Here is a 1,114,539-nt window from a genome sequence, read left to right as displayed (position 1 = left end):
AACTGAGGTCAGAAAAAAAAATCACCATCTTCATTTCATCAAAATCTGTGTAACTGGTGAGTGGGACTATAAAAATTGATATCACGACTTAGTCAAGCCAATGACGCATGTCTTCCATTGGACTGTGCGTAACTTTGTGAGGTGCATTTTTCAGTAATAACAGTCACTATAACCAAGTGCTACAATAAATGGAGCCTAGAAGCAGATCTGTGCAGCTATCTTATAAAGTGTTATGGTAAGGTTTTAAAAACTAATGAAGCCTCACTGTGGAAGACAGACTCCAAGATGGCCCCAAGCCACCCTGGTCTTCTGCTAGCCACACTCCAGTGCAGTCCCCTCCCACAGGGAACCGGGCTGGCCTGTCGGACCAACACAATACTGCAGAACTGGTGCGTGACTCTTACGGCAGTCACAGAAGGCTTCTGCTTTAGTGTCCTGAACCCCTGGCGAAAGCCAGTCACCACACTGCACTCCAGGATCACCAAGCACCGTGAGGAGAGGTCCCTGTGGAGGAGCCCAGGCCCCCAGTGAGCACCGACTTGTGAGGCCCTGTGAGTGAACCACCTTGCAAGTCCAGGTACACTTTCAGATGGCTGCGGCCTGTGGTCACACACAGCTACAACTGCATAAGACCCCCTAACTAAACCCTTCCAGAACTCCTGACCAGAAGAACTGCCAAAATAATAAAGGAGTAGTTACTGTTCTCTCAAGTCACCAAATTTTGGAGCAACATGTTAGGCAATCCTAGGTAACTAACAGAATTATAAACCACAATTACAAATGTTTGGGCTGGCCAAAAAGTTCATTTGGGGTTCCCTGTACCATCATACACATCTGTTAAGGGTCTCCGGGATCCTCAGTAGCTAGGATATGTCTCAGAACCTGGGGCAGAGACAAGCTTTCTGAAGGCCCGGCTCTGAGGAGAGAGGGGATATACAGATGCAGGGGCAGTGAGGCTACTACACACGCCAACAGAAATCTGTGTTTGTGAGCAAGTCACACGTTTGCTCTCTGGTTCCCCTAGAGCAGTCTGGAAGACACTTCACTGGCTACCCCTGAACACTGGGAACAGCAGAGTCGCTGGGAACAGGGGGTGAGTGACAGGCACAGGAAGTAAAGTACAAGAGTCAGTGAGGACTGGCCAGGCACATGGTAGGAACCGAAGACTAAGTATTAGTTATTGGTACTAGAGGGCCTGGTGTGTGTGGGTATCACACAGTCAGACAGAAAGGGGCAGGGAGTGCTTTCCAAATACAAAGGGAATGCCAGATGATCTAGCACACCCACGGGGGAGCAGATGTGAATTCTGAATCAAGCAGTCTTGTATAAGATTCTAAAGAACCAGTCACATAAAACATGAGCTTTGCTGAGACACAACCCTGTGCCAGGGTTCTGGGGGATGCAAAGACGACCGTGTTTCTGCCATAAAGAAGAAGATAAAGTCTCCCTGGATAGCAAAGGTGCCTAAAGACGCCAGGTTCCTAAGATAGACGTTAGATTCCCCTGGAAATGGTGGTGGTCTGTATGGCCTAATGGCTGTGTAAGTTATATACCCCTGTTATGTACCTCCAGGAAAATTCACAGTCTACTACTGAAACAAACCAGGAGAAACCAAGCATTAAATGCATGCATTAAAAAAATGTAATGAACATCACATGCTTTTAAAAACAAGGTCATCTTACTTGGGTGTTTTGGTTCAATAGCAACCCTCACAATAGGGGTGGCTTCGAAGTTGAGAGGTATGAACGGGGGGCAGGATGGTGAGGTACACAGTGTGGCCGACTTCAGCACGAAGTCCTGAAGGCCTCCAATTCCTGCAGGGAGGAAAAGACCCATGGAGTCACTAAAAGAAGACAAATTCTGAATTTATGTTAGAAAAATAACGTCAACCCAGTATATATGTCACAGATAAAAAACACTTAAGAAATCAGGCTAAAACGTATCTACTTTGACCACAGCAGTGATCCTGTCGAGATATGTATGTTTGAAGACATCAATTACTTTTTAAATTGGAACTCTAAAATTTTTAAATACATTAATTTGATGAAGATGAGTCTCTACTGAAATAATCTCTTTTGCCAAATCGACTTCCATGTGGGTAAACAGAATTTTAGAGACTTTCAGATGGGACTATCAGTTACCCCCCACCCCACCCCTCTCCTGCCCTGATCCACTTCAGGCTCCCAGCTGGGAGTTGCATAAGCTTCTAGAGCAGGGGTTTCCACCCTCTGGGCTGCATACAGGTATCTCCTGTCAGATCGGGTGGTGGCATCAGACTAGAAATAAAGTGCACAATAAACATAATGTACTTGAATCATCCTGAAATCATCCCCACACCCCCAGTCTGTGAAAAAACTGTCTTCCATGACACTGGTCCCTGGTGCCAAAAAGGTTGGGGACCCCTGCTCTAGGGGATACATATTTGTCTTTGAACAGATAGGAACAGAGAATGCCTCCAAAAGTGAGATGAAGGGGTCATACTGAACATCACATCCAGAGTAAGAGCAGACAACACTTTAGAACAAATTAAGAAACATATGGGCTTCCCTGATAGCTCAGCTGGTAGAGGATCCACCTGCAACGTGGGAAGATCTGCTGGAGAAGGGATAGGCTACCCACTCCAGTATTCTGGCCTGAAGAATTCCATGGACTGTATAGTCCATGGGGGTAGCAAAGAGTCAGACACGACTGAACAACTTTCACTTTCACTTTAAGAAACATATAGAAGGGCCATTTTTGTGCATTTGGTTTCAGTTCAGTTCAGTTCAGTCACTCAGTCACGTCCGACTCTTTGCGACCCCATGAATCGCAGCACGCCAGGCCTCTCTGTCCATGCTGCTAAGTCACTTTAGTCGTGTCCGACTCTGTGCAACCCCATAGACGGCAGCCCAAGAGGCTCCCCCGTCCCTGGGATTCAAGGAAGAACACTGGAGTGGGTTGCCATTTCCTTCTTCAATGCATGAAAGTGAAAAGTGAAAGTGAGGTCACTCAGTTGTGTCCAACTCTTAGTGACCCCATGGTCTGCAGCCTACCAGGCTCCTCCGTCCATGGGATTTTCCAGGCAAGAGTACTGGAGTGGGGTGCCATTGCCTTCTCCCTCCTGTCCATAAGGTAAACAGTAAAGAGGGCATGGAAGGAGAGGTCACCTGTTTTAGGAGAAAGTGACACAGGTGAAAGGGGCAGGGATATTCAAGCAGCATTCTGCTTCTCCATCTCCAGTTTAGAGACAAGTATGGAAAGCAAACAACCCTGCTGCTGTTGGCTGACAAATGGATGTAAAGGTATAGGATGCTGGGGTGCCACACTATGAACCACCCGTCCTGGAGGAGGGAACTGAAGCAGAGCTTTCTGACATACAAGCCCAGAAGGTGGCAGAGGCCTCTGAGTCTGATCACACAGGGTGAAAAGCCCCCTCCAGCTGCCCCTCCTGAAAGTCTCCAGGCGTCACTCTCCCCACTACATTACAGGGTCACTCCAGCTATAGGAACACCTTCTTCACATTGGGCTGGAATAGGTCTCCCCCATCTCTACACACTGTTCTGAGTTCCATTCCTCAAAGGTCCACAGAAAACGTGCTTCTTCCACTTTTACCAACTACCCTTAGGTTTCAGAGGCATCTGTCAGGCCCTTTTAATCCCTGTCTGTCTCACACTAAACCTCATTAGGTCCTTTGACTTTAACTCATGACATGACCGCTAGAACTTTTCTGTGCAGGGGACGCTCTTCAGACTGATGTCTCCAAGGTGCCGCCAGTTCATTTCCTTGGTCAAGGTCTACACTTTTTACTGCTGTGCGTCTTGGCCCAGCACACAGAGACATCTATGCCTGGCTATGGCTTCCTGTTAACGTCCCTCACGTACCATGGCAGACCCGGGTCTGCCCAAACCTCCATCAAGTCTACTAGAAATAACAACATCTGCCATGAATACAGGGGGTGAGGACAACCTCACAGTAAATACTCCCCCTCAAACCTCATCCATCCTGCTCTGACCTCTGGCGAGCAGGCACTTCCTTCCTGCTCAGATAGCACATGGTTTCAAGGAAAAGATAAATGCTGGTCTCTCCTCTGTGTCACCAGGGAAGCAGGCTGCAGATGGTCACTATATTCTGAACACTGTCTCTGTAAAACCTTCTGGTTTACATTTTTGCTGTTCTTGCTACTTAGATATGCTCAGATTTGTGAACATGATTGCAACTCCCCTAAAAACAGAAAAACAAAAAGTCAATACTACAGTATTCCTAGTCAAGATGAAGATTTTAAGGAAAAGATTATGCTCCAATGACAGTCTTTGGAGTTATTTGAGTGAATCACAATAAAATGATTTAAAACTCACTTTGAGAATTTCTTGTTGCACTATCAGATAATTATTAAGTATAGAACTTTACACAAAACACATTTTAAAACAAGCTTTCTGTTTTAAAAATGATGCCATCAGATACAATTAAAAAAAAACAAAAACCAAAAAACAGGGACTTCCCTGGTGGTCCAGTGGCTAATACTCTTTGCTCTCATTGCAGGGAGTCAGGGTTTGATCCCTGGTCAGGGAACTAGATCCCACAAGCTGCAACTACGAATTTGCATGATGCAACTAAAGATCGCACATACCACAACTAAGACCCAGTGCAGCCAAAAAAATAAATAAAAATTGAAAAAAATAAATAAACCACCACATCCCTATGTAATACCATTCTAATACTGTCACTATATTCATTTGATATATTTCCCTTTTTAGTCCTTCCTCTATTGGCACACATAATTTACACTGTTATAATCTCCATATAGCATCACTGACTCAATGGACATGAATTTGAGTAAACTCTGGGATGCCTGACATGCTGTAGTTCATGGGGTCACAAAGAGTCGGACACGACTTAGTGACTGAACAACAACAAAATTTCCATATAATTCTGTGCCATTTTCCCCCCCTATTTAAATCATGGGATTTTCACTTCACTTGTTTAAATCACAACTGTATCAGTTAAGGAGGAATGATTCCTTCACATACAGTACACCTGCTCAATCATTTTTCAACTGCGCGACTGAAGGACATGTTCCCTTCAGAGAATTATTTTTAGAATTTCTGGAATAGGAGACTTGATAGGTCAGAAAAAAAATATGTAAAATTAGCATTGCATGAATTTGTTTCAAGGATTAAAGAGGATGCAAAGTTTTTTCCATGCATATTTCTAAAAAAGCATATGATTTAAAGAGAAGAAAGAAAAAACAGGCTGAGGAATATGAAGCAAACAGAATTTACTAAACAGCAAGAATTCTAGCTTGTTTTCATACAAACGCCAGTAACTTTTGTCTGACTGTAGATGAAGGATCCAAGTCCTCGCTGGTCCCAATTCTTCTCTATATAGCAAGGAATATTAGCTATTTTGGGAGAGTGAACTCTGGCTTGGGCTTCCCAGGTAGCTCAGCGGTAAACAATCTGCTTGCCAATGCAGGAGAGGCAAGAGACACCACTTCAATCCCTGGGTTGGGAAGATCCCCTGGACGAGGAAGTGGTAACCCAATCCAGCATTCTTGCCTGGGAAATCCTATGGACAGAGGAGCCAATTGGGTTACAGTCCATGGGGTTGTAAAGAATCGGACACGACTGAGCATAAACTCTAGCTCACAGACCGGGGTGACACCCGAGTAAACACCGAGTTCTCCCACTGGGCACACTGGTTCTTACCAGAGTATATACCATACCCTTCAAATGCTTCTTAATCAAAAATCAGCATTTTTGCAAACACCATCAGACCAAAATTTTTTTCCAGGCTGTCTCTGTTTCCTGTTACTAATGATTCCATTTTTAGTTGTTTGAGAAACTACTATACTGTTGTCCACTGGCTGTACCAATTCACATTCACACCAACAGTGTAGAAGGGTTCCCTTTTCTCCACATCCTCACCAGTATTTGTTATCTTGTGTTGTTTTTGATGATGCCCATTCTGACAGGTGTGAGGTGGTGTCTCATCATGCTTCTGATTTGCGCTTCCCTGATAATTAGCGATGCTGAGCATCTTTTCAAGGGTCTGTTGGCCATCTGTTTCCCCTTTGGAAAAATATCTGTTTAATTCTTTGGCCCATGTTTTTAGTCAGATTGATTCTTTCTCATGCTGAGTTACGCTGGCTGTTTATATATGTTGGCTATTAACCCCTTATTGGTTGTATCATTTGCACATACTGATATGCAAGAAGATATTTCAAACAAAAAGTAAATGTGTTATTTACAGTAGCCAAGATTTGGAAGCATATCTTGGCTATGAATGGATAAAGACTGTATGTATACAATGGAATACTACTAAGCCATAACAAAGAATGAAAATATTGCCATTTGCAGCAACATGGAAGCACTCGATGGGCATTATGCTACCTGAAATAAGTCAGAGAAAGACAAATACTGTATGATATCACTTACTCTTGGAATCTAAAAAGTACAGCAAACAAAGAAGCAGACTCCCAGATATGGAGAACAAACTAGTGGCTCCCAGTGGGGAGGGACGCGGGCAATACAGAGGAGGGGGAGGCCAAGGCACAAAATCACTGCATGTACAATAGGCCTAAGGCTCTACTATACCACAGGGGGAGTACAGTCAATATGTTATAAGAACTGTAAATGGAAAGTAATCTTTAATATTTGTATATAAATTGTTTAAAAAGTATTCCGTAAACAAGCAACATGAAGGGGCACAGCTTTTATGATGTGAGACTGGAAATACTGTGTGGGGCTGGAGAGACGGATGGGCCTTTTGTCGACAACTGTTTTCCTTTAATGACCCCCTGCTGCACAGGTTCAATCAGTTGAAAATGAGGTCACACTGGCAGCAGGAACTGGTGAAGTCACTACTGAGTTCTAACGCCGCTTCGTGGGGACGAGACTGCGAGCTGTCTGGACAGAGGACAGCATTACTATCTTTAGCAAAGTTTAGATGTGTAAAGTGGTCTTTCATTGCCAGTATAAAAATATTATTGGAATTGAAAAAAAAACACAAACTTTGTGGTAAAACATGTTAGGGCTCTAGACAGAATATGGTCACCTAACCTCCAAAGTTTTATTTCAGGCCAACTTGGACATCACTACACCCAGAACCACCAGCCTGTTCCTCCTAAACTGTTTAGTAAGCCCAAGTTAATGGATTTCTTTAAATCTTCACAGTAAATCCAAGGTATGTACCGTGGATGTCTATAGAGCCTCAGGCCTATGACAGTAATAAACACTGCTTTAGAAGACACATGAGGGTTCAGACAACTATCACACACAAGAAATGTCTTTTCTAAAGTACAGGTTCGAAGAGTAGTTGTTGAGAACCCAGAAAACCTTCGTTCTGGTCCTTCTGTCTTTGAATACCAAGGAAGCCCACATCCTCTGCCTCTCATGTGTGTCTTTATTCTGTACCTTTCCTATCAAACTCGGATTCTACTCTCTGTGAGTCAACTACAAAGGCTATCAGGGGATCCATGTGCTTTATAACCCTTGTCATGGAGGCAGCAGGCAGGCAGCTATGATATAATAAATAAGAAATAGGCCTTTTCCAAGCCTGCTTGCCTAGCATCTCCAGCACAGACCAGTACTGCTAATGTTTTCAGAGGATTATCAAGTCTGTCTATTATGCTAAACACGTTTCTTAAATCAACTGCCCTTTAGCTTCTTGGTGTTAAAAGGAGGCCCAAGGGAAAACTCTCGAAAAATGACATCACTGTGTCAGGATTTTTTTTTTTCTTCTCCTAGGGACAGATGGAGCTCATAACCAGCTAATAACAGTTTTTAAGAAAGTTTCATCAGGATCTGGGGCCTTTTTCTCAACAGAGGGACTACAATAAATGGAAAATGTAACACCTTAAGAATCAAAGCCTTTTTTTTTTTTTTAAGTGCTATAGGCTTGCTGTCTTCGTCTATACTTGAGAACAGGTGGAAACTTGGCGTCAGGGTCCTGAACCAGGTTAAGGGAGCTATAACTAGGGTTCACTGTGGAGTTTCAATTTGTGCATCAGTACCACTTTCATTTATGCCCCCAACCACCATTCCTGTGAAACAGAATCACTTGGTAGAGCTGGCTGTCACCAAGGGAATTAACACAGTTGGAAGGGTCTAGGATTCAACAGGGGAAGAAATTTCATCGTGGACCTGGAGGCAACGCAGAGTACCTGAATGGTGTATCTCAAGGTGAATGAAAGGGCAGTCAGTATAAAACAGTCTTCTGGTTGTCTCTGGGCATGTGATGTCGTGATAAAGAATCTACTGATGCTAACCCGGGAGAAAGGATGATGCACATGATTAAAATATTTGAAAACGTTTTCCATTAGAACAGAAATAGATGTGAAGGAACCCAGCATATATTAATACAAAAGTGCTGGGATGCAATGGGAACCCAAAGTGGTTTCAGAATACCTGGTGCACAGAACACAGTCGGGGGGCTAGCGAAACAGGAGGCTGAAGGAAAGCAGAGACAGACTGTCAAGAGATGTGGATATCAACTGAGTTTAGACTTTAATGAGCTAGATGAAGCGAGGGTAAGGTGTCAAGTCTTGGTGGTTACTTAGGAATTGGAAAGAAGGGACAAGGAGAAATGAGGATGAAATCCAGACTTCTAACTTGGAAAACTAAGCAGATGATTACTTAGTCAAAGCATTTCTCAACTCTTGAGGTTCATGATTTTTTCCTACCATTTTTACTAGTTCTTTATGTAATAAACACTTTAACTCATCACATTTTTTCCTTCAGACTACAGTTTCCCTGTTTATTTTGCTTCTATTTTTTCTTTTTAGTATCTTTTTGAGCTTTTTCTATTTGGCATCTAAACTCCAGAGCTTATAAAGTTGTGCTTTCAAAGAACTGAAATTGATTCAATATTCAGTTACTTTTCTAATAACTTAGTTTTAAGGGCAGGGGCACTTTATGAAGTTTCTTCAGTGAACAAGTAAACCTGGGGGACTTCCCAGGTGGTCCAGTGGTTAAGACTCTGAGCTTCCACTGGAGGGGATACGATTCCTGGTCGGAACTAAGATCCCCATGCCATGTGTGGCCAAAAAATGGTGGTGGTGGGGGGGAATCTGAAGGGGGACAAAGGCAGATGAATAAGCAATTGCAATGTAATGTCGTAAGAGTCACAACAGCAACAATACAAGGTGTGTTTATGTGGGGAGAGAAATTGAGAAGTTACAGACTTCCCAGAGAAGCTGACACTCAGGAGTATTTGAGATAACTCTGAGGGCTGAGTGGGGGAAATGGCAACAGTGGAGGCCCAGGTGAGAATCCAAAGTCATTACCTACAGCTGCAGTGAGGATCAGAAAGCAGGAATGAAGAGACACTGGCACCCCATTCATGCCTGTTTCTCCGAGATCTTGCAACTGCCATCAATACTTTCCCTTAGGCAACACGCATTCTTGTTATGTTCGATTTGGAATCAGAGGGACTTGAATTTAATTAAAGCTCTAAGCTTATGCCAGTGACCTGATCCCTCTCTAGTTTTAGTTTCCATATATACTTATGGCACATGGTACTTTCGTAGGGTTACCATGAGCCTCAAGTAACTTAAAAGAATAAGAGAGTCCCTGGCACAGAGTCAGCACTCATAAATGGAGGTGGTGGCAGTGGTGGTTATAATGGTCATGGTAGTATCAGCAGCTGTCTTAGTAACAGTTTTATTAATTAGGGTTTTCTGGTGTATGTATGAAGAGCATATTTAATTTTTTATATATACCATTAGTTAGTTAACTGTAATAAAGGTTGTAACAACTTCTTGAAAGACACAAGCTTATAATCATATCCATTTATAAGCTTTGAATCCCATCCCACTGACCTAAATTTATATTTTGTATAGCAACACATGGTTTTAAGTGATGCTCCTTCAAAGATGTGATTCCAATTCAAACATTTCAATAAAATGGAGGAAATGTACGATGTTTAGAATGTAAAGAAAATAAAACGCCTAGTACAATTTTAAACAAAAACAGAAATTTGTTTCAAGATTTGAAACTGTAACTGGATTTCTTCTAGCTTTAAACTAAAAATATTTCCAATTAAAAACAGGAGGCAGAGACCCTTCTGGATGAAATGGCAACTTCATCACAAGTATACAAAAGACTCTAACTGAAATGACCTAAGGAAGGAAACAAAGGAAGAACTGGATGACCACTGAAACTACAGAGGCCACTTCAAATTGTGAGCCCTCTCTGTTAACTGCAGAGCACATCAAAGAAAAACAGCAAGTGTCAGTTCATGACTCAGTTCTTGAGAAATCAACACAACTAAAAAAAAAGACTGTATACACGATGTACTAGTGGTGGTCTATTTGATAACAGATCAACAGAGATGAACGAAGAGCCCAGAAACATGGACGTGTGAAAGTGAGAAAGTTAATGAAATGGAAAAAATAATACAACTGTACCTATACCACACACCATCTAGAAAAATAAATTTCATGTGGACTTGAAAGCACAAGTCAGGATGACATCATGAGACTGCAAAGTCTTACTCTATTATAAAATCTATAAAACAAAAATACCATAAACAAAGTAAAAAGTAATAAAATAATGATGATTTCAATGTCAAAACAAGACAAAGGATTAGTAGGCATAACATATAAAGAACTAGTACAAATCAATGAAAAGGAAGGCAACCAACAGGAATGTAGGCAAAGAATATAAACAGCTTTAAGAAAAGAGACCAGAAGAAAAGGAAGCTCAAAACACTGAGAAAACATACCAAAAAACTTAATCTCATTGATAGTAAGTTAACGTAAATGAAAACCACGAGATACTATTTGACACCGATACAACTGGTATAAATCTGAAGAATCCACATGCTGGCAAGTATGTGCAGAAATCATAGGTCTTATGAACTGGAAATGGGAACAAAAATTGCTATAATCATATGAATCAAGTGAGAGAACAAGTTTGTGATGTAATGTTCCACCAAATACGGTAGATGTGTAATTCACTGGTTTGATTTCTGCTTGTATTTCCCAAATCAGTGTGAGCAGAAGGCTCACTAGTGTACCAGGAACATACCACAAACAGTGGCACAACCCTAGGTGACTTGGTAACTGGTGGGAACATTTGTGGTTGGGGCCGACTGCCGGCATTCGTGGGCAGGGCCAAAGATGAGGGCCTTAGAGCATGTGCAAACATCCCACACAAAGAAGTTTCCTGAGCTGCGTGGCCTTTGAGTATTCTAGACAAGCCTGTTTATAATGATCTGAGTTTAAATTTAACTTCATTTGAAAAACAAGGTACTTCTGGCACAAATGAACACATGTTGCATTTTCGGGAGTTTTACTCTTTTCACCATGAAAATGAGCCAGTCACTGTTTTAGCAGCAGCCACTTCTGGCTCCAAGTCATTAGCACAGCACGTGAGCATGATGCTGCAGCCACGGCCATCACACACACGGCGACCACAAGCATGTCTCTCACTCGATCTGTCATCTAGCATAGTCAGACTGGAACGTTTATCACTGCAGGGTGACAGCGAAAGTTGCTCAGTCAAGCCTGACCCTTTGCGACCCCACGGACTATACAGTCCATGGAATTCTTCAGGCCACAATACTGGAGTGGGCAGCTTTTCCCATCTTCGGGGATCTTCCCAACCCAGGGATCAAACCCAGGTCTCCTGCAATGCAGGTGGATTCTTTTTCAGCTGAGCAGGTTACTTTATCATAAAACAACAAAAAAATTTTTTTTTAACAGTAAGAAAACAACCTTTCTGAGGCTTCAGCACCTGAATACTTGCATTGTTTTGAATTATCACACAGCCATAGACCCTGGGATTATGTCATAAACACATTACATTCACATTAGTGAATTTAGGCCCTAGAAACCGAAACTGCTCTCACCTCTAGACTGCCAGCCACGGACTTCCCTGGAGCCTGGTGTGCGCGGAAGGAGTCTTGGATTTCTACCCGATAGGGAGCTGGAATGTTTCTCGAGGTTAATCAAGGTCCTCAGAGCGAGGCATACGGCAGCCCCAGACTCAAGGCCCTGCTCATTCTCAGTTCCACAGGAAGCCCCTAATCTCCAGGTCCACCCACAGGCTGCCCTGGCAGGAGAAGTGAGCCTGTGTCACCTAATGCCACCTCTGTGGCCTTTACCATCTATAAAGATTACTTTTTCAGTGGTAAACATTTTCCTCAAAGTCAATTCAGGAATTACGGAATTTAGTGGGGTCTATTGAACCTACGTGTTGTTGTTTAGTTGCTCAGTCTTGTCTGACTCTTCTGAGACTCACAACTTCTGAGTCGTGTCTGACTCTTCTGCAGCACGCCAGGCCTCCTGTGTCCATGGGATTCTCCAGGCAAGAATACTGGAGTGGGTTGCCATTTCCTTCTCCAGAGGATCTTTCCAACCCAGGGATCGAACCCACATCTCCTGCATTGGCAGGAGGGTTCTTTACTGCTGAGCCACCAGAGAAGTCCTGATGTCATTATTAATTTGAGAGTAAGGCTCAAAACAGCTAGTGAAGGAATATTTCACAGAATTCCTGAGCTTCTTAAGATTTATGTCAACAATTTCTACATTTATAGGTCTGTGCTGAGCACCACGGAGGAGGCAGAGATGAAGCCAACCAAGATCCCACAAATTTCTCTCATTTAATATTATAAGCACTCCTAAAACATTTTTAAAACTCAGCCACATTATTGCTGATAATTTATTCCAATCCTTGAACCTTGGAGCTGGAGATTTTTGTGACCATTGCCACGTGTCCAGGTCTTGACGTGGCACAGTTACTGTGGCATGGCACACGTACAACTTACTTGATACCAGAACTCACTGAAGAAATGTAATCCTATGGTGAAAAGGTAACAATGCTAGAATGTTAATAAAACTTTAAGCAAATACAAGTTATTTTAATCCAAGCCAATACTTTTGCCAGTGAATCCATTCCTTCTCTGTGAGAAGCAGCTTTCAAAGTGGTTCTGTTATTGTGGCCTGATCACTTCAAAGATCAATGAAGTAAGAATTTTTGATTGAATTTTTAAAAAATGTTAATAGTACAACAAAGCTACAGTAATCAAAACAGTATGGCACTAACAAACACAACACTGTAATACAACTATAGTCCAATGAAAACATGATAAAAATAATAATTTAAAAAAAAAACAGGATGGTACTGGCACAAAACATAACGTAGATCAATGGAACAAGACAGAAAGCCCAGAGATAACCACGCTCCTATGGTCCCTAACCTATGACAAAGGAGGTAAGAATACACACTGGAGAAAAACAGTCTCTTCTCTAAGTAGTGCTAGGAAAACTGGGCAACTACACGTAAAAGAACGAAGTTAGAATATTCCCTAACACCATGTGTTAAGTCACTTTAGTTGTGTCTGACTCTTTGCGACCCTATGGACTGTAGCCTGCCAGGCTCCTCTGTCCATGGGACTCTCCAGGCAAGGATACAGGAGTGGGTTGCCATTTCCTTCTCCAATACCATACACAAAAACTCGAAATGGATTAAAGACCTATTATGTAAGGATGGGCACTAAAAAACTCTTAGAGGAAAACATAGGCAGAACACTCTTTGATGTGAATTGCAGCAAAATCTTTTTTGATCCACCTCCTAGAGTAGTGAAAATAAAAACAAAAATATATAAAAGGGATCTAATTAAACTGAAAAGCTTTTGCACAGCAAAGGAAACCATAAACATAACAAAAAGACAACCCTTAGAATGGGAGAAAAGATGTGCAAATGAAGCAACTGATGAGGGATTAATCTCCAATGCATACAAACAGCTCATGCAGCTCAATATCAGAAAACCCAAATAACCCCATGAAAAAATGGCCAGGAAATCTAGACATTTCTTCAAAGAAGATATACAGATGGCCAAAAGCACATGGAAAGATCCTCAACATCACTAATTATTAGAGAATGCAAGTCAAAACTACAATGAGGTATTCCTTAACACCAGTCAGAATGGCTATCATCAAAAAGTCTACAAACAATAAATGCTAGCGAGGGTGTGGGGAAAAGGGAACCCTCCTACACTGTTGGTGAGTATGTAAACGGGTACAGTATGGAGATTCCTTAAAAAACTAAAAACAGAACTACCATATGACCCAGCAATCCTAGTCCTGGGCATATACCCAGAGAAAATCATAATTTGAAAAAAGCACATGTACTCCAATGTTCACTGCAGCACTGTTTACAACAGCCAAGACATGGAAGCAACCTAGATGTCCACTGACAGAGGAATGGATAAAGAAGACGTGGTGCACAGACACAATGGAGTATTACTCAGCCAAAATAATGCCACTTACAGCAACGCGGATGAACCTACTGGTATTGTAAAGAAATCAAAATGCTCTGTAAAGAACAAAGGAATCTATACTAAAGAGCTGGATTAGTGTAGCCTCAGTTAAAAAAACAAGTGAAAATAATTAAAGCAGGATTTTACTCAGAAGATAAAAGAATGCCTACAAATCACCACAAAAAGGCAGACAATCTTTAAAAAAATGTAGGTAAAGACTTAATGACAATTCACAAATGGCAAGAATCAATAGTTAATAAATAAAAAGGAGTTTAACATCCCTGGTTATCAGGAAAACCAACTACTACTCCATAGACATCAGAGTGGCTCAAACAAGAACAAAACCAAGTGTTGGCAGAGAGATGGAGCAACTGAAACTTGCAGGCACTCCTGGTGGAGCATAAACTTGTCCACTCACCAGGCCTCAACGTAAACCTGCCCTATCACAGCAACTTCTCTTCCAACAGATATGTACAGACGTTCAGCAAAAAACACGCACATGAATATTCAAAGCAACAATACTCCTAACAGACCAACACCGGAAATAAACTACAATGTCCACCAACACAAGAGCAGAAAAATAGTGGCAGTCACACAATACAGCTACTGGAATGAACAGATTACAACTGTGTGCAATGACATGGGTGAATCTCACACTCAGAGTGAATGAGTACGAAAAGCCCAAATGCCTTCTCTATAACTCAGCTTGTACAAAGTTTAAAAATGTGTAAAAGTAACCTATGTTAGATGCCAGGGCAGTTGCTGCTCTTTGGGGTGGAGGGTGCAGGTACCAGTGACTGGAAATGCAGGTGGCTTCTGCACTCGGGCAGTGTTCTATTTCCGGGGCTGGATGCTACCGACGCTGGCCTATGTTCAGTTTATGAAAACCTATCAACCTGCGGTTTAAGGTTTGCATTCTTTTCTATGTGGCTATTATGCATTAATAAAGTTACTTAAGGGTGCAATTTGGCACAAATTACATGGGTATTTAAGGTGCTTCTGAGTCTTTCAGAGACGCCATTAGCTGTAGCTAATAAAGATAAACCTTTTTTAGAGCGTTTCAAAAAGAACTGGCAGGAAGAGCCAGCAGATGGTTTGTCTTGTTCACTGTGTCCTTTCTCTGCACATCACCCGAGGACTAATGAAAGGTATCGTTCACGTCAATGTCCTTACATAGATTCTTCTGAACATGTCTGCCCTTGAGCAAATCACTTCTTTATTCAAGCAAGTGCATCCAGGAGGAGACTGGCCACCCTCTGTTGTTCACACTCTGGTTCTTCACTCAGAGGTTGGTCTTTTTAAAACATCCACTGGAAGATAATATAAACAGTTTAGAAAACTACTCTTTGGGTTTTGGTCTGTTTCATTTGTTCTTGTTCAGACTCTAAGTTGTGTCCAGCTCTTTGCTATCCCATGGACTACAGCACACCAGGCTTCCCTGTACTCCACTATCTCTCAGAGTTTGCTCAAACTCACGTCTGGGGTGGGGTTTGCTTGAGTTGATGATGCCATCCAACCATCGCATCCTCTGTCGCCCCCTTCACCTCCTGTCCTCAATCTTTCCCAGCATCAGGGTCTTTCCCAAATAACTTGGCTCTTTGCATCAGGTGGCCAGAGTATTGGAGCTTCAGCGTCACCATCAGTCCTTCCAGTGAATATTCAGGGTTGATTTCCTTTAGGATTGACTGGTTTGATCTCCTTAAGTGAAGTGAAGCCGCTCAGTCGTGCCTGACTCTTTGCGACCCCGTGGACTGTAGCCCACCAGGCTCCTACGTCCATGGGATTCTCCAGGCAAGAATACTGGAGTGGGTTGCCATTTCCCTCTCTAGGGAATCTTCCCGACCCAGGGATCGAACCCAGGTCTCCCGCATTGCAGGCAGACGCTTTAACCTCTGAGCCACCAGGGAAGCCCCTTGATCTCCTTAATGTTCCTTAATCTCCTTGAATTTCCCTTAAGGGAATTTTAAGAGCCTTCTCCAGCACCACACTTTGAAAGCATCAATTCTTCAGAGCCTGGTCTTCTTTATGGTTCAGCTCTCACATCTGTACAAGTTTCACTGGGGGTGGGGGACCAATCCCCAGCAAACACCACATAATTCTCTAAGACTGCCTTTATTTATATATAAAAAACATTCATCACAATACCCAAGAATTTCCAAGGGTCTCATCCCATTTTTACCAGCTACCACTGCTGAAAACTAAGGACCATTAGAGTAAAATAATCTCAGCTCCATCATCAGAAATGTTCCTTGGGCTCTAAGAAAAACAGAGTAAGTGCTATGAAAAGTAGGTCAGCAAAGTAATGTGAAAGTTGTTTCCAGTTGACTATTTCCATAATATGATCCATGGCGGCCTTGTGTATATTGGTCTCTTCAGCAAATATCCCAGAAATACTGTGAGGTAAGATGATCATTTCTAACTGACCCCAAATAGGAGTCCTGCAATAAGGGTACACCAGGCGGCCCTCCTTGACTCTCCCAAGGCACTTGGCTTTGTTTTCTCAAACAGCCACAGGTGTCCTTCTGATTTATGAACAAGCTCTGTCTCCAGTGAAACCTGTGGCAAACAAAAGAATTCCGCCATGACAAAAAAGGCAGAAATGCCAACTCAGCATCTATAAAGCAGCTTTCACAATAGAGACTAATGGGAACCATTGGCTCAAGACTTCCCAGACTGTGCCGACTAGGTGGAGCTGGATGACCAATAACCAAATCCCATTGGTGCCCTGGTCCCCACCAGTTCACATAGGATCTTCACCTTTCTGACCATCACCTTCTCTGGGAATCCCAGGGGCTGGTCCTCACAGGCTCATGAGCCCACACCTGCCACAGATACTCAGGCATTTGTGTTCTCACAGTGCAGAAACTCTGAGGGATCTCCGATGCAGGGGCAATATTTCCTTTGAATGCCATACGCCTTTAGAGGGCAGACAATGCTAGTGACCCAATGTCTTAGAGTCAACTCTTCCGGGCTTTACTCCTGCCTTCGAAGGTCTCCATCATGGGCGCCACAAGGCAAATCCAGTAATAGGTGTCATGCCATTCCTCCCTTAGCTACTGGACTCTCCTGCCACATCTGATTTCTTGTTCCTTAGGAGGAGTTTCCTTCCAGGAGGGCTCAGTCATTTTCAAGGGCCCCTTCCACTAATACCTTCATATGCCCCTCATCTGCATCCTGGAAGGTGAAGCAGCCCGTGCTGAAGCTGATCCTTGGTACTTCAAGTGTTTGAGTTACTACTAATCAAGTTACTATTCTACAGTAAGAAAATGACTTGCGGTATTTGGCTCAGGAGCAGTAGAGAAGGGAGCAGTGACAGTACGGTCACTGAACACCGCAGGCTGTGGGGAAAGCCCTCAGGGAGATGGGAAAGCGGCTAGCTTCCCAGATTGAGTACCAGGTATTAAGTAGGTCACTGCTCCATGGAGGATAAAATCTACTCTAGAAGCATCTAACATTTGCACACAACTTTCACAGCTTGCTTGTAAAAACATCACTGTCCCTAAATTAAAGACAGAAACATCAAATTTCTACTTCAGCAAGTTTTGGGGCTTCCCAGGTGGCACAGTGGTAAAGAACCTGCCTGCTAATGCAGGAGATGCAGGTTCAATCCCTGGGTCAGAAGATCCCCTGGAGAAGGGAATGGCAACCCAGTCCAGTATTTTTGCTGGGAGAATCCCATGGACAGAGGACCGGGCAGACTACAGTCCATGGGGTTGCAAAGAGTCAGACACGACTGAGTGTCTGAGCATGCACACCTCAGCACTCCCTAGTGCTCCTCCCTTTTAGAGGTGGGGAATGTGAAGGGTACAGAGGGGAGAGACTGATCTCACATCAGTTTCTGGCAGTTCCAAAAAGAGTCCAGTTTTCCTGACTCCCAGGACAGGACTTTTCCTCTGTGCCTTGCTTCATCAGTGGATTGCACAGAAGATGAATTACATTTTTCCAGCACCAATAAATAGCCATGATATTTCTGCTCCTTTCCAAAATCCCTAAAATCTCATTCAGATTGCCTGTCTTTCAGTGAAGGAAAAGTAAAAATGATGAATCTGGTAAAGAAGAAGAGAGGAGGAGGAAGAACTGGTGGGGACAAAGAGGCGATGGATCCCTCTGTCCCCGCAGAGCTGGTTACAGCAGGGCGTAGGAGCACCGTGCAGCAGGGTGGAGGGGACGAGGTGTAATTCCTGAAGACTCCAGTACCTGAGCCCCTGCACGCACACTGCTGGGGGCACAGGTTCGATCCCTGGTCGGGGAACTAAGCTCCCAGGATGCTGAGAGACACAGCCAAAAGATCTAAAAATAAATAATTTTTAAAAATCGTATTCCTTGTTCTTAATACAACACCAATGCCTCTAGTTGTGCTCTTTGGAATAAAACAAGCCTTTAAATACTTTTGAAAGCTAGCTACCATCTCCCGGAACACTTCTGTTTCCAGAAAACTCCCTAAAATCTTCTTAAATTTTTTTTAAATTTAATTTTGGCTGCACTTGGATCTTGGTTGCTGCGCACAGGCTCTCTCTAGTTTCAGCAAGTGTGTGTCTGCTCTCCAGTTGTGGTTCCCAGGCTTCCCACTGTTGTGGCTTCTCTTGTCGCCCAGCACAGGCTCTAGGTGCCTCATCTTCAGCAGTTGCGGCCCACGGGCTCCAGGCACGCGGGCTCAGTAGTGGTGGTGCACGGGCTTGGATGCTCCGTGCCATGTGGGATCTTCCTGGACCAAGGATCAAACCTGTGTCCCCTGCACTGGCAGGCAGAGTCTTATCCCCTGTGCCGCCAGGAAGTGGCCCCTAAAAACTTCTATTTCCTCTGTGCTCCATATATAAATTTAACTAAGTACTACATTTAAGTTGAAAAATAAGCTGCCCACACTGGTGCAATTTCAGGCAGTCCAGTCATCTGTGTGAAAAAGGTCTATGGTGTGTGGATGACAACAGGTGTGCTGCAAGCTAGCAGTCTGAGGTAGCTGCGAGTCCAGTCTGAGGTTTCCTTCATGAAGCCTGGGAACCAGTTCATAAAGTAAAAGGTGTCAGCGACAGTCACCTGTATGTGAAGGACAAACCGGAGTCCAGACAGAAATGGCAGGAGAGGATGTCTGTGAACCATGTTCTATAGTCATGAAGCATGAGGAGCCAAAATGTGGTCTGAAGTCTGGCTCAGTCACCAGAGCAGTCGGCCTGTGGAGGAAGCGGTAGACGAGCAAGTGGGGGGAAAACCTGGGCACCCACCCTGCCATCAGGGCCACGGCCTCTCTGGCATGGGGCATTTGTCAAGGGCATGGGCTGGGGAGACAGTGAGGGGGCTGCAGGGTAAAAGGGGTCAGCCGGCAGGAGAGGGGAAACGGCGCTGACAGTTGCTGAGGCGCAGGTCTGTAGGGGAGATGGCAAAGCCAAGTGAGGGCTTGTCCAGGGAATTGTACTATAAACGCCCTTTGGCTATAACGTGAGGTATTCAAATGATCGATTTCTCCAGTGCGGGAGAAAGAAAAGTGGATAATCATATTTTATAATAATTTTGCCCTGAAGAGCTAAACTTTGTTTTCTTTAGTAACTCATATAGCGCTTTACATATGCCAGGGTATATCTGCCTAATTCTTCAAGCACATGGGATAAAAATAAATATGGTAGTGAAGTCTTTTTTTTTTTTAAAGCAGGCAGCTCTCTCACTTGCTTCTTTGGTAAGTTCATCTCTTTATTTTGCAGCGGGTAGGGGTGGGGGAGTGAAAGTGAAATGTGTTAGTCGCTCAGTTATGTCCAACTCTTTGGGACCCCATGGACTGTAGCCCGCCAGGCTCCTCTGTCCACTGGATGCTCCTGGCAAGAATACTGGAGTGGGGTGCCATGCCCTTCTCCAGGGGAATCTTCCCAATCCAGGGACTGAACCTGGGTCTCCTGCATTGCAGGCAGATTCTTTACCTGCTGAGCCACCAGGGAAGCCCATTTTGCAGGGGAGGCGGGGAATACCTGACTCCTTGGGATGCGGTGTCACACCAGCACTCAGGGCACCTTCCACTGGTACTCATCCCTGGTCCTGGCCCTGCTGTCCCTGCTCGACTGGGTGTGTCACGCCACTGCTCCACTGACCACAGCAGAAGCCAGCCGAGAACAGGACTGGTGACAAACTGCACCCACCTGGCCCAAACCTAATGGAAGGGGCTGAAAGAAATGGAAGAACAAAAGTTCAAAGGATGGGCCAGCAAAATGCATCCTGCGGCTCCGAAGCACTGAATTTTAAGCCATTCTGAATATTATTGCTGGGTTTACAATAGGCCCTTGTGTTCTCTGTTTGTGAGCCAGGTCAGCTGGTAGCTGGCCGGGTGCATTTCTCTGGGCGCTACTGAAGGCGACAGTAACAGAATTCCCTAAGAAGTGCAGGGCAGTGGGAAGTGGCCCAAACACTGTCAGCTTATCTTAGGCGTCTACGAGCAGCACACCGAACGGTACTTATTATTATTACTGAAGGGCTCACCTTTCCGGGGAGGTGGGAAAGGTACTCATTATTACTGAAGGGCTCACCTTTCCAGGGGTTGGGGGCACTCCAGGACCTCAGAAGTGAGGAGAGATGTGAGGCAGCTAGAACAGGTGCTCAGCAAAGTGACCCACTCTTAACAGCTATCATTATAATCAGTGCTCATCATTACTTTTAATCGAAATGTTTCGTCTTTGACAGTTAGGGAAGTCATCATCATAGACATCTATCTCAGAAAGCACTGACTGCTACATTACTATGCCAAGACCCGCAGCTGAGACATCCAGGATTCTCAACAGTAAATACTCCTGGTACCCACAGGAATGGGTTTCCCAGGTGGCTCAGTGAGCAGTAAGGAATCTATCTGGCTGCCAAGCAGAAGATATGGAGAAGACATGGAGTTCTCAGTAATGGGGTGTGTGTGTGTGACATGGAGAAGACATGGGGTTCTCAGTAATGGTGTGTGTGTGTGTGTGTGTGTGTGTACACACCCTTCCCCGCCATTCTGAATCAGAACATTAGGTCACCTATTTTCAATGATAAAAACTAAATCACACCTCTATTCCACAGGTAAGCCAACGTAACAATCCAGATGGGTTTAACAGTGACACATGCATACATTTTTTTGCTTGCATATGCAATACATACTATACAAAAATGGGGTGTTTTATCAGGAGAAAGGGCAAGACTCTCCACTTTTCTCTATGTGCCACTGCTTTGCTTAATTCACTATATTGCTTATCCCCCTAAATAAAAAGAGAAGAAATGAACTAAAAATATATAATTTAATTTTTAATGATGCTTGGATATAACAATCAGTTAGCAGAATTCCTGCAAATTTAACAACTAGCTCTTATAAGCTGTCTGCCTTTTCTGTGCCCTACAGGGCTTACCCTAGATTTTCTAGGCCTGAACTTTCTAGAAATGGCTTTTCGGAGCTCCCAGTTTGCATGAGTTCCTGTGAAGCAGCCTGTAGCCCTCAGGTCCTTGAGTCTTTGATGACTAAGGCTCACTCTGCTCTTACTTGCAAGTCTACCCCCGAATTGACCCCTCAGGATGACGCGCACCAATGCCAGTAACGCAGGCGCTTGCTGAGGTGGCCTTTCCAGCACCACCCCTGTGGCCTCACTGAAACCATAGCCTGGAGTGACTTTAGTTAATGTCTAGAGCTACGCTGGTTGTCATTTCCGTGAACTTGAAACAGAAATCACCATACCACTTTGGATGTTCTATTTCACCTTCTTACATAAGCTATTTTTAACCTATTTTTAAGAGTGATGTCATACATGCTCTCTATTATACGTCACCCTTGGAAGGAAGCTAGCAGGGGGATGATAAGGACCGGAGCTACTGTAGTGCTCTTCTACAGAGGAGGCATCTGCAGGTGAGCAAAGGAAGAAATGCTGTGACGTGTATTTGGAGTTCAAGTTTCATTTTTTTTAATAGTGAGAAAAAATATTATGAAATGGGTATCACTTCCACTAAGGCTATTTGGATAAGATAAAATGCAAATATTTTAAATCAAGGGATTGCTTATATCCTATAGTTGCAAATTTAATTTCTATTTTGTTCCAAAAGTGACTTAAACTGTATTTTAATATCAAACTGGTGAGAACCTTTTTGAGTAACTTTTTACTACTAATTTCAAGTTTTAGTTTATAACAGCCTGTGCAGTTTCTATTAGGAGGGCTTCACTAAAATTTTGGGCTTCCCAGGTGGCACTAGTGGTAAAGAACCTTCCTGGCAAAGCAGGAGACTTAAGAGACAAGGGTTTAATTCTTGGTTCGGGAAGATCCCCTGGAGAAGGGCATGGCAACCCACTCCAGTATTCTTGCCTGGAGAATCCCCATGGACAGAGGAGCCTGGTGGGTTACAGTCCATGGGGTCGCAAAGAGTCTGACATGACTGAAGCGACTTAACACAGCATTAAGATTTACTTGTGACCTAGAATCTAATTTTAAAATTTGATTTCTACATAGAACACAATGTTTCATATATACCTAGTGAATCCACCTTACATTCTAATAGGGGAAACAGACAAGCCCAGAAGGTTCCAGAAGTTATGAATCACATTTTCCTCCCTCTCAGAGTTCTGGAGACAGAAAGAGAGGCTTGATGCTAACTTCATTTTCTTTTCTTTATTTTTTAAGTGGGTGTTCTGCTTTAAGCTACCTGGATTTTCTGTAATATTTTCTTTATTCTTGAAATTTAGATTTTTGTCTGACCTATTTCTAGGGGTCTTCTTTTTCCTACAACCATGCCTATTACTAAGGGTGTCTTTTCACTACAAGGACTCAAGTCCACAGAAAACTTTGTATTATTTCTTTCAAGCATAGACACATATACACATATACACATTAGTATACACTACTTACACTGAATTGTGTTTATTTTCCACGTTTTCAATCTTTTCACTGAGGATTTAAACCTTTTTACTTTTCGGTTCTACTAGAATTTTTTTAGCTTTCTTTTCATTCACTGATTCAGGTTTCTTCAGTACTGAATCTGCTCCTCATTGCTTTGTTTTAAAATTCTACAGCCATGTTTTTAATTTCCAGTAACTTTTTTTCCTTGTCTCAGATCCTTTATTTTTGGAGACTGCTGGCTCTGGTTTTATCAATGTAGTAGTTTCCTAATCTTACTAATAGTTCATTTTTCTAAGTTTTTTCTAGGTCAAATAGTCCTATCCACTCCTGATGGTCAAACTGGTCTTTTTCTTTTGAATTGTCTTCTATTTCCCTAGATCTACTGGCATCTTCTACATTCACTCCAAGAGAGGAAGTGACCATGTTAGTTTTCTGAGTGATGGACTGTAATAGATAGCACACATTGTCTGTTCTAATCTGGAGCTGTCACAAAACGAGGAGGGAAGAGTTATTGGAAATTTCTTTGCCATCTTGGTGATGAGATCATCTCTATGGTGTAACAAAGGGCCAGCAAGCAGAATCAGGGAAGAGCGTTTACTTCTGTCTCAAATAGTGTCATTCTCATGTCCCGAGTTAAATAAGCGCTAATACTGATTTAATAGAGGTATATGGGTATATGTATGTGTGTGTGTGTGCATGCACAAATTACGTTTAATATCTGCAGAACATTTTAAAAACGGACTCTATGTCAAAACTGAAACCTCACTGAAGTCCTCAAAATATATTCTGTACAGCTATTATTTTAGGCTCTGATCTTCCATGACTTTTTCCATCCTAGTTTACATGCTTATATGATTAAAAAAAAGAATGATTATATAAAACGAAAATTATTAAAACTGTATTCCCTTCACCTTAAGTACTTAAGGAAAAGTGACAGTTTTCTTTGCCCCTCTTTTCTCCTTGGCTGTACCCACAGCTTTCCCTAAGCATATTACTTATTATCTACATCTCAGTAAATTATATATATTTGTTATAAAAACGAACAATAACAACAGAAGAACTGAGCTGCTAATTTCTAAGATTACTCCAAGCAATAAAGTTTTCTTTTACAGAAAAGAAAGTTTAAAGTTTCATTGTTCAAATGTAGCCTATCTGGAACACCTGGAAATAATTTCAAAGTTTTCAAAGTCACTATTCTAATAGATACTACTTCCAACCTTACCATTACTGGCCTTTGAAATATAGAAACTGAAAGCTGACTGGACAGATCAAATACTGTAGATAAAAGCATTGTGAAATGCATACAGTGCTATAAAAACGTAAGGTGGTGGTATTAAAAATGGATTTGAACATGAAACCCCAAACTCATTCATTTCAGTGATTGCCTTAAATCTTGGAACAAAGGCAGAAAATAGTGAGACTAATCCAGACCCAGTTCTGCATCTCCCTGGGATCATTTCAGGCCGGTCAACTCTAATCAAATTACACTCCATCCGCCAGGATTAGAAACAAACTGAGAGGTTTTGGTCAAGTGCCACAGTTTTTCACTCAAAGCCATCATGCTCACTTTATTGGGGGAAGTCTGGAAATTTTGTGATCAAATCTGAAAGTAACTTTTCAAGAGCTGTGTCCGGTTGTTCTGACAAAGAAGAGCTTTATACTCGTGGTCAAATTAACATCTCTGGCTGTAACTAAGTAGCTGGCGAGAAAATAATCATGTTGACAGTGGACAGGGGATACAAAACCTAAAAAACCTCAGACTTTTAACACACGCATGGTAACTGAATAAAATTTACGGTCCCACTCTCATCCATCCAGAAATACATGGCCAAGATATAGTCAAGAACGTGGAAGAAAAGGACTGCTGAAGATTCAACTAATGGGATTTTTTTTACAACATCTGAAAAGGCAAAGAAAATGAGGCACACTGCATCTTAAAGTAACAAATACAGTAAGAAAGATCAGGTGCAGGAATGTACAGGACCTAGTGAAATAATTCAAATATAAGCAGATGTACCATTGGTCCTTCTAGAACTATTCACAAATAATTATTAGTAATCATGGTGCTGACTAAACAAAGTGCTTCATGCTTAACCAAATGCTTTAATAAACATTGCCTTATTAGGGTTTCACAACAGCATAGTGAGGAAGCCCCCAGGTGAACTGTCAGGGGGTTAACAATGGTAATGAACTCGAAATGTGTCAAAGGAGACTATACACTCATAGTGCAGTGCCTCTTGACAATGTGAGTGAGAGCCCAATGTGCAAGTGCCGAACTGCACTAAACTAATAATATGTTCACTAACAATCTTATAAGACAGATGAAAGATGCAAAACCACGTGCGTACCTGTGCACTGTGTAAAGAAAACCTTCGGAAGGACACGTACTGGTTTGTTTTCAACAATTATATCAGAGAAGAGGCTGCAGACAGGAAACTACTAATTTTTGACATTTCTATTCTGCCTGGATTTTTTATAGACATGTATTACTTTTGAAACCCAAATGAATGAAATCAAAATAAAATGTACCAGCTAAATTTGCCAACAAAGAAAGGGTATAATTCTGAAGACAGAAAACAAACTGTGTTTGTGTGTGTATATATATATATATATATATTTTTTTTTTTTTTTAAATAAACACAACCTAGGATTATGCTATGGTTTCTGAAATTATTGGAACTTAAGAACTGAATAGTGAACTTCATCATCAAATATACTTGCTAGAGGGAAAGAACACAGATTCACCCGTATTTATTGTGCCTTAACCATCATATGCTAAGCAGCTAACCTACCAACTTAGGACTCAGCGAATTCTATTTGCACTCAATTTACCCAGAGCCTTCCTTATTTATACCCAGTTAGATCACTTCTAGCTTTGCAGATGAGCAACCCTCACACCCTGAATATAAATTCAAAGATTGCTATACTTTCTAAATATCAAGGTTTTAGTCATGAACGTCTACAGCATTATTATATGTAAGCTCAGTTAAGCTGTCTACATTCTTCCTAAATTTGGAGGCAGGCACTTAGCTAGAGTAAAATTTGGCAAAGCCTTTAAAAAGCCTAATTTTTTCCTAGTGTTGTAAACTGCCTATTATGATTAAGTACAAGGCATATTTTGCAACTCAAATTCTAAAAAAGGGCATTCTTCCCTCTTCTGGCTCACGTGTGATTAACTGTTACTAAACACACCTAGCTTTCAAATCAAGAAGCCAAACTTATTCCTTAGAAATACATGTGGTTTGACCAATGGGATATGCTCACAAAAACCTCTTTTGTGAACCTGCACGGCTCCAACTCCCATCCCACTTGGTCTCTCCCACCTAACCTGGTTCCCGCACCCCCTCCCCGACCCTGTCACCTCCTGACCCTACACACAGTGCTGTCGCCGACACTGCTGGGGCCACAGTGGCTGAACCAAGCTGCTCTCTATCTCGACCCCGAAAAACCCCTCTGCCTTTACAGTTAGCAGGAATGTAACCTTCTATGAAGAAAGTCAAAGTATTAGTTGCTCAGTGGTGTCCGACTCTCTGTGACCCTACAGACTGTCGCCCACCAGGCTGGGATTTCCCAGGCAAGAAAACTGGAGTGGGTTGCCATTTCCTTCTCCAGGGGTTTTCCTGATCCAGGGATGGAACCTGGGTTTCCTGCATTGCAGGTGGATTCTTTACCATCTGAGCCACCAGGGAAGCCCTGTAACCTTCCAGAAAGGACTTTAATTTAAAAAGTTTATTGAAAACTTCCTTGAGAGTCTCCACGAAAGAAAACAAGACAAATGGGATCTCTTCGACAACTGAGTTTGGGCAGTGGCACTGTGGGACTGACTGGATCCTCAGCCCCAGCCCCTTTACCTGAAGGACGCTATTCCCAGACAAGATCAAAACTCATCCTTCCTTCTGTCAGCCCAAAGGGTCTCCTAAGGCTCATTCCACAAGTATTTCTTGAGCACTTACTTAGTTCAAAGCATACTGCTGGGAACTGTCAGAGACTCAAGGACCAGGGGCCATCCTGAGAGAGTTTACAGTCTAAGTCTTATTTATGTGGTGGGGCACGTAACATTTCAGTGTTGACTCTTAAGTTCAAAGACTGCTTTGAAAAACACAGAGGCCAGCTATTAACAGAATTAAAAATATAATAGGAAATGCCTTCTGAAACATTAGAGGATCTAAAAACAGAGGAAACTAATGCAATACACACTACAGAAGCATTAAAACCCAGCATAAAACAGAACAATCAGGGACAAAGCATGTCAGCCATAACTAGAGTGACAACAGAATTCATTACACAAGCTAGCATTTTCAAAGTGAAAGGGGGCGCTATCAGTAACATCTCCAAGACAACAGGCATAAGCCAGGATGTCTGTCTGAGCAAGCCAGGCAGTGAGGTTTGCCTACTTACAAAAACAGCTGCTTTACTAAGAAAGGAAAATGGAGTTAATTGGTTCAAATGATTATCTTCCTTTCAGAATCTGAAAACCAATGAGGCATACTGGAAAAAATGGAAAACAAAATCAGATACACAAAAAAACATTCTTTCTACAATTTTTGCAATGAACAAAGCTCCGACTTGTTACATTTTAAAATAAATTTAAATTTGGTCATAATACTGTGAGTTTGGAAAATATTTTTATATTATTTAAAGTCAGTATATCCAAATGATCTATAACTATATCAGCAAGCTAACACCTTCTACTTGTTCAGGCTTTTAATTTTTAAAGACAACTCCATATTTTAACATAGGTTTAACATACTGGGTTCATTTATAAACTTGTCTAACCTCATAAAGGGAAATCCTTCCAAATTTATTATGAAAAAAATCTTTGAATATATTAATGTAGAAAATTAAGACTTTTATGGGCCAAACAAATGCAGAAAACACTCAAAGGTACTCAAAATATGAAGATCTTTTGAAAGTCCTGAGAAGACTGATGTTACGTTGCTTACAATGAGATCCTACAGCCATGAGATCTCAGGCGTGAACAGCCCTAAGGGATCTCACACCTGTAAGGCAGATGCCACACTTCTGTCCCGGCACCCAGCCTAGATGCCTGCTCCAAGTTCTACACCTCTAAATTAGTACAGGTCCTTGGGAGAAAGTAATTCCTGGTGAGCACGCTGACCATCAGCAACAACAAAGCAGCAGCCCGGGAGCACCCGGCGTGGCCATGGGCCAGAAGCTCAAGTTCTTAGTGCTCTGGTCTTCCGTTTGCCCATTCCTGATCTGCAGTCCCTCCGTTTCCCCATATGTAATCTAAAAGCCAAAATGCCAACAGACTGGTGAATAACTGTAATAAGATCTCCTAGAACTTCCACAGACTTTCTTTTCCTCCTGCTCAAAATTCTGTCATCTCTGTGCTCAGAAGGTCCAAGTGGGAGCACCTGTCTATTCACTTACACTTCAAGTGTCCCAGCAAAGTGCACTCAGTGTGCAATAGGGCTGGGCTCACCACCAGAGATGCCCAAAAGATGGTCCTTGGCCCAGAAGCTCAGAAACACCATCTGAAAACGCAAATGGTGGAATGGAAGAAACACTTTAACGTTTAACATGTTAAAAGAGGTATAAGGAACTGGAAGCAAGGAGCCAGATGTCTCTGCCTGGAGCAGCTGGGGAGGCTTCAGGGAAGGTGCCTGTGAGCCGGGTCTAGATTCCAAGTTGATCAGGCAATAAAGGGAAAAAGAACACGTGAGGAGCAGAAACAGCAGGTGCTGAAACACAGGGTGATAAAAATCCTGATCTATTCACAGTTGGTAGGAATGTAACTGGTGTAGCCACTATGGAAAACAGTATGGATGCACCTCAAAAAGTTAAAAATAGTATGTATGTACGTATGATCCAGCAATTCCCACTTCTGCATATACACCCAAAAGAAATGAAAACAGGCTATCAAAGAGAAGCCTGCACTCCCACGTTTATGGCAGCATTATTCACAGCAGCCAAGATTCGGAAACAATCTAAGTGTCCGTCAACAGATGAATGGATGGAAAAGTTGCCGCACACACTTCAGCCATGAGAAGAAGGAAATCTTGCCTTTTGCAGTAATACGAATGAACCTTAAAGACTATTACAGTTAGATAAACCAGAGGAAGACAAACATGGTATGAGATCACATATACACGGAATATGAACAAGCCAAACTCAGAGAAACAGAACAGAACGGTAACCAGGGGAAACTGGGAAGGTGGTATTTAAAGGCACAAACTTGCAAGTAGCAGGCAGTCAGTCCTGGGGTCTAAACCACAGCACGGTGATTACAGACAAGAAGACTGTGTAATGAACTTCAAAGTTACCAAGAGATAGATCTTAATTGTTCACAAAAAAGAACCCCTCCTGTGAATGCAGGAGGCAAAAGGCGCGGGTTCTATCCCTGGGTCGGGAAGATCCCCTGGAGAAGGGCACGGCAACCCACTCCCATATTCTTGCCTGGAGAATCCCATGGACAGAGGAACCTGGTGGGGTATAGTCCAGAGGGTCACAAAGAGTCGGACATGACTGAAGCGACTTAACACAATAACAACAACAACAAAGACACAGTAATCACGTGACATGATGGGGGGAGAGCTAACACTACTGTGGCGATATCCTGCAACATACAGATGTATCAAATCCATGTGTTTTGTACACCTGCAATACAAACACTGTTCAATGTCAACTGCATCTGAAAAGAAAAATTTTAAATGTTCTGATGGACTCAGGAGTGGTGAGAACTGAAGCCCAGGCTTGAGGTGGGGGAGCAGACAGTGAAGGGTCTATGAGGCATGGGCGAGAGAAGTCCAGGCCCCCAGGCATGTGGCGGCAGCAGCGAGGAGGAACAAGGGGAACACTGCTCCTTGTGGGAGGGGAGGGGGGCTCACCACGTCACCTGTGTGGCCTCTCTTTCCCAAACTGGGTGCAACCGACACAGTCTCACTGTTCAGCTTCTCTCTCCGCTTCTGAGAGGAGCCGAGCTATTTCTCCTCCTCTGCTTCCCAACAGCTTTCTTCCTCCTTATAAAAGGAGAGACCTGAATTCTGGTCTTAACTCTCCCTTCACAAGCTTTCTGAAGACCCAGTCTTGGCCTGAATCTTGAGCTCCTGGTTTCCCTTTTTTCAGGAAGGAGGGACCAGACTACACGAACCATGAAATTCAAGGACACCGTGAGCCGAATGCCCGGAATCATTATAGCATATTTTCGTTTCAACACTCACAGGAAGTAAGGAGACCCTGTAACGGAAGTACTCTGAACAATCTCAGCTACCCTACCGTCTAGGACACAGCATCTGCCTCCTATAAAGGATGGCTGGGATGGTGTAAAAAAGCCACCTCACTCTCGGTCTTCTCACGTGCAAACTGAAGATAATGCATCTACCACTCGAGTCTGCTGTGAGACTTAAGCGTCACTGGACATCTGGCATGCAATAGGTGCTAAGTCAATGTTGGTGAAATTTAGTTTGATATATTACCTTTCAAGTACATTTCTGTAAGTGACATCTCTATGAGTAGCAGTTAACAAAAGATACGCAAACACAATGACATTGATTAAGTAGACTATTTAGAAAACGAAATTTCACAATTCTCATTTTAGAAAAATTGAAGGCTTGTGGTACTGAAGAAAAACAACCATTATACAATAAATCTCACTGCCACTTCTGTAAAGAACTAAAAGGTCCCACTCATTACCCTACTCCCACCCCCGGGGGAGAGGGGCTTTGCCTTTGATTTGCAAAGCATATCTGATTTCTTCCAGCCATCAGAGAGTCAAATAAGATGGATTTAGATACAGCAGTGAAGGAATAATAACTCTTACTTCAATTCTGCACTTGAACCAATAGACCCAAACCCTTTGAAATATGATCATCAATGCAATTACATGCTGAACTGCTGTAAATTAACAGTCATCTGGGAAACATAAAGCAAAACTGGTGACAATGTGCTTCTAATTGCACAGTAGAAGACGGGAGATCAGGATATTAGTGCTATTTTATATGCTGCTTCACTGCCCACTGACCGGCATAGATTTTCATAATAATGTTTTTTTCAACTAGAAACAACCCAAGGAGTCATAACTCAGCTTCCAAGGTGAAGAGGAGACCGAAGGGAAAAAAAATGCAACTGAAACAATCCCTTTAGTATTTGGAAGAAAGTGGGGAGTGGAAGGAGAAATGAAAGGGCCAAAATAAATTTAAATGACTGCTTGGAAATCAATCTTCGGGTTCACACAAGGAGCTTAACTGAGTTCAACTTCCTTATCTTAGTGATTCAGACATCTCAACCTCTGATGATAAAAAAAAAATGCCTGCCTTCATGTCTGCAAGACTCTGACCTGGGCAAGAGGGGGCAGTTTACAGCGCCTGCATAGAATCCTATTTGTACTGACAAACTCAGTCCAGCTAAGCACAGAACCTACTCAGCACTCAGATGCCCTTCACCTGACTGTTTCATACTCTTCATACAGATGTAGAGGCTACAGATTTTACATGGGGATCTGGCGTGGTGCACAGGCCCGAGCACAGGCTCACTCACACGCTCAACACACAGAAACCCCAGTCTTTGTTCCTGTTCTCTGATGTGGTGAAAATCCGTGGGAAAGGCTGCCCCCTGGTGGTCACCTAGGTGAAGCGCCACCCTTGCTGGAGGAGGAATAACTGGATAGCTGCACATGGCCTTCCACCATCCTAGGATGGCTTCAGAGAGCTAGCCCACTCCACCCCTGCCCAGAAATCTAGGCTGGTATAAAGGATGATCTTCCCCTGCGCTTTCAGTGAAACTGGCAACACTGCTGAGTTGGTTCAAGTCCAAGAAAACCATTCTGCACCTCAATTAAGGCACAGCCATGTGCAGCTGGTCCTTGTATATACAATCAGGATGAGAACCGCTTTCTGAAAGCTCCTGGTAGTTAGAGATGTTTAGAGGGAGGGAGTTCCTATCTGTCAAGTGGCCTCTGAAACTCTGGTTTTCTGAATGTCATCCAGAGAAATCCACAGATGGGGGTGGGAGTCGGGACAGAGAGGGTACTGAGAACAGCAAAGCAACCAGAAGAGGGAGGAAAGCCCAATTTAGCGGCAATTTGGAAGTTCCTGGAACACCAGTGAGAGAGAAGGAAAGGCTTATCCTAAGAGATCATCTGACCCAAGGTTATTTTCTATGGATGTGCCTTCAGGTCTGGAAGTTTCCACAAAAATGGTCAACTTGCCAGAGGTCTCAGATGGCGTGACTGAGTGCCTTTTCTCATGTAAGAGGCAATCTTATTGGCTAGTTTGGGATCAAAGCTGTGAGGGCCTAGAAATAATTTGGAAGATTAAATGTAAGCACTCAGCATAAGAAATCTAACCTACTGGTTAATATGTTAATAGAACCAAAATATAGTGAGAATGAAATCCACATATGTAAGAGAATTACAAGCCTATAAAATTAAGAAAATAAAGATTTGTCTTTTCCAAGCAAATGACAGTTCACTACATGTTTAAAAAAAAAAAAAAAAAAACTCCATCTTATTTTTTTTCTTTTAAGAGACTTGGGTTCCCAAGAAAGAAGGCTTATCAGAGATACTGATAGCCCCTCCTCTCTTCCCTGAATCCCTAAACCTCCAAATCTCAAGTGAAATGTCAAAAGGGAAAAACTAGGGAAAGGCTATGTCAACTCAGGAAAAGGTTTCATCCAAATGCCAGAAAAGTGTGAAAAATGGAGCTAAATTAAAGGTCACCCAGGCATCCTAGAATTAATATATGCCACTCAGGGCGCAACTGGTCTCTCCACAGTTGAAAATAGATTCTGAGCCTCATAAATACCTACAGTAAGAAAGCCCAGGGCAGGCGTCTTCATTCCAGGCAAGACCCTGGCTGGGGCAGAATCAGTCATTCCGGATGCTGGCCAGTGGACTCAGTCTGAGACAGCCAGACCCGGGGCCCACAGCAGAGGCGCTTAGGAAAATAGGAAGAACTTCTCCCCAGACAGACTGGTACTGGCACAATTTAACAGTTTAAGATGATTCAGTCATAATCAAGTTAGGAGGCCAGAACAACACAGTGCTGGGTTTAAGTCACAGCCCGTTCCTAAGCTCCCCATCACTAGAAAGGCTTAACATGTTAAGGATGTCATCTCTTCCCAAATGTATCAATTCACACATATAAAATTATTTCTTACTATAAGACATATGTATGTAGGAAAAAAACTTATGCATGGACAGAAGTTTGGAAAAATATACATTATACTGTATATTCTAAACACCTACAGTAATTACCTCTAGGACAGTAATTCACCTAGTTTTTTCAATATTTACTGAGCTTTACAGTAAAAGCAGGTGATCACAATTTACTTCTGTAAATAAATCAAATGTCCCAATACAGATATTTAATTTACTGGGATGAAATAAAATGATTTCAAGTTCATATGGAAAAATAAATGTTCAAGAAGAGCCAGGAAAAAAAAAGTATTAAAACAAAAAGTGATAAAACCTGATTAAGAAAGAACTGACTAAAACCATCAAAACCAGACAATACAGACTGAGGATAGAAAACCAGAGCCTGGAATCAGACAAGTACAGTATTAGAAATTTAACAGTGACAGAAGTGGTAGTGAAACTCAGGGTTTGGGGGGAGGGTTTATTTGAGAAACTGAGGGCAGAACAGCTATGCTGCTGGAAAAAAGAAAACAAAAAAATGCTGGAATATTCGGCCAGTGGGTAACCTGGTCCACGCCAGAGCTTAGCTGGGCACACAGGAGCTATGCGACATGAAACAGTCCAAGAACAATGTAAGAAAGAGTGTAACTGCCAAAAGTATGTGACACAGGATAAGAAAATTAAACAAAAAGAAAAGAGGAAAAGTATCACGCGTGGTCCCTAAACACCACACATCCGAGAAAATGATGCAGCAAGTGGGGACAATCCAGTTCTCAGCTATGGGGGCTGAGTTCTGCCTTATCTAGGGAACTCAATCTTAGTCAGGACGCTGGAAAGGGGCCTCAATCGGCTCCTGGGAGGGGGGCAATTTTGGCCTTTACAAAGCCTAGGACAACGCTCTTCTCTTGCCTGGACCAAGGCACACAGAAAAGAACCAAAAAAGACTCAGATATCTCTGCTTCTCCAACACCAAAAAGCCTCTTGTAGCCCAGAACTTACCCTGTGAATCTCCCAGAACACCGGGGATACACGGAGTGGAGGAAGAAGCAATTCGTTTCAGGGTCTACAGGAGCCAAAGGAAGAATCTCCAGTGATGGCAACACCCGGCGCTGGGCCCACGGACCGCCTTACCGCATTAAACGCCACTCTCCTGATGCACTTTCAAATGAGAAACGCTCAGACCAAGCAAGGAGTCTGCTCTCATCTACGCAATCACAGAGTATTTATGATGAAAAGCAAATGTGTTCACTTCTAAAGGAAAGTTTTCCACACTCTTTCTTTTGTACTTGGGAACATTTTAAACTCTGGAGAAGTAAATGATCAACACTAAGTAGCTCTGGCTGCTCATGTGTTCTTTCAACTAAACTCAGTGATCTTCCTATCTGATCAATTGATTCATTCGACCAATATTCACTGAATGCAGTGCAGAGACTTATGAGGCCCAGTTGGAAAGGTATCTGCAGTCAGTGCCTTATGCCCAAATTAGAGCTTGTGTGAGGTATTAGGATGGTATAAGCTAAGTGTCCACCAATGATGGAGAAAAGGGCTTACTTCCCTAGGAAAAGGTGAACTGACCTTCCTCCCCATGCTATAGAACTGGAAAAAGGACAAGTACTTTTCAAAAGACCACAATATATTTTATTCCAGGGCAGAACATAGCTGCTTTCAGCCCCTACTGCTCTTAATACAATTCTAGAGATCCAGCTAAGGATGTACCTTACAAATGACAGTTTAAGAAAATTAATATATTTCCTTTTAAGAAAACAAACTATTCTGCTTTTTTGTGAAGTGCTTTATATTCAGTAACCACTATTATTTTCAGAATAACATTTCAGAAGAATATATACCCAATTTATAGCTAATACCTTCTTGAAAAGGGCTCCCCAAGTGGCTCAGAGGTAAAGAATCCACCGGCCAATGCAGGAGACGTCGGTTCAGTCCCTGGGTCGGGAAGACACCCTGGAGAAGCGAATGGCAATTTGATTCAGCATTCTTGCTTACGAAATCTCAGGACAGAGGAGCCTGGCAGGTTATAGTCCGTGGGCCCATAGGAGAGTTGGACATGACTGAGTGTGTACACACACACACACACAGACACCCTCCTTGTGGGGGAAAGAAAAAATTAAACGTTAACTCTGAATCTACCCCAAACAGCTCATGGCTTTGTTGAGGCACATGACGTGGCTTCTCAGGGAAGAATATGGGATGATACCACTTCACTCTGGGTTCAAGCTGGCACACGTGCTTCTTAGAACTTCTCTAGCTCCCAACTTGCAAGCCAGTGCCTCTGCCTCAGCCACTCCTCCTCTCTAAAACACCACTTCTGGAGTCAGGCTCTGACCCAAACGCAACAGCGTTCTTGACATCAATGGTGGCAATTCTGAAGTTTCAAGGATTCACCCTTTCTGCCTTGCTTCTCTGGGAAACTAATTCCTTCGGCCATCTCTACTTCAAGCTTTCTCTTGAGGAAGTTACTGAAAGTTCTAATTCTCTGTTAACTCTGAATAACGAAGGATGAGAGGGAGAGTCAGAGAAATAGTTTCAGTAGGAACCAAAGCTTTCCTGGTGGCTCAGGCAGTAAAGAATCTGCCTGCAATGCAGGAGTCCAGGGTTTGATCCCTAGGTTGGGAAGATCCTCTGGAGAAGGAAATGGCAACCGACTAGTATTCTTCCCTGCAAAATCCCATGAACAGAGGAGCCTGGCGGGCTACAGTCTATGGGGTTGCAGAGTTAGACAAGACTGAGCGACTTAAACCACCACAGGAGCCAAAGCACCTGATTTCTTTTCTACACACATTTTTTGGGAGGATTTTTTCAAACAGCCTTCAGAAGAACAACAGAATGTTTATGGTGGCCGGCCTGAATTTTTTCAATTAGATCAAAAGAGCTGCATTTATTAATAAATCGAGCGACAAGCTAAATTAGGAAAGTGTTCTTTAATCTTCATAATTATATGCTTCACTTATGATTTATTTTCTTAATATGTGTGACTATTGGCAGTCAATTAGCTAATGATAATGTTTCCCATGGAAATCAATGGTAAATAACCATGTTACTTAATTAACATTTTGCCTTTTGATATTTTTTGTAACAAAATAAAGGGCATCCTCCTGCTGCTTTCCATTATCTTCATCTGCAAGATGAAATGAAGGATCAGAGGGGTTAAGTACCTTGCCCAAGGCTACAAAGCTGAAAAGTTGCTCAGCTGGAATTTTAACCCAGAGGGTCCTATTTCTAATCCATATACTTCATACTCCTCCACTGAATAGCATAATTTCTATAAAATTGCACCAATGGTGTCAAAGAAAGACATTAACACTGTCGTCTCTTCCGATCTTTTAAAAAAACAAATTGGATGATGTTTAAGGTATAAAAAAGGTAAGAAGAAAAATAAAACAGGTGTCTTGCTGTCACCTGTTCTTCAAAGCGGTTGTACCAATGTACAAATTACATTAAAAGGTTATAAGTTTCCAAGGTCTCATCCCTACAACATAGGATATTGCCAGATTTTAAGAATTTCACCATTCTAACAGCTATCATGATTGAAAAATATATGCATTTCCTTGATTACGTTCACATCTAATGAGTCTGCCACAGTTTAGACATACTAGAAACATATTTCTCTCTCCAACATCACACCTTCCTCTCAACCACATAGTTTGTCTTTTCTGAAAAGAAAAAAAAAACAAAAAAAACAAAAAAAACAAGAGATATTGAGCCTTTATAATTACTGCCACTACTCAAAATCACTTCAAACTATTTCAAGAGTCTTTACAAATACTTCCTTTCTGGAAATTAAAAAAACATTCTATTGAACAATTTACCCTCTCTCCCAAGACTATAATACATATCTTCCTAGCCAAATCTTTGTGCACAATATTAATAATTTCCCTCTGAATCAATTCATAAAGGTAGCACTTTTGGGTCAAAGGATATGATGACTTTCCAAGGTGTAGTTATCTTTAAAACTCTTGATACATATGCCAAGTGGTACTCCAATGGAGGGTAACAATTCAGGGGTATATGAGTGTGTCTTGACAGTCAGCCGTCAGTCAGCTGGACAAAACTGAATTTGGCCTTGTCAACCAGACTACTGTGTGACTCATCACAGATATCTTCCTTAACTGCATAAGCCATTTACAGAAGTAAAATTATTTCCCCATTCGGCAGGCATTAAAAACACTAAGAGGTCCAGTGCCTCACTGTCAGTTTTTTAAACTTGACCTTTGTTTCATCCATCACCACCTACTCTTTCCTACTTCCTATATCTGACATTTGATTTGTTAGTATCTTGGCAGCTTAGTTAACTTCCAGGCTCTGACTTCCCTGGCCTCCCCAGGGTTGGCATGAAAATTATGCAGACCCAGCTCACAAGTATGTTTCCAATATCACCTGAAGTGGAATATGACCTGCAGTACATTTACTACTATGTGTAAGTTCTAAATACAACTGTTCACTTTTTCAATTACTGTATCTGAAATAGGCTTGGCCGGTAGGGCCAAAATCAAATAGAAATGAGGAAACCACAACAAGCTGACGAGCTGAGTCTGTCGAGGTGGCTCAGTGATAGGTGAGCTCGCCCCTTCCCTGCCAAGTAGGTCTCGGTGGTACTTCCTCCAGGTTTACACCTGGGACAGCTCCAAAATGTCTAAGAATAGTCTACAGTCCCTCCCTGACGGGTACTAGACTCAGGGCAAACTTCTATTGCCACATCTGAGCAATCCTCACTAAACATCTCATCTCCATTTCTTCCCAAACCATCTAGCAGTCCCACCTAGTCAAGGTAAAATCCTATGGTGGTGTTCAGTCACTCAGTCGTGTCTGACTCTTTGTGACACCATGGACTGTAGCCTGCCAGACTCCTCTGTATATGGGATTCTCCAGGCAAGAATACTAGAGAGGGTACAATCCTATGATCTAACAGCTAGCAAAAGTTCACTGTGGTTTCTCTGTAAGTTATCACATGCTTTGAAATTTTCCAAATCTTCCTTCCTCTTACAGTCAACCAGGTCTTTCACACTGTTGAGTTGGAGAGGTTATAGTCTACATACCACTCACCACTGGAGCTGGCACTGCATCCTTCACCTTTCCCCTTTCACGACCTCTTTTTCACTCTGAAAAACAGCTATCATCGAACTGTCTCTCTCTCTCTCCCCACCTTTGCTTTCACCCAACCACTCCTTCAGACTATTAACCCACAGCTTGCCTTTCTTTACTGAAAAATTTCAGCAAAAATCATTTCAATTATCTGTTCCTTTATTTCCTCTGGCAAGCTAGTCTCTATAACTACCATGTAAGAGTAAAAGAGAAATATAGTATTTGGAGATGGATACCCTTCACATACTCGTTTGTTCTCATATAATGTCGAGAGTGGCAGCAGGCTAATTAACAGTCAATTTCTAGGTTATGGAGTTGTATTCATCAACTTATTCAAAAGATGTTATGCAGTTTTAGCCAGTTACTCCAGTGAGTAAAAATGTGGATTCAACAGACACATCTGAAAATGAGCATTTCACTAAACCATATGGTAACAATTCCATCCGAGGTAACAGACAAGAGGGCTCCAGCCATCCCATAACCTCAGCTGCCTCGAGGCTAAAAGGAGCAACAGCTTGTCACATTTGTTAAGCGCAACTGCAGTACGCGGGTTGCAAAGTGCTGAACTAGAGGACATGTAAAAATGTAATAAGAATAAAAATGCTGCATATTAAAACTAAAGAAATCTAGCCAAAGTTATCAGTAAGATTCAGGCTATGAATACTTTCACTTGGAAAAAAAAAAGAAAAAAGATGAGCCAACTCTTCTAAATAAAAAAGAAAGAGACAGTAACAATTGATAACATTATAGAATCACAACCTGGCAACCAACCAGGTATAAATTTCTTTTAAATGTAAACTGGTAATTTTTTGTTTTTGTTTTTTTGCTGTGCCGCACAGAATGCAGGATCTTAGTTTCCTGGTGAGGGATCGAATCTGTGCTGATGCAGGTATAAGCTGCTTTCTTGAGGTTTAATCAAACTTAAGAGCCAAAAAATTCTTGTGTTGATAAAACTATTCTGCAAACAGAAACAATGAAAATATCCCCTAATTTGTTATTCCTGAATATAGCTTAGTATAAAGCTGATATTTAAACTACACAAATATAAAATATTCAAAAAACTATAGACTGGGCAAACTTACAAATACTATAAACATTTTACAGAAAAAACTACCAAAAAATTGAATTCACTGTTCTATTAACATATTGAAATATACTCATCAAATAGTTTATCCCAGGAATATAAAGCTGGTTTTATATTAGAAAACATATTGAAGTAATTCACAATGTAAGTGGATCAAAACAGAGAAATATCACCTGAAAGATGTGGAAAATACCGCTTGATAAATCTCAACATCAACCCACATTTAAAAAATTAATCTAGTAAGCAGAAACAAGAAGATACTTTATTTTCATCATATAGACTAACCAAATCCAATCTGACGGAAACACTGTTTACAGGAATTCCTCTACCTTAAAAGAAATAAGACACTGTTCTCACACTACTCTTCAACATTGTTCTAAGAGTTACAGAAACCGCACTGAAACAAAAGGGAAAAAGCTATAAATGTTCTGAGAAGAGATTATCTCAGAGAGAAAACTAAACAGGCTATAAAACTGTACAGAATGTATGATTTTTTTGTATTAAAAGTATACTACAGGGATTCCCCTTGTGGCCCAGTGGTTAAGAATGTGCACTTCCTCTGCTGGGGGCACAGATCCGATCCCTCACCAGGAAACTAAGCTCTTTCACTCTGCAGCACAACAACAAATTCCCAGTTTACACTTAAAAATCATAGCAGGTAAATTTTGTGTGACTACATTTTCATCACAATTTAAAACCTAAGTATACACATGTAGAGACTTTAAAAAAGACTGGTGGCTATCCCCATGTAAGAGAGAATTCTTATTTGGCTTCTCTGACTTCTCAAATAGATCTCTACTGTGACCCACATTATGCTGAAAACTTTTAAAGATGATTATCATATTCTATAGAAATTTCTCCAGAATGACACTGTCCAAAATGGTAGCCATTAGTAACATGTGGTTACTGAGTTCTTGAAATGTGACTGGTGCATTTGATGAAGTAAGTTTTCTTAATGTTATCTGATTCTAATCTTTAATGGCATATGGCAAATGGCTAACAACCGAACAGTCTAGTAGAGGGTAGAAAAGATGGAAGTTTCCCATTTTGCAATCACCATGACACAAAGAAAAGAATGGTAATTTTATTAATCATACAAGAAAAGTCTGTATGAAATACTGGGAAATTGAATATAACAGTGTATGAAGAAAATATGCAATGCTCAAGTATTATTTTCTTCCAGAAATATAAGACATCCTAATAATCAGGAAATAACTAAATATAATTCATGACATCAATTATAGCTAGGAGAAAAGCTCTATAACCCTGTCTTCAGATGCTGAGAATGTATCAGTAAGATTTAAGTATTTATTCCTGATTTTCAAAAATCTCAGAACTTTCCCAGCATGATTAAAAAATACAAATCTTTGGGCATCAGCAAACCTGTAACTAACATACTAAGAATATTTCCATTAAAGTCAGGAGGAACAAGACAGATGAGCAGCGATAACTATTTTATCATACCTTTACAGGCAATATAAAAATAAAAAGAAATAAGGCAATTATTATAAAATCAGAGAATAAATTATCTATAAAACAAAAGTTATTAAAAATCAGCTGAAACTATTAATACTAAGAAATGAATAGTAAGGCTCCTGGTTATTCTTTCCAAGTGGAAATGCTGATAAGTATATTTAAAAGAAATCCACTAGTAAGTGAATTTAAAGTATTACAAAAGTACTACAAAGGCTTAAGAGTCACAAAATGTTGAGCTTTCCCTTGAAACAATCAAATCAAATCTGCTAGTAAACTCTTCAAAGGTTTCTGACTCTTCAGTCACTCCACATGAGTAAGGATACAAATACTCTCTCCCCATTCAATGCACACTGACTTCCTACCAACCCAGCAAACAACCATGGCAAAACTAAAACCATTTCAGAAAAAGGCTAATTAATATTTATTTTCTTTATGTTGAAAAAAGAGAACTATCATGTTTCCTCTTGGAATATGCCCCGGAAATGTTAAAGAGTTAACCATATGGAAGAGATCTAAAAGTGTACGAGAGAAAGCTAAAGATTTGGAATCCTAATTCAATTTCCCCTCACATTTTAATAGGAGCCTGGAGCAAACATTTATTTTTAGAGATACTCTCAGCAGAGAACTGAACAAAAGACTATTGTGTGTTCAACCTGGTAAGGTCTCTGCGGTCCCATCTCCACCAACTTTTCAAACATCAGGTTGGAGTTAAATGATTTTCAACTTTCAACTGACTATTTCCAGACCATAAAATCTAACCACACTTATCAGACGGCTCCAAGTATTCCAAGTGAGTTATAGCTGAGTTCAAATGTGAAATCTGCATTTTTCAAGTGCCAGTAAAAGAACTTTACTTTAGACTTTGACTCTAAACACTGACTTGCTCAAGAATGCCATATAATGTTTTCATTTCCTTCTCCAACAAAAATTTTCATCTGCAGCTGATAAATCTGACTTGGTATCATTTTGGATGAAAAGCATATGGGTATCAGTCTTATCACTCTACGATTTTCTTATTAAAATAAGAACTGTACCTTTTTCCCTAAGTTAACAAGAATAAAAAAGATGAAGTTAACAGGCATGCCTGATCACTATAAACAAAGTCTCCGTTTGTAGTATGTGTCCAGCCACAGGCCTGCTACAATGTAAAAAGAAAGAAGAAACCACCTTTGATCCATGGTGTGGTCATCTTAAAACATGTCCTCGAATTCTCTGAGGTATCTCCCATTTAAGGGGAGCTAGTTCCCTCCCTGTGAGTCTGGGCCAGGCTTAGTGACTCTTACCTCTTGATGAAGAAAATGTGGCAAAAATGAGGCTGAAGGCGTTACGGGCTAGGCCACAGAGGCTGATGCAGTTTCCTCCTGGGATGCTCAGCTGCAGAACCCTATCAGTGTGCTGCAAGGAAGCCAAGTAGTCATGTGCCAAGGTCACACGTTCCAGCCCTAGTGGCACATCCACACAAGGTCCCAGCCAACAGATAGCATCAGTCAGCAGACACGGGAGTGAAAAGCACCTTCACAGGATTCAGCGCCCAGGCTTTGAGCACTTCAACAGACACCGTGTGGCATGGAAACAAGCGTCCCACCAAACCTGCCTGAATAGCAGATTCATGAAAAATTTAAGACTGCCTTTGTTTTAAGCCACAAGGCTTTGGGTCGTTTGTTTTGCAGTAACAGATAACTAGAACATGTAGACTAATACAACCATATTCGGCCATTCAGTTTATTCTCCTCATTCACACCCCACCCCATCCCACTCTCCCCCTGCCCCCTCCCCTCCCTGCTCATCCCCTATGACAGGAAAACTTTTCAGTTAACAACAACTATGCCGGCATACCTGGTCTCAGTCAGCTCACTCTAGAAACCACAGCCAGAACCCCAGCATTTATTACCCTTGCTGGCAATCAGCTTTCTCTTGTTCTGCTTGCTTCTCACCTCTTAGCACACCCCTGTCGGGCCTTAAACGTACTCCCCACTCTGAAAGGTTGTATTAAACACCCGGCTTATGAAACTGCTAGTACTGCTACATATACTCCTGGTTTAAATCAACGAACAAGTGAAATTTGCCTTACAAACTGGTAACTAGTTCAAGATGTTTTGATGGAGCCACTGAAATGGGTTCTCAACCCAACCTAGTAACCATATCAAAAATGTACTGTTCCTCTAATGAATACTAGGAAGAGAACTGTCCTAATAACTGACCTAAGATTTTTCTTTAAAAAACACAAGCCTGAAAAGTTAAAGCTAGAGGGGACCTTGGAGATGATCTAGTCTAGGACTTTTTTCAATCAGTGGTATACTGACATAATCCAGGGACAATTTTTATGACAAAAGTACTAAGCATTTTTATCTCACTCTATCCTCACTGAAATGTCAACCTGCCATAATATAATGGCAATGATAAACTTGAATTTTGTTTGTATTTTATTTTTACATTAGTTTGTATCTTACAAACATGATGTACATAGGATTTTGTTTATATTTTAGAGTACAGTAATAAAATGTATCCATACAATGCTGTTTAATGTTCTAGCCTTAAAGTTTATATGATAAATATAATAAAAGAAGCTCTGAAAGTCTGTAACAGTATTAGAAAAAAAATTAAAGTAGCTGTTCTATTTTTACAATAAGATTGTTAGTAAAAATTACTCTAGTCCAGATTATTTTGGAGAGCTGGGGACCAGAAAGCTTATACAACTGGCCTGAGGCTATATATTACTTAGTGGCAGAACTATGAGCAGAATTTTGGTATACTTGTGCTTTACAGTGAAGCACAGGGCTCAAAGAGATCTAGGTTAACAGAAAACAATTTCTGTATGCTTCAATTTAGAAGGTAAGCTGAAGTGGCTGGTTGGATTCCAAACCCTTCAATGTTGCATTTATAACCACTCTGGCAGACTATCTTCCTCCCTAATGTAGAGAAACAGAACCGTAACGAAAGGGCTTCAGGCAACACTAGGCAAATGTGGAGGAAATGTGGTTGAGAGTGTGGACAGGCTCTTCAAAAACCATCACCATCCCATATTCCCTGCCTTACTTGTAGAAACTGTAAGAGACTCAACCTTTGGCTTTCACTGCAGCTAGGGATGACCACATGACAAAATCACAAAGAAGCGAGGATATATACTACATTGGTCACTAACAGGGCATTTCTTCCCAAATAAAAACACCAGCGCTTGCTCAACAGGGACCCCAGATGTGCCAAACTTAACCTGTTAGCCCTGGATTATGGGGAAGTCCAGGGGGGAAAAAGGTGCCAGGCAGTGGGGGTCAGGGAGCAGTGCCTGCTAATTCCAACCTCAGGTTGTGGTGTTTCCATATGTTAAGACTGGCACCAGTGTGTGCTGGCTGAACACCAGCTCCGCTTCACACCTGCCCACACTTCCCACATCCAAACCGCTGAACTTCCTCATCACTCCACAGAGCAAACCAGACCTTTTCATCCTAAACATATCTTAGTTTCTAATTGCCTACTGAGAGAGGTAAAACCTGGCATAATGGAATAATCAGAACACACATGAGAACTGATATTTACGAGAGATGTATAAAGCCTCTATTTATGAGCACTTCTTTGTAAGAGATATTTTAGATATCTAATAGACCATATATGGGGTAGTCACTGCCAAAGGGTTTTAAAGTAACATCAACCAAATCATCCAAAATAAATAAACTAATGACCACAAAAATAAATGAAACATCAGTGCTGTGAGAAGGCCTTTGGCCCGTGTGCCGTCTTCCTGCAAGGAATGTCGATGCAGATGCCACCTTGGTTCCATGGGGACAAAGCCCCAGGCTAAGGACTGCAAACAGGTGAAGAGAGGGAACCTGCTCCTCGATGACATAAGACAGCCACGGCATCAGTCCTTAACTGTCTATCCTCTACCCTGATCTTCCCACTGAGGGAAACTGAACACTATGCAGTTGGTTTTTTGATCACTGGCAGTTAGACACAATCCTAATGAATCACTGCAGATGGTGACTGCAGCCATGAAATTAGAAGACGCTTACTCCTTGGAAGGAAAGTTATGACCAACCTAGAGAGCATATTCAAAAGCAGAGACGTTACTTTGCCAACAAAGGTCCATCTAGTCAAGGCTATGGTTTTTCCAGTGGTCATGTATGGATGTGAGAGTTGGACTGTGAAGAAAGCTGAGCGCTGAAGAATTGATGCTTTTGAAGTGTGGTGTTAGAGAAGACTCTTGAGAGTCCCTTGGATTGCAAGGAGATCCAACCAGTCCATTCTGAAGGAGATCAGCCCTGGGATTTCTTTGGAGGGAATGATGCTGAAGCTGAAACTCCAGTACTCTGGCCACCTCATGTGAAGAGTTGACTCACTGGAAAAGACTTTGATGCTGGGAGGGATTGGGGGCAGGAGCAGAAGGGGATGACAGAGGATGAAATGGCTGGATGGCATCACTGACTTGATGGACGTGAGTCTGAGTGAACTCCGGGAGTTGGTGATGGACAGGGAGGCCTGGCGTGCTGTGATTCATGGGGTTGCAAAGAGTCGGACACAACTGAGCGACTGAACTGAACTGAATGCTTCTACAAAATATATCTCACTTTTCTGTTTAATTCACTTTATCCCAAAGTTGTGTGTCCATCTTATTTTTTTAACAACTGAATTTGGTAAACAAATGTTTAACCAACAGGCACCTTTACCAACACCCTAGCTCCTACCACTGCTCCCAAATAACTTCAAAAGATCAGTACAAGACAGTGAGGTATTTCTCTCTTCCCCAAGATGAAGAAAGCTTTAATCTGTGGTAGGTCTCCTGCAGATAGCAGGGTTACGGCTGCCTTAGGAGGCAGATGAGAGAGAGAGATGGTCTCCCTGCTCATAACACAGCTGGCCTCAGGGCTGAGCAGCACATGGCAATCTAGAAACAGACAGAAGGAAACCAGAACTACTGCACGTCATGTTCCTAACCTTTGCTGGGGAGAGAGCACAAGCAACGACCCTTCACTGGAGGGGATACGACAGAAACCACGCACTGAACCCTTCTTCAGAACTTCTCTTTTCACTTGAACGTTGTGTTAGAGATCTTCCACTTCACCTTCCATTTCAGAAACAAAAGTAACTGAGTGTGAGGAATACAGGAATCAGGAGGAAGGCTTATAAACAAAAACAGAGTGCTTTCTATTCACCTTCCCATGTCCTTCCTGATAAAAAATGTCTGCTGGTTATGGAAGCTCATAAGTCATGTCAATTGTTAGGGTTCAACAGCATTTTCCAAAGGGGGTGAAAGGAATGGGTAACACTGAGGAGAGGCTAGAAATTCATGCCCCCGAAAAAAGCAATGAAAAAAAAGTTTTTAATTACATATTTCTGCAAGGGAGCATCAACACACAAATTTCTTGGACTAAAGTGGACAAAATCCAGCAGCTCCAGACCAGTAGTCTAGACCATTTCTCTACAACATGAAAAGAAGCTGGAGTCCAAGAAGTCCCCCCATAAATAGCTAAACACCTGACAAGTACTCCAAGGGTTCAGAATGGGACCCAGCATTCCATATCACACTCAGAGTGACTATGATGATCCAAGGAAAATTCCTTCATCTGATTCAAGTTCGTACTGAGGACCTTTAAAAGTGAAGTCTGCAAAGAAGTAATGAACATTATGGAGATGAGGAACAGTATTTATGAATTTATAATATAAAACAACATTCAATGGATTAAAAAATCCTGGAAGAAGACAGACCCTTTTATCAAAATAGTTTCTGATACTTTAGAACCAGAAGTGTCTTATTCATCTGAACTGACTTTACTATGAGCAGAAATTCTTTCTCATCCCCAAATGAATGGAACCTCAGCTTATTCACTGATTTCTTAAGCAGTTACTTTATGGGCTTCCCTGGTAGCTCAGTTGGTAAAAAAATCTGCCTACAATGCAGGAGACCTCAGTTCAAGTCCTGAGTTGGGAGGACACCCTGCAGAAGGGACAGGCTGCATACTCCAGTATTCTTGGGCTTCCCTGCTGGCTTACAAAGTAAAGAATCCTCCTGCAATGCGAGAGACCTGTGTTCCATCCCTGGGTTAGGAAGAACCCCTGGACGAAGGTATGGCAACCCACTCCAGTACCCTTGGCTAGAGAATCCCCATGGCTAGAGAAGCCAGGTGGGCTCCAGTCCAGGGAGTTACAAAGAGTTGGACGTGACTGAGCGACTAAGCATAGCACAGCACTACTGTACATGCTAATTATCGAAAGGCACTAAGTAAAAACCAAAGGACACGACCCCAAATAAATAATCAAAAAAAGAGACGAGAATGAGATCCAAGTCATTTCCCTCAGAGATCTCACGTGGTTTGGGTGACATGTCAGGCTACGTCTCGGAACGGAGCACAGATGTGACACACAGCACCACCCTACCGAGCACGTTTCCTGGAGGCACCTCCTCGAGGTCTTCCAGCTCCCTTCCCATCAGAAGGTACAGGTGTTGCAACGTACAGCATGCCATGTGGGGGACCGGAGGAAGGTCCTCCAGTGGAGCTGAGAAGCCTAATGGCACCTGGGCAAAAAAGAAAAAAAAACAGAAGCTAAGTTAGGAGACATCAAAGGAAAACAGGTTTGGGTTAATACCTACAAAGTTACTTTGATTGATAAGTAAGATATAGTGTAGTCACATTTCATGTAAACCCAAAACATTCAGATCTGAAATGGTGTGATATAAAAATAAGTCTCAGTTTATGAGTAAATTCTGAACTAGAGACACTTCTTATATACATAAAGCCTGTCAAGAATTACACATCAAGTTTATGATTTATCTCTAACACCCAAAAAAGATGTCCTTTTCACTATAGGGAACTGGAATGCAAAAGTAGGAAATCAAGAAACACCTGGGGTAACAGGCAAATTTGACCTTGGAGTACGGAATGAAGCAACACAAAGGCTAATAGAGTTTTGCCAAGAGAACACACTGGTCATAGCAAACACCCTCTTCCAACAACACAAGAGAATATTCTACACATGGACTTCACCAGACGGTCAACACCGAAATCAGACTGATTATATTCTTTGCAGCCAAAGATGGAGAAGCTCTATACAGTCAGCAAAAACAAGACGGGGAGCTGACTGTGGCTCAGATCATGAACTCCTTATTGCCAAATTCAGACTTAAATTGAACAAAGTAGGGAAAACCACTAGACCACTCAGGTATGACCTAAATCAAATCCCTTATGATTATACAGTGGAAGTGAGAAACAGATTTAAGGGCCTAGATCTGATAGATAGAGTGCCTGATGAACTATGGAATGAGGTCCGTGATCTTGTACAGGAGACAGGGATCAAGACCATCTCCATGGAAAAGAAATGCAAAAAAGCAAAATGGCTGTCTGGGGAGGCCTTACAAATAGCTGTGAAAAGAAGAGAAGCGAAAAGCAAAGGAGAAAAGGAAAGATATACGCATCTGAATGCAGAGTTCCAAAGAATAGCAAGAAGAGATAAGAAAGCCTTCCTCAGTGATCAGTGCAAAGAAATAGAGGAAAACAACAAAAAGGGGAAGACTAGAGATCTCTTCAAGAAAATTAGAGATACCAAGGGAACATTTCATGCGAAGATGGGTTCGATAAAGGACAGAAATGGTATGGACCTAACAGAAGCAGAAGACATTAAGAAGAGGTGGCAAGAATACACAGAAGAACTGTATAAAAAAGAGCTTCATGACCCAGATAATCACGATGGTGTGATCACTCACCTAGAGCCAGACATCCTGGAATGTGAAGTCAAGTGGGCCTTAGAAAGCATCACTACAAACAAAGCTAGTGGAGGTGATGGAATTCCAGTTGAGCTATTTCAAATCCTAAAAGATGCTGTTGTGAAAGTGCTGCACTCAATATACCAGCAAATCTGGAAAACTCAGCAGTGGTCACAGGACTGGAATAGGTCAGTTTTCATTCAAAAGAAAGGCAATGCCAAAGAATGCTCAAACTACCGCACAATTGCACTCATCTCACACGCTAGTAAAGTAATGCTCAAAATTCTCCAAGCCAGGCTTCAGCAATACGTGAACTGTGAACCTGCAGATGTTCAAGCTGGTTTTAGAAAAGGCAGAGGAACCAGAGATCAAATTGCCAACATCTGCTGGATTATTGAAAAAGCAAGACAGTTCCAGAAAAACATCTATTTCTGCTTTATTGGCTATGCCAAAGCCTTTGACTGTGTGGATCACAATAAACTGTGGAAAATTCTGAAAGAGATGGGAATACCAGACCACCTGACCTGCCTCTTGAGAAATCTATATGCAGGTCAGGAAGCAGCAGTTAGAACTGGACATAGAACAACAGACTGGTTCCCAATAGGAAAAGGAGTCCGTCAAGGCTGTATATTGTCACCCTGCTTGTTTAACTTATTTGCAGAGTACATCATGAGAAACGCTGGGCTGGAAGAAGCATAAGCTGGAAATCAAGATTGCTGGGAGAAATATGAGTAACTTCAGATATGCAGATGACACCACCCTTATGGCAGAAAGTGAAGAGGAACTAAAAAGTCTCTTGATGAAAGTCAAAGACAAGAGTGAAAAAGTTGGCTTAAAGCTCAACATTCAGAAAACGAAGATCATGGCATCTGGTCCCATCACTTCATGGGAAATAGATGGGGAAACAGTGGAAACAGTATCAGATTTTATTTTTTGGTGCTCCAAAATCAGTGCAGATGGTGATTGCAGCCATGAAATTAAAAGACGCTTACTCCTGGGAAGGAAAGTTATGACTAACCTAGAGAGCATATTAGAAAGCAGAGACATTACTTTGCCGACTAAGGTCCATTTAGTCAAGGCTATGGTTTTTCCTGTAGTCATGTATGGATGTGAGAGTTGGACTGTGAAGAAAGCTGAGCGCCGAAGTTTGATGCTTTTGAACTGTGGTGTTGGAGAAGACTCTTGAGAGTCCCTTGGACTGCAAGGAGATCCAACCACTCCATTCTAAAGGAGATCAGTCCTGGGTGTTCTTTGGAAGGAATGATATTGAAGCTGAAACTCCAATAATTTGGCCACCTCATGTGAAGAGTTGACTCGTTGGAAAAGACTCTGAGTCTGGGAGGGATTAGAGGCAGGAGGAGAAGGGGATGACAGAGGATGAGATGGCTGGATGGCATCACCGACTCGATGGACATGAGTTTGGGTGAACTCTGGGATTTGGTGATGGACAGGGAGGCCTGGCGTGCAATCGGGTCACAAAGAGTAGGACTTGACTGAGCGACTGAACTGAACTGATAAACTTTATCGCTAATATAAATTCTGCTGTGACCTGGTGAAAGTGAAAGTGAAGTTGCTCAGTCGTGTCTGACTCTTTGCGATCCCATGGACTGTAACTTACCAGGCTCCTCAGTCCATGGAATTTTCCAGGCAAGAGTACTGGAGTGCATTGCCATTTCCTTCTCCAGGGAATCTCAAAGTTATTAAAGATTTTTATGGAGAAAATGGTAACAGTTTAAATGACCTAAATAAATGGAAAACTATACCTAATACATTTATGGATAGATGGTAACCACGATGGTAAGAAGATCACAAGTAGATTTTTATACCCCTTTTACAACACTTTTACCCTCCCCTAAAAAGTAACTCCAAACACACCAACTGCTGTACTCCTCCTTGCTAAATCTGAACATGTCACAGACTAGCACAAACTGCGCAGTCACCACTCGGCATGGCAACAAGTCCAAGGATTCACCTGCTGCTCACACTGATAGAATAAGCACTCAAGGCAGGAGGAGTCGATGGCGCAGCCTTTCTTCTGCCACCACCTCTGCCTCTCATCACAGCCAAGCACAGCAGCGGCCCTGGCTTACCTGCGCCCAGAGGAGCACGAGCATCTTAGAAGCCCCCGCTCATAGCACCTCACTGATGCTGCCTGGCTCCCTGGACCTCTGGCATTCATCCTCTGACCTTTATCATCTGATTACCACATATGTACCTTCTTAGACGGCTCTAGCTTGTGGTTTATTTCCCCTTTGGTTCAAACATACTTAGATGCTGGCTGTTCACCGACTGTCAGACCCTCCTGATCAATGTCTTGGATCTGCCTGCCAAGAAACCACTGCCTATCACCTGCTCACCGCCCATGCCTTTGGCTCATGCCACCTGGGTTTTGGATCTTTATGTCTCAGACACCTGGCATCGTCCTGGAACCACCATGACATCTGTTCTTCTCAGTTCTTTCCTCTAGCCTTGAATTTCTAGAAAAGCCTTATAAATTAACTAAATAAGGTTTGAAAACCTGATTCTTGTACTAGCCTAATTTCCTAAATGCTATTAGATCAAACCCATCTACCAATAAGGTAATCACGAATCTAACAAGAATGCAGAACCATGAAACAACATACAAATGTTTTCCTTCCTGTTCTTACCTGCTGCAAAAACTCAAGAGGACTGTATTTGGGTCCCAGGACAAAAATTCTCTTTCCTCTTCGCGCCACACCACTGAACACTCGAGCGAAGGCGATAAAAGACTCCTGCTCGCTTCCTTCTGGGGGCACGGGTTTGGGGGTCTCATTTTCCACCCCCTGCTCATCACCTGCCAGAAACAGAAGCACCATGAATGCCCAAATGCTCTCTGCATCCAGGAGCTGCTGAGAAAGAGAGGGGCCAAGGAAGACACTACTGTTAGCTGAGACTGAGCAAGGAAACACCAGGATAGAAGTTTATTGATGAAAGCTACCTTCAAAGCTAAAAGCCCCAGAGCAGAAGGACAAGTGTTTCAAGTTTGGCAAAAACCCCATCCGTATCACCGAGGATGGGGAAATTACTGAGAAAAGCTGTACCTTTTGGCTCTTCTCCCTGTGGACTCATTTCAAGGGCACCTGCATCTTGGGTGGGCTCCACGGGTGCCTGGCCCTGCACCGCTGCCAACTTTTCCGCATGCCTTCGTCTTGCACGCTCTCGCCTCTCAGCAATCTCCTCCTGTGTGAGAGGTCTACAGGACACCACAGACATGTTAACACATGGCCACAGCAAAGATCTCAGTCTGTTCCAGCCAAGAAACAGCTAGTATTAACATGGACAGAAGGAGATCAAACCAGTCAATCTTAAAGGAGATCAACCCTGAATATTCACTGGAAGGACTGATGCTGTAGCTCCAGTATTCTGGCCACCTGATGCAAACAGCCAACTCGCTGGAAAAGACCCTGATGCTGGGAAAGATTGAGGGCTGGAAGAGAAGGGGATGACAGAGGATAAGACGGTTGGGTGGCATCACTGACTCAAAGGACATTGAGTTTGAGCAAACTCCAGGAGACAGCGAAGGACAGAGAAGCCTGGCGTGCTGCAGTCCACAGGGTTGTCAAGAGTTGGACACAACTTAGTGACTGAACAGCAACGTGTCTGGAGAAGACGGTGGTGGGTCCCCAGTCCCTTCCTGGTGGAAACTTTCTCCGAGTTCTCGCTTTCACTGCAGCAAGAAAAGAGAAGGCCTACCATACTTTCTCTGGGAACACCGCTGCTGCTGCTCAGTCACTCAGTAGGTCGGACTCTTCATGACCCCATGGACTGTAGCCTGCCAGACTCCTCTATCCATGGATTTCCGAGCCAAGAATACTGGAGTGGGTTGCCATTCCCTCTTCCACTGGGAAAGCTGGGTCCCCAACTACTGTGAGCTTATGAAACGACATGCAAGAGCCCGCGTCACACACAACAGCATGGAACCTTTCTCAGGCACCCATGCTCCTCCTCTGTAGGGCAAATGGCTGGAAAAGAAAGGGAATCAGTAACAGATACCACCGCTCAGAACACTCTAACAGAGAGAGAAGCAGATGACCTCAGTAAGAAACCGAGCTTTTCTCCATGAAAGTAGGAAAATACACCTCCATGGAGGACTAGGGTCCAAGAGGAAGGGCCAGGCTGAATGCTGGCAATTCAAGCTGGACATAAGGGCCAACGGTGACCAGTCACGGTGTTAGACCCGAGTTCCACCAGAGGAAAGGTGTGAGCGCACGTCTGTGTGTTTGCTGGAGGCTCGCCTGGGGGGTGGGGCCTGCTTGATCCTGTCACGTGGTGCCCACCTCCTCAACTGCCCCCCAACTTTGGTACTATGACTCTTGCTTCACGCCTCCATCTATGGCTGATGACATCATCTCCCATCCTGCCATTCCCCTTCCCCTTCTCTCTCCTGGAAGCCACTCAGATGCCATACTGAGAGTGTACTGGTCCCATGCACGCTACATGCCACATGCTCCTGGAGGTCCTAACGTCAGGTGCTCCAATCCCCTTCCTACATCATGTGGGCTGCCGCACATGTAAGGCACCAGCTGTCCACTGCTGTCCTCTTCAGACACCCACCTGCTCGACAAGACCTCCCCCCAGGACTGGACACCACTTCTATTCCCTTAGCACCTGCCCTTTGAAATGGATGAATTTGGTTCTAGAAGTCAGCCCCTTCTAGTCAGACCCACCCCAATGTAAGCGGCAGGGCTGTGCCATCAGATACAAAAATGAAAAGGGAGCGACCTTTGAGGATGGCTTGCTCAGGGCTGTCGGGAAGTCACATCGGCTGGCATTAGCTCCTCTCCACTGGAAGCTCTCAGTGTTAAAGGTCGTTCACACACAGGATGGAATTTCTAGGCTCTTGTTCTGTCTTCTCGAGCAACACCCAACAAACATACTCCCCTCTCCTCGCCTTTCAATCATCTGCCCTCATGCGCTTCCCCTCGCCCTTCTCTTCTTCAGGCTACACACTCCACCTGCCCTGTCAATCAACCCTTACGTAACTTATCTTGCTTCTAGACTTTTTATAAGAGTATCTGAAAAGTATGAATTAACCTATGGCTGATTCTTATTGATATATGACAGAAAACCACAAAATTCTGTAAAGCAATTATCCTTCATTAAAAATTTTAAAAAATATATAAACATGGAATACCTTACTATCACTATAAAGAAAGAGGTTAAAAAACAAACAAAAAACCGACGCACTGGTTAGTGCAGAGAGAAATGGTCTCTTCCAATGGGCTTATCAGTTCAGTTGAGTTCAGTCACTGAGTCCTGTCTGACTCTTTTCAACCCCAAGGACCGCAGCACACCAGGCCTCCCTGTCCATCACCAACTCTTGGAGTTTGCTCAAACTCATGTCCATTGAGTCAGTGATGCCCTTCAACCATCTCATCCACTGTCGTCCCCTTCTCCTTCTGCCTTCAGTCTTTCCCAGCATCAGGGTCTTTTCCAATGAGTCAGCCCTTCACATCAGGTGGCCAAAGGACTGGAGCTTCAGCTTCAACATCAGTCCTTCCAATAAATATTCAGGACCGATTTCCTTTAGGATGGACTGGTTTGATCTTGCAATCCAAGGGACTCTCAAGAGTCTTCTCCAACACCACGATTCAAAAGCATTAATTCCTTGGTGCTCAGGTTTCTTTATGGTCCAACTCTCATATCCATACATGACTATTGGAAAAACCATAGCTTTGACTAGACAGGCCTTTGCCGGCAAAGTAGTATCTCTGCTTTTAATATGCTGTCTAGGTTGGTCATAGCTTTTCTTCCAATGAGTGTCTTTTAAGTTCATAGCCGCAGTTACCATCTGCAGTGATTCTGGAGCCCAAGAAAATAAACTACTTTCATAACTATGGCACAGACAATGTGTTAATCACTCTGCACGTATTATTGAAACATACTTATCCAAACAACTATATGACACAGGTATTCTTACTCCTGTTTTACAAATAAGAACTGGAGCCTTAGGAGAATTACACAACTCGACCCAGAGTCACATGGACAATATACAGAGGAGCCATTAATTCAGACCCAGATCTGACTCTTAATTCCATACTCATCATCTGTGGCTACACCCCCCATTCAGAAGGAATTAGAAATGGTAAAATCATCACATTAAGTAAATGTGGTTTTATTTTAGCTTTGGTTAAGAAAGAAGCATATCAGTTCACATGTAATAAATCCTCATTTTGTCAGAGCTCGTAACAAGATTACCATTTACATTCATGAAGTTAATATCAAATGTAGAGTCTTGCTGTCCATCAGCGTTATCTATCCACCCACCCAGCTGACACTTGCTATGGGTCAGGCACTGCTGTGAGTGCTGGGGGTGGTGACAGGCAAACAAAGCAGACAGAAGAGAAGGCAGCAAGGTGGTTTTGAAGAACCCATTGTGTCAACTAGTATTTACTGAGAATAAACAGGAATCACTTGCAAGAGAACTGAGCTCTACTAGTCAAGGAACGTCTGTGGGTGCTGACTTACTGGGGCTGCAGCGGAGCTAACTGTTGGTGATGGTGCCGAGGGGACGGCAGTGACCAACAGTAGAGGTGAAGGTGACCAGAGGTGAGAATGCGGACTGGAGACTCAAAGGGCAGACTGGGGAGGTGAGGCTGGAGAAGGAAGGAAAGAGGCAACAACACAAAACCACCCGCTCTCAGGAGTCCAAGCTCAATGTCCACGCCCTGGCCTCTGTGGAGCCAGCTTGCAGGGGTGGGCTGCGGAGAGACAGAGACGGCCGAAGAGCTGGCTGCAGCCGGTGCTACCAGTGACCACAGCGCCAGAGAGCCGAGATGATGGCAACTAAGGGAGCAAGGAGTAGTTTCTGCCTGAACATCACATCCTGTTACAACAAGAAACTGGTTCTTAAGAAGGAAGCCAAAGCAGCAGACACAGGGATTCGGGGGGACAGGAACTGCCTGAAAACCTCCTAGCAGGATCTTACTCAACAGGCACTTAAGCATTCAGTAAGAATTTCTGATAGACTACTAGAGAAAACAGTGGTTGAGAATGGTCAGAGCAAAGGCCCCAGAATCTAAAAAGGGCAGGCAGGCTAGAAGACTGTTGTCGAGATGTAGCAGTGGAGATTAACAAGCTGCATAGATGATGGAGGCCAGATCCCACTGGTGAAGTGGTACCCGTAGGCTGTCCAGCTGGACAAATGTGGATTCACATACTCTTCTGGCCTCCTTCTAGCTATGTGACCTTGAGTACACTCAGTTCAGTTCAGTCACCCTGTCATGTTCGTCTCTTTGTGACCTCATGGACTGCAGCACGCCAGACCTCCCTGTCCATCACCAACTCCCTGAGTTTACCCAAACCCATGCCCATTGAGTCGGTGATGCCATCCATCCATCTCATCCTCTGTCGTCCCCTCCTCCTCCTGCCTTCAATGTTTCCCAGCGTCAAGGTCTTTTCAAATGAGTCAGCTTTTCGCATCAGGTGGCCAAAATATTGGAGTTTCAGCTTCAGCATCAGTCCTTCTAATGAATATTCAGGACTGATTTCCTTTAGGATGGACTGGTTGGATCTCCTGGCCGTCCAAGGGACTCTCAAGAGTTTTCTCCAACATCACAGTTCAAAAGCATCAATTCTTTGGAACTCAGCTTTCTTTATAGTTCAACTCTCACACCCAACCATGACTACTAGAAAATCAATTACTACTTCATCTTTTTAAGGCCTCTTAACTTCCCCAGGTTAGATTGAAACAGTAAATACCTGCACTGCAGAACTACTGTTAGATTTAAACGGCATAATCAACAGTGAGGCAGGAATATTATAAGGTTGAAAAACTGGAGCCAATTATTAGTGCTATTACCATTATTGTTTAGAAAGCTCCCAGAATAGATGTGGACAGTAAAGAAGAGAAGCCTTCAAACTCCTGGATAGAGTCAATCTTTTCACTCCAGACACCAAGATCCTGAAGGGAGAATGGCAAGTGGACTGGCCAAGTTAGACACTGGGACAGCGAAACCAGCTAGGAGGCTAGTGCCACGATTCCCACAAGGAACGACTGGGATCTAATCACTTACACTAGTGGGGGAGGAGGACCCGTACCAGTTCATATGATGTAAAAGAGATTCTCTAAGACTTCGGAAACTTGAGAAAGGATCCGTCTCCCACGGCTGAACTTCATCCCTCTCTCTCCACACGCACACAATACACACAAAGATCCGCAGAGGTACTCACACGTTCAAAAAACTCTAGTGAAGCAGACAGACAGGCTCAGATTACAACTTGTCTGACATTCAACAACTGTTAACCGAGGCTACCACTACTCTAACTACTCTTGTTCAAATTTATGCGAACTCAGGGACTTCTCTGTTGGTGCAGTGGTTGAGAGTTCACCTTCCAGTGCAGGCGATACGGGTTTGACCCCCAGTTGGGGAACTAAGATCCCACAGGCCATGGCACATCTCAGCCTGTCTGCTGCAACTAGAGAAGCCCGCATGCTGCAAAAAAGACCTGATGCAGCAAAAAAAAAAAAAAACAACTTTTTTTTTTTTAACATGAATTTGAATTAACAGTCCCAGAGCTGATTTCAACAACTGTTTCCTCCAGAGGCATCACAAAAAGATCAAGTACTCAGTAAAATTTACGTTCCCACAGGGGCTGCTCCACATGAATTCCAGACTGAGGACAGAACCGCACCTTCCCCATCGCACACCCTCCTTGCACCCCATCAAGCCCGCCCCATCTCCCTGGCCCTACCTGGCTTCCCTATGATCCTTACCTGGGCTTATTCTGAGGCAAAGCCTTAGCATCAACTGCAAACATTTTGGAAACAAAGATAATAACTGGAGCAGTATCTTCACTTCCACATTTCATAAAAGCTAAACAGACAGGAAAGAAAAATGTTACTTTAATAATCCAGGCTTTCTGAAAACAAGAAGTTTAGAACATGGCATCATCTAAATACATAAGCAACCTATCATCTTTTACAACTATAAGAAAAATTCTATTTAGAAAAAAATAAGATTGCTAGAAAAATAGTAGAGTGAGAGCGAGAGAACTGGCAGAAAGGAGAAAAGAAAAGCAAAACTGACAGGGTGGGAGAAGAGCTGGAGGAACTCCAGGTAGGAGATGGGCTTAACTACCCACCAGAAGCCCTCATAACTGCTTCCAGTGGAGAAGGGATAGAATTGAGGAATTTTACCAAAGGACAATAGTCAACAAGGTAGCTTATTAATAAAATACATAATAGTAGTTTTTCCAACCCTTCAGAAAAGTTAGAAAATAAAACAGACAAAAATATCATGATAACCAAAAAACCTTAGAAATGAAGATTAAGATGCAATACTATAAGATATTGATTTTCCCTAAATCTATAAATTTTAACATAATTTCCTAATCAGCATATGGACATTTTTCTTAACTTACATTAAAAAAAAAATTCGTTAAGGAAAAAAAAAACCCACCACTGGTGAGTAATTTTTTTAAATCACCCTATATCAAAATAATTTACACATAAAGAATTCAAGAGTAAAATTCAAATAAGAAAATAAGGAAGAAAGAATTAAGTATCTATCAGAAGTCTTGCCAGGGAAAACTTTGAAAGGCTTTGAGGAACAAAACAACATACCTTGACTCCGATTTTAACAGGCTCACCCTAGCTGCAGGCAATCAAGAACAGACTCAGGGATACCAGCTGGAAGGCTACTATAATACCCAGGTGAGAGAGCATTGCTTGCCCCAGGAAGGCAGAAATGGAAATGTTGAAAGTAGTTAATTCTGGATATATTTCAAAGGAAGAGTAAACAGGATTTAAAGATGGACTGGAAATAGGGGCATGAAACCAATGTGAAAATTAAGAGCACACCATTGTCATGGGAAGCCTAGAGACTGGACAAGATGAGCAGGAGAGTGACTGCAGGTAGAAAACAGATGAGATCCAAATACCAAGCCTTGCCTGGGGCATCCCACAGTTAAAAAGTCAAGGGGATGGAGAAGAATGGGAAAGAGATCAAGACTGAACAGGCAGCTCCAACAGCAAAGATGTGGCTTGGTTTCTTGGCCTCAAGAGGCTATTAGAAGTTCAATCTGGAGATTGTTATGAAAAGTTCCAGCAAAAGAGATTTAAAAGAGCCTACATGGTGAGCTGCTATTCATGCTGAACCTATAAAGACAATCAGGCCAAGTTTAATGAAACTAAACTTATTCTGCAAACAAATGAGTCTTAATTTGGCTATCTTGGGTAGAAATGAGAGTGACTTTAGAGAGAAAAAAATTATGTTTCAACAGAAACTGTAACACACACTTGGGAATATTAGATTCTAGTTCTGTTACCATCTTTGAGGTTGTGTTTTACTATCTATAAACTGGGCTGGATCCTGAATTCTGGTTTCCTCAAATATTAGGCTATAACTCTCCAAAGTAACATTTCCATTTTTTCCTCCCACTTTTGGTGTGGAAACACTGAGAACCAAAGCTGCTCCTTTCTTGAAGTTCTGCAACTTGAGATAAATTTAAGAGAGACCATCACACAATAGTCCATTTGGGGGCAATATTCTGGCCCACTGGTGTGTAAGCCACTCAGGAAGTTTACCTGAACACTGAACGACATCATCAAAGACATTTCAAATTGCAAATGATACTCGACTCTAACATCTAGAAATCTGCACTGGCTGCTCCCTAGATTCAGAAGCTGGTTTATAATTAGCTCCAACCATGAACCTTTTTGTCTTCACAGAAATGCCTCTTAGAAATACCGGATTGCTTGCACCTTAGAAGCCTAACTTTGAGAGCCCACCTGCATTACTGCTTGCAGAAATGGATTTATAGATGTCTAGTTAAACCAACTGTCAAGACTAAGAGACTGGCTTAATGAGACACAATCTACCAACTCGGCTTCTGGACTGTGAAACTCCACAAAGAAGGTTTAAAGGCAGAACTGCAGAACAGCACACTTTGCCACTCCACAAGGGGTTTCTTGAGCGGAGAGTTAATTTAGGCTCATCGTTTTTAAGGAGCAGAGAACTTAGGAAGTTGTTTTTTTTCTGTCCCCTTAGTTGTCTAATGAACTGCGATAAAGGGCCTGTTCCTGGAATATAACTATCACCAGAAATATCTGCAAAGAGAAGGGGCTGGCGTGGTGGGGAAATCGGCAGGGCCCAGCGATCGGAGCCCACTCTGTGGTCCAGCAAACACTCTTTGTAATCAGACTTTCACTTTTTCATTTTCCATGGCAAATGCCTTTCTCCCCTTTGAAGTTCTAACCCACTGACAGTATTTAAGGTGAGGGTTTCAGATATTTTAGCACGTTATTCTGTTTTCCCAGGTCTCTCCCTTGTACATGTTATTTACTTCTGTTTGATTTTTCTTCTGTTTTAATAAAAAAACTGGGGGGTTGCGGGTAGGATAAACAGCCGGGGAGACAGGGAGACAAGGAGAAACAGGTGGAAGCCCAGAAGTCAAAGAAGAAAGGGTCTCAAGGAGGAAGGAGGGATTGACTGTGTCAAATGGTAGTGACAGAGCTAGTCAGGAGGACTGGGAACTGGCTGAGAGATTTAACAAAGGAGAGTCAACCACGGGTCTGAGAACTGCAGTGATCTGAGGGCAGAGGCCGCAAACCCAAAAGAGAAAAAGAGCAGGACAGAGTGGTGCGCACAAATGAATTTCATGGAGCCATATGAGGCCGGGAGCAAATAAGGCTCCCTCTCATGGGCCAAGCATGTACGGGGCTTCAAGAGGGAACACAGACCCTGAAGTCACTGTTCCACAGGCCCTGGAGACATAGTCACCACAGGAATGCATTCCTGGCTACCTGAGAGGATGGAATAGAGCATGATGATAAGATTATGAACTGTGATCTAGGCAAAAGGGAGAGGTCTCTAGTCTCCTCACTCCACTGACAGAGCAAAATGGCTCTGGCGAAACTGAAATGTTAGAAAACAAAAAGCAACTAGAGAAATGTTTGTGAAATTGTTTACAGGGGGAGTTGGCCATTTGGCCATTTAGCAAGCTAGCATTTAGCAAATTGGTCTAGGGAAGTCTTGACTTAGGATGACCAAAAATACATTGGCTGGCGTGTCCGTCTTTACCTCACCTGCTTTCAGAGCCTGGGTTTCCGGTGGGAGAGAATCAAAAGTCTGCGATCCTGCACACATCAGTCTCTCCACTCTCTCAGCTGTAATGTCGAGGGGACTAGGAAGCTTCTGACACACCATAGCTGAAGTCTGCTGTTAAGGACTCAAAAGCCTGAGCAAGCGCTCTTCACCCTGGCAGAGACTCAGACTCTGCACGAGATACTGAAGTAACAACATATACCATGCCTGGGCTGTAAGGCAATACTCTGTAAGTCACATCTCAAAACATGGATACAATCTCAGGGAGTTCATGGACGCTCTAGAGCCCAGAAAGGGTGCTCATGGCAGATACTCTAACACTGACATCCTACGGAACAAACGAGGCAGGACCACAGAGCTTAGGAGTTTGGCCGCCTGTGACCCAGTCCTCACAAGCTTTCATACAGTTCCAGTCTCTATCAACTGGCACAAAACCACCATCAGCCGCTCACTATGATACAAGCAGGCCCTCCAACAGGGCGAGGTCGCCGTAGGGGTCTGTGTTTATTACAGCCCTGTGGTCCACTGTTGGCCCACTCCCCAGAAACTGCACCCTCAGTCCACCCCATGGGTACTGCTAAGTACACACAGATCAGTGACAAGAAGGTATTAATAGTCTAAATTCTTGTATAAAATTACTTTGGTTGGGACTTCCCTAGAGGTCCAATGGTTAAGACTTCACCTTCCAATACAGGGGGTGTGGGTTCGATCTCTGGTCGGGGAGCTAAGATCCCACAGGCCTCTCGGCCAAACAACCAAAACATAAAACAGAACAAGAGCAACACCGTAAAAAATTCAATAAAGACACTAAAATTGGCCCATATAACAAAAGTCTTGAAAAAAAAAAAAAAGAAGATAGTCTAAATTCACCTACAAAGTGACTTTAGTTAAGGTAAACCGCTTAAAATCAAGTCCTTTTGGAATCACTAATTTGAGAGGAAGTATCAACAAGGTAAAGAAAATATGGGTTAAAATGAACCAGTGATCCTAACACAAACATCTAAAGTAACTACTTCTATGCAAATCTTGGTCCAGGAGTTTTGATTTTATGGATTAAGAAACAAAATTAAAATGTTTTTTAAGAACATTCAAATTTGTATTAATCTTAATTAATATTAATATAGTCACTTCTAAAGTATTTAATACAGTTTCATGGTAAAATATTAAATAACCCCAGAAAAAACTTACTCTGAATTGGCATGCGTTATTTTCAGAGGCCCTCCTGATGGCCAATAACACACTTTTTTCTTGTTCTGTCAGATCTATGATTTCATTAACAACCATTAATATAAAGGATACCAAGAACAGCTTGAGATATGGGTAGCCACTGACTGCAGATAGCATTGATCTGGACTCTAGGATCTGAATGCCGTGCCTCTCGGGCTCCAATTTTTAATCCTAAAGAAGTCACGATTTTATCAGTTTTTTCTTTGTCCCTATAGTAAACAAGAGATGGGTGGATGGGAGGTGAGAAGAGAGAAAGATCACATAAAGATACAAAGGGGCAGTGAGGAAGAGAAACACAACATCACAGGACACATTTATTCCTAATGCACTACTTGACTATAAAAAAACAAAAATGCTGGAAGGGGGCTCCTGCCATAGGGTTAAACTGCTCAACCTCTACTTTTCACTTCCAAATGAACGTCTCTTGAAAATGTCCCATGAAGCACCATTGCACAATCATCTTAAACACACTATGTCAACTGGTAAAGCGATTTTATAAATAAATACTAAAAGCAAAAATCATTATTCCACCGCTGGAACAACTTGGAAATTTACTAAAGCAAACTTTCTTTTCCACTTGTATCAGGCAAGGTTTTTTCCTTAAGTGGGGACCCCATGAGTGATCCTCAATATCAAGCAGCTTTTCTACTACATTTACTATTTTACTTTAAACTGAGTTTGTAAAAATGAAAGTCTGATGGTTCTTCCCCCCTCTTTGCCTCAGCACTCTATAAAATATTTCTCTTCTGTGCCTCCTGTCACCCTGTAATTGGGTTACACATACTCCTTTAAATGGTTTCCGAGCTTGGTAATTAAAGCCTCTGTAAAGGCTCTCTTCACTTTCCCAGTCTACCTAGCTTTCAGAAGAGTAACTCGTCAAACTGCAAATTACACTGCCCAGAGACAAACAATTTATAACAGTCTTACTTTTTCAAGACAGCATCATACAAACTCCATATATTTTCCAGGATCAACTGTACAAATAAAGGTTTCTTTCCTTTTGCCTGTTAAAAAAAAAAAAAAAAAGGATGTATGGGTTTAAAATTTCTGAATATTTCATCAATATCTAACGTATTCATTCTTGATGTGCTTTACTATCGATGCTTCATTTCTACTAGAAAATACTTATTCAACAACAAAGTGGAGGAAAGTAGCTATATGAATGCTTTAAACAGCCAATAATCCAGTCAGTTACAACTCACTCTTCTCTTTCCAAACCGTGGACACCACACAAGAAACCACTCGGGGGGCGGGGTGGGGAGGTGGATACATCACTGCAGCTGCCCTCCCACTGCCATCAAGAAAACACATGGTACCCAAGCTGAGAGCTAAAACTCCACTCTAAAATGTCCATGGACTTCATTCTAAAGGATGTTCTTAAAATATGAACGCTGTTCAACTTCAAGGAAGAGGATATTAAAAAAAACAAAACCCCTATTATTTCTCTTATCAAACTATACAAAATCACAGCATAAGCACTTTGAAATGGATACTCTCATAGGTACAAGAGATGGAATATAAACTGAAACCCTCTTTCTCAAGAGCTACTGGCAAGGTATTGGGAAATTAAGTCATTACCTTTGAATGACTGGTTAAAAAAAATCGTAAAGGCCTAAAAATGTATGCATCAAGATGCCTGTAACAGGTTTACTTAAAATATCAAAATATTTGAGAAACAGAAATAAAAACTATGTTCAATCTTAGGAGAATGATTACACGAATGATAATGATGTAAGAGGGTGTTTATTACATGACAGGAATTGCTCTTAAGACTTTTCTTGGATATTTCATATAATTATCATAATCACTCCATGAGATAAATATTACTATCTTCAATTTGCAGAGGAAAGAAACACACAAGTGTCACAGAACTAGAAAGCAGTAGAGCTGAGACACACAGAGAATCTCAAACTATGCTCTTTGCTACTCCACTCCACTGGCTCCTTTTAAAATTTATTTTTCATTTATTTATTTTTTAAATTCTTACAATGTTGTGTCAATGCTACTTTCTCCGTTCGTCCCCTCCCCCTCCCTGTGTCCGCAAGTCCATTCTCTACATCTGTCTCCCCATTCCTTCCCTGCAAATAGGTTCATCAATACTATTTTTCTAGATTCCATATATGTGCCTTAAGATACTGTATTTTTCTCTTTCCTACTTCACTCTGTATTAATAGGCCCTAGGTTCATAAACCTCACTAGAACTCAAATTTGTTCTTTATTATGACTAATTCCATTCTATACACATTGTACCACACTGTACCCACATCTGTATCCATTCCTCTATTAATGGAATCCTAGGTTGCTTCCACGCCTTGGCTATTATAAATAGTGCTGCTGTGAACACTGGGGTGTCTGTGTCTTATTCATTTATGGTTTTCTCAGGGTATATGCCCAGGAGTGGGGCTGTTGCGTCATATGGTAGATCTGTTCCTAGTTTTTTAAGGAATCTACACACTGTACTATTTATAAAGAAATTTCAATGACAAGGGAAGATGGTCACAATAGGACGTCAAGAGGAAAAGTGTTTACATTGTATAAACAGCATAATCTCAATCGAGGGATATATGTTATCTAAACAGAAAGAATGAAAGAAATGAAAACCATACCATTAGCAGTGTTGGCCTCTGGTATTTTTTTGCTTTCCTGTAGCTTTATACTAAGGAATACCTTCTAAAAGGAATATACATGCTCTTCAATGAGAATACATTTATAAAATCCTTAATTTTATATTTAAAAAAAAGTCTTCAAGAAAAGCATCCTTCCTTTGAGGCTAGGTAACTCAGCAGCCCTACAAGACCTCCACCGACAGAATGAAGTGCTCCAGGGAGCACCTGCCTCACCCATCAGCAATGCATGGTGACTGGCGTTCAATGAGGAGGCCTTGGCTGAGGCTAGGAATACAGGCCACACAGTGACATCTACAACAGACATCTCTTTAGAAAGGGGACACATAAATGCATGATGCAAAATATGTGTCTTCAAGTTCAGCGGCCCAGGATCTGAGATTTCTGCTCCTCTTAAATAGGAAAAACAACGACAACAACAACATGCAGTCCTTTGATCCTGATAAAGAACTCTATTTAAGCAATACTTGGACGCAAGACACAAGAGCTTTAGCCACATATATACAGTAGAAAATCTCCCATAAACTGACTCACATAAACTGAGGCAAATTACAAGTGTGTTACAGTGCAGGTTTTCACAGGGCAAGAATGTGACCACCGATCAACAGGGACAAGAGACCACATTACCTGATCCACCTTCATAATCTTCTTAGCCTTCGTATTTATATAATAATCTCCCCACAATGTTTTCAAAAGAACTTCCTTTCTGATGCCAGTTTTTTGACTGTAGATTTTGGCAAAGTGCTCAATTCTGAAAGAAAAGCAAGTGTTCACATTATTAATAACAACAGAAATAAGTATGAGTCTAGCTAGCATTTGGGCGTTTCTGTGCTAGGTACTGTTCAACGCGCTCTGAATTCATTTCAACTCTCTTACGAGGTAGGTACTATTTATCTCCCCCCTTTCATGGAAAAGCATAATGAAGCACGAGATATCACACAGGTAACAAATGAAGTTGGGATTCAAAGCCAAGCAGTCTTGCCAGTGTTCCTGTCCAACTTTCCCTACATTCATATGAATGAGAATTCGGGCTATCAATCCCTTTCTTAATTCTGCCAGCATAAAACAAGAGGAACACTGGCCAAGCAAACAGGCCCCAGCTGTCCACTGCAACTGTGCCAACAATAAACTCTGTTTCGGCCCTTCACTGTAAGTTCCTATTGCTCATGGAGTAAATAAGCCCTACGGCCAGAACCTGCCAGAAAAGGCTCTGTAGCACCGGAGATTAAACAGGAAATACACATACACTTACTTAGCCCTCTCCAGTCCTTAGAGAAACCAGTCAGCAGCAGGCCTACTCTACTGCAAACCCCAGCCAAATGGGAGCAGTCACCGGACAAACACAGATGCTGTATATTACACCATCTGCAGTGTCTGGATAAAGGACCCCCCCAAAAAAAACCTTTTGCAGGGAACACTATGTTCCTACACAATCTAAGCTTTGAGTCCAACTCTCAAAGTACCAGCAACTTACAAGACACCTGCCGTATTTTCCAAAGCATCCAGGGGTTAACTACAACCAAGTCCAATTGGCTGACATTCTCTTATGATGACGAAAGCCTGGTGGGAGCAGTAAGAAGCTGGAGGAGTGGAAGTTGATAATTATAGTTGGAACCAGAAATATGAAGGGCATCAGGCAGCAACTTAGAAGCAAAGAGACACTACAGAAACTACTGAAGACAAAAACCCAGTGGCCCCTCTCACTGAGAGTCACAGGAGAGAAAAATATCCAATCAGGAAGCAAAATTCATATCACATGGTTATAAGCCATCAAAGTTCTGAAAGAGTTGGCCTCAAGGGTCCATCCCATGCAAAGTAATTCACTATTTAAAGCTTTATTTCTCATTTGATCTGAAAGATATTAACTTAGTAGAGGTCTTAAAATTTTTTTCTAAAAGTTTAGTTTCTATTATATTACATTATTTATAACTTTCATATGTCAACTTTTATATATTTTATATTTATGTTTATAGTGATATTAAAATATAAACTATGTTATTATGCTATATGTAAATAAGTTTATACATTTACATGTTATACTGTTTCATACAAAACTTTTTATATAAGATTATAAATAAATTTGTATACACAACACGTATATAATGGGGCTCCCTGGTGGCTAAGATGGTAATTTGCCTGCAATGCAGGAGACACAGGTTCAATCCTTGGGTTGGGAAGATCCTCTGGAGAAGGGAATGGCAACCCACTCCACTATTCTTGCCTGGAGAATCTCTTAGGTAGAGGAGCCTGGCGGGCTACAGTCCATGGGGTCACAAAGAGTCAGACACGAGTGCACAACTCATGTATATAACAATGCAGAATTTATATATAATTTATCTACGTATGTTGTTGCTTGCTCACTCATGAAAATTTTTTTTTCCTTGAAATTTCCTTCTTTTAAAAAAAACAGTATCTCCTCAACAGGGGGTACAAATACCTACTGTCACTTTTCTGATCAGGCACATTCTATTCATGCTTCTAGGATTTTTTTTAATGTTGATTTGTGCTTCCCAGACTGTTATATTTCCTGTTATCCTTTACAACATGTCAGATATATGTCCTATTTTTAACTCAAAAAGTGGTAAACAAACACTTTTGCAAACGCTAAGACTGCTATGGAATCATAAATTAAAGGAAGACACTTGCCCATCTGCTTATAGGTCACCGTCTTCCACCCTTTTCTAGTCTGTCACGTCTATACACATACCTACACATACAGACACTTATAAATCTTTGAAAATCTTGTTCTTCATCCTTTACCTCCTTTTTCATCCCCTGGTTACCACAAAAGCTGCTTATCCACATCAAACCTTTCCCCACTATTGCTTGGCGCTCTTATTCCTTTTGTTAGTGACAATGACAGCTTCTAGCAGGACTTCCCCATTCTTGAGTTCTGTTTTAATTCACTTCCTCGACTGAGTAACTTCAAACAGGATTCTCAGAAAAGATCTGCAGAACATGTTTTCCAGGTCTTTACTAACTCATCAATCTTTGGCCAATCCACCTGAATGAGGATGCAGCCACATATGAAATTACTGGGCCACATATGCTTTTGAGTCCGAGGTACCCAACGGGCTAATATTAATTGCAGGATTCTAAGATGTTGTGGCATGAAGAACTACTAGGAAGGGCTTTTCATCGTGTTCTCTTTCCTGTCCCTGTTGAATAGGGTTGGGCCTCAGCTCTGTTTACCTTAACCAGAAACTATTAACAGATCGTTGTTGCCACCTACCCAAGCCACTGCGTTGCTGCTTTTTCAGAGCAGATTCTCCTGGAGTAACAACTATTAACAGGACAAAGTCAGGCTATATGGCCACTAGTCATACTTCTTAATCCTGTCCCACTACGTGAGAGTTCACAGAAACATTTTCTAAATTCTGAAATGTGCTCATTTCTCACATTTTGTGACACGTGGAGTTCCCTATTCACTGACATTTTAGAGGAAAACTGGAAGGAAAGGGTCTCCAGTGCTTTCATTTCCAACACCGTTTTCCCATAAGTTAACACGTCAACTAGGTGAGAATAGGCACTATCAGATCTTCAAAGATGACATTGTCTAATACAGAGGAATTGATCTATTGACTGAAAGTAAGTTAAAAACGTCCAAAGTTAGGAGGGATACTGAAGTTCCCCTGATTTCATTCATTTAAATCTCTCCTCATTCCTTCTTCCACGATCAACTCCCCCAATTCATGATTTAGACTAAAATTCACATAAAACATTCAATTATTTATGAAAATAAGTACTAGAAAAGGACAAGCCCCCCAGCTTGTGGCTCACTAACAAAATGCTTATCAATTAAGAAATCAATAGGTCTGACTCTCTTACATGACGGAATGAATCACTGAACTTTTCAGCGCAAAGCTCTTAGACATTATCTTAGACCTACATTATTATTTTTCAGATGAAGAAACTGAGGACCAGAAAGTTGATAAAGGAAGTCATCAACTACATATGAAAACTACAAATGTTCAGGTTTGTTAACTTCCATTTTCACTATAATCCATTATCTGAATGTATTTAAGTCTGATATGATCTTTATAGTAAACCAAGGAATCTATAATTTATTACAAACTAACACAAAAAAATTATAGTATTATAATTTATTATGCTGCCCCAGGCAGATGTGTTCAGTCAAAATGATGTTGAAGAGTAACTTCATGTAAAAAGGGAGATGAGAAATAACCAAGGTTGGTTTCACCTGGTCCCTTATTCCTGGTTCTATTATCCCCACAAACTGTATGAAAGGTTAAGCCCACAACTAAAGCAAATTTCCAGAGAAGGCAATGGCACCCCACTCCGGTACTCTTGCCTGGAAAATCCCATGGATGGAGGAGCCTGGTGGGCTGCAGTCCATGGGGTCACTAAGAGTCAGATACAACTGAGCAACTTCATTTTCACTTTTCACTTTCATGCATTGGAGAAGGAAATGGCAACCCACTCCAGTGTTCTTGCCTAGAGAATCCCAGGGATGGGGGAGCCTGGTGGGCTGCCCTCTATGGGGTCGCACAGGAGTAGGACACGACTGAAGTGACTTAGCAGCAGCAGCAGAAAGTAAATTTCATTATATCCCACAACTGTTTATCCAAGTCGAAGACATTTTTTCTCAAGGTAAAAAATCCTTTGAATTTTCTGATTCCATGAGTAAGCAATGGTCGTGGTTAGAAATGTAATCAATTACCAAGCACATTCAAAACTGCTATCACTACTACTTGGCCTGAGCATGTACATATCCAGAAGGGCAATGAGAGGAAACAAGGGTCCCAATATTCCACAGTGAAGATCCCACAGAAGTACTATGGTAAGAAAGCATGAATTTCCGTGCCAGGAAGCCTTTAAACTGAACAACAGCTCTGCCACTCAGTGGCTGGGTGATGCTTAAGAAATCATCACATCATCTTCACTGCAGCATTACTGACAATAGCCAAGGTATGGAAACCACGTAAGTGTCCATTCACAGATGAAAGGACAGAGATGATGTGGTGTGCTCATGTGTGCGCGTGCACACACACCACACACACACACACACACGAACAGTACTCAGCCATAAAAAGAATGCAAACTTGTCATGTGCAACAACATGGATAGACCTCGAGAGCATTAGGAGATATGTCAGATGGAAGACAAGAATAAATACTGCATGATGTCACTTACACATGTAGAAGCTTTAAAAAACAAAACCAAAAAAACAAGCATCTTACAGATACAGAGAACAGATTGGTGGTTGCTAGAGGCAAGGAGTAGAGGGTTGGCAAAATGGTTGAAGTGGGGTCAAAAGGTACAAACTTCCAGTTATAAAATAAATCATAGGGTGCAATGTATAAAGCATGGTAAGTAAAGCTAGTAACATTGCATTGTGTAACAGAAAGGTAAGAGTCAAAGTTAAAAATCCTCATCACACACACACACAAATTTTCTAACTATGTAGTGTGACGGAAATTAGACTTACTATAGTGGTCATCTATATACAAATATAAACAAATATTTACACAATATGTACAAAGATAGATTACGTTGTATACTCGAAATCAATATAATGGTATATGTCAATTATACCTGAACAAAAACGAAGTGGGCAAAGAACATGAAAAGACATTTCACCCAAGAGGATATATAGATGACAAATCAGCTCATGAAAAGGTTCAACCTCAGAAGCTGTTGCTGCTGCTGCTGCTAAGTCACTTCAGTCGTGTCCAACTCTTAGAGATCCCATAGATGGCAGCCCACCAGGCTCCGCTGTCCCTGGGGTTCTCCAGGCAAGAATGCTGGAGTGGGTTGCCATTTCCTTCTCTACTGCATGAAAGTGAAAAGGGAAAGTGAAGTCGCTCAGTTGTGCCTGACTCTTAGCGACCCCATGGATTGCAGTCTACCAGTCCCCTCCGTCCACGGGATTTTCCAGGCAAGAGTACTGGAGTGGGTTGCCACTGCCTTCTCCAGAAGCTGTTAGGAAAATGCAAAGTAAAACCGTAACAGCACGTCAGTATATATCTAGCAGAACAGCTAAAAAAAAAAGAGAAACAGTGATGATACCAAATGAGGGTTAAGATGTGGAGAAATGGATCACCACACATTGCTGGTGGGAATATGGTACACCTACTCTGGAACAATTTGATAGTTTCTTTAAAAATCAAACATATGAAAAAAAAAATCAAACATATAACAACCAGCAAATGTACTTCCAGGCATTCATCCCAGAGAAATGAAAACTTATGTTCATATAAATACCTACACACGAATGCTTATAGCAGCTTTACTCACAGTAGCCCCAAACCAGAAAAAACCCAGACGTCCTTCAGTGGGTAAATATTTACAGAAACTGGTACAACCAATACTATGGAATAGGACTACACAATGAAAAGGAAACCACCAGTGATGCACGCAACAATTTAGGTGAGTCTCCAGAAAACAACGCTGAAAAAACCCAATCTAGAAAACATTCTACATTGTTCAAGTGCACTTCTATAACATTCTTGAAATAACAAGTTACAGAAATGCAGGACAGTTAGTCGTTGAGGAGGAGCTGGGAGTGGGACGAAGTAGGTGTTGCTATGTTAGCGCAGCGCAAAGGTGCTCTGTGGTGACGGATTTTATCAGTGTTAATGGCCCAGCTGTGATGTTACACTACAGTTCTGCATGACAGTACCTTTGGAGGGACACTGGGCAAAGGAAGAACAGAACACTCCTGTATTCTTTCTTACGACTGTACGTGAATCTATGATACCTCAAGATGAAAAGTTTAATTAAAGCACCAGTTATATATAGAATCCACAGAGAGATTTCATTAGAGTCAAAAACTTACCCAAAGCCCCACCCATCTATTGCACTTGTAAACACCACATTCCCCTGGTCAGGTGAGAAGTACAGGTGGGAGTCATCCGTGTCCTCCAAGCCAGTGCTCCAGTCATACACCTGCTCTCCTTGCTCAGAATTCGGGTTCACCTGGGATTCAGCCTCTCTCTCCGCTCTTTCTTCTAGCACTTTAGAAGTAAAAAGAGTTCCTGTGAGTGCATTAATCTAGGAGAGATGGCAAAATGGCAGAAGGTCATTCGGATGCATGGCACGCCCATGACAGGAGACACTCTGTCTAACCCTCCTTAAGTCTAGACTGCTAAGTCACAGTCTGAACTCCTATGAAGCCCACGAGGATAGAACTGGTGTTTACAGCAGTCATTAACTTACATGTTATCAGCCACTTATTTCAACACCCAGTAAGACTAAACCGTAAGGCTTTTGGACGGTCACTTCTTTTTTTGATGCAAACGCTGACCTGTCGTATCTTCAATGTGCTCTCCAGCATGAGGGCCAGGTGTCACTAGAACTCCTGGTTTCCAAGCCCCACAATCTGAGTTTATGACTTTCGTCAACTCCCTCTCTGTTCCTCATGTCAGATGTTTGAACTGTTCACTCCTCTCTTCAGGCCCTCTTTCTGACCTCTAAGCTCCAAAGATTCTCACTCCTAGGTGACCAATCTTATTTCCTACCTCAGAGAGAAAACAAAATCTACTGTTCAAAGATCCTGCAGGCTCCCCATCATCCAACTTGTAAGTCCATCTCTACAAACACTGCTGGTTCTCCTCCTTCCGTGGCAGGGCAGGCGTATTCCACCTGTTCCATGCCTGCCTGTCTCTTCAGGGAACTGGATCCTCTGACCCAGACTTTCTCACTGCTCCACCTTTATCATTTCCTTCCTGTAGCAAACATTCTCAACGTGGCCTTATCAATGGTGCCCCACTGTCTTGAAAAAGACATTTCAAACCTCCACACATGGCATACAGGGTTACCCAGAATCTAAACTGTATTCCTTTCTACTCCCATCTCTTATCATTACTGTACTTGATCTAGTTCTTCAATTGTAACCAATAATTTACATTCTTTGAATGAAACTTACACTATGTTTTTTCTTTTCTTTATACAACATAATTCTCTCCTGGCACGTATTACCTTTCTTCCATCTCAAGACTCCTATTATAAGACTCTCCCTACTCTCCCCTTCCTATTGACCCATTCTGGGTGAGGCAGGCCTCATTTATGTTCTCAAATCATATTTAGGATTTATCTCATTGTTCCCCAAACATCTTTTACGTGTTTTTCTCCCCTAACTCACTGTGAGATCTCTGAAGATAGGGACTCTGACCTGTCTGTCTTTATATTCACAATCCTTAGCATGAAGTAAACCTTCAAGAACTCATTTATTCAACATACAGTTATGGTAATGTCTGCTGAATAAATAAATGAATGAAAGCTTTGGTAAAATTTCACCCAAATACAGGTAATAAAAAAAGCCAAAGAGTTTCCTAATGTTGGCTTCACTTAAAAACCCAACCATAAGACTTTAAACAAGAGAACATTAAGACCTACTGTTCAAGTTTTCTATTCCAGGATGCTCCCAGGAGACGGAGGGGACTCCTGAGATGATGCTGGCTCTATTGCCTCTGCTGCAGTATGATGACTCCAACACATTTAAGTGGATTTTCTGCAGCAAAGCCTCATACGCAACCTAGCAACTTCCTTACAAGTCTCCTTTGAGCCACAGTTTTTAAAGTACTGAAATAAAGGATAAAATACCTGTTCTAATATATTCTTGAGGTGAGAGTAGGCCTCCTGTGGGGTGAATTTCAGTTCCACTATCAAGCGATCTATCTTATTGATCACTAAAACCGGACGGATGTTTTCGAGCCAGGCTTGCCGCAGAACTGCCTGTGTCTGATTAAAACAGAAAAGAAAATGTAAAGCTCATGATTTAAAGTACATTAGAAAATCCTGATTAATAAGTAGCTTATTTTCGTGCTCCTCTATCACATACAACTCAGACCATGCCAGTCAGACACAGGTATTCATTAGACAGTCAAAAATATATATCACAGAAGCAAAGAACTGCAGGCAGGAAATTGTTCTTGCCTTTATGGAACTGACTATTTAAGAAGGATAAATAAAAATTGTGTACAAGATAGTAAGAGTTTTGTGAAATTAAACACACACGAGAACACACACAGTTTGTTGAATAATCATTAAAAAAAACCCACTCATGCTGTAACACACAGGTGGAAAAACAGAGTATGTCCCCAGAAGCTCCCTGTGCACACTCTCCTGACCAGAAACCACTTCTTGCCATTAACCACTATTCAGCTACTTTGAAGTCACGTCTGTTAATTTAACTTAACTTGTCAGGACACCCAGCACACTACATAGACTAAGGCTTTGCTTCTCTAGATGCAGGACCTGTGTGCTTACAGGAAATCAGAGAAGTTACAGAATACGTGCAGCACATCTTCCTGGAATGATCAGACTGTCTCCATTTCTACAAGAAAACCTCATTTCACTGTGCTCTGCTTTACTGTGTATCACAGATGTTGCTTTATTTTTTTTTTTTAACAAACTGAAGGTTTGTGCAACTCTGCATCAAGTCTACTGGCATTCCAATAGCATTTGTTCACTTCTTGTTGTTCTGTCAGATTTCGGTAATTCTCATGATACTTTACATTCTTCATAATTAATACAGGTGTTGTGATCTGCCATCAGTGATCTTTGATGTTACTATTATAACTCAATGAAGGGTCAGAAATGGTTAAGTATTTTTTAGCAAGAGTACTGTTTTAATCAAGGTATGTACATTTTTTAAGACATAATGCTATTGCATACTTAAGAGACTTCAGTATAGCATAAACGTAACTTGTATGTTCACTGGGGAACCAAACAAAGTCACGTGCCCTGCTTTACTGCAATATCCACTTTCCTGCAGTGGCTCAGGACCAAACCTGAACTATCTCCGAGGTATGCCTGCAATGTAAGCTTTTCACTCTTCTTTTTAGAAATCATTAAAGCAAACCATGGTACAATAGGAAGTAGGACCCAAAGGTGACAACACTTTTAAAGAAAAAAAATAAGGTTTCAAAGAAAAATTATTCTAAAAAGTGAGATTAGAAAGCCACTGTGAGTTTCATGCTGACCAGCTGTATGTTCACTCTGGCCTTAGGGAGAACTATTTCAACTTTGGTGGGAAAGGTAAGAAAGTGCAGATTAAGAATCTGGAAGAGGAAGAGAGGGGAGGAAGGGAAAGAGAGTGTGTGTGTGTGTGTGTGAGTGGGAAAGAGAGTGTTTGAGTGTGTGTGTGAGTGTGAGAGTATGAGTGTGTGAGTGTGAGAGTGTGTGTGTGTGTGTGTGCATGTGTGTGTGTGTGCCTGCAGACTGAGAAACCAACAGAAGAGCCTTGCCCACGTAGGGGAGAAGCAGCTCAGAATTTCACTGTCAACAACCCCTCAGAGCTGAGAGACTCTTACACTGGAGGAAAGTCCCCAGGCCCGCCTACATGCCTCTCTCATTTCCACTGAGTCCCTCTCCCAGAGAATACCACAGACATGTCAAAGGACCTTAAAGTCATTCTCTCTAATATCCCTCCAGAACTCAGGTGACTTAACTCCACCACAGGCTGGAACACAATGGAATGTGAAATGGAAACTAGCTTTCTGGTGTCACAGGAAGTCTAAAGTGCCACATCGTCACTGATGGCCAGTGCCTCCTCTCCCCCTCCCTTCTCTAACTAGTTAAACATTTCCAGGCGACCATCCACTACCTGCGGGCAGACCCCCTCCACAGCGTCCACGACGATGATGCACCCATCACAGATGCGAACAGCCGTGGACACTTCAGAGGAGAAATCCACGTGGCCTGGAGAGTCTATTAGGTTAATCAGGTACTCCTCATCACCTGAAATGAGATTTGAAAACACGTATTGGGCAGTGCAGGTATGCAACCCTCTCCTCAGGCAACTGAGAGCAGGAGAGCTTCTAAGAAATGACTGAAGAAAGGCTCTGTCACATGAAACAAAAGCTGTGAGGGTCTCGAAACCATTCATCATTTTCATAGTCCAACCCTTCATTTCATTTTAGCTTTCACGCTAAAGCTCCCAAAAGGGAAGAGATTTACCCAAGGTCACAAAAGCAGTCACACGTCAGAAACATACCCAGGTCTATCTATCAGCTTAGTCACTTCCTGTAAAGGTCACAGGTGCCTTTAGACTTTGCAACTGGGGAAACAACACTTGTCTGTTCATCTGGCTCAGAATCAGAGTAAGAAACCCGGGAGTGAGAAAAGACTGATGTTCACTGCCTGGAACCCAAGCAAATGTCCTAAGCCTCTGTAATCTGCTTGGAAATTCTCTATGTTCATATGACCCTAGACAGAAAGTCAGAGATCAAGGACCAACTATGTTTCACTCAATTTCACACTGCTAACACGTGCCATTATCGTAAAGCACAGGGCCTGCTGTCAGAGTCACTGAAAGAGTAATATCGGTACACTTTTGTCTAAGTCTTACACACAAATACACACAATTTAAGATGAGAGGCTTGAACATGCTTAAAAGCTGACAGCGCCAGGACACAGGAGCACAAGCCTTTCACAGTGACAGCAGGCAAGCAAAGATACTAGCTATATTATACTCTGAGGCGTAATGGCAAATAGCTGAGAATTTTTCTTTTCTCTGTAAAATAGAATGGACAAATGTCTGCTGAGATTGTGGGAAAGGGATTGAGAGGTGGACTTGAAGAGACAAGAGGGTTTAAGAGAGCTCCAGTGGGAGAGAATGAGCAAGGTCTGACAGAGGACACACGAAGTCTGCCAGCAGCCCAACGACCAGCTGAGAGCCCAAGGGTACGAGGGAAATGTGCAGAGTCAGCTCTACCAAGGGTTAGAGTTTTACTGGGAGGACAGGAGGCCAAGACAGCAGATACACTGAGGGCCTCAGCGAGACTGTCAGAAAAAGACAAGTCTGGATAGGAGGAGGCAGAGATGAAATGAAGGATGCCGATGGGGCGCAGGAGACTGAAGGGCTTCCTGAAGTCAAGCGGGTCCCTTGCTACACAGGTGAGAGAGCTGGAAAAGTAAAGATTGTGCAGAATGAGTATTTAAATGGGAAAAATCAGAGGACCAGTAAGGGGTGATATTAAAATGCAGAAAGCAGCCATGCTAGGGGTGAGTGAAGCAGAGGCATACACATCACTATTGTTGAGAAGCCAAGCTCAAGCTGTTGGAAGAGGTCATTTTTCAGACACAGGAAAAGCTACCTTGGTGGATTTGGGTAAAAAGGAAAATGATAAACCAGGTGCCAAAGTCACTAATGAATGGCGACCAGGGACTGTAACCAGAAGCTGAGGTGGTGAGAAGGGATGGAGAATAACTGGATAGAAGGGAAGAGTCTCGAAGGAGAGGGAGTTTTAAAGCAATGGTGGAAGAACTAAACTGAACCAGAACCAGGGTACAGGGAGAAGGGTGATCCCATGTTCTCACCCAGGGACAGAAAGAGTATGACAGAATAAGCAGCACTCACTCAAAAGAAGGACAAGAGAGCAGCAACTAGAAAACCGCCAGGCAGGGGGAGGAGGAAAAACTGACAAAAGACGCTGAGGATGGAGGGACACACATTCCCCTTGGAAAGTTTCAGAGAAAGGTGTGGGCGGGAAGGGAATAGTGAGGGGCTGAGGGCAGGCGTGAGAAGGACGAGATGACTGAGAGGCCAGATCACGTGACCTCCATTTTGGGCAGTGACCAAAGACAATAGAGATGGGGGTAATGCCACAAGAGGTGCCCTTACGGAGCCAGAGCACCCCTGGTGGGCAGCAGAGAATTTCACTGAAGAGGAGTCAGTGGCGGCCTGTACTGAAGACTTTTGAGAGACTCCTGGTCCAAATAAACAGGCTGGAAATGTATTAATAATTACTTGGTTCCCAGGACCCCTGAAGTAGGAAAATCCCATGGACAGAGGAGCCTGGAGAGTTACAGTCCATGGGGTCACAGAGAGTTGGACATGTCTGAGCATGCAATCATTATGCAGGACTACCGCCACATGCTAACTACTCTTTCTCTGGGAAGGCCTCTTGATCTCTCTGAACTCCGTTTTGCACACATGTAAAATGAAGAGAACCTCCATTTCCCAGGATTGCCATGAGGGTTAAACAAAACCATGCAGATGAGACACACAGCTCAGAATCAAACCATGGTGCACCCATCTTCTCAGATCTTGCATCATCTGAATGCTTCACAAAGTAAAGCATTCATTATCTTTAGAGGAAAAAAACCTGACCTTTAGTCAAACTAGGCACAATGGAACCCCATCCTCCAAGCCTGGTCCCAAAGGAAAAGGACAGTGATCAGAAACACAAGTGAATGTTTACGTGTCTGGAAGCGACAGTAGCTACTGATGCGTGCTGGCCTCGTGTGCATCTGGATGGCACGAGTCAGTGTCCCCGGGGCCCAGTCTTAGAAATTAAGACCAGAGGGTCACAGAACTGAAACCCTCTACTTGCCCATAACTGCAGACCCCTACGGAGGTGTTTGCCTGGTGGCTCAGATGGTAAAGAATCTGCCTGCAATGTGGGAGACCCAGGTTTGATCCCCAGGTCGGGAAGATCCCCTATGAACAGAGGGGGCTGGCAGGCTACAGTCCATGGGGTCACAAGGAGTCAGACACAACTTAGCGACTAATACTTTCACTTCCTGCAGGTGTTTACAGAGGGGTGAACTTACACGTGGATCTGTCTGCAGATAGCCTCCACATTCTTGGTCTCCACATTTGGAGCACATCTAAGCTACAGTATGGCTGCCTCTTGGGTAAATACTGAGTGTCCCCCTGAACCAGCCTGTCAGCTAGCACATATGCCTGAAGTACAAACTGAAAGCCTATTAGTGAAAGCCCACTACAATTTGCTCTATACTGTACTTCACCATTTTTTAATAATTGCCAGATTTTTTAAAAACTGGATGAGTTTACCAAAAATCTTGATGCCTTTTCTTAAAAAAAAAAAAAAAAGGACAAAACAAAACAGAAAAACACAGGGCACCTGTCAGTTGGAGCTAAACAGCACTAGCCCCCACCCAGGTGGAAGGGGTGTTTCATGGGTGGACCGAGTCTGTTCTCTGGCTCACAGCAGAACCCCCTGCACTGCCTCACTCATGTGGAGGTGCTGACACCAGCACCACACCAAGGACCAATGATACAGTACCTAAGAATCACGTGAGACCAGTGCTGGGGTAAGCAGTTAACTCTTGGGGGGGATTTAAGTTAGATACCTACCTCACAGCTTGCAAGCACACACATACACATGCACACTTATGACAGGATTTAATGTGAAAACATAAAATAACTGGGGGTAAAACTAGAGCAATTTTTATTTTAATCTTGTGTTTTACTGTAAATTTTCTACAACACGTATAAAATTCGTAAATTTAAAAAAAATTTTTGTAAAGATGAATCAGAATGAAAACTTCATTTTAGAAGTTCTGTGATACCAATCATTTGTTCACAGGTATAAAGAATGGCTGCTGCTGCTGCTGCTGCTAAGTCACTTCAGTCGTGTCCGACTCTGTGCGACCCCATTGACAGCAGCCCACCAGGCTCCTCCGTCCATGGGATTCTCCAGGCAAGAACACTGGAGTGGGATGCCATTGCCTTCTCCGTAAAGAATGGCTACAGAGTAGAAATGACAATAGGCCTTTTGAGACTATTTAAAGAACAGTCAATGAACTTCTAAACTCTTCAAGTTCATAAAAATAAGGAGAGATAGGAAAAAAACTGACCACTGAGCCATTTGCTGAATCACAGAATTAGGACATACTCTTTAAAATGTGAGAGGTGGTTTTTTAAAAAATTAAGGCATTACTTTAAATACATTGGGAATTCATGTACCTAAGAGCTTCAAAACTGGTTTAGTTCAAAACCGTTTTAAAGACTGACCTTAAAGAGAAGAGTCATGCCCCACACAGCACAACCCTTGGTGTCAGTGTCAGAGATGTGACACTGTGAAGGATGAGCCACAGGCCAGCCCATTAGGGAAATGAAATACGTCTTTATCACTTTCTTCTACTTATCAAAACTCACGTGTTGCGTAAAATTTCCAAACAGTACAAAATAAATATTTTGAAAACTGTGAGTTTTCACATAATCCAGTCCCTGATAATTATGGTTAAGGTTTTAGTATACAGCCTTCCAGACACCTTCATCTACATGCTTAATATATTCTTATCATCAAAACACATTCATGTCTCATAAGTATTTACTCTGCAACTTGCTTTTCATCTCTGACTTTATCTTTTCTATATAATCACACAGTTGTTGGAAGAGCTGGAGAGCACTTCACAGTGTGGATGTATCAGTCTACTCAACTATTTTCCAAAGACAGACACTAAGGCATTCTTTTCACTTATACAGACATTTGGGTGAATATCAATGAACATAAATCTCGCATGTGCGTGTGACTATGTCTGTCGGACAAACCCCTAAAAGCATTACTGTCCGAGTGGCATCCCGATCTGCGATACAAGCTACAGTGACCACAGCGATGCAGAGCCAAGTAAATAAGACTCTAGATCTAACAGGCAGGCCAGAGGACAGAACGAGGACCCAGCGAGGAAACAGGACGGTAAGACTGAGCCAGCAAGGTGCTGTGACTCCAGACCTTCCCAGAGAAGATATCTCCACAAGCACCTGGGTGGACGGGGGCAGGTGTGAACTGCCAGCGCTTCTGCCCCCAGGCCAGTCAGAGGTCCCCATCTGTACCCAAGTCTGGACAGCCTGACTCTGATCTGAAAATTGATCATCTGGAAAGGCCAGAATGAAGTTTGTGGAAGGTAAAGCAAAAAAACCTGAGGCGTGAAACTGATTTGGAAAGAGAAAGGAAGACACAAAAGATACAAAATCATTGTTCTGTAAAACGCAGACCAACTTACCTTCCGCATAATGCAGTGAGATGGCACTGGATTTCATAGTGATCCCTCGGACCTGTTCATCTTCTCTGCTGTCCATGTACCTCAACTGTAAAAATGCAGCCTTAATGTTAAAACAGACTGATGTGGATTTTTGTTTTAAATATTTAAATTTTTAGGCTTATTATTGCCATGAAGCTGTTCATTAGGTCCCACTATTATTACCTTTTAAACCTCTGCAGCATTTTTCTTGCCTGCTGCTGCTAAGTCGCTTCAGTCGTGTCCGACTCTGTGCGACCCCAGAGACGGCAGCCCACCAGGCTCCCCCGTCCCTGGGATTCTCCAGGCAAGAACACTGGAGTGGGTTGCCATTTCCTTCTCCAATGCATGAAAGTGAAAAGTGAAAGTGAAGTCGCTCAGTCATGTCCAACCCTCAGCGACCCCATGGACTGCAGCCTACCAGGCTCCTCCGCTCATGGGATTCTCCAGGCAAGAGTACTGGAGTCGGGTGCCATTGGCCTGCTCCTTTTCTTGCCTAGTATCATGTATTTCTTTCTCCTTTCCTTTTTCCTTGATCAGTTTTTAGATGTTTATCAGTTGTAATGCAAGATAATCACACAATGTCTACATTGCTAGTAGTTCTTTTTAAATTAATAGACTTTCTTTTTAGACCAGTTCTAAGTTTCTAGAAGAACTGGAAAGTAAAGAGGTTCCTAAGCACTTCTACACACAGTTCCCTCCCTGTTATTTACATCTTACATTGTGTGCAGTGTGGTACACGTCACAATCAGTGAACCAATATCAATACGTTACTATCAATTAAGGTCTATAGTTTACATCAGGATTCACTCTTTAAATGTAAAATGACATGCCCATCATTACTGTATCATATTTGTTAGCTGTATGAATCTTTTGAAGAACAAACTTGGCTTCTTTGATCTTTTCTACTTCATTAATTTATGCTTTATTATTTCATCTACTTACAGTAGAGTTATTATACTTATTCTAACTTCTCAAGTAGGAAAAATAGAAGCACTTTATTACTTTATTCCACCCAGTTTTTTAAGCCTCCTCTAGACAGTATCTTGGGCCAATTTCCTGGGACCTGACCTGCCTCAAAGCCCCCATTCTTCCTTTAGCATCTCAGGTCTACTTTTCAAATTCAACTTTGCTTCTCCATCTCCTCTTCTCTGTATTACCAATCACTGGATAAATCCTTCTGCCTATATCTTAAATTCACTAGAGGAAGGAATATCTTTATTTTTCTACTACAAATAAATCATTCCAAGTCCTTTCAATTCACAGCTAGAAACAAAGGTCTCTTTCATTTCATTTCCTAAAACACGACCCTCATACTTCAGAAGCCTTTTTTTGATACTCAGGTACTTCAAGATTGTCATAATGATACATTTTTTTGTACCAGCACATTTTCCTTCCTCAGTAATTGCTAGGCAAATGTTCCACTCAAATCAAGTGCAACCCACAAATTAGCCTTTATCCATTTTATCCACACTATTTCCTGCTATGAAGCATCTATTCCACCTGTGAAATCTTCCACAATCATGCCAGGTTATCATCTGACTTGCTGCAAAAATTCATTCTTGCACTTATAAAATATTAATATAAACTAATATAAAAGCAATATAGAAATAATTTTTTCTCAACAATCTATTTTATCTTGCTAAATGGACTGCCAGTCTCTTAGATGCATGAACTATGCTCTATACTTTTGGGGTCTTTATGAACACAACAAATCCTTTATTGCATTGTAGATTTGCTAATACTTACGGAAATGCAAGTATATATCAAATGTAATACCATACCTTGCCTGCTAGGCGGCTGGAGATGATTCCATTGCTAGATATAAGACAGTCAGCCAGAGTAGTTTTTCCTGTTAAAGTAACAATATTAATTTAAATAGACTTCTTTTCTTAAAGGGGGAGGTAGGTAGATTGCATCTACATATTTAACATTTAACCATAAGAACTGCTTTACCAAGTATTTCCTATTTACCTACAATAAGTGAAAGAAGACACAATGAGCGTTTTAACTAGACTTCTGAACAGCGCACTATCTGGAAGGGCAAAGATTCTAGCATTCCACAGTGCTATAATCTGTATCTCTAACTCTGCGGATCAACCTCACTTTAAAAGCTGTCCAATAACTTTTTTTTCTTGGGGCATACTTTACACAGGGGCTTCCCTGGTGGTTTAGTGGTAAAGACTCTGCCTGCCAGTGCAGGAGATGTGAGTTCAATCGCTAGGGGGTGGGGAAGATCCTCTGGAGAAGGAAATGGCGATCCACTTCAGTATTACTGCCTGGAGAATCCCAAGAACAGAGGATCCTGGCGGGCTACAGTCCAGGGGTTGCAGAGTCAGATACGACTGAGCAACTAAACAACAACAACCCTTATCCTAGTGCCTCGCTGGCAGGAAGGGGTCTTCAAAATACAGCACAGCCTATCTCTTCGCTTTTATCTCCTCCTCCCTCACTTTCAGGATGGTGTATAGGTTTTATTTCACACTCCCACCTCTTACCACTTTGCTGTGACTGGGTGAACAAAAAGCAGTTTGAAATCAGGAGGCGATACTGTGGCATGAAAGCAATGTTTGTCGGGAGCTAAGCATCATGGATCAGCCCACCTTGCCCTCTTGTGTCCCAGACTCTGGTCACATACATTTCTTTCTCCCCTTCTGATACTATTCCCACTTGAAATGAGTGTCCCCATCTGCCATCCTGAATCACTCTTCAGGGTTCATCTCTAATACTAATTATGCTATAAAGCCTTTTCTTAACCCATTCCTAGCTTCCTGACTCTCCAGCTCTTTCAACCCTTATCATCTACATTTTGCATGTCTCACTTTGTGTTGCCTCAACCCCCAAATCACCTCTACAGCTGAGGGGGTGCCCTGTTCATAAATTTCTACCATCTGACATAGAGGGCAAAGAACCCTGAACTTAGAACACAGGTTCTGAGAATATTATGTTAAGACTACAGACTTGTTATATTAGAAAGCCATTTCAAAAATACTTGATAGTTTAACAAAAACTCAACTTCTCATTTAAAAACCAACACTGTATACTATCTAGAAGAACACCAATCCCTAGTTGGCTGTGTTCTACCACATCAAACTTTTAAAAGAAATAAGACTTGCAATTTAGCGGCACTCCAATGACACGTGTGGAGACACACCCCCTTAATTACTGAAACGGAGCTATTTAGAAAGGCCTCTTACCATGGTCTACGTGAGCCAAAACGCAGATATTCCGAATGTTAGCAGTGTTTTTCTGGAGCTGAATCATCTTATCCAAACTGTTGAGCACCATGGTCACTTATTTCCTGTGACTTAACAATTAAAGACGTATTACAAATGACTAAAGATCGGGACGATAAAAAAGGGGTTTTAATACTGGAAACTGACAAGATTTCTCAAGTTCCTTCAAGTAAAAACCCTTATTAAAGGCAGATACCCAACCAGACCCAAGTCCAATTTGAGCACTTCAGCAACTACTGTACTAGGACTGTGGATTTTACTCATCCTTCCGGATCTGCGATGAATCACAGAGCTCCTTAGGGCTGGGTGCCCAGTCACACCAGGAACTCTGCCCTATACTCTGTACTGGGGTGAATTTCTCCAGGTAAGTGATGACGTATCGCAAGGGTCGTAAGCAGGAGAGGAGATGCTGATATCTCTCCTTCCGCTCCTCGATCTTTTCCCAAGTCCCTCCTCCTATCACTCCCGCTTGCTTTCAGTGGAGGGGAAAGATTCTGCTTGATGACTGCTACGGAGACCGAATAAAGTTTTGGGTCACGTGCTTATTTGCTGAGCAGGTGCAATGAACGTCTTTCATTTCTTCCCACATTGGGGAAAAGAAAAAAAAAATAAACCCTCATCTCCACCTTCCCTTCTTCATCACTTCCTTCTTCTTTGAGGACTCCGGGTCCACACTGAAAAGCAGTCGGGAGCGAGCGGACACTTACGCTCGGACTGCAGCCGCTCCCAGCCCGGGTTCGCCCCCGGCCCCGCTCCGCCGCCGCGGCGCCCCGGGTCCCCCCACCGCCTGGAGCTGCCAAAGGAGGACGCCCAGCGCCCTGCGGGCCCGCACTCACCGGCTCCCGCCGCCCAACCAGCCCCGCTCGGACCCCGGCGCCGAACACACCACGCACGTCGCAGGCGCCCACAGCTAGGTATCTCCCGAAGGCCAGCGCGCCGGGGGCAGGGCTAGCGACGCACGACCTTTGACCCGCACGCGTTTCTGTTGCCGCCGGAAACCGGCGCCGCGTCCGTCTCCTGGGCTCCTGCGGTTGCCTTGACTACGGAGGGCGCGGTGGAACGGCGGAAGCTGAGAGTTTGCAGGAGCCGAGGAGCCGGGAGCATGAGGACCTGGTGTCTGTGTCAGATTTGTACTTGCGGGTAAGGAACGGCTGGCGTGGCGGCTTCCGGGCTCGGAAGTGAGCTAGAGCCGCGGGGGCGGGGACGAAGCCCTCAGAGTGGTCCCCCCGCGGAGGTGCGGGGACCCGGGCGCAGCGACATCCCCACTTATTCCCGGGTCCCCGAATGCTGGCCGCCAGCTATCTCGAGTTAAGCAGTTCTGCTTTGTGGGCTCCTGGCACTTTCCAGGTGGCGCTAGTGATAAAGAACCCGCCTGCCAATGCAGGAGACCCAGGAGACGAGGTTCCATCCCTAGTTTGTGAAGATCCCCTGGAGGAGGGCACAGCAACTTACTCTAGTGTTCTTGGCTGGAGAATCCCATGGACAGAGGAACCTGGCGGGCTACGGTCCATAGGGTCGCAAACGCGATTAAAACGACTTTGCACGCACGCATGCATTTGTGGGCTCCCATCCAGGGGCGCAAACTCCAATGCCACCCAGCGGGGGGATTTATATGCCTGTGCATCAGCGGCCGGAGGTCAGGCTGCTAAGTGGGGGAGATCTGATTCGACTGGGAGAGTGTATGCCCCACACTATTTTAAAAATTAATAAAAGGAAACAGAATAGAACGGTGTGCAAGTCGATGAGTTTTCGACACGTGTTACGCTTTCTTTTATCCCTTGCTTTCTTTTTTTCCCCACCCCTGCCTGACCGATATTTTCTTTCCCAAGCCCATCCAGCCTGCGCTCCTTTGGAATCTGACTTCCTGAAACCTAGAATTGGTCAGTGAGTCCTGCCTGACAACCTCCCATCACCTAAGAAATAGTCTTCTCCTCCTCAACTTCCCTGTTGACCCAGGGATTAGATCACTGTTTGCTCAATGAATATTATGTCAGCCTTGTGGTATTGTAATCTCCTCCAAAGGAAAGACACTTAGAATGTTGATAAAGCAGTTTTCCCCTTAGTTTCATGGTAAACGTTTATAATTAATAATCCAGTGTGGATTAAAAGATAAATTGACATTTGAGGACTTGATTCATATTTGAAAACCCTGATGTGCACAAAAATTAATTATTTCTAATCTTTCATTTCTATCCAACCCAAGTCCCTTTCCCGTCCAGCTGTCAGGAATTTTCAGTCTTCATGATGTTGGAGGATCCCTTTTCTTCAGGCAGTTAAATGATCCAGGGAACTGAGGCATTAACCAGGGAACTGAGGCATTGCCAAAGCAAGAGGAATCTTCTCTGGGCTTTAAACATTGATAATGCTTCCCACTGACATGTCTCTTGCTGAAGTTCTAAGAATCCCCTCAGCAGTGGTGCCACCCCAACTTGCAAGTGTATGTTTGTGGTACAAGAATCTTGGCAAAGCCGGGAGCCGCTATTGAAGGGTTCACCTGACCAACTCTTGAGATCTGGCCACCACCTGCAACTGTGATAGAGTGGGGCAATGATCCCTGCTCTTCTAAGAGAACAAACTCATTGATGTTTCAATACACTGCCTCTGTCTATCAGGATTAAGATTGTTGGGCCCCTTTGGGAAATTTAGACCTGTGTCTGTTACTTTTTCATCTTGGTATTTTAATCTTTTTTTTTCCTATTATGTAACTAAAAATTTCCAAATGTCTATTTCTTTATCAGTCAAAACTGCCATCTATTATATTTTCCTCTGCAGTGTGCACATGCAGTTGCTCATGTGAGTTAAACTGTGATGAGTTTTTAATGTTTGCATAGGCGACATCATTGTCCATGTGGAACCACAAGGATTTATGAAAATTCTGGCGGGTCTTGTGCCACAACTGAATATTTGGAAAAATATCCTACATATGGCAGTGTTCTTCCACCTCAGAGTCTGAAGCCCAAGGAAGAATTTCGAGCATATCGTGACAAGATGGAAGGAATAACAACATTTAAGTAAATATCAAGAAACAATTTGCTTTACTTATTTTTTCACCACTCTCCTGGTTTTAATAAAGTTTTCCTTAAACTATTTAGTTGATTTAAGTTGAACCAATCTAGAAAGCAAGAAACTGGTTGAGTCACAACTTGAGAAAACCAGAAAGATGAGAACTAAGCTAAAATGACAAAAATGAGAATGTAGAAGGGAAATATAAAAAGTTCTGTTGATTTCTTTTTTAACCTAAAATATCTGTGTTTGTCTGCTTTCCAATGTGACCAGAATGCAATAACTTCCTAAGGGTTATGTTTGTATCTACTCCAGCTTTTGCATCTCTGATCTGTTTTCTAACTTTAGGTGACCAAGATGACCTCTTTCTTTTTTTAATTTTATTTTTCACTGAAGTATAGTTGATTTGTAATGTTGTCCCAATCTCTGCTGTGCAGCAAAGTGACTCGGTTATACACTTACAAACATTGCTTTTTTAACATTCTCTTCCATCACAGGATATTGAATATAGTCCCTGTGCTATATAGTAGGAGCTTGTTGTTTATCCATCCAATAGATTAATATAATAGATTACAATCTGCTAATCCGAAACTCCCAGTTTTTCCCTCCCCCACGCCCTTGGCAACCACCAGTCTGTACTCTGTGAGTCTGTTTTTGCTTTATAGATAGGTTCATTTTTGCCATATTTTAGATTCCACATACAAGTTATATGGTACTTGTCTTTTTCTTTCTGACTTACTTCACTTACTTATGATAATCTTTAGTTGCACTCATGTTGCTGCAAATGACATTATTTCTTTCCTTTTTATGGCTGAGTAGCATTTCATTGTATATATATGTACCACAAGGTTTTTATCCATTCATCTGTCACTGGACATTTGTTTCCATGTCTTGGCTATTGTGAACAGTGCTGCTGTGAACATAGGGATGGTGCATATATCTTTTTGAATTATAGTTTTGTTGGATATATGCCTGGGAGTGGGACTGCTGAATAATATGGTAGTTCTATTTTTAGTTTTTTGAGGAACCTCCATACTATTTTCCACAGTGGCTGTACCAACTAACATTCCTACTAACAGTAGAGGAGAGTTCCCTTTTCTCCACATCCTCTCCAGCATTTGTTATTTACAGACTTTTTAATGATGACCATTCTGACTAATGTGAAGTGGTACCTCGTTGTAGTTTTGATTTGAGTTTCTCCAATAATTAGTGATGTTGAGCAAGATGACCTTTTTAAAATGCATATCCAATCTTATCACCTCCCTGCTAAAACTGCTCTTGTATTTTCCCATTATATTTAATATAGGATCAAATCCCTTCGTTGCTTAGTCCCCACTTTCTTCTCTGATTTATTTTCACTGTAATGCCCTTTGCACTCTTCTGGTTATATCCCATAGGACATTTTTCATTTCTTGAATGTACTAAATTTCCCTTGTCACATAGCCTTCCAAGATACTATTTTACCTGCCTGAAATTCTTCCTGCATCTTACCCTAGTTTATATTGGTTCAACCTATGGATCTCAACTCAATTATTACTCTGAAAAGCCTTCTCTGACACTCAGTTTTTGGTGAGGTAAAAGTCCCCTATATAAGTTCTCAAAGTATCTGCCTGTTATTTATCATTAGATTAGTCTCAGTGAAAGCAGGAACTGTGTGTCTTCTTATCTCAGCATTCTGTTTCCAGAAACCTATTACATGCCTACTAGCTCATAGTAGGTGCTCAATATTTATTCAGTGTGTGAAAGACAGAAAAGTTCTTTTAAGCCTCAACTTTTCACTTGGCTCAGCACTTTTGATCTCTTTGTATCTCTGTAAATTCAATTATTTTCTTTATTCTGTTGATGTGCACACTATATTCAAGGCACAATCTAAGGCATTAAAAAATATCAATAAACATAGGTTCTTGCTTTCAAGGAACTCGTACATCAGATTTCTATAATTTAGAGTTTTTAAAATGCTCTCGAACAATGTTAACTTTTAGTATTATCCATTTTCATTTCAAAGAAAGATCATTTTACTTACATAGCAAACTTTTAGTCCAATACTTTTACCTTTTAACATTTCAGGCAGCTCTTGTGGTTCCCTCTGTAGGTGTGTGGCTCTTCCAGAAATGTGAAGATATTCCATAGTCCTCAGACTTTTGTGTGATTTGGAATCATCAAGAAAGGTTATAGTTATAGGTTCCAGACCACCACCTAAAACAGTCAGTAGTTAATGGAGTGGATTCCAGGAATATGCATTTTTAACCAGCAACACTGGTGATTCTGTTGCTACAGACTCAATGCAGTGGGCAGGTCCTGGACTGTCCACTGGCTCTGATGTGGAATGGAAAGAAGGGCTTCCCCACCACCGTTTATAGTCTTGTGACTATAAACGGCCCCCAAGCAAAAATCAGACAAGCAAAATAATCCCAGATCATAGTCAATGAGATGAAGGAACTAAGCAGCTGGTTGAGATAGAGCCAAGGGGAAAGGTTGCTCCTTTTTTCTCCACCTCTACTCCTTTCTTCCTTGATGCCTTAGTGATTCATAATGGAGATTTGAAATAAAGTTCACAATATTCATATTTGTTGAATAAAGATTTTGCATTTAACCAACTCTAAAAAATGAAGAAAGTTTAACCTGCCACATGTTTCTTTAAAAAAGTCAATTGCTTTTCAGTTCTGGGTTTTCTCCATTGCCTTGTTCAAGTAGCCTTAATAGTAAAAATAAAATAAAACTAAATACAGATTCAAATATACCAACAAAACAAAACCTTCCATTTCTTAAATCATCTTTCCACTTAGTAAAACACTAGATCTTTTCTTTGTATTTTGGGAATTAGCAGTATAGTGACTCAGATGGTAAAGAATCCGCCTGCAGGAGGCTTGGGTTCGATCCCCTGGGTCGGGAAGATTCCCTGGAGAAGGAAATGGCAACCCAATCCAGTATTTTTGCCTGGGAAATCCCATGGACAGAGGAGCCTGACGGGCTGCAGTCCATGGGTTGCATAAAAGTTGGGCACAACTTAGCAACTAAGAACAGAAGTAATTCCAAGGACCACATTCAAAGGATTTGGAACTCTTGCTTGACTCCCTCATGTTGACGATGTTGACTAGGCAGCAGATAGCAGCTGATTCATCTGCACAATTAAAAACTAATGTGTCATTCTGTTCTATACTTTACTGTAGGAAGAGACTGTAAAGAGCAGATGTCTAGACTTGTACAGGACTTTTGGTCCTTTGGAGAATTACAGTTGAAGCACAATCAATGACTGCCAGAGTTGGCAGGAAGGCTGCTCTGAAAGTCTGAGTCCAGACATGTCCAGTGTTTTAGGATATATCAGATGAGTAAGAGTGCATTTACTCTTCCCTACGTCTCCATAGAAAGTTGCTTTGGGTTTGGAGGTAAACTTTCTAAAATGTAACTAGTCTAACGAGAAATTAAGACTTCTAAGATTTCTCTGTCCTCTCCCTGATTCTTCCACTTCCTGCTTGCATTTTAGCCTGTTCCTCTCTAGCTTGTATTTGGAAAGAGCAAAGAACAATTCAGGTATCTGGAGAAGCAGAGGTATGTGATGTCCTCTGTTGTTCATCCTCTAAATAGTATTTCTCAAGCCTTTGTTAAGTGTCAGGTGCTATGCTTGGTGCCTGGGATACAGTGATGAGCGGGAACAGTCCTGATCTCTGTGCTTAGAGACACTGCAGTCTAGTGGAGGTGGCAATCAACATTCAGAATGAGTATAAAATTGCACCAGTGATCAAATCTAGGAAGGGTAGGCACCAGGTAACTTGAGAGCCAGAATAAGAGGCTTGACTTTATCAGGGAAATGAGAAGAATGATTTAAAATCTGAAGGCTGTAAAGCACTTAACTGGATTAAGAATGTAAGAAAGTGCTTTCCAGGCAAAGAGCAGCATGAAGCAGGAAGGAGAAGGCCAGCAGGGGCAGAGGAAGCATGAGGTGAATTGAAGCTACTGGAAGGGGCCATGCTGTTTCTTCTATAGCCTTAGAGCAGTAAGAAGCCACTGAGGGTTTCCTTTGGGTGGGTGGGTGGGTGTGTTGCAGGGGGTATGAAAAGATTGGAGAGTGAACTAGTGAGTGAGTTTAGGAAGCTACTGAACTGATGTGGATGAGCTATTACAAAAGCTTAGAATATCAGGGTGGTGGATGAGACAGAGAAAAGCAGTTAGATTTAGGAAAGATTTAGGAGAAAAAGCTGATAGGAGGTGGTGATAAACTAAATTTAAGAGGGAGGTGAGACATGAAGGGGCTTCCCAGGTGGCGCCAATGATAAAGGAACCTGCCTGCCATTGCAGGAGATATACAAGACAATGGATTCAGTCCCGTGAGGCATGAAGGGTCAGTCTAGGTTCCTGACTGTGCAGCTGAGGAAGTGGTGGTGCCATTCACTAAAACAAGGAACAAGCAAAAGGGGCCAGATTTGTTGGGGAGAAATATTTTGATTAGGGGTATAGTACGTTTTGAGGTGCCGTTGACTATCCGAGAGGCCTTGTGAAAACTGGTCTGGATCTAAGAGAAGTGGTCTAAGCAGAGATGTAAGTTTGAGAGGCATTTACATCTAGTTAGTGATGGCAGCTGTGCTCAGGAGGGAACATGGGATGAGCAGAGCAGAGTGTGCAGACCCAAGTGCGGAGGAACTCTAGCACTTCATGCCTGAGTCTAGGAGGGGGAAGCGACATAGGAGACTGAGAAGAAATAATGAGGAAGACAGGGAGAAAGAGATTTCCATAAATAGAATGGTCAATAATGAAAGCTACTACTGGAGAGCTCTGGTAAGATGAGGACTAAGGTCCACACCTTGAAACTATACTAGAGAGGGCTGTGCAGTGGATTGACAGGGGTGAATTAACAAGTCTAAGAAAGTTACATTGTGAACAGAGAAGGGATTCAGTGAGTTTTGTTTTGGGGAGGTTATGACCGCATACAGAGAATACTGATTAGTTAAAAAATGGTTTGAATAAATCATAAAAGAAGTGACCACAGCCAAAAGAAAAGAAATGCCAATAGAAGTGTCAATAGAAAGTCAATGCCAAAGAAACGAAAGCAATTTGGAAGACTTTTAGTAATAGTAGTAGTAATCAAAATAATCACTTTATGTGTACAGAACAGTCATGTGTATGCTGTACATGCATATATGTGCCAGTCCTTAAAACAACCCTGGATGACGCAGATGACATTATGGTTCTATTCTATAAGTAAGGAAACTGGAGCAGACAGGTGAAGTTATCCAATATAATACATGTGGCGGTCTTAACAGTCCAAGTCTGTGGTCTTCTCCAATTCAACAGACCGCCTCAGTGTCTGCAATAATATAATGTTTATCAAATGCCCAGGGTGGCCAGGGTACCCTATTACCCCCATCCCTGGCAAGCACTGCTGGGGGATCAGAAGATGAGTAAGACTTATATGCTGTGAATATGATTGATGTCTAAAGGCCAGAGTCAGATGTACATGACTCCTTTAACTGATTATTTAATGATGAGCAGGAAGACAGCATGACTCAACAAAAAGACAGCACACCCAAACAGTTCATTAGAGTCTTTAATAGGATGAATAAGGGTTTTGACAAAGTAGACCCAGGGGATAGAGTTAAAATTTTTTCAGATTCATTTAAACCTTTAACCTGTGACTTTCTTCCAGATTAGACCAAAAATTCAATTGTTGGAAGATTTTATTTTATTTCTGTAAGATCCAATTAACCAATGATCTACTGTAAAGATGTTTGGAAAACTGGAATTTTTTTTAATATTTATTTTTCTTAAGATATTTAGTCACTGGGTAGGACATAAAGGAATTCAATAATCTCTTTCAAGTAGTTTACCAACCATCACCCTTTTAATATCTTCTAGACTTTTCTAGTGAAAGTCTTGAAAACTTTAATACTGAATTGAAAGAGTTAAAAACAAAAGAACCTGGGAGGCTATGTTTCAAACTTATATATTTCAGGTCAGATTATCGTCCTTATGAAATAGACAAACAGCCTCGCCATGCACCAGAAGAATATAAACCAAAACAGGGGGTGATGGATCTTGGCACCACCTACAAACGGGATTTTAATTCTTACAAAGTGCATCCTGTGGTGATAGTTCGGCCTCTGGAGAGACAACAAGTTAAAAAAGGAAAGCTGGACACTGTCCCAACCTATAAAGGTAACTTGCCATTTCCAAAATTAAAGAGCCAAAAAACAAAAACTTAACCTTCAGCTTTGACATCCAACATGAAATCGCAATTCTGACAGATTGCCAAACTTAAATCTCCAAGGCTTAGGAGAAAACTTCTCTTTTGTCAAAATAATATTGTATAGTGAGGAAAAAAGACCATTTGCTTGGTTGAGAGTTAAGAGACCTGGGTTCCTGTCCAAATTCAGCCACTTAGTTTTCTTTATCTCAACCCATGAAAACAAAAGACACTGCTGAAAAACATTATGTCCTATTTGTCACATTATGCCCTTTGAGTTGGCACTTCTCCTTTCCTCCCAGTATGACACTACGGAGCCTACTGCAGCCTTTGAGAAAGTCAGATAAATAGCAACCCTCTTTACCATTCAAGTTCCAAACCAACCAAAACAGTTAGCAGGGAGAGAACCAAAATACTGCCTTTTACACTAATAAAGGCTGGGATAAAGGATGATACTTACCTCTGTTAGCAGATGGTCCCTGATACTGAACTTCAGAATAAAACAGGCGTGTTCACCCAGTCAGACAATGTTGGATCTTCACAGGCCACCTGCTCCTCTAGGCCCTCCAGCATGGAATACCTTCTGCCTGCTGGCAACCAACTGCAGGGAGGAAGGGGCTGGACGATGTGTGACCAGTTTCTTTCCAAAAGTCAGTCTGGTCTTACAACACTGTTGCTTTGAGCAGTTCTTTATTTTCCAACAATAGGCTAATTGGTTAGTTCATACTATTTCTATATTTTTTGTTAATAATGTAATAGCATATTTAGGCTTACAATCTTTTCACTCATATGTAATATAACTGAATGGCTATGTCCTATGAAAACTTTCTATAAAAGTGATGCCATCCACAATAACAGTAATGATTTATATTTTAAATAGATAATAACTGAATACACACTTATTCTTTAAACATCACTCTTAGCAGTTTAATGGGTAAGTAAAGTGTATGTTCCCTGGAAAAGGAAATGACAACCCACTCCAGTATTCTTGCCTGGGAAATCCCATGGACAGAGGAGCCTGGTGGGCTACAGTCCATGGGGTCACAAAAGAATCACCCTTTTTAAGACTGAGTGACTAAACAACACAGTATATGGAATTAGTATATTATGATCTATAAGTCAGCTCAGTAGGGAGATCAGGAATAATGTTCTTTGTTTTGTTTTGTTTTTTTAAGCTGTGAGCATATAAGATACCATACAAGGAACACATTTTTAAGACAACACCTATAGTGAACATATCAGGGCTTCCCTGATAGCTCAGTTGGTACAGAATCTGCCTGCAATGCAGGAGACCCAAGTTCGATTCCTGGGTCAGGAAGATCTGCTGGAGAAGGGATAGGCTACCCACTCCAGTATTCTTGGGCTTCCCTTGTCCTTCAGCTGGTAAAGAATCAATCTGCAATGTGGGAGACCTGTTTTGGAATGATCCCCTAGAGAAGAGAAAGGCCACTCACTCCAGTATTCTGGCCTACAGAACTCCATGGACTGTAGGGTTGCAAAGAGTCAGACATGACTGAGTAAATTTCACAAAGATTTTCACATACAGTGAACAAATATATTTTTATAATCTAATATAGCATGTAGTAATTGCTAAGATACATATTAATTGGTATGCATAGGAGATAATGTATTACATAGTAATTTGACATAAAACTGGTGAAATGTTTGTACTGGGTCTTTTAAACAACCATAGTAAGATTGTCTTCTTTTTTTTCCTCTGTAAAGTTTACTTAAAATACAATAATACTGATAATCCTTGATGCCTTCTATTTACATGTAACATACACACACGTGCACACACACTCACACATCCAATACTAGTTCTGGCTTCTCATTACCTGGGCTTCCTATAGATTCATGTACTTCTACTCCCATAACCCAATGTTGAGGATTCCTGGGTTCCTTCTGGCCTCCTCTCTCCTGATCTTTCCTAGTGAGGAAAAGTTATCCTTGTATTTCAGGGTTGGGGGCATGAGACAAGAAAATCTATGGGCCAAGGGGACATGTTACCATCCTGTGTAATGACCACACTACAGGCTCTGTAGATCCCTCCATAAGGACAGATCTGTAGCTGACGAGGAATCAGAATGGGAAGAGCCTCTCACTATAACCTAAAGTTAGAGAATAGAGGGCAGATGGAAATGGAATGTGATTAAAAACAAAAAACTATAGGATAGTGAGAAGGGCGTCATCTAGATTCTGGAGATGTGGCTCTATGGAACTGGTGACTCTTAGACAGAAGTATATCTGCCCCAGCAGCCTTGATTAGAAACTTATTCAGACTAAAGTGTACATAAAGAAAATAGGTCTATTCGATTTGATAAATACTTTTTAGGGATTACTCTTCTCTGTGCCAGGCACTACAAGGAATAGAGATCTGAATGGAGCAGGGTTGTTGACATTTAGAAACTTTATAGTTGAGGGAAAAAGAAAGCAATATAGCATGAAAAATTAAATAGTCATACAAGAAATAAATGAAATATCACAAGGAGGGGGAATGATTCACTAGAAAATTTATGAAACAACTAGTGCTTCAAAAATTTAGACTGAACAAGTGATATCTATCACTGCAGGCTAGTCTGAGAATGCATCAGAGACTAGTAAGTATTGATGTATGGAAAGAGAAGGGACATCCTAAAAGCTGGGGTGAGATGAGCAAAAAGTCATAAAGCCAGAAAAATAAAAGGGTATTCAGTGAACACGGTGTGAACCAGGGAATTTCAGGATCTGAGTGATTGGTGTCTAATTCCAAAAACATAGGTTATGATTGTGGTGTTTTGGTTGTCAGACTGAGAAGCTTAATATTTTTCTAGTAGCCACTAAAATTTTTTGAGTTCTGCTACCAGATAGGATATAGTAGATGGCAGAAAGCCATAACCTCCACTGAAACAGCTAAAAACACACATAAATTTTTAAAAATCTTTTTTTAAATAGAAGCAAAGAATTAAATTTACAGAAATGGAGGAGCCCTTCCTAGATGAGCTGAGGTGGCCAACTGTTCACTCCTCTGGAAGCATCTGTCAAGTCTAGGCAAGGCTGAAGATTGGGGTGGCATAAGCAGGGGACTCTTCTAGGGGGAAGGGAAATCAGTGGAGAACCTCACACATAGGCAGGTATGACAGATTAGAATCTATAAGTACCCCAGATGCAGGGCTGGTTTCCCTTGTGGGGTGTTTGCTAAGTGTTGAGGGGGCATGGTGGGCTAGAAGACTAGGCTAGAAAGAGCTCACAGAAATGTCCCACAGTCTCCCTTGGGAACAGGTGCTTGGAAGACAAAGCCCCGCTAGAATGAAGGCAAAACTACAAACACATCACAGGTCTTGTCCGAAGAAATTTGTAGTTAGAGGAAGACTGTGTCTAAGTAAAGATGTCACTGAGTGCCAGTCTCACTCAGTTCCTGAGTGGATCACGGTGGTCTGCCCCACATCCTATCTGCCCAACAGAAGAAAGAGGAAGCTGTCTTCTGTTGAAAGTAACACTGATTTTAGTTTCTATGATTTGCTTATGCATAACGTCCAGCATATAATAAAACCTTATAAGACCTATGAAGAATCAGGAAGTATTTGAAGAGATAATGATCAAAGAATTTCCAAATTTGGTGAAGGAATTCAGGCCACAGATTCAAGCAGCTTATCAAACTGCAAAATAAACACAAAGCCATGACTGGCAACTGTCATCAAACTTCTGAAAACCAAGTAAACATAACTTCTTAGAGGTAGTAAGAGCAAAACTACACATTATCTACAGAAGAAAAGTTGGAAACATACTTAACTTCACCAGAAACTATAGAAGCCTGAAGACAATGAATGACATCTTTAATGTTAAAAGGAAAAAAAAACTGAGAATTTCAAACCCAGTGAATCTTAGAATTTTATATGTAGTGAAATCCTTCAAAATAATGTAAAATAAAGAGGTTTTTCAGTTCAGTTCAGTTGGTCAGTCATGTCTGACTCTTTGCAACCCCATGAATCACAGCACGCCAGGCCTCCCTGCCCATCACCAACTCCCGGAGTTCACTCAGACTCACGACCATTGAGTCAGTGATGCCATCCAGCCACCTCATCCTCTGTTGTCCCGTTCTCCTCCTGCCTCCAATCCCTCCCAGCATCAGAGTCTTTTCCAATGAGTCAACTCTTCGCATGAGGTGGCAGGGAAGGAAAAAAAAAGGAGAAAATTTGTTAGTAGCAGATACATACTACAAAAGTAATTAAAGGAAGTTCTTCAGGTTGAAGGAAAATGATTCCAGAGAGAAGCATGAAGAGCAGCAATCAATGAGTCTGTAAAGAGAAAAACAGTAGAGAAAATTGATGAAATGAACTGCTGATTCTGTTAAAAGATAACAAAGTTGAATAACCCTAACCACAATGACCAAGGAGAAAAATAAGAAGAGAAGACACTAACTACAAATATCAAGAATGAAATAAGGATCTTGCTGTAAACCCTATAGAACCTTATTTTACAATATTTTTTCTTCTATTTCCTTATTCTTATTTTCGATGATTTCATCAGGTTGCTACTCATTGCATGATTGCCTCAGATGGAAAAACTTATAATTTAGATAGTAAAATAAACAGGATTTGAAAATGACTTGAAACAGAAGGGAGTGAGGGAGAGAAAATTAACTGGATGAAATCTTTACATGAGATGGCAAATTCAAAAGTGTTTTATTACTGTTGTGTTATTTAGGGAAAATGAGTCTGAGCAAGATGGTGAACTCAGCTGGGGCAAACTAAGTTTCAATTTACCTCTTGGACATTTGAATAGAGATTGTCTAGGAGGAAGATAGATATGTTGGTTTGGATTTCAAGGGAAGTCTGGAGTAGGGATTCAAGTTTGGGAGTCATCAACTTACAGGTAGGATTAAAACTGTGGGACAAGTTTGATGATGTGTAGATTGAGAAAGAAAGGATGGAGCCCCCTGGCTTTATGAAAATTGGTCCCACATTCTTGGTGCCATAAGACAACACAGAGAACAGCGCCCCAGCTACCAAGAGAAAGAAACTGCATATGCCGCTGAGGACTTTGGTCCTCAAAGAGGAACCCAGAACAGCTCACTGTGTAAGGATGGAGTTGGAGCTCTGCATCCGGCTGTTCATGATGAGCAAACACATGCAAACACCTCATGCACTTAAAGCTGTTTAGAAGAAAGCAAACTTCCCATCTAAACTGAATGGCCCTCATCTAACACGTGCAGTACTGTAGTTGCCAAATGACCAGATGCATTGTTAGATGTAGACGGCATTATGTTTGATTTTCTTCCATAAGTATCATAAGATACTAAGAACCAATGATATTAATAAAGACCATGATGTTTTAAAGGTATTGCTAGAGTGTTACTAATAAATATTATAGGAAAACAATAAATCTCCAGACATATGAGCATAGGGATATTTAAAAGAGGCGAAACAATTTTCTGCAGATCTCTGGAATTAATACATTGCTATCAAACCTCGTCTCTCTAAATTTTTGCTTCCTTTTCGAAAACCAAACTTTTTTGGTAAGGAAGAATATTATTCTCTTCTATTTAGTTTCTCTCATGAAATTAACATCTTTTTTTGTAGACATTTTGGCAACAAAGGGTCTCCTTGTATGTTTATATTGAACCATAGACCTTCCATTAACATCCTCTGGTTTCCTTTTGGTTACTGAAAAATAGTGCTATAATTTTATACTTGTAGCAAACAACAGAGATTCCTTCATGGTGACTCAAGAAAAAGCGAGTTTGTGGTAAAGCTTCATGTGACATGGAATTGGAAAACTATTGCGTGCAGAGGAAGCTTGAAGGAGAACTACCCCTTGCCCAGCCCACCACTGCCATGAGCTAGCTGGCTTTTCTCACAGCATCCTCACTCCCCTGGACACATCTTCTCTGATCGCCCTCCAAGGTCTCGCCTTCTCTGCCTATGTATCATGTCAGTGTTTCCCCATGAGTCTGTTGCAAAGTCTTCAGCCCACCACAGCTCTCCAATTCTGCTCCATGGCACCTTTCACATTCTTCTCCCACATGCATCTGAATTTGTTTTCAAATGTAAGTTCACAAGACCAAGAATGTGCATGACCCAGATCATCTTTTCTTACCAGGTCTCTACTATCCGAAAGATTGCCTGCTCTTAGGTTATTCACTCTCATTCAAATATCAGTAGCTTGAAGGTGGTGGTTAAAAACGTGGCTATTTTGGCAGAAATGCCTGTGTCTGAGAAGTTTTTCTCTTCAAAAGAAGTATCCACAGAAGAAGCATTTGAACTTTTGCCTTTCCAATAAACACTGCATGGCCTTTAGCCTAGACTCTAATTCTTTATTATGTATATCTTCTGTCTCTTATAAATTATTTTTTGGTTTTAGAGATACATATTTTGGGGTGAAGTCAATTCCATAGTATTTCTCAGCTTTCTCCCTTTCTCATCTAGAAACAGAAAGCCTAAATAAACCTCAGTTGAAATATAAGCACTTCAGTTTTCCATCCATGGTCTAGGTGAGCTGCAAGAAGAAGAATTAAGGTATTTAACACGAAATCCCAGGTTCAGCCCTGATGTTCATTTCTAAATTCCATACTTAGTCTCCCATACTTTAGAGAGCATTCAGTCCGGGCCCCTCACCTCCAGATCGAAGCCAGTGCTCCTCCTAGAATAGTACAAGTTACCCTGGACCCTGTATATTTGCTCAGGGAGTCCTGTAGGCTTCCAGGGGTACAGTGGAGCTGAAGTTTTCTCTACTTTGAGGAGTCCCCCCAAAGTAAGGGGTAATATCCACATCACTCTTGCCCACACAGCAGGGCCCTTGGTTTTATGTTAATCCCTAGCTTTTATGCTTCACTTCAGCATATTATAACAAAAATCCCAACCAGTTCCTGGGAACACAACTCTAATCTCCTAAATTCTGTCTTCACCCAAAACACAACCTTTTCAGTTTTCAAAAACAACCAACAGTCAGGCTCAGATGTTCCATTCCCATGTTATATTAGAAGAATCTGAAAGTGGAAAGTTGTGTGTATTAAAGTGGGGAGATAGGAAGAGGAAAGTAGATGTGAAGGAAAAAAGGAATAAATCTGAGGGGAGATCAGTGGAACTTCCTACTTAATTGGTGTTGCAATACCTAAAGGAAATGCAAGGAAGGCAATGAGAGAAGTCAGGCACGATTTTTAGAAGGTGGTGGTGTTCTTCAGTATTTAAAAATGCTCTCTCTCTCTCTCTCTCTTAAATTTTCAAGATGATTATAGAGCTTGGGACATTCAGAAAAGTGAACTCTACAAGCCACAACAAACTTACTATCCCCCTACTGTGAGATTTGGAAATTCAACAACATTTCAGGATGACTATGTCCCTCGGGAGATAAAGCCCAGACAAAGCTGTAAACCCAGCCCCGCGGTCGAACGCTCTACCATCCCCTTTAGTGGTAACACAAGTCATCGCCTTGATTATGTGCCTCATCTACCCGAATTCAAGTTGGCCAGGCCAAAAGACAGCTACAAGCCACCCGACCAGCCCTTGGAGGATCTCACAACTCACCGATGTGACTTTCAGGGTCTCGTCGGTGAAACGGCAAAGATCTGCAGACCTGCACACACCAGAGTGGCCCAGGACGCTCCATTCGAAGGAAGCACCGAGTTCCGGGACAGTTTTCAAGAGTGGGCACTCCCAGCACCGCAAGTACAGAAAGCGCCGGAGTACGTCCCTCCCGCAGGCACCATGCAGCTGGAGAGCACCACCCACCTCGACTATGTCCCGCATCAGGCCACGCGTGTGCTTCCTATCAGGCCTGCTTCTCGTAGGAGAAATCATAACTTTCCTTTCCAAGGAAAGAGCACCACGAAGCAAGATTTCCCAGCATGGGAAAGCTGCCGTCAGGGACTAATTAAGCAGGAGCCGCAGATCCCCAGCCCATCCGGAAAATTCGATGGCCTGAGCACTTTCAGGTCTCACTACGTGTCCCATGAACTAATTCCCACCAAGAGCTGCAAACCTGCGGATGCTCCCTTGAAGAGGTCGCTTCCGTTTGATGACGTCACCACGTACTCTCTGGAGTATATGCCCAAGAAACTGGAGACCTGCCCGGCTAGCTACCCTTCCCCTCCTGGCTACCTGTTTGAAACTACAAATTCCCGAGGTCATAAATTCTTCCGCAAGATCCCTCCCGCGGTGAAGGCCTTCTAATTCTCAAATCACGTTTAAAAGGAAGCGGACTCACCGCATGTTGGCTTCTCAAGGACAAAATCAATTTTCTATAGTAGAAAGAAAAAATTTTTTAAGTGAAAACTAATCATTTTTAAAATTTTTAAACAAGAAATTTAGAAAATCTGTCAGAGGAAATCAGGATTTTAAAATCCATTTCGAATTAATATTTTAACCAAGATTGTTATTTAGTATGTGTTTCTGAGACTTAAATTATGTACATTCCCATCAGAACTATTTTTAATCGCAACATACTGTTTGGTAACTTGTTTCAGTCTATTATAATTTATACTTGTGTTTATACTTATGTCAAGTATATGGTTATTCACATAGGTATTATCATTCTTCAAGTGACTTAGGACTTTTCTAGAGCACCACGGAAAATAAACACGGATTCTTCTTTCAAGACAACAGTATTTTTCTCCTTAGACTTCAAGGCATCTACGAGGTGTTCCCTGAGTCAGGTTTTCATTGGTGGCTGTTAAGATGGCTGCACTGCTCCTCCCAGGGTTCAGGTTAGTGAGAGGTACCCTCAGGGGGAAATCTAAGCCTGCGTGGGTTGGAAATCGAAGCACCCGAGTTCACAGTTCCAATGATGTTAATTTCTATTTGTGTTACCCTAGGCAAGTGACTCTTGTCTTTGAGTCTCAGTGTCTTCATTTGTAAAAGAATGTCTGCTCTGTCTACCTCACAGAAACTTTGCTCTGAGCATCAGGTCCTGTGATGCCTTGAAATCCACAAAGAGTACAAACCAAGAATCAGGGGTTGTTCATAAGTCACCTAATCTCTTTTTGTACCTGTTCCTCCATTTTCGTATTAGGAGAATTCCCTACTCAATACTCCCTTTCTGGCCTGTAGCAAGGATTGTAGAATAACCTAACCTGCTTCGAGCTGATGAGGAGTATGATTTCTGAGAGAAGTCTTGCCCTCTACAGCTTCACAAGCACCCTAGAAATTGTTACAGAGAATGGAGAGTGTGGGTAGGGGAATAATGTGGTTTGAATGACACTATTTCCAAAAAGGAAAAAGCATTTGCAGAAGTTTAGAGTATGACCAGCAGCTCTGAAGAAAATGTTCAGGGCAACCGCAGGCAGTTATGCACCCAGTTGCCACTCCCAGAATCAGTGCAGAAGAACCAGGCTCAGTATGAGCACAGTTCTGCCCTCTTTTCCCTCCAGTGTGAAGAGCAATTCCAAGAAGGGAGGGAGGGAAGGAATGGGGGCAGCAAGTGAAGTGGACAGAACAGACTGTGTATATAAATGCTGAACATTCCCTAATGAATGAAACTCTCTCCCCCAGCCCCAGCCACGCCATGCTGCACGTGGGATCTTAGTTCCCAGACCAGGGTTCGAACCCGTGCCCCCTGCATCAGAAGTGTGGTGTTCCAGCCACTGGATCGGCAGGGGAGTCCCATGAAATAAATTCTTATTGGGTGTTTTTTGGGGTAATATGATTTATTTTATCTTAAAAGTTTAGTCTTGTAGTTTTAGAATTATTTCAAAATGTATATCCATAACTGAGAATAAGTCCATCAACATTTGGTTAAAGTATTTTTCATTATGTGGCAGTAATTTGTTTTTATTTACTTTTGTATTTATTAGGGGAAATTATGTTGAATTATATGTATCTAGTAATAAAGTATCACTAAATGAATTTTCATGAAATCATTTCTGCAACCAATTTTCTCTGGAAGAGACCTTGTTAAGAAAGTATTTTCTAGGTAAAAGTATACATAATTCACACACACACAGTCACACAACATTTTAAAAGCACTGGAAACCAGTAATATTATTTAACCATCTGCCAGATTTCGAATGAGTTTCCACTAAGCCAAACTTGGATGAATCTGATGAAGAATGGGGGACATTTGGAGACAAAAAGGAGTAGGAAATTTCACCCCTACCCCATCCCGTCTCTACCCTGTGTCCCTGCATATCCTTGTTGTGGAAAATAAGACCACAGAATTAGAAAGAAAGGCTCTGTCGTTCATAAGACCTGGAGGGACAACAACGCCAAGAGTGAACGCTAATGTGCACCGTGGACTTTGGGTGATTATGCTGTGTCAAGGTCTAGCCGCCACTGTGACATCCACACCCTCGGCACAGGCTACTAAAGGTAGGGAGCTGTGCAAGTGTGGGAGCACAGGGTAACTCTCTGTTCTTTCCACTCAATTTTGTTGTGAACCTAAAACTGTTCTAAAACAATAAAATGATTAAAGAAAAAAACCAAAAACTAGGCGGCAGGAAGAATGGAGGGGGGTGTTCAGCAGTCAGAGGCTGGGGATCCCCATTCCCCAGCCCCTTAAAACATCTGATATATAGACTTTTGTACAAACTACCCAAGGCCCTCTCTGGGGCTTCCCTGTGGTTCAGTTGGTAAAGAATCCTCCTGCCAATGCAGGAGACACAAGAGATGCAGGTTCGATCCCTGGGTCAGGAAGATCCCCTGGAGGAGGAAACAGCAACCCTCTCTAGAATTGTTGCCGGGGAAATCCCATGGACAGAGCCAGGTGGGCTACAGTCCATGGGATTGTAAAGAGTCAGACACGACTGAGCGACTGACACACACAAGGCTCTCCCTGAGAGTCTCTGTGTGAGAGTAGCCTGGTAACGTGAGGGGAAGAGACCTCTGAACATTCATCAAAGAAAGGGAAGATGAACCTGGTAATCCTAAATTAGCAAACTTCAAAAAAAGCTGTTTAAAAAGAGTGCTGATAATATGCTTTTCGAAGGTCACAGTATCCAATACAACAAGAAACTTTCACTCCACTCAGTGCTGTTTTATACGGACATGCAGATTTTCATCTTGTGTCACAGACTTAGGATTTTCACCAATGTCACCATCCCCATCCCCTTCAACAGCACACACAGGTTCCCAGCTGCTCTCTAGGGTAGCCAGGTCTGTGTCTCCATCACCTCCAGTATCCTCAACAAGACTTCTTTACTTGAATCCATTAGGGAGTTACAGTGGTTAGCAAGGAAACATGGCCAGGAGATGCTGACAGTCAGCAAGCCTTGGAAGATGGGAGCCAGAAGAGGGGTGAAGACGCTAGTTTCTTCCACAGACAGACTAACACGTGTACCTTCCCTGTCTGAGCCCTGTTTCTTCATCTACAACACAGACTTCAAAGGCTGTGTATCCAGAATATATAAAGAGCTTTTAAAACTCTAAGAGGGAAAATGGATAAAAGATCTAAACAGCTACTTCACTAAAGATTATACACAGATGGTGTATTAGTTGTTAAAGTTGCTGTAACAAAGATTCACAAACCAGGTGGCATAACCATTTTACTTTCTCTCTGTTCTGGAGGCTACAAGTCCAAGAGCTGGTAGAGCTGGTTCCTCCTGAGGGCTGCAAGGGAAAATCTGTTCTGTTCTTCCCCCTGCTTCTGGAGCTTTGCTGGCAACCTTCAGTGTTTCTTGGCTTAGCAATCTCTGCCTTCATCTTCTCCCTATGTGCAGGCACCTGGGTCCAAATTCCCCATTTTTATAAGACTACCAGTCATGGGACTTCCCTGGTGGTCCAGTGGTTAAGATTTTGCCTTCCAGTGCAGGGGTGTAGGTTCCATGCCTGGTCAGGGAACTAAGATCTCACATGCCTCATGGACAAAAAAACAGAACATAAAACGAGCAATATTGTTACAGATTCAATAAAGGTTTTAAATAATGGTCCACATCCGAAAAAAAAAAAATACCAGTCATATTGATGTTCACAGACTCAGGTCTTTTACCCACCCTAATGTTACACACCCGAATGGTCTCATTGTTCCCTGATCATTTGCAAAGACCCTAATTCCAAATAAGGTCACATTCTAGGAGTTAGAAATTTTTTGGGGGGGAGGAGGAATGGACAAAGTTCAATCCATAAAAGATGACAGAGAAGTATATGAAAACATACTCAACATCATTAGCCAACAAGGGAATGCAAATTAAAACTACAATGACCTACCACTATATTCCTATTAGAATAGCTACAATACACACAGACACACAAACCTGACAACTGGACATCATTAGTCAATAGGGAGATTCAGATTAAAACTATGAGACCCCTGTTAGCCAGGTGTCCCACACTGCAGGTGGATTCTTTACCATCTGAGCCACCAGGGAAGCCCAATCAGACACCACTGTGCATCTATTAGAATGGCTACAAAATACACATACACGCATGCACACACGCTCAGTCGCTCAGTCATGTCTGACTCTTTGCCACCCCATGGACTGTGGCCTGCCAGGCTCCTCTGCCCATGGGATCCTCCAGGCAAGAATACTGGAATGGGTTATCATGCCCTCCTCTGGGAATTTTCCTGACCCAGGGAATGAACCTGCATCTCTTATGTCTTCTACATTAGCAGGCAGGTTCCTTACCACTGGCACCATCTGGGAAAGCGCACACACATACACATACAGACACAAACAGGACAATCTTCAGTACTGACGAGTATTTGAGCAGCTGACACCTGTATGTCATTAGTGGGAACATAAATTTTGGAAAACAGTTTGACAGTTTCTTCTAAACATGCACCTATCATATGAGCCAGAAATCCATTTCTAGGTATTTATCAAAGAAAAATGAAAACCTAAGTTTTACACAAAAGCCTGTATATGAATGTTTATGCAATTTGACTCATCCTCATTCCATACTGGAAACAATCCTGATGTCTTTTAACTGGAAAAATGACACATATATCTAGTATACTCAAACGGACTCAATTCAAGGAACAAACTATTGATTTGCCCAATATTATGCATGAATCTCAAAGGTGTTTTGGTCAGTGAAAGAAACTGGTCCTCAAAGGCCACATAATGAATGATCACACTTGCATAAAATTCTGGAAAATGAAAAACTGTAGGGACAGGAAATAAATCAGTAATTGCCAGGGGGTGGGGGATGGAGAAATTAGTGATTACCAAGAAGCAAGATAAAGGAATTTGGGGCATAAAGGAGCTGTTACATGAGAAAATGTGGTGGTTGACAAACAACTGTCTGTATTTGTTAAAACTAGGAGAACTGTAGGGGCTTACCAGGTGGTGCCAGTGGTAAAGAATTCTCCTGCCAATGCAGGAGATATGAGAAAATGTTTCAATCCCTGGGTTGGGAAGATCCTGGAGAAGGAAATGGCTACCCACTCCAGTATTCTTGCCTGGAGAATTCCATGGACAGAGGGGCCTGAAGGCCACTGTGCATGGAGTCTGCGAAGACTCAGACATGAAAGAGTGCACACACGCACACACACGCACACACACACACACACACACACGAGAACTGTAAACCACAGAGTCAACTTGACTGCATATCAAATGATAAAAACCATCACCCAGGAGGTGGGAAGAACCCAAGAAGGCATATAGACTGTGACGAAGGAGTATAACTGTACAACAGATGAACGCCATAACCACACTGAAGGGGGTGGGAAAAAAGGGGGTGACCTGAGTTACACTGGAAGAGGGTTCTGCTTGGGAGCTCTAAGGCAACAGACAGAAAGAATGATGTAACCACTCTACATTCTCATTGGTCATAGTTTTTCTTTTCACAGGGAGTATGCATCATCAATTCTGAGACTACTTGAAGTCAAACCAGAAAAATACATTGCTGATAATGCACCCCAGGCTTGTCCCTCTCAGAGAAAGAAGTTGTCAAAAAAAAGAAAAAGGTATAATCATATTATACTTTTACTATAGTCATGACCTTTATGGTGCTGGATTGGCATCCAAGATTTCAGCGTAAATTCCTACCTATGGAAGGAAAACAGTTGTGTGTGCATGTATGCGCTTGTGTGTGTGTGTGCACAAGCATGCGTGCGCACGCATTCATGCACTAGTTTATATGCACTCAACCTTTCAACTCTCCCGATGACCAAAGATAAAGTGATTTGAGCAACAAAATAAAGACAGTGTTGGATTTCAACCCATTTATACGTATATATATGGAAGGAAGGCAAGAAGGAGGGAGGAAGCAATGAAGGGAGGAGAGGAAAGAGGAAGGTCGAGTGGGTTGGCAGTAAAGAAGGAAAGATGGGTTAGAGAAAAAACACAAAGAGCCAAAAGACATACCAAACAGAAAAGTACAAATTACATTAAGATATAAATTTTCATCCATCAGATTGACAAAATTTTTAAAACACTGGAAACCTATATAAAGTTGGTAAAAAGGGGAACTCTCATATACTGTTTGTAGAGACATTTTGATGGTAATTTAGCAGTATCCAGATAAGCATGTCTGTCAATTTAAGTCCATCTAAAATCTATAAGAGTATTACCCTTTAGGCATAAAGATATATGTTCCAGGATGTTTACTGCAGCATTTGTTTGTGATAGCAAAAAACAGAAACAATTAAATGTCCATCAGCAATGGACAAGAATGAGGTAATAGTAAATACAATTCAAAAGAATGAAGTGACCCTTATGCACTCAGATGGGGGAAAGGCAATAACATATTGATCAGTAGGAAAAAAAACAAGTTTCATACAAAATATGTCTTGTTTATTATAAAGAAAGCACAAACCATGTGTGTTTGTAATATAAATATATCTTTGAGCATGCAAAGTAAGACATCTGGGATGATACATATCAATCAGTGTGTGGTCTCTATCTTCTGAACAAAATTGGAAACTAGGTTTTCTGTTGAGAATCAGGGTAGCTGTTCTGAACATTTTCCACTCAAGGAGAATGGTTCTGGCTGGAATTGTGTTGGGAATAGGAAACGCAGCTGACACTACGTTGACAAATCTTAGTGAAGGCTCAAAATGGAAACTGAGCCAATGGTCAGGGTCATCTCATTTCCCCAGCAACTCACGATGTAGAGGAGGAAGGAAGAGCCACAGAGTGAGTATCTGCTATGATGCAGGCTGCTAGATGCTTCACAACTAAACCAGTTAATCAAAGCCTCCCAGACACAAGACAATCTACAGGGTGGGAGAAAATATTTGCAAATGATGCAACCAAGAAGGGCTTAATTTCCAAGATGTACAAAGAGCTCATACAACTCAACAACAACAATAAAAAAACCTATCCAAAAATAGGCCGAAGACCTAAATAGACATTTCTCCAAAAACAGCAATACAGATGGCCAAGAAACACAGGAAAAGGTACTCAACATCCCTAATTACTAGAGAAATGCTAGTCAAAAGTACAGTGAGGAACTACCACACACCAGTCAGAATGATCATCATTAAAGACTCTTCAAATAAATGCTAGAGAGGGTGTGGGGAAAAGGGAACCCTCCCACCCTGCTGGTGGGAATGTACACAGGTGCAGCCACTGTGGAAAACAGCACGGAGGTTCCTCAGAAAACTAACAAGAGTTACCACATGATCCAGCAACCTCACTCCGGGGTATATACTGGACAAACTGTAATTTTAAAAGATACATGCACCCTTATGTTCATAGCACCACTAGTCACATGGCCAGACATGGACACGACCTGTGTCCATCAACGGAGGAATGGATGAAGAGGTAGTAGACATGTACAATGGAATACTACTCAGCCACAAAAAGGATGGAATAATGCCATATGCAGCAACATGGATGCAACTAGATATCATACTCAGTGAAATGTCAGAAAGGAAAGACAAATGCCATGTGCTATCACTTATGAGTGGATCTAAGCAATGACACAAATGAACCTACCTATGAACAGGAACAGAATCACTGACTGAACAGACTGCTGGTCGCCAAGGGAGGGAGGCTGGGGGAGGGACTGAGTGGGAGGCTGGGGTTAGCAGACGTAAGCTTCTATATACAGGATGGATAAACAAGTTCCCAATGTGTAGCACAGAGAACTATATTCAGTATCCTATGATAAACTATAATGGAGAAGAATATTAAAAAAGAATGTGTAAATATGTATAACTAAATCACTGGAACATTTTATGCAAAGATAGGCTCGATAAAGGACAGAAATGATGTGGACCTAACAGAAGCAGACGATGTTAAGAAGAAGTGGCAAGAATACACAGAAGAACTGTACAAAAAAGATCTTCACAACCAAGATAATCATGATGGTGTGGTCACTCACCTAGAGCCAGACATCCTGGAATGTGAAGTCAAGTGGGCCTTAGAAAGCATCACTACGAACAAAGCTAATGGAGGTGATAGAATTCCAGTTGAGCTATTTCAAATCCTGAAAGATGATGCTGTGAAAGTGCTGCACTCAATATGCCAGCACATTTGGAAAACTCAGCAGTGGCCACAGGACTGGAAAAGGTCAGTTTTCATTCCAATCCCAAAGAAAGGCAATGCCAAAGAATGCTCAAACTACTGCACAGTTACACTCATCTCACACACTAGTAAAGTAAGGCTCAAAATTCTCCAAGCCAGGCTTCAGCAATACGTGAACCGTGAACTTCCTGAGGTTCAAGCTGGTTGTAGAAAAGGCAGAGGAACCAGAGATCAAATTGCCAACATCCACTGGATCATGGAAAAAGCAAGAGAGTTCCAGAAAAACATCTATTTCTGCTTTGTTGACTATGCCAAAGCCTTTGATTGCTTGGATCACAATAAACTGTAGAAAATTCTGAAAGAGATGGGAAAACCAGACCATCTGACCTGCCTCTTGAGAAACCTGTATGCAGGTCAGGAAGCAACAGTTAGAACTGGACATGGAACAACAGACTGGTTCCAACTAGGAAAAGGAGTACGTCAAGGCTGTATACTGTCACCCTGCTTATTTAACTTCTATGCAGAGTACAATATGAGAAACGCTGGACTGGAAGAAACACAAGCTGGAATCAAGATTGCTGGGAGAAATATCAATAACCTTAGATATGCAGATGACACCACCCTTATGGCAGAAAGTGAAGAGGAACTAAAAAGCCTCTTGATGAAAGTGAAAGAGGAGAGTGAAAAAGTTGGCTTAAAGCTCAACATTCAGAAAACGAAGATCATGGCATCCGGTCCCATCACTTCATGGGAAATAAATGGGGAAACAGTGTCAGACTTTATTTTGGGGGGGCTCCAAAATCACTGTAGATGGTGACTGCAGCCATGAAATTAAAAGACCCTTACTCCTTAAGAGAAAAGTTATGACCAACCTAGATAGCTTACTCAAAAGCAGAGATATTACTTTGCCGACTAAGGTCTGTCTAGTCAAGGCTATGGTTTTTCCAGTAGTCATGTATGGATGTGAGAGTTGGACTGTGAAGAAGGCTGAGCACTGCAGAATTGATGCTTTTGAACTGTGGTGTTGGAGAAGACTCTTAAGAGTCCCTTGGACAGCAACGAGATCCAACCAGTCCATTCTGAAGGAGATCAACCCTGGGATTTCTTTGGAAGGAATGATGCTGAAGCTGAAACTCCAGTACTTTGGCCACCTCATGCAAAGAGTTGACTCATTGGAAAAGACTCTGATGCTGGGAGGGATTGGGGGCAGGAGGAGAAGGGGACGACCCAGGATGAGATGGCTGGATGGCATCACTGACTCGATGGATGTGAGTCTGAGTGAACTCCAGGAGTTGGTGATGGACGGGGGGGCCTGGCGTGCTGCGATTCATGGGGTTGCAAAGAGTCGGACATGACTGAGAGACTGAACTGAACTGAACTGAAATCACTTGGCTGTAGAGCAGAAATTAACACACACTTGTGTCAATCAACTACACTTCAATTAAAAAACAACTTCCCAACCATAATTTGACACGGACAGTAATACCCCAATCTGAAGATCAGGAGCTCAGAAAGTTCAAAGTTACACCAAGAAGAGGGTGGCAGAACTCCAGCTTCCATTGGTGGCCCTCTAGGCTCTCTCTTCACTTTCTCTGGCTGGAGCACGTTCCTCTAGAGTGGTGGAGCTGCCAGATAGAAGGCGTCTGTGTCTCTGAGTGATCTCAGGGAGCAGAGCTCTTCTACCCGCTAAACCATCTACCAGTTCAGACTTTTATACAAGACAGAAGCATTCTTCTTGTGTAAGCCCCTCAACAAGATAAAAGTTTACTTTATTCTCTGCCAACCCACTGTCCCAACGTCCTAATCAAACAGTTTCTAAACAGAGGAATAAATTTAGAATAATTGAAAACATTAGGATCCAGATTAAATGTGTAAAAGAGAACTGACGAATTTTGAAAACTCAGCAGTGGCCACGGGACTGGAAAAGGTCAGTTTTCAACCCAATCCCCAAGAAAGGCAATGCCAAAGAATGTTTAAACTGTTGTACAATTGTGCTCATTTCACATGCTAGGAAGGTTATGCTCAAAATCCTTCAAGCTAGTCTTTAGCAGTCTGTGAACTGAGAACTTCCAGATGTACAAGTTGGGTTTTGAAGAGGCAGAGGAACCAGAGATCAAATTGCCAACATTCACTGGATCATAGAGAAACCAAGGCAATTCCAGAAAAATTTCTACTTATGCTTCTCTGGTAGCTCAGATGGTAAAGAATCTGCCTGCAATGCAAGAGACCTGGGTTCTATCCCTGGGTCAGGAAGATCCTCTCGAGAAGGGAATAGCAACCCACTCCAGTATTCTTGCTTGGAAAACCCGTAGGCAGAGGAGCCTGGCAAGCTACAGGCCATGGGGTCACAAGAGTCGCACATGACCAAGTGACTAACACTTCTACATCTTTGCTTCATTGACTATGCTAAAGCCTTTGATTGTGTGGATCACGTGTATCAGAACAACCTGTAGGAAACTGCAAAAAGAAAAGGGAATACCAGACCACATTACCTGTCTCCTGAGAAGCCTGTATGTGAGTCAAGAAGTAACAGAACAGGACATGGAACAACGGACTGGTTCCAAATTGGGAAAGGAGGATGTCAAGGATGTATATTGTCACCCTGCTTCTTTAACTTTTACATAGAGTCCATCATCCAAAATGCTGGCTGGATGAAGTACAGGCTGGAATCAACATTGCTGGGAGACATATCAACAACCTCAGATATGCAGATGATACCACTTCACCCTAATGGCAGAAAGTGAAGAGGAACTGAAGAGCCTCCTGATAAGGATGAGAGAGCAGAGTGAAAGAGCTGGCTTGAAACTCAACATTCAAAAGTCTAATAAGATCATGGGGTCCAGTCTCTTCATGCCAAAAGAAGGGGGAAAAGTGGAAGCAGTGACAGATTATCTTTTCTCAGGCTCCCAAACCACTGTGGATGATGACTGCAGCCATGAAATTAAAAGATGCTTTCTCCTTTGAAGGAAAGCTATGACAAACCTAGACAGCATATTAAGAAGTGGAAACATCACCTTGCCAATGAAAGTCCATACAGTCAAAGCTACGGTTTTTCCAGTAGTCATGTACTGATGTGAGAACTGGACTGTAAAGCAGGATGAGCACCAAAGAAATGATGCTTTCAAATTATGATACTTTCAAGAGAAGACTCTTTTGAGTCCCTTGGATAGCAAGGAGATCAAACCAATCAATCCCAAAGGATATCAAGGTGATGAGGTAGTTAGAGAGAATCACCAACTCAATGGACATGAATTTGAGCAAACCCTGGGAGATGCTGAAGGACAGGGCTTCCCTACAGACTGCATGCTGCAGTCCATGGAGTCCTAAGTTTCCTTTCATCCTCTTTTCCTCCTCAGACACTGAGACCATCCCTGGTGAGAAGGAGTGAAAAGCACAGGGCCAATCCCTAATTGACCAGGTTAAGGTTCAGAAATCACTGTGTGTAAAAGCATAAGCTACAGCCAAGTTTGGGTTTTCCTGCTTAGAGCAAAAAAGGAGGCTTGTGTGTAGGGGTGAGCTGAATTACAGAAAAAAAACTAACATTCAGCTCTTAAATTTTTCTGTACCAGTAACCCATATCAATTTTTTCTTGTCCTTTGTTTTATGCTTGAAAAGGTCTTTCCCATTATGGTAGTTCTATTCCAGTTTAATGGCTACACTGGAGCACTTTAATCAAGGCAGAATTTGTTCTGTTCTATGCAGTGGGTTTGGGCTCTCACTTTATTTATTCCTCTTAAATTAGTTGACCACTTTCTCTCTTATACAATTTTTAAAAAATTTTCCAACAACATTATTGAGATACAATTCACATAGCCTAAAAGTCACTGTTCAATGTACACAGTTTACAGTAAGTCCCCTACACGTGAAACGTCAAGTTGAGAACTGTCAAAGATGCAAATGTGCCCCTGTATGTCGGCTACTGTAACTATACTACTATAGTTTCTCAAGGTCCTGTAATGTAAGATGAAGAATGTTTTATTTTCTGTTTGCTTTTTATGTGTTATTTTTGTGAAAAGTATCATAAACCTATTACAATGCAGAACGCTATAGCCAATTGTGTTTGTTGGTTACTTAGGCTAACTTTGTTGGACTTACAAACAGGCCTAGAAACAAGTTCCCTTTCATGTATATGATTTTTAAATATTTTCTACCATCTGCGCTGTCCACTTTCTTGGTCACATCTCTTGTAGCAACAAAACTTTAAGTTTTCATGTAGTCCCATTCATCTATTTTTGATGTTGTAGCTTGTTTTTCGAGTCATATCTAAGAAACCATCTCCTAATCCAAAGCATGAAGATGTATGGCTACAGAGCTCCTTCTAAGGGCTTTATTGCTCTAGCTCTTAAATTTAGGTCTCTGATAAATTTTGAGTTACTGCTTTGTATACCTTATATGCTAGGAGTCCAAGTTCATTCTTTTGCATTTGCATATTCAGTTGTCCTTTACCAATGAGAAAGAAATTATTCTTCCCTCATTGAATTGGTATTGTCACTCTTGTAGAAAATCAACTGACATAGATATATGGATTTGTCTCTAGACTTTCAATTCAATTTCATCAATCTATGTGTCTATGCTAGGTTAGCACCATGTTGCTGTTCAGTCAGTAAGTCACATCTGACTCTGCGATCCCATGGACAGTGTGCACTGCAGCCTGTCAGACTCCTCTGTTCGTGAGATTTCCCAGGCAAGAATACTGGAGTGAGTAGATCCAGGGATCAAACCCACGTCTCCTTCGTTAGCAGGTGGGTTCTTTACTGCTGAGCCACCAAGGAAGCCCATGTTAGTACTGCACTGTCTTGATTGACTTGTAGTGAGTTTTGAAAGTGACATGTCTGAGCCCTCTAACTTTGTTCTTTCTCTAGATTGCTTTGGCTATCTTGGGTCATTTATATGGGTCATTCATTTCCATATGAATTTTAGGATCAGCTTGGGTCATTCATTTCCATATGAATTTTAGGGTCATTCATTTCCATATGAATTTCCATTTAGGATCATTCATTTCCATATGAATTTTAGGATCAGCTTGCCAATTTCTGCAAAGAAGCCGGGGTTTTGATGGGGACTGTGTTGAATGTGTAGATGAATTTACTGTCACGTGAATAATATTAAGTTTTTTGATCCATACATATACAGTGCCTTTTCCATAAATAAATGCCTTTATTTAGATCTTCTTTAACAGTCCTTGGGCTTCCCTGGTGACTCAGACGGTAAAGAATCTACCTGCAATGCAGAAGACATGGGTTCAATGCTCAGGTCGGGAAGATTCCCTGGAGAAGAGAATGGCTACCCACTCTAGTATTCATGCCTGGAGGATGCCACGGGTACAGGAGCCTAGCAGGCTACAGTTTACAGGGTCACGAAGAACTGGACACAACGGAGCATCAACACATTCTTTCATGTCCTTAAAAAAACTTTCTGTAGTTTTATAATGTTCATTTTTAAAAAACTCTTCTTCCCTCTCTGACTAACTGCTTTTGGGTTTAAACTCATTTATAACGGGGCTGTTTGTGTGCTTTTCTTATACTGCACGACTTCAGTGTGTTCTGCACTGATGCTGCCCTGTTTTACTTACAGCAGTTTTGCAGGACACTCCGACATCACGTTAGGAAAGTCTACCCTCCTATCGATTTGTTTTTCTAAAAATCTCTTGTCCTCACTCACTCTCCCATATGAATGTCAAAATCATATGAGGTTCTGAGAAAAGAATTCTATGGCAATTTGAATTGGAAGCATGTGTTCTGGTTCATTTAAGGGAATGGGCTCCTTCATAGCACTCAGAGTACCTTTACTTATCCAAATTTTCTGTTATGTGTTTCAACAATATGTTGTATTTTCCTTTATGGGTTCGGCGAGGATTAATTTTGTCTGTCACTTCTCATCCGTACCTGACAAAGTGATATTTTAATGAGGTTTGTACTTGGAATTGATGTTTGAATGGTTTAAGAATTCTGAGGATGTTGATGTAAAAAAACCAAATTAGAACATTTCCTAACACCATATACAAAGATAAACTCAAAATGGATTCAAGACCTAAATGTAAGGTCAGAAACTATAAAACTCTTAGAGGAAAGCATAGGCAGAACACTCGATGACATAAATCAAAGCAACAACCTCCATGACCCACCTCCTAGAGTAATGGAAATAAAAACAGAAGTAAACACGTGGGTCTGGTTAAACTTGAAAGGTTTTGCACAGCAAAGGAAACTACAAGCAAGGTGAAAAGACAACCCTCAGAATGGCAGAAAATAATAGCAGATGAAACAACTGACAAAAAATTAATTTCCAAAATATACAAGCAGCGCATATAACTCACTACCAGAAAAACAAACCACTGAATCAAAACGTGGGGCAAAAGACCCACACAAGACATTTCTCTAAAGAAGACATACAGATGGCTAACAAACACATGAAAAGATGTTCAATATTGATTGTTATTAGAGAAATGCAAATCAAAACTACGATGAGATTATCACCTCACACCGGTCAGAATGGCCATTATCAAAAAGCATGCAAACAACAATTGCTGAAGAGGATGTGTAGCAAAGGGAACCCTCTTGCACTGTTGGTGGGAATGTAAATTGATACAGCCAGTATGGAAGATGGTATGGCAGTTCCTTAAAAACTAGGAATAAAACCACCATATGACCCAGCAATCCCACTTCTAGGCATATACCCTGAGGAAACCAAAATTGAAAAAGACACATGTTCCCCAATGTTCGCTGCAGCGCTATTTACAACAGCTAGAACATGGAAGCAACCTAGATGTCCATCAACAGTAGAATGGATAAAGAAGTTGTGGTACATATACACATGGAATAATACTCAGCCATAAAAGTAACACATTTGCGTGCGTCGTAATGAGGCGGATGAACCTAGTGCCTATTATACAGAGTGAAGTAAGTCAGAAAGAGAAAGATAAATATCATATTCTTAAGCATATATATGGAATCTAGAAAAATGGTACTGAAGAATTTATTTGCAGCGCTGCAGTGGAGAAACAAACATAGAGAACAGATTTATGGACATGGGGAAAGGGGAGGAGAGGCTGAGATGCATGGAGAGAGTAACATGGAAACTTACATTACCATATGTAAAATAGATAGCCAATGGGAATTTACTGTATGTCTCTGAGAACACAAACAATGGTTCTGTATCAACCTAGAGGGGTGGGATGGAGAGGGAGATGGGACAGAGGTTTAAGATGGAAGGGACATATGTATACCTATGGCTGACTCATGTTGAGGTTTGACAGAAAATAACAAAATTGTGGAAAGCAATTATCCTTCAATTAAAAAATAAATTAATTTTTAAAAAAGAATTCTGGGGATGTTGAGATGGGGTGAGTGTATCGTGCACATGAGAAGGACATACATTTGGGGGAAAATGCAGAATGTTATGGACCAAACTATATCCCTCAGAATTTATACAGTGAGGTCCTAACCACCACTGTGACTATATTTAGAGATAGGGTCCTAAGGAGGTTAGAGGTTAATTGAGGCCAAAGGGTGAGGCCTTAGTCTGAGAGGAAGGGGCCTTGTAAGAAGTAGAAGAGACACTCAGAACTCTCTCTCTTTTCTGTGTGTACTGAGAGAAGAGGTTATGTGAGGACAGAGACAGAGGAGCCTGCCAGGCTACAGTCACGTCCATGGGGTTGCAAAAGAGCTGGACATGACTTAGCAACTCAACAAGAACAATAGTGTCAGAAGGTGGTTGTCAATAAGCCAGTAACCGAAACCAACCCTAAGAACACCTTGATTTTGGACGTCTTGACTTCTAGAACTGTGAAAAAATAAATTTCTGCTCTTCAAGGCACCCAGTGTGTGCTTTTCTTTCATGGTGACTTGCAGACTACTGGGGCTTCCCATGTGGCACCAGTGGTAAAGAACTGGCTTGTCAATGAAGGACACCTAAGAGATGTAAGAGAAGTGGGTTCCATCTCTGGGCTGGGAGGATCCCTTGGCACTGGGCATGGCAACCCACTCCAGTATTCCTGCCTGGAGAATCCCATGGACAGAGGAGCCTGGCAGGCTACAGTCCATGGGATTGCAGAGAGTCAGTCATGACTTAGTAACTAACACTACAGACTACTAATAATACACGGTTCTACACATTTAACCTCAGATATGCAGACGACACCAGCCTTATGGCAGAAAGTGAAGAGGAACTAAAGAGCCTCTTGATGAAAGTGAAAGAGGAGAGTGAAAAAGTTGACTTAAAGCTCAACATTCAGAAAACGAAGATCATGTCATCCAGTCCCATCACTTCATGGGAAATAGATGGGGAAACAGTGGAAACAGTGTCAGACTTTATTTTGGGGGGCTACAAAATCACTGCAGATGGTGACTGCAGCCATGAAATTAAAAGACCCTTACTCCTTGGAGGAAAAGTTATGACCAACCTAGATAGCATATTCAAAAGCAGAGACATTACTTTGCCAACAAAGGTCCGTCTAGTCAAGGCTATGTTTTTCCAGTAGTCATGCATGGATGTGAGAGTTGGACTGTGAAGAAAGCTGAGCACTGAAGAACTGATGCTTTTGAACTCTGGTGTTGGAGAAGACTCTTGAGAGTTCCTTGGACTGCAAGGAGATCCAACCAGTTCATTCTAAAGAAGATCAGTTCTGGTGTTCTTTGGAAGGAATGATGCTAAAGCTGAAACTCCAGTACTTTGGCCACCTCATGTGAAGAGTTGACTCATTGGAAAAGACTCTGATGCTGGGAGGGATTGGGGGCAGGAGAAGAAGGGGACGACAGAGGATGATTTGGCTGGATGGCATCACTGTCTTGATGGACATAAGTTTGAGTGAACTCCGGGAGTTGTTGATGCACAGGGAGGCCTGGCGTGCTGCTGTTCATGGGGTCACAAAGGGTCAGACATGACTGAGCGACTGAACTGAACTGAACTTGTTAAAAGAGATAACTAATGAAAACCTGCTGTATCGCACAGGGAACTCTACTTAGCATTCTGTAGTGACCTAAATGGGAAAGAAATCCAAAGAAGAGGGGATGTATGTATACAAGTGACTGATTAACTTTGCTATACAGTAGAAAGACATCATAAAGCAACTATCCTCCAATAAAAAATAAATAAAAGATGTTTCTGCTTATAGAGTGGACGAGGCACTCTAGAGAGGAGACAAAACTCAGGAGGCTCCTGTCGTGGCCCTTGGGAGGAATGACAAACACATTGGGAACAGTGGGAAACTGACAGAAATGGATGGAAGTGAGAGGAAAGGGGGGTGGGTAGCTTTCGATGTAGTCATTGTGATCTGAAACATGAACTAGGGGCAGATCAGATTTGGTGGAGATTATGAGTTTGATTTTGGATACTTTTAAAACTATTGATTTGTGTCATCTATGATATCGAAAGGTTATTGCACTCTAATGGCAGAAAGTGAAGAGGAACTAAAGAGCCTCTTGATGAGGGTGAAGGAACAGAGTGAAAGAGCCAGCTTAAGACTACATAGCAAAAAAAACCTAAGACCATGGCATCCGGCTGCATTTCTGCATGGCAAATAGAAGGGGAAAAGGTGGAAGTAGTGACAGATTTCCTCTTCTTGGGCTCCAAAATCACTGTGGATGGTGACTGCAGCCATGAAATCAGAAGATGATTGCTTCTTGCCAGGAAAGTGATGAGAAACCTCGACAGTGTGTTAAAAAGCAGAGACATTATTACTCTGCCAACAAAGGTCCGTATAGTCAAGACTGTGGTCTTCCCAGTGGGCATGTACAGTTGTGAGCGCTGGGCCACAAAGAAGGCAGAACACCAAAGAAGTGAGGATGCCTTTGAACTGTGGTGCTGGGGAAGACTCCTGAAAGTCCTTTGGACAGCAAGGATATCAAACCAGTCAATCTTTAGGGAGATCAACCTGAATATTCACTGGAGGGACTAATGCTAAAGCTGAAGCTCCAGCATTTTGGTCACCTGATGAGAACAGATGACTCACTGGAAAAGTCCCTGATGCTGGGAAAGATGTAGGGCAGAAGGACAAGAGGGCACTAGAGGATGAGATGGCTAGACAGCATCACCAATGCAATGAACATGAACTTGGGCAAACTCCAAGAGATGGTGAGGGGCAAGGAGGCCTGGCGTGCTGCAGTCTATGGGGTCACAAAGAGTCAGACACGACAGGCGACTGAATAACAACACCACCCGTGGGGGTAAGGAATGGTGCTTTTCATGAGTGCCTCTTGTGATGCTGGCCTACTGCCATATCTCTGAGGTGAACCCATGAAGTCAGCTTCCCTGTGCTCATAAGGTACATTGTGAGTGCAGGGAGCAGGTGAGAGTGGCAATTAAGACCAGAAGCTCTGTTCAGACTAACCCGATTTGAATTCTGGCACTCACAACTGTGTGGCCTAGGCGAGTTTTTCCAACTGTTCGATAGAGTATGAACAACACTGGAGATATCCCTGGAGGTCCAGCCATCAAGACTCTGAGCTTCTGGTGCAGGGGACTTTGTTCGATCCCTGGTTGGTTACATGGTGTAGCATAACAAAAAAATAAAGAAAGAAAAGAAAAGAAATTTTTTAAAAAAGATAACGAACGATATTGACTTGATAGGTAACAGTGAAGTGATCCACATAAACTACTTAGTTGAGCACCTAGTATAGTCCACATAAAACAAATCTTAGTGGCTGAGATATTCAGTCCAAATTACTATGCATTTTAAAACAAGTCAAACACTGGTAGCAAGGAGAGAAGAGTGACTGCACACACCTTGGGGGGCAGTCCCGGATGTTACAGGGCTGGAACGCAGCCCGTGGCTTGCGGAGCTGGTCACAGAAGGCCTCGCTCACTTCCTGCCCGTTGGCCATCAGGCACTGGGGTCTCTGAACTTGGGCTCCCAAGTGGCCGCACGTGGCAGAACAATGAGTCCAGTTGCCAAGCTCCCAGAAAGTCTCTGCAGAAAGAAAAGGAATGTCACAGATGGCCGCCGGAGGAGAAGGGAGGATGGGCTGGGGACAACCCGGCCAAAGACCACCACGAGCTGCTTTCTGGTTAGCTGCCCGTCGGGCTCTCTGAGCAGCACACAGAGAATCTGCCATCAGGTGGGGTGAAGGGGTCCTTTATCTCATTTTCCCTTGACTAGCTCGTTGTCATAACTGCGGGGGGTTGTTACAGCCAAGATGGAGCCCTTGGTCCTATAGCTGGACTGGAACCCAGTGTGTCTGATGCCAAATCTAACTCTTTCAAAATACTACCTCACATTTCACAAAGGCCCCTTGACAGTTCAAGGCAAGACATACAGCCTGGGAAAGGGGTTGTCTCAGGCCAGCTAGGTCTGCCAGAAAAGTCCCAGAGAAGGAGGAGAAACTCTGTGCAGTGGGCCGGCTTCTCAAGACTCTCCAAGCAGAGCCAAGAGGACAAGAGAGGAGGGTCTTTCCGGGGATGCCCTAATGCATTCTCTTTCTCAAAAGTGGATCAGACTGAGAGAGACGAAAGATGATTTAGCATGGAGCAGGGATTAAGCAGACAGGTTCAAGATACATTTGAATTCCATTCTTACTTCTCCACTAATTCTTAATTTAAACTTCAGATGAGACCTGAAGCTGAATAAATAATTTGCCATAGAGCCCTCTGGAAAGGTGAAAACGGGAGTTCCCTTTAAAAAAGCTGAAGCTGACCACCTCCAATAATCATGGTTTTTTTCCTTTTAGTGCTTGTTCCAAGCAGCCTTTCCTTTCCCTTTTGACACCCGGGTAAAAAGATGAAGTAGGACACGATGATGACAGATTTGTGTATGATCACAGAAAGTGCCAGATTTTCTTGTAATGATCCCAAGTAAGAAATAGATACCAGCTGTGTCCAGAGGCTGCTCCACGGAGAACACCTATGCCTTTAGCGTAACTGTTTTATGGTGCTTCCTTTTGATTTTGAAATTTTGTCCTAAGTTGCATATCATTTTCAAACCAGAACAATACACATTTTTAGCTGTCCTACAGTTCAGTTCAGTTCAGTCGCTTAGTCCTGTCTGACTCTTTGCGATCCCATGAATCGCAGCATGCCAGGCCTACCTGTCCATCACCAACTCCCAGAGTTCACTCAAACTCACATCCATTGAATTGGTGATGCCATCCAGCCATCTCATCCTCTGTCAGTCCCTTTTCCTCCTGCCCTCAATCCCTCCCAGCATCAGAATCTTTTCCAATGAGTCAACTCTTCACATGAAGTGGCCAATGTATTGGAGTTTCAGCTTTAGCATCATTCCTTCCAAAGAACACCCAGGACTGATCTTTAGAATGGACTGGTTGGATCTCCTTGCTGTCCAAGGAACTCTCAAGAGTGTTCTCCAACACCACAGTTCAAAAGCATCGATTCTTCGGCACTCAGCTTTCTTTGTAGTCCAACTCTCACATCTGTATGTGACTACTGGGAAAACCACAGCTTTGACTAGATGGACCTTTGTTGGCAAAGTAATGTTTCTGCTTTTGAATATGTTATATAGGTTGGTCATAACTTTCCTTCCCAGGAGTAAGCGTCTTTTAATTTCATGGCTGCAGTCACCATAAGCAGTGATTTTGGAGCCCCCCCCCCCAAATAAAGTCTGACACTGTTTCCACTGTTTCCCCATCTATTTGCCATGAAGTGATGGGACCAGATGCCATGATCTTCATTTTCTGAATGTTGAGCTTTAAGCCAACTTTTTCGCTCTCCTCTTTCACTTTCATCAAGAGGCTTTTTAGTTCCTCTTCACTTTCTGCCATAAGGGTAGTTTCATCTGCATATCTGAGGTTATTGCTATTTCTCCCAGCAATCTTGATTCCAGCTTGTGCTTCTTCCAGCCCAGCGTTTCTCATGATGTACTCTGCATAGAAGTTAAATAAGCAGGGTGACAATATACAGCCTTGATGTGCTCCTTTTCCTATTTGGAACCAGTCTGTTATTCCATGTCCAGTTCTAACTGTTCCTTCCTGACCTGTATATACATTTCTCAAGAGGCAAGTCAGATGGTCTGGTATTCCCATCTCTTTCAGAATTTTCTACAGTTAATTGTGATCCAAGCAGTGAAAGGCTTTGACATAGTCAATAAAGCAGAAATAGATGTTTTTCTGGAACTCTCTTGCTTTTTCCATGATCCAGCAGATGTTGGCAATTTGATCTCTGGTTCCTCTACCTTTTCTAAAACCAGCTTAAACATCTGGAAGTTCACAGTTCACATATTGCTGAAGCCGGGCTTGGAGAATTTTAAGCATTACTTTACTGGCATATGAGATGAATGCAATTGTGCGGTAGTTTGAGCATTCTTTGGCATTGCCTTTCTTTGGGATTGAAATGAAAACTGACATTTTCCAGTCCTGTGGCCACTGCCAAGTTTTCCAAATTTGCTTGCATATTGACTGCAAAACTTTCACAGCATCATCTTTTAGGATTTGAAATAGCTCAACTGGAATTCCATCACCTCCACTAGCTTTGTTTGTAGTGATGCTCTCTAAGGCCCACTTGACTTTACATTCCAGGATGTCTGGCTCTAGGTGAGTGATCACACCATCATGATTTATCTTTGTCGTGAAGATCTTTTTCGTACAGTTCTTCTGTGTATTCTTACCACCTCTTCTTAATATCTTCTGCTTCTGTTAGGTCCATACCATTTTTGTCCTTTATCGAGCCCATCTTTTCATGAAATGTTCCCTTGGTATCTCTAATTTTCTTGAAGAGATCTCTAGTCTTTCCCATTCTGTTCTTTTCCTCTATTTCTTTGCACTGATTGCTGAGGAAGGCTTTCTTATCTCTTCTTGCTATTCTTTGGAACTGTGCATTCAGATGTTTATATCTTTCTTTTTCTCCTTTGCTTTTTGCTTCTCTTCTTTTCATAGCCATTTGTAAGGCCTCCCCAGACAGCCATTTTGCTTTTTTGCATTTCTTTTCCATGGGGATGGTCTTGATTCCTGTCTCCTGTACAATGTCACGAACCGTCATTCAAAGTTCATTAGGAACTTTGTCTAACAGATCTAGGCCCTTAAATCTATTTCTCACTTCCACTGTATAATCATAAGGAATTTCATTTAGGTCATACCTGAATGGTCTGGCGGTTTTCCCTGCTTTCTTCAATTTAAATCTGAATTTGGCAATAAGGAGTTCATGATCTGAGCCACAGTCAGCTCCCCATCTTGTTTTTGCTGACTGTATAGAGCTTCTCCATCTTTGGCTGCAAAGAATATAATCAATCTGATTTCGGTGTTGACCATCTGGTGATGTCCATGTGTAGAATCTTCTCTTGTATTGTTGGAAGAGGATGTTTGCTATGACCAGTGCGTTCTCTTGGCAAAACTCTATTAGCCTTTGTCCTGCTTCATTCCGTATTCCAAGGTCAAATTTGCCTGTTACCCTAGATGTTTCTTGATTTCCTACTTTTGCATTCCAATCCCCTATAATGAAAAGGACATATTTTGGGGTGTTAGTTCTAAAAGGTCTTGTAGGTCTTCATAGAACTGTTCAACTTCAGCTTCTTCAGCGTTACTGGTTGGGGCATAGGCTTGGAATACCATATTGAATGGATTGCCTTGGAAACTAACAGAGATCATTCTGTCATTGTTCAGATTGCATCCAAGTACTGCATTTCAGACTCTTGTTGACCATGATGGCTACTCCATTTCTTCTAAGGGACTCCTGCCCACGTTTATTTAAAACATTTTTTAGAAATAGCTAAATTTATTGAGAATTTTGCAGGTGATAGGTACTGAGTTAAACACTTTAACATCAATTTTCCATTTAATTCTCATAGCCATCTTGTGATTTAGTTTATTTTTGCTTTCAGAGGTAGAAATGTGACTTCTCCAAGGTCCTGCAGCTGGACTGGAACCCAGTGTGTCTAATGCCATACCTAACTCTATGTCAGATTTCATAAAGGCAAGACAGTTCAAGGCAAGGCATACATGCCTTTCTTTAAAAAAAAAATACACCTCTTTTTATTGAGTTATAACTCATATAAGAAAAAATGCTCATATGTCAAACATGCAATTTTATGAGTTTTCACAATTGTATGTACTTAGGTAACCATGATCCAGAGCAAGGTATATACATTTCATCACTCACAAAGCTTCCTCTTACCTATGAAAGCAGGTTAAAGCCTAACAGAGTTTTGCCAAGAGAACGCACTGGTCATAGCAAACACCATCTTCCAACAACACAAGAGAAGACTGTACACATGGACATCACCAGATGGTCAATACCAAAATCAGAGTGATACATTCTTTGCAGCTAAAGATGGAGAAGCCCCATACAGTCAGCAAAAACAAGACTGGGTGCTGACTGTGGCTCAGATCATGAACTCCTTATTGTCAGACTCAGACTTAAATTGAAGAAGGAATGGAAAACCACTACTTTCTGAATGGCAGACAATATCTGAATGGAAGACCATCAGGTATGACCTAAATCAAATCCCTTATGATTATACAGTGGAGTGACAAATAGATTCAAGGGATTAGATCTGATAGAGTGCCTGAAGAACTATGGAGGCAGTGAGCAAGACCATCCCCAAGAAAAAGAAATGCAAAAAAGCAAAATGGCTGTCTGGGGAGGCCTTACAAATAGCTGAGAAAAGAAGAGAAGCTAAAGGCAAATGAGAAAAGGAAAGATATACCCATCTGAGTGCAGAGTTCCAAAGGATAGCAAGGAGAGAGAAAAAAGCCTTCCTCAGTGACCAATGCAAAGAAATACAGGAAAATAATAGAGTGGAAAAGACTAGAGATCTCTTCAAGAAAATTAGAGATACCAAAGGAACATTTCATGCAAAGATGGGCACAATAAAGGACAGAAATGGTATGGACCTAACAGAAGCAGAAGATATTAAGAAGAGGTGGCAAGAATACACAGAACTATACAAAAAAGATCATCATGACCCAGATTACCACAATGATGTGACTCACCTAGAGCCAGACATCCTGGAATGTGAAGTCAAGTGGGCCTTAGGAAGCATCACTACGAACAAAGCTGGTGGAGGTGATGGAATTCCAGTTGAGCTATTTCAAATCCTATAAGATGATGCTGTGAAAGTGCTGCACTCAATATGCCAGCAAATTTGGAAAACTCAGCAGTGGCCACAGGACTGGAAAATGTCAGTTTTCATTCCAATCCCAAAGAAAGGCAATGCCAAAGATTGTTCTGACTACTGCACAGTTGTACTCATCTCATTCGCTAGCAAAGTAAATCTCAAAATTCTCCAAGCTATGCTTCAACAGCACATGAATTGTGAACTTCCAGATGTTCAAGCTCGATTTAGAAAAGGCAGAGGAACCAGAGATCAAATTGCCAACATCCATTGGATCATTAACAAAGCAAGAGAGTTTCAGAGAACCATCTACTTCCGTGTATTGACTACGCCAAAGCCTTTGCCTGTGTGGATCACAACAAGCTGTGGAAAATTCTTCAAGAGATGGGTATACCAGACCACCTTACCTGCCTCCTGAGAAATCTGTATGCAGGTCAAGAAGCAACAGTTAGAACCATACATGGAACAACAGACTGGCTCCAAATCAGGAAAGGAGTACATCAAGGCTGTATATTGTCACCCTGCTTATTTAACTTATATTTAGAGCACATCATGTAAAATGCTGGGTTGGATGAAGCACAGGCTGGAATCAAGATTGTTGCGAGAAATATCAATAACCTCAGATATGCAGATGACACCACCCTTATGGCAGAAAACGAACAACTAAAGAGCCTCCTGATGAAAATGAAAGAGGAGAGTGAAAAAGTTTGCTTAAAGCTCAACATTCAGAAAATGAAGATCATGGCATCCGGTCTCATCTCTTCATGGCAAATAGATGGTGAAACAATAGAAACAGTGAGAGACTTTTTTTTTGGGGGGGGGGGGCTTCAAAATCACTGCACATGGTGACTGTAGCCATGAAATTAAAAGATGCTTTCTCCTTGGAAGAAAAGCTATGACCAACCTAGACAGCATATTCAAAAGCAGAGACATTACTTTGCCAACAAAGGTCCATCTAATCAAGGATATTGTTTTTCCAGTAGTCACATATAGATGTGAGAGTTGGACCATAAAAAAAGCCGAGCACCAAAGAACTGATGCTTTTGAACTGTGGTGTTGGAGAAGACTCTTGAGAGTCCCTAGGACTGCAAGGAGATCCAATCAGTCCATCCTAAAGGAGATCAGTCCTGGGTGTTCATTGGAACGACTGATGCTGAAGCTGAAACTTCAGTACTTTGGCCACATGATGCAAAGAACTGACTCACTGGAAAAGACCCTGATGCTGGGAAAGATTGAAGGTGGGAGGAGAAGGGGATGACAGAGGATGAGATGTTTGGATGGCATCACCGACTTGATGGATATGAGTTTCAGTAAACTCTGGGAGTTAGTCATGGACAGGGAAGCCTGGTGTGCTGTGGTCCATGGGGTCACAAACAGTCGGACACACTGTGTGTCTGAAGTGAAATGCACTGCTCTTCCTCCCAGGCAACTACTTTATTTCTGTCAACATACATCAGTAGTATCTGTTCTTGGACTTCATACAATATGTACTCTTTTCTGTCTGCCTTCTTTTGTTTAACATAATGTTTTTTTTTTCTGATCTAGATTTTTAAATTATTATTTTTATTATGAATTTATTTATTTTAATTGGAGGCTAATTACAATATTGTAGTGGTTTTCCAATTCATTGACATGAATCCGTCATGGGTATACATGTGTTCCCCATCCTGAACTCCCCTCCCACCTCCCTTCCCATCCCATCCCTCTGGGTCATCCCAGTGCACCAGCCCCGAGCACCGTGTCTCATGCATCGAACCTGGACTGGTGATTCGTTTCACATATGATAATATACATGTTTCAATGCCATTCTCCCAAATCATCCCACCCTCGCCCTCTGCCACAGAGTCCAAAAGACTGTTCTATACATCTGTATTTCTTTTGCTGTCTAGCATATAGGGTTATCATTACCATCTTTCTAAATTCCATGTATACGTGTTAGTATACTGTATTGGTGTTTTTCTTTCTGGCTTATTTCACTGTGTATAATAGTCTCCAGTTTCATTCACCTCATTAGAACTGATTCAAATGTATTCTTTTAATGACTGAGTAATATTCAATTGTGTATATGTACCAGTGCTTTCTTATCCATTCATCTGCTGATCGACATCTAGGTTGCTTCCATGTCCTGGCTGTTATAAACAGTGCTGTGATGAACGTTGGGGTACATGTGTCTCTTTTAATTCTGGTTTCTTCGGTGTGTATGCCCAGCAGTGGGATTGCTTGGTCATAAGGCAGTTCTATTCCCAGTTTTTTAAGGAATCTCCACACTGTTCTTCATAGTGGCTGTACTAGTTTGCATTCCCATCAACAGTGTAAGAGGGTTCCCTTTCCTCCACATCCTCTCCAGCATTTATTGTTGTAGACTTTTTGATCACAGCCATTCTGACTGGCGTGAAATGTTACCTCATTGTGGTTTTGATTTGCATTTCTCTGATAATGAGTGATGTTGAGCATCTTTTTCATGGGTTTGTTAGCCATCTGTATGTCTTCTTTGGAGAAATGTCTATTTAGTTCTTTGGCCCATTTTTTGATTGGGTCGTTTATTTTTCTGGAATTGAGCTGCAGGATTTGCTTGTATATTTTTGAGATTAACTGTCAGTTGCTTTGTTTGCTATTATTTTCTCCCATTCTGAAGGCTGTCTTTTCACCTTGCTTATAGTTTCCTTTGTTGTGCAGAAGCTTTTAAGTTTAATTAGGTCCCATTTGTTTATTTTTGCTTTTATTTCCAATATTCTAGGAGGTGGGTCATAGAGGATCCTGCTGTGATTTATGTCAGAGAGTGTTTTGCCTATATTCTCCTCTAGGAGTTTTATAGTTTCTGGTCTTGTGTTTAGATCTTTAATCCATTTTGGGTTTATTTTTGTGTATGGTATTAGAAAGTGTTCTAGTTTCATTCTTTTACAAGTGGTTGACCAGTTTTCCCAGCACCACTTGTTAAAGAGATTGTCTTTAATCCACTGTATATTCTTGCCTCCTTTGTCAAAGATAAGGTGTCCATAGGTTTGTGGATTTATCTCTGGACTTTCTGTTTTGTTCCATTGATCTATATTTCTGTCTTTGTGCCATCACCATACTGTCTTGATGACTGTGGCTTTGCAGTAGAGCATGAAGTCAGGCAGGTTGATTCCTCCAGTTCCATTCTTCTTTCTCAAGATTGCTTTGGCTATTCAAGGTTTTTTGTATTTCCATACAAATTGTGATATTATTTGTTCTAGCTCTGTGAAAAATACCATTGGTAGCTTGATAGGGATTGCATTGAATCTGTAGATTGCTTTGGGTAGTATACTCATTTTCACTATATTGATTCTTCAAATCCATGAACATGGTATATTTCTCCATCTATTTGTGTCCTCTTTGATTTCTTTCACCAGTGTTTTATAGTTTTCTATATATAGGTCTTTAGTTTCTTTAGGTAGATATATTCCTAAGTATTTTATTCTTTTCGTTGCAATGGTGAATGCAATTGTTTCCTTAATTTCTCTTTCTATTTTCTCATTGTTAGTGTATAGGAATGCAAGGGATTTCTGTGCATTAACTTTATATCCTGCAACTTTACTATATTCATTGATTAGCTTTAGTAATCTTCTGGTGGAGTCTTTAGGGTTTTCTATGTAGGGGATCATGTCGTCTGCAAACAGTGAGAGTTTTACTTCTTCTTTTCCAATTTGGATTCCTTTTATTTCTTTTTCTTCTCTGATTACTGTGGCCAAAACTTCCGAGACTATGTTGAATAGCAGTGGTGAGAGTGGGCACACTTGTCTTGTTCCTGACTTTAGGGGAAATGCTCTCAGTTTTTCACCATTGAGGATAATGTTTGCTGTGGGTTTGTCGTATATAGCTTTTATTATGTTGAGGTATGTATGTTCTTTCTATTCCTGCTTTCTGGAGGTTTTTTTTTTTTTATCATAAATGGATGTTGAATTTTGTCAAAGGCTTTCTCTGCATCTATTGAGATAATCATACGTCTTTTTCCTTTCAATTTGTTAATGTGGTTATTATGTTGATTTATTTGCAGATATTGACGAATCCTTGCATCCCTGGGATAAAGCCCCCTTGGTCATGATGTATGATCTTTTTAGTATGTTGTTGGATTCTGTTTGCTAGAAATTTGTTAAGGATTTTTGCATCTATGTTCATCAGTGATATTGGCCTGTAGTTTTCTTTTTTTGTGGCATCTTTTTCTCGTTTTGGTATTAGGGTAATGGTGACCTCATAGAATGAGTTTGGAAGTTTATCTTCCTCTGCAATTTGAAAGAATTTGAGTAGGATAAGTGTTAGCTCTTCTCTAAATTTTTGGTAGAATTCAGCTGTGAAGCCCTCTGGTTCTGGGCTTTTGTTTGCTGGAAGATTTCTGATTACAGTTTCAATATCCGTGCTTGTGATGGGTCTGTTAAGATTTTCTATTTCTTCCTGGTTCAGTTTTGGAAAGTTGTACTTTTCTATGAATTTGTCCATTTCTTCCAAGTTGTCCATTTTATTGGCATATAGTTGCTGACAGTAGTCTCTTATGATCCTTTGTATTTCTGTGTTGTCTGTTGTGATCTCTCCATTTTCATTTCCAGTTTTGTTGATTTGACCCTTCTCCCTTTGTTTTTTGATGAGTCTGGCTAATGGTTTGTCAATTTTATCTTCTCAAAGAACCAGCTTTTGGCTTTGCTGATTTTTGCTGTGATCTCTTTTGTTTCTTTTGCATTTCTTTCTGCCCTAATTTTTAAGATTTCTTTCCTTCTACTAACCCTTGGGTTCTTCATTTCTTCCTTTTCTAGTTGCTTTAGGTGTAGAGTTAGGTTCTTTATTAGACTTATTTCTTGTTTCTTTGGGTGAGCCTGTATTGCTATGAATCTTCCCCTTAGTACTGTTTTACAGTGTCCCATAGGTTTGGGGTTGTTGTGTTTTCACTTTCATTCATTTCTATGCATATTTCTATTTCTTTTTTGATTTCTTCTGTGATTTGTTGGTTATTCAGCAGTGTGTTGTTCAGCCTCCATATGTTAGAATTTTTAATAGTTTTGCTCCTGTAATCGACATCTAATCTTAATTCATTGTGGTCAGAAAAGATGCTTGGAATGATTTCAACTTTTTTGAATTTACTAAGGTTAGATTTATGGCCCAGGATGTGATATATCCTGGAGAAGGTTACATATGCACTTGAGAAAAAGGTGAAATTCATTGTTTTAGGGTAAAATGTCCTATAGATATCAATTAGGTCTAACTGGTCTGTTGTATCATTTAAAGTTTGTGTTTCCTTGTTGATTTTGTTTAGTTGCTCTACCCGCAGGTGTGAGTGGGGTATTAAAGTCTCCCACTATTATTGTGTTATTGTTAATTTCCCCTTTCATACTTGTTAACATTTGTCTTACATATTGCAGTGCTCATATGTTGGGTGCATATATATTTATAACTGTTATATCTTCTTCTTGGATTGATCCTTTGATCATTATGTAACGTCCTTCTTTGTCTCTTTTCACAGTCTTTATTTTAAAATCTATTTTATCTGATATGAGTATTGCTACTCCTGCTTTCTTTTGGTCTCTATTTGCATGGAATACCTTTTTTCCAGCCCTTCACTTTCAGTCTGTATGTGTCCCTTGTTTCGAGGTGGGTCTCTTGTAGACAACATACATAGGGTTCTTGTTTTTGTATCCATTCAGCCAGTCTTTGTCTTTTGGTTCAACCCATTTACATTTAAGGTAATTATTGATAAGTATGATTCCGTTTCCATTTATTTTGTTGTTTTGGGTTCGAGTTTATACATCCTTTCTGTGTTTCCTGTCTAGAGAAGATCCTTTAGCATTTGTTGGAGAGCTGGTTTGGTGGTGCTGAATTCTCTCAGCTTTTGCTTGTGTGTAAAGCTCTTGATTTCTCCTTCATATTTGAATGAGATCCTTGCTGGGTACAGTAATCTGGGCTGTAGGTTATTTTCTTTCATCACTTTGAGTATGTCCTGCCATTCCCTCCTGGCCTGAACAGTTTCTATTGAAAGATCAGCTGTTATCCTTATGAGAATCCCCTTGTGTGTTATTTGTTGTTTTTCCCTTACTGCTTGTAATATTTGTTCTTTGTGTTTGATATTTGGTAATTTGATTAATATGTGTCTTGGGGTTATTTTGCCTTGGGTTTATCCTGTTTGGGACTCTCTGGGTTTCTTGGACTTGGGTGATTATTTCCTTCCCCATTTTAAGGAAGTTTTCAATTATTATTTCCTCGAGTATTTTCTCATGGTCTTTCTTTTTGTCTTCTTCTTCTGGGACTCCTATGATTCGAATGTTGGGGCATTTAACATTGTCCCAGAGGTCTCTGAGATTGTCCTCAATTCTTTTAATTCCTTTTTCTTTTTTCCTCTCCCATTCATTTATTTCTACCATTCTATCTTTTACCTTACTAATTCTATCTTTTGCCTCTGTTATTCTACTATTTGTTCCCTCCAGTGTTTTTTTATCTCATTTATTGCATTATTCATTATATATTGACTCTTTTTTATTTCTTCTAGGTCCTTGTTAAACCTTTCTTGCATCTTCTCAATCCTTGTCTCCAGGCTATTTATCTGTGATTCCATTTTGTTTTCAAGATTTTGGATCATTTTCACTATCATTATTCAGAATTCGTTATCAGGTAGATTCCCTATCTCTTCCTCTTTTGTTTGGTTTGGTGGGCATTTATTCTGTTCCTTTACCTGCTGGGTATTTCTCTGTCTCTTCACCTTGTTTATATTGCTGTGTTTGGGGTGGCCTTTCTGTATTCTGGCAGTTTGTGGAGTTCTCTTTATTGTATAGTTTCTTCACTGTGGGTGGGATTGGACGGGTGGCTTGTCAAGGTTTCCTGGTTAGGGAAACTTGTGTCGGTGTTCTGGTAGGTGGGACTGGATTTCTTCTCTCTGGAGTGCAATGAAGTGTCCAGTAATGAGTTATGAGATGTCAATGGGTTTGGAGTGACTTTGGGCAGCCTGTATATTGAAGCTCAGGGCTGTGTTCCCGTGTTGCTGAATAATTTGCCTGGTATGTCTTGCTCTGGAACTTGTTGGCCCTTGGGTGATGCTTGGTTTCAGTGTAGGTATGGAGGCGTTTGATGAGCTCATGTTGATTAATGTTCCCTGGAGTCAGGAGTTCTCTGGTGTTCTCAGGATTTGGACTTAAGCCTCTGGCTTCTGGTTTTCAGTCTTATTTTTACAGTAGCCTCAAGACTTCTCCATCTATATAGCATCTTTGATAAAACATCTAGGTTAAAGATGAAAAGTTTCTCCGCAGTGAGGGATACCCAGAGAGGGTCACAGAGTTACATGGAGAAGAGAAGAGGGAGGAGGGAGATTGAGGTTACCTGAATGAGATGAGGTGGAATCAAAAGAGGAGAGAGCAAGCTAGCCAGTAATCACTTCCTTATGTGCACTCCACAGTCTGGACTGCTCAGAGATGTTCACGGAGTTATACAGAGAAGAGAAGAGGGAGGAAGGATACAGAGGTGACCAGGAGGATAAGGGGGGGAATCAAAAGGAGAGAGACAGATCCAGCCAGTAATCAGTTCCCTAAGTGTTCTCCACAGTCCAGAACACACAAAGAGATTCACAGAGTTGGGTAGAGAAGAGAAGGGGGAGGGAGGAGATAGAGGCGACCTGGTGGAGAAAAGGAGAGTCCAAAGCGGGAGAGAGCAGTCAAGCCAGTAATCTCGCTCCCAAGTAAAAATGGGTACTGAAGATTGGGTTCTTAAAGGTACAAAATTGATAACAAATATCAAAAAAGCAAAGATTTAAAATCTAGAGTAGAGGTTGGATTTTCAAACATACAATATTAAAGAAAAAAACAACAAAGTCACAAAAATTATAAAATATACATACATATATATATGAAGTTTCCTTTAAGAAATAGGGTCTCTCTCTGTCTCTCTCCCTCTCTCTTTTTTTCCCAAAGTAATAGTAGGTTATAAAAATGAAAACTAAAGGAGTAATAGAGGACTTAAAATATAAAAGAATTAAAAAAAAATAAAGAATGATAGTAAAAATATATCTAGGACTTTCTCTGGTGTTGTTGTGCGCAGTGTGGGGTCAGTTCTTTTTCGGATAGTTCCTTGATCTGGCGTATATTTCTCAAGATCTATAGGCCCCTTCCTATGTAGTCGGTACTAACTAGAGGGTTTTAACCTATTGCACCAGTCACTTCCAAGGAGGTTCCCTCTGTTTTAGCTTCTGTTTGCTGATCTCAGTTCAGTTCAGTCACTCAGTCATGTCCGACTCTTTGTGACCCCATGAATCGCAGCATGCCAGGCCTCCCTGTCCATCACCAACTCCCAGAGTTCACTCAAACTCACGTCCATCAAGTCAGTGATGCCATCCAGCCATCTCATCTTCTGTCATCCCCTTCTCCTCCTGCCCCCCTCCCAGCATCAGAGTCTTTTCCAATGAGTCAAATCTTCACATGAGGTGGCCAAAGTACTAGAGTTTCAGCTTTAGCATCATTCCTTCCAAAGAAATCCCAGGGTTGATCTCCTTCAGAATGGACTGGTTGGATCTCCTTGCAGTCCAAGGGACTCTCAAGAGTCTTCTCCAACACCACAGTTCAAAAGCATCAATTCTTCAGCGCTCAGCTTTCTTCACAGTCCAACTCTCACATCCATACATGACTACTGGAAAAACCATAGCCTTGACTAGACAGACCTTAGTCAGCACAGTAATGTCTCTGCTTTTCAATATGCTATCTAGGTTGGTCATAACTTTTCTTCCAAGGAGTAAGTGTCTTTTAATTTCATGGCTGCAGTCACCACCTGCAGTGATTTTGGAGCCCCCCAAAATAAAGTCTGACACTGTTTCCACTGTTTCCCCATCTATTTCCCATGAAGTGATGGGACCAGATGCCATGATCTTTGTTTTCTGAATGTTGAGCTTTAAGCCAACTTTTTCACTCTCCTCTTTCACTTTCATCAAGAGGCTTTTTAGTTCCTCTTCACTTTCTGCCATAAGGGTGGTGTCATCTGCATATCTAAGGTTATTGATATTTCTCCCGGCAATCTTGATTCCAGTTTGTGTTTCTTACAGTCCATCGTTTCTCATGATGTACTCTGCATATAAGTTAAGTAAGCAGGGTAACAATATACAGCCTTGACATACTCCTTTTCCTAGTTGGAACCAATCTGTTGTACTATGTCCAGTTCTAACTGTTGCTTCCTGATCTGCATACAGATTTCTCAAGAGGCAGGTCAGGTGGTCTGGTATTCCCATCTCTCTCAGAATTTTCCACAGTTTCTTGTGATCCACACAGTCAAAGGCTTTGGCATAGTCAATAAAGCAGAAATAGATGTTTTTCTGGAACTCTCTTGCTTTTTCCCTGATCCAGCGGATGTTGGCAATTTGATCTCTGGTTCCTCTGCCTTTGGTCTCTTTAGCGTTTAATTTCCACCCTGACACAAGGGGGGCGGTGGTGGACACTTTTTTAGGCTCACTTGTTCAGTTGTGCTGTGGGGAGGGAGGGACGCTGCAAACAAATATCACTGGCATGTGTGGGGAGTGCTCACAGTGACTCGGCCACACTGGGTTTGCCCCCGCTCACAGCATGTGTGCTTTCCCAGTCTACACTGCTCAGGCTCTAGGTTGCTCTGCTGGGAACTGTCTGAGGCAGACCCTGGGTTGCATGCACTTCCCAGGTCTAAGCTGCTCAGGTTCAGGTTCTCAGGTACTCCACAGAGGCACAGACTTGGTTGCGCCTGCGTTTTGTGCCCTTCCCAGGTCCGAGCAGCTCAGGTGACCAGGTGCTTAGTGAGCGCGGTCGCCCCCAGGTGGTGGCTGCAACTTATCACCTCCCCCGTACCTGCCGCTCAGTTTTCTGGGTGTAGAACAGGCGCGCCTTCTCAGGTGTGCTGTGTCTCTTTTCTGGGGAGCTGATCTCTGGCTGAGACCCTCCCGGCAGATGTCGACCATCCAGAATCCCTAGAAGTCTTGGTTAGCAACGAAGCCCGCTTGCAGTTTGGTAGAGAATGCCCATCTGGGGCTGCAATTGCCCCCTTCCAGCTCTGGCTGCCCTTGCCTGCCTGTCTCCAGCAGGGGATGGGCCGGTCCGCGGCCAGCTAGGTCTGCTCAGTCCTTTGTTCTGTAAGTGGGCCTGGCAGTGTCTTAGGTTAGGGCTTTTCGGGGGATAGCTGTCCTACAGTGTGGGTTGCTGTCTCTAGTTTCCTCAGATTGCCCTCAGAGCATTCAGGCCCAGTCCTTACCCTAAGCAAAGCAGCATGCACCTCCCTGTCCAGCCCTGCTAGTAGTGGATGTGAGCGTCTGGGCTGTTGGGAGTTGCAATTAGGCATGTAATCTGTGGGTTTTAATTAATTTTCCTCCCAGTTATGCTGCCCTCTGAGATTCCAAGGCTCGCCACAGACCCGTTGGTGAGAGTGTTTCCTGGTGTTTGCAAACTTCTTTTTTAAGACTCCCTTTCCAGGCAGATCTCCTCTTTTGTCTCTCTTTTTATCTTTTATATTTTGTTCTCCCTCCTTTCAAAGACAATGGGCTGCCTCTCTGGATGACTGATGTTCTCTGCCAGCATTCAGAAGTTGTTTTGTGGAATTTGCTCAGCGTTCAAATGTTCTTACAATGAATTTGTTGGGGAGAAAGTGGTCTCTGCGTCCTATTCCTCTGTCATCTTAGGACCGACCCCCTGATCTCTAACATAATGTTTTTGAGATTCACCCATATTGTTATTTGTATCAGTAACTCATTCTTTTTTATTGCTGAATACTACTCCATTGTATGAATATACCATGCTTTGTTTATCCATTCTCCTATTGGTCATTATGGAGTAAAGACTGCAAAGAACATGCTGGTATGTTTTTGTGTGTGTGTGTGTGTGTGTGTGAACATGTTTTAATTTTTCTTGGGTAAATAACTGTGAACGGAATTGTTGGGTCAAGGGTAGGTATGTGCTTAACTTTATTAGAAACTGCCACATAGTTTTCCAATGTGGTTGTCCCATTTTATCCACCTATCTGCAGTGCATTGGGAATTTCTTTTGATGCCAAAAAGTTTACGGCATCAGTAGGTTTTCACTCTTCTGGTAGGTGCAATACTGCATCTTGTTGTGCTTTCAATTTTCATTTTCCTGATTCCATCTGTCAGTCTTTTTTTTTTGTGAACTTCAAGTCTTTTGCCATTGTCTTTCTCAAGGAGAGGACAGTTCATTGTTAAACTGTAATAATTCCTCATATATTCTGGATATAAGTTCTTTATCAGACACAGGACTGCCAATCTTTCTTCCAGTCTGAGACTTATCTGTTCCTATTCTTAATAGTGTCTTTGATTAGCACATTTTTGATGAGGTCCAATTTTTTTTTTCATTTTATGATGAATGATTTTTGACACAAATTTGTAGATCATTATTTCCTCCCATATAGAACTCCTCAGTGGCTTCTCATGTTTTGGGAATAAAACTCCAGTCTTTATCTTGACCTTCAAAGCCTTGAATGATTTGGTCCTCAGAAGTTCTCCAGCTTCATCTCACACACCTTCTCCTTCTACCCACTGAACCCTCACCACACAAATCTTCTTTCTGTTCCTTGACCATGCACAGCCTGTGCTCACTTTAGAGTCCTCGCACTTACTGTTCCCTCTGCCAGAAATGTTCTTTCCTCACCTCTTGGGATGGATGGCTCCACCCTATCCTTTAGGTCTGGACTCACGTATCACCTCCTCAGAAGGCTAAAGTGGTGATGCACAATCACCACGGGGCTCACCACCCTATTTGCTTTTCTTCATAGCACTTTCCACAGAGAAATAGCCTGTACACTTATTTGTTTACTGGTTTATTATCCATCTCTCCGACGGGAATGCCAAATCTTTGAGACTAGACCCATTATATACTTAGGTGCTCAGCCAGTATTTGTTAAAGTGACAAATGAATTTCTTTGAAATGCTAGCCACTGGTTCCAAATAGGAAAAGGAGTACATCAAGGCTGCATATTGTCACCCTGCTTATTTAACTTTTATGCAGAGTACATCATGAGAAACGCTGGGCTGGAAGAAGCACAAGCTGGAATACGATTGCTGGGAGAAACAGCAATAACTTCAGATATGCAGATGACACCACCCTTATGGCAGAAAGTGAAGAGGAACTAAAAAGCCTCTTGATGAAAGTGAAAGAGGAAAGTGAAAAAGTTGGCTTAAAGCTCAACATTCAGAAAACAAAGATCATGGCATCTGGTCCCATCACTTCATGGGAAATAGATGGGGAAACATTGGAAACAGTGTTAGACTTTATATTTTGGGGCTCCAAAATCACTGCAGGTGGTGACTGCAGCCATGAAATTAAAAGACACTTACTCCTTGGAAGAAAAGTTATGATCAACCTAGATAGCATATTGAAAAACAGAGACATTACTTTGCCAACAAAGGTCCATCTAGTCAACGCTATGGTTTTTCCAGTGGTCGTGCATGGGTGTGAGAGTTGGACTGTGAAGAAAACTGAGTGCCAAAGAATTGTTGCTTTTGAACTGTGGTGTTGGAGAAGACTCTTGAGAGTCCCTTGGACTGCAAGGAGATCCAACCAGTCCATCTTAAAGAAGATCAGTCCTGGGTGTTCATTGGAAGGACTGATGCTGAAGCCAAAACTCCAGTACTTTGGCCACCTCATCCAGAGAGTTGACTCATTGGAAAAGACCCTGATGCTGGGGGGGGGGGGGGTTGGGGGCAGGAGGAGAAGGGGACGAGAGACGATGATATGGCTGGATGGCATCACTGACTCGATGGACGTGAGTTTGAGTGAACTCCGGGAGTTGGTGATGGACAGGGAGGCCTGGCATGCTGCGATTCATGGGGTCACAAAGAGTTGGACACGACTGAGTGACTGAACTGAACTGAAGGGTTGGCATATTCCACAATGTGCACACATGTGTGTGTGGTGCATGTGTGTGTGTGTGTGTGGTGCATGTGTGTGTGGTGCATGTGTGTGTGTGTGTGGTGCATGTGTGTGTGGTGCATGTGTGTGTGTGCAGGAGGTGGTAGAACAATGTAGGTAGTTTCAATAAATCAAAGTTTGAAATATTCCAAAGATGTCACCTTTACCAGCAATTTCAGCCTCATGAGTATCCGATCTTTTAATTAACTGATTTGAAGGTATTCATTTGATTTTCATGTTCCATTCCACATGGAACTTCTCTCTGCCTTTGCACATCCTGATTTCTCTGCCTGGAACATTCTTCTTCCTCCTCCCAGAGCAACATTCTGACTTACGTGGAAACTTGGTTGGCTTCTCCAGAGAGCATTAGAGACCCCTCCTCAGAGCTACTATGTCCTTTGGAACTGAGTCACTGGAAAAGAGCCTGATGCTGGGAAAGACTGAAGGCAAACGGCAAACGACAAAGGAGGTGGCAGAGGATGAGGGATGAGATGGTTAGATGGCATCACCGACTCAGTGGACGTGACTTTGAGCAAACTCCAGGAGACAGTGAAGGACAGCCAAGTGTGGCATGCTGCAGTCCACAGGGTCGCACAGTGTCAGACATGACTTAGCGGCTGAACAACAAACAACTATTACTGCGTTTGTCACTCTGCTTCAAAATATCTGTTCACATGAGCATCTCCTTCTCTAGACTATGAGCCTCTCAAGGGCTAGGTCATCTACGTATTCCCAGCTCTGGCAGAAGCAAGCAAGCACTGGGCAAATACTTGTTGAATATGGCTGTGTTTGTGTCTGAATGTTTGTGTCTCTCTAAAATTTGTGTCACATCCTAACACCCAGGAGGTGGGGGCTTTGGGGAGTAATCAGGTCTCATAGGCGGAGCCCTCATGAGTGAGATTAGTGCCCTAATGAAAGAAGCCCCAGGGAGCCCCTTTATTGCTTTGGCTATAGGAGGACACAGAGAAAAGATGACTGTCTGTGAACCAGGAAGCTGGCCCTCATCAGACATCAGATCTGGCCCTACCTTGATCTTGGATTTCCCTGCCTTCAGAACTGCAAGAAATAAATGAAATGCCTGCTGTTTATAAGCCACCCCCTCCATGCTGGTCTGTGCTACGTTGTTATGGTAGTGCAAACAGACTAATGTTGAATGAATGGACGAAGGTGCTTATAAGGATGGTAGCATTATGTCTAAAAGAAGAGAAAACGGTATCACGTAAATACCCCTAGATAATCATCTCATAAATAACATGAGCTGGCTTGTTGAATGGCGACTCAACACGACTTTCTCCTTCTGTGCTCTCCCTGCATCCACATCTCTAGAATCTCTATTTGCAGAGTTACATTCTACATGACCTAACCTGAAATTGAAAGACACTGGCTAAGGATTTAAAAGATTGAAACGATGCAGCCTTTACTGTTCCTATGCTGCTGCTGCTGCTAAGTCACTTCAGTCGTGTCTGACTCTGTGCGACCCCATAGGCGGCAGCCCACCGGCTCCCCCGTCCCTGGGATTCTCCAGGCAAGCACACTGGGGTGGGCTGCCACTTAGAGTAGACACAATAAAACATGAGGTCAGACAGCAACTTCTGTGTGTCCTTCTGCAATTCACTCATTTTAAGCTACAAGGAGCTGAGATCAGCAGTACGGGTTCCCTGTGATACAGGCATTTCTGTTTTTCTTTTTTTATCCTAAGTACCAAGGATCTCTATTCTCAAGTCTGATATTGAATCTGCAGCTATAGACAGATGTGTGGAGCCTTGGTGTCATCCTTTATGTCATGGTGACCGGGTCCCATCTGTTCCAAGGACGAAATTTCCAGGAGCTGAGGCAGAGTGTGTTCACAGGGCTTTATTATGTGCCCGACTACCTATCATATGAAATAAGAACATTAATAGCAAGCATGCTGACCCTCAATCCGACAAACAGAGCTACTTGACCCCATCTTTGGCAGCATCCATGGGTCAAGATAGGCCAGGAGGAGCCACTCCAGCCACTCTGTGAAGAGGACTTGTTGGTGTCAGTGTGGATGTCTCTGGGCTCAAGGTGGGCCAAGAGCCAGAGCTTGAATAGATGCAGGGTGGGGTCCCATACCATCCTTGTGAACCCCTCCCTTGCCATGGAGAACTCCAGCACCAAAATTCCAGCCTCTAAGCCCTGAAGTGTCCACCTTCATACCAGCCTGGCTATTTCCAGAGGAGACCATTGGGATGCTGGATACAACCGACAATTCAAAAGACAAGATCACCAATCCTGCCACTCCCCCACCCATCCCATCTTCCTCGTGTGACTCTGGGGCCTCACTCTCCAACAGAGGCATCTATGGCATCCGAGGCACCAGCGACAGTCACGGCACCCCTGACACCCACAGCACCCAAAGCACCCACGGACGTCGTGGCACCTGCAGTGCCCCCAACACCAGTGACACCCATGATACGAGCAACACCTGTGACACCAGCAGCAAAGCCCCAGAGGGAACCCACTACCCCAAGTGTGGCCAACACCGCCGGACACTCCTACCAAGCCGGGCAGTCCCACTCCCCAGCCCCTCCCTCTGGCCTCAGCAAGAAAAAGAGGGGTGTGGCTGGGGGAATATGGAGGTTTATAAGACAACATTGTTGTGGGCTGCCCAGCAAAACCCGCACAAGTAAAGTAGGCCCAGAAACAACCCATGATGACTGACCAAGACAAAAGCAGCCCTGCCGAGCTCCCTGGGACCCAGTCAAGGGGACTATGGGATTCAAATCCAGCACCTTCCTGGCCAGCTCAGAGGATGGTCTGGAGTGGCCTGGGGACCAGAGGAGGCGCCACCCTGACCCAGCTGCCCCTCCTCTGCCACTGGGTGCAACTTTGCAGACTGGGCTGTCCCCCGGGGCATGTCCCCCTTCCCCCACACTCCCCCCTTTCATGTTGGTGGTGGAGGGGATAGTTTTTGCCCACTCTGGTTCTTCATAGTTTTAATAAACTTTATTTCTCCAGAAAGATATATCACCCTCTGTTTTGCACCCTCTCCAGTTAGAGAAGTGTGTACCTTGTAGCAGTTGGAGTTAATGACTGAAGAATTAGCACAATCATTCTGAAGAGCAAGAATTGCTGCACTGCAGGGCAGAAATGCAAAAAGAGGGTATTATCCTCTTGTACTGACAATACTGAACATTTACAGAAGGGCCAAGAAGAACTTTTGGTCCTTGTAATCATGACCTGGAAGCTTAGGATGGTGCCCTTAACTAGCCAGTGTTTGGTGTGGTCAGGTCCCTGTGCAGATAAGTTTCCTGAATGTTCTGCAGGAGTTGGGCTCTCTCCTCTCTCCTGTGGGGAGGGGCCTGATGGGTGGGGTTTGATTTGTTACAACATTTGTTTTATGTTTTGGTGTTTTGGCCTCATGGCATGTGGGATCTTAATTCCCTGACCAGGGATCAAACTTGCACTGCAAAGTTGTAACCATTGAACCACATGCATTCTTAGTCACTGAGTCATGTCCAAGTCTTCGTGACCCCATGGACTATGGCCTGCCAGGCTCCTCTGCCCATGGGATTTTCCAGGCAAGAATACTGGAGTGGGTGGCCACGCCCTCCTCCAGGGGATCTTCCCAACCCAGGGATGGAACCCACATCTCTTAGGCCTCCTACATTGGCAGGCAGGTTCTTTACCACTGGTGCCATCTGGGGAAGCCAACGCATATACAACACAGACACATGACAGTTTCCAGTGCTGATGAGGATGCGAGCAGCTGGAACATCTGTATGTCATTGGTGGAAAACAGTTTGACAATTTCTTCTAAACATGCACGTATCATATAAGCCAGCAAATCCACTCCCAGGTATTTATCAAAGAAGAATGAAAACTTATTTTATACAAAAGTTTACACATTTGTAAACTTTACTCATAATTGTATAACATTTGTACAATTGAGTCTCAAACTGCATCTGTTTGAGCATACAAGAGATGTGTGTCATACAAGAGATGTGTGTCATACTAGAGATGTGTGTCATTTTCCCCATCCGTCATATGGAAAAACGACACACATCTCTAGTATACTCAAACGGACTCAATTCAAGGAACAAACTGTTGATTTGCCCAATATTATGCATGAATCTTAAAGGTATTTTGGTCAGTGAAAGAAGCTGGGCCTCAAAGGCCACATAATGTATGATCACACTTGCATGAAATTCTGGAAAATTGCAGGGACAGAAAATGTATCAGTAATTGCCAGGGGTTTGGTTGGGACGGAGAAATTACTGATTACCAAAGAGGAAGATAAAGGAATCTGTGGGGTAATGGAGCTGTTAAGTGAGAAAATGTGGTGGTGACTGACAAACCACTGTCTGTATTTGTTAAAACTGTAAGAACTGTAGGGGCTTACCAGGTGGTGCCAGTGCTAAAGAATCCACCTGCGAAGGCAGGAGATTTATGAGATGAAGTTTCAATCCCTGGGTTGGGAAGATCCTGGAGAAGGAAATGGCTACCCACTCCAGTATTCTTGTCTGGAGAATTCCACGGACAGAGGAGCTTGGTGGGCTACTATCCACTGGGTCTGTAAAGAGTCAGACATGAAACAGTGCACATGTACACACACACACACACACACACACACACACACGAGAATTGTAAACCACAGAGCCAACTTGACTGCATGTCAAATGATAACCATCACCCAGGAGGTGGGGAGAACCCAAGAAGGCATGTAGACTGTGACAAAGGAGTGTAACTGTACAACAGATGAAGGCCATAACCACACTGAAGGGGCCAAGAAGAAAGGGGGTGACCTGAGTCACCCTGGAAGAGGGTTCTGACTGAATGCACTAAGGGAACAGCAGGAAGAATGCTGTACCCACACTGGTCATATTTTTTCCTTTCGCAGGGTGTATCATCATCAGTTCAGAGTCACCAAGAAAATACATTGCTGACAATTGAGAACCAGGCTCCCTCCCTGTCAGAGAAAGAAACTGGCAAAAAAAAAGAGAAAAAGGCATAATCATACTATACCTTTACTATAATCATGACCCTTATGGTGCTGGACTGGTATCCAAGACTTCATTCAGCGTGAACTCATAGATACAGGAGATGCATGTGCACAATACATATATCTCCATGTATATATGTGGAAGGATGGAAAGTAGGAGGGAAGAAGGGATGGAAGGAGAGAAGGAATGAAGGGAAAAAAAGAGAAGGAAGTATCAGTACACTGTTGAAATACCTGCTGTGCTGCATTGCTTATCTCATGTGACTTTGCAAACTCCAGGGGGAATTTCAATTCCCACAACATGAATTTCCTGTAGAAAGACTCACTGCTAATCTTGAAGCACTATACAGTTGAGCCTTAAACAATGGGTTGGGGTTGGGTGGTGGGAGGTTGAGGCACCAGCCTTCCCTGCCATGGAAAATCCACGTATAACCTGCAGTTGACCCTCCGGTACACTCAGTTCCTCTGTGTTCACCGTTCCGCATCCATGTGTTTTTCATCCGGCTCTGGATAGTATAGTATTTACCAGTCATAGAAATCTGTGTGTAAGGGGACCCAAGCAGTTCAAACCCATCAACTGTGTAAGAGCTGGATGGTATCGGGAGAGGTTACTCACCAAAACCAAACAGGTGTTAGTTCTTCTGTGCTGCTGCTTACCCCTCTACCGCCCACCTCCATTCCTGCTCCAGCTCACACACTCGGAGCTTCCTTCCCCCCTTGACATCCTCTCAGCTGTGATTCACAGGAAGTAAGCGTCCGGGACAAGGGAGTGAGAGTGGATCTCTGTGTGTTCTGCTCTGACTCCTGGAACCCACACTCCCAAATTCAGCCCAGAGCACCGAGCCCACCAGGGTCCAGCCCACCTGGACCCACAGAAATGCCACCAAGGTGACATTACCCCAGGCCAACCAAAACCAGAATGCAAGTGAGTCGCCTGCATTTATGAGGATGCCACTGAATAATCAAAGTACATTTATTTTTGAATTACTAGTCAGAATCATGACAGAGAACTCTTATGTGATAGAAACAGTAGTAAAATACAGTACACAGCAATGTCGTTTGAATGAGATCAAAGACAAATGGTACACCAGCACGTGAAAAATAGCCACTTTAACTACAAAGATGAAGAAATTTAATAGGAAATTTTGTTACTAAGAAAAATATATGTCCCATATCTTTATTACATACTGTACAAAATAAAATATTGCACCTATAAGTCATATAAAAATATATACAAAGAGTATTATACAAATGCTCTCTCTTTTAACTTAAAAACCTCCAGCAATCAAGTGTGATTGGTGATGAACAACTCAGGGGCTGGCGTGTCCTCGTCACATCCCTATACCCACTCCCCACTGCCACACCCTCTAGGACAGTAACGCTCATCCTGGTGTCAGTAGGCTGCAGTGACAACAAGAGCTGTGGTGCTCAGGACATGGCAGGGACTCAGCAAGCTTGTCTAGACACACCCAAAGCCAGAGCCCACTGTTCACTTACGTGTGAGCAGGGACTAGGGCCAGCACACCTGCCTCAGCAGACTCTGCTGCCACAGGCTGCAGGCAGCTGTGACCCCGAAGGAAGATGTATGACTACCTATTTGGGGCTGGGTGCCAACTAATGCCATAACTGGTAAGACGGAAGGAAAGAGCCCAGCTTTAGAACGTATAACATTCACTCCAAACTTCATCTTCACCCCGACACCGTCACTGACCCCAGCCCACACCCAAACCAACTCTGACCTAATCCTAATCCATAAAGTCAACTCCAGCCTCAACCCCAACTTAACTTCCATTCTCAACTAACCCAACCCTGAAACTAAAACCAACCCTAAACTTACTCACCAAACCCCAACTCTAACCCCTCATCCTAACTGTACATTACAGCTCAACCCTAATTCACTTTGGATTCACTGAAAAATCAGTTCAAACTAAAACAATTATTTACTATAAACGACTCTGGTCAGCTATCATGTTTCGTAGTTACATTACTTTCTTACAGTTTTTCCAAAATAAAAATCCTTAGGAATATTACTTTCTGCATAAATTAGGTCTTATAAGACTTTGATTTTCTGTTTGTGTGCAAGAGAATAGTGCTTAGAAAAGTCTCATTCACAGCTCTTAAAAGGACGCTTTGAATATACTTCAAAATCAGTAGACAAGGTGGACTTTCCCTCTCCTTTGAATTCTAAGATCCCTCATTCGCTCACACATTTCCTTCCACAGTTGTGAAACGGCAGCCACGTTTACTCTGTGTTTCCTTCCACAGGTTCTCTTAAGAGTGAGGACAAGGCGCCATTCCCCCCAGGACCTCTGGGTCAGTCAGGGTTACAAGCCTGTCCAGAGTGACTCTCTCTCACAGATGACATGTTACAATCCATAGAGATGCCATCAGAGCCAACATCTTAACGACTAGTGGCCAGAGCTTCTAAAATGTAGATGCCTTATCAACCTGCCGCAACCCTAGAACTGAGAGAAGCCATCCGCTGCTGCGTTGCCAGGTCTTCAGGATGCCCCACTCTGTGCTCGTCTACAAACAAGGAAGAGGCAGCTAGTGACGGTGCACTGGTGACCGTGGGGGTCTCCTGAGGTCCCAAGTGCAAAGGCGTGCCTGCTGCTTACGGGATTTTATGTTAGTCCTGGAATATATCACTTGAAAGAGTTGGAATTAAAAACCAGCCATGGGGACATGACAGCATCCAATGTTAACAGCGGTGATTTTGCATCAACTTTGGTTTGATTGTAGAATTGAGAGACTTTTAGAGAAGTATTATTACACATGTTTTGGATCAAGCTACATGGGGGAAAAAAGAGCTTTTACATTTTTGTTTTACCTTCACAGCAGCATAATGACCCCCACAAAGTTTTATCCTTCTTGACACGACTGACAGCACCTTTGTTTGTAGCGGTCTAGCGAACACAAATGAAGATGCTTTACAAACGTACAGTAGTGAGTTGTGTCTGTGCAGTCTCCTGAAAAAAATATATATACATATCCATTTAACATGGAGCTCATTAGAGACCTAGTTTTATGAAAAGTAGAAACCGAGATCACAGAGTGAAGCAAAGTAACTAGGCCTGGGTTAGGGTCTTTGCTCTGCACTAGAGTCAGAATTGCCCTGAGGGCTTCCCTGGTGGCTCAGTGGATAAGAATCTGCCTGACAATGCAGGAGATATGGGGTTCAATCCCTGGTCTGGGAAGATCCCACATGCCATGGGGTAACTAAGCCTGTGAACCACATGGGCCTATGCTCTAGTGGCTGGGAGCCACTACTGAGCCCACGCACCCTAGAGCCCATGCTCCGCAACAAGAGAAGATATTTCAATGAGAAGTCTGCACACTGCAACTGGAGAGCAGGTCCCGCTTGCCACAGCTACAGAGAAAAAGCCTGTGCGGCAACGAAGACCCAAGTGCAGCCAGACCAAGAAGCAAGTGCAGCCAAAAATAATGGATGAATTAATGACACGAAAAACAAAGTGCCCTGGACCCACTTCTTAGCTGGGCCAGGTGGCTTCTCGCTGCCCTGTGGGGACTTCAGATCTCTCAGGCCACCTGCTCCTCTCACTAGCTTTGGGGGCGTCATGGACCCCGGGAAAGACTTACCAAAGCTATGGACCTGCTTTCTAGAAAAATACGTACATGATTCCATTTCACATAGAACTTCAGGACACTGGCATGCCTGCCCAACCCCATCAAGGGAAGCCCTGGCAGAGGGGCTAAGACTCCAGGCACGAGGGATTCTGTGGAGAGGTGATCGGTGTCTGCTAGAAGGCCACTGGCCACCCTACTCCTTCAACTGGTTTTTCTCTAAAGAACACCGAGCCACACCCACATCAAAGCAGCTACTCCCCGAACATCCCAAGATCCCACACCCGTTCAGAATGGCCCTGTGGACGAGACCCTGACAAGGTTGGCTCCCTGAGGTCAGGTTAGGGCAAGGTTTGGGGGTGGCTGTGATACCTGTGAGGGGTACGTACTGTCACAGGAAGGCCCCAGGCAGTGCTGCCAGGAAGCGGGTTTCTTTCCCGGTGCACAGCGTGTCTTAGTCACCGGCTTGCAGCTCCCTGGGTGGACACAGTCAACTTTCCGAGACTGGAAGCCTCGGCCACAGGCTGTGGTGCAGGGCTTCCAAGGGCCTGCACGCCAACACGCGTCACAAGCTCCCAGCAAGCAGTTCCTCCGAACAATGGGTCTGTGATAAAAACAAACAAACACAACAATGGAAAATGGGAGAAGCCTGGGATCAACTCTTTCACTGTACCATCTTTTCAATGTATGAAAGGTCTGACAGTTAAGACCTTATCCACTGATTGGCACTGTTCCTAGCGGACTAAGCAAAGAGGTGGAGGAATCCAGACCTTAATGAAGGCAAGCAAAGCACATGTTTCCACGAGCCTCCAACACCCACTCAAGGCCTGCACCCCAAAAGGCCACTCTCCAGAGAGAACAAGATGGCAGAGGAATAGGTGGGCATGGAGTACATTTCCATGGATACATCAGGAATACACCTTCAGACACAAAAGTGCCTGCAGAATACCAGCTGAGAGTGGACAGGAGTACCTGACAATAAGAAAAGAATATATAGAACCATGAAAACCTCAGTAGGATGAAGAAACTAGGGGAAAAAACCTGGAGTGTTAGTGAAGGAAAGTTGCTTGGCTCAAGGTAGCCTGGAGTTAAAACTCCCCTCCGGGTCCTCCCCACCATTCTAGGCAAAACAAAGAACTCTCTCACCCAAAGAAAAAAATAGACATCAGGTTGATTACACCCACCTCCAAGCCCGCCCAGCCTCTGGCCGATCTCCAGAACTCCTTGCCCTAGCTGTTTAAGAGATAACTACTCCCAGCAACCTTGAAGAAAACAGGCCCCCTTAAGACAGTAGCTTTCTACATACATGCCTATATATACTTACACTTTTCTTAGATGAGTGCAGCAGCTCGCTAATCTGACTCATGCCCCTTCTCACCTCATTAAAGGTGATCTGTTCCTGTAGAGTGCCAATCTCGTTCTTTTTCTGGACCTCGCCTACTCTAACTCCGGACCTCACAGTTGGTAAGACTGGACCTGCCCTTACCTGCCCTTACCAGGTTGGGGAAATGAAGCAGGGGGCAGGGGTCCCATCCCCACATCAGGGCATCTGTCTGAGCCAGAGGAGAAACGTTTAAGGTTGAGAGTGAAACAGCTGATCTGTGGCAGCCTAAATGGAATGAGAATCAGATAGTCCTTGCCACAGCCATACATACCCCAGACAGGGATGCAGGTCCCTTAGAAGGCGCAGCGGCTGGAAGCTGGAGTTTAGGGATTGTGGAGCAATCCCAGGGTGAGGGCTGCTGTTGACTGCGGAGACACGGAGTGAGGGGAGGTGAGGGAGGAGATTGTGGTGGGAAATGGCTGTGGAGGAAAGCCAGGCAACCATGGAAGCAAGGCGATACTGCTGAGTCACACGTGGAGGATGGAGCCATCACCACAGCCTCTCTCTCCCCACACACCAGCATCAGCAGCTGAATAATAGAGAGACTGGCCTGTCAAATACCTGACACGCTGAACTACAGTGTAGGACCCCAGCCAGGGTGCCCCTTTAAGTGTCTGATGTGCTAATCTACACAGTAGGACCCCAGCTGGGGGGGGGGGTCCTCTATGTGCCTGACCTGTTGAACAACAGAGAAGCACCCCAGGCAAGGGAGCCGTCTAAGTGCCTGAACCAGTGGAGCAACAGAGAAAGACTGGCCAAAGAGGCCTTCTGATCACAGCTACAAGAGGCTTGAAAAAAGATTCTGATAGGGCCATAACTCCTGTGGCAGAGGCAGTCCATGTCCCTGCACACCTGGCACCACCAGGGTCCCCATAAGCCAAGTTGCTGCACCACCTTCATGCTCTACTCTTGCTGAGGCAGAGCTGCCACAGCCAGAAAAAGTCTTGTGTCTATGCACACAGGATTGCTTCAGTCGTGTCCGACTGTGACCCTGTGAACTATGGTCTGCCAGGCTTCTCTGTCAGGGAGAAGGGGTTTCTCCAGGCAAGAATATTAGAGCGTATTGGCCAATACTGGTTGCAATACCCTTCTAGAGCATTATATTTCCTGCTGCCCTAGCTGCCAATTCCTCTGAGTACCTGCTGCTGCCAGAACTCCTGCGACCCTGGCCTTCACTGGGGCAGACCCAAGTCCTCCAGGGCAGCCTCAGGAGCAAACTGCAGTGGACAACCGACATGCAGAGGTGGCAATAAAACCACAATTGAAACCCAGGGGCAGTGTGACTAAGGAAAAAGACCCAAAACCTTCCCACCAGCTGTACAAGCTGAAGATTAAATTCACACAATCAACTAGGCAGATTCTGTGTCTATGGAATACATAAAAGGTCACTGAGAGCTCTCACAAAAGAAAATGCACTAGTTCTGACAGCTGTGGACACTGGAGGCAAGAACACATAGGAGAAGGACCAGACTAGAATCTGAGCTGCCCCCATAGCAGGTCCAGATATCAGCACAGTGTTGGAAGGCATCCTACCTAGGGAGGTGAGGCGGACTGTGACTCCTAGCGAGGGAAAGGACTCTGACAGCAGGGACTCAAGAAAAACTCATGTTTTGACTTGTTCTGTCGATTCTTTTGCATTTTTTTCTCTTTTCATTTCCTCCCCCCTCTGTTGTAGTTGTCGATTTTATCGGCACTATGAAATCTAATTAAGCTTTTGAGGGTTATTTTTTTTTTTCCTTAATCACATTTTCTATAGTTGTTATAAACTTCTGCCTCTATGTTGGGCTTTTGCAGTTCTGTGGAGCTTTCCTTTTTCTTTTGTTTCTTTTCTCTTTTTTTAATTTTAATTTTTTAACCTATTATTTTTTTTTACATTTATTCCTTTGCTTTTCCTACTGTTCTTTGCCCCTTGCAGTTAATCTTTACTGTATATAAATCTTCTTCATCTACCTCTGTTTAACTTTGCATATCTATTCTTTCTTTCCTTTCCTCTCAACACTTTGTTAGCTTTATTTTCATTGCTTTATTCTCCAACTGGCACCTTGCTTTAGTTTAGTTTTTCAGTTTGTGCTTTAGTTAGTTTTGTTCTTAACTGGTAGATATAATTTTTGGTTTCCTTTGCCAGATCAATCTATTGTACTTTATTTTTGTTGGACGGTTTTGATTTTGGTCATGGGTGTATATGTATATGTGTATATTCCACTATTTTAATTATTATTTGCCTGATTTTGTAACTGCAGTTTGTCTGGGATACATCTTTGGTTTTTCATTTTTGGATATTTGTTTTAATTTCACTTAATGCCATAACAAACCACTTGTGGAATCTTCCTTCCTGACCAGAGATCAAGCCCTGAGCCTTTGGAGTGGGAGCACTGACTCCAAGACCCTAGACTACCAGAGAACTAACCCTAGGGGGTATCAAAGAGTGAAAACTCACACAAAGGAAACTACTTGAATACAAGACCTGGCATCACCCAACCACCAGATGAAGTTGTTCACCTCATCTAAACAACAAACAAAACAAAAATACAAACCCAGTCATCAGCAGACAGGATTACCACCTCACTCAGCCTTGCCCATCAGAGGAAAAACAAACAAACAAATAACTCAGCACAAATCTCACCTTATAGGAAGCTTACACAAACCACTGGACCCACCTTAGGAGGGCAGAAACCAAAAGGAAGAAACAATTCAACCTTGAAGCTTGGGAAAAGGAGACCTCAAACATAATAAGTTTAAAAAATAATGAAAAGGCAGAGAAATACTACACAAATGAAGGAACAAACTAGAAGCACAGAAGTCCAAATAAATGAAGATGAAAAAGGCAAACTACCTGAAAAATAATTCAAAAATAATGCTAGTAAAGATGATCAAAAACCTTGAAAACAGCATGGAGAAAATGCAAGAATCAATTAACAAAGATCTAGAAGAATTAAAGAATAAACATACAGAGACAAACAACACAATTACTGAAACTAAAAATACTCTGAAGAAATGAAGTTGCTTAGTCGTGTCTGACTCTTTGTGACTCCATGGACTGTAGCCTACCACACTCCTCTGTCCATGGGATTTTCCAGGCAAGAGTACTGGAGTGGGTTGCCATTTCCTCCAGAGGATCTTCCCAACCCAGAGATTGAACCTGGGTCTCCCGCATTGTAGGCAGACGCTTTACCATCTGAGCCACCAGGGAAGGAATCAGTAGATTACTGAAGCAGAAAGAATCAGTGAGCTGGAAGATAAAATGGTGGAAATAACTTCTGAAGAGCAGAATAAAGTAAAAAGAATGAAAAGAACTGAGGATAGTCTCAGAGACTTCTGGGACAATATCAAATGCACCAACATTCAAATTATAGGGGCCCCGGAAAAAGAAGAGAAAAAGAAAGGGTATAAGAAGATTTTTGCAGCCATGAAATTAAAAGACGCTTATTACTTGGAAGGAAAGTTATGACCAACCTAGATAGCATATTCAAAAGCAGAGACATTACTTTGCCAACAAAGGTCTGTCTAGTCAAGGCTATGGTTTTTCCTGTGGTCATGTATGGATGTGAGAGTTGGATTGTGAAAAAAGCTGAGCGCCGAAGAATTGATGCTTTTGAACTGTGGTGTTGGAGAAGACTCTTGAGAGTCCCATGGACTGCAAGGAGATCCAACCAATCCATTCTAAAGGAGATCAATTCTGGGTGTTCTTTGGAAGGAAGATGCTAAAGCTGAAACTCCAATACTTTGGCCACCTCATGTGAAGGGTTGACTCATTGGAAAAGACTCTGATGCTGGGAGGGATTGGGGGCAAGACGAAAAGGAAACAACAGAGGATGACATGGCTGGATGGCATCACTGACTTGATGGACGTGGGTTTGGCTGAACTTCGGGAGTTGGTGATGGACAGGGAGGCCTGGTGTGCTGCAATTTATGGGGTTGCAAAGAGTCGGACATGACTGAGTGACTGAACTGAACTAAACTGAACTGAAGAAGATTTTTGAAGAGATTGTAGTTGAAAATTTCCCCAAAATGGAAAAGGAAATAGTCAATCAAGTCCAAGAGGCACAAAGAGTCCCATACAGGATAAACCCAAGGAGAAATATGCCTAGAGACATACTAATCAAACTAACAGACTAAACACAAAGAAAGAATATTAAAAGCAGCAAGGGAGAAGCAACAAATAACATACAAGGGAAACCCCATACACTTAACAGCTGATCTTTCAGCAGAAACTCTGCAGGCCAGAAGGGAATGGCAGGATATATTTAAAGTACTGAATGGAAAAAATCTACAGCCAAGATTACTGTACCTGACAAGGATCTCATTCAAAATTGATGGAGAAATAAAATGCTTTGCAGACAAGCAAAAGTTAACAGAATTCATTACCACCAAACCAGCTTTACAACAGTTAAAGGGTCTTATATAGTCAATAAATACAAGATAAGAAAAAAGATCTACAAAATCAACCCCAAACAATTAAGAAAATGGTAATGGGAACATATATATCAATAATTAATTTAAATGTAAACAGATTAAATGCTCCAACCAAAAGACACATACTGGTTGAATGAATACAAAAACAAGACCCATATATATGCTGTCTAAAAGAAACTTCAGACCTAAAGACACATATAGACTGAAAGTGAGAGGATGGAAAAATATATTCCATGCAAATGGCAAGCACAAGAAAGCTGGAGTAGCAATCCTCATATTGGACAAAATAGACCTTAAAATAAAGAGGATTATAAGAGATAAGGAAGGACACTACATAATGATCAAGGGATCAGTCCAAGAGGAAGATATAACAATTGTAAATATCTATGCACCCAACATAGGAGCACCTCAGTACATAAGATAAACACTAACAGACACAAAAGGAGAAATTGACAGTAACATAATAATAGTAGGAAACTTTAACACCCCATTCACACCAAAGGATAGATCATCAAAACAGAAAATTAATAAGGAAACACAAGTCTTAAATGATACATTAGATGAGATGGATCTCATTGATATCTTCAGACTTTCCATCCAAATGCAGAAGGATACACCTTCCTCTCAAGTGCACATGGAATATTCTCCAGGATAGACCACATTTGGTGTCACAAATCAAACCTCAGTAAATTTAAGAAAACTTAAATTGTATCAAGCGTCTTCTCCAACCACAATGCTATGAGTCTAGATATCAATTACAAGAAAACATTTTGTAAGAAACACAAACACATGGCGATTAAACAACACATTTCTAAAAAAAAAAACAGTTACTGAAGAAATCAAAAGGGAAATAAAAAAATTTCTAGAAACAAATGACAATGAAAACATGACAACTCATAACCTATGGGATACAGCAAAAGTAGTTCTAAGAGGGAAGTTTATAGCAATAAAATCCTACCTCAAGAAACAAGAGAAACATCGAATAGACAACTTAACTTTACACCTAAAACAACTGGAAAAAGAAGAACAAAAAAACCCCCAAAATTAGTAGAAGGAAAGAAATCATAAAGATCTGAGCAGAAATAAATGAAAAAGAAATAAAAGAAACAATAGTAAAGGTTAACAAAACTAAAAGATGGTTCTTTGAGAAGATAAAATCAATAGCCTTTAGCCAGATTCATCAAGAAAAAAAAGAGAGAAGAATCAAATCAACAAAACTAGAAATGAAAAAGGAGAGGTTACAACAGACAATGCAAAAATACAAAGGATTATAGAGACTATTATGAACAACTATATGGCAATAAAATATATAACCTGGAAGAAATGGACAGATTCTTAGAAAAGTTCAATCTTCCAAGACTGAACCAGGAAGAAACAGAAATTATGAGCAACCCAATTACAAGCACTGAAATTGAAGCTATGATTAAAAACCTCCCAAAAAACAAAAGCCCAGGACCAGATAGCGTCAGAGGAGAATTCTATCAAACACTGAGAGAAGAGCTAATGCCTATCCTTCTAAAACTCTTTCAAAACTCAAAATTTCAAAAAATTGCAGAGGAAGGAATACTTCCAAACCCTTTCTATGAGGCCACCATCACCCTGATACCAAACCCAGACAAAGGCAACCGAAAAAAAGAAAACTACAGACCATTATCACTGATGATCATGGATGCAAAAATCCTCAACAAAATTTTAGCAAACAGAATTCAGCCACACATCAAAAAGCTCATACACCATGATCAAGTTAGTTTTATTCCAGTAATGGAAGGATTCTTCAATATAAGTAGATCAATCAATGTGATACACCATATTACAAATTGAAAGATAAAAACCATATCATCTCAATAGATGCCAGAAAAAGCCTTTGACAAAATTCAGCACCTATTTATGACTAAAACTTTTCAAAAAAAAAAAAATGGGCATAGAAGGAACCTACCTCAACATAGTAAAGGCCATATATGATAAGCCTACAGCAAACATTATTTTCAATGCTGAAAAACTGAAAGCATTCCCCCTAACATCAGGAGCAAGACAAGGGTGTCCACTTTCACCACTATTATTCAACATAGTTCTGGAAGTCCTAGCTACAGAAATCAGAGAAGAAAAAGAAATAAAAGGAATCCAGATTTGAAAAGAAGAAGTAAAGCTCTCAATGTTTGCAGATGACATGATACTGTACATAGAAAACCCTAATAGTATCAAAAAATTACTAGAGCTAATCAGTGAATTTAGCAAAGTTGCAGGATACAAAATCAATATACAGAAATCATTTGCATTCCTATATACTAACAATGAAGAATCAGAAACAGAAATTAAGGAATCAATCCTATTCACCATTGCAACAAAAACAATAAAATATCTAGGAATAAACTTACCTAAAGAGACAAAAGAACTGTAGCAGAAAATTATAAGACACCAGTGAAAGAAATCAAAGATGACATAAATAGATGGAGAGATATTCCATGTTCCTGGGTAGGAAGAATCAATATTGTGAAAATGACTATACTACCAAATGCAATCTACAGATTCAATGTGATCCCTATCAAATTACCAATGGCATTTTTCACAGAACTAGAACAAAAAATTTCATAGTTCATATGGAAACACAAAAGACCCTAAATAGCCAAAGCAGTCTTGAGAAAGAAGAATGGAGCGGGAGGAATCAACCTTTCTGACTTCAGATTATACTACAAAGCTACAGTCATCAAGACAGTATGGTACTGGCACAAAAACAGAATTATAGACCAATGGAACAAGATAGAAAGCCCAGAAATAAACCCATGCACCTATGGGTACCTTATTTTTGACAAAGGAGGCAAGAATATACAATGGGGCAAAGACAGCCTCTTCAACAAATGGTGCTGGGAAAACTGGACAGCTACACATAAAATAATGAAATTAGAACAATTCCTAACACCATACACAAAGATAAACTCAAAATGGATTAAAGACCTAAATGTAAGACCAGAAACTATAAAACTCTTAGAAGGAAACATAGGCAGAACACTCAATGACATAAATCAAAGCAACATCCTCTATGACCCACCTCCTAGAGTAACAGAAATAAAAACAAATATAAACTAGTGGAACCTGATTAAACTTAAAAGGTTTTGCACAGCAAAGGAAACTATAAGCAAGGTGAAAAGACATCTCTCATAATGGGAGAAAATAATAGCAAATGAAACAACTGACAAATGATTAATTTCCAAAATATACAAGCAACTCATACACTCAATGCCAGAAAAACAAACAACCCAATCAAAAAGTGGGGAAAAGACCTAAACAAGACATTTCTCCAAAGAAGACATACAGATGGCTAACAAACACATGAAAAGATGCTCAACATGGCTCATTATTAGAGAAATACAAAGCAAAGCTACAATGAGACATCACTTCTCATCAGTCAGAATGGCCACTATCAAAAAGTCTGCAACCAATAAATGCTGAAGAGGGTGTGGAGAAAAGCGAACCCTCCTGCCCTGTTGGTGGGAATGTAAATTGATATAGCCACTATGGAAGACAGTATGGAGATTCCTTAAAAAACTAGGAATAAAACCACCATATGACCCAGCAATCCCACTCCTAGGCATATACCCTGAGGAAACCAAAATTGAAAAAGACACATGTATCCCATTGTTCATTGCAGCACTATTTACAATAGCTAGAACACAGAAGCAACCGAGATGTCCATCGGCAGAAGAATGGAGAAAGTTGTGGTACATACACACAATGGAATATTACTCAGCCATAAAAGGAATGCATTTGAGTCAGTTCTGATGAGGTGGGTGAATCTAGACCCATTATACAGAGCGAAGTAAGTCAGAAAGAGAAAGATAAATATCGTATTCTAACACATATATACGGAATCTAGAAAAATGGTACTGAAGAATTTATTGACAGGGCAGCAATGGAGAAAGAGACATAGAGAACAGACTTATGGACATAGGGAAAAGGGAGGAGAGAGTGAGATGTATGGAGAGAGTAACATGGAAACTTACATTATGATATGTAAAATAGATAGCCAAGAGGAATTTGCCGTATGGCTCAGGAAACTCAAACAGGGGCTCTGTATCAAACTAGAGGGATGAGATAGGGCAGGAGATGGGAGGGAGGTTTAAAAGGGAGGGGATATATGTATACCTAAGGCTGATTCATGTTGACGCTTGACAGAAAATAACAAAATTCTTTAAAGCAATTATCCTTCAATAAAAATATAAATTTTAAAAAATGACTTGGTTGGGGGGGTGGGGAACCACTCTCCTGAGGAGCTGGAGTAGTCGGTTCAGGTGAGGAAGAGGACAGTGATACATTTGTTAACAAACTAAGTTCTGTCTGTATAAGCACTTGAAATATATTCCGGTATGAGTATGAGCTTGTAGGTGAGCCCTTGTGTCCGTAATGGGATGTGCCTATGCTTCCACTGAGGTCACACTGTCACTCGGACACTGGACCAACCGACTTCCTAGCTTGGCTGGTGGCTTCTTGCCACCCTCGGGGAGCTTCATGGTCTGGCAGGCCACCTGCTCCTCTTGTGCTGACAGCAGCACCAGCTCTGTGGGCATCATGGACCCCAGGGAACACTTACCAAAGCTATGGATCTGCTCTCGAGAAGAAGACACATGTGATTCCATTTTGGTAGTGAGACTTTTGGGGAAGAAGGATCTGCCTCTAGTTGTCTTGCCCTTTAAAGCAGATCAGAAAGTTAATAGACCCCTGCTTTTGTTGTTGTCAGAAAGGGTCCACTGTGTGTGTATAACCATGCGCCAGAGAACTTTCCAAATACTTTCCCACAGACTGACTCATTTATTCTTCACAAGTACCCTACATAGTAGGTACTTTTTTTTTTTAATGAAGTGTCAGTGATTTGCAATATTATGTCAGTTTCAGATGTACAAGGGCTTCCCTGGTGATTCATATAGTGAAGAATCTGCCTGCAAAGCAGGAGACCTGGGTTTGAGCACTGGGTTGGGAAGATCCCCTGGAGAAGGGAATTGCAACTCACTTCAGTATTTTTGCTTGGAGTCCCATGGACAGAGGAGTCTGGTGGGCTACAGTCCATAGGGTTGCAGGGTTGGACACAACCGAGTAAGCACAGCGCAGCATATAGCCTCTGCTGTATATCATACCCTCATATCTTGTTTATTTTATAGCTAGTAGCTGACACCTCTTAAACCTCCTATTCCTATCTTGTCCTTCCTTCACCCCTTTCCCTGTTCGCTAACCACTAGCTTGTTTTTGCGGAGAAGGCAATGGCAACCCACTCCAGTACTCTTGCCTGGAAAATCTCATGGACGCAGGAGCTTGGTAGGCTGCAGTCCATGGGATCGCTAAGAGATGGACACAACTGAGTGACTTCCCTTTCACTTTTCACTTTCATGCATTGGAGAAGGAAATGGCACCCCACTCCAGTGTTCTCGCCTGGAGAATCCCAGGGACGGGGGAGCCTGGTGGGCTGCCGTCTATGGGGTCGCACAGAGTCGGACACGACTGGAGCGACTTAGCAGCAGCAGCAGCAGCTCGTTTCTGTGTCTATGAGACTGTTTCTGTTTTCGACATTCACGTGTTCCATTTCTTAGATTCCACATATAAGTGATATCATATGGTATCTCTCTTTCTCTGTCTGACTTGCTTTACTAAGCATATGTACACTCCAGGTCTATCCAAGATGTTGCAAATGGCAAAATTTCTTTTTTTATGGTAGAATACCATTTCATTGTATACCATTCATATACACACACAAACACACACCACAACTTCTCTTTATTCATTCATTTGTTGATGGCTGCTTAGGTTGTTTCCACATCCTGGCTATTACAAATAATGCTATTATGAAAATTGGGGTGCATATATTTTTTCTTTCAATGTTGTGATGGTTTCAGGTGAACAGTAAAGGGACTCAGCCATACATACATGTATATCCATTTACCCCAAACTCCTTTCCAATCCAGGTTTCCACATAACATTTTTGAATTAGTGTTTTCATTTTCTTCAGGTTTATACTCAGCACTGGAATTGCTGGATCATCTGGCAGTTGTTTTTAAGGAATCTCCATATTCTTTTCCATAGTGGCTGTACTAATTCACATCCCCACTAATAGTGTACAAGGGGTCCTTTTTTCTCATCCTCACCAACATTTATTATTTGGTGTCTTTTTGACAACAGACCTTCTGACAGGTGTGAGGTGATGTCTCATTGTGGGTTTGATATACATTTCTCTGATGATTAGTGATGTTCAGCATCTTTTCATGTGCCTATTGAATGCCCTCTGATTACTGAAAAGATATTTACCCTGGAGGGTTAGCCACCTCAGAGGACCCATTTTGGGGTATCTGTTGTTCTCTAGGGCAGAGCTCCTGGAACTAATGTATTTGTATCACATAAGAATATCTCCCCATCCCCAAAGATGACTGGAAGAGGGCCCTAATCTGAGCTAGTTGTCACTGTCTTTCTCCCAGGAATTTGGAAGTTGCTGGAACAAGACACATAAACATGAGGCTGGAGTAGCAGTGGCCATACTCTGCCATGAGGGCCAGGGAAGTAGAAAAAATAACATTCTGCAGAGATGAGAAGAGAAATGACCCTAATGACTATTCATTTTGTAGTAATAGTCCCTCCTGAGGTTTCACAGCACCATCCCTTTGGATTGGAATGTTTCTGTGTTCCTATAAAAGCCTCCTTATCCAAGCATATAATCTATAAGGAGTTGAGAAACACCACTGTAAATGTGATGAGAAAATTCTGATAACCTGAACTTCTCAAACAAAGTGTGTGTGCCTGCTAAATTGCAAGAGTATTACACATAGTTGGAAGCAATACTTTGATTAGCAGGTAGGGGAAAGACTCCATCAAAGGGTTTCCTTAAGCAATATTGTCACATCAAACTGATTATAAGATTTATAAGAGGAAGAAGGATGAAGGTTTCCTGTTAACTGGAGGGTTTTTGTTTTCCCCAGTGGGTATGAATCTTATGGGGCCAAAAGTTGGGTTCCTTTAGACAACAGGACAGAGATAGACCAAAGTTTCTACTAAAAAGAGTTGAACTAACATTCCAAGAATATTCAGAGAATACATTTTAAAAGATACCAAATTGTTGTATCTAAGAATGGCTGTCCTATCTTAAGAACTCTCCCACTATCTTTGTATAAATCATTCCAAGTTGATTTTTGTTGTTTCCAGCCCACAGGACCTTAATTAATACAGCTACTTTTTCTGCTTCAATAGAAGATAGGGTCAGTGGGAAGTCAGAAACTATTCAGCTTCCTAAATATAGAAGATGATACAGGAACATGGAGCTGGACACCAGTGAAGATGCTGAAACCCAAGAGGCTGGTCACTTGAGAACCCAGCAAAAGAATGCAAGATTGCTCCAGCAGAGAGCATCACTTCCTCATGGCCAGGGATGGGACTGCAGATGGTGATGCCCGAGCTGGGGGCTCATAGTCTGTGTACCAACACTGAGTACACAAGTGGAGCTCATGTTTTTCTATGTAAAACATGAAAGTAGAAATGGCAGCAGAAATCACAAAGTAACCGTGTTTCTAGTCTTTCTCAGTTTCTCATTCCTCTTCAGTCCAGCTCTGCTCCTGCCTCAAATAACCCCTCATCATCAGCCAGATGGAACTACTGATTCTGTAGGGCAACAGATTTCAAGTCTGCCTTATTATCAGAAGTATGTGGGCAGCTTAAAAAAGATGTAGATTCAGAAAGAATTTTAAAAAAATAAAAGACAAAAGAGATGTAGATTGCCAGCTTCCATTCCCTTCCAAAGATTCTAATTCATTAAGTCCCAATTGAGAGCCCAAGAATCTTTATTTTAAAGAAACTTTCGAGGGAATTCTGACTTGTGGCTGAGGTTAAAAATTACTGCTCTGGGGAACAAACTCTTTCAGTCCTCAATCATTTCCTCAGATCCCCGTGTTGTCTTCTCACCTATATGTTAGCTAGTTCTACCCTGATAATTCTTACTTCCTTAAAAACTCTTTCCACAATGGAAGCCACCTCCCAAACTCTTCCCAGGGTCAATAAAAGAGGCTAGCAGACACCCCGCTCACCAAAGGTTCTCTACCATGGCCATGAATAATGTTACTCCCTATTGCTGCTGCTGCTCACTCACTTCAGTCGTGTCCAACTCTGTGCGACCCCACAGATGGCAGCCCACCAGGCTCCCCTGTCCCTGGGATTCTCCAGGCAAGAACACTGGAGTGGGTTGCCATTTCCTTCTCCAATGCATGAAAGTGAAAAGTGAAAGTGAAGTTGCTCAGTTGTGTCCAACTCTTAGCGACCCCATGGACTGCAGCCTACTGATTAAACACCCTCTAATATTTACTGACAGAGAAGGCAATGGCACCCAACTCCAGTACTTTTGCCTGGAAAATCCCATGGACGCCCTACTATGGCAACTGGGTGTTGCCTACCCACTGCATTGTAAAGTGAGATTTAATGCCTCACCTATCTTCAGCGAGCCCACCCACTCAGCAGAAGAGGTCTGTGGGGGACAGTGAGGCCAGTAAACTGCAAAAGAAACCCACCCACAGAAGCTCTTTAAACTAACCTAGTCTTGCTTCCATAAACCACCAGATATTTGGGGAAAAGTAACAGCATGAAAGAAAAGCACTAGGATTAAAGCTGAATGGCCAACCTTGGGTGAAGCAGAAACAATAGAGAAAATAAAAGGCAATTTGACTCTTTTTTCCCTCCTCGGGTCAAGGAACTTTTTCTTTCTATTACTTCTTTTAAAAATGTCTCCCCTTTCATTTCTTTTCCATATCTCTTTCTCCAAAACCCTACTTAATTGGATACCCTCTTGGTAGATCTTTCCATGCCTTGTTGTCCTCTCTATTATCATGAATATTTTTTTGTTTCCTGTTCTGGCTGCCAAAAATTAGTTGGAAAGTGAATGGCATACTCAAGGAACTGAAGGAAGGACAGTGTGACTGAACACAAAGAGTGAGACAGAGTGAGGTCCCGGATGAGGCTGTGTAGGGAGGTGGGACTTGACTGTGCAATATTTTATAGGCCACATAGTCAATTTTGGTCAACCTTTGTCCTAAGAGCAAGTGAAGCCTCTAAAGTGTTGTTAATCTAGCAGGGAGATGGGTGTGGTGATGGTAAAATCAGATTTGCATTTTGGAATGATTACTGTGGCTGCAGTATGGAGCCTGGGTTAGAAGGATCATGGGTGGATGGAGGGAGATTAGCAGGATGGCTTGGCCAAACAGATTGGTGGTAAAGAAGGAAAGAAGTGGATCGGTTAGAGAAAAAACACAAAGAGCCAAAAGTCATACAAAACAGAAAAGTACAAATTACATTAAGATGTAAATTTTCATCCATCAGATTGGCAAAATTTTTAAAACATTGGAAATCTATATAAAGTTGGTAAAAAGGAGGACTCTCATATACTGTTAGTAGAGACAGTCTGATAGTAATTTAGCAGTATCCAGATGAGCATGTCTGTCAATTTAAGTCCATATCTAAAATCCATCCTATAAGAGTATTACCCTTTATGCATAAAGATATATATTCCAGGATGTTTACTATAGCATTTGTCTGCAATAGCAAAAAATGGAAACAATTAAGTGTCCATCAGCAATGGACAAGAATGAGGTAATAGTAAATATAACAGTTCAAAAGAATGAAGTGACCCTATGTACTCAGATGGGGGAAAAGTCAATAACATATTGATCAGTAGGGAAAAAAAAGTTTCATAAAAAATATGTCTTGTTTATTATAAAGGAAGCACAAACTATGTGTATTTGTAATATAAATATATCTTCTGCAAAGTAAAACATCTGGGATGATACATATCAATCAGTGTGTGGTCTCTATCTTCTGGACAAAACTGGAAACTAGGTTTTCTGTTGAGAATCAGGGTGGCTGTTCTGAACATTTTCCATTCGAGGAGAATGGTTCTGGCTGGAATTGTGTTGGGAACAGGAAATGCAGCTGACACTACATAGACAAAACTTAGTGAAGGCTCAAAATGGAAACTGAGCCAAAGGTCAGAGTCATCTCATTTCCCCAGCAACTCACGATGTGGAGGAGGAAGGAAGAGCCACAGAGTGAGCATCTGCTCTGACTCAGGCTGCCAAGTGCTTCACACTAAACCAGTTAATCAAAGCCTCCCAGACACAAGACAATCTACGGGATGGGAGAAAATATTTACAAATGATGCAACCAAGAAGGGCTTAATTTCCAAGATGCACAAAGACCTCATACAACTCAACAACAACATAAAAAAAAAAACCTATCCAAAAATAGGCAGAAGACCTAAATAGACATTTCTCCAAAAAAAGAAATACAGATGGCCAAAAGGTACTCAACATCCTTAATTACTAGAGAAATGCAAATCAAAATTACAGTGAGGAACTACCTCACACCAGTCAGAATGATCATCATTAAAGACTCTTCAAATAAATGCTAGAGAGGGTGTGGAGAAAAGGGAACCCTCCCGCCCTGCTGGTGGGAATGTACACAGGTGCAGCCACTGTGGAAAACAGCACGGAGGTTCCTCAGAAAACTAACAAAAGTTACCACATGATCCAGCAACCTCACTCCGGGGTATATACTGGACAAACTATAATTTTAAAAGATACATGCACCCCTATGTTCATAGCACCACTAGTCACATGGCCAGACATGGACACGACCTGTGTCCATCAACGGAGGAATGGATGAAGAGGTAGTAGACATGTACAATGGAATACTACTCAGCCACAAAAAGGATGGAATAATGCCATATGCAGCAACATGGATGCAACTAGATATCATTCTCAGTGAAATGTCAGAAAGGAAAGACAAATGCCATGTGCTATCACTTATGAGTGGATCTAAGCAATGACACAAATGAACCTACCTATGAACAGGAACAGAATCACTGACTGAACAGACTGCTGGTCGCCAAGGGAGGGAGGCTGGGGGAGGGACTGAGTGGGAGGCTGGGGTTAGCAGACGTAAGCTTCTATATACAGGATGGATAAACAAGTTCCCAATGTGTAGCACAGAGAACTATATTCAGTATCCTACGATAAACTATAACAGAGAAGAATATTTAAAAAGAATGTGTAAATATGTATAACTAAATCACTTGGCTGTAGAGCAGAAATTAACACACACTTGTGTCAATCAACTACACTTCAATTAAAAAACAGTTCCCAACCATAATCTGACACAGACAGTAATACCTCATTGTGAAGATTAGGAGCTCAGAAAGTTCAAAGTTACACCAAGAAGAGGGTGGTAGAACTCCAGATTTCATTGGTGGCCCTCTAGGCTCTCTCTTCACTTTCTCTGGCTGGAGCACATTCCTCTAGGGTGGTGGAGCCACCAGATGGAAGGCGTCTGTGTCTCTGAGTGATCTCAGGGAGCAGAGCTCTTCTACCTGCTAAACCATCTACCAGTTCAGACTTTTATACAAGACAGAAGCATTCTTCTTGTGTAAGCCCCTCAACAAGATAAAAGTTTACTTTATTCTCTGCCAACCCACTGTCCCAACATCCTAGTCAAACAGTTTTTAAACAGAGGAATAAATTTAGAATAATTGAAAACACTAGGACCCAGATTTAATGTGTAAATTAAAGACAACTGACAGATTTGGAAAACTCAGCAGTGGCCACAGGACTGGAAAAGGTCAGTTTTCAACCCAATCCCAAAGAAGGGCAATGCCAAAGAATGTTTAAATTATTGTACAATTGTGCTCATTTCACATGCTAGGAAGGATATGTTCAAAATCTTTCAAGCTAGTCTTTAGCAGTCTGTGAACTGAAAACTTCCAGATGTACAGGTTGGGTTTTGAAGAGGCAGAGGACCAGAGATCGAATTGCCAACATTTGCTGGAACATACAGAAACCAAGGGAATTCCAGAAAAACTTCTACTTTTGCTTCCCTGATAGCTCAGATGGTAAAGAATCTGCCTGCAATGCAAGAGACCCGGGTTTGATCCCTGGGTCAGGAAGATTCCCTGGAGAAGGCAATGGCAACCCACTCCAGTATTCTTGCTTGGAAAACCACACAGGCAGAGGAGCCTGGCAAGCTACAGGCCATGGGGTCACAAGAGTCGCGCATGACCAAGTGACTAACACTTCTACATCTTTGCTTCATTGACTATGCTAAAACATTTGATTGTGTGGATCCTGTGGATCACAACAACCTGTGGGAAACTGCAAAAAGAGAAGGGAATACCAGACCACATTACCTGTCTCCTGAGAAGCCTGTATGTGAGTCAAGAAGTAACAGAACAGGACATGGAACAATGGACTGGTTCCAAGTTGGGAAAGGAGGATGTCAAGGATGTATATTGTCATCCTGCTTCTTTAACTTTTACATAGAGTCCATCATCCAAAATGCTGGCTGGATGAAGTACAGGCTGGAATCAACATTGCTGGGAGACATATCAACAACCTCAGATATGCAGATGATACCACTTCACCCTAATGGCAGAAAGTGAAGAGGATCTGAAGAGCCTCCTGATAAGGATGAGAGAGCAGAGTGAAAGAGCTGGCTTGAAACTCAACATTCAAAAGCCTAATAAGATCATGGGGTCCAGTCTCTTCATGCCAAAAGAAGGGGAAAAAGTGGAAGCAGTGACAGATTATCTTTTCTCAGGCTCCCAAACCACTGTGGATGATGACTGCAGCCATGAAATTAAAAGATGCTTTCTCCTTTGAAGGAAAGCTATGACAAACCTAGACAGATATTAAGAAGTGGAAACATCAACCTCCCAACGAAAGTCCATACAAAGCTATGGTTTTTCCAGTAGTCATGTACCGATGTGAGAAGTGGACTGTAAAGCAGGATGAGCACCAAAGAAATGATGCTTTCAAATTGTGACACTTTCAAGAGAAGACTCTTTTGAGTCCCTTGGATAGCAAGGAGATCAAACCAATCATACCAAAGGATATCAAGGTGATGAGATGGTTAGACAGAATCACCGATTCAATGGACATGAATTTGAGCAAACCCTGGGAGATGCTGAAGAACAGGGCTTCCCTACAGACTGCATGCTGCAGTCCATGGGGATGCAAAGAGTCGGACATGCCTTAGTGATGGAATGGCAACAGCATAACATACACCGCTGAGGATGGCGCCATAGGAAGTTATAATTGAGTAGGAACTGTGCATTATGAGAGGTGGAGCACGGGAGGGATGATGCCATTTCCAGACATCACAGTCCTTATCTGAGGTGGGGAGGTTGTGTGCTGCCCCAGGGTGGGGCCAGTACCTCTTTGTGTCATCACAGCCGGACTCAGAACTGTTGGGGTGCTGACAAATTACGTGATGCTGCTGCGTTCTCACAGTGCGACCCAGGCAACGTCCAAGACACTGAAAGGAAAGCACAGTGCAGTGTAAACAACCTTGTGTAAACCTCCCTGTCGGTCTACTGGTTAGGACTCTGTGCTCCCAATGCAGGGGGCACGGGTTCGATCCCTGGGTGGGGAACTAAGATACTGCATGTGGTGAAGCATGGCGAAAATAAATAAAGACTGATCTTAAAAAATTAAAAGAAAACAACCTTGTGAGCTCCTGCGTGCTGGGGCACCAAAACCACGTGCTGTGGCAACGTTGCCAGAGACCAGCTACAGGGGTGAGCTGGCCAAAGGAAAGTTGCTGTTCAGTTGCTCAACTGTTTCTGATTCTTTGTGACCCCATGAACTGCAGCAGGCCACACTTCCCTGTACTTCACCATCACCATCTCCCGGAGTTTACTCAAACTCTTGTCCATTGAGTTGGTGATGTCATTCAACCATCTCATCCTCTGTTGCCCCCTTCTCCTCCTGCCCTCAGTCTTTTCCAGTATCAGTGTCTTTTCCAATGAATCAGCTCTTTCCATTAGTGGCCCAAATGTATTGGAGCTTCAGCTTCAGCATAAGTCCTTCCCGCGAATATTCAGAGAAGGTAGGGAGGAGGGAAGCCCAGCTGTAAGGATCAGATTGCTCTCCTTCAGAGCCAGACAGCTTCCTAAGTTTCCTTTCATCCTCTTTTCCTCCTCAGACACAGACCATCCCTGGTGAGAAGGAGTGAAAAGCACAGGGCCAATCCCTAATTGACCAGGTTAAGGTTCAGAAATCACTGTGCGTAAAAGCATAAGCTACAGCCAAATTTGGGTTTTCCTGCTTAGAGCAAAAATGGAGGCTTGTATGTAGGGGTGAGCTGAATTACAGAAAAAAAATTAACATTCAGCTCTTAAATTTTTCTGTACTAGTAACCCATATCAATTTTTTCTTGTCCTTTGTTTTATGCTTGAAAAGGTCTTTCCCATTATGGTAGTTCTATTCCAGTTTAATGGCTACACTGGAGCACTTTAATCAAGGCAGAATTTATTCTGTTGTATGCAGTGAGTTTGGGTTCTCATTTTATTTATTCCTCTTAAATTAATTGACCACTTTCTCTCTTATACAATTGTTTTTTACAATTTTCCAATAACATTATTGAGATACAATTCACATAGCCTAAAAGTCACTGTTCAGTGTACACAGTTTACAGTAAGTCCCCTACACGTGAAACGTCAAGTTGGGAACTGTCAAAGATGCAAATGTGCCCCTGTATGTCGGCTACTGTAACTGTACTACTATAGTTCCTCAAGGTCCTGTAATGTAAGATGAAGAATGTTTTATTTTGTGCTTGCTTTTTATGTGTTATTTGTGTGAAAAGTATCATAAACCTATTACAGTACAGTACTCTATAGCCAATTATGTTTGTTGGGTACCTAGGCTAACTTTGTTGGACTTACAAACAGGCCTAGAAACAAGCTCCCCTTCATGTATATGATTTTTAAATATTTTCTCCCATTCTGTGGGCTGTCCACTTTCTTGGTCACATCTCTTGTAGTAACAAAGCTTTAAGTTTTCATGTAGTCCCATTCATCTATTTTTGTTGTTGTAGCTTGTTTTTCGAGTCATATCTAAGAAACCATCTCCTAATCCAAAGCATGAAGATGTATGGCTACAGTGTTCCTTCCAAGAGCTTTATTGCTCTAGCTCTTAAATTTAGGTCTCTGATAAATTTTGAGTTACTGCTTTGTATACCTTATATGCTAGGAGTCCAAGTTCATTCTTTTGCATTTGCATATTCAGTTGTCCTTCACCAATGAGGAAGAAACTATTCTTCCCTCATGAATTGGTATTGTCACTCTTGTCAGAAATCAACTGACATAGATATATGGATTTGTCTCTAGACTTTCAATTCAATTTCATCAATCTATGTGTCTATGCTAGGTTAGCACCATGTTGCTGTTCAGTCAGTAAGTCACATCTGACTCTGCGATCCCATGGACAGTGTGCACTGCAGCCTGTCAGACTCCTCTGTTCGTGAGATTTCCCAGGCAAGAATACTGGAGTGAGCAGATCCAGGGATCAAACCCACGTCTCCTTCGTTAGCAGGTGGGTTCTTTACTGCTGAGCCACCAAGGAAGCCCATGTTAGTACTGCACTGTCTTGACTGTCTTGTAGTGAGTTTTGAAACTGACATGTCTGAGCCCTCTAACTTTGTTCTTTCTCTAGATTGCTTTGGCTATCTTGGGTCATTTATATTTCCATATGAATTTTAGGATCAGCTTGCCAGTTTCTGCAAAGAAGCCGGGGTTTTGATGGGGACTGTGTTGAATGTGTAGATGAATTTACTGTCACGTGAATATTAAGTTTTTTGATCCATACATATACAGTGCCTTTTCCATAAATAAATGCCTTTATTTAGATCTTCTTTAACAGTCCTTAGGCTTCCCTGGTGGCTCAGATGGTAAAGAATCTACCTGCAATGCAGAAGACAAGGGTTCGATGCTCAGGTCGGGAAGATTCCCTGGAGAAGAGAATGGCTACCCACTCTAGTATTCATGCCTGGAGGATGCCACAGGTACAGGAGCCTAGCAGGCTACAGTTTACGGGGTCACGAAGAACTGGACACAACGAAGCAATGAACATATTCTTTAATGGCCTTAAAAAAAACTTTCTGTAGTTTTATAGTGTGCATTTTTAAAAAACTCTTCTTCCCTCTCTGACTAACTGCTTTTGGGTTTAAACTCATTTATAACGGGGCTGTTTGTGTGCTTTTCTTATACTGCACGACTTCAGTGTGTTCTGCACTGATGCTGCCCTGTTTTACTTACAGCAGTTTTGCAGGACACTCCGACATCACGTTAGGAAAGTCTACCCTCCTATCGATTTGTTTTTCTAAAAATCTCTTGTCCTCACTCACTCTCCCATATGAATGTCAAAATCATATGAGGTTCTGAGAAAAGAATTCTATGGCAATTTGAATTGGAAGCATGTGTTCTGGTTCATTTAAGGGAATGGGCTCCTTCATAGCACTCAGAGTACCTTTACTTATCCAAATTTTCTGTTATGTGTTTCAACAATATGTTGTATTTTCCTTTATGGGTTCGGCGAGGATTAATTTTGTCTGTCACTTCTCATCCGTACCTGACAAAGTGATATTTTAATGAGGTTTGTACTTGGAATTGATGTTTGAATGGTTTAAGAATTCTGAGGATGTTGATGTAAAAAAACCAAATTAGAACATTTCCTAACACCATATACAAAGATAAACTCAAAATGGATTCAAGACCTAAATGTAAGGTCAGAAACTATAAAACTCTTAGAGGAAAGCATAGGCAGAACACTCGATGACATAAATCAAAGCAACAACCTCCATGACCCACCTCCTAGAGTAATGGAAATAAAAACAGAAGTAAACACGTGGGTCTGATTAAACTTGAAAGGTTTTGCACAGCAAAGGAAACTACAAGCAAGGTGAAAAGACAACCCTCAGAATGGCAGAAAATAATAGCAGATGAAACAACTGACAAAAAATTAATTTCCAAAATATACAAGCAGCGCATATAACTCACTACCAGAAAAACAAACCACTGAATCAAAACGTGGGGCAAAAGACCCACACAAGACATTTCTCTAAAGAAGACATACAGATGGCTAACAAACACATGAAAAGATGTTCAATATTGATTGTTATTAGAGAAATGCAAATCAAAACTACAATGAGATTATCACCTCACACCGGTCAGAATGGCCATTATCAAAAAGTATGCAAACAACAATTGCTGAAGAGGATGTGTAGAAAAGGGAACCCTCTTGCACTGTTGGTGGGAATGTAAATTGATACAGCCAGTATGGAAGATGGTATGGCAGTTCCTTAAAAACTAGGAATAAAACCACCATATGACCCAGCAATCCCACTTCTAGGCATATACCCTAAGGAAACCAAAATTGAAAAAGACACACGTTCCCCAATGTTCGCTGCAGCGCTATTTACAACAGCTAGAACATGGAAGCAACCTAGACGTCCATCAACAGTAGAATGGATAAAGAAGTTGTGGTACATATACACATGGAATATTCAGTTCAGTTCAGTTCAGTTGCTCAGTCGTGTCCGACTCTGCGACCCCATGAACAGCAGCACGCCAGGCCTCCCTGTCCATCACCAACTCCCGGAGTTCACTCAGACTCACGTCCATCAGGTCAGTGATGCCATCCAGCCATCTCATCCTGTCATCCCCTTTTCCTCCTGCCCTCAACCCCTCCCAGCATCAGAGTCTTTTCCAATGAGTCAACTCTCCGCATGAGGTGTCCAAAGTACTGGAGTTTCAGCTTTAGCATCATTCCTTCCAAAGAACACCCAGGCCTGATCTCCTTTCGAATGGACTGGTTGGATCTCCTTGCAGTCCAGGGGACTCTCAAGAGTCTTCTCCAACACCACAGTTTAAAAGCATCAATTCTTCAGCACTTGGCTTTCTTCACAGTCCAACTCTCACATCCATACATGACTACTGGAAAAGCCATAGCTGCTCAGCCCTAAAAGGAACACATTTGCATCCATCCTAATGAGGCAGATAAACCTAGAGCCTATTATACAGAGTGAAGTAAGTCAGAAAGAGAAAGATAATTATCATATTCTTAAGCATATATATGGAATCTAGAAAAATGGTACTGAAGAATTTATTTGCGGCGCTACAGTGGAGAAACAGAGAACAGACTTATGGACATGGGGAAAGGGGAGGAGAGGCTGAGATGCATGGAGAGAGTAACATGGAAACTTACATTACCATATGTAAAATAGATAGCCAATGGGAATTTACTGTATGTCTCTGAGAACGCAAACAATGGTTCTGTATCAACCTAGAGGGGTGGGATGGAGAGGGAGATGGGACAGAGGTTTAAAATGGAGGGGACATATATATACCTATGGCTGATTCATGTTGAGGTTTGACGGAAAATAACAAAATTGTGGAAAGCAATTATCCTTCAATTAAAAAATAAATTAATTTTTAAAAAAGAATTCTGGGGATGTTGAGATGGGGTGAGTATATTGTGGACACAAGGACATAAATTTGGGGGGAAATGCAGAATGTTATGGACCAAACTATATCCCTCAGAATTTATACAGTGAGGTCCTAACCACCAATGTGACTATATTTAGAGATAGGGTCCTAAGGAGGTTAGAAGTTAAATGAGGCCAAAGGGTGAGGCCTTAGTCTGAGAGGAAGTGGCTTTGTAAGAAGTAGAAGAGACACTCAGAACTCTCTCTCTTTTCTGTGTGTACTGAGAGAAGAGGTTATGTGAGGACAGAGACAGAGGAGCCTGCCAGGCTACAGTCCTGTCCATGGGGTTGCAAAAGAGCTGGACATGACTTAACGACTCAGCAAGAACAATAATATCAGAAGGTGGTTGTCTACAAGCCAGTAACTGAAACCAACCCTAAGAACACCTTGATTTTGGACTTCTAGCTTTCTGCTGCTGCTAGGTCGCTTCAGTCGTGTCCGACTCTGTGCCACCCCATAGATGGCAGCCCACCAGGCTCCCCTGTCCCTGGGATTCTCCAGGCAAGAACACTGGAGTGGGTTGCCATTTCCTTCTCCAATGCATGAAAGTGAAAAGTGAAAGTGAAGTCTCTCAGTCGTGTCTGAGTCTTTGCGACCCCATGAACTGCAGCCTACCAGGCTCCTCTGTCCTTGAGATTTTCCAGGCTAGAGTACTGGAGTGGGTTGCCATTGCCTTTGCCATTGCCTAAAATAGGAACATCAATAGCAGGCATGCTGACCCTTGACCCGACAACCAGAGCTACTTTACCCTATCTTCGGCATCATCCATAGGTCAAGGTGGGTAAGGAGCCACTCCAGCCACTCTGTGAAGAGGACTCGGAGGTAACAGTGCATAAGCTTCTGGGCTCTAGGTGGGCCAAAAGCCAGAGCTCAGAAAGTCTGAGCTTGAAGAGACCCAGGGTGGGGCCCCAGTCCATCCTTGTGAAGCCCTCCCTTGCCATGAAGGACTTCACCATCCAAGAACCTCAGCCTCAAAGCCTTCAGATTCCCACCATCATAGCATCCTGGCTATTCCTGAGGGAGACCATTTGGATACCAGAGACAATCCACGATTCAGACGAGATCACTGACCCTACCATTCCCCCACCTACCCCATCTTCCTGGTGTGACCATGGGGCCACTCCCTCCACCCATGGCACCCCCGACAGCTGCCATACCCACCGCATGCCTGACACCCGGGGCACCAGTGATATCTGCGGCACAGGTGGCATCCGACACACCAGCAGCATCCGAGACATCAGCGGCATCCAAGACATCAGTGATAGCCGCGACAAGCGCGACACCCATGACACCAGCGGCACCCGTGATACCCGAGACAGCAGCGGCAGCCGAGACACCAGCAGCTCCCATGACATCAGTGGCACCCACGACACCCGTGGCACAAGTGACACCTGTGACACCAGCAGCACTCATGACACCCACGGCAAGAGCAGCACCCACTGCAAGAGCGGCACCCGTGACATCACTGGCACCCATGACACCCAAGACACCAGCAGCACCTCGGACAAGAGTGGCATCCAGACACCAGCGGCACCTGTGGCACCCAAGACACCCACGGTATCCGTGACATTAGCAGCAAAGCCCCAGAGGGAACCCACTACCCCTGAGTGTGGCCAATACCGCCGGACGCTCCTACCAAGCCGGGCAGTCCACTCCCCAGCCCCTTCCTTTGTCCTCAGCAGGAAAAAGAGGGGCATGGCTGGGAGAATATGGAGGTTTATAATATTACATTGCTGTTGTGGGCTGCCCAGCAAAACCCGCACAAGTAAAGTAGGCCTAGAAACAACCCATGGATGACTGACCAAGACAAAAGCAGCCCTGCCGAGCTCCCTGAGACCCAGTCAAATGGAAATTGGGGTTCAAATCCAGCACCTCCACGGCCATCAGGAGCCCTGGCCAGCTCAGAGGATGGTCTGGAGATGCCTGGGGACCAGAAGAGGCGCCACCCTGACCCAGCTGCCCCTCCTCCACCACTGGGTGAAACTTCACAGACTGGACTGTCCCCTGGGGCATGTGCCCCTTCCCCTACACTCCCCCCTTTCATGTTGGTGGTGGAGGGGATAGTTTTTGCCAACTCCTTGCTCCTCATAGTTTTAATTAACTTTATTTCTCCAGAAAGATGTATCTCCCTCTGTTTTGCATCCTCTCCAGTTAGAGAAAGTGTATAGTCATGTAGGACTTGGAGTTAATGACCTAAGAATTAGCACAATGATTCTCAAGAGCAAAAACTGCTGCACCCCAGGGCAGAAGTGCAGAAAGCGTACATTATTCTCCCACACTGACAATACTGAACACTTTCAGAAGGGCTGAGGGGAACTTTTGACCTCTGCAGCCTGTGTTAATATTGACCAGGAGGTCTAGGATAGAAGAGAACCACTGGTGTGCGGTGTGGTCGGCGCCCTGTGCAGATGAGTTTCCTGAATGTCCTGCAGGAGTCGGTGCTCTCCTCTCCGCTGTGGGGAGGGCCCTGGCGGGTGGGGCTCTGTTACGATATTGCTCGTTTTATGTTTTGGCCTCATGGCGTGTGGCATCTTAGCTCCCCGACCAGGGATGGAACCCACATCCCTTGCATTGGAAGGCAAAGTCCTAACACTGCACTGCCAGGGGAAGCCCCTTTTTGGATGTGTGGGTTTGACCACAGGGACTGGATGATTTTTAAATACTAGGTTTGTCAGCGTTACCTGGTTCCCTTGTTCGAAGAGCCCTTGAACACAGGGGTGACTGGAACACGGTCTTCTCCCCAGAGGCCTGTCTCTGAGGATGCACACTCTCGGCGGCAATGCCTGCACCGTTCCATTGGCTCTTGTGCGCTTACATGTCACTTGCCGACTGCGGAATCCTTCACCACAAGACACAGAGCACTCTGACCACGCGCCTGTGAGCCACCTAAGAACAAAAACTACAGGAGCTTAGTGGGTCAGAACCTATGGGGACTGTCTTCCAAAGAGAAAGCCCATCCTAGCATTGTGACTGTTTCAGGGCCGACACGTGTCTCTGGGAGTGGGCAGCAGCACAATAACTCGCAGCCATACTCTCAGATTTCCTTTCACTCAGAAGCAACAGAATCACCATGTAGAGACAACAGCATCGGGGCGGGACAAAGTCATCCTCAGGGATGTTAGAGCCATCAGCTGTGTGGCCTGAGAGAGCAGAGCTGGGGCAAAATTAGGTGGAAATTTTGGAAAGGTGATTTTCAACTCATGGAAACCAAAGGGAAGAAAAAAGGAGGTAGCACCTGTGTGCTCCTTGTTGTTGTTTGGTTGCTCAGACTTGTCTGATTCTTACGACCCCATGGGGTGTAGCCCACTGGGCTCCTCTGTCCATGGGATTTTCCAAGCAAGAATACTGGAGAGGTTGCTATCTCCTCCCCCAGAGGATCTTACCAACCCAGGGATAGAACCAGTCTCCTGCAGCTCCTGCATTGGGAGACAGATTCTTTACCATTATTGCCATCTGGGAAGATGAATTGGGAGACTGGGATTGACATATGTACACTACTCTGTATAAAACAGATAACTAATGAAAACCTGCTGTATCGCACAGGGAACTCTACTTAGCATCCTGTAGTGACCTAAATGGGAAAGAAATCCAAAGAAGAGGGCATGTATGTATACATGTGACTGATTAACTCTGCTGTACAGTAGAAAGACATCATAAAGCAACTATCCTCCAATAAAAAATAAATAAAAGATGTTTCTGCTTATAGAGTGGACAAGGCACTCTAGAGAGGAGACAAAACTCAGGAGGCTCCTGTCGTGGCCCCTGTGAGGAATGACAAAGACATTGGGAACAGTGGGAAACGAACAGGAATGGGTGGAAGTGAGAGGAAAAGGGGGGTGGGTAGCTTTCGATGTAGTCATTGTGATCTGAAACATGAACTAGGGGCAGATCAGATTTGGTGGAGATTATGAGTTTGATTTTGGATACATTTAAAACTATTGATTTGTGTCATCTATGATATCGAAAGGTTATTAATGGCTTTACCCCTGGATGTGCAGATGATACCACTCTAATGGCAGAAAGTGAAGAGGAACTAAAGAGCCTCTTGATGAGGGTGAAGGAACAGAGTGAAAGAGCCAGCTTAAGACTACATAGCAAAAAAAAACTAAGACCATGGCATCCGGCTGCATTTCTGCATGGCAAATAGAAGGGGAAAAGGTGGAAGTAGTGACAGATTTCCTCTTCTTGGGCTCCAAAATCACTGTGGATGGTGACTGCAGCCATGAAATCAGAAGATGATTGCTTCTTGCCAGGAAAGTGATGAGAAACCTCGACAGTGTATTAAAAAGCAGAGACATTATTACTCTGCCAACAAAGGTCCGTATAGTCAAGACTGTGGTCTTCCCAGTGGGCATGTACAGTTGTGAGAGCTGGACCACGAAGAAGGCAGAACACCAAAGAAGTGAGGATGCCTTTGAACTGTGGTGCTGGGGAAGACTCCTGAAAGTCCTTTGGACAGCAAGGATATCAAACCAGTCAATCTTTAGGGAGATCAACCTGAATATTCACTGGAGGGACTAATGCTAAAGCTGAAGCTCCAGCATTTTGGTCACCTGATGAGAACAGATGACTCACTGGAAAAGTCCCTGATGCTGGGAAAGATGTAGGGCAGAAGGACAAGAGGGCATTAGAGGATGAGATGGCTAGACAGCATCACCAATGCAATGAACATGAATTTGGGCAAACTCCGAGAGATGGTGAGGGGCAAGGAGGCCTGGCGTGCTGCAGTCTATTGGTCACAAAAAGACAGACATGACATACAACTGAACAACACCACCCGTGGGGGTAGAGTCTAAGGAATGGTGCTTTTCATGAGTGCCTCTTGTGATGCTGGCCTACTGCCATATCTCTGAGGTGAACCCATGAAGCCAACTTCCCTGTGCTCTTAAGGTACATTGTGAGTGCAGGGAGCAGGTGAGAGTGGCAATTAAGACCAGAAGCTCTGTTCAGACTAACCCGATTTGAATTCTGGCACTCACAACTGTGTGGCCTAGGCGAGTTTTTCCAACTGTTCAATAGAGTATGAACAACACTGGAGACATCCCTGGAGGTCCAGCGGTTAAGACTCTGAGCTTCTGGTGCACGGGACTTTGTTCAATCCCTGGTTGGTTACATGGTGTAGCATAACAAAAAAATAAAATAAAATAAAGTTTTTAAAAAAGAAAATGAACAATATTGACTTGACAGGTGACACTGAAGTGATCCACATAAACTACTTTGCTGAGCACCTAGTAGAGTCCACATAAAACAAATATTAGTGGCTGAGATATTCAGTCCAAATTACTATGCATTTTAAAACAAGTCAAACACTGGTAGCAAGGAGAGAAGAGTGACTGCACACACCTTGGGGGGCAGTCCCGGATGTTACAGGGCTGGAACGCAGCCCGTGGCTTGCGGAGCTGGTCACAGAAGGCCTCGCTCACTTCCTGCCCATTGGCCATCAGGCACTGGGGTCTCTGAACTTGGGCTCCCAAGTGGCCGCACGTGGCAGAACAATGAGTCCAGTTGCCAAGCTCCCAGAAAGTCTCTGCAGAAAGAAAAGGAATGTCACAGATGGCCGCCGGAGGAGAAGGGAGGATGGGCTGGGGACAACCCGGCCAAAGACCACCACGAGCTGCTTTCTGGTTAGCTGCCCGTCGGGCTCTCTGAGCAGCACACAGAGAATCTGCCATCAGGTGGGGTGAAGGGGTCCTTTATCTCATTTTCCCTTGACTAGCTCGTTGTCATAACTGCGGGGGGTTGTTACAGCCAAGATGGAGCCCTTGGTCCTATAGCTGGACTGGAACCCAGTGTGTCTGATGCCAAATCTAACTCTTTCAAAATACTACCTCACATTTCACAAAGGCCCCTTGACAGTTCAAGGCAAGACATACAGCCTGGGAAAGGGGTTGTCTCAGGCCAGCTAGGTCTGCCAGAAAAGTCCCAGAGAAGGAGGAGAAACTCTGTGCAGTGGGCCGGCTTCTCAAGACTCTCCAAGCAGAGCCAAGAGGACAAGAGAGGAGGGTCTCTCCGGGGATGCCCTAATGCATTCTCTTTCTCAAAAGTGGATCAGACTGAGAGAGACGAAAGATGATTTAGCAGGGATTAAGCAGACAGGTTCAAGATACATTTGAATTCCATTCTTACTTCTCCACTAATTCTTAATTTAAACTTCAGATGAGACCTGAAGCTGAATAAATAATTTGCCATAGAGCCCTCTGTGAAAACAGGAGTTTCCTTTAAAAAAGCTGAAGCTGACCACCTCCAATAATCATGGTTTGTTTTCCTTTTAGTCCTCATTCCAAGCAGCCTTTCCTTTCCCTTTTGACACTGGATAAAAAGATAAAGTTGGACATGACGATGACAGATTTGTGTATGATCACAGAAAGTACCAGATTATCTTGTAATAATCACAAGTAAGAAATTGCTGCCAGCTGTGTCCACTGGCTGCTCCACGGAGAACACCTATACCTTTAGCTTAACTTTTCCAGTCCTTCCTTTTCATTTTGGAATTTTGTCCTAAGTTGCATATCATTTGCAAAGCAGAACAGTACACATTTTTAGGTGCCCTACAGTTTATTTAAAACATTTTTTAGAAATAGCTAAGTTTATTGAGAAGTTTCCAGGTGATAGGTACTGAGTTAAACACTTTAACATCAATTTTCCATCTAATTCTCATAGCCATCTTGTGATTTAGATTATTTTTACTTGCAGAGGTTGAAATGGAAAGAAGCTATGTGACTTCTCCGAGGTCCTGCAGCTGGACTGGAACCCAGTATGTCTGATGCCATAACTAACTCTATGTCAGATTTCATAAAGGCAAGACAGTTTAAGGCAAGACATACATGCATTTCTTTTAATAAATACACCTCTTCTTATTGAGTTATAATTCATATAAGAAAAAATGCTCATATGTCAAACATGCAGTTCTATGAGTTTTCACAATTGTATGTACTTAGGTAACCATGATCCAGAGCAAGGTATATACATTTCATCACTCACAAAGTGTCCTCTCATCTATGATGCAGGTTAAAAGCTAACAGAGTTTTGCCAAAAGAACACACTGGTCATAGCAAATACCGTCTTCCAACAACACAAGAGAAGACTCTGCACATGGACATTACCAGATGGTCAACACCAAAATCAGAGTGATTACATTCTTTGCAACCAAAGATGGAGAAGCTCCATACAGTCAGCAAAAACAAGACTGGTAGCTGACTGCGGCTCAGATCATGAACTCATTATTGCCAAATTCAGACTTAAATTGAAAAAGCAGGGAAAACCACTACTTTGTGAATGGAAGACCTAAATCAAATCCCTTATGATTATACAGTGGAAATGACAAATACATTCAAGGGATTAGATCTGATAGAGTGCCTGAAGAACTATGGACTGAGGTTTATGATATTGTACAAGAGGCAGTGAGCAAGACCATCCCCAACAAAAAGAAATGCAAAAATGCAAAATGGTTGTCTGAGGAGGCCTTACAAATAGCTGAGAAAAGAGGAGAAGCTAAAGACAAAGGAGAAAAGGAAAGATATACCCATCTGAGTGCAGAGTTCCAAAGAATAGCACGGAGAGAGAAGAAAGCCTTCTTCAGTGACTAATGCAAAGAAACAGAGGAAAATAATAGAGTGGAAAAGACTAGAGATCTCTTCAAGAAAATTAAGAGATACCAAGGGAACATTTCATGCAAAGATGGGCACAATAAAGGACAGAAATGTTATGGACCTAACATAAGCAGAAGATATTAAGAAGAGGTGGCAAGAATACACAGAAGAACTATACAAAAAAGGTCATCATGACCCAGATTACCATAATGATGTGGTCACTCACCTAGAGCCAGACATCCTGGAATGTGAAGTCAAGTGGGTCTTAGGAAGCATTAGTACGAACAAAGTTAATGGAGGTGATGGAATTCCAGTTACTTCAAATCCTAAAAGATGATGCTGTGAAAGTGCTGCACTCAATATGCAAGCAAATTTGGAAAACTCAGCAGTGGTCACAGGACTGGAAAAGGTCAGTTTTCGTTCCAATTCCAAAGAAAGGCAATGCCAAGATTGTTCCAACTACTGCACGATTGTACTCATCTCACATGCTAGCAAAGTAAGGCTCAAAATTCTCCAAGCCATGCTTCAATAGTATGTGAACTGTGAACTTCCAGATGTTCAAGCTGGATTTAGAAAAGGCAGAAGAAGTGGAGATCAAATTGCCAACATTCACTGGATCATTGAAAAAGCAACAGTGTTCCAGAAAACCATTTACTGCTGCTTATTGACTACGCCAAAGCCTTTGGCTGTGTGGATCACAATAAACCGTGGAAAATTCTTCAAGAGATGGGTATACCAGACCACCTTGCCTGCCTCCTGAGAAATCTGTATGCAGGTCAGGAAGCAACGGTTAGAACTGGACATGGAACAACAGACTGGTTCCAAATCGAGAAAGGAGTACATCAAGGCTGTATAATGTCACCCTGCTTATTTAACTTATATGCAGAACACATCACACAAAATCTGGGCTGGAAGAAGCACAAGCTGGAATCAAGATTGTTGGGAGAAATATCAATAACCTCAGATATGCAAATGACACCCACTCTTATGGCAGAAATCAAAGAAGAACTAAAGTGTCTCTTGATGAAAGTGAAAGAGGAGAGTGAAAAAGTTGGCTTAAAGCTCAACATTCAGAAAACGAAGATCATGGCATCTGGTCCCATCACTTCATGTCAAATATACGGGGAAACAGTGCCAGACTTCATTTTTGGGGGCTCCAAAACTGGTGCAGTTGGTGACTGCAGCCATGAAATTAAAAGACGCTTCCTCCTTGGAAGGGAAGTTATGACCAACCTAGATAGCATATTGAAAAGCAGAGATATTACTTTGCCAACAAAGGTCCATCTAGTCAAGGCTATGGTTTTTCCAGTGGTCATGCATGGATGTGAGAGTTGGACTGTGAAGAAGGCTGAGCGCCGAAGAATTGATGCTTTTGAACTGTGGTGTTGGAGAAGACTTCTGAAGAGTCCCTTGGACTGCAAGGAGATCCAACCAGTCCATCCTAAAGGAGATCAGTCCTGGGTGTTCATTGGAAGGACTGATGCTGAAGCTAAAACTCCAATACTTTGGCCACGTGATGCGAAGAACTGACTCACTGGAAAAGACCCTGAGGCTGGGAAAGATTGAAGGCTGGAGGAGAAGGGGACGATAGAGGATGAGATGGTTGGATGGCATCACCGACTCGATGGACATGAGTTTGAGTAAACTCTGGGAGTTAGTGATGGACAGGGGAGCCTGGCGTGCTGTGGCCTATGGGGTCACAAAGAGTTGGACATGACTGAGCAACTGAACTGAACTGTACTGCCCCTCCTCCTAGGCAACTACTTCTTTATTTCTGTCAACATACATCAGTACTATCTGTTCTTGGACTTCATACAATATGTGCTCTTCTCTGTCTGTCTTCTTTTGCTTAAAAGAAGATTCACACATATTTTTGAGATTCACACATATTGTGTATATCAGTAACTCATTCCTTTTTATTGCTGAATACTACTCCATTGTATGAATATACCATAGTTTATCCATTCTTCTATTAATAGTCATTATGAAGTAAAAACTGCAAAGAACATGCTTGTATGTTTTTCTTTTTTTGTGAACATGTTTTCATTTTTCTTGGGTAAATACCTGTGTTTGGAATTGTTGGGTCAAGGGTAGGTATGTGCATAACTTTATTAGAAACTGCCACACAGTTTTCCAATGTGGCTGTCCCACTTTATCCATCTATCTGCAGTGCATTGGGAATTTCTTTTGATGCCAAAAAGTTTATGGCATCAATTGGTTTTCACTCTTCTGGTAGGCGCGATACGGCATCTCATTGTGCTTTCAATTTTCATTTTCCTGATTCCATCTGTCAGTCTTGTTTGTGAACTTCAAGTCTTTTGCCATTGTCTTTCTCAGGGAGGGGAGAGTTCATTGTTCCTCATATATTCTGGATATAAGTTCTTTATCAGACACAGGACTGCCAATCTTTCTCCCAGTCTAAGGTTTATGTGTTCATATTCTTAATAGTGTCTTTGGTTAGCATATTTTTGATGAGGTTCAATTTGATTTTTTTTGTTTTATGATGAATGTTTTTTGACACAAATGAATTGAAAAAGTAGATCATTATTTCCTCCCATATAGAACTCCTCAGTGGCTTCTCATGTTTTGGGAATGAAACTCCAGTCTTTACCTTGACCTTCAAAGCCTTGAATGATTTGGTCCTCAGAAGATCTCCAGCTTCATCGCACACACCTTCTCCTTCTACCCCACTGAACCCTCACCACACAAATCTTCCTTCTGTTCCTTGACCATGCACAGCCTGTGCTCACTTTAGAGTCCTCGCACTTACTGTTCCCTCTGCCAGAAATGCTCTTTCCTCACCTCTTGGGATGGATGGCTCTACCCTATCTTTTAGGTCTGGACTCACGTATCACCTCCTCAGAAGGCTAAAGTGGTGATGCACAATCACCACGGGGCTCACCACCCTATTTGCTTTTCTTCATAGCACTTTCCACAGAGAAATAGCCTGTACACTATTTGTTTACTGGTTTATTATCCATCTCTCCGACGGGAATGCCAAATCCTTGAGACTAGACCCATTACATACTTAGGTGCTCAGCCAGTATTTGTTAAGGTGACAAATGAATTTCTTTGAAATGATAGCCACTGAAGGCTTGGCATATTCCACAATGTACACGTGTGTGTTTGTGTGTGTGTGTGTATGTGTGTGTGTGTGGTGCATGTGTGTGTGTGCAGGAGGTGGTAGAACAATGTAGGTAGTTTCAATAAATCAAAGTTTTAAATATTCCAAAGATGTCACCTTTACCAGCAATTTCAGCCTCATGAGTATCCGATCTTTTAATTAACTGATTTGAAGGTATTCATTTGATTTTCATGTTCCATTCCACATGGAACTTCTCTCTGCCTTTGCACATCCTGATTTCTCTGCCTGGAACATTCTTCTTCCTCCTCCCAGAGCAACATTCTGACTTATGTGGAAACTTGGTTGGCTTCTCCAGAGAGCATTAGAGACCCCTCCTCAGAGCTACTATGTCCTTTGGAACTGAGTCACTGGAAAAGAGCCTGATGCTGGGAAAGACTGAAGGCAAACGGCAAACGACAAAGGAGGTGGCAGAGGATGAGGGATGAGATGGTTAGATGGCATCACCGACTCAGTGGACGTGACTTTGAGCAAACTCCAGGAGACAGTGAAGGACAGCCAAGTGTGGCATGCTGCAGTCCACAGGGTCGCACAGTGTCAGACATGACTTAGCGGCTGAACAACAAACAACTATTACTGCGTTTGTCACTCTGCTTCAAAATATCTGTTCACATGAGCATCTCCTTCTCTAGACTATGAGCCTCTCAAGGGCTAGGTCATCTACGTATTCCCAGCTCTGGCAGAAGCAAGCAAGCACTGGGCAAATACTTGTTGAATATGGCTGTGTTTGTGTCTGAATGTTTGTGTCTCTCTAAAATTTGTGTCACATCCTAACACCCAGGAGGTGGGGGCTTTGGGGAGTAATCAGGTCTCATAGGCGGAGCCCTCATGAGTGAGATTAGTGTCCTAATGAAAGAAGCCCCAGGGAGCCCCTTTATTGCTTTGGCCATAAGAGGACACAGAGAAAAGATGACTGTCTGTGAACCAGGAAGCTGGCCCTCATCAGACATCAGATCTGGCCCTACCTTGATCTTGGATTTCCCTGCCTTCAGAACTGCAAGAAATAAATGAAATGCCTGTTGTTTATAAGCCACCCCCTCCATGCTGGTCTGTGCTACGTTGTTATGGTAGTGCAAACAGACTAATGTTGAATGAATGGACGAAGGTGCTTGTAAGGATGGTAGCATTATGTCTAAAAGAAGAGAAAACGGTATCACGTAAATACCCCTAGATAATCATCTCATAAATAACATGAGCTGGCTTGTTGAATGGCGACTCAACACGACTTTCTCCTTCTGTGCTCTCCCTGCATCCACATCTCTAGAATCTCTATTTGCAGAGTTACATTCTACATGACCTAACCTGAAATTGAAAGACACTGGCTAAGGATTTAAAAGATTGAAACGATGCAGCCTTTACTGTTCCTATGCTGCTGCTGCTGCTAAGTCACTTCAGTCGTGTCTGACTCTGTGCGACCCCATAGACGGCAGCCCACCGGCTCCCCCATCCCTGGGATTCTCCAGGCAAGCACACTGGGGTGGGCTGCCACTTAGAGTAGACACAATAAAACATGAGGTCAGACAGCAACTTCTGTGTGTCCTTCTGCAATTCACTCATTTTAAGCTACAAGGAGCTGAGATCAGCAGTACAGGTTCCCTGTGATACAGGCATTTCTGATTTTCTTTTTTATCCTAAGTACCAAGGATCTTTATTCTCAATAAAGAATCTGTTCAGTTCATTTCAGTCGCTCAGTTGTGTCTGACTCTTTGCGACCCCATGAATTGCAGCACGCCAGCCCTCCCTATCCATCACCAACTCCCAGAGTTCACTCAGATTCACATCCATCGAGTCGGTGATGCCATCCAGCCATCTCATCCTCTGTTGTCCCCTTCTCCTCCTGCCCCCAATCCCTCCCAGCATCACAGTATTTTCCAATGAGTCAACTCTTCGCATGAGGTGGCCAAAGTACTGGAGTTTCAGCTTTAGCATCATTCCTTCCAAAGAACACCCAGGACCAATCTCCTTTAGAATGGATCTGTAGCTGTAGATAATATGTCACTATTTTGAGAATGAAGGGTCCCATTATCTTCATGCTTTGCAAGTCCTCAGCCACAGAGTTAAACCTCATTCTCATAAACATTTTGATTTTCTTAACTCTGCCCCTCTCTCTTGGCCTCTTAAAGAGTTTTGCAAGACATACCTTGATTAGGTTCTTGTGACTAAGCACTGAAACATAACAAAGTTAATATGTGTGGGAAAACATACTTGTGAAAGAAGACCAATGAAAGAATTGATTCAACAATCCTTAGCAAATCCTGCCTCTATAGACATTTACCAAGTTAGCGATCATTTTGCAAGTAGAAACCAATACCTGTGTTACCACAAATAATGATGCTCATTTGGGATATGAGCTCCCTGGGCTTCCTCAGGAATGAATTTTTTTTTAAAGGTTCCACATGGAAGGTACAAGTTGAACAGGTTCTTAGCTACACTAACACATAGCATCTCTACATGTCTTCAGGGTTTACAGCCTAACTAACAAGGTAGGAAAAAATACATTCACCAGAATTCCAGAAGGGACTGAAGGAAGCAACTGGGGCTGACAGGCTCCTCCCCACCAGACAGCTTTGGGAACAGGACAAGGGGTGGTGCTTTAGAGGGGACCTCACATGGTGACAGGTGCATGCTTTTAGGAAAGTTGTGCAGCGTAAGTGTAAGGGCAGACAATGGTGGAGGAATGCTGTATATTGTGTGACGTCAATCTTGATTCCTCAGTCACGTGACTACAGTCATGAGCTGCCCGACTGCAGAGATGTCTGAAGAGAAGAGATGTGTGGGGCAGAACTGAGACACCATGCAGACCCCTGAGTGGAGGGGGGAAGGGAGGGGTAAGGCTGGAACTGACTTCTCAGGGACCTGAGGGAAGGCACTAGCTAAGACTAGGCTTAGACAGGCTAAGCCTACCCCATCTGTTGAAAATCTTCCATATTAAGATCCCAGAGGACCACAGAGGTCTTTGGGCCTGGCGTGCTGCAGTCCATGGGGTCACAATGAGTCAGACGTGACTCAGAGACTGAACAACAACAAGAGGCATACCAAGGTCTTTCTGGCCCGCACTGAGAGTCCAGGGGGGTGATATGAGGAACACTGAAAGAGACAAATATATATTTGGGATCTAGCACACACTTTTATGAGTCAGGTTTCCTCATTTATACAACTGGATAGAAGATTACTGCCCCCAACATTGTGCTATTGTAAACATCAAAAGAGGTAATGACATGAAAGGGCTTCACGCGTGACTAGTCCAACTCCCCATCTATTATGTCTCTGTGCCTGCATGTGTGCTTGGCTGTCTCCAACTCTTTGCAACCTTAGGGACGGCAGCCCGCCAGACTGTTCTGTCCACGGGATTCCCAGGCGACAACACTGGAGTGGGTTGCCATTGCCTCCTCCAGGCGACCTTTCCGATCCAGGGATGAAACCTGGGTCTCCCGAATTGCAGGTGGATTTTTTTTTTTTTTTTACTGCTGAACCATCAGGGAAACCCATTTATGTCTCTGGGTTCCTCTAACTGCCAACAAGAAAAGCCATGGAGACAGCTCTTTCCATCATCCCCTTAGTTCAGCAGTGGATTCTATAATCTCATACTGGTTCTGCCACTGATCCAATATTATCCATTTATGTGACATTTATTTAATACTTACACCTGTCTGAGGTGCTGGAGATACAAAGGGGGAGTAATGAATGATATCTCATGTCAGTCTAGCTGACTTCTGGGATCAACTCTCAATTGCTTCCAAACTCTGGGGAGAAAGAGGAGCATTATTTATTGAGTCTTCAAACCATCGCAACTTGATGCTCATTCTGGTGTTAAGAGTTTGCTGAGCTCCAGATATTATCCCTAAAGACAGCAGCAGAAGCATCCAAGTGCCATCCTGTTCCAGAGGCTCACTGCAATGACCTTTCCCAAACTATAATACTGACTCCACTGATTAGTAATTATTGAGCACCTGCTGGGTGCCTCATACTATATTATATTCTTAGGGCACAAAAGAAACATTAGACATGGTCTCTAGCATGAAGGGACCCACAGTTTAGTGGAGGAAACAACTGGAGACTAATGTGTGTCAGGACTCAGTCAGGGACCAAGCGGTGAGAAAGGAGAGGTCCAAAGCAATCAGAGAAGGATTCACATAGGAGATAAGAATTCAGGTGGTTTAAAGGACAGTGAAAGAGCTAATTCTTAGGTAGGTCAATAAGAGGACCAGGACCCTCGAGGAGGAGAAAGAGACAAACTTTTTTTCTACATTCCTTGTCTTAGTCACTTAAGATATTTTTTCTTAAGCTTTGAGTTGCTACAACAATCTATTTCCCCTAAGACTAACTTTCTTTAAGCCCAGAGCTAACATTACTTTGCCAACAAAGGTCCGTCTAGTCAAGGCTATGGTTTTTCCATGTATGGATGTGAGAGTTGGACTATAAAGAAATCTGAGCGCCAAAGAATTGATGCTTTTGAACTGTGGTGTTGGAGAAGACTCTTGAGAGTCCCTTGGACTGCAAGGAGATCCAACCAGTCCATCCTAAAGGAGATCAGTCCTGGGTGTTCATTGGAAGGACTGATGTTGAAGCTGAAACTCCAATACTTTGGCCACTTGATGTGAAGAGCTGACTCATTGGAAAAGACCCTGATGCTAGGAAAGATTGAGGGCAGGAGGAGAAGAGGACAACAGAGGATGAGATGGTTGAATGGCATCATTGACTCGACGGACATGGGTCTGGGTGGACTCTGGGAGTTGGTGATGGACAGGGAGGCCTGACATGCTGCGGTTCATGGGGTTGCAAAGAGTTGGAGCGACTGAGCGACTGAACTGAACTGAACTGAACTGAACTAATGATTATATAACAACAATGTATCTTGCTTGAGGACATGTTTCTCCTTCTTAAGAAAAACCTTCTGACTATTCCTGTTATTTTAAGATATATGTTGTTGGAGTGGGTCTAGAAAGACCTTTAAAACCTTGAGATATTCTCTTAATCTATTGCTAGTAACCAATTGGAAAAAGTATATAAAGCCACACCTGAACTGGTGAGTGGGGGCACTCTCCACCCACTTCTGATGTCTATGTCAGAAGCTTTCTCTGGCCCTTTTTCACTAATAACACTTTGGCCATATGAAGTTCTGAGTGACTGAAACTGTGTCTTTAGTCCCGAAGCAAAATTCTCTCCTTCAGAGATCATGAATCTGGCACTCTTCACTGTAAGCTATCAATGGGAGGTTTTGGGGCAACATGACTAAGGCAGTGAAGGCCACTTCTTCCTGGGAGAGCAGTATGAATGGAAGCCAGATTTCCAGAGTAAGCTGCATGGTGTGTGTGTGTGGTGTTGGATCACAAGGTGGGAAGCTCTGTGTGTGTGTGTGTGTGGTGTTGAATCACAGTGCGGGAAAGTGCGTTGCCTAAAACAGAGTTTAGTGCTAGCTTAGAACAGAGGCCAGGGTTATAAATTAAGGAGATGTAGTGCCAGAATGGGCTTCCCAGGTGACGCTAGCAATAAAGAACCTGCTTGCCAATGCAGTGGATGAACGAGATGTGGGTTTGATCCCTGGGTTGGGGAGATCCCCTGGAGGAGGACATGACAACCTACTTCAGTATGCTTGCCTGGAGAATCCTACAGTCAGAGGAGGCTGGTGGGCTACAATCCATGGGGTCACAAAGAGTCAGACAGGACTGAAGCAACTTGGCACACAAGCACACACATAGAGGCAGAGTATGAAGGATCTTGATTCTGGGCAGCAAGTTTATATCTCATTGTAGGTTCTTAGGCAGAGAAGCAGCAGCAAGGTAGTCATAGCCTTCTGAGAGAAGAACAGGTAAGACAGAGTATTAGATTTAGTGCCTGTTTGTAAGTGGACAGTGACAGCAATAGTTAAAACCATATAACGTCCACTTGTTTACTCCTTGACTCCAGAATCCACAAAACCGAGTCCTACTTCGCACATATTACAGGAAACACTTGAAGACAACAAGGACTTGGTACTTACCCAGCAAGTGGAGGACGGATGTTGCCATTGCCTTTCCAAGAGCATTGGTGGCTGTGCAGACATAGGTTCCTTCATTTTCAAGGGAAAGGTTCTGCAACAACAGGGATCCATTGAAAAGCAAGGAAATATTGTCACTCAGAGATCCTCCTTTCTTCAACCAAGTTACATTAGGCTGAGGGACACCTTTGGAATAAAAACAGATATGACAAAGGCAATTCCTTTAAGAACAGAGCCACAGAATCATATGACAAATACCATTTAGCACTCTGACCACAAGCCAGCAAATGGGTTTCATCACACATAATAAGAAAGATGGCTCTTTCTATTTCTACCACTCCTCTATGGCGGGTGAGGGATGCTGCTGAAGCAAAGGGCTTTGGTCAGCTGAGCATGGGGGTAGTTTACATCTGAGTCAAAGAACAGAAGCCAAAGAGGGTGGGCTTGCTCTGCAATGGAAAGGGAGAGTAGTCTGAAGTTGAGTAAAGATAATGCAAGACTGGTTGGAAGAGAGGAGCTGATGAAGCCAGATCAATGTGGAGGCACAGAAACAGAAATTCCTAGCAGTGAGTTGTCGCAAAGAAGGCTTTTGGAAACAAAAATATCAAATGTGGACCATTAAGTGGCCCACTGTGCACATGAAATGTGACATTCCTCCTTCAGGAAGAATACAAAATCTTTAGGGAAATAGATTTTGCTCATCCCCACTTTTGTGAAAGAGGATAATATAAGGGAACACAAAGAAGGGTTGCATTTTACATTTGGGTCAGTGTAGGGTGAACAGATTGTACGTGACATCTTGGGACACAGAGGGGAACATGAGGGATTGAAAAAATTTCTTCCCTCACATCTCGAGAAGTCTTGAAGTCTCAGCAGTTTGCTGGGCTGTGGGGTATGAAGCTCAGAGGGATCGCATAAGGTTCCTTTAAAAAAAATAAGTCCATTTGCATTTTTCTAAATTGGTGTCTTTTTATTTATTTATTTATTTTTTGGTCGCACTGTGTGGCATGTGGTATCTTAGTTCTCTGACCAGGGATTGAGCCCGGGCCCCCTGCATTGGAAGCACAGAGTCCTAACCACTGGACCACTAGGGAAGTCCCTCATTTGATTCTTAAGAGCTGGGGTGACCTTGGATGATGTCTGAGATCCAGCAAAGTTATTGGTTTTGAGGATGTCTCATCTTCCTGCAGTGCTCTGCCTAGAGAGACTGGCAGACACCGCAAAGCTTTCTGACAAAAAAGAGATGTCACTGCTCTAATTATGAAATCTGCTATGCATCTCACAAAAGGCAAAACACATGCTTCATGAACCCTTAGATTCTCAGTCTTTTTCCAACTCTGGGGAAGCAGCCATTGTTAGCTTTGTCTTACAGCTAAGGAAGCTGGTCAAGGCAAAATAAGCCCAGAACCTAAATATTCAGAGAAGTGCTAATCACAGGTGTACTTATCTTTTGTTGTTTCTTTTCAAATATAAACACAAGGAGAGGTTAAACTTCCCGAAGGACACCAGCTGGCAAACCCTGGATCTGAAATTCACACCCATGCACTTTCCTCCAGAACTTACTTGTTAACCAGAGGGTAGGCAGGTCCTGTATATTTCTTGATAGATTACTTCCATAGTAAGCAGGCTCTTTAAAAATATATTTTATAGTTGTTTATTGCTGACAATTAGGAAAGCAATAAACACTGGCATATTTATCTGGTATCTAATCATTTACTAAAGTTTATTATTTTGAATAGTTTTCAAGTAATTTTCTTCTTTTTTTAATAGTAATCATATCACCTTTTTGTAATGACAGTTTTATCATTTTTTCCTATATTTATATTTATGAAAGTGAAAGTGTTACTCACTCAGTCATGTCTGATTCTTTGCAACCTCATGGACTGTAGCCTGCCACGCTCCTCTGTCCACAGAATTCTTTAGGCAAGAATACTGGAGTGGGTAGCCATTCCCTTCTCCAGGGAATCTTCTGGACCTAGGGATCGAACCCATGTCTCCTGTGTTGCAGGCAGATTCTTTACCATCTAAGCCACCAGGGAAGCCCTATGTATTTTTCTATTAACTATTGCATTGTATTAACTAAAGTCTCTAGAACAATGCTGAATAATAAGTTAGAGCAGGCACATTTCTCTTGCTTCCAACTCTAAAGGGAGCATTATTAATGTTTTATCCTTAAGCAGGTGGTTTGCTTTTGCTTTCTGGTAGCTGTCAAATCAAAGAAATTTCCTTGTAACTCTAACTCACATGGAAATTTCTAAAACTTTGAGTTAGTATTTGTGAAAAGGGGAAAGCGTTAGTCACCAAGTCGTGTCTGACTCTTTGCGACCCCATGGACTGTAGCCCGCCAGGCTCCTCTGTCCATGGGATTCTCCAGGCAAGAATACTAGAGTGGGTTGCCATTTCCTTCTCCGGGGGATCTTCCCAACCCGGGAAATGAACCCAGGTCTCCTGCATTGCAGGTGGATCCTTTACTGACTGAGCCACCAGAGAATCGGCTTTTAAAAAACTTAAAATATTTAAACCTATTAATTTTCTTTTGAGTATAGCTTTGACTATTTATCTTATACTTTGAAATGAAATAAATCATTACCATTGTTTCATTCATTCAAAAATGTTTACAAAATCCCTACTCTGTGTGAGACTCTATGCTGGAACTAAGGATATGATGTGCACTAGGTCTCCTCAAGAAACTTAATTTTAGAAGGGGGTTTTGCGGGGCAACAGATGATTGCAATAACATGACATAAGGGCTTCTGATAAACACTGGATGCCACTGGCACATAAAAACTGTATTTAATGCAGACTGGAGAGAGGGCTAAGATTTTAACATGCAGGAACAGCTAAGCTAATACATGAGGATAAGGGGGTGGGAATTGGGGGAAAATTGTTTTACACAGAGGGAATGGTGTACAAAAAGGCATAGACATGAACGAAAATATAATGCATTGGGGGAATCATAAATTGAGTTTTTTTATGACTGAAGTTTAAAGTACATGGAGTGGGAGTAGGAGAGATGACTAAATAGGTAAGCAGATGCCCATAAAATGAATATTTATTAATATTATCCATAGTAAGGAGTTTTGTGGAATTTATCCTAAAGGAAGTAGAAAATGGCTTAATTATTTGAAGCAGTGGTAATATTTCAGATTGGTGCTTTAGAAACATTGTCCTGGATGTGATGCAAATGGGGAAGAGTCAGGCAAGGGTCAGCAGGACCAGTTAGGTGGTCACTGAACCAATTGAGGTGAGACACAAAAGGGTGGGAGTAGGGGAACTAGAGAGAATAGATCAACTTGGTAAATACTCAAGAAGAAAAACAAATAGGACTTGGTGACTGATTTGATACAGGGGAGTGAAGGAGAAAAAGGATTTAAGGAGGACGTGCAGATAGCGGGTGGTACCATTAACTGAAACAGGGAAAATAAGAGGAAGAGCGGACCTGCATAGAGAATTTGATAAACTTTTTCTTTTAAAATAACAGCATTTTATTACTTTTTTTTTAAATGGGGGTACACTGCTTAACAATGTTGTGTTAGTTTCTGCTGTATAGCAAAGCGAATCAGCTACATGTATACATATATCCCCTCCCTCCCAACCCGTGCCCCCAACCCACCCATCATCCCGTTCCTCTAGGTCATCACGGAGCACTAAGCTGAGCTCCCTGTGTTATATAGCAACTTCCCACTAGCTCTCTGTTTTATGCATGGTAGTGTATGTATGTCAATCCTAATCTCCCAGTTAATCCCACTTTTCCATTCTCCCTACCCCATGTTTATACGTCAGTCATAAAAAGGAATATAATTGGGTCATTTGTAGTGGATGAATCTAGAGTCTGTCATGCAGAGTAAAGTAAGTCAGAAAAAGAAAAATAAATATCAAATATCATATATTAACATATATATGTGGGATCTAGGAAACTGGTACAGATGAATCTATTTTGAAGGCAGGAATAGAGAATATGATAAGTTGCTTTAAACATGTTGAGGCCTGAGGGGCAGGCATCTAATTTAACACACACTCGCAGGAGCCTGCTGGAACACTCCAGGGACACGGCCCGGCAGGTGACACCGTCATACTCCCCCTTTGCCGTGCTCCGGAGCTCCAGAATCTCCCAGAAGAGAGCTTACACTCAAGTTGGCCCTGACTTCTGTGGGTGCCATCTAGGGGACACCTCTGGATCACCTGACTCTGGAGGACAGGGGAACCTGTAATAAATGGAGTCACCTGGAAGAGAGCTCATACTCGTATCTGGCACCCTGATTTCTGTGACTGTGGTCAGGGGACACCTCCGCATCATGTGGCTCTGGTGGCTAACGGGGCTTATATTTGTGGGTCCCACAGGATTCTGACCAGTGGAGAAAGAGTTCTTAAATTCCCCCAGGGCACAGCGAGAGGCCAGAGACCCAGGTGCTCCTTCTTCCTTGAAGGAAGCCTATTAGCTAAGCATCCTGACTATGTCCACGGGACAGGTTTCTGACAAAACCTGCATCTGGGGACTGACAGTGACCCCTTCCAGAGACAACTGAGGCTGGGAGCTGTCTTCAAGCTCACCCTCTGCCATGCTCCGTGGTGCTGGTGCTCCCTGGAAGTTAGCTTTACTGTGGGTGAAAGTGAAAGTGTTTGTCACTTAGTCCTGTCTGACTCTTTGTGACCCCATGGACTGTAGCTCACCAGGCTCTTCTGTCCATGGAATTCTCCAGGCAAGAATACTGGAGTGGGTTGCCATTTTCTTCTCCAGGGGATCTTCCCGACTCAGGGATTGAACCTGGGTCTCCCATATTGCAGGCAGACTCTTTACCGACTGAGCCACCAGGGAAGATGTTACTATTGGTACCCTGGTGTGTGTATATATATATATATATATATATATTATACTGGGATACAGTTGATTAACAATGTTGCGTTAGTTTCAGGTGTACAGCAAAGTGATTCAGTTATATATATACATGTATCTATTCTTTTTCAAATTCTTTTCCCATTTAGGTTGTTATAGAATACTGAGCAGAGCTCCCTATGCTGTACAGGAGGTCCTTGTTGTTATCTGTCTTAAACATAGCACTGTATATATGTTGACCCCCAACTCCCAGTCTATCCCCCTCCACCATACCCCTTTGGTAGCCAAAGGTTCTCTTAGTCCGTGAGTCTGTTTTTGTCCTCATTTGTATCTTGTACCGTGGTTTTTGTAGCTGCCACCCAGGGGATGCACCTTGACCTGGTGGCTCTGGTGGCCAGGGGTGGGGGGTGGGGAGCAGGGACAGGGGTGGGATGAAGCAGTGGGAGGATAGGGAGGTGTAGGGGGTGGGGGGATTGCATTCCTGGGTCCCATGGGACTGTGGCAATCAGAGAGATGGTTCTTGGCAGGCTACCACCTCCCGAGCACTGCCCAGGCAGTGCCCTGAAACACACCCTCAGCCTTTCTGAGGAGGAGGTCTCTTTGCTTGTCCTGGAGCTTTGGTCTGAGAGCTAGCTTCAGGTCTGGCTCACATTTAGTGGCCCGTGTAGCTGCTTTTAGGGAAGGTAGGCTGTCAGCTGTAGTGGCCTCTTGGCGCTTGCCCTCCGTCTCACTCCATCTCACCAGCATCACCCAGAAAAGCAGCTGACATGCTCATTTGGAGCCCTAATTTCTGCAGTTGCCACTCAGGGGACACCTCCAAATCTTCTGACCCTGGTGGCCATCAGGGACCACATTTCCAGTCCCACAGGACTGTGCATGTCTGGGTATGTAGCGAAAACCTGATCCTGAGGGTCGCGCTTCCAGCCCGCCTGAATCTAGGTGACGAGAATCTCCCTGTGGGACACAGGGACACAGGTCGTGGCATGTCCTTAGTTATGCAAAGGTGTTAAAAATTCAGCAGGCTGAGGAGGGGAGGGGAGTTTGGGGGAGAAAAGACACACGTATATGCACAGTTAAGTCCCTTCACTGTTAACCTAAAACTATCACAACATTGTTAATTGGCTATACTCCAATACAAAGTTAAAAGTTGTTTGTTTGTTTGTTTTTTAAATACTGTAGGCTAGGGAAAGAGACACAGATGTGTATAACGGACTTTTGGACTCAGGGGGAGAGGGAGAGGGTGGGATGATTTAGGAGAATGGCATTCTAACATGTATACTATCATGTAAGAATTGAATCGCCAGTCTATGTCTGACGCAGGATGCAGCATGCTTGGGGCTGGTGCATGGGGATGACCCAGAGAGATGTTATGGGGAGGGAGGTGGGAGGGGGGTTCATGTTTGGGAACGCATGTAAGAATTAAAGATTTTAAAATTTAAAAAATAAAAAACTTAAAAAAAAAACAGTGCTGCGATGAAAAAAAAATTAAAAAAATGTTCATTAAGTAAAATAAAATAAAATAAAATAAAATACTGTAGGCTGCTTTGACAAGCACAAATGTTAGAGACACAATCAGGAGCTGAGCTGAATGACAAATTCATCTGCATGAGGCTGCTCCTTCAAAACTGAGACATGCGGTTGCTTCAGCTACTGTACAGAAGCCAACACAGAGACACAGAGTGGTTGAATGGATGAAAAATGAAGAGCCATCCACATGCTGTCTACAAGAGACTCCCTTTAGAGGTAAGAAGGGCAGTCCAAGAGGGAGGGGTATATGTGCATATATGGCTGATTCATTTTGGTCTGCAGCAGAAACTAACACAACACTGTAAAGCAACTACACTCTAAGGGAAAAAAAAAAGAAATTGTTCTTCTCTGCAGTATATAACTCTGGCTGTCTTCTAAAGAGGGTGATGCTTTTCCTTTAGAACACCTTGGAAGGTTTAGCTGCATGAGTGTGTAGGCAGGGGCTGTATAAGAGGGAGAGAACTTCAAGTTCCCACGGCAATCCCAGGAGGTTAGGGGTGAGGACAGGAAGGCTGTGGGTGAGCAAGAACAGGGAGGAGTAGGGCTGAGAGGTGATATGCCTTTGCCATGACCCCTGAATCTTTGGCTTTTCTTGAAATATTTGCCAAATGCTTGGTATTCATGGATGTCTTACTATGAACATAAACTAGTCAAGGAAGTGAGTTGTGCATTCTTGGCTGATGGAGGGCAAAAGAGAGACCACAACAGGTCTGTGTCAGAGTGAGTGAGAAGCAGAGGGTTCAGGGCAGTGCAAGCTCCCCAAGAATGATTGGAAGTCAGTTCCAGAAGGCTTTGGAATCTCCAAACCCTGCAAATGATAGGAATCATAGATAATTCCCCTTTTTGTTGTTAATTGAAGGATAATCGCTTTACAACATTGTCTTGGTTTCTGCCATACATCAACATGAATCAGCCATAGGTATACCTATGTCTCCTCCCTCTTGAACCTCCATTCCACCCCTCTAGGTTGTCACAGAGCCCTGGTTTGTGTTCCCTGAGTCACACAGCAAATTCCCACTGGCTATCTGTTTTACATATGGTACTTTATATGTTTCCATGCTACTCTCTCCATTAACCCTCTCCTTCCTCTCCTCCCATGTCCATATGTAGAGATAATTCCACTTTAAACCTAAACCTCAGTACGGCAAGGGGTATAGGACACCGAGTTTACACAGACTGTGATGTTCTACACAGATAAGGGGTTTCAGAAAATAAAGCCAGAGTTGGCAAGTTTGTAGATGTCGAAGGGGAGATAAAGGTCTCTAGCACTGAGGGAAGGAGCATCTCAACACCTAGAGCATCACCACCACACATGGGGATGTTTTCCAAGAACTGCAGAGGCTGGGGGAAACTCGGGCAGAATTCTTTATGGTTTTTCAAACCTACAAATGTTTGCTCTGTTGAAAAAGCTATAAAATATCAGAAATAGTTTAAACTTATTTATCTAACCTCAAAGACAGGCTATTTCCCTCAAGACTTACAGCTCTGAAATATTCAATGTTCTCTTTCCACAATGCTGAAATCATTTTTGGAAGGCAAATGTTATGGGGGAGAAAAGTTCAGATCTGGAGGGGCTGTGAAACATGTGTTGTAAAACGTCTGCACCTCTGGGGTGCCTTTAAAATAGTCACTGTTTAAAAACACATTTCCTTCATCCTTGAAAGGCCCATGAATTATTCTACACTATAAAATCCTTTGGCCTCTTCAGGCCAAAATGTTAGATTTTTCTGTCAATGGATCACATACATTATACTTGTATGTTTTGTTCATTGGTTTGTTTCCTCCAGCTACTCAACACTCAGAAAATATTCTGTATTTTTTCCCACATATGAAAATTGAAAGTTTAAGCTACCATTACTGACCTTCAGGGGATGTGAAGAAATGATGCTGCTGGTTTATAAGATTAGAGGTGAATCAAATACAGTGTAGGCAAAGCACAAACGGAGTCATTACTAATAAAGAAGACAAACAAGAGTCCACACTTTCACTGTCGAATAGAATATCTCAAAGCTACTAGCACAAAGGGTAGACACCCTTCTCCACTGTAGGGTCTCCACAGTGTAGGACATTCTGCAAAGCATTTTCTTCTTCTGAGTTAGTTGTAGACCCTTTGTTCTTTTGGCAGTAAATGCAGTATAACTATGGTTTTTGGTTATAAAGGACCATCCATCAATGATGCCATATCCAGAGTGTGTGTGTGCACTCAGTTGCTCAGTCATGTCCGACTCTTGTGACCCCATCAGCTGTAGCCCGCCAGGCTCCTCTGTCCATGGGATTCTCCAGGCAGGAATACTGACCCAGGCAGGAATACTGGACTGGGTTGCCATACCCTCCTCCAGAATATCTTTCTGACCCAGGGATCAAACCTGCGTCTCCTGCATTGGCAGGTGGATTCTTTACCACTGAGCCACCTGGGAAGCCATATCCAGAACTTCCTCCACATACAAAGCTATGGCTTTTACTATTCAAATTCTCCTCTCAAATAGAGGAAGTACTTCCTCTTTTCTAGTAAAATGATGTCCACAGACTGGTGTAATCAGGTTCCCAAGTACTTTGATCTCAGGACTTTAGAGACAACCTGGGTCATCAGATCAACCCCCAGTTTCATCATCAAGAGTCCTTCCTCAAAGGTTTCTTTTTTAAATTGTGTTTATTTTTTCATCCCAGTTTGATGCTTTTCTTCTTTTTAAAAAAAAATTTTGGAAGACAATTGCTTTACAACATTGTGCTGCTTAGTGTCATAGCCTCAAAAGTTTTGAAAAGGTGATTCTTGGGATGTCCCTGGTGGTCCGGTGGTTAAGAATCCACCTTGCAATGCAGGGACCTTGGGTTTGGTCCGTGGTTGGGGAACTAAGATCCCACAAGCCTCGAGGCAACAAAGTCCGAGCACCACAGCTACTGAGCCCACTTGCTCTGGAGCCTGGGTGCCACAACCAGACACTCCAGGCGCCGCAAGGAAAGGTGCCGGGTGCTGCAACTGAAAGCCAATGCAGCCAAATAACTAAATAATAAAAAGGACCTTTTTCTGCCACAGATGAAGGGTGCCAGCAAGTCCTCTTCCTAGTGTGCTCATCCCTGACCTCTCAACAGTCCTGAACGCCCGCTCTGCATGGGACCAAGCCGTTCTCTTTAGCTCCAACAGTCACATCTTGTGAGCACTACGTCGTACCTCATAGTTCATGACAGACATATCTCAGTTCACTGCTGGACAGTGTCTGTCAGGGTCCCATTTATAGTCTGGAAAGGGCCTGTGAGAGTTATACTATCTATTATCTCAAAACCAAAAACCCTCCAGTGTTCCCTGAAGAATAAGAGTCAAAGTCAAAGCTGGTGCAAATCAAGGATAATGATAACACACTGGAGTTAACCAGTGGTGAAAACCACTGACCCTGGCACAGGGAATCCCTCAACAGCTCAAACATGGACAATCTTGGAACATTCGGAGGCCCTTCCTGGTATACCCTAATTTTGGTAATCCATCAGTATAACACTGGGACGTAAATGAACAAGTAGCTTTGATATGTCCCTTAAAAGGGACATAAACAAAAAGCTTTGATTATGTCTCTACATTAACTGTACGGCTTGTTTGGCAGTCATGTACCATGACTTACAAGTTGATCTTCCTCCTGCTCCCACCAAATCCCACAGAACCTCACGTGGGTGGTGTCAGTGGAGCTCCCGGGATGAAACCTCAAGGCTTGGTTGACTCCCCAAGGTTCCCTTTCCTCCTCCCTCAAGCCATCGACTCTTCTCCTGTGTCTCTGAGCTGCTCCACTTCCTCTGTGAAGTGGTTCCCTTCTCCTTAGAAGTGATGGGGAGTAAGATTCAGTTTCCCCAGCTCCATAGCTTTGACTCTTCTTGGAGGAGAAAAGACAAAAGCCCTTCAATGTGCAGGTACCGCTGCTCACAGCAGCTCCTTCTCCAGCCCCGAGAACCTCACTGTTCCATCTAACTGTGTAATGCTAAGATTTTCTGTGTGTCTTCTCTCCCTCTTTTCACTTGGAAAATTTCTACTAATTCTTAAAGCTCTCTCTTAAGGCTGCTCGTCATGACCCTCTCTGACCCTGAAGCTGAGTTCTCCTTTGCGGAACTCTGAACATGTTGACATGCCTGATTCCACCTCCAGAACAAGCCCAGAGCATGGATCCCACCCTGCCCTTTAACCCCAGCCTCCAGTTCACTCCTTATTCCCCACTGTTCCCTGGGGGAGAGGCTCTCATTCTGAGAACATTTGAGGTAAGTTCCAGAAGACTCTTTGGCCCCACTTACTGGCTAAAGCACTGGTTCTTAACCTTGGCTGCACATCAGAATTGTCTTGGGAGACTTAAAAAACCCCATTCTCAGGCCATATGGCAGAGAAATTAAATCAAGTCTCTCAGGGCAGAGGGGCACGGGGTGGGAGGTGACGTCCAGGCCTGAACTGACACTGTATCTGTCAGTTGCTCAGTCACATCTGACTCTTTGCGACCCCATGGGCTGTAGCCCACCAGGCTCCTCTGTCCATGGGATTCTCCAGGCAAGAATACTGGGTGCTCAGTCACATCTGACTCTTTGCGACCCCATGGGCTGTAGCCCACCAGGCTCCTCTGTCCGTGGGATTCTCCAGGCAAGAATACTGGGTGCTCAGTCACATCTGACTCTTTGCGACCCCATGGGCTGTAGCCCACCAGGCTCCTCTGTCCATGGGATTCTCCAGGCAAGAATACTGGGTGCTCAGTCACATCTGACTCTTTGCGACCCCATGGGCTGTAGCCCACCAGGCTCCTCTGTCCGTGGGATTCTCCAGGGAAGAATACTGGGTGCTCAGTCACATCTGACTCTTTGCGACCCCATGGGCTGTAGCCCACCAGGCTCCTCTGTCCGTGGGATTCTCCAGGCAAGAATACTGGGTGCTCAGTCACATCTGACTCTTTGCGACCCCATGGGCTGTAGCCCACCAGGCTCCTCTGTCCGTGGGATTCTCCAGGGAAGAATACTGGGTGCTCAGTCACATCTGACTCTTTGCGACCCCATGGGCTGTAGCCCACCAGGCTCCTCTGTCCGTGGGATTCTCCAGGCAAGAATACTGGGTGCTCAGTCACATCTGACTCTTTGCGACCCCATGGGCTGTAGCCCACCAGGCTCCTCTGTCCGTGGGATTCTCCAGGAAAGAATACTGGGTGCTCAGTCACATCTGACTCTTTGCGACCCCATGGGCTGTAGCCCACCAGGCTCCTCTGTCCGTGGGATTCTCCAGGAAAGAATACTGGGTGGGTAGCCATTCCCTCCTCCAGGGGACTTTCCAGACCCAGGGATCAAACCCAGGTTCCCTGCATTTCACGAAGATTCTTTACTGTCTGAACCATTAGGGAAGCCTCAAACTGACACTATTCATGATAATAAAATGACTTTTGTATATTACTTGCCAATCATGAAAATAAGCACATGGGTGTTGAATTATCAAATTCAGAACTACGGGAAATAAATGAATGAAAAATAAGAAAAATTAAAGGGGCTCCTAAATTGGGATGTTACTAGCGATGTTGAAATTGTATTTGGCTTGTTATCATACCAGAATGTGGGGTGTTCTCTCCCCAATGACAGTTTTTCTTCCATCAGTAGTGTCTGAATGCCTTTTTTTCCAGCCTGAACCAAGAAGCCCTCATGCTTTTTAAAATTTCTGGAGGTTGAATTCCAGTGAGATCTCCTCTCCTTCAGCCCCCACCCAGTGTGGGTCCTGTGTAGCCCTCTCTCTTACCAGGAAGGCACAGTTAGAGCCAAGGAGCGAATGTGGACAAATGAGTCATTCAGGGGCTTCTGATGGTTCTGTGTGTCTTACATGAGAGATGTCTCCAGCCTCCATAGCCATCTTGAGCTCTCCATCCACATCCAGGGGTCTCACAGCATCAAAGAGCTGAAGTCGAGACCCATGGGGCAGACAGCAAGTAAGGCCTTCCTTACAGGTAAGTAGGTATGATTGGTTTGAGGCCTTGGCTCTTACTGCCTACATTTTTTATCTATTGGCCCCACCACGTGGCATATGAGACCTTAGTCCCCCAACCAGAGCTTGAACTCCCTGCATTGGCAGCATCAAGTCTTAATCAGTGGGCCACCAGGTTAGCCCGTCTCACTGCCTTTAAAGAAAAGCTCCCTCACTACTCCCTGGCAGATCTCAGACAGGTCTGGGGAGCTCTGCACCAGACACCCAGGCTTCCACTCCCACCACATTCTGAGGAGCCAGGAGAATGCAGGGCAAGCCCAGGCACCACTCAGAGACCCATGGGAGTGAAGCCACTTGTTAGAACTCCAGCTTCAGATGATCACCAAGAGGAGACCTGATGCTGGAAAGCAGGGTGGAGGAACCAAGCCTCTGCCTCCAAGATGAGCATGCAGTCCAGCAAGTTCCGTCAGGGCTGAGTCACCTCCATCTAGGGAGTCTTAGATCGAAAAAGCAAGAGAGTTCCAGAAAAACATCTATTTCTGCTTTATTGGCTATGCCAAAGCCTTTGACTGTGTGGATCACAAGAAACTGTGGAAAATTCTGAAAGAGATGGGAATACCAGACCACCTGACCTGCCTCTTGAGAAACCTATATGCAGGTCAGGAAGCAACAGTTACAACTGGACATGGAACAACAGACTGGTTCCAAATAGGAAAAGGAGTATGTCAAGGGTGTATGTTGTCACCCTGCTTATTTAACTTATATGCAGGGTACATCATGAGAAACGCTGGGCTGGAAGAAGCACAAGCTGGAATCAAGATTGCCAGGAGAAATATCAATAACCTCAGATATGCAGATGACACCACCCTTATGGCAGAAAGTGAAGAGGCACTGAAAAGCCTCTTGATGAAAGTGAAAGAGGAGAGTGAAAAAGTTGGCTTAAAGCTCAACATTCAGAAAATGAAGATCATGGCATCTGGTCCCATCACTTCATGGCAAATAGATGGGGAAACAGTGGAAACAGTGTCAGACTTTATTTTCGGGGGCTATAAAATCACTGCAGATGGTGACTGCAGCCATGATATTAAAAGACGCTTACTCTTTGGAAGGAAAGTTATGACCAACCTAGATAGCATATTCAAAAGTAGAGACATTACTTTGCCAACAAATATCCGTCTAGTCAAGGCTATGGTTTTTCCAGCAGTCATGTATGGATGTGAGAGTTGGATTGTGAAGAAAGCTGAGCACTGAAGAATTGATGCTTTTGAACTGCGGTGTTGGAGAAGACTCTTGAGAGTCCCTTGGACTGCAAGGAGATCCAACCAGTCCATTCAAAAGGAGATCAGTCCTGGGTATTCTTTGGAAGGAATGATGCTGAAGCTGAAACTCCAATACTTTGGCCACTTCATGCAAAGAGTTGACTCATTGGAAAAGACTCTGATGCTGGGAGGGATTAGGGGCAGGAGGAGAAGGGGACGACAGGGGATGAGATGGCTGGATGACATCACCAACTCGATGGACATACGTTTGAGTGAACTCTGGGAGTTGGTGATGGACAGGGAGGCCTGGTGTGCTGAGATTCATGGGGTTGCAAAGAGTCGGACATGACTGAGCGACTGAACTGAACTGAAGTGAGTCTTCATATCAGAACTGTGCTAATGCACAAACCACAGGGGGAAAGCTGTGGTAAATCTGACATAAGATATCACTGTGGAGAGGTTATACACTAGTTTGGGAGCAGGAACCTGCCACAGGTCGTAAGCCCTATTCTAGTATTCCAATCAAGGGTTTGCAAATAGCAGAACCAATAAAAAAAAATTTTTTTTTTTAATATGAGGAAGTCCAATTCACAAAACTGAAAAAATGTGGCAGTCTTTTAGTTACACTGTTATGTTGGGGGAGAGAGTTGGTTTATCCACTGGTCTGTTGATGGTACATAGAAGAGAGGTAGGCAGTTATTTGCAGGGCAGAGAATAAACAGGTACAATGTGAAATGACAAGCTCAAAGGCCTGTGGGTCAGCTGTTTTCACCATGTAAAGGGCTGAAGGTTACCATGGGGCTGGGTGTCTGAAGTTTTCAGGACAGACACGTATTGGTGGGACCGAAGACAAGAGCAGGTGTAGATATCTGGGGATGAAAGCAGTGTTGCTGATGACAGGACTGGCCCACAAAAGCTCCAGTCTGAATGCTTCAAGAGATGGCAGGACTCTGTAGATACAGAAGCCCAAGCACACAGCTCTTTTGCAATAAGAATGAAATTTGCCAGGTGCTTGAACAGCCCTTTCTGATTTTCATTCTGCACATCTAGCTCTTAATACCGTATTCCAGCATTTCTTTCTTTCTTTTTTTTTTTTTTTTTTTTTTATAATTTGGCTGCACTGGTCTCTGCTGCAGCACATGGGATCTTTAGTCACATGGGAACCCTTTGTTGTGGCCTGTGGGATCTGGTTCCCTGACCAGGGCTTGAACCTGGCCTCCCTGCCTTGGGAGCACAGGGTCTTAGCCACTGGACCACCAAGCAGTCCTCCAGCATTTCTTTCTACTTCTTGATCATATAGAGACTCATGTTTCCTCCAAATGGGGAACTGAGATAGATCAAAGATGAGAAGAAAATCATGTTTCAAGGAGCATTCAGGATAGAGCTTTAGCAGATCCTCAAAGAATAGATAATTGGTTTAAAGTGAGCTTTTTCATCCAATAAACCAATAACCCAAGTGTATCAGCCTTAGGTGAGGCAGTGGGGAGTCATTACCAGACCGCTTGCCATGTTCCTTTCCTCCTACTGCAGACAAGGGGGGACCTCCGTCCTCCTGGGGACAGGGTGGGCAGACCTGGTCAGACCTCTGGCCCAGTGCTGGCTGGCACACTGCAGGCCAGCCTCTTGGTGGACTCTGCCTGGAACCTAGCCCTCCCACATCAGGCGGTCCTCTAGTGAGGTTGGGCCCTGGTTTTGCCCATGCCTGAGGCCCTGACACCTTGTCCACAAGCTGCGGTGCCTCCTCAGGCCTGCCTCAGACCTCAGCCTTGACACTCTCCTCTCTGGTTAGACCACCTGGGTCTCCATTCTGCTGCCTCAAGCCCAGAGCCTCATCCTCCCTCCAGTTCCTCAAGAGTCACACAGACTTGGGACTAAATCTCAGTTCACGCATCTGAGCATGTTTACTCATTAGCAATACAAAGATAGCAATGATATCCACCTCACATTGTTCAAGCTGACACATGTTAGGGACTCAAGTTCCGGTCAGGTTAAGGGCTATGTATTCTGAAAGCTATATGCAAAATGTTGTGGGTAAGTGTATTTTTCTGGAAAGAGAGTCTTTTTTGTGTGTGTTGGAGGTGGGGAGCAGGGAGGCAGCCAAAGGGATTTGTAACCTAAAGATGTTAAATCACCGCCATTGAGTTCCACACCATACAGTATAAACCAACACTTAATGGGGAAAAATAATTGTCAGAGAGATGAGGCTGTGCTCAGGAATTCAAGCATATCATCTTGCTGCACAGCAAAAACTGTTCTCAAAATCCTCCCCTGGAATTATTAAAGCCAGTAAAGAAAGCTAATAATTCAGTTACACATCAACAAAACTCTAGGTATATTTCACAGCATTCTAACTCTAAAAACACCCCCAATTAAGAGAGTACCTTTAAAACTGTATAATCTATTTCTTCTGAAATGGATCTCCATCTCTTATATATGAAAGGCTTTCCTTCTCTTTGCTCAACTCATGGAGTACCCAGCCCCCTGATGTTACCTGGTTAGAACCTTGCTTCTGCCATCTGCTGTACACATGCTGTGTGCACTCAATTTTGTACCTTCAACCCACTTATCATTTGAAAAGATCCTGATGCTGGGAAAGGTTGAGGGCAGGAGGAGAAGGGGACGACAGATGATGAGATGGTTGGATGGCATCATCGACTCAATGGACATGGATCTGGGTGGACTCCAGGAGTTGGTTATGGACAGGGAGGCCTGGCGTGCTATGGTTCATGGGGTTGCAAAGGGTCAGACACGACTGAGCGACTGAACTGAACTGAACCCACTTATCTCCCACAACCCCTCCTATCAGTAGGGAGCTGAAAAATGACAGGGATGTAGGGCTTAAATCTATACCACGCTAAAGTTTATATTTTTTATAAGGCAGTTTGCCCTGTTTTGTTAGTTTTTCTTTAAACAACAAAGCATTACAGCTATTTCTGTTCCCAAACCTTTATCCTTCTTTTCTCTTCTAGCAGTACCAACAATCCTGACATTGGTACATACATGTCCTTCCCATGAAAGTTTGTATATTTTTGCCATAGCTCATATGCTCACAAATAAAACATATGATTGTGCCATGGGTTTTCAAACTTTACATGTTATTATATGTGAGTATTATGATTATGATTTTAATAAGGTATAATTGAAACACTATAAAATTCACCCTCTCAAAGCCTACAATTCAGTGTTTTCTTAGTATTCATAAAGTTGTGAAACCACCAGTCCTATATCATTTCAGAACAGTTTCATCACCCCCAAAGAGATACCTGTGCCTATGAGTCATTACTCTCCACTCTCTTGCATTTTCCTCTCCTTTTGGCCACTGGCAGCCTCCAGTCTGTCTCTATGGACTTGCCCACTCTAGACATTTCATGGAAATATAATCATATAATACGTGATCTTTCATGTCTGGCTTCTTTCACTTAACCCTGATTTTTAAAGATTGATCCATGTCTTACCATGTGTCAATATTTCATTCCTTTTTATGACCAAATAAAATCTCATTGTATGGATATACTACATTTTGATTACCTATTCCTTAGTTGATGGATACTTAAGTTGCTTCGACTGTTTGGCTATTAAAAAGAAAGTTGCTTCTCTCTGGAGTGCAGTGGAGTGACCAGTAATGGGTTATGAGACGACCCTGTATGCAAGACAGCAAAAGAGACACAGATGTGTATAGTGGACTTTTGGACTCAAAGGGAGAGGGAGAGGGTGGGATGATTTGGGAGAGTGGCATTGAAACATGTATACTATCATGTAAGAATCGAATCGCCAGTCTATGTCCAATGCAGGATACAGCATGCTTGGGGCTGGTGCACGGGGATGACCCAGAGAGATGTTATAGGGAGGGAGGTGGGAGGGGGGGTTCATCTTTGGGAACGCATGTACACCCGTGGTGGATTCATGTCAATGTATGGCAAAACCAATACAGTATTGTAAAGTAAAATAAAGTTAAAATAAAATAAAATAAGAAAAAAATTTAAAAAATAAAAAAATAAATAAAAAGAAAGTTGCTATGAGCATTTGGGTATGAGTTTTTGTGTGAACATGTGTTTTCATTTGTCTTGAGTATATACTTAGGAGTGGAAGTGTTGGGTCATATGCTTAACTTTTGGGGAAACTGCCAAACTGTTTTCCAAAGTATCTTCCTAGCTTAACCCCATTCTAAATCTGTGGACCAATAGAGTTTCTTAGAGACTGAAGAGGAGCCCAACACACGAGAACAGTTTAGAGCAGAGGCTCAGATCAGCCGCACTGCTAATGAGTTTAAGGGATAAGAATAACAAGCAACCCAACACAGACATCACAGAAAATTATAGGATAAATAATGTTCTTACTAAGCATTAACAGATGAAAAAATATGTAGCTATTGATATTTATTGGCCATTGTCCTCAGATGAGCTTCCCTTTCTTACCAGAAGGTGGCAGAAAGGGTGCAGTTTAAACTCCAACCTCCCTCATTTTTACAGGAAACTTTCTTTTTCTTTCTTTAAAGAATAAAACGATCACAATCTCCCAATTCATCCCACCTCCCCTTCCCTACTTGGTGTCCATACATTTGTTCTCTATGTATGTGTCTCTATTTCTGTTTTGCAAATAAGATAATCGATACAATTTTTCTAGATTCCACTTATATGCAATAATATATAACACTTGTTTTTCTCTTTCTGACTTACTTCACTCTATATGACATAGCTAACTAATGAAAACCTACTATATAGCTCAGGGAACCCCACTCATTGCTCTGTGGTGACCTAAATGGGAAGGAAATTCAAAAAAAAGAGGAGAAAATATACATATGTATACTGATTCACTTTGCTGTCAGTGGAAACTAACATAACACTGTAAAGCAACTACCCCCCAATAAAATCAATTTAAAAAATAAAAATAAGACAAATAACACTTGCAACTTACAGCTTTTAACCTTAAAAATACAGATCCTCAGGTCCTATTATTTACTATCATTTATTAGAAAATCACGCAAGTGTGACTAGGGAGAATCACTATTGATATCTATACCCCATGGGTTAAATAAAACATAAACTATAAGAAAGAACCAATAAATCTGTCCAAAAGTTATGAATAGATAAACCCACTCTAATTAGTATAAACATTTTAAGGGCAACTGAAAAATAAAAGTGTATACATACCACAGATTGACGGGAATAATCACAATTTGCAACATGAAATAAAATGTAATTTCAGAAAGCAGTATTCAAGTTTGTCAATGTTATGATGCCCTCATCTATCAAATCAGAGACTGAATTAGATGATAGCCAAGGTCCCTTCTTCCACCAATACAGTCTATTTCCCATTTTAGAGAGGCGAGTAGGACAGACACGTGACTCACCTGTCGTCATACACTAGGGTCACCATCTATATTTAAAAAGATGAATTTCCATGAACAACTACGTTAGTTATGGCTTCTGCCCATAAGAAAACACAGTAAGTTAACTTCAGGCTTATTTAAAATGGCACACAACTCAAAATGAGGTGTTTATTTTGAAAAGGAAAGGACTCCTGATGAGTTCCTGGGGTCTGGTCTATAGGGGTGGCTGCCAGGTAAAGACAGACTAAATGGGCCCCTTCCTAGGAAGAGCTGAAAGTGGGGTGGAGGCGGGGGTGGGGGAGGTGGGAGGGAGGAGGCAGAAGAGGCCCCGAGGGAGTGAGAACTGTACAGGGTCCAAGAGGCTGCAGGAGTCTGGAGTGGTCAGAGACGGCCCACACACTGCTGGGGCCTGGCGGGAGAGTAAACCGTGACAAGTTTAATGGTGTTAGCTGCAGGCTTCCCTCCTGAAGACAGTTTCCGCTGAATCCAGTCCCTGACCTATGACCGCAAATAACACATCCCACTCCTTCCAAAGGTTCATCCCCCACCAACCCCCATCCCTCCCGCTGCTCCAAGCCTAATTGTGAACTATTACAGGGAAATAAGAAGTTTAGAAATAATGTTAAAAGTTGAGGTTTCTCTTAATAGAAGTCAGATTTATTTTGCAGAATCCTCTGCAGGTGTAGGGCCATAGAAATTTTAGACATTTGTGGCTTGGCAAACTGCACAGTTCCATTCTGCTTTTCTCCTTGCTGCGGCCAGAGAATGCTGGCCCTCCTATAATGGTGGGTGTGTTTTGCCAGAAAACTCACATATTTGCGGGTGGAGTCAGTTGGGAGGCTGGAGAGATTTTTCAAAAGTCTGGGTAGGGACTTCAAACACTGCAGGGACTTACAAGGGGTGAAAAATAATACCTCAGAGGTAAGCAAATTTCCACTGCTGGTGAAGCTGGAGGTGCAGTTCCAGAAACATGACAGGTAAGTGACCATCACAGGGAGGCAGAGCTTCAGAACTGCAAGGCTGTGCTCTAGAATCCTGCCATCACATGCACCTTTTCTGTGGTATCTGGACCAGCAGTAAGGGCTCCACGGGTTATCCTGGGCTCTCTGGCCTTGGCAAGATTCATCTTAAGTGGCTGCCAACTACAGGTATCCCAAAAGAATGTGGAAACCAGGCAAACACAGTTCTCTCTAGAGAATTTAATCAATGCACAGTCAATAATAGGCATATGCAAGGTCACCTTAAAACACTAGATCTTCATTTTAAGGAGTTTATGATATTGATCTCAGTTTGGGGATGCACGGGATCAGGTTAAGTCTTAAGAATCTGTGATTTAAAGAGATAGAATGAGGAAGGTAAACTTCCAAAGTCATTCTATGAGGCCACCATCACCCTAATACCAAAACGTGACAAAGATGCCACAAAAACAAGAAAACTACAGGCCAATATCACTGATGAACATAGATGCAAAAATCCTTAACAAAATTCTAGCAATCAGAATCCAACAACACATTAAAAAGATCATACACCATGAACAAGTGGGTTTTATCCCAGGGATGCAAGGATTCTTCAATATCCGCAAATCAGTCAATGTAATTCACCACATTAACAAATTGAAAAATAAAAGCCATATGATTATCTCAATAGATGCAGAGAAAGCCTCTGACAAAATTCAACATTCATGTATGATAAAAACTCTCCAGAAAGCAGGAACAGAAGGAACATACCTCAACATAATAAGCTATATATGGCAAACCCATAGCAAACATTATCCTAAATGGTGAAAAATTGAAAACATTTCCCCTAAAGTCAGGAACAAGACAAGGGTGCCCACTTTCACCACTAATATTCAACATAGTTTTGGAAGTTTTGGCCACAGCAATCAGAGCAGAAAAAGAAATAAAAGGAATCCAAATTGGAAAAGAAGAAGTAAAACTCCCACTGTTTGCAGATGACATGATCCTCTACAAAGAAAACCCTGAAGACTCCACCAGAAAATTACTAATCAATGAACATAGTAAAGTTGCAGGATATAATATCAACACACAAAAATCCCTTGCATTCCTATACACTAATAATGAGAAAATAGAAAGAGAAATTAAGGAAACAATTCCATCCACCATTGCAATGAAAAGAATAAAATACTTAGGAATATATCTACCTAAAGAAACTAAAGACTGATATATGGAAAACTATAAAACACTGGTGAAGGAAATCAAAGAGGACACTAATAGATGGAGAAATATACCATATTCATGGATCAGAAGAATCAATATAGTGAAAATGAGTATACTACCCAAAGCAATCTATAGATTCAATGCAATCCCTATCAAGCTACCAGTGGTATTTTTCACAGAGCTAGAACAAATAATTTCACAATTTGTATGGAAATACAAAAAACCTCAAACAGCCAAAGCAATCTTGAGACAGAAGAATGGAACTGGAGGAATCAACCTGCCTGACTTTAGGCTCTACTACAAAGCCACAGTCATCAAGACAGTATGGTATTGGCACAAATACAGAAATACAGATCAATGGAACAAAATAGAAAGCCCAGAGATAAATTCATGCCCCTATGGACACCTTATCTTTGACAAAGGAGGCAAGAATATATAATGGATTAAAGAAAATCTCTTTAACAAGTGGTGCTGGGAAAAATGGTCAACCACTTGTGAAAGAATGAAACTAGAACACTTTCTAACACCATATACAAAAATAAACTCAAAATGGGTTAAAGATCTAAATGTAAGACCAGAAACTATAAAACTCCTAGAGGAGAACATAGGCAAAACACTCTCCGACATAAATCACAGCAGGATCCTCTATGACCCACCTCCCAAAATAAAAGCAAAAATAAACAAATGGGACCTGATTAAACTTAAAAGCTTCTGCACAACAAAGGAAACTATAAGCAAGGTGAAAAGACAGCCTTCAGAATGGGAGAAAATAATAGCAACTGAAACAACTGACAAACAACTAATCTCAAAAATATATAAGCAACTCCTGCAGCTCAATTCCAGAAAAATAAATGACCCAATCAAAAAATGGGCCAAAGAACTAAAGAGACATTTTTCCAAAGAAGACATACAGATGGCCAACAAACCCATGAAAAGATGCTCAACATCACTCATTACCAGAGAAAAGCAAATCAAAACCACAATGAGGTACCATTTCACACCAGTCAGAATGGCTGTGATCCCAAAGTCTACAAGCAATAAATGCTGGAGAGGGTGTGGAGAAAAGGGAACCCTCTTACACTGTTGATGGGAATGCAAACTAGTACAGCCACTATGAAGAACAGTGTGGAGATTCCTTAAAAAACTGGAAATAGAACTGCCTTATGACCCAGCAATCCCACTGCTGGGCATACACACCGAGGAAACCAGAATTGAAAGAGACACGTGTACCCCAACGTTCATCACAGCACTGTTTATAATAGCCAGGACATGGAAGCAACCTAGATGTCCATCAGCAGACGAATGGATAAGAAAGCTGTGGTACATATACACAATGGAGTATTACTCAGCCATTAAAAAGAATACATTTGAATCAGTTCTAATGAGGTGGATGAAACTGGAGCCGATTATACAGAGTGGAGTAAGCCAGAAAGAAAAACACCAATACAGTATACTAATGCATATATATGGAATTTAGAAAGATGGTAACGATAACCCTGTATGTGAGACAGCAAAAGAGACACAGATGTATAGAACGGTATTTTGGACTCTGTAGGAGACGGAGAGGGTGGGATGATTTGGGAGAATGGCATTGAAACATGTATAATATCATAAATGAAACGAATCGCCAGTCCAGGTTTGATGTGTGATACTGGATGCTTGGGGCTGGTGCACTGGGACAACCTAGAGGGATGGTATGGGGAGGGAGGAGGGAGGGGGGTTCAGGATGGGGAACACGTGTATACCTGTGGTGGATTCATGTTGATGTATGGCAAAACCAATACAATATTGTAAAGTAATTAACCTCCAATTAAAATAAACAAATTTATATTAAAAACAAAACAAAAACAAAAGAGATAGAATGGCCCTAGATTAAGATAAGATCAGATGAAAATGTAGTTTCTCCTAAAGAAAAGATAAATCAGTTAGAAAGAAGATTTATCGGCTGTTGTAAACAGAGCAGAAAGAGCCACCAAGGCATAGAATGGTGACGCTCAGCCAAGGACAGTCCAGGACAGACCTACTAGGCCAGAGGACCCTGACATTCCCCCTTGCTGACCTGGCCTTCTCCAGCACAGCTTTGGTCAAGCTGGAGGACACAGCTAATGATTTCCCACACAGCTCCTCGCTCTGACTCTGTACTCTCTAGGCAATCACCTGCTAGAAGTTGGCCTTTTGTGCAGATCTGCCACAGGGACAGAGAGCTGTGGTCTGGCCAGTATGAACATGCTGGCTACAGTGAAGTCGTGTTCATGTCCTCCTAGCCCTCACTGAGAATGAGTAAAGTGTACTCTATTTTATACACGAGCCTTATGAGCTGGTGTATGCTCACTCTTGCAAGACAGATCTTCTGTCCGAGTGCTGAAAAATCAGATTTTTAAGCCCACAAGACTGTCTGAGCCACCAAAATGCTAGCTGGTGCCTCCTGGCCACCCTGGGCTGGCCTGTGCCCTCCCACTAGAAATGGCCACACTCACCTTTTACAGGACACTGTATGGTCACATTTGCTTGCAGGGGTGCCTCCACGAAGCCGCCAATCACAACGGAGAGATGGCCATGCTCTGGTCTGGTGATGTTTCTTCCAACAGACAAGATGACAGGAGCCTCTTAATTCAAAGGGAGCAGGAAACTGTTAGATTCAGGCTTTTGCTCTGAGTGACCGCACTGCACTTGGTAAGCTCTGCCAAGCTCCTGGAGAGCAGGTGCAGACTCCTGGCTCAGTCCACATCCCCTGTGGTGCCCCATGGGGACTTGCACACTTACAGGCTGGAGGTGCTCAATGGACGGATGCACAGATGAGATATCTACAAAGAGGCATTGTAACCACCATGTACAGACTGTGAGGATATTTTGGCTTTATAACCAAAACTGGGGATAAATTAAAGGATAAAATTAGGGGATAAATTAGAGGATAAAATCCTCTTTGGTCATTTGAAAAAGAAGGAAGTCAGAAATTCATTCAGAGAAAGGCATGGCAGGGCAGGAGTGACATCTCTATGGTGCATCCTTGGATGAGTAAAGGCAGGACCAAAACACACCAGGTCCTGGGACCATCTGACTCTCTTTCTGGAAGGAAAATGTGAATGAAACCTGCACAAAACTTGCATGGAAAAAATAATAAAAACAAGGTCATAAAGAATCAGGAACTCATTCACAGACTTTTACTTTACTGGATTTTAAGAACCATGTACTTTTACCAGATTCATTTATGAAGTCATTCAGGAAATATACTCTGTGCCTGGGCTGGACAATGGAAATACCAAGTTGGAACACAAACATTCTTGTCCTCAATCAACTCAGAGACTGGTGGGAGACACCACTACCATTACAAGGTGATGGGTGATGAGGTAGAGAAAGGTGCTAGTTGCCCGGGGGTCTCTCAGGAGTATGTAGGGGTCTACCAATTACAGGGTGATGGGTGATGAGGTACAGAAAGGTGCTGGTTGCCCAGGGGTCTCTCAGGAGCATGTGTGGGTCAAGGAAGGCCACATTTCTCTACCATAGAGCCACTGCCATGAGATCCGGGTTCCCCAACCGGGATTCAACCCACATCCCCTGCATTGGAAGGCAGATTCTTAACCGATCGGCCACCAGGGAAGTTCTCACATATTTCTTTACTTTTTTTAAAATCACTAATGCATAGCAAGTGAAAGAGTAACAACATTTAGCTGTTTGGTAACCATGTCTTCTGCAGAAGAGAATTTGGGAATGATCATGTTCAGGTGACCAAATGTTCCATCTGTTCCTGGAGTGCCTGGGGCACTGAAACGGCATGCTGGGAGTTGAAAATACAGGGACTTTGGGGCTGAGAAAGGACTGTTGTTGTCATGTGTCCTCTGGCCCTTACGGACCTTGCACCAGCTCTCCCACGAATCTGGGCTATCCTGGGATGGACTTACAAGGAAACCTGGGAGCTGCAAGAGGGACTTCTGTTCCTCCCAACAATCCAGAACCTCAAAACTAAGGTTTTCTGGAAAGGAGCAGATGTTCACAGAGGAGAATCATCCAGGAGGATCAAGGCACAGGAATCAAGGTGTGAAGGCCCTACCATGGGAATGCAGCCAGGAGAGGGATGGGGCACCAAGCCATGTAGATCCAAGGAGCTTTGAAAATCAATTGGTCCCACCTCCTCAGGTTATATATGTGATGGACTGCCTACATCAATGCGTGGCTGTCTAAATGCTGGATTCCAATCCCAGATAATTGTCTTTCTCCTTATCTTATCTTAATTATTTGAGCCATAGATACCAAACCACAGAGCAGAGAGTTGGAGGGTAACTTTCTTATTTGATATTTGATCCCAGAACATGAGCCTGCCACAAGGAAGCATTGCTTACAACTTTGCCAGCTAAAAATGTTCCTTCATCAAAAAGCACACTTTAGTATTAAAATGAGTTTGTCTACCTCCTGGGACAATTTACACTAATTTACAATGACAATTTCCTGAAAGTGTTTTTAAGGATTGGGCAGAGGAGTGCCATTGGGAGGTATACATCAAACTTTAAAGGATAATTATCTCTTTTGTTGGATGGTGGCATTTTAAAAACGAAATGTCAGCACTATTAACATCTCCAATTAAACCCCATCTTGTTAATTTCCAATTCTTAGAAAGTGAACTCGAGAGCAGCTGTTTTCAAAGCGTGGTCCTTAGGCCAGCAGTGTCAGCATAACCTGGGAACATGTTAAAAAGGCACATTCTGGGACTTCCCTGGTGTTCCAGTGGTTAAGACTCCTTGCTTCCAGTGCAGGAGATCCCAGGTTGGGATCAAAGATTCTACATGCCTCAAGGCCAAAAAAAGTGCACATACTCAGACTCCACTCCAAGCCTGCTGTGTCAGAACCCCTGGGAATGGGGTCTGGAGATCTGTGTTTTAACATCTGCTTCCCCGGTGATTCTGCTGTGTGAAGCATGGAAACTGCTGCTCCAGAGTTTAATGTTAAAAACCAGACCACACCAAAACACTCCAGGCTGCATAATGGGCATTACCTGCATATAGCACAGAAGAACTTTCCACATCTGAACCGAGATGATTAGCTACAGCACATCCATATATTCCTTGGTCTTTCTTTGTAGGTTTCCGAATCTGCATTTTCCCCATTCCATCCAAAATGACTCTGCAGAACAGTTAGAAAGAGGATGTGTTCATGTGACACATTGAACTACTTGAGAACCACAGCGACCCACAGAGAATGAAGACATTGACTTTAGGCTGGCAAGGATCCAGAAGATAATCTTGTTGAGCTTCCTGCCTATAAGCAGACCACTATGGGAGAGGGCAATGGCACCCCACTCCAGTACTCTTGCCTGGAGAATCCCAGGGACGGGAGAGCCTGGTGGGCTGCAGTTTATGGCGTCGCACAGAGTCGGACACGACTGAAGTGACTTAGCAGCAGCAGCGTGTACACTGGAGCTGGAGGAGGGCATGGCAACCCACCCCAGTATTCTTGCCTGGGAAACCTCATAGATAGACGAACGTGGCAGGCTATACAGTCTATGGGGTCGCACAGAGTCAGATACAACTTAGCGACTAAACAGCAACATATAAATTGGAGTGTGGAAAAGTCACTCTTCTTGGTTGAAACTCATTGAGATGGTAGAGGTGGACTATGCTCAGAGATCCAGACTTCCTATCTCACTCTGCATGAGAACAGACTCTTCCGGATGGACTCAATGCTTAATTTACCACGTTTAAAAAAAGACAAACTAGTAAGTATTAGTTTGCTGGAGGTTAAGCCCTCATTTTCTGCCCTGAGCCTAACAGACTACAGATGTGAATTTTTCAGTTCAGATTTTCACGCTGGAAGTGAGTGGACCTTTAGTTACTGCTCCTTGGAAATGGTTATTTTCTCATGGTATGAAAAGCTCAGTGGAAGTAACAAAGCTACTGCTGCATTATATTGGGTTTTGAGCATGCTGTTAAGAATCAGGGCTACACTGTGTGAACCTCTTATGGTTTCTCAATTATTGATATTCACAAACACCTGCATGTAAATACCACTTAGAAAATCAAAGCTGGTCAAGAGTATCCTCACAGGTGAGATACTGATTCAGGGGATGGGAAAGAATACTTGTTTTACTTTAATTTTTTCTTATTGATTTGAAGTTGCTAATAGATTATCTGGATCAGCAGTCCATATACTATTTTTTTACCTGCCTTCTTCCCACTTTACAGATCTTAGCAATATGGACGGTTCTGTTGTTGTTATTGTTCAGTGCCCAGTCATGTCCAACTCTTTGTGACCCCATGGACTGCAGCATGCCAGGCCTCCCTGTCCCTCACCATCTCCCAGAGATTGCCCAAGTTCATGTTCATTGCATTGGTGATCCCGTCCAGCCATCTCATCCTCTAATGCCTTCTTCTCCTTGTGCCCTCCATCTTTTCCAGCATCAGTCCTTCCAGTGAATATTCAGGTTGATATCCCTTAAGATTGACTGGTTTGATCTCTTTGCTATTCAAGGGACTTTCAGAAGTCTTCTCCAGCACCACAGTTCAAAGGCATAAATTCTTTGGTGTTCTGCCTTCTTTACAGTCCAGCTTTCACAACCATATGTGACCACAAGGAAGACCAAAGCCTTGACTATACAGACCTTTGTCAGCAGAGTAACAATGTCTCTGCTTTTCAACACACTGTCTAGGTCTGTCATCACTTTCCTGCCAAAAAGCAATCGTCTTCTGATTTCATGGCTGCAGTCACCATCCGCAGTGATTTTGGAGCCCGAGAAGAGGAAATCTGTCACTACTTCCACCTTTTCCTTTCTATTTGCCAGGCAGTAATGGGGCCAGAAGCCATGATCTTAGTTTTTTTTACTATCTAGTCTAAAGCCGGCTCTTTCATTCTTCTCCTTCACCCTCATTAAGAGGCTCTTTAGTTCCTCTTCACTTTCTGCCATTAGAGTGGTATCATCCTCATATCTGGGACAGATATGTTGGCTGACTGAGTTATACACATCTTCCAAATGTTAACACATTCCATTATACAATACCAAAAATACACACATTCTTTAATATTACTATCCCAACTTTTCAGAAAAGTCTTTGAGCTTTGGGAAGCAGTCAGACTCCCACCTTCTGGCTTGTAACTGCTCCAGCCTAGCATTTCTCAAGATGTGATTGGTGTATAGGTTAAACAAACAGGGTGACAGCAGACAGTGCTGTCGTACTCCTTTCTTGATCTTGGACCAATCAGTTGTTCCATACAGGGTTTTAACTGTTGCTTCTTGACCCTCATACAGGTTTCTCAGGAGACAGGGAAGATGGTCTGGTATTCCCATCTCTCTAAGAGTTTTCCACAGTTTGTCAAAATCTACACAGTCAAAGGCTTTATCGTAGTCGATGAAACAGAGATAGATGTTTTTCTGAAATTCCCTTGTCTTCTCTATAATCCAGTGAATGTTGGCAATTTTATCTCTAGTTCCTCTTCCTTTTCTAAACCCAGCTTGGACATCTGGAAGTTCTTGGTTTGCCTAATGCTGAAGTCTAGCATGTAAGATTTTAAGCATGACTGACTGTTTTGACCAACTGCTAAATACTCTTATGTTTCTTCATGAACTGAACTGGGCCACTTCATTTCCTGTCACTTTACATTGCTTGCTTACCCTCTGCTGTAGCTATAAAGAACCTCTAACAGTTTCCAGAACATTCCATGGTCTTTCATCACCCTGAGCTTTTGCGTATGTTGTTCACTCTATTTGGAATGCCCTTCCCCACTTCTGGCAACACTGACTTACCCACTGAGTCCCGGAGCAAATGTAATTTCCCTTGTAAAGCTTTCTCCAATACTCCTAGAGTTATCTTCTTCCCCCTCCGGGCTCCTTCTGGTTTGGTTCATATATTTATTTGATGAAATATCTTTTCATTCTCATGAGATTGTGATCTTTTCAAAAGTAGGGACAAGATCTTATTCACAGCTGTGCATTTTCAATGCCTAGCACAGTACCTTTTATATAGCAGTTTTCAAAAGCATTTAATGACTCAGTGTATGAATGACTAGAGTAGAACAGAGTAATGGTAGAGAATGAATGTACTAGAGAATGCAAGCTCCCGTGCAACCCACAAATGAAGTATACAAAGGTGGGAAGAAAGCAAAACAGCTGAATTGCCCAGAACAAAAACAGGAATAAGGCAGAGGTAGCTATGACCAGGGCTAGGCTCTCACTGTTAAATCGCTGTTAAGAAACAGTTGATTAAGAAAAAAAGTAAAACTAACAACTCTATGTGACAAATGTTTATACATGAAAATCTTTTTTTAAATTATTTCATATGTATGTTTGTATGATTTAGCAATTCCCAAAGGATTCCTTTGTTTTAGGGCCTCAGTTTTACAGTACAGCAAGAAGTCACCAAGGAATAGCTGAGCACACATGAACCTTCTTGCCAGGTGATGTCACCCAGGATCCAGGCTGGACCAGTCCCTGGGCTGGAGAACCAGAAGGTAGAGTCCTTTAAGGAATCTGATCTTGACCTCCACCACAAAATCTTATTCTTTACTTGAAGTTAATCTCTTCACAGACGTCACCCCTAGGGAATCCACCCACAGCCTTTGCTTCCTAGCTGTGATCTCTTACTCAGCTGGCGTCCAAACACACTCCACGCCTACACTGTTGCCTCCTATTGGAGAGGGGCACTTGGAAACATCATTCCATTTCTGCATGACTTCAGTTGAAAAGATTTGTGAGAGTCAGAAAAATGTATTTAAACTGGAGAACTTTTCTTGCATAAAGAAATTTAAACATAAGTTGAAAAAATTAATTAGGTATATTAGAGAAAAAATGGAAATAAAAATAGATCTTTTAAAAATTCCCTTAAAATATTAAAAACAAAAACTCTTACTAGCCAAGTAGGACTGCTTCAGTGTCAAATGGCTGGTCCTTAAAGTATGCAGAAACAGGTCTGAGTTAGGATGGCAGAATCTTTATGGGATCTTCAGGAGCCTCAGCCACAGAAACTAATGCAAATTCCACTTGAGCAAGTCAGATAATCACAAAACAACTCAGTTCAACAAACACTGACTTGAACTAACCACGGTCTTCTACCATATCCCTCTAGTACTTTATGGCCACAAATCAGCTGATCAATTTTCTCAGCCTCTGTTTTCTTATAGTTTCTTTCTTTCTTTTTTTTTCTAAATAAACTTTATTTTGGAATGATGTTGGCATTACAGAAAAGCAACGAAGACAGTACAGAGGGTACTTATCTCCTTCTTTCTTGGTTTTCCCTGATGTGAACATCTTCAGCACGTGATACTTTCATCAAAACTAAGGCACCAGCATCGGTCCATCACTGTTGTTAACGAAACTTCAGTCTTTATGTAGATTTCATTAGTTTTTCCACTAATGTTGTTATCCTGCTGCACAACCTCCCATTCAGGACATCATATTGTATTTAGACATTGTGTCTCTGTAGTCTCTTCTGGTCTGTGGCAATTTTTCTGTCTTCCCCCACCCCCTCCCTTTTTTTGATGACTTTGAACAGTTTTGAGGACTACTGATAATAAATAGAATGTTCCTCAGTTTGGGCTTCGCTCATGTTCCTTATAATTTCTAAAGGGAAATTGTTGAGCAATCCTGAAAGGGTGGTCCTTGGATCTCAGGGATCCGTGAGGTCAAAACTATTTTCATAATAGTAAATATTGATGCTATACTATTATTTGCCTTTCTCACTGTGAGTGTTGACATTTGCACTGATAGTAAAAGCAGTTGTGGATAAAACTTGGCACCAGAATGGAATAAAAGCTGTGGCAGCAAAGTGTACCAGTAGGCACTGTATTCTGGCTACCACACACTTGCAGTAAAAACAAAATGCCAATTTCCCATAAGAATGTCCTTAATGAAGCAGTAGAACTTATTATTTCACTAAATCTCTACCCCTGAGTGTAAGTTTTGTAACATTCTGTACAACAAAACAGGAAACACACACCATATCTCTGCTGTCTGCCAAAGTCTGTGGGTGTGACTGTTTGAATTGCTAGCTCAACTAGCTCCTTTTTCATGGCATACTACTTTACTTGAAATAATGACTGACAGATAAGCCAGGGTATTTGGATTTAGGTATTTGGAAAATATATTTTTTTAATGAACAAAAATTAGCTGGCCAATGCAAGGAAAACAACTGACAGTAATTGTTGCCGATGATAAAATTCAAGCTTTCACGTGACAATTAGAATTTGAGAAAATCAGTCATGCTCACTGTGAGTCTGACTGCTTCCCAAAGCTCAAAGACTTTTCTGAAAAGTTGGGATAGTAATATTAAAGAATACATGTATTTTTGGTATTGTATAGTGGAATGTGTTAACATTTGGAAGATGTGTATAACTCAGTCAGCCAACATTTTCCAAATGACCAATGTATGATGTTATAAAATCTAGTCTAGTTAAAAGATCCATTCAAAGAACAAGATAAAGCAACAGATTTCATTTTAACAGACTACCAAAATCTCTTTACCATGGTTTTAGATTCCACATTCCACCTAACCTTTAAGAAACTACTGCTTGTCTATTTTTAATGTAGCGTTAAAGAAGAATAGCCATAATTACCTTAAAAGATTATGAATGTATTCCTTATCCTCCCAATTAACTTATCTATATATGTATGAAGCCCAATTTTCTCCATAAACTTCAATTAAAACAACATATGGCAACAGACTGAATGTAGAGTATTGAGGAGAAAACCCAGCTATGTTTTATTAAGCCAAACATTAAAGAGATTTGCAGAGATGTAAAACAATGCCATTATCATTAATCTTTAAAATACTGCTTTTCAAAAATTATGTTATTTACATGAACATGAATTGGGCTTACTACTATTCTAAATTGATTAACAAACAGCTATTTAAAATGTTTCATGGTTTTAATTTCTAACAGCATAAACATCATGAGATATATTAATATATTAACATAAAGTTAATTCAAATTAACAAAAGTTCTTTGGCTTCTCATCATTTTTTTAAGTTTGAAGGAGTCCTAAAACCAAAAGATTTGAGCACTGCTAAGTTAGTTGATCTGGAAGGTTTATTCCAGTTCAAAAACTACATTATACTCTTAATGTTCAGAGTTCTAGGCAAAAAAATTAAAAATTAGACTTGTTCTATCTTTCCATTCTAAGACAGTCCAATGATTTATTATAAAAATTGAATTTTACCTAGATTTCTTTTAATGTTTCACACATTAGGTGATGTAGAAAAAAAAGGATGATAAAAATAAAACTTGCATTTTTCAAGTACCTTATGGATTGCAAAACAATTTAACATCTATGTCTCTTAACAATCCCTGGAGGTGGATAAGGAGCTGTTGAATGCAAATTGAAAGAAAGCAAGATGTCTACAACCCTGTGTGTGTGTTAACAACAAGATTTGGAGACAGTAGAGAACACAAAATGAGTGAATGGTTCTGTTATTCTGTTATTTTATGTAAAATGAATGAAATGTGACATTTTTGCACTGACATGGATAGCTATTACAATAAATAAGGTGACTGAATACTGTTTCAAACGTCTCAAAAAACTTTGATCCTTATCATCTTACTTTTGGATTTTGTGACATAAATCATTGCCTAATATTAGAAAATGACTTCAGGTAATCTTTCTACCAAAGCTATTATTTGTGTGACCATCTAACCTCCCTGGCGGGGTCCAGAAGACGTGGTCCCTGGTTCTGATTGGCCATGAATTAGTCATGAGAGTCTATTCCTCAGTGATCTCATTGAGAAAGTATCAACTCCTGCCCTGCCAGACTCATGGGGCTGGTGTGAGTTCAAACGAGACACCACATCTCCCAGATATAGAAGATTCTTGCAGTTCCTGCACATTCTAAGAGAACTGCAAGTATGTTTTTTCAATGGCTTGATTGATTTCACTTTTTTGGAGGGATAATTTTTTTTAATTTTTTGGCTGCACCACGCAGCATGTGGGATTAAGTTCCCTGTCCAGGGATCAAACCTATGCCCCCCTGTGTTAGAAGCACAGAGTCTGAACCACTGGACCATCAGGGAAGTCCCTGATTTTATTTTTAAGTATTAAGTGACCTGAAAAGAGAGAGTCTGTAGATGCTTACATTTAATCTTATGGTATCCAGTTTTGTACTACACCTTCATGGTCGTGACTGTGATGGTACAATTTCATTTTTAGAATTCCAGTGCATATGTTAATGTCATGCCCTAACATTTTGGAGTTTCTTTTCCAAAGGATCCTGTTGGAAGCACATTCTTAGGAGAAGGAATTTGACAATATTTCAAGGAAAGCTGGAAGATCCATTTAGAAGGTATCTCAGAGAAAACACTGTACTCTGATTGTACTTACTTTTCTGAGGGTTGTAACAGTGCTCCATCCTTGGTCCACGTATAGGTGGCCTCACTGCGGGTGACAAGCTCACACAGTATGTTGATGACCTCCGTCCTTCTTGTAATGTAGACTGTATTTCCAATCCTTGAATTTACTGTTTTATTAAAGGAAATCAAGGTGGGTTGGCTCTGCCTCAAGAGGACAGGTCCCTTTGGCTTGAATGTCAGCTTGCCTGAGTTTTTGGAGTTCGAGCTTTGGGGCACACTTCCAGTCTCCCCCCTTAGCTGAGCCATGGGAGGAGCCTCTCCAGGGATGCCCCTCCAGTGTGCATGTGCAGGCTGCGTCTTGGTTAACTCGGCCACCAGCTGATATATCACCTGGGATGCCAGATCATCGCTGATCTCCCCCGTTTCCATGAGCTGGCTCATGTTCCTGATCAACTCATCAAACTGGGCGGTCTCCATGCTATAGGCTCCCTGTTTAACTGCTGCTTCAAACTGCTTGTTTTCAAACTCCCAGGAGTTGGCGTTTCCTGCAGAAGGGCTGCAGTGGCCCAACAGAGCTCTCAAGAGAGACTGATTGTTAATTTGGCCATTGTGCAGATAAAGCTCGTTTTTGTTGTTCCACATCAGCCTCATCTTATGCCATGTGGCTCCCAAATTATTGGCCTCATTGTTGTCCATCCCAGGATATTCCCTGGTGTGCCCTCCAAGGGCTGGGGGTGCAATGAGCCGGTTGTCGGTGCCAATGAGCTTAAGCACCACAGTCTCCTGTGCGGGGCCTGCGATGCACCGGTACTCACCAATGTCAAGGGCCGCAAGGCTGTGAATCTTCAGTGAGCCTGACTTTGTGAAGCCAAGTCGCTTGGAGTTCTGCAGACAATGGCCGTCCTTCTCCCACTGTATCCGAGATTTCTGGAATCGTCGCACTGGGCACTTAATAATCACAGATGTGTTGGGAAGCAGGTATGCTCTGCTCCCGATGGTCAGGTTAATGCGTTTCTCTTCCCTTGTCTGGATGTAGACTCTCTGGACACCGAGGATCTGAGGACCCTGCTCCCTGACTCTGGCCTTCATCTCTGGTTTCATTTCTGTTGGAAAAACAAAGAAAGCAAAACACAAATATCTTTATAATGACATTTGTCCATACTCTTCCAAGGCTGACAGAAATCAGCAAATTCTTTTCTCTTCTAAAACATTTGAGAACTTAAAAAAAATGAGATATATAGTTATTTATGATATATATGTATGCATATATATATACACATATCCATAAATGGGGACAAATTTCACTTTAGCAGCAAAGAATGAATTGCATGAAATCATGTCAATTATTTTATAAAGGAGCTTTTGGTTTGGGGAGGCATGAGGTTAAATGGTTAAATGTTTCCATCAATAAGGGGACGTCTGATGTGCGGGGCCTCCACCATCTCGGAGGCTCTTGAGGATCTAATATGGCTCAGCCCAGGGTACCCAAAATCTGAAGGAGGCAGTGAGCATGGGGAGGTGAGTGAATGTATTCAAAGGATCTGAAAAGGAGGATGCAGCTGGGAACCACAGCAGATCACCCAAGCAGGCCAGTGAAACTAGCATGCGGGCCTGAAGAAGCCAGTGATGGAAGAAGAAGAAAAGCTCAAACTGGCACTTGGAAGCCAGCTGAATGGTCAGAGTGAATCTCAGCACTACCATCTGAATAAGTGATCTACTCGCTCTGAGCCTCAGTTTTCTCACCTATAACATGCAGGTGATATTAACACCTTCACTGGAGGAATGTGAGAAGTCAGAGCATTTTTATCAAGGGCACAGTAGTGGGATGTATGAGATCTCAGACATTACTGTCAGCTGACAAAGGCGGGTCCAGCCAGCATCAATGGGGCAAGCAGCGAGGGATCACAGGTGGGCTGACTCTTCCTTGTCCTGGGCACCAGCCACAGGTAATGGGTGGAGGCCAGAGAGGATGCTCGCCAGATCCCATCCCCCAAGAGAAGCAGCTCTCCTCCCTCCCCCACTCCCCCTGCGCTGCTGCCCCACCCCCACCCCTGCACTGCCTCTCACTTACAGGAAGGAAGGTCTCAATGCATCCTGGGGTGATACTGAAGTAAGTAGGTAGGGGGATGTGATGTGGGTGGGAATCTGATTCCTCTTTGAAGATGTAGGTAGGTACATGGGCTAGAGGGCAGGAAGCACCAGGGAGTAACAGAAGAGAGACTGGACTCACATCAATGACACTGTGGAATGAAGGTCATGAGACAGGGGCCTAAGAGCCTCAGAGGACCCCAGTTATGGTTCTTCCAATGGTTACGGCTGTAACACTGGTAGGGGTATGCTGGGAGAACTAGATTGAGACTCCATTTCTGTTTTTGTCTCTGAAACTTTTTGGCCTTGCTGCACAGCATGTGGGATCTTAGTTCCCTGACCAGGGATCGAACCTGCACCCCCTGCAATTGAAGTGTGGAGTCTTAATCGTTAGATCACCAGAGGGAAGTCCACTTAGGACGGACTTCTCAGGCCCTGGACACTACCCAGATTGCACTTGTTGGAATAACTCTTGATTTCTCTTGGGTGGTTCATGATCCCGTTAGGGTCTGGCTGCTGCCTGCTTGGGTGTGGGGATGGCAGTAGGTTCAGAAAAACAACCAGGGTAGATGCATAACTTCCACAATAGAGTGTGTTCTAAATCAGGGACAGGCGTAATAAGTCTGCAAGCAAATTCCACTGAGATGCCATTTCTAGGCCAGGCCCCTTGTCCAAGGTTCTGCCAGTGAACTCTCCCTCCCCTCGGATCAGCTTGAAGTGGAGCCAGATGGCCTGTCGTGTGTACATGTTTACTGTTGGGATAGAGATTCTTCACAGAGGACATCAAGATCCCCTCAGTCAGTTAAGGCATAGAGATTTATTTTTAGGTTGGCAACACAGAATTTTAAACTTACTGCTGTTCAATAGTGGCCAAAAGCAGGAGGAGAATTCCCGCTAAATTTGTGGTTCACCTGTTATTATAGGCAGAAATGCCATCTTTTTTTTTTTTTTTTTCAGCAAGCCCCTTGGTCACAAAGAATCGGACATGAGTAAGGTACTAACACATTCACTTGCAAACACTGGGCTTCGCTGATGGCTCTAGCGGTAAAGAATCTGCGTGCAATGCAGGAGACATGGGTTGATCCTTGCAGGAGATCCTTGGGTTGGAAAGATCCCCTGGAGAAGGATATGGCAACCCACTTCAGTATTCTTGCCTGGGAAATCCCATGAACAGAGGAGCCTGGTGGGCTACAGTCCATTGGGTTGCAAAGAGTCAGACACGATTTGGCAACTAAACATTTATTTATTTGGCTGCACTGGGTCTTAGTTGATGTATGTGGGATCTTCAGTTGTGGTATGTGGGATCTAGTGCCCTGACCAGGGATGGAACCCAGGCCCCCTGCATTGGGAGCATGGGGTATTGCCACTAGACCACCAGGGAAGTCCCAGAGATGCCACTCATAATAGCAGTCTGCACAAGGGCTCGATCCATTGTAACAGATGGCGGCTGTAGCCCTGTACCAGGTCTTGTTGTAACACTGCTGCTCCAAGTGTCTCCTCTCCTGACAGTGTGTTGGACTACTCCCAGCAAAAGGGTCCAAGCAGCTGGGAGACAGTCCTGGGGTTCAGGCCAAGGCTATTGACTAACCACCTGGAAGTATTTCTCTACTTTCCCAAATAGTATAGGCTCACAAAGAGTCAGACAGGACTTAGCAACTGAACAACAATAACACAGACATACTGGTATGTAGAGTTTCAGTATCAACTCTGACTACAGGCAGTGGTTCTCAAACTTTGCTGTCAATTAGGAGCACCAATTGTTATTATTTTTTAATTTTACTACCCTGGGTCCCACTCTCCAGATATTCTGACTTATGGGGAACAGAAGCCTGGGCATCAAAATTTGTAAAACCTCCCCAGGAGACTCAAATGTAGAGCAAAGACTGAGAACCACCACACCAGACTGTCTCACTGGGTTAACTCAAAGATAATTTGATGGGCTGCTACTGGTGAACAGGGAAGGGAAAATAAGAAACAGCCACTGTGTTTTCTGTGAGAACCCTGCCAAAATCTTTACAACATGCAGTGTCCTCTGTAGGAGGAAGCAGGAGGATGCTTTGTGGTCTTACCATCAGGAATCCTTGTATTTCCTCTCAGTAATTAATTCATTTCCTACCCAATGAACACTGAACTGTGTCATTGACCAGGTTGCCTTTTCCAAGACAGTGCTTATGTTATCAAGTTTAGAGCTAAATTTGTGCCTGCATATGATGGAAATGTACAATTCAAGACATAACTCTATATTAGTCTTGCTTATTTCCTTTTTTATTAGCATGGGTAACTCAGAGGGAAAAGAATCTGCCTGCAATGAAGAAAGCCTGGTTTTGATCCCTGGGTCAGGAGGATCCCCTGGAGAAGGGAATGGCAAACCACTCCAGTATTCTTGCCTGAGAATCCCATGGACAGAAGACCCTGGCGGGCTACAGTCCATGGGGTCACAAAGAGTTGGACACAACTGAGTGACTAACACTCACTAATTTTAATTAGCTGGTTGCTTTTTATGAATATTTAAAAGTGGCCTATTGTCACAATGCAGGGTGTGTAATATATGTGTATACACATACCTAGCCATAATACCTGCATACATGTGTTTATATATACTGATACCTATACAGGCATCTTTTTATTACTATTTAAAAGAATTCAGTTTAACACCCTGTCTGGTCATTGTTTCCTATAATCCATACTCCACGATGGATTATGGGAAAGACAGATGGTGAACATGGATGGCTTTGAAATTTGCTCTTTAAATCAGAGTTTAAGCTGGGTCAACGTCAGAATTTTGAACTTGTGCAACTGAGGGAGGGGTGGAGAGAGACTCTCTTAGGGCTGCTACAGATGAGGCCATAGCTTGAATATTCCTGCTTTTACTGGGAAGGGGTCAAAGCCCACACGGGGAAGGAAGCATATGCCTACCTCAGGGTTCAGGCTGGAGATGATCTGAGGCTGGTATGATCCCACACAGCATCCTGTGTGAAGATGGGTTCTAGTTACCATAGAGATGGGTTCTAAGTACCTTTAGAACTGGTAGCCAGATGTCCCCAGCTAAGCTTGGGGTTTAAGTATTAACAGATGGGGCCATGATGCCTTCAAAAGCAGGCTGGGGAGTCTGCAGGTGACAGGTGGTGTTTAGCCTTGGGAAAGGACTGGCCCATGGCTGGGTGAGCCACACGAGTAGCCCAGTTGCTTCCTCTGGCTGCATGCCCATCTGCTGGAAGGCAGATCCATTCCAAACCAGGCCTGGTTAGCCACTTCTCACACCAGGTATAGAGCAGTTCAGTGACCAGGTGTGCCTGGGCAGTGCTCTGGGACCCAGGATCTGCTAGGACTTGGGCCAGTTTCCCTCTGTGACTCCTGTCAGTCCCTTCAGAGCAGTGCCTGGAGCCTGGCATCCTCTGACACAGTTCTTGGGTAGGAATCTGGCTTGGGGTGACTGCCTCCTTCTGCATTTGTATGTGCCCCCAAACTGCCGAACCAAATAAGTCTGAGGAGATGGTGTGGACAGGAACCCATGGCATCCTACTGGGGGGCTGTGGGCAGTGTGGGGACACCAAGCCATCCCTCCATCTCTCCCATGCACTGGACATGAGAAACACCACATCGTTCAGCTTTTCTAGAAAAGGAAAAGCTCTTCCTTCTGAAGGTCCTCTTTCTGGCCTCTATGCCAGCCTTCCCTGCCCAGTTCCCAAGGCTGTTTACATGCTCGTGTCCTGCCATGATTCCAGTTGTATCCCTGCCATGACTCGGAGCCTTGGCGCCACACCAGGTTTCTGCCCCAAGCCATCTGTGCTGGGTGTTTACACTTGTCTCACCAGCACATGACTCCTGCTACTCCCAGATGGGCTTTGGCTGCAAAGGAGCCTCTAAGTTGTCTTATTCCCTGGAGCCCTGGCCCTCAGATTCCAGCCTGCAATTCTTTAAGGCAGAAACTGGAGTCGCCTCCATTCCTCCCTGTCCACTGGTCTGCTGGCCCTTCCTCTCATTGACTCACAGGTCCATGGGATTGTTAGTGTCCATTCCCAACTCTGCAGGTGGTGATGTCACATTGGTAGCAGGAAGCCACACAATGGGAGAATCTATACCACAGAAATCAGCAAAGGTAACAAACAACAGCTCCCTCTCCCTCCTCACCACCTACTTGGTCCCAGGGTTGCTTGTTAAACACAAACATACCCTTCTCCTCTGAGCTTCCAATTCTAGCCAGGCAACGGATACTTAGATGGGATACCTGAAATGTTGGAATTCATCCTCACCACGTCTGTCCTTATATTCTCTCACCTAGATATTGTCACATCCCCTTGACTAGACTTGCATATTCATATTTTCCCAATATGTCTATGTGTACACCACTATTCACAATAGCCAGGACATGGAAGCAATTTAAATGTCCATCAACACAGGAATGAATAAAGGAGATGTGGTACATATATACAGTTGAATATTACTCTGCCATAAAGAGGAATGAAACTGTGCCATTTGCAGAGATGGAGATGGACCTAGAGACTCATACAGAGTGAAGTAAACCAGAAAGAGAAAAACAAAAATCATATAATATCACTTATATGTGGAATCTAGAAAAATGATGCAGATGAACTTATTTGTAAAGCAAAAATAGACACAAAGGTAGAGAACAAATGTACAGACACCAAGGGGGAAGCGGTTGGTTGGGATGAATTGGGAGATTGGAATTGACATGCATACACTACCTTATATAAAATAGATAACTAATGAGAACCTAGTGTGTATAGCACAGGGAACTCTAGTCGATACTCTGTGGTGACCCAAACGGGAAGGAAATTTTAAAAAGAGGGGTATATATGTATATGAATGGTTGATTCACTTTTCTGTACAGCTGAAACTAACACAACATAGTAAAACAACTATACTCCATTAAAAATTAATTGAAAAATATATCTATATAGCCGTCCAAGTAAATAAAACAAAATAAAATCTGACTATGTCATTTCCTTCTTTAATAAAATCTAAACTCCTCAGCATGGGTTTCAAAATGCTCTCCAGCCCACTTCTCAAGCATTATTTCACCATTACCCATTTTTCAGCCTCTGTTCTAATTCTACTGACTTTTTTTTGTCAATAAAAACATTTGTTTTGCATTTTATACAGAACAACCTGGAGTCTGCATCATGACAGTTATGCAGCGGTCTACACACAGTATTATCCATTTCATCTGGGGATCAGGGATTCACACAAAAACAAGCAGGAGTTATAAGGGAGGAAGTGGGGCACAGCAAGAGTGCATTTTTAATTCTTTCTTAAAAAGAAAAAGCAGTAGAACCTTCTGAGTCTTGAAATTTGTGCGCATGAGGCTTCTAAAACAAGAGGGTATTGGTAGCTCTTGGGGAAGGGGCAGGATAAGAACTCTGATAAATAAAGGGATATTTGCTTGTGGCAGGGGATGAGAAGGGAGGTTGACTATTTTTCATGCCCTAAGCCCCAGCACCTGATATTCAAAGACGATATCCAATCTTAAGTCATTTCCCTGTTCAGAAAGAGGCACTAGTACTCCTGGGATGAGGCCATGAAGACATCATGCTGGTCATTCCCAAGTCCCTGTTCTACAGCCCACAGCATATTAAAGGGGAAAAAAAGGTCACAGGGTAATGGTTTGTGTGCAGTTTCCAGAAATGCCCCACTCCATTTGACATCCCTCACCTCTGTCGACACTGCTCTCTTTTTTCTCAGACTGTCCTGTATCCCATGTGGGTCTAATGATGGGACACATCTTTCAGAATTCCGCTCAAAGCTTCCTCCTTTATGAAGCTCTCCTTCACATCCCCTAGAGGGATCGAGCACTTCTACATCCCATTATGACATCACTGGCACTTTATTCTTCTTTATGTATGTCTCTCTCCTACTGGATTATGAGTTCTTAGAGACCAGACAATGGATTCTTTTCATTTTGTATCATAACATCTAAAACGCAGCAGCATCTGAAGAATGATTGTTGAAAGAACTGATAATGAAATACTGCCATCTGACACTGAAAACAATATATGCCCAGGCAGAGAGATCATCTCTGTCCTTAGGGCACTGCATAGTGCCTGGTACATAGTAAACTCTTACTGTTTATTGAATGAATAACAAACAAATGACAAGCAAAAGATAAAATAAATGTATGCTGTTGGATGCTGCAGGAGGTAACAACCAGCCCAAGAAAGGTGCTGGTGAGGCAGCCTAATGGCTGGCTGGGTTTCCAAGGGCTGCAGCTCTGTCAGGCAGGCAGGGCTGGGTGTTCCTGGAAGCTGAGAAGGCTTAGAGGAAGAGCAGAAGAAGGGAAGATGAGAGTCTGAGAGCTGAACAGGCTGGTACAAGGAGGACCACCAGGAGCTGCAGAGAAGTGAGAGGATTCAACTTAATCTGGGAAGGGGATAAGGCATATTTTTCTTGACATTTTGGGGCTTCCCTGGTGGCTTAGAGGGTAAAGCGTCTGCCTGCAATGCGGGAGACCTGGGTGCGATCCTGGGTCGGGAAGATCCCCTGAAGAAGGAAACGGCAATCCACTCCAGTACTCTTGCCTGGAAAAATCCCATGGACGGAGGAGCCTGGTAGGCTACAGTCCATGGGGTCACAAAGAGTTGGACATGGCTGATTGACAACATGTTTGTTTGTTTATTTATTTGTTTGTTTGTTCTCGACATTTCAATCATACAGGACATGTCTGGGTGCCTCCCTGCCCTCAACCATTTTGATGTCAATACTTGGATTAAAAATAAGAATTTTTTACCAAAATTCAGGAACCCTTAAACCAGGAGCCATCACTGAAAAAAAAAAAAAAAAAAAACTAAACTCAAACATTACTTTCTTCAGATGCCTGATTAGCGGCCAAGACAGGTAGACATTTAATAGCAATCTGAGACTTTTAATAACAATCTGAGGCTGATCTAAGCCTGACACATTTGAGAAACATGTCTTTGAGTACATCTCATTATACATGCTTTGGGGGCCTATATATGAAAAAAATGTCCAGAGCTATTGCCTAACTACCCCATATAAACTCATATCCTAATGATCCAGAAGATACAATATTAGTTACTGTTACATTTTACCCCATCTTAAAGCCATGACAGGAATTAAAGGAAGGTGTAATGACATTAAAAATAACTAATATTTTTGAGCCTACAGTACATTCCTGGCACTGCTTCTAAGCACTTTCTAGGCATTAATTCTCAGAACAATTCTATGGGGTAGGTATAATTACCATTCCCATTTTATTGATGAAAAAGGCTCTGTGATGAGCCTCACAGAGATTGAGTCTGTATCAATGTTACATGATGAGATACTGAAAGAAATGAGATTAGACTCTAGTTGGCTTAACCACAATGTCATAATACCTTTTGGAGATTAAAGAAATTGAGAAATATTATAGAGGAAGGTAGGATTTGTTCTGGTCCTTCAAGAATGGGAAGAGTGACAGTCACTAGATACAGTGAAGGGAAGAATTTATGGGAGGAAAAGTTGGAGGTGGGAAAATGCAGGGAAGGTCTGGGGAGAAGCAGGAAGGAGCTTCTAACTGGAAGGACTGTATGGTGCACCACTGGCCTCCAGGGAGCGCTCAAAACATCTCGTCCACCCCCACCCCCCAGTCTTCACCCCATTGCACATCAAAGGGTCAAAATGAAGAGCAAGAAGACTCACTCTTCCAAAGAGGATAGTTTTCACTTAAACTCAAGGCACTGATTAGGACACATTTCTAAAAATGGAGCCTTGAAATGGAATAAAGATCACAGCATAGTCAGCCTTGATTTTTCTTGTCTTCAGACCCCTTCCATCACTGAGGGATCAGGCCTAAAAAGAAGACCATATATTTCCAGTATGGTGAGCAAAGCAGGTGGATGTGATGTGAAGGAGAGGGGACAGTTAGAAGGTCACTATGCTATGCCACAAGCCTTGACATTTTTAGTGGAATAAAAGTGAGTTCATCCATGGAGACATGAGAACTTGGTAGTCAGTACAGTGATTAGGAAATAACTGATATGATGAATTTCTTGGGAATTCTTAGGAACAGGGAAAAAAATCCACATATTATTGCCCAGGTAAATCAAATAGCATGAATATGAAGTATGTCTAATCAGGATGGGGACATTATTTTCTTTAGCAAATCCCAGTAGCTCAGGTCAGGGAACTAAAAAAACAAGCCAACAAAAACCACCTAAAAGGAGGTGATCACCCATCAGGGTTGAGTGAGGGTCACTGAGGCAGTGGGTTAAGGAAGGGCACAGAGATCTGACTACAGCATTGGCTAAGTGCATGATGATGACATGCCAGTCAAGAGGAGTGGTTTCTAATGCAAGAGCAGGAAGTCTCGGGACAAAAACGTGCAGGAAGGTCACAATGAAGCATTAACTAAATAGGCAGACGGTGAGATGGGGGCAGGAGGAAGAGCAGAAAGCTATTTGAGTACCAAGGAATGAGGAATGAGGATGGGGGCAGTTAGGGTGTTTGTGATGGACATGTACATTCTGTTGTATTTAAAGTGGATAACCAACAAGAACCTACTGTATAGCAAGGGAACTCTGCTCAATGTTCTGCAGTGGCCTAGATGGGACAGGAGTTTGGGGGAGAATGGATACATGTATATGTATGACTGAGTCCCTATGCTGTCCACTTGAAACTATCACAACATTGTTAATAAGCCATACCCCAACACCATGGTGTCCCTATGCCAAGGTGTGATGGTGGTCAGGGAAATTGATCACATTGGGGATTAGGGACATTAGGGTATGAGAAAGTCATGGGTGCAGTTTGTCCTGGATGTTGGCAAATGTCAGAAAGAAAGAATGGACCTGTAGTGGTCCTAGAGAAAGGTAGAAAGGATCCTGCGGGTCAAAGCATCTGAAGGTGGGGGCCATGTGCGTGCTGTAAGATGACAGAGAGAATATGGTGCCGAGGCAGCAGGGGGAGGATGTGAGTGCCAAGCTCATCCCTGGCTCATTCCTGGTGGTGGGGAGAAGAGGATGCCATTGTTTTTTCAATAATGCCTGCAGGGAGGTTCACAGAGTAAGTGCTCAGTAAATGCTATAAGGCTATGACTTAAAACAAAAAGTCATTATTGTTACTTTGTTTTGTAAGTTTCTTCAGGAAAGTTTTTGGTAAACTTAGTAGTGTGTGTGTGTGTGTGTGTGTGTGTGTGTGTGTGTGTGTGTGTGTATACCTATATTTCTTTTCCTAAGAAGCATTAAAAATAATAGCTACCTTCTGATTTTTTTCTTACCATAAGTTCAGGAGGGTACCTGAGGCAGTTAGTGTTTCTTTTTATGTGAATACTTAAAGACAGTGAGAAACAATCAGGAAAGGGACCCTATCCCAGGGTCCCCAACACCCGGCCACAGAGCAGTACCAGTTGTTGGCCTGTTAGGAACTGGGTCACACAGGTGAGTGAGCAAAGCTCCAGGTGTACTTCGGCTGCTCCCCATCACTCTCTCATCACCCCCAGATGGGACCATCTAGCTGCAGGAAAACAAGCTCTGGGCTCCCACTGAATCTGCATTATGGTGAGCTGTATAATTGTTTCATTATACATTACAAGGTAGTAATAATAGAACTAAAGTGCTCAACAGATGTAATGGGCTTAAATCACCCCCAAACCATCATTCCTCATCGGCTGTGGAAAAACTATCTTCCAAAGACTGGTCCTTGTTGCCAAAAAGGTTGAGGACTGCTGCCCTACCCCATTTCTCATGACCACACTGCTGCCCTATTTTCAGCTACCATGGGGGCAGCCCTCCGCTCATTTTTTATCACCCTCCTACAGGAAACATGCATATGCATGTACCTATACTAATTCATGTACACTGAAGATAGAGATGACTGCTACATGCATTTTAGCTTTTGGATATAATGAAACCATAATATTAACTTTTTATACTCTGCTTATTATTTATAATAAACTGAAGAAGTATCTAAACTGTCACCTTTAAAACCAAAGCTATTTCACATTTTCATCCTTGCTGGTTTTAGATTATTAGACTATCCAAAAGAAGAGATACTTCAATATTTAAAAATACTTAGCTCATCTACTTTGAATAGGATGAATCCCCACATATCATTAGTGAAGTGAATCAGAAAGTACTTCACTTAACTTATGGTTGCCAGGGGGAAGGATGGAGTAGTTAGGGAGTTTGGGATAGACAGGAACACACTGCTATATTTAAAGTGGATAACCAACAATGTCCTACTGTGTAGCACAGGGAACTCTGCTCAATGTTATGTGGCATCCTGGATGGGAAGGGAGTTTGGGGGAGAATGGATACATGTATATGTATGTATGGCTGAGTCCCTTTACTGTCCACCTGAAACTATCACAACATTGTTAATTAATCAGCTATACACCAATACAAAATAAAAAGTTAAAAAAAGGAAAGTATTTCAGCTTAACTTCTACTAGGAACACTACTGAGTTGTAAGTGGGGGAAATCATGATGAAGCGAACACAAGGAAGTGTAAACCCTAGTGAGGAAGCCTAGGGGTGCATTTGTTAAGAGGGTGGACATTTCTTCAAGCTGACTTTTCTTAGAGTTGTAACTTGATCATCAATATTATACCATTTGCCACTGATAACAATGCTGAGTTCTGCTTGATTTGCTGTACCTACAGATTAGAAATGAGTTGCTCTATGGAAAATGAAGCCACTGGAGGAGGAGAATAGAATGAGCAGATTCCACAAAGTGTGGACTTTCCATACTTACTCTTGCACAAAGGCATCTGGCAAGATCTCACCAGAGGGGGTCCAGAAAGATGCCGGCACAGAGTGTCACTGAGGGGGACCCGACGGCCTTTGGCCGTCAGCTTCTGGCACGTCTGCTGTCTCCGCTGGGTTCCAACACCACAACTGACAGAACACTGTAATGAGAACGGTGGTGATAGAGTCAAGCGGAGCGAGAGCAGACACGTCCCCAGCAATAGCCACGTCTCCCACAGTGAAACAGGATGTACAGGTGCGCCAATAAGTAGGCAGTTCCCAGGCCTGAACATCTTTCAGAATATGGAGACTTTCTCTCTCCCCACCATTCCCCTGCCCTCTCCTCTGCCTTTTCTCTTTTCCCTCCTTCCTTTCCTTTCTTCTTTCTTTTTTTAAAAAATCTATTTGCAAGGTGGGATTCCCTGATAGCTCGGTTGGTAAAGAATCCACCTGCAATGCAGGAGATGCCAGTTCAATTTCTGGGTCGGGAAGATCCGCTAGAGAAGGGATAGGCTACCCACTCCAGTATTCTTGGGCTTGTGCCTCAGCTGTTTTGTAAGGTATGAGGCCCACTGTTTTTTCCAATTTTACTGAGATATAATTGATATATAACATTGTATAGTTTAAGGTATACAACATAATGATTTATATACATATATACTGCAAAATGATTACTGCAATAAGTTAACAGCCAGAATCTCACATAGTTACAAGGTTTTTAACCTTGTGACTGAATATTTTAAATGAATGTTTATAACTGACATAGTTTTGTCATAATATGAAGCAAAAAAATTTCAGAGACAGGATAACATGTATGTTTTAAATAAATACTAAAAGCCCAATGAGATACCATTTCCCATTTCAAACCCATTAAGATGGCTATTATTAAAAAAAATAGATGTGGATACACTGGAATGTTGATGCACTGCTGATGCAAATATAAAATGGTACAGCCTCTATGGAAAAGTTTGTCGGGTCCTCAAAAAGTTACACAAAGAATTAACATATGATCCAGTAATTCCACTTCTCGAAAAATATCCCCAAAAAATTGAAAGTGGAAACTCAGATGTTTGTATACCAATGTTCACAGTAAGCATCATTTACAATAGCCGAAAGGTGGAAACCACCATACACTACATGGCCTTTTATGTCTGGCTTCTATCACTTGGCATAATTCTTTGAGGCTCATCCATGTCGTAGCAAGTATTAGAATTTCATTCCTTTCTTATGGTGCAATGATATATGTATATACCACATTTTGTTTATCCATTCATCTGTTGATGGACATTTCGATTACTTCCTTTCTTCTTTCTGAGATAGTAACTAATTTTTAGTAATTAATTGCCATAGGATTCTGGGGCCTTGTAGTTGATGTCTCATTTGTTTGTTATCTATTTATTTATATAGTAAGATGACTTTGCTTTTTAAAAATGATATAATACAGATACGTGGTATCAATTTTGTATGGGGACTAGACTTATTGTGGTGATCCTTTTGTAATGGATACAAACAATGAATTTCCATGTTGCACACCTGAAATGGAAATGCCAATTATAGTTCAATAAAAACTTTAACATTAAAAATGGCATATACCCATGATCAAGAATTGAAAAACTAGAAAAACATAAAAGGAAAGGTCTTTTAAAAAGCACCCAAGCTGCTATACATAAAATAACATTGATATGTGATAATCATCGTGTGTATAAAAATGATAGCTGATAATCATAATTACATATGTACATGTAATTTTAATTTAACATTTTACTATGGTTTTATTAGGCATATTAGGAAAAAATGAAATAAGATGAAAAGAGTTCAAGTAACTAATTCCTAAAAGAACTCTCTGCAGTTAAGGAAGATGAAAGAAACCAATAAGAGATACAGGTGGTTATTGGGTTGGCCCAAATGAACTTTCTGATCAGCCTGATATTGTTACTGATATATTCTGACATCCGAGAGTATCTATTGACTCACTGATAAGAAGAGGGGCAGGCACATTCACATTTCCATATCTCTTCTCTCCAAACATTTGATTTTTTTTTTCACTTTATTTTGCTTTACAATACTGTATTGGTTTTGCCATACATTGACATGAATCAGCCACGGGGGTACATGAGTTCCCAATCCTGAACCCCCCTCCCACCTCCGACCCTATATTATCTCTCTGGATCATCCCTGTGCACCAGCCCCAAGCATCCTGTATCCTGTATTGAACATGGACTGGCGATTCGTTTCTTACCTGATAGTATACATGTTTCAATGTCATTCTCCCAAATCATCCCATCCTCTCCCTCTCCCACAGAGTCTAAAAGTCCGTTCTATACATCTGTGTCTCTTTTGCTGTCTCACATAGAGGGTTATCATTACCATGTTTCTAAATTCCATATATATGTGTTAGTATACTGTATTGGTGTTTTTCTTTCTGGCTTGCTTCACTCTGTATAATCGGCTCCAGTTTCATCCACCTCATTAGAACTGACTCAAATGTATTCTTTTTAATGGCTGAGTAATACTCCATTGTGTATATGTACCACAGCTTTCTTATTCATTCATCTACTGATGGACATCTAGGTTGCTTCCATGTCCTGGCTATTATAAACAGTGCTGCGATGAACATTGGGGTACACGTGTCTCTTTCAATTCTGGTTTCCTCAGTGTGTATGCCCAGCAGTGGGATTGCTGGGTCATAAGGCTATTCCCAGTTTTTTAAGGAATGTCCACACTGTCCTCCATAGTGGCTGTACTAGTTTGCATTCCCACCAACAGTGTAAGAGGACTCTCTTTCCTCCAAACCCTCTCCAGCATTTATTGCTTGTAGACTTTTGGATCGGTGCCATTCTGACTGGTGTGAAATGGTACCTCATTGTGGTTTTCATTTGCATTTTTCTGATAATGAGTGATGTTGAGCATCTTTTCATGTGTTTGTTAGCCATCTGTATGTCTTCTTTGGAGAAATGTCTATTTAGTTCTTTGGCCCATTTTTTGACTGGGTCATTAATTTTTCTGGACTTGAGCTGCATAAGTTGCTTGTATACTTTTGAGATTAGTTGTTTGTCAGTTGCTTCAGTTGCTATTATTTTCTCCAGTTCTGAAGGCTGCCTTTTCACCTTGCTTATAGTTTCCTTTGTTGTGCAGAAGCTTTTAATTTTAATTAGATCCCATTTGTTTATTTTTGCTTTTATTTCCAGTATTCTGGGAGGTGGATCATAGAGGATCCTGCTGTGATTTATGTCGGAGAGTGTTTTGCCTATATTCTCCTCTAGGAGTTTTATAGTTTCTGGTCTTACATTTAGATCTTTAATCCATTTTGACTTTATTTTTGTGTATGGTGTTAGAAAGTGATCTAGTTTCATTCTTTTACAAGTGGTTGACCAGTTTTCCCAGCATCACTTGTTAAAGAGATTGTCTTTAATCCATTGTATATTCTTGACTCCTTTGTCGAAGATAAGGTGTCCATAGGTGTGTGGATTTATCTCTGGGCTTTCTATTTTGTTCCATTGATCTATATGTCTGTCTTTGTGCCAGTACCATACTGTCTTGATGACTGTGGCTTTGTAGTGGAGCCTGAAGTCAGGCAGGTTGATTCCTCCAGTTCCATTCTTCTTTCTTAAGATTGCTTTGGCTATTTGAGGTTTTTTGTATTTCCATACAAATTGTGAAATTATTTGTTCTAGCTCTGTGAAAAATACCATTGGTAGCTTGATAGGGATTGCATTGAATCTGTAGATTGCTTTGGGTAGTATACTCATTTTCACTATATTGATTCTTCAAATCCATGACCATGGTATATTTCTCCATCTATTAGTGTCCTCTTTGATTTTGTTAAACTGTTTAGCTAATGTCAAGATTTTGATATTTATGTTCTGTTCTGAGATGCCGATGCTAGCCTTAATTCTACCCTTAAATGAATTTATGATGCATCTTCTGTCTTTTTTCACCAGGATCTGTGTCTTTCTGGATTTTTTACTGGGAGTCATCTTGGTGTGTCTTCTTGGCCCTGAAAGTCTTGATCCCATACCGTAAGACAGATTTATGCATGGATGATTTGACTGCCTCTCTGTTGCCTTTCCACATGGAGAAAAACAAAATGAAAAGGAAAATACTTGGGTCATAGTTGCTTTTTTTAAAAAAAATTATTTATTTAATCTTTTGGCCACACAGCATGCAGGGACCTTAGTTCCCTGACCAAGGATTGAACCAGTGTCCTCTGCATTGGAAGCACAGAGTCTTAACCATTGAATGGCCACGGAAGTCCCTTTCCTTCCCTTTTGAACTGTAGCAAGTTTCATTGTCTGCTGGCATCTAAGGCTACTGTGAAGATGTGTGAGGCCAGGCAGGAGATTTTTGTTGTTTGTTTGACTTTTATGCTCAGAGGCCTTTTGCTCTTGGTTTTTTTAACCCATGAAGTTCAGCACCTTATTTTCTGGCTGTGTCTTAGTGGGTAATATTTCTTGGCATGTAGTATGCCAGTCCAATTTGAAGGTTAAAGCTTTTATTAGAGGAAGCTAATTCTCCTTATTATCTCTGAATATTTTTTGTTCCACTTGTTTTGCTCTTCTCACAAATACCTATTACACTCATGTTTAATCCTTATTATCTCTGAATATTTTTTGTCCCACTTGTTCTTTTCACAAATACCCATTACACTCACGTTTAATCTCCTCTGACTTCCATATCCATCACTGCCTCTAAAAACCAATTTTACATCTTAACTCTTTTCCATATCATCTTATATGAGTCATTCCAGCTTATATATCATAGCTCTCTGTTTTCAGTTATTACTTTTTGGTGCTTGTAAAATAACTTTTATGTCTGCTATATAAAATTTTTCTTTTCAGTTTTTTCCCCCTGACTATTCCAAGTTGTCTTTTCATCTCCTTCTGTTGACTTATAACCTCTTTTTGAACTCAAACCTCATTTTATTTTATTTTTTCTTACTTTCTTTCTTTTTTTTTTTTTAGGATCCTTCTTGCTTTTTATTTTATTTATTTATTTATTTTTAACTTTATTTTACTTTACAGTACTGTATTGGTTTTGCCATACATTGACATGAATCCACCACAGGTGTACATGCGTTCCCAAACATGAACCCCCCTCCCACCTTCCTCAAACCTCATTTTAGAGCCATTCTTCCCTCCACTCCCTCCACTTCCCACCCCCATCCCCCCATCCCCTGCCCCAGGCCAAGATATCATGACTATAATTTCCTTGGGAGTACAGAGACTGTTTTTTGACACTTTTCTCTGGCTAATATCATTGTGATGCTGTTGTTCATGTGACTCTTGCTCCCTGTTCCTTTCCCCATGCCCTGACTTCTTTCTGATCCTTCACTTCCCCTCTTTAAGTTTTGATGCTTAGTTTTTACGCTGGAGCTTTGAATGTAGCTGGCCATTCACCAATGCGAATAACATGGGTCAGGGGATGAGCTTGGGCATTTCCATCAGTTTCTTGTCTTCCACAGTCTGTCATCAAATTTTTATTTCCTCTTCCCACATCTCTCTTCAAACTTTGGCATTTGAAGGGCTAGGGTGACTCAGGGAACAGTCTCTTAAGTAACTATAATCACCCAGCAAGCATCCTTCATGCCACTCCATCTCTGCAGCCTTCCTGGGCTACAGGGCCTCCACACATGTTCTCTCCTGCAGCTCCATCTGCCCTACAGCTCTGGAGGGACATTCATGGTATTTTCAGGGGTGGCACATGGTCCCCCATCTAGTGTCTATAATCAAGAACTGCTGAGAAGGCCTTTTAGGACTCTCACATTTACTCCTTGGGAAATCTACCTCCTGCTCGTGCCTGAAGAAATATTTGTCAGCCCTCAGCCTTCTCTCTTTCATTTTGGTTTAGATTTTATGGTCTTTGGCAGGTGTGTTTCATAATTTATAGTTTGGGCTTGTGGCTGTTTCATTGTTCATTGAAGACAGAGTGTTCTCTCTCTTTCATTATCTTTGTGGGTTTTTTTGTTGGGTTTCAAAAAAGGGGAATGGAATTTTTTAAGTGCTTTTATTGTTCTCTTCAACAGAAAGCCCTAATTATTAATATGTTTTCAGTGCCAAGGGAAGCTTTTTGTAAGCTTTTGAACAAGATAAAAATTACCATTTAGCAACTTATGATGTACATTAAATTCCTTACATAGGAAAGGGTTCGGTTCCAACAGCGCATTCGTAAGTCCAATTTGTTCCTAAGTCCAACAAGGTTACCGTAGGTACCCAGCTAACACAATCAGCTATATAGTACTGTCTGCAATAGCAATTGGTTTATAATACTTTTCACACAAATAATACATTAAAAAAATAAACATTTTTAATCTTACAGTACAGTACCTTGAAAAAGTTCAGTAGTACCACCTACATCACTGCTGCTTTTTATGCTTGCTTCCAGACATCCTGGGCTTGAAATAAAGACACTGCACAACTGTATTCTACACAGGGCTGTACAGGACTCTACACACAAGCACAACCAGTTGTAGAGGAGGCATGTATGCGACAATGTACATCAGACCCTGAACTAACTTACATGATTAGACATGCAAATACACATTCTCATCTTTAAAAGTTTGCAACTTGAAGGTTTGTATGTAGGGGATTTGCTGTATTTTTTTTTAAAACAAGTCAAATCATCATCTAGGAGTTTTCCAATAATATAAAAACAGTAGTTAAATAATTGCCAGTCACCATTCACAAGCCATTTCTAATGATCAATATTTGACTTTTTATCCCCACTATGAATGGGAGGATCAGCTGCAAACCCCTTTTCTGAATAGAGATCTTACATGATCTTGTGTCCGCTAAGTTCAAGGTTAGCATGCCACTTGCACAAGTCCACAGCGGAGAGAGTGGAGATGACAGAATCAGTGACATTAATTATAAGTTACAAAACAGCAACTTTATGCCAAAGCATTGTGATCATTCAAAAGAAATATGGTAGATTCCTCTGGAAGAGCACATGCAACTTTGTAACTATTTGTCTGTGACCTTCAAATTAGAAGGTCTGTTGGGCAGGATATAAAATCCTTGGCTCACATTTTCTTTTTCTAAATATATTGCTCCACTGTTTTCTACTGTGATGTGGCATTGTTGAGAAGTGTGATGCTAACCTGATTTCCTTTCCCTAATAAGTGACTTTGTCCTTTTGTTGAGATACACTTACACATTATTCTTTACCTTTAAAGTCCAGTGGTTTTAGTAGAGTATGTCTTGATATGGGCCATTCTGGGTTGATTTTTCCATGTATGTGGTATGCTCTTTCAATATAGTGATTTGAATTTTCTGTTTATAGTTTTGTTCTGTTGTTTTGGTTTCTTTTCTCAGGACTCTAATAATAGATACATGATTTTCTTTCTCTGTTTTTTACAGCCATCATTTTTGCTTAAATCCTTTTTGTTTTTCTTCAGTTATTTTCAATTCTCTCCTTTCTTTTGTTTCTCTTATTACACTTTCTGCGTCTGGTCATTCTTGTGTTCCTTCTAGTTTAGTCTATGTTTCTGACTTTTCCCCCCTTAGTTTTCTAATTCTTTCCTGAACCTTGTCAGATAATTTTTCACAGCCCCCTGTTATTTATTCAGCTCACTTCAGAATTTTTCTACTTTTTATTTGTTTCTATAGATGTCTTAGCTTCTTTTAGCTGATTTTATAATAGTAAGTTGTATTTTCATCCACCTCAAAGTCAAATTTTCATTATGTTGCTACGTTATTGATACTTTTTTCTTGGGGTATCCTTCTATGGGGTTTGCAGTTGGTCTTGTTTAAATGAAACAGATTTTTCTCTGTACTTTTGAAATAGTGTAAGGGGGTGTTCAAGGGAGTTATTTCACTGTAAAGGACTCCCTCCTCTGGTGCTGAAATGAAGTATTCAAGGGTTTGGCCACAGTTTTGAAATTGGCTCTTCTAGACTCTTTTACTCCCAAGGAGCTGAAGGAACTGAACATCTTTCCTTTACCCCTTTGTTCCTTTTCAGCTTGGCTTAACATTCTGGCAGGTTTTCTTGCACATTTCTACAGTCTTAAGGATGCAAATTCCTCCAGTGCTCTCCAATCTTAAGGCCCTGAATGAGTTTGCATAATTTTTCTTGCTCTAAACCATACACAGGAGCCTTGAGTCTTCTCTTAGTTTCACTGATTATCTGAGATTGACATGTTAAAGGGTCTTCTATTCTGGAATAGGACTACTTTATTATGGTGATATTTCTCTGTTCCATGGGTATTTTTCTTGTTTCTTCTCTATTAAAAAAAAAAAAAAAACAACTCCAACTGCTATACTTGCTATTACATATGGTTTGCCGTGCCCCGCCCCACTCCACTCCTTATATCACTTCCATTAGAGTTACTATCTTTTATCTTTTTCTTTCTTTCAGCAATTTTGGAATATTAAACAACTATGCTGCTATCTACTACTGTGGGCAGGAATCCCTCGGAAGAAATGGAGTACCCATCTTGGTCAACAAAAGAGTCTGAAATGCAGTACTTGGATGCAATCTCAAAAACGACAGAATGATTTCTTTTCATCTCCAAGGCAAACCATTCAATATCACAGTTATCCAAGTCTATGCCCCAACCTGTAATGCTGAAGAAGCTGAAGTTGAACGGTTTTATGAAGACCTACAAGACCTTTTAGAACTAACACCCAAAAAAGATGTCCTTTTCATTATAGGGGACTGGAATGCAAAAGTAGGAAGTCAAGAAACACCTGGAGTAACAGGAAAATTTGGCCTTGGAATGCAGAATGAAGCAGGGAAAAGACTAATCGAGTTTTGCCAAGAAAATGCACTGGTCATAGCAAACACCCTCTTCCAACAACAAAAGAGAAGACTCTACACATAGACATCACCAGATGGTCAACACCGAAATCAGACTGATTATATTCTTTGCAGCCAAAGATGGAGAAGCTCTATACAGTCAACAAAAACAAGACTGGGAGCTGACTGTGGCTCAGATCATGAACTCCTTATTGCCAAATTCAGACTCAAATTGAAGAAAGTAGGGAAAACTACTAGACCATTCAGGTATGACCTAAATCAAATCCCTTATGATTATACAGTGGAAGTGAGAAATAGATTTAAGGGCCTAGATCTGATAGACAGAGTGCTTGATGAACTATGGAATGAGGTTCGTGACATTGTACAGGAGACAGGGATCAAGACCATCCCCATTTTCAGAAATGCAAAAAAGCAAAATGGCTGTCTGGGGAGGCCTTACAAATAGCTGTGAAAAGAAGAGAGGTGAAAAGCAAAGGAGAAAAAGAAAGATATAAGCATCTGAATGCAGAGTTCCAGAGAATAGCAGGAAGAGATAAGAAAGGCTTCTTCAGCAATCAGTGCAAAGAAATAGAGGAAAACAACAGAATGGGAAAGACTAGAGATCTCTTCAAGAAAATTAGAGATACCAAGGGAACATTTCATGCAAAGATGGGCTCGATAAAGGACAGAAATGGTATGGACCTAACAGAAGCAGAAGATATTAAGAAGAGGTGGCAAGAATACACAGAAGAACTGTACAAAAAGGATCTTCATGACCCAGATAATCATGATGGTGTGATCACTCACCTAGAGCCAGACATCCTGGAATGTGAAGTCAAGTGGCCTTAGGAAGTATCCCTATGAACAAAGCTAGTGGAGGTGATGGAATTCCAATTGAGCTGTTTCAAATCCTGAAAGATGATGCTGTGAAAGTGCTGTACTCAACATGCCATCAAATTTGGAAAACTCAGCAGTGGCCACAGGACTGGAAAAGGTCAATTTTAATTCCAATCCCAAAGAAAGGCAATGCCAAAGAATGCTCAAACTACTGCACAGTTGCACTCATCTCACATGCTAGTAAAGTACTTCTCAAAATTCTCCAAGCCAGGCTTCAGCAATATGTGAACCGCGAACTTCCTGATGTTCAAGCTGGTTTTATAAAGGAAGAGGAAATAGAGATCAAATTGCCAACATCTGCTGGATCATGGAAAAAGCAAGAGAGTTCCAGGAAAACATCTTTTTCTGCTTTATTGACTATGCCAAAGCCTTTGACTGTGTGGATCACAATAAACTGTGGGAAATTCTGAGAGAGATGGGAATACCAGACCACCTGACCTACCTCTTGAGAAATCTGTATGCAGGTCAGGAAGCAGCAGTTAGAACTGGACATGGAACAACAGACTGGTTCCAAATAGGAAAAGGAGTACGTCAAGGCTGTATATTGTCACCCTGCTTATTTAACTTCTATGCAGAGTACATCATGAGAAATGCTGGACTAGAAGAAACACAAGCTGGAATCAAGATTGCCAGGAGAAATATCAATAACCTCAGATATGCAGATAATACCACTCTTACAGCAGAAAGTGAAGAGAAACTAAAAAGTCTCTTGATGAAAGTGAAACTGGAAAGTGAAAAAGTTGGCTTAAAGCTCAACATTCAGAAAACGAAGATCATGGCATCTGGTCCCATCACTTCATGGGAAATAGATGGGGAAACAGTGGAAACAGTGTCAGACTTTATTTTGGGGGGCTCCAAAATCACTGCAGATGGTGACTGCAGCCATGAAATTAAAAGACGCTTACTCCTTGGAAGAAAAGTTATGACCAACCTAGATAGTATATTCAAAAGCAGAGATATTACTTTGCCACCTAAGGTCCATCTAGTCAAGGCTATGGTTTTTCCTGTGGTCATGTATGGATGTGAGAGTTGGACTGTGAAGAAGGCTGAGCTCCGAAGAATTGATGCTTTTGAACTGTGGTGTTGGAGAAGACTCTTGAGAGTCCCTTGGACTGCAAGGAGATCCAACCAGTCTATTCTGAAGGAGATCAGCCCTGGGATTTCTTTGGAAGGAATGATGCTAAAGCTGAAACTCCAGTACTTTGGCCACCTCATGCAAAGAGTTGACTCATTGGAAAAGACTCTGATGCTGGGAGGGATTGGGGGCAGGAGAAGAAGGGGACGACAGAGGATGAGATGGCTGGATGGCATCACTGACTCAATGGCCATGAGTCTGAGTGAACTCCGGGAGTTGGTGATGGACAGGGAGGCCTGGCGTGCTGCGATTCATGGGGTCTCAAAGAGTCGGACACGACTGAGCGACTGAACTGAACCAAACTGAACTGATGCTGCTATCATGATTTTTCTTCACTGGAAGCCTTCTAAGCACTTTTAAAGGAACTGCTATTAACAATATATTCTTTGATACCAAGGCATTCATTTTTCCATTTTCAGTTACCTTTAAATGCTGATGATTCCCAAAACTATAGCTTTACTGTAGATCTTGCATGAGCTACAATTCTTTATTGATACCTTTATAGATCTTCAAATTACACCCATTTAAAAAATCAACTCATTTTCTGTCGCTTTCAAGTCAACTTCCAAGCATGTATTTCCTTCTCTAATTGTTAGTATCATCTTTGTCCATTAATTACTCAAGATAGGAATCTAGGACACTCCTCTTTTTTTTTTTTTTTTGCTCATTTTTATCAATTCAATTAGCAAATTTGCCAGTTAGTTCTGCTAAATCTCACTCAAAACCACCCATGTTTATTGATCCCAACTGCTCATTATCTCTCATTCTTTTTATTTCCATTTTCATCAGACATGGTCCTTCAAACTCTAGGTTCCTTCTTCTTCTAACACATTGTTCAGAACTATTGTCTAAAAACTCTGCCTTTTATTTCTCCATTCAGACACCTCCTACAATGCCCTCAGTGACTGTTAGGGATAAATCCAAAGTCCTTCACAATCTGGCTGCCACCTCTCCTTCATCTCTCACCTTCCCCCATTTCTTTAATGCATTCTATCTTAAGCCACATAAGATTGATAAGCTCACAGCCTATACCTGTGTATATACTCTTGTCTCTGCCTAGGACACCCTGCTGTCTCATTTCCACACATCTGGCACTCATCATTTAACATCCAACTCTTAATCTACATCTTCTACAACACTTTCCTGGGACCCAGGGAGACTTAGATTTTCACATAGTTCGGTAGATGGGACATCTTTATTCGTCTTACATATCTTTTTCATCCATCTGTCTTTGAAGCCTATATTCTTGGTTGTCTCAGATTCCTGGTACCTGGGGCATTCAATCATGAAAGTTGCTCAGTCGTGTCTGACTCTTTACCAACTGAGCTATCAGGGAAGCCCACAATCAATCATAGCAGTGCTCAGTAAATGACTGTGAGGATGCAGGGCTGTGGCAACAGGCATATTCAAGTCAGAAGAAGCTTCTACAAGTGCCTTTAAGTCCACAAATAAGGGCATTTCCATCCTACATACCTGCTTATCAGTAAGCTGAAACTGTCTTATTGATAAGATAGTACACGTGTGTGTGTGTGTGTGTGTGTGTGTGTGTGTGTGTGTCTGGATAACACTTTCATGCAATTGTGTGCTAGTACATATTTTACAACAGGGTTCATGGAGAAAAGGGCCTTGCTTATAACATTTGCCAATTTCTGTGGTGTAAATACTCCCATCATGGCTGATGTCAAACTGTTATTGGAATATCACTGACTACACGGTAGGATGAGATCACAGTTAGTTCTTAAAAGCCAGTATGAACTGGCTCTAACACGTGTTGGAGTACTCCTTTCATAAGTCATAAAGAAAACATCTATTGAAAACTGGAAAGCCATGTTTGGAAATTCATGTATCCTGGGCATATCTTGAGCTGTACTTTGTAAAATGTTTCATGTATAGAGACCACTTCCTTTTTATTTATCATATAGACAGATTTCAAGAATTGAAAGAGTTGGCAGGTATAGGTAGTTGAACACAGGAGGTGAACTGAGAGATGATCACAGGTGTTGAAAAGATAGTGCTACATGGACAGAGACAGGAAGTAGGTGGGGAAGCTGGATGGGATGAGGGTGTCCCTTTGCTTGAGGATCTATCCTACTTGAAGAGCTAAGGATAAGGTATCAAAGAGAAAATCAGAAACTGTGCCCAGAAACAGAAAATCACCTATAGAAGTCAGAGAAGAAGTCACATCACAGAGTCATCTCTGGAGGGTAAATGTAGTGATAAAAATCAAAGGGTCAAACATTGAGCTTTTTGAAGATTTGGAAGAAGACACACCAATACAAAACATGCAGTCAGGTAAATAAAAATTAAAAACACCAAGGAATATCCTGAAGGAGAATGATGAAAGTGGATGAAATGGCCAAATGCTCCATCGAAGCACAGAGAACAAAGACTGAGGAAAGGCTACTGGATTTCAGGCAGCGGGAGGGGCCACAAGACAACTTGTGGAATGACTGCCCCATAGAAGAGTCAATGTTCCTTTCTTATAGCTACAAAAGCAGCATAAGAGTTGAGGCTCCTTTCCACATAAAACTTGGTTCAGATCTAAGGAAATCAGGGAAAAGGAATGATACAATGAATGAACAAAGCCCAAACATGCCATGAACACAGTGAGTGAATTACAGCTGCAGCCTGAGAGGCTTGGCGTGATGAAAAATGGAAATTCTGGCGTGGCTTTTTGGTCTTTCTGGGACCAGGGGTAGTGGCTGGTTCCAGCGGGGAAGGGACACATCCAGAACCATGAACTGGATGGCTGCCCGGAGTGAGCCATCCCATGGCAGAGGGATGAGTCTGGCAGAAAGCTTTAGGGAGGGTGGCAATTTGGCATCAGGATCTCTGCTGAAACAAGGTAACTCAGAGATGAGAGAAAATATTAAATATCAACAGAAAAGCTGAACCATACAGGAAAATACAAACTGCAGGGCAACACATGTGCCTGACTGGACCCAAGTCTGAACACCAGCTCTGCCCAGCTGTGACATGGGCACACCTGCTCCTCCTCCAGACACAGGTTTCCTGGAGATGTGGCCTTGGCTGGGTGCAGGCAGATGTCTTGATTGGGCTTGGGCTGACCTCTTGGAGTGTGCACAAGGTTGCTCTTGCCTCATGATGGCCGCCTAGGAAACTGATCTGCCTCTGGTCCAACCCAGCTCACGTGGATAACCTCCTTTGTCTCCTTTTCTTTCTCCCAACAAAATCCCTCCCAGTGAATGATATTTCCTGTCTTGTTAGCTAGCCTGACTTTTTCTACAGATCACGACTCCAACACACTTTAACATGTCTCCTGTCTTTGCAAAGACAGTTGAGGAAGAATGTTTATCTGCTCAGAGGTCTGCAGGGCCCAAGGACCTGTCAGCGATCTCATGGCCACTGACTGCAAGGCCACTATCACCCAGATGAGAACACCATATGGGTGCTCAGGAAGTAGCTTCCCAATAAAATGCAATTAAAAAAAAAAAGCTGGGTCATTATGAGTTAGAGCTGAGAAATGCTGTATGATTTTAGAGACTAGAAGACTTCAAAGAGGAGGGAAGCTCAGAGCTGGGCCTGGGGTTTGAGGGTATCAATAAGAGCAAAGACACAAAGCAAGTCTAAGTCAATAGAGTGATGGATGTTCATTTGGTGAAAGACAACCAGCGACTGCAAATTCCATCATTCACAGAGAGAAGGAACAGTAGAGGACAGTGAGGGTGTCACCCCCTGTCTCTCCTTTCTAAAAGGCCTGTGGGAAGAGTTTGTTCCAATAAACAAGATGCAACTGTGAAGGCCTCTGCTTTCTTGGAGAAAAGAAGAGATGAGGAGGGCACATCCAGATACAGGGACCTGCTTTCCATGCCACCACTGCTCATACCTCGTCTTTCCTTTTTTCTGCCTCTTCCTCTTGGGTTAGGGCAGCATATGCCCAAAGACATTACTGCCCAGAACAATCCCTACTGTGGACACACTGAAGGGTTCAAGAACTCTCCCAAGGAGAAGGGGTAGGTGAGGAAATGCTTCCCAAAGGGTACTGTGCATGACAGCACCTGGGGAGTCTCATTCAAATGCAGATTCTGATTCTTTAGGTCTGTGTGGGACTTGAGATCATCATCTCTTCCAAGATTCCAGCTTCCAAAGAGATCCCTGTGAGTTTGGGGTTGGCATATACACACTATTATGTATAAAACAGACAACTAATGATAACTTACTGCATAGCATAGGGAACTCTACTCAGTGCTCCGTGGTGACCTACATGGGAAGGAAAACCAAAAAAACGGAGGGGATATGTGTACACGTATGGCTAATTCACATCGCGGTGTAGCAGAAATCAACACAACATTGTAAAGCAACTATACTCCAATAAAAATTTTAAAAAGAATAAGCAAGACTGGAAGATCTGGAATAACAAGAAAGGGGGCTGGGATGTGAGTCCCATCCGTTCAAGGAAAGCCCCACAAGGAATTGAAAGTTGATTTTTCAGGCAACAAGACCTTTAGGAGTTGACTTGATAGACGGAGTGGTGGGAATACTATGAGGCGTTAAGATAGTTTGGAGAGGGGGAAGATGGTACAGAGGCAAGGAATAAGGTGGGCAGTGTAATACATAAAAGAGAACCCTTGCAATAAAGCCAAAAGGCAAGGATTCTATTCCTACTTTACAGCCTATTTTAGCTATTTGGGTTTAATTTCTCCCTCTTGAAAAATGGGTATTGCTACTAGACTATATTAAGTCCTCCCGTTACTGCTGCTGCTAAGTTGCTTCAGTCGTGTCCTACTCTGTGCGACCCCATAGACGGCAGCCCACCAGGCTCCCCCATCCCTGGGATTCTCCAGGCAAGAACACTGGAGTGGGTTGCCATTTCCTTCTCCAATGCATGAAAGTGAAAAGCAAAAGTGAAGTCGCGCTGTTGTGCCTGACTCTTAGCGACCCCATGGACTGCAGCCTACCAGGCTCCTCTGTCCATGGGATTTTCCAGGCAAGAGTACTGGAGTGGGGTGCCATTGCCTTCTCCACTATTAAGTCCTAAATATGCACTAAAATGTTAGTTTGGAATTCTGCTTATTGCAATTAATGTGAGCTAGAGAGGATAAACAGTCAATTCAGCAGTGGCATCAACGGAATACAGAGGAAATAAAGGCATGAAACATTTTCAGAAAGTTGAAATGACAGGGTTTAATAAAATTCTATATAAGGAGACATAAGGCAGAGAAGAATGAAACTGATTTTGAGTTAATCCTGGGATACAATGACTTTGGTTCTCTCAAAAGACAGAAGTCATGGGATTTGGTGTAGGAGAAATATGATGAGTACAGATTAAGTAATATTGAGTAAACACTGAAAATGAATCATTATGGGTGGGTCTGGAGCAGGGCACTCACACAACCCGGAGAGTAAATGTGTCCTGAAATTCTGCGTCCTGGACATTCCACTCACATCAAAGGAGCCCCAGCTCTCATCTGAGGGAGGACATACTAAAAGGCTGAAAGGGAGGAGGAGCAGAAAAGAAGGGGCTGTAAAGTTGGGATGGCCCTTACCTTGGACCAGTCTCCCACAGTCCAGTGTGGAGGACAGTCTGTCCTGGCACAGGACTTACGGGATGAGGCCTTGGGTCCTTGGCACAGTTCCTCGGAGAGATTCAAGAAGCTGCCATCCGTTAAGAGCTGCCGACAGGTGACCCTGCGATTCTGCGTTCCCCCTCCGCAGGTCCTGGAACACTGGGAGGACACAAGGAAGTGAGTCCACGGGCTCAGCCCTCCTTGGTTTAGTGAAACACAGGGTTCTTACGATCATAAGCCTGGCAGCCATACCTGCTGCCACTCTTCAATATGCCAGCTAGGAGGGCAGTCAAACTGGTTGCATGCTTGTAAGGCATGGGGTTTCTCATCTCTGCATTCCTCAGGTGGGGAGGGGGACTCCCCAGGGTGCAGGCAGTACACTTCTCGAGTCTGGATGCCAACACCACAGGTAGCTGAGCAGGGTCCCCAAGAGCCCATGTGCCACCTGTACCAAAACAACAAGTAGGCAAAATTCACTGTTCAGTGGACTCAGTGGGACATCCAGAGCATGGACAACTGCATGCTGCTCTCTGGACTTCCAGCCTCCACCCTCCATATCCACAGCATCAATAAATGCAATTAGAGTGCAGAAATACAATGTTTAAAGGCAAGACATGTCAGAAAAGTGCTTAAAGATTTCACCTGTCTAGGAAAGTCTGGAGTGAAAGAAAAGCAGATTTCTCTCCATCCTAGCCTACCACCATACATCATTAATAAAATCTTGGTTTTGTTTTGAATAGAGCCCCAAAGCAAGGATGATTTATACAAGGTGTCAAAAGAAATTTTAAATGCTTAAAAGCACACTTCAGGAAATTTTTAGGGCACCTGGATTCATTATTTGGAATATCCCTAAGAAAATTCTTTTATGTTAGGATTGGATTTACAGCACATATATATACATAATGTGATTCCTTTCCAATAAGATCTCGGAAAAATCAGGTTTTCTCATGAAACATCTGCAAAAATGAAAAACCAGGGCAGTTGCTTTGGGTATATATTTCCAAGTTGCCTTCAAAAATGATTCTCTCAAGTCACACTTTCGCCAGAAGTAGAGAGAGCCTGGCTTCTACAGCCATATGACCACTGGACCGTATCATTTGAAAAAGGCTCTGCCCATCTGATGGGTGAAAAATTGTATATAATGATTATTTTAAAACTTGTAGATATTTAATTATTAGTAACCATGAATCTTACCCCAGCTGTAAAATATTTTTCTAAGCTCCTGGCTTATCAAAAAGACAAACTTTAACAAGAATATAGAGAATTTAATAATATATTTGAAAATTTTGATGAAATAGATAAGGTATTAGGCAACTACAAAAAGTTCTTTTGAAGAAAAGGACTAGATTGTGCTAATTTTGTGATTAAGTTCCTAAAAGTTTCTAAGAAACAAATGAATTCTTATGTTACTTAAAATGTTCCAAGGTAAAAAAGAGGATTAAAATGTAAAGAAAACATTTGATTATAATCTGTGATTATATATTCTTAATTTTAAAAAGAGAGAAATAGAAATTCTAAGTAACAAGCATATTAATCAAAGGATTAAAATAATACACAGTATGAACATTCATTTGGAAGGACTGATGTTGAAACTGAGGCTCCAATACTTTGATCACTTGATGTGAAGAGTCTACTCATTGGAAAAGACCCTGATGCTGGGAAAGATTGAAGGCAAAGAAGAGGATGACAGAGGATGAAAGGGTTAGATAGTATCACCAACTCAATGGACATGAATTTGAGCAATCTCCAGGAGATAGTGAAGGACAAGGGAGCCTGGTGTGCTGTAGTCTATGGGATTGCAAAGAGTCAGACACGATTTAGTGACTGAACAACCACAGCAACACACACTGTAAACTGAACATTTGTATCCTTCTCCAAACTCCAAAGATTCCAAGAATACTTATATTATTTTCCAAATTGTTCTTATATTTTAATTTCTTCTGTAATGAATTCATCTTTCATTTGGCGAATGTGTGAACTATCTTCATTAGCATTAGATTGTTTTCATATGCTTTGGAATGCCATTTTGCAGGCTCAACAGGAAGGAGTTTTCTCTCCCTCCACCTCCTTTAATCCTTTTCTCTGTCTCTTAACCCTTTCCGTTTACAGTTTGGTTTGCTTCCACCGAGCCCTCTGGGGTATCCAGGCTAGAACCAGGTCCATGTGGATAATGTGGCATAGAAGCACTATGAAGACATTGACACCCCAACCACTGAGCCAACAGGTAAGCCAGGCCTGGAGCTGCTCCCAGGGCTCTATTGTGTCTGTCCTTTATCTTCACAGGTGAGGGGCTTCGGCTAAACAAAGGCTTCTGGTTGTGGTCAGCAGCAGCTTTTCTTCACAAAGAAGTAAAGAATAGGGGTCCTTTTCCATGAATTAAAAGAAAGATGCTCAGTCTCTGTTACCCAGAGGATCTGAACTCTCACTGACCCCAAACGCTGTGGGGCTAAAGACCAGAAGAACCATAGGTCCAGTTCCACTCACCACTTCCCTCTTCTATTCCTTTCCCAGCCTATGTAGTTATTTTCACCGTTTCCTGGGTGTGATGTTTCCCTTTTTTATACTGTAGCTATCACTGATCTGTATTTGGAGCAGAATGTGAAATTAAAACATGATCTGAATTGGAAGTATATTCGCTAACCTATTAATTAGGCTACTAATATATAAAGTTCCAGTAGCTTTAGGGGTGAGGAAAATCACCAATAGTAGATACTCTGACGACAATCAGACCACACAGCTAAAAATTAGAAGGCTTTTGCTGCACTATTAAAACAACTCAGCTTAACTATGTAATTTATTAGGAGCCACTTTGGGATGGTCAGTCTTTCAAGAAAGTATATAACTACTAGAATTGATTGGTGACATAAGGGACTGGAAGGGGAACCATTCTTATTCAAGAAACAGGTAACAATTTCTTATTAAGAGACAATGAACACAGCATTTTTTGTTTTAATTCAAGACCTGGGTAACAAGTTGATACAGAAACATTTTACTCTTGGCTTTTGTCTCCCCACCTCCCTGTCTAGCCATGTTGAGTCCTGTCACAGAAGAAGAAGGCTCTTCTTGGACTAGTGGAACCATTATGTAACCCTGTCCATTTCTCTCTCCTGGAAAAAGCAAACTCCATAAATAGCAGACACTCAGCAGTTAAAGGACAGACCAAAGGGAGTAACCCCAGAAGAGCAAATAAACATACAACGCCCCACCTTGGAGAGTTCAGGCTAATACATCAAACACATTTGCCTCTGGGTAAATAAAGATCTACTGACTGTCCAACCCAATCTCACTGGTAAGTTTCACCCTGGGGTGATATTTTACTGCTATTGCCCTTGGAGTCAGTAAATATTTGTATGGAAAGTATTGTGCAACACCCTGTTCCTGTTATTCCTACACCACTGGTTTCTAGAACCTAAAACATTTTTGTAAACTTACCTTTATTTTGGCATCAACCCTTTGTCTCTGCTGGGTTTTTTCCAAAATAACTCTCAACCTTCAAAAACTTTATTAAACTTGCAACTTTGAAATGAGGAATAGTATTTCTCTTCACATAAAAACAGACCCTTAATTTTGCAAAGGGGCCAAGATATATTGTGTGCTGTATTATTCCCAGCTTGAAAGCTCTGTGGGCAAGACTGCTGAGGCAGATTATGTGCAAGATTCCTGGCCAAGGCTGAGTGATGAGGAACCTGCTCGTGGGCTAGTGCATGAATAAACCAGCATGCTCCCTTCAGTAGCATAAAGGGACAGTTTCTAGATCTGAAGTCAGATCTTGCCCCAGTTTGGTGAGCAAAGGAAGGATGGCACTGCAAACCAAGCTCAGCCCTGCCTTGGCCTCCTAGGCAGGTAAAGCAGAGGCTGGTAGTCTTATAACTAAAACAAACCCTGAGCATTTCAAAGGACTCATGAGTAGACATGAAGATAATTGCAAAAATACTAGGCAGAGTACTGCAGATGTGAGTGAGAAACGCAACCTGAAGCATGGCTCAACAATGAAAGACTAGAGCTGAAAAGGACCTTGGTGATGATAAATTCTAACACCTTTCATCAACATTCAGATGAAGAAACTGGGCCCTAAGAGCCAAGGGACACGTCTGAAGTGTCCTGATTGAGGCAGAACTGGCCTCTACTCCATGCTCCATATCCACTCCCACTTCTCTCTGCACTGTTAAGACACATCCCTATCATGTGTCCAAGGTTAGGATCCCATCTCACACCGTTGACTTCATATATCAGGGAGCAGAGAGCCGCTGATCACTTTTATGGGAGAGTACCAGCTCATTTCATGGATAAGGGCTCCAGGCAGAGGGTCAAGACCCAGAGGCATGAATGAGCAGGAGCATGGGTCAAAGTGAATAATTCAGTGTGGCTGCTGGGCAAGTTCAGGTTCCTCTGAGTGTGTGTGAGTGAGCATGTGTGTGTGTGTTTGCGCGTGCACATGGGCTGTGATAAGGTGAGAGAAGTGATGACAGGGAATGTGGTTCAAGAACCTAAAACCAGGGTCATGGACTTTATCTGCTCTCATGGGTTGAACTGCTTTCTTCAAAATGAAGCTGAAGTCCTAACCACGAAAACTCATAAATGTGAACTTATTTGGAAATAGCATCTTTGCAGATGATAGACTTAGGCTGAGGTCATCAGATGTTGGGCTCTAATTCAATAGGAGCAGTGACCTTATAAAAGGGGAAATTTCAATGCAGAGACCTACAGAAGGAAGATGCTACGAAAACACACAGGGGATTTCCCTGGTGGTCCAGGAGTTTGGCTAAGACTCCACACTCCCAACGCAGAGGGCCTGGGTTCCATCCCTGGTCAAGGAACTAGATCCCACATGCCACAACTAAGAACTGGTACAGCCAAATAAATAACTAAATATTATAAAAAGAAAACACACAGGGAATGCCATCCACAAGCTGCTGCTGCTGCTGCTAAGTCGCATCAGTCGTGTCCGACTCTGTGTGACCCCATAGATGGCAGCCAGCCAGGCTCCTCCGTCCCTGGGATTCTCCAGGCAAGAACACTGGAGTGGGTTGCCATTTCCTTCTCCAGTGCGTGAAAGTGAAAAGTGAGAGTGAAGTTGCTCAGTCACATCCAACTCTTCGTGACCCCAGGGACTGTAGCCTACCAGGCTCCTCCGTCCATGTCCATGGGATTTTCCAGGCAAGAGTACCAGAGTGGGTTGCCATTGCCTTCTCCCATCCACAAGCTAAGGACGCTCAAGCTACCAGAAGTTAGGAGAGGCGCACAGAACAGGTTTTCCCTCAGAGCTGTCAGAAGGAACCAACCTTGATTAAGGGTTTCTAGACTCCCCATATGTGAGACAGTGAACTTCTGTTGTTTAAGCCACTCAGCTTATAGAACTTTGTTATGGAAGCCCAAGGGAACTCATACATATGGCAAAGTAAAGACTGTGGCTTTTCCACAGAGAAAAGGAAGTCACTGGAGGGTTTTCTGTGGGAGTTCACATGGCCATTCTCCAATTTAGAATACAGTTTCACAGTCATAGGTGGACATATGGATCAGAGCAGGAAACACTAGAGGCAGGACTCAAATTTTATGATAAATGGTCGGGGATATATCTAATTTGGACTCAATCCAACGATACTTTCAGATTCACATGCAGGTGGGCTTTAAATGGGTGACACTCAGATGAATTATGGCAGGCTAGCTATTTCGGTTAAGGTAATTAATTAAAAATTTATAATTGATTTCAATATCTCTACCTTTGTTCTCCCCATCTCAGGGTTTGAGCAGTCTCTTTTAAGTGTACATTTTTTTTTTTTTGGCCATGCAGTGCAGCATATTGGGAATCTTGGTTCCCCAACCAGGGATCAAACACACATCCCCTGCATTGGCAGCTCAGAGTCTTAATCATTGGACCACCAGGGAAGTCCCTAAATGTAAATTTGATTTATCAAATTCTCCAATGGCTTCCCAACAACTCTCAGGATCAAGTCCAAACGCCTGCAATGGTCCTACTATGTCTGGTCTTGTCTCTGGTCTGGTCTCTCATCTCCGGGCTTCCTCTCTATCTAGTTTCTTGGACACACCAACTTCTTCCTTTCCTTGGGACCTCTGTATATACTGTTCCTTCTGCCTAGAACACTCCTTCCTCTATGCTTCCCCTGGCCAATTTTCACTCCTCTTTTACATATCAGCTTACATAGAACCCTCAGGGAGGCCTCCTCTGAATGCCTGCACCCAATCCTCAGTCCAAACCAATCTACATTAGGTCCTTATGCAACTCTTGTTCTTGAGACTTTTTCTGTTTCTTTATAGCATGTATTATAATTTAAGTAATATATTTATTTATGTTTGTTTAACTCTTCCTCCTACCCCATGCCAAGACTCAAGTTGAAGGAACCAGATTAAAAACCTTGTACAGCATGATTCCAATTTCTTGGGACAACAGGTTGAGATATTAAACTATGCTTCTCACCTCCTGAATTTCTCCTTGTCCTTCACCCTGGTCAGACGGGTAGTTTCCATCTCATAGAGCCTCACCCGAGGGATGTGGTGGGGGTGGGGGGAGGAGAACAGAAACTAGCTTCTCCAAAAATATCTAAATCATTGCTTCTGATATTAGATTAAGACAAAACTGAGAAACCTAAGATGAGTAATTTGGATTCTTAAGGTTTTGGATTCTTAAGGTTTTCAACTCTTAACATGAGTGCTATTTCCCCTGAGATAAAGGGGATGTTCCAAATGGACAGAATCTCAGCATCACCTCCCATATACTTGATGTTCTTGGAGCGCTCCGGATAGACTTGCTGATAAAGTGAGCATCCTGACTCCCAGTTAGATCAAACCTTCTAATACTCCTACTGTGTTGTGTCTTCTGCCATTTTCTACTAGTATTCTGGTGCAGATGACTCTGGAATTCAGTAGACCTGGGGGCGGAGGTGGGAGGTCTAGGGAAGATTTCCCTATGCTGTTTCTGGGCCTTGCTCACCAAAGTAACTGTGTAGGTCTTTACTGCCTTGTCTCAGTTGAGTACAGCAAGATGGCTCTAACATAAGTCAAGAAGTTCCCTGGGGACTTCCCTAGTGGTCCAGTGGTTAAGAATCCTCCTTGCAATGCAGGGGATGCAGGTTTGATCCCTGGTCAGAGAACTAAGATTCCACATGCCTCAAGCAACTAAGCTCACACAGCAACCACTGGGGCCTTGCACCACAACTAAAGAGTCCATGTGCCACAGTGAAAGATCCCATGTGCCGCAACTAAGACCCTACACAACCAAATAAAAAGGAGGAGTTTCCCTTATTTCCTTAGCTGACAATCTAAGTCAGAAATATAGTAATGGATATAAAATGCTATGCCTGGTTCCCTGTAGATGTGGTCTCCCTAAGGATGTAGCTGGCCTCCTCCAAGACTGAGCAGGTTAGAGACCAAGACCCACAAAGAAAGGACCCATCTGCAGGACAGAGAAACATGGATCTCCAGGATGCCCTCACTCACTGGATCCTTACCACCAGCACCCTGAGACCACCAAGACAGGACTTTCTTCCTCACAGCCAACACATCTCATGGAATCAAAATCAGAAAGATCAAGAGACTTCCAGAAGCACAAATTATTTCCTGAATGACCATAAAAATCTATCTTTAGTCCTGGATGTAACAGACATAATAAATGTCCTCAATTGCTTATGATCCCAGACATAATTAAACTTACCTTTAGTGAATGCAGGTACCTAATTAAATGGGTGATATAATTACTAAGAGGCAGAAAGAGAATCTGGCAATGAGGAAGAGAGGAGGTGACTGGGAATGAGCTTTCAATTTTGGCTTTAAATATATCATAGAAGAGGGGTCAAGATTATACAGGTAAAGGATAGAGAAGAGAAAAAACTGGGGGCTGGATTTTGGAATGTCTTGTGAGAAACTAGTGATGCTGAGTTATAATCCTCTGGAGCTAACAATAGCCAGGGACAGAGAAACATGAGGAAAATCTATGCTTCCTTCTGATAAAAATCCCCAGCATCTTATAAGGACTTAAGAAAGGAAGCAGATTAATTTTTTAGGTCAACCTTTCAGGCCAAGGAGACCAAAAATAAGCCAACATTGCCCACTCTTTGGGGACTCTTAACAGTACACCCCACAATCTGAGCTCTCTGGCAGGTCAGTGGGAAGGGTGAGAACACACAGGTGTGATTTCTAGGTAACAAGTAGGAAATCACTCAGTTAGTCCACAAATATGGACTGAGCACCTTCTGTGTACCTGTGTTAACTTGACCTCAGAGCCTGTGTTCCCTGATGCGGCTTCAGGCAAAGAAGTACCCCTGAAGGGACAGACATGAGACAACAAAACTGCTGAGCTCATGGTGTTGCCAGCAGCAGCCAGTTCACATTCACTCACATATGACGCAAAAGGCCGGGTAAAGGGGATTCCTGCTTAACCTGACAGTATTCTGTATCTTAGTGAGAATCTGGCTGGCACATAGCTTGAACAGAGAAGGGAGAATTCTGATCTCCATGGGTGACTCCCCCCTCAGCCTCAATACACATGCATGATTCTCTGCGGGGAGCAGAAGACCGCACGTACCTGGGTGGGCAGGGCTCTGTGTTACAAGCCTGGCTCATTGCCGGAGGGCGGTGGACCATATCACACAAGGTGTCATTGACCGTCTGCTGGGTCTGCAGGTGTAAGCACACTGCAATGGCTTCTTGATGGCCTAGAGGTTGGAAAGAGAAAAAAAAATATGCAAATGACCTAGAATGACTCATTGTGGGGAAAAAAGAAAACAGGGAAAAAAGAAATTGACCCCTCATTCTTAAGCCACTGCCCTTTTGACTGTATTGCTTGCCTGCAGGATGCATTTCAGGGTCCACATGGAGCAAATGACTGTGCCTTTCCTAAAGTCTCCCAGGCTCTATTATTTCCTCAGTTGCTTTGTAAACTTCCAAATGGTCATTTTGAGACATCAAGGACCACCCCTGAGACCCCATCCACTGCCACACTGATCTACGTTTCAAACACACTCAAGGCCAGGAGTTCCTGCAAATGAATCATCCGCATGCTCCTTCCAAACATACACAATAATTTCCCTAAGAGGAATTTCATATCAGCTCCTAAAGAATAACACTCTCTCACATGAGTGGAATCAAACAGTATTTGTCCGCGCCTAATGTATATTGGACTGAAAGGAGATCAAACCAGTCAGTCCTAGAGGAAATCAACCCTGAACATTCATTGGAAGGACTGATGTTGAAGCTGAAGCTCCAATACTTTGGCCACCTGATGTGAAGAGCCAACTCATTAGAAAAGACCCTGATGCTGGGAAAGACTGAAGGCAGGAGGAGGAGACAACAGAGGACAAGATGGTTGGATGGCATCACTGACTCAATGGACATGAGTTTGAGCAAGCTCCAGGAGATGGTGAAGGACAGGGAAGCCTGGTGTGCTGCAGTCCATGGGGTTGCAGAGAGTCGGACATGACAGAGCGACTGAACAACAAATGTATATTGGGATGCACTTTTAAGGTTAACTTATATCATGGTCAAATTCATAGAGTCAGAGGGTACTTTGGTAGATGCCAGGGGCAAGATGGGGGCGAGTAAGTGTTAAATGGGGACAGAATTTCAGTTTGTGCTCAGTCGTGTCTGATTCTGTGATTCCATGGACTGTAACCTGCCAGGCTCCTCTGTTCACAGGATTTCCCAGGCAAGAATACTGAAGTGGGTTGCCATTTCCTCCTCCAAGGGATCTTACTGACCCAGGGATCGAACCCTTATCTCCTACATCTCCTGTATTAGCAGGCAGATTCTTTACCACTAATGCCATCTGGGAAGCCCTTTTGTACCCAAAGGGTTCCAAAATGCAATACAGCCAACCAGCTTCCCTGTTCAAATACATACTTTCACAGGCACATTTTTCCTTTGAAGCTAGACAGGTCTGTCTGACTCCAAGGCCCAGTCTCAACCATTATTTTGTTTGTTGAGACAAATTTAAAAAAAAAAGATTATTGGGAAATCAGAACTGAGCAAAATATAAATCAAATTTTGACAGAAAAAATCAAATAAAAATTGTAATAGCAACCAACTATGCTATTTGAAATATGCAAATGTATTCAGTTTCATGCAAGAATGCGTGTTCCACATTGTGGTTCTTTTTCCAAATGCCATGTTTAGATTCAACCATTTTACAATATTTCGCAGAGTACAGTATGGACCAAAAGTATATGTAAAATGTATATTCGAGATGTTGAGTTCTTTTCCTTAAATTTTCTTTGCTTTCTTCAGTTGTAATCTTATGCTCCTGGGCATAGTAGGATGCAGTCTTAAATCTCCATGCATCTTCCAATGAATTTTTTTTTAATAAACACTAACCTGAAACATGAAGAGACACTGCTACAACATTATAACTCAGGTTCCTCCCTACAAATGTTGAACTCAGTGATTTTACAGGGACACAGATGTTCATTTTCTAGCAAGTTTCATTTCTTTTTAATCTGAGAAAAATGCAGTTATCTTTCACATATATTCTAATTTATAACCAGAATTATTTACAAAATACACTTGGAGACTATTTTGGAACATGAGTGGGTGGATCTGAAAGCACCAAAGTTACCTCATTTTAACCATTTTTATGGAATTTCACAATAGTTGTGACAAATTAAACCAAGTTTACTCAAAAGAATATAAAAGTTTAATGAGAGACTTAGGATACTTATTGAGGTGGAATGTATTTTCCAAAGATGGCCATGAGACTATCTCCCATCCCTCACACTGAACCTATGACATGACTTCAACACTTTCCACTTCAAGAGGTTTGAGCAAACCTTTATCCTCAAAAGAAAAAAGTTATAAAGATAAGTTTACTTCATCTCATTTTTAGCAAAATTTGGACAGTAATCACAAATATGCATTTAGAAGATATAAGATAAATCAAGTGTTGAAATTTCAATTCAATTTCTCTAATAAATCCTTTGGTAGCACAAGGCAACATTCTTCACTTCACAGTTGACTTCTGCAATGTCATAATACAAGGGTTATTTTATTTTTTGGCAAAAAATATCTAAAGCCTACATCAAGAAATGAATTCATAATTAAAGGGTGAAAACACAGACGCTAAGAGGGGAAGCAGAGCCAATAAATGAGCTAATACATTCTCTTGTGTTGGTTTAAGGTTAGTTCAAGTTGGGTTTCCTGCAAATAACTCTTGACTAATTCAACATGCCAAGGAACATATCACACACACACACACACACACACACACACACACACACACACAGAAATACTCAGAGCAACAACAACAACAAAATCTACAGTCAGAACCTTTAAGGTGTTACCCAGTACTTAATATAATAAATTACTTTTTAAAAGTTGGAAAATGATTTGAATAAGAAAATTATGTTGATATAATAACCAAATGGCCTTGGCCCTCAGAAATAGATGCAATATGCTTTTTTAAGCAGAGGAACATTAACAAAAATTGATCCGACATAAGTCTATAAAGAAAACTGTATTAAATTCCATAACCTAGAAATTATATAGGCAATATTCCTTTACCATAATAGAGTTCATCAATAAATGAAAAATAAATAATTAAACCCCCCAATCCGAACATCAGAATTTAAAAATAATCATTCCCAATAAGTGGCACTAGTGGTAAAGAATCCATCTGCCAATGCAGGAGGTGCAAGAGAGGTGGGTTCACCCCTGGGTGGGAAAGTGCACCTGGAGAAGGAAAGGGCAACCTGCTCCAGTATTCCTCCCTGGAGAACCCCATGGACAGAGAAGACTGGTGGGCTGCAGTCCATGGGGCCACAAAGAATCAGACATGACTGAGTGACTGAGAACACACACACAAAACTCCTAGCTTAAAAACAGTAATTGGTACATATTATTTGACAAGAAAAAGGAGCAGAGGAGGGCTTAAAGCAACTGGATATTAGATGAACAATGCTTGATGATGCTATTAATATTATCATGAAATGGATGACTTTTCCCAAGAAAATCTAAATTATGAAACTCACTTTAAAATTCAGTTCAGTTCAGTTCAGTCACTCAGTCATGTCCAACTCTTCGTGACCCCATGGACCACAGCATTCCAGGCCTCCTGGTCCATCACCAATTCTCAGAGTCTGCTCAAACTCATATTCATTGAGTCAGTGATGCCATCCAACCATCTCATCTTCTGTCGTCCCCTTCTCCTTCTGCCTTCAACCTTTCCCAGAATCAGGGTCTTTTCAAATAAATCAGATCTTCACATCAGGTGGCCAAAGTATTGGAGTCTCAGCTTTAACATCAGTCCTTCCAATGAATATTCAGGACTGATCTCCTTTAGAATGGACTGGTTGGATCTCCTTGCAGTCCAAGGGACTCTCAAGAGCCTTCTCCAACACCACAGTTCAAAAGCATCAATTCTTTGGCACTCGGCTTTCTTTATAGTCCAACCCTCACATCCATATATGACTACTGGAAAAACCAGAGCCTTGATGAGATGAAACTTTGTTGGCAAAGTAATGTCTCTGCTTTTTAATGCACTGTCTAGGTAGGTCATAACTTTCCTTCTAAGGAGTAAGAGTCTTTTAACTTCATGGCTGCAATCACCATCTGCAGCGATTTTGGAGCCCCTCAAAATAAAGTCAACAACTGTTTCCACTGTTTCCCCACCTATTTCCCATGAAGTGATGGGACCAGATGACATGATCTTAGTTATCTGAACGTTGAGGTTTAAGCCAGCTTTTTCACTCTCCTTTTTCACTTTCATCAAGAGGCTCTTTAGGTCTTCTTCACTTTCTGCCATAAGGGTGGTGTCATCTGCATATCTGAGGTTATTGATATTTCTCCCAGCAATGTTGATTCCAGCTGTACCTCATCCCGCCCAGCATTTCTCATGACATACTCTGCATATAAGTTAAATAGGCAGGGTGACAGTATACAGCCTTGATGTACTTCTTTCCCTGTTTGGAACCAGTCTGTTGTTCCATGTCCAGTTCTAACTGTTGCTTCCTGACCTGCATACAGGTTTCTCAAGCGGCAGATCAGGTAGTCTGGTATTCCCATCTCTTTCAGAATTTTCAACAGTTTATTGTGATCCACACAGTCAAAGGATTTGGCATAGTCAATAAAGCAGAAATAGATGTTTTTCTGGAACTCTCTTGCTTTTTTGATGATCCAGCAGATACTGGCAATTTGATCACTGGTTCCTCTGCCTTTTCTAAAACCAGCTTGAACATCTGGAAGTTCACAGTTCACATATTGCTGCAGCCTGGCTTGGAGAATTTTCAGCATTACTTTACTAGCATGTGAGATGAGTGCAACTGTGCAGTAGGCTGAGCATTCTTTGGCATTGTCTTTCTTAGGGATTGGAATGAAAACTGACCTTTTCCAACTCTGTGGCCACTGCTGAGTTTTCCAAATTTGCTGACATATTGAGTGTAGCACTTTCACAGCATCATCTTTCAGGATTTGAAATAGCTCAACTGGAATTCCATCACTTTTACTAGTTTTATTTGTAGTGATGCTTCCTAAGGCCCACTTGACTTCACATTCCAGGATGTCTGGCTCTAGGTGAATGATCAGACCATTGTGATTATCTGGGTCATGAAGATCTTTTTTGTACAGTTCTGTGTATTCTTGCCATCTCTTTTTAATATCTTCTGCTTCTGTTAGGTCCATAGCATTTCTGTCCCTTATTGAGCCCATCTTTGCATGAAATATTCCCTTGGTATCTGTAATTTTCTTAAAGAGATCTCTAGTCTTTCCCATTCTATTGTTTTCCTCTATTTCTTTGCACTGATCACTGAGGAAGGCTTTCTTATCTCTCCTTGCCATTCTTTGGAATTCTGCATTCAAATGGGTATCTCTTTCTTTTTCTCCTTTGCTTTTCATTTCTCTTCTTTTCACAACTATTCGTAAGGCCTTCTCAGACAGCCTTTTTGCTGTTTTGCATTTCTTTTTCTTTGGGATGGTCTAGATCTCTGTCTCCTGTACAATGTCACGAACCTCTGCCCATAGTTCATCAGGCACTCTATCAGATCTAGTCCCTTAAATCTATTTCTTACTTACACTGTATGTGGCTCACAGCGCTGGAGAGGCAAGTGGCTGAGAGGAGATACTCTACATCCAAGGTCAGTAGCGGTGGCCCTGAGGAGATACCCCATGTGCAAGGCAAGGAGCAGTGGCTACACTTTGCTGGAGCAGCCGTGAAGAGATACCCCACATCCAAAGTAAGAGAAACCCCAGTACAACAGTAGGTGCTGAGAGAGGGAATCAGAGGATAGACAGACTGAAACCACAATCAGAGAAAACCAATCTAATCACATGGAACATAATCTTGTCTAACTCAATGAAACTAAGCCATGCCATGTAGGGCCATCCAAGACAGACAGGTCTTGGTGGAGAGTTCTGACAAAATGTGGTCCATTGGAGAAGGGAATGGCAAACCACTTCAGTATATTTACCTTGAGAACCCCATGAACAGTATGAAAAGGCAAAAAGATAGGACACTAGGAAAGGAAAGATAGGATAGGAAAGATAAACTCCCTAGGCCGGTAGGTGCCCAATATGCTATTAGAGATCAGTGGAGAAATAACTCCAGAAAGAATGAAGAGACGGAGTCAAAGCAAAAACAACACCCAGTTGCGGGTGTGACTGGTGATGGAAGCAAGGTCTGATGCTGTAAAGAGCAATATTGCAGAGGAACCTGGAATGTTAGGTCCATGAATGAAGGCAAACAAGAGATGGCAAGAGTGTACATCGACATTTTAGGAATCAGCGAACTAAAATGGACTGGAATGGGTGAATTTAACTCAGATGACCATTATATCTACTACTGTGGACAAGAATCCCTTAGAAGGAATGGAATAGCCATCACAGTCAACAGAAGATTCCGAAATGCAGTACTTGGATGCAATCTCAAAAATGACAGAATGATCTCTGTTCATTTCCAAGGCAAATCATTCAATATCATGGTAATCCAAGTCTATGTCCCGACCAGTAATGCTGAAGAAGCTGAAGTTGATTGGTTCTATGAAGACCTATAAGACCTTCTAGAACTAACTCCCAAAAACGATGTCCTTTTCATTATAGGGGACTGGAATGCAAAAGTAGGAAGTCAAGAAACACCTGGAGTAACAGGCAAATTTGGCCTTGGAGTACAGAATGAAGCAGGGCAAAGGCTAGTAAGAGTTTTGCAAAGAGAACGCACTGGTCATAGCAAACACTGTCTTCCAACAACACAAGAGAAGACTCTACACATGGACATCACCAGATGGCCAACACCAAAATCAGACTGATTATATTCTTTGCAGCCAAAGATGGAGAAGCTCTATACAGTCAGCAAAAACAAGATGGGGAGCTGACTGTGGCTCAGATCATGAACTCCTTATTGCCAAATTCAGATTTAAATTGAAGAAAGTAGGGAAAACCACTAGACCATTCATGTATGACCTAAATCACTTTAAAATTAAGAGTTTGTATATGACAGTAAGTGCAGAGGGGACTTGAAAATGATCTTATAGATCCTGTAACAATTCCCCTCCCAATCCTGTCCCTAAAGGGAAAAATAAGAACTGAATTTATATAGTTGTAGAAACAAATTCTTCCAGACTTTTTAAAGAGATGTCATCTATGATAGGAACTATTTAAGATTATTGAAATGTATGCAACCTAGATGTCCATCAGCAGATGAATGGATAAGAAAGCTGTGGTACATATACACAATGGAGTATTACTCAGCCATTAAAAAGAATACATTTGAATCAGTTCTAATGAGGTGGATGAAACTGGAGCCGATTATACAGAGTGAAGTAAGCCAGAAAGAAAAACACCAATACAGTATACTAACACATATATATGGAATTTAGAAAGATGGTAACGATAACCCTGTATGCGAGACAGCAAAAGAGACACAGATGTATAGAACGGTCTTTTGGACTCTGTGGGAGAGGGATAGGGTGGGATGATTTGGGAGAATGGCATTGAAACATGTATAATATCATATAAGAAACGAATTGCCAGTCTAGGTTCGATGCAGGGTGCAGGATGCTTGGGGCTGGTGCACTGGGATGACCTGGAGGGATGGTATAGGGGGGGAGGTGGGAGGGAGGTTCGGAATTGAGAACACATGTACACCCGTGGCAGATTCATGTTGATGTGTGGCAAAACCAATACAATATTGTAAAGTAATAATAATAATAATAAATAAAAAAAGAAATGTAAGGAAAACTCCAATTCATTAAAAAATACTAGTATAAACCTGATGACAAAAATCTATAAAAGAAAAGAGAGCAGATCTACTTAATATAGTGTTACATGACAGATAGTTTACATGACAGATGCAAGCCTAGGGCCATACTGAAAAGGATAGTTAGTTATGTTTTCCTCTCTGCTGATTAACCAGTATGATAGAATAAATACTACTATATACTCCCAGGTAATGAAAAAAAGGAGAAGCATTATATCGTATGGACCTAGAGGAATGCCATTTTGGTGTTAAAATGCAAGTTTTATAGTACTCCAAATAGGTGAGTTCTTTTTAGGGGCCAGTTGAGGAGACAGCTGGTAAAAATTAAGGATTGTTAAAAGCCATTTGGCCTCATGAAGGGCATCATAAACATCAGTGGAGCCTGAGAGGAAGTGATCAATTATATCAAGAGTAGCTGAAAGAAACTCCAGCTCAAGGCCTGTTAAGATTTGAAGGGATTTGAAGAGGACAAAATGGTGACTGCTAATGTACCATGTCGGAAACACATCTCCATGGGGAGTATGCCCAAATGAGCCCATGGTGGGCCAATTCAGCTTTCAGACCCCTTTCCCATTTGCAGGAAGGCATCCTTGTACTCCACCATGCTCAGTGGAGGCTACCAACTTGCATCAGTATCATTCATATCTAAATGCAAAATCCTTAGTTAAATATGGGGTTAGCCAAAAAGTTCATTTGAGTTTTTTCCATAACATTTTACAGAAAAATCTGAATGAACCTTTGGCCTACCCAATTGTAGCACACTGTAGTCAAGAGTATAATAAAAAAAAAAAAAATTACATTATGACTTCAAACCTTGGGCATTCACAAATCAAATCATTCACACACAAATATTCACACACGCACAACCAGAAACAAACAGATAGGAACTTCCTATGATCCAGCAGATAAACCCACTGACCCAGCCAGCAGATAAATCCATCCACCCAGACCTTTCCCTTGCCAGTTTCCATTAAGAGATGCATCTCTAACTAGTTAAGATTGAATTCCATAGTAGGCTTTAGATTTCACTCCTTTCCATCATAGGAAGTTTGTTGACCCTTTGCGTTTCCCTTTCATTCTGGAACTTTCTCATTGCCTTTTTTAAAAAGAAAATTATTCACTTGGCTGTGCTGGGTCTTTGCAAGATCTTCAGTTGCAGCATGCAGGAACTAGTTCCCTGACCAGGGCTCCCTGCACTGGAAGTGTGGAGTCTTAGCCACTGGACCACCAGGGAAGTCCCCTCTCATTGCCTTTTAAATGCACCTGGACTCTCTGTCATGAAATGACAGCACACACACAGCCCTCCCCTAACAAACCATGCCTTCTCGCCATCTTCCTCTCTGTGGGCTCCCTGACATCTCTTGTTATCCCTTTTAATCCTTTTTTTACAATACAACTGGGCTAACCCTTCTGAAATAAACATTTGATCATTAATTTCCATTTTAATGACTTGGATGGCTTCTCATTGTTCTTAGGATAAAGACCCAAATGAACATGGCCCGTAAGACCTTCACTGTCTGGCCCCTGATTTCCTTTACAGCATCATCTCACATTAAACCCCATCTTTCTCAGTACACTAGCTGTGCCCAACTTCTTCAGCTCCTGGAATCTCCCATGTGCCCTCTTGCCACCTAGTGCCCTTCCACATGATCCTTTTCCTGCTGGAAATTCTCTTTGTACCACTGTCTTAAACTTTTGCTTAATTAATATCTCATCTTTCAGACTTAAAAGTTAAAATGTAATTGTTCTTAGGGAATCTTTCCCTGACCTCCCAAGTTAGGTCAAATTCCTCCTATTATGTGCTTTCATGGCATCATATGCTTCTTTTTAAAATTTGTTTCTAGTTATTTTTTGGTCACACCACACGGCATGTGGGCTCTTAGTTCCTTGACCAGTGATCGAACCTCTGCCCCCTGTGATGGAAGTGCAGATTCTTAACCTCTGGACTGCCAGGCAAGTCCCAACCATATATTTTTTTGTAGCTGCAATAACCAGCTGTAAGTTTAAACATATGTGTGTATGATTATGCGATGAACACATTTCCCCCTCTAGATCTGAGTTGCAGAGGTGGGAACTATTCGTCTGTATTACTAGGTCAGCACCTTGCACAAAAAAACACACAATAAATATTTGTAGGATGTTGTTTTCGAATGAAACAATAAGAGATTCCTGCTACTGTCAAGACCGAGGCAAAGTTGGCATCATCTACCTTATTTATTATTGTTCTTGCAATTCTGGGCAGTGCAATGAGAGATAAAACCTAAACATAATAAACAACTATTGAAAGAGAAAATCATCATTAACTGCAGATGATGATTTACTTGAGGAATTCAAAGAATGCACTTGGCACAGTTAGATGCATTAAGGGGTTCAGCAATTTAGTCCATTTTCTTTTAAAAGGAAAAAACAATATTCTAAGATGAATAACTTCTTATATTATAAACTATATTATAAACATATTATAAACTCTTATATTATCCCACCAACATTTATAACACACATGTGCCAGGCACAGTGATTAAACACTTCTCCAACATAATCTTGCTTAAGAATCATATTTAATCCTTTCATTAATCCTAATAATGTAGGTGTGGCTCTTCTCATTTTACAAAAATAAACCTCTGCAAATTTAAATAACTAGCCAAAGGGAGAGGCAGAACTATGGTTCAAAATGAGGCCAAAGTCCATGTCTATGCTACTAGCCGGTGATTTTGGAAAACACAAAGGGAGAGATGAAAGGTCATAAATGCAACAAATAATATAAGACATAAGAGAAAATGTCAGTGAGGAATGTTAATCGTGTGCATGTGTGTATGTTCAGTCATTAAGTCATATCTGACTCTTTGTGACCCCATGGACTGTAGCCTTCCAGGCTCCTCTGTCCATGGGAATCTCCAGGCAAGATTACTAGAGTGGGTTGCCATTTCCTCCTCCAGGGGATATTCCCCACCAAGGGATCAAACCTGCATCTCTTATGTCTCCTGCACTGCAGGTGGATTCTTTACCACTAGTGCCACCTGGGAAGTCCATGTTGATAGTGTATAAATTACAAAACCTTATCAGTGGGTATTTAAAAGGTAAGCATAACTTTCAGGATGTACATACACACATAACATAATGCTGTATACCATATACTTCCATACACTCTAGAGACTGGAAATTGAGTATGTCAGCATTCTTTATACTTTGGGGAATTGAGAAAGAATTGTTGCCACTCCAGTATGAAAGCAGACTTGTAAAAGATTCTTAAACATCAATGATTACAACAAATTGATCTACTTTTATTTCCTGTATGTTGTGAAGGCAAGTTAAGACTATACAAATATACAATATCGGGATGGGAATCAGAGGTTTATCTTTTTTAAAATTTATCACTTGCCTATCTTATTTTTCTACCAGAAACAGGAATGCTGAAGAAATAACTGCATGCCTGTGGAAATTTTATTTTCCTGTGGTTTCCAGTCATTGCAGACTTACCCTCCCTGTTATTCAGGATGAGGGTTAAAATCCACATTCAAAGCCACACATAAGTGGGCTTGCAGAGGCTGAGCCTCTAAAACCACATGAAAATGGATTACAGAGAGGCAAGTGTCACTGCCTGTAAGTAATGCAGTAGGGACAGTAAAGCCAACATAACTGAGAGCTGTGCTCCCTCAGGACAAGGACCGTGCCTTCATTCTATATCATGGTACTGAGCCTGGAACCGAGTGGAGAGCATAGAGTCTAGCACAGAGCAGGTGTTCAGTTTCCTACATTTAGAGGATTATATAACCCTCCAAGCATTCCAAGTATTCAACAAAATTGAGTTACACATTTAAAATGAAATTTTAAGCTTGAAATCAAGAAATTAAAAACATTAAGAAAATTTAAGCCTGAACCCAAGAAATTAAACCATTGCTTTTTGCAAAGTGAAGAATCTTACTATAAGCACTTACAGTTCAACCCTTCAATAAAGAAGTTGTCCACTCTCTATTTTGGATTGTGTGATACACTCTGACTCTCAGCTTCCCTAGCCATACCATTTGGGTTCATGGGCATGCAAGGTTCATCTAATGATGTTATCCTGAATTACGCAATACAGGATAGCCTCACAAGGCTAAATTCTGTTTAACTGAGAGTTGAAAGATTAGCAAGCTGAGCCCTGTTAAAATTTGCAAAATGTGTTCCAGTTATACAAGAGGATGTCAGAAACAAATGGACACCATCCCATCCACTGTGTGAGTACTGAAATGCACTTCTAACATGTGCAAGGCCTTTCTCTCCTCACAGCTGGCCGAAGGCCCACAGTGCCAATAAGGATAAATTGAACTGGTCAAGTTTCACAAAACTTGTATGCCTTAAACAGATGCAGAGATCATTTTACTATTCCTAACTGTATATCCAAGGGAAATGAAGATGTACATCCACACAATGTGTACATGAATGTTCAGAGCAGTTTTAGGCATAGTATCCAAGACATGCGAATAAACTAAATTTTAACTGATGAATGGATAAATATGGACATATCCATACAATGGAATAGTATTCAAACCTAAAAAGAAATGAAGTGCTGACTTATTTTGCAACATGGATGAACCTTGAGAGCACACTAATGAAAGAAGGTGGTCACAAAGATTGCTTATTGTGTGATTCCATTTATATGAAACGTCCAGAAGAAATAAAAAGTAGATTAGTAGTTGTGAGAGGTTGCTGGTAGCAGGAAAACGGGGGTTTCAGAGGAAATGGGGAGGGTGATTTCTTAAGGGTACAGGGTTCTTTTGGGGTCAAAGTGTTCTAAAATTGTTTTGATGGGGTCTTCCCTGGTTGTCCAGTGGTTAAGAATCCACCTTGCAATGCAAGGGACACAAGTTCGACCCCCGATTGGGCAACTAAATCTGCGTGCTGCATGAAAGATCACACATGGCACAACTGGGACCCAATGCAGCCAAATATATCAGTGCTAAAAGAAGATTGTGGCGATGGGTACACAACTTCGTGAATATACCAAAAAACACCATGTTGTATACTTCAGATACATAAACTGTGGTATGTGAATTATATCTTAATAAAGTTGTTACCAAAAAAGCAGAAAATCATGCCAGGGGGTCCAGGCCTCCTGGAGGTGGAACGCAGGGCCATCTTGGTGGGCACTGGGAACACAGCAGATACGAACATTTTGGCATCAGGCTCCAAAAATGAGGTCAATTAGACTCTCTCAATTGAATCAGAATTCATCTGGTCAATTTTCCTTGGGCAACTCTATGTGGTCTGTTAAGTTCTAAGGACCCAACATGCCACGCTTTCCCATCTGGATGGCATTCTCGGTCAGGAAAAAACTGAAGTCAAGGATGACAGAGTTCTAGATGCAAGGCTAATTCTATCAATGGCAGTATTCAAAAGCTTGAGATTAATACAGTAGATCTGGAGGTATGCAAGCAATAGCTGGGGGCTTCCCAGGTGGTGCTAGTGGTAAAGAAAGTGTAGTCATTCAGTCATGTCTGACTCTTTGAGACCCCATGAACAGCAGCCCACCTGGCTCCTCTGTCCATGGAATTCTTTAGGCAAGAACACTGAGGTGGATTGCCATTTCCCTGCCGGCCAAGGCAGGAGACATAAGAGACTCAGGTTCAATCCCTGGGTCTGAAAGATCCGCTGGAGAAGGGCATGGCAACCCATTCCAGTATTCTTATCTGGGAAATCCCATAGACTGAGGAACGTGGCAGGCTACAGTCCATGTGGTCACAAACAGTCAGACACAATTGACTGAGCAGGCATGCAAGCAAGCATGACTATCTCTGGAGGGCTTCCCCTGACTCATCTGGAAAGTACCAGTTCCCAGATTACGAAGGGCATATCAGTCTTAAGGCTTCCGAGATATAACAGAAGACATGTCCAGGACCCTGAACCCAGAGGTTTGGGCCAAAGCAGACATGAAAGTGAGCAGGAAAGTGAGACTTCGATTCCTGGGAGGGAAGAGACACAGCCGACATTTAGTGTTGGGTGAAGCAGACTAAAACTCCTGGCTAGTTGAGGTGGGCTTCTAGGAAGCAGGGAGAAAAGCAAGCAAGAGAGAGATAGAATCCGGAGGCAGATAAGAGTTCTTTTCATAATTGCACAGGGGTACCACCATATGAAAGACAGTAGCTTAACTGAGACCTAGGGGTAAAGCACACACCATTTCACCTGGGTTTACTGATGGGCTGGTGTCCAGGATAGGTGGATTTACAGGTTGAACTACACAGGAAAGAGAAAGACAGATACCTCAAGTCAACAGCGACTGGATGGCAAGAACAGAGAATGCACTCTACCCGCCTAGGGAAGAGGCCAGGGCACAATGACTGGTACATGAATTCTTAAGACTTAATGGGGAGTGCTTAGTAAAGGGTGCAGGGCTGCCAGGAGGAGTGGCGCAGGCTGTTGAGCCAACTGCCTCCTAAGGCAGCAGCTTCCTTAGCTTTCGTACCACTGGCTGGCACTGAAGTCAGAGCACTTCTCTTTTTTTTTTTTTCCTTTTTTCTTTGACCATGCCACATGGCATGTAGGATCATAGTTCCCTGACTTGGGATCAAAGCCATGCCCCTTGCAGTGGAAGTGCATGGTCTTAACAACTGGACCACCAGGAAGTCTGGTTAGAGCACTTCTAGCCCCCAGCTTCAGCCACGACAGCTGACTGGAAGGCACAGTCAGGAGTCAGTGAGAGGATGTCAGGGGCCTGGATTCCTGGGAGAGGAGTCCCCTTCACGTCACTAGAGGATCTTGGTTTCCCACTGATTATTTCTGTCCTTTTACTTCCAGCAGAGAGAGAATGTCTGGACCTCCCTCTGCTCATTCACTCCCTTTTGGATCCTGGAATGCTTGAAGCACCTTGGGGCTAATTTCCACCCTGAGGGGGCCACCTGACAATATGATCACTTCCTAGTCCTATCAGGGTCCCTGGCTATGTGTACACACATGTACACACACAGAAATCACGGTGATCAGTTTGCTCCATACTGGTTTCTGGCTCAATGTGCAGGTATGAACCTAAATTATTTTCTGAGGATAACTTCTGACCAAGAGAGCATCAATAAGGGAGTTCCAGGCTGATTCATTCCGTAATTCTGACTTATGCACAACACTACCTCAACTTATCATTTCTTGCATTTTCCTATTTATTCTCTATTAATCGGTGACCTCGGTAACCATCTCAGTTAGGCAGATGCTTAGGAACACAGGATCTGGTCCCACTGTCCCTAATCTTTCTAAAATAATGATGATGAAAACAAAGAAAAGGCACAGTTTTCAATTATTCAAATGACTTCTCCTCCTTTGGACTTCTGCTAGTTTGTAGATGAGGCTTTACTGATTTAGTATTGCTATTTCTCAAACCATCAGCAATGCCAGACACAGCTGTCCCTTAAGTAAAAGTTCAAATACCTCCCAAACAGGTGGCGGTGCAGGGGGTGAAGCCAGCGTATTCCCAGTCGTAGGTCGTCTCACTGTCCTGCTCCTGCAGGGAGGCGGCCAGCTCTCGGGCTGCAGGGCTCTCATCACAGGGCTGCAGGAGGCAGGGCCGCTCTGTGGGCAGCCGGGGGCCCTCACACTCTTCCTCTGGCAGCTCGGTCTCAGTTTGCGTGAAGGTCAGGAGCACGCGGCACTTCACCTCTCGCACCTGAACACCTGGCCCACATGTGGCACTGCAGGTGGACCACGGCTCCGGAACGAACCTGCAGGCAACCGGGGAGCCCCAGGGATCGGAGCAGGGGAGGACACGGGCCATCAGTCCAAAGAGATCACAAAGGGGGAGTGACACATGAAGGAAAAAAGTAACTTCATTCAGAGGAGATTCAATATGTTTCAGAGGCTGTCCTTTTGTTGGTGCCTGAAAATGTGTCGTGGACAAACATTCCAACCTCATCAGCAACAGAAAGAAGCTTTTACCAGAGATCCACTGAACTTTTGCACCTATTTTATTTAACTCAAATTCTGTGCTCTGACCTTTGCATATCATCGTTAAAAGGTTTTCTGTAAGATTTGGTCATAATAAATCGTGTAGAGATAATTTCTACTCTGAGTTCTTTTATAACATGGAGATGTTCACCAGTATTTATTCAAGAAATCATTTTGGTGCTTACCCTGTCTTAACAGGAAGAGTTTTATTAAAATGTCTTGATATTTAGCAGCAAAACTGTAGGATAGCATGCTTTCTGCAGAGCGGTGGTGGTGGTTTAGTCACTAAGTTGTGTCCAACTCTTGCAACCCCATGGACTGTAGACCACCAGGCTCCTCTGTCCATGGGATTCTCCAGGCAAGAATTCTGGAAAGGGGTTGCCATTTCCTTCTCCTTCTGCAGAGTAGATGAAGTAGATGAAGCTTTAATATTCTTTTGTATTTAATATATGGGCTTCCCTGGTGGCTCAGTGGCAAATAATCTGCCTGTCATTGTGGGAGACACAGGTTTGATTCCTGGTCCAGGAAGAGCCCCTGGAGAAGGAAATGGCAACCCACTCCAGTCTTCTTGCCTAGAGAATTCCATGAACAGAGGAGCCTGGCGGGCTACAGTTTATGGGGTCCCAAAGAGTTGGACACGACTGAGCCAACTAAACAACATCAACATTTTAATATATAACAACACACAAAACTTCTGAATTTTCTTGAAACTATCACAGCTGTTGCCCAATCTGACTGAACAAAGCATGTATTTCTTATCCTGAATCTTTATCCACTTTGGCCTACAGGTCAAATCCCATCCACCTATTTCTGCACAGCCTACCTGCTAAGAATGATTTTCATAGTTTTAAATAGATGGGGAGAAAAAGGAAGGATAATACTTTGTGTCATGTAAAAATGACATAAAATTCAATGTGTGTCCATAACTAAAGATTTATTGGAATACAGTCATGGTCACTTGTTCAGCCTTGTTTACGGCTGCATTTGTGTTATGTGCCAGGTCTGAGGATTTGCAATATAGACTGTTTGGCTGGCAAAACCTAAGGTATTTATTATTTGGCTCTTTATAGAAAATGTTTACTGATTCCTGCATTGAATTTAAGACACAGACTCCATCGGGACATATAATTTTAAGACAATCTGAAGCAACACTTGCATCATGAGATATTAGTAACTGATAAGCTGGAAAGAGAGCAGTGATTGAGTAAGTCTGGAAAACACTGTTTTCAATAATGTTCAATAGGTTTATTTACCAAAAGATTTTCCCCAAAACTATGATATATGAACACATACCATACATACTCAAGGGGAGTGGATACGACGTGCATGATTTCCTAAATTTAAGTGAATATGACCTCTATTCATGGGAAAATTTTGTACTAAACAACTTCAGAAAAAATGCTGCTGAGCTGTTTGCTTCAAATACAGTTCCAAGGCTTAATGTTTAAAATCTCAGAATAGGCTGGTTGTAAAGAATCATCTAAGCATCTCTCTCTACATGAGGCTTCACCACAGTTATACACAAGAGCACAGCAGAATTGAAACATTATTGCTCTCCATGAGCAATAAAGAAATATCAATAACACCTCCCTTTTTTCATTTTGTTTTGTTGGAAATTATTACTTGGAAACTATTTTCTAATCCTCATTTTCCATGACTCAGCTCCTTAGGATGGAGTAGTACTGGAGCAATATTTGCATCTTTACTCTTTTCTGTGCTTGCTGTTTTCCCATGGGAAAACTGGAAAGGAGACTGATAAGAAGACACATCCATACAATGTATTCAATAATAGGATGATGTCATTGAAAAGAAGGAGGTGAATCTGTGAATTGATAAGGAATATTCTCCTTTTGGAGGCTGTTAAATGAAATAAGTGTGTGGTCTTGTGCTATAAGTATCATATGCTATGATCTTTTGTCTAACTACACAAAAGGACACAGACATGCCTATATAGTGTATATATTACATATTGTTGTTGTTCAGTCGCTAAGTCATGTCCCACTCTTTGCAACCCCATGAACTGCAGTACGCCAGGCTTCCCTGTCCTTCACTAACTCCCTGACTTTGCTCAAACTCATTTCCATGGAGTCAGTGATGTCATCCAATCATCTCATCCTCTGTCACCCCCCTTCTCCTCTTTCCCTCAATCTTTCCCAGTATGAGGATCTTTTCCAATAAGTTGGCTCTTTGCATCAGGTGACCAAAGTATTGAAGCTTTAGCATCATTTCTTCCAATGAATATTCAGGGTTGTTTTCCTTTAGGATTAACTGGTTTGATCTCCTTGCAGTCCAAGGGACTTTCAAGAGTCCTCTCCAGCACCACAATTCAGAAGCATGAATTCTTCAATGCTCAGCCTTCTTTATGGTCCAACTCTCACATCCGTACATGACTACTTGAAAAACCATAGTTTTGACTATACAGACCTTTGTTGGCAAAGTGATCTCTGCTTTTTAACACAATGTCTGTCATAGCTTTTCTTTCAAGGAGCAAGTGTCTTAATTTCATGGCTGCAGTTACCATCCACAGTGATTTTGGAGCTCAAGAAATTAAAATCTGTCACTTTTTTCCACTTTTTCCCCATCTATTTGTCATGAAGTAATGGGATTGGATGCCATGATCTTAGTGTTTTGAATGTTGAATTTTAAGCCAGCTTTTTTACTCTCCTCTCTCTTTCATCAAGAGGCTCTATAATTCCTCTTTACTTTTTGTCATTAGAGTGGTATCATCTGCATATCTGAGGTTGTTAATATTTCTCCCTGCACTCTTGATTCCAGCTCATGATTCATCCAGCCCTGCATTTCTCATGAGGTACTCTGCATATAAGTTAAATAAGCAGGGTGACAATATACAGCCTTGTACTCCTTTCTCAATTTTGAACCACTTTGTTATTTAACATCTGGTTCTAACGGTATAAATTTATAGCCTCTATGTTATCTATGATGATTTATATATAATTTCTCTTTTCAGGAAGTAACTGCAAGAGCTGGGAACTGGAGTTTATAGAAGGAGGCTTTTACTATATTTTGTTGCTTTTTTTTAAAATTAATTTTTATTGGAGGATAGTTGCTTTACAATGTTGTGTTAGTTTCTACTGTACAGCACAGTGAACCAGCTATACGTATACATGTATCCCCTCATTTTTTTTTTTTTGGATTTCCTTCCCAGTTAGGTCACCACAGAGCACTGAGAAGAGTTCCCTGTGCTATACAGTAGGCTCTCATGAGTTTTCTATTTTATGTATAGTATCAATAGTGTATATACATCAATCCCAATCTCCCAATTCATCCCACCCCATTCTTTCTGCTTTGGTGTCCATACAGTCGTTCTCTACATCTGTGTCTCTATTTCTTTTGCAAATAGGATCATCTATATGATTTTATAGATTCCATATATATGTTAATATCTGATATTTGTCTTTGTTCATTTTCAGTTTGCACCTTTTAAAGGCTTGAACTTTCTAACCATATACATACTATACTTTTATGGTCATTAATTTTTTCTCTTTTCTCTTTCACAATAAAAACTAAAATTGGGGATTATGTTTTAATGGGAAGTAGTTTTTTTTTCATTCAGATTGGACTCTTACGTCTCATAGATTCAGAATTCTGAGAGAAGGTGGAGTAAGTGAGAAGGTCCCTCTTAATTCCCAACAGGGCAAATGATGGTTACACTTGATGTTTTTCAGGTGTCCTGAATGTTTCAAGTTGGTTATCATTTTTTTTTTCTTAGCTTGTGGGATCTTCGTTCCCCAACCAGGGATCGAACCCCAGCCTTCAACAGTGAAAGTCTGGAGTTCCACCGGACCACCAGGAATTCTATCAAGTTGGTTTTCAAAGATCCTTGTAAGAGTCCTCTTAAAAAACAAATATCAGAACTGTCCAAATTATCCATGAGTTATCTGGGGGAGGCGAGATGGGGAGTCATGGTAACTCAAAAATGCATGCATCATCCTGTATGATTTTTCCCCTATGCATTATTTTTTATTTAAACAAAGGACATTATCATGTTCATGCAGTTCTGAATCTTGCTTTGTCTTTGTCCCCCCCTCTACACACACACACACACACACACACACACACACACACACACACACACAAACACACACACAGTAATTTTTTCTTTAAAGAAAAGAAAGTCATACAGCTGCACACAAGCATTTGAAAAGTGATGTCTGGGCAAAACAACCAGAGAAACAGAGCATGTTCCCTGTGTCTTTGCACAATGCATGCATGCATGCTCAGTTGTGTCCAACTCCACAACAGAAAAGATTTGTGTGTGTGTGTGTGTGTGCTCTTTTTTTAATTTTTTTATTTTTTTTGAAAGGAAAATAGAGTTTATTAGAGTGGGAGATGCTTTTATTTTTATCTTTTTTGGGGGGGGGTTTAGACAGTTTAATGGGCTTAGCATAGGTTGTAGTTCTAAAGGATTGCTTTTTCTTTCTTTTTTTTTTTGCTTCTCTTTTTTTAAAAATTTTTTTAATTTTAAAATCTTTAATTCTTACATGCGTTCCCAAAAGAGCAATTCAGGGGACTTCTCTGACGGTCCAGTGATTAAAAGACTTAGTATTCCAATGAAAGGGTGCAGGATCAATCCCTGGTCAGGGAATGCCACATGCCTTGAGGCCAAAAACCCAAAACATAAAAAAAAAGAACAATTCACTTATAAGAGAGCCTAGGCAGGAGATGATAAAACCACAGAATAAAATAGAAAACTACAGAGCTGAAGAAACAAACTGTGAAACATAACATTATTAGAAACTAACAATTCAGAACCAAGAGAAAAAAATAAAAGAAACATGGCTGAAGGTCAAATTAATAATATAGAAGCAAGACTTGGAAGTGAATGCAGTGTTGAGAGAAAGAGAAGTTTTAAAGCAATTAGAGGGGTGAATGGAGGGCTGGGCTGCAAAGGAAGCTCCTGGGTGATGGAGATGTTCTGTATCAAGAATGGGGCTGGGGTTCTGTGTTTCGTGTCCACCTGTTTAAACTCATCACTTTAGACAGACACAGATTTTGTATGTAAATTATATCTCTCTAAAATTGATTTTAATGCAGTTTTTAGAGATAAAATGAGAGAGAATCCAATATTGAAGATAGTTGGATTCTTCAAGTAGAGGTTTCGACACATGAAACAGAAAAAAAAAAGTTCATAAATAAAATATGTGAAAAATGTGCCTAAAATACAGCCTGGAAAGGTTACACTGTCTTCCAGGAAAAAGTGATACAAAATGATTAACATAAAAACCTAGAGCTTTCAGCAGAATGCCCTCCCTAAAGATGCCCACACCCTAACCCCTAGAATATATGAATATGCTATTACATGGCAAAAGGGATTCTGCAGATGTGATTAAGGTTATGGACCTCAAGATAGGGTGATTATCCCAGTGGGCCTACTCACACAAGTCCTTAAGAACAGAAAGAATCCTCTGGCTGGAGTCAGAGAGATGCAGCAGAGCACGAGAGGCACTCAACCCGCTGTGGCTCCGGGACGGAAGGGCCAGGAGCCAAGGGAGGCAGGAGGCCTCCAGAAGTGGGGAACAGCCCCTGGCCAAGAGCCAGCAAGGAAATGGAGATCTCAGCTCTGCAACTGCGTGGATCTGCACTCTGCCAACTGCCTGAATGAGCCTGGAAGTGGCTTCCACCCTTGGCCTCCAGAGAAGAGATCAGGCTGACAGATGCCGTGATTTTAGCCTAGTGGGATTTATAGAAATCAGCTAAATCTATTTGGTTTCTGACCCACCAAACTGTGAGATAATACATTTGTGCTGTCTTAAAGCACTGTTGCTGCTGCTGCTGCTAAGTCACATCAGCTGTGTCCGACTGTGCGACCCCAGAGACGGCAGCCCACCAGGCTCCCATCCCTGGGGCTCTCCAGGCAAGAATACCAGAGTGGGTTGCCATTTCCTTCTCCAGTGCAGGAAAGTGAAAAGTGAAAGTGAAGTCACTCAGTCATGTCCGACTCTTTGTGACCCCATGGACTATAGCCTACCAGACTCCTCCATCCATGGGATTTCCCAGGTAAGAGTACTAGAGTGGGTTGCCATTGCCTTCTCCAGTCTTAAAGCACTAAGTTTATGTAAATGAATATACTTAAAAAATAAGACTTTGAGGATGAAAAAAAGAATTCCATAAGCATCTAGGTACAAAAATCAAGTCCCTTATAAGAATAAAGTCAGGTGGAATTCAGACTCAGCAACATTCAAAACCAGAAAAAGATGAACAAAATTTTTGAGAGAGAGAGTTGGGGTCCCAAGAATATTATGTCCAGTCAAACTGCTATTCAAATACAAAGGCAATAATTTCCTGTTATATAGCAACAGTAACAGTACCAACCTAATGGGGTTAGGTTGGGATTAAATGAGATGTCAGAGTGAAAAGTTCAATAATTACAACAAAAATGACAACTAACATTAATTACATTGTTATTTGTGTGAGACACTGTTCCATGTACTTCACATATGTTTCATCATTTACTCATAGCAACAACCCCATCAGGAAGTATTATTATTCCCATTGTACAGATGAGGAAACTGAGGATAATTTATCAAAAATAACATAGTAGCTACTGGCATTATTTTACCCTGCCTCAGCAGTATCATAGGTGAGAGATGCAATTTGAGATCATCCCAGATGACAATCAAAGGAGCCCAGGAAAATCTGACAACACTATTTTGGGGCATTTATTTTTCTGATTTCAAAAATGAATAAACAAACACCAATATCCACTAAAATAAATTTTTGCTATTAAAGAAGAATGTAACATATATCTGTGAAAGGAAAGCATATTTTGGGAAAATATATTATCGGTAACAGAAGGAAACGCTACAGCATCTCCTTAAAAGTTTATGACAATAAAATTCAAGGAAACGTTCTATAAGACAAAAGATAAATGAAGAGATTAAGAAAGTCAAAACATGAACTTCCGTGGTGGTCCAGTGGTTAAGAATCCATGCGCCAATGTAGGGGACTAGGGTTCGATTTCCGGTTTGGGAAGAAACCACGTGCTATAGAGCAAGTAAGCCCGCGTGCCACAACTGCCGAAGCCTGCACCCTAGAGCCCATGCTCCGCAACCAGAGGGTCCTCCGCAGTGAGAAGCCTGCACGCTGCAACTAGGAAGGCCCTGTTCACAGCAACAAAGACCAAGGCAGGACAAAAACAAACAGAACACTCAAAAAATGGCCGGAAAAAATCTCTGGCTTGGTTGAGAAAAGGCTGAAAAAATACAAAAATAATGCAAAGTTTGCTCTATGACAGAAGAAAATCCAAATGAATTAGTAGGAAATACATTCACGGTAAGGACAGTAAATGGTTGGTTGAAGGGCAGATGTGCATCCAAAACATGGAGGAAAAAAACACAAAAAGGTGAGGGAAGTATCACATGTTAAAAATAGAGAAGAGATTCAATACACAGAGTTGATGAACCTTTAGAATAAATAAGAAAAACAATAGAAAAGAGGCACAAATACAACAGAAGAAAACTTTCATGCACCCAAGAAAGATTTCAATCCATGTCTCCAAAATTCTGTTTACCAAAATTTGAAAAGAAAATAATACCTGGACTGATTTTTAAAAAAATTCTCTAATTGTAAGTATATGGAGAAAAATCTTACGTTTAAGTTAAAAAAAAAAAGGTTCACAACACAAGTATTAAGGACAGTTTAGGCATAAAGAAGATAGTTATTAAACAAGAGTTCCTATGTCTGCTCATTTGAGGGTATAAGAAAGGGACTCTTAAATGCAGAGGGTCTGAAAGATTTATGCCATCTATATAATCTCCCAGAAAAAAAATGCACAAAGATACACTCCCATTTAATGAGAATTTAATTTTTAAAATTACCATGGGAGAAAAACAGAAATAAGATTCAGCACTGCCTGAACACTGCAGTATCTTTTGTTTAAATTTTAAAGAGGAAATTTGATGGTAGGAGTTAAATGCCTTCAATGTGTCCATCTCAGAGAAGGCAATGGCACCCTACTCCAGTACTCTTGCCTGGAAAATCGCACAGACGGAGGAGCCTGGGGGGCTACAGTCCATGGGGTTGCTAAAAGTCGATACGACTGAGCAACTTCACTTTCACTTTTCACTTTCCTGCACTGGAGAAAGAAATGGCAACCCACTCCAGTGTTCTTGCCTGGAGAATCCCAGGGATGGGGGAGCCTGGTGGGCTGCCGTCTCTGGGGTCGCACAGAGTTGGACACGACTGAAGCGACTTAGCAGCAGTAGCAGCAGCAGCAATGTGTCCCATCTTCTGGCCCCCAAATTCCACCCCAGCAAATGTGTCCTAAGGAGACAATTAGAGATGTAGAGAGGGGCAATTTGAGATTTGCTACAGTTTTGTTTATTATAGTGAATAATTAGATACAAATTGTAGAAGGCCAGAAAGATCTTTCTAAAAATGTAATTGTTGTGATTACATCACTTGTTAAAAATCCCTAAATGACTCTCACTGCCTCCAGGTGAAGTCCAAATCCTTTATGAGCCATGGAAGGCCTCCAAGACTTGCCCACTTTCCCGACTGCCATCACCACCTCCTCAGCCTCCAGCCCCCTCTCCTCACTCAGTACCTCAGTGTCCAGGTGCGGTGGTTCCCATGGACCAGCTGGCCTACATACAACCTCAATGCCCGGCGTGCTGTTCTGATACCCATGTACATCTTAAGGCATCACTTCGTGTACCAGCTCTCCCAGGAAGCCATCCCTGAGCTTTAAGCCTCACAACGCAGCAATCTAATCGCTAACTTCTCTGTCTGCCCTATGAGACCAACCCAAGGATGGGACAGCCTTGAATTCAGTTCTCCTAACATAAAATTGGAGCTCTTCCTCAAATCACAGGCCAGAGCATCACCATCCACCACTTAGTAGATCTGAAATGTTGGAGATAATTCCTTAGTCTAAACATTTGTTTCTTCATCCCTAAAATGAAGCTAATAATAATGCCTCCTTATGGGGTCATTGTGAGAATTGGATCAGAATTAATCCATACAACACTGAGGACACAGTCTGGCACAAAGTCCTCAATATTAGTTGTTACTACCATTGTGAGAAAAACAGAATGTCTAAAATATAACCTGATTCAATTTGAGCAAACACAAATAGAGACGCTAAAATGGCACGAATACACGAAGTGTTCTGAATCTGTCTCATTTCCTTGGTTCTCATACATGCTAAACGGGAGGGAGGGCAGTGTGACTAAGGAAGCTCTGTGAATCCCATAGAAACTAGCAAGGCTCCGGGGAAGAACTTTTAAAGCAATGATGAACCATATCAACTGTCAACACATTCCACAGCTGAAAGCTAACACGGTTAAAACTGCAATTCCCCTGGCTTTGCTTTATAAGCTGTAATTTTTATTTTCCTAATTAAAAAGAAAAGCTTTTTGAACATCCGTTCTCTATGTAAAGTCAGAGCTTGAGCCATGGTAAACCACAGAGACAGAAATATTTATCTTCCCCAGGCGGCTTTGGCAGGCATTCTTCAGGGATCCAAAATACAGCTATGTTCATCTTCTCGCTCACTGTCAACAGGCAAGCATCCCCAAACCACAAAAGACAGGGGGAATAAAAGGATGAACAGGAAGCTGAGATATGTTGTGGTTTTGTTTGGAAATCAAGGGAATGACTAGAGTCAGAGTGGTGGGAGGAAACCATAAACTTCACACTAGACAGCGGGAACAGGGCAGCAACTGCCAGGCAGCGTGAATTATAAAGGAAACCTGCAGAGAGACCACAGAGAGAGGGAGAGGGATGGTGTGGAGAGGCAGCCATTCAGGCCCAGGAACAGGTGCTGGGGAGCAAGAAGCAGTCCCACAGGAGAGGGCGGATCAGCTTTGCTCAGCGAATGTGAACAGGAAGAGCCACCACCAAAGTCAGGTGGGGCTGACAGCACCTGCAGGCTTGAGGATGAACATGGGGCCAGACCCTGCTGCAGCGTACACGATATGGCCCTTTCCCAGTTAGGTAAAGCTTAAGAAAGAGCCTGGTTTCCTTGGTGGCTCAGTCGGTAAAGAACCTGCCTGCCAGGGCAGGAGACATGAGTTCAATCCTTGGGTCAGGAAGATCCCCCAGAGAAGGGAATGGCTACCCACTCAGTATTCTTGCCTGGGAAATCCCATTGACAGAGGAGCCTGACAGGCAACGGTCCACAAATAGTCAGCTATGACTGAACAACCAAAACCACCACCACCAAGAGGGACCCTAGAGATTATCTGATCTGATAGTTCCCAAATTTGGATGCACCGCCCCCCTCTCCAGTAAAACATGCTGCTGACAAATCCATAGAGCTGGAAGTAGAACAGAGATGACCACGGGCTGCAAGGAAAGGGACCAGGGATGGGGAGTCAGTGCTTCCTGGGTACAGAATTTGTGGTGGGGATGATGAAAACTCCCGGAGACGGATGGTGGCGAGAGTTGCACAATAGTGTCAATGTACTTAATACCAGTGAACTGAACACTTAAAAAGGGTTAAGATGCTCCATTTTAGGTTATGTCTATTTTACCACAATTTTAAAAAGAACTGGCAGAGCCAAAAGAAAAAAAATATGCTCCCAGAATGCCTGATTTGGTGAGGCCCAGAAATCTGCATTTTAAATAGCATTACAGGTGCTTCTAAAAAAGCAATCTGAGGACCACACTTTAAAAAGTGGTATTGTGGGAACTTCCTTGGTGGTCCAGTGGTTAAGACTCCGAGCTTACAATACAGAGGGCACAGGTTCCATCCCTGCTCAGAGAACTAAGATCCCACATGCCATGTGGCGTGGCCAAAAAACCTTTTTTACAGTGGTATTCTGATGATCAAAAACAGATCTTTCTCTTTTAAAGATACACACTTAAGTATTTATGAATGAAATGACATGCTGTCTGGGTGTGCCTCAAAAAAAGCCCCACTATGGGTGGAGGCAGTGGTGTGGATGAAACAAGAGTGACCCTGAGTTGATAACTGTTGCAGTTGAGAGTCAAACTCATGGGTGGGACTGTCATACTGTTCTCTCATTTTTCATACAGGCTTGATATTTTCTATAACCAAAAAAAAAAAAAAAGCTGTTTCAAAATCCAGGTGGATGCCATTCCCAGCAGAAAGGAGAACGTAGTTAAAGTGAAGGAGGCACCTCGTTACAGTCAAGGAACAGCCAAGAGCAGCGAATGCTGGAGCACCTCATTCCAGTCTAAGCTGGGGGTGGGGGGAGTTGTGGTCAGAGATGAAGCTGGTAGTCAGGAAGGGTGATACCTACCCCACTATGACTTGTTGGCTGGTGAACAAGCATAAGTCTTCGGGAAATGGGGAAACATTGGGATATGATGAACATTGTAAGAAAAGATTAGACTTCTGCCTTAGCCAGACTGGGTGGATCTGAGGAGATCAAAAGTGAAAGTGAAAGTCGCTCAGTGATGTCTGACTCTTGGCAACCCCATGGACTGTACAGGCAAGGAATTCTCCAGGCAAGAATACTGGAGTGGGTAGCCGTTCCCTTCTCCAGGGGATTTTCCCAACCCAGGGATCGAACCCAGGTCTCCCACATTGCAGGCAGATCCTTTATCAGCTGAGATCATCAAGTGGGGAGCAAATCAGAAGGCTGTGGTAGGTGTCCTGGTAAGTGACTTCGAGACCTGAACAAAGGTGGCAGTAGGGATGGAGAGAAGGAGAGCTGCAATGGAGAGTTTAGTAGATATGACTTCACAACTCTAGTTAATTATAGACAGGGGAAACATGAGTAAGAGGCAAGAATGATTGCAAGCTTCCAGTCTAGGGAACTGACAGCAAAGCCTTTAACCAAGAGAGAACATGAAGAAGGATTAGGAACGGCAATCTAATTGTGTTTATTTTTAATTAATTCTTATTGGAGTATAGTTGCTTTACAATGTTGTGTTAGTGGCTACTGTATAGCAAAATGAATGGGCCACACATGGAATATTGCTGTGCTGTGTTTAGTTGCTCAGTCATGTCCGACTCTTGGTGAACCCATAGACTGTAGCCCAGTAGGCTCCTCTGCCCATGAGGGTTCTCCAGGCAAGAATTTTGGAGTGGGTTGTCACTGCTTTTTCCAGGGTATCTTCCCAACCCAGGGATTGAACCCAGATCTCCTGCATTGTAGGTGGATTCTTTGGCATCTGAGCCACCAGGGAAGCCCCATGGAATATTACTCAGCCATAAAAAGGAACAAGATTGGATCATCTGTAGAGGCATGGGAAATGTGGACCTAGAGAATGTCATAAACACTAAACTCAGAAAGAGAAAAAGAAATATCATCTATTAACACATACATGTGGAAGCTAGAAAATGGTATAGGTGATCTTATTTACGAAGCAGAAATAGAGACACAGATGTAGAGAGCAAATACTAGATAACATCTAAATGTGTTCTGAGAAGAGACCCTGGCAAGATGTATCATTCAAGACTGAGAGCTCCCTGACCATCCTTGCATGACAGCTACAGACTCCCTTGCAGGCATCCAAGTTCCTTTTCTTCTCTAGATTCCATCCCTTACAGAACCATAGGAGATCAGAGCTGGGAGAAGCTTCCAGTAGCATTTAGCCTAACACCCTCCTTGTACAACTGAGACGTCTAGAGATGGTAACTGTCTAAAATCCCTATGACCTTTTTAATATGTTTAAGGTTGCCCTAACTTCAAATGAAAAGCAACAACAAAAATCAAATACATACTTATAACCCTTCCTTTTCATCAACTTGACTACCAGTCTTTCTTCTTGAGTAGTCAAATACCCATTGTCCCATTTCCTTGTAATTCAGAATTCATTCCTTAAAGATCTGCAGCGTTTTACTTCTCTACACTTTGAACACTACTGCTCTAAAATTAACTGAATTTGCTCTGCCAGGGACTGTCTGATGCAGGCCCTGGTTATAAGCAAGATGAAAAGACAGCATTCAGAATGGGAGAAAATAATAGCAAATGAAGCAACTGACAAAGAATTAATCTCAAAAATATACAAGCAACTCCTGCAGCTCAAATCCCGAAAAATAAATGACCCAGTCAAAAAATGAGCCAAAGAACTAAACAGACATTTCTCCCAAGAAGACATACAGATGGCTAACAAACACATGAAAAGATGCTCAACATCACTCATTATCAGAGAAATGCAAATCAAAACCACAATGAGGTACCATTTTATGCCAGTCAAAATGGCTGCTATACGAAAGTCTATAAGGAATAAATGCTGGAGAGGGTGTGGAGAAAAGGGAACCGTCTTACACTGTTGGTGGGAATGCAAACTAGTACAGCCACGATGGAGAACAGTGTGGAGATTCCTTAAAAAACTGGGAATAGAACTGCCTTATGACCCAGCAATCCCACTTCTGGGCATACACACCAAGGAAACCAGAATTGAAAGAGACACGTGTACCCCAATGTTCATTGCAGCACTGTTTATAACAGCCAGGACATGGAAGCAACCTAGATGTCCATCAGCAGACAAATGGATAAGAAAGCTGTGGTACATATACACAATTGAGTATTACTCAGCCATTAAAAAGAATACATTTGAATCAGTTCTAATGAGGTGGATGAAACTGGAGCCTATTATACAGTAAGCCAGAAAGAAAAACACCAATATAGCATACTAATGCATATATTTGGAATTTAGAAAGATGGTAACAATAATCCTATATGCGAGACAGCAAAAGAGACACAGATGTATAGAACAGTCTTTTGGACTCTATGGGAGAGGGAGAGGGTGGGATGATATGGGAGAATGGCATTGAAACATGTAAATTATCATATGTGAAATGAATCGCCAGTCCAGGTTTGATGCATGATACAGGGTGCTCGGGGCTGGTGCACTGGGATGACCCAGAGGGATGGGATAGGGAGGGAGGTGGGAGGGGGGTTCAGGATGGGGAAACACATGTACACCCATGGTGGATTCATGTCGATGTATGGCAAAACCAATACAATATTGTAAAGTAAAATAATTAATTAAAAAAATTAAATTAACTGAGGAAGACTTTGTCAAACAAAACAGCTTTTCCTCAGTCCCTGAAGCTGTTCCTTGGTTTCCTGTGAAGTCTGAATACTACCTGCTGCACCTCTCCTTTAAGGCTTTGCCCCTTGCTCCTTCTAACAGTGAGCCTTCCTTGGATCTATTCCTTCCTCTGTTGATGACTCCTACTCTTTCATGATCCACTTTTTTTTTTTTTTTGAACACATGATCCACTTTTAAAAAATATTTATTGATTTGGCTGCACTGGCTCCTTGTTGCAGCATGGGGGATCTTCAATCTTCATCTTCAGTCTTACTTGTGACATGTAGGATCTTTTTAATGTCAGCATGCAAATTCTCAGTTGTGGTATGTGGGCTCTAGTTCCCTGACTAGGAATCAAACCTGGGCCTCCTGCATTGGGAGCTTGGAGTCTTAGTCACTGGACCACTAGGGCAGTTCCCAAGGTTGACTTTTGACTCCACTTTTTCCTCTAAACCTCCACACTTCCATCATGAGCCAAACACTCCTCTCTTCAGTCAGTTATTCTGGGGTCATTCACCTCACGGTGTTCACAATGTCTTCTGGGTTCACACCCAGATGTTCTGCACATGTCATAAGTGTGATATGCCAGTTCTCTTGGCCCCCTTGGCCAGTGGAAGCAAGGTGCCTTCTCAACGAAAAGGAATCCATGTGCCCATGGGGCTCACTGCTGGGTTGTACCACAGTGAAAAGGGACATTGACAGATGAGAGCCTGTTCTGAGAGGAGCAACGGGGTTGGTATTAAGGGATTTAAAAACAATACACAAAAACCGCTGAAAATGAACTTGGGAAAGATAGTACTCTAGGGATTCAGTTTTCTGCAAATTTGTGAAAACTTGTCACGTGGGATGAGGCATAGATGTATTTTTTTTTCTGTTTCAGAAAGCAGACATTGGAAGGAGGTTATATTTTGGCTCAAAAGGAAAAAAATACTGCAAATAACTCAGGTTGTTCAATCCAAGAAAGAGCTCTCAATGCAGTGAACTGTGCCCTTGCCGAAGGTGTTGAAGAGAGACTGGCCACCCAGCCTCTGAGTTCTGCTTTCCTCTGACCTCCTGTGAATTGTTCTCCCTGTGACAGCCTGTCAGCACGGCAGGCCTCACATACCTGATGTGGAATCAGCTGTCCTGTCCAGTTCCTCAAGTATCACTGATGCTGTTTTGCTTCTAGATTCCTGGGAGAGATTCAACATCTTCGATTCCTCTCTCTCTTTAGGTCCCCATACCTTCACCTCCAGAATGTTTCTTGACGTGCTCTTGATACCCTGTCTCCATGGGTACGGTGACAGCTCAAGCTTGCCAAATCCCATGTGGACAGAAGTCATTGGAGTTTTGATCTCTCTAGAGAGTAAGCCTGGCCTTCTCATTTTATAAGTAAGGAAAATGAGACACAGAAAAATGAAAGACTTGTCTAAGGTCACATGGTTACAAGTGGTGGTTCTAGGCTCCAAGACTCCTGGTGCCATGTTCTTCCGTGCCCCATACCACAGCAGCTCCGGGAGTTCTCCTGATAATCACTCAGGGCATTGTGTTACATTTCAGCTTAACTGGTTTGATAAACATTGGCCATGTCTTATCCATGGAATGATCAGTTTATTTGGTTAACACTGTTATGGTCTTTGGTCAAATCATTTGGGTTAATCTAGATCTAGATATTACCCCCAATCTGGTAACTGTAACAGAATACTGAGTCTGCTTTGAGTTAAAAGGCACTGTTCTTTCCTGTGCTTCTCGTAGATGTTGCCAAAGTAAGACTGCTGAATTGTGCAATAGGAGAATTCTAGCCAGTTCAGGCTCTCTAGAGTCTGCAAATCCAGGTCATTTGGATTTGAAACATATCATTGTCCTCCAATGAGTACAAAAATGACATATATCATGTTAACTGGCTAGGCCCTGAATACTCCCATAAAAGGTCCTGGACTCACGTTGGTTCTTCTGTTGCTATTCTGGTCTCTTCTAGTTCTTGAGCTTGCTTCAGCCAAGGTGATTTAGCTTCCACTGGGCTTTTTTCTAAGGAAAAAGGAACATAAACAACAAGCTTAATTACTGTTAATCATTCAAGAGTTGGACATGTGATTGTAATTTATTAGAGATTTCATCAATTTTTTTTTTTCAAATGAACAGTGCATGAAGTGGCTTCTAGACGGAACCAAAAATTTCTGTCATGTATTTTTTAAATTAACACATTATCAGAATGCAACCAAACAATCCCATGACACAGTTGAATACATTCTCCAAGTTAGCATAAAAACACCTTTTATAAATCAGTACCAATCTCTATTGTTTGCATATTAAAGCTCTGATTTCAACCAGATCAGTTTGCTTTCTTTTGCCACACAGTTTTTGCCCACTGAGTGAAGACATTAATAGAGACAAGCAAATAACATAGAAGGCTTAGAAAACTGCGAGGAGGAGTCTGTACTATGGTTTACTCAAACTTTAAAATGTTGTAGTTGTTTAGAGAGATGATTGCCAATTACAATTGGCCTGCAGGAGCAAGCTGGTGCCCTTCTCTGTCCTTTGACGCTTCCTAAGATGTGAAGAAAGCATCTAATTATGAAGGGAGAAGGGAAATAATTTTGGACTGCTTTGGAGAAATCACAGACGCTAAGAAAGTGGCTATAAAAGTACCACTGACTGCAGAAAAGAAGGAGAAAAGACTTCCCTGAATAAGTTATATAATCTGTATTTGTACCTTGCATGGAAACCAGTGATTTTTCCAGAAGACAGACATCATGAAAGAAATGAAGAATTGGTTGCTTATGAGGCTATTTGTATGAAGAATGCACCCAGAAATCATGAAGAAGAATCTTACCATCCTCTCTGATGGGCTAATAAGGACGGTTCCTTGGCACTGACACTTGGGAGTAATTCTTTTTCCATTTCCAAAAGGAAATACTTGTCACAAGGATTGGTAATACCTTACTAAAGTGTGTGTATGGAAATAATCCTGTCTAGAGGGGAATACATACATACCCCAGAGGTGGTGCCAAGGTTTGCTCACCCATGGATGCTACCCATGTCTGCTAATTCATGCAGAACAAATGGAACCACACAAAAATTTCTGAGTCCATCTATAAATCTAGACTGGAGATTTAGTCTATAAATCTAGACTTTCAGTCTAGAAAGTCTTCCTTGTTCATGGTAGACGATAGGACGTACGATGAAGAGGACACTGTTCCTTCCACTCTGGTGGAAGGCAGGTAGGAATCTTCCTATTCCTCTCTCTCTTCATCTTCCTCCTCCTTTTTCTTCAAAGCAGGCACTGCATCATGTAATTTTATGTCCACTTCTTTCTGGAGTTATTTCTCATCTGATCTCCAGTAGCATATTGGGCACCCACTGACCTGGGGAGTTCATCTTTTAGTGTCCTATCTTTTTGCCTTTTCATACTATTCATGGGGTTCTCAAGGCAAGAATACTGAAGTGGTTTGCCATTCCCTTCTCCAGTGGACCATGATTTGTCAGAACTCTCCACCATGACCCGTCCATCTTGGGTGGCCCTACACGGCAAGTCTCATAGTTTCATTGAGTTAGACAAGGCTGTGGTCCATGTGTTATGTCCAAATGTTAATATAAGCCTACACAGACAGGAGCCACTGTACCTATACAGTAAGTCTCCTACATACAACCCTTCAAGATGTGAACTTCCAAAGATGTGAATGTGAATCTGGTTTAGCAAGGAACTAGAACTTGTGCCATAAACATCAGGCAGCCTGTCTTCCATATCCTATTGCCAACAATCCTTCAGCTCGACCATCTCCCACCCCACCCCTCCTCCAGTCAGTAACTCTTCTTGCCTGTTCAATTGATGTCAGCCTATGTTCTACACTACTGTACTTCTTAAGGTACTTACTGTAAGATTAAAAGTGTTTCATTTGTGCCAGTACCATACTGTCTTGATGACTGGATAGGATGGGGAGGAAGGTGGGAGGGGGGTTCAGGATGGGGAACACATGAAAACCCGTGGCAGATTCATGTCAATGCATGGCAAAACCAATACAATACTGTAAAGTAATTAGCCTCCAATTAAAAAAAATGTGTTTCCTTTTTTTTTTTAATGTATTGTTTGTGTGAAAAGCATGATAAACCTATTACAGTACACTACTATATAACTAACTGTGTTAGTTGGGTACCTAGGCTAACTTTGTTGGACTTATAAACAAACTGCATTTATGAACCAGCTCTCAGAATGGAACTCATTCATATGTAGGGGACTTAGTGCACTGAATCAACAAGATCTAAGTTTCTCTTCAAGACCAATTAATGACATAGGTTTAACTTCTTTATCTAGGTGGACAGGTCAATCTGTCAGTGAACAGTTTTTGTAAGAAAGTTAGTATGTTTAAATGCAAATGCTGCGGTATTAGTAAGAGAGCTGGAAAGCACCACCTGATTTCACTTTAAAATGCACCAGAAATTTACCTTTTGGTTTATAACAGGGGATGGGAATGATACATTCTTCTTTGATGTGTAACTTCAGTTGTGGGTTACAGCCGCCAACGTGCTGCCCATGGTGGTTGATGCACAGCACAACTCGATAACGTAACCCTCGGCCACAAGTCACTGTGCACTTCAGAGATGAAAAGAGAAGCCAGTGAAATTCTACACGAATATTAAACACAAAAGATCACCAAATAAACATTACATAAGGAAGGGGGTGGAGGCTAATTTCCCATGATTCTTATGCTTCAGGGCCCCTCCCTTGCAAGATTACTTCCAATTTTCACTTTGAAAAGTATTTCAGGTGAGGTCACAGCACAAGAAATATTGAAATGCCCTAAAATCTTTCTATACAAATATGAAAAAACTTAATATAGGTTTTTCTCAAACTTGATTAAAAATTCACACATCATCCAAAACAATCTGTGAAGACAAAAGAAACCTTTTGAAATAGTTAATTAAAAATATATCAAATTTTGCTCAACCATGCTACAAGATTACCTTCCTATTCTGTGTATAGAAACTTATCTTGCAAAAATATCATTTGAAAAGGCTCTCTAAGAGTATTCAGCCAAAAATGTAGGGAAAAATACTACAGGTGTAATAAGGCAGTTAAAATGAATGAAAACATTATGTTATTTTCTCTAAATTTTGTGAATTTTGTGTTGTCAGCATTTCTTTTCTTAAATAATTTGTTTATGATTTAGAAGGTACTTTTGCCTATGAATGGAATTTTCTCAAGTCATGAATATCCAGGATATCTTTGCAGTTTATGTACATTATGTTGGTAAGTATATATGTATGTATGTGTGTTTCTTTTTTTAATCAAGGCTAGTTTTTAGGACTACTTAAGGTTTACAGAAAAATTGAGCAGTGATTATACTGCAATAAAAATAAAATAATTAAAAAAAAAGAAAAACTGACCAGTTAGTATAAGAGTTCCCATATGCCCCCTCTCTCTTACACACAGTGAAAGTGAAAGTGAAGTTGCTCAGTCATGTCTGACTCTTTGCGACCCCATGGACTGTACCCTACAAGGCTACTCCCTTCATGGGATTCTCCAGCAAGAGTACTGGACTGGGTTGCCATCCCCCATTATTAATATCTTGCATTAGTGTGGTACCTTTGTTACAACTGATAAACCAATACTGATACATTATTCTTAACTCAAGTCCAGAGTCACATTAGGGTCGTCAGCTTTAAAATACTTGTAATTTTTTACAATTTCATTATTCTAAATAAACATTTATTTAGATACTCAATATTTGTGTTTTCTATTCTTTTTTCTTAAAAAGTCACCTCCTTGGTAGGGGAGGGATGGACTGGAAGTCTGAGATTAGCAGATGTAAACTGTTGCATATAGGATGAATAAACAACAAGGTCCTACTGTATAGCACAGGAAGCTATATTCAATGTCCTGTGATAAATCATACTGGAAAAGAATATGAAAAAGAATGTACATATATGTAAAACTTGATCACTTTGCTGTGCAGCAGAAATTAACACAACATTGTAAATCAACTATATTTGAACAAAGTAAAAGTTTTAAAAAGTCACCTCCATATTGTTTAAACTTCAGGCCCCACCAATCCTGGATCCACCCCTGGGAGAAGTCAAGAAACCTTGGGCACAGAACAGATAGTGCTCTGCAGACGTGATCTCACTAAGGGTTCTGATACACTGACAGGTCAACAACTTCATTCCTATTTAACAGATGAGCCAATCAACAACTCACCAACTAAGGACCTTCCTCAAAGTCAAGTAGTTCCTAAGAGGCCAAATGGAATTCCATCCCAGAGCCTCCTGCTGTCAAAATAATGACTTCACCACTGCTTCATAAAGCTTGATGATTCTTTCCTAAGCCCATAGATGTTTCTTAAAATGTCAGAGAAGAGTTTCAGAGGATATGAAGGCCTTTTGCAGCATAGACTCATCTTCAAGAAATTCTTAAAGAGATGGGAATATCAGACCACCTTACCTGCCTCCTAAGAAACCTGTATGAAGGTCAAAAAGCAACAGTTAGAACCAGACATGGAACAATGGACTGGTTCAAAATTGGGAAAGGAGTACGTCAAGGTTGTATATTGTCACCCTGCTTCCTTAACTTCTATGCAGAGTACATCACTTCAAATGCTGGGGCTGTATGAATCACAGGCTGGAATCAAGATTGCCAGGAGAAATATCAACAACCTCAGACACACAGATGATACCACCCTAATGACATAAAGTGAGGAGGAACTAAAAAGCCTCTTGACAAGGATGAAAAAGGAGAGTGAAGAAGTTGGCGTGGAACTCAACATTTAAAAAACTAAGAGCATGGCATCCAGTCCCATCACTTCATGGCAAATAGAAGGGGAAAAAGTGGGAGTAGTGAGAAATTTTATTTTCTTGGGCTCCAAAATCACCAAGGATGGTGACAGCAGCCATGAAATTAAAAGATGCTCACTCCTTGGAAGGAAAGCTTTAACAAACCTAGACATTGTATTAGAAAGCAGAAACATTACTTTGCTGACAAAGGTCCATCTAGTCAAAGCTATGGTTTTTCTAGTAGTCATGTATGGATGTGAGAGTTAGGTTGAGCACCAAAAAACTGATGCTTTCGAACAGTGGTGCTAGAGAAGACTCTAGAGAGTCCCCTGGACAGCAAGGATATCAAGCCAAGTCAATCCTAAAGGAAATCAACCCTGAATATTCATTGGAAGGACTTATGTTGAAGCTGAAGCTCTTGGCCACCTGAGTAAAAGAATTGATTCATTGGAAAAGACCCTGATGCTGGGAAAGACTGAAGACAAGAGGAAAAGGGGATGACAGGGTATGAAATGGTTAGACAGCATCACCAACTCAATGGACTTGAGTCTGAGTAAATACCGGGAGTAGAGAAGGCAATGGCACCCCACTCCAGTACTCTTGCCTGGAAAATCCCATGGACAGAGGAGCCTGGTAGGCTGCAGTCCATGGGGTCGCTAGGAGTCGGACATGACTGAGTGACTTCATTTTCACTTTTCACTTTCATGCATTGGAGAAGGAAATGGCAACTCACTCCACTATTCTTGCCTGGAAAATCCCAGGGACGGGGGAGCCTGGTGGGCTGCCATCTATGGGGTCACACAGAGTCAGACATGACTGAAGCGACTTAGCAGCAGAGCAGCAGCAAACACCGGAAGATAGTGAAGGACAGGGGAGCCTGGGCTGCTGCAGTGCACAGGGCCCCAAAGAGTCAGAAACGACTTAGTGACTGAACAACAATATCTCAGTGGTTTTCAAATAGGCTGCCAGTCTCTGGGCTTTCCCAGCATCAGTCTATCTTACCTCATTTACTTAAAATATAACACATTTACTCTCTTCCACAAAAACAGTGAAGCTTCATAGTAACCACCAGATCAAGAATACATTTCTAGGGACTTCCTTGATGGTCCAGTGGCTAGAACTCAGCCCTCCCAATGCAGGAGGCCTAGTTTCAATCCCTGGTCAGGGAAAAAGAGCCCATATGCCACAACTAAAGATTCCTTATGACACAACTAAAAAGAGCCTGCATGCCACAGGAAAGATCGAAGATCCCACATGCCTCAAGTAAGATCTGGTGTAGCCAAATAAAATAAATATTCTAAAAGAGAACACACTTCCAGTGTCAGTTTTAGCATCTCTGTCTTAACCTTCCAATTCTTAATAACATCTTAATAATATCTCTTTAATCCAGATAAATTAGGGCCTTTCCAACCTCCAGTCATTCTGTGTCATTTCTGCTTTACCCCACCATCCTGGCCTAGCTACACCACACAGTGATGCTTTCTCTAGGCTCCTGCGTGGTTCGAGTCTGCGGATCTGAAACATGGGTTAAGCACTACAAGGGCAACAAAGACTTTCCAAATAACTCTGTTTCAATCCCTGTTCCTTTCAGATGTACCATGGTTCTCAATCATTTTTACCTGCTCTGATGCCTCCAACATTCTCCCTCATATCATCCTTCAACTGTCTTCTCAGCTCTTAAGGAGTAGGAACCATGTTCACATACAACTTCTGCATCCACCATGTTGCCCAGTACAGTACTGGCCACTGAGCAAATAATATTGAAGTCTGAGACTAAATTAAAAGTGGCATGTTCTCCAATCTTACCTGAGACCACTCCATGGCAATCCACTTGGGACAGTCAAACAGATTGCAGGTTTGCATCACCTTGGGTTTGGGTGCATACATGCACTTCCATTCTTCCACTTGAAGTATCTCTCCATGCATGGACTCTTCCACACACACAAAGGTCCGTCTCTGAATCCCGCCTCCACAAGACACTGAACATGCAGTCCAAGGGTTATGTTCCCAGCTCAAAAGCAAAGAAGTGAAAACACATTATTCATTTGTTGCTTGCTTCAAGTTTGCAAAGTTGATTGCAACAAGTACAGCCATAAGACTTTAATCTTTACTACTACACACACTGTGTTGTCTTAACTCCTTGGTCCTGAAGGTTATTGTCAGATGGGAGTAATACAGCTGCCCCAGTGTATTAAAACAACAGGGCCGTTGTGTGACAGCATCTTCAATCTGACTCTAAAGTATAATAGACCAATGGAGAGTATTACCAGGGAAACATACAAACTCCGAGTCAGAAAGAATCATCCTAACATGTCTAGGTATAAAAGGGAATGCAAATATCTAATCAACTGGAATGTGTTAGCTCCCTCTGTAACGTGCTGTGCTTAGTCACTCAGTCATGTCTGACTCTTTGCGACCCCATGGACTGTAGACTGTCAGGCTCCTCTGTCCATGGGGATTCTCCAGGCAAGAATACTGGAGTGGGTTGCCATGCCCTCCTCCAGGGGATCTTCCCAACCCAGGGATCAAACCCAGGTCTTCCACATTGCAGGCAGATTCTTTACTGATTGAGCCACCAGGGAAGTTCCCCTCTACGATACCTAGGTATGAATGCATGCTTGACATCTTCAGGGACAGAAAATATTACCTTTGAGGCAGCCTATTCCATCTAATTCTTAGAAAGATCTTATTATGTAATTTGTTCTTTGTTCCCTTAGCTCTCTGTAAAGGGTCTAGTCTCATACATTTAAGACTACTGCTACAGATACTATGGGTTTCGCCAGTGGCTCAGACAGTAAAGAGTCTACTTGCAGTGTGGGAGACCCAGGTTCCATCCTTGGGTTGGGAAGATCCCCTGGAGAAGGAAATAGCAACACACTCCAGTATTCTTGCCTGGAAAACCCCATAGATTGAGGAGCCTGGTAGGCTACAGCCCATGGGGTCGCAAAGAGCTGGACACAACTGAGTAACTTCACTTTCACCTTTCACAGATACTAAAGCTCCTTGAAAACTGCTTAGAGCATATTACAGAAAGGAAAAGGAAACATGTAACTCACCGAGGGAGAGGCTGGAAGTGGTCATAGGGCATGATCTCTTTAAATCCATCGCTAGAAATGAAATCATGAGAATATAATTACTACTCAATACATCATTTACTCATTTGACTAGTACAGATGTCACATGACAAAAGACAGAGCTCTTTCAAATTATACGGACACTTAAATATGCCAACTGTTCTGAACTATTTCCCCCCAAATTCCCTTTCCACTTGCACACTTCTGCTACCGTCTCCTTAATTTTTAGGAACATCTCTGATATACAACTTACCCAATTCTATATGAAAGTGAAGCTAGCAGTATATATTTATTAAAGTAGTATATGTTCATCATCTCTTAATTTAGATAAATCTATTTATTCCCTTTTATCCTCTTATTGTGATAAAATATATCCATGATATCAACACACTGTCTTATTAGCAGGATCTTTAGAAAACCACTTTGTTTAACAAAATCTGTCTTTTGAAAAGGCCTCTATTTATGATTATGTACACCTGGGATTACAGGAAATGCACAGCCTTGTGATAGGAAATGAAATCCACTGAGAACGCTTCCCTTTCCACTTGCACACTGCCTCAGCCAGCTGGCAGAGAGCTGGGGGATTCTGGGACTTGATAGTGTGCTGTTATTTTAGGATCCTGTAGCAAAGCCAAGAAACTTCCCCAATCCAACTTCCCCAATCCAGAAGTTGGATTGCCAACTTCTGGCAATCCAAGTCACCAGGTACTAAATTATGCAGCACGATGGTTTATGCATAGCTTTTCTGCTCTGGCAGTCAAACTCTGCACTTCCTGCACTATGCATTATTTATACTGAGTTTAAGGTGAATACTTCAAAAGTCAAAATGTGGTCATCGGTAACTCAGTTTAAAAAGCTAAAATGGTGAATTATCGATATTCACAGCTGGTAGGTGGACTAGATGCACTTAAATGAAGAGACCTTTCATGTTGTATACACAAGACATGCTCAGAGAGGTTCATGACAAAAGTGAAAGGTCACATAATACGGACACAGAGTCCACAAGCACGAACCAGATGAGTGAGCAGATGAGCCTAATGCCTCCTAACCATGGTTATAAATGGGTTCGCAGGTACCTGCCACCAGGGTACGTTCAAGGTCATGCAATGGAACTGTGTTGCTTGATAAGGATGGATCAGTCCCAGCTGTTGTTGATTTCTTTTTTAAAATTTTTAACTGGAGAATAATTGCTTTACAAAATTGTGATGGTTTCTACCATCCATCAACATGAATCAGCCTGTGTCATACAGGCTCCCTGTGTCATACAGCAAATTCCCACCAGCTGTCTGTTTTACATATGGTAATGTATGTTTTCTGTCAGTTTCTCAACTCATCCCACCCTCTCCTTTCCTCATTGCATCTACAAAGTCTGTTCTCTATGTCTGTCTCCATTGTTGCCCCACAAATAGGTTCATCAGTACCATCTTTCTAGATTTCATATATATATGTTAATATATGATATCTGTCTTTCTCCTTCTGACTTACTTCAGTCTTTATAACAGGTTCCAGGTTCATAGACCTCATTAGAACAGACTCAACTGCGTTACTTTTAATAGCAGAGTAATATTCCATTGTATACATGTACCAAAGGGCAGTGATACAAACCTTGATGGGCAAGGATCCATGCTGCATTCCTTCAGTTTGGGTTTTGGTTTCACATTTTCAGGGTAGTAATGGCAATAATGGTCAGGAACCACCCTCTTCAAGCGGATATCCACGCATTCAGCAGAATTGAGCTGATACCCTAAAGGGGCAGAACAGGAGTGTCTGAGTATTGCATTCATTTGGGATTTACTTGGCAATGTGATCGCTTGCCACACATTTTTTTCTTTCTTCTTTAAGAAACTCAACTCAGTGGTTCTCAACCCTGGTTGTATAACAAACAGAATTGTGTGGAAGCCTTCAATACATACCGGCACCCAGGTCCCCTCCTGGTCCAATGACATCAGAAGCATTACAGTCAAGAAATCACCATTCCCACAGGTCAAAGTGGGAGGAGTGGGTCCTATCTGTTCCCATAGTCACACTGTAACTGAAGAAATATGGCCATTCCTTTATTCCCAGGCTACCTAGAAGGTCAAAGCAGCAGATGCCCACTGCTTAATCGGAAGAGGGTGTAAGGTACTTTAGCAAAAGCACTTATGGAGAGCTAGCAATTGGACTGAATGCTGCTTCCAGTTTCCCAAGCTCCTTTAGGTTTACAGTTACTGTGGGGAGCGAATAAGATCATGAGTGTCAAAGCTTTGTTAAAAATGTAAATCTTTAAACAAAGGCTGGGTGATATGGTACAGCAGCAGCTGTACCATATCAGAAAAGTTATGACCAACCTAGGCAGCATATTAAAAAGCAAAGACATTACTTTGCCAACAAAGGTCTGTTTAGTCAAAGCTATTGCTTTTTCAGTAGTCATGTATGGATGTGAGAGTTGGACTATAAAGAAAGCTGAGCACCAAAGAATTGATGCTTTTGAACTGTGGTGCTGGAGAAGACCCTTGAGAGTCAGAAAGGAGACAGAAAGGAGATCCAACCAGTCAATCCTAAAGGAAATAAGTCCTGAATACTCACTGGAAGGAAGTATTCAGTTTCAGCTGAAGCTGAAACTCCTATGTTTTGGCCACCTGATGCAAAGAACTGACTCATTTGAAAAGACCCTGATGCTGGGAAAGATTGAAGGTGGGAGGAGAAGGGGACGACAGAGGATGAGATGGTTGGATGGCATCACTGACTCAATGGACATGAGTCTGAGTAAACTCTGGGAGTTGGTGATGGACAGGGAGGCCTGGCGTGCTGCAGTCCATGGAGTTGCAAACAAAGAGTCAGACATGACTGAGCGATTGAACTGAACTGAACTGAAGTGAGCAGCAAGAAAAAAAGAAAAAAAAAGACTGTTTAAAAAAGACTCTCGGGTTCTTCTAAAATGACTGAAATGTTTGACCAAGACTGAGAATGACTACTTGCATTATAACCTGCATAATAACTGATTTGTGTTATACTTAGTACTTACTTTTTAAGATTTTTGTTTTGATATGGACCATTTTATTTTTAAATTCTTTACTGAATTTGCTATAGTACTGTTTCTTTTTTTTTTTAATTTTACTTTACAATACTGTATTGGTTTTGCCATACATCAACATGAATCCGCCACAGGTGTACACGTGTAATTATGTTTTGGGTTTTTTCTTTTTCTTTTTGGCGACAAGGCATGTGGGATCTTAGTTCCTCAACCAGGGATCAAACCTGAAACTCCTGCTCTGGAAGGCAAAGTCCTAACCACTGGACCACCAGGGAAGTACCTGTTTTTAACACTTATGATTAGAAAGTTATAATAGACTCCTTTGAGAATTTTTGGAGCTCATGTACAGAAGGCTAGTTATTCAGTGTCGTATCTCTTTACTGTTGTCATGGCACTGTGCAAGGCTCTTGTTTCCTTATATTTCCCCTCCTTCCATTACAATCTCCCAGAGACATCTATTTATTGTTAATGTGTTAAATATACATCCATCTTTTGTAATATTGTTTCATGTGTATCTGCTTTGACTAAATAAATGATACTGTGTCTTAAATCATCTTTTGTTTACTACTTTTCTCACTCAACGTTACATTTTTGAGAAGCACCCTTGTACTGAGCTGTTGTTTCATTCTTCTGTATAATATTCCATTGCTAGTACACTTTACTCATTTCCTGCCCTGGGGTACCTAGGTTACCTCTGACAATAATGAACTTTCTAACTGGGGAAATAGCATTTCCTATACAGGGGAACAAAACCCTCCCATCTACATCAACCCCTGCTTCATAATCCTTCAAAGAAGAAGGAATGAAAACTTATTCCTGATTCTATTCAGTAAATTTTTACAGTCTCTGAGGAAAGTGAACATTCCATATGGATAAGAGCTGTAAATTCAAAAAACAACTCACAAAATGATGCTTCTATTTCCTGAAAGATCTAATTCCAAGCTTCCAGTCACTATATAAGTGTCATGTTAAGTTTTTTTAAAAAGGTAATTTTTCAAAACCAGAATGAGCTCTTCAGAAGAAAAAAAGAGTCCAAAATTAAGTTCTCAGCCTTAGTCAACTGGTATAAAGTTCCAAAAATACATTTAAAGGCCCAATGGCTGAGAGCAATCTGATTTTATAAAACACTAGACAGCTTCCTACAAGTTGTGGCTTAAATGCAAGCTGAGTGTAGAAGGACAGACTGGTATGCATTATAAAAAGCAAGGTCAAAAACCACAGGAACGAAAATCCAAATGGCGTCAATAAAATACGACTTGGGCGCCAATATCTGCCAGAAAGTCTGCAACATCAGATGGCAGTGCCAATCCGAGTACTTTCCCTGAACTAACCTCACGTGTCCCACACAGATGACTGCAGACAAGACCGGGGAAGTCCACCCAAGTACTCGGAGGCCAGCATACTAGTCTTCCTCATTATCCCAAACTCTGAAATGCCATTTACATAAATCATGTAGATTCGATTACTAATATAATTAGATTTTGGTAATGCTTTCCTTGTGGGTTTTATGTGTGTGTATTTCCCCCAAAATAATAACAGAATGAAATTATAGCTACTCGAGTCAAAGAAAAATTTCTTTGTTCTAAATGGAAACATATTTCTAGAAGGAGACAAAGAGCATGCAGGTGTTTATAATTTGGGGGGAGAGACAATTAATTTTCCTCCTTAATTTTGTCACAGTACACAGATAACTAAAAGAGAAAGAAATAAGACAGACTGCTTTCCTACATTAAGAACAAATGTACTAAAATTCTGCTGGTATACAGGAAATGGCAGGATGTTGGGGGAAACTCCAAAAAGAGCCTAACATGTTCCTTCTGTCCTCACAGAAAACACCATCTTTGGTGATGGACTCACAGCTAGGCGAGTCCCATGAAGGCTGGAATCCTGACCAGCAGGCTGATTGTGGCTTTCCTTGGGCATCCAAATATGAGAAAACCTATTCTCCTCCCAAGAACTGAGCCAACTGAACTAAGCTGAATCCCATTGTACATGTCCCTTCCAGAATGGAAAGCATCTCTTTTAACTTCGGTGTCCAAATGAAAACACATATTTAACTGTGTGTGAAAGCTAGAAAATAAATTAAAACTAAAGAGATATTTGCTGTTTTTCTCATAGATAATTAGAATCAAAAAGAATTCTTTAGGATTAGAATTTTAAAAGACATAGAATTTGAAAGCCTCCCTATCTCTTTGCTCTTATTTTGGGGTCCATGAGAGACATGCAAACATGTTTCCAGTTCTTTGCTCAAAGGAAAGGGTGTTCTCTAAATCCAGTTTTCACCTGTTTTCAGGAATAAGGCAGATGCATGTTCATTAACCCCACTGGGTCCCAGGCCGTGGAGTAAGATGCTGCATGGTTACATGTCTCTAATTAGCACACTAACTTAAAAGTCAGCTTCAAAAACACAAACATGTTATTTTTAACTCTGAGCTCTAAATATTTAGGAACAAAGCCTGTGCCTCACCTCCTCCACATGTCACAGTGCAGGGAAAGAAGTCAGTTTGTCTCCACTGATGGCTGATCGGCTGGTAGAAGAAGAACTGGACCACACTGTCCTTAGCCACAGTGTACCTGGTCTGGACAGAGAGAACTGTGATAACATATCTGCATGCAATGAAACAGCGCCTTCCACATCTTTCAACATGAGGTGAATACAAGTCACTTAGGTAGATAAACGTGTCTATCACAACACATTCTCATACACAAAGATTCCCGGAATGTTAAGATGTGATAGCATTTCAATTAAATTTGTCATAAACAGGATTTCAGAAGATCTTCAACCATTCTCCCTGGAGTCATTTTCCTAGGTAATTCCATGCTTGTGAATGAGTTCACAAAAACGTAGGCAGACTTTAAAAAAAAAATGTATTGGCATATAGTTGCTTTACAATGCTGTTAGTTTCTGTTGTACAGCAAAGTGAATCAGCCATTTGTATACATATATCCGCTGTTTTGGCTTTCTTTCCCATTTAGGTCATCACAGAGCATTGAGTAAAGTTCCCTGTGCTATACAGTAAGTTCCTATTAGTTATCTATTTTATACATAGTAGCGTATACATGTCAACCCCAGTCTTCCAATTCATCCCACCTCCTCTTCCCTGCTTGGTATCTGTAAGTTTGTTCTCTACGTTCATGTATTCCTTCTTTGCAAATAAGTTCATCTGTACCAATTTTTTTTAGAGTTTTCAGTCTGTTTAACATTTTTTCTTCCTGATACATATGATTTTAATTTCTATGAGAACAGGAACTGAGATGTAATCTGGGTTTGCTTCAACATGGCACATAATTAGGAATCTTACGTTTTTAATAACAACATCCCTAAGCATCTTTTAGCAGAGCCTTCTGAAAGCACAATTACAGAAACTCGAAACGTACACAAATCCACAGTGTTTGCCTATGAGCCTTGCTGCATCTAGTTAACAAAGAGAAGGTGCGTTGCTGAGCATGAGAAGGCAGTTACAGACAAAGATAAGTTTACTTTCAGCTTATTTTATTTCAGCAAGTCCTCTCCCATCTTTCTTTTCTTCTCTACTGATTGAACAAATGAGTGAATTGAGGAAAAGTCCTGGAATGCAACACAAAGAGAAAAATAGAGGGAAAACAAAGATTAAGCTTGTGGGGAACAGAACCAGAAATGCCAGTATTACATAGAGTTAAAGAGAAAGAAGAGAGGGACTTCCCTGATGGTCTAGTGGTTAAGACTCTGTGCTTCCACTGTGAGGGGTGCAGGTTTGATCCCAGGTCAGGGAACTAAGAGCCCATGAGCTGTGCAATGTGGGAAAGACAGAAGTACTCAGTCTAAAAATATTCATAAAGTTCTCAGCAGGCATCATTTAAAAATGGAACAACAAAGACAAAGAGAAATTCTAAAAGTTATCAGAAAAAAGATGATTCCCTACAAAGGAGTGAGAATCAGAATGGCATCAGATTTCTCATAGGCAATAATGGATACAAGAAAACAAACACCTTTAAGACGATGAGGGACAATAGTTTTTAATCTAGAATTCTACAACCAAATTATTCACTACCAAGCAACGATCAGTTGTCGACTTATAAACAATCTAAGATCAAATTAACAATCAGTAATCAGTGAAATAAAGTTTTCCTCAGAAACAAAATGACAGAAACTTGACCCCTCAAAGACTAGAAAAAGAAACTACTTAAGGGTATACTGGAAAACAACTAACATAAATGCACAAGAAAGCAATGATACGCAGGAAACAGTAATGATGAAATGATCAGTAAAGCTTACTACTAAATATAAATAAGACTTGACTGAAAAAGAAAAGTGTGATGTACTTACTTATAAAACAGCAGAAAGTTGTAAAATTATCAAATGAAAAATTCCCGACCGGAGATGTGTGTGGAAGAAGGCAGAGTTACAGGGATGGGATGAGGTTACAGAGTCAGAAAAGACTTCTAAGGAGTCTAAGAAGTTAAGAGTTTTTTAGATTCACGAAGCACCATGAAGCTCAAGCAGAAGAAAGTTACTAATTCCATCAATAGTCAAATTGATGAAAAACCAAGAGAAAATGGTTGAAAACAGACCAATAAGATACATTACCTTCTAAGGGACAAAAATAAGTCTGACAACTGATGTCTCAACAGACTAAATGGAAGCCAGAAGACAGTGGAGAGGTATCTTCAAGAAAGAGTTTCACAATGACAAAGAGGTCAAGTCACTACAAGAGCTAATGATTCTAAAAGTTAGTATACCTAGCCACCAAGCTTCAAAATATGTAATTCACAAGTTGACAAGAATAGAAAAAATACAGACACCTCCACAGTCATAGTGGTAGTTTTATCAGGTCTCTTGTGGTAACAGAATAAGGAGATAAAACTCAGCAAGGTTATAATTTTGAATAAATATGACCTAATTGATATATCTATTAAAAGATGCTTACTCCTTGGAAGAAAAGTTATGACCAACCTAGATAGCATATTCAAAAGTAGAGACATGACTTTGCCGACTAAGGTCCGTCTAGTCAAGGCTATGGTTTTTCCTGTGGTCATGTATGGATGTGAGAGTTGGACTGTGAAGAAGGCTGAGCACTGAAGAACTGATGCTTTTGAACTGTGGTGTTGGAGAAGACTCTTGAGAGTCCCTTGGACTACAAGGAGATCCAACCAGTCCATTCTGAAGGAGATCAACCCTAGGATTTCTTTGGAAGGAATGATGCTAAAGCTGAAGCTCCAGTACTTTGGCCACCTCATACGAAGAGTTGACTCATTGGAAAAGACTCTGATGCCGGGAGGGATTGGGGGCAGGAGGAGAAGGGGATGACAGAGGATGAGATGGCTGGATGGCATCACTGACTTGATGGACGTGAGTCTGAGTGAACTCTGGGAGTTGGTGATGGACAGGGAGGCCTGGCGCGCTGCGATTCATGGGGTTGCAAAGAGTCGGACATGACTGAGCAACTGAACTAAACTGAATTGGTATATGTAGAATGCTGTGCCCAACAACAGAAGACTACATATCATACTCTTCCAAAATTTGCCACAAATTATTTTCACAAATTTCAAAACATTGAAATTATATAATGTTCTCTGACTACAGTAGAATTAAGGTATAAAATGATGTGATTTCTTGAAAATTCTGACATACTTGGACACTACACTTATAAATATACAAGTCAAATAATATATCACTATGAAAATTATAATACAATTTAACTGAATGATGAAGGAAAAGATTTCATATTAAGCTTTGTGGAATGAAATTTAAGGCATGCTTTGAGGGAAATTTATAGAGTTAAAATTGTATGTTACGGAAAAATTGGATGAAAAATCACTGATCTAACCATCCATTTCAAAAAGTTAGAAAAAGAAAAGCATATTGGATCCAGAGAAAGTACAGAGATGGTAATAATAAAGACAAAGGCAGATATTAATGATATGAGAATTAAATTACATATTAGTGGCTTATAAAGCCAAACAGTGTTTCTCTGAAAAGTTTAATAAAACTGAAAGCACTCCAACATGAATGATTAAAAAAAAAAAAGAGTAGGGACAAATAATCAATGTTAGGAATGAGACTCACCACAGATTCTCTACATAATAACAATACTATTAAAAAAAACTATGTTAATAACTTTCAAAAAGCTAGTTGAAAAAGACAAGTTCCTTGAAACAAAACTGACACATAAGGAAATCAAACATCTGACTAATTAGATAACAACAAACTCACACAAACTGTTACAGAATAGAGGAAGTATTTTTCAATGTATTTTATAGTTTATTACAGGAAGGTAAGATCAGTTTAACATCCCCAAATCAATGTAGTTCACTATATTAAAAGGAAAGAAAGAAAAAAACATAATCACTACTTCTACTGAACATTGTACTAAATGTCCTAAGTAATGCAAGAAAGCTCCAATACTTGCCACCTGATGTGAAGAGCCAACTCATTGGAAAAGAACCTGATGATGGGAAAAACTGAGGGCAGGAGGAAAAGAGGGTGGCAGAGGATAAGGTGGTTAGATAGCATCACTGACTCAGTGGACATGAATCTCAGCAAACTCCAGGAAATAGGGAAAGACAGGGAAGCCTGGCATGCTGCATATAGTCATGGGGTCTCAAAGAGTAGGACATGACTTAGTGAGTGAACAATAACAACAATGCAAGAAAATTTCTTTAAAGTATACAACAACTGGAAAAGAAGAAACCAAACTCATTATTTGTGAGTGTCATAATTGTGTATGTACATAATCCAAAAGAATTAACAAACTATTAGTATTAACATGTGAATGCAGTGAGAATATAATGTCAATATATAGAAACCAATTAGATTTTCATTCTCCAGCAGAAAACAAATAGAAAAAAAACTTAAAACATTTACAACAGCATCAAAATAATAATCAAATATTTGGAAATTAATAAAAGATATGCAAAACATACACACTGAAAATTATAACCATTATTGAGAAGAATTTCAAAATAACTAAATAAAGGGATGACTATACCATATTTATGGACTGGAAGACGATATTGGAAGGTGAATTTTCTCAAAATTGACCTACAGATTTGAAAGTAATTCAAATCAAAATAAGCAGAATAAAAGTTTAGAAGCATATTTCAAAGTTGACACGGAAAGGGAAGGAGGTAAGAATATCAAAGATAGTATTCAAGAACAAAGCTTAAGAAATTACACTGGCAGATACTGACTTGTTCTAATGTTACAGTAATTAAGTCACAATGGTATTGCTGCATATAGATGAATAGGTCAGAAGAGAATGTAAAAATCAAGCCACACATATATAATTTGGAATGTAAGATAGATGGGGAAAGGATTGTCTTTTCCACCTAATGATTTTGGTTCAACTGGATAGTCATGGGGGAAAAGATACTGATTCTATTTCATATACAAGTATCAATTCTAGTATATACCTCTCAGTGTGAAACGTAAAATAGTAATGTTTCCAGACAAAAATAAACAAGAATATTTTTATGATCCAGAATAAAGAAAAGATTTTCTAGCCAGGATACAAATAGCTTACATATAAAGTTTAAAATAAACAACCTATAGCCCAACAAAATTAAGAACTTCTGTATGGGGACTGATAGCCATAAATAAATTTAATGGAGAACAAACGTTGAAAATGAATTAAGAATTTAACTCTAGAAATTAAAAATACAATACCAAGATAAAACCCATGTAAAGAGAAAAGAAACAAAAACTAAAATTTACATGAATAGAATTCTTTATAAACTCTGAGAGTTAACAAGACTAAAATCTAGTTCTTAGGTACCTCAGAGACAAGCCTTTGGATGGTCTGAACAAACAAAAATTAGACAAGGAACCAGAGAACACGTTTAGGAATGAAAGAGACATAGGTACAGATGAGTTTTTTGTTGTTGCTGTTTTGTTTTGTTTTAGTGATAAAGGAAGGCTATGATTACATTTCAAAAGTTAAATTTGAAAAATTAGATGAATTGGACACTTTTCAAGAAAATAATAAATTGCAAACGTTTCTACCTCTGTGATTCACGGCACACGCTTAAAATGAGATGGAATTCTGACTGAGAGGAATGATGAGAAAGGTAAATTTTATTTTCTGTTAGACACTGAACTTTATCCCCCACAAAAAGTTTTGTTGAAGTTCAAACTCACAGAACCTCAGAAATGATCTTATTTGGAAATAGGGTTTTTGCAGGTCTAGTAAAGCTAAGATGAGGTCATTAGGATGGGCCCAACCCAGTGTGACTGGTGTCCTTATGTTACCGACCAGGGTTCTTGGCCTCCTTGGTCAATAGAAATTGATCAGAGGTAAGATAAAAAATTTAGGCGAGACGTTATTGCAGCTAGCTCCTTCTGCAGCGCTGGGAAAGAGAACAAACAACAGATTCCCCTGCTCCCTAAGGGAGCGAGACGCAATCCTTACCGGGGTGAGGGTAGGGGTGTGTCCAGGAGGTCAGACTGGAGGGGTGACTTAGGTGGTCTGCACACCCCTTAGGTAGTGGCGTGTGCAGGGGGCATGCTCAATACTCTGCCTTTGTTCCTAAACCCAATTTTGCTCCAGGCTCTTCAAAAGTGGCAATTGGGCTTTTCAGTCTCTTTGGATCTTTTGTCCAAAATCTGCCCCAACTGTGCATGCACACAGTTATTTTTAGCCCCATATAATTTATTTGTATTTTGTCACATGAGAGGTGTGTCCAGGTGCAATCATTGCAGTGAAAGGTTCCAGGTCCCAGCCCGTCTCACTTATATAAAGTGAGACATTTGGGCACAGATGTGGACATGCACAGAAGCAAAGTGATATAAAGAAAAGGTAGAAAAGCTGAAGATTTAAGAAGTGAGGAGAGAGGCATGAACAAATTCTCTTTCATATCCCTTTCAAGGAAACAGTCCTGCCCACATCTTCATTTTGGACTTCTAGCCTCCAAAACTGTGAGATCAATAAACATCTATTGTTTAAGCCACCCAGTTTACTGCGCTTTGTTACTGTAGGTTCAGGAAGTGAACGCATGCCCTGACTCTGAAAACTGTTCTGCTGTGTTTTGAAACACATGTGGACATGGGGATTTAGCCACCATCTGCACCACACTGCAAGGCTAAAATCTTCTCTTTGAGAGAGAGGAAAACAGATAGTTTCAAACCCTCTTATCCCTGGGTAAGTTAGATGAGCTGCCATAGCTCCCCAGAAAGAAAAGAGAGACCATGTAGGTAGAAAACATACACAGTATCCAGAGCTGTGGTTGGACGAAACCAGAGACAGGCTTGCCCAGCTGAAAATCAACATGAATGTACTTAGTGCCACTGAGCTGTACAGTGAAACATGGTGAAATAAAAACATTTTTCATTTTACCACAGTAAAAGACATTAAAAAAAGAAGAAATGAGAAAATATTTTTCTACAGAAATACAAAATATCCAAATAGAAGAAAGAAGATAGACAACTAACATAAAAAGGAAGATTTCAGACTATGAGGAAAACTTTTTTTTTTTCCTTGAAGAGGGACATACCTTTTAAAGACAGGAAAAGCCACCAGCAATCTTTATTAAAATAGTTAACTATGGAAATAGATACCTTTCTCAAAGCCACTTACGTTTATTTTACTAGGTTATTCTCATACACATGTACTGAAAGCAGATATTCACAAACATCTACTTACAGATACCCAGTAAATTCTTACTGAAAGGATAGCGCCTCAGGGTCCAACCAATACAGCACACAGCGTCAACCACAGGCTCCAGACTCTCTACTGCTACAGGGTGGCCACATACACATTTTTTTTTTTTTTTTTTAGGTTTAAACATCTCTTTTTACTGTCACAGATTTTTTCTTTTCTTTTCTTTTTTTTTTAGTTTTTTATTTTTTTAAATTTTAAAATCTTTAATTCTTACATGCGTTCCCAAACATGAACCCCCCTCCCACCTCCCTCCCCATAACATCTCTCTGGGTCATCCCCATGCACCAGCCCCAAGCATGCTGTATCCTGCGTCAGACATAGACTGGCGATTCGATTCTTACATGATAGTATACATGTTAGAATGCCATTCTCCCAAATCATCCCACCCTCTCCCTCTCCCTCTGAGTCCAAAAGTCCGTTATACACATCTGTGTCTCTTTTCCTGTCTTGTATACAGGGTCGTCATTGCCATCTTTCTAAATTCCATATATATGTGTTAGTATACTGTATTGGTGTTTTTCTTTCTGGCTTACTTCACTCTGTATAATCGGCTCCAGTTTCATCCATCTCATCAGAACTGATTCAAATGAATTCTTTTTAACGGCTGAGTAATACTCCATTGTGTATATGTACCACAGCTTTCTTATCCATTCATCTGCTGATGGACATCTAGGTTGTTTCCATGTCCTGGCTATTATAAACAGTGCTGCAATGAACAATGGGGTACATGTGTCTCTTTCAATTCTGGTTTCCTCGGTGTGTATGCCCAGCAGTGGGATTGCTGGGTCATAAGGTAGTTCTATTTGCAATTTTTTAAGGAATCTCCACATTGTTCTCCATAGTGGCTGTACCAGTTTGCATTCCCACCAACAGTGTAGGAGGGTTCCCCTTTCTCCACACCCTCTCCAGCATTTATTGCTTGCAGATTTTTGGATCGCAGCCATTCTGACTGGTGTGAAGTGGTACCTCATTGTGGTTTTGATTTGCATTTCTCTAATAATGAGTGATGTTGAGCATCTTTTCATGTGTTTGTTAGCCATCTGTATGTCTTCTTTGGAGAAATGTCTATTTAGTTCTTTGGCCCATTTTTTGATTGGGTCATTTATTTTTCTGGAATTGAGCTGCATAAGTTGCTTGTATATTTTTGAGATTAGTTGTTTGTCAGTTGCTTCATTTGCTATTATTTTCTCCCATTCAGAAGGCTGTCTTTTCACCTTGCTTATATTTTCCTTTGTTGTGCAGAAGCTTTTAATTTTAATTAAATCCCATTTGTTTAGTTTTGCTTTTATTTCCAGAATTCTGGGAGGTGGATCATAGAGGATCCTGCTGTGATTTATGTCTGAGAGTGTTTTGCCTATGTTCTCCTCTAGGAGTTTTATAGTTTCTGGTCTTACATTTAGATCTTTAATCCATTTTGAGTTTATTTTTGTGTGCGGTGTTAGAAAGTGATCTAGTTTCATTCTTTTACAAGTGGTTGGCCAGTTTTCCCAGCACCACTTGTTAAAGAGATTGTCTTTACTCCATTGTATATTCTTGCCTCCTTTGTCAAAGATAAGGTGTCCATATGTGTGTGGATTTATCTCTGGGCTTTCTATTTTGTTCCATTGATCTATATGTCTGTCTTTGTGCCAGTACCATACTGTTTTGATGACTGTGGCTTTGTAGTAGAGCCTGAAGCCAGTTGACAAAATTCAACATCCATTTATGATAAAAACTCTCCAGAAAGCAGGAATAGAAGGAACATACCTCAACATAATAAAAGCTATATATGACAAACCCACAGCAAACATTATCCTCAATGGTGAAAAATTGAAAGCATTTCCCCTAAAGTCAGGAACAAGACAAGGGTGCCCACTTTCAACGCTACTATTCAACATAGTTCTGGAAGTTTTGGCCACAGCAATCAGAGCAGAAAAAGAAATAAAAGGAATCCAAATTAGAAAAGAAGAAGTAAAACTCTCACTGTTTGCAGATGACATGATCCTCTACATGGAAAACCCTAAAGACTCCACCAGAAAATTACTAGAGCTCATCAATGAATATAGTAAAGTTGCAGGATATAAAATTAACACACAGAAATCCCTTGCATTCCTATACACGAATAATGAGAAAGTAGAAAAAGAAATTAAGGAAACAATTCCATTCACCATTGCAACGAAAAGAATAAAATACTTAGGAATATATCTACCTAAAGAAACTAAAGACCTATATATAGAAAACTATAAAACACTGATGAAAGAAATCAAAGAGGACACTAATAGATGGAGAAATATACCATGTTCATGGATCGGAAGAATCAATATAGTGAAGATGAGTATACTACCCAAAGCAATTTACAAATTCAATGCAATTCCTATCAAGCTACCAGAAATATTTTTCACAGAACTAGAACAAATAATTTCAAGATTTGTATGGAAATACAAAAAACCTCGAATAGCCAAAGCAATCTTGAGAAAGAAGAATGGAACTGGAGGAATCAACTTGCCTGACTTCAGGCTCTACTACAAGGCCACATACACATATTGCAGAAGCAAAATAAGAGTATCTCAGGAGCTCACATGCAAAATAGTGTGACTCAGTAACAGAGTGACAAGAGTCGTCCACTAGAAATAGATCATTCAGGAAAATAAGGATGCTTAGTGAGAAATCCACTGGGAAAAGAAAAAGTGCACTTTTTCAAGAAAAGTCCAATCATGAAAATACAGCTTCTGAAAAAGTATAAAAAAAGAAATTCCATCTCATTGGTGCAGTGAGTTGCCAGATTTTAGAATCAGCACAATAGCCACAAAAGAATCCAGCATCCCATAGATGCCTTCATATTTTACTCATCACATCAGAATATAGTTGTTTTCAACATTCCATTTATTGAAAGTCCATGTTGTTGTTGCTGTTGTTGCTAAGGTGAGTCCGACACTTTGTGACCCCATGGAAGCAGTGCAACGGGCTTCCTGTCCTTCACTACCTCCTGGAGATAGTGGAGATGTCCATGAAATGAGGTCTAATCTAGGAACTGTATGCAAAGGGTGCCTTTGTATTTCAGTGCACCCAGGACTGAGCGAAATTATTAACAGCACTCTGTGGGGTAGAGCTGATGGAGGTGATATAATTATAGCTGAGCTCTTTCAAATCCAAAAAGATGATGCAGTGAAAGTGCTACACTCAATATACCAGCAAATTTGGAAAACTCAGCAGTGGCCACAGGACTGGAAAAGGTCAGTTTTCATTCTAATCCCAAAGAAAGGCAATGCCAAAGAATGTTCAAACTACCACACAATTGTACTCATCTCACATGCTAGCAAAGTAATGCTCAAAATTCTCTAAGCCAGACTTGGAGAACCAGTACATGAACCAAGAACTTCCAGATGTTCAAGCTGGATTAGAAAAGGCAGAAGAATCAGAGATCAAATTGCCAACATCCATTGGATCATAGGAAAAAAGCAACAGAGTTCCAGAAAACATCTGCTTTATTGACTACACCAAAGTCTTTGACTGTGTGGATCACAACAAACTGTGGAAAATTCTTAAAGAGATGGGACTATCAGACCACCTTACCTGCCTCCTGAGAAATCTGCATGCAGGTCAGGAAGCAACAGTTAGAACCGGACATAGAACAACAGACTGGTTCCCAATTGGGAAAGGGGTACATCAAGGCTGTATATTGTCACCCTGTTTATTCAACTTACATGCAAAGTACATCATGCGAAATGCTGGGCTGGATGAAGCACAAGCTGGAATCAAGATTGCCAGGAGAAATATCAATAACCTCAGATATGCAGATGACATCACCCTTATGGCAGAAAGTGAAGAGGAACTGAAGAGTTTTTTGATGAAAGTGAAAGAGGAGAGTGAAAAAGTTGGCTTATAACTCAACATTCAAAAAACTAAGATCATGGCATCTAGTCTCTGCACTTCATGGCAAATAGATGGAGAAACAGTGGAAACAGTGACAAACTTTTTCTTGGGTTCCAAAATCACTGCAGATGGTAACTGTAGCCATGAAATGAAAAGATGCTTGTTGCTTGGAATAAAAGCAACCTAGACAGCATATAAAAAGCAGAGACATTACTTTGCCAAAAAAGGTCCATGTATCCATGATTTATCCATTATGCATGTATGGATGTGAGAGCTGGACCACGAAGAAAGCTGAGTGCCGAAGAATTGATGCTTTTGAACTGTGGTGTTGGAGAAGACTCACCAGTCAATCCTAAAGGAAACCAGTCCTGAATATTCACTGGAAGGACTTGATGCTGAAGCTGAAACTCCAATACTTTGGCCACTGATGCAAAGAACTGACTCATTGGAAAAGATCCTGATGCTGGGAAAGACTGAAGGCAGGAGGAGAAGGGGATGACATAAGCTGAGGTGGCTGGATGGCATCATCGACTCGATGTACATGAGTTTGAGCAGACTCTGGGAGTTAGTGAGGAACAGGGAAGCCTGGCGTATGGCACATGGGGTCGCAAAGATTCAGACGTGACTGAGCAACTGATCTGAACTGAAATGGAACTGTGGGGTAGAGCTGGTCTTCACTTTCTCTCGGGTTGAAGCCAGTTCTTCCTATATATATATATATATATATATATATATATATATATATATATATATATATATATTTTTAAGATCAGCTGTTGTTCTTAGTTGATTGGAATGGAAACAGATACAGTGAAATACAAGGCTGACCATCATCAGGGACCTCACACACATTCTTAACTTCCCACTCAAAGGAGAGCCATTACCTGATTGCCTCATAGGCCAAGGAGAGATGAATGGAAACCGAGTTTCCAATCTTAGTAACAACACAGGCTGGGTAGTACTACAGTGCTCTGACCAAAAAAAAAGTAACCCATGGAAAAGGATATTTCCTAGAAACCCACAGAATTTGGACAAGCTTGTAAGTCAGGGAAAACCATCAGAATTATTCTTGCTTCATCACAGCATCTCTGATTTGCCAAATTCTCTCCCACCAAGTATACCACATTCATGAAAGAAAATGGTTTGGGCATGGAAGTGAGGCTTTATTTACACATGAGTCAGACAGTTGTGTGTAACACCCTCTTTGATAAACAATATATTTTTTTAAAAAAACCTTTCTAGTCAAGAGAGATCAAAAGCTTTCCAGAAATTGAAGTTAAAACCCAGAATTGTTTATTTAATCTGAGAAAACTAGAACTCAAGAGACAGGAAAATAGAAGACTGAATACAAATTCATACAGTGGAAACATGCTAAAATGCATCCTATTAAGAGGTGAATATAGAATTTGGACATAAAGGTGTAAAGTAATTTTTGAGTGTTGTTTTTCAGTTGCTAAGTTGTGTCCAACTTTTTTTGTGATCCCATGCCCTCCAGGCCCCTCTGTCCATGGGATTTCCCAGGCAAGAATATTGGAAAGGGTTGCCATTTCCCTCTCCAGGGGATCTTCCCAACCCAGGGATTGAACCCATGTCTCCTGCATTGGCAGGTGGATTTTTTTTTTAACCACTGAGGCAACCAGGGGAAGCCCAATTTTAACTACACATATAATATATGACTGTATTTCTAAGAATTAAATTTTAGAATATTATAGGTAAAACTAAGATCACTCCCCCAAAACACTGATACCCTCTAAAATAGCCACTATTTTCTCAGTGTTTTCAGTTTGGAATACATCCTCTCAAATCTTAAAAAAATGTATATACACACAGACATACACATATTCATATATGCACATGTATATGGGTACAGACACACTCAAAGTAAATAGTTTATGTGTGTATGTGTGTTTATGCATGAGGTCAAAAAACAACACATTTTCCATGTTAAAACCTTCACCAAACATACCGTAAAATTTTAACCTTTGTGGCTATTTTTCTCATCCCATTACTGTACTGTTTCCTACTCGGTCAGACGTCTCTAAGTTGACTTGAGAGGAATACAGATCTTCTGAGTAGGAATGAAAAGAGAATTTTTTAAGAGGGTATGTTTGTGTTTGTGTGTGTGGGTTTTACTACGTTAGCATCAAATGGGAAAATCTTAAGAGAAGCAACCCAAGCCCAGAATTTATGAACAACAATGGGTTAGAGAGAATAGAAGGAAAGAGAGATGACAGTTAGGGCTTCCCCAGAAGACTTTCCCAACACTGCTGTCAAGGAACAGCGTTGGGTTGATGCTTCAAGGGTCTGACACAAAAGTCACTTCAATGTCTAGGAAAGGCAAGTGAAGTCCAGGAATGGCAACTTAAATGTCTACAAATGTCTATACCTTCAATGTCAGGATCACACGAGGGCCCGGTATGCACCATGGCAAGTGAGGACGTGTGCCCTGTGGAGAAAGCAGCTGTTGCACAGCTGCAGCCAACTATCACCATGGCAGAACGCAAGCTGGTGGTCAGACCTTCCCATTTTTAAAGTGAAGCAGGGAAAAAAAAGAACACTGGTATTTTAATGTTAAAATAATCTCTTGATTTTTTTAAAGGTTGACAATTTAAAACCCAAAGTTTCAAAACAACAAATCCACCCAGACTGACACTTGGCTGGTCACTCTGGAGGCTGACTTGGCAAACAGGACAGCAGTTTGCAACTCTCCTCTAACTCCAAATGTCTTTCTCTGCTGGCACAGCCAATGCTTTGATGAAACTTTGACAAGTTAACATAGAACAGTTCTTTAGAAGGCACTGGGTCTTCTCACAGGTAAATATATTCCTGGCAATTGGAGCTCTTGTCTTTCTTCCCTTTCCATTTTGAATGAGTTTCCCAAAAGGGATAGATAGGACAAAACCATCCACTGAAACACCCCTTTCTGCTTGTCTTAAGTATTTTCAGTTGTATCAGAAGAATTTCAGGTTGTGTCACCTTGGAAAAACATTGGCCACTGCATTTCATGTCCTCTGAGTGAAAGAAGATGTCCCCGATTTACCCAAGAGAGGGGACACAGAGCCCTGGTCACAGGAAAGAAGAGTTCTTATGAGGGGACCTTGTGACAGGTGTCCAGACAAGTGCTCATGATGAGACATTACTGAGGAAACAGGAAAGGAAGGTAAGGGAGGGGCCTCTGTCTTCTCTGCTCTGCTTTGCAAGGAGAGCAACAGAAGAGTTGTGGTTTAAGACATGGAGCATTTAACCACGGACCATTCTCACTGAACTCCATCGAGAGGTTTAAAACTGAACACAGCAACCAGAGACTACAAATTCAAAACAATCATTCCCCTATAAGAATGAAGTTTGTTTCTTAACTATTGGGGTTAAGGAACAGAAACTTGAGAGAGCTGAATGAGTTTTAAGAACTGACTGTCAAGGTGGAAATAGTAATGACACATGCCCTGTATGATAACAGTCACTGGCTGCCGACCAAACCAACTTGTTCTTTTCCAAATTCAAGACATGCTGGGCCCCTGATGCATGACATTTTATGAAGAGACTCGTCCTACCTTGAAGATGAAATCAGCCATCAGAGGTCCTGGAATCTTAAAGGTCTGCCTCTCTGAGCCCTTCTGAAATTCCACTGTTGTGTTTTCTACAACAAAAACTCCAGGGCTGTTAAAGCTGTGCTCTCCTTTGCTTCCTTGAAGTGTTTTTGATTCAATAACTAAAATTTAAAAATAAAGTTTTAATGAAAGTATCTTAAAAGCATTTCATTTCAAAAGATATTTTAGTACATGTAATTGCATCTGATATCAATACAACATCAGTACATCCACTCAGTTTACAAACACTGATTCAAATTGGGGAAATAAATATATAAGCTTTTTGTGTGTGCATGCTAAGTTGCTTCAGTAGTGTCTGACTCTGTGCAGCTCTATGGACTGTAGCCCACCAGGCTCCTCTGTCCATGGGATTCTCTAGGCAAGAATACTGAAGAGGGTTGCCATGCCCTCCTCCAGGGGATCTTTTTAGCTGTCTATAAAAAGGAGCAAACAAGATTGCTAGCTCCAGTAAGGTCTACTCAACCATTTGGAGTCATAAGGGCAAGAAGAAAACTTTTCTCTATATTTTTTCATGATGTAGTTATTACTTAAAGGTATGTTACTAATTTTCTCACCCCTTCAGATCATACGCTTAGACTTAACTAAACTACAATAAAATTTGAATTTGCCTTGAGATTATTTTTTTATTTTGAAATAATTATAGATTCACAGGAAGTTGCAAAAGTAGTGAAGAGGTCCTGTATACCTTTCATTCAGTTTTACCCAATGGAATGGTTACATCTTATCCAACAATAATACAATATACAAACTAGGAAACAGACATCAGTACAATGTGTGCCTATAGTCCTGTGCTATTTCGTCACACATCACCACAACCAAAACACAGAACAGTGATATCAACACAAAGATCTCTCTCATGTGTCACCTCTTCAGTCACAGTGGCTTTTATTCAAGATTTATTTATTTATTTCCCCTGTCACAAGGCATGCAAGATCTTAGTTCCACGGCCAGGGACGGAACCCATGCTCTCTGCACTGGAAACACAGAATCTCAACCCCTGAATCAACAAGGACGTCCCTCACATTGTGTTTTAAATGAACACTAGTTCTTTCCGATCTCTAAAAGAACACTGCTGATGGTTTAACCAAAATAACACTCCTCCTTTATTTAAATAATTTCTTTCTTTCCGTTTCCTTTTTTTTTGGGGGGGGGTATTTTATTTTATTTTTAATTGTAGTATAATTGCTTTATAATGTGTTAATTTCTCCTGTACAACAATGTGAATCAGCTGTATGTGTATATATATCCCCTCCCTCTGACATGGGTATTTTATTTTATTTTTTTTTAGTTTTTTAGTTTTTAAATTTTAAAATCTTTAATTCTTACATGCGTTCCCAAATTTCCTTTCATTTTATAAATGTTCCCATACTTAGTGGAGCTGATTCACCTGCATTTCTGGCTCCAGGTCTACTCCTAACTCACTGCCTTGGCTTTTTATGGCCTATTTCTAAAATGAGGAGTCAGAGCAGACAATCTCCCAGGTCCTCTTCTCTGAAATCTACACTTGACTCACTGGTTCTTTAACCATCTCGAACAAAGGACACAACAGAACTACAACTCCATTCAATCTAATAAAAAGCAACAAAATGATCTGGTTTTAAGAGGCTGCAACCCACATGCTGCTGTGCTTTGGCAGTTTTTTTTTTTTTTTTTTTTTTTTTTTTGCCGATTTCTCTCTGCCACTGGAGCAACTGCAGGAATTCAAGTGCCCTGGACAGACTATTTAACAGGCATTAGGAGACATCCCTGATTATCCCTGACAGGCAGGCTGGGAACTTTTCTGGGAAAATTCAAAGACTGGACACAGGCTCCTTGATCTGCAGGAGTCATTAGTGGTCAAAGAATAATTCTGGCTACCCTCAGACACACAAAACCCCAACCACTTTGGCCCTGATCTCCATGACTGCAGTAGATTTTTGGAAAGTGTGAGATTAAATTCATTTCCTAGTTCCAGTGAAGATATAAAACTGAATGCTATAAAGCGAGTTGTCAGTAAAAATGAGATGGGAAACTAGAGATGGTAAGAGAGCCCTACACTGGATGAATTAGACCTTGAAATTAAAGGAGGAAAAAATCATGAGCATTCAGGTAATATCAAAACATGAAATAAAGTGGGGCAAAATTCATCACCGCAAAGAATAAGGCATACAAAACACCAAGTTTCTCGATGGAGATTGAGCCTGAAGTGACTTGATTAAATTCAAGTAGTGTCCGATGGATTCGGCGGCTGTGTTGGGGCAGTGATTGTTTTACCACTGAGCTGACCTTCTGCATCATAGCTTGCCAAGCTCCATGTGGTTGCAGAGTTATGGCTGCGGAGGGTGGGGGGTGGGGGGTGGGGGGCGGCAGCGGGGGTGGTGCCGGGGGGAGGTCAGAATCTGGAAAGGCGATCTGGGGGAAGGGAAGACCAACATGACACCTATCTTTTGACCCATCTGTTCATTTGGTTTTCATTGTTTTTAATGTTTATTTAATTATCTACTTGGGCTTCCCACGTGGTGCTAGTGGTAAAGAACCCGCCTGCCAATGCAGGAGATAAAAGAGACTTAGGTTCGATCTGATCCTTGGGTCGGGATGATCCCCTAGAGGAGAGCATGACAACCCACTCCAGTATTCCTGTCTGGAGAACCTGATGGACAGAGGAGCATAGAGTCACAGAGCTGGACACAACTGAAGTGACTTAGCACACATGCATGCAAGTATCTACTGCATTTTCTGCCTCCTTTAATTTTTTTTCATGACATTTTGTTGTTCTTTTGTTTTCATTTATTTTTAGGCCATGCCATACAGCATATGGGACCTGAGTTCCCCAACCAGGGACTGAACCCATGGTCCCTGCATTGGTAATGCTGAGTCTTAACCACCAGACCAACAGGGAAGTCCCTGAGGTTTTGGTTTTTGATTCTGAGTCCATTCTATTAACTTCAATGTTGTCCAAGATCTTTAGTGATGAAGATGTGAGAATACAAGGTAGAAAACCAGTTTTCAAGTGCATATGAATTACCCAAACTACTCCTCTCCTCCACTTCTCATAAAATACCTTTATTCCAATTCTTGCAAAAGGTTTCCCACTCTCTGGGTCACAAACCCTGGCTGCATACACAGGAGGTCAAAAGCAGGTACCTGGACTTCAACTGCATGACTTGGTTCAGAAATGGGTGGTCAATAAAGCTAAGGGAAGCACTCTGATGAAGCCACCTTTTGATGGTTTGTGGATCCCAGCACTGCTGACACTTCAGATTAACAAGGCCACTGTGATGAATTCACAGTGAAGCAGAGGCCAGTGTTGTTCTTCAGGAGTCATCATTTTTATGGGGGATAAACTTGCTTCTCCTTAGTGCCTATCCCTCTTAAAAGTAATTGGCAGAAAAGGGTTTTTGAAAATCAACAATTCAGACAATGTGTTGATTTATGGATATGTTTTTTAAGTTGTTATTTTAAAACTATTTATTTAAATTGGAGGATAAATACAATATTGTGATGGTTTTTGCCATATATCAACATGAATCAGCCATAGATATGTCTCCCCCATCCTGAATCACCCCCCACCACCTTCTCTCCACCCTATCCCTCCAGGCTGTCCCAGAGTGCTCTGGGTGCCCTGCTTCATGTATCAAACCCACATTTGTCATCCATCCTGCATATGGTACTGTACAGGTTTTAATGCTATTTTTTCTTTCTCTTTTTTTTAGATATAAATTTATTTATTTTAATTGGAGGTTAATTACTTTACAATGTTGTATCGGTTTTGCCATACATTAACATGAATCTGCCACAGGTATACACGTGTTCCCCATCCTGAACCTCCTTCCCACCTCCCTCCCCGTACCATCCCTCTGGGTCATCCCAGTGCACCAGCCTCAAACATCCTGTATCATGCATCAAACCTGGACTGGCGATTTATTTCATATATGATATTACACATGTTTCAATGCCATTCTCCCAAATCATCCCACCCTCTCCCTCTCCCACAGAGTCCAAAAGACTGTTCTATACATCTGTGTCTCTTTTGCTGTCTCACATACAGGGTTATTGTTACCATCTTTCTAAATTTCATATATATGTGTTAGTATACTGTATTGGTGTTTTTCTTTCTGGCTTACTTCACTCTTCCAGTTTCATCCACCTCATTAGAACTGATTCAAATGTATTCTTTTTAATGGCTGAGTAATACTCCATTGTGTATATGTACCACAGCTTTCTTATTCATTCATCTGCTGATGGACATCTAGGTTGCTTCCATGTCCTGGCTATTATAAACAGTGCTGCGATGAACATTGGGATACACGTGTCTCTTTCAATTCTGGTTTCCTTGGTGTGTATGCCCAGCAGTGGGATTGCTGGGTCGTATGGCAGTTCTATTTCCAGTTTTTCAAGGAATCTCCACACTGTTCTCCATAGTGGCTGTACTAGTTTGCATTCCCACCAACAGTGTAAGAGGGTTCCCTTTTCTCCACACCCTCTCCAGCATTTATTGCCTGTAGACTTCTGGATAGCAGCCATTCTGACTGGCGTGAAATGGTACCTCAGTGGTTTTGATTTGCATTTCTCTGATAATGAGTGATGTTGAGCATCTTTTCATGTGTTCGTTAGCCAGTGCTATTTTTTTCAAATTAAGGTCCAACACCCGGTGAATATGCTGCAGGCTTACACTGTGATGTGCAATCCACAGCTCCTGAGAACTGCACTCATAGCCCTTCAATCCTCAGAACTCTCAAGGACCCTCTGTGTTCCTATAGTAGGACAGCTAGTGCTGGGTAAAGACCCCAGGAAATGTATAAATGCTCCCACACTGCAAAAGGCAGAGGATAACAGCCTCTGTTCCTGCTGCTGCTGCTTCCTTTTTTCTCCTCTTCAGGCTTAAATGACTGGGGTTGCAGAGAAGAGTCAAGGAAGAGATGCTAATGCATAGTCAAATAGATGAAAGAGAAATATCCTATGATATCACTTACATGAAATCTTAAAGAAAGATACAAATAAGCTTTGGCATTTGTTAGCTGGCTTAACAAAGAAATATATTGGAAATCCCCTTATCTTCTGCTGCTTACTCTGAAGAATGAAGTTAGTGTTGTCCGAAGAATAAATAAAATTACATACCAGGAAAAAGAAAAAGAGGATCAGAAACCAAGACGCTCTTTTATCCCCAAATCTTCACAACTCAAGTCTACAATAGTACCTTTACCTATTTTGATCCATATTAGTTATTTTTAAAAGAAATAACTAGAAAGATGATGACTGCTCCTAACTACTTCTAGCTGAAAGGCCTGCCCTGAGAAGTATCAGTTCAGGCTTCTTTCAGAAGAGGCAGGGTCATGCTAATTATCCCAAGAGGTCTCAAATTTTAAGAAGGCCACAAAGTATTGTTAGGTAAGTATGTAATGAGCATTTAGCATGGCTTCCTTGGTTATAAATACATCAAACTTATGCTTCAAGTTGTATTTTATAGTGTATGCACACTTTACTCAGCATCCATTTCCTTTGATGAGTCATTATGCTCATGCTTATATTTATACATCTCTATACAGTGAGTCCCCTAAATATAAACCTTCAAGTTGCAAACTTTCAGAGGTCAGAATGTGTGCTCGCATGTCCAATCAGTAAGTTAGTTCACATGTCCTGCGTACATTGTCGCAGGTGTGCATCCTCTACCAGTGATCATGCTGTGTGCAAGCAGAGTAGTACAGCATCTTTATTTCAAGCCCAGGATGTCCAGAAGAAAGCATAAAATAGCAGTGATGTAGCTGGTACAATGCAGTGAATTGTGTTAGCTGGGTACCTAGGGTAACTTTGTTGGACTTACAAAACACTCTTAGGATGGACCTCGTTTGTATGTAAGGAACTTACTGTATATGGTCATCAGACAGCATTTAGACAACAAAGAAAAAACAATTCTTACAATCAATCATGGAGGTTTTCAGTTTATGGCATCTTGCCTTCTCCAGTTTATTGCCAGTCAACATATTTCATGTTGAAGTTTTGCTTCAATAAAATCCCTTTTGCAATAACCCTCTTATTAATTCCATTTTTGAAATTTTAGGGAAATCTGGAGCTGTGTGCTTGATATAATACTGAGGCCACGCTTGCAAAAGGACTGGAAATTCAGGCTCTAATCACCTTGAGGCAATATGCAAGATGGGTATTATGTAATTAAATTCCACAGCAAAGAGACTAACATTATGTTACTGAGTATCCTCAGTTTTTAATGATGTGCCTTTTTGAGGGTGGCACTTAATACAGATCTTAAAAAGAATGATTTATTTCTGCAAAGTCAGCTTAATTTCAGGACTATATCTTTGGAATAAAATTAAGAAAACTCTTATACAAATCAAGAAAATAAAGCCACATCTATATTAAGATGTTGAGAAATGCTAATTAATTCCTTTGTAAATGAAGCCAGTTCATTCTCTTCACTGGCAGAGAAAGGCAATTTTCAGAAACACTTCTGAGCCAGTTTTGAGAATGTTCAGACGGAAAATACTCCAAGCAAGAGATCTTATCACTTTTGGAGAAATGGGAATATTTTTGAGCTCTATTCTTGGGACAGTGCCAGTCTTGAGTATTAAAGTTATATTTAATATGCCAGAACAGGTATGTATGTAAATGAGTATTTTACCTCAAAGTATTCATCTTTACTAAACCTGTTTACTGCCTACTTATTCTGCTTTTTGAGCTTCTTAAGCTCTCTTTAGAGATGAATTTTAAATAACTGTCTTTAGTATCATGAAAAAATCAGGCCCAGTCATTGCATATTTTTATTTTCTAAAATATCTTTTTGATATGCTGTAAAATTCACATGCCATAAAATTCACTCATTTAAAATATAGTTTTGTGGTTTCAGCATATTCACAGAATTGTGAAACCATCACCACAATCTAAGTTTAGAACATTTTTGTCACCACTCCTCCAAAGAAACCCCGTATCCATTAACAGTCCCCAGACCTGCCACCAACCCAACTCACCCTTGCTCTACGCAAGTGCTAACCAGCTTTCTGTCTCCTTAGATTTGCTTACACTGGACACTTTATATAAAGACAATCATATATTAATAACATGTGACTTTTTTGTGACTCATTTCTTTCACTTAGCACAATGTTTTCAAAGATCTTATCTATTGTAGCAGGCTTTCTGTGGCGCTAGTCATAAAGAAAATGCCTGCCAATGTAGGAGATATGAGACTTGGGTTCCATTTTTAAGTAGGGAAGATCCCCTGGAGTAGGAAATGGTAGCCCACTCCAGTATTCTTGCCTGGAGAATCCCATGCATAGAGGAGCCTGGCAGGCAACAGTCCACAGGGTCACAAAGACGCGGACATGACTGAGCACAGAGACATCTATTGTAGCACATGTCAGGGACTTCATTCTTTGTTACAGTCAAATAATATTTTACATATGCCACATTTTATTTACCCATTCATCTGTTAATGGACATGTGAGCTGTTTTCACATCTTGGCTATTATGAATTATACTGCTATGAATATCCAAGCTAGGCTTCAGCAATACGCGAACCGTGAACTTCCAGATGTTCAAGCTGGTTTCAGAAAAGGCAGAGGAACCAGAGATCAAATTGCCAACATCCGCTGGATCATGGAAAAAGCAAGAGAGTTCCAGAAAAACATCTTTTTCTGCTTTATTGACTATGCCAAAGCCTTTGACTGTGTGGATCACAAGAAACTGTGGAAAATTCTGAAAGAGATGGGAATACCAGGCCATCTGTCTTGCCTCTTGAGAAACCTATATGCAGGTCAGGAAGCAAGTTAGAACTGGACATGGAACAACAGACTGGTTCCAAATAGGAAAAGGAGTACGTCAAGGCTGTATATTGTCACCCTGCTTATTTAACTTCTATGCAGGGTACATCATGAGAAACGCTGGGCTGGAAGAAGCACAAGCTGGAATCAAGATTGCCAGGAGAAATATCAATAACCTCAGATATGCAGATGACACCACCCTTATGGCAGAAAGTGAAGAGGAACTAAAAAGCCTCTTGATAAAAATGAAAGAGGAGAGTGAAAAAGTTGGCTTAAAGCTCAACATTCAGAAAACGAAGATCATGGCATCTGGTCCCATCACTTCATGGCAAATAGATGGGGAAACAGTGGAAACAATGTCAGACTTTATTTTGGGGCGGGGTCCAAAGTCACTGCAGATGGTGATTGCAGCCATGAAATTAAAAGACGTTTATTCCTTGGAAGGAAAGTTATGACCAACCTAGATAATATATTCAAAAGCAGAGACATTACCTTGCCAACAAAGGTCCATCTAGTCAAGGCTATGGTTTTTCCAGTGGTCATGTATGGATATGAAAGTTGGACTGTGAAGAAAGCTGAGTGCCGAAGAATTGATGCTCTTGAACTGTGGTGTTGGAGAAGACTCTTGAGAGTTCCTTGGACTACAAGGAGACCCAACCAGTCCATCCTAAAGGAGATCAGTCCTGGGTGTTCTTTGGAAGGACTGATGCTAAAGCTGAAACTCCAGTACTTTGGCCACCTCATGCGAAGAGTTGACTCATTGGAAAAGACTCTGATGCTGGGAGGGATTGGGGGCAGGAGGAGAAGGGGACGACAGAGATGAGATGGCTGGATGGCATCACCGACTCGATGGACATGAGTTTGAGTGGACTTCGGGAGTTGGTGATGGACAGGGAGGCCTGAAGTGCTGCTATTCATGGGGTCACAAAGAGTCGGACACGACTGAGTGAGTGAACTGAACTGAATATTCAGTACTTCATAGTTTTGAACCAAAATGTTATTTTACAATGTGATCATTCAAATCATTCACAGATCTAAATGATTTTCACCTGTTTTCAAACATCAAGTTGGCATTTACAAGGATGAAGATTTAGTCTCATTGAGTGGTGGGCTGGGACTCCCCTGGTGGCCCAGTGGCTAAGACTCTGTGCTCCCAGTGCAGGGGCCCGGGTTCCATCCCTGGTCAGGGAACTAGATCCCACATGCTACAACTAAAGATCCTACATGCCACAACTAAGACCTGGCACAGCCAAATAAATAAATTTTTAAAAAGAAAGAGCTCTGGTGGGCTTTAAGCCATTTTAAGAAGAAGCCTTAAAAAATGTTTTGATGCATTATTCTAGAGAAGGCCTTGAGTGAACTGACCATTATATGGTTGTAAACATTTTAATATTTTAAATCAGTCACACTCTTTTAGTCATAATTCATACAATAAAGTAGGGTTAAGTAAAAAGACTTTCCAATAATGGCTCACTCTCACTGTCCTAAACATATTTTCTTCCTTCCCTAATTTAGGCCCTAATGTACTATGAAATTTTTTTTTAAGATTTTTAATCTATATCCTTGGTGACAAACACATTTTGACATAAACATTCCTCAAAGGACATTACTGTTTAGAATATCAGTACTGAATCTAAAATATACAAACACACACACACATGCACATACACACTTGAAAGCTACAGAAAATGCACAACGCTGAGAAATTCATACAACTTGAAAATCTAAGATGGTGGCTCAGGAGAAACAAAAAGGCAAAATATGCAGCATTTTAATCCAGTGGACCTTGATTTGTGTAGTTTTAAAATAGCTATATTTATAACTACTTAGTGTTTTGTACTTTTTACAGAAAGATAGAGCTGAACACAGTGAGCTTCTTCAAGGTCAGGGATCCAGTCTTGGCAGAGACTCAACTCCCCCAGAAAAAGACTAAGAAAGTGCTTCACATGGCCGCAGGAAACCCTGGGAGAGAAATACACAAACTTCGGTATTACCAGTTTCTTTGGGTCTTAAGAGACCAAAAAGGGCTTCCCTCATAGCTCAGTTGGTAAATCATCTGCCTGCAATGCAGGAGACACAGGTTTGATTCCTAGGTTGGGAAAATCCCCTGGAGAAGGAAATGGCAACCCACTCCAGTATTCCTTCCTGGAGAATCCCATGGACAGAGGAGCCTGGTGGGCTACAGTCCATGGGGTCGCAAGAGTTGGACACAACTTATCAACTAAACCACCACCGAGAGACCAGAAAAGCTAAGACAGAGGAGATGCCATGTGACTTTGAACAAAGAAACATACAATCCCAACCCTTTATTGTTTCAAACTCTTAGGATTCTGGAAAACCAGTGTTTACTTTCAGTGCCCCCTAGATCTAGGCTATGATGTGCTGTCAACAGAGCTTGTACTTGTCAGCTTTATTCACTGATGCAGCTCTGTGTTTTAAATTTTGCTTTGCTATTTTTCATTCCAAACTGTTGAGATCTCCAGAAGACTCTTGAATCTAAGTTTACTCTCCACATAAAAAATAGTTCACTTCACATATAACTTGATTTCTTCTCCTGTGAGAGGATTAATCCCAAACTGGTGTACTTCCCACTAGGACATGAGAACCAAAAATATCAGGGTCACAGATCATTCCCTAGAGATATAGACTATTTCAGTGGGCGTGCTCGGTTGTGTCTGACTCTTTCACGACCCCATGGACTGTAGCCCACCAGGCTCCTCTGTCCATGGGATTTCTCTGGCAAGAATACTGGAGTGGATTGCCATTCCCTTCTCCAGGGGATATTCCTGACCCAAGGATCAAATTCACGTCTCCTGAGGCTCCTGCATTGGCAGGCGGATTCTTTACCCCTGGTCCACCTGGGAAGACCTAGACTATTTCAAGGTGATAAGCAAAACCATTAAGATGTTGACCTATTCATTAATACAAAGAAGTGTGTATATATATATACATGCATACGTTTTCTTTACTAAATAAGCTTTCAGAAAAGAAGAAAAATGTTCAGATTAAATCTTGCTTACAGAGATGTGCAGGTCCTTTCACTGTAATTCTCACACTTCGACTTCCCAAAGGAACAGCAATTACATTTTCTTCCCCTAGGAAAGAACACAAGACAAATGTATTAAAACTTCTGTACTAAAGGCCCACTGAAATAAGCAACTCAATCAAAACTAAGGGCATGCATGAAGTGTTCTTAATTGTATTTCATTTCCATCTTCAGTCAGGAAATCTTCAGAAAATGGCTATTGTGTCTAAGGCATGTTAATATATGGACATAATTCCATATAAATATCGGGTTGGCCAAAACATTCATTTTTTTTATGTAAGATGGCTCTAGTAGTGCTCAGTTGTCTTTAACTTCATTAGAAACAATTTTTTTAGACTGTATTAAGACAGCTGTCATATCAGTGTGCATTTAAAAAATAACTTACAAAACTGGTAAATTTTTGTGTAGCCATGTTAATAATAAAGATGGAAGAAAAAAAGCAACATTTTCAGCATATCATGCTTTATATATTATTTCAAGAAAGGTAAAAACACAACCGAGAAGCAAAAAAAGATTTGTGCAGTGTATGGAGAAGGTGCTGTGATTAACTGAATGTGTCAAAAGTGGTTTGTGAAGTTTCATGCTCAAATTTCTAGCTGGACAATGTTCCATGATGCAGTAGATCAGTTAAAGTTGATAGCAATCAAATAGAGTTACTGAGAACAATCTATGTTATAGCACGCAGAGATAACCAACATACTCAAATATCCAAATCAAGTGTTGAAAATCATTTGCACCAGCTTAGTTATGGTAATCATTTTGATGTTTGGGTTCCACATAAGTTAAGCAAAAAAGAATCTTCTTGACTCCGCATGTGATTCTCTTCTTAAATGTAACAAAAAGTCCCATTTTTAAAAACAAATTGTGACAGGCAATAAATAGGGGATGCTGTACAGTAATGTGGGACAGAAGAGATCATGGGGCAAGGGAAAAGAATCCATCAACAACACCAAAGGCCGATCTTCATCCAAAGAAGGTGATACTGGGTGATATGGTGGAATGGGAAGGGAGTCCTCTATAATGAGCTTCTTTCAAAAAACCAAATGATTAATTCCAACAAGTAATGCTCCCATTAGACCAACTGAAGGCAACACTCGATGAAAAGTGTCCTGAATTATTCAACAGAAAACCCATAATCTTCCATCAGGATAATGTAAGAGTGCATGTTTCTTTGATGACTAAGGCAAAAACTGTTACATCTTGGCTGGGAAGTTCTGACTCATCCGCCATATTCACCAGACACTGCTGCTTCGGATGTCCCTTCAATTTGGTCTTTACGATACTAGCTTCAGGGAAAATTTTTAGACTGTATTAAGACAGCTGTCATATCAGTGTGCATTAAAAAAAATAACTTACAAAACTGGTAAATTTTTGTGTAGCCATGGAAGACTGTAAAAAATTCCCTGGAAGACTGTAAAAAGCACCTAGAACAGTTCTCTGCTCAAAAAGATTAGAAGTTTTGAGAATATGGTATTATGAAGTTGCCTGAAAAATGGAAGAAAGTAGTGGGAAAAAATGGTGAATACATTATTCAATAAACTTCCTGGTGAAAATGAGAAATGTTTCTTTTACTTTAAAAAACTGAAGGAATTCTTCGGCCAATCTATTTTTTAAAAACATTAAAGAAAAATTAAAATAAATGCACTGATCAACTTGAGTGAGTCCACAAACTAGGGCCCTGAGGTCATATTCATTCATTTGAGATTGCTTTTGCCCTACAAAGGCAGAGGTGAGTAACTGTAACAAAGACAATATGGCTCACGAAGACTAATATACTTACTACATGGTTCTCGGCCAAAATGTTTTGACAATACCTGGCCAAGATAATTATTGCATGGAAATCAGGGGCCCCTGGCCCCTGAAAAGAAAACAGATTTTTTTTTCTTGCTGTTACACATTCTGAAATTAATTTTCATGACCACATAATAATCCAAGGGTATATGAAATTCTCAGAGAAGGCAATGGCACCCCACTCCAGCACTCTTGCCTGGAAAATCCCATGGACAGAGGAGCCTGGTGTGCCGCAGTCCATGGGGTCGCTAAGAGTCGGACACGACTGAGTGACTTCACTTTCACTTTTCACTTTCATGCATTGGAAAAGGAAATGGCAACCCACTCCAGTGTTCTTGCCTGGAGAATCCCAGGGACGGGGGAGCCTCATGGGCTGCCGTCTATGGGGTCGCACAGAATCGGACATGACTGAAGCGACTTAGCAGCAGCATATGAAATTCTATTCCCAAGTCTCCTATTTGATAATCAAGTCTACGACTAAATGATATTAGTACATCATCAACAATATGAATTACTTCAAGCAGATGTTGTGTTTTGTTTGTTTAACTTACAGAGAAGAGTTTTTGATAGCCTCTGGGTGAAGTTCTTGAATCAAAAGATGTCACTATGTTTATTGACTTGTTTATAAGTTTTATCAAATAAAAATACTTTTTACTATTAAAATTAGAAAATTCAAAAAGCATTCCAGACAAAATAAAGCTATTTCCAATCCAACTGCCCAGAGATCACTTCTAGCACTGTGATAAATATCCTTTCCTGATTTTATATTTGTTTGTTTTTGACACACATACATGTAAAAAAATGAACACTATTTAAATGCTCACTATTTTGGGAGGAGTTAGATAAACAGTGATACGTCCAGGCTAAGGATCTTTCCAACCTAGAGATTGAGCCTGTGTCTCTTGCATCTCCTGCATTGACAGGTGAATTCTTTGCCATTAGCATCACCTAGGAAGCCCTGAAGGAATACTCTGCAACTGATAAAAGTAACAATGGGAGGCCGCATTACTTGATGTGGAAAGACTGCTAGCATATATACTGATTCATGAAAAAAGCAAGTTAATATATGTTTTTACCCAGTGTTGTCTTAGATAAGTACAATCATTTGTTTTCCTGGTAGTTGGATCACTTGTGAATGTATCCTCAAGCAGCATATTGCTTAATTTTGCTTGTTTGGGACCTTGGTTAAAATAGAAAGAAACTACATAAATATGTAGTAAGAATAAGAATCACATATTTTTATGTGATTTGCTTTTCTTTGAACAATGCTGTTTATTTGAAATCAAGTCATGTTGATGAGCCTAATTGTCCTTCATTCACTTTCACAACTGTACACAACATAATAGTTAAATTAAACATCTTTGAATCTCCTTTTCCAGAAAAAAAAGAAAAGAAAAGGAAAAAAGCAAGTTAAAAAATAATTACATGGCCAACTAGATCTTGAATATGATGTCAAAACCATAGGTAACAGATGAAAAACATAAACTGGACTCCATCAAAATTAAACTTTTCCACATCAAAGGGTGCTAGCAACAGAGTGAAAAGGCAAGGCATGCAGTGGGGGAAAATGTCTGTAAATCATGTACCAAATAAGGGTTAATATTCAGAACAGATGCAGAGTTTCTACAACCCAACAACAATGACAACAAAAATCACCCCAATTCAAAAAGTGGGCAAAGGACCTGAATAGACATTTTTCCAAAAAAGGAAATGCAAATGTCAATAAGCACAAAGAAACAGGCTCAACATCCCTAATCATTAGGGAAATGCAAATCAAACCCACAAGGAGATATCACTTCACACTCAATGCTGCTGCTAAGTCACACTTCAGTCATGTCCGACTCTCTGCGACCCCAGAGATGGCAGCCCACCAGGCTCCCCTGTCCCTGGGATTCTCCAGGCGAGAACACTGGAGTGGGTTGCCATTTCCTTCTCCAATGCATGAAAGTGAAAAGTGAAAGTGAAGTCACTCAGTTGTGTCCGACTCTTCGCGACCCCATGGACTGTAGCCTACCAGGCTCCTCCGTCCGTGGGGTGCCATTGCCTTCTCCGTCACACTCACTAGGATGGCCATTATTAAAACAAACAAACAAACAAAATAACAAGTGTTGGTCAGGATGTGAAGATATTAGAACCCTTGTGAACAGCTGATGGAAATATAAAATAATTTTTCAATCACTACGGAAAACAGTTACTCAAAACATTAAATATAGAGTTATAATATGGTTCAGCAATTCTACTTCTGGGTATACCCCAAAGAACTGAAATCAGGGACTCATACAGATATTTGCACATGCACATTCACAGCAGCATTGTTTCAGCCAAAGATGAAATCAACCTAAGTGTCCATTCACTGATGAGTGGAACGCTATCACGTGGTAAATATATACAATGGGATATTTTTCAACCTTAAAAAGTAAGGCAATTCTAGGACTTCTCTTGTGGTCCAGTGGTTAAGAATGTGCCTTACAATGCAGGGGATGCAGATTCAGTCCCTGGTGGGGGAATGAGGATCCCACATGCCTCAAGTCAATTAAGTCAGCACACTGCAACTACTGAGTCCATGTGCTCTAGGGCTGATGTGCTACGACAAGAGAAACCCACATACCACATACTGCACCTAGAGAAAGCCCTCATGCTGCAACAAAGGTCTGGGGTGGCCAAAATGAAAAAAAAATTTTAAGTATTTTTTAAAAAAGTAAGACAATTCTGACACATGCTATGACACATAGATAAACCACAAAGATACTATGCTAAGTGAAATACACCAGTCACAAAGGGATATGTATGATTCCATTTATATGAGGTATGTTAAGTTCATAGAGACAGAAAGTAGGATGGCTTTTGGCAGGGGATGGGGTAAGACATATTATCACAATCTATCTCTAGAACTTTTCTCATTTTGCAAAACTGGAAGTCTGAGCCCACTAAATAATAACTCTCCATTCTTTCTCATCAAACCATTGACAGTGGTTTCCTCCCAGGAAAGAAAAGAATTCTGGGAGTGCCTGAATGGAAACAGTTCTATATTTTTTGAGTTTTCTATAATAAAAATGCACCAATGAGTTACTTTTAAAATACAATTTTTTAAAAAGCTAAAAACATTATTTACAGAGGAAAAAAAAGAAAATAAAGGACCAGGGCCAAAATGTTTTTCAAAACCTTAAGCAAACAAGCAAGTTGCAGATAATAGGAAACTGAAAGCTTCCCAGTTAGTGAATACCAGCTAAAATAACTGATACCCAAACCAAACACAGAGATCACATAAATAAATATGTGAACTAAAATTAATTATCACTATGGATGTAAAAATAATAAATACAATAAAGCAAATAAATTTCAGAACTCTATCTTAAGGATCACACATCATGAATAAATACAGTATATTATAAAAATGAATGATTGATTCAGCATCAGAAAAAGTATTAATATAATTGGTTATAATAACAAATCAAGTGAGTTAAATATTATGAACATTTTAATGAATATAAAAAGGTATCTGACAAAACTCAGCATGCATTACAATAAGATTCCTTTTAAAACCAAGGACAGAAAAAAATACCCTCAGTTTAATAAAGAATCAGAAGCCATGAGCAGATTTAATGGTGAAATATTAGAATTATTTCCACCATGGTTAGGAACACACAAAAATTATCATAATTTTCCCCCACACTCTTGTCAGTGTAAGTAGAAAATAAATTAGAGGAATATATATTGGAAATAAAAAATTTAAAACGTTAGTTGTAGATAATATAACTACTTAAAATTCAATAAGAAAAAAATTATTAGAGACCAATATTCCTAATGAATATAAATGCAACAAGTCTCAATAAAATACTGGCAACCATGATCAAGTGGGCTTTACTCCTGGGATGTAGGAGATGGGACAGTTCATCAAATACGAATCAATCAATATAATACATCATGTTAATAGAATAAAAGAAAAATCCTATTATCATCTCAATAGATAAGAAAAACCATTTGAGAAAATTCAATAATGATAAGAATAAGAACGAAACAAATTAGGCATAGAAAGAACATATCTCAAAATAACAAAGGGTGTATAGGACATACCCACAGCCAACATCATACATAATGTGCTTTTTATGCTTTGTTCTGTATTTTCCAATTTTATATAATAAAAATGTATTTTTTCTTACGATTTTTTAAATTATTTAGGAAATTTTCCAGTGGCTTCAGATTTTATGATGGCATCTCCAGTAACAGAGAGTGACAAGGATTTTCAAATGGAGTCAGAAGAATAACAATTCTTAATAAGCTGAGGCTGGCCAAAATCCAAAGGACAATAACCAAAAACCTGTATACTTCATGGTGTCATTATTTAAGGTAGAAGAGTCAATTATATTTTGTTGATGAATATACAGTACAATTTAACTTTTTATTTGGTGACTTCCGTGAGAAATACCTCTATTTTAAAATGATAAAAACAAGGAAATCATAAAATAAGCTTTAAATAGGTCCACAGATACATGGTCTTCATTTTTCTTTCTTCTATAGTTTCAAAGTTCTCTGCAGTGAAAAGGGCTTGGAAGCAAAGATTCCCCAGTGACAGTAAATATTGCCTATGTTTTGGGCTCTAAATACCATTCCCCACTAAAAAGAATCAAGACTTCATGAAAAAAAAAAAAAAACACACAGGCAATTCTAGGTCTGGAGAAGCAAAAAAAAATTCAAAGTACGCCTAGAACACCCTGTTGTCTCAGAACACAAAGCAGTGTTTAAACTCCAAAGGAATTATGTCGAAAGGGTTCAGCAGGAACTGCTCCCACTGGCCACATTTTGGACAATATGCAGCCCCACATGAATAGTGTCTATAATATGACAAAACATAAAACAAAAATCTCTGAATACAGAGTGAGAAATGAAAAACAAAAAAGACCGGGGAGCTTCTTTACAGAAGAATATCAGAAAGTAAATATAGAGGTAAGGAAAGAATTAGAAAATTGCCGTTTGTAACCAAACCCCAGAATAAGCACTATTTCAAGCAAGGGTCAACAATAGATACTAAACCCCATGTGAGAAACTACTGCAAAACAGAATATTTAACACCTTGAGATAACATTCTGTAGGTTTCTTACAAGGAAACAGATCTGCATAAGATAGTGATCTGTTTCCCCACCTTAGACCACTGATCAAACTCAACACTGCTATGTCACAGACTTCCTGATGTAATACAATATACAGCACTTTGTACCATGGTTGACGTGTTCCTACCTAGACAGATGTCCAGTCCAGTTCCAATCAAGCCTTGGATCTCAGTGCTCTGTTTATAGGAAATATTGAGAGAGAACCACAAATAAAGTGGCAATCAGATAAACCCAGAAGATGGGAAATTCTATAAGACAAATGGGATGAACACATTACAAAGTCAATATTATGAAAAAATAAATGGTCTAAATAAGAGACACATCTGTTGAGAGGAATGTTATGGAGGCTTTTTCACAGAATAGCTACACTGACCAGGGCTTCCTTGGTGGTTCAGTGGAAAAGAATCCACCCGCCGATGCAGAAGACCCGGGTTCAATCTCTGGGTCAGGAAAAACCCCTGGAGAAGGTAATGTCAACCCACTCCAGTACTCTCGTTTAAGAAAATCCCATGGCCAGAAGAGCCTGGTGGGCTATAGACCATGGGGTTGTAAAGAGTCAACATGACTGAGAGACTAAACAACAACGACAACAAGAGAGACATCTATGTAACGAAAATTGTTTTGAAAATAATAAATAAGAAATCTCTCCTAAGAAATCCTCTTTGGGTAGATCAACTGGGCTAAGTAACTCTCTTAGAAAATCTTTGTGAACTTAAACTGTGGTGTCTTTGAGGAGCATTTATCCTGTGTGTGTATGTGTGTGTGTGTGTGTGCGCACATTCCAACTGCTATTCACTGACAGTTGAACACTCAAGTGAAACCTCTCAGACTAGAAACCCTGGCACTTTATTTTAGTCAGGTGGTTCACACTTGGGGGAAATACATGGCTGTGTAGAGGGAAGTGAACCCTCAGTTGCTTACAATACTACCTTGTCAGAAAATGCATATTGCAGGGCAGCTGGGCAAGGCTAGGAAGGCAGCAATCTGTAACAGTCCTCACCTAAGGATTTAACATCCTGTGGTCCACTGGAGAAAGGAAAGGCAAGCCACTTCAGTATTTTTGCCTTGAGAACCCCATGAACAATATGAAAAGGAGGATACCAAAAGTGGAACTCTCCAGGTCATTAGGTGCCCAATATGCTACTGGAGATCAGTGGAGAAATAACTCCAGAAAGAATGAAGGGATAGAGCCAAAGCAAAAACAATACCCAGTTGTCGATGTGACTGGTGATAGAAGCAAGATCCGATGCTGTAAAGAGTAATATTGCATAGGAACCTGGAATGTCAGGTCCATGAATCAAGGCAAATTGGAAGTGGTCAAACAAGAGATGGCAAGGGTGAACATCGACATTCTACGAATCAGCGAACTAAAATGGACTGGGATGGGTGAATTTAACTCAGATGACCATTATATCTACTACTGCGGGCAGGAATCCCTCAGAAGAAATGGAGTAGCCATCATGGTCAACAAGAATCTGAAATGCAGTACTTGGATGCAATCTCAAAAACGACAGAATGATCTCTGTTCGTCTCCAAGGCAAACCATTCAATATCACAGTTATCCAAGCCTATACCCCAACCAGTAACACTGAAGAAGCTGAAGTTGAACGGTTTTATGAAGACCTACAAGACCTAACACCCAAAAAAGATGTCCTTTTCATTCCAGGGGACTGGAATGCAAAAGTAGGAAGTCAAGAAACACCTGGAGTAACAGGCAAATTTGGCCTTGGAGTACAGAATGAAGCAGGGCAAAGACTAATAGAGTTTTGCCAAGAAAATGCACTGGTCATAGCAAACACCCTCTTCCAACAACACAAGAGAAGATGCTACACATGGACATCACCAGATGGTCAACACTGAAATCAGATTGATTATATTCTTTGTAGCCAAAGATGGAGAAGCTCTATACAGTCAACAAAAACAAGATGGGGAGCTGACTGTGGCTCAGATCATGAACTCCTTATTACCAAATTCAGACTCAAATTGAAGAAAGTAGGGAAAACCGCTAGACCATTCAGGTATGACCTAAATCAAATCCCTTATGATTATACAGTGGAAGTGAGAAATAGATTTAAGGGACTAGATCTGATAGATAGAGTGCCTGATGAACTATGGACAGAGGTTTGTGACATTGTACAGGTGACAGGGATCAAGACCATCCCCATGGAAAAGAAATGGAAAAAAGCAAAATGGCTGTCTGGGGAGGCCTTACAAATAGCTGTGAAAAGAAGAGAGGTGAAAAGCAAAGGAGAAAAGGAAAGATATAAGCATCTGAATGCCGAGTTCCAAAGAATAGCAAGAAGAGATAAGAAAGCCTTCTTCAGCAATCAATGCAAAGAAATAGAGGAAAACAACAGAATGGGAAAGACTAGAGATCTCTTCAAGAAAATTAGAGATACCAAGGGAACATTTCATGCAAAGATGGGCTCGATAAAGGACAGAAATGGTAGGGACCTAACAGAAGCAGAAGATATTAAGAAGAGGTGGCAAGAATACATGGAAGAACTGTACAAAAAAGATCTTCATGACCCAGATAAACATGATGATGTGATCACTAATCTAGAGCCAGACATCTTGGAATGTGAAGTCAAGTGGGCCTTAGAAAGCGTCACTATGAACAAAGCTAATGGAGGTGATGGAATTCCAGTTGAGCTATTTCAAATCCTGAAAGATGATGCTGTGAAAGTGCTGCACTCAATATGCCAGCAAATTTGGAAAACTCAGCAGTGGCCACAGGACTGGAAAAGGTCAGTTTTCATTCCAATTCCAAAGAAAGGCAATGCCAAAGAATGCTCAAACTACCGCACAATTGCACTCATCTCACATGCCAGTAAAGTACTGCTCAAAATTCTCCAAGCCAGACTTCAGCAATGCGTGAACCGTGAACTCCCTGATGTTCAAGCTGGTTTTAGAAAAAGCAGAGGAACCAGAGATCAAATTGCCAACATCCGCTGGATCATGAAAAAAGCAAGAGAGTTCCAGAAAACCATCTATTTCTGCTTTATTGACTATGCCAAAGCCTTTGACTGTGTGGATCACAAGAAACTGTGGGAAATTCTGAGAGAGATGGGAATACCAGACCACCTAACCTGCCTCTTGAGAAATCTGTATGCAGGCCAGGAAGCAACAGTTAGAACTGGACATGGAACAACAGACTGGTTCCAAATAGGAAAAGGAGTATGTCAAGGCTGTATATTGTCACCCTGCTTATTTAACTTTTATGCAGAGTACATCATGAGAAACACTGGACTGGAAGAAACACAAGCTGGAATCAAGATTGCCAGGAGAAATATCAATAACCTCAGATATGCAGATAATACCACTCTTACAGCAGAAAGTGAAGAGGAGCTAAAAAGCCTCTTGATGAGAGTGAAAGAGGAGAGCAAAAAAGTTGGCTTAAAGCTCAACATTCAGAAAACGAAGATCATGGCATCCAGTCCCATCACGTCATGGGAAATAGATGGGGAAACAGTAGAAACAGTGTCAGACTTTATTTTTGGGGGCTCCAAAATCACGGCAGATGGTGATTGCAGCCATGAAATTAAAAGACGCTTACTCCTTGGAAGAAAAGTTATGACCAACCTAGATAGTATATTCAAAAGCAGAGACATTACTTTGCTGACTAAAGTCTGTCTAGTCAAGGCTATGATTTTTCCTGTGGTCACGTATGGATATGAGAGTTGGACTGTGAAGAAGGCTGAGCGCCGAAGAATTGATGCTTTTGCACTGTGGTGTTGGAGAAGACTCTTGAGAGTCCCTTGGACTGCAAGGAGATCCAACCAGTCCATTCTGAAGGAGATCAACCCTGGGATTTCTTTGGAAGGAATGATGCTAAAGCTGAAGCTCCAGTACTTTGGCCACCTCATGTGAAGAGGTGACTCATTGGAAAAGACTCTGATGCTGGGAGGGACTGGGGCAGGAAGAGAAGGGGACGACCGAGGATGAGATGGCTGGATGGCATCACGGACTCGATGGACGTGAGTCTGAGTGAACTCCGGGAGTTGGTGATGGACAGGGAGGCCTGGCGTGCTGCGATTCATGGGGTCGCAAAGAGTCGGACATGACTGAGCGACTGAGCTGAACTGAACTGAACTGAGATTACAGAAAACTTATCTCCACACTACAGTTTTAAATGCTGTCTCTCCTAAACTGCAATTCCCGTCTGTTTCTGTAACTCTCCATAGTATATTAATATTTGATACATCTCATGTCCTTGTGGTACTTTTACAGAGCAGCACCTCCCAGAATTACCTTGAGAACTTATTAAAACACAGATTCCTGCTCCTCCCACAGAGATCCTGTCCCACAAGCTTAGGGTGGAGCCCAAGAATGTGTCCATCCAGCAGCCTCTGTGTGATGCTACTATGGAGCATCTGTGATCTGTGTTTCCGATAGCTTTGAACCAGGGTAAGGGAAAACTCCAGGTCTTTAAGACAGGAAGTCGGGTGGTTCTACAGTCCCAACTTTTCAGGATTTCTCCACCATTCTGCAGAAAGGCACAATTCTAGGTCTGACCAGAAATAGAGGGAGAACCCTGATGAGAAAGAGAATTTTAAAGAGGGAGGGGCCAGCAGCACTAAATGGTCCTCCACTGGGGCTTCAAGTGCCTTTTGGATGAAGCAGTAAAAAGCTTGCTAATGGGATTCATAAAGACAGTATCAACTGGGCAGTAAGCACAGGAGGCTGCCATCTGAGGAACAAATGACAAAAACGGAGACACAGGAAATGTAAACAGTTTTTCCAAAAGTTGTCAATAAAGCTAAGTGAAAGATTAGGGTGGCAGCTGGAGATGTGGAGAGTTTAAAAAATCTATATACATATACACATATATTATGTATATAATTAGGTAAAATATATGTGTTGTTGAGTTGCTAAGTCGTGTGCAACTCTTTTACAACTCCATACTGGAGTGGGTTGCCATTTCCTTTCCCAGGGGATTTTCTCAACCTAGGGGTTATACCTGCATCTCCTGCATTGGCAGATGGATTCTTTACTGTTGAGCCACCAGGGAAGATATATATATCTTATCCATACACACATAAATATATACACATATACACACACACATATATTTTGCAAATTATACTTCCATTTAAGATGGAAGAGATCTGGTCACACTTAACCCTGATGGGAAAAGGAGACAGAGAGAGAGGATAAAGGAGAGAGATGATAGGTGGGGTGAGATCTCTGAGGAAGCAGAGGGGGCTGGAATCCAGGGCACAGATGGAGGGATTAATTAGCCTTGGAAAGGAAGATGGACACTTGTTCCTCTGTAATGGGAGGGAGCAAAGAATGGATGGGCGCAGCTGCAGGGCGAGGTCTCTACTAACGGTTTCTGTTTTACTGAGCTTTGGGGGTTTTTACAATCTTCTTTGGAGTCTAGCACAGAATCAGTTTTTGTAAATTGTCCATAAATGTTTGAAAAGACAGTATGTTCTCTCAAAATGCAGTGCTCAATAATACCTGTTAATGTAACATGACTTAGTTTCTACTAAGTGTGTTCAAGTCTTCATAACAGTTTTATTTGCTTCAATTTCTTCTTACAGACCTATAGGGCTATTGTTTTCTTTGTACATTTTTTAATGTTTATTTTTGGGGCTTTCCAGGTGGTGCTGGTGGTAAAAAAAATGTCTCCCAAGCAGGGGACATGGGTTCCATCCTGGGTTGGGAAGATTCCCTAGAGGAGGAAATGCCTACCCAGTCCAATATGCTTGCCTGGCAAATCCCATGGACAGAGGAGCCTGGTGGGCTACAGTCCATGGGGTCACAAAAGAGTCAGATCTTAGTGACTGAGCGTGCATGCATGCAAGATTCTACTAGCTTTGATATTAACACTGCTAACACGCTTTCTCGTCTCCCCTGTTACACACACTGGGATACTTAAACCCCAGACAAATGGCCTCCAGGTAAATCCTCCTCAGTTTGGAGCTAACAGGAGCAAGCTGTATCTTGTGTTTCAGGACAGGTGAAGTAGGCACCACTTAAAACCTCCTCTCACAAGTTTGCATATGAGGCCACCAATCAGGTCTTATTTTGGGGCCTCTTTAAAATATTATACTCTCTAATGGTATAGAATCCAATGGTTGAGAACATGGCAGACAGCAGAAGGTTTCTTCTCTACCCCATCTAAACAATGTTCATAACAGCAGGTCCATGACTGGGAAATCTAGATTTGGTGGTGGTATTGGGAACTGGTTGCTGTTGAACACCTTCATTGTTTGGAACTACTTCAAAACATTTCCATTGAAATTTGGGGTGAGATATCCTTGATACTGCTACTTACTATGTCATCTTTCAGGGCTTCTTCTCAACACACTCTGCATTTTTTTTTTTTAATTCTACAAACTACTGGGAGAGGAAATATGGAATCATGGCTAAGATCATAGACCACAGAGTCAGGCAACCTGGGCTGGAATGCCAGCTTCACCTCTTACAACCACTGTGTGACATTGGGCAAGTTTCCTACCTTCTCTGTGCCTCAGTTACACGTGTAAAATGAGAATAGTAATACTTGTTTCAAGGAGTTGTTGAGAGGATTTGAAAACAAAATACATGCAAAGGATGTAGAAGAAAATCTAACCAGCAGTTGGGCTGGGTAAGCACGAGTCATTAAAACCAGGCTGAACACATACGATGCCCCTAGGCACGATCCTGAGTGACTTGAGAAAACTGCCTCCTTTGTTCTAACAAAAAGCCATTCCTACAATCAAGAAAACTGAACTTGTGCAAGCTTAAGTGACTTGTCCAAGATCACAGACTTTCCAAGCAGCAGGGCTGGGGTCAGAACCAAACACTGCACTCTTAACCCTTCTACTGTTGAGACCCAGGTGTCACTGTATAAACTCCCACTCTCCCAGCACAAGTACACTCATTACACTTTGATTTTATGGACCTCACTTGTTTGATTTTGCAATCACTGGGCTGACCTAACGATATGTTAAGTTTGCTTCCACTGACTTCCCTCCCACACATAAACGCTCAAGTCCAGCTGTTCCATCATATTTTCTTCTATGTCTCATTTCCTGCCACAGAGATCACCACTTTGCTAAGTAGCAAAATGTACAGGAAATAAACTGTCCACACAATATTAACTAATCAATAAACATCAGTTTCAGCCCAGGAGGACTGCAATTTATACCACATCATTTATTTACACTATAAAGTCAAGTTAGAACTGCACCCACCTAAATACATACATTCCAACATAACACGAGAAAAGAGATGAACTCTTCTATTACCCTCACTGTGACAATCTCATTCTCACTTTTCCATCTCTGGTTTGTTTTTTTTTAAACTTGGTTGGGTATTTTACTGAATAAAACTCGGTCATGCATAATTCATGTTATTTTTTGACCCTGAATTTTTTATTCTTCTGCTCTTTTAGGCTCAAACACATACACACATACACACACACACACACACACACACACACACACAGCACCCTCCATCTTCTCTCCATTCCCAAAGAATAGAGGAGCTTTTTTAAAGAAGAAAAGTATCGAATAAATGCTAATGCTAATAATAATTATATGAAAAAACTGAAAATAATATTTATCTTCCTTTTTTTATTTTTTTAAATTTATTTTTTTAAATCTTCCTTTAAAACGAGATAATGGATTGGAAGAATCAATATAGTGAAAATGAGTATACTACCCAAAGCAATCTACAGATTCAATGCAATCCCTATCAAGCTACCAGCGGTATTTTTCACAGAGCTAGAACAAATAATTTCAAGATTTGTATGGAAATACAAAAAACCTTGAATAGCCAAAGCAATCTTGAGAAAGAAGAATGGAACTGGAGGAATCAACTTGCCTGACTTCAGGCTCTACTACAAAGCCACAGTCATCAAGACAGTATGGTACTGGCACAAAGACAGAAATATAGATCAATGGAACAAAATAGAAAGCCCAGAGATAAATCCACACACCTATGGACACCTTATCTTTGACAAAGGAGGCAAGAATATACAATGGATTAAAGACAATCTCCTTAACAAGTGGTGCTGGGAAAACTGGCCAACCACTTGTAAAAGAATGAAACTAGATCACTTTCTAACACCGACACAAAAATAAACTCAAAATGGATTAAAGATCTAAATGTAAGGCCAAAAACTATAAAACTCCTAGAGGAGAACATAGGCAAAACACTCTCAGACATAAATCACAGCAGGTTGCTCTATGATCCACCTCCCAGAATTCTGGAAATAAAAGCAAAAATAAACAAATGGGATCTAAGTAAAATTAAAAGCTTCTGCACAACAAAGGAAAATATAAGTAAGGTGAAAATACAGCCTTCTGAATGGGAGAAAACAATAGCAAATGAAGCAACTGACAAACAACTAATCTCAAAAATATACAAGCAACTTATGCAGCTCAATTCCAGAAAAATAAACGACCCAGTCATAAAATGGGCCAAAGAACTAAATAGGCATTCCTCCAAAGAAGACATACAGATGGCTAACAAACACATGAAAAAGATGCTCAACATCACTCATTATCAGAGAAATGCAAATCAAGACCACAATGAGGTACCATTTCACACCAGTCAGAATGGCTGCGATCCAAAAGTCTATAAGCAATAAATGCTGGAGAGGATGCGGAGAAAAGGGAACCCTCTTACACTGTTGGTGGGAATGGAAACTAGTACAGCCACTATGGAGAACAGTGTGGACATTCCTTAAAAATTTGCAAATAGAGCTGCCTTATGACCCAGCAATCCCACTTCTGGGCATACACACCGAGGAAACCAGAATTGAAAGAGACACATGTACCCCAATGTTCATTGCAGCACTGTTTATAATAGCCAGGACATGAAAGCAACCTAGATGTCCATCAGCAGATGAATGGGTAAGAAAGCTGTGGTACATATACACAATGCAGTATTACTCAGCCATTAAAAAGAATACATTTGAATCAGTTCTAATGAGGTGGATGAAACTGGAGCCGATATACAGAGTGAAGTAAGCCAGAAAGAAAAACACCAATACAGTATACTGACACATATATATGGAATTTAGAAAGATGGTAATGATGACCCTGTATGCGAGGCAGCAAAAGAGACACAGATGTATAGAACGGACTTTTGGACTCTGAGGGAGAGGGAGAGGGTGGGATGATTTGGAAGAATGGCATTGAGACATGTATACTATCATGTAAGAAACGAAGTGCCAGTCTATGTTCGATACAGGATACAGGATGCTTGGGGCTGGTGCATGGGGATGATCCAGAGAGATGATATGGGGTGGGAGGTGGGAGGGGGATTCAGGATTGGGAGCTTGTATACACCCATGTTGGATTCATGTCAATGTATGGCAAAACCAATACAGTATTGTAAAGTAAAATAAAGTAAAAATTAAAAAAATAATTAAAAAATAAAATAAAATGAGATAATGAATGTGAAAGCATTTTGTAAATTGAAAAACATATAAACACAAAAATGGTGTTTATTAATACTCTTACACACATATAACCACTTGGCATCATTTAACCTAAAACAACATTGTATAGAACAGGGGTTGACAGCTTTCCAAATTAGGGTAGTCAAGTTTTGTTCTGTCTTGTTTTTACTTCTTGGTCTTGCACCATGGTATGTGGGATCTTAGTCTCCTGACCAGGAATAGAACCTGCACTTCCTGCATCAGAAGCATGGAGTCCTAACCACTGGACCACCAGGGAAGTCCATATGATAGTCAAGTTTATCTGTGCCTTTGTGGGTGTGGTGGAGGACTGGTAGATGAAAGAAGAGAAAGCCAGTGTGTGGTTACATGGATTCTGAAAATGCAGGGCTGATTGTATACTTCCTTTTGACACAGAGGTGGGACAAATGAAATGTGCCAAGGAACAAAGTTGGGCAAAATAAAAATCAGAAATTAACAACCATCCTTTAAAAGAAGACAGGGGACTCGGCAGGGACTGGATTTGGTGAGAGAAACTGCTGCAAGCTGAAACCCAATTTCTACACCTCTGCTGTAATTACATCCCTGCCCTGAGCTGCTCATGTGCTCCAGCATGTGTGGTGTTTATTGCTACATCTGCAAATGAGTGTCCTTAGCTATTAGGCTTGGTGTCTATGTAGAAACATCTGCTCCCAGTCTGGAGGTGTAGATCTCTAATGGCTTAAAATGCCTTTACCCCAAAAGAATATGTACCAGGCAGAGTGTCTAACAGTACATGCTACTGTGCTGGTTTCCAGGACTAGTTTTGAATAGCAAGTGGCAGAGGGAACTTAGGCCTTCCCTGGTGGCTCAGCAGTGAAGAACCTGCCTTCCAATGCAGGAGACACAGGTTTGATCCCTGGGTTGGGACGATCCTCTGGAGGAGGAAATGACACCCCACTCTAGTATCCTTGCATGGAAAATCCCATGGACAGAGGAGTCTGGTGGGCTACAGTCCATGGAGTCTCGAAAGAGTCAGACACAACTTAGCTACTAAACAAGAGAGGGTTCTATTTTACATAGAGCACCTGACAACATTGTTGTGTCCGATGTTTCCCAGAATCAGAGTATAACCCTTCTTCTCTGCCCTTTACACTGCAGCTAAGAAATCCAGAGCCTGGTAAGGACTAAATAGCCACTTGCCTCTGACTCTGTAATGGGATACCTGCAAATATGCTATTTTGGCATACCGATTACTGGCATACAGCCGGCAGCGGCTGCGCTTCGCTGGACTGGCCTTGAGAAGATACCCCACATCCAAGGTCAGAGAAACCCCAGTAAGACGGTAGGCGCTGGAGCAATTGTGAGGAGATACCCCACATCCAAGGGCAAAGGAGAAGCCCCAGCAAGATGGTAGGAGGGGCGAATTCGCGTTTAAAAGCAAATCCCATTCCCGCCAGAGATGCTAAGAGGGCTCAAACAAACCTTGTGCAGGACCCAGGGACTCCACAGAGACTGAGACAGAACTGTGTCTGAGCATCTTCTGTGGAGGTACAGGTCAGCAGTGGACTGCCACAGGGACAGGGCTCTAGGTGCAGCAGACTTGGGTATGGCATAAACCCTCTTGGAGGAGGTTGCCATTAACCCCACCACAGAGCTGCGAGAACTTACACAGGACTGGGAAAAAGACTCTTAGATGCCTCAAACAGTGCCTTGTGCACCCGGACCCAGGAGAAGGGAGCAGTGGCCCCATGGGAGACTGACCCAGACTTGCCTGTGAGTGTCCAGAAGTCTCCAGCAGAGGCGTGAGTTGGTGGTGGCCTGCTGCAGGGTTGGGGGCACCGAATGTAGTAGTACATGCATGGGATCTTTCGAAGGAGGTCACCATTATCTTCATTACCCCCACTGTTTGGCCCCAGGTAAACAGCAGGGAGGGAACACAGCTCCACCCATCAACAAAAATTGGATTACAGATTTACTGAGCATGGCCCCGCCCATCAGAACAAAACCCAGTTTCCTTCTCAGTCAGTCTCTCCCATCAGGAAGCTTCCATAAGCCTCTTATTCTTCTCCATCAGAGGGTAGACAGGCTGAAAACCACAATCACAGAAAACTAACCAATCTGAACACATGGACCACAGCCTTCTCTAGCTCAATGAAACTATGAGCTATGCCATGTAGGGCCACCCAAGACAGACGGGTCATGGTGGAGAGTTCTGACAAAACATGGTCCACTGGAGAAGGGAATGGCAAACCACTACAGTATTCTTGCCTTGAGAACCCCATGAACAGCATGAAAAGGCAAAAAGATAGGACACTGAAAGATGAACTCCCCAGGTCAGTGGGTGCCCAATATGCTACTGGAGATCAGATGAGAAATAACTCCAGAAAGAATGAAGAGATGGAGCCAAAGCGAAAACAACACCCAGTTGTGGATGGGACTGGTGATAGAAGCAAGGTCTGATGGTGTAAAGAGCAATACTGCATAGAAACCTGGAATGTTAGGTCTATGAATCAAGGCAAATTGGAAGTGGGCAAACAGGAGATGGCAGGAGTGAATGTCGACATTTTAGGAACCAGCAAACTAAAATGGACTTCAATGGGTGAATTTAACTCAGATGACCATTATATTTACTACTGTGGACAAGAATCCCTTAGAAGGAATGAAGTAGCCATCACAGTCAACAAAAAAGTCGGAAACGCAGTACTTGGATGCAAACTCAAAAACAACAGAATGATAGCTGTTCGTTTCCAAGGCAAACTATTCAATATCACAGGAATCCAAGTCTATGCCCTGACCAGTAAATGCTGAAGAAGCTGAAGTCAAACGGTTCTATGAAGACCTTTTAGAACTAACTCCCAAAAAAGATGTCCTTTTCATCATAGGGGCCTGTAATGCAAAAGTAGGAAGTCAAGAAACACCTGGAGTAACAGGCAAATTTGGCCTTGGAGTACAGAATGAAGCAAGGCAAAGACTAATAGAGTTTTGCCAAGAGAACACACTGGTTATAGCAAACACCATCTTTCAACAACACAAGAGAAGATGCTACACATGGACGTCACCAGATGGTCAACACCGAAATCAGACTGATTATATTCTTTGCAGCCAAAGATGGAGAAGGTCTATACAGTCAGCAAAAACAAGATGGGGAGCTGACTGTGGCTCAGATCATGAACTCCTTATTGCCAAATTCAGACTGAAACTGAAGAAAGTAGGGAAAACCACTAGACCATTCAGGTATGACCTAAATCAAATCCCTTATGATTATACAGTGGAAGTGAGAAATAGATTTAAGGGACTAGATCTGATAGACAGAGTGCCTGATGAACTATGGACAGAGGTTCATGACATTGTACAGGAGACAGGGATCAAGACCATCCGAAAGAAAATGAAATGCGAAAAAGCGAAATGGCTATCTGAAAAAGCCTTACAAATAGATGTAAAAAGACGAGAAGTGAAAAGCAAAGGAGAAAAGGAAAGATATAAGCATCTGAATGCAGAGTTCCAAAGAATAGCAAGGAGAGATAAGAAAGCCTTCTTCAGTGATCAATGCAAAGAAATAGAGGAAAACAATAGAATGGGAAAGACTAGAGATCTCTCCAAGAACATTAGAGACAGCAAGGGAACATTTCATGCAAAGATGGGCACAAAAGGACAGAAATGGTATGAAACTAACAGAAGCAGAAGATATTGAGAAGAGGTGGCAAGAATACACAGAGGAACTGTATAAAAGGGATCTTCATGATCCAGATAATCACGATGGTATGATCACTCACCTAGAGCCAGACACCCTGGAATGTGAAGTCAAGTGGGCCTAAGGAAGCATCACTATGAACAAAGCTAGTGGAGGTGATGGAATTCCAGTTGAGCTATTTCAAATCCTAAAAGATGATGCTGTGAAAGTGCTACACTCAATATGTTAGCAAATTTGGAAAACTCAGCAGTGGCCACAGAACTGGAAAAGGTCAGTTTTCATTCCAATCCCAAAGAAAGGCAACACCAAAGAATGCTCAAACTACCGCACAATTGCACTCATCTCACACACTAGTAAAGAAATGCTCAAAATTCTCCAAGCCAGGCTTCAACAATACGTGAACCATGAACTTCCAGATGTTCAAGCTGGTTTTAAAAAGGCAGAGGAACCAGAGATCAAATTGCCAGCATCCGCTGGATCATGGAAAAAGCAAGAGAGTTCCAGAAAACCATCTATTTCTGCTTTATTGACTATGCCAAAGCCTTTGACTGTGTGGATCACAAGAAACTGGAAAATTCTGAAAGAAATAGGAATACCAGACCACCTGACCTGCCTCCTGAGAAATCTGTATGCAAGTCAGGAAGCAACAGTTAGAACTGGACATGGAACTACAGACTGGTCCCAAATAGGAAAAGGAGTATGTCAAAGCTGTATATTGTCACCCTGCTTATTTAACTTCTATGCAGAGTACATCTTGAGAAACACTGGGCTGGAGGAAGCACAAGCTGGAATCAAGATTGCCAGGAGAAATATCAATAACCTCAGATATGCAGATGACACCACCCTTATGGCAGAAAGTGAAGAAGAACTAAAGAGCCTCTTGATGAAAGTGAAAGAGGAGAGTGAAAAAGTTGGCTTAAAGCTCAACATTCAGAAAACAAAGATCATGGCATCCGGTCCCATCACTTCATGGCAAATAGATGGAGAAACAGTGGAAATAGTGGCAGACTTTATTTTGGGGGGAGGGGTCCAAAATCACTGCAGATGGTGACTGCAGTCATGGTGGCTCAGACGGTAAAGCGTCTGCCTACAGTGCAGAAAACCCGAGTTCAATCCCTGGGTGGGGAAGATCTCCTGGAGAAGGAAATGGCAACCCACTCCAGTATTCTTGCCTGGAAAATCCCATGGATGGTGGAACCTGGCAGGCTATAGTCCATGGAGTTGCAAAGAGTCGGACATGACTGAGCAACTTCACTTTCACTCCTTGGAAGGATATGACCAGCCTAGACAGCATATTAAAAAGCAGAGACATTACTTTGCAACAAAAGTCCATCTAGTTAAGGCTATGGTTTTCCCAGTAGTCATGTATGGATGTGAGAGTTGGAGTATAAAGAAAGCTGAGCACCAAAGAATTGATGTTTTTGAACTGTGGTATTGGAGAATACCACAGGGGACTCTTGAGAGTCCCTTGGACTGCAAGGAGATCCATTCAGTCCACCCTAAAGGAGATCAGTCCTGAGTGTTCATTGGAAGGGCTGATGTTGAAGCAGAAACTCCAATACTTTGGCCACCTGATGCAAAGAACTGACTCATTTGAAAAGACTCTGATGCTAAGAAAGATTGACGGCAGAAGAAGAAGGGGATGACAGAGGATGAGATGGTTGGATAGCATCACGGACTCAATGGAGATGAGTTTGAGTAAACTCTGGGAGTTGGTGATGGACAGGGAGGCCTGGCATGCTGCAGTCCATGGGGTCGCAAACAGTCAGACACGACTGAGTACTGAACTGAACTGAACTAATTATTTTGAATTAAAGGTACTAAGAAACAGCCATTGTGAGGACACTGTGTCCCTCCACTGGACGAAAGCAGGGATAAAGCTTCCAGGGGAAGGTATCTCCCTGTACTGAGGGGTAGAAGCCATCCTTATCACCAAAGACAGCGAATTTCAAGTTGAGAAGCCCATGTAAACCAATATAAACATGTAAAATTTCCTGGGCTCTTTAGGAAGACAAGCCATTTCTGTGGAACCTTTTCATTAGATCTTTGGAAAAGTCTTCCTATGAGATCCTAGGACTAACTTCTCTGACCTCCATTCCACCTCAAGGTCTGTGCTTTTTAAAATAAGGAATAAAGTATAAATATATTTAATAGATTTTCAGAACTAAAAGATGTCTTAGACATGATCTGTGCTAACAGATTCAGGACACAGATGAAAAAGTGCAAGTTCCTGTGATCTTGCCTAAGATCACAGACAGTGGCTAAGAAGAGGTTATTACCCCAGTCCAAAAATTCCAGTCCCAAAATTCTGTTGCACAATATTTAGTCTCACCGAAAACATAATGGGAAGCAGAGTTATTTCCAGTGAAGAACCTGTATTCATTCGTGCAACATTATTGAGCTCCTCTGACATGCTCAGTACCCTACAAGCTCCAGGAATAAAATGATGAAAATGATAGATACAGAATCCACTTTTGCAACATATGACCAGCAGGAGAGACGAATTAAGCAAACAAATATAGCTCTCTCTTGAACAACACAGGGGTTAAGGGCACTGACCCTACATGCAGTTGAAAATCTGGGTATAATTTATAGTTATCTCTCTGTATCTGTATCTAAGTTTCTACATTCGGGGATTCACCCAGCTGAGGATCATGTCAGTACTGTAGTATGTACCACTGACAAAAATTTGCCTATAAGTGAACCTGTGCAGTTCAAACCCATGTTATTTAAGAGTCAACTGTAAATGAAACAATTACTCTTTGCAATAAAGACTAAGAAGGAAATAGAAAACAGAAGGGCTGACTTTAGGTAGATTGGTCAAGGAAAATATCTCTGAGGAGGTGACGCTTAAGCTCAAGGTTGAGAAAGAGACAGCCAAGTTAAGAGCTAGGAGAAGCGTGTTCTAGACTCAGGGATTGGTCAGTGCAAAAGCCATGGAGGAAAAGGTCCCTGGGAAGTAAAAAATCTTCCAGAAAATCAAGATGACTACAAACTAGTGAATGAGGGCAAGACAGCACACATGACATGACATAAAAGCCAGATAATAAGACTTTGAAAGTCATGAGAAGGGGCATGGATTTTAGAGTAAGTGTAAATATAAAGGCAATTTACAAAGAGGTATTAAGCCAGGAGTTCCTGGCCAGTGTGGATACTCTGCGAAAAACAGCCTCCATAACATTCCTTCTTAACAGAACCTACATGTCATTGTCCTCTTGTTTTTTTTGTTTGTTTGTTTGTTTGTTTGTTTGTTTTGCAGAGGACATAGAAGATGCACAAAAACATGTGGAAGAGCAAGGCAAGGGTGAAAGCAAGGGCCCTACATTCTCAATCTTGAGATCTCCTTCCATGCCACGCTCTCTCTTGTGAATTAGATATCCCATGAAAATGAATGGAGTCTGGGAATTCCCTGGTGGTCCAGTGACTAAGAATCTGCATGCCAATGCAGGGGGCAAGGATTCTGTTCCTGGTTGGGGAACTAAGATCTCCACGAGCTGTGCAGTGGGGCCAAGAATATTTTTTTTAATGTAAAAAATAAATAAAATGAACAGGGTGCTTGGTTTGAATATTCTTTTGCCAGACACAGTTCTGGCATACAGCACTATCAATCAGAATCTCACCCTACAAAGACGAAGGCAGGGAGGCAGAAAGAGACGAGGTAAAAAGGCAGGAGGAAGGGAGAACAATCTGTTTGCCACCTCAGCAAGCCTGTTATAGTCAATAACAGTCTTCTTTGTCATGGAATAAGTTAAGTATACAGATGGTTTTTGGAAATAACAGTCAAAACAGAAATGAAGAGCATATGAAGAGAAAAAAAAAGTATATGAAGAGAAAACATTGTAAGAACTGCCCTGTGAGGTAGCCCCACAGTTCGCCTAGCCCAGGATTCTGTATTTTCTCAGAGACCCAAGGATGCTTGGTAAGAAGGTTATGGGGCTGCAGGTCAGCCTCAGGTGTCACTGCATCAATAAGCTTAGCTGTCACCAGGGAAAAATGTACAGCTGACCCTTGGACAATGCAGGGGGTGGGGATGGCGGCAATTAGGAGCAACAACTCCCTCCAGTCAACAATCCAAGCATAGCATAGGGACTTTTCAGAGTGGTTAAGACTGCACTCTCAACTCAGGGGCTGGGTCAATCCCTGATTGGGGAACTAAGATCCCAAATGCCATGCATCACAGCCAAAAAAACCCCCACAAAATCTGAGTATAACTAATAGTCAGCTCTCCATATATGCTTTCTCTGTTATCTGTGGTTCCACGTGGGTGGGTCCAACCAACTACAGGTCATTTATTCATGTAGTATTTACTGCTGAAGAAAATGGAAAACCATGCAGTTCAAACCCGCATTGTTCAAGGGTCAACTCTATAAACAGGTCAGGCAAGGTGAGCTTATTTATTTATTTGTCTCAGGGGTGCATGGTCCTTCTATGGACAAGGTCAAAACAATGGCAAAATCTGGAAATACAAGTGAGTCCTCCAGTACCAAATCCAAATGCTCCAATCAGGGGTGTATGCTTTTTTGTTGCTGTTTTTAGACTCTTCTCTCCTTAAAAAGCTGAGTGGCCTCCAGCTCTCTGTTCCAACAGCCAAAGCTATGGATGCCAGTTGTGAGTTCAGCCTCTCTCCTCCTCCCTCTGAACAGGAAATGTGCATGTTGTATGTGGATTAATTTCTGATATTTCTCACAGTGAAGGTTTTGGCTCCAGGCTCTTCCACCTTGAATCTGCCTCACTGCAGGATGGAAACAGGGCCCAAGAGCAGCCTCATGCACTTTCTTGCTAGCAGGGCTCTGCCAACAGCATCTCCCTGCCCTGGCCTCCTTCAGCGTGAGACTTGGGGAAGATAGGAATGACGGCTTGGCAAGGTGAGGCCCAAGGAGCCTGGTGGACTCTGCAGGCCTGGGGATGCACACTCAGGGAGAGACGTGGCTTCATTTCCCACATTTCTTTCACACAAAGCATCATTATAGGGAAGTGCTTCCATATGGCCCACGGAAAATCTCAGCCAAAAACAGCTTCAGTTGGCCAGATTCAGAGCAGTAACAGACATGAAGGGGCCATAATGAAAAGCAAGGATGAGAAGCACCAGGTTTTCACACAGGCAGGCAGGCATCTTTGCTAACTTTAGCCTCAGCCCTAGAGCAGGCAGACAGAGCTTGGACTTGCCAGCAGCATGCCCCCAGCTCTACTAGCTCCCTTTAGGGATGTGTGTCTGAGCTCTAGCTGCTCTTCCTTTGCAGAAATTATTCAAAAGTATTAAATGTTTTAAACCTTTTTCTCAAGTCACTAAGCACCCTTCTGCCACAATTATTTCTAAAGTTTGCACGGATATTTTGTTGTACCGAAATTGTTTTTTCTACTGTTAATCCCTTTGCCAATGCTTTATCCTAAAGAAGAAGGAAGTGATGTAGAGATCATAGCTTCCAATGAAGAAAAGGTGGCTAGAGAGTAGGGTCATCTCCCTTTATCCTTCAGCCAATGTTAACTATGTGTCAGACACCTTTTCATACGTAGTTTAATTTGATCCTCACAATGACCCTAAGAGCTGAGCATAATTATTATCCCCATTGGTGAATCTGTTTGAGAGCCTTCACTCTCAAGCAGCTGATTCTACCTCCTAATGAACAGAGTGTAAAAAGAAAAGAAAAAAAAAACTGTTTTGGAACACAGTTAATTTCTCACCATGCTCTCCAAGGGGACCTAGAGTAGTTACTCAGTTCTTAACATGGTATGACTGTGTGCCCTCTCCTTTAGTCCTTGCAAAATCCTTCCCTCCATTCATTCACTCATCTTCTATTTACTTCTAAACCCACTGCAATCAGGCTTTGGTTTTAGCCAGAAATTCATTGAAACCACTCTTGCTAAGGTCACAGATTTGGCTTCAAATTGCCAATGAGAAATTTTTGGACTTTTATTCCAGTTGACCTCGAAACAGCATTTCACATGGCCGACTATTACCTCCTTTTTTGGAATTACTTATTCCTTCAGCTCCCATACTGCTCCTGCTAAGTTCTGAGTTTACCTACTCTTCTCATTATCTTTTCACTTGAATCCCCTCAAATGTTTTCCCTGGCTAAATTCTCATGCCTTCCTAATATATTGTATATACTCTCTTTGGATAAACTCAGTTAATTTATAACTAAAGGGAATTCCCTGGTGGTCCAGTGGCTAAGACTTCATGCTCCCAATGTAGGAGGCCCAGGTTTGATCTCTGGTCTAAGAGTTCGAATGCTGCAGCTAAAGATCCCATGTGTCACAATGAAGATGGAAGATCCCATTAGCTGCAACTAAGACCCGATGCAGCCATAAAAAGTTAATTAACTAAAAAAAATATGTATTAAAAAATGCATAACTAAAGACCATTAACAATGGACTGTCACATTTCAGATCAACTCTTTCACCTCAAACAAAATATAATTAACATCTGATAAAAGGTATCAGAAAAGTAACAAAGCATTGAATACTTATGGGGCCACATTTCTGGAAAGAAGAAAACCCAAAGAGGTGAACCCTTATTTTTGGTATGCATCTCCTCTCCATGCATTCCTTCCCCAGATAGACAGAAAAGAAATCCACCCAGCTGCTCAGGCTGGGAAATCTGCATCATTCTAGCTTCCTCTTCTCTTTTACAGTTCTCACTCTATGAATTAGCAAACTCTGCTGACTCTCTCTTCTAAATCTCTCTGCCCTCTCTGCTCCTTTACCTCTCCCACCTCACTACAACCCCGACGAAGGTAACTGTGGCATCCTAGTTGGACTCCTTGCTTCCAGGCTCACCTCCACAAGTTGCCAGAATCACTTTATTAAAATGCAAATCTAATCAAGTCCCTCCACTGCCTAAATTGCTGTAATGACTTCACTTAACCTGAAACGTGATTCACAACAATGAAGGCCTTTATGATTCCTTCTGAATGCCACTGTGTCTTTCCTCCCACCCTAACCGATGTGCAACCCTCGGTTACTCAAGAAAGTCCAGGCTTCACTCTAGTATCACACCATGAACTTTGTGTTTCCTCTGCCTGGAAAACCCTGTCCACCCTCTACTCCTCCTCTAAGTTTCTCCCCATTTGGGGAGAATGAGTAAAATCCCCATTTCATAGACTTCCCTAGGAGTCCAGTGGTTAGGACTCTGTGCTCCCAATGCAAGGGGCACAGGTTCAATACCTGGTGGGGAACTATGATCCCACAAGCCAATCAGTGTGGCCAAAAAAGTAAATAAACTTTTGGCTTCCCTGATAGCTCAGTTGGTAAAGAATCTCTTGGCAATGCAGGAGACCCTGGTTTGATTCCTGGGTCAGGAAGATCCCCTGGAGAAGGGAACAGCTACCAACTCCAGTATTCTGGCCTGGAGAATCCCATTGACCAGTCCATGGGGTTGCAAAGAGTCAGACAGGATTGAGTGACTTTCACTTTCACTTTCTGTTTCATAAGTTAAATCCAAATAAACTCAAAGGAATAAGATTTTAAAGTAGGAACACACATACAAAAAAGCACTGGCAGAAGGCATAAATATATAATTTTTTCTCTTTAAGGCAGGGGGTAGGCAAACTATACCCTGAGGGTCAAATTTAGCCTGCAGGCTAGTTTTGTAAATAAAACTTTATTGGAACACAGTTCTTCCCATTGGTTCACTGGTTGCCTGTGGCTGCTTTTCATCTGCAGCAGCAGTGCTGAGTAGCTAAGACAGAAACTATATAGGCTAAAAAGCCCTTAAATATTTCTTCTCTAACCCTTTACAGAAAAAGTTGACTGACCCCTAATTTTTTAAAAAAAATTAAGCAGCTATTACCAAACTTAAAAGGTGGAGAATTCTGGGTATCTATAATTTAGAAACTACCGATTCTACAAACAATACTGAAAGTCAAATGACAAACTGAGAATATTAAAAACAGTTACAACAAATAGTATATATTCATGATACAAGTGAGGAAAAGATCACCATCCAAATAGGGAAAAGAGTAAATGACTTCAGCAGCTAATTGAAAGATAAAAAAGTATAAATGGACAATTAATACAGGACAATATTTCAATAAATACAGGATGATATTTTCTACCTTGTTAGCAACCAAAAGGGGGAAAAATAAATAATGACTCCTAGTTTACCTTAAAAAAATCAGCAAATTAAAAATAATAGTTGTACTCTGTATTGGCAAAAGTTCAAAGAAACAGGTAATCTAAGAAGAGGTAATGGGAATAAAAATTTGACCTATTACACTTTTGGGGAGAAATGTGTCTTTTAGAACACCAGTCAAAAGTTCTTACTACCTAAAAACTTTAGCAATGGGAAAATGTTATTTTACTATCAGACAGTGTAAAGCACATGCTGTTGTATGGTAATGTTAAAACTTACTTTTTTCAGGAGACACGTGTGACTTTGACTGTCCCCGCACCAGCCTGCAGGTGGCACCGTCACCAGCACAGACACCACAGTTGTCCTCCTTAGCGTTGCTCCCCAGTTGCCGGTCGCAGCCCACTGCCTGCAGACAGAAGATGGCGGGCCAGGAGTGGGTAGAGATATGGGCATATCAGACCTTATGTATTTCAGAAATCATACTGATGGTGTTATCCTTCTTAAATGTACAAGTTGGCTCTCTTTGATGAGAACATAGATTTTAAAATATATAATAATAAATAAAGGGATTTCCCTAGGGGTCCTGGGGTTAGGACTTGGATTTGCCTCCCAATGCCCAGGACATGTGAGTTTGATTCCTGGTTAGGGAGCTAAGATCCCACATGCCTCATGGCCAAGAAAAAAAAAAAAAATCCCCAAACACAAAACAGAAGCAATACTGTAACAAATTCAATACAGAATTTAAAAATGGTCAAAACAAACAAAAAAAAACTCAAAAATAATAACATATAAAGCTTTACACCACCATGTCATTTATATATAAGATTCTTATCCAAAGACCAAAGAATTAAAGATGAATGGAGGCTGCCCCTTGACATTCTCACCCTTAGTTTTTTATTTATACTTCTATTCAGCTATTTTATGTACATAAAATGAAAGGAACATTACAAATACTTCCTCTCTCCTCTTCCCCCAACCCCTTCCCTCTCTTTCTATCCCTACCCTAGTCCTGTTCTCTCACTTCTTCCCCCAGATGACCACTATTTTGAGGTTGATATATATCCTTCTGATCCATAGTTTAATTTTTTTCTGTTTTAATCTCAATCTATACCTACATCCCTGGTCTTCATATCATAAAGAATCTGCCTGCAATGCAGGAAACCTGGGTTCAATCCCTGGGTTGGGAAGATCCCCTGGAGAAGAGAATGGCAACCTACTCCAAGATTCTTGCCTGGAGAATCCCATGCACAGAGGAGCTTGGTGGGCTACAGTCCATGGGGTCGCAAAGAGTCAGACACTACTAAGCGACTAACACACAAACCTATATCTTATTCATATTGATAAATCCATCTCTCTCAATATCCTGTATCTGGATCTTTATATCTCCTTCTGTATCATTATCTATATTTATACCTACATATCTTTACTTGAATATGTATATATATGTGTGTGTTTATAATTCTTATAAAAACTTTTATAAATAATTTTTAAAATATAAGGAATTAACAAGAGAGATATCTCAGAATATGTTTATACTGCATCCTTCAGTCTCTTGTGAATTATTACTTTTTTGTGAGTAAAGTGAAGTGAAAGTCGCTCAGTCATGTCCAACTCTTTGTGACCCCATGGACTTAATAGTCCATGGAATTCTCCAGGCCAGAATACTAGAGTGGGTAGCCTTTCCCTTCTCCAGGGGATCTTCCCAACCCAGGGATCGAATCCAGGTCTCCCACATTGCAGGTTGATTCTTTACCAGCTGAGCCACAAGGGAAGCCCAAGAATACTGGAGTGGGGAGCCTATCCCTTCTCCGGCAGATCTTACCGACCCAGGAATCAAACCAGGGTCTCCTGCATCGCAGGCGGATTCTTTACCCACTGAGCTATGAGGGAAGCTTTTGTGAGCAGTGTGTGTGTATCTGCTGAACTGTGAGCTTCCTTATATGAAAAAAAGGGCTACATCTTATATTTCTTTTTATTTTATTAAATATGACTTTTACATGACATACACTAACTAATGAGCTGGTTTATTTCCAACTCTCTGCATACATTCAGTGTTATTTGTATTTATATGCCTGGTGGTTAAGTGCAGAGACCTTGGAGGCAAACAGCGTGATTACAACTACCCAGACCTACCACCCTTCTCAAGATACAGGATATACAACAATGCAAACTACTCTAGGAGACTCATTTTCCTCAAGAGTGAAATAGAGACACTTGGGACATACTTCACACAGGGTCTATACTAGGAATGAAATGAGAAAATACATGTAAAACTCCTAGTACAGTGACTAGAATACTTGAAGGGCTCAACAAAAGAGAGTCCCTTGAATCACCTCTCTGTTTTTCATTTTGCCTGGACTCCCGGGTTGAGCCCCTACGCTTCAGCTTGGGGGAACTGCTGGATCAGAGTCTGTATCCAAGGTGTTGACGGGAATATAAAACTGGAGGAAGTCAAAACCACATCTATAGACTATTCTTTCCAAAATGCTGCTGCTGAAGGGAAGGAACAAGATCAAATGAAAGTTTCAGGGGGAGGTGGGAAAAGTTCCAAGGAAGTTTGAGGAAAAGCCTATGATTAGAGATATTTTCAAATTCACAGAGGGATGTCGTGAAGAAAGGCTTTACATTTGTTCTGTGTATTTTCAAACGGTGAAAGCTACAGGTTTAGGTGTAATTTAGTTCAATATGAGAACGTATTTAGAGTCAGTTATCCAACAATAAATATTCAATCACAGGCTAGGTAGGAGACTTTGGGACAGGAAAACTGGAGAGGGTATTAAATTATTTGATGAGCAGCTGAATCCTTTGAGACCCTTTCATTCTGATTATATGAATTTTTATAAAGATAATAGTGAAATAGTAATAATAATAGTTGATTTTTATTGAATGCTGGTGCTATGCCAAGCATGTAATACACATTATTTCATTTAATTTTCATGGCCACCTTTTGATACCTTTTATCTCTATTTACAAATTAGGCATCTGACTGTTTCTGAGATTACATGACTTTCCTACATTACACAACTAGTATATTGTTTGAATATCCAGTTCCTCTTGACACCAGAATCTTATCACTATGTTCTACCTTCCTCACCTTTAGTATCAGCAGATGGACAACAACAAACCCAGTTACACAGGCTATTATATTAATATTTACTAAATACATGTGGAATAACTTAAGAGTGATTGATTTTGGAACCATACTTGCATTTTTAAGATTCAATCAATGAGTAACTTGTGTTCAAGCAACTTTCTCCAAGGGGAGTAATTCTACCATTAAATTATAGAAATACTGTTCCTGGGCCAAGCTCTGTCCTCACACATGTGAGTCCCTGAGCACTTCACATTTCATGAGAATGAGAATCGCTCTTTATCTGGTCATCCAGGAAGGGTGTGGGTTTAGGAGCTAGGATGGGCTTATTTTGAAGAGTGTTTACAGCCTTGCAAGATCTTGGGCAATCAAATACCTCCCTGAGCACTGGTATTTATTTCATAATTTTTAAAGCCATAGTTCATCCAAATCTTGCAGCCAAAAAAAGCATGTGAAAACATCACAGAAAAATAATATCTGAAAAGATCTGATTGTCTTGTGATTCATAGGAGATAAGCCAAAACTGCCCTAGAAATTGAGGGACTACTGAATATTGGCTTTCAGATCTCATCATAATCAACAATCAGCAGCTTTTTAAGAATTGCCTGGAACAAAGGGAAAGATGGCGGAGGAATAGGACGGGAAGATCACGTTCTCCCTCACAAATTCCTCAAAAGAACATTTCAACGCCGAGCAAACTCCACAAAACAACTTCTGTAGGCTGGCAGAGGACATCAGGCAACCAGAAAAGCAGACCATTGTCTTCAAAAACAGGTAGGAAAAAATATAAAAGACGAAAAAGGAGACAAAGGAGGTGGGGAGGGAGCTCCGTCCCGAGAAGGGAAGCCCGTCCCGGGAAGGGAATTTTAAGAAGAGAGGTTTCCAAACACCAGGAACACTCTCCCTCCCGAGTCTGTGGCGAGCCTTGGAAACACAGAGGGCAACATAATAGGAAGGAAAAATAGATAAATAATTAAAACCAACAGATTACAAGCCCACCAGTAACTCCCCCAGCGGAAAAGCAGCACAGACGCCTGCATCCGCCATTGGGAAGTGGGGGCAGGGCAGGGACGCGCGGGAGGCGCGGGCTGCAGAGCTTTGCAAGAATCGGGCAGGAACGCCCCACCCGCAACCAGAACGATCTAACTTGGGCTAGCAAACCAGACTGTGGGATAGCTACCACGCGAAAAGCTCGAACATAAGACACCGCCAGGACTGAGCACAGAACAAAGGACGGAGCGGAAAAAGCCGGCTGCAGACCATTCCCCGCCGGGGACAGGCAGCCAGAGCCGTAAGGACTGGAAAGGGGCAATTGCAGACCCGGAGAGACTTTACTTACCTAACTGCAAGCAGGCTCCTTTGCTAAGACTTCTGGGGGTGCTGGACAGTCACAGTCTGCCTCACGGGGTGCGCCAGCGGTCCACCCAGAGAGCTGAGCGGCAGCGGCGGAAAAGTTGACAAGCCGCGGCGATTGCGCTCGCCAAACTCCTGAGCTACTCGGACCTGGGAAGGGCACAAAGCGCAGTCCCAGCCGCATTTGTGCCTCTGAGGGCTGCCTGAGCACCGAACCTGAGCGGCTTGGACGGGGGAAGTGCGCGCAGCCTAGGGCCGGCCCCAGACGGTTCCCGGCTGAGCATCGTAGAGCTGGAGCGGTTTGTGCGCCGCGAGAAAGGACAGGTCAAGCGGGGCAGAGATACTGTGTACACACGACAGTGCTATTTGTTTGCAGCATCCCCCCTCCCCACAGCGCGACTGAACTAGTGAGCCTAAAAACCAGCAAACAGAAGAAGTTAAACAGAGGGAACCACCTTGGAAGTGAGCCCACATGGCCCATAACATCAGAGAAGAGCCAGATATATTTTTAATTTTTTAATATTTTTAAAATCATTCTTTTTTTTTGCTTTTTGCTTTTTTTTCCCTTTTTTTTCCGAGCTTTTTTTAAATTGTTAAGTCTTCTATTTCTCCTCTAATTTTTATTTCTATAACCTAGCATTACTATTTTTTTTTTTAAAAAAAGACTTTTTTTTTTTTTTTTAAGGCAAACACCATATATACTCTTTGGATGGTTGTTGGTGTTTTGTTTTGTTTTTTTTTGTTTGTTTGTTTTTTAATAATTCTTTTTTTTTCTTTCTTCCTTTTTCCTTCTGCTTTTCTTTAATATTGTATCTTTGAAAATCCAACCTCTACTCCAGATTTTTAATCTTTGCTCTTAGGTTTTTGTTGTCAATTTTGTACATTTAAAAACCCAAACTTCACTACCCAAGTTTACCTGAGAGCGAGATTACTGGCTTGACCACTCTCTCCTCCTCTGGACTCTCCTTTTTCTCCACCAGGTGGCCTCTGTCTCTTTTCTCCCCCATCTCTTCTCTATCCAACTCTGTGAATCTCTGTGTGTTCCAGACGGTAGAGAACACCTAAGGAACTGGTTACTGGCAGGATTTGTCTCTCTCCTACTCATTCCTCTCTCTTATCCTCCTGGTCACCTCTGTCTACTTCCTCCCTCTCCTCTTCCCCGTATAACTCTGTAAATACCTCTGAGCGGTCCAGACTATAGAGCGCACATAAGGAAGTGACTACTGGCTAGCTTGCTCTCTCCTCTCTTGATCTCACCGCATCTCATTCCAGTTACCTCTAACTACCCCCTCCATCTTCTCTTCTCCTTGTAACTCAGTGAACCTCTCTGAGTGTCCTTCAATGTGGAGAAACTTTTCATCTTTAACCTAGATGTTTTATCATCGGTGCTGTATAGATGGAGAAGTCTAGAGGCTACTGTAAAAATAAAACTGAAAACCAGAAGCAGGAAGCTTAAACCCAAAGCCTGAAAACATTAGAGAACTCTTGAATTCAGGGAACATTAAGCAATAGGAGCTCATCAAATGCCTTCATACCTACACTGAAACCAAGCTCCACCCAAGGGCCAACAAGTTCCAAAACAAGACATACCACCCAAATTCTCCAGCAACACAGGAACACTCCCCTGAGCCTCAATATACAGGCAGCTCAAAATTATCCCAAAACCTTTGATGTCTCATAACCCATTACGGGTCACTCCACTGCACTCCAGAGAGAAGAAACCCAGCTCCACCCACCAAAACTCCAACACAAGCCTCCCTAACCAGGAAACCTTGACAAGCCACTGATAGAACCCCACCCAAAGTGAGGAAGCTCCATAATAAAGAGAACTCCACAAATTATCAGAATATAAAAAGGCCACCCCAAACACAGCAATATAACCAAGATGAAGAGACAGAGGAATACTCAGCAGGTAAAGGAACAGGAAAGTTGCCCACCAAACCAAACAAAAGAGGAAGAAGTAGGGAATCTACCGGAGAAGGAATTCCGAATATTGATAGTGAAAATGATTCAAAATCTTGAAATCAAAATGGAAACACAGATAAATAGCCTAGAGACAAGGATTGAGAAGATGCAAGAAAGGTTTAACAAGGACCTAGAAGAAATAAAAAAGAGTCAAAATATAATGAATAACACAATAAATGAGATCAGAAACTCTCTGGAGGCAACAAATAGTAGAATAACGGAGGCAGAAGATAGGATTAGTGAAATAGAAGATAGAATGGTAGAAATAAATGAATCAGAGAGGAAACAAGAAAAACGAATTAAAAGAAATGAGGACAATCTCAGAGACCTCCAGGACAATATGAAACGCTCCAACATTCGAATTATAGGAGTCCCAGAAGAAGAAGACAGAAAGAAAGACCATGAGAAAATCCTTGAGGAGATAATAGTTGAAAACTTCCCTAAAATGGGGAAGGAAATAATCACCCAAGTCCAAGAAACACAGAGAGTCCCAAATAGGATAAACCCAAGGCGAAACACCCCAAGACACATATTAATCAAATTAACAAAGATCAAACACAAAGAACAAATATTAAAAGCAGCAAGGGAAAAACAACAAATAACACACAAGGGGATTCCCATAAGGATAACAGCTGATCTGTCAATAGAAACTCTTCAGGCCAGGAGGGAATGGCAAGACATACTTAAAGTGATGAAAGACAATAACCTACAGCCCAGATTACTGTACCCAGCAAGGATCTCATTCAAATACGAAGGAGAAATCAAAGGATTTACAGACAAGCAAAAGCTGAGAGAATTCAGCACCACCAAACCAGCTCTCCAACAAATTCTAAAGGATATCCTCTAGACAGGAAACACGAAAAGGGTGTATAAACCCGAACCCAAAACAATAAAGTAAATGGCAACGGGATCATACTTATCAATAATTACCTTAAACGTAAATGGGTTGAACGCCCCAACCAAAAGACAAAGACTGGCCGAATGGATACAAAAACAAGACCCCTCTATATGCTGCTTACAAGAGACCCACCTCAAAACAAGGGACACATACAGACTGAAAGTGAAGGGCTGGAAAAAGATATACCACGCGAATAGAGACCAAAAGAAAGCAGGAGTGGCAATACTCATATCCGATAAAATAGACTTTAAAACAAAGGCTGTGAAAAGAGACAAAGAAGGCCACTACATAATGATCAAAGGAACAATCCAAGAAGAAGATATAACAATTATAAATATATATGCACCCAATATAGGAGCACCACAATATGTAAGACAAATGCTAACAAGTATGAAAGGGGAAATCAACAATAACACAATAATAGTGGGAGACTTTAATACCCCACTCACACCTATGGACAGATCAACTAAACAGAAAATTAACAAAGAAATGCAAACTTTAAATGATACATTAGATCAGTTAGACCTAATTGATATCTATAGGACATTTCACCCCAAAACAACGAATTTCACCTTTTTTTCAAGTGCTCATGGAACCTTCTCCAGGATAGATCACATCCTGGGCCATAAATCTAAACTTGATAAATTCAAGAAAGTCGAAATCATTCCAAGCATCTTTTCTGACCATAATGCATTAAGATTAGATCTCAATTACAGGAGGAAAACTATTAAAAATTCCAACATATGGAGGTTGAACAACACACTTCTGAATAACCAACAAATCACAGAAGAAATCAAAAAAGAAATCAAAATATGCATAGAAACTAATGAAAATGAAAACACAACAACCCAAAACCTGTGGGACACTATAAAAGCAGTGCTAAGAGGAAAGTTCATAGCAATACAGGCATACCTCAAGAAACAAGAAAAAAGTCAAATAAATAACCTAACTCTACAACTAAAGCAACTAGAAAAGGAAGAGTTGGAGAACCCCAGAGTTAGTAGAAGGAAAGAAATCTTAAAAATTAGGGCAGAAATAAATGCAAAAGAAACAAAAGAGACCATAGCAAAAATCAACAAAGCCAAAAGCTGGTTCTTTGAAAGGATAAATAAAATTGACAAACCATTAGCCAGACTCATCAAGAAGCAAAGAGAGAAAAATCAAATCAATAAAATTAGAAATGAAAATGGAGAGATCACAACAGACAACACAGAAATACAAAGGATCATAAGAGACTACTATCAGCAGTTGTATGCCAATAAAATGGACAACGTGGAAGAAATGGACACATTCTTAGAAAAGTACAATTTTCCAAAACTGAACCAGGAAGAAATAGAAAATCTTAACAGACCCATCACAAGCACGGAAATTGATACAGTAATCAGAAATCTTCCAGCAAACAAAAGCCCAGGTCCAGATGGCTTCACAGCTGAATTCTACCAAAAATTTAGAGAAGAGCTAACACCTATCCTCCTCAAACTCTTCCAGAAAATTGCAGAGGAAGGTAAACTTCCAAACTCATTCTATGAGGCCACCATCACCCTAATACCAAAACCTGACAAAGATGTCACAAAAAAGGAAAACTACAGGCCAATATCTCTGATGAACATAGATGCAAAAATCCTCAACAAAATTCTAGCAATCAGAATCCAACAACACATTAAAAAGATCATACACCATGACCAAGTGGGCTTTATCCCAGGGATGCAAGGATTCTTCAATATCCGCAAATCAATCAATGTAATTCACCACATTAACAAATTGAAAAATAAAAACCATATGATTATCTCAATAGATGCAGAGAAGGCCTTTGACAAAATTCAACATCCATTTATGATAAAAACTCTCCAGAAAGCAGGAATAGAAGGAACATACCTCAACATAATAAAAGCTATCTATGACAAACCCACAGCAAACATTATCCTCAATGGTGAAAAATTGAAAGCATTTCCCCTAAAGTCAGGAACAAGACAAGGGTGTCCACTTTCACCGCTACTATTCAACATAGTTCTGGAAGTTTTGGCCACAGCAATCAGAGCAGAAAAAGAAATAAAAGGAATCCAAATTGGAAAAGAAGAAGTAAAACTCTCACTGTTTGCAGATGACATGATCCTCTACATGGAAAACCCTAAAGACTCCACCAGAAAATTACTAGAGCTCATCAATGAATATAGTAAAGTTGCAGGATATAAAATCAACACACAGAAATCCCTTGCATTCCTATACACGAATAATGAGAAAGTAGAAAAAGAAATTAAGGAAACAATTCCATTCACCATTGCAACGAAAAGAATAAAATACTTAGGAATATATCTACCTAAAGAAACTAAAGACCTGTATATAGAAAACTATAAAACACTGATGAAAGAAATCAAAGAGGACACTAATAGATGGAGAAATATACCATGTTCATGGATTGGAAGAATCAATATAGTGAAAATGAGTATACTACCCAAAGCAATTTACAAATTCAATGCAATCCCTATCAAGCTACCAGCCACATTTTTCACAGAACTAGAACAAATAATTTCAAGATTTGTATGGAAATACAAAAAACCTCGAATAGCCAAAGCAATCTTGAGAAAGAAGAATGGAACTGGAGGAATCAACTTGCCTGACTTCAGGCTCTACTACAAAGCCACAGTCATCAAGACAGTATGGTACTGGCACAAAGACAGACATATAGATCAATGGAACAAAATAGAAAGCCCAGAGATAAATCCACACACATATGGACACCTTATCTTTGACAAAGGAGGCAAGAATATACAATGGAGTAAAGACAATCTCTTTAACAAGTGGTGCTGGGAAAACTGGTCAACCACTTGTAAAAGAATGAAACTAGATCACTTTCTAACACCGCACACAAAAATAAACTCAAAATGGATTAAAGATCTAAATGTAAGATCAGAAACTATAAAACTCCTAGAGGAGAACATAGGCAAAACACTCTCAGACATAAATCACAGCAGGATCCTCTATGATCCACCTCCCAGAATTCTGGAAATAAAAGCAAAAATAAACAAATGGGATCTAATTAAAATTAAAAGCTTCTGCACAACAAAGGAAACTATAAGCAAGGTGAAAAGACAGCCTTCTGAATGGGAGAAAATAATAGCAAATGAAGCAACTGACAAACAACTAATCTCAAAAATATACAAGCAACTTATGCAGCTCAATTCCAGAAAAATAAACGACCCAATCAAAAAATGGGCCAAAGAACTAAATAGACATTTCTCCAAAGAAGACATACGGATGGCTAACAAACACATGAAAAGATGCTCAACATCACTCATTATTAGAGAAATGCAAATCAAAACCACAATGAGGTACCACTTCACACCAGTCAGAATGGCTGCGATCCAAAAATCTGCAAGCAATAAATGCTGGAGAGGGTGTGGAGAAAAGGGAACCCTCCTACACTGTTGGTGGGAATGCAAACTAGTACAGCCACTATGGAGAACGGTGTGGAGATTCCTTAAAAAATTGCAAATAGAACTACCTTATGACCCAGCAATCCCACTGCTGGGCATACACACCGAGGAAACCAGAATTGAAAGAGACACATGTACCCCAATGTTCATTGCAGCACTGTTTATAATAGCCAGGACATGGAAACAACCTATATGTCCATCAGCAGATGAATGGATAAGAAAGCTGTGGTACATATACACAATGGAGTATTACTCAGCCGTTAAAAAGAATTCATTTGAATCAGTTCTGATGAGATGGATGAAACTGGAGCCGATTATACAGAGTGAAGTAAGCCAGAAAGAAAAACACCAATACAGTATACTAACACATATATATGGAATTTAGGAAGATGGCAATGACGACCCTGTATGCAAGACAGGGAAAGAGACACAGATGTGTATAACGGACTTTTGGACTCAGAGGGAGAGGGAGAGGGTGGGATGATTTGGGAGAATGACATTCTAACATGTATACTATCATGTGAATTGAATCGCCAGTCTATGTCTGACGCAGGATGCAGCATGCTTGGGGCTGGTGCATGGGGATGACCCAGAAAGTTGTTATGGGGAGGGAGGTGGGAGGGGGGTTCATGTTTGGGAATGCATGTAAGAATTAAAGATTTTAAAATTTAAAAAATAAAAAACTAAAATTAAAAAAAAAAAAAAAAAAAAAAAAGAATTGCCTGAAGTATTTTCAAGTTCAGTGACTTCTCCTGAAGTCAAGATCTCTAGCTGTAATGATTTAAAGATCACTAACTGACAAACATATCAATAAAATGTATTAACATCCACATAGCCAATTTGTATAGAGCCAAGCATTACAGAGTCTAAATTAATAAGATGGGATTCCTATTTTGCAGTGCAGTTGATGAGACAAGTTACACAAGACAGGGGATAATATAAACAAAAATTTAAGATATATGAGCAGTGCTTTGGGGAATAAATACTCATATATAAATCGTCACTTCAGCGAAGGATTATTTCATAGTTCTGGCCTATGATTTCTTACACTGTTCATAGAAGTCAGTGTTTAAATCAGGGTCTTCACTCCAGATGGAGCAAATTTCCAGATCAGTTTCTGAATTTCCCAGATCAGTCAAATTTAATCCTTCATGAAGCAAATAATTTTTTGAGTCAACTTCTGTTTGAGATCTCTGAAAATTGAATTCTACATTACAAAAATTCTAACATTCTGCCTGAAAAATCAGAGTATATGGAGCTATGGCAGTCAATAGGAATATTCATAAATAATTAGTTTCTCCCTTCAGCCCATGGAGGTCTGCACTTTCCCACTCCCTTAGAAATAAGTGTGATCACTGACTGTCTTTGGCCAACGAAATATGAGTCTAAGGTCTGAATCACTTTGGTTAGAAGCTTCAAGGGTCAGGGCATGAGTCACACGTTCCCCTCCTCACTACTGTAGTTATTATGCAAAACGTGTGTGCAAATAAAGGCTCCTTCAGTCTGGGTCTCTGAGACATTCAGGGCAGAGACCCCTGCTGACCCACACTGGCCAAGTAGCATGAGTTAAAAGTAATCTTTGTTTTAAGCCATGGAGCTTTTGGGGGGTTGTTTATTACTGAAGGAAAACCTAGTCTGTATTATATTGGAGTTCTACTTAACTAATGATGGATAGAGCAAGGTCATTAACATCATGGTGTTGCTTGAAATTGAACACTTCACATTAAAATCTAGATTTCTGGCTCCTGTTGACAAAAACTGATGTTTATATATGGTTGATCCCTTGAGCACATCAACAAGCAGGTATATATTCTCCAGCTCATGACAGCCCTCGTGACTCATTATGACTACACCTGAGCAGTCTTCCTCCCTGAGGGGGGTGTAAATATTTGAGTTTCAACCTCTATCCTAAACTGTCTAAGCATCACTCATCTATTGTGCTGATTGTCGTCTACTAGAATCTCATCTCGTTTCCAGTTACAAACTTCAGTGATGCTTGCAGCAACACAAAAAGTACAAATATCATCAATATAGCCCAAAGGTTAAAAACAGATTTTGGAATTCAGTTTCTTGGGTTCAAATTCCAGCTCTACCATTTTCTAGCTGTATCATCAGGGCAAATCACTTAGCCTCTTCAAATTCCAGTTTGCTTATGAACGGAGTGAGGATAATGACAATCTCGGCTTCAGAGTGTCTGATGAGCTAACACAGCCAAGGGCTTAGACAGTGCCTGACCCTGAGTAAGCATCCAGTATGTGTTGGATGCTATTCTTTTCACTAGAAACACAGAGTGATTTCTTCATTTACCCAGTTGTCAAGGAATTCAATAAACCTGAAAGATATATTAGAATTGTTCTGCAGATCTGGTTCCAAACAGGTCTTATTTCTGGTAAAAACCAGGCCCCCAAAGCAGAAGCAAATTTCATTGAGTGAGTATAGTTGTCTAATGTTAGATGCTGTGCTCAGACTCATGGTAGGTTGTTCTTAGGAGCACAGTGACACAGTCATGTAAATAAACAAACTCTAAACACACTTGCAAAAATTATTTGTAGTCTCTGCTAAGTGAACATCAGGGCTCAGTTCATTGATTCCGAAGTAATCAGAGAGAACCACACAGTTTAATTTCTCCCATCCCGATAACTGTGGCCAGCCACAGCCACACTGTCCAGGAAAGGGAATTTATGTGAACATCATCCTGTGGAAGGAAAGATATTGAATTCAACTGAGAAGCATGTAAGTCACATCTGAAGAAGTGTACACAATTCTTTTGACCTGAATGGCCTTACCAGAAGAGCACTCAGCTTTCATCAAGGTACCACCTGCCCAAAAAAATCCACTTGCCCATCAGACTCACAAAAACATGATAGGAAGCACACATTCTACTTTAATTTTTTTTCCCATCTGATCCTAGTTCTCCAACCAAGGATCAAACCTGCACCCCACCCTCTGCATTGGAAGCATGGAGTCTTAACCCCTGAACTGCCAGGGAAGTCCCAGGAAGCACACATTCTAGAGGGACTCATTCAGCACTGAAAACCACCTTTATCCTGTGCACCTGCTCAGTCATTCAGTCGTGTCTGACTCTTTGTGACCCCATGGACTGTAGCCTGCCAGGCTTCTCTGTCCATGGCATTTCACAGGCAAGAATACTGAAGTGGGTTGCCATTTCCTCCTCCAGGGGATCTTCCTGACCCAGGGATCAAACCTCGGTCTCCTCCACTGGCAGGTGGATTCTTTACCACTGAGCCACCTGGGAAGTCCTCTTGTTATCCCAACTTAACCTATTATCTGCTCTGACCCCATCTTCCCCAGATATCTGCCACATTGCCACTTGACACTCCGCCCATGGCACTGACCTTCCTAGGGACAATCCCGACCGAGCTATTTCTTAAAAAAATTCTTCACTGGCTCCTTTCACAACTTTGAGAATCAGTTCATGATTGGTTTCCACTTATAGCTGCAGTCTCAACTCCTAGCCTTGTCCCACGGGTATTTTTTCACCTCAGCTCTACAAAATGAGTCAAAGATGCTTAAACATACCTACTGTCACATCTCTTTACAAACTCTATTCTTCCGCCTGGGATTCTCTTCCTCATCTTGGTTTATGCAACTTCTACTCAAGTCTTCAAAGCCTCATTGTCCAAACATTGACTGGATTGCATTGCTCCTCTTTAGTCCAGATTAAATTGTTTTTCATAACAATTCATTGTCAAAAATGTGTAAAACAAAAAGGCATAATTCCACTGAACAAAAATAGCTATTATTATTTCATGGAAGAGCCCAAAAGTTAACTGGTGGTTATAAAGGGAAATCACTGACAGCATATATAATAAAAGAATAAAGTCATAAACTCTGACCTTTGGGAAGATTAGTCAACAGTAAATGGCAACCCTTTCCAGTGTTTTTACCTGGAGAGTCCCAGGGATGGGGGAGCCTGGTGGGCTGCCGCCTATGGGGTCACACAGAGTTGGACACGACTGAGGTGACTTAGAAGCAGCAGCAAACATCAAATAAAGATGGTTTATGAGTAGAAGAGAAAGGAAGAGAGATTGGTTAGGCCACCAAGGGAGACTGGCTAGTCTAGTTTTGGAGTAAAAAGGTGAAAGTAGAGAGGGAAAAAAAGTGAAATGTGATAAATTTGATTGAAGTATCAGGATAGAGGACATGTAAGCAAATACACTTGGTAACCACAACGTGAATTCAGGAAGGTGACACTGAGAATTGTAGTGTCATAAACAGAAATTAACAGATAGCAGTTTAAATAACTAGTGGATCTGGGAAGAACAATACTAGTTCATTTGAGAAGGGGTGGGGACTGAAGAAATTCCCATGGTGTATTGGAGGAATTTGTGGAATCTCCCAGAATGGACATCAAACTTGAACTAGAAAATTCAAGATTGGAGGCTGAGAGAGAAATAAAAGAGACCAAGAGATATGAACAACCTCTGCATCTGCAAGTAGATAAGACTCGTTTATTCAACCAGTTTTTAATTAAGGACCTTTGATGGGGACAGATATTGTGGAAGTACTGGGGTATGGCAGTGAGTTGAAATGTACAAGTTAAAAAGATAATGTCACGGTAGCTCAAAAAACAAGATCTAACTATGCTGTCTGAATGTAGAATTGACTCAGCAATAGATTACATGTGTAGATTGAAAGAGAAAACTCAAGAATGATTATTTTTAAAAGGTACAGATAAACCTATCTGCAAAACAGAAATAGAGACACAGACGTAGAAAACAAATGTACGGACACCAAGTGGGAAAAAGGGGGTGGGATGAACTGGGAGATTGATACTGACACATATACACTATTATGTATAAGATAGATAACTAATGAGAATCTACTGTCTAGAGAGTAACACAACACTGTAAAGAACTGTATTCCAACAAAATGTTTTTAAGAAAAGAATGACTCCAAGGTGTTGTGGTAAGCAACTAGAGACTGCTTTCCAGACGGAGGGATGTAGGAAGGAGAAGCTCATCTGATAAGCAAGACCACGGTTCCTCCAAGTATAAGAAGTCAGAGATACCTGGCAGGGTCTGATACTTAGTAGATGGTTAGGGATATTTGCTACTATTACTGCTGTTTTTGTTATGAACATAATAGGGTAGATGGAATAGTAAGCATTCCCTATGTTTACAATTTTTTCCAGTGATCAAAGGAATGGAGTAGAATTCTATCCCTTCCCAACAATCCCCACACTGTCTCAGCAACCTGTCATAGTCTTCTGAGTCCTCACCCCTATTATAAGCCACGGGGGGTTATACTTCAGTCACATTCATCACAACTCTGCAAAGATCACTCTAAAAAGTCTGCTGGAGTACACTCATGCTCATTACTTAGTAAATAAGTCACTGCTCCCACAGGCCTCAAACAATGAATTACTTTTAACAAGAAAATTCAGAGAACCTATCAACACCAATAAATCAATAGTTCTCAAAGTGGGGTCTCTGGGCTAGCAGCATCAGCACCTCCTGGGAACTTGTTAGAAAGCAAATTTTGAGGCCTTACCCTAGACCTTTTGGGTCAAAAGCTCTGGAATGGGGTTCAGAACACTGTGTTTTAACAAGTCCCTCAGGTGATTCTGATGTACTTTCAAGTTGGAGAACCACTGATCTAGAAAAATCCACAAGTCATATATTATTGTCTTTTGACTCTATATGGGCACAATTTACACTATTTTGAATAAGTAAAATATAATCTACAGGTGAATAACACTCCTTAAGATATGTTTTACATTAAAATCCTCAAAGGCAATATTTCATCTGCATGAACTGAAGTACAGAAGAGAAAGGTTATCTTTACTGACAGTGGTTGCAGCACCGGCTGGAGACAGGGGCCCGGGAAGTAGGTGTGGCTTACCTGGCAGATGCCACTGATACACATGTCCAAGGAGTCAGCAGTGCACCGTGTCCCATCCAGGACTTTAGGTGCCAGCTCCACCACCAAGTTTTGTCCCCGGGCCTGACACCTGAGCGCGCAGGGGGTGGCAGGGTCGTTGTACTGTGGAAGCCATTCATAATAACGTCCCTGGTACTGAACATCATTGTAGGCTGAACACTGCTGGGCTCGGAAGTCCTCTGCATCCGGAGGGCAGTCCTAAAGCAGAGAAAAAGGGCCACAGGCACATCGTGAGGTCAGCTGGGCCAGCGCAAGGCTGAGCAAGAGTCCCATGACAGCAGACCCCCACCTCCTCTCCGGAAGTCACTTCATTCCTTCCTTTTTTAAAAAAAAAAAACTTCAGAATCTTCAGTGTGGAATTCTACTGTGGAATTTTCTGATCACGGAGGGAATCACCTAATTTATTCTGATTATTTTTCCACTCAGGTAGTTTTTTTTCAGATAATTAAAGCTTACCCTATGTAAATGCCTAATTCTGCTCTATTTTAAACATACTGGATATAAATTTTCAAACATATTACATAACCTCTTTGTTTTTGAAACAAGGGAAATGGAATGTTTTTGGAGTTTTCCCAGTGACCTAAGGCCTTCCATAGGAAATATTAATCATCATCCATGCCTTCAGGAGCCATTTCAACGTAAATGATTATTAGCCATTATTTTAACTGGCCCCAAATTGCTGCACTAATGTGGGAACTTGCATTTGTTTCACTATTTTTGTCATCTAGTTCATGCCTTTCCTCTCTTGCTCTCAGGCCCCCAGTCATCACTTTACTGGTACCCAGTGCCTGCCTTTGACTGGCTCTAGAATGGAAAGAGACAACATGGTTTTTTCAAATCTGTCTACAATAAAAAGCTAATAAACAGCCCCAAGGAGCTCTCATGTGAAAGTCGTGGCCAACTGTTTGCGACCCTAGTCCTTGGAATTCTCCAGGCCAGAATGCTGGAGTGGGTAGCCTCTCCCTTCTCCAGGGGATCTTCCCAACCCAGGGATCAAACTCTGGTCTCCTGCATTGCAGCCAGATTCTTTACCAGCTGAGCCACAAGGGAAGCCCAAGAATACTGGAGTGGGGAGCCTATCCCTTCTCCAGCAGATCTTCCCGACCCAGGAATCGAACTGGGGTCTCCTTCATTGCAGGCGGATTCTTTACCAACTGAGCCATGAGGGAAGCCCCAAGGAGCTCTCATACTAAAGGTAAAAAGTGCTTGTACAAGTTTTGATGACTCAAGGATCTTATTTAATTACTAACCGGTCTCATCAGACATTTCCAAAGCAAGATGCTGAATGACAAAAACGCTCCTTTACTCTTCAAAACTGAGCACATACTTCCCAATTAATGGGAATGAATTCACTTTTTAATTAAATAAAATAGATTCAGAGAGGTGATTTTTTTTTTGTATTGCAAAAGAAATAAATGTTCATTGTAAAAACTTTGGGAATAGTTTCTATTCAAAAAAAGAATAAATAACAAAGATTCTCATACATAAGTCTTTGACCAAATTTTATTATTTCCCAAGGACAAACTTCTGGAAATAAAATTTCTGAGAAAAAGGGTATCTTTCATGAACATTTCAAACTAATGCTTCATTGCCCTTCAGTAAGGTCTTCTTATTATCATCAGGATACATAAGGTCCCTTTTCTCAGTATCTCTTCTTGGTTTGGATATAATTTTCTAAATTTTTTTCTAATCATAAGTGTTAAATAGAATTTCAATATTTTTTTTTAATTTCAATGTTTTAATTTGCATTTCTTTTCATTATTTAGGTTTAGTGTCTTTTCATGTATATTTGCTTCTTGCATTAATTCTTCAAAAATTTGGGTTTTGTCCTTCATTTATCTCTGGAATGTTTGTGTTTTTATTATTTTAACAGATAAAGCTATTAAATTTCATAGTGAAGCTATCAACTCTCTGTTGTTTGTACTGAAAATATTTTTCTCATTTAATTTTGTTTCTGGTGCTTTGTGAAGTCAAGAAGTTTTAAATTTTTATGTAGTCATATTCATATTTCCTTCCAAGGTTTCTTTCTTTACTAATGAGATACGCTTTTCCTACCCTGCCATGAAAAAGATAAACACTTAAATGTATTTTTCTAGTTCTTTAATAGTTTAGCAATTATGCTTAACTCTTAATTGCATTTGGAATTTATTTTGATCTATGGGGTAAGGTAGAACTCTAACTTTATTTTTCTGCAAATAGTTATTAACAGACTATCAGCCAGAATTTTAAAATATAATTTCTTCTATTTATCCTCTTTTCACTACTTGATTTTTATATTTTACTTGTTTATGCTTTAGACCCTTATAAAATGCCTTAAATCCTTTTTGAATATAGTACTGTCCATGGAATTCTCCAGGCCAGAATGCTGGATTAGGTAGCTTTTTCCTCCTCCAGGGGATCTTCCCAACCCAGGGATCGAACCAGGGTCTCCTGCATTGCAGGCAGATTCTTTACCAACTGAGATATCAGGGAAGCCTTTTTTGAATATAGTTAGGGAATACATAAAATATAATTAATAAACTTTCCCCTGGCATTAGTTGTATTACTTTGTTGTGAATCCATTGTGTCTACATTTTTTTGTTTTAGCAAGATTAACCCTTAACCAAGGTCACAGATATGAAAGAATCAAGTTGAAGAAGATTAAGACCAGATGACATTTTTCTCTTGGAATAAGGGCTTTGTCTTCCATCTAGCCATAGAGAAGATCATCAGTAATAAAATTATCTCAACTCCTCTTTCCTCAACCATGGCCTATTTTCTCTATATCTGACTCTTTGAAATCCAAACCAGAGAATTTTAGAGAGCAAGGTAAAAATAACTTCCCCTGCATCAGGCCCACTTACCATCCTAAGCGTGCTCCAGGAACTGCAAGTGCTAGCTGACTCTTGAATGTCTTAAACCCCCCAAACCAATGAAGCTTTACAAAATCAGCTAATTAACAGAAAGCAACTAGGAAGCTAGCCGAACCTGAGCCCTTGCTGAAGGGGTGGCCAGGTTGGTCTGTGTGACCCAGCCTCCTTTGCCAAGGCTGTCAGAGGCAAACAACTAGTCCATGCTGGGTCAACCTTTCCCAGGAATTTGGAATTGCAACAGAAGAACTGAAGCTGAGAACTCACATTAGTCTGGGCTAGGCTAGTCATTTTTTAATGTGATGCATGTTGCAGTAAAGTGAGCCAGTTCCCACAGCAAAGAAAAAATAATTAGACATGAAAGAAGGTCAGATCACAAACCATGGGTTTCAACTGAAGGAGTAAGTAACCTAGGCTTCACTTTCTGATTCCTGGGTCCTCGAGATGTGCTTATGCCTAAATTCCACTAAACATCCACCCACCCATTCAGTGAATTCCATTTCTTTAAGCTAATCTGAGTGGGCTTCTATTCCTTACAAATGATGACCCCTGCTTAAGACAGCCATATATCTGGACAGTGTTTTCTTGTTTACCAGGAAATATCACTGACATTCTCTCGTCATAACTACCCTTCGCATGGGGTATGTCAGGATTTCATCAGCCTCGTTTTCATAAAGGGAGGAAACAGATCCAGAAGGTCTTCAGTCGCTAGCTCAAAGACAGACAACTAGAATATGACAGAGACAAGACTGAGTCCCAAAGTAATGAGCATTCCATCCCATGATGCTGCTTTCTAGTCATTCTGGGGGACAGTGACTGCTTATATTATTGCTTTCATTCACATGGTGCTCTTCCAGTGTCAACGTTAAGCCTGTCTAGTCTGCTTCAGCTGGGTTCCATGCCCTGGCTCGAGACAATCTAGGGATCCTTGTGTCTAAAGTTTAGTTGATGTTTAGGAAGCTTGGATGCCAAACATCCTTCTGCTTCCCTTTGCCCAAGAAGTATTTCTTCACATCAGTTAAGTTCAAGACAACACTTATTTATTAAATATACTTTATGGGTCTTGCCCAGGTGACATGCTATGAGGAACACAAAAGAAGAATATCATCCATAAACTACCTAGTGAGCTTGTTATCTTATTGGAGATGTAGAATCCATGTACATGGAATTCATTGAAACAGTAGGTTATCTATTGCTGTTTGTAGACTTACAGCAGGACTTTGCAATGAAAGAAATAAAATTTTTATCCAAAAATTAAATTTAAAATTGAATAAATAGACTTGATTAGGAAAGAATCAGTCTGATAAGGAGAGAATAAATCCTAATCAGGAAGATTTGACTCAGTCAGGAAGGAGTAGCTGGCCTGGGAGGCACAGAAATGGAAAAGGGGAAGGAGGAGGAGAGAGATGAAGAGGGAGATAAGGAGGGGAAGAGATGGGAGGAAGGGGAGAGAGGGAGGTGGAGAGGGAATGAGATACAGCGCAGACAACAAACAGCACCCATTCAAGGACATTCTAAAGACAGAGGTCTCCCTTCCTTCCTAAAGCCATGAGAATACATCAACTAGCATGGACGACTTTGGGAGAGAAGTCGAGACAGAGACTATCTGATAAACTGAGCATTTTTATGTGAGAGAGACCATTTCCTAAGAGATGATTTATATAATGGGACTGGACCAAACTTTAATTTGGATTAGATATATTCCCCTAGATAACCAATGAGTAGGGACTCAGGAGAAATACGATTTTTGTATAAGCAAATATGAACATTTTATCTTATCTTCCTATCCATATTGTAGTATGAGCTAAATTTCATGATCCTCTTACATACCAAATGCCAAATTTCCCAGCATAAAAATAAATTACCATAAGTGGCCATTATCAGCTAGAATAAGCAAATGATGCATCATGAAGAAGTAACAGTTCAGAAGGGACCTAAAGGGTGATATGATGTGAATAGGACAAGATATGAGAGACAACATAAGCAAAAGGCAAACAGTAGAAATAAGTTCAATATCTATGAGGCACAGCCTTGTCCAGTCAGGGTGAATAAGATATAAATCTCACCAACTGCTGGAGGGCCTGAAATGCAAGTGAGGGGAATTGAAAGCAATATGGTGGGGAGTGACACAAAAAAGGGACACAATACATGGCATTTTAGGAGGGCCAGGATGATAACAAGATGGGCTGGAGTTCTGAGACAGATATGAGAGGAAGAGGTCCTTGCCTAATGTAGGAGTAATGGGGGAAAAAAAAAAAAAAACAGCTCTAAGAAAAAACTCTCAGAAATTAGCCTATGAATATGGGATCCAGAGTATACAGGATCTTTCAGGGGTCACATGAAATGTTACCTCTTCTGGAAAATTGTCAGGGAGCCCAGGGAACCCACTGTGCAGAATTACACATGCCTCAGTCTGTGTTTGTATAAAAATGGGTTCAGGCTACAAAAACACTCTTTCCCAATTATGATATACTCATTTTTAAAAATATGTTCCCTTTGCTCTCTTCTAGCTGTACCTTTAATCCCATAAAGCCTGGTATAAAAACATATGAGTGAGTGAATTCAGGTGTATGGCCTCCTTGCTGACATGCATGACTGCTCTTGGAACTTCTCCACTTCTCCATATACCCCTGATAAGGATAATTCTTCCCTGAGGCCTCAGTGGCCCAGCCCTGGCAGCAAGAGTCCACGCTGAGTGCTGATCGGAGGATCATGTCTGAGGACAGCCATTATCTGAAGCCATAGGACTGCACACAGGCATGCTCTGTTCCCTTCACCTCACAGGCCTTCCAGCCCAAAGTCTCATCTCCCCTAATCACTTTCAACTTTGTAGGGAGTATGAGGATTAAATTTACTTATTCATGAAAAGGCACTCAGAACAATGCCTAGGATTTTTAGTAGTACTTAATGAGTCTGAGCCATTATTGTTGCTATTATTACTGATCTTGATTAGGAGTTAGAAAGCTGATACACATGTGAAAAATTACATGGTCCTAAAGCTGAGAGCCTGAGCCTTCAAATAACCAGGAACAGAAAAGTATTAGCAACCTTGGGAACAGGACCGAATGTCAGGTCTCCAGAGCTCACCAGCAGTGGCTTCTGCTTCTCAATACAGCACACTCCCCTTCGTGGCCACTGAGTGACATCCCTTGGATGGAATGGGAGATCTTGCAGTCCCATCACATAGAGCTCTCAAGTCCCCAGCACTGTAGGTGCAGGCATCTTTGGATCACAAAGCAAGTTTCCCTTATAAAAGAGTGCCTGACCTGGGAATCACTGAAGGCAGCTTCCTTCAGAGGAGTGAGTGACGTGTCCCATCCCCAGGGACAGGGGAGCCACTGACTACTGAACGAGTGTGGCCTATTTCAGTGAGGACATTGGAAGCGTTGAGAAGTAACAGCAGGACTCATAACTCAGTTCTCCCTCCACTTGATGAGGGCTGCAGAACAGTCCCCACTCCTGCTCTCTGGACTCCTTGGAGATTTCAACAAGGTTATTCTAAATCCCTAATTAATAAAACAGGAGGCATCTCAAGTAATTACATGTAAAAAAAGAAACCAAGATGTGACCATATTTGTACCCTGAGTTCATTCTGGTTACATCCAGAATGGTTCTAGTGGTAAAGAACCCACGTGCCCAAGCAGGAGACATGACAGACACAGGTTTGATCCCTAGGTCAGGAAGATCCCCTGGAGGAGGGCATGGCAATCCACTCCAGTATTCTTGCCTAGAGAATCCCATGGACAGAGGAGCCTAGCGGGCTACAGTCCATGGGGTCAGGAAAGAGTTAGACACGACTGAAGCGACTCAGCATGCATGCATGCACATAGACTTACTGCATTGGACACCCTTGCAAGGTTTCTATAATCACTTCTGAAGAGGAACAGATCTTCTACAGATCATCAACCCTGCAGCTAGGGATGCCTTTATCCATGTGGTCTGCAGCAGGGCTTGAGTATCGTGGCTACAGATACTTGGCACATGGAGAGGGAGAGGCACCCTGAACACCACTGATATGAGAGACCTGCCACAGGGTGCCCTTCCTCCCTGTAAAGAATGTTGTTGGAAACTCTGCATTTGTAACGACAAGTGCAGAAACTAATGTCCTATTCTAATGAAATCTCTCTAACAACCCTCGTAGGACTCCAACTCTGAGAAACAGAAGAGGGCGACATTTACATGGCTGTCCTATCCACTAGCTCCCACCGCCTAAGCATCTCCTTCTTACCAGCCTAGAGGTGGTAAAGATTTCTGCAGATTCCTCTGAGGGGGGCATCAGTTAGATATCAAGGTACTCTCAAGACTCTCAGAGCCTGAAAGGCATCAGACCTTCACTCAAACCAAAGTTTGAGTTTGACCATTGTAACCAATACACACCAATTTTAGAGATTATGTTTTATCTCTCTCTATATATATCTCTATATTGTATGGCCCAATAATCCTAGACCTTTATCACCTTTTTATCTTGATCTGGGCATTTAAAATGAATCCCCCAGATAGCTTCACAGAGTACTGCTTGAGAGTATACTGTTGTGAAATTTATTCTGGAATGACTGCAAGGAATTTGCCATACCAATTTGTTTGAGAAGACAAGCGGTTCCATGGTGTTCATCAGAATAATGCACCTTCCCCAAAGATAGTCAAAACATAATCCCTAGGACCTGTGATTAGGCTACCTTATATGGCAAAAGGGGCTTTGCTCAAAGCATCCTTTGACTACGGTTAAGGACCCTGAGGTGGGGAGATTATCCTAGATTATCTGGGTAGGCAAAACTTGTTCAGTTGTCACCAAAGGCCAATGTGACTACATAAAAAAGGACAGAGAGATGTAGTGTTGCTGGCTTTGAAGACGGAAAAGGGGTCCACAAGCCAAGGAATAAGGGCAGCCTCTAGAAGCTGGAAAAGACAAAGAAACAGATCCTTCCCTGGAGACTCCAGAAGGAATGCAGATCTGCCGACACATATTAATTTTAGCCCAGTGAGGCCGTTATCAGACCTCCGACCTTCAGAACTATAAGATAAATTTGTGTTGCTGTAAGCAAGTGTGTTATAATGCATTACAGCAGCAATTAAAAAATATAATGTACCCAGGCAAAAGGCAGCAGATCTAAAAGTCGTGTGTGTAAGTCCCCCAGGCTGCTCATGCATCCACATGCTAGACTCTGCTTATACCTAAATTCCAGCCTGCATCTATGCTAAGGTCAGCTTCTCTCCCTCCTTCATCCCCTCCTGGATTCCAGCTCACTTAATTGTGTACCTAAGCACACGTGTGTTGCTCGATTCTCTAAGCTCATCTTGTCTTAAGGACACACGAAACCTATTTGCTTTGACTCCCAAAATCCCTTTTAGGACACAGTGAACACAAATATATCTACCTGAGGGCTGGGTGTCATTGTATTTTGAGTGCCCTAAAAATTTGTTGATGTCATTCAGTCGCTAAGTCATGTCTGACTCTCTGCGACCCCATGGACTGCAGCACGCCAGTCTCCTCTGTCCTTCAATATCTCCTGGAGTTTGCTCAAACTCATGTCCATTGAGTCAGTGATGCTGTCCAACCATTTCATCCTCTGCTCAATAAATAAGAATTTTTCCCACCCATGTTTGAGAAAGAAACATTTCTGCTTCGTCACTTATTAAAACAGGCTGAAACATGGCTTGAATTCCACAGACAAAAGGTCTTGCTAAAACTGTGTGTTCTCTACTCCCCAAGTCCAGAGCTGCCCATGGAAGAGAAGTTCCAGTCAGTAGAACAGAAACGCTTATTCAGGACTGCAGTCTCATACTGGCCCAGGACAGAGGAGGAGGAGAGAGGACAGTCCCCCAGTAAGTGAAATATTTAGAATAAATGGATTTAGATCTCCAGGGTTTCAGAATTTCCTTTGAACTCCTGTCATTTCAATGTGGGTATAAAATAGGATTTGTGTTTTCTGACATTTATTTTGCATTGCACATTTGTGTTTTTTTTTTAAATGGTTCATATTTATTGGACATATTATAAAAATTAACCCTTTTATTTTATTTATTTATTTATTTATTTATTTTTTTAATTTTAAAATCTTTAATTCTTACATGTGTTCCCAAACATGACCCCCCCTCCCACCTCCCTCCCCACAACATCTCTCTGGGTCATCCCCATGCACCAGCCCCAAGCATGCTGCACCCTACGTCAGACATGGACTGGCGATTCAATTCTTACATGATAGTATACATGTTAGAATTCCCATTCTCCCAAATCATCCCACCCTCTCCCTCTCCCTCTGAGTCCAAAAGTCCGTTATACACATCTGTGTCTTTTTTCCTGACTTGCATACAGGGTCGTCATTGCCATCTTCCTAAATTCCATATATATGTGTTAGTATACTGTATTGGTGTTTTTCTTTCTGGCTTACTTCACTCTGTATAATTGGCTCCAGTTTCATCCATCTCATCAGAACTGATTCAAATGAATTCTTTTTAACAGCTGAGTAATACTCCATTGTGTATATGTACCACAGCTTTCTTATCCATTCATCTGCTGATGGACATCTAGGTTGTTTCCATGTCCTGGCTATTATAAACAGTGCATTGCACATTTGTATTGGAATTTTATTTTTTGTTCATTTTGATCACTGTAGGATGAGAGCAAGGTTTAGAAAACCTTCCCAGGTGTGATTTTCTTGAGTCACGACTTTCAGTACTCCTTAATACATTTTGCAGGGGGTAGGACAGGTGTTTTGGAGCACGAGAAACAGCACTAGAGAAGATCAAGTCTGTACTCTTCCCACGTGGTCTCTGGAAAATAATTTCACCTCCCTCAACTCCAGGCCCCTCATTTGAAAAAACTAACCACACCTCATATGCCAGCATCTCAGGGATGGTTGTGAGGGTCAGGTGAAATCCCACACATAGAGCACTTTGAACTTGGAAGGCATTTATAAGTATTATGTACTGTTTCCATGAAATCAGAAATTATTAAATGCTTACCAAATTAGACCATAAAGTGACCTAAAAAAGGTAGTATAAATGGAAGGTATGAGATACACAAAACCTATCATCAATTAAACAAATATTCAAATTTTCGACAAGGAGTACCAAGAGGCCATTAGCTTTAAAATACATAATGTTATTACTTAAAACAAGAACATATTTTATGGGATTATATATTTTTATGACAGAACTTACATTATTGCTGCATGTCTTGTACCGAATATTCTGCCCTTCACAATTCCTGCAGGGGAAAAGAAAATATGGATTTCATGGAAGTTGCAAGCAGGGGAAAAAAAAGGAAAAACGAGGCACTTGTAAAACTTATTCATGAACACTGACTCAAAAATTCAAAGTTTAAATTCTAAGAAATAACTTTTAGGAATCAGGAGGCCAAAAAGTCTCATAGAACTGTCACAATAGTGAATTCTTTAGCTGAATTCACGTAATAGTATTACTTAAGCACAGTTTTAACCCTAGGGTTCATATAACCACTGAAATTCATAGTATTATAGTATTTTGTATAGTGTGTGTGTGTGTGCACGCATGTGTATAATGTGTGCATATATGTTTTTTTTCCCCTGTGAAAAGGAAAGGAAAGGTACTGGCAGAAGCATTTTGTGTAGCACCCCTCTGCGGGAGAATTTCTCTTCCTTACTTGCTGAGGTCACCAAGTTAACTGGGCCCTCTATAACCTCCCTCTCTAATCAAAACAACCATCTCACTTATATGTGAAATCTAAAATATGACACAAATGAACATATCTATGAAACAGAAACTGACTCATAGACAAGGAGAATGGACTTAATGTTTGCCAAGGTAGGACAGTTGGGAAGAGTGGACTGGGAGCTTGGGATTAGCAGATGCAAGCTAGTATATATAGGATGGATAAAGAACAAGGTTGGACTACAGCACAGGGAATTATATTCAATATCTATGATAAACCATATGGAAAAGAATATAAAAAAGAATTAAATATGCATAACTGAGTCACCATGCTGAAGGGCAGAAGTTACATTGTAAATCAACTATACCTCAATAAAGTTTAAAAAGCAAAAAAATTTTAAAAGCATAATTCCTAAAAAACAAAAAGTTTCCTAATGCATTGAACAGGTATATTCAATCATATTTTCATATGTTACTACATTCACATTAACTGTGAAAATAGTCTAAAGAAATACAACTGTCTCTGCCAGGAATTAGCTTGTGGCAATGCTTATATTTTACTTCAGCCACTGGTCTTACTAAACAAACGCTACAAAATAGTGTTGGGGCAACTTTCTTAGACTACCGATATTGTAGGGTCTGAAGTCATATCCCCATATATATATAGGTTTGAGAATCCAGGATGACCACCACACACACTCCCCCCCTCCCCTCCAGCCACTTGCTCTGGGACCCTGCACTCATCTTTCAGGCAGACTTTCCTTCTGGACGTCTGGAATTCCATCTGGCAGGTCCCCTCCTCAGTGTAGGGCTTGCTGCTCTACATTTTCTATATACATTAACTCCTTAAGATAACTTACCTGTAAACTTTTCCAACTTTTCTATGGAGTTATGTTTTTACCCTTTATGTTTCCTTGGCCCATTCAATGGCAAATTTGGAGCCAGAAAATCTAAACACAGGCTTAACTCCCAATCTTGAATTAAAAGTCAATTGGCACTATGTCATTTGTTTTAGAATAGTTAATCTGGGAAGAACAGAACTACTACAAATTGAGTCCAAAGAGATCATTTTTTTTTCTTTGCTGGCGTGATTTAAATATGAGCCTATATGAAATGACTGAACCAGTCTATGTCAGCAATATATAACTCACTGCATACCCTTTCTGACGATTCTATTTTTATCAACTATAAAAAGAATAAGTGAAAACTAATAATGTGCCAAGAAGTATAAAGGAGGAAAATATATCATTAAAAAAATCCCATCATCAAGACCTTTACCCTTAATATTTTAGCATTTCATCTTCCAGTGTTTCTGCTATAATTTATTTATAGATTTATAGCCAATGCAACTGTGTATTCAGTTAATTTAATATTATAGCCATATTCCTATTTTATTAATAATTCCCTGGAAAAACTGTTTAATGACTACATAATAAACCATTATAAATACATTACTTGTCTTGTAGTTTTGCATTTGAATTTTTAAAACTTGTGGTAAAATACACATCACATAAAATCTACAATCCTAACCAATTTTAAGTATACTATGCAAAGCTGTAAGTATATTCACACTGTTGTACAGATACTGGGCTTCCCTGATGGCTCAGACAGTAAAGAAGCTGCCTGCAATGTAGGAGACCCGGGTTCCATCCGTGGGTGGGGAAGATCCCCTGGAGTAGGAAATGGCGATTCACTCCAGTATTCTTGCCTGGAGAATCCCATGGACAGAGGAGCCTGGCGGGCTACAGTCCATGGGATCACAGAGAGTCAGGCATGACTGAGCGACTAACACACACACAACACACACACACATTAACTTTTGTAGGCACTTGCGCTGTCTCTTGTTTTTCCCTACTTTTAGAATTTATGTACAGTAAAATTCACTTTTGGGATGGTTCACAATTCCATGAGATTTAACAAACCCATACAGTTGTGTAAGCACTGCCACAATCAACATGTGGAACAGATCCATCATCCCATAAATGCCCTCAGGTTGCCCCCCTGTAGCCAACTTCTCTCCACCCTCAGCTCCTGGCAGCCATTGACTTGTTTTCTGCCCCCATTAACTTTACCTTATCCTGTAAATGGAATCACACAGTATATCTTTTGACTATATCCATCCGTGTTGATATGTGTACCCGTAGTTCACTCCTTAACTGCTGTAAAGTATTCCACTGTGTGTATCACACAATTTACCTATTCACCAGCTGGATATTTGGGTTGTTTCCAGCTTTTAGCAATTATAAACACAAATGTTGTAAACATTCACACACAGGTTTTGTGTGAACACAACTTCAGTTCTCTTGGGTAAATACTCATGAGCAAGATAGCTGAGTCTTCTTATTTTATATAATAATTTTCTGCTAAATATTTTTACACTTCCATTTTTGTTCAAATTTAGGATACATATCTAGAAATGGGTAACGAATACCAGTTGTTTCATCTTATGACTCTTTCGTGCATGCATTTTTAACTCTTGGTTGGCTAAGTATTATTTGACTTGGTTGTTTCTTCAAGAAGGGTAAATGTCTCCCACATTACTGACCTTTGTGTTTCACATAGGAAAGGTAACACTGCAAGATCTATTACTTTTTTCATGATCCTTTCCCCTCAAAACTGTAGACATGCTTTATTGACCTTTGACATTTAGACATGCAGAAGACAAGTCTGAGTTTTATTCTATTGTACATGTATTTTATTTTTTTTGTGGAAGCATATAGTGTTTTGTTTCATTAACATTTTAAGCAAAAACCACAGTTAGGGTGTACCTATTAATAGTCATGTGTTTATTTTCATCTATTTTGACTAAAAATGTTTGGCCTTTTTGACTGGAATACTCAGGGTCTTTATTTTCAGTGTTGTATATTATTCTCAGAATATAATTTTGATTACTCTCTTGTTCCAAGAATATTTGTAATTCTTAAGTACTATGCAGCTTGTGGGATCTCAGTTCCCTGAGCAGGGATTGAACCTGGGCCAGGGCAATGAACATGAAAGCCTGGAATCCTAACCACAAGGTCACCAGGGAACAACTCTGATACACTTTTTCTTTCTTTGCAATCCTTCATGAACTCACCCTTCTCCATCTACATCTCAAACCATCCTCACCTAACTTTCTGTTTTAACTGCAGCTTGTATCCTAGTCTCTTCATATCTGTTTTCTGGAAGATCCAATCCCTAACGGGAGTTACAAAACATACGGGAGAAAGACATTTTGGAGTGAAATGAAGAGCACTACAGCGGCCTCCAAAAGCATTACCTAAATGATAGTTACATTTCTGAACTGAAATACAGACGAGGTACTCAATTTTCATTTGACTACCTGTTTTTATCTTTTTGGTCTTAATTTATTATATTTAAAAATGTATACATGTGTATATTCCCTTATACATTTTGAAGATGAACATTATAAAACTAAACCGATAGCATTAGAGTAACAGACCTCATACTGGTTGAGAATTACCTATCTAAGATCCAAAGACAGAATTCAATAATGTAAGATTCCGTTGTCTTTGAGGTATATGATGGTTTTAGAATAGGCAGAGGAACCAGAGATCAAATTGCCAACATCTGCTGGATCATCAAAAAAGCAAGAGAGTTCCAGAAAAATCTATTTCTGCTTTACTGACTATGCCAAAGCCTTTGACTGTGTGGATCACAAGAAACTGAAAAATTCTGAAAGAGAAGGGAATACCAGACCACCTGACCTGCCTCTTGAGAAACCTATATGCAGGTCAGGAAGCAACAGTTACAACTGGACATGGAACAACAGACTGGTTTCAAGTTGGGAAAGGAGTACGTCAAAGCTGTATATTGTCACCTTGCTTATTTAAATTATATGGAGAGTACATCATGAGAAACACTGGGCTAGATGAAGCATAAGTTCGAATCAAGATTGCTGGAAGAAATATCAATAACCTCAGAATTGCAGACGACACCACCCTTATGGCAGAAAGTGAAGAAGAACTAAAGAGCTTCTTGATGAAAGTGAAAGAGGAGAGTAAAAACTTGGCTTAAAGGTCAACATTCAGAAAACTAAGATCGTGTCAGCCAGTCCCATCACTTTATGGCAAATAGATGGGGAAACAGTGGAAACAGTGTCAAGACTATTTGGGGGGGGGCTCCAAAATCACCGCAGATGGTGATTGCAGCCATGAAATTAAAAGATGCTTACTCCTTGGAAGGAAAGCTATGACCAACCTAGATAGCATATTAAAAAGCAGAGACATTACTTTGTCAACAAAGGTCCATCTAGTCAAGGCTATGGTTTTTCCAGTAGTCATGTATGGATGTGAGAGCTGGACTATAAAGAAAGCTGAGCGTCGAAGAATTGATGCTTTTGAAGTGTGGTGTTGGAGAAGACTCTTGAGAGTCCCTTGGACTGCAAGGAGATCCAGCCAGTTCATCCTAAAGGAGATCAGTCCTGGGTATTCATTGGAAGGACTGATGTTGAAGCTGAAACTCCAATATTTTGGCCTCCTGATGCAAAGAGCTGACACATTTGAAAAGAGCCTGATATTGGGAAAGACTGAAGGCAGGAGGAGAAAGGGACGACAGAGGATGAGATGGTTAGATGGCATCACTGACTCAATAGATGAGTTGGGTAGACTCCCGGAGTTGGTGATGGACAGGGAGGCCTGGCGTGCTGCAGTTCATGGGGTCGCAAAGAGTCGGACACAACTGAATGACTGAACTGAACTGAACTGAGGTATACGGAGGCAACAAATTAAACTAATTTGTTTTTGTGCTGAGTAGCACTCCTAAGAGTTTTAATGTCTGTTCTAATTTTCAAACAATGAATTAGGTTATATTTTATCAGTTATACATTCATTCATTTAATCAAAACTATTTGAGTACAATATATGTATTAGGCATAGGGCTGAGTACTGGTGATACAGAAATGAATGCAAATTGTTATTGAGCTAAAAAGTAAAGATACAGCTCTAAATTGATGTGATGAGTTTAATAATAAGCTATACATGGGACCTATAGAGACAAGAATCCAGGTATATAGTTCTCTTGACTGTTCACTGAGAATGTCTTTCTAGATTATCACAATAGGCCGATCCAGTCTTAGTATTTTCTAACACTGTATATTTCCATCTTTGTGACTCATCAAAGGTATAAATTAAAATTTATTAAACTCCCAACCACTAACTCCAATACATTAAATTTTAAACATTCCAGAAGCACCAAACTGGGGGTCTGGCAGGGAAAATTTATGAGGGTGGAGAACTCTCTTTCTTGGTCAAAAGGATACGGCTCCATTCTCCTGGGAAACAATAGCCAGGCCAGTGGACAAAGTCATCTACTTACATGACCCATTTCATTGTGTTTATGATGTGTGGATAAAGGAAGAAAATAAATTATAGAAAAACGTGAAAGGGTAATTTGAAGTATTCTGGTTTTTTTTTTTTGGAAAGGCCCCAACTGAGGAAAGAGCTAACAGATTAGGGAGTTCAGTTCAGTCACTCAGTTGTGTCCGACTCTTTGCGACCCCATGAACTGCAGCACGCCAGTCCTCCTTGTCCATCACCAACTCCCGGAGTCTACCCAAACTCATGTCCATTGAGACAGTGATGCCATCTAACCATCTCATCCTCTGTCGTCCCCTTCTCCTCCTGGCATCAATCTTTCCCAGCATCAGGGGCTTTTCAAATGAGTCAGCTCTCTGCATCAGGTGGCCAAAGTATTAGAGTTTGTCCTAATGAACACCCTGTCCTTCCAATGAACACCCAGGACTGATCTCCTGTAGGATGGACTGGTTGGATCTCCTTGCAGTCCAAGGGACTCTCAAGAGTCTTCTCCAACACCACAGTGCAAAAGCATCAATTCTTCAGCACTCAGCTTTCTTTATAGTCCAGCTCTCACATCCATACATGACTACTAGAAAAACCATAGCCTTGACTAGATGGACCTTTGTTGACAAAGTATCATCTCTGCTTTTTAATACGCTGTCTTCTAGGTTGGTCATAACTTTCCTTCTAAAGAGTAAATGTCTTTTAATTTCATGGCTGCAATCACCATCTGCAGTGATTTTGGAGCCCAGAAAAATAAAGTCAGCCACTGTTTCCACTGTTTCCCCATCTATTTCCCATGAAGTGATAGGACTGGTTGCCTTGATCTTAGTTTTCTGAATGTTGAGCTTTAAGCCAACATTTTCACTCTCCTTTTTCACTTTCATGAAGAAGCTCTTTAGTTCTTCACTTTCTGCCATAAGGGTGGTGTCATCTGCATATCTGAGGTTATTGATATTTCTTCAGGCAATCTTGATTCCAGCTTGTGCTTCATCCAACCCAGCATTTCTCATGATGTACTCTGCATATAAGTTAAACAAGCAGGGTGACAATATACAGCTTTGACGTACTCCTTTTCCTATTTGGAACCAGTCTGTTGTTCCATGTCCAGTTCTAACTGTTGCTTCCTGACCTGCATATAGGTTTCTCAAGAGGCAGGTCAGGTGGTCTGGTATTCCCATCTCTCTCAGAATTTTCCACACAGTCACAGTTTATTTAGATCACAGTTTCTTGTGATCCACACAGTCAAAGGCTTTGGCATAGTCAATAAAGCAGAAATAGATGTTTTTCTTCAACTCTCTTGCTTTTTCCATGATCCAGCAGATGTTGGCAATTTGATCTCTGGTTCCTCTGCCTTTTCTAAAACCAGCCTGAACATCTGAAAGTTCATAGTTCACGTATTGCTGAAGCCTGACTTGGAGAATTTTGAGAAGTACTTTACTAGCGTGTGAGATGAGTGCAATTGTGCAGTAGTTTGAGCATTCTTTCGTGTTGCCTTTCGTTGGGATTGGAATGAAAACTGACCTTTTCCAGTCCTGTGGCCACTGCTGAGTTTTCCAAATGTGCTGGCATATTGAGTGCAGCACTTTCACAGTATCATCTTTCAGGATTTGAGCTATTTAGCTCAACTGGAATTCCATCACCTCCACTAGCTTTATTTGTAGTGATGCTTCCTAAGGCCCACTTGACTTCACATTCCAGGATGTCTGGCTCTAAGTGAGTGATCACACCATCATGATTATCTGGGTCATGGAGATCTTTTTTGTACAATTCTTCTGTGTATTCTTGCCACCTCTTCTTAATATCTTCTGCTTCTGTTAGGTCCCTACCATTTCTGTCCTTTATCGAGCCCATCTTGCATGAAATGTTCCCTTGGTATCCCTAATTTTCTTGAAGAGATCTCTAGTCTTTCCCATTCTATTGTTTTCCTCTATTTCTTTGTTTTTTTTTTCTTTTTAAATTTTAAAATCTTTAATTCTTACATGCGTTCCCAAACATGAACCCCCCTCCCACCTCCCTCCCCACAACATCTCTCTGGGTCATCTCCATGCACCAGCCCCAAGCATGCTGCACCCTGCGTCAGACATAGACTGGCGATTCAATTCTTACATGATAGTATACATGTTAAAATGCCATTCTCCCAAATCATCCCACCCTCTCCCTCTCCCTCTGAGTCCAAAAGTCCGTTATACACATCTGTGTCTTTTTTCCTGTCTTGCATACAGGGTCGTCATTGCCATCTTCCTAAATTCCATATATATGTGTCAGTATACTGTATTGGTGTTTTTCTTTCTGGCTTACTTCACTCTGTATATCGGCTCCAGTTTCATCCATCTCATCAGAACTGATTCAAATGAATTCTTTTTAACGGCTGAGTAATACTCCATTGTGTATATGTACCACAGCTTTCTTATCCATTCATCTGCTGATGGACATCTAGGATGTTTCCATGTCCTGGTTATTATAAACAGTGCTGCGATGAACATTGGGGTACATGTGTCTCTTTCAATTCTGGTTTCCTCGGTGTGTATGCCCAGCAGTGGGATTGCTGGGTCATAAGGTAGTTCTATTTGCAATTTTTTAAGGAATCTCCACACTGTTCTCCATAGTGGCTGTACCAGTTTGCATTCCCACCAACAGTGTAGGAGGGTTCCCTTTTCTCCACACCCTCTCCAGCATTTATTGCTTGCAGATTTTTGGATCGCAGCCATTCTGACTGGTGTGAAGTGGTACCTCATTGTGGTTTTGATTTGCATTTCTCTAATAATGAGTGATGTTGAGCATCTTTTCATGTGTTTGTTAGCCATCCGTATGTCTTCTTTGGAGAAATGTCTATTTAGTTCTTTGGCCCATTTTTTGATTGGGTCGTTTATTTTTCTGGAATTGAGCTGCATAAGTTGCTTGTATATTTTTGAGATTAGTTGTTTGTCAGTTGCTTCATTTGCTATTATTTTCTCCCATTCAGAAGGCTGTCTTTTCACCTTGCTTATATTTTCCTTTGTTGTGCAGAAGCTTTTAATTTTAATTAGATCCCATTTGTTTATTTTTGCTTTTATTTCCAGAATTCTGGGAGGTGGATCATAGAGGATCCTGCTGTGATTTATGTCTGAGAGTGTTTTGCCTATGTTCTCCTCTAGGAGTTTTATAGTTTCTGATCTTACATTTAGATCTTTAATCCATAACAAGACAAGGGTGTCCACTTTCACCGCTACTATTCAACATAGTTCTGGAAGTTTTGGCCACAGCAATCAGAGCAGAAAAAGAAATAAAAGGAATCCAAATTGGAAAAGAAGAAGTAAAACTCTCACTGTTTGCAGATGACATGATCCTCTACATGGAAAACCCTAAAGACTCCACCAGAAAATTACTAGAGTAATCAATGAATATAGTAAAGTTGCAGGATATAAAATCAACACACAGAAATCCCTTGCATTCCTATACACGAATAATGAGGAAGTAGAAAAAGAAATTAAGGAAACAATTCCATTCACCATTGCAATGAAAAGAATAAAATACTTAGGAATATATCTACCTAAAGAAACTAGAGACCTATATATAGAAAACTATAAAACACTGATGAAAGAAATCAAAGAGGACACCAATAGATGGAGAAATATACCATGTTCATGGATCGGAAGAATCAATATAGTGAAAATGAGTATACTACCCAAAGCAATTTACAAATTCAATGCAATCCCTATCAAGCTACCAGCCACATTTTTCACAGAACTAGAACAAATAATTTCAAGATTTGTATGGAAATACAAAAAACCTCGAATAGCCAAAGCAGTCTTGAGAAAGAAGAATAGAACTGGAGGAATCAACTTGCCTGACTTCAGGCTCTACTACAAAGCCACAGTCATCAAGACAGTATGGTACTGGCACAAAGACAGACACATAGATCAATGGAACAAAATAGAAAGCCCAGAGATAAATCTACATACATATGGACACCTTATCTTTGACAAAGGAGGCAAGAATATACAATGGAGTAAAGACAATCTCTTTAACAAGTGGTGCTGGGAAAACTGGTCAACCACTTGTAAAAGAATGAAACTAGATCACTTTCTAACACCTCTATTTCTTTGCATTGATGGCTGAGGAAGGCTTTCTTATCTCTCTTTGCTATTCTTTGGAATCCTGCGTTCAAATTGGGTATATCTTTCCTTTTCTCCTTTGCTTTTTGCTTCTCTGCTTTTTACAGCTATTTGTAAAGTGATAACCAAAATCTTCTATCATGCTGACTTATAACCCTAGAATGCTTTTGATTCTAATTTCGAAATTATGGAGGAAATTATAAACCATGGTTTAAGATTGTATTTGAATTGACTTTAATACAGGAACAGAAAAACTGTGGAAACTTAGAAAGAGTGACATTTTTTTTTAAAGTGTATTAGAACTTCAGAAATAATTTTTCAGATGCATTTTTAGCAATTGTTTCATTTTTGTGATTTAAATGAAAAAAAAAAACCTAATTTTGAAAAACTTAACACTGAAAGGAAAGCACTTATTTGCTGGTGGCAGCTATGGTTATGTCTCATAACTACTGGTTATGACCATACGGTTCGGGTCTATACCCCAGTGCCGTTTGCTATATCCTGATTGTGAGGCACTAACTGGAATCTTGAATGTTGTGCCTGAAAATCTAAACCTAAAATGTAAGTGTATCTCTACTAAAAATCCCACTACAACTGAAGCAAAGTGATATGAAAAAAGAGCATTTTATTTCATGAATTCTCAAAATATAAACTACCATTTTAGACACATTCCTTCTCCAATGACTTTTTATGGTGAACCTATCATGTACTAGGATGTGGATATAAGGATACAGGAAGGTTATCTCTTGGTTCCCATAATAAGTCAGTAGTAAGGGTTTTTAAACTCAGGTATCTGGTGGGCATTTTTCACATCCTACTTCACTTTGTCCAACTGAACACATGCTGAACCCACACTGCCTGGCCTCTACTGATGTGGCATGCTTTGGTTACAATTTAGCATGAAAATGAATGGCCACTTTATGAAGAGGAATAAAGTAAAATGCAAGTTATTTTAAAGCTAAGGACACTGAAGTTCTAATTCCCCAAGCAGGAATCTGCCAGCTTATTCTGGAAATAATTCCTTTGGCTCAAAGCAGCTGAGCTGCAGAAATATGACTTCCAAGTTTTTAATTTCATTCTAATTATTATTTGTAAGAGCTAATGGTTATCAGGAGTATATAAAAATTCAAGAACATCATTTCACAATTATGTATTTTCTATCCATTACAACATTCATAACACCCTGAAATTGAAGATTTTTGAAGCCATAAATTTTATGAATATATAAAAAACATATGTTGATTCCACATGAGGATACAGTAAAAACATTAATAAAATTTCCCTGGAGTTTATAGCATTATAATTTATTGCATTCATTTGCTGATATATTGACTCAAATACTAGTGTCTTAAAAACTAACAAGCATGTGTTTTGAAGAATAGAAATATATTAATTTTTTAAAACAGTAGTTAACTTAAACCTGTCTTTCCCATGGTTGGCACTTGACTAGAATATCAAATTACAAATTTCTGCAAGCAAAAGAGTCATTCTGGCTAGCATATGGTCCACAGTGCAAAAGAACTATGTGTATTTAAATGTAATCAAATTCTGAAATAACTTTATCCACAAAGAAATACATAAGCAAAATAGCCACACTCATGTCCTTTCCTAAACCATGAATTTAAAGGACACTGACAAAAAGAGAAGGCACTGAAATGCTTTCTAAAACTTTGGGATAGCTTTCTGTTGGTTTTTATGTAACCACCTCCGCATACCTCTTCCAAGAAAAGTTGACCACAAAAGCTCAATATTTATGAAGATTTAATGAGTCTCTAAGGCTGTTCAAGGATAAGGAGACCTGATAAGCTTTCCAGGGGAAGTAGATTTCTTTCTTAATAATCTCAGCATACTTCCAAAATTACAGTGAAACGTCTCAATATGCAAGTAGGTACATAAGGTTTGGGGCTGCCTAAAAGGTGCAGAACAGGAATGACAGAATTATTCATGACCCTGCTGCCTTTCCTCTGAAAAAATCTAATTTAATTTTTATGGAGAGAAATAATGTTACTGCCCCTGTTTTTTTTTTTTATCAGAGTCATGGAAAGAGTGAGTATATCACAGGCCTGGCCTTGTATCAGGAACTAAGCTGAGAACATAGATCCCCTCATCACACACTTGTCTTCCTGTAAACATCCTAGAACACACTACACTCTCATTTAACTTTTTTTTTTCTTATATTTGGTAAAGAATCTTCCCTACTTTCAAATATGTATTCAAATTGGATGAGCTCAGTTCAGTTCAGTTCAGTTGCTCAGTTGTGTCCGACTCTTCAGGGAGCAAGAAAAAATTTGGAGAATCTCAGGACCAAATGTAAATTTTAAAATATAGGTTAAGATGTGTACATAAACAGACTAAAAAATACTGCTTAAGTCCTAAAAAAAAAAAAAACACTAATTCAAGAATGACTTGAAATACAATAGCAATATTTAGGATAGAACTGTTTTGGGGTCTCTGCAATTATTTGTGAAATATTTTAGGTCCAAATAAATGTCAGAAGGATGCAAACTCATGCCTACACCAGTAAGCTTCATCATTTCTTAAAAGTTTTCTTCAGATTTAAGAAACATGTCATTACAAATTTAGTGGAAGCCCCCTGCCAAACCTACTCAATCCTATTCCCCTGCCTCCTGCCCCTTGGTGAGAAGTAACCAAGTAAATAGCATCATAGTTTACATAACCTTCCACAGCTTGATTTTTTTTGTCTCAACACTGTGTTTCTGAAAATATCCATGTTGATAGATGCAATTCTAACCCATCCATTTTTATGACTCTAGAGTAATCCAGTTTATAAATACAACTCAAATTCATCAATCCTTTTTATTGATTGATTTTCTTAAAAGTCTATGAAGGTTTATGTTGGTTCTGCAATGACCAATCTTATACTGTCACCTAGGGTACTACATTTGCAGGCTTCCCTGATGGCTCAGCAGTAAAGAATACAGCTGCAATACAGGAGACATGGGTTCTACCCCTGGGTCGGGAAGATCCCCAAAGGAAATGGAAACCCTGTCCAGTATTCTTGCCTGGGAAATCCCATGGACAGAGGAGCCTGGCAGGCTACAGTCCAAAGAGTCACAAAGAGTTGAATACAACTGAGTGACTCAGCAACAACAACAAAGTGTACATTTGCACTAGTTTCTTAGGATACACACTCTAGTGGATCTGTTCCGTTGTGGGCATTTACAGCTTCACTAGTACCAGATAATGACACACTGTCCTTTAAAGTGGGAATACCAATTTTCATTCCCATTAGTAGTACAGAAAAATTCTTGTTTTTACATATCAAGGCCAATACTTGGCATTTTTAAACTGAAAAGTTTCCCAGTTTGAAGAATATGGAATATCTCACTTTGTATTTTTTTTGCATTTTTGTTGTTAGGTTAATATTTTCATGTTTTAGACTATGAAAGTTCCCCTTCTGTGAATTTCCTGTTCATATCCTTTTCCCATTCTTCTACTAGTTTGCTTTTGTTTTATTGTATTTCAGTATCTCATACACTAATTCCTTATTGGTTATATTCATTATCAAGATTTTCTTCCACTCTATGCTTTTCTTTCTTTTTTCTTTTTTTGGCCATAACACAGGGCATGCATGCAGGATCCTAGTTCCCTCACCAAGGATTAAACCCTGACCCCCCTGCAGTGGAAGTGCAGTGTCTTAACCACTGGACCACCAGGGTAAGTCCCTATAGTATATATTTTTATGATACAAAGGTGTTTGCTTAGTCTGCTTGAATTTATAAATATTTTCCTTTGTAACTTATGCCCTTTGTGTCTTAGTTAAGGACACAAAGCTCACCCAGAGATCATACAGATATTCTATATATTATTCTTCTAAACGTTTTCAAGATTCACTTTTCATAAGCAGATTTTAATCTACCTGCAATTTATTCTTTAATGGATTGACATTTTCCTATATTTTCCCTTTGGATATTAATAATCATATTTGAACCCCACGTATGGAATATTCATCCTTTCTCCACCACTTTTTAAATTGCCATAAGGTTGACAATACAGAGCACTTCTTGTATCGAGGAATCACATGGATCCCTCAAATTGTCTTCTATAGTTTGTACCTTCTTTCCACCCACCTCACCTCTTCTTTAATACCAGGCAATTACGGATGTGCTCTACATGTCTATAGCCTTTGCATTTCAAGAATATTACATACAGTTCCGGCAGGGAGCGCGGTGAGAAGCAGATGGCGGCCTTCACCCCGGCGCCCTCCAGGTCCTCTGGCCTCCGGTGGGCAGGTGAATTAGGGGCCCCCAGGCCAGGACCTCCTGAGGGCGGGTGAACCGGGGGCCCCTATGCCGGAACCCCCGGTGGGTAGGTGAACTGGGGGCGCACTCACTCGGACAGCTTGGGCTGTGTCTTGCGGGGCCTCAGAGCTCTCACCACCACCACCCACTGGAAGCCGCAGCAAACCTGACCCTCACCCTCACCTCTGCAGCCTAGTGGCGGCGGCCGCCCAGAGCCCGGATCTCGCTGACCAACCACCCGGTTTCTTGGCCCAAGGCTGGCAGGACTTAGGCCAAGCCTCTGCCAGGTACCCGCACGGATTGGATACCTGAGGTGACCGCTCACCGCGTGGGGGCTGACAAAGGCTTTAATGACACAGAAGGTGAGCGGAGCCGCGGTGGGTGACGGGTAGAAATTAACGGTTCTGCAGTTGGTGGTGATTCTACCAAGACCTTGACGTCGAAAGATACTAACAGAAATGATGGAATAACTTACCCCATGCAGCCAATAGTTACTGCTCATCGCCCTTTGGGAAGATTTACTGTCCATTATAGAAAGCCTGTGTCTATAATATGAAAAAACTGCTCTCAACTTTCCCCTCAACCTTTCAAAAGAAAACTATCTAGGCCTTCTAGATGCAAAGAGGTTGCTGAAGTATGATAAAGTCAAGTTATAAAATCACCTGTCTTGTAAATGACCTTTTTTCTTTTTTAAACCATAGAAAAGACATGTCTTCTGGAAATGATATTTCTAAATGAAGTTGTTTGACCACCTCTAGAAGTGACCTCAGTAGCCCCCAAGGTCCACGTTTGTCCAGTGGGTTAGAGGATATGGAATGGATGACAGTGAGGAAGTAAAGCAGGTTCTAGAGCAGACTGGCCATCCTTAGAAAACATTTCCATATTATAACCATTGTTTGTGTGTGCGTTTTATTCCTCACTACTGTATAAATATAGTTGACAATAAGTACTTTTTGGCAATAACTAGTCTTTCTAACGGAGAAGGCAATGGCAATCCACTCCAGTACGCTTGCCTGGCAAATCCCATGGACAGAGGAGCCTGGTAGGCTACAGTCCATGGGGTCACTAGCAGTCAGATATGACTGAGCAACTTCACTTTCACTTTTCACTTTCATGCATTGGAGAGGGAAATGGCAACCCACTCCAGTGTTCTTGCCTGGAGAATCCCAGGGACAGGGAAGTCTGGTGGGCTGCCATCTCTTGGGTCGCACAGAGTCAGACACGACTGAAGCAGCAGCAGCAGCAGTCTTTCTAAATGTTCTGAAGTCCTGATATATGTTAAAACTAGAAGTAGTAAAAAGACATTTTATAAACATCTTTATGTTAAAATTCCTTTGAAATATTGTTGGGGGGGCAGTGGTTGTGGCCAAACCAACCTCTTTGAACACTGCATTCATTGTATCTATGTACTGGTTGAAGGTTGGGGTGGCGGGGGAAGGAGGAAATTCGAAGAGCTCGGGGCAAGACTAAGCACTGTGTTTTTTATGTTTGTGCTGTGTATATAGTGTATATAAGGGACAAGTGAGTTCTAATTTACAACATTTAGTCTTTCTAGATGTTAAAGAGATTGCTAGTGTAGGACAGAAATAGAGTTAGTAAATTAATACATTTTGTACATTTTGTGTGAAAATTTCCAGGGAAGATTGTCTTCTGAAAAATTGAGCTTTATTGGCCTCTGGGTTGGTGGAGTGGAGAGAGATGGGAAGGGGGTTGGTCTTAGGCTAGAATGCCTGTATTTTGAAGATATTTTCAGATTATAACTGTTTCATATGCACAGTTTATTCAAGACTGCTCTGTATATAGTGGACAGATGAGGTCCTTATTTGAAACATCTAGTCCATCTAGATGTTTAGAAGTGCCTGACATAGGTTAAATGTAGAAATCATAAAATATCATTTTGTAAATATCTTTTTGCTCAAATTCATAGGAACTATTGTCTTTGGGAGTATTTAATGTTAAACCACCTCCATGAGCAAGTATACTGTTGTCTGTATTTGTTCTGTGGTTTGGAGGAGGTGGGAGAGAAAGAACTGCAAAAGGTAATATGCCAGTGTGTTCATACCTGGACATATTCAGACCAAACCATTTTCTGCATGTTATATGCATTTTGTTTGGTGGTGTATATAATGGACAAATGAGTCCTAATTGTGCAACATCTAGTTTCCAGATTGAAGGCAGGAGGAGAATGGGATGACAGAGGATGAGATGGTTGGATGGCATCACCGACTGAACGGACATGAGTTTGAGCAAACTCCAGGAGGTGGTGAAGGACAGGGAAGCCTGGCATGCTGCAGTCCATGGAGTCAAAAAGAGTCGGACACTACTGAGCAACTAAACAATAACAAAGCCTCTACTTTTGTAAACATCTTTTTATTAAAATTCCTGTGAAATATTATTGTTTGAGGCAGGTGGCCAAACCACCTCTTTGAACACTGCATTGTATTTGTGCACTGGTTGAAGGCTGGGGGTGAATGAGGTTGCCAGTGAATGACAAAGTAGTCAGTAAAAAAATTAACACATTTTAAGTAAAATTAGCACATTTTGTACACATTGTGTGGAAATTCATAGGCCAGCTTGTCTTCTGTAAATGACTTTTGGATATGAATTTGTTCAGTCACTCTAAGCATTACATGCCTGTACTTGTCCATTTGATTGGTGGTGGAGAGAGGAAGTGAGGGAGGGAATCGCTCAAGCCAAACTGGTCATGTTTAGAAGGTACCCTAGATGATAAGCACTGTTTCGTGTCTTCTCTTGTGCTCATGCTCAGTCGTGTCCAACTCTTTGTGACTCTTTGGACTATAGCCCACCAGGCTCCTCTGTCCATGGGATTTTTCAGGCAAGAAAACTGGAGTGGGTTGCCACTTTCCCCTCCAGAGGATCTTCCTGACCCAGGAATCAAACCCACATCTCCTATGTCTCCTGCGTGGCAGGTGGATTCCTTACCTGATGAACTACTGGGGAAGCCCCCAAATAATTATTATTTCTTGTCTTGTTCAAGACTTAGATGAGTGAAGGTTTATTTTGCAGTGCTGTGTACACAGTGGACAAGTATCTAGTCCACTTTTACAAGTATCTAATAAAAGACAATATCTAGTCTTTTAGATATTTAGAAGTGTTTAATGTGTTGAAAGTAGAAGTAGTAGAATAATGCTTCTTATAAATAGCTTTTAAAAACTGATGGGAAATACTGTTTTTGTAAATGGGATTGTTAAACCTCGTCTCTAAACAGTACACTCTGTGTTTGTCCATTGGGTTGAAGAAGGTAGGAGGGAAGATTGCAAAGATGTTTTGCTGGTGTGTACTAGAAACCTTTTAACTTATCCATTGCTGTATGTGTCACATGTATCTCATTTACCTTTACTGTATATATTATGTATGTACTGGACAGATGGGTCCCAGTTTTACAATAGCTAGTCTCTAGATATTAAAGAGGTTGCCAATATATGATCGAGTGAAGTTGTTCAGCCGTGTCCGACTCTTTGTGACCCCATGGACTATCCATGGAATTCTCCAAGCCAGAATACTGGAGTGGGTAGCATTTTCCTTCTCCAGGGGATCTTCCCAACCCAGGGATCAAACCCAGGTCTCCCACATTGCAGGCAGATTCTTTACCAGCTGAGCCACAAGGGAAGCCCAATGCATGATTAAAGTGGAGTTAATAAATTAATATGTTTTGTATACTTTGTGTTATAATTAACTGAAAGGCTGTCTTCTGAAAAGGAAATTGTAAATCACATCTAAGTGAAACACGTGAGTATACTCCACCCACTGTTGGATAGAGGGCAAATAGGAGGAATTGGGAGAAATGAAGGGTTCTAGGCTAGAATATTCCTTCATAGAAGACACTTGGATATAACCATTGTTACATGTGTGTAGTTTATTCAATACTACTGTGTATGCAGTGGACAAACAAGTCCTTATTTGAAACATCTAGGTTTTCTAGATGTATAAAAGTATACAACCTATGTTGAAAGTAGAGTTAAAGTAACACCTTTTAAGTATCTTTTCTGTTAATTCATAGTAATGGTTGTATTTGGGCAGTGGAATTATTAAACTTGAGTAAACTCTCCAAGAAAAGTAAGTTAATTGGATGGTGGGGAAGCAGGGGCAGGAAAGGAAGTACAGAGAGAAGCGTTCTGTGCCCATCAGTCTTTATACAAGTTCAGACTATATAACCATTATTCTCTTTATGCATTTTAGTGAATACTGCAGTGTTTTAATCATAATTTTGCCAATATCTTTATCTAGAGACCTGTTGCCATTTTTGTACTTTCTGAAATTTTTGTTGCTAAGAAAGTCAGGATTACATTTTTTACCTTCCAGATTGAGTTGGTATAGTATATTCTTAGTTATCAAAATACTCATAGCCTTGGGACTTTGAAATGGTAAATATTCATGGTGTATGAAAAACAAAATACATAACTAACTGTATGGTCATCCAGGTCATTGCATCTATCAGAGGTTCAATTCTTTTTACTGCTGTGTAGTATTCCATGGTATTGATATATTATAGTTTGTTTACCTGTTCACCCACTGAAGGGCATGTGGGTTGTTTCCATTTTGTGTGTGTGTGTGTGTGTGTGTGTGTTTTGATATTATGAGTAAAGCTGCTGAAAACATTCAGGTTTCCATGTGAAAACAAGTCTTCATTTCTCTGGGATAAACGCCTAGGTGTACAACTGCTGGGTTGTACAGTAGTTACACGTTTAATTTTTTAAGAAACTGCCTGTGGCCATTCTGTTTTATCTTCTCACTCCCAGTATAGGAGTGATCCAGTTTATCTGAATTCTTACCAGCATTTCATGTTGTCAAATTTTTTATTTTTTTAAAAAAGCTATTCTGATACATATGTAATAATGTCTGATTGCGATTTTAATTTGCGTTTCCCTAACAGCTAGAGATATTAAACCCATTTTCATGTACCAATTTACCATGTGTGTATCCTCTTTAGTGAAATAACTGTTCAGCTCTTTTGTTCATTTTCTAATTGGATTCTTTGTTGTTGTTGTTTTTTTAATTGTTGACTATTTTGTTCTTTGTTTTTTAGTTTTTTAGTTTTTTAATTTTAAAATCTTTAATTCTTACATGCGTTCCCAAACATGAACCCCCCTCCCACCTCCCTCCCCATAACATCTCTCTGGGTCATCCCCATGCACCAGCCCCAAGCATGCTGTATCCTGCGTCAGACATAGACTGGCGATTCAGTTCTTACATGATAGTATACATGTTAGAATGCCATTCTCCCAAATCATCCCACCCTCTCCCTCTCCCTCTGAGTCCAAAAGTCCATTATACACATCTGTGTCTTTTAAATATAAATCCTGGTTCTTTATCAGCTACAATGGTTTGTAAATATTTTCTTCCATTGATCTAGGTAGTAATACTACATTTTGGCTATGTAAGTCTTATATTAGGTGGACTGATTCCTTTTACTCTTATTTTTTTTCAAAATTGTGTTAAGTATTCTGTGGCTTATACCTTTTGATATAAATTTTAGAATAATCTTATTTAATTTACAAAAATAAAACTTTGTAAGAATTTTGAGTGAAATAAATCTATAAATCAATTTGGGCCCAGCTTTATGCCCCACTTGTCTCCTAGAATATTGAAATCAGAAGATCCTTGACTGAGAAATCAGAGCAGCACAAATAAAAATACCTAAAAAACATCATCAGGCAATGAGATAGACCAGCCACCTCTCTTTAAAATTAAGCTCATACCTCTTTTCCTTAAATATGAACAAGAACCAACAAGGATCACCAGAAATCTTAGAAAAGTCTTTATTATGAAATATCATGACATAAACAAGACAGAAAACAGTAATTCAAAAAGAACTGAGACAATGCAAGGGAAAGAAAACCACACCCTCCCCCAAACTCTATTTATATGCTGAGAGATAAAAGAGAAGATGTTGCATCTGAAAACCAGGGACAGACTGCTTTAAAAAATTATAAATTAAGGAACAAAAAATATCTCAGAGAAAGAGGAAAAACAAAACTACTGAGAGAATTGGAATGTAAGTTCAGGTAAATCTCCCAGAAAGTAGGGCAAATGGACAAAGAGAGAAAAACAGTTAGTCTAATATCTGCATAATACATACATATACAACTTTTTAAAAATTATAAATAAAAATTAAAACTTAAAAATACCTTTTGGTTAAAATTGTAAAATCTCTAACATAGTTTTCAATATTCTTCACAAAATTACCCATTCTTACCTATCCCCTAGAGCCATACTATAGTCAAGAAGGCTGTTTAAAATCAGTCTGGGATTTATTAATTCATTCATCTATTCATTAATGGAATAAAATATACTAAATTTCCACTACATACCAGTGGTAATGTGGGACACAGCACAAAGGGGAAAAATACATCTATACCACCTAAAATTTTGTTTCAATTATTTTACAAATTTTTTAAAACACAATAAAATAAACCCTCTGATAAAACTATATTCACAAGATCCTATAGAAGCACAGAAGTACTGCATCTAACCTAGAAAATGGTAGAAACTGCCAACAAATGCTTTAAGGAAGAAATGGAGATTCAAAGGAGTTTCCAAGGTCAACTATGTGTTAACAACCAAAAGGAGAAAAAAGATGTTTCAGGCAGAAAGAAGAGCATTGACAAAAGATGTGAAGTGATAGGTGAGCACACATTCACCGTTTACCCACTCAAGTAACAATGTTTGTGTCCTAATCACATGTTAGATGTTAGACCTTAGAGTGGTAAAGTCAATGTCCCTTCCCTAAAAGGAGTCTTACCTGCCAATAATGAGAAGCATAAGAGAGGAACATCAAAGTTAGACTCAGACGTCAAGATAGATTTCCTAGATGAAGATGACCATGAAGAATAAGTAAGAATTAGCCATATATCACACTAAAAGAGACACAAAAGAATACATGACAAGATGTAGATGATTAAGACAATAGATACACAAAGAAGGACCAGGTTTAAAATGAAGGAAAGAAGTAAGGTAACGAATACAGCATAGCAGTATTTTCAAACATCATTAGAAAATAAATTAGAAAAAAATGCCAGTGGCAAGGATCTTGAAAATCATTCTCAAACACACAGGAAAATAAATAGATGAAAGTGGCTGGAGTAAAAGTAGATGAACAGAAATAACTAGCATTCATGAAAAAGAGGACAGAACAAAAAGGCAAAAACCAGCAGTAAATGATATAATAGAAGAAAATTTTTCCTATAATGAAAAAGGATCTAAATCTGTACAATAAAAATGGCCACCATGTGCCAAGAAAAAATAAAAGAGACTAATATATAGAAACAACATTGTAAAACTCTTGAGAGAAAAAGCCTTCCATAGGCAGCAAGGCAGAATAAATACGTTATCTACCAAAGAAGAGCCCCCCAAAAAAAGCCAGCCTGAGAGGTCTATGAGCAACACTGTATGCCAAACTTGTGGATAAAAAACTTCTGAGGCTTAAGAGGGAAAATTTGTGTCTCAGGAATTGCATACCCAAATAAGCCATTCACTGTTTATGTGTGAAGTCAAGAGAAAAACATTTTCAGATATAGAAGGATTCATAAAGTATAAGACCTACAACTTTTTCCTGAAATTAAGAAAGCTATAAAGTCTTACTGCTTGAAGTGTGGTCCACAGACAAGCAGCATTGACATCACCTGGGAATTCATTAGAAATGAAAACTCCTGGGCCCCACTCCAGACCTACTGAATCAAAGTTTATATTTTAACAAGATCCCTAGGTGATTCATATGTGCATTAAAATTCCAGAAGCACAACTCAAAACATATCCCTGCCAACAAAGTGATGATTCAGAAAGAAGAACTGAAAGTACTGACAATGAACACTGAAATAATATATGTACACAAACTCAATTAAGTTTCGATGATGGTTTGAAATATGATTATGAAAGAAAAGATAAAAAGGGGATAAATGCTGCCAATAAATTGAGTGTAAGATCCCAAGTTATAATAACAAAATCCCACTGAGTGGAAATGAAAAAGAAAAGCAGAGAACATGCATTGACTTACAAATAAGAAGAGACTGGTATTTTATTATTGGCATTGATAGTTATAAAGCAACTGTTAAAGTATGATTTTGAAACATCTTAAATTTAATCATCAGAAATATAAAAACAAAATGGCTCAGCAAGTAAAGAATTTGCCTGCAATGCAGGAGACACAAGAGACTTGGGTTGAATCTCTGGGTCAGGAAGATCCCCTGGAGAATGAAATGGCACCCCACTCAAGTATTCTTGCCTGAAAAATCCTATGGACAGAGGAGCCTGGTGGGCTACAATCCAATGTGTCACAAAGAATCAGCCACGACTGAGAAACTAAGCACGTATAATTTTGAAATTACCAGAGGTAAAGTTCAGCAAAATGAAAGAATGAAAGATTTTAAATAGAGAAGGTCATCCAAGCACATATATTGAACTCTCTCCCTCTTATAACTACCTAGTGAAATAACGAACAAAGCATATTAATAGGTTAACATCTCTACATCATAGCTAAAAATTCATAGAGGTTATACACAAGCCAGAAATTTCAATATACATATGAATAATACTGAATTAAAGGATGGTACACGAATATGCTATTCACTTACACAAAAGAGAAGCCTGCAGGAGATGCAGGTTCAATCCCAGGGTCAGGAAGATCCCCTGGAGGAGGAAATGGCAACTCCAGTATTCTTGCCTGGAAAATCCCATAGACCGAGAAGCCTACAGTCCAGAGTCATGGGGTCACAATGAGTCAGACAAGACTGAATGACTGAGCATGTGCGCGCACACACACACACACACACACACACACACACACATCTCTTCAAACAATGCTTGCATCCTATGCTCTATCTCACTTTTCCTTTTAGGACTCCAATTATACATGATTTAGACCTTTTCATCTTATATCCATACCTTTTCATCCTTGTTCTATGTTCGTTCATTTTCCCTGTGTAATTTAGCCTGGATATTTCTACAAATCTACACTCTCTTCTGCTGTTTCTAATCTGCTGTTATGTCCATCTATTTAGTTTATGATTTTAGTTATCATTTGCTTCTATTCTCAAATTCCCATATAATTCCACTTTATGGATTCCAGTTCTTTGGTGAAATCCTATATCCTTCCATCTATTTTTGTAAATATTTATTACAAGGATTTTGTTTTTTAATACACAGGTCCTAGGACCTATTTCTAACTCTAGTACCTATTTCTATCATCTGATTTTCCTCTTGTTCTTGTCTCATGGTAAGACTGGTAATGTTTTATTGAATTATGGGCATAATCTATAAAAATTTGTATACTCTCTGGTTGGTGTCATCTTCCTCTAGGATGTTTTTTAAGCTTCTTGGGGGCAGTTGAAACAGCAACAAATTTCATTATTCAAGTTAGGGTTGAATTAATTAAGACTTGGTTTCAGTCTTTGTAATATCTAGTTTATTTAGGATTAGATTTCCCTTTCTCCTAGGGTATAGCCCTTCAAGGATACAAACTATCACGTGAGGTGTTTACCATAGCTTTGAACTCCAATTTTTATGTCCTAGGAGAAGGAAATGGCAACCCACTCCAGTGTTCTTGCCTGGAGAATCCCAGGGACGGGGGAGCCTGGTGGGCTGCTGTCTAGGGGGTCGCACAGAGTCGGACATGACTGAAGCGACGCAGCAGCAGCAGCAGCAGCAGCAGCAGCAGCAGCAGGACTATGAAACTGCCAGTAAATCTGGTCAGTTTCTCAGCCTCTTAGAAGCTGGTTTCTGCTTGACTTATCTGCCTCTTACTGCTTAAAAACTGGTAAATGCCTGGATAAAAAATATGACTCAAAGTCATTTTCTGCATATCACTGCCTTCAGGGATCTGGCAGTCTCAAGTTCTAAGTCCATGATTATTTTTTACTTCTCAGTTTCTGATTCCCAGGCTCCCCTGGTGGCTCAGCTGGTTAAGAATCTACCTGCAATGCCAGAGACCTGGGTTTGATCCCTAGGTTGGAAAGATCCCCCAGAGAAGGGAAAGGCTACCCACTCCAGTATTCTGGCCTGAAGAATTTCATGAACTCTATAGTCCATAGGGTTGCAAAGAGTTGGACATGACTGAGCAACTTTCACTTCTGGTTCCAAATTACCCATCATTAGACTGCTAATATCTGTGATAGTTTTATTATATCCAAAGCATGGTCCAAAGTGAAGTGAGACAAATAAGGACTAAAAAGTAGATTTTTATAAACCTACATGAATTCCATTTAAAGGCAAATCTTTTAATCTAAGATTATGTCTACTTTTTTATGTCTATTTTTGCTTAAATGCAAAAATTCTGATTGTAATTCTTTCTTGAAAAGCCTGTGTTGGTGGACCATAGTTGAATTTTTGGTTTGTTTTTATTTTTGCCTTTATTTGACCAAATAAAATATTGACAACCTATATCAGTTCCAAATATGCTTTTTCTTTTTGGACAGTTTCCTAGAATTTGAAATCCAAAAATCTGAGATTCTTTTCCACAGTCTACTAATCCACCTCTTTCTTCAACACTGGCCCTTTCTGCTTTCTCCCTTATCTACTGTTTTTCAGGAATAAAAGCCTCTTTTCATTTCCTGCTCCAGCAACTTTTCATATGCTGGCTCCAGTATCTGGATTTTATGGCCCATTACCCTCCACCCTCATATAATTCACTTCCTCTAAGCAGTCAGGTCTCAAAGAAAGACTCTCAGTCCAGAGGACTTCCCTGTGTTGGCATTATCTACCCCCTTGACAAAATGTTAATTTCATATAATTTGATTACATACTTGTCTATTGTTTGTCCCTCTAGATTAGAAGAACCATCAGGGTAAGTGCTGTGCTAGTTTATTTTTTTAACTTATTCATTTGGCTGTGTTGGGTCTTAGTCGCAGCCTGCAGGATCTTTATTGCGCCATGTGGGATCTTTTGCTGCAATGCACAGACTCTCTAGCTGTGGAACTGGGTTTCCGGAGAGAGAGCCAGTAGTTGTGGCACGCAGACTTAGTTGCTCCATGGCATGTGGGATCTTAGTTCCCTGACCAGGGATTGAACTCACATCCCCCACATTGCAAGGTGGGCTCAACCACTAGACCACAAGGGAAGTCCCTCTGTGTTAGTTTAATTCACAATTGTTAAACTCCTTGCCCATACCAAGGTATAAAAAACATTTTGGAGCTGGAGACTTGGGTAGTATAAGGATTTCTGAAGATTTCTTTGAGAAATCTATGCTGGGAGCCTAATCCTCAGTCTGCTGTAACAGAAAAAGAAGAGACAAGAGCTTCGATCTGCTAACCCCCAGTCAAGAGGAAGAAATTTTGGGAATGCCAGCTGAAGAGTTCAATAGGTGTCTCTTGCAGTTGGTTGGTATCTAATTCACACTTGAGATACATAAGAGCTGAGAGCTCAGCTGCAGTGGACTGTGTAAGCAGAGAAGTGTTGCTATATTGGCTCCTAGAACTGGGAAGTTTCTTTAGCAAAGTTCAAGGAGGGTTTCCAATGAACCAGATGTGGACTGCATGCAAGACAGTCAGTGTGAGTTGTCTTAGGAACAAACATACCAAGACAGCTGCTGAGAGGGTGAGTATATATAAATAGGGAGAGGTTGGGACATGTCTAGGTGTCCTAGAATAGGAAAGAGCAGCATTACCAAGTTAGAGGATTGCGAATACCACATCTCAAGTGAACTGCACGCAAAGAATCCCAAGGGATTGGGTGGGTGGGTGGCGGGGGGCGGAAGGAGGAGATAATGTCTCAGAGAAATCCATCAAAGTGCTCACAATAGATAAAAAGTAGCTTTGAATACCTCCTAACAAGATAGTATCAATACCTGCTCCCTAAATTAATGGCGGGAGCTTCCCAGGTGACTCAGTGGTAAAGAATCTTTCTGCCAATGCAGGAGATGAGGGTTAATAATTGGGCTGGGAAGATGCCCTGAGGGGAATGGCAACCCATTCCAGTATTCTTGCCTGGGAAATCCCATGGACAGAGGAGCCTGGCAGGCTACGGTCCATGGGGTCACGAAGAGTCAGACACGACCAAGCAACTGAGCACACACACACACACAAAGTCATGGCAGCACTCTACTCCTCCTCCTCTACTCTTGCCAAAATCTCTTTTTCTGAGTATGTACAGAGAAGGCAGAAAAAGCTGAAGAGTTGCCCTTCCTAACTTGAAGCCCTTCCAGTAGCAGCCAACCACATTTAGGAGAGAAAAGACACAAATTCACACTGAGATAGACCACTTGGAAAAAATCATATTCTAGGCAAAATCAAAGCACTTTTTGAATACAGTAATAAGCATGGAAGCATTTTGGTTGTATGACAACAAGATGAAAATGACCATTCATGGTCCTTAATATATTCCTCTTATTCTTTTTAACAAATACAAGTACATACCATTTTTATTTTTTAATTTTGCCTTTATCTCTTTTGCCAGTGGATAAGTGGAATTTATGGTGTTGAACTGATCCTTGATTTGAATAAGGACCATTTATACCAGTGATTCAAATGGAACCTTGATCAAAATTTTGAGGCTAAGTAGTCTCATCTCCTCTATTCTTTCTAATTATTGCCTTGGCATTTATCACAGGATATATTTTTTATGGGGGCAGGGCATGAGGGATGATGCCAAGGAAATATAAAATGCTCTAATATATGGGGTTTGGCTTTTATATTCAGTTGTTGGTGATTGGGGAAGTACATACCACTTTTAAAAAGTAAAAGACAAACACAAATAAACCCCACTCTTTTCCTATTGAAAGTGAAAGTGTCAGTCACTTCCAACTCTTTGGGACCCCACAGACGGTAGCCCGCCAGGCTCCTCTGTCCATGGAATTCCTCAGGCAGGAATACTGGAGTGGGTTGCCATTTCCTATTCCAGGGCATTTTCCTGACCCAGGGATCGAACCCAGGTCTCCTGCATTGCAGGCAGATTCTTTACCATCTGAGCCACCAGGGAAGCCACTAAATATTTAGACATTGCAGCTGTTATACCACCAGCACAGTACTTCCGAAAGCCATGAAGCCAAGTTGTCTTCCCAACACCGCCCATCCAAAGGGGCTGACGTCCCATGGAGAAGAGCAGATAAAGCTGCCACTTACCTGCCAGTCAAACATCTCCGCAGAGAATATGAGGCTCCTCCCCCACAAGTCCTCGAGCAGTCACTCCAGTCTCCCCAAGCGTCCCAGTTGCTATCTTTCTCTTCATCTGAACGAGTGTTTCTTGAGGTCTGGAAAGTGGAAAGCACAATAAATTATAGACAAAATGCTAGAGATATCCCAAAGGCTTTCCTAGTTTTCCCAGACTCTTAGTCTAAGCTGTTCACAAACACTAAAGTTGCCTGAAAGTGCTTTGCTTCAGAATGGTTACATCAAACACACACAATAGTTAGGGTTTTAAAAAATATATTTATTTATTTGTTTGTCTGCACTGGGTCTTAATTGCTGGTACACGGGATCTTCAATCTTTACTGGGGCATGTGGACTCTTAGTTGTGGCATGCAGGATCTAGTTCCCTGACCGGGGATTGAACTGGGGCTCACTGCATTGGGAACACAAAGTCTTAGCCACTGGGCCACCAGGGGAGTCCCACACATAAGATAGTTTTATATGGAAACTAGAGGCACATGAATACCTTTCCATTTATGAGGGTTTTATCCAGATGGCTTTCTAGCTCAGATTTAAGTGTGATATTTTATCATTTCAACATTTAAACACATTGGCTAAATATTAACAATAATATTTATTATTATTAATTTTTTATAGCTTACATAGCAGGGTCCTAGCTTGTACCTTGGAGAAGGCAATGGCACCCCACTCCAGTACTCTTGCCTGGAAAATCCCATGGATGGAGGAGTTTGGTAGGCTGCGGTGCATGGGGTCTTGAAGAGTCGGACACGACTGAGTGACTTCACTTTCATGCGTTGGAGAAGGAAATGGCAACCCACTCCAGTGTTCTTGCCTAGAGAATCCCAGGGACGGGGGAGCCTGTGGGCTGCCGTCTATGGGTTGCACAGAGTCGGACACGACTGAAGCGACTTAGCAGCAGCGGCAGCAGCGGCAGCAGCAGCAGCAGCTTGTACCTAAGGCATTCTCACCTCTGTCTGTCATATAGACTGACAAACTTCAAGGAAACCTTTGTGCATGGGGATTTGTGGAACCCCCTGAGAGAGGGTCCACCCCAAGAAGACAAAATAGATAAAGCTTCAGGGTCCAAGAAAATAGAGAAAGTTCAATTATGAATACAGTTGGTTTAATTTGTATTCTGGACTTGCCACCATTGATTTATATCAATTGTGTGTGTGTGTGTGTGTGTGTGTGTTTGTATTAGTTATTCAGTCATGTCCGACTCTTTACAGCTCCATGGACTGTAGCCCACCAGGCTCCTCTGTCCATGGGATTCTCCAGGCAAGAATACTGGAATGAATTGCCATTTCCTCCTCTAGGAAATCTCTCTGACCCAGGGATCGAACCCAGGTCTTCTGCATTTCAGGCAGATTCTTTACTATCTGAGCCACCAGGGAAGCCCTTATATCAAGATACATTAGAGAAAAGAGAACTGGGAGAGTTTAAAATTTTTTAAATATATAGATGGATATAGGCTCAATGGTAAACAATCCATCTGCCAGTGCAGGAGATGTAAGAGACATGGGTTCAATCCTTCAGTCAGGAAGATACCCTGGAGAAGGAAACGGCAACCCACTCCAGTATTCTTGCCTGGGAAATCCCATGGATATGGGCACCAGGTGGGCTACAGCCCATGGAGTTGCAAAGAGTCAGATACAACTGAGTGACTGAGCATACATACACATAGAAATGAAAAGAAATGATGTGTATTACTTAAATAAAATCACAAAACTTTACAGAGAGGACTAAAGCAGAGTCAAAGAAATGGAGAAACATACCATAATCCTAAATAGCTGGAGTCAATACTGCAAAATGTTAATTCCCTCCAAATTCATCTATAAATTTATAACAACTCCAATCAAAATCCCAAAAGGAGGTTTTCTGGATCTTAACAAATGATTCTAAAGTTCAACCAGTGGAGTAAATGTCTACAAGAGCCAAGAAAAAACTGTAAAAGATGGGAAATTAGAAGGAAATTGCCTCAATTAAAAGAGTATAGAACTGGCATAGCAATAAGCATTCATATCTATTAAGTTTTCTTTAAAAGCCCAGAAACAGACCCAAGTATAAGAACATAGTCTAGAACCACAAGCCAGTGTGATGAACAGTTTAAAAGAAAACCATAGATAACTTCTTCACAAGATACACCAAGATTAATTCAGATATATTCCAGAAATCAATATTTTAAATGTGGAAACCATAAAATAGTAAAAAGTTATAGACTAAAAGTCACACAGACTTGATGTAACAAAGATTGTCCTAGATATATCAACCAAGGAAGAAATCCTAAAGGAAAAGACTAACAGATTTAATTACATTAAAATGGAAACACACATAGTATTTTCTATCTCACCTATAGATAAAGGGATAAGTATGTGAATATCCAGGTTTCCTAGGTGGCTCAGTGGTAAAGAATTCGCCTGCGAATCCAGGAGACATGAGAGATGCAGGTTCGATCCCTGGCTTAGAAATATCCCCTGGAGTAGGAAATGGCAACTCACTCCAACAGTCTTGCCTGGCAAAGCCCATAGACAGAGCCTGGCAGGCTACAGTCCATGCAGTTGCAAAGAGTCAGACATGATTTAGTGACTAAACACCACCAACAAATGTGAATATCCACACGAAAATGCAGCAATAAAAGCACAAGCATATGGGCTGGAAGAAAACCACCAAGATGCCTCTAAGGATGGAGGGAGCAGGACGAGGAGTGAAGGCTGTTGGAGTGCCGAAAAAGGAGTGCCAAAGGAACATTTTATTTTCTTCCCTCCCCCCATAAAAGATGTGACACAAACATGACAAAACATTCAATTTGATGAAGCCAGGTGGTACTAGAATGGATGCTAGTTTTCTCCAAACTTCTATGGATTTGACATTTCTTTTTAAAAATTGGAGGTTAAAGGCAATCATTGAACATCCATAGAAGTTTGGAGAAAACAAACACCCATTCTAGTACCACCTGGCTTCATCAAATTGAATGTTTTGTCATGTTTGTGTCAGATCTTTTATGGGAGGAGTGCCCAGAGAAAAGAGTCAGACATTAATTAAAATGTTAGCAGCCACTACCTCTAAGCGAAAGGATGCTGAGCAATTTTACTTCTTTTTTATTTGTGTCTCTGCATTTTGTAAAGTTCTTTTGTAAAGCCAACACTTTAATATTTTAATCGAAAACAAGCAAGCAAACAAACAAAACCACATCCTGTTGACATACAGAAAAGCTGAAATCAGACAGGACTTCATAGGTGAGTCCTATGTTAGAGACCAGGAGAGTTTATGCAGGAAACCCTGACATCTAATAAACTGTAGCAAGAGACTCCACTAGATATTACACAGATTTCCTTAAGCCTTTAGGCCAAGTTACCTCATCCAACCAAAAAAATAAATAAAAAATTAAGAGCAGGATCTGCAGAAAGGACCTTCAAATGTGAAATGAAGAAATAATGACTCCTAGCAAGGAGGAGGTTTTCCAATAATTTTTACCCACGTCTCACCAGTCAGTCGGTTTCCTGGCTCCTTACCAAGTCACCTATTTATAGCACAGTAAGCAGCCCTACTAGAGGCAATATTTCAGCAAAAGTCAAGTGAAAGGAAAGAATAAATATCTGGCAACTGATCAAGTCTGTCATCAGGGATAAGGGCTAATTAAACCCATATTATTTACTGTTCTAATTAGACCACTGTTCAGTTCAATTTTCTGCACCAAATGTCACCACACAAAACTGTGTCCTGTCTATAATGTAATATAAAATAAAGTTTTAATTCATAAAAAATACAATAAGCAGTTTAATACATTCATCTGGGCTTTTAGGTCGGTGAGTTCAAATCATTTTAGGTAAACATTTAAAATATACACAGCTGAAATTGATTTTTCATTTTGTCACTTGATATACTGATAGGTTGAATGTGAAAAGCTGAAAAACATCATCATATATATTTTAAAGTGAAAGTCAAGAGTTCACTGCAATATTGTTTTAATTTGTTTTTATTCCCACTGTCCCATCTGTTCAGTTTAGAGTTTCTTTCCATAACTTCTCCACCTACACTTACCAAAAAAAGTATCTTGATTCTAAAATAACTAAAATAGGCAAGTTATAAAGGCAGGTCTTGTGGTCTCTCTGATTGAATCAATAAGACATTTTTTTTTCCCCCTAAGAAAACAGAAAAATGACATCTCAAAGGGGTCCTCGAGTTTGTCTCCTCTCTGGCCATGAAGACAGTCAGATTCTCCTTTGAAATGCCACTGCTATTTCCTACCAGCCAATCTTCCTACCCATCTCATCTACTTTTCCTAGGAGTAGCAATGACATCCCATTTTATACCCACTTTTCATCTCTTCCATTTGATGCCAACAGCATGATGATAATGATGATAACACAAACATTTAGAAAAATAAAACCTCTTTTGGAGCTGAACAAAGTGCCACAGGGTCATTTCTGAACATTTATATTTGTGTGTATTCTTCCTTATAGTGAAAGAGAACTTGCTTCCCTGGAACTTTCAGCCTTCAAAAGCAGTGGATGGTGAGTCTCCATCCTCTGCTACAGAAGAGCTCTTCTTGAGATTTCTCAAACCAGCTGGTACCCTCAATTGTCCCAGCTGTCTCGGGAATGTTTCCTCTCTGCGCCAGAGGGATGGTACGGGGAGGGAGATGGGAGGGGGTTCAGGATGGGGAACACGTGTACGCCCGTGGCAGATTCATGTTGATGTGTGGCAGAATACAATATTGTAAAGTAATTAGCCTCCAATTAAAATAAATAAATTTAAGTTTAAAAAAATAAAATGTAGCATCCAGAGTATAACATTGCTATCTGAGAACAATACAGACCACACAGTGTCCCTATTCTCCAGGTTTCTTTTGATGAAATCTAAGTTTCCATATCCCTTTATTCCCTCCCTTTCCCTTCCTCCCTTCCTTCCTCCATCCCTCCCTGCCTTTCTTTCCCCTTTCTTCTTACCTTTTCCAGTCACATCATTTCTTGGATCTCATTATGGAGGCAGTATTGCATAATGGTTAAAAGTTGTATGACTCTGGTTGAGTCATAGCCTTCTTAGCCTTTCTAAAACTCATCGAAAAATAGAAATAACTTTACTCCAACAGTATTTAAATAAAATATCATCTAAATAGACTGTATCACACAGCATCTCAGTAAAGGTAATAAGTGACTGTCTCAATCTCTCTCTCACTCAATGTCACTCAGTTGTGTCCTATTCTTTGTGACCCCAAGGACTGTAGCCTGCCAGGCTCCTCTGTCCATGGGATTCTCCAGGCAATAATAGTGGAGTGGGTAGCCATTCCCTTTTCCAGGGGATCTTCTGGACCCAGGGATTGAACTTGGGTCTCCTGCATTGGAGACAGATTCTTTACTCTCTGAACCACCAGGGAAGCCAGAATGTCTCAATAAGTATAAGCTAGCTATTGTTCTTCAAAATAATGTCTTTTTTTCTCCAAACAATGACAGGAGAGCCAGCTCTCTCCCATCTTAACTTAGGCAAGACTTAACATTAATGGCTACTGAATTTCCTTTTGTTGGTTTTGGCCCAGAATACCAGCCTGCTGATATCTGTTTGAACCCTGATCCTGTCACCCCTTTGACAAGTCACTTCTCTCAGCTTTGCAGTTTCCATGCTCCACCCAAGTCTCTGATACACATGCTAGACACAGCTCCCTCATCTTACAGAATTCCACATGAAGATTTCTGCTTTTTTACAATAGTAAGCAGACCCTAATGCCAAGTAAGCAGCCAACTAATCAAACTTGGAATCTGTGAACACAGTTTAACATTACAATAAAAATATGAAACAAAAACCAATCACCATCATCAAGCATTAGGAGGCAGGAAGACTGGTGGGGAGGGAAAAAGCCAGCCATCAGGAGGAACTGTATCAGAGATGCTGGGGTGGGGTCTGTATTCTTGGGCTGCACGTTGGTGGTGAGTCTCCTGAGAGAAGAGGTATTTAGCAGCCTCACTTTGGTCAGCTCCAGCTCTGAAATCTAGTGACAGTAAAGTATGTTTGACTGATATTATTTGACCTGAGGGTCACCCTGAAGAGGCAACTTCTGTTTGTAAGTTGGGTACCACTATTCCACATTCCTTCTTCTCAGACATCCCCATGAGCTGTCTGAAAAATGATTAAGTGATTAATTAAATTCCTTGTTATTAACATTTTATAAGGTAAGTTGTTATCTGAATCCTTTGTTGTTGTTGTTGTTGTTGTTCAGTCACTAAGTCGTGTCTGACTCTTTGAGACCCCATGGAATGCAGCATGCCAGGCTTCCCTGTCCTTCACTGTCTCCCAGAGCTTGGTCAAGTTCATGTCCATTGAGTCAATGATGCCATATGCTAACCATCTCATCCTCTGCCACCCTCTTCTCCTCTTGCCTACAATCTTTCCCAGCATCAGGGTCTTTTCAAATGAGTCAGCTCTTCGCATCAGGTAGCCAAAGTACTGGAGTTTCAGCTTCAGCATCAGTCCTTCCAATGAATATTCAGGGTTGATTTCCTTTAGGTTGGCTGGTCTGATCTTCTTGCAGTTCAAGGGTCTCTCAAGAGTCTTCTTCTCCAGCAACAGAATCTGCAACATCAATTCTTTGGCATTCAGCCTTCTTTATGGACCAACCCTCATATCCACACATGAACCCTATCCCTAGACTTTACCCCTAAGTCTGAGTCAACCAACATCATGTCACTCAGTGACCCTGTTCTGGGCCAGACTCTGAAATGTGCACAAAGAAAAAGCTGAAGAATCTGGTCCTGCACAAAGCAGCTACCATGTTTGTAGAGAGTGAGCATCCTTGTCATAGTTGGTGTTGCCATTTTAATTGCTAAGTTGTGTCCACCTTTTTGCAACCCCATGGACTGTAGCCCAACAGGCTCCTCTGTCCATGGGACTCTCCAGGCAAGAATACTAGGGTGGGTTGCCATTTTCTTTTCCAGGGGATCTTCCCAGGTCAGGGACTGAACCCATGTCTCCCACATTGGCATGTGGATTCTTTACCACTGAGTCACCAGGGAGGCCCATCCTTGCCAATACCTTTCCTATATTGCTTCTAACATTCTCAACAAACCCCTGAGGTGGATATTACCAATCCTCATTTTATAGATGTACACCTGCAGCTTCCAGAACCATATGCTCAAAATGTGGGGGAGCCTGCGCAGAACTCCTTCCTGCCTGACCCACATGAAGCCTGCTTCTATTCCCAGATGCTCCTTGCCTGCCCTTCTGGACCAGGAATCCAATCAAAAGAAGCAGCAACTTATCACCACTCCCAGTTGGCATTTCACGTCTTGGATCAAACAGATCTGCTGTTGCGATTCACTTGACCACAACATTCCTTCCATATCTCAATGAAGTCTTCTTGCTTTCCTCCCCCTCTCTATGTTGTAAGCCTATTAAAAAAACAGAGACATCACTTTGCAGACAAAGATCCATATAGTCAAAGCTATGGTTTTTCTAGTAGTCCTGTACGGATGTGAGAGTTGGACCATAAAAAAGACTGAGTGTCGGAGAATTGATGCTTTCAAATTGTGGTGCTGGAGAAGACACTTGAGAATCCCTTGGACTGCAAGAAGATCAGACCAGCCAACCTAAAGGAAATCAACCCTGAATATTCATTGGAAGGACTGATGCTTAAGCTGAAGCTCCAATACTTCGGCCACCTGATTCTGAAGAACTGACTCACTGGAAAAGGTCCTGATGCTGGGAAAAATTGAAAGCAAAAGAAGAGGGTGAGATGGTTAGATGGCATCACTGACTTGATGGACATGAATCTGAGCAAACTGCAGGAGATAGTGAAGGACAGGGAATCCTGGTGTGCTGCAGTCCACGGGGTCACAAGGAGTCAGACACAACTTAGCAACTGAACAACAACAAAATGTTGCAAGCAGAGCTCCACTTACATTTTTCCAAAATATTTGATTTTATCTACATTATTCCATGAGGAAAGCCTGCCTTCTTTAACTTTTTATTTTGTACTGGAGTATAGCTGGTTAACAAGGTTGTGATAGTTTAAGGTGGACAGCAAAGGGACTCAGCGATACAGATACATGTATCCGTTCTCCCCTGAACTCCCCTCCCATCCAGGCTGCCACATAACACTAAGCAGAGTTCCCTGTGCTATAGAGTAGGTCCTTGCTGGTTATCCATTTTAAATACAGCAGTGTGTACATGTCCATCCCAAACGCCCTAACGATCCTTTCCCCCCATTCCTTCCCCCAGCAACCATAAGTTTGTTCTCTAAGTCTGTGAGTCTCTTTTTGTTTTAAAGTTCATTTGTAGCATTTCTTAGGAATATTCTTGACTAATGTTCACAGCCAAGATGCATTTGTTAATTCTGTCATACACACATATACAAAGGGCTTGCAATGTTCAAGGTTCAGTGAGGATGAGGATCAGGTCCTCAAGACAGTGAGTAGCAGGTGAGATCAGAATCAGCCCTCAGTCACTGAGAGCCATAGACACAAGGGACCAGAGCAAGTAGATGCTGAAACGGAAACAGTTTCCACCTTGGTTACTTTCCAGTTCGTTGTTCAGTCACTCAGTCGTGTCTGAGTCTTTGCAGCCCCATGGAATGTAACCTGCCAGGGCCTCTGTCCATGGAATTCCCCAGGCAAGAATACTGCAGTGGGTTGCCATTTCCTTCTCCAGGGAATACACTAATTCTGCTGGGAGCACTGGGCTAACCCTCGAATGTCCCCATCAACTTCTCCGATGTAGTGGGATTGCAAGTGTGTTCTTATTTTTGACTCAAATCTATTTTCTAATTATAATGGAATTACAACACTTTCTATTTTCTTCCTTTTGCTTATTTATATCTTCCAGTTTTATATAATGAACATGTATACCTTATGCAATAAAACACCCAATAAAAGTTATTTTTCTTAAGGGGGAATAAAAACACTAAAGGGCAACCTGTGAAAACATCCAGAGTTGCAACATGTTGTGCTGTTTGGTTAAAACTATCAAGCTTCAAGATCTTTTAGGAAATCCTATTTTCCTAACTAAAGTTTTACCTAGGGAATATTCTGGAAGAAAATTTTTAAAAAGTATATTGTTTACTCATTATATAATAGGACCAGTTAAAGCCAAGAATATTGTAGGAATAAGTGTGCTTACAATCTCATAAAGGCTTGAGGACTTCTTGCCTCCCTTGCATCCCCATGCATAAATCAAATCATAAAACATTTCCCTGACAAGTTCTTAAATCTGTGACTTATAATGAATAGTACAGTTCAACTAGTCTTACAAAAACGTTAGTAATTAAACACAGATTTCACATATAAGGTCGCTTATTGCAAATGCTACATTAACAACTCCATATTAAAAACAACTCAAAATAAAATAGGTTCCACTGGGATACAAGTGCCCAGACATCAAGTAAATGTTCATTCCAGTGTTACCACAAAGGTTATTTTAGGAGATGACAAACGGCTCAGATTTTTGTTAACAGTAAATACAGTTTTCCAGGTCAATACTACCTTAAGATCTTTAACAACAATTTCTTAATATGAATTTAGGGTAAATGTCACTCAAGCTGTCACAGTGATTCAATAATTCAGTTCAGCTAGAATACCTAAAATACCAACATATTGAAAGCTGTATGCTAGGCATACGCCTCTGTCTTCTCGATTCATTCTACGCTGCACTGCTCCACTCCAGTGGTCAGTGACCCCTTTCCTAACCAAATGGCACCCCACTCCAGTACTCTTGCCTGGAAAATCCCATGGATGGAGGAGCCTGGTAGGCTACAGTCCATGTGGTCGCAAAGAGTTGGGCACAACTGAGCAACTTCACTTCCACTTTCACTTTCCTAACCAATGTGTTACCTATTATTTTGTCATTGTTCTTCAGTTGCCAAGTTGTGTCCAACTCTTTACTGCCCCATAGACTAGCTCTCCAGGCTCCTCTGTCCATGGGATTTCCCAGGAAAGAATACTGGAATGGGTTTCCATCTCCTTCTCCAAGGGATCTTCCCAATTCAGGGATCGAACTGATGTCTCCTGCATTGGTAGGTGGATTCTTTACCACTGCACCACTAGGGAAGCCCACCTACCTTCTGAAAACTGAAAACCCTTCACTGATCCCTCGGGACACCTGTTCTGTACCTCCAGACTCTCCATGACCTGCTCTGTCTCATCCTTCAGCTCTAGTTCCTGCAGATCAGACTCATACCACATCCCATATTCCAAGCACACCATATTTCCCATGATTGCCCAAACACATTCATCAAGTCCTGCTTACTTTTGCAACCCCCCCCCCAAAAAAACACCAAGACACTCCTCTTGGAGCAGCTCTATTTGCAGGTGACCAGTGAGTGAAGATCTAGGACCAACCAGCCCTCTTTCCCTAAAGCTGAGGTCAGTATAGTTTGGGAGAGCTTCTGAGCAAGCCTCTTGCTTCTTGATTTTTCCTGCCATCCTATCACTACCTAGGAGGCTGGCCCCAAGTCTAGAATTCCTCACCTCACTGAGTCTCCTTCCCTAGTTAGCCAGGCATAGACCGACCTGGTTATGTACTCCAGTTACCATCACTCTCAACTTCCTGGTATAGAGGTTGATGCAGCCTATTGTTCCAGTCAATCCTAAAGGAAATCAACCCTGAATATTCCTTGGAAGGAACTATGCTGAAGCTGAAGCTCCAATACATTGGCCACTGATGCGAAGACCTGACTCAGTGGAAAAGACCCTGATGTTGGGAGAGATGGAGGGCAAGAGGAGAAGTGGGCGACAGAGGATGAGAAGGTTGGATGGCATCACTGACTCAATGGACATGAGTTTGAGCAAACTCTTGAGACAGTGAAGGACACAGAAGCCTGGCATGCTGTAGTCCATGGGGTCACAAAGAGTAGGACACGACTGAGCGACTGAACAACAACAATTATTCTAGTAAAAGAAAAAAATCTCCAACAAATGCTATGAAGAGGTCCCAAATTATGGCAACCACAGCTTCTCTGTGTCAGGATGAAGGAAAACTAACTAAACCCTTCCAGAATTCTGAGAGTGAGGCAGGCCTTTCATATACAGCAACTTAGTCCAGCATGTTAGGTCCCAGTGGGAAAGAGGGCAGATTCAGATGGGGATAATTTGAGGAGCGATTTATTTTTTATACATATTTTATTTTTAAAACTGATTTATTTGGCTGCCTGGTCTTAGTTGCAGCATGTAGGATCTAGTTCCCTGTTGTTTTGTTGTTTAGTTGCTAAGCTGTGTCCAGCTCTTTGTGACCCCATAGACTGTAGCCTGCCAGGATCCTCTGTCCATGGGATTTCCCAGGCAAGACTACTAGAGCAGGTTGCCATTCCCTTCTCCAAGGGATCTTCCTGACCCAAGGATCGAACCCGTGTCTCCTGCATGACCAGGGATTAAACCCGGGTCCCCTGCATCGGCAACATGGAGTTTTAGCCAGTGGACCACCAGGGAAGTCCCTTGAGGAGCATTTTAAAAACACACTTTGCATACAGCATAAATTAACACAACATTATATATCAGCTGTACTCCAATCAATAAAAGAAAAGCTTAAACACACTCTACTCAGATGAGACAAGGTACAGGGAAACCTCAGGGCTGGTACAGTACCCGGTAAGACAGTCCACATTATCTGCCTGGGCCGTGCTTGCAAGACGGGGTAAAGGCAGGCAGGGGCTACATGTAAAGGGGCTGGTGGATAGAAACTAAGGCCTTTGCTCAAGAATTACAAAGGACTTCCCTGGCAGTCCACTGATTGAGACTTCACCTTCCCGTGCAGGGGGATGCAGGTTCAGTTCCTGGTGAGGGAACTAAGATACCACATGCCTCACGGCCCAAAAACCAAAACATAAAACAGAAGCAATACTGTCACAAATTCAATAAAGGCTTTAAAAATGGTCCTCATCATACAAAAAAAAATCTCGGAAAAAAAAAAAAAAAAGAATTACAGCCCACAGCAACCTCATAAAGTGAGAGCTGGGCAAACAAACACACTTCTCTCCTCCCTCCAGCCACTCCTCTGCAGTGCTCACTACTGGCCAAACCCAACCGGGAGCCAGAGGGCCTGGGGAGACTACTGATGCAGTCCGCACAGGTCAGCCTGCCGGGGTGGGCGGGGTATGCAGCACAGGGTGGGGAGCAGTGAAGAGTGGATCTGGAGGACCACGGGAAGCTTTCCAGCCCAGTAATTTATTGACTCACTGGAATATTTTTAAGCAGAGGAGTGACTTCGGTAAATTGTATTTTGGAAAAATTACTCTGGCAGGAGTGTGGGGAAGGACTGAAGGAGGAGAGCCTCACTTAAGTGCAGAGCTGGAAGGGCCACTTCATAAGAGCAGACAGGAAACAAGAGCCCAGGCTAGACACTGCCAGTGTCTGAAAGAGGAGGGCATAGACGTGAGGGGCTTTGTTGTTCATTCGGAGTTTTTCATTGAGACAGAATTGACGTGTTAACGTTACATTACGTTAGTTTCAGATGTACAACATTGTTGTCATTGTTCAGTTGCTCAGTTGTGTCTGACTCTTTGTGATCCCATGGACTGCAGCATGCCAGGCTTCCCTGTCCTCCACTTGCTTGCTGCAGCTTGCTTAAGTTCAAGTTCATTGAGTCAGTGATGCCATCTAACCATCTCATCCTCTGCCGCCCCATCTCCTTTTTGCCTTCAATCTTTCTCAGCACCAGGGTCTTTTCCAATGAGTCAGCTCTTTGTATTAGGCAGACCAAGTATTGGAGCTTCAAATTTAGCATAGTATAACATCAGTTCAATCACTCAGTCGTGTCTGACTCTTTGTGACCCCATGAACCGCAACACGCCAGGCCTCCTTGTCCATCACCAACTCCCGGAGTTTACCCAAACTCGTGTCCATTGAGTTGGTGATGCCATCCAACCATCTCATCCTCTGTCATCCCCTTCTCGTCCTGCCTTCAATCTTTCCAATGATTTGCTATTTGCACTCATTGAGAAATGATCACCATAATAAGTCTAGTTAACATCATAACCATACATAGTTATAATTTTTTTTCTATGTGAGAAAAACTTTTTTCTTAACTTAATTAATTTAATTATTTTTGGCTCCACTGGGTCTTCACTGCTGCGTGTGGGCTTTCTCTAGCTGCAGAGAGAAGGCATTGCCCTTCATTTTGGTGTGCAGGCTTTTCTCTTGTTGTAGAGCACAGGCTCCAGGGAACATGAGCTCCAGTACTTGTGGCACACGGGTTTAGCTGCACCACTGCACCTGAAATCTTCCTAGACCAAGAATCGAACCCATGTCCCCTGCATTGGCAGGTGGATTCTTAACCACTGGACCATCAGGGAAGTCCAGGAATACTTTTAAGATCTATTCTTTCAGACATGAAGTTTTAGGGGGCTAGAACAGTGAAGGGGATCAAACCTGTGTCTCCTGCATTGGCAGGCAGATTCTTAACCACTGGACCATCAGGGAAGTCCAGGAAAACTTTAAGATCTGTGCTTATAGACATGAAGAGCTAGAACCAGCGGGACCTGGTAGTTGACCAGATGCAGGGAGAAAGAAGACCCTAGGATGACTCTTGGGCTTCCAGATGAAATGACTTGTGGGAGACGCTCATCTCATTCAGCTTCAAAAGCATCGTCAATGCCATCCCTGAGGTGAGATGCTCAGTGGCCTTAGGTACTGCATTCAAGCAGTACCTAGATTACAGCTAAGATAAAGAGAGCAAATTGGGGTCCCAGGAGGAATCTGGCCTGTGGGTCGGATTCATCTAACCATAATTGTGTAGCTTACCACCAAAAAAAGGAATTATTTATAATGTTTAAAAATATGGAGATTTCACATAAAAATCTACATTTCTGACTTCTCAGGAAAAGGAAAGAGAAAATCAGTACAGGACTCACATCCCAACATGGTAATAATTCAAACAAAGCATGGCCACAGAGTTTGTAAGGGGCATGTGCCCTTTAATTTGTCCCCATTCAGCCACTACAAGGATTCACACTATTTGCCTTGTCCCCAGGGTTGCAACTGGGAGTTTGCCAGTAATGAATGACTGTCGGTGTGAAGGTAATCAGTTGACATGTGTGTTTGTAACTGATTTCAGATTCTTCAGTCTTGCTACAGAACATGTTTTAGTGAGTAAAAAATACACACACAAATAACTTAAAAATGGGCTTCTCAGGTGGCGCTAGTGGTAAAGAATCCGCCTGCCAACGCAGAAGACACAGGAGACACAGGTTCGATCCCCTGTCAGGAATATCCCCTTGGAGATGGAAATGGCAACCCACTCCAGTATTCTTGCCTGGAAAATCTCGTTGATAGAGGAGTCTGGTGGGCCACAGTCATGGGACTTCAAAGAGTCGGACATAACTGAGCACAGCTTAAAACAAAAGAAGAATGCTTTGTTGTCTTCATTGGAGACAGAGTCCAGCAATGTGCTCAAGTTCAAAAAGTAGAGTTTAAGAAGTTATTCCATGGTGCTTAATGTCTAAACTCTACTCTCCTTAAATCCCTGGACTTTGTCCCTGGAGTACTTCACTAATATAATGTATTAGTGTATTTAAGAACCTCAAATAAAAATTCCCAAAGTACAGACATATCATATTCTGGAATTCACCTGTGCTATCAATAACACAGGACATCATGGTCCCCAGAGAGCCCACACCAGGAATTACACAGACCACCTCTCCACAGCACCCCTACACAATCCCATGCTAAGGATGGGAACATCTAGGCTATTTTTGCCATGAGTGCAATGTTCCTGGCTACTACACAAGTCAGAAAACAATCATAGCCTCCAACTGTAGCAAGAGACATAAATATAAGTGACCCCATACAATAGGGTTTGGTTTAGTTTTGACTGTATTTTTTGGTTAAAAAGAAATTCCTAAATACAAAGCTACTTTATAGGAAGAAAGATTTGATAGATATTATTGACAATACTTTGGTAAGCTGGGGGAGAGTGGATACATGTCTATGTATGGCTGAGTCCCTTTGCTGTTCACCTGAAACTGTCACAATATTGTTAATTGGCTATATCCTAATACAAAATGTTTTCGGTGTTAAAAACAAATAAATAGAAATCAAATTCTTAAAAAAAGATTCTGGAAGGGGAAGAAATAGATAATATTTTGGGAAGTCATCCCGAAGCACATACGGCACAACAACAGGTAAGACTGAACAGAGAGCAAAAGCAAGCCGAATATAAAAGCCTGATGGAGAGAAATGGCGGGCTAGGTGACCAGCTATCCACAGAGAACAACTAGAAAAGCAAAACTATCCTCCATAAATGAAATCAAGACATTTTCAGGCAAACAAAAACAGAGAGAATTCACCACTGGCAGATCAGTCCTGAAGGAAATATGAAAAGGTGTGTTTAGAGGACTTCCTTGGCAGTTAAGATTCCACCTTTCAAGCTGGGGATGCAGGTTTGATCCCTGGTGGAGGAACTGAGATCCCACATGCTGAGGGGCCACTAAGCCCTTGTGCTGCAACTACTGAGCCTGCCAGCCTCAACTACCGAGAAGCCCGCAACAAAGATCCCACGTGCCGCAACTAAGACCCAATGCAGACATAAATAGATATATTTTTAAAGGTGTTTTTAGGATAAAGGAAACTTGGAGATATGGAAAGAAATGTATAGCAAAAATTAAAATGGTAAAGAAGAATGTGGGTCATTATAAATAAAGAGCAACTATATAAAATGGCAATTATTGTGGCTTATGGCATTTAAAATATCTCTATGGCATTAACATATCTGATAACAATGTCATATGAATCAGAAGCTTGATAAATAACATTAAAGTATCCTAAGACCCTTGTATTTCCTAGGAAGAGGATAAAAGGGCTAATTAATACTTGACTTTGATGAATCAAGAATATATGCTTTGCTAAATGTAGAATTACCATATGATCCAGCAATCCTACTCCCAGGCATATACTCGGACAAAACTATAATTCAAAAAGATACATGCCCCCATATGTTCATAGCAGCACTCTTCACAACAGCCAAAACATAGAAACAACCTAGGTGTCCATCGACAGATGAAAGGATAAAGAAGATGTGGTACGTATATGCCATGGAATATTACTTGGCCACAAAAACGATTGAAATAATGCCATCTGCAGCAACACAGACACAACTAGAGATTAACATACTAGGTGAAGTCAGGAAAAGAAAGACAAATAACATATGGTATCACTTACATATGGAATCCAAACTGTGGCACAAATGAACCCATCTATGGAACAGAAACAGACTCACAGACATAGAGAACAGACTCAGGGTTGCCATGGGGGAGATGTGGAGGAGGGAAGGACTGGAAGTTTGGGAGTAGCAGATGCAACCTTATATATATGTTAGTATTGTTGTTTTTATTCAGTTGCCCAATTGTGTCCGATTCTTTGTGACCCCAAGAACCACAGCACACCAGGCCTCTCTGTCCCTCACTACCTCCTTGAGTTTGCTCAAACTCAAGTCCATTGAGTCAGTGATGCCATCCAAACATCTCATCCTCTGTCATCCCCTTCTCCTCTTGTCCTCAATCTTTCCCAGCATCAGGGTCTTTTCCAGTGAGTTAGCTCTTTGCATCAGGTGGCCAAAGTGTTGAAGCTTCAGCTTTAGCATCAATCCTTCCAATGAATATTCAGGGTTGATTCCCTTTAGGATTGACATTAGTATATATACAATAAAAATTGGAAAGCGAGTGGAGGAGACTTGCAAGAAGTCAAGTAATATTGACTAAAAATTAAACATGAAATTTTAAAACATAATAATCCACCCTACCAATGTTTTTCATAGTCTTTTGTCATATTCTAAGAGATATCTTTGAGGAAATAACTTATTATTATTCTGTGAAGGAACTTTCATCCCAAGTTTGGCAAATCCTTCAATTTCACATTTCCTTATCATCTATTAAATTCACAAAATTTTGGATTCATGTCAATGTATGGCAAAACCAATACAGTATTGTAAAGTAAAATAAAGTAAAAATTAAAATTAAAAAAATCTTTAAACATAAAAAATTTATATAAAATGGCATACATCATGTGATGGCACTGTTATAGAATTATGTAGATTTATTTATCCTATTCAAACTCCTATTTACACATGTGTTTGAAAATGTCTAGAAATGCTATTTACAAAGTATGAGCATTATTATTTATTCTAGAAAGGATAAAGAAGATGTTAAAAGTCAAGTTATTTCTAGAAAATGGAATATAGGGTGATTTGTAGTTTTCTATACAGTTGGAGTTTAAAATAACAAAATATAATCTTAGTGTTAATTATTCTGATAAACAAATAAATCCAACCTGCATTCAAAGAAGTCATTCCACTGTGGCTTCAAAACCCAAGGCAATTCAGGATCTCCCTAATGAATGCTTGCCAAGAAGCCTTCATTGGAGGCTGGCATTCCTGTGAGCAATACTTATGGAAACTGCCTCAGGGCATCTAGAGGCTGCGTGAACAAGGCACACAGTCCAAGGCTTCCAGCCTCAAACATCTCAACATATATTCTAGAAATGAGACAGGCTGGGACCTATGACCCTTTTGCGGCAGTGCTGCAGTGCTTGTACCTGAGCGAACGTCTCTTCAAGTAACAAAATGCAAAGAAACTATAACAGATTAAAAATAACTGGGTGTATGCACAGCTGTGGAAAATTAAGGACCACAAGATGCAACAAGACCAAAAAACCCCTACTGCCGTTTCTGAAGATCTTCGAGCAAAAGCAGGGTATTGAGCATGCCCCCTGCACACAGCATCACCTAAGGGGTGGGCAGACCTCCTAAGCCACCCCTCCAGCCCAACGGTGGACATACCCCTACCCTCACCGCATAAAAGGAACCAGCTTTCTGGGGAGGGAGCAAGTGAACACGTTAATTGTTTTTGCTATTTCCTACAGCTACAGGAGCCCCAACAAATTCTTGCTTGAATTTCTTTTCTGGTTTCTAGTCAATTTCTATTGATTGGGGAAGGCCAAGAACCCTGGTCAATATCGGTTGGTATCAGAAGGATACTTCTTAATTGATTAGTTTTGTCCTCTGGGGCATTTGGCAATGGAGACGTTTTTGGTTGTTGCAACTAGAACAAGAATGTTTTGACTAGCATCTAATGGACAAAGTCCGGGGATGCTGCTAAACACCCTCCACTGTACAGGACAGCGCCATCTCCCCTGCTCCCAGCAAAGAATTGTCTGACCCAAAAGTCAACAGCGGCAAGAATTAGAAACCCATTCAAGAAGGATGCATGTCCATATGACCCAGATGCTTTACTCTGATAATGACTTATGTTGGTTAAAGTGAAAAAAAATTCTAAACAAACTTAACAAGTAAGCATCATTAATGCCCTCAACCTTCAGCTAAGTCTTAACAATGCAAAATGCTTACTTTCACTCCCCACACTGGAACAAAATAATACCCTGCATATGTATAACACTTCTCACCATTTTAAAGCAGGTTCATGAAGATTATATACTTTCTTGCCCTACATTAAGAACCGCAGAATCATCGTAAGAAGCTCTTAATTTCAACATACCTCAAACCATATTCAAAGCCTTCAAATTTGACAATCCACAGTAGACTGTTCTTTCCAAGGAAAAAAATAAGCATAGACTTTCATGTTTAATGATATCGAGTTTTTAAAAAATTCCTTTTTGACTTCTCTCAGTGATTTACTTCCATCCATGGTTAGCCATTGCACATAGAAAAACACAGGTTTTGTGCCAACAACTCATCAAGAATATTACCCAGACCACATTGGAGGGGCACAGGCTTGAAATAAACTCCCACAAGAAATATTATTTGACAGCCGTGAAAGTAAGTAATGAAAGAAACCAGCATATTGTTTTTATCTCATGCCTCTCCTTCTAGGATCAGCTGAATATCTGCATGCTCTGGGCCACCACGGTCACCCCAGGTAAAGAAAGAAAATTGAGACATTGTGCATATCTGAGACTGGTGACTCTGAGACTGGTGACTCTGAGACTGGAAGAGATGACAGCAAAATCCCAGTTCCTTCCTTAGAAATTGTGGTCTCTGATGGTCCAATGGTAAAAAATCCACAGGCTCAATACCTGGGCCGGAAGATCCCACATGCCATGGACCAACGAAGCCCAAGCTCCACAACAGGAGAAAGCACCCCAAAGAGAAGACTGTGCACTGCAAAGAGAGAGCAGCCCCTGCTCGCCACAACTAGAGAAAAGCCCTAGCAGCAACAAAGATCCAGCACAGTCGAAAGTAAATAAACAAATACATGAAAGTTTTTAAAGGAAGGATTGGGAACTTCCCTGGTGGTCTAGTGGTTAAGACCCTGTGACCCCAGTGCCAGGGGCCCAGGTTCAATCCCTGGTCAGGGAACTAGATCCCACAGGTCACAACTAAAGATGCCTCTTGTCGCACCTAAGAGCTGGCACTGTCAAGTAAATTACTTTATAAAAAAGAAAAAAAAGAACAAGGAAGGATAACTACTCCTCAGCCTGGGAGGCCAGGAGTGTTTGCTGGGAAGGTATCACTTGAGCTGAATCTTTATGGTGTGCAGGAATTTAGGAAGCCTAAAGAGTGAACTGCTGCTGCTGTGCTGTGCTCTGTCATGTCCAACTCTTGGCGATCCCATGGACTGTAGCCCACCAGGATCCTCTGTCCATAGAATTCTCCAGGCAAGAATACTGGAGTCAGTTGCCATTTCCTACTCCAGGGGACCTTCCCAACCCAGGGATCAAACTTGTGGAGAAGGAGGAAATCTTCGCATAAATTCTAGACAGTCGTATGCAGAGTTACCAAAGAAATATGGTAACATCTAGATGACTTTATTTTGGGGGGCTCCAAAATCACTGCAGATGGTGATTGCAGCCATGAAATTAAAAGACAGTTACTCCTTGGAAGGAAAGTTATGACCAACCTAGACAGCATATTAAAAAGCAGAGACATTACTTTGTCAACAAAGGTCCATCTAGTCAAGGCTATGGTTTTTCCAGTAGTCGTGTATGGATGTGAGAATTGGACTATAAAGAAAGCTGAGCGCTGAAGAATTGATGCTTTTGAACTATGGTGTTGGAGAAGACTCTTGAGAGTCCCTTGGACTGCAAGGAGATCCAACCAGTCCATCCTAAAGGAGGTCAGTCCTGGGTGTTCATTGGAAGACTGATGTTGAAACTGAGACTCCAATACTTTGGCCACTTGATGTGAGGAACTGACTCATTTGAAAAGCCCCTGATGCTGGGAAAGATTGAGGGCAGGAGGAGAAGGGGATGACAGAGGATGAGATGGTTGGATGGCATCACCGACTCATGGACATGAGTTTGGGTGAACTCTGGGAGTTGCTGATGGACAGGGAGGCCTGGGGTGCTGCGGTTCATGGGGTCACAAAGAGTCAGACACAACTGAGCGACTGAACTGAACTGAACTGAGAGATCTGTTATCATTTCTGTTGATTTTTATCTACTTCTTTAATATGACCTTATGTTTACACCAGCCTCATTTCAAGTGCTTGCTATATACACATGTGGCTACTGGCCATCACATTAGACAATGTATATACAGAAAATTTGTTATTATAAGAAGTTCTATTAGATATCAGTGGTATAAATAATTGTTGAAAATATGGTCACAAAATTGAAAGCAAAACCAAAAACTTTTTTGGAAAAGAAAGTTTGCATGTGTATGTATGTATACACACACATATGGATTTAAAATACAATCTTAGGTTAAATAAATCTTATAAATCTTACATTAAATATTTTATTTGATCATGAGTTTAATTAACTTTAAAAATATCCAGTGGGAATTTTTAATAATAGAACTTCAGCTTTCAAAGTCATTAAAGACGATGAACTCAAGTAAAATATGATCTATGAAGCAAAGTAACAAGAATAAAGAAACATATCCCAGATTTTGGCTGTCCAAAAAAATATGAACATGATAAAAAAGTAAACCAAAAGTAACAGAAATGAGAGCAAGTATTAATAAAATTAGGCACTTGGTTTTCAGCATTTTAATTTCTTTACATTCTCTGTAATTGGTTCCGTTTTCCACAATGTCAGTTTTGCTCTCCGTTGCTTCTCGTGCTGCCTAAATCCTGTTATTGCATCATCTGTTTATATTCTTTCCTTAACTCTGAAGCTCCCTTTTCATCTCATTTTGTGTTTCCATACACTCAAGTGTTTTCTTCAATTTTATCAACAGCTTAAGCAAATGTTATTTAAACTGTATTTTTTTCCTGCAAAAAATTACCTTCTAAATATTCCTGGTTTGAAATATAATTTTGTGTTCTGAGGCAGTTTTTTTCTGATTTCTCATGTTATTATTATTGACTTTTACTCATTGTACAGGGAGAAATCTCTCATAGGCTGGTGATTGTCCCACAAAGTTATGGGGGTAGATTCTTGTTGACTGGACAGATTCCCATTTCTTACCTGGACACTACAGGCAAATTTCTTACATTTAGGCTTGGATGATGAATGAGGAATAGGTAGTGAATCAAGACTAAAAGTGGAAGGGAGGGGGTTGGAGGGAGACTCAAGATAGAGGGGATATATGTATACTTCAATTGATTCACTTTGTTGTACAACAGACACTAACACAACCTTGTAAAGCAATTATACTCCAATAATAAAATAATAAAAAAATGTTTAAAGCTAAAAGTAATCCCAAAGAGAGACTATCAGCTCCATAGTGTCTCCTCTACTTTCACTAGGGACACTGCATCACAGAATGATGTTTCCAGATGTGTTTCCTGTCCATACCAGTCTCCACACCACATCAAGTGAACTTCCCAGCACAGCTGCTCACCTTCTTAGAAAGGACCCATACATGCTGGGGGAAACCCACTTCAGAGAACGGCACAAATATCCACAGGTTTTTGTTTCATCTGTTTCCTTTTGAGCTTGATATTCCTGGACCAGGAGCTTCCAGGTATTAACTCACAACAGCCAACAAGTCTCCAGGAGCAATCACGTCCATCTCCCTGTCATCTATCTGAGACTTAATTTCAAGGCCACTTTTAAATTTGACTGTGCTTCTAATCCACTGGATGACCCCCAGCATTTAGTTAAGTCAGTATATGTCTTTTCTGTTTCCCCATAATAATATAAAATGCCAAAATCTTCAAAGATCTTGAAATTACATTCATCAGTAATTCAAAGCTACAATCCAAGTTAACTTGCATGAGTGCCAAGCCACTTCAGTCATGTCTGACTGTTTGTGACCCTGTGAATGGTAGTTTGCCAGGCTCCTCTGTCCATGGGATTCTCCAGGCAATAATACTGGAGTGGATTGCCATCTTCTTCAGAGGATCATCCAACCCAGGGATTGAACCTGCATCTCTTGGGTCTCCTGGACTGGTAGGTAGATTCTTTCACCACTAGCACCACCTGGGAAGTCCTCTAGTTAACTGAGCCCTTCAGTTTACAGCTCGGTTGTCACTTTCTCAGAGGAACATTACCTGACTTCAGCCTATAATTATAGAGCAAACCGTGTGATTCACTGATTAATGTCTGTCTCATCAACTAGGCTGTAAGCACCATAAAGTTTGGTATTTGATCTGGTTTCATCTGCCAGTGCATCTCCAGCACTTAGCATGGACCTGACCTACAAGAGGAACTTAATGAAAGTATTTACTAAATGAATGCATGAATCAATAATTTATTTAGTAAATGCATAGAGATGATGCTTTCAATCTAATGTATTTGGGGGGGAAGTCATGTTTTGAGGTAATAAATCAAGGAATTAAAATTTCTCTAGTACAGAAAACTTTCTCTAGGAACCATTTTGAAAGAGAAGTGGGCCAGAGCCCTGAGCAGTGAATTTATCTCTTTTGTTTATTGACTGAAATTTGTTCTTCCCTAAAGTAGCCAAAGAATTGAAGCTTTTGAGTTGTGGAGCAGAAAAGACTCTTGAGAGTCTCTTAGACTGCAAGGAGATCAAACTAGTCAATCCTAAAGGAAATCAACCCTGAATACTCATTGGCAAAGCTGATACTGAAGCTCCAATACTTTGGCCACCTGATGTGAAGAGCCAGCTCATCGGAAAAACCCTGATGCTGGGAAAGATTGAGGGCAGGACGAGAAGGGGGTGACAGAGGATGAGATGGTTGGATGGTACTCAATGGACATGACTGAGCAAATTCCAACAGACTGAATAACTGAGAGTGCGTGCACACACACACACACACACACACACACACACACACAGGGAGATAGTGGAGGACAGAGGAGATGGCACATCACAGTCCATGGAGTTGCAAAGAGTCAGACACGACTTAGCAACTGAACAACAACAAAGTAGCTGTTGATTCTGGTCATGACACCAAGCTATTCCATAGAACCCACAAGAGATAAAAAATATATATATATATACTACCCAAGACCTCAGCAAGTGTGGGCCCAAACTGGCTCATTTTTGCCAGTGTTAATCCTCTTTTTATTACTATTTAAGCAGAAGCTTAAGAAAAATTAATTCTGTCTTCTGTGGAGCTGAGTTGACTTAGCAGCTATGTTGTAATTGATAATGAAACAAAACCCTCAGGCTTGTAATAGCTGATACCTGATGCTGGTTCAGCTTGAATCTATAATCCATTGGCTTCAAAAGTCGTGTAGAAATATGGGGATTTGGAAGGTCATGAAAGTGGAGGACCCAATTAATATCTGAACATCCAAACTGAAGACTCCAGAAGTCTGGTTTTACATTAAACAAGCCTTTCATATCTTTCCCAAGGACACAATGAAGGAACATGAATAGGGATAACTTTAATGTGGAATCACAAACTGTTAGAGCTGGAAAGGGCCCCTCAGGCTTATCATGTTTACAGATGGTGAAACAAAGGGCCAAGAGGAAAAACTACACAGTCAATCGAGTGACAGAGGTCTTGGGTGAGAATATCTGCTTGCAACTCAGGACTCTTCCTCACTAAGCACAAAGCCCACTTCCATGAATGGTTAGTCAACTGCCCTCTTCCCATCTTTTCCCTTCTGCACTATTCATTCTAAACAGCTAAGCCAGATATGTCCCTTTAAACATCGTTTCACTTTCTGACTTATTTTCTGACTTACTTCACTCTATATGGTAGACTCTAGGTCCAACCACGTTTCAAGAAATAATCCAATTTCATTTCTTTTTATAGCTGAGCCATATTCCATTGTATATGTCTTCTTTACCCATTCTTTATCCATTTCTCTGTCAATGGACATTTAGGTTGTTTCCATGTCCTGGCTATTGTAAATAGTGCTGCAATGAACACTGGGGAACAACAGACTGGTACAAAATTGGGAAAGGAGTACATCAAGGTTGTATACTATTACCCTGCTTATTTAACTTATATGCAGCGTACATCATGCAAAATGCTGGGCTGGATGAAGCACAAGCTGGACTGCAAGGAGAAATATCAATAACCTCAGATATGCAGATGACACCACCCTGATGGTAGAAAAGGGAGAGGAACTAAAGAGCCTCTTGATGAAAGTAAAGAGGAGAGTGAAAAAGCTGGCTTAAAACTCAACATTCAAAACACAAAGATCACGGCATCCTGTCCCATCACTTCATGGCAAATAGATGGGGAAACAATGGAAACAGTGACACTTTATTTTCTTGGGCTCCAAAATCACTGCAGATGGTAACTGCAGCCATGAAATTAACAGATGATTGTTCCCTGGAAGAAAAGCTATGACAAACCTAGACGGCATTTTAAAAAGCAGAGACATTACTCTGCCAGCCAAGGTCCATCTAATCAAAGTGATGGTTTTCCCAGTAGTCGTGTATGGATATGAGAGTTAGACCATAAATCTGAGCACCGAACAATTGATGCTTTTGAACTATGGTGTTGGAGAAGACTCTTGAGCCTCCCTTGGACTGCAAGGAGATCAAACCAGTCCATCCTAAAGGAATTCAGTGCTGAATATTCACTGGAAGGACTGATGTTGAAGCTCCAATACTTTGGCAACCTGATGTGAAGAACTGATTCATTGGAAAAGATGCTGGGAAAGATTGAAGGCAGGAGAGGGGGATGACAGAGGATGAGGTGGTTGGATGGCGTCACCAACTCAATGCACATGAGTTTGAGCAACTCCGGGAGTTGGTGGTGACCAGGGAAGCCTGGTGTGCTGCAGCCCATGGGGTCACAAAGAGTGGGACAGGACCGAGTGTCTGAGCTGAACTGAACATTTGGGTGCACGTGTATTTTTGAATTACGGTTCTCTCAGGGTACAGTGCAGTGGTAAAGGATCTGCCTGCTAATGCAGGATGTACAAAAGACACATGTTCGATCCCTGGGTTGGGAAGATCCCCTGCAGTAGGAAATGGCAGCCAACTCCAGTATTCTTGCCTGGGAAATTCCATGGACAGAAGAGCCTGGTGGGCTACAGTCCATGCGGTCTCAAAGAGTCAGACACGGCTGAGTGACTGAACACACACACACTCTCACTCTCTCTCTCTCTCTCTCTCACACACACACACACCCCACAGGGTATATACCAGTAGTGGGATTGCTGGGTCATATGGTAGTTGTACTATATATTAGTGAATATATGTGGAATCAAGAAAAATGGTATTGATGAACCTATCTGCAGGGCAGGAATAGGGATCAGATAAAGAGAATGGACTTATGGACACAGTAGGGGAAGAGGAAGTGGGATGAGTTGGGAGAGTAGCATTAACACATATACACCACCATGTGTAAGACAGAGAGCTAGTGGGAAGCTTCTCTATAGCATAGGGAACTCAGTCAGTGTTCTGTGATGACTTGGCGGGGAAGGGGAGGTCGAAGAGGGAGGGGATACATGTATACATGTAGCTGATTCACTTCACTGTACAGCAGAAATTAACACATCATAAAGCCATTGCTGCTGCTGCTAAGTCGCTTCAGTCGTGTCCGACTCTGTGCGACCCCAGAGACAGCAGCCCACCAGGCTCCCCTGTCCCTGGGATTCTCCAGGCAAGAACGCTGGAGTGGGTTGCCATTTCCTTCTGCAATGCATGGAAGTGAAAAGTGAAAGTGAAGTCACTCAGTCACGCCCAACTCTAGTGAACCCATGGACTGCAGCCCACCAGGCTCCTCCATCCATGGGATTTTCCAGGCAAAAGTACTGGAGTGGGGTGCCATTGCCTTCTCCGATAAAGCCATTATACACCAATAGGAAAAGAATTAAAAATATCATTTCACGTCTGTCACACCCACTTACTGCTCAACTATTCAGTATATTCCTACTAGCCATAAGACAAAACCCAAAGTCTTCAGCTTGTCCATCAAGACCCTCCACCTTCTCCCCTCCTACCAGCATTCCCACATCACCTTTCTCTATGTACCAGCCACTACAGGTCAGTTTTTCTGGCCATCACTCATCATCACACTGGCTGTGCACAGATTTGCTTACACCATTCCCCTTATGGTGACACACTGATGCACGCTTGCTAAGTTGCTTCAGTCATGTGCTACTCTTTATGACCCCATGGACTGTAGCTCGCCAGTCATGGGATCCCCTGAAGATTCCTCTGTCCATAAGATTCTCCAGGAAAGAATACTGGAGTGGGTTGCTGTGCTCTCCTGTAGGGGATCTTCCCCACCCAGAGACTAAACCAGTCTGGTGCCAGGGAGTCTGCGTCCACCAGATCTGATGATCACCCCACCACAAGCTGCCCTTATCCATCTAGAGTGACCCAGAGTCTGAAACAGGAGCCACTTCTCCATCCTTGAAACAGCCAAGCAAAACTATCCCTTTTGTTTCCTTCTCATGGAGAACAATGGATGTTTGGGAGCCATGGGTTTGCCTTAAAACAAAACAGGATCATAATAACCCTTAGGAAGTAGACAAAAAATAAACAAAAGCCCATTTTGAGCAGTTAGAGCCAAGGCTTGAATTTTGTGATATATGAGCATGTTCTGAAAAGGAAGGAGGAATCTTCTTATTCGCCAGGAGAAATCTTAAAAGCTAACGCTGGAGAAAGCCCTCCTGCCAAGGTCACTGCCACCACTGCTCTGGGAAGGGAAAAGCCTTCTTTCACAGCATCCAGCCTCCCCTTCCATGTGTGGACAGATCTGGCTGGGTACCTGACAGGAAATATAACCAGTGGGAAATGGAAAATTTTACTGAGACCATTTCTCCTGCCAGGGCAGAAAGAGTCCAATGTGGGGACACTACTACTGGTTTGAAGTGCCAAATAATGAAATGTTGTTTCAACACTCTTTCCAAACGAGGGAAGAGGAAGCGAAAGATGAACAGCAGAGGAAAGCAAATCAGGAAAAGGATGCAAGGGGAGAATCAGGGAAGCAGAATGACCAGAACCAGCTCTTAGCGGACAAAAGTTTCAGATGCTTGCAGCAAGAGGGCAGCCCAATACTTCCTTAAAGAACTTCACTTCCAAATGACACCAGGACCACATTATCCAGGCAGCATCCTTTGAAACCCAATCTAGACTGTCACTTCTGCAAGTGACATTTTGGACATTTTCTTGGTGTCCAAACACAGAAAAAGTATGAGAAAGAAAGTTCCAGCCCTTTAATTATCCCTCAGAAAATTCCATAACAGAGCTTTGTTTGACATTATTGAAAATTATTTATTCTGTTGGATGTTAAGTAAGGAAAATTCCTATTTTACTTCACTTATTAGAAAAATGATAAACTACTTTAAACCTGAAGTGTACTGTCTTCACCTGAAGCTAGCTTCACGTAAACACCCTTGTAAATATCATTCACATTATACAATGCTCTTCATAAAATGACCCTGGTTCCTGGATAATAGTCAGAAGCAAGGGCTTAAAAGTGAAATAGACTTTAGTTGATGTACTGTCACCCAAGAGCCTTTGGCTTTGGTCTAGTTACTTATCCGATCTCAATTTTTTGAGACAAAAAAATTTTTTTTTGTCCCCAAGGTATGTGGGATCTTAGCTCCCCAGCAAGGGATTGAACCCACGTCCCCTGCATTGGAAGGTAGATTCTTAACCACTGGATCACCAGGGAAGTCCCAGATCCATTATTATTATATATATTAATTATTATATGACTGAAATACAGCACTTTTAATAACCTTGTAATAATCTCCTCACACAATGATTATTTATAAAATTGTGTTATGTTTTCAGACTAGTGTTAATTAGACTCTAGTAACTCATATCTACGTTTTAATTAGTTTCCCCTGCCCCCAACCATAAGAGGCAGAGAAATTAGATAGTTGTAAACATCAAATTCATTACAAATGTATATGCTTTTCTTTAGGGAAATGAATGAGTATATCATTCAAAAGGCAAAGGAAAGCACACTTTTTTTTTTAAGTACTAAAATCAAAAGAGGGTGATGTTAGATTCCTGATTTCACTCATTTAAATTGAAGGCAAATGGACACAAGGGTAGAAGAGATAAAAATGGAATGATAAGGGAACCAACTCTTACCCAAAGGGAGATGATATAGGTAGTTAGAATGTAAGGACAGTTACAATACCATAGGAGAGTTAAAAGCTAAGTACAAACAGCAACAAACAGAACAGAAAATATATAAAGAAAAATCCCATAATCAGCAGGCAAATATTAAGGCATCTCCCAGAATGCTGATGAAAAGGATAAGGAAATTCAAACAAGAAGAGAGTAAATAATACATGTGGAGATCAAAGAATAATGTTCTAATACATGGCTTGTGTTTTTAACTGTATAGAAGGAAACTTTTCTGAGATGAAGACAGATTGCCACACAAAGATTGAAGGGGTTCATTTCAGGCAAAATCATGGAAAGGAACCACACACATAAACACATTCAGACCAATTATCTGAAGTACAAAGATTTAGAACTAATCCTACAAGCTTCTAGACAGGAGAAACATACACGATTACAAACTAAGGAAAATCCTTCTAGCCAAGAATGACTTTATTATTTTTATGTTATCCATTTTTTCTTAATTTTGTGTTATTTCTCCTTTGTTTCTTTTTTTCTTTTGCTAAGACTTATCAGAGTTTTATTTATGTTATTGCTACTTTTTTTCCAAATAACTATGTTTAAATTTAGCCTTTCAAGTGCTTTTAACTATTCTAATGAACAAAATTCTGCTTTCACTTAGATTAACTTTTTTTTTTAGCTTTACCATTTTATCATTTATTTTCTTTTTTTTTTAGTTTTTTATTTTTTTAATTTTAAAATCTTTAATTCTTACATGCGTTCCCAAACTTTCTAAACTCCTTAGGTATATTTTGCTTTCCCATTGTCAGGAATTGAATGTTTGTCCAGTTCCTTTCTATTCATGCTTCCTTATGAAATTTCCTTTAATTATAGCTCAGGCTGTATATTTTAACATAAGGCATTCTTTTTATTTTTCATTTTCATTATTTTACATATAACCCACAATCATGGATTTTATTTTACCTTAGATCCGATAATTATTGGCTTAGCAAAGAGGGCTCTTTCATTTTGCATATGACTGGGCTTATTTCATTTCTACTTTTTTTACATATTCCATTTTATTGCATTGTGATAAAAATGTAGTACATATTCTAATATGGGTGATTTACTGAGTTTTCTTTGTGAGCTAGTATATAGAAATATTTTTGACTTATGCCTGGGTTTCTTTTTTTTAAGATACGCTTTCTGTTTGGAAAGCATATGGTTGAATATACATCTATTAGAGTAACTATGTTGAATATATCTCAATTTATATAACCTTACTGATTTCATCTTTCACTTTCAATAGTTCTTGAGTTGATTCTCTTAAATGTTTAGATTATAATTTCTTCAAATAATTACAGTTTTGTCTCATCCTTTATAGTCTTTCAAACACTTTTCTTATGGCATTAGCTATGTATTCTCATTTAACACATAGAATTTTTATATGGTTCTATTATTCCTCCCTTATTTCAATAAGATGTTTTAACACTAATAGGATATTAATTAACAATATTTTCAAAGAAATTTTCCTTATGGTATTACTGAACTGAAAAAATTGATTGGTATTCTGAAACTGGAGTGGCTGTAAGGAGATACCCCACGTGCAAGGGCAAAGGATAAGACCCAGCAAGATGCCTTGTCTAACTCAATGAAACTATAAGCCATGCTGTGTAGGGCTCCCAAGACGGATGGGTCATGGTGGAGAGTTCTGACAAAACGTGGTCCACTGGAGAAGGGAATGACAAACCACTTCAGTATTCTTGCCTTGAAAAACCCATGAACAGTATGAAAAGGCAAAAAGTAGGACACTGAAAGATGAACTCCCCAGGTAGGTAGGTGCCCAATATGCTACTGGAGATCAGTGGAAAAATAACTCCAGAAAGAATGAAGAGACAGAGCCAAAGCAAAAACAACACAAAGTTGTGGATGTGACTGGTGATAGAAGAAAAGTATGATGCTGTAAGCTGTAAAGAGCAATACTGCATAGGAACCTGGCATGTGAGGTCCATGAATCAAGGCAAATTGGAAGTGGGCAAACAGAAGATGGCAATAGTGAACATCAACACTTTAGGAATCAGCGAACTAAAATGGACTGGAACGGATGAATTTAACTCAGATGACCATTATATCTACTGCTGTGGACAAGAATACCTTAGAAGAAATGGAGCAGCCATCATGGTCAACAAAAGAGTCCGAAATGCACTAGTTGAACGTAATCTCAAAAAGGACAGAATGACCTCTGTTCATTTCCAAGGGAAACCATTCATATCACAGGAATTCAAGTCTATGCCCCAACCAGTAATGCTGAAGAAGCTGAAGCTGAACAGTTCTATGAAGACCTATAAGACCTTCTAGAACTAACACCTAAAACAGATGTCCTTTTCATTATAGGGGACTGGAATGCAAATGTAGAAAGTCAAGAAACACCTAGAGTAACAGGCAAATTTGGTCTTGGAGTATAGACTGAAGCAACGCAAAGGCTAATGAGTTTTGCCAAGAGAATGCACTGGTCGGTCATAGCAAATACCCTCTTCCAACAACACAAGAGAAGACTCTACACATGGACATCACCAGATGGTCAACACTGAAATCAGATTGAATATATTCTTTGCAGCCAAAGATGGAGAAGCTCTATACAGTCAGCAAAAACAAGACCAGGAGCTGACTGTGGCTCAGATCATGAACTCCTTATTGCCAAATTCAGGCTGAAATAGAAGAAAGTACGGAAAACCACTAGACCATTCAGGTATGACCTAAATCAAATCCCTTACGATTATACAGTGAAAGTGAGAAATAGATTTAAGGGACTAGATCTGATAGAGAGAGTGTCTGAAGAAATATGGATGGAGGTTCATGACATTATACAAGAGGAGGTGATCAAGACCATGCCCAAGAAAAAGAAATGTGAAAAGCCAAAATGGCTGTCTGAGGAGGCCTTACAAATAGCTGTGAAAAGAAGAGAAGCAAAAGGCAAAGGAGGAAAGGAAAGATATACCCATTTGAATGCAGAGTTCCAAAAAATATCAAGGAGAGATAAGAAAGCCTTCCTCAGCGATCAATGCAAAGAAATAGAAGAAAACAATAGGATGGGAAAGACTAGAGATCTCTTCAAGAAAATTAGAGATACCAAGGGAACATTTCGTGCAAAGATGGGCTCAATAAAGGACAGAAATGGTAGGGACCTAACAGAAGCAGAAGATATTAAAAAGAGGTGGCAAGAATACACAGAAGAACTGTACAAAAATGATATTCAAGACCCAGATAATCATGATGGTATGATCACTCACCTAGAGCCAGACATCCTGGAATGTGAAGTCAAGTGGGCCTTAGGAAGCATCACTACGAACAAAGCTAGTGGAGGTGATGGAATTCCAGTTGAGCTATTTCAAATCCTAAAAGATGATGCTCTGAAAGTACTACACTCAACATACCAGCACATTTGGAAAATTCAGCAGTGGTCACAGGACTGGAAAAGGTCAGTTTTCATTCCAATCCCAAAGAAAGGGAATGCCAAACTACCACACAATTGCACTCATCTCACATGCTAGTAAAGTACTGCTCAAAATTCTCCAAGCCAGGCTTCAACCGTACACAAACCGTGAACTTACAAATGTTCAAGCTGGTTTTAGAAAAGGCAGAGGAACAAGAGGTCAAATTGCCAACATCTGATGGATCATCGAAAAAGCAAGAGAGTTCCAGAAAAACATCTATTTCTGCTTTATTGACTATGCCAAAGTCTTTGACTGTGTGGATCACAAGAAAATTCTGAAAGAGATGAGAATACCAGACCACCTGACCTGCCTCTTGAGAAATCTGTATGCAGGTCAGGAAGCAACAGTTAGAACTGGACATGGAACAACAGACTGGTTCCAAACAGGGAAAGGAGTACATCAAGGCTGTATACTGTCACCCTGCTTATTTAACTTATATGCAGAGTATGTCATGAGAAATGCTGGGCTGGATGAAGCACAGCTGGAATCAAGACTGCCAGGAGAAATATCAATAACCTCAGATATGCAGATGACACCACCCTTATGGCAGAAATCAAAGAACTAAAGTGTCTTTTGATGAAAGTGACAGAGGAGAGTGAAAAAGTTGGCTTAAAACTCAACATTCAGAAAGCATTCAGAAAACTAAGATGGCATCCAGTCCCATCACTTCATGGCAAATATATGGGGAAACAGTGGAAACAGTGACAGACTTCATTTTGGGGGTCTCCAAAATCAGTGCAGATGGTGACTGCAGCCATGAAATTAAAAGACGTTTGCTTCTTGGAAGAAAAGCTATGACCAACCTAGACAGCATATTAAAAAGCAGAGACATTACTTTGCCAACAAAGGTCCGTCTAGTTAAAGCTATGGTTTTTCCAGTGGTCATGTATGGATGTGAGAGTTGGACCATAAAGAAAGCTGAGCACTGAAGAATTGATGCTTTTGAACTGTGGTGTTGGAGAAGACTCTTCAGAGTCCCTTGGACTGCAAGGAGATCCAACCAGTCCATCCTAAAGGAGATCAGTCCTGGGTGTTCATTGGACTGATGTTGAAGCTGAAACTCCAATACTTTGGCCATGTGTTGTAAAGAACTGACTCACTGGAACTGATGCTGGTAAAGATTGAAGGCAGGAGGAGAAGGGGATAACAGAGGATGAGATGGTTAGATGGCATCACCGACTCAATGGATATGAGTTTGAGTAAACTCTGGGAGTTGGTGATGGACAGGGAGGACTGGCATGCGGCAGTCCACGGGGCTGCAAAGAGTCAGACATGACTGAGCGACTGAACTGAACTGACTGGTTCTATGTTAAATAGAGCTTCCCTGGTGGTTCAGAGGGTAAAGAATCTACCTGCAATGCAGGAGTCCCAGGTTTGATCCCTGGGTCAGGAAGATCCCCTGGAGAAAAGAATGGTAACCCACTCCAGTATTCTTGCCTGGGAAATCCCATGAACAGAGGAGCCTGGCAAGTTACAGTCCATGGGGTTGTGGAGAGTCGGACTGATACAATAAACACAGAAGTTAAATACACCACATGCCTTCATGACAAATTTTGAGAAAATTCTAAAGTTTTTTTTAATGACTAAATTTTTCATCTAATAATGACTGAAGTATAAACTATTTTTTCATTCCTAGGAAAACCACATTTGGTCATGACATATTAACCTTTAAAAAAAAAAAAAACTTCCTGGATTTCATTGAATAATATTTAGGATTTTAGACTTTGGTTCATGAAATTGAAGTATATTTTCTTCTCTGTGCTTTCTTTGATATGTCAGTATGATACTAGTCTTTTAAAAAGCTTTCCATCTCTTTCTACACCATAGAATAGTTTATATTACATAGGACATATATGTCCCCTTAAATGATTGTTAGAATTCATATAGAAAAATACATTGATGACGTTCTAATTAACAGAAACTGGCTGCTTCAACTTTTCCAATGGATATTGCTCTATTTATGCTTCCTTTTTTATTTTAGGAGTCTAAGTTTTATTTTACAATTATCTACTATATTCAATTTTTCCATTTTATTAGAAAATTACACACTGTAACTGCTCATGATTCATAATCCTTTCTATAGCTGTCACTCTGTTTCTGATTATTTCTGTCTTCTTTATTCCTTAATCAGTTTAGTTCAGTCACTCAGTCATGTCTGACTCTTTGCGACCCCATGAACCGCAGCACAACAGGCCTCCCTGTCCATCTCCACTCCCGGAGTCCACCCAAACCCATGTCCATCGAGTTGATGATGCCACCCAACCATCATCTTCTGTCATCCCCTTCTCCTCCTGCCCTCAATCTTTCCCAGCATTGGCTCTTTTCAAGTGAGTGAGCTCTTTGCATCAGGTGGCCAAAATATTGGAGTTTCAGCTTCAACATCAGTCCTTCCAATGAATATTCAGGACTGATTTCCTTTAGAATGGACTGGTTGGATCTCCTTGCACTCCAAGGGACTCTCAAGACTCTTCTCCAACACCACAGTTCAAAAGCATCAATTCTTCAGTGCTCAGCTTTTTTTATAGTCCAGCTCTCACATCCATACATGACTACTGAAAAAACAATAGCCTTGACTAGACGGACCTTTGTTGACAAAGTAATGTCTCTGCTTTTTAATATGCTGTCTAGGTTGCTCATAACTTTCCTTCCAAGGAGTAAGTGTCTTTTAATTTCATGGCTGCAATCACCATCTGCAGTGATTTTGGAGCCCAGAAAAATAAAGTCAGCCACTGTTTCCACTGTTTCCCCATCTATCTGCCATGAAATGATGGGACTGGATGACATGATCTTCATTTTCTGAATGTTGAGCTTTAAGCCAACTTTTTCACTCTCCTTTTTCACTTTCATCAAGAGGCTCTTTAGTTCTTCTTCACTTTCTGCCATAAGGGTGGTGTCATCTGCATATCTGAGGTTATTGATATTTCTCCTGGCAGTCTTGATTACAGCTTGTGCTTCCTCCAGCCCAGCATTTCTCATGATGTACTCTGCATGTAAGTTAAATAAGCAGGGTGACAATATACAGCTTTGACGTACTCCTTTCCTGATTTGGAACCAGTCTGTTGTTCCATGTCCAGTTCTAACTGTTGCTCCCTGACCTGTATACAGGTTTCTCAAGAGGCAGGTCAGGTGGTCTGGTATTCCCATCTCTTTCAGAATTTTGCACAGTTTATTGTAATCCACACAGTCAAAGACTTTGGCATAGTCAATAAAGCAGAAATAGATATTTTTCTGGAACTCTCTTGCTTTTTCCATGATCCAGCAGATGTTGGCAATTTTACCTCTGGTTCCTCTGCCTTTTCTAAAACCAGCTTGAACATCAGGAAGTTCACGGTTCATGTATTGCTGAAGCCTGGCTTGGAGAATTTTGAGCAGTACTTTACTAGCATGTGAGATGAGTGCAATTGTACAGTAGTTTGAGCATTCTTTGGCATTGCCTTTCTTTGGGATTGGAATGAAAAATGACCTTTTCCAGTCCTGTGGCCACTGCTGAGTTTTCCATATTTGCTGTCGTAATGAGTGTAACACTTTCACAGCATCATCTTTCAGGATTTGAAATAGCTCAACTGGAATTCCATCACCTCCACTAGCTTTATTTGTAGTGATGATTCCTAAGGCCCACTTGACTTCACATTCCAGGATGTCTGGCTCTAGGTGAGTGATCACACCATCGTGATTATCTGGGTCATGGAGATCTTTTTTGTACAGTTCTTCTGTGTATTCTTGCCACCTCTTCTTAATATCTTCTGCTTCTGTTAGTTTCATACCATTTCTGTCCTTAATTGAGCCCATCTTTGCACGAAATGTTCCCTTGGTATCTCTAATTTTCTTGAAGAGATCTCTAGTCTTTCTCATCCTATTGTTTTCCTCTATTTCTTTGCATTGATCGCTGAGGAAGGCTTTCTTATCTCTCCTTGATATTTTTTGGAACTCTGCATTCAAATGGGTATATCTTTCCTTTCCTCCTTTGCCTTTGCTTCTCTTCTTTCCACAGCTATTTGTAAGGCCTCCTCAGACAGCCATTTTGCTCTTTTGCATGTCTTTTTCTTGGGGATGGTCTTGATCCCTGTCTCCTGTACAATGTCACGAACCTCCATCCATAGTTCATCAGGCACTCTTGTCTATTAGGTCTAGTCCCTTAAATCTATTTCTCACTTCCACTGTATAGTCATAAGTGATTTGATTTAGGTCATACCTGAATGGTTTAGTGGTTTTCTCCACTTTCTTCAATTTAAGTCTGAATTTGGCAATAAGGAGTTCATGGCCTGAGCCACAGTCAGCTCCCGGACTTGTTTTTGCTGACAGTATAGAGCTTCTCCATTTTTGGCTGCAAAGAATATAATCAGTCTGATTTTGGTGTTGACCATCTGGTGATATCCATGTGTAGAGTCTTCTCTTGTGTTGTTGGAAGAGGGTGTTTCCTAGTCATACTTGTCAAAAGTCAGTGTATTCTACTGGTTTTCTTAAAGGAAGTGTTTTTAGCTATATTGATGAAGTATATTGTTTTTTGGATGTTACTCTTCTATTTTATTATTTTTTTGTTCTTATCTTTACTTCCTTTGTGTTACGTTGACATCACCTTGTACACTTTTTGAGTTGAGCATATATTATTTTCATTTTAAATCTTCCCTGCTTTTGAGACCAAAACCTTTCTTTCAGTACTGCTTTTATATGGGGTCTAATTTTTAAAATATAACTATCTATCTGATCATTAGCTATTCTACATCTTAGGTACAGCTAATCACTGGGAGGACCTCAATGCCAGGACTAATAGAAAATCCAATATAATCCCAGCAGGATTGCTAAAGAATGGAAGGACCGCTTTCCCCTATTGTGGACTCTAGATTATTACAGAATATGACGTGTCAGATAAACCTGAGGGAAATTTTTGAGACTACTGCTCATTTGTGCCTTAGCAGTATAAAGGGTAGTCAATTTTTTTCTTCCTGTCCTTATGATGCCTATTGTAGATCAAGTCAAAAGGGAATATTCTCCCTTGTTTGCACAATATGCATAGCTTCCCCATATCCCTTCTGCCCAGTAATTAGATCAAAGTAAAAGAGACTGCGGGCTTTCCAGGTGGCACAGTGGTAAAGAATCCACCTGCCAAGCAGGAGACAAGGGTTTGATCCTTGGGTCAGGAAGATCCCCTGGAGAAGGAAATGCCAACCCACTCCAGTATTCTTCTTTGGATAATCCCATGGACAGAAGAACCTGTTGGGCTACAGTCCATGGGGTCGCAAAAAGTCGGACATGACTTAGTGACTGAGCATGCCCCAAAGGAACTGAGGCACTTGCAAACCTTATTGGTAACCTCTGTCTAGGCAAAGACTCCTTCAAATTCTACTGTATGTCTTAAAGGTGAGGATTCCTTCTTATTGCCAGCAGATTGTGAATATCTCAAACCCAGTTAATTTACTGAGAGTTCTTTGGTAGCTGGTTTGACAAACGCTGGGCTTCCTGCTGGCTCAGACTGTAAAGAATCTGCCTGTGATGCAGAAGACCCTGGTTCAATCCCTAGGTAGGGAAGATCCCCTGGAGAAGGAAACGGCAACCCACTCCAGGACTTTTGCCTGGGAAATCCCATGGATGGAGGAGCCTGATGGGCTACAGTTTATAAGGTCTCAAAGAGTCAGACATGACTGAGGGACTCACACTTTTCACTTTGATAGACATTGCTCAATAGCAAAATACCTACAAACAAGCATTTAGGCTACTGAGACGCAAAAATCATACATATGTTTTAGTTTATGAAACATTTTTCATTGACCCCAGAAGTGTCTTTATAAATCTTATAAAAAGATTTTTAATGGGAGAAGCTTCTGGAACATCATCATTCATATGAATCTGGTAAGCAGGTTAAGGAATCCCAGCACTGGAATGTTTCATTTTCAAAACCAAACATCTCCATCTTTGTGGACTAAAGCCTGCTTTTTAAAATAAAATCAGTAGCTTTTTCCATCTTAAAGTAAGGAATATATTTTTGCTTATGAGAAACACTTAGGTTATTTTCTTATGGTCCCCACAAATTAGGTAACTGATTGGGTTTACCCTTCTAAGTTGGCTGGGTTTATGCCTCCAAACTGGCTTCTAGAAAGCTCAGATTTAAATATGTACCCCCTCTTATCCTGTAGTATGCATGTCCTGGTGTGCATTTCTATTTTAGTCTTATTCCTGGCTATAACATTTTATTTTAGCCTTATTTTGGCTATAACATATGCCCCTATACTTGTCTTTTCTTTGTCACCTACTGCTGGGTTATTTCATATTAGATTTTGTATCTCTTTATAGGCTGCCTTGTTTAAAATTAGATACATTTATTTTTTAATAAAAACTCTTATTCTGCAATATTTGCATAGTGAGGCTGCCTGATACAGTTTTACTCTCCACTAGATATACATAATTATGGGTGAAGCTCAGAAAATACACATTGGAAAACCAGTACAGGGAGTAAAGGCTCCCCACTTTCCGGAGACATTCAAAGAAAAGCTGGAGGACTTCATATCAGAGTGGCATTATCAAACGTGGCATCTCTTTTCCCTCCCTACCAGCAGAGGAGAAGTTGGAGAAGAGATATTTCTACCACCTGCAGCCATCATTCACTAGGTGAGATAAGAATTATCCAGGCTGCCCTTGATGCTCTCTGGGATCTGAAAAGGAGAATCTTTTCTCCTTAGCTCCAACAATGATTTGTGCTTACATAGTTTAGAAGAGAAATGTTCTAACTCCTTTGTACCTTGGTGTGTTCATATCTATAAATCATGAGTCTATTTACTGAGCATCTCTTCCTCCCAGAAATGGCTACACCTATACCTGAGCTGGCACATATAAGTGAGCAGAGGCAACTTGTCACAAAACAGGCACACAGGTGTTGTGATGCTCAAGAGTTGTAGTAATTTGATCAAGGAACTACTATATGAGCATCTCCAAGCCCAGGGAACCTGGACTCCCATCCCCAGCTTTCCTAGCTCTGATCTTGTTTTGCCCACACCAACTTAGAGACAGCTTGAGGATGAAAAATAATTTAATTAACAGAATGCTATTTTTTAGGTTATGATTCTTGCCAATGTCATTTATTACAGAATAATGTCTACAAATCCAAATTAGCATAATAGGTGACTCAATAATTCCTTGTGTGCTGCTGCTCAGTCACTAAGTCATGTCCAACTCTTTGGAACCCTGTGAATGGCAGCCCACCAGGCTCCTCTGTCCAGGAGATTTCCCAGGCAAGAATATTGGAGTGGGTTACCAATCATTTTCTCCTCCAGGGGATCTTCCCGACCCAGGGATCGAACCTGCTTCTCCTGCATTAGTGTTCTTTGTCACTGAGCCACCTGGGAAGCCCCAATAAATCCTTACTATTGCTATAATCAATCAGATCACAAAAACTCAAAGGAGAATTCTTTTTTTTTTTTTCCTGAAAACTGTAAAATATGTGTTGAAGACTTTTTCCACTTGAAAGAACCCATACAGATGCATCATAAATTGCTGCCATTAAAAATTACTATTTGGACTTAATATTGTTTTGAGTTCATAGTCTATATTTTATAGTTACACTCTTTCAAGCTGTAAAGCATTATTATAAAACAAAAAATATTAACAATGTTTGTCTCAGAGACTCACTATTCCCTTTATGCTAGGAGGCTCACCACACTTTCCTCCGGTCAGAACACCAACCTTTAATTAAATGTATGTCTGCAATGTCTGTTCCTCATATACCATTCCAGATGTCTATCCAGTGAGAAGGGGTCCCTGGGCCGTTTTGTGGTTGATGTCCGAGTCACTTTCCTGCTTTTACTGGGCAGTAAGCCAAATAAATGATCTAAAGCATTCAAAGTAGACATAAAAATTAATAAATTTTATTCATATGAAATTCAGGATCATGCACCCTGTTTTATGAAGCATGAGTGCTGTCAACAAACTAGAGGGGATTTTTTTTTTTAAATAAAGTCATCCCCCTGTAAATTTACTCAACACCATTGTCTCCAGACAGGGAGACAGCTTCCTTCAGACAAAGCAGAGTGAGTAGGGCATAATCATTTGAAAGATTTGAGCTAAAATGTAGCTTATTGCAGAGCGAGTTATTTTCCAAACCTCTAGACCCACAAACTTTCTCTGGTGAGTTAAAATGACATTAAATTCCATGCATATGTGTGCAGCCCACAAAAACACCAAAGGACAATGAACTTAGCACCAGCCCAGAATTCCAATCACACTGAGAAGCTGTGACTCACAGTTTCTTCCCATCAAGGTCAGTACCTAATGTGTAGACACCCAAGTTCCTCACCCCCAGGAAGAAAATATTCCTCTCTAATTCTCTGCTTTCCATCAACACCTTCAGCCCAGCATCGCATCAGGATCAGTTTTGACCATTCGTCTGTCCTGCTGGGCTGCAAGCTAGTTGAAAACAGAAACTGTCCTGTTACTCGTTTTATCACTAAGAGCTGCTGTATCATAGGTGATCAATTTGCTGAATTGAATAAAAGATCTAGTTCATTTTTGTTTAGCAGGGTTTAAGGAGACATTTCACATTACCTTTCCCATTACATTCTTGTGATTACACCCAGACGGTCAAATTTAATGAAATGCTGAAAATGGAAATACTGTGGCAGGTCATAATAAATGCCAGTTCAGGAATGCCTTAAAAGTGTGTTTCTCCAACACAATGCAGTATTGTGCTCTTTCCAAGGGCCATAACTTACCCAACCCATTTTGACAGACTCTAATGAACCAAATGTCGTGTGTGACAATATCCATTACCTGGGCTTACTGCAGTTTGACAGCAATTGCATCCAGAGAAACACTGTATCCTAAGCTGGCTGTTTCTAAAGAAACATACCCCTTTCACACAAAGAAAGATAAACAGGAACGCATGATGATCTGATGAAAATCCAATCTGATTTAAGAAGTAGGAAGATAACCCAGCACAAATGAGGAAAATTCAATAAATTCCATGAAATGCCAATGGAAAAAAAATAACAGCTTTCTGGAATATGATCAACTGGTTAAAAGAGAGCTGAATATTGTTTACATAGCTTCTAATATAGTTCTACAGCATTTCCTGCAATTTATACTTACTATTAAGGATAAAAGCTACAACCTTGGTATATATTATTGCCCATTATTCAAACGGAATAGAGTTTTCTTAGAAAATCCATTTTTAAGGAAGAACATGGATCCCAACATGTTTCTTTAATTTCCACTTTTACACGTATGTTCTGATCTGATAAAGGAAGCATCTGTTAGATAGATGAAATATACAGAGATGACTCATTTGTCTGACACTGTTACGGAAATGAGTAATTTTCCAGATAAAGAAGGATGCCCTCCAGAGTCGCATTTTTAGCTTAACTCTTTTAAAATGGAAAGCATACATCGAAGTCTTTAAATTAGGGACCTAGAAAATAAGCTTAACAACTTCGTGATGCTCAGCATCATTTCAGAGAACATGACATAGATACACTACCATGTGTAGAATAAATAGCTATTGGAACCTGCGGCATAACACAGGGAGCTCAGCTCCAAGGCAATGGCAGCCCACTCCAGTGCTCTTGCCTGGAGAATCCCATGGATGGAGGAGCCTGGTGGGCCACAGTCCATGGGTCGCTAAGAGTCGGATACGACTGAGTGACTTCACTTTCACTTTTCACTTTCATGCATTGGAGAAGGAAATGGCAACCCACTCCAGTGTTCTTGCCTAGAGAATCCCGGGGACGGGGGAGCCTGGTGGGCTGCCGTCTATGGGGTCTCACAGAGTCGGACACGACTGAAGTGACTTAGCAGTAGCAGTAGAGGGGTGGGATGGGGGGTGGGAGGGAGGCTCAATAGAGAGGGAATATATGTATATACATCACTGATTAACTAACACAACATTATAAAACATTTATACTCCAATAATACAAATTTTAAAAATAAATAAATAAAAAGCTAACTGCTCCCAAGCACTAAGCCTTTGAGTCCTCAAGGATCGTTTTGACTTTGTTGTGAAACTGAGCTATGGTCTCAAACCCCAATCTCCACCCCACATTCTGCCCCAGTTCTTGCCCCTTTGCCACACAGAGTGACCCAGCCTCAGTCCTCTCTGTTCAACACTCCAGGCTGTGGATGGCATTTCAGATTCAGCTCTGCCAGCTTTATTCCTGGAGTCCCCACCTGGACAATCAGTTGGGCATCAGTTTGGAACCTCCTTCCCAGGCGACTCAGTCGTAAAGAATCTACCTGCCAACACAGGAGATGCAAGAGACGCAGGTTCTATTTCTGGGTTGGGAAGATCCTCTGGAGAAGGAAATGCCAGCCCACTCCAGTATTCTTGCCTAGAGAATCCCATGGACAGAGGAGCCTGGCAGGCTACAGTCCATAGGGTTGCAAAGAGTCAGACACAACTGAGCAACTGAACATAGCACATTTAAGACAAGAGAGGTAACCAATGCTCCTGGTCTTATCACTAGCGCCTTCTCTGGGTAATCAGTACCCATAGGTGGCCTAGCACCTTCTAAAATGTTCCATATCATTTTTAAACATCAGATTTTTAATGTCAGTTTTATTGGGTTGGCCAAAGAGTTCATTCAGGTTTTTCCACAAAATGTTACAGAAAAACCCAGACAAACTTTTTGGCCAACTGAATATCCATGGTGTTATCCGTCTTGTAGAGAAAAGATTTAGGACCTACAGGTCAGCTACCACACCTCTAGATTGCCTGCTCTTTGACAATTCTGTCCCTCTGAAATTAATGCAAAAAGCCTAGTCCTGGGTGGTCTTTTTCAATTTGAGATCCAGAGAAGTACAGTATTTTTGAATTTTTTATGGTGAGTTTCCATTGCTGACATAATCTGAAAAATTAATCTAAGCATGTTATGTCTCAGCTGAGGGGTGGAGGGAGGGACATCTGACAGCCAAATGGTGCCCCTGTTCCCTTTTGTATTTATGTTGCTGATTGTTTTCAAGTTGATGGGTTACCCAAAGTGATGGGTTTTACTTTCAAGGAAATTTTTCCCAAACCAGAGTGCAAGTTCTCAGATTTTGAGCATTATTGCAAGGGAACATTTCCAGAAGGTCCTCTTCCCAAGGTCAAACATATCCAACCTCAATTTTTAATACCCTTTTCATCACAAAATTATTCTATTAAATGATTTAACATGAACAACTTAAAGGTGTAATGCAAATTACTGTTTCAAACTAATACTTTATTGATTAGCATTTGTATCAATAAATAAATATTCATGTTCACGTTACAGTATGTGTGTGGGTTTATGTAGGGGAAATTGAACACCTGCACATAAACATCTCCCAAAGCTGAATCCTGCAGACATCTGTGCTCTATAAAGCAGAAAAAAGGAAAAGGTTTCCATAAGAAAATAAAGTTTCTCCATAAAAGACAAAAGTAAAGGTGCCTTATTAGTGAAGTTCTTCAAAGAAAGACAAGAAAAGAAATGATCCACGAGGCATAGAACTTGGTGGTCACTTATTCAGTGTGAGTCTTGAGTATATTCATTCCCTAATCTTTTCCATTTATTAAAACTGCCCCCACCCTTCAAAGTATCCCAGTATTGTTAGCCACTCCCCCTGAGTGACCATTCCTCACTATTTAGAAAGAATATTTATCATGTTTTAATGATCAAAGTATTGTATAGTCATCTGTAGAAAGCCTAGAGAATATACTTAAAAGAAAATTTTAAACATGCATAATTCTGCAGTCCAAAGATAACCACTGTTAACAGCTTGGGGTATTTCTTGGTGTTTTTCTTTCTGTCCACATATGAAAAAAATTGGAGACTTCTATGATTTTGTGACCCAATCTTACAATCTATGGATATAATGTTAATGTTTCCCATGTTATTTTGAAAGTGCACATATAATAAAAATTTTGTAATAGTCCATGTTAGAAATCCCATAATTTATCCAACCATTTCCTTATGGTTTAATATTCAAATTGTTCCTGGTTGTCACATATTATGAATAATGATGAGATCAATGTAATCTTGCATAAAACTTAAAAAAAAAACTTAAAATATTCCCTTAACTAATTCCCAGAAAAGACATAAGTTGGCTAAAAGTAAACATATTTTTAAGGCTCTGAATAAAGATGACAAAACTGCTTATCAAAAGCATTGCACCTATTATTATTCACTAGCATCACATATGGAGAAGGCAATGGCAGCCCACTCCAGTGTTCTTGCCTGGAGAATCCCAGGAATGGGGGAGCCTGGTGGGCTGCCGTCTCTGGGGTCACACAGAGTCAGACACGCCTGAAGTGACTTTGCAGCAGCAGCAGCAGCAGCATCACATGGCCTGACTTTTTGTGTCACAACTGCCAGCACGAGGTTTTCATATTGTTCCTTTTTTAAAGTAAAGTTGGGGGGGATGCTATGTGGTCATTGCTTGGATTTACATTTTATTGATTACAAGTAAAATGGGGTTTTTCCACATGAGTTAACAGGTTTTTTGCTTTCCTTTTAGAGGAATAAATTATTTTCCTTTACTATTTTCTTTACTTTTTCTTACAAAGTATTTTACACAGTATTTTACCACAATTTGTATATGTGTTATTTTCCTTTAACTTTTCATTTGAATGATTTTCAGTAAATACTCATTTTTAAGCCTTCCTAATAGTCAAACCTACCAATACACTCTATTTTCCATTCATTCTAAGTTTCTCCATTAGAAATTTGAGAAACATTTACTTTTACAGTCTTATTATATTTTTATGGTTTAATTTTTATTTAACTCTTCAATCCATATGGAATTTATTTTGGCATGTGGAAAAGACTTTAAATTAACTTTCTCTAAATAGTTAACTGACTGTTCTATACCACATGTTGAATATAGTAAATGTGTACATTTACTGAAAGTATTTGAGACTATAAGTTTACCTCTCAGTATAAATTGTAGTTAATTATGATTTTTTGATACAGTATTCTCTTTTTGGTTATTTCCTACAAAGTGTGTAATTATATTTCTCATGTCCTCTTTGGCCAACAATTGCTTTAGGAGAATATTTTTAAATGTCCAGGAGTTTATACTTTTTGTCTTAAAAACATCCTGTCTTAATGTTTATTTGATTTATTTAGATTCAGAGAACTTGGGCTACATTCATCTCAATATGCTAATTTTTCTACATTTGCGTTTCCTAAATTCTAAGATGCTCCTTCTCACTTTTTAAAAAAAATCAGAATGCAATATAATTAACACATATATTAGCAATATCTGTGGATTTTCTTCACAAAATCTTTTAGTAAATCAAAAGTGACTTATAGCATGTATTTAACTTCTTCCCTTCCACTCAATCTCTTCTGCCATTTGTGAGTATATATTAATAGGTTAGCTCTCTGAGATCTGTATAACATAGCTACCATCTTCTTCTCATCAATTTTATTACCCTGTCCTCTTCCTCTGTTACTAAGTTTCTGAAATTTATTTTCATAATTCAATTTTCTGTGAAACCGGAATACTTAATACTGACTACGTCTTGATTTCTTTGACACTGTGTGTGTGTTTGCTCACCCACTCTTTGTGGCCCCGTGGACTGTAGCCCGCCAGGCTCCTCTGTCCATGGGATTCTCCAGGCGAGAATACTGGAATGGGTGCCATTTCCTACTCAAGGAGATCTTCCCAACCCAGAGATCAAACCGACATCGATGAACAAGGATTTTGGGAGAGGGGAGGAAGCAGAGGAGGATGTTCTAAGCAACCGGGACAATTTGTATAAAGACACAGATGGAGAAGAGCCACATGAATGGACACACAAAAGCTTCATTAATAAATCCAGGCCTAGACTTCCCTGGTGGTCCAGGGGTTAAGAATCCACCTGCCAATGCAGAGGACAGGGGTTTGATCCCTAGTCAAAGAACTAAGATCCTGTGTGCCACAGGGCAACTAAGCCCATGTGCAGCAACTACTGAGCCTGAGAGACACAGCTAAATAAATAAATTTTTTTTTTAGGTTTTGGCTTTTTTTCCCAAACTTATTTATTTTTAATCAAAGGAAAATTGCTTCACAATCCGGTACTGGCCTCTGCCATAGGTATAAATGTGTCCCCTCCACCTTTAACTTCCCTCCCACTTCCCACCCGTTCCCACCCATATAGGTTGTTATAGAACCCTGGTTTGAGTTCCCTGAGTCATACAGTGAATTCCCAATGGTTATCTATTTTACACATGGTATATGCTTCCATGTTACTCTCTCGAAAAACCCAGGCCTGGAAATTTATTGGAAGACAATGCCAAGAGAATGTCCAGATGGGACACCCCTAACAGCTACACTCTTGTTCCCCACTGGCTCTTGGAATGACCCACCAAGCACAGTAGCCAGCAGCACCTTAACCTCAGGTCCACTGATCTCAACTGCTAACTCCAGCCCAACAGAAATGTCCAGGTTGGAAAGCTGAGTGACCACCTGTCCCAATTTGCCTGGATGATTTCAGCCCCAAGAAAACTGGGACAGTTGGTCACCCTACGAAAGTGGACATGAGATACTTTTATATTAAAAGTATCATAAAAGGTTAGATAGAAAATAACACTAGAGACACTTTTAAAGATATTTATGATTTCTTTATTTGGCTGTGCTGGGTCTTAGTTGTGGCATGTGGGATCTTAGTTCCCTAACCAGTACCCCATGTCCCCTGTGTTGACAACATGGAGTCTTAGCCGCTGGACCACCAGGAAAGTCTCTGTGGACACTTTCAAGGTACTTTTTCAGCTGGTTTCGGGCATCCATGGCACCAGAACCACCCGTGTACCACCTGAACAGCCTTCAAGAGGCCTCTGCTACCCAAAGTCCACATCCAAGAAATACTGTCCAGAATGATACAGCCTCAAGCACGAGCAGGCAAAAGCATCCGTGGAATGACCCAAACCTCCCAGAGCCTTAGCCCCCCAAGAACCTCTTTGCAAGCCATGCCTGTACTTTTGTGCTGTAGGCCAGGACTTGCCCAACCAAAAACAACATTTCCAAACTCCAAATCAGCCAATCAAAACATAATGCTTAAAATCCCTCATGATAGGGTATAAATTCCACTATTGCCTGGACATCTAGCCCTTCCAACTTCAGCTTGCATAGAGTCAGCGAAGTCTTTTCTGGCCTGACATGGCTCTCTCACCCAGCCAGTGAATCCACTCACCTTTGTCTTATAGCTCTCTCCATCTCTGTTCTTCCTCCTTGACAAGAGAAAGAAATAACATGCTTCCATCCTGCCACATCCAGTCTTCTACCTGCCACTTACTCCCCATCCTCATAGCAAGCCCGAAAGGCCAGCTTCCTGGCCCTAGCCCTGCCTTGGTCCAAGACAGCAGACACCACTAAAATCCACTCACATTGTTATGCCTGAAGCAGAAGAGACCACAGTAGATTGTGAACCCTGACATTCATTTAAAAGAAACTTATATTTGTAGCAAAGAAGAGACGCCCAATGGCTTTTGCGTGTGTGTGCCAATAGAGTTTTATTTACAAAAACTTAAGAGCGGGGCAGGTTTTGACCTGTAGGCAATACTTTGTAGGCTACTGATTTAAGTGACTTGTTCAAAGTCATAGGTCTGATGAGTATCAGAATTTGGATAGAATTCAGATCTCCTGACTTCCAGTGTGTTTTTCCATTCCACTATGTTGTTGCCTTTATAATTTATTTTGTATTCATCACACACTACCTTGTTTTATTATTAATCTTATATGGCTACTTATGATATTTTGGTAGTCCAAGAGGCAGTGGACATCCAAGGACTGAGGATGACACAGCAGAGCGATTAGAAGTAACCTAGTCTCAAAGTGCTTGAAGACCTAGTACATCCTGGGCAGGGACAGGTCAGACCTCAGAAAGAAGAGAAATCTGGGCACAGGCAACAAGGGCTGCACTGGAAACTGTTTGGAACTTCAACGTCTTGTATCTACCATTTAACTCACCTGATGAACGTAATTTGAAAAATTACCTAGTACCCCAAAAATGAGTCAAAGAAGACAGCATTGGAAGAGGAAAATGTCTGCATGGTTCAAAAGCTCAACTGACTCTCCATTAACCAATCTTTCTCTTTAATGCTTGAGAATGAGCTGATGTGCAAAAATCTCCACGATAATGAAATTCAGAGTGCACGTATACCAAAGTGAATCAGAGTAGCACGTATGGCTACGTGTGCAGTATTCATGTATCTGTAATGTGCCTGAATTAGGAATCAAGTACAAGTCATTCCAATTAATGTGTTCCTGTCTTCTAGCATTGATCTAATGAGAAAGCAAGCTCGTGGTCTAATTCTTTGGAATACTGAAGGAGCCTAACTACATTTGACCAAGATTACTCACTAACAAAGGAATGAACTATTCAAACTCAAATGGCTCGCTGCTTAAAAACATTATACACACAGGCCAGAAACAACAAAGAAAACTCTCCTGTGCAGAGAACATGTGAGCTGCCCATTTAGATCCCCAGAGACACTGGCAATGTCCTATAGGTACAAGGGTCGTGTCTATCTCCCTTCATGGGAAACTTCAGAAGCTGGTATATACTTCCCAAGTTAAAAACTATTATATGAATAACTTGGGAACATCAAGTGATATTTCTGAGGCCTGCCAACAGTTTAACCACAATGAAGCTCCCGGCCAAGATATTCATGAAAAGTTCAGAAGAAGTTACTTTGAGAAAGATGGACTCGCAGCAAACAGATTTCTTGTCCTTAGAAAGAATACATAAATCAATACTCAAACAAGCAAAATGAAAATCCAGTTTTTTCATAATCATTGAAGAAAAGAGACATTTAGAAGTTTAGAAAGAAGACTCCACAAAGAGTTCATTATTAACATGTTATTGTTACGATGCATACTAAAAATTCATTCAAACATTGCTCTCATACTTCTTCTTCCCACAGATTAGAAGTAAAAAATGTCTTAACTGAGCTGCAGGGCAAAAAACAGACACTTGGCTTTGCTACTTCTTTACTGTGTGATCTTGGGTAAGACACTGTTCGTCTCCAAAGCTCCACTTCCTCACCTGAAAAAACAGAATCCCTAAACTTCCTTCCAACTCTGTCAATCTATAATTCCAGGGCCACACATCCTCTCTGCTGATGGAAACAGTAGAGAAAATACAAACTGAAGTAGCATTTTGCGACAAGAAATCATACAAGTAGGCAAAGAGTTAACTTGACTCCAATGATGACGTTATTCTGATTTTTGACAAACAGAGAATTTTACAATCATAGAGTTTTACAGATGTAGAATGATCAGACTCTGAATTTGACTTTAGGAAAGGAAATGGAATTTTTGAAAATAATGCTGTCTAAGGTAAGAGGGGGTATGGAGGAAGGAGATGATAGAAGTCTGACTTTAAGAGCTAAAGGAGGAGGAAAAAGCAGCAGGAGAAAATAAGAATTAGGAAATCAAGTAGTCACTGAAAGCAGTGGTAGATGACAGCATAGGTGACAGTGATTTTAACTTGAAAAAAAATCTTGAATCCACTTAAATGTGGGCAGAAAGAGACAAAAAAAAAATACCAGATTGGTCAGTGACAGATGGTGACAGGGAAGAAGAGATGATGGGTATAAACAGTATAAAAGGATCTCTGCAGGGGACTTCTCTGGCTGTCCAGTGGTTAGGACTCCATGCTTCCAATGCAGGGGGTTCAGTTTCTATCCCTGGTGGGAAGCTAAGATCCCACATGCCTTGAAGCCACAAAACCAACAAAATATAAAAGGGCCTCTGCAACACAAAATCCAGGTGGTTCTCTCCCAAATGTCCATAAGCTTACATTAAAACTTACCCTAGGTTAATTAAGCTCCAATACTTTGGCCACCTGATGCCAAGAGCCAACGCACTGGAAAAGACCCTGGTTCTGGGGGAAATTGAGGGCAGGAGGAGAAGGGGGCGAGAGAGGATGAGATGGTGGGGTGGCATCACCGACTTGATGGACATCAGTCTGAGCAAACTCTAGGAGACAGTGAAGGACAGGGAAGCCTGACGTGCTGCAGTCCGTGAGGTTACAAAGAGTCAGACACGACTCAGCAACTGAACAACAAATAGTTAATTCCAAATTCTCAGGGAGTTAAGAATGAGCTCATGAGGCAGCTCATGAATTTGAAATTATTCCCTTGGATCTGCTAAGGTCTCCAAAGTCCTATTCACTGTATAGTGGTGGTGATTTAGCTGCTAAGTGGTGTCCAACTCTTACAACTACACGGACTCTAGACCACCAGGCTCCTTTGTCCATGGGATTTCCCAGGCAAGAATACTGCAGTAGGTTGTCATTTTTTTCTCCAGGGGATCTTCCCAACCCAGGGATCAAACTTAGGTCTTCTGCATTGCAGGTGAATTCTTTACTGATTGAGCCACCAGGGAAGCCCACTGTAACAGTGGAATTCGGATTTTTAGGAAAAGAGATAATTTTGACATGAGTCTTCCAAGAGAAGCAGCTGGGTGTATCTCAGAGTGGGAGAGACTAAAGTTTAGAATATAAGTTTCAGTTTTTTTCACATAAACATCTGTGTGTCCTTGAGTAAGTCATTTACATGTTCAGAGCGTCTGTTTCCTTGACTCTTGAAATGCGGCATTTGAGAAAAGGCTCCACCAGCTACAGAATCCTACGACTCTCTAAGTAATAGTTTATTGCATTGCTGGCATGACTGCCTTGCTCATCACCATCATCCAATTAACACTCTGTAATGTAGAATATTTCTGTAGTTTCAAAAAGTAGACTATTTAGGACAGGAAGGAGTTTGGAACATGAAATACAGTCACTTTGTTTTTCAAAACAAATAAGGGGGCTTTCCTGGTGGCTCAATAGTAAAGAATCCGCTGCCAAGGCAGGAGACGTGGGTTCCTTCCCTGGTTCAGGAAGATCCCACATGCCACAGGGCAACTAAGCCCGCGTGACACAGCTGCTGGGCCAGAGCCCTAGAGCCCAGTGCTCTGCAGCAAGAAGCCACCACAATGAGAAGGCTGTGTACCGCACCTAGAGAGCAGCCCCTGCTCGTGGCAACTAAAGAAAAGCCTGCACAGCAACAAACACCCAGCACAGCCAAAAATACTCCTTTTTTAAAAAAATGAGGACTCTGAGGTCCAAAGATGCTGAATGACTTTGTTAAATTACAAGCCAATCAGTGGCAGAAGCAAGACAAAGGCTGCCTTGCTAGTCCTGCCTGCACCAAAACGCATGGCTACCAGTTGGCTTCAGGATGGCCTACTTCACTAGAAGCTGCCCCAGTCCCCTTATAACGCATAGGGCGCCTTTTAGGTGACTCATTAAACACAGCCTACATCACAGCTGGGCTTTACTGGCCTCGGGGCTCTTAGTTTTCCAGACATCTAATCCAGGGGATATTGGAAGAGTGACCTGAAGGTCGTCATGAAAATACACCAGAATCGAGTACACTTTAAAAAGTTCTACAGGGTCATTGAAGACAACAAGTATCCACACTGTCTGCCCACTTCCCATTTTATCAAATGAGTATTTGATAGGCGGAAGTTCCTGGTGAACCCAGCCCTGACCCACAACTTCAGGAACCAGACAGCAGCCTCCACAGCATAAGCACTTTGTCACTCTGGCTTCAGGCTGCTGGGACAGTGGGATGGCTGCCCTGAAAACCTCTGAGAGGCAACCTGGGGATTTCTGTGTAGGAGCAATGCTGCCTACCACACAATATGCTGCCACCTGCTCTGAGATGAGACAGTTGGTTGCAGAGAACGCAAGGTACAGACATCGGATCCAGCAACCTGGTTGTCTCTCTCAGATATCATAATGTGGGAAAGAAGTTGAACACAGATGAGTATGTGCTGTATGAGCCCATCAAAACTGGGTCATTTGTAAAGACAGACCTAGAGTCTCTTATACAGAGTGAAGTTATAAGTCAGAAAGAGAAAGACAAATATTGTATGTTAACATATATATCTAGGAAGATGGTATAGATAAACCTCTTTGCAGGGCAAGAATAGAGACAGCGACATGGAGAATAAACAAATGGACATTAAGTGGGAAAAGAGGAGTGTGAAATAAACTGGTAGATTGGGATTGACATACATATACTATTGATACTACATATAAAATAGATAACTAATGAGAACCTACTATTTAGCACAGGGAACTGTACTCAGTGCTCCGCAGTGACCTAAATGGGAAGGAAATCCAAAAAAGAGGGAGTATACGTATATGTAGCGCTTCCCTGGTGGCTCAGCGGTCAAGAATCCACCTGCAATGCCAGAGACGCAGGAGACTCAGGTTCAATCCCTGGGTCAGGAAGCTCCCCTGGAGGAGGGCATGGCAACCCACTCCAGTATTCTTGCCTGGAGAATGCCATGGACAGAGGAGTCTGGTGGGCTACTGTCCATGGGGTCGCAAAGAGTTGGACATGACTGAAGCAACTGAGCATGCATGCACATATATACATATGACTGATTCACTGCTGTACAGCATAAACTAACACAACATTGTAAGGCAATTATATCCCAATTTTAAAAAAACAGAAAAAATAAAAACCAAAATGAACCTATAACAGTGATAGAAGTCAGACTAGTGATTACTTCCTGGGTGAGAGATACAGAAGGGGTCCATGGAGCTTCCTGGGGTGGGGGAATGTTTAACTGCTGGATCTGGGTGGTAGTTACACAGGCATCAGTTCAGTTCAGTTCAGCTCAGTCGCTCAGTCGCTCAGTCGTGTCCAACTGTTTGTGACCCCATGAATCGCAGCACGCCAGGCCTCCCTGTCCATCACCAACTCCCGGAGTTCACTCAGACTCACATCCATCGAGTCAGTGATGCTATCCAGCCATCTCATCCTCAGTCTTCCCCTTCTTATCCTGCCCCCAATCCCTCCCAGCATCAAAGTCTTTTCCAGTGAGTCAACTCTTCACATGAGGTGGCCAAAGTACTGGAGCTTCAGTTTTAGCATCATTCCTTCCAAAGAAATCCCAGGGTTGATCTCCTTCAGAATGGACTGGTTGGATCTCCTTGCAGTCCAAGGGACTCTCAAGAGTCTTCTCCAACACCACAGCTCAAAAGCATCAATTCTTCGGCGCTCAGACTTCTTCACAGTCCAACTCTCACATCCATACATGACTACGGGAAAAACCATAGCCTTGACTAAATGGACCTTAGTCGGCAAAGTAATGTGTCTGCTTTTGAATATGCTATCTAGGTTGGTCATAACTTTTCTTCCAAGGAGTAAGCGTCTTTTAATTTCATGGCTGCAATCACCATCTGCAGTGATTTTGGAGCCCAAAAAAATAAAGTCTGACACTGTTTCTACTGTTTCCCCATCTACTTGCCATGAAGTGATGGGACCAGATGCCATGATCTTCGTTTTCTGAACGTTGAGCTTTAAGCCAACTTTTTCACTCTCCTCTTTTACTTTCATCAAGAGGCTTTTTAGTTCTTCTTCACTTTCTGCCATAAGGGTGGTGTCATCTGCATATCTGAGGTTATTGATATTTCTCCCAGCAATCGTGATTCCAGCTTGTGTTTCTTCCAGTCCAGAGTTTCTCATGATGTACTCTGCATAGAAGTTAAATAAGCAGGGTGACAATATACAGCCTTGATGTACTCCTTTTCCTAGTTGGAACCAGTCTGTTGTTCCATGTCCAGTTCTAACTGTTGCTTCCTGGCCTACATACAGATTTCTTAAGAGGCAGGTCAGGTGGTCTGGTATTCCCATCTCTCTCAGAATTTTCCACCGTTTCTTGTGATTCACACAGTCAAAGGCTTTAGCATAGTCAATAAAGCAGAAATAGATGTTTTTCTGGAACTCTCTTCCTTTTTCCATGATCCAGAGGATGTTGGCAATTTGATCTCTGGTTCCTCTGCCTTTTCTAAAACCAACTTGAACATCTGGAAGTTCACGGTTCATGTATTGCTAAAGCCTGGCTTGGAGAATTTTGAACATTACTTTACTAGCGTGTGAGATGAGTGCAATTGTGCAGTAGTTTGAGCATTCTTTGGCATTGCCTTTCTTTGGGATTGGAATGAAAACTGACCTTTTCCAGTCCTGTGGCCACTGCTGAGTTTTCCAAATTTGTTGGCATATTGAGTGTAGCACCTTCACAGCATCATCTTTCAGGATTTGAAACAGCTCAACTGGAATTCCATCACCTCCACTAGCTTTGTTCATAGTGATGCTTTCTAAGGCCCACTTGACTTCACATTCCAGGATGTCTGGCTCTAGACGAGTGATCACACCATTGTGATTATCCAGGTTGTGAAGATCTTTTTTGTACAGTTCTTCCATGTATTCTTGCCACCTCTTCTTAATATCTTCTGCTTCTGTTAGGCCCATACCATTTCTGTCCTTTATCGAGCCCATCTTTGCATGAAATGTTCCCTTGGTATCTCTAATTTTCTTGAAGAGATCTCTAGTCTTTCCCATTCTGTTCTTGCATAAAGATATTTAAAAACTGGTCAACTTCTACACTTCAGATATGGATGTCATTTACTATACATATGTTATACTTTAATAAACAATGAATTTAACATATTGTGTGCAGACCCTTGATATGAATGGAGAGTATGCATCTTCCTTTTCTTTTCCATGAGAGTATCTACGATTCTCCGAATTGAATCTTCACAAATAATATTACTAGCAATAACAATAGCTACATGAAGTACCTTTATGCATCAGAACCTGTGCAGACAGACATAGGAATTACCTGAATTATCTCCTTTAATTCTTAAAACATTTCCGTGAGGTTGACCAATACCATCATATATCTCACAGATGACAAAACTAAGGCACAGAGAAGTGAAGTAACTTGTCCAAAGTCACACAGCAAGTAAAATATCAGAAATGAAATTCAAACCAAAGCAGTGTGACTCCTAAGTCTATGTTCTTAACTTTTCATCACATTTGATGGTATGTTGCATGAAGGGGGAAATTTTCAAACCGAGGAATATTTTATCTAACTTTTCTCTGATATTACAGTGCAGTGTGCAAACTCAGCATGAAGAGGAAAGAGGATCCAGGCTTGGGCCGATAGGTTAACAATTCTCTAGTTGATTACATTCTTGAGATTCATTCAACAGATACACCTAGTTTGGTAAAAATGCCTTTTTTTTTTTTTTTGCCTTTAATAGCAGAGGGTAGGTGCTATTATTGGCCTGTTATAGTTTGACTTTGTTCCTTCAGTGAAAAGAAACACAGTGGGAACAACACAGAATGTTTTCATAGGCTATCCACTGGGCCCTCCAGAACACTATGTCCTAGGACAGAATTTCCACTGTGTGCCACATGCTTTTAAGGTCTGCCTTAGGCTTTTTGGAAAGACTGAAGGGGCTTAGTTTCCTCTTCAGATAGCTTTTATATTGTTATGATATTAAATATAATTTATCTGTAGAAGCTGGAGAAAGCATTAACCACTCTTTAATTAAAAAACACAAAGCTCGTGATTTTCTAGACATCCTCTTCTATTCTTTACTGGCTCCTCATTTAGTTTCTCTGAAGCTTTCCTATGAAAACCTATTAAATCATTAATTTCTCGATTAAAAGGAGACATAAATCATAGCTGAAGCTCCAACACTCTGGCCACCTGACACGAAGAGCTGACTCACTGGGAAAGACTCTGATGTTGGGAAAGGTTGGGGACAGGAGAAGAAGAGGGCGACAGAGGATGAGATGGTTGGATGGCATCACTGACTCAGTGGACGTAAGTTTCAGCAAACTCCAGGAGACAGTGAAAGACAGGGAAGCCGGGTGTGCTGCAGTCCAGGGGGTTGCAAAGAGTAAGTCACGATTTAGTGACTGAACAACAACAACAAATCATAGAGCCTCTAAAAATCCATCCAGGAGAAAGGGCAGAAAGCAGCTTGATGGTTTAGCCCCTCTTAGCAACCGGGCCCAAAGCGTTAACTGAGGTCTATATTATGAAAATGACTTCCCAGGTGGATCAGTAGTAAATAATCCGCCTGCCAGTGCAGGAGATGGGGGTTCAATCCCTGGGTTGGAAAGATGCCCTGGAGAAGGAAATGGCAACCCACTCCAGCGTTCTTGTCTGGGAAATCCCCATGGACAGAGGAGCCTGGGGGACTACAGTCTGAGGGGCCACAAAAGAGTCGGACATGACTTAGCAACTAAACAACAACAACAAGGCATCAGTGTAAATTTAGAATGAGAAGGCATAGTACCGAGGGTGCAGTTTTGCTCTCTGCATCTCAGCCAAGCTCAAGTCTTGCTCTCCAGTGGGGTTTTGTGCAGCGATTTAAACACACACCCATGTGCACACAAGCACACTCACAGAGAGGCAGGCATCTGTTTTCCTTTCTGGAAAATGGGCTTGATAAAGGTAAGTTTTGGTACTGGTCAAAAAAATTTAAATAAGAGCTCAGAGGGCAATGAAAGCAAAGCTTAATCCGAAAACAGAACTTTTAGATAATTTCAGAATCACATGATGAATTTAGCAATAGCTAAATTGAACAAATTTAAATATTTATCTTAATATTTAAATATTTCCGATGAAAATCAGAGACCGTGTCTCTCAAGCCAATGCCACAACCAGAGCAGGAGCCACACCCTGAGCAGGAAGCTACTCGCAAGCATGGGCAGCCCAGGGTTTCAGGGTCCTTCCTGATGTCACGGGTCTATTGTACTAGTTGTGCTGAGGAGGAAATAGAAAGATTTTGAAGCTATTTTTGAGAAACTGTTTCCTGCAACTGGCATATGGCAGAGCCAAAAATAGGCTCTCCAGTGAGGCTCTTACCTGGTCGTCATAGCGATACGTGAGGAACTGCTCCCCGGTCGTGTCCTCCAGAAAACTCCCCTGAGGGGAAAGTGCAAACTCAGGAAGGAAGTAGGCCCCAGGAGACTTCTCTGCTGTGGTCTGAAAGGCAAGATTGCTTAGTTACAAATAAGACCTCAGTAAGGACCCCCAGTGGGCTTCCCTGGTGGCTCAGTGGTAAAGAATCTGCCTGCCAATGCGGGAGATGCAGGTTAGATCCCTGGCTCAGGAAAATTCCTTGGAGAAGGAAATGGCAACCAACTCCATTATTCCTGCCTGGAAAATCCCATAGACAGAGGAGCCTGGCAGTCTATAGTCCACGAAGTTGCAAAAGGGTCAGACACAACTTAACAATTACACAACAATAACAAAGGACTCCCAATAGGCAGTCTCTGAAAAGGGTGAGTCCACAAGAATCCAACCACGAAAGGTTTCACCAAGAAAGGGGAAGTGCCTATTTACAATAGCCAAGACATGGAAACAACCTACTTTCTTTCTGTTGTGATTGTTTGGTGAAGGAGTAAGAAACACACTTATTTTTTCCATCCTGTAACAGAAGTGCATATATCCTCTCTTGTTTTGAGTTCCTTCTTATTTAGATCACCATAGAACACTGAGCAGAATTCCCTGAGCTATACAGTAGCTTCTCGTTAGTTATCTGTTTAGGGCACAGAATATGTCTGCTGGACATGGTTCCTAAAGTGGCCCTGGGACGAAAAGGAAGGGACGCTAAAGCCACAGCCCCTACAAAGAAAAGAAGACCCCAACACCTGTTAGCAGTGTTCCACGGAGCTCTATGTGAAATATCAGAAAAAGTAAAAAGTCTTCCTTGTATTAAAGCTTGTCACCCCTCAGTATTCATTAGTGTGGGAAAAAGAGAAGACACTTAACTACAGCTGATTACCTTCTGCTTTGTGAGCCACTGTTCTGACTTTAAATTGTATTTATTAGACTTCTACAAATAAAAGCTGGAGAGGGTGTGGAGAAAAGGGAACCCTCTTGCACTGTTGGTGGGAATGTAAACTGATAGATCCATTATGGAGATTCCTTAAAACCCATGGGTAAATCTTCCATATAACCCAGCAACCCCACCATAATTCAAAAAGATACGTGCTCCCCAGTATTCACGGCAGCACTATTTACAGTAGCCAGCACATGCAAGCAACCTAGATGTCCATCGACAGAGGAATGGACAAAGAAGATATGGTACATATACACAATGGAGTATTACTCAGCCATAAAAAGGAACAAAACTGTGCCATCCAGAGACGTGAATGGACCTAGAGACAGTCTTACAGACTGAACTCAGAGAGAGAAAAGCAAATACAGTACATTAATGCATATTTATGGAATCTAGAAAAATGGTATAGATGACCTTATTTGTAAAACAGAAAGACACAGACACAGAGAACAAACTTTTGGACACGAAGCAGGGAAAGGAGGGTGGGATGAATTGGAGATTGGGATTGACATATACACATTATTGATACCATGCATAAAATAGATACCTAATGAAAACCTACTGCATAGCACAGGGAATTCTACTCAATGCTTTGTGGTGACCTAAATGGGAAGGAAACCCGAAAAGGAGAGGATATATATATGTATAGCTGATTTGAGCTTCCCTAGTGGCTCAAATGGTAACGAAGCACTCAAATGAGTCTGCCTGCAATGTAGGAGACCCAGGCTTGATATACAGGTCAGAAAGATCCCTTGGAGAGGGAATGGCAACACACTCCAGTACTCTTGCCTGGAGAAGTCCACGGACAGAGGCGCCTGTGTGGCTATAGTCCACGGGGTCTCAGCGAGTCGGACACAACTGAGCCACTAACACACACATAGCTGATCCACTGTACTATACAGTATAAGCACTATATTGTAAAACAACTATACCCCCAATTAAAAATAAATCTTTAAAAAATCACTTTGGAGGACTAGATGAATTACTAGGAGTAGACTTCTCATCTAGCTTATGTTCCTTATCGTGTAGAAACTCAAACAAATATATTTTCCTCCTCCTTTTGTTCCCCTCCAATCTCCAACAATCTGTGTAGTAATTTCCAAATACTGACGTTCATCTGGTTAAGAATTCACTGAGGAAATATGCATACAGATTTCTGGATCATATCTGGAAAAAATAATAAAAAAACTGAGATGGGAATAAAAACTTGCATATGAAAATCAAAGGTGAATTTGATGGTAAAATTCATTTCTGTATTTCCTAGAAAGCTTGAGTATTTGTAAAAGTATTGTTTTTCTCACCAAAATAAAAACACATCTAGGTAAACCTCAGGGCAAATTTTATATAACTACTAGAAAATAATGGATTCTATCTTAAGATAATTCATGGAAGCTGATAACCAAAATGCTCAGCAAAGATCAATAAATGTTACCTGCCTCTCTTCGCTTCAGAGATCATAGAATCATAGTTTAAAATGCCTGAAGAGGCCTTAGAAGTCATCTAGGTCAAACTCCTAAATTTAGAAATGAGTGAACTAAGGCTCTGAGAGTTAAGATGCTTGCCAAACAGCACAGAGCAGGAGCCAGTGATGAAACCTGTTAGCAATCATGTGCAAAGACAAAGTTAGGTCATTTCACCAAAGGCCGGGGGCTGGGAGCAGCCTAAGATGATCACCCAAAACTAGCTCCCTAAATACACAAAGCCTCCCTGTATAACGGGCTTCTCAGATGCCTCAGCAGTACAGAATCCCCCTGAGGTGCAGAGGACGAAGGAAATGAGGGTTGGATCCCTGGGTTGAGGAGATCTCCTGGAGAAGGAAATGGCAACCCCTTCCAGTATTCTTGCCTGGGACAAGAGGAGGGACAATCCTAAGGACAGAGGAGCCTCATGGGCTACGGTCCATGGGGGTCTCAAAAGAGTTGGACATAATTTAGCAACTAAAAACTACAATCCTGTATGATGCTTATTTTTAGTTGACCATACAGCCAACACATATTTATTGAGCACCTACTATACGCCTAAAACTGTTCTGAGTGCTTTGGATACAACGATATACAAGAAAGATAAGGTGTCTCTTTTCATGGAGGTTATACTCTAGTGGAAGAGATGGGTTTTTTAAAAAAGCAAACAAATTTCTAAATGTGAAAATTAAAGCTCTAAGTGCTACAAAGTAAATAAACAAGGGATATGCAAATAAAGTTGGGAGAGGGTTGTTTAACTTTATATAAGAAGTGGGGTGTTAGAGAAGGCTTTTGAGATTCTCTTGGATGGCAAGGAGATCAAACCACCCAATCCTAAAGGAAATCAACCTTGAATATTCATTGGAAGGACTGATGATGAAGCTGAAGCTCCAACACTTTGGCCACCTGATGCAAAGAGCCGACTCACTGCAAAAAGACCCTGGTGCTGGGAAAGACTGAAGGCCAAAGGAGAGGGGAGGAGACAGAGGATGAGATGGTTGGATGGCATCACCGACTCATTGGACGTAAGTTTGAATAAACTCCAGGAGACAGTGAAGGACAGGGAAGCCTGGTGGGGTCGCAAAGAGTCGGACATGACTAAAGTGTTAACACACACGCACATACTAAGTCCCAGGAATGCCTGGTTCCAAGATCATCATCCGTTTATCCCCATCATCTTCTCCAACCCTCCCCACCTCAGCTCCCTTCAGCCGTCTCACCTCCAAGCTGGCTCTCCTTCCTGGGCTCCTCTGAAGCTGCCCCACCACTGAAAAAAAACATGCTGCTACATGTACTCCCAAGTGGCTGCTTTCTGCAGCAAGGGGGACTGTCCTAAGCCTCTGTAATCAGAGTATTTGTCTGCTGTGCTTCTTCTATGCTATTAACAACAACTACAAACATTTCTTAAGCTCCAATGAGCCTTTTTTTTTTTTTTTGGAAATTCGATTGGGTAAAATGATATGTGTTTGCCTTACATTTTGTTCACTGTATTCCTATTCCAGGCTTCTGCCTCTCCCCAAAGGCATCTCAGTGCAGCATTGTGGAGGCAGTTCCAGAAGGCTGAGTGAGGGCTGTGTCTCCGTCATGTCTGTGTTCCCCCATGGAGATGTCTGGTGTGATTCAGTGAGAGTCTAAGACTGATGGACACTACCTGAGCCATGCAGTAGGGGGCGAAATTTCCCGCCAAACCCATTGTGTGGGAATTAAAGGCTACCAGTTCCTGGACTAGGGCTTCCCTGATGGCTCAGACAGTAAAATATCTGCCTGCAGTGGAGGAGACCCAGGTTTGATCCCAGGGTCGAGAAGATCCCCTGGAGAAGGGAATGGCTACCCACTCCAGTATTCTTGCCTGGAGAATCCCATGGACAGAGGAGCCTGGCGGGCTAAGTCCATGAGGTCTCAAAGAGTCGGACATGACTGAGTAACTAACACTTTCACTTTTCTTTTCAGCCCCTGAGCTAGACCAGATTCTCTCTAGGCTCACATCACACCCTGTGTCACTGATGGACTGATTTTACATTCACCTCTCTTGATCAAAATCCTTCCTCCCAAGTCAATTTTCAGTCCTGTGGGAGCTGATGCTGCAGCCTGGTGCAGTCTAGTCCTCTCCATCTGTGGTGGTCAGCGTGGGCCGCCATGCTTGTGTGAAGTCTGAAGTGCTGACCCGTAGCATCCCAGGATAATGAGAGCTCAGTGCTGGAAGGGACCTTCTCAGTCATCCAATCCAGCCTGTCCCCCTCAGCAATTCTGCCCGATGCCCTGCAGCCTCTAAGTGAATACCTTTATGACAAGGAGCTTACTCCCTCAGAAGGCAACAGGGGTTTGTCAGAATCTAGCAAACTAGGGTTGGGAGAAACTGTGAGACTGAGATTGATACCACTTCCCTGGTGGCTCAGGGGTAAATAATCTGCCTATCACACAGAAGATGCAGGTTTGATCCCTGGGTCGGGAAGATTCCCCTGGAGGCAGAAATGGCAACCCACTAGTCCAGTATTCTTGCCTGGAGAATGCCATTGGCAGAGGAGCCTGGTCGGCTACAGTCCATGGGGTCACACAGAGTCAGACACAACTGAAGCAACTTAGCATGCAAAATGCATTTATACTAGGTAACTAATGAGAACCTACAGTACAGCTCAGGAAACTCCATTCAGTGCTCTGGGGTGACCTGAATGGGAAGGAAATCCATAGAAGAGGAGATACAGGTTAAAACAAAAAATAAAAGAAATCCAGCAAACTATTCTGAAGTAGCCCATTGCTCCCCAAGGGTGGAATGAGGCACCTTTCCACTTTCTGTCATCCTCCCCTACAGCCTTCCCCTGTCTTCCCCTCCCCTCTAGCAAATGCACATATTCTAAGTTGAATTCTAAAGTCTAAACACAGCAGAATCTAGGCAGGGACCAACAATTGAGTCACAGATCTATATAACTGTTGCTCTTGTGCAGCCACTAAGTTGCTGTGCAGCCACTAAGTTATGTCCAACTCTTTGCGACTCCATGGACTGTAGCCCAGCTGACAAGTGAAAGTTCACCCCCATCCCATCCCCCCAGCTCCCTCCATGGGGGCAGTCTTAGGAAAACCAGACTTTTCCTTAAGGAGAAATGGCTAAGTTCTCTTATGACTTCAGAAAGCAAGCAGCCTGGGCAGCAACAAACACACACTCCCATTCTCACTGGATAGGGAGCCAACTTCCTAAATGTTGGGGAGACTTGGTGGCAGGTGGCGCCTCACAGGACAGGGTGACTGAGGAGGTCAGGCCCCTTAGGCAGCAACAATTGAAGGGAGGACGGGGAGGTGGGGTGGGGGAAGAGAGGCTGGACCAGGATATGTGCAAGCTTCCCATGACACAGATCCAGAACCAAGGAGAGAAGCTGCCAAAATGCATCATCCCCCCAGCCACTGTCCAAAACTGCTAAGTCACGTGGACTGGGGGTCAGGAGGAATCCAGACGGCCCCTTCAGGGACCCAAGAATGCAGCTTACTCACCTCCCCCTCCAGCCAAAGGCTTTGACTTTGGCAGGAGAGAGTAAGGGATGGCAATTCAAGGACAAGGTTTGCGTGTCCTAGACTCCATCCATATAATCAGAGCTATGGTTTTTCCAGTAGTCATGTAGGGATGTGACAGTTGGACCATAAAGAAGGCTGAGAGCCGAATAATTGATGCTTTCGGATTATGGTGTTGGATAAGACCCTTGAGAGTCCCTTGAACAGCAAGGAGATCAAACCAGTCAATCCTAAAGGAAATCAATCCTGACTATTCCTTGGAAGGACTGACGCTGAAGCTGAAGCTCCAATAACTTTGGCCACCTGATGCGAAGAGCCAGCTCACTGTAAAAGATCCCAATGTTGGGAAAGATTGAGGGGAGGAGGAGAAGGGGGCAACAGAGGATAAGATGGCTAGATGGCATCATCGACTCAATGGACATCAGTTTGAACAAACTCTGGGAGATGGCCAAGGACCGGGAAGCCTGGTGTGCTGTAGTCCATGCAGTCTCATAGTCGGACATAACTGAGCTACTGAACAACAAGAAGCCTCCATCAATACCCTGGGTAGGATAGAGAATGTCTCTCAAGACTTGGCAAAAGGTTTAGCTGATATGATGGAAGGAGAGACAAGTGGAGAAGTACTCAATATGCCTCAAAAGTCAAGTGGTCACCGTTGACATTATACAGTGGGATTCCCACTGAATTTCAACAAGTCATTTTAAACCCTTCTCCCAAGCTTGGTCTGAGCACTATAACTGGATGTCTCTCTCTCTCCAGAGCATGAACACAGCCAAGCACCATACCACTGACCTCTACAGAACTGTGGTCAATAAAGGTCAGTAAGGTTCTTTCCTAGGCTTTCCGGTGGCTCAGACAGTAAAGAATCTGCCTGCAATGCAGGAGACCCAGGTTTGATTCTTGGGTTATGAAGATCCCCTGGAGAAGGGAATGGCTACCCACTTCAATATTCTTGCCTGGAGAATCCCATGAACAGAGAAGTCTGGCAGGCTATAGTCCATGGGGTTGCAAAGAGTCAGACACAACTGAGTGACTAACACTGACTTTTCACTTTCACCTTTCAAGGCTCTTTCCTACCTGTCACTGTGAAGTCATGTCTGTAGTGGAGAGCTGGACTGTACTATCCCTGATCATCCAGGCTCTCTTTGGATCTGACCCATCACCCCAGCCTGCCAAGGCTCTCTTTGGACCCTGACTCCATTTATCAAAGGTTGCATTGCTTTCTCCCCACTTCGTGTCAGCCTGAATTTGAACATGAGCTCTGCCTCCTTGTTTCAGCCACAAACACTTTGCTGGGACAAGACTGAGAACGAGGCTCTTCTCCAGGCTGGCAGGGACTTGACCAGCTTTGAGTCTCCTCATTTCAGAATCCTCAACTTGGTCACTACAGAGTCAACAAACAGACTGCAGATTCTGTAGTGACACAGACAACACGTGGAAGTAAGACACTAGTTCCAAGAGCTGAGACTCCAGCTGGGCTTTATAGGTCAGGACAAAAGCCAAAGGATACGAAGGCATAACCCTGAGTCACTATTTTTTTAGATTTTTTTTATGTTAACCATTTTTTAAAGTCTTCATTGAATTTGTTACATTATTGTTTCTATTTTATTGGGGTTTTTTGTTTTTGTTTTTTTGTCATGAGGCAAACAGGAGCTTAGCGCCCCATCAGACCCATACCCCCTCTGCATTAAGAGACAAAGACTTGGCCACTGGACTGCCAGGGAAGTCCCCTAAGCTACTATGGCACTGCAATTTCCTGGGACACCAGGGTTTAAAAGAGGCCAATTAAAGTCACCATCAGGAATTTGAATGCATAAGAAGTCAGTCTCAATTAACGGCAGCTAAGGTCTACAGGGAAGAGTTTGCTCCAGGATGAAAGGTGCAGACCACTCCTACAGGTGAAAGGTCCTTTATATTTTTTTTCCTTTTTTTGGCTGCACTGTGTGGTATGTTGAATCTTAGTTCCCTGACCAGGGATCGAACTTCTACCCCCTGAATCCAGAGCACAGAGTCTTAACCACTGGACCTCCAGGGAAAGGAGTTCAGCTCAGTTCAGCTCAGTCATGTCCAATTCTTTGCAATTCCATGGACTGCAGCACGCCAGGCTTCCCTGTACATCACCAACTCCTGGAGCTTGCTCAAACTCATGTCCATCGAGTAAGTGATGCCATCCAGCCATCTCATCCTCTGCCATCCCCTTCTCCTCCTGCCTTCAATCCTTCCCAGCATCAGGGTCTTTTCCAATGAGTCCCCTTAAATGATAATATTTGTTGAGTCTTAAAGTGTATGTTTTAAACAGAATCCCCGGACTCTGGGTCAGCCTGCAAGGAATATATTCCCTGGAGGGTCTCTGGGTGTTATTCCTCCCATCCTGGATTACACATGGGATTTTACAGTTTCTACCTTCCAAGGTCCATGAGGGAATAATCAAGTTAACCAACATTATTTAAATTCAGGATACCAAGTGCATTTTTGTTCCAAGATGCACGATGTGCATTTTGTTTCCCGAACCTGAAATGAAGGCTCAAAAAGAAACTTTCTGGATCATTTTGGTTTTTCAAGTAGGATGTCATCATCCCAAGATGTTTCACTTCATAATTAAATATGAAATATATTTACTTTGCCAAGATTGACAGGATTAGCTGAAAGAAAATGAGTTTTCACAATTATTTGAGTCTTTACAAAAAATGATACTAGGAATTTAAGGTTCCTCTTCTCTATTTACCATCAACAGACGAATCCACTGGGCTTCCCCAGTGACTCAGTGGGTAAAGAACCCACATGCAATGCAGAAGGCACAGCAGATGCATGTTCAATCCCTGGTTCAGGAAGATCCCTGGGAGGAGGAAAATGGCCACCCACCCCAGTATTCTTGACTGGGAAATCACATGGACAGAGGAGCTTGGCAGCCTACAGTCCATAGGGTCATAAGAAGTCGGACATGACTGAGAGAATACATTCTCTCTATCTTACTGGGTTGAAGGGCCTATCACTTGAATAAATGCCTGAATACAAGTACATCTCAGCTAAAATATTGGATTGGTCAAAAAGTTTGTTCGAGGTTTTCCATACCATGTTACAGAAACACCAACACCAAGTCGTTGCAAACTTCACCTTCACTCTGAGTCACATTTTCCAAAGAAACATGAGTGGCAGACCCTTCTGGGTCCCTCCTAGTGCTGAGAGGAGGGTGATGCCTCTTGGGTGTGCATATTCGGAATGAGCTGTTCCTCGGAGAAGGTTTTTCCTTGAGTTTAAACTTATCCTATTAAGACTCTTTCGCTAACTGGAATGTGGATCTTATCAATGTCACTCACAGCAGCACTCTTCCACCTGCCACTAAACACATGGTGTAGCAGTGTTTAGTTGCTGAGCTGTGTCCCACTCTTATGCGACCCCATGTACTGCAGCTCACCAGGCTCTTCTGTCCATGGGATTTTCCAGGCAAGGGTGCTGGAGTGGGTTGCCATCCCCTGCTCCAGGGGATCTTCCAGATTCCTGCATTGGCAGGCAGATTCTTTACCAGTGAGCCACCAAGGAAGCCCCACTAAACACATAGTCTCAAATTTCTCTTTCTCTCTCCTCCCATCTCCTCCCCCTACACACACACACACACACACTCACACACACTCACATATACACTCACATACACACACACACTCACATACACACACACTCACATACACACACACTCACACACACTCACATACATACACACACTCACACTCACATACACACACTCACATACACACACTCGCACACACACGCACTCACACACACACTCTCACACACTCACACACACACACTCACATACACACACTCACATACACACACACTCACATACACACACATACACACTCACACACACTCACACTCACACTCACATACACACACTCACACTCACATACATACACACACACTCACATACACACACATATACACACACTCACATGCACACACACACTCACATACACACACACACACATCTTTAATCAGCCCTGGCAAGCAAGGCCAAAAGTAATCTGTGAAAAGATCTTGCTGGAACAGACTTCACCTTGTATTAATAGTTCCTTGAAAGGAGAAAACCTGAACATGAAATCACAATACTTCTTTATATATGTGAACCCTCTTCAGTCCTCAGCAATAGACTTGGTGCATACAAGAAAGTCAATAATTAATTGTCCTTCCTAGAAAAACCAACATAGGTTGCCCTTCCCACCCCACGGAGAGCCCGACATGACTGATGTTTGAATATTCTTTCTGCCACAGAAAGACGAGAATGCTCTGGCTGAAGACCACGCTGGCACTTCACAAGGGGTTATTTAAAAACTAGACTATTACTCTAAACGGGGAGAGGAAAGAAAGCCTGCCTGTGCCAATATACACAATATAGATCCTCTTTCCCCGGAGCCCACCCCTCCCACAAAACTGTACTTAGGAGCCCATTTTTCAAGGACTTGAAGTAAGCTCACCCATTGGAAAGAGCCTCAATCACCAAAATGTCACATGGAAATAACTGTAAAACACCTCAGGGGAAAGAATTGGAAAATTGTATTCCCTGAACAGTACTCCACAGGTAAAGAAAAATCTAGATGGATGATCATCACAAATCTTCATCAGTTGTAAACTTCCTACCCAACTTTTTCCTGCTCCTAATCCCTCCCCTCTTCCTGGTCCAGTCATACCGGTGATCATCCGCATAGAGAAGGAAGTGATCATTTATTCGAGGAAAGTGAGCAAAACTGTGGTTGCTGAGAAGTGCTGTGTGTGAGAATAATCCAGAAGGGAAAGTGCCATGGAGAAGGGAGGTGTTTCCTGGAAGAATCTCTGTAACTCCCTCTCCAGCATCATCCACATCCACCCTATCAGGGGTACAAGGCTGAGGGAGGACCAGTCTCAGGCGGATCCACTCTGGGAAGTGGAATCTACCCTTTGATCTCAAAGTGAAATATATATTTTTCCCACAGCCCCTTCCCCATTGACACTCATGATTACCTCCCTGGCAAAGAAAAGGCATATTTGCTTTTTAAATAGAGTACAAATCACTATTTTACTTTACCCTAAATGGCAGGAGGAGGGGACTCCCCAAAACATTGCTGTCCAGATACTTCTTGATGGTATGTCCAGGGTCAACATACTGTTTGTTGAGCACCTACTAGGCCCTGAGGCTGTAGCAGACAGAAATCACTTTTCTCAAGAAGTTCATATTCTAATTAGGGGAAACAAAATGAACATAATATATAAGTTGTACAATGTCACATGGCTTCCCAAGTGGCATGGTGGCGAGGAACCCACCTGCCAGTGCAGAAGATACAAGAGATGTGGGTTTGATCCTTCGGTCGGGAAGAGCCCCTGGAGAAGAGAAGGGCAAGCTACTCCAGTATTCTTGCCTGGGAAATCCCACTGACAGAAAAACCTGGTGGGCTACAGTCCATGGGGTCACCGAGAATTGGATGTGACTGACCACACACGCATGGCACGGCATGGCATGGCATAATATCATACAGGAAAAAGAAGTTGGACGTGCCGGAGGGGTATAAATTGCAATGGCTCTTTGTTTTATTTAAGGTTTTTCTTTTCATGTGGATCATTTTAAAGTTTTTATTGGATTGATTTGTTATTAATATGGTATTGCTCCTGGTTTTTTTTGGTTTTTTTTGTGTGTGTGTTTTTTTGCTCCTGGTTTTTATGTTTTGGCTCTATGGTGTCAGGGCACGTGGGATCTTAGCGCCCCAAACAGGGATCAAACCCGCCCTCCCCTGCATTTAAAGGTGAAGTCTCAACCACTGGACCCACTGGACCACCAGGGAAGTCCCTGCAGTTTTAAATAGAGCGGTCAGGATAAGGGGGGCAAGGTAGGGGAGCGTTTCTTAGGGAAACACTTCTTATTTTCCACTTTTCCAAACACACGAGTTGGAGCCTGCCCTTTTCCTTGCAGGCATCGCAGCGTTGACTCTCTCTAGGAACCTGGGATCTGCCAGGCTCTGGAGTCATTTGCTTCTACCTACAGCAGCGCTGTGACGCTTTGCTCCTTGGCCCCAAGTGCCTGTCTGCCTCCACAGCTCTCCGACTCCAGCCAGGCCAGGCCTCAGCCCTCCTCTCTGGCTGTTCCAATGTCTCCTGCACCCAGCGAGCCACAGCCCACCCTGCCCAGGCCCCAAGAGCACAAGTGCAGGCCTAAATAGGCAGAAAACACCGTTACTGGACAACAGATTGATTACATGGGCACAGTGTCTTTGTTGCCAACGTCAGAATCCAACGCTAAGCATAATGCAAATCAGTGTGTGTCCCAAGACATGAACTTGTATAAGCCCATCAGTGAGAGAGGAAAAGGAAGGAGGGAAGGGAGGCAGGGGAGAGAGAGGGAGAGAAAGGCAGGGACAGAAGGGAGGAAGGAAAAGAGGGAGGGAGTGGAAGAGAGAGAGAGCGCAGGAGACAGGGAAGGAGGGAGAGAGGAAGGGAGGGAGAAAGAGAGAAGAATGGAAGGAAGGAGGGAGGAAGGGAGAGAGAGAGGACAGAGGATGAGAAAGACAAGGAGGGAGGGAGGGAGAGAGGGAGGGAGGGAGGGAGAAGGAAGAGAGGGATGGAGAAAGAAAGGAGGAAGAAAAGGAGGAAAGAGAAAGAAATGGAGGAAAGGGAAAAATGTTACCAGTGCTTCCCCATTTGGCAACAAGACATCACCCAACCTGACAGAGTCCAGAAACACATCGGGGACACAGTCATGTTTATTCAAGGTCTTTCTCACCCTCATGGCTTTCTTTCTTTCAGGAAACAGCTCGTCTATGCAGCTGAAATCCTACAGGCTTTCAAAATGCAGGCTTCCAAGAGAAGAAAAAGATAGAAATGTGCTGTTTGCATATACTCCCCAAAACATTTATATTCATCCTAAGCCAGTTTGTTTTTCTAAGCTCAGCAGGGCAGGAAGTCTTCAGTGCTAACACGTCAGCAGAGCTGCCAGATTTGCCTTTTGGATGCTCCTGCCTTTCAGAATTCTTAAACAAGCAAGGCGATAGGAAGATGGTGATTTATAGTCAGGATGTCTCTGCTCCCTGTGCAGAAAATGGCATCACTCGAATTCCCATAAACTATCCAAAAATACTGGGGGTTTAGCATCAAATGGTAAAGACTTCTTGAAAACCCAAAGTCATGCTTTTATAAAATTAAGATGCTAACATTAATCCCAACAATTCAATGGTTAACAAAGCTATACTGGAGGCATACATCAGAAGAAATTGTAACAAACAGATTATCTTCTGTTCTTTTTTAAAAGGAGAAAGGCAAACTATAGCGTTTGTTCCAAGCAGGACATTGGCTGAGACACAGGTTTGGGGACTTGAGTTGATATATTTTTAAGGTATAATTTTAATTTTTTAATGATGTATGGAATGATAGTAATTTTCTTTTGCAGGCTTAAAAACACAACCCCATCGTTCCACATTTGTTTGACATGAAAATGTCACTGAGGTTTAAATCCTGAATAAACATAGGATTAGTTTTACGAACAGTACCAGACACATGGAAAGTCACACTCATAAGCCAAACTTGGAGATGCTGGACACCTGTTAAAAGTGGTGATGGATATTCACATTTAGAAAGGGGTCCAGATTTGTGGTGGGGAAGCCAGGGGTCCAGCCCACCTCCCCATAAACTCCATGGGCCCTGCCATGTTCTTTCATGTCTCTAGTTCTTGTTGTTTTGTTCTTGTCGTTTGTTGTTTAGTCACTAAGTCAAGTCCAACTCTTTTCAACCCCATGGACTGTAGTTCACCAGGCTCCTCTGTCCATGGGATTTCCCAGGCATGAATACTGGAGTGGGTTGCCATTTCCTTCTCCAGGGGGTCTTCCCAACCCAGGGATCAAACCCACATCTCCTGTATTGCCGGTGAATTCTTTACTGCTGAGCCACCAGGGAAGACTGGTAGTGTAATTGCAATTGCTCAATTAATCACTTAATTTGTAAGAAGCTGTACCGATGAATGCCACGATGATTCATGTCATCACAAAGTTCCCAAAACAGTGGATATGTGTATATGTATGGCTGAATCACTTTGCCATACAGCAGAAATTAATGCAACATCGTAAATCAACTATACTCCAATTTAAAATTTAATTTTAAAAAAGAAGTATGAAATCCACTGATGACTATCGAAATTTCTCAGTGTAACTTTCCATTTTAATCTAACTTGCACAATGTCTGTTACAATCCCTCTATATTTCAAATGACTTCTTAAACGTCTTCTAACAAACATGAATTTTCTTTGACCAAAAAAAATGTTCCCCAAAGAAGTTTTTGATGTCAGCAGTAATATAAGAGTGTACTGAGTATCACCTCAATGGGAGTGTTGAGCTAGTCATCAGAGACTGAACGGGAGACAGTCCACATCCTCAGGGAGCTCACCGTCTAGGGCTGGGAGTGGACTGAGACGAGATCAGCAAGTAGATCATTCAAAGTCAGGTGAGAGGGTCATCCAGGAGAGGGAGGGACAGGATGCTGCAGGGGCACATGAGAGGGACGTGGCCGAGGCAGCGGAGGCAATGGGCATAATGAACGGCAGAGCAAGCTGGATGAGCAGCGTGTGCACGTGGAGAGAGAGCAGAGGGGAGAGGCCAGAGGGGCAGACTCAGGCTGGGTCTCGACGTGGGTCTGGTGAGGCAGGTCGAAAAGTCAGTGTCTATTCCTAGGAAGCAGCCAAGGGATATTATGTAGAAAAGTGAAACTATCCTTATGGAGAATGAATTGGAGGGGAGTGAGACAGAAGGCAGGCTCCTGTAATACTCCAGGAGGGAGAAGGCAAGAACGACAGGATACAGAGAAGAATATGAGTCATAACAATTTAATATATCTCAGAACTTAGGGGCACACGTGCACCTGTGGCTGATTCGTGTCAATGTATGGCAAAAACCACCACAGTATTGTAAAGTAATTATCCTCCAATTAAAAGTAATTAATTAATTAAAAAAGAAAACAATTATGCCAGTATATTTGAAATACTGGTATATTCAAAATTTTAAAGCTTTAGAAAAAAACTCTAAATAAGCAAAACTGACTAAAATAAAACCAAACAAACAGAAAGGGACTCCCCCGGTGGTCCAGTGGTTAAGACTCTGCACTTCCACCACAGGGGATGCAGGTTCAATCCCTGTTTAGGGAACTATGATCACACACGCAGTGCAGCTAAAAATAAAGAAATGAAACAGAAAAACCTCAATGGTCCTTTAACTATTACAGAAACAGAATCAGTATTTAATATTCTTCCCATGAATATAACAAAGGAGCCAAATGGTTTTAAGGTGAGCGCTACAAAACATTCAAAGTGTAAAGAATTTCAATCTTAAAAAAAAAAAAAAACTCTTTCAAAGAACAGAAAACAAGGAACACCCAATAATTCATTTTTACGAGATTATACACTTGATAACAAAACCAAACATATCAATCTCACTCATGAAATGAATATAAAACTCCTCAAGTAGATATAAGCAAAATAAATCTACCATCATATAAGAAGAGACCATCAACAGCAGAATGCATCAATAAATTTTGGTCGTACCCTGGGACACAATGGAGCAATGAAAATGAATGATCTCAGCTCCACATACCGAGAGAGATGGCATTTAAACCATAACACTGAGAAGAACAGACAACAGCATGGTTCATTCATATAAAACTCAGAAAAGGCTAACCTCCCGTAGCGCATTATTTGGGGATAGGCACTCAAGTGGCTAAAATAAAATTCACCTTGTTGTAGCGATGTCTGAGCAGAGAGGAGGATGCAGAAGGGAAGGAACACACAAGAGGCTGCAGGGGGATTGATAGCATCCATTTCATAAGCGCCATGGTGGGTACACAGGTGTTCATTACACTATCACAGCTGCCACCTCATGTATGGCTGGGCAAGCTGGGTATTACACTCAGTATATGGCCATCTCCCCTTAAGTACCATGTTATATAAGGAATATTATCTGTGTATGCAAAATAATCATCAAAGTAAATGTTATAAAAATTAAAATATATATGCAAAATAATTATAATCAAATGATTTATGATAAATTAATAGTAATATAATAAGAAAATAAGCTTTAAGTCAAACCTGTAAGAATATGAATGTTTATACTTAACACAGGATGAACATAGCCTTTTATTTATTTTATAAACATACCCTTTTATATCAATGGAAAAGTGGTAGATTCGTCAATAAGTTCTTTGAGACAATAGGTAAATTAGGAGGAAAATGGGCAAACTCAGATCCCTTCTTCAATCAATGCATCAAAATCAATTTCATATGGATAAAAAATATAAATGTTAATATATATGTGTGTGTGTGTGTGCCTGAATGTGTGTGTATATACACACTCAATATATTCCAGAAAGTGGTGGAATTTTGTAAGATCAAGAACTGTGAAAAAAAAAGTCTGATATCTGTCTGATTGTTTACCCATTGTAAGTTACTCTATCTTTCATCTGAAAGTTTTGAACATATTTATAATATAATTACAATTATAAATGTTATAATTACAATATTTCTAATTTAAAGTATTTGTAGTGACAGACAACAACTAGACTTAATCACAGTGATCACCTTGAAATGTTTAGAAATATTTAAATATTATGTTGTACACTAGGAACTAATATGGTACCATAGGTCAATTGTACTTGGAAAACTAAGAAACAAACAAACTCAAAGAAAAAGAGGTCAGAGATGTGGGAGCATTGGATGAGACAGTTAAAATTTTCAGCTATAAGATAAATTACTAGGGATGTAATATACAAGATGTTAAATACAATTAACACTGCTGTACATTATATATGAAAGTTAGAGTAAATCCTAAAAGTTCTCATCACAAGGAAAAAAAAAATTCTATTTCTTTAATGTTGTATCTATAGGAGATGACTGATGTTCACTAAACCTATTGTGATAATCATTTTATGATATATTGGGTTGACCAAAAAATTCATTTGGGGTTTTCCATTACATCTTATGGAAAACCCCGAATAAGCTTTTTGGCCAACCTAACATGTAAGTCAGATCTTATGCCATACATCTTAAATGTATACAGCATTGTATGTTAATTATGGGACTTCCCTCGTGACTCAAGTGGTAAAGAATCTGCCTGCAATGCAGGAGATGCTGGAGATGAGGGTTGGACCCTGGGTTGAAAAGATCCCGTGGAGAAGGAAATGGCAACCTACCCCAGTATTCTTGCCTGGGAAATCCCATGCACAGAGGAGCCTGGTGGGCTATGGTCCACAGGGTCGCAGGGAGTTGGACATGACTGAGCTATTGAGCGCATACACACACACACACACACACACGTTAATTATATATTAATAAAGTGGGAAGCAAACATAAAATTTAATCATCCAAAAAAAAAAAAGTTTAAGAATTCTAGGGAATTCCCTGGTGGCATATTGGTTAGGACTCTGCACTTTCATGGCTGAGGACCCAGGTTCCATCCTTGGCGGGGGAAACTAAGATCCCACAAGCCACGAAGCATGGCCAAAAAAAAGAAAACGAAAAAAGTTTAACACTTGGCTTCCTAAAACATTTCTACTAACTGTGTTCTGTTCCTGCGTGTGAGCCACACTGTCCTGTTTCTTTGTGTGTCAAATTTTTATTGAAAACTGGACATTTTAAATAATATAAGGTGGCAACTTTTAACCATCACCCTTCGAAATCATAAATTTTACCAGAATATGTGTATATTTTCCTTTGTGTCTTTTTACATCAGTCCTGACGGTCCAGCGAGTCCTTTCAGACTCGAGTCTTTTCTTCCTTCCCTTCTCTGCATTCAAGGAAACATTCCACCAGTAGTAGCTTCACTGTAGCCTCTTTTCCATCCACGGCTTTTCCTCCTTCTGCTTCCATGGTTTGAACACCAGGTCTCCAAAATCTGTTCTCCAAGTCCCTCAGCTTTTCCCTCATGATTTACACTCTGTGGTTTTCCACTGTTGCAGATGGTATTTCCTCCACTTGGACATCCTTCAATTCACCCCCTGGATTTTTTACTTTGAAAATTTCATTTGTTTTTCGTTGGGGAAAACCATTTGGGGCTGTAGTGGAATCTCTTTACATACTCTTAGTTTGTGGTTTTCCAGTTTCTTTCTGTTTCCTCCAGGGCAGTTCTATTTCTATGCAAGAGGGAAGCCCCATATAAGAGTTCTGTAATAGAGATGTCTGTTCTGAGAGGCTGCTTGTTGTACCTTTTTCTGGGTGCTGAGTCCCCTACGATGCTGCGGCTTTTAAACTCTTTTGTGTATAAATATTGGTGCTCAGATACGGCAGAACAAAGCGGCCACCATCCCACCATGCCAAGGAGGAGGCACAGTCAATGTCCCTGAGGGACCTCAGAGAACCAGCTGGCCAGGTAGCAGTCCCCTATCAAGACACCAACAGAAAAACTCTCTCAGGACTTGCCCAGTGGTCCAGTGGTTAAGACCTCACCCTCCAATGCAGGAGGTGCAGGTTCAATCCCCGGTCTGGGAGTGAAGTGCCATATGCCTTACAGTCAAAACACCAAAACATAAAACAGAAGCAATATGGTAGCAAATTCAATAAAGACTTTTTAAATGGTCCACATAAAAAAAAAAATTCAAAAGAAAAAAAAAGAGAGAGAGAGAGAACTTCTCTGCCCCCAAGCCCTATTCTCTTCCCAGAGGGAGAAAAGCTCAGAGCCATCATTAAGCCTGCATCAGGACCAGCCTGCCTGCCAGCCCCAGAACCTACCCATGGCCAGAGGGGCAGCTGGCATCAGATAACTACAAGATTACATGATCCTGAATTACTCTGATATAGCAACTACAGAATGATATTTATATGCATATCAGATCTTGATGTGGGGAAAATCTTTAGAAGTACAACATCAAAGGCAGAAACCATACAAATATTTATACAGCTAATATTAAATTTGAAAAGTGAAAAATCAAACATGAAAATACTTGAAACACATATAACAAATGATTGTTAATGCCAGTGTATAAAAATAGCCCTTAAAAACAAGTAAGAAGATGAGGAACAGATTAATTTTTAAAATGGGCAAAAGACATGAATAGGAAACTCACAAAAGAAGAAAGGCCAACAACCAAGAAAGGTATGATATCAATAGCCATAAGAAAGAAAGTTAAAACACTTACCAGACTGGCAAAGATTTTAAAGAATATACTACTGGGCCAGCAAGCATCAGGTTTAAAACACATTTTAGCAAGTTGGACTTTCAAATGTTTAAATGCAAATGAAGAACAAACCACAATCTTAACTTTCTAAATGCACACAAAAATTATCATGATGATGTGATCACTAATCTAGAGCCAGACATCCTGGAATGTGAAGTCAAGTGGGCCTTAGAAAGCATCACTACGAACAAAGCTAGTGGAGGTGATGGAATTCCAGTGGAGCTATTTCAAATCCTGAAAGATGATGCTGTGGAAGTGCTGCACTCAATATGCCAGCACATTTGGAAACCTCAGCAGTGGCCACAGGACTGGAAAAGGTCCGTTTTCATTCCAATCCCAAAGAAAGGCAATGCCAAAGAATGCTCAAACTACCGCACAATTGCACTCATCTCACACGCTAGTAAAGTAATGTTCAAAATTCTCTAAGCCAGACTTCAGCAATACGTGAACCGTGAACTCCCTGATGTTCAAGCTGGTTTTAGAAAAGGCAGAGGAACCAGAGATCAAATTGCCAACATCTGCTGGATCATGGAAAAAGGAAGAGAGTTCCAGAAAAACATCTATTTCTGCTTTATTGACTATGCCCAAGCCTTTGACTGTGTGGATCACAAGAAACTGTGGAAAATTCTGAAAGAGATGGGAATACCAGACCACCTGACCTGCCTCTTGAGAAATCTGTATGCAGGTCAGGAAGCAACAGTTAGACCTGGACATGGAACAACAGACTGGTTCCAAATAGGAAAAGGAGTCCGTCAAGGCTGTATATTGTCACCCTGCTTATTTAACTTCTATGCAGAGTACATCATGAGAAACTCTGGACTGCAAGAAACACAAGCTGGAATCAAGATTGCCAGGAGAAATATCAATAACCTCAGATATGCAGATGACACCACCCTTATGGCAGAAAGTGAAGAAGAACTAAAAAGCCTCTTGATGAAAGTGAAAGAGGAGAACGAAAAAGTTGGCTTAAAGCTCAACATTCAGAAAACGAAGATCATGGCATCTGGTCCCATCACTTCATGGGAAATAGATGGGGAAACAGTAGAAACAGTGTCAGACTTTATTTTGGGGGGGCTCCCAAATCACTACAGATGGTGACTGAAGCCATGAAATTAAAAGACGCTTACTCCTTGGAAGGAAAGTTATGACCAACCTAGATAGCATATTCAAAAGCAGAGACGTTACTTTGCTGACTAAGGTCCATCTAGTCAAGGCTATGGTTTTTCCTGTGGTCATGTATGGATGTGAGAGTTGGACTGTGATGAAGGCTGAGCGCCGAAGAATTGATGCTTTTGAGCTGTGATGTTGGAGAAGACACTTGAGAGTCCCTTGGACTGCAAGGAGATCCAACCAGTCCATTCTGAAGGAGATCAACCCTGGGATTTCTTTGGAAGGAATGATGCTAAAGCTGAAGATCCAGTGCTTTGGCCACCTCATGTGAAGAGTTGACTCACTGGAAAAGACTCTGATGCTGGGAGGGATTGGGGACAGGAGGAGAAGGGGACAACCCAGGATGAGATGGCTGGATGGCATCACGGACTCGATGGACGTGAGCCTGAGTGAACCCCGGGAGGTGGTGATGGACAGGGAGACGTGGCGTGCTACAATTCATGGGGTCGCAAAGAGTCGGACACGACTGAGCGACTGAACTGAACTGAACTGAAATAAAATCTCAGCACAAATTCGTGTGAGATGTTGTGGGGAGGGAGGTGGGAAGGGGGTTCATGTTTGGGAATGCATGTAAGAATTAAAGATTTTAAAATTTAAAAAATAAAAAACTAAAAAAAAATAAAATAAAAAATAAATAAATAAAAGCTTAGACAGCTAAAACCGTAACATGGTTATGAAGCTCTTGGTCTTAGCACATTCATTCACTCATTCATTCTGTACTTTTGAGCACCTGCTCCATGCCAGGCCATGGTACTAAGGATGACAGTGGTAAAGGAGACAGGTGTAGTTCTACCCTCAAGGAGTTTAAATTCTAAAGAAACTATTATGAGAGCATTTCAGGCAAATTTTGATAATTTTAAAATATGCTAATTATATGGTTGCTTGACCTCCCAATCTAAAAACTAATATTGAGGGACATGTTGAAACATTACTCAAAACACATTTAAATCATAAGTAGCTTATCAGTACAGTAAAGGGAAGAAAGACAGCTTCACTTACTCCAGTCTTTGTAAAGATTCAACTCCAGGGACTTCCCTGGTGGTCCAGTAGCTAAGACTCTGTGCTCCTAATCCAGGGGGCCTGGGTTCAATCCTTGGTCAGGGAACTAGAGCCCACATGCCACAACTAAAGATCCCGAGTGCCACAAGTAAGACCTGGCACAGCCAAGTAAATAAACAAAAATAAGCATTCAAAAATTAATAGAACTTTCCTGGTGCCTGATAAATCACATCAGTCATGTCTGACTCTTTGCTATGGATTATATCCCACCAGCCTCCTTTGTCCATGGCGTTCTCCAGGCAAGAATACTGGAGTGGGTTGCCATGCCATTCCCCAGGGGATCTGCCTGACCCAAGGCTTAAGCTCATGTGTCCTGCATTGCCAGGCGGTTTCTTTACCACTAGTGCCACCTGGGAAGCCCTCTCTGGTGTTCCAGTGGTAAAGAATCTTCCTGCCAATAGAGGGGACACAGGTTCGATCCCTGGTTCAGGAAGATTCCACAAGCCACTGGGTGGCTGAGTGGAGCTCTAGAGCCCATGAGCTACCAAGCAGAGAAGCCACCACAATCAGATGCCCACTCACCACAGCGAAGAGCAGCCCCAGCTCACCACAACGAGAGCAGCCTGTGTGCAGCAACAAAGAGCTAGTGCAGCCAAAGATAATAAATAAATGAATAAATAATTTTTTAAAATAAACTTTAAAAATGATAATAATTCAGTGTGACTGCATCTAATACTTATATTTAGTTGATGGCTGACCATTACTATGAATCTGCTGGTGCCCCCTCCATAGCAAGTCAACACCAGCAGTAAAGAACGGACTGATGTCGTTGGTTGTGTTTAGGATTAACTGAAACGCAAATGGATCACACACCTTCCTTGTGAGGAAGGCAGCCTATATACTTGTTTGAAAAGCAGTTCTGTTCTGATGAAAAGTGTCTTTAAGCGTTCAGAAGAAAAAATGGTGTAGCTGCTCAAAGGCTTGCCTGCATCTACTCAGGGATTTGTGACAGGCTATAAAAGAGAGGCGTTTGCTACTTGGCATAGTGCAGAAACCCAGGCTGTGGAGATGAGGCCAGACCAGGAGGAAGGCAGAGGGACGATGAGCTAGCTGCCAGAAAGAACCTGGAAAGGGCCCATCATGGGTTTCTCCTTGTCCGCAGGGAAGTCGCTCGCATGGGGAGACGGTTTCATATTCCTAGAACTTTGCTGCCCTCAATTAGGAGACAAGAGAAGGAAGAAACAGCCACAGTAGTGAACGGCTTATTATGTGCCAGGCATGTATTACATGCTTGACAGTTTACTAAATTAATCTCACGTCAACCCTGCAAGGCAGTTCATATCACCACCACTTCTTTAAGGGGGTATATTGAAGTTCCTTTGCTTTTTTTTTTTTTTTGGCTGCACTGGGTCTTAGTTGCAGCATATAGGATCTAGTTCCCTGACCAAGGATTAAACCCAAGCCTGCAGAGTCTTAACCACTGGACCACGAGCAAGTCTCAAAATTGAGGTTCTTGAGGTAGAGAGAGCTGTTGAGTATCACAGTTAGTGAATGTCAAAGCCTATTGAAAACTCATTTATTTCTTCTTCACAGAGCCATACAGGATATAAAATAACTTCCTTGGGCAAAAAAATATATGAGGTTAAACATTTAGAAGAAAATATAAGAAGATATCTGTGTGGTATCAAGGTAAGAAGGGATTTCTTTAAAAAGACATACAAGGTCAATTATAAATGATAAGATGAATAGACAGCTATCCATTCATTCAATAAATACTCTTGAACATCTACCAGAGACTGCTTGAGGAACTTGGGGTCCATCATTGAAAAAAAAAGACCAAAATCTCTACCAACAGAGGATTAGTATCCAGCATATATAAACAATGTCTACAAGTGAGAAGACAAAAAAGAAACTCATGGGCAAAAGGTATGACAAGCAGTTTACAGAAGTAAAAACCCACATGGCCAGTAAGCATTAAAAAATGGGTATTTAACTAGCCATCAGGAAAATACAAATTATAAACATCAAAGAAATAATGTAACAAATACAAACCTGGCAAAAATGAAAAAGCTTGAAAACACTGAGTATCATTGGAGATGATATGGTACAAGAAGGATTCCTAGATTTTTGGTCAGACTATAAATTGGTTTCCATGACCTCAGATAATAATTTGTGCAATAATAGCTAGTAAAGTTGAAGATGGCATATTATTTCTCTCAGCAATTACTTCCCTAGGCACAGACCCTAAAGGAATTAACATATAAAAGAACATGTAATAAAATTGTCCATAAAAACAAAATTGGAAACACTTTAATTAGATGTGCGACAGGAGGGTAAAAAAAATACGTGTTCTGATGTCTTCATACAATGGACCATTACTCAGCAGCAAAAATAAATGAGTGAAAGCTACACTTAACAACATGGATGAATCTCACTAACATAATGTTGAGCAAAAAAAATATGAAGTTGCAGACTTTTCACAGTATAATTTCAGTTACATAAAGTTTTAAAAGTAGAAAACCACAGTATAGGAACTTCCCTGGTGGTCCAGTGGCTAAAATTCTGCACTCCCAGTGCAGAGGGCCTAAGTTTGATCCCTGGTCAGAGAACTAGGTCCTACATGCCGCAGCTAAGAGTTCTCACGTCACAATTAAATATCTCGCACACTGCAACTGAAAGATTCAACATGCCACAACAAAGATGGAAGATTGTGGCTCAACTAAGAACTTGCACAGCCAAATAAATAAAATAAATATTTAAAAAATAAAAATAAGTAAAACAACACTACATATTTTGTTTAGGAATATGCAGTAAAAGTATAAAGAAAAGTAAGGGAATTTTAAACTCTAAATTCAGAGTAGTTATTACATCTGGGGATAAAAGAGGAAAATGTACCTATTTATTTGTACTGATAGTGTTTCATTGCCTAAGCTGGGAGGATGTACGTGAATAGGTACTGTATTAATATTTGTGTGTGTGTGCTCAGTAGTGTCCGACTCTTTGTGACCCATAGACTGTAACCCCCCAGGCCCCTCTGTCCATGGAATTCTCCAGGCAAGAATACTGGAGCAGGGTGCCATTTCCTACTCCAGCAGATCTTCCTGACCCAGGGATCGAACCCAGGTCTCTCACATCTCCTGCACTGGCAGGTGGATTCTTTACTATTAGCACCACCTGGGAAGCCCTGTATTACTATTTAATCCAATCTAACTCTTAATGATTACATAATAATAAATTTAGCAAACTAAGTATAAATCTATAAAAATAGACCTTGCTTATGAGAAATAAGCAAGGACTCCTCAAATATAAATTAATGCTGTTCTCTGTGAGTTGTAAACAGCTAATCTTTGCTTTGGGTTTCGAATCTACCAGGAAACCCTGACTTAGAGAATCAGCACAAAACGTGCAGCCAGGGACATAAAGTACTGAAAACAGTGAAGGAGACATCTTAACAGCTTTTCCTAAAAGCACACTGAGAAAACAAAAAGTCAGATTAACGGTGTCAGGTTGTCAAAGGCTACTTTGGAGATATCTCAGGGCAAAGGCTGTAAAGTACAAGAGGCCCAGGTTTTTAAAACATGGGCAAGTGTGGGAAAGACCCAGAATGGTCTGGGGAATGGGGCACTCCTGAACTTCGAGACTGAGGGTATGGGAAAAGCAGAGGGTTCATTACTAGAAGGATTTGGGGCATACCTGGATCAGAGACCCAGCAAAGCTACAATAGGAACCACTCTGTGTTTCTCATGCTGCTTACTGGGTTGGCCAAAAAGTTAATTCAGGTTTGTCCATCACATCCTACAGAAAAAGCCAAATGACCATTTGGTCAACCCAATACTGGTCTCCCCAACTCAGTATGAACTTCTTCCAAGGCAGAGAGGAGGTCGTCAAACGAGTTCTCACATGTCCAGGGATCTGTGCTACACTGGGAGGGGCCCAAAGCTAAAGCACACAAAGACCTCAAGGAGTGAGAGAGCAGGGTCAAAGGTGAAGTCCAACAGAGGAGAAAGACATGAGGAGAATGAACTCAAAGTCAAACACGATGAGAGGGGAGATGAACGGTGGTGAGAGCACTGGGAAAGACTTTGCCAACGTCTTGAATCTTGACAGAGATAGGACTAGAAACAGAGGGGCAAGTGGAGAAAGGCTTGAGAGGAGGGGAGAATAAGCAGAGGAAAGCAGGAGGCAACAACAGTTCTATATGACTATGGCATGGAGACACACCCAAACACACCACCATTTGAAGGAGACAGTAGCCACATCCAAGGGCAGAACTCAATGATGCCTGCCTCAGTCACCAAGAAATGCTGACCCAGTGAAGTTTGCCCTCTGCATCCACAGGTTCCACATCTGCGGACAGAAAATATTCAGGAAGGGATTTCCCTGGTGGTTCAGTGGTTAACACTCCGCCTTCCAATGCAGGGGTTGCGGGTTCAGTTCCTAGTCAGAGAACTAGTATCCTGCATACTGCAGGTTGCAGCCAAAATTTTCAAAAAGCAAATAAGCAAACACAACATTATAAATCAACTATACTTCAAATTTAAAATGTTTTTTAAAATGAAAAGAAAATATTTAGGACAAATTTTTCCCAGAAGTTCTGAAACAAAACTTGAGTTTGTCACGCACCATCGACTACTTACACAGCATTTACATTGTATAGATAGCTATTTCCAGAGCACTTACATTGTATTAAGTAGTATGAGTAATCTAGAGATGATTTAAAGTCTACAGAGGATGTGCTTAAGTTACATGCACATAATTGAGCATCCTTGGATTTTGATATGTGCAGGAGGTTCTGGAACCAATTTCCCTACACACAACAAGCAATGATGTACCTATTTCCTTTCATTCTCCCCACCAATGCTAGTTACATCTTGACTCAAAGGAATGACCTGTTTTATTGAGCCAATACTTTAACCTGAATTTGTGGCCAAAATTCAAATATTTCCAAGTGAATTCTCATAAACTTCTATACCTCTAATAAAGACTGTGCAAGCTTAAGAAGCCTGCCTGGGATGTCTTCCTCAACCAGTATTATAATAAAGGCAGTTTGGTCCAGCTGACATTGGGCTGGGTAATGACCTAGTGAGAAATGTGCTTGGGAAGCAAATCAGAATAGATTCACATTTCTTTACAAGTTATAAACAACACATTTTTGTAACCAGAGAAATAAACAGAGCTCACTTCTAAGAAAGCAAACATTTGTAGGAAAGTCACTAGATGACATCTGCTCTCTGATGGAAAATTTACAGAAAACAGCATGATCCACGCCAAGCCAAGGGAAAGACCAATTAGTATTATTTAGACTACGTCACTATTACACTTCCTTGTACAAGAAACAATCACCTTCCCTTTCACCTACAAATCTCTCTACCCTTTAACACCAATGTTCTCCAACTAGACACTAAATGTTTCCTTCTTCCAATAGTCAGTAATCTATTCAGGGCTCAGTGCCAACAGCAAGGATGAACATTACTGGTAGGCTCCTTTGGCTGACCTAACATATATTAGGAAAGAAGGGTGAAAAGGGATGGAAGAGAAGAAAGAGTGAGAAAAGAAGTAAAATTAGTAAAGGAGGAAGTGCCTAAGACTGTGACAGGTAGAGTCCCTCTACTCAGTCACTAGCCACTTGCATTATGCTATACATTGAGAAAGACATCGAGTGAATTAGAGAAGTGAGTTTATCTTAGCTCTGACTCTCACCGGTTCTGAACCTTGGGTAGGTCTGTCTGGGGATCCATGATCTCTGAGGCACTCTTTATCCTGTCCTTGAATTTTCAAATACAACTGGCCTACCACATACTATGCCACAGAGGATACAGAGAAGCCTGTTACAAGGAGTCCAAACACAAAGTGACACAGTCACGATGTCAGCATTCATGTAACTACGGTAACCAAGTCCCCCTCCCCAGAAACTGTCCCAGAAGACCACAGGAAAACAGAACACGGGAATATCAATAGTTTTGAATAACTATTTTCAAATAGTGTCAACCATATGATAAAAATCTTAAGGAAATGCAGCATTTATTTATTTATCCGGCCTCGATGGCCTTAGTTGTGGCATGTGAGATCTTGGCTGCATCGTGCAGATCTTTGGTTGTGGCACACAGACTCTGTAGTTGTGGTGTGTTGGCTCAGCAGTTGTGGCATGCAATCTTAGTTGCTCTATGGAATGTGAGATCTTAGTTCCCCAACCAGGGATCAAACCCACATCCCCTGCATTGCAAGGTGGATTTTTAACCCCTGGACCACCAGGGAAGTCCCTTAAGGATTTTTTTTTTTTTTTTTTTTTTTTGGTGTTAGGTCAAGTATAGGTAGGATCCAATAAAGAAAACGTCACCAAGGGCAGATTTTTAAATATTCATTCTTAAGAAAGTGGTACAGCTGGAGACCATGACAAAGCACAGAAAGAGCTTCACTTGAAGTCACTCTCTTACCAGGGACCAATAGCAGTCAAAGGCGGTTGGGAGAGGAGCCACATTAAAATAAGTATGCAGACAGAGCAATGACCCCAGCTCCTACAATGAGTCCTTTAGGATGCTAGATAAATCAAGTTGCAATTAAAAAAAAAACTATATGATCAAAAATGATATTTTTTTAAGATTCTTTTGATGTTGACCATTTTTAAAGTCTTTATTGAATTTGTTACAATATTGTTTCTGTTTCATTTTGCTGCTGCAAGGCAAATGGGATCTTAGCTCCTCAACCAACACCCGCTGCATTGGAAGGTGAAGTCTTCTCCATTCGAACCACTGGGCCACCAGGCAAGTCCCAAGAATTATATTTGAAGTATTTAATGGTTGTTAAAGCACAGGTACCAACCAATCAGATGGCAGCCACGATTACTGATTTGGCCAGGTAGATAGGTATGGCTGGTAGGTACTTGCTTAACTAATCCCAGATCCATTCCTGACCATCTTAAAGACAGATTTCTAGGGTATACAAACAAACCATCAAGGAGCCTGTGGTAGCCATCACTACTGTCCACTACATATTTCCAGTTCTCCTCTTGGGCCCATGGTACGAGTGCATGACCCCAACCCTTTGAAGTTATGCATGGCCATGTCACTTGCTTTGGCTAACAAAGCAAAAAACGCCTAACAAAATGTGAGTGGTATGCGTCACTTCTATCCAGAAAATTCAGAGAACCAGCGCTCAACTTGTCACATTTCCTATTCTCCACAGAAATGGCAACCAGCAATGTTTTAGATGGCAACAGCACTGAGAAGAAATGTGATAGATATACAAATGAGTGAGAAGAAGCCCTCTGTGTATTATGCTGCTGAGATTTTCTTGAAGGTTACTGCAGAGGATCTAGCCTATCCTGACTGATGCTAGGAAAAATCTGCCCACTAGTTTTGGGAATAATCAAAAGGTGATGGGGCCATTGCAAACACCCATTCAAGGACATGTGAACAGATTAAAACCAACTTGGAAACTACATGCATCTGCAGCATTAAACAACAGTAACAGAACATGCAAGAGGTAATATTTTGGAAGCAAAGCTTTACTCTAGGAATCTAAACTTTAGGTAGCATTTGCTGTGAATACTTAAGAAAACGAAAGTGATCTTGGACTTTGAGAAACAAGATATAAAAGATGAGTTGATAAGACAATAGTTTTAAATGAAAGGGAAGCTGGCATTAATAAAAAAAAAACAAGGAAACAATCTTAATGCATTGAAAGGAGAAAAGAACAGAAATTACAGAAAATAAACTGGATGTAGTTTTTTAGAATACTAAGATGAGAGATCAGTAAAAATGAAAAAGAGCAAGGGAAACTATTTAATCTAAACAACAAAGAGAAAATATTTTGAAGATAAAATTAACAGAGCATCAAGGACCCATCATATAATAACAAAAGATATAAAATTTATGTTATCAGAGTATAAAAAGGAAAAAAGAAATAGCATAGGGTTAAAAAATACATTTGAAGAAATAATGGCTGAAATTCTACCAATTCGGGGAAAACCATAAAACCAAAGATTCAAGAGGCTGAATCCTTAAAAAGAATGACATCAAAGAAACACACACACATACACACAAAATACCATAATCAAACATCTGAAATTAGCAGACAAATAAACACTGCCTATAGGGGAACAGCAATTAAAATGGATAGTGGATTTCTCATCTTAAACCAAAGAAGCCAGAAAGAAGTAGCAGACATTTCAAGTGCTGAAATTAAAAAAAAATAAAAAATAAAAACATTTGGACCAGAACTCTATGCCCAGCAAAAATACCCTTCAGGAATAAAGGGGAAATCCAGACATTCTCAGAAGAAGGAAGACTAAGAATTGTCACCAGAAGACCTACCTTTAAAGAAATGATAAAATAAGTACTCTAAAAAAAAGGCAGGACTTCTTTGGTGGTGCAGTGGATAAGAATTCACCAGCCAATGCAGGGAACACAGGTTCGATCCCTGATCCAGGAACATCCCATATGCCATGCAGCAGCTAAGCCCGCGCGCATCACAACTACTGAGCCTGCACTCGAGAGCCCATATGCCATGCATCGCAAACTACTGAGCCCATGTGCTGCAACCGCTGAAGCCTGAGCACCCTAGAGCCCGTGCTCTGCAACAAGAGAAGCCACCACAAGAGAAGTCCACACGCCATAACAAAGAGTAGCCCTGCTCATCACAATTAGAGAAAATCCATGATCAACAATGAAGACCCAGTGCAGCCAAAATTATTTTTATTTTATTCTTTTTAAAATTATTCTTTTAAATTTAAATTAATTTTAAAATTAAAATTAATTAAATTCTTTTTAAAATTATTTTTTAAAGATATTTGAAAGATGGTAAATTATAACAGAAGATCTGAAACTCCAAGAAGGAAGAAAGAACAATGTAATGGGTAAAAATAGGGTAAAGAATGCCCTTGTCTTCATGAACTTATTAAAAAAATGTTTTATTTACTATTTTTGGCTGCACTGGGTCTTCATTGATGTGCACAAGCTTTCTCTACTTGCAGACAGCAGAGACTACTCTTCATTGCAATAAGCAGGCTTCTCATTGTGGACCACAGGCTCTAGAGCACAGGCTCAATAACTGTGGCACAGGGGCCTAGTTGCCCTAGGGCATATGGGATCTTCCCACACCAGAGATCTTCCCACACCAGAGATCAAACCCATGACCCCTGCACAGGCAGGCAAACTCAACCACTGAACCACCAGGAAAGTCCTTCATGAGCCTTATTAAAAACTACATTTGATAGTTGAAACAAAAAATTATATCATCTGATGTGGTGCTCAATGTATGAAAAGAATACAATTAAGATAATTATGATATTAAAAATAGGAAAAGGTAAAACCTAAATTAAGGTAAAGTTTTGACACTTCACAGTGTCTGTGATAAGATAGCACCACCATAAGAGGGTTAAGGGAAAGAGAAAGATTCAAAACCTTTACAGATAAATCAACACGTAATTCTAAATAAATTTCAAGAAGACCATAGGAAGGCAATAAAAGGGAACCACAGGAATAAGAGACAGAGAAACAAAACATAAAATGGCAAGCTAAAACCCTAATATAGGGACTTCCCTGGTGGTCCAGTAGCTAAGACTTGGTACTCCCAATGCAGGGGCCCTGGGTTTGATCCCTGGTCAGGAAACTATATCCCACAGGTCACAACTAAGAGTCCACATGCCACACTAAAGATTCTGCATGCCACACACACACACACACAAAAAAAAAAGATCCCCCATGCTGCAACTGATACCTGGTTCAATCCAATATATAAATAAACACTTTTAAATAAAAAATAAATAAACCCTACAAATATAACATACAGTTATAACATCAATAATATATATTTATATAACATATAATTAAAACATATCAATAGTTACTTTAAATGGTTGAAATATACTGTGTACCAGATAGAGACTGGCTGAGTGGATTTAAAAAAAGTACACACAACTTAATTATATGCTCGCTATAAGAAATCACTGAAGATATATAGACAGGCTGAACATAAAAAATATTAAAGTAAAAGAAAAATATATTATGCTAATAGCATATTTAATAGTTATTTCTTTAAAGGAGTGGCTACATTAAAAGACATAAACTTCAAAGCAAAGAAAATCTCCACAGAGGAACATTCCACCAAGGAAATATAGGCACACTAAATGTGTATGCACCAAACAATAGAGCTCTAAAATACTTAAAGCAAACACTGATAAAATTGAAAGGAAAAATATGCAAATTTACAATCAGAGTTGGAACACCCCATGTCAGCAATTGATTGATAACTAGATAGAAAGTTAACAGTGCTACAAAAGAACTAGACAACACTGTCAATCAGCACAATTTAATCGACCTTTAAAGAACACTTTACCCAGCAATAGCAGAACATACATTCTTTTCAAGTGCCCATGGAACATTCACTAAAATAGACCATATTTTTGGTCATGAAACAAACCTCAACAAATTTAAAATAATTGGAATCATACAGTGTGTTCTCTAGCCATAATGGAATTGAGCTAGAAATCAGTAACAAAAAGGTAACAGGAAATTCTCCAAATAGAAACTAAATAACATATTTCTAAATAATTCATGGGTCAGAGAGAACTCCTCAAAGGAAACAGAAAAATTCAAAAAATGAATTAAATTAAAACGTATCAAATTGTGTGGAATATGGCAAAACAACTTACAGAAAGAAAAATTTATAGCACTAAATGCTTACATTAAAAAAAAGAAAAGATCTCAAATTAATGATCTAATTCCACTCCAAGAAAATAAAAAACAAAGAGGAAAAAATCCAAGGCAACCAGAAGAAAGAAAATAATAAAGAGCACAAGCCACGGAAACAGAAAACAGAAAAGCAGCAGAAGAAATCAATGAAAGAAAAACCTGACAATTTGAAAAGGTCAACAATATGCATCAACAAAACAATAAATTGACAGAGAAAAAAATCAAGACTGATGAAGAATAAAGATATGATACAAACGACCAATGGGCTTCCCTTGTGGCTCAGCTGGTAAAGCGTCCGCCTTACAAGGCGGGAGACCTGGGTTCGATCCGCTGGATCATGGAAAAAGCAAGAGAGTTCCAGAAAAACATCTATTTCTGCTTTATTGACTATGCCAAAGCCTTTGACTGTGTGGATCACAAGAAACTGTGGAAAATTCTGAGAGAGATGGGAATCCCAGACCACTTGACCTGCCTCTTGAGAAACCTGTATGCAGGTCAGGAAGCAACAGTTAGAACTGGACATGGAACAACAGACTAACGGTTCCAAATAGGAAAAGGAGTACATCAAGGCTGTATATTGTCACCCTGCTTATTTAATTTATATGCAGAGTACATCATGAGAAACACTGGGCTGGAGGAAGCACAAGCTGGAATCGAGATTGCCGGGAGAAATATCAATAACCTCAGATATGCAGATGACACCACCCTTATGGCAGAAAGTGAAAAGGAACTAAAAAGCCTCTTGATGAAAGTGAAAGAGGAGAGTGAAAAAGTTTTCTTAAAGCTCAACATTCAGAAAATGAAGATCATGGCATCTGGTCCCATCACTTCATGGGAAATAGATGGGGAAACAGTAGAAACAGTGTTAGACTTTATCTTTTGGGGGCTCCAAAATCACTGCAGGTGGTGATTGCAGCCATGAAATTAAAAGACGCTTACTCCTTGGAAGGAAAGTTATGACCAACCTAGATAGCATATTCAAAAGCAGAGACATTACTTTGCCAACAAAGGTCCATCTAGTCAAGGCTATTGTTTTTCCAGTGGTCATGTATGGATGTGAGAGTTGGACTGTGCTCAAGAAAGCTGAGCACCGAAGAATTGATGCTTTTGAGCTGTGGTGTTGGAGAAGACTCTTGAGAGTCCCTTGAACTGCAAGGAGATCCAACCAGTCCATCCTAAAGGAGATCAGTCCTGGGTGTTCTTTGGAAGGACTGATTGAAGCTGAAACTCCAGTACTTTGGCCACCTCATGTGAAGTGTTGACTCATTGGAAAAGACTCTGATGCTGGGAGGGATTGGGGGCAGGAGGAGAAGGGGATGACAGAGGATGAGATGGCTGCACGGCATCACCGACTTGATGGACATGAGTTTGGGTGAACTCCAGGAGTTGGTGATGGACAGGCATGCTGCGATTCATGGGGTCGCAAAGAGTCGGACACGACTGAGCGACTGAACTGAACTGAAGTGAATTGAAGAAACTACCAATATCAGGAATGAAACAGGGCATCACTACAGATACTGCAGTTATTAGAAGGAAAATTATGGAAAGCAAACAACTCCACATGCATAAATTCAACTATTTTGATGAAATAGGCCAATTCCTTGAAAAACAGAAACAGCCAAAATTCACCCAACAAAAGCTAATCTAAAGAGTGCTATAACTATTAAGGAAATTGAGTTCATAGTTTAAAGCTTGTCCAGTATGAAAGCTCCAGGATCACATGGTTTCCTTCACTGGAGAACTGTACCACACATTTAAAGAATTAACACCAATCCTACACAATCTGTTCCAGAAAAGAGAAGAGGAGGAAACACTCCACAACTCATTTTATGAAGACAGTATTACCTTGATATCAAAATCAGATAAAGACAGTACAAAAAAAAAGAAAGGACAGGTGACTAAGTCTCATGAAGGGAGATGCAAAAATCCTCAAACAAAATATGAAGAAATAAAATTCATCAGTATACAACGAATGATACACCATGACCAACTGTGGTTTATCCTAAGAGTACAACGCTGTTTTTATTTGAAAATCAAACAGTATAATGTATCAAATCAAGAGGGTAAAAAAGATGAGTCACAAGATCTTATCAATTGATAAAGAAAAAGGCATTTGACAAGATTAAGCACTTATTCATGATAAAAATTCTTAGCAAACCAGAAATAGAGAACTTGCTCAGCTTAATAAAGAGCAATAATCTACAGACAATGTCATACTTACTGATGTAAGACTAAATGTTTTCTCCCTCATATCAGGAATAAGGTAGAATGTCCACTCTCTGACTATAACTGGAAGTGATAGCAAGTATATTAAGGCAAGAAAAGAAAACAAAGGCATACAGATTGAAATGGAAGAAATAAAATCTTATTTATAGATGATGTGATTGTCTGTTTAATCACTTCCTAGTCACCTTATTCATGACAAAGGGATTCCCACCTTATTGTTACAGGAATGGCCAATACATAACACATGGCATTAGACAGATGAGACAGACAACAGTTTATTAATCTTATATACTCAGAGTCCAAGGGAAGAGCCGATACAACATCCCATGCATGCGTGCTTGCATGCTAAGTCGCTTCAGTTGTGTCTGACTCTTTGCTACACTATGGACTATAACCCACCAGGCTCCTCTGTCCATGGAATTCTCCAGGCAAGAAATATTGAAGTGGGTTTCCATGCCCTCCTCCAGGCGATCTTCCCTACTCAGGGATCTAACCCCTGTCTCTTACGGCTCCTGCACTGGCAGGCAGGTTCTTTATCACTAGTACCACCTGGGAAGATCACCACATGCCATACAGGACTCCATCGTGGTCTCACCCAGGACAAAATAAACAAGAAGGGACAAGGGACAGGCTTTGTAGTATCCAGAGTGTGAGGTGACCTCTGGCTCTCTCAGGAGGATATGACTGGCTTGTTTGAGTAATTCTGCAGGCTGCAGGGAACAGAAACCCACTACTCTGCTATAAGCAGGAACTTTGCCTTGATACTTAGATAAGGAAGGTTGTATGCCTAGGAGACCATATCGATGGGAAGAGTGGGGAGGGGAACTGTCAGATACACACTCAAGGCTCTCGTGGGTTCACCAGATATCAAGGCAGCACATAATACTGGGCCTTAATTTTAGGCCACATTGTCTACATTGAAAATCCCACGGAATCTACCAAAAAACTCCTAAAACTAATATTGTGGCTCATCTGGTAAATAATCTGTCTGCAATGTGGGAGACCTGGGTTTGATCTCCAGGTTGGGAAGATCCCCTGGAGAAGGGAACGGCTACCCATGCCAGTATTCTGGCCTGGAGAATTCCATGGACTGTATAGCCCATGGGGTCATGAAGTTGAACATGACTGAGCAACTTCCACTTTCACTTTAGAATGGCTGCAGGCTACAAACTGCAAGAAAGTAAAAGCTGCTCATTTGTGTCCGACTCTTTGCAATCTCATGGACTATACAGTCCGTGGAATTCTCCAGTATTCCAGAATACTGGAGTGGGTAGCCTTTCCCTTCTCCAGGGGCTCTTCCCAAACCAAGAATGGAACCCAGGTCCCCTACATTGCAGCCAGATTCTTTACCAGCTGAGCCACAAGGGAAGCCCAAGAATACTGGACTGGGTAGCCTATCCCTTCTCCAGCTGATCTTCCTGACCCAGGAATAAAACCTTGGTCTCCTGCATTGCAGGCAGATTCTTTAACAAACTGAACTATCAGGGAAGCCCAAAGCAACACCCAGAGTTCTACTGCATTTCTGTGTTTTAGCAAACAACATATGGATAACAAAATGAAAAGCCCAACACCATTTACAATCACTCCAAAAAATGAAATATTTAGGTACACAGACAAAAGACATTGTTCAGAATTTTACAAAATGCTAATGAAAGAAGCCAATAGATCTAAATACTAAAGAAACAGACTGTGTTCATGTTCATTGAAAGATTCAGCTTAGTAAAGATGTTAATCCTCCCCAAACCAACCAATAGGTTTAACACAATTCCTATCAAAATTCCAGCAAGATTTTCTGTATAATATAGTCAAGCTTATTCAATAGTTTATATGAAAATGCAGAAAAATAGAAAAAATAATTTTGATAAAGAAGAGTAAAGTGAGAAGAGTGATTATACATAATTTTAATACTTACCATATAGATAAAATAATAAAGATGGCATGGTACCGGAGGAGGAATAAACACATAAAACAATAGAACAAAATAAAGAGTCTGGTAACTTCCCTCATGGCCCAATGGTTAAAGGCTGCCTGCCAATGCAGGGAAATTAGAGCTACCAAGGGAACATTTCATGCAAAGACGGGCTCAATAAAGGACAGAAATGGTATGGACCTAACACAAGCAGAAGATATTAAGAAGAGGTGGCAAGAATACACAGAAGAACTGTACAAAAAAAGATCTTCATGACCCAAATAACCATGATGGTGTGATCACCCACCTAGAGCCAGACATCCTGGAGTGTCAAGTCAAGAGGGCCTTAGGAAGCATCACTATGAACAAAGCTAGTGGAAGTGATGGAATTCCAGTTGAGCTATTTCAAATCCTAAAAGATGGTGCTGTTAAAGTGCTGTACTCAACATGCCAGCAAATTTGGAAAATTCAGCAGTGGCCACAGGACTGGAAAAGGTCAGTTTTCATTCCAATCCCAAAGAAAGGCAATCCCAAAGAAGGCTCAAACTACCACACAGTTGCCCTCATCTCACACGCTAGTAAAGTAATGCTCAAAATCCTCCAAGCCAGGCTTCAACAGGACCTGAACCATGAAATTCCAGGTGTTCAAGCTAGATTTATAAAAGGCAAAGGAACCAGAGATCAACCAGACATCCGTTGGATCATCAAAAAAGCAAGAGAGTTCCAGAAAAACATCTATTTCTGCTTTATTGACAATGCCAAAGCCTCTGACTGTGTGGATCACAACAAACTGAGGAAAATTCTGAAAGAGATGAGAATACCAAACCACCTGACCTGCCTCCTGAGAAATCTGTATGCAGGTCAAGAAGTAACAGTTAGAACTGGACATGGAACAACAGACTGGTTACAAATCACGGGAGTACATCAAGGCTATATACTGTCACCCTGCTTATTGAACTTATATGCAGAGTACATCATGTGAAATGCCAGGCAGATTGAAGCGCAAGCTGGAACCAAGATTGCTGGGAAAAATATCAATAACCTCAGATACACAGATGACACCACCCTTATGGCAGAAAGTGAAGAAGAACTAAAGAGTCTCTTGATGAAAGTGAAAGAGGAAAATGAAAAAGTTGGCTTAAAACTCAACATTCTGGAAACTAAGATCATGGCATCTAGTCCCATCAATTCATGGTAAATAGATGGGAAAACAATGGAAACAGTGACAGACTTTATTTTCTTGGGCTCCAAAGTCATTGCAGATGATGACTTCAGCCATGAAATTAAAAGACACTTACTCCTTGGAAGGAAAGCTATGACCAACCTAGACAGCATATTAAAAAGCAAAGACATTACTTTGCCAACAAAGGTAAATCTAGTAAAAACTATGGTTTTCCCAGTAGTCATGTACGAACATGAGCATTGGACTATAAAGAAAGCTGAGTGTTGAAGAATTTATGCTTTTGAACTGTGGTGTTGGAGAAGAACGCTTGAGAGCCCCTTGGACTGCAAGGAGATCAAACCAGTCAATCCTAAAGGAAATCAGTCCTGAATATTCATTGGAAGGACTGATGCTGAAGCTGAAACTCCAATACTTTGGCCACCTGATGCGAAGAACTGACTCATTGGAAAATACCCTGATGCTAGGAAAGATTGAGGGCAGGAGGAGAAGAGGATGAGGAGGACAGAGGATGAGATGGTTGGATGGCATCACCAACTGGATGGACATGAGTTTGAGCAAGCTCCAGGAGCTGGTGATGGACAGGGAAGCCTGGCATGGTGCAGTCCATGGGGTCACAAAGAGCTGGACACAACTGAGTGACTGAACTGAATGCAGGGGATATAGGTTCAACACTTGGTCCAGGAACTAAGATCCTAGACTAACTAACATGCCAAGGGGCAACTAAACCCATATACGACAACTCTGAACCCTTACTTTAAAGCACATGAGTCACAACTACTGAACCGATCCACCTAGAGTCTGTACTCCACAACAAGAGAAGCCTCCACTATGAGAAGCCCGCACACTGCAACTAGAAAGTAGTCCCTGCTTGCCCCAACCAGAGAAAACCTGTGGGCCACAGTGAGACCCAGTGCAGCAAAACAAATTAAATATTTTAAATTTGTTTCTTAAATAATAGAGTCTAGAAATAGACCCACGGAAATACTCCTGGTTAATTTTTGACAAAGGAACAAAAGTAATTCAGTGGAAGAAGGACAGTCTCACTCTAATCCTGAAACAACAGGACATCCACAGGCAAAAGTGAGTCTTCACCTGAACCTTTCCCCTTATACAAAAAAAACAATTCAAAATGGATCACAAACTTAACTGTAAAACTATAAAACTTTCAGAAGAAACTATAGGAGAAAATTTTCAGGACCTAGTATAGAGTTCTTAGCCATGACACCCAACACCAGCATCCACAAATGAAAAAATGATAAGCTGGGCTTTATGCATGCATATGCTTCAGTCGTGTCCGGCTCTGTGCGACCCCATAGATGGCAGCCCACCAGGCTCCCCCGTCCCTGGGATTCTCCAGGCAAGAACACTGGAGTGGGTTGCCATTTCCTTCTCCAATGCATGAAAGTGAAAAGTGAAAGTGAAGTTGCTCAGTCATGTCCAACTTAGCGACCCCACGGACTGCAGCCTACCAGGCTCCTCCATCCATGGGATTTTCCAGGCAAGAGTACTGGAGTGGGGTGCCATTGCAGAATTTAAAACTTTTGTTCTGCAAATGACTATAAGAAGGGGTTAAAAAACCTAGGGACTACCCTGGTGGTCCAGTGGTTACAAATCCTCCTTGTAATGTAGGGGATGGGGGTTTGATATCTGGTGAGGGAACTAAGATCCCATATGTCATGGGAATACCAAGCCTGCAAGCAGCAACTACTAGCCATTGGGCTCAGGAGCCCTCACATCACAATGAGGGAACACCATGAACTGCAACAAAGACCCAGCACAGCCAAAAAACAAAATCAAACTACAGACCAGGAGAAAAGCATTTGTGAACCACATAGCCCATAAAAGGAATTCTAACATACCAAAATTGAAGAAAGTAGGGAAAACCACTAGACCATTCAGGTATGACCTAAATCAAATCCCTTATGATTATACAGTGGAAGTGAGAAATAGATTTAAGGGACTAGATCTGATAGACAGAGTGCCTGATGAGCTATGGACAGAGGTTTGTGACATTGTACAGGAGACAGGGATTAAGAACATCCCCATGGAAAAGAAATCCAAAAAAGCAAAATGGCTGTCTGAAGAGGCCTTACATAGCTATGAAAAGAAGAGAAGCAAAAAGCAAAGGAGAAAAGGAAAGATATTCCCATCTGAATGCAGAGTTCCAAAGAATAGCAAGGAGAGATTTTAAAAAAAAAAAGCCTTCCTCAGTGATCAATGCAAAGAAATAGAGGAAAAAAACAGAATGGGAAAGACTACAGATCTCTTCAAGAAAATTAGAGATACCAAGGGAACATTTCATGCAAAGATGGGCTTGATAAAGGACAGAAATGGTATGGGCCTAACAGAAGCAGAAGATATTAAGAAGAGGTGGCAAGAACACACAGAAGAACTGTACAAAAAAGATCTTCATGACCCAGATAATCACGATGGTGTGATCACTCACCTAGAGCCAGACATCCTGGAATGTGAAGTCAAGTGGGCCTTAGAAAGCATCACTATGAACAAAGCTAGTGGAGGTGATGGAATTCCAGTGGAGCTATTTCAAATCCTGAAAGACGAAGCTGTGAAAGTGCTACACTCAATATGCCAGCAAATTGGAAAATTCAGCAGTGACCACAGGATTGGAAAAGGTCAGTTTTCATTCCAATCCCAAAGAAAGGAAATGCCAAAGAATGCTCCAACTACCACACAATTGCAGTCATCTCACACGCTAGTAAAGAAATGCTCAAAATTCTCCAAGCCAGGTTTCAGCAATACCTGTATGCAGGTCAGGAAGCAACAGTTAGAACTGGACATGGAACAACAGACTGGTTCCAAATAGGAAAAGGAGTATATCAAGGCTGTATATTGTCACCCTGCTTATTTAACTTCTATGCAGAGTAAATCATGAGAAACACTGGGCTGGAAGAAGCACAAGCTGCAATCAAGATTTCTGGGAGAAATATCAATAACCTCAGATATGCAGATGACACCACCCTTATGGCAGAAAGCTAAGAGGAACTAAAAAGCCTCTTGATGAAAGTGAAAGAGGAGAATGAAAAAGTTGGCTTAAAGCTCAACATTCAGAAAATGAAGATCACGGCATCTGGTCCCATCACTTCATGAGAAATAGATGGGGAAACAGTGGAAACAGTGTCAGACTTTATCTTTTGGGGGCACCAAAATCACTGCAGATGGTGATTGCAGCCATGAAATTAAAAGACGCTTACTCCTTGGAAGGAAAGTTATGACCAACCTAGATAGCATATTCAAAAGCAGAGATATTACTTTACCAACAAAGGTCCGTCTAGTCAAGACTATTGTTTTTCCAGTGGTCATGTATGGATGTGAGAGTTGGACTGTAAAGAAAGCTGAGCACCAAAGAATTGATGCTTTTGAGCTGTGGTATTGGAGAAGACTCTTGAGAGTCCCTTGGACTACAAAGAGATCCAACCAGTCCATCCTAAAGGAGATCAGTCCTGGGTATTCATTGGAAGGACTGATGTTGAAGCTGAAACTCCAATACTTTGGCCACCTCATGCGAAGAGTTGACTCATTGGAAAAGACCCTATTGCTGGGAAGGATTGGGGGCAGGAGGAGAAGGGGACGACAGAGGATGAGATGGCTAGCTGGCATCACTGACTCAATGAACGTGAATCTGAGTGAACTCTTGGAGTTGGTGATGGACAGGGAGGTCTGGCATGCTGCGATTCATGGGGTCACAAAGAGTCAGACACGACTGAGCGACTGAACTGAACTGAAATGAAGTAAATTCCTTTACATAAATTCACCTTGTGTGTGTATGCTAAGTCATTTCAGTAGTGTCCAGCTGTTTGTGACCCTATGGATCGTAGCCCACCAGGCTCCTCTGTCCTTGGGATTCTCCAGGCAAGAATACTGAAGTGGGTTGCTGTGTCCTCCTCCAGGGGATATTCCCGACCCAGGGATTGAACCCATGTATCGTTTGTCTTTTGCATCAGCAGGTGTGTTCTTTACCACTAGCGCCACCTGGGAAGAAAAATTCACCCTACTATCAATGAATAAAGAAGAAAGAATCTATGAATTATGAATACTGAACACATATTAGGGCTCCATTTGCACTTTTACTGTCAATAGGGAGGGCTGGCGTGCTGCGATTCATGGGGCCGCAAAGAGTCAGACATGACTGAGCGACTGAATTGAACTGAACTAGTCTTATACTGCTGCTGCTAAGTTGCTTCAGTCGTGTCCAACTCTGTGCAACCCCATAGACGGCAGCCCACCAGGCTCCCCCGTCCCTGGGATCCTCCAGGCAAGAATACTGGAGTGGGTTGCCATTTCCCTCTCCAATGCACGAAAGTGAAAAGTGAAAGGGAAGTCGCTCAGTCGTGTCCTACTCCTACTGACCCCATGGACTGCAGCCTACCAGCCTCCTCTGTCCATGGGATTTTCCAGGCAAGAGCACTGGAGTGGGGTGCCATTGCCTTCTTCGAGTCTTATACTAGTTTTTCATTAAGATGACTTTCTATCTTGACCTCAGGGATTGTCAATCAATGGATTCATTCACTGAATCTCAGAATTATGTGTTAACCTCACAATCTTAAATTACAAAGCTCTCAGCTCAGTATTTCCACATGACAGTTTAAAAAAGCTTCCCAGGTGGCACTAGTGGTAGAGAACCTGCCTGCCAATGCAGGAGACGTGGGTTGGACTCCTGGGTCGGAGAGATCCCCTGGAGGACACAGCAATGCACTCCAGTATTCTTGCCTAGAGAATTTCATGGACAGAGGAACCTAGCAGGCTGTGGACTATGGGGTTACAAATAGTTGTACATGATTGAATCAGCTTAGCACGTGCACACGTCCTATGCACCATGGGTCTGTTTTTTACTATTTATTTATTTATGTGGCTGTGCTGGGTCTTAGTTGCAGCTTGCAGGATCTTTAGTTGCGACATGCAGGATCTAGTTCCATGACCAGGGATCAAACCCAGGCCCCCTGCAGCAGGAGCACAGTTTTAGCCACTGGACCACCAGGGAGGTTCCTCCACATGTCTTTTGAAAGACAAGCTTCCTTTGGTAACTGCTGAAGTGGAAAAAAACTCAACATCTGTCTGTGCTGGCAAGGAAGAACCTTGGGAGCCAAAGCTCCCTTGATACACCTTGTGTCCTGGGGTGGGCATCAAAGAAGATCAACTGACAATACAGGAACAAATCAGCAGTGAGGTCAAAAAGAACAGAGACGTGTGGCCTGTCACACTTGAGGGATTCCCTGAAGTCCCGCTGTAGAAAGATGAAGGGTTATATCAGCATATAATACGTCTTGCTCTGTCTGTGTACATATATGTGTATGTGCCTATCTATTAGACACTTTAATCAATTAACTACAAAATAAAGTGAGGCCAGCTCACTCCCTAGCATGGATTGGGCTGTTTCCCAACCCTCGTCCCCAGTCTTTCAGTTGTCTTTCAGAGTGTCTGGTTGCTCCTAGATGTCCATCAACAGAGGAATGGGTAAAGAAGATGTGGTACCTATATGCAACGGGATATTACTCAGCCATAAAAAGGATCGACACAGTGCTATTTGCAGGGATGTGGATGGACCTAGAGCCTGTCATACAGAGTGAAGTAAGTCAGAAAGAGAAAACAAATATTGTATATTAATGCATATATGTGGAATCTAGAAAAACGGTATAAATGACCTTAATTGCAAAGCAGAAACAGAGTCATGAATATAGAGAACAAACTTATGGATATCAAGGGGGATGAAATGGGAGACTGGGATTGGCATATATATACACTACTATGTATAAGATAGATAATTAATGAGAACCTGCAGTACAGCACGGACCTCTGCTCAACGCTCTGTGGTGACCTAAGTGTAACCTAAAAAAAAAGTGGATACAGGTAAACGTATCACTGATTCATTTTGCTGTACAGCAGACACTAACACAACATTGCAAAGAAACTGTATTCCAATAAAAATTTTCATAAATAAAAACAAACTAGAAAACCAGCAGCAAAAAATAAGAAAGTGTCTGGGGAAATTCCCTGGAAGTCAAGTGGTTAAGACTTGGAGCTTCCACCGTAGGGGATTTCGATCCCTGTTTAGGCAACTAAGAGCCAAATGCCGAAAAGTGCAGCCCCAAAATGAAAAAAATTATTTTTAAAGTGTCTGGTAGCTAAGAACCTCCTAAGGATCCACAAGGAATCAGCCAGATGCAGAGTGGGCATCACCCGGCAAATGGCCTCCCTGCATCAGGGGCTGCACAGAGCCCGTCAGAGCACAGCCCCTGGCCGCTGCACGCGTTCCTTCCCTGCTCAGTGCACCGAATGCTTTCCCGGCTCTGATGAGGGGAGCTCCTAACACATCCCAGAAAGTGTTTACAGAGTGAGCAGCCCCGGGTGCCCCTCCTCCCAGAGTTATGACCACAGATGCCTGCCACATGCCAGACCTTCCAGGGACCGGGTGGAGGGCCTGCAGGTCAGTCTGGAGCCCCTAGGTTTCCTCCAAGATGTCAGGCCACCAAGCCTGTCCTGAGGAGGGAAGCAAAGGACTGGCTGGGGTCCTGGGAGGGCCTGCAGTCCTCAGAGAGCCACAGAGGTAGGGAGTAAGCATATTCCACATATACGCTGGTGTCCTACCAACCACCACTTCATGGAAAGGAAGCTCCACGTTCTCAGTATGAAGTGTTTGCACTGAAAGGAATTTCACTTTAACAGCTTCAGGGCGTTGGGCCCACTTCCTTCTGCCCATTCCAATAATTCCTGCTTCTCTTCCGTTTCAGCATCAGTGAAGGGTGACTACAATAATCGCCAGCAAATGAACAACCCTTTCTCCAGAAGGATGGTCATGCCCCCATGCATCCAGTCTGGCTCCTCCCCATCGCTGGCTTCCACCTTCCATCCCAGCAAGGGAACAGTCATCCCCTGGGCATCCCCAGAGAACCAAACCAAGCAGGAAAAGGGTCTTCACAGTCCCTGCCTGTACCCCAGGGCTTTCTCCTTTCCAAACTCTCCTAGAGTCTTGCCCCCCAGATTTCACTGAGCACCAAGTCTTGCTTATAGTTTTATCCCCCTCCCTGACTGGCACCTTATTTGGGAGACTGTAATATGTAGGGGTCTCTCTTTTCATAACTTATAGTCGTTGTTGTTCAGTCCTTAAGTCGTGTCCGACTCTTTGTGACCCCATGGACTGCAGCACACCAGGCTCCTCTGTCCTCCACTATCTCCTGGAGTATGCTAAATTCATGTCCATTCAGTGGGTGATGCTATCTAACCATCTCATCCTCTGCCACCCTCTTCTCCTCCTGCCCTCAATCTTTTGCAGCATCAGAGTCTTTTCTAATGAGTCAGCTCTTCGAAGCAGGTGGCCAAAGTATTGGAGCTTCACCTTCAGCAATAGTTCTTCCAATGACTATTCAGGGTTGATTTCCTTTAGAACCGACTGGTTTGACCTCCTTATAGACTCATTTCTTATTCACTGTATAACACAGCTTAACATGGACCTTTAAATGAGCACACCACCGCTCAGAATTCCCTGCTCTCATAGCCAAGGTGGCCATTTCTACCTAGATTTAAGGGTGACAGTTCTTTATTTTATTGGAGCATAATTGCTTTACAATGTTGAGTTAGTTTCTGCTGTACAATGAAGTGAATCAGCTATATGTATACACACATCACCTCTGTCTTGGACCTCCTTCCCACCCACCCCCACCTCACCCCTCTAGGTTAACAGAGAGCACCCAGCTGAGTTCCCTGTGCTATACAGCAGCTTCCCACTAGCTATCAATTTCACACATGGTAGTTTCACTTTCATGCATTGGAGAAGGAAATGGCAACCCACTCCAGTGTTCTTGCCTAGAGAATCCCAGGGACAGAGGAGCCTGGTGGGTCACCATCTATGGGGTCACACAGAGTCGGACACAACTGACGCAACTTAGCAGCAGCAGTGTATATATGTTAATGGTGACAGAGTTTAAAATGTCTGGACTGCTACTAAACTGACAACATTGTTTAGGAATATCAAATGCTGGTGGCTATACAGTGAGGGGGCTTCTTTGGTAGCCCAGGTATTAAAGATTATCCACCTGCAGTGTAGGAGACTTGGGTTTGATCCCTGCATGGGGAAGATCCCCTGGAGAAGGGAATGACAATCCATTCCATTAGTCTTGCCTGGGCAATCCCATGGACAGAGGAGCCTGGTGGGCTACAGTCCATGGGGTTGCAAAGAGTCAGACGAACACACACACACACACACACACACACACAGAGTGAGAAGGGCCTTCTCCTAAGTCACGAGTGGGAGTATGAACAGGCACAACTTGGTAATTAAGAAAAATACTTGTGAATAAACATGTTGAAGATTTCATTATTTATCCTAATAAACTAAAAAGCAACCAAGAGGCAAGATCAGAAAATAGGAAAGCAGGGTTCAATCTCAGCTGACACCTGGAGCCATTATTCCTCTTCAGGAAAGAATGAGCTCTGTGAACAAAAACAGCTAGACAAGGAATTGGTGAGTTCCTGAAGACAAAGATCAGTAAAAGCAAAGGGGGAAAAAATAAAGATACAGACCATTGCCCTCTAGAACTAAACAGGAATTAGTGTGGAGCGCGAGGAGACAGAAAGAACCGATCAAGAAAGAAAAGGGATACAGGAGAACAACACTACTTAACACAGAGCATAAAATTCACTGTCCAGTATTCACAGAAGTTTAGAAAAAATGAATTGTTAAATATGCTTGCCACATTCATAAAATGGAGCACTTCGAAACTGGGCATTGAAAAACTTAAAGCTTTACAGGCTGCATACTCTTGAGGAAAGAAAAGATCAGAAATTAAAGCAAAATAATTTACAAATTTGTTTGAAAAATGACATAATACTTCCTTTTCCTCTGTCCTATAAAATTTCTAACTTAAAAAATATATATATATGTATTTATTTATTTATTTGGCTGTGCTAGGTCTTAGTTTGCAGCACGCAGGATTTTTAGTTGCAGCATGCAAAATTTTAGCTGTGGCATGAAGGACCTAGTTCCCTGACCAGGGATTGATCCCAAGCCCCCTTCAATGGAAGCACAAAGTCTTAGCCCCTGGACCATCAGGCAAGTCCAAAAAATTTTTCAATTTGTTTATATGGAAGACTTCTAGAAAAAGGTAAATTACCAAAATTGATTAAAGAAGCAGGAGAAAACCTGAATAATCCAATAATCACAGAAAAATGTTTAAAAAGTTGTCAAAGAACTACTTCCCTGAAAAGATCTTGGGTCCCATTTACTATCAAGGTAAAACTACCATTTATTTTGCTTTCAAACCTTCCAAGAATAGGTTATTCCTGTGCTATATAAACTGATCCAGAAAAGGAAAAAATGATGGAAAATGTTCCAATCCATTTTACAAAGTTAACAAAAATTTTGATATTAAAAACCTGGGAAATATAGCACCAACCAACATTACTTATGAACACAGATGTAGTACTTTTCAACAAAATATTTGCAAACCAAATCCAGCTGAATATTAAAAAGGCAGTATGCCATGGCCAAGTACAGTTAATGCCGGGAACACAAGGAGGATTCAGTATTAGAAAACCTATTAATATGATTCATCATGGTAGAAGGTCAGAGAAGGAGAAGAATATGATCATCTAGATAGTTCTGAAGAACCTTAATAATCAATTGTGTTGGAAACTGTAGCTTTAAATGGAAACCACTGGCAATAGTTGGTTCAGTGAGGGGACACAGCACCCCAGGAAAGCAGGCTACACTAGGTGACGGCCAACCAGAATTTAAAAGCTGTGCTAGGAGCCTCATTTTTCAACCCCCTCCTTCCAGCCAAATATCAGACAAGGAGATCAACATGCACAAAAGTAACCCTAGAATGGGGACTGTGAACTAAGGCACTGTTTGTTTTTTTCAAACTGTAAACACGGCCCATTAATGGGCGATGAAATTCATTGGGTCTTAGCCAGCCATTTTTTCATAGAATCGCTTGGAATGGAATGGATATAAAAGACAAATACCATAGTGAACCACTCTTGGAAAGAATTAGCATTGTTTTCTGAAACTTTCGTTCCAGAAATATGAATGCATAGTTATATACATGACTTGAGTCATGATGTTAAAGGCACTTTGACAGACATAGAGAACAAATGTATGGACACCAAGGAGGAAGAGGAGGTGGGATGGAGTGGGAGACTGGGACTGACACAGATACACAGCTGCTGCTGCTGCTGCTAAGTCGCTTCAGTCGTGTCTGACTCTGTGCGATCCCAGAAATGGCAGCCCACCAAGCTCCCCCATCCCTGGGATTCTCCAGGCAAGAACACTGGAGTGGGTTGCCATTTCCTTCTCCTATGTACGAAAGTGAAAAGTGAAAGTGAAGTCACTCAGTCATGTCTGACTCCTAGTGACCCCCATGGACTGCAGCCTACCAGGCTCCTCTGTCCATGGGATTTTCCAGGCAAGAGTACTGGAGTGGGGTGCCATTGCCTTCTCCAACACAGATACACTACCATGTATAAAATAGGTAACTAATGAGAACTACTGTATAGAAAAGGGAACTCTACTCAGTGCTGTGTGGTGACCTAAATGGGAAGGAAATTCAAAAAAGAGGAGATATATGTATACATATGGCTGATTCACTTTGCTGTACAGCAGAAACCAACACAACACTGTAAAGCAACTATCTTCCAATTTTTAAAAATCTTTCAAAAATAAAAAGTTTTTAAAAATAAAATGTACTTCCTCCTGTGGGCTACAATTAAAAAGCTGAAGCAACACTGAACTAGGGGATTAAGAGGAATCAATTTTTAAATTTCTACTTGCTACAGACTAAAGTCTAGGGCTAGAGTTAAAATTATGAGTGAGACAGAGAAGGCTGAGCACTGAAGAATTTATGCTTTTGAAATGTGGTGCTGAAGAAGACTCTTGAGAGTCCCTTGGACTGCAAGGAGATCAAACTAGTCAACCCTAAAGGAAATCAGTCCTGAGTATTCATTGGAAGGATTGATGCTGAAGCTCCAATACTTTGGCCACCTGATGCAAAGAGCTGACTCACTGGAGAAGACCCTGATGCTAGGGAAGACTGAAGGCAGGAGAAGGGGGCAACGGAGCATGGAATGGTTAGATAGCATCACCGACTCAATGGACACGAATTTGAGCAAACTTCAGGAGATAGTGGGGGACAGAGGAGCCTGGCGTGCTGTGGTCCACGGGGCTCAAGAAGCCAGACACAACTTAGCGACTGAGCAACAGTGACAAGACAGGAAGGAAGGTGTCATAACCTCCCACTCTAATAGGCACACCGACCTCATGACGGAAAGCCACTAGCTTCATGTCATGAGGTGAGCCCTGGCCACAGCTCCTCATTACTGAAACTCTTCCCAATTCAGGAACAGTAGTTTGTGACGGTGGTGTCAGCGTAGCTACTGAAGCTTGCTCTCTGGTACCATATTACCTCAAGGCAAAACCTGGCTTTGCCAGATTAGAATATTCAAAAATATTCACTCCCACCCCTCATTCCACACATACAGACGATCTCTAAGGGAGGAGCATACTTGCCCACTCAATAATTTTGTTGGGATTTTTGGGGGGGAGGCTTATAATTTAGGTAGCTTTATTTTTTATCTAAATTAATTTTTATTGGAGTATAGTTGTTTTACAATGTTGTTCCTGCTGCACAGCAAAGTGAATCAGCTATACATGTGCACATATCCCCACTTTTTTGGATTTCTTTTCCATTTACGTCACCACAGAGCATTAAATAGAGTTTCCAGTGGTATACAGTAGGCTCTCATTAGTTATCTATGGTGCCTTTCGGAAGTGAGAATGAGTTTGTTTAAGGGCTTCCCTGGTGGCTCAGACAGTAAAGCGTCTGCCAGCAATGCAGGAGACCCAGGTTTGATTCCTGGGTCAGGAAGATCCCCTGGAGAAGGAAACGGCAACCCACTCCAGTACTCTTGCCTGGAGAATCCCATGGACAGAGGAGCCTGGTGGGCTACAGTCCACGGGGTTGCCAAGAGTCGGACACGGCTGAGCGACCTCACCTCACCTCACCTTATACATAGTAGTGTATGCATGCCAATCCCAACCTCCCCATTCATCCCTCCCCCAGCTCCCCTTCTGGTGCCCATACATTCTCGATGCTCTCTCTGTGTGTTCCCCGCCTGTGTGTTCTCTATGTCTGTGTCTCTATTTATGCTTTGCAAATAAGTTAATCTGTACCATTTTTCTAGATTTCACATATAAGCAGTATTATACAATATTTGTTTTTCTCTTTCTGACCTACTTCACTCTGTATGAAACTCTCTAGGTCCATCCACATCTCTCAAAATGGCATTACGTCATCCTTCTTGTGGCTGAGTAATAGTCCATTGTATTCCATTGTGTATATATACACCAATCTTCTTTATCTAGCCCACTCCAATAATTTTGGGCTTGGCCATATAACCTGCTCTGTCCTTCCCTCTGACGGTCTTCTACATGAGTTGCTTTGGCCAGTGGGATTTTACAGAAATGACATAAGCAGAATGCATAAGGAAAACGCTTATAGTCTTGGCCTTGCTTTCATGTGTCTCTTTCATCACCAAGAGAAGAACATCCTCTTCTTAGCCTGCTAGTCTGCTGAGAAAGATGACAGACCATGTGGGACAGAGGCTCATTAAAAGAGAATCCCTGTTGGAGCAGAACCCTCACAAGATTCATGCATACAAAGTTTTAAAAATAGAAACAAATACAAGAAAAATGCAAGCAATGAACATGTCTCACTAGATAAATTACTCAAAATAAATTATAAAGAATATGATCTTGCTTTTAAAAAGTTCAAGAAGTAATACAAGAGTTTAAAAAAAAACATTTTTTTCTATCACAACATTGTAAAGCAATTATACTCCAATTTTAAAAAATAAATACAAGTAAACATTTTAAGATGACAGAAGAAGTGAGTTTAGCCAAAAAATGGCAAAAGTAAAAACATTACAGATTTGAAGAGCACACTAAAATAAAAAAACCTTTCTGGAAACACATGTACATGCTTATGAAGGTTAAAAATTATCTACATTATGTCCAGATGAGAATATGGACTTCAGGATAAGGAAGAAATCATGTACATATCATGGCAGAAAAGCGAGACACAAACAAGGGTTAAAAATCAGATTGGCCCCAAGTTCTCTTCCCTAATACTCTAATCAGTGCCAAAAACTGCAGCACCAAGATTTACAAAGACCTGAAGAAAAAGAGTGAGAAAAGTTTTATTTGACTGTGTTGTTGAATTGTTTCTGTTCTTATTGAGAAACATTAACTGCACGTTTGTTAGGTGTCCTTTGTTACCATCTATTTTTAATCCTGTGTGTTTTCCAGTTCATCTCCGAGAGTACTCGTTCTGTACCCAAAGCCTGTCCCCAGTTGCTTACTGCACTGCATTCACTTATTTCTGTCCTAGGATCGACTGTTTGCTGAAGAACAGCAGGACATGAGGTGTGAGACAGGGAATGGACCAGACTAGTCAACAGCTTCCATACCGCATTGGTGCCTGACTCCTTCTCTTATCAAAGATGCTCTTTCCTTCTCTCTAGAGTCACATCTTCCTTTTATTTTCAAAATTCAACAGTTGTGAGATTCTCAAGAAACCCCCTGGGACTTCCCTGGTGGTCCAGTGGTTAAGAATTGGCCTTGCAGTGCAGGGGACACAGGTTTGATCCCTGGTCGGGGAACCAAGACCCCACATGACTTGAGGCAATGAGCAGCAAGGAAGAACCTGTGTGCCACAGCTGTCTCAACGCAGCGAAATAAATAAATAAATACTTTAAAAAGAGAAAGAGACTTCTAGAATAGGTAACTTGAAAATTTTAAATGTCAGTTCATCAAAAAAAAACATAAATAAAATGAAAATATTAATGATACAACAGAGAAATCATTTGCAATATATTAGGTACAAAAGACTAATATTCTTTATCTATAAAAGGCACACACAGGTTAATGAGAAATTCTTAGTTGAAAAATGGGCAAAAATATGAAAATAAAATCTTTTATTCTATTTCTAATGCCTCAAAGAGACCATGCACAAAAGCAGTAATACAATTGGCCCTAAAGTATTTTTAAGAATCTCTCGCTACTAAGATTTCCTTAAATCTTATACTGCCAACTATTGCGAAGTAAGATGACATTTTTATAGATCCTTTCTGAAAGGCAATTAGAAAAATTATTTATTCATTTGGCTGTGCTGAGTCTTAGTTGTAACTGACACAAGCTATCTGCAGTCTTCATTGTGACATGTGGTATATTTAGTTGTGGCATTTGGGATCTATTTCCCTGACCAGGGATCAAACATGGGCCCCTGTATTGGGAGCTTACAGTCTTAGCCACTGAACCACCAGGGAAGACCCAAGAAAAGCAATTTGATAGCATAAATCAAAGGTCTTACAACTGCACCAGGTTCCTGACCCCAAGATTTTGCTTCAACAAATACATTTTCCTAGAAATGTATTCAAAGAAAATAATCACAAATATGAGCAAAGAGGATCTGCAAACATATTTTCATAGCAGTATTATTTGCAACTTCAAAAAAACTAATGAACTTAAATGTTCAGCAGTAAAGAATCAGTTAACAAAATATAGCACACCAAGTGATGCAATATTATGAAGACATTAAATATTATAATGTGATAATAATATAAAAATGTCTACTAGATAGAAATATGCCTTATATTGTTAAATCTTTACAAAGTTATCCAAATACAGTGTAATCACTTTTTTAAAGATATATATATATGCTACTACTAAGAATATTGGAAATATATACAACAAAATCCCAACAGCTGTCAGAATGAAAGGTGATTCTATTCATCTTTGTCCTTTCCGGTATTTTCCACATTTTTTTATGAGTATGTTTCGTGCTTTTAAATCAGAAGAAAAAAAATGGAAATTTCAAAAGACAGAGTGAAGGGAATTCAGAGTCCTTTAATACTAACAATGAGTTTTTATTAATAAAATACTTATTCTTCCTTTTAAAAAAATTTTTTTCAACATAACATGTTATTATATTTATAAATGAAAGCTTAGGGAACAAATGCATTTCTGAGTATTTGACCACAATAATTTATAGCATACATTGGCTGGAGCTGTTCAGTGCTGACAAATTCCAGAAAGTAATTGCATAAAATACTTGGAGAGGAAATTGCTTTATGCTTCCATGCTATTTATGGAAATTAGCATCTTTGTAAAAATAAACTGAGAGCAATCACAATCATAGACCTTGAAATGTGGTTTCCATAAGATGTTAGCTTTGCTGCTTTAAGACCCATTAGCAATGTGGAGAGGAAACACTGCCTGGTTGTTTTTTCTTTTTTTCCTGTTATGAAACTGTTGCATATAATTGTTTTTTTCCTCTTGGATCCTTAATCCCTCCCTTTCTCCTGACCGCTGCCCTTTGGAATGCATATGCACTGAAGTATTCACTTTGCTCCTTAAAACCTTTCCAATGACCCTGTTCCCTTCTCAAAGAGTATTACCTATTTTCTTTATTCAGTGCCTCACCTTTTGCAATTTACAGCTTGCCCCAGAATGACTCCTTCAAACAGAACTGACAATTTCCCAAGATTGGGGTGAAATTTTCACCCCTCTGTGTTCCTAAAGCAAGCTCAAAACCTAAAGGAATCTTCCATACTTCCTTTGTTCTCTATCAGTCCCACATACTCACTAGTCAAGATCTATCCCTTCAGGCTCTGAAATGGTGCCCAGAATCACACCCTCTGGTCAATGACTAACTCCCTGACCCCTCTCCCCACTTAACTCCCATCTCCCACCCCATGTACTCTTGTGAACAGTTAAAGTTCTCATCATTACCAACCTGCACTGGTACCAACAATGTACCAAGCATCTCTGACTTGAATGTGCTCCTAGTGGTCCAATGGAATCATTCTAAAATTTTTAAAATATTTATTTATTTAGTTCTTTGGCTGTGCCACGTCTTATTTGCAGCACACAGGATCTGGGATATTTAGTTGCAGCATGCGAACTCTTCGTCGTGGTATGGGAGATCCAGTTCCCCAACCAGGGATTGAATCTGGACCCCCTGCATTGGGAGTGTGGAGTCTTAGCCACTGGACCAGCAGGGAAGTCTCTCCAAAGGAGTCTTAATAGCATCTTTCCCATCACCTCCTGATCAACGCCCAAAGCTTCTGTACTGCCCATTGAGCCAAGCCCTCTTTATCATTTATTTATTTAGCATGCTCGGCAAGGTCCTCTCTAGTGTAGCCACAGAGTAACTTTGTTCATCCTTACTTCATACTCCATGCTGTTAAATATCTTACTCTTCAAATTTAGTGTCAGTAGAAACCAAGAGGACAAAACCGAATGAAGAACCATTTCTGAGATGGAAAAAGGGAAGTTGAGGGGTACGGGGCAGGGGCAACAGAGAAGAGGGTCTCCAGAGAGATCCCAGGAGTCTGGGTCAAATGAGCAGAACGTGGAGAATCCGGGCACTGAGACAGAGCTGGGTGGGTGGGGAGGACTTCTGTTTAGGAAGTGCTGAGGCCTCCAAGGGATATCCTGGTGGAAGCATGCAGCAGTTCATGGATATATTAATCTGCAGCTCATGGAAGAGGCAGGCGGAAATCTCTCAGAGATACTGGGCCTCTTCCATTTTAGTGAGGTCACCAAGAAGAAAGGAAGAAAGAGAGAGCGAGAAGAAGGGAGGGAGGGAGGAAGAAAGAAAGGGAGAGAGGGAAAAAAAAAACGAGAGAGGGAGGGAGGGAGGGAGGGAGGAAAGGAGGAAGGAAGGAAAAGAGAGAACAAGAGAGAGAGGAAGAAAGAGAAACAAAGGAAGGGAGAAGAAGGGAGAAAGAGAGAAAAGGAGGAAGGGGGGGAAGGAAGTTATTAAAATTGTGTTTTATTTCCAATGTTTACATTTAACAGTTGATGTAAAAATACACTTTTTTATCTTTTCAATGTAGATATAATCCTATTTGAAGAGAATATTAAAAGCCTATCTTTGAAAGCCTGAATCACTATGAGACCTGACTGCTCAGATGATAACCCCAGGCAGGAGCCTCTGGAGAGAAAAACCGGCAGTGACTGGGGCTGCCCGGGGAGAGCGTGTGGACAGACAGAGAACGGGGCGAACAGCAGAACTCTGGAACTAAGCAGCTTTTAGAAACAGCCAGAAACAAGACGATGGCTCAGGTGGTAAAGAATCCTCCTGCCGGTGCGGGAGACGCTGGTTCAGTCCTTGGGTCAGGAATATCGCCTGGAGGAGGAAATGGCAACCCACTCCAGTATTCTTGCCTGGGAAATCCCATGGACAAAGGAGCCTGGTGGGCTATAGTCCATACGGTTGCAAAGAATCAGAAACCCATGCATTCAAATAAGTGATCAAAAATGTTCACTTGTTGTTGCTGTTGTTTAGTTGCCAAGTTGTGTCTGACTCTTTGCGACCCTGTGGGCTGTAGCTCGCAAGGCTCCTCTGTCCATGGAATTCTCCAGGCAAGAATACTGAAGTGGGTTGCCATGCCCTCCTCCAGGGGATCTTCCCGACCACCCAGGGATTGAACCTGTGTCTCTTGCATTGGCAGGCAGATTCTTTACCACTGCAGCACCGGGGAAGCCCCAGCCCTAGGACTAGAACCAATTAAAATTGGTTCTATCAATTAAAATTGATATCTATCAAAATAGTCACAGGGACCTTTCTCAATGCCAAAACACTGGAATTTAGGAGGCAGAGCAGATGACAAAGAGGATCTAAGTATCCACATTCTAAAGGGAACTACCAGGCTTTCCCTGGAGGTCCAGTGGTTAAGATTTGCCTTCCACTGCAGGGGGTGCAGGGTCAGTCCCTCATCAGGAAGCTAAGGGCCCACATGCCTTGTGGCCAAAAAACCAAAACAGAAGCAGTATGATAAAAAATTCAATAAAGACTTTTTAAAAAATGGTCCACATCAAAAAAAACTTTAAAAAAAGTATAAGAAAAAATAAAGAGAACTACCAACGTAAGGTGGATCTCACCCTTAGAGTTCCTTAAGAAGGATCACCGGCCAACACCCCACTCTTTCCCGTCTAAGACAGAGAACTGAGATGCACTGAAGGAAAAAAAAAGAATCACTCATAGAATCGGGGATCCCTGCAAGGAGGGACTGTCAGTCCATTCTCCAGGTGGGCATCAGCTTAGACTGGATCCACTGATCTGTCCTGGCAGAGAAAGACTGGAGAACTGAAGGGAGCTGTCCAGATAGGGAGGAGGCAGCGCTGGAGCAGCCTCTACCCCCACCATCTGCACAGCATGGATGTGAACACTGTAGCCCTCCAGGCACTTCTCTCATGGAATTCTCCAGACAAGAATACTAGAATGGGTTCCCATTTCATTCTTGAGAGGATCTTCCCAATCCAGTGATCAACTCTGAGTCTCCTGTGTCTCCTGCATTGGCAGGCAGATACTTTACCACTGAACCACCAGGGAAGCCCATGGATCAAGTGGTCAACACCAAAGGATCTGGATTCAAACCATTCTGTCAGCATCCACTCAACTGGGCTGCCTGGAAGAGGATCCCAGCAGTATGAGACAAGCCAGAGCTGGGCCTCCTGCTTCAGAAAAGGCAGGCGCTGCAGAACCCTTTGAAGAACTCACACGTGCCACCCAGGGGGTGCAGAGAGTCAATGAGAGCCGGACAGATGATGACAAGGACCACACAGTGGCATCCAGTTAAGAGCTGTTTGCCCTTCTCCCCATCCCCTCTCCTTGCTTCCAGCTTCAGGAGAGCTGGATCCAAAATAACTAAAAGGAAGAAAGATCTCTAAACCAGTCCTCACCACTGGTTGAGGTGAGAGGAGAATGGATCTCAGTACAACCCCACTTCAGTTACCTGGAGCCCTGTGTTAAGGCTAGACTAGACAGAAGGGAGATGAGATTTAAATCAAGTGGGGAATTGAAATTTTAAATCAGACTGGACGTTTAATAAATGCAGGGTTCTCTGGTGATCCAGTGGTTGAGAATCCACCTGCCAATGCGGGGGACACAGGTTCGATCCCCAGTCCAGGAAGATCCCACATGCTGTAGAGCAACTAAATCTGTGTGCCACAACTACTGAGCCTATTCTCTAGGGCCTGGGAGCAGCAACAACTGAAGCCCGTGGACCCGAAAGCCTGCGCTCCACAAGAGAAGCCACTGCAATGAGAAGCCCGCACACCACACCTAGACAGTAGCCCCCACTCGCCACAACTAGAGAAAGCCTGTGTACAGCAACGGAGACCCAGCACAGCCAAAAATCTAAAAATAAATAAATAAAAATAAATAAATAAATAAATGCGAGTGAATTTGCCCAAGAGTGCACGGAGGCATGGAAACAGATTGGATTTGGCCAAGCATAGCTGGAGCCCGTGACTGGCTTTGTGTTTATATCTGCCTGAGCTGAGACTTCTCAATGAAGAAGGCTGGAAGAGGGTTGGAACAGCAGCAGCTGTCTTCTCAGGGAAGATCTGGGTCCCTGAGGAGAAGGCCCAGAGCAACAGGAAGCATCCAGGGCCAGGGCATGACAGGAAGAGGGGAGGCCTCTCCAGCTGCCTGACTGAAGGGAACAGCGAGCTCCTCCAGAAATGGTCAAGAGCGAGTTAGGAAAACGAGGCTGCAGACCTCATGGCTTGCTCTGCAATCTATCATGATTATTGTGGTCAGTGATTATAAAGACTTCAGTTTTAGCTGATTCAATAAAGATAATCTAGTTTTTATTAAGTGAATTGGCACATCCCTTCCTCCTTGCATCTCAGCCTCACAGGGCTGTTAACTCTCCATCAGCCAACTGCAGCAAAGCCCACATGCAGCAAAGAAGACCCAATGCAGCCAAAAAAGAAAAACCCAGAATGATTCATTCAGTTCTGTTCAGTCGCTCAGTCATGTCTGACTCTTTGCTTCCCCATAAGCTGCAGCACGCCAGGCTTCCCTGTCCTTCACTATCTCCTGGAATTTGCTCAGATTCATGTCTTTTGAGTCTGTGATGCCATCCAACCATCTCGACCTCTGTCATACCCTTCTCTTCCTGCCCTCAGTCTTTCCTAGCATCGGGGTCTTTTCCAGTGAGTCAGCTGTTCACATCCAGTGGCCAAAGCACTGGAGCTTCAGTTTCAGCATGGTGGTGGCAGCACTTATAAGGAAAAGTGAAAGCGAAGCCGCTCAGTTGTGTCTGCCGACTCTTTGCCACCCCATGGACTGTAGCCTACCAGGCTCCTCCGTCCATGGGATTTTCCAGGCAAGAGTACTGGAGCGGGTTGCCATTTCCTTCTCCAGGGGATCTTCCCAACCTAGGGATCGAACCCAGGTCCCCCACATTGTAGGCAGATGCTTTTACCATCTGAGAGAGACTAAAGACGACCCCAAGAGGACTTCCCTGGCTGTCCAGCGATTAATTAAGACTCTGTGCTTCCAATGCAGGCGGCATGGGTTCAATCCCTGGTCAAGGAACTAAGATTCTACGTGCCATGTGGTGTGGCCCCCTCCCCCAATTTTTTTTCTAAGACGACTCCAAGGGTCCCCCAAACAACCAAATCCTCAGAGGAGGGGCAGCTTTGAAACAAATCCAGGCTGACACTAAGGAGATAACCAAGTATCCAACCCTCAGGAGCAGAAACTGATCTAGCCTTCACTGTAACATTCACCCAGGCCGTGTGATGGGACCACCCACAGCTGCAGAGAACCTTCCCTGAGAAGATCAAGTCCCACCTCCCAGCCTCTGCAGCATTCTCCCTTCTCAGCTGATGCCTCTTGGGTGCCCCCTACAGTTCCCCAGCAGAAATTACAGACACTTAGCTTGTTTGAAGGACATCAAATCAGTCCATCCTAAAGGAAATCAACCCTGAATATCCACTGGAAGGACTAATGCTGAAGCTGAAGCTCCAATACTTTGGTCACCTGAGGTGAAGAGCCAACTCATTGGAAAAGACCCTGATTCTGGGAAAGATTGAGGGCAGGAGGAGAAGGGGACAACAGAGGATGAGATGGTTGGATGGCATCACCGACTTGATGGACACAAGTTTGAGCAAACTCTGGGAGACAGTGAAGGACAGGGAAGCCTAGCATGCTGCACTTCATGGGGTCACAGAGTCAGACACGACTCAGCGATAGAACGACAACATTTGTTTTAAAAGGTTAATATATCAAGGGCCTTTACTACATGTTGCTGTTTAGTCACTCAGTCAGTCGTGTCTGATTCTTTGTGACCCAATGGACTGTAGTCTGCCAGGCTTCTCTGTCCATGGGATTCTCCAGGCAAGAATACTGGAGTGGGTTGCCATCTCCTTCTCCAGGAGATCTTCCTCACCCAGGGATCAGACCCACATATCCTATATTGGCAGGTGGATTCTTTACCTTTGAGCCACCTGGGAAGTCATGCCAGACAGCTTTTTTTTTTCCGTTCACAATGGATTGACTCCTCCAGAAAAGTCTGTGAGGTAGGCACCCCCTCTCTACAAATGTGGACACTGAGATGCAGAGATGTTTGTATGACAGGCCTTGAAGTGGTGCAGCTGGGATTCCAACAGCCGATGCTGCAGATGATAAAGACAACTAGCCTGAAATCTCCACTTACAGCCTCCTGTGCACACACTGCCCCACACATGGAATCAACACTGCCAAGCCACACAGATATGGAAAAATCAACAAGAGGTCAGTGAGTGATTCAAGCTGGGGAGGCACTGCCCTTGGCCAAAGGTCAACAGACTGCCTCAAAGCTCATTTTAATTTTATAGGGTGGAAGAAAACAAAACGAAACCCCGTGCCGTGAAGCCTCAGCCCCATTTGACCAGGAACAAATCTCTGTTTCAGATCTGATGAGATGGAAAAGCAAGTCTCCACCCACCATGCCCCAACCCTACACCTCGCTGACCACAGAAATCCTAAGGTTACCCTGAAAAGATTTACATCTGTTCTAATAAAAGCAATCTATTAAAATATGGATGGGGTAGCATCAATAAAGTGAATAATGGGGGAGAAGCTGTACCTCACTAGCCAGTTCTGTATGAGTCACAGAAATCATGGGACACTGGAGCTGAAAGGGGCCTTAGAAACACTAAGTCTGAGAGTAAAATGCGAAGCAGAGAGGTCTGATTAATCTCTCTAAGGGTGTATCTCTTTATTTATGTGCACAAGCCCATCTAAGAGATGTTAGAGCCTTATTAAGCGTCAGGGCCTTTGCCAGACCCTGAGAGTACAGAGGCCACTAAGCCATGTGATGACAAGTTACATGATCAGGGAGGGGCTTCCTTGTTCCAATTCACACTAGATACTGAATGGACCAGCATGTTCTAATTCACACAGGGTGCAGTATGGGTTCGAAGCAGCTCTCAGGACAAAATACTTAGATGTGCTCTGCACTTTATTATTTTTTAAAGGTTTTATTGATGTGGACCATTTTTAAAGTCATCATTGAATCTGTTACAAAACTGCTTCTGTTTTATGTTTTGGTCTTTCAGTCACAGGGCATGTGGGATCCTAGCTCCCCTACCAGAGATCAGACCCACACCCCCTGCATTGGAAGGCGAAGCCCCAACCACTGGATAGCCAGGAAATCTTGCTCTGCACCTTCCCTGGTGGCTCAGCCAGTAAAGAATCCACATACAATCCACACGCAGTGCAGCAGACTGCCCGAGTTCAATGCCTGGGCTGGGACGATCCCCTGGAAAAGGGAATGACAGCCCACTCCAGTATTCTTGCCTGAGAAATCCCATGAACAGAGGAGCCTGACGGGCTACAGTCCATGGGGTCGCAAAGAGTCAGACACGAGTTAGCGCCTAAATCATCAACAAATTGCTTGGCTGAATCCAGTCTACAAATATATTTGTCTGGCTTGCAACCCTTTAAAAACTGGGAGATCACATAGGAGGTCTGGATAACCAGCTATCTTGAGCAACAATATGATCCAGCAACCCTGAGTTTGGACTCTCATTTGGCAATGATGGCTGGAATTGAGTAGAGGCTGCCCTTAAGAGATGGAGAAGGTACCATCAACTTTGCCACAGTCTCAGCTATTCCCAATTGCCTCTCAGGCAAGGCAAGCTTCCTTCCTTGGTTGGCGTCTGCCCAGAAAGTATATGATGATACAGTGCTAGAGCAGTCCCCCTCCAGACTGGCGGGAAAGACGAGAGACTAAAGACAGGCTGCATAGGGCAGGCATACTGGTGGCCTCCACTCCATCTTCCGGAGCCTGCAGGAGCTGAGCCGGGCCAGTTGCTGGCACAACCAGTAGTACAGTGGGCAGCTTTGCACTTGACCTGTTGCTGGCAGCCTCATCTGGGTGCGGGGACTGTGAGCCATGGGCCACTGCTGCTCCGCCCACCAGGTGCACCAGCCTCCTCACCGGACACTGGGCTTCTCCAATGAGCACCTCATGCCCTTCCCCTCCAGCAATCCAAAAACCCAGATGGCCTCTACAGGACCCACCTGCTTGCCGTGCAGCCCAGCCCCACCAGCCAAGTGATCACCACTGACCCCAAGCTGCCTGTGGAGGCAGCGACTGAGAACTGCGCCAAGAAGCTGAGACTGGCCTTCCTAAGGGATTTCATTCTGGTTTTCAATCTGTTGATTCTGGGTGTAGATCCCGATGGCAGCCCCTGTTCACCCTTCCCAGACCCCAATCTCCTGCACGATCAGGAGTCACCCCCATCGGCGATTCCCCCAGCCACCTCAGCAGCGCGGGACCCTCACACTTCCCTGCTGAACACAGCTAGTGCTCTCATCTTCGTGGCCAGTGGAGCAGGCAAGACAGCCATTCTAAAGCACATTTGGGAGGACGAGGAGGAAAACCAGTCTCCACCACCCTGGTCCAGCTCTGCACAGGGAGACTTGGCTGGTTTCTGGAAGAGGCAGTATCCCAACTCCTGACCTTGCCTCTCAAGAAGTATTCCACTTTGTAACCAGCACCAAGAGATGCTATAGCTGAGACTATGCACAGCCCAAGTAGGAAGAGGCCTTCCGGGGCTGGGACCTGCTGCCAGCCCACTAAAGACTTTATTTTAGAAAAGCAGTTTTGTGCCAGTGGAAGCTGAAAGGGTGCAGCCACCAGTGCTGCCAGGGGTCTCAGGCTATGTGCTGTGACTCAGGTGACTCAGTTACTAGAAAGAGTATTTGTGTGTATAAAGAAAGAAAGAGGGAGGGAAAGGGAAAAAAGGGAAGACAGGGAGAAAGAAAGAGTGAAAAGAACTACAAAACAGTATGTGTTGATGGACATACACACAGAATACTTATTTAGTGGCTGAACTAAGGCCAGAACCTGGGCTCTGCCCATTCATCACGCCCTGGCCTCCAGCAGCCGTATGCCCCTCCAGGGCACATGCAGACAGCCATTCCAGACTGAAACAGACAGGATCCATCACAGCCCCAAGCCACCCCTTGTATATAGTATCCACTGTGGTATTAGGACTCAGAGAGGACCCAAGGGATTGGATTATTCTTACAGCTAAGGCAAAGAGAAATACCATTTGCTGGAGGTAAGAAACAATATTAGATTCTCTTTGGTACACGATTAACATCAGCCACACTACAACTTAGGTGATTTAGAATAATACTCCTAAGTAAACTGAGGGATGCCCACCATTCCTCTTCCCCATCTTATTACCTGCAGGAGGGCAGAGTGCATGAAGACCAGCCACATTAGCAGCCACCAGGGGCTCTTCAGGGAAGCCATGGGGTCGGGTCTCCCCAGGGGTGTCTCACTTGTAGCCTAAAGAGGAGAAAAGATTTGGTTTCCATTCAGCTCCAGACCCAGCAGTGGCAACACTCATGACTTACCAGATCAACAGAGGGAGTAACCCTGAGCCCCACATACTGTCTTGGAAAGCTTTGTGTTGGCCCTTGGATGGAGCTACCTACTGTAGAGTACAGGCTGTCTGGGACTCTCTTTAGGAGGAGTCCATATCAAAGTCAGGAGGGGATCTAGACCCGCCTGCACGGTGCAGCCCATACCTCCAGCCCTCCAAAAGCCAAGCCATCTCTGCACCAACCACTTCCCAGCCCATTTGTCAGCAGCAGGGTGTGGCTGTTGGCATCCGACTCAGGGAAGCCAGCGTGGAGCCAAGGGTTAGGGCACCTGCCAGCTTCTGCTACTTCAGGCACAAATAAGTGTAAGCCCTACTAAGCCAACCCAGAGAGGGGAAGGAGCCTGCCTAAGATCACACCGCAAGACAGTGACCATTCTAGGACTGGCATGCGGGTCTTCTGCTAGTTCCCCACCAGAAGACACCGTTCATCGTCCTCGGAGCCCCCGCCCTGCAGCCAGCGAGCTGAGTGAGGAGGGGTTCAGAGGGTACAGCCTTGGAGAAGCCCACGAGCACAATAGGTGAGGGCAAGCCAGCGGGAGGCTGGAGGGCAGCGGGGGCTTTCCTCAGAGTCCTCCTGACGGTTTGCAGGGAAATCAGGATGGGTCAAGCCTGGAAAAGCCAAAAAGCCGAGGTCACCCTCGCCTCTCGCTTCGCCTCGCGGGCGCCTTGGCGAGCTGGTGTCCGGGGGCGGGTCGGTGGCTTCTCTCCATCTGGAGAAAGCATTAAGGGCCTGGCCTAATGCGATCCGCAAATGTGCTGCTGTTTCCGACCTGAGGCGGCGACTCTGGGCCGAAGGGAGGCGGCCAGTGCGGGGCCCTGGGACTGCGCGCCCCCCTCGCTCGCTCGCACCAGCGGTCCCCAGCGCGCACTCCTCCTCCGAGTATCCGCCGCCCGGCGGTCCCCGCTCCCCCGCTGCGTCCGGGTCCCGCACCGCCACTGGCCGCGGCGGGCGCGTCGCGCAGCCCTTGGCGCTCTGGGCGCTCGCAACCCGCTTGCCAAGCGGCAGGAGCTTCCGACGCCCGAGCCCACTAGCTGCTGTCAGCCTGTTTTCTACCTAGAAAGCCCCCAATCCGAAGATTCCCCAAGTCGGTGGAGTTCCCTCACGCTCAAGCGTCCCCGAATGTCTCTCCCCTAAACCACTGGGACCCACGGAGCCTGCCCGGCCAGAGGTCTCCGAGCCTCGCCGAGGGCCCGGGTCCTGAAGTTCCCGGGAACCGAGTCGTGCCCTGCCGCTCGGAGCCCCTCAACCCCACTGCGCCGCCTTGCTCTCCCCCACACCCGCGGTGGAAGAGCCTTCTCGCCCCCGGGCGCCAAGCTCCGAGCACCCACCTGGCGCCGCAGAAGCGTCCGGGACTTGCAGCCGGGCGGCGCGGGCTCGGCGCGCGCTGGGGAGAGGCGGACGGCAGCGGCCCGGTCCACACCTCGTGCGGGATCCGGGACCCGTACCTTCCCCGACGCCGGCCTCCAGCCCGCGGCGCCGCAGTCGTCGCCGCCGCCGCCGCCGCCGAGAAGTTAAATGGGGCTGGGACGGGGGCCGCCCCGCCTCTCCCGCCCCCTCCGGGCGTGCGGAGCGCGGCGCTGGCCCCGGCCCAGAAGCGGAGGGCGCGCGCCGCCACCTGCACCGCCCGGCAAGTGCACAGCGCGCCCGGGCGCCCGCCCGCCCTCGCGTCGACCCCGCGCCCTCCGCCCTTGCCGGGGACGCCGCGGGCTCGAAGGGAGCGCGCGAGGGGCGGGAGCCGGGCGGCTCGGAGTGCGCGGGGCTGCGGCGACGGCGAGACTCGGCTGGAACGCTCCTCCGCCCGCTTCCTGGAAGCCACTCCTCGCCCTGGGCCGGCCGCCAGGCGTGGTGCCAAGAGCCGGGACTGCCGACGCCGCCACCGCCGCCGCCGGCAGGCGCGCAGGGAAAGGCGGCCGCTGAGCCGCGAGCCAGCCGGGACGCCCCGCCTCAGCCGGAGCCGGGAGCGGGGATGCCATCGCCAACCCCCGCCCCAACCTCCCCGAACCTCCGCCCGCCCCGCCCGGGCCCGGGCGCCGACTCTGCTAAGTCAGGCCCAGCGGCCACACGGAGGTTTGCCCGGAACCGCTGGCTCGTGCCTGCGAGCCTCCGGCGCTCCCGGCCAGGCATGACCAAAGTCGGAGACCAGTGGCCCCTCCCGGCCTGCCCGCCTTCACCTCCAGCGGCGCCCAGAGCACACTCTGGGCCTGGGCCAGTGGACTCCGGTGAGCTCGCTCCCCACTCGGACCCTTGGCTACCAGGGACCACCAGCGACCTGGTGCCTCTTGCTATGAGCCGAACTTGGGTAACAGAGCTGCGCAGCTGCCCAAACACTGGGGTGCCCGGGCCTGAGATTTGGGGTGGCGGTGTCAGGGACCCGGAGTAGGGTGAATTTCCTCGTGGAGGTGGTGAGAAGTAGGCCTTGACCTAATCTCAGAGGTGTGAATACAAGGGCCTCGGGATGGCTTTCAAAATCTCATTATGCCTAGGGCTAAGTCTTCACAGTCCCCATTTCCTTGGGTGCTTAGTGTGTGCCAGCCATGTGCCAAGCTCTTCATGTGCAGCTCATCTTCACAAGAGCCCCATGGTGTTAGTAGCATTCTTCCCATTTCATGGATGGGGAAGCTGAGACCCAAGGGACACATAACTTGTAGGCAATGAGTTGCAAAGTCAAGGCTGGAGCCCTCATCTCCTTTCTCTAAAGGCTCCACTGTTCAGCCCTGAAGGTTGTCTCCTGCCTTTTCTGTGGCTGGTACCTTACAGGTGGTGGCAGAGTTTTATCCAGGGGAGCTGGTGCTGCCTGCCTACCTCCCTCATCTTCCCTTCCTCACTGTGGGACTTCCTCTGGCCCAGAGGAGGACCTCCAAGACTGTCTCTGTCTCTCCACTCCGGGTAGAAGGACTGGAATCTTTTGGGAAGTGAGCAGCAGACAGTCAGTGTGAAGGGGGCAGAGGAGAGACTGGTCACTAAGTGCAGGGGAGGCTGGGCTAAACCAGAAAGATTGCAGCCATGTACAATTGATTCTCCTTATTTGCCATGTGAGTTTTGTTCTCATAAAGTCAAAAGAACTTTAAAGTGAATTTGGGAATACCAAACCATTGCTCCTGGGGAAAGCACAGGATTCAACTCCTGCCAGCCTCTGAGCTATAAAGCTACCTGGTGGCTTAGATGGTAATGCGTCCACTTGCAATGTGGGAGACCCAGGTTCTATCCCTGGGGCAGGAAGATCCCCTGGAGAAGGAAGTGGCAACCCACTCCAGTATTCTTGCCTGGAAAATTCCATGGATGGAGGAGCCTGGTGGGCTAAAGTCCATGGGGCCACCAAGAGTCAGACACGACTGAGCCTCTGAGCTACGTTCTTGTCAGCTGATCAATACATAACATTAATTTATGTGTGTTTCCCCTTAAAGACATATTTGTTGTTATTCTTGTTGTATAATCCCTAAGTCATATCCGACTCTTCTGTGTCCCCACGGACTGTAGCCCGCCAGACTCCTCTGTCTATGGGATTCTCCAGGCAAGAATACCGGAGTGGGTAGCCATTCCCTCCTCCAGGGGATCTTCCTCACCCAGAGATGAAACCCACGTCTCCTGCACTGCAGGAGGATTCTTTACCACTGGAGCCACCAGGGACGCTCTAAAGATATCTTCAGTTCAGTTCAGTTCAGTTGCTCAGTCGTGTCCGACTCTTTGCGACCCCATGAATTGCAGCACGCCAGGCCTCCCTGTCCATCACCAACTCCCGGAAGGAGTTCACTCAAACTCACTTCCATCGAGTCGGTGATGCCATCCAGCCATCTCATCCTCTGTCCTCCCCTTTTCTTCCTGCCCCCAATCCCTCCCAGCATCAAAGTCTTTCCCAGTGAGTCCGCTCTTCGCATGAGGTGGCCAGAGTACTGGAGTTTCAGCTTTAGCATCATTCCTTCCAAAGAACACCCAGGACTGATCTCCTTTAGAATGGACTGGTTGGATCTCCTTGCAGTCCAAGGGACTCTCAAGAGTCTTCTCCAACACTACAGTTCAAAAGCATCAATTCTTTGGCGCTCAGCTTTCTTCACAGTCCAACTCTCACATCCATACATGACCACTGGAAAAACCATAGCCTTGCCTAAAGACATCTTACTTAACATATATTATTGATTCATTAATGCTGAACCCACAATTTGTGCCCAAGTAAGTTTATCTCACAGGTATCTCTAACACAAGGCTTTTCTGCACAGGGCATATCACAGGATTCCTCTGCTTAGGAGCATGAGAGAGCAAATCAGCACTGCTCTTGAGGGCCATTTTAAACAGAATCACCAAGAAAAAAAAAAAAGAATAAAACGTGAAAAGTGGCACTGAATAGGCCATCAGAGAATGCTTATTTACAGTATGAGAGCTGAAACAAGGTGGAACATGGGGCCTGGATGAATCTGAGCTAGGAACACGTGTATCAGTTCAGTTCAGTTCAGTCACTCAGTCGTGTCTGACTCTTTGCAACCCCATGAATCGCAGCATGCCAGGCCTCCCTGTCCATCACCAACTCCTGGAGTTCACTCAGACTCACGTCCATCGAGTCAGTAATGCCATCCAGCCATCTCATCCTCTGTCGTCCCCTTCTCCTTCTGCCCCCAATCCCTCCCAGCATCAAAGTCTTTTCCAATGAGTCAACTCTTCGCATGATGTGGCCAAAGTACTGGAGTTTCAGCTTCAGCATCATTCCTTCCAAAGAAATCCCAGGGCTGATCTCCTTCAGAATGGACTGGTTGGTTCTCCTTGCAGTCCAAGGGACCCTCAAGAGTCTTCTCCAACACCACAGTTCAAACGCGTCAATTCTTCGGCACTCAGCCTTCTTCACAGTCCAACTCTCACATCCATACATGACCACAGGAAAAACCATAGTCTTACTAGACGGACCTTAGTCGGCAAAGTAATGTCTCTGCTTTTGAATATACTATCTAGGTTGGTCATAACTTTTCTTCCAAGGAGTAAGCGTCTTTTAATTTCATGGCTGCAGTCACCATCTGCAGTGATTTTGGAGCCCCCCAAAAATAAAGTCTGACACTGTCTCTACTGCTTCCCCATCTATTTCCCATGAAGTGATGGGACTGGATGCCATGATCTTCGTTTTCTGAATGTTGAGCTTTAAGCCAACTTTTTCACTCTCCTCTTTCACTTAACTCAAAATTTCACCCCTCATCAGAGAACATGAATGTGCTGCAAATCTTGATTTGGGGGACTGCAAATACATTTTAGCAAGTAGGCAAGTTCGCAGATACGGAATCTGCAAGTAATGAGGACTGACTGTGTGTGCTTCTCCTGTCAAGGTGTAAACTCAAAGCCTGAGCTGAGCATAACATGCCTGCATGATCAATTGCTCAGTCAGGTCCGAATCTTTGTGACCCCATGGACTGTAGCCTGCCTGGCTCCTCTGTCCATGGGGATTCTCCAGGCAAGAATACTGGAGTGGGTTGCCATTTTCTTCTCCAGGGAATCTTCCAGAACCAAGGATCAAACCCATGTCTCCTGCACGGTAGGCATATTCTTTACCACTGAGCCACCTGGGATGCCCCTGTCAAGGTATGGTCGAGGAATAATGATTCCAAACACAATATACCAGACTCTATTCCAGGTACTTTGCTGGTATTAACTCTGTCCTTACACCAGCCCCTGGTAGCTCAACTGGTAAAGAATCCACCTGCAATGCAGGAGCTCCCCGTTCAATTCCTGGGTCAGGAAGATCTGCTGGAGAAGGGATAGGCTACCCACCCCAGTATTCTTGGACTTCCCTGGTAGCTTAGCTGGTAAAGAATCTGCCTGCAATGTGGGAGACCTGGGTTTGATCCCTGGGTTGGGAAGATCCCCTGAAGAAGGGAATGGCTACCCACTCCAGTATTCTGGCCTAGAGAATTCCATGGACTATATAGTCCATGGGTTCACAAAGACTGAGTAAAAGACTGAGAGACTTTCACTTTCACACCAGCCTGTGGGGTATCATGTTTATTCTACTTCACAAACTAGGAGACTGATGTAGACAAAGGTTTAGACACCACATGTTCTTAGCAATTAGACAATACCACATCTCACGTCATTCACATTCCAAAATAGAGCCTATTGCAAAAATCACATGAATATTCCAAATGAAACGGAGAATTCAAAGGGAGCTTATGCTTGTGCAGTGGCAGCCGGCACTCGCTCTGACTCAGGAAGGCACCAAGAAGGCTGCTGCAGTGGAGGAGGGTGGGGTTGTTAGAAGCTTTGAGCTGCTGGGCTCTCAGGTATTAATGGCTCAGCGGGGACTTCCTGTCTCATGTTCCTTGGCACACTCTTGACTCTGGAGTCAGCCTCCAGGGACTGCTCACACCGAGGAGGAGGCCAGGGATGAGCCTTTCTCTCCCACAAGTGCCGGGGAACATCAGGCCAGCCCCCTCAAGGAACAGTTGGGAGAACAATCAGGGAACTGGTGCAAAGCAAAGGCGAAGCATCACCAGTTCCCTGATGGAAGTTCCCCTTCCTGCTCACCCTGGCGGGTTGAGTAGTCAGTCCTGTGAGTGCCATTAAGGCACTGTGAGTTAGTGTTACCCATCCGAGCTCTGTCTGCTCGCTGCACAGCAGGCCAATAATCAAGAGACCAGGTGTTGAGGCAAGGAATAGTGACTTTATTCAGAAAGCCAGGCATCTGAGAAGATGGAGGACTACAGTACCATCTTATGGGGTCTGGACGCCAGTTTCTTTTATAGAACAGAGAGAGGGAAGAGGTGAGGAAGTAAAATAAAAAGGCCATGGGTCTTGCAGAATATCTCCTGGCTTGGCCAGCACTGGGGAGCTAGGAGAAGATGTATTAATTTCTTCAGAGGTCAGGGTGTCTCCCGGGGAGCTGAACAAAGGTACTTTAGTTTAACATCAGGCAGAGGGGCAGGGTTCCCTGAGGCAGGCCATTATGTGTGCTTACAGCCACAGACCGCATCCTTTTAGTGATGAGAGTACCAAAAGCAACAGGAAGCAAAGCTTAAAAGAAACAGATCCAACATGGAGTCAGGTATGCTCTTTCCTGTTACATCAAGATAGCAAACTCCCCAAGTCTGGGAGGGTGGGCTGAACCTCACAGGTCCTATCCCCAGATTCAATGCCTAATCACCCCCAGAGAGCTCTCCTCCATCACTCTACCCAAGTATAAATGCAGAGCCATCCTTCAGTCCCTGTAACTACTCCCCCCTGCCACCCACTCCCCTCTCCCCTGAAACCTGCCACCGTGTTTAAACAAGACATTACCGAAGACATGGAGGTGGGGAAGATTGGGGAATGGTAAGAACAGAAGGGAATGAACCCCCTAAAAGCTATATCTGTCTGATCAGGCTTCTGGGTGGGACTGCAGAACCAATCTCTCTCTGGTGGGTGGGGGAGGGGAGGTAGGGGTGGGGGGATTCAGACCCCTCACTGCCTAGCTCCTGGACTCTCCCCTCATGAGAACCCCCACCACCTGGGGACAAAGGCAATGCCTTTCAATTTGGAGAGGTCTAAGAAACCAAGTTCCATTTCCTCCCTAAAATCCATCCTCCTGCCTTCCCAGTCTCCCTTATCCGTCTCCCAGCATCGCCTACTGACCACAACCAGACACAACAATGCAACATTTGTTTCAGAGATATATAGAGAGGTAGAGAAAGAAATGGAAACCCATTCCTGTATTCCTGTCTGGGAAATCCTGTGGGCAGAGGAGCCTGTTGGGCTATAGTCCATGGGGTCACAAAGAGTCGGTCACAACTTAGTGGCTAAACAACAACAACATACAGAGAGGACCAGGAAGTTCCTACCAGTGATGCTGCTCTTGGGGTATGTGTGGATTTTATCCTGAGAAGTGACGTCACGTCAGGGCTTTGGCCTGAGTTTGTTCCTGATAACAGAATTACTCTTTCTGGTTGCGGGTCTTGTAGATGGGCTTGGGAAGCACACTCAAGACTGTGCTGGAGGCTTGGCGCACAGGAGCCCTTGGAGACAAATCCTAGAGAAGTTAGAGTTGACTGCAGAAGGCACGGAAGATCCACTGGGGAAACATTAGGTGAGCATGGTATCTTCCAGGTGCAAGTTTGCCCGGGAAGTGCTTTTATAGGAAAGACCTGGAAGGGAGCAAGGGGCACAAATAGGGATGGGTGGAGAGCAGAGACAGCCTGTGCACAAGGGTACGTGTGGATAGACACACAGGCAGGCTCAGAGACTGAGAGTCATGCCCTCATGGTAGTTTGAGTCACTTTTACGGAGCAGTTCTGGGTTTCCTTTGGCCAGTCGTCTCGCTTTGCCTGGTTCTGAGTCTGTATATGGTACATCTCAGGATCCTCCCAGGTTGACCCACTCTCTTAGCCAAGATGGAGTCTAGTGAAGAGGCCTATGGGTGGGTTGACATCAGCTGCTATGGCGTGGTGGCCCCTCCCTTTTTCACCTTCGAGCAGCCTTTCTGCGCATGTGTAGTCAGGAAGATTTCCTAGACCTTGAGAATGAGGAATATGTGGTCTTTTATCTGGGCAGGACTCAAGCTCTTCTCTTACTCCCGCTATTTTGGGGCATCTGTCCACTGGGGAGGAACTCCAGCAGCTCAGCCTGGGGCCCATCTCTCTCCTGCCTCACTCTCATAGGCCAAAATGGATGCTTCAGAGAAGGTCCCGGCTTTAAGCCCCTGACTGCCACACTCACATAAATGGGAGGTGGGTGTATGTTCCCATGACGAGGGTTTGGACAGAGCATCTGCCCCAACAGCATCTTGCACACCTGGCTTCTCAGGTGTTCCCCACCACACATGGAAAACAAGCTCAGCTAGAGGTGGTAGTTTTCTGTCTGTCCAGAGCCTGTCTTTGGAACAGAAATTTGCTTCATAAAAAGTGTTCAAGTCTCCTGCCTCATAAGCAAAAAAAAAAAAAAAAAAAGCCCTTGGGAAGAGGTGTGACAAGAGTGAAGGTCCTACTCGGCGAGGGGCTTTGTGCTCTTTGGCACGCCCTCATTCTTGGTTTCTGCTCTTGTCCTGCACCTAGATCCCCAGGGAGCCCCTTGGGGAGCCGGATCCATGATTTCAGGACTTCTTAGAGGTACTAGACCCATCATGTCAAGGGAGGAGGCTTGGGCATTCATACTTCTGTAGCACTGGAGGTCTGAGCCAGTCAGAATCTCTGTCAGGAGAGTGAGGTGGTGTTGGACAGACCTTTCTAGAAAGCTCCAAACCTTTGGGGTTGGGCAGGGGAGAGCTTTAGTCCCCCAAAGTGTTGCAAAGGAATAGGTGGGTTTTGGTGACCCTTCTCTGGGCCAGCAAACTCTCCAGGCCCCAGACCCAAGGCTAACTTCACGTGGCCTCTAGGGCTAGGAGGGGGCTGACTTGGCTGTTTTACGTGCATCTCATACTCTGATTGTATGTGTAAGTGTGTGTTTTGTGCTCAGTCATGTCCCAGTCTTCACAACCCTATGGACTGTAGCCCACCAGGCTCCTCTGTCCATGGGGTTTCCCAGGCAGGAATACTGGAGTGAGTTGCCATTTCCTTCTCCAGGGGATCTTCCTGACCCAGGGATCGAACCCTCCTCTCCTGAATTGCAGGTGGATTCTTTACCACTGAGCCAGGGGAAAGCCCATAAGCTTTTTGCATACAAGCAAATACTCAGGCCTCATTCAAGACTATAGCTTCTTTCTTTGCACATCATTCTAACAGGTTTGTTCATCTAGTTTTCAAGACTAAATTAGAAGCTCTGAGTTAGAAAGGGACAGAATCCCTACTCAGAAAAGGGGATACTGGCAGCCTAAAGGTGCTACAGAAAACCTGTAAAAGGCACAAAAGAAGTAAAAGACACCATAGGTCTGGTACAGTTTTGTTCACACTGGTAGGGCCTGAGAGGATCAGAGGGTCACTGCAAGGGCTTTGTTCATGCTCGTAAACTCAGGTTATCTGCAAATGCACTTGTTCATCATATTAAGTTTATGGATGTATGGAAATACAGGCTACGTTTCAGAAAAACAGTCACTCATCAAAGGGCTAAATTGTAAGAAAAAGAAAACAAAGGCAGGCACCATCTATTCCTTTAACAAGTTACCTTTAACTTCCTGAAAAGTTCACACCTGTCATGAACAGTCCTCCAATGAACATTGGGGTACATGCGTCTTTTTCTATTATGGTTCTCTCAGGGTATATGTACAGTAGTGGGACTGCAACAAAGGTCCATCTAGTCAAGGCTATGGTTTCCCCAGTGGTCACGTATGGATGTGAGAGTTGGACTATAAAGAAAGCTGAGCACCAAAGAATTGATGCTTTTGAACTGTGGTGTTGGAGAAGACTCTTGAGAGTCCCTTGGACTGCAAGGAGATCCAACCAATCCATCCTAAAGGAGATCAGTCCTGAATATTCATTGGAAGGACTGATGTTGAAGCTGAAACTCCAATACTTTGGCTACCTGATGCGAAGAGCTGATTCATCTGAAAAGACCCTGATGCTGGGAAAGGTTGAGGGCAGGAGGAGAAGGGGATGACAGAGGATGAGATAGTTGGATGGCATCACCAACTCGATGCACATGGGTTTGGGTAGACTCCAGGAGTTGGTGATGCACAGGGAGGCCTGGCCTACTGCGGTTCATGGGGTCACAAAGAGTCGGACACGAACTGAGCAACTGAACTGAACTGATGGTACTTTTATTTCTAATTTGTTAAGGAATCTTCGAACTGTTCTACATAGTGGCTGTACCAATTTACATAACATGTGTAAAATAGATAACTAGTGGGTGGGGCAGCGGGAAGCTGCTATATAGCACAGGGAACCCAGCCTGGCGCTCAGTAGCGTTCCACGTTAGAGGGTGGGAGGCTCGAGAGGGAGGGGATATGTATATATATATATATATATATATATATATATATATATATAATCACTCCCAGGTGGCGCTGGTGGTAAAAACAACAACAACAAAAAAAAACCCACCTGCCTATGCAGGACACACAGGAGGCATGGGTTCTACCCCTAGGTGGGGAAGATTCCCTGGAGGTAGGCATGGCAACCCACTCCAGTATTCTTGTCTAGAGAATTCCATGGACAGAGGAGCCTGGCAGGCAACAGTCCACAGGGTCGCAAAGAGTCAGACACGACTGAAGCAACTTAGCATGCATACACACACACACATATGTATATATATGTAAGAAAGTGTTAGTCGCTCAGTTGTGCCTGACTCTTTGCAACCCCATGGACTGCAGCCCACCAGGCTCCTCTGTCCATGAGATTTTCCAGGCAAGGTGTGTATATATATATATTTATATTTATATATAACTGATTCACATTGATGTATGGCAGAGACCATGACAACACTGTAAAGCAATTATCCTTCAATAAAAAAAGTTCACACCTAGCACATCATCTCTGACAATTCCAGACCAAGCTTTTATTCCAGAATTGATTCATTTGAGCAAAAAGAACAGAGTGCAAAGTACTCTGTACACTTCACTGTTTAAAAATGTGATACCAGTTTTCTTACAAGTTGTCAAGAAAGTTGTGCCCCAAAGAATTTTCTCCTGCGCTGCACTGCACGCCACTCACCCCACACTGCAAAATGAGACCCGCCTGTTTAGTCTGCTTCCTTATGTGTTCCTTACTCTGTCCGCTTGGCAATATTTGGGTTGGAAACACCACAAAGAAATACTTGAAAAGTCTTTTTTCAAATATAAGTTCAATAAAAACATTTCTATGTATTACATTTTGCAAAACACACTTAACTTCAGGAGAGTCTAGATAGCCAATTAAGCATTTTTTATCCCTTCTTTACCAAGACTTGGGCAAAATTTTTCTATGGATGAGTATGAAGAACTAAATTCCTTCAGATGCAACCATTCACATCTGTTCAGTTTTAGGCTTAATGAACAATTCAGTTAAATGCGGCAAAATGCAATATTTATACTTTTTGCAATATATATTAAATTTTTGCCAGGTATGTCTAGGTCCTAAGCATACAGTGGCATGATAAGATACAGCTCTTCCTGGAGGAGCAAATGAGATACAGTGTGATCAATGATTTCAGAGATATAAGCACAAGGAGCTAGAAAAGTTTTGCATAGGATGGAAACTAATTTAGTCATGGGGCTTTTAAAGATGTCTTAGGAGAAGTGATATTTCAGCTATGAACTAAACTTTCTATTTTTTGTTTGTTTGTTTTTTTGAGAATCTCCATACTGTTTTCTACGGTGGTCCAGCTTACATTCCCACTAACAATGTAGGAGGGTTTCTTTCTTTTCCCCACACCCTGTCTGCTGCTGCTGCTGCTGCTGCTAAGTCACTTAAGTTGTGTTCGACTTTGTGCGACCCCATGGATGGTAGCCCATCAGGCTCTCCCATCCCTGGGATTCTCCAGGCAAGAACACTGGAGTGGGTTGCCATTTCCTTCTCCAATGCATGAAAGTGAAAAGTGAAAGTGAGGTCGCTCAGTTGTGTCTGACTCTTTGCAACCCCATGGACTGCAGCCTACCAGGCTCCTCTGTCCATGGGATTTTCCAGGCAAGAGTACTGGAGTGGGGTGCCATTGCCTTCTCCCTGTCTAGCATTTGTTATCTGTAGAGGTGGCTCAGATGGAAAAGAATCTGCCTACAATGCAGAACAGGGTTTGATCTGTGGATCAGGAAGATCCCCTGAAGAAGGAAATGGCTATCCACCCCAGTATTCCTGCCTGGGAAATCCCATGGACAGAGGAGTCTGGTGGGCTATAGGCCATGGGAGCTCAGAGTCAGACATGACTGAGCTACTAACACTTTCAAACTTTCATTCTGCCTGGTGTGAGGTGGTACCTCATTGTAGTTTTGGTTTGCATTTCTCTGATAATTAGCAATGTTGAGCATCTTTTCATGTGCCTGTTGGCCATCTGTGTGTCTTCTGTAGAGATCATTTTCCATCGGATTGTTTGTTTTTTTTGTTGTTGATTTGTGTGAGCTGTTTGTATATTTTGGAAATTAAGTCCTTGTCGGTCCCATCATTTGTAAATGTTTTCTCCTAGTCTGTAGACTGTCTTTTCTTTTTGTTTATGGTTTTCTTTGCTGTGCAAAAGCTTGTAAGTTTGATTAGGTCCCATTTGTTTACTTTTGTTTTTATTTCTGTTGCCTTGGGAGACTGATATTGGTATGATTTATGTCAAAGAATGTTTTGTCTGGCTGTATTTTTAATAATTCAAGCAAGAGCTCATGATGGCCTAAGCTGGTACAAATGGTAGTAAAAACAGAAGAAAATAGATTTGAGACACTTGTTACAGAATTTTTAAGACTTGGTGAATTACTTAAAAGAGTAGAGAGAGACAGTCAAGGTTGATACCCTGATTCCTGCCATGGGCCATGGGTGATGGCACTGTCATTTGTGGAGACTGGGAGTGTAAGAGGAAGAGGAGTGTATTGGGTGGAAAGAGAGAGAGTGAGAGATGATGACTTAACTTGGAACATTCTGAGCTGGAAATCCCTCTGGGTCTAGAATCAGGAGGACAACCTGAGCTGGAGATTTGGCTCCATGACTCATCAGCATGTGGTTGATACTTGAAGCCATGGAAGTTGATAGTGTGGATGAAAACAGCCAGCTCATCCACCATCTATCCATACATCCATCCATCAGAAAAGGAATTTCTGTGTGTTCTCCAGTGTGCATGCAGTATATATGTGAAAGTTTGAGGGTTTAGTCACTCAGTCGTGTCCAACTCTTTGCGACCCCATGGACTGTAGCCCACCAGGCTCCTCTGTCCACGGGATTTTTCAGGCTAGAGTACTGGAGTGGGTTGCCATTTCCTTCTCCAGAGGATCTTCCTGACCCAGGGATCGAACCTGGGTCTCCCACATTGTAGGCAGACACTGTACTGTCTGAGCCACCAGGGAAGTCCCTATATGTATAATTTCTCCTAAACAGTGAAAATATCACACGTTTTTCTTTCTTAAAAAAAAAAAGAGAGAAAAAAAACACCAAGGAGCCATCATTGTGAGGCACTTTTGATTTCTGTCTTCACCACTTGCTCATAGGGTTGAGTGGCTCTGGCCAGAAGGATGTTTCCTCAGCTCTGTTCTTTTGCTCTTTCATTGTGAACTTCAATCTGAAAGACACACCCACCCCTGAATTCTCCAAGGCAAAGTCTGACATTCAATCCTAGCCTGGGGCTCTGGTTTACCATCAAAGCATGAGTGGGTCTTATTCAGCCTTTCCCATGAAATTGCTAAATGCTATTTCATTAAATGTGTGCCAAAGAATTGTATTTTTATTGTTGTTTTTTAAAAACCAAGAAAGAAACCAAAAAACTCTGTGAAACAAGTATCCCCAAATTCATGTATGGTGTCAGGAAGACTGAGAACAAAATGACTAGTGTTCTACAAAGCATAAATAAGAAAAATGGGAAAGAGGTTTTTCTTTAAAAAAGGAAGTCCCTAGGTATACCTATGGCTAATTCATGTTGATGTATAGCAGAAAACAAAGCAATATTGTAAAGCAGTTATCCTTCAATTAAAAATAAATAATTTTTTTAAAAACCCTGATATTGACATGAACTGTCAGATTGGGTAGAGACTTCAGATCAAAGATGATTTAAACTCAAATGTTGTATTCAAACTACCCATTCCCCACTGAAACCACTAAATGGATACTATATCAAGTTCTCTATGAACACTGGAAGCTGAGGAAGGAAACTGCCCCCGTAACTGCGACTCTCAGGGTTGATGTGATACACCAGTAGCCATTCTCTGACAGGGGCCCTTGTGACAGAGGAAGAGAGCTGTGCGCTGTGAATGTCATCTTAGGACGCTGCCAGGAAGCGGGGGCAACTACGGTTACCTTGCGGGAGAGTCAACATCACCTGTTCTTTTCTATTTATTTATTTTTGACTGTGCCGCATAGCATGCAGGATCTTAGTTCCCCGGCCAGGGATCAAACCCACGCCCCCTACAATGGAAGCATGGATTCCCTGTGAACCACAGGACTACCAGGGTTAGTCCCAACATCACCTGATTCTTTTGCTACATCTGGCCTGTGGCCTCACAGGGATGGTCCCTCTGGAGGGGCATCTCCCTGTGTGGTATGCCCCTGGGCTGCCTCCTGGAGTGTGTGCAAACCGCAGACCGTGGTTTTCACAATGATCAGTTTAAGGTGACCCTTCTGGTGAAGGTTCTGAGGAGCCGCAACCCTTCCATCCTTGGAATTTCAAGAGTCACAGGAGCCTTTGAAGAGCGATCATCTTCTGAGCTGCATCTAGATGCACTGGGAGAGTCAAGAGGCAGAAGTAGTGACGGCTGAGAGCAACAGAGCCTCGTGTCCTCCCGTTATGGGTGCTCAGTTATTACCATGCCTGTGGCTTCACATGGACAGTTATTAATATGTACCTAAGGGTTGAATAGGCTTCCCAGGGGGCACTAGCGGTAAAGAACCCCTCTGCCAATGCAGGATGGCATGGCAACCCACTCCAGAATTCTTGCCTGGAGAACCCCATGAGCAGAGCAGCCTGGCGGGCTACAGTCCATGGGCTCATAAAGAGTGGGACCCGACTGAGTGACTGACACAATGCTGCATCAGTTTCCTAGGGCTGTCCTAACAAATGACCGTGGCCAGGTGACTCACAACAACAGAAACTAACTGTCTCACTCTTCTGGAGGCCAGATGTCCAAAGTCAGTGTGTCAGCAAGTCCGTGGAGCACCTGAAGGCTCTGAGGAGAATCCTTTCTCGCCTCTTCCTTGGCTTCCGGGAGCACCACTCCAGTCTTTCTCTGTCTTCACTGCTCTCCCTGTGGCCTGCTCCCCCGTGTCTGGTCCTGGGACCTGCTCCCCTGTGTCTGGTCCTGGGGCCGGCTCCCCTGTGTCTGGTCCTGGGGCCTGGTCCCCTGTGTCTGGTTCTGTGATAAACCCCCTCTCCTTTCTCTCTGGATGCCAGTCACTGGGTTCAGGCGTATGTTTGGTCACTCAGCCATGTCTGACTTGCAACCCCAAGGACTGCAGCCCACCAGGCTCCTCTGTCCATGGGATTTTCCAGGCCAGAATACTAGAATGGGTTGCCATTTCCTCTTCCAGGAGATCTTCCCGACCCAGGGATTGAGCCCGTATCTCCTGTGTCTCCTGCACTGCAGGTGGATTCTTTACTCGCTGAGCCATTGGGGAAGCCCCGTTGGATTCAGGGCCCACCCTAAATCCAGGATGATCTCACCTTAAGACCTTTAACTTGACTCCATCTGCAGAGACCTTATTTCCAAACTCACATTTTCAGGTACTGGAGATGATGATTCAGACATTTCTTTTTGGAGGCTGTTAATCAACCCACTCCAGCCACCAATACTAAAGTTTACTCTAGATTCTGTGTACCACTTGAAATGATGCCCAAAGAAGCTGTCCAACACAGCTTATCAGAGGTTCTATGACTGAGACCAAAGGACATTAAGGCACTCTAATAATAACATACTAATACAAATGTAGACACAGACAGAATGTAGAAAGAATTCTCATGGGTCGATAATAACCAATTGAAAATGGTCAAAAGATTTGAAGAGGCACTCACAAAAGCTACACATATGCCCAATGAGCACATGGAAAGATGCCCCACATCATCACTCACCATCAGAGACTGGCCAAGGGAGGCACAAAGGGGCTTAGAGTTACGTACTGTCTATTAAACAAGAGACTTTCTACACTAAGTCCCCTACATACGAATGAGTTCCATTCCAAGACTGCATCCATAAGTCCAGTTTGCTCATCAGTCCAACAAAGTTAGCCTAGGTACCCAACAAACACAGTAGGCTATATAGTACTGCAGTGTCATAGGTTTATAATACTTTTCACAGAAATACTACATTAAAAAAAAAAACAAAATAAACATTTTTAATCTTACAGTACAGTACCTTGAAAAGTACAGTAGCTATATCATCGCTGCTTTTACGTGGTATAGGGGAGTGCAGGTTCAATTCCAGGTCAGGAAGCTAAAAACCCACATGCCTTGCAGCCAAAGAATCAAAACAAAACAGGAGCAATGGTAACAAATTCAATAAGGACTTTAAAAATGGTCCAGATTTTTTTAAAAATTAAGAAAGCAAACAACAACAACAGAAGAATATCTAGTAGCTATTTATATTTAGAATTGTGGTGGGTTAGTGTCTGCTTCCTTACCTTTGTGCACCGGTCTGGAGGTTGGCTAGAGCCATTCAGTTCTGGCCCATGCGTCTCCCTGCAGTCAGCTAGCTTGGGCATGTCCTCCTGGTGGAGATGCACAGGTGCAGAGTACAGGCAGAAAGACTTGAGGACTTTTCAAGTCTCCATTGGTATCCAGCCTGCTACCATCCACAGGCCAAACAAGTCACCAGCCTGCACCCCAGGTCAGGGTGGTCACAGGAGGAATTCGCAGCTGTACGACTGTACTTCGGAATCAATTCAACATTAAGAATGACCGAGGCCTTTTGCCAACGCAGTGTGTCATGTTTATTGGGTGATTCACAGGTCAGCTAAAACACATGAAGGGGAAAGACCGGAAGCTATCAGTCATGTCAGGAAACAAAATATTTAGCAGTTCTTAGCTTCAAGTGTTGTCTTCCATCACAGCTTGAGGAAGATGGGCCAGTCCCTGACAGAGCTGTAGTGGGTGCTGTTTATTTTTAGCAACAAGAAGCACATACTTTTATTTAACCAGTGACTTTAGGACAATCAGCAAAAGAAGAAAACTGTATTTCCATGGAGCCAAGACAAGAAAATCATTTATACAAATTAAACTGATACAAAATACATTATAAAGAGAACCACACATACAAAAGTCATTAAGTTGGTCAAAGAGCAAGAATGCCACAGAACCACCACGCTGAGAACACTGGTGTGAATTCATTTCGGTTATGAAACGTATGTCCGAGAGAGTCTGAGTTTTCACATTTACTGAGGTAAAGGCACAATCACTTCCACGTAGTTAATGGGGAAGAAGCCAGATTCCCCACGCAGAACTCCTTCATACCAGTTTTCATCTATTTGATTGGTTAACGTAATGATGTCCCCTTCTTTAAATCCTAGTTCTCCTTGGTTTTCAGGCTCAAAGTCATAGAGACCGCGACAGCAGGGCTGGTCCACGGGAGCATTAGAACCTGTGCGCATCACGTGGAGACAAAAAGTACACGGTTAACACGACGGAGCATCTGTGGGGCGCTGCAAAGGTGCAGAGTTGCAGACCAGCAACACCAGGCCAAGGCTGGCTCAGCACCCACGGGGGGGCCCTGCACTTGGGGCCTCTGCCCCCCTCAGCTCTCCCTCCTCCCCTAGCTGACCTCCTGAGCCCATGGCTTTCCTCATCAGTTCTCCTAGCCAGAAAAATTCAGGCCCAGCCCCTGTTCTTGAAGCAGCTGTTCAGCTCTGCCCGCAGCCCAAGGGAGGTGCAGAATTTTACAAGGCCTAACCCCTGCCCTCAGGGAGCTCATAGTTTCTTTCGGAGAGTGGACAACACATGAGAAACACCTGAAGAACAAAGATGAGGGACTTCCCTGGTGGTCCAGTGGTTCAGACTCCAAGCTCCCAATGCCAGGGACACAGGTTCAATCCCTGATCAGGGAACTAAGATCCCCGCATGCCACACAGTGTGGCCAAAAAATAAAATAAATTGGTACAAAACCAAGGCTAAAACAACAACAACAAAACAACAAAGACAAGGTAGTGTATCACCTATAACTCAGAGAAGAAGGAAGCAGCAAAGGCCTGGATGGTCAGGGCCATATTCCTAGAGCTGGTAACCAGGGCGTGGAACATGGCAGGGTGTGAGACTAGGAGACAAGAGCAGAATCTCTACAGGCCAGGCTTCAGCCTTGGGATCGCTGCACCAAGCCAGTAGTTCTCAGGACAACATTTTTAACGTAACTATTGTTTCACTTCAAAACCAAACTAAACACGGTAACAAGAGAAAGACAAAAAGAGAAAGCAAATACATGCAAAATTGACTGCTAATGAAGAGGTGCATGTGTGTGTGCTAAGTCATTTCAGTCCTGTCTGACTCTGTGTGACCCCATGGACTGTAGCCCCCCAGGTTCCTCTGTCCACGGGATTCTCCAGGCAAGAATACTGGAGTGGGTTGCCATGCCCACCTTCAGGGGATCTTCTGGACCCAGGGATCAAACCCACATCTCTTACAACTCCTGCATTGACAGGCGGGTTCTTTACCACTGGTGCCACGTGGGAAGCCCCAATGAAGAGGTCAGTAGTGTTAAATTAATGTGATGGCATAGAAGCTTCCAGATAACTTTATGAATATATTTGTGTATGTATTTAACATATAATTATTTTCATAAAAGAATATTCCTATTATATTACTATGAACATTTTCCAGGTTACTTTTAATTACTGAACAATTGTCAACTATATCAGGATAACATAATTTCTTTATTGTTGTTGTTTTGGCTGCGTGGTGTGGCATGTGGGATATGAATTCCCTGACCAAGGATCAAACCCCTGCTCCCTGAATTGGGAGCTCAGAGTCTTAACCACTGGACCACAGGGAAGTCCCTAACATAATTTCTTTAACTGATATCCTCTCATAGGATATTTAAAGGTCTTCCTTTCCTTCCTTCCTTCCTCTTTCTCTCTCTCTTCCCTTCTACATTCCTTCCTTTTCATTTTCCCATTTGTTTCCTCTTAGCATTCATTGATAACTCTTTGAAAAATATCATAATATATGTGTATTTACAAATAATGTACATTTAATTCCTGAGGGTAAACTTCTAGAAGGAAATTTCCTCTTCATAGACATAACTTTTTCCAAGATTTTTAAATTTTACTACCAGTATATTTTTCTATTTTCTTTGTCTTAAAAGTATTAGGTGCCCGACTGCAAGGAGATCCAACCAGTCCATTCTGAAGGAGATCAGCCCTGGGTGTTCTTTGGAAGGAATGATGCTAAAGCTGAAACTCCAGTACTTTGGCCACCTCATGTGAAGAGTTGACTCATTGGAAAAGACTCTGATGCTGGGAGGGATTGGGGGCAGGAGGAGAAGGGGATGACAGAGGATGAGATGGCTGGATGGCATCACTGACTCGATGGATGTGAGTCTGAATGAACTCCAGGAGTTAGTGATGGACAGGGAAGCCTGGCGTGCTGCGATTCATGGGGTTGCAAAGAGTCGGACATGACTGAGTGACTGAACTGAACTGAACTGAATATATTATGGACTTTTATATCATAAATATTAACCCCGTATCTGTCATGTTTGATATATACACTATTTCCAGCTTATTATCTGTATTTTTTTCCTTTCATTTTGTTTTTGGAGTGTGTACTGGGGGTGGGGCAGGGATGGGGGTTTCTGTTTTATTTTGTCATCCATGCAGAAATTTTAAACCACATAAGCAAAGTGATGAAACTTTTCATTCATAGTTTCCCTTCCACAATTATATATAAATATTTAACTAAATTTATCCCAGTAATTTTTTAAAATTAATTTTTAATGTGAAGATGCTTTCCTTCAATCCATTTAGATTTTTGCAAATAAAGATATTATACATTTTTAATAATGTTTAAGCAGCTCCCTGAACACAATTTATTAAATAGTAATAATCCATTATTCTCCACTGATTTCAATACTACTTTTGTCTTATGTGCGCTTGGATCTATTTTAGCATTTTCTACTTTCCCCCACTGATGCATTTCAGTAACTGTACCACACCATTTTAAATAGTGTAGCTTTAAAGTAAATGTCCCTTGGACTGCAAGGAGATCAAACCAGTCAATCCTAAAGGAAATCAACCCTGAGTATTCATGGGAAGGACTGATGCTAAAGCTGAATCTCCAACACTTTGGCCACCTGATACAAAGATCCAACTCATTGGAAAAGACCCTGATGCTGGGAAAGATTGAAGGCAAAAGAAGGGGCAGCAGAAGATGAGATGGTTAGATAGCATCACTGACTCACTGGACATAAATTTGAGCAAACTCCAGGAGATAATGGAGGACAGGGGAGCCTGGTATGCTACAGACCATGGGATTTCAAAGAGTCTGATACGACTTAGCAACTAAAGAACAACAAAAACTAAAAGCAATTAGTAGAGCAAGTTCCTCTCTATTACTCTTCTACAGGAATCCCTTGGAGATATTGCAGGTTTGGTTCCAAACCATTGCAATAAAGCAAACATCTCAATAAAGCAAGTCACACATTTTTTGGTTTCCCAATGCATATAAAAGCTGTTTACACCATCCTGTAAATAGCATTGTGTCTAAAATACAATGTATACACCTTAATTTTAAAATACTTTATTGCTGAAAAATGCTAACCATCATTTGAGCCTTCAACAAGTCAATCATTTCTGCTGGCAGAGAGTCTTGCCTTGGTGTTGATGGCTGCTGACTTATCAGCCAGTTGCCGCAGCCACCCAACCACCAAAGGTTGGGTTGCCAAAGGCTGGGTGGCTGCAGCAACTTCTTAAAATAAGACAACAGTGAAGTCTGCCTCATGAATTGACTCTTCCTTTCACAAACGATTTCTCTGTAGCAGGCAATGCTGTTGGATAGCATTTTACCCACAGTAGAACTTTTCTCAAAATTAGAGTCAGTCCTCTCAAACCCTGCTGTTGCTTTATCAACTAGGTTTATGTAATACTGTAAATCCTTTGTTGTCATTTCAGCAGTCTTCACAGCATCATCAGTAGATTCCATCTCAAGAAACCTCTTTCTTTGCTCATTTATCAGAAGCAGCTCCCTGTCTGTTCAAGTTTTGTCATGAGGTTGCAGCAGTTCAGTCACATCTTCAGGCTCCACTTTGAATTCTACTCATTCTCTTGCTCCTTCCACTACATCTGCAGTTATTTCTTCCACTGGAGTCTTGAACCCCACAAAGTCATGCATGGGGAATGAAAGCCACTTCTGATAATGCTGATATTTTGACCTCGCCCCATGAATCACAAACATTCTTAATGGCAAGCAGAATCCCTTCCAGAAGGTTTTCCATCTACTTTGCCCAGATTCATTAGATGGGTCACTATATGTGGTAGCTATGTTGTTCAGTTGCTCAGTCATGTCTGACTCTTTGCAACTCCATGGACTGCAGCCCACCAGGCTCCTCTGTCCACGGGATTCTCCAGACAAGGATACTGGAGTGGGTCCTCATTTCCTTCTCCAGGGGATCTTTCCAACCCAGGGATCAAACCCGTGTCTCCTGCATTTGCAGGCAGATTCTTTACCACTGAGGCACCAGGGAAGCCCCACACAGGCAGAGTAGATTTAGCATAATTCTTAAATGCCTTAAGATCTTCAGAATGGTAAATAAGCATTGGCTTCTACTGAAAGTCACCTGCTGCAATAGCCCCTAACAAGAGAGATACTCTGTCCTTTAAAACTTTGAAGACAGGCACTGATTTTTCTTCTCTAGTTATTAAAGTCCTAGATGGCACCTTCTTCCAATAGAAAGCTGTTTCATTTACACTGCAGCTCTCTTCTTTAGTGTAGCCACCTTCATGAATTATCTCAGCTAGATCTTCCTGATAACTTGCTGCAGCTTCTACATCACTTGCTACAGTTTCAACATCAGCATGTGCTACTTCACCTTGCAGTGGTTAAGAATCCACCTGCCAATGCCGGGGACATGGATTGAATCCCTCGTCCCAGACAATCTCACACATAGCAGAGCAACTAAACCTGTGTACCACAACCAGTGAGCCTGTGCTCTAGAGTCTGCTCTGAAACAAGAGTTCCTCTGCCATCCTGCATTTTCCATTTCAATTTCCTCTTTCTATTATTATGAAACATTCTTATTTCTCTCCCCATCCAGACTTTAAGTAAGACTTGAAACAAGTTCTGCTAGAGACTGTGTTCCTTTCTCAACAAGTCTTTTCCAGCCAAGTAAAGAGAGAAGATAAATTTGGGGCTGGTCAAAAATTCAGCAAGCAGCACCTGTTCTCTGGGGGAGGGCCTCCCTCAGTGCCACCCTCAGTATCAGTTCAGTTCAGTCACTGAGTCGTGTCCAACTCTGCGACCCCATGAATTGCAGCACGCCAGACCTCCCTGTCCATCACCAACTCCTGGAGTTCACCCAAACCCACGTCCATCGAGTCTGCGATGCCATCCAGCCATCTCATACTCTGTCATCCCCTTTTCCTCCTGCCCCAATTCCTCCCAGCATCAGAGCCTTTTCCAATGAGTCAACTCTTCACATGAGGTGTCCGAAGTACTGGAGTTTCAGCTTTAGCATCATTCCTTCCAAAGAACAGCCAGGACTGATTTCCTTTAGAATGGATTGGTTGGATCTCCTTGCAGTCCAAGGGACTCTCAAGAGTCTTCTCCAACACCACAGTTCAAAAGCATCAATTCTTCGGCGCTCAGCTTTCTTCACAGTCCAATTCTCGCATCCATACATGACTACTGGAAAAACCATAGCCTTGATTAGATGGACCTTTGTTGGCAAAGTAATGTCTCTGCTTTTCAGTATGCTATCCAGGTTGGTCATAACTTTCCTTCCAAGGAGTAAGCGTCTTTTAATTTCATGGCTGCAGTCACCATTTGTAGTGATTTTGGAGCCCCCCAAAATAAAGTCTGACACTGTTTCCACTGTTTCCCCATCTATTTCCCATGAAGTGATGGGACCAGATGCCATGATCTTTGTTTTCTGAATGTTGAGCTTTAAGCCAACTTTTTCACTCTCCTCTTACACTTTCATCAAGAGACTTTTTAGTTCTTCTTCACTTTCTGCCATAAGGGTGGTGTCATCTGCATATCTGAGGTTATTGATATTTCTCCTGGCAATCTTGATTCCAGTATGTGCTTCTTCCAGCCCAGCGTTTCTCATGATGTACTCTGCATATACGTTAAATAAGCAGGGTGACAATATACAGCCTTGACGTACTCCTTTTCCTATTTGGAACCAGTCTGTTGTTCCATGTCCAGTTCTAACTGTTGCTTCCTGACCTGCATACAGATTTCTCAAGAGGCAGGTCAGGTGGTCTGGTATTCCCATCTCTTTCAGAATTTTCCACAGTTTCTTGTGATCCACACAGTCAAAGGCTTGGGCATAGTCAATAAAGCAGAAATAGATGTTTTTCTGGAACTCTCTTGCTTTTACCATGATCCAGCGGATATTGGCAATTTGATCTCTGGTTCCTCTGCCTTTTCTAAAACCAGCTTGAACATCAGGGAGTTCATGGTTCACGTATTGCTGAAGCCTGGCTTGGAGAATTTTGAGCATTTCTTTACTAGCGTGTGAGATGAGTGCAATTGTGTGGTAGTTTGAGCATTCTTTGACATTGCCTTTCTTTGGGATTGGAATGAAAACTGACCTTTTCCAGTCCTGTGGCCACTGCTGAGTTTTCCAAATGTGCTGGCTTATTGAGTGCAGCACTTTCACAGCATCATCTTTCAAGATTTGAAATAGCTCAACTGGAATTCCATCACTTCCACTAGCTTTGTTTGTAGTGATGCTTTCTAAGGCCCACTTGACTTCACATTCCAGGATGTCTGGCTCTAGGTGAGTGATCACACCATCATGATTATCTGGGTCATGAAGATCTTTTTTGTACAGTTCTTCTTTGTATTCTTGCCACTTCTTCTTAATATCTTCTGCTTGCATTAGGTCCATACCATTTCTGTCCTTTATCGAGCCCATCTTTGCATGAAATGTTCCCTTTGTATCTCTAATTTTCTTGAAGAGATCTCTAGTCTTTCCCATTCTGTTGTTTTCCTCTATTTCTTTGCACTGATCACTGAAGAAGGCTTTCTTATCTCTTCTTGCTATTCTTTGGAATGCTACCCCATGGACTGCAGCCTACCAGTCTCCACCATCCATGGGATCTTCCAGGCAAGAGTACTGGAGTGGGTTGCCATTTCCTTCTCCAGGGGATCTTCCCAACCCAGGTCTCCTGCATTGTAGGCAGATGCTTTAGCATCTGAACCACCAGGGAAGCAATCTCTCAGTATCACGCCCACTGCTAACCTTCCACCCCACGTGGGAGTGAGAGCCAAGCCCCACCCCGGCACCTCGCTTAGGGAGCATCTGTCAGTGAAGTTCCCCAGTTGGACTGAGATGGTCCCCTCTTGCCTTCCTGCTGCAGTGGTTCTCAATCTGGAGGCATGATAAACACCCCCTACCTGGACTGACCTCAGAACAACTAAATCAGAAGCTCTGGCAATGGGACCCAGACACTGGAGTTTAAAAAATTTCTCAGGTGTTTCCAATTTCCAAGAGAGGTCGTGAACCACCAGCCCCATGGTCCTCTTTCACTCCAACTCCTTTGACAAGAGGCTGGGAGTGTCTGGGAGCTAGTGGGGAAAGTGGGGAGGGGGAGTGATGGCGGGGGAGGGGAGGCTGTTCTTCCTCTTCAGGTGGGAAGCTACTTCCCAGGTGTGACTTCCAGGTAGGTCAGCATTTTAAAATCTGGGCTCCCTGCCTCATTATTTCGAGAATCTTCCTGATGCTTCCAGCATGTAGATGGCTCCTTCCATAACAGAACACTGTCCCACCCCAAGTTTGTTGTAATGACGGGAATTGGGGATTGTTTAGTCGCTCGGTAATGTCGGACTCCTGGCAACCCCATCAACTGTAGCCCGCCAGGTTCCTGTCTATAGCATTTCCCAGGCAAGAATACTGGAGCAAGTTGCCATTTCCTTCTCTAAGGGATCTCCCTGGACAAAGGATCAATCCTGTCTCTCTTGCATTGGCAAGTGAATTCTTTACCACTGAGCCACCAGGAAGCAGGAGAATTTAAATAGGGGGCCCGGTTCATGATCTTGAATGTGAACAGAATAACCTTCACTGATTTCAAAGCATTAGGGAATTGTGTGTTTCCAGGCCAGACTTTCCATTTTCCTTTGGAAATACAGCTCGGATCTAGGTGGGCTGGGGGGCTGTGGGAGCTGGCCACTGAAACCCTGCAGCAAGTCAGGCTGCTGAGTCAAAGTCAATTTTACTAGTGAATAACTGTTCCAGAGTGGTCTATTAAAACGATCAGTATTCTTTTGTCATTTCTCCCACGACCAGTTTTTGACACAGAGGGAGTCAACTGCCAAGCCCCATGATGGTTTGGGGAGGCATTTCCTGGAACACAAAACGTCCATGCTAGAAGGGTCTTTAGTGGTCTTCCACAAGCTTTCTTCTTGAAGAAGAGGCAGTATGGGCCCCTGAGAGGTCACAACAGCCTGGCCCCAGAGCTAATGGCAAAGTCAGAAAGACACCAGGGCTCCGCCCGGGACCGCCTCTCCTGATGTCACCTCCTACATGCTCTACGCGGCTGCTAAGTCTTGCCAAGAAACTTCATAGGCTATCACACTGATTACAGGGCTGTGTGTGTATGTGTGTATGTGTGTATGTTGGGTTGGCCAAAAAGTTAGTTCTGGTTTTTCCATAACATCGCATGGGAAGACCCGAGTGAACTTTTTGGCCAATCTGTTTTTCCTCCCATTCACTTTGTAAGCCAACTGTGATGACTGACATAAATACTAAATGGCAGACATGCATTCATCCCAGCCCCCGCCTATGCATGCATACGTGTGCCCTCGCTGCACACATGCTCTGAACCAATCGGGGGAGAGACACGTCCCTCCCGTCTCACTTCATTTACTCCAGGTGAGGGACCACTGCCATACTTCCCACTTCTGCCTCCTAAGAGCTGGAACTCAACCAGCACTCACATCACACTCCATCAGCAAATCAACCCCAAACGTGGCGTCTCTCCCAAGACCCGGGAGTGGAGAGCCCCTGGGCGAGAGTTCCCCAACTCCAGTGAGGCGTGAGTGCTGGGTTCTCCCCAGCCTCTGCACTGTCCCCCCACCCCCAACATTCACCCACCGAACACAGTTCTCAACAACAGTGCAGGCACCAGGTAGGTCCACCCCCAGCGGAGCTCGGCCCACTGATCTGAACTGTACATGCAGCAAGATGATATTGGGAAGAATCATCTGATGCCTTCATCATGCTGGGTCATCTTGGCCGTCTGGGGACCCCAACCCAGAGAGCCATGGCCTCCTGTACTTTAGGGAGAGGGTGGAACCCACACGAGGGAGTGATGTTTAACTGGTAATTTCCAAAATAATGCCATTTCAGTTGCGAGATGGTGTGGACGCTGAGGCTTTCGGGCTTTCATGCCTGAGCCAGACAGGCTTTTATGAGATTTGAAGCTGAGGTCGAGCGAGACTTCCGGGTTCCGAGGAACCAGAGGCTGAAGAACTCGGAGCACAGAGATTTGTCTGACAAGCATGGGGAGGGAGGGACTGTTTCTTGCCACCAGAGAAGAGACAAGAGCACTTCCTGGAGTCAGGGAAGAGGTGGAAGAAGAGGGCAGTTTGGAAAGGCTGAGATGCTTCCTGATCCCACCCTGGGGTGGGGGTCTTGGCCCCATTTCCCACTGGAACTGTAGGAGAAGGTAGGCTTCAAAGAGCTCTAGACTTGAGGGTGCTGAGCACAGTGGAAATGGTGGGTTGTGTAATTAAACAGGGGCTTCCCCTGTGACTCAGCGGTAAAGAATCTGCCTGCAATGCAGGAGACGTGGGTTCAATCCCTGAGTCCAGAAGATCCCCTAGAGGAGGGAATGGCAACCCACTCCAATATTCTTGCCTGGAGAATCCCCATGGACAGAGGAGCCTGGAAGGATACAGTCAATAGGGTTGCAAAGAGTCAGACACAAGTGAAGCCACTGAGCACCCTCACATGTAGTTAAACAGAGAGGGTGCCGGAGGGGGTCACCTGGGCTCCCCATGCACTGTGAACACATCTCCTCAAGGTCAGGCAGGAAGTGAGAAGCGCTGAGGGGGGATCTGGACCAGAGATGCCCTGGGGGTGGGTGCACAGGCTCCCAGTGCAGAGGTCCAGTAACCCAAGGGCAAAGCCTTGGTCCCCTGACCTGGGCCCAGACCTGGTGTGATAAATCTCCTCTGTGGAAGCAGTTAAGACCCTGACAAGCTTCCCCACCCATCACCGTGATGTTCCCTAAACACCTCCTGTACCCAGGCAACATCTTGAGGGTACAGAAGGAGGTAAGAGACAGCCTTGGAGGAAAAACCAATAGCTCTGGCAGGAAATTTTAGCTGAACTGACAAGGTTTAAGTCTTGAATCGAGCAAGCAATAAATGGACAGTCTGCACTTTCTATTGGAAGAGACCGAGTTACCTTGAAATGGCCAGATTACGTTTTTTTCCACCATTAGAAGAAATGGAAAAAAGATTAATATTTTTTTTTTTCTTTTGGCCAACAGTAGAAATGGAAAAAAGATTAAGTTGTTTCCGCCATCGGTCTGAAGGGAGGCTCACGAGCAAGTTTGGTTAACGAGGAATCGAGTTTGTGCTCAATCCGTGACAGTGTGTGAACTTTCCCTCTGCACAAAAGACAGGGCAGGACACCACAGATGGGACGCTAGAAGTGAAGGCAGAGGAGGTGACATGTGCTCAGTGGGATCTTTTCAAACTGGCCGTGCTTGGCGCAGATGTGTGCAAGGAGCCTGAGCGCTCGGTGCCCGAGGATAAGCTGCACCTCTGCCCAGATCTTCCCCGAAGAAAGGAGGGGTCCCACCCAGCGGCTGCATCTTTCCTGAACACCCACTCCCCTTTCCCCTGGACCTTCCACCACCACCTCCATATGCAAGCTGTCTCGTGCATGGTGCTTGGCACCTGAACCCGCTGAGAATCTGTGCACGTGAGCTCCTGGCAGCCGAAGCCCCAGCCCCGGGCCATCCAGTGAGGAGGCTGCCTCTCCCGCCCTGGCTGGGGAGCCTGTGTTTATTTTCTCTCACTCCTGAGGCCTGGCTTCACGTAATGTGAGAGCAGAGGTGGGGAAAACACAGTCTCTTCCTTGTTAAGGCACTGAAACAAAGATTATTTTAACAGAGAGAAGGGTGTGTCCCTATTGAATATTTATTATTCAAGCTCTGTTCCACACCATTAGGGAGTTAAAAAAGAGACCCAACCACAAGAATTTTAAGGAAGGTGGTCGGTCAGTCAGTACTGCATCGGCAACACGCAACAGGTCAGGAAATTGTGTTCTCTCTAAAAGAAATTTCACTCCCTTCTGGGCAATAATGTGGACTGGCTTCTGACAATATTTGGTCCCCTCTTGTTTTAACAGAAGGAAGATTCTCTGGAGGCTCTTCTCTGACTCCAGCTTTTATCTCCCCAAGTCCCTGCTGCAAAAAGCTACTCACGTGAACAGAACTGCCAGGCACATTTTACTCTGGTAGCCATAGTCCCACAATGAATACCACAGTCCTGGTCAGCTAGAGGGACAGAAGACTAACCCTCAGTTTTCAATATTTACCATGTGCCAAGAAAACATTCTAAATGCCTACAAGCAGACTTAATTCTCAGAGGAACCCTTTGATGAGGTACCATTTGTCACTGTTGTTCAGTAGCTCAGTCGTGTCTGACTCTTTGTGACCCCGTGGACTGTAGCCCACCAGGTTCCTCTATGGATTTCCCAGGCAAGAATACTGGAGTGGGTTGCCATTTCCTCCTCCAGAGGATCTTCGCATCCCAGGGGTCGAACCTGCATCTCCCACACTGGCAGGCGAATTCTTTACTGCTGAGTCACCTGGGAAGCCTGAGGTATTCCCCACAATGTGATAGAGAGAGAAATTGGGGTTCCAAGCATTTAAGCAGCAGTGCTGAGATCTGACCTCCATCTAGGTCCAGATTCTGAGCTCTTGATCACCATGGCATGCACCCAGTCTGAATATCGTTGGATGGTGAGTTTATGCCCACTCGGTTTCCGAGCCAACCGCAGTCAACAGGGTGGTCCATCAGCTGGGTTGGAAAGAGCCATGGGTCCTCAGCAGGGCAGGCTCCTGGAGCTCCCAGGCCTGGGATGCTCTTCAAGAGTGCTCTCCACCTTAATCCTTCTCTGATCCTAGAAGGTCTGCCCACATCTCACCCCACCCTGTCAGTCACTGGAGGGATGCCCTTCAGGGCCTTACTCTCTGTGCAGCTTCAAAGTGAGCAGCTCAGGCTTCAATCAAAAATACCATTAAGTCCCTATACATACGAACGAGTTCCATTCCGAGAGTGCCTTTGTAAGTCCAGTCTGTTCGTGAGTCCAACAAAGTTAGCCTAGTTAACCAACTAACTAATCGGCTATATACTGCTGCTTTTACGCTTGCTTCTGGACATTCTGGGCTTGAAATAAAGACACAGCTCTACTGTCCTCTACACAGGACTGTACGGTAAAGTGCACACAAGCACACCCACCTGTGGAGGATGCATGCACGTGACAAGGTATGCCAGCCATGAGAAGTAACTTGCAATAGCTTTGATTGGAAATGCGAACATTCACATCTTGGAAAGTTCCCAACTTGAAGGTTCATTTGTATCAGACTTAGTGTAACAAGCAAATAAAAATGGGCGTCTATTCCGGGTGGTGGGTTAGACCACAGGGTGGAGCTGGTGTGCTGGCGTTTCTGCAGCCCGGCCACCTCATGTGTTCCCTCCCTCTCTCTCTCTGCCACCAGCCAGGACCTGGGGGCCTGTTGTCGAAAATATATTTCCTACCCTGACTTTGAAGGAGATCATGGAGGAAGCAGAAGTGGTAAGAGGGGCAGGGACATCCTTCTCTCCATGACACTAAAAGTCACAGCTCTTTCGTTGTCCTTGAACTTGCCATATTTTCAGATCACCCAAGGAACCCACTGCACTCTTGTCTCCTCTGGTGGCCCTGACTTTGGGGATTTCATTACCTGGAAGCATCTGGTCAGAGCATCACAATCGAAAGGCAAGCGACAACCCCCTCTCCTACTTTGTGGTGACCGGGGAAGGGGATGGAGAGAGAAGTAAAATTCACACACCTGCTGTCAACATGCGTGCCTATCAATGTACAAGGTACAGAGTCTACAGAAGCTACTGACCTGAGGAAGGTTCTTTGTCTTTTAGTAAATGCCCCAAACTGCTGTGCCTTTTAGAGATTTTGTTCCTGCTCTTTATCGTGTTTCTCTTGCCTCCCTTGTCATCAGGCTGCGACCTGTCACTTTTTCCTGCCGACAGTGGGCCTTCCCGGAGCAGTCCCCCAGGCCTTTCTAATCTGCTCCTTCCAGTCTGCTGTAGGCTGGGAAATCAGATAACCAGTTATGAAACGTTAACAACTGCTGTGTCCTGGGCACTTATACTATGTAGCAAGTACCATGTATGCCCAGTACCTCTTATTTATAGGATCTGATATAATCCTCAGAATAACCCTCTGCAGGTAAGGTGAGAATTCCTATTTTTTTGATGACAGAATTCTGACTGAGAGGGATGGAGTAAAAGCCAGGACTTGGGCCTTCCTCTGAAAGGCAGGTGACACCTGTCCTGGCCGGGTAAGCCTGTTTTCTGCTCACTTCCTGGTCTCAAGTCTGGAATGCAGGGGTGTCTGCACATGACTTCTGCTTCCCATGGGGAGAGAGGAAGGTACCCGACAGCAGGTGGAATGGGCAGCCAGTTAGGAGGAGTATGGTCAGCCACCCAGAGACTCATCACACCCATACCATCTACCTAGAGAGTTCATCTCTTAACGGGTTGGGCCAAAAAAGGACTTGGAACTTTCAAGTCTATTTCTGCTTCAGACTCAAACACTGAGTGTGTACCCTGGGCCAGGCACCATCTCTCTTGAATTAGAACCAGCATATCTGGTTCAAGCTCCCTTCAAAGGTTGTCATTTTTTTCTTGATCAAAAATCTTAAGCTCTGGTAGCAAACATTTTTTGAAGCTAACACTTTTGCTTGAGCTGACCCAGATACAGCATTGGTATATAACTCTGATGAATACTACAAAACTCATTTTTGTTCAACATCTGCAAAGGACAATTTTCGTTCATTTGGTAAGACCCTATGAGATAGACAGTTTGGATCCCTGGGTTCTAGCTCTGGGTGAGGTCACCTCTGGACCCTGGTTTCCTTACCTGCAAATTTTACGTATAGATCTATGGCTAACGCCATGGACAGAATGTCTGTGTGCCCCCAATATTCAGATGTTGAAGTCCTAATCCCCAAAGTGGTGGTATTAGCAGGTGGGGATGTTGGGGGATGACAAGGTCATGAGGGTAGAGCCCTCATGAATGGCATTAGTGCCACCAGGGACAGACGACGAGAAGACAGCCATCTGCAAACCAGGAAGGGGTCCCTCACCCGACAACGAGTCTGCCGGCACCTTGATCTTGAACTTCCCAGACTCTGAAACTGTGAGAAGTAAATGTTGGTTGTTTTAAGCCACTTGATCTAATATTTGTTATAGCAGCTAGAGCTAAGACAGTTAAGTCGTAAACTAGTGAGTACTGTCTAGTAAAGGTTTATGAACAATCTAGAAATAAGAACTCTGTATTTATCCATAGGAGATGTGATTTGTTAAAATAACTTGTCAGTGGAACTCAAGCTTAATTATTATAATCTATAAAAATAAGCACCTTTAATTTGTTTTTACCTTAATACCAATCCTCTACCACTCACAGATTATAGGAGATGGATTTAATTAGTGATGTTTGTGCCCTCCTCCATTCACTAACAAAGCTTTCCCTTGTGTACTAAGATAACTCGCACAGACTTCTCGGAAGCTGTGGCTCATTATTTAGCAAAGTTTCCTGGGAGGTTAGCCCTCTGCTACAGCCGGGTCCAGGGCGTGTGGGTTGCCTTTGCCACTCTGAGTTAAGGGAAAGGAGAAGATGAACAGCAGCCTTAATCAGAGGTGGCTTCCTGGCCACTGGCAGGGGGATCAGTTTGCAGACGGTGTTTTGCTTGGCCAGCTCCTTGCTTTGTACAGTGTGGATTAGTTGCCAGTATTTAAAAATCAGGAGATTGCACATAAATATGTGATTTCTGGCTTCTCTTGGAAAAATCCTAAGGGCTGGCTATCCTCGGTCCACATTCTCGGGCAACAAGCGGCTGCAGTTTGGACAGGGTGAGTACTCTATCCGCTACAGACTCCTCTGCCGCGGTGCTCCTGAGTTGGAGGCCAGTCAGACATCACTGGCCTCACTGTTTTCTCGTTATTGTTGTTGTTTAGTTGCTCAGTGGCATCCGACTCTTTGTGACCCCATGGACTGTAGCCCACCAGGCTCCTCTTTTTCCCAGGCAAGAATACTGGAGTGGGTTGCCATTCCCTTCTCCAGAGGATCTTCCTGACCCAGGGATCGAACCCATGTCTCCTGTATTGGCAGGCAAATCCTTTACCACTGAGCCACCTGGGAAGACCTTCCCACAATCTGGCATCAGGACTTGCACCGGAGGCCACACCCACTCAACTCCAGAGGGGGTGTCACCCATGTGGATTCAAACACAAGGTCCTCTGGAACTGTGCTGCATGGCCGCCCTGTTTGTAATCCTTGGAGACTGACTTCACTTGACTATTTTTTTTTTAAACATAAGTACATACATGAATATTAAGATAACATTATTTTAAGTTTGAGCTTAAAGACCAAGCATATCATTGTAGAATATAGGCTGAGATTTTAAAATATGCATCTGAGATGATAGAACCATTTCAGCCAAGGAGTATTAAAATTTTGACAACTAAATTGGAAATTATGTCAAACAGGCTTTTCAAAAACTCTTTTTACAGACTATTTAGTAGAGTTACAGGAAACCATCCCCTGCAGCAAGAAAACTTTTCCCTCTGAAGCTTTCTTGAGACAAAAAGAATAAAAAAGGACCCTTCCCCCTTTCTCACATCAATGCCTATTGATCAAGAATAATAATCAGAGCTCACACTTTACTTTTTAATAGTATTTTTTAAAATACAGAAAATAGAAAAACGTTCTGTCTGTGCACTTTGTAAATTTTTAAGAATGCTAAGCCACAGAATTTAGAGCTGGAAAAGAAACCTGGAATGTATTGAGTCCAATCACTTCATTTAGGAAAAAGTATAAATCAGTCCAGAGATGTTAAGAAACTCTCCCAAAGTCACACAGCAAATAAGTGCCAGAATTCTGAATTCCAACATGAGACTCCCATTTTTTGCTTATATCTCTTTGTCTATAACTCTGACTCTGAACCACTACTGATAATATAAAGACATGGAGATTGCAGACAGGCTGATGGAAAGGGAAAAAAAGACCAAGGAAAGAGCAGGAAGGACAGGAGAGAAAGAGTAAAAAAGGACCTGCTGACCAAGCAATCACCGTTGTCACTGCTGTGTGAAATTTTAATTTCCTCTTTGGAAATTCAGGTTAAAAATACATCCATTTCTACTTGCAGAGTGCTCGTCTTCTTTAAGTTTCACACTTCACACTTTACTTCTGAATAAATGTTTATTTTCTAATGTAATCCTAGAGATTTTACTCCAATGAGGGGAAGGACTTAAGCCCTAGACATTACATCCGAGCTCCCTAAGAAGTGTCAAGGAATTTATAAAAAGTCTCTTTATACCCAAAGGGAGTTAGAATGTCTTAATATACATCATTTGAGAGATTTATTTCACCTCGCTCTGAAATGCCTGGAGCACGTTTGAAACCAACACTTGTTCACTCATCTCTGCCTTCCACATTCTTAACGCCAGTCTCAGTTTGGTCCATATTAACCCTCAGTTGTGATTAGACAAAGTGGAGCCCTCTTTAAGAACAGCAGTGCAAAAGAAAACCTCCATAGGGACTTCCCTGGTGGCGCAGTGGATAAGAACCCACCTGCCAATGCAGGGGACACAGGTTCAATCGCTGATCCAGGAAGACGCCACATGCCCGCCGGGCAACTAGGCCCATGCAGCATGACTACTGAGCCTGTGCTCTAGAGCCCAGGGGCCACAACTGCTGAAGCCCACACACCGAGAGCCCACGCTCCACAACCAGAGAAGCCATCGCAATGAGAAGTCCACGTACCGCCACTAAAGAAAGCCTGCTTACAGCAGTGAAGACCCAGCACAGCCAAAAATAAAAACAAATAAAATTAGAAAAAAGAAGGCCTTCATAAATAAGTGAGTTGATTAAAAAATGTACAATAGCCTCTGTTCTCTAGTCTTTATATTTAGAATTCAGCAAGTGACAACTTACCCAAGGTAGGGAAGATGTCTAAGCATAGGTCACAAGTTCCTTTACTATTTTCCTGAAAACCAAGGGTTTTCTGGGAACGACCCAGGCACACATTTTAGCGCGAAGACTTTTCTTGGCCTCCCTTTCTCTTTGGGGACAAAGAGGCAGCATACTCCGATGAAGCCTCATGACCCCACACTCAGGGGCTTGGACAGGCAGTGGTTTCTCCTCGCCAGAGCCTAAACTTGGATTTTGTCTGCAATCCATCATTTCAAGATGTGATTTCCACCACCACCCCCCTCTCCCTTTTTGGCTCACTTTATTCATTCTCTTAAGTACCTAGAAACCATATTATCAAAGATTCCATCTCAGTCCCACCACGGATTCAGCCTAATTGATCCACGTCCTTTCATCTCCCCCCACCTCTTTTCTTTTTTTTTTCTTTAGAAAGAAGAAATGATGAAGAAAATGTTCTTGGAATTCATTTCTGGCAGAGTCCTAGGAGCTTTGCTTTAAATTGTTAGTGAAATGCTTGACATTTTTCCTTCACTTTATAAACATTATGTGCAAATCATTCAGAATCCTAATGGAAAGTAATTTCCCATTAATGCCGGCTATAAAATGCCATTTTCTTTTGAAACTGTGCCTTAGAAACAAACAGTACGGGACCCCTTCACACTCGCAAATTCTACCCACGAATCAACGAGGAGCCCAGGGCGGGGGTTGGGGACTAAAGCGGAGGCAGATGGTACGCGGCGGCATGGCATGCGATGTGCTGGAACGGAGGCTCCAGTTGTGGACCCTGAGCCTTCCTGAAGGCCGTCTTCTACACATCTGGGATCTCTGGCTGACCATCACCCAGCTAACAACTTAATCTGCCTGGGGACTGAGCTACTGGCCAAGAAGGAGGGGACACAGTACTACGTGCACAGTCTGGATGAGGAAGCCAAGGAACGGACTGTCCTATCGCTGCTTTCTTCTTCCAAGTCAGATGCATACAACAGACTCCCTCTGCAACCACTTGCTGGCCCGATTCCCTCCGATCAAGAATCTTGGAAAGAAATCTTTCCTGATGCTCTTGAACGTTTGCTGACATTCCCCAGTATTATTTCTTAACAAGATAAAATGAAAAATCTGTAAGATGTAGAACTACCATATGACTCAGCAACCACACTCATAGGCATATACCCAGAAAGAACCACAATCCCAAAAGACACATGCACCCCATTGTTCACTGAAGCACTATTCACAATAGCCAGGACACGGAAGCAACCTGGATGTCCATGAACAGATGAATGGATAAAGAAGCTGGGGTATTTATAGACAATGGAATATCACTTGGCCATAAAAAGGAACAAAACTGTGCCATTTGCAGAGACACGGATGGACCCAGAGAATGTCATACAGGGTGAAGTAAGTCAGAAAAAGAGAAGAACAGATATCGTATATTAATGCATATATGTGGAATTTAGAAAAATGTTAGAGATGAACCTATTTGCAAAGCAGAAATAGAGACACATAGAGAACAATGTACAGACACCAAGGGAGGAAGGCAGGAGTGGGATGAATTGGGAGATTGGGGTTGACATATACACACTGCTGCTGCTGCTAAGTCACTTCAGTCGTGTCCGACTCTGTGCGACCCCATAGATGGCAGCCCATGAGGCCCCCTCGTCCCTGGGATTCTCCAGGCAAGAACACTGGAGTGGGTTGCCATCTCCTTCTCCACATATACACACTACTATGTATAAAATAGGTAATTAATGAGAACATACTGTATGGCACTGGGAACTCTACCTAATGTTCTGTGGTGACCTAAATGGGAAGGAAATCTAAAAAAAAGGGGGGGACACTTGTAAATGCATGGTTGATCCACTTTGCTGTACAACAGAAACTAACACAACATTGTAAAACAACTATACTCAGTTGTGTCCAACTCTTTGTGACCCCACAGACTGTAGCCTCTGTCCATGGGATTTCCCAGCCAAGAATACTGGAGTGGGTCGCCATTCCCTTCTCCAGGGGATCTTCCCAACCCAGGGATCGAACCTGCATCTCCAGTGTCTCCTGCATTGATAGACGAATTCTCTACCACTGAACCACCTGGGAAGCCCTTCTGGGGTCTTAGGGTCTGCTGGTTCTAATTCATTCAGATACAATACAGGGAGGAAGGCAGGCTGGGGTTGGACTTGCTTTCAATGTTTTTAGTTATATTTATAACCAGCTTCTTCCTAACAGAAATTTTGAAATGGCTCACAATAACATATGTATTCAGAAGAGAGGTTCCACAGAACAGAAAGAGAAAAGTAAAGCCATAAAAAGTAAGGAAACAATGTATTTTCATACAAACAGTAGAACTTGTGAGTAAAGGTGGGAGGGGACTATTAAAAATGATATGAGAGGGACTTCCCTGTTGGTCCAGTGGTTAAGAATCCACCTGCCAATGCAGGGGACACAGGTTCCGTCCCTGGTCCTGAAGATCTCACATGCTGCTAGGTAACTAAGCCTGCACAGCACACCTGCTGAAGTCCATGTGCCCAGAGTCTGTGCCCTGCAATAAGAGAAGCCACTGCAATGAGAAGCCCGCACACCACAGCTAGAGTAGCCCCCCGATTGCAACTAGAGAAAGCCTGCACATAGCAACAAAGACCCGGTGAAGCCAAAACTAAATAAAGACATTTTTTCAAAAATTATACTGGAGCAACAGACATATGCTGGGACCGTCCCAAGCAAACTAGGATGCAGGGTCACCCTCATTAAAGGGGAGGAGGTGCACATGGACCAGCTCTGGCCATTTTATAATGATTGCTGTGCTTGAACTTTGCATCTGGCACTAAGCTTCCTGGGGGCGGGAAGAATATGGAATACAATGGGTACACAGTTTTCTATAAAGAAGGAAGTATACCTATCCTTCAAAAGTCATCGGCTTCCCATTATTAAATACATGCTTGTTCATTCAAATACACCTATTGAAATACAATTTAAAGAATATATCTTTAAAAAGGAAAATATTGCCCAGAATCCTACCATTTAGCCTGGGCTACATGCACATATTGATTTACAAGGATCTGTATGCAGGTCAGGAAGCAACAGTTCGAACTGGATATGGAACAACAGACTGGTTCCAAATAGGAAAAGGAGTACGTCAAGGCTGTATATTGTCACCCTGCTTATTTAACTTCTATGCAGAGTGCATCATGAGAAACGCTGGACTGGAAGAAACACAAGCTGGAATCAAGATTGCCGAGAGAAATATCAATAACCTCATATATGCAGATGACACCACCCTTATGGCAGAAAGTGAAGAGGAACTAAAAAGCCTCTTGATGAAAGTGAAAGAGGAGAGTGAAAAAGTTGGCTTAAAGCTCAACATTCAGAAAACGAAGATCATGGCATCCGGTCCCATCACTTCATGGTAAATAGATGGGGAAACAGTGGAAACAGTGTCAGACTTTATTTTGGGGGGCTCCAAAATCACTGCAGATGGTGACTGGAGCTGTGAAATTAAAAGACGCTTACTCCTTGGAAGAAAAGTTATGACCAACCTAGATAGTATATTCAAAAGCAGAGACATTACTTTGCTGACTAAGGTCCATCTAGTCAAAGCTATGGTTTTTCCTGTGGTCATGTATGGATGTGAGAGTTGGACTGTGAAGAAGGCTGAGCACTGAAGAATTGATGCTTTTGAACTGTGGTGTTGGAGAAGACTCTTGAGAGTCCCCTGGACTGCAAGGAGATCCAACCAATCCATTCTGAAGATCAGCCCTGGGATTTCTTTGGAAGGAATGATGCTAAAGCTGAAGCTCCAGTACTTTTGCCACCTCATGAGAAGAGTTGAGTCATTGGAAAAGACTCTGATGCTGGGAGGGATTGGGGGCAGGAGGAGAAGGGGATGACAGAGGATGAGATGGCTGGATGGCATCACTGACTCGATGGACGTGAGTCTGAGTGAACTCCAGGAGTTGGTGATGGACAGGGAGGCCTGGCGTGCTGCGATTCATGGGGTCACAAAGAGTCGAACACGACTGAGCGACTGAACTGAACTGAATCATAGTACACTGATAACTCTATGTCTTTCTTTTCAACTTCATATCAAACCACAAACATTTGAATGTTTCGACATAATTTCCATGTCAGTGAGTTTGAAAAGCTGCACAATATCCCACTTGATATACCATCATCTACTTAACCATTATCCTAATGTTGACAAATATATATAAATAAATATTGGTTATTAGTCTGTTCCCAATTATAACTTGTTCTTCCTCTGTATAGTGCTATAATAGGTACAGGAATATGCTTTTGGTTAAATTATTTCTTTAGGGTACATTTCCAGGAATGAAGCCACTGAGAGTAGGCAAACATTTTTATTAATTTTGATTGATATTGTTGAGTTGATTTCCCAACAAGTCACCCCAGGGTGGCAAACTCTGGCCTGTGGCCCAAGTGACATTCGAATGGAATACAGCCATGCTCATCCATTTCCATACAGTCTGGGGCTGCTTTCACATCAGGACAGAGTTGAGAGGTTGCAACCAAGACCAAATAACTGACAAAGCGTAAACGTTTTATGACCTGTCCTTCTACAAAAAAAGCTTGCCAACTCCTAGGTTATCCTTAATGCATGTTCCCATACCACCCTGCATGCGGTACCACGTTCTAATGGAAATGAATTGTGTAGGGTCTGATGTGCTCTTCCACAACATATGTGTAGTAGATAGATGTGTGTGGTAGAAATTGCAAGCTGGCCACCAACACTCTCTCTCTCCTCTTCACGGTGATATAGTGGTGGGATGTGGCTCTCCAGCTAAACCCACTCCCCCAGCCTCTGCAGCTAGCTGTGGTCCTGTGACTAGGTCCATCCCAGGGGGATGGGAGTGGAAGTAACATCAACCATCTTTGATTTACTTACCTAAAAGGAAACCTCTAGACCTGGACTTCCATTTTTAATTTCTATCTCATTTGAACCATTGCTTTCTTGAGTCTCTGTACAACAGTAACTATTCTTACCCTAACTCATGCAAAAACTGGTACCAGAAGTGGGATGTTGTCATGATAAAAGCTAAAATTAGTGGCCAAGCCGTAATGAAGAAGAAACAGATATAAATGGCATGAAAGTCGGTGATCCTAGTTAGGGTGTGGACAAATATTTGGTAAAACTTTTGCCTGTGATAACTTTCAAAGCATGCCACATATCAGGAGCATAAAGGAAGAAATTGGGGAAAACAGAATGTGACTGGATGGTAACTGCTCCTTGGTACATCTAGCTACTTATTGTAAGAAAGGGAAGAATTGCCCGGTTTGCAAGCAAAAAGGGAAGGGACAAGAATCAGAGATTGGATCCCAGGACATTAGAAAAGCTTCTGTACCACCAAAGAACGGACGATGGGCAGGCTGTGCTCCAGGTCATTCTCAGAGACTTCTGTAAACTGAATGAATGGACCTCATTCCACAGCAAAGATTTATCTAAAGGTATTGCCTTCCCACTCATCTGCTATTCCAGATGGCCTCAAGGTAGCCTCCATAAGTTAAGAAAGGGACTTAGCTGGGACTTCCCTCGTGGTCCAGCGGTTAAGAATCTGCCTTGCAACACAGAGGACACAGGTTCGCTCCCTGGTCAGGGAACTAAGATCCCACATGCTGCAGGACAACTAAGCCCACACACCTCGACTAGAGAGTCTATGGGCCACAATGAAGAGCCTGCATGATGCAAAGAAGATTCCATGTGCCACAGCGAAGACCCAAGAGAGCCAAATATAGAAATATTTAGAAAAAGAAAGGAAAGGTTAGGCAAGAAAGGAAAGAAGCAAGGCAGTCTTAAGAGCTATCTAAGAAAGAAACTTGGATGTGATTACTGGCATGTGGGAGTGCTTGGGAAACCCAGATCAGAAGCTATTACACTTTTGGAGGCCTTGAATTGGGAAAAGGAAGTGCTGCTCTAACCTGAAAACACCTGCATGTATTGAACCTTGAAGAACCCTCAAGACACCTAAGCAGCAGTAAGCACAATCGTCCAAGGAAGCAGCTTTCCAAAGGCTACTTCAGATGTGAAGATGTGGAAGCCATGAAAGACGTCTGAGAAGACAAATCTAGGGACCTGCAGGATAAAGGACAAGAGCTAGGCTTCTCACCTCTTCCACGGCGTAGAACCAGGGTCTAATCTTCTTTCACTGACTCAGTAGAGGGTCCCGCAGAATCCATCATTTCTTTGGACAAGTGTGTGCATGCTCAGTCACTAAGTCATGTCTCACGCTTTGTGACCCCATGGACTGTAGCCCTCCAGGCTCTTCAGTCCATGGGGATTCTCCAGGCAATAATACTGTAGTGGGTTGTCATTTCCTTCTCCAGGGGGTCTTCCAAACCCAGGGATCAAACCCACATCTCCTGCACTGGCAGGTGGTTCTTTACCACTGAGCCACCAGGGAATCCCAGCAATCACTAAGGATTATAAAATAGGTATGTCTTCCAAGGGGGAAGAAGTGGGGTTGGAAGAATTAGGAGATAGGGATTGATACATGTACACTATTGATACTATGTATAAAGTAGACAACTAATGAGAACATACTGTATAGCAAAAGGAACTCTAATTCACTGTGGTGACCTGAACAGGAAGAAAGTTCAAAAGGGAGGGGATATATGTATATGTATGGCTGATTCACTTTGCTATACCGTAAAAACTAATACAACATTGAAAAGCAACTATACTTCAATAAAATCAGTTTTAAAAATTAAAAAATAAAATAGGTGTGTCTTAAATTCCAAATAATGTTGGAAAACAAGAAGGACCATAAATTATGAAAACTATAAGGAATATCTGAAAGATAGAAATCAAGCAGCTGGAGAAAATGAAGCTCAAAATGGTCCCCAAAAAGAGATGCAACAAAAGTGGGTTTGGAGGGTGCCCCAACCTCAGAGTAAGTAGATTTGGGAGCTGGAGGACTAGTTGGCATTCTGGGAAAAGAGTGGCCTGATGACTCCTCCCACCCTGGCCTTGTACCAAGTACCTGGGAGACCAGGCATCTGCCTCCAGGAGGAGTACTGAGTGCAGGGACCTGAAACAGTGCCGTGAGGGAGGCAGCCAGCCAGAAAACCAGAAACCACTGCACCTCACTCAGCAAAGCATCCGTAATCCCTCAGAACCATGGGAAGTGGGCAGCAGTAACAGACACAGCACCCCAGGCAAACTGACATGGAATCTCAAATGAGAAGTTACACACAGAGCAAAGAATTGTTTATCCATTAGTACTTGGCAAAAATTGAAGTCTAATGACACAGGCAAGGGGAAGCAGGTATTGCTATATTAATAGTAGTGTACCTGTTTTAGCAGGTAATTTGGCAGTATCAATTGTCTCTTAAATGCATTCACTCTAACTCAGCAATTTCATTTCCAAGAAGGACTTGCCCATCAGCACGTAGAGACAGATAAAGGACATTCCTTTTAGAAAATAACTGGAAGCAACCTTAATGTCTATTAATAGGGGAAATGGTATCTACAATGGAAAACTATGAAGCCATTACAAAATAATAGGATAACACATACAACATGGAATATGACTCAGCCATAAAAAGAACAAAATAATGGCATTTGCAGCAACATGGATGGACCTAGATTGTCATACTCAGTGAAGTAAGTCAGACAGAGAAAGATAGTCAGACATATATATACATGTGATATAAGTAATAAAAATATGGTAGAAGTGAACTTACTTACAAAATAGAAGTAGAATCACAGATATAGAAAACAAAGTTGTGGTCACCAGGGAAGAAGGGGAAGGAGGGCTCAGCTGGGAGACTGGCATTGACATATACACACTACTACATATAAAATAGATAACTAACAAGGACCTATCGTATAGCACAGGGAACGAGACTCAACAATCTGTAATGACCTATATGGGAAAAGAACCTAAAAAAGAGTGAATGCATGCATGTGTATAACTGATTCACTTTGCTGTACACCTAAAACTAACACATTTTAAATCGACTATACTGCAATAAATTTTTTTAAAATAGTGGGATAGATCCATATGCATGATGTGGGAATAACTCCAAGAAACAATGGTACATTTACAAAAGCTAAGCGTAGCACAATACCTCTAGTACAAGATCTTGTATTTGAAAAACAGTGAAGGGTTTAAAGCAGTAAGTATACAGTATATCTATGCACATCAATAGGTATGACAGTGTTCATACCAAATTTTTAACACTGACAACATCTAGGAAGGGGCCTGGGGTAGAGTGAGTGATCACAAGGAACTAAAGTATGACTTATACCACTTGAATGTTATTTTTCTCAGTTCAACCATTTTCTTTAGGCATATATTTGTGCCATTTGTCTAATTAAAAAATAATGATGCAACACTTATGATGGTGCCTACCACATAGCAGGTGCTCAGCCAATGCTGATTCAAATTTTTTCTTAAATTAGGAAAATATTTTACAAGAGTTAAAAATTTAAATATAGAGGGTAATGCACTATGATGGTTCTATGGCCAAGGTATGACACATGAGAAGGCAGTAGATATAGATATGATAGACAGTGCCTGATAAACTATAGACAGAGGTTCATGACATTGTACAGGAGACAGGGATCAAGACCATCCCCAAGAAAAAGAAATGCTAAAAAGCAAAACGGCTGTCTGAGAAGCCCTTACAAATAGCTGTGAACAGAAGAGAAGCAAAAAGCAAAGGAGAAAAGGAAAAACATACCCATTTGAATGCAGAGTTCCAAAGAATAGCAAGGAGAAAAAAGAGAGCCTTCTTCAGCAATCAATGCAAAGAAATAGAGGAAAACAATAGAATGGGAAAGGCTAGAAATCTCTTCAAGTAAATTAGAGATACAAAGGGAACATTTCATGCAAAGATGGACTCAATAAAGGACAGAAACGGTATGGACCTAACAGAAGCAGAAGATATTAAGAAGAGGTGGCAAGAATACACAAAAGAACTGTACAAAAAATGATCTTCGTGGCCCAGATAATCATGATTGTGTGATCACTAACCTTGGGCCAGACATCCTGGAATGTGAAGTCAAGTGGGCCTTAGGAAGCAACACTACGAACAAAGCTAGTGGAGGTGATGGAATTCCAGTTGAGCTATTTCAAATCCTAAAAGATGATGCCGTGAAAGTGCTGCACTCAATATGCCAGCACATTTGGAAAACTCAGCAGTGGCCACAGGACTGGAAAAGGTCAGTTTTCATTCCAATCCCAAAGAAAGGCAATCCCAAAGAATGCTCAAACTACTGCACAATTGCACTCATCTCACACACTAGTAAAGAAATGCTCAAAATTCTCCAAGCCAGGCTTCAGCAATACATGAACCGTGAACTCCCTGATGTTCAAGCTGGTTTTAGAAAAGGCAGAGGAACCAGAGATCAAATTGCCAACATCTGCTGGATCATGGTAAAAGCAAGAGAGTTCCAGAAATTTCTGCTTTATTGACTATGCCAAAGCCTTTGACGGTGTGGATTACAATAAACTGCAAAATTCTGAAAGAGATGGGAATACCAGACCACCTCACTTGCCTCTTGAGAAACCTGTATGCAGGTCAGGAAGCAACAGTTAGAACTGGACATGGAACAACAGACTGGTTCCAAATAGGAAAAGGAGTATATCAAGGCTGTATATTGTCACCCTGCTTATTTAACTTATATGCAGAGTACATCATGAGAAATGCTGGGCTGGAAGAAGCACACACTGGAATCAAGATTGCCAGGAGAAAATATCAATAACCTCAGATATGCAGATGACACCACCCTTATGGCAGAAAGTGAAGAAGACCTAAAGAGCCTCTTGATGAAAGTGAAAGAGGAGAGCGAAAAAGTTGGCTTAAAGCTCAACATTGAGAAAACGAAGATCATGTCATCTTGTCCCATCACTTCATGGGAAATAGATGGGGAAACAGTAGAAACAGTGTCAGACTTTATTTTGGGGGGCTCCAAAATCACTACAGATGGTAACTAGCCATGAAATTAAAAGACGCTTACTCCTTGGAAGGAAAGTTATGACCAACCTAGGTAGCATATTGAAAAGCAGAGACATTACTTTGCCAACAAAGGTCCATCTAGTCAAGGCTATGGTTTTTCCTGTGGTCATGTATGGATGTGAGAGCTGGACTATAAGGAAAGCTGAGCGCCAAAGAATTGATGCTTTTGAACTGTGGTGTTGGAGAAGACTCTTGAGAGTCTCTTGGACTGCAAGGAGATCCAATCAGTTCATCCTAAAGGAGATCAGTCCTGGGTGTTCATTGGAAGGACTGATGTTGAAGCTGAAAGTCCAATACTTTGGCCACCTGATGCAAAGAGCTGAGTCATTTGAAAAGACTGGGAAAGATTGAGGGCAGGAGGAGAGGGGGTCAACAGAGGATGAGATGGTTGGATGGCATCACTGACTCAATGGACATGAGTTTGGGTAAACTCTGGGAGCTGGTGATGGACAGGGAGGCCTGGCGTGCTGCAGTTCATGGAGTCGGACACGACTGAGCAACTGAACTGAACTGAACGTGGTGGAATTCATCCTTGATGTAAGTGCTCAATACAAGGAAGCAGGAAAGGGTGCATTACTAAGGGGGGAAAGGAATTTACCAAATAACCTAAGAGAGAAATTCAGGACCTCAGTGTAGCCACACAGAATATAGCAATGAGCAATGAACAAGTACTTTCAGGAGAGCCTTGCAGAAGGGCATGCGGTACCCACAGAACAGTCAGCTCACCTGTTGTCTTTGCTGAGGCGGCAGTGGACACCCCATTGAGCTCGCTGGGACTCCTTTTTATGGGCCGTGGCTTGTATTCTCGCTTGGGGATGTTGGATGCAGCCGATATCCTGTGATACACATTTTAAGATGAGTCAGACATCTGATGAAAAATTCAAAGCCTCCAAACCTACATTTGTTCTGCCTTGTGGACCTACACATTTGGGTCCTAAGGTGATGGTCATGAAGGGGTTGGTTTTTACACATTGACCCTTGAGTAGCCCAAAGTGATGGCTTTGATATCCCAAATGTAGTTTTTTGGCTATATGCAGACATACCTCATTTTATTGCACTTTGCAGATATCTGCTTTAAAAAAAAAAAAGAAAGAAAGAAAGAAAGAAACAGCTGAAGGTTTGTGGCAACTCTTGTACAGCAAGTCTCTGGGTGCCATTTTTCCAAGAGCATTTTCTCACTTTGCATCTCTGTATCCCATTTGATAATTCCCCAAATATTTCACACTTTTTCTTAGTTATCCTATCTTTTGTGGTGATCTGTGATTAGGGATCTTTGATGTTTACTGTTGTAATTAATATGGGCCCCAGAAACAGTGGCATGTGAGCTGGCAAGCTTAATTGATAAAGTGTGTTCTGACTGTTCTACCTACCACCTCCAGCTGTTCCCCCATCTCTCTCCTTCTCCTTGGGCCTCCCTATTCCCTGAGACACAACAATATTGATATTAGGCCAACTGATAACCCTATAATGGCCTCTAAGTCTTCAAGTGAAAGTCTCATATCACTCACTTTAAATCAAAAGCTAGAAATGATTAAGCTTAGTAAGGAAGGCACATTAAAAGCCAGGAGAAGTCAAAACCTAGGCTTCTTGTACCACACAGCCAAGTTGTGGATGCAAAGGAAAAATTCTTTAAGGAAATTAAAAGTGCTTCTCCAGTGAACACACAAATGATAAGAAAGCCAAACAGCCTTATTGCTGCTATGGGGAGAGTTGTAGGGGTGTGGATGCAGCTCACGGATGACTTTGGGGGGTTTAAGACTTCGGTGAAGGAGGTCACTGCAGATGTGGTGGAAAGATTAAGAAAACTAGAAGTGGAGCCTGAAGACGTGACTGAATTGCTGCAATCCTCTGATAAAACCTGAATGGATGAGGAGATGCTTCCTATAGAGGAGAAAAGAAAGTGGCTTCTTGAGACGGAATCTATTCCGGGTGAAGATGCTGTGAAGATTGTTGGAATGGCAACAGAGATTTAGAGTATGACATGACTTAGTTGACAAAGCAGCAGCAGAGTTTGAGAGGGTTGACTTCAATTATGAAAGAGGTTCTACTGCGGGTAAAATGCTATCCAACAGCACTACCTGCTACAGGGAATTCGTCTGTAAAAGGCAGAGTCAACTGATGCTGCAAACTTCGTTGTCTTACTTTATGAAATTGTCACAGCTGCCCCAACCTTCAGCAACAACCACCCTGATTATTGAACAGCCATCAACATGAAGGCAAGATGCTTCACCAGCAGAAAAGATTAGGACTTGCTGAAGGCTCAGGTGATGCTTAGCATTTTTAACAATAAATATTTTTAAATTAAGAGTATATATTGGGTTAGCCAAAACATTCATTTGGGTTTCTTCCATAAGGTGTTACAGAAAAACCCCAAAACAAACATTTTGGCCAACCCAATACATAGTGGGTTGTTTCTTTTTTCCTTAGACATAATGCTATTTCACACTTAAAAGACTACAGTTTAGCATAAACATAACTTTTATATGCACTGGAAAGCCAGAATATTCATGTGACTCACTTTACTGAAACATTCACTTTATTGTGATAGCCTGGAACCAAATTCTCAGTATCTCCAAGGTATGTCTGTATCTGTAAAGTATTTTCTCTCATAAAGTCTCTGAGGCATCTAGCAAGTACCAGGGATGAACTGGGCACTCAACAATGTTCACTTCCTTCTCTTTTTCCTCTTATAAAGATAGAACTAGGAAAAGACACACATGTGAGCAGGAGATGAACTACCTGCCTTCGAAAGTGGATGATTCAGAGACTGGACACACCTTGTGTCTTCCTTTTATAATTGCTGCATTGATTTAAGCCAAAATCCCTCCAAATTTACTCATTATGATAATCCCATGTAAAACAATTATCTGTTCTCAAATTTGGTCAAAAAAGGGGGTAGTATTTCAACCCAGTATTTCAATTAATAGGGTTACTAAGCATGACATCACTGATTTTCAGAAAACCATATAACATGCTCATCAGTAAAGTCATAAGGAACATGGCAATCTTTCTTTGACCATTTGGGGGCATTTTTGGCTCATTCAGTATCAGAGTCAGTATTATAAACATGCCCTGATATTTCTGCTGGGGAAGTAAAAATACATCTTGTTCGAGATAATTACATACTATCTGGAGGGCTTCCCCAGTGGGTCAGTGGTAAAGAATCCGCCTGCCAATGCAGGAGATGCAGTTTGACCCCTAGGTCAGGAAGATCCCTTGGAGTAGGAAATGGCAACCAACTCCAGTATTCTTGCTGAGAAAATCCCATGGACAGAGGAGCCTGGCAGGCTACACTCCATGGGGTCACAAAGAGTCAGATTTGACTGAGTGAGCACGCACACCAGAACCTGCTGTATAGCACAGGACTCTACTCAATGCTCCGTAATGGCCTACACAAGAAATAATCTAAAAAAACGAGTGAAAAGTGTTAGTAGCTCAATTGTACCAAACTCTTTGCAACCCTATGGACTGTAGCCTGCCAGGCTCCTCTGTCCATGGGATTCTCCAGGCAATACTGGAGTGGGTAGCCATTCCTTTCTCCGGGGGATCTTCCCAACCCAGGGATGTATGTATATGTATAACTGATTCACTTTGCTATACACCTGAAACTATTAATAATACACATTGTCTGAAGACCATCTCACTCCTCCCCACATCCCTAGATGTTGGGGAGTGGCCCTATACCATCCCACCTTCAGCTCAACTCTCATCATGTCAGCAATGAAGACAGGACCGCTCTGAAAGGGCTGAACTCCAAGGCAAGTGTGCAACCTGGGTTGCCCTAAACACAGGTCATGGAATAAGGGACTTGAGCAAAACGAGAAAGGAGAAAAGCTGCCAGACCTCCTTTCCAGGTTCTGTCCTATTGGACAAAGTCATACGGTTATTATCTCAGCACAATCCACACCCAACCATGAAAGCCAGTGGAAGAAAATGCAACACAGGAAGGGCAGTGGGAAGGGGGGACTGGGGAGAAGATAGAGAGATGGATTTCTGACTTCAACTCTGCAGCCCTCATCTGGCAGTCAATGGGGAGGCACTTACCTCATCTGTAGCTTGCTCTGCAGCTCCTGCAGAATCTCTGTGGACTGTCTGTGATAATCTAAAGCGGCCTCGACAAACACGGCCAGCTGGCTGACTTGTTCTACCTGCGGCACAAGTGGAAAATGACTCCGTGGAGGCCAGCGCCTGGGTCATGTTCAGATAGAGGAGACTAGTGACCCAGACCCGGCTTTTCAGGGAAGACCCCCACCCCACCACCACCACCAACCCTGTCTGCCTGGGCTCTGGTCGATTTTGTTTCATTTCATCACAAAGTAATAATCACACAGGTCATGGTAGAGAGCTAGACATGCTAGAGAAACATGTCCAAATCTAGTTTTGATTATGAAGTTGCTTTAACTCAATAAAAAAAGTCTGTTTTTCCAATTAGATGATATTCTCGGGAGATGTGTATGCTATAAAGCTCACGGATCTGAAAAAGTAGAGATAAAGCTTTTCCAATGACAACTCAAGCCAACATTTAGTAAATGAATTTGCTTCCTTAGTGAAGTGTCTCTATGGGCAATTTTGAACTAAGTCACATCAAGAAAGTAAGTAAATTAAGCTGTTTTCAGGCTTCCCAGGTGGCGCAGTGGTAAAGAATCCGCCTATCAATGCAGGAGACACAGGAGATGCAGGTTCAATCCCTGGGTTAGGAAGATCTTCTGGAGGAGGAAATGGCAACCCACTCCAGTATTCTTGCCTGGAGAATCCCCATGGATAGAGGAGTCTGGTGGGCTATAGTCCATGGGGTCACAAAGAGTCAGACACAACAAGCAACTGAGCAGCACACAAGCTGTTTTCAGACAAGAAAAGAAGCCAGGGAGCAGGTCGTGCCCCAGGGCAAAGATATGCCAGCCCCCTATATGTATTTATTGCCATCAGCACAAAATAATTTCCCGGAAATAAACAACCCAAAGGAATGAACTAGGAAGACTCTGTTATCTCTCTTTCCCATGAACCAAGACATTCATGAAATTTGAGACCAAATTACAGGGGATGAAAAAAAAATCAAAAAGTTATGTTATATAGAGAGCCCCAAAGACGTGGGGATGCAAAATTTGAGGAAGAGACATTTCCAGTGGGGTATCAGAGCTCTGCCCCCAGCTTCCCTATATGTCTGGGGGGCTGCAACAAAAAAGAGGGATGAATGGAGCTGATTTCCACATGCCTCAGAGGAGGGACCACTGGGTGGAGGTGATGGGGAGGGAAGGGGTTCCAAGAGTGAATGCAGTGAACTCCAGAACGAGACAAAGCACAAACCAAAATCAATCCCGCTTTTTCCTAAACTTCCCCAGAGTACATACCTCATCTCCTTACTTCATTTCTAAGTAACTTAGGGGAAAGTCTGCCTGCTTAGTCCCTCCTACACAATTACCCTGCAAAACCAATCATGGGCTCCTTTGCCTTCAAAGACCCAAGCTATTTTCATTTTCAATCACTGACTGTGCTTTATCTGTCTACACTTTAATTCTCCTTGCCCACGCACACCATTTTAAACACAGGCTCACTGTGTTTAAGATCTACATGGACTTCCGTTTGGGTCATTCTGTGATCCGCATCTGCACAATGAAATCCCATCATATCACATTTACATAACCACACTCTGTGGCTGGAAAAGCAACAAGCCTAAGCCTGAAATTTCCAAAAACCCAATAAACAAAACAAAGACAGCCTGGCCCCTGCGAAATTCTAAGGATTTAAGGTTCACATCTTTGGCTTTTACACACGCTTTTAAGTAAGTCCAGCACCATGGCCTAACAGGATCACAGCAGAATCTGCGTCAGGTTCCTTACAGTGCAAGAGCTGTGGCTGGTTAACAACTGCACCACACTCCCCTGTCTTTAGTAAGGTTAATTTATATATATACATACATATTTTAAAAATTTTATTTATTTACTTTTGGCTATGCTGGGTCTTCATTGCTGCACAGGCTCTTCTCTAGTTGTGGCAAGTAAGGGCTACTCTCTAGTTGCGATGCACAGCCTTCTCATTGTGGTGGTTTCTCTTGCTGTGGAGCATGGGCTCAGCTGCTCCACAACATGTGAGATCTTCACGATCAGGGGTTGAACCCATGTCTCCTGCATTGACAGGTGGATTCTTTACCACTGAGCCACCAGAGAAGCCCAACTGTTTAAAAGAGTGTATTTTTTTTTAATGTGAACCTTGTTTAAAGTCTTTATTGAATTTGTTAAAATATTGCTTCTGTTTTATGGGTTTTTTGTTTTTTTTTTTGTTTGTTTGGTTTTTTTTGTAGCCACAAGGCATGTAGGCTCCTAGTTCCCTGACCAGGGATTGAACCCGCACCATCTGCATTGGAAGGTAAAGTCTTAACCATTGGACCACGAGGGAGGTCCCAAAAGTCATTTTCTAGGGGCATGTGACTAAGCAGAAGCAAAGCCAAAACCACATAACAGGTCTTTCACTCTTTGTTGGATGTGTCTTTCTACTAATGCAATACTTCCGAGATGTCTTCTTCCACATATCACAAGTCCCTTGATATGTCTATAAAATAACACTTATAAATTCCCTAATGGCTAAGCAGGTAAAGAAACCACCTGCCATACAGGAGACACAGGAGACTTGAGCGACACAGGTTCGATTCCTGGGTCAGGAAGATCCCCTGGAGGAGGAAATGGCAACCCACTTCAGTATTCTTGCCTGGAAAATCCCATGGATAGAGGAGCCTGGCAGGCTACAGTCCAAGGGTTGCAAAAAGTGGGACACGACTGAGCACACACTCATTCATTCAATAGTAATAACAGTGGTGTGGAAGTTCTATGATCAAATAACTTTGAGAAACTGCCTTGTGTATTCTCTCTAAGGACTCTCTTAGAGATTAATTTTTCATATATTCATATAATCTGAACAGCCTTGTGATAAAGAAAACCTGTTTAGTTTTGGTTAACCCAGCATTTCCCAAACTTATTTGACTGTGGAGACATTATTGACAAAACACAAACTACATCCTGTGGAATAAATTTTGGGAAACTCCACTCTAGATCAATGAAAAGCACCCAGGAATCTGGAATCTAGTCAGTCCGCTTGTCCTGGAAGCCCATAGACAGGGGAGGGTTCCCAGGCTGGGCGTTTGTATCAAGAGCGCACACAGAATCCTACAGATGCCTGCCTTCATGGAGCTGGGGAAATGGCATCTTTGTGTGGTATTTCTGGCTCTTGCCGAAGTCAAAGACCTACATTCCGTTATGTCAAGTCATGAGGAATAAGCTTCTCTGCAAAGACAGAAGAGGAGCATGTTAACAGGTCTCCAGGTGATTCAGCAGCAGTGGGGGGACTTCCCTGGTGGTCCAGTGGCTAAGACTCCCCACTCCCAATGCAGGGGCCTGGGTGCCATCCCTCGCCGGGGAACTAGACCCCACGTGCCACGACTAAGAGTTCACGTGCGTCCACTAAACATTCTGAGCACCGTAACTAAGACCTGGCACAGCCAAACACATTAAAATAATTGGGAAAAAAAAGGCAATGGAGACTGGGAACCAACTTCTGAATACCCTGTACCCCCACCTCAGAGCCCACTGCCGGGGGTACAAGGGCCCCTCTCCTAGGGGGTGCTGCTCTGGGTGCCTCTGAGGGCACTGGCAGTCCCAGCCTGACCCAGCGAAGGAACCATCCTAGACCTGCCCCTCTGGGCTCCTGGAAAGCTCAAGGCCCCAAATGCCTCCTGCTTGCGCCTGCGTGTAGAATAAGGAAGCTACTCGGCCCCCAGCCAGAGATGAAGCAATGCTCGATGTCTCAAGTCCCACTCTTACTGACAAGTCCCCCAGGGACAACAGTGGGGGGCCAAAGGGGACTCTTCTCGCATTCCCAACTCTGCCCCAAATTGGCAGGAAAACAGAGGCCGCTTTCCCTTAGGAGTGTTGGTGTGAACCACTCAGGTCCTTCTCACCACCCTTTCCTTCTTTCCACACCAGAGGAGGAGGAGGAGGAGGCCTGTTTGATTGATGAGATCAGGGCGAACGGACCCTGTACTGGAAAGGCAAGAGGGTCTTGGCCCAGGAGGTCTGTTTTCTTGAAGAGAGTGGGTTTGTAAAGCGACTTTTCTGCTCGGCCCACCCACTCCCCGAGGGTGGCTCTACAGGTTAGACCAGGCCTGGGGGAGGCAGCTGGAGCCCAACGTGGGCACAGGCCCAAGCCGCCCACATGATTTTCCAGACGGTCCTGTCCTCCAGGCAGGGGGCTGGTTTGTCGTCCTTGTATGCCTGCCCCCCTACCTCCCACTGGGGAGAATGTAGATGGAGAAGACAGATAGGCAACCTCACCTGGAAACCCCTACAAATGGCCCGTTGGCTAGAGAATCAAGGGGAACTGGAGAACATTTTCCAGACCTTTCCTCCTCAAAAAGACTGCCAGACCACCTGGATGTGACCAGACACTGTTGTGGAAAAAGACAAGGCTGTCCCTTTCTGGGTCCCTTTCTTGCGGTTGCCACAAGAAGAGGATGAAGGCAGTCTTCCGGAGCTTCCATAATAACTTGTGAGTCTTCTTAACTGTAAACCTGAGAGGGCAAAGTTAAGAGCAGCCTCCCTCTCATGAGTCACTCCGTAAATGGTAGCTCTCGTCACTGTCATCATCACCACCACCACCGGTCTCCTTAGCACTGTCATTATCTCGAGAATCAGCAACCACAACACAGATGGGTAAGCACCACTGTGGTTAAAAACAGCACAAGGGAAGGTGGGAAGAGAAAGAGAAGGAATCTCGTACCAAGGAAGCCTGCAAAGGCCTTCACCCTTTCTTTATTTTGATCTCTTCCCATCTCAATAGTCGATTTCCATGGAGATGTGAGCCCAGGTCCTAAAATGAGGGAGCAGACCCTGCTCCTCAGAGCTGAATGAAACCACCCCACCTTTACCTGCTAAAGGAAACTTTAGGGGGAACCCTGAAATTCATGCCTCTGTGAGTCCTGAGTTACAAACTAGCCTTCTCCCAGGATAGCAGGATACCTCCCAGGATAGTTAACTCATTTGAGACAAGCAGAATACTGTCCCTGTCAACAAATGGACAAATGACTGAGCTTTTATAAGGAAGGGATTATTTCTGATTTTGACTGATACTAGAAGGAAAACTGAGGTCTCTTGGGTCAACCACCAAGGATAGAGAAATTGATTCAGGGCTCCCTAATGGAGTACTTTGTAATAGCTTATCACAGATTATGAATGAAGGTCACGACAAAGCACATGGGTTAGATAGCATGTTTGCCTCAGAGTTTAAATCCATCTCTAAAGGGCACAGGGCCGGAGGGGCGATCTTTACTGCAGCCCAGTAAGGAATACATGCATCTGATGCCTCTCAAAACACTCTCTAAATACTTCATTTTTGAATCAATATGGCAACCCAAGACAAAACTAAACCAAATGGCCTATGGTTTGGGGATAATTTCAAGGAAATTTGTATTTTTAAGGGAAAGCAAACAACAAGGGAAAACTGTTATACCACTTCTCATTTTTCATAAAGTGTAAAAAAGAAAAAAATCATAAAATATTTAAAAGGAGAAACAGAATGTGCTTCTCAGCACTGGGGTCTAACGGACATGGGAATTTCAAATTGTTTCCTCCAGGATTGATGTCTTGTTAACATTGAACATAATCTTTCCTTGACATCACCATGGCAGATAAAAGGTGCTCAGGAGACTTGGTTTGACTTGACTCAAAAGATGCAAGACCTCAATGTACCTTTTAATAAATTATTGTAAGTAGAACATAGTTTTGCAGATATATAAATCCTCTGACTTTTTCCAACAGGTTGGAAAGTTCAACAAATAGGACCAAAGTAATGCTGGGCTGAGGTGGCTCATGGCTTCACCAAGGCCAGGCTTAAGGCAGGAACTCCAGAGGCAGGTGGCCAAGCGTTCTTGAAAAATGCCAAATGACCTCTCATTGCCAAGGCAAAGAAGAGTGGCTTTCAACCTTCATGGTGTCCACTTGGGGGTTACCATCCTATTTAGTTTCATTTCCACCTGGTCTTTCCAGGTGGAAAAGCATGTGCCTGCAATGGGTTCGATCTCGGGGTCAGGAAGAGCCCGTGGAGAAGGGAATGGCCACCCACTCCAGTACTCTTGCCTGGGAAACCCCATGGATGGAGGAGCCTGGTGGGCTACAGTCATGGACGGCAAAGAGCTGGAAACGACTGAGCGACTGAGCATGCACACAAAATCTAACTTTACTTGCACAAATAAAATAAGAGCCGGTGGCAAGAATCACGGTACAAGAGAATGTTAGCATTTCTGAGGGATCTGTGTCAAGACCTTCACAATCCCCAAGTTCACAGGTACTAAGCTGGCCATGTTTTCATATCCTGAAGGTTCACTGTGACAAGCAAAGGCATCAGAGAGCTGGATGATGAGTGAGGCGTCCCATGAGCCAAGGAAGCTGCTCCTCCTCAAACATCTGCCTCCCAGAGCACATTTCAGTTTTAGCAAGACCACAAATTACCATATTCTTGGGCTTTCCATTCACCTGCAAAACCACCAATAGTATAGCCTCAAATATCACAAGGGCAGCTCTATCACGCACTTCACCCAAGACAATCCCGCCTCCCCAGGGCTGACCTAAGCGCATCTCTGAGGTAATCCCAGGATAAACAGGACCCTCTCCAGATCTGAGATTTGAGTCAGGACTTGCTGGATGTCCGAAGCTATTTCTGAGGTAGGAGATAATGGTTACGGAAAATTCCAAAAATTTGTAACAACTAAGGCTCCCAAGCTCCTCAACATGCTGACGACCCTCGTCATACAGTCAACTTTTTCATTCACATTAAAGTCTCCTGTTTGGTGTAAATACTTACATCATTTTCTAAAAAATTAAACATGCTTCTTTCAGCCAACTCCTTTGACTCTTCAAATTTTTCTACTGCTTGTCTGACTTCTTCATCTGGTATCTTACCTACTCGCTTCTTTTTATAATCGTAATCCAGGCGGCGGCCTTCCAGCTTTTTCAGGTGGTGCTAAGAGACAAAGGAGTCCTTCAAAGAACTGTTACACTCAACACAAACAAATTGTTGGCATTACGAAAATAGTCATTGCTTTTTCTCAGCATAAATTCTAGGGGGCAGGACCCCACCTTGTAGTTCTTTTGCATGCACTCAGCATCTGTTAGCAGCTCCTCTCACTGCTGGTCAACAAGGAATATTTGTGGAATGATTGAATGGGTAGATGGATGGATGGAAGACAGACTAAATGAGTGTCTATATGGAACATAAAGATGCAGTATCAGGTTTTAGATTAATTTTCCAAGGTTCTCTATAGAACCCTTCAATTAAGTTCCATTAATTTCTAGGTAATTTCCAACCAAATTAACCATACTCCCAAAAATGTACATTTCTTTTGGCAACTCCTCACTAAGAAGTAGATTATAAAGCACAAATTTCTAGTATCCTCTTGAATACTTAGGGATCTTCCATAAATTTCCCAAATAATTACAAAATAAGTTGAATAAACGCTATTGATGAATGTAATGCACACAGAGGACCGAAAGTATGATCTCTTTAACAAAGTATAACAATTTAGAGGTGTCCATTCGTGGAATCCAGTGCCTTCTGTGGTAGTAAGTTCCCCATTACAGTCTGTTTAAGCTGAGGGCTCTCATGTCAGAAATACTATAGAAGGGATCACTATACAGGTCAAGGGAGTTTACAATTATAAGCCCTGGAAAACAGATATTTGATATTGAAAGTGTAAGTCAAAACAGACTCTCCCACTGAAGCATGTGGGTAGCTTGACTATTCTTTTTAGTGGGAAGCACTGGTTCTAACTTCCACAATGGTTGGGAGAACAAAGTATGAGACAAAAAGTCAGAACCATCTCTCTTACATGTTCCGTGACTCTGGGCAAGTCTCTAAACCCCTCCATACCTCCACAACTATGGTTGTAAATGGGGACAACCAGGCTTAACCTGGCTACTTATGGGTGATGAAATGTCTGTAAAAGCTCTTTGACTCCAATAAGACCTTTTATAGATATGTCAGGGATATGTTACATGAATGGGCTTCCACTCAGGAGGTCCAGGATACATAAAGCATAGTTGAGACTATGAAAAGCCTAATGAATATTGGACACAAGTCTTGATCATCTATAGTATTAGGTTTAAATGTATACAGATTCTCCATCAAACCAGAGCTGAGTAACAAGTGGTACCACTTAAAAATTATCTTTTTCATAGGGAAAAACATCTAAGGCTATGTGTATTTTGAACATTTATCCCACTTTCTATTTAGGATCCACATTCATATCCAGCCACCCTACTGAACCAGGTTGAGTGGAAGAGCAATGTTGTCCAGTGAAGTTTCTTTCTTTCTTCAAGGACAACAGCATAAGAAGAAAGGGCATATTATGTGTTTCCACAAAGGACGTGTTTGGTTTAAAGCTTCCGCATTTGGGAAAGATACCTTGGTATCCCCACAGCTCATAATGCCTCTTCTCTAGAATCATCTGTTCAATAATAATCTGTGAGCACAAAGGCTGTGCTAGTCATCGTGACTACAACAGTGAACAAAACCTGACTCCTTACTCCAAAGCACTTTCTCCCAAACAACAGAAACAGAGAAGCCGTGATACTCACAGCACAAGGCGCACCTGATTAAGTCCAGCAGAGAACAAGAGCTTCCCACAGGGCAGAACATCGGAGCTGAGACCCGTGAGGTGAGATGGCTCAGCCGGGAGAAGTGGGGAAAAGGAGAACGAGAAAGAACAGAGAGAGCGCCCAGTGCCATGGGGACTGTACCTAATTCAGTGAGGCTGGGCAAAGAGCTCAGTGGGAAGGCGCTATCAAGCCCAACCAGTCAATCAACAGAGAGGAGGAAGGACTGGGAATTGGGGACTAGGTGCTAGGTCTTTACTCCCCGTGGGCAGCCCCTGGAGGGCTTGTCCCTTAGGAAGACCGCTCTAGCTGCGATGTGGAGAGTGGACTGCAGGGGCCGAGATGTGAGGCTGGGAGTCAAGGTCTGCTGTGCTGATGTGTTTAAACATTAACCAGAAGAAGTCAATAGAGAGAACGGGGAAGAAGGGAGGTTCTAGAGAGAGGATGAAGGATGTGGCAAAGGCCCTGAAGAGGTGAGGACGAAGGATTCTGGGGCCCAGTGGAGGACTGGCCTGAGGGAGCAACTACTGCTGCTGCTAAGTCACTTCAGTCGTGTCCAGCTCTGTGCGACCCCATAGACGGCAGCCCACCAGGCTCCCCTGTCCCCGGGATTCTCCAGGCAAGAACACTGGAGTGGGTTGCCATTTCCTTCTTCAGTGCATAAAAGTGAAAAGTTAAAGTGAAGTCGCTCAGTTGTGTCCAACTCTTAGCGACCTCATGGACTGCAGCCTACCAGGCTCCTCTGTCCATGGGATTTTCCAGGCAATAGTACTGGAGTGGGTTGCCATTGCCTTCTCCAAAAGAATAGACAGCAATTGCCCTGATATGGAAGAGGAAAAAGGAGGACAGTGGGAGTAAGGCTCTGAGCGAGGTGCTGGGCATAGGGTAGCAGAATGTTCTGGGAGTTCCTGAATGGATGCTTTCATTTTTCGTTCAACCTCGCCAAGTTCCCCTCCATAGCCCTTGGTCTCAGTGTGAATTCTAAACGTCTACACGGGCACCCCAGACTCTCCCCTGGGAAGCTCCGGGATACAGCCCAGGAATCTGCATTTCTAACACAAGATGATGATGCTATTGCTCGCTCTGGGACCACACCAGGAGAATCACTGGGCCTGAAAAAGGAAAAGGGGGATCTCCCCAAAGTTCAGATGACTTCCAAGCTGGTCCCCGGCTGCACTCAGATCACTCTTCAAGGCCCCAGGTGTTAGACTTCTGGGCAGCTCCTCAAGAGGGTGCCCAAAGAAGGTCTCAGTGCAGGCTGTCCCTCCAGAATAGAAGTCCCTGGTGGGGTGGATGTCTCAAGGCTGCTTTTGTGCATCTGCCAAAACACCACCAAGCAAGTGATGTGTGATTATTTGCAGGTCCCTGAAAGCTCCTAGATATGCTCTGGAGGGCCATTTTTAACATTTTCCAAACACAAAATTGGGCTTCCCTGGTGGCTCAGATGGTATAGAATCTTCCTGCAGCGTAGAAGACTTGGGTTCAGTCCCTGGGTTGGGAAGATCTCTGGAGAAGGGAATGGCAACCCACCCCAGTATTCTTGCCTGGAGAATACCATGGACAGAGGAGCCTGGAGGGTTACATTCCATGGGGTCGCAAAGAGTCAGACACGACTAAGAGACTCACACCAACACTAAACACAAAATGCTGATTCCTAGATACTGATTTCCATGAGAAGTAATGGAAAATAATGATCCCTAGTGCAATGAATCGAAAGACGCAGCCTGGATGGGAGGGGAGTTTGGGCGAGAATGGATACATGCATACGTATGGCGGAGTCCCTTTCCGTTCTACTTGAAACTATCACAACATTGGCTATACTTCCGTATAAAATAAAACATGTTTTAAAACTAAAAAAGATTTGCGAGAGTAACACTGAAACACATACATTACCGTATGTAAAAGAGATAACCAGTGGGCATTTGCTGTGTGACACAGGGAACCAAAGCCAGCCAGTGCTTTGCGATAACCTAGAGGGCTGGGATGGGGAGGGAGGTGGGACAGAGGTTCAAGAGAGAGGGGACACGTGTATACCTATGGCCGGTTCATGCTGATGGACGGAAGAAACCATCACAACATTGTCATTATCCTCTAATTTAACATAAAAGTTAAAACAATAAATAATAGATGGTGGCATTAAAAAAAAAAAGATGCAACTAGTACTGCATGACTGTGATGATCAAAAAACCAGTACAAAGTTCTGGAATCATTTTGTTATGTGAAAACGACTGTAGGAATAGGTATCTTGAGCTTGGCTTCTAGCTGGCTTCAATAAGACACAGAATAAAGATCTGACTGTCCTGGAACTCTTTCCTGGTAAGCCAGGTTACCATAACTGAGTTATTATTTTACCACCCACAGTAAGATGATGTTTTCACTGAGTTGCTATGGAAACGTTCTAATGATTTTAAACAGTCTAAACATCATATTAAGTAGCAACAGGCAGATTTATAGCCTAGAAAACTTACCCCGATCTCTTTTAAATCTTTGTCTTGTAGTAATTGAAGTGGATCAATAAAAGTTTGCTTTACATTAATATCAAGAGAGTCTTTCACCTCAGCCATTAGCTTCATGGATTCACCAACTTCTATCAATGCACTGCCTTCAACAGAGAATACAAACAAAAAAGGCTCTTCAGCAGACTTCAAATCCAAGTGAACAGTGATATTTATTTAACTCCTTCCCCAAAGTTTGTGATGATCAATGATGTGAAATAAGGTCCTCAGTCTGGGACCTCTGAATCTTGACCCAGAGAAAAGAAAATGTTAAAATGAGAAAGTCTTTCTATTTTACACATTTTCCTCACTGCTTCTGCGCTTTTCACTGCAGAGAATTAAAACCAAAGCTCCGACAGACTGAGGCACTTGCCGTATCTGCCACTAGAGGGGGATAAAGCTCCTTGATTTTAAACTGGTGGTTTTGTGACCTGGCACCAAAGGTTCCTTAGAAACTAGAACAAAATCCCTCTTTGTAAACAGTGAAAAGGATTCATTCATGGGGGCTAAGTATTAACCAATAAAGATGACAATAGAAATAAGTGAACAAATCCTCATCTCAGCTTCTGGCTTCTAGGTCTTCTTGAGGCCTTGTATTGAATACTCCCTGTATTCTTGAGATGGTTCTAAGGCTCCCAGCCCTTTCTGATCAAAGAAAGCCTGGCAGTGTCACACACACAGCATGGGCAGAATCTGCTCCTGCAGTGAAGAGCAGGCCAGCCACACCGGGCTTGAGCAGCCACAGGCAGCTTCAGCTGGACTGAACCCTGATATTTGGCACCAGCTAACCTGCAATAGTACGCAAGCAGGCATTCGGGGCAGGGGCGGGGAGGCGGTGATTCTAGGTGGCTCATGGTAAAAAATCTTCCTGGCAATGAAGGCAATGCAGGAGACTCGGGTTTGATCCCTGGGTGGGGAAGATCCCCTGGAGGAGGAAATGGCAACCCACTCCAGTACTCTTGTCTGGGAAATCCCATGGACAGAGAAGCCTGGCAGGCTGCAGTCTATAGGGTCACACAGAGTCAGATGTGAGTGCAGCGACTAAGCATACACGCACACATCCTGGCAGCTGAGCACAAGGAGGGCTGTAGTGACCAAGCTGACCAAACTCTCTTTGCATCGAAGCCCCTGCCCTGTCACCTGACCAGATGCCCTGCAGGGCTGTCCACGGATGTCAGGGCCTGCCTGGCGGCCTCTCCTGTTCCTTTCACTGGTCAGCCTTCAGAACAAGGAATAGGCCATCTTGGTCCCAGTCACCCAGGAAATAAAATAAAATTCACATTATACTGCTCCAAAGGACACTGATACCCTCTGAGGCTAACATTTGAGGGTCTTTTTTTCTTTCAAGTTTTCAAAAGACTTTCCCCTCAGTTTCCTAAATGAATTACTATGGCCTAATATCTGAATTCTCAATTGCCATATCTTGCCTTGTTACCACTACAAGAGGAGCAAACATGCCAAATTCTCCGGGAAGACTTAACAATTCAATTCACCCACAATTTATCAATTTAAAGTAATCTCAATCAAATTATATATGCTTTTCTGTGGAATTCCCTAGCGGTCCAGTAGTTAGGACTTGCCTTCACTACCATGGGCCCCAAGTTCAATCCCTGGTTGGGGATCCTGCAAGCTACACAACGTGGCAAAAAATAAGATAAAATTAATATTTTTTTTTTGTTTTTAGTAGAAGGAACTTAAAAGAACTCTAAATTTCATCTGGAAAAATAAAATAGGTGAGTATGTCTGTGAAATTTTTATAATTTCTAGGGGAAATTTAGTTAAATATATTTTAAAATGATGATACTTAACATGGTACTTGATCAAAGCAGAGTACAGATCCAGAAAACAGAAGAGAAAGATCAGAAACAAATTTAAAATATTATATATAAAATTTTGTAACAGAAAAGCTATAGCTGAGAAAGGTTGAACTTTTCAAAAAAGTATTAGGGCAACTAGCTATGCATTTGTGAGAATACAAAATTAAAACCCTATTGTACAGTATTTGTCCATTAAACTCAAGAGCTTAGAAATTTAAAGGTAAGGAAAGAAAATATAGGTATGAAAATTAAGTATAAATAAACATTTGTACAGTTTATTAGTGCAGGGGGAGGGGTGGAAATGTTTTTCTAAACAGGATACCAAAGCCATAAACCATAAAAGAAGATCAGTGAGCCCCACTAAATCAAAAGCAAAAATCTTTCTCCATTAAAATGATCTCTGTCTACAAGAGCAGAAGGTACAGGCATACCTGGGGCCAAACTTCATCCAACATATGTGGCAGACAAAGAGTAAATATTCTGACCACTGAGAAAGGCTCACAGGGACGACCCTGGTGGTGTACTGGCTAAGACTCTGCACTCCCAATGCAGGGGGCCCGGGGTTCCGTCCCTGGTCAGGGAACTAGATCACAAGCCACAACTAAAGGTTCCACACGCCACAACGAAGATCCTACACACTGAAACTAAGAGCCGGTGCAGCCAAATAAATATTTACAGAAAAGAAAAAGTTCACGGAACAGTAAGAAAAAAAAATGAACACCTTAATATAAAAATAAGCAAAAGACACAAATATAAAACTCACAAAGATGATGACAAACATAACTAAAAAACCTGCCTCACACACAATCCAAAAAATGAAGTTAAAACAGTGCCCAGATACCAGTTCTATTTGCTAGAAATCAGATGATCAGTTATTTAAAAGGAAACTAACAGGATAACTCTCAGAGTTAGTATAACTGTGCTGGAAAACATTCTCATACCCTCCTGGCAGGAGTGTCAATATGGTATAACCCTTCTGGAGGGTCATTTGAAATTATGCTTCAAAAACCTGAAAACTAAGCATCCTCTTGACTCAACAACTTAATTACTAGGAATTTCATCTAAGAACATAATCTTGGATATTTCCAAAGCTTTATCTAGGAAAGTGGCTATCATAAATGCTGTGTAAATTTTTTTCACATTAAAAAATCTAAATATCCAGTAAATGGAATTCATTGAACAAACTATGGATATATGGAATATTATGCAGTCTTTAAAAAAAAAAAAAAAGGCCTGTGTGGAATATTACTCAGCCATGAAAAGGAATGAAACTGAGTCGTTTTTAGTGATGTGGATGGGCTAAGAGTCTGTCATACAGAATGAGGTAAGTCAGAAAGAGAAAAACAAATATATTAAGGCATATATGTGGAATCTAGAAAAATGGTCCGGATGACCCATTCCTGCAGGGCAGGAGTAGAGACACAGACACAGAGAATGGGCATGTGCACGTGTGTGGGGAGGAGGGGAGAGTGGGGTGAATCAGGAGAGCGGCTCTGACACAGACACACGACCACGTGTAAAACCGATGGCTGGTGGGGAGCTGCCGCAGGGCACAGGGAGCTCAGCCTGGTGCTCTGTGACGCCCTACAGGGGAGGGGATGCATGCATACACATGGTGAGTCACGCTGTGTACAATAGAAACTAACATAACATTGTAAAGCAACTATCCCCCCCAAAAAACAGTGGAAAGTACTGCGGAAGATTGTTTAACAAAAGGGACCGTGTTATAGTCAGTGGGAATAAGCAGATTACAAAAGGGAATTAGGGTATATATACTATAAGCCCACTTTAATATTTTTAAAACTGTATATGAACAAACACAAGAATAAACCAACAGTATTAATATAAAGAACAAACAACTCTTGCAAATGAAGCAACTGGCAAACAACTAATCTCAAAAATATACAAGAAACTGCTGCAGCTCAATTCCAGAAAAATAAACGACCCAATCAAAAAATGGGCCAAAGAACTAAAGAGACATTTCTCCAAAGAAGACATACAGATGGCCAACAAATACATGAAAAGATGCTCAACATCACTCATTATCGGAGAAATGCAAATCAAAACCACAATGAGGTACCATTTCACGCCAGTCAGAATGGCTGCGATCCAAAAGTCTACAAGCAATAAATGCTGGAGAGGGTGTGGAGAAAAGGGAGCCCTCTTACATTGCTGATGGGAATGCAAACTAGTACAGTCGCTATGGAGAACAGCACAGAGATTCCTTAAAAAACTGGAAATAGAACTGCCTTATGACCCAGCAATCCCACTGCTGGGCATACACACTAAGGAAATCAGAATTGAAAGAGACACGTGTACCCCAATGTTCATCACAGCACTGTTTATAATAGCCAGGACATGGAAGCAACTAGACGTCCATCAGCAGATGAATGGATAAGAAAGCTGTGGTACATATAAACAATGGAGTATGACTCAGCCATTAAAAAGAATACATTTGAGTCAGTTCTAATGAAGCGGATGAAACTGGAGCCTATTATACAGAGTGAAGTAAGCCAGAAAGAAAAACACCAATACAGTATACTAATGCATATATATGGAATTTAGAAAGATGGTAACGATAATCCTGTATGCGAGAGAACAAGAGACACAGATGTATAGAACAGTCTGTTGGACTCTATGGGAGAGGGCAAGGGTGGGATGATTAGGGAGAATGGCATTGAAACATGTATAATATCATATATGTAACGAATCCCCAGTCCAGGTTAGATGCAGGATACAGGATGCTTGGGGCTGGTGCATTGGGATGACCCAGAGGGATGGTACGGGGACGGAGGTGGGAGGGGGGTTCAGGATGGGGAACACGTGTACATCCGTGGCGGATTCATGTTGATGTATGGCAAAACCAATACAATATTGTAAAGTAATTAGCCTCCAATTAAAATAAATACATTTAAATTAAAAAAAAAAAGAACAACAAAGAGTATAACTGGGCCCATCACTGGGGAGGTAACTGTGGGTGATGCTGGCATCTTCTTTTATTTTACTTGCCTGTTTTCTAAATGTCTTACGATGAACATGTATTATTTTTTAAATTTTAATTAATTTAATTTTTGACCAGGCCATGTGGCATACAGGATCTTAGTTCCCTGACCAGGGATAGAACCGCGCCTCTGTGTTGGAAGTGCAGAGTCTTAACCACTGGACTGCCAGGGAAGCCCTGAACATGCATTTCTTGATAATAGGAAAAATTAATAAGGGTTGTTAAAATGAGGGTTGTGTGCATTACCAAAACTCGACGAAGGCTGCGTGCTCAGCTCTCCCAGTGACGTGGTAATACTCACCAAAAGTGGAGCCTTCCCCGAGCTCCTTGCCATATTTCAGCATGCAGTCGCCCAGCAGGCCCTCCGTCTGCGGGTAGCCCGTGGTTTTCACCTGGCCTCGGATCTTCGACACAGTGTTCAGCATTCCTAGCTTAGCTCTGTATGCTTAAAAACATTATCATTTGTAATTCCTTAAAGTGGCACAGCAGAGTGACAGGTACACAGCATTTAACAAATGCAGCTGCGAAATCAAGGTCGCCCTAGACTCAGTGTCAGAGACCAGAGACAGGAAGGGCCCTGTGTGACCCAGTTTCTCACAAGGCTTCCTAGATTATTAACTAGGATAGGTGCTGAGGGCCATGATGAAAAAGTGAAATTAGGGCACAGACTGTTGACTCCCAAATAACATTATAGTAACCGAGGCTATCATTACCCTACCCACAGCTAACTCATTGAGTCAAGACGCAGACACTGGGGAAGACATATTTTCCTAGGGACCAACTGCAAACTAAGAATAGAATGGCTGAGGTGGGTGTTTCAAACCAATTGGTGGTTAACACCCACCCCCACCCCCAAGAGTGTATCCAGACTGATGGTCTTCAGTGTTATGGTACAAGGGCAGTGAGCGCCACACTCCCATTTAGGAAGCAGAACCAGCAGGCAACAGACACTCCCATGGTGAACAGGAGTCTGTGCTGATGGTCCCTTGGATGCAGCTCCACTTCTGGACCCAAGGGAAATGGTGGGCAGCCACTAGATCCTTTCTCTGACCTAGGCCATGAGGGTTGACTAATCCCAGCTCTGTGCAACATGCCACGCTAACTACTAGGACCTTAGAGAGACCGAAGACAGGGACGCCCTGGTGAACCAGTGGTTAAGACTGTGCTTCCACTGAGGGAGGCACGGGTCCAATCCCTGATCAGGGAACTAAGATCCCCCATGCTACTCAAGGTGGGCAAATAATAATCTTAAAAAAGAGAGACACCTAAGACACACTCTGCCCTCAGGGAGTTCACACATAGTTCTTGGAAGGCAAAAAATCTAGATGTCATTATACAAATAAAGTCTTATGTGGTATACAGAAAAGAAAATATAACAATATGCTGAATAAAGATGGAAAGATGCCTCCATCTCAAAAGTTCAGAAATAGAGTAAGATGCAAAAAAGGAATGCTTATGGTTTATAACCAACAGATAAAGGGTAGGCTGCTTTGACTGAAGAAGAAATTAATACAGAACAAATCAGGAAATCCTTAGGGGAAAACTGTACTATGAACTGAACTCCAAGCTAAGGATCTGGGATTTTATTCTGCAGGCTATGTGATGTTTGAGATAATTTTAGGCAGTAACGGGATAAACTTATTTTCTCTGATTTTAATAATTACATATTTATTTTCATGTATTCTAGGCTACTGCTGCTATTGTTAAGTCGCTTCAGTCATGTCCAACTCTGTGCGACCCCATAGACAGCAGCCCACCAGGCTCCTCTCCTGGGATTCTCCAGGCAAGAACTTTAATGCGCCTGCAAAACACCCAAGGATCCTGTTAAAATGTAGAATATTTTATCCAATGTATGTTTTTAGATTTATTTCCTAGATTTTCAGATGTTTGGATGTGTGCTGATTCCTTCAGCCAAGGGAATCACAGTAATTATGTACAAATAATAAATTCATACAAAGTAAAAGCAGATTTGGAAATCCACAGAATTCAAAGCTTGGACGCCCTCTGTTGGTCTCTATAATTTAGAACTTAGGAAAACTTCATCAAGGGAATCCTGCTTCAGTGCCTAGGAACGGAAGATCTCCTGTCAAGAAGCTGCAGGAACAGCGGATATTCTCCTGTTTCTGAGGTTTATCCGATTCACTTCATGAGCGTTTGAGCCATGAAGTGAGAGCAGTTTCAAAGACACTGACACTGTCAGAGCAGGATGACAGAACTAAAAAGAAAGAAACAGAAGAAACAACTGAATAAGGAAGTATTGACAAAATATTCAGTGGGTTTCCAAAGCCTCTCTCCCTTAGAAAAGGGCCTTAGGGCTTCCCAGGTGGCACCAGTGGTAGAGAATCCATCTGCCGATTCAGGAGACGCGTGTTCAGTCCCTGGGTGGGGAAGATCCCCTGGAGAAGGAAATGGCAACCCACTCCAGAGTTCTTGCCTGGGAAATCCCAGGCCACAGGAGCCTGGTGGGCCACAGTTCGTGGGGCCGCAAAGGATCGGACCCAACAGAGCACACACGCACGCCTGCAGCAGGCTCTTGCTCTCAGATCAAGGCTCCATCCAAATAACGTCTCCATAGTTCACAGAAGCCCCTGCTCTGTTTGCCATCAGCTAAGAAACACTGCAACTACCTTTAGTCACTCAACTTTAAACTACTTAATTTCATTATTTGGACATAGAGGACATTGTTTCTAGATCATGTCAACCAGACGCTCCGTAGATATTGGTTATTAGAATCTGTGATGCTCAGTAAAACTCGGTTATTAGAACCTGTGAGTGAACAACTGAATATTTCAAGACATTTTCTAACTTTACCTGGATTTGGCTGAAGATATTCTGTGGCTTTTGAAAGAATTTCTGCAACAGCTTTATTCGTAATGTCTATTTTCTTTTTAGAAAAGAAAGAAACATAAAAATATTAGTAAATGACAAATTCAACAGAAAAACAGAAGAATAAATTTCATTAAGTTAGTATTTATAACAACACTGTTATAATGATTTTTACTCCAATGAGCCTTTCAACATTTTGGGTAGACAGAATATTTTCTTAACTTTTAGATTCTGGGACATCTTTTCAATAATTGCTCCTCCCAATGACAGTAGAGAACACTAACTTCTTTTTCAGCATTAAAACGAATATTAATGTAATTTAGGAAACTTGCAAAACTTATTATGCTCCACTACATTATTGGATATACTTGAAGGTCTCTCAAAACCAAGCCAACCAATTCTGGACACTCTGGCTGTTGGTTGACCAGAAGATAAATATGAGCATATACAGTAAAGTTAACCATCCACATTTCAATAGCTTTATTTTATACCATCAATAGTCAAAAAGAGAACGTTTTAAAGTAAAAGGATATTCCACTCATGAGAACAATTTAAAAATCATCAAAATAATGAGAATAAATATTGTTTTAGGTTTGATGTTAAGTTTGAGGGAATCCTAAGCAATGCATTTGTATTGTAGTTTGAAAACTCCAAGGGACTTTGCCTAATTACATAATGAGTTGGTGATAAATGTGTATTTCATCTGTTAATGTATGACTTAATGGAACCTAAAGTGAAGTTCACTAAAAATGATCGCCAGTTTTCTATACTGAAGTTGTTCTTGTTTAGTTGCTAAGTCGTGTCCAACTCTTCGCAACCCCATGGACTGTAGCCCACCAGGCTCCTCTGTCCATGGGATTTCCCAGGCAAGAATACTGGAGTGGGTTGCCATTTCCTTCTCCAGGGGATCTTCCCGACCCAGGGATCAAACCCATGTCTCCTACAGTGGCTGACAGATTCTCTACCACTGAGCCACAAGGAAAGCCCAGTACTGAAATTACTAACTGCATGAATAAGATCCATATGTTTAGCTTAAGGCTTAAGACCTGGGTTTGAGATTTATAACTTTGTATAAATTCAATATTAATTAAAGCACAACTTGGAATGGTCATTTCAGGTACACAGTTCTCCTGGGACATGAAAAGTCACCAGGTATCTAAGAATCACCTCTGAAGGGTGAGGGTGAGAGGAGGTAGAGGCGAGAATACTTTCTACTTAGACTCTTCTATTTCTTTTGGGGGAAAACACCAAGAAACAAACAGCCCAAACTCAACAGGCCTTGCTCTGCACATACTGGCAGTGCTTCCAAGACAGCCCAGGAATGAATACAGGGAATGAATCCTTTACAAATGAAAGAGAATGCCACTAACCATGTTGGCAAATGCGGTCAATCAAGATAAACACTGAAAAAATAACTCATTGCATAAAAACAAAAAAAGTTAAAAACAAAAACCTTGCTTCTAGAATAAGTGGAAATACTGGGGGTAGGGTGGGTATATGTGTTCAGATTAAGAAAATGCAATGAAGGGATTTCCCTGATGGTCCAGTAGTTGAGACTGCCAGAATTATCTTTTTTTTTTGGTTTTATTGATTGATTCTACCTTTTTGCTGTTATTATTGTGTATTTGATTAATCTCTCATTTACCTGTATTGATTTCTTCCTTTCACCTAGAGTGATTTGTTTGCTGTTATTTTCCTACCTTTTGGTTTGAATGATTTATTCATTCTCTTCCAACATTTACTTTCTGTTAAATGCATTTAAGACAGCTATATATCACAGGTTTTGACACACAGAGTTCTCATGACTAAGTGATCTTTAATTTTACTTTCCATTTCCTCTTGAGATAAGAATTACTTTTGCATGTTCTTCCATTTCCAAACATCCAGAATTTGGAAACTATACCTTCCTTGTAATTCTTGTGTTCTACGATTTTACTTAGGAAATTTGTTTCTTTTTCCTACAGTCCAGTAAATAATTGATTACTGAAACTGTTTTGAAGGAATTTGAAGTGAATATAAATTCTCAATTTGAGAAATGAAGACTATATTTACTTACAATCAAATTTATTAGCCATATTTTATGCAAATTCCCTATGATCCTATTTATTATTGTCAATTTAATCTGTTATTTTATGGGAAAGCTATGCATTTTTGTCAGTTCTCTATGTATTTCTGATGGCTTTTGCCTTCTATATTTAGCTGCCATGTTATATGATGCATAATGTTGTATGATGTCATCATATTCCGATAGACCACATGATACATCTTCCTATAATGCTTTAAAATCTCCTTTTTCCAGTCAGTACTCTTTCAGCCTCAGATTTTACTTTGACATCACTTTTGTTCCCCTGTTGTGTATGGTCAGCACTTGTCATGGCATATCTTTCTCCATTGTTGTTGTTCCATCGCTAAGTCACATCTGACTCTTTGTAACCCCAGGGACTACACCACGCCAGGCTCCTCTGTCCGTGGGATTCTCTAGGCAAGAATACTGGAGTGGGTTGCCATGCCCTCCTCCAGGGAATTTTTCTAAGCCAGGGATCGAACCCACATTTCTCACGTCTCCTGCATTGGCAGGCGGGTTCTTTACCACTGAACCAACATTAACTTTGTCATTTCTATGTTATGTTTCAGGTGAGCCTAATATCATCTAATTCACCTGCTGTAGAAAGTCCTTAAAGCTTCTTGTCACCTATTAGATATTTCCATGCTTTTTGATGCTGTAGCAAAACAGATAATAATTTTATTTTTATATTTGTTGTGTCACTCACTTGGGTTTGGGGAGGAAAAAGAAGTAACCAAGAGAGGTTTCAGTCCATCAACTGAAACTAAAATTCCTGAAATGTGCTTTTAAATTTAACCTTTCAACTGAATCACTTTGTTAGTAATAACGTTGCATAAAATATATCTTTATTTGTAAAGAAATTTAAAGTAATTTTAGGTATGCCAATGATGTTTAAATGTTCTGTGTTTCTCATTCTTCCAAAACTGTTTCCAAAAGCAAAACAAAATAAGCTTTCTGTTAAAGCATTAACATTTCTAGAAAATTAACTGTGCTCACCCAGAAAACAAGAAACTCCCCGGAGGACAGTGAGACCAGGTCCAGGGCATCCTGTAGAGGGTGGCCCCCCACACACCCTGCATGGCACAATCTGGGGCTGTACTCCCTTCCCCAGCATCTGCTGAAAGCCCTGCTACCTGCTACAGCCTCCATCTTACCCCCAAGGAAGCCTTTCCTTGGAAAGCAGAGAAAGCTTTGATTTCTCTCAGCCCTCTCTCATTGGGGGAGTCTGGTTGTTAACACAGGGTTATGTTTAAAGGCCCCAAGACAAAAGGGAAGGGAACTGAGGAGACTGATAAGTAGTGATGGTCCCACTTTTGCCTCCACCTAAACTATTTCACGGGCTTCCCTTGTGACTTAGTGATAAAGAACAGGCCTGCCAATGCAGGAGACACAGGTCCCATTCCTGGTTCAGGAAGATCCCCTGGAGAAGGAAATGGCACCCGCTCCACTACTCTTGCCTGGAAAATCCCATGGACAGAGGGGCCTGGCAGGATATAGCCCATGGGGTCGCAAAAGAGTTAAAAATGACTTTGACTAAACAACAACAGCACAGGGCTTCACACAGGTGACCAGGGAGCTTGTTCAGAGACACAGAGTCCATAGTCTTCCTTTGGAATATGATAACAATCATTTCTATAGTACCCTCACTGGATTTTTTAGATGTTTTCACACATATAATTTTTTTTTTTGCATAATTCTTAAAACATCCATGTGAGGCAAGCAGAGCACACATTATCATCCTTGTGTCACAGGTCACGAAAGTTTGAAACAGCTTATCCAAGTAGGCGCAACTGGTTCCAGTGGCAGAACCAAGATAAAAATTGCTATGCAGCTGCTGTAACACATGGAAACAGAGTCCTCCACACATTAGATCAATGTTTACGTATTTGAAGAGTCTCCTCCCAATAATACAGTTTGACTCTCCAAGATACTTAATCATAACGACTTCGGCTTAAACTGTTCACCAAGATGGGCCATCTTTGGAGCATTCTGACTTTGTCCAGTAGAGGGCACCAGTTAGCCATAGCCCATCTCTCAAAGCCAGGGTCTTTATTTGAACTTGGAAGTAATGAAAGAACTGCCTTTTGGATTCCATAATCTACACTTTAATTCATACCTCCTAGATCCCCACTCTAATATCCTTTACGATACCAGTATATCTTATATCACAGTAAAAGTCAAATTTATGAGATAATTTACGTGAAAATGTTTTCTTACCCTTTCCATGTCAAGAAATTCGTCATCTAGTTTTGTTCCTTCAACACCACTGATTTTTTCACTAAACAGCTGTAGAAATAAACACAAGTAATTTGTTTGTACAATCATTCATTATCACAGTATTTGACTCAAATTATTACCAAAAAAATTCAATTCCAAATTGTTGGACTTTTTGGACGAAGTACTTTAAGAAAATCATTGGAGGGGGTAACCATAGCTAAGAATATGGGAAAAAACACACCCCTCACTCGTTCAACAGACACCTATTATGTGCCTACTACATGTAAAACACCGGAGAAGGCAATGGCAACCCACTCCAGTACTCTTGCCTGGAAAATCCCATAGGTGGAAGAGCCTGCTGGGCTGCAGTCCACGGGGTCGCGAAGAGTCGGACACGACTAAAGCAGCTTAGCAGCAGCAGCAGCATATGTGAAACAGAGGCAGTTTCTCTAGTAGAAACATAAATAAGATCTTTTATCTCTGCTGCGGCAAGTGGGGTCTTTACTTGCGGCATGTGGGATCTAGTTCCCTGACCAGGGATCGACCCAGGCTCCCTGCATTGGGAGTGTGGAGTCTTAACCACTGGACCACGTTATTTTGAACACACTAAGGTTCATCTGTGTTAAGGAGGAGATGGAGAATGAATGGTATAACTGATTTAATAAAGTATGAGAAGTATCTGCTTTATGTAATTAGGGGTAACTACTAAAAGCTCAAAACAATTAATATACATATAATACTACGAGTTATAACCATACCAGCACATCAGTGGAAAATCAACGATTTCCTATCCAAAAGAAAACAAGGATAAAGGATATTCAGGAGAACATAAAAGGTGACAAGTGGAAACTACAAAATTAAGATAGTAATCACAAGTCCAAAAAGGTCAGTAATCATTATCTACGCAACTAAGTTCAACACATGAAAGGCTAATGAATAGAGTTGATTTTAAAAATCCAGCTATGTAGAGCTTTTAAGAGACATACCTAAAATGCAACGCACAGGAGAGTGAAAATACTAATAGACAAATTATCTTCTTGTTGTTGTTTAGCTGCTAGGTCATGTCCGACTCTTTGTAGCCCGACAGGCTCCTCTGTCCATGGGATTTTCCAGGCAAGAATACTAGAGTGGGTTGCCATTTCCTTCTCCAGGGGGTCTTCCCAACCCAGGGATTGAACCCAGATCTCCTGTATTGCAGGCAGATTCTTTAGCATCTGCAGCCATGAAATTAAAAGACACTTGCTCCTTGGAAGAAAAGCTATGACAAATCTAGAGAGCGTATTAAAAAGCAAAGACATCCTTTTGCCAACAAAGGTCCATATAGTCTAAGCTATGGTTTTTCCAGTAGTCATGTATGAATATGAGAGTTGGGCTATAAAGAAGGCTGAGCGCTAGAGAATTGACGCTTTCAAATTGTGGTGCTAGAGAAAACTTGACAGTCCCTTGAACTGCAAGGAGATCAAACTAGTCAATCCTAAAGGAAATCAACCCTGAATATTCATGGGAAGGACTGATGCTGAAACTGAAGCTCCAATGCTTTGGCCACCTGATGGGAAGAGCCAACTCATTGGAAAAGACCCTGATGCTGGGAAATATTGAGGGCAGGAGGAAAAGGGGAAACAGAGGATGAGATGGTTAAATAGCATCATCAACTCAATGGACATAAATCTGCGCAAATTCCCGAGATAAGGAAGGACAGGGGAGCCTGGCCTGCTGTAGTCCATGGGGTCTCAGAGTCAGACACAACTTAGCGACTGAAGAATGAAAACAAAATTAATAAGGAGAGACCTGATCTAACAACAAATGGAGCAATTCATGAAAATTCTGGTATAATATAATCTGCCTAACAGCATAACTTATAAAAAAAAATAAAGCAAAAACTGAGAGAAATAACTGAAAAAACAAATCCACAATCATTAAGGAGATTTTAGCACAACTCTCTCAGAAAACTGGCAGATCAAACATGATTAAAAGAAAATAACTTGGAAGGGATACAGATAAGTTTTAATGATCAAATTAATATCCTTGATAAAATATGCACAAATATATATATATCCCTCCAACTAATAAACAGATAATATATAGTCTTTGGAAGTACAGATAGAACATTAGAAACAGTGATCATTTACTAGGTCACAAATGAGTCAATACCATACAGAACACATTTTTAACCATAATTCAGTTAAATTAGAAATCAATCCAATATAAATAAATATGCAGGTATAAAGTTTTAAAATTCAGTCCTAAATAACGAGTTTAAAAGGAAGTCCCAAGAGCAGTTATCCAAAAAAAAATTTGATAATGAAGATACATCAAAACCTGTGAGATGCAGCAAAATCAGTGTTTTGAAATCAATCTGTTACTTTAAATTCATTAAAAAAAAATCACCTCCATGTTTCAAACTGATACATGTCATTCAATCTAATTCAACAAACATCTGAAAGTCTACCAACTAGGTCAATATGCTAAACGTACAAAGATCAATCAATCTAAATACAATTTCAGGTCTTCCCTAACAGCAGCAGCTGGTGGCTCTGTGGTAAAGAATCTGCCTGCCAATGCAGGGGACATGGGTTCGATCCCTGGTCCTGGAAGATCCCATATATCGCAGATCTCATGCATCACAACTACTGAGCCTGTGCTCCAGAGCCAGGGCACCACAACCACTGAGCCCACACGCTGAACTCCTGAAGCCTGTGCTCCGCAGCGAGAGAAGCCACCACAGGGAGAAGCCCGAGCGCTGCAACTGGAGAGCAGCCCCCGCTCGCCGCAACTGGAGAAAGGCCGGTGCAGCGATGAAGACCCCGTGCAACCAGAAATAAACAGGCCTCCTTAAATACACTGCAACCACTTACACTGAGAGGCAGAAGCAAATGGCCGTAACACAACGAGATGCGGAACAGAGAGAAGCACAATTTGTCTTCAAACCCAGACGGAGGAAAGCAAATTAAATGGATGAGAAGGTGCCAAGAAATTCCCAGAACTGACCAGAAGTGGGACAAGGAGATTCATTAGGAGATAAGGGACACACACACAATGAAGAGGCAGACAGTGGAAGAGTGTCCAAATTTTAATCTAAAACTCTATCTACCCTCTTCAGCCTTAAACACTAGTAAGCCCTCACCTATCCAGCTTCTCCATCACAAACACTGCATCTGACCTAAGTAACGAATCCAAAATACACATAGCCAAGGAGATATGTCTCCTGTGATCTTCCCCTCATGAGAAAAAGGGTCATGTTGCCCATCAGACCTGTCCCAGGATGGCCTGTTGCTATAATCAGAGATGACAATCTTCATTCACCATCTACTTCTCGGCAGGCTCCAATTTAATCAGTAATGGGAAAATAAAAACCGTTTTCAAAGACTACCACAGAGCACTGATGCAAAAGACACTTATTTGGGAGACATGAAGGTTTTGCTTTTCATCTAGATGTGTTGGGGTTTTAGTGGTAAACGTTAACACAGCCTTGGACTTCTGCTTGTGCAAAAAAATAAAATCTGTTTTCAAAGAACTCTTGGCTTCTCCAACTTCTTCCCTTTTACGAAGCAATAAATTAGACAGCAAGAAAGCCAGAACCTAGGAGAAAATGTAAAGAAGCAGGTTTTATACATCAGGATTTCAAAGTGTGCTTTGGAACGGTGTTTTCCAACACATGTGCCACAAAACACCTGCTGCACAGGATACGAGTAAGAATCGTACAAAAGAACAGCTCCTCCACCACGTCCTTGGAAACATGGCGATAAACAAAACTAAGCAGACCTCTACTAAAAGAGACTTTTCAGAGACTTTAAAGTGGAAATGGGCATCGTTGATTTCCAAGGGGGTGCATGTAAGATAGAGCATTTCCCACCCATATCTGGTCATGGGAGATGTCTCAGCTGAGTAGTATGTGCTTTGAGAAGCCCTGAACCAAAAATTTCACCTTCTCTACTGGCTCCTTTTTTTTTTTTTCATTCAACCAGTCAGTAGTCATGTCCTGCTGTTATCAGCTTGGAAAACAAGGCAATACTCCAGTGTAAATCTAAATCATGAAGGTTATTTATGAGTTGTTAACATTAGGAGATGAGCACAGGGCACTTGTGAGTTCTCTGTGCTAGTTTTGCAACTTTTCTGTAAGTCTAAAAATATTTCAAAATACAAGATGATTTTTAAAAGTCTCTGAAGGCAGCAGAGAGCAACCAAGGCAATCAGGATCTCAGAGGCCCAAAATCATGAAGAAGGGAAACGCACTGAGAAGAGCAGTACATTCACAGCTGCTTTTTCCCTTTGGGGAAATTCTTGCCTTGCCACACATGATATAAACAGAAAGCCTCAGCCTAGAACCTGGAGCAGCCTTGCTGGGCTGGGAAGAGGGAAACTGAAGTGCACTGTAACCTAGGAAATCAGGCTGCTGCTACTGCTGCTAAGTCGCTTCAGTCGTGTCCGACTCTGTGTCACCCCATAGACGGCAGCCCATCGGGCTCCCCCATCCCTGGGATTCTCTAGGCAAAAATACTGGAGTGGGTTGCCATTTCCTTCTCCAATGCATGAAAGTGAAAAGTCAAAGTGAAGTCTTTCAGTCGTGTCTGACTCTTAGCGACGCCATGGACTGCAGCCCACCAGGCTCCTCCACCCATGGGATTTTCCAGGCAAGAGCACTGGAGTGGGGTGCCATTGCCTTCTCCAGGAAATCAGGCTAGAAGAGGCCAAAATTCCAGGAAAAGAAAAAAGGACATATAAAGAAGTAAACCCAATAGGCTGTGTGCAATTTTTCTATCAAGGCTTTTGACAATTCTTAAGCTATATATGCACAAGGCAAGATGCTTGGCTACCAGCAAAAAGTGGCTGCTAGAAGGCTAAAGATCAAAGTGGAGGTTTCTGCATCATCACAGTGATCAAGAGACAAAATTATAGAGTTCAAGATGCCCCAAAACAAGGAACCTCAGTAAACACCCTGGGTTTTTGGTTCAAACCCTGAAGGCTTAAAGGCCTAAGACTAACTGCCTAAGACTAAGATAATAAATACAGTGAAGCTGCAGGGTATAATATCAATATGAAAAAGTCTGCTGCAGACGTAGAGAATGAGCTGACCATTGTTGGCAGGAAAGATGGGGGAAAGGGATAGTTTTATTCAATTCACATAAAATTTAAAAACAGAAAAAACTAACCCATAATGATAGAAATAAATGTAATGGTTATCTTTAATGGGTTATCTTTTCAGGGTTATCTTTAATGGGTTATCTTTTCAGGGTTACCAGGGAGCATTTCAAGGAGCCGGTTACGTTCTACACTGTGAATTGGTTTTGTGGATGTGCTCATGTTGTTCAAATACATCAAGCTACATATGTGTGAGCTGTCACTTCCCTGTATGTATATTTTATTTCAATTAAAAAAAAAATGTTTAACTCACTCTCCCATGAGCCCTGCTTTCAATGCTTTCAATATTTGCAATTATCATATTTTCATGATTTATTTATCCACAAGGAAGCTTAATAAACAATACTGGTCCACTTCTTCCTCCCTTGTCTCAATAACAGAAAAAAAGTTCGTTGTCTGACTATTTACATCTGGAAGGGTCTGCTTCTTAGAACTGTGACTAAACCATACAGAATCGAATCACCTAGATTCAAAAGAACAAAAAGCCTGTAGGCTATTACGTGGTATTGCATCCACTGTGCCCTAAATGCTGCTTTCAGTTTAATCGTTACAGCAGCAGGATAAAGAAATTGACAAACGTCAACAGGAGAAAGGAGATAGATAAAAGACCTACAGAAAATGTTGCAGATATTGAATCAAGATGGTGGCTTGAACACACACATCTTCCTCTTCACTGTACCAAATACCTTTAAATAAACTTTATATATATATATAAAGAGAGGCATATGACACATACATAACAGTGCTGAAAAACAAAAAGGGTGCTAGCAGCAGATCAGAAATGGTGAGAAATTCCTAGAAGACAGGAAGCAGATGGGATCAGCAAGCTGAGGAAACGGACCAATATAGACACGGCAGAAAACCGCTCCCAAGATAAAAATTAATACAGAGAGATTCCAAGTCTGAATAAAATGAGCACAGATAGAAGAGAGTCTCTTTTATCATCCAGAGACTTGATAAAAGAGCCGTATAGAAAGCTACAAGGATTGACGACGACTGTCCAGCCTGTCCCCATTCCCACAGCTGTACCTGACAGCAGGGTCTGAAGTTACTCCATTTTTGGTTCAAATCCCTAACAGACTGCTGATTAGAGAAGAACTGGGCAAATTATGGAAGCTCTCTGTGCCTCCAATTCCTTATCTGCAAAATGTAGAGACATAAGGGTTACTACATATATATACATATATAGAGTCAACATTATATATGTGAATATATGTAATATATAGTTAGAACTGGACACGGAACAACAGACTGGTTCCAAATAGGAAAAGGAGTACATCAAGGCTGTATATTGTCACCCTGCTTATTTAACTTATATGCAGAGTACATCATGAGAAACGCTGGGCTGGAAGAAACACAAGCTGGAATCAAGATTGCCGGGAGAAATATCAATAACCTCAGATACGCAGATGACACCACCCTTATGGCAGAAAGTGAAGAGGAACTGAAGAGCCTCTTGATGAAAGTCAAAGAGGAGAGTGAAAAAGTTGGCTTAAAACTAAACATTCAGAAAACAAAGATCATGGCATCCGGTCCCATCACTTCATGGGAAATAGATGGGGAAACAGTGGAAACAGTGTCAGACTTTATATTTTTGGGCTCCAAAATCACTGCAGTTGGTGACTGCAGCCATGAAATTAAAAGACGCTTACTCCTTGGAAGAAAAGTTATGACCAACCTAGATAGCATATTCAAAAGCAGAGACATTACTTTGCCAACTAAGGTTCGTCTAGTCAAGGTTATGGTTTTTCCTGTGGTCATGTATGGATGTGAGAGTTGGACTGTGAAGAAGGCTGAGTGCCGAAGAATTGATGCTTTTGAACTGTGGTGTTGGAGAAGACTCTTGAGAGTCCCTTGGACTGCAAGGAGATCCAACCAGTCCATTCTGAAGGAGATCAACCCTGGGATTTCTTTGGAAGGAATGATGCTAAAGCTGAAACTCCAGTACTTTGGCCACATCATGCGAAGAGTTGACTCATTGGAAAAGACTTTGATGCTGGGAGGGATTGGGGGCAGAAGGAGAAGGGGACGACAGAGGATGAGATGGCTGGATGGCATTACTGACTCGATGGACGTGAGTCTGAGTGAACTCCAGGAGTTGGTGATGGACAGGGAGGCCTGGCGTGCTGCGATTCATGGGGTCGCAAAGAGTCAGACACGACTGAGCGACTGAACTGAACTGAACTGAACTGATATATAGTATATAATAGATATACATGGGTGCATGTGTGCTAAGTCACTTCAGTTGTGTCTGACTCTGCGACCCTACAGACTGTACCCTCTCCAGGCTCCTCTGTCCATGGGATTCTCCAGGCAAGAATACTGGAGTGAGTTGCCATGCCCTCCTCCAGGGGATCTGCCCAACCCAGGAATCAAACCCATGTCTCCTGCATCTCCTGCACTGGCAGGCAGACTCTACCACTGTGCCATCAGGGAAGCCACAGCTATAATAACTTGCAGCCAAACTCATTCCTACTTGATAGACCTTAGTATTGATACACCTTGAATGGTTCTATTCAACCTGCTCTCACCAATGACTTAGTTTCTAAACTCCCAAAATAAATCTTCACTCTTCACTAAGATGGGCTCTCTGGGTATTCTGACTCTATTGACCAACCTCTTCTTCAGAGTTCCTCTTTTCTTGGCCTGTGGAACCTAAGTCTCTTCTCTTTCATCCCTGGATGCTCCTTTATTACCACTAAAGTTATTTTTTTTTTCTCATCGTACACACACTCCTCCCCTTCCTACTCCCAACTCATCAGCCACTAACTCCTATCCTACATCCCAAACATCTCTTGATTCCATTGCCTTCTCTCCACTTCCATGAACACGTCCTCCGTTCAGGCCACTACTCTGAGAACCTCCCAGCTGGGCTCTTTCAACCCCTCCTCCACACTGCTGCCAGTCAGCTATCCGAAATGGCAACTGAATAATGTCATTCCCCACACTGATTCAGTGGCTTCCCATTGCCTTTAAAATAAATCCCACCTCAGCTTCCCTGGTGGCTCAGCGGTAAAAAATCTGCCTGCCAGTGTAGGAGACACAGGTTCGATCCCTGATCCAGGAAGATCCCACATGACACGGAGCAACTGAGCCCATGAATCACAACTACTGAGCCTGAGCTCTAGAGCCTCGGGAGCTGCAGTTACTGAGCCAGAGTGTCAAAGCCTGAGCCCTTGAACCTGAGCTACAAGAGAAGCCACCACAATGAGAAGCCCGCGTATCGCAGTAGAGAGCAGACCCTGTTGGCAGCAATTAAAGAAAAAAAAAAAGCCCATGCAGCAAAGACCCAGCACAGTCAAAAATAAATAAATAAAATTATTTTTTAAAAGAATAATAAAAAAAGTCCTTAACAATTTTTTTTAAAAAAACCCATCTCCTTAACACAGAGGACCACGCCCTCCATGATCTGACTGCTCCAGTCACTTTCCTGCCACTCTTGATCAACACTGCACACTCCTTCGTTTCTAATCCTGAGTCCCTTGGAGTATCCTGCCCTTTCCAGCCTTTGTACATGCTATTCCCAATGCCTCGGAAGGCTTTTCCCATCTAGCTAACCCCTAACGAGGCTTCAAGGCTCAGCTCAAGTGTCACAGGATGACCTAGCTGGATGCCGCTCCTGTGGTCCCCTTCACACAATAAGTGTTAACGCAGCACTTATCCCCCTGCACTGTCAGCCAGCCCCGTGCAGTGGCCTGTGAGATCCCTGAGAGCAGGATCTTGTCTGTCCTCCGCATCCATAACACTAGAAGAGTACAAGCCAAACAGTGGGCCTCCTGGCCAATAACTGCTCCCCCTCCCACTCCCCGTCAATGCACCGAAGGGCACAGAGGCAATCCGTGGAAACGTTAAGAACATTGTTTGAAATTCTATTAGTGGCTCTCTGCTCTGCTCAGTTGCTCAGTTGTGTCTGAATCTTTGCGACCCCATAGACTGTATGTAGCCTGCCAGGCTCCTCTGTCCGTGGGATTTCCCAGGCAAGAATACTGGAGTGGGTTGCCATTTCCTCCTCCAGAGGATCTTCCCAACCCAGGGATCGATCTCTCATGTCTTTTACGTTTCCTGCACTGGCAGGTGGGTTCTTTACCATTAGTACCACATGGGAAGCCCTTTCTATTAATGACACTTTTCTCCAGTAAAAGTCCAGAAAAAATTGATCCTGAATGATAGCAAAGAAATAACTATACTATGTCTAACCATGTGGTCGCCAATGAAGATAAGATTCCAGTCAGTGAAATTAAGAAGGTTAAAAAAATTCTCATCATACAGTTGCTACATGGCAATACCAGAAAAGGAAAGCATGATGATTAATTGAAGGAAAGCAAACCTGTTGCTTTAGTAACTTCAAGATAAGAAAAAAACTAGTAACTTCTGATTTTGTCTGGGTCACTTTACAAGAGATATGTGGAATGAAATCTCAGAAACTTAGAAAAAAAATTCCTCCCACAGAGTTACAAGTGAAAGGCATGAACCTATATGACTTCTCTTTGGAAATTGGAAGACACATTGCTCATGAGAAAACAACCAAGAATATAGTATCTAGATTTCTTTTTAAGCCAATAGAGCAGCAACTTGTAAGTACTGAAGCTTTCAGAAGAAAATGCTGATTCACCAACATCATCTTGCAAAAAAAAAATCTCCAGGACCACAAAGGTGTAGGCTCAGATCTCCCCAACTGTGCACACACTCCACTGTCACCTCCTCTCACGCTGACCTCACGCACTCCCCAATACTCCAAGAGGGGCCAGACTAGAGAGTTCCCGTAGTCCAATGGTTAGGACTCAGTGATTTCACTGTCAAGGGCCCGGGGTTCAATCCCTGGTCAGGCAACTAAGAACATACAGTCTTGCAGTTCAGCAGGGGGAAAAAAAAAAAGCCAGACTTATTTGAAAATTCAAAACAGGTGGAGAAGAAATCACCTTACATAGTTTAATCCCTTTCTACGGCCTCTGTCATATCCTCTGGCCCTAGCTGTTGGGTTAAATTTAACATTCTGTATACCAAATATGACCTTCTCCGTTCACCAGAAGGTTTTGGTGACCACTGGGATAGTTGGTTTTTCCCAACACACGGGCTTCAGGGAGGAGAATCCTCACTAATTTCACATTCAGTTGATATTGGATATGTGATACCACTGAGAGATACAAAAGATAACAGCAAAATCAAAACAAAACAAAATAACCCTGCAAGTACTTGAGGCCACACCAGACGCTTAAGTTAAACTTGGGTCTGTATCTGGAGCTGAGGGCCAGATGTCATAAAAGCTCCCCAAGCTTGGCCCCAGGGAGCAAAGAAACTACTGACATGAACCCCTCCTGCAAATCCTGCACGTGTGCTCCGTCATGTCTGAGTCTTTGGGACCCCATGGACTGCAGCCCACAGGGCTCCTCTGTCCATGGGATTCTCCAGGAAAGAATACTGGAGTGGGTTGCCATCTCCTCCTCCAGGGGATCTTCCGGACTCAGGGACTGAACCCACATCTCCCACGTCTCCTGCATTGCAGGCAGATTCTTTACCTGGGAAGCCCACAAGATGACCTCTAACACAGTTGAAAACCCGAGGTAAGAAAGCCTCAGTGCTGCTTGGAATGGTTTGGGTGCACCACCCACGTCCCCTTCAACATGGCGGCCTCATGTAAGAAAAGCCAGTCTCGGCAGCTTCCTGGAAGATGCGATTCTGGCCCTCCTCTGTCTCTTCTTCGCAGAGCCTCCATTCTCCTCCAGGGCACCCACCGCGTGCTTCCTCCATATACCCTCCCACACAGCCCTGCCCTTCCAAACTCTTCTGAGGACATTTTTAAAGTACTCGCTTGTTTCCACAGGGTCATTTGAGCTCAAGGCTAAAGGACTCAAATCAAGTGAGACGTCCCTGATATTGCAGCCATGAAACTGTAACAGTACAACGTACAGCTGGTCTATTTTGAGATGCTGATAAGGGGGAAAGAAGACGTAAAAAGGAATGGTACATTCTTTTCCTTCCCATGAAAGCTTTCATGACCTTGCTCTACACTTTACAACAATACTTCCTTTCTGGCATGTGTCCCTGAAAAAATGTGTAAATCTGTTTTTTCACAATTCAAAACATGTTCTTAACTCACTTTAGCAGCTTGTTTACTTAAAGGCATCATCAAAGAACCCTTTAGTAAAATAAAACGATGCTAATGATGTAAAGATCACACTTATATCTATTGGTCATATAAATTCAGATTTGGGTACATCTTCTATTCTCAAAATGTGGACCATCTCTATGGTTTGTGGATGGGGGAAAGATAACTATTTGAGTTTTAAAATTTTTTTTTCTTTTTTGTTCTTTTGTTTATTTTTAAAATATGGTTGATTTAAATTCCCGGTGGCTCAGCAGGTAAAGAATCTGCCTGCAGTGCAGGAGACACAGGAGAAACGAGTTTGACCCCTGGAATGGGAAGATCCCCTAGAGAAGGGCATGGCAACCCACTCTAGTATTCTTGCCCGGAAAATTCCATGGACAGAGGAGCCTGGGGGGGTGCTACAGTCCAGAGATTCGCAAAGAGTGGGACACAACTGAGAGACTCACACAGCCTTGATTTAACAACAACTAGAGTCAGACACAACTGAGCAACTTCACTTTCACTTTTCACTTTCACGCATTGGAGAAGGAAATGGCAACCCACTCCAGTGTTCTTGCCTGGAGAATCCCATGGGCGGAGGAGCCTGGTGGGCTGCAGTCCATGGGGTCACTAAGAGTCGGACAGGACTGAGCGACTTCACTTTTGCTTTTCACTCTCATGCACTGGAGAAGGAAATGGCAACCCACTCCAGTGTTCTTGCCTGGAGAATCCCATGGGTGGAGGAGCCTGGTGGACTGCAGTCCATGGGGTCGCTAAGAGTCGGACAGGACTGTAGCGACTTCACTTTTACTTTTCACTCTCATGCATTGGATAAAGAAATGGCAACCCACTCCAGTGTTCTTGCCTGGAGAATCCCAGGGACGGGGGAGCCTGGTGGGCTGCCGTCTATGGGGTCGCACAGAGTCGGACACGACTGAAGCGACTTAACAGCAGCAGCAGCAGCAGTACAAATTTTTGTGTGTGACACAATAATTCAAAATTTTTATAAGATTTACACTCTACTTAATGTTATTGTAAAATAAGTAGCTATATTCCCTGTACTGTACAATATACCTTTGAAGCTTATTTATTTTATCCAGAGTAGTAATATTTTTTTCAGTTCTACTTGCTCTTACCCATATAGGCTTTTTCCTACAGTCACACAGGAGGTTTCACTGGACACTTTAATCAGGAAAAAGACCTTTCTGTGATCTCAATGCAGATTTCAGAGCCTGCGTGCATTTTGCCTCTTCTTTGCCAAACTGAAGCTACTGACTCAGAAAATTTAGTAATTTTGCTTTTTAAAAAGCAGCTATAATGACAAAGCAAAAAAGAAAATCAATGGATCAAACTCAATTCCAGAACCAATTTAAGGCAGCAACATTAGTGTGACCACAAAGCGTATGCAATTCCCAGAAACTTGCAGAAATGGGGACAGAAAAGGCCAGTTCGGCAGCAAAGGGGCAGGAGTGTGGACTGTCTGCCCACATCATGTTTGTACAAGACGTCATTAGAGGAGACTATCTCCAAAAATCAACACTTTGGGATCAGAGCTTCCAACTGACATCACGGTTGTTGAAGGTATCTTCTATTACAGCGCAAATAAGTAACACCCAGGATGAAAGGTGCAAGCAAATAATCAGGTCAAAGGAAGAGCTTTCTGAGACTCCCCTGGCAGTCTAGTGGCTAAGATTCCACCTTCCGGTGCAGGCGATGGGGGTTCCATCCCTGGTCAGGGAGCTAAGAGCCTACACACATCGCAGCCCCAAAACCAAAACAGAAGCCATATTGTTTTTTAAAACAGAAGCAATATTGTAACAAATTCAATAAAGACTTAAAAATTAGTCCACATCAAAAAAAAAAAAAAGAGTTTTCTATCAAGATGGTCTCTCTCTCGTCTTGACAGACTCCTCTCACTTTGAAAATGCTGAGGGTCCTACAAGGTCTGGTTTCAACTCTCCCCTCAACTCCTGCATTCTCTCCTGGGAAATTACGTACACTCTCAAAATCTTCACTTACCATCAAGCACCCAAATTATTATCTTTATCCCCAAATCACTCCCCTGAGACCCAGATTCACATGTCCAGCCACCTCCTTAACATCTCCATTCAAGTCATGCCCCACAAGGAGCTCGTCATTTCCCTCCTCCCTTGCCTATTTGCCCAGACAGCACCAACTTCCCAGGCAATAAGAGAGGAGACCACGTTACAATCTCCGAAGTTGTGACTTTCGGCTTTGACCTGGGAAGTGCATATACATCCCAAACTAATTCAGTTTAACTTAGGAAAATAATCCGATGCATAACAAAGAGCAAACACAGGCCCAGAGCCTCCTTCCATAGTCAGCAACACTGGCCTCCACTAGCCTCAGCTTGGACACAGTCCCTGCTGAGGGGCTGGGACATCAAAGAGAGAGGCCAAAGAGCTGACCACCACTCCACATGGACCCAGGACTGGCAATAAAATGAGCACTATAATTCTTGAACTGTTGGAGGATGTTCCAATCTGAACAGTTTGCTGCTGGGAATCTGTGCTGGTTATTTCCCTATTGACTCTCAGCCGCAGCCCCACCCTCCTGCATCTACTAGGTGATGCCAAGGCTGGGACTCTGCAATCTGCATTCGTCAGGCTTGCATGCCGCTGGCTTCTATGAGGTTCTGATGGTGGAATGAGGGAGGAGGCGGGAAAAGGCTCTGTTTCTGCTTTCAGCCTCTGTTAGCATCCACTGAGCAGCAGCACAAGCTCCGTTTCCTAGTCTTGGCTCTTGAGTACCAGCCGTGGGATGTGCCCCAGGGGATTCAAGTCCCAGCTCTCATCACTCCCTCAGGGCAGACCCCAGCCACGGCAGCCCTCCTCTGAAACCCTAGGTTTTGAGATCACAGCTCTTCCTTTTGTCCCCCAGCATCTAGATGTAGCAGCCGCTTCCACTTCCTGAAGCTACTCATGTCTGGATGACTTCAGCATCCCCTTGTGTTCTTTCAATCTTCCAAACCTGGCACAGTCAGAAACCCCACTTTTTTGCTGTTAATAATTACTTATTTTAATTGAAGGGTAATTGCTTTACAATATTGTGTTGGTTTCTGCCATATAAGAACATGAATCCGCCATAGGTACATATATATATGTCCCCTCCCTCTTGAGCCTCGTCCCACCCCCTACCCCATTCCGCCTCTCCAGGTTGTCACAGAGCACTGGGTTTGAGCTCCCTGAGTCATACAGGAAATTCCCCCTGGCTGTCTAGTTTTACGTGTGGTGGTGTGTATGCTTCCCTGCTACTCTCTCAGTTCTTCCCGCCTGCTCCTTCCCCTCTGCGTTCACAAGTCTGTTGTCTAAGTCTGCGTCTCCACTGCTGCCCTGCAAAAAGGTGCATCAGGACCATCTTTCTAGATTCCACGTATACCCTGAAGGAAACCATAGCTGAAAAAGACGCAGGTACCCCGGTGTTCATTGCCACACTATTTACAATAGCTAGGACATGGAAGAAATCTCCCTTAATTGAAACACTTCGTGTGGTTTCTGTAACCTAAATGGACCCTGAGTTATGATACAAAATTTCTTTTGCTCTGTGGTTTGTTTTCTTTTGTTATAGATTTTACATTCTCTGCTCACAAAATATCACTTCCCATGGCTGAAGTCTCTACCTTTGGTTACCATTTGTTCTGCCAAGGAGACTGCTCTCCAGCCTGGAAATGGAAGAGTACACATCAGTCAGAGGAAACTGAAATCTCATGAAGGAGGCTGGCTGGACTCACAGATAATTCTGGGCCCGCGATCCACATAACTCAACTCACAGATTCTAAATTCAATTTTATACTGAATATTTAATAGGTTAAGAGAAGCATAGGCCTATTTTAAATGTTTGGGGTTTTCTCTTTGTGGACACAAATACATCCTAAGATCTGATGAAAAAGAATCTTGTTCTGATCCCTCTCCCTCTTGTGGCCCCTCTCCCAACAAGCCACCATCCTATGTAGTCCTGTCCATTCAGGCTCAAGCTGCAGGAACCCCAATCCAACTCACCAGGACCTGACCCTGGACAGTCTTGCACTTGTCCAGGACATGATATTTGGATAACTGCGTGGAATAATCGTTAGCATGGAAAATGACAAAGCTGCCCTCCCTTCACAGACAAATTAATACCAGGTAGGTTACACCGGCGTGAGATAATTCTCGCCAGATCTCTCATGTCTCTGCATGTCTTGCAAGCAGAGGCTTTACTCCCTTTGTCCCAGGCTATCTTTTCAAGGATGCCCACACAGCGACCAGTCTTAGAAGATGCGATGTTTCTCTCCAGGGAAAAGGACAGATGTGTTGTGTGCACACATGAAGCAACTTGGCACACAGGCACACAAACAAGCCCTGGAGAGAAACATCATTATCTTCCAAGACTGGTCGCTGTGCAAACATCCTTGAAAAGACAGTCTGGAGAAAGGGAGCAAAGCCTCTGCTTGTAAGACAGAAATAAAAGAGGGGGTCTCCCTTTGAAGCAAAGGTAAGGCAGGCTTACTGCCCATAACAGAACGTTCAGGTGCCCTAGGCTCAGGATTCCTCTCCCACAACACAATCTACTTTGTGTACAGGAGTTACGTGACCCTCTTCACATGTCCTACGGGAATTCGGTCTTGGAAACTAGCACCAGAAAATTCTGCTACTCTGGCTACTTCTATTTCTGTGAGTAACAAACTCATTTGTCAGGGCTTCCCAGAGGGCACTAGTCGTTAAAGGACCTGCCTGCCAAAGCAAGAGACTGAGAAACTTGAGTCAATCCCTCGGTCAGGAAGATGCCTTGGAGAAGGCATGGCAACCCACTCTAGTATTCATGCCCAGAGAATCCCATGGAGAATCCCTGGCGGGCTACAGTCCATAGGTCACAAAAAGTCGTACATGACTTAGTGACTTAGCACACACACATGCAAAGTCACTTGTCTCTGACCCAGAATCCTTGTATCTTTTGCAGCATTCATGAATGGAACAAGCTTGCAAGCAGAGGAAAGTTTCAGACACTCCACAGTTTTTAGTACACGCCAGCTAATGTGAAAGCAAAAACTATCACGCTCTAGAGGATGAAGTGAAGAACTGCTTCATAATTTGGCACTGGGAAAAATGTCTTAAACAAAATACGTGAAAGGAATACCAAAGAGGGAAAAAATAGATAAACTTGACTACACCAAAGTTAAGAAATTCCATTCATCAATGGACACTATTAGGACAGTGGAGATGATGTTCACAATAATTAAAAAAAAAAAAATTGACGTACAACTGACAGAAGTAAATGCAGAACAAACATGTACCCTGTAAATCAGTAAGAAACATGTAAAATCTGATAGAAAAACCGGCAAAATAGTTGAGTGCAACCTTCACAAACAGGAAACCCTGGAGAAGGAAATGGCAACCCACTCCAGTATTCTTGCCTAGGAAATCCCACGGACAGAGGAGTCTGGCGGGCTACAGTCCATGGAGTCTCAAGAGTCGGACACTACTAAGCAAGTAAACCACCACCGATGTAAATGGTATTATGTTTTTAATTTCAAATTCCACTTGTTCTTTGTGGTTATATAGGAAAACAATCAATATTTATATATCAGTGTTGCTGTTGTTGGTTATTTGTTTCAGGAGCGTTTTATTGATTTTTTTAAAAATTTTCTGTATACATGATAAAGTTTCTCACTATTAGGGAAAAAAAAAAAAAGGAAACCCAAGGGCCAATAAACAGAAAAAAGTGCCTAGCCTCATTCAAAATCAACAAAATAAAAATGAAAGCACCATGGAAAATCATTTGGGAAAACAGTTTGCCATTATTTAATGATGGGCACCACAGGACCCAGCCATTCCTAGCAGCATTATCAGTATTAGCCCCAAACTGAAATAACTCAGAAGCCTACCAACAGGAAAATGGATAAATAAATCAGGTATTTTATACCCCAATAAAAATGAACAAACTACAGCTACATGAAACAACATGGATGGCTCTTACAAAAATAAACGCTGAGTTGAAAAGAAGTCAAACACAGAAGGGAATATATATCACAACTTGTATTTATAAGTTAAAAAAAAAACAGAGAAAAGTAACCCATTGTACTTAGGGATGTTTGGGTTGTACAATTATAAATAAAAGCAATATGCAATGGGCTAAGAAAGGCAGGATAGCAATTGCTTTTAGGGAGAGAGAGGGGTATATAACTCTGAGAAGCTACATGGGGACAGGTGGTGTCTGGGACGCTAGCAATGTACCGTCTTGTTCTTGATGGGATTACACCAGTATTCAGTCTACAAATAAACCAACAATCTGTATGTTTTATACCCTTAAAAATTAGTAAATATATACCAACAAGACTGAGGAAACAATATCCATGTCATGAAATTGAACTCAGCCCGTAAACCAGAAGCTCACACATAGCCCTTTCCAACTCAACCCTCTCCCCTACCTCATAGGTTATCACTATTCTGACTTTTGGGCTTCCCTGGTGGCTCAGACAGTAAAGAATCTGCCTGCAACGTGGGAGACCTGTGTTTGATCCCTGGGTCAGGAAGATGCCCTGGAGAAGGAAATGGCAATCCACTCCAGGACTCTTGCTTGGAGAATTCCATGGATGGAGAAGCCTAGAGGGCTACAGTCCATGGGGTTGCAAAGAGTCAGACATGACTGAGTGACTAACGCTTTCACTCTCACTTTTAACTTTTACCCTCAAGCGTACATTATCAAATACTATGGTTTACCTCGGTCTGCTTTTGATTTTTCCCTAAATGAAATCAATAAAATATTTGCATTTGAGTCTGAAAATTATTCTTGATAAATCAACTCACTCCTGTGATGCAAATGCTTCTCTGAACATAATATTTTTGTAATGAATTAAACAGTTGAAACAGAACTTTACAAATGTGTGTGGATTCATGAGAACAGCAACTGAAATTAAGCAAGAGAACCTTATCCATGGGATTCCCTGATAGCGTAGTTGGTAAAGAATCCATCTGCAATACAGGAGACCCCGGTTCAATTCCTGGGTCGGGAAGATCCCCTGGAGAAGGGAAAGGCTATGTGCGGGTTCATGAGAACACCAACTGAAATTAAGCAAAGGAACCTTATCTATGACATTAACTCAGTGGTGTTCATTTGAATTTTACTGGATTAGCAGTTTTATTTGCATTTAAGTTGAATTAAGTTTGGAGTTCATGCTTAAAACTATAAGCATAAGTTAACAGTTTCAAGTTCATCCATATTTAAGTAACAATATAATAAACTAAATTTAACTCGACACATGGAGTCCCTTATAAAAAGGGGTCTGGTGTTCACACAGATTTGAGAAACCCTGCCTAGGAACTGCCCACCCCGCCCCCCCCACCCATGCACAATTCTCCCATCTCACTCTCCTGCCTACACCCTACTCCACCTTTACCCCAAGACAAAACCACAACTTGCTTTTTACAGCCGGGAACATTTAAGCAAAATGCTTTCCAAACCACCCATGTCATCTCTGTGAAGTATGTCAGGCACTCTGCATGTCAGCTTTGGAATTCATTCCAATTCCATTTGTCATATAGGTGATCAAAGCTGGGGACCAAAATCAGGCACAAGCAACTAAGGGAAGTGTGCAAACAGTTTATTTGGGCCGGGTGACAGATCTTTGAAACGCTAATGACAATTACCCACAGCTCATGCTTTGGCACTGCAGCTGCTTCCCTCCAAGCTGAAGAGTAGAGAGCCCTCACCCAGTGCTTTTCTTGCTGACTGCTGCTGTAAAAAATTACCAAAACCTTAGGGGTTTAAAACAACACAGACTGAGACTTTCCTGGTGGTCTAGTGTTTAAGACTTTGTGTTCCAAGGCAGGGAATGAGAGTTCGATCCCTGATCACAGATCTAAGATGCCCCAAATCTCTTGGCCAAAAAAAGCATAAAACAGAAGCAATATTGTAACAAATTCAATAAAGACTTTAAAAATGGCCCACATTGGGGAAAAAAAAATCTTGAAAAAATAAAACACGGAAGTCTACAGTTGGTGTTTCCAGGCTAATATCAGTTGCCGGCATGGCTGGTTTCTTTCAGAGGCCTGGGGGAGAAAGCGTTTCTTTGCCTCTTTGGGCTTTTAGAGGTCATATTCGCCTGCATCCTTCGCCCCTGACCCCTTCCTCGCAACCCTCCAATCTTTTACTTCCACCTTCACTTTGCCTTCTCCTCTGTCCTGCCTCTGTCTTATTAAGGACTCTGTGATTACATCAGACCCAACCAGGAAATTCAAGATAATGCCCCCATCTCAAGATCCTTAACTTAATTGATACCAAGCAAGGCCTGTGGGGCTCCTTGGCAAAAGCCTTTCCGTGTCCATTTCTTTGATTACAGGAAACAATCTTCATTCAGCTTCAATGAGCTTCCACAAGTTTCAATGGGCAGATTCGAGTATTTGTTAATTAGGGAAGGGAGGGAATGCAAGACCAGGGAGAAACAAGCAGGCTTGGGGCAAGGTCCTGGTTCCCCATCAAGGGATACACACAACAGTATCTTTGAGGTGTTCTGCAGATACTGAAACCCCCTGCAGGGGGTTAAGGAAGAAGTTAATGATTAATGATGGCATACTGCCCACAAGCAGGCAGACCCCAGACCAGCTGCACCTGAAGATTGAGGATGCTGACTCCTTCTTATCTCACCATCCACCCATCAGAAGAATGTCCACGAGCTGACGATGTCTTCTTTGAAAAATTACTATAAGACTTCTCACTATCCTCTCCAAGTGGACACATAGTTTTTCAAGGCAGGATCCTGCTGTGTCCCCATTTGCCTGGCAAAGCAATAAAGCTATCCTTTTTCTGTGTGTGCTGTCACTTCAGTCGTGTCCAACTCTTTGTGACCCCATGGACAGTAGCCCGCCAGGCTCATCTCTCCATGGGATTCTCCAGGCAAGAATACTTGAGTGGGTTGCCATTTCCTACTCTAGGGGATCTTCCCCACCAGGGATTAAGCTCGCGTCTCTTGCATACATCCTGTATTGGCAGGCAAACTCTATACCGCTGGCACCACCTTTTAATATGTGAGAAGCAGGAAAAATGTTGCCAGTTGCTCCTTTATCGAGTTAATGAGGATTCTCTGAGGGTTCTCTGCAGAATAATACCTTATCTGGAAGGAGCCGATGAGGGGAGAGAAGGAGTGAGGTGAGAGCCAGGCCAAGGGGGGGAACGAAGTGCAGGTCACATTGTGACTCTGTGTATGTGTGTGTGTGAGAGAGAGAAAGAGAAAGACGGGGGATGGACTTGAAGGAGGGAAGGAAGGGGAGGAAGAAAGAGAGGAACAGGGGTGAAGGTCAGGAGATGATGCTGGTGTCCGACTACATTCTTTGGCACCTTTGGTTTCACAGAAAGACAGGAGAGCTTTCTAAGACTGAGCTGGAGGAAAAGTCTTAGGTGAGCATCTTCTCAGGACCAGCTCTTCAGACGCTGGTATAGGCAGAGCTCATTCCTCCACACTGTGGCTGCTGCTCAAAAGCAAATTTTTGGAACATAAGTACCTCTAGATACTCCTGACTCTAGCAGCAGTCTTTTAAAATTTTTAATTAGAGTATAATTGCTTTACAATATTAAGTTTCTGTTGTACAATGAAGTGAACCAGCCATAGGGATACGTAGATCCCCTCTTTCCTGAGTCTCCCTCCCACCCCACCCTCATCCCAGCCCTCTAGATAATCACAGCGCACCGAGCTAAGCTTCCTGTGCTACACGGGGCTTCCCACTAGCTCTCCATTCTATCCCTGAAGTGTGTAGATGCCAGTGCCACTCTCTCAATTTGAAATGAAACTATTGGGACCCCAGAGAAGCCAAGGATTAGATCAATACTAAATAAAGGTAGAGTTTAAGAAGATGAAGATTATTAAACATCTTTTACTGGAGGTGTATTTTTAATCAACTGAACTATGTATCTCTACCTCTGACGTTATATAGCTAGTGTGAATGTATCTGGGTTACAGAAAGGTTACCTCACCCACAGTCCCACCAAAATGCTGGCAATAAGAGCTCCTGAAGAGGTTTTTTCTCATCCTCATTAATGGAGAGAAGCAAGGATAGCCAAGTGCCCTGAAGAGACCAGTGACATTCATCCCCCTTGAGAGGACTCGTCAGAGCCATCCCACACCTCGCCACGGGACCCAGGTCTTTAGGCCCCTGTACCACACGCTTCCCTGCGGGGAACCTCACCACAGCGAGTCTGTCTTACCTACACTGTGGGTAAGTCCCTCATGCAGAGCGACTAGGCATCCAAGGGCCTGGCTCCCTTAGGTCCAGCATTTTCCCCAACTCCCCTCTGAGTCTAGACCCCTGTGAGCTCGCAGCTGTCCACCACTAGGGCACCACGATAGCCTACTGCCCTGTGGGGTGGGGGTGCTAGGAGGAGATCCCAGAAAGGATGGAGAAGGTCGAGCATGGCTTCTCAGAAGCCAAGGTGAGTTGGGCAGGAGAAGGGCACACTCTCAACACTGGGGGAGCAAACGGGCATGTTTCACTGGGACCCTAGAGATTAAGCAGCTGGTGGGGATGCTCATAGGCCAAGAGAAGAGGAGTCTCTGGACTTTGGTATTTTACAGTAGTAAATACCAATAATGGGAGTAGTAGTAATAATAATAAAAATGTAAAACATAATCTTTATCATTAATTGGAAATGGCTACCCACTCCAGTTTTCTTGCCAGGAAAATCCTGGGGGATGGAGGAGCCTGGCTCCTCCAGTCCTTGGGGTCACAAAGAGTCAGACACAACTGAGCACACACACACTTTCCATTATCCAATCATATTATAAAATACTTTGTATTAAACTAAGACAATAGATACATAATAATAATCCTATTATCATTAAATACAATAAATTAGTGTTTGTTATATTAAATGTAATAGTGATATTATTAATTTATTATTGTTACCATATAACAAAATGTTTTTGAGTTTTCATTTTATTAGGAAAGTACACTTCTTTTTTATTGCTGTTCCATTTGAATAAAGTCCTTTCAATACTAAAATTATACATATATATTTGCACGTCTAAACATTTTTTTAAATCGGAGAAGGCAATGGCACCCCACTCTAGTACCCTTGCCTGGAAAATCCCATGGATGGAGGAGCCTGGTAGGCTTCACTTTCACTTTTCACTTTCACGCATTGGAGAAGGAAATGGCAACCCACGCCAGTGTTCTTGCCTGGAGAATCCCAGGGAAGGTGGAGCCTGGTAGGCTGCGGTCTATGGGGTCACACAGAGTCAGACACGACTGAAGGGACAGCAGCAGCAGCGGCAGAGTAGCTTTATAATGTTGCGTTAGTTTCTGCTGTACAACAAAGTGAATCAGCTACATCTATATATATGTCCCCCCCTTCTTGAACCTCTCTCCCCTCAGCCCCATCCCACCCATCTAGGTCACCACAGAGCACTGAGCTGAGCTCCCTAGGAAGAAGATAATCTTTGAAATCAGGTAAATTCAGATTTGCTAGAAATTTGCTTCATTCCCTTATCTGTCTTTATATTTTTCTCACTTTGCTAAGGACCAGTGACCACTTCAAAAGAGGCCAGAAGTTCACATGTGGAGCTGGAGAGTCAGAGGGACTGGACACCAGACACTTCTGCCAGCCCTGTTTCTACTTGTTCCACAGGTGGCTCTGCAGAGGACATGCCTTCTATAAACAGCAAGGCCTAAGGCTCAGACACTGGGATGCCAGGGCCCACAGTATCCCCTCATGCAATCTGCTCTTCTGATTGGCCAATTTTCTTTTGAAAGAAAGTGAAAGTGGCTCAGTCGTGTCTGACTCTTTGTGACCCCATGGACTGTAGCCCACCAGGCTCCTCAGTCCATGGAATTCTCCAGCAAAAATACTGGAGTCAGTAGCCATTCCCATCTCCAAGGGATCTTCCCAACCCAGGAATCAAAGCTGGGTCTCCCACACTGTGGACAGATTCTGTACCATCTGAGTCACCAGGGAAGCATCAGGGAGACAGAGGGCAAGCCTCACTCCCATACTGCTGCGTTCTGGTGAACATGCTCTAAGTGACCCTTCCCAGAGCCCCAGAGAAAGCATTAACTAGCTGCCCTGCTCCTTTCACTTTGGCTGCCAGGAAGCTCAACAACAAATGTGAGGATCAATAATAGCAACTCCATGGACCCTCTCACATGTGTATTTACATGAACATATATTCACATGGGGGCTTCCCAGCTGACACTAGCATTAAAGAACCCACCTGAACGAAGGAAAAGATGGCGGAGGAATAGGACGGGAAGACCACTTTCTCCCTCACAAATTCCTCAAAAGAACATTTCAACGCTGAGCAAACTTCACAAAACAGCTTCTGTAGGCTGGCAGAGGACATCAGGCAACCAGAAAAGCAGACCATTGTCTTCAAAAACAGGTAGGAAAAAATATACAAGACAAGAAAGGAGACAAAGGAGGTGGGGAGGGAGCTCCGTCCCGGGAAGGGAAGCCCGTCCCGGGAAGGGAATTTTAAGAAGAGAGGTTTCCAAACACCAGGAAACACTCTCCCTGCCGAGTCTGTGGCGAGCCTTGGAAACACAGAGGGCAACATAACAGGAAGGAAAAATAGATAAATAATTAAAACCAACAGATTACAAGCCCAACAGTAACTCCCCCAGCGGAAAAGCAGCACAGACGCCTGCATCCGCCATTGGGAAGTGGGGGCAGGGCAGGGACGCGCGGGAGGCGCGGGCTGCAGAGCTTTGTAAGAATTGGGCAGGAATGCCCCACGCGCAACCAGAACGACCTAACTTGGGCTAGCAAACCAGACTGTGGGATAGCTACCACGCGAAAAGCTCGAACATAAGACCCCGCCAGGACCGAGCACAGAACAAAGGACGGAACGGAAAAAGCCGGCTGCAGACCATCCCCCGCCGGGGACAGGCAGCCAGAGCCGTAAGGTCTGGAAAGGGGCAATTGCAGACCCGGAGAGACTTTACTTACCTAATTGCAAGCAGGCTCCTTTGCTAAGACTTCTGGGGGTGCTGGACAGTCACAATCTACCTCACGGGGTGCACCAGCGGTCCACCCAGAAAGCTGAGCAGCAGCGGCAGAAAAGGTGACAAGCCGCGGCGACCGCGCTCGCCAAACTCCTGAGCTACTCGGACCTGGGAAGGGCACAAAGCGCAGTTCCAGCCGAATCTGTGCCTCTGAGGGCTGCCTGAGCGCCGAACCTGAGCGGCTTGGACCGGGGAAGTGCACGCAGCCTAGGGCCGGCCCCAGACGGTTCCCGGCTGAGCATCGTAGAGCCGGAGCGGTTTGTGCGCCGCAAGAAAGGACAGGTCAAGCGGAGCAGAGATACTGTGTGCACACGACAGTGCTATTTGTTTGCAGCATCCCCCCTCCCCACAGCGCGACTGAACTAGTGAGCCTAAAAAACCAGCAAACAGAAGAAGTTAATCAGAGGGAACCACCTTGGAAGTGATTCCACACGGCCCATAACACCAGAAAGGGCCAGATATATATATTTTTAATATTTTTAAAAGCATTCCTTTTTTTTTTTTTTGCTTTTTTTTCTAACTTTTTTTTTAATTGTTAGGTCTTCTATTTCTCCTCTAATTTTTATTTCTATAACCTATTATTACTATTTTTTTTTAAAAGACCTTTTTTTTTTTTTTAAGGCAAACACCATATATAGTCTTTGGATGGTTGTTGATGGTTTTTTCTTTTTGATTGTTTGTCTGTTTGTTTGTTTGTTTTTTAATAATTCTTTTTCTTTCTTTTTTTTTTTCTTTCTTCCTTTTTCCTTTTGCTTCTCTTTAATATTGTATCTTTGAAAATCCAACCTCTACTCTAGATTTTTAATCTTTGCTCTTAGGTGTTTATTGCCAATTTTGTACATTTAAAAACCCAAACTTCACTACCCCAGTTTACCTGAGAGCGAGATTACTGGCTTGACCACTCTCTCCTCCTCTGGACTCTCCTTTTTCTCCACCAGGTGGCCTCTGTCTCTTTTCCCCCCCATCTCTCCTCTATCCAACTCTGTGAATCTCTGTGTGTTCCAGACGGTGGGGAACACCTAAGGAACAGGTTACTGGCAGGATTTGTCTCTCTCCTACTCATTCCTCTCTCTGATCCTCCTGGTCACCTCTGTCCACTTCCTCCCTCTCCTCTTCCCCGTATAACTCTGTAAATGCCCCTGAGCGGTCCAGACTATAGAGCGCACATAAGGAAGTGACTACTGGCTAGTTTGCTCTCTTCTCTTTTGATCTCACCGCATCTCATTCCAGTTACCTCTAACTACCTCCTCCATCTTCTCTTCTCCTTATAACCCAGTGAACCTCTCTGAGTGTCCCTCAATGTGGAGAAACTTTTCATCTTTAACCTAGATGTTTTATCAACGGTGCTGTATAGATGGAGAAGTCTAGAGGCTACTGTAAAAATAAAACTGAAAACCAGAAGCAGGAGGCTTAAATCCAAAGCCTGAAAACATTAGAGAACTCTTGAATTCAGGGAACATTAAGCAATAGGAGCCCATCTAATGCCTTCATACCTACACCGAAACCAAGCTCCACCCAAGGGCCAACAAGTTCCAAAACAAGACATACCACGCAAATTCTCCAGCAACACAGAAACAATCCCCTGAGCTTCAATATACAGGCAGCTCAAAATTATCCCAAAACCTTTGATGTCTTGTAACCCATTACGGGTTACTCCACTGCACTCCAGAGAGAAGAAACCCAGCTCCACCCACCAAAACTCCAACACAAGCCTCCCTAACCAGGAAACCTTGACAAGCCACTGATAGAACCCCACCCAAAGTGAGGAAGCTCCATAATAAAGAGAACTCCACAAATTACCAGAATATAAAAAGGCCACCCCAAACGCAGCAATATAACCAAGATGAAGAGACAGAGGAATACACAGCAGGTAAAGGAACAGGAGAGTTGCCCACCAAACCAAACAAAAGAGGAAGAAGTAGGGAATCTACCAGAGAAGGAATTCCGAATATTGATAGTGAAAATGATCCAAAATCTTGAAATCAAAATGGAATCACAGATAAATAGGCTAGAGACAAAGATTGAGAAGATGCAAGAAAGGTTTAACAAGGACCTAGAAGAAATAAAAAAGAGTCAAAATATAATGAATAACGCAATAAATGAGATCAGAAACACTCTGGAGGCAACAATTAGTAGAATAACGGAGGCAGAAGATAGGATTAGTGAAATAGAAGATAGAATGGTAGAAATAAATGAATCAGAGAGGAAACAAGAAAAACGAATTAAAAGAAATGAGGACAATCTCAGAGACCTCCAGGACAATATGAAACACTCCAACATTCAAATTATAGGAGTCCCAGAAGAAGAAGACAGAAAGAAAGATCATGAGAAAATCCTTGAGGAGATAATAGTTGAAAACTTCCCTAAAATGGGGAAGGAAATAATCACCCAAGTCCAAGAAACACAGAGAGTTCCAAATAGGATTAACCCAAGGCGAAACACCCCAAGACACATATTAATCAAATTAACAAAGATCAAACACAAAGAACAAATATTAAAAGCAGCAAGGGAAAAACAACACATAACACACAAGGGGATTCCCATAAGGATAACAGCTGATCTTTCAATAGAAACTCTTCAGGCCAGGAGAGAATGGCAAGACATACTTAAAGTGATGAAAGACAATAACCTACAGCCCAGATTACTGTACCCAACAAGGATCTCATTCAAATACGAAGGAGAAATCAAAAGCTTTACAGACAAGCAAAAGCTGAGAGAATTCAGCACCACCAAACCAGCTCTCCAACAAATTCTAAAGGATATTCTCTAGAAAGGAAACACAAAAAGGGTGTATAAACCCGAACCCAAAACAATAAAGTAAATGGTAACGGGATCATACTTATCAATAATCACCTTAAACGTAAATGGGTTGAACGCCCCAACCAAAAGACAAAGACTGACCGAATGGATACAAAAACAAGACCCCTCTATATGCTGCTTACAAGAGACCCACCTCAAAACAAGGGACACATACAGACTGAAAGTGAAGGGCTGGAAAAAGATATACCACGCAAATAGAGACCAAAAGAAAGCAGGAGTGGCAATACTCATATCCGATAAAATAGACTTTAAAACAAAGGCTGTGAAAAGAGACAAAGAAGGCCACTACATAATGATCAAAGGAACAATCCAAGAAGAAGATATAACAATTATAAATATATATGCACCCAATATAGGAGCACTGCAATATGTAAGACAAATGCTAACAAGTATGAAAGGGGAAATCAACAATAACACAATAATAGTGGGAGACTTTAATACCCCACTCACACCTATGGACAGATCAACTAAACAGAAAATTAACAAAGAAACGCAAACTTTAAATGATACATTAGATCAGTTAGACCTAATTGATATCTACAGGACATTTCACCCCAAAACAATGAATTTCACCTTTTTTTCAAGTGCTCATGGAACCTTCTCCATGATAGATCACATCCTGGGCCATAAATCTAAACTTGATAAATTCAAAAAAATCGAAATCATTCCAAGCATCTTTTCTGACCATAATGCATTAAGATTAGATCTCAATTACAGGAGAAAAACTATTAAAAATTCCAACATATGGAGGTTGAACAACACACTTCTGAATAACCAACAAATCACAGAAGAAATCAAAAAAGAAATCAAAATATGCATAGAAACTAATGAAAATGAAAACACAACAACCCAAAACCTGTGGGACACTATAAAAGCAGTGCTAAGAGGAAAATTCATAGCAATACAGGCATACCTCAAGAAACAAGAAAAAAGTCAAATAAACAACCTAACTCTACAACTAAAGCAACTAGAAAAGGAAGAGTTGGAGAACCCCAGAGTTAGTAGAAGGAAAGAAATCTTAAAAATTAGGGCAGAAATATATGCAAAAGAAACAAAAGAGACCATAGCAAAAATCAACAAAGCCAAAAGCTGGTTCTTTGAAAGGATAAACAAAATTGACAAACCATTAGCCAGACTCATCAAGAAGCAAAGAGAGAAAAATCAAATCAATAAAATTAGAAATGAAAATGGAGAGATCACAACAGACAACACAGAAATACAAAGGATCATAAGAGACTACTATCAGCAGTTGTATGCCAATAAAATGGACAACGTGGAAGAAATGGACAAATTCTTAGAAAAGTACAATTTTCCAAAACTGAACCAGGAAGAAATAGAATATCTTAACAGACCCATCACAAGCATGGAAATTGAAACGGTAATCAGAAATCTTCCAGCAAACAAAAGCCCAGGTCCAGACGGCTTCACAGCTGAATTCTACCAAAAATTTCGAGAAGAGCTAACACCTATCCTCCTCAAACTCTTCCAGAAAATTGCAGAGGAAGGTAAACTTCCAAACTCATTCTATGAGGCCACCATCACCCTAATACCAAAACCTGACAAAGATGTCACAAAAAAAGAAAACTACAGGCCAATATCACTGATGAACATAGATGCACAAATCCTCAACAAAATTCTAGCAATCAGAATCCAACAACACATTAAAAAGATCATACACCATGACCAAGTGGGCTTTATCCCAGGGATGCAAGGATTCTTCAATATCCGCAAATCAATCAATGTAATTCACCACATTAACAAATTGAAAAATAAAAACCATATGATTATCTCAATAGATGCAGAGAAGGCCTTTGACAAAATTCAACATCCATTTATGATAAAAACTCTCCAGAAAGCAGGAATAGAAGGAACATACCTCAACATAATAAAAGCTATCTATGACAAACCCACAGCAAACATTATCCTCAATGGTGAAAAATTGAAAGCATTTCCCCTAAAGTCAGGAACAAGACAAGGGTGTCCACTTTCACCACTACTATTCAACATAGTTCTGGAAGTTTTGGCCACAGCAATCAGAACAGAAAAAGAAATAAAAGGAATCCAAATTGGAAAAGAAGAAGTAAAACTATCACTGTTTGCAGATGACATGATCCTCTACATGGAAAACCCTAAAGACTCCACCAGAAAATTACTAGAGTAATCAATGAATATAGTAAAGTTGCAGGATATAAAATCAACACACAGAAATCCCTTGCATTCCTATACACGAATAATGAGAAAGTAGAAAAAGAAATTAAGGAAACAATTCCATTTACCATTGCAACGAAAAGAATAAAATACTTAGGAATATATCTACCTAAAGAAACTAAAGACCTATATATAGAAAACTATAAAACACTGATGAAAGAAATCAAAGAGGACACTAATAGATGGAGAAATATACCATGTTCATGGGTCGGAAGAATCAATATAGTGAAAATGAGTATACTACCCAAAGCAATTTACAAATTCAATGCAATCCCTATCAAGCTACCAGCCACATTTTTCACAGAACTAGAACAAATAATTTCAAGATTTGTATGGAAATACAAAAAACCTCGAATAGCCAAAGCAATCTTGAGAAAGAAGAATGGAACTGGAGGAATCAACTTGCCTGACTTCAGGCTCTACTACAAAGCCACAGTCATCAAGACAGTATGGTACTGGCACAAAGATAGACATATAGATCAATGGAACAAAATAGAAAGCCCAGAGATAAATCCACACACATATGGACACCTTATCTTTGACAAAGGAGGCAAGAATATACAATGGAGTAAAGACGATCTCTTTAACAAGTGGTGCTGGGAAAACTGGTCAACCACTTGTAAAAGAATGAAACTAGATCACTTTCTAACACCGCACACAAAAATAAACTCAAAATGGATTAAAGATCTAAATGTAAGATCAGAAACTATAAAACTCCTAGAGGAGAATATAGGCAAAACACTCTCAGACATAAATCACAGCAGGATCCTGTATGATCCACCTCCCAGAATTCTGGAAATAAAAGCAAAAATAAACAAATGGGATCTAATTAAAATTAAAAGCTTCTGCACAACAAAGGAAAATATAAGCAAGGTGAAAAGACAGCCTTCTGAATGGGAGAAAATAATAGCAAATGAAGCAACTGACAAACAACTAATCTCAAAAATATACAAGCAACTTATGCAGCTCAACTCCAGAAAAATAAACGACCCAATCAAAAAATGGGCCAAAGAACTAAATAGACATTTCTCCAAAGAAGACATACGGATGGCTAACAAACACATGAAAAGATGCTCAACATCACTCATTATTAGAGAAATGCAAATCAAAACCACAATGAGGTACCACTTCACACCAGTCAGAATGGCTGCGATCCAAAAATCTGCAAGCAATAAATGCTGGAGAGGGTGTGGAGAAAAGGGAACCCTCCTACACTGTTGGTGGGAATGCAAACTAGTACAGCCACTATGGAGAACAGTGTGGAGATTCCTTAAAAAATTGCAAATAGAACTACCTTTTGACCCAGCAATCCCCCTGCTGGGCATACACACTGAGGAAACCAGAATTGAAAGAGACACATGTACCCCAATGTTCATCGCAGCACTGTTTATAATAGCCAGGACATGGAAACAACCTAGATGTCCATCAGCAGATGAATGGATAAGAAAGCTGTGGTACATATACACAATGGAGTATTACTCAGCCGTTAAAAAGAATTCATTTGAATCAGTTCTGATGAGATGGATGAAACTGGAGCCAATTATACAGAGTGAAGTAAGCCAGAAAGAAAAACACCAATACAGTATACTAACACATATATATGGAATTTAGGAAGATGGCAATGACGACCCTGTATGCAAGACAGGAAAAAAGACACAGATGTGTATAATGGACTTTTGGACTCAGAGGGAGAGGGAGAGGGTGGGATGATTTGGGAGAATGGGAATTCTAACATGTATACTATCATGTAAGAATTGAATCGCCAGTCCATGTCTGACGTAGGGTGCAGCATGCTTGGGGCTGGTGCATGGGGATGACCCAGAGAGATGTTGTGGGGAGGGAGGTGGGAGGGGGGTTCATGTTTGGGAATGCATGTAAGAATTAAAGATTTTAAAATTAAAAAAAAAAAAGAACCCACCTGCCAGTACAAAAGACATGAGACTTGGGTTTGATCCCTGGGTCAGGAAGATCCCCTGGAGAAGGGCATAGCAACCCACCCACTCCAGTATTCTTGCCTGAGGAACCCCCATGGACAAAGGAGCCTGGCACACTACAGTTCATAGGGTCACAAAGAGCTGGACACGACTGAAGCAATTTGGCACACATGCATACACCCACAGACCTCCACAAGCCTTGACTTTACAACAATGTACTTATATTTCCCCTGGTCACAATTACTCTTTTTCGCATTTTACTTCTAAAATTTCTCATAAACTGTTTCAAACCCTATGTGGTACAAGAGAATATAAATACTATATGCCAAGGAAAAAAATATTTAGGTTAAAATTATAAAAGTTTGCGAAAGCAATTCACAGACAATTGAGGCAGACATGATGTCTTTTACATAATAACCAAACTGCAAAAAATCACTTAGGCCACCAGATAAGGCATCAGGGCCCAGACTTGTCTAAAGCAAAACGATATTTTTTTCCCTGAAAGATATAATATAGTGTGTTATCAGCTTAATTTAAAATGCACACAGCTTCTAAACAATAAGAGGCACTTTTCTTTTCCATGAACAAAGACGTTTTATTCATATGTGAATAAAGCAAAGATTCTTTCTGTTCTATCTACATGAAGCAACTCTGCATTTTTATACAAAATGAGGTATTTTGCACCAGGCAGAGCCGTATTATAGAACCACTGTGCATTCTGGATGAGGTTGTCTGATTGCACATGCATTAATAACAAAAAGCACTTTGTATTACCAAATAAGAAAAAAAAATACTTAAGCCCTCCATGACACTCTCTTCTGTTTCTCCTTCAACACAAGCGTTGATGGGCAAACCATACATTAATGCATTCACTGCTAACCTAGCACTGGGCGTGCTCCATTAAGGGTGGCGAAAGTGTGTGGGCCCAGAGTGAAAGGACCAAATAAAAGAAACATGAACCTCCATACCGACTATTTTTGAACAGCTGTTGGTTAAATTTTTTCCAAGGGTATAATTTTAAATAGGTTTTGTGAGGCTGGGGGTCGGAGGTGAGGCCCAGGGAAGAATCTCCCCCCAAATGATTGTGAACTCACTGAGACAGCAAAGGATTGTTGCTGTTCAGTCACTAAGTCATGTCTGACTCTTTGCGACCCCACGGACTACAGCACATTAGGCTTTCCTGTCCTTCACTCTCTGTCAGAGTTTGTTCAAACTCAGGTCCATTGAGTCAGTGATGCCATCCAACCATCTCGTCCTCTGTTGCCCTCTTCTCCTCCTGCACTCAATCTTTCCCAGCATCAGGGGCTTTTCCAATGACTTGTCTCTTCACATCAGGTGGCCAAAGTATTGGAGTTTCAGCTTCAGCATCAGTCCTTCCAATGAATATTCAGGGTTGATTTCCTTTAGGACTGACTGGTTTGATCTCCTTGCATTCCAAGGGACTCTCAAGAGTCTTCTCCAGCACCACAGTTTGAAAGCATCAATTCTCAAAAGATAGTTTCTACTTATTCTAGGGTTAAATTCCTGAATTATTCATATTTCAGGATAATTACAGAAGCATTATAAAAGTAGCATATTCTTTAACGAACTTTGCTCTTTCATCTCCAAAAGTTTAAACTGTCTTCTTAAGACTGTAAATAGGGGGACTTCCCTGGCAGTCCAGTGATTAAGATTCCACCTTCCAATGCAGGGGTTGGGGTTTCAATCCCTAGTCAGGGAGCTAAGATCCTACATGCCTCACGGCCAAAAGCCAAAACATAAAACAGAAGCAATATTATAACAAGTTCAATAAAGACTTTAAAAATGGTCCACATCGAGAAATCCTTTTTTAAAAAAAGAGTATAAGTATAGTCCTTAAGTTAAAGAAGATCCAACACTGACCAACCTATTAACAGGAACTGACACTTATCACAGCAATAAAACTGGATTTGAAATACGAAGTCTTAACTTAAAAGCAAATTCTTCATTTCTCCCACATTTGAGCAACAAATTACCGAGAAGTCCTGATCTCCTGGGTGAATAGCTAGGAAGAAATGAGACAGAGAAAGTATAAACTAATTTAAAACTAGAATCCGGACTTCCCTGGTGGTACAATAGGTAATAATTCACCTGCCAGGGCAGAGGGCATGGGTTGCATCCCTGGCCCAGGAAGATCCCAGATGCCACAGACCAACTAAGCCCATGCACCAAAACTACCAAGCCCATGCTCTAGGGCCCATGTTCCACAACAAGGGGAGCCCGGGCTCACAGCAACTAGAGAAAGTCCTCTGGTAGCAGCGAGGATGCAGTGCAGCCAAAAATAAATAAATATTTAAAAAATAAAATAAAGCTAGAATCCACAATGATCATTTGGAAGCAAAACATGAATATCATCATGATAGTCCTCGCTGTCCCCCAGCCTTCGGCAGTGTACATGGGAGGGACTTTACTCCAATAACAATATCCTTGGGTTCTAATCTTAGTACATGCAGGGCGTGCCGCCCCAATCTTCAACTCCGAAGCAGGCCAACCTATGTTATCCTGTATTCTTCACCTAAGACAAGGCTTGAGCTAAATGGCCTGCTCCATAGACAGCTCCACTGCCTCATCTTTATGTCTCATCCTTTTCCAAGAAAAATTTCTTAAATGTGTAGTTCTTTTAAAAAGCATACTCTCTTGCCCTGGTACTCAGACAGGCTCCTGCCCCTGGGCCTTTGCACAAGCTGTCCCCTCTGCTGAGCACACGTTTCCAGCAGATATCCGCACAGCCACCTTCCTCACCTCCAAGTATTTGCTTAAATGTCACCTTCACAATGAGATGTACACTGACCATCCTATTTAAAACTGCAACTGCCCCCATGCCTACCTGTATTGCCCCAACCCATCCCCCCTTCTTTAAAAAGTTATTTATTTATTTATTTAGCCACATTGGATCTTAGTTTTGATGGCAGGATCTTCACTGGGTCATGCAGGATCTTTGGTTTAGATGCACAGACTCTCCAGTTGGGGCACTTGAGCTCAGTAGGTACTCCCCAGTATATGGGATCTTAGTTCTCTGACTACTGATCAAACCCAGGTCCTCTGCATTGCAAGGCAGATTCTTAACCACTGGACCATCAGGGAACTCCCAATCCATCTTCCCTTTGTTCTACATTTTCTTTTTCTCCCAAGGCCTTATGACTTTTGAACCTACCATGTAATATACTTGTTGGGTTTTTATATAAACACATCCCAAGCACCTAGAAAAGTGTCTGGTACATAGTATGTACTCAATAAATATGTTTCAAATGAACAAGTGATTCCTTGGAAAGATCCAAGATGAATCACTGAAAAGAAATTAAAACCAATGAAAGATATCAGTAAAGGTCATTAGCTAAAAATAAGTACACACAAAATGAATTTTCAAATCTTGATAATAACCAGCTAGGAAAATTACATGTTTTTAAGCAGAAGAATTGTTTATATAAATAGAACCTATGACAGTAAATAAGGAAGAACAGAGCTATGATGCTCCCCAGCTTCTCAGCCACTCCTAGAGGCCTTTGATCTCTGAGGAAGAGGGGTTTGAAAAGTCACACACTAAAAAACACACAGAAGAGAAGAGCCAATTCATCCCAGCAACAAAAAACATTAAGTACTTCGAGTACTTAAGAATAATTTGTTAGACCTATATTGAAATAAAGCCTACAAAATTTTTACTGAGGGACATAAAAGAATTCAAAAGTAAATGGCAAAACATGGTAAATTCTTAAGTGGGAGGATTCAAAAATCCCAAACAAGCTGTTTCTCCACAGGTAATTATCTAACACACTCCCAACAACTCTTAATGGCAATAGTTTGATAAAACTGATAAATAGATCCTAAAACTTATCTCGAAAATAAAAATGCAAAAAGAAAAAAAAAACAGAAAATGCCCAAATCCATAGAAAGAGCAACAATCAGAATAGAAGGTATAGAAATAGAGCCAATATGTAGGATCTGGTTTGACAATTCAGGTGGCATTTAAGATCAATAGGAAGAGGCCACATTATTTAGTAAATTCACTACCCACATTATAGATAAGAAATGGCAACCCACTCCAGTATTCTTGCCTGGGAAATCCCATGGACAGAGGAGTCTGGCAGGCTACAGTCCATAGGGTCACAAAGAGTTGAACACAACTGAGCAACTAAACAGCAACAGTTAACCACATTAATGACATTGAGGGGAAAAAAGCATTGCTATAACTATGTGCTGTGCCATGCTTAATCACTCAGTTGTGTCCAACTCTTTGAGATCCCATGGAATGTAGCCCCCCAGGCTCTTCTGTCCATGGGGATTCTCCAGGCAAGAATACCGGAGTGCTTTGCCATGCCCTCCTCCAGGGGATCTTCCCAAACCAGGGATCGAACCCAGGTCTCTCACATTGCAGGCAGATTCCTTATAGCTTCAAAAAAATTTTTCTGGTGAATTCACAGTTTAAGTATTTTAAAAATGGGGGACCTTCTTCAAGGTCCAGTGGCTAAGACTCCATGTTGCCAATGCAGGGGCCTGGGTTTGAGCCCTGGTCAGGGAACTAGATCCTACATGCCACAGCCAAGACCTGGCACAGCCAAATAAATAGATAAATATTTTAAAAATGAAGCCATATAAATAAAGCCACCATAGGTAGGTGAAATTGGTGTAATCTCAGTTGGAAGCCTTTCTAAGTATGATTTCAAAATCAGAAGCTATGATAAGAAGGACTAATAAAAATATCATAAGTAAATAAATAAATTCTATTACATTAAAACAACAATTTCGTTTTGCCCAAAGACACCATCCAGTCATTAGAGAATGAAAAGACAAGCCAGAGAGAGAGTAGGAGAACATGTGCGCACAACATGTAACAGCAAAGGCCGGTACCCAGCATGTATTTTAAAACCGCCATAAATAAGAAAAAGAAAACCACTTTTAAATGGACAAAGCACCTGAACAGGCACGTTACTAAATGGGAAATTCAAGTGGCCAATGAATAAATAAAAATGTTCAGCCTCTTGGTCTCCAAGAAAACATAAAGTAAAACACCAATGTGTTGTCCCTACATACATACTAAAGTATTGGCAATACCAAGTGTTGATGAGGATGTAAACTATATAAAGAGGTTCTTAGAAATCAATAAAACACAAACACCATGTACGATGGGAAGCCCTATTCCTGAGCAGTAATGGGAGGCAGGTGTGCTGAGAACTGGGCGCAATACGAAACTGAATCCGGAAGTAGCAGCAGTTAAGTGCAGCAGCCGTGAAATGTGACAACTGCTACAGACATCACTTACATTGAGTACCAGAACTGCTGGAGCTCTGAGGCAGCCCAAGAAAGGTGCAAAAAGCTTTCTGTTGTGATTACCAAGCCCTGTAAATGATTCACACCTTTGATCTGCAAGTCGGCTTTCTAGTTTCACCACACCTGTGAAGAAAATGCATCATCCCCAGGAGAAGGTAATTCCTGAACACTAACTAGACCCTTGGGGCTTCCCTGGTGGCTCAGCAATAAAGAACCTATCTGCCAAGCAGGAAACTAGGGTTCGATCCCTGGGTCAGGAAGATCCCCTGTAGGAGGAAATGGCAACCCACCCAGTATTCTTGTCTGGAAATCCCATGGACAGAGAAGCCTGGTGGGTTACAGTCCATGGGGTCACAAAACTGTCAGACACAGATGAGCAGCTAAACAACAACAAAACTAGACCCTCAGAGAGAAGGCTGTAATTTAGACACGCAGTTATCACAGTCTAAAACCAAAGCCACATCTTCAGATGACTTTAAGTCATTCTTCAGATCAGAAGTTTGTATTATTCCTAGAGAGAAATCTGATCTCTATATAACTTGTCTGAAAATGAAACTACTGCAGTTAACATGATTTATAAAGTACCTATTTTTCTAATGAATCATCAAATTTCTTTACTTTCCTACAAACTGTCTGAAAGGAGGCTAATAAGTCTTAAATGCAAGATAGGTTCTCATATTTAACTAAGATCTTACATCCTAACAAGAAAATAATAAATCGACCTTTAAATGTCTGTTCTCCTTGTGATATCAATAACTCCATTCTGAATTCCACCTTTTCCTTCCCATTAAACAGGACCATGATAAGCAAAGTGAATTTTTTTAAAAAAACTGTGTAAGTCAACAGGAGACAAAAACATTGGAGCAAAAAGTACTTTTATGATGCTTTTCACAAATCTAAACCTGAAATTTCCTTAAGATATAGCCTTCATAGTTTGGTTTATATCAGCATACCTTGGAGATACTGTGGGTTTGATTCCAGACCATCACAATAAAGTGATGAACACAATAAAATCACAGAAATTTTTGTTTTCCAGCACATAAAAAAGTTATGTTTAGGCTGTACTGTAGTCTTCTAAGTATGCAATAACATTATGTCTAAAAAAACCAGTTACGTAACAATTTTTAAAAAGCGTCTTGATAAAAAGTGCTCTATATCATCCAAGCCTTCAGCAAGTCATCGTCTTTTTGCTGGTGGAGAGACTCAAACAGAAGCAGGGAGAGAATCTCATGAGATGCTCCAGGTTTGGGTTCAGTATAGAACCTTTCAAGAATTAAAGCTCTGTCCAACTGCTTTAAGGTACTCCGTAATCACAATCAGCAATGTCTGCCCCATTCATTCATTCATACGTATGCAATGAGTGACTACCAGGATCCTGTTCCCCCTCTGTGCTAAGTCCCAGCAAAACAGTAAGACAATTCCAGCCCTCAAGGAGACCCAAATCTACTCAAGGAAACATGCGTCATTCACTAAACAAACATTTACTGAGTGCCTAGCTGGAGTGCTAGACTCTCCTTTTGGCCTGGAGACTCCATGATTAATAGTCAATAAAATGACCACAGAATGGTAAACAATGAGAACTGTACTGATTATAACCGCTAGTAAATGACTGCACGCAAGTTCAGTCATGTCTGACTCTTTGTGACCCCATGGACTGACCCCCAGCCTCCTCTGTTCATGGGATTCTCCAGGCAAGAATACTGGAGTGGGTTGCCAGTTCCTTCTCCAGGGGATCTTTCCAACCCAGGATTGAACCCCGTGTCTCCTGCCTTGGCTGGTGAGTTCTTTACCAATGAGCCACCAGGGAAGCTTGAGTAAATGATTACTAGTGTTTTAACTAGTTGCACTGGGACCTGAGTCAGGTATATGAAATCCCATCACTATGCAGGGTTTTAAGAAGCAAACAAATAAAAAACCATTATGAAGCTCCAATACTTTGGCCACCTGATGCGAAGAAACAACTCACTGGAAAAGACCCTGATGCTGGGAAAGATTGAAAGCAGGAGGACAAGGGGACAACAGAGGATGAGATGGTTGGATGGCATCATCGACTCAATGGACATGAGTTTGAGCAAACCTGGGAGATCGTGAAGGCAGGGAAGCCTGGCATGCTGCAGTCCATGGGGTGGCATAGAGTCAGACATGACTAAGGGACTGAAAAAGAACAAATACAAAACAACAGGGCCTGGGCACCAAATGGATAAAGATCTGGATAAAGTCCTGGAAAATGGAACCAGAATCCAGGAGCCTAGCAAGTCCTTGATATTTTGCAGGATGTGTTCTTTCAGGAAAAGGTGCCAGTCTGCTGAAAAACTGACCTATAAATTGGACAGGATCCCAGTGAAAGGAATGGAGTAGGAAAGTCCTGTTGACCACTTGATACCAGTGAGGGGGCCGCAGAACAGACGCGAGCGCACATTGCATGATTCTGGAGGAAGGACCCACATTCTGAGTCCAGGTCCCAAACTCTAACCAGTTCCATGGAGATTCACTACATTTTGGGTACTAATGTTTTGCAGGGGACTACAGGTGACCACAGTCCCTTATCTGGGGGGTATGGGATAAAGAAATAAGCCCCTGTATTGAATATAATGATTGTAATAAGGTATAATGACAGTAATAACTTTGTAGGCATTTCTGTATGCACATACTTCATCTACTTTTTAAGCCTTATAAGAATCATACCTATTGAACCTGTAACTATAAAGTATTTAAGAGAAATTAACAGAATGTATAAATGGTATTGTGTGTGGGATTTCATTGGTTACATTTATAAAACTATTCAAAGAGCAAGTGAAATGAGTGCTTTTCATTTTCAACACCAATATTACTAGATTTACAAATGAATCTGCAAGATTTCACCTTTGGGTGATGCCATGCATGTGTGCTCCGCCATGCATGTGTGCTCAGCCATGCATGCTAAATCTTGTCCAACTCTTTGCGAACCCAAGGGCTATAGCCTGCCAGGCTCCTCTGTCCATGGGATTTCCCAGGCAAGAATACTGGAGTAAGTTGCCATTGCCTCCTCCAAGGGATCTTCCCAACCCAGGGATCAAACCAGCGTCTATGTACTGGCAGGCAGATTTTCACCGAGCCACCTGGGAAGCCCTATGGGTGCTGCCATGACCTTGCAATGCATCACACCAGGAAGTAAGGGCCTCTAAGAATGGAAGATTTATCTAGCTTTAACCAGCTTTTCTCCTCTTTCATTGGTTGGCTAATATTCCTTAATTCAACATATTCCCAAGCAGGCTAACTTCTTCCAAACATTATGGAAGCTCAGCAAATATGAAGTAGACAAGCCAAGCTCTGTGTCATCCAAAGGTCTTGCTCGAAATTTTCAAGCAGGGTTGCTTGTGACTCAGAATACACACCCTAAAATGTCATTTATTCTCCCACTCTTCAGAGCACATTTCAAATACCAACCTCCTTTTGAAACCAACTTCCATACTGCAACAGTGCATGCACCACGTGTATCTCTCTGGCTCTGAATTCGCTTACACTTTAAGCTTCAACACATTCCAAAGAAAAGAGATGTTCAGATCCTGAAATCTTACCCACATCACTTCACAAAAGTCTGCCCTATTGCAAGAATGCATGCTCAAGAAACAGCTTAAGACTCTTGAAGAAATGCTAAAATTAAATCCAGAGAAGGTTCTAGCCCACAGAAATGCTTCACACAATACTGACAAGTTGAAAATCTTCAGTCATTGATGTTTGGTAAAGAACCTCATTGCTGTTTAATTATCCAAGGTCATTTCCACTTGCCTCCATCAAACTTTCTCCATTTCAGAGTCCCTGTTGTCAATTCACTCAATTAAAAAAAAAAAAATGACCTAACCCTGTGAGCTCAGGAAGGGCACCAAGCTTCCTGGGAAGGAGTTCTCTTTCTCTCCCCTGTGATGCCAATTCTTTCAACGTCAACCCAGATTCACAGTGTTCCAGCCTGTGTATCTTCTTACAAAAGTATCAGAGACAAGGATCCATTTTTACTCAAAACACCCTGACACCAGATGTGTGGGTTTTCATTTCCACCCAACAACCAATTCCCTAATTCTCCAATACCAACTGAGTATTCAGTTCTGACACTGATTACCCAAAGCTCGCATCAGACTCCACAGGTTTCAAGGCTCCATCCCACAAGACTGCCCAGACTTCAGATACCAGGCACAAGTATGGAGTCTCCAGGTTACCCACACTTCTGTCTGACTTGGCTACTGTGGACTTAAAAAATATTCACAACCTAAAAGTGAAGAGTCATGTTTTATTCCGTGGGAATTTTTAGGACTTAAGCCTGAGAGGCAGCATTTCAATTAAGCCTAAGAGAACTGCTCAAAGGAGGGGAGGGGAGGACCCAGATTAAATAAAATTTTGCAACAAAGAGCAGGTAGTTAGAACATCAAATGATTGTGCTTAACTGAGTCCAATTCTTTGTGACACCATGGACTTTGTGACACCTCTGTCCATAGGATTTCCCAGACAAGAATAGGATTGTCATTTCCTTCTCCAAGAGATCTTCCAGACCCAGGGATCAAACTCGGGTCTCCTGTGTCGGCAGGGAAATTCTTTACCACTGTGCCACCTAGGAAGCCCCTACTGACAACAGGCACAAACTGTCCAACAGGCTTAATTCCCCTTCTTGATTTCACCTGGAAAGGACACACTGGTTCAGCCTCTTCATTTTCCATCAAGGTGGAGGCCCAGATGGGTTAAGTGATTCTCCCAAGATCACAAAGCAGAGGCAGATTGAAGTCTAAAACTGCTGTGCCCCAGGGTTACTGGACCATTCAATATGAAAGGATGCTTGTGTTTCTAGTTAAACAGGAAGAAAGAAACTGTTTGCAAACACATCAAGTTGCACCTAGGCTGTCAGCTACTACTGGGGACTAGGGAGAGGTTCACCCCCAACACAAGAAGCAGGAAATACCCTGGAAACGCAAACCGGATCAAAGTGGAGAAAGGGATGGAGAAATGGAGGTAACAGTAGTTAACCCTGTGTGCACGCACACTCAGACATGTCCAACTGTTTGTGACCCCATGGACTGTAGCCTGCTAGGCTCCTCCATTCATGGAATTCTCCAGGCAAGAATATTGGAGTGGATAGTCATTCCCTTCTCCAGGGGATCTTTCTGACCCAGGGATCAAACCTGGGTCTCCTCCACTGCAGGCAGATTCTTTACCTTCTGAGCCACCAGGGGAGCCTTCACCCAAGGCTCTGCCCCTTCCTTAACCTGCAAATTGTCCTGGGTCTTGCCTTCTCAGAGAGACATGACCCCATCCCAATAGCTTTCGGTTAAATGGCTTGGCCCTCCCTCTCTGTTCCTCCTATGGACCCATGCATTACCTCTGCCTCACACCCACCTTTTCTCACTGCCCCAAATACCCTCAAGAGACCTCAGTGAGCAAATCAACAGCCTTATCAAAGAAAGAACATGTCATGCTGTCTATAGTGCTTTTCATCCTTGGAGAAGTAAATTAAATAAATCCAATAATATTTGTTCTTTAACAATCTATCCCAGTCTTCTGATATTACAGTCCTTATTTTGATGACAAGCTTCCAAGAATTTTTCAATTATGGCAATTTCAGCTGATTTCCATTCCCAAAGAACCTCCACCTAAATCTACCAAGGAGAATAGATGCACCATATTTCTTTAAAATATGCGTGTCTGGCAACTCGAAAGGGTACCATCTGGTTCGCATAATTTCTGCATGAAATTATGCAGTTTCTGAAAAGCCTATACAACTTATATGAGGCACTCCTGCTGCAGTAGAAGCCAAAACATTCCATGGTTATTGTGCAAATTGACTCAGGTTAACTGAGGCTGAAACTGGCCATGGTCCTTAGAATGATCAACACCCTGAGAACGCGGCTCACCAATTAAAATATACATATTTAATCCATGTCATGCTAGAGAGGAAAGATAAACATGGAAATGACATCATCCTCAAGAATCATTTTTGAGCCCTGGGAAAAGTAAGTAGAGAACTGGCAAGAAAAGCAACTGGGACTCTTTCAAAATGAAGCAAAGGAGAAGGCAAAATGAAGTCGGAATAATTAAAACAAGAAGGGAGCAATCATGGAGAGGAGGGAAGCCAGTGAGGGGAATCGGTGCTGCTTCCCTGGTGAGGAATCAGTGAGAGACGCATGGCAGAACACCTAACAACCTCTACCCAACCTTAGTAAAAACATCTAGGTCATTCCTCGTCAGCAGTGTAAACTCTGGCTAGAGGAGTCCGTAGGTGTGTGACAGGTGACCTCGGGGTACTCGAGTCTCCTGAATTACAAAGTAAGAATGTATCCAGGTCACCAGGATGAATCAGACTTGTTAAGTGACTGGAAAGCCTCCAGAAACACACAAGCCAATTGCAGATGCAGACAGAACGTTTTCAGCGTTCTGGCCAGGGCTTCAGGAATGCTCACACCAGCATATGTAAATTCCCTAGACGTACAGCTCAGAACAGAGGTTGGCAAACATTTTCTGTAAAGGACCAGAGAGTAATATTTCAGGCTTTGCACTCAATGTTGTCCCTTGTCACTACTATTTGATTCTGCTTTGTGCCATAGACATATGAGCATGGAAATGAGCTGGGGTGTATATGCCAATAAAACTTTATTTACAGACACTGAAATTTTAATCATATGTCACTATCTTGTGTCATTAAAAATGTGAAAATCATTCTTAGCTCACAGGTTATGCAAAAAAATAGACGATGGGCTGTCTCTGACTCATGGGCCAATTTACCAACTTCTGACTGAGAACTTCTATTCAATAGAGGCTGAACAAGTGACACACGGTTCAAATGAATGAAAACACCCTGAGTTTATGCAAAGATTGAAAATCCTGACGAAGAGGGTGGAGGGTAGGAACAGATTTATCTCATGCAATGGTGACAAATACTGGACTGCATTTGTCTTGGAATCGCAGAGGCCTGTCCTTGAGTCCTTACAAGACCACTTGCCAGCTGTATGACCTTGAGCAAGTTTCACTTAACCTTGCCAAGCCTAATTCCCTCTCTTGTAAAAGAAGGAATATGATGAGTACATTATTTTTTGTCAAAAATCATTTTTTAAATGAAATCTAGTTCATTTATAATGTTGTGTTAGCTTCAGGCATATAGCAAAGGCATTCAGATATATTTGTGTGAGTGTGTGTGTGTATATATATACATTCTTTTTTAGATTCTTTCCCATTATAGGCTAGTACCTTCTTGATAGAGGTTATCAAAGAGATGAAATGAGATGCTGCCTCTAAAAATACTCTGCACAGTACTCAGCACCTCTACAAAAAAAAAAAAAAGCTAATTAGCATTATTATTATACTCATAGAATGATGAGTTGATTGACTGCAAAACATTCTTCCTGGATATGAAGACAACATCTCCTGGATGAAAAAAGTTCAGACTCCTAATTTATGGAAGTCAAAGCTCAAAATAAGGTAGATGCCAGAGACGAACATAAAATACAAAAACAGAATATTTGACCCTGTGCTCAGTCCCCGGGATTCTCCAGGCAAGAACACTGGAGTGGGCTGCCATTTCCTTCTCCAGTGCATGAAAGTGAAAAGTGAAAGTGAAGTCGCTCAGTCACGTCCAACTCTTTGTGACCCCATGGACTGTAGCCTGCCAGGCTCCTCTGTCCACGGGATTTCCCAGGCAAGAGTACTGGAGTGGGGTGCTACTTCCTCCTCCAGAGGATCTTCCAGACTCAGGGGTCTAACTTGCATCTCTTGCATTGGCAGGTGGATCCTTTGCCACTGTACCACTTGGAGTCTCCATTTTCTATTAAAGTTGCGAGCCTGAATTCATGAGAAAAGAATGCAAGCATCAACAGTCATTCAGTCTCAATAGGCATTTCTAAAGACTTCCATGAGAGCCTGCCTGCCTGGTTGTATAAGAGGTAGCCACTGACCAAGCCTGCCTCCACTTCTGCTTCCTGTCTCTAACCTTTACTCCATGACAAAGATAGCAGCCGGCTGCGGATGGTCAAGATAGCTTCTATCTCCCCCTGCCCAGCCCTGGCCCCGACCAGCACCAAATAGACAGTGGCAGTGGCAGCAGCAGGTGACAAGGAAGACTGTGGATGGCTGCCAGCCTGTGTGGTAGACTGTGGCACAGGGCATTGCTATTAAGAAGTCAGCAAAAATGGATGAGCAAGCTCAAAGGCGGCGGATGAAATGTGTTGGTGGCCCAGAGTTCTTTGTTGCTGATGAAGCAACAGGAAAACCTTCATATGTAAAAAAAAAAAAAAAAAAAAAGGTCGCCAATCAGGACTTCCCTGGTGGTATAGTGGCTAAGACTCTGCACTCCCAATGCAGGGGGCCCAAGTTCAATCCCTGGTCTGGGAACTAGACCCCACATGCTGCAACTGAAAAAAATCCCACAGGCCACAACTAAAGATCTCAAGTGCTGCAACTAAGACCTGGTATGGCCAAGTAAATAAATGCATAAAAATAAATATTTTAAAAGTGGCCAATCTGCCATGGCATAGTTGAAGACTGATACTTGATGGAAAGCTTTATGGATCAAATGATCTTTAAGAGCAGAACCCGAAGACCATTTTTTTGGATTGAATCTCCACTGAATACTCCAGACAACAGGGAATACACTGCTGAAATAATGTTCTAGGCTTGTACATTTCTTGGCAGGCCATTCTCGCCTAAGCTGCATACTAGACCTCAAGACAAGCAGGAGAACTGTCTGTCTTTTGGTACAATACCAGACAGTGGAATCAGTATCACTCAGGTCATCCTTGTGACTGAAGGGCATGTGATTGTCAGCTATATTAAGCACACATTCCAAACACAGGATGAAATAGAACATATGTTATTCAGCAATTGCTGGGAGATGGAGACAGAGGAATCCCTCAGAGCAATCCTGGGAAACTTCAAAGAACACTATAGTATGCCTGCCCAGATTTAGTAAAAGAACTTAGTAAGTATAAACAGATGGATCAAAGTGCATTAAACAGTATACTAGAATCAATTCTATCTCAAAGAAAGAATTTTCCATTGGTGTTGCTTTTGTTTTATTTAACCTTTTGGATATCTCATTATACAGCAATTTTTAAATTTGTGTTTTATTTATTTATTGGCTACACTGGATCTTCATTGCTGAACAGGTTCTTTTCTCTAGTTGCAGAGAGCAGGGGCTACACTCTAGTTGTGGTGTGCAGGCTTCTCATCATGGTGGCTTCTCTTGTTGCAGAGCATGGGCACCAGGCGTATGGGCTGGCAGACGGCCTGTGGCACTCAGGCTTAGCTTCCCCACAGCTTATGGAATCTTCTGGGACCGGGGATCAAACCCATGTCCCCTGCATTGGTAGGCAGATTCTTAACTGCTGGACCACCAGAGAAGTCCAGGTGTTGGTTACCGAGGGAGTCTTAGGACCTGAATTTTCTTTTCATCTAGAGTGTGCTAATTCAGGCTTTACTCAACCTATCTCAGAAGTTGTAAATGAAGGCATTAACAATTGTCCTGCTGATGTCAGACGTCGTCTCTACAAGATTTTCCTCTCTGGAGGTTCAACCATATTCAAGGACTTTGCACGTCACTTGCAAATAGATTTGAAAAGAACCATAGATGCCAGGCTGAAATTAAGGGAGGAACTGAGAGTGACGGACTGAAGCCAAGGTTTATCGATGTACAAATCATACACCCAAAACGCAGGCAGTTCAGTTCGGTGGGTCCATGCTGGCTTCCACATCAGAATTTTGCCACATGTGTGCATCCTGAGTGTGCATGCTCACTCACGTCTGCCTCTTTGCGAACCCCTGGATTGCAGTCCACCAGGCTCCTCTGTCCATGGAATTTTTTAGGCAAGAATACTTAAAATTAATTAATTAATTTTTTTAAAAAAAAGTGGAGGCTATATGTATACCTATGGCTGATTCATATTGATGTATGGTAGAAACCAATGCAATAGTGTAAAGCAATTATCCTTCAATTAGAAATAAATAAATAAAAATAAAGACACTTTTCAACTGCTACTGCTGCTAAGTCAGTTCAGTCCGACTCTTCGTGACCCCATGGACTGCAGCCTACCAGGCTCCTCCGTCCATGGGATTTTCCAGGCAAGAGTACTGGAGTGGGTTGCCGTTGCCTTCTCTGGACACTTTTCAAAGATATATATAAAAAAAAGAATACTGGAGTGGATTGCTATATCCTCCTCTGGGAGATCTTCCCCATCCAGGGGTAGAACCTGCATCTCCTGTGCCTCCTGCAAGTCCTGCATTGCAGGCAGATTCTTTACCATCTGTGCCACTGGGAAAGCACCATACCCACTTCTACTCCTTCAAAATAAATCTGAGCCTCCATCCACTATTTCCCAGGAGAGAAACCCACGGCTGAAAATCAAGAGAAATAAAAGTGAATTGTTGGCCCCGAGCTTCCAAATGTCTAGGTCTTCACTCAGTCTCTTCAGTCGGGTCTGACTCTGTGCAACCCCATGGGCTATAGCCCACTAGGCTCCTCTTGTCCATGGGATTCTCTAGGCAAGAATACTGGAGTAGGCTGTCGTTTCCTTTTCCAGGGGATCTTCCCAACCCAGGGATTGAACCCAGGTCTCCTGCACTGCAAGCAGATTCTTTACCGCTGAGCCACCAGGGAAGCCCCAAGTCTTTGCTATTTATGGCCAAATCAGGCCACTGTATAGGTTGTTTCACTCTGAAATTTCTACATTTCTACATAACTGCCAACACTGCACCTGGTCCGGAATATCATTCCATCATACGGAGAACTCAGTCCTTGAAGAGATATGACCACAAGGTTTAGACGAAAACTCTGTCTTTTCTTGGAAAAAGTGCTTGATCTAAGATGTCAATTTGAATAGCAGGGATCCAAGATAAATAAAATTCAAGGATATTGGTTAATTTTGTTAAACAAATTTAACAAGTTATTGGGTTGGCCAAAAACTTTGTTCAGGGACATCATACAGAAAAAAATGAACTTTTTGGCTAACCCAATACATAAAATTAATCAAAATCTTTCTTAAGATACATAACTTTGACTTATGAGATGCCAAGGTTCAATGAGAACATCAGGGAAGGGGTCCTATCTGCCTTAGGCTATTCTAGAAACCATCTATTCTTACATCCTCTTCTCAGATTAGTCCCAAGTAGGTCACTAAAAGCAAAGTGCTCACTCTCCCTCAATTCTTTCCAGCGTTCTCACAGTCACGTGAGGCTGCCCACTTTCTTCACAGCCTGCCTTCTGCTGCTCTGTCTGCTCAGCACTGACGAATTCGTATCAGGACTCGACAGCTCTCTGCCCTCAAGCCTGATTGTTCCACAGTTCCCACATCAAGCCAGCCAAGTTCCATCAAAGAGTCTAACACAATGCACATGGGCAAACACTCAGCTTGGTTCCATCCAATCTGCCTTCCAACAAGGTTTCCAGGAAACGTCCAGGACAAAAAGCCAAGAGCTGTCTCTACAGAGACCATATTCATCTCCTAAGCAAGTTTCTGGCCACACCACAAGTGACCAGGAATTATCCTTCTACTATTCAAGCTTGAGGAAAAGTTAACCTGCAGATAAACCATGTGTGCTAGTCGACCGTTTGGCGGTGCACCATGTTAACTCATCACACATGCTTCTTCTGGCCCTGCACAGCTCTTTTAAAATTTAAATGAATTGCCAATATTTCAAAACTAGGAAATTTCATCTTTTAAAAATCTGGATTTTGAACATTTCTCCCCCCTCCCCCAAATCAAGAGCATCCAGGCAAACAATAGGTTGGAGTTCAACAGAAGCAGGTTATCCAGGTTCCAATCCTCAAAACCTGCTGAATGTTCATTCAATATTAGCGGATGGTTCCAGTGGTGTTCAAAAGACTTAGGGACACAAGGGACAAACTGGGCAAGAAACGACCAGACAGTCAGACCCTCTCAGAAGGGATTTGATTTGGATAACTCAAAGGACTTCTGCTTCAGGGAAGATGGAATAGATACATTTTCTCTATTCCTCTCACTAATTACAACCAAAATGCTTGGCATTATATATAACACAAACCCAGGAAGGCCCAAGCAGGTGGAGAAAAGGAGGTACACTGAGTAGGCACCCCAGGGCCCAAGAAATGACACAGTAGTGAGCTTCCATTTTCTTTTTCCTTCATAATCCAAGACTTGGAGCTGAAGAAGTGGCAGTCTAGAAATACCAACAGACACAGGAAAACAGGCAAATAAACTCAATAAAGGCCTGCTCTCTCTTGTCAAAGGACCAGGCAAGGGGCAGTCTAGCAACACAGAAAGTATTAGACAATATCTAAACTATTAGAAATTACTAGAAAATACCCACATCCCCAATGGCTCAGCAGTTAAAGAATCCTTCTGCAATACAAGAGACACAGGAAATGCAGATTTGATCCCTGTGTCGGGAAGATGCTCTGGAGAAAGAAATGAAAACCCACTCCAGTATTCTTGCCAGGGAAATCCCATGGACAGAGGAGCCTGGCGGGCTACAGACCAAAGGGGCGCAAAGAGTTGGACACGACTGAGCAACTGAGCCTGCACACACTCTACTCCAGCTTTACTCCAAACACCATAGAAAGAACTGGGACCCCATCCCCACTGACATTGTAAAGGATGAGTGGAATGCAGGAACTTGCATCTTTGCCACATTATTACAAGATGACCCAGCATCCCCCAATTCTCTCTTTCTCTGGGTGGTGCCAGAGAAAGCCAAGTAGGGAGTCCCTGCCAGGCGATAAGCTCCAGCCGGCTCCTCCCACCCCTTCAGTGTCAGTTGAGACCATGTTGGGGAGCCTGGACCTCCACTCCCACAGCAGTACTAAGGAGCCCACTCACCCTTCTTCTGGGTGAGGAGGCCAGAAGAGGCCTTGTAGGAAGTCAGGACTTCTACCACCACTCAGCAGTAAGGAGGCCACCCCTCCCATGGCCACGTGGGAAACAGCAACAAGGCACGTCTATCCACCTCAGCCAGAGGGGTGTCAGCAGAAGCTTAGTGAGGCACCAGAATGCCCTCCCACACAGCAGTTAGGAGGCACAAGCCCCAAATGTCAATAGTCTAAATGAGAAGCCTGGACACTAACCCCCACTTGGAAGTAACAAGGCAATGCCACCACCTTTCCCTGCCAGAGCAGCGGAAAAGAAAGCCAATAAAAACAGACAATTTAAATACGATCTAGAGTCTCATAAAATAATACTGAAAGGCCCGAGGTTCTATTTTAAAAATCCTGCCATCATGAGGCTATGGCCAAGCTGGTGGAGTAGGATGACCCTGAGCCCACCTACCTTGCGTACACCAAAATTATAACTATTTACAGATCAACTATGGATAAGAATGACCCAAAGACTAGCAAAGAAAGGTTTTCCACAACAAAAGATGTAAAGAATGAACCACAGTGGGAGAAGTAGGAGGGGCAGAGACATGGTGTAATCAAGATCACACCCCCAGCTAGACATCCACGAACGGGAGGATAGTTACAATTGCAGAGATTCTACCCGAGGAGTAATGGAAACAGTGACAGACTTTATTTTCTTAGGCCCCCAAATCACTACAAATGGTGACTTCTGCCATGAAATTAAAAGATACTTGCTCCTTGTAAGAAAAGCTATGACAGTGTATTAAAAAGCAAAGATCTCATATTGCCAACTAAGGTGCATATAGTCAAAGCTATGGTTTTTCCAGTAGTCATGTACATATGTGAGAGTTGGACCATAAAGAAGGCTGAGCACTGAAGAATTGATGCTTTTGAACTGTGGTGCTGGAGAAGACTCTTGGGAGAGTCCTTTGGACTGCAAGGAGATCAAACCAGTCCATCCTAAAGGAAATCAACCCTGAATATTCATTGGAAGGACTGACGCTGAAGCTGAAGCTCTAATACTTTGGCCACCTAATGCAAAGAGCCAACTCAATGGACATGAGTTTGAGCAAACTCTGGGAGATAGTGAAGGACAGGGGAACCTGGTGTGCTGTAGTCCATGGGGTTGCAAAGAGTTGGACACAACTGAACAAATGAACAATGACAAAATATACACAATAAGTAGGTAAATGTTAAAAAGATATAAATATGAAGTCAAATTACTAAATGTGAAGTGAGAGGGAGTAGAAATGCAAGATTGTTGAAATACATTCAAGCTTAAGAGGTTATCAATAAGCTCTGTTATATATAACCGCTGTTATATATAAATTTCAGTTGGTAAAGAATCCGCCTGCAATGTGGGAGACCTGGGTTCAGTCTTGGGTTGGGAAGATCCCCTGGAGAAGGGAACAGCTACCCACTCCAGTATTCTTGCCTAGAGAATCCCATGGACTACATTCCATGGACTGTATAATCCATGGGGTTGCAAAAAGTCAGACACGACGGAGTGATTTTCACACCACATATACAAACCTCAGGAAAACAAAATCTATAATAAAACATAAACACACAAAAAAGAAAAGGGACTCCAAAACAGATTTAAAGCAGAGACTGTAAGAAGAGAAAAAGAAGGGCATAACAGAATGATAAAAGGATCAATCCAACAAGAAGATACAACGCACACATATATACATATATATATGTTCATACATCAAATGAATAAAATACATCAAAATTAGTGAAATGCAACTAAAGCAGTGCTGAGAGGAAAATACATAGCACTCACTGCATACGTTAGGAAAAAGGTCTCCAATCAATAATCTGCTTCCCTTAAGAATCTATAAAAAGAACAAAGTAAACCCGAGCAAGTAACAGGAAGGAAATAATAAAACAAGAGCAGAAATCAATGAAATTGAAAAAGCGAAACAATGGAGAAAATGAAATAACCTGGTTCTCTGAAAAAATCAATATAACTGACAAACCTCTAGTAAGACTGACAGAGAAAAAGGCTGACGGTATGGAATTATCAGTATCAAAAATCAACTCTATACACATATAATAAGGGAACTGATAATGATTAAGAGAAGAATACTACATATAATTCTCCACACATAAATCTGATAACCCTAAATGAAATGGATTGATTCCTTAAAAAATCACAAACTAATGAAATTCTCAAATGAGAAATCTCCAAGCCCAAATGGTTTTACTGGAAACTTCTACTAAATGTCTAAAAAAGAATTAACATAAGTTTTGTGTAATTTCTTCCAGAAAACAGAAGAGTAAGCATCTCCCAATTCATTTTATTAAAGCAGTATTACCTGATACTAAAATTAGACACAGTGCAAAAACTAAAGACCAATATTTCGTATAGAAACAAAAATCCATGACAAACCATTAGCTGATTCACATCATACAGAAACCAACATAACACTTTAAAGCAATTATCCCCCAAGTTTAAATATATTTTTAAAATAAAAATACATGGGATTAGAAAGGAAACCATCTGTACTGAATATAGTCATCAAAATATTTATGATACAGTTTTTTCTTTTAAAGTTAAGCAACGTGGGCTTCCCTGGTGGCTCAGTGGCAAAGAATCCTCCTACCAAGGCAGGGGACATGGATTCTATCCCTGGTCTGGGAGGATCCCACATGCCTTGGAGCAGCTGAGCCCCGCGCCACAGCGACTGAGCCTGTGCTCTAGAGCCTGGGGGCTGCAGCTACTGAAGCCTGAGTGCCCTAGAGCCCATGGTCCACAGGAGAAGCCACTTCAGTGAGAAGCTCACGCATCGCAGCTGGAGAGCAGCCCCGGCTCGCCTCACCTAGAGAAAAGCCCGTGCACAGCAACAAAGACCCAGCACAGCCAAACACAAATAAATACATTATTTTTAAAATATTTTTTAAAAGTTACGCAACGTGATAGAGAGGGCATACGACATTTGAATTGCATGGTCAGGAAGACATTTCTGACAAAGTGGCCTTTAATCTGTGCTATGATCTAAACAACAATAAGGAAACACTTTGCAAAGATCTAGAGGAAAGGCATGCTAGGCTGAGGGAACAGCTCTGGCAAAGGCCCAAAGAAAAGAAGACCTCAGCACATTAAAGGAGCAAAGAGAGGCCGGTGTGGCTCAATGGCAGCAGGAGAAGGAAGGGAGAGGCCAGGTTATGTGAGGCTTCACAGGCCAGAGGAGGAAGCTTTGGTTTTATTCTAAACACAGCTGGGTGCCACTGAAGCACTGAAGACTTGTAAGCAGTCTACATTACGTTCACAGAATGACATGGTCTGAGATACATTTTCAGAAGAGCATTCAGGTCACCGTGGGTCAATGGATTGTAGCTGGTAGGAAGCTACTAGCTTCCAAAGTTCTAGAAATTGGTGAGGAGGCTCTAGCAACCATGTGGGCAAGAGGTGACAGTCAGGAGGAGGATAGTAGAAGCAGAGCCAGAGAGAGATAAATGGAAGAGGGATGTATTTTGAAAATAAAACCAATAGTTATTAGCACTCTCTGATGAATTAGGGATGAGAGGAAGAAAGCAATCAAAGATGAATCTTGTTTTTGTCTTATTTTGCTTGAGCAGTTGAACACATGTTGGTACAACTGACTTAAATAGGAACCACCAATAGAAAAACAGGTTGTGGTGGAGAAAATTAAGAGTTCAGGTTTGAACATCTTAAGTCTGACAGCCTTTTAAATATCCAAGAAGTGAGGTGCTGTAGGCAGTTAGACTTAGAAGTTTGTTATGGGTCTGTGAACAGGAGGAGTGTCTAGGCCAGAAACATAATTTAGAGAGTAATCAATGTACAGATTGTTTATAAATCTGTGAGGCTGGATAAAACACCTTGGCAGAGTTCAAGGTTGAGAAAAAGAGGAGCTATTCCAAGCCAGAGCCCTGGGGCACTCCAGGATTTAGAGTTCAAGGGGACAAGAAGGAGCCATTAAAGGAGATCTGAAGGAACAGCCACTGAGGCCAGAGGAAAACCAGACCAGCATAGAAGGGGTTGTAAGCAGAGAAAGGTACACTGGGTCAAAAGCCGCAGAGTGTCAGCTGGGGAAGTGACCCTCAGACTCAGCAACCTGGAGGTCACAACACCCAGACAAGGCAGTCTCTGCCCAAGAGCAAGGAGGAACACAAATTCAGATGAGGACATACAACTCAGATATCAGGTGCATTGGTAAAGAGTACCCACGCTATCCAGCCTGAAACAGCAGCAGCTTCTACCACTGATGGATGATTTGATCTGGCAAAGCACCTGGTGATGTCAGTGCTTGAAAAGGACTTAGCCAAATGCCGGTGGGAAAGACACTACCACCCAATGAAATACAAAGTCAGAAGGAAGGACACTGGGCTCAGGAAGGTCACTGCTGCTGGTGCTGTGGTGAAAACAAGTGGGGATGAGCCTGGGAATTGCAAGGGAAGAGCTCATGATAAAGGCCTCTCACAGAAGAACTCAAACAGAACTGCAGCAATGTCCTCCCAATACCAACTGGGTTCCTCCAGATTCTTTCCCCAATTTAACACTTTCCCAGGTTTCTAGCAAAAAGTAAGGGCTTTCCTCACAGTTCAGTTGGTAAAGAATCTGCCTGCAATACAGGAGACCAAAATCTAGCTATCCTCACTTGGCTGGTGTAGAATCTCCAGAATACATTCACCTATTATTTAGTCAAATAAAGTCGTGTATCGGTTCTGTTTATTGGCAGTTTCATTTTCTGGGTAAAGTATGCCAACAATCAGTTCAGTTCAGTTCAGTCTCTTAGTCGTGTCCAACTCTTTGCGACCCCATGAATCGCAGCATGCCAGGCCTCCCTGTCCATCACCAACCAATAGCAATCTCCAAATATATAAGATACACACACATCCCCCACTTAATTTTGGGAAATATAATTTATAGTCATTTTTTAATAAAGTTGAAAAATTAATCTGAAACAAATAGTATATCCATACACACACACACAAAAATCTGCTTTTAAATGCATTTTTAATCAAATTCTAAGAGATAGCCTAAATTACTTTTACTTTAGAGAAAAGGCATCAGTGGTAAGAAATGCTTGAATTATACTATGTTCTTCAGAGATTAAAAAATTAAAACCAATTTAGTTTCAACATCTACTCTAGTATCCCAAGTTAAAAATATATGGTTAACACATAGACCCAAGGATTAATTTATCAAGCAGTCTATGTGGAAAGGAGCAAGCAAGTTTCAGCTTAACACATTTTCTGACGCACCTACATAAAAAAAACAAAGAATCATTATGGACTTTGCAAAGCGCATTTTTATCTTTCTCCCTAATGAGAAAATGAAACAAGAGACATGCACCGCCTCCCTAGAGATTCTCATAATTTACAAAGAATATCCTTCTCTATAGTGTTTACCCATAAATGGCCAGCCTGGGCACTTAGTCATTACAGAGAGAATGTCTTGGCCCCTTAGGACCACTCATCATTTTTCTGATTCAGGCATCAAAAGGGAAAGAGGGGGAAATTACCGAAAAAAAATAGCTTTGTTAGGAGATCCCCACACCCTATTGTGTTTCTGGGTCACGTGATAGAACATTGCTAGTAAAAACAAGAAAATTTAACATGAAGAGTCATCACCCCTCTTATGTCCTGACTAGTTGGTTAGTTTGGGGCAAGAAGAACAAGAGGAAAGAATAAAATCAGGCTTTCATGGGATGGGGAACCAGGCTCCTAGAAGTGCAGAAAGGGAACAAATACAGCTATTAGAACAATGTCCATGTCACAGTAAGCACAGATGTGGCCTAAGCATCCTGCAGCCAAAATACAATGCTGTCAAGAAAACTACTATGACGTGAACATAATTAATACAAATCAATGAGTGGTGACATATAATTATTATGAGTTACATTTTTATTGGTCAGGCACACCACTTAACAAGAAACCACATGACCTTTCTAAGCTATATGTGTATGTGTGTTAGTCACTCAGTCTGACTCTTTGCGACCCCATGGACTGTAGCCCACAAGGCTCCTCTGTCCATGTAATTCTCCAGGCAAGAATACTAGAGTGGGTTGCCGTTCCCTTCTTCAGGGAATCTTCCCCACCCAGGAATCAAACCCATGTCTCCTGCATTGCAGGCAGATTTTTTACCATCTGAGCCACCGGGGAAGCCCAAGCTATTTGTATTTATCTCTAATAACTCAAACTGCATCCCTACCAGTAGAAGAGTAAAGCTCTCTACTAAAAAAAACCTTCCCAAGAGAAAAAAGTATTTAATTATGATCGTGGGACCCTTAGGTTATAATCCCAAATGTTGAAGGAAAGGATTAATTAAATTTTGTTATTAGCTCAACTTGTATTCTTCTCATTTTAGTTGATTTCTTCCTCTTTCCTTTTAGTCTCCATGCTGCCAAAGTGATGCATAATCCCTGGGATTTAGAGTTCCTCATTCTCTGTAAAGTAAGGGGGCTTTTTTTTTTTTTTTTCCCTGCAGAGATAGGTAAGGTATCAAGAAAGCCAGAGCACTTAACCAGGAAGTTATAAGTTATTTCACCTTTTCTATCATTGAGAAAAATCATCTCAATTTGTCAAGGTCTTGGTTCCCTTATTTATAAAAGGTCCACTTTATAATCTTTATCTTTCTCTGAAATACTTTAAGTGAATTACTTAACAATTTCAGAACTGAGATATATTAGATATAAAGATAGAGATATGGTTAGTTATATACTTTCTTGAGATATAATTTATATACTATACAATTCACAACTTAAAGTCTATAATTCAGTGGGTTTTTTAGCATATTTACAGAGTTGTGTGATCATCACAAGAAATTTTAGAACAGGAACATAGCTTCTAAGGGCTTCCCTGGTGGCTCAGCAGTAAAGAATCAGCCTGCCAATGCAGGAGACCTGGGTTTGATCCTTGGGTCAGGAAGATCCCCTGGAGGAGGAAATGGCAACCCACTCCAGTATTCTTGCCCGGGAAATCCCATGGACAGAGGCGCCTGGGGGGCTACAGTCCAAGGGGTTGCAAAGAGTCAGACATGACTGAGCATGCACACATACAGCTTCTAAGTCATCTAATTCACTATACAGATGGGTTAAATCATGTTTCCCAGGCCACAGATCTGGTCAGTGGCACAGCCAGGTCTGGATCCCTGGGAATTATTAAACCATTGACATCATCCCAGCCTCCCTTTCCCCAGCCCTGGGAAAGTTCTATGTGAATTAAAACCTGCTGTTAAAATGTTGCCTGCGAAGAACATCTGGCACTTTTTATAATCATGCTCCCTCTTATTATATTAAGCCTGGTCTAATTTCTCCACCAAATCTGTCCCACTGCAAGATTTCTTAGAAAGACTTTCAGAACAGATAAAAATGTATCTATTAGGCACTTTGACCACAAAATGTGATTTGCAAAGCCCAGAGAGTCTTTCTTTTCAGATAAAGTCACAGAAAGATTTCGGTTCATGCAAAAAGACTAAATTAGACCCTCTGCTCATTTCCTTTTTTAATGGACTGATGATGAGTAGTTAAACTAAACGACGTCATCTTTAGCATATTATTTACCAATGTCAATAACTTCCTGGGATTTCAACCACTCACTCCGGTTAGTGGTCAGAAACCAATTTCAATCCTCTTAGGGCTGTGTCCTGTTCATCTCTAAGGTTTGCTCCCATGAAGTCTATTCTCAGTAAAAGAATATCTTTCAAAAGAGGTTAGTACCCTGCAGAGGATGAGATGGTTGGATGGCATCACAAACTCAATGGATGTGAATTTGAGCAAACTCTGGGAGGTGGTGAAGGACAGGGAAGCCTAGCAAGCTGCAGTCCATGGGGTCACAAAGAGGCAGACACGACTGAGCGACTGAGCTAAGAAAGCTCCTGTAGCAAGCCTAGCTAGCTAGTGATTAAGCTGATACTGCCCTGAACACAGAGGCAATAGGCCTCTGGGCTGACCCCACCCTTCAGTACTGAGCTCAAGGCAGACTTGCTAACTGCTCCCACCTTTTATTTTATTTTATTTTTACTTTCTGGCTGCATCGCATGTGGGATCTTAGTTCCCCTACCAGGGATCAAACCCACACCCCCTATTCTGGAAGTGCAGAGTCATAACCCTTATACCACCAGCGAAGTCCCTGCTCCCACCTTTAAATGCACCCACTTCTTAGGCTCCCACGATACTCTGCTCTCCTCCATCCTACTAGTTCTTCCCTTCTTGCGTTTCTCCACCCCCATGCTTTCACTTAACCAATAAATATTTATTGAGTGGTCACTGCTTATCAAGTCCCGGCCTAAATATTGTCCCTAAATGTGGGTGCTCCCTACAGTCTATGAGTATAACTCACTGTGCATTTTTTTACTTCCATTTGCACTTATATTTTAAAATCTCCACTGAGGCTGGAAATCCCCACAAGTCCATAGCTCCAATCTGGATCTCACCCACTGGCCCCCAGGTCAGAGTCATCTGAGTATCTCATGGATTTTTCAAAGTGTCCAAAGCCCGCCTGCAGTGACCCCATCATCTCCCTGATCACCTAATTGGCCCCTCATCCAGGATTCCTCATTACCCTAATAGTATCACCAATCTCCCAGCATCCCCAGCTGGAAACTGCACACCACCCAGTTTCTTCATGGAAGGGATGTGAGTGAGAGAACAGGCAGCACTTTTCAACATGAGACAGACAGAAAAGAATCTTCTAATTCCAGCTGCTTTTCAGGGACCAATGTGTGAAAGAGGCAAGATAAGACCTCATCAGAAATGTGAATTCTGAATGAAATCTGGCCATCAGACCCAGCAGTGCCAATATAGGGTTGATTTTACAATGTGAGTTCTGCCATGGCTGGGAGACTGAAATCTTAGAATACGAATTTGCTTGTCAACAAACATCCAGACACACACACACACACACACACACACACCAATCACATGCCAGCTTGCCTGTCTTCCTGTTTCCTCCATTCAGAACGCCTATCCTTTCCACCCACACCCTCCACCACAATTCCTTCTCATATTTAATTTTCAAATGATGCGACTCTTCCTCCCGGAAGTTCTCCCTGATGCCCCTGTTTTATCTGCCATCCACTGTGCGTGGAGGTGTGTCCAACACTATATGTTTACATGTCTGTCTCAGTGTCTTCCCACAAAACTAGCAGCTCTTAGAGAACTGGAGCCTGGTTGCCCAGGCCCGGGCCGACACCGGGAAGACTATGCGGGAGGAAGGACGGCTGTAGACAGCCCAGCCAGGAGCTGCGGGCAGTCAGGCAGGCGGGGTCCATGTCCAGGCCGGGAGCGCCAAGTGCACAGCATCCCCGGATCCGCCGACGCCCGCGCGGCTGCCCAGGGGTGGCAGGACGTGCCCCGGGGCAGGGGGGGTCTCCCAACCAAAAGGTGGGGGACTCGAGGGAGGCCCTGCCGGCCCTGCACTCTCTGTGGTCCTCCTCCCCGCGCCGGTCCGGTAATAGAGGCACGGAGCAGAGCCTCCAGGCCTCGGGACGCCCAGTCTCTGCTCGCCCGAGCCCCTGCGGCCCGCCACCTCCCCTCCCTAGAACCTCTCGGAATTTCAGTGGCTGGGGATGGAGCAGGGGGTCTGGGGGCTAGCAAGAAGGACGCGCCAAGAAGCGGAGGAGAGCCGGCGGCCCCTCACTCCACCCCCGCGCCCTCTTAGGCGGGAAGAAATCGAACCCTCAAAGAGGACCCTAAGGGCGCCGGAGCCTCAGATGCCCCGGAGCCGCGAGGGGACCGCTGCTCCCCTAGCCCTCCTCCCTCCCTCCTCCGTGCGTCCCTACCTGGCTGGCTTTGTGGAACTGCTTTTTCAGCCCCGCCACCGACATCGCGACGGCGCGGCGGCCGGGGCTGCAGGTCCCCGGACTCGGCCGGGCCACGCGGCCGCGATGCGCTGGGGGAGCGGGCGCCGGGGCCGGTCCCCGCGCGGCTGGGCTCCGCCGGGCCGGCCTCCCACGGCCACGGCCACGGCCACAGCCGCTGTCACACGCGCACACACGCGCGCACGCCGATGGCAACACTGCGTTCCAAAGCCCATGCGCAGCCCATTGGCCAAGCCGCGGAGATATGCAAATGAGGCCGCTGGGGCCGCCCACGCTTCATTGTTGCGTGGAGACCCTGGAGGACTGGAGCTGCGGAGAAAATGGGCCTGCGAAGCTGCGCGGCGTGGGCATGTCCCCGGGTCCCGAGAGCAGAGCCATAAAGGGCTGTCTGCAGGGCGTGAGACCGGATGCATCTGGCCATAGGACTGCCCTGGATGGGACAGAGGAATCACCTCTCTATGCTTCTGGGAAATATCGCCGCCCTCAGGGGCATTTTTGGTAGGTTTCTGTTTTTAAAAACGGACGCCCTCATAATATAGGCTTCCCTGGTGGCTCAGATGGTAAAGAATCTGTCTGCAATGCAGGAGCCCCCTAATACGGCGTGTTGTTCAGTCGCTCAGTTGTGTCCGCCTGCAGCACACCAGGCTTCCCTGTCCTTCACCATCTCCCGGAGCCTGCTCAAACTCATGTCCATTAAGTTGGTGATGCCATCCAACCATCTCATCCTCTATCGTCCCCTTCTCCTCCTGCCTTCAATCGTTCCCAGTATCAGGGTCTTTCCTAATGAGTCGGCTCTTCCTATCAGGCGGCCAAAGTATCCGTCCTTCCAATGAATATTCAGGATTGATTTCCTTTAGGATTGACTGGTTTGATCTCCTTGCCGTCCAAGTGGTCCACTGGAGAAGGGAATGGCAAACCACTGCAGCATTCTTGCCTTAAAACCCCAGAAACAGTAATACACTTAAGGGGAGAGAAAGATAACAGAACACAGAATCTGTAATAGGAGGAATTGGTGTGTGGGCGGTGCATCTGTTTATTCTCAGCCCCACTGGGTGCAATCCGGCACTCTAGGAGCCCAAAAGTTACTGGGTAATTTATTAAATACGGTGCTGCCTCCATACAGCACTTAGCCCACTGTCAACTATATTAAGAGCAACTGTCTCCAAGGAGCCCTTAAAGGAAGCTCTCTGTATCCAGGCAAACTCACCCCAGGAGGAGACCAGCTCCCTTGGTAAATCTTACCATGTCAGCTACAAGGCACCCTTTTGCATGGAGGCCTAGCCAGGGATCTGAAGCATACCATTGACTTTCGAGTCAGAGCTGCACCCAAGAAGCCAGCATCTGAGCTAGAAGCTGGCCTCCAAAGGTCCCTGAATTAGTTATGCAGTCATGTCTGACCCTTTGTGGCTCCGTGGACTGTAGCCCACCAGGCTCCACCGTCCATGGGAATTCTCCAGGCAAGAATACTGGAGTGGGTTGTCATGCCCTCCTCCAGGGGATCTTCCCAATCCAGGGATAGAACCCAGGTCTCCCACATTGCAGGCAGATTCTTTACCATCTGAGCCACCAGGGAAACCCCCAAAGGTCCCTAGGGCCCCCAAGACCTAGAAACCACTTTTAGCAGCACCTAACACTAAAAGAAACAATCATATTCCTCCTCCAGTCTCCACCTAAAAGGAAGAAGCTCCTCTTTCTGCACCTTCAACAGATCCTATCTGAGATGACCAAGTTCAGTTCAGCTCAGTTCAGTTGCTTAGTCATGTCCGACTCTGCGACCCCAGCACACCAGGCTTCCCTGTCCTTCACCAACTCCCGGAACTTGCTCAAACTCTTGTCCATGAAGTTGGTGATGCCATCCAACCATCTCATCCTCTGTCATCCCCCTCTCCTCCTGCCTTCAAGCTTTCCCAGCATCAGGGGCTTTTCCAAGGAGTCAGTTCTTCGCATCAGGTGGCCAGGCAGTATTGGAGTTTCAGTTTCAGCATCAGTCCTTCCAGTGAATATTCAGGACTGATTTCCTTTAGGATGGACTGGTTGGATCTCCTTGCAGTCCAAGGGACTCTCAGAGCCTGGGTTTACACCTGTTCCTTGGTGTCCACTCCTGATATCTGCATTTCTCCAGGATAAAAGTCACACAGCTTCTCCTTTGACATTAGCTCCCAACTCCCTTATTCCTGAGGTCATCCTAGTGAGGCTCGGCTAGTCTCTACATCTCCCTGTGCCTACGTTCCCTCACTTTCCCTTCGGAGGGTGGGACTGGGCGCATTCTTCCTCGGGTAGGGGAGGTAATGAAGGAACCTAGTGAAGGAGATGAAGGCAGCCATCCAGAGGGTTAATCAGCATGACTTGTGCAAGTGCTCGAAAGACCTACATACAGCTGACACCAGCCACAGAGAGGAAACTGGAAGGTGTGAGGGTTGTAACAGCTAGGTCCAAAGAGTATAGCAAGATGACCTGTTCATGCGACAGGCTGACCTCCACTCAACAGGAGGCTCTGCTCCAGGGGAACTGCTACTAAGGCAAGGGCAACTAGGGGCCAAGGCCACCTGGAAGAGGCTCACCTGCCTTCCTGCTCTGTGTCCAGTAATTTAAATAGAACAGGTTTGAAGGAATTTCTCCTTAAGTCAGTCTCCTTAATTTTTCCTTAAGTCTCCTTAAGTCTTCACCCTTGGGAAGGAGGGAAGGGGTTTGAATTTTTTATTAATAAAACTTTTTAACCTTTTTCCCTTGGATGATAGCACATTCCAGTTCAGTTAATTTCGGTAATTTATCTCTTGATTTTATCAAGTGTAGAACTGTCATCATAGTCTCATCATTTCATAACTTCAGAATCACTCATATACGTTTTTCCTTCGTACAAGCATTTGTGACTTTTCTTATTTTTTTCTGTGATAAGTCTCAGAAATTTGCCAGTTTTATTGGTTGTTTAAAGCAACCAATATAAACTTGAGTTTATTCATCATTGCTATGGGTTTTTTTCTCTCGTTAATTTATGTCTTTATTATACATTCCTTCCTTCTGTTTTGTTCAGGGGGTTGAAGTTATTCACAGTAGAAACTTGACCCTAGACCGGAAGAAGAATGTACCGGAGAAGGATATCGTGCAGCCCAGATGTTCAGAGGTTGTAGGGAACCAGGTGGGGGGATGAGCAGAAACTAGGAATCTGAGTAGTCAGATCCCCAGCTTGTCGGGATGTGCTGGTTGTACCACATGTCCAGGCTGCAGCTACCAGAATGACCACTAAGCTGCTTCTGTTTCTTTTAGGCACTCATTCCAAGTTCACAGTTCCAGTTCCAAGGAGCAGCATCTGATCAACAAGTCTAGATGTTCTGCCTCAGCTCTCCATGTCTGAGACCAGCATCATGGTGGATTGCCCTGATAGGAGAAGAAGCTTCAGAAGCTAGGCAGCCAAAAACAATTGCCTACAAACAAAACGCGAATGCCCACTGTTTATCTGGGGATTCCTTCGTTCCTTCAGTTGAAGGTGCTTTATTTATTTGTTATACCTTCTGGTTTTATAGTCGGCAAATGTAAAGCTATGAATTTTCCTCCTCCATATGGCTTTGGTTTCACACTTTGTTTTCATTATATAATATAGCTCTTCTGCTTGTGTTCTAAATAAATTTGTAATTGCAGTTACAAAGAGGAAATTACCCTTTGATCCAAATTTTATTCAGGACAATTTTTTAAAACCTTTTCTAGGTGGTTTGATTTTTCTTATTCATGGTGTATGAAATTTGAGACTTGTGCTACTATTGTCTTTAAGTTCTTTTCTTTCAACATAGTCTATTATGTTACATTTTATAAATGTACCACAGAGGTTAGAAATAATGTGTATTCTTGGTTTCTAGGGTATAGTTCTAAGTTCATGGGTAGCGGAAGCATGTGTTCTCCTGAAGTTCCTAGCTCAGAGGGAGATTTCAAAGTCCCACTAACTGGAGTCATGTTGGCCAATTCAAGGTTTGCCTTTTACATCACCATCAACCCTCCGGGGCCCAAACTGCCCATAGCTCCTCAATCTGCTTAGAGGAAGAGAATACAGATGTCTGGGGCTGTTTGACAGAGCTGTCTGCATGGAATGAAACCAATGGGAGAGTCTTGAGGCACAAACAAGCATCACCCTAATTTGAAGGATCTTGGGCTGTTGATGACCTTCAAGGTCCATGACAAAGAGGGATGCCGTCATGGCACTCTGGACGACGGCCCATTGCCAGAGGTTTGGGTGTTCTGTGTTCCTTTCCTTATCGTACTTGCTCCCTCTTCCCCTTTCCCTTCCCTGGTCCATAGAGGACACTGCTGCTGCGCATTCACATCTCTCTCGTCTTGTGGGCAGGCCAGCTTGTCAATTAGGCAGTCCTCACGCCTGGCCTGGTCATGAATGACACAGCTGTCTGTGAGGGCAGGAGCAGAATAACCTTGGGCAGGGGATTAGCAGGAAAGGAAGCTTGCTAATTAGCGTCTCCAAATATTATCCCATCATGCATGCTATCTGTCCCTGCCTCCCTTCAAATAGCTCCCTTGGAACTTCCCTAGTGGCCCAGCGGCTAGGACTCTGCACTCCCAATGCTGAGAGCCCAGGTTCAATCTCCGGTCAGAGAACTGTATCCCACATGCCACAGCTAAGACCCAGCACAGCCAAATAAATAACTTCTTTTAAAAAAAAAAGCTCCTTTTATCACTAGTATCTATTTGTTTCAAAGCTTTTCTCTGCTTTTCCTTCTTTATTTTTGGAAGTTATATACTCAATTTTTACCCACTAGTGGTTACCATTGTTCTATAAAATATTTGACCTTATATTCTCTATCAGCATCAATAATTAAACATTTAGGGAAGCCATAGTATGGCTAGAATGAGCTGTGGCCAGGGCACCTGGACTAGGGTCATCTCATCACCTCCGTCCACTTAAAACAGCTCATGCTCTAGCCCCAGCCAGCTGAGAAGCTTCCACCAGAGACCAGAGTGAGTCCACTTTCCTTTGTCTGAAATAGAAAATGAACCAGTTTGAGACTAGGATGCAGGGTGTTGATTTTTAAGTAAGGGAGGAAAGATGGAGAGAAGAAGACAACTTAAACAGAAATTCTAAGATAAAAGAATAATGAAATTATTTTAAATTCACAATAAAAGTTTTCACAAGTATAGATTTTCCGTGACACAGTAACACCTACAATTTGAAGCTATCAAACAGTGAAAAGGCAGGGACGTCCCTGGTAGTCCAGTGGCTAAGGTTTCGCCTCCTAGTGCAAGGGGTATGGGTTTGATCCGTAGCTGAGGAGTTGAGATCCTACATGACTTGTGACCAAAAGACCAAAACAGAAACAATATTATAACTAATTCAGTAAAGACTTTAATATTGGTTCACATAAAAAATATCTTTAAAAAAAGAAGGAAATTTTACCTTGGGAATCACCACTGAAGCAACTGCTCTTAATATTTTGGCATGTTTTTCTTTCACAGCCTTTTTCTATGCAAAAGTTAAACACAGCAGGATCGTGACTATGCATACTACTTTATTTTCTTCTTTATTCTCTTAATTATGTGAGCATTTCTACACTGTCTAGTCTTCACACACATATTCTCATGACAACTTAATAACCAATTATGTAGACATGTCAAATTATATTTGATCGTTTTCTATTACTACTCATTTAAAGGATTTTCCCCCAAATTCTTCATCACTTAAATAATGCTACATGAAACGTCTTTTTCCATATTAGAATGTACTTCTGTATTTAGGAATAGTTCCTTAGAACGGATCCCCAGATGTGAAGTTAGCGCAACAAAGACTTGAACAGCTCTAAGTGCAAACTGCCATTTCTGGAGCACAGTTATAATTGCTCTCGCTGCCCGTGGTCATTAGAGAGCAGTATTATATAAAGTCAGGGAGTGTCAAAGAGACATAGATCTATGGCTACCATTTTTCTTGAATTCCATGACATGAATCCTGTGGCATGATATAAGCTTCAGACTGCAGTTCTTGGCTGTCTTTGGAGAGCTGAGTTCAAACACATCAGCCTTGAATAAACCTAAAGTGTTAGTTTAACCATGGCCTCTCAATTTCCAACTTTACTCTTGTTTTTTCCCTGAAAAAAAATAAAAAGTTTTCACCCAGACTCTGTTCTGGGGAGGCACTGTGGGTTGCCCGTGCATGAAAGGGTGGAGCTCTGGCCCATGAAACAGCATTTGTACAATGCGCCAAGTATTTAGATAAACTTGACCCAGAAGCATTCCTCCTCCCAGTTTAATATTTTCATATACCTGCTTGCAGCAGAAAGTTGAGAGCATGGCTATGATTTTGCTTTCCTTGTAACTCCGTAGGCCTTTCACTGTGCACATGTGGGAAAGACATGTGCCCATCAATGAGGTAACAGAGAAGATATGATGAATCCCAGATGTTCACCGTGGCAGTTTGCCTTGAACTTGCAAGACCACAACTGGGAACAAACGTATAGATTTTCTTCACTTATTGTTTTACATGAAGCTGATGGAAAATCAATTGATCGGTTCAAGAAAAGGCCAGAGAAATCTTTCCATTTTAAAATGGAAAGGAAAAACACTGAAGCATTCTTGAGTGTTTCAAAATGAGGACTGGATGAAGGGCTACGATCAACAGTGACAGTAAATATATTTAACTGGTGACTTAATCCATTTCATGGTTATACACAATACATGATTCCGTTATTCTATGCTCTAAAAACATTCAGTTAAGCATTCTAGGTCATGGTGAAATTCTAATTAGTCTTTGTTAATTGCATAGTGCAGTTTTCATTTTCACATTTTACCCCACAAGATTTATTTTGAAATAAATGCCGGAGATGAGCAATTAGTGAGTGGTGCCCTGGTGGCTTTTGTAAACTACTGCTGCCACCTTGTGGTGCTTCTGAAAAGTGGGCGAGATGAACATTGAGGAACTGTAAGTTTATCTGATGGTGGTTAGTTGTAGGTCATTTACTTACATTTCAGTTTTTTAAGAGCACACTAACACCTCTAGTCTTGTCACAGCAGCTCATCTGAATGGTGCTGAGTGCAAAAAATGTTGCTGGAGTTTGGAAACCTTGAGATTTGGGGTCACTTCTGGGACTTTGGCCAATCAAGGGTTGCCTCACAGTTCTCATTGTGTAAGAATCTCAAGAAGGGCTGCTCTGTCGCTAAGACATTATCCAGAGAGGAAGCAGAATAATAAATAGAGGGTGGTGGTCATGGTATCAAAGGAGGAATTCCAAGAAAGGAAGGAGTCAGCAGAGCCGGTGGTTGCTAAGCAGCCCCCAGCATCCCAGTTCCATCACTCTCTATCCCCCTTTCCTCCCTTTATTTCTTCTTCCATAGCTCTTTATTCTAGATGCCTGATACTTTCATAATATCTAATCTTTAATTTTGTATTATCCAACTCCACCACCAGAATGAATAAAAGCTCTTCAGCAGGGACTTCCCTTGCGGTCCAGTGATTAAGAACTTGCCTTTGCACTGCAGGTGACACAGGCTAGGACCCTCTTTGGGGAACTAAGATCCCACATGCCTCAGAGCAACTCATAAGCCCATGCGCCACAACTAGACAGTCCATGCGCCGCAACGAAAGATCCCATGAGCCAAATAAATCTTAATTTTACAAAAAGTTATTTAAATTAAAAAAACTTTTTTAAGTTCCTTGGCAGTAGGACAGAACAGAAGTTCTAATAGGATTCTCCATGATGATGGAATGTTCTCTGCCTGTGCTGTCCAAATCTGAGAGCCACTAGCCAACTGTGGCTGTGAGTCACCTAAGAAGTGGCCACAGTGGCTCTCAATTTCTGCTTTGGCTTTAATGAATAAAGATTTAAACAGCCACATGTGACTAGTGGCTACCGTGTTGTATGAAGCAGCCCCAGAAGGCTAAGAGCATTCTACTCTATTTCCTGCCATGCTCCCAACACCAGAAGACAATGTAGAGGCCTAGAGCCCCTCCATAAACATAATTCATTTAGTGAATACATGACTATGAAGACTCAAAGCAACTTATTCTATTTAGTAAGAAGTTGTGGTTGAGGCTTCCCTGGTGGCTCAGACAGGAAAGAATTTCCCTGCAATGCAGGAGACTTGGGTTTGAGCCCTGGGTCAGGAAGATCCCCTGGAGAAGGGGATGGCAACCCACTCCAGTATTCTCGCCTGGAGAATCCCATGGACAAAGGAGCCTGGTGGGCTTCAGTCCACAGGGTTGCCAAGAGTCAGACAGGACTGAGCAACTACCACTTCCACTTGTGTGTTGAGGTGAAGCGATCAGGGAGGAGCTGTGGTCCAGGCAGATGCAGTTAGAAAACCAAGGAGATGTGAGGGGTCATGTTCGTGTTGCATGTCCAAGGTGATGTGAACAAGGGTCCTGCCAGCACTGACTCCCACGGTCTGGTGGGCGTCAGTTCTGTGGTCAGAGACTGAACTAAGAGCCAGGAATCCTGCCAGGAGGGTCAGCAGAGGGAGGGAGCATAGGAAACCAGCTTCTCCCATGGGGCCATCTGGGCGGGTCCACAGCAGCCCTGCCATGGGGGACAGAGAACTCCTATCTGTCTGTGGCTTTGTCCTTGAACCTGCAAGTTCCCCAGGTCCTTCCTTGGACCATGAGGTTGACAACAGTGACCTCACAGGTGTGAAGGACTCGGGGAAGAGCTTTGTTAAGTGCACAAGACAGCCTCATTAGTATCATGACTACACATGGTTCCTTCCTCTTCCGGTCACTGCTCATGGAGTTGCAGAGAATTCTGTGACCCTCCCTGGCCAGAGACTCTGACCCTGGACCCCAGCAGTCCAAGCTTGCACGTCTCCTCTGCCCGTCTGCTCCAGGCACCTACTGGGACTAATGCTCTAAGTGTGTCCCCATTCCCCCCGGGGAAAAATGTCAGATTCCTTTTATAATATCCGCTAAATGAAGCACTGAAGGACATTAAGACACCAATTCTCAGGACTTAGAGGTAATAATTATGGAATTATAGATCACAGGATCATTCTAAAAAGACCCCCAAAGACACAGACGTTCGATTTTAAGAAAAGAATGCTTGTCAGGCTGCTAAAAAGTGTGTTTTCCACCCATTTTCCTATGTGTGTGTGTGTTAGTCGCTCAGTCATGTCTGACTCTTTGCAACCCCGTGGGCTATAGCCCACCAGTCTCCTCTGCCCAAGGAATTCTCTAGACAAGAGTACTGGAGTGGGTTGCCATTCCCTTCTCCAGGGGATCTTCCAGACAAAAGAGCCCTGGTTTCCTGCACTGCAGGCATATTCTTTAACATCGGAGCCACCTGGAACGCCCCCATTTTCCTATAAACCCCCTTATTTCAGAGGAGAAATCAATCCCCAGATTGACTTCATATTCTCTTTCCACTGCTTTGTGAGAAGAAATTGTGGTTTCCTTTAAGTGTAGTATTTGGTGCATTTACAAATGTTGCAGAAAGGTGCTTAGCATTTGGTATTTCAAGAATCTCCCATTAGTTCTTTTTTTTTTAATTTATTTTAATTGAAGGATAATTACTTTACAATATTGTGGTGATTTTTGCCATACATCGACATGAATCAGCCACGGGTGCCCATGTGTCCCCCCGTCCTGAACTCCCCTCCCACCTCCCTCTTTACCCCATCCCTCTGGGTTGTCCCAGAGCACCAGGTATGAGTGCCCTGCTTCGTGCATCGAACTTGCACTGGTCATCTATTTCACATATGGTAATATACATGTTTCAATGCTATTCTCTCAAATCATCCCACCTTTGCCTTCTCACAAATACTTTGGCCACCTGATGCGAAGAACTGACTCCTTGGAAAAGACTCTGATGCTGTGAAAAATTGAAGGCAGGAGGAGAGGGGGATGATAGAGAATGAGATGGTTAGATGGCATCACTGACTCAATGGACACGAGTTTGAGCAAGCTCCAAGGGTTGGTAATGGACAGGGAAGCCTGGCATGCTGCAGTCCATGGGGTCACCAAGAGTAGGACATGACTGAACGACTGAACTGAACTGAATATTCCATGCTGTATATGTAACCGCAACTTCCTTACCCATTCATCTGCCAAGGGACATCTAGGTTTCTTCCATGCCCTAGCTATTGTAAACAGTGCTGCAATGAACACTGGTGTACACGTGTCTCTTTCAATTCTGGTTTCCTCGGCATGTGTGCCCAGCAGTGGGATTGCTGTGTCATATCGCAGTTCCATTTCCAGACTTTTAAGGAATCTTCACCCTGTTCTCCATAGTAGCCATACCAGTTTGCATTCCTACCAACAGTGTAAGAGGGTTCCCTTTTCTCCACACCCTATCCAGCATTTAGTGTTTGTAGACTTTTTGATAGTGGCCATTCTGACTGGCATGAGATGATACCTCATTGTGGTTTTGATTTGCATTTCTCTAATAATGAGTGATGTTGAGCATCTTTTCATGTGTTTATTAGCCATCTATATGTCTTCTTTGGAGAAATGTCTGCTTAGTTCTTTGGCCCACTTTTTGATTGGGTTGTTTGTTTTTCTGGTATTGAACTGCATGAGCTGCTGGTGTATTTTGGAGATTAATTCTTTGTCAGTTTTTTTCTTTGCTAGTATTTTCTCCCATTCTGAAGGCTGCCTTTTCACCTTGCTTATAGTTTCCTTCATTGTGCAAAAGCTTTTAAGTTAAATTCGATCTCATTTGTTTATTTTTGTTTTTATTTTCTTTACACTGGGAGGTGGGTCACAGAGGATCTTGCTGCGATTTATGTCAGAGAGTGTTCTGCCTATGTTTTCCTCTAAGAGTGAGTTTTATAGTTTCTGGCCTTACATTTAGATCTTTAATCCATTTTGAGTTTATTTTTGTGTACAGTGTTAGAAAGTGTCCTAGTTTCATTCTTTTACACGTGATTGACCAGTTTCCCCAGCACCACTTGTTAAAGAGATTGTCTTTTCTCCATTGCATATTTTTGCCTCCTTTGTCAAAGAAAAGGTGTCCATAGGTGCATGGATATATCTCTGGGCTTTCTATTTTGTTCCATTGATCTATATTTCTGTCTGTGTGCCAGTACCAAGAATCTCCCACTTGTTCTGAATGTGCCTTTTGTAACCCTACGAGTTTACACAGTGTCTGTGCTGGTGTGTATTTAAAAGTTGGTTTGTTGCTGTTACGATGACTGTCCATGGAGGGTAGCGAGGAACCTCAAAGCAAAACAGCAGAACTTAAAACATGGTCAAACATGATTCTGCAGCTCCATAAAGCAGTGCTTCTCAATCTTTGGCTTTCTCTGGTGGCTCAGACAGTAAAGAATCCACCTATAATGCAGGAGATCTGGCTTTGATCCTTGGGTCAGGAAGATCCCCTGGAGAAGGGAATGCCTACCCACTCCAGTATTCTTGCCTGGAGAATTCCACAGACAGAGAGGAGCCTGGTGGGCTACAGTCCATGGGGTCGCAAAGAGTTGGACACAATGAGTGACTTTCACACACTCACTCAATCTTTAATGTGTACACAAATCCCCTGGGTATCTGGGTAGAATGTAGGCTCTGATTAAAGCCTGGGTAGAATGCAGGTCTTCCCCAAGGGCTAAGATCCCACATTTCTGACAAGCCCCTGCTGCTGCTGCTGCTGCTGCTGCTGCTGCTGCTGCTGCTGCTGCTGCTGCTGCTGCTGCTGCTGCCGCCGCCGCTAAGTCGCTTCAGTCTTGTCCGACTCTGTGTGACCCCGTAGATGTGCTGCTGGGCCAGGGACCACTCTTTGAGTAGCAAGGCTGTAAGTGACAAGTCCTCAACAGTCTTAGAGAAACCCCAGGATGTAGCTTTTCTTATTTAACACATGCTCGTTCTATGAGCACTGGAAATGCACTATAAACAGGATTCTTTGTATTTAAATGATCTGGACGGGCTGAGTTCCAGGTTTGTCTTTCCCTTGCCAATGGGAGCAACATTTTCTCTCCTGTGGCACAGCTACTCTTCTGGTAAACATCAGAGGCTGGTATTGTTTGTCATCACCTTCGCCCCAGTGGGTGTGGGATTCCGAACCTGATTTTGCCAGATCTTGTCCGACAGTAAAACGTGTCTTTGCCCCTGAAATATGCAACTGGTGGCTTGCAGCTACTTTCTGTGACCTGGACCATCAGAGGCCCCTGGACATGTGAAGGGAAAGAAGCCATGGTGTGTATGGGACATGCCACTGTGCACTCTGACAGCAAGCCTGGGAGATATGTACAGTTCCTCATTTAACGATGAGACCGAGCTCAGAGAGATAAAGCAGGCCCAGTAAGAGGTAACTGACCCACCTCCCAAACTCTGGCCTCAGAAGTCTACTCACTGGCCTGAAGAGAATCAGGACTTTGATGTGTATGAACAGTCCTTGCTCTAATGTACACTAGGGAGCTTCCCTGGGGGTCCGTGGTTAAGAATCTACCTGCCAATGCAGGGGGCTCAGGTTCGAGAAGACCTAATCCGAGATGATCCCACATGTCATGGGATAGCTAAGTCTGTGTGCCACAGCTACTGAGCCTGTACTCGGTGGAGTCCATGCTCCACAACTAGAGACTGGCCCGCTTCCTGCATCTGGAGAAAGCCCACACACAGCAAGGAAGACCAGCATGTGTGAGTGCTGAATCACTTCAGGCGTGTCTAACTCTTTGCAGCCCCTATGGACAGGAGCCCAGCCCACCGGGCTCCTGTCTATGGAAATCTTCAGGCAAGAATACTGGAGTGGGTTGCCATGCCCTCCTGCAGAAGATCTTCCTGACCTGGGGATCAAACTCACATCTCCTGCATTGCAGGCAGATTCTTTACCACTGAGCCACCAGGGAAGCCCCAAGGAAGACCTAGCACTCCAAAAATAAAAGAAAGAAAAACACCTATTTAAAAAAAAAAAAAAGAATCTGATGAACTCTATCACCTCACAAAATCTGAGAAGTAAATGAGTGACTTAAGATCTCACCTGAGGGTCTGCAGGTCATAATTGGATGGACTTTTAAATTCATTTTGTTTTAAACAAATCTGACCTAAGCTGTTAAAAATCAGGAAACTACTGACCCATGGGAGGGGCAGTCAGGACTGGAAGGGGTCCCAGTGAGGCTTCTAGGGGCTGCTAATGTTCCATTTCTCAGGCTGGGTGCAGGGCACAGGACAGGGCTCCCCTGGTGAAAATATAGTAAGCTGTACCCGTGAAACATGTGCATTCCTCTAGCTGCACCAAAAAATTACCTAAAGTTCATAATTTGGAAGGATTTTGACTACAAAGAGCAGCCATTTTAAAAACAAATTAAATCATAATGCTTAAGTCAATGACAATGAACAAATGCCCTGAATCCCCCCCTTCTGCAGATCCATCACTTCTGCTTAAAAACAAAACAAATCACCAATTACCTAATCTCGGCCACCCCCGCGCAAATGCATTGTAAGGCTAAAAACTTCAGAAACAGCCCGTCTCCTCTCTGTTTTCCATTCTGCTTTTCCTCTCTCCCCACTGATGCTTGGGGAACGACCTCACCTGATTTTTATGTAGAAAATTGAGTCCATCTGGCAATAGATCCCTCCTGCCCCCTTCCTCCAACTTGAATGTGGTCCTGGGAGTCCATGTTTTCCCACCAGGCTCCCCTCTGACAGTGAGGAGAAGGAGCCCCATCTCCTCTTGGCCTCTCTGCAGCTCACACCCCACAAGTCTGGTCCTGACACACACCTCCAGGGCAAGGGGGCGGGGGTGTGGATCCCCTCCCCACAGACAGAGGCCAGATGTTCCAGACCTGGCCCCAGCAGGTTTCCAAGGTCTTCAGTTTCAGGAAAACAACCTGAGCCACTGCCCTACTCCCTGAGGATGCTGGTAGACCCCTCCCTTGAGATCTGAGTTCACCTTTTACACAGTATTGACCCCTTGACTTTTGTCTTATTTCCTGACTTCCAGGAATACATAGGGCCTAATTTTAAATGGCTTTGGAAGTTTAGACATTCAGGCTTTTGCAAATGATTTAATTGAATGGCCAGAAATGCTCAAGTTTCTCGAAATACCTAGAACCTTTTAAACTGTTTAAACTGGGTGCTTCAGCTGTGCTTCAGAGAGCTGGAGGCCCAGGCCTGGTCTTCCTGTCCACAATACACAGATAAAGTGTCTAGCAAGGAATTTACCAGGTGTCACACAATCTGGATCCCAACCTGCTGGAGGGCCCTGGAGAAGCCTGATTTTCCTAAAAGCTAAAACATCCATTGTTGTGTGCTATGCTAAATCACTTCAGTCACATCTGACACTTTGTGACCCTTTGTTCACTTTGTGAATGTGAGGCTCATCTGTCCATCAAATTTTCCAGGCAAGAATACTGGAGTGGGCTGCCATTTCCTCCTCCAGGGGATCTTCCTGTCCCAGGGATTGAACTCCTGTCTCTTTTGTCTCCCACACGGGCAGGCAGGTTCTTTACCACTAGTGCCACCTGGGAAGCCCCTTAATGATACACTTCCCCAAAGTTCATAGTTGTGGGATCCATTCACTTCACATACGACAAAGTAGTCTCCGCTCCCATAAACCCTACAGCATTCATGTGTTCCCAGCGGCACCTAACTTGGGGAGTGGAATGCAGGTTCACTTCCTCAGCTGAACATCTTGTTCAGGATACAACCTGCACAACTGTTCACGACGCCCCTGTCTATTATTTTGGAGATATTTTAGGTAATTTTGATATCTTTCTGCTTCCTCTACTTTTAATCATATCAATAATTATTTTTAACCACTCCTTCTAAGAATACTTTAACTTTATTTTCATGCTTATGGTACATATTTAACAAATCCCCAGAATCTTTACCCAAGGTATCAGATTTATCTCTTTAAAGTGTCTTAGTTCCACTTTACTGTTTAAAAATGGATTTTTACAGAACTTGGTACACCATAGGGAATTATTTAATCAAATTACATAGCATATAGAGGGTTTATGCCAAATTACTGAGGCCTGACCAGACAGAATGAAAAGAGGCAAGAGCTGTAACACAAGTGTATTGAGCTCCATTGCACTGTTTTCAAAGCTAATATATTGCACTTTGTTTTTAAAGGTAATATATTGCAATTTGTTTTAAAACCTAATATAAATAAATAAAAGGATTGAGAAATCGCAAATGCTAATTAATACATCCAACATATTTAAAATACATTTGTGGGTTTTCTCTCCTCCATTCTTTTCCTAGAGCCCATGGCTTGCAAGGCTAACATAATTCCAAAGGATGCTCCTAACATAACCCAAGTCTGGGGAGAAGGCAGATACTCTTCAGAATAATAAAATACAGGAGATATGCCAACAGCACAGATAGCTGATGTATTTTAGATAATCCACCTGGAGACCAGATGGTCATAATGGTCTTTTTCCATCCAACCAGCAGGATGTGAGACTCCCTCCACCCTCTCTCCAACAATGAACAAAAGAGAGAAATTCTCTGCTAAGGACTGATAGATTGACAATGCACACCCAAGGCCATGAGCAAAAGCAACCATTTTAGGGAGAATATGAGGAATGAAAAAAAAACTGGGAGTGGGGAGTAGGAAATGGCAAGGAAGCATTCCAAAGGGAACTGTTTTGGCTCATGCACTGAGTAGTTATTACAGACTGGGGTCAAGCATGGGAGATGTACTGAGAAGACAAACATGATTGTCCATAAAGGTCCCTTAAAACTCTATAGCCTACTGAGAGGGGGACTGACATATATACAGTACTGTGTATAAAGCAGATAACCTAGGAGAACCCATTGTATGGCAAGGAGAACACTCAGTGCTCTGTGGTGACCTAAATGGGAAGGAAATTCAAAAACAAGGATATCTGTATATGTATGGCTGATTCACTTTGATGCACAGAAGAAAACTAACACAACATTGTAAAGAACTATACCCCAATAAAAATTTTTTAAAAACCTCTATGGCTGACTACTCCTAAATGGTACAGGGCATGAACCTGGGTAGACTCACCCCTGCCACCTGTTTTGACTGCAAACAGATTGATTCTATCACTAGAACAGAAGTTAAGAATTGATTGAAGGAGGTTTTTCAGCTAAACAAAGCAGACATAACACATGTTTATCTCCACCTCTTCCCCGATCCCCACAGAAGGACACTAAGAGAATTAGAAAGAGAGTCAGAGAAGAGATGACAGACTAGAGATGTCAACCAAATTTGGGAAAACTGAAAACAGTTGAATGAATGGTGCTGCCTTCACTGAGCTCTGAGAGCAAAAATCCGACTGCCTGCAGAGGAAATGAAACTGGTTAAAAAAAAAAGAAAAAAATGATTCCCAGTGAAGAAGCCTGGAAAGTTTCAGAAATCAAGGCACAGACACCTTCAAAGAGAAAGAATAGGATGGGTCTGGCAGTGCAAGGCAGAAAGGAGAGCTGGTTTAAAGCTCTAATAAGGAGGAGTTGGGCCCCCAGATCTAAATGCAGGCTGCAAAGCCATGGGAATGACCCTGCCTCTCTTTGTGGAAGACAGGAGACTTATTCTCCAGAAGGGCTGGACCAGAGAAACGCTGGGTGAGAGTGGAGAAGTGACCTCAGTAAGGGCCTTCTTCCCTACCCCACCCCCACTCAGTTCTGACATGTGGGCTTCAGGAGGGCTGCCTATAAGGGGAAAGCATGGAACTGATAGATGAGTTGGTGTGTTTGACCCCTGTAAGAGGATTATTTTGGCTTCTTAGATGGCACTAGTGGTAAAAAAAAAAAAAAAAAACCCTGCATGCCAATGCAGGAGATGTAAGAGAAGCAACAGGTCCAACCCCTGGGTCGGGAAGGTCCCCTGGAGGAGGGCATGGCAACCCACTCCAGTATTCTTGCCTGGAGAATCCCATGGACAGAGGAGCCTGATGGGCTATAGTCCACAGGGTCGCAAAGAGTCAGATATGCCTGAAGTGACTTAACACACATCTACAAGAGGATTGTTCAGGTTCTTTGAGAATGTTTGGGGCTGAATCAATGATAAGTAACTGCTATGAAACTAAGTAAATAAAAAGTAAAGCAACTATTTTAAATTATATAACAAGGGAAATAAAATCATAATACAATACACGGTATTGTATTGCTGTGAACAATATTTGCATAATCAAAATAATGACAATGCAAAATATCAATTTGACCAAAACACTATAAATTAGGAAGATGGGGAAGGGGTATATGGTGGTTTAGGGGGAAAACAGAGGTGCAAGGTTTGTGGGACATACAGTAAATTAACCTTAAAAGTGCATCCCAGCGATTTCCCTAGTGGTCCAATGGTTAAGAATCTGTCTTGCAATGCAGGGGACACTGGTTCAATCCCTGGTTAGGGAACTAAGATCCTATATGCCGTGGAGCAACCAAGTCCATGCACTTCACGAAAGATCCTATGTGCTGCAACCAAGACTCAACCCACCCAAATAAATATTAAATACATATATAATGCATTTCAATACACATTAGGTGCAGACAAATACTGTTTGATTCCATTTATATGAGGTACTGAGAATAATCAAATTCACAGAGTCACAAAGTATTGGGTTGGGCAGAAAATTCATTCCAATGAAAAACCCAAACAAGCTTTTCAGCCAACCCAATACATGGGTATCAATAGATGCCAGGGGCTAGAGGATTGAAGTCATAACAGTATTTCAGTAGTAGGAAGTCAATAAACGACATCTAAAATTTAAAACATTATAACTAGTAATATATACACATTATGTAGAAATAGCAATGTTCAAAAAGAGAGAAAGAGAAGAAAAGGCTGAATGGTTCAAAAGCATGCATTCTGAGTGGTGGAGATGGGGAGCAAAAAGTAGAGTGCAGGCAGGCTGGGGAGAAGGAGCGCTTCCTTTCCTGTAAGTTGTGGGGCATTATTTGACTTCTAAAATTGTGTGCACATACCACTTCAGTAAGAATCAAGCTACATTTTTAAAAGGAATTCGTTGGACATTCTTTAGAATTAGGTGTGTGTGTGCTCTGGATGGAGAGGGGATTAGACCACCTCTTTGCTCCCCTAATCACCAGCAGATGTGTGGATTTCTTCAGAGTCTGACAGAGGGGTTTTAAGAGACCACAACACAGAGACGGCCTCGCAGCTGACCAGTCAGACTGACTTGCTTTACTGGTGGCTCCGTCCTTCCTTCCAGCTGAAAGGCCATAGATGTCTGGGATGATGAAGTGTGGTGCAGTGCCTGCTGTGCCCATTTGAATTTCATAAAACTTAGCCAAGAGGTTCCTGCCTTGGCAGCTGAACAGTGGTTTTCAGGGGTAAAATATCCCCAGAATGAATGGTAATGCTGCTTGGAGGGGAAAAGGGTCTATGTAGAAGCAACAGTGATATCTGAATTAGAGCTACTGGAAGGACACCCTGTGTAGCAATGGATGTGTTAGCTGAGGACTGGGATTAGACCTTATTTTGCAACATAGAAGTCACTTCCCATCCAGGCCTCCCAGAGGAGATACTACAAGCGTACAGCTTCATTGTGTGGTACAATTAGAGAGGAATGGCAAATTTATGGACAAAACAGAGCTGGTCTTGTACATGTGCTACTACAGTAACTAGGCAGGCTTCAGGGGTGCTTAATGAATGTGTGCATGGGACAGGTTTTCATCCCTTAGGTTTCACCCATGTATATCTTTATTTTAAAGCAGGTTTCCTGTAGATGGCATATAGTTTTTTTTTTTAATTCAATGTGATAATCTCTGACTTTTAATTGGAGTATTTAAAACATTACATATAATTAATCATCAATATGGTTGCATTGATAGCTACCATCTTGATATCTGTTTTCTATTTCTCCTGTCCTGTTTCCCCTTTTCCATCATAAGATATTTTAAGATATTTAAAGTGTACTATGTGATGATTTTTTACATACATATATATATGCTGCTGCTGCTGCTAAGTCGCTTCAGTAGTGTCCAACTCTGTGCGACCCCAGAGACAGCAGCCCACCAGGCTTCCCCGTCCCTGGGATTCTCCAGGCAAGAACACTGGAGTAGGTTGCCATTTCCTTCTCCAATGCATGAAAGTGAAAAGTGAAAGTGAAGTTGCTCAGTCGTGTCCGACTCTTAGCAGCCCCATGGACTGCAGCCCACCAGGCTCCTCTGTCCATGGGATTTTCCAGGCAAGAGTACTGGAGTGGGGTGCCATTGCCTTCTCCAATACATATATATATAGTGAAAGGATCCCTCCACTGAGTTAATTAACACATCTATCCTTCACCTCACATATTTATCCTTTTAATGAGAATATTTAGGTTCTATTTTCTTAGCATATTTCATTTATACAATACAGTGTCATCACCTATAGTGATTAGGACATATATACATTAAATCCTCAAACCTTATTCATCTTATAAATGAAAGTTTATACCCTTTCACGAACCTCTCCCTATTCCTCCCAACCCTCTGCAACCACATTTCTGCTCTATTTCCATGAGTTAAACTTTCTTCCAGAGTCCACATACAAGTAGTGCCATGAAGTATTTGTCTTTCTCTGTCTAATTTCACTCAGCAAAATGCCCTCTAAGTTCATCCATGTTATCACAAACGACAGAATTTTTTTAATAAATAATAGCTATATGTGTGTACACACACACACTATGAATTCTTCCAATCCAAGAGCACAGAGTATTTTCCCAATTATTTCTTTCAAATTCTTTCAACAATATCTTTTAATTCTCAGTGTAGATAATTAACATTGTTTAAATGTCCATACAACCCAAAGTGCCCAAAATGTTCTATAGACTTGACTCAGTGCAATCACTATCTCAATGACATTTTTCACAGATACAGAAAAAACAATCCTGAAATTTGTATGAACCCACAAAAGACCACAAATAGCCAATGTAATCTTTAGAACGAAAAACAAATTAGGAGACATCACGCCTCTTGATTTTAAACTATATTGCAAAACTATAATAATCAAAACCATATGGTATTGGGGGGGGAAACAGACACACAGATCAATGAAACAGAATAGAGAGCCAGAAATAAACCCACCTCTGTGATCAATTAATCTATGAAACAAGAGTGAAGAATATAGAATGGAGAAAGGGCAGTCTCTTCAATAAATTGTTCTGGGAAAACTGGATATCCACATGCAAAAGAATGAAACTGGACCTCTCTCTATCTTACACCACACACAAAAATCAGCTCAAATGGATTTAAGACTTGAATGTAAGAGCTAAAATAATAAAACTAGAAAAAAACAGGGGTAAGATCCTTGACATCAATCTGGGCAATGATTTTTTTTTTTTTTTTTACTTAATACCAAAAGCAAAGACAAAATATTTGGAAGAGTTCCCCACTGTCCCACCCCCACCAGGGCTGAGATTCAGACTTTCATGGAGAGGGTGTATGGGTGTGGCCCATTGGATGGTGGAGCAGTTCACTGAGGTGTCTCGGCCAGGTCTGACAAGCAATAAACCATGTGCCAGGTTGTGAACTACACTTCCTGAGGATGCGAGTGGAACTTCCTGAAAAGCTTCTGCAGGGAAATGCACTGGAAAGTTGCCCATCAGGGCACCAGCGAGGCTTGTTGGTATTCCTCCTGCTGGGTGCCTGGGAGCCTTGCCAGAAGCTGGCTGCAGTGCTAGCAGAAACCACTGGAACCACCCACTGGGGTGGCCCTGAAACTTGCATGAGGATAAGCCGCAGAAGCAAGAAGAGAGGCAGGAAAATCCAGAAGCAGGAAACGAGAAGCATCTTTGTCCTCCAGCAGCCCTCCAGCACCCTTCTGGGGCAACGCTTGATACGATACCAGCAAATGCAGGAGCAGTGTTTACATGGTCCCCCTAGTATGACAAAGCAGAGCACAGGAGGCTAGGTAGGAACTGAGAGGCAATAAAGTGGTAACTGGCACAATTCAGGAAAATTACTTAGATCACCATCATTCATTAATTGCTTGACACAACGCGATGATACATTTTTCCTACCCTTTCTGGGCTTCATACACTTTGAGTGCTTGTTCATATGACACTGATTTTGTGACATTGTTCTCTATCGACAGACTAGAAAAGTAATTCAGTGTTTCTTCTAGCATGCTTGATGGAAATCTGTTTTTTTAGTGTTGATAATTCAGAATAGCTGCCTTCAACTTCAGAGCCTTTTGTAAATGCCCCTGAATTTGCCTGCCAATATAGGAAATGCGAGTTTGGTCCCTGAGTCTAGAAGATTCTCTGGAGGAGGGCGTGGCAACCCACTCCCGTATTCTTGATGGGAAATCCCATGGAAAGAGGAGCCTGGCACGCTAGAGTCCATGGGGTCACAGAAGAGTCAGACACTAGTGACTAAACAATAACAACCAGTTGCACTCCTGGTCTCTCCAATAGCTTGGAGTGAGGGCCTGGGGTGTTACTGGTGTTGCGTGGGGGGCATGGGGAGTGGCTTCCTAGCACAGAAGGAAGGAGGGACAGGACACACGTAGAGGACGGACATGCAGCTCAAGCATCGCGGCCTAGCAGAGGTAGGCTGGGGTGGCTGCTTTCTCCACTTAGCCCTGGAGGGGAACCTGCTGACCCCAAGAAGAGACCCTAACAAGCTAGAGACTCTGAGACTTAAGCTTCATTAGCTTGAGCATCAGTCAACTTCTGTCACTACAGAACTGCAAAACTGACTTCCTACCTGTCTTTGAAGGCTTTGGAGGGGTTTCTGAAATTCTGCTTTAGCCTCAAAGGGTGTGGACTTTATTCAAAGGACATTGCACTTAAGAAGAGTTTTAGAAACAAGGTAGCCTCTTGGGATAAATGCCCAGACCCCTCCCATAAAGGGTCATTTTAGAAGCAGCAACAGTCATAGAAACTCCAGCTGGTTATTTTTTTAAAAGACAGAATATGATGATTACTAAGTCATATTGAGTAGAGATATTTTTATCTTCATTTATCAACTATATCACTTCTTTCAAACATGAAATGACTTTTGAGACAGCGATAGCTGTGGTCAAAATCAATATTCCCCTCAAGATGAGCCTCCTTCAGAGAATAATGCATCTCCTCCGGTTGTGCACAGATCTAACAGTCCCAGGTAGAGAGCAGGAGGGCAACTAATGATTTTCCAGTTTTGTCCCCTCCACTCCCCCCACAAACATCAGACCGTCTGTATTCTGGGCCACACTTTCTTGGATAGAAAACTAGAAAAACTTGACATGTCAGTTCAGTTCAGTTCAGTCGCTCAGTTGTGTCTGACTCTTTGCGACCCCATGAACTGCAGCACACCAGGCTTCCCTGTCCATCACCAACTCCCAGAGTCCACCCAAACCCATGTCCATCGAGTCGGTGATGCCATCCAGCCATCTCATCCTCTATGTCCCCCTTCTCCTCCTGCCCTCAATCTTTCCCAGCATCAGGGTCTTTTCTGATGAGTCAGCTCTTCGCATCAGGTAGCCAAAGTATTGGAGTTTCAGCTTCAACATCAGTCCTTCCGAAGAACACCCAAAACTGATCTCCTTTAGGATGGACTGGTTGGATCTCCTTGCAGTCCAAGGGACTCTCAAGAGTCTTCTCCAATACCACGTTTCAAAAGCATCAATTCTTTGGCACTCAGCTTTCTTTATAGTCCAACTCTCACATCCATACATGACCACAGGAAAAACCATAGTTAACTATAGTCCTGCTCATGGTTTTTACCCCAGATTTCCTATACTATGCTCCCGAGTAGAGAAAAATAGAAGTGCTGGAGAGTTTAAAGCTATTTTTTCCAAAGGTTATTATTAGCATGGGCCAGAGGACAGCCAGGTAGATGAAGGGGGAGCATTTATCCCATAACAGGGCAGGATTGGGGGGAATTGAGGCCCCAGAGAGGCATACCTGCTTCAGCCATGTCTGTCCTCCATCTGGTATTTTCAGATGCCAGCTATGCCAATCTCCTTAACATTCTCTGCCATTTTATTTATATTCATCTCTATCACAAGAGAAAGCTCCAACTATCACTCAATATCCAAAAGCAATCATTTCTTAATTATGTGGTTTTTTAAATGATGAAAACAAAAAGACAAATAGGAAATATTTGCAACATATCACCAACAATGAACTTCAATACCTAATACAACTAGACCCTAAAAATTCTACATACCAACATCATCCAAGTAGGAATAGACTAATATAAAAAGATACCATTTGTAGAAGCCACTGAACTTTTTGGGTGCCAGAGAAAGGCTGGGGTGTGGGAAGAGGTGGTAAAAATCTGTCCCCCAAATTCATATGCTGAAGTCCTAACCCCGAGTACATCAGAATGTGACTGTAGGGACTTCCCTCACGGAACAGTGGATAAGACTCAATGCAGGGGGCCTGGGCTCAATCCCTGGTCAGGGAACTAGATCCCACATGCCACAACTGAGACCCAGCACAGCCAAATAAATGTTGGTTGTTTTTTTTTTTTTTTTAAAGAAATGTGACTGTATTTAGAGATAGGGTCTTTAAAGAGGTAATTAAGTTATAATGAAATCATTAGTGGGCCTTAGTCCATTATGATGAATTGAGTAGAGTTCTAGACACTGTGGAAAGTTCTGAGACGGAAGTGAAGAGAAAGACACACGTTTCACAAATTTAAGATATTTGCTGGATCAGCCCCTACCTTTGAGTTCTGAGAACTCTTCATGAGAGATATAGAGTCAACATACATATGTGGACTTCTCATTAGATGATAGGACCTATCTAGGACCCCCAGGGTCCTAGATTATTAAATAAAATCCACAAGTTCTTTGAAATTATTTATCTCTCAAGGTACCACAATTTCACTGTCCACTCCAAAAGAGAAAGTCAAAGAAACATAAAAAAATTCCAGCTTCTAGGTTCCATCAATTAACTTTTTTTTTCTTTCTATTTTTTGGCTACACACAGCATACAGGATCTTAGTTCCCTAAGCAGGGATCAGACCTGTGCCTCCTGCAGTGGAAGTGTGGTATTCAAACTACTGGATGACCTTAAAATTAGGTACAAAAGCCCTGTCTTCCCTGGGTCGCCAGCTTTTAGAAGTTTCTCAATGTCAAAGTCTTACTTGTAACAAGCAGCAGTCCAACTTCATGTTGTGTAGTCATTCACTGGGATGGAGTGGTGGGAAGAGGGCTGGGAATGGACCCAGAGAGCAGGTGGTCAAGTTCCAGGAGAGCAACTAGGACAGGTGATGGTGAAGCAAGGGGTGGAGTTGGGGGTAGCCAGGGAGTTGGACCAAAAGAACCAGGGCTAAGAATTTGAGGAACAATGAGCAGAATCTCAGAGCACAAAATCTGGGTCCTAAGACTGGGCCAATGTCTAGGCAAGGAACTTGGGTGACAGGCTAGAGCAAGTCTGTTTGAGGATCCTACACAGAAGCTGATGTGCTGGAGACTTCCTTCCCTTCTGCATATGGCCCTGAACAGGGTCGAGTGCCAATGGATTTCCTGGTGTTTGTAAAACTGTCTCCACCATCCCCTGAAAGTGTTAGTCGCTCAGTCAAGTCTGACTCTTTGTGACCCCATGGACTGTAGCCCGCCAGGCTCCTCTGTCCATGGGATTCTCCAGGCAAGAATACTAGAATTGCCATTTCCTTCACCAGGGGATCTTCCCGACCCAGGGATCAAACCTAGGTCTCCTGCATTGCAGGTGGATTCATTACTGTCAGAGCCACCAGCCTCAATCCTCTATTTGCCTCTGAATCTCCTTTTGACTTATTCAAAATATAGATTACAGATACTCCTCATTCAGAGCTGCCTCCTCCTACCAGGCCAACCGAAGGGCCCGTACTGAAGAAACAGCCTTTGCAGAACTCCCCACAATTATTTTTATATTTCTACATTTTTAGAACTTCACTGCAGTAGAGATTCCTGGCTTCAGAGAGTGGTAAAGAGATACAACTAGCTGGAAAGGTCATCTGGATTCTAGGACAGCAGTCAGAAACACCATTTTTCCCAACTTTGTAGACCTAGGAAGTTTTACCCATGAGCCCTGGTCTCATCCCCTGACCTTGGCCCTTCCAAGCTCCTCATTCCTACTTTCCCTACTGAAAAGCTCAGTCTGACTCCTGTATCTCAGAATGACAGACTTAGGTAGGAAGTTGTCAGGCTCCCTTCCCAAAATGGGTGTTGTTGTTCAGTCATTCAGTTGTGTCTGATTCTTGTGACCCCATGGACCATAGCCCACCAGGCTCCTCTTGTCCATAGGTTTTTCCAGGCAAGAATACTGGAGTGAGTTGCTATTTCCTTCTCCAGGAGATCTTCTTGACTAAGCAATCAAACCCGAATCTCCTGCGTCTCCTGCAGTGGCAGTGAGATCCTTTACCACTGTGCCACCTGCAAAGCCTCCAATGGATTGGGACTTAAAATAAGGTCACTGCTCCTGGCAGACTGGCTCAACACAAGGAATTCCCACCAGCTTTGGCCCCACCTCCAATATGAGGTCCAGTTCACTGAGGGGGCTGCTTGGACTCCCATCTTTAGTGTGTCTCTCCTAGAACTTTGGGGGACTGATGCCCGGCCCCAACTGCTACTGTTGGGGTTCTTTTGGCCTGAACCATTTCTGGAGACTCTGCTTTGTGCCTGGTTGTATATCCCCTTCAGACTCCATGCTAAGTGTCTGTCTAGTTCCAAACCTAGCACGTAGTAGATGCTATGAGAGGTAGCCAACATCTAAGGGTTTCCCCAGTGGCTCAGTGGTAAAGAATCTGCCTGCAGTACAGGAGATGCAGGAGACTTGGGTTTGATCCCTGGGTCGGGAAGATCCCCTGGAGAAGGAAATGGCAACCCACTCCAGTATTCTTGCCTGAGAAATCCCATGGACAGAGGAGCCTGGCGGTCCATGGGGTCACAAAAGAGTTGGACACAACTTAGTGACTAACAACAAAAACAACAAACAGGACCCATATGCTATAATGAAAGAATCATCCCCTCTCTGCTTCACTTTGATCCCCCAAACATAGCTTCATTCGGAGACTCATTAAGCTATCATACTGAAATGTGAGATTCAGCCACATGAAAAAAACAATCACTCCAGTTACAAACATGAAGCATTTGAGGGAGACTGAATACGTACTTACTCGATACAGCCAGGTCTCAGCTTCCCCTTCTGTAAAACAAGGCTCAGTCCCCAGATCCCTCAGGATGGACCAGCAGCTCCCGATGCCAGGAAAGTGCTTCAGCAACATCAGGTGAGCTGTACAAATGAGAGGTAATTTGACAAGTCAGCCAGCATGGAGCAGCCCATCGAGTCAATGCAGAGTGCTCTAATGCACTTAAAAGCCCAGAAGCCAGCCCAGGCTGAGTGATAATGGCCTCAACACCACCAGGGATTTCCCAAGCCTAATTTCCAGTCCTGATGGCCACAATGTTCCATCTCCGTTGGACTAATGAAGGTACAGCGGAGACAGAATCTGACAGAGAAGCTCAGCCTGGCCTTTGTCCAGATTTATGGAGAAGAGAAGTTGCCAAGCAGGTAGATTAGACGTCAGCAGGGCTTCCCTCAGTGTGATGCCCTCAGGGGCATCACGGCTGTGAGACTTAACGTGAGTGTAGATCAGTGCTATGTGCAGAGACCAGGAGGTGTGGGAGTTACTGAAACCTACTTCTACCTACGTGGCCCAGTACACTTCACTGTTCAAATCCTTAACTTCTTCATCTGTCAACTAAAACTAACTGTTATCTATCCCCAGAGGTTGTTGAAAAAATGAAACCTATGGAAAACGGCAGTATTGGGCCTAGCACAGAACAGGTGCCCAATAAATAGTAGCTTTTTATTTTTTTTTATTTGGCTGCTCTGGGTCTTAGTTGTAGCACATGGCATCTTTGATCTTTGTTGAGGCATCCAGGTGGCTCAGCAGGTAAAGAATCCACCTGCCAGTGCAAGGGATGCAGTTCAATCTGAGGGTCGGGAAGATCCCCTGGAAGAGGAAATGACAACCCACTCCAGTGTTCTTGCCTGGAGAATCCCATGGACAGAGGAGCCTGGTGGGCTACAGTCCATGGGGGTTGCAAAGAGTCGGACACAACAGCGACTGAGCACGCCACGCATGCAAGATCTTTATTTGCAGCATGTGAACTCTTAGTTGCAACATATAGGATCTAGTTCCCTGAACAGGGATAGAACTTGACCCTCCCGCCCCCAGCACTGGGAGCGTGGAGTCTTAGTCATTGGACCATCAGGAAAGTCCCGTATAGCCATTTTTATATTATGTTATCGTTGTCATATTTTCTGCTACAGTGAAATATTCACCCCAGTGACCAGACCTGAGAAGTGAAAGTCTGTTTATCTTTCAGACCCAAAGACTCAGCTGAGCCCTGAATGGGACATTTGTTCTTTTGGGGAAGATTTATTTACATGGGATGTATCTGCCTAAGATGGCTATTTTTTCTCTCAGCTTCTTCAGATACCAGTTATTAGCCAAATGTATACAATCGATCTCCCCCCAGAACTCCCTACTTAGCTCTAGATGCTCCCCTTCCCGTTTCTAACCACCCCTTTCCCACACTGGACCTTCATACAGGAAAGCCACAGCCTGTGCTCCCTTCAAGTACAGAGAGGAGAGTCCATGCCTCTCTCTCCCACTCCCATTTTTGGCCACACCACAGTATATGAGATATTAGTTCCCTGATCAGGAATCAAACCCATGCTCCCTGCATCGGGAGCACGAGTCTTAACCACTGGACCACCAGGGACATCCCTCCTATTCATTCTTACCACTAGCTCTTCCGAAAATCAACTTATCTTTAATACATAACCTCCCCGCTTCTGAACCAGGAAGGTAAGTGCTCGCAGTTAAAGTTTTCAGCTCAATGGAAGAAGAGTAAAGAAATTTCTATTGAGTAGAGCTGACCAATATATATACATATATATACATACATGCACACAGACTTTGTGAGAGAGAAATTCAAAGGGTCAAAGTCCAAACCAAAGTTCATACATTAAAAGACACATTGTTGTTAAGAGTTTATTTCTCCCCAAAATTAATCTGTAGATTAATTCCAATTGAATTTCCAAAGGACATTTTTGTTGAAATAGATGAGTTAACTATAAGTGGCAATGCAAAGGACCTAGAGTAGTCACAAGAATCTTAAAAAAATAACAAAGCTTAAGGATACACACAACTTTATTTCAAAATGTACTATAGGACTTCCCTGGTGGTCCAGTGGTTAAGAATCTGCCTGCCAACGCAGGGGACACAGGTTTGATCCCTGGTTGGGGAAGATTCCACCTGCTGCAGGGTTACTGAAGACTGTGTGCCCTAGAAGCCCATGCTCCACAACAAGAGAAGCTACCACAATGAAAAGTCCACACACCACAACTAGAAAAAGCCCATGCACAGCAATGAAGAGCCAATGAATCCAACAATAAATACATTTATTCTTAAAAATGTACTATAAGCCCACAGTAATCAGGAGAATGCGGCATTAATGTAGGAACAGATAAATAGGTTACTGGCAGAGAACAGAGTCCAGAAATAGGCCCACACATATAAAGACAACTGATTTTCAACCAAGGCACCAAGGCAATTCAGTAGAGGAAAATAAATTTTTTTCAGTAAGTAGGAGCTGAAACAATCAGATGAACATGTAGGAAAAAACGAATCTTGACTCCAATCACACACCACACAAAAAGTTAATATGAGATGGATCATTGATTTAAACATGAAAGTTAAGACTACAAATTTTCTAGGATTAAAAAACCAGGAGAATAGGCAAATATTTTTTGTAAAAGACACACAACACAAAGAAATTTTTGACAAACTGGATGACATCAAAATAAAAATATTCTGCTTATCAAAAGACACCACTGAGGGACTTCCCTGGTGGCCCAGTGGCTAAGATTCCTTGCTCCCAGAGCAGGGGGCCTGAGTTCACTCTCTGGGCAGAGGCCAGAGAACTAGATCCCACGTGCCACAACTAAGACCCAGTACAGCCTAATAAATAAATAAAAATTTTAAAAAGACATCATTAAGTAGATGAAATGGAGAACCACCTGGTGGGAGAAAAATAATCACAATACATCTATCTGAAGAAAGACCTGGCAACAGGAAGACTAGAATAAACCCTGTAGTGTTAGACTGAATAAAAAGATCAGCATGAATGCCTTATAAAGTCTTTGATTTAGAGATTGATGTTTTTCCCAGCCCTGAGAGCTGGAGGGCCTAGAAACAATGATTCCAGTAGCAACGAACACTCCCAGGACCCACATGTGATTTCAAAATATTATTCTTCTATAATAGGATAATGGCTTCTTGGAAAAGAGCTGATTCCAGGAATGGAGCAAGGTATGGTACAATATACAATATATGGTACAATATACCATGAGATGAAACATCTCATCCCACCAGAAAATATGGATATGTTTTAAAAACAGTGGGAACATATTTAAAGGACACAGAAGCCTACCTGACAAGATCCCCACTGGCTAAACCTCAAATAACTTGGGAATCAAGTTAAATAATCATGAGAAAACATTTGAGCATCAAATTGGATGACTTCTAACCCATAGAATAAAACACAAAATCCACATGTGCACTCTGATATAAATAAATATGTGCTGACAGCTCTTCCTTATGCATAGAAGAAATAACAATTGGAAGAATAATTGTTTTAAAATTATCAGTGAATGCTAGAACTAGTGGGTGAAAGTTTGATATATAAAGGGATATTTATATAACCTCAAATATCTCCCATAATTACAAAGGGTAAAATAGAACTTTACAGAGAAGAAACTTGGTGGATACTGTCTTAACCAAGTGATCAAAGTTAACATCACCAATATTATGACAAACTCACATTATGTCCCTCCTAAGGCGATACACAGACAATAACACAACATCACACCTGGGGCATGTTTGCCAAACATTAAAAATTTAAATTTAATCAGTGGAAACACCATTGAGCCAAATCAAGGGACATCCTATTAAATACCCAACCTGTAGTCACTGGATAAGAGCCAAGGATGGAGAAGGACCCAACAGAAATTACAGAAGCAGGGAGAGCTAATACAACAAGACTTCAAGAGCTATCCAATTCAAACCAGGTATGAGAATAGACTTGGAAAGATGCAAAGATGCTTCTTTAGAACTTAGCAGGAAAGTGAAGATAAATCCCCTTTTAAATAGTAGGCAGGAGAACAGTATGGAGTTTCCTTAAAAAAACTAAAAATATGACCCAACAATCCCACCCCTGGACGTACACCCAGAGAAAACCATAATTCCAAAAGATACACGCACCCCAGTGTTCACTGGGGGTCTGCCCTACTGGCTCAGAGGTTAAAGCCTCTGCCTGCAATGCGGGAGACCTGGGTTCGATCCCTGGGTCCAGAAGACCCGCTGGAGCAGTATTTACAATGGCCAGGACATGGACACAAACTAAATGTCCATCAAAAGAGGAATGAATAAAGAAGATGTGGTACACAGATATATACAATAGATGATTACTCAGTCATAAAAAGGAATGAACTGGGCCATTTGTAGGGATGCAGGTGGACCTAGAGACTGTCACACACAGTGAAGCAAGTCAGAAAGAGAAAACAAACACTGCAAATCAACACATATATGTGGAATCTGAAAAAATTGGTATAGATGATCTTATTTACAAAGCAGAAATAAAGACAAAACCAGAAAGAACAAATGTGTGCATGCCAAGGGGGAAAATGGGGTGAAAATGGACACTAGGATTGACAAACATGCACTGTTACCACCCAAGAGGGGCGGGTCATGGTGGAGAGTTCTGACAAAAGGCGGTCCACTGGAGAAGAGAATGGCAAACCACTTTAGTATTCTTATCTTGAGAACCTCATGAACAGTATGAAAAGGCAAAAAGATAGGACACTGAAAGATGAACTCCCCAGGTCGATAGGTGCCAATATGCTGCTGGAGATCAATGGAGAAACAACACCAGAAAGAATGACGAGACAGAGCCAAAGCAAAAACAACACCCAGTTGTGAACGGGACTGGTGATAGAAGCAAGGTCTGATGGTGTAAAGAGCAATACTGCATAGGAACCTGGAATGTGAGGTCCATGAATCAAGGCAAATTGGAAGTGGTCAAATAGGAGATGGCAAGAGTGAATGTCGACATTTTAGGCATCAGCGAACTAAAATGGACTGGAAGGGGTGAATTTAACTCAGATTACCATTATATCTACTACTGTGGGCAAGAATCCCTTAGAAGAAATGGAGTAGCCATCATAGTCAACAAAAGAGTCTGAAATGCAGTACTTGGATGCAATCTCAAAAATGACAGAATGATCTCTGTTCATTTCCAAGGCAAAGCATTCAATATCACGGTAATCCAAGTCTATGCCCCAACCCGTAATGCTGAAGAAGCTAAAGCTGAATGTTTCTATGAAGACCTACAAGACCTTCTAGAACTAACACCCCAAAAAAGATGTCCTTTTCATTATAGGGGACTGGAATGCAAAAGTAGGAAGTCAAGAAACACCTGGAGTGACAGGCAAATTTGGCCATGGAGTACAGAATGAAGCAAGGCAAAGGCTAATAGAGTTTTGCCAAGAGAATGCACTGGTCATAGCAAACACCCTCTTCCAACAACACAAGAGAAGACTCTACACATGGACATCACCAGATGGTCAACACCGAAATCAGACTGATTATATTCAATGCAACCAAAAATGGAGAAGCTCTATACAGTCAGCAAAAACAAGACTGGGAGCTGACTGTGGCTCAAATCATGAACTCTTTATTGCCAAATTCAGACTTAAATTGAAGAAAGTACGGAAAACTACTAGACCACTCAGGTATGACCAAAATCAAATCCCTTACGATTGTACAGTGAAAATGACAAATAGACTCAAGGGATTAGATCTGATAGACAGAGTGCCTGAAGAACTATGGACGGAGGTTTGTGACATTGTACGGGAGGCAGTGACCAAGCCCATCCCCAAGAAAAAGAAATGCAAAAAGGCATAATGGCTGTCTGAGGAGGCCTTACAAATAGCTGTGAAAAGAGAAAGGCGAAAGACAAAGGAGGAAAGGAAAGATATGCCCATTTGAATGCAGAGTTCTAAAGAATAGCAAGGAGAGATAGGAAAGCCTTCCTCAGAGATCAATGCAAAGAAATAGAGGAAAACAATAGAATGGGAAAGACTAGAGATCTCTTCAAGAAAATCAGAGATACAAAGGGAACATTTCATGCAAAGATGGAATCAATAAAGGACAGAAATGATGTGGACCTAACAGAAGCAGAAGATATTAAGAAGAGGTGGCAAGAATACACAGAAGAACTGTATGAGAAAAGATCTTCATGACCCAGATAATCACGATGGTGTGATCACTCACCTAGAGCCAGACAACCTGGAATTTGAAGTCAAGCGGGCCTTAGGAAGCATCACTACAAACCAAGCTAGTGGAAGTGATGGGATTCCAGTTGAGCTATTTCAAATCCTAAAAGATGATGCTGTGAAAGTGCTGCACTCAATATGCCAGCAAATTTGGAAAACTCAGCAGTGGCCACAGGACTGGAAATGGTCAGTTTTCATTCCAATCCCAAAGAAAGACAATGCCAAAGAATGCTCAAACTACCGCACAATTGCACTCATCTCACATACTAACAAAGTAATGCTCAAAATTCTCCAAGCCAAGCTTCAACAGTACATGAACCATGAACTTCCAGATGTTCAAGCTGTATTTAGAAAAGTCAGAGGACCCAGAGATCATATTGCCAACATCCGCTGGATCATCGAGAAAGCAAGAGAGTTCCAGAAAACATCTACTTCTGCTTTATTGACTATGCCAAAGCCTTTGACTGTGTGGATCACAACAAACTGAGGAAATTTCTTAAAGAAATGGGAATACCAGACCACCTGACCTGCCTCCTGAGAAATCTGTATGCAGGTCAGGAAGCAATAGTTAGAACTGGACATGGAACAACAGACTGGTTCCAAATAGGAAAAGGAGTACGTCAAGGCTGTATATTGTCACCCTGCGTATTTAACTTATATGCAGAGTACATCATGAGAAACGCTGGGCTGGAAGAAGCACAAGCTGGAATCAAGATTTCTGGGAGAAATATCAATAACCTCAGATATGCAGATGACACCATCCTTATGGCAGAAAGCACTAAAGAGCCTCTTGATGAAAGTGAAAGAGGAGAGTGAAAAAGTTGGCTTAAAGCTCAACATTCAGAAAACTAAGATCATGTTATCTGGTCCCATCATTTCATGGCAAATAGATGGGGAAACAATGGAAACAGATAGATTTTATTTGGAGGGGCTCCAAAATCACTGCAGATGGTGACTACAGCCATGAAATAAAAGGACGCTTACTCTTTGAAAGAAAAGTTATGACCAACCTAGACAGCATGTTAAAAAACAGAGACATTACTTTGCTGACAAAGGTCTGTGTATTCAAAGCTATGGCTTTTCCAGTAGTCATGTATGGATGTGAGAGTTCGACTATAAAGAAAGCTGAGCACCAAAGAACTGATGCTTTTGAATGGTGGTGTTGGAAAAGAGTCTTGAAAGTCCCTTGGACAGCAAGGAGATCCAACCGGTCCATCCTAAAGGAAATCAATCCTGAATATTCATTGGAAGGACTGACGCTGAAGCTGAAACTCCAATACTTTGGCCACCTGATGCGAAGAACTGACTTCTTGGAAAAGACCCTGATGCTGAGAAAGATTGAAGGTGGGAGAAGAAGAGGATGACAGAGGATGAGATGGTTGGATGGCATCACTGATTCAATGGACATGAGTTTGAGCAAGCTCTGGGAGTTGGTGGTGGACAGGGAAGCCTGGTGTGCTGCAAGTCCATGCAGTCCTTGCAAAGAGTCAGAAGACTGAGCAACTGAACTGAACTGAACACTGTGTATGAAATAGATCACTAAAGAAAACCAACTGTATAAGACAGGGAACTTTACTCAATGCTCTGTGGTGACCTAAACGGAAAGGAAATCCAAAAAAGAGGCCGGAGGCAGAGGGGCAGGGGGTGGCTTCTCAGTTGGCTCAGGGGTAAAGAATCCTCCTTCAGTGCAGCAGACGCAGAGATGCGGGTTCAATCCCTGGGTCAGGAAGATCCCTTGGAGGAGGGCATGGCACTCCACTCCAGTATCTTTGCCTAGAGAATCCCAGGGACACAGGATCTTGACAGGCACACAGTCCATGGAGGCTCAAAGAGTCAGACATGACTGAAGTGAGTTAGCACACATGTATAGCCGATTCACTTTGCTATACAGCAGAAACTAACATAATAGTGTAGAGCAACTATAGTCCAATAAAAATTAAAAAATTTTTAAATGGTAAGTAGTTAAATCAGTTTATTCATGGACATCTAAAAACCTAAGATATGTTTGAAATGAGACAAAATTCTGCCCTGTTCCCAAACCTAGTTTATTTTATGACTCATGAACATAGATGAGTTTCTTTCATGTGCTGCAGAAGATATAGTAAAAAAGCTAGAAATGATACTGGGCAGACACCCCGGCATTTGTTGGTGGAAATATGGGCTTGTCACAAGTCCGAGCTGGGCTCCTGATCCAAACACCAAAGAAAATGAGGCTTTCCAACACTGTGATGCTATGCAACTTGTATTGGAATCTGGATAGTGCAATAGCCCGGCTCTTAACGGTATTCCCTTCTGTCTTTGAACCTGGATCCAAGAGATCTGTAGCAGCCCACATGGGCTGATGACAACATTCTTTATGTCTCATTAATAACTTTTTTCTCAATTACTGTGTATGCAAGATTCTCAAAAGTGATTGATTTTATGAGAGCCAGCTAGCAACAAAGAGCATGACCAAGGTAAACTATGTAACTGATTATAGGGACTGCTTGCCTTCTCCTGTCTTTTCTTTCTGCTTTGTCTTGAAGCCTAGTTTTACAACAAGAATACAGCTTCTCTCCCTCTTCCTTAGGATGTATGCTGTATAGGACACATCCTATTTACTCCTCAGGAAGGTCCAACTTCACACTCTAGGGTACACAACCTATTTCAAGGAGTTTTGGATTATCACCCCTTCTAAAAATCTTTCATGCTGTTTGTCTCTTATGCCAGGGTTTCTCAACCTTAACACCACTGGACACGTTAGACTGGATAATTCTTTGTTGTGATGGAGAGTGGAAGAGATTCTCTCCTTTATGAAAGTTTAGCAGCATCCCTGGCTTTGACCAGAGCTTCTCCTACCAATGGTGACAAAATCTCTCTAGATAGTGCCAGATGTCCTCCCAGGGGCAAAATTGCCTCTGGTTAAGAACCACTGCCTTAGTGAGAAAGAGAAAAACGAATATCATATGTTAACACATATATGTGGAATCTAGAAAAATGGTATAGATGATCCTATTTGCAAAGCAGAAATAGAGACACAGATGTAGAGAACAAATATGGAAACCAAAGGGGAAAAGGGAAAGCGATAAATTAGGAGATTGGAATTGACATATATACACTGCTAATACTACGTATAAAATAGATAACGAATGAGAATCTACTATATAGCACAAGTAACTCTACTCAGTGCTCTGTGGAGACCTAAACGGGAAGAATATCCAAAAAAGAGGGGATATATGTAAACATACAGCTTATTCACTTTGCTGTACAGCAGAAACTGACAGAACATTAGAAAGCAACTACAGTCCAACAAAATTAATTTAAAGAAAGAACTACTACCTTAAACTGAAATCTTACAAAAGACTGAAACATTTTACAGCTGCTGAACTTTATAGCCAGTCTGTTTACTCCCAATTCCAGGCTTTCATAAAAACCTGGGTGAGATGTAATCCCAACATCCGACTGTCTCCCCAGGCATCTGTCCATCTCTCTCTGATTACAAATTGCAGTACCTCATTGATCCTTCTTTTCATAGAGTCCATTATCCATTCATATGTTGACTGTAAGAGATGTTTGCTCAAATCATGTCTGCTGTGCATAATGGTCTCAGCAATTTAAAAGCTTCCTGCCAGCAGGCATTTCCCACTATTGACCATGGTCTTCTGGAAAACGTACGTACGGTGCCTTTGCATGAGTATGGTTGGGTCTCTCACTCTATTCCGTGGCTTCGAGTGTCATCTTGTCTACAAACAAATAATTGAGCATTAAGAGTTTGTGTTCATTTGCTGGCGATTTTGGTCCTGTGGAAATGCTGACTGGATAAAATCTCATGATGCTGGTACAGGACAGAAGCAGCAGCAGGCTGGGTTCACCTTTGGGGCAGAGAATGCTTCCGGACAGCCGGGGCTTGACATACTGTCCTCCATATAGTCCTGTACAGTAGCGTACACACAAGCACAACCACGCGTAGAGGATGCATGCACATCAACAAACTTACATACCAGCGCACATTCACATCTTTGAACGTTCACAACTTGGAGGGTCATATGTAGGGGACTTACTGTATCCCCCAAGAATGTAACAGTCTTCCTTCTGACCCGGACCGTAAGGGGTTTGGTCCTTCTGCTCTTCAGGAAAGGCCACAAAGATCTCTGAGATACGCATTTTACGTTAGCTTTATTCCCAACAGGGTCTGGGTTCACCTTTTGGGCAGAGGATATCTATCCTCTCCTCTGCCTTTGAGTACTAGGACTTGCTGAGTTTTGACTGAACACTTCCCTAACTATAGCCAGTATTTCCCTGCTTTGTAGCTAAGTACAGACTGGTGTCTAAGGTCAGCCGATAGTAGTGGCAGAGCTAGGATTCAAATCTACATAACAAAGAATATAGTCTTTCTATTTCTCCCCTTGTTTCCCCAGAGTGAGAATGATGGAAATGAGGAGCTTGTTTATGGGTAAAGGAGAGAATTCTTGGAGAGCAGTTTGATTGCTCTCTCCCTTTCTGGAAGTGACTATCTTTTATTGGTGTTTTTCAGTCATCCGGTGGTGTCCGATTCTTTGTGAAGTGATATGGATGGCCAAAAGGGAAGGGCTGAAAGGGGCAGGTGTCATCAGCCAGGGAAGGGGAGCTGGGAGAAGAGGCAGTGCAGGGCAGGAGAGGAGTCTGCTATGCACAGGTTCAGCGGGCAACGCTGGGTATCATGAGCAGGCCGGTTACAGGGTGGGTGGGGTGAGGTGGGAGGGAACCAGACCCAAACAGCCACATCCAGTGTGGCCCTTCCTTGACCACACCCAGCAACCTCAAGCTGCAGTGAAGGAAACAGGTGGCTATCTCAGACACAGAACCTCAGATATCACAAGTTTACAAGGGAGCCTGCCACATGTGGACACAGTGGGGAAGGGGAAGATGAGATGAATTGGGAGGGTAGCATTGACATACACAGTACCATGTGCAAAAAAGATAGCTAGTGGGAGGCTGCTGTATAACACAGGGAGCTCAGTTTGATGCTCTGTGATCTGTGATGATCTAGAGGGGTAGGGTGGGGCCGTGAGGGGTGGGGGGAGGGGCGGGTGGTGGTGGGAGGGAGCCTTAAGAGGGAGGGGATAAGTGTGTACATACAGCTGATTCACTTTGCTGTGCAGCAGAAACTATCACAATATTGTAAAGCACTTACACTTCAATAATAAAATAAAACAACCAAAAAAGGGGCCCTTGCCAGATAATTAGTGCAGCCTCTGGCTCACCATCTCCATCTCATCCTAGCACTTCTTGAGCACAACCATCAGTACAGACCCTTTGCTGAGTACCTGTTCCTTTTTTGAAAGAAAAAAAAAAAAAGCTACAGAATTGTTAGAAAAAAAACAATACTTCTTTTCATCCCACTTTAGGCATACATCTGGCATTATGATTTTTAAAAATTAATGTGTAGGACTTCCCTGGTGGTTCAGTTGTTAAGAATCAGCCCGTGAATGCAAGGGACTTGGGTTTGATCCCTGGGCCAGGAAGATCCCACATGCCTCGGAGCAGCTAAGCCTGTGCACCATACCTACTGAGCCTGAGCGCCTTAGAGCCCGTGCTCCACATCAAGAGAAGCCACTGCAGTGAGAAGCCAGTGCACCACAATGAGAGAGCAGCCCCTGCTTGCTGCAACTAGAGAAAGCCCACATGCAGCACTGAAGACCAAAAATAAATAAATAATAAATATACATTATTTTAAAAATTAATATGCATGGTCAGTAACGTATTCATCTTTATTTGCAAGGCTGATTTAAATTCCACAGATACAGATACTTCCTGGATGGTCCAGTGGTTAAGACTCCACTCTTCCAATGTAGATATGCAGGGCACGTAGGTTCAATCCCTGGTAGGGGAACTAAGATCCCACATGCCATGTGGTGTGGCCCCAAAATTATTTTTTTAATTAATTTTTAAATAAATAAAATTAATAGATACATATCCTCTTTGGTGTTTGAACATGACCGTGTTTTTTCTTTAGATATTTTAAAAGGTGAGATTCTGTGGCCCAAGAATTTTCATATGTGATGCTGTCCTCCTAAAGGGATTTATGAAAAGTTATCTCAGGACTTCTGCTTTCTCACTGCTGTTAAAAGCTGCTGGCTACAATGTCTCTGCCTTGTGCAAAAAAAAAAAAAAAGTGGAGCTTTATTTTAAAATTAGATCCCAGGGTTAATTTAAAGATTATGCCAAGTGTATGTTGCAAATCCACTCATTCCATCTGACCTGCAGGAACACATCTGCTCTGTGTTCGCCCCACCCAACTTCTGACGGTGGCATATGTCTGATGCCTTTGATTAAAGAGAAGGGTTTGTTGGGATGTCATGTACAGTATATCAAAGGAGATCAGGCACCCGTCTGCAAGTCAGATGACAAGAGGGGTGATCAGGACTGTAACAGGCTGAGCAGACATTGTGAAGAGTCAGCTCAGCGGAATGAGTCATAATTTGGAAGTGTTCATTACCGGTGGTTTTAGCCATAATCACGCACAAGTCCCAGGGCCTGCAGTGTCAAGTGAAGCTAAGTAATCGCCTCAGCATCCATTTGTCCGAAGCACAGAATTCCAACCAAAGTGTAGAACCAGCCTGGTAAGGGAGAGTCAGTGACATTTGGCAATAATTTTCCAAACTGGGATCTGACCAGCTGTTTAGTCCACGGGTCCAGATTAAGGAAGTGCCTTACCTTTAATCAAAGCGTGATGAAAAGCTTTTGTTCCTTCATAGCAAGGCTGGCCCAAGAATATCATTTCCTTTTTATTTGAATGGAAATATACACTGTTTTCTGTATCTTCTCTAACTTCTAGAGTAACTGGTTTCTACAGTGGACCATCATTGGCATTTTCTGTGTCTCATGAGAAGTGAGCTGTCCATCGTGATGCTGAGAGATGGCAACAGAGTTAACACTTCCTGCGTGGAGCTACTTCCCAAACTGTTCTTTTTTTTTAATTAATTGATTTGGTTGCATGGGGTCGTAGTCGCAGCACGAGGGCTCTTCACTGTGGCACACGGGCTCAGCAGCCCTATGGCATCTTAATGCCCTGACCAGGGATTGAACCTTCATCCCCTGCATTGGAAGATGCAGATTCTTAACCACTGGACCACTGGGGAAGTCCTTGTTAGTTTCTTACTGCTCTGATGTACCCCAGCAGCACTGGCTTGCTTGGACCATTGTTAGAAATGCAGACTCCCAGGCCCCACCCCAGACCTAGTGAATCAAAACACCATATTTCAGGTGAGTTGGACACCGCATTCTTTTCTTTCCATGGCCTGCTCAGTCTTAAGAGACAAAAGGACTGCTATTTATTAAAAATACAGAGCAGGTTCTTTGTAAACTGCTTTTGTGTTACCCTCAGTCTTCAAAATGTATTTATGAAGTGATGAGTTATGTGTCAAACCCAGTTCCAGGAGCTAAGATAAAAGGTTGAATGGAGAGACTTCCCTGATCATCCAATGGTTAAGAATCTGCCTGGCAGTGCAGGGGACATGGGATCATTCCCTGGTCCAGGAAGGACCCACATGCCTCAGAGCAACTATGCCCAGGTGCCATAACCACACCCAGCGCACTGCAACTACTGGAGTCCATGCATTCTAGAGCCTGCGCTCCAAAACAAGAGAAGCCGCCGCAAAGAGAAGCCCGCGCACCAGGCAGACCAAGCAATTAATTAGAAAAGAGTGAATGGAAAAGGGCCTGTCTTTTCCTCAGTTTCACTGTCACGTGTGTCTTTTAGTGTTAGAGGTTTTTTTGCTTTTTGTTTTTGATTTTCTTACACAAAGCTCTATTTTCCGGTGTTCCGCCCTTTAACAAACAGTGTCTCCACGTGGACAGTGGCCAGTGTGCCTGGGAGGCTCCATCTCCCTTTCACACCTGGGGCTGAGGGCAGGTTTCCTGACCTTTGTTCTGCACCTAATAGGAATTGGGGTGGGGAGGTGATCTCCATCCCAGTTCTCCAGGCAATTCAAAGAGCCCACACCCAGCATGCCCGGAAGAACCTCCCTCTGGTGACTCTGGCTGTTGTTTCAGATGATATGGAGGGGGAAGCAGAACACGATTCTGGATTTTAAGTCCTGCCTGTGCATGAGGCCAGGAGGAAGCCTGACGGACAGATTTTAGCGGTCTCCTTTTTCTCAGCTCTGGCATCCTCTGCTGATGACAAAGTCTTCCCTGGCCCCCTCCCCAGTCTCTGGTGGGCGTAGTCATTTATGTGCCAGAGGGCAAGACACCTCTAGACAGGCCAAGTGAGTCCTGCTGGCAAAGCAATGAGTTAGGGGCTGTTGGTGTGGAGAGCAGCCAAGGCTGGGTCTCACCTGGCATTGTTTTACCATCAAAGGCATGGAGGAATTAGCTGTTAATCCAGCCCCACGGAGCTGTATGTAGTATCTACTCCTCCTAGATTCTGACACATGTTTAATTTTACCCTACGTTCCTGAAGCTGAGGGAGATTTGTTTTTCTATTTGCCTATCGTAATGGATATTTGATGATAGACGGGAAAGGAAGACCATGTGCTTTTATTTTACTCTGTCAATTTCTACAGAAGTCAAGGAACTACATTTCAAGGAAAAAAATTAAATAAATACTGATGAAAAGCACTTCTTAACACTTTAAAGAAGTGGCTACCCTGAAACAAAAGCCAAAACTGTATCAAATGCCTAAAAGCCAGTAGTCCGTCTAAGCAAAGGAACAGAGATTACCTAGTTCCTTCTTTATTTCTTTTTTGTCTCCTTTATTTCATTTTTTATTCATTTTAAATTGGAGGATAATTGCTTTACAACGTTGCATTGGTTTCTGCCATACAACAATGTGAATCGATGTGAATCAGCCGTATTATGTATACTTATATCCCCTCCCTTTGGAGCCCTCCTCTCACCCAACCACCTGCCATCCCATCCCTCTTCGTCATCACAGGGCACTGAGCTGAGCTCCCTGTGCTGAATAACAACTTGCCACCAGCTATCGATTTTACACATGGGAGTATATATATATCAATGCTACTGTCTCAATTCATCCCACCTCTCCATCCTCCTCTGTGTCCACAGTCTGTTCTCTATATCTGCATCTCCATTTTTCTTTTAATGTGGGTTTTTTCGAGTTTTATTGAAGTACAATTGGCAAATAAATATTATATCTATTTACGTATACCACATTGTGCACCTTAAACTTACACAATGACGTGTCGATTATATCTCAATAAATCTGGGGGAAAATTATATCTACTTAGATTTCCTAACTATATTTCATTCTTTTCTTCCTCCCGCAGTAATTACTGAGCATCTACTCAGTGGAAGTAAACAAAGCCCAAACAAGTGAAGAAAGCAAAGGCTACTTATGCTGAATCTGCTCAGCTAAGGGAATCAACTACTATCACATGCATTTTGGCAGAGATTCAAAGGCAGGCAGAGAAGTGAGTAAGCTGTATGGTGGGAAAGAACAGAAGGTTTCAGGTGTGCCCTGATTGGATGCTGCTGGCAAGGGGAAGCTGGAGGTGGACTAACTAGCTGTAGTGTATCCTTTATGATGCGGTTTCCCTGGTGGCTCAGCTGGTAAAGAACCTGCCTGCCAATGCAGGAGACACAGGTTTGATCCCTGGGTCGGGAAGATCCTCTGGAGAAGGAAATGGCAACCTGTTCCAGTATTCTTACCTGGAAAATTCCATGGACAGAGGAGCCTGGTGGGCTACAGAGGTTGCAAAGAGTAGGACATGACTAAGCAACTAACACTTAACGCTTCCCAAGAGGACGAAGTCAGAGCACAGAGATGGCAAGAAACACCACCCATAATTTCTTCACTAAGCTACTGGGTGAAGCCAGCCCTCCTTCTGCTCTACAAGTTACAAAAACCAATAAATCCCTTTATTGTTTGAGCTATTTTGAGTTGGGCTTTCTCTTTCTTGACCTTGAACTTATACAGAGGGGATTCCTTTTCTGGAAGAGAGACAGGCCCAGCTGACTTCTGAGGCTGCTTCATACCTCCAAACACTTTCCAGACAAGATAAACATCTGTATCAAAGACTACTGCTGAGCAAACAAATTACATGTTTAACTCTAAATTCAAGCTAAAATGGAAACCTAGACTCTATGGGAATCAGGAATGCTCCTCTTGAAGCAAATACATACTGCATAAGGGACTGTATGGGATCTGGGGACCATATAATAGGAGGAAGAGGCTTGGCTATGGCCTGTGATATTCAGTACTTAATGTGTCCTGTATTGGAAACTGTCATAGCAATGCCCCATTTGCTGATAAATTTGGTTTTGTTTGGCAGCAGCAGCCCTGCTGTTTCTCAGACACATCAGCATCCCAGCCACTAATGATGATTAAGGTCTCAGAAGGCCTATGGTCTACCTTTCCCCTACATCCCTTCAGAGGACTCCCACTTCTCCAGCAACATCCCCACCCTGTGTATTTTATACAACAGGGTCCATGCCAGAGCCCTGCAATGGATTTAAAAAAATGTAATCTCTGGGGTCCAAGATAACTCTTTTTAAAATAAATAAAGACATGATTGTCACATGGATATTTCCCCTCTGTCTTGGCTCTTTTATCTTCTCTGGCTGAGAGGATGAGCTGACTCCTAAACTTGAATTTGAACCTAAGTATTCTTGTTACGGTTCCAGAAACACCAGGTCATGTTTCCTCCACAGCAAGGACAGAGAAGACACGGTTTGTTTCTCTTACGAAAAGGAATCCATGGGACTTCCCTGGTGGCCCAGTGGTTGAGAATCCACCTGCCAGTGCAGGGAACACAGGAGATGTGGGTTCGATCCCTGGGTGAGAAAGATCCCCTGGAGAAGGAAATGGCAACCCACTCCAGTATTCTTGTCTGGGAAATGTCATGATCAGCGGAGCCTGGCAGGGGTCACAGGGGTCACAAAGAGTTGGACAGGACTGAGTGACTCAGCAGACACCGAACTCCACTCCCAAGAAGAGCAAGGAGTGGGACGGGCAGTGAGTAGTGTCCCTCAGTGACACAAGTCCTTGCACCTGAAAACAAGGGATGCCCACATTTGCCTTGTAAACTGATAGCCCTCGTCCCATAGCAGGAATCCTCAACCTTTTTGGCACCCAGGACAGGTTTTGTGGAAGACAAGTATTTCATGGACCAGGGGCAAGAGGATGGTTTCGGGATGATTCAAGCACAGTGCATTTATTGTGCACTTTATTCCTATTATTATTACATCAGCTCCACCTCAGATCATCAGGCATTCGAGCCTGGAGGCTGGGGACCCTGCCATAGAGAACCATAATGGCTCTTTCAATAAAAGGTGTTAACACTGTGAAAAGGCAGGAGAGTCTGTGGACAAATGCTATCATTTGGCATCAGAGCTGGGCACAAGTCACTGCCAGAAGAGCTGCAGTCACAACACAGCAACTAGAAGGAGAGCTCACCTCCTTCCTTTCATACCTTCCAGGTCCAAGGTCATTACTCAGGGACATGGCCTGGGGCAGCCATGGGCTGAGCCTGGGTGGAGATCCTAGCAAGGCCCTGTGTCTATGAGTGTCTGCCTAGCAACCTCTCACAACATTTCACTAAACATGTAGAGAACCATTTGACACATACAGCCCTCTGCCTGGATCCTGCCCGTCCCTGCCCTCTGCATAATCTACTCCTCTTCATCCTTTGCTCTGAGCTTATTAGCTCACTGTTCACTTTTTCAGGAAGGCACTCTCCTAACACCCTCACCCCCTGCTCCTCAAGCCTTTCCTGTCCACTCTCAAAGAACTATGCTCCTTTCCTTTGAAACACCTACATGTGATGTGTTTGTGTGTTTAAATGTGGCTGTCGTGCTTTGGTGAATTTCTTTTTGCAATAGACTGTCAGCCTCAAGAGAATGGTGACTGTGTCTGGTTTTACCTCCTGCTGTATCCTCAGCAGAGTAGCTGGCACAGTGAAGGAGTTTGAGTATTTGTGGAAGAGTTGAATCAATGAAGAAATGAATGATGCTACTAACACACCAGAGAAGGAAGATTAAAACCAAGGTAGTCCACCCTCCCCATCCATTAACACATGTGAAGATGAAAAGGGATCACAGTCAAGAGCTTGAACAATCAAGGCATAACTAGGATTTGAATCCTACATGTCAGTCATTACTGTAGCATGACCTGAAGCAAATTACATAACTTGGCATCTTTCTTTTCCTGTTATCTGAGGATAATAAGAAGACCCACCTCATACAGTTGTGAGGATGAACCACATGTAAAGTGGCTAAAAGAGTGCCCAGCACAGAATAAGCACTCAGTAAATACCAACAGTGATTGGTTCCTCAAGGAGGAAAAGTTAGTGGGTGAGTCGGAATTGAGAAAGATCCGATAGAACATATGTTTTCATATAGAGGGCTTCCCTGGTGGCTCAGACGGTAGAGAATCTGCCTGCAATGCAGCAGACCCAGGTTCAATTCCTGGGCTGGGAAGATACCCTGGAGGAGTACCCACTCCAATGGCTACCCATTCCAATATTCTTGCTTGGAGAATTCCACAGACAGAGGAGCCTGGCGGGCTACAGTTCATGGGGTCACAAAGAGTTGGACACTACTGAGCAACTAACACACACTTTCAGATAGAAGCTGAGGTTATCTGCTGGTGATGGGGTAAAGGATAAAGCAGATGGAGCTTTGGTAATGGCTATTACAAGACTGGTCAAGGGAGTTGACGTGACTGTAAGGCAAAGCTGAGGGTCCAGCTCAGATGGAAAACTGTGGATTTCGAGTAACGGCAACCAGCAGAATTAAATAATTTCCCCAGCAGCTCTCTGCATCCAGAGAGGAGAAGCAGTAAGAGGGGAAGGCTAGAATGATGCAGGACAAGGGTTTTGTAGGATGGCATTCTCAGAATTAAAAGCAGGGCAGCGACAGGAAGTTAGCAAGGAGTAAGACCTGCTGCATGCAAAAATTTATGATAAAAGTGACATTTCAAATTAAAAGACCATTCAATAAACAAGAGTGGGACTGTTAGGTAACTCTTTTGAGAAAAGACAAAATTAGATTGTTGCCCAATATAACAGATTAAAATAAACTACAAATAAATTAGAGTGGATGGTGGAAGGAAGGAAGGAAAGAAGAAAGAAAACTAAGCAAACTCTAGGTGACAGTTTGTGCCATCTTGGCAAGGGAAAGGCTTATCCAAACCCAAGAACCAAGTCAGAAATCATAAATTAAAAGATTAATATGACTAGAGAAAATGTAAAGCCTCTATGCCAGAAAATTAATTCTTAGAGTTCAAACTGGGGGAAACATTCGCAACTTAATAGCTAAAAGGAATTTGTGATTTGATATATAAAATATCCTTTCTAATCCGTAAGAGATGAAAGCAGTAATAGAAAAATAGGCAAAGCACATGCACAGACCATTCACCAAAAGAGAAATGCAAATGGCTAATAAATAGGAAAATTAAAAGAGGCTTAATCAAAACAATCATGTGTTAAATCTTTGGGGGCAAGACAGACTGTATGATCAAAGATGTTGGGAAAATTGGCCAAACTTTTGAAAAAAAAAAAAAAAGTTAGGTTTTTAACTATGTCAGACACCAGAATAAATACAAGAGGGATTAAAGAATTAAGATTGAAATGTAGTGAGAAAATAAAAAATGAATGAGAATAGACAATTATATTTTTATATTGTTGATAAGGAGAAAACCTTTCCTGATATAACACCAAAGCTGACAATTCTGACTAAATAAATATTTAAAATTACTATAAGGAAAAAAGCTTAAAGCTATAGGAATGAAGTCTTCAAAGCATGATGAGCAAGGGGCTAATAATACTATTTCAAGAGCTCCTGAAAATTAACGAAAGAAAGCTGAACACATCAAGTAGAAAACCCTAATATCTGATACATAATAAAAATTCAACAAAATAAACAGATGACACAAACAGGCTATTTACATAGGAAGTTAAAAAGTGAAAAGATGTATTATTAATTCTTATTAAAAATCAAAGAAATGGTAATTTAAACAACTAAACATTATCTCTTTCTAGTTTCAAATTGACAAAGATTTTTAAAGATTGATAATACCATATTTTGGTGAGATTGTGGGGAAATAGATATTCCAATACTTTGTAGGTAGGAGTGTAAATTGAAACCGCCTTTCTGAAAGACAATTTGGCAATGTGTATTAAAGCCTTAAAAATGTGCCCATTATTCGACCAGTCATTATTTTCCTAGGAATTTATCCTAAGAAACTCATTGTGTATATGTACAAAATTTGCTTATAGAGCTATTCATCACAGCTTTATTTTATGGCTAACAGTTGTAAGCCACCTTAATATCCAACAGAAGAACTGGTTAAATAATTTTGAGCAGACCTACAGATATGAAGAGATTTATGATACAGTTTTAAGTTGATAAAGTAAGTTAGAAACAGTATGTATAATATACAATTATAAACAGTAGTTACCTCTGGGGATGAGCTTTTGAGTCATTTTTGTCTTCCTTCTGTGGTTTCTCTATATTATTGTCCAGTTTTCTTTTGTTTAAAGTACTAACCATTTTATTTATATATTTATTTATTTTTTTGTTCATGTCTCACTTCATGCAGGATCTTAGTCCCCCTACCAGGGATTGAAACCTTGCCCCTTGCGTTGGAAGTGCAGAGTCTTCACCACTGCATCACCAAGGAAATCCAAGTATTGTCCAAATTTTCTTTGTAAACAAATACTGATTTGTAATCAGAAAGTGAAAGTGAAGTTGCTCAGTCGTGTCCGACTCTTCACGACCCCATGGACCCTACCAGGCTCCTCTGTCCATGGAATTATCCAGGCAAGAGTACTGGAGTGGGTTGCCATTTCCTTCTCCAGGGGATCTTCCTGACACAGGGATTGAACCCGGGTCTCCCGCACTGCAGGCAGACACTTTACCCTCTGAGCCACCCAGGGACTGAACCCAGGTGTCCTGCACAGATTCTTTGCCTCTGAGGGGAGGACAAGCGAGAAATACGGGGGAGTAAAATATTATATTCTTAAATATTCCAGCTTTCTCAGATTTCTCAAGTCTGTAGATACAAGTGGGGACACATTCTCAAAACTCCTCTGGTCTCAGTGTCTCTTGAGCCATCTTCCTGGCGCCCTCAGAACCTCGGCACGTAATTTCTGAGAGGAGGCGGGGCGTACCACAGATGCTTTCCTCCTGAACTCCATCCCCTCCTTCAGGTGTGCTGCTCTGAAGCCACTTGGGGGCGCCTGTGACTGTGACACTGTGACCGAAGGGGCCAGCCCAGACAGGACACACACCCCAAGACGCTAGTGCCTGGAACTCTCTAACAGCAAGCCCCAGTGCAGCACAGGTGCCTGGTGTCCCCACCTACTGAGCCCCCGCCAGAGTGAGAAGTCCCCCTCTCCCATTCTGTTCCCGTTTTGAACTTGGGCCCTAATTATCCCCCAGAATCCCTCCTCCTCCACCTCCACTACCACCCCCACCTCTTGAAAACACTCCGTCTACTCCTGCCTTCAGTCCTCCCTTTAATGTACCCCTCAGAGTCCTGATCCAGTCCCAAACAGCCTGCTGTTTCTTTTTTTTAATTTAGAAAAAATAATTTTTAAATTTTATCAATCTTTCTGTATCAAAGATGTTGTAGCCATTAGATATTCCCTACACCATTAAAAAAAATTTTAATGGCATATAGTTGCTTTACAATGTTGTGTTATTAATAGCTTCTACTGTATAGCAAAGGGAATCAATTATATATATATACATATATCCACTCTTCATTAGATTCTTTTCCCATATAGGTCATCACAGAATATTAAGTAGAGTTTCCTGTGCAATAACAGTAGGTTCTCATCATTTACTTGTTTTATATAAAGTATCAATACTGTATGGGCTTTCCAGGTGGTTCAGTGGGTAAAGAATCTGCCCACAATACAGGGGACACAGGAGATGCAGGTTCAATACCTGGGTTGGGAAGATCCCTGGAGGAGGGTACGGCTTCCTACTCCAGTATTCTTGATTGGAGAATCCCACAGACAGAGAAGCCTGGGAGGCTACAGTCCATGGGGTCACAAAGAGTCGGACACAGCTGAGCACAATACGCACATTAATAGTGTATATACGTCAATCCCAGTCTTTCAATTCATCCCACCCCCTCAGTTCACTACCCACCACCTCAAGACCCCTGCCTCCTCCCTTAGCCAGAACTGATAGAGCAAATAAGCCCTAGGAAAAATCATAGCTTTAACAGTGGACAGAGGTTTTCTGTGTTCCTACTGTGTGCACAGCGTGCTGGAAATCAGTGTGAGCACACACCCAGGTTCTCCCTCCCTGCCCCCAACCACATCCTAGCAGGGAGGGGTTTGTGCCACCACCATCTGACTAGGGAGAGACAGAGGTTGTGGTGAATCCCCACATTCTTAGCCTAAGATTCACCTGATAATTGCATCTTCTGACGCTGTCCAGAGTTTGCTTCGTGCAGTTTCCTCACTTCAAGGAAGCTGTGTGCTTACTGTGGCCCCCAAGGCACCTTGTTGCCAACAGGTCTTAGTCTCCCCGGAGACCTCTGCCAAGCACCAAAGGGTGAACCCCAGATGGGACACAGAAGGGTCAATGCTCAGGAAAGCAGGCTTGTCCGGTGCAGAGAACACCCACCAATGAACGGGCTCACCCACAGGGCTTCACTTTCTCCATCGCGGTGAGACCTGTCCCGCATCTGCGGTGCAGATGAAGCCTGGAGGGCAGGGCTGGCGCTGCCTGTAATGAATGCCCCCAAGGTGAGTTGGGAGCCCTGGGCTGGGCGGAGGGTGGTGACGGTCTCCAGGGAGAACTGAAGTGACAGGAAATCCCTAATGGGAGGATGACCTCATGCTGACGGTGCTGGGGAGCGCCCGTCCCAGGCTCAGTCTGGGAAAGGCAGTGTCCTGGCCCAGACACCCTGCCTGAGGGGCCCTCAGAGGAGGGCACAGGGAACACAGACTCCAGAGGCTGGAGTTGGCACAGTCAGGCCGCTGCTAGACCAGCGCCTTGCTGCACCCCTTGGTACTAGGTTTTTGGGGCCCTTCCACGGATGCCTAGGAGAACCTGGGAACCATGTGCAATGGGAGAAGATTCCACCCAGAGGTGGCCCTCATTCGCCCAGAGGGCAGGGCGGGTGCCTGTCTGGTGACACGTGGAGGACCCTGGGCATGTGTCTGTGACCAGGACTCACTCCCAACCCTCACCCTGGATGGGTCATTTTCTGTAACTCTGGAATCAGCGATCGGGACACACCCAGCATAGAAACTTCCTTTTGGAGACAAGGATGGGCCAGAGGGAGAAGGAGGGGACTGCAGGACCAGGGCCGAGGGCTGGGTTGCACACTTTGGGCAAGTGGCTCTGCCTGGAACGTGCCATCAGTAGCAGATCCAGGGCTCGGGGCTCTGAAATCGTCCTGCAGAGGCTGGGGGCTCCTGAGAAAGGTGGTAGCATCTCCGGCTCTCCCTCCAGGCCCCAGGTGGCTCAGGTAGGGGTAATGAGCACCCAAGGGCAGAGGCCAGCGCTTGAGCCTCTCCCTTCCCCACCCCCAGCAGAGTGGAGGAGGCTCCTGGGCACCAGGCAGCATGGTGCACTGAGGCGTGTGGCAGAGCAAAGAGCCTTTCCTTCTCTCCTAGGGCTTAAGGTGGCATACACCCTGCGTAGGCTTCATGCCTTGTCTGTGATCTCTTCTGAAACAGGCGTGCGAGAACCCTAGTCAGACTGGGGACCGATGGATGGCCTGATGGAATCACTGTAGCAGCTGCTTCCAGATCCGGAAGCAGTTTCCCACCTCATCCAGTCCTGGAAAGGCCCAGAGGTCAAGAGCATTTCCCATCCCCGGCTTGGGGTGAGGAGGAGATGGGTGAGCTCCAGCACCCAAGGTGCTCTCCACCCAGAAGAGGGGAAGCGAAGGCCCCCTGACCCAATAGGACATGACTCCAAAAGCACTCTTGGGACTTCCCTGCTGGTCCAGTGGCTAAGACTTTGTGCTCCCAATCCAGGGGTCTGGGGTTCAATCTCTGGTCAGGGAACTAGACCCTGCATGCTGCAACTAAGACCCGGCACAGCCAAACAAATTTTTTTTTTTTTAAGCACTCTTTCTCGCCCTCCCAAGGAACTCAGCTCACAACTTAATAGTCACAGAAAAATGGGAAATGGATCATGATGTATCCAGACTACAAAAGAACCCTGTGGAGGACGATACCTGTAGAGGTTTTGCGGGGAGGGGACATTTGAGCTTATAGACTGTCTGTTCAGTACTTGCCCTTATCTGTGGTTCTTCAGCTGTTTGGGCTTCCGCAGTGGCTCAGTGGTAAAGAATCTGCCTGCCAATGCAGGAGACACAAGAGACAAGGGTTCGATCCTTGGGGCAGGAAGATCCTCTGGAGAAGGGAATGGCAACCCACTCCAGTATTCTTGCCTGGAAAATCCCATGGACAGAGGAGCGTGGTGGGCTACAGTCCATGGGGTCATGAAGAGTTGGACAAGACTGAGCGACTGAGTGCACACAGCTGTTTAGCCTGAGCAGTAAGTACAGGAGATGTAACTCTTAGGAGATCTGAGAATGTCTGACAAGGAATCACCTAATAAGCACCCCAACCTAGGGTTGGGAAAGAAGTGGGGACTGGAAATGTGGGCAAAGTGCCTGGCAAACTCATTTGCCTGCACTGCTAGAATATCAGCTTCCTGAGGGTGGGGATTTTTTTGTCTGCTTGGCTCACCCACTGTGTTTCCAGCAACTAAAACAGTGCCTGACACACAGAAGACACACAAGAAACATTTGTTGAATAAACGGTAAATAATGCAGGGAGGTAAACCCCATACTGGGCTTCCCTGTTGGCTCAGACAGTAAAGAATCCACCTGCAATGAGGGAGACCTGGGTTTGATCCCTGGGTTGGGAAGATTCCCTGGAGGAGGGCATGACAACCCACTCCACTCATGGGGTCGCAAAGATCTGGAAATGACTGAACGACTAAGCACAGCACAGCACAGCAAACCCCGTACCTGCCACTGCTCACCTCATAGCAGACTAACCACTCTGCTGGGGACCAGTCTCTGGTACAGCCCTGCGTTCTGCTGGGTCAGACCTCATCCCCTCAGTCAGTAAAACTCCACTGGTGGCCTCCATGCAACAGGAATGGCAGATGTTGGGGAGGATATTATGAATCAAATAGAGTCTTTCTCCCCTGGGTGCTCTCAGTTCAGTGGGGAAAACAGACAGGAGACAGACAGCATTAGCAGGTGTGGGGAGAGGATGTGTGTGCACAGGGTGGATACAAATGACAGGGCTGGGGGAGCCCCAGGAGACTACATCCCCTGCTTGGAAGCAGGACTCTGAGTTCCAGGCAGATCCAGGCTTGAAACCCATCTCCACCCTCGTCTAATGCTGGGTAAATTACTTAACCTGGACTTCCCGGGTGGCTCGGTAGTAAATAATCCACCTGCCAATGCAGGAGACGTGGGTTCAATTCTTGGGTTGGGAAGATTCCCTGGAGTAGGAAATGGCAACCCACTCTAGTATCCTTGCTGGGAAAACTCCGGGGACAGAATTTGGGCCAGTGGGCTACAGTCCACGGTGTTGCAAAGAGCTGGACAAGACTGAGCATGCACACAAAGCAAGGTGAGTTACTGAGCCTAAGTTTTCATTTCTTGTCTACCAAATGGACATGATGCCCTCCTCATAGTTTTCTGTGAGGACGAAACTGAGATAAATCCTGTTCAATGCTCAGCCCAGGACCAGATTTTTACCTGTTAGTGATGGTATTGTGATTATTCTTTTTTTTTTTTTTTACTTTATTTTACTTTACAATACTGTATTGGTTTTGCCATACATTGACATGAATCCACCACGGGTGTACATGCGTTCCCAAACATGAACCTCCCTCCCATTATTCTTATGGTATTAAACAGGAAGTGACATTTGAGCTGGGGCTTAAACAAGGGCAGAAAAAATAAATGGGTAGCTCTAGATGAGAATGAGTGAAGTTATGGTAACTGAGTATGTCTGCAGAGGAAAGGAAAGCCAAAAGAACTGCATTCATGGCCTCTGTTTGCCCTAGGAAGGTGATGGAAAATATCTGATAAGAAAGTAGGACGGAGTTTGAGTAGGAACTGGGAGACATTTGGAATAGCTGCCTTTGGGATGGGAGAGAAACCTACTAGGGAAAGCATAAGAGTTAATGGGATCTGTCAAAAATTCAGTTACTAGGCTGAACTTTCACTGTTTTTGTTTGTAATTTTATTTGGCTACGCAGGGTCTTAGTTTTGGTACGTAAGATGTTCAGTCTTCACTGTGGCATGCAGGGTCTTTAGTTGTGGGATCTAGTTCCCTGACCAGGGACGGGCCAACGACTCCAGGTTCTGGCACAGAGTCTACCATGTAGAAGTCATCCCATGAATATTCACTGAATTCATGAAGGAAGGAAGATGTGAAATTCCTAGTTTAGCAAAGAAAGCAACTGAAGACAGACAGGGGACTCTGGTCATTGCCTGCTAAACCTATTGAACTACTGATAAAAAGAACCCTGGAGAATCCCAAGGACAGAGGAGCCTGGCGTGCTGCAGACTACAGGGTCGCAAAGAGTCAGACAGGACTGAGTGACTGAACAACTGAACCTCAAGGTGACAGTTGAGTTAATGCGGCCTAAAAGTGTAGAAAACTGTAACTCCATCCAAGTTATGCACTTCCTTAAGAGAATTAGGTATGAACAAATAGTAACTGAACCACTCACAATTAGAGATAACTCTATTGTACATAATGAGGCAATGTAGAGTATTTTATATTAACATTTGTATTTCATACTTTTATAGATATGAGAGTATTTAAATTTTCTGTCACATTCCTTTATTGCCTTAAATCAGCAAAGCCCAGGCTTCTGCCATGACAGGAACCAAATGTTATTTTCTAAAGAAAAGAGCTGCAAGATCAGGGAAGTGTCAGGCAATTCATCAGGGGTAAGGAGGATGGGATGCCGAGACAAGCCCTTGATGCTTTAGGGCATATTAGATACTTAACCCTTTCTGTAAAATAGAAAGGTGTTTTTTTTTTTTTTTAATGGAGAAAACATCTCTGAAGTCAGGCTTCCCCTTCAGTATAAAGAGCATTTGGAGTCCTAACTTACAGTTTAACAACTAGAGCTAGAACAGATCTCCAGAGCTAATAATCTGAGACTGCATCTTCCTTTGCAGATAAGCACGAGTGACAGGGAGCCCTGTGTATGAGCGCTGTGCTTATGAGCGCTGTGCTTAGTCATTCAGTCATGTCCGACTCTTTGTGACCCCATGGACTGGGGCCCGCCCGGCTCCTCTGTCCATGGAATTCTCCAGGCAAGAATACTGGAGTGGGTTGCCATTTCCTCCTCCAGGGGAATCTTCCCAAACCAGGGCTAGAACCCACATCTCCTGCTTGACAGGTGGATTCTTTACCACTGAGCCTCCTGGGAAGGCCAGGGTGCCCTGAAACCTGGTCAGTGGCAGAGCTAGGACACTTGCCAGGCTCCCAGGTCCCTCCTCCCGCTGTGAAGCCACCACCTGGAGCCTTCCACATTTGTGTATACTTTGAAACTAAACAAAGTAGTTAGTGCTTCTAATTCACAAGGTTTCTACTAGAGACCATCATAATTAACTTTACATGTGCCCCAATCCTGAAATAAAATATAGATGGGACATGTTATTATGCTTGATCTAAAATTAATGCTCTTGAATCTAGAAAAAATGGTACAGATGAACCTATTTCCAAGGCAAGAATAGAGAAGCAGGTGAAGAAATTGGGCGTGTGGACACGGGGCAGGGGTGGGGAGAGGGGGAGAGTGGGAAGACATGGGAGACCGGGATAGACATATATGCACTACCGTGTGTAAAATAGCTAGCTAGTGAGAAGTTGCTATAAAGCACAAGAAGCTCAGCTCAGTGGTATGTGATGACCCAGAGGGGTGGAATAGAGGGTAGAATGAGAGAGAGGTCCAAGAGGGAGGGAATATATGTATACAATGGTTGATTTACTTCATTACATAGCAGAAACTAACACAGAATTATAAAATGATTATCACTGTTGCTTAGTCACTAAGTCGTGTCTGATTCTTTATGACCCTATGGACTACAGCATGCCCACTTCCCTGTCCCTCACCAGCTCCTGGAGCTTATTCAAACTCATGTCCATCGAGTCGGTGATGCCATCCAACCATCTCATCCTCTGTCGTCCCCTTCTCCTCCTGCCCTCAATCTTTCCCAGCATCAGGGGCTTTTCCAAGGAGTCAGCTCTTTATATCAGGTGGCCAACATACTGGAGCTTCAGCTTCAGTATCAGTCCTTCCCATGATCTCCTTGCTGCCCAAGGGATTCTCAAGAGTCTTCTCCAGCACCTCAATTCGAAAGCATTAACTCTTTGGCACTCACCCTTCTTTATGGTCCATACATGACTACTGGTAAAACCATAGCTTTGAGTATACAGGCCTTTGTAAAGCATATTAAAACAATTTGTTGCTAGGTTCTGCCCCCAGAATTTCTGATTTAATGAATCTAAGGTAAGGCCCAAGGATTTGCATTTCTAGTCAGTTCTCAGGTAATGCTAACGCTGCTAGTCGAGAACAGAGACAGATGATGGAACATCCCGTGCATACAAAAAATCTTGGATTTTTCTCTAGCTCTTCACCGGTCAGTGTGTGGCTGAGGAGCAGCAGCATCAGTACTACCTGTGAGCTTGTTCTAAAGGTCTCAGGCCACCATTTCAGATTCGTTGAATCAGAGTCTTCAGTATAACAAGCTCATACGTAATTTATAAGCATATAAATTTGATAGGCACTGCTCTGTGTAGCCCACTGATTCTCTAGCCTGGCCCTAAACTGAATCACCTGGGGAAGCTTTTCAAAAATACACCCAGGCCCTACCTCCAGAGACTTTCATGTAATTGATTTAGGATCCAACCTGGGCATGAGTAGAGTTTAAAAGCTCCCCAGAGGAACTTTCCTGTTGGTCCAGTGGTAAAAATCTTCCTACCAATGTCAGGGACACAGGTTGGATCTCTGATACAGGAAGATCCCACATGCAGAGCAACTAAGCCCATGTACCACAACTACTGAAGCCTGTGTGCCCTGGAGCCCGTGCTCCACAACAAGAAAAGTCACCCCAGTGAAAAGCCTACACACTGCAACAAGAGAGTAGCCCCAGCTCTCTGCTACTAGAGAAAGCCCACACACAGCAATGAAGACACAGAGCAGCCAAAGAAACAAACAATTTTTTAAAAGCTCCAAAGGGTCTTCTGATGTGCAGCCACGGCTGTGAATCAACACGCTGGCCATAACCGTTAGGTGGGAAAAAGGTTCCTTGTCAGGGCAGCTGTTGCAAATATTCAATGATGAAAGTTTGAAAGAGCACTCAAAAAGCTGCAAAGTCATCACTAACTGCCGAGAATATAACTGGGTCAGGTAGAGACAGGTTACCCCCTTTCATGGCCCCACAAATAACCTCAATCTCTTTTTCACTCCTCTCTTCATTTTGCTCGGCTTCGGCCTCCTCTTCTGTGTTACTTCCTCTTTCTTACTCCTTAAACGATATATATTAGTTAGCATAAAAAATACTTTCCCTGCGAGTATATCATTTCACTATGCAAAGTGTCGTAATATATATAATCTTATTCAGTTCAATTAAGTCACTCAGTCATGTTCAGCTCTTTGTGATCCCATGGACTGTGGCATGCCAGGCTTCCATGTCCATCACCAACTCCTGGAGCTTACTCAGATACATGTCCACTGAGTCGGTGAAGCCATCCAGCCATCTCATCCTCTGTCGTCCCCTTCTCCTCCACCTTCAATCTTTCCCAGCATCAGGGTCTCTTCCAATGAGTCAGTTCTTCACATCAGGTGGCCAAAGTATTGGAGTTTCAGCTTCAGTATTGGAATATTCATTCCAATGAATATTCAGGACTGATTTCCTTTAGAATTGACGGGTTCAATCTCCTTGCAGTCCAAGGGACTCTCAAGAGTCTTCTCCAACATCACAGTTCAAAAGCATCAATTCTTCGGCACTCACCTTCCTTTATAAACTCTCACATCCATACATGGCTACTAGAAAAGCCATAGCTTTCACTAGACAGACCTTTGTCAGCAAAGTAATGTCTCTGCTTTTTAATATACTATCTAGGTTGGTCATAGCTTTTCTTCCAAGGAGCAAGTGTCTTTTAATTTCATGGCTGCAGTCACCATCTGCAGTGATTTTGGAGCCCAGGAAAATAAAGTCTGTCACTGTTTCCATTGTTTCCCCATCTATTTGTCATGAAGTGATGGGACCAGATGCCATGATCTTCGTTTTCTGAATGTTTAGCTTTAAGCCAACTTTTTCACTCTCCTGTTTCACTTTCATCAAGAGGCTCTTTAGCTCTTCTTCTTTTTCTGCCATAAGGATGGTGTCATTTGCATATCTGAGGTTATTGTTATTTCTCTCAGCAATCTTGATTCCAGCTTGTGCTTCATCCAGCCTGGCATTTCTCATGATGTACTTTGCATATAAGTTAAATAAGCAGGGTGACAATATACAGCCTTGAGGTACTCCTTTCCTGATTTGGAACCAGTCTGTTGTTCCATGTCCAGCTCTAACTGTTGCTTCTTGACCTGCATTCAGATTTCTCAGGAGGCAGGTAAGGTGGTCTGATATTCCCATTTCTAAGAATTTTCCAGAATTTGTTGTGATCCAAACAGTCAAAGGCTTTGGCATAGTCAATAAAGTAGAAGTAGATGCTTTTCTGGAACTCTCTTGCTTTTTCGATCATCCAGCAGATGTTGGCAATTTGATCTCTGGGTCCTCTGACTTTTCTAAATCCAACTTGAACATCTGGAAGTTCACAGTTCATGTACTGTTGAAGCCCGGCTTGGAGGATTTTGAGCATTACTTTGCTAGCATGTGAGATGAGTGCAATTGTGCAGTAGTTTGAACATTTGGAGTTGCCTTTCTTTGGGACCAGAATGAAAATTGACCTTTTCCAGTTCTGTGGCCACTGCAGAGTTTTCCAGATTTGCTGGCATAGAGTGCAACACTTTAACGTCATCTTTTAGGATTTGAAATAGCTCAACTGGAATTCCATCAACTCCACTAGCTTTGTTCATAGTGATGCTTCCTGAGACCCACTTGACTTCGCATTCTAGGATATCTGGCTCTAAGTGAGTGATCACGCCATCATGGTTATCTGGATCATGAATATCTTTTCTGTATAGTTCTTCTGTGTATTCTTGCCACCTCTTCTTAATCTTATTAGATGATATGAAAAGGGGAGAGTTTTAAAGCTCCAGTTCTTAATAAAGTTATCTGGCCTTGATCTGTTAATTAAATAACAGGTGAATTGAATGGTTTGGATTTTACTCTCTCTAAAACAAAACCAATACCAACTACTAATTGAAATGCTCTGTGTTTGCACGTGGCCCATGACTGACAGTACCACCCCCCACCCCCCACCGACCACCATACCTTAGAACTTAAACCTAAACAGAGGAGTGACTCTCTCACCTTATTTCATGGGACACGTCTACACAGCATGTACTCTGAGTGCACACTTAGCGTGTGCATATTAGATTCTATAGTACCTGGGACAGTCTGACCATTTCAAATGGCTCTGCCTTCTTATAAAAGCCATTAGCTCTGAATTTCGAAAGCATTAGGCTAAGTGAAAGAAGCCACACAAAAAAGACCACCTATTGTATAATTCCACTTGCAAGAAATACCTAGGAAAGGCAATCTATAGAGACAGAAGGTAAATTAACAGTTACCTGGGTCTGGCAGGGGTCAGTACAGAAGTAACTGCAAATGGGCACTAACAGGTTTTTGGGGGGGGGGGGGTGTGAAATAGAAATGTTCTAAAATTAGATTACAGCTACAGTTGCACAATTCTATAAATATACCCCAAACCACTGCATGTTGCTTAGTCACCAGGCTCCTCTGTCCATGGGATTCTCCAGGCAAGAATACTGGAGTGGGTTGCCAATTCCTTCTCCAGGGGATCTTCCTGACCCAGGGATCAAACCCATGGCTTCTGCCACTCTCCTGCACTGCAGGCGGGTTTTTTACCCCTGAGCCACGGGGGAAACCCAACCACTGCATGGTCCTGGCAAAATGGATGAATTCCATTTTGAAAATGGAATGTAAATTATGCTTCAATAAAGCTACTTTTAAAAGATAACAACAGCAACAAACATTAGGATTAAGTATTTCTTCACTTTTAAAAAAAGTCTTTCCACCCTTATTTTCCTCTAATACTAATCATTGAAGAGGACAGGGCAAAATGGTTTTAATACAGACTGATTTAAGAAAAAATAAACATTTACATCAGACGTGGTTCGATAGCATTTTTATTTGTCTCTATTGGGCTTGGCAAGGCAAGGAAAGGAGGGAAAAGACAAAAAGGGAGGAACGTTTAAAAAGAGGAGAAACAAAACCTGTGTTAGTTGTTAAATACAGCTGCCTGGGGAAGTTTCCGGTTGGCCAAGAGGAGCTGAGCTATGGGAAAGGGTTAACCCCGCGGGGCTCCGACATCTGGCCGGAGTGAGGGCGTTGGCAGAGCCGGTCCGCCCGTACCAGTCTGTACAGGGGAGCTGTCCCGCCCGCTGATTTATCATTCCCTAATGTCACGGGGATGGGATGTTGAAATTGCGGCTAGAATGTGAAATACGAAAAACACGAAGGTTATGATTTAGCGTCTGGGGAAGATCAGCGTTAGCCTTTGGAGAACAGCTTGTAAAAGGGAGACGTCGTTGGCAATCGCCTGTGGTTTTCAAGACTCCCGATACTCAAGGAAAGCAAGCTCAGGATTTGGGCGGCCAGAAGTGTTCCGTCAGAGCAGACAGAGGCAGAGATGGAATTTCGAGCAAAACCACCTCTGTGCCTCGCACGGAGATGGCACAAACTCGGCAGGAGGACCAAAGAGAATTTTTTAATTAAACAGAGCCCTGATGTTGAAGGATAAATAAAATGATGTGGGATGTAAACAGCTTAAATCTGTGATTCAAATGACACCTGCGAGAGTCTAGACCTGAGGTGCATCCTGATTTAATTTGTAGTCTCAGAGAATATGAAGATGAGTAGAAGGAGGGGATCCCCAAATTTTGCTCATTAAAAGAAATAATAGCTTTTATTTTTAGGAGGTGCTAAATAAGAGAACTGAATGGGAAAATGTTTTTGACAGCTACCCAGGGAAGAAAAGGTAAGTTTGCAAAAAAAAAAAAAAAAAAAAAAACCAATACGAAACTGTGTGTGTACTTAGTTGCTCAGTTATGTCCGACTCTTTGAGACCCCATGGACCTAGCCCACCAAACTCCTTTTTCCAGGGAATCTTCCCCACCCAGGAATCAAACCCCAGTCTCCTGCATTAGCAGGCAGATTCTTTATTGTCTGAGCCACCAGGGAAGCCCAAATATAAAACTTCCTTCCTTCCTTATTGCTCAGTCGTGTCCAACTCTTTGCGACCCCATGGACTGTAGCCTACCAGGCTCCTCCCTCCATGGGATTCTCCAGGCAAGAGTACTGGAGTGGGTTGCCATTTCCTTCTCCAGGGGATCCTCCCGACCCAGGGATTGAACCCAGGTCTCCCGCATTCCAGGCAGACGCTTTAACCTCTGAGCCACCAGGGAAGCCCAAATATAAAACTGCATGTGTGTAAATCTTGAATCAAAAATACAGAGAGTCACTACTTTCTGTGATTTCTTTCTTCCCAACTAGGTTTTACATATTGTGTTGAAGGTGAGGTTTTTTTTTCCCCACATGTCAGCACACCCTGGTTTACAAGGGAAAATGCAGTTTCCACATTGTTTGTCGGTTATAGAAATGAGTGTTGACAAGCATTCCCTCAATGCTTATGGTGTGTTTTAATTATTTCCTGTCATACCAAATGCATCTACAATATGGATTTTAAGAATTGGCCTCAAGACATGGGTGTGCTACATCAAAAGTTAAATAGGACAGCTTGACTACTGAATCTTGAATATTCACTCATTTGTTCATTCATTTATTCAATCATCCAGAAAAAGCGCAGCTGCAGGCACTGTACAACAATGGGCAAGTTGGACCCTGCCCTCATAAAGTACCCAGTCTACCCAGTGGAATCCCTTGGAAATCTCAGTGTGTGTTGTGGGGGTGGGGATGCGGTGGGGGTACTGAATTCATTTAGCAATAATAGAAAAAAGTAAGTAACCATTTAAGGAGTTCTTTATCTGCCTGGCAATACTGGAACATAGCCTAGAAATCAGTATTTCAGATAACTGAGGATAATCACTCTTCAGAACCAATTAAAAATTATAAAAAGAATTTTTGTTAGGAAGCACCCTGAAATATAAGGCTCACTCCCCTCACTCCCCTGCCTGCCTCGATCTCATTTGGTCATGCTGACCCTAAATTACAGCTACCTTTGCTCGGGGAGCCAGGAGGCTGGGAGCATCCTCTTTGTTAATTTTATATCACAGAGTTACTTTCATTGCTGTGTGACTTGGAGCAGACTTGTTAACCTCTCTGATTGTGCTTCTTTCTCTGTAAAAGGAGGGGTGGATGTCACTAGATGCTCTTTAAAGGCTGCTTCTAGTGCTGGTGTCTTGTCCTTTATTTTGTGCTCTTATAGCCAAGTCCTGGGTGACTTTGCAGTGGCAGGCAGTGTGCCCCTGTGGAAAACACCCCTAGGACATGATGATCTGAGATTCTTTACAGGCCCAGACTGTGCTCATTAGAATTGTATCCAAAGTCCCCAAAAACAGACCCCAAGGGAGGCTCTGCCATGTTCTTGGGGGTTTCCAGGGCATGAATGGGACAGCCTGGCCCTTGTGAACTTGCTAGGGTGTGCAAATGAGCATCCTCTTTATCATTTTCCTTTTTCCTTTTTTTGCTTGTTTTTGTAGTTAGTCATTGCTAGACGATTGCTCTTTTTCTCTTTTGGCTGCACTACACAATACGTGGATCTCAGCTCCCTGACCAGAAATCGAAACTTTGCCTCCTGTATCGAAAGCACAGAGTCTTAGCCACTAGATCAGACTGCCGGTGAAGTCCTGAGGTTGCTTCAAATCTTACCTCTAGATTAGAGTATAACTTTACCTTCACACACCTACCAATTGTGCTATTGTTTCTAAGGCAGAGGGAAACTTTCCCTGGCATGCCTTCCCAAATTTCTAGAAGACTGGCACAAAACACATCGTACTTTGCATCAATCAAAGTTCATTTTATTCCTAAAACTGGTATCAAGGCATTCAGCAAGGTGTTACTAAGACTAATGCCTGTTCTGTTGCTGGAAACAGAGTCAAAAAAGCCTGTCCCAGGTAGGGTGAGGTGGCCAGGATAGGAAGCTTGGCTGGGAGAATGTCAGAAGTGAGCCCTGCACAGACTGCTGGCCACAGGACACTCCTCCTGGATTTGTATGTTTTGCCTTAAAGACCAAAAAAATGTAGATGAAGTTCCACCGTTCTCCTATGAAAACAAAAAATAAAACAGTGTTGGTATTGCTGCAGTTCAGGCCTTCTTGAGATATTTTATAGTTAAAGGCCTGCTATTGGGACTTCCCTGGTGGTCCAGTGGTTAAGACTCAGTGCTCCCAATGCAGGGGCCCCAGGTTAGATCTTGGTTGGGGAACTAGATCCCACATGCCACGCAACAACAGAAAAGGCTACTATTGTTTTCCTATCATAAATGTAAGCCATGCCTATTATGTGTGTGGGTATGTGTGCTAAGTAGCTTCAGTCATGTCCGACTCTTTGCAACTTTATGGACTGTAGCCCACCAGGCTGCTCTGTCCATGGGATTCTCCAGGCAAGAATACTGGAGTGGGTGGCCATGCCCTCCTCCAGGGGATTTTCCCAACCCAGGGATCGAACCCTTGTTTCTTGCGTCTCCTGCACTGGCAGGCAGGGTTCTTTACCACTAGCGCCATCTGGGAAGCCCCACGCTTATTATAGAAAACTAAAAAAAAAAAAAGAGTAGAAAGAAAGAAAACAAATGAGCATGAGTTGCCTTACTTTAGAGGCAACCACTGGCAACATTTTGGCCTATTTCCTTAAGGTTTATAGTCAACATAGTTAATGAGACCCTGTGCCTGGCACTGTGCTGAGTGCCTGGCACTGTGCTGAGTGCCAAGCATGGGACAAGAATGGCCCATTCATCCTCACAGAACTCACAGCCTATGGAGAGAGACCCTGTGAGTGTGATGACCCAGAAGTATACACTGGAGGGGCTTGACCTCGGCACTCTTCCTCAGTCAGATTCTGGGTTTAGGAAAGGGTTTCTAGAGGAAGAGACATTTGAGACCTGGAGAGTCAAAGGGAGGTGTCCAGGCAAGGGGAGGGATGGTGATGGGAGGAAGGCATGAGTGAAATGTGGGTTCAGGATAGCTGGAGGGCAGAGGGCAGGGGCCTCTGGGAGGAGGGTTGATAAGAGATGCTGCTGGGGAGGCAAGCCAGGCCTTGCCAGGCTGGGTGTATTTATCAGCCCAGTCGTTATTATTCTGTAGCTACAACACTGAGTCCTGCTTCCTTTTCTGTTTTCTTATTTTTGTTTTTAGACTTCATGCTATAGCATAATCATGTTTCACATAAACTATTTTAATGGATACATAATATTCCCCCACTGGATGAGGCCTCATTCGCGTGTTTTTTTTTTTTTTTAAAGAAAGCTGGTGTTTGTTTGCTTCACATTCCACTCCCTTCATAGCTCTCCAAGGTCTCCAGATAATGACAAATTGGGAAATTCTGAGCAGGATAGATGTATTACTGTCCTTTTACTCTAAATCAGAATTTGAACCACCCACCAGCTGTGTTGACTCCTGGCACCAGCTGTTTAGATTCCCTTCCAGAAGTGGAATTAACCCACAGAACCAGTTTCTAGGCAGCACCAAGTCCCACCTTCCTCCGTCCCTTGGGTTCTGAGCATCCTCACCTCCTCTCCCCTCCTCTGATGAAATCAAAGCTCTAAATCGGTTGACAAAATCAACCTTTTATTAAAGAAAAAGACTTAGAGAAAGAAAAAAAGTGTCAATCAAAAATACTGCATGAAAAAACTCACTCCTTCATCTCTTTTAACCCCCAAAATACAACAAGCAGTCATTCATACAACAGTCCTTCACTTATTCAGAAAGTACTGCTTTCTTGTTTGGCTGCCCTTTGTATAGAGGCTAAAACCTATGCAGCCACTGCGTGCAGACCTTCGCTGGGAAGACTCTGACATTCAATGAATATCAAGAAGCATTTTATGGCCAACAACAGTAGGTGCTATGAAGGAAAACATATGTGAAGGAAAAAGCAGGAAAAATCTTAGCAAACTTAAGAGAATGGAAGGAGGCAATATGTCCAGAACATGGGAACAGAGTCAGGGGAGGGTGTTAGATGGACAAACGAGACTGTCTTCTTTTTACCTTTCTTTCTAACACAAGCATAGAATGTCTAATGGGAGATGGAGCATTTCTACCGATTTGGAAAACAACAGATTTGTCTTCAAACTGGGTAGACTTGGCATCAGGGTAGAGAAACAAGTCATGTCACCTTCAATTTGTTCCATTTCTTATTTCGTTTGGTTTTTTGAGACCCTGAGGGTCAAAGGTTATGAAGGGAGCCCTCAGGGCACTTAAAATGCTAAAACCACACATGAATGAAGTCGTGTTTATGTATATTACCTTTATGGATAGCTCATTGATTTTCCTTCTGTTGAATGTTCTTGAAAAGTATCTTAAGATAGAATGTTTTCATGAGCTAGATGTTAATATTAATGCTACATCCAGCAGCCACAGTTCCTCAGAGAAGTAAGCTTGCCTTTAGACTCTATTATTGATTTATTCTGCCCAATCCAATCAGTTGGAAATCTTTTGGTTACAAGTGATAGAAAGCCCCGCTCAAGTTGGCTTAAGCAAAAAGAGAATTTATTGGCTGATGTTACTGGATAGTCCTGGCGTAGTGCTAAGTGTCAGGCACAACTTAATGCAGGGGCCAACCGATATTACTAGTACTCCACACAGCTCTGTTCTTCCAGAGTGTTGATGTTGTTCTCACACAGTATCTCCCCTTGGGGTCAGAAGGCAGCTGCTAAAGCTCAGCTTGAAATCCCACTGTGAAAAGGGAGCAGAAGGCTACCAGTGCCATCTCCAAGAGCTGGAAGCAAGGAAGGAGACCCACCCAAAGTTCAGAGGCTCAGAGAGGGGGAGGTGTGGGCCCCACAGAAGAAACTGGAATTTTTTTAATAGGAGAAAAGTAAATAGATCTAAGAGCCTCACCACCCCCACCCCAAGTCACTATCAAAAAACCTAACTTTTGGTAGGACCCATTTATGCTTGTCAATAGAAGAAAAACTCACAGAATGGAAGAGCTGGAAAGCAAACAAAGAAGTCATCTGGTTTGATCCTCTTTCCTTGGGTGGGATCAAATCCAGATCTTTCCAGACGGATGAAAATGCGTCAATGTTTCCAATGAAAGAACCGAGTCCTGGGCCTGGACATCTCATGATTCTCAACCGAAACACCATTCCCTGTCACCCCTCCTCCCCTCCATGCCCTCAACAGATGAAGAAACGGATTCCCGGTTCATTTTCTCCAGTATAAATTCTGCTCTTTATGGCTTCTAAGGCTTCAAATTCCACCATAACATGTCAGATTCACATCATTTTATCATTATGTCATCCGGCTTCCTTCCTATTTTTTTCTTTCATCTTAACTCAGGATTTGTGTCTTGAAAGCATTCCTGAATTTTATAGAGAGCATAAAGCGGATACTGCATAAAATGTATTTTTTTTGCAGTAAATATTTCTCCGAAGTGTGATCTTGCTCTCATACCTTGTGTGAGTTCCTGAATCTCTCGGAGCCTCTGTTTCCATATTTATTAAAATGAGGGGGGGGTAGTGATAATAATGATATATATATATAATAATAAGCCTGAATTTTTTGGTAAGGATTAAAGCATTTAGAAGTTTGCATCTGGCATTTAGTGGCTGTTCAATAAATGTTAGTTGCTGCTACTATTATTATATCATTATCCTTATTTTATGGCATCTCCTCCTCTTTGGGTATTTCATCCTTGTACAACCAGACTTTTCTTCAGATCTGTTTCCTCATCGCCCACAAGTCAAAAATCAAAACCGGACGTTCAAAGTTTCTCGATCCTCCTCCTGCCTGGCTTGGTTTTAATGCTGCTATTTGATTTGGTTTTCTCTTTGATCTTGTAACTGGGAACTATTCAGTGGCCCAGGGACCTAAGTAAATGGAGAGAGAGCAGAGATCCTGGCATCTGGATTCTCCACGCAGGGCCCTGGATTGGTGCATAAATAGCTTTCCTCTCCTGCCAACCCTCTCCTTGGACTGTAACCCTGGGCCCCGCTCCCAGAAGACCTCTGGGCCACCAGGGGCCGGGGCTGAATGACGCCGCCTTTGCACTGGACCTTCCAGCACAGCAGCCTTCACATTTGCCTGATGTGCCTCCGCGGGCTGCTGGCTGGACATCTGCTCTTTCAAACGTACCCTCCCCCCATCTCCTCCCACTCTTCCAAGCCTCTGGCTTCGTGCCGCTTCTAAACCTCAAGCCCTAGCCCTGGGTCTCTTCTCCTTCCCTCCAACTTTTACCCCTTCGAACTAGAAGACGTTCATGGTGTCCAGGATCTCTTCTACTCCTCCCACAAGGTTTTGCTACTTTCTCGGGCATCTGAGTGATAGCTTTCTTTCATCTTGTACCATTTATTCTCAGTCAGACAGAAATTTCTTAAAGTTTGCTGGCATTTGCTTGGCACCTTGGCACAGCTTCTAGCATGAATGCAGACTTCACCCATTTTTACGAGTTGTAAAGAAGGGCCTTGTTACCCTAAAAGCTAAGTGTCCCATTTTTTGCTTGTTCAACTTTTTTTTTTTAATTAATTTATTTGTTTTTCACTGTGCTGGGTCTGTTTCGGCACACAGGCTTTCTCTAGCTGTGGCAGTGTCGGGGGGAGGGTGCTACTCTCTAATTGCGGCGCACAGGTTTCTCATGGCAGAGACTTCTCTTGTGAAGCAAAGGCTCGAGAGCGTGTGGGCTTCAGTAGTTGTGGCATACCGGCTTAGTCATGCCTCGGCATGTGGGATCTTCCTGGACTAGGGATCAAACCCATGGCCCCTGCACTGGCAGACAGACTTCCAACCACTGGGCCACTGGGGAAACCCTATTCAACCTTCCTTAAGTGAAGAATTTCAACTTGGAAACACAACCTCTGTTCCTGTTTGTAGTGGTGAGAGAGCAATAGTGAACTTTTTTTTTTGCAAAATGTTCCAGTACTGGAGCCTCAGTAAAGTCCTGCTTCTAAGCGCACCCAGGGGGAATGGGGAAGTAGTGATGCACTTCTGGGGCTCTTTTCCCTGGGATGACATGGGAGTGCTTTCTCCCAAGGACACAGGGTCCCAGCAAGTCAAGCCTTCTAAAGAGGGTGGCTTTAAGTGCTCTGGCTTGCCTGCCCTGTGGGCCCATGCCTGATTAGCCACAAGAGTACTATGAGAGACTGAAAGGGAAATTCACGAACAGAGAGGATGTCATGTGTATGTTGTTGTTTTTGTTCAGGCTCTAAGTAGCATCCAACTCTTTTGCAACCCTATGGACGATAGCCCACCAGGCTCCTCTGTCCATGAGATTTCCTAGGCAAGAATATTGGAGTGGGTTACCATTTCTTTCTCCAGGGGATCTTCCGGGACAGGGGATCAAACCCATGTCTCCTGCATTGGCAGGTGGGTTCTTTACCGCTGAGCCACCTGAGAAGCCCCATCATTTATATGACCACTGCTAAAAATGAGAGCCAGAATCTCCCAGTCAGGATTCTCCTCAGCTGTTCCTTGTCACAAGGGTGGAGCCTGGCCAGGTGAACTGATCTGACCATCTTCCTGTGTGCGCGCCTGTGGCTGGCTTGTGGGAGTATGTCCTTGCAGGGCTTCTTATGACTCCTCCTCAGCCTGAATGAGGATGCCCACTGTCACCTAACCAGGGTTGCAGGCAAAGTTCCTGTCCAATGCAGACAACTTGCAGGTTCCTTGGGAGGGTTGGGGGTGTTGGAAGTGGCCCTCCCCAAACATTTTCATATTTTTTTCCACAATGCCCATCTGGCCAATCTGCATTCCATACACTCTCTGAGGTCCAGAGGCTTGCAGGATAAGGTTCTAGGGAGCCCCATGGCAAGGATGGAGCCACACAGCATCACTTAGGGCTCATCACTTTGGCTTAGACTCAAAGCTGGCTGGGACCACTGAGCATACCTCACCTGCTGTCAGGCAGGCACTGAGGGGGAGGAATGCTGGCTTTTGAAATGCAGGAACTTCCAGAGGACAAGGGTGAAGCCCTGGCCCCTTTACCAAGTAACTGGGTGGCCCTGTGTGGTTTTATTTCACTCTCCCAGTCACAGTCTCCTCAAGAGTAAAGTGGGGACTGGACAAAACAATTTCTACAGTTCTTGATGGCTCTAACATTCTGAGATAGTACAATGAAAATAAACTCAAGCAATTACCTAAAAGTTTCCCAGTTCTAGGAGGAAAATGGGGACAGTTGGAACCACTGGAAGGCTTCTGTTTCCTGCTAGGGCCATAGCACAATGCCTGGAAGTGTCTCACCTCTGGGGTCCCCGAAAGAGAGAGCAGCTTGCTTATGGCACTGGGCAAGGCCACAGGGCTTGACGTCAGCATGGAGTCCTGGGTGCCCTCTACCTATACTAACAGGAAAGGCGAGGGTTACTTAAATTCAGGGACCATTCCTCACCTGCCACTGCGTGTGAGATACCCTATGGAAGACACTGAGAAGCAGAAAATACAGTGTCCACCTTGAAGGAGATTTCTAGCTAATGTGACTTTCTTTAGTTACTCAACACGCCTCGTCTTCCTTGTTTACTTCCAAGTCTTTGCACATGTTGCACCGTCGACCCAAAACACTCTATCCCTCTGTTGCTAGGACTGCTGTCTGTAGCAATGCAGGCTGCATACTGCGTAATTCTAGATCTGAGTACACAGATCTGAACTGTGCCCCAAATGTGCAGTGCACAGCCTGCACAACTGTACAACGTGGCTTTGACTGCCATCTCACCCATTTCTCCTACCTGTGAGTAGCTCATAGTCATCTCAGTTTTCAGCTTAGATCATTACCTTTCCTTCTTTCTGTCCCTCTTCCTTTCCTCTCTCCTTCCCTTCCTTTCTTCCCGTCTCTCACAATTGTTAAGCAGCTACTATGTGTCAGGACCTGTGCTAGAAGTTGGGTATAAAGCTGAGTATATCTGGGAACAAAATAGACAGGGTCTCTGTCTTTGTGGAACTTACATTCATGTGAAGTATTTTGGGCTTCCCTTGTGTGGATCAGCTGGTAAAGAATCTGCCTGCAATGGAGGAAACCTGGGTTTGATCCCTGCGTTGGGAAGATCCCCTGGAGAAGGAAAAGGCTACCCACTCCAGTATTCTGGCCTGGAGAATTCCGTGGACTGTATAGTCCATGGGGTCAGACACGACTTAGCGACTTTCACTTTCTTTCTTTCCTCCAGGAAGCCTTCCCCAACTGCACCCATAATTGCCTCCAGTGCCTGCTGATTGATGAATGGCTCTGACTTGGGGAACTTTGGCTCTAGAACACAGTGCTTCTGGTCTGGAGAGAATCAGAGAAGGAAGGACAAGTGGAGTTAAAGAGACTAACCTGAAGCCCTGAATCCGCCTGAGCTGGAGCTCCTTCCCCTCCAGCTTCCGGTCCCTGGGAGCACCCTAGGGCATCTGTGAAGCTCATTAGTGAAGCAGCGATTAATATGAAGCCCAGAGCATGGCTTATCCCTGCCAGGGAGGCCACAAAGTTCCAGAACATCCCAGGAAGGAATGGAGCACCACCCAGGCCTGCCTCCCGGGGCTGCAAAACAATCCCTAATGAGTCCTCTCCAGGGGAGGGTGAAGTCACCTGCCAGGAGGCAGCTAAGCCTCAGGTGTTCTCCAGGAGGCTTAAAATAGCCGGGTTCCCTCCACAAACACCTTCCAACACTGTTTGGGATGGTGGATGCCAGGAAGCTAATGAATCTGAGCTTAGTGAATTAATTGTTGATGAAATAATGTGAATAGTGTGCTTCCTGTTCATCAGTCTCTACAGAAATTAATTAGCCCCGCTTGGCAGCAAGCAGGATCAAATTTTCAACTTAATTTATGAATTTGGCCAAACCGTCTATGGGAAGCTTTGCCTGGAGGACCTTCCGTGGCAGCTTCGTGTCCAGACAGGCCTTGCCTTTCATAGAAGACGTGACTGCTTTAAGAGAGTCCCAACAAGAGGAGAGGGCGGTGGGGGAGGGAAGAGGTTTGATCGGTGAAACTCCAAGCTGACCCCCGCCTCTCCAGTCCTGTCTTCCTGCCTCAGCCCTCCCCATGGACCCTGCATCTGAGGAAGGTCTGTTAGCTGAATTGAGGGGGTGATGACTCAGAGCAACGGGGCTAACTTTTCAGGCACGGTCTGACTTCATGTTTAATTATTCCGTGCTGTGTGTGCTAGCTCAAATTGCAGAATGACGTGAAAGAAAAATAAATCTAATGAGAAGTGTATTTGGGGGACTATTTTCAAATAGGGAGCAGAGAAATTCTTGTGCCTGGCAAGATCAGTTTGAGCAATTGGCTGGCATGAGGCATGAATTAGAGCCTGTATGCCCAGGAGTTGGGCACAGAACTGCTGGCTATTGGGTATTCGGTCAGCTTTTGTCACTGTGGGAGTCAGGCACTCTCACTGCAGCCAGTGTGAACAGGAATCCCCACCAGGTTTTCCCCACTGAGCACTAGAATCTGATGTAAACCTATGAACAGAGTGACTTGAGTGTTGCCAGTCTCTGCAACATTTCTGAGGGTGAGTGAATAATTGAGGATCTGTGTGTGTACATGCTTTTTTATGTTGCTAAAACTCCAGTTTTCTCATGGAAAAGCCCATGAACCACTGAGTTAAAACAGGAGCAGAGAGGATAATGGGATGGGTTGCAATCTATTATAACTGAACACTTCTGGCCAGCCTCAGGAGTGAGGAGGGGAAAGAGGCCATGTGGTCATTTCTACCACCCAGACTTATTCAGTAATTCAAGCAGTAAGTAAGCAGAACTGTTGTAGGCACTGGAGATTCAGCAGGGAACCAGATAGACACCACCATGCTCCCAGGAAGCTTATTTTCTATTAGGAGAATAGACACAAGTTCTTGGCATCTGGTTTCTGATTCTGTTCAAACGTAGACTTGTTAACTTTTTATCACAGACCACTTTACTGAACTCTGAGTTCTATATTAGTTTCTGTTTTTAAAACAAAATGCAGGGCTCCCCTCGTGGCTCAGTGGTAAAGAATCTGCCTGCCAATGTGGAAGTCACATGTTCGATCCCTGGGCCAGAGAGATCCCACATGCTGTGCAATAGCTAAGACCACGGACACAACTATTGAGCCTGTGCTTTAGAGCCCGGGAGCCGGAACTACTGAGCCCACGTGCTGCAACTACTGAAGCCCGTGCTCTAGAGCCCGTGCTCTGCAGCAAGAGAAGCCACTGCGATGAGAAGACCTCTCACTTCAATGAAGAGGAGCCTCCGCTCAACACAGCTAGGGAAAAGCCCGTCCAGCAACAAAGACCCAGCACAGCCAAAAATAAATAATTTGTTTTAAAAAAGCACACTGCCTAGTAGATACATACATAGTCCCTCCTGCGCGCGCATGGTTCTTTAAATTCATATCTGCAATAGTGCCCTCAAATTGAGTCCAGAAATGTTTCGATCTTCTAAAGAGAGCCAAAATCAGCAACGGTTTTAGGACCTAGCAACCCTGGGTAGGAAGTGTGTTTGTCCAAGGCATTGGCTGTTTTGAGGTGATCTTGGGTCCCTGGGAGGCAGCCCCTTGTAGGTTTGGGTTGACTGAGAATCAAATCAGATCAGGTTGTGTGGAAGGACTCACTAGTGCACCGAATCTGCTGCTATCATCAGGAAAAGCATGTTAAAGGGAGAATGTTGGAACCCAGGCAAGTGCCTACCTCCTCCCTGTAGGCGTTCGCAGCTGCAACCAGACTACCCGTGCCTTTAGAAATCTGTGATGTTATTACCAGCTCACTCTGTGACCTCAGGCTGTGTCTGCCCTTTGTTTACCTTTGTTCTCAAACTGCCAGGTATATAATTCCCTCCAGTAGCTTCTTGGGAGAAGGTAGATTGCATAAACAGGGGTGTGTAGGGACAGCTCTAGCCCGAGAGCTGGGCACAGCGGTCAGAACCCAATCATGGTCTTCCTTCAGTCCAGCTCCACTGACAGTCATGGTTCCATAACAAATGTCCTTTGCTTTCTTCGCCTCAAGTCACCTGAACCACTACTCCCCCACCTTCTCAGACTGAATGATTCTCAGGCCCCGCTCACACGCTAGTCCACCTCTCGAGGGCTGTCCCAATGGTGTTCTTTGGAGGGAATTTCTTCCTCTTTTCTGGCCTCTCGCTGTTCTTAAAAGGCAGCTGTTTGTTCGTGATCTTGCCTACAAATTTCAAAGTCCTCCAAGGAAAGCCTGTGCACTCTTAACAGGAATTGTTAATTGTAAACTGTCCCCGAGAGTCTTCACATCGAAGAGGGACTCAGTATGTGTCTGTTCTGTGTCTATTCCACCCTGGGAACGTTTGAGGACAAATTACTGTTTATAGGAAATGGTGCAATTTAATGAAAGAGGTCTTAATGTTAAGTCCAGTTGTGCTGAACATTCAGAATTTTTTCTTTACTGAGAGCAAATAAACAGAGTGATCCTCCTTGGCGTCCCACCGCCCAGAAATGTGATTTAGTGAGATCTCCTCCTCCCGCCTCCTCCCTCATTCTTCCTGTGGTTTTTATGTCGCTCCGCCAGAGATAACAGAGGCCAGGAGGCTGGCAATGAGAGCCAGAAGACCAGGGTTCAAATCCAGGCTGTGCCTCTTACTAGCTGAGGGATGCTGCAAAAGCTATTTAATTTGCCTCAGCTTCAATTTGCTCAGCTGTGAACTGGAAATAAAAATACCTGTCTTGGGACTTCCCTGGTAGTCCAGGGGTTAAGAATCTGCCTTCCAATGCAGGGGACACAAGTTGGATCCCTGGTCTGGGAACTAAGATCCCACATGCCTTGGAGCAACTAAGCCTCCAGAACACAACTAGAGAAACCCAAGGGCTGCAACGAAAGATCCCACGTGCCACAACTAAGACCTCAATGCAGCTAAATACATAAAATATTTTTTTTTAATGTTCACCCTGTGGAGTTCACATAAATAAATAAAATCTGTCTTGCCTACCTCCAGGGTGGCTGTGAACGTTAAATGAGATGGATATGGTACCAGTGCTTTAAGATGGTTTACCTCAGTGTGTTCACTGTGTGAAAGTCACCAAGCCACACAGATATAACTGTGTGTATCTATCATATTCCAGTAAAAGTACTTTATAAGGTAATACTCCATACAGACATTTCCAATTGCTATTAGACTATGTGCTGGTGAAAAGATGAAAGAATGATTTAAAGTTGGTTGCAAGTCACTAACAGTCTTGAACAGATGTTGAGTTTATAAAGAAACTGGTCACTTCGGTTCACTGAGACAACTTCATATTTTGTTAATCAATACTTCATAATTCTCAGTGTTTTCATTTTACCACAGTCAAGTACAACAGAACCACCTTTTGGTAATCTGGAGACTTACATTTGAAGAAAAATTTAGGAGCTATCTATGAAAAAAATATATGATAGAAGGATGAGTTCTCTCACTCATGTACATTTTATCTCTAATAACTGGGATATGTGTGTATTAAGTCACTTCAGTCGTGTCTAACTCTTTGTGACCCCATGGACTGTAACCCTCTAGGCCCCTCCAGGCTCCTCTGTCCATGGGATTCTCCAGGCAAGAATACTGGAGTGGGTTGTCATGCTCTCCTCCAGGGAATCTTCCTGACTCAGGGATCAAACCCAAGTCACTTATGCAGGTTCTTTACCACTACAAGCGCCACCTGGGAAGCCCAATAACTGGGATATGCTATGAGCTATTATAATTGTTTGCTTACCACTTCATACTCAGTGCCTTGTAGAGTGCCTGAACAATTGTCCCTATTTACTTAAGGACTAGGGGGTTTGTCGGACACAGAGCTTCTAGTGCTAAAACCAAAAACGTCCAGGAAAATCTGAGATGGTTGGTCACCCTCCCAGCACATGGAAGATGCTCAGATATTGGTGGAAGGAAGACAGGCAAGCAATTCAGCAGCAAAGCAGCATTGGTGGTACAGTGGTGAGCATAGCTGCCTTCAATTCAGGAATAAATTTTGGTACTACAAAGCTCTCCTTTCCTTTAACCTTTTTAAAAATGTACCTTATGCGTGCATACTGTAAATGTTTTAAGATTCATATTTAAAAGCCACTACTCTGCACTTTAAACATCATTACAGGATTAAACAGGATCAGCAGTAAAGAATCTGCCTGCAATGCAGGAGACACAGGAGATGCAGGTTCAATCCCTGGGTCAGAAAGATCCCTGGAGGAGGAAATGGCAACGCACTCCAGTATTCCTGCCGTAAAAATCACATGGACAGAAGAGCCTGGCGGGCTACAATTCATGGGGTCGCAAAAAGTCAGACACAACCAAAGCAACAAAGCACACACACACATACAGTGGTTAATGTTTGGCATTACATTGCTTGGACCTCAGATCAGTCAGTTCAGTTCAGTCAGACCATCAGTTCAGTTCAGTCGCTCAGTCGTGTCTGACTCTTTGCGACCCCATGAATCGCAGCACGCCAGGCCTCCCTGTCCATCACCAACTCCTGGAGTTCACTCAGACTCATGTCCATCTCATCCTCTGTCGTTCCCTTCTCCTCCTGCCCCCCAATCCCTCCCAGCATCAGAGTCTTTTCCAATGAGTCAACTCTTCGCATGAGGTGGTCAAAGTACTGGAGTTTCAGCTTCAGCATCATTCCTTCCAAAGAAATCCCAGGGTTGATCTCCTTCAGAATGGACTGGTTGGATCTCCCTGCAGTCCAAGGGATTCTCAAGAGTCTTCTCCAACACCACAGTTCAAAAGCATCAATTCTTCGGCGCTCAGCTTTCTTCACAGTCCAACTCTCACATCCATATATGACCACAGGAAAAACCATAGCCTTGACTAGACGGACCTTAGTCGGCAAAGTAATATCTCTGCTTTTGAATATGCTATCTAGGTTGGTCATAACTTTTCTTCCAAGGAGTAAGCGTCTTTTAATTTCATGGCTGCAGTCACCATCTGCAGTGATTTTGGAGCCCAAAAATATAAAGTCTGACACTGTTTCCACTGTTTCCCCATCTATTTCCCATGAAGTGATGGGACCGGATGCCATGATCTTTGTTTTCTGAATGTTTAGTTTTAAGCCAACTTTTTCACTCTCCTCTTTGACTTTCATCAAGAGGCTCTTCAGTTCCTCTTCACTTTCTGCCATAAGGGTAGTGTCATCTGCATATCTGAGGTTATTGATATTTTTCCCGGCAATCTTGATTCCAGCTTGTGCTCAGACCTCAGGCAGATGTAAACATGTGGCAGCTACACCATCAGACACAATGGTCCTAATTCTTTCCTCCTGACTGCAGGATTTCATTCTAAAAAAGAACCATGGAAATTTTACTGTTGCCTTTAACATTAGACAGTTAAATTCCAAATATAGGATTAAGGGTGGGTGTTGTTCTCCTGGCCAAAGGCTTGTAGGGCTGGAAGAGACCTCAACAATAACTTCAACCCCTTCTATCGGAAAGTCAGACCAGAAAAAAGTTGACAGCAGAGCCAGGCTAGGACTGTCTTCCTGATTTTCTGTGCATCTCACTTCCCACCTTGACTTTTTCTTTTTTTTAATCAGCATATAGTTGCTTTGGGGTTTCCCTGGTGGCTCAGATGGCAAAGAATCCACTTGCAATGCAGGAGACCGCAGCCCGATCCCTGGGTCAGGAAGATCCCTTGGAGAAGGGACTGGCTACCCACTCCAGTATTCTTGCCTAGAGAATCTCATGGACAGAGGAGCCTGGTGGGCTACAGCCCATGGGGGTCTCAAAGAGTCAGACACGATTGAGCAACTAAGCATGCACACATGCATAGCTGCTTTACAGTGTTGTTGGTTTCTGCCATGCAACAACATGAATCAGCTATATGTATACATATATCCCCTCTCTCTTGAACCTCCTTCCCACCCCGTCCCCCATCCCACCCCTTCCTTTTACTTTCCTGCTCTTGGCCTCCTTGCCTTCATCCTATGGCATTTTTAAGCAAATTACAAAATCAGATTAGAGGGTTTCCTGTGCTTCCAGGGCATGTACACCTACCTCCAGCCCAAATCTGACTGCTCCTCTGACCCTGCCCCCCAAAAATGTATATTTTAATTTTCTTAATAAGGAGAAGAGACACCAGAGCTCATGTTCTTGCTGCCACGCGAAGGCTCCACAAGAAGACGACTGTCTGCAAGCCAGAAAGAGAGCCCTCACCAGAAGCCAAATCCTGCTAGATCTTCAGCCTCCAGAAGTCCAAATCTCAGGTTTCAGAACTGTGAGAAAATGAATTTCTGTTCTTTAAGCCACCCAGTCTACAGTATTTTGTTATGACAGTCTAAGCAGACTACAGAAGCTACATTCACAAGTCTCCTAATAGCCTGACCTCTCGGCTCCTTAATTGCTTATTCCTAAAACCTTGACCTCCATCCTACCTAAAGCACATACTCCCTGGACCAGAGACTCTCAACCGTGACTGCACATCAGACTCACTTGGGAAACATGGACTTCACCATAGCCCATTAGAATCAGAATAGTCTGTGATGGCCTAGAGAGGTAGGATTGGGGTGGGGTGGGAGGGAGGCTCCACAGGGAGGGGATATATTTACACATATAACTGATTCGTTTGTTGTACGGCAGAAGCTAACACAACATTGTAAAGCAGTTATACTAATAAAAAAATAAAAATTTAAAAGAATATTTCTCAAGTTGGGACCTATTATTTACACATTCCCTAGGTGATTCAATGTGCAGTCACAATCAAAATCCAACTGAAATAAATACATTCAAACAATACTCAAATCAATAAAAAGAAAACCTTAGAAAACTGGGCAAAGCATAAAAACAAGCAAGCTACAGAAGAAATACAAATAGCTGATAAATATGTGAGGAAATGGTTAACCTTCTAATGACCAGAGAAATGTAAAATTTTTTTAAAAGATTACTCTTTGGGCAAAAATCAGAAAGACTGATAATACTGAATGTTAGTAAAGGTGAAGGGCATATTCTCAGAGAATCTTCTAACACATCCTTTAATCCAGAAATTTCATTACCGGTTATCTCTCCTATAAAAATAACCATGTATGTACACAAGTATTTACATACAATTCATAAAGCCAGTCTTTACAGCACTATTTGTAATAGAGTAGAAATCCAATAATTAGAGAATAGTTTGATAAGTGATAATAGTTAGCTTCCCTGGTGGCTCAGACGGGAAAGTGTCTGCCTGCAATGCAGGAGACCCGGGTTTCATCCCTGGGTCGGGAAGATCCCCTGGAGAAGGAAATGGCAACCCACTCCAGTACTCTGGCCTGGAAAATTCCATGGATTGAGGAGCCTGATAGGCTACAGTCCAGTCCATGGGGTCGCAAAGAGTCAGACACAACTGAGCGACTTCACTTTCACTTTTGATAACCAGAGTATATCCATACATGAAAAATTATTCAGCTATGAAGAAATGGAGTAGAGTTGTAAAGTACTGACTTGGAAGGATATGAATCTATAAACACATACATGTATCAATCATATGGAAGAAATAAAGCAAATTTCAGAATAATACTTCTGGTATAATGTCATGCTTGTTAAAAAGAAAATTCTCACTGCACATAGAGGGAGACACTTATGTGTTTATATATACATAGAAGACTGTCTTAAAAGACCTTTCAACAGTAATTACCCTTAGGCAATTGGAAAGGAATAAGGGGACTTTTGTGTTTTACTTTATATTTTGTGGCTGTTTTTACAATAAACAAGTATGAACTACTTTTGTAACATAAATAGTCTGATATGAGTTCAAAAGGAAACTTTATAATGAAAAGTCTTCTGCGCCAGATGTTGGGGCCATTTCGGGGCCATGTCTTGATCATCATTTACATCTCAAAATCTTTCAGGGAATTCCACAGAATATTTGGGGAAATAGGCTGGGTTTTTGAGTTCTCTTCGAGAATTATTCTCCTCAGTTTTGGGAAAGACTGCTATGCAACTCACTGCTGGTATAGAAATACCCAACATGGCTATTTTGCCATCGATGTTTCAGTTAGGTGGATGTTAGGAGAGTCTTCCGTTGTTAAATGGTGAGGATGGACATGAGCCTGTAAATGTGGTCAACAAGTGGGGGCGGGGGGAAAACAAACATATAAACATCACAAAACTGGAGATCTGTGTGAAGGCATAAGATTTCCAATGTCAGAAAAGAGGAAGAATGTAATACAGAGATGATGCTGGGTGCTATATAGGTTTCATCTCACAAACAAATGCAATCCATTGATTGTGATGTCTGGGAGTCAAGCTGTGAAGGCCCTGAGGCCATATTGTGGCTCAACTAGAAAGTCCTCATGATCAACTAGTGATGTCTGCCATGGACATAGGAAGGGAGGTTTACGTAGCGCAGTACCAATAGGAAAGAAGCAAGCAAATTATTTTTATTTCAACAAACCCATTCATTGGAAGGACTGATGCTGAAGGTGAAGTTCCAATACTTTGGCCACCTGCTGCAAAGAGCCAATATATATATACCTGTGGCTGATTCATGTTGATGTATGGCAGAAACAAATACAATATTGTAAAGTAATTATCCTCCAATTAAAAATAAATAAAATTTTAGAAAAAGATCCTGCATGCTGCAACTAAGACCCCAACACAGTCAAGTAGATAAATATTTTTTTTAATGATAATGTTATTTTTTAAAACATTAATGTTAACATGAATGTTAATGTTAATTTGCATTCAGCAAATGCAAGGGCCTTTCTCTGTAATCAAAGAGATTACATGGGAAATATGTGATACATTTGACTGTGTGAAATAATAATAATACAAGCTTAGAAAATAAAATATGGATTTAGAAAGAAAGCAATTTCAAAGTACTTATGATACCCTTAATTTTAAAAATAAAGACCTCTGCCAAATAAGTGGATACACAGGCAATTTGCATAGGAAATAAAAGTTTTAAAACAAGTAGGCTGAAGCAAGGCAGTTCAGAGTAAGCACATAAAATTAGGACTGTACAGACTGACAGAATATCTTTTTGAAGTAATGTTGAATGAAAAAATATATATACATATATGTTATGACACCATAGGTAGAATTTATTCATAAAGGACACATCATAAGGGTACATCCCCCCAAATAGGATTTTTTTAAAGCAGTGGGACAGAAGGATGAGATTGTGGATAATGAACTGCTTTTCTTTATTACTTTTGGTGTATAATTAATAAAATTAGGGAGGAAGGACACAAAGTGAACCATCTCACCAAACACATTATCAATTAACCATGCCTGTGGCTTAAGCTTTTAATTGAATGACATAAAGAAGGTACTTCTTTCCACCTGGGGTCAGTTTCCTCTTAATTTTTTTTTTCAAATTTTATACCCATGAATGTTTTTTAAGAGCTAAAAATTCTCTGAAAAGGGATTTCTACTTCCAACAATGGCAGCCTAGCTTGTTGCCAACTGAACTTCCTGTCAAAAAGCAACTAGAGAAACTGGATAAATACTAAGGAAAATAAAACATTTTTGAAGTCATCCAAGAGCTATGCAGGCAGCCGACCTGAGGGGCCAAGATCCTGGAGAGGAGGGAAGCACAGAGAGGTGAGCAGCAGAAGGCACCACTTTCCCCTGGAGGCATCTGTCAATTACAAGGCAGCCGTAGAGAGACTGGGATCCCAGTGGAAAGCTGCCAAGGGGCAGCCAAGAAGCTGAACAGAACTCTCAGTGGTCTCAGAGAGCGGGGGTGAAACGAATTTTTGAGGACCATGAAAGAGGAGGTAAACACGCCCGGCTTTCCTCTGGATGCCCTGAAGGACTATGGCTCTAGGAATTAAGGGAGAACCAGAGTCGGACACGACTGAAGTGACTTAGCAGTAGCAGCAGCAGTAGAGAGAGAGAGGTGCTCAAGAAGACTAAAGCCCAGCTTTACCTCATGGTAAGGGAATTAACAGGCGTCTCTGGTGGCTCAGATGGTAAAGAACCTGCCTGCAATGCAGGAGATGCAGTTTTGATTCCTGGGTCGAGAAGATCCCCTGGAGAAGGAAATGGCACTCCAGAGAATTCCCTGGACAGAGGAGCCTGGTGGGCTGCAGTCCATGGGGTCACAAAGAGTCAGATGTGACTGAGCTACTAATACACACACACACACACACACACACACACACACAAGGAATATTAACATGCTTCTCTCAGTAGTAACTGATAGAATAGTGAACAGAAGATAAGCAATGACATGGAAAGATTGGAATAAAGTTGATATAATTACACACACATACACTTTACCTAATAAACACACTATTCTTTTTAAGTGTACATGGGATCATTTACCAAAATTGACCATATGATTCAGGGTCAAAAATTATGTCTTAACAAATTTCAAAGTTTTGAAAACATATGGCATATGTTCCAAGATTGCAATACAATTACCTATACATCAATAACAAAAATAACTCTTAATAAATATAATGAATATATGATATGACAATGTGTGGACTACAGCTAATGCTAGGCTTACAAGGAAATTTATGTCTTTAAATGTATATGTTAGAAAAACAGAAGGTCAGTTATCTGAGTGTTTATCTTGGGAAACTGAGAAAACCCAAATAAGGGAGAATAAAGGAAATAATAAAAGTAAGAGCAAAAACCAATGAAATAAAGAGTGAAAGGACAATTGAGAGTATCTACAGAACAAAAGCTGAGTCTGTACAGACTGAGAGAAGGGGCTTCTCTGGTGGCTCAGACAGTAAAGAATCTGCCTGGACTGCAGGAGACCCAGGCTCAATACCGGGTCAGGAAGATCCCCTAGAGAAGGGAATGGCTACCCACTCCAGTATTGCCAAACCCTTGGCAATATTAAGAAGAAAAAAGGCATAAACAATCAATAACAGGAAAGAAAATGATACATCACTATAGTTCTCACTGGCATAGAACTTCTCAAGAAGAGAATCTCTCAATCTAAAGCTATAAAATAATAATGTTAAATTTCAAAACATTTTGTAATAGCAATTTTAAAATTGCAGATTCCACCAGCTTTCTTTCCTATTTTTAAGATGGGATTCCATACAAATAAATTTTCATTATTTCATTAATCCTGGTTTGATAAAATACTCAATACAAACTCTCGCAAGCACAGAATATCTGGTAAACCTGGAATTTCCTCAGTTAAATGTTAGGGAAGATAGAAAATCTCCAGAATTATACAACTTAGAAGCCTGAGATGCTCAAGAGACTCTCTTACTTAGACCTCACCTTTAAGGTGAAATATATAAAAATATTTGAGAAGAGAAGGTAGAACCCTGAACTCCGTCAACCATCAGTTAAACTGTCAGTACAGCCTTTTAATTTTTCATATGTCATAGGGTCATTTCTGGTGACCCTAAATGGCATTAAATCTTCATGGTGCTATATGACTAATTTTGAACACCTCTGCAATTAGAACACAAGGAAGGAAACACAGTGTTTAGATTTATAACCATTTTAAGAGCACTCATCATGGATTATGTTCCCAAGTTTTTATTAACCACCGTGTGACATTATGAATTACAACCTATTACTATGCTGCTAGTCTAAATGTTTACCTTGCTGGGACAGCAAAGCCCTTTAGATCAGTCACCATCCCTAGAATGTTTTAAAAACTTGCCTTTTGAGTGCAAACGGCTGGACTAGCTCCCTTCTTGGTTTTGCGTTTTCCAGAGGAGGGGTCTTGTTCCCAGGAAAGCGATCAACAGATGAAATAGGTGAGCAGTGTTGGGAGAAACATCAACCTCAGACATGCAGATGATACTCCTCTAATGGTAGAAAGCAAAGAAGAACTAAAGAGCCTCTTGAAGAGGGTGAAAGAGGAGAGTGAAAAAACTGGCTTAAAACTCAACATTCAAAAAACTAAGATCATGCCATCACTTTGCCAACAAAGTCCATATCGTCAAAACTATGCTTTTTCCCAGTAGTCACATATGGATGTGAAAGTTTGTATCATAAAAAAGGCTGAGCACCAGAGAACTGATGCTTTCGAACTGTGGTGCTGGAGAAGACTGTTGAGAGCCCCTTGGACTGCAAGATCAAACCAGTCAATCCTAAAGGAAAGCAGTCCTGAATATTCATTGGAAGGACAGATGCTGAAGCTAAAACTAATACTTTGGCCACCTGATATGAAGAGCTGACTCAGAAAAGACCCTGATTTTGGGGAAAATTGAGGGCAGGGGGAAAAGGGGACAACAGAGGATGAGATGGTTGGATGGCATCACTATCTCAAAGGATATGAGTTTGAGCAAGCTCCAGGAGATAGTAAAGGACAGGGAAGCCTGGCATGCTGCATCCCATGGTGTCATTAAGATTTGGACAGGACTTAGCAATTGAACAACAACAACATGGTGAGTTCAGCTTCCCAGATGGCTTAGGGGTAAAGAATCTGCCTGCCAATGCAAGAGATACAAGAGACTCAGGTTTGATCCCAGGGTCGGGAAGATTCCCTGGAGGAGGAAATGGCAACCCACTCCAGTGTTCTTGCCTAGAGAATCCCAATGGACAGAGGAGCCTGGTGGGCTACAGTCCATAGGGCTGCAAAGAGTTGCATACAACTGAATCCACTTAGCACACACGCACGCACAGTGTGACTTTGAGCCCCTCTTTCCTCTGCCCACTAAGAAGTCAAATGTATACCTCCGTCTCACGGGTCTTCCCACCTTTCTCCCTCATAACCCAGTTCTACACCATGTCTTGTCCATATAACTAGACCAGAAGCATGGTAAAAATCTATATTAGCTTCATGTTGAATGTCAGCTTCATGTGGCCAGCTCCACAGAACCAAAGGCATTGCAAGCACAGGTTCTAAAGCCAGTGAAGTGAAAGTGAAAGTGAAGTCACTCAGTCGTGTCGGACTCTTTGTGACCCCACGGACTGTAAGCTACCACGCTCCTCCGTCCACGGGATTTTCCAGGCAACAGTACTGGAGTTGGTTGCCATTTCCTTCTCCAGAAGCCAGTAAGAACTACTTTCAAAGACCCTCCTTATCGCTGAGTAACCTTGGGCACTTCATTTAAGGCCTCTGAACCTCTGGTTTCCTTATCTGTATAATTAAAATGATAATAGTGACTGCCTCACAGACTTTCTTGGGAAGGAGCTGAGAAGTCTTTGGGAAAGCACTTTATCAAGGAATCTCAACCCACTGGGGCAGATTAATAAGATCGTTTTATTTACTGAAAATGTATTAGTCATGCTCTGTCAGACCCTCTTTTCCTATTGGAGAGTAGCACCCTTGATGACATTTCCTTCTGGTTTATAACTTCTTGGCCACATTTTGTTCATCCATTTATTTGTTATTGTTGCTTTAAAAATAGTCTTATTTCAATTTTTAAGATTTAGTTTTGCGGACTTCTCTACCGGTCCATTCAGAGAAGGCAATGGCACCCCACTCCAGTACTCTTGCCTGGAAAATCCCATGAGTGGAGGAGCCTGGTAGGCTGCAGTCCATGGGGTCACTAAGAGTCAGATACGACTGAGTGACTTCACTTTCACTTTTCACTCTCATGCATTGGAGAAGGAAATGGCAACCCACTCCAGTGTTCTTGCCTGGAGAATCCCAGGAACGGGGAAGCCTGGTGGGCTGCCGTCTATGGGGTGGCACAGAGTCGGACACAACTGAAGTGACTTAGCAGCAGCAGCAGCTACTGGTCCATTGGTTAAGACTTTACTTTCCAATGCAGGGGTGTGGGTTCTATCCCTGGATAGGGAGCTAAGATACCACATGCCTTAGGGCCAAAAAACCAAAACACAAGACAGAAGCAATACTGTAACAAATTTAATAAAGACTTAAAAAAAGATGAATGTGAACCATCCCAACAAACACACTTAAAAAAAATATTTTGTTGGGTTCCATGAAAGACTATAGATTCTGGATCCAGCTGTGTTGGTTGGAATCCCAACTCAACACTCACTAACTGAGAACTCTGGCAATTTACTGCACCTCTCTGTGCCCCCATTTTCCTCATCTGTAAAATGGGAATAATGGTTGTACCTACCTCATAGGATTGTTGCCAGGCTTAGATGAAATGAAAGCACTAGAGGAGTGCCAGGCACACAAAATAAACACTATGTACGTTCTGCTATTATTACACCCCATTCAGAGACTTCTTCATTTTCTCCAGGTAAGGCTAGATCTGGGGCTGTGTCTGCTGAGTTCTGTGGTCTCTCTCATCAGCCTTTCCCCTCCCTCCGTCTTTCCAAAATGGGACCAGTGCTGGGGCCTGGAGGAATAAGTGAAGGATAACTACTCTCCCACTTGCCCTAGATGGGGCGACATTCTTTCTCACACAGCAGTAATACACTACACATGGGCTTAATGACAGCACGTGGTGCCTTCAATAGAGCACCTAAGAAGGGCTCCCTCCGGGGAACCTCCCAGAGCTACTGATGACCCCTTCAGACTCTTGGATTGTGTCTTCCGGCCCCAGCTCCCAGCATCCTGCTGCATACTTCTGATGCCCCATTCAGTAGTGGTCACAGGCTCCCAAACTTACCAGTCCTCAAACTTTCACTATGAAACCCCTGGGCCAGGACTTCCCTGATGGTCCAGTGGTTAAGAATCCACCTTCCAATGCAGGGGACACAGGTTCAATCCCAGGTCGAGGAATTAAGATCCCACATGCTGAAGGGCAACTAAGCCCTTGAGCCACAACTAGAAAGAAGCCCCTGCACCACAATGAAGAGCTCACATGCTGCAACCAAGTCTAGACACAACCAAATAAATACTTTAAAAATAAATAAATAAATAAACGCACAGACCTGTGCAGAATAGATTTTATGTTCTGGCTGGAACTGAAACTCCAAGGCCAGAGGCCAAGGAATGGGAAGGTAGCTCCTTTCCCCTCTCTCCCACGGCCCCCACCCTGCAGCTCACCCCAAGGCCCTCTCCCACACCTAGGTACTGCTGTATCAGGCTGTGTCAAGGGCTCACTGGTTCCTGGTGAGCCAGGACCACATCAAGCTCACATCCTATCAATCTGACGAGGGTTCTCTCTGAGGCATCCGTGCCTAGGCTTCAAGAGAGAAACAGCTCTTTCCTCTTCCTGACAGGCTAAGTCTGTCCTCCTCCAGCCAGTGTCGAGAGGCTGGGGCTGCCAGGGCAATGCCCACACTTTCTGCAGAGGTGGTTTCCCCAGCATCCCTGGGCCACAGTTCCCCAACCCCAGAATGCAGGCTCCTTGTTTCTCAGCTGGAGACTTTGGTTACCAATTCAGGCACATGATACCCACACTATCCTGTGACATCTAATTAAAAAAAAAAAAAAAGAATTTGCACATTTCTCTCAAAATATATTTGAAAGAGTAAATGAAAAATAGGCATATTACAAACCAGTATTATAAATATAATAATCAAGTTATAAACTAAGTGACAATAACTAGCAATAACAATAGGAACATGAAACACTATGTTATTTTATAAATATTTATATTAAAACTCTTTTATATCTAAATCAGAATGAGTAATATGAAATTGTTGCTTTTCGTAGGTCAAAAGCAGTCACGTGTTGGTAATTTCACACAGATCAATCTAATGCTTAACTCTTCCTGTGGGCCAGGTATTATTCAAAAGCTTTACAAATAACCAGTTAATTCTAATGATGATCTTACAAGAAAAGAATTATTATCAAGGCCATGTTGCAGCTGAGGAAACTGAGGCACAATTTGTTACCCAAGAAACTAGCCAAGGGGGATGTCCCTGGTGGTCTGATGACTAAGACTCTACACTCCCAATGTAGGGGGCCCAGGTTTGACTCCTAATCAGGGAATTAGATCCTACACGGGGCGGCTAAGACCTGGCACAGGCAAATAAATAAGTATTTTTTTAAAAAAGAAACAGAAATTTGCCAAGGTCACACAGCTGGTAAGTGCCTTAGCCTGAGTTTAAACCTGAGAAGGCTGACTCCAGAAAGCATGTGCTTCCTCGGAAATGGAGAGGCAGACATACAGAATAGACTTATGGACACAGTAGAGGAAGGAGAGGGTGGGATGAATTGACAAGAGCAGCATGGAAACATATACTTCACCATATATAAAGTAGACAGCCACTGGGAATTTCCTGCATGATGCAGGGAGCTCAAAATCAGTGCTCTGTGACAACTTTAGAGGGGTGGGATGCGAAGGGAGGTGGGAAGGAGGTTTAAGAGGGAGGGGACATATGTATATCTATGGCTGATTCATCTTGATGTGTGGCAGAAATCAACACAACATTGTAATTATCCTTCAATGAAAAATAAACTTTAAAAAACTTTAAAAAAGCATGCCCTTTTGTCCAGCATAGTATATTTTGCCATTTTTATTCTAAAATCAGGGATGGATTATGGACCTAAACCCTGCAGGGCAGAGCCTATGAGCTCAGCAGGAAATGAACGCCCTCAGGCAAAAGCAACAAGGCACAGCTCTGCCTGGGCAAACACAGCTAAGCAGACAAGTCAGCATGTCTTTCTCCAGCACATTTTTTCTACCCATCTCCTCCTCGTCAGTCTTCCCATCAGGAAAATGGGCACGCATGACGTGCGCTGATGGCAATAGATGCAAGAACTAATTAGCACCTGAAACTTGTGTCAGGCTCCCCCACTGTAATAAGGGCAAAAAGTACCCTCACATAAATTCCAGCGTTGCCTCCTGTGGCCCCATCGTCTCTGGGCAGGAGGTGGTGTCTCGTCTTGTCGAGATCTGATTTCTAAATGCAACCATGTGTTTTCTTTCATCCAAATGACTGTGCTCATCTCAGGAGCAGCCTTTAATTTTCTTCTTGGATCCAAGGACCATCCTTACTTATAGCAACAAAAGGTCCCTAGGACGGTGAGGTAAGATTTGAATTAAGATACCTTGGCATATTCTACTTCTCAGCAATTAACGGGCAACCAGTTTTTAGCAGCACCCACTCTCTGAAGAGCAGTTACTCTTTGTCTCGAGAATCCCTGCGTATCATGTTATCACGTTGGCCTGATCAAGCAGCCCCCAGAGGCTGGCTCTCTGCAAAGTGATAAAACAAGTGGATGTCACTGTTGGGACCTCTGTCGGCTGATGGGCCCAGCCTGATGGAGAAGCCATGAGGTTATGAGGCATCCAACTGCATCAAAGACACCAAACATGGCCCAGGCTGCGAGAGTCGGAAGGGGCTGGCTATCCACTTGGCCCATGACCCAGCATCTTCCTTACTCTCGCCCGCCTTTTTGGCCACTGCTGTTCATTAGCATCTCTCCCAAGAGAAGAGAGACAAGGGGAAAAGAGCCAACTTTTTGCTTGTCCGTTTGGCTCCTTGTCAACAGCTCTAGTAAGTGTGTAATCTGATGGAACCATGGTCCAAGATGAGAATTTGGACTCTTTCCCTCTCTCTGCCCCTTGCCAGGCATGTGAACTCCTGTTACAGCTTCAAGTCCCAGCCTTTTTCCCTAAGGCCCCAGGGGCAAAGTCAGAAGTTAGTCATTCCCTCCCTGGCTCATGGAGCCCCTCTCCAGGACCGGAGAACACTCCTCACATTGTACAGTGATAATCAGGGCCCAGGTCTGTCTGACACTGGCCGGGGAGCTACTCTGAGGGTGAGGTGTGCTCTTTCATCGGCTTAAGTCCCACGGGTTCCGGACCGGGACTTGGCAAAGGACTGCAGTGTAAGAAACGTATACTGAATGAACAAATAAACCCAGGCGGACCTTCCTTACCCTTTCCTATCAAAATCAAGAGTTAATGAGGGTTTTTGTTTGTTTGGGGTTTTTCTCCCCCTAGGTTTTGATTTGGGGAGAGGGTGCTTGTTTGCTTGTTGTTTTTAAGAAAGCAACATCCCAGGTACTTCCCTGGTGGTCCACTGGTTAAGAATCTGCCTTTCAATGCAAGGGATGCAGGTTAAATTCCTGATCAGGGAACTAAGATCCCACACGCTGCGGGGCAACTAAGCCCGCACACCACAATGATGAGTCCATAATGAAAGATCCCACATACCACAACTAAGACCCAACACAGCTGAGAAAGAAAGAAATATTAAAAAAGAAAGAAAGAAAGGAAAAATGACAGTCCAGAATTTCTAGAGATGGTAAGGCCTTTTAAACAGACTATTTCACCTCACTCATTCAGCAAATATTTGTTGACCATCCCTGTTGACCAAGTGCTGTTCTGTACTTCAAGTGCTGGAGAAACAGAACATACAAAGGGCCTTGGCCTTGGGACACTTACATTCTAAGGATGGCATTCTTTGTAGAGCACTGACTCTCCTCTATAATTTCCGACCTTATATTCACCTCTCTAGTCTTTTTCCCTGAAGATAAGGAGCCATCAGGACAGTTTTCACCAAATAAGCAAAAATACACAAGGTACAATTACAAAATAAACACTTTTGTAAAACAGCAGGCACCCCGTTTTTGCCCCCTCTGTGGCCCCTCAAATCCATGCTGTTAAGGAAGAAGCTTTTTAGGAGACTGGGTGTCATAGGGAGGTGGCAGCTTTGCTGCACAGAGGCAGGTGGGAGGACAGTGGGGTCTTCCCCAAGGCCAGCCACTTCCTTTGACACCATGACAGCCAAAGACTCCTGCCCACCCGCCCCTGCCCGCCCCCCAACCAGGAAAGACCAAGGGTTTCCCGATGCCTGTTCTGAGCAGGGAGAGGAGGAGAGGAGACCAAACCACCTCCGGTTCTGCCTGAGTCAGGTCTTTAAGGGGAAGAACATTTAGTTTATCTAAAGTGCTGTGAATTCCCACAGCCTTAGGCAGACCCATGTTCCAACGTAAGCACAAAAACAAATACTAAAGCCAAGTAAATGACTGGTGATGAGCCCCAGGTGTGTATTATCATGACCACTGCTTTTTCCTGAGGAATCTCTCTGCCAGGGGAGGGATCCATCCCACAAATGTGAGGTTCAGCCCATTTTTGAGCAACTCCTTTTAGTGCCTGGTACAGAAAGGGTGACTGGCAGATGGACCTATGTGCACAGTCCCCCAAGCCTGTACTGCCAACACCCAAAGGGACAGGAACACACCGTGGATGAGGAAGTTCCTCTGGTCTTGCCATTCTGACCACTGGCTTTTAAACAACCAGAGCCATGATTACAAAGTTCCCTGGTGGTCCAGTGGATAAGACTCTGCACTTCTGCTGCAGGGGGCGTGGGCTCCATCCCTGGTTGGGGAACGAAGATCCTCGCATGCTGTGGTGTAGCCAAAAATATAAATAAAACTTTTTAAAAAGTTAGATCCTGTGTAGACAAAAAGGCATTCATTTTGTGTGTGTGTGTGTGTGTGTGTGTGTGTGTGTGTTGATGAGTTGAAGTGATGACTAAAGTTGTTTTGGCTCTCCTGGTGTCTGGGTGAAAAGAGAACAGGTGTGTGCCTCTGCCAAAAATGACAGCCTACGGGCTCTATCAACGCCCGGGGAACAGAGTCCTCATGCGCCATCAGTGAATTCCACAGAGGCTGGGAGGTCTGCAGATAAAAGCACGAGGGGCACAGCTCACCAAGGCCTGTTTCTGAGCCGTAAGTGGGAATGACTGCTGAGAAATATTTCTACTTCCGCTCAGGTATATTTGCCCATGAGAACCACATACCATGACTTCTGTCTCAGAGCAGTATTTGCCGCTGTTGGCCAACCAAGGGATTGCGTGCACTTAGGGGCTTCCGGGCTTCATCTGGGGTTTCTCTACCCTTACCTCTTGTCCGTCTCTTGTCCTGAAGTACACTGTATGTGGGTGTCTCTTTCCTCTCACACCTGCAGAAGTGTGTGCTGGTGCCTGTGAGCAAGTGTGCAGGCACATTTGTTGTTGTTCCATCACTCAGTTGTGTCCAACTCTTTTGCAACCCCACGGACTGTAGTCTGCCAGGCTCCTCTGTCCATGGGATTTTCCAGGCAAGAACACTGAGTTGCCATTTTCCTTTTTGAGGGGATCTTCCCAACCCAGGAATCCAACCCCTGTCTCCTACATTGGCAGGTGGATTCCTTACCATTGAGTCACCAGGGGAGTCACATTTACCCCTCTTTAATCAGACCAGGCAGGCCTCCTGCAAAGTCTGTCTCAGAGTTTACAACAGAGAGGCAAATCCCACACTCAGGCCATCCTACACACCTATTAACAAGAGGGGCAGGGGGCAGGCTAGAAGGCTTGCTGGGAGAAGGGAGGGGTTCTCCTGTAGGCACCCCAGGCCCCTGGAAAGCCAGATCCTGAGAGAGAACCCAGTGACTAGACAGTGTTTCCCAAACAGCCTGCCATGTGGTTGCATGTGGTTGCAGTTCAAGATGATTCACAGTGACACAGAGCTCAAACTCTGCACTTGGGCACCAGCAGGCTGCTGGTCTGCTGGGCAAGGTCACTGACACACTGCTGGGTGCTGGCAAGGGTGTGGCTGCCACTCCATGCAGTTCCAGTACAGATGTTCCAGGCAGGCGGTCTCGGGATCAAGCTGACACGCATCCTATAGCCTAACAGCCGCAGCACAAGGTTCTCAGGAAGGGCTGAGTGTGTGTATTAGGTCACTGGGCTCTGTTACCGTTTAACCAGCCCCGGCCTGTGCGGTGGTGACACACATCTGCTGACTGGACGGATCAGTGCATGGTGCTGTAGGCTGACGGGTGGGCCATGCTTGAAAGACTCCTGGCATGTGCCCCTGCCTGCATTTTTCACTCTTGACTGAGAGCATATGCTCTGCACAATCGGGACAGTGTTAGCACACAGGGCCAGCGCAGCTTCCTACACATCTGGCTGAGGCCGACTGAATCACTTTCCCCGGGAGGGTGGCTTCCAGCTCTGTGACATCTGGAGATGGGCAGGAAGTGTCTGGATTCATCCCAGAATGATTTTTATCTCTGAATGCTTTTCCAATTTCATCAGGACCTCCGTACCATGTCCTGAATGACATGTCCAAATTTGCTGTGGATGAGAATGACAGATGGAGAAAATCGTCTTTGACCCTTAAAAATCGGTCATGTTTTATGAGGCAAGAGCTTGGGCACTGAGAGGTATTGTAGTGAGAGTCCAGAGATGGCTTGAAATATGGAAGTCACTTACATTGGCGCTTTGGAAATAAAAACTTCCTGCCCAAACTATGAGTTTATCAAAGCAATGAAAACAGCATTTAAATTTCTCTTTCTTTTTTTTTAAATTGAGGCATAACTTAAGAGTAAAATTGCATAAATCTCACATATCTTATGTGTACACCTTGATGACTTTAAAATTTTTACATGCACACATACACACCCACCACCCAGAGCAAGGTTTAGAATCTTTCCAGCTCCCCAGAAAGCTCCTTTGTACCACCTCCCTGTCAACGGCCCACCCACGAAGGTCCCCACTGTTCTGGCCTTTATCACCATACAGTAGTGAAAAGGATATTTTTATTTTGGAGGGCCTGCTGGTTAATAGATATCTCACACTATACACAAACAACAGCAATTTTCTAAATTGGCACAAACTTTCAGAAAGGACCCAAGGTCAAGTTTCCAAAAAAATTACTTTGAAACACACATATATTATAGCACACCAGGCCTCCCTCAAGTTTGCCCAAGTTCATGTCCCTTGAGTTGGTGATGTCATCCAACCATCACATCCTCTGTCACCCCCTTTTCCTCCTGCCTTCAATCTTTCCCAGCATCAGGGTCTTTTCCAGTGAGTCATTTCTTCACACCAGGTGGCCAAAGTATTGGAGCTTCAGCTTCAGCATCAGTCCTTCCAATGAATATTCAGGGAGACCTGGCAGGCTGTAGTCCATGGGGTTGCAAAGAGTCGGACACAATGTGGCAACTGAGCAACAACAGCATGTTACAGCATGTAGGGGTCCTCCTATACCAGGTATTTCACAACTGGGAACAACGGATTCCCAGAGGAAAGCTCCTTGTCTTTATCTTTACTGGTGAGAATTCTGGATTTGTTCTTGTTCCAGAAGCCTGCCCATACATTGCAGTTGAGTTCAGCACGTGTAAATGTACAGCCACATGCCTTTAGGTCTTCCCCTCTCTGAAGGGACAGCCAGGCCTCAGGCCACGAGCCCTGGCTCTCAGACCTCATTCTGCCTCTCCCCCGGGTCTTACACCCATCCAGGAATGTGGTCCTCGTTGTAGCTTGCTCCTCTCCAGAGAAAAATGCTTAGTCAGACCTAAAGCTAGTCGCTGCAGGCCCCACACTGTCCTCAGGAAATACCATGGGCAAAGGCTGCCGGAGAGAGGATTAAACCCTCTGAGTACTCTGATATCCCCGTATGTAAGTTCTGAGGCAGCAGTCCTTAGACTGAGTGGCCACAGCTGCCCACTCTGCCAACAAGCTGCCCTGACTTAGAAATACCTGTTGCCGCAAGCCCCTGACCTCAACAGGTAGAGTGGCCTCAGCAACGTGGACCCCCCTTTCCTGGACACACCTTTTCTGGAGGCCTAGACTCTTTGTCTCTCTGCCTTTAGGTTTGAAAACAAGGACTTGGAAGGATTTTCGTTTATATTTCGGAGGGGAAGGGATGGCAGGTAGGGGTTCCTAGCCATAGGCAAGCAGCAGTACTAATGGAAGAAGCCTGGAAAAGGGGTCTAGAACCAGGGCTTCTTTGGCCCAAGTACAGCAACACTGACCCTCAAAGTAGGACCCAGACAGGCCACAGTCTCTCTGCCCCCAGATCCTCATCTATGTAATGCAGGCCGCTGTACAGAAAGACTAATCGGAGCTGTCTTGCCTAGAGTGGGGAGGCAGGGAGACCTACTGGGAATGTGTCAGCTAACTGTGCATTTTTTCTTTTTTTGGCTACACTGGGTCTTTGTTGCTGCGTTGGGCTTTCTCTACTTGCAGCAATTGAAGGCTACCCTCTAACTTCAGCTCCCATACTTCTCATTGCAGTGGCTTCTCTTATGGCACAACACGGGCTCTAGGCATGCAGGCTTAGTAATTGAGGTGCCTGGGCTTAGTTGGTCTGCATGCAGCATGTGGAATCTTCCCAGACCAGGGATGGAACCCGTGTCCTCTGCGTTGGCAGGTGGATTCTTAACCGCCGGACCCCCAGGGAAATCCACAGTGTGGGTTTCCAACTAAGTTTGAAGCTGTCCTTCAGCTTCTCTAACTGTAAAATGAGGGACTGAACTCCCTTACATTCCCCCAAGGGCCTTTGTGTTCAGCCACACTGATGACCAGGCGGTTTTCCAGCTGCCCTGGAGAAACCACTCCTTCCAGGCAAGCTCCAAGGAAACAGTATGTCTGATGGTAATCCCTCTTGCAGCTACAGGAAGACTGGAACAAGCGGGGAACTCTATAGATAACTTTGAAGACCCCCAGGTGGGAGGGAGAGAATGTGCTTGACCATGCATGAAAAGGGTGGATTTTTCCTTCTTGGTAGCCAAGCTCACTGTCCACACAGGCCCACTGCCAGCAGAGCGACTCTGCATAGACTCGTCATGTTTTGAAAGTAGGGCTAGGACACATCCCTGGGAGAGAACATGCCTGGGTTTTCCTTGTCACCTCATCAAGGACTCTCACTGTCGGACCAGAGCAGGCCCTGAGGGCACTCCAATGAACACAGTGGATTCTGGTCTCTGGGTGGAGGCCACCTTGCCCAGAAATCTGCTAAGAAGTTTCTTTTTTAGAACTTTAAAGGCAGGATGAAGAATTACTGCATTTGGTCTTGTTTTTGTTATTTCCAGGTTGTATCCTCATGGATCATTTTTATTTTGTTTCTTTTTCTTTTTGGTTGTCTATTTTATTTACATTTTTAAAAGGTTTTATAATATTGTGTTGGTTTCTGCTATACAATAATGCAAACCAGCCATAATTATGCGTACCTCCCCTCCCTCCTTAGCCTCCCCCCCCACCCCCCATCTCACCCCTCCAGGTCATCACAGAGCATCAGCATAGCTCCCTGTGCTACACTGCAGCTTCTCACCAGCCAGCCATCTTACACTCGATGTTGCAGTCCCCGTCAGACCAGTGACATTTTTTCACAGAACTAGAATAAAAAATTTCATAATTTGTATGGTCTTTTATTGGAGGGGGCGGAGGGGCTTCCCTGATAGCTCAGCTGGTAAAGAATCCGCCTGCAATGCAGGAGACCCTGGTTTCATTCCTGGGTTGGGAAGATCCCCTGAAGAAGGGAAAGGCTATCTACTCCAGTATTCTGGCCTGAAGAATTCAGGCCATATGGACTATACAGTCCATGGGGTAACAAAGAGTCAGACACAACTAAGAGACTTTCACTTTCACTTCACGGTCTTTTTAAAAATATTTATTTATTTGGCTATGCCAGGTCTTCATTGAAGCATACAGGATCTTCAGTTGCAGCATGTGGGATCTAATTCCCTGACTAGGGATGGAACTCAGGCCCCGTGCACCAGGAGTACTGAGTCTTAGCCACTGGACCACCAGGGAAGTCCCTGCATTTGGTCTTTTTTATCTATTGGGCTGGTCTCCTCCAGGTAACTCATATTACTAAGAATAGAATTCATCATATAATATGTGCCAGATTCTGCTTCCAGAATAATTTGAATGATATATATGTGTATGTGTTGCTATGATGCAAACACTCTACAACACAGGGGGTTCTGTTGACCACAGCCACTTCTCCACCAATGAGACCCTCAGCCCTTTGTGAGAGAGAGAAGTCTCCTACAAGCCATTGGAATCTTCTTCTGTCGTTGTCTTGGAGGTACCTCACCTCCATGTCCTTTTCTGGGGCCTTTGCCATGTCATATTCAACATGGATTGCACGGTTTCTTCCCTTGTTCATTGTTTTTATATCAATAGTGATCATCTGTCTCTCTCTTACCCACCATTGCTCAGAGTTTGCTCTGTAAGCACGTCTTCATCAACAGTTCATTCAGCTCTAAGTAGACCTGTTCCTACAGGCTACTACACAGACCTGAGCCCATGCTATGAGTTCTGCTGCACAGAATACAGAATGCCCTCTGCATGGCTCTAGCAGCGCTCCATCTTCAGACCGTGCTCTGCTTGCCCAAAACTCTCTCCACCCAGCAGTCTGCATCTCTGATCATCAACTGTAGCCATGAGGGATTTTTTACTTTTTTTGTTTGTTTGTTTTGGTGAAAGGAACTATTTCCAGGCTGAAAACAACTTAAAAATGTCTCCCCGACCATGCAGATATCATCAACTTTACCAAACTTCCTGTGGCAAGCTTTCCCAGGAATTCGCTCCTTAACCATTTCATAACCACTCTACATGGGCTGCAGTAAGTTCCCTAGGAACTGGTTTGTCTCGAGCCATCCATCATTCACAGGGACACTCAGTGGTTTCAGGACAGTGACTTACATGTATTAATACAATAGGTTCAATGGATGAGTGAACAAGCTTGGCATCTTTTAACTTAAGCCAGGTCTCCATTGCAGATACTGTTGTTACTGTTCAGTCACTAAGTCATATCCAACTCTTTGAGACCCCATGGACTTCAGCATAGCAGGCTTCTCTGTACTCCATTATCTCCCACAGTTTGCTCAGACTCATGTTCATTGAGTCCATGATGCTATCTATTTCATCCTCTGACACCCCCTTTTCCTTTTGCTTTCAATCTTTCCCAGCGTTTTAACTGCAGACATATTAACCTTTAATAAAATAAACTTTGGTTCAAAAAAAAGCTGTATCTATTTTTTTTTTTTTTGACTACACTGCATCTTTGTTGCAGCATGAGGGCTTTCTCCAGCTGTGGCTCCTGGGCTTCTCGTCGCACAGCGTGAGCTCCAGAGTGTGGGCTTCTCTAGTTTCAGTGGGTGGACTTAGCTGCCCTGTGGCATGCGGGATCTTAGTTCCCCAACCAGGGATCAAACCCTCACCCCTTGCATTGGAAGACGGATTCTTAACCACTTGGCCACCAGGGAAATCCAAGAAAGCTGTATCTGAAGTGAAGGTTTTTTCTGGGTTTGTGTGTGTATGTGTGTGTGTGTGTGTGTTTACTGTAGAAAACAGCTGCCATCCTCTTTAACAATACGGATGTCAGTAGGAGAAGCACTGGAATGAAGGTATGTTCTTCCCACTTGTGAGATCCTTCAAATCATTTTTAATTAGTTGAGTTACTTGTGAAAGTGAAAGTCACTTACTCATGTCCGACTCTTTGTGACCCCATGGATTATACAATCTATGGAAATCTCCAGGACAGAATACTGGAGTGGGTAGCCTTTCCCTTCTCCAGGGGATCTTCCCAACCCAGGCATCAAACTCAGGTTTCCCACACTGCAGGCGAATTCTCTACCAGCTGAGCCACCAGGGAAGCCCAAGCATACTAGAGTGGGTAGCCTATCCCTTCTCCAGCAGATCTTCCGGACCCAGGTATTGAACCAGGGTCTCCTACACTGCAGGCAGATTCTTTACCAATTGAGTTACCAGGGAAGCCCTAGGTACAAAATAATGCCAATTTGTGTTACTTTTCTCCTTTTATTTCCTCCTCCTGAAACATCCTTTATTTTTTTACCCTATCCCTGACCAACTCTGAGTGTCTGATTGTGTCTATTATCCAAGATCACCCCCTCCTTGATTTCTCCACACTAACTTCATTAAGGCATATCTCTGGCTCTGATCCAAGACATGTGGGTCTTTGCCCAATTCCCTTACTCCATGCCATGTAGAAAACTACTGGAAAAAAGGACTTCACTCTCCCCAGACAGCAGTCAACAAATATGAAGGAATGAATGGTTCCAATGGGAGTCACTCTGCGCTTTGTTCAGTCACAGAAGTGACTCAGATTAGCTCTGGCGAACACTGACTTCAGCTGTTACAGTCTTCTGCTTCCTCTTTTCCATGTTTGAAAGTCAAGCCATGGAAAGTAACTTGCATACTCAATTGTTAATCTTTAGATATACATATCATAAAATTTATCTCTACATGTTCATGGCTGGATTTTGTAAAATAATTTTTATTTTATTTATTTATTTTTGGCTGCGCTGGGTCTTCATTGCTGCACACAGGCTTTTCTCTGGTTGCAGCAACCGAGGGCTACCATTTAGCTGTGGTGCCCGGGCTTCTCATTGTGGTCAGGCTTCAGTGTAGACTAAAGCCTAAATCAGGCTTCTGTTGTGGAGCACAGGATCTAGGGTGCGCCGGCTTCAGTAGTTGTGGCTTCTGGGCGCTAGAGAACAAGCTCAATAGCTGTGGCACACAGACTCAGTTGCTCCTCAGCCTGTGGCATCTTCCCGACCTGTCTCCTGTGTTGGGGTGAATTCCTTTACCACTGAGCTACCACGAAAGCCTGGACTTTTTGTTATAGTCAAAAAATGGAAACTATCCAAATGCCCATCACTAATAGAATGGATAATAGATTGTGAGATTTCACACACAGGGCAATTACAATGAGCCATTTATGACTACATTCAACAGTTTGAGTACATCCCATAATGTTGAGTGAAAAAGCCAGACACAAAAGAGTATAATTCCATTTAAATAAAGTACCACAGGAATTATGTTAATTATGAGCTAACAGGGCTTCCCTGGCAGCTCAATTGGTAAAGAATCCGCCTGCAATGTAGGAGAGCCCAGTTCGATTCCTGGGACAGGAAGATCCACTGGAGAAGGGATAGGCTACCCACTCCAGTATTCTTGGGCTTCCTTTGTGGCTCAGCTGGTAAAGAATCTGCCTGCAATGCAGGAGACCTGGGTTCAATCTGGATTGGGGAGATCCCTGGGAGAAGGAAAAGGCTACCCACTCCAGTATTCTGGTCTGGAGAATTCCATGAACTCTCCTGAGTCCATGGGGTCGCAAAGAGTTGGGCTTGACTTTGGTGATAGGCAGGGAGGCCTGGCGTGCTGCAATTCATGGAGTTGCAAAGAGTCAGACACGACTGAGCAACTGAACTGAACTGAAGCGATTTTCACTTCACCTCACTTCAAAGTACAACAACAGGCAAAACTAATCTTTGCTGTTCAAGATGATAACTGCCCTTGTAGGGGTGATGACTGGAAAGGAACTCAAGGGAGGTTCTAGGGTGCTGAGAGTGAACTATTGTTTTTTTTTTTAATAATTCATTTGGCTCTGCCGGGTCTTAGTTGTGACCTATGGGGATCTGGTTTCCTGACCAGGGATTGAACTCGGGCCCCTTGTATTGGGAGTGCGGAATCTTAGCCACCAGACCACCAGGGAAGTCTCAGTGAACTGTTTCTTGATTTGGATGTGATGGCACCTGTTTCCAGCTTGTAACAATCTACTGTAATTACATCTATGATACAAGTATCTCTCTCTGAGCAGATCTCTGTCACATGCACTGTCTCTGGAGAGATTTTGACCTGGATCCCTCTTTCCAGGTAGACGTCAAAAATCAAAAGGTATCAGGAATCAAGCTCTCCAAGAATGATAGTGCATTGGTGGAATAATTAACAACTGCTGCATAACAAATTACCCCCCAAACATAGTGGTTTAAAAGAGCAAACATTATCTCAGAGCTTCTGTGGGTCAGGAACTCAGGAGCAGCTTAGCTGGGTAGGTCTGGCCTAGAATCTCACGGGAGGTTTCAGTCAAGATGTTGGCAGGATCTTCAGTCCTCTGAAGGCTTAACCAGACCTAGAGAATCCGACTCCAAGAGGACGCATTCACATGGTCATTGGAAGGAGGCCTCAATTCCTTGCCACATGGATACCTCCATAGGGCTGTCTGAGTGTCCCTGCAACATGGTAGCTGGCTTCCTCCCAGTCAGTGAGAAGGACTGCAAGGATGAGCCGGTATGTCTTTTATCATTTATCCTCAGAAGTCACATAACAGCTTTCACACTATATTGTGCTCATTAGAAAAAAGTCACCTAGTCCAGCCTACACACAATAGGGAGAGAATTACGGTCTGCCTCTTGCAGGGATAATATTTTTAAACTGTGGACATGTTTTCGAAACCACTGAAGTCCACCCTCTGACCAAAAATTATTGACATTCTTCCTACATACAAAAGACACCCACCCTTCCAAGGCCACCAGAGGTCTCATTCCATTTGAGTACCAGCTCAGAACCCAGAAGCCCATCATTAAAATCAAGCCCAGGTGCAGATGAAACTCCTCAAGTGCGGGTCCTGATTGCAGATCCTCTTGATCTGAACTAAAGATACAAGTTATCTGCACCACCCAGAGAAACACCCACTCAACATAAGATGATGGAATAGGCATAAGATAACCACTATCAACGTTTCTGTTCAAAAAGGGGTAAAAAGGGAGTTTTCACCGACGTCACTGCTAGTAAGTAGCAGATCTGAAACTCAGCTGGCCAAATGCTGGGAGTTCCTTGATTAGGATTCAGTCCTGTTTCTGCTCAGGAGTGATCCTCATGGCTGTTAGTTCTGTGTTTTCCTTCCTTTTCCTTGAAAAGTGACCATTTGCTTCTCACTGACAGAATTCTGGGAATCTACAGGCCTCTTTTCATTTTGTACTTTCTCTGTCCCTTTCTGTCCAATTGTGATTTTTTAATTTTTTTTAACCAAAATGCTATGGAGGCAACACCCTGGCTCCAGTTCCTGAGATAAGAACCTCTCTCCTGAGACACAGGCTCTGATGCAAACGTGCCTCCATCCTTCACAGCAGTGTCTGGCCACCCTACCCCAACACATCCTCTCAGCCTGTCACTAACATAACCATGAAAACAGGGTGGGGAGGGATTTTTTTTTCAATTCATATTGCTTAAAACTGATACCTCCTCCCCCAAACAAACAAAAAAAAAAAAGAATCTTAGGAGGAACTGATATTAAACATAAGGCAAAAAAAGCAGACTTTTTTTAAACCTCCTTTAGTTTTCAGGTCATGGAATGATCTGGCTTCGTATCTCAAAACAGCGGTCAACAGAAGACAAGGAAAGGAAGATATCTGTACATCATCACCAGAAAACCAGGCAAGCCCACCTCTTGGGCATTCCACTACAAAACCCCTTCTTCCTGCCCCACTGCCACACCACCCGGTATAACCATCTCTACAGACCCATACAGAGAAAGGCAACCTTGGCAGAAAGAGGTCAGGCAAAGGGTGACGCATACCGAGATACATCTCAAGATATGGTCTCCATAAATGAGGCAGTGGAGACAAAAGGACGCAGGGGGAAGTACATACTGAGAATTGTAGTCTTCATGCTTTACAGTACTTCACGGCCCAAGAAGAGGGAAATTACCATAAGCTCTAAAACCAGCTAAGGGACTTCCCTGGTGGTGGGGCTTCCCTCGTAGCTCAGTTGGTAAAGAGTCTGCCTGCAGTGCAGGAGACCCAGGTTCAATCCCTGGGTTGGGAAGATCCCCTGGAGAAGGGAATGGCAGCCCACTCCAGTATTCTTGCCTGGAAAATCCCATGGACAGAGGAGCCTGATGGGCTACAGTCCATGGGGTCACAAGAGTCAGACACGACTTAGTAACCAAACCCAGTGGTTAACACTCCACCTTCTAATGCAGGATGTGTGGGTTTCATCTATGGTCAAGGAATTAAGATCCCACATGCTGCAGGGTGTGTCCAAAAAAATTTTTTAACTGTTTGCTAATTCTATCATCTGTGTCATTTCTGACTGAAAAATAATTGGTTTTTAAAAAATAAATGAAAAATAAAACCAGCTAAAACAGGGAAACTTCTAAATGAAGTAAGGTTAAATGCAAATATGAATATTTTCTTCTTGAAGAGAATCTACATTTTGAAAAATAATAATAATCCAGATGGAGTTTCTAAATGAAAGAAAAAAAGGAGAGGAAGTTTTCTGTTTTGTTTTTGCCTTTTTTCTTTTGGCCATGCTGTGCTACATATGGGATCTCAGTTTCCCGACCAGGGATCAAACCCACACCTCCTGCATTGGACACATGTAGTCTTAACCAGTGGACCACCAGGGAAGTCCAAGAGAAAGATTTAAACACCAGTTAACTATTGAGTCTAACAATGAAAGAACGATGAGTAAAACTTTAGGAAGACCTTAAGAATTCACAAAATTAGAGACCAAATACATGTTCCAAAACACTAGACTTCAGCCAGAGGAATTAATATACATAGGAAAAAACAAGAAAGTGTGAAAGAAGGGCAATAAGGTATAGCAGTGATTCTCAAACTCATCAGCATCACCTGGAAAGCCTGTGAAGACAGGGAGTGCTAAACCCCACCCCAGGGGCTAATTCAGTAGATCAGGTGAGACCCGAAAATTGGCATTCTGAACAAGTTCCCAGGTGATGCAGAAGGCTGACCGCACTTTAAGAATCACTGAAGTATACTATTCCCTGACAGAAAATGTATCATAAAATTACAATTGATGAATGGATAAACCAAATGTATATCCATACAATGGAAACTATAAAAAGGAACAAAATATTGATTTGTCCTACAACATTGATGAACCTTGAAAACATTATGCTAAGTGAAAGAAGCCAGACACAAAAGGCCATGGAGCGCATGATTTCATTTATATGAAATATCTAGAACATGCAAATCCATAGAGACAGAAAGCAGGTTAGTGGTTTTCAAGGACTGAGAGCAGGGGGAAATGAGGAGTGATGCTAATGGGCGTGGGATTTCTTTGGGGGGTGATGAAATTGTTTAGGAATTAGATAGTGGCTGTAGTTGTACAACCTGGAGAATATACTGCAAACTACTGCATTTACATTTTACAATGATGAATTCTGGCCGTCTGTGACATGAGTGGACCAAGAGAGTATTATGCTAAGTGAAATAAGTCAAGATAAACACCATTGATTTCACTTATATATAGAATCTAAAAAACAGAGAAAAGAGCAAGCACACAAAACAGAAAGACTCATAGATACAGTTAACAAACAAGTGGTTGCAAGAGGAGAAGGGGGTTAGGGGGATGCGCAAAATAGGTGAAGGGGATTAAGAGGTACAAACTTCCAGCTATAAAATGAAAAAGCTGTAAGGATGTAATGGACAGCACAGGGAGTATAATCAATAATATAATAATATTGTAATAACTCTGCACAGTGACAGATGGTAACTAAACTCACAGTGGTGATTATTTTATAATATATAAAAATATAAAATCAGTATGTTACACACCTAAAACTATACTCTATATATGTGTGTGTGTGTGTCTTAAACCAAGATGTATTTTACCTGCTCAACTGGCAAAATAATAAAAAAAATACATTTTAAAAATGAATAATTTTTCATAGGTTAAAGTACAGACTTCTGGGAGGGGGTACGATCTGACAATGTACCTCTAAAACCTTTCAAGTCTGAGACTGCAATATCATTTACATGAACTTATACTAAAGAAATAGCTAAGAATATGTCCAAACAGCTATCCTCAGGTGGTTGTCCAAGCAACCTTGTTTAAAATTTTGGAAACCAGAAAGGAACTAAATGCTAAACAATGAAGGCTATGTTGAAAAACGGTCCCTCTAGCAAATGAAATACTTGTTTAGTTGCTAACTCTGTGTCCGACTCTTTGTGACCCCATGGACTGTAGCTCGCCAAGCTCCTCTGTCATGGGGTTCTCCAGGCAAAAACACTGGAGGATCTCCCCAACCCAGGGAATTGACCCCGAGTCTCCTGAAAGATGTTCATTACATATTGTCAAATGAAAAATACAAATTACAAAATAATATATACATTGTGAACCAACTTTTGTTTTAAAAGCTGTATATGATATGAAAGATCCAGTTACAGAGGGTGTCTCTGGTGAGGAGAATAGCATGGATTTTTCTTCTTTTAAGCTATTTTTTTCCTGAAGGTATTATACAGTGCTTCTGTAATAAGGAAACAATTACTTTTCACTTTTTAAAGGAATTGTAAAACTGAGAGGGGCACTCCCTTCTCTGAGATGATGCTCTCAGATGTTTAGGAAATGGAAACCAGGAACAGTGTGGAAACGCCAGAATAGAATAGGGATGGCCTTTGGAGGCCGAACTCTTTCAGCTGTATTCCTACTATAGAAATCTTTCTGCTGTATTTCTACAATATCCTTCCCCCTTCATTCGTACAATAATGTTCTGTATGCTGTTTTCCTACTGTGATAGCACCAAAGAGCTCCGCTCCTGAAAACACTTGTTTAGCAATGATAGTGATACTGACAGTCACTCAGTTGTGTCCAGCTCTTTGCAACCCCATGGACTTTAGCTTGCAGGCTCCTGTCCACGGAATTCTCCAGGCAAGAATACTGGAGTGGGTAGCCATTCCCTTCTTGGGGTATCTTTGAGACCCAGTGATCGAACCCAGGTCTCCTGCATTGCAGGCAGGTTCTTTACCATTTAAGCCACTTGTTTAGCAAGCATGCAAGGAAAAGATGCTTCTTGAAGAGTACCATGTGTTCTTAGAGAATTCTTTTCCCTAAATATCTTATCTCAGGTAGAATTCAGAGACCCTAAATCACTGAGCAAAGGAGATGGTAATGACATCAAATTAGAGCAGCTTAATGGGACTCGTCTCCACTAACAAAAATAGGTAACATTCACTCAACACTTACTACTTTGACAGGCTCCATTCCAAGCATTTTCCATGTATTAACTCATTTAATTCCCACAACCCAATAGGTACTACTATTATATCCATCTTAGAATGGGAAACTGAGGCACAGAGAGGTTAAGTAACTTGCCTAAGCTCACAAGATTCTGGCTGTAGTCTTTTTAGACTTTTTAGAGTCTCACAACAAATCAATACTCCTGGGTCCAAAAAACATCTTGCCATTTCATTTGGGAAAGCTTTGTCACCTTGTCACTGGGCTATGATGACTATTTCTGAGACAGTCAGAGTGGTCCTAGAGGCATGTCCTACATCATCTTACATCCATTTGTTCCAAATCCTGGAGATGTGGGGTTCCTTGGATTGAGGGCCAGCACCTGTCCAAAATCCCAAGACATGGGCAAGAGTCTGAATTTTCAGTGTTTTTTTTTTTCTGAACTTTCAGGAAGTTATTATATTTGACAAATGGAACAGGGAGCATGGGAGGAGTCCTCCTGGGGTGCAGGGAATAATGGGTGCCTTGTCTGTAGAGAATTTAAAAACAACAGAACTAAGCACAAGTCAATCTGCTTTTATCTCCATCGCCAACAATTCTCAACAACGTCAGTGATAAAACACACCAACCTGGTGGACTGGACACTTCCCACCAACCCCACCCTTGAGCCTTAGTACACCACAGCTTTAATTCCTAGTTTCTCTTGCATGTGTGTCTGATTCTTTGTGACCCCATGGACTATAGCCTGCCAGGTTCCTCCATCCATGGGATTCTCTAGACAAGAATACTAGGGTGGGTTGCCATTCCCTTCTCCAGGGGATCTTCCCGACCCAGGGATCAAACCCAGGTTTCCTGCACTGCAGGCAGATTCTTTACTGTCTGAGCCACCAGAGAGGCCTTTACATTCTACCATTTTATTTGTGAGGCTGACTGTCCACCCCGGACACCCTCTCTCTTCACTGGGGTTCTTGGTACCCTGAGTGATGGCTGAGTTGGATGAGAGGCTTTATTTGGGAGGAAGGGAGAGGGATGGCCTTAAAGGCTGTGTCTGCCTCTTCTCCCCATGAAGATGTCTGGGAAAGAGAAGCTGGGAAGCCTGACATGGGGTCCAACTCTGGCTTTTCCCTTGAAGGCAGATAGTGTCCCCAAACTTCGAGTCAGGCTCCTGCTGGGAAAGGGAGTGTCCTGGAGACCCAGCCCTGATGTCCCAGCTTCTCTGACACGTTCTCTGTGCCCCAAGGCAGAGTTAGTCACTTCCTTCTTGTGCTCTCCTAGCACCAAGTACACCCGTTTTGTTGGGAGTGCTGGGCATACAGGAGCACTCTTAGATCTCCCCACTCTCCAGGCAGCTCCCTGAGGGCACCAACCTACTTGCTTCCTTTGTTCTCTTGATGTAGCGACTGACACAGAGCAGATGCTCAAAATGTCTAGTGGGACCAAAAATGGAATCACATCCTGTCCTCATGTTTCCCCATGAAACTTAGATGCTACGGATCTGTGAGAAATATGGTCTAGGGTGAGGCATCACTTATTCATTCATTTCACAAATACTTGTGTATGCTTATGTCACCATCATTATGCTTAGGTGTTGTTTTTCTTTATTGTCACTGATCTCAGTAATTTCATTTGTTAAAGATATTAATTTGTTCTACTATACTTAATAAGCATAAAAAAGAAAAACTAGTGCCTCATACATGTTTATGTATCTGTTTTTATGATAGATTTCAATTTACCCATGAAGGTAATCATTAAGAATACATTAGATGGAAGTGGTTGTAAGAAATAGTTCCTGCTTAGCAAGCAAGCGTACATGGAAATTATTTGAAAGGCCAGTGCATACGTGGTACAGTTTTGGCTGACTAGAACCCATGTTACCTGGAAGAGACAAAGAAATTGTATTCATGAAAGGAAAAGCTAATACTCTGAATATTATTTTTTGATTGACTTCAGTCTCTTATCCACTGCAGAACTCACTAACTTAATACAAATTACTGATCAAGAACAAGCTTCCAGACCTAGAGGGGTATGATGAGGGAAGTAGAAAAGAAACACAGGGAGGAGATATATATATATAAGCCATATATATATAGTTATATACATATAATTTATTGGTTTATCTTGTTGTACAGCAGAAACCAACATAACATTGCAAAGGAATTCAGTTCAGTCGCTCAGTCATGTCCTACTCTTTGCAAGTCCATGGACTGCAGCACGCCAGGCTTCCCTGTCCATCACCAACACCCAGAGCTTGCTCAAACTCATGTCCATTGAGTCGGTGATGCCATCCAATCATCTTGTCCTCTGTTATCCCCTGCTCCTCCTGCCCTCAATCTTTCCCAACATCAGGGTCTTTTCTGAGTCAGCCCTACGCATCAGGGGGCCAAAATGTTGGAGCTTCAGTATCAGTCTTTCCAATGAATATTCAGGATTGGTTTCCTTTAGGATTGACTGGTTTGATCTCCTTGCAGTCCAAGGGACTCTATCCTCCCATTAAAAAGAAATTTTAATTAAAAAAAACCAGCTTTCAAAATATTATTTAACAAAAGATTCAGTTCAGTTCAGTCGCTCAGTCGTGTCTGACTCTGTGACCCCATGAATTGCAACACGCCAGGCCTCCCTGTCCATCACCAACTCCCAGAGCTCACCCAAACTCATGTCCATTGAGTTGGTGATGCCCAGCCATCTCATCCTCTGTTGTCCCCTTCTCCTCCTGCCCCCAATCACTCCCAGCATCAGGGTCTTTTCCAATGAGTCAACTCTTCACATGAGGTGGCCAAAGTACTAGAGTTTCAGGTTCAGCATCAGTCCTTCCAATGAACACCTAGGACTGATCTCCTTTAGGATGGACTGGTTGGACCTAACAAAAGGTAGAAAGTAGCAATTCATAAATGATACTGACTGGAAAAGTAGATGTTTTATACAGAAAGAAGTTGTAGAAAAATTTTTAAATAAATTGATAAATCTTAAAAATATATTAATTTGCAATGCTGATTGAAGAACAGCAATTTAATACAAAATGGGGAAGTTTCTGGAAAGAAATTCAGATATTTCAGGTGGGGAGCAGATGCTGTTCATTCACCCTCTGATGGTGACTCTGGGGACCTGCAGTAGCGGAAGAGGAAGTGACCTTAACCCTAACCCAAGTGACTGTCCCACCCAAGGCCTACCTGGGGATAAAGACTGTGAGACCTCAGCTCGGTAAAGGAATTACTTACTAATAACGGGTGGGGATGAGCTGGGAGCAAAATGTGACAGGACTCGTTCAGCCTTGTCCAGGCCACACCCAGTTTAGTCAATGATTTCTGAACCTGAAGAACGTTAAAGGGACACAGCAGAGGTCGTACCTGGGACTTTAGATTTTTTAATGTCTACCTTTTTCAATCCTCTATGAGGAAAAAAAACCACACTCATGTTGCATGGATGGTCTTGAGAGGGAATCTGTCCTGAAGACTATCCAATCTTTTCTCTGAACACACTAGTGGCTGACCCGATATCCCTCCTCCCCCTTAAGCAGAAGAACTGAGTAGCTTGCTTCAACAAGAGCCATGTCAGCAGTAATCACTGTGAAAAAACCTCTCTGCCGAGATGAAATTCAACTTTTGTAGGCACCTGTGCTGTGGCGGCTTTTTTAAGAATATATTTTCTAGGCACCTTAAATGTAAAAGCATGTGAAATAAATAAGAGCCAATTAACGGTAGCATCTGGGGAGAAAGGGACTGGAATGCAGGGGAAATCCTTGGGAAGCATGCCACTGATGGCTGCAGGAGCTTCCTGAGGCCTGGCGCTGACCTACTCTGAGAATCTTCCTGGGCCTCCCAGGTGATAGGAGCGCAGGCAGGGCTTCCAAACCAAAGTCCCTTGGGTGAAATCAGGCTCACAGCTGTGTTTCATTAGATGTGAACAGTGGATTCATCTTTTAAAAGTTGGGAACCTGTAAACAGGACGTGTACTGTCCAATTTACCCCAGTCCTCGCCACTCTGAATTGTCTGACTTTGACTTGTCCACAGCCTAGCCTCTGTGGGCGCCTCGCTCTGGGACCCCTAGGCCCTAGACTCTGGTTCTCAAATTTGGCTGCCTGTTGGAACAATCCAAGGGAGCTTTATGAAGTACCCATGTCTGGGTCATACCTACAAAGATTCTGATTTACTTCACCTGGGGCACAGCCTGGGTAATAGTTTTAAAAGCTCCAAAGGCGATTCTTGTTTTTTTTCCTTTATGACTAGGAAAAACTGAAAAATTTACCAAAAAAATTTTATTAAGGTAAAATTGGTATATTACACTGTTTAAGTTCCATATGTATAACATTTTAATTTGATATCTATAAAATCTACAAAGTGGTCACCCCTAAAATTCTACTTAGCATTCATCAACATAACCCATTTGGCACACATCCCCAGTCCCCAGCCTTCTGATAATCCCCAGGTGACTCTAATGTGCCAGGGAATTTGAGAACCAATTGAGCCCTTTAAGAAGGGCTTCCCAGGTGGCACAGTGGTAAATAATCTGTCTGCCAATGCAGGAAACCCAGGTTAGGTCCCTGCATTGAGAAGATCCCCTGGAGGAGGAAATGGCAACTGATTCCAGTATTCTTGCTTGGGAAATCCCATGGACAGAGGAGCCTGACAGGATATGGTCTGTGGGGTCACAAAGAGTCAGACACGACTGAGCACTAGACACTCACGCACACACACACACACTTTGTCATACCACTCCTATTGCTAAAGGAGGTAATTAAAATATGGTCCTGATGCTTAAAGACCTCAAGGAAGACACAGACACTCTGAAATATTTGCAATAGGATATACTGCACAATAGAAGAGGGTGTAAACTGAGTGTTGTAAGAGGATCAGAAGGAAAAATGGGGACTACCCTGGTAGTTCAGTGGTTGAGACTGCACACTTCCACTGCAGGGGGTGGGGGTTCAATCCCTGGTCAGGGAACCAAGATCTCACATGCTTTGGGGCATGGCCAAAAAAGAAAAGGAGGGAAGTATATTTCTCTATTTGGAAATACCAACGAAGGCACCACAGAACTAAAGACGTTTAGATCTGTGTCTTAAAGGATAAGTAGGAGTCTCCCAGACAGAGAGTGGGTTAGGGGTGGAGGTACTTGCTGAACAAAGGCATGGAGGTGCCCCACTGCACGGTATGTTCGCAAAACTTGGCTTTGAGTCAGGAAGAGAATTTCAGATTGCCTTGAAAGTTAGTTTACCCTGCTTATCTATAAACCTAATGGTTCAGGATGGCCTTAATTATTTTTTCAGTATTTTGGCCCATCAAGGTGAATTGCAGATGAGTTTCCCAGCTGCAAAGACAGCAATCACTGGTGTAATCACATCCTTCGTCTGTTACCCAGCACCTTTCCCTCTTCAAATAACATTCCAGAAATTTGAACATGACCCTTATCTCTAGCAGAGGGTAACCTCTTTTTCTCTCATACAGTCACGGGTACCCTGGCATTACTAATTACCTTATGTTGGCTAATTCCAACATCAGCGTTATTATAAAAATCACACAGAGAGAAATCGGGGAAAGGAGCACACAATGTAGACACTAATACTTTGGAATATTTGCTTAAAATCACTTTGGGACAGTTAGAACCTAAGTCATCCCACTAATTAATTCAGACACACTAGTGTCTATAATTCGTCTTAACCATGTCTTTTAAAATCCACACTTTGGGGACTTCCCTGTTGGTCCAGTGGTTAAGAATTCAGCTTCCAATGCAGGGGGTGTGGGTGTGATCCCTGACTGGGAGGCTAGATTCCGAAATGACTCAAGGCCAAAACACCAAACTACAAAACAGAACCAATACTGTAACCAATTCATTAAGACTTTTAAAATGGTCCACATCAAAAAAGAAACGTTAAAAAAGTCGACACTTTGTCCTCTCCTCTGGACAACTTTCTTAATGCTCTTCAATTCAGAAATTACGGATTTTTAATATTCAGACTTAGTGAGTTATCCAGAGGCTCGTCTGATCTAATTATGGTTCCACCTTCCAAAGTGCACGCATCATCAGAAGTAGAGCATTGTCCAAGATCAGCCAAAATGTCTGTGCAAACGCTATCATTCTCCTTTTCACGTGCGTGCATCTTAGCCCAGGGCAATGTACGCGACTTTGATATTCTTCAATATTTTCAAGCTGGAAGATCTGTGCAAGTTTAATTACAAACTTAGGGGCCTCGTGCAGCTCAGCCCTTCATTATCATTAATGAACACTTCGTCTGTACTAAAAAGAAAGCTCTAATTGGGTTTATTCTTTCAGTAGAAACACAAATATCCCTCAGAAGTTTACTTTGCCAATCTAGTTTGTGAAGTAAACCTTCGAATCCATGCAAACCAGAGGATCCGCTGAGAATAAATAAATTTCACGACATTAGCCAGGCGGAGGAAGCCACAATGAAAATCCACTGCATCACAACATATACTTGGTTCATTAATCAGTAAGTAGAACCTGGCCTTAATTATTCATGATAATAGCCCTTAATATACTAGTTCACGGCAGTGTATTCTGTATCAGTAATGGAGGTCTCCAGCCTTCAAGAACTTATTACAACCCTCTGCTATTAAATCTTCACTGGAAGGTGGGGATACAAGCCTGACCGGGGTTTTCATGGGAATGTCGTGTTCGAAGCATAATAATCAGGCTTTACTGTTCGGGGGAAGACTTTCATCCTAGGGATCTCAAAGCACTTTATGAGCCTTCATTAGTGCCAGGAATGCCCTGAAGGCATCAGGGTTTTACTATCTTCCTTTTATAGGTAAAGAAACAAGACAGGGGCTGGTGAAGTGACTTGCCCAAGGTCACAGAACAAATGGGACATCTTGGAGAACGCAGGCAGATTTAGGCAGTGACTGTTTCTCTTCAGCCTTGCAAGAAATCACTTGTGTGTCTTTTGAGCTAGAGGGTCACGGCCATGACTTTCAGTGGTGGGGTGGCCCCCATCCACTCCGGCACACTCAAGGCACATAAGAGGACTTCAGTGCCTGCTGAAGGGAGGAACAAACGGTAGTTGCACTGGTGCTTTCAATTCAAAAATTCCTTATTAGCTACTCCAACTCTTTAATTTACAATTTCTCTCCTACTTTGTACAGCATATGGAAGAGTCCTGTAAAGTATGCTAAATATGCTGCTATCGTTTTCCCAGTTGCAGTAAGAATTGTTTGCAGGTTTTTGTCCTTTAGGAAGAGAGAGATTTCCATCTTCCATATTAAGAGATTTTAATAAAAGGTCCTTTGCTCAAGTTAGCTTCTGCTGTTATAAGGGAGAGCTCTAGATAATTAAGTGGTAAGTTCTCCTTATAAATCCAGCTATTTTTTCCCCCTAAACCCTCAAGCTTCGAAAACCAAGAGAGAGCTTTTAAAATATTATTTTTTATTGCGAGTGACATCTATAATACGGGTCCCACTTTGAGGTTGGTGGGGGGATCTTTTCTGTTTGTTTTGCTTTAAATGTGTGTATTTGATCCTGGCCCGGATTTACATTTCAAGCATTTTAAAAGTGTGTGCACTCCCAGTCGTGTGGAATGCCAGGACACCGAGTTCATTCAGCAAGAAGTGAGCTTTCAGCTCTGTCCTTTGTGACGGATTGCAGAGCGTCTCTACCTTAAGGCAGGCGGGTCACCAGGCCGCTGCTGTGACCCCCCCTAACCTGTACCAGGCTGCCGGCAAGCACTCCCTGTCAGCTCTGTTTACTCTGGCAAGACTGATGGCGTCCAGGTGGACTTCTCAACCCCCGCGCCTCCCTGCTCTCCGCCCCCACTTCTCCACTCAGGCCCACGGAGATGGCTGCCTTTGCCAATGTGATCGCTAGGCAAGGAGCTGCTGTGCAAAACTGCAGCCCATGAAAGTGGCTTTTCTCCTGAGTTAAACCAGGGCCTCCACCTGATTCCTCCATTCTCCCTACCACCAGAGCCCCAGCCCCGAACCACATGTCCTCTGGGTTTTAGGGAAATGTGCCTTGTGCTTGTTACAGCCTCTCCATCTCCCTGGATAAAGCCACTCGCCTGGGAGGGCTGGGCGGTGAGGCAGATAATCCTGTTAGGCATCTGGAGGGCCTGGCCAGGGGATGTTCAGCTCAAGAATGTCAGGGTGAGACGGAATGGTGCTGGAGGTGGGCTCCTGGCCCGGGGCTGAGGGTAAACAGGCTTCTTCCCTGCTGGACGGCAGCCTCGGGCTGGCCAGCTCCCACTGGCCACTGATAAGTTGCTGACCCTAAGGACTAACTGCCATGATGGCAGTTATGTACCGACAAGTGTTGTTTTAGCCCCTTGGATGTGGCACTAAACACTAGGGACTCATGATGAGTAAGACTCCATCCCCAGGTAATGTGCGCAGAGGTGGGGGAAGGGAGGGGGGGAGGTTAAAGGTCAAGAAAGCAAACATGTGACAGAATCCAGAAAGAGAATGATCCCCAAGGAGTGGAAGGAATTGAGAGGGTGCTTGAAGGAACAAAAAGCACCAGGACACGGAGGGGGAAAGGCAGGGTGTCCTGATGGGAGAAGTGACCTAAGACAAGGTGCTGAGGCAGGAACTAATAAGCTGCATTCGGGGAACAATAACCAAGGACTATGGGAGTGCAAGAGGTCACCCAGGGGAGTGAGAGGAGAGGAGAGAGGATGGCTGGAGAGCCAGGGTTGGGCCAGGTGGAGAGGGCCAGGAGTGCCAGGTGGAGGGTTATTCAGGAGGCAAAAAGAAAAAAGTTCTGGAAGGATTACCCAGGAAGGTGGGAGGGTGACATGATTCAGGTGGTATTCTAGAAAAATTAATCTGGCACCAGTGTGTACGTGGAAAGAAACTGAAAGCAAGAAGCCAGTTGACTGTAGTAAACACATGCACCATTTGATAAGGGCTAGGAGATGGCTACTTAATCTATTGTAGAAGTCTAGAGCCTCCTCCAGGCCCTACCCTCCACACCTTTTCATGGGTGACTTCATTCACCCCTTAGGTCTTGGCTTAAATACCACTTACTCCAGGGAGACCTCCCTGATCAACTTCCTATTAGGCAGGGTCCCTCTGCCGTATGTTCCCACAGAAGCCCATTTGCTTTGTCATAATTACTTCACTGTGATGTGTGTGTGTATGTGTTAAAAACACATATATAACATGAAATTTACCATCTTAACCATTTCTAAGTATACAGTACAGTTGTTGCTATTCAGTTGCTAAGTTGTGTCCAACTCTTTGCAACCCCATGGACTGTAGCCCGGCAGGCTCCTCTGTCCTTGGGATTTCCCAGGCAAGAATACTGGAGTGTGTTGCCATTTCCTTCTCCAGGGGATCTTCCCAACCCAGGGTCAAACCTACATCTCCTGCACTGGCAGACAGATTCTTTACCACTGAGCCACAGGGAGCCCGTACAGTACAGCAGTGTTACGTATATTCACGTTTTTGTGCAACTGTCACCATGGTGCATCACCTGAACTCTTCCATTTTGCAAAGCAGGAACTCTGCGCCCATGAAACAGTATCCCATTTCCTTCTCCCCTCTCCCCTGGCAACCAACATCCTACTTTCTGTTTCTAGGGATCTGACCATTCTCAGGTATCTCATATAACAAGTGGAATTGTACAGTATCTGTCTTTTTTAACTGGCTATTTTATTTAGCATAACATCCTCAAGGTTCATCCATCTGGTAGCCTGTAACAGGATTTCCATCATTTTTAAAGTGAAATATACTCTGTTGTATACATACCACATTTTGTTTATCTATTCATCTATTGATTCACATTTGCAAACTTTTTAAAAAAAATCCAATGAATCTGATAGAATAGACTAGAACAGAATAAAAGTAGCAGAGTGTACTCTTGTAATAGGGATAAGTATTGAGACAGAGAGTCCCTTATCAGAACTCCAATATAGGGTCTTCCCTGGTGGTACAGGGGCTAAGATTCCATGCTTACAATGCAGGGGGCCCAGGTTCAATCCCTAGTCAGGGAACTGGATTCCACATGCTGCAACTAAGACCCGGTGCAACCAAATAAATAGTTTTTAAAAAATAACTCCAATATGAGATTGACAACATAGGAAATAAAATTTATATAATGTGTCCAGAAGTTAGTAACATGAAACAAATCCCTTCTCTATCTTGTACATAGTACGAAACCTGTATGCAGGTCAAGAAGCAACAGTTAGAATCGGACATGGAACAACGGACTGGTTCAAAATTGGGAAAGGAGTATGTCAAGGCTGTATATTGTCACCCCTGCTTATTTAACTTCTATACAGAGTATATCATGTGAAATGCCGGGCTGGATGAAACACAGGCTGGAATCACGATCGCAGGGAGAAATATCAATAATCTCAGATAGGCAGATGACACCACCCTTAAGGCAGAAAGCAAAGAGGAATTAAAGAGCCTCTTGATGAAGATGAAAGAGGAGAGTAAAAAAGCTGGCTTAAAACTCAACAATCAAAAAATTAAGATCATGGCATCTGGTCCCATCAGTTCATGGCAAATAGAAGGGGAAACAACGGAAACAGTGAGACTATTTTGGGGGGCTCCAAAATCAGTGCAGATGGTGACTGCAGCCATAAAATTAAAAGATGCTTGCTCCTTGGAAGAAAAGCTATGACAAACCTAGATAGCATATTAAAAAGCAGAGACATTACTTTGGCAACAGAGGTTCATATAGTCAAAGCTATGGTTATTCCAGTAGTCATGTATGGATGTGAGAACTGAACAATAAAAACGGCTAAGCACTAAAGAACTGATGCCTTCAAACCATGGTGCTGAAGAAGACACTTGAGAGTCCCTTGGACTGCAAGGAGATTGAACCAGTCAATTCTAAAGGAAATCAACCCTGAATATTCATTGGAAGGACTGATGCTGAAGTTGAAGCTCCAATACTTTGGCCACATGATGCAAAGAGCCAACTTATTTGAAGAGACCCTGATGCTGGGAAAGACTGAAGGCAGGAGGAGAAGGAAACACGGGATGAGATGGTTGGATGGAATCACCAACTCAACGGACATGAGTTTGAGCAAACTCCAGGAAATAAGGAAGGACAGGCAAGCCTGGTGTGCTATGGTCCGTGGGGTCACAAAGAATCAGACACGATTGAGCGACTGAACAACAATAACATTGAGCGAGTGTTAAGGTGGGTGCTGCTTACTTTAGGTACTCAGCCTTCTCACCTTAAACCACCAAAATGAGTACATGATCGGTGATGAAGTACCAGTTCTCTTGGCCACATTTCCTCAGGCATTCACTCTGTGGCATTACCCGTCCAGAAAACGCACAGGCTGGGTGAATAGGACTGGTCCTTCCAGCTGCGTGATCCTAGAGGCTCCCACAACCAGAACGTTGTCACCTGCTCACTGGCCACAGGAGTATGGATTCAGTTCCTAATAGGAGCCCGAAAGCCCTTTCTCTCCCAACGCCCTTCAGTTCATTGCTCCCAGCAATTCATATTAAACCCTAGACAGCAGTCCTTCCTTTAGAGTAGGTCAATAGTGGTTTAAGACAGCTGCTTAAAATTTATATGATACCTTGAGATCTTAATTATGTTGAAGTGGTTCATGGTGCTTTTCAGGTCTGTCCTTCTACTTTTCTTTAAATTTATCCTGTTAATTTTTGAGAGTTTGATATTGAAACTCCAATCAAAAAATCTTAATTTATCTACTGAAACTATAATTGGGATATATAATAGAAATGTGTGTAACTTTGTTCTGTATTTTTCAAGTCAAATCATCACACACGCGCGCGTGTGCCCTGGCGCCAAGGAAGCAAAGAAGAGAGGTAGAGGGGTTGCAAATATTCTGTGGTGACATGAGATAGAAGGAAGAGGATTGAGTAACTTAACACCTCAAATCCTTTCCCTAGTCATTGGGACATCACCCTCCCATCCTTCAAGTTACCACTTTGTTCTGGCCATTACACAAATATTTGGTGGACACAGATAGCATGACGTAAGTGTGCACTGAGGTCTAGAGCCTCGTGGGTGCAGGAGTGGCCTCTGCTGACCTATGTCAAGTGTGCTTGATTGCCCCCAGGCTCGGGGACTGCACTGGGCCAGGAGCAAACTCATCAATAAACATCTCTGCCTGAGAGAACCAACCAAATGCGTATAAACAAGAACTGTGAGCTGGAAATAACTTAAACTGGTAGTTGAATAGAATGATCACATCCCTTGACATATACCCACAGTTCAAAGATTCATAAGGCATTTCAGTTTAGGTAGAAGCTGTGGTTGGGAGAATAATGTGTAATAAGCTTATGTGGCCTACAGATAATAAAAGAAATTCAAAATCAAAGAATCATACCTAACACTTCCTTTTCAAAACTGAACTTTAAAATTGTCCTTGGAAATCAGAACACCTATTGAAATGTAGAGACACTGAAGATATGAGATTGATACTGAACTTCTAATATAAATTATACATTTGGAATCAGGGCTTAGTCAAAATTAAGTTCACAATTTAAGCCCCTCTCTAACCAAAAGACAGTGAGAGATAAAATGTAAAAAACAGAACACTAAAAATGTATAATAATGCTCAAATAGAAAATAAGCACTTCCATGGGCTACATATTTATCAGAAATACAAGCTTGCAGGCAGTGGTACTTTTGATGAGTTCAAAAGTACCCCATGACGGGGCTTTCCTGGTGGCTCAGTGGGAAAGAATCCACCTGCCAATGCAAAAGACATGGGTCTGATCCCTGGTCTAGGAAGACCCCACATGCCGTGAAACAGCTAAGCCCGTGCACCACAACTATTGAACCTGTGCTCCAGGGCCCAGAAGCCGCAACTTCTGAAGCCCAAGCGCCCTAGAGCTTATGCTCTGCAACAAGAGAAGCCACAGCAATGAGAAGCCAGTGTACCAAGACTAGAGAGCAGCCCCTGTTCACTGCAACTAGAGAAAAGCCTGCGCAGCAACAAGGACACAGCACAACCAAATATAAAATTATCTTTAAAAATAATAAAAAAAAGTACCGCATGGGAAATGGGGAACCAAAGCCAGGATCACTGCAGAACCACACAGATCCAAACACTGAGCAATGACATGGCTTTTCTCAGGTCCTGGATGCTACGTAGAGTTTCTCTTATCTCCTTAAGAATGTGGCTACTTTAAGAACCATAGGTCCAGGTGATAGCCTTAGTCTGTTTTTTACAGGCTTCTTGAATGAGTGAGGGAGTCCCACCTTAATCTCAATTTTACACCATGATACTATATCTGGTCCCCACTCTTACATCAACAATGAGGGGTCGCTTTAGTTGTGTCCAACTTTTTGTGACTCCATGGACTGTAGCCCACCAGGCTCCTCTCTCCATGGGATTCTCCAGGCAAGAATAATGGAGTGGGTTGCCATGCCCTTCTCCAGGTGATCTTTCAGACCCAGGGATCAAACCTGAGTTTCTTATGTCTCCTGCATTAGCAGATGGGTTCTTTACCACTAGAACCACCTGGGAAACCCAAAGAAACAAGGAGTAGATGAATTCAATCCAGATGAAATGACAATTAAAAAGTTACCTGAAAATGATTTTAAGATGACTGTTTCAGGATCTTCAAAGAGGTAAATGAATGAGTAACATGCATAAAAGAATAAAAAATTATGAAACAAAATAAGTGGAAATGAAACAAGAACAGGGGAATATGAAAAACAACTTAAAATAAATCTTAAAATTGAAAAATGTATTTATTAATATAAAATATATATTCTATATTGAATACAAAAAGAATATTGAGAGATAATACAGGAAATTTACTCAAAGAGAGCATAGAAAGATAAATAACAAAGATCGGGGCTTCCCAGCGGTTCAGTGGCTAAGACCCCACACTCCTAATGCCAGGGACCTGGGTTCGATCCCTGGTCAGGGAACCAGATCCCACATGCCACAACTAAAGATCCTGCATGCCACAATGAAGATCAAAGATCCCGTGTGCTGCAACTATGACCTGGCACAGCCAAATAAATGAATAAATAATAGATGAACTATGGACAGAGGTTCGTTACATCATACAGGAGACAGGATCAAGACCATCCCTAAGAAAAAGAAATACAAAAAAGCAAAATGGCTGTCTGAGGAGGCCTTACAAGTAGCTGTAAAAAGAAGAGAAGTGAAAAGCAAAGGAGAAAAGGAAAGATACACCCATTTGAATCAGAGTTCCAAAGAATAGCAAGGAGAGATAAGAAAGCCTTCGTCAATGATCAATGCAAAGAAACAGAGGAAAACAATAGAATGGGAAAGACTAGAGATCTCTTCAAGAAAATCAGATATACCAACAGAACATTTCATGCAAAGATGGGCTCAATTAAGGACAGAAATGGTAGGGACCTAACTGAAGCAGAAGATATTAAGAATAGGTGGCAAGAATACACAGAAGAACTGTACAAAAAAGATCTTCACAACCAAGATAATCATGATGGTGTGATCACTCGCCTAGAGCCAGACATCCTGGAATGTGAAGTCAAGTAGGCCTTAGGAAGCATCACTATGAACAAAGCTAGTGGAGGTGATGGAATTCCAGTTGAGCTATTTCAAATCCTGAAAGACGATGCTGTGAAAGTGCTGCACTCAATATGCCAGCACATTTGGAAAACTCAGCAGTGGCCACAGGACTGGAAAAAGTCAGTTTTCATTCCAATCCCAAAGAAAGGCAATGCCAAAGAATGCTCAAACTACCGTACAATTGTACTCATCTCACATGCTAGTAAAGTAATGCTCAAAATTCTCCAAGCCAGGCTTCAGAAATACGTGAACCGCAAACTTCCATATGTTCAAGCTGCATTTAGAAAAGGCAGAGGAACCAGAGATTAAATTGCCAACATCCGCTGGATCATCGAAAAAGCAAGAGTTCCAGAAAAACATCTATTTCTGCTTCATTGACTATGCCAAAGCCTTTTATGTGGATCACAATAAACTGTGGAAAATTCTGAAAGAGATGGGAATACTAGACCACCTGACCTGCCTCTTGAGAATCCTGTATGCAGGTCAAGAAGCAACAGTTAGAACTGGACATGGAACAACAGACTGGTTCCAAATAGGAAAAGGAGTACATCAAGGCTGTATATTGTCATCCTGATTATTTAACTTCTATGCAGAGTACATCATGAGAAACGCTGGGCTGGAGGAAGCACAAGCTGGAATAAAGATTGCCAGGAGAAATATCAATAACCTCAGATATGCAGATGACACCACCCTGATGGCAGAAAGTGAAGAGGAACTAAAGAGCCTCTTGATGAAAGGGAAAGAGAAGAGTGAAAAAGTTGGCTTAAAACTCAACATTCAGAAAACTAAGATCATGGCACCTGGTCCCATCACTTCATGGCAAATAGATGGAGAAACAGTGGAAACAGTGTCAGACTTTATTTTGGGGGGCTCCAAAATCACTGCAGATGGTGATTGCAGCCATGAAATTAAAAGACGCTTACTCCTTGGAAGGAAAGTTATGACCAACCTAGACAGCATATTAAAAAGCAGAGACATTACTTTGTCAACAAAGGTCCATCTAGTCAAGGCTATGGTTTTTCCAATGGTCATGTACGGATGTGAAAGTCGGACTATAAAGAAAGCTGAGCACTGAAGAATGGATGCTCTTGAACTGTTGTGTTGGAGAATACTCTTGAGAGTCCCTTGGACTGCGAGGAGATCCAACCAGCCCATCCTAAAGGAAATCAGTCCTGGGTATTCACTGGAAGGACTGATGCTGAAGCTGAAACTCCAATGCTTTGGCCACCTGATGCAAAGAGCTAACTCATTTGAAAAAACCCTGATGGTGGGAAAGATTGAGGGCAGGAGGAGAATGCATGGATGGCATCACCAACTCAATGGACATGAATTTGGGTAAACTCTGGGAGTTGGTGATGGACAGGGAGGCCTGGCATGCTGTGGTTCATGGGGCCGCAAAAAGTCGGACACAAGTGAGCGACTGAACAGAACTGAAGAGCAGTTTAGAAGCCCAGGTAGAAACCAGTTCAGAAACCCAGGATAGAGAGGTTCCAACATATATTTAATAGGAGTCTGGATTAAGAAAACAAACAAAAAAAAAAGACAGAAATAGTTGAAGATATACTGGCTGAGAATTTTTCCTCTTATAGAAATACATATCAAATATTGAGCAAGATGACTCAAATCATGCCTTGGTAAATCTTCATGAGACTGAAAAAAATCAAGGATAAGAAGAAAAAAATTAAAGCTATGTAAGTGGCAAGATAGATTTCCTGCTACAGAATGATGTTAGATCAACAGTGAACCACACATTGACAATATCACAGAAGACTTATGGAATTTTTTTAAAAAAAGAATCAGTTCAGAATTCTTCACACAGCTAAATGACCTTTTATGAGTCAGAGCAAAATAAAGTCTTTTTTAGATTTACAGTCTAAGAGCATGTGCCATTCACAACACTCACTGAAAAGACTACCAAAGGGCTTACTTCAATAAGAAGAAAAGTGAACCCAAAGGGATGGACAGTGGTATGAACAAAATCAACCAAAATAGGGGAAAAATGAATTGGCAGGTTAACAGCTGACTGTAACTTTGGGCCAGAAGTTACCTGAGATGTATAAGATCAAAAGGAAATGCTGAAACATGAGCCAAAATAAAGAAATAATTCACCACCATTCATAAGAAAGAATTTGGTCTGCTCTAGATTCTCTTTGTTCAGCCATTCAGCAAAGGAGGAATGAGTGACCTGTATTTAATGATTGATTTATACACCAGTCTTATTCCAAGAAAGATTTAGGTTAGCTAACCTACAGCTATTCCTGGTCTATCCTTCATTTTCAGATCCAGGAACTTCCTAAGGGAGTCACTGGCAGCCTTTTGATTGAACCTTTGGCACTAGTCCCAGGGAGGGCTCTCCATGTTAAAATGAATCACGGGATGCGGTATTTTTAAAGCAATCCAGTTCCTCAAGTCTTTTAGACAAGCACAGCAAAGACTTTTTAGAAAAACTCAAAGGAAAATGGAACATGGGACTTGTAAAAAAATTCTACAGCACTAAAGAATATGTAAGACCCTAAGGGAAAATCTTCCTCAAGTAGGTAAACTTGAAGATAAAGCTGCTTCATATTTCCAATAACATAAAAGAATTTATTATGTCCATCAGTGAAAAATGTCAGTATAAAAAGAATGCAACAAAAGTATACCCATAACAGCAGAAATTGGGTCTTCATTAAAAGTAATAAAAGAAGAATGAAAAATACGGAGAATCTACTCATTCAAATAGATGATAATGTCACGAATGATACACCAAACACAGAATAAATCAATATAAAATATTTTATATGAAACAAAAGAAGACAACAGATATTAAAAACAGGACACAGACCTGACAGCCAAACTGTGAATAAACATTTCTGACAAAGAAGGAACGGCTGGTTAAGAATTAATTATCAAAGTTCTCAGAATTTGGAGGGGAAAAAACTTGACATTGGAAATCAAGAGGACACACCAGAGGTGGGTCCAGTGGCCCAGTGGCTAAGACTCCACCCTCCCAATGCCGGGGGCCCAAGTTCAATCCCTGGTCAGGGAAATAGATCTCATGTGCCACAACCAAGAATTTGCAAGCTGTAACTATTAATAAAAATCTCACTTGCCACAACTAAAAAATCCCATGTGCCAGAACTAAGACCTGGTGCAGCAAAATAAATAAATAAATATAAAAAAGAGCGAAAGGAGAAACATTATACAGTCCACTATTATGTAGAGGTGACACCCAAGGATTTCATTCCTAGCCACAAGTTTTCATAAAAAAGAAAAGAAAAAACATTCTGAGATTTGCAGAGACTCAAAAACATTAGTAAGCTCAGTTCTGTTTAAGCAGAGATTCTTCAAGAGCATTCAAATCACTGTGGTCCAAATTAGTAAAGGAACTATTAATCGTAAAGCTATAATTTAAAAATAAACAGGGGTTGTTATTGAAATTGGAGATAAGTATTAAAATCTGCATCAGGTTTTCACAAGCAACAGGGAAAGAATATTACTGACGTCTATATAACTGATATAGGGACACCCCTGGCGGCCCAGTGGTTAAGAATCTGCCTTGCAACACAGGGGACATGAGTTCAATACCTGGTCAGGGAACTAAGATCCCACATGCCTCAGAGCAACAAAGCTTGAGAGCTGTAACTAGTGAGCCCAAGGGCCACAACAACAGAATCTTCATGCTCCAATGAAAGGTCTCACAAAACACAACCAAGATCCCACGTGCCACAACTAAGACCTGACAAAGCCAACTTAAAAATAATAATTTGTCAATGTATGGCAAAAACCACCACAATATTGTAAAGTAATTAGCCTCCAATTAAAACAAATAAAATAATAATAACTGATAGAGATATTGGAACAAAAGAAAGAAAAAGAAAGGAAGAATAAAGAAAGGAAGTTTTATATTGTGGGAGACAGTTTCTAAGGGGTTTCCCACAGAGCCCTTCCTCCCAGCATTCAGGTCCTGGTGAAATTTCCTACCCAGTGTGAGCTGCACCTAGGGACACTCTTCTGGTAAAGGACAGCAGAAGGAATGGGATATCACTTCCGAGATTAGGTTACAAAAGGACTCTGGCTTCCACCTTGCTCATCATTTCTTGCTCTAGCCTGCTTTCTCTGAAGGAAGTACTGCCATGTTGTTGTGAGCTGCTCTATAGATGTGACGAGAAACTGATAACTGGCAAACAGCCAGCCAGGCCTGGCGCCTGCCAAGAGTCACGTGAGTGAGCTTGGAACAAGATCTTGTGAGGGTGCCAACAGCCTCATGGGTGAGTGAGAGACAAATGCTGCCCCAGAGAAACCTTGGGATGACTGCAACCCCAACCAACACCTTGACTCCATCTTACTATAGACCCTGGGCCATAGGTCTTAGCTAAGCCACATTCTACAAGATAATAAATGTCTGTTCTTTTAAGTCACTACATTTTGGGGCAATTTGTTACACTGGTTATATTTTAGAAGGATGGGAAGAGGAAGAGAAAGAAGACGAAAGCGCAGAAGAGCATAATATTTCTTTTTGCCAAAGGGAGTCAAGAAATACCAGCTTTGATTTAGTACAGAACAAAAAAATGTATAAAATGTTTAAAGAAAATTATTACTAGGTTTAACAATATAGTTGTTGGCTTCCAAATAGTCAAAGTAAAAAGAACATACTTTGCATGTTGAAATAACATGAAAAATAGCAAAGAAATACTGAAAAAGCATGTAATGAAATCCCTTAAGTCAGAGCAAGAACCAGGAACTATTTTAGAAAGCAAGGAATCTCACGTTGGGTTAAAAAAGAAAACTCAAAAATATTTATTTATTTAGTAAAAAATTTATTTATTGAGCCCCAACTGGGATACCTGATGAATAAGACTGACTCAGTCTGACATTAAATACAAACAAGCAATTATGACACAGGATAGTAAGTGCAATGGTGAAGGAAAAATAGGACATAAGAAAAGTTGGTTGATGTAACTTTTTCTCCCTTAGTATTTTTAACCCCTTTTATTTTAGGCTATCCACAAATCAGCACCACTTTCCAAACAGCCTTCCAAGATTCCCAAGACATGCCCTAAAATATACACAAACAAACACAAATTATATTTGCTACAGTCTCTGATCAAAGTGTAGTAAAGTAATAGAGCATACAGTTTAAGAACACAACAGAAGGCATTAATGAACTGTAAAGCTTTAAATAACATCTGGCTCAATGAAAAATACTGATAATACAGTAAGAGATGATCCAGAAAAATAACTGGATATATTACATAAGAAAATACAGCAAATGTGGCTAATCATACATTCAGAGTTGAAATCATAGCACAAAAATTTTTTGAAAGGAATTTAGCATTGAACTTAAAGTTCTAGATATAGAACACTAAAGAAATCCTAAGAAAAATAAGATTAAGAAAATAATGAAGATAAAAGAAACTGATGAAGGAACAAATAAAATAGACAATGTAGTGAAAAATCTGATTAAGAGGAAAAAAAGAAAAAATTAGAATTGAGAAAATTCACATAATAATAACTATACTATTTTAAATTATTATATAATGCACACAATTATGGAGAAGGCCATGGCACCCCACTCCAGTACTCTTGCCTGGAAACTCCCACGGACGGAGGAACCTGGTAGGCTGCAGTCCATGGGGTCGCGAATAGTCAGACATGACTGAGCGACTTTACTTTTAACTTTTCACTTTCATGCATTGGAGAAGGAAATGGCAACCCACTCCAGTGTTCTTGCCTGGAGAATCCCAGGGACGGCGGAGCCTGGTGGGCTGCCGTCTATGGGGTCGCACAGAGTCGGACACGACTAAAGCAACTTAGCAGCAGCAGCAGTAGCAGCAGCAGCACACAATTATGTGTTATTTAATTTTAAAACATCATTAGATTTAATTTAAAATAGTACTAGATGGACATTTCTGCCTAAAAATAAATAAACTAAGGTACAAGAAACAGAAAACCTGAAGAGTAATAAAGGAAAATGAATAGAAAAAAACCCTCTAGCCCGACCAGCAGGTTTCAGTTCAGTTCAGTTCAGTCACTCAGTCATGTCTGACTCTTTGTGACCCCATGAACCGCAGCACGCCAGGCCTCCCTGTCCATCACCAACTCCCAGAGTCCACCTAAACCCATGTCCATTGAGTCAGTGATGCCATCCAGCCATCTCATCTCTGTCATCCCCTTCTTCTCCTGCCTTCAATCTTTCCCAGCAACAGGGTCTTTTCCAATGAGTCAGCTCTTCACATCAGGTGGCCAAAGCATTGGAGTTTCAGCTTCAGCATCAGTCCTTCCAACGAACACCCAGGACTGATCTCCTTTAGGATGGACTGGCTGGATCTCCTTGCAATCCAAAGGATTCTCAAGAGTCTTCTCCAACACCACAGTTCAAAAGCATCAATTCTTCTGCACTCAGCTTTCTTTATAGTCCAACTCTCACATTCATACATGACTACTGGAAAAACCATAGCCTTGACTGGATGGACCTTTGTTGACAAAGTAATGTCTCTGCTTTTTAATATGCTGTCTAGGTTGGTCATAATTTCCTTCCAAGGAGTAAGCATCTTTTAATTTCATGGCTGCCATCACCATCTGCAGTGATTTTGGAGCCCAGAAAAATAAAGTCAGCCATTGTTTCCACTGTTTCCTCATCTATTTGCCATGAAGTTTCCCCATCTATTTGCCCATCTGTTTGCCCATCTATTTGCCATCTATTTGACCAGCAGGTTTGAATGCTGTCAAATCTTAGAGCAACATAATTTCCATGTTAAAAAAATAATAACTTTTCTATAGCATTGGGGAAAATGGGAAGCTACCAATTGATGTTATAAAACAAATATGTCCATGGACTCCAAATTTCTTTGACTTACATACACACAATTACAGGCCAATTTCCCTTATAAATAGAGATATGAAAACCTAAAATGGAACAGAATTCCAAAGGATATTGATGCTACAATTCAGTCTCTCAACAATCATTCATTGAATACCTATTACTGGGCAAAGATGATACACCAACCATTTTATGCTAAACCCTGGGAGATACTAAATTAGTAAGATATGGCCTTTGTCATCAAGGAGCAGAGTCTAATAGATGGGGAGGGCATGTAAGAGAACAATTTAAATGTGCTACATGCAAAGGAAACCTATTCTCAGAGTATAGCAAGGAACAGGGACATCTAGCCCAGCCTAGAAAAGGAAAACAGAGAACTTTCAGCAAAGACTTCTTGGAGGACCATGAGCTTAAACTAAGCCTAAAGGAAGAGTAGGAATTAGCCAATAGGGAGGTGGGGGAGCAATGTTCCACCTCAGCTGGTGAGGTTATTCCAGGCAAAAGAGACAGGAATGGAAGGACTTCCCTGGCAGTTCAGTGGTTAAGAATCCACCTTTGAATACAGGGACATGGGTTCAGTCCCGGGGAACTAACATCTCATATGCTGCCAGGCAACTAAGCCTGCATGACACAACTAGAGAGCCTGCATGCTGCAACCGAGACCCAACACAGACAAATAAATAAATATCTTTTAAAAAAGAGAAAGATAGGAGCAGAGACATGGAGGTAAGCTTGCTTAGGAAAAAAAACTACTATGCACAATAGTGGCCTACAGGCTTAGGACGGTGTATACTATTTATACTGTAAGTGCAGGGTCTAAACCAAAGGAGACAGAGTGTGAAGTACAAACAACAGATGATTGAGGACAGACCCTGAGGAACATCCAAAGTGCAGGTGGAGAATGAGGAACCCACGAAGCTCGTGGAAAATATCTGGTGAGAGAGGAACGAGGAGAACCAGGAGCACGAGAGGCTGTGGAACTCAGGGAAGTTGTGGTTCACAGAGAATAATACAGCAGAGGACAGTGTGACCAGTGGAAGGATGCCTGTTGGATGGGAACAAGTAAGTGAGCAACAAGTGTAGACCACCTGAAAAGCTAGGACAAGAAGAAGACAAAAGAGTGGAGAAGGTGTGAGATTCAAAGGAATATTCTGGTTTTTCTGTTGTACAGGGTTGTTTCAGATATAATTCTAAAAGTTATGACTTAAAGACATATCATTTCTCAGGATCCTATCAATTGCTCTGGTAGCTCTTCTGCTGGTCAGCTCTCCTGTGGTCAGTCTTGGGCTATATTCAACTGGTGGGTCATGTGCTTGGGCTAGTTTGGACACCAGGCTTCTCTGTCCACATGATCACAGATCCTCTCTCCCAAACTGGTCAGTCATGCTACAGGGCCTCTTCCACATGGCCACTGTGTCTAGCAGAACAGTCTGGGCATCCTTATAACATGGTGGTGGTGGTGGTGGTGCTGCTGCTGCTGCTGCTGCTGCTAAGTCGCTTCAGTCGTGTCCGACTCTGTGCGACCCCACAGATGGCAGCCCACCAGGCTCCGCTGTCCCTGGGATTCTCCAGGCAAGAACACTGGAGTGGGTTGCCATTTCCTTCTCCAGTGCATGAAAGTAAAAAGTGAAAGGGAAGTCGCTCAGTGGCTGGGCTCCAAAAGGGAATGCAGTAAGTCTCCTACATGCAAACTTTCAACTTGTGAACTTTCAAAGATGAGAACATGCCCTATCACATGAATTAGTCCACGTGTCTGGCATACATCGTCACGTGCATGCATCCTCTACAAGTGGTTGTGCTTGTGTGTACTTTACTGTACAGCAGTGCAGTATCTTTATTTCAAGCCCAAGATTTCCAGAAGCAAGTGGAAAAGCAACAGTGATGCAGTGGGTACTGCTAAAAAGTGCCAGCTGTTGTTCCTTACTACTGTACTTTTCAAGGTGCTGTGCTGTTAAGACTAAAAATGTTCTCTTTCTGTTACATATTTTCTATGTGAAAAGTATTATAAACCTATTATTATAATACAGTACTATACAGTAGATTGTGTTAGTTGGGTACTTAGGCTAACTTCGTTGGACTTAATGAACAACCTGGATTTATGAACATACTCTTGGAATGGAGCTTGTTGGTATGTAGGGGACTTACTGTAAACTAAGAGAGATAAGCTCAGTGTTGCCAAGCCTCTACTTGCATCACATCTGCCAATGACCCTTTACCCAAAGCAAATTACATGGTCAAACCTAGAGTCCACACAGGAGGGGACTATGGAGCCTGTGAACACTGGGAGATTTGGAAGGAGGAGTCTACGGATACAACAGTTCACTGTAACAGTTAACTGTTTTCTTCCCCTAAAATGGGAGAGTTTAAAATGTTTATAGGCTGGGACCAACAGAACTAATTGAAAGAGCGTATCTTTCAATTAGTATTCAGTGTCTGAAGATACAACAAAGAGAAAGTATTACTAATAGGTCTCAGTAGGGGAGGGAAGAGGAACACCACCCTCTGAGACTGGAGGAGAAAATCTTTAACACATGTGTTTAGGACTTCCCTGGCAGCTCAGTGGTTAGGACTTCACACTTCCACTTCAGGGGACACGGGTTCGATCCCTGGTCAGGGAACTAATATCCCACATGCTCTATGGTATGGCCTGATAAAAAGAGAGAGAGAAGAAATAATTAAAAAATAAAAAAGTAAAACAGGTGTTTAAATGTATTTTGGCTAAATCACGGAGGGGAATAAGCAGGGGAGTTTTCCAGGAAAATGTGGCGCTGGGGTAGAGACACCAACCCTGCCATCATTCTGCTACTCCATCAACACTCAGTCTGTGTGCTGAAGCTGAGGAGGCTGATTAAGGTATAGATCCAGGTTTAGAATTTGGTTGTTGGATGCTCCAGAAGGATAGTGGTGCCAGGGAATTATGGATTATGGGAGATAATAATCTGAGTAATAGAAATGGGGTTCTTACTCATAGGTAAGAGACAGAGGCCAGGAAGAGACTAATAGGGAAAACAGAGGAGTCAGGAAACTAGATATCTTTATAGGCCAGAATACACAGATGGCAGAAAGGGAAGAGAGGTTGAAGCCCGGGGAGGTCCAAGAATCGTAGGGCCATATTACTGGATAGGCAGACCACATGAACACTGAAATCCAGGAATTAATGAAGGTCCAGGTGTGGTGGAAAATTCTAGCTAATACCTAGGGTCATCAGTAAAGGACAGGTCATGACCAAGAAGTGACAGTTCTGTGGAGGGGCCGCTCATAAGGACAGAGACTGGGCCTGTTGCGGCCTCAGGCACTGGAAATGTCTCACACATACAAAGCACTCAGTATCAAAAATTATTTGTGAGAAGGAGAAATGGCATATGACATCACTTATATGAGGGATCTAAAAAGAAATGCTACAAATGAACTTACAAAACAGATGCAGACTCACAGACTTAGAGAAGGAATCTATGCTTGCCAAGCGGAAGGACTAGGGGAAGGGATAGTTAAGGAGCTTGGGATGGACATGTCCACACTGGTATATTTTAAATGGATAACCTACAAGGACCTACTGTTCAACACAAGGAACTCTGCTCAATGTTATGTGGCAGCCTGAATGGGTGGGGAATTTGGGAGAGAATAGATACTGTACAAAAAAGATCTTCACAACCAAGATAATCATGATGGTGTGATCACTCGCCTAGAGCCAGACATCCTGGAATGTGAAGTCAAGTGGGCCTTAGGAAGCATCACTATGAACAAAGCTAGTGGAGGTGATGGAATTCCAGTTGAGCTATTTCAAATCCTGAAAGATGATGCTGTGAAAGTGCTGCACTCAATATGCCAGCACATTTGGAAAACTCAGCAGTGGCCACAGGACTGGAAAAGGTCAGTTTTCATTCCAATCCCAAAGAAAGGCAATGTCAAAGAATGCTCAAACTACTGCACAATTGCTCTCATCTCACACGCTAGTGAAGTAATGCTCAAATTCTCCAAGCCAGGCTTCAACAATATATGAACCATGAACTTTCAGATGTTCAAGTTGGTTTTGGAAAAGGCAGAAGAACCAGAGATCAAATTGCCAACATCTGTTGGATCATCGAAAAAGCAAGAGTTCCAGAAAAACATCTCTTTCTGCTTTATTGACTATGCCAAAGCCTTTGACTGTGTGGATCACAATAAACTGTGGAAAATTCTGAAAGAGATGGGAATACCAGACCACCTGACCTGCCTCTTGAGAATCCTGTATGCAGGTCAAGAAGCAACAGTTAGAACTAGACATGGAACAACAGACTGGTTCCAAATAGGAAAAGGAGTATGTCAAGGCTGTAGATTGTCACCCTGATTGTTTAACTTATATGCAGAGTACATCGTGAGAAACGCTGGGCTGAAAGAAGCACAAGCTGGAATAAAGATTGCCAGGAAAAAATATCAATAACCTCAGATATGCAGATGACACCACCTTTATGGTAGAAAGTGAAGAACTAAAGAGCCTCTTGATGAAAGTGAAAGAGGAGAGTGAAAAAGTTGGCTTAAAGCTCAACATTCAGAATACGAAGATCATGGCATCTGGTCCCATCACTTCATGGGAAATAGATGGGGAAACAGTGGAAACAGTGTTGGACTTTATTTTTGAGGGCTCCAAAATCACTGCAGATGGTGACTGCAGCCATAAAATTAAAAAACCCTTACTCCTTGGAAGGAAAGTTATGACCAACCTAGACAGCATATTCAAAAGCAGAGACATTACTTTGCCAACAAAGGTCCATCTAGTCAAGGCTATGGTTTTTCCTGTGGTCATGTATGGATGTGAGAGTTGGATTGTGAAGAAAGCTGAGCGCCAAAGAATTGATGCTTTTGAACTGTGGCGTTGGAGAAGACTCTTGAGAATCCCTTGGACTGCAAGGAGATCCAACCAGTCCATCCTAAAGGAGATCAGTCCTGGGTGTTCTTTGGAAGGAATGATGCTGAAGTTGAAACTCCAGTACTTTGGCCACCTCATGCGAGGAGTTGACTCACTGGAAAAGACTCTGATGCTGGGAGGGATTGGGGGCAGGAGGAAAAGGGGACGACAGAGGATGAGATGGCTGGATGGCATCACCAACTCAATGGACATTGAGTTTGAGTGAACTCCAGGAGTTGGTGATAGAGAGGCCTGGCGTGCTGCGATTCATGGGGTCGCAAAGAGTCAGACACAACTGAGCAACTGAACTGAACTGAACTCAACTGAGATACATGTATATGTATGGCTGAGTCCTTTCACTGTTCACCTGAAACTATCACAACATTGTTAATCAGCTATACTCCAATAAAAAATAAAAAGTTTTTAAAAAATAATTTGTGCAACAAACAAATGACTTTACTCCACCTCCATCACTTAACACATGTAGAAAACCCAGTCTCTGAAAGCTATACAGCTAGTGTTCAGCTAGCCAGTGCTTACCTCTTTCTTGCAAAACCACACTAAATATGGATTTCCTTCTCAACCTCCCAGAGGCAGTTCATGATTTTATTATTTTATTCTCTCAGAACTATTTAAGTGGCATTTGTCATTCCCTGGGTGCTGGGATGGAATATCCTGAAGCTGAATGAATAAAGGGAGTGGTTGAAAAACTTCCTTGAGGCCTAGAGGGACTTACTCACTTATTGGAAATAATACATCACATGCATTTTCAAGGCACATTTGGTCCTGTAACCATATCCTCACCAGTCTGCCTACATTTTATTGTCCTCTTCAGGTGCTGTGGTCCTACCTTCTTCATTAAGATTCAGAAAATCAGGAAATCACATACACACATGATGGCAGCCCCTCCACAGGCATCATAGATTTTTTTTTCCATAGATTCTATAGTCTTTAAGAAATGAATCGGTCTCCAGTTGAGTAGGTCTGGGCTGTAAAAGTCTTCCTGACTCTTATATTTAAATATTAATAGAAATGAAAATATCCCCCCAAAGGCTATTGACCACTGTGGAATCCAACTGAAGAAAGAGGGTGGTGACACACGCCTCCTTCCCACCGGACCAAGATTTCAAAGCTTCAAATGTGTGGTAAATCTAACCAAAGATAAAGATTTGCAGGTGTTTTTTGTATAAAAGCAAGAAGGGCAGATGTATCCGAAACATGCTTCTAACCAAATGGGACATCTGCAATCCATTAGGGGTGTCCTGAAGAGAGAAAGTGAGAGGAGAGGTCTGGGCAGAAAGCCTGCTCAGCAGAAACACGAGCATGAGGACGTGTGTGGACCCTTCTGCCAGGATCTGAGGACGGCGAGGTTCTAAGACAGGTCACCTTTTCAGGGGTAAACTTACATCTCTGCCCAATAACCTGGTTCCTCTTTTTTTTTTTTTTTGGTTCCCTTCTATTACGTTATCTTTGAAATGTCAGTGCCTTCTCTTTACTCAAGTACACCTACATGTTTTAGTATTTAAGACTTGGCAGCCACCTCAGATAAAGACAGCACTCCCCTCTGTGAGTCTGCAGACCTTCCTTTCTCAGCACTCACGGAGAGTGATGGGTGTCCTGACTCGGCTTCTTACACTCCCACAGAACAAAGCAGAATTGTCACCACGGCATTACTGGCAGGTTACTCACTGGCTGTTATGTGCTCTGTTTCAGACTCCCAAGAAAACCACTAACTTTGATTAGAAGGTGTGTAACAAAGGCTGTTGCGAAATACGCACGGCTGTGAAAATGATTCGGAGGTGTGTGACTCCTAGAACGGACGTTACGAAGGTCACTCGATTTTAATATATAGGCTCTATGCCCAGGGGCTTGCTGCTGGTCTCCCTTTGAAGTCTCAGACTGAGCTTCAGTGACTGGGTCCAAGTTGAGCATAACGTGTACCTGGGGTGCTCCTTCTGAAGGTTCCTTCATGAGCGAACAGGTCTGTTTCCTGTATAATGTCTCTTACTGACTTGCCTTTGGATAAACCATTAGTGCTGGGGCATTTTGTTAATTACTAAACTCCTGGTGACAGACAAAACTGGCCTGTTAAAACTTGTGTGGTAATTTGAGGATTTCAAGCCACACCTCTGAGAAATGTCGGTATCAAAACTGATTTGGTGTCGAGACAAGGTGTTAGAGGCCACAGTTTGACAAAGTGGATCCCCAAGTGCAGTCGGCAATTACATTTTTAGAAGTCTTCAATTACGCCATTTTATAAGAAGGTACTTTTAAGAAGCTACAAGTCAAGAATATATTTTTAAATCCCTTCATATACACATTTATAGGTGAGCCCCTATTTAAGAAGCACCAGAAGAGCACTGTTCTAGATACAGTAAGAATCAACAGTCTCTAACTTCTGAATCTCAAAAGCCAAGAAGAAAAATCTCTTCAAAAATTAAAGTATGTGGTCAGTGCATTTCTGGAAAACATTTTACTTAGGATCAAGGAGATAAGCATGACCAGAAAAATTGACGTGCTTTAATTAGAAGGATCTCCTCACCTGCCCAGGATTTGTGGATTTAAGGTCTGTGTTTGGAGATTCTCCTAATCTTTTATCATCTGAGAGTGATAGATTGAACAAAGACTGTTATAACAGAGGGCACTTGGTATTTCATTTATCCTTTATCGCAGAATAATCTTCCAGTAAAACTGAATATAAGTTCTACATCAGCAGAGAAGCTTTCTATTTCTATTTCTGTAAGGAGGAAAAACTCACATTGGCTTACATGATAAAACTGGCTTAACTGTTCACAAATCTAAAAGGCTGAAGGCTTCGGGCATGGTTTGATCAAAGCTTCAGCTACAGGTAACATCAGAGATTATATGACTCCTTTATGACAATGGGGAAAGAAGAATTTGGCTTCCCATAACCATCAAGCAAAAATACTGAGCTTTGAGCTGATTGGACTACGACAGAACCAATCCCTCTGACCAGGAAAATACCTTGGTGTTGATTGGGGCTTCCCTGGTGGCTCAGATGGTAAAGAATCTGCCTGCAACGCAGGAGACCTGGGTTTGATCCCGGTGTCAGGAAGATCCCCTGGAGAAGGGAATGGCAACACACTCCAGTATTCTTTGGGAAGATTCCATGGAGAATGGAGCCCTCCATGGAATCATAAAGTCGGACACAACTCGGCAACTAACACTTTCACTTTCTTTCACCTGAACCAATCACCTGTGGGGTTCAGGTTGGGTCCCTACCTAGGAGAAACAGCTGCTACACGCTTTAGAAGGAATGAAATGGAGATTGAGGAGGCAATCACATCATAGCATCTGTTGCAATCCTTTTTCATGCATAGACTCTGGATGATAATTTTTTTTTTTTTTGGCTGTGCCAGGTCTCTAGTTGCAGCACGTGGGAACTTCATTGGGGCATGCAGGCTCTAGTTCCCCAATCAGGGATCGAACCTGGGCCCCCTGCATTGGGAGCTTGGAGTCTTAAACACTGGACCACCAGGGAAGTCCCCTAGTTAATCTTCATTCAGTCTCAGAGATGAGGGCTATCAAAAGGAATCTATTTCCTCTGAATCTGATATGAAAAATCGAACCTGGGCCCCCTGCATTGGGAGCTTGGAGTCTTAAACACTGGACCACCAGGGAAGTCCCCTAGTTAATCTTTATTCAGTCTCAGAGATGAGGGCTATCAAAAGGAATCTATTTCCTCTGAATTTGATATGAAAAATTCAAAGATGGTTTTTACTGCTTCAAAAACTTAAAATGTATAACTCTAAGTTTGTTTTTCCAACAGCTCTCTTTTCCCTTAAGAATACTCCCAAAGAAATATTTTTAGTTTGATATCAGTGGGTAATTGAGAATGATTTAAAATCCATCCTATGGTCCATCTTCCCTAACCCTTTCTTCCCAATTTCCAAAAGCAATATGACCTAATCTTGAATTCTCAGTTATAGGAACCCAAATATTTTCTCCTTTGACTTGAATAATAGGTCATTAAATTTGCAGAAGATGCCATATTCCAAGGTATAACGAACCTTACATGATTTCTTTTGACACATGTTCACTTGTTTCCCTTTCCTGATAAAACCCACTCCAAATCCATCAACTTGATATGCAAAGAGCCAATCTAAGGGATTTCCAACAACTAAGTATTTTTTCTAAACTTTACTTAGAAGAGCTCCTTGAGTTCAGAGTTGAAACCGTAGTACTACATAAAAGTGTACAGGGAGGGGTCCACTGTATTTTCTTTCCACTGCCTTGGTGAAGAGAGAATGAGCTGTTCAAAAGGCAGGCCTTCTTATGACTGTCGCCAATTGTTTAAAGGCCATGGAGGACAGATTAAATGAGAAGCTAACTTCACATTTCCCAGACATATCAAAACAACAGTAGCAGCCAAACTCGCAAAATTTTCTCCAAGCCTTACACTTGCAAGACCATCATAAGCATTCGACCTGTCTGTGTCAGAAATGAGTATTCTTTCCCAATTGTTGAGAGTGCCAATGATGCTCACACACTGCAGCACTGGCAGACGCGACCAGGGAAGCAGCTGAGTATCGGGCCTGGGTTTGTTTGCAGTTGGGAATTTACAACAGAATTTATCACTCTTCTTCTGACATCCCCTCCTTGAGATTTAGCAGTCTTGGCTACCAAACCCACAACACAAGACCCAGCGCATTCCCCACTGTGGAGCAGGACCTTCAGGGTATTGTGGTTCCCTAGTCCCTGACCTTGTGTGAGTCTCTGCCACCAAAACCCTATGCCACCTCTCGGACAGCCTCATCTCCTTCCTCTCCATAGGGAGCAGCCCAGAGGCTGGAGGGAAGAAGTTGCAACACTTGGGCCAGGCCTGCAGCAGGCCGGCCTGCCCCTCAGCAGGCAGCTGGGGGCGGTGGGGTGGGGGGTGCAGTTGGCCTGAACGCTGCTTAGTCAGGTTCCACTGCTGAGCTGAGCTCCAGATATGCCCAGACCTGCCGCCACCAGGTGTCTGTGTCTGGGCTGGGAGGTGACCGAGCCAATAGGACTCTTGCCTCCCAGTGTTTCCCGACACCATCCTCTGAGGAACGTGGAGGACTCAGGTGAGGCCACCTCAGAAGACGTCTGACAGAGCCATGGCTCTCTGCCCACCCTGCATGTCAGAAGCCTTTCCCTGTCCAGCCCTCTGGCGTCACAGTCCTCCTGCCAACCGCCCAAGGGCAGTTCCTCCTCCAGCCACAGGTAAGATCAGAAGAGTGGGGGGCAGCCACCCACACACCATGCTGACATACACTGTTCCCATCAGTGGTGCCCAAAACTCCACAGAGCTAAAGCTGCAGATTTTTTCCTTTTTATTATGACCCATGGTTTAAAACACCCTTTTTTAATTCAAAAAAAAAATTTTTTTTCAAGTTCATTTGTTCCCACTGGAGAAAAACTTCTCGTGAGAATTAGTTTTTCAGCGAGAGGCAATTCTATATTTCATAGAACTATTATCAACTAGAGGGAGTCTCATCAGTGTATAAACACTGTAAAAGTTTACCAGCCCAGAGACTTCCCTGGTGGTCCAGTGGTTTGGAATTTGCCTTCCAATGAGGGAGTGTGCAGGTTCGATCCTCAGCTGAGGAGCTGGGATCTCATATGCCTCACGGCCAGAAAGCCAAAACACAGAGCAAGGGCAGTGCTGTAACAAATTCAATAAAGACTTTGAGAATAGGCCACATCAAAAAAAATCTTAAAAAAAAAAATAAAAGTTTATCAGCCTGTTAGTGAGCTCTGAATCCAGAACAAAAAGGTTGCTACTAATCTCCAGGTGGCTTTTTGAGAATTCCATTTAAAGCTAAGGTAGGCATTGAGCCATTTTGCATCAGGAGTGATACTCACCCTACAAATGTTTACTGCACATCTACTATATACTACAAACCCAGGCCCCAAGAAGACATCACTATATATAGCAGAGGGTGCACATGAACAGCACATAGGCCAGATTCAGCCCGAAAACATATTTTGTTTGACTCAAACAGTATTTATCAAAAATTTTAATGAGTTGCCAACTTTTAAATATCAAGATATTTCCAGCTTCTCTTGAAAACTCAGGAAATCTGGCATAAGTAAGCCCACATTCCCAGCTGATGACAAGCAGAATAAAAACTGATCACCTCACACAGGCACTGGCTCTCAGTGCACACAACCCCCACCTGTCCTGCCTACCCCAGCTCAAGCTGCCCCACCTCTCAGGATACACCAACAGTTCTCAGGGTGGGCCATCCTAGCATACCCTCCCAGGAAAGGCCTCACTCAGGGACAGGGACAAGCCTCTCACTTAAAAAGAACAGCTTTGGGCTTCCCTCGTGGCTCAACAGTAAACAATCTGCTTGCCAATGAAGAAGACATAGGGTTCGATCCCTGATCCAGGAAGATCTCACATGCCATGGAGCAGCTAAGCCTGTGTGCCACAATAAGAGAAGCCACCGCCATAAGAAGCAAGGGCAAAGGCACAGCAACTAGAGAGTAGCCCCCACTTGCCACAACTACAGAAAGGCCCATGCAGCAACAAAGACCCAGCACAGTCATAAATAAATAAAAATATTTTTTAAAGGAATTACTTAAAAAAAAAAAAAAAAAAAAAACAGAGCAGCTTTATGCCTCCATAAGAACAGGTCATGGGGCTTTTCTTAATTTACGCCTTCTCGACTTTTACCCTTTTTAATAAAGTTTTTTTTTAATCCCTGGTATCCTTGAAGATACGGTTTTTTTATGCTCACTACAACAAGAAACTGGACACAAACGTGAAATGGCCAGGCTGAAGCAAAGAAGCACACAGAGGCAAAAAGGGAGAACTGTGAGAACGGGGTAGGCCCTCGGGGTACACCATTCACCAGCTGAAGAAGCTGAGGCCTGGAGACAGGAAACTCATGCCCATTACTGACCAGTAGAAGAACAGAAGCATGGTCTGGATGGTCCTTACCCAGCCAGTGCCACATCCTTTTCTTCATTCAGGGATGGTTTCTCTGGCCCAGTTTCTGCTTACATGTTTCCAAGGAAAGGCAGAGAAGTCCATCAAATCTGGGAATAAATAGGAAGGCTGACGTCAGAAGTCACACTTATCAGGTATATGGTTCTCGATGAACCTGTAGAAAATAAATCAGCAATTTTCATCTAGTCCTAACTGATTCCCTATATGAGTCCAAATTGTCACATTTGGAGAAATGTATATGTGCATCCTCAGGTGTCCAGATGGCACAGTGCTAAAGCATTCGCCTGCCAATTCAGGAGATGCAGGTTTGATCCCTGGGTCAGGAAGATACCCTAGAAGAGGGCATGGCAACCTAGTCCAATCTTCTTGCTTGGGAAATCTCATGGACAGAGAAGCCTGCCGGGCTACAGTTCATGGGGTTGCAAGGAGCAGGACATCCTTGAGCATGCATGCATGCATATGTGCATCCCAACAGTGCATGTTGGAACAGACAGCCTATTTTCACGTTTTCAAGTTGTGTATTGCCAAAAATCCTCCTTGTCTGTAACTAAACAGGTTGATCCTGATTTTTGCTGCTAGTGAAAGGTTTTACTAAAATATAATTAAGTTGTAAATTAATTTTACAACACAAAGATACTGACTAAAATTGTCAATGAGACAGAATAAATGTATTTAACTGGGCCACTGTCTGGGTCTTTGACATTTCAGTGTATTTATAATAAGCCTATGCGGCCATTCAAGAATGCTGAAACCAAGAACTTCTCTGGAAATGAATTTAAATTAATTACAAGATCAGTTTTATGAGCAGCAGAAAGGGAGGAGAATAGCGTTTACAGAACAGAAACTATCTTATTTGACTCTACCTATCTAACTAGGGACAGGACTTCATACCTACTTTTAAAGATGAGAACAGTGAGGCCAAGAAAGCTGTCCTCAACCGGTTTCCAATTGTGGGAACCAGCTACACCCAAACCATTCTAACTCCAAAACCTGGGCTTTGTCTGCTGCAGCAACTCGTAACACAGAAGTCACTAAGATGAGTAATGACCAAAGAAGTCAAGACAAGGACACATCACGACCAGGCTAGAGAATGTAATAAGCACAATAAGAGACGCAGCTGCAAGTGCCTGGGGGTCAGAAGAGGACAAAAGCAGGCGGAGTGGAGGGCTGGTGGATCAGGGAAGGCCTCTGAGAAGCAGTGACATTTGAGAAAGGTCCTGAAGGATGCATTGCATTACAACAGGCAGAGAGGAGGAGAAAGGTCAAAATGCTGGGAGTGGGAAGGAGGATATGAACAGAAGGTAAGCTGTTTAGGTTTGCAATTCACAAAGCAACGCTTCATAATAAAAACAGCCATGTGAGAAAATGCATCTTGCCAACACCTTGCCAAGGCAGGGCAAAGAGAGACTATCACAGGAGGTCAGGCAACCTCATACCTGCACGGAAGGGCACCACGCTGCAGACCCAGGACACGACCAGGACACAAGATGTGTGTGTCCAGCCTGCTGGGCACAGGCAGCAGGAGCTCTCTCGACTACTCCATGAAGCCCAGATTCTCCTACTTTCCTCCACAGACACCACAGCTGCTCCTTTCTCTCCTTTTCCACTCAGAGGTCTGTGAGGTTCAGAGCCAGGACCCTCTGTCTGAATGACTGCAACTCCCTTCTTTTCCCTTCCATCTCATCTTTTTTCACAATGTGCAAGGTTTTGTTTTTTTGTTTTTTGTTTTCCTTTTTCTCCTTCAAAGATCTTCACTAGCAGCAAGGTAGGTGGGATAAACTGGGGGAGAAGAAGGCAGGATCCCCACTAAGTCCAGCCTTCAGAGAATTCTTTTAGGGACCTGAAAAGGGAGAGAAGGCAAGACTCTCCTGCAGGGTCTGCGTCTGCCCCAGTGCGGGGCAGAAGAAAAGCTGGGTCCTGTTTCAGCAGCCGTAGGCCATGTCTGTCTGCTTCTAGGAGTGAAGGACGCTGTGTCCCCAGGACAGAAGGCCAGGCTCCCCCCGCAGGCCGCCTCCCCTTCTCCTCATGGGGGCCGGAGTTTCTATTAGGTTTCCCAGGACATTTCATTTTGTCCTTAACACCCCATAAGGCAGGTGAAAACTTAATCCCATTCTACACCGGAAGCAACTGAGGCTTAGAGAGCAGTCACTCGTCCTCGGGACTCGGTAAAGCGGGACCTGATTAACTCACACTACAGAAAGGCAGCGGGACTGCCCCGTGGGCGGTTGTAATAAACCTTCCTGGCGCCCTCCTTTCTCCACATCCTGGGATACGTCCCCCACCCCCACCACCACTTCCTCTGGAAATAAAGTTTTTGGTGATGAGGGTGGCACAGCCCTCTTCTTGGCCGCGGTGGGACCCCGAGTGCGCCCCGGGGCGGGCAGAGCTGCAGGATCATCGCCCGCGATGGGAGCCAGAGAGAGAACTTCAGAGCGTTTCGCCCTTCCCCGGGATAGGCAAACATCGACACGTCCGTGTCTTTCCCGACAAGTGCCTTCAAGCCCGGCGGGGGCAGACACCTCCGCGCCGGCCGCCGGCGAGGTCTCCGCTGTCTGCGGGGGCCACGGCCTCGCCTCAGCTGCATCGATTTAGCGCGTTCGTGGGCCGCCCCTGCGGGAGGCGGCTTCCAGGCGGCGCAGCAGCAGCGCCTGAGCCGCGGGCGACTCGGCGGCCCGGCGGGAGGGGGAGGGGAGAGGGGGAGGGGCGCCCCCCGGGGCGCAGGGGGCGGGCGTGCGGGCACACGCGGTGCGCGGCGGGCGGGGGCGGCCACCGCGCGGCGCGGCTGGGGCGCCCGGGGAGCCGCCCACTATCGCCGCGGCGGGCCCCGACGGCCGGAGCTTGGATGAGGCGGCGCCCGCCGAGCTGGGGCGGACGCGGGGCGACCCGGGACGGGGACACGCGCCGGTAGCCCCGGCACTGCAGCTGCCGCAGGATGGCCGAGGTAAGCACGGCGCCCTCCGCGGACGCGGGGCCCTCTCAGCGCGCGGGGTGGGGCGGCCGGGGACGCCACTCGGATCCGGGGCCGCTCGGTTCTCGGGGGCGCGCCCCGGGCCACCTCCCTGAAGGCCACCTGCGCGGCAGGGGCGGCGGCGGCGCGGCCCTTCCCCGGGGCCCGGCGTGAGGGAGCGCCTCCGCGGCGGGGAGGCCCCGTGGGGGCGCCCGGACCGGTCTCGCCCGACGCCCCGGAGCCGCCCGACGCGCTCCGGGTGTGAGACCCGGGTCGGCGGGCGAGGGCGGGTCCCTGGCGTCCCCGGGGCCGCGTCGAAGCGTCGAAGGTGCGGGGTCGGGAGGGACCGGGCGGCCGCGTCCTCCCTGCGCGCGTTTTCCCGCCCCCTCAGCACCTCCACCACTGTTCGGTCCAGGACGTTGGGACTGTTTCAACCGCTCTTACCGCAGAATTAATTACACAGCTGCTATTTTAAAGTGACCGTTTTTCACCTGGATTTTGTTTCTGGAGAACTGAGCGTGCCTTCGGGTCCCTCAGAGAATTGCGGAGCCGGGTGAGGGGCAGTGACGGGGGCTTCTGTCGAGATGGAGTGGTTGGATGGGGATGGGAGTCTTTTGTACAAAACTACAAATGGAGACGCGGTCGGGTCGAGGGGCTTCCCGGGACAGCAGAGAGTCGAGGGTTCAGGGTCAGGTTTTTATAAACGTTCCAGCTGACCTGCCGGGTGCGCGGAACGGTTCAGCGCGAGATGTTGCCGCAGCCCGGGGAATCGGGGTCGGGCTCAAGTGTTTACACGTCCGAGCCTAACAAACGGGGCTCTGCCCCTTTGGGGGGACGGGCTGCCTGCGGGTGACCGGGCCGGACCGGGCTGCGGAGCCGGCGGCGGTGTCGAATCGCGGGCCGCCCTCGGCTTCCCGGCTCGGAGGTGCCGCGACCTCCCTCCTCCCGCGCTCCCAAGCAGGGTCCCGGCCGGCGGAGCAGTGGACCGGGGGCCCCCCGCGGGCGGAGGAGGGGGCGGCGGCCACTGCGTGGTCCCCGCTGCTCCTCGGGCCAGACCCCGAGCCCTAGCGGCCGCGCGGCTTTGCATAAGCTCCTAAGGATTTGTCAGCCAGATGTGACAAGATTGTCGAGAGCGGCGAGTGAAGGAGGAGATCTGATATTAATCAGCGCATAGCTCGGAGCCAAACTTTCTCAAATGCGGTGTAGAAACATGTTCTTCTCATTTAAGGCATCTCTTTGTGGCGGCGGGGCTGCCACCGGCCTGACTTTGACAGTTAAATGGAATGCCAACTAGCAGCCTTAATTGTATGAGTAAAGTTGTGTGTTGTTGGGGGGAGGATCAGACACGCTAAGGTTCACTAATGTCCCCTCGTTTTATGGCTGTGCTCACCGCAGCCCTCTGAAGACAGGGCGTTTAAATGGGGCCAGACGCCTGGTCGCAGCCAGGCCTCTGCTGTTAACACTTAAGGGGCCTAAAAGAGGCCCCGCTGGTGTCCTGGGAATCCCTGTCCCGGTGTGTATGCGTGTGTGTGTGTGTGTGTAGGGGGAAATATGTGTTCCTACAGCTTTGGATTCATAGAGCAGATTTAGCAACCGTTTTTTTTTTTTTAAAGCATATTCTTATCAAAGCAACAAAGATTTTGGCTTGACAGTAAGTGAATTGAAAAACAGCATTTAACAGGTCATTTCTTTTTCTGGTGTCCTGTTCCTTATTTTAATTTGCTGTTGGATTTCATGGCATAAGATTTCGTAGACTCTTGGTTGCGAATATGTGCTTATATGTTAACAGTTTTGTTCAGTGATTAATATGGCTTCTCCGTTGTCCCCAAATCTCTTGATTTATCAATATTTCCTTTAAATTGAATATGTCAAAATAAACTTTTGTGCATCAAGTAAAAGAACATTACTTCAAATGTTACAGATTGTCCAGGATTTGATTTTTGCTTTAAATAGGTGTAGAAAGATAGCTACCGCTTTTGCTAAAATAAATTTTGGTGAATAGCTTTATCCTTTGTGGCATACCTAAAAGAATAAGATGTGTCATTATTTGATTTCTCACCTTAGAAGTTTGCTGACTTTAATTTCACCAAGGAAGTTGGTTGAACATGTTCTGTTTTAGCTAAATGCTGAGAAGTGGTGGAATCTTCACTTAGCACAAGTACTGCTCATATTTTAGGAACTCATGTTCAGACATCTGCATAATTTGATTTGGAATATCATCTATGTCCATTGTTGTATTCCCTTCAGAATTGTAAGGATTTAGCATCATGCTTCTTTTTCAATCAGGGAGTGTAATGAGTTTGAAGTGGTGATTTGGCTGTTGATATCTACAGGAATGTGGAATGATGATCTGTTTTTCTGGTTATAATTCACACTAGACATATTAACTCAAATGGAGTTATTGCAGTAGAAGCATAAAGTTTGCACAGAGGGTTACCTTTATATTATTTTAATTTTTCACACCTCTCCCATGCAGCAGTTAGGCCTGTGTCCAAGCCCATGCTGGCATTCTGTACCTCAGCTTGGAAAGAAGGATGAACCAACCTATTGGGTGAGAAGAGCCATATGGGTTTCCCTGTGGGACAAATCATAATTGTCGTTTAAGCATACACTTATTATTTATGAACGCCTAGGGATAAATAAAATGGGAAGACATTTGAAAAGTTCAGTTTGCCAGTACAGTTAAACCACAGTGTACAGGGTGAGGGGTATAAGTGTCTTTTAGCTTTTGTGTATGGCGTTAGAAGTTATTTTGACAGTGGCCATTAGAGTTGCCCTGAAGGTTCCACGAAGTAAATTACTTGCAGGAGGAGCAAGTGCTTTACCCTGGGGTGAATTTTCACCTCTACAGATGTCATTTAGAATGAGTTACTTTTGTCAGAAACAGTCCTGTTTTAAAAGAAGGAGAAATATCACAGCTAAGGTGAAATCTCAGTGCTGAGCAGCACATCTTTTTGATATCTGAGGTTGAGATTTAGAGAGTCAATAGATTTTCAAAATTACTATTCTGAGCAGTCTATAGATTTTAAAATTTCATTTATTTAGATATTTTATTTTTGATGACTTTTCTGAGAGATGTTAAAGATAACTGGATCTGCACAGAAGAGGCATCTGGAAAGGGTTTGGTTTTTTTTCCTTTTACATCGGTTTCCACCTGAAAAACCTTATTTGCTCTTGTCCTTCTTTGAAGCCCTTTTTCCTAACTCTGGAAATTCCAAGATTACGATGCAGCCCCGTTTCTCTACTCAGACACGTGCCTGTTTTATCCAGAAATGGTGGGTCTAAACAGGGCAGACCTGCTCCGCCAGGGTCCAGCTTGGGGTCTCCTCAAACTTCGCGTGAAGAAGCACACCGGCTGTCACTATTCCAGTCCACACATGGACTCATGATTATAAACCAGCCGAACGTATCACAGGAGGATTCTGCCTTGCCGGTGGGGGCTGATAATTTCAGTTAGCTAATGTGAGAGAACAGAGAGACAAATAAAATGTTGTTAAGGCCAGGTCCAAACAGCCTATGTGGGAGGAAATGGTTGTCTCAAGTAAACTTAATCCAGGCTGCTAACATTTTTCACAGAGTTATATTAGTTTGTGTACTCTTACAGATTCTTCGTGTGATCCTTCAGTAGGTGCTAGCAAACATCAAAGTTGTTTTCAACTCTGCATCAGCTTCCAGAAGTATTGTTCTCCTTCTGTAGCCCTCTGATTATTTCTTTCGTTATTCCTTATGAGTATAAAATTTTTATACAGACAACTCTGTTTCACAGTAACACCATGCTGAATGTTAAGATTGTGATCAGAATGGCATACATAAATCTGATCTTTTCTTTTTAAAAACTTCGTTTGGAAAATCTCGGGATTTTTTTTTTTTTTTTTACTATAGTCTTTAAAATCTAGTTCTCAGTAAGTCCCTGAAAGGTTTGCAGAATTTTACTTAGTAATGTTCATTTCATCATTATTTTGCAACAGTAGAAAAGGTGAACTTGCATGGTTTGTGTACATAGAATTATCCTGAAGTGTAAATGTGTTGGGTTTTTTTTGTTTTGGTTTTTATTTCTTTTTCCCTAGGTTGACGGTTGTGTCCAGAAGTTCCCTACATGAATAACATTCTTCCATTTTTTGTTATCAAAGGTTTCTGAAAATCACAACTGAGCTCTCTCAAACATGCAGGAGAAAAAAATGTATCTGTACCATTTACATAACTATAGATTTTTGTTGCTGTTGTCGTGGTTTTTTAAAGAAGAAATATTTGGTTTGGCTTCTATGGTCTTATTTGCATATTTTTCTGCTTTTTATATTTTCTGTTTTTAGAACTAATAATTTTAAGAAAAAAAAGGCACAGCTGTTAAATTAGTTTGGCACAGAGTTTATACTTTGATTTATAGAGATCAAAAGAACAAGTATTTTCCCCATCTCCCTCTTTGAACTGAGCAGCAAGAGAACACTCCAAGTGTGTCACGCATGCTTTCTGCTCACAGGTAGACCTGGCCCAACATCCGTTCCCTGAGTTCTACCTCCCACCTGCCCTTTTCTCTGCCAGACCCCACTCCACTCTCTCAGTCTTCTTTGACCAGCCTCTCTTTTCATCCCCATCCTTGCAGTGAGAAACCAGATTCTGTCCGTTTTCCTTCAGTGTCATTTTTATATTGCAGATGCCACCTTCCCGGTTTCTGAGGCTTCTCACATCCCTCTTTGAACCATGCTCACAGTAAACGCTTGTCTTCCCATTGTTAAGAACCTGATGATTCCATGAACCTAAGAGAGAGACTCATGGCTGCCCATCTGGACAGCCCACCCCGACCCTGACCCTGTTTTGCCTTCTGAGTCAGCTCTCATTGCCCATGACAGAAATCAGCCTCCTGGGCCTGACACACACGTTCAGGGTGAGCCTTCTCTTTGCCTAGGACTGTGGTGTTTCTTGTGTGCACTGTTGAGAGCGTGAAGACTCCTCTGGCCTCTACATAACATTGCTCCCTCCCTCTACACCATCTTACTCAAAACTAAAATTGAGGGGAGAGGTGGAGTCTTGATTTATCTTTTTTTTTTTTCACTTTTTGTTGTTTAGAATTTTAAGCAAAATTAGATTAGTTTAAGAATGCTTGGTGATACGTGCCTGGGGGTTCCACAGTGATCAACTTTGAGTCAATCCCGTTTCGTCTGTTTCTTCTACCCATTTCCCTCACCATCATCAACACTGAATTCCTTTGAAGCAAATCCTGAACATTTATACTGTTTGATTCATAAATATTTTAATATGTAGCTCTAAAATAAAAAGCTCTTTTTAAAGAAATGCAGTATACTGACTATATAGCACCTAAAAATTAACAATTACTTGGAATGTCGTTAAATTTCTAAGTGTTCAGATTTCTTCAGTTGTCTCTTGAAGTTTATATTATCATTGATTTGTTCAAATCAGGATTCAAATAAGGTCCATAAATTGTGTCTGTTAATCTACAAATTTAAATTTTACTTTTTTCCTTGTAATGTACCTGTTGAAAAAGCTGGGTCATTTGTCTTATGGAGTACTCCCCGGCCTGGATTTGGGGTTTTGTTTTCTTGTGATGTCACACAAGGATGTCACACAATCCTTGTGATATCTTTGTGAGGAAAGTTTAAGCATTCCTCCATCCCCAATACCAAAAGGCTTGATCTAATTCGGATTCGAACTTCTGAGGCGAGAACACCCATATGTAGTAGTATGTATCCTCCAGCGCTGAGGCAAGTAACCTGGTTGTTGTCTTTTCATTAAGAGTTGCAGAATGCTAGTATTCTAATTCTTCATTTATTTATTCACTGGAATGTTCTAAAGAGAGTCTTTGCCTCATCAACCATTTGCTTGCTCTGCAGTACATTTTGTATAAAAAAGGATGTGTGCTTGATTCTTTACTTTTTTTTTTTTTTTACCATTTTTTTGGTTCCATAGCATCCTCGAAAGGTGACCAGTGAGTTTTACATTTGTTTTTACTATCTTTTGAATTTGCTAGGTTCTAGTAATACTGAATGACTCACACTAATTTTTAGCAAATCATATTCTCTGTTCAGCAATTCTTGGTCAACCAGGATGCATGGTTTTCCTTTCCCAATGAAGCCATGTGCTTGCTCCCCTAGAGCAGACACTGGAAGTTCCTCCTCCTGTCTGCCCAAGGCTCCCCACTGTTAACTATTACTTGTTAAAAACAAATAATGACACTCCCCCGTCCCCGACAGAAAAAAAAAAATTTGTTAAGATTTTGGTTTCATTTTGTCAAACTGCTATGGAAGACGATGGCACGATGCACTTCTGGTCCATGTAGAGTTCTCCAGGTGGACTTCAGTATGGTGCTGCCAGCAGCAGATAAACTGCCTCACACAAAAGGACCACATGGATTTTCTTCTCCCTTCACCCCAGCTGTCCTGGGACACCTGGCAAACAATACTACTTTTAGAATCCTAGTTGTAACTCTGTGGGTTTGCATATGTTAGAAAAATTTAATGGAAAGTGGAAGAAGTTAGAGAAAAATGGCAGGAGGGAAAGTAGGGAACAACAACAACAACAACAAAAAGCTAATTCTAGTAAGAGAAGTTAGAAGTGCAAAATGTGTGTAAGAGGCAAAGAGCAATGGGATAGAGATCTCCCACCCTTGAATCAAGCATTTTTCCAAACTAGGAAAGCTAGATCTGCAGCCAGGAGAGAATGGAAATACATTGTCACTGTAAATGAAAAGAAAGAAGTCCTCTCCCCAAAAGTAAGGGTGGTCCAGCCACTTTAGAAGATGTTTTGTATTATAGATTGGCAGTTTTTGATATGCAGCGTAGATTTCCAGGACTCAAACATATGAAAAGCAATTGTCTATATTCAACATTTAACAATACAGTTTGGAGCAACCTGAATCACTTTTCCTCCAAAGCTTAGTGACTTTTAAAAAGTGATTTGTGATTTATCAGACCAGATCCTTTGATTTCAAGTTGGGAAATTATGATGCTTAGAACTGAGAATCTGGCCCAGCCTTAGAATCTCACACTCAAAGAGAGGACCATAAACTCTAAACTTGGCCTCAGTGATCTCTACTATTAATAGCAGCTTTTTTTTTTACATAATTTGTATGTTTCCTTCTCCACAGTCAATAGGAAGTTGTTGTTCAGTGACTAAGTCGTGTCTAACTCTTTGTGACCCCATGGACTGCAGCATGCCAGGCCTTCATGTCCCTCACCATCTCCAGGAGTTCACCCATGTGAATTGGGGATGCCATCCAACCATCTCATCCTCTGCCACCCTCTTCTTTTGCCTTCAGTCTTTCCCGGCATCAGAGTCTTTTCTAGTGAGTCAGCTCTTCGCGTCAGGTGGCCAAAGTATCGGATCAGCAGCTTCAGCATCAGTCCTTCCAGTGACTTTAGGATTGACTAGTTTAATCTCCTTGCTATCCAAGGGACTGTCAAGAGTCGATAGGAAAATCAGTGTGTAAATTAGGAATGGCACTTGGCTGCTGCTTAGTGAAAAAGCTCCTAAATAATAGTTGCCATCCTTTCTGCTCAGCCATCCTTAGGGCCTGATTTCAAGGTTGGGCTCATGTTTGCACCTATGTTGTTCCAAGAGGGAAGAAGGAAGAATGGCAAAAAAAAGTCCCCTGGCTGAGTCAGCTCCCATTTGTAAAGAGCTTTCTGTAAACCTCTATCCAACAACTTATACTTACACACGTCAGTCCTTAGTGATCTACCTACCAAAACTGTTAGTTGCTCCATCATGAGCAACTAACTGGACTTTGCAACCCCATGGACTGTAGCCCGTCAGGTCCTCTGTCCAGGCAAGAATACTGGAGTGGGTTGCCGTTACCTTCTCCAGGGATCTTCCCCATCCAGGGATCAAACCTGGGTCTCATGCATTACAGGCAGATTCTTTACCAAGGCAGATCAGGCAAAGGATATTGGATGTGTGTCTGTAATTAATAAGAGTGGTGCAGCTCTCCAATTGGTTCATTCCTTATTCTCTTAATACCGGTTGGAAATCTTACAGAATAGCAGACCCAATGCTAGCCACAAGGTTTGAAGTTTCACTTGTCTTGTTGCCTCTTTCAGGGATGATTCATTATGGAACAGCTTTTTGGGACGTTTTTATCATGGGTATTTTTGGTAGCTCTGTCTGTGCAGAGTCAGATCATCAGAGCCCAGAGGACCTAAGATCTGTCATAGGCCTGGTAGCAGCAGCAGTTTTGCTGTGCTCTTTGGTCTTTTCCGCTCTCTATCTGTATATCCTCATTAATGTGGTTGATCAGCCTTAGAGGTTGGCAGGAGCAGATATCCAGCCTGCTTTATAGTCAAAGAATCCAAGACATGGAGCTGAAGGCTGTATGGCTCAACAGGAAGCGAGATATAGACTGAGGTCAGTTGTAGATTGCAGTGTCTCTCAGAGAAAGATGCTCAGTATGATGAGAAGGAGTTTAGGAAGGAGCTCAGTTTCCCCAGCTATGCATCCAGAGGTGTCACTTTAGCAGGCAAATCACATTATATTAATATTAATAGTTTCATACTGTTTTCAACGACTCACTGTTAGACTCAGGACAAAATCCGTACTCCTTGGCCTGCCGCATGAGATCCTGTGCAGAGTGGTTCTGTCACCTTTCTGACCGTCATTTCCTGCCATGGACCTGGTAACTCCGCTCCAGCTGCCCTGGCCTCTTTCTGTTCCCTGAACACCTCCAGCCTCTTTTCATGCCCCAGAGCCTTTGCACTTGCTCTGCTCTCTGCCTTCGGTCTCTCCAGTTCTTTACTGGCCCCTTGCCATCCCTTGTAACTCAGTTTAGGAGTCTTCTCTTCAAAAGCCTTTAATGATGACTCTGTTTGAAAGGCACTACCCCGCCTCCCCATGCCACCCAGGAAAATTGCTAGCAAAGCTTTCTGCATGTTTCTTTAATAGCACCTGCCTTATTCTGAAAAGATATTGTCTGTTTACTTGTTTATTCTGTCTCCCTCCTCCTCAAGGGCAAGGACTTACCATTCTCATTCAACACTTTAGCCACAAGAGTTTAAAAAGCCTGGCTCATAAACAGTAAATATTTATTCAGTGAAGGGTTTCTATACCATGCGAAAATTTAATATTCTTATAGTTGCCGTTGAGATTAAATGAAACCATAAATACAAATGCAGTTAGTATCAAATATTGGTATTCCAAGATATAATCTGCCCTCAATATCCAAATTTGAGACCACTTTCAAGTAGCCTGGAAGTTCTTCAGCTTCCTCATCTATAAAATGGGGTGGTAGTAAGAAATGAGATAGCTCATATGTACTGCTTACTACAGTCCCTCACACATGATAAATAATCACCATCACAAACTGTGTGACCTTGTGCAGATTACAAATCTTCCATAAATTTAAGTTTCCTGAGAATAATTCCTGCCCCACAGTGAGGCAGTACGGACTGAATGAGATCACCTATTCCATACAAATGCCACTGTGTGGACAGACAGATGCTGGAAGAGTAGCTCGTCTCACCATTGGACTCAGAACTGTCCAGTAGAATTTTGTGTGATGATGGAAATGTTCTTGTCTCTGCTGTCCTGTACAGTAGCCACTGGCCACCTGTGGCTCCTGAGCACTTGAAATGTGACTAGAGTGACTAAAAAACTGAATTTTTATTTTAATTAATTTTAAATAGCCACATGTGGCTGGCGGGTACTATTAAGGCAGATTAACTTGATGCTACAAAGCTGTCTGGCTGGTATATCATTCAGTTATATTCCTGAGCCAGATTACAAATGACTCCCCTCAGATGGTCAGTCTGAAAGTCCCCAGAAGTCCTCTGATTTTTCCCCTGCCCCATTCCATCTGGTCCCCCAAGAGTATCCCCCTGAATTTATCTTCAGTGATATGAAAATGTTTGCATGTACTACAGATGAAAATAGCTTTGAAGTGGGTAGTTTCTATTCTCAAGCTCAATAATTCAAATCCCATCAAAGGCCTGCACTGTCCAGCAGTGGATGTCTGTGCATACGCCCATCCTGGCTGCTGCTAGGAACTGCAGTCAGCCTTTCTGACAAGAGGCCCATGGCAGCATCCAGCCATGCTCAAGGTAGATCACAGGTATCCAGGAGAGGGAGTGGGGCCCTCAAATCTACCTACTATCTAGGTCATAACTTTCCAGACTTGCCAGCCCACGACTACAAATAACTAAAGCATCCATCCCGTGCTAGGTGTGTCAGTAATTTCTGGGTGGATGAATGAGCAAATGTCAGTGACAAAAAAGCAAGCCAGAATTTTGAATGTTGATTTGTAGAGCATCAAAGTGACTAATAACAATTCAGAAATAGTCTGATTAAAATGAGTGCGTAAAAAGCATAATCATGCCTTGATGAATTCAGAATGTGGTAAACATCTGCTTTATGTTTCTGAAGAATGGAATGAGTATCAAAATTCTAAAAGAAAGGATGTAAGTTTTAACAGTTTTCCATTTTGATTTACATGAGTACTTTTCGTCCTATAATTAGAATTTTTGGTTTGATTTCACTCTAGGAGTTTTAATTTGTCTTTAGATAATGGTGCTATAATTCTACTCGTGGAATTCTGAGATGGGTGGAAAAACCCAAGGACTTTAATATTGGAAGTTTTCTTAGACTCTGTAATCAGCTTTTTTTGGTTCATAAATAATTGCTCTGAAATGTATTTCCATAGATGTTTAATGAGCTTTATTAAGCCTTATTCAAATAAGTTCATATAGAACTACATGATTTTTTTTAATAAAGCAGCATTCATACACTGGAATTATAGATAAAGCTGCTTAAAATTCAGGCCCCAAACTAGAATCTTCTGTATCTGAATAGTCACGTTAGATCACGGAGTCTCAGCTGGGGCCATTTGGCAATGTCTGGAGACTTTTTGGTTTTCACAGCTGGGGACGAGGGGAGGTGTTACTGTGGTAGACACCGTGGGTGCTTCTCAGTATCCTACAATGCACAGGACAGCCCTCCATCACAGAGAATTACCCAGCTCAGAATGTCTGTGATGCTGGCGAAATCCTGACTTAGGTGTCAGGAGATGCAGAAAAAATTACTTTCAACCTTAGGCTATGAAATGAGTTTGGAATTGTTCCTTCTATAGTTTTGCTGTGCTGGGTCCGAAGTAGTGAGCTTTTCAAGCACCCTTTAGGGTGTAGAGGAGGTGTGTGCTCAAGGACATCTTTCTCTGATTCAGATAGGTCCTGTTTTTTGAAATGTGAATGCACTTTGTATAGTTCAGATACCTTGTTTTTAAAGAGTGAATGCATCTTGAGGGACATTATCCAAAATAAGAACTTTTCTTCTTTTAAAAATTTCCTTGAAGACAGTCATATTTGTAGAATGTAGGTGGTGAAATATTTCAGAAGTTTAGTGCTTAGTGTGCTGGTAGCTGTTGAGATCTGTGAAAAAAAAAAAAGAATATCGATGATTGGCTCACCTGTGAGCTGATGTTCAGAGAGTTGCGGAAGTTTAGAAGCTGGACGACATAGGAATGCCACAAGCTAACCTAATGATGCTCTTCTAAATTTTGACAGTGTGTAATAGAAATTAAGCCATCACTCATCTTTATCCTTTCACTTCCAGCCAAGATAACTATATAATTATGTATATATGAGTCTAGATGTGTTTATGTATGTAATACATTTGTCTATGTATATACACAAATAGAAACTCTATAATGAAAAAGTAATATAATGTCTTTCATTAGAGCAATATTTCTCAATCTTTTTTATTATTCACTCCCACACACATCTAAGGAGACTTGGGAAATTTTCTTACTAACTGTGCCTCCCCCAATGAAATTTTAGTGTCACACCATCTACTGTATATCTGTTTATGTATGTATGTGTGTGCTTTACACATAAAAAGAATAGACCAGTTCTCACCTTTTGGGGATGGTGTTCCCCGGCTGAGAATGGTTAGAGTGAGAGACTGTTTTGGTCGTCTGGAGTTGTTTGTGTTACAGTCTATAACTTAGTACAGAGTGAAGCCGTTTCCCCCTAGATTTCCTATTTTTCCATAGCCTCTTGAAGAGACTGGGTAACACTGTTGCTACCTGCTGCACCTCAGTTATCAGCAGCCTTATTCCTTCACCTGAAAATCTCTGTATAGTTCTTCTGTTCAGGCCCATTGTAATCCAAAAGAAACTATAGAAAACATTCAAATCATGCCAATTTTAACCTGTATTTAAGTAAGGTCACTGATTTTTTTAAAAAGACTTTTTTTTTTAGTACACTTTTAGATTCACAGAAGATTTGAAAGGAGAGTGTTGCACTGTCCAAAAACTTTGAGTTTTTTGGTAACTTCTTACCGAAAAATGGAAGCAAATTTTTTGGCCAACGCAATACAAAGATTTCCCATATAACCCCTACATCCACATAGACATAGCCTGCCCTATTTTCAACATCCCTCACTGGTTGATAACAATTGATGAACCAGCATTGACAGATCACAATCACCCAAAATCCATGGTTTAACCTCAGAGGGCTTGCTTGTTGTTGTACATCCTGCGGGTTTGAAAAACATGTACAACGTTGGGTATCTATCATTATATCATTGTACGAAGCATTTTCAACGCCCTCTTGTGTTTTACCTATTCATTCCCCAACTCCTGTCAAGCCCCTGGCAACCACTGGTCTTTTTTCTGTCTCCATCAGTTCAGTTCAGTTGCTCAGTTGTGTCCGACTCTTTGTGATCCCATGGATCGCAGCACACCAGGCCTCCCTGTCCATCACCAACTCCTGGAGTTTACCCAAACTCATGTTCATTGAGTCGGTGATGCCATCCAACCATCTCATCCTCTGTCGTCCCCTTCTCCTCCTGCCTTCAATCTTTCCCAGCATCAGGGTCTTTTCCAATGAGTCAGTGCTTCACATCAGGTGGCCAAAGTATTGGAGTTTCAGCTTTCAACATCAGTCCTTCCAATGAACACCCAGGACTGATCTCCTTTAGGATGGACTGGTTTGATCTGCTTGCAGTCCAAGGGACTCTCAAGAGCCTTCTTCAATACCGCAGTTCAAGAGCATCCATTCCTCGGCGCTCAGCTTTCTTTATAGTCCGACTTTCACATCCATACATGACCATTGGAAAAACCATAGCCTCGACTAGACGGACCTTTGTTGGCAAAATAATGTCTGTGCTTTTTAATATGCTGTCCAGGTTGGTCATAACTTTCCTTTGAAGGAGTAAGCGTCTTTTAATTTCATGGCTACCGTCACCATCTGCAGTGGTTTTGAAGCCCAAAAAATAAAGTCAGCCACTGTTTCCACTGTTTGCCCATCTATTTGCCATGAAGTGATGGGACCAAATGCGTGATCTTAGTTTTCCAAATGCTGAGCTTTAAGCCAGCTTTTTCTGTCTCCATAGTTCTGCCTTTTCCAGAATGTTATACAGTTGGAATCGTGCAGTATGCAGTCTTTTCAGATTGGCTTCTTTCAGTTAGTAATGTGCATTTACTTTTCATCCATGTCTTTTCATGGCTTAATAGTTCATGTCTTTTAATGCTGAATAATATTCTGTTGTTTGGGCATACCACAGTTTATTTATCTGTTTGCCTGCTAAAGGACATCTTGGTTGCTTCTAAATCTTAGAAATTATGAAGAAAGCTGCCGTAAATATCCATGTGCAGTTTTTGTGTGATTTTCAATGCCTTTTAAATTCCAAGGAATGCAGTTTACTGGGTTGTGTGGTAAGAGCGTGTTTAGTTTTGTAAGAAACCACCAAGCTGAGTTTCAAAGTTGCTTTATGTTTTGTGTTGTCATCAGCAATGTATGAGATTTCTGTTGCTCCACATCCTCACAGTCTCTCGATACTGTCAGTGTTCCGGATTTCAACTATTCTTATAGTGTGGTGGGCTGATTTTTAAAAATTATATTTTTATCAAAATATAATTCACATACCATAAAAGTCAACTGAGTGGTTTCACTGTATTCATTGAGCTGTGCAACATCACTGCTAAGAACTTTAGAACATTCCATTACCTCAAAAAGAAACTGGTCAAAATTGAAAACATCTGTGTTTCAAAGGATATCATGCAGAAAGTAAAAGGATAATCCAAGGATTGGATATATATCTGGTAAGGAACTTGTACCTAGCATATATAAAGAACTCTTATGACACAATACTAAAAATACAACCCAATTTAAAAATGGGCAAAAGATCTGAATAGACACACAGATGGCCACTGAGCACTTGAAAAGATGCTGAATACCATTAGCCATCAGAGAAATGTAGATCAAAACACAAGGAGATACCACCTCATTCCCACTAGGATAACTACAATAGAAAAACAAACCATAACTAGTGTTGGCGAGGATGTGGAGAAATCAGAACCCTCATACCTTGGTGGGAAAATAAACCTTTAAAAACAGTTTGGGGGTTTCTCAGAAAGTTAAACATAGAGTTACTATATGATCACTCAGTTCCACTCCTAGGAATATATCCCAAAGAAATGAAAGCATATGTCTATCATAAACTTGTTCACAGAGTTTCTTTTGGGGATGATGGAAATGTTCTAAAATTGTATTGTGATGATGGTTGTTCAACTCTGAATATTCTAAAAATCATTTGTTTACTTTAAATGGGTGTTGTATGATATGTGAACTAGTAATATAGTCTCAACTTAAAGCTGTCTTTAAAAACAATGAAAACAATTAAAAAAATACCCCTTTCCCATTAGCAGTCACTCCTCATCCTACCTGCTCCCCACAACCCCAGTAACCACTGGTCTGCTTTGGGTCTCTATGGATTAGCCTGTTCTTGACGTTTCACATAAATTGTGAATCATTCAGCCTGTGACCTTTCGTACTTGGTTTCTTTCATTATCATAAATGTTTTCAGAGTTCACACATGTTCTAGCAGGTATCAGTACTTCATTCTTTCCTATTGCCTAGTGATATCCCACTGTATGGACATACCACATTTTGAATATCTGTTCATCAATCAATATATATGGTGGTTGTTTCCACTTTGAGGCTAGTAAATAATGCTGATTTTAAGTTCAGGTACAAGTTTTGTGTAGACATAGGTTTTCAGTTCTCTTGGGCTTAAACCTAGGAGTGGAATCAGTTGGTTGTAAGGTAACTGTGTTTTTGAGGATCGGTCAGACTATTTTCCAAAGTGGCTGCACCATTTTACACTCCTACCAACAACTGATTTTTAAGTGAAGACTAGTTAATATGGTCCTTAATGTGTCCTTGGCCAGATTCTCTCCTTCCCTGTCCGCACACAAGGCCACACAGTCCCTTAATGGTCCCATGGAGGTTAAACCCCCAGTCGTAGGGCTTTCTCATGCCTGCAAACACCCAGGAACTCCCCAGCTGTCCAAGCTCTCTTGAACCATACGATTCCATCCAGCACCTCCTCCCAGAAATCTCACTGACAGAGCTCCAGTGAGAGCTTTTTCTCTTTAATAATAGATTACATTCCTCAAGCCTCTTATCCCCTTTTGAAAAATCCATCTTAAAAATATATGTGAACCTCTGTTCTTAATCCTAGAACTTTGTTGACACGTACATCTGTATCTTCCATTTCAGTCGTATGCTTGCACACTCCACACCCCCACGCCACACCCACCACCTTAACCTGCACCTGGGCATTGGTGCAGGGCTTGTCCAGCCTGCATTTGGCGGTCAATCACACAGTCCAGTCCACGGAGTCAGGGAATGATCCCTGGTGTGGTCAGCCGTTGCATGTCCCCAGATCTGTCACGATATTCAGCATCTGCCCTGTTGGGGGAGGGAGTAACGAAGTACACATGTGCATCACTCTCAGTTCGGATCAGTCTCCTATTTACTTGTTTCAGGGCAGCCCCAGTATCCCTTTCTGGGTTGGTGTTCTGGTCAACTTATAGATTTAGTGAGAATGTGACTCTTCTTCACCTTTCCATGCCCTTTCCATAATAAGCAGGCTATCTCCTTCCTGCCTGTAATCCTTTCTTATAAAGAGTTCTAGGGTTGTAACCTATCCTTGCATGTGGAATATCTGTGTAGTGTGTTTGCTGTCTCCAGGGAGCTGCTCCTCTTTCCAGGGGACAGTATGCATGTCCAGGCCTGGCATGGAGTGGGCACAGGTCATTTAGCCAGTGCTGCTCAGTGGAGGAACGCGTTCTGTCCTGTAGATGCTGTGTGTGTTCCACACATCACTAACATCCCGGGTGTCCCCATGTTCTCTCCTGTAGGCTATTGGCTGTACTCTGAACTGCAGCTGCCAAAGCTTCAAACCAGGGAAGATCAACCACCGTCAGTGTGAGCACTGCAGACATGGATGGGTGGCTCACGGTAACCATTTCCCCCCTTGGCCTGTAGTGTTTCCTCTAACTAACGCAGTTACTCAGGAACAGGTTTAATATCCATGAATGACAGCTAACATCTGAAGTTACTGTTGTGTGCCAGGAAACAGGCTAAGAGCTTTATATGTGTTATCTCTTTGGATCTTAACTCTGAAAAGTGTTTATCCACTGCCTTCTGAAGATGTAGAAAGTGGTGCTTCAGGGCTGTTCTGCAATGAAAGAAATATTCTGTGCATATACAGTAAGTAGCCTCTAGCCCAGGGTTGCTAGATGAAAAATCAGAATGCTCAGTTGAATTTGAATTTCAGTTAAACTATAATTTTTTTAGCCTAAGTATATCCCAATTAATATTTTTGGTGTAAGTATATCCCAGTTATTTGTTGTTTATCTGAAACCTATATTCAAGTTTAATAGGACCTTCCTGTGTTTTTATTCCTGTAGTGCTGACAACCCAGCACGACACCAGCCACACGTGGCTACGAGCCCTTGAAATGTGACTAGCATAACGGGCGAGCTGAATTTTTAGTTTTATTTAATGTTAATTAATGTAAATCTAAATTTGAACAGCTGTGTTTGACTGGTGACTGTTGCATTGGACAGCATGGGCTCAATTGCCAAGCCTGACATCTGGAGGGTGCCAGACTGGGGCTCCACCCCAGTCTGAGGTGTTGGGGGAGAACCCAAGTCTAGCTTCTCCCCCAGGCCCTGTGCTTCCTGGTTTTCCATCCTCTTGATAACACACCTGCCGCCCTCATTTTTACCAGTTTCCCAGGTGTGGTCCTTACCTGTGGCTGTTGTACTCCTTAGGCATGCCACAGGAAAGGGGGAAAAGAGGCGTCTCAGGGCGCTCCATTTTCTCTTAGAGGTTCCTCTGAATAACGTGGAGCCAAATAGCCATTAAGATTATTAATTGTTTGCATATTTGTGGCTTTTCCATTGGCACAAATAACTGAGATTAAGCCCTTAGCCTACTTCCCAAGCAGTGTTTTTCTCTTAAAGGTAGAATCTTGAAAAACAACATTTTTTCAATTTCCTTTTTCAGCTCTGAGTAAGCTGAGGATCCCCACCATGTACCCCACAAGCCAGGTGGAGATCGTCCAGTCCAATGTGGTGTTCGACATCAGCAGCCTCATGCTCTATGGGACCCAGGCCATCCCTGTCCGCCTGAAGATCCTTCTGGACCGGCTCTTCAGTGTGCTGAAGCAAGACGAAGTCCTCCAGATCCTGCACGCCTTGGACTGGACCCTCCAGGATTACATCCGAGGATACGTGCTGCAGGTACGGGGATGTGGGTGCCACGCCCCGAGAGCAGAACAGGTGTAACCCAGTGCCACCAGTGCTCCAGCTGCCAGTAGTCATCCCTCCCTTTCATCGTCATTCGTCTTGGCCCCAGCCCTATCTCACATTCAGGGAGAAATCCATTGCTTTCCTTGTGGCACAGTGGTAAAGAACCTGCCTGCCAGTGCAGGAGATGTGAGTTCGATCCCTGGGTTGGGAAGATCTCCTAGAGGAGGGCATGGCAACCCACTCCAGTACACTTGCCTGCGAAATCCCATGGACAGAGCAGCCTGGTGGGCTATAGTCCATGGTGTCGCCAAGAGTCAGACATAACTGAGCACACAGGCACTGGTATCTTCGACTTCAGGGAGTTGGACCATTACATGTTCTCTGATTTGGGTTTCACTCGCCAGCTTGCACAGTCAACATTGCACACTCACTCGCACAGTCAGCCGTTGGCCCCATCCTTGGCACTGCTCCATTTCTTTTATCATCCTCAGAGCATTTACTGACACACGACATCAGTGGTTTCCAGTTTTACTGAGGGTGGGGGTTGAGGAACTTAACATTGCAGAAGGCACAGCAGGCAGTTTCAGTTTCACCCCATGCCTCCCTGTCCTTTAAAGCCCTCTGCCATCCACCTAATTGGTGATCATCCTTCCCAGGCCTCTCTGACTTGTGATAGTTCTGTGGGCGTGCTCTCGCTCGTTGTCTCTCCTACCAGTTCTCTTCCAGCCTTCTTGCCTCTTCTCTGCATCACTCCATCATCCTATGCCTTTCATCCCTTCTCTCATCTCTCTTCTTTGCAGAGTAGTTTCACCTCTCTTTTGTGTTCCAGGGGTCGACTTTATGCTTCCTATCCAGAGAGGCTGTCGAAGTGTTTTCACAGGCAAAGAACATGTTTCCTGGATTTTTCTGACATAGGAAACAGCTACAGCATTTCTTCCCTGTCACTATGCTAGAAAATGTCAGCTGACTTTGGTAAAAATTTCAATCAGATGGGCAGATGAATGTATTTCCAAGACTCACATATATTCAGTCCAACTCAGCTAGGCCATAAACTTGAAACAAGCATGAAAAACCACCATTTACTGACTTAGTCCCTCTTCTAGTCATCTCACAAGGTAGGTCGATTATCCCCATTTTCCAGGTGGGAAAACAGAGGCTGAGTGCTTCTGGATCTTGCTGAAGTCCCTCAGTTTGCATGCAGCAGACTGGAAATGTGAACCCATTTCTCTCTGACTCTGACAACACCTGCAGGCTTCCTCTGGAACCCTGTAGGCTCACCTCGAGTACAGGACCCCTAGCAGGCCAGAAACCACCTTTTATGTAGAGCAGCATTATGCTCTTACATTATGACATAGATCAATATTTAATGATCCTAATAATCTTGCTTTCTAGTGTTAGGATTAAAAATATGGAATCAATTACCTTGAACCTCCAGCGCATGAAAAATTTATGATGTTACATTCCTCATCATCTTCAGAACTCTTACATGCACTGTGAAAAATCTCAGTAGGCCATCAAATACATGTTCTGTGATAAAATATTTATTGTAGTTTTGGGAAAAGTTAGGTCTTGCTAGAGTTTGAAAAATCTCCAACACTCCAGTGTAATTACCGCTCTGCTTTGTGAACACAGGCAATAGATCAATACAGGTTCATTTGTATTTTGATGTTAGTTGCTTGGGAAAGATCATTCAACCTGCAGCAAATAAATACTTGAGCTATATCTAGGCCTGATTTCCCATCTATACTCTTTAGATAAAGAAATTACTGTTGTTCAAATGATACATATTTTAATTTTAGTGGGAGAAAATTGTATGCCTAATTCAAGACTACCAATTGGTTTGAAATAGGCTGGAAAATAATCACCAAACTTCCCTTAGGCTTGGGTGATATAGTTTTATTTCTATCTTCTGGACCACCACTCACATTTGTGCAGTTTATTTTTCCACAGGGAGTTTCTTTCCTAGGAAAGTGGGTGAGTGAGGACTGAATTTATCGAGCCCAGCACTTCCAGGGGTGTCTTTTTCTAATATATACAGAAGTGTCCCATGATGCTAGTGGAGGCCCTAACCACATGGCATGACTCCTTTCTTAGAGAAAAGGGTTGTGGTGGTTGCTGTTTAGTCATTCAGTCATATCTGAATATTTTGCAACCCCATGGCCTGTAGCCCACCTGGCTTCTCTGTCCATGGGATTTTCCAGGCTAGAATACTGGAGTAGATTGCCATTTCCTATGCCAGGGGATCTTCCTGACCCAGGGATCAAACCCACATCTGCATTGCAGGAAGATTCTTTACTGCTGAGCCACCTGGGAAGGGTAAGGAACAGTAAATTAATTGTCCTTTTAAATTCTGGTTTGGGTTTAGGATGCATCGGGAAAAGTGCTGGATCACTGGAGCATCATGACCAGTGAGGAGGAGGTGGCCACCTTACAGCAGTTCCTTCGTTTTGGAGAGACCAAGTCCATAGTTGAGCTCATGGCAATTCAGGAGAAAGAAGAGCAGTCTGTTGTCATCCCACCTTCCACAGCCAACGTCGACATCAGGGCTTTCATCGAGAGCTGCAGCCATCGGAGTGCCAGCCTCCCCACTCCCGTGGACAAAGGAAACCCCAGCAGCGTGCACCCCTTCGAGAACCTCATAAACAACATGACCTTCATGCTGCCTTTCCAGTTCTTCAACCCCTTGCCCCCAGCACTGATAGGGTCACTGCCCGATCCCTATGTGCTAGAGCAGAGTCAAGACCAAAGCCAGGACCCCAAACAGGAAGTCCATGGAGCCTTCCCTGACGGCAGCTTCCTCACTTCCAGTTCTACCCCATTTCAGGTTGAAAAAGATCCGTGTCTCAACTGTCCCGATGCTGTCACCAAAAAGGAAGACAGCACCCACTTCAGCGACTCCAGTTCATACAGCATAGTCACGAAGCTTGAAAGGACACAGCTGTCCCCAGAGGCCAAAGTGAAGCCCGAGAGGAACAGCCTGGGCACAAAGAAAGGCCGGGTGTTCTGTACCGCATGTGAGAAGACCTTCTATGACAAGGGCACACTGAAGATCCACTACAACGCCGTCCATCTAAAGATCAAGCACAAGTGCACCATCGAAGGCTGCAACATGGTATTCAGCTCCCTGAGGAGCCGCAACCGCCACAGCGCCAACCCCAATCCCCGGCTGCACATGCCCATGAACAGAAACAACAGGGACAGAGACCTGAGGAGCGGCCTGACGCTGGCTGCCCCGGAGAGTGCCAGGCGCCCCGGCCGCGGGGTGACGCCTCCAGACTGCCGGCCTCTCCCCAGCTACGTGGGGCCCATGGAAGACTCCCGGAGCCAGCCCACCTTCCCGAGCCTCAGCCACAACGGGGTGCTCTTCCCCAACCTGAAGACTGTCCAGCCAGTCCTGCCTTTCTACCGCAGCCCAGCCACTCCAGCCGAGCTGGCCAACACCCCTGGGATGCTGCCCTCCCTCCCTCTGCTGTCCTCGTCCATCCCGGAACAGCTGGCTTCCAACGAAGCGCCATTTGACACCCGTTTGCCCAAGAAGAAATCCCGCAAGTCCAGTATGCCCATCAAAATAGAGAAGGAGACCGTGGAGACAGCAGACGAGAAGGGGCAGCCTCTGAGCTCTGACGAAGACATGCCCCTGCAGGTGGTCAGTGAAGACGAGCCGGAGACCTGCAGCCCCCAGTCAGACGGAGCCCCAGAGGAGCTGCACATGCCAGCAGGGAGCTCCGAGAGGCCTCGCCTTGAGGAAGAGAGGCCCTGCTGTCTCGGGCCAGGAATTGAGTCCAGTGGAGCCATCCGCCAGACTCCTGAGCAGGCCATGCACAACTCGGAGAGGGAGACTGGGCAGAAGTCAGTGTTGAACACTGTGCCACGGGACGCAGAGGAGGATGGCCATGAACCTCACCTCACACCCAGGCTGGAACCCTGTGTGCCTTTTCCCGACTATATCAAACTGCAGCAGCACCTGCTGGCCGGGGGCCTCTTTGGTGCCTTGTCCACCCAAGGAATGGCTTTTCCTTGTTTCGAAGATTCCAAAGAGCCGGAGCACTTGAGTCAGCCAGCATCAGTGAGGTCAAAGGAGGAGAATCGCTTCCAATGTGACATCTGCAAGAAGACCTTTAAAAATGCTTGCGGCGTGAAGATGCATCAGAAGAACATTCACTCCCGGGAAATGCACACGTGCACAGTGGAGGGCTGCAAGGCCACCTTCCCCTCCCGCAGGAGTAGGGACAGGTAAGACACCTGGCGGCGATCTTTGCTGCCAGGGCAATGGGTCTTAATCTTTAATATGCACCTGAATCACCGGGAGGGTCATTAAAGCAGCCTTTGGAGCCTCATCCCTACTCTTTCTGTCACAGCAGGTCTGGGACTGGGTATGAAGGTTTGCGTTGCTAAGTTCCCAGGGGCCATGGTCTGAGGAAGAGGGTCCTGTGGATCCAGGTCCCTGCGTTTTCAGCTCCAGTGTTTAAACTCATTTAGTCACAAGACCTGACATGAAATGACATGAGGCTATCTGATCTTTTAGAGTCTCCCTTTGTGTGGGGCTCTGTATATATTTAGTACAGAAATGTTAATGGATTTCTTATGGGGACATTACCGTGATATCACAGTGTATGCATCACTTTGCCTTTCTAAAGCCTGCGGAATTCTGGATTCAGAAACACATCTGGTTCCAGTGGTTTGGGATATCAGGAACCATGAACTAGGTCACACATTAGAGGAGCAAGGGAGGCAGGGAGATTTTCACGTTAGGATCGTAGCTTCCCAAAGCTTGTCTGACTTTCATTTCAAACTGAAGTCCACAGAATGAAGCATTTTCTCTGATTTCTACTTAATTGCTCTATTTGAAAAGAAGAATAACTGCCTGATTGAAGATGTCTGAAATATTGAGCTATCAAAGAGTAAAGGCAATTAACAAGTTATTTCCATGTCTGTGACATGTAGTTGAAAGATGAGAGGTCTGTCGGTGCTGGGTTTTCTATCAGACTGCTCGCCAACTGCTGGGGGTTAGAGTACCCCTCATCACTGTGGTCACACAGCACTGGCATTCCTGTCTTATTTTTCTTGATGAACTCGGGTTGCAGAAACATGCTTCAGGTCGCCTACCTCCCCAGCCTGTAAAGGGAAGAGGAGGCTTACCGAAAGATGATACCAGGAGGCTTTCGGGAGAGAACCAGCCCTCTGATGAAACCAGCCCTCACCTGCAGCGTTAGAGATGCTAAATGGTTCACAGAACATTAAAATGTTACATTTGTCCAAACAAGCTTTATTTCAAGCAGCTCAACATCCCCATTGCCTTAGCCCAAATTGTAGCCCCTAATTTATTAACAGGGCGAAAAGGTATAGACTCCCACACACATTCCTGGACAGGGTTCCTAAGAACACACTCATTGTCTCGAGCAGAGAGGATAGGGCAGGGGTGGTATTTGTTAAAATTCCTGTTTCCGTTGCTGGATGTTGCACCCAACCTCCAGGACACCTAATTAGTGAGCTGGTCCTCCTCCTCCAGCCTCTGAGAGAAGAATTTGTTCATGAATAAGCTGTTGTTATAAAGAAGGGATAGTCCTGTCAGTCAGATTATCCTTATTTATAATACTGTTCTGACCTACATCACCTGCTAAGTTAGAAGGCATATTGTATTTAAGATACTATTCATATTTTTTTTCACATATTTAATAATTTCCTGTTTTTGGATCTATCTGAGATGCAAGCCTCCTCCCCACACCACCGGAAATCATCTTGCATGCTAAATGTAAACCACTAATTCTAGTAATCTAGAACTGGCACTGCGTTTTCCCTGGAATCTGTGATTAAAATGATACCATCTTGAACAGGACTTGGCTAGCAGTCCCAGGTCCACCACCATTTTTCTGAGTCAGAGATGAGAATTGCGTTGCTGTGAGGGAAGCTGCCTTCCTGTCTTCAAGCCACGGCTACTGCCCACAGCACTTCCTAGGACCCATCAAGGGAACTGCCACAGCACTGTGGGTACTTGGACTGCAAGTGTTTAATCACCTTCTATGTTAGGTGCTCTGGACACAGTCCCTGCCCACAAAGGCCAGTGGGGAGGCAGTAGTACACGGGTGATTACAACTGACTGTGGTGGCTGCTATAACTGGGGGGATACAGACTATAATGGGCACATGGGAGGGCATCTCACCGAATTCTTCGAGAAGTTAGGGATGGTTCCCATAAATCATTTTTACATGGCATTATGTCTAAACCAACCACTTGCAAAAGTTTTGATGTCACAACACCTTTACGAATTCTTAAAACCTCAAGAACTTATGTCTGTTTGGGTGTATATCTATCAATATTTACTGTTAGAAATTAAAACTGAAAATTAATACATACATCGCATCACTTAATAAATCAGTTTATTACAATTTTATGAAAAATTACATTTTCCGGATCAAGAGCTTTAGTGAGAAGCGGCTTTGTTTTACTCTTTGCTAGTATCTTTAGTAGAAGACGACTGGATTCTCATGTCAGCTTCTGCATTCAGTCTATTGAAATATCACATGTCATGTGGCCTCTGGAATACCACTCCAGGCGGCACTAGTGGTAAAGAACCCACCTGCCAGTACAGGAGACTCAAGAGTCGTGGGATGATCCCCTGGAGTAGCAGCACGGCAGCCCACTCCAGTATTCTTGCCTGGAGAATCCCTGGCAAGAGGTTCCCTCTGTTACATCACATCCCTGTTACATCCCTCTTAAGTCTGTACGGGGTTCCAGTAAATGTGTTTGTCTGACCTTTTTTTGACCACTTGTATATCCTGGGATCTAATTGTCAATCTAGTGTCTGGTTTTTTGCTGAGACATACCTGCCCCTTCAACCCAGGACGCTGACATAATCACAGGGCAGAGTTGCAATGGAGAAGGGCTGCTTGCAAAGTGGGTGATCTGGGAATATAATTCTGATTATGTCCCTAAAAAAGAAAGTGTACAAGGATTAAAAAGGAGTAACAAATTCCATGCACTTTGAGTAACATCCCCCCCACAGCCCCCCGCTGAAGACATCTTTGGAGATTTCTTGTTATTTTGGTGAGGATATTTTTCCCAGTTTGACCCGGGCACGCATCCTGATCTGTATTGGAAGAGGTATGTTCCCTGCTCAGAATAATTCTCCAGCCACCTTTGAGAATATGCCCTTGTAGTAAGGGGTATTTTTGCTTGTTAGAAGTTAGGGGATCTCTGAGCAAGGCCAGCATTGATTGACAAGTTACATCCAAATGATACATTATGAGTAAAAGGCGTGTGTCATAATGGATACTCATTATCTGCCCTTCAGGACTAACCATTGGGTGGGTGATTGGCAGTGTGCTCACAGTGCTGCACTTGCAAAATTCCTGTCTGGTATATAGTGAAATGTTGCAAATATGAACTAAATTTCACACACACGCACACTCACACACATATATACCACTTCTAGCCTCTCACCTGAAGAACTTCCATGTGGTGATGTTTCATTCAGATGCTCTAGTCCACGATGCAAGCCACATAGGAAATCTTAATGTTTTATGGTAGCCACAGTAAAAAAAAAAAAAAAAAGTGAAAAGAAACAAGTAAATTTAGTAATGTATTTCCTATCATTCAGTCTATTCAAAATATTATCATTTCAGTATATGACACTAGTCACCTTTCAGGCGCTCAGTAGCTGCTTATGAGTAGCCGTTATTTGGGATAGTACAGCTCTAGAAGAGCGTGTCTCCTGGTTTCATTGAAATAAAGTCCTCTGCTTAGTTCTTTACTGTTTGTGACCAGCTTTCTTCTGGGACCTCCTGGTTTTAGTGTACCAGTTGAATGGGCCTAACTGAAGCAGTCTAGCCATTCTCCAGAGATGAGGTGCAGGAACTTACATGTCAGTCAGACTGCAAGCTGAAGAGAACTACACATTCTGTCAGCTCCCCTGGTCAGATGCTGACTTGGGACAAGCGATGGACGGCAGTGGGCAGTGTCTACCATACAGGCACTGCATCCTGAGCCCCTTAGCGTCACTTCCCTCACGCCACAAGCTTTCCCGGTATCTACCTAGTGTCTCTACTCAGAACAAAGACTGTCTTTAAAACAACAAAGATGACAGCCCTACCCATTGCTAACCACCTTTTCACTCTTGTAGACACAGTTCAAACCTAAACCTCCACCAGAAAGTATTGCCCCAAGAAGCGCTGGAGAGCAGTGAAGACCCCTTCCGGGCAGCTTACCTCCTGAAAGATACAGCCCAGGAGGCATACCAAGAGGCAACCTTCACACCACAAGCCTCCCAGACGTCTGTCATCTTCAAGGGGATGAGCCGGATGGGCAGTCTGGTGTACCCACTAGCCCAGGTCCACAGTGCCAGCCTACAGAGCTACGCCTCTGGTCTGCCCAGCGAGGGCACCGTCTTGGATCTGAGCACTACCTCGAGCGTAAAGTCGGAGAGCAGCAGCCACTCCTCCTGGGACTCAGATGGGGCCAGCGAGGAGGGCGCTGTGCTCACGGAGGACTGCGACGGGAGCTGTGATGGGCCAGGCCTGGTGCCCGGGGAGGACTACCCACTCTGCGTCCTGATGGGGAAGGCTGACCAGAGCCTCGCCAGCTTCCCTTCCGGGCTGCCCCTGACATGTCACCTCTGTCAGAAGACATACAGCAATAAGGGGACCTTCCGGGCCCACTACAAGACCGTGCACCTCCGCCAGCTGCACAAATGCAAGGTCCCTGGCTGCAACACCATGTTCTCATCTGTCCGCAGCCGGAACAGACACAGCCAGAACCCCAACCTGCACAGAAGCCTCACCTCCTCTCCTAGTCACCTGCGGTAACAAGACGGTAGATGACTTGGCTTGAATGAGCACTGGTCAGAATTCAGGAATAAGGTAGTCCAAAGTTTCTCACTATGTTTAATACCATTTGGGGCAAGCAAGGCAAAGAGTGTGTGGGTTGACGTCATAGTCTTCAAGAGCAGGATGAACAGAAGAGAGGCCTTGTGAGAAGCTGTCATAGGGGCAGCGTTTCCTGTTATCTTTCTCAGCCCAAGAGGTTTTTCACTGATATAGCAAACACTTGCAGAAATGCGGTTTTCCCAGATTTGTTTACACATCACCTGGGACAGTGCCAGGTTTGTGTCTTGACCACAGGGGCCCAGGACCCAGAGGGGAGCTGGAAGGGAGGTTGTAGTATTAAGGGTCAATGAAGTGTCCTGAGGACACAGACTGTCACCACAGGTGACACCAGGAGCCAGTCCCAAAGATCACATTTTTGAGTTCCTGCCTTAGTGAGTCTGAAATCCAAACTGGAGTTTGGGAAAATGACCGAGACTCTCCCTCCATTTAGATTGGAGAATTGCTTTCTTCCCCCTATAGGTCTCATGTGTTACTCCAGGGAGTTCTCAGAGAAAGTGGGTTGGCCTCTTTAATATGTAGGAACACGTATGTTCCCTGGGATGTTAGTTCTTGCTCCATAACACACGTTCAGGAAGCTAGCGGGGAGTACTTCATGCACTTAAAAATAGTGGTCTTCAATTTAATTTAAAATAAGTTTGATAGTATTTAATTTGTGTTTATGTTATGTGAGTATTTGGGGTGAGTGCAGACATGTCACAGTGTGACCTTTGAGTCTCTGCTCAGAAGCAGAGCGCGTGACAGCCTAAAATTCAAAACCACTGCCTGTTTTTGCTTGGTGAACTCCGGTATCTGTTCATTTAGAGCCCCCGTGGAACGAATGCAGGCGTGATGCTGGCAGGACCATTTGTATATAATCAGCCAAAGCATTTAGAGAATGTGGTTCTGACAGTTGTTGTGTATTTTCAGTATCACTGGATCCCTCAGTCTTCACCCTTTTACAGATGTGTAAGATTAGGATGAACTTTGGAATTTACATGGTAGAAAGAAAAGTAGGACGTTATTGCCATACTGTATGTCTTAATATTTAACTTATTCTGAAATATATTCTGTACCATTATACATGTTTGCTATTGTAGAAAAGAAACTTAACAGGTCCTGTGAAAGGAGACCATCTCCTGAAATTCGGCATTTGCCCTAAAAGCCCATGGTTGGAAAAAAGAAATTGATTTTGTATTAAACTTTCAAGTTAATCACTTTTTAAACTCATGGTTGGTTTGAGTAATGAGAGTCGGGGAGTCAAAAGAGATACCGTTCCTCTGGCCCAAAGGTGAAAAAAAGCCAATAATGTGTTAATGATTATTTCAACATTTTTTAAAAAAAATAAATGTGACAACTTAAACTTTGTCTCTGCTTAAAGTGAAATGTAGCTTTGAAATGTTTTGTTACACAGCTGTTTCATATTCCAGTGTCCCCCAAATGGAAGAATTTGTATACAAATGAGTTTTCTATGATTTAATAAAAATATATGGCACACTTTTTGTTTAAAAAGGCAGACATTTGTCAGAGCAGTTTTGTCACACATCCTGCCTGTCATATGAGTGCATCCTGCATGTCATATGAGTGTGATGAGTGTGTCATCACACACACACTGAATCTGACAGATCCTGCCACTCAGGGGAGGTCTGGTGGCCGGGAATCAGTAACTACTGTGACTGAAGTGACTTAGCATGCACACGCACACCACGTCCACACAGGAACTGCAGCGGTCGTGACTTCCAGAGATATTAAGTGGTTACTTCCCTGGGAGGAGGGGCTTGGTATCAAATATCAAGGGAAAATACCTGGATTTTTAAAAATACTGTGCTGTCAAAGATAAGCCTTATGGCCAGTGCTCAAAATAAAATGCAGTTAAAGAGCTGCTGCTGCTGCTGCTAAGTCGCTTCAGTCGTGTCCGACCCTGTGCGACCCCATAGACAGCAGCCCACCAGGCTCCCCTGTCCCTGGGATTCTCCAGGCAAGAACACTGGAGTGGGTTGCCATGTCCTTCTCCAGTGCATGAAAGTGAAGTCGCTCAGTCATGTCCGACTCTTAGCAACCCCATGGACTGCAGCCTACCAGGCTCCTCCATCCAGGGGATTTTCCACGCCAGAGTACTGGAGTGGGGTGCCATTGCCTTTTCTTTCTTAAATATTCAGTTTTTTAAAGTTTTTTTTATCTTTCAACTTCTTCACGTCTTTTTTCTACCTTTCCATTATATGTTTTTGGTGATTTAGTCACTAAGTCGTGTCTGACTGTTTGCAACTCCATGGACTATAGCCCGCTAGGGATTTCAGGGATTTCCCAGGGAAGAGTACTGGAGTGGATTGCCATTCTCTTCTCCAGGGGATCTTCCTGACCCAGGGATCAAACCCAGGTCTTCTGCATTGCAGGTGGATTCTTTACCAGCTGAGCCACCCAGGGAAGCCCCTCATCAGAGGGAATGTTTTTTAATATTTATTTATTTATTTGACTGTGCTGAGTCTTAGTTGCAGGACTCGGGATCTTCTGTCTTCATTGCAGCATGCAAGCTTTTTTTTAAGATTTTTTTTTAATGTGGACCATTTTCAAAGCCTTTATTGAATTCATTACAATATTGCTTCTCTTTCATGTTTTGGTGGAGTTTTTGTTTGTTTGTTTTTGGCCCCAAGTCATGTTGGATCTTAGCTCTCTGCCAGGGAAGACCCTACATGCAAACTCTTGAGTTGGAACACTCAGACTCTTAGCTGCGGGCTGCGGGGTCTAGTTTCCCAACCAGGGATCAAACCGGGGCCCCCTGCTTTGGGAGCATGCAGTCTTCACCAGTGGACCACCAGGAAAGTCCTTCAGGCTTTCTGATTTTACCTGTGTGCCTGTGAGTGGCTGTGTTAGTCTGGGTCCTCCAAGAAGCAGATGCCAGTAGATCTAAATAGACACGGTAGATATAAACATGCACAGATTATATTAAGAGACAGTTGAGAGAAAAGAGGAAGGAAGCTGGAAAAAGCTGGAGGAGCCGGCAAACAATGCAGGTCTGACCCCAAGTGAAGGAGGGAAGGTTGGGTGAAAGTATGTGAGCCTGCCTTGTACCTGAGGAAGATTCAGCCAGGCCTTTAGCAAGTCCTTGAACCCAGATGAACCATCTGAGCAGCTTCCTACTTCCCAAGGTGGGTTCCCTGAAAATCGGGTCCCTGCCGTGCTTCATCATTGGCTGCAAGCAGCCTATGGGAAATGCAGCAATGGACATAAATCCGAGTGGCTGGAGCCCTTGGCCAGCCCTTCCCTTTCTAAAGCTCCCAGGGCCTGTTCAAGGTAGATTTAAACCTGTATTTTTCTCTGAACTCAAGTGTTCATTTTCTTTTTGAAGACTGATGCTCCCACCTCATCCCTCCAGCTGCCTCAAGGATGTCACTCCGTCACTCCTCTCTCCCATTGATTATCAAATTCATCTTTCTAAGGGTTCTGTCTCTCTAGCCTGCAACATTTGCAAATCTCTCTCATCATAATGATTAAAAGAAAGAAAAAATTACTCTCTGTCCCCTCTTCCCCAATCCCTTCTGGTGACTCTGCTTTCTTCCTCCTTGTGCAGCCAAGAACTTTAGTAGATTTTTTAAAAATATTTATTTATTTTGGCTGTGCTGGATCTTAGCTGTGGCATATGGGATCATCAATCTTTGTTGTGTCCTGTGGTTTCTTTGAGGCATGCAAAGAATGCAAACTTTGCGGCTTGAAAACTCTTAGTTGCAGCATAAGGGATCTAGTTCCCTGACCAGGGATTGAACCCAGGCCCTCTGCATTGGGAACATGGAATCTTAGCCACTGGACTGCCGGGAAAGTCCCATAATAGTGGATTTTGCTGCTCTCCTATCACTGCACACTTGTTGCTCCCAGTGACACCCAGATGGTCATGTTTATAGGACACATCTGGTTCCTTGCTGTACCCTGGTCTGTCCCTCACTCTCTTGCTTAGTTGGCTCCTTTATCCCCATGACTCAGACTACTTGCTCTCTGTAGGCTGATACCTCCTTAATCAGCAGCCCCAGCAGGATCCCTCTAGAGCTGCCCTCTTGACTATTGGTTACCACAGAATAATCCACAGCATCTCCAGCTCAACTTGTCCTCCACTCAGTTGTCATTTCCCCACCAACCATTTTTCTTTCCATTTCCTCAAATTGATGGAGTGGTGTCATTACCTGACCAAACCAAACTAAAACCCTAGGGACTATCATGAGTGTGGTTACGAACATAGCTCTTTAGTTCTGACTGACCTTGGCCAGGTAATAGCTTCCCTGGGTCTCAGTTTCCTCATCTGTATAATGGGTACAAAAATAATCTCTGCCTCAGTGGCTCATGATGAGACTCAAATGGCATGGTCACACAAAGCACTTAGCACAGTGCCTGGCACGTACACACTCATCTAACTTCAGCCGTAAGCATTGTCTTCATCAATAACATCATTTCTCTTTTAGACTTTACATCTTGCTCTCAGCAGCAGTCAGTCACCAAATCTCAACACATATATCTACAAAAAAACGCTTACAGTAAATGGGAAGGAAATCCAGGAAAGAGGGGAGGTATGTAAACATATAGCTGATCCCCTTTGCTGTACAGCAGAAACTAACACAACATGGTAAAGCAACTATATTCCAATATGGAGCTTCCCTGGTGGTCTGGTGGTTAAGAATCTGCCTTCCGGCAACCTAAATGTCCATCAACAGATGAATGGATGAAGAAGCTGTGGTACACATATACACAATGGAATATTACTCAGCCATGATACACATCTGAGTTCTAATGAGGTGGATGAACCTAGAGCCTATTATACAGAGTGAAGTAAGAAAGAGAAAAGCAATAATTATTAATGCATATATATGGAATCTAGAAAGACGATACTAATGAACCTATTAGCAGGGCAGCAGAGACACAGACTAAGACAACAGACTTGTGGACATGGTGGGGAAGGAGAGGATGAGAGGAATGGAGAGTACCATGACAACCTAGACGTTACCACATGTAAAATAGGAAGCAGGGAGCTCAAACGCGGTGCTCTGTGACAACCTCAAGGAGTGGGATGGCGTGGGAGGTGGGAGGGAGGTTTATGAGGGAGGGGACATGTGTATACCTATGACTGATTCACGTCGATGGATCTTGTAAAGCAATTATCCTCCAATTAAAAATAAATAAACTTTAAAAAATAAAGAATCCACCTTCCAACACAGGGGACACAGGTTCAGTCCCTGGTGCAGGAACTAAGATCTCATATGCCTCAGGGAAACTGAACCTGCGCACCTCAACTGAGCCTTTGCACCACCATGAAGACCTGGCACAGCCAAAAATTTTTCTAAAAAACACTCACATCCTCCCCGTTTTTCCTGTTCACCATCAATGTCAGTTCATCAAGGAGATCCTCCACTCCCTTCTCTTGAGAGTCTTTCAGCGGCCTCCTCCTTTTATTTCTCTCTCAAGCCCATCCTCCAGACAGCAGTCCAAGGTCTGACGGTGTGACCCCCTCCAGGTGCTTCCCCTGGAGCCTGCCCTCAGCCAGGCAGACACCCCTGCAGTTGCTTCACCGTCCCCAGGCTGGTCAGGTCCCGAACGCCCTGCAACTGCTGCTTTCTTTGCAGAAACTGCCTTTCCAGTCTCTGACCCACTGACCCTTGGTCCTCCTTGGAGACTGAGCTCAGGTGTCATCACTTTCAGAAGCCCCTGGCAACCTCCCTCTGTCTCCCTCTTGGTGTTGAGTGAAGAGAGCCGGTTCTAGGCACCCATGGGTAGTCAGGTTTACTCACTGGCTTGCCTTCCCCTGCCTCCAGACCTTCACGGGGCAGTTCTGCTGTCAACATTCACTCCTCACCAAGGGCTTTATTTGTGGCCTCTGGCTCTCAATCAGCAGAGAACTCCAAATGCAGTAGACATAGTCCCTGCTTTTGTGGAATTTAATCCCAGAAAGGAAGACAGACTGTGGAGAATTCTTAAAGAGATGGGAATACCAGACCACCTTACCTGTCTCCTGAGAAACCTGTATGCAGGCCAAGAAGCCACAGTTAGAACTAAACATGGAACAACAGACTGGTTCAAAATTGGGAAAGAGTACATCAGGGCTGGAATATTCTCACCCTGCTTATTTAACATACATGCAGAGTATATCATGGGAAATACCGGGCTGTGAATTCCAAGTTGGAACCAAGATTACTGGGAGAAATATCAATACCCTCAGATATGCAGATGACAGACACCACCCTAATGGGCTTCCATGGTGGCTCAGATGGTAAAGCTTCTGCCCACAATGCGGGAGACCCAGGTTCGATCCCTGGGTCGGGAAGATCCTCTGGAGAAGGAAATGGCAACCCACTCCAGTTTTCTTGCCTGAAAAATTCCATGGACAGAGGAGCCTAGTGGGCTACACAGTTCATGGGGTCTCAAAGAGTCGGACACGACTGAGCAACTTCACTTTCACTTTCCACCTTTATGACGGAAAGCAAAGAGGAATTAAAGAGCCTCTTGATGAAGGTGAAAGAGGAGAGTGAAAAAACTGGCTTCAAAGTCAACATTCAAAAAACTAAGATCATGGCATCCAGTCCCATCACTTCATGGCAATTAGATGGGGAAACAATGAAAATAGTGACAGACTTTTTTTTCTTGGGCTCCAAAATCACTGTGGATGGTGACTGCCATGAAATTAAAAGATGCTTGCTCCTTGGAAGAAAAGCTATGACAAACCAAGACAGCGTATTGAAAAACAGAGCCATCACTTAGCTGACAAAGGTCGGGATGGTTTTTCCAGTAGTCAGGTATGGATGTGAGAGTTGGACCATAAAGAAGGCTGAGTGCTGAAGAATTGATGCTTTTGAACTGTGGTGTTAGAGAAGACTCTTGAGAGTCCCTTGGACTGCATGGAGATCAAACCAGTCAATCCTAAAGGAAATCAACCCTGAATGTTCATTGAAGGACTGATGCTGAAGCTGAAACTCCAATACTTTGGCCACATGATGCGAAGAGCTTACTCATTAGAAAAGACCCTAATGCTGGGAAAGAGTGAAGGCAGGAGGAGAAGGGGACGACAGAGGAGGAGGTGGTTGGATGTCATCGCCAATTCAGTGGACACGAGTTTGCACAAACTGCAGGAGTTGGTGAAGGACAGGGAAGCTTGGAATGTTGTAGTCCTAGGGGTTGCAAAGAGTCAGACACGACTTAGCTGAACAACAACAAGGAAGACAGACAATAAACCAAAAAATTTTAAAAAATATATACAAATGGAATTTCCAGAAAAGAGGTCTCTGTACAACTTCTCTCCCTAGCAGCCCTCCCTGCTGTGTCCATCTGACTGAGGGCATGGGGTCATGACCTCCCCGTGACCTCCCCTTCTGGAGGTTGGGTGCTCTGTCTCCCCTCCCGGACATGTGGCTACATCAGTGTAACTTAATTGTCAATTTGCTGCACATCCCTAAACCTGCAGCTGTGTGGATCACCCTTCTGTTTATATTCACATTAAAGAAGTCCCACACTTGAAGAGAACTCATCTCAGCAGTCACTTTCTCCATCAGCCTTTGAATGTAAAAACAGCCTGAGCTTCCCAGATTCTGCAAGCAAACTCAAATCAATACAGCTTCAACTGACAGATGAAAACTAGCTTCTTTGCCCTTGGTCACAGGGATCTGATCATATCTACTCCTGCAATCAAGCTTCTAAAAACCATTCACTCTCTCCTCCAGCAGAGGGTCGAAGACCACTGGGAATCATAGAGAATGGACTTGTGGACAGGGTAGGGGAGGAAGAGGGTGGGATGAATTGAGAGAGTAGCTTTTGACATATGTACACTACCATGTATAAAAGAGATAGCTAGTGGGAAGCTGCTGTATAACACATGGGGCTCAGCTCCATGCTCTGTGACGCTTTAGACAGGTGGGATAGTGGGAAAGGGGCAGGGGATAGATGTATACTTATAGCTGATTCACGTTGTGCAGCAGAAACCAACACAACGTTGTAAAGCAATTGTCCTCCCTTTAAAAAAGAACCCCCCCCCAAAAATAGACCATGGGGAGGGTAAATATGACCCATCTTAGGGCTTATTCTGAATGAACTAATTCCCCTCACATCCAGATTTTCCAGATTTCTTCAGCTCTATCAGGAAATTGTATAGGTCACTGATTCTTTTTTTTTTTTAACTGAGATAAAATTCACATAATGTGAAATTTACCATTTTAGCTATTTCAAAGTGAATAATTCAGTGGCAGTTAGTATGTTTACAATATTTGCAACTACAACCTCTATCTAGTTCCAAAATATGTTCATCACCCCCAAACACAACACTGTGCCCATTAACAATCACTGTCCATCGCCCCTCACACCAGCCCCTGGAAACCACTAATGTGCTTTCTCCCTCTATGAATTTGCTCATTCTGGATATGTCATATAAAGGGAATCATACAGTATAGCCATAAAATATCGTCTTTTGCATCTGGCTGTTTTCACTGACTGTCATGTTTTCAAAGTTCATACCTGTTGTAACATACGTCCTTCCTTCTCACAGCTAAGTAATATTCCATTATATGGATATGCCATAACTATTTTAATTTGTTTTTCCTCTCGTCAGCTGGTGGACAGATGGATTGTTTCCACTTTGGGGCTACTTTGAACAGTGCTGCTATGAATATTCATATACAACTTTTTGTGTAAACTTTCATTTTCAGTTCACTTGGGTATGTACCTAGGAGTAGACTTGTTGGGTCATATCGAAACTATGTGTTTAACTTTTTGAGGAATTCTGGGGACTGTTTTTTAATATCATTGATTCTTTTTTTAATTTTTACTCTTTGTTTACTGAATTAGGATCTAAGCAAAGGCCGTGCACTGTGATTGCTTAACATGTTTCTTTGTGTGTGTGTTTCAAACTTTAAAAATTGTATTTGTAAATGTAGTTTATTATATATATATATCATTTCACATATATGTTTTTATGGATTTCTTTGATAATTTTAAAATTCTATGAGAATTCTTAATAGATTAAGTTTATTTTTATCTAAATATCTCCAGTCATATTTCAATTAATACCACATTTTTAATACAAAATATTTTCCTTGGAGGGGCTTCCCAGGTGGCTCAGCAGTAAAGAATCCCCTGCCAATGCAGATGTGGGTTCAATCCCTGGGTCAGTAAGATCTCCTGGAGGAGGAAATGACAATCCACTCCGGTATTTTTGCCTGGAAAATGCCACAGACAGAGGAGCCTGGCAGGCTACAGTCCAAGGGATTGCAAAGAGTGAGATGCGTGACCAACTCAGCATGCACCCATATTGCTTGGATTGTGTAGAGATTTGTTTTTAAGTTTTATTGGAGTAGGGTTGATCTACAATCTTGTGTTAGTTGCAGTAACATGTTTCTTAAGTGTCATAGATTCATCCTCCATTTCTTTCTTTTTTTAACATTATAATTGCTATAGATAAGGTCATGTGTGTGTGCGCTCCACCATGTCTGACTCTTGGCAACCCCATGAGCTGTAGCCCGCCGGGTTCCTCTGTCCATGAGATTTTTCCCCACAAGAATACTGGAGTGAGTTTCCATTTCCTCCTCCAGGGAATCTTCTGGACCCAGGAACCAAACCTGTGTCTCCTATGTCTCCTGCATTGGCAGTCAGATTCATTACCACTGTGCCACCTGGGAGTCCCATAGGTAAAGCACTGATTCTTAAATGTAGTTGCACATTGAAATCACCTGGGCATCTTTTAACAGTACCACTTCCTAGATCAGAAAGTGAAAGTGTTAATCACCCCATCATGTCTGACTCTTTGCAACCCCATGGACTGTAGCCTGGCAGGCTTCTCTGTCCATGGGATTTTCCAGGCAAGAATACTGGAGTGGATAACCATTCTCTTCATCAGGGGATCTTCCCAACCCAGGGATCGAACCCAGGTCTCCTGCATTACAGACACATTCTTTACTGTCTGAGCCAACCAGGGAAGCCCATAAGAAAAATAAAATCATATATTAATGCACATTTATGGAATCTAGAAAAATGGTACAGCTGAACCTATTTGCAGGGCAGGACTAGAGACACAGACATAGAGAATGGACTTGTGGACATGGTGGGGGCAGGAGAGCCTGGGACAAATGGAGAGAGTTGCACGGAAACATATACTCTACCATATGTAAAACAGATAGCCAGTGGGCATTTGCTGTGTGACTCGGGGAGCTCAAACCAGGGCTCTGTGACAATCTAGAGGGGTGGGATGGAGCTTCAGGAGGAAGGGGACATACATATACTTATGGCTGATTCACATTTCTGTATGGCAGAAACCAACACAACATTGAAAAGCAATTATCCTCCAATTAAAAATAATTATTTTTTAACACCAATGCAGTATATTAACGCATGTATATGGAATTTAGAAAGATGGTAACGATGACCCTATATACAAGACAGCAAAAGAGACACAGATGTAAAGAACAGTCTTTTGGACTCTGTGGGAGAAGGCGAGGGTGGGATGATTTGAGAGGATAGCGTTGAAACATGTATATTATCATATGTGAGGCGGATTGCTGGTCCAGGTTCCTTCCATGCATGAGACAGGGTGCTCAGGGCTGATGCACAGGGATGACCCTGGGGGATGGGATGGGGAGGGAGGTGGGAGGGGGTTCTGGATTGGGAATACATGTACTCCCGTGGCTAATTCATGTCGATGTATGCAAAAACCACTACAATATTGTAAAGTAATTAGCCTCCAATTAAAATAAATAAAATTTTTTAAATAATTGTTTTTTTTAAAGTACCACTTCCTAGGTCCCATCCTCCGAGGTTCTGATGTAATCAATCTGCCTTTTGGCCTTTGCTAGGAGGATTCTGAGGCTCCCCAGATGATTCTCCTCAGCCCTGGTTGAGAACTTCCAGTATAAACAAAGAGGACTCAGAGATGACATCGTTAACTGATAACTCCTGAACCTACTGTCAGAAGTCAGTGCTTTCAGACCTGCTTGATCATGAGAAGTTTCTGAGACACTTACTAAAAAATACTGATTCCCAGGCCCATTCTCTGGAGATGGCTTGGTTAGTGGGCCTGAGGGGGAGCCTGAGAATCTGAAGTTTCGACACACACACTTAAGGTCTCCCTCATGACCTGGCAGGTTTTGGAAGCCGTATCACAAATCCTTGCTTCTCAAAGTGTGGGCCTCAACCAGCCACATCAGCATCAGCTGGAGCTTGTAAGAAATGCAGATTCCCAGACTGCTAAACCAGAATGTGCATTTTAACAGTTTCACGGGGATTGTAAGCACACACATATCTTAGAAGCACACTTAGACTTCTAAATCTCAAGCAGGATCGCCCCTGGACAAGTGTTTCTCAAACGAGACATGCATTGTTTAGTTTCTCAGTCGTGTCTGACTCTTTGCAACCTCATGAACTATAGCCCGCCAGGCTCCTCTATCCAAGAGATTTCTCAGGCAAGAATACTGGAGTGGGTAATCATTCCCTTCTCCAGAGGATCTTCCCGACCCAGGGATCAAACCCGTGTCTTCTGCACTGCAGGCAGATTCTTTACCACTGAGCCACCAGGGAAGCCCCTGACGTGCATTATATCATTTCAAGGGCTCACCGAATGAAGCATGAGTGGTTCTCTGAGCTTCTGATCTCACAGGTCTGAGAAACAGCCAGCGAATCTACAGTTAAATAGGTGATGCTGGCGTACTTGGACTGGGGACCACGCTCTGAGAATTCTTTGTCTCTAGACTAGGGTCTCTCAGTCAGGGCACTCTTGACATTTGGGGCAGGAGAATTCTTTATTATCTGTAGGGGGCTGCCCTGTGCCCTGCAGGATGTTCACCTGCTTCTCTGGTGTCTACCCACGAGGTGCCAGTGACACCCCCAAAATTCTGATGACTGAAGATTTCTCCAGGATTGCCAAATGACCCCTGGTGGGAGTAGGTGGCAAAATAGTCCCCAGGTGAGGGCCACTGATCTAGACCATTCCTAAAAGGGATGGTCCTGTGAGTTATCCCATTCTTGGGGAGAATAGACTTGACCTCTGGCTCAGGCAGCCTCTCTCAGCCTCCCCTCCTACCCGCTCAGATCCTGGGAGGGGCATCTACAAAGGAGCCTGAGATGCCCTGGAGCAACATCTTTGAACCCTGATTTACTCATGAGGAAATGGCTTTGCTGGGGTGCAAGAGAAATATCTGGGCACTTCCCTGCTGGTCCAGTGGTTGAGAGTCAGCCTTGCGACACAGGGGACGCAGGTTCAATCCTTGGACAGGGAGCTAGGATCCTCCATGCCCCAGAGCGACTAGCAGCTACACCCGAGTGCCCAACCAGAGAGCCTGTGCACTGCAGCAAAGGGTCTCGCACGACACAGGAGGAGCCTGCGAGCCACACCTAACACCCAGCACAGCCAAATAAATTAATTTAAGAAGGAAAAAAAAAACAGAGAAGTCTCTGAATCTCTGCCTGACAAGCAGTCCAGCCCCTGTCACCCTCCCTCCTCACCCACAACTCCTTCTTTGCAAGGTCTTCTCTTGGCTATTCTTTCAAACCATATTTTTCAAGAAACTTTTAAAGTGGCTTCACATGTACACCCGTGGCTGATTCATGTCAATGCATGGCAAAAACCACAATATTGTAAAGTAATTAGCCTCCCATTAAAATAAATTAAGAAAAAATGAATAAAATCTAGTAGGCTTGCAAAAAAAAAAAAGTGGCATCAGAAAAAATATACAAAGTACTGAATGTCTATCGGTCACCTGAGGCTTTTAAAGCTACAGCCTAGAAACCTGTGATTGATTCTTAATTGGTCTGTATTGCAGATGGCTGGGAATACTAAGAAAAAACCAACTTTTTTTCTTTTTAAAGAGCTGTTTGGGTTTCCAATCTTTGATGCCAAGCAACCTTTCAGATTGTTGGTGAATAGTGCCCTCTTCTGGAATTTCTTGGTTTTGCAGTTGGCATTGTGCGCTACTGGAGTCCTGTCTGATCTGGGATATGTGTTTGGAAATTCCCCTCTTGTCCTCCAATGCCAGTTCAGTTCAGTTCGGTTCAGTTGCTCAGTTGTGTTCGACTCTTTGCGACCCCATGGACTGCAGCACTCCAGGCCTCCCTGTCTATCACCAAGTCCCGGAGTCTACCCAAACCCATGTCCATTGAGTCGGTGATGCCATCCAACCATCTCATCCTCTGTCCTTCTCCTCATCCTCTTCTCCTGCCTTCAGTCTTTCCCAGCATCAGGGTCTTTTCCAGTGAGTCTGTTCTTCACATCAGGTTGCCAAAGTAGGAGTTTCAGCTTCAACATCAGTCCTTCAATGAACATTCAGGGTTGATTTCCTTTAGGACTGACTGGTTTGATCTCCTTGCAGTCCAAGGGATTCTCAAGAGTCTTCTCCAACACCACAGTTCAAAAGCATCAATTCTTCAGCACTCAGCTTTCTTTATGGTCCAACTCTCACATCCATACATGACTACTGGAAAAACCTTAGCTTTGACTAGATGGACCTCTGTTGGCAAAGTAATGTCTCTGCTTTTTAATATCCTATCTAGGTTGGGCATAACTTTTCTTCCAGGGAGCAAGCACCTTTTAATTTCATGGCTTCAGTCACCATCTGTAGCGATTTTGGAACCCAAAAAAATTAAGTCTGCCACTGTTTCCATGTTTCCCCATCTATTTGCCATGAAGTAATAAGACCAGATGCTACAATCTTAGTTTTCTTAATATTGAGTTTTAAGTCAACTTTTTCACTCTCCTCTTTCATTTTCAACAAGAGCCCCTTTAGTTCTTCTTCGCTTTCTGCCATACGGGTGGTGTCATCTGCATATCTGAGGTTATTGATATTTCTCCCGGCAATCTTGATTCCAGCCTGTGCTTCATCCAGCCCAGCGTTTCTCATGATGTACTCTGCATATTAGTTAAATAATCAGGGTGACAATAGACAGCCTTGACGTGCTTCTTTCCCCCTTTGGAACCTGTCTCTTGTTCCATGTCCAATTCTAACTGTTGCTTCGTGACTTGCATACCTCCAATGCCAAATCCAGCTAAAAAGACATGCTTCCTGAATGTTGTTAAACCTGCTTCCTAGAGTTGAGTGCCTCCACCTAGGGCACTGCTCTCAGGGAAAAGTTCACACAGGCTTCCTTCTATCACTCCCCAGTTTGGCACATGCCTTCCTTAGAACCAAAAGTAAAACCAAGTGACTGAGCCTCTGAGCTCTCAATCCAGGGGGCCCAGGTTTGATCCCTGGTCAGGGAACTAGATCGCACATGTTGCAACTAAGACCCAAATAAATAAATGATTTAAAATAAAAATATTTTTTTAAAGGAAGGTGAAACCAGAGGCCCACCTGCTCTCCAGTCAGCCCACACGTGGAGGAATAACGTGGTGGAAATGACATTTGGGGCCTGCAGGCTCCTGGTTTCAACTTCCACCTCTGCCCCTCACTAACTGTGGGGCCTTAAACATCTCTCATGCCTGGAGGCCTCTTTTCTCTGTGTATCACATGGCAGTTTCATATTGTATTTCAGAGTGCTCTAGGAACTTCAAGGGGCCCCACAAGTCAGAGGAGGTATGAGGAGTAACCAGGTGGGCAACAACCACCAGAGGAGTTCATTGCCCTTCTCTCTGTTCTCACATACTAGATTGTAATACTTTGTTTTGTGTTCTGCTAAAAAGAAAAAGGGAATATATATGGGTGTGTGTATGAGAGTATGTGCTGTGTGCCCAATTGCTAAGTCACGTCTGACTCTTTGCGACCCCATGGTAAAGAATCTTCCTGCCAATGCAGGAGACACAGGTTTAATCCCTGGGTCAGAAAGATCCCCTAGAGAAGGAAATGGCAACACACTCCAGTATTCTTGCCTGGGAAATCCAGTGGACAGAGAAGCCTGGCAGGCTACAGTCAATGGTCACAAAAGGGTCGGACAGGCAGAAGAGTTGGACTAAACAACATGCACACACACACACACACACACACACACACATCTTCTTTGGGGCTTCCCAGGTTGTGCTAGTGGTAGAGAACCTGCCTGCCAATGCAGGAGACATAAGAGATATGAGTTCCATCCCTGGGTCAGGAAGATCCCCTGGAGGAGGGAACGGCAGCCCACTCCACTATTCTTGCCTAGGGAATTCCATGGACAGAGGAGCCTGGCAGGCTACAGAGTCAGACACAACTGAAGGGACTTAGCACGCACGCATGCATCTTGTTTATCCACTTAGGTTGTTTCTATATCATGGCTACTGTGAAGAATGCTACAACACACATAGGAATGCAGATATCGCCTCAAGATAGTGATTTTATTTCTTTTGGACATACACCCAGAGCAGGGATTGCTAGATCGCATGGTAGTTCTATTTTTAATTTTTTGAGAATCAATTCCAAAGAATCGTTGCCAAGACTAGCATCAAGGAGCTTCTCCCTTGTTTTCTTCTAGGAGTTTAACAATTTCAGGTGTTACTTTTAAGAATATAATCCATTTTGAGTCTTTTTTTTTTAATACTATGAGTCTCATTTAATTTCTTTGCGTGTAGTTGTCCAGTTTTCCCACACCATTTATTGAAGAGACTCTTCTTTCCCCCACTGTATATTATTAATGTTTGTCAAAAACTAGTTGACTGTATGTGCATGGGTTTATTTCTGGGCTTTCTGTTCCACTGGTCTATGTGTCTATTTTTATGCCAGGACCATATGGTTTTGGTGATTATAGCTTTGTACCACAGTTTGAAGTGAGGAAATATGATGCCTTGATTTCTTCTTCTTGCTCAAGATTACTTTGGCTATTCTGGGTCTTTTATAGTTCCATACGAATTTTAGGATTGTTTTCCTATTTCTATGAAAAAATGTCATTGGAATTTTTATAGGGATGGTGTTAACTTTGTTGCCCACAGTTCAGACCCCACTTGGATCTCCCAGAGCTTCTCAGGTGAGGGCTGTGCTGGCAAAGATGGCTTGAGGTCAGGATCCAAGGTGGGATGTGCCCACACACCTTCCTGAGGGACGGAAGAGGAAAGCTGTTGCACAATCCTTGGGTAAAAAAATAAACACAGTCAGGACAGCATGCCTTTCGGTAAAGAAAGGGGTCTCCTCAGACCTAAAATCCAAGCCACCAGAGTACAGACATGATATAAAGTAGTTGTTGTGGTTGTTGTTTAGTTGCTAAGTTGTGCCCAACTCTTTGCAACGCCATGGACTGTAGCTCGCCAGGCTCCTCTGTCCATGGGATTTCCCAGGCAAGAATACTAGAATGGGTTGTCATTTCCTACTCCAGGGGATCTTTCTGACCCAAGGATCAAACCCACATTTCCTGCATTGAAGGTGGTTTCTTTACCACTGTACCACCTAGGAATCCCATAATAAGGTGACAGTGTTTCTTAAATATTGGGGGGTTTTCTGAATGCAAAATAATGAAACTCATTAGGTGCAGGATGCTGAAGGTAAATGAAAACACAGAAAAAGATACAAGTTAAAAAATCCCACCCTGCCAACATTCTTCCATCTTTTTCCTTTCTTTTGTTAAAAAAAATAATATCTGTTTAATCATTTACTTTTCATTTTTATCTAAGTAATATTTATTCCGGCTATTATGTTTATATTCTCATAGATATTTATATTTATTTATTTCTAAGAGCTCCTTATTCCAAAGGAGTAATTCTTCTTGGGATGCATGGTTTTCAACTGCCTATGTTCCTTTCCCACTTTGCTTTTGCTATTGCCATGCACTGTTCTTTCTGATGACTTTTCACCTTTGAATGGGGCTGGTTACTTGCTAAAGAATAGAGTGAGGATGAGTGGCTAAGAGGAGGGAGGAAATGGAGAGACATGCTCTATGTGTGTGCATGAAATGCTCTATAATGTTAGTCTATAACGAGGTGTCTTGTAGCACTTAGGAATGCTTTGAAGCATACGTGAGAAAATTCAAAAAATCAGTGTCAAACAGACAGAATTTATTTCAAATATCCAGAAATTCAAGCATAAGTAACTTCTGGGGTTTGTCTAGTGGCCTAGCCTGGCCAGTGCCAGCAGCAATGCAATTCTCTCGACCTTTCCTCCATTGGTCCTTCAGAGGGACACAGAGGCTGCTCTGACTCCAGCCTCCACACCTGAGCTGAAGGTAGGAGGGAGGGGTAGAGGAGTGGCATAAAGTATGTTTCTCTGTATCATCAAGAAAAACAAAAGTTCCCCCAGAAGGCCCTGGTAGATGTCTGCTTATGGATCATTGACCAGAACCATGTCATATAGCCATACTTAGCAGCAAGGGAAGCAGGGAAAGCAAATATTTAGTTCTCCTTTCTTCTATAGCCAAGCTTCCCTGGAGGCTCATAAAGAATCTGCCTGCAATGCTGGAGACCCAGGTTCAGATCCCCTGGATAAGGGAGTGGCAACTCATTCCAGAATCCTTGCCTGGAGAATTCCATGGACAGACGAGCCTGGCGAGTTACAGTCCATAGGGTTACAAAGAGTCAGACAGAACTGATCGACCTAACACTCCCACTTTCTCTATAGTCAGTAGTAAAGAATTCACCTGCCAGTGTAGGAGATGTGGGTTTGATCCCTGGATAGGGAAGATCCCCTGGAGAAGGAAATGAACATCCACTCCAGTATTCTCGCCTGGGGAATTCTATGAATAGAGGAGCCTGGCAGGCTACAGTCCATGGGGTTGCAAAGAGTCTCAGACACAACGTAGCAACTAAACAACAACAACATAGGGGAAGTGGCAACGAAGAAGGAGTTTGGAACTTCTGTGGAGTTAGTCAAGTAGCAGTAGTTTCAAGAACAGACTCACAGATAGAAAACAAGCTTACGGAAAGCGGGTAGGAGGAGCAAATTAAGAACCTGGAATTAACAGATACACACCACTGTGTATAAAAGAGATAAACAAGGACCTATTGCATAGCACAGGGAACTGCACTGAATACTTTAGAATAACCTATAATGGAAAAGAATATGAAAAAAGAGGGCAAAATACAAAAATGGCCGACATAACACCCCTTTTGCTATTAGAAATGAACTTTTCATCAGCCATGTTCCAGAGTAAAAACGACAACCTAGTCAGATATACTGAAAAAGAAAAAGTCAAATTTTATCTTAAAAAAAAAAGGATCTGATGCATGGATTCTTATATGAGTAAATATGTACTGTTAATAAGTAAAATTAAAATGATCTGTCCTTAAATATTTTTAGTCCAATTAAATCTCATCAGTTTACATTTTCTCCTTTAATCTGTTTTATCATTCATGACCATACCAATATTTGTATATAAATCACAGGTAATAAATATGTGTTGGGGTTGTGGTGTGTCTATTTTATTCTGGTAGTGGTTTCACCATCAAAAATGTTTGGAGAAGGACTTCCCTCGTGGCCCAGTGGATAAGAATCCATTGCCAATGCAGGGGACACCAGTTCAATCCCAGATCAGGGAGGATTCCCCATGCCATGGAGCATCTAAGCCCATGCCGCAATTACTGAAGCTCGTGCACCCAGAGCCTGAGCTCCGCAACAGGAGAAGCCACTGCAATGAGAAGCCAGTGCGCCAGAACGAGGAGTAGACCCTTCTTGCTGCAACTAGAGAAAGCCAGCTCCCAAAAACGAAGACCCAGCGCAGCCAAAAGGAAAAAAATTGGAGAAGACTGCCCCTTGCAATGAACTTTGAGGTCTCTGATCCTTCTCAGATCAGGAGGTTCTTGGTCATTAACTACATAACTCACTCAAGCTATTGTACCTCGAAAAGGAATTTATCAGAAGATGTTAAGTGGCTCACAAAACCGCCGGGGGAGCCAGACAGCAAGTCAGGTTTGGAGGCTCCGCAGCCAGGAGCAATGCTTGCCTATCCACACGGGCGACTCACCCAGCAGAGACCTCTCTTCTTCTACTGCTGCAGACCACACACCAGCTGGGACCTCAGTCACTGGTTCTTGATGCCCTGAAATTCTGCCACACTGCACCCAAGGCCAGACCCCTCCCCAGACAACCTTCCAGATAATGGAATCCACAAAGTGCCTGCTTCCTCCCAGGCTCTCTCTCTCCCCTTTTTTAATAAGTGGATTTTCTCTTTTTTTCTGAATATTTATTTCTTTTTGACTTTGCTGGGTCTTTGCTGCTGCTCAGGCTTTTTTCTAGTTTCAGAGTGCAGGGGCCACTCTCTAGTTGTGGTGCTCAGGCTTCTCACTGCAGTGGTTTCTCTTGTGCAGAGCACGTGCTCTAGGCACTCAAGCTTCAGTAGTTGTGGCACACGAGCTTAGCTGTCCTGTAGCATATGGGATCTTCCCAGACTAGGGATCGAACCCATGTCCCCGAGTTGGCAGGCGAATTCTTAACCACTGGACCACCAGGGAAGTCCTGGTCTGTCTTTTGAAACATAGAAAGTGTTATGCCCGTTGCACAGTGTAGAACATATTCTCTTTGATGGTTGCTTTTGATGAGCTTTGAGGTGGGGAATAGGAGGGGAAGAAAAAGAAATGCCTTTACTTTGCCAATTTTAATAGTAGTTTCCCAATTTGGGTAATATAAACATGTATTTTCTTTCTCCTTTCTAAATCAATCCAGTCATAAATCTGTGTTATTCTTTTTCCTTCAATTTGTTTATCAATAACACTAATTCACTTTTCTACTTATAAATATATTACTTTTATCCTTATTAATTCCTTACTCCTGCTTTTCTTCCATCTATTTTCCATTTTCATAAGTTGAATATTCAATCATTTATTCTTACTCTAGTATAAGAATTTGCTGCTAAGAATTTAATTCTTATTATGGAGGTTTAAAATATAATGTTATTATTATTACTTTCTATATAGTGTAATTTTAACTTTTATATCTTCTTTGATCCCAGATATAATAAATTCATTTTGTTTTTATTTCCAAGTATTACAAGACTCTTTCTTTCTTTGTTTAACCTTGGGTTATTACCTTATGGTTTTGTTGCATCATAATAAGATGTGGTGTGACCTATTCATTTTCAGCTTTGAGGAATTAATTGAAGTTTCTGTGTAGCCCGATACACAATTAATTTTTGTAGATGTTCCATAAATATTGGAAAAATTAGACCTAATAGAAGATTTTTAAATTTCTGGGTGGACCATTAACAATACTTTTTCAGTAATTTCTAGTTTTATTCTAAGTTATCAGAAAGTATTACTATAATATTTTCTACTTTATGAAATTTAATATTTCCTTTATGACTTTATACATGATCAGTTTTTCCTAATGATCTGTGTGTGCTTAAGAAAGTGTATTTTCTGCAGTCAGGATGTAAAAGTTTTATACATGCGTAAAATCTGCCCTATCGGTTATATTGTCTTCGTTACGCCTGCTGACTGTGGCCATTTGATCTGTCCTGTACTCGTGGTGGTATGTTACATCCTCCTTCTAGTAGTAGTGTTTTCCTATCTGTGCCTCCTTGTAACTCTTGTGATTATAGCTGGTTGCCATGTTACTTGGTATGCGTGAAATGTTAGTAGCTCAGTCATGTCAACTCTTTGCAACTCCATAGACTGTAGTCGGCCAGGCTCCTCTGTCCATGGAATTCTCTAGGCAAGAATACTGGAGTGGGTTGCCGTTTCCTCTTCCAGGGCATCTTCCTGACCCACAGATCAAACCTGGATCTCCTGTATGGCAGGCTGATTCTTTACCACCTGCACCACCAGGGAAGCCCTGCTTGGTGCATACCTGTCTATAATTGTTATATCTTAATTGGGAGGTGTAGTTTATCATCTTTATCTTTTATGTGTAATGCTTTTGGGCTTAAATGCTGCTTTGACTGATATCAGGACCACACCTCCAGCTTTCTTTCAATTTCCATTTACCTGGTATATTTTGGCCTATTTATTTTATTGTATTTCTTTCTCTATTGGATGTATTCTCTTTGTTCTAATTTTTAAGGTATTTAGAGAGGTTTGCCAAGTCACAGAATATTTGTTTAGCTGTTACCCTTATATTTAGACCTTTTATAATAACTTTGTTTTTTATCTTTTATTTATATATACATTTAACAATAAATATTTATTTTTCTACATTGGGTTTGTTAATTATGAAAAGTATCCAGTGACTGCCACCTGTTGCCTAAACAACAATCCATGAACTTAATTCTGTCATCCCCAAAACATATTATTCTTCCACCCTTGACCCTCTTTTGCTTTAGAGCTAAAGTTACATATATAAATGAATTTGAATTTTGTAGTGTTCTCTGTCTTCTAATACTTTTTTCCCACACCAGACAGCATTCAGGATCTTACTTCCCTGAACCAGGCATTGAACCTGTGTACCCTGCATGGAGGGTGCAGTGTCTTAACCACTGGACCACCAGGGAAGTTCCTTCTAGGCACAGGTTAGTGGTGGTTTCACTTGTTTTTCCTGTCTATCTGTATCGTCTTTGGAGAAAGTGTGGAAAGGCACAAATTTAGGTGACCACCATCATCAGAGCTACGTGGAAGTTCTCCTGAATTTTGAGAACCCAAAACAAAATGCCTCCTCTGAATGCATGTTCTTCTGACTCATGAGAACTTGACAAGCCACCTTTCAAGTCACCTAATAGAGCTTCTTTGTGTATGCATACATTTATTCGGATTTGGATGCTCAGAGTTCCATCCATGCCTTGCGTTTGCCCCCAACATTCTTCTTAGATTCCTCATGCATGATTCAGGTGCTGATGGCATTCTCCCAGCATATCCCACGGTAAAGAACTTGTTACAGTTCAGTGATCAAGCCTCTCAAAGAGAAGAGGGAGGAAGCTAGGGCTGGGGCCCAAGGTCTGTACATAGTTTCTTCTCTGTGTCTGATAGAGCTTCTGTGCCAGAACCAGGCCCTCACATGTCACTGATAGACCAAAAGATACTAGTTGAGTGTCATCTGTCTGTCCTGTAGCCTGCTCTCAGAGTTCCCTCCCATCTTAAAAAAAGAAACAACTAGGAATTCTTAGATTTAAGAATCCACCAGTTCAACTGCCTTCTTGGGAGTAGAATTACAAATTAATATTTGGTATTCTTGAGGGTGTCCCAGGTGGCTCAGCAGTAAAGAACCAGCCTGCCAAAGCAGGAAACTTAAGAGACTCAGGTAGGATCCCTAGGTGGGAAGATCCCCTGGAGGAGGAAATGGCAACCCACTCCAGTATTCTTGCCTGGAGAATCCCATGGACAGAGGAGCCTGCTGGGCTACAGTCCATGGGGTCGAAAAAGAGTTAGACACAACTGAGCAACTAAACAACAACCACAAAACTCTCCTTGATCATGTTTGTGACTTCCAGAAATTAATTTTCTGTCATGCAACAGTCCTCCTCTGTAGAAAAGAGCTAGGACATTTTCTAGGTTTTTTTTTTTTTTTTTTTTTTGCTTGTTCATTTCCATTGGGATTGAGATAGAAGGAGTAGGTTGCCTTTACTCAACTCACCATTTAACCCTGAAATCTTATATAAAGATATCACACTCATTTAACCCTGAAATCTTATATAAAGATATCACACTTTTACAGTACCATGTAAATTCCAGTGTTAAAAAAGAGTGCATAGTGTCATTCTTTTTTTAATATTTATTTATTTATATATTTGGCTCCTCCAGATCTTAGCTGCAGCATGTGGGATCTAGTTCCCTGACCAAGAATGGAACCTGGGACCCCTGCATTGGGAGCTGAGGGTCTTAGCCACCGGAACACCAGGGAAGTCCACATAGTGTCATTTTTAGTAGATGTTATCAGCTCATTAACTCCCCACCCTGTGTGCTGGACTCCAGAGAAGACACAGTTCCTTGAGAAACTTGCAGTCTTGTGCATCAGAAGGATGGATATGTAAGATAAGTGATCAATAAATGCCTAGTACAGATACCAAAGGCGTTAGCCTTTGATAGAAGTCTAAATCATAGAGGGGAATTTTGCTGCAGGAGATGAACAGAATTGGGCCCCAAAGGGTGGGAGCACTTAACCAAACAGAAGTTGGGAAAGGGGAAAGATGAGCATAGGTAGTACCTGGGGCATATGTTGTGGTCCGTATGAAGGACCGTGATTCTTTCATTATTAGCTTATGCAAATTACCTTCTTTCTTTAATAACCTGGAAGGCATTTTGGTCTTCCCAAAGCTGTGGTTACACCTATTGAGTCATCACCTCTAATTTTCTTTGCCTTCTCTTTGAATGAGTAAAATGCTACATAGTGGGTTAGCCTTAAAAAAAATTATTATTTATTTGGCTGCACCAGCTCTCAGTTGTGGCATGCAGGATCTTTAATTGAGGCAGATGACCTCTTAGTTGTGGCTTGTAGAATCTATTCCCCTGACCAGGGATGGAATCCAGGCCCCCTGCACTGGGAGCACAGAGTCCTAGCCACTGGACCACCAGGGAAGTCCCTACCCTTTATTAAAGAGGATAGTTATTTACCACAGAAGCTTTGGGCTTCTCTAACGTTTGGTTGGCTGATGAAATCTGTTCTACACGTCTGAAGATAATTTGTCCTTTCCTGTTTACCCAGCTGCTTTCTTGATCAGTTCAATTCAGTCACTCAGTCATATCCACCTCTTCAGAACCCCATGGACTGCAGCATGCCAGGCTTCCCTGTCCGTCACCAACTCCCAGAGCTTGCTCAAACTTATGTGCATCGAGTTGGTGATGCCATCCTATCATCTCGTCCTCTGTCGTCCCCTTCTCCTCCTGCCTTCAGTCCTTTCCAGCATCAGGGTCTTTTTCAATGAGTCAGTTCTTCACATCAGGTGGCCAAAGTATTGGAATTTCAGATTCATCATCAGTCCTTCCAATGAATATTCAGGACTGATCTCCTTTAGGATGGACTGGTTGGATCTCCTTGCAGTCCAAGGGATTCTCAAGAGTCTTCTCCAACACCACAGTTCAAAAGCATCAATTCTTCGGCGCTCAGACTTCTTCACAGTCCAACTCTCACATCCATACATGACTACGGGAAAAACCATAGCCTTGACTAAATGGACCTTAGTCGGCAAAGTAATGTGTCTGCTTTTGAATATGCTATCTAGGTTGGTCATAACTTTTCTTCCAAGGAGCAAGCATCTTTTAATTTCATGGCTGCAGTCACCATCTGCAGTGATTTTGGAGGCTAAGAAAATAAAAGTCTGTCACTGTTTCCATTGTTTCCCCACCTATTTGCCATGAAGTGATGGGACCAGATATCATGATCTTAGTATTCTGAATGTTGAGTCCTAAGCCAACTTTTTCACTCTCCTCTTTCACTTTCATCAAGAGGCTTTTTAGTTCCTCTTCACTTTCTGCCATAAGGGTGGTATCATCTGCATATCTGAGGTTATTGATATTTCTCCCAGCAATCCTGATTCCAGCTTGTGCTTCATCCAGCCTGGCATTTCACATAATGTACTCTGCATAGAAGTTAAATAAGCAGGGTGACAATATACAGCCTTGACGTACTCCTTTTCCTATTTGGAACCAGTCTGTTGTTCCATGTCCAGTTCTAACTGTTGCTTCTTGACCTGCATATAGTTTTCTCAAGAGGCAGGTCAGCTGATCTGGTATTCCCATCTCTTTCAGAATTTTTCACAGTTTCTTGTGATCCACACAGTCAAAGGCTTTGGCATAGTCAATAAAACAGAAATAGATGTTTTTCTGGAGCTCCCTTCCTTTTTCCATGATCCAGTGGATGTTGGCAATTTGATCTCTGGTTCCTCTGCCTTTTTAAAACCAGCTTGAACATCTGGAATTTCATGGTTCACGAACTGCTGAAGCCTGGCTTGGAGAATTTTGAGCATTACTTTGCTAGCATGTGAGATGAGTGTAGTTGTACAGTAGTCTGAGCATTCTTTGGCATTGGCTTTCCTTGGGATTGGAATGAAAATTGACCTTTTCCAGTCCTGTGGCCACTGCTGAGTTTTCCAAATGTGCTGGCATATTCAGTGCAGCACTTTCACAGCATCATCTTTCAGGATTTGAAACAGCTCAACTGGAATTCCATCACCTCCACTAGCTTTGTTCATAGTGATACTTCCTAAGGCCGCTTGACTTCACATTCCAGGATGTCTGGTTCTAGGTGAGTGATCACACCATCGTGATTATCTTGGTCGTGAAGATCTGTTTTGTACAGTTCTTCTGTGTATTCTTGCCACCCCTTCTTAATATCTTCTGCTTCTGTTAGGTCCATACCATTTCTGTCCTTTATTGAGCCCATCTTTGCATAAAATGTTCCCTTGGGTATCTCTAATTTTCTTGAAGATATCTCTAGTCTTTCCCATTCTATTGTTTTCCTCTATTTCTTTCCATTGATTGCTGAGGAAGGCTTTCTTACTTTTCTCTCTTTGCTATTCTTTGGAACTCTTCATTCAAATGGGCATATCTTTCCTTTTCTCCTTTGCATTTAGCTTTTCTTTTTCCTCAGCTATTTGTAAGGCCTCCTCAGACAACCATTTTGCCTTTTTGCATTTCTTTTCCTTGGGGATGGGCTTGATCACTGCCTTCTGTGCTATGTCATGAGCCTCTGTCCATAGTTCTTCAGGCACTCTGTCTATCAGAGCTAATCCCTTAAATCTATTTGTCACTTCCACTGTATAAATCATACAGGATTTGATTTAGGTCGTACCTGAATAGTTTAGTGGTTTTCCCTACTTTCTTCAATTTAAGTCGAATTTAGCAATAAGGAGTTCATGAGCCACAGTCAGCTCCCAGTCTTGTTTTTGCTGACTGTATGGAGCTTCTCCATCTTTGGCTTCAAAGAATATAATCAATCTGATTTTGGTATTGGCCATCTGGTGATGTCCATATGTAGAGTCTTTTCTTGTGTTGTTGGAAGAGGGTGTTTGCTATGACCAGGGCATTCTCTTGGGAAAACTCTGTTAGCCTTTGCCCTGCTTCATTTTGTACTCCAAAGCCAAATTTGCCCATTACTCCAGATATCTCTTGACTTCCTACTTTTGCATTCCAGTCCCCTATAATGAAAAGGACATCTTTTTGGGGTGTTAGTTCTAGAAGGTCTTGTAGGTCTTCATAGAACCCTTCAACTTCAGCTTCTTCAGCACTGAAAGTTGAAAGTTAAGTCGCTCAGTTGTGTCCGACTCTTTGCGAGTCTGTGGACTGTAGCCCACCAGGCTCCTCCATCCATGGGATTCTCCAGGCAAGAATTCTGGAGTGGGTTAGCCATTTCCTTCTCCAGGGGATCTTTCCGACCCAGTGATCGAACTTAGGCCTCCCGCATTGCAGGCAGACACTTTAACCTCTGAGCCACCTTAAGGCCCTTATCTTTATTACCTCAACCATAGTTTGGTCTCAGGTCAAACAATAGGGAGGGAACACAGCTCCGCCCACCAACAGAAAATTGGATTAAAGATTTACTGAGCATGGCCCTGTGCATCGGAGAAGGCAGTGGCACCCCACTCCAGTACTCTTGCCTGGAAAATCCCGTGGATGGAGGAGCCTGGTCGGCTGCAGTCCATGGGGTGGCTAAGAGTCGGACGTAACTGAGCGACTTCACTTTCACTTTTCACTTTCATGCATTGGAGAAGGAAATGGCAACCCACTCCAGTGTTCTTGCCTGGAGAATGCCAGGGACGAGGGAGCCTGGTAGGCTGCCGTCTATGGGGTTGCACAGAGTCAGACATGACTGAAGCGACTTAGCAGCAGTAGCAGCAGGCCCTGCCATCAGAACAAAACCCAATTTCCCACACAATCCATCTCTCCCATCAGGAAGCTTCCATAATCCTCTCAGAGGGAAGACAGAATGAAAACCACAATCACAGAAAACTAATCAAACTGATCACATGGACCTTGTCTGATCACAGCCTTGTCTAACTCCATGAAATTATGATCCATGCCATGTAGGGCCACCCAAGATGGACAGGCCATGGTGGAGAATTCTGACAAAATGTGGTCCACTGGAGAGAGGAATGGCAAACCACTTCAGTATTCTTGCTTTCTTGATATCACCATTCAAAAAATACTAGTCCTTTGATGGTGAATTTTGTGTCAACTTGGCTAGGCCACAGTGTCCAATTATTTAGTCAAACATTATTCTGGATATTTCCACGAAGGTGTATTTTGGATAATATTAACATTTAAACTGGTGGACTTTGAGTCAAGCAAATAACCTCTCATAATGAAGTAAAGTGTTAGTCGCTCCATCGTGTCCAACTCTTTGCGATTGCATGGACTATAGCCTACCAGGCTCCTCTGTCCAGGGGATTCTCCAGGCAAGAATACTGGAGTGGATAGCCATTCCCTTCTCAAGGGGATCTTCCTGACCCTGGGATTGAACCAGGTCTCCTGTATTGAAGGCAGATTCTTTACTGTCTGAGCCATAAGGGAAGCCCTATAACATGGGTGGGCCTTATTCAATCAGTTGAAAAATTTATAGAACAAAAACTGGCCTCCCCTGAGAAAGAGAAAATTCTGACAGCCAACTGCCTTTGGACTAAAATTATAACTCTTCCCTAAGTCTCCAGCCTGCCAGCCTACCCCGTCAGATACACCACACACACACACACACACACACACACACACACATACACACACACACACCCTATTGGTTCTGTTTGTTTGGAGAACCCTAACTAAATACAAGTACCCAGGTAACTTCTTCATGAGAATGAATTTAAGGACTAGTACTCCTTGGAAGAAAAGTTATGACCAACCTAGACAGCATATTAAAAAGCAGAGACATTACTTTGCCAACAAAGTTCGGTCTAGTCAAGGCTATGGTTTTTCTAGTAGTCAATATGGATGTGAGAGTTGGACTATAAAGAAAGCAGAGCGTCAAAGAATTGATGCTTTTGAACTGTGGTGTTAGAGAAGACTCTTGAGAGTCCCTTGGACTGCAAGGAGATCCAACCAGTCCATTCTAAAGGAAATCAGTCCTGAATGTTCATTGGAAGGACTGATGTTGAAGCTGAACTCCAATACTTTAGTCACCTTATGTGAAGAGCTGACTCATTTGAAAAGACCCTGATTCTGGGAAAGATTGAAGGCAGGAGGAGAAGGGGATGACGGAGGATGAGTTGGTTGGATGGCATCATTGACTCAATGGACATGAGTTTGAGTGAACTCCAGGAGTTGGTGATGGACAGGGAGGCCTGGCATGCTACAGTCCATGGAGTCGCAAAGAGTCGGACATAACTGAGCAACTGAACTGAACTGATAATCACATCTGGGCTTCCCTGGTGGCTCAGACAGTAAAGAATACACCTGCAGTGCAGGAGACCTGGGTTTGATCCCTGGATCAGGAAGATCCCTGGAGAAGGGAATGGCAACCCATTCCAGTATTCTTGCCTGGAGAATCCCATGGATAGAGGAGCCTGGTGGTTTACAGTCCATGGGGTCGAAGAGTCAGACACAACTGAGCAACTAAGCACAGCACAGCATTATCACGTCTAGGACCTCTAGAAAAGCATTTACAAAGAACAGACTGCAATACTCTGTAATGAAGCTGTATGGGAATAGAATCTAAAAATGTGGATATATGTATAACTGACTCACCTTGCTGTACTGCAGAAACTAGCACAACATTGTAAATCAACTATACTCTAATAAAAAAGTTAATTTAAAAAAGAAATGAAGTGAAATAGATAACCAACAGGGACCTGCTGTATAGCTTAGGGAACTCTGCTCATTGCTGTAAGTCTCCTACCTGTGGACAACTTCTGTTCTAGGAGCACATAAGTAAGTCCAATTTGTTTGTAAGTCCAACAAATTTAGCCTGGGTATCCAGCTGACACAACTGGTTATCTAGTACTGGACTGGACTGTAATAGGTTTCCACAATCAAAATACTCAGGTTTAGGGATCAAGGGGTGGAAGCTGGAGTGTTTCTAATAACCCACTCACAAAGCATGTGTTTCCAAATGTGACAGGTTTCTGCTAGTTTAGAGGTCTCAGTTTCTAAGGGAAGAATGGGGATCTTAATTGATTAACATCCTTGAATTATAAGTTGAGACTACCATTGGCCAATTTGGACTTTAATGTGCCACTCAATTAACAGGAAAAGAAGGGGGTCAGCTGCTACATAGCCCTGATGAGGAGGAGGTCTACGTGTGGGGCCCATTACTGCTATCATGGCCACTTTGAATACAGAGCATTCAGTAAGCACTAAGGTGGATGGGAAAAGAGACTTATTGACCTCCTCAGATCGTGTCTTCTTATCTGCTTTATTATTTGATGGCAGATGCCCTTTGCTGAGCACCCACATAAATGTCCCTATACTCTGTGTCCTTTCAAGGAGGTCCATCTTCATGCCTGTTCCCTAGATCTCTTGCTGGGTGTGTACTAAGTCGTTTCAGTCGTGTCTGACTCTTTGCAACCCTGTGGGCTGTAGCCTGCTAGGCTCCTCTGTCCATGGGATTTTCCAGGCAAGAATACTGAAGTGAGTTGCTATGCCCTCCTCCAGGGAATCTTTCTGATCCAGGGATCGAACTCAAGTTCTCTTATTTTTTCCTGCATTGGCAGGCAAATTGTTTACAACTAGCACCACCTGGGAAGCCCATAGATCTCCTTATCACTACAGTATCGTTCCTTCCAAATCCCTGACCAACTGGCCAACTTATAAACCTCTACCAAGGGACTTCCCTGGTGGTCCTACAACTAAGGCTCCAAGCTCCCAATGCAGGGGCCCTGGGTTCGATCCCTGGTCTGGGAGCTAGATCCCACATGTTGCAGCCAAGAGTTCACATGCCACAATTAAAGATACCTCGTGCCGCAACTAAAACCTGATGCAGCCAAATAAAGAAATATCTCAAAAATAAATGAATTAATAAACCTCTTCCAAGAGATAAATATAGATTCTCATTTCCAGGTATTACATGTTGAATGAATTGTCAGTGAAATGGACCACTTGAAGTTGCGCTAGGAGAGGGAATTTTTCTCTAATAATGTCTTTCACGAATACTTCTATTTAAGGTTGTAATACTACACACAGCAAGTCACTTCCTGAGGGTGTCAGGGTCTTGTGAAGTATCATTAAGCCTGAGCTTTTTCTTCCTTAGCTGATTGTTAGTAAGGAATTCACCAATAAAGTACAGGTATAAAAAGGAGAGAAGACAGAATTAAGCAGGAGTAGTAGGCATCATATGAGTCTGAGACAACTGCTCATGTAATTAATTTATGCCTTCAGAATTTGCTTAATTTTGAACTCTATTAAACAATGTTTATTTAATCATGAATTGTGGCTATGCCTGCTCAGCTTTATGGCTTAACGAGCCAGATAACTCCTAGTTTATGATGAGAAACTCAAATTACATAGCCATTTGATATCTCATGGTTAAACATTCTAGCTCTTCCAGAAATGAGTAGGAGCCAGTTCTCAGCTGGAGAATGGGTCATGACTTTGCTCCTCAAGTGAGACCTTACTTGTTATTCTATAGGGCTTTCCAGGGGGCCAATTAACTTTGTCCCATAGCCTTTTCAAGTACATCTGGGTCATAGGAACCAAGCAGCAAAGCAGAGACTTGCTTCAGAGCCTTTTCTCATTGGAGCCCCTCTCAAAGCTGACATGGTGCCCTATAAATGAACTGGAACACAATCAAATATAGCTTATACTTCTTCCAAGAGGAAAATCAAGCACTTCGCCTCTTTAATGGTTGGCAATGCAAGATAGTGTGTGAATTCCTTTAGAAGGGATATCCCAGCATGCTATAGACCCACGGACTTCTAAAAACCTTTTTGAGGTAAACCCCTGAAACTCTCTGACTATTATCTCCTACCTTCTGGCACACATGTTTCTTAATAAGACATCTAAGATATCTTCTACCTCTTGCTCAGGGCTTCCCAGATGGCACGAGTGGTAAAGAATGCGCCTGCCAATGCAGGAGATGCAAGAGACACGGGTTCAATCCCTGGGTTGGGAAGATCCCCTGGAAAAGGTAATGGCAGCCCACTCCATTATTTTTGCATGGGAAATCCCATGGACGGAGGAGCCTGGTGGGCAGTAGTCCATGGGGTCACAGAGAGTCGGACACAACTGAGCATGAACACACGCACTTCCTGATCATCAGAACCAAGCATCGTTATATCATGAATGTAGTGGGCTATTTTAATTTTCTATCTCAAGACAATATTTGAGCCAATAGATCTTGGTAGAGAACAGGAGAGTTGACATGGCCCTAAGACAAGTGAGAGTGTATTATTATAGCTGCTAGGTGGAAGCAAACTGCTTCAGGAAACCCTGCAAACTGACATAGGGAAAAAAAAATTCATTTGTTGCATCTATAGCTGTGTACTAGCAGTCAAGGCTATAGGCTTCCCTGGTGGCTCAGAGGTTAAAGTGTCTGCCCGCAATGCAGGAGACCCGGGTTCGATCCCTGGGTTGGGAAGATCCTCTGGAGGAGGAAATGGCAGCCCACTCCAGTATTCTTGCCTGGAGAATCATCCACGGATGGAGGAGCCTGGTAGGCTACAGTCCACAGGGTCCCGAAGACTCGGACACGACTGAGCGACTTCACTTTCACTTTCACTTTCATAGCTGTGTACTAAGATTTGCTCCAGAAAAGATGTTACATCTTCAAAAGCCATTGCAGTTGGCATCTTCACCTGATTAAGGATAATGAGCTGTCAGGACTTCCCTGGTGGCCCAGTGGCTAAGACTCTGAGCTCCCAATGCAGGGGGCCCAGGTTCAATCCCTGGTCGGGGAACTAGACCCCACATGTCACAATTAACATCCCATATGCTGCAATGAAGACCCAGCGTGGCCAAAAAAAAAAAAAAAAAAGATAATCAAATGTCGTTCTTAAATTTCCAGCCACCTTCTGTGCAGCCCAAACAGAAGGTAAATTGACACACAATAGAATCAACGTCCTTGTATCTTTTAAATCTTTGACAGTAACAGTGACCTCTGAAAACCCTCCAGATATGCTTCTGATTTATATCCTGGCAGGGGAGAAACATTTCAAAGTTTTCTATTTAACTCTCCCTATTGCAATAGTCCTCATTCAATAGATAAAGAAGCCAGTGTAGGAATTCTTAAAGTTGCTGAATAGGTCTATTTCAGTTAAACATTCAAGAACTATGGAAATAATCCAGTTTATTTTGCTAACCTCAGAATGTACTAATGAACAAAACCCAACTCATGAATCTAAAATAAAATGATTCTGAAAGACTTAAAATCAAAGTATGGGCATAGACATAGACCATATGAAAACATAAAGAATATAGTCCTTAACATCTATGTTATGATTTAGAAATAGCTTTACCCACTAAAAAGAAGCAGGGCTTCTGGAAGAAAGTACTGATTCCATATTTGGGGCAAGAAAATTAAAAAATGAAATTATGAAATCATTGATTTCAAATTTGAATGCAGACTGTAATATTGGATGATATTAGGGAATTACTGTCAATTTTAGGAGTCTTTAACTTTTAGAGGTACATATTGAAATGTTTTTATAGATGAAATTATATAATATCAGATATTTGTCTCAAAATAATCCATGTTTGAGACAGTGTTCAGAGTACAACCAAGATTGGCCATCAGTTGATAATTGTTGACACTGGACAATAGATACAATGTAGGTGCATTATACTGAGTTTTTTTTCATACTTTAGCACATGTTTGAAAATTTCCATAACAAAAGCTTTGAAGATTCAGCAAAAGGAATTATACAAGCTAATAATTTAAAATTGAGCAAGGTTAAATTAAATGAAAAAGTGGTTTAGAGAACAAAGAGAGACTTTATAATGTTAAAGGGAACAATCCACAGTGAAGTTATAGCAGTCATGAATCTTTTTGCAATAAATAAAATTCATAAGACAAAGACTTCAGAAAATAAGAAATTGGCAAAAACATAATAGCATTAAGAGACTGTAATTCATTTCTCTGAGTACATGACAGTTACAATAGATAAATAATAAGTAGGCCTATAAAGGCTCTGAATTGTATAATCAATAAGATTGGATTCTATACCCAAGCATGGTGAATACATTCTCCTCAAGTACCAATACAACCTTTATAAAAATCAATCTTTTGTAAGGCCAAAAAGAAAACCCCATAAATTCCAAAAAGTAGAATAAAATCAGACTCCATTGTGTTCTAATAATGCATTAAACCTAGAAATTTTTTTGATGTGGACCATTTTGAAAGTCTTCATTGAATTGGTTACAATATTGCTTCTAAATTATGTTTTAGTTTTTTGGCCACGAGGCATGTGAGATCTTACCTCCCATCCAAGGATCAAACCCATATACCTCTTGCACTGGAAAGCAAGTCCTAACCATTGGACCATCAGGGAAGTCCCCAAAGCAGAAGTTAATAACACAAATAGAATCTAAAACACTCTCAGGCATCACTCATGGGAATGTCAAATGGTATAGTCCCTTTACAGTATAGTTTAGCAATGTGTCAAAGGTCCGTCTAGTCAAGGCTATGGTTTTTCCAGTGGTCATGTATGGATGTGAGAGTTGGACTGTGAAGAAAGCTGAGCACAGAAAAATTGATGCTTTTGAACTGTGGTGTTGGAGAAGTCTCTTGAGAGTCCCTTGGACTGCAAGGAGATCCAACCAGTCCAACCTAAAGGAGATCAGTCCTGGATGTTCATTGGAAGCTGAAACTCCAATACTTTGGCCACCTCATGCAAAGAGTTGACCCATTGGAAAAGACCCTGGTGCTGGGAGGGATTGGGGGAAGGAGGAAAAGGGGACAACAGAGGATGAGATGGCTGTATAACGTCATCGACTCGATGGACGTGAGTTTGAGTAAACTCTGGGAGTTGGTGATGGACAGGGAGGCCTGGCATGCTGCGATTTATGGGGTCACAAAGAGTTGGAGATGACTGAGTGACTGAACTGAACTGAATGTGTCAAACTTACACCTATCATATGACCCAAACATCTCATTCCTAGGTACCTACCAAAGGAAAAAAAAAAAGAACACACATGTCTACATTAAAAACTTGCACATAAATATTCGTAGCAGCTTTATTTGTAATAGCCAAATTCTGGAAACACCCACTATTCCTCCACAGCTGGATGGATAAACAACTTATATTCATACAATGGAATGGCACTCAGAAATGAAAAAACTGAACCATGGATACAGGGAACAACACGGATGCATCTCAAAATAATTATGCTGAATAAAAGAAGAGTGGGCATCCCTGAGTTGGACCATAAAGAAAGTGGAGCACGGAAGAATTGATGCTTTCGAACTGTATTGCTGGAGAAGATTCTTGACAGTCCCTCGGACAACAAGGAGATCAAACCAATCAATCCTAAAGGAAATCAACCATGAATATTCATTGGAAGGGCTGACGCTGAAGCTGAAGCTCCAATACTTCGGCCACGTGATGCAAAGAGCTGAGTCATTGGATGAGATGGTAGGATGGCATCATAGACTCAATGGACATGAGTTTGAGGAAACTCAGGGAGATAGTGAAGGACAGGGAAGCCTGGCAGTCCATGGGGTTGCAAAGAGTCAGACACAACTTATTGACTAAACAACCACAACAAAAAGAAGAGTACAGTGAAAGCTGTGAAAAAAAGAGCACAGATTGCATGATTGCATTTACATGAAATTCTAGAAAAAGCAAACTAATCTGTAGTGACAGAAAGCAGATCAGTGGTAGCTTGGAGAAATGATGATCACAAAGGGTCACCAGGAAACTTCTAGGGGTATGATCACTGTCTTGACTGAATTGATGCTTTCATGATCATATACGTTTGTCAACACTTACCCAGTTGTACACCTTAAATATGTGCAGTTTACTGCATACCAATTATAACCTCAATTTATTTAAAGTCCCAGGAATAAACTTCATAAGAAACATATAGGACCTAACTGAAGAAAATCTTAAAAGTCTACCAAAAAAACCCAGAAAATAGATGTGAACCTATGGAAAGACAAACTTTACTCTTCCATGGGAATGCTAAATTTCATAAATCTGGTGCAATAAAAATACCAAGGTATGTTGATTCAGATAATTATTTGAGGTTGAAAATGATTACAAAATTATTATAGATAAATGAAAATATACAAGATATACAGAAATAGAAGAGTAACATTGGCACAGGAGCATACAAATCAACAGAAGAGAATCAAGAGTACAGAAGTATAACCTCAAAATAAGCAGGCATCTGGGATCTGATGAAGATGGTATTTTAGATCAGTGAAGAGGATGAGATAACAACTGAAATTGTATAATGACCTCTCTATTGTGGAGTTGTAATTCTCTCTCACTTTCTCTCTATTATCACCACCCCCCCCCACAAAAAAAATCTGCAACAATAAAAAATTTCAATGTTAATGAGAGCTTCCCAAATGGCACAGCAGTAAAGAATCTGCCTGCCAATGCAGGAGATGGAAGAGACACAGGTTCGATCCCTGGGTCAGGAAGATCCCTTGGAGGAGGGCATGGCAACCCACTCCAGTATTCTTGCCTGGAGAATCCCATGGACAGAGGAGCCTGGGGGTCTACAGTCCATGAGGTTCCAAAGAGTTGGACACGACTGAGCATGCACAATCACACAGTGTAAATGAAACCATCAAGTTTCATTTGAAATGAAACCATGGGAAAGATTGGTCAGTTAAACCACAATAGTAATTTAAAACTTCTGTAATGAAAAAGTATTCCAAAAACAAATTATGAGCAATGAAAAACACATGCCATAAATATGACCAATAAAGTGCTGATTTTCTGGGTTAGCCCTCTATATATCAGTAAGATCAAGATAAATAACCCAATAAAAATAAACAAATAAGAGAGCAATTCAAAGAAAAGAGAAAATAAGTAGCCATTATGCAGACAAAAAGATGCCATCTGTTGTTAAAATTAAAGACAATGTGAATTAAAGCATCACTTTAGTTATCTATTGCCATGGGACAAATCCCGCCCCCCAAAAAAGCTTAGTGACTCAAAACAGCAATAAATGGATTTCCCTGGTGGTCCAGTGGCTAAGACTCCAGGCTCCCATTGCAGGGGGCCTGGGATTGATCCCTGGTCAGGGAACTAGATCCCACATCCACAACTAAGAGCTGGTACAGACAAATAAATAAATAAAAATTTTAAAACAACAACAGTAAATATCAATTATCTCTGAAAGTTATTACATGTGGGAATTCAGAAGGGACCAAATTGGGAAATTGTAGCTTGAGTTCTTTCATGAAGTTACAGTCAAGATGCTCACTGGGGCTGTAGTCATCTTAGGGTGGAACCAGAGGATCCATGTCCAAGGTGGTTTATTCACATGGCTGGCAAACTTGCCAACTTGTGTTGTCTCTTGACAAAACCTTCAGATCCTCCCCAAGCTGATATTTCCACACCGCTGTCTGAGACGCTTCCACAGGGCAAGCGATCCTAGATAGCAAAGCAGGAGCTACAGTGACTTGTAACCTAACCTTGGCAGTCATGCATGTCACTTCCACCACACTCTATTGGTCACATAGGTACAGCCTCGTGGGCATGTCATCTGGGCAGTCACACAGCACCCTACATTCGGAAGAGCCCTGCACTTGGTTTAAAGTTCTGATGTTGCCATATTGATTTTCTTGATCATTTAATCTTTGGCCTTTCATAAGTGAAGTGAACAGGAACCAGGGAGTACACCTGTGAGCAGAGAAGGTAGTTGCCATATGTGTGTTCACTGCTATTCCTCACCACCCCTATACCTGTAGCATTAGCAATGCACGGAATTCTGGTGAGAAGTCAATGAGACCTAAAGCAAGGAAAACATCAGCATGTATTGAAAGCCTCCAGTTTTCAGCATATTGGGAGAATGGGCACATATTTTTCTTTTAATGTTTATTTATGTGGTTGTGCTGGATCTTAGTTGCAGCACTTGGGATCTCGAATCATCACTGTGACATGTGAACTGTTAGTTGTAGTATGTGGGATCCAGTTTCCTGACCGGGATGGAACACAGGCCCCCTGCATTGGGAGCTTGGTGTCTTAGACACTGGACCACTAGTGAAATCCCAAAATATATAAGTGAAATAAAGAGTTAATTTTGTGGTCACTTTCACTATTCTGGTTAGGAAAAAACTATGTATATATTAGCTGTGAAATTTGAATTGTGTGATTTTGGCATTTCTGCCTATGAGTTAAGTGCTCTTATATTTATTGTGCAAACTGGCATTGCACATATAAAGATGAACAGTAAAGTTTGTACTGATATTTCCATTTTTTCTTTAGTTAACATATTAAAAAGCAAATAAAAAGCATCACGATGAGCTGGTAGAGACTGCCAAAGAAAAGGAAAAGCTTTGTGTATAATACCTTTATTGGCACTTTTTCCTCCTTTTTTTAACAAGAGGTCTCAAATTTTCATTTCTCAGTGAGCCTTGCAAATTATGTAGCTGTTCACGGTCACACAAACCAGCTCTGACTCAATGTGAGATGAAACTCAGAGGTGGACATAAGAGGGAGCTGTGATCATTGGAGGCCATCTCAAGGTGTGGCTACTACAAGCAATAGGCTTGTTATTTTTCTGGGCTCCAAAATCACTGCAGATGGTGAGTGCAGCCCTGAAATTAAAAGACACTTACTCCTTGGAAGGAAAGTTATGACCAACCGAGATAGCATATTAAAAAGCAGAGACATTACTTTGCCAACAAAGGTCTGTCTAGTCAAGGCTATGTTTTTCCAGTGGTCATGATGGATGTGAGAGTTGGACTATAAAGAAATCTGAGTGCAGAAGAATTGATGCTTTTCAGCTGTGGTGTTGGAGAAGACTCTTGAGAGTCCCTTGGACTGCAAGGAGATCCAACCAGTCCATCCTAAAGGAGATCAGTCCTGGGTGTTCATTGGAAGGACTGATGTTGAAGCTGAAACTCCAATACTTTGGCAACCTGATGCGAAGAGCTGACTCATTTGAAAAGACCCTGATACTGGGAAATTGAAGGCAGGAGGAGAAGGGGATGACAGAGGATGAGATGGTTGGATGGCATCACCGACTCAATGGACATGGGTTTGGGTGGACTTTGGGAGTTGGTAATGGACAGGGAGGCCTGGCGTGCTGCGGTTTATGGGGTCGCAAAGAGTCAGACACAACTGAGCGACTGAACTAAACTGAACTGAACTACCTTAAAAACTGGGAAGGACTTAAAGAGGATTATTGATGAGCATGTTGAAAAAGAGGTGTGTGTAGTTGTAAATGTCCACTAGTAAATTTTTGGAGGCAACATTGATGAATACACATACCTGCAACCCAGATAATTAGTTTTTATAAATTTTGTTCAAAAGCTCTCACCTTCAACCATTATGGAAAAGTATACATGCAAGGATATTCACTGCAGCCTTGCAAATAGTAGAGAGAAATTGGAAACCACCTAAAGACATCTTTATCTCCTGATGTGGAAAGATACCTACCGTTGATTGCTAAATAAAACAAGCAAGCTATAGATCAGTATCTTTAGGAAAATACTATTCAGGATTTTTGTAAGTAGTAGACGATAATAGAGGCTGTCACTAGAGAGTAAAATTGGGTGAAGACTAGTAGAATAGGGTCGAGGGGGAATCTTTACTTATTTCTCTCTGTGTTATTAGAAACAAACAGATATTACTTTATATTTTTAACTAAATTTTAAAATCTCTTTATAATTTTGTTCCAATGTGTTAATGATGCCTTCCAATTACGTAATCTAATAAAGGTCATCAGATTATCCATTCACATGTCTAAATCATGTTTAATTGCTGAGCAGAACAAAGCCAAATAAGTATCATGTATCTGTCACCAGTATTCTTGCTTGGGAAATCCCATGGACAGAGGAGCCTGGCAGGCTACAGTTCATGGAGTCACAAAGAGTCCACCATGACTTAGCAACAAAAAAAACAACATATTGAAGTCTCTAAGAATCCCCATAGTAAAGATGGCTTAATTATGCTTTAACTTAGCATTTGCCTAACTAACGAGACTACATAATTCTGCTCTACACTTATTACTGTACCAGACACAGATCCAGGCAAGAGGAATTCTTGTCCTGGCCCCTGCATATCCCAAACACTGTTCAGGACCCACAGAAAAGCTTCTCTGCATCACTGTCCCTTCCTCCTCAAAACCAAAGGTGACTGGGTCAAAACACAGCGAAGACTTATGGGTGGCTCTGCTGCCAGCATGAATGATCAACACCAGATGGGACTCTGGAGAAGTTCTGAGTGGGAGAAGCCCTTGGGTAAGAGGAAAGAAAAATTAATGTGTCAAATCCTTCTCTGATAGCATGAATGCAATACATTTTTGCATAACAAAACATCTCCTCCAGGTAGGACTGTTTCCTTCTTTTCCTTTCCTTGTATTTCAATTCACTGTTTTGGTTTCAACCAACTACCGCACAGGGAGGAGAATATGTTGCAATACTAAACAGTTAGAACTAATTTTAAATGTGTATACATATATATACACATGGGCTACTCAGATGGCGCTAGTGATGAAGAACCCGCCTGCCAGTTGAAGATATGTGAGAAACACAGGTTCTCTCCCTGGGTCGAGAAAATCCCCTGGAGAAGGAAATGGCAACCCCTTCCAGTAATCTTGCCTGGAGAATCCCATGGACAGAGAAGCCTGAAAGGCTACAGTCCATAGGATCACAGAGAGGTGGATATGAGTGAAGTGACTTAGCACGCGCACACACACACACACACACACACATATATATATATGAAAGTGAAAGTGAAAGTTGCTCAGTCGTGTCCAACTCTTTATGACCGCATAGACTATACAGTCCGTGGAATTTGCTAGAATACTGAAGTGGGTAGCCTTTCCCTTCTCCATGTGATCTTCCCAACCCAGGGATCAAACTCATGTCTCCCACATTGCAGGTGGATTCTTTACCAGCTGAGCCACAAGGGAAGCCCATATATATATATAAATATTTTATATTTTATATAGATAAATATATATTTATATAGATGTATCATATATTGTACAATACTGATTCTTTACCTTGTCATAAAATACCCATTTTATGCTCAAATGGCAAATGCTTTTTTTTTTTTCATGAAAATATTTTGTAAAGTTTAAAGTTAAAATTAAAACATTTGGTTTTATATAAATTATGTAAGTAGTGTCAAAAATTGTTGAGGGCTATTTTTCCAAAGAAGATATACAGAGATGGCCAACAGGTATATGAAAAATATTCCATATCACTAGTCATCAAGGAAATGCAAATTAAAACCACAGTGAGATATCACCTCATACCTGTGAGAATGGCTATTATCAAAAAGACGTGAGATAGGAAGTGTTGGCAAAGATGTGGGGAAAAGGAAACCTTATTCACTGTTGGTAGTAATGTACATTTGTGCCGCCACTATGAAAAACAGCATGAAGTTCCCTCCAAGAATTCAAACTAGAACTATCATATGATCAGTAATCCCAATTCTGGGTACTATATCTAAAGGAAATAAAGTGACTCTCGTAGATGAACTCATGTATTCATTGCAGCATTATTCACAGCGGCCAAGCCCATCTATCAGTGGATGAATGGATAAAGAAAATGTGGAGGGGTGTGGTGTGTAGTTGACTGAAAGAAAAATGCACAATGTAAGAGCTGTGAGTTAAGCTTGCTGAAGACGGTAGCCTGGGAGATCTGAAGAGGATTCTGAGGAGCTGTTCTGAAGAGGTGGGAGAAGGCTAGTTTATGTATGACTTTATATATATATATATGACTTTTTTTTTTTTTGCTGGAGAATACACCCAGTCAAGTATGCATCTTTGTAGAAAATTGCCACTAGCCCCAAAGAACAAATATCACAAGTTAATGATTTTAGTGCTTCTCTAGGTATGGGAAGATGAAAGAAACTGGGTTCATTAAAATTCTTCCTGACATACATCGAACTATCTAAGGGGCCTGTTGTCCACAACACAAAGCACAGAGCATCCTCTTATCACTTTTAATTTCCTCTGTCTGAAGCACTGGGTGCTTCATCCTGTTATCACCTTAATTTCTCCTTCTGAAGCACAGAGTGCTCTGCCAGTCGGCAACTTCAGTGGGTTAATCTTTGTAAACTGGATGGTGGGCAAAACACTCTGCTCTTCTTTCTCTCTTTTTTTTTTTTGCCATACTGTGAGGCTTGCAGGATCAAATTGATGCCCCCTGCAGTGGAAGTGCAGAGTCTTAACCACTGGACTGCCAAGGAATTCTCTGCTCTTCTTTTGTAAATATATATATATATATATATATACATATATATATACATATATATATATATGTATACATGGGATTCCCAGGTGGCACTAGTGGTAAAGAACCTGCCTTCCAATGCAAGAGACTTAAGAGATGTGGGTTTGATCCCTGGGTCAGGAAGATCCTCTGGAGAAGGAAATGGCAACCCACTCCAGCATTCTTACCTGGAGAATCCCATAGACACAGAAGCCTATCAGGCTACATACATATATGTATGGAATATAATTCAGCCATAAAAATGAAAGAAGTTCTGCATTTGCAGTAACGTGGATGAAACATGAAGATTTTATGCTAAATGGAAACATGAGCTTGAACAGCATGGGTCCATTTATACTCAGATTTTTTCCAATAGTAAATACTGCAGTACTCCACAGTCTGAGTTTGGTTGAATCTGCAGATTTGTAACTGTAGATATGGAGGAAATGGATATGCAAAGGGCCAACTGTAAGTTATATGCAGGGGAAGGTCAACATTCCTAACTCCTGCATTGTTCTAGGGTCCATTGTGCTGTCTGATCTCATATATGGAAACTAGAAAAGCGGAACTTATAAAATCAAAAAGTAAATTGGTGGTCATCAGAGCGTGGGGAATGGATGATGGTGATCAAAGGATACAAATTTCCAGTTATAAGATAGGTAAATTCTAGGGAACCTGATGCACAGCATGATGACTAAAATTAACAATACTGAATCATCTACTTGCAAATTGCTGAGACCAAATATTTTGTAACTTCTTGTATTTATTTGTTTTTCGGCTGAACCAAGCAACATACAGGATCTTAGTTCCTTGAACAGGAATTGAACCTATGGCTCACTGCACTGGGAGCCTGGTGTCTTAACCACTGGATCGCCAGAAAAATCCAGAGAGTAAATCTTAAAAATTCTTACCACACAGAAAAATAGTAATCCATGAGTGATGAGTGTGTTAACCAACCTTATCACGGTAATCATTTCACTGTGTGTGTTGTGTGCTCAGTCACCCAGTCGTCTCCAACTGTTTGCTATTCTATGGACTATAGTCCCCCAGGCTCCTCTGTCCTTGGAATTCATACTGGAGTGGGTTGCCATTTCTTTCTCCAGGGGATCTTCCAGACCCAGGAACCAAACCCAGATCTTTTGCATTGGCAGGTGGATTCTTTACCACTGAGCCACCAGGGAAACACCATTTCACTATATACATGTATATTAAATCATCACATTATGAACCTAAATATACACAATGTTATATCTCAGTAAAATTGGGGGAAAAAATCTGTCAAGGGTACTAACAGTTAATAAAGAGAAAGGTATATAAGCCAGAATTTTGGCCCAGAAGCAGAAGTATTCTTTGTGCCAACTATAGCAGATTGTTTGAATTTAGTATTAAAAGATATGGCCTTATCTGTTCTGATAAGAGAAATAGTTCAGAAGTTATATATGTTATTGTAAGAGATCAGAAGATGAGAATATGCCACCTGAAAGTATGCCTCTTTGGCATAAGGATTATTTTGAGCTGAAGGCAATTAAGAAGCTGCAAATGAAAAAAAAAAAAAAAGCTCTTTCCCAAAAAACAGGTCATAAATTTTCCTTAGTGAAAGTGTTCCCCCTCCCTCTCCTATACCAGGACGAAAACAGTTCTTATTACTGGAGACAGAAAGTCAGCACCAAGATAGGTCTGCACAAACAAATCTTACTAAAATAACCATTATCTTCCGTTAGTTTCCTCCCTTTCCACAATTTACCACCCCTAGAATCTAAAAATCACTGCAGAGGTTGACTAGAGCCATGAAATTTAAAAACGCTTGCCCTTTGGAAGGAAAGTTACGGCAAACCTAGGTAACGTATTAAAAAGCAGAGACATCACTTTGCCAACAAATATCCGTACAGTCAAAGCTATGATTTTTCCAGTAGTCATATACAGATGTGAGAGCTGTACCGTAAAGGAGGCTGAGGGCCAAAGAATTTATGCTTTCAAATTGTAGTGCTGGAGAAAACTATTGAGAGTCCCTTAGATAGCAAGATCAAACCAGTCAATCCTAAAGGAAATCAACCCTGAATATTCATGGGAAGGACTGATGCTGAAACTGAAGATGAATACTTTGGCCACCTGATGTGAAGAACTGACTCACCGGAAAAGACCCTGATGCTAGGAAAGATTGAAGGCAGGAGGAGCAGGAGACGACAGAGGATAAGATGGTTAGATAGCATCACCGACTCAATGGACATGAATTTGAGCAAACTCTGGGAGACAGTGAAGGACAGGGAAGCCTGGCGTACTACAGTCCATGGGGTGGCAAAGAGTCAGATATGACTTAGCAACTGAACAACAACAAAACAACAGAAGCCCAAACCCCTTTTCCTTTTTGTCTTGTCATTTTCCCATATTGATCGTCCTTTGCTAAAATGTATACAAGCTCCCAGGTCTAACTGTTTGTTTCGGGTCCTAACTGCTTTTCTATGAAGGCCTCTATGCATGTAAAAATTTAAATTTGTATTAACATTACATAAAATCTGTGTGCCTTTCCTCTTGTTAATCTGTCTTTGTCAGTTTAATTCTCAGGCCCCAGTCACAGAATTTTAAAAGATAAAGAAAGGTGGGGGGGGGGGTTCATGTTTGGGAACACATGTAAGAATTAAAGATTTTAAAATTTTAAAAAAATAAAAAAAAAAATAAAAGATAAAGAAAGTTTTTTCCTCCCCTACAATTTTTGTAGTTCTGCCCTAAGATAGAACAATATTGATGAAAATATATATAAAATAACAACCATTCTAAGACACTAATTATAGTCCAGCTGAATGTTGCTGAGGCTATTTGATTTAATTTAGACAGATATGAAATGCCCAGAAAGAGTTCACTGAAACTACAGAAAATCCTCAAATGAAAAACGAATAATGGTATTTGCTGGAAAATTAAAATAATCTTGAATTTTCATTATTTGCAATTATTTGACATAAACTGTTGCTTGCTACTAAGAGTCTTAGCAGAATTTTTTTTTTTAGAATTTTATGTTTTAAATTCTTTCAAAATTTCAAAAAATCCTTCTTTCAAAAGGATTCATTTTTTTAATTTTAGAGAACATGTTTTTCTAAATCGAAAGAAGCTACAAATGAAATATGCAACAAAAGTGATAGTCCAATAAAATATTAGGATATCAGAACATGGAAACAGAATAATTTGTTTGATTCTGAAGGAGAAGACTTATTTACAAAAGATCCTAAAACTAATTCTATGAAGACTCTTCTCTGGTCAAATTAAATCAAGAGGTGGTTGTTGTTTAGTCACTAAGTCATGTCTGATTCTTTGTGACCCCATGGACTGTAGTCCGCCAGTCTCCTCTGTCCATGGGATTTCCCAGGCAAGAATACTGGAGCAAGTTGCCATTTCCTTCTCCAGGGGATCTGCCTGATCCAAGGATCAAACTTGCATTTTCTGCATTGTAGCTGGGTTCTTTACCACTGAGTCACCAGGGAAGCCCAAATCAAGAGGTAGTCTCATTTAAAGAGAAATTTGCATCAATCAAGCATTCTACAGAATATTTCAACACTGAAAAAATTTGAAAACAGCTGAATAAATACTGTATGTATACAGATATTCCTTTATAAGATGATAGAAATCATAAGTATTAACATTAAATAATGAAATTAAAATATTTTGTAATATAATATTTTATAATGTGATTTCATCATATAGCAGTATATGATGAAATTTTAAAATTTGTATAATTCTGTATTAATAATCATTTTATATATTCAACCCCATTGTTGCATATCATGATATCCATGATAAATAAAATAAGTAAAATTCTTGGTTTCTTTCTGAATGTAGGTATTATTTTGATAATATTAGCAATTGCAGTTGTTACTGCTCTAAGAGAGCAACATTTTTCCAAATTGTAATAATTAAACATTTTTTTAAAATCATCCAAGAACTACAGTGGTAAATGACAGACATTAGTAATGTCTAATTGACATCACTATCAATAAAATGCATGTTATAGAAATATTGATTTTGCTGAAATGAGGGCAGGAAAATGAATTTTATGTGATGCACATAAAAACAACTGATTAACCATGTGTACCTTTAATTTATTACTCACCCAAACATCACTGGACCATCAACACAACAAGGCAGACATGCATGATAATAATTATCTTCATCATCCTTGATTTTTGCCATGTTTCAATCACATAAAGATTCTAGCTGCTTACACGTTTTTCAGTTTTATCATTTTGAAAGAACACTTGCCAAAGTAAGTGAGCAGAACATATTTTGTCTAACAGTATGTTAGCTTTATGTATAACTTTTAAGTACTTTTGTATGATGTTGTTGTTGTTTAGTCACTGAGTCATGTCCAACTCTCTGCAACCCCTTGAACTGTAGCCTGCCAGGCTCCAATGTCCATGAAATTTTCCAGGAAAGAATACTGGAGGGGTTGCCATTTTCTTCTGGGGATCTTCCTCACCCAGGGATCGAACCTGCATCTCCTGCATTGACAGGCAGATTCTTTACCACTGAGCCGGATTCTTTACCACTGAGCCATCAGGGAAGCCCATTCTTGTATGATACATGGTTTCAGTATATACCATTGACCTGGGTCTCACAAATATTAGGAAATCTGCTTATGAATATCATGAAAAGCAGTATTTGTTTGGGAAAAGTTGATGTATAGACATCAGAGGTCATAATGTTATCAAAAGAGTGTGGAGTCCGGCCGCTCGCAGTTCAAAAAGCCAATGAACAGGCCAGGTTGGAGGAAAGGAAAGTTTGCTTTATTTCAGATGCTGGCAGCTGGTGAGGAGGGTGGTGCTGGAAGTCTGTCCAAAAGCCAACTCCTGCCACCTGACACCAGAACTTTTTTACAGACAGACTTTGGCAGTTGTGGGGGCTACAGGCAAAAACAGCACAGTTATCCCTGACAGTCATCTTCAAATCCATCATTGGTGGTCTGACCAGCATCATCCTGATTGTTTAAGGTACAGTTAATCTTCAATTCTATGGTTTTTCCAGTGGTCATATATGGATGCGAGAGTTGGACTATGAAGAAAGCTGAGTGCAGAAGAATTGATGCTTTTGAACTGTGGTGTTGGAGAAGACTCTTGACAGTCCCTTGAACTGCAAGGAGATCCAACCAGTCCATTCTAAAGGAGATCAGCCCTGGGTGTTCTTTGGAAGGAATGATGCTGAAGCTGAAACTCCAGTACTTTGGCCACCTCATACGAAGAGCTGACTCATTGGAAAAGACTCTGATGGTGGGAGGGATTGGGGGCAGGAGGAGAAGGGGACGACAGAGGATGAGATGGCTGGATGGCATCACCGACTCGATGGACATGAGTTTGAGTGAACTCCGGGAGATGGTGATGGACAGGGAGGCCTGGTGTGCTGCGATTCGTGGGGTCCCAGAGTCAGACACAACTGAGAGACTGAACTGAACTGAATCTTCAGTTCCAGGGTCCATTTGTTTCCATTTCTTTGAGGCCAATTCTTAGAATTATAGCAGTTTATGTAATGAGTATAGTCCGGTCATCATGTAGTTAACTTCTTCCACCTGGTGTCTTAGTATCTTTAGTAAAACAGTTCACAGGAGATGGCTCAGAATATTATCTATAGCCCTTGAGAAGAAAGTAAAGGTCCCTGACTATGCTTAATGCCTACATTATTATTATTTGGTCTCCTCTGACTGTTTTCCTTTGTTTCTGCATTCCTCATTTCTCTGATTAAACTTATTCTTTGACCAAAGTTTTCCACAGACAGAAGGCAGGCAGAGGACATGGGGTGGTGAGGGGAAGGACCACAGGGACCTGCTCTGTTTCAATAAGTACTATTTCTGATTCCCCTTCCATTTCCTTTGACTTACCGCCATCATCCTTTACTATTATTTTTCTTTCTATCAAAACTTCCTCCACAGTAATTAGTTCTACAGATTTGAATCATTGACTTTTCTGGGCAAACAACGCTCTTAATTCAGTGCTCTGCATCACCAGCCAAGGTCTCATGGTTGTGGCATCCTTAAGCCCCAAAGGCCAGGTTACATGTTGCATGTGCCATCATTTTGGTTTGTTTCATTTCTAGTTCTTGGCTGCCCTGTGCAACATGCAGGATCTTAGTTCCCTGACCAAGGATTGAACCCCGTGCCCCCTGAAGAGGAAGCTTGATGTCTTAACTGCTGGCCCACCAGGGAAATCCCTGTGCCACTCTTTTGTATTTAGTACTCATGGTAGACATTGCAAACTGAACACAGAATCTTTCCTACTGGTTCTGGATGCAGGTTCAAATGCATTTTCCTATATGGCATTCCAGGTAAAGCCATTATTGATAATTTGCAGTTGGCACAGTTAGTGAAATCTATTTGCCATCCCTGGCCTAGAGCTAGGTCAGATCTTGTGATAGGTGATGGGCATACAGATGTAGACGAAATAGTCCCTCCCCCTTGAGAAGTTCAAATTTTCTTGGTAAGAGGTCCTTAACTGTCTAGAAAGGATTCTGTATACTTTCTAAGAATTATCTCCCATTCCTGAAGTCACTTGGAAAGTAAGAAATCCCCTTCATCCTTTAGGGATTTGTCAAGAAAAGCAAACATTTAGACACAAAAGCACATAAATGGAGTTGATTTCAGAATTTTTAAGCCATGGTATGCCAACATTCATTTTTATTTTGAAATAAACTTTATTCAAGTATAACAATTATAGAGATGTGGGGGGAAAAGCACTTGTACAACATGATTATCGTAAAGTGAACACATCTGTGTAAACAGACCCCAGACACCCAAAAGTCCCCTGTGCTCATTCACAATTATTATCTCCATCTTCCTTCCTAACGATAGTCACTCTCCTGACTGCTGGAGAAGGAAAAGGCACCCCACTCCAGTATTCTTGCCTGGGAAATCCCATGGGCAGAGGAGCCTGGCAAGCTACAGTCCATGGGGTCACAGAGTCAGCCGTGACTGAGCACCAGCAGCTATCCAGGACTTCTCATACTATACATAACTTCTGAACTTTCTGTGATGGAATCTCATAGTATTTATTCTTTCATGTGCATGGCTACTTTTGCTCAACATTTTTAGATGAATCTGTATTTATTACATGTTTAGTAAGTGATAAATTATTTTCCAAATTGGTATACCAACTTATACTTCTTTCAGCCATCTTTGAGAGTTTCAGTTACTCCACATTTCTTGCCAACACATGGAATTGTTAGTACTTTTAATTTTAGCCATTCTCTTAGGAAGGTAGTAGTATTTCATTATTAGTCTAATTTGCGTTTCTCTGATAGCTAATGATTTGAGAAGCTTTTCATTCATTTTTTTTTCACATGCCTAACATCTTTTGTGAAGTTCTTGTTCCAGTTTCTAACCATCTTGCCTTTGGATTGTTGCTTTTACTTATTGATTTATAGGAGGTTTCTTCTTTTGGTATTAATATATTCTGAATATAAGCCCCTTGTTGATTACCTGTCTTGCAAATATTTTCTCACAGTCTATGGTTTGTCTTTTTATCCATTTCTGTACCCTATGTTCCCCCTTTTTCTTTTTTTGGCCTTGCCACACGCATACAGGATCTTAGTTCCTCAACCAGAGATTGAACCCAAGCCCCCTGAAGTGGAAGCACAGAGTCTTAACCACTGGACCTTCAGGGAAGTCCTTCACTTCTTTAGTGCTGTCTTGGCTACTGTTGCCTCCTCGTATTTTTTACAAATTTTAAAATCAGCCTGTCAATTTCCACATCCTGCCTCCCCCAAAAATTGTTGGGATTTTAATTTGATTTAATTTGTTTCTAGACATCAGTTTGGGAAGGAATAACACACATTTATGATATTGAGTCTTCCAATCTCTAAAAATGGTATGTCTCTTCATTTATTTAATTCTTCTATATAAATTCTCTAAATAGTATTTTATAGTTCCTGTGCAAAGTTCTAATGATTCTTTCATTAAATTTATTCCTAAGTAGTTGATTTTTTGATGCTATTACAAGTGATAGCATTTCTAAAATTTCATTTTCTAAATGTTTATTGCTGGTGCATGGAAATACAACTGTTTTTCTGTATCGACCTTTTGTTTGGTGTTATTGTTGAATTCACTTACTAATTATAATAGATTATTTTAGACTTAGTACACACATAATTATGTCATCTGCAAGTAACAGTACATTTATTCTTTTCCAGTCCTCATACTTTTTTTTTCATTACCTAAATTCATAAGCTAAAAATCTAGTATAATCTTGAATATAAATGGTTATAGCAGAAATCTTTCCCTTGTTCACAATCATAGGGAAAATTTTCAGTATTTCACTATTATACATGATGTTTGTTATAGATTTTTGTATATACCCTTCATTCTATTAAGAAAGTACCTATCCCTAGTTTGCTATTGCTTAAAAAATACTCCTTGGAAGGAAAGTTATAACCAACCTAGATAGCATATTAAAAAGCAGAGACATTACTTTGCCAACAAAGGTCCGTCTAGTCAAAGCTATGTTTTTCCAGTGGTCATGTATGGATGTAAGAGTTGGACTGTGAAGAAAGCTGAGCCCTGAAGAATTGATGCTTTTGCACTGTGGTGTTGGAGAAGATTCTTGAGAGTCCCTTGGACTGCAAGGAGATCCAACTAGTCCATTCTAAACGGATCAGTCCTGGGTGTTCATTGGAAGGACTGATGCTAAAGCTGAAACTCCAATACTTTGGCCACCTGATGCGAAGAGTTGACCCATTGGAAAAGACTGTGATGCTGGGAGGGATTGGGGGCAGGAGGAGAAGGGGATGACAGAGGATGAGATGGCTGGATGGCATCACCGACTCGATGGACGTGAGTTTGAGTAAACTCTGGGAGTTGGTGATGGACAGGGAGGCCTGGTGTGCTGCAGTTCATGGGGTCGCAAACTCAGACACAACTGAGCGACTGAACTGAAATGAACTGAAAAAAATACATATGCTGAAATAACTCGCCCTGAGTTTCTTAAAATGATCATGGGATTTTTCTCCTTTAATACATTAACATTGTGGGTGACATTAATTTTTAGTGTTAAGCAACCTGAAGTCTGGATTAGATGCAAATTTGTCATGTTATATTATTCTTTCTATGTATACCAGGATTTGGTTTGTTGATATTTTGGTTCAGTTTTTTTTTTAAGTTGTATTATGAAATCCATTGGTATATAGTTTTGCTTTCCTGTGTTATACTTGTCAAGTTTTGATATTAAGATTGTGCTGGCCTTATAAAACAACTTCCCAGTCTTCTTCTTTTTTTTTTTTTGTATTATCTGAAAGAGTTTGTGTGAGTTGGCACTATTTCTTCCTAAAATATTTGCTGTGATATACCAGTGAACCCATCTGGGCCTGGAATTTTCTTTGGGGGCAGATTTCCCTTTATTGGGGCTTCCCTGGTGTCTCCAGAGAAAGCAATGGCAACCCACTCCAGTGCTCTTGCCTGGAAAATCCCATGGACGGAGGAGCCTGGTCGGCTGCAGTCCATGGGATCGCTGAGTTGGACGCGACTGAGCGACTTCACTTTCCCTTTTCCCTTTTATGCACTGGAGAAGGAAATGGCAACCCACTCCACTGTTCTTGCCTGGAGAATCCCAGGGACGGAGAGTCTGGTGGGTTGCCATCTATGGGGTCGCACAGAGTCGGACACTACTGAAGCGACTTAGCAACAGCAGCGGCCTGATGGTTCAGACAGTAAAGAATCCTCCTGCAATGCAGGAGACCTGGGTTTGATACCTGGGTGGGGAAGAGCCCTGGAGAAGGGAATGGCTATCCACTCCAGGATGCTTGCCTGGAGAATTCCATGGACAGAGGAACCTGGGGGACGACTGTCCGTGGGGTCGCAAAGAACGCAAAACTGAGTGACTAACATTTTTTCATTTTTTCACATCCAGATGGAATTTCTTTCTATAGTAGATTTAGGACTATTCACATCTGTGTTTCTCCTTGTGTGAATTTTGGTAAGAAGGCAATGGCAACCCACTCCAGTACTCCTGCCTGGAAAATGCCATGGACGGAGGGGCCTGGTGGGCTGCAGTCCATGGGGTCTCTATGAGTTGGACACGACTGGGTGACTTCACTTTCGTTTTTCACTTTCATGCATTGGAGAAGGAAATGGCAACCCACTCCAGTGTTCTTGCTTGGAGAATCCCAGGGACGGGGGAGCCTGGTGGGCTGCCATCTGTGGGGTCTCACGGAGTCGGACACGACTGAAGTGACTTAGCAATAGCAGCAGCAGCATGTTTTCCTAGAATGTTGTCAGTTTCGTCTAAATTTCTAAATACAACAGCATAAAGTCATCCACAATGCCTTTTTTCTTATTTTAAATGTCTATAGAATTTGAAATAATGTTCCCCTTTTCATTTCTCATTTATTAGTTGTTGTTTCTCTATTTCTTTTGACTAGTCTTGACAGAGGTTTATCAATTTTATTAGTCCTTAGAAAACCAGCTTTATTTATCCTCTCTATTTTTTATGGTTTTATTTATTTCTGCTTTTTGTTATTTCCTTTCTTCTCCTTTTTTGGGTGTACATTTATGTTCTTTTCCTAAGTTCCTTTAAAATATTTTTATTTATTTTATCTATTTCATTTTGTCTGTGCTGGGTCTTTGTTGGTGTTCGGGCTACTCTCTCGTTGCAGTGTGCAGGTTTCTCATTGCAGTCGCTTCTCGTGAAGTGGAGCATGGGCTCTAGGGTGCGTGGGCTTCAGTAGTAGTGGCACATGGGCACAGTAGTTGTGGCTTCCGGATTCTAGAGCGCATGCTCAACCGTTGTGGCTCGTGGGCTTAGTTGTTCTGAGGCATGTGAGATCTTCCCAGATCAGGAATTGTATCCACGGAGAAGACAATGGCACCCCACTCCAGTACTCTTGCCTGGAAAATCCCATGGACAGAGGAGCCTGGAAGGCTGTAGTCCGTGGGGTCGCTGAGGGTCGGACACGACTGAGTGACTTCACTTTCACTTTCTCCTGCATTGGCAGGTGATTCTTTACCACTGAACAACAGGGAAGCCCCTTTTCCTAAGTTCTTGATATAAATACTTGAGATCACTGCTTTTCATCCTTTTCTTCCTAATATTTGCATTTAAGACTCTCTACACAGTTTTAACTTCTCACAAGTTTAAATACATGATGTTTCCAGTATTATTCACATCAAAGTGTATTTTGAGTTCCATTGTAATTTCTTGACACATGGATATTAAAAATTAGACAATAAAAATATTGTTTAATCTCCAAATATTTGGGAATTTCCTAGTTTCGTCAGTGACTTCAGAACTTAATTCCACTATGGTCACAGAATCAGTTCAGTTCAGTTGCTCAGTTGTGTCCGACTCTTTGTGGCCCCATAAACTGCAGCACTCCAGGCCTCTCTGTCCATCACCAACTCCCAGAGTCTACCCAAGCCCATGTCCATCGAGTCAGTGATGCCATCCAACCACCTCATCCTCTGTCGTCCCCTTCTCCTCATGCCCTCAATCGTTCCCAGCGTCACAGTCTTTTTAAATGAGTCAGCATCAGGTGGCCAAAGTATTGGAGTTTCAGCTTCAACATCAGTCCTTCCAATGAACACCCAGGACTGATCTCCTTTAGGATGGACTGGTTGGATCTCCTTGCAGTCCAAGGGACTCTTAAGAGTCTTCTCCAACACCACAGATACACCATGCCTAGTTTTATCCTTTGGAAGCTGTTGAGATTAACTCTGAAAGTCAGCATGTGGTCAATTTTGGTAAATGTTCCATATATTTGAAAATAATGTGTATTCTATTGATATTTGGTACTGTGTTCTAAACCTACCAATAAGATTGTGTTTATTACTTGTTGTTGTTCAGTAGCTCAGTAGTGTCCAACTCTTTGTGACCCCATGGACTGAAGGATGCCAGAGTTTCCTGTCCTTCACTATTTCCTGGTGTTTGCTCAAATTCATGTCCATTGAATTGGTGATGCCATCCAACCATCTCATTCTCTTCTTTTCCTGCCTTCAATCTTTCCCAGAATCAGGGTCTTTTCCAATGAGTCAGCTCTTCACATCAGGTGGCCAAAGTATTCAAGCTTCAGCTTCAGCATCAGTCCTTCCCATGAATATTCAAGTTTGATTTCCTTTAGGATTGACGGCTTTGGTCTCCTTGTAGTCTAAGTGACTCTCAAGAGTCTTCTCCAGCACCACAGTTCAAAGGCATCAATTCTTTAGCATTCAACCTTTTTTATTGTCTAGCTCTCACATCTGTGACTATTGGAAAAAACCATAGCTTTGACTATACAGACCTTTGTTGGTTTATTACTTACATTACTTAAAGCACATACTTTTTTTGTTCACTTCTTCTATCAGGAACTGATATATCATGACATGAATCTTTATTAAAATGTAATATGTTAGTGCTTTAGCTACTTTCTATACTATCTTAGGACCTGGGGCCTTTTCATTCCATTTACCTCACCTCACTTTTTGTGAATTTTATTTTTATTTTTCTATACATATAACCCAAGTAATTCAAAGTATGTTTTAATCCATAGCTTGATAGCTTTAATCAGCTTTAGAAAATTCTTGGCCAGCATGGCTTCAAATAAGCTTCTATCCCATTTTCTCTCTTTCCTTAACACTGAGACTTCATATTAGGTTTTCTCACCGTATCTCACAGATAGAAAACACCTTAGAAATACTAACCAATAGAAAGCTTGTGTAGCTAGACTACATTCTTTTCTGTTTTTTCCTTCCATTTATATCTCTGGGCCTAAGTCTGAATATTTTTCCTGTTGACCTATCTTCCAGATCACAAGCTCTCTTTAGCTGTATCTAATCTGCTATGAAACTGTGATTCAGATATCTGTTGCTGCATAACAACCCATCCCAAACTGGGTGGTTTTAAACAATTGCCACCATTTACTTGCCCATGATTCTGCAACTTGAGCCAGGCTCATTACAGACAGCCTGTCTCTGTGTCTAGTGAGGGTAGCTTCCTGGGGTTGGAGGACCCAAGACGGCTTTGTTCACATGTGTGGCACCTCAACTAGAAAGGTCAGAAGAGTTGGGGGCTGACTGGGTTTCTATCTGTGTAGTCTTTCATTCTCCAGGGCCTGTCTGCCTCCATCTTTCCCTCCCCTTTCATACCAGCAGGGTATTTATAATTTCTGACATGGGGGTCAGGTCTCCAGGAGGGTGAAAATGGAAGCTGCCACCCCTCTCAATGGCTAGGCAGGCCTAGAGCTAGCAAAGCATCACTTCTCGTACATCCTTCACTCCACACAGCAGCCCTTCAGATGGACGCTCAGAACTCCTGCAACACTACTCCATCTAACATGTTTCTGATTCCCTCACCATCCTCCTCTCCATGAGTCCTAGACCTAGAACGACTGACATGAAGCAGTACACAATAGATACTTGTCCAATAAATCAATGAAGAAATGGATGCTGTTGATCCAAGGCTCTCTTCAGCATCACAAATGCAAATATAGGAACAATAGCAGCCAAAGTGGTAGCTAAATTTGCAAATCCTTTGTTTTTAATACTTTCTACATATTGAATCACCTCCTCTCCAAAATAGCTGGTAACTCACTGAAATTCTCCAGTTTGTTTCTCAGCCTGAGACAGGACAGTGAAGGAAGGAGAATTTATTCATTTTTACCATACCTTGAAACATGTGGGATCTCAGTTCCATGACCAGGAATCAAACCCACTTCCTGTATCGGAAGTCTCCAGAGCAGTCTTAATAGAAGCAGCCTTTGAATTCTGATTATTAGAGAGAAAAATCCCCAGGACCTAAACACTATCCCTTTCCTTCCCCAGCTAAGATCCCAGGTAACTCAAGTGTGTCTACACAGACCATTAACCTGTATCTTGGGTCATTATTGGGGAGCTCTGTGTTTCTGTACTTGTGACCTGAGTGCAGTTGCTGCTACTACCCACCCTCACTCCAGCAATGCTGACCCCAACCTTTGACCCCTACCCTCTCTCATCGTGGCTCATGCTGATTATGATGCCTTCTGCTGACTTAGAGCTCCCTGGTGCTCACTACAAGTAGCATATTACATTTCTTTTATTTGACTGTCACTTCTTAGGACCCTTTTTCTTTCTTTTTTCTTTTAAATATTTAATTAATTAATTTGTCTGTGTGGGTGCATCTTAGTTGGGGCACACAGGATCTTTAGTTGTGGCATGCAGAATCTAGGTCCCCAATCAGGGGTGGATCCCAGGCCCCCTGCATTGGGAGCATGGAGTCTAAGCCACTGGCCCACCAGGGAGATCCCGACCCTTTCTCTTTCAAAGAATGTGAGAGTAGTTTTTCTAGGATTGGGTCAAAGGACATTGGAGAGATACCTCTAGTGGCAAAAGTAGTAGAAATGAACTCTGATGACAAGTCCAGGGAGCGCAGTTCTGACATACTGAGTGTGTGTGTAACACAAAAATTTCCCAACTTGGTTCCACAGTTATTTTCACCACACCGTGTCAACAATAACAACAAAGACAACAGAAACTAAAATTTAATGAGTACTCACTATGTGCCAGGCAGTTTCAACTGCTTTAGATATATCATCTCATATAAAACTGAGTAGATGAAGATTGTAGGTAATTGAAGCAACATGGAATGGATGAATTGGTGGATAGGATTTGAAGGAACTGTTAAAAGAATTTTATCAGGAAGATGAGCCAAGATATGAAAGGAGAAGGTAAAAACAGGACAGAGTTGACAAAAATGTGTGGAGGTGTGTGTGAAGATATGCTCAGATAATACCCTCAGACTCTCAGTAGTGTCCAACTCTTTGCAACCCCATGGACTGTAGCCTGCCAGGCTCCTCTCCATGGGATTTTGCAGGCAAGAATGCTGGAGAGAGTTGCCATTTCCTTCTCCAGGGGATCTTCCTGATCCATGGATCAAACCTGCTTCTCCTGCACTGGCAGGTAGATTTTTTATCACTGAGCCACCTGGGAAGCCAGGCAAGTGAAAAGAGGAGTGGCAAAAGGCAGATCAGGTAGCCAAGGGCAGGAAGATGCAGTAGCCCACTGGGATTTGAGGATGCTGAAATCAAGGGATCACTGGAAGCTGATCTTACCCCATTTGTGAATGGAGATCTTTCCAAGTTTCAAGTAAAATTAATATGTTCTATTTTGACACAGCAAATAGACCAGCTCTTGGGACCACACTGAGTAAAATAAAATATATCAGACTCTTTTAATGGTTTTAGTGGTATCTCTAAAGGGTTACTTATTATCTGTTAAATATTTGAATAGAGCATTGTTCTAGAATAGCCACAGGAACAATCCTTTGCAGAAAAGTGGAGGAACCAGTCTGAAAGCTCTGTCTGCAGTGAAAACTGTACAGCAATGCTTCATTCCTGGCAAAACTGTGTTGACAAGGTGGTCTGCATCCAACCTGGCTGCAAAACACACAGGCTCCCAGCCAAGCACATGAGGAGATTCCCAATGACCAGTCAGAGGGAGCCTACAGGGGATCCCATGTGCGTACGTCATTAATCTGACTTCATAGGGCACAAGCGGCAGGCGAAAATGTGTGCTGAGCAGCCAGGCCAAGGCTTAATTAAATAAAAATAAATAAATAAGTTGGTAGGAACCCCCCACCAAAAGAAAACCCACCAATGTACCTATTATCAGCCAGCTTAAAACACATTAGAGCCTCATGTGCCCCTCCCTGTTCATACCACTCCCCCCACTTTCAAAGGTAACCATTCTTCTGAGTTTTGGGTTAAACACTCGTATATGTCTCTGCAGTGTTGTGTGTTTTAATAATCTTACCCTACATGTATGTATCCGTTTAAATAAATTGTTTGCCTTTTTCGAACTTAAAAAAATATATATATATATATATATGCTATCCTTTGTGATTTAACATTTAAGACATTCTATAAGAAAACGCACTGTTCCATCAATTGAGGTAAATGCAGTAATAATTCTACCTTGGATTCAGTAGCCATTTTGATTGTTGTCTAAAAAAAACCTACAGCAATAAGTATATGCCTATATGTCAAGCTTCAAAATCAATTTAAAAGTATTTGTTTACTGTTAAAAAATAAAACAAAAAATACCTAAAACCAAAGCCTAGACTGGGAGAAGTTTCCACGTTATTGATTTAAGCAACTCCCTCCATTAAGTTTCCTTTTCTTGGATTCTGTCTTAACCACTCTACTGGCTTCCTCTAATAACAAACTCAAATTTCTCCCATCTTTAAAACCAGCCAAACAATCTCACAGAATAACTCTCCCTCCATACTTTCAGCTACTCCTTCTCCACTGCTGGGAATGAGCTGTCTACACTTCTTGCCTCCACATTTTCACCTTTCACTTGTATCTCAAGCCACTGCTCTCCGGTTTCTTCTCATCACCATTTCAGTGAGACAGTTCCCAACAAGGACACCAAGTACTTAATCATCAGATTAAATGGCACCATCTCCCTCCTTATCTTGACCTCCCTATGGCATATATCTGGACATCTCCTTCCTTCTGAAAATTCTTTAATTCTTTGGTTCCTAAGGATATGGCAACCCATTCCAGTATTCTTCTCTGGGAAATGCCATAGACAGAGGAGCCTGGCAGGCTACAGTCCACAGGATGGCAAAGTCAGACACGACTCAGCAACTAAACTACCATCTCCGCCACAGGACCACACAGGATCTCCTCTTTTTCTGCCTGACCCTTACATGTTGGTGTTACCAGGCTCCATCCTTGCCACTCCTTTTCTCATTCTACATGGTCTTCTAGAACCCCTCTCATGGTTTCAACCACAACCTACCTATTGAAATGATTCCCATCTCTGTGTTCTACCTTGACTACTTCCCCTGAGCTATATATTCATCTCCCCACTAAAACATCTCTCTCTGAATGCCTTGTGAAATCTCAACACACAAAACCACTCATGATCTCATCCCCCAAACTGCCCATTCTTCATGGATTTCCTCATCTCAGTGAATGTCAAAATTAATCATCCCATTGCTGAAGCCAGAAACCAGAAAATAGTTTTTGACTCCTCCTTCTTCCTAGCCACTGGCCACCCAGTGAGTCAGCAAGCCCTGTTTCAGCCCCTGTCTTCTCTGTCTTGGAGAGAGGTCCCCTCAACTGAGCTCCTGCCTCCAGGCTCTCACCCTCAAATCTACCTCCACACAGGCCACCAGAGGAATCTGTCTAAACCCAAACTATGATCGTGTCCCTCTCCTATTTAAAGTCCTCCCATGACTTCCAACTGACCACCTTTCCCCCTCTCATTTCTCTCCCTTAGTTCCAGTCTGTGCCCACAAAGAGGGAGGACCATTTGGGGAGAGCAGCCAACAGTCAGGGCTTTGGCAGCTGGTCAGAGGGATTTAGGTTTGGCATAAGACGATATAGGAACCATTCACAGGTTCAAAGGCAGGGCGTGCTGACACGATGACAGGTACACATGGCAGTCCTACAAGTGGGATACACATGAGCAGGCTGCTGCAGACTGAATGTCTGTATCCTCCCAAAATTCATGTTAAAACCTAATGCCCAATGTATTTGGAAGTGGGACCTTTGGGAGGTGATTAGGTCATGAGGATGGTGTGTGTGTGTGTGTGTGCTCAGTCATGTCTGACTCTTTTGTGACTTCATAAACTGTAGCCCGCCAGGTTCCTCTGCCCACCAGGCTCCTGTGCCCGTGGAATTTTCCAGGCAAGGATACTGGAGTGGGATGCCATTTCCTACTCCAGGGGATCTTCCTGATCCAGGGATCAAACCTGCATCTCTTGCATCACCTGCATTGGCAGGCAGATTCTTTACCGCTACCGCCAAGTGGGAATCCCTGTGAAGATGGAGACCTCATCAATGAGATTAAGAGATCCCAGAGAGTTTCACCCTCCTCCCCTCTACCCCTCACCCCATGTAGTAACACGAAAAGACTATTTTTTTGTGAAATAGGAAGCAGGCCCTCAGGAGACAATTGAATTGCTATGCCTTGATCTTGGACCTCCCAGCCTCCAGGACTGTGAGAAATAAATTTCTGAGGTTTGAAAGTCACCCAGCCTATAGTAATTATGATAGTTTGTTATAGCAGCTCTAAGGGACTGACACAGGCAAGAGAGGCAAAAGGACCTAGTCTACAGCTAGAAAAGAGGACAATGGAGGACTATTGAGGAACGGTAAATATCTCAAGAGGAAAAAAATCACCAGATGCAATGAGTAAGGGAATGCCGTTAGCAGATAAAGTCAAGCACTATTAAAGTAAACAATTCACAGGAAGTCTAGAGAATTTAACGCCCCATTATCCGAAGCCCTGGATAAAAGACAACAGGGGTTAAAACACACACACGATTCTACAGGGCGAGTGAGGAAAGCAGATGCTGGGAGAAACTGCAGGAAAGCCTGGGAGAGGGACAGACACAAGCAAGGAAAGAAGCTGAGGACCAAAGTCCGTTACGCTCAGGAGCCGCGGCAGCCGACTTCTTAAAGGTGAGCTCCAGGATGATGAAAGAGGCGGCATTCATTCATTCGTTCTTTGGGCAGATTAAAAAACAAAAAACAAAAACTCTGTCCAAAATGTTGCCAGGATTGGAAACGAGTACCAGAAGATGTCCCTTTCACAAAACTACAGGCCTGGACGGCGGACGCACCCCGAAAGGCATAACCGCTGACGGACTCTGAAGTTACGGAGATCCGTGTTCGAATCCCGACTGTCCGGCTCGGCAAATTAGAAAACCTTCGGTGACTTCGGTTAAACGGCTTGCCCTGGGTGGGTCACACCGCACTGTGAAGGGCAGACCTAGGGTGAGGCCCCCCCCCCCCCCCCACAAGGTCGCTGACCCCAGTGCTTCTTCCATCAGCCTGATGCTCTGGGCGGCCTCGCGCGGCCGGCCCCGGCCTGGGGCGCCTTTGTGCCCCCCTCAGCCGAGCGCACTCGTAGAAGCGGCCCGCGCCGGGGGGCGGGGGGAGCCGCGCCGGAGATCTGTCGGCGGGAGGTGGGCGTGGGACTGGGGGCTGGTGGGAGCGCCCCCGAGGTGGCGCGGACCTGTGCGGAGGGGGGCGGCCAGGTGGTGATTGGCTGGGCTGCGGCTGGCAGTTCCCGGCCAAGAACAAAAGAGAGCGGGCGGCGGGCGGCCATCGGAGTAGGCGCTGCTGCCCGCCCGGCGCGGGCTTCGGTGCTGGGGGAGGACGTACCTATCACCCGCCCGCCCGCCCGCCCGCCGAGCAGCCGGGCTGGCGCGCTCGGTTTCTGCGCGAAAGCCGGCCGTGTACCTAGGAATTAACCGGCCGGCGCTGGAGGGGAGGGGTGGGAGCGGGAAGTGGGGTGTGTGGGGGGGGATGCTGAGCGCGCGCGAGAACAATAATAAGATCGTGTTTGCGGTCGCTGCCCGAGGAGGAATTCGGAGGAGGCGCGAGGCCCGCTGCTCGCGCCGCGCCCGGGAGCCCGGGAAGGAGGCCGGCGGCGGCGGCGGCATGAGGCAGGCGACGCGGCGCCTGTGAGCAGCGCGCGGCGGCGGCGGGGACCTCGGCGCGGGCAAGAGCCGAGCGGCCGGGGGCTCCCCTCCCCCGCTGCCGGGCGGTGATTTGCCGGGCCTGCTGAGCCCCCCGCCCACCCCCTCGCCTCAGCCGCCGCCTCGACGCTTCCCCTCGTCGGAGCGGCCGCTAGTCCGCCCGCCCGCCCGGCTCGAGGCCCGCGGGGAGCGCGGCGCAGTCCGTCGGCCCGCGGGGGGGGGCGGCCTCCCGGCATCTTCGCGGCGCCCAAGGACGACCAAGAAGGGGAGCGGCAGGGATGGCGCGTCCGCGGCCCCGCGAGTACAAGGCGGGCGACCTGGTCTTCGCCAAGATGAAGGGCTATCCGCACTGGCCCGCCCGGGTGAGTACGGCGGCGGCGCGCGGGCCCGCCCGCCCACCATTTTCCCCTTCATGATGGCGCGCCCGCCCCTTTTCCCCATCGCCTCAGCCCGGAGCGCGGAGCCCGCCGCGAGCGGCCGACTGCGGCCGGGGCTGAGGGCTCGGGCGGCGCTGCGCAGAGAGAACTCGGCCGCGCCGGAGGCGAGGGTTCCCGCGGGCCGCGCCCGCACCCCGCGAGGGCGGCCATCCTTCCGCCCACTTTCGAAGGCGGCTCCGGCCCCTGCAGGCCAGCTGCTGCCTTCCTCCCGGAAAGCCGGCGGTGACTGGGAGCCCGCTTCGCCGGGAAGCGGGCCTGGAGCAGAGGCATCGCCCGGGGCAGGGTGGTTGGCGGACTCGGCGGTCTCGGGGCGAACGTCGGGGCACGTAGAGGAGCGTAGTGCAAATGGCTGTCCGCGAGCCGGCGGGCGCCCGCGGCGTCGATCCTGGAAAGGGGCAGTGGTCATTCCGAGCCAGCGGCAGCCTCTTGGCAGTCGTTCATCCATCTCGCAGAGCATCCTTTGCCGTCCAGACTTGTTGAGTTTTCCCTGAGCGCGATTCTGGGTGCCCTGCCTGCTCCATCATTGTCCTGGGGTACAAGCATCCCCGGTGCCCCTGCTTCTTTTAAACCGACACCGAATAGTCAGGAGCTGGCAGCTTGCCACTGGCTAGTGGGTCCCGGAAGCTCCTTATGCCTTTTCACCTCCATATTTGTTTTAGGTCGGATTCCAGACCTCATCCTTGGCCCCCCACCTCAGTCCACAATAGCTCTCTCTTCCCATAAGCAGAGTTGTTGCTGTGCTTTTTCTCTAGAAAGCATCTGCATGTAATACATAACATTAAATTTTTTTTACCAGGCCCTTTACTAGCATGTGTGCTTTGTGTTTTAAAATCAATCCCTTTTACTTTTATAATAGTTGGCAGTTAATTGCTTGACATAAGAAATGTAGTGGAAAGGAGGGTCAAAGCATGTTCAAGTCTGAATTGGTATCCTTGAGGAATAGAAGTAGACATGGAAAATAGTGGTAGCATAAATATGAGTGAAAACCCTAAAAATGTTGTATTATATGCAAGTGAAGATACCCAAGACTCCCCCTACCCGCCCGTCCCCCCTCTCCCACCAAATACACCCATTCACAAAAAGAAGTGATATCATGGGTGGCCAGACTGAAATTTAGTGAAGTTGAAGTAATGGACGGACATAATCCTTTTTTTTTTTCCAGTTTGTCATGATTGTAAAATAGGAAGAACACTGGGTCAGGAATTGGGGGACCCTGGCATCTGGTCTGGGCTCTGTTATGGGCTGATCATCTGGACTGTCTGAATATCCATTTCTGCAACTATAAAATGATCATCTCTAGGATTTCTTCCAACACTAACAACCTCAGATTTCAAGGGGAAAAAAACAGTCTCATTCAGATTTCATGACGCTGTGCAAATAACTTTTATCCGTATCTGAACTGTATCAAAGTTCATGGTAGAATAATGGATTATTTCTTCATATATATATGTGTGTATATATATATATATATAGGGCAAGATTTGTTACTTTAGGAGTCCTTTAGAGAATCCCTTGAATATACTCTTCAAGTAAGAAATAAACAGTTACAGGGCGCATATGTTTATGCATAGTCAAAAGTAAATTAAAAGTTATCATCACCAGTTGGTCATTTTCTTGTAACACAATGGCTTTCTTTAATCTTATCTTTGAAAAATATTTCCTGAGAGTCAAAAAGAAAATAGGCTTAAAATTTTATTAACATGTTGCTTGCATAGGTTGGCCACTTGTAGTGATTTTGAAACAAAAACGTGCTGCAGAAGTGGTCCTAGTTGTATATTTAATTGTACATAAAATTCCTAGGAGTTTTAACTCCATACCAAGGGAAAATGGAAAGTAAAATGAGGAAGTAAAGTCAATTACATTGTTAGATAAGATGCAGTAAATACAGGGGGGAAATCTGTGTCTGTCCACATTACAATGAGTTCCTCAAGGAAAGGACCTAAGTCTCCCTAATTTTCTAAAATATTTTATAATGAGTGGCATGCTGTAATTTCCAAATAAAGGTAAAGGTTAGAAAAAGAAGGAGCTATTTGAGTTTCTGCTCTTCTTGAGCTACAGTTGAATGTGTCAAGTGTTCTCATTTTATTTTCTTACCAATTCTAGGAGATAGTATCCCTACTTTACATCTAGCTATAACTTTGTAGATGATATTATAAAATACTTACAGGGGAAAAATCCTAATCGTTCAGATTTCAATACTACTGCTTGATTTGAAGGCCAGCCCTGAATTCTATATGGCCACAAGGAGTTAAACACAGGAAGAACATGGGGGAGACAGTTTTTTTCAGGCTATGGGGAGGAGCTTTCTAATAGAGCTGATCCACGTGGAATGGAGAAGTGACTTCCCTGCTGTAGAGATGACATTTGTTTTAGTTCTAGGAATCCCCTTATGAGGAATGTGAGCCAAGAGAATTCAGACCTCTGGTAAATTTGATCAGGTTGGTTTCAGCTTTTGGCTGGGCTTCACACTCTGTGTCCTGGGGCATGTTCTGTAGTCTTTCCAAGTTTCTGTTTACTAGTCTGTAAAATAGGGATAATTCTCACCTCACAGGTATAGTGTATGTAAAAACACTAAGCAATGGTATTGAATGTTCCTTCCTTTTTTCCTTTTTGGATTTCTAACTTTTCCCCTGTATCACTACACTATTTAAAATTTTCAACTCTTGAGTAAATTTGTTTCTTGTCCAACATTTTATCATGAAAATTTTCAAATATATGGAAAAGTTTTAAAAAATTTGTACAGTGAATGGCCATATATCTTACCACCTAGATTTCCACACTTAACATTTTACTATACTTGCTCTATTTGTTTATATATCCATCCCTCTAGGTGTATAGCAGTTCATCTTATTTTAATGCACCTCACAGTAAGTTGCACCCATCATTATAATTTACTCGTACACAGTTGAGCATGTGTATCCTTAACTCAGTACAGTCAGTTCAGCCGCTCAGTCCTGTCCAACTCTTTGTGACCCTGTGGACTACAGCACGCCAGGCTTCCCTGTCCATCACCAACTTCAGAAGTTTCCTCAAAGTCATGTCCATCAAGTCATTAACTAGAGGTCAGTACTTTTAATAGATCCCCTTTTTCCTTTTGAGGTAAAATTTATGTAGACTGAAACACACTTACTGTAAATGTACCATTCAGGGAGTTTGACAAGTGGGTACACTGGTGGAAGGCAAGCCCCTACCGGCACAGAACAGTACCGCTACCCAGGAAAGTTCCCTCATGCCTTTCCCCAGGCGGTTCTTGTCCTCTCACCTTTTCACATGTGTTGTTTTAACATTAAATAGCAGCTGGCTGTTTCTGATGGGAATACTTGTGAAAGTGAAGTGAACATGTTAGTCGCTCAGTCATGTCCGACTCTTTGCAACCTCGTGGACTATAGCCCACCAGGCTCCTCAGTCCATGGAAATCTCCAGGCAAGAATATTGGAGTGGATTGCCATTTCCTTCTTCAAGGTATCTTCCGGACCCAGGGATCAAATCTGGGTCTCCCGCATTGGGGGCAGACTCTTTACTGTCTGAGCCACTGTATATAACTTTAAAAATTAGAAGTTCATTTATGCCTGAAGATAAACTAAATTAATACTAAAAATTAGTTGTGCTAAAATGAGTTTCTGAATCTTTTTGAGTATGTACATTATTGGTTAAAAAAAAATTGAGCATGGGCACCTCTAATATGTATACATTTATTTTAAAATTATATATACATGTTCTTTGCACTGTTATCTACACTGTAAAATAAAGGCAAAAAGAAACTAATAGGGATGACATGATTTAGAGGATATTTTGTGTTTTAAAATTCTTATTGGCAAAATGTCATTAATAGTACTAAATTAAGTTTATATTTTTAAAAGTTCTAAGTTTTGGAATTTTTTTGCCTACTTCTTGTGAAACCTGACTAGAATGTCAGAGTTTTTAATCTTCTAAAGAAATAAAGAATTGTCAGGTTGGCCATTTCCTTGCGTGCTTGTGCTTATATTATTCATGTCATCTTTGTAGGACCAATGTAGGGGTTTCCTTTGTGGCTCAGATGGTAAAGAATCTGCCTGCAATGCAAGAGACCCAGGTTCGATTCCTGGGTTGGGAAAATCCCCTGGAGAAGGGAATGGCAGCACTGTACAGTTTCTTGCCTGGAGAATCCCACGGACAGAGGAACATGGTGGGCTGCAGTCCATGGTGTTGCAGAGTCGGATATGACTGAGTGACTAACAGCTTTTGCAGGACTCCTTTAGCTAGCTTGTTCATTTAGGGAGAATTCTGTTAGTAGTAGATGTCCCATAATTGTGCTCAGCCAGGCACACACAAATGACAATAGGTAAATAAATATAACCATCTAAATAAACACACTAATGTTAAATTTATATATTAAATATTAGTAAAGTTTACTTTTTGGGCAAAAGAATAAACTAAAATAGGAATTGTACTTTTTTTCCTCATACCTATTAAAATCATCTTGTGTATTTCCTGATGTGTGAGAAATCTGCTTATGTTACTCCTCTAAAAGAAGCAATACCAAAAAATGTCTTAAAGCTCTGTGTTTCAACTAAAGAGCTTTTTAAAATTAAACTTTATGTGAGAATTCTCAAACATTGTTAATAGAGTAAACTGATACAATCACTTTAGAAAAGGGCCCTGATCTGTGGCAACCTTGTGACCTAACAGTCTGTTCTAGGCATATATCCAAGAGAAATGAGTGTTTATGTCCACCAAAAGACTTATACAGCAATACTCATAATAGCACCTTTATCCATAAAAGCAGAAGGTTGAAAACCCAGATGCCCATCAACACAAGAACAGTTAAGCAAATTTGTAGTGTATGTGTACAGTGAAGTACTACTCAGCCATAAAAAGGAACAGACTACTAATGCCCACAAAAATATGGATGAATCTCAGAAATACAAGATTGAGTGAAAACAGCCAGATACAAGAGAGTACATTCTGAATGACCCCATGATATTCAAAAACAGGCAGAACTGATCAATGGTCATCAGTCTGTGGTAGGTGGAGGTGATGGTAGGGTTACTGACTGGTTGTTGTTCAGTTGCTAAGTTGTGTCCAATTCTGTGACCCCATGGATTGCAGCATACCAGGCTTTCCTGTCCTTCACTATCTCCCAGGGTCTCAAACTCATAAATGTCCATTAAGTCAGTAATGCCATCCAACCATCTCATCCTCTGTCACCCTTGACTGGGAGGAGGCACTGGAAATGTTCCATACCTTGATCTGGGTTTGTACATATGTAAAAATTTATCAAACTTGCACATTTGGGGTTTTTGCACTATTGCATATATTATGGGGCTTCTCTGGTAGCTCAGCTGGTAAAGAATCTGCCTGCAATGCAGGAGACCTGGGTTCGATCCCTGTGTTGGGAAGATCCCTTTGAGAAGGGAATGGCTACCTACTCCAGTATTCTGGCCTGGAGAATCCCATGGACTCTATAGTCCATGAGGTCACAAAGAGTCAGACACAACTCAGCGACTTTCCCGTATGTAATGCCTCAATTAAAAAAAAAAAAGAAAACATGCACTTTGTATGAGGTGAGGGAAAAAAAAAATACTCCAAGCTTTTTCATGGATTAAATTTTGCCCCTCTTAGCTTTTAATAAGAAATGTTTTCCTTTAAGGCTTCAGTCCTACAATGTTACATCTTCCTATTCCCTTTTGACTATTTGAGAAACTTCATTTATTACTTCATAACTTTCCTTGAGGCTTCTTTTTAGTTCTGTGTTCTACCTCTGTCTTTTGTTTAACTGCACTAGAGTCTTTCTGTTCCTTTCATACTAAATCATTCATTACTCTTCATATTTTTGATCTAGTGATCAACCTCTCACTTGTTAAAACTCAAGAATACAAGAATAAAGCATTTGACCTGCCCATCTACAACAGTTCAAAGAGCTGTACCTTTTTTGAGCACCTACTGTATGTAAGGCGCTATACTAGGTATATTTTTTCATTTTTATACCAACAGGTTAAACTTGCAGCAATTTAAAAATACTGTAATTGAATGATTAAAGTAATATACCGGGCATGCTAAGTTGCTTCCTCAGGTGTCCAACTCTTTGTGACCCTATGGGCTGTAGCCAACCAGGCTCCTCTGTGCATGGGATTCTCCAGGCAAGAAGACTGGAGTGGGTTGCCATATCCTACTCCAGGGGATCTTGCCTACCCAGGGATTAAACCCAGGTCTCTTAGGTCTCCTGCATTGGCAGATGGGTTCTTTACCACTAGTGCCACCTGGGAAGTGGTACCATACCCTCTATTAATGTGCATACTGGTTGGGAATTTTCAGTTTCTAACATAGCACTTTGCTGGTTTCTTTGTCTGTTTGTTTTTCCTTCAACAATAGACTGCTAGGTTATGAACCTAGCAGGTTTATTTCTCCAGACCAGACGACATGTTTTCAGAGAATCAGCTGAGCCTTAAATTCCTCTTAATCTCAACATAAAGTAAGGTGTTTATAATCTTTATTACTTTTGTCCTGAGTTCATGGAGGTCCATCATTGGTTCATTCCTCGTGTAGAGTGGCACAGGCTCATGCACCCTTTCCCTGAGAGACTGTATTCGCATCACCAAGGAACTGGCACACTGTCTCATTTTTTTCTGCTCAACCCTGGGAGCAGATCAATAACTTAAATTCTCACTACCAACGTTTTCCATTGCTTCCTTTTCAACCAGGTGAATCTGTTTCTGTCATATCGCTTTTGGAATACCCTAATGACTACAGGGAGGCCTGGCGTGCTGCGATTCATGGGGTCGCAAAGAGTCGGACACGACGGAGCGACTGAACTGAATGACTACTTGTTGCCCCATGACTAGAAAAATATTAATTCTCTTAGTTTCACTATATGAGATCATGTTTGATTCTTTTGGAAAATGATGGTTTAAAATGATACATAACTTTGTTGAAAATGTCTGTTAGCCTTAGAAAAACATTATAGACTTAATAAGTATAGTAAGCATGACAAAGGAAGAGCCCAAATCTTCCTATTTGTTGGAGAAAGATTTTCTATTGCAGAAGAGTCTCCAGATGTTTGATCAAAATATAGCCCACTCGGTACAGTTATTAGTCCACTGTGAACAGGCTTCTTAATCATTTCAAGTAGTACTACTGAAAGCATGGTCTGTGGATTGCTACCTATCACTGACAAGATAGGTATAGAAATTGAGAGCAGGAGTTTAGAATCTTTTTTTAGCTATTTGATAAAGTAACCTTTTGTTTGTGAATCTGATTTTAAAATGAGGTTTGTATTTGTATGTCTTTTATTTTTCTAAAAATTCATCTTTAATATATTTTACTAAAATGTCTGTAACTAATTAGAATTTTTTTTTAATTGCTCCTTCACCACAGAGTAGAGGTACTGACTGTAGATTACCATTAAAAGTCAACAGTGTTCCTTGCACCAAAAACACTTTGCTCATACTGTAAACTGTTTAAATTGTCTTCATTTAAAGAGAGAATGGACTGACCTTCATGTTATGTATTAATTCCACCTGTGTAACAAAATTTTATTACGCTAGAATGTTCATCCTAGAAAGATTAATTTCCCTAGACATACATGTAAGCATCATGAATATGTACCTATAACAGTAGGTACATAATTTTTGTGATATATACAGTTTTCCATCTTTTCCCCGACTAAACACCATATCTTCAGAAGACTTTCAGTGGCAGTGAATGTGTTTCTGTAACATTATTTGTAACAGCCATCTGATAATTTATGGCATGGACTATTTTTATAAATTATAACTACCTATTATAGGACTTTTAGTTTATTACTAGTTTTATACTATAAAAGAATACTCTGAGAAACATTCTTTTGGCTAAATCACTAGTTATTTCCTTAGGACAAATCTCTGGAAATTATCTGAGTCGAGGGGCATATGCGTATTTTAAAGCTTTGTGTTATAAACTTTCACTATCTTAACCACAACCAGAATAAGAGAACACTTGTCTTCTCACATATTCATTAAAAGTTAGATGATTCAAACTTCTGAAAGCCTTTGTTAATTTAATAAGCACAATTATTGTAATATAATGGCTTTACCATGTTGCATTAATTTTTGCCATACAATGAAGTGAATCAACTATATGTTTAAATACATCCTTTCCCTCTTGGACCTCCCTCCCACCCCCATCCCACCCTCTAGGTCATCACAGCGCACTGAGCTGAGCTCCTGGTGCTATGCAGCAGCTTCCCCCTAGCTAGCTGTTTTACACAGGCAGTGTATTTATGTCAGTCCTCCAGTCTCCCCATTTAACGAATACTTGATGGAATTAATTTTGGTTATTAGGCAAAATATATGTATTTATATCAATAATGTATATCATCGGATGAACTGATGCTAAAGCTGAAACTCCAATACTTTGGCACTCATGCGAAGAGTTGACTCATTGGAAAAGACCCTGATGCTGGGACGGATTGGGGGCAGGAGGAGAGGGGGACAACAGAGGATGAGATAGCTGGATGGCATCACTGACTCGATGGACATGAGTTTGGGTGGACTCCGAGAGTTGGTGATGGACAGGGAGGCCTGGCGTGCTGCAATTCATGGGGTTGAAAAGAGTCGGACACGACTGAGCGACTGAACTGAACTCATCTTGTTATCAAGTTAGAATGAGTATATATATAACACTACTATGAGATCGATATCCCCATTAGAGAACAAGGACTTTCACCTAAAGACACTTAAGTCTTAATTCTAGACTATTAAGAATGCCACAGAACATAGGAAAAATGATACCAGATTGGGTTAAGGACTGAAGAAGCATTTCATGTTATGTTGGGGGTTTCCCTAGCGGCTCAGCGGTAAAGCATCTGCCTGCCAATGCAGGAGATGCAAGTTTGATCCCGGGGTTGGAAAGATCCCCTTAAGAAGGAAATGGCAACCTCTTCTAGTATTCTTCCCTGGGAGACTCCATGGATAGAAGAGCCTGGTGGGCTACAGTCCATGAAATGGCAAAAGAGTCAGACACGAGTTGGCAACTAAACAACATGGCCATACATACTGATGTGTGTTTGTAGGGCTCACGAGTTGCTGTGAAGCTAGAAATCTTAAGAGATTTACTATTAGAACATTTATTATATTATCTTTAGTCCATATCTCTTTGAAAGCCCTTTGACACAAGGCAGTATAAAAATAAGTATTAGTTGTACATTTAAAGAAAGCTGAGACTCATTAAAATCAATTCTGAATGAATAGCATGGTGTTGACTTGGTGTAGTTTCCAAAACCTTTATGTGTGAGAGAACCTGTTTGCTTTGACCATCAAGTAGGGTAGTCATGAAAGTTACTGTTAAGTAGCGCCTAGAAGCTGCATCATAAGAACTACTACTAGCTTGTGCAGCTTCTTGCCAGTTTACTGCATTCCTAGACCGTATACCAGCCTTTTCCTATCTGCATTTCCTGCCATTTGTGTACATAGTCTCCTTTCAGCTGATTAAAATAGAGGTAGGAATTGAGTTTTTCTTTCATCTTCTTTCTTGATCAAAATTTGCTATAGTCAGGTAAGTAACATCTGTATGGTTACAGAGAGCCACATAGAGATAAAAAGAGTGAAATAATCTAAAGATGGGTGAGCTCAAACCTTTAGAATGACATCCTCCAGATTTCTGAGCAAGACTTCCTGCCATGTATGGAAAGACGACTAGACCAGGAGTTCAAAGATAAGCACTTTATTCTACCACTGTCATGGTTTGCTAGGTTTTTCATTATAACCTCTTTATAAAATAGGGAGAGTGCTAATTCTTACTCTCATCCTTTTCCCTAGTAATCAAATGTGAAAATATACTTGAAGGAACTGTTTGCTAATTAAGTACCTAATAATTACCTCCTAGAAATACCAGACTAGGAGCCTAGTAAAGTCTGAGTAAGGGCTTTTGTGGTTTGGCAAGTGTTTCAGCTGTTTCCTTGTGACTTTATCATGGTGGGTTGGCTCTAGGCTCTGGGAGTTGTGAGGACTTCCCATTATTACCCCTCCTTCAGATTTCTGAGTGTGATGAGCCATCTCTAGAGATTCCACATAGCTTTAGATTGGGGACAAATTAACAAATTAAGCTGGACTGTGTTGGCAGATAAAAAGAGTCTGTGAATCAACCACTCTTCCCAGTTGATTAGTGGGACTCAAGATCTGACTGGATTCTCTAAGCTTGATTATAGTCTCTAAGTCTTCCCCAAAGTGGAGGTACCATTTCAAAACGGACTGTGTAATTCTTACTAACACAGTAGTAACTTCCTTGTTTCTGTCTAGTAACATCTAGTAACTTCTATGTTTATTAACATGAGAATTGTTGTAAGTGATAGGTTCAGTTAGGTTCAGTAGTTGTTAGCAAATATATAAATGAGTTTCACAGAAGATCAAAAAACTTTTATGTAGGGAAAAACGTCAGAAAATAAACTCATAGCTTTAGATCTCTTTTTTCCTTTTTACTGAAGTAGAATTTTTGTTCTAATGACATCTTTAATTTTGGAGGAAATGCATATTTAGAGGGAGCAGTATTATACAATCTCAGTTCAGTTTTTTCAAAGTTAGTATATGTTAAATGGATTGAAAATTAATTCCCTTTAGACTTCTGTTTGACTTTCAAAATGAGACCAGTTATTTTCAAACAAGGCATAACTGTTCTTATCTCCTTCACTGGACTGCTTCATGAGGATTAAGTCAATAATTTTGAAAAAGTATTTAGACCTTGGAAATGAGTCATTGTTGCTGATTGATTCTGTAGCAGTCTAGTCTAATGGCTTTCAAACTTTTTGGTTATAACTGACAGTAAATATTAATTTATAATAAATATTAATAAATAATTATTAATTTTATATACACACTAGAAAAAGTTATTCACAAATCATACTAAATGTGATGCATCCTGATATTTTTATATTTCGTCTTGTTTAAAATCAGGTTGTAACCCACAAAATCAGTTTCACTACCTACAGCTTAAAAAGCACTGGTCTGGTCTGTTAGGCCAAAGGGAAATTAATCTATGTGGGTGGTATGTTTATATAGAACAGTAGTAGTTGAATAGCTTACAAATAGCTGTGAAAAGAAGAGAAGCAAAAAGCAAAGGAGAAAAGAAAAGATATACCTATTTGAATGCAAAGTTCTAAAGAATAGCAAGAAGAGATCAGGGCAAAAAATAGAAGAAAACAGTAGAATGGGAAAGACTAGAGATCTCTTAAAGAAAATTAGAGATACCAAGGGAATATTTCATGCAATGATGGGCACAATAAAAGACAGAAATGGTATGGAACTAACAGAAGCAAAAGATATTAAGAAGAGGGGGCAAGAATACACAGAAGAACTGTGCAAAAACAGTCTTCATGACCCAGATAATCACGATGGTGTGATCACTCACCTACAGCCAGACATCCTGGAATGTGAAGTCAGGTGGGCCTTAGGAAGCATCATAAACAAAGCTAGTGGAGGTGATGGAATTTCAGTTGAGCTATTTCAAATCCTGGAAGATGATGCTGTGAAAGTGCTGCACTCAATATGCCAAATTTGGAAAACTCAGCAGTGGCCACAGGACTGGAAAAGGTCAGTTTTCATTCCAATCCCAAGGAAAGCCAATGCCAAAGAATGCTAAAACTACCGCAAAGACAGTTGCACTCATCTCACACGCTGGTAAAGTAATGCTCAAAATTCTTCAAGCCAGGCTTCAACAGTACAGGAACTGTGAACTTCCAGATGTTCAAGCTGGATTTAGAAAAGGCAGAGGAACCAGAGATCAAATTGCCAACATCCACTGGATCACTGAAAAAGCAAGAGAGTTCCAGAAAAACATCTCTTTCTGCTTTATTGACTATGCCAAAGCCTTTGACTGTGTGGATCACAAGAAACTGTGGAAAATTCTGAGAGAGATGGGAATACCAGACCACCTGACATTCCTCTTGAGAAACCTATATGCATGTCAGGAAGCAACAGTTACAACTGGACATGGAATGACAGACTGGTTCCAAATAGGAAAAGGAGTACGTCAAGGGTGTATATTGTCACTGTGCTTATTTAACTTATATGCAGAGTACATCATGAGAAATGCTGGGCTGGAAGAAGCACAAGCTGGAGTCAAGATTGGAGAAATACCAATAACCTCAGATATGCAGATGACACCACCCTATGGCAGAAAAGTGAAGAAGAACTAAAGAGCCTCTTGATGAAAATGAAAGAGGAAAGTGAAAAAGTTGGCTTAAAGCTCAACATTCAGAAAACTAAGATCATGGCATGTAGTCCCATCACTTCATGGCAAATAGATGGGGAAACAGTGGCTATTTTTTTGGGCTCAAAAATCATTGCAGATAGTGACTACAGCCATGAAATAAAAAGAAATTTTATTCCTTGGAAGAAAAGTTATGACCAACCTAGACAACATATTTAAAGCAGACATTACTTTGCCAACAAAGGTCCATCTAGTCAAGGCTATGGTTTTTCCAGTGGTCATGTATGGATGTGAGAGTTGGACTGCAAAGAAAGTGAGCACTGAAGAATTGATGCTTTTGAACTGTGGTGTTGGAGAAGACTTTTGAGAGTCCCTTGGACTGCAAGGAGATCCAACCAGTCCATTCTAAAGGAAATCAGTCCTGAATATTCATTGAAGGACTGATGTTGAAGCTGAAACTACAGTACTTTGGCCACCTGATGCGAAGAGCTGACTCATTTGAAAAGACCCTGATGTTGGGAAAGATTGAAGGCAGAAGGAGAACGACAGAGGACGAGATGGTTTGATGGCATCACCGACTCAATGGACATGAGTTTGAGTAAACTCCAGGAGTTGGTGATGGAGAAGGAGGCCTGGCGTGCCTCAGTCCATGGGGTTGCAAAGAGCTGGACATAACTGAGCAACTGAACTGAACTGAGTAGTTGAATATTTGAGATGAGTTAGTAGTCCTGAGTTTTCTATTCTGCTGTAGCCATAGTCTGACATGAAGGTCACATGAACATAAGAAATGAAAATTACTTTATGTTAGGTCATTTAACCATCCTGGCCAGTGTTTTCCTTGATCTCCAAAAGTATACAGGTTAAATATTTCTGGTCTCATTGTCCTTCTAATCTTTGAACTGTAAATATACCTATAACTGTCTTGAAGCTAATTGTAGTTTCATACATATGGCTTCTTGAGGGTAAGAATCTTCGTACATTTGCTAACTAGTCAATTATAAACGTTGTTTGACACCTCGTGTTCCCTGGCTGATAATATTGAGGATCTGGGGTTTTCTTGGGTTTGTGAGACTAGACTGTGGAGGTATCAAGCTATCTATGACTGGGGTTGGTAGGCTTTTCTTAACTCCAGAAGACTTGGTGGGGTAGGTTTGTGGTACCCTCCGAGGTATATGTAAAGTCATGGGTCTAACACATTTCTAATGATTCTGTATTTTCTTTATGTCATTTTTGTCCAATCAAAAAGAGATTTGCTACTATTACATACAGCAATCTCAGAAGAGAAATCTCATGCTGATGATAGTAAGACACTCTTCAATTTCCAAAAATGATAATTTCCAAAAAGTTATGGGAAACAGTTTTATATCTCACATCTGGCTGATGACTCAGAAAATAAGTACATTTCTATTGGAAAATAGCCCAACTATACTAAGTGGAAATATCTGGAAATAAAAGGGATAACATTCTGTTAATCTTCGTGTTAAGCCAGGTATTCGAGAACTCTGATGGTTCTCCGCTTAGCCTTTTGTCTCACTGCTGTTGTTTACTGGCCCTGCCTTGTGCCATGTGGGGTCGCAGGGGAAGGACAAAGCGTTTGATAGAGTTATGAAATTTGATGATCTCCACTGTTCATTTTTAATAAGCTCCTTGTCTGGGGTAAAGATTTATTTAACTACAAGAGATCAGATAACCCAGAACAAACATGTCCCTTGTTTTTTAGTTGTAAAAGCAAATTACAGCAGTAGGGTACCTCAGCAAGAGTGGACAGTTAGAGAAGTTTGTTGATAAAAGGGAGATGATGGTGACTGAAGACTCCACGCCACTAGAATTGCTTCTCATTCAGTATTATTGTAAACTCTGAAAACTCAGCCCTTGTCCTCTCTATTTCCTTGTGGTATCACAACTACCTCCTGGCTTTACTCCTTTCTTTTCAGAATTATTCCTACATGATTATTTCTCACCTTGTGCACATTTTCATGCACTTAACTGCCAAACTCCTACTAAGACCAGCTAGACATAATCACAAAGACATGCAGACGGTACTGCTCCAGGGTTAATTTCAGTTAGGACCTCTACTCTGCTCATCATTCCTTTTACTTGACCTGGTCAGCTCCCTGTCCATCCTCCTCAGGTGGTAGGAGATACTTTTACTGCCCTTTTCTAGGTCAACTTCTTTCCCCCTTCTTTTCAGCAAATTATTTTATTTTCATATTTTATATGTTCATTTTCAAGGTGCCGTGGAAGAGTAGGAGCTTCTCGCACAGGTGAAGCCATGCCTGCTTCCTGTCTCTGTCCATCAACAGATAAATGACCTTGGGTACCAAATCTCTTAGCTTCTGTGGACTGTAAAATGGAGACAGTAATGCCTACTTTTGAGGGTTATTTCAGGAATTTTGAACATAAGGAGTCTGAAGTTTAACAAATGATCAAAAAATATTTTTTTCTCTCTCTCTCCATCACCTCTTCCCCATCCTCTTTACTAAGACCCTCCCCTTCTTGCTTGTCCCCACTCATTTCCTTTCTTCGTTCAACATTCAGCAAATACTTTTGAATGCTTGTTATGTCCCAGGTACCCTAAAGATACTAGGGATTAGAGAAGTGACCTAAACAAAGTTTTGTTCTCATAGACTTGAAGTCATCAGTGTCTTCCCCTCCACTAACTCTCTCTTTTCAGACTAGAAAGAACAATCTCTTCTGTCTTTCTCTATCTGCCTTTGTTGGTGGTCCAGGCTTCTTTAAATAACTGACCTTACTGTCCCTTTCTCACCCCTCAACCAGAAGTCAGCATCTCCTGCCAAATAATAGAACTCGTTTTAATCCTGATTGTTGCCTCTGTGGAAATTAACACTGCCTTTAAAAGACTGTCTTCCCTTGGCTTCCCTTATGTGTTTTTCTTCATGAGAGATTCTTCTGCTTCTCTAACCATACATTTATAGATCTGTCTTTGGCTTCAAGCCACCATTCTTGAGACCACTATCTTCTAAACCACTATTTCGGGCCCATATTCACTATTGTGAGCTTCAAATCCAGACATCCATTTACTGACCAGACAGCTCCATCTAGCTGTCCCTCAGGTACCACATGGAAGAGGAAATGGCAACCCACTCCAATATTCTTGGCTGGAAAATCCCATGGACGGAGAAGCCTGGCAGGCTGCAGTCCATGTGGTCGCAAAGAGTCGGACACAGCTGAGCAACTAACACACACACACACACAGATACCACAAGTTCATCATCAAAACTCATCTAGCCACCCCTCCCAACCCAGGTAGTCCTGTTTTAGTTAGAGATTACTGTTTAGGGAGTCATCCTAAAAAATAAAGACCTCAAATTATGCTCTTTTTGTTTGCCTCCATCTTACTGATCACCTAATGATATCAAGATGGGCTATACAGATGGAGGTCTGGTGGTAGTTCTAATAGAGGAAAACAGTGTGAAATTTGATTTATTATACAGCCCAGGGCAATGTTAGGGTGTTAAACACAAAAGAACCCAAGGCATATTCATGTTGTAAACAGGATGTAATTTCAGAAAAACTATGACGTAAAATTATTAATTGGGTATTTTGGTGTCATTTTATTTCTAGTTAATATATAAATGTATCTTGGTTTTATAGTGTATCGTTAGAATAGTACTGCTATTATATTTGTGCACATTTCAGAACATTATGATGAAATCTGATGACAGTTTGGGATCCACATCATATTGGCATACTGTTTTTTAATTTATTGAAGTATAATTGATTTACAGTGTTGTGTTATGCAGCAGTGATTCATTTATACACACACACACGTGTGTGTGTGTATAGATATATATATACACACATGCTTTTCCATTATAGTTTATCAGAGGATATTGGATATAGTTCCCGGTTATTAATCCATTCTATGTATGATAGTTTGCATCTACTAACCCCAGACTCCCAGTCCATCCCTCCCCATTGCCTCTCCCCTTGGCAACCACAAGTCTGTTTCCTAGGACTCTGAGTCTGTTTCTGTTTCATAGATAAGTTAATATGTGTTATATTTTAGATTACACATATAAGTGATACCAGATGGTATTTGTCTTTCTCTTTCTGACTTACTCAGTAGGATAATCTGTAGGTCCATCCATGTTGCTGTGTTCATGCATGCTAAGTTGCTTCAGTTGAGTCTAATTCTTTGCGATCCTGTGGACTATAGCCCACCAGGCTCCTCTGTCCATGGGATTCTCCAGGCAAGAATACTGGAGTGGGTTGCCATGCCCTCCTCCAGGGGATCTTTCAGACTCAGGACTCAAACCCCTGTCTCATACATCTCCAGCACTGGGAGGCAGGCTCTTTACCACTAATGCTGCCTGGGAAGCCCTGTGTTGTTGCAAATGGCATCATTCCATTCTTTCTTATGGGTGTGTAGTATTTCATTCTGTATGTGCCACATCTTTATCAGTTCATCTTTTGGTGAGCATTTAGGTTGACTAGAGATCTCTTCATGAAAATTAGAGACACCAAGGGAACATTTCATGCAAAGAGGGGCTCGATAAAGGACAGAAATGGTATGGACCTAACAGAAGCAGACGATATTAAGAAGGGGTGGCAAAAATACACAGAAGAACTGTACAAAAAAGATCTTCACAAGCAAGATAACCATGATGGTGTGATCACTCAAGTAGAGCCAGACATCCTGGAATCTGAAGTCAAGTGGGCCTTAGAAAGCATCACTACGAACAAAGCTAGTGGAGGTGATGGAATTCCAGTTGAGCTATTTCAAATCCTGGAAGACCATGCTGTGAAAGTGCTGCACTCAATTTGCCAGCAAATTTGGAAAACTCAGCAGTAGCCACAGGACTGGAAAAGGTCAGTTTTCATTCTAATCCCGAAGAAAGGCAATGCCAAAGAATGCTCAAACTACCGCACAATTGCACTCATCTCACACACTAACTAGTAAAGTGATGCTCAAAACTCTCCAAGCCAGGCTTCAGCAATATGTGAACTGTGAACTTCCAGATGTTCAAGCTGGTTTTAGAAAAGGCTGAGGAACCAGAGATCGAATTGCCAACATCCACTGGATCACTGAAAAATCAAGAGAGTTCCAGAAAAACATCTGTTTCTGCTTTATTGACTATGCCAAAGCCTTTGACTGTGTGGATCACAAGAAACTGTGGAAAATTCTGAGAGAGATGGGAATACCAGACCACCTGACCTTCCTCTTGAGAAACCTATATGCATGTCAGGAAGCAACAGTTACAACTGGACATGGAATAACAGACTGGTTCCAAATAGGAAAAGGAGTCCGTCAAGGCTGTATATTGTCACCTTGCTTATTTAACTTACATGCAGAGTACATCATGAGAAACGCTGGGCTGGAAGAAGCACAAGCTGGAATCAAGATTGCCGGGAGAAATATCAATAACCTCAGATATGCAGATGACACCACCCTATGGCAGAAAGTGAAGATGAACTAAAAAGTCTCTTGGTGAAAGTGAAAGAGGAAAGTGAAAAAGTTGGCTTAAAGCTCAACATTCAGAAAACAAAGATCATGGCATCTGGTCCCATCACTTCATGGCAGCTAGATGGGGAAACAGTGGAAACAATGTCAGACTTTGGGGCTCCAAAATCACTGCAGATGGTGATTGCAGCCATGAAACTAAAAGACGCTTACTCCTTGGAAGGAAAGTTATGACCAACCTAGAAAGCATATTGAAAAGCAGAGACATTACTTTGCCAACAGAGGTCCATCTAGTCAAGGCTGTGGTTTTTCCAGTGGTCATGTATGGATGTGAGAGTTGGACTGTGAAGAAAGCTGAGTGCCGAAGAATTGATGCTTTTGAACTGTGGTGTTGGGAGGACTCTTGAGAGTCCCTTGGACTGCAAGGAGATCCAGCCAGTCCATTCTAAAGATCAGTCCTGGGTGTTCTTTGGAAGGACTGATGCTGAAGCCGAAACTCCAAAACTTTGGCTACCTCATGTGAAGAGTTGACTCATTGGAAAAGACTCTGATACTGGGAGGGATTGGGGGCAGGAGGAAAAGGGGATGACAGAGGATGAGTTGGCTGGATGGCGTCACCGACTCAATGGACATGAGTTTGGGTGAACTCCGGGAGTTGGTGATGGACAGGGAGGCCTGGCGTGCTGCGATTCATGGGGTCACAAAGAGTCAGACACGACTGAGCAATTGAACTGAACTGAACTGAACTAGGTTGTTTCCATGTCGAGGCTGTTGTAAATAGTGCTGCAATGAACATCGGTGTGCACCTATCTTTTTAAATTAAAGTGTTCTCCAGATATGTGCCCAGGAGTGGGATTGCAGGGTCATATGCCAACTCTGTGTTTAGTTTTTTGAGGAACTAAATTCTGTACTATTTTCCATTGATCTATTCTTTTAATTCTTGTTTTTCAAGAATTTTTTTTGGGAAGAGAAGTTAAATTTTGTCAGATTATAATAATCTTGTAAGTTTTCCCATTTGGTCTTTTTGTTAATTATATACTTTATTCAGTGTACTTGTATACCTGAAAAACTCCTTACTGTTTCGCAGTACAGTAGTCTCCCCTTATCCACAGGGAATACATTACAGTACCCCCAGTGAATGTCTGAAATTGCAGATAATACTGAGCCCTATATATACCATGTTTTTTCCTATACCTACATACCTATGATAGAGTTTCATTTATAAATTAGGCACAATAAAAATTAACAACAGCTAATAATAAGATAGTTTATCTCAATATACTGTAATAAATTTAAATGCCTTTGTATAAATTTAATGCCATTTCATCTTAACAGCACTGATCATGCAGTGTGGCCATAACTTTTGCAGTTTGCAGTGCAATAGCAAACTAGCATGGGTTTCTTTTTCCTTCACAATTTCACGGATAGACAATTCGTTCATATAGCAGATCTCAGCAAATGATGTTTTTTCTTTCCTTATTAAATCGAAACTTTCACCTTTTCACTTAGTTAATGGAAGCATCACTACTTTCCTTTATCGCATGCAAATTGCCAGCATCACTACCCTTATGTTTTGGGGCCATTATTAAGCAAAATATAGACTCCTTGAAAGAAACGCTGCAGTACTGCAACAATTGATCTGATAACTGAGACAGCTACTAAATTGTTAACAGGGTATGCTGGACAAAAGGATGATTATGTCCTATTCTAGGACAGCTTGAGATTTCATCATGCTACTCAAAATGGCATGCAGTTTAAAACTTATGAATTGTTTACTTCTGGAATTTTCCATTAAATATTTTTAGATCATGGTTGACCACAGGTTAACCAAAACCACAGAAAATGAAACTGCAGATAATGAGGAACTACAGTACATACATCTTTTTTTTGTTGAGATATAATTTAGGTAACAAATTCACCCATTTAAATTATATAATTCAATGTTTTTTATTATATTCACAGTGTTATGCAACCATTACTAATTCTAGAACATTTTTATTACCCTCAGAGAAAACACATACCCGCTAAGCAGTCAGTCCTTATTCATGCTTACCCCAATCCATGTCAGTCAATAATCTATTTTGTCTCTAGGAGTTTACCTATTCTGGATATTTCATTAGAAAGTACCATAGAATATATGACCAAAACTATATCTGACTTCTTTCATTTAACATGATGTTTTCAAAGTTCATCCGTGTTGTGGCATTTACCAGTACTTTTGTTCCTTTTAGTGGCTGAGTAACATTCCTTGGGTATCCCACATTTTGTTTATTTCTTCATCAATTAATGGTTATTTGGGTCACTTCCACTTTGGGCTGTTATAAATAAATAATGCTGCAATGAACATATGTGTACAGCTTTTTATGTGGATTTAATGTTTTCAGTCTCTTGAATATATTCTTTAGGAATGGAATTGATAAGTCATACAGTAACTCTTAGTTTTTAACCCTTTGTAAAATTTCTAGAGTTTTCACAGCCGTTGTGCCATGTTACATTCCATACAGCCTAATGGCCTTGATCAGAATCTCTAGTATAGTGCTGATAGAAGTAGTCAGCATGGACATCCACTGTCTTGTTCCTGATCTCACACAGGCAACTTTCAGTCTCTTACCATTAAATATGATGTTAGCTGTGAGTTTTTCATTGAGCCCTTTATCAGGCTGAGGGTATTTCCTTCTACTCCTAGTTTGTTGAATGTTTTTATCATGGAAGGATGTTGGATTTTGACAAATGCTTTCCCCACATCTATTGATATAATCATTTTGTGTTTTATCTTTTGTCTTATTAATATGGTGTATTGATTGATTTCTCTATGTTAAACCTCACGTTCTTGGGATAAAATTTCTTGGTCATGGTGCACAACTCTTTTCTATGTTGCTGGATCCTGTTTGCTAACAAAAAACAGAACCCCTGACACGCAATGATTGAACTTACAATTTTTTACTTCATGACAGTACAAAAGTGATACATATTCAGTAGAAATGACACTTGATTTGAATTTTGATCTTTTCTAAGGCCAGCGGTAGGCAGTAAGATACTTCTTGTGATGCTGGGCAACGGCAGTGAGCTGTAGCTCCCAGGCAGCCACACTGTCATGCAGATAAACAACCAATACACTTAGAACCGTTCTGTACCCTTACAACCATGCTGTATTTCACTTTCAGAATGGTATTCCATAAATCACATGATACTCAGCATTTTATTATAAAATAGGCTTTGTGTTAAATTATTTTGCCCAACGATAGGCTAATGTAAGTGTTCTGAGCACATTTAAAGAGGATAGGCTAAGCTCTGATATTTGAAATGTTAGGTGTATTAAATGCAGTTCTGTCTTAACGATAATTTCAGTTTATGATGGGTTTATTGGGATGTAACCCCGTCGTAAGTTGAGAAAGGTCTGTCTTTTTGTTGTAGAAGTTTGTATCTATAGTCATACATGATGGACTATATTTCTGTTTTCTTGTAATGTTTATTTCTGGGATCTTGGTATCACGATTAACAGTCCTTAAAAAATGAACTGGGGAGTGTTCCCTCCTCTTGTTCTTTGAAAGAGTTTGTGAAGGATTAGTATTCTTCTTTCAATGTTGGTAGGTTTTTAACCAGTGAAGTTTTCTGGACTTGAATTTTCCTTTGTGGTTAGTGTTTTTTTAAAAACAGCTTTATTAAGATGTTACTGACATAAAACATTGTGTAAATTTAAGGCTTGCAGTATTGACTTGATTCACTTACATAGTATAAAGTGATTGCCCCAGTAGTATTGTTTAGCCCTTCTGTCACCTGCATAATAACCATTTCTTTTTGTAGTGAGAATGTCTAAGATTTCCTCTCAGCTACTTTCAAGTCTATACAGTATTGTTAACTATACTCATCGTGCTGTATGTTAGATCCCCAAAACTCTAATCTCATAGCTGGAAGTTTGTGTCCTTTGACCAACATCTACCAATTTCTCCCCCTCCAGTCCCTGGCAGCCATCATTCTACTCTTGTGTCTGTGAGTTGGGTTTTTTTAGATTCTTTGTGGTAGTTTTCTTTTTTATTATGACTTCTGGTAATGTTTTTGTTACTAATTCAATCTCTTATTATAGTTCTACTCAAATTTCCTATTTCTTCTTAAGTGAGTTTCAGTAGTTTGTGCCTTTCTAGGATTTGTTCATTTTATGTAGGTTATCTGATTTGTTGGTATACAATTATCCATACTATTCCCTGATAGTCTTTTTTATTTCTCTAACTGAAAACTGAAACTGAAGTTGCTCAGTCGTGTCCAACTCTTTGCAACCCTATGGACTGCAGCCCACCAGGCTCCTCTGTCCATGGGATTTTCCAGGCAATAGTACTGGAGTGGGGTGCCATTTCCTTCTCCAGGTCTGAGCCACAAGGGAAGCCTTATTTCTCTAAGGTCAGTAGTAATGTTCTCTTTTTGTTCCTGATTTTAGTAATTTGAATCTTTCCTTTTTTTTAGTCAATCTTGCATAAGGTTTATCAGTTTTATTGATCTTTTCAAAGAATAAACTGTAGGTTTTATTGACTTCCTGTGTTTTTCTCTTGTCTGTTTTGCTTATTTTCACTCTGATCTTTTATTTACTTTGAGTTAGTATGCTATTCTTTTTCCAGTTTCTTAAGGTAGAAGGTTAGGCTGTTGATTTGTGATCTTTTTTATTACAGGTGTACACGGTTACTAATTTCTCTCTAAGCATTGCTTTCAGTGCGTCCCATAGGTTTTGGTATGTTTTGCTTGTGTTTTCATTTATCTACAGGTATTTTTAATTTTACTTGTGATTTGATTTTACTTTACTCTCCTTTGCCAATTGGTTATCTAGGAGCATGTTGTCTAATTTCCACGTATCTGTGAATTTTCCAAATTTCATTCAAATAATGATGTCCAATTTCATTACACTGTGGTCAGAGTACATACTTTGTATGACTTAAGTGCTCTTAAGTTCATTGAAGCATGTTTTATGACCTAATGTGTGTTCTATTCTGTAGAATATTCATGTACACTTGAGAAGAATGTGTATTCTGTTGCTATTGAGTGGAGTGTTCTGTAGATGTCTGTTAGGTCTAGTTGGTTTATACTGTCTTCTGTTTCCTTTGTAGTCTTCTGCCGAGTTTAATTGTTCTATCCATTATTTAAAGCAAAGTTTTAAAGTCTCCATCTATTATTGTTGAATTGTCTATTCTCCTTTCTGTTCTGTTATAATAAGTCTTTTGTCTGATTTCTTTTGTAGCTTTGCTGATTTGGTAAAATATGTGGTAAGCTCTTCAATTTTTAGATGCTCTAAAATAATTTCTATTTAGCCAGCAGTTATCAATGATTTAAAAAATCTTAAAACCACTTCAGGCCTGGAGACTTTCTGAGGATTTTTTTTGGGCATCTTTTAAATCATTTCATGGTTGTTGCTTTATTTACATGTTCCATTCTTCTTGAGTAAATTCTAACCATTTGTATTTCCCTAGAATAGTGTCTATTTTCATACTATACACACACACACACACACACACACACACACACCCCATCCTGTTATAATTTTTAAAGTCAGTCACTATAGTTACATCTCATTACTAATTTTATGTTTTTAAAAGTTTGTATTTAATTAGATTTGTCAAAGATGTGTCAGCCTTACTGTCATTTTTTTTAACCAGAACTTGAACTCTTGGTGTTTATCCCCCTCTTATTTGGGTTAACCAGTTTTCCTATTTTTTTCCCTATATCGTGAAAAATTTCATGATGGAATTTCTGATTCCATCTTCACTACCTTTCCCAAGTATATTTTCCTTTCAAATTTTATGAAATAAATTCTTATATTTTTTTGAAAATGAAAAATTTTGAAGCTAGGAGTTTTTCTAAGGTCAGGTTTGGCTTCAACATTTAGATTTGGATAATTGGTATTTTATAATCATTTTCAGAGTAGATTTTAATTATGACTTTCTTTTTTGACCTTAGAGATGTTTTAGGAGATAATTTTAGAAATTATCATTGGTTACAAGTTTTTGTACAATGTTTAAAATTGTTTACTATAATTACCCTGTTATCAGAGTATGGAGTCTTTTATTAAACTATTTTTTGGTTTAAGTTTTCTTTTAATTTTGATCAATTTTTCAAAAATGTTCTTCATATTCCTAAAAAGAAGAGTTCTGTAGGAGCCAGTGTTTAGAGATGCAGAGGCATAGCTACTGTATTGACTATATTTCTACGTAACTCTCACAGCATTTTTGACTATTGAATAAATTTCAGAGCCTCACTTGGCACAAAAATGTTTATGACTTATAACTCCAGTGTAGTGTACCTTTGTCAAAATATAAAGATCCACTCTCTACTATTTCATGCTGTTTTTTAACCTCATAAGTTATGGTACCCGTTACCTGCTTTATTTTTGGTATGTATTTGGCTGTTGTATCTTTTTCTTTTGGGAGGTCGTGCACTTCACAGACCTTAGTTCCCCAACCAAAGATAGAGCCCATGCACCCTGCAGTGGGCAGTGGAAACGCAGTCTTAACAACTGGACTACTAGGGAAGTTCCTGGCTGTGTGGCTTTATCCAACTCATAACTTTTCTTTCCTGCTTTAAGATGTAAATTGTGTAAACAGTAGATATGTATCTTACTGTTTTTTGACCACCCCTGGGAGTTTCCCCCTATTCCTCCTCTTTGTTGGCAGTCTTCCTCAAGATTTTATCTGGGGGTTAACTCTGGGTTAGTCTCCCTGACAGACTTGATGACTTAGCTTTATGTAAAGGAGTCAGATGTAACCTTACCTTTAAAGAGCTTGAGATAGGTTAAGGAAGAGAACCGTAGACTTATAAAGGAAAAGAATGAGATGTGTGTAGAGAGGGATGAGAAGATTTTCCTGTCAACAGGGCAGCTAGACTAAATGAACAAGTAATAAAACTGACCAACCCAGAAGGAACATGAAAAAGAGAATTGATGGAGACATTTTTGTTGACATTTCCTGGGTTTCAGCCCCCTTCTCTGTCACAGGACATTGAAATGTAGTTTCTAGAATTATTTATTCTAAATAGTTTTTATTTATTCTAAATATTTATTGTCCTATTATTTGCAAAAGAACTTAGAATAGAACAGTCTAACTCTTACAGAGCGAGGGAATACTGCATCTTGAATGGACCTTCCTTATTTAAAATATATCTCTATTTTATTTACTTCTCTCCAATATATCTTGCCTCACCCCCAATCCTAGTCCAGGTTGGATGGACCTTCCTTTACATTTGGTGTTATTGCTTCCTGCCTCTCTGCAGTCAGTTTTGAAAGCTTTAATGAAAAGTGATAGTACCTCTGAGATGTGCAATTTAAGATGACTTCCAGTGTTGTTATTTTGAGGGATTGGATGAGAAAATTAAAATGCCTTAAAGTTTGGACCAAGTGACTTGCTCAGAGTTACAGAGCAAGTTAATAGAAAGAACTGCAGTACAGTCCATTGCCCTCTTTACTCACCCAAATAGGATGAGAGAGAGAAGTGAAAGAAAATACAGAATTCACTCTAACCATTTTGAGAGTTATTCAGAAACCCTTATGTGATTTAGAAAATTTAACACACCAGTAAGAAAAGGGTTTAAACCAGTCTTGGGATGAGCTGAAAGTGAAGTCGCTCAGTCGTGTCCGACTCTTTGGGACCCCGTGGACTGTAGCCTACCAGACTTCTCCATCCATGGGATTCTCCAGGCAAGAATACTAGAGTGGGTTGCCATTTATGTGCTAATCGTAATTTCTTCTTTTTTAATTGTGTTAAAATACACATAACAAAATTTACTGATTTTAAGCGTATAATTCAGTGGTATTAAGTACATTCACACTGTTGTGTAACCATCACCATCATCCATCTTCAGAACTTTTTCATATTGGAAAACTGAAACTCTGTACCCATTAAACAGTAACTCCCCATTCTCTTCTACACCCAAACCTCTTATCAGCCACCACTTTACTTTCTGTCTTTGAATTTGACTTCTGTGTACCTCGTATAAGTGGAATCCTATAATATATGTCTTTTTTGTGACTGGATTATTTCTCTTAGCATAATGTCCTCAGAGTTCATCCACGTTGTAGCATGTGTTAGAATTTCTTCCTTTTTGAGACTAAATAATATTTTATTGTATGTATATTTTGTTTCTTCATTCATTCATTAATGAAAACCTGGAAAGCTTCACCTTTTAGCTATCGTGAATGATGCTGCTATAAACATGTGGGTACATGTATCTGCTGGAGATCCTGCTTTTAATTCTTTTGGGTATATACTCAAAAGTAGAATTGCTGGATCATATGATAATATTTTGTAAATTTTTTTTAGGAAACACCATATTGTTTTCCATAGGGAATGCACCATTTTACATTTCCACCAACAGTGCACAGGGGTTCCAGTTTCTCTGTATCTTTGCCAACACTTTATTTTCTAGGTTTGGGGGGGGATTTATTTTTGTCTTTTGAAAGTAGGCATCCTAATGGATATGAAGTGATATCTCATTGTGGTTTCAATTTGTATTTCTTTAATGATTAGTCAGGTTGAAAATATTTTCTTGTGCTTTATTGGCAATTTGTGTATCTTTGGAGAAATATATCTCGCAGTCATTTGCCCATTTTTAAATTGGGTTATTTGTGGGGTTTTTGTTACCAAGTTATAAGAGTTCTTTATATATTCTAAATATTATTAACTCCTTATCAGATACATGATTTGCAAATATTTTTCCCATTATGTGGACTCCCTTTTCATTCTGTTGATCATTGCACTTGGTGTAATTTATTTAAAAATAAAGCAAAGAAAAGGACTCTGAACAGATTGTCCTGGGACAGTGAATGTTTATAGATATCCATATGCAGCATATTGGGGAGGACAGGAGCAGTGAAATACAAGGTCCTGGGGTCCCTGAGATCGTATCAGAAAGATGGCAAGGTGAGAATGAAGGCAGAGCACAAGTTTGCCCAGGCCGAGCCTTACATGAGGAGTTGGGTGTAACTGAAAGCAAAGAAAGTGAGATGTCATATTGAGAAGATGCCTGTGACTGATTATTTAAATGTTTAAATATTTTGCATAGATGAGACAGTCAGGGTGGTTTGGCTAAGCTCCCACCTCTATTTGTCAAAAACAGGCAGCGTTTTAAGACTATTATGTGATTTAATTTTGCTTGATGCATAGAACTACTCGAATTTTCAAGTGATGAATTTCATCCCTGAGACATAAACTAAAGGAAGGAATCTCTGAGAAAATTATCCTCTGGAATTTTTGGTGTTTTCTTTCTAGTGTCTACTTTATATTATTAAATATTTGTTTAGCAACCCTGTCAGAAACATACTCATTACAGTTTTTCAGTTTTTCTGTTTGGTAGATTAATGCTTTTAGCAGAAAGACAGAACTAATTTCACATCTTTATCCTTAAAAAGAGATGAATTACAATTGGATGCATTTAGCAGATGGTTCTAAATCCTTAGAATATTATTAATACTGCTTATAGGTTAAATTTTGGGGCACTTCATGGATTATCATACTTGTATTTTGCTTCTTGATGTTCACCTTTTGTCTGATATTAGCAGTCTGGGGCATAGGTCCTTTTCTTCAGAGCCATTTGGGATAATTACTGCTATCCTAAATTTGAAAGTGTGCAAAGAGTATTTGCTTTTTCCAGCCTTTATGCTGTTTCTTCCCTTTCTCTCTAGCTTTTTAAAAGTCTTTTTATGCTATGCTTTATGATTATCCAAAGATTTTCTTTATGGCGCTATAACACATCTCTGTTGTTTAAACTTTTTTTTTTTTTCAGTAAAGAACATCCTGACAAGACAAGGATGTAAACATTGACTGTATTAAATAAGAATGACCACAATAGAGAATAAACACCTCAGATAACAAGTAGCATCCATTAATTAGTCAAATAGAAGAGAGTCTTTGAAGAGCACATCTAGAATGCAAAATAAGTGTTTAGAGACAAATGGAAGGCAAGAGATTATGATAAGCACAAGTATGTTTCAGAGAGCATCAGCTTGGCAACAGCATGAACCCTAGAAGACAAGACAGATAGTTCAAAATTAATTATCTGAAGTATAATAAAGGAAAATTTCTCGATTTTAATTAAAGACCTAACATTGAAAAGCTTACTCCTTGGAAGAAAACTTATGACCAACCTAGATAGCATATTGAAAAGCAGAGACATTACTTTGCCAACAAAGGTCTGTCTAGTCAAGGCTATGGTTTTTCCTGTGGTCATGTATGGATGTGAGAGTTGGACTGTGAAGAAAGCTGAGTGCTGAAGAATTGATGCTTTTGAACTGTGATGTTGGAGAAGACTCTTGAGAGTCCCTTGGACTGCAAGGAGATCCAAACAGTCCATTCTGAAGGAGATCAGCCCGGGATTAATTCGGAAGGAATGATGCTAAAGCTGAAACCCCAGTACTTTGGCCACCTCATGTGAAGAGTTGACTCATTGGAAAAGACTCTGATGCTGGGAGGGATTGGGGGCAGGAGGAGAAGGGGACGACAGAGGATGAGATGGCTGGATGGCATCATGGACTCGATGGATGTGAGTCTGAGTGAACTCCGGGAAATGGTGATGGACAGGGAGGCCTGGCGTGCTGTGATTCATGGGGTTGCAAAGAGTTGGACACGACTGAGCGACTGAACTGAACTGAACTGAACTGAACATTGAAAATAGATAAGGCTGATTGCATTTTAGATTATACTACATATTTTGGGTAAAAGTTTTATATCTTAAATTAAATTTATAATTCTGTATGCTTCCTATCAAGGAGTGAGGTGCAAACAGTATATTAGCTTATCATGAGACACAATAAACTATGATGGGATCTTTATTGAATTTGAATTGTATTTATGGTCTAATATGGGAAAAATCTGCATCTTATAATATTAAGGTTTCTAATACATAAATGTCTGTTTCTTCATTTATTTGGACTTTCTTAAATGTTTTAAAATCATTTTATAATTTGCTGGGGTAACTTACACTTTTTGTTGCTGTTGTAAATGAGTGTTTGTTTTTCAATTATATTTTCATTTTATTGTCCTTTGAAATGTATGAGGAAGGGCAGATATTTCTGACAAGACAAGACATTTATGAACAGTAAAAATAAGATGGTGGAACTTGTCCTATCAAATATCAAACTGTAGATTTGCTCAAATAGTAATTAATAGTAAATTAAGACAGTGTTTTTGCCTCAGCGAGAGTTGTATTGACTAATAGAACAGAATGGTTACCCAGAAACTGGTCCAGATATATGGAATCATGCTGTGACAAGGGTGGCATTGCAGGTGGGGAAGGGGGAACATGGAGAGTATTTTTAAACAATGCTAGCATTAGTTATCCACATGAGTTTATTATATAGGATCCATGTGAAGTTGGGTCCCTATTTCACACTGTGTACAAAAATCATTTCCACATAGATAGAAGTGTGAAAATGCTTTTAGAGCATATGAGAGGAATATACAGTTTTTATATCCCTGGGAAAGGGAAGAATTTTCTGTGACAACATAGGAAAAAACGAGCCTTGGAAGGAAAAATTGATAAATTTTAGTACATTAAAATCAACTGCTTCTGTTCAATTCAAAAATCCTTTAATGAACTTGAAGCTGCAACCTGGAGGAAGTTGCTTGCTACACACAGAACCAAAAAAGCTTTAGAGTACAGAATGAATCAATAAGAAAAAAGACAAATAGCTGGATAGAAAAATAGGCAAAAAGACATGAATAGCCATTTCATAAAAAATACATATATAAGGCCTTGTAAATACCATAAAAGATGCTCAACCTTTTTAGTAATAAGGCAAGATAATAATGTATGCCTAAAATTAAACAGATTTTCCAACATCATATATTGGAGAGGGTGTGGATCAACAGGAATTCTCTTTTTTTTTTTTTGGTCATTATCTGTGTTTTATTAGACTGCATGACTTTTTTTAATATATATTTTTTGACATATGGTGGGTTTACAAAGTTGTGCCAATCTGTGCTGTGCAGCAAAGTGACTCTGTTATACACATATACATGTTCTTTTTAAAAATTCTTGTCCGTATGGTTTATTCCCAGAAGATTGGATATAGTTCCCTGTGCTATGCAGTAAGACCTTGTTTATCCCAATAGGAATTCTGATACACCACTAGAGTATAAATTCGTCAGTCACTTTGGAAAACAAATTAGCTTTATGTTGTGAAGTTGAATCTTGCAACTTTCTGACTCAGCATCTGTAACCCTACAGAAACTCACATATGTGTACTAGAAGATGTGTAGAAGAATATTCACACCAGCCTGATCCATAATAGCAAAAAAAACTTGGAAGTAGCCCTGATGTCCTTGATAGAGAATGGAAAATTAAATTATGGTATATTGATGTAAAAATATTAAGCATTAAAAATAAATGAACTATAGCTATATATCGGTTCCTTTCAATGTAATTAGGCTAGCTTTGTAATTATCAGTGTCAAAAAATAATAAAGCAGTTTTATTTTTTGGGTAAGCAACATTTACCCATTTGTGGAAAAAAATTTTTACTGAATTCCTGCTGTGTGCCAGGCAGTGTTTTGGGAGCCAGTGATTTAGTAGTGAATGAGGATGGAGCCGTTTTCTGTCCCATAAAGCTTGTTTTAGGTTAGAGCTGAACAGACAACGAATAAGCAAGCAAGCACAGCAGTCTGTAGTTTAATGTAACCGTAAGAGATATGGAAAAAGATGAAGCAAGGAAAGAGGAGAGCATATGATGTGCTGCTGTGTGGGTGTGTGTTTCTGCACAATCAAGGAAGGGTTTTCTGAAAATGTGACATTTGAGCAGAGTCAGAATTTCTAGAGGAGGAAGTCATACAGCTCTCTGGGGGTAGAAGTTGGAATACACTTGGCATGTTCAGGGAAGAGCCAGAAGACAAATGCGGCTAATAAGGTATGAGCTAGGACCAGGGGCAGAAATGCAGGAGATGAGTTCAAGGAGGTTGACAAAATTCATACCAGGGTTCTTAGAGCTTTAGCAATGAGTTTAGAATTTAAAAAATAATGAAAGTCATTGGAGTGTTTTGAGCAGAATAACATGATCTGACTTATATTCAGGATCCACTGTTGGGAGCAGAGGTGGCAGGTAGGGAGGTGGATGCAAAGGGCCCAGTTAGGAGCCTTGTGTAGAAGTGTAGGCATTAGATGACAGTAGAGTAGATCAGAGGGGACAGAAGTGAATACAGGAAGAAATGGCAAGTTAGGTGATATATTTGAGGGGGTGTGATGGAAAGGAATTAGTGTTTAATGAGATATATCTGTATGGGGGAGAAGTAAATCAATAATGACTTCCAGTTTCCTAATAGGAGCAGCTGGTTGAACAGTGATGTCATTTACTTGCATTGAGCATACTGAAAGATAAATGAGTTGGACCATAAGATTAAGAGTTTGTTTTTAGACCTATTAAATTTGAAATGCCTGTGAGACACTGGAGTATGTGAGTCTGACACTCAAAAGGGAGGTCTGAAGTTTGGGGTTAGAAATGAGTCCATCAGTGTATCAGTGGCATTCATGGAATTGGATGAAATCACCAAGGGAGTAAGTGTAGGTAGAGAAGAGGAGCTGTGAAAAGAAGTGGATGGTGAGAGAGGAAAAAAATACCAGGAGAGTGTAATGTCCTGAGAAGAGAAGAAAACATTTCAATAAATGTGTTCTATAATGGAGAAATATATTTGCAGTAGAAATTATAAATATCAGGTTAATATATTACAGATGAATAGTAAAAAGACAGAAACCTATAGAGAAATGCAAAAATGATATGAATAGGCAAATCACTGAAGGGCAAATCCTAATAGCCAATAAACCTATGAAAAGATGCTTAACCTTACCATTAATCAGGGAAATGCAAATTTAAAAGAGCAATAGTACCTAATGCTGTAAAAGATTGGAAGGGAGGTCGTTTTTATACGTTGGTGGAAATGTGAATTATTATAGCCCTCTTTGAAAGCAGTCTGGCAATATCTATTAAAATGAAAAATACCTTTACTGTATGATCCAGCAGTCTCTTTTTTGGAAATCTGTCTCGTGGAAATAGAAGCACCAGTGCATAAAAATCTTACGTATGTTTACTCTAGCTTTTTTTAAGGGCAAAAATGCTAAGAATAAGGTAAATACCCATTCCTGAAGGAAAAGTTGGATAAATTATAGGTTATCCAATCACTGGATTATTATGTAGTCATTAAAAATAAATGAGTTAAATCTATGCCAGTTGACTTTAAGGACTTTTAATAATGCAGAGAATTTGATAAAATATTCATTTGGTGAGCATGTGTATGTGAAACATAGCAGCCCCCCCCAAAAAAAAAAAACTTCTGCCTGTGTATAAAATATTTGTATATGAACATGGAGAAATGCATACTTTGCTATGAGTAATCATGCCTCAAGACTCTCAGGGGGATTGGTTCCAGTACCCCCAAAGATACCAAAATCTGTGGACACCCAAGTCCTTTATATAAAACCCACACACACCCTCCCATACATTTTAAATCGTCTCTAGCTTACTAGTAATACCTAATACAATGTAAATGTTGTATAATTACCAGCATTTGGCAAATTCAGGTTTTACTTTTTGGAATTTTCTGGGGTTTTTTTTTTTCTCAAATAATTGTCATTCCTTGGTTGACTGAATCAGCAGATGAGGAACCATGGATATGGAGGTTCCAGCTGTAATTATGACCTGGGGATAAGTAGATCTGAGGTGGTTGTAGAGGTAAACTCCTTATTTACCACTCAGTAAACTAACACACACACACATCTCTATTTAAAAGAAAAAAAGGATCTCCCTGATAAAACAGCTTTTGTGACATATCCCATTTATGTAAAATATATGTGAAAAGTGAAAGCGTTAATCACTCAGTCATGTCCAACTATTTGCGAACACATGGATGGTAGCCCGCCAGGCTCCTCTGTCCATGGGATTTTCTAGGCAAGAGTGCTGGAGTGGGTAGCCATTCCCTTCTCCAGGGGATCTTCCCAACCCAGGGATCAATCCTGGGTCTCCCCTGCATTGCACGCAGATTCTTTACCATCTGAGCCACCAGGGGAGCCCAAAATATATGTGCATGTATATAAAAGACATGAAAAGATAGTCACAAAAATGGTCATCTAAAATGTAATTATTTTTAAAAAATAAAATGCTAAACTAGAATGTACTTGCCATCATTGTTTTTCCCTCTTCGATACTGATTCAGATGGAGAACCTTGATATTGATCAGATAAATTCAGTTTTCAGATAGCATGAAGATAATTTTGAAATAAACGTAAGATTATTATCATTTTGTGCTCTTCACTAAATTCTGCTTCAGTATCCATATTTATTTTGCTGTCTTAACCACCCATTTTTGGTGAATAAACTAAATAATATGATACTCAAAATTAGAACAGGTCAGTGATCAAATCCAGAAGCAGCTAGCTGTGTTCAGTTGAGGGGTAAACCTAACTGAATGTTTGAATCGTGAACACTCTTGTCTACTGTTGCTACACATACTCGCTCAGTAGATATGGAGGGACTCTCATACTGTTCAGTTGTAGACAGAAAGTATTTAAATTATTATATCTGTTGATTTTTAAAATGAAATTGAAGCAGGTATCATGACTCTCATTAGTAATGCAAACTTCTCAGAGCACTGTGGAGACCTGTGGGTTTGGAAACTGTCATTTACAAAATGTTGGATTCTGGCCTGGCTGGTTTTCTTTTGTCTCGTCTTCATGCATTATTTAGTTCTCATCTATTTTTCCTCTTTTTAAAATGTATTGTTTTATTTTTATTGGAGTATAATTGCTTGACACTGCTGTGTCAGTTTCTGCTGTACAGCAAAATGAATCCGCTATATATTTACATATATCTCTGCTTTTTTAATTTCCTTCCCGTTTAGGTCATGTCAGAGCACCAGTAGAGTTCCCTGAGCTATGAGTAGGTTCTCATTAGTTACCCGTTATATACATAGTAGTGTATGTGTGTCAACTCCACTCTCCTGATTCATCTCACTTCCCCCCTTTCCTGCTTGGTCCATGTTTGTTCTCTACGTCTGTGTCTCTTTTTGCTATGCAGTTGAGATCATCTGTACCATTTTTCTAGATTTATTACTCATCTTGACTTGCCCCCACTTTTGTTGTTTCTCCCTATGATTCAGCTACTTTTCTTTTGTTCCTCATTTCGCTTTTTTGAAACTATTTTGCCTCTACTCTGTGTCCAAACCCATTCTGTGATGCTCACATTGCTCCTGTCCCTTTGGATGATCACTCTCTGCTAATGAGAAGTCTTCAAAGCAGTCCTAGTACAGAAGCAGGCTAAATACAAGAATTAATGTGGTCAATTCTGTATAATTATTTGAAACTTCAAACTTTATTTAAAGCCAAATTTTCTTCCTTCCAAAGAAGCTTGTGCCTCCTAAAGGTTGGTGTACTCTAGTAAGAGGAGGGGTCAACTAATTTTGTTGACCTTACCTAGTATATTGACTGCTTATCCAACATTCTTCAGCCCTCTAGGATTGAAATGGGATAGAAGGTGATAGGACAGTTCTTATTATTATGAGCTGGTGTTGGTGCTTTCTGGCCTGGGCAACATTTTAGAGCTGATTCTTTTAGCTCATGAATTCTTTTGTGCTTTCTTCAGAGGTATTCTGTTTTACCTTTGGCTACATAACAAATTACTCAAAAACTTACTGGTTTAAAACAGTGAACATTAAAGTTTCTGTGGATCAGGAATCTAGGTGTGACTTACCTGGACCCTCTGCCTCAGTATCTATCACAGTCATTAGGCTTGTCTAGGGAGTGGATTTGCTTCCAAGCTTGTTCCAGTAGTTGTTGGCAGGCTTCAGTTCCTTGCGAGTTATTGGCCTTATTTCTTCATGAGCTGTTGGCCAGAGCCATCCCTGGATTCCTTGCCACATGGGCTTCTCCAGAGAGCAACTCAAGATACAGCAGCCAGCTTCCTCAGGACAAGCAACCAAGAGAGGAAGAGTCAGCAAGCTGGAAGTGATTGACTTTTGTAACATGGTCTTGGAAATGACATCCCATCTCTTGTGCCATATTCCATTCATTGGAACTAAGTGGCTAGATCTAGCCCACACTCAAAAAGGGGATTATACAGGGCCATGAATACCAGGAAATGGGGATTACTAGGAACTGATTTAGAAGCAGCCTACCACCAGTAATCCTGGGATTATCTCATCTTCACTTCTCTTGATACAGGCAAATGTATTAATATTTCCTGTGAATAGTCACTTAATCTAGTCCCTCCACCCTGGGTTTGTCATGGTACAAACCTTCTTCCTGCTGTGGTCCCCTCACCTCAGATGGCCCTCTTGGATAGAATTTAAGACATCTCTCATACTGTCTCTACCTAATGGTCCATGGAAGACCTGCATTCTTACCACAAGGAACTCTTGGAGTGCACACCAGTCTCAGTGCAGTCATCAACCATTTCATTCTGCCATCAGAGGGGCTCACCAGGAAGTTCTGTAGTCTTCCTCAGGCTTTCTCAAACTTGAGTCAAACACCAGTCTCCTGTGACACCCAAGCTCTAGAAGATTTATCTTAAGATCTCCAAGGGTCTTGTTGAAACTTCTTTCCCTAGGTCAAGGCACTTGGGGTAAAAGAGCTTTTTCCAAAAATCCTCTCCTAATCTCCACCTCTTCTTTTGACTTCTCCAGCCTTTCTTTGTTTTGTTTTCTTACTGTGCTGAAGCTAAAGTTTACAAGGTTCTTATTCACCTCATTTTGCATGTATTATCTATGTCTTGCATCTTCAACTGAAACTGACACTCGGGTAGTGTATCTCCTGTTTGATATGTGATTTGCCTTCTTCCTACTCCTTCACTGAAGGTGTCTGCCTTAGACAGTTATAGTCACTATAACAAGAAAAGTGATTAGCAACTAATTTAGTAGACCAGACAGTAAAACAAATAGAGAAAAGATGGAGGAAAGATTAATAAAGATTGGGAAAGGGAAGAAGAGACAAGAGAACACTAAATACCTTTTTTTTCAAATTAAAATAGATAAATATCATGTTAATATTATTGGTTAAATATTATTTTGGAGAAGGCAATGACACCCCACTCCAGTACTCTTGCCTGGAAAATCCCATGGACGGAGGAGCCTGGTAGGCTGCTCTCCATGAGGTCACTAAGAGTCGGACACAATTGAGCGACTTCACTTTTACTTTTCATTTTCATGCATTGGAGAAGGAAATGGCAACCCACTCCAGTGTTCTTGCCTGGAGAATCCCAGGGACAGAGGAGCCTGGTGGGCTACTGTCTATGGGGTTGCACAGAGTTGGACACGACTGAAGTGACTTAGCAGCAAATACTATTTTAATAGTGTTCTTGAAATATAGGAAGTACTTTTTAAATTAAAAATGAGGTATTTGAGTTATAATTCATGTAATAAAAGTAAAGTTGAAGAGAAAAAACAGAAGCATAAAAAGCCAGACATTATATTACAAACAGAAATGGTCTCCATTTGTATCAATAAAGTAATGCAATGTTTATAAGAGACCAATCTTAACACGAAATAGTAGAAGACAAAAATTAGCTCCAAATTGAGAAGATACCATAATTGAATAAAACAAGAAGTGGCAGTGATTTGTATCATATAAAATAGAATTTAAGGGCGAAAAGCAGATATTATGTATCATTTTGTTGACAACATAAACCTCAGTGAATTGACACCAAAAATAAAAGATGTGCCCAAATTGGTACAGATACTGTGAATTGGATTCATAGCTATCTGTATTTAGTTTAAAATTATTTTCTTTTATTTTTTTGATGGAGAAGACAGGGTTTGGAAGATATGAGTAAAACAGGGAATTCTCTCCCCATTGAAATGTTTTGTATGAAATTTTGCTTATAATTAAGGGAACTTAGCTAGAGGAAGACCAGCTAAGACTCTCTTCAAGGGGAATGGGAAAGGAAAGGCTGAAATTCTGCAGTTATAGTATCCTTTGAAATTCAGACCAGGTTTAAAACTGGAGACTCATTCCAGACCCCCCTTGCAGTGGGAAAAGGTGCCTCTGTGTCTAATCAGAGAAAGTTCTCATTGGGGCTTCCCAGGCAGGGCTGGTGGTAAAGAACCCACCTGCCAATGCAGGAGACAAGAGACTCGGGTTGAATCCCTGGGTCAGGAAGATCCTCTGGAGAAGGAAATGGCAACCCACCCCAGTATTCTTGCCTGGGAAATCCTATGGACGGAGGAACCTGGTGGCCTACAGTTCATGGGGTCACAAACAGTCTGACACGACTGAACACACACACAAGATTCTCATTGGTCCAGAGAGGCTGACTGTTCAGAGAAAAAGTCATCCTCAGGAGAGTCTGGAAGTTTAATTGTCCTTTTGCTCTTTACCTAATATAAATTCCATTCTGCAGTTATTTTTTTTTTAAATCAGGCTTGATCGTGCATGCTCTGAGCATCAATATTTTTATTGAATTACTCTTAAAAAATAATATTTTTGTTTAGTTCTAATTATAGAAGAAGTATAGTTTTATAGCACTACCATGCCTATTCCTTTGAGGTAGCTAGTACTGACAGTTTGGTATGCACCCTTCCTCGTGTTTTACTCCACTTGTGTACACATTCACATGCATGCATGGTTTTATAGTGACCATTTTTATGCTGCATGATGCTCCTTGCTCTTGTGCTTGATATACTGCTAGCTTTCCAAGTCAACACACATGATCTTGGCTATGGATGTGCCAGAGCCTGATTGCACCGTAACTGACTTAACCACTCCTGCACTGATTGGTGGCCTGCTAGTCGTTTCTTCTTTGGCAGGAGAACCTCCGTGAACGTGTTGGTTTGTTTGTCTTTGTATACTCACTCATGTTCTTATTTCCATAGGATAGATTGGTTCCTAAAAGTGAAATTGTTAGGCCATGTGGTATGTATGTTTTCATTTTATAACATATGCGATCATATCAGCTTCTTAAATGTTTGTAGCAGTTTATAGTTCTAGTAATTGTTTATGTGGGGTGGTGTTCACTTCCCTACACTCATTGTTAGGCACATTTCTAGCTTACAAAAATAATTCATGGAATCCTTTTGCAATGGGTGAAGTCACAAAAGAAATATGGGAGAATTTGGGGGTAATCTTGGAATACCAAAGACCTTTTAAGCACAGTACAAACCTGTAAGTTACAAAGGAAATGATTAATAGTTTTTAGTATATAAAAATTAAGAATTTCTGCTAGCAAAAAAATGTTGCAGATGAAATCAAGACATGATAAATGGGTAAAATACATGTAACAAATGGTAGGAAGAGGACTGACATAGATAGACAAAATGAGCTTTTAATGATCAGTAACAAAAGTAGACAGCAACCCAGTAGAAAAGTGGGTATGGATAAGCAGTTTCTAGAAATATAATACAAATGAATTTCAGCATATGAAAGGATACTGAGCATCACCTGTAATTAAGGAAGTGCAAATTAAAACCCCATTTTTCACACAGCAGACTAGATAAGATAAATAGATCTTCTCCATTATTAGTAAAGATGCAGGGATTTAGAGACACATTATTGGTGGAAGTGCAATGTCTAATTGACAATTTGGTGGGTTTTTTAAACTTTTAAAAAATATTTTAATTGGAATATAGTTGATATTGTGTTAATTTCAGGTATACAGCAAAGTGATTCGGATATATATACTTTCCCAAATTCTTTTCCATTATAGGTGGTTACAGGATACTATCAGTCCCTGTGCTATACCAGAGATCCTTGTTATTTATCCATTTTCTATATAGTAGTGTGTATCTGTTAATCCCTAATTCTAATTTATCTCTTCCCTACCTTTCTCCCTTTGGTAACCATAAATTTGTTTTCAATGTCTGTAGTCTGTTTCTGTTTTGTAAATTTTTTTAAAAAGTTCAAATTATCTTTGTTTTATAGATTCCACATATAAGAGATACCATGTGATATCTTTCTCTGCCTGACTTGTTTCACTTAGTATGATAATCTCTAGGTCCATCCATGTAGCTGCAAATGGCATTATTTGATTAAAACTTCTTTAAATTCAATTGTTTTTAGCTAAAGTACATACACAGTTTTAAAACCCTTGGCATATAAGAAAGCACAGCAGTTTCCTGTCTCACATTGATTTATTGTCCAAACAATATTAGTTGATCATACTTTAAAAACAAGGTTTTAACCAACTTGTTATACCTTCGTTATCTTCTCTCCTCTCTCCTCCTCTTTTTACAAAAATATTATTACAAAATTTTTGAAATATAAAGAAAGTTGATAGAAAAAGTGGGCTTCATACCCCCAGCACCTGGAATCTACATTTAACATTTTATTTTAAAACATTTCTATCCATCCATCACCCATTTATCTTGCTTTTATATATTTTAAATTAATTTGTGTACATTGTTATGTTTTATTCCTAAACACTTTAGCATGCATGTAATTAACTAGGATTTAATGTTTATTTACATTTTTGAGGTAAAAAGTCACTTACAGTGAAATGCATAAATCTTAAGTGTTCCATTTGATGCATTATGACAAATTTATACACCTGTTAAAACCCAAACCCCTATCAAGATATGAAATACACCATCCTCCCAGAAAATTCTCTTATGCCTGTTTCTTTAAGTCACATCACTCCCATCTATCCCCAGAGGTAACCACTGTTCAGGGTTGTTTTTTTTTTTTTATCATAAACTAGCCTTTTCTTTTCTGAAAATTCATGTAAATGGAATCATGTAATATTCTATTTATGCTATATTCCAGTATTATTCTTTTATGTACATTTCTGTCATTTACCATGTTTTTGAGATTCATCCATGTTGTTGTGTTATTAGTACTTTTTATTACAGAATAATATTAGCTTGTAAGAATATACTACAGTTTGTTAAACCATTCTCATGTTGATGGATATCTGTGCTATTCCAGATTTTTACCATTCTGAGTGAAGCTGCCATATAGATCCTTATACAACTCTTTGTGTTAACTTGCATTTCTCTTTCTCTTTCATTTCACTTTCATTTCCCTTGGTTAAATGTGTAAAGCACTGTGACCATTTGATGTGTTAAAAGATAGATAAAACTTCATATCTATCAGAATGGCTAAAATTAAAAAGACTGGCCACACTAAATGTAGGTCAGGGTGCAGACGAGATGGAACTCATGTATTGTTCAAGGGGTTATAAAATAATATAACCACTTTGGGAAAGAGTGTGGAAGTTTCTTAGGTCGTTAAACATACACCTCTATTATTGCCCAGTAATCCTTCTCCTCAGTTGAGTTCAATTCAGTTGCTCAGTTGTGCCCAACTCTTTGCGACCCCATGAATTGCAGCACCCCAGGCCTCCCTGTCCTTCACAATCTGCCAGAGTTCACTCAGACTCACGTCCATTGAGTCCGTGATGCCATCCAGCCATCTCATCCTCGGTTGTCCCCTTCTCCTCCTGCCCCCAAATCCCTCCCAGCATCACAGTCTTTTCCAATGAGTCAACTCTTCGCATGAGTTGGCCAAAGTACTGGAGCTTCAGCTTCAGCATCATTCCTTCCAAAGAAATCCCAGGGTTGATCTTCAGAATGGACTGGTTGGATCTCCTTGCATTCCAAGGGACTCTCAAGAGTCTTCTCCAAAACCACAGTTCAAAAGCATAAATTCTTCGGTGCTCAGCCTTCTTCACAGTCCAACTCTCACATCCATACATGACCACTGGAAAAACCATAGCCTTGACTAGACGGACCTTAGTCGGCAAAGTAATGTCTCTGCTTTTGAATACACTATCTAGGTTGGTCATAACTTTTCTTCCAAGGAGTAAGTGTCTTCTAATTTCATGGCTACAGTCACCATCTGCAGTGATTTTGGAGCCCCCCAAAATAAAGTCTGACACTGTTTCTACTGTTTCCCCATCTATTTCCCATGAAGTGATGGGACCCGATGCCATGATCTTTGTTTTCTGAATGTTGAGCTTTAAGCCAGCTTTTTCGTTCTCCTCTTTCACTTTCATCAAGAGGCTTTTTAGCTCCTCTTCAATTTCTGCCATAAGGGTGGTGTCTTCTGCATATCTGAGGTTATTGATATTTCTCCCAGAAATCTTGATTCCAGATTGTGTTTCTTCCAGTCCAACGTTTCTCATGATGTACTCTGCATATAAGTTAAATAAGCAGGGTGATAATATACAGCCTTGACGTACTCCTTTTCCTATATGGAACCAGTCTGTTGTTCCATGTCCAGTTCTAACTGTTGCTTCCTGACCTGCATACAGATTTCTCAAGAGGCAGGTTAAGTGGTCTGGTATTCCCATCTCTTTCAGAATTTTCCACAGTTTCTTGTGATCCACACAGTCAAAGGCTTTGGCATAGTCAATAAAGCAGAAATAGATGTTTTTCTGGAACTCTCTTGCTTTTTCCATGATCCAGCAGATGTTGGCAATTTAATCTCTGGTTCCTCTGCCTTTTCTAAAACCAGCTTGAACATCAGGGAGGTCACGGTTCACGTATTGCTGAAGCCTGGCTTGGAGAATTTTGAGCATTACTTTACTAGCATGTGAGATGAGTACAATTGTGCGGTAGTTTGAGCATTCTTTGGCATTGCCTTTCTTTGGGATTGGAATGAAAACTGACCTTTTCCAGTCCTGTGGCCACTGCTGAGTTTTCCAAATGTGCTGACAAATTGAGTGCAGCACTTTCACAGCATCATCTTTCAGGATTTGAAACAGCTCAACTGGAATTCCATCACCTCCACTAGCTTTGTTCGTAGTGATGCTTTCTAAGGCCCACTTGACTTCACATTCCAAGATGTCTGGCTCTAGATTAGTGATCACACCATCGTAATTATCTGGGTCATGAAGATCTTTTTTGTACAGTTCTTCCATGTATTCTTGCCACCTCTTCTTAATATCTTCTGCTTCTGTTAGGTCCATACCATTTCTGTCCTTTATCGAGCCCATCTTTGCATGAAATGTTCCCTTGGTATCTCTAATTTTCTTGAAGACATCTCTAGTCTTTCCCATTCTGTTGTTTTCCTCTGTTTCTTTGCATTGATCGCTGAAGAAGGCTTTCTTATCTCTTGCTATTTGCAACTCTGCATTCAGATGCTTATATCTTTCCTTTTCTCCTTTGCGTTTTGCTTCTCTTCTTTTCACAGCTATTTGTAAGGCCTCCGCAGACAGCCATTTTGCTTTTTTGCGTTTCTTTTCCATGGGGATGGTCTTGATCCCTGTCTCCTGTACAGTGTCACGAACCTCATTCCATAGTTCATCAGGCACTCTATCCTTCTCCTAGGATCCAAAAAAATGAGAAGCATATATTACCCTCCCAAAAAAGTCACAAGAATAATTATAGCAGTTTCATTCACAGTAGTCAGAACTGGAAACAGTACAAATGTCCATCATTACATTGGAGAACAGATGCTGTAGAATACTACTTGGCAATATAAAAGAATGATGTAGGAATGATATTACTAATATAATATGAATTCATCTCAAAACGACATTGAGAAAAGAAGCCAATGACCAAAGACTTCTTGCTATTGTTTTTTTAAAACTTCTAAGTTCAGAAACAGGCAACATTGGTCTATGATGACAGAAATCATGAAAATAGTTGTCTTGGTAGACAGAAAGTAACCAGAAGAGAAGCTGAGAAAACGTTCTGAGACCACTTAAATGTTGCATACTTGATTAGGGGCTGCTTATATGGGCATACGCATGTATCAGAATCTCACTAGATTTATATTTAGGATCAATATGTTTCACTATATGTTAATATTATTCCAATAAAAGTGAAAGTAAACCCTAAAAGTGTATTTTATACCTCTTTAAAATTGAACCTATGTGGACAGTTGCATAAAAAACTGAGGGTAAGTTGGGGGAATGGGCCAGACATTTCATTTAAAAATATGATTGCTATAATTTTTTTAAAAAAGGATCTGGCACTACAAATAAAGATCTTATATGAAGATCATAAGCCACACCCCTCGCTCTTTATTGTTCAGCCTGAGTTCTTACAGTTGTCCAGCTGGCTCTCTGCAGGTGCACTGTGAGATGTATTAATGCCCCATGTATGCTCCTTCTGGAGAAGACAGTGGCACTCCACTCCAGTACTCTTGCCTGGAAAATCCCATGGATGGAGGAGCCTGGTAGGCTGCAGTCCATGGGGTTGCTAAGAGTCGGACGACTGAGCGACTCCACTTTCACTTTTCACTTTCATGCATTGGAGAAGGACATGGCAACCCACTCCAGTGTTCTTGCCTGGAGAATGCCAGGGATGGAGAAGCCTGGTAGGAGGCCGTCTATGAGGTCGCACAGAGTCGGACACGATGGAAGCGACTTATCAGTAGCAGCAGCATGCTCCTTCAGAGTCAGCAGTGTCACATACCAACACGGCACCTCAGTAAGTCATCTGGCCTGCCCCCTACATAAAGCCTACAGTAAAAGCGCTGCGTTCTAAGTATATTGTGACCTCTCAAAATTACTTGAAATTTTTTAAAGGTGAAAATGGCAAGGTTTTTCAAAGTTTTATGGAGTGAAAAGCAAATTGTCTTTTAGTGTGAGATCACTCTGTCAACTAACAAGTAATGGTTTTATATTCTTGAAGATAATTAGGGACTGATTTTCAGCAGATTTTTTGAACTGTTATATCGCAAGTTATTTCCTTATCATGCTTGGGGTCCTTCTAAGAAAGTATTATTTTCAGATATTAAGATGATCAATTACCTGTTTGTTAATTCAAATATACTCAAATTTTTAAAATTCTTTTCCTGTCCTCTTGTACACATTTCCTTTTTCCATACTGTGCTTTCTTCCCCTACAGTGAATTTGTTGACTTATTCGTAGACTTCTTTTTACCTGAAACCATTTTATGATAAGATCACAAGCTTTTTTCCCCTCTGTAATTTAACCTTACTTCATAAACTTTCATAGGTAAAATGGTCTTTTTATTTCTCCACATTCTTAGTCAGCTGGCCCCCACAGTTCTTCTTACTGACATATTCAAAGAGACAAGTTGTTTGTCCTTGTTTTCTTTTCTTAAGCATAGAGATTCCTTTATACTATGACCTTATAATAGTTTTTCTTAGTAATGTTATTGAAAGTGTTCTGTGATGTACAGGTCTCTTCTCCTTCACAGCCAGGGTTACTGATTCTCTCTCTGTGCAAGTGTAGTTAGGGCTTCCTCAGATCCTGAGTGAGTAAGGAAACCTTGGTCCTCAAGGAATATTTATTATGCTCCCATCCAGCATCAGGTGCTGCTTTAGGCAGTAGAGCTGTTGTGGTGAACAAAACCAAGATTCCTTCTCACAGAGATTATATTCTAATGTGAAGACACAACAGATACTCAATGTCAGGGGAATTCTTATAATAAAAATAAAGCAGAATAAAAGAATAGAGAATGACAGGGTAAGAGGTACTATTTTAAGTTGGGTTGTAAGGGGAAAATCTTCTGATGCAGTGCTGTGTGAGTAGACATTTGAACAAAGTAAGTGCATGAATGGACCATGAGCTTTTCTGAGAGAAGAGACACTGCCAAGGGAGGGACCTTGGTATCTTTGCCTAGCCCTCTGGACCTCAAGACTTCTCATCCTCCATTCAACCCCACCCCCAACTACCATCTGGACTCCTATAGTAGCTGAAACCACTAAGGTACCACTGTGTGGAACCTCTTCCTCCAGCATTCTGATGAGATTCCCCTGATGTTGGTGCCTGTTTGTATTTTGATCACTTCCTATTCAAACTATTGATGAGAGACAGTCCCCCACATGTTTTTGGTAATGGCTCACACAAAACACTGGACAGGTAAGATAGCCAACTATTTATTAATTCTGTAAACTCACTCCCAGAGGAGGAAGACACTGCATGCCATACAGGGCAACCTAGAGGTTGCCCTCAGAAGCAGTGAACAGCTGGGACAATGGGAGGCAGGTTTTGTAGTATCAAGAGAGTGGGGTTCCCACAGGAGGGTGTGATTGTCTTGTTTGAATAATTTGGAGACTAGAAGGGAACCAAAACCTGCTACTTAGGGATAGAAAGAGACTGTGCATGGTCCCTCTGATGAGGAGAATTTTTTGACCAGAGTACCTTGTCCACAGAGCAGAATGAGGAAGAGAAGTTGTGGGTAGGCCATTCAGAACCATCCCAATGTTACAGAATGCTGAAGCAGCACATAATATTGAGCTTGCAGTCTTATACCACAGTCTGAACCAAATTGTTTCCCAGTGAGTACTATGAACTCAGTAACATCACAGAATTATCAGACTTCATAGCTTGATTAAGATTGGAGCTTAGATATCTGAGGGTAATGAATAATGACTTAGTCAAAGTAACAACATAATGTTTTAAATAAATTAGCATTGAAGATGATGACCCCCCCCCCTTTTTTTTAAACTTTAACTCTTTAGCAAGGAACTTCTGTTGTTTTTTTTGTTTTGTTTTGTTTTGTTTTGTTTTTAGGGTAGGAAATTTAAGGGTAGGAAAGAGCACAAAGTTCAGGAAGTTACTCTAGTGAGATATGACTGTCTATGCAGAGTATTCAGGAGATAGAGAATAACCTTTTGCCATATTTTGTTACAAACGGATAGAGTATTCTAAGACCAGTTTGTTATTTTAACAGAGAAAGCCAAATTCTGGTTTTGTATTAATAAGTATTTGACATTAATGGATTTATAAGCTTTCAGTTTTTAATATTACAAGTAAATCCATCAAAACTGAGCCAGCTTTGGCAAAATTTTAACTTTTCATTGCATATTTTAGACTGTTATTTGCAGTTACTGTTGTCCAGGGCAAATAAATTTCCCTTTGTACAAATCTGCAGCTTTCAGTATCCAGATTTGTCCTGTTTCTCACTATGGTACAACCTAGATACTTAACTTCAAGTATAGGACTAACCTTTTCCCATTAATAAACAAGAGCATATGCCATTCATTACCTTTGCATACATGGTTGTTCTTCTTGTCACTATGCTCTTAGTATAGTCTCAATCTCCATATTAAATTATAATTTAACCAAAGTAACTCCTATTTCACAGAGAAGTTGAGAAATTTGTCACATACAAGTGTTTTAACAAACCAGAAAAGCTCATGGATACACATAATACAGATATCCTTTCCAGTACATTTAAAAGTTAAAAGTCATATATTTGTTAAAACTACACTTGCTGAAGGCTTCCCACGTGGCACTAGAACCTGCCTGCCAATTCAGGGGACATAAGAGGTATGGGTTTGATCCCTGGGTTGGGAAGATCCCCTGGAGGAGGGCATGGCAACCCACTCCAGTATTCTTTTTTTTTTTCACTCCAGTATTCTTGATTGGAGAATCCCATGGACAGAGAAGCCTGGTGTGCCACAGCCCATGGGGTCACAAAGAGTTGGAAGTGACTGAGCACCTGAGCATGCAGCACACATACTTGCTGACCAGTCATTTCAGCGTTCTGTCTTAGGAATTATTCGGAGATGCAAGATATCCTTTAATTAATTTAATATTAGTCCAAGGCCTTAAAGTTTACTATTGGAAACTGTGTTTGATCTTAACATCCCACAGAATATAATTACTGTTGATACAGGAAAGTTTGTCAGAATTGTAATTTAAGTTTACATTTTCCTGTATCCTAAACATTATATGGAAGTAATACTAGCTTATCAGTAGACTCTTTTAAGTTCAGGTGTAAATCAGTATCTTCATGAGAAACCCCAATTTTATTAGTTTTTATTTACTTATGTTACACTCTGCAATGATTAAATCCAGATAAAGACAAATAGTTGTTTTTAAACCAGAATTGTAAACCAGTCTGATTTGTTCAAAGATTCACTTTGATTACTTACATTTGGATTCATGTATAAAAATATTCTTGTGAGAAGAGTTTTTTCCCTTAAGAGGCCATCACAGTGTAGCACTCCTTTAAAAGATTGAGAGTTGTACATACATTTTATACATTTTTAAAAAGTATTAGGCAAATAAATGTGCACTGATGCAATTTTGCAGTCTCAGTGCAAAAATGCTGCAGATTTAAGCAAACTTGGTTAATCATAGGAAACAAAGGTGGCTCACCAGGAGGACCCCCAACAGGAAGGTGGAATGTCTTATTATTAACATCAGAAACAGCTAGGGAGCCCTTCTACACTTGGTGGAAATATGATTTGGTGTAGCCACTCTGGAGAACAGTATGAAGGTTCCTTAAAGGTCTAAGCATAGAGCTGCCGTGTGACCCTGCAATCCCACTCTTGGGCAAATATTCCAGAGAAAAACATAGTCTGAAAGAATGCATGCGCCCTAGTGTGCGTAGCTGGAGGTTCTTAAAACACTGATTCTTGGGCCTAACCTGCAAGGTGTCTGAGTCAGTTGGCCTGGGTTGTGGACTGAGAAGTCGCGTTTTCTCCTGAGTCCTTAGGTGGTATTGATGGTGAGGGCCCAGGGGTGAGACTCAAATGAGTCTCAGAGAACAAGTTTCCTAGGAAACATGAGGCCCCTCCCTCCAGGCCCCACCTCCATGGGCCCACGGGACAGTCTCAGTTTCTGCCTGACCTCCCCGAAGTGTCTCTGCAGTGAGCAGAGCAGACGAACAAAGAACAATAACAAGTACTCTACGTTCACTGTTTTAATTTCTTAGGGATTGTTATGTTCCTTTATATTAGATTTTTGTAATCTTACTAGTATCTATAACTCAATAAAAACAAAACTCTTTCGTTTTAAGAAATTTATATCTAATTTGTTAATACCCTTCCTAGAAAAAGGAAAATATTTCAAACTCCTGCAAGGAAGGGTAAAGACTCTTTCGAGTATAGACACACACAGAGGCCTCAGCTTCAGGTCTACAGCTTCAGCTGTAGGTTAAAGGACACACTAAATTCATACACTAACTGATCTGGATCTCAAAGGGCTTTTCTTCTTTCCAGTAAAAGCAGGACTTATTCTTCTAGAAACCAGAAGACTGTTGTACCAGATTATTTGCCCTGTCGTACCGAAAAGAAACTAGATCCCCATCCTCCTATTATGGGGAATAACACTGGCTGTGTGCAAACCAGAATCAGAACTGAACATAGCCAAGAACCAGAAATAAAAGTGAAAATAAAATTCAGGAAAGCAGAAACAGTAGAAAGACAAAAGCTCCAGTACTCTGGCCACCTAATGTGAACAGCCAGCTCATTGAGAAAAACCCTGATGCTGGGTAAGATTGAGGGCAGGAGGAGAAGGGGGCGACAGAGGATGAGACGGGTGAATGGCATCACTGACTCAACGGACATGAGTTTGAGTAAACTCCAGGAGACGGTGAAGGACAAGGAAGCCTGGTGTGCTATGTCCGTGGGGTTGCAAAGTCAGATACAACTTAGTGACTGAACAACAACAACTGAAGATAAAGTTCTGTTGCCACTGAGTACTCACTTTAGAAGCCAAAACAAACACAAAAACCAGTGCCTCGGAGGTGCACTCTTTAATTGGATCAAGAAAGTATATCTACTTGAACAGCTCAGTATAATTCCAAAAGTGTAATTTTCAGAACAAAGACTCTCAATTAAATACAGTGAATGCATCAACTTTAAACACCTTTTTGAGGGAACCAGAGTGATGATAAAGTCGCTGTCTTGACAGTGTGTATCACAGGAGGCATGAACTCAGATATTCAAAGAGGCCAAGCACGTCATGTACGTAAGGGAAGCAGGCATCTAAAGGCTCACCTGGAGAAAGGTAGACAGGTTACACTTGAGAGCGCAGACCTTGTCTGCAGGCAGCTGTCGATCATCTTCAGCTGATAGTTGCCTTGTGGGAATCAGGCTTAGTGTTGCCCAGCCCTATCTTCAGTATTTTTTCCACAGAAGCTATTAGTCTGGATTTTAATAATGAATCTTCCAGTATTAAAGTGTTGATATCTAATTCAGTATTTTTAAAACACTGTATGAGCCAAACAAAGCATTTCTTCAGGCTGGACATGGGCCTAAGAGCCATCAGTTTGTAGCTTCTACAGTAGATGTTAGTTATATAACATCACAGCAGAGGAAGAGTTCAGTCACAAGTTATATCTTATGTGAAAGAAAAGTTTTAAAAGATTTTTTAAAAAGATTCACTTTCAGTTTTCTCACAGGGGTGGAAAAAAAACCTGATGTGATAGTGTTTTGTCAGCTAGCAATTCAGTGCCCCCCACATACATAAACATATGCATTTCCATATTAATTTCTATTTTTTGTTCATTTAAAATATATTCACTTTCTGGAGATCTGTACCATAGCAGTGTGAATATTCTTAATGTTACTGAACTATAAGTTTAAAAATGGGTAATATGGAAAATTTTATGTTAGGTCTTTTTTACCACAATAATATGTGTGTGTGTGTGTGTGTGTGTGTGTATATATATATGTGTGTGTGTGTGTGTATATATATATGTATATATATAACTGAAAATATATTGAGTTTTATTCAGAATGAAATTATCATTTTAAATTGTCCTTACAGGGTAGTATATTGAATGTAATATATACAAGGTTTACACAGAAGTTGTATAGTAAGTGGGCTTCCTTAGTGGCTCAGATGGTAAAGAATCCTCCAGTAATGCAGGAGAGCCAGATTTGATCCCTAGGTCAGGAAAATCCCTTGGAGAAGGGAATGGCAACCTACTCCAGTATTCTTCCCTGGAGAACTCTATAGACAGACGAGCCTGGCAGGCTATAGTCCATGGGGTCACAAAGAGTCAGACACAATTTAGTAGCCAACACTGTATAGTAGGTAACAGGGGCAAGCCTAAGAGACAAGGAGATAATTTGAAAAGCTGCTATGGCCTTGTCAAAAGATCATGAGAACTTTTTTAGGGAACTAAATTTAGTAATGGGAATGGTATTCAATTTGGAGACATTTCAGGAGCCAAATTGGAGAAGCTGGTGAAAAACTGAACATAGTGCTTGAGGAAATAATAAAAAGATTAAGGTTTCTTTCCTGGTAACTGAGTGTGCCAATCCATAAGACAGGAAACAAAACAAATTCAGAGAAAATTAGTTCAGTTCTAGACAAGGCATGGGATTTCAGGACTTGAAGGAAACCTAGGGGTTATCTAGTACAACCATCTCATTTTGCAGATGTGAAAGTCTAATATTAAGTGATGTTTTCTGTATCAGTCAGAAGCCAGACTTAATTATACATTTCTAGACTCAAAGTCCATCTTCTCTCAGTACGCCAGGATATCTGTTCTGTGACACATGGTTCATTCAGTTCAGAGATGAATGTGTGATATTTAGTAATCTTCAGGCTGTTGGCATATGTTAGTTAAGAAGGCCTTAGATTTCTTCAAGACACTGGATACCCTTTTCCTTGCTCGATAAACTACAAGTATGTCTCTTCTTCTATTCGTAACCTTGTCTTAATTTTAAGCTGCTTGCAGGACCTATTAATGAAAATGGTTTGAAGGTATTTACAGTTTCAAGCCTGGAGTTCAAAAGAAGGGTGGGGGCTGCAGATGGAGATTTGGAAGTCAAGGACCATTTCTTGAAACATTCTAGGAAATAATGGGTCTATATGTAGCATTCTGAAGAGTTTGGAAGTTCTCAAACTCAGCTGTATATAAGAATTGATGGATCTGGGGAAGGCTAATGATCTTTACTTTTAAAAAATCCCAGAAGTTTCAGGTGCACAGCTCTGAGAAGCTGTTAAAGGATTTGACGCAATTGAATATGCTTTTGAAAACATGGTTCCAACTTCAGCTTGTGGGGAGAGTCTTGTAGTAGACTACAAGACTACTACTACTACTTGTAGTAGTCCAGGCAAGAGATACCTTTTAGCCACTATATAATATTTTGTTAATTTTCCATAATTCTCCTATATTGTAATGCTTATGTTTCTAGGGAGTGTATGTGTGTATGTGTAAAAATTTGCTGCTATCCCCCCAAAGTGCATCTTTTTTGTTTCTTTGTTATTCTCTTGAAGTACTTCACAAGGACAGATTCCCAAGTGTAATTCTGTTGAGCTGAAGGATGTGAGTGGTTTCGGCTCCTGATTATGTGTTGTCATAATGGTTACTATCAGTTCACAGAGTTACTCTCCATATGATGTGTCAGTATGACCTCTAGAATCATTTTATAAGGTTCAGGGAAAAGAAAAATGACTGGGATTTTTATTAGAGTAATTTTATTTTGAAAATAGCAATAAATTATCATGATAATGTTTGTTCATGTTTATGCTATTTAACCTGATTTTATCTTTAACAGATCGATGAACTCCCAGAGGGAGCTGTGAAGCCTCCAGCCAATAAGTACCCTATCTTCTTTTTTGGCACCCACGAAACGTAAGTCAACAAAACAACATACATTTTAAACAGTTCTGATTTGATTCTGCTAGATGACATATGTTGTTAACAATCACTTATATTATTTTATATACTCTTAAAATCATTATAACCACTTATGTAAAATTACAAAGGTAATATATCTTTTCTTAATGTCAAGATTTTTCATTCATTTTGCTTTTGAACGTCATTTGTTTCTGCTTAAATGTTGGGCATGGCCCAGAAGTTTCTTTTAGGATACTTTTCAGTACTAGGGTGATTTTCTTGTCATTTCTTTTGTAGCTCTTGTATATTTCCCTGCTAGAGTTATGTCTTCCATTCATATTTCACAGTCTCTTGGGCCTCTTCACAATTTGTCAGTCTCTGAAGGAAACGTACCACCTTTATAAGTTTTTATAATTCTGTTGGTCACTTAGTACAGGTTAAATTGTTGAATAAAGGAAACTGAAAATACAGTGTCTCAAATAATATAGGCGTTCACTATTTTTTTAAAAAACAACCAGAGAGAGGCAGATACATCAAGGTGGGTAGTCAGCTCTGTTCCAGGGACCCAGGTTTCTTCTGTTGTGTTTCTGCCCTTCCACGGGGGTATTGGTCTTGTCTGCTTATTTTGAAAAGTGAACAAAAAAGCAAAAACTGGCTCAGCAGCGCCCATGCATCTTCCAGATAGAGGGAAGGTGGAGAGAGAAGAGGTAAGGAAATGACAGGGAAATTGAATATGTCTCTTATACTTTTGTTTATTCCAGTGGCAAGAACTTGGTCAGTCATAAGGCCATATCAAGCTGTAAGGAAGCTGGAAACATGGTCTCTAGCCAGGCAGCGCTGTTGGGAAACAAATTGGGAGGAGTAATCCATTAAAAGGAAGAAGATAGTCATGGGTACTAGGGAACAGTAGGCAACCTTGACACACTGAGAACACATATGGTTGTTTTACAACAAGGACACAAATGGAATAGGAGTTGCAAATGGGAGCAAAAGCTAAAACTACGATGAAATCTTGTAAGTCTTCAAAGTGAGGGCTGTTCCTGTGTTTATGTGAATGTTGGCAGAGCCAGGCATGCACTTCTCCTGACGGTGCTGTCTCTAGCACCCTTACATCTTCCTTACTCTCCTACGGAAAGAGAGTTAGCCAAGAGAGGGCCCTTTAAGTCATAGTTCCTGCTTGTCTTCATCTGAGAAACATTTATGTTTCTTTTAAGAGGTTAGTTTTCTTTTCTTTGTTTTGTTTTTATCTAATAGACACTTGTGGACAATGCAACTTAACACATTTTTCTCCTTGAAGAGGTTGCTAGAGGCTTAAGAAATAAATGTTTTACCAAAGTAATAAGTGCTCAGGGCTTTGTGATACCTGTTTTTGTATTTCCCTCATTCCTAACTCTGTCTTGTGTCTATACATTATTTTGCTTTTCCTTTAGGACTTAATTTTAAGTGATCTGATTGTATATCTAGAACAAGGCAGAATTTAATAAATAAGATTGTTACATTCCCACTATATATACCAAAGTCACCCATTTACTCATATTATGTGATGACTTTCATTCACTTAGTAAACATTTTCTGGGTATTCTTTGAGGCACTTGAAATAAAAGTTGCCCTTTAAGAGCTTGCCACCTGGTATATTGCTAATAAATGTAACAGAATCATTCCAGGGAACAGTATGAAGGATTTTATGGAGCTCTTTCTTGTAGCATCCTTAATATAAGTCAGTGGCATAATTCCAAGTCTCAATTCAGTAAAAGCATTTCTACCAAGGAGCAGTGTGTTATGGTCCATTTGTGAATTTTCTGCTGGTTTGATCATCCAGGAGTAGATTTTAAAACATCTAGAGGACAGTGAACTTCAGAAAAATTGTTACAAGATTGTTTCAGCTGATCATTTACTAGGTATTGGGTGTCCTTGAACCTGAGATTATATGCCCTGGCAAGTGCCTAATATTCAGTCTCTCTATGAAGGCAAAGATTATGTGAATGTTGCTAAGCCCTGTATACACAGTGCTGTGCACAATGCCTGGCTTATGGCAGGTGTTTTCAAAAATAGCCGTTGAATGAATTAAAATTGATTCAGTGAAATAAATGCAGTGGGGGGAAAGTATGTGAAAAGCGAGGGATTTAACAAGAAAACTATCAGCAGGAGCACCCCCCAGGCAAAGCCAGAATTCTCAGAACATGGCTCTGAATCTGTTGCTCAGACAGACAGGAGATTGGAGCCCAAATTTCTTCTGCCACATATAACTCTACCCCTGTAGTTTTAGTCTGGACAATTCTTAAGGCAGCCTTTGCCAGGAAAAAAAAAATAACATTCTTAGAGCATATTACTTTGAACAATTTTATTTTCTGGTCTACCCATTAAAATTCATAAAACATATAGCAAAGTTAACCAGTTGAAAGGAGATTTGATTTGTGGAATTATCTGTAAACCAGAAAAACCCAAGATCATCTATCAAAAATAAGAATTTGTTTTAGAATAGCTCATTCAATCAATGTCCCTCTTTCTGGCAATAGCTCACATGGCCAGTTGAATCATTAACCCTGGCTCCTGTGGCATAAAGTACAGACAAGCTCTGGTTAGCATCAATAGCTGACATGAACCTCAGGCAGCTTAGCCCACAGTTAATTCCTGTACCTAGAGTCAAGGACGACTGGAGAAAGGTCAAAAGCTGTAGTCTAATAATTTATGTCAAATTGCTCTACAAGTGAAATCACCAGACCCAAAGTCACATGTCCTTCTCATGCTCAGTTTGATTAAAATGTCCAGTAACCTAATAAACTATCTCTGGATGCAGTGAAATATAATCATGCTGAACAGTTAAAGTTGAACAACCAAAGCAGATGTGGTGATTGGGGTCAGAAAGCATGTTTGGGTAATTTTATCAACTTGAATTCTTGATCAGCTGGGCAGTGTAAGGAAGGGACCAGTACTAAGATCCAGTCAGAAAATGGAATTTATAAAATTAACAGTAAACTGTTAATCTATTGTCTCAAAGCTTTCAATATAACTTCTGCTGATAAGTTCCAAATACACACAGATGTTTTCCCTAAATTCCAGATCACCTGCCCAGTTGCCTACTTGACGTCTTCACTGGGATATCTAACTAGGTTTTCAGATTTAACATCCAGAACTGAACGTGTCACCTTCAAATCTTGTTCTCTCAAAAATTTTGCGTTTCAGTATACTAAGTCCATTCTTCTAATTTCTCAGTCTGTATCCTTGGCAGGTGTGTGTGCATGCTCAGTCATGTCCAACTCTTTTTGAGCCCATGGACTGTAGCCCGCCATGCTCCTCTGTCCCTGAGATTTCCCAGGCAAGAATACTGGAGTGGGTTGCCATTTCCTTCACCAGGAGATCTTCCTGACCCAGAGATCCACCCTCCATCTCCTGCATCAGCTGCATTGGCAGGTGGATTCTTGACCGCTGAGCCACCTGGGAAGCCCATATTATTGGAGATAGCCTTAGTTCCACCCTCTCACATACCATATACGACTCACCAATGGATCACCTTGGCTCCTTCTGGAGAGTGAATTCAGAATCCAGCCACCTGGATCCTGAATCCTCACCAACACCCTGGTCCTAGTCACCATTGTGACTTCAGTACCCTCTAATTAGTCTCTCCACTTCTGCCCTAGTACCCAGACCTTCAGTGTGTTTTCAGCACAGCCAGAGTGACCCTTTTAAAACACAAATTGTCACACTCAGAGCCGTTAATGGCTTCCCATCTGACTCAAAGCCTTTGTAGTGGCCTCAAAGCCCCATCACGATCATGCTCCCATACTGGTACCTTTCTGACCTCGTCTCACAACTCTGTCTTCACTCATTTCACTCCAGACACACTAGACATTCTTCTGTCTCAGGGCTTTTTATACTTGCTCTTTCTTCAACTTGCTCTCCTCTTCCCCAAATAACCACATTGGTCCCTTCTTCACCCTCTTCAGTTCTTGGATGTTCCCTTTTCAGTGAGGCCTTCCCTCTTGATCTGTATTTCTAAAACTGTTAAAATCCACACCAGTCCTTACTATCCCCCTTCTCTGTTTCATCAATAGACTTATTTATTTTTAGCACATGGTACTATATTTTATCTATCTTTTTTATTGTCTAGACTCCTACCCTTGCTACTAGAAGTATGCTCTATGAGGGCAGAGATGTTCATCTTTTTGTTCCCTGAAGAGCACCCAGCACCTCCGGAACAGCTGACACTTTAGAGATGTTCAGTAAAATGTGAATAAATGAGTCTCAGTTTGAAATGCATCTCAGCCAGGCTGTGGGCCTCACTATGTCATCTGCCAGATTAATGTCATAGACAGTAATGCTGAAGACTTTAGTTTAAATGCTCGGATCTCTAGGCCAGCCTCAGGATTATTCTCATTTTCTTTTCATAATTATGACTAATTTAGGATTAGGTTTAAATTGGATGATTCTATCTACTTTGCCACTTCTAATTTTTTTCTTGTCTAATGCCTCATTAAACACTAATTATTTTTTAATTTATAGAAATAATAAATATACTAATGTGGCATATAGAGTTAGAATCATTTTTTACTCTAGTGTTTCTGTTTTTACACCCCTTACCTATGAAAGATTAGCATATATAAGTCTTAGTGTAAGATGATTTAAGTGGTCAAAGTAGACATCCTTAAAACTACTTGTTTAACTAAAATCAGTTTCAAAACAAAAAAGAAATTAGTAATTTAAAATCAAAGCAACACAGTCAGCGTTGCTGGCCTGTATACCTAGCTGTCCATTTTTTTCTACCTTGAATTATGTGTGCAAAACATCTTGTGATATGTGCCTAACTCAGAGAGTTTATAAATACTTATAATTTATATACTAAGATATGCTCTGACACCTGAGTTGATATTAAAAATGCCTTACATTTGAAGGTCAGATGTCAAATCTCTTTCTGATGTGTCTCTGCAGTGCTTTTCTAGGTCCCAAAGACCTCTTCCCTTACAAGGAATACAAGGACAAGTTTGGAAAATCAAACAAACGGAAAGGATTTAATGAAGGATTGTGGGAAATAGAAAATAACCCAGGAGTAAAGTTTACTGGATACCAGGTAACAATTTACTTCATTATCACTTGCTGTATCTCATTTTTTAATTTTAACTTTTTTCGATCTTTCTTGTGTGTCCTTTATATTAACAGTTACCCACCACCCATCTGAAGTCAGAATTCTGTCTTGCTCCAGTCGTATGTTGGATTAAATGTTCAGGCATACCTTGCTCTGTTTCACTTACAGACACTACATTTTTTACAAATCGAAGGTTTGTGGCAACCCTGCATTGAGCAAGTCTGTTGACCTTGTTTTTCCACTAGCACTTGCTCACCTTGTGTCTTGGCATCATATTTTGGTAATTCGTTCAGTATTTCAAACTTTTTCATTATTCTTCTATTTGTTAATAGTACCCAAATGATCTTTGATATTACCATTATAATTGTTTTGGGGTGCCACAGACCCCACCCATATAAGACAATGAACCTAATTGATGTGTGTGTGTTCATGTTGTGTGTGTTCTGAGTGCTCCAGTGATCAGCCATTCCCCTGTCTCCCTCCCTCTCCTTGAGCTACCCTGTGAGACACAATATTGAAGTTAGGCCAGTTAATGACCCTGCAGTGGCATCTTAAGTATTCAGGTGAAAGGAAGAGTCAAGTTTCTCACTTTAAATCAAAAGCTAGAAATGATTCAGCTTAGAGACTAAGGAAGTCATGTGGGAAACTGGCATGGGCCTAAAGCTAGGCCTCTTGGAGCCAAACAGTTAGCCAAGTTGTGAATGCAAAGAAAATGTTCTTGAAAGAAATTAAGAGTACCACTTTGGTGAATGCATGAATAATAAGAAAGTGAAACAGCCTTATTGCTGCTATGGAGAAGGTTTGAGTGGTCTGGATTGAAGATCAAACCAGTCATATGATTCCCTTCAGCCAGAGCCTAATCCAGAGCAAGGCCTAACTCTCTTCAGTTCTGTGAAAGCTGAGAGGGGTAAGGAGGCTGTAGATGAAAAGTGTGGAGCTAGTAGAGGTTGGTGCCAGAGGCTTAAGGAAAAAGCTGTTTCTATAACATAAAAGTGCAAAGTGAAGCAGCAGGAGCTGATACAGAAGCTGCAGCAGGTGATCCAAAAGCTCTGGCTAAGGTGCTTCATGAAGGTGGCTATACTAAACAACAGATTCTTTGGTGTAAATGACACAGCCTTCTATTGGAAGGTGCCCCCTAGGACTTCCACAGCTAGAGAAGAGACTTCTTCTGCTGACTTAGCTTCAAAAGGTAGCCTGACTCTTGTTACAGGCTAATTCAACTGGTGGCTTTAAGTTGAAGCCAGTGCTCATTGACCATTCTGGAAATCCTAGAGTCTTTAACGATTATGCTGAATCTGCTCTGCCTGTGTTTTATAAATGGAATACCAAAACCTAGATGACAGCACAGTTTACTGACCACATGCTTTACTGAATATTTTTAAGGCCACTCTTGAGAACTACTGCTCAGAAAAAAAGATTCCTTTGAAAATATTCCTGCTTATTGACAGTGCATCGGGCCACCCACAAGCTCTGATAGAGATGTACCATGAGATTAGTGTTATTTTCTTGCCTGCTAACATCATATCCATCTGCAGTCCATGGATCAAGGAAAAATTTAGACTTTCAAGTCTCATTATTTAAGAAATACATCTTATAAGGCTTTAGTAGCCATACTTGGTGACTCCTCTGACAAATATGGGGAAAAGTTGATTGAAAACCTTCTAGAAAGGATTCACCATTCTAAATACCATTAACAACATTTTTGATTCAAAGGAAGAGGTCAGAATATCAACATTAAGAGGAATTTGAAAGAAGTGGATTCCAGCCCTCATGGATGACTTGGAAGGCTTCAAGACTTCAGTGGAGGAAGTAACTGCAGATGTGGTGGAAATGGCAAGAGAATTAGAAGCAGAGCCTGGAGATAGAATTTCACTGTTGCAGTCTGCTATTAAAACTTGAATGGATAAGGAATTGCTTCTTACGGATGAACAAAGAGTGTTGTTTCTTGAGATGAAAGCTATTCCTGGTAAAGATATTGTGAAGGCTGTTGATGTGACAACAAAGGATTCAGAATATTACATAAACTTAGTTGATAGAGCAGTGACAAGGTTTGAGAGGATTGACTCCAGTTTTGAAAAAAATTCTGTGGTGGCTAAAATGCTGTCAAACAGCATTGCCTGCTACAGAGAACTCATTCGTAAAAGGCGGAGTCAGCTGATACTGCAGATGTTGTTGTCTTAACTTTAAGTTGCCACAGCCACCCCAACCTTCAACCACCACCCTGATCAGTCAGTAGCCATCTATGTGACTGACCCTCCATCAGTGAAAAAGTTAGGACCCACTGAAGGCTCAGATGATGATTAGCATTTTTTAGCAGTAAAATATCTTTCAGGTATATATATAGTTTTTTTAGACATAATGCTACTATAAACTTAATAGACTACAGTATGGTATAAGCATAATTTTTATATGCAGTAAGGAACCAAAAAATTCATGTGACTTGCCTTATTGTGATATTTGCTTTATTGTGGTGGTCTGGAACTGAACCTAAAATATCTCCCAGGTATGCCTGTAATTCTGTTACTATAAGAGGGTTCATGTCAAGTGGTCACTGGAAAATTGAAGTTGACAGCCCTCTATTTTGAAAATCTAGAGTAAGCTGAACTTTTTCAATTAAAATAGAATAATTGTTTTTGCAGTTTATGATCTTCGCCATTTTTCAAAATGTAATTAGCTAATATTTTATTTTTTTCTTAGGCAATTCAGCAGCAGAGCTCTTCAGAAACCGAGGGAGAAGGCGGGAATACTGCTGATGCAAGCAGTGAGGAAGAAGGCGACAGAGTAGAGGAAGATGGAAAAGGCAAAAGAAAGAGTGAAAAAGCAGGCTCAAAGCGGAAAAAGTCATACACTTCAAAGGTTACTGAGAAACCTTTCCCCTTGTTAATACACATAGAAATATATCAACTCTTTTGAGCCTCTTCCTTTAAAGACAGTAATATATCTGAAGGGAATAGGCAGGTAATCTTAGACGTGAGGGTAACTGCTATGGACTCTCGTAAGGGCTATTTGGCCCTGAAATACCGCCTTCTCAGTTGGAGGAGGACTGTTCTTCAATCAAGGGTGTAAGAGTAGGTATCCCTCTGATAACTGTCCCCAGATGAGCTCTGAAGAATTTAAGAATGTAGGAGACTTCAGTACAATTTAGGACTATGTCTGTTACTGTTGATGGAAGCATAAAGATAGACTCAGACTCTTGTCTCTTTTCTTTAAAGACTGTATTTTGGCACTTTATTTGTTCAGTCCTATTTCCTGATCACCTGTTCTATGTCAGACACTGTACTAGGTAGATCCTAGTGAGCAAATCCAACTCCACTCTTACCCTCCTATAACTTACCATCCAGTGGATTGGGGGTGGAAACACAGAGTAAAAACCAATAATGAATATAAATTCTGGAAGGGCTATGAAGGAAATGAATGGGAGCAGGGAATGACAGAGTACATCTATTGAGATAGAGTGGCCAGGCCTTCCTGAAAAGACTAAGTTTATGCTGACACCTGAAAGAGTCTGGAAGGAAGAGCCGTGTGTGGCAGAGCTCTGAAGGTGGGGAGGGTTTGACATGTTCCTGAACTGCAACACAGCAGGCATCAGGATCAGGAGGGAGAGACAAGCAGAGGCTAAACAATGGAGACTGGTATGCCATGTTGACAGCTTACTGACCAGAGATGTATTAAATATGTCTTTGATTACCTGAATGGTATTGACCAGAGACGTTTCAGTATTCATGTACATAACAAACCACTGGCCATAGGCATAGTTTCTGCCTATGGTCAATAATGTGTTAAGGAGTTTGAATTTTATTCCAAATGTAACAATAATTTATTGGAGACATGACATGATCCTTGATTTACAGATCAGAAGTTTAGGTTTTTCATACAGTAATTCACAAATGCAGTTGAAAAAACTGATACTGTGGAAGTTTGTTCACCTTATAGAAACTTTAAGCAGGATAAATGGATCTTTGAAGATAAAGATTGGTACAAGTTTTGCTGTAATGGGTCTGTCACAAAGGTGAATCCTTAGAGAAATTACTTCCATTTAGACCGTGGCATTTAGTGACTGGATATACTTAGGAAACGCCTTAAAAACAAGTATCATGGGTTTATTAGACTGTCAGCATTTTATTTCACAGTCTATAAAACCCACCCAACTGGCATACAGGTACAGTTTTATAAATGCATATTACTTCCTGTACACCTCATGAAGAACATGGTATCTGCCTTAAATGAGGATAAAGTTTGCAAATGACAGCAAAAGAGTTAGAAAAATAACCCCTGTGGAAGACTGGATCTCCCACAGGGATTATTTTTTAAGCTGAATTTCTTTTAGCATTTGGACTTCACTTAAACACCCAACTGAATTTATTTTATTTAATTCATGATTGTCTGCTGAGCTTCTATGAAATGTGTTGTGCTACCCTAAATTATCTAAGCTTTCTAAGGTAGCTGAGATACATATGTGACTTTTAAACATCCTTATTTCATTTCTCTTGTGAAAACCAGAAGTAATGGAACTCTGCCTGGGGTAGACTTACAGTGTAAAGCAGTGAAAAGGGAAAGGCATACTATACTTACTAAGCCTTATCTATTTTTAAATTAAAGAATCATTCCCTTTGCCTCCTTCAAGATCACAACTTTTGTGATCACTAGAGAACCATAATTTATTTTCAGTATCAACTGCATAAGCTAACACAATGGTTCTCAAACTTTCACATGAGCCGGAATCACCTGGAAACAGGGTTGTTAAAATATATATTGCCCAGCGCTACCCCACCCCAAAATTTCTATTTTAGTTGGTCTAGGGTAGGACCTTAAATATCCGTGAGCTGAGGTTGCCAATCTGGGAACCACGTACCTGGGGTAACTTCACTGCTTTCTTTGGCTTTCCAAATATTTCCTTTTGGTTGTGTGTGGTGATTTTTTTTCCCCTACATCTGTTTATTAAAGTTGAATGATCTTCCTTTGTCACTGAACACCAGTGGCTCACAGACTTTTCTGACTGCATCCAAGTTAGGTTGAGGGAAGAGTCCCACGTCCCCTCTACGTCACCCAATTCTGTTTTTCTGTGGGGAAAAAAATTTACTAGGAGAACAAAAGTATTTCACCTTTTATATCATCACACTTGATTTAAACTCTAGGCACTCCACATTCAGATTATTAAATCTCTGCTTTCCTTCTATGTAAAAAAAGTAAAAACGAAGTCATTTTAAAGGGATATTTGAGGCTTGGTTGGTTGTTTCAATTAAGTAAAATAGAAACAATGTAATTATAGATTCTGTCACATAGCTAAAAGGTATTTTCTTTTTAAAAGTTGCATTTTAAAATACAGATTGTCTGAGGAAGCTCAAATTTGCTAACTTCATTTTTGTTAAGACCAAAAGTGACTTGGCTTAATGAGTTTTCTTAGCTGTTATTTGCCATGTGCTTAAAGATTCATAAAATTTTTCAGAAAGGAAGTGTAAGTAAAATGCTACATTTTATTTTCTTAAAAGTGCACAGTGGAGCCAGCTTTTGATCATTTTAATGCTGTTCTGCAAAGCAGCTCTGGCTGTGAACTCTAATTGTGTTTTCATCTTCACTGCAGAGTTCATCTTGGTTTCAGAAGCTAGATGATAAAAAAGGAGCTAGTTCACCAGTATGGCCTTCAATTCTTCAATAATTTTCCATAGTTTAAAAAATTAAAGTTAATTCAGATCACACGGTGATGCACAAGTTCTGCCAAGATCATGCCACATATACCATTGACCTGACAGCTTCCATACGTGCTCTGACATGGGTGTCGTGTATGATCCCAGAGGGTTGATCTTGCTTCTCTGGCCTCATGCTCTGCTGTGAAATAATGGGGAAGGACAGGCGACCTTTAGTGCCTCCTAGCTCTGTAGCCTTCCTAGAGTGGTCTCCATCAGCTGTATTTATTCATTGATAGTGTTCCAGGTGTATGACTGTTCATTTTCTGCCCTTCATATCACACTGCCAGGAAGAACTAAAAGGTTATCTAGTCCACCTCTACTTCCTTTCCAGCTGGTTAAACTGAAGCCCAGGGAGGTGAGATGACTTGTCCAGGGTTGTCTAGCTCAGTCTTAGTACTCTGCATGTTGTATCATGCTGTATCCTGTATGAGGCCACACAAACTGGATATAGGCCAGCTGTTCCTACATTTCTCACTTGGATTTGTGCATTCAGGGCTCTACTTTTGACTGTAATTTTTAACTTGTCTAAACCTTTAGAAATCCTCTAAACAGTCCCGGAAATCTCCAGGAGACGAAGATGACAAAGACTGCAAAGAAGAAGAAAATAAAAGCAGCTCTGAGGGTGGAGATGCCGGCAATGACACAAGAAACACAACTTCAGACTTGCAAAAAACCAGTGAAGGGGTAAGAATATGCCTGTAACGTTTCCTACCTTCCTGTTCACCTGGAAGGCACTCTGCCTCAGAAGGGGTTCGTATCTCAGCATTAGTAAACGTGGCCTTGGTGATGGAGAACATGCTCAGTTGGACCTATACATTCATTCCCTGCTCCTGAATAAGTGATGAGCTGCTCACAGTCTGAGAACAAAAGACAGCCATGTGGGAATTACACCTGCCCATCAGTTTGGAACTCAAACAGGTTTATTCTCTTTTAAACTAACTTCAGCAGCTTGTGAGTTTTTGAAAAGTTAGGCATGAAGTACTGAAATGATGAAATGCCACCTCAGAATTTGACAGTTGTTTTTCTTTTATTATAAAATGAATGGCATGTTCAAAATAGGGTATTTTATAACGCTCCTTCTTTCCTAGAAGGAGTATGTAATATAATATACCCAGGGGACTTTAAATATTTAAATATTCAAACTATATGTGAATGTAAATGTTTAAAGTAACCAAGGGGGAAAGTTGTCTTGAATCTTGTTCACTAGTATTAACCTCTGTCAGTAACTTCAAGGTCACAGGCAAGTCAACATTTGTAAAAGTTTTAGTGAAGGCAGATTTGCCCCTAGTCATTTTCCATGGATCTTTATGAAGACTAACTGGACAGTAGCAAATCATTTTAAAACAGTATCCATAAAATAAGTTATTACTCTTTAGTTCTGACTTCATTTCTGGTCTGCTTTTGTCAGTACTGTTTACCTCTCAGCTGTCTCCTGCTTCTAGTAACCCATGTTTATTCCCAAGTTATGACAATTCTAACTACTCCCTTGTTCCTCTTACACAGCGCAGCTTCACTCTGTCCTCTGCCTGCCTGCCTTCTCTCGACCTCTCCAGTAAATAGACCCCTCTCATTACCTATACACATAGCCCTCCCAGGGACACTGAGCTGCTAACAGTCACCAAAGGCTTGAGTACCTGACTTAGACTCAGTTTTCATCTCACCTGCTACCTTCACCTAGGTATCTTTAATATGCATATAGCAAAAACTCCCACCACATGTCTCCCCTCTACTACCAACTTCATGTCTGGCTGCACTTCCTGTGATAAAGAAGGAGGCAGTCTATACCCTTACTACTCCATGTGCAGCCTGCAGACCAGTAACACCAACATCATCTGGAGGCTTGTTAGAAATGCAGAATCCAGGCTCAACCCTAGACTTAACCAAGCCAGAATCTGCATGTTAACTAAACTTCCAAGTTATTCATCCACACATGACAGTGTGAGAAGCACTAAGCTCTACCTTTCTATCATCAGAGTCCAGAATATCATCTCCTCCTACCTTCTCCAAGGTTACCGCCTCACCCCCATCACTTGTCCCCCCTCTCTCCTGTGCCTTTCCTTTCTTTCCCACTGCTCCTTACTCTCTGCCTCTAAACAGTATTAGGTCTCCCTTACCCTTATAGGAGCTTCCATTGTGGGTCACGGAGAAGGCAATGGCACCCCACTCCAGTACTCTTGCCTGGAAAATCCCATGGACGGAGGAGCCTGGTAGGCTGCAGGCCATGGGGTTGCTAAGAGTCGGACACAACTGAGCGACTTGACTTTCACGTTTCACTTTCATGCATTGGAGAAGGAAATGGCAACCCACTCCAGTGTTCTTGCCTGGAGAGTCCCAGGGATGGTGGAGCCAGGTGGGCTGCCGTCTATGGGGTCACACAGAGTCGGACACTACTGAAGTGACTTAGCAGCAGCTTGTGGGTCAGCTGGTAAAGAATCGCCTGCAATGCAGGAGACATGGGTTCAATCACTGGGTTGGGAAGATTCCCTGGAGAAGGGAAAGGCTTCCCACTCCAGTATTCTGGCCTAGAGAATTCTAGATCGCCAAGAGTCGAATAGGACTGAGCGACTTTCACTTTCACTTTACCATTATAGATACCTCCCTTCTGCTGTATGTCCTACTCTTTCCACCTTTCTCTTCATCTCTAATTTCTTAAAAGTTATTTTTTTCCTCCCAATGTCCATTGTCTCACCCACTCATGACTTAACCCCCCAACACTCTTGTTTCTCCTTTGCTATTTCATTGAAACTGCTCTTGTAAAGGTCCCTAGTGATCCTCCCATTGCCAAACCCAGTGTCTGCTTTAGTCTTAGTCTGCAGCATTTAGTACCATTGACTACTTTCTCCTTCTGGCTGTGCCTCCAGCTCACTAGTCTCTTCTGTTTCTCCCAGTTTCTTCTCAGTCTCTTTCTGGAGCGCTTTCCTCCAGGGTGTCTTGGCACACTTCTAGTCTGAAAGTTTCCCCTCTGTCCATCTTAGGCATTCTCATGGCTTCAACTGTCATATATGACTGATGGCTTCCCATTCTGTATCTCTTGTATTGTAGATTCATTTTTCTGTTAATGAAACCATCTCTACTTTAATATCTTGAAAGCCACTCAGAAGACAGTTGCCATCGGAAGTAGCAAGTCAGCGTGGTAGCAGCTGACACTTTGACTGTGTGCCCAATCTGTGCTCAGTGCTGCCCCTGCACTTAGTCCTCATGTAGATCCCAGGAGGCAGGTGCCAGGTGCTCTGTACTTTGTAGCTGGGTAAGCTGAAGCCGAAAGGATGAGCAGGGTCACACAGCTCGTCAGGGCCTGAATTAGAAGCAAGGGCCTAAGATCTTTTTATTTCTACCCTGTGTCTAATAATATTATTTTATATACAAAAGGACATATATAATATCAAGTAGTAAGCAATACCAGAGACCCTACCACTCAACCCCAAAAATAGAATATAACAATAACTTGTATCCATTTATATGTTCTTTCCCATCCCATCTTCTTCCTACCCACAGATAACCACTAGTGTTGTATTTACCATTTCCTTCCATTTTCAAAAACTTAGCCCATGCCTAACATACAGGTATATACTTAAACAATAATAAAATTTTGCTCCTTTTTGAGCTTTTTTAAAAATGATGACATTTACTCACTACTGTGCTTCCAAGATTCCTTCATGGGGTTATATGTGTTTACTCATTTCCCATTACCTTATAATACTCAATTCTATAAGTATATCGCAACTTCTTTATCCATCCTTCTGTTGACAGGCATTTTGGTCATTTCCAGCTTTTTGCAGTTAGGAATTGTGTTGCTGTGAATATTTCCATATTGTCTCCTAGTGTACACATGCAAGGGTTTCCTTAAGGGTATGTAAACTCAGACTGGACAGGCTGAGTCACAACTGTTTTTATGGTGTTTATAAGATAATGCCGAATTACGTCCCTAAGTTGTTGGACCAGCTTATATTCTATCCATGTATGAGTTCCCTGTCACTTGTCATTGTCAGACTTTAAAATTCTTCCCAATATAGTGGGTGAAAATTCTAGTCTTAATTTGTGATTCTTTGATCAGTAATGAAGTTGAGCCTCTTTTTACCTGTTTGACCACCTGTGCTTCCTCTTTTGTGCAGTGCTTGATTTGCAAATTTTGCCCATTTTCTTACTGAATTTATTTTCCTACTGACATGTAAAGGACTCCTTTACATATTCTGGATTCTAACAAACATGGGTGGTCATGTGCATTATAGACATCTTCTTCAAGTTTGTGGCTTTTCTGTTCAATTTCTTAATGATACCTGTTAGTGAATAGACATTTTTCATTTTATTGTAGTCAGATATATCAAATTTTTCTTGTTATGGTTGTCATTTTTGTATATTGTTTGAGAAATCCATTCCTATCCCAAAGTCAGAAAGATATTCTCCCGTATTTCATTTTAAAATTGTAAACTTTCGTTTTTAACATTTTAGTGTTTAATCCATCTAGAATTGACCTTTGTGTGGGTTACGAGATAGGATCCCACGGCATTTTCCCCACAGCATAATCATTTAACCAGTACCATGTATTAAACAGTCTCTCTATTCCTCTCTGATATGCAGTGTCATCTGTTATGTAGCCATGGGTCTCTCTGGGTTCTCTATTCTGTTCCTTTGGTCAGTACTACAGTTTCTTAATTACAGTAGCTTTATAATGTGTCCTGATATCTTATAGGGCAAGTAGCCTAATGTGGGGGGCTTTCTAGGTGGTACAGTAGTAAAGAATCCGCCTGTCAATGCAGAAGACGCGAGAGACGGGTTCAATTCCTGGGTCGGAAGATCCCCTGGAGAAGGAAATGGCTACCCACTCCAGTATTCTTGCCTGGGAAATCCCATGGACAGAGGAGCCTGGTGGGCTACACTCCATGTTGCAAAGAGTTGGACATGACTGAGCACACACACAGGCAGCCTAATTTTTTTTCCTCAGATATTTTTTAGACACAGTCTAGGATAGAAGGTTAAGAGGGCCTTTTTTTCTTGATGGGAGAATTTCCAGCACATAGGCTGATAAGAATGATCCAAATGTAGAATGATCACAAAATAATAATGTAGGAAAGAATTGCCAAAGTTGGGCTCTTCAGAAGGCAAACAGGCATAAAATCCAGTGCACATCTGGAGGGCCTGCCTTAGTTCATGCACTGAAACAGGAGGAACTTACGTGCCTCTACGCTCAACACTCTGTGTTTTCCTCCTGTTGGGCACGGGGGCAGGTAAGTGGGTACCTGGGGTGAGAGCTTGTAAAAGTTATCATCTGATTGCTTCTGTCTCCTTAGGAAGCAAGGTCAACAATTGAGAGTGAGAGCAGGAAGAAGTGTTGAAATTTTGAGAGGAGGAAAAGGGACAAAATAGTTAGAATACAAAAGTGACTGGACTTTGGAACAGCAGGAAGGGCCCACTCGAGGTTAGTGGTCATTAATTTAAGAACATTCAGATGGCTGTGTGTTTTTCTCCAGGCATATTCAATTGTGTGATCACGAAAAGTAGAGAACCGAGTTTATCCAGAATTGGAGTTTGCCCAGAGAGCAAAGTAAAGGAAGTTTGAGGCAAGGGAGTTGAGGGTGTATGTGGGGAAGAGATTAATTATAATGTTGGACACATGGAATCCAAAACATGTTCAGAGGGAAACAGGATGTGAAGAAGGGACAGGATCAACAGATTTTGAATATCAAAGAGTTCTTGGAGTTAGAGTACTAGGTAAAGGGAATGCGCTGGAAAGACAAGTAGAGGTGAAATAGTCAGATGTCTAGATGGAATTACGGAAGCAGGCGGCAGGGCTGGTACTCTTGATGTCTTCAGTAAGATAGGTTTTCATTGTGTGAGCCCTGTTCACATTGCAGAACATTTAGTACCCTTGGCCCCTGCTCATTAAATGCCATTGAAAACTCCAACCTACAATGTTCCCGTGAAAGTGAAGTCATTCAGTCATGTCCGACTCTTTGCGACCCTGTGGACTGTAGCCTGCCAGGCTCCTCTGTCCATGGGATTCTCCAGGCAAGAATACTGGAGTGGGTTGCCACTTCCTTCTCCAGGGGATCTTCCCAACCCAGGGATCGAACCCGGGTCTCCTGCATTGCAGGCAGTTGCTTTATCCTCTGAGCCATCAGAGAAGCATAATTTCCCCCTAGAAAACAGTGACCTAGTATTTACAAATGCTCTCAGTGGTTAAAAATTGCTTGTTTAAGAAATAACCATGGAAATGAGCAGCTAATGTGAGGTAGCAGACAATATTTTTAGGGAAGAGGAAGTCCAGGAACTAAGAGGTTATAGTGTTGCAAAGACAATCTCTGTGCATGTTGACATCCAGCAGTTAGGATGCTGAATGACAGTGAGCCAGAGCTGACATCTTCAAGGAGTCAGAGAGAGTGACTGGGGAGTCTTGGAGAAGACTGCAGTAGGGAAGGGGTGGCATCTTACAGCATTGAGACTAAAGTCCAGAAGGATTTTTTTCCTGGCGGGAAGCACAGAGAGAGGAAGAGTAGCTAGAAATAGTAGTAAGGTTAAGGTCACCTTCCCCACCTCCAGGGCCTGTAGTTTGAGAGCTGCCATATGTATGCAGTATGTAGCAGAGGAGAAGGTTACCCCCCCGGGGGGTGCAGAGAAAGCAACAGCAGGATCTCCAGGGTGAAGCTAGATTGCAGTCAGAACAAGTTGATGAATAAAGTATCTTGGGAATGAAGAAGGTTTGCTGATGGCTGACTGTAATTTCCAAGGGAAGCTAAAGGCAAAGGAGAAAAGGAAGGATATACCCATCTGAATGCAGAGTTCCAAAGAATAGCAAGGAGAGAAAAGAAAGCCTTCCTCAGCGATCAATGCAAAGAAATAGAGGAAAACAAGAGAATGGAAGAGACTAGAGATCTCTTCAAGAAAATTAGAGATACCAGGGGACCATTTCATGCAAAGATGGGCACAATAAAAGACAGAAATGGTATGGAACTAACAGAAGCAGAACATACTAAGAAGAGATGGCAAGAATACACAAAAGAACTATACAAAAAAGATCTTCATGACCCAGATAATCATGATGGTGTGATCACTCACCCAGAGCCAGACATCCTGGAATGCAAAGTCAAGTGGGCCTTAGGAAGTATCATTACAAACAAAGCTAGTGGAGGTGATAGAATTCCAGTTGAGCTATTTCAAATCCAAAAAGATGATGCTGTGAAAGTGCTGCACTCAATATGTCATCAAATCTGGAAAACTCCGCAGTGGCCACAGGAGTGGAAACAGTCAATTTTCATTCCAATCCCAAAAGAAGGCAGTGCCAAAGAATGTTCAAACTACTGCACAGTTGCACTCATCTCACACACTAACAAAGTATTCAAATTCTCCAAGCCAGGCTTCAACAGTACATGAACCATGAAATTCCAGATGTTCAAGCTGGTTTTAGAAGAGGCAGAGGAACCAGAGATCAATTTGCCAACATTCGTTGGGTCATCAAAAAAGCAAGAGAGCTCCAGAAAAGCATCTGCTTCTGCTTTATTGACTATGCCCAAGGCTTTGACAGTGTGGATCACAACAAAGTGTGGAAAATTCTTCAAGAGATGAGAATACTAGACGACCTTACTTGACTCCTGAGAAATTATGCAGGTCCAGAAGCAACAGTTGGGAACTGGAAATGGAAGAACAGACTGGTTCCAAATAGGAAAAGGAGTACGTCAAGGCTGTATATTGTCACCCTCCTTATTTAATTTATATGCAGAGTACATCATGCAAAATGCCGGGCTGGATGAAGCACAAGCTGGAATCAAGATTGCTGGGAGAAATATCAATAACCTCAGATATGCAGTTGACACCACCCTTATGGCAGAAAGCAAAGAAGTAAAGAGCCTCTTGATGAAAGTGAGAGGAGAGTGAAAAAGCTGGTTTAAAACTCAACATTCAAAAAATAAAAAATAAAAAAGATAAAACTTAACATTCAGAAAACTAAGATCATGGCATCTGGTCCCATCACTTCATGGCAAATACATGGGTCAACAGTGAGAGACTTTATTTTGGGGGGCTCCAGAATCACTGCAGATGGTGACTGCAGCCATGAAATAAAAGACACTCCTTGGAAGAAAAGCTATGGCAAATCTAGACAGCATATTAAAAAGCAGAGACATTACTTTGCCAAAAAATGGTCCATCTTGTCAAAGCTAAGGTTTTTCCGGTAGTCATGTATGGATGTGTGAGTTGGGACTATAAAGAAAGCTGAGCCCTGAAGAATTGATGCTTTTGAACTGTGGTGTTGGAGAAGACTCTTGAGAGTCCCTTGGACTGCAAGGAGAGCAAACCAGTCAATCCTAAAGGAAATCAGTCCTGAATATTAACTGGAAGCACTGATGCTGAAGCTGAAACTCCAATACTTTGGCCACCTGATGCGAAGAACTGATTGGAAAGACCCTGATTCTGGGAAAGATTGAAGGCAGGAGAAGAAGGAGATGACAGGATATGATGGTTGGATGGCATCACCGATTCAATGGACATGAGTTTGAGCAAGCTCTGGGAGAGCGTGATGACAGGGAAGCCTGGCATGCTGCAGTCCATCGGCACAAAGAATCAGACACAACTGAGCAACTGAACTGAACCGACTGTAATATCCAAGGGACCCAGTGGAAGAGACTAAGGAATTGGGGGGCAGGGGGAGGCTGGCATTCAAGAGATGAGGTTGTAAATGAACAGAACAAAGTGTCAGGGATGAGAGTCCAGGATGTGATAGATGCTCTGGAGCCCATCTTGTGGCAGGAAGGATTGATCGCTCAGGGCAGAGGGTGTTATTGGAGTGGGTAGCCATTCCCTTCTCCCGGGGATCTTCCTGACCCAGGGATCGAACCTGAGTCTCCTGCATTGCAAGCAGATTCTTTAATGTCTGAGCCACCAGGGGAGCCCCCAAAAGGATTACTGTCTCAGGGCAGAGGGTGGGGTGGAAGTCACATATATTGGTGAAGAAAGAAGAGGTTCTTACAAGGAGCCCATAGAATTCCAAGACTCCCTTTATGTCTGGATGCTTTCTGCCTTCATCCTTCCTCTAGCAGAAGCATGAGCAGAAAGGGGCAGGCTGCAGGGCACGTAGAGCTCCCTTCTTGACTCACTGAAGTGGAGGTGACTTTGTGGCCAGGACACCATGCAGATAATACACTGCTGTGTTAATACCTCTTGCCGTGAACAAGTAACTCCAAGACTCAGTGGCTTAAAATAGCATTTTCTATGGGTCAGGAACCAAAATAGATGTAACTTGTTGATACCTCTATCTCCACATCTCTCCAAAACTGCAATTAATGTATTAGCAGGAGCTCAAATCTTTTTTGAGTTGAGGCTTGGCTTGGGGCTTGGTCCTTTTCCAGGCTCACTCAGGAAGTTGTTGGCAGGATTTGGTCACTCATAGTTATTGGATCGAGGGCTTCAGTGCTTCACTGACTGTTGGCCAAAGGCCTCCCTTGGTTCCCTGCCACATGAGTCTCTCCATAAGGCAGCTCCAGCATGGCAGCTGGCTTCATTAGCAAGAGAGAGGGTGGGAGCAACACGGAAGTCAACCTTTTGTTCTCCAATCTCAGACGCGATATCCCATCACTTTTGCCTCATTCAGTTCATTAGACAAATGTCACAAGATCTAGCCTACTCTAAAAGGTAGGGTGTTACACAAGGGTATGAATTTAAGGAGGCAGGTGTCACTGAGATCCATGTCAGAAAGCTGCCCCACCCTGAACCAAGCACTGACAACAAGGAGATAACTGGCTTAGACCAGTCAGGTTCTGCCCATCCCTGACACTGGAGTCAAGTCCCCTAATCACAAGGATGTCACATAGTTGTGAGGAGGAGCAAAGGACAGAATAAATGTGGGGTGGACAGCCAGAGGGTTCACTGTCGCCACTAATCAGTGTTCCTGCCTTTATTCTTCTGGCTCAGGACCTGTTGTTCTTCCTACCGTCTGGTGCTGCTGGTGCCCTCCACATCAGGCCCAGTCTCCTGATTTCCGCATGAAATGGCCTTATCACTCTCACTTTAGTTTATCTTTTTAGCCTCACTTTTCACCATTCACTCTCATTTATTCCAGGCCGGTGGTTTATCAAGGTTTTTGGTCTCAGGACCCCTTTACTACTCTTAGAAGTTATTAAGGGCCCCAAAGAGTTTTTGTTATAGCTATTGATATTTACTTAATTAGAAATAAAAATAAAACTAATGATATTTATTTAAAGTAATAGCAAACCCATTACTTAACATAAAATAACACATTTTGTGAAAAATAAATACATTTTCCAAAAAAAAAAGTTCTTGAGAAAAATTACACTTTTACATTTAAAAATATATATGTCTTTAATGTCTGCTTTAATAGAAACTCTCAGGCCATATTCTCATATCTGCTTCTGTATTGAGACTGTTGTGATATGTTATTTTGGTTGAAATGTAAGAAGAAAATGTAGTCTTCCATAGACATGTAGTTGAAAATGGAGATAGGAATATTTTAATAGTCTATTCAGGTCATTGTGTGTATTCTTTGATATTACACCAATTCTGTAAGTGGTCATTTCTTAGAGGTTAGTTGCAGTGTCGAATCTGAACCTCTTATATTCTGTTTGGTTAAAATCCATTGGACCATCTGGCACTATGAATTTCTTTTCACATTTGGAAAATATTTGTTCCCGAGTTACTTAAGTTTTCCAAATATTTCACTATGAAATTTTTTAAATCACATTTTAAATATCACTATCTTGTCCCCCCCCCCCAAAAAAAAATCTTTACATTTTGGGAAGCTGATGATTTTAGAGAGGATTTAAGTTTTCTAGAATCCCAACCTTCACTTGCAAGCCCAAATTTTATCATTGGCAACGAATACTGTCAGTCATTTTCCATGAAGTAATAGGTTCGTTTCATTTATTTTTGACAAAATGCCAAATACTCAAGTCTGAGTAACCATAGTTTATCTGCCATATTTCCAAGAAAAATTGGTGCTCCATAAAAAGACCCTATGACTTCTCCAGCCTGTAACTTCTGCTTACTATGTTCTGGGTATCCTTCAGCCTGTTAGTGTACCTCACATTGAAATGCCTCAAGAGAGAACCCAGTGGATTAGCCAGCCGTTGTGCAAAATGAAACTGGTGTGGCGCTGAGCAGGGCAGCCAGTGCCTAAAGGCACAAGTCCTAGCTGCTTATGTTGGGGAGATCTGCAGTCTAGCAAACGGAACACTGTGCAGAATATCCACCAGTGTGAATGAGCAAGGTGTTCTTTTCATATGCAGATAGAGTGATTATGGTATGAGAAGTTAAATTAATTTGTAATTTGACTTTATTAATATAAGCACCCATTTAATAGTACCTCCACCCAAAAAGCATGTCCTTAAAGTTAGTCACATTCTGATAACCACTCTCACTGTTGGGGGCATTAATAATATTCTGAGGCTACTATCAGACCATGTGTTTTAAAAATATTCTTCAACATGGATTGAGTAGTTGTTACTGTGAGTTTTCTAACGATGTAAACATAGAATGTATTGCCTTTCACATTAATATTAATAAAGACATTGTTAAAGAAGTTTCTTTGGTTGATTAACAATTTTTCGTTGTTTTAATGGGTGTTTTCCTCCTTCACAAGGGAGGAAAATCCTCTAAGGCCTGTGAGTATAATCTTATTTCTAGTGCTTTTCTTTGTTAATAAATAATGAGAAAAATAAATAAATAAATAATGAGGAGTCACCAGGCACTATATCTTGCAAGTTCATAGATTTTTCATGTTTTTTTTAAGATTGGCTTTCTCATTTTGGTAAGAACAAAGAAGACTAAGAAATGTATTTCTGCTATCTTGAGGGGATAGTAGGTTTAGAAACTTTCCTCTTTGAAGGTTCTGGAATTAGTTGTATATTATGTATGGTGCAGGGTAGAGTTCAGCTACATAAGTGAAAACCATACCCATGAATGATGACAAGCATCATACAAACAAGTTCATTCACTTAGTGAAGTGAAGAGCTGAAGCAGGCTGTTTTCAGAAAAAGTATTGGGGGCCCGAGTTCCCTCTTTCATTTATCCCACAAGAATAGTACTAAGGGGGTTAATGTATTTGGGTTAATGATGAAGAAAACAAAAATAGCATCCGGGTGGGGAAATGTAACCTGACACAATTAAAAGTGGGACCCAAACTAAAACACAGTCCTTCTAGGAAATGGAAGTATTTTATCTTTGTCAAATGGAAACAATCTAAACTTGACAAAAATCTAGGCTTCCTTTCTCTTTGTATATCTTGACTTAATATTATTAACTCTTGTATTTCATTGAGCCATACTGTCACAAGTAATTAAATTATAAATATTACACAGAATAATTTGCAATTCTGCAAATACTTTTGAAATTTTAAGAAATTTACCTTTCTTTGTGATACCAGAATCACAAAGATGAATTATCTCCATTTTTGCCTTAATTTTATGTATCCCAGCAATGCATTGTCCTAGAGTTTTACAGAGTGCACGCTACTTCAGTGTCCTGCCAGACAATAGACAAAGTTTACACTAAAAATGCCCTAGTTTTTCCTTTAGCTTTTTGCACTGATTGGTATAATGCAAACCCTTAGAGACTATTCTTGCTAAGTATTGTTAATGCTGCAATGCAGATTGGAATCGCAAAAAATCCAGGTATATAGTATAAAGATGTGGGTAGCTTATATTGTTAATATCCAGAATCATCTAAAGGCTTGTTTTCTTTGTGTTTTTTTCCAGACCTAACCACCATAATGAATGCTGCATACTAAGAAAACCACAAGAAGGTTATACGTTTGGTTGTCCAATATTCTCAGATTTGATATGAACCAACACATAGTCCTTGTTGTCATTGACAGAACCCCAGTTTGTATGTACATTATTCACATTCCTCTCTGATGTGTTTGGGGGAAAAAAAGACATTTTAGCCTTTTTTAAGGTTATTGACTTAATTTCATGTTATTTGGTTGCATGAAGTTGCCCTTAACCACTAAGGATTATCAAGATTTTTGCACAAGCTTATACAAGTCTAGGATCCTTTATCAAGGCAGTTATGTTCATTCACTCTTCTGCCTTTTACTCCACCATCACCAAACACTCAGTTAAATATAAATTAGCATTTTTTTAAAAGGACCACTCAACATAATGCTTAAGGGATTTCTTCTCTGTGACAGAACCCAGGAACCAATTCCTAGATACATAATGTTGGCATATTGAAGGTGAACTTAAAATTGTCCTTCAGTTTTGAGGCCATGTGTAAAGTTGAATCATATTGTAAAATACCTTTTCCTTATTAGAAATAGCTAGTTGACAACTTATACTTCTCAAAACTCATGTTGTTACGTACACAAACTCAGTTTCTATATGTGAAGTTAAGTGAGTCTTTTGTGTTACTCCAAGATAAAGGCAGTGATTTATTTTCTCCCAATGCCAATACAATTTGAGCTAATCACTCAAGCTGGATACTTTACATTTTAAAGCTGGACTCAGCAGTAGCCCTATGGGAAGTAAGACAAAGCATTGACTTTTAAATATAGACTTTTAAACGATCTGTTGTTTTCTTTTGGAACTAGAATTAGAATAGTTAATACTCATCCACAAACCATTATTATGTGTACATTATTGTTGCAATTGTGATAATAGAAAATTTTATTTATTTTTATGCCAACTTATATTGTGAGAACACATTTAGTCAGTTTGGGTTTTATCAATCCTGTTATGCTTGTCCTTGGAACATCTTTCGCGTATTCAAGGTTTGTAGTTGAAAAGTTTACTGTAAAAAAAAAAATCAAAAACAAAAAAATGTATTGTTTTTACAGAATAAATTTATTGGAATGTGTACTGGGAGTAAGAGTTGAGGTTGTAAACAACTAAGTTAGTGTAATTTGGCTTCATATATGTAATGTGAGGTATTAATGTAATTCATATATTAAAGCAAAAATTGTTAACAGCAAGCTGATAAGAGAATCAAGTGCAGGTGAGGCTTTTTCTTTTCTTTTTTTAAACACTCTGGGTTTTAGGACTTGTATTTTTTTTTTTAACACTGGGGGGTAGGGAGAGGAACTGGCTACATGACTGCTTGCGTATCTGTGTTACTCACCAGTTCAGTGGACCCCTAAATTCACACTGGACCTTATCCATGCACTGATCTGGACACCGTTTTCTTTTAGGTTTTCTTATTTTGGTGATGAGCTAGTAAATAGCATGAAGGAAAAAATGTGAGCAGCTCTGAAAGCTTAGGGCCATTAGTGATGATGCTGGTGATGATGGGAGTGGTGACGATGGCACCTGAGGGCATAAGAGTACGGATCCACTTACCACTCCTGGGCACTGAGGCGGCGGCTGTGTTTGGGGTTTGTTTCTCTCATTTAGCAAATACTGATTTTCCTCTATTATACTCGACTCACGCTTCCACATGATGAACAGTTCATTTAAAAGAGAGTAGGAAAGCCAGTCCAGTTCTTTGTCCTTACAAGGTACTTTTTAATTTTGAATATTTTAATTTAAAATCAAGGAAATTTAATTAATTCATCAAAAGTCCTCTTCATCGCTCACACTAAAACATAAGGAGAACGTAGATGACATTTCGAATTGGAACGTATAAGTGACAGATTTTTAAAACAAAACTAAAGACCACAGAACTTTTTCTGAAAAAGAAAATACACAAAATGTTTCAAATTTAATAAGATTTGTCTTCATAAAAGGCCAAAAATAATTTATTAAAAATATACACAGAAACACAATAGAAATATTTCCAGTCACCAGTAAAATAAAGGTAATAAAGTTATAGATCCCTTCTTAACTGTTTAGACTCAATAAAAAATTTCAGTGAAAGCAGTTTTTGAAACCCCAGTGAATAATTCACTTTCCTTGGGAAAACACTTTTCAAACAACATTTTTAAATGTTCTGGTAATTTGTCTTTTATATTGAGGTTGATCATAAAGCATATACATCTTATATGCAAAAATATTCCTCCAATCTGTATTTGCTCGTTTGAAATTTTTAATATGCATAGGCCATTTTCACTTTCGAATGGTTACCTTTTCATATTATTATAGGAGCTAAATTGTAATTTTTCACACTTATATTTAATATATACAAACAGAATATTGAGATAGGTGGTTGTTTATTCACAAATACCCTGAAATGTATTTCTTTAAACAGACTTTCTGAGTAACTTCAACTTTCCTTCAAAAAAAGATTTACCCACATAATTCCTATGATACAGAGTACAGAACAAGAACTGATGAATTCGCAAATGTTCCTGTGCAAGAAAAGAGTGGAATGGGGCCAGATATAGGTACCAAGATAGCAAAAGTCAGTCATCTGGAGAGAAAGAACATAAAACAGTGTTTTCATTCAACTTTTTCATCTGCTTTTGTTTTTATGAAGAATTCGGGTCTGTAGATACAGCGATAGGCCAGGAGCTGGGGAAGAACTCCATATGCTATGTTTAAGGCTAAAAAAATGATTTTCGCTTCTTCAGGGACTCTGTAGACATAAGCAGTTCTAGCATGAAGAGAAGCACCGATGTGAGAAAACTGAGCCTGTCATGTTAAAAAAAAAGGGGGGCGGGGGAGGGAGGTAAGCATAAGTTCTGTGTTCAGATGCATTCCTAAAGGTCCATTCAGACCACGCTCCTCTGCCCTCAAAACCAGATTTTCAAACAATCCAGAATCCTCAATATCTCATTGAACTTGGGGTCAGTCTTGATATAACCATTCAAATAAATTAAGCCTTCTTTAGCATGTCTTTATCAGGCTAACTGATTTTTAACCCATCTAGTGCCCACCCCGCCCAGTCCCATACCAAACAGTAGTGGCTCAATTTACAAAAGAAAAATCTGAATAAAATCTGCCTTGTCCTGATTTGCATTCTGGAGATATCCTATATAGGAACTCAGCTGCAGCTCACACAGTGTGTTCTAGTAAAAATGAAGCAAGTACAGAGATTAGACAGCTGAAATATTTTTAGCATAGCTATTTAAAGAGAAGCTCTGAAAACCTCAGCTTCATTTATATCAATTCTTTCACCTACTCCTTGGAGCAAGAGCTCAAAGCCCTTAATTATGCATTTTGCTTGTTTTTTTACTTGTATATTTGTTTTTCATGCAACTTAAAAAATACTAAGGGTTGTTTTGTAAGATAAGGTGGGGGTATGGATTTGTTCGCTCTTTTATAAAATGGCAAATGTACACGCACGCAACTTTTTCACATCAAATTATTGAGATGTCCGTCCAGCTTGTCAGCAAAAGCTGAATTTACAAAACATAAAGGCAAGCACTTCCCACTTGTATTTAGATACCTGCTCAGAACATACATTCCAGAATGTGCCAGTTGGCCTTTTTTGATACTTTTCGTAAGCACAGGTGAAAACTATTAGAAAAAGGCTTCTGTGAAAGTATTTCCTCAGGATCCTTATATCTTTACAAAATGCACCCCTGGAGTCTTTATTTCATATCATAACTGAAACTCAAGATATACATGAATAAAGGATTGGGAATTTAAATGTAGTAAGTGGTGACTTACTAGTTAACAGGATCAGAGCAAAGAGACAAAAGATAAAAGGACAGAAATCATGAGAATGAAAATGAAATAACTTGCTTTAAATACGTATAAGTTATCTTAGATTTCCTTCCATATGAAATCAGTTTATCCTAAGTGGTTAACAGAACAAAAGTGTTACTTTAGCACTTGACTTTATGACAAGAAAAGGACAAGTTTTCATAAAGCAGTATGTATAAGGATGGTATCAGCAACAGGCATTTTAGCAGGTTACATTTTTACAAAATTCCTGATACATCCTGAGGGTGTCTGGTAGTCTTGTTCTTCTCTGGAGATAGGCATTAAATTAGCGTGAGTGGTGTGTTGCCAAGGACAAAGGCCAGTGCCAAGGCAGGAATCATCTGCCTGGTGATCTGTGAGCCACTGAGAGGGCTTTGTCCTCAAACATACCACCCCCAGGGCCAGTGCCCAAACACAACCCACCAAATGCTTACAAAAGAGTTAAGGAAGGGCCTTTGAGAGGCTGCCCTGAGGACCTGCTCTTGTGGACATTCTAAGAACCCCCAACAGGAACTTGGCCCCCCATCACTATTTTTTTTCCCCAGGGCCAATTTTGAATAAAAATATTTTTCTGAATATGTAACCAGACTTTTTCTTCTGGACTAGGTGCCAGATTTGACCCCTGATTTTCAGAAATGTGCATTTGTCTATCTTTTCAGACTTTACATATATCTCAGACAAATTTGGGGAAATGCAAACCACAGTTTAAGAGACTAATATGAACAGTCATGCCTACTTGCATAGGGAACCTGCTTAAAAAGTCTAATATCATAGGCTCTTTTCCTGCACTAACCAGTGCAGTTAATACCTCATTTTCACAAACAGCAAACTCATGGGAACATTAAAAAATGATCATGTCCTTTAGATTGTAAGCCCATTGGGCAGGTACTGTGTCTGAATTTTTGTGTGGCACCTCACATTGTTAGAGCTCAATAAACGTTCAACAGTAATGATCTTGTGACTGTCAAAATACAAAAAGCTTCTACAAGGCATTACTCTATTTTTATACCTATTTTAGTAGGCCTTTTGCTTCAGAATTATTTAATAAGGGGCAGAGGTGATCGAACCCAGGTCTTCTGCAGGCAGATCCTTTACCGTCTGAGCCACCAGGGAAGCCCAAGATGATTGCATTTCTAGTTAAAAGAGGTATGTAATTGAGAGAGGAAGCCTGAGGCCGGTCTTCTGTAGTTTCTGGTACTGCTCATAGTTCTGACAGGGTATTTAGAGTGGCCTCACCTATACCTGAGTGAGCAACCCAACCACAGCTTCCTCCCAAAGCTTATGGTGTCTGGTTTCCAGGATGCTGAAGTTTCAAAAGACCCTCAGTCTCACTTGAGAAGGGTTCCCTTCAAAGTACACAGCTGAGAAGGGGCTGCACTGAGCTTCCTGGTGATGTTCCCCACCAGCACACAAGACCTCCTTAGAACAGGGCCTGGAGAGCTCAACCGAGCATCCTGCTAGCATCTGGTGACCTGGTGACCTTATTGCTACTGAACTGACACATGGCCAGGATCACGGGTACAAGTTACAGGTCCCAGAAATTCCTCCAGAATTCAGAGATGTGAGTTTGAGCACCTCATCATTTTTCCTAAACTTCATTCTAATCATTTTTTACCTTAAGAGATTATGATTTTTAAAGAATGAATGGTTGGGATGGAAAATGAGGCAATAAAGGCAAAAAAAAAAAGGCTTAATTTTTAATAGCTCTTGTTTTCTTACAGAGACAGCCTGGAAAGAATTTGAATAAAAATCCCAATCTTAGTTCCAGAAAAAAGAACTGAGTTGTGTGTGTCTATGTAAATGTAGGCAAAAACGAATGAGAACATGGGACAACAGCCAGGCTATTTGGCTGATACTTAAGCTAATCGAGAACCGTGTTACTGTTTCTTAGGGTTTTCTGAACACCATAGTCTTGGGGTTAAGAACACTGAATCTGGAAACAGACTGAAAGCTTCAAATCCCAATTCCACCAAAACCCAGCAATGTGACCTTGTGTTAGGTATGTAACTACCTCTGGCTCCTTGCCTGAAAAGCAAGGTAATAATGGAGCCCACCTCATAGGATTGTTACACAGGTTCAATGGCTTGATCTCTTGTCAGGTGCTTAGGACAGTGCCAAGCACATGGAGTTCTTCCATAGACAGACACAAAACCCAGCTGAAATGCTTGTTCGTGAGCTGGCACCCGACTTGGTTGAAAATCCAGGCACATTGTTTTTAGATTCCCTTGCTGATCTTTTGACAATGCCAAGACTGTGTGTCTCCACCAAAGAATAAGAAGCATATAAGACAATAAACCCAAACTCTAGTTTTAAAACTAAATGAAGATGTTTAGAGGTGAATCAACATCAGAAGCAAATGATTAAAATGAGATTTGTAATTAGTATGCCAATTACTCATGTTCTTTCTAAACCTTTAGTCTCAGATGTTTTTTTCCTTAAAGGTTTCCATAAAGGAAAAAACTTCAAGAATTTGCCTCCCAGTAGAGTCAACTCTGGACAACCAAGTTACCCACAGATAAGCCTCCAGACCCTTTTGTGAGACAGTACATGGCACCTGAATAGATGGGGGACTGAGCGAGTCTGAACCCAGTGGGAAGGGTCATGCATTGCCTCTATGGCTGCAGCCTGCTTGCTGAATGGCACGGCAGGCTCCCAGCCACACCCACTGTGAATATGTCCCACAGCTGCTTCCAGTTTCTCTGATGTTTGGGTAACTATACACAACATACAGAGCTACAGATCACGTATCTTCTGAGAAACACAAGGCATTTCTCGAAACTTTCACTGGGGATCTTCTAACAACAGCAGTAATGAATGCAACAAAGAGGCTCACAGCTTTTAATGTGCCAGGCACTGCTCTACACCCTCTGCAGAGATTACTTCATGTAAGTAATCCTTGCAGCAACTCTATGAGGAAGGTACTGTTACTTAACAGAAGAGGAAACAAAGAGGTTAAGTAACCAAGGTCACTGAACTAATCAGTGACAGACCGAGAGCTGAACCAGTCTGCTTCCAGAGCTCACATTCTTAACCATATTAACTACATCTTTTCAGGGATAAATTCTTCCACTGATAGAAATGGCTAATGAGTAGATCTAAGCAGCCTATAATAAAGTTCATATGGGTTTCCAAAATATCTTAAAGGAAAACCCAAGCGAACTTTTTGGCCAACTCAATACTTTTCAAATTGGACTTGAAACTTCAATTTTGCATGGAAAGAGACTTGGGTTATGAATAAGTCCCCAGTGGGATTCTTTGGTGCCAAATGTGTCGTGGTTTTACTGTATTTTACTTCAGCTCTTGATTTATCTGATTTCTGAAGGCAGCAGGCTTGGCAGATTCCTAAATGGTCTGAAATGAGGGCCCTCATAACTACTAGCCATGTCTTCTGTTGACTTGTACTGGCCTAGAAGCTTTTCAAATATTTTTTTCTTAAGTTGCAGGTTCTTGGGAGTTTACTAGATCTTCCAGTAAAAGCAGATTTTTATAAACTCAGTGGGATCATGAATCCATAAAGCTTCTAAATCAGGAGTGGTAGTTTTTGCAAGCTAGGGGTGCTAGTCAAGCTATGGAGAGTGCTTCTATGAAGAGTGTGTCAAATGTCCTCTCACAATGAGAATTCATTTCATAAACAAGTATTTGTTTGCCAAGCAGAAATCACACAACGGTAATTCAGCCTTCTCATTGTCTGCACTGTCTTGTTGCAGTATGATTTCTAGGTCTTCCTGAGGCCAAATGCTCTGAATAGGTAGATGTTACAGCCCAGCTAGGAGCTACGGGTATGTCAGACACATGATTCTCAGGCTATCCCTGTTCTGCTGGTTGGGAGAAACATCCTTCTGACACCTACAGGATCCAGTCCACAGCCTCAGGCTACCTTTACAAATCTGTTGGTGAGGGATGAGCCCAGAGATTTCTGCAAGGCCTGGTGTATGGCTGAAACCACTGCTGCTGCCGTCTGCTCTGCGCTCCACACTGCCTTTCCCAGGACTTGTGCTAGAGTCATGGGCTTCCCTGGTGGCTCAGTCAGTAAAGAATCTGCCTGCAATGCAGGAGACCTGGGTTTAATCCCTGGGTCAGGAAGATCCCCTGGAGAAGGGAATGGCAACCCACTACAGTATTCTTGCCTGGGAAATCCATGGACAGAGCAACCTGGTGGGCTACAGTCCATGGGTTCACAATGAGTCGGACATGACTTGGTGACTAAACCACCACCAACATGTGCTAGAGTCCCAAGTGCCTGTCTTCCAGTTCAGCCTATCTAGCAGGTTTAGTGTGGGGCTGGTCTTAACTGTTACAGATTGAAGCACCTGTTCACCCCAAGCTCTGTCCATCCCAAGGCTCCTGACTGCTGACGCTATGCATGACTAGGCCTTGGCCAAGGGCTTCCTGCTTAGTTCTCTGGTTGTCTCCTGAGACCTCACCAGGTTCAGGTCTTGGCCTCACTCCTACCAGCCTCCTAGCTGGTGACACTCAGTGTTCCTACATCAGGGCCTGGTGTGGGGCAGACCAGGGGACACAGCATGTAGAGGAAGCCAGCCTGGGCAGGCAAAGCACACAGGCAGTGAGTAGATGCTACACCCTGAACAATCTAATCAAGGGACCAGTAAGAGCTGGGGGAGGCCCTCAGTACCCTCTAACTACTGCACACTCCAACATTTAAAAGCTTCCTCAGTCTTTTCAAATCTATTCAGCCCACAAAGCCCAGAGCCCAGGTGTCACTGCCTTCTACCCCCAGCAGGTCCTCTGCCTCATCCATGCCATGTACAAAGCCCTACTCTATGCTGTAGGATGCTGGAGCTTAATTCACTGTTTGCAAGAGGAGAGGGACAGGACAGTGGGGAAGAATATGGGCTCTGGGGCCACATGGGATTCTGAATTCCTCTTCTGCCACTTCGTAATGTTGTGACCTTAAGCAAGTAACAACTAGCCTGAGTTCCACTTGCTTATCTTTAAGTGAGGCTTTAAAAAAAAAAAAAATTGCCGAGACGATACTCTGTTCAGCACACAGTTCCTTCCTCTGAAGCACACGGGGAGACCACATGTATCAGCTTCCTTTGCAGTTGGGTCCATGCCAGGCCTGACTTTTGAAAACATCCCACATGATCTTTGCACAAGCATAAATAAAACTTGAGTAGTTGCTCCTCCAGCAGAGCATACAACCTGCCTTTGCACAAGTAGGTGAGTAGAACACAGCGTGGCTTGCCTTGCATGAAGCAAGGTAATGAGAGCCCAGACTACAACGGAGCTGTTTAAAAAAAAAAAAAAAGAAGTGGCAGATTTGCAGACTTCCATAGTAGTCAAATGGTTGAGACTCTGTGCTTCCAATGCAGGGGGCACAGGTTTGATCCCTGATTCGGGAACTAAGACCCCACATGCTGCATGGCCAAAAGAAAAAAAGTGGTGGGTTTGAGAATTACTCGAGTGGGAACTAACCAGACCTAGTAATGGGCTACAGATAGAGGATGAGGGAGTGGTAAGTGTGAAGAATTACTCCAAGTGTTTAACCTGAGCTGCTAGACACCACAAAGGACTATTTACAAAGATGGGGGAAGTGGAAGAAAAGTGGGCAGGAGCAGGAGTCCTATCTTAGACATAAATCTGAGATGTCAGAGACTCGAGAATTAAATACAGGAATCAAAACAGTCTGAGCTAAAGATAGAAATTTGAAAGCCATCATCTTATAGTGGGTATTAAAAGACATGGAAATAAAGACCCAAAAACCAAGGCCTGAGAAATAGAGTAATTCAGAGGTCTGCAAGGAGGGCAAATACTAGTTCTCTTTCCTTGTGTCCTCCAAGGAAAGGACAGGAACCATGACTGGATACTGCATCAACCTATTTAAGCTCTAATTCCGTAATTAAGAAGCACATCAGATTGGAAAGATTGAGCCCACTGTATTAACCTATAAATGCCATTACCATTCTTAAACTCTGTAAATTCCAGTGTATCTTTTTGCCAGCAGGATTATTTATACCATGGATATCATTAACCATATATGCTGAGAGCTTCCAGATAAACCTCATTATTAGGCCTGCTTGACAAGAGCAAGACAAAGATAATGATTCTAAAAGATGAGTTCATCTGGGGTTTTTTTATTTATGTATTCATGCCAAGTTCCTTCAGTAATGTCCAACTCTGCAACCCAATGGACTGTAGCCCTCCTGGCTCCTCTGTCCATGGGATTCTCCAGGCAAAGAATACTGGAGTGGTTTACCATGCCCTCCTCCAGGCGATATTCCCAATCCAGAGATCAAACCAGCATCTCCTCTACCTCCTGCACTGGCAAGCAGGTTCCTTACCACTAGCGCCACCTGGGAAGCCCATTTTTTAAATTATTATAGGAAAAAAAGTAATTTTCTTCCTTGTTTCTAACATCAGTTGGTTTGATAGGTTATCTTATAAAAACTATGCTTTATATGATGCTTCCATCAATAATTACACTTCCAGTTCCATGAAGTGAGTGTTCACTGAACACCTACTCTAAGCCAGAGGCCTGGCTGAGTAGCAGAAGGGAGGAATGGAATGACAGGCCCTGTTTTCCAGGAGCTGAACTTTGTTAAAAACCAGTTTCCCTGGTCCTGTGTAGGATAGGATAGTGGACTTCCGAAACGTTAAATTCAGACAGACATCTTAAAAATAACAGCTCTCAATTCTCTTTTAGTAACTGTGGTGCTCAGAGACTGTGAAACAGCAGTAGAAAATGGCAGTGCCGCTCGCCGGGTACATGACCTTGAACAAATCATTTAATCCTGCTAGCTCAGTTTCCTCATCTGTATGACTGGATGGCGCACCTACCAGATAGTTAATTTTGAGATTTAAATAATGCAGAAACATATTCTAAAGAACTGTCAAGCAAAGAGGACGACATATCTAATAACTATTTCCTTCTCTAACACACAGGGCAGAGGTATTTTTTTTAGATGCCCAACAATGACAGCCAGCTCTCCAGTAAACAGCATATTCTCAGTACCTGAGCTAGACCTCCAGCATGTATCAGGGTTATATCGGGCATCCAGAAGCATCCAGGAACCACCAAGCCATAAAGTGCAATCACAAAGTAAGGGACAGAATAGAACAGATAGGCCAGCATCTGCACAGAACAGAGAAATAATGCCATCAGTAAATGGCAGTTAACCTAGCCTAATGAAAAGAACACACACACAAAACACTTTCAGCTGAGAAAATGTTAACTCCTCTTTGCTACATGGTATCACATTTTCCTGTTATTAAAGAAAATTAGAAAAACCTTAGGCTTCACAACCACCTGACCTGGATTTTAGGATAAGCAGCAGGATCCTTTAGGTACGGCTCCTGAAATTGCGTATATAATCGGCAGAGCTCAGCTGGGCAATCCAAGGCAATCTAAGAACAAAAATGAGTTCATTACAAGAGACAGTCACATCTGGTCCTTAGGTTTGCTGATAAGGCTAAATGTGCCAAGTTTAGTCACAAGCTGCTTTCTGTGTAACAAAAGCTACTTCAGAAGCTCATCAGTAAAAGGGAGAGAACATAAATATAGATTAAAGAGATCAAGTAGAGGATAACAGTGGAGAAGGAAATGGAAACTAATTCTCTGTACCTGGGGATCTTTCTCATGTTCAGTTTAAACATCTAGGTTTGGCTAACTAAAACACAGCTTGTTTTAAATGATCAGCTTCCCTTTTCCCGGGAATAACTAGCCAACTAGTCCCTGCAGGAAGAATAGTACATTTCTATACCAGATTCATCTTAACTATGCTGAGTCCCCTCTAACCCACTTCCCTGAGGCACCACTCCTGGTGTCCTTAACCATAAATGTTGTCCCACTTAAGTAATACATGAACACGTCAGTGGCGGAATTGGTTAAAATGGATCCCAACCTTAAAGCCCCACCTTCCAAGGGTATACGCTTTACCCATGTTTTTCTCATGTGCACAGGGGCATGGAGATGGCTGTACAAGAAAACAGTTGCAGCTCATTTTTATTGTTGCTGTTTTTCTTTGACTTGAGGAATTACAGCAACCAACCAGATATGGTTATCAGTGTTCTGGTCTGAGCAAAGCCTCTGCCCTGCTTTCTCCTTTACATCCTTTCCCTAGGCCACTCCTACCAGCTGACTCTGTTCCAGGAAGTTTTTGACGATCCACAGAGGGAGACAGCGCTGAGGACTACTCACCCTGACCTACCAGTCGTACAGGCCCCTTACAGCCCTAGGACCCCAAAATAATGAATCAGGTGCACCAGTTTACATTTAGCATTCTGCCCCCAACTGCTATGCAATGCCAGCAGGCTTAGAACAGTAATTGTCATTGCAGCTGAATATAATTAACCATATAATTCTGGCTGCTCAAATTTATTGCTACTGAGGATAAACCATGAAACTGGGATACTCTGAAGGACCCTTAAATAGAGCAGTCACTTACTGAGTACTTTTTAGGTATAAGGCTCTCTGCAAGTGTCTGATGTGTCATCATTTAATCTTCAAACAATACTCTAAGGTAGGTACTCTTATTTTATAGAGGAAGAAACTGAGGATCAGAGAGGTTAAGTGATGTTTCTGAGACCACACAGCCAGGAAACAGCCAGGAGTCTGACAGCTTCCTCTGATAGCCTGTCCTCAATCCCATCTCCCTGCTCCTGAGAACACATGGATGCTCTATGCCAGCTTGATTAGAGTCTTAAGTCACCACCCTTAACAAAGAGATTTCAAACAGAAACATCAAACAAATGAAAAGAATGAGAGGAATGGCTAATTTTTCAGGAGCCTTAAAGATTAATTGGTGGAGAGCTTGATCTGAGGACCTCAAGAAGATGGCATGAAACAGCCCAGAAGGGACCACACTTTGGGAGGAGAGGTTTGGGGGGAGGGTAGGAGGGTAGGAGGGTAGCAGGAAGCAGGTCCAGGCCTCTAGGCTCTAATTTGTTGTTCAGTTGCTCAGTCACATCTGACATTTTTGCAACCCCGTGGACTGTAGCCCTCTGGGCTCCTCTGTCCATGGGATTTCCCAGGCAAGAATACTGGACTAGGTTGTCATTTTCTTCTCCACCAGGCTCTAATAGGAAGTATGTTTTGTTAGTGCCATGGAAAATCTGATTTTAAAGTTTTTTTTTATGTTATTGTGGCCCCTTATGCTTACCAAGCCTCTAAACACGCAAAATCCAGTCGCCAGAAGGAGACATAAAACCAACATTAAATCAAAAGGTCTTCTCAGCAGGTCTTTTGCTTGGACCTCTTGAATGACCTAAAATAGAGTTGGTAACTGATGAGGTGCCAAAGAATAATCTGAGATCTACTGAAACAAAGATACCGTGATAAGAGAATTTCCAAGATTCAAAACCACTAACAAGGTAATTTAGGAAAATAATTCCTCTCCCCAAGTCTCAGTTGCTCATCAGTGAAATGAGGAGATTGGGCCTAGTGATCTTGAAGGGCCCTTCTGCTTCTATGAGGCCATATTTTTTTAATAGCATTTTTATGATCTTAAGTGTAAAATATACTCATCTTTAAAATAAACCAGTAACCCATCATACTACTATTAACACTTGTTGTATTTTCCAGTCACAAATACATAGTTATATATAATACTACATGTGTGAGTATATATAATTTTGGTTTTTTGCCTTTCACTACCTATAAGTACTTAACCATATTGTTAAAAGTTCCATTGTTGGATATTTAGGCATTTTCACTGTTTATACTTAATGCAATGACAAGCAACTTTGTACATAAATCTTTGACAGAATCTCTGATGATTTTCTTAGGATACAGCCCTCAAAGTAGAATTACTAAGGTTAAAAAGTTAAACTTGTTAACGTTGATAACATTGCCAAGTGGCTTTGCAGAGTGACTCAGAATTTGTATTCGTATCAGCAATGTATGACGGCCTATTTCTCCCTGGCCATCACTGTGTTTTAACATTTTTTAAAAAAATTAATAGTCTGTGTGTCTTACAACATGAACAGTACAGATATGCTAGCCTGGAGCCATCAGCATCAGTGAAGCAAGGAGGAAGGCTATGGTTTGCTGTTGTTTAGTCACTAAGTTGTGTCTGACTCTTTGTGACCGCGTGGACTGTAGCCCACCAGGCTCCTCTGTCCACGGGATTCTCCAGGCAGGAATACTGGAGTGGGTTGCCATTTCCTCCTCCAGGGAATTTTCCTGACCCAAGAATCAAACCTACATCTCCTGCATTGTAGGCAGATTCTTTGCCACTGAACCACTGGGGAAGCCTTTAAGGATATGGTTACTGTCTGCTTGTTTTTTTAACAACCACCTTATTCCTCCAAAGGGTATAAGGGGGCACCACTTATCAATGTCCCAAGCTGAGTTTACATAGCATGTGTCCAAACATTCACAAATGAAGTGTTTGTAAATTAAAATGTATTTTAATGAATTCTATTGTAAGTCTTTTTATAAAATGAAAAATCATGTTCTGATTATCTCTAGTAACTCATATTTTCATGTATCAATTTTGCTTAAGGATCTAATACCTATGAAAGGAAGAGGAACTTAGAAAGGTGTCACTAGCTTAGAACTGAAGACCTTAACAGAGTACCTGCTGGGCCAGTATTGTTTCACCTTGACCACCTTGGCTGTGACTGGAAGGGAGGTATCTCAGAAGATGTCCTGCAGCCAGTCTCCATGTGCCTGGATCTCCTGGTAATCAGACCCTCTGACTGTGTGCTACCTGGAACAGCAGTCTCTCTCCAGCCTCCCTCTGGGGCAGTAGTGCATAGATAGCGCTGAAAGAGGTGCCCAGGTGCTCAAACTCCAGGCCATTAGCAGCCCCCAGATAAACTTCACATGCTGGGCAATAATGCGAAATCTAATGGGAAGAGCCAGTGTAACCTGTGGCACCGGAAGTTCCAAAAAGCATGGCCCAGCCAATCAAAGCAGATCTAATCACACAGAAGCAGACCATTCTAGCCGCCATAATAAGGTGTGAACCACTGCTGCAGAATCAACATAGTCATGCTGACTGACTGCCCCGAAGGCTACAGTCCCTGGAGGCCTGGTCTAGTCCAATAGCTGGTGGATACAAGTGACCTCTGAGTTTGAGAACAGGTTTACATTTAAATTAATAAAATCACCTTTGAGGGATAATTATAATTTTCTGATGGCTGGTTATAGATTCTGAAACCAGCCCAGACAGGAAGACAAGTATATGGTATGCTTAAGAAAAAGGCAGGGCAAATACGTGTTCCATATTTCCCTATTTAAAAGAAAGAAAAAGGAAAATGTCAAAAGTTTACCAAAAGTATATCCACATACATGTAACATGTAGGATCCCTCCCCATCTCAAGTCATCTAAAATCCTAATATGGACCAGACAGTATTTTAAATGAGACCAGAAGCATAGGTTAATTTAAAACTATTAGGTATTTGTTAACAGGTATGCCTTATTTACAGTACTTTAAAAGTAGACTTAATATAATATCCTGATTTCTGGCACACATAAATAACTTTTATATATCAGCTTTCAAGAATCTTAATTTTCAAGTATATTTATCATGTGCCCACTGTGTGTCGAGTTAAATATAATACAGAGATGTAAGAAATATTTTCATACTGAATGTAGTGACAAACCCAATATTTACCCCACTAGATCTTTCTAGAAGTCATGAATCACTGATATTAGTCTAGTTGTTCAGTGTACACTTTTGAAAATTGCTCAACAGCATTTCTTAAAAGGAAAGTTGGAAGGGAAAAGAAGTAACTGCAAAACAGCTCTTTGGTAAACCTGGAATTTTCTTGGTTCTATCACAACCAAAATAGCTTCCCTATTTAAAAATTATTCCCATTGTTTCAGAAAAGAAAAGTGAATTTTAAGATAAAGTTTCTTACCGACAATGTTTCCTGGCACAAAAACAACAATGCTCATAATAATAGATCCGACCCAATATAGGCCAATGGTTCTATAACTTTCCCTGTAATGAAAAAAATCCTGACTTAGCACACTTGTTTTAGAATACTGTTAGTATAAGATGCTCCACAATTGATCTCTGTTGTAACTAGTAAAGTACGTGAATCGAAAATGTACTGAATCAAGAGTAATAAACCCAGTACAAGGAACCCTGGTGACTGAACAAATTGCATTTCCCTATGTGATGAGCTTTAGAATCCTCTTTATGTCCTTTTGCATAGGAAATTATGATTACTACACCAGTCTTCTGTTCAACCACACTATGGTCATCACTTTCGAAGGAGGCCTGCATTTCACTATTATTTGTGAAACTCATAGCATGAAAGGGAAAAGAAGGTTCAAAGAAGAAAATTTGATCCGTTTTAAAAATCATTTTAAGTATGAGTAGTAGGATGCTAATAAATGGACTTTCCCAGGTATTACAGAATTTCAGTCAAAGTCCCAAAGATAAATACAATAAGTGACACATAATCCATGTTCGGAAGGAGCTGCTAGACACATACCTCTAATCTTAACAGGTGATGTTGGCAAAAAGTTTCTGCAACCGATAAGTGACAACCCAAGATGGTTAGATCGCATCACAGACTCAATAGACATGAGTCTAAGCAAACTCCAGGAGATGGTGAAGGCCAAGGAAGCCTGGTGTGCTGCAGTCTGTGGCATCACAGAGTCAGACGCGACTTAGGGACCGAATAACAAGTGACAGCCCACCTCCATAAGGGACTCAGAGAAATTTTAAAAGGGATTCTCTATCGGGATAGAGAAGTGAAGAATACTGTGTGCTTTCTGCCCTGCCCTACCCGCCAAGCCCAATGTATCAGATCCCAGGAGGCCCATTCACGATGACTGGGACTGTCAGCAGGGGGCAAATCAGAATCTTCTTCCCCAACAGGACCACAGAAATGCTGGCCCACTCCTGGCAGGAGGCAGAGCCTGAGCATTCTCGGCAACACCTGCTGTGTTCCCTGGAGCTTGGGAACATTCATGAAGAGATGGGCGAGAGCCTGGAAAAGTCCAGAAATTAGCTGGGACTATCTTGGGAGTGGACAACTGGGGGCTGGAGAGAGGCACAGGACAGTTGGTCAAGCTGAATTTCAACCTTGTGAGAAGCAAGAATGTGAGACTTTAACCTGGAGCCAAAGGCAGGCCTGGGAAGGTAGGTGGACTTGAGACATCTTTAAAGGACTCCACCTCAAGGGTATACCTTCTGGGTTATAGGGGTTCCAGCAGAAAGAAGCTGTGGGTGTACCCCATGGGCAGAAGAGTCGCACAATTTCAGTCCATAAGAGCATTGCTCATGTCAGGGATCAGGGTAGTGCAGAGGCACCTATGGTGCGTGTGTCTTTAAGTCACTTCAGTCGTGTCCGACTCTTTGCAGCCCTATCGACTGTACCCTGCCAGGCTTCTCTGTCCATGAGATTTCCCAGGCCAGAATCCTAGAGTGGGTTGCCATGCCCTCCTCTAGGGGATCTTCCCAACCCAGGGATCGAACCCATGTCTCTTATGTCTCCTGCATTGGCAGGTGGGTTCTTTACCACTAGTGCCACCTGGGAAGCCTGGTTTCTATGGCTGGGGTCTCCAAAGACCCCACACATGCGCCCCACAAGGCAGAGCCAGCATACCACCTGGCTCCCAATACCCAGAAAAGAGCACTGGTCATGTAAGACTGTGCTCCTCTTCCTTAATTCCACATACACACACATGCTCCCAGAGGAGTGAGCTGAGAAGTAATAAAAGGACTGAGCATGTACCCCAGCCTCAGTGCAGACCTCTCAGTCTCAGGGCTAAACCTGAGCTGGAGGGAGAGAGAGAGCTCTGAACTGAAAGGAGTCTGAAGTTTTGAATTACAATGGGCTTTTACTCCTGGAAATGAAAACATTAAGGGGTCTGCCAGAACTGTCCATCGTGGCAAAAAAAGTGTGTTAGTCACTCAGTCATATCTGACTCCTTGCAACCCCACGGACTGTAGCCTACCAGGCTCCTCTGTCCATGGAATTTCCCAGGCAAGAATACTGGAGTGGGAAGCCATTCCTTCCTCCAGGGGATCTTCCTGACCCAGGGATCAAACCTGGGTCTCCTTCATTGCAGGTAAATCCTTTACCATTTGAGCCACCAGGGAAGCCAGAGGGGCAGTCCAAAGGCATATGTTCAAAAGGGAGTAAGTGATGCAAAGAAAAACAGCCACGTCTCACTTGGTTCCATAGAGCCTGTACTCATGTCCGTGTGCCCCTCTCTATGTATCTGCCTCTCTATGTATCTGCCTCTGTACATCCCTGTTCCTTACACACTCGCCTATCAGTTGCTAAGGTGACCCAGGCACACCCACCAGGTTAGCCGACTTACTCCCAGGCTATGGCTGCCACCATCACCAGATACATCAAATAATGAGCAGAGCCGTCCCAGTAGCAGATCATATGTCCATAGGCCGTGTTCAGATACGGTTCACCCTGAGGAAAGCATAAGAGGTCCACTGTAGATAAAACTCAAACATTTCAAAGCAAAATACAAGACCAGTATTGCATGTAAAATAAAACAGCAGAACTAACATGTTCGTCTGCTGAACTGAAACTATTCGGAATCCGAGACAATTACAAAATTGGTAGCAACATGAAAATATACATGTTTTATATACATATATATGTATACAAATATATAGGACAAGGAAGCCTGGCAGGCTGTAGTCCAGACAAAGAGTCAGACAGGACTTAGTGACTGAACAACAGCAATGAAAATAATACAAGTACCCTGGAGCCGCCGAAACTAGGGTCTGCCGCAGCAGGTGGAATGAGTCTGTGCCTGTCTTATGCTTGGTCTACACAGGTGGGTTGTTGTTCAGTCACTAAGTCGAGTCTGACTCTTTGTGACCCCATGGACGGTAGCCTACCAGGCTCCTCTGTCCATGGGGTTCTCCAGGCAAGGATATTGGAGTGGGTAGCCATCCCCCTCTCTAGGAGATGTTCCTGACCCAGCGATCGAACCCACATCTGCACTGACAGATGGATTCTGTCAGTGTGTACAGTGATGCAAAACAAATGGTATCACAAGCAATCCTGCCCTTGTGGCAAACTCACTGAGGCCAAGTCCAGTCTGTGACTAAAGGTGTTTATCTCTGGCCAGGCAGGGTGGCCAGGGGAGACCCTGCTGATCAGAGTCACTTGGCTGACCTTCAAAATTCATGCTGACCCAGCAGTGTGCTGGGCTGCGTGTAAGGAAGGCAGGGCTTTCCCCTGCCGCTATCCCCAATGCAGGCATGGACGGGCTTCACACCCTGCCCCTCATTCAACCTTCCGAGCAGCACCATGGGATAGATACAAGTGACCCCATTTTACAGATGAGCAAACAGAGGTTCCAAGAGGTTACCTGACCTGCCTAAGGTCACATGGCTAATTCCTAGCAGAAGCTGTACTACCAAGAAGAGCTGTGGGCTTCCCGGGTGCCTCATTGGTAAAGAATCCACCTGCCAATGCAGGAGATACAGGTTAGATCCCTGGGTCAGGAAGATTCCCTGAGAAGGGAATGGAAATCCACTTTAGTAGTCTTGCCTAGAGAATTTCACGGACAGAGGAACCTGGTGGGCTATAGTCCATGGGAGTCACAAAAGAGTTGGATATGACTGGGCAACTAAACAAGAAAAAGAGGAAGAAATATACTTCCAAGAAATTTTAACTTTTATAAACACAGATTATACGATGAGCCATTAATACACTTCCTTGTCCCAGGTGCTTTGCGTTTGCAGGCCACTACTTGAAAGCCACTGCCGAACCTGCCTGGGTGCAGTGTCATTCTGGTTCCTCCCCACCCCCTGTCTTCCCTTCTCCCATACCTGTGCTCTCCTGCCTTGTTTCAGATGTCTTCCTAAGATGCCTTAAGACCTTGCCACAATAAGGAAGAGTGCAGATCAACCAGCCCGTCAATCAGCCAACCAAGCAGGGGATTTTCTGAGCTTCCCTGGGGCAACGACTGCCTGTCATCTTGCCTCACACAAATCATGTGATTATCACGGGGCAGGGGGTGGGGCGGAGGGAGGGAGGAAACAACATACAAGTCAGACTTTAATACTCACGCCCAGCCCACATCTTTTCTCTCTGACGTGCTTTGATCGAACAATACCATCCAAGGTCATGTTGTTTTGGAGGGGTTTTTTTGGCCATCCCACATGGCAAGTGGGATCTTAGTTCCCCTACCAGGGATGGAACCTAGGCCCCTGGCAGTGAAAGCATGGAGTCTTAGCCACATGACCGCCAGGGAAGTCCATCCAAGTTCATGGTTTTCACCATGCGTGCCTACACATCTGGTTCTCTGAGCCATGCTGGCCTCACCCAGTGGCTTGCTGAGCATCTTCCACTGGATGGGTCCAGAGACCCTTCAAGCCCACCTCACCTCCTTTAACTCATCACCTTGTCCCCTCAACTGAGCCCCACTTGGCCTATGTTCATGGAGACGCCACTCAGCTCGCCCAGGTCAGAACCACAGGGTCGTTGTTCACTCCTCCTTCTCTTACGCAGTCTGCTGGCAGGTCCCACTGATCTGTCTCTATGATGTCAACCCCAGGCAATACTCCTTCTTGTCACAGCCTCATTCGAGCCCTTGGCACCCCTCACTGGGCCTTTCCTACGTGGTCGTCCCACCTCTCTCCTCTCCTTCCGATTCAACACACCCCTGCCCTAGCTCTGGACATGTCATTCTTCGGCTCAGAAACCTCGCAAAGCTGGTGGCGACTAAAAGACCAAGCCCTACCTCCTCTTCTCTGGCAGCCAGGTCCCCCAGCCTGGCCCTGCACCCCTCCCACAGTTGCACCTCAGCCCCCTCCTCATCCCCCTTTCACCACCCTCACTAGCTCAAACTCCAGGCCCTCTTGGCAGCTACCTCCTTCCTAAACCCTCCTCGCTGTGGGCTCTGTGGCCCTGCACTCCCTGGGTATTTCTGCCTCTTTTTAAAACATAGGTATTCTTTTCTGTTGTTGTTGTTTGCTCACTGGGTCTTCGTTGCTGCAGATGGGGTTTCTCTAGTTGCAGAGAATGGGGGCTACTCTCTAGTTGCGGTGCACAGGCTTCTCTTTGTGGTGTCTTCTCTTGCTGTGGAGCATGGGTTCTAGAGCGTGCAGGCTCAGTAGTTTGAGCACAAGGACGCAGTAGTCATACCCCGCAGCTTCTAGACCACGGGCTCAGCAGTGGCACACGGGCTTAGTTGCCCCACGACATGTGAAATCTTCCCAGACCAGGGATCAAACCTACATCCCCTGCATTGGTAGTCAGATTCTCGACCACTGGACTACCTGGGAAGCCCTCCTTCTGTGTTTGTGCCTGCCCCTCCCAGGCCACTTCAGAGGCTCCTGATCTTCTGGCCAAGGTCTCCAAAGTTCCACCCTCGGCCCTCCTCTCTACCTTCTCCTCTCTTCTCAGACCTTCAGGTGCCAACTCTCCTGAGATGGTCCCCTTATGTCTTTCCCGAGCTCAACACCTGCAAAGCCGTGCCTGCTGGGCCACCTGCCAGGATGTCCCTTACCCATCTGAAACTCCTCACATCCCCAGATGAACTCATCATCATCCCTGCCTGGCAGTGGGGAGCCCCATGCTGTTTCTTATCTCGAAGCCTCTGCCCACACTGTCTCTTCTCCTTGGAGTCTCTCCACCCTCAAGTCTATCTGGAAAATGTGTGTCATCCACTGCCATTGCCATTTTTTTAAAAGACTAGGGCAGGGCTTCCCTGGTGGCTCAGTAGTAAAAGAAAAATAAGCCACCTGCCAATGCAGGAGACACGGGTTCCATCCTTGGTCTGGGAAGATCCCACATGCCCGTGCACCACGACTACTGAGCCTGCTCTCGAGCCCGGGAGCTGCAACAAGTGAAGCCCTAGAGCCCATGCTCCACAACAAGAGAAGACCCTGCAATGAGACACCCAGGCGGGCCACAACTAGAGAGTAGCCCCGGCTCTCTGCAACTAGAGAAAAGCCTGTGCAGCAAAGAAGACCCAGCACAACCAAAATTAAATTAAAAAAAAATTTTTTTAAGCTAGGGAAGCGCCACGGAGGGCCCCCTTAAGTGCTCCCAGAGTCAGGATGGCATCTTAGCCCTTATTTTCCCCATTGGCCCCAGCTCATCCCTGAGACCTACTCATTCCAGCCGCTCAAATTCTCCGAAGGTCATCCCTCCTCTCCACCGTGCATGCTTGGCCTCCATCTGGGTCACCTTCATGCCCTCACTGGCCCTGCAGGACACCTCCTGGCTGGTGTCCTAGCTCACAGCACTGACCCTTCCCTTCAAGCCCATCCTTCTCTGAGCTGACTGCACTGTCCCCTTACTTAACATCTTCCCTCACACAAGGGACAAAACCCAAACTCCCTTGGCTTGCACTCGAAGCTCCCCATTACCTGAAACATGAATGATGACTACACTGCTCCTTATTTCCTATGTGACCTGGAGCATGTTATTTAACCTCTCTGGGGCTAGATTCATCACACCGTCATATAAGGAAAGAGGACCAGCTCTGCCAGGTGCCAGGTAGATTGATAATGCTGTGATGAGGGGCAGAGCGTGTATTCATCATCACAATCAAATGGCTTTATTAACTGACTCCGTGCTTGGCAGTTTACACATTTAGGACTGACTGACTTGGGTTTTCTTAAGGAGTAATGCATTGATAACAAGATACACAGATACTGAATTCATTTAAAGACCTCTGCTGCTGCTGCTGCTACTAAGTCGCTTCAGTCGTGTCCGACTCTTTGCAACCTCATGGACTGTAGCCCACCAGGCTCCTCTGTCCACGGGATTCTCCAGGTAAGAATACTGGAGTGGGTCACCATTTACTCTGCCAGGGGATCTTCCCCACTCAGGCAGTGAGCCCTCGTATTTTACGAGGGGGGTATTTTACGAGCTGGGTTCTTTACCACTAGCGCCACCTGAGAAGCCTTAAAGTACCCCACTTATTGTAAACACAAGTAGAGGAGGAAGGTGGTGAGTCAGGTGTGAAGACAGAGTTGTTAAGACCCAACACTGAGGAGAGCTGCCTCCCGCAGTCTAATCCTAAGTTTCCGCTTTACTTTCCACATAACTGAGTGTCCTGTGTCCACGGCAGTCAGTGAAATACCACGTGCCGTGCCTTCTTACATGACATGAAAGAATTTCCAGCTAGAGCAATACTGCTGGAGTCACCGACCCTTCAGTTCGCATGGTGGCGCGTGGTGCATGGTGCACGTGGTGGCTGAGTGCCCCCGTACCTCTCTCAGGTAGTGCGTCATGAACCCGTCGATGATCCCATCTTGTTCCAGTCCAATGATGAGGTTTACGACGCTGGTAAATCCAAACACCGCATACACTAGAGCAGAGAAAGCAACAGTTCAGAAAGCCGCAGCTCAGGGGGCAAAGCCTAAGAGCTTGGCGTCCACCAGTAATGATTTCTTTTTTACTTTTATTTATTCGGCGGTGCTAGGTCTTAGCTGAGGCATGTGGGATTCTAGTTCCCACATGCCAGGGATTGAACTCCAGGACCCCTGAAGTGGGAGCTTGGAGTGTTAGCCACTGGACCACTGGGGAAGTCCTCAGTAATGGTTTCTTGTCATGTTTTCCAGAAGACTCTATAGATGCCATCAACACAGACTCACAGAATGTACCTCCCATGCACACAGCTGGAGCCACCCACCAGTGTCATGAACCTGCAAGAGGACACCCATTGGGAGGAGTGCATGACAAGGTCCCAGGGGATTCTACCAGGCTGCCCAACTCCCCTCCTCCACTTCCTACACGTTGCTGCCAAGGCCACATCTGCATTCCAGCTGGGCGGCAGGAACAAAACCATTCCCCTGTGGCCCAGGGAGCACAGAGGTGGCCATTGACCCAAAGAGATCATTCATATCAATGGTTACCAGGTGGCCCGACTCAGAGTGTATCCAACATGCTTGCCTTACCCCACACTGGAGATCCTATGGACAAACAGTGGTTGATGTGAAAGTAACGGCTGTTTTAGGAAGGAAGGCTAGTGATTTTTAGAAAACTGGATATGAGGTGGAACCATTGAATATTAAAGAGGGAAAGCCACAGCATCTTAGAGAATCTCACTAGGGCTGTGGGAAGCTCCTCAGTGGGCTGAAAACTACCAGCAACAACTACCAGCTGAAAACTACCAGCTAAGGAATAATACTTTTTAAACAGTGAGTGATCAAATTTAGCATGTGGCGGTTTGTCAATAAAGCTTTCTGTTCAAATCATAACAAATCTGCATCAAACTGTGTGATGGGCATGGATGGTAAAAAAAAATCTGGTGGTGGGACTTCCCTGGTGGTCCAGTGGTTAAGATTCTGTGCTCCCAATGCAGGGGCCATCGGTTCCATCTCTGGTCGGGGAACTAAGATCCCACACACTGCATGGCACACCCCAAAAGAAAGAAATTTTTAAAAAAATTTAATGGTGAATATAAAAGCAGCTGTGAAACAAGAAAATACCCAGGAAGGCGGGCAAGGTTAACTCATAGAGCAGAGAAGCCAGCCTTGCCCCACGTCTGCAACCAGGAGTGCAGTGTTTACACTTTCCCCAGGAAGAGCAAGAGGCCCACACGTGCCCTGCCTCCCCATGCCTCTGTGCAGCCCTTTGGTCCAGATCTCACTGACAGTGATGAGCCATTAGGTGATCAGCCATTGCGTGTCTCCCAGAAGAGGAAGCCTTCAGCAACTGATCATTCAGCTTTTCTACCGACAATCGCTGATGCCAACAGAAGGGTCAGGCTCTGGGTCACCGATGACAAGGACAGTCCCTGCCCTCCAGTCGGGGCTGCACTGACTGACATGAGGACAGAGGGCTGAGGGAGAGGAGGGTACTCAGCCCTGAGGAGCCTGGAGAAACACGAGTGCAGCTGAGCAAGGGCTCCACGGAGCACAAAGGAAGGGGAAGGAAGCCGGCAGCAGGAGGCCAGTCTGCAAACGTGGGCAGAGGCCAGACCAGCGGCAGGGGACTGGAGGCAGAAAGAGGACATGGATTCAGACAGGCCCAGCTCATCGGCTGACTGGCTGTCAGGGCTTAGGTAAGTTTCATTTCTCTAAGCTTCAGAGTTTTTTATATGCAAACTGGGAGCAATCTGGGGCATCAGTGCTGTCTCACTGGCTGTAACCTTGACCCTATTTCTCAGCACCTCTGAGCCAGATTCTTCGTGTGTGCAGGGAGGATACTTTTGTGAAAGAAAGAAAGTAAAAGTGTTAGTTGCTCAGTGTCTGACTGTGATCTCATGGACTGTATCTGCCAGGCCCCTCTGTCCATGGAATTCTCCAGGCCAGCATACTGGAGTAGGTAGCCATTCCTTTACTCTAGGGGATCTTCCTGATCCAGGGATCAAACCCAGGTCTCCTGCATTGCAGGCAGATTCTTTACCATATGAGCCACTAGGAAAGCCCTGTTTGTTGTGAGGATTAACTAAAATGATAATGCTAATGTGCTCAGAGTCATACTAGGCACACCACAGGTGCTCAATCAGTGGTGTTTTCATTTATTTAAGATACGTGCGTATTTGCCAGGCAGTGGTTCAAGTACTTTACAAACAGTATCTTATTTAATGTTTGTACCAACCCTCCACAGCAAGTACTATTATTTTCCACATTGTACAAATGAGCATACTGAGGCACCAGAAACCGCTAAGCTCAAAGCCAAATGGAAGGGGCTGCACATAGCTGGCTGAAGGCTGAAAGCCAGGAGGGAGCTGGTACAATAGCCGCGGTCAGAGGTGAGAGCATGGCTCAGGGCAGAGATGAGGAACAGAGGGGTGTCCTGCCTGGGTCCCAGCTGGGACAGGGTGGGGTCCACTGCTATCGAGAGTCCTTCCCTTAGAGGGAAGCAGGGCTGCGTCTTACGGAAATACCCTCGCACTTCGCATCGCCTTACCAGTTGGCTCAGAGTATTCACAGCCACAGTGAAAAACAGAGTCCCACATGTTGTGCTCTGAGGCGGACACAAGGGCCCCCTCCCATGGAGACATACCATAGAACAGTGGGTCCCGAGGGGGTTTTCTTTTGACCAGGACACGAGCCAGCAGGGCCACCAGGAGCAGGACGACGGCAGCAGCCCCTACAATCGTCCAGGAACTGCAATGACCAGAACAGGGAGGTGGTCACTTATCAATATAAACACACGGGTGCGTGGAATTTCCTGGCTATTGAATGCATTCTCTCCCAGCGCAGCCTCTGCCTGCAGCCCAGGCACTGTGGCGTTCATGAAGTTTGTCCACAGAGCTTGGGCCCCTCTGGGCCACCCCGTGACTTTCAGGGACCAGGACCAGAGCCACCAGGTCCTCACTCTCTGTTCATCCCGCCCACCTGGGCGAATGACGTGCCCTCTACCACTGTCCGTCTGCCATTGTCCACCTGCTCCTCCAAGCCTTGTGCCTGATGTCCGACAAGCCTAACCACTGAAGCTGCCTCCTTCCACAGGGCTGGCTGGAAACCCTCACACTGAGCTCCAGGGAGCATGCAGGAGTCAAACAACTATATCACCTTCTAAGGAAGAAGGGCCCCAGGCTGTGTGTATAATCAAAGGGACCAGAGGACCAGGCCAACCCAAGGAGAGAAGAGCTGTGGCTGGGCCCAAGGCCTGAATGAAGCCAGCGCCCCCACACCCAGGAAGCCAAGCTGAGCTAGGCTGGGCATAGCCCTGGACTTCCTCCTGGGAAAAGGCATGGCCCAAGGGGACAGGGAACAAATAAAGCCGCTCCTCAGCAGGACAGAACAAGGGTACAAGGCTTGCTGCAGTGAGAGGTCGAGGGACTGGGAGGCTGGTACCTACTCTGCCCCTGCCTGTGGGCCTTAGGAAAGTCATGTCATTGCATCATCTGTTTTTTAGTTAATTAAAACATATTGAAGGACTTCCCTGGTGGTTCAGTGGTTGGGACTTTGCTTTCCAATGCAAAGGGTGTGGGTTCAATCCCTGATTGGGGAGCTAAGATTCCCACATGCCTAGAGGCCAAACAATCAAAGCATAAAACAGAAGCAATATTGTAACAAATTCAATAAAGTCTTTAAAAATGGTCCACATCAAAAAATCTTTAAAAGAAAACATATTAAGGAAAAATGCATTACACACCCCTATAGGCCAGTCACTGTGGATGAAATAGAGAGACCCCTGTCTACACAGGAAGACCTATCTCAGTGGGCTAAGCTCCCTCACCCAGAGGTCACCTCCAGTCCTAGGAGGTATTCTCTCTCTCATACCTCCACACAGACAGGGCATCCAGTTCTAGACGAAGCACCGCCCAGCCCATTCCCAGGGCCTGCTAACACTAGGGCCTCCTCGGTAATCCTCGAGAGCTGCTCTAGAACTACCCCTTAGCCAAGACCCTTACACACCATGACAGAGGATGTCTGGATAACCTTTGCTGTATGTCCCCGGGACTTCTGGAAAGTCAGAAATCTGCTCCTAATGTCAGAGAGGGAGTGATCCATCTATGTGCAGGTAGACGAACCCCAAGGATAGTGGCCCCAGGTCCAGGAAAACTGTATCCTGTGCACCTGGCCACAGGCCCCACTTAAGAGTCGAGGAGTGGTTTCTGGGAATCAGCAGCACCCAGGATTTCAAATGCCACTGCAGACCTACAGACTTAGAATACTTCAGGTGTGGGGTATGGGAATAGGTTAATTTTTTCAAGATGCCTGGGTGAGTATGCACAGAAAGTCTGCCTGGGGACCTCTTTTAAGAGTTTCAGGAACTGATGGATGAGTGAGGGAGGGAAGGAAAGGGAGAGAAAGAAAGGAAGGAGAAATGCATGGATGATGGATGAATGGATGTTTGGATAGATAGATGGATGGGCAGATGGATGGATGACATGATGGATAGTGGATGAATGGACAGATGAATGGATGGATGATGAATGATGGAAGAATGGATGTTTGGATGGATAGATGGATGGATGACAGACGATTGGTGGTGGATGAATGGATGGATGACAGATGGATGGTTAGATAATGGATAGTGGATGATGAATGAATGGATTGTGGATGGATGGATGGTGAATGATGGATGCATGGGTAGAGGCATGAATGGATGTTTGGATGGATAGATGCATGCATGACAGATGATTGGTGGTGGACAGTGAATGAATGGATGGGTGAAGAATGATAGATGAGCGGACGACAGATGGATGGTTAGATAATGGATAGTGGATAGTGAATGCACGGATTGTGGGTAGATGAAGAGAAGGATCCAGGGTGAATGGAGGACACAGTTCTATGATAAAAATGAAGACAACCATGTCAGTGTCCTCCTATTTCTCTGAAATAGGAGGTTTCTATTGCCACACATCAGTGGATGCTCCAGGCTCCTCCTATAGGATGAGCCAAAGCAGGAGATGATGAAAGAGGGAACTAATGTAAGTCAGGAGCACACTGCTGGGCAGAAGCATCCTGTGAACAGAGAAGAGGTTAAGGTGCTGTGTAGGCTGAAGGGTCAGGAAGATCCTCTGGAAAAGGGAATGGCTACCCATTCCAGTATTCTTGCCTGAAGAATTCCATGGACAGAGGCCCCGGCAGGCTACAGTTCATGGGGTCACAAAGAGTCGGACACTGCTGAAGCAACTTAGCACAAACGCACACACGCACGTGTAGGCTGACAGAAGTTTTCATCACAGCCTGACTCCGGCAGGGCCCAGGAGACAACTCCCATCCCTGTTCCCATCAAGGACCCAGCTCACAGCCAGCACCATCACACAGCTGGTGCTCTTCTGGACTAGAGAACAGTATAAACTGCTTCATGGTGCCTGCTCCCACTCTCTACCTCTAGGGGAGGAGCAAAGGATGAAGAGTAACTGGGGCAACAGAGCATCTGCATCTCCCAGTGACAGCCAAGTGCAGGACCTGCTCAGAACAGGGAGAAATGGGTCCAGCAGGGACCCGGAGGTGGGGGGAGGGGTAAGGGCTCCCACTAACATGAGGGTGGAAAAGCTGTTAGTCTTGTAATGTGTGTGTTTGGGGATGAGGCTGGGGAGCAGGGGGAGAGTTTCTGATGCCCTTACATGAATAGATGGCTACTGAAAGGGATCATGTGTGGGTGAGTATGAGTTGTGTATGTATGTGTGTGTCTATGAGATACAGACAGAGAACTCAACTCTTTTCCTGATGCCTCAACTTAAGTGGCTTTTTCTATTCTTCAGGCTTTTGTAAAAGGTCTGGTGGGAAAGAAGCTTCAGCTAATTCAACTAATGCAAACTGAATGGGATGCCTGCTAGGCAGAAGTCCCCCACTCCCACACCTCTCTTCCCCGCACTGGACAGGACAATGCTAAGGGGAGCCATGGTCTGAGAAGGTAAATTCTGACCACAAAGAAGTAACTCTTGTGGAAAAAGCACAACCAACCCAACAGGGGCTCAGAGGAGGGAGAGACAGAGGGAATAGAGACTCCCCTGCTTGGGGGGTAGTCTGGAAGAGGCAGAGGTGGCATTTTACTCCAGGTTATAAAGTCCAGGTGTGGCTTCAACCATCAGTGACAGGAAGGAAGGCGTCCCAGTCCCAGTGAACAGTGTGAGCAGCAGCAAGGAGGTAGGGGTTTAAGGAGTGTCCGCGGCACAGAACCAGGTGGTTCTAGTGGTAAAGAACCTGCCTGCCAATGCAATGAGACTCAGTTCGATCTCTGGGTCAGGAAGATCACCTGGAGGAGGGCACAGCAACCCACTGCAGTATTCTTCCCTGGAATATCCCATGGACAGAGGACCCTAGCTGGCTACAGTCCATGGGATCTCAAAGAGTTAGACACGACTGAAGGGACTTGGCCCAGCGGCACAGAACAGTCCCAGTGCGGCTAAAGCACCAAAACAGCTGACTGGGCTGGGCCGGAGGGCTGAGGCAGACATGCACAGGGCAGCGCAAAGGGAAACTCCCTGGGAGGCTTTGCGAGAGAGAGGGCCAGTACCTCTGGTGGGGTGGGGGGAACAGGAAGGAGGAAACAGATGCTAGCCCAGCCTCAGGACTGATGGGGAAGGAGAGTGGGAGGGTGGGACGGAAGGAGTGGAGGAAGAAGAGGGCGGAGTCAAAGGCTACTGGGATTTTAATCTGCAGGAGGACAGGAAGAATGGCTGGAACCAGTTTTTCAGAACCCCCACAGGGCCCAGCAATGTGCTCAACACACAGCAGCACATAGTTCAGTATGTGCTCAGTAAACGCAATCACCCCCTTGCCAGGAGCCGAGATCAAAATCTCAGAGTCACCCTCAGATCCTCTCCATGCCACATGATCCTTCCATAAGCTGCGTGACCCTCCCTCCCAAAGATCCCCTCCCCAGGCCACGTCCCTCTCCCTACATTGTTCCCTGGTCCCCTATCTGGAAGGCTCTGTCCCTAGATCTTCCTGGAGCCATCTCCTGCAGCTCATGTCACCTCCTCCAAAAAGACTTCTCTGATCCCCAGTCCCCCCAATCACTCTCTCAAATTGCCCCATTTTATGTGTTGATTCCTGTCTCAACAACAACTTCCCAGATCTCTTGTGGTTTCTTGATAGCTATTTCCCCAGCACGTGGAACTGTGCCAAGCATACAGTGTGTCCTCAATAAACTTTTGTTGAGCTGCCCATAATGCCATTTCAGGAGGGCAGAGTCCCCCATGCACTGTATTCACAGATCTGTGACATTCCCTGTCCAGAGATGCTTCTTTCAGGAGTTGTGCCCCAAGACTGGGTCAGACCAAAGGCAGTCATTCCCCATGCCCAGAGAGCACCCCCGTAGATGGGTGGAGTCTGGATAAGGCCCTCAGCCCCCGGAACGAGTGAGGAGGAAGTCACCGCCCCGTGGGCAGACACTTCACAGCTTGAAGGTCTGGAGAGGGGGTGCAACATACACACTGATGTAATTTCCTTAGCACCAACTGCTGTGGGAAACAGTGCAGGTTACTTCCTCCTCTCGGCTGACAGCAGGAACACCGGCAGGCTCAGAGGCCTGGCGCTTTTCCCGCCGCTGGAGCAGGCCGGCCGCTGCCGCCTACTCGGCCAGAGAGCCCTCACAGGAGAGCCAGGGCTTTGAACCAAGTCCATCTGCGGCCTCCTTCAGCCCCACCCATTTCTCTAGCATGGAACTGCCCTGCCGCTTGCCCGGCTCCCCATCCTATACTCCATGGGCGCCTTTATGGCATCCTGACAATAGGATGCAAATACAGGCCATTTGACAGACCGGAAAACTGAGGCCAGGCCTAGTGCCAAAGCCAGGCCTAGAACCCAGGCCTTTGCCTGTTCATTCCGTGCTATTTCTGCTAGTCATTCACAACAGTTTCTAAAATTAATACGAAATGAGAAGTATGTGTGTGTCCATACATGGAAACGTTCCTGTGAAATGCAAAAGGAACGAGGCGCGGCCGGGCTCCTAGCTGTTGGTGTGTGGACCGCCCCACCCCTGTCCCTGGGCACTTCAAGGGCAGAGGCATTGCCTTAATGACCCCTGTAACCCTGGACACCTGGCTGAGATACCAGCACCGCAATACTTGGAACGACACCCAGCACTCCGCCCCAGAACTAAGCCCGAATGTCAAAGATGCCAGCCCGAGCGAGGATCCCAGCCCGCGGGACTCCGAGGGCCTCCCCTCCTCCGGTCGGCCGCGGAGAGCCCTGGCGGCCGGCGAGCCTCTGCCCTGCCTGGCGGTTCAGCCCCCTCCGAAAAGTTGCTGGGGCGCCCGCCGTGCCGACCCCCGCCGCTTGCGCGCGCCCACTCACTCGTGTTGGGCAGCCAGGTGGTTGAAGACGTAGGTGACGGGGATGGCCGAGAGGGACAGCACGAAGACCCCCGTGGCCGCCGAGGCACTCATCGCCGCTGCCGCGCCGCTCGCCCTTCACCGCATCCCGCGCGGGCGCCCCGCCCCAGCTTCCGGCTGCGCCCGCGCCCCTCGCGGGTGCCCTTCCAGGCGCCCCGCGCCGCGCCGCGCCCGCCCCGCCCGCGAGCCCCCCGTGCCGCGCCCTCAGCAGCGCCCCCTCTGCGCGCCCGCCCGCAGCCGCCCGGTGCGCAGGGCCGCGGCGCAGTCCCGGGAGGCGCCCTGCCGTCCTCCCGCCCAGCAGCGCTGGGGCTCCACCGCGAGCGTGGGGCGGCGCCGAGGAGTGGCCAAAGCCCCCTGCCCGGGGACAGGTGTCCCCCGAGGCGCGCGCTCTGAGGGAAGGTGGCAGCCCGGGAGGCGGGCTCGGGGCGCCGCCGGGAGCTTGTCATCGACGACCCATAGAGGTTCTGGGCCGAGCTGTGGGCCAGCATAGGGTGGAGCCACACCCGGGGGTGTCGGAGCGGGAAGAGCCCGCGAGATCGTCCACGTGGGGAACCCTCGGGCTGGGATAGGAAGGGATAAATGATACCGAAACCTTGGAACCTCTCCATCGGCAGCCAGCAGCGAGTCCCGTTTGAATCCCGAGTTTGAATCCGGGTTTAAACCCCGGCTATGCACTCGCCAGCTGTTGACCTTGATTGAGAAACTTAACCTGTCTTTCCCCTTCTCTGCCAAACGGAGGTCACCCGCGTCAATGTGACTGTGGGATTCACGGAGTTAATGGACACGAAGTGCTTGCCCAGTACTCTTCAGTCCACTGCTATCACCTGCAATTCCCATCTTTTAATTGGAACTGAGACTCGGAGGAATACGATGATTGAAGAGACTAGAAGGCCTACTTATTTCCATTCTAGGTCGCGTTCCTGGAAGCCAGCTTACCACCAGCCAGCGTGCACAACTGGCTTCCCCACAGTCGCCCACCATAGTGGGCCCAACACCTTGTGCCTAGTCTGCCCTGGCTGCTTGACTGTGTTAGCGGGCGGCCTCAGAAAGCACCCCCTGGGACAGAGCCTGGATTCCTCTGCTACTGGGAAATGGAAGGTAAGTGTGGTTCATACAGAGAACAGCTCAGGCAACCAAGGGAAGCACCTGTACTTAGTGACCTTATAACAACTGCACCGTGTGGAAGAGGCTCATTTTAGAGAGGAGAGAAGAGAGTAGCAAAGAGACTTAGAGCCTGGGCCACTCAACTTTTCAAAAGCCAGCTCTCCCTATCCCCTCCATCCACAGCTTCTTGGAGGACTTCTCAAACTCTGAGGTCATCGTGATAAAGCCTTGGCCCAAACTGTAACATATCCAGAGCTTCCCCAAGCGATGGCCTTACCTGGACATCACTGTCTTCCACAATGACTCCTTTACCAGCTGCTTACCTCCTTCCTCCTCCCTGACACCAAATATCTCCTCCGAGACCCCTTCTCTCCTCCCAGCCAGTCTCCCAGGCCAGCCCAGCCCCTCCATCACCACCCAAATCTTGCGGAATCAGTCTTGCCTTCTCTCTTATACCGTGAACCCCTTTAGCTACCCTGGGTCCTCCCCCCACAGTCTAGACACATGTTCATGTATGAGTCAGTTTAGAAAGTGCTCCTTCGGTGACAGGCTACGACCTGAGACCTTCTGCTACTACAGTGCTTGCACCTGGACACACCTCTCCTCCAGCAACAAAATACAGGGAAACTGTATGGGACTAAAAATAACTGTGACCATGAGCAGATGGAGCAAATTCTGGACCCAAAAGATACAAAGACTGAAAAGCCCAACTGCCACTTTTGAAGAGCCTGGAACAAAAACGGTGTCAGGAGCAAAATAGGATACTGTGCATGCCCCTTTCACATATACCACCTAAGAGGTGGGCAAAATGCTCAAGCCACCCCTCTGGCCCAAGCCATGGACATACTGCTACCCTCACCCATAGAAGAAAAAAAGCTCAGCCCCCACCTCAGGGATCAAGAAGGGGAACCTGTTGTTTGTTTTCGCTCTTTCTAGCTGCAGACAGGTCCCAATGAATGTTTGGTCTCTTGTTGGCATGTTGTTAGTCGCTCAGTCATGTCTGACTCTTTGCAACCCCGTGGACTATATAGCATGTCAGGCTCCTCTGTCCATGGAATTCTCCAGGCAAGAATACTGGAGTGTCTGGCCTCTAGTCAATTTCTATTGAATAGGCAAAGTGAAGAACCCTGGTCAGTAAAACCTGGACCTGTGTGTCGTCTTCATTCGCCACCTTCTCTCTTTCGTTTCCCATCGTGCTGGGTTTGAATGACTGTCTCTGTGCTAGTAGACCCCAAATGATCGTTCCTAGCACTGACGTCTCCCCTCAGCACTGCCCTCTGGCCTTCCACAGGCACCTCATGCTCAACATAGCCATCTGCCTCAAGTCCACTCCAGCCTTATCTCATCCAGTGGTGCCACCATTCACCTGGTCATCCAGAATCCTGGGAATCCACATCTGCTCTGGCCAATCCCAAATATCCATACTTACCGCGGTCCTCCTAATGTTACTTTCCAAATATCTCTCAAGTCTGTTTGCGCCTCCCTATCCATGCCATTGCTGTAGCATTGCAGGTCTCTACCATCATCCAGGTTCCAGCCTCCTGCCTCATCTCCCTCCTCTGTCCTCACCTGCTCTGAAAGCCCGCCCTCCCACCCTCTTTGCTTTCTTCATAGGACTTTATTTATGCCATCCAAAACCATCTTGTTTACACATCTGCTTCCTGTTCTGTGTCCCTCTCTCCATTATGATGTAAGCACCCTGTGGTCAGGAACGTTATCTACTTTCTTTACTATTCTGTTCCCATCACTTGGACTAATAGCTGTCTAGAGCCGGTGCTCAAGAGATATTTGTTCACAGAATGAACATTCTGGAACATCATTTTCTGACAGAACTATAACACAAGCCACAAACGTGAACCTTATGTGTAGTTTTAAATTTTCTCGTAGCCACATTAGAAAAGTAAAAGACAGAGGTGAAATTAGTTCTAATAATATATTTTATCTAACATGATATGTCCAAAAGATTATTGTTTAAAAGGTCATCAATGTAAAAAATATCAATGGGAAATTTTACATTCCTTTTTTTTAAAACAAGAACTTAAAATTTTATTTATTTATTTATTTTTGGCTGCGTTGGATCTTTGTCTGGCTGCCTGTGGGCTTTCTCTAGTTACAGTACACGGGCTTCTCATTGCAGTGGCTTCTCTTGTTGCAGAGCACCGGCTCTGGAGCTTGGGATCTGTAGTTGTGGTGCACAGATTTAGTTGCCCTGCCACATGGCGGATCTTCTCAGACCAGAGATTGAATCAAACTTGTGCCCCCTGCATTGGCAGGGGCATTCTTAGCCACTGGAGCACCACTACATTCTTTTTTTTAATACTAAGTCTTTGAAATTATGTATGTATTTTATACTTAGAATATATCTCATTTCAGGCTAGTCATATCTCAAGTGTTTAATAGCCACATGTGGCCAGTGTTTCTGTATTGGACTTCATAGCTCTAGACTTGTTCCTCTTGTCAGATCAAGCTGACTTCAATTATGCTCTCTGTTTCTTTAAGAATAGATATGAACATTAAATCCCTAATAAACTTATTCAAGCATCTTCAGAGAGTCTACCATGTTTCCAGCATTATTGTAAGAAATGGTCACACAAAGATGAATTATAAATACATCTTGCCCAAGAAGACCAAAGTCTAGTGTGAGAAAAGCACATGTAAACAAGTAGCATGCAAAAGATTCATGTACAAATTGCTGTAGGCAGCACCAGTCTCTCTAAAGGAGTTAAGAAGAGCTTCAGGGAGGAGGTGAGGCTTTAGACCAGCCTTGCTAAACAAGTAGAAGCTGGCCAATCTGACGAGGAATAATGGGGTTTTCCAGGAAAGGGAAATAACACACGTTAAAGGCAGAAATGTATGAGAGACCATGTCACTCGATGAGCTTCAAGCTGTTTGCTCTGGTGGGAAGTACTCGTGCATGAGATGGGGCTGGTAGGAAGTGAAGATGGAGAGCTGATCAGAGGCTCAGTCTTAGAAAACCTTAAGGGCAGGGAGTATGTAAGATTTATGACTGGGTCCTGAATGCTGCAACTAAACATCTCAAAAATGTGCAGCTCAGACCCAGCACAGAGATATGGCAGAAACCAATGCAATATTGTAAAGCAATTATCCTCCAATTAAAAATAAAGGAAAAAAAATTTAAAGACCCAGCACCACCAAATAAATAAATATTTAAAAAAAGAAAAAGATTTGAGTAGGAGGAGAGGCTGACTTCATCAGAGTAACTCTTACTTTTTTTTAACCTGGGGCTGAGATAGTGAAAGTGCAGAGTCCTAACCACTGGACATCCTGGAAATCTCCCAGAGTAACATCTTTAAAACTCTGCCTGGCAGCTGATGTGGAACAAGGCTTAGAAAGAGGAGAAGTAGGAGGCAGGAAGTCCACTTAAGAGGCTTATTCTAGCAAGAGATGCTGAAGATCTGAACCAAAGTGTTGGCAACGAGAGGGAAGAATGAAGAGTAGCATCTGCTTGCCACAGTTAGACAAAGCCGGAGAGCAGCTACAAAGACCCAGTGCAGTCAAAAGTAAATAAATAAAAATTTAAAAATTAAACATTTAAAAATTAAGCAGGTATCATACAAATAAATATTGTTTTCATGCAGATGTCTTTTTTAACAACTTGTTTATTTCTTCATTTCTGAATTTTTGGCTGCACCTTGTGGCACGTGGGATCTTGGTTCCCAGACCAAGGATGGGGCCCACACTCTCTGCATAGGAAGGTGGAATCTTAACCACTGGACCACCACGAAGTAGCCCTTCTCTTGAAAAACGGTTGGATATGACTTAAAAGACATTCAAAGAATAAAGTTGTTTAGTTTTTGATATTCAGTTTGTTTGGTTTTTTTTTTTTAGGACCATCCATCTTGCAAGCCATGAAGGTTGATATTGTTGCTGTGAAATTGGACTCCAAGCTTTCTGCAAGCAAAAATAGACACACTAAGGTCTGTCCTCTGTCCATTCCCTGATGAGAAAGACAGTTTTGTGTGTGTTGATTCAAAATAATTGACTAATCAGTAATGACAATGAAGAGCCCCTGAGAGTGCCTGCTTCTGCCATGGAGGAAAGTGAGAGCAGCGCATTAGAGAACCTGGTCACGTGAGGAGAAACTAGGGAGAAGGCTGCTGGCCAGGGACTGAGGGAGCAAAGAGTCAGCCCTGTGTCCATGCTTTAGCTCCCAATCCCAGCGCCTCTTCCCTTGTTCAGTTTTCCACTTTTTTCTTCCTTTCTTCCTTTTCTTTTCTTATTGATGTATATTTGATTTAAATACAACATTGTGTTACTTTCAGGTGTACAGCATAGGGATTCAATACTTTTTGCAGATTATATGCCATTATAGGTTATTACAAGATGCTGGGTATAATTCCCTGTGCTATATAGTATATCCTTGTTGCTTATCTATTTTATATAGTAGTTTTATCTATTAATAGCATACCTCTAATTTGTCCCTCTCATTCTTCCTCTTCCCTTTTCTTCCATTTTTTATCCTTCTTTTTTTCATTTTTTTACCCTTCTGATAAAAGTTATGATTGTGATCTTTGGAAAGCCTGAACACTCTAGATGAACGTGCAAGGGGCAATCAAACAGATTGCTCTGTGGGTTATATAGAGACAGAATAAAATGACTCGAGAGTCCACTCAAACAAACATTAAAATGATCCTCAACACTGAGTTGGGATGGGCTTCCCAGGTGGCTCAGTGTTAAAGAATCCACCTGCCAACGCAGGAGACATGGGTTTGATCCCTGAATTAGGAAGATATCCTGAAGAGTAAATGGCAACCCACTCCAGTATTCTTGCCTCAGAAATCCCATGAACAGAGGAGCCTGGCAGGCTACAGTCCATGGGGTCACAAAGAGTTGGACATGGCTTAGTGACTAAACAGCAACGGCAACAACAAGCCCTTAAGTCACCTTAAACCTTGGGTTTGTCTTCAGCCTTAAGTGAGTGCTCTCATGATTTCTTTAATATGTTACAGTGATTAACATTGATATATTTTTAAATTTTTAAATTTATTATTTATTTGACTGCATGGGTATTAGCTGCAGCATGGACACTCTTAGTTGCATGTGGGATCTAGTTCCCCAACCAGGGATTAAACCCCCTGACCTCTGCATGGGGAGTGTGGAGTCTTAGCCACTGTACCACCAGAGAAGTCCCTCCGTGGATATTTTGGGGCCCTAACAGGCACAGAGCAGGTGCAATAAGTACTAACTGAAGGGAGAGGTGAAGTTAGTATGTAAAATGTTTGTCCAAAAGTCTCCTGCTAGAGACTGTACCATTGCCCTGAGTTTCCTAGCAACCAAAGCAAACAAGAAAACCTTATAACATTCACAGTGTCCATAAGGTAAAAACAGATCACTTGTTCCAAAGAATTCTCTCATGGCTCCTCTTAAAGGAAAGTGTGTTATATAGTAGGCCCTCAGCAGCATTCCTACAATAAATATAGAATCTAATTCCACACAGTTGTCTCTCAGTATATCTTCAGTGCAGGTGGCTGGCATACTGCCAAGAGGCACTCACTGCGAAGGAGCCAAAAATCATTCCTTGCAGATAAGCAACTCTCAGAAGGCTTGGCTTGGTTCAGTGATACATTTTACAGTATGTGGGGGCAGGAGTGGAAATACCTTCCTGGCAAGCACACTGTCCCTTCCAGTTTAAGCCCAGAGCAGATATCACCAGTGATCACTGAAACTCTCTCCTGTGGAGACTGGACATCACCAACAGGCTTCTTCTCTCCTGCCAACTGAAATCAATCTGCCAGCTCTGATCAAACGGTATTCATTACTATCCTTCAGGCAAGGTTCTGTGAGTATTAATTCCATGTAATAACATTTTCATACAAATGAGTTAATGGAAAGTTTGAAATTATATTGACTGACAAGAGAGGAAGCATTCTAAATGGATTAGTAAGGACAGAGCATTATGGTTTGACAGGCAAACACATGAGGGTAGTTTGACATTTTTTCATGAGAAGGATGAGCATGGGACAGTCAAACCCAAGATTGCTGCCTTGTTCAGACTGCTTCCCAGGTATAACAGAAGACCTCACATGTCAGGGTGTAGGTCAGAAAGAGCTAACTGGAAAGAAGATTGAGGGACTTCCTTGACATTTACTTTTCCTCTCAAGATACCTTGCCATCCTCTGACTAAAGAATTAACATAAAAATAGTTAACATAGGTACTTTTCTGGTGATTCAGTGACTACAACTGTGTGCTTCCATTGTAGAGGGTATGAGTTCAATCCCTGGTTAGGGACCTAAGATTCCTCATGCCAAATTGCATGGTGAAAAAAAAACCTTTTTTTCTATTTTCAAGACAACCGTAGGCAAAATGTGGAAAACAGAGTTACAAAACAAAATGTAAGTATTATAAACACATACCCTATAAGGATCATAACTGCAAAAATTAAGGGGTATTGACAGAGAAGAAAGTGTTTCAAATTCTTTTTTTCTTTTTTTAATATAAATTTATTTAATTGGAGGTTAATTACTTTACAATATTGTATTGGTTTTGTCATACATCAACATGAATCTGTTGATTCATGTTGATTCAGGTATACACTTGTTCCCCATCCTGAACCCCCTCCCTCCTCCCTCTCCATACCATCCCTCTGGGTTGTCCCAGGGCACCAGGCCCAAGCATCCAGTATCATGCTTCAAACCTGGACTGGCAATTCGTTTCATATATGATATTATACATGTTTCAGTGCCATTCTCCCAAATCATCCCACCCTCTCCTTCTCCCACAGAGTCCAAAAGACTGTTCTATACATCTGTGTCTCTTTTGCTGTCTCACATACAAGGTTATCGTTACCAGCTTTCTAAATTCCATATATATGCGTTAGTGTACTGTATTGGTGTTTTTCTTTCTGGCTTACTTCACTATGTATAATCGGCTCCAGTTTCATCCACCTCATTAGAACTGATTCAAATGTATTATTTTTAATGGCTGAGTAATACTCCATTGTGTATATGTACCACAGCTTTCTTATCCATTCATCTGCTGATGGACATCTAGGTTGCTTCCATGTCCTGGCTATTATAAACAGTGCTCCAATGAAAAACCTTGAATAGCCAAAGCAATCTTGAGAAAGAAGAATGGAACTGGAGGAATCAACCTGCCTGACTTCAGGCTCTACTACAAAGCCCAGTCATCAAGACAGTATGGTATTGGCACAAAGACAGAAATATAGATCAATGGAACAAAATAGAAAGCCCAGAGATAAATCCACACACCAATGGACACTTATCTTTGGCAAAAGAGGCAAGACTATACAATGGATTAAAGACAATCTCTTTAACAAGTGGTGCTGGGAAAACTGGTCAACCACTTGTAAAAGAATGAAACTAAAACACTTTCTAACACCATACAAAAAAATAAACTCAAAATGGATTAAAGATCTAAATGTAAGACAAGAAACTATAAAACTCCTAGAGGAGAACATAGGCAAAACACTCTCCGACATAAATCACAGCAGGATCCTCTATGACCCACCTCCCAGAATAGTGGAAATAAAAGCAAAAATAAACAAATGGGACCTAATTAAACTTAAAAGATTCTGCACAACAAAGGAAACTATAAGCAAGGTGAAAAGACAGCCTTCAGAATGGGAGAAAATAATAGCAAATGAAGCAACTGACAAACAACTAATCTCAAAAATATACAAGAAACTCCTACAGCTCAATTCCAGAAAAATAAATGACCCAATCAAAAAATGGGCCAAAGAACTAAATAGACATTTCTCCAAAGAGGACATACAGATGGCTAACAAACACATGAAAAGATGCTCAACATCTCTCATTATCAGAGAAATGCAAATCAAAACCACAATGAGGTACCATCTCACACCAGTAAGAATGGCTGCGATCCAAAAGTCTACAAGCAATAAATGCTGGAAAGGGTGTGGAGAAAAGGGAACCCTCTTACACTGTTGGTGGGAATGCAAACTAGTACAGCCAGTATGGAGAACAGTGTGGAGATTCCTTAAAAAAACTGGAAATAGAACTGCCTTATGACCCAGCAATCCCACTGCTGGGCATACACACCAAGGAAACCAGAATTGAAAGAGACATGTGTACCTCAAATTCTATTTTTCAAAGAAAATTGAAATTGAAATCCCCTCCTCAGTCCCATTCCTCTCCCTTCATCTCTAGAAGCAATCACTACCTTGAAATTGAGGGCATACCCAGCCCACATTTATATACATTTATATACATATAAACAAAATATGGGACTTCCCTTGTCACTTAGCGGTAAAGAATTTGCCTGCCAATGCAGGAGACAAGCCCCTGGTCTGGGAAGATACCCTGGAAAAGGAAATGGCAACCACTCTAATATTCTTGCCTGGAAACCCACATGGATGGAGGAGCCTGGAAGACTATAGTCCACAGGGTTGCAAAAAGAGTTGGACATGACTTAGCAACTAGACAACAACAACAAGAAACAATATGTAGTTATTTCATAAAATATACATAAATTATAATATCCTCATATATTTTTTCACTTAACATGGACTTTTTGAAATCCACTTATTTCTATACACTTATTCATTCATTTTCACTGCTAGAGCATTCTACCATATGACCATACTACGATTTATTTTTCATTCCTCTACTAATAGATCTCAGAGTTGGTTTTAACTTTTCACTTCTATAAACAATGTTGTAGTGAACATCCTATAATTCTCTCCTGTGCACATGATAAGAGTTTCTCCAGGTGACAGTGTCTAAACATGGAATAGCAGGCAAGTTGTGCACGTTGTTGGAGCTTTACATTTGTTCAGTCCAGGCCAGCTTCCTGCAAGTTTCTTCACTCACCTGATGAGCTTTAAAAGCAAAGAATCCTTCCCAAGAGTCAGTTAGCTCAGCTTAATCAAGAAGTTCTCAAAAGGTGTCTCCAGTCTACCCTCTGAGAACCACGGTCCTAATCCATGGCTGGAGACAGATATAATCTTCAAGCCTATATCACACATCAGGAAAAGATGCAGTTGATCCTAAGAAGAAACAGGTGGGGAGAGTTAATAATTTCCCCCAGAATATGTTGGTAGCAGAAATTCAGATTTCAGACAATGACTTCAGGCTAGTTTTCAGATTCAGATTCAGCCTGATTCAGATTTCAGGCTACAGTTTTACAAGGGAGAGTTCCTCCCCTACTCTGAGCTCAGAACATGACATATGATCTTTGTTTTTAGCTCCTTGTGCAGTGGGACAATTTTTTGTGTGTGTGTGTGTGTGCTAGTTTGCCCTTTCATCACCAGTGTGTGTCTCCTTGCAAGGTCCCAAACCTCTGCAAATGTCAGTTTCAATGTTCTGCATCCAGCGAACTCAAAGCCAGGTCTCCTAACCTAATGTAGACATAAAAACCAAGTTTCCAACTTATCGAAACAACAGCCTCCCTAGAGCTGTGGGCACTGCGTTGCTCACAAACTCCAGGCACCAGTCTTTGGCTTTAGCCTCTGGGAATTTCACTTAACTTTATTGCAGTCTAGGCTATGTATTTAAGTGATCCCATTACCTTGTACCCAGCATTTAGTTATTTGAAGCGGTAGAGATTTCAGATTATCTAGTCCAGGTTTTCAGGACTTTAACGCAAAAAAATGAAGCTCTAAGTTAGAGGTGAAAATAAAAGGGCATTTTCAGAAATGCACAGTCTCAAAAAATCTACCTCCCTTGAGCCTTTTCTCAGGAAGCTACTGGAGGACATGCTCCACCAAAACAAGGCAGTATACAATGTAGAAGGTGATGTGGGATTTGGGAAACAGGACCTCCAATCCGTGAACACCACTGAAAGATCCCCCAGGAGAATAAGGGGACAGCTTTTCAGGAGCCAGTCTGGAGAACAAGAAATCCAGATTAGGGCAAGAGAGAGGCAACCGCAGGAGAACTGTCTCTAGAAAAAAGATGTAATTGCTAGGTTACCTAGTATGTTTGAAGGTATCAAGATATGAAAAATTCCAGAAACCCTGAGGCTAAATAGTGAGAGGAAATAGAAAACTAAGCAAATGGCCTCATCTTCTATAGTAGTTAATAGATAACATCCTGAAAAAAAATCAAGAAATCCAATGTAAACATGTTATTTAGAAATATGGGGCCAAAGCAGGCATTACGAGACACTTCTTTCCGGGGCAGAATTCAGGGATGGGGAAAAGTAGAACAAAGGATTCTAGTTTTCCTTTCAGCCATAGAAATCTACTTTTATTAAATAGATGTATGCTGCTGCTGCTGCTAAATCACTTCAGTCGTGTCCGACTCTGTGTGACCCCATAGATGGCAGCCCACCAGGCTTCCCCGTCCCTGGGATTCTCCAGGCAAGAACACTGGAGTGGGTTGCCATTTCCTTCTCCAATGCATGAAAGTGAAAAGTGAAAGTGAAGTCGCTCAGTCATGTCCCACTCTTAGTGATCCCATGGACTGCAGCCTACCAGGCTCCTCCATCCATGGGATTTTCCAGGCAAGAGTACTGGAGTGGGGTGCCATTGCCTTCTCCAATAGATGTATAACTTGGATAAAAATAAATAAGTAAATAAAATAAGGATGATGGCATAATACACAACATTCGTATCATTTTTGAGTTTCGCAGCAAGATCCAAGGCGGGTGTCTTTGCATAAGTATTCAAACAGTCAGTTTTTCTTAATCCTTTGATGTACAAACCACTGTCTTTGAAGCACTTATCACATTTTAATCCCTATTGCTTATCTTCTTCATTTGTGAACTGGTTTTATAATCAAATTTTCATTTCTGAATAAGCCATTCTCCAACATCAGGTTAACTAACCTCAAGTTGAAATCCTGCAATTCCACAATCCTGAAGAGGCCAACTGACTAATCCAAAAATGTCATTTACTCAATTGCAGAGGTGAACTGTGGCTGATCCAGTGGGGACTGATTTCGTAACTGACTGGTTTGTTAGTGAACACATTGGAGGGTTGTTGACTTCTGCTACTTTACATAAACTCCAATTATGGGATCTTTTTTTCAACTTTTTTTTTCATTTTTTTCTTTTTAAAATATGAAAGTATGATAACATTTATAGGAAACTTGGATAATACAGAACAAAGATACCTATAGTTCTACCGTGCTAAGTTGCCTCAGTTGTGTCTGACTCTTTGCAACCCCATGGACTACTGCCAGGCTCCTTTTTCCATGGGATTCTCCAGACAAGAATACTGGAGTGGGTTGACATGCCTTCCTCCAAGGGATCTTCCTGACCCAGAGAGAGAACCTGCTTCTCTTAACATCTCCTGCATTGGCAAGTGGGTTCTTTACCACAAGTGACACCTGGGAAGCTCACACATAGTTCCACTATATATTACAATTACTTTTTAAGTAGATAAATTAAGATTTTTAGCTGGAGTTTCAATATAAAACTCCCCAAAATTAATAGAATGAATAGAAAGATAGAAGGATATGTAGTAGACCTAAAAAGCTCTATGAACCAATAAACAAGGTGCAAAAATTTCATGGTCTAAAGATATTGAAATCATACATAGTCTGTTCTCTTATCATGGTGGAATTATATTAGAAATCAGTATCACAAGATATTTGAAAATAACCTACATATTTTGAAGTGCAGTGTGACATTTACCAAGAGAGATCTTTTGGCCCTGTCATGAGGCATGCAGGATCTTAGTTCCCCAATCAAACTGGTGTGGTGGCAGCATGGTATCTTAACCCCTGGACCACCAGGCAAGTCCCAAACTGTGGGGTCCTGACTAATAAATATTCAGACAGTAAGAATTTTGTTTATGGTAAAACTGACTGTCTGTCCCAACTGCCACACTCACTCCTCACTCAATGGTTCCCCACCTGCTAGATGTCTGGTGCAGAAGGGAAATGGCATAAAGGCAGGAAGCATAAAGGAGAAGTGGAAGGAGACGCAGGATGGGGACTCAGTACACGATATACTTTATAACCAGCCTCTGGGTGCTGGAGTGCTCACTGAATCCATATCTAAACAATCACATTTAAAACATTCATTCACTACACGTTTATTTATTGAGTGTGCAGAATGTGCCACACGCTCAACTAGGCACTGTGGTTATAAAAAAGGAAAATGTGAAAAAGTGACCAACCCGTTCACAATCTGCAGAGGACTCAGATCTATAAAAACAAAAATGACAGGTGTACTTGAGAAAGACAATAATCATACAGATTAAAGGTACCTGGGGAGGGAATGATTTTTTAAAATACGTATTTATTTGGCTGCACTGAGTCTTAGCTGAAGTATGCAGGATCTTTAGTTGTGGCTTTTGAATTCTTAGTTGCAGCATGTGGGAGCTAGTTCCCTGACCAGAGATGGAACCTGTGCCCCCTTACATTCAAAGGGTGAAATCTTAGCCACTGTACCACCAGGGAAGTCCCGGGGGAGAGAATGATTAATTCAGCCAGCGCTTCTCAGAAGAAGTAACCCTTGAAGGACTAACCCAGAGAGGGCGTTTCAGAAAGAAGTTATCTACAACATGTGGAATGAAGTGTTAGTTGCTCAGTCGTGTCCAACTCTGTGACTCCATGGACTGTACCCTGCCAGGCTCCTCTGTTCATAGGATTTTCTAGGCAAGAATACTGGAGTGAGTAGCCATTCCTTTCTCCAGGGGATCTTCCTGACCCAGGGGTCAAATCTGGGTCTCCTGGATTGCAGGCAGATTCTTTAACCTTCTGAGCCACCAGAGTGAAATGGAAATGGAAATACTATAGCACAGTCTGGGAACTGCCAGCCAACACTAGGGTAGAGGAACTAGTGAAATTTTTAAAATAGAGAGGGGCACTTTTAGGTTGACCATTATAGATTATTCTAGTAGGTGGGCTGACTGAGGTGAAAGGGAATGAAACAGGAGGCAAAAGGTTGAGAGGAGCAGTAATCCAAGCAAGAAGAATGAAGGCCTCTTCTACCAGGGCAGCTTCAGTGAGGGTAGAAAGGAGACGCTACTTAAGAATAGAATATACAGATCTTGGTCATTAATTGGATGTGAGAGGCACGATACAGAGAAGAACTTAGTAGTGGCAGCTTTCTGGGGAGAAGGAAAGGGAACCAAAGGGACAAAGATACACTGAAATTTATGGAAAACTATTGTGATCTTTCATTTTTATATTTCTTTATTTGGCTGCACCAGGTCGTCACTGCAACATGTGAACTTTAGTTGGGATCTAGTTCTCTGACCAAGAAATGAACCCTGGTCCCCTGCATTGGAAGCTCAGAGTCTTAGCCTCTGGACCACCAGGGAAGTTCCCAGACTGTGGTTTTTCTCAGAACTCTGAAGACAGAGCTTCCTTCCTTGTGCTTGTGGCTGCCCAAATAAAATCAACTTTTATAAACTAGTGAAGACTGAATACAATTGTGTTGCATACTCTTTGTGATCTGTTGAAACCAGAAGCTGAAATCAGAGAGCAAGACATTCTTTCCATCTGAGTGCCAGGATCTCAGCTAGGTTTTTTTTTAAGATAGCAGCAGTTTACCTCATAAGGAGCTGAAGGAGCTTCCAGGAAAGATGTCAGCTCAGCTTGATGTGTTTGTGGAGCTCCAGGAAGATTGCTTATAGGTGTTTGGATATCTATTAATAAAGCAAGTATCATGGGACTTCCCTGGTGGTCCAGTGGTTAAGAATCTGCCTTCCAACTCTGGGGACACAAGTTCAATCCCTGGCTGGGGAATTAAGATCCCACATATTTTGGGTCAACTAAGTCCACATGCCACAACTAAAGAGCCCATGCACCACAAAGAAAACCCAGAGCAGCCAAAATAAAATAAATACATAAATAAAAGTTAAAAAGTAAAAGCAAGTATTATGCTTATAAGAATGATCAGAGATGAAGATACAGATTTGGGAATCACCAGCCAGGGACGGGAGCCTGGTGGGCTGCCGTCTGTGGGGTCGCAGAGAGTCGGACATGACTGACATGACTTAGCAGCATTAGCTGAAATCATGGGAATAGAAGAGATCACACAGAAAAATGTGGTAGAAGGGGAAAAAACAAGGGCACCAAGGATGGAAGCCTGAGTAAACCAACGGTAAGGGTGGGAGGAGCTTGTTGTGTAGGAAACGGAAAACGAAAAGTAAGAGACATGGGACTTCCCAGGTGGTCCAGTGGTTAAGGCTCTGTGCTGTCCAATGTAGGGGCTTGTGTTCAATCTCTGCTTGGGGAACTAAGATTCCACGTGCCACGTGGCCCCCCCCAAAAAAAAATTACAGTCATGAAAAATTATAAAAACTTATGAACCCAGGCAAGGAGAGTAAATGTAATCAAACAGTCAAAGAGGAAGTAGTCAACCATCACACCCAATGAAAATGAATTGCCAGCTTTGGCAGTTAGGAGACCCTGAGCAGCCTTCGAGGTGCTCAGTGGAGTGGTAGCCAGAGCCATCCTCTCATTGCTTGAGGACTGGCAGGAGATGAAGATGCAGAGTGAATGCTGTGATAGGAAAGAAGATGCAAAAGGGGATACTTTGAGGCTGACGCAGGGCTGAGGAACGTTTTCCTGTTAGGGGAAATAGTTACATATTGGGTTGGTCAAAAAGTTTGTTCAGGTTTTTCCATAACATCTTCTGGAATATTTGTGAGTACCAGGAAAAGATGCCAGTGGGAAGAAAGGAGAGTTTGAAGTCACCTGGAAGAAAAGCAAGAGACAGCGCAGCAAGATGGTAAGGGAATGAACTGAAGATAGAAGGTGGAAAACAGTCTCGGAAAGAAAGGAAATAAGTATCTGAGGCAGATGGAAAGACCTGCTTATCACCAGGTTGATCCAGTTGCTGTTGAAATGAAGTGGGAAATCAATAGAGACAGGCAAAGTTAAATGCAATGTGTTCACATAATCACCCTAGTCTATATTTACTTTGCTGTAACCAGAGGGGCAACATGTCCTAATGATGTGGACTCTGAAACCCAGCCTGTGGCTTTGAATTTCACTGCTGGCCATGACACGCCTTTTCGTGGAAGGTCATATTTATATCACTGCGGCGGAATCACAGCAACTCTGCTTGGTCTCTGTGGCTCATTTCAAAGATTCAAAATATGTGGGATGGATAATTCCAGCTCTTCAATGCCCTTGGAGCCCTAATATTATTTTTATGAGCATGACAACAGCCTTGATAATGTGGTGTAAACTAGACTAATTTTAGTTATTTATTTTATACATGATTGCATCAGTACAATGAGATTTAAAATAGATTGAAAAAGGGAAAAGTCACAGCTGTGACAAAAATGTGAAAACTATTCAGCTTCCACAGTAGTTACAGAAAAGTAAATTTGAAAAATGAGGCACCAGCTATTCAATGATCAAAAGCAAAGTCAAATTATTAAATCTATGTGATGTAGACTTTAGAAAAATAGAGACTGCCAGTGAGCACTGAAATTGGTTCAGTCCTTTGAATAGCTGCCAACATTTATTGATCATGTACTCCACATCAGACACTGTTTTAATGTTATCTTTTAAAAAATATTTTAAATTAAAAATCTAAAGATTTTTAATTAAAAAATAATACAATATTTTACTAAATTTTTTCATATTTTAATTTTAAAACATTTTCATATTTTAGCTTAACATTTTCAAGTTTTAATTTAAATATTGCTAATATTTTTATTTAAAATATTTAATATTTTACAAATATATTAATATTTTACCTTTTATTTTCTAATAACTTCAAAAATATTTATCTATTTATTTGGCTGCACCCAGTCTTAGCTGGGTGCACAGATTCTTAGTTCCAGTATGTAGGATCTAGTTCCCTGACCAGGGTTTGAACCAGAGTGCCCTACATTGGAAGCACAGAATCTTAGCCACTGGACCATCGGGGAAGTCCATAAATATTTAATTTTATGTCGTATGAATTTTACCTCAACTTTTAAAATTTATTCATAAAAAAAAGCACTGAGGACCCCAAGAGCTTTTGTCTATGTGGGTTTATTTATCAACATTTCTTGTGTTAAAAATTTATCTTTATTTACCTAAAAATTATAATTTAAAAAATAGAGAGAGATAAATATTAAAAATTTAAAATGATGACAAATAACATATTTTTATTAGAAAATAACCATATTTTCCACAACAGAAAATAGTTAGAAGAATAGTATTGTTTTACATTAAAAAAAAATCTCTTTAATATCTGGCTTATTAGAAGACAGCTGAATTTTCTGCTTCTGAATTAAACCTGTTACAATATCACACTGTCAGGCAGCCTTGGGAAAAATGTCACTGTACACACCTAAGAGAATGAAAGATGCATATATTGTCTTCATTGTTATTATGAAAATAGTTTTGACCTCACAGACCCCCTGAAAGGGTCTCCAAGAACCCCAGGGGCCCCAGGCATATTTATAAAACTGTGGCTGAAAACAGAGAGGGACAGCTTTGTGGACACAGGACCAGTGTAGGCACACAGAGCCCTGTGCTCTGACAGGCCTCACATTTGGGGTTAATGCTCTATAGTCCCCATCTTAAAATTCTTAAGAATCTAATATTTGAATGATTGTTTTGTAAGGTGGGTTAGACAGTAAAGAATCTGCCTGCGATGCAGGAGATGAGGGTTTGATTCCTGGGTTGGGAAGATTCCCCTGGAGAAAGAAATGGCAACCCACTCCAGTATTCTTGCCTAGAGAATCCCATGGACAGAGGAGCCTGGCAAACTACAGTCCATAGGGTTGCAAAGAGCCAGACGTTACTGAGGGACTAACACTTTCACACTTTCACTTTGTCAGTGAAGTCCAGTGGGACAATGGAGCAGGCACCCAGGGCCTGGAGCCTTGGCTCACGCTCTGTCCCCCACTTCTGCTGATTCCCTGCCTCCTAGGGACCAGCTTAAGCCACCCACTCCACCCAGAGTACCCTGAGCCTCCACCTAGCCTGCCTTCCTGCCCAGCACACACTGGCACCCTTATTCCTGGTGGGTGCCTTAGCTAGTGCAGGGGAAGGATCAGAGTTGAGCACCATTCATTCAGTGGTGACTCAGGCAGCTGACTTCACTCCATAGTAGAAATACCCTGACCTCAGGGCAAACCTCTCACCTGTCCCCAAATCTAGATACTCACCACGTCCTGGCACAAAGGTTGCAATACCTTTGAGGTTTACCCATTCCCGTGAGTCGGAGCAACTGGCCTATGGGAGGAGGACAGCTCTGGGCTGGCCAGAGAAAGGAACCCAGCAGCTGTTGAGCCCAGTGCTTGCCTGACACCAGGGGACTGACCCCTAGTGGGCCTGTGAGTCTGCACTCAGCCTGCCAGCATCCCTGTACCCAGGGGAATTTGACATTGCTATTTAATAATAGCAAATAAGAAACACCAGGACAGGTGGAGGGGGAGGAGTAGAGAGGGAGAGAAAGTGAAAAAAGAAAAAAGCTTTTTATTTTAGTATCTTAGTGGAATTTGTTTACTGCTGTTTGAACCAGGGCCCCCATGTTCATTTTAAGTAGCTGGTCAGGAAATAATTAAGACTGTATACAGACTTAGGGAATAATCAAGACACTTGAGTGAGATTTCCCTCGTGGTCCATTGGTTAAGAAATCTGCCTTGCAACTCAGGGGACATCCGTTTGATCCCTGGTCCAGGAAGATCCCACTTACCGTGGAGCAACTAAGCCCACCCACCGCAAATAGTGAAGCCCACTAGCTCTAAAGTCCGTGCTCTGCAACAACAGAAGCCACCACAGTGAGAAGCCTGAGCACAACTAGAGAGTAGCGCTCGCTCACTGCAACTGGAGAAAAGCCTGCATGGCAACGAAGACCCAGTGCAGCCAAAATTAAAATTTTGTGTCTATATATATTCTAAAAAAATAAAGACACTTGAATGTTCCTGCCCTTGGTCCTAATATAATAAACCAACAAGGGTAATTTATCCTAAATGAATGGATTCAAAAACAGGAAAAAAAAAACCTAAAAGAGGGGGGGAAACTAAAAATAAAAGTACTTAGATTTATGTATTTACAGTCAAAAGTAATCTATAACTCATAATAGAAAAATGAGAAAAATGTCTTCCTTCATCCTCTAAAATCTATTCGTCCCCTAATATCCTTCATCTCATCTCTGTCCATTGAAAAGAACTAGAAATCACGACCAAGCCAGAAGAAATGAGCTTCATTAGAGGCCACATTTTGGTTTCTAAATATATTTCCTATTAAAGAGAATTGAGGCTCCTTAGAGAAATGGCTAATTCCAGGTCTAGGACAGCAGAGACACAGCTTGACATACTACAAAGCAAGGGAACTCTTAAAGATTATTGCCATCAGATCGTAAGGCTCAGAAACCTGGTACTCTTAGCAAAACTTGGCAATTAATGTGCCTAGACACGAAAAGTGAAAGCAAGCCTCTGTGGATGTTTGGAAAGGTGAAGCTAGAACAGTGTTGGTTATCTGTTCACCCTCTGTATTCAAAACTTTTCATTTACTTAGTTTTTTTGACCATGCCCCATGGCATGTGGGATCCTTTATCCCCAACCAGGGATTGAACTCTCGCCCCTGCATTGGAAGCACAGAGTCTTAACTGCTGGACTTCCAGGGAAGTCTCAGTGTCAAGGACTGCCATCAAACCTTCTAGCTCAATTCCTGGCACATGACTCCAAAGAGATGGTTACTGTTTGGGTGGGTAGATAGATGGTTGGATGATGAACAGAATGGAAAAGTTAGAGAAACTATAAAACTATGAAATTGTTTTACTCATAAAGGGATGGTTGTGAAGAGTAGCAATGCCAGGAGCTTTCTATTCAGAAAAATTCCTAAAATGAACAGTTTTCAGCAACAAAAGTTTACAAGTTGGTAAAATCAAGGGAAAATAAACCAAAGAAAGACAGCTGCAAATTTAGTTGCACTATACCCCTGATAGTTCAGTTGGTAAAGAATCCCCCCCAGTGCAGGAGATGTGGGCTCGAACCCTGGGTTGGGAAGATCCCTGGAGAAGGAAATGCTAACCCACTCCAGTATTCTTGCCTGGAGAATCCCATGGACAGAGGAGCCTGGCGGGCTATACCGCAATCTGACCTTACTGGGTCCCACTGATTAGGTGACATGGAAACATGTATTTTAGTCCCATTTGATTATAGTTAATCCAAGTAAGGAATGAGACCAATCCCTTTTAGTAAGGTTGCTTCAGGGGCAAAACAATTCAGTCTGTCCGATTCCACTTTCTTTCTCCAGCTTGTCTCCAAGGTAAGCATTTGCATATAGGAAAGGGACCCTGGTGACCTCAAGATAGCCTGGTCTCATGCTGGTCTTCTGCTCTGTGGGAGCTGGTGACCACTGAGACTCAGCTTGTCTTGGCCTGGCTTTTAGTGTCCACAGCTAATCCTGCAGCTGCTCTAACTTGCAACCCAGTTTTATTTGTCTTGGTCAGAGCTTGAGGACTGTGCTCCAGTTGGCATCTCCTCACTGTAGCTTGCAGTGATCCTTGGGCTCCACTGAGTCGCTACCACATTGTCAATCTGACCCCTGAACAGGAGGTCCAGGCAGTGGGTTTGCCTCACTCCCACCCACGAGATCATGATTCTCAGTTCTACTTTTCTAGGGGCTAAAAGGGGCTTCCCTGGTGGCTCAGACAGTAAAGAATCTTCCTGAAGTGCAGGAGACCTGGGTTTGATCCCTAGGTTGGGAAGATCGCCTGGAGAAGTGAACCGCTCCCCACTCCAGGATTCTTGCCTGGAGAATTCCATGGATAGGGGAGCCTGGCGGGCTACAGTCTATGGGGTCGAAAAAGTCGAACACAACTGAGCAACTAACTGTGTGTGTGGGGTGGCGGGGGTGGCGGGGGTGGCGGGTGGAGGCAAAAAAAGGCTCAGGAATGAACACTGCGTCTTTTCCCTGGCCGCCTTAATTTTGGACCAATCCCTTTGAGGAGGCCAAATTCACTGTTTCCTCTTCTGGGAAGATATGCCTCCTGTCTTAGGGAAGGCTGCATGGGAACAGTTCTTAGAAGGAAATAAAATACATCTGTTTATTGTGTGCAAAAATTTTGTCACCAATACTTAAAGCAAGCAAAAAGTAACTTAAGGATGATAATAGTAAAACTGCAGTAATAGCTTAAGGAAAACTTCTCTACTAAATCATCCAGAAGAAATGTAAGAATTTGGAGAAAAAATCTTCAAAATTTTTCTGGCAATTCTAATATAAGTCTAACACACACCCCAAAAGGTGCACAAATCCTAAGAGTATTCAGTTCAGTTCAGTTCAGTTCAGTCGCTCAGTCATGTCCGACTCTTTGCGACCCCATAAACCGCACCACGCCAGGCCTCCCTGTCCATCGCCAACTCCCGGAGTCCACCCAAACCCATGTCCATCGAGTCGGTGATGCCATCCAACCATCTCATTCTTTGTCGTCCCCTTCTCCTCCTGCCTCCAATCCCTCCCAGCATCAGGGTCTTTTCCAATGAGTCAGTTCTTTGCATCAGGTGGCCAAAGTATTGGAGTTTCAGCTTTAGCGTCAGTCCTTCCAATGAACAGCCAGGACTGATCTCCTTTAGGATGGACTGGCTGGATCTCCTTGCAGTCCAAGGGACTCTCAAGAGTCTTCTCCAACATCATAGTTCAAAAGCATCAGCTCTTCGGCACTCAGCCTTCTTTATAGTCCAACTCTCACATCCATACATGACCACTGGAAAAACCATAGCCTTGACTAGACGGACCTTTGTTGGCAAAGTAATGTCTCTGCTTTTTAATATGCTGTCTAGGTTGCTCATAACTTTCCTTCCAAGGAGTAAGCATCTTTTAATTTCATGGCTGCAGTCACCATCTGCAATGATTTTGGAGCCCAGAAAAATAAAGTCAGCCACTGTTTCCACTGTTTCCCCATCTATTTACCATGAAGTGATAGGACCAGATGTCATGATCTAAGTTTTCTGAATGTTGAGCTTTAAGCCAATTTTTTCACTCTCCTCTTTCACTTTCATCAAGAGCCTCTTTAGTTCTTCATTTTCTGCCATAAGGGTGGTGTCATCTGCATATCTGAGGTTATTGATATTTCTCCTGGCAATCTTGATTGCAGCTTGTGCTTCCTCCAGCCCAGCATTTCTCATGATGTACTGTGCATAGAAGTTAAATAAGCAGGGTGACAATATACAGCCTTGACGTACTCCTTTTCCTATTTGGAACCAGTCTGTTGTTCCATGTCCAGTTCTAACTGTTGCTTCCTGACCTGCATATAGGTTTCTCAAGAGGCAGGTCAGGTGGTCTGATATGCCCATCTCTTTCAGATTTTTTTCACAGTTTCTTGTGATCCACACAGTCAAAGGCTTTGGCATAGTCAATAAAGCAGAAAGAGATGTTTTTCTGGAACTCTCTTGCTTTTTCCATGATCCAGCAGATGTTGGCAATTTGATCTCTGGTTCCTCTGCCTTTTCTAAAACCAGCTTGAACATCTGGAAATTCACAGTTCACGTATTGCTGAAGCCTGGCTTGGAGAATTTTGAGCATTACTTTACTAGCGTGTGAGATGAGTGCAATTGTGCAGTAGTTTGAGCATTCTTTGGCATTGCCTTTCTTTGGAATTGGAATGAAAACTGACCTTTTCCAGTCCTATGGCCACTGCTGAGGTTTCCAAATGTGCTGGCATATTGAGTGCAGCACTTTCACAGCATCATCTTTCAGGATTTGAAATAGTTCAACTGGAATTCCATCACCTCCACTAGCTTTGTTCGTAGTGATGCTTCCTAAGGCCCACTTGACTTCACATTCCAGGATGTCTGGCTCTAGGTGAGTGATCACACCATCGTGATTATCTGGGTCGTGAAGATCTTTTTTGTACAGTTATGTATGTTCTTGCCACCTCTTCTTAATATCTTCTGCTTCTGTTAAGTCTGTACCATTTCTGTCCTTTATTGAGCCCATCTTTGCATGAAATGTTCCCTTGGTATCTCTGATTTTCTTGAAGAGATCTCTAGTCTTTCCCATTCTGTTGTTTTCCTCTATTTCTTTGCATTGATTGCTGAGGAAGGCTTTCTTATGCCTTCAGTGAATTTTCAGAAGTCAGTCTACACTTCTACAGCACCCAGATCTAGAAACAGAACATTAATGGCACCCAGAAGCATGCCTCCTGTCATTTCCACGTGTTGACACAGCACCGCAGATTGGTTTCTTGTTTTTGAACTTTACATAAGCAGAATCACGTACTCTTTCGGGTCAGACTCCTTTTATTCAATGTTAGGTTGGAGAATGATTCATCTATGCTATTATATCAGTTCATTTTGTGTAGATTTCCATTGTGATAATATGAGACAATTTGCATCTCTATCTGTTAAAGATCAACACTTGGGTACTTTCTGTTGTTGTTATTGTTCAGTCGCTAAGTCGAGCCCAACTCTTTGTGACCCCATGGACTGCAGCATAACAGCCTTCCTTGTCTTTCACCATCTCCTGGAGTTTGTGCAGACTCATGTCCATTGAGTCGATGATGCCATCCAACCATCTCATCCTCTGCCTCCCTCTTCTCCTCCTGCCCTCAATCGTTCCAAGCATCAAGGTCTTTTCCAGTGAGTTGGCTCTTCACATCAGGTGGCCAAATTATTGGAGCTTCAGCATATATCCTTCTAATGAATATTCAGGGTTGATTTCTGATAGAAGTGACTAGTTTGGTCTCTTTGCAGTCCAAGGCGCTCTCAAGAATATTCTCTAACACCACAGTTCAAAAGCATCAGTTCTTTGGCACTCAGCCTTCTTTATGGTCCAACTCTCACATCCATGCATGACTACTGGAAAAACTATAGCTTTGACTATACAGACCTTCATCAGCAAAGTGGTATCTCTGCTTTTAAAAATCTTAGTAATCAATACAGGATACAGGATGCTTGGGGCTGGTGCTCGGGGATTATGCAGAGAGATGATATGTGGTGGGAGGGGGGTTCAGGATTGGGAACTCATGTACACCCGTGGCTGATTCATGTCAATGTATGACAAAACCAATACAGTATTGTAAAGCAAAATAAAGTAAAACTAAAAATTAAAAAAAAATCTTAGTAATCAAATGCTTATACTGCCTAATTTGCTCAAAGACATATATTTGTTTTAAAACACTTAAATATAGCTCTTACCACATGTCAGGCAATATTCTATCATGTCAGGCTTTATTACATTATCTTCATGGCAACTCTGTAGACGTCATGATCCCCAGTTTATAGATAAGGAGACTGAGGCATATAGACGGTAAGCAACTTACCACAGGTTGAACAGTCACTGAGGGGCAGAACCAGCGTTCAAACCCAGGCAGTGTGGCTCTAGACTGTGTGCTCTACACTTTGTGCTAGTGTAGTGTTGGTCAGTCAGTTGTGTCTGACTCTTTGTGACGCTATGGACTATAGCCCCCCAGGCTCCTTCATACATGGGGTTCTCCAGGCAAGAATATTGGAGTGGGTTGCCATTCCCTTCTCCAGGGGATCTTCCTGACCCAAGGATCAAACCTGGGTCTCACACATTGCAGGCAGATTCTTTACCATATGATACTTTGTGCTGCTGCTGCTGCTGCTGCTAAGTTGCTTCAGTCGTGTCCAACTCTGTGCAACCCCATAGACAGCAGCCCACGAGACTCTACCATCCCTGGGATTCTCCAGGCAAGAACAGTGGAATGGGTTGCCATTTCCTTCTCCAATGGATGAAAGTGGAAAATGAAAGTGAACACGCTCAGTCATGTCCCACTCTTAGCAATCCCATGGACTGCAGCCTACCAGGCTCTCCATCCATGGGATTTCCCAGGCAAGAGTACTGGAGTGGGCTGCCACTGCCTTCTCTGATACTTTGTGCTATTCAACTTCAAATTATTGGGTGCAACCAGAGTGAATTAGAAATGGAACTTTTGAACAAGAAAATTGTTAAAAATAAGTGATGAGACAGTGTGTGTACTGACCAGGATTCTTGGCCTTCCCCAATCAACAGAAGTTGATCAGAGGCCAGACAAGAGATTCAGGCAAGGCTTTATTGGGGTCCCTGCTGCAGTATCAGGGAGCAAGAACAAAAACAGGTTCCCTTGCTCGCTCCGCAGGGAGGGGGGCAAGCTTGCTCCTTATTTGGGGTGGGGTTATGGGTGTGCAGATTCATTACTTTGCCAACAAAGTTATCTCTAGTCAAAGCTATGGTTTTTCCAGTAGTCATGTATGAATGTGAGAGATGGACTATAAAGAAAGCTGAGTGCCAAAGAGTTGATGTTTTTGAACTGTGGTGTTGGAGAAGACTCTTGGGAGTCCCTTGGATTGCAAGGAGATCCAACCAGTCTATCCTAAAGGAAATCAGTCCTGAATATTCATTGGAAGGACTGATGCTGAAGCTGAAACTCCAGTACTTTGGCCACCTGATGTAAAGAACTGACTCACTAAAAAAGACCCTGATGCTGGGAAAGATTGAAGGCGAGAGGAGAAGGGACTGACAGAGAATGAGATGGTTAGATGGCATCACCGACTCAATGGACATGAGTTTCAATAAGCTCTGGGAGTTGGTGATGGACAGAGAAGCTTGGCGTGCTGTACTCCGTGGGGTCGCAAAACGTCGGACATGACTGAGCGGCAGAACTGAACTGAACGAATGTGGCCAGGGGTCAGGCTGGAGGGATGGCTTAGGTGGTTTGCCCACCCTTAGGTGGTGCTGTGTGCAGAGGACACGCACAATTGTCTCTCAAACCCCTGTTTTTGCTCCAGGCTCTTCAGAAGTGGCAGTTGGATTCTTGGGTCTCTTTTTATCTTTTGGGTCCAGAGTTTGCCCCAACTACTGCATGCATGCACTTATTTTTAGTCCCATATGGTCTCTTCATATTTTATTGCTCATGGAGAGGTGTGTCCAGGTGCAAGCACTGCAGCAGATCTCATGTCCCAGACCTATATCTCAGTGTCAGAAGAAGGAGAGGGAGGGAGGAAGGAGAAAAGTAATTACCAAAACTAATAACATACACTTATGTGAATGTGCTTATTGGTATTGTTGTGGCATCTAAGTAAACTATCCTCAGAGTGCCCTGACTTCTACTTGATTGACAAGTCTAGTTTCTCTACACACTCGTCTTTATGTAAATTTAATTAACTAAAAACCCAACATTTGTGTCAGTTGTCCTGGCCCATGATAATGTGTGCTCTTATGGGATCAGAGAAAGGAGGTGAATTTAAAAAATTATTTATTTGGCTGAGCTAGGTCTTAGTTGCAGCATGTGGGATCTAGTTCGCTGACCAGGAATAGAGCCTGGGTTCCCTGTACTGAGAGTGTGGAGTCTTAGCCACTGGATCAACAGGGAAATCCCAGGAGGTGAAATTTTGACAGAAGATGACAAATTCTGGGAATCCATGAGAATTTTATGGTATCTGGTATTTGGAAGAAAAATAGTGAGAAGGCAATAAACCACACATAGGGCCCCAGGGCCTGCCAGTGGACAAATGTTTGGGTTAAGAAACCAGGGCTATTTGAAATTACAAACCTCGACTTTCCCTAATTCATCTCCCAGAAAGCTAGATCAGAAGGAATGTTATTGCCTGAGGGAACTTAAGAAATAGAGCTCAAAAGATAAAGGACACAGACAATAAATACCTCCTCTTCCCACGCACAAGTTCCAGCACCTCAGCAAAAAGATGCCACAAATCTCTTTGGGATGGGTAGACATGTCCCGCCTATCCCTCAGGTGGGTCGCAGACTAAAATTGTGTTTCAGCCATTACATTCTCATTAAAGTCAGTAAGAGTGGCTCCCAGGTGGAAGCAGAAGAGAAATATTCCTCATGGAGATGAGGCATGTCCATCTCTCTCAGAGCTGGGGACCTAGAGAGCTTGCGTTGACTTGGTGAAATAAAAAGCCATCCTCTCCCTTTTTTTTTAAATTTTTTATTTTGTATTGGGATATAGCCAATTAACAATGTTTTGGTAGTTTCAGGTGGACAGGAGAGCACCCAGCCATACATACACATGTATCCATTCTCCCCCAAACTCCCCTCCCATCCAGGCTGCCACATAATATTGAGCAGAGTTACCTGTGCTAGACAGTAGGTCCTTGTTGGTTATCCATTTTAAATATAGAAGTGTGTACCTGTCCATCCCAAACTCCCTAACTATCCCATTCCCCCATCCTTCCCCCTGGCAACCATAAGTTCCTTCTCTAAGTCTGTGAGTCTGTATCTGTTTTATAAATAAGCTTATTTATATCATTTCTGTTTAGATTCTGCATATTAAGGATGTCATAGGATATTTCTCTTTCTCTGTCTGACTTACTTCACTCAGTAAGACATGGCCCAAAAGGATGCACGCACCCCAGTGTTCATTGCAGCAGTACTGACAATAGCCAGGACGTGGAAGCAACCTAAATGTCCATTCACAGGGGAATGGATAAAGAAGATGTGGTGCATACATACAGTGGAATATTTCTCAGCCATTGAAAAGAATGAAGTAATGGTATTTGCAGCATAATGGATGAAACTAGAGGTTGTCTCCCCTGCTCTTGAAGAGCCTCAAGGGATGGGAGTCAAGTGAAGAGAGGAGACCTCTCAGAGAAGGACCAAGAAGAGGCAGCTGATTGACTGAACATCCAGGTAATCCACCACCACTCAGCAGAGACCCTGGCAACCATTCACGGTGGAGCACGGTGGTAGAGCCCTTGGTGAATGAGTCCAGCCTGGGCAGCTGGGACAAGAGCCCAAGAAAAGGGAGGGGACAGTCAAGGCAGGAGGAGGTGGGGAAGTGTTCAGGGAAACATGCCCTACAAGAGCCCGAGCAGACATGAAAGCTGACAGAACACTAGAGAAGGATGGAAGCTGAGCTGTTCTGTCTGGAGCAGCAAAGCAGAAGGTGGAATTCTGAGATCAAGGAGGTCAGTAGGAAGGTGGAGAGATGGTGGGAAATCAAGCTGCTTCAGACTAGCGTGACCCTTCACCTGCTTGCTTTTAAATTCCTGGGGCTATGCCTCTAGGAAAGTCTTCTCAGAAACTCTTGACCCTAAAGAGAGAGGAGATGATGGTTTTTAGGGCTAACGTCTGTCGCATATTTCCAAAAAGTGTTTATGCTCATTGTAAACAGGTAAAGTGTGGGGAGAAAATTACTCTATAGGCTCAGAGGTCTTAGGAATAAGCCTCTGCTGTGTGTTAATATTATCGTAGTGAAGTCTGGTGAAGACTTGGAGTGGTTTAAAAGATTTATAAGGGCAATCTTGGGCCATTCTGACTTTCACCCCTCCCCTCTTCCCTGGAGCTCACACTCAGGTCACAGGCATAATTGCAGCCTTATGAGTCAAGGATATTATTTCACATGCTTATCAGTTTCTGCTGGACACGTGAGTCTTTTTCTGCCTTTAGCTTCTTGACCTTAGCTTCTATTTATACCCACAATACTCATCCTTTCGAATAGAGGGTAATCCAATAGCAGCTACTTTTTCACACGCTCCTGAAACATAAAAATCCTAAAGACAGAAGCAGTCAGCTTTTCACTGCAGCAATATTGTAATCACCAAAGCTGGAAGCAGTGGAAACTTCCAGCAACAAAGAAATACATTAAGGTTTTGCACCCTTGATGCAGTGTGAGAATGCAGTCATGAGAATGACAATTACGAAACTGTGCAGTGACCTCGGAAAAATTTTAGTATATAATGTTAAATGTTAAAAAAGGATACAAAAATTGCACATAGATTACAAAATATAAATACAACCTTGTTAAAATACACAGGAAAACATCATAATGGAAAACATAAGTTATTAATGTGGTGAAATTATGGATATATTCATGATGCTGTTGCCCAACTTAACTGTATTGTTATATTATCTTTCTGTAAAAGTTTAATTTTGCTGTAAATGAATTATAGGTTTATTGTTTTTTTAAAAAAATCTAAGTACAAACTTGCATTAAGTTAAAAAAAAAGAGAAAAAAATCATAAGGACATAGTAAGTGCATTTTATATTTTTCAAATGTTTTTTCTTTCTATAGCATTAATTTCCAAAATAGATGTTTTCCTCATTCTCCTGACTGCCTTTTCTAGAATTTCACTAGATGTTTTTTCTGCCAATAGGTCTTTTTCTTATAAATCCTCACATTTGTTCTAATTATAAACTAGCACACATGGTGACATATATTACTTTCCTAGGCTGAATTCCAGAAAGCGATGACAAGCAGAGAAAGAAGAGCTCCATAAGTAAGCTGAATTTAGAGGATGGCAAATTGCCTTTGCTGCTGTTTTTTTTTTTTTAATCCCAAAAGAAATTTTATTTCTAGCTGAAGCAGGTCCCAGCGGGTTTCCCCCCCTGCTAAATTATTAGCTTCTTTGAGGAAAGTAGTATGTTCTAGTCATCTTTGTAATGTCATCTCCAGTGCCTTGCACTAGGAGTAGGAAATGAGTGTTGAACGGAATTAAATTTTATTTTGTCAAATGAGAAGTGATACCTCACAGCATTTCAGGGGAAGACAAAGAAATAAACCACATCTTATGACAGACATGCAGGTGTCCTTGCTTACTTACCAGTTAGCCAATTCAATTATTGTATTGTAGTCAGTTGTAGTCAAATCTCACAATAGTTTTACCTTTTTATTTTTTAATATAATTTTTTAAAAGGTTGTTTTGATGTGGACCATTTTTAAAGTCTTTGTTGAATTTGTTACAATATTTCTTCATCTTTTTTTTTACATTTTGGCGTTATGGCTGTGATGCATGTGGGATCTTAGCTGCCCAACCAGGGATCAAACCTGCACTCCCTGCATTGGAAGCTAAGTCTTAACCACCAGGGAAGTCCCCTACCCTCTTAACCTCCAATGAGAAGAGTAATATAAATTGAGTGGAATCACTCACAATCCCATCATCCTGCAATATAGCAAATTAGCAACAGTGATTATAAACTTCATCTTTTTATACATATAATATAGACATTTAAAACAAAATGATGTCCTCTTGAGCCCATAGGAAAAAATGGTATCCTCTGTATTTTGTTCTGTAGCCTCCTCTTTCATTCAGCTTTATGAGTTGAGAACACATTCTTATACCAATAAACATTCCTCAGTAGGTATTTATTAGTCTGGCATATGATTGGTTGTACCATAATTTACCTAACCAATCATCTGTCTAGGCTGTTTCCATTTTTTAAACTTATTATCACACTTTGACATCCATGGTGGTGCTGGTTTTATTCTATGCATGCTTAATCGCTTCAGTCGTGTCCAACTCTTTGCAACCCTATGGCCTTAGCCAGCAGGCTCCTCTGTCCATGGGATTTCCCAAGCAAGAATACTGGAGTGGATTGCATTTCCTTCTCCGATTTTATTCTATACTTTGATCTTCTTTCCTCGGGATAAATTACCATAGGTTGAATTGCTGGGACAAAAGATACATACATTTTTAACTATGGAACACACATTTCTGAGTCACTCTTCAGAAAGGTTATGCTTCTAGGGGTTCCCTGTTCATGTCCTGTGTCCATTTTAAAAGGGTGTAAGTGGATATTTATCTTACTGATTTACAAGGGCTCTTTGCATATTAAAGATGTTGTTCTTTTGTCATAAAAGATACACAAACATTTTTTTCTAATTTGTATCTTTACTTTTTAAAAAACATTTATTTTATTTACTTATTCATTTGCCAGCAATAGGTCTTAGTTGCAACACATGGGAGCTTCCGTCTTCATGGTGGCATGTGGGCTCTTTAGTTGCAGCGTGCAGGACCTAGTTCCCTGACCAGGAATCAAGCCCAGGCCCCTGGAAATGGGAGCACAGAGTTTTAATCCCTGGACCAGAGAAGTCCCTGTCTCTTTACTTTTAATATTAATATGCTTTATTTGTAGATGGACAGAAGTTAACATTTTTTGTAGTCAAATCTGCTCCTATTTTTATTTTATGGATTTAATCCTGGTGTTATGCTTAGAAAGAAATTCCCCACCTCAAAACTAGATCATTTCACTTGCGCTTTATTTTGGTTCTTTTGTCTTCTTATTTTTCTTCTTTTCTTCTTTGTTATCATTGCCTTCTTTACTACATAGATTTATTCTTTCAGGTATATATTTTGGAGAGTACAATATAATCTACCTCCAATTAATAAATGTATATATGTAATTGAGTCTCTTTCTAGATTGGCTAGTCTGCTATATTTATCTATTTCCATATCAGTAATGTATAATAAATATATTTATTGAGCACTTAATGGGGCTATTCTAAATGCTTCCACATATTAATTTAGTTAAACCTTACAGCAACTCTATGCAGTGGCAAATTTATCATGAAACTAATGAAGTTAAAGCTTTAAGGCCCCTCACTTGCACAGACTTCATCCAAGAGTCTGGGAGGGGCCTTAGTTATTCACATTATGTCATGTTTTTATAAAATTTGCAAAACAAAGTATTTTAATGATGGTTGGTTAAGACTAGAGGTTCTGATGAATCTTCCATCACAATTTCCTATGTCACTGGGAGGCACTGGAATGGCCTCTGGCCTTAAGAAGAAGCTGAGTCAGGGATACATTTGGTTAGGTTTAGCAGGATAGACTTAGGTGGTCATCAGTCACTTTTGCTGGATGCCTCATGTAGGAACAGCTTCCAGGACTACTTGTACTGCCTTTGTGGCAACTTACCTGGCATCATGACACAAAGGTACAAGCCAGCACTCTTATTACAACATAAATGGATCCTCTGGGACCCAGCCGCAGCAGTATGTGGGCAGTGGAAAAAAACAAGGTTAAAAATAAATAACAACAGATTTCTTTGGGAAATTGTTCCAACATATCAAAATGTAAAATTGCGAATTGAGGAGGGTTTGGTTTTTTATCAACATCTGGTCAAAAAAGAAGTCCTTTCTTTGGTAGGGGGAATATTCTTGATAATTCATTGGTTACAAAGATAGCTAATCATAGCCTTTTGTGACAGGAATCACACAAAATAGAGTTTATCAGAATTCCCATTTGTTGGGCACAGACCTCACCCACTCCAATGTCCTTGCCTGGAGAATCCTGGTGGGCTGCTGTCTATGGGATCGCACAGAGTCGGACACGACTAAAGCGGGTTAGCAGCAGCAGCAGCAGGGCACAGACCTCTAGCAGTACTGTAAATGTCTATTACACCTCAGACAGAAGGGAAACATTAGAGATAGGTTCCAAGGTTTCAAAATAATGCTTAAAATATGCATGTTATTTTCAACAAGTTCTGAAAATGCAAAATCTTGTCTAAATAGGCCTCTTGAGAAACCTGTATGCAGGTCAGGAAGCAACAGTTAGAACTGGACATGGAACAACAGACTGGTTCCAAATAGGAAAAGGAGTACGTCAAGGCTGTATATTGTCAACCTGCTTATTTAACTTCTATGCAGAGTACATCATGAGAAATGCTGGGCTGGAGGAAGCACAAGCTGGAATCAAGATTGCCAGGAGAAATATCAATAACCTCAGATATGCATATGACACCACCCTTATGGCAGAAAGTGAAGAGGAACTAAAAAGCCTCTTGATGAAAGTGAAAGAAGAGAGTGAAAAAGTTGGCTTCAAGTTCAACATTCAGAAAACTAAGATCATGACATCCGATCCCATCACTTCATGAGAAATAGATAGGGAAACAGTGGAAACAGTGGCTGACTTTATTTGTCTGGGCTCCACAATCACTGCAGATGGTGATTGCAACCATGAAATTAAAAGACGCTTATTCCTTGGAAGGAAAGTTATGACCAACCTAGAGAGCATATTAAAAAGCAGAGACATTACTTTGCCAACAAAGGTCCATCTAGTCAAGGCTATGGTTTTTCCAGTAGTCATGTATGGATGTGAGAGTCAGACTAAAAGAAAGCTGAGCACCAAAGAATTGATGCTTTTGAGCTGTGATGTTGGAGAAGACTCTTGAGAGTCCCTTGGACTGCAAAGAGATCCAACCAGTCCATCCTAAAGGAGATCAGTCCTGGGTGTTCATTGGAAGGACTGATGTTGAAGCTGAAACTCCAATACTTTGGCCACCTGATGCAAAGAGTTGACTCATTTGAAAAGACCCTGATGCTGGGAAAGATTGAGGGCATGAGGAGAAGGGGACGACAGAGGATGAGATGGTTGTATGGCATCACTGACTCGATGAACAAGGGTTTGGGTGCACCCCAGGAGTTCGTGATGGACAGAAGGGCCTGGCTACTGGAGATCAGTGGAGAAATAACTCCAGAAAGAATTAAGGGATGTAGGCAAAGCAAAAACAATACCCAGTTGTAGATGTGACTGGTGATAGAAGCAAGGTCCAACGCTGTAAAGAGGAATATTGCATAGGAACCTGGAATGTCAGGTCCATGAATCAAGGCAAATTGGAAGTGGTCAAACAGGAGATGGCAAGACTGAACTTTGACATTCTAGGAATCAGCAAACTAAAATGGACTGGAATGGGTGAATTTAACTCAGATGACCATTTTATCTACTACTGTGGGCAGGAATCCCTCAGAAGAAATGGAGTAGCCATCATGGTCAACAAAAGAGTCTGAAATGCAGTACTTGGATGCAATCTCAAAAACGACAGAATGATCTCTGTTCATTTCCAAGACAAACCATTCAATATCACGGTAATCCAAGCCTATGCCCCAACCAGTAATGCTGAAGAAGCTGAAGTTGAATGGTTCTATGAAGACCTACATAGACCTTTTAGAACTAACACCCCAAAAAGATGTCCTTTTCATTATAGAGGACTGGAATGCAAAAGTAGGAAGTCAAGAAACACCTGGAGTAACAGGCAAATTTGGCCTTGGAATGCGGAATGAAGCAGGGCAAAGACTAATCGAGTTTTGCCAAGAGAACGCACCGGTCATAGCAAACACCCTCTTCCAACAACACAAGAGAAGACTCTAAACATGGACATCATGAGATGGTCAACACCAAAATCAGACTGATTATATTCTTTGCAGCCAAAGATGGAGAAGCTCTATACAGTCAGCAAAAACAAGACCAGGAGCTGACTGTGGCTTGGATGATAAACTCCTTATTGCCAAATTCAGACTGAAATTGAAGAAAGTAGGGAAAACCACTAGACCATTCAGGTATGACCTAAATCAAATCCCTTATGATTATACAGTAGAAGTGAGAAATAGATTTAAGGGACTAGAGTGGAAGTGAGAAATAGATTTAAGGAACTAGATCTAATAGACAAAGTGCCTGATGAACTATGGACAGAGGTTCGTGACATTGTATGGGAGACAGGGATCAAGACCATCCCCAAGAAAAAGAAAGGCAGAAAAGCAAAATGGCTGTCTAAGGAGGCCTTACAAATGGCTGTGAAAAGAAGAGAAGCAAAAAGCAAAGGAGGAAAAGAAAGATATAAGAATCTGAATGCAGAGTTTCAAATAATAGCAAGGAGAGATAAGAAAGCCTTCCTCAGGAATCAATGCAAAGAAATAGAGGAAAACAACAGAATGGGAAAAACTAGAGATCTCTTCAAGAAAATCAGAGATACCAAGGGAACATTTCATGCAAAGATGGGCTCAATAAAGGACAGAAATGGTACAGACCTAACAGAAGCAGAAGATATTAAGAAGAGGTGGCAAGAACACACAGAAGAACTATACAAAAAAGATCTTCACGACCCAGATAATCATGATGGTATGATCACTCACCTAGAGCCAGACATCCTGGAATGTGAAGTCAAGTGGGTCTTAGGAAGCATCACTACGAACAAAGCTAGTGGAGGTGATGGAATTCCAGTTGAGCTGTTTCAAATCCTGAAAGATGATGCTGTGAAAGTGCTGCACTCAATATGCCAGCACATTTGGAAACCTCAGCAGTGGCCATAGGACTGGAAAAGGTCAGTTTTCATTCCAATTCCAAAGAAAGGCAATGCCAAAGAATGCTCAAACTACTGCACAATTGCACTCATCTCACACGCTAGTAAAGTAATGCTCAAAATTCTCCAAGCCAGGCTTCAGCAATACGTGAACCATGAACTTCCAGATGTTCAAGCTGGATTTAGAAAAGGCAGAGGAACCAGAGATCGAATTCCCAACATCCGCTGGATCATGGAAAAAGCAAGAGAGTTCCAGAAAAACATCTCTTTCTGCTTTATTGACTATGCCAAAGCCTTTGACTGTGTGGATCACAAGAAACTGTGAAAAAAATCTGAAAGAGATGGGCATATCAGACCACCTGACCTGCCTCTTGAGAAACCTATATGCAGGTCAGGAAGCAACAGTTAGAACTGGACATGGAACAACAGACTGGTTCCAAATAGGAAAAGGAGTACGTCAAGGCTGTATATTGTCACCCTGCTTATTTAACTTCTATGCAGAGTACATCATGAGAAATGCTGGGCTGGAGGAAGCACAAGCTAGAATCAAGATTTCTGGGAGAAATATCAATAACCTCAGATATGCAAATGACACCACCCTTATGGCAGAAAATGAAGAACTAAAGAGGCTCTTGATGAAAGTGAAAGAGGAGAGTGAAAAAGTTGGCCTAAAGTTCAACATTCAGAAAACTTAGATCATGGCATCTGGTCCCATCACTTCATGGCAAATAGATGGGGAAACAGTGGAAACAGTGGCTGACTTTATTTGTCTGGGCTCCACAATCACTGCAGATGGTGATTGCAGCCATGAAATTAAAAGACGCTTATTCCTTGGAAGAAAAGTTATGACCAACCTAGAGAGCATATTAAAAAGCAGAGACATTACTTTGCCAACAAATGTCCATCTAGTCAAGGCTATGGTTTTTCCAGTAGTCATGTATGGATGTGAGAGTTGGACAATAAAGAAAGCTGAGCACCAAAGAATTGATGCTTTTGAACTATGATGTTGGAGAAGACTCTTGAGAGTCCCTTGGACTGCAAGGAGATCCAACCAGTCCATCCTAAAGGAGATCAGTCCTGGGTGTTCATTGGAAGGACTGATGCTGAGGCTGAAACTCCAATACTTTGGCCACCTGATGCAAAGAGTTGACTCATTGGAAAAGTCTCTGATGCTGGGAGGGATTGGGGGCATGAGGAGAAGGGGATGACAGAGGATGAGATAGCTGGATGGCATCACCAACTTGATAGACATGAGTCTGAGTAAATTCCAGGAGCTGGTGATGGACAGGGAGGCCTGGGGTGCTGCAATTTATGGTGTCACAAAGAGTCAGACACGACTGAGCGACTGAACTGAACTGAATTGAAAGGAGACTAAAGTAGAGAGAGATCAAGGCCAACATTGGACAATACACTGTCACATTGTCTTTTGCTATATACTATAGTGCCTACTAGATTTTGTATTATTTCAGCTTCATAACTCATTTTTGAAAAAATGCTATTTGTTTTTAAAATGGGGGCTGTGCTGGGTCTTCACTGCTGCTCAGGCTTTTCTCTGGTTGAGGTACACAGGCTTCTCATTGCCATGGCTTCTCTTGTTGCAGAGCATGGGCTTTAGGGCACACAGGCTTCAGTAGTTGCACCGTATGAGCTCAGTAGTTGTGGCTTCCAGGCTCTAGAGCACAGGCTTCATAGTTGTGACACGTGGGCTTAGTTGCTCCACCGCATGTGGGATCTTCCCAAACAAGGTATCAAACCCTTGTCTCCTGCATTGGCAGGTAGATTCTTTATTACTGAGTCACCAGGGAAGACCCCAATAATTGTTGTTTTAAGCCACTAGGTTTTGGACAGGTTTGTTACACAGTAATAAAGAGCCAGAACAACACCCATGTAACTACCACTGTATACATAACATTTCTGTTACCCTACAAGGTTCCCTCATGCACCCTTCCGTTCAACAACCCTCCCAAAGCTTAAGTGCTATTCTGACCACTAGCACCACATTAGTTTTGCTATGGTGAAGTTTGATATAATTAGAATCATGGTATATTGTTTGTGTCTGGCTTCTGCTCAACATGAAATTCGTATTATTTCAGTATTTGGGTTTGTTCTTTTTCATCCATTGTAGAAATATACCACCATTTATCCATTCTAGTACTGGTCATCATTTTTTCATTTATTATGAATAAAGCAGCTATGCACATTCATGTACTTCTTTTGGTAGGCATAAGTACTAGTTTCTGTTGGATATATACCTAGGAGTGGAATGGCTAAGTCATAGGATATAGGTATGTTTAGTTTTAGTAGGGTGGTGGTTTGTTTTCTTTTTAATTGAAGTGTAATTGCTTTACAACTTGGTGATAGTTTCTGCTGTACAGCAATGTGAATGAGCTTTAAGTATACATATATCCGCTCTCTCTTGCGTCCCCCTCCCCCCCATCCCACCCCTCTAGATCATCACAGAGCACCAAGCTGAGCTCCTGTGCTATGCAGCAGCTTCCTAGTGTGGTCAGTCACTCAGTTACGTCTGACTCTTTGCAGCTCCAGCGACTGTAGCCTGGCAGGCTCCTCTGTCCATGAAATTTTCTAGGCAAGAATAGTGGAGTAGGGTGCCGCTTCCTACTCCAGGGGATCGGACTCACATCTCTTGCGTCTCCTGTGTTGGCAGACAGATTGTTAGCCATTGAGCCGCCTGGGAAGCCCTGGTACACACAGTTGTGTGTATACATCAATGCTACTCTCTCTGTTTGTCCCACCCTCTCCTTCCGCCGCTGTGCCCACATGTCCATTCCCTACATTTGCATCACTATTCCCGCCCTACAAATAGGTCCATTAGTAGGGTGGTGGTTTTAAAATATGCCCATGAATTCTCTGATACTACTCCATAAAGGAAGAGTATGTGTGCCCCCTCCTTGAATTTGGACTGGTCTTAGCGAATCATTTGTAATCGGTTGAATATAATGGATATGGCCCTTCATTTGCATGACTTTTGAGGCTAGGTCTAAAAAAATTATGCATCTCCACCTGGTTTTCTTGGGACAGTACCTCTGGGAAATTTCCAGCCAGAATTTCTCTAAATACTGTTCTGCCTCATTCTCATTCTCCTTGTAATAGTCCATTTTTTCATTCTGTCTCAGATGATTAATAGACACATACTCTTTTCTGTATTTTCTGTCCTTTTTCCTCTCTGTTTCAATTTGTACATCTTCTACTGACTTGCTTTCTAGTTATACTAGTCATCTGTTTTGCTGTTAAACACAATTTGTTATAGTGCCTTTCCGATCAAGAATCTCTGACTCTTTTTTCATGGATTCTAACTTTCTGGTGAAATTCTTCTCCATCTTCTGTTTTCCTCAACATAGTAATCATAGCTATTTCACAGTCCTTGTCTGATAAATCCAATAGAACTGATTGGATTTATCCATAGAACTGATTCTGTTGTCCATAGAACTTGATCATCCATAAAACTGATTTCTGTTGTCTCTTCTTTCTCCTTCTCTCTCTCTGTTTTTTAACATGCCTCATAATTTTCATTTTTTTCCTGACAACATTGTAGAAAAAAAATGTTGACTGGATGGTATGCTGCTGCTGCTGCTGCTGCTAAGTTGCTTCAGCTGTGTCCAACTCTGTGTGACCCCATAGATGGCAGCCTACCAGGCTCCCCTGTCCCTGGGATTCTCCAGGCATATCCTTCTTCAAATAGAATTGAATTTCCTTGAAGCAGCTCCTACATATCACCTTGACCCTGTCAAAAGACTGATTTTACACTAGCTAATTTTTTTCATATTGCTAGCATGTAACCCTTTCTTCTAGGGCATGTCCTTATGAGATCTCAATCTAATTACTAAGACTCTTTCATTTTAGTGGAGCTTGAACTAAAACTTCTGTCTCCCTAACACTGTAACACATGTGAAGCCTCTACTTATCTCTATTCTCTCAGCTGCTATTGTTTCTCCTTGTACATGCACAACTTAGAAATTATCCAATAGCATGAAGTTAATTTATATGACAATTTTGGGGTTCCCTGTTAGGAAGGGAAAATCTTCACAGTTCCCTCTTTTCGAGGACTCTGCTCCAACTTTGGCAGTTTCATAGTCTGTCTCTTGAATTCTTTCTGCTTAAGAAAGTGAAAGTGTTAGTCTCCCAGTTGTGTCTAACTCTTTGCAACGCCATGGACTATAGCCCTCCAGGTTCCTCTGTCCATGGAATTCTCCAGGCAAGAATACTGGAGTGGGTTGCCATTTCCTTCTCCAGGAAATCTTCTGGATCCAGGGATTGAACCTGGGTCTCCAACATTGCAGGCAGATTCTTTATCGTCTGAGTCACTGGGAAAGATGTTTCTGCTTAAGAAACAAGCAATAAATTAGAAAATACCCTCAGGGAAAAAGCAGGAGTAAATCTCATGTGCTTCCCTTCTCTTTAGGACCCTAGTTCCTCAAGTCTTATCTGCAATATTTATTATTTACTGCTGACAAAGTCTCTTTGACCAAACTCAGTCAGGCTCCTCTGAGCCTGCTTCTCAACTGTGCCTCAGCTGTGGTCCCAGGCCTGTCTTTGGCCTGCCTAACTCAGTCTTAGCAAGAATTCTCTGTTATAAATAACTTAGTGAGAATATCTGGGTCTTCCCTGGTGGTCCAGTGGCCAAGACTCTGAACTCCCAATGCAAGGGGCCTGGGTTTGATTCCTGGTCAGGAAACTAGATCCTGAATTTTGCAACTAAGACCCTGTGCAGCCAAGTAAATTTAAAAAATAAAAATAAATATTTTAAAAGTATGTTGCTTAATTTCCACAATTTTATGAATTTCCCAGTTTTCCCTTTGTTATTAACTTCTAACTGCATCTCTCTGTGGTCAGAGAAGACATAGTCCACATGCACCTGGGAAGAATGTGCATGCTGCTATTGTTGAATGAAGTGTTCTGTATATGTCTGTCAGATCTAGTTGGTTTATTATGTTAAGTCCTCTATTTCCTTACTTATCTTCTGTCTGGTTGCTCTGTCCGTTACTGTGAGTGGGATATTCATGGCTCCAACTATTACTGGAAAGCCATCTATTTCTCCCTTCAATTCTTTCAGTTTTTGCTTCCTAAGTTTTCAGCCATTATTTCTTCAAGTGTTCTCTCTGCCCCTTTTGCTCTCTTTTCTCCCTTTAGGAATCCCACAACATTGTCTGTTTAATGAGGGGCCATGAAAGTGAAAGTGAAAGTGAAGTCGCTCAGTCATGTCCGACTCTTTTTGAGATCCCATGGACTGTAGCCTACCAGGCTCCTCAGTCCATGGAATTTTCCAGGCAAGAGTACTGGAGTCAGTTGCCATTTCCTTCTCCAGGGGATCTTCCCAACCCAGGGATCGAACCTAGGTCTCCTGTACTGCAGGCAGATGCTTTACCGTCTGAGCCACCACGGAAGTCAATGAGGCGCCATAGTTCTCTTAAAGTGAAAGTGTTAGTCGCTCAGTAGTGTCTGACTTTTTGCGACCCCATGGACTGTAGCCTTCCAGGCTCCTCTGTCCATGGGTCTCTCCAGGCAAGGATACTGGAGTGGGTTGCCATTTCCTTCTCCAGGGAATCTTCCCAACCCAGAGATCAAACCAAGGTGCCCTGCATTGCAGGCAGATTCTTTACCATCTGAGCTGCCAGACAAGTCCCTAGTTCCCTTAGGGTGTTTGCTTTTCTTTTCTCTGCTTTTCTTCAAGCTTTTTGATTTCTGTTCTCTGCTTGATAATTTCTGTTGTCTTATCTTAAAGTTTGCTGATTCTTTTTTTTTTTTCTGCTTGCTCAAATGTACCTTTAAATTCTTTTAGTGAATTTTTTATTTGAGTTGTACTTTTCTGCTCTGGAATTTCTTTTGGTTTCTTTCCAGGTTTCCTATCTCTTTATTGATACTTGCATTTTGTTCACACATCATTTTCTTGATTTTATCCATATTTTCTTAAGTTCTTTGACCATCTTTAAAATAGTTGTTTTAAAGTCTGTTTAGTATATTTGCCATTAGGTCTTTTGTAGAAGTGGTTTCTTTCTACTGATTTATTTTTTTGTTTGCATGGGTCAAACAAACATTTATTTCTTTGTATGACTTGTGATTTTGTTGTTGTTGAACATTGGACGTTCGAGTCTAGTAATATGGTGACTTTGGAAATCAGATTCTCCTTTCCCCCAGGGTTTTCTATTTTTTTAAGTAATTTTTTATTAATTTTATTGATTGATTTTATTTTTGCCTGCACTGGGTCTTTGTTGCTGCAAGCAGTCTTTCTCTAACTGAGACAAGTGGGGGATACTCTCTAGTTGCGGTGTGCAAGCTTCTCATTGCTGTGGTTTCTATTGTTGTGGAGCCTGGGCTCTAGATACTTGGGCTTCAGCAGTTGTCACACCTGGGCCTAACTTCCCTGTGGCATGTGGAACCTTCCCGGAGCAGGGATCAAACCTGTGTCTCCTGCATTGATTGTTTTAAAATCTATCTCTTCGCCAAGGACCTGCCTGAGACGTAAACGTAAGGTCTTCTCAGGCATTTTCTCTGCCGTTCCCTGGGCATGTATGGTCACTCTAATTTTTCCCATGTGTATAGTTGCTTTTTAATACACTAGTCTTTACTATCTGGTTCCACAAAAGGGAAAAAGGGAAAATGAAGGAGGGGTAGGGAAGGGTGCTGGTCCTTTAAAACCCCTGGAAGTCACTTCAGCTTAAGCATCCTGCAGCAGTGGAGAGAGGTACCCCAACAACAATAGCTCACCCTCTTTGTCTGTGCCTTTGTGTTCAGAAGCAGAAATCCTCTTGAGTACAGATCCCCAATATTTGGAGGATAGGTGCCTTTTTGCCCTCCTTGGCTCCTACAAGCTGTCGACTGAAAAAAAATCCACAGTGTGAGAGTTGTGAATTGTTTTATTTGGGGCAAAATGAGAGCTACAGCCTGGGAGACAGCATTTCAGAGAGCTTTGAGAAACTGCTCCAAAGAGGCATGGTGGGGGGTGGGGGGGGGCAGTGGAGGGACAGTCAATATAGATGTGATTTTGGTGAAGGGAGGAATACATGCAATCAAGGACATATATTTTGCAGAAGGTTACTGATAGTCACGAGGAGCAGACGTCACCATGAAGGATTTTAGTGCTTTTCTAGATACAAGGAGAGGCAAGGATTGGGGTCATAAAATCATCTCCTGAAAATATCTATGTGAAGACCTGTTTGGCCAGTTTCTCCCAGAGCACAGAAGGCCTCATTCCTGATCTCCACCCTGAACTCCTTTCAGGGGGTGTTGAACATCAGCAGCTGCAGTGGCTCATGATTTGATCCTTGCAGAAGTAGATGGCAAGTGCCATTTGTAGGCGGCAGAGGTGTGTACTACCATGTGGCTGGTGGTGGAGGACATGTAGCTGCTACTGTGCAAAGAGCTGAAGCTGATCAAAATCAACAGCAATTTGCTTTCCAAGTCTTCCCCTAGAAGTTACCAGCCTTCAACAGAGTCCAGAGCTCTAAAATAAGTACAGCAAACAGATTCTACTAGTGAAATTGTTTACGTAGGAAGACAGACTCCTGGTGATCCAAACTCTGCTATCTTCCCAGAATCCTCAAATTCACTTATTTTTATTTTCAGTTTGGCCAAGAAGTGCTTTTGGCTATTCTTTGCACTCAATTTTTCACCACATTCCACAAGCTTTAATAGTGCAGTGTCTTTATTTTTTCTATTATGATTTTATTGTCCTTTACCAGATACAAGTGTCAGTTGCTCAGTCCTGACTCTTTGCGACCCCGTGGACTGTAGCCCTGCCAGACTCCTCTGTCCATGGCATTTCCCAGGTAAGAATACTTGCATTCCCTTCTGCAAGGGATCTTCCCGACCCAGGGATCGAACCTGGGTCTCCTGCATTGCAGACAGATTCTTTACCACGAGCCACCAGGGGAGCCCTAATTTACTTAGGTAACTTTGAGGAGTTTTGTTTGTTTTTTGAGATTTAGAATACGGTCAATTTTGGGTAATTCAAACACATTTTTAAAAGAAGAAGAAAAGGAAAGAAAAAAGAATCCCTGATCTATATAGATACCAAAAATAGAGGCAAAAGAGGGAGGAGGATAGGGGGAGGCTGTTAGACGTAGAAGGGCTCCACGCTTGCTCCCAGTATTACCACAGGAACAGTGCCCCTCTGGAGGGGTGACTTTGAGGATTCCTGAGGAGGGGGCCACGTGAAATCACCTTCTGCCCTCTCACGACCTTTCCTGGCCATGCCCTCCGCCCCCTCTTCTTCCAGACGTGAAACTCCCAGAAGGAGAACCTAGGCACTCGCCCTGGATACAAGTGGGAGGCGCTGCAGTTGGTGAGGAGGGGCCTAAAGGAAGGAAGGGGCCAGCGTTTCAGGCCCGGTAGAACTCCCACCTCCGGCCCCGCGGCGGGGACGCGCCTCCGCGCGGGGACGCGCGCCGGACAGCTCGGGGAGGGGCCGGCGGAGGCGCGCGGCTTCCGGAAGCGCCTTTCCCGGAAGGTAGGGAGGCGGTGCCAGCCTCGGCGATGGCGGTTGGGCGGCAGCACCGCTCTCTCTAGCCCGCGGAGCCGCGCCGCTGGAGGATGGCCTCGCTCGGACCAGCAGTTACAGGCGAGCAGGTCCCGGGGGCTGAAGCGGAGCCGGGCGCCGCGGGGCCGCCGGCGCCGTCGACTTCCTCTCTAGGGCCCTTGCTCCCCCTGAAGCGGGAGCCGCTGTACAACTGGCAGGCGACCAAGGCGTCGCTGAAAGAGCGTTTCGCCTTCCTCTTCAACTCGGAGCTCCTGAGCGATGTGCGCTTCGTGCTGGGCAAGGGCCGCGGCGGCGGCGCTGCCGGGGGCCCGCAGCGCATCCCGGCCCACCGCTTCGTACTGGCGGCCGGCAGCGCCGTCTTCGACGCCATGTTCAACGGCGGCATGGCCACGACGTCGGCCGAGATCGAGCTGCCCGACGTGGAGCCCGCCGCCTTCCTGGCGCTGCTGAGGTGAGCGCGGCCGCCCAGCCGTGACTTTGGGCGAGGCCCTGCTTTACCCCCCCCGGCCTCAGTTTCCTCCCGCGTCGGTGATGCTCGGGGAGGTCGAAACCGACATTCGTCAGCCGGGACGGCTGCCTGCCTGTCGTTAGGGTAAACACTAGTGTCTGGGGCCCAGGACCCTGCGTTTTCCCGTTTCCAGTAGCGGGGATTTTAGGGAATTAGGGACGTGATGAGGACAGAGTTTGGGTCAGATCGTCCTGATGGCCTATTTGCGACGTTTTAGGTTTTTGTTGGGGGAGAGGGGTAGTTGCGGAGTCTTGGAAGACCGATGACCTTTTAATTTCATTATTTTGTAAATTGTTACTCCTTTTCCATTAATATTAGTTGTCATGACCCAGGAAAGTAAACACCTAAACAAGTAAGTTTGGTTCTAGCTAGCTTGCATTCCAGCAGACAAGATTATTGCTAAAAAAAACAATCTTCCTATCAGTGTTAGAATTGGCTTTTTGATTATGTGAGGATAGAAGATTGACTTCTGATTAATATTATTTAATGGAGGGAGCTAATAGTCTGGCATTATTACCTGGTTATTCACAAAAGTCCATTTAGGAAGGTGTAAGTATTGTGAAGAAAGCTGAGGGCCGAAGAATTGATGCTTTTGAACTGTGGTGTTGGAGAAGACTCTTGAGAGTCCCTTGGACTGCAAGGACATCCATCCAGTCCATTCTAAAGGAGATCAGTCCTGGGTATTCTTTGGAAGGAATGATGCTAAAGTGAAACTCCAGTACCTTGGCCACCTCATGCGAAGAGTTGACTCATTGGAAAAGACCCTGATGCTGGGAGGGATTGGGGGCAGGAGGAGAAGGGGACGACAGAGGATGAGATGGCTGGATGGCATCGCCGACTCGATGGACGTGTTTGAGTGAACTCCAGGAGTTGGTGATGGACAGGGAGGTCTGGCGTGTTGCAGTTCATGGGGTCGCAAAGACTCGGACACGACTGAGCAACTGAACTGAACTGAACTGAAGTATTATTTTATACAGTTTTGATGATGAGACTGAGGCCCAGAGAAGTCAAGTAACTTGATGGAGGTAATAGAGCCAGCCCATACCAGAGACCATGTGTGTTCCATTATGAGATGGTTTTAGCTGCCTGAATAGAATGTATTGTTAAAACAACAGGCTTGGATGGTACTGAGGCATAACAGGTAGGTCAGGGAACAGATAAGTTCTCCACAAAGGCTCACAGCTCAGTGAGATCAGTAGGAAATGGAATACAAAGTTAACACAGGTAGAAAGTAATACCAAAATCCCATTAAAAAATGAATAAAGGACAGGATAGATCATTTAGGGAAGAAAAAGTATAATTAGCAGCCAGTGTTTAACCTCATTAACAATTAAAGAAGTGCAAATTAAAAGTATAGTACTTTTCCTCTTCTTACAAACCCTCCAGGTTTTGTGTGTGTGTGTGTGTGTGTGTGTGTGTTTTGGTGAAGGTAACATCTGGCAAGACCTTTCCAACAAAGGTGGTAGGAAAACAGTTGGGCATTGTAGATTATTTTCCCCACAGGTAGGAAGTAGTCAAGTACTGAAAATGTTCCACACAAAAATATTTAAGGGGGACTATTTATAGTAGTGAGGAAGTAGTATAGCAGAGGGAATGGTTTTACCAGTGATAGGTCCATCTGATGGCACGTGGTGCAGCTGCTAAGCAGGGCACTGAAACCCACTCCAGTGTTCTTGCCTGGAGAATCCCATGGACAGAGGAGTTTGGTGGGCTGTGGTCCATAGGGTTGCAGAGAGTTGACTAAAGTGGCTTAGCAGGAGTGCAGCTGCTAAGTATGATAGTCATGAAGACTAAATAATAACATTATTATGAAAAAAAATGTGTATAATTAGCATTTGAAACATTGCTCACAGTAGTTAAAAACTCAGAAAAGAAACAGCAAATATATACTTAGAGAAAGGGAGAGAGGAAATATACCTAAATGCTAACCAAAGTTGTGTTGGAGTGGCAAGATGGTGTTGACTTGTTTTTCATTTGTTTCTCATCTGTTTTGTAATTTAGTTCAATTACATTTATAAAAGGAAAAACAACTCAAAAGCTAATATCTAGATCATTTTGGGATTTGGTTTGAAGTTGACTGGGAGCATTGGTTTTACTTCTTTAGATTTTCTAAATTGGAAGTACTTTTTAATGAATTGTTGGTTCACCTTCATTGTAATCACCTGTTACATTTTTAATTCTCTTCCTTCCTCCTCACAGTATTGTAATGTTTGCCAGTGGGACCTTGAGAGTGTATTTAATTCTTTCCCTGAATCTGATATTGGCTACGTTTGAGAGCCACTGATCTAAATATTGTTGGGTAACTTTTTCTCTTAAAAAATACAGAGATTGCTAGGATAAGAATGTAGAGAGAAAATGCTGGTTTCATGTTTTCACTGAAACTGTTAATCAGTCTGTTGTTTCCCACGAATAGAAAATAAGTGGATTCATCTGAGTCCTTGAAATTTTTCTAGTTTCAGTGTGGTCATGGTATTTATACTTCTTCAGGCTCTAGTCATTGTTTTATTCTGAAAGTGATCTCTGGACTGATTTTTAAACTTAGGTTATTGGCTGGTTGTGAAGCAAAGATGCTGTATTTACCTATTATTGTGTGACAAAAAGATGTGTCATGGTACTTACTGAGGTTGAAAAGCAGGTTAGCTTGGGCATACTTTTATGTTTACAACTTGAATTAAACATTACTTAAAGGCTTTTGAACTTGAGTTTGAAGCACTTTAAGAAACTGCTCATTTTGATCTGCCAGACCTTTAAGTGATGTTCTTAGTTGTTATTTGAGAAACACTGCCTTCCTTGTACTGTTTTAGATATCGGATATAGCAGTGAACAAGAGGAAGTCCCTACCCTCACAGAGTTAATCATCTAGTAGGGAGAAACAAAGACAAAATGTCAAGTACAAATAAGTGTTTTAAGGAAAGATGATCAACTTGTGGGAGAAGGACCATTCATCTCAAGAAAAACGTGTTTAAGGCCCAAAATTTCTCCTGTTAGACAAACTGCAAGAGTAAACCAGTGTGATCTGAACAGATAGAATAAGGGGGAAAGTGGTAGAAGATGAGGTCAACAAGATAGGCTGGCCAGGATTGTGCACAGCTGTAGAGCCCATGGAAAGACTTGGATTCCCCTGTCTATAGTGGGAATCCTTTGAAGGGTTTTGAACAGGGAGTTGATAGGAAAAGTGAGTGTTAGTCACCCAGTAGTGTCCCATTCTTTGTGGCCCCACCAGGACTGCATAGCCCGCCAAGTTTGTCTCTCCATGGAATCAGGGGTTGCTATGATCTGGTTTAAAAACTCCTGGCAGTTGTTTGGAGATTAGACTGTGGAAGGAGTAAAAGGAGCAGGCGACAACTGCTGTCTTCCTTTCTCCCATTAACCTGAGGCGCTACATACTGCCCCAGCGGTACCGTGAAACTTGTGCTCAACCCAAACCCCGTTTCCAACTGGACAATCACAAATGAGTGTCTGTTTAGTACACATGCAGATGGACTGTCAACAATAAAAATATCTTAACACTTACTGAGTGCTTGCCATGTTCTCCTTACTGATGTTCCTGAGCACCTGTGTGAACCCAAATTTCAGAACAGTCTTTGAGGCAGGCATACTTCATATGTCCTGTCTCAGGCAGCTTTTGTCATAACAATGCTATAAAGCACCCCAAAAATCAGGGGCTTAGAAAAGCAATCGTGTATTCTTCCTCTGAATATTCTTGTTATGTGGGTCAGTTGGGGATGACTCAGGTGGGCTTGGCTCCAGGCTGTAGTTTGGTTCCATTATGTTCCATTTGTTTCTCATCCTGTTTGGACCAATCTTAAAGGTTCTGCTCAATTCTCTCAATTTTTTTTTTGCATTGCTCCAAACAGATCACACTGCCTTTAGACTCAGCTCGTTTCATTCTTCACGCTGTTAACAAAGTTATCTCTCTGATATCTAGACATTATTACAGGACTCCCCTGAATCTCTTAATGACTTCTTTTTGCGTATGGGATGCATTTAAACATTTTAACCGATATGCAAGACCTTTATGATTTGATATCTCTTCCTCTTCCTCTAATGAGTACCCCAGTTCTGCTGATGGTCTTTTTCTTATTTTAATACTTGCCTTCTAGTGCCTCCTTGCTTTTATACGTCTTTGTCTGCCTAGAAGGTTTACAGACTTAATAACTTAATAATTACCCTTCAGATATACTTGAGGCTTTATCTCTTTATGAAACATCGCTGCCAGCAGATTTGCTGCCTCATGTAATGTCTTGTATCAAGTTTTTTATCTGTTGCTGTAGAACAAGCAACTCCAACACTTAGTGGCTTAAACATAGTCTTATTATCTCTCACAGCTGTGTGAGAGGTTCTTGTAGCATATTCTTCAGGTCTCCCATGCAGTCAGTCTGATAGCAGTTGGGGCAAGTGTCATCGGGGGGTTTGATTCAGATTATGGTTTGGCTGAGCCTCTCTCTCTCCAAAGCTCCTCCAGCTGATCTTTGCAAGGTTAGCCTGACTTCCTGGCAAGCAGCAGGCCATGGCTCCTGAAAGCACAAAAGTAGGAGCTTCTGCATCCTCAGAGTTTAGGCCCCAGGCTGGCATAGTGTTACTTCTGCCACGTTCTGTTGATTAAAGGGAATCAAACAGGACGAGCCCAGATTCATTATGGGACAGCTCTGTGTAAAGGTCTGGATCATAGAAAGCATGATTTATTAGGGCCATCTTTAGAGATAGTTATCAAATCATACATAATGTATAATGCTGTTATAATTATGACATTACTTTTTAATCATTCTATTACCAAACCATGAGCTTTTTATGGGCAGTGTTGTCTGTGTTTGTATTTCTAGGACCTGTCTATTATTATATAGCCCTCAGTAAATGTTTTTGAGTAAAATGAATGAATCAGTAGTGACACAGTTTCCTGTACATAATCTTATGATTTTTCTAATTTACAATGAAGTTTGTACCTTAGTCGTTTAATTTTTAAATTGGATTAAATGTAACCTGAGTTTTATATTTTGGAAAGCTGTTCATCTTCAGGAAAAAATCAGAAATAGTTTGATGACCTGTAATTATTTCTCTGTGCTCTGGTTCTTAGAGATAGTGTATTAGAAACATTAATTTTAAAATGCAAAGTACAGTGGTAATATTATGTTTAAGTTATAATTTGTAAATATTGGCTTACAGAGTTTTTTGAATTGCAGAAGTGTTAGTAATTAAATAAAATGTGGGGAAAACATGTATGTAAAATATGAATCAAGGTGATTCTTGGATTTTTAAGTAGCCTTTTTTCTTACTAGAAATGAAAATGGTTTCCCTATCAATAGCTAGAAACTTGTACTGAGCTGTGTAGTTGGCTAACGTGTATTTATTAAATCTTTGCCAGGTGCCCAAACTGAGCCTGGTGCTGTAGGAAAGATATGGGAAAAAATATAAAAAACACAGAGTTCCCTTTCTTACACTTTATAGTCTGGTATTTATTTATAACTTTCATTGCTCCAAAAACAATTTAAAATGTCTAACAAGAAACACAGAGGTAAGAAATAAAGCAGTCAAGATGAAGCTAATATAAAAATGCATGCTATGCATACTCTACAGACTTAATTTTGATCATTTTAGCAACTGTTACTAAAAGGGAAAGCTGGCCAGTCAGTTACAGTTCATAGTGTTTGTCAGATTAAAAACAGGCCAACTGCTTAAGAGATGCTCAGCTCGTATCTGATACTAAGATCAGTTAAAAAAAATTCCTGATGCCGTCCCATCATAAAGAAGGCATTACTGAGATGAATAGTGTCCTTAATCTACATCTTTAGGTATAAATATAGATGTTTCTTAAATATATTCAAGCCAAAGGTATATTACCAAGGTATAGTTTCAGTTCAGTTCAGTCGCTCAGTCACATCCGACTCTTTGTGACCCCATGGACTGCATCACGCCAGGCTTCCCTGTCCATCACAATTCCTGGAGTTTACCCAAATTCATGTCCAGTGAGTCGGTGATGCCATCCAACCATCTCATCCTGTCATCCCCTTCTTCTCCTGCCCTCAGTCTTTCCCAGCATCAGGGTCTTTTCAAATGAGTCAGTTCTTTGCATCAGGTGGCCAAAGTATTGGAGCTTCAGCATCAGTCCTTCCAGTGAATATTCAGGACTGATTTCCTTTAGGATGGACTGGTTGGATGTCCTTGCAGTTCAAGGGACTCTCAAGAGTTTTCTTCAACATCACAGTTCAAAAGCATCAATTCTTTGGCACTCAGCTTTCTTTATAGTCCCAACTCTCACATCCATACATGACTACTGGAAAAACCATAGCTTTGACTAGATGGACCTTTGTTGGCGAAGTAATGTCTCTGCTTTTTAATATGCTCTCTAGGTTGGTCATAGCTTTTCTTTTAAGGAGCAAGCATCTTTTAATTTCATGGCTACAGTCACCACTTGCCGTGATTTTGAAGCCCCCCAAAATAAAAGTCTCTCACTATTTCCCTGTCTATTTCCCATGAAGTGATGGGACCGGATGTTGAATTTTAAGCCAGCATTTCTACTCTGCTCTTTCACTTTCATCAGGCTCTTCAGTTCTTTGCTTTCTGCCATAAGGGTGGTGTCATCTGCTTATCTGAGGTTATTGATATTCCTCCCTGCAATCTTGATTCCAGCTTGTGCTTCATCCAGCCTGGCATTTTGCATGATGTACTCTGCATAGAAGTGAAATAAACAGAGTGACAGTATACAGCCTTGATGTACTCCTTTCCCGATTTGGAACCAGTCTGTTGTTCATGTCCAGTTCTAACCGTTGCTTCTTGACCTGCATACAGATTTCTCAGGAGGCAAGTAAGGTGGTCTGGTGTTCCCATCTCTTTCAGAATTTTCCATACTTTGTTGTGATCCACACAGTCAGAGGCCTTGGCAGAGTCAATAAAGCAGAAGTTGTTTTTCTGGAACTCTCTTGCTTTTTCAATGATCCAGTGGATGTTGGCAATTTGATCTCTGGTTCCTATGCCTTTTCTAAATCCAGCTTGAACATCTGGAAGTTCAGTTCACGGTTCACGTACTGCTGAAGCCTGGCTTGGAGAATTTTGAGCAGTACTTTGCTAGCGTATGAAATGAGTGCAATTGTGCGGTAGTTTGAGCATTCTTTGGCGTTGCCTTTCTTTGGAATTGGAATGAAAACTGACCTTTTCTAGTCCTGTGGCCACTGCTTAGTTTTCCAAATTTGGCATATTGAGTGCAGCACTTTAACAGCATCATCTTATAGGATTTGAAATAGCTCAACTGGAATTCCATCACCTTCACTAGCTTTGTTCATAGTGATGCTTTCTAAGGCCCACTTGACTTTGCATTCCAGGATGTCTGGCTCTAGGTGAGTGATCACACCATTGTGGTTATCTGGGTCATGAAAGGCAACTTGAATGGAGTTGTGGACCGTATGTTAGTGACTCAGTTGTGTCCAACTCTGTGCGACCCCGTGGACTGCAGCCCACCAGGCTCCTCTGTCTATGGGATTTTCCAGGCAAGAATACTGAAGTGCCTTGCCATTTCCTTCTCCAGGGAATCTTCCCGACCTCTGGATCAAACCCAGGTCTCCTGCATTGCAGGCAGGTTCTTTACCACTGAGCCACCAATGAAGCCCCGTGGGCCATATAGTATAGTCTAAAAACACAATTCTTTGGTTCCTGGAATGTTCTTCCTACCCTCTTTTCATGTTTTGGATCTCAAGTAGAAGTTCTTGTGGGAACCTTTTCCAGCTCTTTTTGTCAAGGACACCAATTATAGATTGTTACAGAACCATATGCTTGAATCTATTCAAACAGTGGTAATAAAGGCCCTGCATCTCAGCTCTATAGTTTATAACTAGTAATTTTTGCCTGAAAACAAACTAAGACGTATATGAAGACTTCTTCCTATCTCTTCCTTAAAAACTTAATCGGTTTCTCATTTAAGAAGGGAATTGAGCATGCTGTTAGCCTTCTGTCTGTTCCAGTTAAAATGACTATATAGAGAAATACAGAAGAAATAAACCCATTACAGTGAAGACAAAAAAGGGAGAGAGGTTGGAAGCCAGTGTAGAAAAGGGACAAGGCAGTTGGAAGTGTGTTGATAATGAAGTGAAGTGACTGGAGCCCAGAATCCAGAGAAGGAGGAGCTGTGATGGAGATGGGGGCTGTCCTTCCTGGCTGAGCCCCAGCATGGCTCTAGGTTGAGAGGTGGTGGTGAGCAAGGTGAAATGAGAAGGTCATCCCCTCAACCAGCTCTTGTATGCTGACCATTGCACACCACCACCACCCCCCGCCCCTGCCCGCCTCCGCAATAGCTGATAGACTCCTCTTTACATAAACTAGATAAACCACCTGGGGAGAACTAGGATGCTGGCTTATCTTAGGGAATTCAGGGTAATGGCATTGAAAGGGGGTGGAGGAGGTGTGGTATCTGACCTAAAGGCTGCTTTCCCACTCTCAGGTAAGGTGTCAGTCAACGAGCCTCCCACATACACAGCTCCCCACCCACCTCTCCATTTTGGAGAAGGTTTTAGCTGGAAAGCAGTCCTACTTACACAACAGCAAAGAAAACACACCAGCTACTGAAATGGTCACTGGAGATAATCATTAAACTTTTGACGTATAAGGAAAGTCAGAATATGAATGATAAAGACCAAGAACAGCGGTCTTCGAGGAAGTAGGTAGTTCAGGGAACAGAAAGGAACTTTTAAAACTTGGAGACTGAGAACATTTTTCGCATCCTTAAAAATGAGACATGGTACTGTGAAGTTAAAAAAAAATAATACTCAAGAAGCAAGAATTCTTAGAAATTTAACTGTATGATTGCTGGGGGAAAAATAGAAGGGCTGGAACACTTGAAATCTTGTGAAATACAGAGGAAAATAGCAGAGATAAAAAATGAAGTGGTATAAAAAATAAATAGCTAATGTTTACTATTTGTGTGTATTTTAACTGATACTAATCCTCACCAGAGCATTATGAAGAAGATACTGTTGTTCACATCTCTTAACAGAGAGGAGCACAATGATAACTTGTTTAAAGTCATGTAGCTAGCAAGTGATAGAACAGATTCAAACTCAAGGGATCTCTTCTTGAGTCCAGACAAATTAAGAGGGCTCCCACCTGACTGGTCTGAGAGTCTAACACTGAAAGCAGTCAGAAGCCCAGAAATGGTGTGTTATGGTAGACAGCTCTTGTGTTTCTTCAGCTTGTTTTCCCATCTTTAAAACGCAGGTAGCAGCACCTCCCTTCCTTGTGAGAGGATTAAATGAATTGGCGTCTGTCACATGATAGAGACTCAACAAATGCTAATTTTCCCTCCTCTTTTTATTCATCCCCCTACCCCTGACTATAAGAGACTTAAGGTTTTTCTTAATTCCGTGCACTCATCACTAAATGGCACGTATCGTTAAGTGAGTATTACGAGGGTGATACAGATGGTTGGCTTGAAAGGTTTTGGAAAAATGTTTGAAAACAGTGTAATCCTGAAAAACAGCAACCTTCACTTTTGTACCTGAGTTGTAAGGGAGTCGCTCAGTCATGTCTGACTTTTTGTGAGCCGATGGACTGTAGCCCACCACGCTTCTCTGTCCATGGGATTCTCCAGGCAAGAATACTGGAGTGGGTAGCCATTCCCTTCTCCAGGGGATCTTCCCGACCCAGGGATCAAACCCTGGTGTCCTGCATTGCAGGCAGATTCTTTACCATCTGAGCCACCAGGAAAGGATGGAGGTGAACAGCTTCCAGTGGAAGTAGTTGTAAGGATAATGATCTTATTAGAGGGATGCCAGCATTTGGTTAAAGTGGGAAGTTGGGGGATGTAACCAGCTAGAATTTGATCTTGGACGGTGATTCTGGCCACCAGAATATAGAAATTGAAAAGCAGAGGGAAGGGACGTGAACTAGAACCTCCTTTCTCACTCGCTCTACTGTATAGTGTTCTGAAAGATATTCGTGGGCTTTCCAGTGTTCTAAGTCTTAATTCGTATTGCTAAAATAAAATACTTGTTCTCAATGCCTCATTTCTCTAGCACCCCCAGCTGCTCTGAGTGTAACTGAGCATTGGGCAGTAAGCTCAAGGGTTTCTGAGGAACCGCAGAGGAACTAAAATGAATATGCAGTAGCTTCAGTATAATTCAGCAGGAACTGCCCAGGCCCTGTCTGAGATTCTTATCCTCTACGTGCACTTGTAGGAATCTGACTTATCTAGTAACAGGTAGAATCAGCTCCTGAGGCGATAGGTAAGGTGGTATTCGTTGGTAGTATTTCGAGAGAAAATTGGACCTATATACTCAAAAGTGCATAGCAATATGGGGCCATTTAAGATATCATTAAACTGTTTTATTCTTCTGAACCCCCGTACTCTAGTCTTTGGTCATAATGCTAATTCTGGGATAATAAGGAAAGGTTAAAAGATGCCCAGAATAAGAAGATACCATCATCAGGAAATAAATGGATGTTTTGACATTCAGAGATGTGAACTTAAGCTGTCTGTAAGTTTGCTTAAGTGAAAATTTTTTGATGAAGAAGAGAGAAAGCTGCTATGGAGTGCTAAAAGGCCTTTAAAAATTTGGCTTGAAGACTTAACTTTAGTCTCCTCTATAAATGGAGACTGCCTACCTCTCAGGATTGAGTCAGAATAAAATGAGGTGATGTATGTGCAAATAATCCTGGAAAGTCTGATGTGCTTTTCAAGTTATTTTTCACTTTGCTAATTATCTTTTCAAATATTCCTCAGAGACTTAATTCCAATGGATTGCTTGTCTAAAACCCTCCTGACCGTCTCTGCAATTTCCACTTGCTTCCCAGATTTCTGTATTCAGATGAAGTTCAAATCGGCCCAGAAACAGTTATGACAACTCTTTATACGGCTAAGAAGTATGCAGTCCCAGCCTTGGAAGCGCATTGTGTGGAATTTCTCACCAAACATCTCAGGGCAGATAATGCCTTTATGTTACTTACGCAGGTAAGTTGATATAGCTAAGGTATGTATCTTTTAACTTTAAAAATTGGATTTAACTGTATATGAATATTTAATATTTCCTGGAGAATTAGTCCAAGATCATTATTTTTAAAGCGTATGAAATCTTCTGATTTCATTGAGAGAAATATATCAGGTTCATGTGATTTTAGAATAGAAAAACAAATTAGAGTTAATGTATCTTTGTAGGTGAAGAAACTAAAGAAAGTGTTAGTCACTCAGTTGTGTCCGACTCTTTGAGACCCCACAGACTGTAGCCCATTGGGCTCCTCTGTCCGTGGAATTCTCCAGGCAAGGACTCCAGGCAAGGATACTGGAGTGCGTTGCCATTCCCTTCTGCAGGGGATCTTCCTGACCCCAAGGATCAAACCCAGGTTTCCTGCATTGCAGGCATCACAGGCAGGTTCTTTACCGTCTGAGCCAAACCTTATGTAAATAAGGTGTTTCATCTCTGTAAAGTTACATAGCTGTTTAGGATTGGAGTTGAGAGTTGTGTCCAGCGTTGTTTATGCTGTGATTGAGAGTATGAAGCTTTCTGGACCTTAGTGCTCTGTTTTTGTTGGGTCCGAAATTAACATTGATTATTTCAAGTCCAGAGCAGTTGTAAGATTTACTGTATTCTGTCAGCTTGGTGACCCACTTCTGAAGGGTTTAGAATTTATTTTTATTTTTGAACATCAAAAACATTTTGTATTGGGGTATAGCCAGTTAACAGTGTTGTGATACTTTCAGGTGAGCAGTGAAGGGGCTCAGCTGTAGATATACATGTATGCATCCTCCCTCAAACTCCCCTCCCATCCACACTGGCACATAACATTAAGCAGAGTTCCATGTGCTATATAATAGGTTTTTGTTGGTTATCCATTTATAGCAGTGTGTACATGACTTTTCCAGAGTCCTTAATTGTACCTTCCCCCAGGCAACCATGAGTTCATTTTCTAAATCTTTCTGTGAGTCTCTTTCTGTTTTGAAAGTAAGTTCATTTGTATCATTTCTTTTTTTTTTTTTTTGTATCATTTCTTTTTTGATTCTGCATGTAAGGGATGTCATATGATATTTTGGAGGAGTTAAAATTTAAGAATTTTCTTTCTTTGATACTTAACGAAAGTTTTCAACGTGTATACTATAAATACAGAAAAGTGCACATGTCGTAATATGTATAGCCTGAATGTTTACATACTGAACACATTTATGGAACAATTAACCAGTCCTCAACATACACTATTTAGCACTTGTTAAATGCCTATAATCTGAGCTTCATACTTGAGATATAAGTAAATCGATTTTTTTCTTCTTAGACAATGTAATGATACCCTTTTACGAATTGTTTAAAAAAATCCTAAGCTAGTCTGTAACTCAGTGCCAGGGAGTGAATTCTCACGTGTTGAAATTTTAATCCCCAGGACCCTCAAAATGTGACCTTACTTGGAGATAGGGTCTTTACAAAGGTGAGAGAGTAAAATGAGAGGGGGGGAAATGTCTAAGCTGATAATATGTAATCCTGCTGAATACTAGTAGTGGAAATAATCATGGATATTCCTTAGCTTAACCCTCTCATTTTCCAGATGAAAAAACTAAAACCTGACTAGTTAACTCCCTGCCCAAAGTCTCACAGCAGGCTGGGTGGAGTCAGACTTGTTTGCCATTGTGCGTGCGCTCTGTCACGTCACAAGTGATTGATGATAGGTCTTTTTGTAAATCTTTGGTCATTGAGTATTTATAGTTACAGAAGAAAGAACATGCTGATGTCACCTCTTCTTGGACGTAATCACAGAACTCCATGTCTGTGTGTATTGTACACCAGACACAGGCTAATCCATTTGTATATATTATCACATTTAGTCCTTCTTTAAGCTGTGATGTTATTTATTGTTATTATCATCCCCCTTTCAAAGATGAAATAGAAGCTTAAAGAGGTAAATATCTAACGTAATGTAAGATAGCAAGTGGTAAAAGGTCTCAAACCAATAGAGTATGGTGATATTGATAATAACTGCAAAATGTATTGAGTGACTCAGTATATGCCAGATCCCATTCTAAATACTTTGTATGCATTAATTCATTTAATCTTTACAATAACTTTAGGAGTTGTAGCTATCCTCAGTGAAGATTTTCTTATCCAATTTTTATATAGAAGCACAGAGAGGTGAAATAACTCAATAAAGATTATATAACTAACAAGTGATATTTGTTGTTCAGTTGCTAAGTCATGTCCAACTCTTTTACAACCCCATGGAGTGAAGCCCTCCAGGCTCCTCTGTCCATGGGATTTCCCAGGCAAAAATACTGGAGTGGGTTGCCATTTCCTTCTCCAGAGTATCTTCCTGACCGGGGAATCAAACCTGCATCTCCTGCATTGGCAGGTGGATTCTTTACCACTTGAACTTGTGATGAAAATCTAATAAAGAAGTTGATACTCATGATTCTTTGTTGTCTGAAGAATTTTATTGTGTGTGAAGAGGGTCACTTAACTACATTATTTTTTTAAATTCAGTCATAAAATTTAGAAACCAGTAGGACTTTCCTAGCTCTCCAGTGGTTAAGACTCTGAGCTTCCACTGCAGGGGGCTTGGGTCAGATAGATCTCTGGTTGGGAAACTAGGATCCCACGTGCTACACGATGTGGCCAAAAAAAGAAAAATTAGAAGCCAATAAATTAAACGTTGACAATGAAAATCCACTTTCTAGTTCAGTAAGCCAAAGTCAGCTGTGTACTTTTGCTCAACATGTATCTTACTTTCTTCTGCTTACCATTAAGTTTCTGGGATTCATTCCTGTTGTTCTAGATCTACACACAGCAAAATGGGCCTGAAAATCTGCATTTCTAACAGACTTTCAGATGATGCTGGTGCTTCTAAACCACATTTTGAGTAGCAAGGCTTAACATATGTCACTGAGGAAAAAAAGGAACTTTTCAGTGCTTTGTTGGTCTTAGAACTCAACATTACTCCAGATTTTTCTTTGGTGGGGTCATGTGAATTAGCCCATGAATTGTCATGTGAATGTCTTGTTCCTGCCAAGTGAATCATTTGAACTGAGAATGTTCATTTACTTGACAGGACCTATGCCAGCATCCCTCTAAAAGAACCAGTGTGCTGTCCCAGCGTGGATTACAGAGGGAAAACACTCTGGGGCAATACAGTCATTAAAAATAGTGCCGCACTCAAATTTAGAGAAAATTAATTTTACTCCTAAGTAGCAGCGGTAGATTCCTAGGCAAATATGATATCGTATTGAATGACTGAAAATATTCCTACTCTGAATAAAGTAACTTTTACCAAAAATTATTTTTCCTAAAAGTAAAAATTCATTTTTCTGCTTAAATACTAACTCAACTATAAACACTGAGTTGGCCAGCTAGAATATCTGCTAACATTAGAATTTTACTTACTTTTAAACTTGTTTTTTGAATTATAATGTACAGCCTGATAAAACGCATATTATAAGTTTGACTTCTGACTTTTTAAAGCTCAGCTTTGCTGAAATCATATAGCAGTTGACTCTCAACCAACATGGCTTTGAACTTAGTGGGTCCACTTATACATGTAATTTTTTCAGTAGTAAATAGATGATTTGTGGTTGATTAAATCCGCGGATATGGAAGGACCTCAGATGCAAAGGTCCAACTGTAAGTTCTGTGTGCATTTCAACTGCACAGAGGTCAGTGCCCCCAACCTGCAAGTTGTTCAGGGGTCAGCTGTATACTCTTTTGCTCAACATATACAGTACTTCCTTATGCTTACCATTAGGGATTCATTCCTCTTGCTGTGTGTAGTTGTAGATTGTTCGTTCTCATTGTATAATATTCTATCACGTGAATTTGCTAATTTGCTTTTCTGTTGTTAGGTTTTTGCTTAGGTTCCCAGAACTTTAATGCTCTAAAATTTTTGTGCTTTATTTTCTTCCCCCCAGTCAAACAGGAAATGGGAAAATCTGTTTGTACTGGTATGCTTGACAATTGATGTTATCATTTAGTGAAAAGATCCTAAGACTTGGATTTAAGGGCTGGCTTCTCCTGTGGCTCACCTGGTTAAGAATCCGCCTGCAATGCGGGCGACCTGGATTCGATCCCTGGGTTGGGAAGATCCCCTGGAGAAGGGAAGGCTACCCACTCCAGTATTCTGGCCTGGAGAATTCCATGGACTGTATAGTCCATGGGGTTGCAAAGAGTCAGGCACAGCTGAGCGATTTTTACTTTCACTTTGGAACATACCTGGCTAGAGTCAGTGCACCTCTCTGAGCCTCTTTTTTTCTCATCTGTATAATGGGAAGATGTCTGCCTTATCTACCCTAGAGTGCTTCATTAAGGATCAAAATATGTAATATATATTCATATAAAAATAACAATTGTTAATGGTAATTGAATTAATTGTTATCTTTTGGACATTTGTGCTTTTCTCTTTTATTTCTGATTGTGGATTGAAAAGTTAAGCATATTATAATTGTATTTTAAGTATGAGTTTTTATATAATTGTCAGTTATAACTGTTTACAGTATTACCTTTGAATATGGACAGCCTGAAGTTGGAATAACTGTGAAAATAACTATCTTTTTATATGTTCAGGCTCGTTTATTTGATGAACCTCAGCTTGCTAGTCTTTGTCTAGACACAATAGACAAAAACACAATGGATGCAATAAGTGCAGAAGGGTTTACTGATATTGACATAGGTAAGTTCACTGTGAATTAAAATGTTAACCTTTTGAGTACGGTAATGCGTTACTAGAGAGCCTTGTTGGCAGAGGAGCTGTTTTTAAATCAGTGGTTTTTCCAAGTGATTTTAAGTTTGCCTCTTTAAGAGTTTTGCTTTCTTTATTTTGCTGAAATAGTCCTAAAAGTCGTAACTACCTCATTGCCTTTTAAAAGAGATCAGATCAAACAAATGCTCACCATATGCATAGTATTATATCAGGGCCCTATAAGAAATACAAAGAAGGGTAAGATTTGATTCTTTTTTTCTTTAGGAAACTGTCATCTATTTGGAGAATCAGGGAAGAAATATGTGAAAATTAATATTAAGACATTACATAGAAAAGATGACATATGGCAGAATGTCTTTTCGCCTTTTCGGAACTAGATACATAGAAAATAATTACTACACAAATCCAAAATGTGGAGAGAGCTCCTCATAATGGGATGTTAGGAGAATCTTGGCACAGGAAGTTCTGACATGGGCCTTAGGGAATGGATAGTATTTGGGTAATGAAGAGGGGAGGGCATTAGAGGCAGGTAGAACCACATGAAGAAAGCGTGTGTAGAGGATGGGCAGTGCAGGGCAAGTGAAATCCAGGGTGTGGGGGCCATGCAGTCATAGGCTCAGGAGTTTGAATTTTGTCATGTAGGGTAGCAGAAAGAGCGGATCCAGCCTATAACTCTAAATATCATCATCATCTAATAAGCCCAAAATATCTTTTATCTTATTCTGGGCTCCAAATTTTGTGTAGCCAACTATTTACTTGACATCTTCGTTTGGAGATTTTATAGGCATTTCCAATAGCACAGCTGAAAGAAAGCCATTGGTTGTCCCATACTCCCCATTATCTTTTCTGTTCCTCTCCAGTTTTTTTTTTTTTTTTTTTGCTCTTCCTTAATGGCGCCACCATGCGTAACTAAAAACCTAGAAGTCATTTTTAACTACTCCCTTTCATACTCCACATTCAGTTTATCAGCATATGTTCTCTGCTCTCCAGTCAAAATGTATGCTGGAGAAATTCCTGGTGATCCAGTGGCTAGGAGTTGGTGTTTTCATTGCTGGGCCCATGTTCGGTCCCTGGTCGGAGAACTAAAATATGACAAGCTGTATGGTGCAGCTCACACCCCACCACACCACCCCCCTAAAAAATAGTATCCCTAGTTCTGACCATGTCTTACTTTGTCTGTTGCTCCCATCTGGTCTAAATCACTGTTCTCATTCACCTGGATAAGCTCTGTGCTCTCCTGTTGTCTCCCTGCTGCCACTCACTCTTTTTTTTTACTTTATTTTTATTTTTTATTGGAGTATGATTGCTTTACAATGTTGTATTGGTTTCTACCATATGACATTGTGAATCAGCTATCAGTGTGTGTGTGTGTGTGTGTGTGTGTGTGTGTGTGTGTTCGTTCCCTCTTGTGCCTCTCTCCCACCCCCCACTCCTCCATCCCACCCCTTTAGGTCATCACAGAGCACCTAGCTGTGCTCCCTGTGCGATACAGCATCTTCCCACTGGCTATCTGTTTTGCGTATGATAAGGTGTATGTTTCAATGCTACTTTTTGAATCCATCCCACCCTCTCCTTCCCCTATTGTGTCCACAATTCCAGTCTCTACATCTGTCTGATTCCCGCCCTGAAGATAGGTTCATCAATACCATTTTTCTACAGTCCATATATATGCATTAATGTGTGAATATTTATTTTTCTCTTTCTGACATTTCACTCTGTATAACAGGCTCTAGGTTCATCTACCTCAGATCAACTGACTCAAGTTTCTTCCTTTTTATAGCTGAGCAGTATTCCATTGTATATGTATACTGCAACTTCTTTATCCATTCATCTGTCACTGGACATCTAGGTTGCATCCGTGTCCTGGCTGTTATAAATAGTGCTGCAGTGAACATTGGGGTACAGGAGTATTTCTGAATTATGGTTTTCTTATGGTATATGTCCAGTAGTGGGATTGCTGGGTCATGTTGTTCAGTCGCTCAGTTGTGTCCAACTGTGACCCCATGAACTGCAGCACACTAGGCTTCCTGTCCTTCACTGTCTCCTGGAGTTTGCTCAAACTCATGTCCATTGAGTCAGTGATGCCATCCAACCATCTCATCCTCTGTCACCCACTTCTCCTCCTGCCCTGTCTCTCCCAGCATCAGGGTCTTTTCCAGTGAGTTGGCTCTTCACATCAAGTGGCCAAAGTATTGGAGCTTCAGCATCAGTTCTTCCAGGATTGAATATTCAGGGTTGATTTTCTTTAGGATTGACTGGTTTGATCTCCTTGCTAGTCAAGGAACTTTTTAGAGCCTTCTCCAGCTGGGTCATAGGGTAGTTTTATTCCTAGTTTTTAAAGGAATCTCCACACTGTTCTCCATAGTGGCTGTATCAATTTACATTCCCACTAACAAGGCAAGAGTGTTCCCTTTTCTCCACACCCTCTCCAGCATTTATTGTTTGTAGATTTTTTGATGATGGTCATTTTGACTGGTGTGAGATGATACCTCATTGTGGTTTTGATTTGCATTTGTCTAATAATGAGCAATTTTGAGCATCTTTTTGTGTGTTTGTTGGCCATCTGCATGTCTTTGGGGAAATGTCTGTTGAGGTCTTCTGCCCATTTTTTGATTGAGTTGTTTGTGTTTCTGATAATGAGCTGCAAGAGCTGCTTAAGTTTTGGGGATTAATCCTCTGTCTGTTGCTTCATTTGCAGTTATTTTCTCCCATCCTGAGGGTTGTCTTCTCATCTTTCCACTCATTCCTGCTTTCATCCTCTCCATTTTCTACATAGCAGCAAATTGTATCACCTCCTTGGCTTCCAGTGTCTTCCCATTGCCATTAGAGTAAGATTCAAATCGCTTACAAAGCTTACAAGATCCTACATGATTAGGCCTTTTATTAGGGTAGGCTACGCTTGGCCATGGTGTTGATAACAGATATACCCCAAAATGCAAGCTCAACATATTTGCACAGATAAACTCCAACACAAAGAAATTGATTTCACACTCAGACAGCAGTCCGAGGCAGTATCCCTGGCTGGTGATTAGCTTTCTGCTACTTCCTATGGCTGAGTTATTATCTGTACCTTGCTGACAGATGGGAAAACACCAACGTTTTATGAGCTTTGGCCTTGAAATGGCACCCTTGTTTTGGCTCTTACTTCACTGGACAGAATTCAGTCACCAGACCCCTCCTCACTTCAGGGAAGCGAGGAGATGCAGATGATCCACATCCCAGGAAGAAGAGAAAACAGAAGTTTTGTGAAGAGCTGGCAGTCACTACTTAACTCTCTCTCTCTCACCTGTCCCCTGCCATTCTGTTTCTCATTCGCTGTGTTCCATATACACTGGCCAGTTATTTTTATTTTTTGAGCCTTTGTATTTGCTGTTCCTTTTGATTGGAATCCTTTTCCCCACGCTAAATCTTTGTATTATTGTTGTTCAGTCACTCAGTTGTGTCTTACTCTGCAGCCCCATGGACTGCAGCATGCCGGGCTTCCCTGTCCTTCACTATTTCCCAAAGTTTGTTCAGACTCTTGTCCATTCAGTAAGTGATGCCATCCAACCATCTCATCCTCTGTTGCCCCCTTCTCCTCATGCCCTCAATTTTTCCCAGCATTAGGGTCTTTCCAATGAGTTGGCTCTTCACAGCAGATGACTGAGTATTGGAGCTTCTTTATATGGCTCGCTCTTTCTAATCATTCAGATCTTAGGTTAAAGGAGACCTGAGATGTGCCATCTCGCACCTACTTAAAGTAGATACCACATTCCCCTAAACAATCCCTGTTCCATTACTCAGATTTCTTTTTCTCTTAATATGTATCACTCTCTGACTATCTTGTCTGGGGCTTTGTTTATGTATATGTTGATTGTCGACCTTCCCCTTCTAGATTGTAAACTTCTTAAACTCTAAACTCCTTTGTCTTGTTTACCATTGTACCTCCAACACTGAAAGCAGTAGAACATAATACGTGTTCAGTTAATATTTGTTAGACTGATTGGCTGCGTCTAGAATGTTGCCGTTCCTTCCCATCTTGGCTGGTTCTTACTCAGTCTTCATGTCTTGGCTCAGATTATAACTCTGCAGAGACTCCTTTCTTAAAAGCTGCTACCCTCCCCCTTCCATGAAATGTAATATATTCCTGTTTACAGTAACATCTCTGTCTTGGTTTCCCTGTCTCTTGCATATTATCATGGGAGGGATTTATACTCTTCTACATTATCCTGACGGGGAGGCACTACATTAGGTTCCTCCCCAGCACCTGCACATTGTGTGCTCTTGAGTTTTTGTTGAGTTACTGGATGTTTGAGAGCCCTGAGCACTCCACCCATTGGCAAGGAAGCATGACTCAATCCCAGTTTCTTTCCTTTGAAGGGGCGTCAGGTGCTCCACTTCAGTCCACTCTCAGTGAAATGATGCTGCCAGCATCAGGGTGACTCACTCCAAGAAGCTGTTTTGTAAATAGCTTCTACATTAGTCATGCCATTGGGTCCTAAAAGTCTTGAAGTAGGCTCCTTGCACAGGATGAAAACCCCATAAATATTTGTTGATTGAATTTGACTTGCAGTGGTTTATATTAAACCCAGTATTGTATTATGTATATAAATATAATCTTATGTGCTTTCATGATCTTTATTAGGCTCTCAGCTGTCATTTCTTATTATAACACATCTGTCAATAGAAAACCTATGCGTTCTCACCTCATAGTCTAGTTTGTCTCAAGTGTACTTGTTAAGACTTGGGAATGAAAGAGCAGTCTAGGAGCTGAGAGGAAGCAAGCCCTGGCTTCAGGAGCTTTTTTTCAACAGCTGTTTTACATTCTGGGGGTGCTTTTTCTCCTTTGGCATTTGAATATGTGCTCTAGAGGGATATGCTTACCTTTTTACAAGTAGTGAGATACTGTTTCTCTCGCAGCATTCTGTCAAAGGAAAAAGATAATACCTCCTTTGGTTGAACAGAATCAGTTTACATTATGCCAGGGGCAGTATAATGTGTCTTTTTTTCCCCAAGTCTTTAAGTTTCTGTGTTTATCTTTACTGCAGTTACTAGCATACAAGGTAGAAACATGTATGTTGAAAGTTGTCTGTTTTTCTATTGAATGATTAAATATTATGGTAATGATGTTTTCCTAATTCTACAACTGTTGAGGTATATTGATTTAATTGATTTACATTCATTTTCTGGGTTTTCCTGGGGCCTTAGTTTATACACATCTGCTCAGCTGTTAGAGAAGAAAAACGCTTGAGTTTTTAAAAATCAAAGGGTTATGCTTAACCTTTTCATTTTTAACATACTGTTGAGCCCCTTCTCTGTTCTAGGGACTGTGACGTCTTTGCTGGAATGATACCTGTGTTTGTTGTTAAATCAATATTTGGTTCTGGTATGAATGTATAGGCCACTGCAGAATAAAATTTTGTTTTTAACAAATTTTTCTGAGGTGTGTGTTTCTGGGCAATTTAATTGTATTTTAATGTTTTCATTGATTTCTGCAATATAGTATCCTTGTTTTTATTTAAACTTAAAATACAATTGTTAGATATTTTATAATAGTGCCTACTATATTGAGGGTCTTTAGAAAATAAGGTTCTCTAAGAAATTTTTCTGTATATCTTGAACAATTTTTTTTTTTTAAAGAAATAAGACTTTCATTTTGGCCATTTGAGAAAGATACCTAAAAAAATGTTTTATTTTGCTTGTCCTTGTTAAACAATACATATTGACTATAATTTAGGATTCTTGTGGTTATTTGTACTCATTATGATCAGTATCAGTTACTGTAAACTGAAACCGCCAGGTCTCTGAAGTTTTTTTAACATCTCTTTCTCTTTGTGTAAAAGACTCCGCATTGTCCTTTTCACGTACTTCTGTCTACTTTTCAGAGTTTTCCTCTCTTCTTGTCCCTGTTAGATTGCAGCATGTCATCTCATGTTAATAAGTTAACCTCTAAAGCCCTTTTCTCTGAACTTACCGCTTCTGGTCTACTGTAGCTTAAAAATAACTCAGCGTATTTTAATTTTGCCCATGATAAGAGGAAAAGGATTCTGAGTGAGGGCCTGAGTTACGGTCATGACATTTATACTCAGATGTCAAATAGGGCTTCAAACTGAAGTCCAAAATTAAACTTCAGCCTCTCACCACTTCCTCTCCCCACCCCACTTCTGCATAGTTGCTCTCATCTCAGTTGGTGCCACTGTCAGCCCACCATTGCTTACCGTTAACCTGAGAGTTACCCTGGACTTAGGCTTCCTGTCACCCCTTTGTCCAATCTGTTAGGATGTCTCCTGTCTCCTGTCAGAATATACCCTGAATCCTATCATTTTTCACCACTTCTGCCTGGTCCAAGCCACCATCACCTCTCACCTGGAACCCCAAAAGAACCTCCCTACTGATAGTGTTTCCACTCTTGCCTCTGTTACCATCTCTTCTTATCACAGCTTCCAGGGTGGTCCTTGTAGAGCATAAAATGTCACAGCCCAGTACCCTCCAGAGGTTCCCTTTTTCATTCAAAAGCCAAATGATCTGCAGGATGCCTTATGAATGCATCGTGCTTCCCCCGTGTTACAGCTTCCTCACCTCCTACTTTCCCTTCTTGCTCAGTCACTCACTTCCCACCACACTGGCTTCCTGGTTCTTCCTCAGACACGCCAGGCACACCCTCATAAGAGACCCTTCACACTGGCTGGTCCTGGAGTGCTGCTCCTCTCGAGATGTCTATCTGGCTTACCAACCCTGACCCAAAGCCTCCTTCAGATCTTAGCTCAAATGAGGCCGATCCAAACTATCCTGTTTTAAGCTACATTTCTGATTATTCCACTTACCCTGCTATTTTTTCCTGCATTTATTATGTGACACATTATAAGTTACTTATGTTTATTTAATGTTTCCCCCATTAGAACGTAAGCTCCATGAAGGAAAGAATTTTTAAACCTTTTTGTTTAATGATGTATCCTTGGAGTCTAAAATAGTACCTGACACATTGTGAGTGATTAATCAGAAATATTTGCTGAATGATTTAATTAACTGTAATCTGTAGTTGCATTTGTTCAACTATGAATTCAAATCTATGAATTTGTTCATTACTGATTGGGAGCCTTTTTCTCTGACTTATTATTCTTATCCTGGATATTTGAGTTCGCTTATAAATGGCATGAAATATATAAGGAGATACTGTATGTAGGCTTTCATATATGACAATAAGTTCAGTATTAACCTTACTGTAATTTTTTAAAGAATTCTTTGCAGTTACTTTAATTCTTTAATATTTTTAAATATAGAATCTATAGCTTTTAAGTAACCTATTTTTTATTGAGAGTTGAAATTTTAATATAAGTATATTTGTCAGTATTTTGTTAAATAGCAAAATATTCCTAATTTGACTTATTTTTGTAAATTACTTGTAGACACACTCTGTGCGGTTCTAGAAAGAGACACTCTTAGTATTAGAGAATGTCGACTTTTTGGCGCTGTTGTACGATGGGCAGAAGCAGAATGTCAAAGACAACAATTGCCTATGACCTTTGGAAACAAGCAGAAAGTTCTGGGGAAAGCACTGTCCTTGATCCGCTTCCCACTGATGACCATTGAGGAGTTTGCGGCAGGTAAGGCTATAACTTGTCCAAAATCTACTTGAAACTATTGCAGTGGGCAGTCAGTCTACCTGTGTGAGAGAGAAAAAGAAGCTATTTATGTGTATATACATTTGTGTGTGTAATTTCCTCCAGTTCTCCTGATAGCCCTTGAAGATAATATTGTAGGTTATATATTTGTATTTTTTAAATTATGTTTTTTATATCTTTAAAAAATATTATAAATACATAGAAGTTAAACGGTATCTTATAGGTTTAAGATTGGGAGGGGTTAAGCACCTTACCCAGAGTTACAGTGACAGATCTTTCTGACTCGTAGGGTTGATGCTTCTTAGTTCTGTGACCAGTTCTTATTTCCCACATCAACACTGAGTATATTCTGCTTCTAAGTCATGGCCAGATTGATTTAGAAGAAAAAAACTCGTAATTGTTTACAGTTATACTTCTTTATGTTCATTGGCCATTTGTATTTTTTTCTTAACATTCATGACTTTTATTCTATTGAGGTATTCAAATTTTTCTTATTATGTTCCAGTATTCTCCCAAGTTGTTTTTGCTGGTTGGAATAATTTGTTTTTTCTTCCTGTAAATTGTTTATAACATCTACATAGTAAAGTGGATAAATACTGTGAACACACCTATGTGACCACACATACCTCTTTATAATACATTATCATATCCCTCCAGTCTCCATCATGCATGTCTCTCCTAGTCTTTTATCTCCCTCCCAAAGATGACTCTTTCTGGCTTCTATAAATGAGTTTTGTCTGTTTTTAAACTTACTGTAAAGGAAGCCATGTATTCTTTGTGTGTGGCCTCTTTATCCTGACACTATGTCTGTTGGATTCATCTCCGTGGCTGTGTATGGCAAAGCCACACACTGTTTCATTGCTGCATCCTCTGTATGGATGAACCATGGTTTATTTATCCACTTTACTGTTGGACATTTGTGTTGTTTCTGTATGGCACCATTGAGAACATTCTTATACCTGTGGCTTGGTGTCTATATGTGAACATTTCTATTGAGTGGGAGCAGTACAGTTGCAAAGTTGCAGAGTGTACATATGTTAGCATTGGTAGATCCTACCAAACAGTGGCCCAAAGTAGTTGTAACAGTTCACAGCCAAATACCAAACTTAGTCAAGAGTTCATTCCAGTTGCCTCATATCCTCTCCATTCAGTTCAGTTCAGTTCAGTCACTCAGTCCTGTCCGACTCTTTGCGACCCCATGAATCACAGCACGCCAGGCCTCCCTGTCTATCACCAACTCCTGGAGTTCACCCAGACTCATGTGCATCGAGTCAGTGATGCCATCTCATCCTCTGTCTTCCCCTTCTCCTCCTGCCTCCAATCCGTCCCAGCATCAGGGTCTTTTCCAGTGAGTCAACTCTTCACATGAGGTGGCCAAAGTATTGGAGTTTCAGCCTCAGCATCAGTCCTTCCAATGAACACCCAGGACTGATCTCCCTTCAGAATGGACTGGTTGGATGTCCTTGCAGTCCAAGGGACTCTCAAGAGTCTTCTCCAGCACCACAGTTCAAAAGCATCAATTCTTCAGCGCTCAGCTTTCTTCACAGTCCAACTCTCACATCCATACGTGAACACTGGAAAAACTATAGCCTTGACTAGACCTTTGTTGGCAAAGTAATGTCTCTGCTTTTTAATATGCTGTCTAGGTTGGTCATAACTTTCCTTCCAAGGAGTAAGTGTCTTTTAATTTCATGGCTGCAGTCACCATAAGCAGTGATTTTGGAGCCCCCAAAAATAGTCTGACACTGTTTCCACTGTTTCCCCATCTATTTCCCATGAAGTGATGGGACCAGAAGCCATGATCTTCATTTTCTGAATGTTGAGCTTTAAGCCAACTTTTTCGCTCTCCTCTTTTACTTTCATCAAGAGGCTTTTTAGTTCCTCTTTACTTTTTGCCATAAGGGTGGTGTCATCTGCATATCTGAGGTTATTGATATTTCTCCTGGCAATCTTGATTCCAGCCTGTGCTTCTTCCAGCCTAGCATTTCTCATGATATACTCTGCATAGAAGTTAAATAAGCAGGGTGACAATATACAGCCTTGACATACTCCTTTTCCTATTTGGAACCAGTCTGTTGTTCCATGTCCAGTTCTAACTGTTGCTTCCTGACCTGCATATAGGTTTCTCAGGAGGCAGGTCAGGTGGTCTGGTATTCCCATCTCTTTTAGAATTTTCCACAGTTCCTTGTGATCCACTCAGTCAAAGTCTTTGGCATAGTCAATAAAGCAGAAAGAGATGTTTTTCTGGAACTCTCTTGCTTTTTCCATGATCCAGTGGATGTTGGCAATTTGATCTCTGGTTCCTCTGCCTTTTCTAAAACCAGATTGAACATCTGGAAGTTCACGGTTCACGTATTGTTGAAGCCTGGCTTGGAGAATTTTGACGATTACTTTACTAGCATGTGAGATGAGTGCAATTGTGTGGTAGTTTGAGCATTTTTTGGCATTGCCTTTCTTTGGAATTGGAATGAAAACTGACCTTTTCCAGTCCTGTGGCCACTGCTGAGTTTTCCAAATGTGCTGGCATATTGAGTGCAGCACTTTCACAGCATCATCTTTCAGGATTTGAAATAGCTCAACTGGAATTCCATCACCTCCACTAGCTTTGTTCGATGTATATAATCTGACAGAATACTTGTATCCAGAATATGTTAGACACATATATAATGTGTGTGTATACAGCTAATATGCCCCAGTCTGTGAATTGTCTTTTCATTATCTTAATGTTGTCTTTTTATAAATAGAAGATCTTAATTTTAATGAATGAATTTATCAGTCTTTTTGTTTAAGGTCAAGGCTTTTTATGTCTTCCTTAAGAAATTTTACCTGCCTCGAGGTGATAAAAGATATTCTCTTAGGTTTTCTTCTAGGAAGTTTATTGTTTTTCATTTAACTTTTCAGTCTGTAATCCAGTTGGGTTTTTGTTTTTTTGTGTTTTTTCCCCCCACATGTGTGTGGTGTGAGGTTAGGGGTCAAGATTCATTTTTTCCCCATGTGTCTGTATATTAAAAACTATCCTTGCCCCCATGCCCAGCAGTGCTAAAGTGAAAGTATTAGTTGCTCAGTTATGTCTGACTCTTTGCAACCCCATGGACTTTAGCCCTCCAGGTTCCGCTGTCAATGGAATTTTCCAGGCAAGAATGCTGGAGTGGGCTGCCATTTCCTCCTCCAGAGGATCTTCCTGACCCAGGGATCTAACCTACGTCTCCCACATTGCAGGCTGATTCTTCACCGTCTGAGCCAGCAACAATGATAGTGAAAGTGAAACTTGCTCAGTATCCAACTCTTTGTGACCCCATGGACTAATTCTCCAGGCCAGAATACTGGACTGGGGTAGCCTTTCCCTTCTCCAGGGGATCTTCCCAACCCAGAGATCAAACCCAAGTCTCCTGCATTGCAGGTGGATTCTTTACCAGCTGAGCCACAAAGGAAGCCCAAGAATATTGGAGTGGGTAGCCTATCCCTTCTCCAGCGGATATTCCCGACCCAAGAATCAGTCCGGGGTCCCCTGCATTTCAGGCGGATTCTTTACCAACTGAGCTACGGCAGTGCTAACTTTTGTAAATCATCTCACTATATATGAATGAATCTATTTCTGTAATGTTTACTCTGCTGTTGTATTGTTTATACTTGAACCAAATCTGTGGAGTTTTCATTTCTGTAGTTTTAAAGTGAATCTTGAAATCTGATAGTGAAAATCCTCTAGCTTTGTTCTTCTGGATTATCTTGGCTGTTCTTGGTCTTAAGTATTTTCATATAAACATTTTAAGCAGCTTGTTAGTTTTCACCCAAAAACAGTCATGGGTTTCTGATTGGAGTTGCATAGAATCCATTAATTGGTGTGGGGATAATTGATATTTTTATGATACTCTGTTTTCTATTCCATAAACTTTAAGTCTTTAAAAATTTCTCTTAGTAGTATTAATATTTTGAGCTTTCTGGTAGCGGTCTTGCATATTTTTTTTTGGTAGGTTTATTCTGTACATATTTGACTTGCTAAATGTTATTACAGTGATTGGTTTTTTTAGTTTTCATGTCCTAATTAATTGTTTTTCGGTAGAAGTGCAGTTGGTTTTCCTGTATTGACTTTGTATCCTATACTGACCTGCTAAATTCACAAATTCTAATAGTTCATTTGTAGTTCATTGTGCATAGTCTACATGTACAGTTATGTGATCTGCAAACAATGATAATTCTGTTCTTCCCTTCTAATCCTTAGACATTTCTTTTTCTTGCCTTACTGTATGACTTAGAAGCTTGAGCATGCTAAGAGGTACAGATAAGTGAATATCTTGTATTATTTCATCTTAGGCAGAAAGTTTTCAGTATTTCCCAACAGAGGAATTTATGCTTGCTGTAAATTTTTTGCAGATAGCCTTTATTGGATTAAGAAAGTTTCCTGCTATTACTACTCTACTAAGAGTTTTATTCATGAATTTTATCAAATGTTTCTCCTCTGTTGAGATAGTGATGCAGTTTTCCCCTTTAATTTTCTTAATATGCATTGTTTGATTTTCCAAGGTAAACCTTTGGATTCCTTACATAGAACAGACTTGGTTGTCATGCATTGTTCTTTTTATATATCACTAGATGCTCTTTACCAAATTTAAAAAATATTTTTAGGACTGCTTCATGAGAGAAATTAGTCTATAATTTTCCTTTCTTGTAATGAAATGATCAGATTTTTTATTATCAAGTTTACGCTGGACTCATGCAAAACTTAGGAATATTTTTTTTTTCATTATTTAAGAGTTTATGTAAAATTGGTGCTATTTTTCCTTAATTGTGTAGAGGAACTCATCAGTGAAGCTATCTGGATCTAGTGTTTTCTTTGTGGAAGTATTTTAATTAGAGATTCAATTTCTTGAATAGAGTAGGACTTTTCAGGTTTCCTATTTTTGTAACAGTTTCATCTAGACCTTTAAGTTATTAATGTGAATTTCATAATATCCTTTTATTATCTCTGTGAAATCTAAATTATGTCCCCTATTTCATTTCTGATACTGATTTATTGTACCTTTAATCAGCCTTGCCTAGGAGTTTATCTATTTTGTTAATTTTTTCCAAGAACTGACGTCTGGCTTTATTAATTTTCTTTATTGTATATATGTTTTCCATTTCACTAATTTCTGCTATTTATTATTTCCTTTAATTTTAATTTTCTGGGGATTATTTACTTAGTCATTATGACTTTTTGAGATATACTCAAAACAGTGGCTTTCAACTTTATTCTTTTCGTGTCTAGTTTTCTGTCTAAACATCCATTTTTTCCCCCAGAAATTTTGATATATTGTATTTTCATTACCATTCAATACAAATTATTTTCATGGTAATTTTTTTCTTGATCCAAGGGCTATAAATACATAGCTTAATTTTCAAATATTTGGGCATTTTTCTTCCCAACATTAAGACAGAAATTTCTGTTTAAGTGTTTATCCCTTAGCAGCTCCATTCTACTTGGTTTCTTGGTGTCATGGTTTTCTCTTGCTTGCGCGTAGCTTAGGAATTGACCAATACTTCAAGGAGAAGTGATGCACAAGATGTTGATCTTGTTTTTCTATTAAGTATTCTCTTCCAGATCATTGTCTGGCTGCCTTGGTAGCTTTTTGTCTCTTCAGTTGAGTGAGGACTACTATAGTTTCTAGATTGCCCGTTTCTGTGTGACATTAAAGCTCTGTGAAGCAGATCAGCAAATATTCCAAGGGGGAAAGTGATGACAAATATAGGGCATAATCTCAGTTTACTGTCTCAGTTGTTCACTGTTAATGTGAAATAACTGTTTTATGCACTGTTTCATCTGTAATTTCTCCAGGCTAGAATACTGGAGTGGGTAGCCATTCCCTTCTCCAGGGGATCTTCCCGACCCAGGAATCGAAACTGGGTCTCCTGCATTGCAGTCGGATTCTTTACCACCTGAGCCACCAGCGAAACCCATAGTTGTTCTCAAACATAGGTTATTCCGTCCTGCAGACTTCTTAATATTTTTATGTAATCAAATAACATTTCTTCTTTTGCTGTTATGCATGCTATTTTCTGTTGTGCATATTATTCTGTATTATATTTTTCAAAAATGTTTTGGGGAGAATCCCCTTTATATTCTCTATTTTGCTATTGTGTGTTTAACACTTTTTTTTCCTTCTAGAGATTAGGAAGTAATAAATTGTGCATTTAATTTTTTCCCCTTCAATTTTCTTAATTCTTCATTTCATAATAAAACAATATTTATTTGCCTTCTCTATTTCAGATATGAATGTTAGTTATGATGTGTCATCCTTTCACCCTTTGACTATTATAGGTAGATTGTACACCCACACAACATGCTACAAAAATACAACTCTCTTAGACTTAACTATAGGTTGTATTGGTTTTAGTGCTCATCCCAGTGTATTCCTGATTACTTTCTTTAGATAGGTATATGGTATGTATCTGAGCGTGTTTTTCATGATCTGAAGACTTCTTTTTTCAACTAAGGAAATTTTATTATACAGGCATTCCTTGGAGATAGTGTGGGTTAGATTTCAGACCACTGCAATAAACTGAATATCACAATAGAGGGAGTCACACAAATTGTTTGGTTTCCAAGTGCATGTAAAAGTTATAGTTACACTATATGGTTGTCTATTAAGTGTGCAGTAGTATTATGTCTTAAAAAAACAAATGCATAACTACATTTAAAAAGACTATTGCTAAAGAACACTAGAGCATTTAGCAAGTAATTTTTTTGCTGGTGGAGGATCTTACCTTGATGTTAATGGATGCTTACTAATCAGGGTGGTGGTTGCTGAAGATCAAGGTGGTCTTGGCAATTTCTTAAAATAAGACAACAGTGAAATCTGCCACATTGATTCCTTTCACAGATTGTTTCCTTTCACAAATGATTTCTCTGTAGTAGGCAATGCTGTTGGATAGCATTTTACCCACAGTAGAACTTCTTTCAAAATTGGAGACAACCCTCTCACACTCTGCCATTGCTTTATCAACCACATTTATGTAATACTGTAAATCTTTTGTTGTCATGTCAACAGTCTTCACAGCATCTTCACCAGGAGGAGATTCCTTCTCAAGAAACCTCTTTTCTCATCTGTAGAAGCAGCTCCTTATGTGTTCAGGTTTTACCATGAAAGTGCAGCAGTTTAGTCACATTTTCAGGCTCCACTTCTAATTCTAGTTGTCTTCCTGTTTGTGCCACATCTGCAGTTACTTTCTCCACTGAAGTCTTTGAACCTCTCAATGTTATGCATGAGGGTTGCAATTTACTTCCTCCAAACTTTGTTTGGTTTTGGTATTTTGACCTCTTCCCATGAATCATAAATGTTCTTAGTAGCATTTAAGATGGTGACTCCTTTCCAGATTTTCAATTTACTTTGTCCAGATGCATCAAAGGAATCACTGTCTGTAGCTTTACAAAATGTACTTCTTAAAAAATAAGGCTTGAAACTCTACATTCTTTGATCCAAATTTAGCATAAATTTGGGACCCTAGGATTTTCAGAATGGTGAATGAGCCTTAACTTCAGCTGAATGTCACCAGCTGTATTAATCCCTAGCAAGAGAGTCAACCTGTCCTTTGAAGGCAAGCATTGACTTCTCCTCTCTAGCTGTCAAAGTCCTAGATGACATCTTCTTTCAATGGAAGGCTGTTTGTCTACATTGAAAATCTGTTGTTTTGTGTAATCACCTTCATTAATTATCTTAATTAGATCTTCTAAATAACTCATTTCATCTTCTGTGTCAGGTACTTCACCTTGCCCTTCTGTGTCAGGAGGCAACTTCTTTCCTCACACCTCCTGAACTAATCTCTGCTGGCTTTAGATGTTTCTTCTGCAGCCTCCTTATTCCTCTCAGCCTTCACAAAATTGAAGAGAGTTGGGCCTTGCCCTGGATTAGACTCTGGCTTAAGGGACTGTTGTGGCTGGTTTGATCTTCTATCCAAACCACTCAGACTTCTTCCGTATCAGCTATAAGGCTATATCGCTTTCTTATTATTTATATGTTTGGTGGAGAAGCACTTAATTTTCTTCAAGAATTTTTCCTTTGCATCCACAGCCTGGCTAATGTTTGGTGCTAGAGATCTAGCTTTTGACATGCCTTCCTCATTCAACTTAATCATTTCTAGCTTTTGATTTAAAGGAGGCATGTGTGACTGTTGCTTTTTCTTGAAACACTTAGGAGGACACTGTATGGTTGTTAATTTGCCTTATTTCATTATTGTGGTATCTCAGGAGGAGATGGGAATGGCTGATCAGTGGAGCATTCAGAACACACACATTTATCCATCAAGTTCACAGTATTATTATGGGTGTGGTTCAAAACTATTACAGTAGTAACATCAAAGGTAACTGATCACAGATCATCATAACAAATACAATGAAAAAGTTTGAACTGTTGTAAGAATTACCAAAATGTGACACAGAGGCACAAAGTGAGCAAATGCTGTTGGAAAAATGATGGCAATAAACTTGTTTGGTGCCACAAACCTTTAATTTGTGGAAAAAAATGAAAATGTATCTGCGAAACAAGCGAGATGTGCCAGTAGCTTGAATTATTGCATCATCCTATTTTTGTTAGTTCTCAGGAATGCTAGTTACTGTATGTTAATCTCTGCTTTTTATCATCCGTTTTAATAACCTTTAACATTTTAATTCTTTTGTCTTACCTCTTGTTATTCTCAGAAAGTTACATGAGTTTTCACCTCCGTCTCTCTTCTGATCTTATACAGTTCTAGTTCTGTTGTTTTTTTCCCCCCTCTAAAATGCATGTTTTAAGTTTGTAATTGTATTTTTTCTTCTTTACAGTCTCTATTCATACTATTCTCTATCCAGAGATTCCAAGTGAACCATAGTGCTAGATCTGGCAGGTTGATATATTTTGTGTGTGATATTTTAAAATTTTTTATTAAAAATTAGGGTGTTTTCTGTTAAAATCTGATATATAGCTTCCTAAACCAAATTTCACTGCAGATGATGATTGCAGCCATGAAATTAAAAGACGCTTACTCCTTGGAAGGAAAGTTATGACCGACCTAGATAGCATATTAAAAAGCAGAGACACTACTTTGCCAACAAAGGTCCATCTAGTCAAGGCTATGATCTTTCCAGTGGTCATGTATGGATGTGAGAGTTGGACTGTGAAGAAAGCTGAGTGCCGAAGAGCTGATGCTTTTGAACTGTGATGTTGGAGAAGACTCTTGAGAGTCCCTTGGACTGCAGGGAGATCCAGCCAGTCCATCCTAAAGGAGATCAGTCCTGGGTGTTCATTGGAAGGACTGATGCTGAAGCTGAAACTCCAATACTTTGGCCATCTCATGTGAAGAGTTGACTCATTGGAAAAGACCCTGATGCTGGGAGGGATTGGGGGCAGGAGGAGGGGACGATAAAGGATGAGATGGCTGGATGGCATCAACAACTCACTGGACATGAGTTTGGGTAAACTCCAAGAGTTGGTGATGGACAGGGAGGCCTGGCGTGCTGTGATTCATGGGGTCTCAAAGAGTCGGACGAAACTGAGCTGAACTGAAACTATATTTCTAGTATATTGCAGTCTCTTATCTAAATTGTTTTTCCAGCCTTGAAAGAGATCTCCTGGCATCTTTTATGAGGAATAGCATTTATTCCTGGATAAATTTAAGCAGTTTGGAGTTTTCTCAGAAGCAGTGAGTGAGAGAAGTATAGCATGTGATATGTTGCTTTCACAACTCTTCCAAGTCTTAACTCCTGCCCTCTGCTAATTTCAAAATCCCACAGTGAAAGAGCACTGTGCCATCTATTTCCACCTGTACATATTCCATTGTTCAATTATAGCCTCAGACAGGTGAGGATTGGAAAGGTCAGGATAACTCTTGTCTACGACCATAAGCATTTCTTCACTTCTCCTTTCTGGTAAACAGAATCCTCAGAGAGGGTGAATGGATAGCAAAGTCCAGAGATCTTTCTCTGATCTCAAGGTTTCACCTAAGCTTGGATTTATCAGTGATTTGCACACTTACATACTAGGTTAACCTCAGATGAATTTAGTAAAAGTTTTAAATATATGCTAAAATTACATATTATAATGCTGCTAAGTCACTTCAGTCGTGTCTGACTCTGCGACCCCATAGACGGCAGCCCACCAGGCTCCCCAGTCCCTGGGATTCTCCAGGCAATGTAATATGTAATTACAAAATTACATATTGAGCAAGTTCCGGGAGTTGGTGATGGACAGGGAAGCTTGGCGTGCTGCAGTCCATGGGGTTGCAAAGAGCTGGGCACGACTGAGCAACTGAACTGAACATATGCTAAGATTTTTTTTACCTCATTTTTACTTTACATCTTTCCCATTTGAATTCACCTTATGTGGAATACTACACAGTTAGGAATTGTAGTGAAGTTAGTTATACTGAGGTTTATGCTTTTATTTCTACAGGTCCTGCTCAGTCTGGAATTCTGTCAGATCGGGAGGTGGTCAATCTCTTCCTTCATTTCACTGTCAATCCTAAACCCCGTGTTGAATACATTGATCGACCGAGATGCTGCCTCAGAGGAAAGGAGTGCTGCATCAATAGGTTCCAGCAAGTAGAGAGCCGGTGGGGCTACAGTGGCACGAGTGACCGGATCAGGTATTAGCCATATTGGAGTCTCAGGAGTGGGCAGGGCAGTGGTTAGCCTTTGAGTCTCTGTTCATATCCTGGGAGATGATTAACCACATTTTATTTTATACTTTGTTTAATACATGTCTAACTTGATACAGCAATAAGGGAGGCTTACTGGTCTCCTTACTGAATTATGAGCGAGGGAACCTTTTAGGAAACAAGGAAGGAAGGATTGAATGGGTCTATGAGTTTTGTAAGGCTTGTCTCTGATGGGGAGCTGAAGTCTAGACCTTAATTGATCAAACACTGTTTTAAGAGTCTTAGGGCTACAGTTTAATACATTGAACATTAACTCAGTTTAGTGTAAGTTTTTTCTTTGCATAGATGTTACATGGAAAATATCTCAGTATACATTTATAACAATTTTGAATGGGAAAAACATTTTTAATCTTAAAAGATGTATGCATGTAATCCTTTCGGAATTTATATTTGCCCTACCGTGTTTCTTAGGCTAACTGTGAAAATAGGATATGTATCTGTTTTCATATTGAATGTTAATAGCACTTTGGTATAAAACTAGAAACTAACACCAAGTCTGTTTAAAACTAGAACTCCCAAGGGGGAGAGGACGCCTGTAAATATTGGGTTAAAATAGAAATAAAAATGCATTTGTGGCCTATTTAGTAGTAATTCACACAATGAGAATACTATGTATGAAAACTTAGGGGATGAGGCCAAAGCATCACAGAGAGAATTAGCAATAATTAACTGCCTTTACTAAATAGAGTAGAAATAAATGATTTAACCATTTCACCCATGAAGGTAGAAAATGAATAGCAAAAAACCATATGAAAAGAGAAAAGAAATAGATAAACATAGAAATTAATGAATTAAAAATAGTAAATTGCTAAATCCATAAGCTGGTTCCTGAAAAAGACCAATAAAATAAACCTCTAGCAAAGGTAATAAAGAAACTATATCTACAAATGATGGAATATAATCATATACTGAGGATGTTTTTATTTTAATTCTGGGTTTACTCTGTGCTAATAAATTGAACATCTTCATGGAATGGATCATTTTATAGGCAAATATAAATAATCAAAATTGACTGAAGAAGAAAGCCTGACTAGACCAGTTACCATGGAAGAAATTAAAAGTTATCAAAGAACTGTCCCTTCACAAGGTGGTTTTGACAGGTGAGTTTGATCAGACCTTCAGGGAGCAAATTGTTTCCTTGAACATTCAAAGAGGAAAATACTTTTTGGTTAATTATTGAAGGAAGCCTAACCCTTATACAGGAATCTAACAAGCTCACTGATATAGAAAAGACATCCTACCTAAAATAGCTTATTGAATCTAGCAGTACCTCACAAGGATAATACTATAAAAGCAAGTAGATGTAAATCAGAAATAGGTGTACATCAACTATACTCCAGTTTTAAAAAAAGATAAATCAGAGTTGGAAAAATACATCCAGTGGAGATAAATATGCAAGATCCAAGTTCTGCCATCTTAAGTTTGGTTCTGAAGCTGTAAAGTTATAGAAATTGAAGTGTTTATAACAAGAAAGGCACACATATTGCTCAGGAGAAGGGTGGCCATTTCAGATACAGAGACTTAAGTTCCTCCTGTGGTTTCTTAGAAAGAGGACACTGAGCGATACATTGAACATCTTTTAAAGTAACATCCATCCAACAGTGAGTTTTGTAGGGCTATTCCTAAAAAAGTCCATCAATGGAAAAGGAGTGCAAAGAAACCATAAAAGGGAAAGTTTGTTTGGAGTTTGAAAGAATAGCTCAATACTAGGAAACGTGTTACTTTAACTCACCATGGTAGCAGATCAAAGAAAAATAAACAGTGTATTTGGATAGATGTCAAAACTTTTGATAAAATTTCACCTTCAATCCAGGTATAACTATTAATAGGCTGGGTCTAAAGGAATACTTATTTTAACACAATAGATTATCGAACCCTCAAGATAGGGGTGCCTGGTAACGTTGCTGATTTCAGCAATATTGTTTTAACGCTTGATTGATGTAGGCATAAAGGATAAAGAAACATAGTAATTAGCGCAGCATTGTGAATCAAGTATACTTCAATATAAATAAATAACTATTGGAAAGGAAGAGTCTTTTTCATTTTTTGCAGATAACATCTGTGTTATATCCATCAGATCTGTTTCTCCTTTTATAATTGGTATTCCCCCTTTAGTAACCTGAAATGAAATTTATAATGTGTTTCTTTTTTTCTTTTAAGAGTAACTTTTTCTTGTATAATTATTTAGTTTTAGCTTTTTCTCATTGCAGCGAGCGGGAGCTATTCTCTAGCTGCAGTGCCTGGGCTTACTGCAGTGGCTTCTCTTGTTGCAGAGCACAGGCTCTGGAGCACTGGCTCAGTAGTTGTGGTGCACAGCCTTAGTTGCTCTGCACATGTGAAATCCTCCCGGATCAGTGATTGAACGCATGTTCCCTATGGATTCTTTATCACTGAGCCACCAGGGAAGCCTGTATTTCTTTTTTTTTAAGTGGTATAATGGCTTAGATATAATGTAAAGGAAAATAAATGTAACTGATAGTAAAATAAAATGCATACCTCAACGTGTAGGCACTTGGGCAGCAACAAAAGACAAGAAGCAATCAGACATAGTACCTGTGCACACCAGCACGCTGAGACAGCTGCAGGTGCAGAGAACAGGATGTGGAGTGCTGCTAGTTTTGTCATTTTCTTTAAAGGTTTTCAAGCAAAGCACATTACAGTCCATCCTATTTTTCCATATTTGAGAACTCATCTACTCGCTAGAATTTATTTGTGACCCCCAAGTCAACACCGGTAGTGTGTTCTCAGTCATTCCCAGGAAAGATTTGAATCATTCATAGAATTTAAGATTATACTCCACATAAGTCGGGTGTGTGTGTTGTTGTTTAGTCGCGAAGTCATGTCTGACTCTTTTGCGACCCCATGGACTGTGGCCCTCCATGTTCCTTTGTCCATGGGATTTCCCAGACAAGAATACTGGAGTGGGTTGCCGTTTCCTTCTCCAGAGGATGTTCTCAACCAGGCATTGAACCCTCATTTCCTGCATTGGCAGGAGCCTCCAGGAAAGCCCAGGGTGTGTATACATATTCCCCCAAGAGCAGTGGTTTAGTATTTGCTGATTCTTTGTTTGTGAAAACTATAAAATATAACTGCCACAAACAATGAGAATTGACCAAAATTCTACTTGCTTGATTTGAATTGTAATCACCTCTTGTAAAAGTCCGTGAATATTAAAATTACCGTAAAAATCTTTGGTCTATAAATAAGTTTTAATTAGGTTCAAAGCTCATAGTTAAAAACAGGTGTTTTATCTGCATGAATTCTGACCGGACACTTGAACTAATTGGGGTTCTTTTTTTTGGAAGCCTGTCCTAAGCATTGCAGCAAACCTGGTGGCCCTGGCTGCCTGCTAGTAGTGCTTCATAATCCTCATGAAAACAGAACATACCTCCTTGCGGTGGAAAGCCTTTTGAGAACAAGTATTCAACCCAGACAGCTTCGGGATCAGTAAAAATCTGTTAGAATCAATAAAAAAAAAATAGTGGTCAGTTACAAAATGTATTTGCAAAAGCCAGTGATGTTCTCATGTCATTAAAATTCCATTACAGGGATGGATGGTGCTGGTGGTTAGCAGCAGTGTGAATGTGCTTGTACCACTGAACTAGGGACTTTAAAATACTTAAGATTGTACATTTTCCACAGTAAAAATTTTTAGGGAATTGCCTGGCAGTCCAGTGGTTAGAACTTAGCACTTCAATGCAGAGGCCCAGGTTCAATCCTCGGTCAGGGAAACTAAGATCCTGCCAGCCACACAGCACAGCCCTCCCCCCAAAATTTAATGTTTGAATTTTCATTTTTAATAGTAAAAACAGACCCACCTGCAATAGTAACAAATAACAAAGTAGCAGAATTAAATCCTATAGGAAATGTACAGTGTGGTATACCACCTGAAGAACTGGAGAACTTTGACACTGAACTTTGTCAGAATCAGACAGTGTCTTTCCAGACTAACTCTGTGTTATGCAGTTCCTTATAGAGGTCACATGTTTTGGGTAGGGAGGGGTGGGTTGGCAAAACTATCCCAAAATTAATCTGCAAAAATAAATACTTCTTTTAAGAGAGTGGTATTAATATGAAAAATATTGTAAAGCTATAATAAGATAGTGTATATAAAGAGTTCAGAAACCAATCTAATGTAAAATGAACATTCAGAATGTGAGGTAAGAATTAACCACTGGAAAAATAAAGTTCTGTCTTTACTGATGCCATCTTCCAGCATTTGCATAAATGAAAATTTTAACATTAAAAAAATGAAACTGAGAAAGTGTTGGAACAGAATATTTATTATAAGGATGAGATAGGCCTTTCTAAACTTGGCATAGATCATAATTAGACTACAAATAAGTCAGAATGTTTATATCCAAAACCACCATAAAATTGAAAGATAAATGACAAATGAAACTTTCTGAAATGAATATTACTGACAAAGCATGAACTTTCAAATCCACATGAAAAAGACACTCCTCAGCCAAGAAAAATGGGAAAGAACATGAGTGGGATTTTCATTAAAAGAGAAAATCCAGTAGACCGTATGCATATAAGCAAATGTGCTGACGCATTAATGGTGGTGGTGGTGGTTTAGTCACTAAGTCGTGTCCAACTGTTGCGACACCATGGACTGTAGCCTACCAGGTTCCTCTGTCCATGGGATTCTCTAGGAAAGAGTACTAGAGTGGGTAGCCATTTCCTTCTCCAGGGGATCTTCCTGATCCAGGAATCAAACCCAGGTCTCCTGCATTGCAGACAGATTCTCTGCTGACTGAGCTAAGAGGGAAGCCCAAACTCATTAATAATCAAATATAAATAGAATTTGTCAGTCATCAGTTTCTCAACAGTAAAAAGATGATACTTGTAGTTGAGAGTGAGATAGCAGTGATTTTGATTCCTTCTTGGGTGTAAAGTTTTATAATCTGCCCAGAAAGCAGTTTGATAAAGTTCATCTAATGCCTTAAGAATATACCTTTTCTTTTCCCCAGAAAATCTTACAGGAATTTATTCTAGGAAATAGTCAAGGCACTGTTAAATGATTTAGCTATAAGATTGTTCATCATGGCGTTGTTATATAACAACAAAAATTGCAAACAACCTTGATTATCTAACATATAGGAATTAGTTAAATGAATCGGTAATAATCTTTCACCTTTTTATATGAAGTTATAAAAATATATACTGACATGGTTTTTAAAATAGCACATGTATATTCACAGAAAAAAGTCTATTTTTCTGTTCTTTAAAAATAGAAGTAAAAGTCTGAAAGGGAAATGCACCAAATTAAAAATGAAGTTATCTCTATTTAGTATATTTAGAGTTGCTTTAAATTTTTCCTCTTATTTGTTTAGCTACATTTTCTAACTCTTTAAAATAGTATATTGCTTTTTTATAATAAAAGCTATAATATAAATTTTTAAAATTTTAAGGAGAGTCTCATACTGGGAGTTTTAGCATGATGTTTAAGAGTGTGACCTTTTGATTCATGCAGCACTGGGGTTGTGTCCCAGCTCAGGTATGCAGTTTTGATCCAGGCAGGTTGATTTCTCTAAACCTCAGTTTCTTCAACTATAAAAACTGACAGTGATGAAAATAATACTGTTACTTAGTTTATAGAACTATTATGACTAAAGGAAATAATTCATATAAAGAACTGGGCTCAGTGCCTAACACAGGAAGTGCTCATAAAGTGGTAATGCTGTGGTAGTAGTAATAGTAAAATTAAACTTGTGACTTCAGTTCTTGAAACATGAAATGTTGAGGATAACTCCTTTATGTTATAGATTCTTTCTTATTATACAGTCATTTGTGCCATTTGTGCTTGATGCTAATTTTCATACGTTTATAAATGGAGTAAGGTGGGTCTGTTTCCTAACTATAGTGACCAGACTGGACCTGCTCGTTGTTCTAGTGTGGAATCCCATTCTGATCTGCTGGTGTAACTCAGGTCCTATGCCCAAGTCCTCCACCACCTATGCTGTTACAGCAGTCTGCTTCCTTCACAGTTCTAAGCACAATTTATAATTAATGATTTAACTCTTTGTTTACTTATCTATAATCAGTGTCCTCCACATAAGTGCAGTAGGGCTGGAAACTGCCTTGTTGACCATTATTTCTGCAGGGCCAGGCACAGTGCCTCCATCTAATATGCCCTCAGTAGACCAACCTAGATAGCATATTCAAAAGCAGAGATATTACTTTGCCAACAAAGGTCTGTCTAGTCAAGGCTATGGTTTTTCCAGTGGTCATGTATGGATGTGAGAGTTGGACTATGAAGAAAGCTGAGTGCCGAAGAATTGATGCTTTTGCACTGTGGTGTTGGAGAAGACTCTTAAGAGTCCCTTGGACTGCAAGGACATCCAACCAGTCCATTCTAAAGATCAGTCCTGGGTGTTCTTTGGAAGGACTGATGCTAAAGCTGAAACTCCAATACTTTGGCCATCTGATGCGAAGAGTTGACTCATTGGAAAAGTCTCTGATGCTGGGAGGGTTTGGGGACAGGAGGAGAAGGGGACGACAGAGGATGAGATGGCTGGATGGCATCACTGACTCGATGGACGTGAGTTTGAGTGAACTCTGGGAGTTGGTGATGGACAGGGAGGCCTGGCATGCTGCAGTTCATGGGGTCACAAAGAGTTGGACACAACTGAGCAACTGAACTGAACTGAAGTAGTCATCTAGCTGAGGAATTGTCAGAGTTTGGGCTGCTGCTGGTTAACACTTCTGTGTTCATGAAGGAAATGTGCAGGCAGATGTGGACTAAAATTATCACAACAGAAGTAGGGTGTAGGCTGAAATGCTTGACTCAAAGGTGTACAGTGCAGGCAACAGATTCTAGTTAAGTTCCCATTAAGTTACTCTAGCTAGAGGTTTTTGGTAAGCAGAAGACATTTCCAAGGATGTTTAATTTTTAATAGTTTTCTTTATTATGAGCAAAGTTAGATGTGCTGAGTAATACTTAAAAAATGTATAAGCATTTAGAACATGAATGCTTATTGAATTTTGTATATTATTTGATATTTGTTCTCATTTCCTCAGGTTCACAGTTAACAGAAGAATCTCTATAGTTGGATTTGGTTTATATGGCTCTATTCATGGCCCCACGGATTATCAAGTGAATATACAGGTACACTTTTCTCACCCACTCTGTACCATCTGAAGTATATAACAAATGTAATTTTGCAGTAAGGTATTGTTTTGATGAAATCCAAGTTTCAGTATAATTATCAAAGGCATCAGAAAGCCTGCTAGTAGCATTTTAAATGTAGAGGATTCCTTTTTACAATTGATCTAAAGTTTGTGGTTTCAGAAAATTGGGGTCCTGGGGCTCTTAACAGAACCATTCACTATAAGGAGCTCTCCTTTGTCCAGGAACCCCTTCTGTTAGCCCTTCCTATCTGCAGTGGCTATCTGCAAACACCCACCTGCTTTCTTCATGATACTTGAACTCTAGAGCTTGAAACTGCCTGTAACTCCTGGTGACATCGCTGGTCTCTGATGGTCTGACTGTGCCCTGCCCCATTCTTAGGTCTGATCCACCTCAGTTTTTTTCAGATAAGGCATGGTCACTTACCCTTGAGGAAAGTGAAGCACCTCTCTGCTTCCCTCCCAGTCTACCAGTGTTCTCCACACTTTCCATTGCATGCCCTAGTTAGTAAAATTATTTTTGAAACACATCCACATTGCACTTTTATCTACTATATACATACACCTATGCAGTACTATATTAATTTTATACATAAATAAAAACACAAAGGAAAAAAGGAAGTAAACAATATTTCAGACTTCCATCAACAGAAAAAACTGCCCTTTCCAAAATGTTAACATTCTATTTTTAATACTGAAAACATGAGTGAACTTTGTGATCAAAATACATCATTAGTCTTCAGGACCACACAATAATTCAAAGACCTTGTCTGATGACATCCAGAAAAGATACTTCTTCACAAAGACTCACAAAGTAGCTCAGTCATGTCCAGCTCTTTGTGAACCTATGGACTATACAGTCCATGGAATTCTCCAGGCCAGAATACTGGAATGGGTAGCCTTTCTCTTCTCCAGGGGATCTTCCCAACCCAGGGATCAAACCCAGGTCTCCCACATTGCAGATGGATCCTTTACCAGCTGGGCCACAAGGGAAGCCCAAGAATACTGGAATGGGTAGCCTATCCCTTCTCCAGTGGATCTTCCCCACCCAGGAATCAATCCAGGATCTCCTGCATTGCAGGTGGATTCTTTACCAACTAAGCTATCAGGGAAGCCCCCTCAAAAAGACACCTCATTCCAAATGGAAGAATTGTTTTATTGGCTGGGCTAATGAAATCATGCTCATTTTTAAATCCTGTCCACTAAAATCTAGTGAAATTCAGCTATAAATTTATATCATTCATATCAATTCATTGCTCTTATAAATCAGAAAGTTACAGTTTTAATATTTTTAACAAATAGGTTCAAAAGCCACTGAAATTTGTTTATCTGAGAGATTTTAAAGGTTAGAAAATAAAAAATCACAGAAGACCTCTGAGGGATATAAAGATTTTCATGGTCACTCCCGGTTTTACTCTATATATTGTTGAGATCCTATCTAATAGGATCTGTAAACCCACTTAGGCAAGCTGTGTAATCTGTAGGCCTGGGAGAGCAAGGGTCCCATGATCATTCTCTATGGCTGAAGAGCCCTCTCTTCCTTCAGTGCCTGTCACTTGTTACATGAGACTCCAGAGCCCTTGTTTACAAACTGAAGGAGGGCATCAGGGTTATGGGTGTACTTAGCTGATAAAATAGAAAATGAATAGAAATAGGACTTCTCTTTATGTTCTTCCACTGAGTGACTGGTCTTATGCACCCTCTAGATACATTACCAGATAGATCTCCCTGGGTTTGAATTTCAACTCTGCTATCTCCACGGTGTGACTGTGGGCAGATTAGGTGACCCCTGTAAGCCTCAGTTTCCTTGTTTACTTTGATAGGCATAGTACTTACATTATAATGTTCTGAGGACCAGTTGAGCCGATGCCTGTAAAGTGTTTGAAACAGAGTCTGTTGCTATGATTGTTGCTCTAGTTTTACAATTTGATTCTCACAGTAGCCTTAGGAAGAAGGCAAACAAATTTTTTCCCAAATTAAAAGATAAAACTGAGGTTCAGAGAAGTGAAGTGGCTTGCTCTAGGTTACATTGCCACAACCAAATCTTGTGTCTCCACTACTTCATTCCTGGGTGCCAGCATGTCTTTTGTTTCTTTTAAATTTTTTACTGAGCTGTGATACAGTGTGGTCCCTTCGTATCCTCGAGGGGTTGGTTCCAGGACCCCACGTGGTTACAAGAATCCATAGATACTCAAGCCCCTTATATAAAATGGTGTCATACAGTCAGCCCTCCACGTCCACAGGGGCCAATTGTATATACAGAAAAGTACACATAGTTATAAGTGTATGACTTCCTTTTCATATACTGTGGACTCGGTTGTGTAACCAGCAGCCTGATGAAGGATTAGTGCATTACAGCACCCCAGACATCCGGCGTGATCTTTTCTGTTCTCTTTCCCCCCAAGGTGGCCACTGTCCTGATCTTCCACTGCTTGTCCTGGTTCAGCCTGTGTTCCTATTACTCTTTTTATCTGAAGTATGCAAAAAGATGGCTTTGTGAGCCTTGGCTTCCACACATACTGCCTTTGCATGAAGACTTTTCTCTTATAACCTGGACCTCTGACTTGAGCTTTTAAAACTCTTCTGTGTAGCCTCACCACTTCCTGACAAAATCAGTGTTTCCTGTCCTCCTCCACTTCATCTCAAGCACAACTCTCCTACTGCAGGTGCTGTTCTGAATCGTCCCTGTTTACTTGTCTTCTCATAACTAGAAGCTCCTTGAGGGTGTCTCAGTGCCTGGCACAGATTATGGGACAGACAGAATTATCATATTTTAAATATCCACATAAGACATTACAGGAATTTCCCAGCAACAAGACAGAGGCTAGCAAGGAGTAAAGGCTCATTCCCCTCAAGTTTCTAAAATCCACACATTCTTTAACACCAGTTCCCAAGCCATGTGTCCTTTTTAGAAGCTCTTCTACAGCCAAGGCCCAGTTATCTGACATCCTCCCATCCTCACTGTGGTGAATGCATTTTCTGACCACGTGTTTCAAGCCATGTTTGGTGGTTAGAGATGGCAGAGAAAAATGACAACAGAAAGAAGTAGAAGCCTGCTGTGCTGTTCCTAAGGGCTTCATATTTTCTAGGAAACTTTTTCAGTTGATGTAACTCAAATTTAACTTTTCTTTTAAAAATTACAGATCATTGAATATGAAAAAAAACAAACACTGGGACAAAACGATACTGGATTCAGTTGTGATGGAACTGCTAACACATTCAGGGTCATGTTCAAAGAACCCATAGAGATCCTGCCCAACTTGTGCTACATGGCATGCGCAACACTCAAAGTAAGAGTCTTCCTGAATGTTCTACCTGGTGAGCTGCGGGGCCTGGGGTTTCATCCTTCTTGCTGCAGAGTACATGTTTCAGTAGCAGCTGAGAGTCATTCAAAATACATCCTTGGCGGAAGCAGGGAAGGCAGGAAGCTGGGAGCTAAATTGTACCACGGCTTTGAGAAAAGCAGTGCCTCTCAGCACAGCTCTGCTTGGGAAGAAATGGTTAGTTCTCCACAAGAATCTAGTAGCCCCTTTGAGCAGGAGATTGCAAGTTTAATAGAAGATAAAACAGTTTTTCTTAAAACCATTTCACTGTTCTCTAATACCCGAGCTCTGTGTTCAGTATTTTTAGTCATTAATTAGCTTGTAGCAGAAACAACATTTTTCAGTAAATGACTTGGCATGCATTTTTATCCAAGAGCTATAAAGAAATAAAGTAGATCGTTAATCTAATTGAAATGCCACGTCCAGTTGAGTGCTTATTAAATAAAATTACTAATGAACCGTTTGCTCTCATTTAGGGTCCAGATTCCCACTATGGCACAAAAGGACTGAAGAAAGTGGTGCATGAAACACCTACTGCTAGCAAGACTGTCTTTTTCTTTTTTAGTTCTCCTGGCAATAATAATGGCACTTCAATAGAAGATGGGCAAATACCAGAAATAATATTTTATACATAATTCAGCTTTATAACATCCAGCTGAACAATACCTAATTCAGCGTTACAATACATCCTGGCTAAACAGTACCATGCAGTCTAGTCTCAACGGCATAAAGAACTGGTCACAAAAAAGAGATTGAGTGTTATGAATATTTATAACTGTAAGATAAGAGACATTTTGGTTTCTTAGGTAAATAAATGTGACTTAAATCTCTGCATGATTTAACGGGTGATTTCCATTTTCTTATAACCTTAAGGGAAAAAAGAATGGGTTTAATTGTTTTAAAAAAAACAGCTATTTCAGCTTTATCTTGTATAATTTCTTAGATTAGCTGACTCATGATATTTCAGCAGTTTTATAATTGAAAGATTCTTGTTTTATGTAGCTTGTTTGTGTTTTTTGTTTGTTTTTATTTGAACTATTTTGAAGGTTACATAAGATGAGGTAGGTCAGTATTTCCACAGAATTCCTACTAAAGTTAATTTTCAGAAAATGAAGAAAGCTGACTTCATCCTTGGAGTTTTGAAATATCTGGTTGTTAGTATTTGGCATAGTGCTAGAAATAGGCTTAACAAATGCCTCAGAAAATTTTGAGTGCATTTATAGAAAAAATATTTCATAATAGTCTAGTAATATATTACATAGTACAGTTTTAATCAATAAAATTGAATTTGTACAAATTCACAGTAATCTGTTATGAACAGAGGATCTAAAGATGTACTTTAAGGCTGGATTCTTTATCACTTAATCTTTATCACTTAAAGTTTATAGTATATATAAACTATACCCATCTCTCTGAATGAGACATGCTGTTGAGAATTCCCAAAATTGAAATGATGATGGTGATGGTGGTGGTGCCTGGCTAAACAGACATCATCAATTCGACATTTGGTGATAATCTTACAAAAGGAGGAATGGAATGAAATACTAACATCTCTAACAACTGCTTTGATATCCAACAAAATCACACCTGCTGGAAAATATACTTTCTGAACACCTACATAGTTCTATCCAAGAAATAAGATTTAATATTTATGACCTCACTGTCACAGGTGCAGCTGCCTTAGGAGGGGATGGGAAGTATATTGGCAGGATGACATTTATACACTTTTATAAAGCAAAATTTTTATATAAATAACTTTTTCTTTCCCTTGAAAATGATTATCTCATTACAAATGTATGTATAATTAAGCTCTATCAAATAGTTGTAGAAGATGTGCAGAAAATCATAATTCTTTTTAGTATCAACTTAAAAAGAATTTTTTCTAAATGGTAATTAGGATAAAATTTCCATCCAAAGTAGTATATCACTTGATATTTTCATGAAGATAGGGAGGTGTGTTGGCAGCAGAGGTCTCTTAAAATGGCTTGAGGAAAAGGGAAATTTTTCCCTATCTGGTAATATGATCGTAAGACTGTAAAGCTCAGTTAACTGGAATAACTCTGAAATGTGTGGTCTGGTAAACTGAAGATTAACCGGCAAAAACTCTTCAGTTTTGCTGGAAAATACAACTGCAGAAAATACTTCTGCCTTAAAAAGTACAGTATGCCAGAGGTAAGTTAATGTTGTTTGACGCTTGAGGTATTTCAGTTGCCTCCAGTGTGTTACACTGAACGATTGTAACTGAAAGTAGTCATAGAAGGGACAAGAAATGGAACAGTTTACTGATATGGGACATCCCCTGGAATTATAAATAAATATCTATTATCCTTTTATTTTTTGTTACTTGTCTTTTTTTCTAAAAGTGTTTGCTGGTCAGTTGTGTCTGACTCTTTGTGACCCCATGGACTGTGGCCCACCAGGCTGCTCTGTCCAAGAGATTCTCCAGGCAAGAATACTGGAATGGGTTGCCAGAGGCACTGTTTTTGAATCAAAGTTCTAGTTAATTGAGGTTTAGCATTATTTTTGTTTATGTGTGTGTACATGCGCTCAATTGCTCAGTCAGCATCTGACTCCTTGCAGACCCATAGACTGTAGCCCACCAGGCTCCTGTGTCCACGGGATTTTCCAGGCAAGAATACTGGAGTGGCTTGTCCACTCATCCTCCCCACCCCAGCCTGGTCAGCTCATTGCAGAATAGGCCACATTTGAGAATTCCTTGGCCTTGATAATAGGTTGGAGTGAGGGGACAGAGCACAAAGGCTGTGGACATTTAAATTTTTTTAAACGCTGGTGCCAAAGAATTTCTGCCCAAAGGGAAAAAAGAACAGGAGAGGGTCAACCGAGCTTTCAGAATAAACAGATCTGGATTTAACAAGAGAAACTTTTTTTTTCCCCCAGCATGTCTGTGGACTGCCATCTATTTGATGGCCATTTGGAGATCATTTCAAGTCCATTCTGTAATTGTTTTCTTGCTAACCTTCCTTTATGCAAAAAAATGATAATACAGTTAGGATGCTTTCAAAAGTCCCCAGGGAAATTAATTTGTTTACAGGATTGTGTATTGTATGGTTAAACCAACAAGGAGAACAGAGGCTTTCTCTATGCTGCACTGAAACCACTGCTTTGCGAGGTCACAGGCCCACAGATACTCAGGGCCTCAGTAAGCTCAACAGGTGCTCTGTTTTTTTTTTTTTTTTTAATTTTTGTTTTCTTCACAGTTTTTAAAATTAATTTTTATTGGAGCACAGTTGTTTTACAGTGTTGGGCTAGTTTCTGTTGTACAACAAAATGAATCACCTATACCTATACATATGTGAAAGTGTTAGTGGCTCATTTGTGTCTGACTCTGCGACCCCATGGACGTCAGGCTCCTTCGTTCATGTGATTCTCCAGGCAAGAATACTTGAGTGAGTTGCCATTCCCTTCTCCAGGACATCTTCCCAATCCAGGGATCGAACCCCAGTCTCCTGGATTGCAGGCAGACTCTTTACTGTCTGAGCCACCAGGGAAGCCCATATATTTATATGTATGTGTATATGTGTGTGTGTGTGTGTGTGTGTGTATATATATATATATATATATATATATATATGCTCTTTATAAAATTTTCCTTAACATTTAGTTCACTGCAGAACATTGAGTAGAGTTCCCTGAGCTGTACAGCAGGTTATCTCATTTGTTATCTATTTTATATGGTGTTCAGTCGTTCTAGTTGTGTCCAACTCTTGCAACCCAGTGTACTATAGCCCACCAGGCTCCTCTGTTCATGGGGTTTCCCAGGCAAGAATACGGAGTGGATTGCCATTTCCTTCTCCAGGGGATTTTCTTGACCCAGAGATGGAACCTGGGTCTCCTGCATTGCAGGCAGATTCTTTACCAGCTGAGCCACCCTCTGTTTTATACACAGTATCAGCAGTGTGTATGTACTTAAACCCTGGCCATCCAGATGTGCCCTAGGGCCATACTTCTGAGAGTTGCTTCCACGTCATCCCTGCAGAGGGACTCTGAGTTTCACCAGCTCAGCTCTCTGCTCTGGAATTTTGGTCATCTTCCCAAGATGTGTGCAGCACAGACTGACACCCCTTCTGTAAGCCACCCTGCTGCATCCTTGCTGGTGCCCTCATGAACCTCTCTCCATCTTAAAACCACCCATGCTTTGTGGCACATGAGTATTATTCCTTCACCCTGAGGTGAACCTTTATAACACTGAAGCACACAGCACTTAGGAGTCAAAAATAAGTGCACAGGGACTTCCCTGGTGGTCTAGTGGCTAAGACTTAAGCTTCCACTGCAGGAAGTTCAGGCTCGATCCCTGTTCAGGGAGTTAAGATCCCACATGTCTCATGGCCAAAAAGTCAAAACACAAAGCAGAAGCAATATTGTAACAAATCTAATGAAGGTAGTTGATAAGTTGTGTCCTGACTCTTGGACCCCTCGATCTGTAGCCTGCCAGGCTCCTCTGTCCATGGAATTTCCCAGCCAAGAATACTGGAGTGGGTTGCCATTCTCTTCTCCAGGGGTTCTTGCCAACCCAGGGATTGAACCCAAGTCTCCTGCATTGGCACATGGATTCTTTACCTATGAACCATACCAAAAAAAAGAAAATCTGTAAAAAATAAGTGCACAAAATTGAGAGATGATAAACTCACATAAGGGGCTTTCCTGGTAGCATAGTGGTAAAGAATCCTTGCCTGGGAAATCCCGTGGACAGAGAAGCCTGGCGGATTACAGTCCTTGGGGTTGCAAAAGAGTCAGATACAACTTAGCAACTAAATACGTGAATGATTGGTCTGTATCATCCAATGGTGCACCATTAATAGAAAATTTCCACTTGACAGCACTGGATCATATATCTTAATTGTCTTTCACATATACCAGGTCTGCACTTATCACAGTTTCCAAATTGGCAAGGTAGGAATTTAATAAGACTGATCATAATTAGCTCTAGTTTGTCTTGTTGAATCTCAGGAAAGATAGTGCTAACATTTAATCCTTCCTGTGATCAGGCTGGGATCATGAATTCCAATCATACAGAGTGGTCTCCCTCAGCAGTCAGCCTGCTTCCCAGGGAGCTCCAGTAAAAATGGAAACAAAAGAATTAGTGGCTGTGTATGTTGAGTTTACACAGTGCCTGGAGCATTGTGGAAACCTGAAAACGGCAACTGTGTTTTATTGTGTCTGTAATGGTATTATTATTAAAACCTCATCATGGACACATGGCTAGAAAGTTTGGAGTTTAGCAGTTATATATGAACTATTGTTATGGCCATCATCACCATTACTAACATTATTTCAACTTCAGTCTGAAAGCTTGATTAGAATGGTTTTGAAATTATTTTTCAAGACTTGACCTGATTCATGTAGAGAATCTGTAAAGAAAGTATAACGGACTTTTGGACTCAGAGGGAGAGGGAGAGGGTGGGATGATTTGGGAGAATGACATTCTAACATGTATACTATCATGTAAGAATTGAATCGCCAGTCTATGTCTGACGCAGGATGTAGCATGCTTGGGGCTGGTGCATGGGGATGACCCAGAGAGATGTTATGGGGAGGGAGGTGGGAGGGGGGTTCATGTTTGGGAATGCATGTAAGAATTAAAGATTTTAAAATTTAAAAAATAAAAAATAAAAATAAAAGAAAGTATATTGCTTCCTGATGTTTCTGGACCTTGCAGGCTGCTTACCTCATCCATGGCCAACTGCAATAAATGCAAACACCCAGAGTTAAATTCTACACTGTTGATTGAGTACTGTGGCATGTTAATTAGATTCGTATGCTTTTTAGAAAGAGGAGGCATTTTCACAATTTTATTTGTATTTGTAGTTAGAGCACATGTTGCATATCTGTTATATAATTCTGTTATATAGTAAGCAGATTTGCAGTATACTTTTTTTACAAATAATTGCTAAACTCCTACCTTTCTAGCCATGCTTCCATGGTGGTTTAAATAATACCTTAGAGATACAACAATAAAACCGTTGTAGTTTTTTAGGTTTCCACTATGCTCCAGGTGGGCTTCCCCGGTGGCTCAGATGGTGAAGACTGCCTGCAGTGACGGAGACTAGTGTTTTATCCCTGGATCAGGAAGACCCCCTGGAGAAGGAAATGGCAACACACCAGTATTCTTGCCTGGAGAATTCCATGGACAGAGGAGCCTGGCGTGCTATAGTCCATAGAGACAAAGAGTCAGACACGACTGGGCGACTAACATGCTCCAGGCTCTGTGCTGCACTCAACATACATGCCATTACTAAATCTTTTTTTTTTACTTTTTATTAAAGTATAGTTGCTTCTACAGAGTTGCGTTAGTTTCTGCTGTACGGCAATGTGAATCAGCTACATGTATACATATATCCCCTCTTTTTTGGAATTCCTTCCCATTTAGGTCATCAGAGAGCCTTGAGTAGAGTTCCTTGTGCCATGCAGTAGGTTCTCATTAGTTGTCTATTGTATACATACTTATGTATACATGTCAATCTTAATATCCCGATGCATGCCACACCCCCTTTCACCTTGACGACAGCTTTACAGGGTGATTTCCACTTTGCAGCTAAGAAAAGAAAGGCTCAAGGATAATCAGTGACTGTTAATGTTGACAATTCTCTCATAAGCTTCTAACTTTTGAATAAAGATTTGAAGGAAGAAAGCAGGAATTCCACCCAGTAGAAGCAGATAAATTTTTTTTTTTTTTAATTAGGGGAAATCTACAGGAGCACTGGGAACTGAGAAAGAGAGCCTTCCACACACTAAATGCTTTAAGAAGTTTCTAGAAGATAAGGTAAAATGGAAGAAGATTAAGGGATGCTCTGATGACCACTTTAAAACTCTTGTTCATAGGAAGGTGGAAGTGCATTCAACAGAAACTTGCTAGAGCCCACTGTTCTTCAGTCGAAAAATTGTGTCCCCATGGATTGCAGCACACCAGGCTGCCCCGTCCTCCGCTATCTCCCAGGGTTTGCTTAGATTCGTGTCTACTGAGTCAGTAATGCTCTCTAACCATCTCATCCTCCATTGCCCCTTTCTCCTTTTGTCTTTGGTATTTCCCTGAATCAGGGTCTTTTCCAGTGAGTCAGCTCTTCACATCAGATGGCCCAAGTATTGGAGCTTCAGCATCATACACAGATTTATCAAGTTTACTAGATTGATTCACAAATGTCCTTATAGGTGATGTGTTCTAATCAAGACCCAAACAAGGTTCACTTATTACAAATGGTTGTTAATCTCTTTAGGTTCTTTTAAAAATATATATTATTGATATTAATGTTTTACTATTAATAGTATGGTACCTGTGTCACGGTAAATGAGCCAAATTGATACTCTATTATCAACTAAAACATACTTTATTCTGGTTTTCTTAGTTTCTGCCCTGGATCCCATCCAGCTACCACATTAGGTTTAGTTACCTTGTCTCCTGAGGCTGTTCTTGACTGTGATGATTTCTTGGCATTGCTTGTTTGGAATGGCCTTGATATGTTTCAGGATTACTAGTTGGTTTTTTTGTAGAATGTCCCTTAGCTGAGATTTGTCTGCGATTTTTCTCATGATTATACTATGGTTATTGCTTTTGATATACACTCGCTCCATCACATCACATTTACTCCTCATGTTACTGTGAAGCCATTTCTAGACCTTATGTAATTTCATCTATAGTTTAGTTTTATGTTTGTGTTTATTGCATTTTTTACATATTTATACAAAATCATAATGGCTCCTCAGACAAAATTAATGGTAATCCTCTAATATCATGAAATATCTAATAGTAAAGTTTGTTATAGTGTCTTTGAATTAAAATCCCAATAGTAGGCACATATTGCCATTGGTTGCTATATCTCCTTTGAGTATTTTGTTGTCATTTAGTTATGTTTTGGGGGGGAGGAGTATAAGCAGGGGTCTTTTTTTCCATGATATTACTTATCTGAGAAACTCAAAATATCTCACCAATTATACTCATGGATTCCATATGACCTCAAGAAAATTAATCACTCTGTGCATCAGACTCTACATCTTTAAAATGAGAATAATTAGACACCAATCCAATTAGTAATCATGTATTATGTCCCCATAAGAACAATGACATTATTTAAATATTTTTTAAATTAAAGTTTTAAAGGCATTTTACTATTATACAGAGCATACGATTAAGCATATTGAGGATGGCCTTGAGATCTGGTACACATATGAACAACATGAAGTGATACACAAAGATTTGGCTGGGCCAGCTCAGGCTATCCAGTAGTCACGTATGGATGTGAGAGTTGGACTGTAAAGAAGGCTGAGCACCAAAGAACAGATGCTTTTGAATTGTACTACAAGGAGATCAAACCAGTCAATCCTAAAGGACATCAGTCCTGAATATTCATTGGAAGGACTGATGCCAAAGCTGGAGCTCCACTACTTTGGCCACCTGATGCAAAGAGCCAACTCATTGGCAAAGACCCTGATGCTGGGAAACATTGAGGGCGGGAGGAGAAGGGGGCCACAGAGGATGAGATGGTTGGATGGTGTCATCAATTCAACGGACATGAGTTTGAGCAAATTCCAGGAGATAGTGAAGGACAGGGAAGCCTGGCATGCTGTAGTCTGTGGAGTCGCAAAGAGTCAGACATGACTGAGCGACAGAACCACAAGTTCACGCTATATTTTATCATCAGCAACTGGGAAAATGTTTGCTTTATAGTTTTTTCTTTTTTTATTGGAATGTAATTGCTTCACAGTGCTGTATTAATCTCTGCTCTACAACAATGCGAATCAACTGTATGCACACATATATCCCCTCCCTCTTGAGCCTCCCTCTCACCCTCCACACCCACCCCACCCCTCTAGATCATCACAGAGCACTGAGCTGAGTTCCTTGCATCATACAGAGGCTTTGCACTGGCTATTTATTTGACACATGGTAGTGTATATATGTCAATGCTACTCTCTCAGTTCGTCCCACCCTCCCCTCCCCCAACTGTGTCCACAAGCCCATTCTCTATGTCTGGGTCTCTGTTCCTGCCCTGCAAAGCTCTTAAGTTAAGTCTTTGTATCTTTGATGTTACTCAGTTTTTCTATTACATGTATCAGTATTGGTTTATCTTAATCCTGCTTCATTCTCAAGTGTACTTTTAATTTGAGAACTCATATTTCTCTTCAATTATGTAAGATTATCAGATATCTCTTCAAATATTTCTACTGTTACTCCCACTGGTCTCTTTTCACTCTAGTATATTTACATCTGTCTCCGCCAATCCCTGCTGTGTGCATGTGGCCTCAGATGCCAGTGGAGTGTTTTCTACAAACTCACACTAAACTCTTGTTCAACAGGCAACCCTAGGGAAGCGTAGTTTATCACTGAACCATTGAGAAGAGCACACTTCCCTTCTTATAATCCAAATGTTTATTACTACGGGAATGATTAGGTCACCTTGTTTATTTCTATGAAATAATTATTTAGGGTACTATGTACTAGGTTAAAAGTTGACTTCTATTTACTGACATGGAAAAATTGCTAAGACATCTTAAAAAGCAAATAATGCATACAGCAGACATCATGTGCACCTATTCACACCTACAATAACTCTTGCCTGGAGAATCCCATGGACTGAGGAGCCTTGCAGGCTATGGTCCCTAGGGTCACAAAGAGTCAGACACACCTGAAGTGTCTTAACATGCATGCATATATTTATATATAAACTTTAACCGATATACCTATCAGTCAGACTGCAAAGTTTAGAGCCAGTCATCACCGAAGAATTGATGCTTTCAAATTGCGGTGCTAGAGAAGACTCGTGAGATTCGGTTGGGCTGAAATGAGATCAAACCAGTCAATCTTAAAGGAAATCAACTCTGAATATTCACTGGAAGGACTGATGCTGAAGGTAAAGCTCCAATACTTTGACCACCTGATGTGAAGAACCAGCTCATTAGAAAAGACCCTGATGCTGGGAAAGACTGAAGGTGGGAGGAGAAGGGGACAACAGAGGATGGGATGGTTGGATGAAATTATCGACCCAATGGACATGAGTTTGAGCAAACTCTGGGAGATAGTGAAGGACAGGGAAGCGGCATGCTGCAGCCCATAGGGTCACAAAGAGTCAGACACGACTCAGTGACTAAGCACAGCAAAGCACAAACCCACCCTCATGCCCAGTAACTCCCTAGAAATGCTCACAGTTCCCTGGTCGGAGAACTAAGATCCCACATGCCGCACTGAATGGCCAAAATAAGAGTAATAACCAGAGAGTTTAGCAGAAGGGAGGTTTGGAGATCAGGGAACCACTCATATTTGTCGAGTACCTTCTATCAACTGTGCTAAGAGCTTCTTATCTTTTATCTCGTTTTGATCTCTTGGCCACTTATATGGCAGACCTCCTCTCCCTCTAATAAAGGAGGAACCCAAGGCTCTTAAGAAGAAGAATTTGTGAAGAATCATCAATAGTGCTGCCACAAGAACATGCTAGGAAGTGGAGCAGACATCATTTAGGTCATAAGGAGAAATGTTGACTAATGGAGAAAATTCTGAAGCATGTCGTTCTTCACCTAGGAAAATTTAGCAACCTCCTTTTTGGTCTCTAGAAATATTAAGCTGATTTTTGTGGTGGTTAAAGAATGGTTCTGCACAAAGAACCATTTTATGGTATTTTATGGTATTTTTATGATCTTAGATGTGTTCTTGCTTATTTCCTTTTCTCAAGGTAGATAATATAAATGCAGCTGTGATGGATTTGAAAGAAAAGATTCATATTCTGAGTGAAGAGGCCAAAATAGGAGCACATGGAAAACCAGTGATATTTCTCCTCCTAGTGACTGTGGTGGAGTCCTTGTGGAATTGGAACAAGCCTGATGAATAATTCACAAGAAATGTTTTATTTGTTTATTTTGGGCTGTGCAGGGCCTTCACTGCAGCGGGTGGGCTTCTCATGCAGTGGCTTCTGTTGCTGTGGAGCTCAGGCTCTAGCGCACATGAGCTTCAGGAGTTGCAGGGCCTGAGCTGTGTGCTTGTGTCTTGCAGGCTGTAGAGTACAAGCTCAGTAGTTGTGGCACACAGGCTTAGTTGTTCCGTGGAATGTGGGATCTTCCCTGCATTTTTTATTCTTTAACTCTGGAGATTTCTTGAGATTGTCATTTAGAGCCCAGCAATTTTTGTGAATATTAAGTACTCAAAAGCAAAACCTTTAAGGCTGCTGTTGTGGGGAATTTGCCACAAGGCATCCTCATGCCCAAAGGTGGTGACCCTGCCAGTGATTTTAGATAGTTTTAATTTGGGTCTGTACAATATTCTGGGCTTCCTTGGTGGCTCAGATGGTAAAGAATCTGCCTGCAATATAGGAGACCTGGGCTCGATCCTTGGGTTGGGACGATCCCCTGGAGAAGGGAATGGCTACCCACTCCAGTATCCTTGCCTGGAGAATCCCATGGACAGAGGACCCTGGCAGGATACAGTCCATGGGGTTGCAAAGAGACACAACTAACACTTCACACAATATTCTGGCATGTACTTGAACCAACATCCAAAAGCTTTATTTTAAGGATGTGGTTTGCCTGCCAATAGCATAGGAGCATTCCACTTCCTCGAACCCCTGTTACCCTGGTATGATATTTCAAAACTCAAAAACTGTTATATCTTGAAATATTAATTTTTTTCAGCTCAGTTGGAACCGAGAAGCAAAAGAAACCAGGAGGCCTATTTGTTCGGTATCTTCAAGGAGAAAAATGAAACTCTTAGAAAACAAAGTACATGGCCCTTATGGGCTCTTTGAGTCACTATTGTTTGCGGGAAAATTTTTATATTTTTTTCAAATATGATCTTCCATTCATATAACAACAAAACAGAATTAGAAGAAACTAATTTGAAATGATGGCTTATTTCTACCCAGAAAATCTGAATACAAAGGAACCAGTGGGAAACACAATGATCAGAGTGCCAAGATTTTAAGAATATTTTAGGTTTGCAAATAATAACTAGAATGCTTGCAATTTCAACAACATATTTCTATTCTGATAAAGAAGGTACTTTTCCAGAAGACTTCCAGTGTGGCCGCCTCCTGCTGGAGGCCTGGAATGCTGGGATCAGGCCACTTCCGGTGTATCTTTATAGGACACTGGGCTGCACTCTTAAAAAATTCCTGGGTCTCCCTTCCATCCTGATGATCATGCGGCCAGAGAAATTGATAACACTGTTGTTTTGCCTGCTGAAATGTGTAATGACACAGATCATTTCAGTTTCCTGGTGTGGGTGAAGTGTGGAGCCCGGTGATGCTTTCTTCTTCAAGAAATGTACATCCTAGTTCCCACACGAGGGTGAGCCCCCCGTCCAACGATGAGAGACCCTGCATGTGTGTGACCTGTGCCTGCTGGGAGACCAGCCTTAAACTAGTTTGAACCTGACCAAGTTCCATCTACATTGTAGGTTTAGACCTCTCCAAGTCCTGTCCACACTGATTATGTTTAGATGAGACTGTGCGCTTTCTGCAGTGGGATTTAGCCCTGACCTTGTACTCTGTGCACTGGGACATGGAGACCCGGGTGCAGGCCTGGCCTGGCCTCTGTCTGGAAACTCCGTGCCTGTGTCTGAGCATCAGTGCTCAGATGGCTGGGCTCTGGGGCTGGGTAGGCTTCTCTGGGTGACTGTGCTCTCCCTCTGAGTGGGCTTCCCTGGCCCTCCCGGGGGTCAGTGCTGCGGTCGGGCTCCTAGTCTCTCCCCTGCCAGATTCACCTTCCTGGGGCTCCTGGAGACCCCTCAGGTGGGTCACCTGGTAATCATTCCAATGTTCCAGCACATTCAGGTTGAGTAGGGAGGCAGGTTCACCTGGTGAATTGGTTCCAGGGCACAGGGATCGGGCATAAAGTCAATGGGCAGCAGGTGAGGTTGCGGGTGTTCTCTCCTTCCCGTCCACTCTCTCCTCCGAAGAGAACAGAGCTGCCCCTCGTCTCTCAGCCCAGCTCTCCTATTTTCTCAGCACCTCAGCGGGACAAGAAAGACAAAGACTGCCAGAACCAAGGTAGTGTGTTCACCTCTGGCATGAGCTTTCAAAGCCGCAAAAATCACACAGATCCAAAGTGAAAAGAGGAGGGGCCTGACTTCTCATGGACAATTGAGGGGAGAGAAGACTGACCCTAGACTTCTTTCTAGGGTCCCTGGAGGTCGCAGGAACCTGGCTTGTTTATACATTGGGAACCCGCCAACCACAGCCACGGTGTCCTTGTGCTGACAGAGGGGATGTGTGACCCCCCCAAGTGAGGGGTCTGGGTACTGTGTGAGTCTCACCTCATCTGCATGGGTCAGGATCATGTGTAGAGAGAGACCACACACAGACAACTAGGAAAAAGGGAAGACTACAGGGGCGCTTCACTTGTGTTTAGGAATTCATGCTTTACGGTGTTCATTTTATACAGGCCTGTGCCTGTCTGCCCCTTTACCCCCAAGAGGTTCACCCTCCCTGGGGCTCCTGGAGACTCCTCAGGTGGCTACCTGGTAATTATTCCAATTCACCAGCACAAGCATGGCAGGAGGGAGGCAGGTTCACCTGGTGAATTGATGGCAGGGCACACAGATCAGACAAAAGGCCAATGGGTAGCAGGTGAGGTTGCTGCTGTGATCTCCTTCCAGGCAACTGTCCCTACTCAGGACAGACCAGACCTGCCCCTCGTCTCCCAGCCCTGCGTCTGGTATGTTTTCTCAACACCTCAGTGGAACAAGAAAGGACCGAGCCTGCCAGAACCAAGGTAGTGTGTTCAACATTATCATGACAGCTGTAGAAACAGTTACTATCACACAGAACCAAAGGGAAAAGAGGAAGACTTCACTGGGACAGCGTGGGGAGAGCAGACCGACCCTACACTTCCTCCTACCATCCCAGGGGGCTATAGGAACACACTTGCTTCCACTTTAGGGGCCCAATTGGCAGAGACCTGGTGACCTAACCAAGGGTCATGGCACCCCAGGTCTGGGGATTGTGTGGGCTCACCCCCATCCACATGGGTCAGGTTCCTGTACCCGGAGACCGCATATCTGCTCTTTACCTCCAGTGTGTCCTGTCTCCTCAGAGATCCCCAGTTTCTGAACTGAGGGTGTTGCCCTGATTAACCTGTGGTCCTTTTCCTTCTCTGCACCTTGTCGCATTCACTTGAGGTCAGGCACCTTTGAGTGGGTTGCTGCTCTGTGTTCTGCTGAGTGAAAACGTTTGGAGGTGTCATATTAATATCATAGCATATCCCATGCTAATTCATAGGTCACCAATGTCTGGTTTCCCCTTCACCAATCTCAGGTAATTTAATTTTTATTTATTTTACAGGGGAGTAGAGTTGATTTCCACTGTCTTGTTGGTACAGGAACTTGATTTGATTATACATAGAAGTATATTCTTTATCCAGTTTTTTCCTTATATAGGTTATTACAGTTTTTCAGTAGAGTTCCCTGTTCTATTCAGTAGGGCCTATTTGATTATCAGTTTGATAAATATTAGTGTTTATAACACATACACACACACACACAGAAGGCAATGGCACCCCACTCCAGTACTCTTCCCTGGAAAATCCCATGGGCGGAGGAGCCTGGTGGGCTGCAGTCCATGGGGTCGCAAAGAGTCTGACACAGCTGAGCGACTTTTACATTTCACTTTCATGCATTGGAGAAGGAAATGGCAACCCACTCCAGTGTTCTTGCCTGGAGAATTCCAGGGACGGCGGAGCCTGGTGGGCTGCCATCTCTGGGGTCGCACAGAGTTGGACACGACTGAAGCGACTTAGCAGCAGCAGCAGGTCCCATTAATTTATTTTTGTTTTATTCTTCAGGATTTTAAGACGTGGGTTGGAAAAGGACTTGCTGCATTTTATGTCAAAGTGTGTTCTGCTCCTTTCCTCAAGAGTTTCATTATATCCGTCCTTTTATTTAGGTCTTTAATCTATTTGGAGTTTATTTTTATGCATGCACCAGGGGGTATTCTAATTACACTCTCATTATCATCTCTTTAAAAACCTGCACACCATTCTCCACAGTCTATTACTAATTTAATTATATTTTCACTAACAGTGTAGGAGGGTTTGCTTTTTTCCACACTTTTTCTAGCATTTATTGTTTGTCGACTTTTGGACAATGGCAATTGTGAATCATATGAGGAAATACCTCATTGGAGTTCTGATTTGCATTTCTCTAATATTTAGTGACAGTGACATTTAAATGTGATTTTTTTTTAAGGGTGTGAGTTAAACTTACCACCTGAAATTGGCCACTTGAACACCTGCTTTGTTTTGAATTATTTTTGGATGTCCAGTCCTAAGACCTCAAATGTATGTGTTTTTTCCTTACAGAGCTTGAATCCTTGTGAATGTTTAAAGGCCCAACGGCCTAACTTTTCATCATGTAATCACAGAAAATGGCCACAAGGTGGCAGCACTTCCTCATGCCACAATTTTTTTTTTTAAACCTGTAATTTCTTTGCTATTTTATATTGGAATAGAGTTGTTTTCTGATGTCGTATTTGTTTCCGATGTACAGGAATTCAATTTAGTCATATATGGATATTTATTCATTCTCTTTCAGGTTCTTTTTTGCATATAAGTGATTACAGTATGTTCAATAAACTTCCCTCTGCTTTTCAGCAATTAATTTTTGATCATATTTTGATTATATATTAATATATATATGTTAACTCCAAACTCCTAATTTCTCATGTCTGTATCTGGAGGCTCTGCAGAGGGCAAAGGCACTCTAGGTTCTTTCTGGAGGCACACTGCCTGCCACATGCTCCCAGTTCCCTCAGCCCCAGGACACTCAGCCTTGGGACCCAAGCCAGTCAGGCTCCAGGGATGTGACAGCAGCCTAGGTCACTATGGCCTGAGGGAAATAGAGTCAGCATTTCTTCTTATTTTTCTTTTTAATGTTTTTATCCTATAATTTGAACTGGAGTAAATAGGTGAATTACAATCATGTGGGTTGTTATCTAGGATAACTTGATTCACTTCTACACAGATGTATATACATTATTTTTCAGTTTTTTATGTGTAGGTAATCACATAGTGTTGCATATGTTTCCTTGTGTTGCATAGTAGGTCCTGGTGACTTTATAAATAGCACATAAATAAATAAGTGCATATATTAGTCTCAAGCAGCTCCTTTCTCCCTCACCGATAGCCTTCTATGTTGGTGAGCAGTTGTTTCTTTTCTAAGTCTATGAGGTTGTGTCTATTTAAAAAAGAAGTTCATTTTCATCCATTTTTAGATTACACCTAGAAGTGATATCATATGCTGCTTGTCTGTCCCTGTCTCCCTTACTTCACTTTGAATGATCATCTCTAATTTCTTTTTATGTGACTGCACTTGGCATTATTTCCTACCTCTTTATAGCTGAGAAATATTGCATTGTGTATAGGTACCCTATCATCTGTATCCGTTCATCTGAAATTTCTACAATTAGCTTGCTTCCCAGACTTGGCTGTTGCATCTTTGGGCTATGATTGCAAGAGTGTCCTTTACATTTTTTTATTTTCTCTGGATTTAGATTCCTGGGTCCTAAAAGTACTTCTATGTTATTTTTCAAATGACCCTCCATACTGTTCTCCCTACTGAAGGGACCTATGTACATTGTGATCAACAGTTCAGGAGGGTTTCCTTGTCTCTACACCCTCTCCAGCATTTATTCTTTTCTAAATAATTTTACTTATTCATTTGTCTTTGGTTGCACTGGGCCTCGGTTGCAGAAATCCAGCTCTCTCTATCTGCAGTGAGCGGGGCTACTCTCTAGTTTCACTGTAGAATGAGGCTCCTCACTGTGGAGGCTTCTGGCTGCAGAACGCGGGCTCTGGAGCACCAGGCTTCAGGAGTCGCGGCGGGAGGCCTCAGCAGTTGTAGTCCAGGGGCTCTAGAGCACAGGCTCAGCAGTTGTGGCACACCGGGGCTTAGTGGCCCCACTGATGTGGAATCTCCTGAGACCACGGTTCCAATCCGCGTCTCCTGCATTGCCAGGCACATTCTTCACACTGCATTGCCAGGGACGTCCTAGCATTTATTCTTTAAGATGTTTTAAGACGACCATTCTGACCAATGTGAGTGCTTAGTTCCTTGAACTTGGAGTTGTGTTTTTCTAATAATTAGTGATGCTGAGAATAGTTTCATGTGCCTAAGTGCAATCTGTAGGTCTTCCTGAGATAAATAACCATTTCGATCTTTGCCCCATTTTGTTCTTGGTTGTATGTATTGTTGATGTTAAGTTGCACAAGCTGTTCCTAGGTTTTGGAGATGAATCCCTTCTGGGTATCTTCCTTGGCAAATATTTTTTCCTATTTCAAAAATTTATTCCTGATCTCAAAAATAGCAGAATAATCTCTGTTTGTTTCCAAGACAAATCATTCAATATCATAGCAATCCAAGTCTATGTTCCAACCAGTAATGCTGAAGAAGCTGAGGTTGAATGTTTCTATGAAGACCTACAAGACCTTCTAGAACTAACACCCCCAAAAGATGTCCTTTTCATTATAGGGGACTGGAATGAAAAAGTAGGAAGTCCACAGATACCAGGAGTTACAGGCAAGTTTGGGCTTGGAGTACAAAATGAAACAGGTAAAAAGCTAACAGAGTTTTGCCAAGAGAACACCCAGGTCATAACAAACACCCTCTTCCAACAACACAAGAGAAGACTCTACACATGGACATCACCAGATGGTCAACACCGAAATCAGATTGATTATATTCTTTGCAGCCAAAGATGGAGAAGCTCCATACAGTCAGCAAAAACAACACTGGGAGCTGACTGTGGCTCAGATCATGAACTCCTTAGCGCTACATTCAGACTGAAATTGAAGAAAGTAGGGAAAACCACTAGACCATTCAGGTATGACCTAAATCAAATCCCTTATGATTATACAGTGGAAGTGAGAAATAGATTCAAGAGACTAGATCTGATCGACAGAGTGCCTGATGAACTATGGACGGAGGTTCATGACACTGTACAGGAGGCAGTGATCAAGACCATTGCCAAGAAAAAGAAACCTTTGCAAAAAAGGCCAAATGGTTGCCTGAGGGGGCCTTATAAATAGCTGAGAAAAGGAGAGAAGTGAAAGGCAAAGGAGAAAAGGAAAGATATACCCATTTGAATGCAGAGATCCAGAGAATAGCAAGGAGAGAGAAGAAAGTATTCCTCAGTGATCAATGCAAAGAAATAGAGGAAAACAATAGGATGGGAAAGACTAGAGATCTCTTTAAGAAAATTAGAGATACCAAGGGAATATTTCATGCAAAGATGGGCACAATAAAGGACAGAAATTGTATGGACCTAACAGAAGATATTAAGAAGAGGTGGCAAGAATACACAGAAGAACTATACAAAAAAGATCTTCATGACCCAGATAATCACGATGGTGTGATCACTCACCCAGAGTCAGACATCCCAGAATGCAAAGTCAGGTGGGCCTTAGGAAGCATCGCTATGAACAAAGCTAGTGGAGGTGATGGAATTCCAGTTGAACTATTTCAAATCCTAAAAGGCAATGCTGTGAAAGTGCTGCACTCAAGTTGCCAGCACATTTGGAAAACTCAGCAGTGGCCACAGGACTGGAAAAGGTCAGTTTTCATTCCAATCCCAAAGAAAGGCAATGCCAAAGAATGCTCAAACTACTGCACAATTGCACTCATCTCACACGCTAGCAAAGTAATGCTCAAAATTCTCCACATGAGGCTTCAACAGTACATGAACCGTGAACTTCCAGATGTTTCAGCTGGATTTAGAAAAGGCAGAGGAACCAGAGATTAAATTGCCAACATCCGCTGGATCATCTAAAAAGCAAGAGAGTTCCACAAAAACATCTACTTCTGCTTTATTGACTACAAACCCAAAGCCTTTGACTGTGTGGATCACAATAAACTGTGGAAAATCCTTAAAGAGAAGGGAATACCAGACCATCTGACCTGGCTCCTGAGAAATCTGTATGCAGGTCAAGAAACAACAGTTAGAACTGGACATGGAACAACAGACTGGTTCCAAATTAGGAAAAGAGTACATCACCCTGCTTCTTATATGTAGAGTACACCATGAGAAACGCTGGGCTGGATGAAGCACAGGCTGGAATCAAGATTCCTGGGAGAAATATCACCTCAGATATGCAGATGATACCACCCTTATGGCAGAAAGTGAAGAAGAACTAAAGAGCCTCTTGATGAAAGTGAAAGAAGAGAGTGAAAAAGTTGGCTTAAAACTCAACATTCAGAATACTAAGATCATGGCATCTGGTCCCATCACTTCATGGCAAATACTTGGGGAAACAATGGAAACAGAGATTTTATTTTGGGGGGCTCCAAAATCACTGCAGATGTGATGTGACTGCAGCCATGAAATTAAAAGATGCTTGCTCCTTGGAAGTAAAGCTATGACCAACCAAGACAGTATATTAAAAAGCAGAGACATTACTTTGCCAACAAAGGTCGGTCTAATCAAAGCTATGGTTTTTCAGTGGTCGTGTATGGATGTGAGAGTTGGACTATAAAGAAAGCTTAGCACTAAAGAATTGATGCTTTAGAACTGTGGTGTTGGAGAAGACTCTTGAAAGTCCTTTGGACTGCAAGGAGATCCAACCAATCCATCCTAAAGGAGATCTGTCCTGAATATTCATTGGAAGGGCTGATGCTGAAGCTAAAACTCCAATACTTTGGCCACCTGATGCAAAGAACTGACTCATTTGAAAAGACCCTGATGCTGGGAAAGATTGAAGGTGGGAAGAGAAGGGGACAACAGAGGATGAGATGGTTGGATGGCATCACCAACTCGATGGACATGAGTTTGAGTAAGCTCCAGGAGTAGGTGATTGATGGGGAGGCCTGGCATGCTGCAGTCCATGGGGTCGCAAAGAGTCAGACATGACTGAGCAACTGAACTGAACTGATTTTGAGGATTATCCTTGCCTTTCCTTGAGGATTTCCTTTAGGTATACAAATGCTTTTAAGGTTAATTCAGTCCCACTTTCTGATTTGTGGTTTATTTTTCATTATTCTAGGAGATGGACCCATAAAGAACTTGCTGCCTTTTATGTCAGATTGTGTCCTGTTTATATTTTTCTCAAGGATTTCATAGTGTCCATCATTACATCTAGATATTTATGCTCTCTGGTGTTTATTTTGTGTTTGGTGTTAGGATGTTTTCTAATTTCATTCTCATTTTCATGGTTGAGGGAATCCTCACGGTGTCCTCCCAAGTGGGTGTTCCCCATTTGTATCCCAGGCTCCGTGGAGGAGGGTTCCCTTGTCTGCACACCCTCTCAGCACTCATTGTTTGCAGAGTGTTTGGCAACGGCCATTCCTCCTGGTGTGATGTGATACCTCAGTGTAGTTTAGAATTGCTTTTCTCTAATGTTTAGTGATGTTGGCATCTTTTCATGTGATTTTTTTTAAAAAACGTGTGATTTAAACTTACATCTTGAAATTGGCTTCTTTAACGCCTGTCTTGTTTTGGATTCTCTTTCGATGACAAAGGACATTTCTGGAGGGCACGTGTTTTTTACTTACTTACAGCCCCTGAATCCTGTGAATATTCAATTCCCAGCAGCACGGCTCGGCATGGTGTTATTACAGAAACTGGCCACAAGGCGGCAGCAGTACTTCACGCCGCATTGTCCCTCTCTCTGTCTTTTTGTCGGGGGGGGGGGGCGGGGGGAGGGGTGGTCTGTAAAATCCTTGTTGTTTTCTATTGGAATACAGTGGATTTCTGATGTGCTTGTGTCAGGTTACAGAAACTCGATTCAGTTACACATAGACATTTATCTATTCCCCTTCGGGTTCTTCTTCGCATATAGGTGATTATAGTGTGTTCAATAAACTTTCCTGTGCTATTCAGTGAGTACTTTAAATTATCTGTTTGATATATATTAATATGAATATGTTAATTCCAATCTCTTAATTTATCCTGCCTGTCTCTGGAGGCTGAGGGCTCTCCAGAGGGCAACAGGCACTCCAGGTCCATTTTGGAGACACACTGCCTGCTACATGCTCCCAGCTCCCTCAGCCCCAGGACACTCCATCCTTGGGACCCAAACCGGTCAGGCTCCAGGGATATGACACCAGCCCAGCTCAGTATTTCCTGAGGGAAATAGTCAGAATTTCTTTTTCATTTTTTCTGTTTTCATCCCATCATTTGAACTGTGGGTTGGAAACATCCCCTGAAGGAGAGCATGGCAACCCACTCCAGTATTCCTGCCTGGAGAACCCCATGGACAGAGGAGCCTGGCGGGCTACAGTCCATGGGGTCACACAGAGTCAGACACGACTGAGCGACTAAGCATAGCACAATGCAGCGAATTACAGTCTTGTGGGTGTTTTGTTTTTTGCTTTTCCTTCTACCACAAATTGTTTCGCTTTTGGGTAGATGTATATATGATTTGTTGGGGATTTTTCCCTCATAGATTAATACAGCGTGTGGAATAAGTTTCCTTGTGTTACATGGTGGGTCCTGATCACTTACTTTATCAATAGTAGTGTGCATATCTTAGTCTGAAGCAGCTCATTTCTCCATGCCCCAGATCTTTATATCTGGTGACCGGAAGTTTCTTTTCTAAGTCTGGGAGCCTGTGTCTCCAGGCAATAAGCTCATTTGTATCCCTCTTTAGTTTATAGCTAGAAGTGATATCATCTGATACTTGTCTTTCCTCGTCTCCCTCACTTCACTTGGAATGATCATCTCCACTGTCTTTCCTGAGGCTGGACTTGGCATTATTTCCTACCTCTTTATGGTTGAGAAATAGTCCGCTGTGTACATGGACTTGTCTGAATCCATTCGTCTGTGCTTCTACAGCTAGCTTGCTTTCCTGTCTTGGCTGTTGAACCTACTGGGGCGAAGTTGCAGGTTACGTGTCTCTATTAAAATTTTGGTCGTCTCGACCCAGCTGCCTCGACTCTAGCCCAGTCCAGACATGAGACTCAAGCCTGCTCAGGCTTCAGGAATGGGAGAGCAGCCCAACTCAGGGAGGTCGTGGGGAATAAACTAGGCACTGCTCTTCTGTTCCTTTTCTTTAGTCTCATGCCTGTGCTGTCTTGGAGTAGGGTCACTTTGCAGTTTCGTGCTTGTCTTCAGATTGCAGCCACCTGATTCACTTATGACACATATAGACAGCATATCTGCTCTTTTCTGGATCCTGTTGCCGTAGAGGTTAGTGCAGAAGGTCGAGTAGAGTACCCTGTGCTGACCGTCAGGCCTTCCTGAGTGTCTGGAGAGAGAGATATTTCTGTGTATAGTAGGAGGGAAGGAAAGAGATAACCTTCTGGGTTATCTGTTATAGACACAGATTTCTGTGTATATCTTAGCCCTGACGTCCTAATTCATCCTTGCTCTTTCACTTTTTCATGGGAACTTCTGGTTGTGTTTAAATTCTCAGAGTCACTATTTTTGTTGTAAATTTGTTCCGTTGTATCTCTTTTTGTATTTTGCCTATAAGGCAAAATTGTCTTTCTCCATCCAACTGATTTCACTTAGTCTATGATCCTCCAAGGTCGATCCTTGTGACAATCAGTGGCATAATTTCAGTGGCCATTTTTCATGACTGAGTAATAGTCCATTGTATGTATGTACACATCTTCTTTAACCTTTAATCTGCCGGGTGACATCTGGCTGGTTCTGTGTCCTGTCTCTGTAGCGAATGATGGGGTGCCTGTGTCTTTTTCACTGGCGGTTTTCTCAGGATACAGGCCCAGGTGTGGGTATGTCAGGCCATGGGCTGAGCCCTTTTGAAGCTTTAGTTTCTGCCCTGAGGAGACTGTCCTTTCTAGGGGCTGTTTCCAGTGTCCATTCACACTGACCGCCTCGGGGGGTCTCCCCTCCGCCTGGCTCTCGCCCTTGTTCACTGTTTGTAGGCTTGTGAGGACGGCCATCCTGACAGGTGGGACTGATGTCTTGCTGTCTTTTAGATTGGCATTCCCTCTGCAATAATTGGGGATGCTGAGCATCTTGTCCTGTGGCCGTTTGGGGATTGGGGGGATGTGAGGAAAATTTACCTGCTGCAGTTGGCTTCTTGAAAGTTCATTGTGTTTGGAATTTATTTCTTCAGTAGCCGTCCCAGGACCTTTCCTGAGGGCAGCGGTCATTAACTGCCCCACAGACCTTGTGAGCTGGAGGTGCCAGTAAGCACAAAAGATTGAGTTGTAGTTATAGGAAATGGCCACAAGGCGGCAGCACTTTCACATGCCCAACTCTGGTTCCCTCTGCGACCAGAGCCTTAGGGAAGGCCGGCTTCCTGGCCCAGTGAATTAGAGTGGCATATGTCTGAGCAAACACCTAAGTGCTTGAGTCTCACTACTCCTTCCCCCTAAAGCTTTACCCCTCCCCTCAAGATTCATGCCTACCTGGGGCACTGCTCCAAGTGCCTAGAAGGCTGCACTCTCAGGAAGGAGGCTTCAGCAGGGGACCCAGCACCAGGGCCCTGGATACTTGGTAGCTTTACCCTGTATCCTCGAGGCCAGCGGACTACGCCACCATCTTTGGGTGCGATAGGGATGCTTGTCCCAGCCGGAAAAAAACAGACAGTACAGGTTTAAGAGGCATCTCTATGAAGGGGACCCTGCCTGGCTGTCTCAACCCCACCCCAGTGCAGCCCTGGGACTCTAGTCTACTCAGGGTCCAGGGAGGGAATAGCAGCGCAAGTTAGCAAGGTCGGGGGGTGGGGATATAATAGGCATTACTTTTCTTTTCTTTAATCTCATGCCAATGCTATGTCGAAGTATAGTAAATTTGCAGTTTTGTGATTCTCAGTGTACAGTCCACTAATTCAGTTAACACACACACACACACACACATATATATATACATATACAGCATATCTGTTCTTTTTATCCATTCTTTTGCCATACAGGTTATTGAACAAGGTTGAATAGAATTATTGTGCTAAAAATCAGGCCCTTGTGGATTATCTATTACAGATACAGAGTTCTGTGTATAAGGTAGTGGTAACCTCCTAATATGTACCTAGCACTTTCTTTTCTTTCTTTCTTTTTTTTTTTTTTACAATTCTTCGTGTTTGATCTGAGTCTCTTTTTATGTTGTAAATTACTTCCTCTGTATGTCTTTTTTTTCCATTTTTCCCTCCAGGGACATCATCTGCTATTTTCTTTCTCTGTTGCTGACTCCACATAGTGTTTGATCCTCCAGGGTTCAGCCTTGTGGTGACCAGTGGCATAGTTTCATAATTTCAGTGGCAGTTTTCATGTCTGAGTAATGGCCCCCTGAATATAGACACCACATTTCTTTTAAGATTTAATCTGTCTATTGTAAGTAGTGGTGCAATGAAGGCGGGGGGCACATGCCTGTTTGAATGGTGGTTTTCTCAGGACATTGACCAGGTGTGGGAATGTCAGACCCTAGGGTTAGCTGCCTCAAGGGGCTGTCTCTACCCCACCCTAGTCCTTCCTTATATATTATCTATTTAGCTTTTTTTGCCCCAGGTTTGTATTTCGATCCTTACCAAATTCTAATGGAGCTGTTTAGTATGATTTGAGTATAGAGTCTTTATCTGATACCTGTTTTGGAAATGGCCTCTTTCAGTTTGTGGTTCATTATTTAATTTTCTGAATAAGATGTTTCATAGAGTGAAAGTTTTTAATTTTATAAATAATTTTATAAGTTTTCTTTTTCTGAGGAAGTTTTTAATTTTCTGGGAAAGATTTTGGTCACGTGAAAGTGAGTAATTGTATGGAAGTGAGTAATATGAAAACTAAGATCACGGCATCCAGTCCCATCACTTCATGGCAAATACACTGGGTAACAGTGGAAACAATGAGAGACTTTATTTGCCGGGGGCAGGGGGCCTCCAAAATCACTGCAGATGGTGACTGCAGTCATGAAATTGAAAGATGCTTGCTCCTTGGAAGTAAAGCTATGATCAACCTAGACAGCATATTAAAAAGCAGAGACATTACTTTGCCAACAAAGGTCTGTCTAGTCAAAGCTACGGTTTTTTCAGTAGTCAGGTATGGATACGAGACTTGGACTATAAAAAAAAGCTGAGCGCTGAAGAATTGATGCTTTTGAACTGCGGTGTTGGAGAAGACTCTTGAGAGTCCCTTGGACTGCAAGGAGATCCAACCAGTCCATCCTAAAGGGGATCAGTCCTGGGTGTTCATTGGAAGGACTGATGCTGAAGTTGAAGCTCCAATATTTTCGCCACCTGAGGTGAAGAGCTGACTCATTTGAAAAGACTCTGATGCTGGGAAAGATTGAAGGTGGGAGGAGAAGGGGACAACAGAGGATGAGATGGTTGGATGGCATCACCGACTCGATGGACATAAGTCTGAGTAAACTCTGGGAGCTGGTGATGGACAGGGAAGTCTGACGTGCTACATACAGTCCATGGGGTCATGAAGAGTCAGACACAACTGAGTGAGCTGAACTGAGTAATATGAATGTTATTAATTTTATGAAAGTTATTAATTTTATGCCAGTTTTTCAATTTATGAAAGTTATTTTTATGGAAGTTTTAATTTTATGGAATATATATATATTTATCTACCAAGAGATATAAATATCTATTTACCCAGAGATGTTCAAATCTACAGAGATATAAAAATTATATCTTGATAAAAATATCTATGTACATATCTGTTTATATTCTTTGGCTAGGTGTGTTTTTCAGCCTTTACCAAATGTAAATGGGGCTGTTTGGTCTAGTTTGAGTACAGATCCTTTATTTGATATGTATTTTGGAAATGACTTCTTCCAGGATATGGTTCATCTTTTGGTTTTCTGAATAAGCTGTCTCCCAGAATAGAAATTTTTAATTTTATAAATAATTTTATAATTTCAATATTATGAGGAAGTTTTTAATTTGATGAAGCAGGTTTTAATCTCATGAAGTTTAAATTTTCAGAAACTTCTTCATCTTATGAACCTTTTTAATTCTTTGTTGCTGTTCAGTTGCTAAGTTGTGTGCAACTCCTTGTGGCCCCACGGACCGCAGCACGCCAGCGTTCTCTGTCCTTCACTCTCCTGGAGTTTGCTCAGATTCATGTCCATTGAGTCAGTGATGCCATCCAGCCACCACATCCTCTGCCGCCCTCTTCTCCTCTTGCTCTCAATCTTTCCCAGAATCAGGGTCTTTTCAAATGAGTCCGTGTTTCACGTCAGGTGGCCGAAGTATTGGAGCTTCAACTTTAGCATCAGTCCTTCCAGTGAATACTCAGGGTTGATTTCCTTTAGGATTGACTGGTTTGATCTCCATGCTGTCCAAGGAACTCTCAAGAGTCTTCTCTAGCACCACAGTTCAAAAGCATCAGTTCTGCAGTGCTCAGCCTTCTTTATGGTCCAACTCTCATATCCATACATGACTACTGGAAAAAATATAGCTTTGATTATACAGACCTTTTTCAGCAAAGTGATGTGTCTGCTTTTTAACATGCTGTCTAGGTTTGTCATTGCTTTTCTTCAAAAGAGCAAATGTCTTTAAATTTCATGTTGCAGTCACCATGAAATTTGAAGCACAGTGATTTTGGAGCCCAAGAAAAGAAAATCTGCCACTGTTTGCATTTTTTCCCCTCTATTTGCCATGATGTGATAGGCCTGGATGCCACGATTTTAAGCTGAGTTTGAAGCCAGTTTTTCACTCTCCTCTTCCACCCTCATCAAGGGGCTCTTTACTTCGTCTTAGTTTTCTGCCATTAGGGTGGTATCATCTGCATATCTGAGGCTGTTAATATTTCTCCCAGCTGTCTTGATTCCAGCTTGTGATTCACCCACCCAGGCATTTAGCATGATGTACTCTGCATATGGCCTTTATACAGTTCATGAGGTTCTCAAGGCAAGTGTACTGGGGTGGTTTGCCACTCCCTCCTCTAGTGGATCACGTTTTGTCAGAACTCTCTGCTATGGCCCGTCCATCTTGGGTGGCCCTGCATGGCATGGCTCATAGCTTCATTGAGTTATGCAAGCCCCTTCGTCGTGACAAGGCAGTGATCCATGAAGGGGATCCTTCATGTTGTTGACCCTTTTCCAACAACACAAGGGATGACTTTACACATGGACCTCACCAAATGGTCATTACTGAAATCAAATTGTTACATTCTTTGTAGCTGAAGATGGAGGAACTATAATCAGTCAGCAAAAACAAGACCTGGAGGTGACTGTGGCTCATATCATCAGATTATCACAGAAAAATTCAGCCTTAAACTAAAGAAAACCTGGGAAAAACACTAGGCCAGCCAGGTATGACTGAAATCAAATGCCATATGGATTCACAGTAGAAGTAATGAATAGATTCAAGGGACTGGATCTAGTTAAGAGTGTTCGTGAAAAACTATGAACAAAGGTCTGTAATATTGTACAGGAGGTGACAAACAAAACCATCCCGAAGAAAAAGAAAAGCAAGAAGGCAAAGTGGTTATCTGATGAGGCTTTACAAATAGTGGAAGAATGAAGAGAATCGAAAAGCAAGGGAGAGACGGAAAGGTACATCCAACTAAATGCAGAGTTCCAAAGAGCAGCTAGAAGAGAAAAGGCCTTCTTCAATGAACAGTGCATAAAGCTAGAAGAAAACAACAGAAGGGGGGAGACTAGAGATCTTTTCAGGAAAACTGGAGATATCGAGGGAGCATTCCACCCAAAGATGGCATAATAAAGGGTAAAAATGGTAGAGACCTAGCAGACAGTGAAGAGGTCAAGAAGGATGAATACGTGGAAGCACTGCATAAAAAAGGCCTTGATGAGCCGCATTACTACGATGGTGTGGTCAGTCACCCAGAGCCAGACATTTGGGAGTGTGAAGTCAAGTGGGCCTTAAGAAGCACTGCTGTTAAGAAAGCAAGTGGATGCAATGAAATTCCAGCAGAATCATTCAAACCCCTAAAGGATGACGCCATCAAGCTTTTGCATTCATTATGTCAGCAACTCTGGAAACCCAGCAGCGGCCACAGGACTGGAAAAGGTCAATCCTCATCCCAGTTCCCAAGGAGGGTAGTACCAAAGAACGTGCTAACCATCAGATAACTCATCTCCCATGCTAGTAAGGTCATGCTTAAAATCTTGCATGCTAGGCTTCAGTATTATGTGAATCAAGAACTTCCAGATGCCCAAGCTGGGTTTAGAAATGGAAGAGAAACTAGAAATCAAATTGCCAACATTCGCTGGATTATAGAGAAAGCAAGGGAATTTTAGGAAAACATCTATCTCTATTTCACTGACAACACTAAAGCCTTTGACTTGGATTGTGACAAACTGTGGAAAGTTCTTAAAGAGATGGGAATACCAGACCATCTTATCTGTCTCCTGAGAAACCTGTGTGCAGGTCAAGAGGCAACAGTTAGAACCCTGTATGGAACAACTGATTGGTTCAAGATCGAGAAAGGAATACGACAGAGCTCTCTGTTGTCACCCTGTTTGTTTAACCTATACTCTGAGCACATCATGAGAAAGGCCGGGCTGGATGAGTTACAAGCCGGAATCAAGATAGGCGGGAGAAACATCAACAGCCTCAGATATGTGGATGATAGCACTCTAACGGCAGAATGTGAAGAGGAACTAGAGAGCTTCTTGCTGAGAGCGAAGGACGAGAGTGAATGAGCCAGCTTAAGACTAAATATTTAAAAAACTAAGATCATGGCTTCCAGCCTCATAACTGCATGGCAAATAGAAGGGAAAATGTGGAAGTAGTGACAGATTTCCCCTTCTTGGGCTCCAAAATCTGCAGTCGGTGACTGCAGCCATGAAATCAGAAGACGATTGTTTTGGCAGGAAAGTGATGACTAACCTAGACAGTGTGTTGGAAAGCAGACACATTAACTCTGCCGACAAAGGTCCATATAGTCAAGGCTATGGTCTTCCCAGTGGTCACGTGCGGTTGTAACAGCTAGACTGTAAAGAAGGCAAAATGCCAAAGAATTGATGCCTTCAAACTGTGGTCTTTGAGAAGACTCTTGAAAGTCCCTTGGATGGCAAGGAGATGAAACCAGTCAATTTTAAAGGAGATCAACCCTGAATATTCACTGGAAGGACTGATGCTGAAGCTCCAGGATTTTGATTATTTGATACAGATAACTCAATGGAAAAGTCCCTGATGCTGGGAAAGATTGAGGGTAGAAAGAGAAGAGGGCGTCAGAGGATGAGATTGCTGGATGGCATCACTGATGCAAAGAATATGAACTTGGGCAAACTCTGGGAGATGGTGAGGGACAGGGAGGCCCGGTGTGCTGCAGTCCACGGGGTCACAGAGTCAGACACGACTGGGCAGCTGAACAACAATACTGCATGTAAGTTAAATGAGCAGGGTAACAATATACAGCCTTGACGTACTCCTGTCCCTGTTGGAACCAGTCCATTGTTCCATGTCCCATTCTAACTGTTGCTTCTTGACTTGTACCCAGGTTTCTCAGGAGACAGGTGAGGCGGTCTAGTATTACCATCTCTTTAAGAATTTTCCACAGTTTCTTGTGAGCCACACAATGAAAGGCTTTAATTGTTTGAAAATGTTTAATTTATGAAAGTTTTAAACTTTATGAAAGTTTAAAATTTTATTATATAAAAATATATACTTCTATTTCATATATGATATATTTGCATATATTGTCATAAAAGATATACCAACACTTTCATATGATATACATATCTATATTGCCATTTTTGAAATATATATATAGATTACCCAGCAAAATAGCAAAATAAAAGTAGAAGATTTTTTAAAATAGAAGATTCCATTAGGAAACTAATTTTTATGAGAATTTTTAAAAATCACATAAAGTAGTTTTCCTCTTAATTTTTTCTTTACAAAGAGTTTATCAGTCAAGTGTAGCCAATGAATCTAATTGCAGGATCAGTTCAGTTCAGTCGCTTAGTCATGTCCGACTCTTTGCAACCGCATGGACTGCAGCACACCAGGCTTCCCAGTCCATCACCAACTCCTAGAGCTTACTTAAACTCATGTCCACTGAGTCAGTGATGCCATCCAACCATCTCATCCTCTGTTGTCCCCTTCTCCTCCTGCTCTCAGTCTTTTCTAGCATCAGGGTCTTTTCTAACAAGTCAGTTCTTCACATCAGGTGGCCAAACTATTAGTTTCAGCTTTAGTCCTTTCAATGAGCATTAAGGACTGATTTCCTTTAGGACTGACTGGTTGGATCTCCTTGCAGTCCAAGGGACTCTCAAGAGTCTTCTCTAGTACCACAGTTGAAAAGCACCCATTCTTCAGCACTCAGCTTTCTTTATAGTCCAACTCTCACATCCATACATGACTACCAGAAAAACCATAGCTCTGACTAGATGGACCTTTGTCGGCAAAGTAATGTCTCTGCTTTTGAATATGCTAAGTTGGTCATAGCTTTTCTTCCAAGGATCAAGCATCTCTTAATTTCTTGGCTGCAGTCACCATATGATCCAGCAATCTCACTCCTAGCCATACATACAGGCAAAGCTATGATTTGAAAAGATACATGCAATATTCTAAAAGAATGTGTGCATACCAGCTGCATATCTGACAGGTTGGGCTCCAAAATCACTGCAGATGGTGACTACAGCCATGAAATTAAAAGACGCTTACTCCTTGGAAGGAAAGTTATGACCAACCTGTATAGTATATTGAAAAGCAGAGACATTACTTTGCCAGCAAAGGTCCATCTAGTCAAGACTATGGTTTTTCCAGTAGTCATGTATGTATGTGAGAGTTACACTATGAAGAAAGCTGAGCGCCAAAGAATTGATGCTTTTGAACTGTGGTGTTGGAGAAGACTCTTGAGAGTCCCTTGGACTGCAAGGAGATCCAACTAGTCCATTCTAAAGGAGATCAGCCCTGGGTGTCCTTTGGAAGGAATGATGCTAAAGCTGAAACTCCAATACTTTGGCCACCTCACGTGAGGAGTTGACTCATTGGAAAAGACTCTGATGCTGGGAGGGATTGGGGGCAGGAGGAAAAGGGGACAACAGAGGATGAGATGGCTGGATGGCATCACCGACTTGATGGACGTGAGTCTGAGTGAACTCCGGGAGTTGGTGATGCACAGGGAGGCCTGGCATGCTGCGATTCATGGGGTCGCAGAGAGTCGGACGCAACTGAATGACTGAACTGAATTGAACCTTTACTCTCACATCTGAAATGTCAAATTTGTCTTCACATGTTGCCTGCTATATGTTGACCCTTGGTTCATACTCTATGTAATCACATACTGTCATGATTAAATCTATCTGAATTTTAGCTTTATTTTTAGGATGTGCTTTCCCTCTAACAGCATAGGAGCATTCCCTCTTCTCCAGGCCCTGTTTCCTTGGTATGACATTTCAACCCTCAAAAATGTTACCTGTTGACATGAAAATCAATTTCATTCTAGCTCACTTTGAACAGAGAAGCAAAAAATCAGGGGGCCTATGTTTTCTGTTTTCTTCATGGAGAAAAATGAAACTGTTAGAAGAAAAAGTACCTGCAGCTCATGTGCTCCTTGAATCGCTAACTGTTGGCAGGGACTTTCTTTTAAGTGTGACTCTTCATTCATAATATAACAAATAACAGAATTAGATGAAAGTAGTTTGAAATGATGGCTTGCTGCTACTTAGAAAATCTGAAACAAAGGAAACAAAGGAAATCGCAAAGATGAGGGTGCCAAGATTTGAAGAATATTTTAGGTTTGCAAGTAATAAGTAGTATGCTTGAAAATTCAACAATATATTTTTATACTGATAAAGTATTTTCCAAAAGACTTCCAGTGTGGTCACCTCCTGCTGGGAGCCTGGGATGCTGGAATCTGGCCACTTCCTGTCTGTCTTTACAGGACACTGGGCTGCACTCAGGAGTTCCTGGCTCTCCCCTGGATCCTGACCATCATGTGACCAGAGAAATTGCTAACATTGTTGTTTTACCTGTTGAGATGTTTAATGACATAGATCCTTTCGGTTTCCTGATGTGGGTGAAGTGTGGAGCCCAGCGATGATTTCTTCAAGAAATGTACATCCTAACTCCCACAGGAGGGTGAGCCCCCTATCCAGTGATGACAGACCCTGCATACGAGTGACCTGTGCCTGCTGGAAGACCAAGTTTGAACCTGACCAGGTTCTGTCTACATGGTAGATTTAGACTTCTCCAAGTCCTATCTACACTGATGATGTTTATGTTATGCTCCGAGCCCGTATCTCCGAACCAACCGAGACAGCAAGTCCACCACAGTAATGCAAAAACAAGAAGGGAGTTTATCTCTAGCGCACTAGGGCTCAAGTCTCATCCCACACAAGGGAATCCGACAAGAGCCCCGAACAAAGGAGTATGGCGGCTTATATACAGGCAGTTCTTTGTCTCAGTTACTAGCTGGCGTTACATGATTGGCCAGGCAGGATGAGTGCATATCCTGTCTCTTTCTGGTAAACATGACTCAGGTCCTAGAGACCGTCGTTTGGCCCCTAACATTCCCCCCGTCCTTAGATCATATAGAGGAATCTTCCTCTCGGTCCTGAGACACAGTTTGATATTGTTGTGGAAGCACAAACAGCTGTACTGTATTTATGCATTCCTTTACAAAGGCTGCAAGTCTATTGATAATACGTGGGCCAAGGGTAAGCATCAGTAGAAGTATTAGCAGGGGTCCCAGCAAGGTGGAGATTAGGGTGGTCAACCAAGGGGATTGTTGAAACCAAGACTCAAACCATCCTTGTTGAGCCTCACGTTCTCGTTTACTTTGGGCTAGTCCCTCTCTTACTTTGGCCATAGATTTTTTAAACTATTTTTGTGTGATCAGCATAAAAACAACACTCTTTTTTAGGGCAGCACAGAGTCTTCTCTGTATTTCCCCACAGATCTTTTAGTTATGCCTGGGCACACCTGGACATGCCCAGAATGCATGATTTGGGAGCTTGCCCCTCTTCCAGGGTACATTTACCACCGGCTTAAGGTCAAAGTATAAGTCTGGCCACCAAGTATTTGGTGGATGTATTGCGGTGGTGGAGTTAAGCATCTCACGTGTTAGTCTATTTTCTATCTTCCAGGTGATTTTGATGGGTTGATGCGGGTTCACGCTGGCAGCTCCGGAGCAGAGTAACTGGGTCATCCACAAGACGGCCCAGCCAAGCTGTCCTGGTACTGTTGGCGCCTTCGAAGCTTTAGCCTCAGGGGGTTGGACGGGTGCAGAGATGCTTTCCATTTTTTTTTTAGCGTCTTTCTGCTCTGCTGAAGCAGCTGGGCGTACGTGGTTGCAATGCACCCAAGGCCCAATACTGTCGACCTTTAGGGCAGTTGGGGTGGCAAGAAGAACAACATAAGGACCCTTTTATTTGGGTTCTAGTGCCTTGATTTGGTGCCTTTTGACCCATACCCAATCTCCTGGGCCAATGTCATGTGAGGTAATAGTTCCCTTATTTTGACCCACATGTATTTTCTGGAGCAGTTTTCAGACACGAGAGTGCACCTTGCTTAAGGCCATCAAGGCCTCTCGGAATTGTCTCAACGTGGGAGGCGGTAGTTTCTTTTCTTTAAATATTGGACATACAGGGGGAGGTCTCCCATACAGAATTTTAAATGGGGTCAGATTAAGTTGATAAGGAGTATTACGCGCACGGAAGAGGGCGAAGGGAAGGAGGGTCACCCAGTCCCCACCAGTAGCTATAGCCAATTTAGTTAAAGTTTCTTTCAGAGTCTGATTTATATTTTTTACTTGCCCTGAGCTCTGTGGACTGTATTTACAATATAACTTTCATTTAGTCCCCAGGGCTAGGGCAAGGCTCTGAACTATTTGACTCACAAAAGCAGGTCCATTATCAGAGCTGATGGTCACTGGCAGGCCAAACCTGGGAACTATTTTTTTTTTTAATTTTTTATTTTTGCCACTATCATCGCGGTTTTTCCTTTTGTAGGAAAAGCCTCCACCCACCCTGAGAAGGTATCCACCAACACTAACAAGTACCGGTAACCATATTTGCCTGGCCTTACCTCGGTGAAATCTATTTCCCAGTGCTGCCCTGGTCCTTTTCCCCGATACCTCAGTCCTGCATGTTGTCCTTTTCCTGGCCTCATCTGTTGACACGCCTTACAAGCATGCACTATGTTCTTTACAGTTGTCTGGTGCCGGGGAAATCGCAGGCGCGCAGTCTGAAAGAGCATCAGAGTCTTTTTTTTTTCCAGATGAGTGGACAAGTGTAAATGCTCACATAGTTGCCGTCCCAACTGAGCAGGGAGTATCAAGTAGCCGTCTGAGTCTCGGTACCATCCATCTTCACCTTTTTGAAGGTTGGTGTGTTTTTGGATCCAAGCAAGGTCTGTGGATGAATACTCAGGGGTTGGGGGCAGAGTTCCCATACCTGGAGGTGGAAGTCCGATCGGCAACACAGGGGTGATGAAATCTTCATCAGCTACTTTTCGAGCTGCCAGGTCTGCGGCACGATTCCCTCGTGCTGTGGGGCTGTCACCCTTCTGATGTCCAGGTACGTGTACTGTTGACACAGCCCGAGGCATCTGTACAGCCTCTAAAAGTCTACGGATTTCAGGCAAGTTTTTAATTTCTTTTCCTTCAGCTGTTAAAAACCCCCGTTCCCGATATATCGGGCCCTGGATGTGTACCGTGCCAAAAGCATAGCGACTGTCAGTGAAAATAGTTTTGTTTTTTTTTTCCCTTTGGCTCTCTCTAATGCTTGAATCAAGGCAATTAACTCTGCCTTTTGTGCTGAGGTATCCGGGGGAAGGGCCTCTGCCCATATCGTCTGTCCAGAGTCATCTACTACTGTGGCTCCCACCCGTCTCTGTCCATCTTTTACATAACTGCTGCCATCTGTGAACCATTTTAGCTCACTGTTATCCAGTGGAGTATCGGTTAAGTCTTTTCGCATTGCTGTTACCCCGGCCAGTATCTCATCACAATCATGGAGGGGGCTATTTCCCTCCGGATTGGGCAAAAGAGTGGCCGGATTTAGAGTGCAGGGCGTTTGGAAATGAATCCATGGGGTGTCAAGTAGCAAGGCCTGGTAGTGCGTCAAGCGGGCATTAGAAATCCATTTACCTGGGGGTTGCTTTAAAACTCTCTTTATGGCATGAGGAGTGTAGACCAAGAGTCTCTGTCCATAAGTCGGTTTATTAGCATCGTGGACTAAGAGCATGGTGGCCGCGATGATACGGAGGCAAGGTGGCCATCCGGCTGCCACTGGGTCCAGTCTCTTGGAAAGGAAAGCTACAGGTCGCTTTCATGGTCCCCATCTCTGTGTTAGTACCCCTTTTCCTATCCCCTGCTTTTCATCTACAAATAATTGGAAAGGCTTAGATGGATCAGGGAGGGCAAGGGCAGGAGCTTCTAGCAAGGCTCGCCTGAGCTCTTGGAAGGCCTCTTTCATTGGCTCAGTCCATTTTCAGTCCTTGTTTTCTTTGGTCCCTTTATATAGGGGCCTGGCCTTTTCTGCAAACCCCAAGATCCATAACTGGCAATATCCCACAGTTTCCAGAAATTTTTTCACTTGTCTAGGGTTAGCCCGCTCAGGGATCTGGAGGATGGTTTTTTTTTATAGCCTGTGTTAGCCACCTCT

At 42.2% G+C, this 1,114,539-nt stretch overlaps 8 protein-coding genes and 2 pseudogenes across 28 annotated transcripts in view; 6 read left to right on the top strand and 4 right to left on the bottom strand.

Annotated features, from left to right (window-relative positions):
* Positions 1-84,558, bottom strand: part of EFL1 (elongation factor like GTPase 1) — a 111,713-nt gene extending 27,155 nt beyond the window's left edge. The window contains exons 1-16 of one of the 3 annotated variants that reach the window (XM_069558970.1): positions 84,239-84,558; positions 83,364-83,473; positions 81,951-82,018; positions 80,152-80,236; positions 75,002-75,135; positions 72,997-73,134; positions 71,231-71,445; positions 65,059-65,182; positions 62,735-62,811; positions 61,880-62,016; positions 60,562-60,684; positions 57,250-57,349; positions 51,575-51,726; positions 51,161-51,327; positions 47,189-47,327; positions 1,683-1,814 (exon numbers count right to left, since the gene is read on the bottom strand). In XM_069558970.1, coding sequence (XP_069415071.1) covers positions 1,683-1,814; positions 47,189-47,327; positions 51,161-51,327; positions 51,575-51,726; positions 57,250-57,349; positions 60,562-60,684; positions 61,880-62,016; positions 62,735-62,811; positions 65,059-65,182; positions 71,231-71,445; positions 72,997-73,134; positions 75,002-75,135; positions 80,152-80,236; positions 81,951-82,018; positions 83,364-83,454 — 1,882 coding nt within the window. In that variant the 5' untranslated portion in view covers positions 83,455-83,473; positions 84,239-84,558. The remainder of the gene's footprint in view (positions 1-1,682; positions 1,815-47,188; positions 47,328-51,160; positions 51,328-51,574; positions 51,727-57,249; positions 57,350-60,561; positions 60,685-61,879; positions 62,017-62,734; positions 62,812-65,058; positions 65,183-71,230; positions 71,446-72,996; positions 73,135-75,001; positions 75,136-80,151; positions 80,237-81,950; positions 82,019-83,363; positions 83,474-84,238) is intronic. The other 2 variants (XM_069558972.1, XM_069558971.1) reach the window with 2 other exon arrangements.
* Positions 84,369-102,431, top strand: SAXO2 (stabilizer of axonemal microtubules 2). Of its 2 annotated transcripts, none has more exons than XM_069558974.1 (4): positions 84,369-84,542; positions 86,234-86,413; positions 92,353-92,555; positions 99,790-102,431. In XM_069558974.1, the coding sequence occupies exons 1-4, from the start codon at positions 84,505-84,507 to the stop codon at positions 100,731-100,733; spliced, it is 1,365 nt and encodes a 454-aa protein (XP_069415075.1). In that variant the 5' UTR covers positions 84,369-84,504; the 3' UTR covers positions 100,734-102,431. The 2 variants fall into 2 exon arrangements, with proteins under 2 accessions (XP_069415075.1, XP_069415076.1); XM_069558975.1 differs by having other exon boundaries at positions 84,441-84,542; positions 85,606-86,413; positions 99,790-102,410.
* A 41,248-nt stretch (positions 102,432-143,679) lies between these two features.
* ADAMTSL3 (ADAMTS like 3) lies at positions 143,680-530,689 on the bottom strand. Of its 5 annotated transcripts, none has more exons than XM_069558968.1 (30): positions 530,022-530,689; positions 528,491-528,595; positions 466,657-466,776; positions 410,210-410,337; positions 383,016-383,061; positions 372,967-373,203; positions 356,640-356,766; positions 328,295-328,369; positions 317,470-317,627; positions 302,899-303,010; positions 299,024-299,162; positions 297,401-297,451; positions 296,151-296,355; positions 292,020-292,167; positions 289,520-289,604; positions 273,111-273,400; positions 258,066-258,195; positions 249,779-249,971; positions 249,506-249,685; positions 233,241-233,394; positions 221,262-221,549; positions 220,478-220,613; positions 213,173-213,300; positions 210,663-210,791; positions 187,143-187,325; positions 175,775-175,958; positions 173,113-173,317; positions 165,323-165,423; positions 146,682-146,913; positions 143,680-145,693 (listed from the first exon to the last, which is right to left on the bottom strand). In XM_069558968.1, exons 2-30 carry the CDS (start codon positions 528,557-528,559, stop codon positions 145,655-145,657), a joined length of 4,272 nt encoding a protein of 1,423 aa, XP_069415069.1. In that variant the 5' UTR covers positions 528,560-528,595; positions 530,022-530,689; the 3' UTR covers positions 143,680-145,654. The 5 variants fall into 5 exon arrangements, with proteins under 5 accessions (XP_069415069.1, XP_069415068.1, XP_069415067.1 ...); XM_069558967.1 differs by having other exon boundaries at positions 146,699-146,913; XM_069558966.1 differs by having other exon boundaries at positions 220,478-221,549.
* LOC138423724 (6-phosphogluconolactonase pseudogene) lies at positions 526,866-527,789 on the top strand (annotated as a pseudogene).
* A 15,373-nt stretch (positions 530,690-546,062) lies between the features above and the next one.
* SH3GL3 (SH3 domain containing GRB2 like 3, endophilin A3) lies at positions 546,063-660,064 on the bottom strand. Of its 10 annotated transcripts, none has more exons than XR_011250201.1 (11): positions 659,585-660,050; positions 600,559-600,627; positions 596,262-596,334; positions 593,752-593,895; positions 588,606-588,739; positions 584,348-584,506; positions 577,547-577,650; positions 574,229-574,338; positions 560,688-560,738; positions 559,434-559,630; positions 546,063-546,733 (listed from the first exon to the last, which is right to left on the bottom strand). XR_011250201.1 is itself a non-coding variant. In XM_069558950.1 (11 exons), exons 1-11 carry the CDS (start codon positions 659,627-659,629, stop codon positions 546,528-546,530), a joined length of 1,194 nt encoding a protein of 397 aa, XP_069415051.1. In that variant the 5' UTR covers positions 659,630-660,050; the 3' UTR covers positions 546,063-546,527. The 10 variants fall into 10 exon arrangements, 9 of the variants coding, with proteins under 9 accessions (XP_069415051.1, XP_069415052.1, XP_069415053.1 ...); XM_069558950.1 differs by having other exon boundaries at positions 584,446-584,506; XM_069558951.1 differs by lacking the exon at positions 559,434-559,630.
* Positions 622,166-659,463, top strand: LOC138423723 (actin-related protein 3-like; annotated as a pseudogene).
* A 137,940-nt stretch (positions 660,065-798,004) lies between the features above and the next one.
* On the top strand, positions 798,005-826,097 carry BNC1 (basonuclin zinc finger protein 1). Its single transcript, XM_069558883.1, has 5 exons — positions 798,005-798,181; positions 814,332-814,431; positions 815,485-815,720; positions 818,095-819,962; positions 823,849-826,097. Exons 1-5 carry the CDS (start codon positions 798,173-798,175, stop codon positions 824,528-824,530), a joined length of 2,895 nt encoding a protein of 964 aa, XP_069414984.1. The 5' UTR covers positions 798,005-798,172; the 3' UTR covers positions 824,531-826,097.
* Positions 826,098-884,408: 58,311 nt separating this feature from the next.
* HDGFL3 (HDGF like 3) lies at positions 884,409-964,378 on the top strand. The gene is made up of 6 exons (XM_069558964.1): positions 884,409-885,316; positions 936,077-936,153; positions 941,065-941,203; positions 943,916-944,074; positions 947,443-947,589; positions 959,604-964,378. The coding sequence occupies exons 1-6, from the start codon at positions 885,233-885,235 to the stop codon at positions 959,607-959,609; spliced, it is 612 nt and encodes a 203-aa protein (XP_069415065.1). The 5' UTR covers positions 884,409-885,232; the 3' UTR covers positions 959,610-964,378.
* On the bottom strand, positions 961,326-991,977 carry TM6SF1 (transmembrane 6 superfamily member 1). Of its 4 annotated transcripts, none has more exons than XM_069558959.1 (10): positions 990,996-991,977; positions 985,297-985,400; positions 982,554-982,651; positions 977,678-977,781; positions 975,256-975,338; positions 974,502-974,623; positions 972,548-972,652; positions 970,701-970,793; positions 970,402-970,521; positions 961,326-962,411 (listed from the first exon to the last, which is right to left on the bottom strand). In XM_069558959.1, the coding sequence occupies exons 1-10, from the start codon at positions 991,085-991,087 to the stop codon at positions 962,220-962,222; spliced, it is 1,113 nt and encodes a 370-aa protein (XP_069415060.1). In that variant the 5' UTR covers positions 991,088-991,977; the 3' UTR covers positions 961,326-962,219. The 4 variants fall into 4 exon arrangements, with proteins under 4 accessions (XP_069415060.1, XP_069415062.1, XP_069415061.1 ...); XM_069558961.1 differs by having other exon boundaries at positions 961,326-961,419; XM_069558960.1 differs by lacking the exon at positions 970,402-970,521.
* Positions 991,207-1,081,455, top strand: BTBD1 (BTB domain containing 1). Of its 2 annotated transcripts, XM_069558947.1 has the most exons (12): positions 991,207-992,131; positions 995,987-996,075; positions 1,018,213-1,018,582; positions 1,033,447-1,033,533; positions 1,033,983-1,034,694; positions 1,045,528-1,045,684; positions 1,050,264-1,050,369; positions 1,057,785-1,057,982; positions 1,068,401-1,068,593; positions 1,075,692-1,075,779; positions 1,078,943-1,079,089; positions 1,079,599-1,081,455. In XM_069558947.1, exons 5-12 carry the CDS (start codon positions 1,034,297-1,034,299, stop codon positions 1,079,755-1,079,757), a joined length of 1,446 nt encoding a protein of 481 aa, XP_069415048.1. In that variant the 5' UTR covers positions 991,207-992,131; positions 995,987-996,075; positions 1,018,213-1,018,582; positions 1,033,447-1,033,533; positions 1,033,983-1,034,296; the 3' UTR covers positions 1,079,758-1,081,455. The 2 variants fall into 2 exon arrangements, with proteins under 2 accessions (XP_069415048.1, XP_069415049.1); XM_069558948.1 differs by lacking the exons at positions 991,207-992,131; positions 995,987-996,075; positions 1,018,213-1,018,582; positions 1,033,447-1,033,533 and having other exon boundaries at positions 1,078,943-1,079,117.
* Positions 1,081,456-1,114,539: the final 33,084 nt, after the last annotated feature.

This window comes from Ovis canadensis, chromosome 18 (assembly GCF_042477335.2).
Source record: "Ovis canadensis isolate MfBH-ARS-UI-01 breed Bighorn chromosome 18, ARS-UI_OviCan_v2, whole genome shotgun sequence".
In the NCBI taxonomy this organism is placed as follows: domain Eukaryota; kingdom Metazoa; phylum Chordata; class Mammalia; order Artiodactyla; family Bovidae; genus Ovis; species Ovis canadensis.
The sequence above is the reverse complement of the archived record's forward strand: the minus strand, read 5'-3'. Positions and strand labels throughout refer to the sequence as shown.

Bases quoted from the DNA above. Each gene is read 5' to 3' on its own strand.
- ADAMTSL3 (XM_069558965.1), bottom strand. From the start codon at position 528,559: ATGGCTTCCCTGAAGAGCCCCTGGTGGCTGCTAATGTGGCTGGTCTTC. The intron at 292,168-296,150 runs GTAAGATTGGAG...TCATCTCTGAAG, and splicing joins TTGCCATGGAGTGGTCTCAG to TGCACAGTGACTTGTGGCCG. The intron at 175,959-187,142 runs GTAAGTACCAAG...TTCTTTCTGCAG, and splicing joins ATCCGTCCTCCACTTGCTGG to AGACTTTCTGGGAGCTTGGC.
- SAXO2 (XM_069558974.1), top strand. From the start codon at position 84,505: ATGAGGACCTGGTGTCTGTGTCAGATTTGTACTTGCGG. The intron at 86,414-92,352 runs GTAAATATCAAG...TATATATTTCAG, and splicing joins GAAGGAATAACAACATTTAA to GTCAGATTATCGTCCTTATG. The intron at 92,556-99,789 runs GTAACTTGCCAT...TAAATTTTCAAG, and splicing joins CACTGTCCCAACCTATAAAG to ATGATTATAGAGCTTGGGAC.
- HDGFL3 (XM_069558964.1), top strand. From the start codon at position 885,233: ATGGCGCGTCCGCGGCCCCGCGAGTACAAGGCGGGCGACCTGGTCTTC. The intron at 885,317-936,076 runs GTGAGTACGGCG...TATCTTTAACAG, and splicing joins ATCCGCACTGGCCCGCCCGG to ATCGATGAACTCCCAGAGGG. The intron at 941,204-943,915 runs GTAACAATTTAC...TTTTTTTCTTAG, and splicing joins TAAAGTTTACTGGATACCAG to GCAATTCAGCAGCAGAGCTC.
- SH3GL3 (XM_069558950.1), bottom strand. From the start codon at position 659,629: ATGTCGGTGGCGGGGCTGAAAAAGCAGTTCCACAAAGCCAGCCAG. The intron at 560,739-574,228 runs GTGAGCTGACTG...TACTTCTCACAG, and splicing joins CGCCTCAGCAAAGACAACAG to TTTCAGAGTCTGGGAAGTTC. The intron at 546,734-559,433 runs GTCAGTAGCTTC...TGATGCGCACAG, and splicing joins AGACAAAGAACCTTCCTCAG to GTTCTAATGCTCCCGTGGAC.
- TM6SF1 (XM_069558959.1), bottom strand. From the start codon at position 991,087: ATGAGTGCCTCGGCGGCCACGGGGGTCTTCGTGCTGTCCCTCTCGGCC. The intron at 974,624-975,255 runs GTAAGAAACTTT...TCTTTTAAATAG, and splicing joins TGTGCCAGGAAACATTGTCG to GGAAATATGGAACACGTATT. The intron at 962,412-970,401 runs GTACTGAGAATA...TTAACATGACAG, and splicing joins ATGCTGGAGGTCTAGCTCAG to GCTCAGTTTTCTCACATCGG.
- BTBD1 (XM_069558947.1), top strand. From the start codon at position 1,034,297: ATGGCCTCGCTCGGACCAGCAGTTACAGGCGAGCAGGTCCCGGGGGCT. The intron at 1,034,695-1,045,527 runs GTGAGCGCGGCC...CTTGCTTCCCAG, and splicing joins GCCTTCCTGGCGCTGCTGAG to ATTTCTGTATTCAGATGAAG. The intron at 1,079,090-1,079,598 runs GTAAGAGTCTTC...GCTCTCATTTAG, and splicing joins TGGCATGCGCAACACTCAAA to GGTCCAGATTCCCACTATGG.
- BNC1 (XM_069558883.1), top strand. The intron at 814,432-815,484 runs GTAACCATTTCC...TTCCTTTTTCAG, and splicing joins ACATGGATGGGTGGCTCACG to CTCTGAGTAAGCTGAGGATC. The intron at 819,963-823,848 runs GTAAGACACCTG...TCACTCTTGTAG, and splicing joins TCCCGCAGGAGTAGGGACAG to ACACAGTTCAAACCTAAACC.